Source organism: Ranitomeya imitator, chromosome 3, assembly GCF_032444005.1.
Source record: "Ranitomeya imitator isolate aRanImi1 chromosome 3, aRanImi1.pri, whole genome shotgun sequence".
In the NCBI taxonomy this organism is placed as follows: domain Eukaryota; kingdom Metazoa; phylum Chordata; class Amphibia; order Anura; family Dendrobatidae; genus Ranitomeya; species Ranitomeya imitator.
Window position 1 is genome coordinate 160,546,487 of NC_091284.1, and position 1,153,433 is coordinate 161,699,919.

Below are 1,153,433 nucleotides of genomic sequence, written 5' to 3' on the forward strand. Positions count from 1 at the left end.
TTATCCCCCTTAGAAACAATGCTTCTATTCAAGTAAAATTTAGGAATATGGCATATACTGCCAGTGTTTTTTTTTTTTTTTTTTTTAATAAAAAAGAATACACTGTATGTTTAAAGGCACAATAGTACCAAATAGAAGCTTAAAGGCACTAACATATGGCTCTGAATTTGCAATGAGCGGTAACGTGGTCTTACATATGAACCTAAAATATGAGAAATGTTCATGGGGTTCAACCAATTCTAGATATTGAGTACAGGTAGGATTTTTTTTTTTAAATGACCATAAATTTGCTTGTTCTCCACTTAAATGGATTGATGAAATCTCATAAACCACTTTATGATAGGGTGATTTTGATATTTTGCACGTTCATGTTTTAACTAAACCCATAGAGAAAGATCAAGTCCACACAGAAGGGAGCACCACAACCATATATAAAAAATACAAAATCTTTTATTAGTAAGCTTTTTACAAAAAAAATGCAACACACAAAAAGATACATCACACAGAAAAACGGATAAAAACATTAAAAGCGCAACAACAGCACAAATCTTGTACACAAGTCATATCCTAATATGATAATGTAGGAAAAGAGTAACAACCCACATCCCCCAACTACTCCAGCATGGTCATACAATACAATATAATGGCCTGTGGTATAAGCATATACAATGTGCTTAGTATACAGAAACAATTAATTATATATACATGGTTCACAGATCAAAACAACACAAAAATATGAGCAAATAAGTGTAGACCTGCTAATATCACAGTACCATATAGCCCTACAGGTATCAATAGAAAACAATGGACCCCACAGGCAAATAAAGATCAATGCCCAAAACGGCTTTTACCCAATGCAGCCATGCTAAATGAAGGGACCACACAGTATGATAAGGTCCTGCATGTCAGAAAAAGAATCAAATACATACATCATGTGGGATCCAAATGTTGAGATCAGGCTAAGGCCATGTGTATACCGATGGAAAAGAGAGGAGTGAAGGAGATGTCTCCCTGAGGAAGCCGCAACTTGTGCGGCGATACGCGTGGGTTTCTTTTCCCACATCTCCTTCGCTCCTCTCTTTTCCATCGGTATACACGCTCTCGCATGGCAACTGGGAGCTTCAACTCCCCCCATAAGCTTTCTATGGGATTACGGTCTGGAGACTGGCTAGGCTTTTTTTTTTATATACAATGGGATTTGGGAGATTATGTACAGGTAGCTGGACTGCAGTGAAAGAGGTGTTACATTTTGTGGCTTTAGTTTATGTTGGGAAGACCTGAAGACAGGTTCCCTTTAAATGAGTTATATGCATGAATCCATATTTTAATCTCTGGAAATATTTACGTTGATTATAATTTTCATACACAGTCATGGTGAATCCCACATTCTCATAATAATATATTGGTATCTGGAGGGCATTGATAATGAGTCAGTTTACGAGTAAAAACAACACAGTCATAAAATAAGATACTCAAGAAGACTTAATAACAAGGTTATTGGAAAGTACCATCCCAGGAATGAAATCAAGAAAATATCCACAGCAAATTTAGGGAAGTTATTAAAGTGGAACGGTCATGGCCCCTTTGTAAACCTTTTGGGAGCATGCTGTAATCGAACAAAGTGAACAATGAGAAAGATCACTAAAACATATATGAAATCTTTTACAATGAAAGACAATGGGTTGTAGAACTGGTATATAAAATAGTGGTATTCTTTAACCCCTTTACCTACAAGGGTGGTTTGCACATTAACCCCTTCATGACCTTGGGATTTTTCGTTTTTCCGTGTTCGTTTTTCACTCCCCTCCTTCCCAGAGCCATAACTTTTTTATTTTTCCGTCAATTTGGCCATGTGAGGGCTTATTTTTTGCGGGACGAGTTGTACTTTTGAACAACATTGTTGGTTTTAGCATGTCATGTACTAGAAAATGGGAAAAAAATTCCAAGTGCGGTGAAATTGCAAAAAAAGTGCAATCCCACACTTGTTTTTTGTTTGGCTTTTTTGCTAGGTTCACTAAATGCTAAAACTGACCTGCCATTATGATTCTCCAGTTCAGTTCGAGTTCATAGACACCTAACATGACTAGGTTATTTTTTACCTAAGTGGTGAAAAAAATTCCAAACTTTGCTAAAAATTTTTTTTAAAAATTGCGCCATTTTCCGATACTCGTAGCGTCTCCATTTTTCGTGATCTGGGGTTGGTTGAGGGCTTATGTTTTGCGTGCCGAGATGATGTTTTTAATGATAGCATTTTGGTGCAGATACGTTCTTTTGATCGCCCGTTATTGCAGTCATTTTAATGCAATGTTGCGGCGACCAAAAAAACGTAATTCTGGCATTTCGCATTTTTTTCTCGCTACGCTGTTTAGTGATCAGGTTAGTGCTTTTTTTATTTGATAGATCGGGCGATTCTGAGCGCGGCGATACCAAATATGTGTAGATTTGATTTTTTTTTATTCATTTATTTTGATTGGGGCGAAAGGGGGGTGATTTAAACTTTTATATTTTTTTTACTTTTTTCACATTTTTTTTTAACTTTTTTTCTTTTTTACTTTTGCCATGTTTCAATAGCCTCCATGGGAGGCTAGAAGCAGGCATAGCACGATCGGCTCTGCTACATAGCAGCGATCTGATGATCGCTGCTATGTAGCAGAATTGTAGGTGTGCTGTGAGCGCCGACCACAGGGTGGCGCTCACAGCTGCCGGGGATCAGTAACCATAGAGGTCTCAAGGACCTCTATGGTTACTATTCTGAAGCATCGCCGACCTCCGATCATGTGACGGGGGTCGGCGATGACATCATTTCCGGCCACCCGGCCGGAAGCGGTAGTTAAATGCCGCTATCTGTGTTTGACAGCGGCATTTAACTAGTTAATAGGTGCGGGCAGATCGCGATTCTGCCCGCGCCTATTATGGGCACATGTCAGCTGTTCAAAACAGCTGACATGTCCCGGCTTTGATGCGGGCTCACCGCGGAGCCCTGCATCAAAGCAGGGGATCTGACCTCGGACGTACTATCCCGTCCGAGGTCAGAAAGGGGTTAATGACCAGGCCAATTTTTACAATTCTGACCACTGTCCCTTTATGAGGTTATAACTCTGGAAAGCTTCAACGGATCTCAGTGATTCTGACATTGTTTTCTCGTGACATATTGTACTTCATGATAGTGGTAAAACTTCTTTGATATTATCTGCGTTTATTTGTGAAAAAAGCAGAAATTTGGCAAAAATTTTGAAAATTTCGCAATTTTACAAATTTGAATTTTTATGCAATTAAATCATAGAGATATGTCACACAAAATACTTAATAAGTAACATTTCCCACATGTCTACTTTACATCAGCACAATTTTAGAACCAAATTTTTTTTTTCAGGGAATCATAAGGGTTAAAAGTTGACCAGCAATTTCTCATTTTTACAACACCATTTTTTTTAGTGACCACATCTCATTTGAAGTCATATTGAGGGGTCTATATGATAGAAACTAACCAAGTGTGACACGGTTCTAAAAACTACACCCTCCAAGGTGCTCAAAACCACATTCAAGAAGTTTATTAACCCTTTAGGTGTTTCACAGGAATTTTTGGAATGTTTAAATAAAAATGAACATTTAACTTTTCCACCAAAAATTTACTTAACCTCCAATTTCTTTTATTTTACCAAGGGTAACAGGAGAAAATGGACTCCAAAAGTTGTTGTACAATTTGTCCTGAGTACACCAATACCCCATATATGGGGGTAAACCACTGTTTGTGCGCATGGCAGAGCTTGGAAACGAAGGGACGCCATTTGACTTTTCAATGCAAAATTGACTGGAATTGAGATGGGACGCCATGTTGCTTTTGGAGAGCCCCTGATGTGCCTAAACATTGAAAGTCCCCACAAGTGACATCATTTTGGAAAGTTGACCCCTAAGGAACTTATCTAGATGTGTGGTGAGCACTTTGACCCATTAAGTGATTCACAGAAGTTTATAATGCAGAGCTGTAAAAAAAAAAATCATATTTTTTCACAAAAATGATCTTTTCACCCCCAATGTTTTATTTTCCCAAGGGTAAGAGAAGAAATTGGACCCCAAAAGTTGTTGTACAATTTGTCTTGAGTATGTTGATACCCCATATGTGGGGGTAAACCATTGTTTGGGGCATGGCAGGGCTCGGAAGGGAAGGAGCGCCATTTGACTTTTCAATGCAAAATTGACTGGAATTGAGATGGGACTCCATGTTGTGTTTGGAGAGCCACTGATGTGCCTAAGCAATTGAAACCCCCCACAAGTGACACCATTTTGGAAAGTAGACCCCCTAAGGAACTTATCTAGATGTGTTGTTGTGAGAGCTTTGAACCCCCAAGTGTTTATACAGTTTATAACGCAGAGCCGTGAAAATAAAATTACCGTATATACTCGAGTATAAGCCGAGATTTTCAGCCCAAATTTTTGGGCTGAAAGTGCCCCTCTCGGCTTATACTCGAGTCACGGTAGCGGTGGGGTCGGCGGGTGAGGGGGAGAGGGCGCTGAGGTATACTTACCTAGTCCCAGCGATCCTGGCGCTCCCCCTGCCGTCCCACGGTCTTCTGTGCTGCAGCTTCTTCCCCTCTTCAGCGGTCACGTGGGACAGCTCATTAGAGAAATGAATAGGCGGCTCCACCTCCCATAGGGGTGGAGCCGCCTATTCATTTCTCTAATCAAAGGTGCCGGTGACCGCTGATAGAGGAAGAGGCTGCAGCACAGAAGACCGTGGGACAGGCGGGGAGCGCCAGGATCGCTGGGACTAGGTAAGTATGTCATATTCACCTGTCCACGTTCCAGCCGCCGGGCGCCGCTCCATCTTCCCGGCGTCTATCTGCGCTCTGACTGTGCAGGTCAGAGGGCGCGATGACGCATATAGTGTGCGCGGCGCCCTCTGCCTGATCAGTCAGTGCAGAGAGACGCTGGCACCGGACGCCGGGAGCTGCAATCAAGAGAGGTGAGTATTGCTTTTTTTTTTTTTTATTGCAGCTGCAGCAGCAGCGGCACAGATTTATGTGGAGCATCTATGGGGAAATATGAATGGTGCAGAGCACTGTATGGGGCACAGCTATGGGACAAAAATGAACGGTGCAGAGCACTATATGGGGCACAGATATGGGGCAATATGAACGGTGCAGAGCACTATATGGGGCACAGATATGGGGCAATATGAACGGTGAAGAGCACTATATGGCACAGATATGGGGCAATATGAACGGTGCAGAGGACTATATGGGGCACAGATATGGGGCAATATAAACGGTGCAGAGCATATATGGGGCACAGATATGGGGCAATATGAACGGTGCAGAGCACTATATGGGGCACAGATATGGGGCAATATGAACGGTGCAGAGCACTATATGGCACAGATATGGGGCAATATGAACGGTGCAGAGCACTATATGGCACAGCTATGGGGCAATAATGAACGGTGCAGAGCACTATATGGCACAGCTATGGGGAAATAATGAACGGTGCAGAGCACTATATGGCACAGCTATGGGGAAATAATGATCTATTTTTATTTTTGAAATTCACCGGTAAATGCTGCATTTCCACCCTAGGCTTATACTCGAGTCAATAAGTTTTCCCAGTTTTTTGTGGTAAAATTTAGGGGGTCGGCTTATACTCGGGTCGGCTTATACTCGAGTATATACGGTATTTTTTTCCCACAAAAATTATATTTTAGCCCCCAGTTTTGTATTTTCCCAAGGGTAACAGGAGAAATTGGACCCCAAAAGTTGTTTTCCAATTTGTCCTGAGTACGCTGATACCCCATATGTGGGGGGAACCACCGTTTGGGCGCATGGGAGAGCTCGGAAGGGAAGGAGCGCCATTTGGAATGCAGACTTAGATGGAATGGTCTGCAGGCGTCGCATTGCGTTTGCAGAGCCCTAATGTACCTAAACAGAAGAAACCGCCCACAGGTGATCCCATATTGGAAACTAGACCCCCCAAGGAACTTATCTAGATGTGTTGTGAGAACTTTGAACCCCAAAGTGTTTCACTACAGTTTATAATGCAGAGCCGTGAAAATAAAAAAATATTTTTTTTTCCACAAAAATTATTTTTTAGCCCCCAGTTTTGTATTTTCCCAAGGGTAAAACAAGAAATTGGACCACAAAAGTTGTTGTCCAATTTGTCCTGAGCACGCTGACACCCAATATGTGGGGGGAAACCACAGTTTGGGAGCATGGCAGAGCTCAGAAGGGAAGGAGCGCCATTTGGAATGCAGACTTAGATGGATTGGTCTGCTGGCGTCACGTTGCATTTGCAGAGCCCCTGATGTAACTAAACAGTAGAAAACTCCCATAAGTGACCCCATATTGGAAACTAGACCCCCAAGGAACTTATCTATATGTGTTGTGAGAACTTTTAACCCCCAAGTATTTCACTACAGTTTATAACGTAGAGCCGTGAAAATAAAAAATCCTTTTTTTTTCCACAAAAATTATTTTTTAGCCCCCAGTTTTGAATTTTTACAAGGGTAACGGTTTAAATTAAACCTCAAAAGTTGTTGTCCAATTTGTCCTGAGTACGCTGATGCCCAATATGTGGGGGGGAACCACCGTTTGGTGGCATGGCAGAGCTCGGAAAGGAAGGAGCGCCATTTGGAATGCAGACTTAGATGGATTGGTCTGCAGTAGAGCGACTTTTACTTTTTTCGGATCGAGTCAGGTTTGACTTTGACTTTGTCAAAAGTCGGGTCCGGTGAAATCAGCCGATTATTGCGAAAAGTCAGGGGCCGACTGAAACACGAAACCCAATGCAAGTCAATGGGGAATCAAAGTAGGCAGTGAGTGGAGGCCAGGAAATCACCTATAGTGCCCATTTTAATGCCAAAAACATAAATTCTTATTACTTAAGCTTGTCAATCTTAATTTACTTTATAATAATAGTTAGGCATTGAAACCTGGGGGTCATTTGGCTAAAGTTGTGGGGGGGTAGGGCTGGCTCAAGATTTTTGTGGGCCCAGGAAACGCAGAATACGTCACGGCGGTGGAGCAGGGAGAGGTAAGTATTTCAACTTTGCAAGTGCTGTGATCCTGAGAAAGCAGGGAGGGCCCACTTTTTGGCACTGGCACAGGGCCCCTCATAGTACGGCAGTGTGTTTGACGGGTGGCGCCTCCCACTGACAGAGACACTTTTGTGTACTACGAAGGGCCCTGTGCCAGTGAGGTCGCCAACGAGTATGCTCCCCCCACCTGATTAAGGAACCTGCACTTTCATTTGCACCTTCCTCTTTGTCCCCGTGTAAGGTGGTATAGTATGCGGGAAGGGGAACCTAACTTTCAGCAGGGTCAGATTCTGGCTGTGTAGAGTGCAAGGGGAATGTAGTGGTCTGGGTCAATGTACCATCAGACTCATCTAGCAGTGGTTGGGCAATGGGCAGGATGAGGAGGAAACACAGTTAGTAGGCCCAAATAATAAAGTAGGCTAAATGCAGTTCAAAATTGGCAACAGGACTAAACAGGCGGCATTGCTTTGTTCAGTTGAGGACAACTGTAATGAGTGGCAGACACAGTTAGTAGGCCTAAATATTAAAGTAGGCTAAATGCAGTTCAAAACAGGACTAAATGGGCGGCATAGCTAGGTACAGGGGTGGGCTCCTCTGCTGAATAGCAGACAGTGGTAGTAGGCACAAAGTATTAACTGGTCTAAATGGAGGCCAGGGCCCCTGTATATTTTAACTATTATCTATCATTTCAACAAATTTGTATTGGCAGTGCCATTGAAGGATTTAGATAACAACAGGAGGACAAAAAGAGCAAACTGATTATATCTAAAAGATATCATATCATTTTATTATTTCATAGAAAAGGTAAAATGTCACAACAATATATAGAACTAGAGAACACCAAAAACAATGCAGACTGTCATGAACCCCACCCACACCTATCCCCACCCCACATATACACTTCAATCCCTGGAAAAATAAATAAATAAAGGACCAAAGACCGTAACTCAGGGAAAAGACAGTGCGTCCAAACATGGACGTCAGGGAAGCAGCATGCATGAACCAGATGATCGGGAATAAAGTTACACCCGTCTATCTAACATCTAAGGTGCTATAGTGCATGGCAAGAAATGCAGCGCTTACCAACAGATGAGTGGAAACCAGGAGGGGGTGGACGGAGGGTCCCAAACTGCTTTAAATGGAGGCCAAGGCACCTGTATATTTTAACTATGATCTATCATTTCTGTTCAAATAATTTTTATTAACCATTTTGACATTTTTCTTTGTAAAACTTTTTGTAAGTTCACATAGGTTGAGATTGCGAATACAGTACAAATTATAACATATTATAACATATTATAACAGATGGTTTGACAAGTAGAAACATTGTAAGCTTAATGTCCTGTATATTAAAACAGTACGTCTTTTTTAGGATATTAAATTATATATTGATTTTAGGAGGGGGAGGGAGGGAGAGGAGGGAGGGAGGGAGAGGATAAGGGATAGATGTTGTCCCAGTGAGACCATTTCTTTGAGAATTTGGGAATTTGGTTGTTTAACATTGCAAACTTCATCTCGTAAGACCTATGTAATGAGATTTTTTCAGTAATGTCCGAAAAGGAAGGTGGAAGCTTATTTTTCCACATTGTGGCTATAGTATTTTTAATTGTGAGTAGGATTTGAAGAATTATTTGTTTCTTGTCCGTGCTGAGTTCTGTAAGACCTAATGATAATAGAGCTGTTTGTGGGCTTAGGAGTCCTTTTTTCTTTGTAATTTTGTTTATGGTATCTGACGTTTGAGACCAAAGTAAACTTAATTTCGGGCAACTCCAGAACATGTGGAGTATGTCCCCTTTCTGGCCACATTCTCTCCAGCATAGATGTGAATTGTCTTGGCTGACATGAGCTAGTCTAGCTGGAGAGAAGTACCAACGAGAAATGACCTTAAAATGAGATTCCTGTAGGGACAATGATAGTGTAGAGTCATATGTAATGGATAATGCATTTTCCCAATCTTCCTGCGAAGGGGAAATGCTTAAGTCTCTTTCCCATTTGTTTGTATGTGAGTTTTTTGTCATATCCGCATCATGGTTTAGCCAATCGTATATGTATTTATGATCTATCATTTCAACAAATTTGTATTGGCAGTGCAATTGAAGGATTTAACAGCACAGACTACACAGTGGTGGAGCAGGGAGAGGTAAGTATTGCAAGTGGTAGAGCACTGTTCGAGCTGGGGGAAACACTCTTGTGGGCGGTGGTACTGGCACAGGGCCCCACATATTACGACGGTGTGGCTGACGTTGGTTGTGCACCACTACCGTCAGAGACACTTCATTGTACTTTGAGGGACCCTGTGCCAGTGCCGACGCCCAAGATTGGGCACACCCACCTGTCCAGGCAAACGGCACTCGCACGGGTGCTTGCGCCAGGTTGTGACCACGGCCCTTTGGGGGGAGTCAGCCCATTTAGGGAGGTATAAAAATGACTTATGGTGGACATTCAGCAGCTGCAAATGGAGGAATTGGAGAAGTCAGCAAGAGGAGGCAAAAAGCAAGACATTTTTCCATCAAGCTACGTGTCAGCAGGGGAAGGTGGGGCAAAATAATTTAAAATCCATGATTGGTTAATTTTAATGAAGGTTAGATCATCCGGCTTTAAAAGCTGTTTTCCTACTCCCAGATAAGGGAGCCTTCGAGGCCTTGTGTAGCCAGACGATGGCTCAACACATCCAGCCTTAGGTGCTATTGTGCTTTTGCCACTATCACCAGATGCACCACCACCACCACCACCATCAGTACCAGCTGGAAACCACCGCCCACGGGCTCTTCCACCAGACTTCCTCATTTTTTGGAAAATCTAATCAAAATAACAACCGTTATATGAAACTGTAAAACAAGGTAGAAGGTGTATATAAACTTGTTGAGAATTTAAATCTACCTTTTTTTTTGAAGGGGGGGGGACTGAACCAGACCTCAGGCCCTGTGCATAAAACAACACAATCTAAGTGGCAGAAAGTGGCTGGCTGATATACCACAAACTAACAGGACTGAAATATATCCACTTTGTGAGAATTTGAATCTCACTTTTTTGGGGGGAGACTGAACCAAAACTCAGGCCCAGTGTATATAACAACGCAATCTAAGTGGCAGAAAGTGGCTGGAAGATATATGAAAAAATACAAGGATTGTAGTACAATTTCAATCTCCCTACAATGATCTCAGGAAAAGTATGGCAGCAATAAAAAGGACTGCTGCACACAAAAATGTGGACAAATAAACAAGATAACTGTGCAGAAAGGAGCAACAGGATTTTTGCTTTAAAAAAAGCAGTTGGTTTGCACAGCAGCGTGCAAACAGCAATGCAGCTATCAGGGAGCCTTATAAGGCAGCCTAATAAGCTACAGAGCTGATGCACAAAAATATAGCCTCCACTGTCCCTGCAAAAAAATGGTGGTGTTGGACAGTGGAAATCGCTACAGCACAAGTGGTTTGGGGGTTAATCTTCCCTACCTAACTATATTCCTTCTTCTGATGAAGCTGCATCAACCTCTTCCTATGCTAAGATCGGCAGAAGTAAGATGGCGACCGACGTGCATGCCACTTTATAGCCCCTGTGATGCCGCAGAAAGCAAGCCAATCACTGTCATGCCCTTCTCTAAGATGGTGGGGATCGAGACCTATGTCATCACGCTGCCCACACTCTGCGTCCTCCTTCATTGGCTGAAAAATGGCGCTGAAAGCATCATACGAAATGCAACTTTTGCGTGTAGATCACCGACCTCATGGCCGATCCCACACTTGGATCGGGCCGGGTTTCATGAAACACGACTTTGCTGAAAGTCGGCGATTTTTGAATTTGTCCGATCCGTTTTGCTCAACCCTAATATGCAGGCATCACGTTGCATTTGCAGAGCCCCTCATGTAACTAAACAGTAGAAACCCCCCACAAGTGACCTCATTTTGGAAACTAGACCCCCCAAGGAACTTATTTAGATGTGTTGAGAGAACTTTGAGCCCCCAAGTGTTTCACTACAGTTTATAACGCAGAGCTGTGAAAGTAAAAAAATCTTTTTTTTTCCACAAAAATTATATTTTAGCCCCCAGTTTTGTATTTTCCCAAGAGTAACAAGAGAAATTGGACCCCAAAAGTTGTTGTCCAATGTGTCCTGAGTACGCTGATACCCCATATGTTGGGGTAAACCCCCGTTTGGGTGCACGGGAGAGGTCGGAGGGAAGGAGCACTGTTTCACTTTTTCAATGCAGAATTGGCTGGAATTGAGATCGGACACCATGTCGCGTTTCGAGAGCCCCTGATGTGCCTAAATAGTGGAAACCCCCCAATTATAACTGAAACCCTAATCCAAACACACCTCTAAACCTAATCTCAACCCTATTCCCAACCGTAAATGTAATCCAAACCCTAATCCTAACTTTAGCCCCAACCCTAACCCTAACTTTATCCCCAACCCTAAGTGTAGCCCTAACCCTAACCCTAGCCCCAACCCTAACCCTAGCCCTAACCTTAGCCCTAACCCTAGCCCTAGCCCTAACCCTGACCCTAATGGGAAAATGGAAATAAATACATTTTTTTTATTTTTCCCTAACTAAGGGGGTGATAAAGGGGCATTTGATTTACTATTTATAGCGGGTTTTTTATCGGATTTTTATGACTGGCAGCCGTCACACACTAAAAGAAGCTTTTTATTGCAAAAAATATTTTTTGCGTTACCACATTTTGAGAGCTATAATTATTCCATATTTTGGTCAACAGAGTCATGTAAGGTCTTGTTTTTTGCGGGACGAGTTGATGTTTTTATTGGTATCATTTACGGGCACGTGACATTTTTTGATCGCTTTTTATTCCGATTTTTGTGAGGCAGTATGACCAAAAACCAGCTTTTAATGAATTTTTTTTGGGGGAGGGCATTTATACCGTTCCTCCTTTGGTAAAATGGATGAAGCAGTTTTATTCTTCGGGTCAGTACGATTACAGCGATACCTCATTTATATCATTTTTTAATGTCTTTGCGCTTTTATATTATAAAAACTATTTTATAGAAAAAATAATTATTTTTGCATCGCTTTATTCTGAGGACTATAGCTTTTTTACTTTTTTCGCTGGCGATGCTCTATGGCAGTTCATTTTTTTTGCGGGACAAGATGATGTTTTCAGCGGTACCATGGTTATTTATATCCGTCTTTTTGAGTGCGTGTTATTCCACTTTTTGTTCGTCGGTATGATAATAAAGCGTTGTTTTTTGCCTTGTTTCTTTTTTTTACGGTGTTCACTGAAGGGGTTAACTAGTGGGACATTTTTATAGGAAGGGTCGTTACGGATGCGGCGATACTAAATATGTCTACTTTTATTGTTTTTTTTATTATTTAGATAAAGGAATGTATTTATTGGAACAATATTTTTTTATTATTATTATTTATTTAGGAATTTATTTATTTTTTCACACATGTAAAAAAATTTTTTTTTACTTTTTTACTTTGCCCCTGAGAAGGGAATCTCATTTTATTGACAGATCGCTGATCTGACACCTTGCTGTGCACTGTGTCAGATCAGCGATCACACAGGCACAGCAGGGATGCTTACCAGCGCTTGCTCTGAGGAGGCGCTGGTAAGCCACCTCCCTGCAGGACCCGGATGCAGCCCTGCAGCCATTTTGGATCCGGGCCTGCAGGGAGGAGGAGGTAAGAGACCCTCGCAGCAACGCGATCACATCTCGTTGCTCCGAGAGTCTCAGGGAAGCACGCAGGGAGCCCCATCCCTGCGCGATGCTTCCCTATACCGCCGGAACAATGCGATCATGTTTGATCGCAGTGTGCAGGGAGTTAATGTGCTGGGGGCGGTCCGTAACCGCTCCTGGCACATAGTGCCGGATGTCAACTGCGATAGTCAGCTGACACCCGGCCGCGATCCCCCCGTGAGCACGGCTGATCGCTCTGGACGTACTATTCCGTCCTTGGGAAGTAGGGCCCACCCCACATGGATGGTACGTCCAATGGTAGAAAGGGGTTAAATGGTCAAGTATGAAGTCAAACTGTGTATCACCAGAAAATTAATGTCACGCTCGGACACGGGTATATCTGGCAGACGACACAGCATATAAATATGACAGGATAGAAAAGAGCGAGGTAGGCATAATGGTAGGTATTGGGTAATGGGACAGCTCTTTACACCAACCTGTGCCTGTCCCTAAGCTTCCCTATTGCCCTACACCGGTCCTTTACCCTCACCGCCATCATAGCTTAGTCCCTGACTGTCACCTCTTTGTATCCTGGCTAGTGCACTGGCTGTCAAGAACAGTAGCCTCACCACTGCAGATGGTAACACACAGGGGAAGAGATGACAAGGGGACAGACTAAATGTAAACTACTCAGCTCAGGTTCAGCTACTATGCTCCAAAGGGAGGTGGAAGTGGTTACTAACCAACATCAGCTGACCAGCCTAATAGAGCAGCCAGCAAGAGACTGACATTAACTCTTGCTGAACCAAAAGGAAAAAACAACATTTAAATTTAGCAGACACAGAGCTGCCATGAATCTCTTAAAGGGAACCTGTCACCCCGTTTTTTGAGATTGAGCTATAAATACTGTTAAATAGGGCCTGCGCTGTGTGTTCCTATAGTGTATGTAGTGTACCCCGATTCCCCATGTATGCTGAGAAATAACTTACCAAAGTCGCCGTTTTCGCCTGTCAATCAGGCTGGTCAGGTCGGGAGGGCGTGGTGACATCGCTGGTTCTTCCTCAGCTTTACGTTGGTGGCGTAGTGGCGTAGTGGTGAAGACACAGCGCGCGATCTGCGCTGTCATCCCTTTCGTCGGTGGGGGCGGCCATCTTCCTGCAAACTCGGCTTTGGGAAAATGGCCGCCGCGATCTCTAATGCGCACGCGCGGCATCCCGCGGCCATTTTCCTGAAGCCCCGTGCAGCAGAGCACTCCATCTGCGCACGCGCGGCCCCAGGAAGATGGCCGCCCCCACCGACGAAAGGGATGACAGCGCAGATCGCGCGCTGTGTCTTCACCACTACGCCACTACGCCACCAACGTAAAGCTGAGGAAGAACCAGCGATGTCACCACGCCCTCCCGACCTGACCAGCCTGATTGACAGGCGAAAACGGCGACTTTGGTAAGTTATTTCTCAGCATACATGGGGAATCGGGGTACACTACATACACTATAGGAACACACAGCGCAGGCCCTATTTAACAGTATTTATAGCTCAATCTCAAAAAACGGGGTGACAGGTTCCCTTTAATGATTCATGACAGATAAGGTATGGTCAACCATGTTTTTATCATACGTGCGGTGTTCATTTTAGGACATGGTCACAAATCAAAGTCAAACATCAGAAATACTCTGTCTGATACCTCATTCTGATACTTGAGTCTGATACCTGACTTTCACATATCAAAGTCACAAATCAAAGTCAAACATCAGAAATACTCTGTCTGATACCTCATTCTGATACTTGACTCTGATACTTGACTTTGATACCTGACTCTGATACTTGACTTTGATACCTGACTCTGATACTTGACTCTGATACTTGACTTTGATACCTGACTCTGATACTTGACTCTGATACTTGACTCTGATACCTGACTTTGATACCTGACTCTGATACTTGACTCTGATACTTGACTCTGATACTTGACTCTGATACTTGACTCCGATACCTGAGTCTTGATACTTGATTCTGATACATGAAATTAGTAAAATTAGCTAAAATTAGTACCTGGGATCACATGAGCTTGTGGTGCAATGGTAATGCCGACGGCTGTAGCCTCTAGACGCAGGATCCGTTTTTTTTCCTCAGAATCCGTTTTTTTTTCCGGATCCGTTTTTGTCCGCCGGATCAGTTTTTGTCTGCCGACTCCGTTTTTTTTCTGCCTGATCCGTTTTTTACGCAGGATCCTTTTTTTTTTACGCCGGATCCGTTTTTTTTTTCATCAGATCCGTTTTTTTTACACCGGATCCGTTTTTTTGCCAGATTCGTTTTTTTTTTTGCCGGATCCGTTTTTTTTTACGCCAGATCCGTTTTTTTTCTGCCGGGTCCGTTTTTTTCGCCGGATCCATTTTTTTTATGCCAGATCCGGGTTTTTTTGCCTTATCTGTTTTTTTGTACGCCGGATCCATTTTTCTTCCACCAGAACCGTTTTTTTTCGCCGAATCCATTTTTTTAACGCCATATCCATTTTTTTACACCGGATCCGTTTTTTTTAACGCCGGATCCGTTTTTTTTTACACCGGATCTGTTTTTTTTGCCAGATCCGGTTTTATTGCCGGATCCGTTTTTTTTTCGCCGGATCCGTTTTTTTTTTACGCCGGATCCGTTTTTTTCGCCGGATCCATTTTTTTTTTGCCGGATCCGTTTTTTTTATGCCGAATCTGTTTTTTTCGCCAGATCCGTTTTTTTACGCCAAATCCATTTTTTTCTTCTGGATCCGTTTTTTTTTACGCCTGATCCGTTTATTTTTACGCCGGTTCCTTTTTTTTTACGCCAGATCCGTTTTTTTCCGCCGGATCCGTTTTCTTCTGCCGGCGGAAAAACGGATCCGGCGTTAAAAAAACCTTTTTTTTACGACGGATCCGTTTTTTTTTTTTACGCCGGATCCGTTTTTTTCTGCCGGCAGGAGAAAAACGGATCCGGCGGAAAAAAACGGATTCGGCGCAAAAACAAATTGATCAGGTGTGTAAAAAAAAACCGATCTGGAAGAAAAAAATGGATCAGGCGAAAAAAAACGGATTTGGCATAAAAAAAATGGATCAGGCGAAAAAAAACGGATTTGGCATAAAAAAATGGATCAGGCGAAAAAAAACGGATCCAGCATAAAAAAAACGGATCCGGTGAAAAAAAAAACGGATCAGCCGTAAAAACACCCGAATTCGACGTAAAAAAAAAATCGGATCCGGCGTAAAAAAACGGATCTGGCATAAAAAAAAGGGATCCGGCAGAAAAATAAAACCGATCCGGTGGAAAAAAAACGAATCCTGCGTCTAGACACTACAGCCATCGGCCTTACCATTGCACCACAAGCTCAAGTGATCCCAGGTACTAATTTTAGCTAATTTTACTAATTTCATGTATCAGAGTCAAGTATCAGAGTCAAGTATCAGAGTCAAGGATCAGAGTCAGGTATCAGAGTCAGGTATCAGAGTCAGGTATCAGAGTCAGGTATCAGAGTCAGGTATCAGAGTCAAGTATCAGAGTCAGGTATCAGAGTCAGGTATCAGAGTCAGGTATCAGAGTCAGGTATCAGAGTCAGGTATCAGAGACAAGTATCAGAGTCAGGTATCAGAGTCAGGTATCAGAGTCAGGTATCAGAGTCAGGTATCAGACTCAGGTATCAGACTCAGGTATCAGACTCAGGTATCAGACTCAGGTATCAGACTCAAGTATCAGAATGAGGTATCAGACAGAGTATTTCTGATGTTTGACTTTGATTTGTGACCATGTCCTAAAATGAACACCGTACATACGAATTTAGACATAGATCATACAGATTCAGGATACATAATCAGATTGTGAATCAGTCTTCCTTACATGTGGATGAAATTTCCACAAGCCCCAAAGAAATCCAGTAATTATGGTGTTTCTCAGGGGCGGACATATCATTGGTGCAATTCAGGGGCCCAAAGGTAAGGAGGCCCATTTCCAGTTCCAAAGCAGGTAAAATGTGCATATTGATGAGCTATTGGTCTGCAAAGAGCCCGTATATTATTCTTGCATAAGGGTCCTTTTCTGTCTAAGTCCACCAGTGGTGTTTCTTATTACTTGGTGGCAAATGGCAAAGGTGAAGATTCGCCATATTGAAAAGTAATTCTCAAGTGGAACAATCCAAAGGTTAGTCATGGATTTTTTTCCACAGCAAATACATTTCAGTCTGTTATGTGAACATGATGTAAGCAGTTTACAAAGTGGCACAAATCTAGACATCACAAGAGATGAAAATGGTGCATATCCAATACTGGAGCTTATTTTTGGTAGCTATGCTTTTGAAAATAATACATCCAATAATAACATGTCAACTTAACTTTTTGTACAATTCTTAAGACCTTTTTACAGCAGTTGCCTGTGGGCATTATCCGTCACATTGAAATGAGATGGAGGCAAAAAGAGAAAGGAAATGTGTATAGCCGCTCACAAGTATAGTAGTTTTTCCCTAGTGCATAGCAAATATGAATACTACATGAGGTACGATAGGTCTAAGAGTCTACTCTTTAGGGTTGAAATATGTAAACAGACTTAACAATTTTCAATTGCTTAGAATAACATTTGGATCTTTTACATCCTGCTGTGCTGGCTTCCTTTCAACTTATCCACCACTGAAAAAAAACAAATGTGACATGTCAGCTACAGTTTAACAAAAGGCATGTGAGTTTCTGTAAATTCCTCTTTTTGGGCTCAAAGGGGTTTCCAGACCTGTAAAACTGATTAATTATACTTATCTATAATCAGTTCGAGGAGGATCCTATCCATATCAATCAACTAATTAAAAGGGCCATGCCACTTAATGCCCTGTATTGTTTCATGCATTTTAAAGACACTTTCCCTCATATCACAGACCCTTCATTTCATTTGAGTCTAATTGAGTAGCAGTGAGTTTCCATGCCAGATATTTCTGCTAATCAAATGTACAGAGCTGTTCATAGTAAAGGCTCATCACGGCTGCTTCAATCAATTGCTCAGCAGGAGATCAGTGAGTTGGAACTTTAGTCTAATATTGATTTCTTTTAAGAAGGGACACTATCAATATCACAGTCCTAGAAAATCCCTTTAAAGGGAATCTGTCAACGGGTTTTTGGCACTAAATCTGAGAATAGCAAAATGTAGAGACAGAGACTTCAATACCAGTGATGTGTCACTAAGGGTACCGTCACACTATACGATTTACCTACGATCACAACCAGCGATATGACCTGGCCGTGATCGTAGGTAAATCGTAGTGTGGTCGCTGGGGAGCTGTCACACAGACAGCTCTCCAGCGACCAACGATGCCGAGGTCCCTGGGTAACCAGGGTAAACATCGGGTAACTAAGCGCAGGGCCGCGCTTAGTTACCCGATGTTTACCCTGGTTACAAGCGTTAAACTAAAAAAAAACAAACAGCACATACTTACATTCTGGTGTCCGTCAGGTCCCTTGCCGTCTGCTTCCCGCACTCAGTGACTGCCGGCCGTAAAGTGAAAGTGAAAGCACAGCCGCTGTGCTCTGCTTTCACTTTACGGCCGGCAGTCACAGTGCGGGAAGCAGACGGCAAGGGACCTGACGGACACCAGAATGTAAGTATGTGCTGTTTGTTTTTTTTTAGTTTAACGCTTGTAACCAGGGTAAACATCGGGTAACTAAGCGCGGCCCTGCGCTTAGTTACCCGATGTTTACCCTGGTTACAAGCGAACGCATCGCTGGATCGCATCGCTAGATCGCTAGATCGGTGTCACACACACCGATCTAGCGATGACAGCGGGAGATCCAGCGATGAAAGAAAGTTCTAAACGATCTGCTACGACGTACGATTCTCAGCAGGATCCCTGATCGCTGCTGCGTGTCAGACACAGCGATATCGTAACGATATCGCTGGAACGTCACGAATCGTACCGTCGTAGCGATCGAAATGTTATAGTGTGACGGTACCCTAAGGGTGCTTTCACATTGCGTTCCAGCACTCATTCGGTGGCCCCATCTGGGCTTACAACTGAACCCTCACAAAACAGGACTCGGACATATGCGCCGATGGGGCCGTAGACTTTAACTGTGCCAGCGCAGCAAAAGTGCTGTAAAGTTTCCTTACCACTCGCAGGCTTGGACTGACCCACAGGAGAACAGGAAAATCCTCTGGTGGACCCATATGCAAGAGTGGGCCACCACCCTCTTATATGAGCAGCACTTAGCACAATATACTTGAATCACTATGTGCAAAGGCAGGAACGTATTCATTTAACAATCTACCCAATTCATTGTTATATAAATTTGTGAATGAGGAAGCTGTCACATTTGCATGTAGCTGAAAAGTGGGGCCCGGAGATGGTTACTAGTGGGCCCTTGGCACCCCTGTCCAACACTGACCAGGTACATAGATCAACACACCATCCATACAACTGTGAGAGTATAGGGAGCCGAGTCTTAACAGTTTGTGCACGGTCTACTTGTCATAGCGAGAGAAGGCCAGAAGCTAAGTCTGCACCGTGTTCTACTTTATACCTATTTTTATAGAAGAGAACATGCTACAGTTGGGCTTGTCACCAGAGCCAAAGAGTGTTGGTGTGCTTTCCTTACAAGTGCTTCAAGAACCCTCACTCTTGCACAATGCTGTAACTTAGTGAGAGTTCTGTAGAAGAGCCAGGGTCCCGGAACACATATGAAATGGCAGTCTGTGGCCCTATTGACAAGTATTTTTTTAATTTATTTTACTCACTTACATAATGCCATTAATTCCATAGCTCTTTACAGACATTATCAACACGGTCCCCATTGGGGTTCACAATGTAGATTCCCTATCAGTATGCCTTTGGAGTTTGGGAGGAAACCTGAGTACCAAGAGGAAACCCACGCAAACACCGGGAGAACATACAAACTCTTGCAGATGTTGTCCCTAGTGGGATTTAAACTCAGGACCCTAGCACTACAAAGCAACAGTGCTAACCACTGAGCAACCATATGATATGGTGTCTCCGCGGTGTTGGATGTTTTGGTCTCCACGAGGTCAATCATCCGTGCCTTTATATACTTTCTACTAGGCACTGCTCCTGATAGCCAGTTTCCTACTCCACACTGATGAGGGGCAAAAACCCCGAAACAGCTGTCTGTGGATGGATACCATGCCTGGCATAGGTGGTTTTCCTTTATTGGATGTTTTCCTTTATTGGATGCTGCCCTTCCCTTGGTTGTTCCTTCCCGGGGAAAGGCCTGGCTATTCACTGCCTGCGTTGAGAAACACGTGATGGTGTCTCCGCAGCGCCTCTACATGCATTTGCATATTTGGGGGCAGTGTTCTGGATCACTGCGTTGAGAAACACGTGATGGTATCTCCGCGATGTTGGATGTTTTGGTCTCCACGAGGTCAATCATCCGTGCCTTTACAGGTACATAGATCAACACACCATCCATACAACTGTGAGAGTATAGGGAGCCGAGTCCTAACAGTTTGTGCACGGTCTACTTGTCATAGCGAATGAAGGCCAGAAGCTAAGTCTGCACCGTGTTCTACTTTATACCTATTTTTATAGAAGAGAACATGCTACAGTTGGGCTTGTCACCAGAGGCAAAGAGTGTTGGTGTGCTTTCCTTACAAGTGCTTCAAGATCCCTCACTCTTGCACAATGCTGTAACTTAGTGAGAGTTCTGTAGAAGAGCCAGGGTCCCGGAACACATATGAAATGGCAGTCTGTGGCCCTATTGACAAGTATTTTTTTAATTTATTTTACTCACTTACATAATGCCATTAATTCCATAGCTCTTTACAGACATTATCAACACGGTCCCCATTGGGGTTCACAATGTAGATTCCCTATCAGTATGCCTTTGGAGTTTGGGAGGAAACCTGAGTACCAAAAGGAAACCCACGCAAACACCGGGAGAACATACAAACTCTTGCAGATGTTGTCCCTAGTGGGATTTAAACTCAGGACCCTAGCACTACAAAGCAACAGTGCTAACCACTGAGCAACCATATGACCATAGTGTTTTCTCTCCGATGCAAGGGTTTATAAAGAAGAACACATTGCAGAAATAGTGACAGTGATATGCAGACCCAACTGCTACATGCTTATTACTTTGGTTTTCATATGTAAATAGACTGCACGCACTCATAGTTGGTACACCCATACTCAAAATATGGACAGAGTACCTATGCACTTGGTAAAACACACTTTATCAGCTACAGGCCCAAAATTAGAGATTAATTAACCCTATTACAAAATGTATAAAAATTACATTTCTGGTTAAAAACATAAAAAAAAAAAAAATGTCAGTTTTTAACCCCTTCACAATCTTGGGACTTTCCATTTTTGCTTTTTCGTTTTTTGTTCCCCTTCTTCCCAAATCCATAACATTTTTATTTTTCAATCATTATGGTCATGTGAGGGCTTGTTTTTTGCACGACAAGTTATACTCTTGAACGGCACCATTGATTTTCTAATATAGTGTACTGCAAAACAGGAAAATTATTCTAAGTGCGGAGAAATAGCAAAAAAAGTGCAATTCCACATTTTTTTGTATAACTGAATTTCCGTTATGATTCTCCAGGTCATAACGAGTTCGCAAATACCAAAGATGTATAGGTTCTTTTGAATTTATGTGGTGAAAAAAAAAAACAAAGTTTGTAAACAAACAAGTAAAAAAAGGCTTCTACATTTTTTGGGATCTGGGGTTGGGTGAGGGCTTATTTTTTGCTCTCCAAGCTGACTTTTTTATTGATATAATTTTGGGGTAGTGATGATGCTTTTATCACCTGTTATTGCATTTTATTGCAATATTGTGGTGGCTAAAAAACATAATTCTGGAATTTCGATTATTTTTCTCATTTTGCCATTTATTATTATTTTATTATTATTTATTTATTTAGCACCATTAATTCCATGGTGCTGTACATGAGAAGGGGTTACATTAAAATACAAATATCACTTACAGTAAACAAAACTAACAATGACAGACTGGTAAAGAGGGAAGAGGACCCTGCCCCTGCGGGCTTACATTTTACAGGATTATGGGGAAGGAGACAGTATGTCGAGGGTTGCAGGAGCTCCAATGGTGTTGAGGTGGCCGTGTGGTATTTACAGGCTGTAAGCTTCCTTGAAGAGTTGGGTTTTCAGGTTTCTTTTGAAGGATCCAAAAGTAGTGGATAACCGGATGTGTTGGGGCACTGAATTCCAGAGGATGGGTGATATTCGGGAGAAGTCTTGGAGGCGATTGAGTGAGGAGTGAATAAGCTTGGAGGAAAGGAGGAGGTCTTGGGAGGACCGGAGATTACGTGAGGGAAGATATTGAGAGATTAGTGTGGAAATATACGGAGGAGAAAGGTTATGGATGGCTTTGTAGGTCAGTGTTAGTAATTTAAACTGGATATGCTGGGAAATTGGGAGCCAGTGAAGGGATTTGCAAAGAGGTGAAGCAGCAGTGTAGCGAGGAGAGAGATAAATTATTCAGGCAGCAGAGTTAAGGATGGACTGGAGGGGCTGCGAGAGTGTTAGAAAGTAGGCCACAGAGGAGTATGTTGCAGTAGTCGAGGCAGGAGATGATTAGGGCATGCACGAGCATTTACCAAACAAATTATTTTTATATTTTGATAGATCGGGTGTTTTCTAAACCAGCTATACCAAATATGTGTATTTTTTATTGTTTTATTTTGAATGGGACAAAAGGAGAGTGATTTGAACTTTTATATTTTTTTAATTTAACCCCTTCAAGACCCAGCCTATTTTGACCTTAAAGACCTTGCCGTTTTTTGCAATTCTGACCAGTGTCCTTTTATGAGGTAATAACTCAGGAACGCTTCAACGGATCCTAGCGGTTCTGAGATTGTTTTTTCATGACATATTGGGCTTCATGTTAGTGGTAAATTTAGGTCAATAAATTCTGCATTTATTTGTGATAAACACGGAAATTTGGCGAAAATTTTGAAAATTTCGCAATTTTCACATTTTGAATTTTTATTCTGTTAAACCAGAGAGATATGTGACACAAAATAGTTAATAAATAACATTTCCCACATGTTTACTTTACATCAGCACAATTTTGGAAACAAAATTTTTTTTTGTTAGGAAGTTATAAGGGTTAAAATTCGACCAGCGATTTGTCATTTTTACAACGAAATTTACAAAACCATTTTTTTTAGGGACCACCTCACATTTGAAGTCAGTTTGAGGGGTCTATATGGCTGAAAATACCCAAAAGTGACACCATTCTAAAAACTGCACCCCTCAAGGTACTCAAAACCACATTCAAGAAGTTTATTAACCCTTCAGGTGCTTCACAGCAGCAGAAGCAACATGGAAGGAAAAAATGAACATTTAACTTTTTAGTCACAAAAATTATCTTTTAGCAACAATTTTTTTATTTTCCCAATGGTAAAAGGAGAAACTGAACCACGAAAGTTGTTGTCCAATTTGTCCTGAGTACGCTGATACCTCATATGTGGGGGTAAACCACTGTTTTGGCGCATGGCAGGGCTTGGAAGGGAAGGAGCGCCATTTGACTTTTTGAATCAAAAATTGGCTCCACTCTTTAACGGACACCATGTCACGTTTGGAGAGCCTCCGTGTGCCTAAAAATTGGAGCTCCCCCACAAGTGACCCCATTTTGGAAACTAGACGCCCCAAGGAACTTATCTAGATGCATAGTGAGCACTTTGAACCCCCAGGTGCTTCACAAATTGATCCGTAAAAATGAAAAAGTACTTTTTTTTCACAAAAAAATTCTTTTAGCCTCAATTTTTTCATTTTCACATGGGCAACTGGATAAAATGGATCCTAAAATGTGTTGGGCAATTTCTCCTGAGTACACCAATACCTCACATGTGGAGGTAAACCACTGTTTGGGCACATGGTAAGGCTCGGAAGGGAAGGAGCGCCATTTGACTTTTTGAATGAAAAATTATTTCCATCGTTAGCGGACACCATGTCGCGTTTGGATAGCTCCTGTGTGCCTAAACATTGGCGCTCCCCCACAAGTGACCCCATTTTGGAAACTAGACCCCCCAAGGAACTAATTTAGATGCCTAGTGAGCACTTTAAACCCTCAGGTGCTTCACAAATTGATCTGTAAAAATGAAAAAGTAATTTTTTTTCACAAAAAAATTCTTTTCGCCTCAATTTTTTCATTTTCACATGGGCAGTAGGATAAAATGGATCATAAAATTTGTTGGGCAATTTCTCCCGAGTACGCCGATACCTCATATGTGGGGGTAAACCACTGTTTGGGCACTCGGCAGGGCTCGGAAGAGAAGGCGCGCCATTTGACTTTTTGAATGGAAAATTAGCTCCAATTGTTAGCGGACACCATGTCGCGTTTGGAGAGCCCCTGTGTGCCTAAACATTGGAGCTCCCGCACAAGTGACCCCATTTTGGAAACTAGACCCCCCAAGGAACTTATCTAGATGCATATTGAGCACTTTAAACCCCCAGGTGCTTCACAGAAGTTTATAACGCAGAGCCATGAAAATAAAAAATAATTTTTCTTTCCTCAAAAATGATTTTTTAGCCTGGAATTTCCTATTTTGCCAAGGATAATAGGAGAAATTGGACCCCAAATATTGTTGTCCAGTTTGTCCAGAGTACGCTGATACCCCATATGTGGGGGTAAACCACTGTTTGGGCGCACGGCAGGGCTCGGAAGGGATGGCACGCCATTTGGCTTTTTAAATGGAAAATTAGCTCCAATCATTAGCGGACACCATGTCACGTTTGGAGAGCCCCTGTGTGCCTAAACATTGGAGATCCCCCAGAAATGACACCATTTTAGAAACTAGACCCCCAAAGGAACTAATCTAGATGTGTGGTGAGGACTTTGAACCCCCAAGTGCTTCACAGAAGTTTATAACGCAGAGCCATGAAAATAAAAAAAAAAATTATTTTCTCAAAAATGATCTTTTAGCCTGCAATTTTTTAATTTTCCAAAGGGTAACAGGAGAAATTTGACCCCAATATTTGTTGTCCAGTTTCTCCTGAGTACGGTGATACCCCATATGTGGGGGTAAACTACTGTTTGGGCACATGCCGGGGCTTGGAATTGAAGTAGTGACGTTTTGAAATGCAGACTTTGATGGAATGCTCTGCGGGCGTCACGTTGCGTTTGCAGAGCCCCTGATGTGCCTAAACAGTAGAAACCCCCCACAAGTGACCCCATTTTGGAAACTAAACCCCGAAAGGAACTTATCTAGATGTGTGGTGAGCACTTTGAACCCCCAAGTGCTTCATAGAAGTTTATAATGCAGAGCCGTGAAAATAATAAATACGTTTTCTTTCCTCAAAAATAATTATTTAGCCCAGAATTTTTTATTTTCCCAAGGGTTACAGGAGAAATTGTACCCCAAAAGTTGTTGTCCAGTTTCTCCTGAGTACGCTGATACCCCATATGTGGGGGTAAACCACTGTTTGGGCACACGTCGGGGCTCAGAAGGGAAGTAGTGACTTTTGAAATGCAGACTTTGATGGAATGGTCTGCGGGTGTCACATTGCGTTTGCAGAGCCCCTGGTGTGCCTAAACAGTAGAAACCCCCCACAAGTGACCCCATTTTAGAAACTAGACCCCCCAAGGAACTTATCTAGATGTGTGGTGAGCACTTTGAACCCCCAAGTGCTTCATAGAAGTTTATAATGCAGAGCCGTGAAAATAATAAATACGTTTTCTTTCCTCAAAAATAATTATTTAGCCCAGAATTTTTTATTTTCCCAAGGGTTACAGGAGAAATTGTACCCCAAAAGTTGTTGTCCAGTTTCTCCTGAGTACGCTGATACCCCATATGTGGGGGTAAACCACTGTTTGGGCACACGTCGGGGCTCAGAAGGGAAGTAGTGACTTTTGAAATGCAGACTTTGATGGAATGGTCTGCGGGTGTCACGTTGCGTTTGCAGAGCCCCTGGTGTGCCTAAACAGTAGAAACCCCCCACAAGTGACCCCATTTTAGAAACTAGACCCCCCAAGGAACTTATCTAGATATGTGGTGAGCACTTTGAACCCCCAAGTGCTTCACAGACGTTTACAACGCAGAGCTGTGAAAATAAAAAATCATTTTTCTTTCCTCAAAAATTATGTTTTAGCAAGCATTTTTTTAGATTCACAAGGGTAACAGGAGAAATTGGACCCCAGTAATTGTTGCGCAGTTTGTCCTGAGTATGCTGGTACCCCATATGTGGGGGTAAACCACTGTTTGGGCACACGTCAGGGCTCGGAAGTGAGGGAGCACCATTTGACTTTTTGAATACGAGATTGGCTGGAATCAATGGTGGCGCCATGTTGCGTTTGGAGACCCCTGATGTGCCTAAACAGTGGTAACCCCTCAATTCTAACTCCAACACTAACCCCAACACACCCCTAACCCTAATCCCAACTGTAGCCATAATCCTAATCACAACCCTAACCCCAACACACCCCTAACCACAACACTAACCCCAACACACCCCTAACCCTAACCACAACCCTAATTCCAACCCTAACCCTAAGGCTATGTGCCCACTTTGCGGATTCGTGTGAGATATTTCCGCACCATTTTTGAAAAATCTGCGGGTAAAAGGCACTGTGTTTTACCTGTGGATTTTCCGCGGATTTCCAGTGTTTTTTGTGCGGATTTCACCTGCGGATTCCTATTGAGGAACAGGTGTAAAACGCTGCGGAATCCGCACAAAGAATTGACATGCTGCGGAAAATACAACGCAGCGTTCCCGCGCGGTATTTTCCGCACCATGGGCACAGCGGATTTGGTTTTTCATATGTTTACATGGTACTGTAAACCTGATGGAACACTGCTGCGAATCCGCAGCCAAATCCGCACCGTGTGCACATAGCCTAATTCTAAAGGTATGTGCACACGCTGCGGAAAACGCTGCGGATCCGCAGCAGTTTCCCATGAGTGTACAGTTCAATGTAAACCTATGGGAAACAAAAATCGCTGTACACATGCTGCGGAAAAACTGCACGGAAACGCAGCGGTTTACATTCCGCAGCATGTCACTTCTTTGTGCGGATTCCGCAGCGGTTTTACAACTGCTCCAATAGAAAATCGCAATTGTAAAACCGCAGTGAAATGCGCAGAAAAAAACGCGGTAAATCCGCCATAAATCCGCAGCGGTTTAGCACTGCGGATTTATCAAATCCGCAGCGGAAAAATCCGGAGAGGACCAGAATACGTGTGCACATTCCTAACCCTAACCCTAGCCCTAACCCTAGCCCTAACCCTAGCCCTAACCCTACCCCTAACCCTACCCCTACCCCTACCCCTAACCCTACCCCTAGCCCTACCCCTAACCCTACCCCTAACCGTACCCCTAACCCTAACCCTACCCCTAACCCTAACCCTATTCTAACATTAGTGGAAAAAAAAAATTTCTTTATTTTTTTATTGTCCCTACCTATGGGGGTGACAAATGGGGGGGGGGGTCATTTATTATTTTTTTTATTTTGATCACTAAGATAGATTATATCTCAGTGATCAAAATGCACTTTGGAACGAATCTGCCGGCCGGCAGATTCGGCTGGCGCAGTGCGCATGCGCCCGCCATTTTGGAAGATGGCGGCGCCCGGGAGAAGACGGATGGGACCACGGCTGGATCGGTAAGTATGATAGGGTGGGGGGGGACCACGGGGGGGGGATCGGAGCACGGGGGGGGGGAATCGGAGCGCGGGAGGGGTGGAACGGAGCGCGGGGGGCGTGGAATGGAGCACGGGGGGGCTGGAATGGAGCACGGGGGGGTGGAACGGAGCACGGGGGGGTGGATCGGAGTGCAGGGGGGGTGATTGGAGCACGGGGGGGTGATTGGAGCACGGGGGGAGCGGACACGAGCACGGGGGGGAGCGGAGCACAGGGCGGAGGGGAGCCGGAGCAGTGTACCGGCCAGATCGGGGTGGTGGGGGGGCGATCGGAGGGGTGGGGTGGGGGCACACTAGTATTTCCAGCCATGGCCGATGATATTTCAGCATTGGCCATGGCTGGATTGTAATATTTCACCCGTTATAATGGGTGAAATATTACAAATCGCTCTGATTGGCAGTTTCACTTTCAACAGCCAATCAGAGCGATCGTAGCCACGAGGGGGTGAAGCCACCCCCCCTGGGCTAAACTACCACTCCCCCTGTCCCTGCAGATCGGGTGAAATGGGAGTTAACCCTTTCACCCGATCTGCAGGGACGCGATCTTTCCATGACGCCGCATAGGCGTCATGGGTCGGAATGGCACCGACTTTCATGACGCCTACGTGGCGTCATGGGTCGGGAAGGGGTTAAATGTTTGCTTTGAAAAACATTTTTTTTCTACGTTTTACTTACTTCCATAGTCTCCTTAGGAGATTTGAAGCTGCAATCATCTGATCACTTGTGCTTCACATAGCAGATCAGCAATGACAAAAAGAGATGTCATGTAACAGAGGAACCGATGAGCGGGGTTTGTCAAGCGCTTCTGTTGTGATCATGTTAAATACCGCTGTCAGAGATTGATAACTGCATTTATCATGTTAACAGGCATGGGTGGATAGCAATTCCACCCACGGCTGCTAGAGGCACATGACAGCTGATCAACTCAGCTGTCAAGTATTGGAAATGAAGTGGGCTCCTGACTCAGGAATCTCGGCCTCCTTGGTCAACGTCTCATCCTTGTCATGAGCAAGGACACACAGTGGGAATCATCCACATCCATCTGTGATGGGGATTCATCAGGGTTGAACTGTTTCCTGTCTGAGTGACTTGGTACCCCAGCCTTCAGCCATAAGTCCCAGAACAGGCTAAAGTCCAACACAATTATCACTGGGTTTAGCATGTACTTAACCACCCTGATCTCCTGCGACTCAGCCACACAGATAGCTTTTATAGTCACTTTGGCAAAGGGGTAGTCCTTGGCATCCCCATGAATATAATGGACATCCACAGATTTTCCGCAGATCAGCTGGTGGGAAAGTGTGGCCATTATCAGGGTCACCAAACTATACAATTTCAAGATTCCGAACACAAGTACCCTATTTGATGTCATGTAACTTGAATGCCACCCTTCAATAGGCTGATAATCAATAATGAATGAGGGATAGGCATAGTATGAACAGCGCCTCCCTAGGATTCAGTCATCTGTTCGCAGGACATAGGACAATGGGTAGCTATATGTCCAGGACCGTGACATCTCCAGCATTGCTAAAGTTTTAATGGCCTTTAGCAACCCCTCAGAGACCTCTTGGGAACTCGGACTCCCCCCAGTGGTGGTTCTACTATCCCTCTTTTGGGATTTGGGCTCTCTCTGGGTAACCCATTATGAGGAGGTAACATCACCTGGCTAACTTTCAACCACCTGGTACCTTTCCACTAGGCCCAACAGGTTGTCCGCATTTTGGGGGTCCCCCTGGGCAACTCAGATCTGTAGTGGCCTGTAAAGGGAGTGGATAAATCTGTGTATTATGACACACTTTATCATCTGGGCTGGGGTGGAGGACTCCAGCTGCAAACACTTCTGTACCAGATAAAGCAAATCAAAGATTTGGGAATGAGGGGGTTTATCACTGCAATATGCCCAGTGGTGAACCCTGTCAGCTCAGACAGACATAGTCACCCATGAGAGTGCCAGTATCTCAGTTTTTAGTTTGGCATATTCCTGAGCATCTTGTAAGGCCAGGTCAGAATAAGCTTTCCGGAGCTTGCCAGTTAGAGAGGGCGGCAGCATCTCCACCCACTGAGCTGGCGGGCAGCTTCTCTCGCTTTGCCACCCTATCAAACACTGTCAAAGAAAGGGTCATCTTTTGCATTGCTTTTCTTACCATCTTCTGGACGTATGTGTCGTCACCTGGACTTGGGTGGGGTTGCTGCTGGCCTCCCACAAACAGCCTCTGTCAGCAACTCAATCTGCTGCTGTTGTTGTCAGAACTGGTCTTGTTACTGCTGCTGTTGCTGCATTAGATGCATAAGCAGTTTACTTGCCTCCTGATGTGCCATCTGTTGATGCTCCTTTGCTTTCACAAGATTCTTGACCAGGTCCTTCTTGCTGTCTGACTTTGCTTTTTTGTTTGTGGCCACCTTCACCCAGGACATTCGGTTTGTCCACCGCCATCACACACGCTTCCTGAGGAAATTACCTGCACTTCTGGCACCAAATGTGGGCGATCGGCTCACTCGGCTGCACACTGAGGTAGACTAAGGAACACTGTCATTTTATCCCCTTCATGACCCAGCCTATTTTGACCTTAAAGACCTTGCCGTTTTTTGCAATTCTGACCAGTGTCCCTTTATGAGGTAATAACTCAGGAACGCTTCAACGGATCCTAGCGGTTCTGAGATTGTTTTTTCGTGACATATTGGGCTTCATGTTAGTGGTAAATTTAGGTCAATAAATTCTGCGTTTATTTGTGATAAAAACGGAAATTTGGCGAAAATTTTGAAAATTTCGCAATTTTCACAATTTGAATTTTTATTCTGTTAAACCAGAGAGTTATGTGACACAAAATAGTTAATAAATAACATTTCCCACATGTCTACTTTACATCAGCACAATTTTGGAAACAAAATTTTTTTTTGCTAGGAAGTTATAAGGGTTAAAATTTGACCAGCGATTTCTCATTTGTACAACGAAATTTACAAAACCATTTTTTTTAGGGACCACCTCACATTTGAAGTCAGTTTGAGGGGTCTATATGGCTGAAAATACCCAAAAGTGACACCATTCTAAAAACTGCACCCCTCTAGGTACTCAAAACCACATTCAAGAAGTTTATTAACCCTTCAGGTGCTTCACAGCAGCAGAAGCAACATGGAAGGAAAAAATGAACATTGAACTTTTTAGTCACAAAAATTATTTTTAGCAACAATTTTTTTATTTTCCCAATGGTAAAAGGAGAAACTGAACCACGAAAGTTGTTGTCCAATTTGTCCTGAGTACGCTGATACCTCATATGTGGGGGTAAACCACTGTTTGGGCGCACGACAGGGCTTGGAAAGGAAGGAGCGCCATTTGACTTTTTGAATGAAAAATTGGCTCCACTCTTTAGCGGACACCATGTCATGTTTGGAGAGCCCCCGTGTGCCTAAAAATTGGAGCTCCCCCACAAATGACCCCATTTTGGAAACTAAACGCCCCAAGGAACTTATCTAGATGCATAGTCAGCACTTTGAACCCCCAGGTGCTTCACAAATTGATCCGTAAAAATGAAAAAGTACTTTTTTCACAAAAAAATTATTTTAGCCTCAATTTTTTCATTTTCACATGGGCAACAGGATAAAATGGATCCTAAAATTTGTTGGGCAATTTCTCCTGAGTACACCAATACCTCACATGTGGGGGTAAACCACTGTTTGGGCACATGGTAAGGCTCGGAAGGGAAGGAGCGCCATTTGACTTTTTGAATGAAAAATTATCTCCATCGTTAGCGGACACCATGTCGCGTTTGGAGAGCCCCTGTGTGCCTAAACATTGGCGCTCCCCCACAAGTGACCCCATTTTGGAAACTAGACCCCCCAAGGAACTTATCTAGATACATACTGAGCACTTTAAACCCCCAGGTGCTTCACAGAAGTTTATAACGCAGAGCCATGAAAATAAAAAATAATTTTTCTTTCCTCAAAAATGATTTTTTTAGCCTGGAATTTCCTATTTTGCCAAGGGTAATAGGAGAAATTGGACCCCAAATGTTGTTGTCCAGTTTGTCCTGAGTACGCTGATACCCCATATGTGGGGGTAAACCACTGTTTGGGCGCACGGCAGGGCTCGGAAGGGAAGGCATGCCATTTGGCTTTTTAAATGGAAAATTAGCTCCAATCATTAGAGAACACCATGTCACGTTTGGAGAGCCACTGTGTGCCTAAACATTGGAGATCCCCCAGAAATGACCCCATTTTGGAAACTAGACCCCCAATGGAACTAATCTAGATGTGTGGTGAGGACTTTGAACCCCCAAGTGCTTCACAGAAGTTTATAACGCAGAGCCATGAAAATAAAAAAAAAAATTATTTTCTCAAAAATGATCTTTTAGCCTCCAATTTTTTATTTTCCCAAGGGTAACAGGAGAAATTTGACCGCAAAAGTTATTGTCCAGTTTCTTCTGAGTACGCTGATACCCCAAATGTGGGGGTAAACCACTGTTTGGGCACATGCCGGGGCTCGCAAGTGAAGTAGTGACGTTTTGAAATGCAGACTTTGATGGAATGCTCTGTGGGCGTCACGTTGCGTTTGCAGAGACCCTGATGTGGCTTAACAGTAGAAACCCCCCACAAGTGACCCCATTTTTGAAACTAGACCCAGAAAGGAACTTATCTAGATGTGTGGTGAGCATTTTGAACCCCCAAGTGCTTCACAGAAGTTTATAATGCAGAGCCGTGAAAATAATAAATACGTTTTCTTTCCTCAAAAATAATTATTTAGCCCAGAATTTTTTAATTTTCCCAAGGGTAACAGGAGAAATTTGACCCCAATATTTGTTGTCCAGTTTCTCCTGAGTACGGTGATATCCCATATGTGGGGGTAAACTACTGTTTGGGCGCATGCCGGGGCTCGGAATTGAAGTATTGACGTTTTGAAATGCAGACTTTGATGGAATGCTCTGCGGGCGTCACGTTGCGTTTGCAGAGCCCCTGATGTGGCTAAACAGTAGAAACCCCCCACAAGTGACCCTATTTTGGAAACTAGACCCCGAAAGGAACTTATCTAGATGTGCGGTGAGCACTTTGAACCCCCAAGTGCTTCATAGAAGTTTATAATGCAGAGCCGTGAAAATAATAAATACGTTTTCTTTCCTCAAAAATAATTATTTAGCCCAGAATTTTTTATTTTCCCAAGGGTTACAGGAGAAATTGTACCCCAAAAGTTGTTGTCCAGTTTCTCCTGAGTACGCTGATACCCCATGTGTGGAGGTAAACCACTGTTTGGGCACACGTTGGGGCTCAGAAGGGAAGTAGTGACTTTTGAAATGCAGACTTTGATGGAATGGTCTGCGGGCGTCACGTTGCGTTTGCAGAGCCCCTGGTGTACCTAAACAGTAGAAACCCCCCACAAGTGACCCCATTTTAGAAACTAGACCCCCCAAGGAACTTATCTAGATATGTGGTGAGCACTTTGAACCCCCAAGTGCTTCACAGACGTTTACAACGCAGAGCCGTGAAAATAAAAAATCATTTTTCTTTCCTCAAAAATGATGTTTTAGCAAGCAATTTTTTATTTTCACAAGGGTAACAGGAGAAATTGGACCCCAGTAATTGTTGCGCAGTTTATCCTGAGTATGCCGATACCCCATGTGTGGGGGTAAACCACTGTTTGGGCACACGTCGGGCTCGGAATTGAGGGAGCACCATTTGACTTTTTGAATACGAGATTGGCTGGAATCAATGGTGGCGCCATGTTGCGTTTGGAGACCCCTGATGTGCCTAAACAGTGGTAACCCCTCAATTCTACCTCCAACACTAACCCCAACACACCCCTAACTCTAATCCCAACTATAGCCATAACCCTAATCACAACCCTAACCCTAAGGCTATGTGCCCACGTTGCGGATTCGTGTGAGATTTTTCAGCATCATTTTTGAAAAATCCGCGGGTAAAAGGCACTGCGTTTTACCTGCGGATTTTCCGCGGATTTCCAGTGTTTTTTGTGCGGATTTCACCTGCGGATTCCTATTGAGGAACAGGTGTAAAACGCTGCGGAATCCGCACAAAGAATTGACATGCTACGGAAAATACAACGCAGCGTTTCCGCGCGGTATTTTCCGCACCATGGGCACAGCGGATTTGGTTTTCCATAGGTGTACATGGTACTATAAACCTGATGGAACACTGCTGCGAATCCGCAGCGGCCAATCCGCACCGTGTTCACATGGCCTAATTCTAAAGGTATGTGCACACGCTACGGAAAACGCTGCGGATCCGCAGCAGTTTCCCATGAGTTTACAGTTCAATGTAAACCAAAAATCGCTGTACACATGCTGCGGAAAAACTGCACGGAAACGCAGCGGTTTACATTCCGCAGCATGTCACTTCTTTGTGCGGATTCCGCAGCGGTTTTACAACTGCTCCAATAGAAAATCGCAGTTGTAAAACCGCAGTGAAATGCGCAGAAAAAACGCGGTAAATCCACCATAAATCCGCAGCGGTTTAGCACTGCAGATTTATCAAATCCGCAGAGGACCAGAATACGTGTGCACATACCGAAACCCTAACCCTAGCCCTAGCCCTAACCCTAGCCCTACCCCTGTCCCTACCCCTAGCCCTAACCCTAGCCCTAACCCTAGCCCTACCCCTAACCCTACCCCTAACCCTACCCCTAACCCTACCCCTGTCATGATCCCAATGGCAGGGGATCACAAAAGGACAAGCACAAAAAACAAAACAAGCTCTAGGGTGATGGAAACTGAGCTGACCGCGATCCTGAACCTCAACACACAACTAGCTGTAGCCGGGGAACGTGCCTACGATGATTCTAGACGTCTCGCGCCAGCCGAAGAACTAACTTTCCCTATTAGAAGAAACACAGACCTCTCTTGCCTCCAGAGAAACACCCCACAGAAATATCAGCCCCCCACATGTAATGACGGTGAAATGAGAGGAAAGCACATACGTAGTTATGAAAACAGATTCAGCAAAATGAGGCCCGCTAAAGCTAGATAGCAGAGGATACAAAAGTGAACTGCGCGGTCAGCGAAAAACCCTACAAAAAACCATCCTGAAATTACTTGAACTCATGTTCCAACTCATGGAACATGAGGAGTAATATCAGCCCACTAGAGCAACCAGCAAAAAGGAATCACATATCTGCAAGCTGGACTAAGACAAAAATTAAGCAAAACGTGGAACAGGAAAATCAAAAACTTAGCTTGTCCTGAAGAATACAGAAGCGGGAAGCAGAGGTAACAAGACACACTGATTACATTGATAGCCGGCGAGGAAATGACAAGAAAGCCAGGTTAAATAGGAAACTCCCATATCCTGATAGAACAGGTGGACACCAGAGACCGCAGAGAACACAAGTCACCCAGTACCATCTGTAACCACCAGAGGGAGCCCAAAAACAGAATCCACAACAGTACCCCCCCCTTGAGGAGGGGTCACCGAACCCTCACGAGAACCACCAGGGCGACCAGGATGAGCCCTATGAAATGCACGGACCAAATCAGCAGCATGAACATCAGAGGCAACCACCCAAGAATTATCCTCCTGACCATAACCCTTCCACTTGACCAAATATTGGAGTTTCCGTCTGGAAACACGAGAATCTAAGATCTTCTCCACAACATACTCCAATTCTCCCTCCACCAGCACCGGAGCAGGAGGCTCAAGCGAAGGAACAACAGGTACCTCATACTTCCGCAACAACGACCGATGGAACACATTATGAATAGCAAACGATGCCGGGAGATCCAAACTAAACGACACAGGGTTAAGAATTTCCAAGATCCTATAGGGACCGATGAACCGAGGCTTGAACTTAGGAGAAGAGACCTTCATAGGAACAAAACGAGAAGACAACCACACCAAGTCCCCAACACGAAGTCGAGGACCCACGCGGCGTCGGCGATTAGCAAACTGCTGAGCCCTCTCCTGGGATAACTTCAAATTGTCCACCACATGACTCCAAATCTGATGCAACCTATCCACCACCATGTCCACTCCAGGACAATCAGAAGGCTCCACCTGACCAGAGGAAAAACGAGGATGAAACCCCGAATTACAAAAGAAAGGAGAAACCAAGGTAGCAGAACTAGCCCGATTATTAAGGGCAAATTCGGCAAGCGGCAAAAAGGTAACCCAGTCATCTTGATCAGCAGAAACAAAACACCTTAAATAAGTTTCCAAGGTCTGATTAGTTCGTTCCGTCTGGCCATTCGTCTGAGGATGGAATGCAGACGAAAAGGAAAAATCAATGCCCATCTTAGCACAGAACGTCCGCCAAAATCTAGACACAAACTGGGATCCCCTGTCAGAAACGATGTTCTCCAGAATCCCATGCAAACGAACCACGTTCTGAAAAAACAGAGGGACCAACTCAGAGGAGGAAGGCAACTTAGGCAAGGGTACCAGATGAACCATCTTAGAAAAGCGGTCACACACAACCCAGATGACGGACATTTTTAGAGAGACAGGGAGATCCAAAATAAAGTCCATGGAAATGTGCGTCCAAGGCCTCTTCGGAATAGGCAAAGGTGACAACAATCCACTGGCCCGAGAACAGCAAGGCTTAGCCCGAGCGCAAACTTCACAAGACTGCACAAAAGAACGCACATCCCTCGACAAGGAAGGCCACCAAAAATCTGGCCACCAAGTCTCTAGTACCAAATATTCCAGGATGACCTGCCAACGCAGAAGAATGGACCTCGGAGATGACTCTACTGGTCCAATTATCCGGAACAAACAGTCTTTCAGGCGGACAACGATCAGGTTTATCCGCCTGAAACTCCTGCAAAGCACGTCGCAAGTCTGGGGAGACAGCCGACAAAATCACCCCATCCCTAAGGATACCAGTGGGCTCAGAATTTCCAGGGGAGTCAGGCACAAAACTCCTAGAAAGAGCATCCGCCTTCACATTCTTTGAACCTGGCAGGTATGAAACCACAAAATCGAAACGGGAGAAAAACAGTGACCAACGAGCCTGTCTAGGATTCAGACGCTTGGCAGACTCAAGGTAAATCAGATTCTTGTGATCAGTCAAGACCACCACACGATGTCTAGCACCCTCCAGCCAATGACGCCACTCCTCAAATGCCCACTTCATGGCCAAAAGCTCCCGATTACCAACATCATAATTCCGCTCAGTGGGCGAAAACTTTCTAGAAAAGAACGCACATGGCTTCATCACTGAGCAATCGGAGCTTCTCTGTGACAAAACCGCCCCCGCTCCAATCTCGGAAGCATCAACCTCAACCTGAAAAGGAAGCGAAACATCTGGCTGACGCAACACAGGAGCAGAAGAAAACCGGCGCTTAAGTTCCTGAAAGGCCTCCACAGCCGCAGGAGACCAATCAGCAACATCAGCACCCTTCTTAGTCAAATCCGTCAAAGGCTTAACAACACTAGAAAAATTAGTTATGAAACGACGATAAAAATTAGCAAAGCCCAAGAACTTCTGTAGACTCTTAAGAGATGTAGGCTGCGTCCAGTCACAAATAGCCTGAACCTTGACGGGATCCATCTCAATAGTAGAAGGGGAAAAAATATACCCCAAAAAAGAAATCTTCTGGACTCCAAAGAGACACTTTGAACCTTTTACAAACAAAGAATTGGCCCGCAGGACCTGAAACACCTTCCTGACCTGCTGAACATGGGACTCCCAGTCATCCGAAAAAACCAAAACATCATCCAAATACACAATCATAAATTTATCCAGATATTCACGGAAAATATCGTGCATAAAGGACTGGAAGAGAGAAGGAGCATTAGAAAGTCCAAAAGGCATCACCAAATACTCAAAATGGCCCTCAGGCGTATTAAATGTGGTTTTCCACTCATCACCCTGCTTTATCCGCACAAGATTATACGCACCCCGAAGATCAATCTTAGTGAACCATTTAGCCCCCTTAATGCGAGCGAACAAATCAGTCAACAATGGCAAAGGATACTGATATTTAACTGTAATCTTATTCAAAAGACGGTAATCTATACAAGGCCTCAAGGAACCATCTTTTTTGGCCACAAAAAAAAAACCTGCTCCCAAAGGGGACGAAGATGGACGGATATGTCCCTTTTCCAAGGACTCTTTAACATAATCCCGCATAGCAGTATGCTCTGGCACTGACAGATTGAACAAACGACCTTTAGGAAATTTACTGCCAGGAATCAAACCTATAGCACAATCGCAATCCCTGTGAGGAGGAAGCAAATTGGGCTTAGGCTCCTCAAAAACATCCCGATAATCAGACAAAAATACCGGAACCTCAGAAGGAGTAGATGAAGCGATAGAAATCGGAGGTGCATCATCATGAACCCCCTGACATCCCCAGCTTAACACAGACATCGTTTTCCAGTCCAAGACTGGGTTATGAGTTTGTAACCATGGCAGATCAAGCACTAAGACATCATGTAAATTATACAGTACCAGGAAGCGAATCACCTCCTGATGAACGGGAGTCATACGCATGGTCACTTGTGTCCAGTACTGAGGTTTATTCATAGCCAAAGGTGTAGAGTCAATTCCTTTCAAAGGAATAGGGACTTCCAGAGGCTCCAGACTAAACCCACAGCGGTTGGCAAATGACCAATCCATAAGACTCAGGGCAGCGCCTGAATCCACATAGGCATCGACGGAAATGGCTGATAATGAACAAATCAGAGTCACAGACAGAATGAACTTAGACTGTAAAGTACTAATGGCAACAGACTTATCAACCTTTTTTCTGCGTTTAGAGCATGCTGATATAACATGAGCTGAATCACCACAATAAAAACACAACCCATTTTTCCGCCTATAGTTTTGCCGTTCACTTCTGGACTGAATTCTATCACATTGCATTGTCTCAGGTGCCTGTTCAGAAGACACCGCCAAATGGTGCACAGGTTTGCGCTCCCGTAAACGGCGATCAATCTGAATAGCCATAGTCATAGACTCATTCAGACCTGTAGGCGTAGGGAACCCCACCATGACATCTTTAATGGCCTCAGAAAGGCCATCTCTGAATCTTGCAGCCAGGGCGCACTCATTCCACTGAGTAAGCACCGACCATTTCCGAAATTTCTGACAATATATTTCTGCTTCATCTTGCCCCTGAGACAGAGCCAATAAAGCTTTTTCAGCCTGAATCTCTAGGTTAGGTTCCTCATAGAGCAAACCCAATGCCAGAAAAAACGCATCCACATTGAGCAACGCAGGATCCCCTGGTGCCAATGCAAATGCCCAATTCTGAGGGTCACCCCGCAGGAAAGATATAACAATCTTGACTTGCTGAGCAGGGTCTCCAGAAGAGCGAGATTTCAAAGAAAGAAACAACTTGCAATTGTTCCTAAAATTCAGAAAACTAGATCTATCTCCAGAAAAAAACGCTGGGATAGGAATTCTAGGTTCAGACATAGGAGCATGTACAACAAAATCTTGTATATTTTGAACCTTAGCAGCAAGATTATTCAGGCTGGAAGCCAAACTCTGGATGTCCATGATAAACAGCTGAGGTCAGAGCCATTCAAGGATTAAGAGGAGGTAAGACGCAGCCAGGCTGCAATTAACCCCTTCCCGACCTTTGACGCCACGTAGGCGTCATGAAAGTCGGTGCCATTCCGACCCATGACGCCTATGCGGCGTCATGGAAAGATCGCGTCCCTGCAGATCGGGTGAAAGGGTTAACTCCCATTTCACCCGATCTGCAGGGACAGGGGGAGTGGTAGTTTAGCCCAGGGGGGGTGGCTTCACCCCCTCGTGGCTACGATCGCTCTGATTGGCTGTTGAAAGTGAAACTGCCAATCAGAGCGATTTGTAATATTTCACCCATTATAACGGGTGAAATATTACAATCCAGCCATGGCCGATGCTGAAATATCATCGGCCATGGCTGGAAATACTAGTGTGCCCCCACCCCACCCCTCCGATCGCCCCCCCAGCCCTCCGATCTGGCCGGTACACTGCTCCGGCTCCCCTCCGTCCAGTGCTCCGCTCCCCCCCGTGCTCTTGTCCGCTCCCCCCGTGCTCCAATCACCCCCCCGTGCTCCAATCACCCCCCCTGCACTCCGATCCACCCCCCCGGTGCTCCGTTCCACCCCCCCCGTGCTCCATTCCAGCCCCCCCGTGCTCCGTTCCACGCCCCCCGTGCTCCGTTCCACCCCTCCCGCACTCCGATTCCCCCCCCCGTGCTCCGATCCCCCCCCCGTGGTCCCCCCCCACCCCATCATACTTACCGATCCAGCCGGGGTCCCGTCCGTCTTCTCCCTGGGCGCCGCCATCTTCCAAAATGGCGGGCGCATGCGCAGTGCGCCCGCCGAATCTGCCGGCCGGCAGATTCGTTCCAAAGTGCATTTTGATCACTGAGATATAATCTATCTCAGTGATCAAAATAAAAAAAATAATAAATGACCCCCCCCCTTTGTCACCCCCATAGGTAGGGACAATAAAAAAATAAAGAAATTTTTTTTTTTCCACTAATGTTAGAATAGGGTTAGGGTTAGGGGTAGGGTTAGGGTTAGGGTTAGGGCTAGGGGTAGGGTTAGGGCTAGGGGTAGGGGTAGGGGTAGGGTTAGGGTTAGGGTTAGGGCTAGTGGTAGGGGTAGGGTTAGGGTTAGGGCTAGGGTTAGGGTTTCGGTATGTGCACACGTATTCTGGTCCTCTGCGGATTTTTCCGCTGCGGATTTGATAAATCCGCAGTGCTAAACCGCTGCGGATTTATGGCGGATTTACCGCGGTTTTTCTGCGCATTTCACTGCGGTTTTACAACTGCGATTTTCTATTTGAGCAGTTGTAAAACCGCTGCGGAATCCGCACAAAGAAGTGACATGCTGCGGAATGTAAACCGCTGCGTTTCCGTGCAGTTTTTCCGCAGCATGGGCACAGCGATTTTTGTTTCCCGTAGGTTTACATTGAACTGTAAACTCATGGGAAACTGCTGCGGATCCGCAGCGTTTTCCGCAGCGTGTGCACATACCTTTAGAATTAGGCTATGTGCACACGGTGCGGATTTGGCTGCGGATTCGCAGCAGTGTTCCATCAGGTTTACAGTACCATGTAAACATATGGAAACCAAATCCGCTGTGCCCATGGTGCAGAAAATACCACGCGGAAACGCTGCGTTGTATTTTCCGCAGCATGTCAATTCTTTGTGCGGATTCCGCAGCGTTTTACACCTGTTCCTCAATAGGAATCCGCAGGTGAAATCCGCACAAAAAACACTGGAAATCCGCGGAAAATCCGCAGGTAAAACGCAGTGCCTTTTACCCGCGGATTTTTCAAAAATGGTGCGAAAATATCTCACACGAATCCGCAACGTGGGCACATAGCCTTAGGGTTAGGGTTGGAATTAGGGTTGTGGTTATGGTTAGGGGTGTGTTGGGGTTAGGGTTGTGGTTAGGGGTGTGTTGCGGTTAGGGTTGTGTTTAGGGTTATGGCTACAGTTGGGATTAGGGTTAGGGGTGTGTTGGGGTTAGTGTTGGAGGTAGAATTGAGGGGTTACCACTGTTTAGGCACATCAGGGGTCTCCAAACGCAACATGGCGCCACCATTGATTCCAGCCAATCTCGTATTCAAAAAGTCAAATGGTGCTCCCTCACTTCCGAGCCCTGACGTGTGCCCAAACAGTGGTTTACCCCCACATATGGGGTACCAGCATACTCAGGACAAACTGCGCAACAATTACTGGGGTCCAATTTCTCCTGTTACCCTTGTGAATCAAAAAAAATGCTTGCTAAAACATAATTTTTGAGGAAAGAAAAATGATTTTTTATTTTCACGGCTCTGCGTTGTAAACGTCTGTGAAGCACTTGGGGGTTCAAAGTGCTCACCACATATCTAGATAAGTTCCTTGGGGGTCTAATTTCTAAAATGGGGTCACTTGTGGGGCTTTCTACTGTTTAGGCACACCAGGGGCTCTGCAAACGCAACGTGACACCCGCAGACCATTCCATCAAAGTCTGCATTTCAAAAGTCACTACTTCCCTTCTGAGCCCCGACGTGTGCCCAAACAGTGGTTTACCCCCACTCATGGGGTATCAGCGTACTCAGGAGAAACTGGACAACAACTTTTGGGGTCCAATTTCTCCTGTTACCCTTGGGAAAATAAAAAATTCTGGGCTAAATAATTATTTTTGAGGAAAGAAAACGTATTTATTATTTTCACGGCTCTGCATTATAAACTTCTATGAAGCACTTGGGGGTTCAAAGTGCTCACCACACATCTAGATAAGTTCCTTTCGGGGTCTAGTTTGCAAAATGGGGTCACTTGTGGGGGGTTTCTACTGTTTAGGCACATCAGGGGCTCTGCAAACGCAACGTGACGCCCGCAGAGCATTCCATCAAAGTCTGCATTTTAAAACGTCACTACTTCAATTCCAAGCCCCGGCATGTGCCCAAACAGTAGTTTACCCCCACATATGGGGTATCACCATACTCAGGAGAAACTGGACAACAAATATTGGGGTCAAATTTCTCCTGTTACCCTTGGGAAAATTAAAAAATTCTGGGCTAAATAATTATTTTTGAGGAAAGAAAACGTATTTATTATTTTCACGGCTCTGCATTATAAACTTCTATGAAGCGCTTGGGGGTTCAAAGTGCTCACCACACATCTAGATAAGTTCCTTTCGGGGTCTAGTTTCCAAAATGCGGTCACTTGTGGGGGGTTTCTACTGGTAAGCCACATCAGGGGCTCTGCAAACGCAACGTGACGCCCACAGAGCATTCCATCAAAGTCTGCATTTCAAAACGTCACTACTTCACTTCCGAGCCTCGGCATGTGCCCAAACAGTGGTTTACCCCCACATATGGGGTATCAGCGTACTCAGGAGAAACTGGACAACAACTTTTGGGGTCCAGTTTCTTCTGTAACCCTTGGGAAAATAAAAAATTCTGGGCTAAATAGTTATTTTTGAGGAAAGAAAACGTATTTATTATTTTCACGGCTCTGCATTATAAACTTCTATGAAGCACTTGGGGGTTCAAAGTGCTCACCACACATCTAGATAAGTTCCTTTGGGGGTCTAGTTTCCAAAATGGGGTCACTTGTGGGGGGTTTCTACTGTTAAGCCACATCAGGGGCTCTGCAAACGCAACGTGACGCCCACAGAGCATTCCATCAAAGTCTGCATTTCAAAACGTCACTACTTAACTTCCGAGCCCCGGCATGTGCCCAAACAGTGATTTACCCCCACATATGGGGTATCAGCGTACTCACGAGAAACTGGACAACAACTTTTGGGGTCAAATTTCTCCTGTTACCCTTGGGAAAATAAAAAATTGCAGGCTAAAAGATCATTTTTGAGAAAATAATTTTTTTTTTTTTCATGGCTCTGCGTTATAAACTTCTGTGAAGCACTTGGGGGTTCAAAGTCCTCACCACACATCTAGATTAGTTCCTTTGGGGGTCTAGTTTCCAAAATGGTGTCATTTCTGGGGGATCTCCAATGTTTAGGCACACAAGGGCTCTCCAAACGTGACATGGTGTCCGCTAATGATTGGAGCTAATTTTCCATTTAAAAAGCCAAATGGCGTGCCATCCCTTCCGAGCCCTGCCGTGCGCCCAAACAGTGGTTTACCCCCACATATTGGGTATCTGCGTACTCAGGACAAACAGGACAACAATATTTGGGGTCCAATTTCTCCTATTATCCTTGGCAAAATAGGAAATTCCAGGCTAAAAAATCATTTTTGAGGAAAGAAAAATTATTTTTTATTTTCATGGCTCTGCGTTATAAACTTCTGTGAAGCACCTGGGGGTTTAAAGTGCTCAATATGCATCTAGATAAGTTCCTTGGAGGGTCTAGTTTCCAAAATGGGGTCACTTGTGGGGGAGCTCCAATGTTTAGGCACACAGGGGCTCTCCAAACGCGACATGGTGTCCGCTAACAATTGGAGCTAATTTTCCATTCAAAAAGTCAAATGGCGCGCCTTCCCTTCCGAGCCCTGCCGAGTGCCCAAACAGTGGTTTACCCCCACATATGAGGTATCGACGTACTCGGGAGAAATTGCCCAACAAATTTTATGATCCATTTTACCCTACTGCCCATGTGAAAATGAAAAAATTGAGGCGAAAAGAATTTTTTTGTGAAAAAAAAGTACTTTTTCATTTTTACAGATCAATTTGTGAAGCACCTGAGGGTTTAAAGTGCTCACTAGGCATCTAAATAAGTTCCTTGGGGGGTCTAGTTTCCAAAATGGGGTCACTTGTGGGGGAGCGCCAATGTTTAGGCACACAGGAGCTCTCCAAACGCGACATGGTGTCCGCTAACGATGGAAATAATTTTTCATTCAAAAAGTCAAATGGCGCTCCTTCCCTTCCGAGCCTTACCATGTGCCCAAACAGTGGTTTACCCCCACATGTGAGGTATTGGTGTACTCAGGAGAAATTGCCCAACACATTTTAGGATCCATTTTATCCTGTTGCCCATGTGAAAATGAAAAAATTGAGGCTAAAAGAATTTTTTTGTGAAAAAAAAGTACTTTTTCATTTTTACGGATTAATTTGTGAAGCACCTGGGGGTTCTCACTATGCATCTAGATAAGTTCCTTGGGGCGTCTAGTTTCCAAAATGGGGTCACTTGTGGGGGAGCTCCAATTTTTAGGCACACGGGGGCTCTCCAAACGTGACATGGTGTCCGCTAAAGAGTGGAGCCAATTTTTGATTCAAAAAGTCAAATGGCGCTCCTTCCCTTCCAAGCCCTGCCGTGCGCCCAAACAGTGGTTTACCCCCACATATGAGGTATCAGCGTACTCAGGACAAATTGGACAACAACTTTCGTGGTTCAGTTTCTCCTTTTACCATTGGGAAAATAAAAAAATTGTTGCTAAAAGATAATTTTTGTGACTAAAAAGTTAAATGTTCATTTTTTCCTTCCATGTTGCTTCTGCTGCTGTGAAGCACCTGAAGGGTTAATAAACTTCTTGAATGTGGTTTTGAGTACCTTGAGGGGTGCAGTTTTTAGAATGGTGTCACTTTTGGGTATTTTCAGCCATATAGACCCCTCAAACTGACTTCAAATGTGAGGTGGTCCCTAAAAAAAATGGTTTTGTAAATTTCGTTGTAAAAATGACAAATCGCTGGTCAAATTTTAACCCTTATAACTTCCTAACAAAAAAAAATTTTGTTTCCAAAATTGTGCTGATGTAAAGTAAACATGTGGTAAATGTTATTTATTAACTATTTTGTGTCACATATCTCTCTGGTTTAACAGAATAAAAATTAAAAATGTGAAAATTGCGAAATTTTCAAAATTTTCGCCAAATTTCCGTTTTTATCACAAATAAACGCAGAATTTATTGACCTAAATTTACCACTAACATGAAGCCCAATATGTCATGAAAAAACATTCTCAGAACCGCTAGGATCCGTTGAAGCGTTCCTGAGTTATTACCTCATAAAGGGACACTGGTCAGAATTGCAAAAAACGGCAAGGTCTTTAAGGTCAAAATAGGCTGGGTCATGAAGGGGTTAAGGCTATACAGCAAACTCTGAGGGAAAAAAAAAAAAAAACTTCCTCAGACTACTTTTCCTCCTACTTCAGCCAATACGATTACCACTTTTTTGGCCGGCTATACTGTCATGATCCCAATGGCAGGGGATCACAAAAGGACAAGCACAAAAAACAAAACAAGCTCTAGGGTGATGGAAACTGAGCTGACCGCGATCCTGAACCTCAACACACAACTAGCTGTAGCCGGGGAACGTGCCTACGATGATTCTAGACGTCTCGCGCCAGCCGAAGAACTAACTTTCCCTCTTAGAAGAAACACAGACCTCTCTTGCCTCCAGAGAAACACCCCACAGAAATATCAGCCCCCCACATGTAATGACGGTGAAATGAGAGGAAAGCACATACGTAGTTATGAAAACAGATTCAGCAAAATGAGGCCCGCTAAAGCTAGATAGCAGAGGATACAAAAGTGAACTGCGCGGTCAGCGAAAAACCCTACAAAAAACCATCCTGAAATTACATGAACTCATGTTCCAACTCATGGAACATGAGGAGTAATATCAGCCCACTAGAGCAACCAGCAAAAAGGAATCACATATCTGCAAGCTGGACTAAGACAAAAATTAAGCAAAACGTGGAACAGGAAAATCAAAAACTTAGCTTGTCCTGAAGAATACAGAAGCGGGAAGCAGAGGTAACAAGACACACTGATTACATTGATAGCCGGTGAGGAAATGACAAGAAAGCCAGGTTAAATAGGAAACTCCCATATCCTGATAGAACAGGTGGACACCAGAGACCGCAGAGAACACAAGTCACCCAGTACCATCTGTAACCACCAGAGGGAGCCCAAAAACAGAATCCACAACATACCCCTAACCTAACCCCTAACCCTAGCCCTAACCCTAGCCCTACCCCTAAGCCTAGCCCTAACCCTACCCCTAACCCTACCCCTAACCCTAACCCTATTCTAACATTAGTGGAAAAAAAAATTCTTTATTTTTTTATTGTCCTTACCTATGGGGGTGACAAAGGGGGGGGTCATTTATTATTTTTTTTATTTTGATCACTGAGATAGATTATATCTCAGTGATCAAAATGCACTTTGGAACGAATCTGCCGGCCGGCAGATTCGGCGGGCGCACTGCGCATGCGCCCGCCATTTTGGAAGATGGCGGCGCCCAGGGAGAAGACGGACGGACCCCGGCAGGATCGGTAAGTATGATGGGGTGGGGGGGGAGCACGGGGGGGGGGATCGGAGCATGGGGGGTGGATCGGAGCACAGGAGGGGTGGAACGGAGCACGGGGGGTGGAACGGAGCACGGGGGGGCTGAACGGAGCACGGGGGGTGGAACGGAGCACGGGGGGGTGGATCGGAGTGCAGGGGGGTGATTGGAGCACGGGGGGGTGATTGGAGCACGGGGGGAGCGGACAAGAGCACGGGGGGGAGCGGAGCACAGGACGGAGGGGAGCCGGAGCAGTGTACCGGACAGATCGGGGGGATGGGGGGGCGATCGGTGGGGTGGGGTGGGGGCACATTAGTGTTTCCAGCCATGGCCGATGATATTGCAGCATCGGATATGGCTGGATTGTAATATTTCACCAGTTTTTATAGGTGAAATATTACAAATCGCTCTGATTGGCAGTTTCACTTTCAACAGCCAATCAGAGCGATCATAGCCACGGGGGGGTGAAGCCACCCCCCCTGGGCTAAACTACCACTCCCCCTGTCCCTGCAGATCGGGTGTAATAGGAGTTAACCCTTTCACCGGATCTGCAGGGACGCGATCATTCCATGACGCCAGATAGGCGTCATGGGTCGGATTGGCACCGACTTTCATGACGCCTACGTGGCGTCATGGGTCGGGAAGGGGTTAAGACTCTCACTGGTCTATTAGGAGTGGTGCATAAGCCAGTGCAGAGTTATCAAAAATAAACAAGACCTTTCTGGCCTAAGGAAACAGTACAGTTCATGTTGTTACGGGGATACGCCCATTTTGGAAAAAGGAACATCCACTGGTTCAGCTTCCTTATCAGGACACAAAGCACTGGAGTTCCCCTCTCCTGGCCTACGGAACACTGAATGCCTCAGAAGGCCAACTATTTAAACCCCAGGCCACAAGCTGATGTGGAAATTAGGTGAATGACTTCACACCCGCTCTATGGTTGTCCGCAAAAACCCAGCCCTTAATATGGCTTTGCTGGAGCAAACTTCTGGGTTGCAAATCACTGAAGCTAATAGCCACAGTGAAATGTATCTCCCCTCCAGCACTTTGCCAGTGATAGTGTCACCCCCCTGACAAAAATTATGGAATCACCGGCCTTGGAGGATGTTCATTCAGTTGTTTGATTTTGTAGAAAAAAAGCAGATCACAGACATGGCACAAAACTAAAGTCATTTCAAATGGCAACTTTCTGGCTTTAAGAAACACTAAAAGAAATCAAGAACAAAAAATGAGGTAGTCAGTAATGGTTACTTTTTTTAACCAAGCATAGGGGAAAAATTATGGAATCACTCAATTCTGAGGAAAAAAATTATGGAATCACCCTGTAAATTGTCATACCCAAAAATAACACCTGCATAAAATTAGATCTGCTCGTTAGTCTGCATCTAAAAAGGAGTGATTACACCTTGGAGAGCTGTTGCACCAAGTGGACTGACATGAATCATGGCTCCAACACGAGAGATGTCAATTGAAACAAAGGAGAGGATTATCAAATTCTTAAAAGAGGGTAAATCATCACGCAATGTTGCAAAAGATGTTGGTTGTTCATAGGTAGCTGTGTCTAAAATCTGGACCAAATACAAACAACATGGGAAGGTTGTTAAAGGCAAACATACTGGTAGACCAAGGAAGACATCAAAGCGTCAAGCCTGGAAACTTAAAGCAATATGTCTCTAAAACAGGAAATGCACAACAACAAAAATGAGGAACGAATGGGAGTAAACTGGAGTCAACGTCTGTGACCGAACTGTATGAAACCGCATAAAGGCAATGGGATTTACATACAGAAATGCTAAATGAAAGCCATCATTAAGGAAAAGGAAAAGCAATCATGGACTGTGGATGACTGCATGAAAGTCCTATTCAGTGATGAATCACGAATCTGCATTGGGCAAGGTGATGATGCTGGAACTTTTGTATGGTACCGTTCCAATGAGATTTATAAAGATGACTGCCTGAAGAGAACATGCAAATTTTCACAGTCATTGATGATATGGGCTGCATGTCAGGTAAAGACACTGGGGAGATGGCGGTCATTACATCTTCAATAAATGCACAAGTTTATGTTGATATTTTTGACACTTTTCTTATCCCATCAATTGAAAGGATGTTTGGGGATGATGAAATCATTTTTCAAGGTGATAATGCATCCTGCCATAGAGCAAAAACTGTGCAAACATTCATTGAAAAAAGACACATAAGGTCACTATCATGGCCTGCAAATAGTCCGGATCTCAATCCAATTGAAAATCTTTGGTGGAAGTTGAAGAAAATGGTCCATGACAAGGCTCCAACCTGCAAAGCTGATCTGGCAACAATAATCAGAGAAAGTTGGATCCAGATTGATGAAGAGTACTGTTTGATTCTCATTAAGTCCATGCCTCAGAGACTGCAAGCTGTTATGAAAGCCAGAGGTGGTGCACCAAAATACTAGTGATGTTTTGGAGTGATTTGTTTTGTTTATTTTTCATGATTCCATATTTTTTTCCTCAGAATTGAGTGACCTATGCTTGGGAAAAAAGGTTTCTATTACTGACTACCACATTTTTTGTCCTTGATTTCTTAAAGTGTTTCTTAAAGCCAGAAAGATGCCATTTGAAATAACTTTAGTTTTGTGAAATGTCTGCAATCTGCTTTCCATAATTTTTGCCAGGGGTTGTATATATATAGTATATATATACTAGCTGAAGAGCCCGGCGTTGCCTGGGCATAGTAAATATCTGTGGTTAGTTATAGCACCTCACGTCTCTTATTTTCCCATCATGCCTCTCATTTTCTCCCTTACACATCTCATTTTCCCCCTCACTCCTCTTATTTTCCCCCTCACACCTCTCATTTTCCCCCTCACTCCTCTTATTTTCCCCCTCACTCCTCTCATTCCCCCCTAACACTTGTCATTTCGACCTCACATCTGTCATTTTCCGATCACTCCACTATTTTCCCTCAGTCCTCTCATTTTGCACTCACACCTTTTCATTTTCACCTCACACCCCTCATTTTCACCTCAGTATATACATGTTTGTCATCTCCCTTATATATAGTATACACCTGTATGTCTTCTCTTGTATATAGTATATACCTGTATGTCATCTCCCCTGTAAATAGTATATACCTGCTGTATGTCATCTCCTCCTGTATATATTATATACCTGTATGTCCTCTCTTCTGTATATACGATATACCTGCATGTCATCTCCTATATATAGTATATACCTGTATATCATCTCCTGAATATAGTAGTATATACCTGTATGTCTTCTCCCCTGTATATAGTATATACCCGCTGTATGTCATCTCCTCCTCTATATACCTATGTGTCATCTCCTCTTTTATATAGTATATACCTGTATGTCATCTCCTCCTGTATATAGTATATACGTGTGTCATCTCCTCCTGTATATAGTATGTACCTGTAAGTCATCTCCTCCTGTATATAGTATATACCTGTGTATCATCTGCTCCTGTATATAGTATATACCTGTGTGTCATCTCCTCCAGTATATAGTATATACCTGTATGTCATCTCCCCTGTATATAGTATATACTTGTGTGTCATCTCCACTGTATATATTATATACCTGTGTGTCATCGCCCCTGTATATAGTATGTACCTGTATGTCATCTCCTCCTGTATATAGTATATACCAGGTTGTCATCTCCTGTATATTGTATATACCTGTATGTCATCTCCTCCTGTATATAGTATATACCTGTGTGTCATGTCCTCCTGTATATAGTATATACCTGTATGTCATCTCCTCCTGTATATAGTATATACCTGTGTCATCTCCCCTGTATATAGTATATATGTGTGTGTCATCTCCTCCTGTATATAGTATATACCTGTGTGTCATCTCCTCCTGTATATAGTATATACCTGTGTGTCATCTCCTGTATATAGTATATACCTGCGAGTCATCTCCTCCTGTATATAGTATATACCTGTGTGTCATCTGCTCCTGTATAAAGTGTATACTTGTGTGTCATCTGCTCCTGTATATAGTATATACCTGTGTGTCATCTCCTCCTGTATATAGTATGTACCTGTGTGTCATCTCCTCCTGTATATAGTATATACCTGTGTGTCATCTTTCCTGTATATAGTATATACCTGTGTGTCATCTCCGCCTGTATATAGTATATATCTGTGTGTCATCTCACCTGTATATAGCATATACCTGTGTGTCATCTCCCCTGTATATAGTATATATGTGTGTGTCATCTCCCCTGTATATAGTATATACCTAAGTGTCATCTCCCCTGTATATAGTATATACCTGTGTGTCATCTCCCCTGTATATAGTATATGTCTGTATGTCATCTCCTCCTGTATTAGACCGCGTTCACACGTTATTTGGTCAGTATTTTTACCTCAGTATTTGTAAGCTAATTTGGCAGCCTGATAAATCCCCAGCCAACAGGAAGCCCTCCCCCCTGGCAGTATATATTAGCTCACACATACACATAATACACAGGTCATGTGACTGACAGCTGCCGTATTTCCTATATGGTACATTTGTTGCTCTTGTAGTTTGTCTGGTTATTAATCAGATTTTTATTTTTGAAGGATAATACCAGACTTGTGTGTGTTTTAGGGCGAGTTTCATGTGTCAAGTTGTGTGTGTTGAGTTGCATGTGGCGACATGCATGTAGTGACTTTTGTGAGATGAGTTTTGTGTGGCGACATGCGTGTAGCAACCTTTTGTGTGTCGAGCTGCATGTGACAGGTTAGTGTAGCAAGTTGTGTGCAGCAATTTTGCGCATGGCGAGTTTTGCGTATGGCGAGTTTTATGTGTGGTGCGTTTTGAGTATGTGCAAGTTTTGTGTGAGGCAACTTTTGCATGTGTTGCAACTTTTGTGCATGTGGCAATTTTTCCGCATGTGCAAGTTTTGCGTGTGGCGAGTTTTCCATGAGGTGAATTTTGCACGTGTGACGAATTTTGCGTGAGCCTAGTTTTGCATGTGGCGAGTTTTGCGCATGGCGAGTTTTGAGCGGTGACTTTTGTGTTTTGACTTTTATGTGGCGAGGTTGGTGTATGTGTGTTGAAATGTGTGCTGAGGGTGGTATATGTGTTCAAGCACGTGGTAGTGTGTGGTGCATTTTGTGTGTGTGTGTTCATATCCCCATGTGTGGTGAGTATCCCATGTTGGGGCCACACCTTAGCAACTGTACGGTATATATTCTTTGGCGCCATCGCTCTCACTCTTTAAGTCCCACTTGTTCACATCTGGCAGCTGTCAATTTGCCTCCAACACTTGTCCTTTCATTTTTTCCCCATTATGTAGATAGGGGCAAAATTGTTTGGTGAATAGGAAAGCGTGGGGTTAAAATTTCACCTCACAACATAGCCTATGATGTTCTCGGGGTCCAGACATGTGACTGTGCAAAATTTTGTGGCTGTAGCTGCGACGGTGCAGATGCCAATCCCGGACATACACACATATATACATACATACATACACACATACACACACACATTCAGCTTTATATATTAGATTACAAAAACTTATGATCTTATAGTTTTCTGTTATTACCTATTTATATATTTCTATGTTTCTACTTAGATCTGTTATACTGTATATCTATATGCATACATATACAGAAAGTATATGTATAATTGGATGTATATATTTAACATAATGCCTTAGTGTATGTTCGCTGAATGAACATACAATCAATGATCTGTTCTGAAAAATGTACTGTAAGTGAGGGTGAGGAATTCTTTTTTGCTGTCCTTGTCATCCACCGTCAGCACAGAATCCCAAACGAGGGGAACTAGAACAGGCAGAATGAAAATTAGCCTAGTTGAATTGCCATTGATCTTGACTGGCTCAACAACCCCCAGCAAATCCTCAAAATTCATGATTTTACTCACGTGTCAGTATTTAATATTGAAATTTGAGGATGTCATAAGGTGGATTTTTTTACGTACTTCTTTTCAGAAGATTTTATAAATGTAATGGTTGTACATACCAATTAGTATTCCAATTAATTTATAATTTATCTCTAGCCATCCTGATTCCTTTCATTCCTGAGGAAAGATTCAGCATGGCATGAATGTTTATTAAATATGTAAAAAGCCATGAATGTAAGAACACCAAGATTAACCCTCCAGTATGTTCTTTCTTGTATAATATTAGTGGCATCCTAATATCGAACCTTAATTTGAACACTACTAGAAAAGGGTGAATGGTTTCCAGTTGTTTACTCTTGGCCATATATGTGGTGATCCTTTTAATATCACTTGGGCTGTGTTTGTGTTATAGAGCTTGATAAAAGTTGGATCCAGCCCTAGACAATATACTGTTGTACATATTTTTGTAGGGCACTCGGATTTGCCACGTATTGAATTTGAGGGAAAAATGTGTTGAATCTGGTGTTTTTTTCATATTTCGATCATCTCTAGTTGCACCCTTATAGTATGTCATTAAAAGAAGGGTCCGGTATAAAAAAGGCAATTAATTTACTCTAAATGACACTCTATATTAGTTCTATATATTATATATATCCTGGTCCAGCTCTGCCCACACAACTGTTTAGCAGCTCACTGTCAATAGACAATGTACACAGAAAGCTATGTTGTGGGTGGTGGCAGCTTTCAGAGCTCTGTGTTGTGAATTCTGCTCTTGGGCTCCCTCCGGTGGTTGTTGATGGTAATGCAGTTATTCCTGAGCAGCAGTCTTGGACAGGTGTTTCTGCTAATTGCAATTCTGACTGGGGTATTTAGCTGTGCAGGACTCATTAGTCCTTGCAAGTAGTCAATGTTCCTTTGGAAGTGTTGGTCCTCTGTCTGGCCTCTCCTGCTTGCTGCCAATTCAGCTAAGATAAGTGTTTGCTTCATTTTTTTAGACACACCGCTGTGTGTTTATTTTCTGTGCTTATCTTGTTTCTATTTTGTTCCTGCTAGACTGTGCCTGATGTTTTTCTCAGTCTAGTTGGACTCGCTGGAGTCGCAGATATACTCTCCACATCTTTAGTTAGGTGGTAGAGTTTTTGTATTTTTCTGCTGTGGATATTTTGTAGTGTTTTATGCTGACCGCATAGTATCCTGTACTATCCTTTCCTATCTATGTAGAAGTGGCCTCCTTTGCTTATCCCTGTTTTCTGTCTGCGTGTGTCTTTTCCTCTCCTACTCACAGTCATTATTTGTGGGGGGCTATCTATCCTTTGTGGATCTACTCTGAGGCAAGAGAGTTTTCCTATTTCCATCTTTAGGGATATTTAGTCCTTAGGCTGTGTCGAGGTGTCTAGGTCTAGTTAGGCACACCCCACGACTACTTCTAGTTGGGGTGATAGGATCAGGGTTTGCGGTCAGTAAAGTTACCACTGCTCCAGTAAAGGTCATTTCATGCTGCTCCAAGGTCACCTGATCATAACAGTACTACTGGCCAACAATGAGTTAATTGCATCTCAGAAGAAGGGAGGAAAGATCTTGAGCCATTTTTTTTTCTCCAGTCTGTTTTGTCTTCTCCTCCCTCTTTATCTCTGGGTGGCTGAAGAGCCTTGTGCTAGCATGAATGTTCAGGAATTAGTTTCTCGTATAGACCAGCTTGCTGCTAGAGTAAAGGGTATTTCTGATTACATTGTTCAGACTCCTGCTTTAGAACCGAAGATACCTACTCCTGATTTGTTTTTTGGTGACATGTCCAAATTTTTGAGTTTTAAAAACAACTGTAAACTGTTTTTTGCATTGAAACCTCGATCATCCGGTGATTCCATTCAACAAGTTAAAATCATCATTTCCCTGCTGCGTGGTGATCCACAGGATTGGGCATTTTCCCTGGAATCTGGGGATCCTGCTTTGCTTAATGTAGACTCCTTCTTTCAGGCGTTAGGATTACTGTATGATGAACCTAATTCGGTGGATCAAGCTGAGAAGACCTTGTTGGCCCTGTCTCAGGGTCAAGAGGCGGCAGAATTGTATTGTCAGAAATTCAGAAAATGGTCTGTATTGACTAAATGGAATAATGATGCTTTGGCGGCAATTTTCAGAAAGGGTCTTTCTGAATCCGTTAAAGATGTTATGGTGGGGTTTCCCACACCCTCCAATCTGAGTGATTTTATGTCTCTGGCCATTCAGATTGATCGGCGCTTGCGGGAGCGCAGAACTGTGCGCGCTATGGCGTTATCCTCAGAGCAAATTCCTAAGCCAATGCAATGTGATAGGATTCTGTCTAGAACGGAACGACAAGGTTTCAGACGTCAGAATAGGTTGTGTTATTATTGTGGCGACATGTCATTTCTGTCTGCCCTAAGCGGACCAAGAGGATCGCCAGTTCATTTACCATCAGTACTGTACAACCTAAATTTCTGTTATCTGTGTCCTTGATCTGTTCATTGTCATCATTTTCTGTCATGGCGTTTGTGGATTCAGGCGCCGCCTTGAACTTAATGGACTTTGAGTTTGCCAGGTGTTGTGGTTTTCCCTTGCAGCCTTTGCAGAAGGGGCATTGATGCTACACCCTTGGCTAGAAATAAGCCCCAGTTTTGGACACAGGTGACCATGCGCATGGTGCCAGCCCATCAGGAAGATTGTCAATTTCTGGTGTTGCATAATTTGCATGATGCTATCGTGCTGGGTTTTCCATGTTTGCAAGTACATAATCCTGTTTTGGATTGGAAGTCCATGTCTGTGACTAGTTGGGGTTGTCAGGGGGTTCATAATGATGTTCCTCTGATGTCTATCGCCCCTTCTCCCTCTTCTGAAATTCCGGAGTTTTTGTCTGATTTACAGGATGTATTCGATGAGCCCAAGTCCAGTTTCCTTCCACCACACAGGGACTGCGATTGTGCTATTGACTTGATTCCAGGCTGTAAGTTTCCTAAGGGCCGACTTTTCAACCTGTCTGTACCTGAACATACCGCCATGCGGAGCTATATTAAGGAGTCTTTGGAGAAAGGGCATATTTGGCCATCTTCTTCACCATTGGGAGCGGGGTTCTTTTATGTTGCTAAAAAAGATGGTTCCTTAAGACCCTGTATTGATTATCACCTCTTGAATAAGATCACGGTCAAGTTTCAATATCCTTTACCTTTGCTTTCCGATTTGTTTGCTAGGATTAAGGGAGCTAGTTGGTTTACTAAGATTGACCTTCGGGGGGCTTATAATCTTGTTCGTATTAAGCAGGGTGATGAATGGAAAACTGCGTTTAACACGCCCGAGGGCCATTTTGAATACCTTGTGATGCCATTCGGACTCTCTAATGCTCCATCTGTTTTTCAGTCCTTCATGCATGATATCTTCTGGGACTATCTTGATAAATTCCTGATTGTATATTTGGACGATATTTTGATTTTTTCCGATGATTGGGAGTCTCATGTGCAGCAGGTCAGGATGGTATTTCAGATCCTTCGTGACAATGACTTGTTTGTGAAAGGGTCTAAGTGTCTTTTTGGGGTGCAGAAGGTTTCCTTTTTGGGCTTTATTTTTTCTCCCTCGTCTATATAGATGGATCCGGTTAAGGTTCAGGCCATTCATGATTCGATTCAGCCCACATCCGTGAAGAGCCTTCAGAAATTTTTGGGTTTTGCTAATTTTTATCGCTGTTTCATTGCTAATTTTTCCAGCGTGGTTAAACCCTTGACTGATTTGACGAAGAAGGGCGCTGATGTGGCTAATTGGTCCCCTGCGGCTGTCTCTGCCTTTCAGGAACTTAAGCATTGTTTTACTTCTGCTCCTGTGTTGCGTCAACCGGATGTTTCTCTTCTGTTTCAGGTTGAGGTTGACGCTTCTGAGATTGGTGCAGGGGCTGTTTTGTCTCAGAGGGATCCTGTTGGTTCCTTAATGAAACCACCGTGTGCCTTCTTTTCCCGTAAGTTTTCACCTGCTGAACGCAATTATGATGTTGGCAATCGGGAGTTGTTGGCTATGAAGTGGGCGTTTGAGGAGTGGCGACATTGGCTTGAAGGAGCTAAGCACCGTATTGTGGTCTTGACCGATCATAAGAATCTGATTTACCTCGAGTCTGCCAAACGGTTGAATCCTAGACAGGCTCGATGGTCCTTGTTTTTTTCTCATTTTGATTTCGTGGTCTCGTACCTTCCGGGTTCTAAGAATATTAAGGCTGATGCCCTCTCTAGGGGTTTTCTGCCTGATTCTCCTAAGGTCTTGGAACCAGTCGGTATTTTGAAGGAAGGGGTGGTCCTTTCTGCCGTTTCTCCTGATTTACGACGGGTTCTTCAGAAATTTCAGGCTGACAAACCTGATCGTTGTCCTGTGGGGAAGCTGTTTGTTCCTGACAGATGGACTAGTCGAGTGATTTCTGAGGTTCACTGTTCTGTGTTGGCTGGTCATCCTGGCATTTTTGGTACCAGAGACTTGGTTGGTAGGTCATTTTGGTGGCCTTCTTTATCGCGTGATGTGCGGTCTTTTGTGCAGTTCTGTGGGACTTGTGCGCGGGCCAAGCCTTGTTGCTCCCATGCTAATGGGTTGCTTTTGCCATTGCCGGTCCCTGAGAGGCCCTGGATGCATATTTCTATGGATTTTATTTCCGATCTTCCTGTTTCCCAGATGATGTCTGTTAACTGTGTTGTTTGTGACGGATTCTCTAAGATGGTTCATTTGGTGCCTTTGCCTAAATTGCCTTCTTCTTCTGATTTGGTTCCGTTGTTTTTTCAGCATGGGGTCCGTTTTCATGGTATTCCTGAAAATATTGTGTCCGACAGAGGTTCCCAGTTTGTTTCTAGGTTTTGGCGGGCCTTTTGTGCTAGGCTGGGCATTAATTTGTCTTTTTCTTCTGCATTTCATCCTCAGACAAATGGCCAGACCGAGCGTACTAATCAGACTTTGGAGACTTATTTGAGATGCTTTGTGTCTGCTGATCAGGATGATCGGGTGGCTTTTTTGCCATCGGCCGAGTTTGCCCTTAATAATCGGGCTAGTTCGGCTACTTTGGTTTCGCCTTTTTTTTGTAATTTTGGTTTTCATCCTCGTTTTTCTTCTGGGCAGGTTGAGTCTTCTGACTTTCCTGGAGTGGATTCTGTGGTTGACAGGTTGCAGCAGATGTGGGCTCAGGTGATGGACACTTTGGTGTTGTCTCAGGAGGAGGCTCAACGTTTTGCTAACCGATGTCGCTGTGTTGGTTCCCGGGTTTGGGTTGGGGATCTGGTTTGGTTGTCTTCCCGTCATGTTCCTATGAAGGTTTCTTCTCCTAAGTTTAAGCCTCGGTTTATTGGTCCTTATAAGATTTCTGAGATTATTAATCCGGTGTCTTTTCGTCTGGCGCTTCCGGCCTCTTTTGCTATCCATAATGTCTTCCATAGATCTTTGTTGCGGAAATATGTGGAGCCCTTTGTTCCCTCTGTTGATCCTCCGGCCCCTGTGTTGGTCGATGGGGAGTTGGAATATGTGGTTGAGAAGATTTTGGATTCTCGTTTTTCGAGGTGGAAGCTTCAGTACCTTGTCAAATGGAAGGGTTATGGCCAGGAGGATAATTCTTGGGTTTCGGCCTCTGATGTCCATGCCGCTGATTTGGTTCGTGCCTTTCATCTTGCTCGTCCTGACCGGCCTGGGGGCTCTGGTGAGGGTTCAGTGACCCCTCCTCAAGGGGGGGTACTGTTGTGAATTCTGCTCTTGGGCTCCCTCCGGTGGTTGTTGATGGTAATGCAGTTATTCCTGAGCAGCAGTCTTGGAGAGGTGTTTCTGCTAATTGCAATTCTGACTGGGGCATTTAGCTGTGCAGGACTCATTAGTCCTTGCCAGAAGTCAATGTTCCTTTGGAAGTGTTGGTCCTCTGCCTGGCCTCTCCTGCTTGCTGCCAATTCAGCTAAGATAAGTGTTTGCTTCATTTTTTTAAACACACCGCTGTGTGTTTATTTTCTGTGCTTATTTTGTTTCTATTTTGTTCCTGCTAGACTGTGCCTGATGTTTTTCTCAGTCTAGTTGGACTCGCTGGAGTCACAGATATACTCTCCACATCTTTAGTTAGGTGGTGGAGTTTTTGTATTTTTCTGCTGTGGATATTTTGTAGTGTTTTATGCTGACCACATAGTATCCTGTACTATCCTTTCCTATCTAGGTAGAAGTGGCCTCCTTTGCTTATCCCTGTTTTCTGTCTGCGTGTGTCTTTTCCTCTTCTACTCACAGTCATTATTTGTGGGGGGCTATCTATCCTTTGTGGATCTACTCTGAGGCAAGAGATTTTTCCTATTTCCATCTTTAGGGATATTTAGTCCTTAGGCTGTGTCGAGGTGTCTAGGTCTGGTTAGGCACACCCCACAGCTACTTCTAGTTGCGGTGATAGGATCAGGGTTTGCGGTCAGTAAAGTTACCACTGCTCCAGCGAAGGTCATTTCATGCTGCTCCAAGGCCACCTGATCATATCAGCTCTGCTGCGTGCTTCATCTAAGAACTCTGATAGTATCACAACCGCTGCATCCAATAAACTTAGTTATACATTCCTGGAATCAAGGTCTCCCTCTCTACATTATGCTGCTCTCAGATGAGGTAACAAAAACCTGGTGACAGACTCCCTTAAAGCTTCAAATACTGCTAATGGCTTCTTCATTGTTGAATGCAGTTTTAAAAAATGAAGAATGGCAGTAGGAAAGCCAAAACAAAAATCCTGGAAAATCCAAGAATGTGGAAAAAGAGCTTGTGAAACGACAAAAAAAAAGCGTTGAAAAAGCTTCAGGAAAAAAAAATGTAATTTCCTGAAACAATATCTTGATGAAGAACACATCGCTTTTGCCCACCTTAAAGGGAACCTGTAACCCCGTTTTTTCAGATTGAGATAAAAATACTGTTAAATAGGGCCTGCGCTGCGCTATTACCCTTGTTATCGGTGGGGGCGGCCATCTTCCTGAGGCCGCGCGTGCGCAGATGGAGTGCTCTGCTGCACGGGGCTTCAGGAAAATTGCCGCGAGATGCCGCGCGTGCGCAGATGGAGATTGCGGCGGCTATTTTCCCAAAGCCGAGTTTGCATCTCGGCTTCAGGAAAATGGCCGCCGCGATCTGCGCACGCGCGGCATCCCGCGGCCATTTTCCTGAAGCCCCGTGCAGCAGAGCACTCCATCTGCGTACGCGCGGCCTCAGGAAGATGGCCCCACCGATGACAAGGGTAATAGCACAGATCGCGCGCTTTTTCTTCACCTGCGCGCAGTGGATTCGGCACTTGGACATGCGCACACCACTACGTCACCAACGGAAAGCTGGGGAAGAAACAGCGATGTCACCACGCCCACCCGACCTGACCAGCCTGATTGACAGGCGAAAACGGCGACTTTGGTAATGTATTTCGCAGCATAGGTGGGGAATCAGGGTACACTACGTACACTATTGTAACGCACAGCGCAGGCCCTATTTAACAGTATTTTTATCTCAATCTGAAAAAACGGGGTGACAGGTTCCCTTTAAAGAAAACATTGTGAGCCACATACACTAGGGTTGGACAATTTTTTTCTGGGTATCTGTTGCTCCACATCCAAAGAGAAGCATTTAATATAAAAAATGAAAACTTTCTTAGACTCTGACGTTCTGTCACCATCAAGTAGTGGCCTTGGTTACTATGCAACCACCTGACCATATTCAACCTGCTGGTAATTAAATATTATCGCTAAATAATTACAAGTTATTATTATTATTTATTGTTATAGCGCCATTTATTCCATGGCGCTTTACATGTAAGGAGGGGTATACATAATAAAAACAAGTACAATAATCTTAAACAATACAAGTCATAACTGGTACAGGAGGAGAGAGGACCCTGCCCGCGAAGGCCCACAATCTACAAGGGATGGGTGAGAATACAGTAGGCGAGGGTAGAGCTGGTCAAGTAAATGTTAAGGACTCACTAACAGATATTTAAGGAGGAAATGAGAAGGTTATCCTGAAGTTTTGTGAAAATAGTCCTTTCTCTTTTCCATTGAAAACTAGGAACATTGTAGTTTGAGAATTATTGAGTCAATTATAGTATTAGGTAGCACTAGATGGTGGCCCGATTCTAACGCATCGGGTATTCTAGAATATGTATGTATGCATGTACATGGTGCTTAGCACAGCCACAAAGTATATGGCACAGCCATGTAGTATATAGCACAGCCACGTAGTCTATAACACAGCCACGTAGTATATAGCACAGCCACGTAGTATATAGCAGCCACATAGTATATAGCAGCCACATAGTATATAGCAGCTACATAGTATATTACACAGCCCACGTAACACAGAAAGCCACATAGTATATAGCACAGCCACTTAGTATATAGCAGCCATGTAGAATATAACACAGCCCATGTAATATACAGGTCCTTCTCAAAAAATTAGCATATAGTGTTAAATTTCATTATTTACCATAATGTAATGATTACAATTAAACTTTCATATATTATAGATTCATTATCCACCAACTGAAATTTGTCAGGTCTTTTATTGTTTTAATACTGATGATTTTGGCATACAACTCCTGATAACCCAAAAAACCTGTCTCAATAAATTAGCATATTTCACCCATCCAATCAAATAAAAGTGTTTTTTAATAACAAACAAAAAAAACAACAAATAATAATGTTCAGTTATGCACTCAATACTTGGTCGGGAATCCTTTGGCAGAAATGACTGCTTCAATGCGGCGTGGCATGGAGGCAATCAGCCTGTGACACTGCTGAGATGTTATGGAGGCCCAGGATGCTTCAATAGCGGCCTTAAGCTCATCCAGAGTGTTGGGTCTTGCGTCTCTCAACTTTCTCTTCACAATATCCCACAGATTCTCTATGGGGTTCAGGTCAGGAGAGTTGGCAGGCCAATTGAGCACAGTAATACCATGGTCAGTAAACCATTTACCAGTGGTTTTGGCACTGTGAGCAGGTGCCAGGTCGTGCTGAAAAATGAAATCTTCATCTCCATAAAGCATTTCAGCCGATGGAAGCATGAAGTGCTCCAAAATCTCCTGATAGCTAGCTGCATTGACCCTGCCCTTGATGAAACACAGTGGACCAACACCAGCAGCTGACATGGCACCCCACACCATCACTGACTGTGGGTACTTGACACTGGACTTCAGGCATTTTGGCATTTCCTTCTCCCCAGTCTTCCTCCAGACTCTGGCACCTTGATTTCCGAATGACATGCAAAATTTGCTTTCATCAGAAAAAAGTACTTGGGACCACTTAGCAACAGTCCAGTGCAGCTTCTCTGTAGCCCAGGTTAGGCGCCTCTGCCGCTGTTTATGGTTCAAAAGTGGCTTTACCTGGGGAATGCGGCACCTGTAGCCCATTTCCTGCACACGCCTGTGCACGGTGGCTCTGGATGTTTCCACACCAGACTCAGTCCACTGCTTCCTCAGGTTCCCCAAGGTCTGGAATCGGTCCTTCTCCACAATCTTCCTCAGGGTCCGGTCTCCTCTTCTCGTTGTACAGTGTTTTCTGCCACATTGTTTCCTTCCAACAGACTTACCATTGAGGTGCCTTGATACAGCACTCTGGGAACAGCCTATTTGTTGAGAAATTTCTTTCTGGGTCTTAAGGTACCGTCACACTTAGCGACGCTGCAGCGATACCGACAACGATCCGGATCGCTGCAGCGTCGCTGTTTGGTCGCTGGAGAGCTGTCACACAGACCGCTCTCCAGCGACCAACGATCCCGAGGTCCCCGGTAACCAGGGCAAACATCGGGTAACTAAGCGCAGGGCCGCGCTTAGTTACCCGCTGTTTACCCTGGTTACCAGCGTAAAAAAACAAACAGTACATACTTACATTCAGCTGTCTGTCCCTTGCCGTCTGGTTCCTGCACTGACTGCTGGCCGTAAAGTGAAAGTGAAAGCACAGCACAGCGGTGAGTCACACAGCGGTGACTCACCGCTGTGGCTGTGCTCTGCTTTCACTACGGCCAGCAGTCAAGGCAGGAACCAGACGGCAAGGGACAGACAGCTGAATGTAAGTATGTACTGTTTGTTTTTTTACGCTGGTAACCAGGGTAAAAAGCGGGTTACTAAGCGCGGCCCTGCGCTTAGTTACACGATGTTTACCCTGGTTACCAGTGAAGACATCGCTGAATCGGTGTCACACACGCCGATTCAGCGATGTCTGCGGGGAGTCCAGCGACGAAATAAAGTTCTGGACTTTCTTCCCCGACCAGCGATCTCCCAGCAGGGGCCTGATCGCTGCTGCCTGTCACACTGGACGATATCGCTAGCGAGGACGCTGCAACGTCACGGATCGCTAGCGATATCGTCTAGTGTGACAGTACCTTTACCCTCTTGCTTGAGGGTGTCAAAGATGGCCTTCTTGACATCTGTCAGGTCGCTAGTCTTACCCATGATGGGGGTTTTGAGTAACGAACCAGGCAGGGAGTTTATAAAAGCCTCAGGTATCTTTTGCATGTGTTTAGAGTTAATTAGTTGATTCAGAAGATTAGGGTAATAGGTCGTTTAGAGAACCTTTTCTTGATATGCTAATTTATTGAGACAGGTTTTTTGGGTTATCAGGAGTTGTATGCCAAAATCATCAGTATTAAAACAATAAAAGACCTGACAAATTTCAGTTGGTGGATAATGAATCTATAATATATGAAAGTTTAATTGTAATCATTACATTAATAAATAATGAAATTTAACACTATATGCTAATTTTTTGAGAAGGACCTGTATAGCACAGCCCACGTAATATATAGCACAGCCCACGCAGTATATAACACAGGCCACGTAGTATATAACACTGCCCACGCAGTATATAACAGCCCACGTAGTATATAACACAGCCCATGTAGTATATAACACTGCCCACACAGTATATAACACAGCTCACATAGTATGTAGCACAGCCCACGTAGTATATAGCAGCCACGTAGTATATAGCAGCCACGTAGTTTATACCACAGCCCACATAATATATAACACAGCCCGCATAATGTATAACACAGCCCACGTAATATATAGCACAGCCCACGCAGTATATAACACAGGCCATGCAGTATATAACACAGCTCACGTAATAGATAGCACAACCTATGTAATATATAGCACAGCCCATGCAGTATATAACAGGTCACGTAGTATATAGCACAGCCCACGTAGTATATAACTCAGCCCACATAGTATATAACACAGCCCACGTAATATATAACACAGCAAATGCAGTATATAACACAGCCCATGCAGTATATAACCTAGCCCATGCAGTATATAACACAGCCCACGCAGTATACAACACAGCCCACATAGTATATAGCAGCGTAGGCACCATATCCCTGTTAAAAAACAATTAAAATAAAAATAGTTATATACTCACCCTCCGGCGTCCAGCAAAGCTATGCCGATGCTCGCGATCCTGCCGCCAGCTTCCGTTCCCAGTGATGCATTGCAAAATTACCCAGATGACTTAGCGGTCTCGCGAGACCGCTAAGTCATCTGGGTATCTTCGCAATGCATCACTGGGAACGGAAGCTGCCGGCTGCATCGCGAGTAGTGGGAAAGCTGCAGAGGCGATGGAAGGTGAGAATAGCATGTTTTTTTGTTTTTTTATTATTTTTAACATTATGTCTTTTTAATATTGATGCTGCATAGCCAGCATCAATAGTAAAAAGTTCATCTGGGACGGGGTGACACACTGGCGCTGACTGTAGGGGAGTAAGGAGGGGGCACTCACTGGAGTAGAGTAGGGAAGGGCCAATTCACGGCTGGACTAAGCCTAAGACCAATCAGCGACGTGGGATTTCCGTTACGGAACTTGCAGACAGACAGACAAACAGATGGAAGTACCCCTTAGACAATTATATATATAGATAATTGTCTTGATGTCACACAAGCCACTGAAAATGTGCAGATTTCTAAGAATTATCTTAACAGAAGCATTTAGTCTATTTTGTGTGCTTTGATTTTCTGTTGTGAATTCTGTTATCGAATTCCCTCCTGTGGTCATGAATGGTACTTCGGCGAGTTCTGTCCATGGACTCCCTCTGGTGTCTGTGAGTGGTGCTGCTGCTTCTGAGGTTCCTTCCACAGGTGACGGAGTTTATTCGTTGGCTGGCTGCTCTATTTAACTCCACTCAGATCGTTACTCCATGCCAGCTGTCAATGTTCTTGTACTGGTTCAGTTCGCTCTTGGATCTTTCTGGTGACCTGTCTACTCCAGCAGAAGCTAAGTCCCTGCTAGTTATTATTTGTTCATTGTTTTCTGGTCCAGCTTGCTATCATGATTTTGTTTTGCTAGCTGGAAGCTCTGGGATGCAGAGTGGCACCTCCGCACCGTGAGTCGGTGCGGAGGTCTTTTTGCACACTCTGCGTGGTCTTTTTGTAGTTTTTTGTGCTGACCGCAAAGATACCTTTCCTATCCTCAGTCTGTTTAGTAAGTCGGGACTCTCTTTGCTGAAACCTGTTTCATTTCTGTGTTTGTGACTTTCATCTTTACTCACAGTCAATATATGTGGGGGCTGCCTTTTCCTTTGGGGAATTTCTCTGAGGCAAGGTAGGCTTTATTTTCTATTTCTAGGGCTAGTTAGCTCTTAGGCTGTGAAGAGGCATCTAGGCCGTGTTAGGTACGCTCCACGGCTATTTCTAGTTGTGTGATAGGATTAGGGGTTGCGGTCAGCAGAGTTCCCACTTCCCAGAGCTTGTCTTGTGTGAGTTTAACCATCAGGTCGTTCCTGGTGCTCCTAACCACCAGGTCCATAACAATTTTCCACTCTTTTCTAGGAATAATATATACAGCAGGTTAAATACCGCATTTTTCGGACTATGAGAAGCATTGGACCGTAAGATGCACCTAGGTTTTAGAGGAAGAAATTAGAAAAACAAATTAAAGGAAAAAATATGGTCAATTCTGTACTAATATCCCTATCCTGGTACATATGGTCCCCTCTGCCCCATCCTGGTATGCATGGCCCCCTCATCCCTATCCTGGTATACATGGCCCCCTCATCCCTATCCTGGTATGTATGCCCCCCTCATCTCTACCCTGTTATGCATGCCCCCCCATCCCTACCCTGTTATGCATGGCCCCATCATCCCAATCCTGGTATGCCTGGCCCCATCATCCCTAGCCTGATAGGCATGTCCCCCTTACCCCTATCCTAGTAGGCATCGTCCCCCTCATCCCAATCCTGGTATGTATGCCCACCTCATCCCAACCCTGTTATGCATGCCCCCCCATCCCTACCCTGTTATGCATGGCCCCATCATCCCAATCCTGGTATGCCTGGCCCCATCATCCCTAGCCTTATAGGCATGTCCCCCTTACCCCCTTATCCCTATCCTTGTAAGCATGGTCCCCCTCATCCCTATCCTGGTAGGCATAGCCCCCTCATCCCTACACTGGTATGCATGGCCTCCCTCATCCCTGTCCTGGTATGCATGGCTCCCTTATCTCTAGTGTGGTAGGCATGGCCCCCTCATCACTATCCTTGTAGGAATGGTCACCCTTATCAATGTCCTGGTATGCAATGCCCACATATCATCCTAGTATGCATGACCACATCACTATTCTGGTATGTGAGTCTCATCCTTAACCTGGTATGATTTGTCCCCTTCTTGGTATACATGGCCCCATCCTTATCATGGTATAATTGGCCCCATCCCAATCCTGGTATGCACAGTCCCCATCAGAAAAACATAAAAAAATTATACTTACCCTCCTGCACTACCTTACAGTGTTTTGTTCTGATGCCAGCAGCTGAATTATGCTTGTAAGTAGCACATGGCAGGGACATCATGCGCTGTGCTGCTTACAAGCCAAGGATAGCTGCCAGAACACTCACTGCTCCCCATGCTGAGACTATGTGCATGGAGAGCAGTGAATATTCATTGCTCTTTATTAGTGCGCACATTGTCAGTCGCAGCTGCCGGCTTCCTACAAATGCGGGGCATTATCGTGTGCCTAAAGGGATTGAATATTCACTGCATTCCATGCCTATAGGAGTGGAGAGCAATGAATATTAATTTCCTTAAGTAGCGGGCACATGAGAATGTCTGACAGCTGCAGGAAGCTGGCTGCTGAGGCTAATAGCGTGTCCCCTATTAAAGAAAAATGAATATTCACTGCTTTCCACTCACATGAGCGTGGATTGCAGTGCTTATTCATTTTGTTTTAGCAGTGGGCAGAGGAATTAGCCGCAGCAGCAGGCTTCGGCCTCCTGTGTCCCGATGCTCCAACACTGCCACTTCCCCACCTCCTCATCCAGAGCCAGAGAAGGTACATCCAGACTATAAGACACCCCCATTTTCCTCCACATTTTTAGAGGAAAAAAGTGTATATTATAGTCTGAAAAGTACGGTAAGTATTGAACACATCTCCAATTTTCTAAGTAAATATATTTTTAAAGGTGCTATTGACATAAAATTTTCACCAGATGTCTTTAACAACCCCTCCAATCCACACAGGCAAAGAAATCAAACCATAGGTGTCCATACATTAAGTTACGTGTAATAATAGGAAATAACACCGATAAAATATTGAACACATGAATAAAGAGGTACAAAAAGCTATGGAAAGTGATGACACCAACTGAAATCTATCAGTAATTAAAAAGCAATCCTGTCACTTAGTGAAAAATAATGTTAGCTGGTTCAACTGATGGCCTATAAAATGATGTCTCATTATTTAAATGTCACACAAGAAACATTTCATGATGGGTGAAATCAGTGAGCTGTCTCAAGACCTTCACAACCTTATTGTTACAAAACATACTGATTGCATTGGATGCAGAAGAATTTCCAAACTACTGAAGGCCCCAATAAGCACTTTTGGGGCCCATAATCCAGAAGTAGAAATAACATAATTTCACCTCAAAATTACCATGACCAGGTACTCCCTTTAAAAAGTCAGACAGAGGAGTGAAAATAATTATAAGAAGATAATCAGAATATCAGGAGAGTCAAGGACCCCCTATGGAGAGGTAAAGAAAGGCCTGGAATCAGCAGCTACAGTTGTTTCAAAGAAATGCTCTCAGCCTCCATGGCCTGTATGCAGGGTCACCACACAAGACTTTATTTGTGAATAAAAAGCATGTTCAGACTCATTTAAAGTTTGCTCAGCAACATTTAGACAAGCCTTTGAATACTGGGAGAATATAATCTGGTCAGATGAGAACACAATTTAACTTTTTTGATGTCATAATTAACACCATTTTTGGAGGCCAAAGGCACTGCACATTACCCCAAAAACACAATACCAACAATAAAGTTTGGAGGTTGGGACATCATGGTATGAAGCTGTTTTTCAGCATAAAGGTACCGTCACACTGAACGATATCGCTAGCGATCCGTGACGTTGCAGCGTCCTGGCTAGCGATATCGTTCAGTTTGACACACAGCAGCGATCAGAATCCTGCTGTGATGTCGTTGGTCGCTGCAGAAAGTCCAGCACTTTATTTCGTTGCTGGACTTCCTGCTGGCATCGCTAAATCGGCGTGTATGACGCCGATTCAGCGATGTCTTCGCTGGTAACCAGGGTAAACATCGGGTTACTAAGCGCAGGGCCGCACTTAGTAACCCGATGTTTACCCTGGTTACCAGCGTAAAAGTAAAAAAAAAACAAACACTACATACTTACCTTCCGCTGTCTGTCCCTCGGCACTCTGCTTCTCTGCCCTGTGTAAGCACAGCGGCCAGAAAGCAGAGCGGTGACATCACCGCTGTGCTTTCCGGCCGCTGTGCTTACACAGGGCAGAGAAGCAGAGCGCCGAGGGACAGACAGCGGAAGGTAAGTATGTAGTGTTTTTTTTTTTTTTACTTTTACGCTGGTAGCCAGGGTAAACATCGGGTTACTAAGCGCGGCCCTGTGCTTAGTAACCCGATGTTTACCCTGGTTACCGGCATAGTTGGTCGCTGGAGAGCTGTCTGTGTGACAGCTCTCCAGCAACCAAACAGCGACGCTGCAGCGATCCGGATCGTTGTCGGTATCGCTGCAGCGTCGCTTAGTGTGACGGTACCTTAAGGCTCTGTCAATCTTAGCATAACTGAAGGAAGGATGAATAGACAAATGTTGACATTTCAGCAAGACAATGGTCCCAAACAAACAGCCAAGGAAACTCTCAATTGGTTTCAGAGAAAGAAAATAAAGCTGCTAGAATGGCCCAGCCAACCAACGTTCCTTAATGTAACAGAAAGTGTATGCTATGAGCTAAAGTTCAGAGTTCATAGAAGAAGCACATGGAACCTTCAGGATTTGAAGAGTGTTTGTGTGGAAAATGGGCAAAAATCACACTTGAACAGTGCATGTGACTAGTTTCTTCATACAAAAGGCTACTTAAAGCTGTCATCACCAACAAAGGCTTTTTTTTTACAAGGTCTTAAATCTTAGTAAGCAAGTGCAGCGCCCCAGGGTCCTGGTCATTGCAGTAATGTCATTCTTCCACCAGGGGGAGTAATGTTATGTCTGAAGGCAATAAAAGAGATCTCTTTATCAGGTAACATAATGCATGCAACATGTTCACACTCCAGACCAGAAGGGGGAGCTCTAAGCCATTTTAAGGTGAACTCCCCTATAAAAACATCCTGATCTGGAGGGAAAGGGAGTTCAGAGTTCAGTTCCTATCAGGAAGACAGAGGGGGAGGCTGAAGTGCTGCAGCTCCTGGAAGAAGACACTAAAGCGAACATATTGCAGAGAGTATGCAGGAAAGCAGAGCACAGGAGAGGAATATCAGAGGGAGACCAGCCAGGAGCAGGCTGCTTCCTTCTGAGGTACAGAGATCCGGTAGCCAGAACACCGAGGGAGTAAGGATCTGTGTTTTACTTCAGAGACTGGCAAGACAGATAATTACCTGCCCGACCTATACCTAGGAGGCACGGTGGCAACTTATAGGGACTGGGGCGTGCTAGAGTCCCTGTAAAAAAGCCTCAGTCCAACAGTCATACGGGTTGTTCCTATCCATCTGGTGGACAGATAGAGAGACATAACATCTACAACAGTTGTGAGGACCTTATGAGAAGGCTACTGATTTCCACCTGGATAGGGGGACTCTGGATTTGCCTTCAGACCGGCCGGACTCTGCCAGCTCTGTGATACGGTGCTCTGGACTGTGGATGCTGAAGCCTTCATGAAAGGTAAAGAGACTGCAACCTTGTGTCCTCGTTCTTCACTGCACCTCACACCATCCACACACTGGGAAGCCCTGGGGACATACTTCACCTTTGGGAAGGTATACCATCCTGCTGCCATAACATCACCCCAGCGGACCCCTAAGCAGCGTCGGTCACCCTGACCGAATACCACAGGTGGGGTCACAAACATTATCCCTTTAAAGACCTTTCCCCCCCCCTATTTTCAACAGACCTCCCGAGGGCCACGGACCGGGTCAGCTACTGTGACATCCCCCTTGAGAACCGAAGGGCCTGGTTCTGAGTAACCCTAGCCTTACTGGGGCAATCCACATATACAAAACTTTTTCCTGTGCCATGTGTCATTATTACACATGTAGTCCTTGACTCTTGGACGACTCTTCTGATAATTTTCTTTGGCTCCTCTGTCTGAAATCTTGTGGGAAGCACCTGGTCATGGCCGGATAATGGTGAAATTATGTTCGTTACACATCCAGATTATAGCCTCAACAGTTCTCATTGGAATATTCAGTAGTTTAGAAATTCCTCTGTAACCAATGCCATCAGTATGTTTTGCAACAATAAGATTGTGAAGATCTGGAGACAGATCACTGGTTTTACCCATCATGAGATGTTTCTTGTTTAGCACCTTGGCAATTTAGCACCTTTCTGTCATCCATCAGTTGAACCAGCTGATAGTATTTGTTACTAAGTGGCAGTTTTGCTTCCTTATTATAGAAAGATTTCAGCTGATGTCATGACTGGCCATTGGTTTCTCTGTCTTCATGTGTTCAACACTTTTTCCCTGTGTCATTTCTCATTATTACACATAACTTAATTTAAGGACATTTCTCATTTCTTTGCGTTTGTAGATTGGATAGGTTTTTACCGATCTCTGGTGAGAATTTCATGTCAATTCCACCTTTATAAATACTTTACATTTACCTAGAAAATTGGTGACATGTTTGATACTTATTGCACCTGCTGTATGTACATATTTTAGACATGAGTTTCTATTTATGGATAACATTACTGGCATGAAACTAAGATACTCAGTAAGAAAGCTAAATAATAGGGAATGAGCTGTACATGAATGACCTGTGACATTTTGAATAGCCGCAAGCAAAGCAACGTTTCATTTTGAAACAACAGTGATTGCGATAATGTCAGCTCATGATTGATAATCTTGCTTTATAGCTTTCGATGTTTAGATGAACAGCAATAAATAAGAGACTTTTAGCGTACAAGCTTAACACTTTTTGATAATTGACCATTGCTACATACTGTACTAAGTCATAATCAGCATGGCGGTAATATCGTTGAACCTGAAGGACCTCCTTCCCCTGGTCATGTACAACCTGAATCTGAGACCATGCCCCTAAAAGGATAAAGAAAATGTAATTATGTATTTGAATTATTTTCATTTATGCTGAAAATTAGAATATGGAGGCAAAAGCATTAGTTGTCTTGTGCTAAGTCATATACAGACTATTTGGGCTTCTCTGGAGCAGACAAGCTGTTTTATAGACTCCAATGTATAGTGATGTCCAGTTGTTGAGTTAGTGGGATGCATAATCAAACTACTTCATACTCCAGTTATGTTTAAAGGGGTTATACAGGGATTTTTAACAATTAGGCAGTTGCTAATTACTTGTGTGGTGTGTCTTCTGGCTCAGAACAGTCACAGACCACTCATGCCAGTGACTCTGCTGCTTCCACAGATGACATGTTGACAAAGCAGCTGCTTCTCTTTTGTTCTTACCTGACCACTCATGCCAGCGACTCTGCTGCTTCCACTGATGGCATGTTGACAAAGCAGCTGCTTCTCTTTTGTTCTTACCTGACCACTCATGCCAGCGACTCTGCTGCTTCCATTGATGGCATGTTGACAAAGCAGCTGCTTCTCTTTTGTTCTAACCTGACCACTCATGCCAGCGACTCTGCTGCTTCCACTGATGACATGTTGACAAAGCAGCTGCTTCTCTTTTGTTCTAGCCTTTTGAACGGGTGTGACTATCAATGTCATGTTGATTGTCAGCCAGCTCCCATCTGTCTAACTGTGGAGAGCTGGTTGTCAATAAGCATGATGATAACAGTCATGCCCCAGAAGAGGAATAGCTATTCTCTTGACGTGAAGCAGCAGGTCAGTGACCGCTCCAAGCTAGCGTCGGGTAGTACAGGCAGGTAGTTAGCAACTTGCCTGTTAGTTCTTAAGCCCATAATAAAAAAAAAAAAAGTCCTGGAAAACCTCATTAATATCAAGACTGAATACATTTATAATGAAGGTGATAGCATCTTTCTCTTTTTGCTCTCATATTGCTTGACACAGTATTAGCAAAAAAGACTATATTGATTACTAGGGTTGAGCGAAACGGGTCGAAATTGTTCAAAAGTCGCCGACTTTTGGCAAGGTCGGGTTTCCCCAGTGGGGGGTCGGCCATGAAGTCGGCGATCTTTTGAATCTGGAATCGGAATTCTGATCCCGATTCCCGATATGTTTAAGATATCGGGAATTGGTATCGGAATTCAGATTAAAGTGTAAAATATAGAATTAAAATAAAAAATATTGCAATACTTACCCTCTGACGCGCCCTGGTACTAACCGGCAGCCTTCCTCCTTCGAATCCGCGCTTCTAGGACCTTGCCGTGACATCGCGGTGACGTCGCGGCTTGTGATTGGCCGCGCGGCCGCCCATGTGACCGCTCGCGCGGCCAATCACAAGCCGCGACGTCACCCGCGACGTCACCGAAGGTCCTGGAAGGGCTGATTCTTAGGAAGGAAGGCTGTCGGAAGGAAGCAGGGCGCTTCCGAGGGTGAGTATATACCTAATAGGAATATACTCACCCTCGGAAGCGCCCTGCTTCCTTCCGACAGCCTTCCTTCCTAAGAATCAGCCCTTCCAGGACCTTCGGTGACGTCGCGGGTGACGTCGCGGCTTGTGATTGGCCGCGCGAGCGGTCACATGGGCGGCCGCGCGGCCAATCACAAGCCGCGACGTCACCCGCGACGTCACCGAAGGTCCTGGAAGGCTGATTCTAAGGAAGGAAGGTTCCCGGTTAGTACCAGGGCGCGTCAGAGGGTAAGTATAAGGATATTTTTTATTTTAATTCTATATTTTACACTTAAATATGGATCCCAGGGCCTGAAGGAGAGTTTCCGCTCCTTCAGACCCTGGGAACCATGGAAACCCAATGTACTGCATTGGGTTTCGAGTTTCGGCCGACCCCGACCCCGACTTTTTTATAGGATCGGCCGATTTCACTCGACCCGACTTTTCCAAAAGTCGGGTTTCGTGAAACCCGACCCGATCCTATAAAAGTGAAGGTCGCTCAACCCTATTGATTACAAAGTCTTCAGTTTTCATTTGTTTGTGTATTTTACACCATTTTATATTCTATATATTTGGTATTTCACATATTCTCCAACTTTTCACCTTCCCTCACCTGCCTTAATTTCCCTTATTTACATATGCATACCCCATTTTCATACATCCAAAATTTGGGTTTTGCCAATAGATATTGCAATTGAACCACATAACCACATTGAGTTAGAACATCTTCGTTCAAACCCCGCCCCCTTCCCCCCCTCCTTTTTTTTTCACTTCCCATCACCTTTTGTAACATTTTCTTTTTGGAAATTAAAGGAAAAAAATGTCTTCAAAAACAAACATACATCTTGTCACCAATTTGATATAGCAATAGTTTTTTCTTTATTTATTCCATCCTCTGACAAATTCACCCCTTTTCACTCACCTTGCACCTAAGAAGCGGAGTGAAACGCATGTTGGTTTAGAGGGATGCCATTGTGTGCTCAGCAGTTCAGCCTGACAGGTAGTAACATGCACATATTAGGTACTTACCCCTTGCTTTAATCATAGAACCATAGATGCATTTGCACTGATGGCACTTTAGTATAGGCATTCACTTGAGAATAATCTTTACTGCCTGTTAGTACCATATCATTTCAAATTGAACGAATAGGATTCACTTACCTCTTGTCTTGATCACAGGACTATAGATGCCCTCTCTCGCCTGTAGAATATAAGCTCTTAAGATCGCTGCTGTCATTTGTCTCTCTCTTCTATAGTAAGCTCTTATGGTGAGCTAGGTCCTTTCTTTTGCCTATAAAGTGTAAGCTCTTATGGTCAGACTAGATGGTGGCCCGATTCTAACGCATCGGGTATTCTAGAATATATATGTCCACGTAGTATATTGCCCAACCACGTAGTATATTGCCCAGCCACGTAGTATATTGCCCTGCCACGTAGTTCATGTAGTATATTGCCCAGTCACATAGTATATTGCCCAGCCACGTTGTATATTGCCCAGTCACGTAGTATATTGCCCAGCCACATAGTATATTGCCCAGTCACATAATATATTGCCCAGCCACGTTGTATATTGCCCAGTCACGTAGTATATTGCCCAGCCACGTAGTATATTGCCCAGCCACATAGTATATTGCCCAGTCACATAGTATATTGCCTAGCCACGTAGTATATTACCCAGCTTGTCCAGTCACATAGTATATTGCACAGAGCCACGTAGTATACAGCACAGAGCCACGTAGTATACAGCACAGAGCCACGTAGTATAGAGCACAAAGCCACGTAGTATACTGCCCAGTCACGTAGTATACAGCACAGTCACGTAGTATATTGGCCAGTCACGTAGTATGCACCATATCCCTGTTAAAAAAAAAAGAATTAAAATAAAAAATAGTTACATATTCACCTCCTGGAGTCTCCGGATTGAAGCGGCCGGTTCCCGATGCTTGTCGCGCACTCCAGTCTGAAGATTGCATTGCGGTCTCGCGAGATGATGATGTAGCGGTCTCGCGAGACCGTACGTCATTATCTCGTGAGACCGCAATGCATGCAGCGGTCACCGGGGCGTCGCGCGGAGTGGGAAAGGCCAGTTCCTGATCCGGGGGGGGGAGGGGGGCCACCGGAGGGTGAGTATGTAATTATTTTTTATTTTTTAAATTATTTTTAACATTAGATATCTTTACTATAGGCAGCATGAATAGTAAAAAGGTGGTCACACAGGGTTAATAGCAGCGTTAACCGAGTGCGTTACACCGCGGTCAATGCTGCCATTAACCCTGTGTGAGCGCTGACCGGAGGGGAGTATGCGGATGCCGGGCACTGACTGCGGGAAGGAAGAAGAGGCCATTTTCTTCCGGACTGTGGCCGACGCTGATTGGTCGCGGCTAGAGTTGAGCGACCTTGACCTTTTTAGAGTCGAGCCGGGTTTCGCGAAACCCGACTATCTCAAAAGTCGGGTCGAGTGAAATCGCCCGATTATGACGTAAAGTCGGGATCGACCGAAACACGAAACCCAATGCAAGTCAATGGGGCAGCATAGTCGGCAGTGAGTGGGGGCCAGGAAAACACCTAGAGTGCCCATTTTAATGTCAAAACCATCCATTCTTCTTAATGAAGCTTGTCAAGCGTAATTTACCTTATAATAATTGGAAGGCATTTGAAATTGGGGGTCATTTGGCTAAAGTTGTGGTGGGTAGGGCTGGTTCAAGTAATTAGTGGGCCCAGGAAATCTGGACCACGTCACGGCAGTGGAGCAGGGAGAGGTAAGTATTTCAACTTTGCAAGTGCTGTGAACCTGAGCAAGCAGGGGGGGCCCACTCGTTGGCATTGGCACTGGCACAGGGCCCCTCAAAGTACAGCGGTGTGTTTGCACGGCGGGGGCGCCTCCCACCGGCAGCAACACTTTTGCGTACCATGAGAGGCCCTGTGCCAGTGACGTCGCCAACTAGTATTCCTCCCCCCACCTGATGAAGGAACCTGCACTTTCATCTGCACCTTCCTGTTTGTCCCCGTGTAAGGTGGTATGGTATGCGGGAAGGGGGACCTGACTTTCAGCAGGGTCACAATCTTGCAGTGTAGCGTGCACGGGAAATGTTGCGTTATGGGTCAATGTACCAGCAGACTCATCTATCACTGGCTGGGCAATGGGCAGGATGAGGAGGAAACACAGATATAGGCCCAAAGAATAATGTGGGCTAAATGCAGTTCAAAATTGGTAACACAGGACTAATCAGGGGGCATTGCAGTGGAGGACAACTGGAATGAGAGGCTGACACAGAGAGTAGGCCCAAATCAGTAAGTAGTCGAAATGCAGTTCAAAATTGGCAACAGTAGTAAACAGGCGGCACAGCTTTGTTCAGTGGAGGAGAACAGCAAGGAGTGGCAGACACCGATAGTAGGCCCCAACCCAACTAGTAGGCCAAATGCAGTCTAACATTAACAACTACTTAACGAGCGCCTGAAAACGGAATTTCAGGACAGGAAACCAGGAGAACAGCAAGGAGCGGCAGACACCGATAGTAGGCCCCAAACCAACTAGTACGCCAAATGCAGTTGTTCCGTTTAACCACAATTTAATGAGAGCTTGAAGATAGAAGTTCAGGAAAGGCAACCTGGAGAACACCTTGGAGTGGAACACACCATCTCTCTACACCCCATACCCAATTTGTAGGCCTAATGCAGCGTAGTTTCCAACAACTACTAAACGAGAGCATGATGATCGAAGCATTGGCGAGGAAACCTGGGGAACACCTTGGAGTGGAACACACCATCTCTCTACAGTGGAACACACCATCTCTCTACACCCCATACCCAATTTGTAGGCCTAATGCAGCGTAGTTTCCAACAACTACTAAACGAGAGCCGGAAGATCGAAGCAATGGAGAGGAAACCTGGGGAACACCTTGGAGTGTAACACACCATCTCTCTACACCCCATACCCAATTTGTAGGCCTAATGCAGCGTAGTTTCCAACAACTACTAAACGAGAGCCGGAAGATCGAAGCAATGGAGAGGAAACCTGGGGAACACCTTGGAGTGGAACACACCATCTCTCTACAGTGGAACACACCATCTCTCTACACCCCATACCCAATTTGTAGGCCTAATGCAGCGTAGTTTCCAACAACTACTAAACGAGAGCCGGAAGATCGAAGCTCAGGAAAGGCAACCTGGGGAACACCTTGGAGTGTAACAAACCCTCTCTCTACACCACGGAAGGGCTGATTCTTAGGAAGGAAGGCTGTCGGAAAGAAGCAGGGCGCGTCCGAGGGTGATTATATTCTTATTAGGTATATACTCACCCTCGGACGCGCCCTGCTTCTTTATTTGTAATGAATGTTTATTTGCAATGTGGTTTTAACTTACTCTATTTTTTTGGTAAATAATGATTTTATTATTTTCATTGTTTTGCATCTTCTTGGCAATAATATAAAGAAGACGCGACAGGACAACACTCGGTGGATGCCATATCTGTGTTTAAAATTGAAAAAACCTTTCAGTTAACTACTTGCAGGAGAAAGTTATTGTAGCTGGTGGCCATTTTTAGTACTGTACCAGATTTTTGTTGTATGTGTTTGTTTTTAATGTTAAAATGGCTGCATTTGATATCTCTCCAGTATTTTCTTTTTTATAAGCAAAATACTTATTTTTATATTTTCTGATGTTGGTTCCAGGGGTACACGGGCAGCAGTGGTGTGGTCAGTGGAGGCCTAGTGGAAGGAGTGACCGCAGACAGGCATCGAAGGCCTAAAATAATAACACATGGCTGTAGGCAATTTTAAATTGGTTACAGGGGTACACGGGCAGCAGTGGTGTGGTCAGTGGAGGCCTAGTGGAAGGAGTGACCGCAGACAGGCATCGAAGGCCTAAAATAATAACACATGGCTGTAGGCAATTTTAAATTGGTTCCAGGGGTACACGGGCAGCAGTGGTGTGGTCAGTGGAGGCCTAGTGGAAGGAGTGACCACAGACAGGCATCGAAGGCCTAAAATAATAACACATGGCTGTAGGCAATTTTAAATTGGTTACAGGGGTACACGGGCAGCAGTGGTGTGGTCAGTGGAGGCCTAGTGGAAGGAGTGACCGCAGACAGGCATCGAAGGCCTAAAATAATAACACATGGCTGTAGGCAATTTTAAATTGGTTCCAGGGGTACACGGGCAGCAGTGGTGTGGTCAGTGGAGGCCTAGTGGAAGGAGTGACCGCAGACAGGCATCGAAGGCCTAAAATAATAACACATGGCTGTAGGCAATTTTAAATTGGTTCCAGGGGTACACGGGCAGCAGTGGTGTGGTCAGTGGAGGCCTAGTGGAAGGAGTCACCGCAGACAGGCATCGAAGGCCTAAAATAATAACACATGGCTGTAGGCAATTTTAAATTGGTTACAGGGGTACACGGGCAGCAGTGGTGTGGTCAGTGGAGGCCTAGTGGAAGGAGTAACCGCAGACAGGCATCGAAGGCCTAAAATAATAACACATGGCTGTAGGCAATTTTAAATTGGTTCCAGGGGTACACGGGCAGCAGTGGTGTGGTCAGTGGAGGCCTAGTGGAAGGAGTGACCGCAGACAGGCATCGAAGGCCTAAAATAATAACACATGGCTGTAGGCAATTTTAAATTGGTTCCAGGGGTACACGGGCAGCAGTGGTGTGGTCAGTGGAGGCCTAGTGGAAGGAGGGACCGCAGACAGGCATCGAAGGCCTAAAATAATAACACATGGCTGTAGGCAATTTTAAATTGGTTCCAGGGGTACACGGGCAGCAGTGGTGTGGTCAGTGGAGGCCTAGTGGAAGGAGTGACCACAGACAGGCATCGAAGGCCTAAAATAATAACACATGGCTGTAGGCAATTTTAAATTGGTTCCAGGGGTACAGGGGCAGCAGTGGTGTGGTCAGTGGAGGCCTAGTGGAAGGAGTGACCGCAGACAGGCATCGAAGGCCTAAAATAATAACACATGGCTGTAGGCAATTTTAAATTGGTTCCAGGGGTACACGGGCAGCAGTGGTGTGGTCAGTGGAGGCCTAGTGGAAGGAGTCACCGCAGACAGGCATCGAAGGCCTAAAATAATAACACATGGCTGTAGGCAATTTTAAATTGGTTCCAGGGGTACACGGGCAGCAGTGGTGTGGTCAGTGGAGGCCTAGTGGAAGGAGTGACCGCAGACAGGCATCGAAGGCCTAAAATAATAACACATGGCTGTAGGCAATTTTAAATTGGTTCCAGGGGTACACGGGCAGCAGTGGTGTGGTCAGTGGAGGCCTAGTGGAAGGAGTCACCGCAGACAGGCATCGAAGGCCTAAAATAATAACACATGGCTGTAGGCAATTTTAAATTGGTTCCAGGGGTACACGGGCAGCAGTGGTGTGGTCAGTGGAGGCCTAGTGGAAGGAGTCACCGCAGACAGGCATCGAAGGCCTAAAATAATAACACATGGCTGTAGGCAATTTTAAATTGGTTCCAGGGGTACACGGGCAGCAGTGGTGTGGTCAGTGGAGGCCTAGTGGAAGGAGTCACCGCAGACATGCATCGAAGGCCTAAAATAATAACACATGGCTGTAGGCAATTTTAAATTGGTTACAGGGGTACACGGGCAGCAGTGGTGTGGTCAGTGGAGGCCTAGTGGAAGGAGTGACCACAGACAGGCATCGAAGGCCTAACATAACAAAAATGTCAATACAATGGTATTGTCAGTGGCAGGCATTTAAGGATGCCAGCGCATAGACTAAACATTGGTGGAGCTGTGAGATAATTTTGCAAGTGGTAGAGCACTGTTTGAGCTGGGGTGGGGGGAAACTGTCTTGTGGCCGGCGTTACAGGCCCAGGGCCCCTCATATTACAACGGTGTGTCTGACGTTGGGTGCGCACCACCACCGCCAGAGACACTTTATTGTACTAGGAGGGACCCAGTGGCAGTGCCGTCGACCAAAAGCGGGCTCACCCACCTCTTCAGACAAACTGCACTCTCACGGGTGCTGTCGCCAAGTGTCGATACCACGGCCCCGTGTGGGGAGTTTGGCCATTTAGTGAGGTGTAAACATGTCGTATGCTGGACAATCAGGTGCAGAAAATTACGAGATTGGAAAAGGCATTCAGAATAGTCCACAGGCAAGACCTTTTCATAGGAAAGCTAGGTGTCAGCCGGGCAAGGTGGGGCAAAAGATTTCGAAATCCAGTTGTGGTTCATTTTAATGAAGGTTAGATCATCTACATTTTGGGTAGCCAGACGAGTCCTTTTTTCTGTTAGTATTGAACCTGCAGCACTGAATACTCTTTCTGATAGGACACTAGCTGCCGGGCAAGCAAGCTCCTGCAATGCATATTCTGCCAATTCTGGCCAGGTGTCTAATTTTGATGCCCAGTAATCAAATGGGAATGACGGTTGAGGGAGAACATCGATAAGGGATGAAAAATAGTTTGTAACCATACTGGACAAATGTTGTCTCCTGTCACTTTGAATTGATGCTGCAGTACCTGTCCTGTCTGCGGTCATAGCAAAATCACTCCACAACCTGGTCAGAAAACCCCTCTGGCCAACGCCACTTCTGATTTCTGCCCCTCTAACTCCTCTGGTCTGCTGGCCCCTGCAGCTCGTTTGAGAACGATCACGGGCGCTGTGTGCAGGGAATGCCAGAAGCAAACGGTCAACAAGAGTTGATTGTTTGGTTGCTAATATTAGTTCCAAGTTCTCATGTGGCATTATATTTTGCAATTTGCCTTTATAGCGAGGATCAAGGAGGCAGGCCAACCAGTAATCGTCATCATTCATCATTTTAGTTATGCGTGTGTCCCTTTTGAGGATACGTAAGGCATAATCCGCCATGTGGGCCAAAGTTCCAGTTCTCAAATCTGCGGTTGTGCTTGGTTGAGGGGCAGTTTCAGGCAAATCCACGTCACTTGTGTCCCTCAAAAAACCAGAACCCGGCCTTGCCGCGCCACCAATTTCCAGTGGCCCCGGAAAAGCTTCCTCATTAAAAATATAATCATCCCCATCATCCTCCTCGTCCTCCTCCTCCTCTTCGCCCGCTACCTCGTCCTGTACACTGCCCTGGCCAGACAATGGCTGACTGTCATCAAGGCTTTCCTCTTCCTCAGCTGCAGACGCCTGATCCTTTATGTGCGTCAAACTTTGCATCAGCAGACGCATTAGGGGGATGCTCATGCTTATTATGGCGTTGTCTGCACTAACCAGCCGTGTGCATTCCTCAAAACACTGAAGGACTTGACACATGTCTTGAATCTTCGACCACTGCACACCTGACAACTCCATGTGTGCCATCCTACTGCCTGCCCGTGTATGTGTATCCTCCCACAAAAACATAACAGCCCGCCTCTGTTCACACAGTCTCTGAAGCATGTGCAGTGTTGAGTTCCACCTTGTTGCAACGTCTATGATTAGGCGATGCTGGGGAAGGTTCAAAGAACGCTGATAGGTCTGCATACGGCTGGAGTGTACGGGCGAACGGCGGATATGTGAGCAAAGTCCACGCACTTTGAGGAGCAGGTCGGATAACCCCGGATAACTTTTCAGGAAGCACTGCACCACCAGGTTTAAGGTGTGAGCCAGGCAAGGAATGTGTTTCAGTTGGGAAAGGGAGATGGCAGCCATGAAATTCCTTCCGTTATCACTCACTACCTTGCCTGCCTCAAGATCTACAGTGCCCAGCCACGACTGCGTTTCTTTCTGCAAGAACTCGGACAGAACTTCCGCGGTGTGTCTGTTGTCGCCCAAACACTTCATAGCCAATACAGCCTGCTGACGTTTGCCAGTAGCTGCCCCATAATGGGAGACCTGGTGTGCAACAGTGGCAGCTGCGGATGGAGTGGTTGTGCGACTGCGGTCTGTGGACGAGCTCTCGCTTCTGCAGGAGGATGAAGAAGAGGAGGAGGGGGTGCGAACGGCTACAGCCAATTGTTTCCTAGACCGTGGGCTAGGCAGAACTGTCCCAAACTTGCTGTCCCCTGTGGACCCTGCATCCACCACATTTACCCAGTGTGCCGTGATGGACACGTAACGTCCCTGGCCATGCCTACTGGTCCATGCATCTGTTGTCAGGTGCACCTTTGTGCTCACAGATTGCCTGAGTGCATGGATGATGCGCTCTTTAACATGCTGGTGGAGGGCTGGGATGGCTTTTCTGGAAAAAAAGTGTCGACTGGGTAGCTCGTAGCGTGGTACAGCGTAGTCCATCAGGGCTTTGAAAGCTTCGCTTTCAACTAACCGGTAGGGCATCATCTCTAACGAGATTAGTCTAGCTATGTGTGCGTTCAAACCCTGTGTACGCGGATGCGAGGCTAAGTACTTCCTTTTTCTAACCATAGTCTCATGTAGGGTGAGCTGGACTGGAGAGCTGGAGATCGTGGAACTAGCGGGGGTGCCGGTGGACATGGCAGACTGAGAGACGGTGGGAGATGGTATTGTTGCCACCGGTGCCCTAGATGCAGTGTTTCCTACTTCAAAACTGGTGATTCCCTGACCCTGACGGCTTTGGCCTGGCAAAGAAACCTGCACAGATACTGCAGGTGGTGCGGAAAATGGTGGCCCTACACTGCCGGAAGGGATGTTGCGTTGCTGACTAGCTTCATTGGCCGAGGGTGCTACAACCTTAAGGGACGTTTGGTAGTTAGTCCAGGCTTGCAAATGCATGGTGGTTAAATGTCTATGCATGCAACTTGTATTGAGACTTTTCAGATTCTGTCCTCTGCTTAAGGTAGTTGAACATTTTTGAGAGATGACTTTGCGCTGATCAATTGGATGTTGTTTAAAAAAATGCCAGACTGCACTCTTTCTAGCATCAGATACCTTTTCAGGCATTGCAGACTGAGCTTTAACCGGATGGCCACGCTGTCCTCCAACAGGTTTTAGCTTTGCCACGCGTTTTGGGCAAGATACGGGCCCGGCAGATGGAACCTGTTGCGATGTTGATGCCTGCTGCGGCCCCTCCTCCTCCGCTTCAGAACTGCTGCCGCCTGCACCCTGTTCCCCCAATGGCTGCCAAACGGGGTCAAGAACTGGGTCATCTATTACCTCTTCTTGTAGCTCGTGTGCAACTTCGTCTGTGTCACCGTGTCGGTCGGTGGTATAGCGTTCGTGATGGGGCAACATAGTCTCATCAGGGTCTGATTCTTGATCAGCACCCTGCGAGGGCAATGTTGTGGTCTGAGTCAAAGGACCAGCATAGTAGTCTGGCTGTGGCTGTGCATCAGTGCACTCCATGTCAGATTCAACTTGTAATGGGCATGGACTGTTAACTGCTTCACTTTCTAAGCCAGGGACGGTATGTGTAAAGAGCTCCATGGAGTAACCCGTTGTGTCGCCTGCTGCATTCTTCTCTGTTGTTGTTTTTGCTGAAGAGGACAAGGAAGCGACTTGTCCCTGACCGTGAACATCCACTAACGACGCGCTGCTTTGACATTTACCAGTTTCACGAGATGAGGCAAAAGAGCTAGAGGCTGAGTCAGCAAGATAAGCCAAAACTTGCTCTTGCTGCTCCGGCTTTAAAAGCGGTTTTCCTACTCCCAGAAAAGGGAGCGTTCGAGGCCTTGTGTAGCCAGACGATGAACCTGGCTCCACAGCTCCAGACTTAGGTGCAATATTTTTTTTCCCACGACCAGCTGATGCTCCACCACTACCACTACCCTCATTACCAGCTGACAATGAATGCCCCCGGCCACGACCTCTTCCACCATACTTCCTCATTGTTTTAAAAATGTAAACAAACTAACGGTATTTGTTGCTGTCACACAAATTACACGGTGAGCTATAACTTCAGTATGATTTAGCTACCCCTTTACAGGTGAGTGAGACCACAATGTTACACACTCTGTTGTTGGTGGCAACAAATGAGAGAGATGCCACACACGCAGGACTGTCACTGAAGCACAAATGTAAATATTAATCTCCCACTGATTTGATTTTTTTTTTTTTTTTCAGGGAGACTTTAGGAAAAAAAAAAAAATAGAATAAAATGATTTTTTCAGGAAGAATTTAGAAACCAAATAAAATAAAATGATTTTTTTCAGGGAGAATTTAGAAAACAAATAAAACAAAAAAAGGCTTTCTATGGCCCACTGAGTGAGAGATGACGCACACAGGAGTCAGGAGTGGCACACAAGCCCAGAGGCCAATATTTATCTCCCACTGATTGATGTAGTGATTTTTTCAGGTAGATTTTGGAACCCAAATCAAGCTAAAAAAATAATAGGCTTTCTTTGGCCCACAATTGGAGAGAAAGAGAGAGATGGCACACCCAGGAGTCAAGACTGGCACACAAGCAGAAAGGGCAATATTAATCTCCCACTGATTTGTTTTTTTTGTTTTTTTTTCAGGGAGACTTTAGGAAAAAAAAAAATAGAATAAAATGATTTTTTCAGGAAGAATTTAGAAACCAAATAAAATAAAATGATTTTTTCAGGGAGAATTTAGAAAACAAATAAAACAAAAAAAAAGGCTTTCTATGGCCCACTGAGTGAGAGATGACGCACACAGGAGTCAGGAGTGGCACACAAGCCCAGAGGCCAATATTTATCTCCCACTTTTTTTTTTTTGTTCCAGGGAAAATTTATAAACCCAATAAAAAAAATAATAAATAGGCTTTCTATGGCCCACTATCTGAGAGACAGAGAGAGATGGCACGCTTAGGACTGGCACACAAGCCCAAAGGCCAATATTTATCTCCCTTTTTTTTTTAAGGGAGAATTTATAAAACCAAAAAAAAATAAATAAATAGGCTTTATATGGCCCACTATTTGTGAGAGAGATGGCACGCTCAGGACAGGCACACAAGCCCAGAGGCCAATATTAATCTCCCACTTTTTTTTTTTTTTCCAGGGAAAATTTATAAACCCAATAAAAAAAATAAAAAATAAATAGGCTTTCTATGGCCCACTATCTGAGAGAGAGAGATGGCACGCTTAGGACTGGCACACAAGCCCAAAGGCCAATATTAATCTCCCACTGATTGATTTTTTGATTTTGTCAGGTAGAATTTAGAACCCAAATAAAGCAAAAAAAAAAAAAAAATGGGCTTTCTATGGCCCACTGAGTGAGTGATGATGCACACAGGAGTCAGGAGTGGCACACAAGCCCTGAGGCCAATATTTTTCTCCCACTGATTGATGTAGTGATTTTTTCAGGTAGATTTTAGAACCAAAATCAAGCAAAAAAATAAATAGGCTTTCTATGGCCCACTGAGTGAGTGATGATGCACACAGGAGTCAAGAGTGGCACACAAGCCCTGAGGCCAATATTTTTCTCCCACTGATTGATGTAGTGATTTTTTCAGGTAGATTTTATAACCCAAATCAAGCAAAAAAATAAATAGGCTTTCTATGGCCCACTGAGTGAGAGATGACACAGACAGGGATGGCACTCTAGCAGAAATGTCAATCTTAATCTCCCACAAAAAAAAAAAAAAAACAGGGAGTGTCCTTCAATTACTATCTCCCTGCAGTAATCTCAGCCAGGTATGGCAGGCAGCAATAAGGAGTGGACTGATGCACAAATTAAATAAAAAGTGTGTACAAACCAAAAAGATAGCTGTGCAGAAAGGAAGGAACAAGAGGATTTGTGCTTTGAAAAAAGCAGTTGGTTTGCACAGCGGCGTACACACAGCAATGCAGCTATCAGGGAGCCTTCTAGGGCAGCCCAATGAGCTACAGCGCTGAGGGGGAAAAAAAAAAATGTAGCTTCCACTGTCCCTGCACACCGAAGGTGGTGTTGGGCAGTGGAAATCGCTACAGCACAAGCGGTTTGGTGGTTAATGGACCCTGCCTAACGCTATCCCTGCTTCTGACGAAACGGCAGCAACCTCTCCCTAAGCTCAGATCAGCAGCAGTAACATGGCGGTCGGCGGGAACTCCCCTTTATAGCCCCTGTGACGCCGCAGACAGCAAGCCAATCACTGCAATGCCCTTCTCTAAGATGGTGGGGACCAGGACCTATGTCATCACGCTGCCCACACTCTGCGTTTACCTTCATTGGCTGAGAAATGGCGCTTTTCGCGTCATTGAAACGCGACTTTGGCGCGAAAGTCGCGTACCGCATGGCCGACCCCGCACAGGGGTCGGATCGGGTTTCATGAAACCCGACTTTGCCAAAAGTCGGCGACTTTTGAAAATGAACGACCCGTTTCGCTCAACCCTAGTCGCGGCAGCTATGACAGGCAGCTGCCGAGACCAATCAGCGAATGAATATCCATGACAGAAAGGACAGACAGACAGAAAAACGGAAGTGACCCTTAGACAATTATATAGTAGATTGGTCCTTTCTTTCTCGCCTGTAAAGTGAAAGCAATAATGGTCAGCAGAGTTTGCTCTCACTCTCCCCCATGTGTATTTTCCGAAAGATTATAAGCTTCTGTGTATTGAAAGTTACAGAATTTAATTCACCACAAAGCTAATTTTTGGGGAAAATTTGGCAAAGCCGGCAAAATCGAGTTTTAAATGACCCATTCATCTTTAGTTAAAATCTGCACTTTGCTTTTATTTTTCCATATTTGCTTTGATCTATTTTGACTAGCATAAACTAAAACGGCAAAATTAATAACAGAAAGGAGTACAAAGTGCCTTGTCTAATGCTGGCATCACATTTGTCAACTCTTCTGTAATGTAATATTGATTTTTGTTTAACTCTTGAAATTTGATCTCTAGGTGGCTACACTTCAGCAGCAAACAGATATTACACTGAGCTCTACGGGGCCACCATGAAACCTGATGCTATCTCCTAAGGGGATTAGCAAAAAAATATATATACATATATAAAAACTTTTAAAACATTAAATAATAAAAATAATTTCAAATCTCCAAACTATTTATTTCAATATTAAAAATAATGACATTATAAAATAAAAACATAAACATATTCAATATTGTCACATCCGTAAAAACTAGATCTATTAAAATATAATTATTTAACCTGTATTATAAAAGCTAAAAAGGAAGAACCTTTGGCACTCAATCAGTCAACAATATGTTAAATTTTCAAATGGTGGTAGTTTTATTAATGAACAGCCGACATCATAGGACAACAGACATCATTTTTTCCAACGTTTCGGCAATCTTAGCCTTTATCAAGGAAGTCTATGAACATTAAGAAAAGATGAACAACTAGTAATTAACATCATCAACTAAACTAAGGGTACCGTCACACAGTGGCATTTTGATAGCTACGACGGCACGATCCGTGACGCTCCAGCATCGTAACAATATCGCTCCAGCGTCGTAGACTGCTGTCACACTTTGCAATGTATGACGCTGGAGCGATAATTTCATGACGTATGTGCTATGTAAAAGCCGTTGGTTACTATGCGCACATTGTATACAATATCGTGCACACCTTTGTTACACCATGCGATCATGCCCCCACAGCGGGACACTAGACGACGAAAGAAAGTTTCAAACGATCTGCTACGACGTACGATTCTCAGCGGGGTCCCTGATCGCAGGAGCATGCCAGACACAGCGAGATCGCTGGAACGTCATGGATATATCGCTGGAACCTCACAAATCGTGCCGTCGTAGCGATCAAAATGCCACTGTGTGACGGTACCCTTAGTTCACCACGTAAAACATCAGGTCGAATAAAATATCATATGCGGCTGTACATCTCCATATAACCAAAATATTTATCACCAAAGCCTCAGAGAAAGTGACCTGAAAACCCATGCCAACCAATATGAGAAATAGCAAAGAAAAGAAAAGGATAACCAATGAGTCCTAGGAGTATTAATATTAATCCTAAAGGGAGGGGATGAACCGGGACAGCTCCAAGGTTGATGTAGTAGAGAAAAAGTGGGGCTGACAGCACTCGCACAAAAGGGCGCTTGTTCCTTTGTCCAGGGAACCAACCTGGATATACGTGTAATCCAAAGAGAAGAGATGAACAGCGCTCCAATCGGGTGTTGTAGTATCAAAACGAAATCTTTATTGATCCATGTAGAAGCAACGTTTTGACCAGTATCCTGGTCTTTGTCAAGCATACAACTGAGTACAATGTGCCGGCTTAAATGGTGTGGATACCACGCAGGGCACCAATCACCAACCAGCCACTAATTACATATATAAACATAACAAATAACATCAATCAGACAACACCAAATACGCTAAAATGGATATAAACAATGTCCGCAGTATATAAAAGAAGAAAAACAAAACACAAAACATAAATCATATAACAATACTGCAGTGTTTATATTCTGTCCAACCAATTAGGTTCCGGCATACTCATAACCATGGATACAAAGTTCCAATGAAAAGGTCATATTAGCGGTCCTCATAACCAATCTGGATCCTTCCTGTGAGTGGCGCCAGAATCCAGCCAGCCTATCCAAACTCATCATGCTCTTGATAAAGACCTAAATAGCAAATCAGGCAACCACTTACAAAATGCAACAAAACCGCATCATAATCCAGCGCCATCCCCCCGGCGGGTCACATGACCACAAGACACTCAGGGACACCATGGTGTGTGTGGCTGCGCGTCATGGCAACAGCCGGCCCCCCCTCATGTGACCACGGCATAGGATCCGCCCCGCCGCGACGCGACCGTCCTTCACCCCTGCGAAAGAGAAATTGCAGATGTGCGCAGGCGCAGCACCGCCGGAAACCGCAGCATCGCAGACCGCGATACAAGCAGATCCAGCGGCGCCGCGAGCACCACACCTCCCCGGCTCCTCCCACACAAAGGAGACGCAGGCGCGCCGCCGCCGGGACGTCCCAACTGCGACGTCACAGAGAAGGCAAGCTAGATGCCAGTGCGCAAGCACCCAACACACCTATGGGTCTGCGTAACCATGGTCAACATGAGTTGCCACGGAAACCCAGAAAGCATGAATGGATTATTTAACCATTTGTGGAAAATGCAGCTCGAGTGTAATGCATAAGAATAACCACAATAGATATATAGGTTTTCACAGTTACATTAACCGAGGACGTCCTCGGTTAACTGTGAAAACCTATTCATGCTTTCTGGGTTTCCGTGGCAACTCATGTTGACCATGGTTACGCAGACCCATAGCTGTGTTGAGTGCTTGCGCACTGGCATCTAGCTTGCCTTCTCTGTGACGTCGCGGTTGGGACGTCCCGGCGGCGGCGCGCCTGCGTCTCCTTTGTGTGGGAGGAGCCGGGGAGGTGTGGTGCTCGCGGCGCCGCTGGATCTGCTTGTATCGCGGTCTGCGATGCTGCGGTTTCTGGCGGTGCTGCTACGCCTGCGCACATTCGCGGTTTCTCTTTCGCAGGGGTGACGGACGGTCGCGTCGCGGCGGGTCGGATCCTATGCCGTGGTCACATGAGGGGGGGCCGGCTGTTGCCATGACGCGCAGCCACACACACCATGGTGTCCCTGAGTGTCTTGTGGTCATGTGACCCGCCGGGGGGATGGCGCTGGATTATGATGCGGTTTTGTTGCATTTTGTAAGTGGTTGCCTGATTTGCTATTTAGGTCTTTATCAAGAGCATGCTGAGGTTGGATAGGCTGGCTGGATTCTGGCGCCACTCACAGGAAGGATCCGGATTGTTTATGAGGACCGCTGATATAACCTTTTCATTGGAACTTTGTATCCATGGTTATGAGTATGCCGGAACCTAATTGGTTGGACGGAATATAAACACTGTAGTATTGTTATATGATTTATGTTTTGTGTTTTGTTTTTCTTCTTTTATATACTGCGGACATTGTTTATATCCATTTTAACGTATTTGGTGTTGTCTGATTGATGTTATTTGTTATGTTTATATATGTAATTAGTGGCTGGTTGGTGATTGGTGCCCTGCGTGGTATCCACACCATTTAAGCTGGCACATTGTACTCAGTTGTATGCTTGACAAAGACCAGGATACTGGTCGAAACGTTGCTTCTACATGGATCAATAAAGATTTCATTTTGATACTACAACACCCGATTGGAGCGCTGTTCATCTCTTCTCTTTGAGCTCCAAGGTTGATTCCCCATAAAAATATCAGGTGTCATACTCAGTGTAAAAGAAAAACATGAGGTTAATAAATAAATACCTGTAAAACATGAGTTCAGTGCAGCAAAGTACAAAAAATGCCATACGGCATAACGGGAAAACAGCCCATTTGCTAGGGACCCAAAAAATATATCACCATATGTCCATAATAGATCAATATGAACAAATCAACATAGGAATAAAATACCGCTCAACAAAATCAAGTTCAAAAGGAAACCGGATATATACCTGTAGGAGCAGGATGCCGGCGTGCCTCCAGTGATACAAAGCAGTGAGATATAGGACGCTACAGGAAGCCGCATCTAAATGTGGCCGGAGCCGTGACGTCACATCCGGTGCAGGACTCGTGAGTCTTCGATAAGCCCGAGGTGAAAACTCGTGCGCGCGTGCGTAGTGAGACGTCAGATCACTCATAGCAAGAAAGAGAAGGAAGTGAGATAGCGCATGCATTTGAAATTCTCGCATCATTCACTCCCTCAACACTATTGCATTCACGTTTAGCACCCCTCTAACTGGCAGTATCATAATAACTTCAGTTTACTGTGCTTACTTTATCTCCCGATCTCCGTTGACCTGCCAGTGTATGCGTATTCAGATGTACAGGGTTAATCAGAAAATTCACCATTTAGTGACCTTCTCTTCATAGCTGTTTGTTAAACTGGGTGCTAATGCATCAAGCTGTCACAAATCATGGTCGCAAAAGCTATATGTGGCTACTGAACCATTGGTTGGGGATTCCCACTTGAGAGCAAACCAAAGCAATACAAAAAATCTGATAATTCCTCAGTATTCAAGATGTCGAAGCATATAACATGAGATGATTAGAAACTGACTAGCGGAATCCTTGAATCCTAATTTCTGTGTAGAAACAGGAGAGTTTAAGAGAGGAATGATTTCTGCAGAGACAAGACCCTTCATATTTCTACACAGAGCAGAAAAAAGAGAAGAATTAGCTGGGCAGAAAGGCAAAATGTACAATTGTAAGTATACAGTGCCATATTGTCACAGCTCTGTTGCCTGGTGTCCCAGGACCAGGGGTTACTTCCATGTCCCTAACGCTAAGGGTGCCTTAGCTCACCCTGTTCCTCGGATTACTTATGATAGTGAAGATGCCAGGGCAAGATAAAATGCCTTAGCTTCTGAATCCGCCCTCAGTGTGTGCCTTTCCCCCACCCACAGAAGAGGGGAGTAGTAGTCTTCTGTAGTACACCAATCAGACTAACAAGGTAATACGAACAGAGGTAATGAAAAATACCAAGAATACAAATATACTCATACATGTAACAGAGGAATACACAGTGGACTGGAGGATGGGGTTAAACCAAAGTAGGAGAAGAAAGGGAATTATCTCACACTCAAAACCTAGCAACAATCACAGATAAACCCACCAAACACCTTCTCCTATAATAACCAATAGCAACCTCCAGCCATGCAGCATGAGCTTTGTCTGACAATGAGTGCTAGTCAGGGCCCAGATTATATAGGAGATGGGAGTGGCTAACAATGCACAGCTGAGAGCCTTAAGGCTATGTGCACACGTCAGAATTTCTTGCAGAAATTTCCTGAGCAAAACCGGACATTTTCTGCAAGAAAACCGCATGCAGTTTTTTTTGCGTTTTTCTCACGTTTTTTGCGTGTTTTTTTGCGTTTTTTTCCAGAGCTTCCCAATGCATTAAATGGCGGCTAAAATGCAAAAAAAATCCGCAAAATTAATGAACATGCATTTTTTACCGCAAAGCGTTTTTTTCATGGAAAAAAATGCATCATGTGCACAAAAATATGATGAGATGCATATGTATATGTTTTTTAAGCGTTTTTTTCTGTAGAAAACGTCCGAAAAAACGTGAAAAATGCTGAACGTGTGCACATATCCTTATGTTCCCAGGATGCATTGTGAAATTATCCAGATGACTTAGCGGTCTCGCTCGACCGCTAAGTCTTCTGGGTAATTTCGCAATGCATCGCCGGGAACGGAAGATGGCGCCCGGCTCTGCGGACAACGGAGGGTGAGTATAGCAGGTTTTTTGTTTTTTTATTATTTTTAACATTACATTTTTTACTATTGATGCCGCATAGGCAGCATCAATAGTAAAAAGTTGGGGACACACAGGGTTAATAGCGGCGGTAACGGAGTGCGTTACCCATGGCATAACGCGGTCCGTTACCGCCGGCATTAACCCTGTGTTAGCACTTAGCGGTGACCGGAGGGGAGTATGCGGGCGGTGGGCAGTGACTGTGGGGAGTAAGGAGCTGCCATTTTCTTCCGGACTGTGCCCGTCGCTGATTGGTCGTGGCTGTTTTGCAGCGACCAATCAGCGACTTGGATTTCCATGATAGGCAGAGGCTGCGACCAATGAATATCCGTGACAGACAGAAGGACAGACAGACGGAAGTGACCCTTAGACAATTATATAGTAAATGAGTGCAATATATTAAGAGGATAAAAACTTTGATGGGAGTTCTTCTTTAATAAAAACCAAGAATAGTACGTACAGTTGATTGTATGTAGGGTCTATATGTTGCCAACATCAACGATTTAATAACTTGCATGAATGATTAATGAACAAGTATTTTCTTCACTTAGTGATCAGCAGCATTTTTACTGAGCATTCTTATGAATGCTTGTTTGACACGTCCAGGCGGGTCGCATCAGATAGTTTTCATTGAGAATGTGTACTTCTTCCACCATTTTGTCAATGACAAATCCTATACAGGCAGAAGAATTCAGAAAAAAAGAGCGCAAAGCAGATTACTCTTGTGTGTAGAGTCATTACAAGTTGATGTGAGTAAAACAGACATAGTGCGTTTCATTACTTATTTATCTTATCTCTTGATAGTAAGTTTAGTGAGAGGGAAAGTACAGCAGAGGTGACAATGTGTAGTGATATGTCTGGCATCCCTGCATGGTGTTCCCTTCCCCCCCATGCAGGGAAGCTGGCCGATTCACTGCCCAGGCTCCGCAATATGGTTCCCCAATGTGCTCCTGCTACTTCCTGATGAACGTGCCACAGTCTCAGCAGCATGCCTAGGGTGCTCACTCCCCTGCTCTTAAAGGGGCAGTGTGCATATAGTAAATGCCAGTCAGCTTGTTGCTTAGAGGCATTTAGTATAAACTGTACACCTGCTAGATGGCTCCCAGCAAATTTCTTGGAGTCATGCTGTATATAAGACTCCCTCTCCCTTAGGTAGTTGCCAAGCGACGAGTTAGGTAATTAGGTAATGTGTTGTTCTACCAGTGCAGTTGCGAGGTCACCTGGTCCTGGAGTGGCCAGTGTCCTAAACTCAAATCTCTTGTCCTGATACAGCCAGGGTTATGAACCCAAATCCCTGGTTCTGGTGCAGTCAGTGTCCTGAACCTGAACCTGAATCCCTGGTCCTGGTGAGGCCAGTGCCATAACATTGTTCTCTGATTCCTGCATCCAAAGTCACATGGTCCCGATGTGGCCAGTCCTGTTCCCGAAGTCCTCTGGTCCCAATGCAGCCAGAACCTGAACATTGTCCCTCTGTCCTTGTGTGGCTAGTCACTTACCCAGTATCCTAGACTAGTGTGTCTGAATATAGTCCTAATCAGTGCCAGCAAACTTGACCCTTGGGATCAGCAGCTGCAGTACCAGTATCTTCCCAGGAGTGGCACTTGGCAGCTACCTGCAGCCCATCTGCCTCCATCATCAGGAGCTCCATCCAGTGAACATCAGATAGCTGCTTAGCTACACCCCTTTCTGGGCAGCCCTGGCCCTGTGGTACAGTAGGTACACAAATCAACGTGCACCACTCTTGATGTATGCTCCCTTTGGGATGTTTTAGATGTTTTTAAACATGTGTGTGTTTTTCTGGTTTGGAAATAAAAAAAACTTTTGTATTTTTCCATACATTGTGGTGATCCTGAATTTATGCATGTGCTTTTTCTTCTCTTTGTTGATTGACTGTGCTTCACATGCACTTAGGTGATCCCACCTCTATTTATTATTTTTGTATTAGTTGATGGTGCCCACTTTAATTTGTTTACTGATGTTGTTTGGCCTAGTCTTGAGCATAACACAGCACTATGAGAGAATTTTTACCTGAACCTGAGCCCAAACCAATTCAGATAAATGGGGGCCCGAACATCCGTTGATTGCCTTGCTGTCATCTGCATGACAGCATGGCAAATATGGGCTCTGATTGGCGGTAAGATCATTACCGCTGGTCACAGAGCTGCTGTTCCCACACTGTCAGATGGCAGCGTAAACCAGCAGCATTGACTGGCGGTAAAAAGGTAACCTTATAGATGCCTCTCCATTACTAACCCTTGGGCTTGATGTCAGCTGCTAATACAAAAGCTGACTTCAGCCCCACAACTACTACCTCAATTGCCACCACCACAGGACAAGTGGGAAGAGCAAAACTTAGTGCCAAATTTGCTGCTTCTCATTGATGCAGCTTTCCTGGAGCTGCTAAGGGTTGATGCTCTTAGCCTAGTAGGAGAGACAATTTCACTGGCCCTTTCCCTGGCTATTAATATCAGTCCATAACTGTCTGTTTATCCTGGTTTGAAATTATGAGGGGACCCTACTTTATTTTTTTCTGGGGTCCCTCCATAAAATAACCAGCTAAAGCTAAGCAAACAGCTGTGAGCTGATATTAATAGCTTGGGAACCCTTAGGGATATTTCCATGTTTCCCAGTATATTAACATCAACCCTCAGCTGTTAGCTTTCACTCTGCTGCTTATGAAAATGACGGGTGAGTATAACTTTGCTTTTTTATTTTTATTTCAAATACTGGAGTCTGTGTCTTTCTTTCAATTAAAGGACTATATTCTGGCTGTGTCTTTTTTACAATGTGATTATGGGGTTAGTAATGGGGACATCTTATAGACACCTCTCCGTTGCTAACCTGTGGGCTTCATATCAGCGACCATAAAATAGCTGACATCAACCCTACAACCATTATCTCACTGTCTGCTTTAGCTTTTCTGCTGGTCAAAAATGGGGGGGACCCCAAGTCATTTTTTAAATTATTTATTTAAATACATTAAAAAAACGTCATGAGACGCCTCTATTCTTGATAACCATCCATTATAAAGCTGACAGCTGAGGGTTGCTGGTTATCAAAAATAGTGTTATGGATCGGCAACACAGGACTAAGGTAGAAGGGGGAAAACTGACACTGTACTATAACTAGGCTGAAACCCTACGATGGAGTGGGCGACTAATTCCTTGCGAATAGACCCACCGACGATCCTAGGTTAGTCTCAAGCGAAGACAAATAGATAAGGGGAAGGGGTTCCCTAAAAGAACTAAGGGCTGGGTACAAAAATGGGTAACCTCCTAATAGAAGCAAAGAGAAGGATGCAGAAACCAATAGAAAACAGAAACTAAGGCTAGCAGAACCAGAGGTACCAGTACTGCACATATAACACAAACAGAAGACAAATCAAAGCACCAAACTAGAGCTCAAGCAGATAAAGACCGTTGTCCAGCAAGGACTGGGAGGCAGGTGCTGGTTAATAAAGAGTGAAACAAACACCTGACCCAAGACAAACCCAGCACCAGAGGAAAAAGACCTGCAGCCAGAACTCCACAAGAAAATGGCGGATAGTCACAAACTAAACAGATTCTAACAAATAGAGGAGACCCCACCAAGTCATTTTAAAAAAAATATATTTATTTTTAGCACAGGCACCCATCAGCGGCTGTTCTTGCTGTTTCAGTGACAGCAGGCGTAGGCTTATAGGAGTCGTAATCTTTCATCAACCTATGCGTGTGGCCAGAGGTAACCTGTTTTTTGCTGGTCACAGCTGCTGGCTTATGCGGTCATCTGACAGCATGGGAAGCACACCTTTCTGACCAGCGGTAAAGATCTTACCGACAATAAGAGCCACCGGCGTTTCTCGTCTGTCGTGCAGATGACAGAGTGGGAAACACCCGATGTTTGGAGTGCCGAACCTGAACCAGTAACGGTCTTCCTGGAGAAGTCCTTGTTAAAGGTCCATGCCTGAACACTAGGCGTTCAGTACGGACTCTGAACTTTACTGTTCGGGTTTGCCCATCTCTATACAGTAGGAAGGAATACACTGAACACTCTCTGAAAACGCTTACTTGAACTTAACATAAATGTACTAATTATTTGCCAAATACTTTGATTACTATTATACTATTACGAAGTAAACATAACATGTGTTATTGTGATCTCTAGATACTATTACATTGTTTGTCCAGTTCAACATGAAAAATATTATTTAAGTTTCTCTTTCAGGTCAGTTTCATAATACATAATTTGATAACGTATTTAACCTAGCAGTGTTTTTTTCAGAGTGGAGGAAAGCCAAAGTACCGTATATTGCTGAAACTCACTCAAGATACCTAAAAACAAAGAACAAATGACCATCCAGGGCTGGGCCACCTTTCTCCAGGGTCCTCATTGAAGCAACATGAGCTGCCATAATGGTATTCATGCTCTTGTTAATTGCTCTCTTTGCAAGCAAAAATAATAACAACCTAAAGCAGGGTAGCCTGAAGGCAAATTAAAATATTTAAGGGTCTCCATCTGAATTTGACATGATTTAAATGTGGTTTTACATTTCACGCAATTACAATATACAACTTTTACTAATATATTCATGTCATCTTCTAAAACATGTATGCATGAAATAATTTTTCATGCCATTGCTCACGACTGCTGTATTTTTGCCTCAACAGAACAAGCATTGCAGGATAAGATATTTATTAAATTGTATACTAACATCTCCCAAAATAGTAGACTTGTTACAGCATATTAGCGTTGTTTTACATGATGGATTGTTCTGTCTTTGTATTATTTTATCCTTCATTGCTTCTAATTGTGAACATCGTAAGTCTTCAATATTCCATAATTAATATTTGTATTGGAATGATTAACCATACAAAAATAAATTACTGTGTGCTGTTCAATACTTTTATATACAAAATGAAGTGATATAATTTCTTCCGGTTTAACATTTCCTCAGCTATTCAATATTTTTATTATCTTAAAGAGGACCTTTTACTAGGTTCTGATTGTTAGGCCAGGGTCACACATGCGTGTGCAATAAGAGAAACGCGCACGAGTCTCTCACATCAATACCCAGAACAGGTGCCGGCACTCGGGACTGGAGCTTTCAGCTGCATAGAGATACATGTAGCTGCACACTCCGGTCCCTAATGCTGACAGCTGTGCCGGGTATTGATGCAAGAGACTTGTGCGAGTTTCTCGCATTGCAGACGCAAGTGTGACCCAGGCCTTAAACTGAAGACATTATGGAATAATGGCTGCAGAGCTGAGTAAAATACAGATTTTATTTAAAAATGTGTCCCCTCTGTCGTGGAGATATTAGCTTAGGTAAAGTTTAGGTAATAATTCATGAAAAGCCAAACTGGGCATTACCAGATAGTTTCCTCTTGGAGTGTGTACCTCTTTCCCCTGTACAATGTTGACCAATCATTAGCAAGCAGCAGGATACTGGGAAAAAATAAATACACCCTTACAATAGTTTAGCGCAGGCTTTTCTCTGTCAGATGTGCAATAATGACAGCCAGTCTTCGCTCCTGATTGCAAAGCTGAGTGTGATTAGTGCAGGGAGCAGAGCAAATAACAGTGTGATTACTAACATTCCTTCAGCTGTCATCACAGCAGCCAGTGTGGGGGGAATGCTCAATACAGAAGAGATGAGAGCACTGTGAGAGGACAGGTGATAGATAAGCAGGTTAGCATGCAGTAACAATAACTAAGGACCCAATTAATTAAAACTGGTATTTCGTATGTCAGTATTAATGATGAATGTGCAATTTTAAAATATGTCTAATTAATTAAGGGGCGTGCAGCACTTAAAGAGAACCGGTCACCAAGAAAAACACTATTAACCTGAATATATGAGATTAATCATCAGGTTAATAGCGTTACTAACCTGCCGGGAGCCTGCACGTAGCCAAACGCTGTGGGGAGAAAATTAACTTTATTCCCCCCGGCAGCATTTGGTTTCTGTCACAGGGGCGGCACCAGCGCTGGTTCAGTCATCACTGAGAATAAAGAGTGACGGCTGTATCTGCGCCCCCAGCCCTGACTAACACTGGCTCTGCCTTGAGGCCGGGGGCACGGTTACAGCAGCCACTTTGTGTTCTCAGAGTGATGACTGAACCAGTGCTGTGCACCGCCCCCATGTCTGAAGCCGGATGCTGCCAGGGAGAATAAAGTTCATTTTATACCCTCAGCGTTTGGCTATGTGCAGGCCCCCAGCCGGTAGTAATGCTATTATCCTGCAGATTAACCCCATATCTGTAGATTAATAATGCTTTTGCTGGTGATAGGTTTCCTATAATGAATTAGGCACATCTTATCACTGGCATTTACTTTAGTGCACCTCACCAGAAATTGTTTCTACAACCAGAGACTGGGGTAACATTGCTGGATTAAATTTTGTCAAAAATGTTGATGAATTTATGGGTCAGACTTTGTCACACCCTTTTCACCCCAACCCCACACACTTTAACATTGCTGGCTAAAGTTGGTGTGAAAATATCAAAAGTCCAATTTGTTTGCTCAAATTTGTGTTATGCAAAAAGTATGTAAAATTTGAAGGTGTTTTCCATCAGTATTCTTGCAAAACACCTTCATGAATTGAGCCATCTTTTTTTTCCAAAAAGGAGTTACCCACTACATGATTTATACTGAAAATAGGTCTTTTAGGGTATTGAAACAAAAGAACATATACTTACTGGATGTTGCCTATTTCAATGCACCATTCCCCGATTTACCAACAGTCTCCTGGCCTTCGTATTCCTTCTGAACCAGAAGAATTAATCTTTTTTCTGGCTTTTATAGAATGAGAAGAATGCTAATTGGCAAAAATGGTCTTGGAAGGAGAGCGGAGGGGGGATAATCACTAAGTTTATATTTTTCATGTGCAAAAATAGCTACTCTGTAGCAACTCGCATTGGACCAACAAAAGCAAATTCACAGATGCACTTTGCACTAGCCACCAATGTTAGGTAAGTCCTTAAGGACCGGGATAGTCTTTACCTACTCCTGAACCCGAAGGGGGCTTTATGGAGCCCATCTAAGACTGCTGTCACAGGATAGCTGGCATCTGATGAAATGGACGATGTGGAGACAAGTACAAGAATAAATCCAAAGATAGCAAAAAAAATAAACAAATGAAAACCAAAGGGAAATTTGGTTTTCCTTGACAATAGCTATTGAAGAAGAACCAATAATGACCATTAGCAACTACTGAGAAACAACCAGTGCTCAACCAGGAGGCACTCATTGTACACTTAAGCAAGGGAATTGAATAAACAGCAATGAACTGTATTAAAAGCAGGCCTTATATAGGCAGACCAAGGATAACAATCAGGTGATGCTTTCCTCCCAGTCACGTCCAGAGAGCCACTTCTTGCTCACAGTAGGGTGCAGAAATTCCCACCATTGGCATCTTGTGTTGCCTGGTAGCCGAGAGAAACAGTTTCCATTTTGTCTTCTGGCTGCAAAATCAGTGGGAAGAACGTCATCTCATATTCCTAAGTTGCTCACCACTTGCACACACAAGGCACTCCGTGTATAGTTGCACCACCCAAGAGCGTGCTAGCTCCAGCTCCAGCACAGACAGACTGGCCAAGCAATCTGGTAACTGGAGGAGGATCATTGCATCCACTACAGGTATTCCTAACAATATTCACTTTTGTTTTAATGCCCTAAAATGTGTCTATCATAAGTACTCCCTATTAAAGAAGATAACCTTTTTGATTTAGTTCACAATAAAGTAATCACAACCAGACATTATGAGATGCGTGAAATCTCTCCGTCAAGATATGTCTAAAAACAAAGCAGAATAAGGACATGAAAAACAGCAGCTAATCAGAGAAGAAGTTAAATGAGGAGGCATAGCTTTTAGTTGGCCTTAGAAACATGTTGAAATCTGTATATTTAACTTTGCATAAGTCCGTTTACTGAAAAATATTGCTTTCCAATAATTTTAGAATATAAATGTCGCTAATTAATAAGAAATCCTCAAAATAAACTATAAGCATAAAATATAACAGAACTTAAATCAGGAAGCCCAAGCAATTGACAAAAGGTGGATTTTCTGACATCTTTAGATGGAAAGAGAGGCTTAAATGGGCAGGCCACTTCATCTTTATTTGAAGAGATGTGTTGGGGAAAATGATTTTGTGTATATTTACTATTATATAAGTATTACTATTATATATTTATATATATATATATATATATATATATATATATATATACTATATGTATTATATAAGTATGATAGTTTCTTCTCATGCTCTTGTTATTGCAGCTTTTTTTTTTACAAACTGATCAGTACTGTTGTCCATAAAATGGCTGCTGGTGGAGGAGCAGTGACAAGACCAGTCCTTCAGTCTCCTCCAATATAAAAGCAGCTTTCCTACTTGAGGTGTTTACAATTGGAGAAGGCTAGTAGGCTGGTCTGGTCAGGAGCTCCTCCGTCACCAGCCATTTTTTGGACAGGAGAGCTGTGAAGAAAACTGCAGTAGCAATTGCAGGAGAAATACTGTCTTATCTATATAATAGTAAATTCACACAATATAATATCCCAACAAATGTGTTAAATTGACGATAAAGTGTTGAAACTATTTAAGCCATAACCTAATCTTGATGCTTTTTGGGTGTAAATTTTGGACTAGTTTTCCTTTTTTTGAATCATATCCTGAAATCATCAAAAATAATTTTTTAAAGATTTTTTTTACTGAAGTGATTTTCTGCAGCCTTTTTATTTGACAATGCCTAGTTGTATGGAACGTATTCCATCAAATGTCATGGTCTAATAGGACCTCCATATATCATTTGTAGTGTTAATGTTTTACCATCGTATGTTTAGATTCTGAAAACCTCTCATCTTAGACCATACAGAAATGTTAGGCTGAGTTCCCATCTGTTATTTTTCCATTCTGCCACCGTAAATTGACAGAACGGACCTCAAGTTATAATGAAAGTCTGAATTTGTTGTGGTGTTCTCATTTCGACAGTAAGAAAGAAATATATGCTACACTATTCTTCATGTCAAATCTGAAGGAATACATGATGGAGGCTGCAGTGTACATCAGATGTTAATCCAGTATTAGTTAGAGGTGAAATAAAGAAGTGCCTATTTCCACTGAAATTATTAGGAATTACAAGAACATCTCGACAATAAACTCTATAATTGGGCCTCCAACCTAGAGACATAAACCTTTAAACAGTGTACCTGTTTGGTGCTTCTTTAGGCCACTGTGTTGTCCTCTATAGCCAATATTTTTAGGAGAGAATATCTCTTTTTCAAAACAAGTGTAGATGCCACAAGTTTTTTTCATTAATTTTGTTAAAAAACTGGTGTGCCATCACCTAAAATGAGAGGCACAAGTTGGTCTTTTATTACAGTTTCAAACATCAGAAATCATCAATGCTTAATAACGCCGGGTTCAGACGAGTGTATGAAAAATTATCCGATTTTCATCTGTATTGTCAACCGTGTGCCATCCATGAATTTATGATTCATGTCCTTGTGACATCCATATTTATACATCATGATCTTTAAATATTCATGACAATGGTAATAACTATAGTGATGCTCCATATGGGATCAGATTTTTTTGTGCATCCATAGACCCTGCTGCTATTTTCATCTGAACAGCACTATTTTACAGCTCTGGCAAAAATTAAGAGACCACTGCAAAATGTTCAGTTTGGTTGAATTTTCTCTTTATATGTATTTTTTTTAGTAAAATGGAAATTGTTTATTTATTATTTATTGCTAATTTATTCTATAAACTTCGGACAGCATGTCTCCAAATATCCAAGCAATATATTTTGTATTTTTTTTCTGACAAAGAAAAATGGTCAAAATTAAAAAAAACCACAGTGCTTTCAGATCTCAAACAATGCAAATAAAACAAGTTCATAATCATAATCAGATAAATCAATATTTTGTGGAATAACCATGATTTTTAATCACAGCTTTCATGCGTCTTGGCATGCTTTCCACCAGTCTTTCACACTGCTTCTGGCGCAAATATTTAAGCAGTTCTTCTTTTTTGATGGCTTGTGACTATCCATCATCCTCTTGATTACATTCCAGAGCTTTTCAATGGAGTTCAGGTCTGGAGATTGGGCTGCCTATGAAAGGGTTTTGATGTGGTGGTCTCTTAATTTTTGCCAGAGCTGTAAAACATTTGTCAGTGTGCTGTTTGATTTTTATTCAGTCTTTAATGGTCTGTATAATATACATGTTCTAAGGTCTTATTCAGACTTTAGAGGCTTTTTACATACATAGAAAACTGTTTTGGATTCGATTTTCTTAACTGCATGTTTTCATTAATAATTTTCTTGCATGAAAAAATAAATAAATGTATTGAAAAACCTTATCCTATAGATTATAATGTAAATCATGGCCAGCACATGGATTGTACATCAATGCAATCCATGTGCTGTGATTCCCAAGGACCCTTAGACTTTTATGGGGGATTTCAATCTGTGACTCCAATCAAACATGGACTTGTCTGTGTGACTTTTTTTTGCAGATACATGCTACATAGAAAAACATGAACATTTAACACTTTCCTGACCTTGGACTTACCCAGTATGTTCTGGTTCAGGAACCTTGGACATACTGGGTACGTCATGGCGATTTTGCCATCCGGGTCTCTCTGCCAGGAGCAGTGCCCATTTAACACCTGGCCGTGCATCCAAACAGTAGTTTTCCTCTACATATGGGGTACCTGCATAATCAGAACAAATTGCACAACAAATAATGTGTCCCATTTTCTCCTGTTACAATTGGGGCTAAAATAACATTTTTGTGGAATAAATGTGATTTTTTATTTTCACAACTTAAAGTTATAAATTTCTGTGTAGCACTTTGGGGTTCAAGTTGCTCACCACAAATCTAGATAAGTTCCTTGAGGGGTCTAGTTTCCAAAATGAGATCACCTGTGGGGGGTTTCCAATGTTTAGGCACATCAGGGGCTCTCCAAAAACGGCTTGAATCCAGCCAATTTTGCATTCAAAAAGTCAAACGACACTTCTTCCCTTCCAAGCACTGCCGTGTGCCCAAATAACAGTTTTCACCCTTATTCGGGTATCGACAAACTGAGGAGAAAATGCACAACAAATTTTGTGGTCCATTTTGTCCTGTTACCCTTGTGAAAATTAAAAAGAAATTTGGGTCTAAAATAGATTTTTTTGAGAAAAAAAGTTAAATGTTCTTTTTCTCTTTCCAAATTGTTTCAGTTCCTAAGAAGCACCTGAAGGGATAATAAAGTTCTTGAATAACGTTTTGAACACCATGAAGGGTGCAGTTTTTAGATTCGTGTCACTTTTGGGTATTTTTTGTCTTATAAGCACTTCAAAATAACTTCAAATAGTATGTGGTCCCTAAATAAATGGCTTTGTAAATTTTGTTTGAAAAATGAGAAATCGTTGGTCAATTTTTGACCCTTCTAACTTCCTAATAAAAAAAGATTGCATTTCAAAAATTGTGCTGATATAACCTAGGCATGTGGGAAATCTTATTTGTTCACTATTTTATGTGCCATAGCTCTCTGGTCTAAGGGCATAAAAATTAAAAGTTTGAAAATTTATAATTTTCAACATTTTTGACAAATTTCCGATTTTTTCTTACAAACACAAACCAAATTGAACAAATTTTACCACTATCATGAAGTACAATATGTCTCTAAACAATATTTTCAGAATCAATGGGATCCATTAAAGTGTTCCAGAGTTATAACCATATAATTTAACACTGATCAGAATAATAAACTTTGGCCTGGTCATGAAGGTATAAACAGCCTTGGGGTTAAAGGTTTTAATAGTTACACATTCTATCCATGAAAAGCATTGATAGAACATGTAGGAAATTCACAGACATCTAAATAAAGTCTAAAGGATTGTTGCCATTCTGATTTTCTCTGCATGTTTATCAAAGATTAAAAACCATAATACCAGCAAAGTGAATAAGATTTATGAAATCTCAAGCTCATTGTGCTTATTTTTTCCTTGCGGTTTTGACCCATCAAAGCATTTTTTAAAAATCTATAGCATGTCAATTCTTTGAAGAGTAACTGTCATTTTAAGCTTCCTTTCATAAATAAATACTACATGTCAATAAAAAACGTTGTAAGATATCTTATCAGAAAAATCAGAAAAATCTGCATCTTTCTCCACCACAACTCATCATTCATTTTCAAAATGTTCACTTCTGGGATAAAATCTGTATGCAGTAATGAAATACTTTTGCATTACTGATAAGTAAAGGAGATGGCAGTTGCTTAAGGCTCCATGCACACATTACGGAAAGTGGTGCGGATTTTTCCGGACTGATTTTGGTAAATCCGCAGGTAACCCGCACTGCGGATTTCCTGCGGAATTACTGCGTTTTTTTGGCGGTTTTTGTGCGGATTCCACCTGCGGTTTTATACCTGCGAATTCCTATTATGGAGCAGGTGTAAACCGCTACGGAATCCGCACAAAGAATTGACATGCTGTGGAATAAACAACACAGCGTTTCCGTGCGTTTTTTTCCGCAGCATGTGCACTGCAGATTTGGTTTTCCATAGGTTTACATGGTACTGTAAACGCAAGGAAGGCTGCTGTGGACCTGCACCAAAATCCGTAACATGTGCACATAGCCTAAGACAAGATTCTATGTAGATAGAAAGGGTAGGAGGAGGAGGGAGGAGCTCTGCCTCTAGCTCCTCCCTTCTCCTCTTCTCTCACCTCTACATAGAATCTTACTAATTTGCATATTCCAGGTGCCTTCTGGGAGAAGCGAAGTCTCCCTAAGCTAGAAGATCGTTGGGTACAGCCGGGACCAGCTGCTTCGAAAGCATCACCAAACCAGGGATTCAAGCTTCAGGAGGCTAATTTGCATATTCCAGGTGCCTTCTGGGAGAAGCGAAGTCTCCCTAAGCTAGAAGATCGTTGGGTACAGCCGGGACCAGCTGCTTCGAAAGCATCACCAAACCAGGGATTCAAGCTTCAGGAGGCTAATTTGCATATTCCAGGTGCCTTCTGGGAGAAGCGAAGTCTCCCTAAGCTAGAAGATCGTTGGGTACAGCCGGGACCAGCTGCTTCGAAAGCATCACCAAACCAGGGATTCAAGCTTCAGGAGGCTAATTTGCATATTCCAGGTGCCTTCTGGGAGAAGCGAAGTCTCCCTAAGCTAGAAGATCGTTGGGTACAGCCGGGACCAGCTGCTTCGAAAGCATCACCAAACCAGGGATTCAAGCTTCAGGAGGCTAATTTGCATATTCCAGGTGCCTTCTGGGAGAAGCGAAGTCTCCCTAAGCTAGAAGATCGTTGGGTACAGCCGGGACCAGCTGCTTCGAAAGCATCACCAAACCAGGGATTCAAGCTTCAGGAGGCTAATTTGCATATTCCAGGTGCCTTCTGGGAGAAGCGAAGTCTCCCTAAGCTAGAAGATCGTTGGGTACAGCCGGGACCAGCTGCTTCGAAAGCATCACCAAACCAGGGATTCAAGCTTCAGGAGGCTAATTTGCATATTCCAGGTGCCTTCTGGGAGAAGCGAAGTCTCCCTAAGCTAGAAGATCGTTGGGTACAGCCGGGACCAGCTGCTTCGAAAGCATCACCAAACCAGGGATTCAAGCTTCAGGAGGCTAATTTGCATATTCCATTTTTTGCCTGTAGGACATTAATGCAAGAGAGCTTGGCTGAGTAGATTACACAAGAAGGAAAACACACAGCAAGTCAGCAGGATCTAGGAGCAACATGGCAGATGTGACAACCTACATGGTGAGCTGCAGCATGTGCTACATGTTCACAGATCGACCAGAAGAAGAATCCAATTTCACCTGTCAGAAGTGTAGACTAGTGGCCCTTTTAGAAGAAAAGGTGCGGGGTCTGGAAGAAAGAATAGCAACTTTGAAACTCATCAAAGAGAATGAAGACTTTCTAGACAGAACAGAAGCATCTCTACTGGTCACAGAAGGTGAAAAAAGTGTCAGAGAACCCCCAAAAGCAGATGAGTGGAAGCATGTGACCAAAAGAAGCAAGAAGACCGTGGAGAAATCACCAACCACACAACTGAAGAACCGATATCAAATCTTTGTAGAGGATGAAGATGGCACACCTAAGAATGAAGCAATACCAGCAAGCAAAAAAGAAAAGGGCACACAGCAACAAGTGACAGCAAAAAGTACAGCCAAGAAGCAACGAAGAGTGGTGGTGGTGGGAGACTCACTACTGAGAGGCACAGAAGCAGCCATCTGCAGACCGGACATAACTGCAAGAGAAGTATGCTGCCTTCCAGGTGCGATGATCAAGGATGTGACCGATAGGATACCAAAGCTCTTCAGCTCCAAGGACGTCCACCCATTTCTTCTGATACATGTTGGCACCAATGACACGGCAAGGAAGGACCTACCGACAATCTACAAGGACTTTGAAGAGTTGGGGAAGAAAGTAAAGGAACTGGATGCACAGGTAGTTTTTTCTTCTATCCTTCCAGTAGATGGGCATGGCACCAGGAGATGGAACAGGATTCTTGATGCAAACAACTGGCTAAGACGATGGTGCAGACAACAAGGATTTGGATTCCTGGACCACGGTGTGAATTACTGGTATGATGGACTCCTCGCCAGAGACGGACTACACCTCAACAAACCTGGGAAACACACATTCGCCAGAAGACTCGCTACACTCATCAGGAGGGCGTTAAACTAGAAGAAGAGGGGACGGGAAGAAAAACATTAGACTCGAACAAAGACAACCCAGGAAAACATACTCAGAAGGGAGGTAAGAACATTTCTAAAACAATCCACAGTGAGGAGATTGGAACAAAAAAAAATCCTCTAAACTGCATGCTCGCAAACGCCAGAAGCCTGACAAACAAGATGGAAGAACTAGAAGCAGAAATATCTACAGGTAACTTTGACATAGTGGGAATACCGAGACATGGTTAGATGAAAGCTATGACTGGGCAGTTAACTTACAGGGTTACAGTCTGTTTAGAAAGGATCGTAAAAATCGGAGAGGAGGAGGGGTTTGTCTCTATGTAAAGTCTTGTCTAAAGTCCACTTTAAGGGAGGATATTAGCGAAGGGAATGAGGATGTCGAGTCCATATGGGTTGAAATTCATGGAGGGAAAAATGGTAACAAAATTCTCATTGGGGTCTGTTACAAACCCCCAAATATAACAGAAAGCATGGAAAGTCTACTTCTAAAGCAGATAGATGAAGCTGCAACCCATAATGAGGTCCTGGTTATGGGGGACTTTAACTACCCGGATATTAACTGGGAAACAGAAACCTGTGAAACCCATAAAGGCAACAGGTTTCTGCTAATAACCAAGAAAAATTATCTTTCACAATTGGTGCAGAATCCAACCAGAGGAGCAGCACTTTTAGACCTAATACTATCTAATAGACCTGACAGAATAACAAATCTGCAGGTGGTTGGGCATTTAGGAAATAGCGACCACAATATTGTGCAGTTTCACCTGTCTTTCACTAGGGGGACTTGTCAGGGAGTCACAAAAACATTGAACTTTAGGAAGGCAAAGTTTGAACAGCTTAGAGATGCCCTTAATCTGGTAGACTGGGACAATATCCTCAGAAATGAGAATACAGATAATAAATGGGAAATGTTTAAGAACATCCTAAATAGGCAGTGTAAGCGGTTTATACCTTGTGGGAATAAAAGGACTAGAAATAGGAAAAACCCAATGTGGCTAAACGAAGAAGTAAGACAGGCAATTAACAGTAAAAAGAAAGCATTTGCACTACTAAAGCAGGATGGCACCATTGAAGCTCTAAAAAACTATAGGGAGAAAAATACTTTATCTAAAAAACTAATTAAAGCTGCCAAAAAGGAAACAGAGAAGCACATTGCTAAGGAGAGTAAAACTAATCCCAAACTGTTCTTCAACTATATCAATAGTAAAAGAATAAAAACTGAAAATGTAGGCCCGTTAAAAAATAGTGAGGAAAGAATGGTTGTAGATGACGAGGAAAAAGCTAACATATTAAACACCTTCTTCTCCACGGTATTCAAGGTGGAAAATGAAATGCTAGGTGAAATCCCAAGAAACAATGAAAACCCTATATTAAGGGTCACCAATCTAACCCAAGAAGAGGTGCGAAACCGGCTAAATAAGATTAAAATAGATAAATCTCCGGGTCCGGATGGCATACACCCACGAGTACTAAGAGAACTAAGTAATGTAATAGATAAACCATTATTTCTTATTTTTAGGGACTCTATAGCGACAGGGTCTGTTCCGCAGGACTGGCGCATAGCAAATGTGGTGCCAATATTCAAAAAGGGCTCTAAAAGTGAACCTGGAAATTATAGGCCAGTAAGTCTAACCTCTATTGTTGGTAAAATATTTGAAGGGTTTCTGAGGGATGTTATTCTGGATTATCTCAATGAGAATAACTGTTTAACTCCATATCAGCATGGGTTTATGAGAAATCGCTCCTGTCAAACCAATCTAATCAGTTTTTATGAAGAGGTAAGCTATAGACTGGACCACGGTGAGTCATTGGACGTGGTATATCTCGATTTTTCCAAAGCGTTTGATACCGTGCCGCACAAGAGGTTGGTACACAAAATGAGAATGCTTGGTCTGGGGGAAAATGTGTGTAAATGGGTTAGTAACTGGCTTAGTGATAGAAAGCAGAGGGTGGTTATAAATGGTATAGTCTCTAACTGGGTCGCTGTGACCAGTGGGGTACCGCAGGGGTCAGTATTGGGACCTGTTCTCTTCAACATATTCATTAATGATCTGGTAGAAGGTTTACACAGTAAAATATCGATATTTGCAGATGATACAAAACTATGTAAAGCAGTTAATACAAGAGAAGATAGTATTCTGCTACAGATGGATCTGGATAAGTTGGAAACTTGGGCTGAAAGGTGGCAGATGAGGTTTAACAATGATAAATGTAAGGTTATACACATGGGAAGAGGGAATCAATATCACCATTACACACTGAACGGGAAACCACTGGGTAAATCTGACAGGGAGAAGGACTTGGGGATCCTAGTTAATGATAAACTTACCTGGAGCAGCCAGTGCCAGGCAGCAGCTGCCAAGGCAAACAGGATCATGGGGTGCATTAAAAGAGGTCTGGATACACATGATGAGAGCATTATACTGCCTCTGTACAAATCCCTAGTTAGACCGCACATGGAGTACTGTGTCCAGTTTTGGGCACCGGTGCTCAGGAAGGATATAATGGAACTAGAGAGAGTACAAAGGAGGGCAACAAAATTAATAAAGGGGATGGGAGAACTACAATACCCAGATAGATTAGCGAAATTAGGATTATTTAGTCTAGAAAAAAGACGACTGAGGGGCGATCTAATAACCATGTATAAGTATATAAGGGGACAATACAAATATCTCGCTGAGGATCTGTTTATACCAAGGAAGGTGACGGGCACAAGGGGGCATTCTTTGCGTCTGGAGGAGAGAAGGTTTTTCCACCAACATAGAAGAGGATTCTTTACTGTTAGGGCAGTGAGAATCTGGAATTGCTTGCCTGAGGAGGTGGTGATGGCGAACTCAGTCGAGGGGTTCAAGAGAGGCCTGGATGTCTTCCTGGAGCAGAACAATATTGTATCATACAATTATTAGGTTCTGTAGAAGGACGTAGATCTGGGGATTTATTATGATGGAATATAGGCTGAACTGGATGGACAAATGTCTTTTTTCGGCCTTACTAACTATGTTACTATGTTACTAGTTGGAACTATCAGTGGCTTAATTAGAGTCCGATGGGCCCCTTAGTGACATCACTAAGGCTGCGTTCCCAGCTGGGCAGAACTGCGGTGACCTCGGTGAGATCCCTGCTAGCACCGTGAGAAAGTTGCATAGTGCAGAGGCTAGTTCACCGCAGTTGAAATTCACTGCAGTGAAATTTTTACGGGAGTATGTAAATAATTAATTTTAAAAAATCCCTGAGTGGGTTCCCACTATTTTTTATAACAAGCCAGTCAAATCTCATACCTGGGGGCTGCAACCCCCAGCTGTCTGCTTTAGCAAGGCTGGTTGTCAAAAATGGGGGGGACCCCACACTGTTTTTTTAATTTATTTAAATAATTAAAAAAACAGCATGGGGACCTCTCTATTGTTGATATCTAGTCTTGCTAACTCTGACAGCTGAGGATTGCAGTCCCCAGCTGTGAGCTTTGCCTGGCTTGTTATTAAAAATAGGGGGAACCCATGCAGGTTTTTTTTTAATTTTTTATTTACAGTTCATGAGTGGCTGATGAATACTCGCATCCACTGCTCATGCTCTCACTGTTATTAGCAGCAGTAGTAGTCCCATCAGCTGATACCAGTGACTGGAGGTAAACTGTATACCTCCGATCAAAGCTGAGCACTCATGCTATCTTTTGGCAGCGTGGGAACCGTGGCTCTCTGACCGGCGAGGATGATTTCACCGCCGATCAGAAACGGTGTTTGCTGTGCTGTCATGCATATCACAGTGTATAAAACACCATTATTGGGCCCCCATTCAAGTGAATGAGGTTCGGGTCTGCTCTGCTGGATGACAGGCTTTATGGACGCATCATGCAACCATGCAGACTACCATCTAGATTTAGCGGAGCTGACTGTGAAGTCACATCTTGCTAACCTTGACTTTTCTGCTGCAAAAAAGTCAGCTTGCGTATTTGCAGCGTTTTTTCACATCCATTCAAGTCAATGGGTGAAAAACGCAGCAAAAACACTGAAAAACCACTGAAAGAAGTGACATGCTCTATGTAAAAAAATGATTTCTGAAATCTCATAGGCTTTGCTGGTACTGTAAAAAGCAGCAAAAAATTTGCATAAAAAAGCAGCAAAAATGCCCAGTGGGAACATACCCTTACAGTGCTTTTTTTACATGTGTTTTTATCGAATTTGTGATAGTGTGGCTTTGTCTCTTGTTGCTATATCTATATATGTTTAAAAAAAAGCTGCCTTGTTTTTTAACCCTTGTCAGGCTGCATAATTTTACAACCTTAACAGGCTGCATAGGTACAATTGTACCTTCACATATACCTCCACTGTGGGAAGACTTTACTTGGTTTCAGAAACTAAAGTTCATTCAGCTACAAATGTTATGCTGATATCTATTGTTCAGTGTTGTTACTGGTCACTTATGTTGCTGTCAATTAAGTTAATTCAAACTGGGAGTGGCTTCTACTTGTCTTCCTGCCTCCCTCCTCTCATTAGCCATTTTGCTGTTCATCTCATTGCTGTGAGCACACATTTCTAGGCTTGTGAAGTCTTCAATTTCTTGGAAACGAAGGTAGGAAAGTCTCACAGCATCTAACAGCCAGTTATACCTTTATTCTCATTATGTGGGGACAGAACAGTCAAATTGTCTTTCAGCCTGGACTTGGCTTACATATATTTTGTATGAAACTTATCACTATAGGTATAATTTTTATACGAAAAATGGATAATAATTAGTATCTACATATTGTTTTACGATGTTTTATTTATATTCAGCACAAAATACGAAGCCAAAATTCATCTAGCAAGTCATCATGAGTGATAGTAATGCTGGATCTAGTTTCCGCCATAATCCAAGAAAACGTGTTTGCAGGTTAGTATAATTTTGTGAAAAGCCAATAATGTAGTATTTCGGAAAATTATTTATTTTACATTTTTTCATATTTACAGATTTACGTCTGACGAAATAATGCGAATGCTAGAAGAATCTGATTCTGAGCATGAGGATGAACCATATGTTCCATCTGATGATGAAAACTATGTACCACAAGTGGATGTTACTGAAGAAGATTCAGACATTGAACAAGAAATGGTCATAGAGCATGAAAATGAATACGAATCAGACGAAAGTGTTGAGGATGATTCTGTGCCTCAAAGTGCAGGCGACATTTGGACTGCTAAGGATGAAACTCAATGGTGCAGTAATCCACTGCCAAATGCACAAACAAAATCTCGTAATGTCCTACGACAAAGAGGTGGCCCTGCAGCAATCAGCAACCTATATACAGCAAAAGAGCTATTCAAGTCCATCATGACTCCCGAGATGTGTGACATCATATTACGGGAAACGAATCGAAAGGCCAAGAGAGTTTGTGATGCTTACAACAACGAACTGGTACAACGTTTTCCTGATTCTTCCAAACGGCCACCACAAAAAACATTCAAGCAATTTACTGAAACTGAACTTCATGCATTTTTGGGCATACTGATTGCTGCTGGTGTGCACAGAGCCAACAAAGAGAATCTGGAGGAAATGTGGAATGTTGCTGCTCTGCCTCTTATACGTGCAGCCATGTCTCGTGACCGCTTCAAGATGATACTCAGATTTATCAGGTTTGACAACGAAAATACACGTGCAGAACGTGTGCAAACAGATAAAGCTGCACCAATACGGGACATCTGGACAATGCTGAACAGTAATCTGGAGAGAGCCTACAAGCCATATCATTGTATCACCGTCGACGAGCAATTATTTCCATTTAGAGGTCATACTAAATTTACCCAGTATATACCTTCAAAACCAGCTAAATATGGCATAAAGATTTTCTGGGCTTGTGACTCATCAAATGCCTACCCTTTACAAGGTCAGCTCTACACTGGGAAACCAACTGATGGTCCTCGACAAGTAAACATTGGAGAACGAACAGTATTGGACCTAGTGAGCTCGTATAAAGGCTCTGGAAGAAATGTCACCACCGATAACTTCTTTACAACCATGGAACTAGCTAAGGTATTGAACTCCTGGAACATGACACTAGTTGGTACAGTGAGAAAAAACAAAAGGTTCCTACCTAACAACATGCAGCCTGCCAAAGAAAGGCCTGTATACTCGACAAATTTTGCCTACAATCATGATGCAACAGTCTGTTCATATGTACCAAAGAAGAACAAATCAGTCGTGCTTCTATCATCTATGCACATGACGGGAGAAGTTGAAGAGACACTAGCAGCCAAGCCAGAGATAGTAAAATACTACAACATAACAAAAGGTGGCGTTGATGTTATGGATAAAATGTTGGGAGAGTACACTGTGAAACGACGAACATCACGTTGGACTTTGGCATTTTTCTACAATATGATTGATGTCAGTGGGTTAGCATCCTACATCATCTACAGAGAACACAATCCAAGCTTCAGGGCAAAGGATCAACGAAGAAAGTTCCTGAAAGATCTCGCAAATCAGCTGTGTATGATTGCAATTGAAGATCGTAGTACAAACAAAATGATAATGAGAAACCATTTTCTTCGAGGTGCAGTAGAAATGGTGCTTGGACGATGCATTGTGGTAGCATCGCAGCCAGCAGCTGGCCCCAAAATACCTCATGGTAGTCGTGGACCCTCCCCTGTTGTTGGTAGTTGCTATGTCTGCAGAGACCTGAGGCGAAAACAACGCAAGACTAGAAAGTCTTGTGTGGTTTGTGTGAAACCCATTTGCGATGAACACTCTGTAGCAAAGCCAACATGCATTACTTGCAAAGAAAATCAATAAAAAAAAGTTTCTTACATTTTCTTTTATAATGTAAATGAACAGTTTTTTACTTGTTTATAATAGTTAAATAGCATTATCATTAAAAAAAAATTTATGCTTTTTCCCTTGCATTATCTTCATTCAAAATATATGAGGTACATTTGTACCTATGCAGCTTGTTATGGATGCAAAAAGATCTCGACCCCTTATCTCGGAAGCGGGTGGAGATATTTTATTGAAATTTGGCCAATATATTCTGGACCAAAAATGTAGAGATGTCACGAAATTTCAGCCCTCTACGTCTTTTCAAAAAAAAGTTATTGCAATTTTAAAACGGAATAGTTACAATTGTACCTATTCAGCCGGATAAGGGTTAAACTTCCTGGTATCTGGCTTTCACATAACTTCATGTGCATATGACATGCATTTGCAGTGTATTTCCATGGCGGAAATGCACTAAAAGCTTCTGTTCATTTTATACCTGGAAATTTTCTACATCTAACGCAATCCTAATGGGAAATATCCACACAGAAAAATCAAAGTACCTGCAGGAAAAATTGATATGTGGATTTGAAACACGCACCGCAGGTCAGTTTACACTCAGTAAAAAATGTCTATAAATCCCATCCACTTTGCTGGAACTCTAAGGCCGGCATCACACTAGGCATATGAAAATAAGGTCTGTTTTTTACGGCCATAATACGCAGAAATATTCCCAAAATAGTGATCCGTATGTCATCTGTAGGCAGGGTGTGTCAGCGTATTTTGCGCATGTCATCCTCCGTATGTAATCCGTAAGGCATCCGTACAGCGAGATTTTCTCGCCGGCTTGCAAAACGGACATACAATGGATTCATGGGCTCAAATATTCGTTAAAACATATATACAGTCTATATATATATATGTATGTCAGTGAGACACATATATATATATATATGTATGTATATTTCATACAGCGCTAGATAGCAGCTTTTGCTATCTCCTTCCCAAACCCTGTCCAAACCCTATCTCCTTCCCAAACCCGACAGGATATGAGACATGGTTTACATACAGTAAACCATTTCATATCCCTTATTTTTTTACATATTCCTCACTACTAATGTTAGAAGTGTTTGTGGCAAAATTTGGGGACTTTAGCTGAGAAAATATTCAGAAAAATTCCCACGCTCGAGTTCATCTGAGGTTTTGCCAGCAGGGGGCGCAGCGCCGCAAGTCTAGGTAGCTACGTTCCCCTGCTTTCCATTCATTCACCAGATTTTACAGGCAGGGGCGGCTGCATTAGCAGGCTCCTGCTTGTAAAATTATTTAACCACTGCAGATGGATTTACAGCGTCGGACAAGACTGTAGGACGGAAGGTATGGGATATTGTAGATTTTTTATTTTAACTTTGTTTCAGGTGACAAGGGTCTTCAATTGGATTGAGAGTATAATAAACTATTACAACACCCTGTGTCTTTATTTCAATAAAATACTTCTTTCCTAATGTGTGTGTGTTTTATTAACCATTTACTACTATTGGATTAATAATGGATAGGTGCCTTATTGACACGTATCCATTATTAACCTGGCTTAATGTCACCTTACAATAGCAAGGTGACATTAACCCTTTATTACCCCATATCCCACCGCTACATGGGAGTGGGAAGAGAGTGGCCAAGTGCCAGAATAGACGCATCTTACAGATGTGCCTTTTCTGGGGGGGCTGGGGGCAGATGTTAGCCAGGGGGGGGTCCAATATCCATGGTCCCTCTCTAGGCTATTAATATCTGCCTCAGTCACTGGCTTTACCACTCTGGCGGAGAAAATTGCGCGGGAGCCCACGCCAGTTTTTTCCCCGATTTAACCCTTTATTCTAACAGCTAGAGTCCCCAAATTTTGCACATACACACTACTAACATTAGTAGTGAGAAATATTAAAAAAAAAAAGGATATGAAAAGGATTACTGTATGTAAACCATGTCTCATAGCCTGTCGGGTTTGGGAAGGAGATAGCAAAAGCCAGCAATTGAATTACCGGCTTTTCTGCTATCTAGCGCTGTATGAAATATAAATACATATATATATATATATATATATATATATATATATATACTAGCTATTGAACCCGTTCTATGCCCGGGTGGCGAGCATTTATATTGGTATATGGTCTCCATCCTGGTATGTGCTGCTCCACCCTGCGTCCCCATCCTGTCATGTGATGCTCCATCCTGCGTCCCCATCCTGTCATGTGCTGCACCCATCCTGCGCCCCCATTCTGCCATGTGCTGCTCCCATCCTGCACCCCCATTCTGACATGTGCTGCTCCCATCCTGTGCCCCCATTCTGACTTGTGCTGCACCCATCCTGCACCTCCATTCTGACATGTGCTGCACCCATCCTGCGCCTCCATTCTGACATGTGCTGCACCCATCCTGCACCTCCATTCTGTCATTTGCTGCTCCCATCCTGCGCCCCCATCCTGTCATGTGCTGCTCCCATCCTGCACCCTCGTTCTGTCATATGCTGCTCCCATCCTGCGCCACCATTCTGTAATTTGCTGCTCCCATCCATATGCCCCATACGCAGCTCCATAAAGGTTTATGGCCCCCATAAGATGCTCCATAGTATATGCCCCGTACACTGCTCCATAAAGGTTTATGGCCCCCATAAGATGCTCCATAGTATATGCCCCGTACACTGCTCCATAAAGGTTTATGGCCCCCATAAGATGCTGCATAGTATATGCCCCGTACACTGCTCCATAAAGGTTTATGGCCCCCATAAGATGCTCCATAATATATGCCCCGTATTTTGCTCCATAAAGGTTTATGGCCCCCATAAGATGCTCCATAATATTATATACCCCGTATGCTGCTGTGAGTTATAAAAAAAAATAAAATACTCACCTATCGTCGCTGGGCGCCGAGTGCTGGGGGCCTGAGCGGGCGGGGACACTGGCGCACTGTGGGTGTCAGGTGCCGGAGTCGCCGCTAGCTCAGGCCCCTGACACTTGCTATATTCACCTGTCCCATTCCAGCGCTGTGTGCTGCTTTGTCCGGGTCCTCTGGCTGTGACTGTTCAGTCAGAGGGCGGCGAACGTCAGAGGCAGAGGACCCGGAAGATGGAGCCGCATGCAGTGCTGGAACAGGACAGGTGAATATAGTTTATACTTACCCTCCTGGCGCGTCCCTGCTTCTCTGTTGGAGATCTCGGTGTGCGTTCAGTGCTTACGCATACCGCGATCTCCTGGGAGCGTCACTCTGTGGGGTCCAGACTGCGCCGGCGCTTGCGCTTGCGCAGTCTATAAAGGCTTCGGACAGAGTGACGCTCCCAGCGTTATATTATAGATATATGTGTGTGTCTCACTGACATATGTATATATATATATATATATATATATATACCTATACTATGTGTAGACATTTATTATAGCTATTCTATTCTAACCTGTCAATGTGATTTTACTGTACACCACGCTGAATTGCTGGCTTTTCTATAGAGCACCGCTGCGTATTTCTGGCACGTCACACTGTTAGTCCGTGTGTAATCCATATTTTTCTCGCCCCATTGACTTTCATTTGCGTATTTTTTGCGCAATGCGCTGACAAACGCAGCATGCTGCGATTTTCTACGCCCGTACAATACCGTATAATACGGATGCGTAAAATACGGCAGATAGGAGCTGGGCCATAGAGAATCATTGTACCGTGTGCAATGCGTATTTTCTGCGCCTCTCATACGTCTGTAAAACACGCTAGTGTGACGCCGGCCTAAGGCTCGACAGCGAAAATACACAGCGTCAAAAACGCACCAAAAGCTCATCGGTGGCACATGGCCTAGTAGTAAAATACTATTCTTAAAAGGAAAAGGAGGAAAAAAGAATCTTGGAAGACAGAAGACTAAATGTGCTGCTTAGCAACAATACCGGGCGTTCCATGATAATGGAAGCCGCGGATCTAAACAGAACAAATAACAAGAACTTCATAAGATATTAAAGGGTGTTTTACAGCCAACGCGAACAAGGCTTGCCTCGATTTCTTGGCAATCGTAACGCCGGCCAGAAAACAAGGCAAAGCGACATCTTTCCAGACACAAATAACTGCAGGAGCAAAGAGCTAAGTGCAGAAATGTGCTGTAACTTCTGCAGGCTGTCTCGCTTTTCCTGCAAGCTTCCACCAATCACGTCTGTTTAACCATTAACAACAGAAGGCAGGAAGCGATTTGCTTCATGTTGTTTTGAGCCTTGAATTCCAGCACTTCTCTGCGCTACAATGAATCAATAACAGCGAAAAAAATAAACAAACTTGTTTCAGGAGATAAATGAGAGCCTCAGAATAGCTGGCGCAGTCTGAGAGCATTTGTAAAGCTGTCTCTCCGGTAACCGGCCCGTGAATCAGTGACTCACTGGTAAGTGTAAAGTGATCTGAGCGAGGGGTGTGTGAAATGCTCGGTAAAAGGCTCGCTGTCAAACTCCGCACTTCATATTATTGTTATCTGCACTTTCTTTTCAGTGTGAATTACAGTAACATGAAATTTGTATCACGATACTTAAACGGATACATTTTGTGCCATATATTTTTGCATTACCCTTTAAATTGCTTTATGTCTGCATGAAAGCTGTACTGATTGATCATAACAAATGACTGGTTAATGTCGCATACATATGCAGAAGGATAATTACAGTGTAATTGTATAAAAGTGTGGGTAAAGGGAATGTATGTGCACTGTTGGTTGCTATGTAATTTATGCCTGGTTATGCTAAATAAACCTCATGTACATCTGTACATTAACTTAAAGGCAATCCATCATCAGGATCGTGGCTCTTGCACACGACCGTAAAAATTGGACGAGTGCTATCTGTACTTATTCAATGAGGATGCCATCCAGAAGCCAGGGATCCACAGACTGATTGTGAGTGATTGTTGATAAATTTAGGGTATGTGCACACGCTGCGGATTTTGCTCCGGATCCGCAGCGTTTCCGCAGCTGCGGATCCGCAGCGGTTTCCCATGAGTTTACAGTACCATGTTAACCTATGGGAAATGAAATCCGCAGTGCACATGCTGTGGAAAAAAACAAACAGAAACGCAGCGGTTTATATTCCGCAGCATGTCAATTCTTTGTGCGGATTCCGCTGCGGTTTTACACCTGCTCCAATAGAAAACTGCAGGTGTAAAGCCGCAGCGGAATCCGCAGTAGAAACCGCGATAAATCCGCAGGAAAAATGGCAGCGGTTTTGCACTGCAGTTTTTCCAAATCCGCTGCGGAAAAATCTGCAGTCCTCCAGAATACGTGTGCACATACAGTTGTGGCCAAAAGTATTGACACCCCTGCAATTCTGTCAGACAATACTCAGTTTCTTCCTGAAAATGATTGCAAACACAGATTCTTTGTTATTATCATCTTCATTTAATTTGTCTTAAATGAAAAAACACAAAAAGAATTGTCATAAAGCCAAATTGGATATAATTCCACACCAAACATAAAAAAGGGGGTGGACAAAAGTATTAGCACTGTTCGAAAAATCATGTGATGCTTCTCTAATTTGTGTAATTAACAGCACCTGTAACTTACCTGTGGCACCTAACAGGTGTTGCCAATAACTAAATCACACTTGCAGCCAGTTGACATGGATTAAAGTTGACTCAACCTCTGTCCTGTGTCCTTGTGTGTACCACATTGAGCATGGAGAAAAGAAGGAAGACCAAAGAACTGTCTGAGGACTTGAGAAACCAAATTGTGAGGAAGCATGAGCAATCTCAAGGCTACAAGTCCATCTCCAAAGACCTGAATGTTCCTGTGTCTATCGTGCGCAGTGTCATCAAGAAGTTTAAAGCCCATGGCACTGTGGCTAACCTCCCTAGATGTGGACAGAAAAGAGAAATTGACAAGAGATTTCAATGCAAGATTGTGCGGATGTTGGATAAAAAACCTTGACTAACATCCAAACAAGTTCAAGCTGCCCTGCAGTTCGAGGGTACAACAGTGTCAACCCGTACTATCCATCGGCGTCTAAATGAAATGGGACTGTATGGTAGGAGACCCAGGAAGACCCCACTTCTTACCCCGAGACATAAAAAAGCCAGGCTGGAGTTTGCCAAAACTTACCTGAAAAAGCCTAAAACGTTTTGGAAGAATGTTCTCTGGTCAGATGAGACAAAAGTAGAGCTTTTTGGGCAAAGGCATCAACATAGATTTTACAGGAAAAAAAAAGGCATTCAAAGAAAAGAACACGGTCCCTACAGTCAAACATGGCGGAGGTTCCCTGATGTTTTGGCTTTGCTTTGCTGCCTTTGGCACTGGACTGCTTGACCGTGTGCATGGCATTATGAAGTCTGAAGACTACCAACAAATTTTGCAGCATAATGTAGGGCCCAGTATGAGAAAGCTGGGTCTCCCTCAGAGGTCATGGGTCTTCCAGCAGGACAATGACCCATAACACATTTCAAAAAGCACTAGAAAATGGTTTGAGAGAAAGCACTGGAGACTTCTAAGGTGGCCAGCAAAGAGTCCAGACCTGAATCCAATAGAACACCTGTGGAGAGATCTAAAAATGGCAGTTTGGAGAAGGCACCCTTCAAATATGAGGGACCTGGAGCAGTTTGCCAAAGAATGGTCTAAAATTCCAGCAGAGCATTGTAAGAAACTCAATGATGGTTACCGGAAGTGGTTGGTCGCAGTTATTTTGGCTAAAGGTTGTGCAACCAAGTATTAGGCTGAGGGTGCCAATACTTTTGTCTGGCCCATTTTTGGAGTTTTGTGTGAAATGATCAATGTTTTGCTTTTTGCTTCATTCTCTTTTGTGTTTTTTCATGTAAGACAAATTAAATGAAGATAATAATACCAAAGAATTTGTGATTGCAATCATTTTCAGGAAGAAACTGAGTATTATCTGGCAGAAATGCAGGGGTGTCAATACTTTTGGCCACAACTGTACCCTTAAAGGGACTCTGTCACCTGAATTTGGCAGACCCTGTGTCCGGTCTGATGTGTTTTCTCTTCTTTCATTCACCCCTTCCTTTCCCACTGGCCGCAATATTTTCTTGGATTTGATTCGGTTTCTTCCATAGCACACACGTGCGCAATGCAATCTTGCAGTTGGTCAAAGCATACTGCACGTGCGCAAGGCAAGATTGCATTGCGCACGCCTGTACTACGGAGGAAACCTACTCAAATCCAAGAAAATATTGCGGCCAGCAGGAAAGGAAGGGGTGAATGAAAAGAAGAGAAAACACCGCCCATCGGACCGGACACAGGGCCTGTCAAATTCAGGTGACAGAGTCCCTTTAACTTACCCGTCCTTCTTCACAGTGATTATTCACTTCCTTGTTATTTCCAACACCCTTAATTCTTCATGTTACCCAGTGAACATGTGTATTCACTTGATTTTTACTATGCTTTGATTGTTGGTCACTTCAATATGTTGGTAGACACATTGTTTTTTCACAGAGTATATCTTTTTTGCTGTGGTTTGACTATTACCGTAGTTTAGTTTAACACTCACTTTTACTCACAGGGCAACAATTTGTTTTATCCACTCAGGATTATCTATTAGTTATACACATTGTTTTTGAGACTGCTCTATAATTCACTCACATAACTGGACTGTGATCCCTTCATTTTTCCATATTTTTGTGGTTTGCTCAGTCTTATTCATTATACATTGCCTCCTGGATATAGGTCCTTGTTGTTTTTATATAATATTTTTTTTATATAATATTTCTATACCATATATACCTGTATTAAGGCATTGTAGCCTATAATTTGTACCTGTACTGGTTTTTCCCCATATATTTTCTTTCGTTACTAGAATTTTTATATGAATAAAAACTATTTTATATTGGACTTATGGTCGGTTTTGTGGTGCTTCTTTGGTTTTTACTTATTCAATGAGGCAGTGCAAATGTCCAAGTTTTTCCTCTGACCGATTGGCGTGCATTTGCTTCCGATAATCCGATGGCGTTCGTCTATTTGCATCAATGGGTCCGTGGAAAACATTGCACCATATTCGGATATATGCAAGTGCTGTACGATTTTCACGGACACATTGCATGTAGAAGATGGAGAAACCCGCAATACCGCAATGTCAAAGCATCCTTATTTAACCTCTCTCTGACATCAGACATACTATTCCGTCCACGTGACCGAGTCAATCTGACCATGGACGGAATAGTATGTCTCAGCGATTGGCTGCGTTTATGGTGGGATCACAGCCGATCGCTGCCGGGTCTCATCTGATTCTGACAGCTTGCACCTAGCACTAGGTGCCAGGACCGGTCATAGACCGCTCCCGACACTTTAAGCCCCCCAAATACTGGAATCGAACATGATCGGAAGCTAACAGCCCATCTGCCTTTGCATCGAAGACCCTGTGGCGTGACACGGGGTCCCGATCGGTGCCATGGTAATCCAATGTCGTCAGGACAACATCCAGGTTAGCAGAGTTAAGAAACTTCCTGGTCATCAGCCTGGGACCATCAGCCTACCCCTGCTGCTGCTGCTAATAACAGTGACCGCAGAAGCGGCAATACAGTAAATAAATACAGTAATTAAAAAAAAAGGCATGGGTTCACCCCTATTTTGGTAACCAGCCAGATAAAACTCACAGCTTGGGGCTGCAACCCTCAGCTGTCAGCATCAACAAGGTTGGATATCAAGAAAAGAGGGGTTCCCACGCCATATTTTTTAATTATTGAAATAAATAATAAAAAAAAGGCGCTGGGTCCCTCCATTTTTGACAACTAGCCTTTCTAAAGCTCACAGCTGGGGGCTGGTATTCTCAGGCTGGCAAGGGGCTATGGTTATTGACCCCCCAGGCTAAAAAATAGCAGACCCCAGCTACCCAGAAAAGGCACATCTATTAGATGTGCCAATTCTGGCATTTTGCTTGGCTCTTCCCACTTACTCTGTAGCAGTGGCAAGTGGTGTAATAGTTGTGCGGTTGATATCACCGGTGACATCAAGCCCACGTCTTAATAATGGAGAATCGTCTTTAGGACACCTATCCATTACTAATCCTATAGTTGTAATGTTAAATAAAGGCACAGCCAAAATAAAGTCTTTTATTTGAAAAAAATGGCAGACATCTTTTATTATTCTTAATTAAACCATACTTACTACAACGCATAATCCAAGCAAAGCCCTCGATCTCCTGTAATAAAAGTAAAATAAAAACAACAATATACCATACCTGTCTATAATTCTGCAAAATGCCGTAATCTATATCTGGGGATATACAGTTTTTAACCTGGACGGTGCTAAGATGCGACCGTCCCAGCTGAAAGCCACTGGTGGATGAGCTGCTTGGGAGCAGAGCTTCAGTGACCAGGGTGACATCATAAATGTTACCTCCGGTCTCTGAGCTCTGTTCCCAGCTAAACTGCAATCAGATCCCCGCTACCACAGTGAGCATTTATGGCTCATGGTGCTAGCAGGGTTCTCACCGAAGTCACCGCAGCTCAGTCCGGCTGAGAACGGTGCTCAGTGACTGGAGCTAACCTCTATGACATCACCCCTGGTCACTGAAGCTCCGCTCCCAAGCAGCTCATTCACCAGTGGTTTTCAGCGGGGACAGTCGCATCTTAGCACAGTCCAGGTTGAAAGCTGTATATCCCCCAGTTTACCTGCACATATTGGGTATCAGCGTACTCAGGACAATTTGCAAAACAACTTTTGTGGTCCAATTTCTTCTGTTACCTTGTTACCCTTGGTAAAATAAAATGTTTTTGGTCTGAATTACATTTTTTGTGAAAAAAGTTAAATGTTTATTTTTTTTAAACATTCCAAAAATTCCTGTGAAGCACCTGAAGGGTTAATAAACATCTTGAATGTGGTTTTCAGCACCTTGAGAGGTGCAGTTTTTTAGAATGGTATCACATTTGGGTATTTTCTATCATATAGACCCATCTAAGTGACTTCAAATGTGAGGTGGTCCCTAAAAAAATTATGTTGTAAAAATGAGAAATCGCTGTTTAACTTTTAACCCTTATAACTTCCTAACATAAAAAAAAGTTGTCCCAAAATTGTGCTGATGTAAAGCAGACATGTACTTAATGTTACTTATTAAGTATTTTGTATGTCTTATCTCTGTGATTTAAGGGCATGAAAATTCAAAGTTGGAAAATTGTGAAATTTTCAAAATTTTCGCCAAATTTCCATTTTTTTTCACAAATAATCACAAGTCAGATCAAATAAATTTTACCACTAACATGAAATACAATATGTCATGAAAAAACTTTGTCAGAATCACTGGGATACATTGAAGCGTTCCATAGTTATTACCTCATAAAGGGACAGTGGTCAGAATTGTAGAAATTTACTTGGTCATTAACATGCAAACCACCCTCGGGGGTAAAGGGGTTAAAACAAGACATGCCAAAGAAAAAAGAGACAAAAGCCACAAAACTGCGATTAAAAATCAAGCAGAAAATTGCAATGCAAAACGCAAAGAAAAAAACGCAAGTAACCTTAGATAGCTATTATTATTATTAGTATAATTAATGGCCTTCAGCTGGATCTCGAGCCATGGCAACTTGATGGATGAAGATCGATATTGTACAATCCTAGATAGGTCCACCAGGGTCTTCTTCGCCGTTATCCTGATTGTATCAAGCCATCGGTTTGCTGGTATTCCTCATCACCTTGTTCCTTCTATTTTTCTGACCACGATGTCCTTTTCCACTATTGCTCTCTTTGTATGATGTGTCCAAAGTAGCAGTAGCTTGGTGATCCTTGCTTCGAGTGACATGTCTGGCTTGAGGCTTGATTTACACCAAAATTGATTTGTTTGTTCTTCTTCCCATCCATGGTATTGATAGCATCTTTCTCCAGCACCACTTTTCGAAGGCGTTGGTTCTTCTTCTGTCTTGTTTCTTTATTGTCCAGGTTTCGTATCTATATTTTACTACAGAAAAAAACAGCCTATGTACAAGTTGTGCCTTCATCGCCAGTGAAATGTTTCTCTATTTGAAGACTTTGTCCAGTGACTTCATTGTTGGTTTGAATCCAAAAAAACTTGGCACTCTGGATGAATAATTATCATATGCAAAAGGTTTATTGATGTGCATCCATGAAGGCAAGTCGAACGCTTTTGGTCCACATCCGGACCTTCATCAAAACAAATATAAGAGATATGGTGCAGGGAGAAACATTAATCCTGTCTCTATAACTTCCAATATTGGTAGGGTATCCTGGATGCAGCAAGAAGTCCTGTCCATGTAGGCGCATGTGTGATGCGACCGGGGTTGCTGCCAAGTTTTTTCGGATTTGGATTTGTTGGGCTAGATATCCTACTTGAGCACCTACTCTATACACTACTACGAGTGCCGTGTTGTTCTATTATTTCATTTTTGGTTTGACCATAGCTATCCTAGTACTAACTTTTAGTGTGGTTATTCCATTTTGAGTGATCATTGATTCATCATTGTAGGTTGAAGTCCTTTACAACTTCCAGTTCATTGCTGTCAATCTTAAATGTGTCCTGGTTGTACCTGGCAGTAGTCAATATCATTGACTACTTGTATTCAGTAGAAGTCCCATACTCGAGCTTTCCATCTTGACACTCCGTAATAGGTCCTTCATTCCACCTACGCTTGTTGCTATCAATAGTTTATTGTCTGTGTATTTAAGATTGTTAATAATTCGTCCAGCAATTTTGATTCCATCTTCTTTTTTGGCAAGTCCAGCCTTACTGAAAATAGCTTCAGCTTATAAATTGAAGAGTAATGGTGACTGAATGTAGCCTTGTCCAATCCCTCACTCTAATTTTAACCATACCATGGCGATGTGTTCCATTTCAACTATTGCTTCTTGGTCTATGTAAAGGTTCCTAATGAGATGTTGTGCAGGATAGTTTGTGGATTAAGTCCGCGCTGCCACAATAATACAGATTCAAATGTAATGAAAAGCTCTGGTGGTTTATTCGATGCGTTTCAAGGTCTATCTGACCTCTTCATCAGGAAAATACCACAAAGACATGAAACGTGTCGAATAAACCACCAGAGCTTTTCATTACATTTGAAACTGTATTATTGTGGCAGCGCGGACTTAATCCACAAACTATCCTGTACAACATCTCTGAGAAGGTCGCTTGTGGGTAATATGCGGGTACAAGTTTTGCATTTTTTATTGTTACATGGCAATGTTCCAGTTACTGATGCTTATGAGAGGACACTTCTGACAAAGAGATTCCTTAAGTTAAGGGGCTGTTTGTAGGAGAAAAGTGGTAGCTCTCAGAATATTTCTTTCAATTTGTGGTCTCTGTGGAATATGGATTAGATCTGTGGATTTGGTCAAAGTAGTGTAGGAAAACTCACCATGGGCTTTTATTTTTGATGGATTTGCAGGATTGGTAGTGAGGTGAATGCCTCCATACACTCTGGGTTTTTGCAGTTGATCCCAATTTAAACTCTCAGTTTTGTCTTGGGTGTGTCAGTTTAGTTTTGCAAGCTGCAGAGCAGGAGGCTTTGTGCAACCCAGGCCTGTGTGAAGTTAGCACTGAGCCAGGGACTTCAAAGCAGCTGATGTACCCAAGAGATACGGCGGTGCACGGACTGTTTTTGAGGCCCCGGAAGCAAACCAGAGGATATCGTTTGTTAGGGCTAGCGGAACGCACTGAGTAAATAGATGAAGTTATTGGTGCGTTCACAGCCCGGGGTCCACCTTGCAGGAGGAACCTGCTGCTAGCAAATGACATTATATGATGGTATAAGCAAACGCTGTTACTTTACAGAGTCGCTGACAAAATAAAGCACTGTGCCCTGTTAGACTCACAGGAGTACAGAGCTAACTGCTAAGCTGATAGCAGTCAGTGGTCTTGCACACACACACAAACTCCGCCCACGATAGCAAGGATGCCCAGTCATCCTGCCTGGCTGAGACAAAATGTCGCAGATATGTGACCAAGGTCTGGTTGGCCCTCTCTTCCAACCCATTCGTCTCGGGATGATATGCAGAAGAGAGATTCAACTCAATGCTGAGAAGACGACAAAGTTCTCTCAAGAACCGAGACGCAAACTGGGGACCCCAGTCACTGACAATTTTGTCCGGCATACCGTGTAGGTGGAAGATGTGTTTTATAAACAACGCTGCCAAGGCCCGTGCAGAAGGTAGCCGTGGCAGCAGCACCAAGTGCACCATTTTAGAAAAATGGTCGGTGATAACCCAAATGATGGTGCAGCCACGAGACTTGGGTAAGCCCACCACAAAATCCATCCTGACCATCTCCCAAGGCCTGTCTGTCGGCACGAGATAAAGTAACCCAGCTGGCCGTTGTCGAGGAGACTTATTTTTGGTGCAGGAGACACACGCCCGAATATAATCTCCAATGTCACGGACCATATGCGGCCATATATGTCCTCGCCAGCAGCTCAGATGTCCTGTTTGTCCCAAAATTTCCACTCACCCTGGATGAATGAGCCCAAGAGAGAACCTCCGGTCGCAAATTAGTAGGTACAAAAGTCTTGCCCAGAGGCACTGACTCTAGCAAAACTGGAGCTACGGTTCTCAGGCTCTCAGAAGGGACAATAAGCCGAGGCTCCCCTTCCTCCTCCTCAGAAGACACAACGGAGCGAGAGACAGCATCAGCACGAATGTTCTTCTTCCCAGAGAGATAATGGAGGGTGAAGTGGAACTGGGAGAAGAACAAGGACCATCTGGCCTGACGAGAATTTAGCCGCTGGGCTGTTTGTAAGTAAGTACACCAAATTTTTGTGGTCAATGAAGACTTGGAAGGGAAAGCGAGCCCCCTCCAAAAGATGTCTCCACTCCGAGAAGGCCAACTTCATTGCTAGCAACTCCCTGTCCCCGATGGAATAATTCTTCTCCGCTGGTGTTAAGGTCTTGGAGAAGAAGGAGCAAGGATGCTTCTGACCTTGAGCATCCTTTTGGAAGAGGACTGCTCCAGCACCAACAGATGAGGCATCCAACTTCAATATAAACGGCTTATCAACATCGGGACGATGAAGGATGGGAGCGCTAGCAAAATGAGACTTAATAGAAGTGAAAGCCTTGGAGACCTCTTCAGACCACAATTTGGGGTTTGCTCCCGTCTTGGTGAGGGCAACCAAGGGAGCTACCAAAGTTGAGAAGTGGGGAATGAACTGGCGATAGTAATTAATGAACCCCATAAAGCACTGCACCGCTATAAGAGAATGGGGTTCTGGCCAGTCCATCACAGCCTGTAGTTTGGCAGGATCCATAGCCAATCCCTGGGCGGAGATGATATAGCCCAGGAAAGGTAAAGACTCCTGCTCAAACATACATTTCTCCAACTTTGCATAGAGGGAATTTGCCCTTAAGAGTTCGAAGACTCTGCAAACATCTCTCCGGTGGGAGTCAATATCTGGAAAGATGAGAATATCATCCAGATAGACTACGACCGAGGTGAAGAGCATATCCCGGAAGATATCATTAACAAAGTCTTGGAAAACGTCTGGGGCATTACTGAGCCCAAAGGGCATCACCAGATATTCATAGTGTCCATCCCTGGTATTAAAACCTGTCTTCCATTCGTCCCCCTCGCGGATATGAATCAGGTTGTAAGCACCCCGCAGATCTAATTTGGTAAATACCCTTGCTCCCCGTAGCCTTTCAAAGAGCTCAGAAATCAGGGGCAGCGGGTACTTATTCTTAATGGTGATGACATTAAGACCCCTGTAATCTATGCATAGACGTAATTCTCTGTTCTTCTTCTGCACGAAGAAGAACCCCGCCCCTGCAGGTGACACTGACTTCCTAACGACCCCTCTTGCCAAATTCTCCTGGATGTATTGGGACATAGCCTCTGTCTCCAGGAGAGAGAGGGGATAGACCCGTCTGTTGTGAATTCTGTGGCAGAGCTCCCTCCTGTGGTCACAAGTGGTACTTCGGCTGGTTCTCTCTGTGAGCTTCCGTTGGTGGAGGAAAGTGGTACTGCGGCTTCTGAGTTTCCTTCCTCAGGTAATGTGGTGAAGTCGTTAGGTGCTGCTCTATTTAACTCCACCTAGTGCTTTGATCCTGGCTTCCAGTCAATGTTCTAGTGTTGGACCTGTTTCCTCCTGGATCGTTTCTGTGGCCTGCTGCTCTGCATAGCTAGGTTCCTCTTTGCTATTTGTTTGCTGTTTTTTTTCTGTCCGGCTTGTCAGTTTGTTTTTTTCTGCTTGCTGGATGCTCTGGGACGCAGAGGGTGTTAGTTCGGTGCGGGCGGTCTTTTTGCCCCCTTTGCGTGGTTTTTGTGGGGTTTTGTGTTGACCGCAAAGTTTCCTTTCTTGTCCTCGCTCTGTTCAGGGAGTTGGGCCTCACTTTGCTAGATCTATTTCATCTCTACGTTTGTCTTTTCGTCTTAACTCACAGTCATTGTATGTGGGGGCTGCCTTTTCCTTTGGGGTATTTCTCTGAGGCAGGGTAGGCTTATTTTCTATCTTCAGGCTGGCTGGTTTCTCGGGCCGTGCCGAGTTGCATAGGGAGCGTTAGGCGCAATCCACGGCTGCCTTTGGTGTGATTTGAGGGGATTGGGGATTGCGGTCGACAGAGTTCCCACGTCTCAGAGCTCGTTCTTGTTTTTTGGGTTATTGCCAGGTCACTGTATGTGCGCTGACCTTTATGTCCATTGTGGTACTGAATTACCTTTCATAACAGTACTGGAAGCCCAAAGTACTAATGATTCCCAATAGAGGGAAAAAAGAAGTTCTGAGACCATTTTTTTTTCTTTGCACTGTGTTTTGCCTTTTTTTTCCCCTAGACATTTGGGTGGTTCAGGACACAGGTGTAGCAATGGACATTAAAGGTCTGTCTTCATGTGTGGATCAGCTCACGGCAAGAGTACAAAGTATTCAAGACTTTGTGGTTCAGAATTCTATGTTAGAACCGAGAATTCCTATTCCTGATTTGTTTTTTGGAGATAGAACTAAATTTCTGAGTTTCAAAAATAATTGTAAACTATTTCTGGCTTTGAAACCTCGCTCCTCTGGTGACCCAGTTCAACAAGTTAGGATCGTTATTTCTTTTTTGCGTGGCGACCCTCAGGACTGGGCATTTTCTCTTGCGTCAGGAGATCCTGCATTAAGTAATATCGATGCATTTTTCCTGGCGCTCGGATTGCTGTACGATGAGCCTAATTCTGTGGATCAGGCAGAGAAGAATTTGCTGGCTCTGTGTCAGGGTCAGGACGAAATAGAGGTATATTGTCAGAAATTTAGAAAGTGGTCCGTACTCACTCAGTGGAATGAAGGTGCGCTCGCAGCTATTTTCAGAAAAGGTCTCTCTGAAGCCCTTAAGGATGTCATGGTGGGATTTCCTATGCCTGCTGGTCTGAATGAGTCTATGTCTTTGGCCATTCAGATCGGTCGACGCTTGCGCGAGCGAAAATCTGTGCACCATTTGGCGGTATTACCTGAGCTTAAACCTGAGCCTATGCAGTGCGATAGGACTTTGACCAGAGTTGAACGGCAAGAACACAGACGTCTGAATGGGCTGTGTTTCTACTGTGGTGATTCCACTCATGCTATCTCTGATTGTCCTAAGCGCACTAAGCGGTTCGCTAGGTCTGCCACCATTGGTACGGTACAGTCAAAATTTCTTCTGTCTGTTACCTTGATCTGCTCTTTGTCATCGTATTCTGTCATGGCATTTGTGGACTCAGGCGCTGCTCTGAATTTGATGGACTTGGAGTATGCTAGGCGTTGTGGGTTTTTCTTGGAGCCCTTGCAGTGTCCTATTCCATTGAGAGGAATTGATGCTACGCCTTTGGCCAAGAATAAGCCTCAGTACTGGACCCAGCTGACCATGCGCATGGCTCCTGCACATCAGGAGGTTATTCGCTATCTGGTGTTGCATAATCTGCATGATGTGGTCGTGTTGGGGTTGCCATGGCTACAAATCCATAATCCAGTATTAGATTGGAAATCCATGTCTGTGTCCAGCTGGGGTTGTCAGGGGGTACATGGTGATGTCCCATTTCTGACTATTTCGTCATCCACCCCTTCTGAGGTTCCTGAGTTCTTGTCTGATTACCGGGATGTATTTGATGAGCCCAAGTCCGATACCCTACCTCCGCATAGGGATTGTGATTGTGCTATCGATTTGATTCCTGGTAGTAAATTCCCAAAAGGTCGACTGTTTAATTTATCTGTGCCTGAGCACGCCGCTATGCGGAGTTATGTGAAGGAGTCTTTGGAGAAGGGGCATATTCGCCCGTCATCATCGCCATTAGGAGCAGGGTTCCTTTTTGTAGCCAAGAAGGATGGTTCACTGAGACCTTGTATAGATTACCGCCTTCTAAATAAGATCACGGTTAAATTTCAGTACCCCATGCCATTGTTGTCTGATTTGTTTGCTCGGATTAAGGGGGCTAGTTGGTTCACCAAGATAGATCTTCGTGGTGCGTATAATCTTGTGCGTATTAAGCGAGGAGATGAGTGGAAAACTGCATTTAATACGCCCGAGGGCCATTTTGAGTATCTAGTAATGCCTTTCAGACTTGCCAATGCTCCATCAGTGTTTCAGTCCTTTATGCATGACATTTTCCGAGAGTACCTGGATAAATTCCTGATTGTGTACTTAGATGACATTTTGATCTTCTCAGATGATTGGGAGTCTCATGTGAAGCAGGTCAGAACGGTGTTTCAGGTCCTGCGTACTAATTCTTTGTTTGTGAAGGGATCAAAGTGTCTCTTTGGTGTTCAGAAGGTTTCATTTTTGGGGTTCATCTTTTCCCCTTCTACTATCGAGATGGACCCTGTTAAGGTCCAAGCCATCCATAATTGGACTCAGCCGACATCTCTGAAAAGTCTGCAAAAGTTCCTGGGCTTTGCTAATTTTTATCGTCGCTTCATCTGCAATTTTTCTAGTATTGCTAAACCATTGACCGATTTGACCAAGAAAGGTGCTGATTTGGTCAATTGGTCTTCTGCTGCGGTGGAAGCTTTTCAAGAGTTGAAGCGTCGTTTTTCTTCTGCCCCTGTGTTGTGTCAACCAGATGTTTCGCTTCCGTTCCAGGTCGAGGTTGATGCTTCTGAGATTGGAGCAGGGGCTGTTTTGTCGCAGAGAAGTTTTGATTGCTCGGTGATGAAACCATGCGCCTTCTTTTCCAGGAAGTTTTCGCCTGCTGAGCGAAATTATGATGTGGGCAATCGAGAGTTGCTGGCCATGAAGTGGGCATTCGAGGAGTGGCGTCATTGGCTTGAAGGAGCTAAGCATCGCGTGTTGGTCTTGACTGATCATAAGAACTTCACTTATCTCGAGTCCGCCAAGCCGTTGAATCCTAGACAAGCTCGTTGGTCGTTGTTTTTTGCCCGTTTTGACTTTGTGATTTCATAAATTCCGGGCTCTAAAAATGTGAAGGCGGATGCTCTGTCTAGGAGTTTTGTGCCCGACTCTCCGGGTGTATCTGAGCCGGCGGGTATCCTCAAAGAGGGAGTAATTGTGTCTGCCATCTCCCCTGATTTGCGGCGGGTGCTGCAAAAATTTCAGGCTAATAAACCTGATCGTTGCCCAGCGGAGAAACTGTTTGTCCCTGATAGGTGGACGAATAAAGTTATCTCTGAGGTTCATTGTTCAGTGTTGGCTGGTCATCCTGGAATCTTTGGTACAAGAGAGTTAGTGGCTAGATCCTTTTGGTGGCCATCTCTGTCGCGGGATGTGCGTACTTTTGTGCAGTCCTGTGGGATTTGTGCTCGGGCTAAGCCCTGCTGTTCTCGTGCCAGTGGGTTGCTTTCGCCCTTGCCGGTCCCGAAGAGGCCTTGGACACATATCTCTATGGATTTTATTTCAGATCCTCCCGTCTCTCAAAAGATGTCAGTCATTTGGGTGGTCTGTGATCGCTTCTCTAAGATGGTCCATTTGGTACCCTTGTCTAAATTGCCTTCCTCCTCTGATTTGGTGCCATTGTTTTTCCAGCATGTGGTTCGTTTACATGGCATTCCAGAGAATATCGTTTCTGACAGAGGTTCCCAGTTTGTTTCGAGGTTTTGGCGAGCCTTTTGTGGTAGGATGGGCATTGACTTGTCTTTTTCCTCGGCTTTCCATCCTCAGACTAATGGCCAGACCGAACGAAATAATCAGACCTTGGAAACATATCTGAGATGCTTTGTCTCTGCTGATCAGGATGACTGGGTGTCCTTTTTGCCTTTGGCGGAGTTCGCCCTTAATAATCGGGCCAGCTCGGCTACCTTGGTTTCACCGTTTTTCTGCAACTCTGGGTTCCATCCTCGTTTCTCTTCAGGGCAGGTTGAGTCTTCGGACTGTCCTGGTGTGGATACTGTGGTGGACAGGTTGCAGCAGATTTGGACTCATGTAGTGGACAATTTGACTTTGTCCCAGGAGAAGGCTCAACGTTTCGCTAATCGCAGACGCTGTGTGGGTCCCCGACTTCGGGTTGGGGACTTGGTTTGGTTATCTTCTCGTCATATTCCCATGAAGGTTTCCTCTCCTAAGTTTAAACCTCGTTTTATTGGTCCGTATAGGATTTCTGAGGTTCTTAATCCTGTGTCTTTTCGTCTGACCCTTCCAGATTCTTTTTCCATACATAACGTATTCCATAGGTCATTGTTGCGGAGATACGTGGCACCTATGGTTCCATCTGTTGATCCTCCTGCCCGGTTTTGGTGGAGGGGGAGTTGGAGTATATTGTGGAGAAGATTTTGGATTCTCGTGTTTCAAGGCGGAAACTCCAGTATCTGTTTAAGTGAAAGGGTTATGCTCAGGAAGATAATTCCTGGGTCTTTGCCTCTGATGTCCATGCTCCCTGTCTTGTTCGTGCCTTTCATATGGCTCATCCTGGTCGTCCTGGGAGCTCTGGTGAGGGTTCGGTGACCCCTCCTCAAGGGGGGGTACTGTTGTGAATTCTGTGGCAGAGCTCCCTCCTGTGGTCACAAGTGGTACTTCGGCTGGTTCTCTCTGTGAGCTTCCGTTGGTGGAGGAAAGTGGTACTGCGGCTTCTGAGATTCCTTCCTCAGGTGATGTGGTGAAGTCGTTAGGTGCTGCTCTATTTAACTCCACCTAGTGCTTTGATCCTGGCTTCGAGTCAATGTTCTAGTGTTGGGCCTGTTTCCTCCTGGATCGTTCCTGTGGCCTGCTGCTCTGCATAGCTAGGTTCCTCTTTGCTATTTGTTTGCTGTTTTTTTTCTGTGTGGCTTGTCAGTTTGTTTTTTTCTGCTTGCTGGATGCTCTGGGACGCAGAGGGTGTACCTCCGTGCCGTTAGTTCGGTGCGGGGGGTCTTTTTGCCCCCTTTGCGTGGTTTTTGTGGGGTTTTGTGTTGACCGCAAAGTTTCCTTTCCTGTCCTCGCTCTGTTCAGGGAGTTGGGCCTCACTTTGCTAGATCTATTTCATCTCTTCTTTTGTCTTTTCGTCTTAACTCACAGTCATTGTATGTGGGGGCTGCCTTTTCCTTTGGGGTATTTCTCTGAGGCAGGGTAGGCTTATTTTCTATCTTCAGGCTGGCTGGTTTCTCGGGCCGTGCCGAGTTGCATAGGGAGCGTTAGGCGCAATCCACGGCTGCCTTTGGTGTGGTTTGAGGGGATTGGGGATTGCGGTCGACAGAGTTCCCACGTCTCAGAGCTCGTTCTTGTTTTTTGGTTTATTGCCAGGTCACTGTATGTGCGCTGACCTCTATGTCCATTGTGGTACTGAATTACCTTTCATAACACCCGTCCCCGACGAGGTTCTGCTCCAGGCATGAGATCAATAGGACAGTCATAGGGGCGGTGAGGCGGAAGGGTCCTTTTTGGAGCACACATCTGCATAGGACCAATAGCACTTGGGAAGGGAAGTAAGATCTGTGGGTATCTCTGTAGTGGTAACCTGAACGCACTCCCTCACTCACATATCTGCCCTTATATGATTCACTCCAACCCAATATCCTCCCAGAAGTCCACTCAATATGTGGGGAGAGGAAACGGAGCCAGGGTATTCCCAGCAGAATCTCATCTATTCCCTCGGGAATGAGAAGAAGGGAAATAATCTCCTGATGGGAAGGGGACATGGATAATGTGAAAGGGATAGTCTGATGTGTGATTTGTGAGGGCAGTGTCAACCCATTCACTACTCGAACAGTCACTGGTTTGGCGAGCATCACCAGAGGTATTGCGTGGCGGTGAACAAAGGCAGAGGACGTGAAATTCCCCTCTGCTCCTGAGTCCACACAAAGGTCGAATGTTAGAGTGGATAAGCCTAAAGTGATTGTTCCTTTAAAGGACAGCTTGGAGGAATATGCCGCTGTGTCTAGTGAACCTCGTCCAATGGTTACTAGACGCGATCGTTTTCTCGACTGCTGTGGACATTTATTAGCATAATGTCCTAACTGTTGGCAAATATTACAAACCACAGGTTCTTGAGCAGCCAGGGACTTAGGTCCCGCTCGAGAAACCTCCATGGCCTCATGGGAGTCGGACGCCTGAACAGAAGATTCTAGAGGTCTGGCGAAGGTGGGAGCCAGCTGGAACCTCTGCCTACACTGGGTCCGCTCTAACCTCTGATCGTTAAAACGGAGGTCGATGTGGGTAGATATTGTAATGAGCTTCTCCAGTGTGGCAGGAATCTCCCTGGTGGCCAAGGCATCCTTCACATGGTCTGCCAGTCCTTTCCAGCACACCAGAATAAGGACTTTATCCAGCCACTCCAGCTCTGAGACCAGAGTCTGGAACTGGACGGGAAACTGGCTGACCATGGATGAACCCTGTGTTATTGCCAACAGTTGGAGCGCCGTATCGTGGGTGACACGAGGTCCTAGAAAGACCTGTTTCAGAGAGTCTAGGAAGAGAGGAGCACTCTGCACCACACGATCATTGCGCTCCTACAGCGGCATTGCCCATTCTAACGCCCTGCCCAACAAAAAGAATAAGATAAAACCCACTTTCGCCCATTCCGTAGGAAAGCGTGCAGCCTGAAGCTCTAGATGTATAGAGCACTGACTCACGCATCCCCGACATTGCTTACTGTCATCAGCAAACTTGTTTTGAAGCCGGAGACGGGATAAAGTCGGAGCAGGGGTGGCAGAGGACAAACTGGCTGCATCCACACTAGCAGCCTGAACAGCGACTGTGGTAACATCCACAGCTGAGGTTGTGCATTCTAGAGCCGTCAACCTACCATCCAGCTGCTGGATGTACCGCTGTAGACGCTGATCGTCTGCCATTTACTAGCCAGACCCTGGAGCTAGTATTCTGTTAGGGCTAGCGGAACGCACAGAGTAAATAGATGAAGTTATTGGTGCGTTCGCAGCCCGGTGTCCACCTTGCAGGAGGAACCTGCTGCTAGCAAATGGCACTATATGACGGTATAAGCAAACTCTTTTACTTCACAAAGTCACCGACAAAAGAAAGCACTGTGCCCTGTTAGACTAACAGGAGTACATAGCTAACTGCTGAGCTGATAGCAGTCAGAGGTCTTGCACACACACAAACTCCTCACCGGAAGTGCCAGTATTCTAGGGCTTATTTCAGCCAGGACCCTGAATACATACACACAAAACTCCTCACCGGAGGTGCCGGTATTCTAGGGGCTTATTTCAGCTGGGGCCCTAAATACACACACACACAAGACCACACTGGCGCAAAGCACATAACATAGATTGATACTAGCGCATGGCCGTGCAGTCATGCAAACCTTTTATAGCTGCAGCAACTACAGGACCTTCCCAGAAGGACCAATGGGAGGCTGCCACAGAACTTGAGCAACTTCAGGACCTTCCTAGAGGACCAATGGGAGTTGCAGCAGTACCTGAGCATGTGACCCTTGATCTCCAATGAGAGATCTTACCCTGGGCATGCTCAGAATGGGAAAAGCAGGACTTAGTCCCAGAGACATCTGCTCGCTGCTGGCCAGTACTCGCTACAATGGCTGAGCCTGGAAAGGCAGCAGTAACCATCCACACTGTATCAGGCTGAGCCAGATGCTGGGACCGACATCTCCGCTGAGCAGTCTCCACTGCGGCTGAAGAAGAATGGGAGACCGCAGTGGAGATGGCTCGAGATTCCCCCTGCGCAGAGGTGGGAACTCGACCCTTAAATGAAAATAGCCTTATGGAAACGTTTGGGCATGCTTGGAGATTTGTGTGCTCAAATAACTTTCAACAAGGTTTCAGACCTTAATGGGTTGTTCACTATCATCATTAGGAAAGGCCAGGTGATGCCAGTTTTTCAGCTTTATAAAAACTCTCTCCCCTAAACTTGTGTCATAAAACAGCAGCCATGGATTCTTCTAAGCAGCTGGCTAGCACTCCAAAAGTATGGTTGAGGCCCACAAAGCATGAGATAGCTATTAGAATGTAGAAAAGCATTTTCAAGTTGTCCTTTCCTCAGCTCGAAATGAAATTAAGAAATGGCAGTTAGCAGGAACAGTGGAGGTCAAGATAAAGCTAAGTTTCAGTGAGAGCTACTTGTTGGATTGTTAGAGAGGGAAATCAGAATCCCCACTTGACTGCAAAAGACACTCAGAAACATATATCAGACTCTGGAGTTGTTGCACATTGTTCTACTGTCAGAGGCGTATTTAGGGTTTCTGGCACCCTGGGCAAGAATTCATTTTGGTGCCCCCCCCCAAGGACATATGCGATTTGCACACTTAGTCACGTACCCACGAGCTCCTCTCCCTAATGCTCTCATTGTTTAGTGAAAAACTGAGACCTTCGGTGTCTTCAGCTCCACTGGAGCACTTACCACCGATCTGCGTCTCAGTGCCTCTGCTCTGCCTCTGCTCTGCAGCGCGGGCGAGTGATGCGGGCGAGTGATGTCAGCAGCGTGATCACATGACCTGATCACGCTGCTAGCGTCGCTCTGACCCGGCAGTCAGAGCTTCAATTGAACTCGCATCTCAGATGCAGTACAATTGAACACTGGGAGCCGACATGCTGCAGCTTCTCTGTGCCGGCTGTCAGCTTGACAGTCGGCACAGAGAACAGCTGACTCCCATTGCGGGGGGCGGCAGAATGCAGCCACCAGGGGAGACACTGCAGACCGCCGCTTTAGGCGGCCCGACTGCGCTGCCCTGCCGGCTACGCCCGGGACACATACCCCGGCTGACCCCCTAGATACGCCACTGTCTAATGTTCAGAGACACCTGCACAAATATGGCATTCATAGAAGAATCATCAGAAGAAAACCTTGTGTCCTCACCATAAAATTCAGCATCAGAAGCATGCAAAAGAACATCTGAACAAGCCTGATGCATTTTGGAAAAAAGTCCGGTGGACCAATGACAATGAGGTTAACATAGCATTCTGGCCATAATGATCAAAAGTTTGTGTGGAAAAGAAAAGCACAGAATTTCAGGAAAAGAACTATTAAACATGTGGATGGATAAATCATGCTTTGAGGTCATGTTGCCGCCAATAGAACAGGGAACATTTTACAGGTAGAGGGGAGAATGGATTAAGTTAAATTTCAACAAATCCTTAATGCATACATAACACCACTGTAAAAAAGCTGTAGCCCACAGATAGATGAAGCGTGTCACAGAGATACCAGACTGTTCCATATATGGCCAGTATTTTTTTATTTTTTAACCCGAAATAGTGTATACTAGACCTAGTGTAGCAGACAGCAAAAAAGGGGAATGTAAGCTGGAAAAGCAACTATTTGTAGAGCACAGATAGAGCAGGGGTCTGATGGAGATACCACACTCTTCAATATGTGGCCTGCATTTTTTTTATTTTATACCCCAAATAGTGTACAGAAAAGAAGTTGAAAAGAGGATGACTTCTACAAATGATAGTGGTCCTAAACACACATCAAAATTCACAATAGACTACTTCAATAGGCGCAAGCTGAAGGTTTACAAAGGCTATCGCAGTCCCCTGATCTGAACGTCATTGAAAATCTGTGGCTAGACCTCAAAATAGCAGTGCATGCAAGACAACCTAGGGTTCTCACGCAACTGGAAGAAGTTTCCAAGGAAGAATAGATCAAAATCCCTCAAACAAAAATTGAAAGACTCTTTTTTTGTCTTCAAAAAGCATTTGCAAGCTGTGATACTTGCAAAAGGGGGTGATACTAGGTACTAACTATGCAGAATGCCCAAAATTTTGCATCAGCACTCTTTTTTGTTAGTTTTAGAATATAAAAAATAAATATAAATATATATATATTATTTTGGGCTAAAATGCAAAGCATATGTGTCGTTTTTAACTTCTAGTTCTTTTAGAGATCATTTCATTCTCAATCTACTTAAGGTAAGATATGTTTCACTACGCTTAATGGCGTCAGTGATATAAAACCCAGAGTTTTTCCTCCAGTAGACTATGTGTGGTGAGAGGTTTATCTAATTTACATAATGGGTTGGCTTTTATGTGGACATCCATACCAGGGTGTTTTCTGGGAATTAAGTAGCTGTCATCCAAAGGCAGTAGTGTTCAGTGTCTGGAGAGGAACACTGCAGAGAAGTGTTTTATGTTTTGTTTATGCCTGAAACGTGGGTCTTGCTAACACTGAGCAGGTTACTGTGTTGCCCAGTGGGCTTTATTTTGTGCTTCAACTTCAGGTTTATGCTGTAATTAATAAACCAACTGAATTCCTAAAGCCGCAGTGTTCCTGTGTCTACCTCCTTGTGCAGCTGAGTGAGGCGATCTACTACGATATACACACATAAACACAAATATACACACAATGTAGTTGACCCTTTTGGACTTTGATCTTGCACCTTTTTTATACATGAAATATTTCAGTCTTAGTGAGGCCCTTCTCTTTTCATGTGCACTTACTTGCCCTTTTAACATTTTTTATTGTACTTATCCTATATAGATTGTTTCATTATATTTTATGCATCCTCCAGTACATAGTCTGTATTTATTAGTCCACCTTGCATTTTAGCAACAAAATCTACAAACAAGCCCACTTGGATTAAAAATGTTTGATATATGGTAAAGTTTTAATTCTAGAAGTTAGGACCGTCCCGAATAGGGTCACCTTGACATGGTAGGATGATTTTTTTAATCTAAATTATGTTAACTATGTACCCTATTGTAACATCCCTGCCGGCATCACTGCATTCCCATCTCCCATCTTACTCACAATTCCAGGCCATGCTGTGAGTTCTGTCCTCTGATGGATCCATGCTGTGGACCTCATGTCCTTGATTGCTGCATACTTCCTTGCTGTATGCTTAGGGCGGCAGCTCCGACACTTCCTGAGTCTTATAGAGATAGTGTGCACACTCCAAATATGTCCCCAGCCTATGGCTAAAAGGTATTGGGTACTTAAGGCATCTCCACCCACTGGGAGAAACCTGAGCAACAAACTCTCTTAGTCTACTTTCAGCTTCTGAGTTGTCAGGTCCTGCCCTGTTTTCTGCCTCTCTGGGGGCTGCATACCCCGGTATGTTTCTGTGCTCTTTGTGTTATGTTTCCTCCTAACCTGGGGGTTGTATTCCCAGGCTCATTTCTGTGCTCTTTGTGTCTAGTTTGTGCCACTCTGGAGGCTCTATACCCATGCCTGAAACCTTTGTCCTGAACTTGTTCTCATGTCTGTCCTCGTCTGAACTTCGTCCTATACCTGTACTTTTTTGTATACTTGTCTGTTGCCTTCCCTACTCAGTTGTGTATCCTTGTGTCCACTCCTTCTGCTTTGCTCCCATCATGCATCCTGCAGGTCTGCTTTTCTCCTGTCTCGCATCCTGTGGCTCAGCTCTACTACTGTCCTATGTCCTGCTCTGTTCCCATCCCGCATCCTGTGGCTCTGCTCTCGTCCTGCATCATGAAGCTCTGCTCTGCTCCCATCCCACGGCTCTGCTCTAATCCCATCCCACATCCTGCAGCTCTGCTCTGCTCCCATCCTGCATCCTGCGGCTCTGCTGTGCTCCCGTCCCATGTACTGATCTGCTCTGCTTGCTGCATCCTGCGAATCTGCCCTACTCACCACAACCTGCGGCTCTGCTCTGCTCACCGCATTCTGTGGATCTGCTCTGCTCCCATCCTGCCTTCTGCTGCTCTGCCCCGCTCTCCGCATTCTGCAGCTTTGCTCTGCTCCCGCTCCGCACCCTGTGTGTCTTTGTCCCTCCAGTCTGAACTGGTTCCCAACAGTCTCTGTCCCTCCAGTCTGAACTGGTTCCTGTCTATTCCTTTTCCCACTCGTACCGGCCTGTGTTCCTGCCCTACCCTTTACAGTCCCGATTCCTCCAGTCTGCTCCATGCCCTCCTGCCTGCCAGAGTGCGTTCCATGCCCACTTGCTTGCCAGAGTGCCAGCCATGCCCGCCTGCCTACCAGAGTGCCAGCCGTGCCCGCCTGCCTACCAAAGTGCCAGCCGTGCCTGCCTGCCAGATTTCCAGCTGTGTCCACCAGAGTACCAGTCGTGCCAATCTCTACTTGCCCGCACCTGTGAATAGACTTCCGTTCCCCAGTGGGATCAGCTGCTTTGGCCAGACACCGCCCTGAAGTGGTACCTGGCAGCTACCTGCCGTACAAGCCTGACCTCACCACTAGAGGCTCCAGTGAGCGCCAAGGTAGCTGCTTAGTCATGCCCCTCCAGGATAGTCTGGTTTTTGGCACAGTGGGGCCACAATCCTCATTCATGCCATCCAGTCTGGACGCGAATGTTACAACTATGTTATCTTCATGCACTATTGCTATCTACTGCAGGGTATTTGCTCATTTTGTTTCTGTTTTAGGTTTTATCTGTAAAAATGACAAGTGTGGTGTGTTTATATCAGTGTTTACTTGTGTGATGCAGTGACCCCTGTTACAGGTAGGGGGCGCTGCATGATCTCCCCAGAATATGCATGGAGGGGTATTGAGGCCATAGGAATGCATGGCAGTTGCAGGCATAACTATGGTGATAAGAAAAAGTCTGGCATTATTGTGAATAGCCGATATGTGTGTTGCAGAGGCAGATACTCTGCGCTGTCAGCCTGAGGTAAGTTTGTTCTGGGACCTGTAGTCCCACAAGTAAGTGTGTTGTTTTAGAGAGTGGCTGGCAAGGCTAGTTCTGAGAGCTGGGCGGGTCGAACTAGCCACACAAACACCTCCCACCTATGGGCGTGGTTACAGCTTTATAATGTGACCAGGGTGTGGGTCACATGGTTTCTGTGTATTGACCTGAATGGATCTTAGTTGGAAGGTCCTGTGAGTGGCCATGGTGTTGGGGGGTCCAGAGTGGGGACCGGATCTCTGATTAGCACCTGGTGAGGCTGTGGTCCTGGAAGGCCCCTGTGTTGGGAGGTCCTCTGTGCAGACGGGATCCCTGAAGAGCACATGGGGAGGCCTTGGACCTGAAGGCCTGTGTGTTGGATGGTTCCAGGTGGGGATGGACATCCTGAATAGAACGCAGAAAGGTCGTGTGTGCAAAGTCCGTGATGACACTGTATTGGGGGAGCTACAGTCCATCTGAGGATCTGGACTGACTGATGTGTGCCTGCCAGGCAAGTTGGTGATCCCAATTTGGCAGTTTCCCTAGAGGAGAGAGGACTTCCAGGAGGTCAGCGTGTGGAGCAGGAGCTCCAGAAAGGTAACACCCGGGAAGGGGCTATCATAACAGAACATACTGATCTGCCAGTGGAACAGACTGTTGGTGTTTGTATTCCATGGACATTGATGAACTATTCGGCATACAGTCATCCATGATAACTGGATGAAGTGAGAAGTCCACCATGTTTAGTGTCTGTGAGTTGAAGCCATATATGAAATGTATATAATGAACTCTGCATGTCCCAGTTTATGCTGCATAAAATAAACCAGATAAACTGTTTAAGTGAAAAACCTTGCTTGTCTGAGTGTATCCTATTGCCTACCCGTTAGTGAGCTTTATCCCACCCTTGACACTAATGGCATATGTATACAGAAAAAAAGACATTGTGTCAGAGAACCTTTTGACCTTCGTTGTGCTAGTAGACATTGATATACCTTTCATATGCTGTATGACATTGAATAGTAGGCAATTCTATACTATGCAAAGGTAAATGGGAAACAAAAGGAAACAGTGTGGTATACTTTTTTTATATACAATAAACACGTATTTATAACATATTTCACTGTATTTTTTCCTGAGTACATGTAAAGGGAAGCTCAAAATGTGATGTGAACACCAAATTCCCAGCAAATATATAGAAACATTGTTTCTAGTGAGATTATACAGTGTGTCCGTAAAGTCATGTCCATTCACAGGAAAGCAAAAAGAATTGTAAAATATGAAATCTGCTTCAAAGAAAAGAAAAACTCTCCCAGTTTCCTACCTATTCAGTGCAGTTCAATGTGGGCTCCATTTGTTGCCCTACACACATCCAAATTATAGTGAAGTTCTTGCCACACACGGGTAAGGACGTCTGGTGTAACAGAGTGAATAGCATCTGTGATTCTCTGTTTTAAGTGATTGATGTTGATACGTTTAATTTACACATGTTGCTTCACATAACCCCAAAAGTAAAATTCTAAGGGCGTCAGATCCGGGGATCGTTGTGGCCATGGCTTGACAGAACCCCTGCCTATCCACCGCCCGGGAATGTTCTATCCAGAAACTCACGAACAATGGTGGCGTAGTGTGGAGGCGCACCATCCGTAGAAAGATAACACCTTCTGGACATTGTGGCACTGCATAAAATTCCAACATATCAGGCTCCGTGTTTGACGTCACAGACTGCTCCATGAAAAAAAAAAATGGGCCTATCACCTTGTCATGCATCAGGCCACACCACACGTTCACTTTAGGGGAGTTACGTTCTTACTCAACGTAGGCATGAGGATGTTCAGCAGCCCATATTCAGACGTTATGGCGATGAACATGTCCACAGATTTGGAAGATCGCCTCATCGCTAGTGTTGAGCATTCCGATACCGCAAGTATCGGGTATCGGCCGATACTTGCGGTATCGGAATTCCGATACCAAGATCCAATACTTTTGTGGTATCGGGTATCGGTATCGGATCCATAGGGATGTGTAAAATAAAGAATTAAAATAAAAAATATTGATATATTCACCTCTCCGGAGGCCCCTGGACATCACGCTGGTAACCGCCAGGCTTCTTTGTTTAAAATGAGTGCGTTTAGGACCTGCGAATGACGTCCCGGCTTCTGATTGGTCGCGTGCCGCCCATGTGACCGCCACGCGACCAATCAGAAGCCATGACGTCATTCGCAGGTCCTAAATTCCTAGAATTAGGAGTTTAGTGAATGAGAATGACGTCGCGGCTTCTGAATGGTCGCGTGCCGCTCATGTGACCGCCACGTGACCAATCAGAAGCCGCGACGTCATTCTCATTCACTAAACTCCTAATTCTAGGAATTTAGGACCTGCGAATGACGTCACGGCTTCTGATTGGTCGCGTGGCGGTCACATGGGCGGCACGCGACCAATCAGAAGCTGGGACGTCAATCCTCAGGTCCTAAACGCGCTCATTTTAAACAAAGAAGCCTGCCGGTTACCAGCGTTATGTCCAGGGGCCGCCGGAGAGGTGAATATATCAATATTTTTTATTTTAATTCTTTATTTTACACATTAATATGGATCCCAGGGCCTGAAGGAGAGTTTCCTCTCCTTCAGACCCTGGGAACCATCAGGATACCTTCCGATACTTGGTGTCCCATTGACTTGTATTGGTATCGGATATCGGTATCGGCGATATCCGATATTTTTCGGGTATCGGCCGATACTATCCGATACCGATACTTTCAAGTATCGGACAGTATCGCTCAACACTACTCATCGCTAAACACAATCTTCTTCAAAAATCTTGCATAATTGTCGATCTCATGAAGCATATCTGTAGAAAACACGCATTGTTTGGGTCTATCCGCCGGTTTGACAGCATGCAACAGCCGCAATTTATACCCCGTAAAACAGAGATGTTTATTTAACACCTTTTGAATTGTAGTCTTGCTTAGGTGTAATTGTCGAGTACACGCATGCACAGATTTTTTAGGGCTCCTTAGGTAGCTATCCCCTCTAGCCTCTACAGATTCATCACTGATTGATGGCCTGCCAGAATGGGGTTTCTCCACCAAACTGCCAGTTTCCTTCAACTGCTTATTCCACCGAGTAATGTTATTCCTATGTGGTGGCGCTTCGCTATAAACATGCCAATATTCACATAGCACTTTGACCACAGATTAAAATTTATCGAGCCACAGAACACATTGAACCTTCCTCTGTACCGTCCACATCTCAACTGGCATGGAAAACCACACAGTTGGCATAAGCTTGTGGTTGATTGATGTCTCAGACCTGGCAGTGTATTAATCAGAGTTCAGTTTATGAGGGATTAATCTGACTGTGGGGTCAACAACAGCTTAAATGAGTTTGTGTTGTTTGATTGGTTCTTGTTATCTCTCCTCATGAACAGGTCTGATATAATTGGGCCAGAGAAAGGGCACCAAAATGTAAACTATAAATTGATCCTGTGACTGGTCAAACATGCACCATGACTTTATGGACACACTGTAGTTTACGTTGATGTACCATTTGCATGCAGGTAATGCACGGACTCATTCACATAGCTTTGTACATGAAGCCTAATTAAGTCTGAAGAATGATATATTAGCATGCTACTTTAAAGAACAATTACGGTATGTTTCCACGGTCCGTAAACACTGCGGGTTGGACACTGCGTACATCCGCAGTGTCCAACCCGCAGCATCCAGATGTTACAGCATAGTGGATGGGATTTCAAGACGCCTGTGGATCACCCGCGGAAATGGACATACGGCGCATCTTTCAAGACCACAGCATGTCTACTTATCTTGTTGAGACGTGGGTCTCCTCAAGATAAATGTCACCTGTACAATGTATTGGACTAGGTGATTCCACATGGTTCAATGACCACAAGCGAAATCACCTGCGTTCAAAAGCCCACAGTGCTTTGGTCGCAGCGGACATGCCTATTACTGACCATGGGCACATACGCTAAAACCTTTTTTTGAGTGAGTCTGCTGTAACAACTTTGTTGGCAGCCATAGTGAGAGGAGATAAGGAATCACTGCGTTGAGAAACACGTGATGGTGTCTCCGCGGTGTTGGATGTTTTGGTCTCCCCGAGGCCAATCATCTGGGCCTTTATAGCCTTTTTACTAGGCACTGCTCCTAATAGCCAGATTCCTATTCCATACTGATGAGGGGCAAAAACCCCGAAACAGCTGTCTGTGGATGGATACCATGCTTGGCATAGGTGGCTTTCCTTCATAGGATGCTGCCCTTCCCGTGGTTGTTCCTTCCCGGGGAAAGGCCTGGCTATTCACTGCTTGCGTCGAGAAACACGTGATGGTGTCTCCGCAGCTTCTTTACATGAATCTGCATATTTCCCATAAGGGATGGGGGCAGTGTTCTGGAATCACTGCGTTGAGAAACACGTGATGGTGTCTCCGCGGCCAATCATCTGTGCCTTTATAGCTAATGTGAAAGTAGCCTTAGCTCTGCTGATCACAGGTGCTGGGAGTCTGATGGCCGACTCAGTTCACCTCTTCCAATGTGCTGTCCATACCCTTGGATCTGTTACGTACAGATGCTCCTCTACTGTCTCACCTCTGTTGTTCTCAGTTGCTGTTTGCCCACTTAAGTTTGCTATATCAAGGTATTTATCTGTCTACACATCTGTTTTTCTAATCTGCTTTAAGAAGTAGCCATATAACCTTTAGTGCTCAGTGCAATCTCAGCTCTGCAGTTAAAAGGTACTGTTTGCTCACTTGGCTTTGCTAATCCCAAGGGCCTGTCATATCTTCTGTTCTGCTGATCTGTGTGACATCCAGCATATCAAATTTCCCTGAATATTATTGCTCTACATACCACCCTGTCTATCTATGACTAAGGGCACTATAGATGCCTGAAACATGGAAATGTTTGCTCCTTCTTGTCTGTCTGGATTGAAAAAGTTTGTAAATAAAGTCTTGCCATTATTTAATCCACTGAAATACACTTCTTCTATTATCTCGCCTGGGGTGATACGGCTGTAGTGAGGAAAAGTGACATTTTATGTTTAGTTTGGAGATATCACTTGTTATATTAGAAGTGCTCAGTTATTTAAGTTGTTGTTTGACTGGTTTATTGCAACCAGCAGAAAGTCTATAAATGTCGCCAGTAAGCCTAATTAGTAATGGAGCTGAACAATTTTGATTGTAACAATATTGGAAATTAAGTGTTTATGAGAAGGGGTAAGGAACAGATTCATACTAACATACTTGCACATTTGACTTTTTTTTTGCATGCGATGGCAAAGTCACCATATTCAATATTAACAGTGCATACCTAAGTTCAAGGGAGCTAGTTAAAATGGTATTCTAGCCTAAATAAGTACAGTAATCATGTATTCATTAGATAGGAGTTAATTGTTCGCTTGGACCATGACCCATAGCCAGAATGTATATTCCCATTTACCACCCGACTGTAAAACTGAAGCACTGATATTGTTGGAGGTGTCGCAGCTACAGCCACAAAATTTTGCATAGTCACACGTCTGGACCCTGGTATAGTCATAGGCTATGTTGTGAGGTGAAATTTTAACCCCGCGCTTTCCAATTCACCAAACAATTTTGCCCCTATCTACATAATGGGGAAAAGTGAAAGGAAAAGTGTTGGAGGCAAATTGACAGCTGCCAGATGTGAACAAGGGGGACTTAAAGAATGAGAGGGATGGCGCCAAAGAGTATATACCGTACAGTTGCTAAGGTGGGGCCCCGACATGGGATACTCACCACACACGGGGATATGAACACACACACAAAATGCGCCACACACTACCACGTGCTTGAACACATATTACCCTCAGCACACATTTCACCACACATACACCAACCTCACCACATAAAAGTCGAAACACAAAAGTCGCCGCTGAAAACTCGCCACGCGCAAAACTCACCACATGCAAAAACTAGGCTCACGCAAAACTCGCCACAAGTGCAAAACTCACCTCATGGAAAACTCGCCACACGCAAAACTTGCACACGTGCAAAAATTGCCACATGCACAAAAGTTGCAACACATGCAAAAGTTGCCTCACACAAAACTTGCACATACTCAAAAGGTACCACACATAAAACTCACCACGCGCAAACCTCGCTATGCGCAAAACTTGCTGCACACAACTTGCTACACTAACCTGTCACATGCAACTCGACACACAAAAAGTTGCTACACGCTTGTTGCCACACAAAACTCATCTCACAAAAGTCGCTACATGCATGTCGCCACACGCAACTCAACACACACAACTATACAATATAAAGGAGGAGATGACATACAGGTACATACTATACACAGGAGGAGATGACATACAGGTATATACTATATACAGGAGGAGATGACACACAGGTATATACTATATACAGGAGCACATGACCTACAGGTATATACTATATACAGGAGGAGATGACATACAGGTATATGCTGTATATAGAAGATGACATACAGGTATATACTATATACAGGAGGAGATTACGCACAGATATATACTATATACAGGGGAGATGACACACAGGTATAATAATAATAATAATAATTTTTATTTATATAGCGCCAACATATTCCGCAGCGCTTTACAAATTATAGAGGGGACTTGTACAGACAATAGACATTACAGCATAACAGAAATACAGTTCAAAACAGATACCAGGAGGAATGAGGGCCCTGCTCGCAAGCTTACAAACTATGAGGAAAAGGGGAGACACGAGAGGTGGATGGTAACAATTGCTTTAGTTATTCGGACCGGCCATAGTGTAAGGCTCGGGTGTTCATGTAAAGCTGCATGAACCAGTTAACTGCCTAAGTATGTAGCAGTACAGACACAGTGGGCTATTAACTGCATAAAGTGAATGAGAACATGATGCGAGGAACCTGATAGTTTTTTTTTTTTTTATAAATAGGCCACACAGGGATAGTTAGGTTAATGCATTGAGGCGGTAGGCCAGTCTGAACAAATGAGTTTTTAGGGTACGCTTAAAACTGTGGGGATTGGGGATTAATCGTATTAACCTAGGTAGTGCATTCCAAAGAATCGGCGCAGCACGTGTAAAGTCTTGGAGACGGGAGTGGGAGGTTCTGATTATTGAGGATGCTAACCTGAGGTCATTAGCGGAGCGGAGGGCACGGGTAGGGTGGTAGACTGATACCAGGGAGGAGATGTAGGGTGGTGCTGAGCCATGGAGTGCTTTGTGGATGAGGGTAGTAGTTTTGTACTGGATTCTGGAGTGGATGGGTAGCCAGTGTAATGACTGGCACAGGGTAGAGGCATTGGTGTAACGGTTGGTGAGGAATATGATCCTGGCAGCAGCATTCAGGACAGATTGGAGCGGGGAAAGTTTGGTAAGAGGGAGGCCGATTAGTAGAGAGTTACAATAGTCCAGACGAGAATGAATAAGTGAAACAGTAAGAGTTTTTGCAGAGCCGAAAGTAAGAAAAGGGCGAATTCTAGAAATGTTTTTGAGATGCAGGTAAGAAGAGCGAGCCAGTGATCGGATGTAGGGGGTGAATGAAAGGTCAGAATCAAGGATGACCCCAAGGCAGCGGGCATGTTGCTTTGGAGTAATGGTGGAACCGCACACGGAGATGGCAATGTCAGGCAAAGGTAGGTTAGTAGAGGGAGAGAACACGAGGAGTTCAGTTTTTGACAGGTTAAGTTTCAGATAGAGGGAGGACATGATGTTAGAGACAGCTGTAAGACAATCACTGGTGTTTTCTAAAAAGGTCGGTGTGATATCAGGAGAAGAAGTGTATAATTGGGTGTCGTCAGCATAGAGATGGTACTGGAAACTAAATCTACTGATTGTTTGTCCAATAGGGGCAGTATACAACGAGAAGAGGAGGGGGCCTAGGACTGATCCTTGAGGAACCCCAACAGTAAGGGGAAGGTGAGAGGAGGAGGAACCAGCAAAACATACAGTGAAGGATCGGTCAGAGAGATAGGAGGAGAACCAGGAGAGAACCGTGTCCTTGAGGCCGATGGAGCGGAGCATAGTGAGGAGGAGCTGATGATCCACAGTATCGAAAGCTGCGGAGAGATCCAAGAGAATTAGCATGGAGTAGTGACCATTAGATTTAGCTGTTAGTAGGTCATTAGAGACTTTAGTGAGGGCAGTTTCAGTAGAGTGTAAAGAGCGGAAGCCAGATTGAAGAGGGTCGAGAAGAGAGTTATCTGAGAGATAGCGGGTAAGACGGGAGTGGACCAGGCGTTCGAGGAGTTTAGAGATGAAGGGAAGATTAGAGACAGGTCTATAATTAGCGGCACAGTTTTGATCGAGGGATGGTTTTTTAAGTAATGGATGTATGATGGCATGCTTAAATGAGGAGGGAAAAATACCGGAAGTGAGGGAAAGGTTGAATATTTTTGTTAGGTGAGAGGTGACAGCCGGGGAAAGGGACTGGAGGAGATGTGACGGAATGGGGTCACTGGTGCAAGTGGTCGGGCGAGAAGATGCAAGGAGCCTGCTTACTTCTTCTTCTGTAACTGCTTCAAAGTCAGAGAGTGAACTAGATGCAGTGGGGGAGGGAGGACAGTGCATGGTATGAAGAGATTGGGAGATGATTTCCTGTCGAATGTGGTCAATTTTTTCTTTGAAGTAATTGGCCAGATCGTCAGCACGGAGATCCGTGGTTGGGGCCTGCTCTCTTGGGTTGAGTAGGGACTGGAACGTGTCAAAGAGACGTTTAGGGTTATTGGACAGGGAGGTGATGAGGGTGTTGAAGTAGGTTTGTTTGGAGAGGTGAAGGGCAGAATTGTATGTCTTTAGCATGAACTTATAATGGATGAAGTCTTCGGGTAGATTAGATTTTCTCCACAGACGTTCTGCGCACCTGGAGCACCGCTGCAGGAAACGTGTTTGCAGCGTGTGCCACGGTTGTTGCCGTCTGTGCCGAGTTGTTTTATGTATAGGAGGAGCAGCTTCATCCAGAGCACTTTGCAGGGTTTCATTGTAATGCTTCAGAGCAGAGTCAGGACATGAGATGGAGGAGATTGGGGCCAATGAGGACTGCAAGTTCTTCATAAGTTTCTGGGTGTTAATGGCCTGTATGTTTCTATAAGTGTGGAAAGTGGGGGTGACCTGAGCGGGATGGCAGTTCTTGATAGAGAATGAAAGAATGTTGTGGTCAGAGAGCGGGAGAGGGGAGTTTGTGAAATCATCCACTGAGCAAAGCCGGGAGAAGACCAAGTCAAGGGAGTTTCCATCTTCATGTGTTGGAGAGTTAGTATGCTGCGAGAGGCCGAAAGAGGAGGATAGCGATAAAAGGTGAGAAGCAGATGGGGAGAGGGGAGAGGCAATGGGGATGTTGAAATCACCCATGATAAGGGTGGGGGTGTCACAGGAGAGAAAGTGTGGAAGCCAGGTGGCAAAGTGATCAAGGAACTGATGAGAGGGGCCGGGAGGACGATACACCACCGCCACTCGCATGGAGAAGGGGACGTAGAGTCTGACCACATGGACCTCAAAGGAAGGGAAGACAAGTGAGGGTACTTGGGGAATAACTTGGAAGGTACATTTGGGTGAAAGGAGCAGACCAACGCCTCCACCTGCTCTGTTGTCTGATCTTGGGGTATGAGAAAAGTGTAGTCCACCATATGAAAGAGCAGCAGCAGCGGTGGTGTCTGACTGCTGGATCCAGGTTTCAGTAAGAGCCAGGAGATTAAGAGAATTAGAAAGGAAGAAGTCATGAATGAAGGAGAGTTTATTACACACAGAGCGAGAATTCCAAAGGGCACAATTCAAAGAGACAGAAGGCATGCAGGGAATATTAATAAGGTTAGAGGGGTTTCTGGGTGTAGCAATTGGGAGGTTTGACTGGCTATAACATGGGGGGCCGGGGTTTGGAGATATGTCTCCAGCGACTAGGAGAAGGAGGATCGAAAGAGAGAGCAGATGGTTAAGTGATTTGTGAGAGCGTCTCTTGTGTTGGATGGTGGGACTGAATGGATCTGTGCTGTTAAGCAATGTGAATAGAGCATGAGTGCTATACATAGGAGAGGCAATGACAGAGGGGCCGATATGGATGGAGTGTAGAGAGTTAATGCGAGGGCAGTGAATGTGAGTGACTGCAGCAGCCAGGATATAGATTATACAAATAAATATGGTGAGTATTTGTGCTGTTTCAAGTGAATATGGATTAGATTTAGATTGTCTTACCTGTCTCCTGCCCTGTCTAACTGCCATGTTATAACTGCCGAGTACTTAGAAAAAAAAGTACTTTGAATAAAAAATACACGAATAACAGTGCACGAATGCACCCCTGCACGAATTCATCCCCAAGCTAAGTCTACATTTATAGAAGGCTAGCCCTTAGATCTCTTTTTTTTTTTTGGGGGTTAAAGCTCTTTAGCAATCAATCTAACTCAGTTGAGACAACAACAGGTATATACTATATACAGGAGGAGATGACATACAGGTATATACTATATATAGAAGGAGATGACATACAGGTATATACTATATATAGGAGGAGATGACATACAGGTATATACTATATATAGGGGAGATGACACACAGCAGGTATATACTATATACAGGGGAGATGACATACAGGTATATACTATATACAGGAGATGACATACAGGTGTATACTATATATAAGGGAGATGACAAACATGTATATACTGAGGTGAAAATGAGAGGTGTGAGGTGAAAATGAAAAGGTGTGAGTGCAAAATGAGAGGACTGAGGGAAAATAGTGGAGTGATCAGATATATATTATTACTGTAGTGTAGTGCTTAACAAAAGTTACATTTTATAAAAAAAATTTTTGCAAGTTAACTGTTCATTTGTTCCCTTTTGTCACATATCAATTTTTGTTAGCCTGTCATTGTATTTTGAGCACCATAGACTTTAAATGAAGTTGCAGTGCTTAGACATGGAACGCCTACTGGCCATAAATCTGTGGCCAGTGGAAAACAGGGTGCTCAAGATACCTTTTCGAATATTCAATATGGTGGGTAATGATGCAAGGGAGACCCTTTATCAAATTTACTCATTGCCTCCTATCCAGTAGATAGGTTGTAACTTGCTTAGACCAGAGTATCCCTTTGATACTAGGTGCAGAAGAGCACATTTTTGACATCAGAGAAAATTGGATCTATTATTTTAATCACACTCTGATCAGACTTTATTCAGAGTTTCATCAGAATGTGATTCAATTCTCTTGGATGAAGAAAACATGGAGAAAATGGAAATTAGACGTGGAAATTAAACTGCACTCAGATGTCATCCAAGTGCAGTCCAATGGATTCCATGGACTCATTGACTTGCGTGGTCGAGTGCTTCGTAAATAGTGTATCAAATTGGAGCATACAGCGATTTTGGTCCTAGGTTACACTCTGTCCAAGGAAAAAATTGGACTTGTGCATGGCCACATAGACTAACATTAGACCGAAGGCTATTTGCTGGATTTCTTCCACAAGCAGTGCTACGTGTGTCAACAGATTGTGTTTGGTATTGGAGCTCTGTCACATTCACTTCAAGGAAGCAGACTTGGAATATAAAGCCCATGAGCATGTGAGGAGTTGCTTCTGTAGGAAACGGCCATGTTATAACATTTATACAGTACAACCTCTAGTTGTAATGTTGTAAGGAAATGTTAGAGCTTTAGTCACATTATGAAGACAAGACCAGTTGTGTTTGGAGATATCCATTCTTCCCTATTTAAATTTAGCTGGGCATCTGTGTGCATGTTCCCTTTGCCACACCACTCCACTCTACAGTTTTTCAGTTTTTGTGGGCAGGGGTAAACCAGTGTAGATCGAGTTTGAAGAAGCCCGATAGTGCCACTCATGTGATGATTATAGGATACTTTGCCAGGATTATTATAATGTCTTAGGCACTAGGGCCTGGGTGTTACTGCAAGCACTGTACCCAATAAATGTATGCCGCTGGGCTGGAATATTGAAGTAGGAGGCTTAGTATGTGCACTGCTCTCTTCGTTATCGCCTATGGGATGCTATTATACGCAGTAGATTGTGTCTTTTTTATTCTTTTACTTAATGTTAACCTTTTTCAGGCATTATTTTGAAATCAACTTTTAGCTGCAAAGCCTCTCGAGAGCACAATGGATGAGTGTGTTTAAGTTGTTCTCATTTTAGCAAAGTGCTTCTACTCGTTAATTTCCTTTGACCCTTGATGCCGTAGAAAACCCACTTGAATGTATCTGAAGGCAGTGTAGGAGCAAGGATGTTTGATGTACTAATTATACGTCAAGCTTTCTAGTGAGTCTTCTTGAGCACTGATCGTGGTAATACAGTATTGTTGCTTTGCAATACTATTTCTCCCTGCTAATCTGTTTACTTGCATTCTTTTCGTTAGCACGTGTATGGTTTCCCAAGAAACAACACTTGTTCCTGAGGTAACGTCTCATGTAATTCTAATATTTCAAATAATGTGAGACAGTGCTACGATTCCTCATTATATAATTGTTCTCTGTGTTCATGAAAGCCATAATGGAAAAACACTTTCACTCTGAAAAACAAAATTTCACACACATATAAATACTGGCTGACCATCAAAAAAGTAATTTAATTTTTGAAAAATGGGAAGCCTGAGACTTTTAGTTTTCATCGTCCCAACCAGCTGATCTAAATACGAATGGTCACTTGTAAGTTACTTCGCACAATTAGCTAAAAATGTTCTCGCTCACCAGTGGAGGAGTAAAAGTCCTCCCACCCTGGAAGAATGGTTCTCCTGCCTTCAAAGGAGAGAGGACCTGATTGCCCTATTGACAGCTACTATAGATGGGATTTGCAAAATATGGAAGGACTTAATAGAGTTTCAAGAACCTGGTGCCTTTTTATTGGCCCCAAATTGATGCATTTTCATCTTCTCCAAGCAATGACCCTGGTTTGGTTGCCCCATCGCACATTGTTCTACCCTTTCTCACACCGATGAACAACCATGAAGTCTATGAACCCTCTTTCCGACTGTACAGTTGATGCTGTTGTACAGTCTTTTCTTTTTTCCCATATTTTTCCCAACCCTTCTAATATATAATTGCCTAGAATACTACTTCCTGCAATTTGTGCCAACTTCCGTGGCTTTGTCCGGAGCTAATGTCCGGAGCTAATGTCCGGAGCTAATGTGCGGAGATAATGTCCGGAGCTAATGTCCGGAGCTAATGTCCGGAGCTAATGTCCGGAGATAAGTGACGTCAACAGTGTCCAGTGTCTGATTGGTTGCCGCCTGCTGCGAGCGACCAATCAGAAACGTGCCGTACTGTGACACACTCCGCCCGCCATTTTGGTGTGATTTTTGAATTTTTACCTCACAGCAAGTTTCTACTGCGTGGAGGCGGGCCCAGTGACGTTGCTCTTCAAGCTCCTGCCGAATTTCGTCAAAAAAATGATAATACCATTTACCAAAACTATATATATTTAGTTGTGAAGTGGTTCAGTGACATTTTCACACCAATTTTGAACTTTTGTTTGGTGTTTTCTCCATATACTGCCTATTATTTTTGTTCTTTCTTACTATTATTTATTAATTGTATTATTCTTACATTTGAATAAATAAAGTATATATGGATTCTAGACTTCCGATTCTTTAGAATCCGGCTGCCATCTAGTATTATATAATTACATTTAGTAGGATACTGTATATATGTTAGTTTTCAGTTTTTTTAATTCTTATTCTGTGTATGTATATTATAGAATCTGAAACAAAGTTGAATTGGATTAATAAAATCAGAGAACTGGGCCTTATAATCAGAAAGAACTCAATTTGGGCCTAAAAGTAAATGTCCACTTTCATGTTATTTTAAGGTCCAACAATCCCTACAGATTCATTTCTTTTATAGCGATCAGAGGTTCATTGCTCTAATACAGAGTTATAAATCCTTTGCACAAAATTGTCTTCAGGTTTTCATAATATTATATTTAGAAGAGGGTGGTCTCATGACATTAATCTTTGTGCTTCTGGCCTAGTAGGAACATGGATTTCAGAGATGGATCCTCTGCTTGAGACTCGACTCTGTTTTCTTAAATGAAAACCTCTTGTGGGCATAAAGAATCTGCATTGCATGGATGACCATTTCTACAATATTACATTTTTCATGCAAATGCTTCTATGTTATAATATTGTATGGTTGAGGCAGGAGAACTGGAGTCTTGTGTTTGAAGAAAAAGAGCTCTGACTGATATAAACCCTTTCCCAGCATATGAAGTATCTTTACATCATAATGGGGAAGGTGTTTCCACCAATTCACATACACGTGGTAGTCAAGCACAGTACCTGCATGATTACCATTACGATTACTGGGTACAGTAGATTACTGTCAGTGTAAAATTGATAAATCTTATACATAAGTTTTGCAGCATTTTAGACCAGCAATCAGAGTTTTTGAGAGTCCAAGTTATTAGTGGGACAAAGTAAAAAATAATTCCAAAATTAAACAAAAATACAAAAAATAAGCTACAAAAAATGGAAAATTGTTTTGCCATTATTTATGTAAAAAAAGAAAAAGAAGCAAAAGCATATTGGGTATCATCACATCTGGAACAATCCAAGAGATTAAACTGTCATACTATTTAAACTCTACAATGAACGCAGATGAAAAAAAATCAAAACAGCAGAAAATTGTTTCTATCCTCAAATCAATCCACAGAAAATTAAATAAACCCCGATTAAATAGTGGTATGTGAAGAATAATCGTGTAACTAAATATATTATGTTGTCATTGAAAACCAAACCCTCATATGGCTAAGCTGACGAAAAAGCAAAAAAGTTATATCTCTCAGAATATTGAGACGTAAAAAATGTTATTTGTAAAAAAAAAATTGTTCCTGGTGTGCAAAAGTAGCAAAATCTTTAAAAATAAGCAATTACCGTATATACTCGAGTATAAGCCGACCCTAGTATAAGCCGACCCCCCCTAATTTTGCCACAAAAAACTGGGAAAACTTAATGACTCGAGTATAAGCCTAGGGTGGAAAATGCAGCAGCTACCGGTAAATGTCAAAAGTAAAAATAGATACCAATAAAAGTAAAATTAATTGAGACATCAGAAGGTTAAGTGTTTTTGAGTATCCATATTGAATCAGGAGCCCCATATAATGCTCCATAAAGTTTGATGGGCCCCATTAGATGCTCTATATTAAAATATGCCCCATATAATGCTTCATAAAGGGTAATAAGGGCCTCATAATATGCTCCATAGAGATATTTGCCCCATATAGTGCTGCACAAGTGTCATGGCCCCATACAGATGCTCCGCACAGCCACTTGCCCCATATAGTGCTGCACAAGTGTTATGGCCCCATACAGATGCTCCGCACAGCCACTTGCCCCATATAGTGCTGCACAAGTGTTATGGCCCCATACAGATGCTCCGCACAGTCACTTGCCCCTTATAATGCTGCACAAGTATGGCCCCATAAGATGCTCTGCACAGCTACTTGCCCCTTATAATGCTGCACAAGTGTTATGGCCCCATAAGATGCTCCGCACAGCCACTTGCCCCTTATAGTGCTGCACAAGCGTTATGGCCCCATAAGATGCTCTGCACAGTCACTTGCCCCTTATAGTGCTGCACAAGTGTTATGGCCCCATAAGATGCTCTGTATAGTCACTTGCCCCTTATAGTGCTGCACAAGTGTTATGGCCCCATAAGATGCTCTGCACAGTCACTTGCCCCTTATAGTGCTGCACAAGTGTTATGGCCCCATAAGATGCTCTGTATAGTCACTTGCCCCTTATAGTGCTGCACAAGCGTTATGGCCCCATAAGATGCTCTGCACAGTCACTTGCCCCTTATAGTGCTGCACAAGTGTTATGGCCCCATAAGATGCTCCGCACAGCCACTTGCCCCATTTGCTTTTGCTGCCATAAAAATAAAAATTACATACTCACCTCTCTTCGCTCAGGACCCTGGCACTTTTACCTGCTCCTCGTGCGGCTCCATCTTCGGCACTGACGTTCAGCAGAGGGCGCGCACTGACTACGTCACTGCGCCCTCTGACCTGAGCGTCACTGCTGAAGACAGAGCGACACCCGGAATGAGGAGCAGGTGACTATCGCGCAGCGCAGTGCTCCCCCTTCCCATATACTTACCTGGTCCTGGAGCTGCGTCCCTGCTTCTTCCCCGGCGCTGCATCTTCTTCCTGTATTGAGCGGGCAGCGTTACCGCTCATATACAGTAATGAATATGCGGCTCCACCCCTATGGGAGGTGGAGCCGCATATTCATTTCTGTAATGAGCGGTGCCATGTGACCACTCAGTACATGAAGAAGCTGCACCGCCAGGGAAGAAGCAGGGACGTCCAGGGACCACGCTGGGAGCAGGTAAGTATAATTACACTGCCCCCGCTCCCCCTCACCTGCCAACCCCCGGGTATGACTCGAGTATAAGCCGAGAGTGGGACTTTCAGCCCCCAAAAAATGGGCTGAAAATCTCGGCTTATACTCGAGTATATACGGTATATACTGTATTTTCTGGCGTATAAGACTACTTTTTCACCCCTGAAAATCTTCTCAAAAGTCGGGTGTCGTCTTATACGCCAGGTGTCGTCTTATAGGGCAGGTGCGGAGTAATCTGCGGTCGCCGCATATTGTGGGGGGAGCGGTCCCAATGACGAGGTGAGGGGGCGCCTCACCGGGAAGGTGTAAGTGAAGCAGAGGCAGAGAAGGAGATAATAGGATACAAGGGTGAGCCAGATGAGTGAAAGAAGAGTGTTTTTCTGCTCTCTCTCTCTCTTTTTTGCATACCCCTGGCATCCCAGTCACTGACAGTTTGCTTCACTTACACCTTCCTGGTGAGGCACTCCCTCACCTCGTCATCGGGACCACTCCCCCCTACTTTATATGTCGACCGCAGATTGCTCCGCACCCACCCTATAAGACGACACCCGGCATATAAGACAACCCCTGACTTTTGAGAAGATTTTATATTTTAACTGGAAAAGTTGGGGGTCGTCTTATACGCCCAGTCGTCTTATACGCCGGAAAATACGGTAAATCTGGTATCTCTATAATTGTAATAGCCTAAGGCCGGGGTCACACTAGCGAGTTTTACGGACGTATGAGAGGTGCAAAAACTACGCATTGCACACGGACCAATGATTCTCTATGGGGAAGCTCCTATCTGCCGTATATTTCTCAGCTGTATTTTACGGGCATAGAAAATCACAGCATGCTGTGTTTGTCAGCGTATTGTGCAAAAAATCCGCCAATGAAAGTCTATGGGGGCGAGAAAAATGCGGATTACACACGGACCATCAGTGTGACTTGCGAGAAATATGCAGCGGTGTTCTATAGAAAAGCTGGCAATTCAGTGCGGTGTACAGTAAAATCACACTGACAGCTTACAATAGAATAGCTAAAATAAATGTCTACACATAGTATATGGAGATATATATATATATATATATATATATATATATATATATATATATATATATATATATATATATATATATATAACAGTGGGACACACACATATATATATATATATATATATATATATATATTTCATAGAGCGCTAGATAGCAGAAAAGCCAGTAATTCAATTACCGCCTTTTGCTATCTCCTTCCCCAACCCGACATGATATGAGACATGGTTTACATACAGTAAGCCATCTCATATCCCTTATTTTTTTGCATATTCCTCACGCCAGTTTTTTCCACGATTTAACCTTTTAACAGCTATAGCCCCCAAATTTTGCACACACACTCTACTAACATTAGTAGTGAGGAATATGCAAAAATACGGGATATGAAATGGTTTACTGTATGTAAACCATGTCTCATATCATGTCGGGTTGGGGAAGGAGATAGGAAAAGCTGGCAATTGAATTACCGGCTTTTTCTGCTATCTTGCGTTCTATGAAATATAAATATATATATATATATATATACTTGTGTTGTGTTATAACTTGTGGTGTTTAACAGTGGTGGTATAAGTTGTGTTATAACTTTTACCACATGGTTAATGGTGTAAAAGACTGAATGAAAACAATTTGTGCATTGTTGTTCATCCTGCTTCAGAAAAATCAGAAAAGAAGGTAATAAAAAAAAGTTATGTCCCAGAAAATGGTACCAATATAAGCTTCAACGCATTAGCAAAAACAACCCCTCATATATCTCTATCAGCAGAAAAATATAAAAGTCATAGGGCTCATAATATGATGATACAATAATAAGTTTATCGGGAGGGTGTAAAAAAAGTGTTTATAGTGTACAAAAGTAGCAAATCATAAAAAATATGTAAATCTGGTATCACTGTAATTGAACAGATCAGAAGAGTAAAGCTGTCTTCTCACTTTGTTCTTTTTGTTACATTTATCTTTATTTATTGATTTATAAAAGAAACAAAGGAGTACAGTCACAATGCACTAACCATGCTAAAATAAAGAACAAATACCGTGAGATAATAATAACCATAGACAGCATTAGGATTGAGCGACCTTGACCTTTTTAGAGTCGAGCCGTGTTTCGCGAAACCCGACTATCTTAGAAGTCGAGTCGAGTGGAATCGGCCGATTATCGCGAAAAGTCGGGTATCGCCCGAAACACGAAACCCAATGCAAGTCAATGGGGGAGCATAGTCGGCAGTGAGTGGAGGCCAGGAAAACACCTACACTGCCCATTTTAATGGCAAAAACATCCATTCTTGTTAAAGAAGCTTGTCAATCGTAATTTACCTTATAATAATTGGAAGGCATTTGAAATTGGGGGTCATTTGGCTAAAGTTGTGGGGGGTAGGGCTGGTTCAAGTAATTAGTGGGCCCAGTAAATCTGGACCACGTCACGGCAGTGGAGCAGGGAGAGATAAGTATTTCAACTTTGCAAGTGCTGTGATCCTGAGCAAGCAGGGGGGGCCCACTCGTTGGCATTGGCACTGGCACAGGGCCCCTCAAAGTACAGCGGTGTGTTTGCATGGCGGGGGCGCCTCCCACCGGCAGTAACACTTTTGCGTACTATGAGAGGCCCTGTGCCAGTGACATCGCCAACTAGTATTCCTCCCCCCACCTGATGAAGGAACCTGCACTTTCATCTGCACCTTCCTCTTTGTCCCCGTGTAAGGTGGTATGGTATGCGGGAAGAGGAACCTGACTTTCAGCAGGGTCACAATCTTGCTGTGTAGCGTGCATGGGGAATTTTGCGTTATGAGTCAATGCACCAGCAGACTCATCTATCACTGGCTGGGCAATGGGCAGGATGAGGAGGAAACACAGATATAGGCCCAAAGAATAAAGTTGGCTAAATGCAGTTCAAAATTGGTAACACAGGACTAACCAGGGGGCATTGCAGTGGAGGACAACTGGAATGAGAGGCTGACACAGAGAGTAGGCCCAAATCAGTAAGTAGTCGAAATGCAGTTCAAAATTGGCAACCGTAGTAAACAGGCGGCACAGCTTTGTTCAGTGGAGGAGAACAGCAAGGAGTGGCAGACACCGATAGTAGGCCCCAACCCAACTAGTAGGCCAAATGCAGTCTAACATTAACAACTACTTAACGAGAGCCTGAAAATGGAATTTCAGGACAGGAAACCAGGAGAACAGCAAGGAGTGGCAGACACCGATAGTAGGCCCCAAACCAACTAGTACGCCAAATGCAGTTGTTCCATTTAACCACAATTTAATGAGAGCCTGAAGACAGAAGTTCAGGAAAGGCAACCTGGAGAACACCTTGGAGTGTAACACACCATCTCTCTACACCCCATACTCAATTTGTAGGCCTAATGCAGTGTAGTTTCCAACAACTACTAAACGAGAGCATGAAGATCGAAGCTCAGGAAAGGCAACCTGGAGAACACCTTGGAGTGGAACACACCATCTCTCTACACCCCATACCCAATTTGTAGGCCTAATGCAGTGTAGTTTCCAACAACTACTAAATGAGAGCCGGAAGATCGAAGCTCAGGAAAGGCAACCTGGAGAACACCTTGGAGTGGAACACACCATCTCTCTACACCCCATACCCAATTTGTAGGCCTAATGCAGTGTAGTTTCCAACAACTACTAAACGAGAGCATGAAGATCGAAGCTCAGGAAAGGCAACCTGGAGAACACCTTGGAGTGGAACACACCATCTCTCTACACCCCATACCCAATTTGTAGGCCTAATGCAGCGTAGTTTCCAACAACTACTAAACGAGAGCCGGAAGATCGAAGCTCAGGAAAGGCAACCTGGAGAACACCTTGGAGTGGAACACACCATCTCTCTACACCCCATACCCAATTTGTAGGCCTAATGCAGTGTAGTTTCCAAGAACTACAAAACGAGAGCCGGAAGATCGAAGCTCAGGAAAGGCAACCTGGAGAACACCTTGGAGTGGAACACACCATCTCTCTACACCCCATACCCAATTTGTAGGCCTAATGCAGTGTAGTTTCCAAGAACTACTAAACGAGAGCCGGAAGATCGAAGCTCAGGAAAGGCAACCTGGAGAACACCTTGGAGTGGAACACACCATCTCTCTACACCCCATACCCAATTTGTAGGCCTAATGCAGTGTAGTTTCCAAGAATTACTAAACGAGAGCCGGAAGATCGAAGCTCAGGAAAGGCAACCTGGAGAACACCTTGGAGTGGAACACACCATCTCTCTACACCCCATATCCAATTTGTAGGCCTAATGCAGTGTAGTTTCCAAGAACTACTAAACGAGAGCCGGAAGATCGAAGCTCAGGAAAGGCAACCTGGAGAACACCTTGGAGTGGAACACACCATCTCTCTACACCCCATACCCAATTTGTAGGCCTAATGCAGTGTAGTTTCCAAGAACTACTAAACGAGAGCCGGAAGATCGAAGCTCAGGAAAGGCAACCTGGAGAACACCTTGGAGTGGAACACACCATCTCTCTACACCCCATACCCAATTTGTAGGCCTAATGCAGTGTAGTTTCCAAGAACTACTAAACGAGAGCCGGAAGATCGAAGCATTGGCGAGGAAACCTGGGGAACACCTTGGAGTGGAACACACCATCTCTCTACACCCCATACCCAATTTGTAGGCCTACTGCAGCGTAGTTTCCAACAACTACTAAACGAGAGCCAGAAGATCGAAGCTCAGGAAAGGCAACCTGGAGAACACGTTGGAGTGGAACACACCATCTCTCTACACCCCATACCCAATTTGTAGGCCTAATGCAGTGTAGTTTCCAACAACTACTAAACGAGAGCATTAAGATCGAAGCAATGGCGAGGAAACCTGGGGCACACCTTGGGGAGGCAGACACCGTTAGTAGGCCCTACCAAAGTTGTACCCCCAATGCAGTTTTAAAATTCCTGGAGGCTGAAAACAAGACTATTGACGCTCAGCTTTTTTCAAAGGAACACAGCTGAATTGAGTGGCGCAGACAGACACAGGTAGTAGGACTTAACCCAAAAATGTGGCTCACTGCAGCTTAAAAAAGTTACAGGGGTACACAAGCAGCAGTGCTCTGGGCAGTGGAGGACAATTTCAATAGTGAACCGCAGACAGACTTTGTACGCCTACTATTAAAAAAAGGATGCTCTATGCAATTAAAAATAGGTTCCAGGGGTCCACGGGCAGCAGTGGTGTGGTCAGTGGACGAGTATTGGAAGGAGGGACCGCAGACAGGCGTAGTAGGCCTAACATAACAAAATTAGGCTGTAGACACTGTAAAATTGGTTCCAGGGGTACACGGGCAGCAGTGGTGTGGTCAGCGGAGGAAAATTGGAATTAGGGACTGCAGACAGACTTTGTAGGCTGTCCCCTGTGGACCATGCATCCAACACATTAACCCAGTGCGTCGTAATGGACACGTAACTTTTTGTGGACATGCCTACTGGTCCATGCGTCTCTTGTCAGGTGCACCTTTCTACTGTTTGATTGCCTGAGTGCTATGACAATGCAGACTTTTTCATGCCGGTGGAGGGCTGGGATGGCTTTTCTCGCAAAAGAAATGTCGACTGGGTAGCTTGAACCGTTGCACAGCGTAGTTCATCTGGGCTTTCTAAATATAAAACAAAGAAAAAAAGGAGGCTACATGCACTTTCAGCTGGGTTCCAGGGGTACACGGCCAGCATTGGTCTGGTCAGTGGAGAACTATTGGAAGGAGTGACCGCAAACAGGCATCGAAGGCCTAACATAATAACACATTGCTGTTGGCAATTTTAAATTGGTTCCAGGGGAACACGGGCAGCAGTGGCCTGGTCAGTGTAGTAGTAGTAGAAAGAACGGACCGCAGACAGGCATCGAAGGCCTAAAATAAAAAAATTGGGCTGGCTGTAGGCAATTTTAAATTGGTTCCAGGGGTACACGGGCAGCAGTGGTGTGGTCAGTGGAGGCATATTGTAAGGAGTGACCGCAGACAGGCATTGAAGGCCTAAAATAATAACACATGGCTGTAGGCAATTTTAAATTGGTTCCAGGGGTACACGGGCAGCAGTGGTGTGGTCAGTGGAGGCCTAGTGGAAGGAGTGACCGCAGACAGGCATCGAAGGCCTAAAATAATAACACATGGCTGTAGGCAATTTTAAATTGGTTCCAGGGATACACGGGCAGCAGTGGTGTGGTCAGTGGAGGCCTAGTGGAAGGAGTGACCGCAGACAGGCATCGAAGGCCTAAAATAATAACACATGGCTGTAGGCAATTTTAAATTGGTTCCAGGGGTACACGGGCAGCAGTGGCCTGGTCAGTGTAGTAGTAGTAGAAAGAACGGACCGCAGACAGGCATCGAAGGCCTAAAATAAAAAAATTGGGCTGGCTGTAGGCAATTTTAAATTGGTTCCAGGGGTACACGGGCAGCAGTGGTGTGGTCAGTGGAGGCATATTGTAAGGAGTGACCGCAGACAGGCATCGAAGGCCTAAAATAATAACACATGGCTGTAGGCAATTTTAAATTGGTTCCAGGGGTACACGGGCAGCAGTGGCCTGGTCAGTGTAGTAGTAGTAGAAAGAACGGACCGCAGACAGGCATCGAAGGCCTAAAATAAAAAAATTGGGCTGGCTGTAGGCAATTTTAAATTGGTTCCAGGGGTACACGGGCAGCAGTGGTGTGGTCAGTGGAGGCATATTGTAAGGAGTGACCGCAGACAGGCATCGAAGGCCTAAAATAATAACACATGGCTGTAGGCAATTTTAAATTGGTTCCAGGGGTACACAGGCAGCAGTGGTGTGGTCAGTGGAGGCCTAGTGGAAGGAGTGACCACAGACAGGCATCGAAGGCCTAAAGTAAAAAAATTGGGCTGGCTGTAGGCAATTTTAAATTGGTTCCAGGGGTACACGGGCAGCAGTGGTGTGGTCAGTGGAGGCCTAGTGGAAGAAGTGACCGCAGACAGGCATCGAAAGCCTAAAATAATAACACATGGCTGTAGGCAATTTTAAATTGGTTCCAGGGGTACACGGGCAGCAGTGGTGTGGTCAGTGGAGACCTAGTGGAAGGAGTGACCGCAGACAGGCATCGAAGGCCTAAAATAATAACACATGGCTGTAGGCAATTTTAAATTGGTTCCAGGGGTACACGGGCAGCAGTGGTGTGGTCAGTGGAGGCCTAGTGGAAGGAGTGACCGCAGACAGGCATCGAAGGCCTAAAGTAAAAAAATTGGGCTGGCTGTAGGCAATTTTAAATTGGTTCCAGGGGTACACGGGCAGCAGTGGTGTGGTCAGTGGAGGCCTAGTGGAAGGAGTGACCGCAGACAGGCATCGAAGGCCTAAAATAATAACACATGGCTGTAGGCAATTTTAAATTGGTTCCAGGGGTACACGGGCAGCAGTGGTGTGATCAGTGGAGGCCTAGTGGAAGGAGTGACCGCAGACAGGCATCGAAGGCCTAAAATAATAACACATGGCTGTAGGCAATTTTAAATTGGTTCCAGGGGTACACGGGCAGCAGTGGTGTGGTCAGTGGAGGCCTAGTGGAAGGAGTGACCGCAGACAGGCATCGAAGGCCTAAAATAATAACACATGGCTGTAGGCAATTTTAAATTGGTTCCAGGGGTACACGGGCAGCAGTGGCCTGGTCAGTGTAGTAGTAGTAGAAAGAACGGACCGCAGACAGGCATCGAAGGCCTAAAATAAAAAAATTGGGCTGGCTGTAGGCAATTTTAAATTGGTTCCAGGGGTACACGGGCAGCAGTGGTGTGGTCAGTGGAGGCATATTGTAAGGAGTGACCGCAGACAGGCATCGAAGGCCTAAAATAATAACACATGGCTGTAGGCAATTTTAAATTGGTTCCAGGGGTACACGGGCAGCAGTGGCCTGGTCAGTGTAGTAGTAGTAGAAAGAACGGACCGCAGACAGGCATCGAAGGCCTAAAGTAAAAAAAATTGGGCTGGCTGTAGGCAATTTTAAATTGGTTCCAGGGGTACACGGGCAGCAGTGGTGTGGTCAGTGGAGGCATATTGTAAGGAGTGACCGCAGACAGGCATCGAAGGCCTAAAATAATAACACATGGCTGTAGGCAATTTTAAATTGGTTCCAGGGGTACACGGGCAGCAGTGGTGTGGTCAGTGGAGGCCTAGTGGAAGGAGTGACCGCAGACAGGCATCGAAGGCCTAAAGTAAAAAAATTGGGCTGGCTGTAGGCAATTTTAAATTGGTTCCAGGGGTACACGGGCAGCAGTGGTGTGGTCAGTGGAGGCCTAGTGGAAGGAGTGACCGCAGACAGGCATCGAAGGCCTAAAATAATAACACATGGCTGTAGGCAATTTTAAATTGGTTCCAGGGGTACACGGGCAGCAGTGGTGTGGTCAGTGGAGGCCTAGTGGAAGGAGTGACCGCAGACAGGCATCGAAGGCCTAAAGTAAAAAAATTGGGCTGGCTGTAGGCATTTTTAAATTGGTTCCAGGGGTACACGGGCAGCAGTGGTGTGGTCAGTGGAGGCATAGTGGAAGGAGTGGCCGCAGACAGGCTTCGAAGGCCTAACATAACAAAAATATCAATACAATGGTATTGTCAGTGGCAGGCATTGAAGGATGTCAGCGCATAGACTAAACATTGGTGGAGCTGTGAGATAATTTTGCTAGTGGTAGAGCACTGTTTGAGCTGGGGGGGGGAACTGTCTTGTGGCCGGCGGTACAGGCCCAGGGCCCCTCATATTACAACAGTGTGTCTGACGTTGGGTGCGCACCACCACCGCCAGAGACACTTTATTGTACTAGGAGGGACCCAGTGGCAGTGCCGTCGACCAAAAGCGGGCACACCCACCTCTTCAGACAAACAGCACTCTCACGGGTGCTGTCGCCAAGTGTCGATACCACGGCCCCGTGTGGGGAGTTTGGCCATTTAGTGAGGTGTAAACATGTCGTATGCTGGACAATCAGGTGCAGAAAATTACGAGATTGGAAAAGGCATTCAGAATAGTCCACAGGCAAGACCTTTTCATAGGAAAGCTAGGTGTCAGCCGGGCAAGGTGGGGCAAAAGATTTCGAAATCCAGTTGTGGTTCATTTTAATGAAGGTTAGATCATCTACATTTTGGGTAGCCAGACGAGTACTTTTTTCTGTTAGTATTGAACCTGCAGCACTGAATACTCTTTCTGATAGGACACTAGCTGCCGGGCAAGCAAGCTCCTGCAATGCATATTCTGCCAATTCTGGCCAGGTGTCTAATTTTGATGCCCAGTAATCAAATGGGAATGACGGTTGAGGGAGAACATCGATAAGGGATGAAAAATAGTTTGTAACCATACTGGACAAATGTTGTCTCCTGTCACTTTGAATTGATGCGGCAGTACCTGTCCTGTCTGCGGTCATAGCAAAATCACTCCACAACCTGGTCAGAAAACCCCTCTGGCCAACGCCACTTCTGATTTCTGCCCCTCTAACTCCTCTGGTCTGCTGGCCCCTGCAGCTCGTGTGAGAACGATCACGGGCGCTGTGTGCAGGGAATGCCAGAAGCAAACGGTCAACAAGAGTTGATTGTTTGGTTGCTAATATTAGTTCCAAGTTCTCATGTGGCATTATATTTTGCAATTTGCCTTTATAGCGAGGATCAAGGAGGCAGGCCAACCAGTAATCGTCATCGTTCATCATTTTAGTTATGCGTGTGTCCCTTTTGAGGATACGTAAGGCATAATCCGCCATGTGGGCCAAAGTTCCAGTTCTCAAATCTGCGGTTGTGCTTGGTTGAGGGGCAGTTTCAGGCAAATCTACGTCACTTGTGTCCCTCCAAAAACCAGAACCCGGTCTTGCCGCACCACCAATTTCCAGTGGCCCCGGAAAAGCTTCCTCATTAAAAATATAATCATCCCCATCATCCTTCTCGTCCTCCTCCTCCTCTTCACCCGCTAACTCGTCCTGTACACTGCCCTGGCCAGACAATGGCTGACTGTCATCAAGGCTTTCCTCTTCCTCAGCTGCAGACGCCTGATCCTTTATGTGCGTCAAATTTTGCATCAGCAGACGCATTAGGGGGATGCTCATGCTTATTATGGCGTTGTCTGCACTAACCAGCCGTGTGCATTCCTCAAAACACTGAAGGACTTGACACATGTCTTGAATCTTCGACCACTGCACACCTGACAACTCCATGTCTGCCATCCTACTGCCTGCCCGTGTATGTGTATCCTCCCACAAAAACATAACAGCCCGCCTCTGTTCGCACAGTCTCTGAAGCATGTGCAGTGTTGAGTTCCACCTTGTTGCAACGTCTATGATTAGGCGATGCTGGGGAAGGTTCAAAGAACGCTGATAGGTCTGCATACGGCTGAAGTGTACGGGCGAACGGCGGATATGTGAGCAAAGTCCACGCACTTTGAGGAGCAGGTCGGATAACCCCGGATAACTTTTCAGGAAGCACTGCACCACCAAGTTTAAGGTGTGAGCCAGGCAAGGAATGTGTTTCAGTTGGGAAAGGGAGATGGCAGCCATGAAATTCCTTCCGTTATCACTCACTACCTTGCCTGCCTCAAGATCTACAGTGCCCAGCCACGACTGCGTTTCTTTCTGCAAGAACTCGGACAGAACTTCCGCAATGTGTCTGTTGTCGCCCAAACACTTCATAGCCAATACAGCCTGCTGACGTTTGCCAGTAGCTGCCCCATAATGGGAGACCTGGTGTGCAACAGTGGCAGCTGCGGATGGAGTGGTTGTGCGACTGCGGTCTGTGGACGAGCTCTCGCTTCTGCAGGAGGACAAAGAGGAGGAGGAGGGGGTGCGAACGGCTACAGCCAACTGTTTCCTAGACCGTGGGCTAGGCAGAACTGTCCCAAACTTGCTGTCCCCTGTGGACCCTGCATCCACAACATTCACCCAGTGTGCCGTGATGGACACGTAACGTCCCTGGCCATGCCTACTGGTCCATGCATCTGTTGTCAGGTGCACCTTTGTGCTCACAGATTGCCTAAGTGCATGGACGATGCGCTCTTTAACATGCTGGTGGAGGGCTGGGATGGCTTTTCTGGAAAAAAAGTGTCGACTGGGTAGCTCGTAGCGTGGTACAGCGTAGTCCATCAGGGCTTTGAAAGCTTCGCTTTCAACTAACCGGTAGGGCATCATCTCTAACGAGATTAGTCTAGCTATGTGGGCGTTCAAACCCTGTGTACGCGGATGCGAGGCTAAGTACTTCCTTTTTCTAACCATAGTCTCATGTAGGGTTAGCTGGACTGGAGAGCTGGAGATCGTGGAACTAGCGGGGGTGCCGGTGGACATGGCAGACTGAGAGACGGTGGGAGATGGTATTGTTGCCGCCGGTACCCTAGATGCAGTGTTTCCTACTACGAAACTGGTGATTCCCTGACCCTGACTGCTTTGGCCTGGCAAAGAAACCTGCACAGATACTGCAGGTGGTGCGGAAAATGGTGGCCCTACACTGCCGGAAGGGATGTTGCGTTGCTGACTAGCTTCATTGGCCGAGGGTGCTACAACCTTAAGGGACGTTTGGTAGTTAGTCCAGGCTTGCAAATGCATGGTCGTTAAATGTCTATGCATGCAACTTGTATTGAGACTTTTCAGAATATGTCCTCTGCTTAAGGTAGTTGAACAATTTTGACAGATGACTTTGCGCTGATCAACTGTTTAAAAAAATGCCAGACTGCACTCTTTCTAGCATCGGATACCTTTTCAGGCATTGCAGACTGAGCTTTAACCGGATGGCCACGCTGTCCTCCAACAGGTTTTGGCTTTGCCACGCGTTTTGGGCAAGATACGGGCCCGGCAGATGGAACCTGTTGCGATGTTGATGCCTGCTGCGGCCCCTCCTCCTCCGCTTCAGAACTGCTGCCGCCTGCACCCTGTTCCCCCAATGGCTGCCAATCGGGGTCAAGAACTGGGTCATCTATTACCTCTTCTTGTAGCTCGTGTGCAACTTCGTCTGTGTCACCGTGTCGGTCGGTGGTATAGCGTTCGTGATGGGGCAACATAGTCTCATCAGGGTCTGATTCTTGATCATTACCCTGCGAGGGCAATGTTGTGGTCTGAGTCAAAGGACCAGCATAGTAGTCTGGCTGTGGCTGTGCATCAGTGCACTCCATGTCAGATTCAACTTGTAATGGGCATGGACTGTTAACTGCTTCACTTTCTAAGCCAGGGACGGTATGTGTAAAGAGCTCCATGGAGTAACCCGTTATGTCGCCTGCTGCATTCTTCTCTGTTGTTGTTTTTGCTGAAGAGGACAAGGAAGCGACTTGTCCCTGACCATGAACATCCACTAACGACGCCCTGCTTTGACATTTACCAGTTTCACGAGAGGAGGCAAAAGAGCTAGAGGCTGAGTCAGCAAGATAAGCCAAAACTTGCTCTTGCTGCTCCGGCTTTAAAAGCGGTTTTCCTACTCCCAGAAAAGGGAGCGTTCGAGGCCTTGTGTAGCCAGACGACGAACCTGGCTCCACAGCTCCAGACTTAGGTGCAATATTTTTTTTCCCACGACCAGCTGATGATCCACCACTACCACTACCCTCATTACCAGCTGACAATGAACGCCCCCGGCCACGACCTCTTCCACCAGACTTCCTCATTGTTTTAAAAACGTAAACAAACTAACGGTATTTGTTGCTGTCACACAACTTACACGGTGAGCTATAACTTTAGTATGATTTAGCTACCCCTTTACAGGTGAGTGAGACCACAACGAAAATCAGGCACAATGTTACACACTCTGTTGTTGGTGGCAACAAATGAGAGAGATGCCACACACGCAGGACTGTCACTGAAGCACAAATGTAAATATTAATCTCCCACTGATTTGATTTTTTTTTTTTTTCAGGGAGACTTTAGGAAAAAAAAATAATAGAATAAAATGATTTTTTCAGGAAGAATTTAGAAACCAAATAAAATAAAATGATTTTTTCAGGGAGAATTTAGAAAACAAATAAAACAAAAAAAGGCTTTGTAGGGCCCACTGAGTGAGAGATGACGCACACAGGAGTCAGGAGTGGCACACAAGCCCAGAGGCCAATATTTATCTCCCACTGATTGATGTAGTGATTTTTTCAGGTAGATTTTGGAACCCAAATCAAGCTAAAACAATAATAGGCTTTCTATGGCCCACAATTGGAGAGAGAGAGAGAGATGGCACACCCAGGAGTCAAGACTGGCACACAAGCAGAAAGGGCAATATTAATCTCCCACTGATTTGTTTTTTTTTTTTTTTCAGGGAGACTTTAGGAAAAAAAAATAATAGAATAAAATGATTTTTTCAGGAAGAATTTAGAAACCAAATAAAATAAAATAATTTTTTGAGGGAGAATTTAGAAAACAAATAAAACAAAAAAAGGCTTTCTATGGCCCACTGAGTGAGAGATGACGCACACAGGAGTCAGGAGTGGCACACAAGCCCAGAGGCCAATATTTATCTCCCACTGATTGATGTAGTGATTTTTTCAGGTAGATTTTGGAACCCAAATCAAGCTAAAAAATAATAGGCTTTCTATGGCCCACAATTGGAGAGAGAGAGAGAGAGATGGCACACCCAGGAGTCAAGACTGGCACACAAGCAGAAAGGGCAATATTAATCTCCCACTGATTTGTTTGTTTTTTTTTTTTCAGGGAGACTTTAGGAAAAAAAAATAATAGAATAAAATGATTTTTTCAGGAAGAATTTAGAAACCAAATAAAATAAAATGATTTTTTCAGGGAGAATTTAGAAAACAAATAAAACAAAAAAAGGCTTTCTATGGCCCACTGAGTGAGAGATGACGCACACAGGAGTCAGGAGTGGCACACAAGCCCAGAGGCCAATATTTATCTCCCACTGATTGATGTAGTGATTTTTTCAGGTAGATTTTGGAACCCAAATCAAGCTAAAAAAATAATAGGCTTTCTATGGCCCACAATTGGAGAGAGAGAGAGAGAGATGGCACACCCAGGAGTCAAGACTGGCACACAAGCAGAAAGGGCAATATTAATCTCCCACTGATTTGTTTTTTTTTTTTTTTTTCAGGGAGACTTTAGGAAAAAAAAATAATAGAATAAAATGATTTTTTCAGGAAGAATTTAGAAACCAAATAAAATAAAATGATTTTTTCAGGGAGAATTTAGAAAACAAATAAAACAAAAAAAGGCTTTCTATGGCCCACTGAGTGAGAGATGACGCACACAGGAGTCAGGAGTGGCACACAAGCCCAGAGGCCAATATTTATCTCCCACTGATTGATTTATTGATTTTTTCAGGTAGAATTTAGAACCCAAATCAACCAAAAACATAAATAGGCTTTCTATGGCCCACTATTTGTGAGAGAGATGGCAAGCTCAGTAACTGGCACACAAGCCCAGAGGCCAATATTAATCTCCCACTTTCTATTTTTTTTCAGGGAAAATTTATAAACCCAATAAAAAAAAAATAAATAGGCTTTCTATGTCCCACTATCTGAGAGAGAGAGATGGCACGCTTAGGACTGGCACACAAGCCCAAAGGCCAATATTAATCTCCCTTTTTTTTTCAGGGAGAATTTATAAAACCAAAAAAAATAAAATAAATAGGCTTTCTATGGCCCACTATTTGTGAGAGAGATGGCACGCTCAGGACTGGCACACAAGCCCAGAGGCCAATATTAATCTCCCACTTTTTTTTTTTGTTCCAGGGAAAATTTATAAACCCAATAAAAAAAAAATAAATAGGCTTTCTATGGCCCACTATCTGAGAGAGAGAGATGGCACGCTTAGGACTGGCACACAAGCCCAAAGGCCAATATTAATCACCCTTTTTTTTTTCAGGGAGAATTTATAAAACCAAAAAAAATAAATAAATAGGCTTTCTATGGCCCACTATTTGTGAGAGAGATGGCACGCTCAGGACTGGCACACAAGCCCAGAGGCCAATATTAATCTCCCACTTTTTTTTTTTTTGTTCCAGGGAAAATTTATAAACCCAATAAAAAAAATAATAAATAGGCTTTCTATGGCCCACTATCTGAGAGAGAGAGATGGCACGCTTAGGACTGGCACACAAGCCCAAAGGCCAATATTAATCTCCCACTGATTGATTTATTGATTTTTTCAGGTAGAATTTAGAACCCAAATAAAGCAAAAAAAAAAAAAAATGGGCTTTCTATGGCCCACTGAGTGAGTGATGATGCACACAGGAGTCAGGAGTGGCACACAAGCCCTGAGGCCAATATTTTTCTCCCACTGATTGATGTAGTGATTTTTTCAGGTAGATTTTAGAACCCAAATCAAGCAAAAAAATAAATAGGCTTTCTATGGCCCACTGAGTGCGAGATGACACAGACAGGGATGGCACTCTAGCAGAAATGTCAATCTTAATCTCCCACAAAAAAAAAAAAAAAAAAAACAGGGAGTGTCCAACAATTACTATCTCCCTGCAGTAATCTCAGCCAGGTATGGCAGGCAGCAATAAGGAGTGGACTGATGCACAAATTAAATAAAAAATGTGGACAAACAAAAAAGATAGCTGTGCAGAATGGAAGGAACAAGAGGATTTGTGCTTTGAAAAAAGCAGTTGGTTTGCACAGCGGCGTACACACAGCAATGCAGCTATCAGGGAGCCTTCTAGGGCAGCCCAATGAGCTACAGCGCTGAGGGGAAAAAAAAAAAATGTAGCTTCCACTGTCCCTGCACACCGAAGGTGGTGTTGGGCAGTGGAAATCGCTACAGCACAAGCGGTTTGGTGGTTAATGGACCCTGCCTAACGCTATCCCTGCTTCTGACGAAGCGGCAGCAACCTCTCCCTAAGCTCAGATCAGCAGCAGTAACATGGCGGTCAGCGGGAACGCCCCCTTTATAGCCCCTGTGACGCCGCAGACAGCAAGCCAATCACTGCAATGCCCTTCTCTAAGATGGTGGGGACTAGGACCTATGTCATCACGCTGCCCAAACTCTGCCTTTACCTTCATTGGCTGAGAAATGGCGCTTTTCGCGTCATTGAAACGCAACTTTGGCGCGAAAGTCGCGTACCGCATGGCCGACCCCGCACAGGGGTCGGATCGGGTTTCATGAAACCCGACTTTGCCAAAAGTCGGCGACTTTTGAAAATGAACGACCCGTTTTGCTCAACCCTAGACAGCATTATCAATTCCTAGAATCCTGCACACAGACTAGGACCTTATCTAAAAATCTATATTGCATGCAAAATGTTAATTCCATAAACATAACCTCACAGTCAAAGTGATCTAACACCAATGTAGGAGTATGTTCAGAAGAAGAAGGAAATAGAGAAGGAAAGAGATAAGCAGAATAGGTAGGGAGAAAAGAGAAAGAGGAAAGAGGGGGGGAGGAGAGTGGGGAAAAGGAATGTATGTAAGGATGGGGCTCAAAAAATGCCGGTTTAGTTATCCACAATTAGAGGCAGATATTCAGCAAAAGATCTGAATTCCAGCCAGTAAAGCCAATTTTTATAGAAGCAGTCATTGGAATTTTTGATCATAAAAGTGAGCTCCTTCATTAGCATGACCTCATTCATCTTAGCAAACCAAAGAGAGAAATTGTCAGGGTGGTGTTTTTTCTTATATTATAGAGGAATGCACGCTCTAGTAGTCGCTATTAAGTGTCTCAGGATTGAGTTTCTGTATATTTTTAAAGGTATGTCATAATGATGGAAAAGGACAAGTGTCGGGTTCAGTTCGGAGATGAGATCAGTGATTTTATGTATCACTTATACTTTTTGCCCAAAAAGGTGAGAGAAGCTTACAGGACCAAAAAATATGTAACACGTCACCCTTCTCCTCCCCACATCTCCAACACATGGGGCTTGCTTTGGGGAAGATTGAATGTAATGTAGGTAAGTAGGGACCCAATACCATCAAGATAGTAATTTATACCCGGCTTCATGGATGCTAGAGCAGATTTGTTCGTTAATGTAAAAGTATGCTTCCACTGATCCTTTGTCAGAGTGAGACCCAAATCATTCTCCTGTAAGGTCTGAAAACGGGTGTAAGGTTGGTCGTGGGGTTATATATATACTGCTCAAAAAAATGAAGGGAACACTAAAACCCACATCCTAGTTATCACTGAATTAAATATTCCAGTTGCAGATCTTTATTCATTACATAGTGGAATGCGTTGAGAAGAATAAAACATAAAAATTATCAATGTGAATAAAGATTAATATCCCATGGACGTCAGAATTTGGAATGATACTCAAAATTAAAGTGGAAAATCAAATTACAGGCTGATCCAAATTCAGTGGAAATGCCTCAAGACAAGGAAATGATGCTCAGTTGTGTGTGTGGCCACCAAGTGCCTGTATGACCTCTTTACAACGCCTAGGCATGCTCCTGATGAGGTGACGGATGGTCTCCTGAGGGATCTCCTCCCAGACCTGGATTAAAGTATCTGCCAACTCCTGGACAGTCTGTGGTGCAACATGACTGTGGATGGTGCGCGACATGATGTCCCAGATGTGTTCAAATGGATTCAGGTCTGGGGAATGGGCAGACCAGTCCATAGCTGCAATACCTTCATCTTGCAGGAACTGCTGACAGACTCCAGTCACATGAGGTCTGGCATTGTCCTGCATTAGGTGTTCTGAACAGGTAATTCAGAACCACAATGGACCTTGAAGTTCAGAGCACACAAAGTGACCTGACAATTACCAAAAACATAGGACGAGCTCTGAGACGTGGGAACTCTGCTGACCGCAATCCCTAATCCTATCCAACCACACTAAAGGTAGCCGTGGAGCGCTCCTGACCAGACCTATGCGCCTCGAGCACAGCCTGAGAAACTAGCTAGCCCTAAGAAAGAAAAATAAGCCTACCTTGCCTCAGAGAAATACCCCAAAGGAAAAGGCAGCCCCCCACATATAATGACTGTGAGTTGAGATGAAAATACAAACGCAGAGATGAAATAGATTTAGCAAAGTGAGGCCCAACTTACTGAACAGACCAAAGATAGGAAAGATTGCTTTGCGGTCAACACAAAACCCTACAAACAACCACGCAGAGGGGGCAAAAAGACCCTCCGCACCGACTAACGGTACGGAGGTGCTCCCTCTGCGTCCCAGAGCTTCCAGCAAGCAAGAAAAACCAATATAGCAAGCTGGACAGAAAAAATAGCAAACAAAAATAACACAAGCAAAACTTAGCTTATGCAGGATAGACAGGCCACAGGAACGATCCAGGAGGAAGCAAGACCAATACTAGAACATTGACTGGAGGCCAGGATCAAAGCACTAGGTGGAGTTAAATAGAGCAGCACCTAACGACTTAACCTCATCACCTGAGGAAGGAAACTCAGAAGCCGCAGTACCACTCTCATCCACCAAAGGAAGCTCATAGACAGAACCAGCCGAAGTACCACTCACGACCACAGGAGGTAGCTTGGCCACAGAATTCACAACAATTAGGTGGAACTCAGGGCCAACCACACCAGCATATAGACTCACAATGGGTCTGAGGATTTCATCTTGGTACCTAATGGCAGTCAGGCTACCTCTGGCGAGCACATGGAGGGCTGTGTGGCCATCCAAAGAAATGCCACTCCCACTGCCAAACCAGTCTTGCTGAAGGATGTTGCAGGCAGCCGATCGCTCGCCACTGCGTCTCCAGACTCTGTCACGTCTGTCACATGTGCTCAGTGTGAACCTGCTTTCATCTGTGAAGAGCAAAGGGTGCCAGTGGCGAATTTGCCATTCCTGGTGTTCTGTGGCAAATGCCAAGCATCCTGCACGGTTTTGGGCTGTGAGCACAACCCCCATCTGTGGATGTCGGGCACTCAGACCATGCTCATGGAGTCAGTTTCTAACCATTTGTGCAGACACATGCACATTTGTGGCCTGCTGGAAATCATTTTGCAGGGCTCTGACAGTGCTCCTCCTGTTCCTCCTTGCACAAAGGCTGAGGTAGCGGTCCTGCTGCTAGGTTGTTGCCCTCCTACAGCCCCCTCCATGTCTCCTGGTGTACTGTCCTGTCTCCTGGTAGCGCCTCCAGCCTCTGGAAACACTACGCTGACAGACACAGCAAACCTTCTTGCCACAGGTGTTATGGATCGGCAGCACATGACTAAGGTAGAAGGGGGAAAACTGACCCTACACTATGACTAGGTTGAAACCCTACAATGGAGTGGGTGACCCATTCCTTGCGAATAGACCCACCGACGATCCTATGTTAATCTTAAGCGAAGACCTATAGATAAGGGGAAGGGGTCCCTTAAAAGAACTAAGGACTGGGTACAAAAACGGATCACCTCCTAATAGAAAATAAAGGGAAGGCTGCAGAAACCAATAGAAAACAGAAACTAAGGCTAGCAGAACCAGAGGTACCAGCACTGCACAAATAACACACACAGAAGACAAAGCAAAGCACCAAGCTAGAGCTCAAGCAGATAAACATTGTTGTCCAGCAAGGACTGGGAGGCAGGTGCTGGTTAATAAAGAGTGAAACATACACCTGACCCAAGCCAAACCCAGCACCAGAGGAAAATGACCAGCAGCCAGAACTCCACGAGAAAATGGTGGATAGTCACAAACTAAACAGATTCTAACAACAGGTCACATTGATGTGCCATCCTGGATGAGCTGCACTACCTGAGCCACTTGTGTGGGCTGTAGAGTCTGTCTCATGCTACCACGAGTGTGAAAGCACAATCAACATTCAAAAGGGACCAAAACATCAGCCAGAAAGCTTTGGTACTGAGATGTGGTCTGTGGTCCCCACCTGCAGAACCACTCGTTTATTGAGTGTGTCTTGATAATTACCAATAATCTCCATCTGTTGTCTGTTCCATTTGCCCAACAGAATGTGAATTTGATTGTCAAACAGTGTTGCTTCCTAATATATACACTGTATACTGCTCAAAAAATGTAGGAAACACACAACCTAATGTAACTCCAAGTCAATCAACCTGTCCAGTTATGAAGCAACACCAATTGTGAATCAATTTCCCTCGCTGTTGTGCAGATAGATCATACAGCACGTAGAAATGATAGGCAAGACAACCCCTGTAAAGAAGTGGTTCTGCATGGGGTGACTACAGACCATTTCTCTGTTCCTATCAATTTTGGCTGTTGTTTTGGTCACTTTTGCATTTTGTCATTGCTCTCACCCATAGAAGTACTGTACAGTAGCATGACGTGGTGTCTATAACCCACAGAAGTTGCTTGGGTGATGTAACACATCTAGGATGGCACGGTTAGGGTACCTGTGTTTGCCAGCACAGTGTCCAGAGCATGAAACAGATACCAGAAGTCAGGCCAGTGCACCAGGAGACGTGGAAGGATCCGTATGAGGGAATAACCAAGCAGCAGGACTGCTACCTCCTCCTTGGTAAACCAGAAAGAGCAAAAAATCCTTTTAAAAATTAACTTTGAATTAATACATTAATGGACTGTGCATAATAAATCAAGATTTTCTCTGATAATGGAGTGCTGGATTTTTTCCCACAATCAATTTAAAAAAAATAGCAAAAAAGGCAGGGATGCTAACCTGCCTAGGCCTCCAAACAAATGCAGAATGCAGTGGACCCATGTAGTTAAATGGCAGCAACACAGGTGCAGAAATACCGATGAGGCAGCCACTCACAACCTACCAAATTAATGGAGGGGGTGGCTGCTTGGCATATGACTGCACATAAGAGACTTGTATGTGGCGCTGTTCACGCAATGGGAATTCACAGCATCCAGGTTAACAGCCTAGTAGTGACACCGTTCTATTAGCTCTGGTGAGCTGCCCAGCGCTATTAAGATGCATTCCATGTGAACAGACACCACAGTTTACAAGACAGAATGGGCCCAACTGCACCCCAAAAACATGCAAAAAACATATAAAAAATATGTGAGGTATTACTTTATATTTTGGCCAAAATACGTAAGCTCGTAACCCACGTCATGGGTCTCCACGCTTACGAGTCCTACTCTAACCAATACTAGCACAAAAAAAGAGGATTCAGAGATCCTCCAAAAATTCAGAAAAATGGCAAAGAAGGCAGAGATGCTTACCTGCCTAGGTCTCCAAACAAATCCACTATCAGGATGCAGTGGACCCATGTAGTTAAGATGGCGGCACTTTGCATTAATTCCTGTGAAGCATCTGAAGGCTTAACAAACCTGAATGCAGTTTTAAATTATTTGTGGGGTGCAGAAGCTAAAATAGAGTTTTCTGACATATAGACACCTTTAAAGTCGCTTCAAAGTGAAGTAGTCCCTAAAACAAAAAACTTGATTCATCAAAGATTTTACTGCAGTATTATGGCATAAAATGCCTTGAAAAGACACAATCGTTTGCCACAACTTGAGGCTATGCTACAATTTGGTGACTTTTGGCGTTTGCACGCCATTTTTGCCAAGATCCAAAAAATAGAGGAAACTTGAAATGGTTGGTGGCTCGGCAAGTCAAATTCATAACTAGTGGTGACGTTTGCAATGCCCCAAATCTTTGTCAAGCAGGGACTGGTGTAGGTTTATGGTGGTCGTCAAGACCGTAAGCATTGCCAGTGTAAGGTAAATTGGGCCCAATGCATTTTGTAAAATTTTATTGAAAAATGAAAAATCGCCGATACATTTTTTAAGTCTTATAACATCCTAAGATACGAAAGGGATGTTTAAAAAAATGTTCCTGATTCCTGACATAAAGTAATCCTATGCTAAAGAAACACTTAATCACTGTGATATGTGGAAGCATTCCAAACTATTTACAGTACCACGTAAAGTGACACGTCAATTGAATATATATTTGTTTTGTCAGGAAGTTGAAAACTGGCTGCAATAGAAAGAGGTGAAAGTATCTTAACAAGCTATTTAACTACAAATTTTAAACTAATTAGATAAATAGACTGTTTTCATGGGTGTAACTTGTTCATGCCTACAATAACTAAATGGAGAGGAAGTCACTTGTGTGATCCACCACCATCATGTACATTAAATGTTTTAGCAGTTCCATATAGAATATGCATCTAATGAAGTAGTTGCTCCAATAATGGCAAAATAATATAAGCAATATGCAAACCAACATTGCTGGTATTGTTATCACAAGCAAGTGTAAGATCTTCTGCACCTTTTGCTATAGGCCACATGTAAGAAAGTTGCTTTAACACTACTATAGTTGTGTTGTGTGTTTTATTAGTGTTTCAAGCCAAGATGAGTTCAGGATGTGATGCCACAATACACCAACTGACTATGTGTTTATGTGACCACCCAGGGGTTGTGATGACTATTGCAACCAGTCAAACGTTTTACTAGTATGTTACTATAGTGTATTGCATTTGTTTTGTTATTAATTGGAGATTCAAGCAAAAAAAACAAAAGTAAATGTATACAAAAATGAAAAATTGAAGTGGGTGGGGCTGTGGTATGGTGGCAGCCCAGCTAATAGCAGCTGATTGTGTAACAAAATAGGGCAGAAATTGCCCATTATGGTGGCATGAGGCGAGCCGCACCGACTTGTCTTACTTTAATGCCTCATTAAACATTAGTAATGCTTCTTCAACACAAAAAATGTAGTTTTCATCAGTGTTCAGGATCAGATTTTTATCAGTAATTGCTCCATTTTTACCATCAACGTTATCAGGTGATTTTTTTTTGTATGTGAACAATGCAAAGCTTCTCCTACCCCCTACAAAGTTAAAAATGACAACACACGTAGGCCAATCGGCCATATCTTTGTGATTTTTTTACACGGATAAGCAGTCTACAAAAGATCACGCACATGTGAACAGCCCCATAGCCTATAATTGATCCATTTTCTATCAGTGAAAGACAATTATAGAACATGGATGTGAAAAACGGACGTCTGAATGAGTATTAAGAACATGTTACTCTAGCCAATCTGTACATAAATTCGTGACAAAAGCCGAGTATGCCTGTGGTAAAAGAACTGGCGAACACAGCAATGTGCTGAGCAACCGTCACCAATGAAACAGCTTCACATCCTACATGTATGGCTGCATTTACTAATGAGTGAACTACAGAGGAGAACACTTTTGTTCAATTTCAGATGAATTATAGTTTTTTTTAAGTAAACTTAATCAAACTCTTAATTTTTTTTTAGTCTGACTAAGGGACTTCTTTATTGATTTAGTATACTGCTATACCAAAGCAGTTTTTTTGGATTAATAATAAAAAGACACAAATAGCGTTAAGGCGGCAGAAGGTTGGAAGGACGTTCATGCTTGTGGAAAGGGTGTTTGTCCTGTCTAATGGTAACGACCAGCTCAACACTGAAGAAGACAAGAATAGTGAATCTTGCTAACTGAATTTGATTTTTTTTTATTTTGATCTGGTACAAATGGATAAGGCAGGACAGACATTGTCCGAGGTTTAAAGACCAAGCTGTGTTCTAGATCTAGGACAAAGGCGACAGGTTGGTTAAAACATCAGTCAATATCTGTTTTGCCTTATCCATTGGCGCTGGATCACAATAAAAATAAAAATTAATTTAATAAACAGACAAACATTCTACTGGACCATGTCATATATTCATATATTTAGTAATCATCTAAGGGTAAAAAAAAAACATATTTAGTGAAAAATTAAATGGTTATCTCATTGCCGTAGAGCTTTTTCCTTTTTTTCTGATCTGCAACATTTCTAATAGTAAACATTAATAATAATAAAGCTGGGGATGTTGTGGGAGTCTTTGTTAAACCACTGGCTGCCATGACAAACAATTGATTTGCGTTACAGAAGGGCTGTTGACTGCTACATCTAAGCAGTAGAATGGCTTGTGACACAACTGTTCTATATGGGATGAGAAATGAGCCCAAACCATGACATACACTTTTATATATGGAAAAGGCTTAAATAGTATTCAGTTAAGTGAAGTGATGACCATTTTATTTAATTATGATTTTCTTTTGTTAGATGAATATACCAATTGGAAAATATATATATTTTTATACATGAGCTCACAATGTAATATTTTCTATGACTAATTCCTGCTTCTTCTATACAACAACCTTCAGAACAGCCATTTATATTGATGATGCATTCCAGTTAGTAAACTTGGCTCTTCTCTGTGAATGTTAAAAGCCATTACCATGAACTCAGGTGGTTATTTTCAGTATATGAAATGAGCTGTGACCTTGATTCCGCAGCTGATTGATTGCTGTTCTCACTAATGAATTGTCATGTTTGTTCTATATTTCCTTGGAAAAGAAGATTTGTTGGACTCGTGAAGGGCTAATTATTTTTGTAACTGTATAATAAAGTGTCAGCTTTGTAGAACCTGAACTGTAAAGCTTTATACTGTTCTTCCTTCATTAAAAGTGCCAATTTAGTCTTTGTTTTTTAGTTAAACACTTCATTTTACTGACTTGAAAGGTACTTGAGAATGATTGGCTATCATTAAGCCAGGTCGTGTGGTCTGCTATTATTTTCAACTGAAAAGCCATACTTACTGAGTTCCTATGTAGTAAACAAATCTATGCAAAGCAATCTTGAAAAGAGAAATTGTCAATGACTCATTAAAGTTATTTAAATGCTTCGTAAAAGCTTCCTCCATTACTCGAAGGTCCAGCAGCACAGACCCTTTCATTCATTTATTCATTTTTCATTAACGTCCTTAAAGCTGCTGTTAAATGAAAAGTTTTAAGGCAAAAAAAAAAATGAAGGGAAATATGTTCTTCTGTTTTATTACTAGATGTTATTACAGACCTTGCATTAGGAACATGGAGTTCTTTTTAATTTTAAGATCAGCGTTGGCAAATTGTGGATCACAGTTGGTAAAAACGAGCGGTTCAGCCAGTATATACCTTTGTTTCACAAAGCTAAGTCTTGCTTGCATCCAGCATGGTAATATAATGGAGATTGTAGATAATCAGCAATGTTATTTTAATAACTGCTCAAAAAAAAAAAAGTTGTTTCAAGGGAATCTATCATTTTAAACGTGACCGTGGGCAGGGTGTTCTAGATGAAAAAGAGCGATTCGGGATTGTTTTGTTTGAACAAAATCTTTAAACACTGTAATTTGTTGTTAGAAATCTTTCACATTCATTGTTGTGAGTCCAGTGGGTCAAGTAACTAAATGATTACAGCCTTTCCTGTTTGAGAGGGTATGCCCAGATAGATATAAATTGTTGAGTAAGACCACCTGTTGGAAATGTTGGCCAAAAGTGGGCAAAGATTTATCAAGGTACACCAAATATTCATCTCAAAACTGTACATTGATCTGCTTAGGCTTCATGACACATGACACAATGTTTAATAATTGCTCAACTTTAAGCATTGTTGAGTTGTGAACTACAGTATGTAAACATATTTTCACTAAGTTTAGCATGCACTTTATAAGCCACCTTCCCTGTTGTGAATTCTGTGTCTGAGTTCACTTCTGTGGTCACAAGTGGTATTGCAGTCTCTGGGCTTCCTCCCTCAGGTGTTTTGGTGAGCTCGTTGGCTGCCTTGCTATTTAGCTCCACCTGAGTCTGTCTTCCTTGCTCCTTGTCAATGTTCCAGTGTTGGATCTGAGCTACTGCATCTTTCCTTGGGCCTGCTGCTCTGCTAGATAAGTGCTTCTAGTTTGTTTTCTGTTTTTTCTGTCCAGCTTGCTATTAACTTTTGCTGGAAGCTCTGAGAAGCAAAGGGGTGCACCGCCGTGCTGTTAGTTCGGCACGGTGGGTCTTTTTGCCCCTTTGCGTGGTTTTCGTTTTAGGGTTTTTTGTAGACTGCATAGTTCTCTTTGCTATCGTCGCTCTGTCTAGAATATCGGGCCTCACTTTGCTGAATCTATTTCATTCCTACGTTTGTCTTTTCATCTTGCTAACAGTCATTATATGTGGGGGGCTGCCTATTCCTTTGGGGTATTTCTCTGAGGTAAGTCAGGCTTGTATTTCTATCTTCAGGCTAGTCAGCTCCTCAGGCAGTGCCGAGTTGCATAGGTAGTGATAGGCGCAATCCACTGCTGCTTATAGTTGTGTGAGGATAGATCAGGTACTGCAGTCTACAGAGATTCCACGTCTCAGAGCTCGTCCTATTGTTTTTGGTTATTGCCAGATCTCTGTATGTGCGCTGATTACTGCACGCTGTGTTGCCTGATTGCCAGCCATGACAGTACAAGGAGCCCCACCAATGATTCCCAATAGAGGGAAAAAAGAAATCCTGACATCATTTTTTTTTCTTAGCTCTGTCTTCAGTCTTTTTTTTCCCCTAGACATTAGAGTGCTTCAGGACACAGCTGTGGACATGGATATTCAGGCTCTGTGCTCCTCAATGGATAATCTCGTTGTAAATGTACAAAAGATTCAAGATACTATTGATCAGAAATCGATGCTAGAACCAAGAATTCCGATTCCTGATTTGTTTTTTGGTGACAGAACTAAGTTCCTGAGCTTCAGAAATAATTGTAAGCTATTTTTGGCCTTGAAACCTCATTCTTCTGGTAATCCTATTCAACAGGTTTTGATTATTATTTCTTTTTTGCGCGGCGACCCACAGGACTGGGCGTTTTCTCTTGCACCAGGAGATTCTGCATTGAGTAATGTTGATGCATTTTTCCAGGCGCTGGGATTGCTTTACGATGAGCCTAATTCAGTGGATCAGGCTGAGAAAAATCTGCTGGCTTTATGCCAGGGTCAGGATGATGTAGAAGTATATTGTCAGAAATTTAGGAAGTGGTCAGTACTCACTCTGTGGAATGAATCTGCACTAGCGGCTTTGTTCAGAAAGGGTCTCTCTGAAGCTCTTAAGGATGTAATGGTGGGATTTCCTATGCCTGCTGGTTTGAATGAGTCTATGTCCTTGGCCATTCAGATCGGTCGTCGCTTGCGCGAGCGTAAATCTGTGCACCATCTGGCGGTATTGTCTGAGAGTAAACCTGAGCCTATGCAGTGCGACAGGACTATGACTAAAGTAGAACGGCAAGAACACAGACGTCTGAACAGACTGTGTTTCTATTGTGGTGATTCTACTCATGCTATTTCTAATTGTCCTAAACGCACTAGGCGGTTCGATAGCTCTGCCGTTATTGGTATTGTACAGTCCAAATTCCTTTTGTCCATTACCTTAATGTGCTCTTTGTCATCGTATTCTGTCATGGCGTTTGTGGATTCAGGCACTGCCCTGAATCTGATGGATTTGGATTATGCTAAACGTTGTGGATTTTTCTTGGAGCCTTTGCGGTGTCCTATTCCGTTGAGAGGAATTGATGCTACACCTTTGGCCAAGAATAAGCCTCAGTACTGGGCCCAGCTGACCATGTGCATGGCTCCTGCACATCAGGAAGTTATTCGCTTTCTGGTACTGCATAATTTGCATGATGTGGTCGTGTTGGGGTTGCCATGGCTACAAACCCATAATCCAGTATTGGATTGGAACTCTATGTCGGTAACCAGCTGGGGTTGTCAGGGAGTACATGGTGATGTTCCATTTTTGTCTATTTCGTCATCCATTCCTTCTGACATCCCAGAGTTCTTGTCGGACTTTCAGGATGTATTTGAAGAGTCCAAGTCTGATGCCCTACCTCCGCATAGGAATTGTGATTGTGCTATCGATTTGATTCCTGGTAGTAAATTCCCTAAGGGTCGTTTATTTAATTTGTCCGTACCTGAACACACCGCTATGCGCAGTTATGTGAAGGAGTCCCTGGAGAAGGGACATATTCGCCCATCGTCGTCACCATTGGGAGCAGGGTTCTTTTTTGTAGCCAAGAAGGATGGTTCGCTAAGACCGTGTATTGATTACCGCCTTCTTAATAAGATCACTGTTAAGTTTCAGTATCCCTTGCCATTGATTTCTGACTTGTTTGCTCAGATTAAGGGGGCTAGTTGGTTTACTAAGATTGATCTTCGTGGTGCGTATAATCTGGTGAGAATCAGGCAGGGAGATGAATGGAAAACGGCATTTAATACGCCCGAGGGTCATTTTGAGTATCTGGTGATGCCGTTCGGACTTGCCAATGCTCCATCTGTTTTTCAGTCTTTTATGCATGACATTTTCCGTGAGTATCTGGATAAATTCCTGATTGTTTACTTGGATGACATTTTGATCTTCTCAGATGATTGGGAGTCTCATGTGAAGCAAGTCAGAATGGTTTTCCAGGTACTGCGTGCTAATTCCTTGTTCGTGAAGGGATCAAAGTGTCTCTTCGGTTTGCAGAAAGTTTCATTTTTGGGGTTCATCTTTTCCCCTTCTACTATCGAGATGGATCCGGTTAAGGTTCAGGCCATCCAGGATTGGACTCAGCCGACATCTCTAAAAAGTCTGCAGAAATTCCTGGGCTTTGCTAATTTTTATCGTCGCTTCATCTGTAATTTTTCTAGCATTGCCAGACCATTGACCGATTTGACCAAGAAGGGTGCTGATTTGGCTAATTGGTCTTCTGCTGCCGTGGAAGCTTTTCAGGAGTTGAAGCGTCGTTTTTGCTGTGCCCCTGTGTTGTGTCAACCTGATGTTTCTCTTCCGTTCCAGGTCGAGGTTGATGCTTCTGAGATTGGTGCAGGGGCGGTTTTGTCACAGAGAGGTTCTGGTTGCTCAGTGTTCAAACCATGTGCTTTCTTTTCCAGGAAATTTTCTGCTGCTGAGCGTAATTATGATGTGGGCAACCGAGAGTTGCTGGCCATGAAGTGGGCATTCGAGGAGTGCCGTCATTGGCTTGAGGGTGCTAAGCATCGCGTGGTGGTTTTGACTGATCATAAGAACCTTACTTATCTTGAGTCTGCCAAGCGCTTGAATCCTAGACAGGCCCGTTGGTCGTTATTTTTTGCTCGTTTTGATTTTGTGATTTCATACCTTCCGGGCTCTAAAAATGTGAAGGCGGATGCTCTGTCTAGGAGTTTTGTGCCCGACTCTCCGGGGTTATCTGAGCCGGCGAGTATCCTTAAGGAAGGAGTCATTGTGTCTGCCATCTCCCCTGATTTGCGGAGAGTGTTGCAGAAATTTCAGGCTAATAAACCTGATCGTTGTCCGGCCGAGAAACTGTTCGTCCCTGATAGGTGGACTAGTAAAGTTATCTCTGAACTTCATTGTTCGGTGCTGGCCGGTCATCCAGGAATCTTTGGTACCAGGGAGTTGGTTGCTAGATCCTTCTGGTGGCCGTCTCTGTCACGGGATGTGCGTGCTTTTGTGCAGTCCTGTGGAATTTGTGCTAGGGCTAAGCCCTGCTGTTCACGTGCCAGTGGGTTGCTTTTGCCCTTGCCGGTCCCGAAGAGGCCTTGGACACATATTTCGATGGATTTCATTTCTGACCTTCCCGTTTCTCAAAAAATGTCGGTCATTTGGGTGGTCTGTGATCGCTTTTCTAAAATGGTCCATCTGGTGCCCTTGGTTAAATTGCCTTCCTCCTCTGATTTGGTGCCTTTGTTCTTCCAGCATGTGGTTCGTTTACATGGCATTCCTGAGAATATTGTTTCTGACAGAGGTTCCCAGTTTGTCTCGAGGTTCTGGCGAGCCTTTTGTGGTAGGATGGGCATTGACCTATCTTTCTCCTCGGCCTTCCATCCTCAGACTAATGGCCAGACCGAACGAACCAATCAGACCTTGGAAACATATCTGAGATGTTTTGTTTCCGCTGACCAGGATGATTGGGTGTCATTTTTGCCGTTGGCTGAGTTCGCCCTTAATAATCGGGCCAGCTCGGCTACCTTGGTCTCTCCATTTTTCTGCAATTCTGGGTTCCATCCTCGTTTCTCTTCAGGACAGGTTGAGTCTTCGGACTGTCCTGGTGTGGATTCTGTGGTGGACAGGTTGCAGCAGATCTGGACTCAGGTAGTGGACAATTTGACCTTGTCCCAGGAGAAGGCTCAGCTTTTCGCTAATCGCAGACGCCGTGTGGGACCCCGACTTCGTGTTGGGGATCTGGTTTGGTTATCTTCTCGTCATATTCCTATGAAGGTTTCCTCTCCTAAATTTAAACCTCGTTTTATTGGTCCGTATAGGATTTCTGAGATTCTCAATCCGGTGTCTTTTCGTCTGACCCTCCCAGACTCCTTTTCCATACATAATGTATTCCATAGGTCGTTGTTGAGGAGATACGTGGCACCTATGGTTCCATCTGTGGAGCCTCCTGCCCCTGTTTTGGTGGAGGGGGAATTGGAGTATATTGTGGAGAAGATTTTGGATTCTCGTGTCTCTAGACGGAAACTCCAGTATCTGGTCAAATGGAAGGGTTATGCTCAGGAAGATAATTCCTGGGTTTTTGCCTCTGATGTCCATGCCCCAGATCTTGTTCCTGCCTTTCATGTGGCTCATCCTGGTCGGCCTGGGGGTTCTGGTGAGGGTTCGGTGACCCCTCCTCAAGGGGGGGGTACTGTTGTGAATTCTGTGGCTGAGTTCACTTCTGTGGTCACAAGTGGTATTGCAGTCTCTGGGCTTCCTCCCTCAGGTGTTTTGGTGAGCTCGTTGGCTGCCTTGCTATTTAGCTCCACCTGTGTCTGTCTTCCTTGCTCCTTGTCAATGTTCCAGTGTTGGATCTGAGCTACTGCATCTTTCCTTGGGCCTGCTGCTCTGCTAGATAAGTGCTTCTAGTTTGTTTTCTGTTTTTTCTGTCCAGCTTGCTATTAACTTTTGCTGGAAGCTCTGAGAAGCAAAGGGGTGCACCGCCGTGCTGTTAGTTCGGCACGGTGGGTCTTTTTGCCCCTTTGCGTGGTTTTCGTTTTAGGGTTTTTTGTAGACTGCATAGTTCTCTTTGCTATCCTCGCTCTGTCTAGAATATCGGGCCTCACTTTGCTGAATCTATTTCATTCCTACGTTTGTCTTTTCATCTTGCTAACAGTCATTATATGTGGGGGGCTGCCTATTCCTTTGGGGTATTTCTCTGAGGTAAGTCAGGCTTGTATTTCTATCTTCAGGCTAGTCAGCTCCTCAGGCAGTGCCGAGTTGCATAGGTAGTGATAGGCGCAATCCACTGCTGCTTATAGTTGTGTGAGGATAGATCAGGTACTGCAGTCTACAGAGATTCCACGTCTCAGAGCTCGTCCTATTGTTTTTGGTTATTGCCAGATCTCTGTATGTGCGCTGATTACTGCACGCTGTGTTGCCTGATTGCCAGCCATAACACTTCCCACCCTCTGAGTAGGTGTGCAAAGTTGGTTTTGTGTTTTGGATCATCTATTATAAATGATATACAGGATGGCAAGCCCTTGAAATGTATTGAGATGTAAAGAACATTGGTCGTGGAGTGATTTTCACGTTTATGGATGGCAAAATGTTGCAGATCTACTCAGTTATAAGTTGTAACGTTGCTCAAAAGTCAAGGAGCTCATTAGTCTTGCAGGAAGCAACATTCCTTGAATAGAAGTAGACAGCTAACACTTGGTTTATTCTTGCTACAACAGCCTTGAACTTTCCCCAACACCAGCTCTGTCACTTGACTGTCTCACTTCAGTCGTGCAGCACACACGCTCACAGTGCTTATAAACCATCTCATTGTCTCCTTTTTTACAGCAGTCTCCTGCAGTAGCTTGTTTTGTTCATTCTGCATCGCACTCCCTAACACGTCAGCTTTCTAGTCCACTCTAAAGTGGCAGTCATCCTTACACTTCATCATCACCTTCCACATTCCTATGGTATGACTACTCGTCAAGCCTAACAGGCTATCTTGCTATAAAAGTAAAAATGTTTATGTTCCGCTTGTCAATGATGGCTTGTCAATGATGCAGGTGGGCTGGTCTACTTCACCTGAGTCAAAGAAAAAGGGGATTTCAGCATCTGCTTGATGTTGAGATTAAAACAAGACTTTCAATTAGGGTTGAGCGAAACGGGTCGAACATTTTCAAAAGTCGCCGACTTTTGGCTAAGTCGGGGTTTCATGAAACCCGATCCGACCCCTGTGCGGGGTCGGCCATGCGGTACGCGACTTTCGCGCCAAAGTCGCGTTTCAATGACGCGAAAAGCGCCATTTCTCAGCCAATGAAGGTAAACGCAGAGTGTGGGCAGCGTGATGACATAGGTCCTGGTCCCCACCATCTTAGAGAAGGGCATTGCAGTGATTGGCTTGCTGTCTGCGACGTCACAGGGGCTATAAAGAGGCGTTCCCGCCGACCGCCATCTTACTGCTGCTGATCTGAGCTTAGGGAGAGGTTGCTGCCGCTTTGTCAGAAGCAGGGATAGCGTTAGGCAGGGTCCATTAACCACAAAACCGCTTGTGCTGCAGCGATTTGCACTGTCCAACACCACCCTCGGTGTGCAGGGACAGTGGAAGTTTTTTTTTTTTTTTTTTTCCCCTCAGCGCTGTAGCTCATTGGGCTGCCCTAGAAGGCTCCCTGATAGCTGCATTGCTGTGTGTACGCCGCTGTGCAAAAAAACTGCTTTTTTCAAAGCACAAATCCTCTTGTTCCTTCCTTTCTGCACAGCTATCTTTTTTGTTTGTCCACACTTTTTATTTCATTTGTGCATCAGTCCACTCCTTATTGCTGCCTGCCATACCTGGCTGAGATTACTGCAGGCAGGGAGATAGTAGCTGCCTGCCATACCTGGCTGAGATTACTGCAGGCAGGGAGATAGTAATTGTAGGACATTCCCTGTTTTTTTTTTTTTTTTTTTTTTGGTGGGAGATTAAGATTGGCAATTTGGCATTTCTGCTAGAGTGCCATCCCTGTGTGTGCCATCTCTCTCACATAGTGGGCCATAGAAAGCCTTTTCATTTTTCTGTATTTTTTTTTGTGGGGTGTATAAATTCTCCCTGATAAAAATACAGTGGGAGATTAATATTGGCCTTTGGGCTTGTGTGCCAGTCCTGAGTGTGCCATCTCTCTCACAAATAGTGGGCCATAGAAAGCCTATTTATTTTTTTTTTTGGTTTTATAAATTCTCCCTGAAAAAAAGGGAGATTAATATTGGCCTCTGGGCTTGTGTGCCAGTCCTGAGCGTGCCATCTGTGCCAGCCCTGAGCGTGCCATCTCTCTCACAAATAGTGGGCCATAGAAAGCCTATTTAATTTTTTTTTTTGTTTTATAAATTTTCCCTGAAAAAAGGGAGATTAATATTGGCCTCTGGGCTTGTGTGCCAGTTGTGAGCGTGCCATCTGTGCCAGTCCTGAGCGTGCCATCTCTCTCACAAATAGTGGGCCATAGAAAGCCTATTTAAATATTTTTTTGGTTTTATAAATTCTCCCAGAAAAAAAGGGAGATTAATATTGGCCTCTGGGCTTGTGTGCCAGTCCTGAGCGTGCCATCTGTGCCAGCCAGCCCTGAGCGTGCCATCTCTCTCACAAATAGTGGGCCATAGAAAGCCTATTTAATTTTTTTTTTTGTTTTATCAATTTTCCCTGAAAAAAGGGAGATTAATATTGGCCTCTGGGCTTGTGTGCCAGTTGTGAGCGTGCCATCTGTGCCAGTCCTGAGCGTGCCATCTCTCTCACAAATAGTGGGCCATAGAAAGCCTATTTAAATATTTTTTTGGTTTTATAAATTCTCCCAGAAAAAAAGGGAGATTAATATTGGCCTCTGGGCTTGTGTGCCAGTCCTGAGCGTGCCATCTGTGCCAGCCAGCCCTGAGCGTGCCATCTCTCTCACAAATAGTGGGCCATAGAAAGCCTATTTAATTTTTTTTTTTGTTTTATCAATTTTCCCTGAAAAAAGGGAGATTAATATTGGCCTCTGGGCTTGTGTGCCAGTTGTGAGCGTGCCATCTGTGCCAGTCCTGAGCGTGCCATCTCTCTCACAAATAGTGGGCCATAGAAAGCCTATTTAAATATTTTTTTGGTTTTATAAATTCTCCCAGAAAAAAAGGGAGATTAATATTGGCCTCTGGGCTTCTGTGCCAGTCCTGAGCGTGCCATCTGTGCCAGTCCTGAGCGTCCCATCTCTCTCACAAATAGTGGGCCATAGAAAGCCTATTTTATTTTTTTTTTGGGTTTTAGAAATTCTCCCTGAAAAAAGGGAGATTAATATTGGCCTCTGGGCTTGTGTGCCAGTTGTGAGCGTGCCATCTGTGCCAGTCCTGAGCGTGCCATCTCTCTCACAAATAGTGGGCCATAGAAAGCCTATTTAAATATTTTTTTGGTTTTATAAATTCTCCCAGAAAAAAAGGGAGATTAATATTGGCCTCTGGGCTTCTGTGCCAGTCCTGAGCGTGCCATCTGTGCCAGTCCTGAGCGTCCCATCTCTCTCACAAATAGTGGGCCATAGAAAGCCTATTTTATTTTTTTTTTGGGTTTCAGAAATTCTCCCTGGAAAAAAAAAGGGAGATTAATATTGCCCTTTGGGCTTGTGTGCCAGTACTAAGCGTTCCATCTCTCTCTCTCTCTCAGTCAGTGGGCCATAGAACGCATATTTTTGGTTTTATTTGTTTTCTAAATTCTCCCTGAAAAAATCATTTTATTTTATTTGGTTTCTAAATTCTTCCTGATAAAATCATATTTTTTTTATTATTTTTATTTCTAAAGTCTCCCTGAAAAAAAAAAAAAAAAAACAACCAAAAAAACAGTGGGAGATTAATATTGGCCTTTCTGCTTGTGTGCCAGTCTTGACTCCTGGGTGTGCCATCTCTCTCTCTCTCTCTCTCTCTCTCTCTCTCCAATTGTGGTCCATAGAAAGCCTATATTTTTTTTCCTTGATTTGGGTTCTAAAATCTACCAGAGAAAATAACTACATCAATCATTGGTAGAAAAATATTGGCCTCTGGGTTTGTGTGCCACTCCTGACTCCTGTGTGCGTCATCTCTCAGTCAGTGGGCCATAGAACGCCTATTTTTGGTTTTATTTGTTTTCTAAATTCTCCCTGAAAAAATCATTTTATTTTATTTGGTTTCTAAATTCTTCCTGATAAAATCATATTTTTTTTATTATTTTTTTTTCTAAAGTCTCCCTGAAAAAAAAAAAAAAAAACAGTGGGAGATTAATATTGGCCTTTCTGCTTGTGTGCCAGTCTTGACTCCTGGGTGCGTCATCTCTCAGTCAGTGGGCCATAGAACGCCTATTTTTGGTTTTATTTGTTTTATAAATTCTCCCTGAAAAAATCATTTTATTTTATTTGGTTTCTAAATTCTTCCTGATAAAATCATATTTTTTTTATTATTTTTTTTTCTAAAGTCTCCCTGAAAAAAAAAAAAAAAAAACAACCAAAAAAAACAGTGGGAGATTAATATTGGCCTTTCTGCTTGTGTGCCAGTCTTGACTCCTGGGTGCGTCATCTCTCAGTCAGTGGGCCATAGAACGCCTATTTTTGGTTTTATTTGTTTTATAAATTCTCCCTGAAAAAATCATTTTATTTTATTTGGTTTCTAAATTCTTCCTGATAAAATCATATTTTTTTTTTTTTTTTTTTTTCTAAAGTCTCCCTGAAAAAAAAAAAAAAAAAAACAACCAAAAAAAACAGTGGGAGATTAATATTGGCCTTTCTGCTTGTGTGCCAGTCTTGACTCCTGGGTGTGCCATCTCTCTCTCTCTCTCTCTCCAATTGTGGTCCATAGAAAGCCTACATTTTTTTTCCTTGATTTGGGTTCCAAAATCTACCAGAGAAAATAACTCCATCAATCATTGGTAGAAAAATATTGGCCTCTGGGCTTGTGTGCCACTCCTGATTCCTGTGTGCGTCATCTCTCACTCAGTGGCCCATAGAAAGCATATAGTTTGTTACATTTGTTTTCTAAATTCTCCCTGCAAAAATCTATTTTTTTTTTTTTGGGGGGTTTCTAAAGTGTTCCTGAAAAAAATAAAAATAAAAAAAAAATAATAGTGTGACATTAATATTAACATTTGTGCTTCAGTGACAGTCCTGCGTGTGGGGCATCTCTCTAATTTGCAGCCACCAAAAAAAGAGTGTGTAACATTGGGCCTGATTTTCGCTGTGGTCTCACCAACCTGTAAAGGGGTAGCTAAATCATACTGAAGTTATAGCTCACCGTGTAAGTTGTGTGACTGCAACAAATAACGTTAGTTTGGTTACGTTTTTAAAACAATGAGGAAGTCTAGTGGAAGAGGTCGTGGCCGGGGGCGTTCATTGTCAGCTGGTAATGAGGGTAGTGGTAGTGGTGGAGCATCAGGTGGTCGTGGGGGAAAAAATATTGCACCTAAGTCTGGAGCTGTGGAGCCAGGTTCGTCGTCCGGCTACACAAGGCCTCGAACGCTCCCTTTTCTGGGATTAGGAAAACCGCTTTTAAAGCCGGAGCAGCAAGAGCAAGTTTTGGCTTATCTTGCTGACTCAGCCTCTAGCTCTTTTGCCTCATCTCGTGAAACTGGTAAAAGTAAAAGCAGCGCGTCGTTAGTGGATGTTCACGGTCAGGGACAAGTCACTTCCTTGTCCTCTTCAGCAAAAACAACAACAGAGAAGAATGCAGCAGGCGACACAACGGGTTACTCCATGGAGCTCTTTACACATACCGTCCCTGGCTTAGAAAGTGAAGCAGTTAACAGTCCATGCCCATTACAAATTGAATCTGACATGGAGTGCACTGACGCACAGCCACAGCCAGACTACTATGCTGGTCCTTTGACTCAGACCACAACATTGCCCTCGCAGGGTGCTGATCAAGAATCAGACCCTGATGAGACTATGTTGCCCCATCACGAACGCTATACCACCGAACGACACGGTGACACAGACGAAGTTGCGCAGGAGGTACAAGAAGAGTTATTAGATGACCCAGTTCTTGACCCCGATTGGCAGCCATTGGGGGAACAGGGTGCAGGCGGCAGCAGTTCTGAAGCAGAGGAGGAGGAGGGGCCGCAGCAGGCATCAACATCGCCACAGGTTCCATCTGCCGGGCCCGTATCTTGCCCAAAACGCGTGGCAAAGCCAAAACCTGGTGGAGGACAGCGTGGCCATCCGGTTAAAGCTCAGTCTGCAATGCCTGAAAAGGTATCCGATGCTAGAAAGAGTGCAGTCTGGCATTTTTTTAAACAACATCCAATTGATCAGCGCAAAGTCATCTGTCAAAAATGTTCTACTTCCTTAAGCAGAGGTCAGAATCTGAAAAGTCTCAATACTAGTTGCATGCATAGACATTTAACCACCATGCATTTGAAAGCTTGGACTAACTACCAAACGTCCCTTAAGGTTGTTGCACCCTCGGCCAATGAAGCTAGTCATCAACGCAACATCCCTTCCGGCAGTGTAGGACCACCATTTAGCGCACCACCTGCTGTATCTGTGCAGGTATCTTTGCCAGGCCAAAGCAGTCAGGGTCAGGGAATCACCAGTTTCGTAGTAGGAAACACTGCATCTAGGGCACCGGCGGCAACAATACCATCTCCCACCGTCTCTCAGTCTGCCATGTCCACCGGCACCCCCGCTAGTTCCACGATCTCCAGCTCTCCAGTCCAGCTCACCCTACATGAGACTATGGTTAGAAAAAGGAAATACTTAGCCTCGCATCCGCGTACACAGGGTTTGAACGCCCACATAGCTAGACTAATCTCGTTAGAGATGATGCCCTACCGGTTAGTTGAAAGCGAAGCTTTCAAAGACCTGATGGACTACGCTGTACCACGCTACGAGCTACCCAGTCGACACTTTTTTTCCAGAAAAGCCATCCCAGCCCTCCACCAGCATGTTAAAGAGCGCATCGTCCATGCACTCAGGCAATCTGTGAGCACAAAGGTGCACCTGACAACAGATGCATGGACCAGTAGGCATGGCCAGGGACGTTACGTGTCCATCACGGCACACTGGGTAAATGTGGTGGATTCAGGGTCCACAGGGGACAGCAAGTTTGGGACAGTTCTGCCTAGCCCACGGTCTAGTAAACAGTTGTCTGTAGCCGTTCGCACCCCCTCCTCCTCCTCCTCCTCGTCCTCCTGCAGAAGCAAGAGCTCGTCCACAGACCGCAGTCGCACAAACACTCCATCCGCACCTGCCACTGTTGCACACCAGGTCTCCCATTATGGGGCAGCTACTGGCATACGTCAGCAGGCTGTATTGGCTATGAAGTGTTTGGGCGACAATAGACACACCGCGGAAGTTCTGTCCGAGTTCTTGCAGCAAGAAACGCAGTCGTGGCTGGGCACTGTAGATCTTGAGGCAGGCAAGGTAGTGAGTGATAACGGAAGGAATTTCATGGCTGCCATCTCCCTTTCCCAACTGAAACACATTCCTTGCCTGGCTCACACCTTAAACCTGGTGGTGCAGTGCTTCCTGAAAAGTTATCCGGGGTTATCCGACCTGCTCCTCAAAGTGCGTGGACTTTGCGCACATATCCGCCGTTCGCCTGTACACTCCAGCCGTATGCAGACCTATCAGCGTTCTTTGAACCTTCCCCAGCATCGCCTAATCATAGACGTTGCAACAAGGTGGAACTCAACACTGCACATGCTTCAGAGACTGTGCGAACAGAGGCGGGCTGTTATGTTTTTGTGGGAGGATACACATACACGGGCAGGCAGTAGGATGGCAGACATGGAGTTGTCAGGTGTGCAGTGGTCGAAGATTCAAGACATGTGTCAAGTCCTTCAGTGTTTTGAGGAATGCACACGGCTGGTTAGTGCAGACAACGCCATAATAAGCATGAGCATCCCCCTAATGCGTCTGCTGATGCAAAGTTTGACGCACATAAAGGATCAGGCGTCTGCACCAGAGGAAGAGGAAAGCCTTGATGACAGTCAGCGATTGTCTGGTCAGGGCAGTGTACATGACGAGGTACCGGGCGAAGAGGAGGTGGAGGATGAGGAGGATGATGGGGATGAGTATATTTTTAATGAGGAAGCTTTCCCGGGGGCACGGGAAATTGGTGGCGTGGCAAGGCCGGGTTCTGGTTTTTTGAGGGACACAAGTGACGTAGATTTGCCTGCAACTGCCCCTCAACCAAGCACAACCGCAGATTTGACAACGGGAACTTTGGCCCACATGGCGGATTATGCCTTGCGTATCCTCAAAAGGGACACACGCATTACAAAAATGATGAACGATGACGATTACTGGTTGGCCTGCCTCCTTGATCCTCGCTATAAAGGCAAATTGCAAAATATTATGCCACATGAGAACTTGGAACTAATATTAGCAACAAAACAATCAACTCTTGTTGACCGTTTGCTTCTGGCATTCCCTGCACACAGCGCCCGTGATCGTTCTCACACGAGCTCCAGGGGCCAGCAGACCAGAGGTGTTAGAGGGGCAGAAATCAGAAGTGGCGTTGGACAGAGGGGTTTTCTGACCAGGTTGTGGAGTGATTTTTCTATGACCGCAGACAGGACAGGTACTGCAGCATCAATTCAAAGTGACAGGAGACAACATTTGTCCAGTATGGTTACAAACTATTTTTCATCCCTTATCGACGTTCTCCCTCAACCGTCATTCCCATTTGATTACTGGGCATCCAAATTAGACACCTGGCCAGAATTGGCAGAATATGCATTGCAGGAGCTTGCTTGCCCGGCAGCTAGTGTCCTATCAGAAAGAGTATTCAGTGCTGCAGGTTCAATACTAACAGAAAAAAGGACTCGTCTGGCTACCCAAAATGTAGATGATCTAACCTTCATTAAAATGAACCACAACTGGATTTCAAAATCTTTTGCCCCACCCTGCCCGGCTGACACCTAGCTTTCCTATGAAAAGGTCTTGCCTGTGGACTATTCTGAATGACTTTTCCAATCTCGTAATTTTCTTCACCTGATTGTCCAGCATACGACATGTTTCCACCTCACGAAATGGCCAAACTCCCCACACGGGGCCGTGCTATCGCCACTTTGCGCTTGGACCCTTGAGAGTGCTGTTTGTCTGAAGAGGTGGGTGTGGCCGCTTTTGGTCGACGGCACTGCCACTGGGTCCCTCATAGTACAATAAAGTGTCTCTGGCGGTGGTGGTGCGCACCCAACGTCAGACACACCGTTGTAATATGAGGGGCCCTGTGCCTGTACCGCCGGCCACAAGACAGTTCCCCCCCCCAGCTCAAACAGTGCTCTACCACTAGCAAAATTATCTCTCACAGCTTCACCAATGTGTAGTCTAGCCGCTGACATCCTTCAATGCCTGGCACTGACAATACCATTGTTTTGACATTTTTGTTATGTTAGGCCTTCGAAGCCTGTCTGCGGTCCCTTCTTTCTACAACTACTACACTGACCAGGCCACTGCTGGCCGTGTTACCCTGGAACCAATTTAAAAGTGCCTACAGTCAGCCCAATTTTGTTATGTTAGGCCTTCGAAGACTGTCTGCCGTCACTCCTTCCACTAGACTTCCACTGACCATACACTGCTGCCCATGTACCCCTGGAACCAATTTAAAGTGCCTACAGCCAGCCCAATTTTGTTATGTTAGGCCTTCGAAGCCTGTCTGCGGTCACTCCTTCCACTAGACTTCCACTGACCAGACCACTGCTGCCCGTGTACCCCTGGAACCAATTTAAAAGTGCCTACAGCCAGCCCAAGTTTGTTATGTTAGGCCTTGGAAGCCTGTCTGCGGTCACTCCTTCCACTAGACTTCCACTGACCAGACCACTGCTGCCCGTGTACCCCTGGAACCAATTTAAAAGTGCCTACAGCCAGCCCAAGTTTGTTATGTTAGGCCTTGGAAGCCTGTCTGCGGTCACTCCTTCCACTAGACTTCCACTGACCAGACCACTGCTGCCCGTGTACCCCTGGAACCAATTTAAAAGTGCCTACAGCCAGCCCAAGTTTGTTATGTTAGGCCTTGGAAGCCTGTCTGCGGTCACTCCTTCCACTAGACTTCCACTGACCAGACCACTGCTGCCCGTGTACCCCTGGAACCAATTTAAAAGTGCCTACAGCCAGCCCAAGTTTGTTATGTTAGGCCTTGGAAGCCTGTCTGCGGTCACTCCTTCCACTAGACTTCCACTGACCAGACCACTGCTGCCCGTGTACCCCTGGAACCAATTTAAAAGTGCCTACAGCCAGCCCAAGTTTGTTATGTTAGGCCTTCTAAGCCTGTCTGCGGTCCATTCTTTCAACTACTACTACACTGACCAGGTCACTGCTGCCCGTGTACCCCTGGAACCAATTTAAAATTGCCTACAGCCAGCCCAATTTTTTTATTTTAGGCCTTCTAAGCCTGTCTGCGGTCCATTCTTTCAACTACTACTACACTGACCAGGTCACTGCTGTCCGTGTACCCCTGGAACCAATTTAAAATTGCCTACAGCCATGTGTTATTATTTTAGGCCTTCGATGCCTGTCTGCGGTCACTCCTTCCACTAGGCCTCCACTGACCACACCACTGCTGTCCGTGTACCCCTGGAACCAATTTAAAATTGCCTACAGCCAGCCCAATTTTTTTATTTTAGGCCTTCGATGCCTGTCTGCGGTCCATTCTTTCAACTACTACTACACTGACCAGGTCACTGCTGTCCGTGTACCCCTGTAACCAATTTAAAATTGCCTACAGCCATGTGTTATTATTTTAGGCATTCGATGCCTGTCTGCGGTCCATTTTTTCAACTACTACTACACTGACCAGGTCACTGCTGCCCGTGTACCCCTGGAACCAATTTAAAATTGCCTACAGCCATGTGTTATTATTTTAGGCCTTCGATGCCTGTCTGCGGTCACTCCTTCCACTAGGCCTCCACTGACCACACCACTGCTGCCCGTGTACCCCTGGAACCAATTTAAAATTGCCTACAGCCAGCCCAATTTTTTTATTTTAGGCCTTCGATGCCTGTCTGCGGTCCATTCTTTCAACTACTACTACACTGACCAGGTCACTGCTGTCCGTGTACCCCTGGAACCAATTTAAAATTGCCTACAGCCATGTGTTATTATTTTAGGCCTTCGATGCCTGTCTGCGGTCACTCCTTCCACTAGGCCTCCACTGACCACACCACTGCTGTCCGTGTACCCCTGGAACCAATTTAAAATTGCCTACAGCCATGTGTTATTATTTTAGGCCTTCGATGCCTGTCTGCGGTCACTCCTTCCACTAGGCCTCCACTGACCACACCACTGCTGTCCGTGTACCCCTGGAACCAATTTAAAATTGCGTACAGCCAGCCCAATTTTTTTATTTTAGGCCTTCGATGCCTGTCTGCGGTCCATTCTTTCAACTACTACTACACTGACCAGGTCACTGCTGTCCGTGTACCCCTGGAACCAATTTAAAATTGCCTACAGCCATGTGTTATTATTTTAGGCCTTCGATGCCTGTCTGCGGTCACTCCTTCCACTAGGCCTCCACTGACCACACCACTGCTGTCCGTGTACCCCTGGAACCAATTTAAAATTGCCTACAGCCATGTGTTATTATTTTAGGCCTTCGATGCCTGTCTGCGGTCACTCCTTCCACTAGGCCTCCACTGACCACACCACTGCTGCCCGTGTACCCCTGGAACCAATTTAAAATTGCCTACAGCCAGCCCAATTTTTTTATTTTAGGCCTTCGATGCCTGTCTGCGGTCCATTCTTTCAACTACTACTACACTGACCAGGTCACTGCTGTCCGTGTACCCCTGGAACCAATTTAAAATTGCCTACAGCCATGTGTTATTATTTTAGGCCTTCGATGCCTGTCTGCGGTCACTCCTTCCACTAGGCCTCCACTGACCACACCACTGCTGTCCGTGTACCCCTGGAACCAATTTAAAATTGCCTACAGCCATGTGTTATTATTTTAGGCCTTCGATGCCTGTCTGCGGTCACTCCTTCCACTAGGCCTCCACTGACCACACCACTGCTGTCCGTGTACCCCTGGAACCAATTTAAAATTGCCTACAGCCAGCCCAATTTTTTTATTTTAGGCCTTCGATGCCTGTCTGCGGTCCATTCTTTCAACTACTACTACACTGACCAGGTCACTGCTGTCCGTGTACCCCTGGAACCAATTTAAAATTGCCTACAGCCATGTGTTATTATTTTAGGCCTTCGATGCCTGTCTGCGGTCACTCCTTCCACTAGGCCTCCACTGACCACACCACTGCTGTCCGTGTACCCCTGGAACCAATTTAAAATTGCCTACAGCCATGTGTTATTATTTTAGGCCTTCGATGCCTGTCTGCGGTCACTCCTTCCACTAGGCCTCCACTGACCACACCACTGCTGCCCGTGTACCCCTGGAACCAATTTAAAATTGCCTACAGCCAGCCCAATTTTTTTATTTTAGGCCTTCGATGCCTGTCTGCGGTCCATTCTTTCAACTACTACTACACTGACCAGGTCACTGCTGTCCGTGTACCCCTGGAACCAATTTAAAATTGCCTACAGCCATGTGTTATTATTTTAGGCCTTCGATGCCTGTCTGCGGTCACTCCTTCCACTAGGCCTCCACTGACCACACCACTGCTGTCCGTGTACCCCTGGAACCAATTTAAAATTGCCTACAGCCATGTGTTATTATTTTAGGCCTTCGATGCCTGTCTGCGGTCACTCCTTCCACTAGGCCTCCACTGACCACACCACTGCTGTCCGTGTACCCCTGGAACCAATTTAAAATTGCCTACAGCCAGCCCAATTTTTTTATTTTAGGCCTTCGATGCCTGTCTGCGGTCCATTCTTTCAACTACTACTACACTGACCAGGTCACTGCTGTCCGTGTACCCCTGTAACCAATTTAAAATTGCCTACAGCCATGTGTTATTATTTTAGGCATTCGATGCCTGTCTGCGGTCCATTTTTTCAACTACTACTACACTGACCAGGTCACTGCTGCCCGTGTACCCCTGGAACCAATTTAAAATTGCCTACAGCCATGTGTTATTATTTTAGGCCTTCGATGCCTGTCTGCGGTCACTCCTTCCACTAGGCCTCCACTGACCACACCACTGCTGCCCGTGTACCCCTGGAACCAATTTAAAATTGCCTACAGCCAGCCCAATTTTTTTATTTTAGGCCTTCGATGCCTGTCTGCGGTCCATTCTTTCAACTACTACTACACTGACCAGGTCACTGCTGCCCGTGTACCCCTGGAACCAATTTAAAATTGCCTACAGCCATGTGTTATTATTTTAGGCCTTCGATGCCTGTCTGCGGTCACTCCTTCCACTAGGCCTCCACTGACCACACCACTGCTGTCCGTGTACCCCTGGAACCAATTTAAAATTGCCTACAGCCATGTGTTATTATTTTAGGCCTTCGATGCCTGTCTGCGGTCCATTCTTTCAACTACTACTACACTGACCAGGGCACTGCTGGCCGTGTACCCCTGGAACCAACATCAGAAAATATAAAAATAAGTATTTTGCTTATAAAAAAGAAAATACTGGTGAGATATCAAATGCAGACATTTTAACATTAAAAACAAACACACAACTCTAATCTGGTACAGTACTAAAAATGGCCACCAGCTACAATTACTTTCTCCTGCAAGTAGTTAACTGAAAGTTTTTTTAAATTGAAAACACACATATGGCATCCACCGAGTGTTGTCCTGTCGCGTCTTCTTTATATTATTGCCGAGAAGATGCAAAATAATGAAAATAATAAAATCATTAATTACCAAAATAATAGAGAAAGTCAACACCACATTGCAAATAAACATTCATTCCAAATAAAGAAGCAGGGCGCGTCCGAGGGTGAGTATATACCTAATAAGAATATAATCACCCTCGGACGCGCAATGCTTATTTCCAACAGCCTTCCTTCCTAAGAATCAGCCCTTCCGTCGTGTAGAGAGACGTTGTGTTACACTCCAAGGTGTTCCCCAGGTTGCCTTTCCTGAGCTTCGATCTTCCGGCTCTCGTTTAGTAGTTCTTGGAAACTACTCTGCATTAGGCCTTCAAATTGGGTATGGGGTGTAGAGAGATGGTGTGTTCCACTCCAAGGTGTTCCCCAGGTTGCCTTTCCTGAGCTTCGATCTTCCGGCTCTCGTTTAGTAGTTGTTGGAAACTACGCTGCATTAGGCCTTCAAATTGGGTATGGGGTGTAGCGAGAGGGTGTGTTACACTCCAAGGTGTTCCCCAGGTTGCCTTTCCTGAGCTTCGATCTTCCGGCTCTCGTTTAGTAGTTCTTGGAAACTACACTGCATTAGGCCTTCAAATTGGGTATGGGGTGTAGAGAGAGGGTGTGTTACACTCCAAGGTGTTCCCCAGGTTGCCTTTCCTGAGCTTCGATATTCCGGCTCTCGTTTAGTAGTTGTCGGAAACTACGCTGCATTAGGCCTACAAATTGGGTATGGGGCGTAGAGAGAGGGTGTGTTACACTCCAAGGTGTTCCCCAGGTTGCCTTTCCTGAGCTTCGATATTCCGGCTCTCGTTTAGTAGTTGTCGGAAACTACGCTGCATTAGGCCTACAAATTGGGTATGGGGTGTAGAGAGAGGGTGTGTTACACTCCAAGGTGTTCCCCAGGTTGCCTTTCCTGAGCTTCGATCTTCATGCTCTCGTTTAGTAGTTGTCGGAAACTACGCTGCATTAGGCCTACAAATTGGGTATGGGGTGTAGAGAGAGGGTTTGTTACACTCCAAGGTGTTCCCCAGGTTGCCTTTCCTGAGCTTCGATCTTCCGGCTCTCGTTTAGTAGTTGTTGGAAACTACGCTGCATTAGGCCTTCAAATTGGGTATGGGGTGTAGCGAGAGGGTGTGTTACACTCCAAGGTGTTCCCCAGGTTGCCTTTCCTGAGCTTCGATCTTCCGGCTCTCGTTTAGTAGTTCTTGGAAACTACACTGCATTAGGCCTTCAAATTGGGTATGGGGTGTAGAGAGAGGGTGTGTTACACTCTAAGGTGTTCCCCAGGTTTCCTTGCCATTGCTTCGGTCTTCCGACTCTCGTTTAGTAGTTGTAGAAAAGTACACTGCATTAGGCCATACAAAATGGGTATGGGGTGGAGAGAGATGGTGTGTTACACTCCAAGGTGTTCCCCAGGTTGCCTTTCCTGAGCTTCTATCTTCAGGCTCTCATTAAATTGTGGTTAAATGGAACAACTGCATTTGGCGTACTAGTTGGTTTGGGGCCTACTATCGGTGTCTGCCACTCCTTGCTGTTCTCCTCCACTGAACAAAGCTGTGCCGCCTGTTTACTACGGTTGCCAATTTTGAACTGCATTTCGACTACTTACTGATTTGGCCCTACTCTCTGTGTCAGCCTCTCATTCCAGTTGTCCTCCACTGCAATGCCCCCTGGTTATTCCTGTGTTACCAATTTTGAACTGCATTTAGCCCACTTTCTTCTTTGGGCCTATATCTGTGTTTCCACTTCATCGTGCCCATTGCCCAGCCAGTGATAGATGAGTCTGCTGGTACATTGACCCATAACGCAACATTCCCCGTGCACGCTACACAACAACATTGTGACCCTGCTGAAAGTCAGGTTGCTCTTCCCGCATACCATACCACCTTACACGGGGACAAAGAGGAAGGTGCAGATGAAAGTGCAGGTTCCTTCATCAGGTGGGGGGAGGAATACTAGTTGGCGACGTCACTGGCACAGGGCCTCTCATAGTACGCAAAAGTGTTGCTGCCGGTGGGAGGCGCCCCCGCCGTGCAAACACACCGCTGTACTTTGAGGGGCCCTGTGCCAGTGCCAATGCCAACGAGTGGGCCCCCCCTGCTTGCTCAGGTTCACAGCACTTGCAAAGTTGAAATACTTACCTCTCCCTGCTCCACTGCCGTGACGTGGTCCAGATTTCCTGGGCCCACTAATTACTTGAACCAGCCCTACCCCCCACAACTTTAGCCAAATGACCCCCAATTTCAAATGCCTTCCAATTATTATAAGGTAAATTACGCTTGACAAGCTTCATTAAGAAGAATGGATGGTTTTGACATTAAAATGGCCACTCTAGGTGTTTTCCTGGCCCCCACTCACTGCCGACTATGCTGCCCCATTGACTTGCATTGGGTTTCGTGTTTCGGTCGATCCCGACTTTACGTCATAATCGGCCGATTTCACTCGACCCGACTTTGGACATAGTCGGGTTTCGCAAAACCCGGCTCGACTCTAAAAAGGTCAAGGTCGCTCAACTCTACTTTCAATAATAACATTTAAAATGAAAAAATCATAATGATAAAATAATTGTGGGTGAAGAAGGAGGGAAGGGAGGAGTGTGTGTGTGGGGGGGTGAATTAGGACATCTGTCTACACGTTTCATGACTAAGAGCCCTGAGCTCGAAACACGTAGACAGGTGTCTTTATCCCCCCACTCCTCACTTCCCTCCTTCCCACACAATTGTTTTATTATTATGATTTTTTCAGCTGGAATCCTCTTTTTTCTCTTTGACTTTGCTGCCCAGCTGCCGAGCTGGAGTCCGTTCACGGCACCCTATTATGGAGGCTATATTCACACACACATGGTGAGCTGAAAATATCTCTTCTCCTTTTCCCATTTTTTTACTACTATTTCCCCTGAGACAGACCTCAGAAGCTGCATCTCAGACAGGAGTTTTTCATGCTTTTCTGTGGTCCTAGAGTGACACACCATAAGACCGCCTTCACACCTTCGCGTTTCCAGTATGTGTGGTATTCTTTTTTTTTTCACGGATACCACACGTACCCATTATAATCTACTTTTCCTATGCACATATACATGTTTTTACACAGACTGTGTGTAAGTTCAAAACACACAGATACATGTCCATTTTATTCTGGCACCACTGATGACAAAGGCCATTACTGGGTTTGTAAAAAACATGTACAACACATTGATGGCACCAGTGTGCTATCCGTGTTCTGTCCACATTTAATATTGCAAAGTATAGGAGAAGCTTTGTAATTTCTTTCTTTCTTTATCCATACTGGAAAATCTCTGATGACACACTGATACTAAAAACGGACACACGGACCGTATACTTATGACACACTGAAGACACAATAATGGCAAACAGTGATTACACCGGTACTGGATTTTCACATACATGTTTTAATACGAATGTATGAGGAAGGCCAATAGTGAGTACTTACTGACTCCTAAGGCCACAGTACCAACCAAAGGACACTGGTGTCCCACAGACACAATCTCCGTCTGTACCAGAACTGGCAAGAATGTATCTACTTTTATACTATGAATACATGCAATCATGTCTTAGTTCATATTTTCATACTTCATTTGTCAGTGATGGTGACACTTACTGTATAATGCTATCCTTTCTTAAGCCTAAACATATTGATTATGCCTTTTTTACTAATGGACAGAGTTATCTATCTATGCTATCTATTTTAGTTTGTAGTTTTCATATAACATATTGACATATTTCTATCCATAGAGATGAAGCTTCTGTTACCACTGACATTCTCGCTCGCTATTAATATTCTTTGTGCAATGAAGTCAAAGCCCAACTTTGTTCTGATAATGGTTGACGACCTTGGAATTGGAGACGTGGGATGTTACGGGAACAAAACACTCAGGTTTGATGATGTTTCTTTTCATCTATGTCACCTTTTGTAAAGCATGCTCAAAAACATTATAACGTTTATATTAACATAATAATATAGATGTTTTCTGACTTATCAATTATACATTTGTAAAATATGGTTGCTTTCTTTGGTAAAGTAAATGGCTTTATGCCAATCATTAAGTGGTTGAATGATGAAGAGAGGGTCTATATATTTCCGGAAAGAGATTATGTAAAGTATACTTTCAATTTTTTTCAGAACACCAAACATTGACAGAATAGCTGCGGAAGGAGCCAAGCTTACACAACACATAGCAGCATCTCCTTTATGTACACCTAGCCGAGCGGCATTCCTAACTGGCAGATATCCTGTGAGATCAGGTATACAATGTTATTTACTCTATATTCTTGAAAATAATCTTAGGAAAATGTATCCCTTCATTATTATTGTCAACTCAGCAAAAGGCAGCCTGCCATTTAAAGGGAGTCTCTCACCCCCAAGATACTTTCTAAATAGGCTATGCACTAAGGTAGGGCAATTATCTCCTATAAAAATCATGCTAGCATTGTAGCAGTTAGTGGAACTGTGTTTGAGAAGATATTTTTTAAGTTTTATGTAAATTACGGTGCACCCCTGGCGTGGCCAAGAGTTTGGTAAAATGTAACATCTCCTTATCTGATAATTAGGGGGCTTTCTCCACTTCTGACTGACAGTGCTTGCTTTCCAGATTGCGCAGTGTCTGAATGCTGCCGGCATGTGGGCGTATGCTCATTGACACTGCCGGTGCCTGGACATGCGCACACACAGTGTCACAGAGCATTCTACTCCTATCTTCTTTTTGCTGACACCACACAAAACACTGATACAGAGTAAGTGTAACGAGCAGATATTGAGAAGAGGGGAGGGCGGACAGCAAATACATGCATCTAATCAGTTTACTCCATCACTCAATTGGTGATTTGATTATCCCCAGTGTCGCCAATGATAAGGACAGAAGGGCGGGTTAGCCTTTCAGCTGAATGGGTAAGTCTTTCTATTGGAATATGGAGAGGCAATCATTGGAAAGTTCATTAGACAAGTCTACTGGAACTATTTAGACTCTTTTGCTGTATGTGATTGGCCAATAGATCTTAAAAGCAGTAATTTGCATAAAGCATAAGAGATCAAATTGCTCTTGATCATATGATCAGATGACCATGTGGTTGTTGCTGATTCATCTATAACACGGGTACACAACCTGCACCCCAAGTGCTAGATGCGGCTCTTGATACCTTTCTGTGCAGCCCTCAACTATATGTTTAAAAACATGCATAAGCGTCAGTATCTGTGGGCTGCTCATATGTATTTTCAATGTTAAACATTAGAGGAGTGTCAGGTAGCACCTTACGGATTGGTGACTATTAATGATTCCCTCTGTGACTGTGTCATAATGTAGGCAAAAAGTAAATAATTTAAAGAGGTGGCCCTGCATTAATGCTGCCATAATTATTGCACTTTATTGGAGAAGGGAAACTCAACTGTATCAGCAGCTCTCATAAGCTACAAAGGAGAATGTTGTATCCATGGTCTCTTCCTTTCTAGATAGTGCAAAAGAGAGAAGAGGACATCTATCCTCATGATAGGCAGGAGTCCTAAAAATGGAAGCAACACCTATTTTTGTTGTGATGTTGTTTTGTGGCCCATAGGGTTGGTTCAATATCACAATGTGCCTCTGAGACAAAAAATGTGTTGGGGCTTTGATCTATGGACTTTATTTGTTCAGGTCCTTGTGATCTTATTTGGGTGTCTAAAGGGAACTTGATTGCTGATACATGCTGCTCAATCCACAGGCAGGCTGTACCAAACACTGGAGGCATAATTTCAGCCATATATACTTAGCGTAGCTTAATAGCCGTATGGATGAAAAGTTGGACAGGCGGATTCACGATGTCTTCCACATGCGTAGTGACCTGGAGTGACGGGTCTCTTTGAGAAGCCACCAGGGACCTGTCTGTCCAACTAGTCTATCGTGTGCCTCGGTCCTTGGTGGCTATTTAATTAGGTTTTTCTTTGAAACCCTGCAGTGCTGCAGAGTTAAGCATATATGACTGAAGTCATGCAGCCAGCATCTGATGCATGCTGCCAATAGATCAGGTTTCCATTTAAGGGGTTGTCTGTTATGTGTTAATAGTTGCTTTCAAAATGTAAAATATACTCGCCTATTGAACCAGCTCCTTTATGCTGATGTTGCTCCCCCACTGGCCTTTTTGCTTTTTCTTCCTTTGGGCCAGGAGGGTCCAAAACTGTGTGCAGCCACTCAGCAGCTTCTGACTCCAAGCTGGGAAAAACATACAGTTTTTCTGTAGCCATCATGGGATGTACCACTGTTGGAAGATGAAGTAAGCATTCAGAAAGCTTTTAAAAGTGTTGAAATCACTATAAGGGTACATACACTTGTTTTATTATTGTTGTTAAGATTGTATTTGCACTTAGGGGAAAAGGTACTGTATGTGTGTATATACTCTATGCCACAAAACTGAGTACACCCCTCAAATTTTTGTAAATATATTATTGTATCTTTTAATGGGACAATACTGAAGATATGACACTTTGATACAATGTAAAATAGTCAGTGTTCAGCTTGCATTGCAGCATAAATATTGTGTTTCCCCTAAATAACTCAGCACATAGCCTTAAAACAAATGTGAGTTCACTTCTAAGTGAAAATGGCCAAATTGTGCCCAAAGTGCCATTATTTTGTGTGGCCACAATTATTTTCAAGCGGACACGCATATATCTTGGAGCCCCTGCATCCATTGGTCTTTTTTCAGGTAATATACCAGTTTATAGTCTGCCAATGTATGATGGTCTCTGTTTATTCCTACAGTGGGTACGGAAAGTATTCAGACCCCTTTAAATTTGTCACTCTTTGTTTCATTGCAGCCATTTGGTAAATTCAAAAATGTTCATTTTTTTTCTCATTAATGTACTCTTTGCACCCCATTTTGACAGAAAAAAACAGAATTGTATTAATTTTGGCAAATTTATTAAAAAAGAAAAGCTAAGTATTTAGACCCTTTGCTCAGTGTTGAGTACAAGCATCCTTTTGAGCTAGTACAGCCATGGGTCTTCTTGGGAATGATGCAACAAGTTTTTCACACCTGGGTTTGGGGATCCTCTGCCATTCTTCCTTGCAGATCCTCTCCAGTTCCTCTCCAGTTCTGTCAGGCTGGATGGCGAACATTGGTGGACAGCCATTTTCAGGTTTCACCAGACTTGGCCGCATTCATGTTTCCTTTAATGACAACCAGTCCCTGCAGCTGAAAAACATCCCCATAGCATGATGCTACCACCATGTTTCACTGTTGGGATTGTATTGGGCAGGTGAAGAGCAGTCCCTTTTTTCTCCACACATACCGCTTAGAATTATCACCAAAAAGGTCTATCTTTGTCTCATCAGACCCTAGAATCGTATTTCTCATAGTCTGGGAGTACTTTATGTGTTTTTAGTAAACTCTATGCTGGCTTTCATATGTCTTGCACAGAGGAGAGGCTTCCGTCGGGCCTCTATGCCATAAAGGCCCGACTGGCAGAGAGCTGCAGTAATAGTTGACTTTATAGAACTTTCTCCCATCTCTCTACTGCATCTCTGGAGCTCAGCCACAGTGATCTTGGGGTTCTCCTTTACCTCTCTCACCAAAGATCTCCCACGATTGCTCAGTTTGTCTCGACGGCCAGGTATAGGAAGACTTCTGGTGGTCCCAAACGTCTTCCATTTAAGGATTATGGAGGCCACTGTGCTCTCAGGAACCTCGAGTACTGCTAAAATTATGTTGTAACCTTGGCCAGATCTGTGCCTTGCCACAATTCTGTCTCAGAGCTCCTTGGCCAGTTAATTTGACCCCATGATTCTCATTTGGTCTAACATGCACTATGAGGTCTTATATAGTATGTGCCTTTCCAAATCAAATCCTATCAATTTAATTAAACACAGCTGGACTCCAATGAAGGACTAGAACCATCTCAAGGAAGATTACAAGGAAAAGGACAGCATGTGACTTAAATATGAGTGTCTGAGCAAAGGGTCTGAATACTTATGACCATGTGATATTTCAGTTTTTCTTTTTTATTAAACTTGTGAAAATATTCTACATTTTTGTTTTTTTCAGTCAAGATGGGGTTCAGAGAGTACATTAATGTGAAAAAGGAACTATTTTGAATTTACCAAATGGCTGCAAGAAAACAAAGAGTGAAAAATTTAAAGGGGTATGAATACTTTCCGTACCCACTGTATATGGCCTCTTTGGTGCCATATTACTGTGCTATAGGTACAGAGTTATCATTTAATCTTTTGCTTATGTTTGTTTTCATGTTGCCTACGTTTATACAATGTTTTTGACACCATACCACTGGGTTAGTATCGCAGGGTTACCTAAAATTACATATATCAATAATGCATGCCACATTGTTAGTTACTTTGTGATAAAAAAAATGTAACAGCTCCTTTTCTGTGTGTCCCATTCATACTTCTTTCACATGTAAGTTTTTTTCATGTTTTCTCTGCCTGTACATCATGTTGCCTAATAAATATTTGCTAAATTTTATTATTTGGGAGTCTGTGATCATAGTTTATCCCCCCTCTTTTGAACATATGACTATGGCTATCTGTCCTTTTTCAGTCTTATGTACATTGTAGCATTATGGACGCATTATAATATTGATTGCCTTTACGCATTTTGTTGGATCATACTACTTTTTTCCATGAGCAATTGTTCCTAATAGAAAGCAGCAGATATGGGAGTAACATAGTAACATAGTAACATAGTTAGTAAGGCCGAAAAAAGACATTTGTCCATCCAGTTCAGCCTATATTCCATCATAATAAATCCCCAGATCTACGTCCTTCTACAGAACCTAATTGTATGATACAATATTGTTCTGCTCCAGGAAGACATCCAGGCCTCTCTTGAACCCCTCGACTGAGTTCGCCATCACCACCTCCTCAGGCAAGCAATTCCAGATTCTCACTGCCCTAACAGTAAAGAATCCTCTTCTATGTTGGTGGAAAAACCTTCTCTCCTCCAGACGCAAAGAATGCCCCCTTGTGCCCGTCACCTTCCTTGGTATAAACAGATCCTCAGCGAGATATTTGTATTGTCCCCTTATATACTTATACATGGTTATTAGGTCGCCCCTCAGTCGTCTTTTTTCTAGACTAAATAATCCTAATTTCGCTAAACTATCTGGGTATTGTAGTTCTCCCATCCCCTTTATTAATTTTGTTGCCCTCCTTTGTACTCTCTCTAGTTCCATTATATCCTTCCTGAGCACCGGTGCCCAAAACTGGACACAGTACTCCATGTGCGGTCTAACTAGGGATTTGTACAGAGGCAGTATAATGCTCTCATCATGTGTATTCAGACCTCTTTTAATGCACCCCATGATCCTGTTTGCCTTGGCAGCTGCTGCCTGGCACTGGCTGCTCCAGGTAAGTTTATCATTAACTACGATCCCCAAGTCCTTCTCCCTGTCAGATTTACCCAGTGGTTTCCCATTCAGTGTGTAATGGTGACATTGATTCCTTCTTCCCATGTGTATAACCTTACATTTATCATTGTTAAACCTCATCTGCCACCTTTCAGCCCAAGTTTCCAACTTATCCAGATCCATCTGTAGCAGAATACTATCTTCTCTTGTATTAACTGCTTTACATAGTTTTGTATCATCTGCAAATATCGATATTTTACTGTGTAAACCTTCTACCAGATCATTAATGAATATGTTGAAGAGAACAGGTCCCAATACCGACCCCTGCGGTACCCCACTGGTCGCAGCGACCCAGTTAGAGACTATACCATTTATAACCACCCTCTGCTTTCTATCACTAAGCCAGTTACTAACCCATTTACACACATTTTCCCCCAGACCAAGCATTCTCATTTTGTGTACCAACCTCTTGTGCGGCACGGTATCAAACGCTTTGGAAAAATCGAGATATACCACGTCCAATGACTCACCGTGGTCCAGCCTATAGCTTACCTCTTCATAAAAACTGATTAGATTGGTTTGACAGGAGCGATTTCTCATAAACCCATGCTGATATGGAGTTAAACAGTTATTCTCATTGAGATAATCCAGAATAACATCCCTCAGAAACCCTTCAAATATTTTACCAACAATAGAGGTTAGACTTACTGGCCTATAATTTCCAGGTTCACTTTTAGAGCCCTTTTTGAATATTGGCACCACATTTGCTATGCGCCAATCCTGCGGAACAGACCCTGTCGCTATAGAGTCCCTAAAAATAAGAAATAATGGTTTATCTATTACATTACTTAGTTCTCTTAGTACTCGTGGGTGTATGCCATCCGGACCCGGAGATTTATCTATTTTAATCTTATTTAGCCGGTTTCGCACCTCTTCTTGGGTTAGATTGGTGACCCTTAATATAGGGTTTTCATTGTTTCATTGTAGGCAATCCCAGTCTTGGCCATCCCTCTCCCTGACCTTCTTAGACAAGGACTTCAAGGTTTGGTTGAACCTCTCCACCAGGCAGTCCTTTTACGGATGGTACACAGACGTCCTGAGTTGCGTAATCTGGAGAGTCTTACAAAACTCCCTCATCCCTTTGAACATGGAAAAAGTTCCTTTGTCAGGACTAGCTCTTGGGTTATAATTCTGGCGGTGGAGTTTCTTAGTGGTACTGCCTCCAGGTACCGTGTTGCATAGTCCATGATCACCAGGATTTGTTTTGCCCACTGGCAGACTAAACTAGTTTTTTGACAAGGTCCGTAGCAATTCGGTCAAATGGGACCTGTGAAACTGCGTAATTGCACTAGGGGACTACATAAGTGAGAGCCTGGAGCAGTTAGCTGACTGGTGGGAATAGACTAACTCTCTGTGACATCTAGGCCCCCTCAGTTTAGTAACTAGATATAGCACGTCCTCATTTATCACAAAGTATGGAAACCTGGTGCCGGCTCTTGAACAACCCCATTTATTATAGAAACATGATCAAATGCCCTTTTTAACGTTAGGTCCTTCTTTTGAGCAGTTCCTAAATTCCCTCTAGAAACCAACTCAGGAATGATAGCCTCTCAGCCTTGTTGCCAGCAAGGATACATGGTCCAACCAGCCTTTATGAGAGTAACTTCGCATCCCTGCCTTTCACCAATAGCCCCAAAATAACCTAAAGTCCAGCCCTATTATAACAGGTTAATAACTACTCCGACCTCATGGGACTCAGTGCCACAGTTTATTTCTATAGTCATTCTGGCAACAGGGTAGTCGTTGGCATCCCCGTGAATACAGGGGACACCAACAAGCTTCCCAGGTATTATCTGGTAGGGGAATGTGGCCCTGGCCATGGTCAACGGACTCCCCAAGTTTAAGATTCCAGGCAGCAGAACTCCCTTTATGGTCACGGGACATGCCTGCAGCCCATCACTGAGATGATAGTCCACATTGCAGGCCAGATAGGCATAATAAGAACAGTTCTCCCTATGCTGCAGTCCATTTGTTCGGGAGACATTGGACAATGGAGAGCTATGTGCCCAGGACTGTGACACCTTCAGCAAATTATGTCCTTGCCAGTGGCCTTCGGCAGCCCCTTGGGACCTTGGACTCACCCCAGTCGTGGCTTTATAACCCTTTTTTTGAGAGTCAGGCTCATTTTGGGTACAGCAGTATGGGGATGTGACCACGGCTGCTTTCTTTAAGGACTTCTTGACCACCTGGTACCTTTCCACAAGGCCTACCATGTTGTCAGCCTTCTGGACTTCACCATGGACAACCCAGATCTGCACCGGCCTAGGAAGGGAGTAAATAAATCTGTCCATAACACCATGCTCGACCATCTGGGCTTGGGTGGAAGACTCTGGCTGCAACCACTTCTGTACCAGATGTAGCAGGTCAAACATATGGGAGGGGTTTTTGTCACCGCAATACACCCTGTGCATTTTGTAAGATCAGGTCATAATAAGCCTTATAGGGATCACCAGTTAGATAGGGGGCCAACACCTCCGTCCACTGCTCCGGTAGTAATTTTTCCCACTCTGCTATCCTTTCAAACATGGTATGAAATGCCTCGACATCATCAGCCAGGGTCATCTTTTGCATGGCACACCTTAGCATCTTCTGGATGTATGCGTCATATTCTGGACTTAGGGGATGGGCAGTCTTCCTGTGATGGATCACCTCGATCAGGAGCGCCAACTGCTGATGCTACAGCTGTACTTGTTGCTGCTGCTTTTCCTGTTGCCGTTGCTGCTGCAGCCATTGCTGTTGGTGCTTTAAAATCTCCTCCATGTTGTCTGCTTTTAATGTTACAGCTGCTTTCACCCAAGACATTCAGTTTGTCCACAGCTATCATACGTACTACCCGCACATCTAGCACTAACTGTGGTAAATCGACTTCCTCAGCTGCTCACAGAGGTAGTCACAGAAGCGCTTTCTTTTTACATTTCAATTGGTTTATTGGTAAAAAATGTAATGCATAAACCAGTGCAAAATGAGATAAAGACCCTTCTAGGCCCTTCCAGCATAACAGAAAAACAAAATTGCATACAGTACAGTCTGTGTGGCTGCATAAATATATCCAATCAGGGAAAAACAAAATACGTTTCAGCTCCCTTTAACACAAGCACAGCTCTGGACTAGGGTTGAGCGAAACGGATCGGACAAATTCAAAAATCGCCGTCTTACGGTAAAGTCGGGTTTCATGAAACCCGACCCAATCCTAGTGTGGGATCGGCCATGAGGTCGCCGATCTGAGCGCAAAAGTCGCGTTTCATATGACGCTTTCAGTGCCATTTTTCAGCCAATGAAGGAGGACACAGAGTGTGGGCAGCGTGATGACATAGGTCCCGGTCCCCACCATCTTAGAGAAGGACATGACAGTGATTGGCTTGCTTTCTGCGGCGTCACAGGGGCTATAAAGGGGTATGCATGCTGACCACCATCTTACTTCTGCCGATCTTAGCATAGGGAGAGGTTGTTGCAGCTTCATCAGAAGAAGGGATATAGTTAGGGAGGGAAGATTAAACCCCAAACTGCTTGTGCTGCAGCGATTTCCACTGTCCAACACCACCATTTTTTTGCAGGGACAGTGGAGGCTATATTTTTGTGCATCAGCTCTCTAGCTTATTAGGCTGCCTTATAAGGCTCCCTGATAGCTGCATTGCTGTTTGCACGTTGCTGTGCAAACCAACTGCTTTTTTAAAAGCAAAAATCCTGTTGCTCCTTTCTGCACAGCTATCTTGTTTATTTCTCCACACTTTTGTGTGCAGCAGTCCTTTTTATTGCTGCCATACTTGTCCTGAGATCATTGTAGGGAGATTGAAATTGTACTACAGTCCTTGTATTTTTTTCATATATCTTCCAGCCACTTTCTGCCACTTAGATTGTGTTGTTTTATACACTGGGCCTGAGTTTTGGTTCAGTCTCCCCCCAAAAAAGTGAGATTCAAATTTTCACAAAGTGGATTTACTGCAGTCCTGTTAGTTTGTCGTATGTCAGCCAGCCACTTTCTGCCACTTAGATTGCATTGTTATATACACTGGGCTTGAGTTTTGGTTCAGTCTCCCCCCAAAAAAGGGAGATTTAAATTCTCAACAAGTTTATATACACCTTCTACCTTGTATTACAGTACCATATAATGGTTGTTATTTTGGTTAGATTTTCCAAAAAATGAGGAAGTTTGGTGGAAGAGCCCGTGGGCGGTGGTTGCCAGCTGGTACTGATGGGGGTGGTGGTGGTTCATCTGGTGGTAGTGGCAAAAGCACAATAGCACCTAAGGCTGGAGGTGTTGAGCCAGCATCATCGTCTGGCTACACAAGGCCTCGAAGGCTCCCTTATCTGGGACACCTGGCCTGAATTGGCAGAATATGCATTACAGGAGCTCGCTTGCCCTGCTGCTAGTGTGCTATCAGAAAGAGTCTTCAGTGCTGCTGGTTCAATACTGACCGAAAAAAGGACACGTCTGGCTACCCAGAATGTTGATGATCTAACCTTCATTAAAATGAACCAATCATGGATTTCAAATTAGCTTGCCTGAAAAATGTCTTGCTTTTGGCCTCCTCTTACTGACTTCTCCAATTCCTCCATTTGCAGCTGCTGAATGTCCACCATAGGTCATTTTTATACCTCCCTAAATGGGCTGACTCCCCCCACAGGGCCGTGGTCACCACCTGGCGCAAGCACCCGTGCGAGTGCCATTTGCCTGGACAGGTGGGTGGGTCCACTCTTGGGCGACAGCACTGGCACAGGGTCCCTCATAGTACAATGAAGTGTCTCTGACAGTGGTGGTGCACAACCAACGTCAGACACACCGTTGTAATATGAGGGGCCCTGTGCCAGTACCGCTGCCCATGAGAGAGTGTTCCCCCCAGCTCGAACAGTGCTCTACCACTTGCAATACTTACCTCTCCCTGCTCCACCACTGTGTAGTCTGTGCGGTTAAATCCTTCAATGGCACTGCCAATACAAGTTTGTTGAAATGATAGATGATAGTTAAAATATACAGGGGCCCTGGCCTCCATTTAGACCAGTTAATACTTTGCGCCTACTACCACTGTCTGCTACTCAGCAGAGGAGCCCACCATTGTACCTAGCTATGCCACCTGTTTATTTATGAATAATTTTTTGGCAGACATTGAGCCCACTTTATTATTTGGGCCTACTAACTATTGGGCCTGCTACTCCTTACAATTTTCTGACACTGAGCAAAGCAATGTCACCTGTTTATTTATGAACAATTTTTTGGCAGACATTTAGCGCACTTTATTATTTGGGCCTACTAACTGTGTCTGCCACTCATTACAGTTTTCCTCCACTGAACAAAGCAATGCCGCCTGTTTAGTACTGTTACCAATTTTGAACTGCATTTAGCCTACTTTATTATTTGGTCCTACTAACTGTGTCTGCCACTCATTACAGTTTTCCTCCACTGAACAAAGCAATGCCTCCTGTTTAGTACTGTTACCAATTTTGAACTGCATTTAGCCTACTTTATTATTTGGGCCTACTAACTGTGTCTGCCACTCATTACTGTTTTCCTCCACTGAACAAAGCAATGCCCCTTGGTTAGTACTGTTACCAATTTTGAACTGCATTTAGCCTACTTTATTATTTGGGCCTATATCTGTGTTTCCTCATCCTGCCCATTGCCCAAACACTGCTAGATGAGTCTGCTGGTACATTGACCCAGACCACTACATTCCCCTTGCACTCTACACAGCCAGAATCTGACCCTGCTGAAAGTCAGGTACTCCTTCCTGCATACTATACCACCTTACACGGGGACAAAGAGGAAGGTGCAGATGAAAGTGCAGGTTCCTTCATCAGGTGGGGGGGCATACTCGTTGGCGATGTCACTGGCACAGGGCCCCTCATAGTACACAAAAGTGTCTCTGGCAGTGGGAGGCGCCACCCGCCGTCAAAAACACCGCCCTACTATGAGGGGCCCTGTGCCAGTGCCAACGAGTGGGCCCCCCCTGCTTGCTCAGGATCACAGCTCTTGCAAAGTTGAAATACTTACCTCTCCCTACTCCACTGTCGTGACGTATTCCGCGTTTCCTGGGCCCACGAAAATCTTGAGCCAGCCCTACCCCCCCACAACTTTAGACAAATGACCCCCAGTTTTCAATGCCTAACTGTTATTATAAAGTAAATTAAGATTGACAAGCTTAAGTAATAATTATTGATGTTTTTGGCATTAAAATGGGCACTGTAGGTGATTTCCTGTCTTCCACTCACTGCTGACTTTGATTCCCCATTGGCTTGCATTGGGTTTCGTGTTTCAGTCGGCCCCCGACTTTTCGCAATAATCAGCCGATTTCACCCCACCCGACTGTTGGCAAAGTCGGGTTTTGCAAAACCCGACTCGATCTGAAAAAAGTAAAAGTCGTTCAACTCTACTCTGGACATCTCATCTCCAGAAACACCAAATACTGATGGAGTCCAAAAGCTGCACTTTTAGCTTCCGAATCACTCTCTGGAGTGGATATATGGTGAATAGCCTCCCACCCAGTCTTCAGCTGGTGACTAAAACCTCAACATGGCTGGTTAACCCCTCAGCACTCAGTATGCTGGAGCATTTTTCCAGGTTCATTTCACGTAGCTTATTATCCTGAGTTCCACATATCTCCCCCAGTATGTTACCAATGGCCTTCTCAATATACACTACAGTTTTTATCCAATGAACTAACATTATATGATTCAGAAATACACTCTATACATTGTTAATGTGGTAAATGACTACTCTAGCTGCAAACATTTGGTTTGTAATGCAATATCTTCATAGGTGTATAGAAGCCCATTTCCAACAACCATCACTCCAGTGTTCTTATGGTACTTAGTGTTTGCTTACTGTGTTAGAAGGCTAAGGGATGGTTAGAATATCCTTGACATCCCTTGTGCAAGTATGTTAGCACAGCTGAAAAAAGTTTGGCTGCTTAGATATGCAATAAACCTAAATTTGTTGGTTCCATTAAACTCTCAAAATGAAATGGCCAAAAAAAAGAACTTTCATTTGAATCTCGACAGTCTATTCTTGTTCTTAGAAATAAAGGCTATTCCATGCGAGAAATTGCCAAGAAACTGAAGATTTCCTACAACGGTGTGTACTACTCCCTTCAGAGGAGAGCACAAACAGGCTCTAACCAGAGTAGAAAGAGAAGTGGGAGAACTTCACAACTGAGCAACAAGACAAGTACATTAGAGTATGTAGTTTGAGAAATCTACATCTCACATGTCCTCAACTGGCAGCTTCATTAAATAGTACACGCAAAACGCCAGTGTCAACGTCTACAATGAGGAGGCAACTTTGGGATGCTGGCCTTCAGGGCAGAGTGGAAAAGAAAAAGCCATATCTGAGTCTGGCTAATAAAAGGAAGAGATTAATATAGTAACATAGTAACATAGTAACATAGTTAGTAAGGCCGAAAAAAGACATTTGTCCATCCAGTTCAGCCTATATTCCATCATAATAAATACCCAGATCTACGTCCTTCTACAGAACCTAATAATTGTATGATACAATATTGTTCTGCTCCAGGAAGACATCCAGGCCTCTCTTGAACCCCTCGACTGAGTTCGCCATCACCACCTCCTCAGGCAAGCAATTCCAGATTCTCACTGCCCTAACAGTAAAGAATCTTCTTCTATGTTGGTGGAAAAACCTTCTCTCCTCCAGACGCAAAGAATGCCCCCTTGTGCCCGTCACCTTCCTTGGTATAAACAGATCCTCAGCGAGATATTTGTATTGTCCCCTTATATACTTATACATGGTTATTAGATCGCCCCTCAGTCGTCTTTTTTCTAGACTAAATAATCCTAATTTCGCTAATCTATCTGGGTATTGTAGTTCTCCCATCCCCTTTATTAATTTTGTTGCCCTCCTTTGTACTCTCTCTAGTTCCATTATATCCTTCCTGAGCACCGGTGCCCAAAACTGGACACAGTACTCCATGTGCGGTCTAACTAGGGATTTGTACAGAGGCAGTATAATGCTCTCATCATGTGTATCCAGACCTCTTTTAATGCACCCCATGATCCTGTTTGCCTTGGCAGCTGCTGCTTGACACTGGCTGCTCCAGGTAAGTTTATCATTAACTAGGATCCCCAAGTCCTTCTCCCTGTCAGATTTACCCAGTGGTTTCCCGTTCAGTGTGTAATGGTGATATTGATTCCCTCTTCCCATGTGTATAACCTTACATTTATCATTGTTAAACCTCATCTGCCACCTTTCAGCCCAAGTTTCCAACTTATCCAGATCCATCTGTAGCAGAATACTATCTTCTCTTGTATTAACTGCTTTACATAGTTTTGTATCATCTGCAAATATCGATATTTTACTGTGTAAACCTTTTACCAGATCATTAATGAATATGTTGAAGAGAACAGGTCCCAATACTGACCCCTGCGGTACCCCACTGGTCACAGCGACCCAGTTAGAGACTATACCATTTATAACCACCCTCTGCTTTCTATCACTAAGCCAGTTACTAACCCATTTACACACATGTTCCCCCAGACCAAGCATTCTCATTTTGTGTACCAACCTCTTGTGCGGCACGGTATCAAACGCTTTGGAAAAATCGAGATATACCACATCCAATGACTCACCGTGGTCCAGCCTATAGCTTACCTCTTCATAAAAACTGATTAGATTGGTTTGACAGGAGCGATTTCTCATAAACCCATGCTGATATGGAGTTAAACAGTTATTCTCATTGAGATAATCCAGAATAACATCCCTCAGAAACCCTTCAAATATTTTACCAACAATAGAGGTTAGACTTACTGGCCTATAATTTCCAGGTTCACTTTTAGAGACCTTTTTGAATATTGGCACCACATTTGCTATGCACCAGTCCTGCGGAACAGACCCTGTCGCTATAGAGTCACTAAAATTAAGAAATAATGGTTTATCTATTACATTACTTAGTTCTCTTAGTACTCGTGGGTGTATGCCATCCGGACCCGGAGATTTATCTATTTTAATCTTATTTAGCCGGTTTCGCACCTCTTCTTGGGTTAGATTGGTGACCCTTAATATAGGGTTTTCATTGTTTCTTGGGATTTCACCTAGCATTTCATTTTCCACCGTGAATACCGTGGAGAAGAAGGTGTTTAATATGTTAGCTTTTTCCTCGTCATCTACAACCATTCTTTCCTCACTATTTTTTAAGGGGCCTACATTTTCAGTTTTTATTCTTTTACTATTGATATAGTTGAAGAACAGTTTGGGATTAGTTTTACTCTCCTTAGCAATGTGCTTCTCTGTTTCCTTTTTGGCAGCTTTAATTAGTTTTTTAGATAAAGTATTTTTCTCCCTATAGTTTTTTAGAGCTTCAATGGTGCCATCCTGCTTTAGTAGTGCAAATGCTTTCTTTTTACTGTTATATGGGCAGAAGAACACAGACATTGAACAGAGGAAGATTGGAATAAAGTGTTATGGACAGACAAATCCAAGTTTGAGGTGTTTGGATCACACAGAGGAACATTTGTGAGACACAGAACAACTGAAAAGATGCTGGAAGAGTGTCTGATGCCATCTGGTGGAGGTAATGTGATGGTCTGGGGTTTCTATGGTGCTGGTAAAGTGGGAGATTTGTGCAATGTAAAAGTGATTTTGAATAAGGAAGGCTATCACTCCATTTTGCAACGCCATGTCATACCCTGTGGACAGCGCTTGATTGGAGCCAATTTCATCCTACAACAGGACAATGACCCAAAGCACACCTCCAAATTATGCAAGAACTATTTAGGGAAGAAGCAGGCAGCTGGTATTCTATGTGTAATGGAGTGGCCAGCACAGTCCCCATATCTCAACCCCATTGAGCTGTTGTGGGGGCAGCTTGACCGCATGGTACGCAAAAAGTGCCCATCAAACCAAACCAACTTGTGGGAGGGGCTTCTGGAAGCATGGGGTGAAATTTCTCCAGATTCCCTCAGCAAATTAACTGTTAGAATGTCAAAGGTCTGCAATGCTTTAATTGATGGAAAGGGAGCATTCTTTGACGAAAGCAAAGTTTGAATGAGAAAATTATTATTTCAAATAAAAATCTTTTTTTCAAACCTTGGCAATGTTTGTACTAGATTTTAAATTCATATGGTAACTCATTTGTTTAATAAAAGTATAAGTTTTCATGGAAAACACAACATTGTCTTGGTGAACCCAAAATTTGGAATGGTAGTGGGTGTATATATATATATATATATATATATATATATATAAAAGGGAAACCACACAAATACAAAAAAAGGTAACTTTATTGCCCAATGGCATGGCAACATTTCGGATATAAAATCCTTTCTCAAGGCTTAGCAGCGATATTTGAACACACAGAGGCAGATTCTCTTTTAAACAAGTCCAAAACTCTGATTTATTATAATCTCATAAACCACTCTATAAGTCTTGGTAGGCATGTGAACAATACAGAACTCACAAACAGAACTCTAGTCCTGTTCCCTTCACAAAGTTCCAATGCCTGATGTTGGTCAGGACACCATGCCCCAGGCTCTAGATTACCTGGCTAACAGCACCTCAGGTTTCCAGCCTGGCTTCCTCTAGCTCCTGTCCGTAGTCCAGACCCTTGATGTCTCCTAGACCTTCAGGACCTCTGGCCAGCTCCACTCTCACATATGGACTCTCTCCATGTGCTGCACACATGAAACAATTACAACCTTCCTGCCTTTACAAGAATACACCCTTGGGATTTGTGTGGTTAACCAGTCCCGCCTATCACTTTCTGGTTAACCCTGAAATCCAGCTCTTTACTAAATACAGGTTTGTGGGACTGCAAGACCCAGTAACCTGTTCTGGATTCAGACCTCTGTCTGTGCGATACATACCTATATATACAGGGTGTATTGAACACATCACAAACATCTGGTGAGAATTTCATGTCAATAGCACCATTAGAAATATATTTACTTAGAAAAGTGGTGACTTGTTCAATACGTATTTCGCTCTCTGTATATATAGTAATGTCCATTTTTTTAAGCATATGATAGCTTTATTATAATATTATTACAATTTTAGAAACCCTGTATTTCTTCTACGCTCAGTGACTATTCTATACTATCATTGGGGTCTTATAGATAAAGGTCAATTGTCCAAACAGTTGATGTAGGTGGTGTGACAGCATGGGTAATAATTCTTCTCGTTGGCACTAAAGCTTTGATAGTCATATGGATAAAAGGCTCGGAATTTTCTCAGAGAAGGATTCATTACAGCTTGTAGGGGCTGAAAACAAGAGATATCTTCTGTCCTCCGGCTATATAACAAAAAACTGCTCCCAGTTTGATTGGAAGGTGTTGCAGAAAATTTATTTGCAGGATTTATCAAGACAGATGATTCACAGATTGTTTCCACTGTAACTTTAGTTGCTGAGTGATTCATCGCTTGAAACCACAAAGTCATTAGTTATATTAGCATTCTTGGTAACTGCATGAAGAGAGATTGGTTGTTATGTAGAAACCTAGCTGACAGCTATCTAAAAATAGGATTATTTATTGCAGTCCTAATGGATGACAACTCCTGCGTTTGGTGCCTGAAAATATTATTCAGAATGCTATTGAATGAAACAATATTGAACATGATGGTTATTTGTTACTTACCATAATAAAGAGATGTTTCGAATATTAATGATTTATGATGTGCTGTCATCTGTATTATCATTTACATATATCAGGAGTTTAGATAATTTCATTGATAAGCCCTTCAGTAAAAGTCATTTAAATGTTTATGTCCTTCTACTACAAAATAGGATTTCCTTGACGTGTCGTGCACCTCGTTACCTGTGAGTTACTAAATAAGGAAACATGGAAACTGCCAGATTTCATTTAAAATTCATCTTTAGTTTGACCTTTCTCAATAATTAAACCTGCTGATTAGATAACATAATGTGAAAAATAATGAGAATAATCAGAATAACTTAGATAAATGGCAAAAAATAGCTTCAAATATGTTTCACACTTTTATTTGCTGTTCTACATGTAAAATATTGCCATCGGTTTACAAAGGCACATCAATACGAAATGAGATAATAGTAATAATGGCACCACAATTGCTTCCACTAGCACCAATAACATAATGTTATATGTTCCAGTGAAAAGCAGTGGGGAATAAATGCAGACAGTTATGTGCAGGTCAGACAAGGCTTCATCTTGTCACCATCTCTCTTCAGTTTATATGCAGAAGCTATTATCAGGAAGACTGGACTTGACCAAAAAGATGGAACCAAAATTGCTGGATAAATCATCATCAACAATCTTAAGCATGCATACAATAGAACAAGCATAGATGGAAGGAAGGATTTTTTATAGAAAACTGGAAAGCTTGAACTTGGGACTGCTACTCAACACCAAGGAAACAAAGATATTGACTAAGACACTGCTTGACAATAGTCTGTCCTTTTCTGTGGTAACATACAGATGCAAAACTGGATGGTAATCAAACAAGACAGAATAATCGACACCTTCAAAATGTGGTGTTGGATAAGGTTGTTATCAATACCATAGACTAGAGTTGAGCGACTTTTACTTTTTTCGGATCGAGTCGGGTTTTGCGAAACCCGACTTTGTCAAAAGTCGGGTCGGGTGAAATCGGCCGATTATTGCGAAAAGTCGGGGGCCGACTGCAACACGAAACCCAATGCAAGCCAATGGGGAATCAAAATCGGCAGTGAGTGGAGGACAAGAAAACACCTACAGTGCCCATTTTAATGCCAAAACATCAATTCTTATTACTTAAGCTTGTCAATCTTAATTTACTTTATAATAATAGTTAGGCATTGAAAACTAGGGGCCGTAGGGCTGGATCAAGATTTTCATGGGCCCAGGAAATGCGGAATACGCCATGGCGGTGGAGCAGAGAGAGGTAAGTATTTCAGCTTTGCAAGTGCTGTGATCCTGAGCAAGCAGGGGGGGCCCACTCATTGGCACTGGCACAGGGCCCCTCATAGTACGGCGGTGTGTTTGACGGTGGGTGGCACCTCCCACTGGCAGAGACACTTTTGCGTACTATGGGGGGCCCTGTGCCAGTGACGTCTCCGAGTATTCCCCCTCACCTGATGAAGGAACCTGCACTTTCATCTGCACCTTCCTCTTTGTCCCCGTGTGAGGTGGTATCGTATGCAGGAAGGGGAACCTGACTTTCAGCACGGTCAGATTCTGGCTGTGTAGAGTGCAAGGAGAATGTAGTGGTCTGGGTCAATGTACCAGCAGACTCATCTAGCAGTGGCTGGGCAATGGGCAGGATGAGGAGGAAACACAGATATAGAGCCAAATAATAAAGTAGGCTAAATGCAGTTCAAAATTGGTAACAGTGCTAAACAGGCGGCATTGCTTTGTTCAGTGGAGGAAAACTGTTATGAGTGGCAGACACAGTTAGTAGGCCCAAATAATAAAGTGAGCTAAATGTCTGCCAAAAAATTGTTCATAAATAAACAGGTGGCATAGCTAGGCACAGGGGTGGGCTCCTCTGCTAAGTAGCAGACAGTGGTAGTAGGCGCAAAGTATTAACTGGTCTAAATGGAGGCCAGGGCCCCTGTATATTTTAACTATCATCTATCATTTCAACAAATTTGTATTGGCAATGCCATTGAATGATTTAACAGCACAGACTGCACAGTGGTGGAGCAGGGAAAGTTAAGTTTTGCAAGTGGTAGAGCACTGTTCGAGATGGGGGGAACTGTTATGACCTGGTGGTCAGGAAAATAATGGACCTGGTGGTTAAGAGCACACGGAATGACCTGATAGTTACTGATAATAAGGACGAGCTCTGGGACGTGGGAACTCTGCTGACCGCAATCCCTAATCCTATCACGCACACTAGAAATAGCCGTGGATTGCTCCTAACGCTCCCTATGCAACTCGGCACAGCCTAAGGAACTAGCTAGCCCTGAAGATAGAAAAATAAAGCCTACCTTTCCTCAGAGAAATTCCCCAAAGGAAAAGGCAGCCGCCCACATATAATGACTGTGAGTAAAGATGAAAATACAAACACAGAGATTAAATAGATTTAGCAAAGTGAGGCCTGACTAACTGAACAGACTGAGGATAGGAAAGGTTGCTTTGCGGTCAGCACAAAAACCTACAAAAAGACCACACAGAGGGCGCAAAAAGACCCTCCGCACCGACTCACGGTGCGGAGGCGCTCCCTCTGCGTCCCAGATCTTCCAGCAAGCAAGACAACAATAAAAATAGCAAGCTGGACAGAAAAATAGCAAACCAAAGAAAAACAAGCAGGAACTTAACTTCTGCTGGGAAGACAGGTCACAAGAACGATCCAGGAGTGAACTAGACCAATACTGGAACATTGACAGGTGGCATGGAGCAAAGATCCAAGTGGAGCTAAATAGAGCAGCCAGCTAACGAATTAACCTCGTCACCTGTGGAAGGAAACTCAGAAACACCCACCAGAGGAAGTCCATGGACAGAACCAGCCGAAGTACCATTCATGACCACAGGAGGGAGCCCGACAACAGAATTCACAACAGGGAACACTCTCTCATGGGCGTGGTACTGGCACAGGGCCCCTCATATTACGATGGTGTGTCTAACGTTGGTTCTGCACCACCACCATCAGAGACACTTCATTGTTCTATGAGGGACCCTGTGCCAGTGCCGTCGCCCAAGAGTGGGCTCACCCACATGTCCAGGCAAACGGCACTCGCATGGATGCTTGCGCCAGGTGGTGACCACGGCCCTGTGGGGGGGGAGTCAGCCCATTTAGGGAGGTATAAAAATGGCCTAGGGTGGACATTCAGCAGCTGCAAATGGAGGAATTGGAGAAGTCAGTAAGAGGAGGCCAAAAGCAAGACATTTTTCAGGCAAGCTACGTGTCAGCAGGTGGGGCAAAATAATTTGAAATCCATGATTGGTTCATTTTAATGAAGGTTAGATCATCAACATTCTGGGTAGCCAGACGTGTCCTTTTTTCGATCAGTATTGAACCAGCATCACTGAAGACTCTTTCTGATAGCACACTAGCAGCAGGGCAAGCGAGCTCCTGTAATGCATATTCTGCCAATTTAGGCCAGGTGTCTATTTTAGATGCCAAGTAATCAAAGGGGAATGACCTGTGAGGGAGAACATCGATAAGGGAGGAAAAGTAGTTCGTAACTATACTGGACAAATGCTGTCTCCTGTCACTTTGAATCGATGCAGCAGTACCTGTCATGTCAGTGGTCATTGCGAAATCACTCCACAACCTGGTCATAAAACCCCTCTGTCCAACACCACTTCGGATTTGTGCACCTCTGACACCCCTGCCACGTTGCCCCCTACGGCTCGTGTGAGAACCATCACCGCTGCTGTGTGCTAGGAATGTCTGAACCAAACGGTCTACAAGAGTTGCTTGTTTGGTAGCCAATATTTGCTCAAGGTTCTCATGTGGCATGATATTTTGTAATTTTCCTTTATATCGTGGATCCAGGAGGCAGGCCAATCAGTAATCGTCATCGGTCATTATTTTGATAATGTGAGGGTCCCTTTTTAGGATACGCAAGGCATACTCACTGCTTGTTCTGGGTTGAGGAGCACTTTATTGCAAATCAACATCACTTGTGTCCCGCAAAAACCCTGTACCTGACCTTGCAACGCCAGCAGTTTCTATTGCCCCTGAGAAGCATCCTCCTCCCATAAATATTCATCCCCATCATCCTCCTCCTCCTCCTCTTCGTCCGCCACCTCGTCCAGGAGAGTTCCCTGAGCAGGCAATGGCTGACTGTCATCAAGGCTTCCTGTTGTGAATTCTGCTCTATGAGTGGAACCACTATGGTACCACTATGGTACCACTATGAGTGGTAGTGCTGCGGTAGTTGGATCGCAGCATTTATCAGGTGTATCTATTTTTTGCAATTTGGGCTGGGTTATATCGCCTTGCTTGATCCTTTAGTCAGTGCCAGTTGTCCATTGTTTTTGGAGGATTCACATCCCTTCTGGTCTCTCCTGTTTGCTGTGCTTTTCTTCAAAGATAAGTCCTGGCTTTGTTTTTGCTGTCCACCTGCTGTGGACCTTATAGTTCTGTGCATTTTCATGTTTTTGTCTTGTCCAGCTTAGTCTGTGAAGGATTTTTTGAAGCCTAGCTATTTCTCTGGAGATGCAGGTATACCCTCCATGTCTTTAGTCAGATGTGGTGTTTTGTATTTTCTGTGGTGGATATTTTCTAGTGTTTTAATACTGACCGCATAGTACTCTGTTCTATTCTTTCTTTTTAGCTAGTATTGCCTCCTATGCTAAATCCTGATTTCATTTCTGCGTATGTTATTTCCCTTTCCTCTCACAGTTAATATTTGTGGGGGGCTGTCTTTCCTTTGGGGTTTTTCTCTGAGGCAAGATAGGTTTCCTGTTTCTGTCTTTAGGGGTAGTTATTTCTTAGGCTGTGTCGAGGGGTCTAGGGAGTGTTAGGTACCCCCCACGGCTACTTCTAGTTGCGCTGTTAAGTTCAGGGTTTGCGGTCACTACAGTTTCCACCTTCTCCAGAGTATGTCTCATGCTGCTCCAAGGCCACCAGATCATAACAGCTTCCCTCCTCCTCGGCTGCAGACGCCAGCTCCTTAATGTGCATCAAACTTTGCATCAGAAGACGCATTACTGGGATGCTCATGCTTATGATGGCGTCGTCTGCACTTACCAGCCGTGCGCATTCCTCAAAACACTGAAGAACTTGACAGAGGTCTTGTAGCTTCGACCACTGCACACCAGACAACTCCATGTCTGCCATCCATGTGCCTGCCCTTATATGTGTATCCTCCCACAAATTAATTACAGCACCCCTCTGTTCGCACAGCCTCTGAACCATGTGCAGTGTGGAGTTCCACCTTGTTGCAACGTTGATTATTAGGCGGTGCTGGGGAAGATTCAGCGATCGCTGATGGTTCAGCATACGGCTGGAGTGTACAAGCGACCGGCAGATGTGCGAGCAAAGTCTTCACACCTTCAGGAGCAGGGCTGATAACTACGGATAATTTTTGAGGAAGCACTGCACCACCAGGTTCAAGGTGTGAGCCAGGCAAGGTATGTGTTTAAGTTCTGAAACGGCTGTGGCAGCCATAAAATTCCTTCCGTTATCACTGACTACCTTGCCTGCCTCAAGATGTACACTGCCCAGCCATGACTGAGTTTGTTGCTGCAAGTACTCGGCCAGTACTTCCGCGGTGTGTCTGTTGTCACCCAAACACTTCATTTGTAGCACAGCCTGCTGACGCTTACCACTAGCTGTTCGATAATGGGACACCTTGTGTGCACCACTGGCAGCTGCAGATGGAGTGGTCGTGCGACTGCGCTCTGTGGACGAGCTTTCGCTTCTGGAGGAGGAGGAGAAAAAGGGGTGCCGAACGCCTACAGCCAACTGTTTCCTAGACCGTGGGCTAGGCAGAACTGTCCCACTATGGCTGTCCCCTGTGGACCCTGCATCCGCTACATTAACCCAGTGCGCCGTGATGGACACGTAACGTCCCTGGCCATGCCTACTGGTCCATGCATCTGTTGAGAGGTGCACCTTTCCACTGACTGATTGCCTCAGTGCATGGACAATGCGGTCTTTGACATGCTGGTGGAGGGCTAGGATTGCTTTTCTCGCAAAGAAGTGCCGACTGGGTAGGTCATAGTGTGGTACTGCATAGGCCATCAGGTCTTTGAAAGCTTCGCTTTCAACCAACCGGTAGGGCATCATCTCTAACGAGATTAGTATAGCAATGTGTGCGTTCAATCCCTGTGTATGCGGATGAGAGGATGAGTACTTTATTTTCCTAACGAGAGTCTCTTGTAGGGTGAGCTGGACTGGAGAGCTGCATATGGTGGAACTAGCGGTGGTGGTGGTGGACATAGTGGATTGAGAGAGGGTTGGTGATGGTATTCTTGATGTTGGCCTACATACAGTGTTTCCTACCAATAACCTTGTGATTCCCTGGCTGCTTGGGCCTTGCGACGATACCTCCACATTTGCTGCTGGTGTTGTCCTAACCGGTTGGCTTACAGTGAGGGAAGCAATGTAGCGTTGCTGAATACCTTCGTTCTGAGCAGGTGCACCAACGGTACGGGACGTTTGGTAGTTAGTCCAGGCTTGCAAGTGCATGCTGGTTAAATGTCTAAGCATGCACGTTGTATTTAAATTTTGAAGATTCTTCCCTCTGCTAAAGGTCTTTGAGCATTTCTCACAGATAACTTTTGACTGATCATTCGGATCTTGGTTAAATAATTGCCACACTACACTCTTCCTACTATAGAATACCTTTTTAGGCATTGCACGCTGTGCTACTTTCACTGGATTTGCTGTTGCAATGTAGATGGCTGCTGCGGATCATCCTCCTCTGCTTCAGAGCTACTGGCAGCGGCACCCTTTTCCCTCAATGGTTGCCAATCTGGGTCAACAACTGGGTCATCTATCACCTCCTCTTCAGTGTCATGTGCACCTTCCTCTGTGTCACCGTGTAAGGTGCTATAGCGTTCGGGACTGGGCACCATAGTCTCATCAGGGTCAGATTCTGGCTCAGTACACTGTGAGGGCAATGTAGTGATCTGAGTCAATGGAACAGCATAATAATCTAGCTGTGGCTGTGCATCAGTGCACTCCATGTCCGATTCATCTTGTAATGGGCAGTTAACAATTTCCCTTTCTAACCCAGGCACGGTATGTGTAAAGAGCTCCATGGAGTAACCTGTAGTGTCGCCTGACACATCCTTCACTTTTGGTTTGGGTGAAGGACACAAGGAAATATCTTGTTCCTGACCGGGAGCATCCACTGACGACTCGCTGCTATTATATTTGGAACTTTCTGAAGAGGAGGCGAAAGAGCTAGAGGCTGAGTCAGCAAGGAAAGCCAAAACGTTTTCCTGCTGCTCCGGCTTTAAAAGCTGTTTTCCTACTCCCAGATAAGGGAGCCTTCGAGGCCTTGTGTAGCCAGACGATGACGCTGGCTCAACACCTCCAGGCTTAGGTGCTATTGTGCTTTTGCCACTACCACCAGATGCACCACCACCACCATCAGTACCAGCTGGCAACCACCGCCCACGGGCTCTTCCACCAGACTTCCTAATTTTTTGGAAAATCTAACCAAAATAACAACTGTTATATGGTACTGTAAAACAAAGTAGAAGGTGTATATAAACTTGTTGAGAATTTAAATCTCCCTTTTTTTGGGAGACTGAAACAAAACTCAGGCCCTGTGCATAAAACAACACAATGTTAGTGGCAGAAAGTGGCTGGAAGATATATGAAAAAATACAAGGACTGTAGTACAATTTCAATCTCCCTACAATGATCTCAAGAAAAGTATGGCAGCAATAAAAAGGACTGCAGCACACAAGAGTGTGGACAAATAAACAAGATAACTGTGCAGAAAGGAGCAACAGGATTTTTGCTTTTAAAAAAGCAGTTGGTTTGCACAGCAGCGTGCAAACAGCAATGCAGCTATCAGGGAGCCTTATAAGGCAGCCTAATAAGCTACAGATCTGATTCACAAAAATATAGCCTCCACTGTCCCTGCAAAAAAATGGTGGTGTTGGACAGTGGAAATTGCTACAGCACAAGCAGTTTGGGGGTTAATCTTCTCTCCCTAACTATATCCCTTCTTCTGATGAAGCTGCAGCAACCTCTCCCTATGATACAATCGGAAGAAGTAAGATGGTGGTCGGCGTGCACGCCCCTTTATAGCCCCTGTGATGCCGCAGAAAGCAAGCCAATCACTGTCATGCCCATCTCTAAGATGGTGGGGACCGAGACCTATGTCATCCCGCTGCCCACACTCTGCGTCCTCCTTCATTGGCTGAAAAATGGTGCTGAAAGCATCATATGAAACGTGACTTTTGCGCGCAGATCGGCGACCTCATGGCCATCCCACACAAGGATCGGGTCGGGTTTCATGAAACCCGACTTTGCCGAAAGTCGGCGATTTTTGAATTTTTCCGATCCGTTTCGCTCAACCCTACCATGGACGGCAAGAGGAAGAAATAAATCAATTTTGGAACAATCAAGCCAGGAATGTCACTGGAAGCAAGGATCATCAAACCACGACTTGCCTACTTTGGTCACATTATAAGAAAGGAGCAGTCACTGGTGAAGGATATCACGGTTGGCAGAAAAGAAGGAAGAAGGTGAAGAAGAAAGCCAGCAACCTGATGGCAGAAGACTCTGATGTACTTATCTAGCTATGCATAAGATCAATCTTCCTACAGATCGTTTACCCATCAATTAGCCATGGCTGGAGATCAATAAATAAAAAGATACACCCAATTAGCAGCATTTTGGTACTTTTCAGGAGAACTAGTCAGCACACAAGTATCATGTCATCATTACAGTTACACGCACGATCCTGAGCTACTACTTTTTTTGTCATATATGTGATGCAGAAAGGCTCATTCTAAGCAATGGCAGGACTACTCATAATCTGATCCTCCTACATCATTATGTAGACAGAAATGTCTAAATTTGTGGAAAATTGTGTTTCATGTGATAACACATAATAATACAAATAAATCAGTTAGTGATTGTAAAAATGGCAATTAGGTAAGATGACGCTATTAACCTGCAGATATAGGGTTTATCTGCAGGTTAACAGTGCTATGAAGGGGCAAAACTGCTGTACTAAAAGGAAGGCACCCAAGAGAAAATTAAGTATATTTCTTCTGTGAGCCATCAACATTCAGTGCCAGTGCATGTCGAATCACAGCTTACTATAATGCGATTGGTGGCTGTGAACATGCGCCACTCACAGTATAGACCGACAGATGGTGCTCTACTGATGCACTACAGAGCTGGCTGCCAGTCAAAGTGTCTCAGGTGTTTACAGGTTAATAGTGTTATCTGTATGATGGTACATGAAAGATGTTCGATACACTACATCATTAAGAGACCTGTCTTAAGGTACCTTCACATTAAGCGACGCTGCAGCGATACCGACAACGATCCGGATCGCTGCAGCGTCGCTGTTTGGTCGCTGGAGAGCTGTCACACAGACCGCTCTCCAGCGACCAACGATGCCGGTAACCAGGGTAAACATCGGGTAACTAAGCGCAGGGCCGCGCTTAGTAACCCGATGTTTACCCTGGTTACCATCCTAAAAGTAAAAAAAACCAAACGCTACATACTTACCTACAGCCGTCTGTCCTCCAGCGCTGTGCTCTGCACTCCTCCTGTACTGTCTGTGTGAGCACAGCGGCCGGAAAGCAGAGCGGTGACGTCACCGCTCTGCTTTCCGGCTGACCGACGCTCACAGCCAGTACAGGAGGAGTGCAGAGCACAGCGCTGGAGGACAGACGGCTGTAGGTAAGTATGTAGCGTTTGTTTTTTTTTACTTTTAGGATGGTAACCAGGGTAAACATCGGGTTACTAAGCGCGGCCCTGCGCTTAGTTACCCGATGTTTACCCTGGTTACCAGTGAAGACATCGCTGGATCGGTGTCACACACGCCGATCCAGCGATGTCAGCAGGAGTCCAGCGACGAAATAAAGTTCTGGACTTTATTCAGCGACCAACGATCTCCCAGCAGGGGCCTGATCGTTGGTCGCTGTCACACATAACGATTTCATTAACGATATCTTTGCTACATCACAAAAAGCAACGATATCATTAACAATATCGTTATGTGTGAAGGTACCTTTAGTAAATTGGAGTGGAATCATGCCAGTTTTGATTAATCCGGGCCTTCAACGTGCGTGTTCAACAGTTTTGCTTCACAGTGAAGCCAATCATTGATATGGGCCATAACAATGTTGAATATCTTAACACTCTTGAACTTTAATAAAGCACACTTTAACCCCTTCATGACCCAGCCTATTTTGACCTTAAAGACCTTGCCATTTTTTGCAATTCTGACCAGTGTCCCTTTATGAGGTAATAACTCGGGAACGCTTCAACGGATCTTAGCAATTCTGAGATTGTTTTCTCGTGACATATTGGGCTTCATGTTAGTGGTAAATTTAAGTCAATAAATTCTGTGTTTATTTGTGATAAAAACGGAAATTTGGCGAAAATTTTGAAAATTTTGCAATTTTCACATTTTGAATTTTTATTTTGTTAAACCAGAGAGTTATGTGACAAAAAATAGTTAATAAATAACATTTCCCACATGTATACTTTACATCAGCACAATTTTGGAAACAAAATTTTTTTTTGCTAGGAAGTTATAAGGGTTAAAATGTGACCAGCGATTTCTCATTTTTACAACGAAATTTACAAAACCATTTTTTTTAGGGACCACCTCACATTTGAAGTCAGTTTGAGGGGTCTATATGGCTGAAAATACCCAAAAGTGACACCATTCTAAAACCTGCACCCCTCAAGGTGCACAAAACCACATTCAAGAAGTTTATTAACCCTTCAGGTGCTTCACAGCAGCAGAAGCAACATGGAAGGAAAAAATGAACATTTAACTTTTTAGTTACAAAAATGATTTTTGAGCAACAATTTTTTTATTTTCCCAATGGTAAAAAGAGAAACTGAACCACGAAAGTTGTTGTCCAATTTGTCCTGAGTACGCTGATACCTCATATGTGGGGGTACATCACTGTTTGGGCACACGGCAGGGCTTGGAAGGGAAGGAGCGCCATTTGATTTTTTGAATGAAAAATTATCTCCATCGTTAGCGGACACCATGTCGCGTTTGGAGAGACCCTGTGTGCCTAAACATTGGAGCTCCCCCACAATTGACCCCATTTTGGAAACTGGACCCCCCAAGGATCTTATCTAGATGCCTAGTGAGCACTTTAAACCCTCAGGTGCTTCACAAATTGATCCGTAAAAATGAAAAAGTACTTTTTTTTCACAAAAAATTTATTTTCGCCTCAATTTTTTCATTTTCACATGGGCAATAGGATTAAATAGATCGTAAAATTTGTTGGGCAATTTCTCCTGAGTACGACGATACCTCATATGTGGGGGTAAACCACTGTTTGGGCACACGGCAGGGCTCGGAATGGAAGGCGCGCCTTTTGACTTTTTGAATGGAAAATTAGCTCCAATTGTTAGCGGACACCATGTCGCGTTTGGAGAGCCCCTGTGTGCCTATGCATTGGAGCTCCCCCACAAATGACCCCATTTTGGAAACTAGACCCCCAAAGGAACTTATCTAGATACATACTGAGCACTTTAAGCCCCCAGGTGCTTCACAGAAGTTTATAACGCAGAGCCATGAAAATAAAAAATAATTTTTCTTTCCTCAAAAATGATTTTTTAGCCTGGAATTTCCTTTTTTGCCAACGGTAATAGGAGAAATTGGACCACAAATTTTGTTGTCCAGTTTGTTCTGAGTACGCAGATACCCCATATGTGGGGGTAAACCACTGTTTGGGCGCACGGCAGGGCTCAGAAGGGAAGGCACGCCATTTGGCTTTTTAAATGGAAAATTAGTTCCAATCATTAGCGGACACCATGTCGCGTTTGGAGAGCCCCTGTGTGCCTAAACATTGGAGATCCCCCACAAATGACCCCATTTTGGAAACTAGACCCCCAAAGGAACTAATCTAGACATGTGGTGAGCACTTTGAACCCTCAAGTGCTTCACAGAAGTTTATAACACAGAGCCATGAAAATAAAAAAAAAATTTCTTTTCTCAAAAATGATATTTAGCCCGCAATTTTTTATTTTCCCAAGGGTAACAGGAGAAATTTGACCTCAAAAGTTGTTGTCCAGTTTCTCCTGAGTACGCTGATACCCCATATGTGGGGGTAAACCACTGTTTGGGCACATGCCGGGGCTCGGAAGTGAAGTAGTGACGTTTTGAAATGCAGACTTTGATGAAATGCTCTATGGGCGTCACGTTGCGTTTGCAGAGCCCCTGATGTGGCTAAACAGTAGAAAGCCCTCACAAGTGACCCTATTTTGGAAACTAGACCCCGAAAGGAACTTATCTAGATATGTGGTGAGCACTTTCAACCCCCAAGTGCTTCACAGAAGTTTATAACACAGAGCCGTGAAAATAATAAATACGTTTTCTTTCCTCAAAAATAATTTTTTAGCCCAGAATTTTTTATTTTCCCAAGGGTTACAGGAGAAATTGGACCCCAAAAGTTGTTGTCCAGTTTCTCCTGAGTACGCTGATACCTGATGTGTGGGGGTAAACCACTGTTTGGGCACACGTCGGGGCTCAGAAGGGAAGTAGTGACTTTTGAAATGCAAACTTTGATGGAATGGTCTGCGGACATCACGTTGCGTTTGCAGAGCCCCTGGTGTGCCTAAACAGTAGAAACCCCCCACAAGTGACCCTATTTTGTAAACTAGACCCCCAAAGGAACTTATCTAGATATGTGGTGAGCACTTTGAACCCCCAAATGCTTCACAGACGTTTACAACGCAGAGCCGTGAAAATAAAAAAATCATTTTTCTTTGATGTTGATGTTGATGTTTTAGCAAGCATTTTTTTATTTTCACAAGGGTAACAGGAGAAATTGGACCACCCCAGTAATTGTTGCGCAGTTTGTCCTGAGTATGCTGGTACCCCATATGTGGGGGTAAACCACTGTTTGGGCACACGTCGGGGCTCGGAATTGAGGGAGCACCATTTGACTTTTTGAATACAAGATTGGCTGGAATCAATGGTGGCGCCATGTTGCGTTTGGAGACCCCCCTGATGTGCCTAAACAGTGGAAACCCCTCAATTCTACCTCCAACACTAACCCCAACACACCCCTAACCCTAATCCCAACTGTAGCCGTAACCCTAATCACAACCCTAACCCCAACACACCCCTAACCACAACCCTAATTCCAACCCAACCCTAACCCTAAGGCTATGTGTCCACGTTGCGGATTCGTGTGAGATTTTCCAGCATCATTTTTGAAAAATCTGCGGGTAAAAGGCACTGCGTTTTACCTGCGGATTTACCACGGACTGCCAGTGTTTTTTGTGCGTATTTCACCTGCGGATTCCTATTGAGGAACAGGTGTAAAACGCTGCGGAATCCGCACAAAGAAGTGACATGCTGCGGAAAATACAACGCAGCATTTCCGCGCGGTATTTTCTGCACCATGGGCACAGCGGATTTGGTTCTCCATATGTTTACATGGTACTGTAAACCTGATGGAACTCTGCTGCAGATCCGCAGCGGCCAATCCGCTGCGGATCCGCAGCCATATCCGCACCGTGTGCACATAGCCTAATTCTAAAGGTATGTGCACACGCTGCGGAAAACGCTGCGGATCCGCAGCAGTTTCCCATGAGTTTACAGTTCAATGTAAACCTATGGGAAACAAAAATCGCTGTACACATGCTGCAGTAAAACTGCACGGAAACGCAGGGGTTTACATTCCGCAGCATGTCACTTCTTTCTGCGGATTCCGCAGCGGTTTTACAACTGCTCCAATAGAAAATGCGCAGAAAAACCGCGGTAAATCCGCGATAAATCCACAGCGGTTTAGCACTGCGGATTTATGAAATCCGCTGCGGAAAAATCCGCAGAGGACCAGAATACGTGTGCACATTCCTATCCCTAACCCTATCCCTAACCCTAACCCTACCCCTAACCCTACCCCTACCCCTAACCCTACCCCTAACCCTACCCCTAACCCTAACCCTAACCCTAACCCTACCCCTAACCCTAACCCTAGTTCTAACTCCAACCTTAGTGGGGGAAAAAAAAAATCTTTATTTTATTATTGTCCATACCTATGGGGGTGACAAAGGGGGGGGGTCATTTACTGTTTTTTTTATTTTGATCACTGTGAGGTTTTTTCACAGTGATCAAAATTCACTCTGGAACGAATCTGCCGGCCGGCAGATTCGGCGGCCGCACTGCGCATGCGCCCGCCATTTTGGAAGATGGCGGCGCCCAGGAAAGAAGACGGACGGACCCCGGGAGGCTCGGTAAGCATAAGGGGGGAGATCAGGGCACGGGGGGGCGTCGGAGCACAGGGAGGAGGGATCGGAGCATGGGGGGTGGGTCGGTGTGCAGGCGGGTAGATCGGTGTGCGGGGGTGAATCGCAGTGCGGGGGGTGGATCGGAGTGCAGGGGGGTGGATTGGAGCACGGGGGGTAGGATTGGAGCACGCGTGGAGCGGACAGGAGGACGGGGGAGCGGAGCACAGGACGGAGGGAAGCGGACCACAGATCGGAGGGCTGGGGGGGCGATCGGTGGGGTGGGGTGGGGGCACATAAGTGTTTCCAGCCATGGCCGATGATATTGCAGCATCGGCCATGGCTGGATTGTAATATTTCACCAGTTTTTTAGGTGAAATATTACAAATCGCTCTGATTGGCAGTTTCACTTTCAACAGCCAATCAGAGCGATCGTAGCCACGGGGGGGTGAAACCCCCCTGGGCTAAAGTACAACTCCTCCTGTCCCTGCACGCCGGGTGAAATTACAGTTAACCCTTTCACCCGGCCTGCAGGAACGCAATTCTGCCATGACGCATACGCTGCGTCATGGGTCGGAATGGCACCGACTTTCATGACGCAGTGTATGCGTCAAAGGTCGGGAAGGGGTTAAACAAATGCGATCACTCAATGATGAGGAGAAAAATGTGGAAACACTTTGTAAATTGCTAATGTGAAAGTTCACACAATATGGTTAAAATGGTCAAGCTCCAACAGTAGAGTAAAGTGAAGAACATTCCGACAGTCGACAAATGCATATATTAAAAACAATGTTGTGGCTTCCCATTGGGATACGTTCACAGTACATCAGATGTCAGTCACCACCTTATAAGTTTAGGAAAGGATAATGGATTTTTTCTTACTTCAGCTAGGCAGTTTCTGTGTAATTCTGTGCTTTAATGTCTTTAAATAGAACAAATCTCCCAACTCCCAGTTAAGAGTTGATAGTTTTATTCCATATGCTCTCAAACATGGAGCTAAAAGTGCTTATCTATACACATAAACGTACAAGCCAGCTGGATTCTGCCCGACCCTGGATTTTGCCTCATTATAAGCCGATAACGAAGCCCCACTGTTTGTGACAGAACTGTAAAAGCAGCCAAATGAAATGCGATTTACATGTAGAAAAGCAAACAAATAGCAGCAATAAAACCATCATAGAAGAAAACAAGGATACAATGAGCTAATCAGAAGAAATCATGAAGTGTGGACAATTGGATGACGTGTTCTTCAAAAAAAACAGCACCAATCTGCATTGGTTAAGACAACAATACTGTTTCTTGGCCTATCTTTTCTGATGCTGACCTAGTAAAACATTAAACATTACATTAAACATTAACATTTTCCTAACATTGCTAGAAAAAAAACCAAATGATTTCATATGAATTGATATGATCCATACTCGATGGATCAACAGACTGAGATTAATGAATATACAATCTCCAATATTACTATGCATGTTAAATACATAAGGTAATTAGTTAATTTTTTTATCAAAAATTGCAGAAGTCATCCAACCAAGTCAAGGTGTACCTTATATTTGGATGGTCCCTATCAATTCTGTCTTAGCTCTGTATGTAAATCAGCATAATGTCCTATGTAGGGAAGTCACTTCATTCATGATATAACAACAAAATTCTATATGCAAATGGATATGGCAGGGAAAGAAGAGATCCCAAAAAATATTTAAGGTAACATAATTAATTGTATTCAATTATATTAAAATTATCACATATAAAAAGGAAAATGCAGAAATGCCGTTTAGGACAAGAGCAAGAAAATGAGGGACAATGGGGTTGTGAGATAAGATTATAATCAATAACTTGGAAGGGGTAAATAAAAGTACAATGACTCCTCTTGAACAGATAAAAAAACACAATATACATAAGCACATATAGATCTACCCCAAAAGGCCCCCACTGTGGTGACAATAATACCGGAACCTAGGTTAGTAACCAAAAAGATGCGTGATATAGTGTACAAGATCCCTCCTAATAGCCTAAAAAAGGGCTGGCTGCATCAGAAATGTAGTAGTAACCACAGCGTGTCCTATTCATAAGCCTGTTGCCGAAAATGTCAGAGGTAAAGTGCTAGATAGGAATATATGTTATCTGTACCAGGTAGCCAGCCGCAGGGAATATGCTCTAGGCATCCCATCACCCCGACGCACGTTTCACCGCCAGCTTCTTTTAGGGGTGTTCCGGAATATATATGCCCCAACGAATAATATAAAAAAAGCAAAAAATAAATATGTCCCCCAAACCATTAGTATGGATTTAATATACAGTTAAAACAGTACACCTTGGCCATATACATAAACTATTCGTCAGCACACTGTGATTAAGAAACACATGAACTCCCCTGTTGCTATATATATTAAAAATAGAATTCACTTTCTTAACATTTTTTGATCAAAAAGTGCAAGGCTATCAAACCACATCAAGGTGTTCCTACATATACATGGTCCCTACCACTGGTGTCTCTCCTTCTTATGTGCCAAGCTAGGTCTCATCTGGCAAAGCAAGGAATAATAAATCGCCAGCACTTTGTTTCTTTTTTTCTAGGTAACATTGGGAGTGTGGCCCCCTCCCTCACTGAACACTCTTATCCACTGCCTATCTTTCTCAAGCAAGACTTTAATCAAAAACTACTCTAGGTTTTATTTCACTTCCCCAGTTCCGAAGAGGCCTGGCATGGCACATAAAGAGAGACAGAAGTGGTAGTGACCATCGATACATACAGTATAGTAAACCTTGAAAAATGTTAACTGTGTACCTTACATTTTTAATGTACATAGCAATAGTGGATTTCATTCATATTTTTAGTCGCAGTATGCTGATTCAACATGTGTGTATACAAATATATATATATATATATATATGTTTTCATGTTGGACACATATAGTTGTGTACCTGCCATTGCTCTGGATGAGCAGTTGCAATGCAGCATGAATGGGTGATGTTGATACAACAAGGTGAAGCGGCTGGAACGATGGAGGCTGTAGTGTAGAGGCAGTGGCACAACAGAGCTGGTTATGTCAGATGCCTCACTTGAAGTGATGTAGCGGAACACCATAGTGTAGCAAAGATGGGAATGTCAAAAAGCACACTTGTGGTAATGCAGCAAAACATAGCAATGCAGCATGGCGGGATATGTCAGTAGCCCCACTTAGCTGAGCTGGGTTTGTCAGGAGGCACCTTGATAATCTACAAAAAATGATCTAAGCCATAGAACTATATGAGACAAACTATATATTGTTAATGTAGTCACCAAAATGGCATGAGAATGACTACCACAAACAAAATATGATACTACGATAAAGACTGATTATTTTTATTAATTATATGATTACAATCAATAAATATATGGATAATCATCATGCTAACCAAAATCAAAGATGGTGTATACATATTTATTGTTCATACATGGTATTAATGTCATAAATCTAGTACTGCACCTGTGATAAATATGCTGGAGATATTAATATAGCAAAGAGCCTCTTCAATGGTATATACGTTATTTAAATAAAGTATAGATGGATATTTGCAATTTATTAACAATAATATAATCCATGAGGAAACATATAAAGAACTATAGGTGCTAAGTGCTTAAATTTATAGAGCCGCACACAAGAGAGGCAAGCTGTACAGAGCTATATCTGCCACAACGCTAGCTTAGTAGTAAATTAATACATATGGATACTGTTTGATATCAAGCCAGGGACAGAAGACTCACAGGCAAGGTAGATAGAGTAGATAATAACTACACGAGCTACATCTGGATCATATTCCCTCAAGTGCGCACTCAGTTACTTTAAGGAGGTTCCTTAATGTAACTGAGCCAGCAGATGATCTCCAAAATTATAGTGGCATGGATACCAGCTGCCCAAATAGGCCTGAGGGCATAAAGTCACATGCACCTGCCAATATTATGTAGCAGCATCACATGCTGAAAAACAGACTAAGATAGCTAGAGAAGGGAGCTGCACTTGGTACTGGATCCAGGAGAGGTGAGAAACATGAAGGACCAAATGGATGGTAATTATAACCTCAACAGTAAATCCATAGGTTTATATAGGATTTCTGGACACGATTCTAGGATGGACACTGCCCCATCCTAAAAACAGAACCCACACTAGCTAAACATATCTCTGACGCACCACTTATGACCGCCAGAGATATGTTAGTGTGGAGTCATTATGTAGCAAAGACACCTGATGTATTTGGAGCTGGAAAATGAAAACGGGGCTTCTTTCCATGCAGTGATTGTTTAGCATGTCATAATCACGTAAGGGCAACGTCTTTCACCTCTGCAGATGGTCTTAGAAATTTCAAAATCACAGACTATATCTCATGCAGTACCACTTTTGTGATATATCAGGCAAGATGCACGTGTAATCTATATTATATCAGATTAACGTCAAGGGTGAGGACCCGCGAACACGTGAGAGATATTGTAGCAGCCTGTGAGGTGGAAGACATTGCATCTCTTAAGACCATCCCTCACCACTTTAGACTGTACCATGGATGTAATCCAAAAGATCTGAAGGTAGTCGGTATTGACCGAATAAGATGTGGCATAAGGGGTGGAGATATGAGACATACTTTAGCCCAAGTAGAATGCCGCTGGATATGGATAGTAAGACTAAGTACAATGGCCCCGAAAGGTCTGAACCAACAACTCAGCTTTGCGTCCTTTCTATAATATATATGGTATTGGTTTATTTCTTTCCCTGAGTCTAGATTTTCACTTTGTGTGTTTTTTGTATTTATGTAGTACTCTCGTCTCATTTTCAACATTGTCTGATGTCCTGAGTGTTTACTAATATGCGGGAGATTCATGATATTCCATCAGGAGAATGTCCGATATCCGGCTAACGAAAACAGCGTGCCAACCTTTTATATGGGGCCTCAATAGTGCAGCAATTTCATAAGTTTACTTGTTATGTTTATTTTTTATATTTATTTTTTTCTGGTTTTCATTTCTCTACTGTTTTTTTTATATTTATTTTATTAATATTTTCTTATTATTTTTGTTAAATATGTTTATATACTGTTGTCACTATGGAATATTTATATGTATCGTATATGTATGTGTATACCTCATGATGTGCACTTTTGAACTTATATTCTGTATAATTGCACATTTATGCACCTATCGCTTTATGAGTATATTGATAGGGCTATGGTAGGCTCACATACTGAGGAGTTTAGATAATTCTATGTAATAGATATTACCAGTCACCGGGTATCTGCTGCCCTTTGTTGTTCCCTTCTGTAAAATGGCGATTACAGCGCAAGCATATGCGCACTACAGCGGGGTCCTTGGCCCATTCCTCCCGGCATCCGAAAGTGACATAGCGGGAACTGACGTCATGAGGGATTTCCCTCTACCCGCTCTGTCACGGGGACGGCTGGGGGGCATGCGCTAGACGTGTCCAGCGAGGTGGTGCGCATGAGACGATTACGGCCCTGATCATTACACACAGCTGTTAGCGTTGGATAAATAGCACTCAGGGTACACACATAGTTACTACAGCCCCCCGAGGAAGCCCACACAAAACGCACCTCGGAGCTGCAAACAGGACAAACACTGGCAGACACTGATGTGTAAGACCTGCATTCCCTTATGGGTTGATTTTGTACTCATTAGTGCCTTATAAATATTAGTACTGTGAGGAACTTATCAGCTATCCTTTGCGCCTTAATTTGCACTATGCACTTTTTGAAACAGACTTCACATGGATAGATCTGCAGGGTGCTATTATATGTATACTAGTTAACCCTCTCCTGCTATTACAGTGCTGTTTGTCCTTCACATATCAGCTCTGGATGTACCTTGTGTTTTATAGTCTGCATATTGCATTATGTTTATATTTTGGGAAAAAAATGTCACGTATTTTACTCACATGAGGATTGGACTGTTTACTCCGTGAGTTATTTGTAGGATTTAAATTTTTTAATAGAAGGTAGATTTGGTGATGATGAAGTCATTTTTCAGAATAGTAATGCATCTTGCTACAAAAAAAGAGTGTTAAACCTGTTATCCAAGACATATCAAGTCAATTATTTGGCCAGCAAACACTCTGGAACTCAATCGATTGAAAAATTTATGGAGGAAATGTTATTAATTAGTTTGTGATAAATCTCCAAACTGCAAAAATTTGTCAATGACTCCTCCAAAAACTCAGAACCAGTTTGATGTAAGCTTTGGTTTGCCATTAATAAACTCTACATATTAAATAATTCAGTGAGGAGCAATAAAGTACTAATACTATTTTTTTTTATTGGTTTTGATAATATCACCATTTTTCCCTCTACTACCATTGTATTTGTTCCCTGATTTCTCTATGAGGCTTATGGTGCTCAAAATCATGAATGATTGACATAAAGCATTGCTGGGAGGATTACATTTTGAATTAATGTAAAATAGGACAATTTAGCTCATACTTCAGAAATACATTCTTTACACTTCTTCATTCTGTTTTTTATCATCTAGGCATGGCTGCTGAGTTCATTGTGGGAACTTTCATATTTTCAGCATCTTCAGGAGGACTTCCAAAATATGAAATTACTTTTGCTGAAATATTGAAAAAAGAAGGTTACTCTACTGGAATTATAGGTAAAGATTTTGTATGTATATATTTTGTGTAAAAGCAAGGTAGGACAAGAGTACATCCTAGCTCTGCAGGGTTTGCTTAGAGGCACCTGCCTAGATTTTTACTAGAACCATGAAATGATATTACTTGTCTACTAGTACATAAACTTTGTATTTTCCTTTCAAACCTTTGTGCCCGGAAGAGGCTGTTTTGTTTTAGTAACCACTGAGACTTATGAAGCAATGAAACCTTAGATGTTTGGACCAGCCAAATTCCTTTCTGACTACCAGATAAAGTGAATGCCTACAGTTTGTTTCATAATTATCATATACCTATTGCTGTTAACTGCAGCCAGAAAGAGGTTAGAAAAAGAAAATTATACTTATCTGTGTTGCTGCAGGTCTGATCCAGTCTTCAGTTGGCCATCATTGCTGCTGTTAAGAGTTGAGTTCCCGCTGCTGCACAGGGGGAATCTCGAACCATGTCTGCTGCGGTCTCCCATTTTCCTCCAGCTGCAATGGAGCCTGATCAGCGGAGACGTCGGTCCCAGCGTCTGGCTCAAGCTGATAATGTGCACTTGGTTACTGCTGCCATTCCAGGCTCTGCATTTGTAGCCAGTACTGATCAGCAGCGAGCAGGCGTTTCAGGAACAAAGTCTTGCTTTTCCCATACTGAGCATGCCTGCAGGACAATCTCCCATTGGAGGTCGGGGGTCACATGCTCTGGTCCTGTAGCAGCTCCTATTTGACCACTTAGAAGGTCGTTGAGTGCTACAGCTATTAAAAGTTTGCATGGGTGCACGGCCATGTGCTATTATAAACCTATCACCATGTGTGTGTGGATGTGTGCTTGTTCTGGTGATTGCTCCTTAATCATTCCCATTCCTTGTGTTGTTGAATGGTTGTGAATGTTGGAGCTACCTAGCGCCTGACAGTGCTATTCTACACCAGAGCACGATCTCTACTGCGTCAAACCAGAAGTGTCCGCTTGCATGGCACTGCACGCACTCTGTGCTGTAATTTTAACTTATCCTGACAACTGGTCAGTGTAGGGTGTGAACTCCCACTTAATCTCTGCATCTGAGTCGTGGCGTCCTCAGGCGTGGGCTCAAAAGCCACTGAGGGTCAGAGCAGGATCAATCACCAGCTTAGTGGGGGTGAATCTTAGGGATCCCACTAGCGTTCGTCTGCTGCATCCTGTGTTTGCTAACAGGGCACAGCGTTTCATTTGTTTCACTGTGACTCTGTGAAGCAACAGAGTTTGCTTTAGTTCTTACTGGGTGTCTGAACCCGAGTTTACTCCTGCATAGTACCACCAAATAGTGCCGCCATTACTTAGCAGCAGGTTCCATCTCTATTTGGTGCGTTCCACCAGCTGTAACATTATACTAGCACCAGGGTCTGGCTAGTAATGGCGGACGAACAGCGACTGCAGCGGTATATCCAGCAGCTGGAGGGCAGGTTGGTGGCTCTCAAGCATACAACCTCAGCTGTGGATGTTACCGAAGTAGCTTTTCAGGCTGCTAGCGTGGCTGCAGTAAGTTTGTCCACTGCCACCCCTGTTACGACCTCCCGAATCCCGCTGCCAAGGGAATTGATGAGGTCCTGTTGGGGATACCATGGCTACGCTACAAATCTCCTCATATAGAGTGGTCCTCAGGTAGAATTCTGGGAAGGAGTGAATCTTGTGAAGGTAGATGTCTGAGGGAGTGCGTTCAGGTTGCTACAACTGAGGTACCCGCAGATCTTTTCTCTGTCCCCAAGCATTATTGACCATATGCGGACGTGTTCTCCAAGAGGGCTGCGGAGACCCTTCCGCTTCACCGCTCCTATGACTGTCCTATTAACTTCTTGCCTGGTGCTGAGCTTTCCCGGGGTCGAGTCTACCTGTTATCCCTTCAGGAGACAGAGGCAATATCTCAGTACATTCAGGAGAATCTGGCAAGAGGATTCATTAGGAAGTCAGTGTCACTTGCAGGGGCGGGGTTCTTCTTTGTGCAGAAGAAGAATGGAGAATTACATCCATGCATAGATTACAGGGGTCTTAATGCCATCACCGTTAAGAATAAATACCCTCTGTCCTTGATATCTGAGCTCTTCGATAGGTTGCGGGGAGCGAGGGTATTTACTGAGCTTGATCTCTGGAGTGCTTACAACATGATTCGCATCCGTGAGGGGGATGAATGGAAGACGGCTTTTAACACCAGGGATGGGCACTATGAATACCTGGTGATGCCCTTAGGGCTTTGTAATGCCCCAGCTGTTTTCCAAAACTTTGTGAATGATATCTTCCAGGTTATGCTCTCCACCTCTGTTGTAGTCTATCTGGATGATATTCTCATCTACTCTCCAGATATAAACTCCCACCGGAGAGATGTTTGCAAAGTCTTCGGCCTCCTACAGGCAAACTCCCTCTATGCCAAGTTGGAGAAATGTGTGTTTGAGCAGGAGTCTTTGCCTTTCCTGAGCTTTATCATCTCTGCCCAAGGATTGGCTATGGATCCTGCCAAACTACAGGCTGTGATGGACTGACAGGAACCCCATTCTCTCAAAGCGGTGCAGCTCTTTATGGGGTTCATCAACTATTATCGCCAGTTCATTCCCCACTTCTCAACATTTGTAGCTCCCCTGGTTGCCCTCGCCAAGAAGGGAGCTAATCCCAAATTGTGGTCGGAGGAGATCTCCAAGGCCTTCCTCTATCAAGTCACACTTCACTGGTGCTCCCATTTTATATTGCCCCGATGTTGATAAACCATTTATCATGGAGGTGGATGCGTCTTCCCTCGGTGCTGGAGTAGTCCTCTTCCAGAAGGATGCTCAAGGTTGGAAGCATCCTTGCTTCTTCTTCTCCAAGACCTTCACACCAGAGAGGAATTATTTCATCGGGGACAGGGCACTGCTAGTCATGAAGTTGGCCTTTTCGGAGTGGAGACATCTTCTGGAGGGGGCTCACTACCTCTTTCAAGTATTCACCAACCACAAAAATTTGGTGTATTTACAAACCACCCAGCGGCTAAACTCTCTCCCGGCCAGATAGTCCCTGTTCTTCTCCCAGTTGCACTATACCCTCTATTTTCTCTCCAGGGAGAAGAACACTCGGGCTGACGCTCTTTCCCGCTCCTTTGTGTCATCAGAGGAGGAGGAGGAGGAGCCTCGGCTTATTGTCCCTTCAGAGAGCCTGATAACTGTGGCACCGGTTTCGCTAGAGTCTGTGCCCCCAGGCAAGACTTTCGTTCCATCTAATTTGTGACCAAAGGTTCTCTCTTGGGTGCACTTATCCAGGGTGGGTGGACATTTTGGGACCAAGAGGACATTAGAGTTTCTGGTGAGGACGTACTGGTGGCTGCATATGTCCCGTGATGTCTGGGACTATATTCTGGCGTGTGACTCCTGTGCCAAGATTCGGTCTCCTCGGCAGTGGCCTGCTGGGCTACATTACCCACCACCAGTGGCAAACAGGCCCTGGGAGACGGTCGGGATGGACTTCGTGGTGGGCTTACCCAAGTCTCGTAGCTGCACCATTATCTGGGTAGTCACCGACCATTTTTCTAAAATGGTGCACTTGGTTCCACTTCCACTGTTACCTTCTGCATGGTCCTTGGCGGCGTTGTTCATTAAACATGTTTTCTGCCTACAAGGCATGCCAGACAAAATTGTCAGTGACTGGGGTGCCCAGTTTGCGTCTCGGTTCTGGAGAGAGCTCTGTCGTTTACTCAGCATTGAGCTGAATCTCTCTTCTGCATACCACCCTGAGACAAATGGGTTGGTAGAGAGGGCCAACCAGACTCTGGTCACATACCTGCGACATTTTGTCTCCGCCAGGCAGGATGACTGGGCATCCTTGCTACCATGGACGGAGTTTGCATTGAACAATGCCGTAGCCGACTCCACCAGGCAGACCCCATTCCTCCATAACTACGGACAGCATCCGCGTGTCCCTGTGCCCATGCCCGTGTCATCCATCGATTCTAGGGTGGCAGACTGAGCGGTGGAGGCATGTGACATTTGGGACTGCACACAGGATGCCATCTGGACCTCCAAGGAGAGAATGAGGGTTTCTGCCAATGCACATCGGCTCCCCACTCCGTTCTTTGCTCCTGGCGACTTAGTGTGGCTCTCCGCCCGTAACATCAGGCTGCGAGTTGAGTCCACTAAGTTTGCGCCTTGCTACATAGGCCCCTTCAAGATCCTGGAACAAGTCAACCCTGTGGTCTATCAGTTGGCCCTTCCTTCACGCCTAGGTATCACAGACACCTTTCATGTGTTCCTCTTAAAACTCGTTCACATGTCCCGGTTTTCCGAATCATCTGCCAGGACATTGGGCTCGTCCACGGATAATTACGAGGTGAATGCTATCATGGGGTGTAAGGTGGTGCCTGACAAAAAATTCTATCTGGTGGATTGGAAGGGTCATGGCCCAGAGGACAGGACCTGTGAGTCTGTTAAGCACATTCGGGCTCTGCTGCTCATTGCGGCCTTTGAGCGTAGCGAGGCTCAGGGAGGAGGGGGCCCTAGGCGGGGGATAAAGTTAGGAGTCAAGTTCTCGCTGCTGCACAGGGGGAATCTCGAACCATGTCCCCTGGGGTCTCCCATTTTCCTCCAGCTGCAGTGGAGCCTGCTTAGCCGAGAGGTCGGTCCCAGGATCTGGCTCAAGCCTATACTGTGTGATTGGTTACTGCTGCATTTCCAGGCTCTGCCTTTGTAGCAGTACTGATCAGCAGCGAGCAGGCGTTTCAGGAACTATGTCCTGCTCTTCCCATACTGAGTATGCTCACAGGACTACCTCCCATTGCAGGTTGGGGGTCAAAAAGCTCAGGTCTTTTAGCAGCTCCTATTGGACCACTAGGAAAGTCCTTGAGTGCTACAGCTATTAAAGGTTTGCATGGCCGCATGGCCATGCGCTATTAGAAACCTATTATCATGTGTGTGTGGATGTGTGCTTGTTCTGGTGACTGCTCCTTAATCATTCCCATTCCTTGTGTTGTTGAATGTTCGTGAATGTTGGAGCTACCTAGTGCTATCCTACACCAGAGCACGATCTGTACTGCGTCGAACCAGCAGTGTCCGCCTGCACAGCACTGCACGCACTCTGTGCTGTAATCTTAACTTATCCTGACAACTGGTCAGTGTACAGTGGGAACTCCTGCTTGATCTTCGCATCTGACTCGGGGCGTCCTCAGGCGCAGACTCAAAAGCCACCGAGGGTCAGAGCGGGATCAATCACCAGCTTAGTGGGGGTGAATCTTAGGGATCCCACTAGCATTCGTCTGCTGCATCCTGTGTTCGCTAACAGGGCACAGTGTTTCATTTGTTTCACTGTAGCTCTGTTAAGCAGCAGAGTTCTCTTTAGTTCTTACCGGGTGTCTGAACCCTTGTTTACTCCGACGTAGTACCACCATATAGTGCCGCCATTACTTAGAAGCAGGTTCCATCTCTGCATGGTGAACCCGGGCTGCGAACACACCTTTACCATCTTTAATCTATTCTGTGCATTCCTCTAGCTGTAACAGCTGCTTTCTGACACCTGGCTGTCTTCATTATCTTCCAGTGCCTGCCATGACATTGTTGGCAGTGCACATCACATCTGTGAGGCCTCATTTGAATTTATGACATTGCTGGGCTTAGTCAGTGCAGGAAATGCCAGAGATGGCAGGTGCCTGGAGAACCCAAAGATAGGTGACAAAATACGTTGAGGATGGCTCAGTGAAGATCGTACCATCATGGCATGGGACATATAAGGGCCGAGTGAGTATACATACTGTATATACAGTGGGTGAAATAAGTATTGAAGACATCACCAATTTTCTAAGTAAATATATTTCTAAAGTTGCTATTGACATGAAATACTCACCAGATGTCGGTAACAACCCATCCAATCCACACAGGCAAAGAAATAAAAACCATAGCTCTGCATAAACTAAGTTATTAACTAAGTTACTCGGATCAAGAAGTGTCTCTCAAACAACAAATTATAAAACAAATAAATTTATTAAATATCCCAAAAATGACACAATACAAATAAAACAGATTGGTGCGTCAAGCCATGCAAACAGAGGCCAGCTAAAGAGGGGGGACACAGAAATGCCCAGATAATTAATCCTGTCTACTATATCATATTAAAATCATTTGATGATAATTCATATAATATAAATATATAGTACTATACTCTATATTTACTATATATTTATCTTATCTGAATTATCATCAATTGATTTTAATATGATATTGTAGACAGGATTAATGATCTGGGTATTTCTGTGACCCCCCTCTTTAGCTGGCCTCTGTTTGCATGGTTTGAGGCTCCAATCTGCTTTATTTGTATTGTGTCATTTTTTGGATATTTAATGAATTTTTTTGTTTTATAATTTGTTCTTTGAGAGACACTTCTTGATCCAAGTATGGTCAATTTACCATATGATCTATATGCTTAATAGTTGTTATAAAGTGTTGCCCATCCTTTTGTAGGATTTATGGGCATGGGTAGTATGCTTATTATAAACTTATAAAGTTATGTGTAAAAATGAGAAATGACACATGCGAATAGTAATGCACACGCTTACTGAAATTTATTTAATACTTTGCACAAAAGTCTTTGTTGGGGGTTACAGCTTCAAGATGCCTCCTGAGTGGAGAAACAAGAGGAATGCATTGCCCAGGTGAGATCTTGGCCCATTCTTCTACATAAATACTCTTCAAACACTGAATGTTTCATGTGCTCCTTCTATAAACACTAAGCTTTAGTTCTTTCCGTACATTTTCTGTTGGATCCAGATTAGGTGATTGACTGGATCATTCTGGCAGATTTATCTTCTTTCTCTGAAGAAAATCTAGCTTCCTTGGCTGTGTGTTTGGTATCATTGTATTGCTAAAATGTCCATCCTCACTTCATCTTCATCATCCTGGTAAATGGCAGATTTTTCACAAGAATGTCCTTGAACATTTGTTCATTTGTCCTTCCTTCAGTTGTATGAATTGTGACAGTGCAGTATGATGAAAAACAGCCCACACCATGATGTTTTCACCTCCAAATTTCATTGTTAGTATGGTGTTTTTGGGATGCTATGCCGTACTTTTTGATCTTCAACCATGGTGTGTATTATGACATCCAAAGAGTTCAATTTTGGTCTTATCTGATTAGACTATATATGCAGTATATAATCAAAAGAAAATAGAGCAAAAATGTCCCAAACAACATTATAAGAGTATAAAAAAATGTATTTATTGAAAAAATCACATATACAATGTATTCAAGATTCAAATATACATACTATATACCGTGTATATCAGGAGATTAAACGGAGGAGATCTGATGATATGCCAGGCTAGGGGTGTACAACACATTGCATCCCAGTGAAGCAGGTATATAACAAGCAATCCATAAAGCAGCCCACTGCTTTCAACAGTCAAAGAAACTCACAATGTATCAATAGTTATAGGCCAATTGTGCCCCAAAGAGGTTTCAAAAGTGCATGCTTACCTATTGTCTGTCAGGGGAAAGTCCCCACCTCGCCTAGCAGCCCCTGACGCACGTTTCGCGTTTCAGCTTTTCAAAAGCTGAGTCCCTTTTGAAAAAGGTGAAACGCAAAACGTGCGTCAGGGGCTGCTAGGCGATTATGTTAATGTATATTATCCCAGTATTTCACAGTCTTGTCTTAATGTTCTTGAGAAAATTTTAAATGCAATTGAACATGCTTTTTGTTTAGCAAAAAAGTCTTGCGTGGTGAGCGTGCATGCAGGCCAAGAAGAGGCTGAGTGCATTGCTTATTGTTTTCTTTGAAATAGTTGTACCTGCTGATTCCAGATCTTTTTATAGCTCTCCACAGGTGGTCCTTGACTCTTTGATGACTCTTCTGATTTTTTTTTGTTCCTCTGATGAAATCTTATGGAGAGCATTTTGTCGTTGCCGGTTTATAGTGAAATTATGGTCTTTACACTTCCAGACTATGGCCTCAACAGTGCTAATTGGAATATTCAGTTGTTTAGAAATTCTTCTTTAACCAATGCCATCAGTATGTTTTTCAACAATAAGGTTGTGAAGGTCTTGAGACAGATCACTGGTTTTACTCATCATGAGATGTTTTTTTGTGTGGGCACCTTGGTAATTCAACACCATTTTATAATCCTTCAGTTGAGCCAGCTGATGTTATTTCTCACTAAGTGGCAGTTTTGCTTCATAATTACTGATAGATTTCAGCTGGTGTCATCACTGTCCATTGTTTTTTGCACTTCTCTGTTTTCATATGTTCAATACTTTTTACCTGTGTCATTTCTCATTATTACACATAACTTAATTTATGGACATCTATAGCTTAATTTAAACTTTAAACTTTTCAGTCATTCAACCGTTCTAAACTTACATAACCCCTTCATGACATATGATGTACATTTACGTCATATGTCGTGTCTCTGGCTTTGATGCAGACTTGGTAAATGTCACCAGCAATCTCTGACAGCGGCATTTAGCATGGCTGGCAGATGGGTGCCTCATTCCTGTGATGTGATAATGGGCCGCTGATGGGTTGCCATGACAGTCGGATGTCTGCTGAAGACCTCTGTGCTTTTCATGATTCTCCTGTGAGAGCCAGTTTGTAGCTGGATTTCATAGAAGATTATAATTTTTGCTATACACAGCAGTACTGATGCGATTGGACAACCACAGCTTTAAGTTCCCTAAAGGGACTATTAAATACAGTTAAAAGTTTAAAAAAAAGGTTTTAAATATATGAAAAAATAATACATAATACATAAGTTTAAATCACCTTCCTTTTACCCAAATAGAAAAACAATACATATTTGGCCTTTCTTCATTTGTAAAAGTCTGAACTATCTAAATATAAGGTAAATTAATTTGATCGGTAAACGGCGTAATGAGAAAACCATGAAAATGCCAAAATTATAGCAGTAATATTCAATAAGAGGCAATTAAAACATTGTTTGTACCCCCAAATGGTATAAGCAAAAACATAATCTTAGGGTGCAAAAAATATGCCATCACACAGAACTATATCCTGAAATTTGAAAGCTTTATGGGTCTCAGAAAATGGCGACACAAGCAAGCTCTTGGAAGTAGAGAAGAAACAAAATAATTTTTCTTTATTGTGCTCCACATGATGAACAAATTTGCCCACAAGTAGAGAAGGAACATCCCTCCTCTACAGCATCAGATAAGCTATCCTACTGTAGTCACAAACTAAACTATTAACAAGTTCCTCAACTACAGAGGCTCCTGTAACACGGCACAGGGATGTGTGATAGGAGGCCCTCGCTAGCCAATGATGGCTTTGTGTTACTATCAGGGAGGACGCTCATTGGTTACTGGAAGCCTCTATCTCAGAGTCCCTGCCACTGATAGGCGCTTGCAATAGCCAATAAGCACTCTCCTCTGCAGTGTGTTACAGAAGCTGCTGGCCCCCAATATTCTTCATTCAGTGACACAGTCAGTTCCTCTCACAAGACTGAGATTAGCTGTTTCTGGACAGGACTGTATGGCCCACATTTAAGGTCATTGCAGGTCGCATATTGCACATAGGCCATGGATTGTGTCCCCTACCTTAGATGCTGTAATTCATGAGGACTTTAGCATATAAGTGCTTAAAATACCTTAATTGTTTTCACACTTTCGACTCTCAATGTGACATGATCACTGTTTGTGTTTTGCCATGAAAGCCAGGGCCCAAATGAATGATTTTAATTTGGGCTTTCATTGACTTTTCTGCTCCCTACTTGCTGAAAAAGTAATGCTCTCTCAATAGAAACCTGATGGACCCAGTTATAAATCATGTTATCCGTTAGGACTAGAGATGAAATATAAATACACCATTTTTTAATTTTTTTTAAATTATTTTTCCTAGTATTCCTAGTACTATATCCAACCCTTTCAAGCTATTTAACACAAATAATGACTTAAAAATACCAAAATGACTTCAACATACAGTATATGGCTATGGGTAAATGGATGATTAACCACTGTACTGTCACACACGATCTGTAAAGTTTATGCAAAGTCTCTTGGCTTTCCATCCCTATCTGTATTGCTAAGTGACGAGCTGTGACCTCTCACTATAGTGTTTCACCACAAAATTACTGCTACATTCCCAGCTTCTGCTTTTATACAGTCTATAGTAGTCCCTCCTGTATGTATTATATCATGTATATATTCTCAAAGTCATGTGTGCCTTGTATCGCAGACACAACCTTCTGCATTGTGTATGAAATGGCTGGCTGTTGTCATTTTACATGATTTGTGTGAGGCAAATTGTTCAAATTTGCTGGTTCAGAAAATTCTTAAGCATTCAACACTAATTGAATTGGCATCAAAACAGTTGGCTTACCTCTAATCAAAATTCAACAAATTCATTATGAATGTTAATGCTTTAAAAACGTGTAAACAGAGCGTTAATGCTTTTATCTACCCCTTCAGATAACTGTTATATTCTTTTTAATATTTGTTTGTTAAAAAGCACAGGTTCAATATTTACATCAGATTCACACTCTTGTGAATAATTCGTCATTCTCTTTCTTACCTGATTGCATACAAACTGTTTCTTAGTCGCTTTGGTTTTTGTTTGCAAACTAGAACGCTGACAAAATAACAATTTTATATTTAGCAATTAAGAATGCACTCTTGCATATGTATGATACTATTCATCATGATTTGAAAGCTGCTTCTGAATATGTATGATATTATTTAACTGGATAAAGTATGATATTTGGATGATGGGTTGTACTCAAATGTTGGCTGTGCTACTGTGCTTGTAAAACATGTTAGGTTTAACATCTATATGCAATTTATAATATTTTAATCTGTGTTATTTAAAATACAGGTTGACACATTAGGGCATCTCCCATCCATATGCTCTATTAGAGCATATTAATGTCATAAAGGGATACTCCTGTGCATACCCCCAAATTTCATTGCATCCATCTGCGTTTCACACTACTATCTGTGGGATAATTCCTGTCACAAGTGCCGTTCGTGCTATTACTAGCAATGCTGACATTTCTTGCAGTGGTATGTGTAGTTTTCCTCTTATAGTACAACATCCTTTGTCGGTGCCCTGTTTTGGCTTAACGTACATTTTGGACATTTTTAAGTCCTTTGTAAAAATTTGTTACCAGTCACACCTGTTGAAAAACTGTGAAATCAACCACAAATTAAATGAATGGTGAAAGTGAGAAAAGGCTAATACAACACCAGCCCATCCATATTATTGGTGCAGGGTTTACGGGTCTACAATTTCACAAATTAAACAGGTGTGCCAAAATAGATTGGTGCTATTACATTTCTCAATTTACCAATGTACCACACAAGAAACATCCCATAATGGGCAAAACTAGTGAGCTGCCTCAATACCTTTGCAACCTTATTATTGAAAAACAAACTAATGGGATTGACAGAAGAATTTCTAAACTACTGAATAGTCCAGTGAACACTGTTGGAGCCATAATCTGGAAAGGGAGAGAACATTATTTCACCATAAACTGGCTATGACCAGGTGATTCTTTCAAGATTTTATACAGTGGACTCAAAAGAATTACCAGAAGAGCTGTTCAAATGCTAGTGAAATATCTGAAATCAATTGTTTAAAAGCAAACAATAAGTAATGCATTCAATCTCCATCGCCTGTATCCATGCTCACCATGCAAGAATACACTGGTGAACAAAAAAGAATGTTAAAGCATGTTTAAAGCTTGCTCAGCAACATTTAGACAAGCCTGTGAAATACTGAGTAATATTACCTGGTCATATGAGACCAAAATTGAACTCTTTGGAAGCCATAATAAACATCATGTTAAAACACCATAGGAACAATCAACATTGGAGGTGGAAACATCATGGTTTGGAGTTCTTTTCCGCATACAGCACTGACAAACATCGTATAAATGAAAGAAGTAAGAATGGACAAATATACTGAGACATTCTTAGTAAAAATCTGCTGGCATCTACCAGGATGATGACGATGAAAAGAGGGTGAACAGTTCAGCAAGACAATGATCTCAAACACAGAGCTAAGGAAACTCTCAACTGGTTTCAGAAAAAAAGAAAATAAAGCTGCTAGAAAGGCCCAGTAAATAAGTATCGTGCAGCTAAGATAGCCCAGGTGCACTACTATAATGTAACATAATAAAGAGAGGTGCAATACCAGTAGTAAGGGTAATTGACATAGAAAGAAAAAAAAGCCCTACTGTAAGGTAAGCACACTACACTTGAAAAAATGCAGTAAAAATAAACTTTATTGGCACAAAATTACAAAAAATAGCTTTAAAATATCAGCAAAAAACAGATGTGGGTACAACCACTCAAATACCCTGCTAATTTTAGATATCAGATAACAGTACAATTCAAAACGTTAAAACCCATGATTTGTAATATTAATGTCAATATCACTCTTGGTCATTCGTACCTGATATGATCTCAGATCTGTATGGCTCATAAGTATAGCAATAGTATAATTAGACTAGCTCCCTAATTGAGGGTCTGAGACCCTAAAGCTGTCAATCTACAGCATAAGAAACCTCTGCTGGAAGAATGCCATACGAGAACCAACAACCAGGCAGTGGTGAGCAATCCTGTAGGAAAAGATATATGGAAATGGACCCATAAAGAGATAGTTTGTGACAACATTGTTAATTGGGTCAAAAAGTCGCCAGCATAAATGCCAAAAGATTAGCTCCACTCATGTCCCTGCCTGTCCAGATGTGCCTTCCTGCATGATTTAACTCTTGTTATACTGCCGTAAGTTCCTCTTCAGTATCCTTTGGCATTTATGCCGGTGACTTTTTCGACCTAATTAGCAGTGTTGTCACAAACTATATCTTTATTTTTTTTTTAGATATTTTTTTATTTTTTTTTCAGGTGTAGTGTGCTTTCCTTACAGTAGTGCTTTTTCTTCTTTCTTAGAAAATAAACATTGAACACGTGTTAGGGCTGGTGGAACGCACCGAGTAAATATGGAGATAATATTGGTGCATTCGCAGCTAGTAAATGGCGGCACAATATGGAGGTATTACGCCTGAAGAGACACGGGTTCCGTCCCCTGGTCTGTATAGGAGCGAACTATGTTGCTTCACAGAATCGCCGGGATAAAAGATAACACTGTGCCCTGTTAACATCACAGAGGCTCACAGCTCTCTAAAGGAGCAGGTAGCATATAGTGGTCACACAGTCAGCAACAGCTCTCAAACAACTCCTCTCCGGAGGTGCCGAATTTTAGTGGCTATATGCCAGCCCTGAATTCATACACACAAACTCCTCTCCGGAGGTGCCGGAATCTTAGTGGCTATACAGCCGGCCCTGAGAACATGCTGACAGCGACCATAAAAGTAGCTAAGCTCACACACACATGAACTTATGTTGATACTAGCACATGGCCGTGCGGCCATGTGAACCTTTTATAGAGGAAGCTCTGCAGGACCTTCCTAGTGGTCCAATAGGAACTGCTTCAGGACCTGAGCATGTGACCCCCGAACTCCAATGAGAGGTCATCCCTTGGGCATGCCCAGTAGAGGAAAAGCAGGACTTAGTCCCTGGAGCACCTACTAACCGCAGAACAGTGCTGGTTACTAGGGTTGAGCGAAACGGGTCGAACATTTTCAAAAGTCGCCGACTTTTGGCTAAGTCGGGGTTTCATGAAACCCGATCCGACCCCTGTGCGGGGTCGGCCATGCGGTACGCGACTTTCGCGCCAAAGTCGCGTTTCAATGACGCGAAAAGCGCCATTTCTCAGCCAATGAAGGTAAACGCAGAGTGTGGGCAGCGTGATGACATAGGTCCTGGTCCCCACCATCTTTGAGAAGGGCATTGCAGTGATTGGCTTGCTGTCTGCGACGTCACAGGGGCTATAAAGAGGCGTTCCCGCCGACCGCCATCTTACTGCTGCTGATCTGAGCTTAGGGAGAGGTTGCTGCCGCTTTGTCAGAAGCAGGGATAGCGTTAGGCAGGGTCCATTAACCACAAAACCGCTTGTGCTGCAGCGATTTGCACTGTCCAACACCACCCTCGGTGTGCAGGGACAGTGGAAGTTTTTTTTTTTTTTTTTCCCCTCAGCGCTGTAGCTCATTGGGCTGCCCTAGAAGGCTCCCTGATAGCTGCATTGCTGTGTGTACGCCGCTGTGCAAACCAACTGCTTTTTTCAAAGCACAAATCCTCTTGTTCCTTCCTTTCTGCACAGCTATCTTTTTTGTTTGTCCACACTTTTTATTTGATTTGTGCATCAGTCCACTCCTTATTGCTGCCTGCCATACCTGGCTGAGATTACTGCAGGCAGGGAGATAGTAATTGTAGGACATTCCCTGTTTTTTTTTTTTTTGGTGGGAGATTAAGATTGGCAATTTGGCATTTCTGCTAGAGTGCCATCCCTGTGTGTGCCATCTCTCTCACATAGTGGGCCATAGAAAGCCTTTTCATTTTTCTGTATTTTTTTTTGTGGGGTGTATAAATTCTCCCTGATAAAAATACAGTGGGAGATTAATATTAGCCTTTGGGCTTGTGTGCCAGTCCTGAGTGTGCCATCTCTCTCACAAATAGTGGGCCATAGAAAGCCTATTTTATTTTTTTTTGGGTTTTATAAATTCTCCCTGAAAAAAAGGGAGATTAATATTGGCCTCTGGGCTTGTGTGCCAGTCCTGAGCGTGCCATCTGTGCCAGCCCTGAGCGTGCCATCTCTCTCACAAATAGTGGGCCATAGAAAGCCTATTTAATTTTTTTTTTGGTTTTATAAATTCTCCCTGAAAAAAAGGGAGATTAATATTGGCCTCTGGGCTTGTGTGCCAGTTGTGAGCGTGCCATCTGTGCCAGTCCTGAGCGTGCCATCTCTCTCACAAATAGTGGGCCATAGAAAGCCTATTTAATTTTTTTTTTGGTTTTATAAATTTTCCCTGAAAAAAGGGAGATTAATATTGGCCTCTGGGCTTGTGTGCCAGTTGTGAGCGTGCCATCTCTGCCAGCCCTGAGCGTGCCATCTCTCTCACAAATAGTGGGCCATAGAAAGCCTATTTAATTTTTTTTTTTGGTTTTATAAATTCTCCCTGAAAAAAAGGGAGATTAATATTGGCCTCTGGGGTTGTGTGCCAGTTGTGAGCGTGCCATCTGTGCCAGTCCTGAGCGTGCCATCTCTCTCACAAATAGTGGGCCATAGAAAGCCTATTTAATTTTTTTTTTGGTTTTATAAATTTTCCCTGAAAAAAGGGAGATTAATATTGGCCTCTGGGCTTGTGTGCCAGTTGTGAGCGTGCCATCTGTGCCAGTTGTGAGCGTGCCATCTCTCTCACAAATAGTGGGCCATAGAAAGCCTATTTAATTTTTTTTTTGGTTTTATAAATTTTCCCTGAAAAAAGGGAGATTAATATTGGCCTCTGGGCTTGTGTGCCAGTTGTGAGCGTGCCATCTGTGCCAGTCCTGAGCGTGCCATCTCTCTCACAAATAGTGGGCCATAGAAAGCCTATTTAATTTTTTTTTTGGTTTTATAAATTCTCCCTGAAAAAAAGGGAGATTAATATTGGCCTCTGGGCTTGTGTGCCAGTTGTGAGCGTGCCATCTGTGCCAGTCCTGAGCGTGCCATCTCTCTCACAAATAGTGGGCCATAGAAAGCCTATTTAAATATTTTTTTGGTTTTATAAATTCTCCCAGAAAAAAAGGGAGATTAATATTGGCCTCTGGGCTTCTGTGCCAGTCCTGAGCGTGCCATCTGTGCCAGTCCTGAGCGTCCCATCTCTCTCACAAATAGTGGGCCATAGAAAGCCTATTTTTTTTTTTTTGGGGGTTTTAGAAATTCTCCCTGAAAAAAAAAGGGAGATTAATATTGCCCTTTGGGCTTGTGTGCCAGTACTAAGCGTGCCATCTCTCTCTCTCTCTCTCTCTCTCAGTCAGTGGGCCATAGAACGCCTATTTTTGGTTTTATTTGTTTTCTAAATTCTCCCTGAAAAAATCATTTTATTTTATTTGGTTTCTAAATTCTTCCTGATAAAATCATATTTTTTTTATTATTTTTTTTTCTAAAGTCTCCCTGAAAAAAACAAAACAAAAAAACAAACAAACAAAAAAAACAGTGGGGGATTAATATTGGCCTTTCTGCTTGTGTGCCAGTCTTGACTCCTGTGTGCGTCATCTCTCACTCAGTGGGCCATAGAACGCCTATTTTTTGTTTTATTAGTTTTATAAATTCTCCCTGAAAAAATCATTTTATTTTATTTGGTTTCTAAATTCTTCCTGATAAAATCATATTTTTTTTATTATTTTTTTTTCTAAAGTCTCCCTGAAAAAAAAAAAAAAAAAAACAGTGGGAGATTAATATTGGCCTTTCTGCTTGTGTGCCAGTCTTGACTCCTGTGTGCGTCATCTCTCAGTCAGTGGGCCATAGAACGCCTATTTTTGGTTTTATTTGTTTTATAAATTCTTCCTGAAAAAATCATTTTATTTTATTTGGTTTCTAAATTCTTCCTGATAAAATCATATTTTTTTTATTATTTTTTTTTCTAAAGTCTCCCTGAAAAAAAAAAAAAAAAAACAACCAAAAAAAACAGTGGGAGATTAATATTGGCCTTTCTGCTTGTGTGCCAGTCTTGACTCCTGGGTGTGCCATCTCTCTCTCTCTCTCTCTCTCTCTCTCTCCAATTGTGGTCCATAGAAAGCCTATATTTTTTTTCCTTGATTTGGGTTCCAAAATCTACCAGAGAAAATAACTACATCAATCATTGGTAGAAAAATATTGGCCTCTGGGCTTGTGTGCCACTCCTGACTCCTGTGTGCGTCATCTCTCAGTCAGTGGGCCATAGAACGCCTATTTTTGTTTTTATTTGTTTTATAAATTCTCCCTGAAAAAATCATTTTATTTTATTTGGTTTCTAAATTCTTCCTGATAAAATCATATTTTTTTTATTATTTTTTTTTCTAAAGTCTCCCTGAAAAAAAAAAAAAAAAAAAAACAAACCCCCCCAAAAAATGGGAGATTAATATTGGCCTTTCTGCTTGTGTGCCAGTCTTGACTCCTGGGTGTGCCATCTCTCTCTCTCTCTCTCTCTCTCTCTCTCTCTCCAATTGTGGTCCATAGAAAGCCTATATTTTTTTTCCTTGATTTGGGTTCCAAAATCTACCAGAGAAAATAACTCCATCAATCATTGGTAGAAAAATATTGGCCTCTGGGCTTGTGTGCCACTCCTGATTCCTGTGTGCGTCATCTCTAACTCAGTGGCCCATAGAAAGCATATAGTTTGTTACATTTGTTTTCTAAATTCTCCCTGCAAAAATCTATTTTTTTTTTTTTTTTGGGGTTTCTAAAGTGTTCCTGAAAAAAATAAAAATAAAAAAAAAATAATAGTGTGACATTAATATTAACATTTGTGCTTCAGTGACAGTCCTGCGTGTGGGGCATCTCTCTAATTTGCAGCCACCAAAAACAGAGTGTGTAACATTGGGCCTGATTTTCGCTGTGGTCTCACCAACCTGTAAAGGGGTAGCTAAATCATACTGAAGTTATAGCTCACCGTGTAAGTTGTGTGACTGCAACAAATAACGTTAGTTTGGTTACGTTTTTAAAACAATGAGGAAGTCTAGTGGAAGAGGTCGTGGCCGGGGGCGTTCATTGTCAGCTGGTAATGAGGGTAGTGGTAGTGGTGGAGCATCAGGTGGTCGTGGGGAAAAAAATATTGCACCTAAGTCTGGAGCTGTGGAGCCAGGTTCGTCGTCCGGCTACACAAGGCCTCGAACGCTCCCTTTTCTGGGATTAGGAAAACCGCTTTTAAAGCCGGAGCAGCAAGAGCAAGTTTTGGCTTATCTTGCTGACTCAGCCTCTAGCTCTTTTGCCTCCTCTCGTGAAACTGGTAAAAGTAAAAGCAGCGCGTCGTTAGTGGATGTTCACGGTCAGGGACAAGTCACTTCCTTGTCCTCTTCAGCAAAAACAACAACAGAGAAGAATGCAGCAGGCGACACAACGGGTTACTCCATGGAGCTCTTTACACATACCGTCCCTGGCTTAGAAAGTGAAGCAGTTAACAGTCCATGCCCATTACAAGTTGAATCTGACATGGAGTGCACTGACGCACAGCCACAGCCAGACTACTATGCTGGTCCTTTGACTCAGACCACAACATTGCCCTCGCAGGGTGCTGATCAAGAATCAGACCCTGATGAGACTATGTTGCCCCATCACGAACGCTATACCACCAAACGACACGGTGACACAGATGAAGTTGCGCAGGAGGTACAAGAAGAGTTATTAGATGACCCAGTTCTTGACCCCGATTGGCAGCCATTGGGGGAACAGGGTGCAGGCGGCAGCAGTTCTGAAGCAGAGGAGGAGGAGGGGCCGCAGCAGGCATCAACATCGCCACAGGTTCCATCTGCCGGGCCCGTATCTTGCCCAAAACGCGTGGCAAAGCCAAAACCTGGTGGAGGACAGCGTGGCCATCCGGTTAAAGCTCAGTCTGCAATGCCTGAAAAGGTATCCGATGCTAGAAAGAGTGCAGTCTGGCATTTTTTTAAACAACATCCAATTGATCAGCGCAAAGTCATCTGTCAAAAATGTTCTACTTCCTTAAGCAGAGGTCAGAATCTGAAAAGTCTCAATACTAGTTGCATGCATAGACATTTAACCACCATGCATTTGAAAGCTTGGACTAACTACCAAACGTCCCTTAAGGTTGTTGCACCCTCGGCCAATGAAGCTAGTCATCAACGCAACATCCCTTCCGGCAGTGTAGGACCACCATTTAGCGCACCACCTGCTGTATCTGTGCAGGTATCTTTGCCAGGCCAAAGCAGTCAGGGTCAGGGAATCACCAGTTTCGTAGTAGGAAACACTGCATCTAGGGCACCGGCGGCAACAATACCATCTCCCACCGTCTCTCAGTCTGCCATGTCCACCGGCACCCCCGCTAGTTCCACGATCTCCAGCTCTCCAGTCCAGCTCACCCTACATGAGACTATGGTTAGAAAAAGTTAATACTTAGCCTCGCATCCGCGTACACAGGGTTTGAACGCCCACATAGCTAGACTAATCTCGTTAGAGATGATGCCCTACCGGTTAGTTGAAAGCGAAGCTTTCAAAGACCTGATGGACTACGCTGTACCACGCTACGAGCTACCCAGTCGACACTTTTTTTCCAGAAAAGCCATCCCAGCCCTCCACCAGCATGTTAAAGAGCGCATCGTCCATGCACTCAGGCAATCTGTGAGCACAAAGGTGCACCTGACAACAGATGCATGGACCAGTAGGCATGGCCAGGGACGTTACGTGTCCATCACGGCACACTGGGTAAATGTGGTGGATTCAGGGTCCACAGGGGACAGCAAGTTTGGGACAGTTCTGCCTAGCCCACGGTCTAGTAAACAGTTGTCTGTAGCCGTTCGCACCCCCTCCTCCTCCTCCTCCTCCTCGTCCTCCTGCAGAAGCAAGAGCTCGTCCACAGACCGCAGTCGCACAAACACTCCATCCGCACCTGCCACTGTTGCACACCAGGTCTCCCATTATGGGGCAGCTACTGGCAAACGTCAGCAGGCTGTATTGGCTATGAAGTGTTTGGGCGACAATAGACACACCGCGGAAGTTCTGTCCGAGTTCTTGCAGCAAGAAACGCAGTCGTGGCTGGGCACTGTAGATCTTGAGGCAGGCAAGGTAGTGAGTGATAACGGAAGGAATTTCATGGCTGCCATCTCCCTTTCCCAACTGAAACACATTCCTTGCCTGGCTCACACCTTAAACCTGGTGGTGCAGTGCTTCCTGAAAAGTTATCCGGGGTTATCCGACCTGCTCCTCAAAGTGCGTGGACTTTGCGCACATATCCGCCGTTCGCCTGTACACTCCAGCCGTATGCAGACCTATCAGCGTTCTTTGAACCTTCCCCAGCATCGCCTAATCATAGACGTTGCAACAAGGTGGAACTCAACACTGCACATGCTTCAGAGACTGTGCGAACAGAGGCGGGCTGTTATGTTTTTGTGGGAGGATACACATACACGGGCAGGCAGTAGGATGGCAGACATGGAGTTGTCAGGTGTGCAGTGGTCGAAGATTCAAGACATGTGTCAAGTCCTTCAGTGTTTTGAGGAATGCACACGGCTGGTTAGTGCAGACAACGCCATAATAAGCATGAGCATCCCCCTAATGCGTCTGCTGATGCAAAGTTTGACGCACATAAAGGATCAGGCGTCTGCACCAGAGGAAGAGGAAAGCCTTGATGACAGTCAGCGATTGTCTGGTCAGGGCAGTGTACATGACGAGGTACCGGGCGAAGAGGAGGTGGAGGATGAGGAGGATGATGGGGATGAGTATATTTTTAATGAGGAAGCTTTCCCGGGGGCACGGGAAATTGGTGGCGTGGCAAGGCCGGGTTCTGGTTTTTTGAGGGACACAAGTGACGTAGATTTGCCTGCAACTGCCCCTCAACCAAGCACAACCGCAGATTTGACAACGGGAACTTTGGCCCACATGGCGGATTATGCCTTGCGTATCCTCAAAAGGGACACACGCATTACAAAAATGATGAACGATGACGATTACTGGTTGGCCTGCCTCCTTGATCCTCGCTATAAAGGCAAATTGCAAAATATTATGCCACATGAGAACTTGGAACTAATATTAGCAACAAAACAATCAACTCTTGTTGACCGTTTGCTTCTGGCATTCCCTGCACACAGCGCCCGTGATCGTTCTCACACGAGCTCCAGGGGCCAGCAGACCAGAGGTGTTAGAGGGGCAGAAATCAGAAGTGGCGTTGGCCAGAGGGGTTTTCTGACCAGGTTGTGGAGTGATTTTTCTATGACCGCAGACAGGACAGGTACTGCAGCATCAATTCAAAGTGACAGGAGACAACATTTGTCCAGTATGGTTACAAACTATTTTTCATCCCTTATCGACGTTCTCCCTCAACCGTCATTCCCATTTGATTACTGGGCATCCAAATTAGACACCTGGCCAGAATTGGCAGAATATGCATTGCAGGAGCTTGCTTGCCCGGCAGCTAGTGTCCTATCAGAAAGAGTATTCAGTGCTGCAGGTTCAATACTAACAGAAAAAAGGACTCGTCTGGCTACCCAAAATGTAGATGATCTAACCTTCATTAAAATGAACCACAACTGGATTTCAAAATCTTTTGCCCCACCCTGCCCGGCTGACACCTAGCTTTCCTATGAAAAGGTCTTGCCTGTGGACTATTCTGAATGACTTTTCCAATCTCGTAATTTTCTTCACCTGATTGTCCAGCATACGACATGTTTCCACCTCACGAAATGGCCAAACTCCCCACACGAGGCCGTGCTATCGCCACTTTGCGCTTGGACCCTTGAGAGTGCTGTTTGTCTGAAGAGGTGGGTGTGGCCGCTTTTGGTCGACGGCACTGCCACTGGGTCCCTCATAGTACAATAAAGTGTCTCTGGCGGTGGTGGTGCGCACCCAACGTCAGACACACCGTTGTAATATGAGGGGCCCTGTGCCTGTACCGCCGGCCACAAGACAGTTCCCCCCCCCAGCTCAAACAGTGCTCTACCACTAGCAAAATTATCTCTCACAGCTTCACCAATGTGTAGTCTAGGCGCTGACATCCTTCAATGCCTGGCACTGACAATACCATTGTTTTGACATTTTTGTTATGTTAGGCCTTCGAAGCCTGTCTGCGGTCCCTTCTTTCTACAACTACTACACTGACCAGGCCACTGCTGGCCGTGTTACCCTGGAACCAATTTAAAAGTGCCTACAGTCAGCCCAATTTTGTTATGTTAGGCCTTCGAAGACTGTCTGCCGTCACTCCTTCCACTAGACTTCCACTGACCATACACTGCTGCCCATGTACCCCTGGAACCAATTTAAAAGTGCCTACAGCCAGCCCAATTTTGTTATGTTAGGCCTTCGAAACCTGTCTGCGGTCACTCCTTCCACTAGACTTCCACTGACCAGACCACTGCTGCCCGTGTACCCCTGGAACCAATTTAAAAGTGCCTACAGCCAGCCCAAGTTTGTTATGTTAGGCCTTCGAAGCCTGTCTGCGGTCACTCCTTCCACTAGACTTCCACAGACCAGACCACTGCTGCCCGTGTACCCCTGGAACCAATTTAAAAGTGCCTACAGCCAGCCCAAGTTTGTTATGTTAGGCCTTGGAAGCCTGTCTGCAGTCACTCCTTCCACTAAACTTCCACTGACCAGACCACTGCTGCCCGTGTACCCCTGGAACCAATTTAAAAGTGCCTACAGCCAGCCCAAGTTTGTTATGTTAGGCCTTCGAAGCCTGTCTGCGGTCACTCCTTCCACTAGACTTCCACAGACCAGACCACTGCTGCCCGTGTACCCCTGGAACCAATTTAAAAGTGCCTACAGCCAGCCCAAGTTTGTTATGTTAGGCCTTGGAAGCCTGTCTGCGGTCACTCCTTCCACTAGACTTCCACTGACCAGACCACTGCTGCCCGTGTACCCCTGGAACCAATTTAAAAGTGCCTACAGCCAGCCCAAGTTTGTTATGTTAGGCCTTGGAAGCCTGTCTGCGGTCACTCCTTCCACTAGACTTCCACTGACCAGACCACTGCTGCCCGTGTACCCCTGGAACCAATTTAAAAGTGCCTACAGCCAGCCCAAGTTTGTTATGTTAGGCCTTGGAAGCCTGTCTGCGGTCACTCCTTCCACTAGACTTCCACAGACCAGACCACTGCTGCCCGTGTACCCCTGGAACCAATTTAAAAGTGCCTACAGCCAACCCAAGTTTGTTATGTTAGGCCTTGGAAGCCTGTCTGCGGTCACTCCTTCCACTAGACTTCCACTGACCAGACCACTGCTGCCCGTGTACCCCTGGAACCAATTTAAAAGTGCCTACAGCCAGCCCAAGTTTGTTATGTTAGGCCTTGGAAGCCTGTCTGCGGTCACTCCTTCCACTAGACTTCCACTGACCATACACTGCTGCCCATGTACCCCTGGAACAAATTTAAAAGTGCCTACAGCCAGCCCAAGTTTGTTATGTTAGGCCTTCGAAGCCTGTCTGCGTCCCGTTCTTTCAACTACAACTACACTGACCAGGCCACTGATGGCCGTGTTCCCCTGGAACCAATTTTAACTTGCCTACAGCCAGCCCTATGTTATTATGTTAGGCCTTCGAAGCCTGTCTGCGTCCCGTTCTTTCAACTACAACTACACTGACCAGGCCACTGATGGCCGTGTTCCCCTGGAACCAATTTTAACTTGCCTACAGCCAGCCCAATGTTAGGCCTTTGATGCCTGTCTGCCGTCACTCCTTCCACTAGGCCTCCACTGACCTGTCTATTGCTGCCCGTGTACCCCTTGAACCAACATCATTAAATATAAAAAAAATTAATTTGATTATAAAAAATAAGATCGTGTTGAGATCTCAAATGCAGACATTTTAACAATCAAAACAAACACACAACAAATATCTGGAACTGTACTACAAAGGTCCAACAGCTACAATTTCTTTCTCCTGCAAGAAGTTAACTGAAAGTTTTTTGGAGTTGTTAACACAGATATGGCATCCACCGAGTGTTGTCCTGTCGCGTCTCCTTTAAATTATTTCCAATAAGATGTTAAACTATTAATTTAATAAAATCAATAATTAAAAAAATAATTGAGTAAGTCAAAAGCACATTGCAAATAAACATTAATTACAAATCAAGAAGCATGGCGCGTCCGAGGGTGAGTAGATACCGAATAAGAATATAATCACCCTCGGACGCGCAATGCTTATTTACAACAGCCTTCCTTCCTAAGAATCAGCCCTTCCGTGGTGTAGAGAGAGGTTGTGTTACACTCCAAGGTGTTCCCCAGGTTGCCTTTCCTGAGCTTCGATCTTCCGGCTCTCGTTTAGTAGCTGTTGGAAACTACGCTGCATTAGGCCTACTAATTGTGTATGGGTGAAACAGTGGCGCATCTGCGGTCCCTCCTTCCACTAGGCCTCCACTGACCTGTCTACTGCGGCCCGTGTACCCCTTGAACCAACCTAATAAAATATTTAAAAAATTAATTTGATTATAAAAAATAAGATCGTGTTGAGATCTCAAATGCAGACATTTTAACAATCAAAACAAACACACAACAAATATCTGGAACTGTACTACAAAGGTCCAACAGCTACAATTTCTTTCTCCTGCAAGAAGTTAACTGAAAGTTTTTTGGAGTTGTTAACACAGATATGGCATCCACCGAGTGTTGTCCTGTCGCGTCTCCTTTAAATTATTTCCAATAAGATGTTAAACTATTAATTTAATAAAATCAATAATTAAAAAAATAATTGAGTAAGTCAAAAGCACATTGCAAATAAACATTAATTACAAATCAAGAAGCATGGCGCGTCCGAGGGTGAGTAGATACCGAATAAGAATATAATCACCCTCGGACGCGCAATGCTTATTTACAACAGCCTTCCTTCCTAAGAATCAGCCCTTTCGTGGTGTAGAGAGAGGTTGTGTTACACTCCAAGGTGTTCCCCGGGTTGCCTTTCATGAGCTTCGATCTTCCGGCTCTCGTTTAGTAGTTGGTGGAAACTACGCTGCATTAGGCCTACAAATTTGGTATGGGGTGTAGAGACAGGTTGTGTTACACTCCAAGGTTTTCACCAGGTTGCCTTTCCTGAGCTTCTATCTTCAGGCTCTCATTAAATTGTGGTTAAATGGAACAACTGCATTTGGCGTACTAGTTGGTTTGGGGCCTACTATCGGTGTCTGCCGCTCCTTGCTGTTCTCCTGGTTTCCTGTCCTGAAATTCCATTTTCAGCCTCTCGTTAAGTAGTTGTTAATGTTAAACTGCATTTGGCCTACTAGTTGGGTTGGGGCCTACTATCGGTGTCTGCCACTCCTTGCTGTTCTCCTCCACTGAACAAAGCTGTGCCGCCTGTTTACTACGGTTGCCAATTTTGAACTGCATTTCGACTACTTACTGATTTGGCCCTACTCTCTGTGTCAGCCTCTCATTCCAGTTGTCCTCCACTGCAATGCCCCCTGGTTATTCCTGTGTTGCCAATTTTGAACTGCATTTAGCCCACTTTCTTCTTTGGGCCTATATCTGTGTTTCCACTTCATCGTGCCCATTGCCCAGCCAGTGATAGATGAGTCTGCTGGTACATTGACCCATAACGCAACATTCCCCGTGCACGCTACACAACAACATTGTGACCCTGCTGAAAGTCAGGTTGCTCTTCCCGCATACCATACCACCTTACACGGGGACAAAGAGGAAGGTGCAGATGAAAGTGCAGGTTCCTTCATCAGGTGGGGGGAGGAATACTAGTTGGCGACGTCACTGGCACAGGGCCTCTCATAGTACGCAAAAGTGTTGCTGCCGGTGGGAGGTGCCCCCGCCGTGCAAACACACCGCTGTACTTTGAGGGGCCCTGTGCCAGTGCCAATGCCAACGAGTGGGCCCCCCCTGCTTGCTCAGGTTCACAGCACTTGCAAAGTTGAAATACTTACCTCTCCCTGCTCCACTGCCGTGACGTGGTCCAGATTTCCTGGGCCCACTAATTACTTGAACCAGCCCTACCCCCCACAACTTTAGCCAAATGACCCCCAATTTCAAATGCCTTCCAATTATTATAAGGTAAATTACGCTTGACAAGCTTCATTAAGAAGAATGGATGGTTTTGACATTAAAATGGGCACTCTAGGTGTTTTCCTGGCCCCCACTCACTGCCGACTATGCTGCCCCATTGACTTGCATTGGGTTTCGTGTTTCGGTCGATCCCGACTTTACGTCATAATCGGCCGATTTCACTCGACCCGACTTTGGACATAGTCGGGTTTCGCAAAACCCGGCTCGACTCTAAAAAGGTCAAGGTCGCTCAACTCTACTGGTTACAATGGCTGAGACTAGAAGATCAGCAGTAACCAAGCGCACAGTATCTGCCAGAGCCAGACACTGGGACCGACGTCTCCACTGAGCAGGCTCCACTGTGGCCGGAAAGGAATGGGAGACTGCAGCAGAGGTGGTTTGAGATTCCCCCTGTGCAGCGGCGGGAACTCAAAACCTAACAACACATCACCAATTTCTAACAATCCATCCAATTGGCGAAAGGAATCAAACCATAGGTGTGTGAGTGTGTGTGTATGCATATATATATATATATATATATATATACATATATATATACACAGTACAGACCAAAAGTTTGGACACACCTTCTCATTTAAAGATTTTTCTGTATTTTCATGACTATGAAAATTGTACATTCACAATGCAGGCATCAAAACTATGAATTAACACATGTGGAATTATATACTTAATACAAAAGTGTGAAACAACTGAAATTATGTCTTATATTCTAGGATCTTGAAAGTAGCCACCTTTTGCTTTGATGACTGCTTTGCACACTCTTGGCATTCTCTTGATGAACTTTAAAAGGCAGTCACCGGGAATGGTCTTCCAACAATCTTGAAGAAGTTCCCAGAGATGTTTAGCACTTGTTGGCCTTTTCACCTTCACTCTGTTGTCCAGCTGACCCCAAACCATCTCAATTGGGTTCAGGTCTGGTGACTGTGGAGGCTAGGTCATCTGGCGTAGCACCTCATCACTCTCCTTTTTGGTCAAATAGCCCTTACACAGCCTGGAGGTGTGTTTGGGGTCATTGTCCTATTGAAAAATAAATGATGGTCCAACTAAACGCAAACCGGATGGAATAGCATGCCGCTGCAAGATGTTGTGGTAGCTGTTGTGAATTCTGTTGTCAGGCTCCCTCCTGTGGTCGTGAATGGTACTTTGGCTGGTTCTGTCCATGGACTTTCTCTGGTGCCTGTGGGTGTTTCTGAGTTTCCTTCCACAGGTGACGAGGCTAATTCGCTAGTGGGCTGCTCTATTTAACTCCACTTAGATCTTTGCCCCATTCCAGCTGTCAATGTTGTACTATGGCTCTAGTTCGCTCCTGGATCGTTCTGAGTTCCTGTTGCTCCAGCAGAAGCTAAGTTACTCTGTGCTATTTTGCTTGTTTGCTATTTTTTCTGTCCAGCTTGCTTTTGTCAATATTGCCTTGCTTGCTGGAAGCTCTGGGACGCAGAGGGCCGCCTCCCGCACCGTGAGTCGGTGCGGAAGGTATTTTTCCCTGCACTCTCTGCGTGGTAGGTTTTTGTGCTGACCGCAAAGTAACCTTTTCTATCCTCGATCTGTTCAGTAAGTCGGGCCTCACTTTGCTAAATCTATTTCATCTCTGTGTTTGTATTTTCGTCTTTACTCACAGTCATATGTGGGGGGCTGCCTTTTCCTTTGGGGAATTTCTCTGAGGCAAGGTAGGCTTTATTTTTCTATCTTCAGGGCTAGCTGGTTTCTTAGGCTGTGCCGAGTTGCATAGGGAGCGTTAGGCGCAATCCACGGCTATTTCTAGTGTGTTTTGATAGGTTTAGGGATTGCGGTCAGCAGAGTTCCCACGTCCCAGAGCTCGTCCTTATTATCAGTAACAATCAGGTCCATTATTTGTCCAAACCACCGGATCATAACAGTACAGCTGGCCAAAAGTATTGATGCATCTCAATAGAGGGATAAGTGAAGCTCTGAGACCATTTTTTTTTCTTTGCAGCGTGTTCTGTCTCACTTTTCCCCTTTACCTCTGGGTGGTTCAGAACACAGGTGTAGTCATGGACATTCAAGGTCTGTCCTCTTGGATGGATAATCTCACTACAAGGGTACAAAACATTCAAGATTTTGTGGTTCAGAATCCGATGTCAGAGCCTAGGATTCCCATTCCTGATTTATTTTTTTTTTGATAGATCTAAGTTCTTGAATTTCAAAAATAATTGTAAACTGTTTCTAGCTTTGAAACCTCGCTCCTCAGGTGATCCTGTTCAACAGGTAAGGATCATTATTTCCTTATTACATGGCGACCCTCAAGACTGGGCATTTTCCCTTGCGCCAGGAGACCCGGCATTGCGTGATGTAGATGCGTTTTTCCTGGTGCTCGGACTGCTTTATGACGAACCTAATTCAGTGGATCAGGCAGAGAAAATCTTGCTGGCTCTATGTCAGGGTCAGGATGAAGCAGAGATATATTGTCAGAAGTTTAGAAAGTGGTCTGTGCTCACTCAGTGGAATGAATGTGCCCTGGCAGCAATCTTCAGAAAGGGTCTCTCTGAAGCCCTTAAAGATGTCATGGTGGGATTTCCCATGCCTGCTGGTCTGAATGAGTGTATGTCTTTGGCTATTCAGATCGATCGGCGCTTGCGTGAGCGTAAAACTGTGCACCATTTGGCGGTACTATCTGAGCATGGGCCTGAGCCTATGCAGTGTGATAGGACTTTGACCAGAGCTGAACGGCAGGAACACAGACGTTAGAATGGGCTGTGTTTTTACTGTGGTGACTCCACTCATGCTATCTCCGATTGTCCTAAGCGCACTAAGCGGTTCGCTAAGTCTGCCACCATTGGTAAGGTACAGTCTAAATTTCTTTTGTCCGTTACTCTAATTTGCTCTTTGTCGTCCTATTCTGTTATGGCATTTGTGGATTCAGGCGCTGCTCTGAATTTGATGGACTTGGAGTATGCTAGGCGCTGTGGTTTTTTCTTTGAGCCCTTGCAGCATCCTATTCCATTGAGAGGAATTGATGCTACGCCTTTGGCCAAGAATAAGCCTCAGTACTGGACCCAATTGACCATGTGCATGGCTCCTGCACATCAGGAGGATATCCGTTTTTTGGTGTTACATAATCTGCATGATGTGGTCGTTTTAGGGTTACCATGGCTACAGGTCCATAATCCAGTATTGGACTGGAAATCTATGTATGTGTCCAGCTGGGGTTGCCAGTGGGTACATGGTGATGTTCCATTTTTGTCAATTTCATCTTCTGCTCCTTCTGAAGTTCCGGAGTTTTTGTCGGATTATCAGGATGTATTTGATGAGCCCAAAGCCAGTGCCCTACCTCCTCATAGGGATTGCGATTGTGCAATTAATTTGATTCCTGGTAGTAAGTTTCCTAAGGGCCGATTGTTTAATTTATCTGTGCCAGAACACGCCGCTATGCGGAGTTATATAAAGGAATCCTTGGAGAAAGGCCATATTCGCCCATCGTCATCACCGTTGGGAGCAGGGTTCTTTTTTGTGGCCAAGAAGGATGGTTCTTTGAGACCTTGTATTGATTACCGCCTTCTTAATAAAATTACAGTCAAATTTCAGTATCCTTTGCCGTTGCTGTCCGACTTGTTTGCTCGTATTAAAGGGGCTAGTTGGTTTACCAAGATAGACCTTCGAGGGGCGTATAATCTTGTGTGTATTAAACGGGGCGATGAATGGAAAACAGCATTTAATACGCCTGAGGGCCATTTTGAGTACCTGGTGATGCCATTCGGGCTTTCCAATGCTCCATCAGTATTTCAGTTTTTTATGCATGACATCTTCCGAGAGTACCTGGATAAATTCCTGATTGTGTATTTGGATGATATTTTGGTCTTTTCGGATGATTGGGAGTCTCATGTGAAGCAGGTCAGAATGGTGTTCCAGGTCCTTCGTGCTAATTCCTTGTTTGTGAAGGGGTCAAAGTGTCTCTTTGGAGTTCAGAAGGTTTCATTTTTGGGGTTCATTTTTTCCCCCTCTACTGTCGAGATGGACCCTGTTAAAGTCCAGGCCATTCATGATTGGACTCAGCCGACATCTGTGAAGAGCCTGCAAAAGTTCCTGAGCTTTGCTAATTTTTATCGTCGCTTCATCGCTAATTTTTCTAGTGTTGCTAAACCGTTGACTGATTTGACCAAGAAGGGTGCTGATGTGGTCAATTGGTCTTCTGCGGCCGTGGATGCTTTTCAGGAATTGAAGCGTCGTTTTTCTTCTGCCCCTGTGTTGTGCCAGCCAGATGTTTCGCTCCCGTTTCAGGTTGAGGTTGATGCCTCTGAGATTGGGGCAGGGGCTGTTTTGTCGCAAAAAAGTTCTGATGGCTCGGGAATGAAGCCATGTGCTTTCTTTTCTAGAAAGTTTTCGCCTGCTGAGCGCAATTATGATGTTGGTAATCGAGAATTGTTGGCCATGAAGTGGGCATTCGAGGAGTGGCGTCATTGGCTTGAAGGAGCCAAGCATCGCGTGGTGGTCTTGACAGATCTCAAAAATTTGACTTATCTTGAGTCTGCCAAATGGTTGAATCCGAGACAGGCGCGATGGGTGTTGTTTTTCTCCCGTTTTGATTTTGTGGTTTCATACCTTCCGGGCTCTAAGAATGTGAAGGCTGATGCCCTGTCAAGGAGTTTTTTGCTTGACTCTCCGGGTGTTTCTGAGCGGGCAGGTATTCTCAAAAAGGGGATAATTTTGTCTGCCATCTCCCCTGATTTGCGGCGGGTGCTGCCAAAATTTCAGGCTGATAGACCTGACCGTTGCCCAGCAGAGAAACTGTTTGTCCCTGATAAATGGACTAGTAGAGTCATCTCTGAGCTTCATTGTTCGGTGTTGGCTGGGCATCCTGGAATCTTTGGTACCAGAGATTTGGTGGCTAGATCCTTTTGGTGGCCGTCTTTGTCACGGGATGTGCGTTCTTTTGTGCAGTCCTGTGGGACTTGTGCTCGGGCTAAGCCCTGCTGTTCTCGTGCTAGTGGGTTGCTTTTGCCCTTGCCGGTCCCGAAGAGGCCCTGGACGCATATTTCTATGGATTTTATTTCGGATCTCCCCGTCTCTCAAAAGATGTCGGTCATTTGGGTGGTTTGTGATCGCTTTTCTAAGATGGTCCATTTGGTACCCTTGTCTAAATTGCCTTCCTCCTCTGATTTGGTGCCATTGTTTTTCCAGCATGTGGTTCGTTTACATGGCATCCCGGAGAACATAGTTTCGGACAGAGGTTCCCAGTTTGTTTCGAGGTTTTGGCGATCCTTTTGTGCTAGGATGGGCATTGATTTGTCTTTTTCCTCGGCTTTCCATCCTCAGACAAATGGCCAAACCGAACGAACTAATCAGACATTGGAAACATATCTGAGATGCTTTGTTTCTGCTGATCAGGATGATTGGGTGTCCTTTTTGCCGTTGGCTGAGTTTGTCCTTAATAATCGGGCCAGCTCGGCTACTTTGGTTTCGCTGTTTTTCTGCAATTCTGGTTTCCATCCTCGTTTCTCTTCAGGGCAGGTTGAGTCTTCGGACTGTCCTGGTATAGATACTGTGGTGGATAGGTTGCAGCAGATTTGGACTCATGTGGTGGACAATTTGACATTGTCCCAGGAGAAGGCTCAACGTTTCGCTAACCGCCCGGCGCTGTGTGGGTCCCCGACTTCGTGTTGGGGATTTAGTTTGGTTGTCGTCTCGTTATGTTCCTATAAAGGTTTCCTCTCCTAAGTTTAAGCCTCGTTTCATTGGTCCGTATAAAATTTCTGAGGTTATCAATCCTGTGTCATTTCGTTTGGCCGTTCCAGATTCTTTTGCAATCCATAATGTGTTCCATAGGTCGTTATTGCGGAGATACGTGGCGCCTGTGGTTCCATCCATTGACCCTCCTGCTCCGGTGTTGGTTGAGGGGGAGTTGGAGTATTTGGTGGAGAAGATTTTGGATTCTCGTATATCGAGACGGAAACTCCAGTACTTGGTCAAGTGGAAGGGTTATGGTCAGGAGGATAATTCCTGGGTTTTTGCCTCTGATGTTCATGCGGCCGATCTGGTTCGTGCCTTTCATTTGGCTCATCCTGGTCGGCCTGGGGGCTCTCGTGAGGGTTCGATGACCCCTCCTCAAGGGGGAAGTACTGTTGTGAATTCTGTTGTCAGGCTCCCTCCTGTGGTCGTGAATGGTACTTCGGCTGGTTCTGTCCATGGACTTTCTCTGGTGCCTGTGGGTGTTTCTGAGTTTCCTTCCACAGGTGACGAGGCTAATTCGTTAGTGGGCTGCTCTATTTAACTCCACTTAGATCTTTGCCCCATGCCAGCTGTCAATGTTGTACTATGGCTCTAGTTCGCTCCTGGATCGTTCTGAGTTCCTGTTGCTCCAGCAGAAGCTAAGTTCCTCTGTGCTATTTTGCTTGTTTGCTATTTTTTCTGTCCAGCTTGCTTTTGTCAATATTGCCTTGCTTGCTGGAAGCTCTGGGATGCAGAGGGCCGCCTCCCCCACCGTGAGTCGGTGCGGAAGGTATTTTTCCCTGCACTCTCTGCGTGGTCTTCTGTAGATTTTTGTGCTGACTGCAAAGTAACCTTTTCTATCCTCGGTCTGTTCAGTAAGTCAGGCCTCACTTTGCTAAATCTATTTCATCTCTGTGTTTGTATTTTCGTCTTTACTCACAGTCATTATATGTGGGGGGCTGCCTTTTCCTTTGGGGAATTTCTCTGAGGCAAGGTAGGCTTTATTTTTCTATCTTCAGGGCTAGCTAGTTTCTTAGGCTGTGCCGAGTTGCATAGGGAGCGTTAGGCGCAATCCACGGCTATTTCTAGTGTGTTTTGATAGGTTTAGGGATTGCGGTCAGCAGAGTTCCCACGTCCCAGAGCTCGTCCTTATTATCAGTAACAATCAGGTCCATTATTTGTCCAAACCACCGGATCATAACAGGTAGCCATGCTAGTTCAGTATGCGTTCACTTTTGAATAACTCCCCAACAGTTTCACCAGCAAAGCACCCCCACACCATCAAACCTCCTCCTTCATGCTTCGCGGTGGGAACCAAGCATGTAGAGTCCATCCGTTCACCTTTTCTGCATCGCACAAAGACACGGTGGTTGGAACCAAAGATCTCAAATTTGAACTCATCAGACCAAAGCACAGATTTCCACTGGTCTAATGTCCATTCCTTGTGTTCTTTAGCCCAAACAAGTCTCTTCTGCTTGTTGCCTGTCCTTAGCAGTGGTTTCCTAGCAGCTATTTTACCATGAAGGCCTGCTGCCCAAAGTCTCCTCTTAACAGTTGTTGTAGAGATGTGTCTGCTGCTAGAACTCTGTGTGGCATTGACCTGGTCTCTAATCTGAGCTGCTGTTAACCTGCAATTTCTGAGGCTGGTGACTCGGATAAGCTTATCCTCAGAAGCAGAGGTGACTCTTGGTCTTCCTTTCCTGGGGCGGTCCTCATGTGAGCCAGTTTCTTTGTAGCGCTTGATGGTTTTTGCCACTGCACTTGGGGACACTTTCAAAGTTTTCCCAATTTTTCAGAATGACTGACCTTCATTTCTGAAAGCAATGATGGCCACTAGTTTTTCTTTACTTAGCCGCTTTTTTCTTGCCATAATACAAATTCTAACAATCTATTCAGTAGGACTATCAGCTGTGTATCCACCAGACTTCTGCACAACACAACTGATGGTTCCAACACCATTTATAGGGCAAGAAATCCCATGTATTAAACCTGACAGGGCACACCTGTGAAGTAAAAACCATTTCCGGTGACTTCCTCTTGAAGCTCATCAAGAGAATGCCAAGAGTGTGCAAAGCAGTCATCAAAGCAAAAGGTGGCTACTTTGAAGAACCTAGAATATAAGACATTATTTCATTAGTTTCACACTTTTTTTTAAGTATATAATTCCACATGTGTTAATTCATAGTTTTGATGCCTTCAGAGTGAATGTGCAATTTTCATAGTCATGAAAATACAGAAAAATCTTTAAATGAGAAGATGTGTCCAAACTTTTGGTCTGTATATATATATATATACTGTACACAGTAATGCAAAAAAGTGTGGCATTTTTTACCACACTGACGGGACATTGAAACCACTAGAATAATAAACACATCTTGAGGGATCTTGCTCCATTCAATTTGCAAATCTGTAAACAATTTATCTTTATTGCTTTGGGTACGGGCCCCAACTTGTCATTATAACTCATCCCAAAGGTTCTCTATAGTATTTAAATCAGGTGATTAGCTTGGACGTTGCAAGAGGCAACATTTTTCTTTGCTAACCCCAGTTTTTTACTACATTGGATGTGTACTTAGAATCATTGTGTTGCTGGAATTTCCAGCCCTTGTTTAATTTGGTTTTACCACGTGGCAGCATTACATTCTCCCGTATATCCTGGTACATGCTAGCATTCATATTTCCATCAATTTTATGCAGTGGGCCAATGGCAGTTGCCGAAATGCAAACCATGACATTGCCACCACCATGTTTCACTGTAGTTGTTTAGTACTGTACATCATTACGTTTTCCAATTGTGAGGTATATATAGTGCTTGCCATCACTACCAAACAGTTTAAACTTGAATTCATCCAGCCCGAACACTTTAGATCAATCTGACTCTTTCCATTTGCTGTGTTCTTTGGCAAACTCAAGTCTGACCTTCCAGTTGTTTGTAGAAATGAAAGGCTTCTTGACTGTAATTTGTGCATTCAACCCTACTGCTCTTAGCTGTCGCACCACAGTTTTGCGACTCACTTTGACCCCATATTTTTTGTTCATTTCATGCAAAATCACTACAGCAGTTTTATGGACATCAGATACTGACTATTTTGCAACAATGTAATGAACTTTAGAGGAAGTTTTCCGTGGTCTTCCACTTCTAGGTTTGTTGTCAGCTGTTCTATAGCCTTCTTTTTCTTTATTATAATTTGCACTTGACTCTGAGAATATTTGAACTCCACAATGACCTCTTTTTGGCTTTTGCCTAGCTTCGCTCTCAGAATAATAAGCTTCTTGACATTTGATGATAAATTTGCCTTTATCTTTGCAATGTTTTTCCAGAAAAATGCACATACAAAAAACATAAACTTTAGGCAAAATTTGACTACCCGTGACAAAATATGCAAAACATTTGGGCCAGCAAATGTTGAAAACTAGCACATAAAGGAATAAAACAATATCAAAAACAATTGTCATCCTTATAGCTGACAACCATTTGCTTTCAGTTTACTAAAATCACCAGGAAAATGACATCACAGCAACCAGACAGACGTAATCACATTTGGCAAAAAAAATGCCAAACTTATGGGCGCTACCATATATATATATACTGTGTATGGCTTCCCTTGTGGCCTTCCTGCCTTTGACTCCAACCCAAGTTTTAGGATTCTTCTTTACTAGCAGAATTAGGACACAGGTTTTTAACCTGCCCTCCTTATTTGCAATTGCAGTGTGTAAAAAAAAAATGTTGCTGTGTTTTTACTGCAACAAACTATAGATTACTTTACAGTCAGTACTTACCTATCTCACTAGAACCTTCAGATTATTATGCACAAAACTATTACTACTCCCATTTTTTATTTTTTATTGTGTTTTAACAACACTAGTGCAGTAGAACAAAACAACACAATTTTAGTTTTCACTCTGACCTATATCCCTACACTGTGAAAACATAAAATGGTGTTGCTTGGTGAACCCTTATCTTTTAGAATGGCTGTGAAAGTCTGTGTTGATGCATTAGCTGCCAGGCATTATGGGGAAAAACTCATCTGATGTCACTAGCCTGTTTTTTTGGGCATATCCATGCAAATTAAATTGCAAACTGCTTGAATATGTGGGGATATTCAAATTTCAGTAAGTTGGAATAGAAGTCAACTTTTTCCAGATCCATGTAATCATCTCTGCTGTGCAATATGTTAAGTATAAACAGACTTTTTTTTACTTAAATTTCTTAAAATTCAACGCAACTTCAATTCGTATTAAATTGATTTGCTTTTCTCTATGTCCATAATTTTACCTACCTAATATCATGTGCAGTTAATTTTGGTAAGCTGCAAATCCAGAGATCACTTTAGGTTATTTGTTGTCAGTTACAATGCTATAAATTTCCTTTTTAACATTGGTAGTTTCAGATAACAATTTTATGAAATGTGACATATAATTGGCTAAAGACTAAATGAGAATATTTCCAATGGCAGAAAATACGCAAAATAAATGAGCAGATTCTGATACCATATTCAATTAACAAGTTATTTCTGTCTTCAACCAGGAAAATGGCATCTTGGACTGAATAAGGAAGAGAGAGATGACTTTTACCACCATCCTCTTAATCATGGGTTTGATTATTTTTATGGAACAACATTGACACATTTACGAGACTGCATCCCAGGAAATGGCAGTGTATTTGTAGCTGGAGCAGCTCAGTATCTAAAGCAGTCATTTCTAACCGCTTTTTTAACAATCCTTACACTTATTTTCCTGAACTATATCCGATTTCCCAATATACCCAAGAAAATATTTGGATACATTCTTTTAACCATCATCATTTTTGTGGGACCAATGGTTTTCTTTTTTTGGAAATTTCAGTATTTGAATTGTATTTTGATGAGAAATTACGAGGTTATCCAACAACCATTAATATATGAGAATCTGACGCAAAGGATGACAAGTGAGGCTCTCCATTTTATACAAAGGTACATTTTAAAAATATTTTTGTGCAAATGGAATTATAAGTAGTTTTTTGAAAAAAAAATTACATAAACACATTTATTTTAATATGAACATGCAGTTGAAGTGAGAAATAAGTTTGTTTGTGCAAAGCAATATTGACGATTCTATTCGATATCTGGACCTTCATAAGTATGGTGCTGTATAAAATATAGAACAAGTGACAGGTTGTAAAATATGAAGAGCAATAAGGCTATGGGGGCACATTTTGCTTGCAAAAACGTCTGCAAAGTTTCTGCATCTCTTGGCAGGAAAAATGCTGTTGCAGAAAAGCGCGTTTTTGCCACATTTTTAATGCATTTTTTTGCATGTGTTTTTCTACAGCAATGAAGGCTTTTTTTAGCTAAATAAAGATGTATTTTTAAAAAAGTTTTGTGATGAAATTTCTTGGTTCAGCATCACCATTTTCATGCAGATGCAGTGGCATCAGAGTAATGGGATTAGGGCTGGGTGTCAGCAGCAGTCATTGACATCTAGCCCTAGGCTTAGTGATGAAAAGGTGTTAGCCCAACCCCCTCATTACTAATCCGGTAAGTAAACACAAACACACACATTGTCACCAGCCTATGTAGGAGCCTTAACAGAAGGAACTTACATAGGCAGCAATCGAAGAGCAACTGTTAATTTTAAAGACAAAAAAGGAAAAAAAAACTGCATGGGCTCCTGTGTAATTTTAACAACCAGCAGAAAGAAAGCTGACAGCGGAGGGCTCATGTTAATATTCTGGGAAGGAGCCAATAGCCATAAAGGTTCCCAGGCTATTAATATCAGCTCTCAGCTATTTGCTTAGCCTTTACTGGCAAGTTTACAGGGGGACCCCAGAAAGAAATTGACATAGGGTCCCCCTATAAAATCTAACCAGCAAAGGCTAGGCAGACAGCTGTGTGCTGATATTAATAGCCTAGGAAGGGGCCATGGATATTGGCCCCTCTCAGACTAAAAACATCCACTCTCAGCCACCCCAGAAAAGGTGCATCTATAAGATGCGCCAAATCTGGCACTTAGCCTTGCTCTTCCCACTTGCCCTGTAGCAGTGGCAAGTGAGGTTCATATTTATGGGGTTGATGTCACCTTTGTTTGTCAGGTGCCATCAAGCCCACAGGTTAGTAATGGAGAGGTGTCTATAAGGCACCTATCAATTAGTAACTCCATAGTGATATTGTATAAAAAACACGAACTCAGAATAAATTCCTTTATTTGAAATAATGACACAGACTCCTTTAATGAATCTTAATTAAACCATACTTACCAAATGACTAATCCACAGTTGTCAACATCTCCTGCAACAAAAATAAAATAATAAACCACAATATTCCTCACCTGTCTGCAGAGAAGGTAATCCATATTGTCCCAAGACGATCCTGATTACTTTAAGACAAGTCACTGATGTAATCGTTCCTGCAGTGTATCACTGAGCTGCTGTGAGAAAGTTCTCATGCCGTGGTGCCATAAGTGAGAGTATCGGAGCTGATCAGCTCATGAACTCCAGTGATCTCTCTCATGGCAGCTCAGTAATACACTGCAGAAGCGATTACCTCATGTCAGTGTATCACCGCCGGCTGGGTAGAGCAGTCACATCTCCCGATGTGACTGTTCTGCAAGTGAGAGTGCCATGGGACACTAAGGACAAGTGAGTATATGTTGGTTTATTATTTTACATTTTTTCTAGGAGATGAAGGCATCGGGGATTGGGCGTTAGGTGAGTATAATTTTTTTAAATTTGAATATGCATGTCATTATTTCATTTTTTTTGCAACTGTGAGCACAGGCATCGGCAGTTGAGACTATATCTCCCATCAGGGCACCTGCTGTCACTGATATCAGTGACAGCAGATGTAGCCCGATGGGAGCAGTAGTCTCATCAGCCCACGCCTGCTGACCTCAAAAACGCACTGTGTACACATAGCCTAAAGGTTAAGATAGTAAATAGCAATATATAATGCCAGAAAAATATGGCTACTTCTAGTAAGGAAAGTGAAGTTGAATAAGTCATGCATAAATTATACATAAAAATCATAAGCAGAAATAAAATAAGCATAAAAATACAGATGAAAAAGGCAATCTGGATATTGCAGACAGTAGGTAGGTGGCCGCACAGTAATGGGAATATTTGGAAACATAGTCTGATCTAATAACAAATACAATTCTAGTATATAAAAGCCCCCTACAGTGGTGGTCACCATTATTGGCACCCATTCATTTTTTTCATAGACTGTATAATATCTTCAGAAATAAATGGAAATGTAATCAGGAATCCACAGGATTATTAAATTTATGGTCCAAAGTGATATAACAATAAAACATTGTTTTTCAACTTACGTGTTGCAATTTCAAAGAAGAAACAGAAAAACAGCATGTGCAGCAATAAAGGCATTCCTAAATAATACTTGGTTGCACACCCTTTGGCATTGATGACAGCCTCCAAATGTTTCTTGTAGCCATCTATAAGCTTCTTGCACTTCTCAGCTAGTATTTTCTCCCAATATTCCTTTGCAGTTTGTCAAGCTCTTGAATGTTTGCAGAGTTTTTTTTCCCAATGGCAGATTTCAGCTCAACCCAAAGATTTTCAATGGGATTGAGGTGAGAACTCATTGCTGGACATTTTAAAATAATCCATTTTTTCTTTTGCAACAATTCCTGTGTAATTTTGGATGTGTGCTTTGGGTCATTATCTAGCTGGAGAACCTATGATCTTCGACTTGAGACAAGTTTTCTTGCACTGGATAGGATATTTCACTCTAGAATCTCTTGATAATTCTCTGATTTCTCCCTCCCATTGTTTTTTGTTTTTAATTATTGTATATCATTTGCTCTTTTGTATTTAACATGAGAGATCTATACAAAAAAAACTGTTTTACTTTTTTTCATGAGATATTCCACATTACGTACCTGAACTACACGGGTGCCAATAACGATGAGCAGGACTGTATCTTCTGTGTGCAGAAGGACCACTAGAGGATCCTGACAGCACTAAATAAATATACAAAATACATAAAAATCATGAACATTGTAGCTTTTTGCTGAATTGCTGAAGTAGTAAAAGCTAAAGATATAAAGCGCTTTAGGGTGGTGTGGCGCTATGTGAGGTGTGTCATTGATCATCTTAAAACATGTGCAGTGGCATAGTTTCCAGCGCTAAGCTAGATTTGCATTAGAGGGGTTATGTGCCCTTGACGTTGGGTATAAGTCGAGACATATAGCATCACCGGAGGCAGAGTCCGGGTGACATTCCCCTGAAGTGTCATCCATCATAGGGGGCTAGTCAGGCTAGTCAGGGCGCCATTGTAAATATCTAGTGATACCCAGTATAAGAGGATATGGGAATTAATAGAAATAATAAATGGTAGGATTAATTTGGGCACAGAATAGAGAAATGAGGCCAATGTGCAGGACAACAAACATCAGGGGATGACAGCATTAGTGGGTAAGAAAGGGGAATAACTAAAAGAACATTATATTATCATGAGAAAGAAAGAGTTGGGATAAGGAAATCCGGGAAAGGAAAGAGGGATGATGACCAGGGAAAATTAAGTGGGGAACATAAAGAGGGAGATAGAAAGTGGGGGAGGTCAAGAAGAGGGAAGGCAGAAGGGAGAAGAGAGAAGAGGAGGAGAGAAATGGGGGAGGGGAGTGAACACATGCCATTTATCAACAGTTTAATCTGGTATTCTAAGTTTAATTAACAGTTCTTTGGGAAGAAAACTGTAAGAATCAAATTGAGTTTGAAAAGGCAATTAGAATAAAACACTTTAAGACATAAGAACATGTCCAATATCATAACAACACCATTGTCTCTTTTTGTTCGCAAGCTCACCTAAAAGTACGTAACTGATGAAGGTCCCGGTTGTTGGACCAAAACGTTTTGAGTACTACATTAAAGTCACATGAGCATAAAGTTGAGTGCAAGGTTTTTACTTAGGAGACACCATTGTCTCTTTTTGTTCGCAAGCTCACCTAAAAGTACGTAACTGATGAAGGTCCCGGTTGTTGGACCGAAACGTTTTGAGTACTACATTAAAGTCACATGAGCATAAAGTTGAGTGCAAGGTTTTTACTTTATACAAATAAGGTGTGGGAACCTACCTTTGCACCGTTTCCAGTTGTGCGCACGCTTCTACCATTAAACAATATCATAACAACGTGAGCACTTACATGATGTTATTATATGATAATGACAACTGATGATAACAGTACCCAGAAATTAAAAGAAACTAGCAGTGTTGTATTTCCTATTTGAACCCTTGGGTTCCAGAGTCCGGAGTCTTTAGATACAATATGGTTCTCTCTTTTTGAGCTGCTTGATGCTATCCTGCCCCTTCTGGCAATTGGCTTCTGCTCCAGGACCTGAAATCTGAGTAGGGTCATGGTATGATTTTTGAAATTAAAATCGTATGGTAAAGATAGATGGTTTCTTTTACACCTTATGTTGTTAATTTGTGAAATAGATTAGTAACGACTGATGTAGGGTTCAAACTATCCAGTCCCAAATATGAACTTGACTCTAGGCCAAGGGGAGTGGGGCAGGGTGGGGTAGTTTTCTCTAAAAAACACTTCAGCATTTCAGAGTAAAATATACAGTGCTGCAATAACAGCCAGTGCCTACATCTTATGTCAGGATCTTTTTAATTTGTATGTGTTTCTATCACTGAAGAGCAGTCAAGGCTGTTTAACAGAATTTCATAGAGCAATAATGAAGGAAACAAATGCTGTACAGCAAGGACTCATACACACAAAAGAGATGGCAAATAATTTTAATGTGTTTCTTTGGGGAAAAAAAATAATGTGATGAATGTGTTTTCAATTCATACTGTTCACCATGCAGCATAAATGCCATGTTGTCTTTATTTTACCAGATAATACAATTACAACTGTATTAAATATTTCAAAGTTTTTTTAAAATCTTTTACTAATTATCCTTTGTTGTTTAAACCAGGACATTTACATTGTTGATTCATTTGTAGGGTTGAGCGACTTTTACTTTTATAGGATCGGGTCGGGTTTCACGAAACCTGACTTTCTCAAAAGTCAGGTCGAGTGAAATCGGCCGATCCTATAGAAAAGTCGGGGTCGGGGTCGGCCAAAACACGAAACCCAATGCAGTGCATTGGGTTTCTAATGGTTCCCAGGGTCTGAAGGAGAGGAAACTCTCCTTCAGGCCCTGGGATCCATATTTAAGTGTAAAATAAAGAATTAAAATAAAAAATATTTTAATACTCACCCTCTGACGCGCCCTGGTACTAACCGGCAGCCTTCCTTCCTTAGAATCAGCGCGTAAAAGACCTTAGATGACGTCGCGGCTTGTGATTGGTCGCGCGACCGCCCATGTGACCGCTCACGCGACCAATCACAAGCCGCGACGTCACCGAAGGTCCATCAAGCGCTGATTCTTAGGAAGGAAGGCTGCCGGAAAGAAGCAGGGCACGTCCGAGGGTGAGTATATACCTAATAGGAATATACTCACCCTCGGACGCGCCCTGCTTCGAAGGAAGGCTGCCGGAAAGAAGCAGGGCGCGTCCGATATTGCAAACATATCGGAACTCGGTATCGAAATTCCGATACCAGATTCAGAAGATCGCCGACCTCATGGCCGACCCCACACAGGGGTCGGGTCGGGTTTCATGTAACCCGACTTTGCCAAAAGTCGGCGACTTCTGAAAATGTCTGAAATAGCTGTGACCACCAATCAATAATATAGTATAAAATGGCCTACCCGTTTCGCTCAACCCTAGTCATTTGATCACCTGTACCAAATACTTGAGTCCACTGATGATTGCAGTTAAAACTATTTGCAGACCAGGACAAATATTGTTAACCTCACCTATGGATTCTTTAAAGTTTTATTTTTTTTTCACCTTGGTCCTGAAAGTTCTTTTTTCTTGGTTTTCAAGTTTTTATGAGCTGGTGTTTTTGGACAAGTTTGGGAACCATTTCTGCAGTGCAGCATTTCTAAAAACTCTTCCCTAAAGATTGATTTATGAATCAATATAACAGGATTTGGATACACAGTAATCAACTCTTCAACTCTTGGTTTGCTAAAGATTTATCCCCTATTTAGGACCTTCATCCATTGGCAAGAGCAGGAATTAACTACTCTATTTAGGCAATACTCTTTATCATTATCTCTAACAATCTCAAAGAGAACTGTGTTTAAGGCCTGCATACACATAAGAGAAAAAGTAATTTGAACTTGCTGATTTTGACAGGACACCATGACTATCGTAAGAGTATGGGGCGCCACACTTTCATTGCGGATGATGGGGGGGACAGTTTTAGTTTTGTGTTCTCTGGGACTTGTATTTCCATCTATACTAGGAAACAGAGTTAACTGCTGTGTGGTTTGGGTGGGACTGCAAGCTATTTAAAATCCAAAACTCCTGCTTTCCACTTCCAGTTCATTTTGACCTGCTCCAGTATAACTTGCCTTGCTTTCTCCTAGTCGGCAATCCAGACTTTTGACCTCAGCTTTCTTTTTTGACAATTCTTACTTATTACGATTTTGTCCCTGCACCATCTGATTCTCACTCCGTCTTGAATTCTGACTACCACTTAGCTACTGTTTTTGTCTTTGACGTGACTTCTCAGCTTTGACCCTGCTTGGAGAACTTTCCTGCCTCTGAAAGGCAGACCTTCCATTTCAACTATTCTCTAGATGCAGATGTAAAACAGATCCCTGAATAGGTGTAAAAGGGTAAAGGGTAGTGATGAGCGAATATACTCGTTACTCGAGATTTCTCGAGCATGCTCGGAGATTTAGTTTTTCTTGCCGCAGCTGAATGATTTACATCTGTTAGCCAGCATAAGTACATGTGGGGATTCCCTAGTAACCAGGCAACCAAGCACTGAAAAATACACGGAGGATCCACGAGCAAGCTCGAGAAATTTCGAGTAACGAGTATATTCACTCATCACTAGTAATGGGGTTTCTCTAGAATCTACCAGATGGAATGGCTTGTACCAAAGGAGCCATTTTGAGCCTGTGGGCTTTGACAGGTGTAACAATAAGACAAACAGTAAAATTAAATATCTTCTGCTCGGTTCTCCCATATTTTACAACTTTTCATTTTGGAAGATATATGGCCATGATGGATTGTCCAAAATGAAGATCACATTCATGGTAATGTATTTCTTCCTAATGTATAATGATTTTTATGCAAATGTAACTAATTGGTTCCACCAAGAAAAGCTTCCAGTTGCAAGATGTTTTTAAGCTTTATTTCCCTCATCTTTTTTATTTTTTTAATCGGTTACCTCTTAAGTTTTTTCAATTCAATTTGCTTTCAGGAGCAAACAGTTTAGTTTTTCATTATCATTTACTTTATCAAACAAATAAGCAAAGCAATGTACAGAGACATCAATCTGTAAGACTCTGATGAAGATTCACACAGCTCAATGACCACTGGAATTAAATGAGCAATTTTGTCTGCCCGTTAATTGTAAATAGATTAAGTGTTCTCTTCTTTTTTGCTGTCGCACAGAGAAAGGGAAAATCAATATACATTTCTTATGCTGTCCAGACTCTTTTATACATATTACAAATAAAGTGGAAATATCATGCACTGCAGGTGCCTTATAGCAATGAAATACTGGAAAATTAATTGATTGACAGGTTAGTTAGGGGTTGTACTGCTTGTAATTACCCAACCATGTTTCTTCCATTAATTTACTCACTAGGAGTTTTACAATAATATAAGATGTGAATGGATAGTAATTAATGCACTTTAAATTTTAATGCATTTATTGCCTAAGTCTTCACAATAAATGGCCTAATTTGCAGACACTTCAGATTTCATAAAGGTCAGGAAATGCCATGCTTAACCTTTAGAATTAGCAAAGCATGTAGCATGCACTTGTTCACTTGAAAACAGTGCTCTCTTCAAAGTCAAAGGGCTTTATTTTCCAGTTATGAGAGTCTATTAATGCTCATTGGCTATGGCAGACTCACTAATCATAATTTTTAATGCAGTGCAGAATTGAACTAATGAAATGTTTTGAAATAAAGCATATTAAAATCACATTTTCATTCTTATAAGCCAGATTTTAATAATCCTTTGTGAAGAAGAACTTGTTCTCGCTACAAAGTAAAATAAATTGCTTTTATGGTATTCTCTCGGGCTACATTTTGCATGTCATGAATATGATAACCTGATGTTTCGTGGGAACAGCAGTGCATGCTGACCTTTAACTACTAAACGATGTGTATTTCAACCTCTTTATGACCTTGGATGTATTCATACGTCCAGCTCGCCTATTACTTAAAGACCTTGGACGTATTGATACGTCATCATGGTGATTGCCCATGCACAGGGGCTTTGCTTTCACAATCACCGCTGGATGTCAGCTCATCCTTACAGCTGACACCTGGAACTCATTGCCAGGTGTGGTGCCACACCGCTCCCAGCACCTTAACCCTCTAAATTCTATGATCGAAATCGCAGGATATAGAGAGCAGATAAAAGGAGGAAGCCCCCTCTGCTCTTGGTTCGGAACCCAGCGACATCATCGTGGGGGCCCGATCTCTGCAATGGTGACCCAATGTTGTCACAATGACATCCTGCTCATTAGAGCTAGCAAACTTGCTAGATCATACTCCGATCCCTATGCTATACACTTTGTACAGCATAGGGATGCTCCTGCATTTTAATGCTTTACAAACAATCAGCCTGCAAAAAGTGAAATTCCCATAGTGGGACAAAGTAAAAAAGTAAAACAAAGTGAAAAAAAATTGTGAAAATATTTTAAAAAAAATCACAAAACAATAATAATAATATATATTTATACTTGAAAATAAATATTTTTATGAAAAAAATAAAAATAACCAATAAAATTGCACATATTTAGTATAGCCATATCTGGAATGACTCGACCTATAAAACTGTCTAACTAGTTAACCCAAAAAAGACAAAAAAATATGCTTTGTCATCATACCACCAAATAAAATTGGAATAAAACTTGATTAAAAAGACGAATGTAAATAAAAATTGTATTACTGAAAACATCATATTGTCTTGCAAAAAACAAACCACCATTCAGCTCAATCAGCAGAAAAATAATAAAGCTATAGCTCTCAGAATAAAGTGATGCAAAAATAATATTTTTTTTTCTATAAAATAGTTTCCATTGTGTAAAAGCGCCAAAACATTAAAAAATTATATAAATGGTGAATTGCGGTAATCTTCCTGATCCAAAGAATAAAGCTGCATTATCAATTTTACTACATGCAGAATGGCACAAAAAAAATGCCTGAATTCCTGGTGTTTGTTCATTCTGCCTCCCAAAAATCAGAACAGAAAACGATCAAAAAATGCCATGTGCCCTACAATTTCCAATAAAGACGTCATCTAGTCCAGCTCCCTTGGAAGTTTCATCTGAATCACTTTAATTAGAGATTTAGATAGAAACCCAGATATAAGTGCTCTGCGTAGAGCGCCCCAAACTCTATGTAAAATGTTCCTAACAAAAGCTTCAAATCAATCCACAAAAATAGCAAGTCCCTACTCGGGTCCGTCATCTGTCAATGGAAATATAGGGACTTCCAAGTTACTAAAAGCACAAAGGCTCTGGAAAAGCGCTATGGCTACTCGTCCCCCAAAAGAAATCCAATGAATTCTGCACTCCCAAATCCAAATGCCTCCTCTATTCTGAGCACCACAGTGTGCCTAAACCGTACTATAGCGCACTAGTCACTACAAAGTACTTGTCACTACAACATACTGGTCACTATAATGGCAGTTTGCAATTTTCACTCACTAACATCCACTATTTGTTTCAGGAAAACACACATGGAGTCAAAATCGTCACTACACATGTAGATTAATTCACAAAAGGTTATAATTTCCAAAATTGCATCTCTTGAGGGGGATTCTGCTCTTCTAGGACTCAGTGGCTCTGTGTATGGAGTCCACAAACTATGTTAGGAAACTTTGCACTCCGTGAGGCAAATAGTGCTCCGTCCATCCCTCCCGAGTCTTGCCATGTGGCTAAGCAGTCCTGCAGAGCCATATTTAGGCTATTTTTACATTCAGCAGAAAATGTTGGACAAATCTTGGAGCCATATTTACAAAATATAAAATTCTGTGACCCATGTGTGACGTCAATATGATAGCTGCACCCCTGGATGAATTCATTGAGAGGTGTAGTTTGTAAAATGGCATCTCTTTTGGGGCTTCTGCTGTTCTGACACCTCCAGCAATGTGACATGGCAACCTCAAACCAGTCTAGCAAAAACTGAACTCCAATATGGCGTTTCTTCACTTCTGAGCTTTGCACTGTGCTTCAAAAGTAGTTTTCAACCACATATAGAGTAACACCTTTCTCAGGAGAAATTGCAGAACAATTTTTTGTTTCAATTTTCTCCAGTTTCCATTGTGAAAATAAAAAAAGAGTCTAAAATATCATTTTTGTGGGAATTTTTTTTATTTTTATGTCTTCTGTGAAGCACCTGGAGGTTCAAGTTGATCAACATATCTAGAAACCTTCTCTGAGGGGTTTAGTTTCCAAAATGGTGACACTTGTTGGGGGTTTCCACTGTTTAGGCACATCAGGGTCTCTTCAAAGGCGACATGGCATCCTCTAATTATTCTAGCAAATTTTGCTTTCAAAAAGTCAAGTGGTGTTCATTCCCTTCTAAGGCCTCTTTCACACTTCCGTCATTTAGCTCCCGTCGAAATCCGTCAATTTTTGAGAAAACAGGATCCTGCAAATTTTTCTGCAGGATTGTGTTTTTCCAAAAGACTTGTGTTAGCGACGGATTGTGATGGATGGCCATCCATTTCATCCATCGTGCACTGGATCCGTCGAAAAATTGCTGTCAGTCGGGCGGAGAAAATGTTCAGAGGAACGTTTTTTGTGCACGTCAGAAAATCGGCCAGCGATGGGTCCTGCGCTGCCCGTCGTTGTCTATAATGGAAGCATATGGACGCAGGATCCGTCTCTGACTGTCAAACACAGGAATCCAGCGACGTATCACATTTTTTCATTCTGAGCATGCCTGGAAGGATTTTCTAGTCCGGGAAAAAACTCAAATATCTCTCTCTCTTTCCAAAATTGTATGTATTAAAATTCAAGTACTACCGAATTTGACGGATCCCTCAGTTTACTGGATGCGTTACATCCGTTTTCCAATCTTTTTACACCGTCCGTCGATATGTCGTGCCGACGCATTATGCATGTAAAGAAGCTGCGGAGACACCATCACGTGTTTCTCGACGCAAGCAGTGAATAGCCAGGCCTTTCCCCGGGAAGGAACAACCACGGGAAGGGCAGCATCCTATGAAGGAAAGCCACCTATGCCAAGCATGGTATCCATCCACAGACAGCTGTTTCGGGGTTTTTGCCCCTCATCAGTGTGGAGTAGGAATCTGGCTATTAGGAGCAGTGCCTAGTAAAAAGGCTATAAAGGCACAGATGATTGGCCTCGGGGAGACCAAAACATCCAACACCACGGAGACACCATCACGTGTTTCTCAACGCAGTGATTCCAGAACACTGCCCCCATCCCTTATGGGAGATATGCAGATGCATGTAAAGAAGCTGCGGAGACACCATCACGTGTTTCTCGACGCAAGCAGTGAATAGCCAGGCCTTTCCCCGGGAAGGAACAACCACAGGAAGGGCAGCATCCTATGAAGGAAAGCCACCTATGCCAAGCATGGCATCCATCCACAGACAGCTGTTTCGGGGTTTTTGCCCCTCATCAGTGTGGAGTAGGAATCTGGCTATTAGGAGCAGTGCCTAGTAAAAAGGCTATAAAGGTACAGATGATTGGCCTCGGGGAGACCAAAACATCCAACACCACGGAGACACCATCACGTGTTTCTCAACGCAGTGATTCCAGAACACTGCCCCCATCCCTTATGGGAAATATGCAGATGCATGTAAAGAAGCTGCGGAGACACCATCACGTGTTTCTCGACGCAAGCAGTGAATAGTCAGGCCTTTCCCCGGGAAGGAACAACCACGGGAAGGGCAACATCCTATGAAGGAAAGCCACCTATGCCAAGCATGGTATCCATCCACAGACAGCTGTTTCAGGGTTTTTGTCCCTCATCAGTGTGGAGTAGGAATCTGGCTGTTAGGAGCAGTGCCTAGTAAAAAGGCTATAAAGGCACAGATGATTGGCCTCGGGGAGACCAAAACATCCAACACCACGGAGACACCATCACGTGTTTCTCAACGCAGTGATTCCAGAACACTGCCCCCATCCCTTATGGGAAATATGCAGATGCATGTAAAGAAGCTGCGGAGACACCATCACGTGTTTCTCGACGCAAGCAGTGAATAGCCAGGCCTTTCCCCGGGAAGGAACAACCACGGGAAGGGCAGCATCCTATGAAGGAAAGCCACCTATGCCAAGCATGGTATCCATCCACAGACAGCTGTTTCGGGGTTTTTGCCCCTCATCAGTGTGGAGTAGGAATCTGGCTATTAGGAGCAGTGCCTAGTAAAAAGGCTATAAAGGCACAGATGATTGGCCTCGGGGAGACCAAATCATCCAACACCACGGAGACACCATCACGTGTTTCTCAACGCAGTGATTCCAGAACACTGCCCCCATCCCTTATGGGAAATATGCAGATGCATGTAAAGAAGCTGCGGAGACACCATCACGTGTTTCTCGACGCAAGCAGTCAATCATCTGTGCCGACGCATTATGACGGCCGTCTCAAGATGGAAATGTGAAAGAAGCCTAAGCCATGCTGTGAGCCAAAACAGTAGTTTTCCCCAACATATTGGGTATTGGCGTACTCAAGAGAAGTTGCACAACAAATTGTATTGTGCAATTTCTCCTTCTACCCTTTTGAATATGCAAAATTTGGGGATAAAATAACATTTTTGTGGGAAATATGTGATTTTTTTTCAAGGCTTAATGTTATAAATTTTCAGGAAACACGTGGGGGTTCAAGGTGCTCACCACACATCTAGATAAGATTCGTGATGGGTTTAGTTTCCAAAATGGTATAATTTGTGGTGGGTTTACACTATTTCAGCACATCAGGGGCTCTCAAAATGAGACATGGTGTCTGCTAGGTTTTCCAGCAAATTTTGCTTTCAAAAAGTCAAACTGTGCTCCTCTTCTAAGCTCTGCCATGCACCCAAGCAGTAGCTTTCCTACACATATGGAGTATTAGTGTACTCAGGAGAAGTTGCTCAAAAATTGTATGGAGCAATTTCTCCTGTTATCCTTGTGAAAATGCAAAATTTGGGGCTAGAAAACATTTTTGTGGGAACCATGTGATTTTTTTTCACATCTCAATGTTAGAACCTTCTATGAAGCACCTGGGAGTTCACATTAAAAAAAAGGTCACACAGGGATCTAGTTTTTAATGTAATGGTGTCACTTGTGGTGTATTTTCACTGTTTAGACACATCATGGGCTCTCAAAACGTGACATGGCATCCACTAATCCAAGAAATTTTGCATTTGAAAAGTCAAATTACGCTCCTTCCCTTTGAAGCCCTGTCATGCACCCAAATGGCAATTTCCCCCACATATGGGGTATCAGCATACTGAGAATTTGCACAACACATTTCATGGTCCATTTTTTCCTTTTACCATTGTGAAAATAAAAATCTTTGGGTCTAAACTAAAATTGTGAAAATTGTGAAGTTAAATGTTTATTTTTTCCTTCCACATTCCATTAATTTCTGTAAATCACCTACAGGGTTAATAAAGATTATTAAACTTCTTGAATGTGGTTTTGCGCACTTTGAGGGGTTTGCTTTTAGAATAGTGTTACTTGTGGGTATTTTATGTCTCATAAACCCCTCAAAGTCAATTCAAATGTAATGAAGTCCCTAAAAATTGTTTTTTTATCAATTTTGTTGAAAAAAATGAGAAATCGCTGGACATCTTTTAACCCTTAAAACAGATTTCAAAAATTGTGCTGATGTAAAGTAGACAAGTGGAAAATGTTATTTATTAACGATTTTGTGTAACATAACTCTCTGATTTAAGTGCACAGAGAGATTAAGTTGACAGATCATAAATATATTTTATTTTGGGAAATTGTGGAGATTATTATTGATCTCAACTTATTTTGCTTTAACAATATGATTTAAACAATATGATCCAGTGCTGAAATTCCAAGTGCCCTATTCTTCTATTTCCTGACATTATCTGTCTGGGAATAGTTGGGAGATCTTCATACACATCAGATAGTCATTGCAGCTGAATTGGGAGGGTTTAGTTGACTTTCATCTACTGCATATGGGGCATTTAGATTCTCTACACACTCGATAGTGTTATGATTGTGCTTCTACAGGGAAAGGGGAGAAGGATACAACTTTCCTGTACTGAGAAGTATACTTTTATACCCACTAAATGAAAGATTACCTTAATTTATTACAAACAAAATGCAGCAAGAAAGAATGCCATGAAACCAGTACTCCCCATGCCCCACCTCTCCAAACACTCTATTAAGACTCTAGCTTTACAGGTCTGTTCATAAATACAATGTATTAGTGCCTGGTACTTTGGGAGCATCTGTGCCAAGCACCCTGAAGCTTCTGTGACGAATAATCCAGGAGTGTATGTGGTAGGCATTCTTAGGGCCAACATTTTGAGTCTACAATGTGGCATTTGGGGTTTTTGACTTGCAGATGCATCCCCCAGAGTCTGAACTTGTCTGGGGTTTCAGCTACTGGGAGTAGCTGAGACCCAGGAGAACATGATCAGGGCTGTATTTTCCGGTACCCAATCAAGTGATCACCATTATTTAATGAATTACAGTGATCACATAAAATAAAGTGTCCCCACTATAAAAATCATTTCTCTTTCTTTTGACATGATATACATGTCGAATGAGAGAGAAATTATGTACCTCTGCCAACCCCTGATCCATCCTGCTCCATCCCCGGCCCTCCACTTCCTCTTTCAGAAAAAAAATGGCAGGCACCCTCCGAAATCTGCTGGCCGACACCAGGCTACAGCAAGGATTTTTCCTATTGGTTGCTTTTGATCACTGTGGTATGTTACCAGGGTGATCAAAAGTCAATAATTAGTAAATCATTCTCACTGTGTAATCCCCTTAGATTAATTTTATTTTACAATTTTTATTTCTTTCATTACTTGCCATTAGGATTAGAGTTTGGGCTGAGCTTACAGGGTTAGGTTTGTGCTTATTGTTAAGGTTGGGGTTATTATTACAGTTGTGCTTATGGTTAGGGTTGGGCTTAAGGTTAGGATTGGGCTTAGGGTTAGGGTTGGGTTTAGCGTTGGATTTAGGATTAGGTTTGGGCTTATTGTTATGGTAATGCTTAGGGTAAGGGTTGGGTTTGGGCTTGGAGTTGGGCTTAGGGTTGGGGTTGGTTATGCTTAGAGTTGGGGTTAAGGTTGGGTTAGGGCTTTTTCCAATATTAAAAAAATGATTTGACGACTAGCGTTTAGCGCAAGTACTCGCTACTTGAGTTTGTATTGGGATGCTCAAGTATGCACCAAGTATCGCTGGTGCTCGAGTGCCATGCTTGAGTCTCTTCCCTGCATTTTTCATGGCTGTTAGACAGCCGAATAAAACATGTGGTGAATGCCTGCCTGTAAGGCATCTCACAGGAGAAGGGGGGCATCGACTTCACTCACCTCCTTGCAGGGGAGAGAAGGACCCAGCAGGGGTCAGCTCTCTGGTGCCACCACTTGCCTCAGGTCAGTCAGAGAACTGCACCAAGGGCAAATAGTCCCCGGAAAGGCTTCCCTTATAGGTACGAGTTAGTGAGGCGCTCCCAGTGAGTGGGATTATATATCACCAGTCCGGCCTGGGGATATATATCTAAACCTCCATCACTACCAGAGCTCATCACTAAAACAGTGCGGTATTCTGCCACCAGTTCCTCATTTAAAATAAGCCCCATCCAACAGCAGGCTTATCTCGGGTCAGGAACCAACCCTAGGGTAGCGTATAATATAACCAGCAGAGCTTGTGGACGTGGGGATTCGTGGATCGAGATAAAAGAGCAGCCCAAGATTAATTTTATATTTAATCGCCGAAGAGCTGCCATAGAAAATACAACTATACATACAAGAGAACCTACCCCTAAAAATATAAATCTTTATTAATTACTTATTAGTATGTATATCAAAAATCTAGATAAAAAACATCCCTGTTAGGGACCAAACACCTGAAAATAAAGGACACAGCAAATAGGTATTTATCTAGAGGCCATTTTTACCAAAAAAGAACACAATAGAAAAAAATCAAAAAAATTGAAAAAATAATATCCAAAAAACCAAGAAAAAATGAAAAAAAATATAAAAAATGAACAAGTTATAGTACCTCTACTGACCCTAATAGGCCCTGAAATCTGATAACCTTCCTAACAGCGGAGGTTGGCACCCTAAATTGCGATGTGGCGCCCCCGCTCCACGGTGGCTGTCCCTTATATCCCTAGGTGGACCCTAACAATCTACCCCCACAGACACACAAAACACATATATGGATCAAATTAGATCCATAGTAACTACCAAGCACTGTTCTATAAACTATCTATTATGAGTAAAAACTAAGGACTTAGATACTAACTTGTAGACCTATCTGGAGTAGTGTCAGGTCTACACCCAGTAGGAAACCACTACTAGGCTGCCCTGCATATGATAGCAACAGGTATATACTCAAATCTGTTGTCCTACACCTAAATCTATGCATGAACAGTTAGGCTAGAAAAATACCCATATATCCATAGTTAGTCACAAGGAAGATATCTCCACCACAGCCTATCAATAGCTATTGGTCTAATCTGAAAAAAATGTTCAATAGACCATTCATGCACCATATATTATCTGTCTTTATAGATCATGACATATACCTCTGGCCAAATTCATAGTTTATCATCATGCTTCCAGTCAAAACTTGTTTATATCAGACATCTAAATAGATCAAGTGCTTGGTATGCTGTAATTACACCATATATAGAAGATATTAACTAATAAAAATTATCCACTTAGCTCTTTGTTCCTCAAATGTTCCCTCATGACCGTCATGTAAATACATCGGTTCATGTTAGCACTGTCCCGACGCGTTTCTCCCCCCTCTATTTCGTTCACAGGGCCGCGGTACCGCACCAAGAGTGCAAGCAAGGAGTCTCAGAACTCAATCCCAAGACACAGGATTTGAGTACCTAGACCTCATGCGCTCGACACCGCTACTGGGGTGTCAGAGTGACAGAAATAGAAGCACGAGAGTGCATGCAGTGCCGCCCTGGCTAACGCCACTAACCACCCAGGCTTGGGTCAGGAAAGCGCTGAGAAAGCGCACGGTGCCGCACTGGCGGTCACAGCAATAAGACGCTGTACTGTGTGTTTACGTGCTGATGGATAAGTCGGGCGCTAGATAGCAATCCTTCATTCGCGACCAGTCAACAACACTAGGAATGGGAATGATTTAGGAGCTTTTATCCATCGACATCCATCCATCAACACACACACATTATCAAGTCTATACTAGCGCATGGCCGTGCGGTCATGCACAGCTTATATAGTGGCAGCACGTTCAGGACCTTCCAATAAAGGACCAATGGGAAGCTGCTACCGAAGTTTTGCACTTTCATGACCTTCCTGGAGGACCAATGGGATGTGCTGCAGTACCTGAGCATGTGACCCTCGATCTCCAACGGGAGATCTTGCCCTGGGCATGCTCAGAAAGTGAAAAGCAGGACTTAGTCCCAAAAGCATCCGCTCGACGCTGCCTAACACTGACTTCAAAGGCAGAAGCAGGAAAAGCAGCAGTAACTCTTTGTACAGAGTGGGACTGAGCAAGATGCTGGGACCGACGTCTCCGCTGAGCAGACTCCACTGCGGCTGGAGAAGAATGGGAGACCACAGCGGAGATGGCTCGAGATTCCCCTTGTACAGAAGCGGGAACTCGACACCTAACATGGCCCCCCCTGCTTGGACCTCGCTACGCTCGAAGGCAGCAATGAGCTGTGGACCTCGAATGTTTTCAGCAGGCTCCCAAGACCTGTCCTCTGGGCCATAACCCTTCCAATCCACCAAATAGAACTTTTTGCCACGTACCACCTTGCACCCCAAAATAGCGTTCACCTCGTAATCGTCCGTAGACGAACCCGATGTCCTGGCAGATGACTCGGAAAACCGGGACATGTATACGGGTTTCAAGAGGGACACATTAAAGGTGTCGGTGATACCCAAGCATGGAGGAAGGGCCAGATGGTAGACCACAGGGTTAAGGTACCGTCACACTAGACGATATCGCTAGCGATCCGTGACGTTGCAGCGTCCTCGCTAGCGATATCGTCCAGTGTGACTGGCAGCAGCGATCAGGCCCCTGCTGTGCTGTCGGGGAAGAAAGTCCAGAACTTTATTTGGTCGCTGGACTCCCCGCAGACATCGCTGAATCGGCGTGTGTGACACCGATTCAGCGATGTCTTCACTGGTAACCAGGGTAAACATCGGGTAACTAAGCGCAGGGCCGCGCTTAGTAACCCGATGTTTACCCTGGTTACCATCCTAAAAGTAAAAAAACCAAACACTACATACTTACCTACAGCCATCTGTCCTCCAGCGCTGTGCTCTGCTCTCCTCCTGCACTGACTGTGAGCGTCGGTCAGCTGGAAAGCAGAGCGGTGACGTCACCGCTCTGCTTTCCGGCCGCTGTGCTCACACAGACAGTACAGGAGGAATGCAGAGCACAGCGCTGGAGGACAGACGGCTGTAGGTAAGTATGTACTGTTTGTTTTTTTTACTTTTAGGATAGTAACCAGGGTAAACATCGGGTTACTAAGCGCGGCCGTGCGCTTAGTTACCCGATGTTTACCCTGGTTACCGGCATCGTTGGTCGCTGGAGAGCGGTCTGTGTGACAGCTCTCCAGCGACCAAACAGCGACGCTGCAGCGATCCGGGTCATTGTCGGTATCGCTGCAGCGTCGCTAAGTGTGACGGTACCTTTAACCTGTTTGAGGACCTTGAAGGGACCCAATTAGCGAGGTGCAAACTTAGTGGACTCAACACACAGCCTGATGTTACGGGTGGAGAGTCACACTAAGTCACCAGGAGCAAAGGTCAGAGCGGGGCGCCGATGAGCATCAGCGGAGGACCTCATTCTCTCCTTGGAGGCCCAAATGGCATCCTGTGTGGTCCCAAATGTCCCGTGCCTCCACAGCCCAGTTTGCCACCCTGGAGTCAGCGGAAAACACAGGCATGGGCACAGGAACACGTGGATGCTGGCCGTAATTTAGGAGGAATGGAGTCTGACCGGTGGAGTCGGCTACAGCATTGTTAAGTGCAAACTCTGCCCACGGTAGCAAGGATGCCCAGTCATCCTGCCTGGCAGAAACAAAATGTCGTAAATATGTGACCAATGTCTGGTTGGCTCTCTCTACCAACCCATTCGTCTCGGGATGATATGCCGAAGAGAGATTCAACTCAATACTGAATAGACGACAAAGCTCTCTCCAGAATCGAGATGCAAACTGGTGACCCCAGTCACTAACAATTATGTCTGGCATACCGTGTAGGCGAAAGATATGTTTGATGAACAAGACAGCCAAAGCCCGTGCAGAAGGTAGCCGTGGAAGAGGCACCAAGTGCACCATTTTGGAAAAATGGTCGGTGATCACCCAGATAATAGTGCAGTTACGAGACTTGGGTAAGCCCACCACAAAGTCCATCCCGACCATCTCCCAGGGCCTGTCCGCCAACGGCAGAGGGTAAAGCAAACCAGCTGGCTGTTGCCGAGGGAACTTGTTCTTGGCGCAAGAGACACACGCCCGAACATATTCTGTGACATCACGAGCCATATGCGGCCACCAGTATGTCCTCGCCAGTAACTCAGATGTCCTTTTGGAAACAAAATGTCCACCCACCCTGGACGAGTGTGCACAAGAGAGAACCTCCAGTCGCAAACTGGATGGTACAAAAGTCTTGCCCGGAGGCACAGACTCTAGCGAAACTGGAGCCACAGTTCTCAAGCTCTCGGTGGGGACAATAAGCCGAGGCTCCTCTTCCACCTCCACAGATGACACAACGGAGTGAGAGAGAGTGTCGGCCCGAATGTTCTTCTCCCCAGAAAGAAAATGGAGGGTGAAATGAAACCGGGAGAAGAATAAGGACCATCTGGCCTGGCGCTGGGCTGTCTGCAGGTACAACAAATTTTTAAGGTCTGTGAAGACTTGGAAGGGAAAACGAGCTCCCTCCAAGAGATGTCTCCACTCTGAGAAAGCCAACTTCATGGCTAGCAACTCCCTGTCCCCGATGGAATAATTCCTTTCTGCTGGTGAGAAGGTCTTAGAAAAGAAGAAGCAAGGATGCTTCCGACCTTGAGCATCCTTTTGGAAGAGGACTGCTCCAGCAGCAACAAAAGAGGCATCCACCTCCATGATTAATGGCTTATCTACATCGGGGCGATGTAGGATGGGAGCGCTAGCAAAGTGTGACTTTATGGAGTTAAAGGCCTTGGAGACCTCCTCAGACCACAATTTGGGATTTGCCCCCTTCTTGGTGAGGGCAACCAAAGGAGCTACCAAAGTTGAGAAGTGTGGAATGAACTGACGATAATAATTAATGAACCCCATAAAGCGCTGCACCGCTTTAAGAGAATGGGGTTCCTGCCAGTCCATCACAGCCTGTAGTTTGGCAGGATCCATAGCCAATCCCTGGGCAAAGATGATATAGCCTAGGAAAAGTAAGGACTCCTGCTCGAGCATACACTTCTCCAACTTGGCATAGAGGGAGTTTGCCCGTAGGAGGTCGAAAACTTTGCAAACATCTCTCCGGTGGAAGTCAATATCAGGAGAGTAGATGAGAATATCATCCAGATAGACTACGACCGAGGTGGAGAGCATATCCCGGAAGATGTCGTTCACAAAGTCTTGGAAAACAGCTGGGGCATTACAGAGCCCGAAGGGCATCACCAGATATTCATAGTGCCCATCCCTGGTGTTAAAAGCCGTCTTCCATTTGTCCCCCTCACGGATGCGAATCAGGTTGTAAGCACCCCGCAGATTTAATTTAGTAAATACCCTTGCTCCCCGAAGCCCATCGAAGAGCTCAGATATCGAGGGCAAAGGATACTTATTCTTAACGGTGATGGCGTTAAGACCCCTGTAGTCTATGCATGGACGCAATTCCCCATTCTTCTTCTGCACGAAGAACAACCCTGCCCCAGCAGGTGACACTGACTTCCTAATGAATCCTGTTGCCAGATTTTCCTGGATGTACTGTGACATTGCCTCCGTCTCCGGGAGAGATAACGGATAGACTCGACCCCGGGGAGGCTCAGCACCAGGCAAGAGAATAATAGGACAGTCATATGGGCGATGGGGCGGAAGGGTCTCTGCCGCCTTTTTGGAGAACACATCTGCATAAGACCAATACTGCTTGGGGAGAGAGGATAGATCTGCAGGTACCTCTGTAGTAGCAACCTGAACGCACTCCCTCTGACACCTACCCCCACAAGATTCGCCCCATCCCAGAATTCTGCCTGAGGACCACTCGATATGAGGAGAGTGGTACCATAGCCAAGGTATTCCCAACAGGACCTCATCAATTCCCTCAGGAATGACGAGCAGAGATATAATCTCCTGATGAGATGGCGACATGGACAGAGTAAAAGGGATTGTCTGGTGTGTTATCTGTGAGGGCAGTGTCGACCCATTCACCACTCGTACCGTTACTGGTTGAGCTAGCATAACCAGGGGTATTGCGTGGCGTTGGGCGAAGGCACAAGACATAAAATTGCCCTCTGCCCCAGAATCCACGCAGAGCTCTACCGAGTGGGAGAATGAGCCTATAATAATTGTCCCCTTAAATGACAATTTGGAGGCAAACGTCGCCGTGTCTAGTGTACCTCCACCTACTACCACTAGATGCTGACGTTTCCTCGACAGCTGAGGACATCTGGTGGCTAGATGTCCTGACTGCTGGCAAACATGACAGACCTTGAGTGCACAAGCTGTCCGGGACTTAGATCCCGCTCGTGACACTTCCATGGCCTCATGTGACTCAGGAACCAGGACCGGAGATTCCAGAGGTTTGGCGAAGGTAGGAGCCAGCCGAAACCTCTGCCTACACTGGGCTTGCTCTAACCTCCGTTCGTTAAAACGGAGGTCAATTCGAGTAGAGACAGTTATTAACTCCTCCAGTGTGGCAGGAATCTCCCTAGTGGCCAGAGCATCCTTAACGTGATCAGCCAGGCCCCTCCAAAATATGGGAATAAGGGCTTTATCCGACCACTCCAGCTCAGAAGCTAAAGTGCGGAATTGGATGGCAAAATGACTGACCAAGGACTCACCCTGAGTTAATGCCAGCAGTTGGAGCGCAGTATCATGGGTGACTTGAGGTCCTAAAAAGACCTGTTTCAGAGTGCTCAGGAACAGCGGAGCACTCTGCACCACATGATCGCCACGCTCCCACAGCGGCGTAGCCCATTCCAACGCCCTGTCTGACAAGAGAGACACTATAAATCCCACCTTAGCCCGCTCTGTGGGAAAATGTGCAGCCAGGAGCTCGAGGTGAATAGAGCACTGACTCACGAATCCCCTACAAAATTTGCTATCACCAGAAAATTTCTCTGGCAGCGGGAGGCGAGATAATGTCGGAACAGGGGTGGCAGTGGACAAGGTTGCTGCAGCCACGCTAGCAGCCTTTACAGCAACTGCGGTAACATCCACAGCTGAGGTTGAGCTCTCGAGAGCCACCAACCTACCCTGCAGCTGCTGGATATACCGCAAGGATTGCTGTTTGTCCGTCATTACTAGCCAGACCCTGGCGCTAGTATAATGTTAGGGCTAGCAGAACGCACCAAATAATAAGACAGATAGAGTAAGGTGCGTTCGCAGCCCGGGGTCCACCGTGCAGAGATGGAACCTGCTGCCAAGTAATGACAGACTATATGGCGGTACAATGTGAATACACACATGGGTTAACCTCACCCTGTGTGAAGGAAGCGAACCCTGTTGCGTCACAGGGCCGCTGTACCGCACCAAGAGCGCAACCAAGGAGCCTCAGAACTCAATCCCAAGACACAGGATTTGAGTACCTAGACCTCATGCGCTCGACACCGCTACTGGGGTGTCAGAGTGACAGAAATAGAAGCACGAGAGTGCATGCAGTGCCGGCCTGGCGAACGCCACTAACCACCCAGGCTTGGGTCAGAAAAGCACTGAGAAAGCGCACGGTGCCGCACTGGCGGTCACAGCAATAAGACACTGTACTGTGTGTTTACGTGCTGATGGTTAAGTCGGACGCTAGATAGCAATCCTTCATTCGCGACCAGTCAACAACACTAGGAATGGGAATGATTTAGGAGCTTTCATCCATCGACATACATCCATCAACACACATTATCATATCTATACTAGCGCATGGCCGTGCGGTCATGCGCAGCTTATATAGTTGCAGCACGTTCAGGACCTTCCAATAAAGGACCAATGGGAAGCTGCTACCAAAGTTTTGCACTTTCATGACCTTCCTGGAGGACCAATGGGATGTGCTGCAGTACCTGAGCATGTGACCCTCAATCTCCAACGGGAGATCTTGCCCTGGGCATGCTCAGAAAGAGAAAAGCAGGACTTAGTCCCAAAAGCATCCGCTCGCCACTGCCCAACACTGACTTCAAAGGAAGAGGCAGGAAAAGCAGCAGTAACTCTTTGTACAGAGTGGGACTGAGTAAGACACTGGGACTGACATCTCTGCTGAGCAGACTCCACTGCGGCTGGAGATGAATGGGAGACCGCAGCGAAGATGACTCAAGATTCCCCCTGTGCAGAAGCGGGAACTCGACACCTAACAGTTGATTAATCAATTCACCTAATGTGAACATGTTTAGAATTGCGCAGCAGTGAATGGCCACACGTGTAGTATGAGAGTCTGGGCCAGCATTTAGAGCTTTGTTTTGAATTTTAAATTAAGATGAGGTGTGTGATGGACTGGTGTAAGCCTGCTATGTTGGGAGCCTTGATACCTCATGCAACAGCTCAAACTTCTTTTTTGTTCAGCCACTCAGGTGGAACAAATTTCAGCTTGAAATGTTATACAAATTTAAGGATAGTAACACAGGTGTTGGGGATCGAGTTCCTGCCTCTGCGTGGGGGGTAGTCTCGGGTTGTCTCCGTTGTGGTCTCCCATTCTTCTCCTGCTGCAGTGGAGCCTGCTCGGCGGAAGCGTCGGTCTCGGCGTCATGCTCGGTCTGGCACTGCGAAGGGTTACTGCTGTCCTTCCAGCTTCTGCCATTGTAGCCAGTACTGGTCAGCAGCGAGCAGACGTCTTTGGGACTAAGTCCTACTTTTCCCCTTCGGAGCATGCCCAGGGTAAGATCTCTCATTGGAGATCAAGGGTCACATGCTCAGGTACTGCAGCAAATCCTATTGGTCCTCTAGGAAGGTCCTGAAGGTGTTCAACGTCTGTGGCAACATCTCATTGGTCCTTCTGGGAAGGTTCTGTACTTGCTGCAGCTATAAGAGGTGCGCATGACCGCACGGCCATACGCTAGTATCAATTTATGTATGAGCTCAGTGCCAGTGTGGTTATGTTTGTATGCAATAATATAGAGCACGGCACTCTTGGCTTCTAGGAGGTGCGCAAGTTGGGTTTCCAACCCATCAAATCAATGCAATAAATACTTGGCACTCAGGAGATCTTTTTGTATGATAGAAAGTGAACAATTCGTTTATTGGGTGCATCCACAATTTAAACGTTTTCGGTCTACTTAACAGACCTTCATCAGAAACAGATACTGGAATACTGGAAGCCACGAAGAGTGAATGTGGGCCCACAGGGGTGCCAACAATAGGCACAGTCCGGGAGAGCAGGGCGCCTTGGAGAAACTGGAGCTGCAGGAGCAGGGCGCTAGTAGAAGGGCGAGTGACTCGCAATGGCAGAAGCGCTGAGGTCTCCACAGGGACAGGCACCGGACAGCTGAAGAAGCGTCCCTGGGAGTGACGCTTCTTCAGCTGTCCGGTGCCTGTCCCTGTGGAGACCTCAGCGCTTCTGCCATTGCGAGTCACTCGCCCTTCTACTAGCGCCCTGCTCCTGCAGCTCCAGTTTCTCCAAGGCGCCCTGCTCTCCCGGACTGTGCCTATTGTTGGCACCCCTGTGGGCCCACATTCACTCTTCGTGGCTTCCAGTATTTCAGTATCTGTTTCTGATGAAGGTCTGTTAAGTAGACCGAAAACGTTTAAATTGTGGATGCACCCAATAAACGAATTGTTCACTTTCTATCATACAAAAAGATCTCCTGAGTGCCAAGTATTTATTGCATATGTTTGTATGCAGTCATGGACCTGGCTGAAATAAGCCCCTAGAATGCTGGCACCTCCGGCGAGGAGTTTCGTGTGTGTGTATTCAGGGACCTGGCTGAAATAAGCCCCTAGAATGCTGGCACCTCCGGCGAGGAGTTTCATGTTTGTATTTGACTGCATGACCACCATCTGCTCTAATAAGTAGCTGTGTTCCTCTGTGAGTCAAACAGGGCACAGCGTTATCGTTGCTAACAGACTCTGTGAAGTAACAGAGTCTGTTTATACTACTATATTGTACCGCCATATCTAGCAGCAGGTGCTTTCCTGCATGGTGGATCCCGGGTTGCAAACGCACCAACTTCTTCTAATACATATATATTTGGTGCGTTCCGCCAACCCTAACAGTATACTAGCGCCAGGGTCTGGCTAGTCATGGCGGAAACACGGCAATCCATGCGGTACATCCAGCAGCTGGAGGGTAGGTTGGCGGCTCTTGAGCGCACAACCTCAGCTGTGGATGTAACCGCCATTGCTGTTCAGGCTGCTAGCGTGGCTGCAGCAACCATGTCCACTGCCACACCTGTTCTGACTCTATCTCGCCTCCCGCTGCCAGAAAAATTTTCTGGTGATAGTAAATCTTGTAGGGGTTTTGTGAGCCAATGCTCTATACATCTCGAGCTTCTGGCTGCACGTTTCCCCACAGAGCAGGCTAAGGTGGGATTTATTGTGTCTCTCCTGTCGGACAGGGCTTTGGAGTGGTCTATGCCGCTGTGGGAGCGTGGCAATCATGTGGTGCAGAGTGCTCCGTTGTTCCTGAGCACTCTGAAACAGGACTTTTTAGGACCTGGTGTCACCCATGATACTGCGCTCCAGCTGTTGGCATTGACTCCAGGGCTCGTCCTTGGTCAGCCATTTTACCGTCCACTTTCGCACCCTAGCATCTGAGCTGGAGTGGGCAGATAAAGTCCTTATTCCGATATTTTGGAGGGGGCTGGCTGACCACATGAATGATGTTCTGGGAACTAGGGAGATTCCCGCCACACTGGAGGAGTTAATAACTGTATCCACTCATATTGACCTCCGTTTTCACGAGCTGAGGTTAGAGTGAGCCCAGTGTAGGCAGAGGTTGCGGCTGGCTCCCACCTTTGCCAAACCTTTGGAATCTCCAGTCCTGGTCCCTAAGCTACATGAGGCCATGGTAGGGTCACGAGCGTTATCTAAGTCCGGACCACTCGTGCACTCCAGGTTTTTCATGTTTGCCAGCAGTCAGGACATCTTGCCACCAGATGTCCTCAGCGGTTGAGGGAATGTCAGCATCTAGTGGTAGTAGGTGGAGGTACACTAGACACGGTGACGTTTGCCTCCAAATTGTCCTTTAAGGGGACAATTACTATAGGCTCATTTACCCACTCGGTAGAGCTCTGCATGGATTCTGGGGCGGAGGGCAATTTAAGTCTTCTGCCTTCGCCCAACTTCACGCAATTCCCCTGGTAATGTTAGCTCTACCATTAACCGTACGAGTGGTAAATGGGTCGACACTGCCCTCACAGACAACACACCAGACCTTCCCTTTTTCTCTGTCCATGTCGCCATCTCATCAGGAAATTATATCTCTGCTCGTTATTCCTGAGGGAATTGATGAGGTCCTGTTAGGGATACCTTGGCTATGGTACCACTCTCCTCCTATTGAGTGGTCCACAGGCAGAATTTTGGGATGGGGTGAATCTTGTGGGGGTAGATGTCAGACGAAATGTGTTCAGGTTGCTACTACTGAGGAACCCGCAGATCTATCCTCTCTTCCCAAGCAATATTGGCCCTATGCGGACATGTTCTCCAAAAGAGCTGCGGAGACCCTTCCACCTCATCGCTCTTTTGACTGTCCTATTGACCTCTTGCCTGGTGCTGAGCCTCCCCGGGGTCCAGTTTATCCATTATCTCTCCCGGAGACGGAGGCAATGTCACAGTACATCCAGGAAAATCTGGCAAGAGGATTCATTAGGAAGTCAGTGTCACCTGCAGGGGCATGGGTACTTCTTCGTGCAGAAGAAGAATGCGGAACTACGTCCATGCATAGATTACAGGGGTCTTAACGCCATCACCGTTAAGAATAAGTATCCTCTGCCCCTGAAATCTGAGCTCTTTGATAGGCTTTGGGGAGCAAGGGTGTTTACTAAACTAGATCTGCAGGGTACTTACAACCTGATTCGCATCCGTGACGGGGAAGAATGGAAGACGGCTTTTAACACCAGGGATGGACACTATGAATATCTAGTGATGCCCTTTGGGCTCTGTAATGCCCCAGCCGTTTTCCAAGACTTTGTAAATGATATCTTCCGGGATATGCTCTCCACCTCGGTCATAGTCTATCTGGATGATATTCTCATCTACTCTCCAGATATTGACTGCCACCGGAGAGATGTTTGCAGAGTCTTCGACCTCTTATGAACTAACTCCCTCTATGCCAAGTTGGAGAAATGTGTGTTTGAGCAGGAGTCTTAACCTTTTCTTGGCTATATCATCTCCGCCCAAGGATTGGCTAACTACAGGCTGTGATGGACTGGCAAGAACCCCACTCCCTTAAAGCGGTGCAGCTCTTTATGGGGTTCATTAACTGTTATCCCCAGTTCATTCCTCATTTCTCAACTTTGGTAGCTCCCTTGGTAGCCCTCACCAAGAAGGGAGCGAATCCCAAATTGTGGTCTGTGGAGGTCTCCAAGGCTTTCACTTCTATTAAATCTCGTTCTGCTAGCGCTCCCATTCTACATCGCCCCGATGTAGATAAGCCGTTTAAAATGGAGGTGGATGCCTCTTCCGTTGGTGCTGGAGCAGTCCTCTTCCAAAAGGATGCTCAAGGTCAGAAGCATCCTTGCTTCTTCTTTTCCAAAACCTTCACACGAGCGGAGAGGAATTATTCCATCTGGGACAGGGAGTTGCTAGCAATGAAGTTAGCCTTCTCAGAGTGGAGACATCTCTTGGAGGGGGCTCGTTTCCCTTCCAAGTATTCAATGACCACAAGAATTTGGTTTATTTACAGACCGCCCAGCGGCTAAATTCTCGCCAGGCCAGATGGTCCTTCTTCTTCTCACGGTTAAATTTCACCCTCCATTTTGTTTCCGGGGAGAAGAACATTCGTGCCGATGCTCTCTCTCGCTCTGTTGTATCATCTGAGGAGGAGGAAGAGGAGCCTTGGCTTATTGTCCCTTTCGAGAGCCTGAGAACTGTGGCCCCGGTTTCACTAGAGTCTGTGCCTCCGGGCAAGACTTTTGTACCATCCAGTTTGCGTCCGGAGATTCTCTCTTGGGCTCACTCGTCTAAGGTGGGTGGACATTTTGGGACCAAAAGGACATCTGAGCTACTGGTGAGGACATATTGGTGGCCGCATATGGCCCGTGATGTCGCAGACTATGTTTGGGCATGTGTCTCCTGTGCCAGGAACAAGTCTCCTCGTCAACAGCCAGCTGGGTTGCTTCATCCCCTGCCGGTGGCAGACAGACCCTGGGAGATGGTCGGGATGGATTTTGTGGTCGGCTTACCCAAGTCTCGTAGCTGTACCATTATTTGGGTTATCACCGACCATTTTTCCAAAATGGTGCACTTGGTGCCTCTTCCACGGCTACCTTCTGCACGGGCTCTGGTGGCGTTGTTTATCAAACACATATTTCGCCTACATGGTATGTTGGACAAAATTGTCAGTGACCGGGGTCTCCAGTTTGCGTCTCGATTCTGGAGAGAGCTTTGTCGTCTAGTCAGCATTGAGTTGAATCTCTCCTCAGCTTATCATCCCGAGATGAATGGGTTGGTAGAGAGGGCCAACCAGACCTTGGTCACATATCTTTGACATTTTGTCTCAGCCAGGCAGGATGACTGGGCATCCTTGCTAATGTTGGCGGAGTTTGCGCTGAATAACGCGGTAGCTGACTCCATTGGACAGACCCCATTCCTCCAAAACTATGGTCAGCATCTGCGGGTACCTGTGCCCGTGTCTTCCGCCGACTCCAGGGTGGCAGACTGGGCTGTGGAGGCGCGGGACATTTGGGACCGCACTCAGGATGCCATTCGGGCCTCCAAGGAGAGAATGAGGTCCTCCACCGCTGCACATCGGTGCCCTGCTCCAACCTTTGCTCCTGGTGACTTAGTGTGGCTCTCCGCCCATAACAACAGGCTCGCTACCTGGGCCCTTTCAAGGTCCTCGAACAGGTTAAACCAGTGGTCTACTGTCTGGCCCTTCCACCATGTCTGGGCATCACCGACACCTTTCATGTGTCCCTCTTGAAGCCCGTACACATGTCCTGGTTTTCTGAGTCATCTGCCGGGACATCGGGTTCGTCTACGGACGATTGTGAGGTAAATGTTATTTTGAGGTGAAAGGTGGTACGTGGCAAAACATTTTATTTGGTGGACTGGAAGGGTTATGGTCCTGAGGACAGGTCCTGGGAGCCTGCTGAGAATATTCGGGCTCCGCAGCTCATTGCTGCCTTCAAGCGTGGCGAGGTCCAAGGAGGGGGGCCTAGGAGGGGGTATAATTTTGGGGGTCGAGTTCCTGTCTCTGCGCGGGGGGAGTCTCGGGTCATCTCCGCTGCGGTCTCTCATTCTTCTCCTGCTGCAGTGGAGCCTGCTCGATGGAGGCGTCGGTCCCGGCGTCATGCTCGGTCTGGCACTGTGCGAAGGGTTACTGCTGTCCTTCCAGCTTCTGCCATTGTAGCCAGTACTGGTCAGCAGCGAGCAGACGTCTTTGGGACTAAGTCCTACTTTTCCCCTTCGGAGCATGCCCAGTGTAAGATCTCTCATTGGAGATCAAGGGTCACATGCTCAGGTACTGCAGCAAATCCTATTGGTCCTCTAGGAAGGTCCTGAAGGTGTTCAACGTCTGTGGCAGCGTCTCTTTGGTCCTTCTAGGAAGGTCCTGTACTTGCTGCAGCTATAAGAGGTGCGCATGACGGCACGGCCATGCGCTAGTATCAATTTATGTATGAGCTCAGTGCCAGTGTGGTTATGTTTGTATGCAGTCATGGACCCGGCTGAAATAAGCCCCTAGAATGCTGGCACCTCCGGCGAGGAGTTTCGTGTGTGTGTATTCAGGGACCTGGCTGAAATAAGCCCCTAGAATGCTGGTACCTCCGGCGAGGAGTTTCATGTTTGCATTTGACTGCATGTCCACCATCTGCTCTAATAAGTAGCTGTGCTCCTCTGTGAGCCAAACAGGGTACAGCGTTATTTTTGCTAACAGACTCTGTGAAGTAACAGAGTCTGTTTATACTACTATATTGTACCACCATATCTAGCAGCAGGTGCTTTCCTGCACAGTGGATCCCGGGTTGCGAACGCACCAACTTCTTCTAATAAATATATATTCGGTGCATTCGGCCAACCCTAAAAACAGGTGGTTGACTGAAAGTAATTGCAGGCCTGCCTGCAGATCCCACTGCTACAGATGACAAACAGTGGAATCAATTGACTAACAGTAGAAATGTTATAATGGCACAGCAGAAGTCAGCCATGTGGCATGAATGAGGTATCAAGGTCTGGGACGGCATTTAGAGCTTTGAATTGAAGATTCAATTAATGCAGGATGGCTAAGGGAGCGGTGTAAGCCTTCTTATCTCTGAAGCCCTGATACCTCATGCAACACCTCCATTTTTTTTATTCCAGCCACACTCAAAATGAAAATAAAGTTGTTAGCAGTGGGTTAATCAGCGTGATGTCCACAACGAGCAACAGAGAATGTTCATTTATTAAGAATCAAGAACATCCAGCATTACAACATGAGAACAGGATCAATCTGGTTTCTGAGAGAGAGCTGCTGTGAGTCCTTTCAGCTTCAGCTACACACAAGAAATGTGCTCACAGGGAAGGGGGAGGAGGAACATCCTGTCTGTAAATGAGGACTCCTTTTTTTTTTAACTTTGTTGACATGTGAACAATATGCATGCAGATATATAAATCACATCATATTAAACAAACAATAGTTGTTGCAATACATACAGATCAATATGCATTAGGCCAACACCCCCACTCAACAACTACATATTCTGTCAGTCCCATAGTGGTTCTCAATTCTTGGAACCTAGGTCGTGGCAATGGCTTGGTCAAAATATCAGCTAACATTTTATCAGTTTCACAATAAACAAATTGAATTATGCCACGATCTATTAAATCACGTAGATGATGACATCTGATGTCGATGTGCTTAGGTCTAGCACTGATCTTTTCACTGCATGCAAGTTTAATGCATCCTTGGTTGTCCTCATATATCACAGTTGGCTGAGTTAACGGTTTACCAAGATCATCCATCAGTTGTCTTAGCCAAATGATCTCCTGACTTGCATAGGCTGTGGATACATACTCAGCTTCTGTAGATGACAAAGCAACAGACACTTGTTTTCTACTAGACCAGGAGATTGAACTTTCTCCAAGTTTAAATACATATCTGCTTGTGGATTTACGATCTTGCGAATCACCAGCCCAATCTGAGTCAACATAGCCGGTGAGTTTTAGATTTCCTGCTGCAGATATTTTTAAATTTACGCCTTGTGTCTCTTTTAAAGATTGGAGAACTCTTTTAACGGCATTCCAGTCCTTTTGGCGTGGTTTCTCCATATATCTGCACAATATTCCAACTGCTGTTGTAATATCCGGTCGAGTCATAGTTGATATATATAGAAGTGCCCCCACTGCCTGTCGATATTTCTCATTGTTAGGCAACAGGTCATCTTCTTCCAGTTTCAGGTAGGATGATTCCATTGGCGTTAATACACCTTTGGCCTCCATCATTCCGAACTGATCCAAAATTGAATTAATCTTTGCACTTTGATTTAAAAGAAAACTTCCATCTTCCTCTCTCTGGATGTGGATTCCTAGATAATATGTCACATTTAATAGGTCTTTCATTTCAAAATGCTGGTTAAAAATTTTAGTAATTTTCCAAATTTCAGCTTCTTCTTGATGAACTACAATTACATTGTCCACATATAAGAGAATATACATCCATTTTCCATCTGTATATCTCGTGTACAGGCATGGATCCGCTTGACCTCTTTTAAATCCTTCTTCTAACAAGACTTTGTTCATTTTAGTGTTCCATGCTCTCGCCGATTGCTTAAGACCATAAAGAGATTTTTGTAGTTTGCAAACAAGATTCTGTTCACCTTCCTTTACATAACCTTCAGGTTGAGTCATGTATAAGTCCTCCTCAATGTCACCATTTAAAAATGCAGTTTTGATATCCAAATGTCTGACAAACATCCTTTGTACTGCAGCTACCGCCAACAATGCTCTAAATGTTGTCTGCTTAGCGACCTGGGAAAAAGTAGCATCATAGTCTTCGCCATATTTTTGAGAATATCCTTTTGCGACCAACCTCGCTTTAAATCTGTGGACTTTACCTTCAGAATCATATTTGGTTTTAAATACCCATTTGCACTTAATTGCCTTTTTATCCTGTGGTAACTCAGTGAGTTTCCAAGTTTGAAGTTGATGAAGCGAGTTCATTTCTTCATTCGCAGCATTGATCCACTTTGTTCTTTCATGGGCGGGTAGTTTCTGCATTTCATCCCATGACTGTGGTTCTGACTCAGGCAGTGTCTTCACAATGTAGGATAAACGTTTAGCTGGTATTCCTTTGTTTGATCTTGACGACCGTTTAATTTCAGGTTCACTTAGGCCTTTTGTTGTTCCTTCAGTGGTTGAAGAGTCCAGCCAGACTTCTGCATTCTTTTCTTCGTTGTCTTGTAATTGTGATTGAGATTGTTGTTGTTGCTTCATCTGGACTACTGGCATAATGTCATAAAACTTGTGTAACACGAAGTTTTCATCAAACACTACATCTTTACTTATTGTGACCTTGTTTGTCTCTGGGTGTAAAATTCTATAACCTTTCTGGGTTTCACTGTAGCCTACCAGGATGCCTTCCTTGGCATGAAATTCCCACTTAGTTCGTTTTTCTTTGGGAACATGTGCAAATGCTTTACTTCCGAAAATCCTTATGTGTTGTAGTTTTGGTTTTGTACCATTCCATTGTTCAAATGGAGTTTTCTCTGTCGCTTTACTTGGTAGTCTGTTCTGAAGATAACAAGCCGTCATAATAGCTTCGCCCCAATATACTATAGGCAAATTTTCATCAAATAACATACTCCTTGCGCTTTCACAGAGTGTCCGGTTCCTTCTTTCTGCTACACCATTTTGCTCAGGGTTGTATGGTACAGTAGTTTGAAATATGATTCCATTTTTCTTTAAAATGCTCTGTGTTTCATTACTTGTTTACTCAGTTCCATTATCTGCACATAAAGTTTTTGGCATTCTTCCAAACTTATTGTGTACTTCAGCTAGATATATTCCAAGTTTCTCTGGAACTTCATTTTTGCTGTGAAGTAAATAGACAACTGTATATCTTGAATTGTCATCAATAAATGTAAGAAAACATCTCTTCTTTCCAGGGGTCTGAGTACGCATTGGACCACAGATATCTGTGTGTACTAAATCTAGTGGTTGTTCTGTTCTTGTAGTACTTTTCTTAGGAAAGGCCTTTCTGGACATTTTCCCTTTGATACAGCTAGAACACCTCATTGTCTGATTACATGAATCAATTGAAATATTATCAGCTAATTGTTCTTGAAATAACTTTCTTATTGCTTCTGGGTCTCTATGCGCAAGCCGCCTGTGCCATACATGAATACAGTTCTTGTGCAGTTCTTGCTTAGCTGTGCATACACACTCTTTACATTTCAACTGATACAGTTCATCTCTGATTTTTCCTTTTGCTAATGTGTGACCCTCCTTTGAGATGATGCAGCTATCTTCCTTAAATGTAACTTCATTACCTTGTTTTGTGAGCTTTTTCACAGATAATAGATTACTTTCAAGACTAGGCACATATAGTACATCTTTTACATGGATCCTTCTACTTTGTGTTGCAGAGATGTTACAATCAATATAACCGTCTCCTATGCCTTCTGAGTTCATGCACTGACCGTTTGCCATTATCACTTTCTCTGACTTATTTTGGTTAAGCTTAGTAAAGAAGTCTCTGTCATTGGTCATGTGACTGGTTGCACCAGAATCTATACACCACGCATGCTTTGATTTAAATGCATTGACTGATGTGAATGCAGCTTCAGTATTTGCTGAATCATTGTTTCCAGATACAGCACTCTTAACTCTCTGTTGGCTGTTTTGCTTTTTCAACTGATTCATTTTAGCTTTCCAGACTCTGCATTCAGCTTTTAAATGACCTGGCTTCTTGCATACAAAACATTCACGTGTCTCTTTAGGGTGGTTTCTGCTGGTGGGCACATCATGTGTTTGTAAAGCAGTTTCCTTGTTACATATCTTGCTGCTCACATTTTCTGCCTTTCTCTTATATTCATCTACAAGCTTTCCTCTGACGTACTCCATTGTCAGTTCATCATCTGGGCGTGCATCTAGTGCAGTTACCAGCGTGTCATACCTTTCTGGGAGAGCAAAAAAGGGGAGAAGCCAGCGCAGCCTAAGGTTAAGACGCAATACATAAAGTGCAAATGCACATATTAATTTCTAACTGTATTATCAAAATGAGACATTTAGCAAACAATTGATCAATTCTTTGAGCCACCCCGCCTCTTCACGGCAATCTCATATTGGGGCAGTCCTACACTACGTTTTTTATATTCGCTGTGCCAAAAAAGCCTCCTAAATGAACTAAAAGCAAGACCACATTAAAAGCATGCTGTACCTGGAGCATTACTGAGTCACCCCCATGGCGCCAGAGTAAGCAAGAGAGGATAAAGGTTGACCAGGTCCAGACAGACATTTCGGATCCAAGCTCCACACTGCCCATCCAGAGCCACAGATGAAGAGTGAGACAGGCTGAGGAACAGGTGCATAATTAAACAAAGCCTGAGGCAGGGCAGGGCTGCTATGTGTGTGTACAGCAGCCTATCAATCACTGAGACACAGAAAGAATGGCGCACATAACCAGGCGCGGCGCACGGCAACAGTGGTGGTCAGCCACTTACCAATAACAGCAAAAAAGGGGAGAAGCCAGCGCAGCCTAAGGTTAAGACGCAATACATAAAGTGCAAATGCACATATTAATTTCTAACTGTATTATCAAAATGAGACATTTAGCAAACAATTGATCAATTCTTTGAGCCACCCCGCCTCTTCACGGCAATCTCATATTGGGGCAGTCCTACACTACGTTTTTTATATTCGCTGTGCCATAAAGGCCTCCTAAATGAACTAAAAGCAAGACCACATTAAAAGCATGCTGTACCTGGAGCATTACTGAGTCACCCCCATGGCGCCAGAGTAGGCAAGCGAGGATAAAGGTTGACCAGGTCCAGACAGACATTTCGGATCCAACCTCCACACTGCCCATCCAGAGCCACAGATGAAGAGTGAGACAGGCTGAGGAACAGGTGCATAATTAAACAAAGCCTGAGGCAGGGCAGGGCTGCTATGTGTGTGTACAGCAGCCTATCAATCACTGAGACACAGAAAGAATGGCGCACATAACCAGGCGCGGCGCACGGCAACAGTGGTGGTCAGCCACTTACCAATAACAGAGCAAAAAAGGGGAGAAGCCAGCGCAGCCTAAGGTTAAGACGCAATACATAAAGTGCAAATGCACATATTAATTTCTAACTGTATTATCAAAATGAGACATTTAGCAAACAATTGATCAAATCTTTGAGCCACCCCGCCTCTTCACGGCAATCTCATATTGGGGCAGTCCTACACTACGTTTTTTATATTCGCTGTGCCATAAAGGCCTCCTAAATGAACTAAAAGCAAGACCACATTAAAAGCATGCTGTACCTGGAGCATTACTGAGTCACCCCCATGGCGCCAGAGTAGGCAAGCGAGGATAAAGGTTGACCAGGTCCAGACAGACATTTCGGATCCAACCTCCACACTGCCCATCCAGAGCCACAGATGAAGAGTGAGACAGGCTGAGGAACAGGTGCATAATTAAACAAAGCCTGAGGCAGGGCAGGGCTGCTATGTGTGTGTACAGCAGCCTATCAATCACTGAGACACAGAAAAAATGGCGCACATAACCAGGCGCGGCGCACGGCAACAGTGGTGGTCAGCCACTTACCAATAACAGAGCAAAAAAGGGGAGAAGCCAGCGCAGCCTAAGGTTAAGACGCAATACATAAAGTGCAAATGCACATATTAATTTCTAACTGTATTATCAAAATGAGACATTTAGCAAACAATTGATCAATTCTTTGAGCCACCCCGCCTCTTCACGGCAATCTCATATTGGGGCAGTCCTACACTACGTTTTTTATATTCGCTGTGCCATAAAGGCCTCCTAAATGAACTAAAAGCAAGACCACATTAAAAGCAAGCTGTACCTGGAGCATTACTGAGTCACCCCCATGGCGCCAGAGTAGGCAAGCGAGGATAAAGGTTGACCAGGTCCAGACAGACATTTCGGATCCAACCTCCACACTGCCCATCCAGAGCCACAGATGAAGAGTGAGACAGGCTGAGGAAAAGGTGCATAATTAAACAAAGCCTGAGGCAGGGCAGGGCTGCTATGTGTGTGTACAGCAGCCTATCAATCACTGAGACACAGAAAGAATGGCGCACATAACCAGGCGCGGCGCACGGCAACAGTGGTGGTCAGCCACTTACCAATAACAGAGCAAAAAAGGGGAGAAGCCAGCGCAGCCTAAGGTTAAGACTAGTGTTGAGCGATACCGTCCGATACTTGAAAGTATCGGTATCGGATAGTATCGGCCGATACCCGAAAAATATCGGATATCGCCGATACCGATATCCGATACCAATACAAGTCAATGGGACATCAAGTATCGGAATGTATCCTGATGGTTCCCAGTGTCTGAAGGAGAGGAAACTCTCCTTCAGGCCCTGGGATCCATAGTGAGGTGTAAAATAAAGAATTAAAATAAAAAATATTGATATGCTCACCTCTCCGGCGGCCCCTGGACATCACGCTGGTAACCGGCCGGCTTCTTTGTTTAAAATGAGCGCCTTTAGGACCTGCGAATGACGTCGCAGCTTCTGATTGGTCGCGTGCCACCCATGTGACCGCCACGCGACAAATCAGAAGCCGCGACGTCATTCGCAGGTCCTCAATTCCTAGAATTAGGAGTTTAGTGAATGAGAATGACGTCGCGGCTTCTGATTGGTCGCGTGGCGGTCACATAGGCGGCACGCGACCAATCAGAAGCCGCGACGTCATTCTCAGGTCCTAAAGGCGCTCATTTTAAACAAAGAAGCCGGCCGGTTACCAGAGTGATGTCCAGGGGCCGCCGGAGAGGTGAGCATATCAATATTTTTAATTTTAATTCTTTATTTTACACATCCCTATTGATCCGATACCGATACCCGATACCACAAAAGTATCGGATCTCGGTATCGGAATTCCGATACCGCAAGTATCGGCCGATACCCGATACTTGCGGTATCGGAATGCTCAACGCTAGTTAAGACGCAATACATAAAGTGCAAATGCACATATTAATTTCTAACTGTATTATCAAAATGAGACATTTAGCAAACAATTGATCAATTCTTTGAGCCACCCCACCTCTTCACAGCAATCTCATATTGGGGCAGTCCTACACTACGTTTTTTATATTCGCTGTGCCATAAAGGCATAGTGGGAGACCACTAAGTAATAGTGCTGCTACATGGAAGTTCTTCATATCTTCCCCAATGCCCCGCAGGCGCTCTACGGTCTCCAGAGTATTTCTAATGTAGTCCTGCATGTCCTGGTCATTGTGTAGCTTAGACTGATACAGCTTTCTCACTAGATAGAGTTTATTACTTACATTTATTCTCTCATGTACTTTCTGCAACTGCTCCCACATTTCCTTTGCAGATTCACAGTTACACACATGCACAATCTGATCATCCTCTATACTGAGTGATATGGTGCTCTGTGCTTTCTGATCCATTTCTAGCCATTCCTGTGGTACTGGGTCAGGCTTAGGGTCCTGAGTGTATTTCCACGAACCTTCTCTTATCAGCAGCATCTTCAACTTGAATTTCCAGGTTTGGTAGTTCTGGTTATTCAGGCTTGGCACTGTAAACTTTGTTGAGTTGCTGCTGGCAGCCATTTTACTTTTTCTCAGTTTGCTGTTGTCTTTCTATCTCTGTGCTCTAGAGGTTTGGGATTGCTTTGACTCCTGGGCCCATAACCTGTTAACAGCGGGTTAATCAGTGTGATGTCCACAACGAGCAACAGAGAATGTTAATTTATTAAGAATGAAGAACATCCAGCATTACAACATGAGAACAGGATCAATCTGGTTTCTGAGAGAGAGCTGCTGTGAGTCCTTTCAGCTTCAGCTACACACAAGAAATGTGCTCACAGGGAAGGGGGAGGAGGAACATCCTGTCTGTAAATGAGGACTCTTTTTTTTTTTTAACTTTGTTGACATGTGAACAATATGCATGCAGATATATAAATCACATCATATTAAACAAACAATAGTTGTTGCAATACATACAGATCAATATGCATTAGGCCAACAAAAGTAATACAGGTTGTTGACTGATCAATTGACCCATATCTTCGATAATGGCACATAAGTAGTCAGCTATGGGCTATGCATGAAGTAACAGGGTCTGGGCCAGAATTTAAACCTTAGAATTGAAACTTCAATGAGGACCTGGTGGTAAAGGGAGCGGTGTGAGCCTTCTTAATTGAGAGCCCTGATGACACTTGGAATACACTTGAGCCCCATGGACTCTGGGTATTTATATATTTTCTGATACTGGTTTTGACTTGCATTTACTATCTTCTCTTTATGTTGCTTACAAATGTTTATATAATGCCTACCTTGACCTTATGCTGCAATTTATACCTTTGTCTCTGGATTCTCCCACAAGTTATCCATTTTTTTAAATTAATTTATTACTTACACTTTCTCTCTTTGGTGTTAATAGATACAATGCCCAGCACAGTCCATTTACTATCCTATTTCTCTCAAGGTTACAATTCTATGCATTTGTCATTTCCTTAAATGCAGCCTATCCTGCAGGGTGTTGTTTAGGATGCAAAATATCAGAGACAACCTACTTATATGATTAGTGTTAGCTGTTAGGTGTCGAGTTCCTGCCGCTGCACAGGGGGAATATAGAGCCATGTCCGCTGCTGTTTCCCATTCTTCTCCAGCTGCAGTGGAGCCTGCTCAGCAGAGACGTCAGTCCCAGCACCTGGCCAGGACAGATACTGTACGTTTGGTTACTGCTGCCCTTTCAGGTTCAGCCATTATAACTAGTGCTGTTTGGCGGCGAGCAGGCGCTCCTGGGACTAAGTCCTGCTTTCCCCCTCCTGAGCATGCCCAGAGGAAGACCTCTCATTGGCGGTCGGGGGTCACATGCTCAGGTCCTGTAGCAGCTCCTATTGGTCCACTAGGAAGGTCCTGAACTGCTGCAGCTATCTATGATTGTATGCAGGCTTCTATGTACAACATTGTGTTGTTATATTCTACTCTATATAATAATATATAGTATATAATATATATATATATATACCAGCTATGAATATTACATTAATTACTGCTCACTCTATAACTAAGTTGTTACATGGTTGTTGATTTTTTTTTTATGGAGTGTGATGTCTCCGATATCTAGATGGTGATTTAGCCAAATATGGCAGAGAAGTCAAAGAAATTAGAAAACATTGTGATCTTCTCAACATAATATGGAATTTATAATAATGTCTTCAGAGCTTAGTCGTATCCATGGTCTGTAATGGGATTTTTTTTTATTTAATACCTGTTCTGATTGTAGACTATAAGTACCTATTTATATATCCTAGATGATTTTTCTGTATTTCATGATATACTTGTAAATAAGCATTTCTTCACCACAGCCTAAGCAATTCACAGTGATTATTTGAAGATAGGGAGAAACATTGAAACTAATTTCCATATATTGTATACAAAAGCCTGCAGCATGTGCAGGCATGTACAAGTAAAGTTATTTATGACTATCAATCAAGAGCCTAACGCACCATAATAGGTCACACATCAGGCAACTGAATAAGAGATTTTTCTAGTATAAATCCAAGGACTTCTGTACACACTGTTTTATGGTCAGATTTAATGCTCTGCTATAAAGTTATTTATTAAGTTATATGTGTTATTTTTGCTTTATTTACCAAGAATGTTGATTTTTTTGTAGAAGTGTATATATAAATTAGAAAATGTGAATGTTTTCTTTTGTTTGCTACATGGCTTCTTACAGCTGAAAACTTGTTGTTTTATGTAAAATATATATTTTTTAATTATTTACAATATATTTTTTTATTTTTGTTGTCATCCATATTTAAAATCTTGACGTTTTTACAACGATCACAGAGTCTCATAATAGATTAATTCTTGGTGTCCTGTAGAATTTTTTTTTACAGAGGTCTTCTCATTATCGTCACATACAGGATCACAATAAAACTTGTAAGCAGATTGCAGAATTTAATACTGACAAAAAGATGATGAGGAAAGCACACCTCCACCCCCTTCCTGCACATTGACTTATGCAGAGGCCATAGGAATATTCTTATGATGCTAAAATTTCATCTCATTTGAACTGAGGAAAGTGGGGATGTTACATCTATAATATACATGCTGAAATGCACCCATGTTATGAGCATATGAAAATTGCTCTTATAAAAGTGTGGATTTACTAAAAATTTCAAAAGACTGATTACCACTGTAATACAGCATAAATGGTGTTCATTATTTTACTTTCAATATACAGTAGTTTACATATCACTCCAAAAAACCTTTATCACTATAAGGTGATACTTCAATTTACATAGTTCAACACTGATTTTAGAAATTAATCTAGAAACAAGAAGTGTGAAAAACAAAATGTATATTAAAATATATTTTTATTGGTATCAAAAAATTGACAGAATAAGGCCGGCGTCACACACAGCGTATGAAAATACGGTCCGTATATTACGGCCGTAATACGCTGAAAAGTCCCGAAAATAGTGGTCCATAGCTCCTCCGTAGGCAGGGTGTTTCAGCGTTTTTTGCGCATGGCATCCTCCGTATGTAATCCGTATGTCATCCGTACTACGTGTTTTTATTGCAGGCTTGCAAAACCGACATACGGCTATACAAGGGATCCATGTGTAAAAAAAAAAAAAAACATATATACTGTCTATATATATATATATATATATATATATATATATATACTAGATTGTGGCCCGATTCTAACGCATCGGGTATTCTAGAATATGCATGTCCCCGTAGTATATGGACAATGATGATTCCAGAATTCGCGGCAGACTGTGCCCGTCGCTGATTGGTCGAGGCAACCTTTATGACATCATCGTCGCCATGGCAACCATTATGACATCTACGTCGATACTGTGCCCGTCGCAGAATCAGAAACGTGGGATTTCTACGTCCTTTATGACATCATCGTCGCTGTGCCCATTGCTGATTGGTCGAGGCCTGGCGGCCTCGACCAATCAGAGACGTGAGATTTCCAGGACAGACAGACAGACAGAAAGACAGACAGACGGAAAAACCCTTAGACAATTATATATATAGATATGTCAGTAGACACATATATGTATATATATTAATATTTCATCCAGCGCGATATAGCAGAAAGCCGGTAATTCAATTACCGGCTTTTGCTTTCTCCTTCCTAAACCCGACATGATTTGAGACATGGTTTACATATAGTAAACCATCTCATATCACCATTTTTTTTGCATATTCCACACTACTAATGTTAGTAGTGTGTCTATGCAAAATTTGGCCGTTCTAGCTAGTAAATTAAAGGGTTAACCCCTTCCCGACCTTTGACGCATACGCTGCGTCATGACAGTCGGTGCCATTCCGACCCATGACGCAGCGTCCCTGCAGATCGGGTGAAAGAGTTAACTCCCATTTCACCCGGCCTGCAGGGATAGGGGGAGTGGTAGTTTAACCCAGGGGGGGTGGCTTCACCCCCCGTGGCTATGATCGCTCTGATTGGCTGTTGAAATTGAAACTGCCAATCAGAGCGATTTGTAATATTTCACCTAAAAAACTGGTGAAATATTACAATCCAGCCATGGCCGATGCTGCAATATCATCGGCCATGGCTGGAAACACTTATGTGCCCCCACCCCACCCCACCGATCGCCCCCCAGCCCTCCGATCTGTGGTCCGCTCCCCTCCGTCCTGTGCTCCCCTCCCCCGTCCTCCTGTCCGCTCCCCCCCGTGCTCCAATCCCACCCCCCGTGCTCCAATCCAACCCCCCCGCACTCCGATCCCCCTCCCCGCACAGCGATCCCCCCCGTGCTCCGATCCACCCCCCCGCACAGCGATCCCCCACACCGTGCTCCAATCCACCCCCCCGTGTTCCGATCCACCCCCCCATGCTCCGATCCACCCCCCGTGCTCCGACGCCCCCCCCGTGCCCTGATCTCCCCCCCCTTATACTTACCTAGCCTCCCGGGGTCCGTCCGTCTTCTTTCCTGGGCGCCGCCATCCTCCAAAATGGCGGGCGCATGTGCAGTGCGCCCGCCGAATCTACCAGATTCGTTCCAAAGTGAGTTTTGATCACTGAGATATAACCTATCTCAGTGATCAAAATAAAAAAAATAGTAAATGACCCCCCCCTTTGTCACCCCCATAGGTAGGGACAATAAAAAAATAAAGAATTTTTTTTTTCCACTAATGTTGGGGTAAAAACTATTGTTAGGGGTAGGGTTAGAGATAGGGTTAGGGGTAGGGTTAGGGGTAGGGTTAGGGGTAGAGTTAGGGGTAGGGTTAGGGTTAGGGCTAGGGTTCGGGATGTGCACACATATTCTGGTCCTCTGCGGATTTTTCCGCAGAGGATTTGATAAATCCGCAGGGCTAAACCGCTGTGGATTTACCGCGGTTTTTTCTGCGCATTTCACTGCGGTTTTACAACTGCGATTTTCTATTGGAGCAGTTGTAAAACCGCTGCGGAATCCGCAGAAATAAGTGACATGCTGCAGAATGTAAACCGCTGAGTTTCTGTGCAGTTTTTCTGCAGCATGTGTACAGCGATTTTTGTTTCCCATAGGTTTACATTGAACTGTAAACTCATGGGAAACTGCTGCGGATCCGCAGCGTTTTCAGCAGCGTGTGCACATACCTTTAGAATTAGGCTATGTGCACACGGTGCGGATTTGGCTGCGGATCCGCAGCAGAGTTCCATCAGGTTTACAGTACCATGTAAACATATGTAAAACCAAATCTGCTGTGCCCATGGTGCGAAAATACCATGCAGAAACGCTGCGTTGTATTTTCCGCAGCATGTCAATTCTTTGTGCGGATTCCGCAGCGTTTTACACCTGTTCCTCAATAGGAATCCACAGGTGAAATCCGCACAAAAAACACTGGCAATCCACGGTAAATCCGCAGGTAAAACGCAGTGCCTTTTACCCACGGATTTTTCAAAAATGGTGCTGAAAAATCTCATACGAATCCGCAACGTTGGCACATAGCCTTAGGGTTAGGGTTGGGTTGGAATTAGGGTTGTGGTTAGGGTTAGGGGTGTGTTGGGGTTAGGGTTGTGGTTAGGGGTGTGTTGGGGTTAGGGTTGTGATTAAGGTTACGGCTACAGTTGGGATAAGAATTAGGGGTGTGTTGGAGTTAGAATTGAGGGGTTTCCACTGTTTAGGCACATTAGGGGGTCTCCAAACGCAACATGGCGCCACCATTGATTCCAGCCAATCTTGTATTCAAAAAGTCAAATGGTGCTCCCTCACTTCCGAGCCCCGACGTGTGCCCAAACAGTGGTTTACCCCCACATATGGGGTACCAGCATACTCAGGACAAACTGCTCAACAATTACTGGGGTCCAATTTCTCCTGTTACCCTTGAGAAAATAAAAAATTGCTTGCTAAAACATCATTTTTGAGGAAAGAAAAATGATTTTTTATTTTCACGGCTCTGCGTTGTAAACGTCTGTGAAGCACTTGGGGGTTCAAAGTGCTCACCACATATCTAGATAAGTTCCTTGGGGGGTCTAGTTTCCAAAATGGGGTCACTTGTGGGGGGTTTCTACTGTTTAGGCACACCAGGGGCTCTGCAAACGCAACGTGACGCCCGCAGACCATTCCATCAAAGTCTGCATTTCAAAAGTCACTACTTCCCTTCTGAGCCCTGACGTGTGCCCAAACAGTGGTTTACCCCCACACATGGTGTATCAGCTTACTCAGGAGAAACTGGACAACAACTTTTGTGGTCCAATTTCTCCTGTAATCCTTGGGAAAATAAAAAATTCTGGGCTAAAAAATTATTTTTGAGGAAAGAAAACGTATTTATTATCTTCACGGCTCTGCGTTATAAACTTCTGTGAAGCACTTGGGGGTTCAAAGTGCTCACCTCACATCTAGATAAGTTCCTTTCGGGGTCTAGTTTCCAAAATGGGGTCACTTGTGGGGGGGGTTTCTACTGTTTAGCCACATCAGGGGCTCTGCAAACGCAACGTGACGCCCGCAGACCATTCCATCAAAGTCTGCATTTCAAAACGTCACTACTTCACTTCCGAGCCCCAGCATGTGCCTAAACAGTGGTTTACCCCCACATATGGGGTATCAGCGTACTCAGAAGAAACTGGCAACAACTTTTGGGGTCAAATTTCTCCTGTTACCCTTGGGAAAATAAAAAATTGCGGGCTAAAAAATCATTTTTGAGAAAAGAAATTTTTTTTTAAATTTTCATGGCTCTGCGTTATAAACTTCTGTGAAGCACTTGAGGGTTCAAAGTGCTCACCACACATCTAGATTAGTTCCTTTGGGGGTCTAGTTTCCAAAATGGGGTCATTTGTGGGGGATCTCCAATGTTTAGGCACATAGGGGCTCTCCAAACGCGACATGGTGTCCGCTAATGATTGGAGCTAATTTTCCATTTAAAAAGCCAAATGGCGTGCCTTCCCTTCTGAGCCCTGCCGTGCGCCCAAACAGTGGTTTACCCCACATATGGGGTATCTGCGTACTCAGGACAAACTGGACAACAACATTTGTGGTCCAATTTCTCCTATTACCATTGGCAAAATAGGAAATTCCAGGCTAAAAAATCATTTTTGAGAAAAGAAAAATTATTTTTTATTTTCATGGCTCTGCATTATAAAACTTCTGTGAAGCACCTGGGGGTTTAAAGTGCTCAGTATGCATCTAGATAAGTTCCTTGGGGGGTCTAGTTTCCAAAATGGGGTCACTTGTGGGGGAGCTCCATAGCATAGGCACACAGGGGCTTTCCAAACGCGACATGGTGTCCGCTAACAATTAGAGCTAATTTTCCATTCAAAAAGTCAAAAGGCGCGCCTTCCCTTCTGAGCCCTGCCGTGTGCCCAAACAGTGGTTTACCCCCACATATGAGGTATCGGCGTACTCAAGAGAAATTGCTCAACAAATTTTAGGATCCATTTTATCCTATTGCCCATGTGAAAATGAAAAAATTGAGGCGAAAAAAATTTTTTGTGAAAAAAAAGTACTTTTTCATTTTTATGGATCAATTTGTGAAGCACCTGAGGGTTTAAAGTGCTCACTAGGCATCTAGATAAGTTCCTTGGGGGGTCCAGTTTCCAAAATGGGGTCACGTGTGGGGGAGTTCCAATGTTTAGGCACACAGGGTCTCTCCAAACGCGACATGGTGTCCGCTAACGATGGAGATAATTTTTCATTCAAAAAGTCAAATGGCGCTCCTTCCCTTCCGAGCCTTACCATGTGCCCAAACAGTGGTTTACCCCCACATGTGAGGTATTGGTGTACTCAGAAGAAATTGCCCAACAAATTTTAGGATCCATTTTATCCTGTTGTCCATGTGAAAATTAAAAAATTGAGGCTAAAAGACTTTTTTTGTGAAAAAAAAGTACTTTTTTATTTTTACGGATCAATTTGTGAAGCACCTGGGGGTTCAAAGTGCTCATTATGCATCTAGATAAGTTCCTTGGGGCGTCTAGTTTCCAAAATGGGGTCACTTGTGGGGGAGCTCCAATTTTTAGGCACACGGGGGCTCTCCAAACGTGACATGGTGTCCGCTAAAGAGTGCAGCCAATTTTTCATTCAAAAAGTCAAATGGCGCTCCTTCCATTCCAAGCCCTGCCGTGCGCCCAAACAGTGGTTTACCCCCACATATGAGGTATCAGTGTACTCAGGACAAATTGGACAACAACTTTCGTTGTTCAGTTTCTCCTTTTACCATTGGGAAAATAAAAAAATTGTTGCTGAAAAATCATTTATGTGACTAAAAAGTTAAATGTTCATTTTTTCCTTCCATGTTGCTTCTGCTGCTGTGAAGTACCTGAAGGGTTAATAAACTTCTTGAATGTGGTTTTGTGCACCTTGAGGGGTGCAGGTTTTAGAATGGTGTCACTTTTGGGTATTTTCAGCCATATGGACCCCTCAAACTGACTTTAAATGTGAGGTGGTCCCTAAAAAAAATGGTTTTGTAAATTTCGTTGTAAAAATGAGAAATCGCTGGTCAAATTTTAACCCTTATAACTTCCTAGCAAAAAAAAATTTTGTTTCCAAAATTGTGCTGATGTAAAGTAGACGTGTGGAAAATGTTATTTATTAACTATTTTGTGTCACATAACTCTCTGGTTTAACAGAATAAAAATTCAAAATGTGAAAATTGCGAAATTTTCAAAATTTTCGCCAAATTTCCGTTTTTATCACAAATAAACACAGAATTTATTGACCTAAATTTACCACTAACATGAAGCCCAATATGTCACGAAAAAACACTCTCAGAACCGCTAGGATCCATTGAAGCGTTCCTGAGTTATTACCTCATAAAGGGACACTGGTCAGAATTGCAAAAAACGGCAAGGTCTTTAAGGTCAAAATAGGCTGGGTCATGAAGGGGTTAAATGGCGGAAAAAATTGGCGTGGGCTCCCGCACAATTTTCTCCGCCAGAGTAGTAAAGCCAGTGACTGAGGGCAGATATTAATAGCCTGGAGAGGGTCCACGGTTATTGGCCCCCCCTGGTTAAAAACACCTGCCCCCAGCCACCCCAGAAAAGGAACATCTGGAAGATGCGCCTATTCTGGCACTTGGCCACTCTCTTCCCATTCCCGTGTAGCGGTGGGATATGGGGTAATGAAGGGTTTATGTCACCTTGCTATTGTAAGGTGCCATTAAGCCAAATTAATAATGGAGAGGCGTCAATTACAGTATGACACCTATCCATTATTAATCCAATACTAGTAAAGGGTTAAAACACACACACACACACACACATTATTAAAAATTATTTTATTGAAATAAAAACAAAGGTTGTTGTAAAATTTTATTGCACGCCCATTCCAATCACTGAAGACCCTCGTTCTGTAACAAAAAACAAACAAAACAACAATATCCTTACCTTCCGCAGATCTGTAAAGTCCAACAATGTAAATCCATCTGAAGGGGTTAAAATATTTTGCAGCCACGAGCTGTGCTAATGCATTGATGCTCGTGGCTGCAAAACCCCAGGGAATGAAGGTAAAGTAGGTCATTGACCTATATTTACCTGCATTTGCGGTGAGGCGCCCTCTGCTGGCTGTTCCTAGATCGTGGGAACTTTCCTAGAAAGCTCCCTGGCTCGAGTTCATATGAGGACAACCAGCAGAGGGCGCCCTCTTATGATCTCGAGCCGTAGAAAGCTGTATAATACTGATCAGTTTAATACGGCAGATAGGAGCAGGGGCATAGAGAATAATTGTGCCGTATGTTTTGCGAGTTTTACGGACGTAGTTTCTGCGCTCTTACGTCCGTAAAACTCGCAAGTGTGACGCCGGCCTAAGAGTTAAACAATAAGGTGCCTCAAGACATAAGATGATGCAGACACAGTAAATAGCACAAGGGCTTCACATTAGACACTGACACGCGTTTCGCCTTGCTTCTTCTGGGGGCATGTGAAGAAGCAAGGCAAAGCGTGCATCGGCTTGAGGGACACAGCCTGTATTCTACTGTTAATGTTTTAAATACTCTCATTTAGGTAAATTAATACCATATATACTGTTATTTTTTTACACCTTGTACTTTTTATCCGGAGGCTTATGACTTCTAATCTACATTTGAATGTTGCGTTTGCATTTTAGTTCTTATATCTACACATTTTATACAAGTAATTCTTCATGGTGGCTGTCTACTTTGGTTATATGTGATAATATATTTGGTATTGGTATTGGTATTGGTTGTTTGTACTACACTCAGCAAGATATATACTTAACTGTGCCGCCATGAATATTATGCCATGCAAGTGGAAATTTTTGAAGACTTTGATCTATTTACTGTGGCTGCGTCTGCTTATGTCTTGAGGGACTTTCTATTTTTATTCTTATTCTTTGTCATTTTTTTATACCAATAAAAATATAATTTTTTAGTATACTGTACACCTTGTTTTTTGCACTTCTTGATTCAGGATTAATTTCTAAAATCAGTGTTGAGCTATTTCAATATACAGTAGTCTAATTTTTTTTTCTAATGAAATAATATTGCTATCTATTCCTTGACATTTTCTAGTATTGAAACAGAATCTCCAATTTACTGATATGTAGAATTTTTTATTCAGTTAGCATGGTTTAGCAATGTCAGCCTGGGGTACTAATGGTCCACCAGTAACTTTGATTCTGGGGACCCACTTTTCAGCTAAGTGCAAATATTAGTAGGTGTAATATGCTGTGTGGATTGTAAGCACTTCTATGTAATTTCTATGAAATTTCAGCTTATGATTTCATAAAATAATACAATAGATAGTTTGTAAAAAAAAATGTTATGCTGCTTTTGTCTGTATATCATGCATCAGTGCTAAGCACTGCTCTTGTGGGGGGGTCCACCGAGGAAATCACTTGTTCCCCTATGGACCAGTCCTAGCCTGCTATTGATGAATATGTTTACATAGAAGAACTGACTTATGATTTAAATCTTTTAACATATACATAGTGACATAGTTAGCAAGGCCGAAAAAAGACATTTGTCCATCCAGTTCAGCCTATATTCCGTCAGAATAAATCCCCAGATCTACGTCCTTCTAAAGAACCTAATAATTGTATGATACAATATTGTTCTGCTCCAGGAAGACATCCAGGCCTCTCTTGAACCCCTCGACTGAGTTCGCCATCACCACCTCCTCAGGCAAGGAATTCCAGATTCTCACTGCCCCAACAGTAAAGAATCCTCTTCTATGATGGTGGAAAAACCTTTTCTCCTCCAGACGCAGAGATTGCCCCCTTGTGACCATCACCTTCCTTGGTATAAACAGATCATCGGAGAGATATTTATATTGTTCCCTTATATACTTATACATGGTTATTAGATCACCCCTCAGTCGTCTGTTTTTCTAGATTAAATAATCCTAATTTTGCTAATCTCTCTGGGTATTGTAGTTCCCCCATCCCCTTTAGTAATTTTGTTGCCTTCCTTTGTACTCGCTCTAGTTCCATTATATCCTTCCTGAGCACCAGTGCCCAAAACTGTACACAGTACTCCATATGTGGTCTAACTAGGGATTTGTACAGAGGCAGTATAATGCTCTCATCATGTGTATCCAGACCTCTTTTAAAGGGAACCTGTCACCTGAATTTGGCGGGACTGGTTTTGGGTCATATGGGCGGAGTTTTCGGGTGTTTGATTCACCCTTTCCTTACCTGCTGGCTGCATGCTTGCCGAAATATTGGATTGAAGTTCATTCTCTGTGTTCCATAGTACATGCCTGCGCAAGGTAAGATTACTTTGCGCAGGCGTGTACTACGGAGGACAGAGAATGAACTTCAATCCAATATTTCGGCCAGCATGCAGCCAGCAGGTAAGGAAAGGGTGAATCAAACACCCGAAAACTCCGCCCATATGACCCAAACCCAGTCCCGCCAAATTCAGGTGACAGGTTCCCTTTAATTTACCCCATGATCCTAAAAGTAGAGAACGACAAGGCACTCAAATAAAAAATAACTTGTGGATGGTGCTCAAGTAGGGTATCCAACCCGTAATCTAAGCAAAAATAAACTTGATGAAAGATGAGGAAATTTGATTTATTTTGCATCCAGACAAAAAAACAGAAGAAATAACTGAACGTTTTCGGTCTCACATTGGACCTTCATCAGAGTAACTTGCTAAAATACACAAACAGAAAAGAAAAATAATGAAATAAAACAGTAAATAAAATAAACTAAGAACGGTCATATGATGCTTATTCTCATAAATGACATAATTAGAACCATACTGAGTTACATTCTGTCATGGCGGTACACACTGTTGTCGCCGCAGTGGAAAACGATAAAACCTTATTTGGTCCAGAAAAAATACCTAGAAGTCACGAGTATACGATATTGTTTAGGAAAGGTGTGAATAAACAGAGGTGCACATGGTATTAATATAGTTCTTATAACTGTAAAGGATATGGGTGCTCCTTAGTGCTTATAGGGTAGGACCCTATGATCCTGTTTGCCTTGGCAGTTACTGCTTGACATTGACTGCTATAGGTAAGTTTATCAATAATTAGGATCCCCAAGTCATTCTCCATGTCAGATTTACCCAGTGGTTTCCCATTCAGTGTGCAATGGTGATATTGATTCTGTCTTCCCATGTGTATAACCTTACATTTATCATTGTTGAACAGCATCTGCCACCTCTCGGCCCAAGTTTCCAACATATCCAGATCCATCTGTAGCAGAATATTATGTTCTCTTGTATTGACTGCTTTACATAGTTTTGTATCATCTGCAAATATTGATATTTTACTGTGTAAACCTTCTACCGGATTGTTAATAAATATGTTGAAGAGAATATATCCCAACACTGACCCCTGTGGTACCCCACTGGTCACAGCGACCCAGATAAAGAATATACCATTTATAACCAACCTCTGCTTTCTATCACTAAGCCAGTTACTTTATCACTAAGTCAGTTACTTTTCTTAATCACTGATAATCCTAATCTTAATATATGACACCTTCTCATTCTAGTGATCAAGCTTCAAACTGTTCATACATTATGATGAACTGTAAGCGTCAAGCTATTAGCATCACCTTGCGATGCATCGATCAACAGGATTTGCCACTTGTGGTTTTAACCCGTGAAGTGTTAAAGTGGTAGGGATCTAGTGAAAATCTGAAGTTCCTAAAGAACCATAAAATTTTTGGAAAGCATTCATCTGTGTTTTACAAGTCCTCAAATGCCAAAGTCACGATTCTCAAAAAATAGAATCCAATTTGTATTTATTTTGACACAATCCCAATAGTTTCCATATACAGTGGGGAAAAAAGTATTTAGTCAGCCACCAATTGTGCAAGTTCTCCCACTTAAAAAGATTATAGAGGCCTGTAATTGACATCATAGGCAGACCACAACTATGAGAGTCAAAATGAGAAAACAAATCCAGAAAATCACCTTGTCTGATTTGGTAAGATTTATTTTGAAAATTATGGTGGAAAATAAGTATTTGGTCACCAAAAAACATGCAAGATGTATGGCTCTCACATTTACATTACCTGTAGTAATGGCACCTGTTTAAACTTGTTATCAGTATAGAAGACACCTGTCTCTAACCTCAAACAATCACACTCCAAGACTAAAGAGCTGTTGAAGGACACCAGAAGCAAAATTGTAGCCCTGCACCACGTTCGGAAGACTGAATCTGCAATAGGCAAGCAGCTTGGTGTGATGAAATCAACTGTGGGAGCAATAATAAGAAAATGGAAGACATACAAGACCACTGATAATCTCCCTCGATCTGGGGTTCCACGCAAGATCTCACCCCGTGGGGTGAAAATGATCACAAGAACGGTGAGCAAAAATCCCAGAACCACACGCGGGGACCAAGTGAATGATCTGCATAGAGCTGGAACCACCGTAACAATGGCTACAAACAGTAACACACTATGCCGCCAGGATCTCAGATCCTCCAGTGCCAGACGTGTCTCTCTGCTTAAAGGGAAGGTACCGCGTTTGTAGGTCATTAATAAATCACTGTAATGTAGCATAACATGCTGCTATATGCAAGTTTGAAATGCATGTGAAACAGATTTCATGTGTTATATGAGTTTAAAGAATGCACTGGGGGCTGACATCTTGGTTTTGCAGCAGTAGCAGGGTACTATCACTGTCAGATTACGGCACCCCATGGACATAGGAGATAATAGACCGGCGCTGACCCTATCTCTAACATTGTAGCAGCATTAGCAGTGAGCTGGGCACGCCTCTGTGGGCTGCAAAACTCACTGCTGTAGGTGTGACTAGCTGCCATTTTATTATAACCCTGTGCTCTCTATCGCAGGACAGAAGAAGCCCTCACTGCTCCTCTGTACTCCAAGCAGGCACACATCCTCTGCTCCTCACAGGCTGCCCTGTGTGCTTCTCCTGCTGTGTCTCTGCCTCCCCCTCACACACAGTCCCTGTGATCTCCGGTAAGCTGCACTCACAGCCTGCAGAGAGGGAGGTGACACCTGGAGAGAGCAGGGCAGCTGACATGACAGGGATTAAGGTGGGGAAGGGGGATGGCAAGAATGTTATTCCCAAAAAATGCTGCTGAGCCCACTGTGTTCTGCTCCTCTGTAAACAAGCTGTGCCTCTGATGCAGTAACTGCTGGTGATAGCAGGTCACCGGGCAGTCACACACAAAATGGTGCTGCCCTGTGATGCTGCTCTTCATTCTGCCCCAGGGATATTAGACCACCCAAAAGGGGAGGGAAATGGTGATGTCAGTAGTTACTGCCCCAATTTTTTTTGCTGCTAAATCTTACTATAGCTGCTTGAGGTCTAAAACGGAAAATGCTCCCGCTAGTGGTAAATATGTATATTTGTAGAAAAGTATGTAATATTTTTCATATAGAAATGTTTGCAAAAGTGCAAACATTGCATTAATACATTTTAATTACTATTTTAAGCTTAATTTCACAAAAAAACAAAATACAAGAAAACTGGTGACACCTTCCCTTTAAGCCAGTACATGTCCAGACCATCTGAAGTTTGTTAGAGAGCATTTGGATTATTCAGAAGAGTATTGGGAGGATGTCATATGGTCTGATGAAACCAAAGTAGAACCGTTTGGTAGAAAGAAAACTCGTCGTGTTTGGAGGAGACAGAATTCTGAGTTGCATCCAAAGAACACCATACCTACTGTTAAGCATGGGGGTGGCAACATCATGCTTTAGGGCAGTTTCTTTGCAAAGGGACCAGGACGACTGATCCATGTACATGAAAGATGAATGGGGCCATGTATCATGAGATTTTGAGTGCAAACCTCCTTCCATCAGCAAGGGTATTGAAGATGAAACGTAGATGGGTCTTTCAGCATGAAAATGATCCCAAGCACACCACCAGGGCAGCGACGGAGTGGCTTCGTAAGAAGCATATGAAGGTACTGGAGTGGCCTAACCAGTCTCCGGATCTCAACCCCACAGCTCAGCGACAGACCCAAAACATCACTGCTCTAGAGGAGATCTGCATCTGCATTGCCAACAAAGGATATATAACAAAATATTGAGATGAACTTTTGTTAATGAGCAAATGCTTATTTTCCACCATAATTTTCAAAATACATCTTGCCAAATCAGACAAGGTGATTTTCTGAATTTGTTTTCTCATTTTGACTCTCATAGTTGTGGTCTACCTATGATGTCCATTACAGACCTCTCTCATCTTTTTTAAGTGGGAGAACTTGCACAATTGGTGGCTGACTAAATACTTTTTTCCCCAACTTTATAGCTTGTGGCCATCTTCTAAGCTAATTGCTCCATTATCATTTTGCAATATTATGTGATCTATATTTTGCTTAACATTAATAAAATACAGAATTTTTGTTTTATCTTACAGAAACCAAAACAAACCCTTTCTATTATTTATGTCATACATTCAAGTACACACAGCTCTTTATGCTTCTGCTGAATTTAAAGGTAAAAGCAAACATGGAATCTATGGGGATGCTGTTGAAGAAGTGGACTGGAGTGTAGGTAAGTTCAAATTTATCTATCAGTATGAAACTTAGATATAAGAAATTTTGTAATGTTGAAATAACAAATTTCATGATTATAATTGTGTGTTTTTTTAATGCATATGTGATACACCTCTTTGTAGTTTTTAATGTTTTAACCAATTAAACAATTAAAAAAATGTGGGATATGACTGATTGAATTTGATTACTCTCTACTATTCTGCTGTTTTCAACACTGTAAAAATAGCTTTCATCACTGGTATATTATAATGATGGAAACTTAACTGCTCAAGGCTCAGTGGGCAGCCACCGCCCAATTGCCAAGAATATTATCATAGGTGTCACTGATAGGGTCCTAAAGAAGGCTTCCTGCTCCCTGATTTATTGCAAGACTCATTAAAGGGTTGATTCTGACTGTAGGATCACTAATACCAACATGTGGGGTTATAGATTTCAAGTCCTCTTTCTCTCTGAAGAGGCAATTTGCATATCTGATTTCACTGGTCTCTCTATAATCTGCTGCTCCAGAACTCTCTACTTTTGACTCTTTCTTTGAGGTCCCTTGGCTCATTTATGACTACACTGACCATATGATGATGTTCGTCCTTCGTTTTCGAAGATGACCATGACTTCAGGGTTAGAAGAGAATTAATAGTTATGGGTCCGGAGGTGGCTGATGAGTCCAATGCGGGCCCTGAAGGTTCGCCCACATACTTGAGATGTGCAGATGTGGTCAGTACACCAGATTCTACTTGTGCCTTGCGTACAGCACGCTTTCTTTTTGCATCACAGATTTTCCTATCTTCAGCTGCACATGCTCCTGAGGGGATCCTGCCCCGCCAACCTGGACGATCCAGGGCAAGCTGTTCCCATTCATTGGTGTTGACTTCCAGGTTTTTGAGAGACACCTTAAGGCAGTCTCTATAGCGCTTCTTCTGCCCCCCAACTGCTCGCTGTCCTTGGCACAGTTCTCCGTACAACAGTTGTTTCGGTAGTCGGCTGTCAGGCATTCGGACCACATGTCCAGCCCACCTGGCTTGGACTTTCAGCAGGAGAGTGTAAACGCTGCAGAGCCCAGTTTGTTCCAGAATTGCCGTGTCTGGGACATTGTCTTGCCACCTGATGTGGAGGAGTCTGCGGAGGCAACTCATGTGGAATTGATTAAGCTGTTTAGCATGCCGGCTGTACACTGTCCAGGTCTCGCTAGCATAGAGAAGTGTGGTGAGGACCACCGCGCAGTAGACCTTCAGCTTGGTGGTAAGGCTGAGTCCCCTTCATTCCCAGACATTCTTATGCAGTCTCCCGAAGGCGGCACTGGCTTTGGCGATTCTGTTATTAACCTCAGTGTCTATGGTTACTTCACGGGAAAGTGTACTGCCTAAGTAGGTGAAGTTATCGACTGCTTTGAGGTTTTGCTCCTTCACCGTGATACGTGGCTCCTTGTACAGTTTTCCTGGAACCGGTTGATACATGACTTCGGTTTTTCTAATGTTGATCTCGAGACCAAAACTGTCGCAGGCTTGCAAAAAACAGTCCATTTCATGCTGCATCTGCTGTTCCATGCTAGAGTTAAGTGCGCAGTCATCAGCAAATAGTAATTCACGGATAACAGTCTCATGCACTTTCGTAACCGCCTTCAGGCGTTTTGGGTTGAATAGTTTGCCATCAGTCCTGTACCTAAGCTGGATTCCATCTTCACAGTTGTTAAAGGCATCACTTAACATTGCAGAGAACAGCATACTGAACAGGGTTGGAGCAAGCACACAGCCTTGTTTTACGCCATTTGTTACAGGGAAAACCTCAGATACGTCTCCATCGTTCAGAACCTTCACCATCATGCCATCATGGAACTGCCGGATGACTGAGATGAACTTGCTCGGGCAGCCAAATTTTGCCATGATCTTCCACAGGCCGTCTCTACTGACTGTGTCAAAAGCCTTGGTCAAATCAACAAAAGTTACATAAAGGTCACGGTGTTGCTCCTGGCACTTTTCCTGAAGTTGACGTGCTGAAAAGACCATATCTACTGTTCCACGTTTAGCACGGAAACCACACTGGCTTTCGGGTAATAGTCCCTGCTCAAGGTGATGTAAAAGGCGGTTGAGCAAGACACGAGCCAATATCTTGCCTGCAGTGGACAGAAGGGAGATGCCTCGATGGTTGTCACAAGATTGGCGATTACCTTTCCTCTTGTATATGTGAATTATGCTGGCATCTTTCATCTGTTGTGGAACCTGTTCCTTTGTCCACATATATTGGAATAGTTTTGTCATCGTTTGCATCAGAACAGGGCCACCAGATTTATATACCTCAGCAGGTATAGCATCATTTCTGGGTGCTTTTCCACAAGAAAGTTGTTTTACTGCTTTCCTGACTTCATCTCCACTTGGAAGAACATCAAGCTCCTTGTTGATTTCTATCTGGGGCAGGCGAGCAATAGCCTCATCATTGATATTAAGAATTAAGAATTTTATTAAAGTGCTCAGCCCACCGTTCCAGAATTTGTTTCCTTTCTGTCAGCAGCTTAGTTCCATCTGCGTTCAGCAGAGATGAAGAGCTTGATGACTGGGGTCCATATACAGATTTGAGCACATTGTAGAAGCGTTTCTGGTCATGGGTATCTGCATAGCCCTGAATTTCGTCGGCCTTCTTGCTAAACCAGATATCCTGCATCTCGTGTAGCTTGATTTGTACCTTTCTCTCTGAAGAGGCAGTTTGCATATCTGATTTCACTGGTCTCTCTACAATCTGCTTCTCCAGAACTCTCTACTTTTGACTCTTTCTTTGAGGTCCCTTGGCTCATTTATGACTACACTGACCATATAGCAGAATGTTAAATATCATACATATGCCAAGGACAAAGTACTGCTTGTGATTATTAAACTGTGCTTCAGTACTATGCAATAGACCTAAATGAAATGACCGGGCTCGTCATCATCTCTTCCATACTGGACTTTCAGAACAACTCAAGGACCAGTTAGCACATTTTCCTCCTCCATACCTCTTGACTCATCCATATCCTTGGCAGATTTGGCAGTTACTTTAAGGCATACAGGATGTATGCTGATTTTGCATGTCCACCTAAGATTCAAGTGCCTGCTATACTTACTTAGAAGCCCATGCAGATTAGGCTAACACAGTCCCAAAAACAACATGAGATCAAACAACTAAAGAAGGATCTATGTAACTACTATGGAGAGGGAACATCAAATATATGCCTGCACAAAACAACAACTGCTAAGGAAACACCAACACCTATGTGGGTCCACCTAATTGCACAGGTATTGCTGTATAATTTAGCAAAATTAATGCTCCTTACTTGTTTATCTTATCTAGAAAAATCTGTGTGGCTTAAGGCCTTTTTTGACTTTAGTTCTGCAGCAAGTTTTGTTGTTGCCAAATTGATGTAAATATGATGTGTTTATACTGTCAGAACAAACGTATGTCCTTATCGTAGAATTGTTCAAAAGTTTTACCCACTGGTTTACCTAAAATATTACAATTTTAGCAAAGTTCATAGGAGAAAATGGACTGCAAAGTTTGTTGCACATTTTTCCTAAGCACGCCAATATGATCAAAAACTAATGTTCATGCATAGTGCAAATCAAGGGCGGACATACCACATGTGCAGCCAGTGTACTCCACCAGGGCCCAGAGGTGGAGGAGGACCCCTGCAGGGTGACTAACACTGAGGGCAATCTGTCCTGTTTCCCCTGTAGGGAACAAAACCATATATGCCTACAGGAGAAAATGCTGCGGCTGTGGGGTAACATGCGGAGGGTTAAGAGGTGAGCGGTGGTGTGTGTGTGCATGTGTATATAGAGGTGGTGGGGTAGAACAATGATTGAGGTGGTGGGGAAAACAATAATGGAGATGGTGGGGGAGAACAATGATGGAGGTGATGGGGAGAAAAATGATGGAGGTGTTGGAGGACAACAATAATGGAAGTTGTGGGGAGAACAATGATGCAGGTAGTGGAGAGGGCAGTGATGGAGGTGGTGGGGAGAACAATGATGGAGGTGGTGGAGAGGTTAATGATAGAGGTGGTGGAGAGGGCAAATATGGGGGTGGTGGAGAGTGCAAAAATGGAGGTGATGGGGCGAACAATGATTGGGGTGGTGGAGAGGGTATTGAAGGAGGTGGTGGAGAGGGCAATGAAGGGTGTGGTGGGGGAGAGCAATGATTGGGGTGGGGAGAGCAATGATTGGGGTGGTGGAGAACAATGATGGAGGTGGTGGAGAGGGTAATAATGGAGGTGGTGGAGAGGGCAATTATGGGGCTGGTGAAGGAAATGATGAAGGTGTTTGAGATGATAATGATGAGGGTGGTGGAGAGAGCCATGATGGAGGTGAGGGAGAGGACACTGATGGTATGCGGGGGGAGAAAGACAATGAGGGATTGGGATGGGAAGGAGAGGGACGTATAATGGACTTAACAACATGGGAAGGAGAACGTAAAGGTACCTTCACACATAACGATATCGTTAACGATATCGTTGCTTTTTGTGACGTAGCAACGATATCGTTAAGGAAATCGTTATGTGTGACAGCGACCAACGATCAGGCCCCTGCTGGGAGATCGTTGGTCGCTGAACAAAGTCCAGAACTTTATTTCGTCGCTGGATCTCCCGTGGACATCGCTGGATCGGCGTGTGTGACACTGATCCAGCTATGTCTTCACTGGTAACCAGGGTAAACATCGGGTAACTAAGCGCAGGGCCGCGCTTAGTAACCCGATGTTTATCCTGGTTACCAGCGTGAAAGTAAAAAAAAAAAACACTACATACTTACCTACCGCTGTCTGTCCCCGGCGCTGTGCTCTGCACTCCTCCTGCACTGGCTGTGAGCGTCGGTCAGCCGGAAAGGAGAGCGGTGACGTCACCGCTCTGCTTTCTGGCCGCTGTGCTCACAGCCAGTAAAGGAGGAGTGCAGAGAAGCAGAGCGCCGGGGACAGACAGCGGTAGGTAAGTATGTAGTGTTTGTTTTTTTTACTTTCACGCTGGTAACCAGGGTAAACATCGGGTTACTAAGCGCGGCCCTGCGCTTAGTTACCCGATGTTTACCCTGGTTACCCGGGGACTTCAGGATCGTTGGTCGCTGGAGAGCTGTCTGTGTGACAGCTCTCCAGCGACCAAACAGTGACACTGCAGCGATCCGGATCGTTGTCGGTATCGCTGCAGCATCGCTTAATGTGAAGGGGCCTTTAGATATGGATGGAAAATGAATTGGGTGGTGGAGGATGGTGCTAAGCCCCTGATAGCATCCTTCCCCATCTCACAATTCATTGTGATGCTATCGGGGACATAAAATGTATTGTGGAGTGGGAGAGGAGGCGATAAGTTGCATAGGACACTTTATAATGAACTGAAAGGTGAAAGAACAATCTTTCAGGGACTTGTAATGAATTGCGAGGTGGCGGGGGATGTTCAGTACCTGATAGTGTCTTCTCCCTCTCACAAAATCATTATGTTGCTATCAAGTACTTATAATGAATGATTGGGACACAGGACAGGGACTAAGGCTACGTGCACATGTTCAGGATTTCCAGGAGAAAATTCTTCTGCATATACTAATGTGTTGGCAGAAAGAAAGTTGCGTAAAATACATTTATTTTCTTTCCACATTTTTGCCATGCTTTTGTTGTGTATTTTCCCCATTAGTAGAGGAGAAATATGCTGCAAGAATTGACATTATGCAGACTTTAATCTGCTGCAAATCTGCAATGAAAAAATTAGCATCGTGTGCATGAGACTTCAGGGATCTCATTCACATAGCTTGTACTGTAAAAGCATTGTGTGACATGGAGTGATAACGTTTTTTGTAAAATTCCTTATTCTACATTCTCACATTTGTGTGAAATGTCCGTGTGCTTTCAGATTTTTTTATCGGATGGCACACAGACTCAGAGTTTTATAGGTCCATTCACACATACATGAAAATCACGGATCTGACAGTGAAATCCATGAGGATCAGAGATTATTCTATTTGGATCCAAATTTTGAGGATCATAACAGCACATGTTCAATTGGTCTGTAAAAGCGGGCAGCACGCCAACACTGCACACAGATACAGGGTTGTAGTCTTATTATCTATAGCACAGTCCCTTAGTATAGAGTGTACTTACTTATTATGTATAGCGCCATCCTTTGTTACAGTTTCCTCTTATATTATGCATATAACTGTCCCTTATTACGTACCATTCTCTCTAGTTATATATGGTGCCATCCCTTTTTATATAGCTTCCTCTGCTATTTTGTACAATGCTGTCTCTTAGAGATTGTATCCTTGTTATTTTTGTTATTCACAGTGTCCTCTTTTATTACATAGTCCCTTCTCTTGTTAGATATAAAATGAGTGCTGATGGAGCAGTTGGTGACCAGACGACCAGTCCATCAGCTCCTCCATTAGAAAAGAAGCTTTCCCATGCTCCATTAGCCATCATGGCATTATATATCTAACAAGAGAGGACAGTATGTTATAAAAAACAGGGTTCTATATAATTTGACATGTAATTTTCATGACTATGAAAATTGTACATTCACACGTAAGGCATCAAAACTATGAAATAACACGTGGAAATGTACACTTAACAAAAAGGTGTGAAACAACTAAAATTATGTCTTATATTCTAGGTTCTTCAAAGTAGCCACCGTTTGCTTTGATGACTGCTTTGAACACTCTTGGCATTCTCTTGATAAGCTTCAAGAGGTAGTCACCGGGAATGGTTTTCACTTCACAGGTGTGCCCTGTCAGGTTTAATAAGTGGGATTTCTTGCCTTATAAATGTGGTTGGGACCATCAGATGTGTTGTGCAGAAGTCTGGTGGATACACAGCTGAGCCTCCTACTGAATAGACTGTTAGAATTTGTATTATGGCAAGAAAACAGCAGCTAAGTAAAGGAAAACAAGTTGCCATCATTACTTTAAGAAATGAAGGTCAGTCAGTCTGAAAAATTGGGAAAACTTTGAAAGTGTCCCCAAGTGCAGTGGCAAAAAACATCAAGCGCTACAAAGAAACTGGCTCACATGAGGACCGCCCCAAGAAAGGAAAACCAAGAGTCACCTCTGCTTCTGAGGATAAGTTTATCCGAGTCACCAGCCTCAAAAATCACAGTTTACCAGCAGCTCAGATTAGAGACCAGGTTAATGCCACACAGAGTTCTATCAGCAGACACATCTTTACAACAACTGTTAGGCTGGGATCACACATGCGAGAAATACGTCCGAGTCTCGCATGGTAATACTTGGCATTCCCGCCGTCACTCAGGAGCGAAGCGTGCGGCTGCATGTATTGCTATGCGGCCGATGCTCCGCTCCTGAGTGACGGCGGCAATGCCGGATATTACCATGCGAGACTCGGACGTATTTCTCGCGTGTGTGATCCCGGCCTAAAGAGGAGACTTTGTGCAGCAGGCCTTCATGGTAAAATAGCTGCTAGGAAACCACTGCTAAGGACAGGCAACAAGCAGAAGAGACTTGTTTGGGCTAAAGAATACAAGGAATGGAACTTAGACCAGTGGAAATCTGTTCTTTGGTCTGATGAGTCCAAATTTGAGATCTTTGGTTCTAACCACCGTGTCTTTGTGCAACGCAGAAAAGGTGAACGGATGGACTCTACATGCCTGGTTCCCACCGTGAAGCATGGAGGAGGTGTGATGGTGTGGGGGTGCTTTGATGGAGACACTGTTGGGGATGTATTCAAAATCGATGGCATACTGAACCAGCATGGCTACCACAGCATCGTGCAGCGGCATGATATTCCATCCGGTTTGCGTTTAGTTGGACCATTATTTATTTTTCAATGGGACAATGACCTCAAACACACCTCAAGGCTGTGTAACGGCTATTTAACCAAGAAGGAGAGTGATGGGGTGCTATGCCAGATGACCTGGCCTCCACAGTCACCAGACCTGAACCCAAATGAGATGGTTTGCGGTGAGCTGGACTGCAGAGTGAAGGAAAAAGGCCCAACAAGTGCTAAGCATCTCTGGGAACTCCTTCAAGATTGTTGGAAGACCATTTCTGGTGACTACCTCTTGAAGCTCATCAAGACAATGCCAAGAGTATGCAAAGCAGTCATCAAAGCAAAATATGGCTACTTTGAAGAACCTAAAATATAAGATATACTAACTGATGAGCCCGGCGTTGCCCGGGCATAGTAAATATCTGTGGTTAGTTATAGCACTTCACTTCTCTTATTTTCCCATCATGCCTCTCATTTTCCCCCTCACATCTCTCATTTTCTCCCTTACACCTCTCATTTTCTCCCTCACTCCTCTTATTTTCCCCCTCACTCCTCTCATTCCCCCCTAACACTTGTCATTTCGACCTCACATCTGTCATTTTCCGATCACTCCACTATTTTCCCTCACTCCTCTCATTTTGCACTCACACCTTTTCATTTTCACCTCACACCCCTCATTTTCACCCCACACCTCTCATTTCCCTTCGGTATATACATGTTTGTCATCTCCCTTATATATAGTATACACCTGTATGTCATCTCCTGTATATAGTATATACCTGTATGTTATCTCCCCTGTAAATAGTATATACCTGCTGTATGTCATCTCCTCCTGTATATTGTATATACCTATGTGTCATCTCCTCCTATATATAGTATATACCTGTATGTCATCTCTTCTGTATATACTATATACCTGTATGTCATCTCCTATATATAGTATATACCTGTATGTCATCTCCTGTATATAGTATATACCTGTATGTCATCTCCCCTGTATATAGTATATACCTGATGTATGTCATCTCCTCCTCTATATACCTATGTGTCATCTCCTCTTTTATACAGTATATACCTGTAAGTCATCTCCTCCTTTATATAGTATATATATGTGTGTTATCTCCTCCTGTATATAGTATATACCTGTAAGTCATCTCCTCCTGCATATAGTATATACATGTGTGTCATCTGCTCCTGTATATAGTATATACCTGTGTGTCATCTCCTCCTGTATATAGTATGTACCTGTATGTAATCTCCTCGTGTGTATCATATATACCTCTTTGTCATCTGCTCCTGTATATAGTATATATCTGAGTGTCATCTCCTCCTGTATATAGTATATATGTGTGTCATCTCCCCTGTATATAATATACACTTGTGTGTCATCTCCTCCTGTATATAGTATATACGTGTGTCATCTCCTCCTGTATATAGTATATATCTGTGTGTCATCTCCTCCTGTACATAGTATGTGCCTGTATGTCATCTCCTCCTGTATATAGTATATACCTGTGTGTCATCTCCTCCTGTATATAGTATATACCTGTGTGTCATCTCCCTTGTATATAGTATATACCTGTGTGTCATCTCCCCTGTATATAGTATATACCTGTGTGTCATCTCCCCTGTATATAGTATATATCTGTATGTCATCTCCCCTGTATATAGTATATACTAGTGTGTCATCTCCTCCTGTATATAGTATATATCTGTGTGTCATCTCTCCTGTATATAGTATATATGTGTGTGTCATCTCGTCCTGTATATAGTATATACCTGTGTGTCATCTCCCCTGTATATAGTATATATGTGTGTGTCATCTCCCCTGTATATAGTATATACCTGTGTGTCATCTCCTGTATATAGTATATACCTGTGTGTCATCTCCTCCTGTATATAGTATATACCTGTCTGTCATCTCCCCTGTATATAGTATGTACCTGTATGTCATCTACCCTGTATATAGTATATACCAGTGTGTCATCTCCCCTGTATATAGTATATATCTGTATGTCATCTCTTCCTGTATTAGACCGCGTTCACACGTTATTTGTTCAGTATTTTTACCTCAGTATTTGTAAGCTAAATTGACAGCCTGATAAATCCCCAGCCAACAGGAAGCCCTCCCCCTGGCAGTATATATTAGCTCACACATACACATAATAGACAGGTCATGTGACTGACAGCTGCCGTATTTCCTATATGGTACATTTGTTGCTCTTGTAGTTTGTCTGCTTATTAATCAGATTTTTATTTTTGAAGGATAATACCAGATTTGTGTGTGTTTTAGGGCGAGCTTCATGTGTCAAGTTGTGTGTGTTGAGTTTGATGTGGCGACAAGCATGTAGCGACTTTTGTGAGATGAGTTTTGTGTGGCGACATGCGTGTAGCAACTTTTTGTGTGTCGAGTTGCATGTGACTGGTTAGTGTAGCAAGTTGTGTGCAGCAAGTTTTGCGCATGGCGAGTTTTATGTGTGGTGCATTTTGAATATATGCAAGTTTTGTGTGAGGCAACTTTTGCATGTGTTGCAACTTTTGTGCATGTGGCAATTTTTTCACGTGTGCAAGTTTTGCGTGTGGCGACTTTTTCCATGAGGTGAGTTTTGCACATGTGGCGAGTTTTGCGTGAGCCTAGTTTTGCATGTGGCAAGTTTTGCGTGTGGCGAGTTTTGAGCAGCGACTTTTGTGTTTCGACTTTTATGTGGTGAGGTTGGTGTATGTGTGGTGAAATATGTGCTTAGGGTGGTATATGTGTTCCAGCACGTGGTAGTGTGTGGCGCATTTTGTGTGTGTGTTCATATCCCAGTGTGTGGTGAGTATCCCATGTCGGGGCCCCACCTTAGCAACTGTATGGTATATACTCTTTGGCGCCATCGCTCTCACTCTTTAAGTCCCCCTTGTTCACATCTGGCAGCTGTCAATTTGCCTCCATTATTCTAATTTACTGAGATAATGACTTTTAGGTTTTCATTGGCTGTAAGCCATAATCATCAACATAAACAGAAATAAACACTTGAAATAGATCACTTTGTTTATAATGACTTCAATACCTAAGCAGAGCACCACATGAAGACCCCCCCACAGGCCCACCCCAAAGCATGAGCATATCATGAATTCAAAACTGAAAATAAAGATTAAAGAACAACCACAAGATGGATCAACCAAGGTATCATTTTAATTAGTATAACTGTGCCAATCTGACACTGTCTGTAGGTTACTGTGCACAATCCAGCTGACAGGTTCACTTTAAAGGTTTAATGGGTGGGATTATTGGTCAGTAGGTCTATATATATACAAATATCAATGACTGATCATCATTTCCAAACAGAAAACCAGGTGTGAACAGGTGCAACTAAGAGAGCCACCTCCATATGTAACTAACAGATTGAAGTTGAACTCTGTAATGCAGTAGTATACAAACATGGAACATATGAAATTGGAATTACCTTGCTGCTTTAGAAAAAAATGTTCAAATAAAGATACTTGGAGCTTAAATTGGCCAATTCATGTGTGTACAACAGCCATCAGCAAGGTGATTTTCTTTGCTGGCAACCCAACCTAATATGAAACCTTTCCTAGGCTGATAGACTACTAATTTTATGGGTGGGTAAGAACAAGCTGTGATTAAAACAGCCATTAACTGGTGGGTGGAGAGCTCAGCCAGAAGATTTGTGTTTACAAATATCAAAGACTGACCATCAATTAGAAACAGAAAACCAGGTGTGAACACGTGCAATCTAAGAGAGCCACTTTCATATTTAAATAATAAACCAAAGCTGCGCTCTGCGGCGCTATAGTATGGAAACATGGTTCATATGAAATGCTGACTCCTTTCAGAAACAACAATAGCTGAATTAACCCATACTAAATATGCTTCTGTCATTACGCATTACCACTAGTGTTGAGCATTCCGATACCGCAAGTATCGGGTATCGGCCGATATTTGCGGTATCGGAATTCCGATACCGAATTCCGATACTTCCCGCGTATCGGATACCGGAATCGGAAGTTCCCAGAATTCAAACTGAACGCAGCAGCCAATGAGGAATGATTGGAAGTGTGGGCACATCCTGTTTAGCATGGTGGGCATGTAAGTACTGGCAAGGCTGTGATTGGCTGCTGAAATGATGTCACTCTGCACTATAAAAAACGCTGCCGCCATTTTGCGCTCACTCTGCTGTGATTTCAGTTAGGGACAGGACGCTGTGTTCTAACTGAGGGCCAGTTGAGCTAGCTAATTGCTTTATTTTCCTTTCCAAAGGCTAATTTAGCAAAACGCTGTGTGTTCTTCACTGTTCACCTTGCTCTTGTCTTGCAGCGCTGTTTTAACAGCGTTCTGCAAGGTCTCTGTGTGTGTGTGTGTGCAGCTCACTCTGTAGTCTGTGTGCAGCCATATACCCGGTTGTATTCAGCTCAGGGGGGGTTCACACTGCCTCACACAGTTGTCCTTTTTTGCTCATAGTGCAGCCTGCTGCACATTATTTCTCAAATTTCCTATTAGTGTTTTTCCACCAGTCTCCAGCTAAATTGTGGAAAAACACTACATAGGATAACCTAGCGGGGGTTTTTTGGGCCTTGCAGCGCCGTTTACGGCTGTCTGCACGGTCTCCGTGTGAGCCCAGCTCGCCCTGTAGTCTGTGTGCAGCCATAGCCGGTTGGATTCAGCTCAGGGTTCGTTACTGGCTCATACCTTGAGAAAAATTTTCCTTTTTTTCAAATAGTGCAGCCTGTTTAAAAATTTTTTAAAAAATTCCCTATTAGTGTTTTTCCACCCGTCTCCAGCTAAATTGTGGAAAAACACTACATAGGCTAACCTAGAGGGGGGTTTTTGGGCCTTGCAGCGCCGTTTACGGCTGTCTGCACGGTCTCCGTGTGAGCCCAGCTCGCCCTGCAGTCTGTGTGCAGCCATACCTGGTTGGATTCAGCTCAGGGTTCGTTACTGACTCATACCTTGAGAAAAATTTTCCTTTTTTTCAAATAGTGCAGCCTGTTTAAAATTTAAAAAAAAAAATTCCTATTAGTGTCTTTCCACCCGTCTCCAGCTAAATAGTGGAAAAACACTACATAGGATAACCTAGAGGAGGGTTTTTTGGCCTTGCAGCGCCGTTTACGGCTGTCTGCACGGTCTCCGTGTGATTTAAACTAGCTCTGTAGCCCGATCTGCACAAAAAAAAAAGTAAAGTTCACCAAACACAACTTAACACTTGTGTAGGCCACATTTGAAAAATAATAAAGTTTAGTCCACACTTTACAACATTAGTGTTTCTTACACCTGTTAGGAGGAGCATTTCAGGAATAAGCACACTAAGGCCTTAGTACTTTTCTGCTTATCTTTATCTGTCAACCAAGATGAAGAGGGCAGGGAGTAAGGCACGTGGCCGTGGGCGCGGAGCAGGGAGAGGAGCAGGGAGAGGACGTGGTGATTCTGTGCCTGCTGCGGGCGCCGGTGACTCGTCGTCACTCAGTTTCAGCAGGGAACAGTCCTTCATGCGCAGCTTTGTCGGAGAGCGCCGTGCACCGCTGCTGCGTGAAGACCAAATTGAAGCCATTGTCGGGTGGATGGCAGCTAACGCCTCGACATCGACTTCAGTTAGTGCCACATCCTCTCAGGCACAGAGCACTGGAGAGCAGCCATCTGTCTCTTTACCACCTGCCAAATTGGCCAGGCAGTCAGAGAGCCCAGGACAGGAGCCGTCTCTACTTCTGTTCTCTGAATCTCTTGGCTTGGAAACAGGGGGCCAGCCAAGCAGCATTGGAGAAATGGAAGAAGAGGCAGTGTGCAGTGATGCCCAACAGCTTTTTCTCTCTGACTCTGAAGAGGCAGGTGGGCCAGTGCCTCCGGTGACTACAGCGCAGTACGCATCTGATGATGAAACTCAGGTGCCGCTTTCTGATGCGTACTGTGCTGCCGAGACTACCCAGGAGGAGCAGTTGGTGGCAGAGGGTAGTGGAGATGATGAGGTCCTTGACCCATCGTGGCGTGAGGAACAGGAAGGTGGTGGGAGCAGCTCTGAGGAAGAGCTTCCCCTTACGGGCCAAAGAGGGAGAGGGAGGGGGAAGACTGAGGAGCCTGTAGCCTCCACTTTGGTACCCGTTAGGAGCCTGTCTCTTTCCAAAGCCAAAAAGGGCGCTCCCAAGACTTGCAGTGCCTGGTCCTTTTTTGACACAGTTGCAGATGACATTTGTTTTGTCAAATGCAAGCTGTGTCATCAGAAAGTAAAAAGAGGGAAAAACGTCAGCAACCTCAATACCACAAATATGTGGAAACATGTGCGGACCAGGCACGCGGTGGAGTTACAGAAACAGACTGAAGATGTAGGCCAACCAACAGCGGCAGCTACCACCTCTTCAGCTCGTGTTGCCTCTTCCTCCAGCTCACGCACAGCTGGTTTGGCTTCCTCCCAGGATCGCCATGGAAGAACCTCTGGCACTGTTGTCCAGAGACCTTGTGTAATTCCACCCACAGCACCACCTTCCCAGTCATCCTCACACTCCCAGTCTACTCTACAGCCATCGGTAGTACAGGCATGGGAGAAAAGGCGGGCATTCTCGGCCAACCACCCCCGAGCACAGGCTCTGAATGCAGGCATTGCCAAACTGTTGTCCCTGGAAATGCTCTCGTTCAGGCTGGTGGAGACTGACAGCTTCCGTGACTTGATGGCATTGGCAGTCCCACAGTACAAGGTGCCCAGCCGCTTTTACTTCAGCAGGCAGGCTGTCCCTGCCCTGCACAGGCATGTTGAGGCAAACATAAAACATGCGCTACTGAACGCCGTCAGTAGCAAGGTCCACCTCACCACCGATGCGTGGACCAGTCAGCATGGACAGGGGCGATACGTTTCCCTCACTGCCCATTGGGTTAATGTTGTTGAGCCAGGTACAGATCGTGCGAGTGGCGCAGGACGTGTCCTCCCCACTCCAAGGATTGCAGGAATCCAGTCTGTACGCATCGACTCCTCCTCTTACACCAGTTCCTCAGATTCCTCTCTGCAGGATCCGTCACAGTCCACCTCCACATGGACCCGTGAACGTTTACCTATGACCGATATGAGCACAGCCGTGGCCAAACGTCAGCAGGCCGTCTTGAAACTAGTTTCATTGGGGCATCGAAGCCACACAGCGCAGGAGCTCTGGAATGCCATCAAGCAGGAGAGCGATGTGTGCTTACTGCCAGCGAATCTCCAGCCAGGCATGGTAGTGTGTGACAATGGCCGAAATCTGGTGGCAGCTTTGGCCCTTGGCAACCTCACTCACATCCCATGTCTGACACATGTGCTCAATTTGGTTGTGCAGAGTTTTTTGAGGGACTATCCGGATCTTGATGCCCTGCTGCACAAGGTCCGCCTAGAGTGTGCTCACTTGCGGCGTTCCAGCTTGGCCAGATCCCGCATTGCTGCTCTGCAGCGCCGATTCCGCCTTCCGGAACACTGCATCATATGTGACCTACCTACCCGGTGGAATTCCACGTTACATATGTTGGAGCGGTTGTGTGAGCAGCAGCAAGCAGTTATGGAGTACCAGCTGCATCAGGCGCAAAGAAGTCGCAGTCAGCGCCGATCAGACTTCACAACCACAGAGTGGGCCACTATGAAGGACATCTGCCAGGTTTTGCGTCCTTTTGATTATTCCACGCGGATGGCAAGTGCAGATGATGCACTAGTGAGCATGACTGTCCCCCTTATCTGCCTGCTTCAGCAAACTTTGCAAGGGTTAAGGGATGATGTTGTGGAAGAGGTGGAGGATGAGGAGTCACCTTTTCCATCAGCTTCTGGAGAGTCAGTGCCACGTGGTTCCTCACAAAGGGGTACGCAGGGGCCAATTTGTGAGGAGGATGAGGAGGAGTCAATGGAGGAGGAAGAGCTCCGTCCAGAGGAGGGAGCAACACAATTATCCAGTGGTCAGTGTGTACAGCGAGGGTGGGGTGATGACGAGCGGGCAGAGATCATGTCTCAAGCAGGGGACAGCGTTTCTGGGCCAGTTGGCACTCTGCAGCACATGGTGGATTTCATGCTGCAGTGCCTGAGAAACGACCGCCGCATCGACCACATTCTCAACATGCCTGATTATTGGGTGTTCACCCTCCTCGATCCTCGCTACCGGGACAACGTCCAAAACCTCATCCCAGCGTTGACCCGGGAGCGTAAATTGCGGGAGTACCACGACACACTGGTGAATTCCATCATCTTCTCCTGTCCAACTGAGAGGAGTGCTGCTAGTGCTTTACAAAGCAGCTCAGTGCGTCGAGGCAGTGGGGGAGGCTCTGCCCAAAGAGGGAGCAGAAGCAGTGCCTCTGCCCAAGGCAAGCCCAGTATGGCACAACTCTGGCACACTTTTGTGTGCCCGCCCCAAATGTCTACACCATCACCGGCGGCTCCAGTCAGCAGGAGGCAACGGTTCCGTCAGATGGTGACAGACTACATGGCTTGCCCTCTTACTGTACTCCCAGACGGCTCTTCCCCGTTCAAGTTTTGGGTCTCTTAGCTGGATACATGGCCAGAGCTAAGCCAGTATGCATTGGAGGTGCTGGCTTGCCCTGCGACTAGTGTCTTATCGGAACGTGTCTTTAGTGCCGCAGGTGGTGTACTAACAGACCGTTGCATGCGACTGTCCTCCGATAACGTTGACCGGCTTACTTTCCTGAAAATGAACCAGGCCTGGATCTCGCAGGAATTTGCCACTCCTCTGCCTGATTAAGTAATTGGGTGTCATCCAGGTCTCCTGCTATGTTCATCTTTCTACCACCTGAACTGCTATTCCTGGGCTCCAACACCGCCAGTTGCGGCTCAGAAGTGCAGGCTGCACAGTAAAAACATACGACCCAGTGTTATTGGGTTTCAGTAACGTCAGCTTATCCCCAGCTGTGTAGCCGGCAATGTGTCCTGCGACCGCCACGCTGGCACAACAACCTAAATGTAAGGGAACCTGTCCCCCCTCCCCTGTCGTTTGTTACTGAAAGAGCCATCTTGTGCAGCAGTAATGCTGCACAAGGAAAGGTAGCTCTTTTGGTTTAGCTCCTTGCACACGCAGAACTTAACACTTATAAAATGTGTTCACTGATACCGTTATACCGTCCCGGAGCTGGGACTTTCCTTCGTAATGTGACGCAGCACAGCCGTCATTCCTACCCCCTTGGTGCCATGCGCTGCCTCCTCAGCGTTGTTTTAAGCTGTCACGGAGCCTGCGCTGTTCTGTTATCCCTTGGGCATGCCCTATTTGCGCTGCCTGTCTTCTGATTTAATTTGGTGTCAGGCTGGCTGCGCCTGTGCGGCCGTGCTGCCCGAGATCCCGCCTCGCAGTGTCTTCTGATTGAGTCACACTGCGGGCCTGGGATCCATGGGCATGCGCAGTGCATATACTAGCCTCTCACTCCCCTTCTTCACGCTTCTTCAGACTAGGCGGCGTCAGCTGATCCCTAATAGCATGCCACGGCCGTGACGCCGCACAGTCTGAAGAAGCAGGAAGGAGGTGAGTGAGAGGCGATGATATGCACTGCGCATGCCCATGGATCCAAGGCCTGCAGTGGGATTACGTTAGACGAGACTGCGAGGTGGGATCTGGAGCAGCGTGGACGCACAGGCACTGACAGCCTGACACCAAATTATGTCAGAAGACAGGCACCGCTAATTGGGCATGGCCAAGGGCTAACAGAACAGCGCAGGCTCTGTGACAGCTTAAAACAACGCTGAGGAGGCAGCGCACGGCACCAAGGGGATAGGAATGACAGCTGTGCTGTGTCCCATTACGAAGGAAATTTGCACCTCCGGGACGGTTGAACGGTATAAGGGGACACATTTTTAGTTTTTACTTCAGTGTTTGCAAGGAGCATAATTAAAAGAGCAACCTTTTCCTTTTGCATCCTTAGTGCTGCACAAGATGGCTCTTTCAGCTACAAATGTCTTGGGGGGGGGTTAAAGGTTCCCTTTCAACTTGCTCCAATCAGGCTTCGGCCTACACTCTGTTCCTCTGCTCCTCCTGCTGACCCTGGGCTCTAACACCGCCAGTTTGTGCCTGGAAGTGCTGTGTGCACAGTTAACAGTCGCTCCTCTGTTATTGGGGTTCAGTAGCGTCAGCTGATCCCCAGCTGTGTGTGCGGCAATACCTCCAATCTGCTCCTCCTGCTGTCCCTGGGCTCTAACACCGCCAGTTGGTGCCTGGAAGTGCTGTCTGCACAGTCAACAGTCGCTCCTCTGTTATTGGGGTTCAGTAACGTCAGCTGATCCCCAGCTGTGTATCCGGCAACGTGTCATGCGACCGCCACGCTGGCACACCTAAAATGTAAGGGGACCTGTACCCCCCCCCCTAGGCGTTTGTTACTGAAAGAGCCACCATGTGCAGCACTAATACTGTACAAGGGAAAGGTCGCTCTTGAAATTATGCTCCTTGCAAACGCTGAACTACACACTCATGTAATGTGTCCCCTCACACCGTCCAACCGTCCCGGAGGTTGGACTTTCCTTTGTAATGTGACGCAGCACAGCCGTCATTGCTACCCCCTTGCCACCGTGCGCTGGCTCCTTAGCGTTGTTTGATTCCGTCATGGACCCTGCGCTGTTATGTTATCCCTTGGCCATGCACAGTTTGCGCTGCCCGTCCTCTGACATCATTTGTTGTCGTCCTGGCTGCGCCTGTGCGTCCACGCTGCCCGAAATCCCACCTCGCAGTGTCGTCTAATGTGATCCCACAGTGGGCCTGGTATCCATGGCCATGCGCAGTGCATATACTAGCCTCTCACTCCCCTTCTTCACGCTTCTTCAGACTAGGCGGCGTCAGCTGATCCCTAATAGCATGCCACGGCCGTGACGCCGCACAGTCTGAAGAAGCAGGAAGGAGGTGAGTGAGAGGCGATGATATGCACTGCGCATGCCCATGGATCCCTGGCCCGCAGTGGGACTACATTAGATGACACTGCAAGGTTGGATCTCGGGCAGCTTGGACGCACAGGCACTGCCAGCCTGACACCTACATGATGTCAGAAGACGGGCACCGCTAACTGTGCATGGCCAAGGGATAACATTACAGCGCGGGCTCAGTGACAGAACCAAACAACGTTGAGGAGGTGGCGCACGGCACCAAGGGGGTTGGAATGACGGCTTTGCTGTGTCACATTACAAAGGAAAGTCCCACTTCCGGGACGGTTTGACAGTGTGAGGGGACACATTATATGAGTGTGTACTTCAGCGTTTGCAAGGAGCATAATTTTCGGAGCCACCATTTTCCATGTGCAGTATTACTGCTGTACAAGATGGCTCTTTTAGCAACAAATGCCTGGGGGGAGGGGGGTTAAAGGTTCCCTTTCAACTTGCTCCACTGCAGGCTTCGGCCTACACTCTGCTCCTCTTTGATTCCCTGGGTTTCAACACTGTCAGTTGCCACCTGGAAGTGTTGTCTACACAGAAAAAACACTAGGTGATGTGTCAGTGGGGTTCAGCACCGCCAGCTGTTCCTCTGCTGTGTAGTCGGCAACGTGTCCAGCACAAGCCACGCTGGCACAACAGAACAAAAGCTGCCACCAGTGCAGGCTTCGGCCTACACTCTGCTCCTCTCCTCCTCCTGCTGACCCTGGGCTTAAACACCGCTAGTTTTTGCCCGGAAGTGCTAGCTGCACAGAGAAAAACACCAGCCAATGTGTTAGTGGGGTTCAGCACCGCCAGCTGTTCCCCTGCTGCGTAGCCGGCAACGTGACCTGCAAACGCCACGCAGGCACATGAACTGAAATTAAAGGGAACCTGGCCCCACCCCCCCAGGTGTTTCTATGTATAACAGCCACCTAGTACAGCAGTACTGCTGCATTTGTACAAGGTGGCTGTTTTTTATCCTTGCCCACGTAGAATTAAACACGTAAAATATGTGTCTCATTACAGACCATTACAATGTCCCTGAGGTGTGACTTTCCTTTTTAATGACACGCACCACCCCCCTTGGTAGCGCTGCCCGTCTTCTGACATCATTGGTTGGCTGCCTGTGCCTGTGCGTCCGCCCTGCCCGACACAACCCCCCTCGTTTCATATATTTTGGCTGCGAGGGTATAATTGATGGGCATGTGCAGTGCATATGTTCGCCTGTCTTAACTCATCTCCTTCCGCCTTCTTCAGACTGTGCGGCCTCCTGGCCGTGGTAGGCGATAAGGGATCAGCTGAGGCCGCCCAGTCTGAAGCAGGTGTAAGGACATGTGTGAGCTGCAAACATATTTACTGCACAAGGCCACGAATCCCAGCCACGCAGTGTTATTTTTTGAAAAACACACTGTGGGCCTGGGATTCATATCCATTGCTAACCGCAACGGCCAACATGAAATGAGGTGAGAAGACAGGCAGCGCTCACAGCGCATGGCCAAGGGATCACAATAGCGCAGACTCCTGTACAGCTAATAACAATGCTCAGGAATGTGCGCCCACCACCTAGGTGTAAATTTTGACACCTGTGCTGCGTCTCCTTAAAAAGACAAGTCACGCCTCCACTACTGTTTGACAGTATAATGGGCTAAATAGTCTACGTGTTTTATTCAGCGTGTGCAAGGAGCAAACTAAATAGAGCAACCTTTTACTTGTGCAGCATTAATGCTGCACAAGGTGTGGCTCTTGTACCTTGCAACACCTGAGGGGGGGTTAAAGGTTACCTTTGAAATTGGTTCAACTAGGCTTCGGCCTACACTCTGCTCCTCTCCTCCTCCTGCTGACCCTGGGCTCTAATACCGCTAGTTTTTGCCCAGAAATGCGAGCTTCACAGAGAAAAACACCAGCCAATGTGTTAGTAGGGTTCAGCAACGCCAGCTGTTCCCCTGCTGTGTAGCCGGCATCGTGTCCAGCACAAGCCACGCTGGCACAACCGACCAAAAGCTGCCACCAGTGCAGGCTTCGGCCTACACTTTGCTCCTCTCCTCCTCCTGCTGACCCTGGGCTCTAACACCGCCAGTTTTTGCCCGGACATGCGAGCTGCACAGAGAAAAACACCAGTCAATGTGTCAGTGGGGTTCAGCAACGCCAGCTGTTCCCCTGCTGTGTAGCTGGCAACGTGTCCTGCAAACGCCACGCAGGCACATGAACTGAAATTGAAGGAAGCCTGCCCCCCACCCCCAGGTGTTTCTATGTATAACAGCCACCTTGTACAGCAGTACTGCTGCATTTGTACAGGGTGGCAGACTTTTTCTCCTTGCCCACGTTTAATTAAACACGTACTAAATGTGTCTCATTGAGACCATTCCACTGTCCCTGAGGTGTGACTTTCCTTTCTAATGATACGCAGCACCACCCTTGTTAGCGCTGCCCGTCTTTTGACATCATTGGTTAGCTGGCTGCGCCTGTGCGTCTGCCCTGCTCGAAACAACGCCCCTCGGTGTCTTATTTTTTTGGACAACGAGGATGTGATTGATGGGCATGTGCAGTGCATATGTTTGCCTGTGTTCACTCATCTCCTTCCGCCTTCTTCAGACTGGGTGGCCTCATGACCGCGGCATGCGATAAGGGATCAGATGAGGCCGCCCAGTCTGAAGCAGGTGTAAGGACATGTGTGAGCGGCAAACATATTTACTGCACAAGGCCACGAATCCCAGCCACGCAGTGTGATTTTTAGAAAACACACTATGGGTCTGGGATTCATGTCCATCGCTAACCGCATCGGCCGACATGAAATGAGGTCAGAAGACAGGAAGCACTCACAGCGCATGGCCAAGGGATAACAAGAGCGCAGACTCCTGTACAGCAAATAACAACGCTCAGGAAGCTGCGCCCATGCAACAAGGTGTTATTTTCGACACCTGGGCTGCTTTTCTTTAAAAAGACAAGTCACGCCTCCACTACTGTTTTACAGTAGAATGGGCTACATAGTGTACGTGTTTTATTCAGCGTGTGCAAGTAGCAAAATTAAGAGAGCAACTTTTTACTTGTGCAGCATTAATGATGCACAAGGTGTGGCTCTTGTACCTTGCAACACCTGAGGGGGGGTTAAAGGTTACCTTTGAAATTGGTTCAACTAGGCTTCGGCCTACACTCTGCTCCTCTCCTCCTCCTGCTGACCCTGGGCTCTAACACCGCCAGTTTTTGCCCGGACGTGCTAGCTGCACAGAGAAAAACACCAATGTGTTAGTGGGGTTCAGCACCGCCAGCTGTTCCCCTGCTGTGTAGCCTGCATCGTGTCCAGCACAAGCCACGCTGGCACAACTGACCAAAAGCTGCCACCAGTGCTGGCTTCGGCCTACACTCTGCTCCTCTCCTCCTCCTGCTGACCCTGGGCTCTAACAACGCTAGTTTTTGCCCGGAATTGCTAGCTGCACAGAGAAAAACACCAGCCAATGTGTTAGTGGGGTTCAGCACCGCCAGCTGTTCCCCTGCTGTGTAGCCGGCAACGTGACCTGCAAACGCCACGCAGGCACATGAACTGAAATTGAAGGAAGCCTGCCCCCCACCCCCAGGTGTTTCTATGTATAACAGCCACCTTGTACAGCAGTACTGCTGCATTTGTACAAGGTGGCTGACTTTTTCTCCTTGCCCACGTGGAACTCAACACGTAAAAAATGTGTCTCATTAGAGACCATTACAATGTCCCTGAGGTGTGACTTTCCTTTTTAATGACACGCAGCACCCCCATTGTTAGCGCTGCCCGTCTTCAGACATCATTGGTTGGCTGGCTGTGCCTGTGCGTCCGCCCTGCCCGACACAACGCCCCTCGTTGTCTCATATATTTTGACTGCGAGGGTGTGATTGATGGGCACGAGCAGTGCATATGTTCGCCTGTCTTCACTCCCCTCCTTCCGCCTTCTTCAGACTGTGCGGCCTCATGGCCGTGGCAGGCAATAAGGGATCAGCTGAGGCCGCCCAGTCTGAAGCAGGTGTAAGGACATGTGTGAGCGGCAAACATATTTACTGCACAAGGCCACGAATCCCAGCACCGCAGTGTGACTTTATGGAAAGGCACTGTGGGTCTGGGATTTATGGCCATCGTTAACCACACCGGCCAACATGAAATGAGGTCATAAGACGGCCTGCACTAACAGGGTATTGCCAAGGGATAACACAAGAGCGCACTCTCCTGTACTGCAAATAACAACGGTAAGGAGTCTGCGCCCAGCACCTAGGTGTAAATTTTGACACCTGTGCTGCGTCTTCTTCAAAAGAAAAGTCACGCCTCCACTACTGTTTGACAGTATAAAGGGCTAAATAGTGTACGTGTTTTATTCAGCGTGTGCAAGGAGCAAAATGAAGAGAGCAACCTTAGACTTGTGCAGCATTAATGCTGTTCAAGGTGTTGCTCTTGTACCTTGCAACACCTGAGGGGGGGTTAAAGGTTTCCTTTGAAATTGGTTCAACTAGGCTTCGGCCTACACTCTGCTCCTCTCCTCCTCCTGCTGACCCTGGGCTCTAACACCGCCAGTTTTTGCCCGGACGTGCTAGCTGCACAGAGAAAAACACCAGTCAATGTTTTAGTGGGGTTCAGCACCGCCAGCTGTTCCCCAGCTGTGTAGCCGGCAACGTGACCTGCAAACGCCACGCAGGCACAACAGAACAAAAGCTGCCACCAGTGCAGGCTTCGGCCTACACTCTGCTCCTCTCCTCCTCCTGCTGACACTGGGCTCTAACACCGCTAGTTTTTGCCCGGAAACGCGAGCTTCACAGAGAAAAACACCAGCCAATGTGTTAGTGGGGTTCAGCACCGCCAGCTGTTCCCCTGCTGTGTAGCCGGCATCGTGTCCAGCACAAGCCACGCTGGCACAACCGACCAAAAGCTACCACCAGTGCAGGCTTCGGCGTACACTTTGCTCCTCTCCTCCTCCTGCTGACCCTGGGCTCTAACACAGCTAGTTTTTGCCCGGAAATGCGAGCTTCACAGAGAAAAACAACAGCCAATGTGTTAGTGGGGTTCAGCACCGCCAGCTGTCCCCCTGCTGTGTAGCTGGCAACGTGTCCTGCAAACGCCACGCAGGCACATGAACTGAAATTGAAGGAAGCCTGCCCCCCACCCCCAGGTGTTTCTATGTATAACAGCCACCTTGTACAGCAGTACTGCTGCATTTGTACAAGGTGGCTGACTTTTTCTCCTTGCCCACGTGGAACTCAACACGTACAAAATGTGTCTCATTGAGACCATTCAACTGTCCCTGAGGTGTGACTTTCCTTTCTAATGATACGCAGCACCACCCTTGGTAGCGCTGCCCGTCTTCTGACATCATTGGTTGGCTGCCTGTGCCTGTGCGTCCGCCCTGCCCAACACAACGCCCCTCGTTGTCTCATATATTTTGGCTGCGAGGGTGTTATTGATGGGCATGTGCATTGCATATGTTCGCCTGTCTTAACTCATCTCCTTCCGCCTTCTTCAGACTGTGCGGCCTCATGGCCGCGGCATGCGATAAGGGATCAGATGAGGCCGCCCAGTCTGAAGTAGGTGTAAGGACATGTGTGAGCGGCAAACATGTTAACTGCACAAGGGCACGAATCCCAGCCACGCAGTGTGATTTTTTCCAAACACACTGTGGGTCTGGGATTCATGTCCACCGCTAACCGCATCGGCCAACATGAAATGAGGTCAGAAGACAGGAAGCGCTCACAGCTCATGGCCAAGGGATAACAAGAGCGCAGACTCCTGTACAGCAAATAACAACGCTCAGGAAGCTGCGCCCATGCACCAAGGTGTTATTTTCGACACCTGGGCTGCTTTTCTTTAAAAAGACAAGTCACGCCTCCACTACTGCTTTACAGTAGAATGGGCTAAATAGTGTACGTGTTTTATTCAGCGTGTGCAAGGAGCAAAATTAATAGAGCAACCTTTTACTTGTGCAGCATTAATGCTGCACGAGGTGTGGCTCTTGTACCTTGCAACACCTGAGGGGGGTTAAAGGTTACCTTTGAAATTGGTTCAACTAGGCTTCGGCCTACACTCTGCTCCTCTCCTCCTCCTGCTGACCCTGGGCTCTAACACCGCCAGTTTTTGCCCGGACGTGCTAGCTGCACAGAGAAAAACACCAGCCAATGTGTTAGTGGGGTTCAGCACCGCCAGCTGTTCCCCAGCTGTGTAGCCGGCAACGTGACCTGCAAACACCACGCAGGCACAACAGAACAAAAGCTGCCACCAGTGCAGGCTTCGGCCTACACTCTGCTCCTCTCCTCCTCCTGCTGACCCTGGGCTCTAACACCGCTAGTTTTTGCCCGGAAGTGCTAGCTGCACAGAGAAAAACACCAGCCAATGTGTTAGTGGGGTTCAGCACCACCAGCTGTTCCCCTGCTGTGTAGCCGGCAACGTGACCTGCAAATGCCACGCAGGCACATGAACTGAAATTAAAGGGACCCTGCCACCCACCACAAGGTGTTTCTATGTATAACAGCCACCTTGTACAGCAGTACTGCTGCATTTGTACAAGGTGGCTGACTTTGTCTACTTGCCCACGTTTAATTAAACACGGAAAAAATGTGTCTCATTACAGACCATTACAATGTCCCTGAGGTGTGACTTTCCTTTTTAATGACACGCAGCACCCCCCTTGGTAGCGCTGCCCGTCTTCTGACATCATTGGTTGGCTGCCTGTGCCTGTGCGTCCGGCCTGCCCGACACAACGCCCCTCGTTGTCTCATATATTTTGACTGCGAGGGTGTGATTGATGGGCACAAGCAGTGCATATGTTCGCCTGTCTTCACTCCCCTCCTTCCGCCTTCTTCAGACTGTGCGGCCTCATGGCCGTGGCAGGCAATAAGGGATCAGCTGAGGCCGCCCAGTCTGAAGCAGGTATAAGGACATGTGTGAGCGGCAAACATATTTACTGCACAAGGCCACGAATCCCAGCACCGCAGTGTGACTTTATGGAAAGGCACTGTGGGTCTGGGATTTATGGCCATCGTTAACCGCACCGGCCAACATGAAATGAGGTCATAAGACGGCCTGCACTAACAGGGTATTGCCAAGGGATAACACAAGAGCGCACTTTCCTGTACTGCAAATAACAACGGTAAGGAGTCTGCGCCCAGCACCTAGGTGTAAATTTTGACACCTGTGCTGCGTCTTCTTCAAAAGAAAAGTCACGCCTCCACTACTGTTTGACAGTATAAAGGGCTAAATAGTGTACGTGTTTTATTCAGCGTGTGCAAGGAGCAAAATGAAGAGAGCAACATTAGACTTGTGCAGCATTAATGCTGTTCAAGGTGTTGCTCTTGTACCTTGCAACACCTGAGGGGGGGTTAAAGGTTTCCTTTGAAATTGGTTCAACTAGGCTTCGGCCTACACTCTGCTCCTCTCCTCCTCCTGCTGACCCTGGGCTCTAACACCGCCAGTTTTTGCCCGGACGTGCTAGCTGCACAGAGAAAAACACCAGTCAATGTGTTAGTGGGGTTCAGCACCGCCAGCTGTTCCCCAGCTGTGTAGCCGGCAACGTGACCTGCAAACGCCACGCAGGCACAACAGAACAAAAGCTGCCACCAGTGCAGGCTTCGGCCTACACTCTGCTCCTCTCCTCCTCCTGCTGACACTGGGCTCTAACACCGCTAGTTTCTGCCCGGAAATGCGAGCTTCACAGAGAAAAACACCAGCCAATGTGTTAGTGGGGTTCAGCACCGCCAGCTGTTCCCCTGCTGTGTAGCCGGCATCGTGTCCAGCACAAGCCACGCTGGCACAACCGACAAAAAGCTACCACCAGTGCAGGCTTCGGCGTACACTTTGCTCCTCTCCTCCTCCTGCTGACCCTGGGCTCTAACACAGCTAGTTTTTGCCCGGAAATGCGAGCTTCACAGAGAAAAACAACAGCCAATGTGTTAGTGGGGTTCAGCACCGCCAGCTGTCCCCCTGCTGTGTAGCTGGCAACGTGTCCTGCAAACGCCACGCAGGCACATGAACTGAAATTGAAGGAAGCCTGCCCCCCACCCCCAGGTGTTTCTATGTATAACAGCCACCTTGTACAGCAGTACTGCTGCATTTGTACAAGGTGGCTGACTTTTTCTCCTTGCCCACGTGGAACTCAACACGTACAAAATGTGTCTCATTGAGACCATTCAACTGTCCCTGAGGTGTGACTTTCCTTTCTAATGATACGCAGCACCACCCTTGGTAGCGCTGCCCATCTTCTGACATCATTGGTTGGCTGCCTGTGCCTGTGCGTCCGCCCTGCCCAACACAACGCCCCTCGTTGTCTCATATATTTTGGCTGCGAGGGTGTTATTGATGGGCATGTGCAGTGCATATGTTCGCCTGTCTTAACTCATCTCCTTCCGCCTTCTTCAGACTGTGCGGCCTCATGGCCGCGGCATGCGATAAGGGATCAGATGAGGCCGCCCAGTCTGAAGTAGGTGTAAGGACATGTGTGAGCGGCAAACATGTTAACTGCACAAGGGCACGAATCCCAGCCACGCAGTGTGATTTTTTCCAAACACACTGTGGGTCTGGGATTCATGTCCACCGCTAACCGCATCGGCCAACATGAAATGAGGTCAGAAGACAGGAAGCGCTCACAGCTCATGGCCAAGGGATAACAAGAGCGCAGACTCCTGTACAGCAAATAACAACGCTCAGGAAGCTGCGCCCATGCACCAAGGTGTTATTTTCGACACCTGGGCTGCTTTTCTTTAAAAAGACAAGTCACGCCTCCACTACTGCTTTACAGTAGAATGGGCTAAATAGTGTACGTGTTTTATTCAGCGTGTGCAAGGAGCAAAATTAATAGAGCAACCTTTTACTTGTGCAGCATTAATGCTGCACGAGGTGTGGCTCTTGTACCTTGCAACACCTGAGGGGGGTTAAAGGTTACCTTTGAAATTGGTTCAACTAGGCTTCGGCCTACACTCTGCTCCTCTCCTCCTCCTGCTGACCCTGGGCTCTAACACCGCCAGTTTTTGCCCGGACGTGCTAGCTGCACAGAGAAAAACACCAGCCAATGTGTTAGTGGGGTTCAGCACCGCCAGCTGTTCCCCAGCTGTGTAGCCGGCAACGTGACCTGCAAACACCACGCAGGCACAACAGAACAAAAGCTGCCACCAGTGCAGGCTTCGGCCTACACTCTGCTCCTCTCCTCCTCCTGCTGACCCTGGGCTCTAACACCGCTAGTTTTTGCCCGGAAGTGCTAGCTGCACAGAGAAAAACACCAGCCAATGTGTTAGTGGGGTTCAGCACCACCAGCTGTTCCCCTGCTGTGTAGCCGGCAACGTGACCTGCAAATGCCACGCAGGCACATGAACTGAAATTAAATGGACCCTGCCACCCACCACAAGGTGTTTCTATGTATAACAGCCACCTTGTACAGCAGTACTGCTGCATTTGTACAAGGTGGCTGACTTTGTCTACTTGCCCACGTTTAATTAAACACGGAAAAAATGTGTCTCATTACAGACCATTACAATGTCCCTGAGGTGTGACTTTCCTTTTTAATGACACGCAGCACCCCCCTTGTTAGCGCTGCCCGTCTTCTGACATCTTTGGTTGGCTGGCTGCGGCTGTGCGTCCGCCCTGCCTGAAACCACGCTCCTCGTTGTCTTGCTTATTTTGACTGCGAGGGTGTGATTGATGGGCACGAGCAGTGGATATCTTCGCCTGTCTTTACTCATCTCCTTCCGCCTTCTTCAGAATGTGCGGCCTCATGGCCGCGGCATGCGAGAAGGGATCAGATGAGGCTGCCCAGTCTGATGCAGGTGTAAGGACATGAGGGACAGGCGACAAAATTTACTGCGCAAGGTCACGAATCCCAGCTCTGCAGTGTGACTTTATTAAAAGACACTGCGGGTCTGGGTTTCATGGCCATCGCTAACCGCACCGGCCAACATGAAATGAGGTGAGAAGACAGGCATCGCTCACAGCGCATGGCCAAGGGATAACAAGAGCGCAGACTCCTGTACAGCAAATAACTACGCTCAGGAATCTTCGCCCAGCACCTAGGTGTACATTTTGGCACCTGTGCTGCATCTCTTTAAAAAGACAAGTCACGCCTCCACTACTGTTTGACAGTATAATGGGCTAAATAGTGTACGTGTTTTATTCAGCGTGTGCAAGGAGCAAACTAAATAGAGCAACCTTTTACTTGTGCAGCATTAATGCTGCACAAGGTGTGGCTCTTGTACCTTGCAACACCTGAGGGGGGTTAAAGGTTACCTTTGAAATTGGTTCAACTAGGCTTCGGCCTACACTCTGCTCCTCTCCTCCTCCTGCTGACCCTGGGCTCTAACACCGCCAGTTTTTGCCCGGACGTGCTAGCTGCACAGAGAAAAACACCAGCCAATGTGTTAGTGGGGTTCAGCACCGCCAGCTGTTCCCCAGCTGTGTAGCCGGCAACATGACCTGCAAACGCCACGCAGGCACAACATAACAAAAGCTGCCACCAGTGCAGGCTTCGGCCTACACTCTGCTCCTCTCCTCCTCCTGCTGACCCTGGGCTCATAACACCGCCAGTTTTAGCCTGGAAGTGCTAGCTGCACAGAGAAAAACACTAGCCAATGTGTTTGTGGGGTTCAGCACCGCCAGCTGTTCCCCAGCTGTGTAGCCGGCAACGTGCCCTGCAAACGCCATGCAGGCACATGAACTGAAATTGAAGGGAGCCTGCCCCCCACCCCCAGGTGTTTCTATGTATAACAGCCACCTTGTTCAGCAGTACTGCTGCATTTGTACAAGGTGGCTGACTTTTTCTCCTTGCCCACGTGGAACTCAACACGTACAAAATGTGTCTCATTGAGACCATTCCACTGTCCCTGAGGTGTGACTTTCCTTTCTAATGATACGCAGCACCCCCCTTGGTAGCGCTTCCCGTCTTTTGACATCATGGTTAGCTGGCTGCGCCTGTGCATCCGCCCTGCGTGAAACAACGCCCCTCGTTGTCTTATTTATTTTGTCAGCGAGGGTGTGGTTTATGGGCACGAGCAGTGCATATGTTCGCCTGTCGTCACTCATCTCCTTCCGCCTTCTTCAGACTATGCGGCCTCATGGCCGCGGCATGCGAAAAGGGATCAGCAGAGTCCGCCCAGTCTGAAGCAGGTGTAAGGACGTGTGTGAGCGTCGAAAATATTTACTGCTCAAGGCCACGAATCCCAGCACCGCAGTGTGACTTTATGAAAAGGCACTGTGGGTCTGGGATTTATGGCCATCGTTAACCGCAGCGGCCAACATGAAATGAGGTCATAAGACGGGCAGCGCTAACAGGGCATTGCCAAGGGATAACACAAGAGCGCAGACTCCTGTACAGCAAAAAACAACGCTCAGGAAGCTGCGCCAAGCACAAAGGCGTTATTTGGGACACCTATGCTGCGTCTCCTTAAAAATACAAGTCACGCCTCAACTACAGTTTGACTGTAGAATGGGCTAAATTGTGTACGTGTTGCATTCAGCGTGTGCAAGTAGAAAACTTAATAGAGCAACCTTTTACTTGTGCAGCATTAATGCTGCACAAGGTGTGGCTCTTGTACCTTGTAACACCTGAGGGGGGGTTAAAGGTTACCTTTGAAATTGGTTCAACTAGGCTTCGGCCTACACTCTGCTCCTCTCCTCCTCCTGCTGCCCCTGGGCTATAACACCGCTAGTTTTTGCCCGGAAGTGCTAGCTGCACAGAGAAAAACACCAGCCAATGTGTTAGTGGGGTTCAGCACCGCCAGCTGTTCCCCCGCTGTGTAGCCGGCAAAGTGTCCTGCAAACGCAACGCAGACACAAAGCTGACTCCAGTGCAGGCTTCGGCCTACACTCTGCTCCCCCTGCTTACCCTTTGCTCCAACACCGCTAGTTGGGGCTGTAGGAAGACAATCTTTGATAGGCAACGCATCCGGGTTCCAGCACCGCCAGCTGGTTCTCGGCAGTGCTTTTGTCACAGGTACTCCCTCGTGCCAAACCTGGTTTCAGCACCGTCAGCTGTTTCCGGGTTGTGTCAAGCTCACTGAGACGCCTATGCTTTCCCCGTCGTGGTGCGGTCGGGTTAGCCAACTCCAGGGTGCCTCCAGTTTAGGAGCTTCCTATGTGGGCTGCGTGAACTGGTAGTCAAGGCTGGTTCTGTAGTGCCAGTAGGCCCAGCTCCCCCTGTAGGACTGTTGGGGTTCGGTAACTGCGGCTGCCTCGCGGCCTAGCTGTTCTCTCCTCTCCTGTGGGCCTTGGGGTCCACCACCTGGCTCCAGCACCGTCAGCTGGTTCCGGGCCGAGCCTTTGGCTTAGGTGCCTCCTCCTGGGTATCCGAGTTCCGCCAACGCTAGGCGGTCCTTGGTAGTGCTTTTAAGCGCGGGCACCTACAGCTCAGTATCCGGGTTCCAGCACCGTCAGCTGGTCCTCGGTGCCATTGGTTCTTGCACACTGGGGCAACGCATCCGGGTTCCAGCACCGCCAGCTGGTTCTCGGCAGTGTTCTTGTCACAGGTACTCCCTCGTGCCAAGCCTGGTTTCAGCACCGTCAGCTGTTTCCGGGTTGTGTCAAGCTCACTGAGACGCCTATGCTTGCCCCGTCGTGGTGCGGTCGGGTTAGCCAACTCCAGGGTGCCTCCAGTTTAGGAGCTTCCTATGTGGGCTGCGTGAACTGGTAGTCAAGGCTGGTTCTGTAGTGCCAGTAGGCCCAGCTCCCCCTGTAGGACTGTTGGGGTTCGGTAACTGCGGCTGCCTCGCGGCCTAGCTGTTCTCTCCTCTCCTGTGGGCCTTCGGGTCCACCACCTGGTTCCAGCACCGTCAGCTGGTTCCGGGCCGAGCCTTTGGCTTAGGTGCCTCCTCCTGGGTATCCGAGTTCCGCCAACGCCAGGCGGTCCTTGGTAGTGCTTTTAAGCGCGGGCACCTACAGCTTAGTAACCGGGTTCCAGCACCGTCAGCTGGTCCTCGGTGCCATTGGCTCTTGCACACTGGGGCAACGCATCCGGGTTCCAGCACCGCCAGCTGGTTCTCGGCAGTGTTCTTGTCACAGGTACTCCCTCGTGCCAAGCCTGGTTTCAGCACCGTCAGCTGTTTCCGGGTTGTGTCAAGCTCACTGAGACGCCTATGCTTGCCCCGTCGTGGTGCGGTCGGGTTAGCCAACTCCAGGGTGCCTCCAGTTTAGGAGCTTCCTATGTGGGCTGCGTGAACTGGTAGTCAAGGCTGGTTCTGTAGTGCCAGTAGGCCCAGCTCCCCCTGTAGGACTGTTGGGGTTCGGTAACTGCGGCTGCCTCGCGGCCTAGCTGTTCTCTCCTCTCCTGTGGACCTTCGGGTCCACCACCTGGTTCCAGCACCGTCAGCTGGTTCCGGGCCGAGCCTTTGGCTTAGGTGCCTCCTCCTGGGTATCCGAGTTCCGCCAACGCCAGGCGGTCCTTGGTAGTGCTTTTAAGCGCGGGCACCTACAGCTTAGTAACCGGGTTCCAGCACCGTCAGCTGGTCCTCGGTGCCATTGGCTCTTGCACACTGGGGCAACGCATCCGGGTTCCAGCACCGCCAGCTGGTTCTCGGCAGTGTTCTTGTCACAGGTACTCCCTCGTGCCAAGCCTGGTTTCAGCACCATCAGCTGTTTCCGGGTTGTGTCAAGCTCACTGAGACGCCTATGCTTGCCCTGTCGTGGTGCGGTCGGGTTAGCCAACTCCAGGGTGCCTCCAGTTTAGGAGCTTCCTATGTTGGCTGCGTGAACTGGTAGTCAAGGCTGGTTCTGTAGTGCCAGTAGGCCCAGCTCCCCCTGTAGGACTGTTGGGGTTCGGTAACTGCGGCTGCCTCGCGGCCTAGCTGTTCTCTCCTCTCCTGTGGGCCTTAGGGTCCACCACCTGGCTCCAGCACCGTCAGCTGGTCCTCGGTAGTTCCATTGGCTCTTGGACCTTCGGCTACCCACCCGGGTTCCAGTACCGTCAGCTGGTTCTCGGCAGTGTCTTTTGCTCTTGTACCTTCTGCTCCCCATCCTGGTTCCAGTAACGTCAGCTGGTTCCGGGCAGAGCCTTTGGCTTAGGTGCCTCCTTCTGGGTATCCGAGTTCCGCCAACGTCAGGCGGTCCTTGGTAGTGCTTTTTAGCACGGGTACCTCCTGCTTAGTAACCGGGTTCCAGTAACGTCAGCTGGTCCTCGGTAGTTCCATAGGCTCTTGAACCTTCGGGTAGCCATCCGAGTTCCAGTTCCATCAGCTGGTTCTTGGCATTTTCTCAGCCTTCTTGTACCTTCTGCTACATTTCCAAGTTGAAGACCCTAAAGTCGACGACCCGGAAGACCACCCCGATGACGACGACGACGGCGACCCGGAAGACCACCCCGATGACGACGATGACGACGACGGCGGAGACGACGACGGCGGAGACGACGACGGCGGAGACGACGACGGCTGAGACGACGACGGCGGAGATGACGACACTGGAGACAACGACCCTGGAGACGACGACATGGAAGACCGAGAAGCAGAAGAACAAGAGGCTGCAGAAGAAAGAGCAGAAGAACATTAAGCATAAGACTTAATATCAGAGCAAAAGATATTATCTAAATTATATGCAGAAGAAGACTAAGCAGTGTATGGGGGTGAGTCCGTTCCTCCTCGTGGTGCCCCTGGATAAAGCCTGATGCTGCAGGCCAAACTGAACGCGGACAAATGTAACTTTTGTGACTGGAAGAACGGAAGGTGTAATCTTCAAACTTTTATAGATAACAACTACGGGAATGCCTCTGTCACAAATGAGAATATGATGAAGAAGTAGAATAGGAAGAATAATAACAGTGGAATAAAAAGAATATGTAGAATAGGAAGAATAATAATAGTTGAATAAAATGAATATGAAGAATGTAATAAAAAAAAAAGGTAAAGGATGAAGAAGAAGATGAATAAGGTGAAGAAGAAGTTGATGTCAAAGATGCTGATGATGATGATGAAGATGAAAGTGTGGAAAAAGTAAAAAAAAAAAGAAAAAAAAGAAGGGGAAGGGCGTGGAATAGTGAAACATCAATATCTGACAAAAAAAAAAAAAATTTACATAGTCAATATCTTTGTCACTCCGAACGTCTTAAAACAAAAAAAAAAAACATGCTATTCTATTTGATTGGGATAAACCTCTATGACTTTAATGTCTCCGCCACCTCCCCAAATACATCCGGCATTATTCTTAGTTGTTATCCTTCATGTAGAATGAACCTACAAGGCAAGAAAGGGTTTATTTTAATTCCGATATTTTGCTCCCATTGACTTGCATTGGGATCGGGTATCGGTATCGGCGATATCCGATATTTTTTGAATATCGGCCGATCCTATCCGATACCGATACTTTCCGATATCGGAAGGTATCGCTCAACACTAATTACCACACTTTGATGTCAGGCAACACAGGATGAAACGGGATCAGAGTGAAACATGATCTGTCCTTTTGGGTGATTTCTATGACTTGTGTTGCCATCCGAGCAGCAAGCTTTTGGGTTTACACCTTAACATCGTTCATCTAATTATTTTTTTGCTTTGATCCTTTTGTGCACCACACTGTATTTTAACCCTCAAGACAGAGCTAATACACGTTGCCAACTGCAGTTTGGTATCACACTGGTCTTTTGCTTTGTCTTTTTCTTGCATTCTCTAAATCCTGATGTTCAGTTCCTGACCATGGTTCATTTTTCTTTTTACCCGACTCCTTCACAATTCTGTCCCTGACTTTGAACCCCTGGTAACTACCCAGGTTGAAGGCCCTTCTCTTTTCCAGCTCATTCCACCAGCCATTAGTCACTGTGTGGCCCTGCATATATTCAGAACCCTGTATATGGGATTGAAGGGTTAAGACCATGGCTCTCCTGGAATCTGCTATATAGAGTGGATTATGCAAAGTGTGAATACATGGAGACTCTAATAAGAGCTGCCAGGCTACCATGAACAGGAATTCATTACACCAGAAGACAGCAATAGAACAACTGGACATAAAATATGAAATTATACAGGTTTAATCAATATTTTGGTTCCTATGCACGCTGAACATTGAATTACTCATATGTAAACCCAATATTCCAAGACTAAAATACAAAATAAATTACTATTCACTAAAAGTGATTTTTTGCAGATGACATTTTACTTTTTGCAACATTTCCATGGCAAGAATCACCTGCTTTGCTCTTTTTTTTTTTAGTGCAACACATCTGATCCGGTAATAGAAGTGAGTAAACATAGCCTGAGGTGCATTGTCTCCAAAAGTTTCTACAACTAGAGATAGGCAAATTTCTCAGAGTGAAATTGAATGCTTCTCAGATCTTGTTTTACTACTTGCAAATTCAACAAAATGGTGATCGGCTGGCCGCCATTTTACAAACATATAGAGGGCAGCTTAAATGTTTAAAAAATTGTGATGCTCACCTCACCACTCACCTTACCATTCAGGTCCACTGCTCGCACTCCCGTATATGGTCCTTAGTGCTCTTCTTACCACTACCAGTCACTGAAATACTGGGGTTCTTCACACTAGCCTGAGACTTCTCTGTGCATGCGCCTCATAAGGTCGCAGTTGTAAGAAGAGGCACTGAAAGTGTAATGGTGACAGTTTTCTGTATGAAGGGAGTAGTGAGGTGAGAGCAGTTGTTTTTTTTTTCTACATCTTATGTTTATAATGTTCTGGGGTCTCTGCAAAGTATTAAATGTTTGTATGTGAAAGTGAACTCAGGCTGATTCCAATTTTTTTATACAATGTTATGATTTGAGGCTCATTCGGAAAGGCATATTTTTCATCTGTGTACTATCTGTGTGCACAACGGACAGCATACTGACCAATATAAAAGGAGTTATCCACTGCTGGACAACCCCAGCTTAGTCACTTCAGGGTCTTTTTTAAAATACAAATAGTCAATGCTAACCTCCTGGAGCTCCACCCCTTATGAGATTCTGTGAAGCTATTTCTAGAGGGACATGTTACATTGTTGTGTTGCAAGTCTCATTATCTGTATTATTATTATTTATTTATATAGCACCATTAATTCCATGGTGCTGTACATGCTGTATCTTAACAATATTCCATACCAGAGAGGACTTCTGATCTAAAGAAATATTAACTAGCAGCCGCAGGTTAGCTGTAGTAGACCTGTAACACAACAATGTCGCAAGGCCCTCCCGGAATAGCAGTGCTGACATCTCTGGAATGGTGGCACTGTGGGAGGTGAGTGTCAACATTCTTTTATTAATCAGACGAGCGACGGATACTGCGTCTCTTTGGCACACATTAACCCATGACCACCACTGCAGCCCCTGGAGGACAGACATATATTTATAGGTCGACTGTGCCCTCACCTGATTTCCACAGCAGGGATCCTTTTTTACGGAGCACATTAAGCCCCTGTGGCACCAGGACTGTGATCCTATTATAGGAACAATCTATGCCAGTACTAAGACTGCAATCCAATAAGGTCTACCATATGCTATCTTGCTACAGTTATACCTATTCTCTACACGTGAATTCTGATAGGAGTAACTCCTTTATCAAACTTAATAAACATTTCGAGGAGCTCATTACTCCAGTCCTGTATATACAATTTTATACCATATTCTTTCTGTGACAAGCAGTCAGACTGATGAAGGTCTAGATAAGACCGAAATGTTTACAGACTGCAAAATAATAAAAAATCCTTTTGCAATGACATACTAAGTTGAGTGCCAAGTTCTTTATTTTACGGCACATTGGTTTTGGTAGCCTACTTGAGCACCTCACGGTAGTGCCACGCTATACTTCACATGTATTTTGCTACAGACATTATCACTCCAGAAAATTAAGTAAAGGTACAGTAGGCAGGGACCAACTGACCCAACTGGAGCACCATCATGGAGGCAGTGTAGCATTTAAAAGGTGATTATAGTTTTTATTTTATAATATATCACTTAGTATCAAAGAGGTTGTCCAAAAGTTTTAAAAATGAAACTATCTTTGAAATTATAGCTTTAGTTTATCATTATGCCAGAAAGTGTATGCTACGGGCTCTATTTTTCCTAATACAAAAATATTTTCTGCCAAGGATTTTCACAGACAGACCTATGAGAATGTGTTTAAAAGTGCATTTCTTAACTGTTAGACAAGTCAAATTATTGAACTGTGATATGGGAAAAATGAAACCATATATTTGACCTTGTCAAAAGCTGAAAGCAGATGATACGGGTGATAATACAGGAAAGAATGAGTGAACACGAGAATCAGAAGAAATATATCTAACCTTGTCTGCTTGACTGACATGTCACTAAATTGGATTGCTTTTTGACATGTTGATGCAGAAAAAAAATGAGATAATTTGGGCTGGTGGCAACAGAGATGCTTTATTGTATATCTATGAGTAATTGTGATGCATAGGCAGATGTGCAGAGCTATCAGAGCTTTTATGTGAACTATTATTTACATAGTAATTGGCTGAAGAGGGTTAAATTGTATGGATGGATTTATCATTCTTCCATTACTTTCCAGAGAAAACATCACACATAGTGAATTATGATGATATTAGCTATCGCTAAACTTGGCAATGAAAATTACTCCCAGTTCTCAAGTGTTATGGTCTTTATAATAGTAAATCCCATCAAAACTTAAACCAAATAACCCCTTAATGACCAGGCCTGTTTGGGTTTTAAAGCATTTGAAGACCAAGTCATTTTTTCAGTTTATCATTGTTATATTCAAAGAGCCATACATGTTTTAATTTGTATTACTTTTCAAATGAAATGCACATAGAACATTAATTCCGCCTCTCTTATTTGCATTTTTTTCCTTTTGCCTTGTTTTCTGATGGAAAAGTTGTTGTCATTATTGGAATCATTTTGAGGTACAAATAATCTCTTTTGTGACAAGTTGAATTTTTATGTGGCACCAATATGTATCTTTCTTTTTGTAGTAGATCTTTTAAAAAATAAATCAAAATAAATCTAAAACAATTTTTTAAATTTTCGATCTTGGGTGCATTTTATGAAACTTTATTGGCTATAATTTTAATTCTTGTCTAACAATATAATTTTAATTTCTGGTGTAATAGAAATACATAGTATGCTAAAGCATTATCATTTGAATCTCAACTGAAAACCCATTAGGACACATCTCTTTTAGGGTCTAAAGTGGCATTTACATTGCAAGATAATTGTGAACAAGCCTTGTTAAAAACACTTTTCCCAATTATCTTGACAAGTTAACAGGCTGCTGATCACTAGAAGAACAAGTTTTTTTAAAATAATCTTTTATACAAGTAACAAAACTCATCAATCTCAGCAGTGCATCATCCTGTGTAAACAAATTCTAACTGCAAAGAACGATGGCAGCTTATGCACACTGAGTGATCTAGCATAGATTGCTCTGTGCACATCATTTACTTTGGTCTGCCTGTGTAAACAGGCATTCACACAATTGCCATTCAGTAAAATTTTACCAACCGATGGCCATATCGGTAATAAACTCTACTTCATCCATAACTTCTTCCTTTCTGAGTCTCTTAACCTTCTGGCTCTTACTGAAACCAGCAGTCAGATACCACCGCCACTGTTGCTCTCTCATATATTTCTCTCATACCCCAAGATTGGACAACAGACCAGGTGGATGCATTAGTCTGCTCCTATCAATCAAATGTACCTTTCAGGTTAACCCCCAAGTACCATCATTTAGCCTCCCTTTTTTTAAGGTACACGCTGTCAAACTTTACATTAGCCTTCTCCCTGCGAGTGGTGGTTGTATATCATCCTCTGGGCCTCTGCCGCCAGTTCCTTGATCACTTTGCCACCTGGCTTCAACATTTTCAATCATGTGACATCCATACCCTCATCATTGGAGACTTGAACATCCCCATTTGCTTTCCACTCTCCTCATCTGCCACCCACCATTTATCTCTAACCTCCTCCTTCTGCCTTTCACAGGTTACTAACTCTCCTACGCATGAAGACAGAAATTCCCTACACCTAGTCTTTTCTTAGCTCAGCTCAGTGCATGACTTTACGAACTCCGCTCTCCTGCTCTCTGACCACAAGTTTCTCACAATCTCTGTCAAGAACTGTCACTCCGCTCAGGACACCCTCAATTCAGCACTTACAGAAATATATGTGCCATTAATACCCAGAAACTTTTGAAGAATTTACGCTCATCATTGGCCCCAATCTCCACCCTTTCATGTCCTGACTCTGCACTGAAACAATATAATGAAATACTACAACTCCGGTCAGATGGCGACAAACCTGGTAAATGCTGCAAACACGTTTCCTACAGTGATACTCCAGGTGTGCCGAATGTCTGTGGAGAAAATCCAATCTTGCTGAAAATTTTGTCAAGTATAAGCTTATGCCTAAAACATACAACTGTGCCCTTCACCTCTCCAACCAAACATACTTCAACACTAGGGTTGAGCGACTTTTAGTTTTTTAGGGTCAAGTCGGGTTTTGCGAAACCCGACTATCTCAACAGTCGAGTCGAGTGGAATCGGCCGATTATCGCGAAAAGTCGGGGATCGACCGAAACACGAAACCCAATGCAAGTCAATGGGGGAGCATAGTCGGCAGTGAGTGGAGGCCAGGAAAACACCTACAGTGCCCATTTTAATGGCAAAAACATCCATTCTTGTTACTGAAGCTTGTCAATCTTAATTTACCTTATAATAATAGTTAGGCATTGGAAATTGGAGGTCATTTGGCTAAAGTTGTGGGGGGTAGGGCTGGTTCAAGTATTTAGTGGGCCCAGGAAATCTGGACCACATCACGGCAGTGGAGCAGGGAGAGGTAAGTATTTAAACTTTGCAAGTGCTGTGATCCTGAGCAAGCAGGGGGGGCCCACTCATTGGCATTGGCACTGGCACAGAGCCCCTCAAAGTACGGCGGTGTGTTTGCACGGCAGGGGCGCCTCCCACCGGCAGCGACACTTTTTGCGTACTATGAGGGGCCCTGTGCCAGTGACGTCGCCAACGAGTATTCCCCCCCCCCACCTGATGAAGGAACCTGCACTTTCATCTCCACCTTCCTCTTTGTCCCTGTTTAAGGTGGTATGGTATGCGGGAAGGGGAACCTGACTTTCAGCAGGGTCACATTCTTGCTGTGTAGCGTGCACGGGGAATGTAGCGTTCTGAGTCAATGTACCAGAAGACTCATCTATCACTGGCTGGGCAATGGGCAGGATGAAGAGGATACAAAGATATAGGTCCAAAGAATAAAGTGGGCTAAATGCAGTTCAAAATTGGTAACAGGACTAACCAGGAGGCATTGCTTTGTTCAGTGGAGTACAACTGTAATGAGAGGCTGACACAGTGAGTAGGCCCAAATCAGTAAGTAGGCTAAATGCAGTTCAAAATTGGTAACAGTAGTAAACAGGTGGCACTGGTTTGCTCAGTGTAGGAGAACATCAAGGAGTGGCAGACACCGTTGGTAAGGCCAACAAAACAAGTAGGCCAAATGCAGTGTTATATTAAAAACAATTATAGCGAGCCTGAAGATAGAAGCTAGGGAAAGGCAACCTGGAGAACACCTTGGAGCGGAAGACACCGTTTGTAGAACCCAGACCCAACTTGTAGGCCTAATACAGTGTTGTTATAACAACTATTTAACGAGAGCCTGAAGATTGAAGCTCAGGAAAGGCAACCAGGAGAACACCTTGGAGTGGCAGACACTGGTAGTAGGCCCCAACCCAACTAGTAACCCCACTGCAGTTGTTCCATTTAACAACTATTTAACAAGAGCCTGAAGATTGAAGCTCAGGAAAGGCAACCTGGAGAACACCTTGGAGTGGCAGACACTGGTAGTAGGCCCCAACCCAACTAGTAGCCCCACTGCAGTTGTTCCATTAAAAAACTATTTAACAAGAGCCTGAAGATAGAAGCTAGGGAAAGGCAACCTGGAGAACACCTTGGAGCGGAAGACACCGTTTGTAGAACCCAGACCCAACTTGTAGGCCTAATGCAGTGTTGTTTCAACAACTATTTAACGAGAGCCTGAAGATTGAAGCTCAGGAAAGGCAACCAGGAGAACACCTTGGAGCGGCAGACACTGGTAGTAGGCCCCAACCCAACTAGTAGCTCCAGTGCAGTTGTTCCATTAAGAAACTATTTAACAAGAGCCTGAAGATTGAAGCTCAGGAAAGGCAACCTGGAGAACACCTTGGAGCGGCATACACCATTAGTAGGCCCCAACCCAACTAGTAGGCCAAATGCAGTTGTTCCATTTAACAACTATTTAACAAGAGCCTGAAGATTGAAGCTCAGGAAAGGCAACCAGGAGAACACCTTGGAGCGGCAGACACTGGTAGTAGGCCCCAACCCAACTAGTAGCCCCGATGGAGTTGTTCCATTAAAAAACTATTTAACAAGAGCCTGAAGATAGAAGCTAGGGAAAGGCAACCTGGAGAACACCTTGAAGCGGAAGACACCGTTTGTAGAACCCAGACCCAACTTATAGGCCTAATGCAGTGTTGTTTCAACAACTATTTAACGAGAGCCTGAAGATTGAAGCTCAGGAAAGGCAACCAGGAGAACACCTTGGAGCGGCAGACACTGGTAGTAGGCCCCAACCCAACTAGTAGCTCCACTGCAGTTGTTCCATTAAAAAACTATTTAACAAGAGCCTGAAGATTGAAGCTCAGGAAAGGCAACCTGGAGAACACCTTGGAGCGGCATACACCATTAGTAGGCCCCAACCCAACTAGTAGGCCAAATGCAGTTGTTCCATTTAACAACTATTTAACAAGAGCCTGAAGATTGAAGCTCAGGAAAGGCAACCAGGGGAACACCTTGGAGCGGCAGACACTGGTAGTAGGCCCCAACCCAACTAGTAGCCCCACTGCAGTTGTTCCATTAAAAAACTATTTAACAAGGACCTGAAGATAGAAGCTAGGGAAAGGCAACCTGGAGAACACCTTGGAGCGGAAGACACCATTTGTAGAACCCAGACCCAACTTGTAGTCCTAATGCAGTGTTGTTTCAACAATTATTTAACGAGAGCCTGAAGATTGAAGCTCAGGAAAGGCAACCTGGAGAACACCTTGGAGCGGCATACACCATTAGTAGGCCCCAACCCAACTAGTAGGCCAAATGCAGTTGTTCCATTTAACAACTATTTAACAAGAGCCTGAAGATTGAAGCTCAGGAAAGGCAACCAGGAGAACAACTTGGAGCGGCAGACACTGGTAGTAGGCCCCAACCCAACTAGTAGCCCCACTGCAGTTGTTCCATTAAAAAACTATTTAACAAGAGCCTGAAGATAGAAGCTAGGGTAAGGCAACCCGGAGAACACCTTGGAGCGGAAGACACCGTTTGTAGAACCCAGACCCAACTTGTAGGCCTAATCCAGTGTTGTTTCAACAATTATTTAACGAGAGCCTGAAGATTGAAGCTCAGGAAAGGCAACCTGGAGAACACCTTGGAGCGGCATACACCATTAGTAGGCCCCAACCCAACTAGTAGGCCAAATGCAGTTGTTCCATTTAACAACTATTTAACAAGAGCCTGAAGATTGATGCTCAGGAAAGGCGACCAGTAGAACATCTTGGAGCGGCATACACCGTTAGTAGGCCCCAACCAAACTAGTAGCCCCACTGCAGTTGTTCGATTAAAAAACTATTTAACAAGAGCCTGAAGATTGAAGCTCAGGAAAGGCAACCTGGAGAACACCTTGGAGCGGCATACACCGTTAGTAGGCCCTAACCCAACTAGTAGCCCCACTGCAGTTGTTCGATTAAAAAACTATTTAACAAGAGCCAGAAGATTGAAGCTCAGGAAAGACAACCTGGAGAACACCTTGGAGCGGCATACACCATTAGTAGGCCCCAACCCAACTAGTAGGCCAAATGCATTTGTTCCATTTAACAACTATTTAACAAGAGCCTGAAGATTGAAGCTCAGGAAAGGCAACCAGGAGAACACCTTGGAGCGGCAGACACTGGTAGTAGGCCCCAACCCAACTAGTAGCCCCACTGCAGTTGTTCCATTAAAAAACTATTTAACAAGGACCTGAAGATAGAAGCTAGGGAAAGGCAACCTGGAGAACACCTTGGAGCGGAAGACACCATTTGTAGAACCCAGACCCAACTTGTAGGCCTAATGCAGTGTTGTTTCAACAATTATTTAACGAGAGCCTAAAGATTGAAGCTCAGGAAAGGCAACCTGGAGAACACCTTGGAGCGGCATACACCATTAGTAGGCCCCAACCCAACCAGTAGGCCAAATGCAGTTGTTCCATTTAACAACTATTTAACAAGAGCCTGAAGATTGATGCTCAGGAAAGGCGACCAGTAGAACATCTTGGAGCGGCATACACCGTTAGTAGGCCCCAACCAAACTAGTAGCCCCACTGCAGTTGTTCGATTAAAAAACTATTTAACAAGAGCCTGAAGATTGAAGCTCAGGAAAGACAACCTGGAGAACACCTTGGAGCGGCATACACCATTAGTAGGCCCCAACCCAACTAGTAGGCCAAATGCAGTTGTTCCATTTAACAACTATTTAACAAGAGCCTGAAGATTGATGCTCAGGAAAGGCGACCAGTAGAACATCTTGGAGCGGCATACACCGTTAGTAGGCCCCAACCAAACTAGTAGCCCCACTGCAGTTGTTCGATTAAAAAACTATTTAACAAGAGCCTGAAGATTGAAGCTCAGGAAAGACAACCTGGAGAACACCTTGGAGCGGCATACACCGTTAGTAGGCCCTAACCCAACTAGTAGCCCCACTGCAGTTGTTCGATTAAAAAACTATTTAACAAGAGCCTGAAGATAGAAGCTAGGGAAAGGCAACCCGGAGAACACCTTGGAGCAGAAGACACCGTTTGTAGAACCCAGACCCAACTTTTAGGCCTAATCCAGTGTTGTTTCAACAATTATTTAACGAGAGCCTGAAGATTGAAGCTCAGGAAAGGCAACCTGGAGAACACCTTGGAGCGGCATACACCATTAGTAGGCCCCAACCCAACTAGTAGGCCAAATGCAGTTGTTCCATTTAACAACTATTTAACAAGAGCCTGAAGATTGAAGCTCAGGAAAGGCAACCAGGAGAACACCTTGGAGCGGCAGACACTGGTAGTAGGCCCCAACCCAACTAGTAGCCCCACTGCAGTTGTTCCATTAAAAAACTATTTAACAAGGACCTGAAGATAGAAGCTAGGGAAAGGCAACCTGGAGAACACCTTGGAGCGGAAGACACCATTTGTAGAACCCAGACCCAACTTGTAGGCCTAATGCAGTGTTGTTTCAACAATTATTTAACGAGAGCCTGAAGATTGAAGCTCAGGAAAGGCAACCTGGAGAACACCTTGGAGCGGCATACACCATTAGTAGGCCCCAACCCAACTAGTAGGCCAAATGCAGTTGTTCCATTTAACAACTATTTAACAAGAGCCTGAAGATTGAAGCTCAGGAAAGGCAACCAGGAGAACACCTTGGAGCGGCAGACACTGGTAGTAGGCCCCAACCCAACTAGTAGCCCCACTGCAGTTGTTCCATTAAAAAACTATTTAACAAGAGCCTGAAGATAGAAGCTAGGGAAAGGCAACCCGGAGAACACCTTGGAGCGGAAGACACCGTTTGTAGAACCCAGACCCAACTTGTAGGCCTAATCCAGTGTTGTTTCAACAATTATTTAACGAGAGCCTGAAGATTGAAGCTCAGGAAAGGCAACCTGGAGAACACCTTGGAGCGGCATACACCATTAGTAGGCCCCAACCCAACTAGTAGGCCAAATGCAGTTGTTCCATTTAACAACTATTTAACAAGAGCCTGAAGATTGAAGCTCAGGAAAGGCGACCAGTAGAACACCTTGGAGCGGCATACACCGTTAGTAGGCCCCAACCAAACTAGTAGCCCCACTGCAGTTCGATTAAAAAACTATTTAACAAGAGCCAGAAGATTGAAGCTCAGGAAAGGCAACCTGGAGAACACCTTGGAGCGGCATACACCGTTAGTAGGCCCCAACCCAACTAGTAGCCCCACTGCAGTTGTTCCATTAAAAAACTATTTAACAAGAGCCTGAAGATTGAAGCTCAGGAAAGGCAACCTGGAGAACACCTTGGAGCAGAAGAATCAGTTTGTAGACCACAACGAAACTTGTGGCCCCAATGCAGTTTTATAATTCTGACAGGCTGAAAACCAGCCTTTTTTTTTTTTTTTTTTTTTTTTTTTATAGGAGAACAGCTGTATTAAGTGGCGCAGACAGACACTGCTAGTAGGCCTTACACCACAAAGTTGGCTCACTGCAGGTTGAAAAAAAGGTACATGGGTACACAGTCGCCATTGGTGTGCTCAGCGGAGGACAAATGGAAAGATGGACCGCAGACAGACTTAGTAGGCCTACAATAAAGAAAGTAGGCTCTATGCACTTTCAAATAGGTTTCAGGGGTACACAGGCAGCATTGGTGTGGTCAGCGGAGGACTATTGGAGGAAGGGACCGCAGACAGACTTAGTAGTCCTAAAATAAAAAAAATAGTCTCAATGCAGTTCGAATTATCTTGCAGAGGTACACAGGCAACATTGGTGTGGTCAGCGGAGGACGATTGGAAGGAGTGTCTGACACAGTTAGTACTCCCAAAAAATAAATAGATGTTAATGTCTCCCAAAACAACAAAACCAAAAAACAAAAGGGTGGCATACTTAGGTACAGGGGTGGGCTCATCTGCTGAGTTTCAAACATAGTAATTTGGCGCTAAGTATTTACTGGTGTCAATATAGGACACTGACCCTGACTATTTTAACTAGCATCATACATGTCAACAAATTGGTATTGTCAGTGCCAGGCATTGAAGGATGTCAGCGCATAGAGTAAACATTGGTGGAGCTGTGAAAGATAATTTTGCAAGTGGTAGAGCACTGTTTGAGCTGGGGGTGGAACTCTCTTGTGGCCGGCGGTACAGGCCCAGGGCCCCTCATGTTACAACGGTGTGTCTGACATTGGGTGCGCAACACCACCACCAGAGACACTTTATTGTTCTGTGAGGGACCCAGTTGCAGTGCCGTCGACCAAAAGCGGGCACACCCACCTCTTCAGACATACGGCACTCTCACGGGTGCTTGCGCCAAGTGGCGCGACCACGGCCCCGTGGGGGGAGTTAGCCCATTTAGGGAGGTGTAAACATGTATGCTGGACAAACAGCTGCTGCAAATTAAGAGATTGGAACAGTCAGTAAGACGAGTCCACAAGCAAGACTTTTTTATAGGAAAGCTAGGTGTCAGCCGGGAAAGGTGGGGCAAAATAATTCGAAATCCATGAGTGGTTCATTTTAATGAAGGTTAGATCATCAACATTTTGGGTAGCCAGACGAGTCCTTTTTTCGGTCAATATTGAACCAGCAGCACTGAATACTCTTTTTGATAGCACACTAGCTGCTGGGCAAGCAAGCTCCTGCAATGCATATTCTGCCAATTCAGGCCAGGCGTCTATTTTGGATGCCCAGTAATCAAATGGGAATGACGGTTGAGGGAGAACATCGATAAGGGATGAAAAATAGTTAGTAACTATACTGGACAAATGTTGTCTCCTGTCACTTTGAATTGATGCTGCAGTACCTGGCCTGTCTGCGGTCATTGCGAAATCACTCCACAACCTGGTCAGAAAACCCCTCTGTCCAACGCCACTTCTGATTTGTGCAACTCTAACACCTCTGCCCTGTTGCCCCCTGCAGCTCGTGTGAGAACCATCACGGGCGCTGTGTGCTGGGAATGCCTGAATCAAACGGTCTACAAGAGTTGCTTGTTTGGTTGCTAATATTTGTTCGAGGTTCTCATGTGGCATGATATTTTGCAATTTGCCTTTATAGCGAGGATCAAGGAGGCAGGCCAACCAGTAATTGTCATCGGTCATCATTTTAATAATGCGTGGGTCCCTTTTGAGGATACACAAGGCATAATCCGTCATGTGGGCCAAAGTTCCAGTTGTCAAATCTGTGGTTGTGCTGGGTTGAGGGGCAGTTTCAGGCAAATCTACGTCACTTGTCTCCCTAAAAAACCCTGAACCCAGCCTTGCAACGCCACCAGTTGCTATTGGCCCTGGAGAAGCTTCCTCATACAAAAAATACTCATCCCCACCATCCTCCTCCTCTTCGCCTGCTACCTCGTCCTGTAGACTGCCCTGACCAGACAATCGCTGACTGTCATCAAGGCTTCCCTCTTCCTCGGCTGCAGACGCCTGCTCCTTTATGTGCGTCAAACTTTGCGTCAGTGTTGGACAGTGGAAAGTGCTACAGCACAAGCGGTTTGGGGGTTAATGGACCCTGCCTAACACTATCCCTTCTTCTGACGAAGCGGCAGCAACCTCTCCCTATGCTCAGATCAGCAGCAGTAAGACGGCGGTCGGCGGGAACGCCCCTTTATAGCTCCTGTGACGCCGCAGAAAGCAAGCCAATCACTGCAATGCCCTTCTCTAAGATGGTGGGGACTGAGACCTATGTCATCACGCTGCCCACACTCTGCGTCCACCTTCATTGGCTGAGAAATGGCGCTTTTCGCATCATTGAAACGCGACATTGGCGCAAAAGTTGCGTACCCCACACAGGGATCGGGTCAGGTTTAATGAAACCCGACTTTGCCAAAAGTCATCGACTTATGAAAATGAACGACCCGTTTCGCTCAACCCTATTCAACACCCTCATCACTGCACTCCACTCCAGAGTTTAATATAAACTCATCACTCTCACCCACAAAGCGGTTCAGCACCACCCTACATCTCCTCCCTTGTCTCAGTCTACCACCCTGCCCATGCCGTCCGTTCTGCTAATGACCTAAGATTAACATCTTCAATATTTCGATCTTCCCGCTCCCATCTCCAAGACTTCTTGCGCGCCTCGCCAATTCTTAGGAATGCATTACCCAGGACAATTAGATTAATCCTCAATACCCACAGTTTTAAGTCTGCCTTAAAAACCCATTTCTTCAGACTGGCCTACTGCCTCAACACATTTATCTAACTATCCCTGTGTTGCTTAATCAAATACTGTATCTATGAGATTATTATGATGTCGATATCCATCATGGTGTGGGAATGAGCATCCTGCTCACAACTAACATAAAGCTAGAGGACATTAAGGTGCTAAATGTAATGATGAGGAATTTGTATTTGGATGTTACCTTGTGGTTTTTAAAATTCACACTTCAAAAATATTTTCAGAATCTGAATTCCAGGTTATTTTTAGTGACAATTCTGTCACATATATCATAGATTTATAAGCAAAAATGTCTTGGCCTTAGACATTCTAACTGAACTGCAGCTGTAAGTCTGTGTGCCATGACAAAAACACAGCATGTATAAAAACTATTGAAAGTAAAATGCACTGTTGCATAAAAATTATGTACATGCCATGTGCATTAACAAAAAGTAGACCCTTTGCTTTTGGTACTTGTCATATGAGGCTTCTGTGATGCTCCACATTCTTACCTAAAAACAATGTTTTCTTGTAATTTATCATGTAGAAAATATGCTCCACAGCAGCAAGAAAGGAGCTCATCTTTTTTTCCAATGTTCCTGTATTGCTGCTGTGCCACCATCTCTTACTCCAAAGGTAATGCAATAAAGGATGTCCCAGTGTAGTAAATAGGGGCACGCTAAATAGAGATGAAGGGCGTGACCCAACAAAGTGTTTTTACAAACAATTTGGAATAATACTTTTTGAAAAATGTCAAAATGTTTCCATAACTTTTGGTTGTGCCAAAAATGTGCAACTTTTAGCATCTTCATGCTTTGCTTTGCTCGGCTAAAAGGGCAGAGCTGGCCAGAATGAGGGCCTGATGTTACAGCTCATCTAATTCATGACAAGCTGTGAGATACCTTACACCAAAAATCATACTCGAGTCTTCTACTGGAGTATCATTTGTGGTGAGGCACACGGAGGCATATGCCATTTTTCAGACTCACCTAGTTTTTTAAGAGCTGTGCGCCCTTTAATAAATTTGATGCATCTGACTCTAGCAGACCACTTCATAAAGACAGTCATGAACAATGCCAACATTGATAAGTTAATGAAGGAAGGAAAAAACCTGATGAAGAGAACAGACATCTTTGAAATGCATAGTGAAATAAAAAGATTGTATTTTACCAGGATCATTTTGATTTAAATTTTTGACCAGGATAGATGCCAAATGCCTAATGAAGTCAATTACAAATGTTCAGAACTTTCTATACTGGACACAACAATGAAATAAAAAATAATATTTAGTTAATATTTGAAATCACAATTTATGTACAATACTTCTACTTGTTTTAAGCCCAAATGTAATCAGTGTTTTACATAGGTTTTATTAATACAATGATAAAAAGAATGGCTTTTTTCATTTCATATTATTTAAATTGAATTTCCAACTGGAAAATAGTTGTTGCAGCCCATTCTCTAATCTCGGAAATTCAATTATTTTAAAGATTTGTTTAAAGAGTCATCTTATTTACAAGAGAACTTCAGTGCAGCTTTGTTCAATCCAAAAGGGCTTGTTGCAATTTCTTGTTACTTGTTGGCCTGAAGTGTCTGTGTGTGGATAATAACAGAAAAGGGTCCACAGCACTTAATTATCACTCAGGAACCCTCTGCATAAGGCTCAATGTGCATCCTAGAGTTTGGACTTCCAAACATTAAAAAGGAATTGTATTTTCAAGAATTTTTGCTTAATTCAATAGTACAGGTGATTATAAGAGACTTTGTAATGTATCTTATCAGAAAATTCTGTTTCTGTCTCCACTTATTGGACAATTCTTCAATTGGATGCCAACTGAACTTGTCATCCAATGTGAAAAATCAGCTGAGGATTATTTTATTATATTGAAAGTAAATTTAGTGTATCTTACTTTTAATCTCCCTGACTGACTCTTATCTACAAGATACAAATATTTTAAGATCTATAGTACAGGCAAACAAAAAAAAAAAAAAACAACTAATAATTTGACTTTCCTTTTAAAATTTGATTAGAATTGTTCTCATGTTATTACTCACAACAGCAGTATTAAGTTTGCTTTGCCTAATGTGTGATTCCTTTGAGAGCCAGTCACAGCATGACCTAGATTTTCATCAACAGTAAAGAAGTGAATATTTCTTTATTGGTTGTCTCTCTCTGGTAAAGCCAAGTATGCTGTAGGTGTTACTGTAAGTGTCATATTAGTATTAGCAAAATCCAATCATTTGGGATTTTACAAATTAGAAAAAATATTTGTTATTGCGGAAGACTGACTATAAAATCTTCATTAGTAAAACAATGATAATTGATGTAGGATTCAGTTAAGAAACTTAGTATAAAATGTAATGTATTTTATAAATATGTATTTTATCCACACATTCCTTAACCTTCAGTATACTGATTGAAAGACACAAGAAACTTGAAAACCCATAAAGTGCCCAACCAAGAACTGTGGATATAAAAGTACTTATGATTATGAAGAGTTGCCAGTTACCACCATTTTAGTGCTAAGTACCGTAGTGCTCATTCCTCTTCCTAAATTCGATTTGTTGATTTGGCAAGGTCAGACCTTATATTCTCTCATGGCTCAACATATCCCAAGATGTGTAATCCACAGTGACTAGCTTCAAAGAGACCCTGTCACCTTGTTCATGCTGCCCAAACTGTAGGCAGCATGTATCAGATCCTGGCTACATGACTGAGAGAAAATGTACTTAAGAGGTCCTCATAGGTTTAAAATAATAAGAATTCAAACATGGTGAAGGATTCATGTTGTTTACTGAACAGTTTGATGTGATAAATGAATTGATTTAATGGAAATTGGGAAGTTGAGTATACATTAAATATAATATAAAAAAAAGTGTTTTATGTGTGTTTTTTCTTTAATGGGCGACAAAGTTCCGACTGGAAACCATAGCCAGAGAGGAGACAAGTAAGGTTCTGCCTCATTTGGCTTCTCCCAACATCAATGTGAGTGGTTCACAGATGTCTGGCTATGTACGCACATGGGGAGACCCATCAATCATCTCTAGCAGTACTTGGAAGAGCCGGATAGGGTTGAGTCGGATTAGTCTCATCTCCAGCTATGATCACCAGCCAGATATTTAAAGGGAATCAGTCACCTAATTTTGGCCCCATAAACTGTGGCCACTGCCATCAGGGGTTTATCTACTGCATTCTGTAATGCTGTAAATAAGCCCCCGATGTAACCTAAAAGATAAGAAAAACAAGTTATATTATACTCACCTGGGGGCGGTCCGGTGCGGTCAGGCGCCTCCCATCTTCATACGATGCTGTCCTCTTCCTTGCTGCTGTTGCAGCTCCTTATATGGTATTTCCTGATGAAGCAGTTCTTTCAAACTCAGAAATACGTTGAATAAAGACCACTCTTTAACAAAAACTTTGGGCTATATGATTCAGCAGTGCAGAAATTGACCACGTTCTCCTTCATTGGGTACAAAATCTGGTTAAGAGAGTGTAACCACTGCCACTTCATCTGTGTTACCGCCTTCCCAATCTGCTGTCCAGGAAGCAGGCGCTGATGTCTCCTGCCCACAACCTGCGGTTGCACAGACACATCAGTCAGCAACCATATCCATTTCATTGTCCTAGTGCAGCGTTCAGTTGTTCCTGCCCATTTCACAGGACGCAGAAATATTCACCCACCATCAAGCCCAAATGCTGAATGCCCACATTGTCAGATTGCTAGCCTTGGAAATGTTGCAGTTTTTTCTTGTGGGAACTGAGTATCACGACCCCTGTTGCAGGCTTACAGCAGGGGTCTGCGCAGAGATGCAAAGAGAACAGCAGGGCGTGAGAGAAGAGCTGCCGTGAGCTTACCGATCTGAGCACAGGACCTGAATTACGTGATCCCAAAGGGCAGTAGCCGGAGGTGAAGCCAAGCACCACGTAGCAGAGGAGACTGGCGATGCCGGAGAGAAGTCAGAACGTGCTGAAGTTAAGCCAGGAGATAAATGAGGTGCTGAACAGTGAGACATAAAGGGAAGCCAGGACGTAGCCAAAGGTCAGGGAGCTGGAGATAGCGGTATGGTACAAGCGAGGCAGGTGGATGCGGAGTAAGAGTAATCAAGCCAGAGGGTCAGAGCCGGAAAAGACAGTAATAACAGAATCACAGAGCAAAGTACAAAATGAGAAAACGGACCATGTCATACACGAGAGACAATCAGACAAAACAGAATGCAAGCACACCAGGGGGTCAGACACACAGCCAGAACAAATGTATAACTGACAAGGAACCCCAGATGGGGGCGGGTATATATAGCCCTCCTAGATCCAAAAGGAGGCCACACAAAATTAACCCTGGGAGGACAGGGAAAAGAACCCTGTCCTCAACCATGACACTGAGTCTTTCCTTGACCTTTTGGCAGTGGCAACCCCCGGTAGTCGCTTCACAGCTGCCACTATATTTACCGGTGTGCTATCTCCACATTACAGAAGCACGTGTTACACAATATCAGCCATGCTCTGGTCAATGCAGTCACAGGTAAGGTCCACCTAGCCACCGACACGTGGACAAGTTCTTGTGGACAGGGACACTACATTCCCTGGCGGCACACTGGGTGAACCTGGTGGAGTCTGGGACAGCGTTAGGCTAGTTTCACATTTGCGTTAAAAAATGCAGCGTCTTTAACGCAAACATATGTGGTGCAAAAAACGCATGTAAACGCGTGCAAACGCTGCGTTTTTAGACGCATGCATTTTTGCATGTGGAAAAAAACCACGGCGTTTTGACGCGTTTACATGTGTTTTTTCCTGCGTTTGCATTTTTGAAACGCATGATGAGAAGTGTGTGACAGCTGCCAATCATCAAAATCAACTAGAAAACCCACTATAAACAGAAATAGCTAGGGTTAGGGTTAGGATCCCTAGTAACCCTATCGATCCTAACCCTCACCCTAACCCTAAGGATCCTAACCCTAACCCTAACCCTAGGGATCCTAACCCTAACCCTAATCCTAGGGATCCTAACCCTAACCCTTAGGGTTAGGGTTAGGGTTAGGATCCCTAGGATTAGGGTTAGGGTTAGGATCCCTAGGGTTAGGGTTAGGATCCCTAGGGTTAGGGTTAGGATCCCTAGGGTTAGGGTCCCTAGGGTTAGGGTGAGGGTTAGGATCCCTAGGGTTAGGGTTAGGATTAGGGTTGGGGTGGCTTATCAGTGTGTATTCTTGTGTTTTTCTATTGAAATTCATGCATTTAAAAATGCATGCAAACGCATCTGCTTAAAAACGCATGCGTTTACATAGACAGCAATACGTTTTTTTGCCGCAAAAAAACGCCGCTAGAAATTACTACAGGTTGCATTTCTGCAACAAAACGCAAGCATAGAAACGACGCATGCGTCGTCAAAATGCGGAAAAAAGCATGCAAAAAAACGCATGCATTTTTAATGTTAAGTATAGGAAAAAAAAGCATGCATTTTTTTGCGCTAAAACGTAGCGGCAAAAAACGCAAATATGGAACCAGCCTTAGAGACTGGGACATCACGCATCTTACCCACACGAAGAATAGCATTCCCAACTTCCATGAGGGTTTCAGTCTCCTCGTATGCCAGCTCCTGTTTCTCCTCCTCCTCCTTATCCTCAGCTGAACTAACCTCCATATCACTTCCCAGGTGGGAGCTCTGCAGCACTGCCTTGGCAAAGCGGCAGCACGATCTGCTAAAGCTCATCTGTTTAGGTGATAAAACTCACAAAGCAGCATAGTTGTTAAAAGGGATAAAAGACCAGACTAATCAGGTGCTCTCCCCACTGAACCTCCAACCAGGTTGGATGTGTGCGATTGCCAGTGTAACTTGGTGGCAGCTTTAAAGCTCAACAAGCTGGTACACGTTCCATGCATGGCCCACGTGCAGAACTTGGTTGTACAGCAGTTTTTAAAAACATTCCCTGACTTGCGGGACCTACTTGTCAAGGTACGCCGTGTCAGCGTCCATTTCTGAAAGTCATCTCAGGCATTTGCCGGTCTGGCTACACTGCAGCAGCATTTTAATTTGCCTCATCACCGACTGCCCACATGCTGGAATCCAACCTTTCATATGTTGGAAAGGCTTAGTGAACAGCAGAGAGCAGTGTCTGAATTCCAGCTTCTCAATGCCCAGCAGAGTAACACTCAGCCTCCACACATAATAACTGCCGAGTGGGTGTAGATCGCTGACATATGTGAGGTTCTTCATAACTTTGTGTACTGCACCATGATGGTGAGCGCTGATGATGCTATTATCAGTGTAACCATCCCGCTGATTGGTCTATTAAAATGATCACTGCAGAATCTCAAAGAAGAAGCTTTGAATGCCGACCAGGAGGCTATGGAGCAAGATTTTACATTGGCTGATACCACACTGCCCAGCCTCAGACAATATTCTCTGGCCACATTGGGTGATGATGAGGAAGAGGAGGAGGATGAGGAGGAACAGGAGTTTTTGGTCCGCGCAATCCCAGATTCATGCCTGTCCAGCATGGATGACTGAAGTGGAGGAGGAGACAAGGTGTTGTGAGGAGGAGAGGATGGTTAGTGTTTGTTCTGGTGGGGACACTGAACGCTTGACTCTATCTTGTCTGCCACACATGGAACAGTTCATATCCAGATGCCTTTCCTAGGACCCTCACGTGAAAGATATTTTGACCACCATGAAATACTGGCTGTGCACCTTTCTTGACCAACAGTACAAGGAGAAAGTTCCTTCTCTCATGTCAGAGTCAGATGTGCCATTTTCAGTGCATGCATGCCAGAGGGCCGTTGTTGAAGAGTTGATGAAAAGATTACCCTCAGACAAGACTGCTGGCAGAGGTACTGGCTCTTTTCACCCACAAAGATTAAAGGGATGGTGCCCGCACACCAGGTGCAACTTATGCGGGGGGAGAATGTCCACCAACTCGGCCTTTTTCTTGAAACCGTCACATCAGCAGGGCCTATCTGTGGGTGTAATTCACATACCATAGAAGAGACACAAAGGCACAGCTGTATGACCTCAGGTTGATGAAGCTGCACACACACCAGGGATTACGGTGCCACTTCCAAAGAAAAAGAATCTGTATGTCCATAGAAAAGAAAGCGGATTGGCACATACCATCCCGTGCAACAAAATCCTTTATTGTGGCATCATCATGCCAACAGCAGGCAGGTAAAACAGTGGAGCAAATACAGACGACGATTGTTTCACGCTTACATTGCGCTTCAACAGGTCACCTGAAATGTAAGTGTGAAACGATTGTCGTCTGTATTTGCTCCACTGTTGCACGGGACAGTATGTGCCAATCTGCTTTCTTTTCTATGGACTATTTGTGGGTGTGTCTATAACAAGGAGGGAGAAGTTAACCTTGATGGTGAAGGAGTACTTAAGTGACCATACCAGTTTCCTTATTGATTCTTCAGTGCCCTTTAACTATCTGCACACTTGGCCTGAACTCTCCTTCTAGGCCTTGGAGGTGCTGCCATGCCCTGCCGCAAGTGTGTTGTCTGAGTGGGTTTTTTGTTCAGCCTGTGCAATCATAACGGATAGGCGCACATGCTTGTCAATGGATAATGCAGACAGGCTGACTCTTCTAAAATTGGCCAGTTTCTGTACATTTTAAGAAGGTCTAAGAGACTGGGTTAATACGCTCCACAGACATATTCAGGAAGCCTTACAAATATTGGAACATGGTCTTGCCACGCTAAGGCCTTTACCTGAGCACTGTCTCTCACCTGACCTCATCTCTCTCTGGAACATATCCTGTAATTACTTGGTTGTTGGGTTGGGTAGTTTCCAGAAGAAGTGCGTATGTTTGGGCAGACTGGTCAATGGCACTCCTGTCTCTCCCATTTTATTGTTTTTATTCTATTTGATGTTATATTATCCAGCTATAGCCTGTCTTTTTTTCCTTTTTTGATATATATGTTTTTAAACTGCGTTTGCGACTTGTATCTTAATTAATCATGTGATCCCATCTAATCATGTGTTACGAATAATTGATCCTTAAAACTCATTGGTTGTGCTCCTTTATATACTTACTCTTGCCCACTCTCTGTATACTGCCACCTGATGAAGACGGAGCTGTTCCGTCGAAATGCGTTGTGGATTTCAATAAACAAAGAAACTTTTAATCCTTTCATCTGTGTCCTGTGCGTTCCCATGTGACCGGAGTGTCCTGCAACTCAAAGTAAAATGAGGTTTGTACATGTTCCTGGCATGGATTTCAGACCTGACAAACTGAGCGCATTACAGGCCCTCGCTTGCATACACTGTATTCAGGCTTTAATTCAAAGGCTTTTGGTGTCTGGTAGAATCCAATTTACTGACGTTAAACATACAGCTCCCCCAACTCCAGTATTATATTCACCTTACAGCGGCTTCACCCACTATGATAGTGGCTCCATTGGTATCTGATGGCCAAAATGAACTGTGGAGCTCACAAAACTCAGAATTCACGGCACCTGCTGGCCTTCTGAAAAAGAGAAGCAAAGGCCGCATAATGACATGGCAGTGAACGTGGTGGTGGGCAAATACCAAAATTAAAATGGGCATGTTTTAGCTGACATTGTAAAGTGCTGGGGAATATATATTCCACTATCTAGCTAACAATTTTGAATGACGGAGGGACCTCCCAAATGTAGATATGAGGGCCCTAACAAATGTAAAAGGAAAAACTAAAGCCAAAATGCTACGTGTGAAAATGGGAGGTATAATTTTTTTTTTAGTTTTGCATTGTATACAAGTAATTTCAAGTGTTTCTTTGCATTTTTCCCTGTAAAACAATTTAGGTTTGACTTGGTAGGTCTTCTTATAAATCCACAAAACCGGCGCAATAGTCTGACAACATTATTCCCAGATAAAACATAAATAGAAGAAGTTCAGCTCACCCTCATGAAGGTCTTCACGTGGTATATATGTGAAGCACAAGAATCCATCTCTACCAGACGTGGATACAATGAAGTAATATAAATAGGAAAATCCAGCTCTCACAAAAGTCCAATTAAAGATAAATCTTTAATAATAATTAATTAAAAAATAATAATTGATGGGCATTGTAGTAAATAGCCTATATAGAGAGAAATGGGTGTAAAAAAATAACCGAACGCCTGAATTATTATTAATGATTTAACTTTTATTTGACTTTTGTGAGAGCTGGATTTTTATACTTCTATTACCTCATTATTCCCAGATACCATACTGTATGTGAGTCAGAAAGGCATGCAGGCATCTTCTCCATGCTGTTCCCATTTAGTTTTAGCTCTTTCCCATTCATTTCAGTTTTTTCTCAGGCACCCAGACCTGTTTGTTGGGTCCAGCAGAAAAATATTCAGCTTTCCCATTGACTTGCATTGGATTCTTTATTTGGTATGAATACCCAAATATTAGAAATTATTCAGACCGATTTTCCAGAATCCCAATGTTTCAATATTTGATCATCACTATTAATGATCTATTCTATGGATACTAGATAACTTACCAACTCGGGATAATCCCTTGTCACAAAATGATGGACCTATACATCATCCCTGAGTTCAACTCCTGTGAATGGGCTCTGGAGCAGAGTTCCTTGCTTATGTGATATATACAGCGTTCATAGCGGACCTGTGATCACTGCCGTTAACCATTTAGCTCAGAATATCAATCTCTGAGTGGTTGTCGGTGTATGCAAACATCAGTCATTGTCCCACATAATACGATCTAAAAAGAAAAGTAATACAATAAATGGTTTCATTTATCACTTGGATTTGCATTTGGAAAAGTAGCACTGGATCTTCTAACTATTCACTAAGAGTATGTGCTCATGGTCAGGAATCGGCAGTGCTTTGAACGCAGCTCATGTCCACTGCATCCAAAGCGCTGCCGGCTTCTGAACGCAGGTGAATCCACATGTGTTCATTGAACTGTGCAAAATCACCGCATCCAATACATTGTATGGGTGACATTTATCATGTGGAGACTCACGTCTCCGCAAAATAAATTGACATGCTGTGGTCTGGAAAGACGCGGCGCATGTCTGTCTTTGCACACATAGTGGGCATGCTGAGTCATTTCAGAGAAAAGTATGAACCATTGTGGTAAATGTCGTGAGGAAGAAAAAATCAAAATGCAAAAATTGTGGTGTTTTTTGGTCACCAAACCCACTAATAGTGTTAGTCAATACTACAGCTCATCCCCCAAAAACAACCACTGGTATAAAATAAAAAAGGGGAGGGAAAATGCAAACATAAAAATCAAAATTTGCTGTGGAAACCGGGGCACTAAACTAATTAAAGAAGATACATCTACTATATAATTGTCTAAGGGTCACTTCCGTCTGTCTGTCTGTCCTTCTGTCATGGTTATTCATTCGCTGATTGGTCTCGGCAGCTGCCTGTCATAGCTGCCGTGACCAATCAGCGACGGCCACAGTCCGGAAAAAATTGGCCGCTCCTTCCTCCCCGCAGTGACAGTCAGTGCCCGGTGTCCGCATAGTCCTCTCTGGTCAGCGCTCACACAGGGTTAATGGCAGCGTTGACCGCAGTGTAATGCACTCAGTTAATGCTGCTATTAACCCTGTGTGACCACCTTTTTACTAATAATGCTGCCTATGCAGCATGAATAGTAAAAATATCTAATGTTAAAAATAATAAAAAAAAAAAAAATAGTTACATACTCACCCCTCCGGTGGCCCCCCAGATCAGGAACCGGCCTTTTCCGCTCCGCGCGATGCCCCGGTGATCGCTGCATGCATTGCGGTCTCGCAAGATGACGTACGGTCTCGCGAGACCGCTACGTCATCATCGCGCGAGACCGCAATGCAATCTTCAGACCGGACCGTGCGCCAAGCATCGGGAACCAGCCGCTTCGATCCGGAGGCTCCAGGAGGTGAGTATGTAACTATTTTTTATTTTAATTCTTTTTTTTGAACAGGGATATGGTGCATACTACGTGACTGTGCTGTATACTAAATGACTGGGCAATATACTACGTGGCTCTGTGCTGTATACTACGTGGCTCTGTGCTGTATACTACGTGGCTCTGTGCTGTATACTATGTGGCTCTGTGCTGTATACTACGTGGCTCTGTGCTGTATACTACGTGACTGGGCAATATACTACGTGGCTCTGTGCTGTATGCTACGTGGCTCTGTGCTGTATACTACGTGGCTCTGTGCTGTATACTACGTGGCTCTCTGCGTAGCTGGGCAATATACTATGTGACTGGGCAATATACTACGTGAACTACGTGGCTGGGCAATATACTACGTGGCTGGGCAATATACTACGTGGCTGGGCAATATACTATGTGACTGGGCAATATACTACGTGGCTGGGCAATATACTACGTGACTGGGCAAAATACTACATGGCTGGGTAATAAACTACGTGGCTGGGCAATATACTACGTGGCTGGGCAATTTACTACGTGGACATACATATTCTAGAATACCCTATTCGTTAGAATTGGGCCACCATCTAGTATATATAGAATTCTTGAAAATTTCCAGTTCAAAATCTTTTATTTTCTTCTTTTTAGGAAAAATTGTCAATGAGTTGAACAAGAATAAACTGCACGCAAATACATTAATATATTTTACTTCTGATAATGGAGCACATCTGGAGGAAGTCTCCTCTTCTGGTGAAATTCATGGAGGATACAATGGAATCTTCAAAGGTAATACAGTCCAGAGAAAATACTGCAGTTGTCAAATATATTATAGAAACGCTATTACAATGCATTAAGTATCTAAAACTACTGTTAATTGGTTGTGTAATCAAAAGCTAAACCTTTGAATGGGTAGTAATATACAGCTTTATTTACCACTGTTGGAAATGTATGTTGAATGTTTTTTAGCCTAATTTTTCTTTTTTGCTTTTTAAATTCATAGAACATGAAGAGATTGTCCAATACTCAGACAACTTTTCAATTATCATACTCCCCCATGTAAATTAAAAGCAGTGTATGCTGAGCTCTGCTTCTGTCACCATTCCAGGGAAGTTGGCACAGGGTCTCCTGTGGCTCACATAACACTGTTATGTCACATGAGCCCTGCAGCCAATCAGTGGCCACTCAGACTGAGCTGACATTTAGGGGCAAGTCAGAACTGCTGATGCTCTCACTTATTTATAAAATCCTGCGGAATATATTGGCGCTATATGAATAAAATTATTATTCTTATTATTACTTCCTCTGGATGGCAGTTCTCTCCTAAGGAAGTATAAGTTAAGCGGTCCAATAGCACTCACTGATTGGCTGTAGGGCTCACGTGACATAGTTATGGCCCTTCAGCCCCGGAAGAGCCAGCACTTACATCGCTGAAAGGCATCAGCACTGGAAATGAGTACAGTCTGTTTTTAGTCCCTTTAATTAATCCCTTTAACCCCTTCACCCCAAAGCCTTTTTCACATTCCTGACCAGGCCATTTTTTACAATTTGTGTCACTTAATAAAGTCATAACTCTGGAACACTTCAATAGATCCCACTGATTGAGAATTTTTCATATTGTACTTCATGATTGTTAGGGTTTGGCGGAATGCACCAAATATATATTTATAGAGTAATAGGTGCGTTCGCAACCCGGTGCCACTGTGCAGAAGTAAAACCCGCTGCTAGTAACTGACGGTACTATATGACGGTTTAAGTGAACTCTGTTACTTCACAGAGTCACTTAAGACAAGAGAACACTGTGCCCTTTTAACCTCACAGAGGAACACAGCTACCAAATAGAGCGAACAGTGGTCATGCAGTCAGATTAGCACACGCAAAACTCCTCACCAGATGTGTCAGTATTCTCGGGGCTTATTTCAGCCGGGCACTGAATCCACTCACACAAAACTCCTCACCGGAGGTGCCGGTAATCTAGGGGCTTATTTCAGCCGAACCCTGAAACCACATACATATGACCACACTGGCGCAGAACACATAACTTAGTTGATACTAGCGCATGGTCGTGCAGCCATGCAAACCTTTTATAACTGCAGCAACTACAGGACCTTTCTAGAGGTCTAATGGGAGCTACTACAGTTCCTGAGCCACTTCAGGACCTTCTTAGAGGACCAATGGAAGCTGCTGTAGTACCTGAGCATGTGACCCTCGACCTCCAATGAGAGGACTTACCCTGGGCATGCTCAGAAGGGGAAAAGCAGGACTTAGTCCCAGAGACGTCTGCTCACCACTGACCAGTACTGGCTACAATGGCTGAGCCTGGAAAGGCAGCAGTAACCATCCGCACCGTATCAGGCTGAGCCAGACGCTGGGACCGACTTCTCTGCTGAGAAGGCTCCACTGCGGCTGGAGAAGAATGGGAGACCGCAGTGGAGATGGTTTGAGATCCCCCTGTGCAGAGGCGGGAACTCGACCTCTAACAATGATAGTGGTAAAATTTATTTGATATGACTTGCGTTTATTTGTGAAAAAAATGAAAATTTTGCAATTTTCAAACTTTTAAATTTTATGCCATTTAATTAGAGTAATGTCACACAAAATACTTAATAAATAACATTTCCCACATGTCTACTTTACATCAGCACAATTTTTCAAATATAGTTTTTTTTTGTTAGGAAGTGATAAGGGTTAAAATTTGACCAGCGATTTCTAATTTTTACAACAAAGTTTGCAAAACCATTTTTTAGGGACCACCTCATATTTGAAGTGATTTTGAGGGGCTTATGTGACAGAAAATATCCAAAAGTGACTCCATTTTAAAACCTGTAACCCTAAAGGTGCTCAAAACCACATTCAAGAAGCTTATGAACCCTTCAGGTGCTTCACAGGAATTAATAGAATGTGGAAGGAAAAAATAAACATTTAACTTTCTTTCTACATTTTTTTCCTTTAGACCTATTTTTTTTTTACTTTTGCAAGGGTAACAGGAGAAAATAGACCAAACAAATTGTTGTGCAATTTCTCCTTAGCATGCTGATAAGCTATATGTGTTGGAACACCACTGGAAAGGAAGGAGAGCCATTTCACTTTTTGAATGTAAATTTGTATAATTAGCAGACACCATGTCATGTTTGGAGAGTCCCTGATGTGCCTAAACAATGAAAAAACCCACAGGTAACACCATTTTGTAAACTAGACCCCTTAGGGAACCTATCTAGATTTGTATTGAGCACCTTTAACCCACAGGTGCTTCACAAAAGTTTATAGCGTAGAGCCTTGGAAGTAAAAAAAAAATCACATTTTTCCAAAATAAATCTAGTTTAGCTCCAAATTTTGCATTTTCATAAGGGTAACAAGAAAAATTGCTCCATACAATTTGTTGTGCAATTTCTTTTGAGTGTGCTGATACCCCAAATGTGGGGGAATACTACTGTTTGGGTGCACAGTAGGGCTTGGAAGAGGAGTGCCATATGACTTTTTGAATGTAAAATTTGCTGCAATAAATAGTGGATGCCTTGTCGCGTGTGGAGAGCCCCTGATGTGCCTAAACAGTGAAACCCCCTACAAAAGACACTAAGTTGGAAGCTAGACCACTTTGGGATCTTATCTAGATATGTATTGAGCACTTGAACCCCCAGATGCTTTGCAGAAGTTTGTAACGTTAAGCTGTGAATATAAAGAAGTCTCATTTTTCCCCCAAAAATCTATTTTAGCTCCAAATTTTGTATTTTCACAAGAGTAACAGGAGAAAATGAACCACAAAATTGGTTGTCCAATTTCTTCTGAGTTCACCTATACCCCATATGTAGTCGAAAACTATTTTTGAGGCACAGTGCAAAACTCAGAAGGGATGTAGCGCCATATTACAGTGCTGCACTTGTTTGAGGGTGCCATGTTACATTGGCAGAGCCCCTGAGATGCCAGAACAGCAGAACCCCCATTAAGTTACCCCATTTTGCAAACTAAACCTTTCAATGAATTAATGAAGTGATTATATTGACACCACAGGTGTGTCACAGTCTTTTATACCATTGGGCAGTGAAGAAAAAGTAATTAACATTTTTGCCACCAAGATTGTGTGTTAGCCCCAAGTTTTACATTTTCATACTGGGAAATGGGTAAAAAATTACATCAAATTTTGTCCCACAATTTCTGCTGAATGTAGAAGTACCCCATATGTGGTGGTACAGTACTGCCTAGCCATATGGAGATACTCGGAGGGACAGAGTGCTATTTACCTCCTGCAGATTTTCCTAGAATAGCTTGCAGATTCCATGTAAAGAGCTCCTAAGTGCTAGAAAAACAGAATCCCCCCCTCAAGTGACCCCATTTTGGAAATTAAAACCCATTGGGAATTTATCTACAGATGTAGTGACAATTTTGACTCCATGGGTGTTTTCCAGAAAAAAAGCAGTAGTGGATGTTGCTGAGTGAAAATTGCAAACTGCTGTTGTGGTGATCAGTACGCTGCAGTGACTAGTAAGTTGCAGTCACCAGTAGAGTTGAGCGACCTTGACCTTTTTAGAGTCGAGCCGGGTTTCGCGAAACCCGACTATCTCAAAAGTCGGGTCGAGTGAAATCGGCCGATTATGACGTAAAGTCGGGATCGACCGAAACACGAAACCCAATGCAAGTCAATGGGGCAGCATAGTCGGCAGTGAGTGGGGGCCAGGAAAACACCTAGAGTGCCCATTTTAATGTCAAAACCATCCATTCTTCTTAATGAAGCTTGTCAAGCGTAATTTACCTTATAATAATTGGAAGGCATTTGAAATTGGGGGTCATTTGGCTAAAGTTGTGGTGGGTAGGGCTGGTTCAAGTAATTAGTGGGCCCAGGAAATCTGGACCACGTCACGGCAGTGGAGCAGGGAGAGGTAAGTATTTCAACTTTGCAAGTGCTGTGAACCTGAGCAAGCAGGGGGGGCCCACTCGTTGGCATTGGCACTGGCACAGGGCCCCTCAAAGTACAGCGGTGTGTTTGCACGGCGGGGGCGCCTCCCACCGGCAGCAACACTTTTGCGTACTATGAGAGGCCCTGTGCCAGTGACGTCGCCAACTAGTATTCCTCCCCCCACCTGATGAAGGAACCTGCACTTTCATCTGCACCTTCCTCTTTGTCCCCGTGTAAGGTGGTATGGTATGCGGGAAGAGCAACCTGACTTTCAGCAGGGTCACAATGTTGTTGTGTAGCGTGCACGGGGAATGTTGCGTTATGGGTCAATGTACCAGCAGACTCATCTATCACTGGCTGGGCAATGGGCAGGATGAGGAGGAAACACAGATATAGGCCCAAAGAATAAAGTGGGCTAAATGCAGTTCAAAATTGGTAACACAGGAATAACCAGGGGGCATTGCAGTGGAGGACAACTGGAATGAGAGGCTGACACAGAGAGTAGGCCCAAATCAGTAAGTAGTCGAAATGCATTTCAAAATTGGCAACCGTAGTAAACAGGCGGCACAGCTTTGTTCAGTGGAGGAGAACAGCAAGGAGTGGCAGACACCGATAGTAGGCCCCAACCCAACTAGTAGGCCAAATGCAGTCTAACATTAACAACTACTTAACGAGCACCTGAAAACGGAATTTCAGGACAGGAAACCAGGAGAACAGCAAGGAGCGGCAGACACTGTTAGTAGGCCCCAAACCAACTAGTACGCCAAATGCAGTTGTTCCATTTAACCACAATTTAACGAGAGCCTGAAGATAGAAGCTCAGGAAAGGCAACCTGGAGAACACCTTGGAGTGGAACACACCATCTCTCTCCACCCCATACCCATTTTGTAGGCCTAATGCAGTGTAGTTTTCTACAACTACTAAACGAGAGTCGGAAGACCGAAGCAATGGCAAGGAAACCTGGGGAACACCTTGGAGTGTAACACACCATCTCTCTCCACCCGATAACCATTTTGTAGGCCTAATGCAGTGTAGTTTTCTACAACTACTAAACGAGAGTCGGAAGACCGAAGCAATGGCAAGGAAACCTGGGGAACACCTTGGAGTGTAACACACCATCTCTCTCCACCCGATACCCATTTTGTAGGCCTAATGCAGTGTAGTTTTCTACAACTACTAAACGAGAGTCTGAAGACCGAAGCAATGGCAAGGAAACCTGGGGAACACCTTGGAGTGTAACACACCATCTCTCTCCACCCGATACCCATTTTGTAGGCCTAATGCAGTGTAGTTTTGTACAACTACTAAACGAGAGTCTGAAGACCGAAGCAATGGCAAGGAAACCTGGGGAACACCTTGGAGTGTAACACACCATCTCTCTCCACCCGATACCATTTTGTAGGCCTAATGCAGTGTAGTTTTGTACATCTACTAAACGAGAGTCTGAAGACCGAAGCAATGGCAAGGAAACCTGGGGAACACCTTGGAGTGTAACACACCATCTCTCTCCACCCCATAACCAATTTGTAGGCCTAATGCAGCCTACTTTCCGACAACTACTAAACGAGAGCATGAAGATCGAAGCTCAGGAAAGGCAACCTGGGGAACACCTTGGAGTGTAACACACCCTCTCTCTACACCACGGAAGGGCTGATTCTTAGGAAGGAAGGCTGTCGGAAAGAAGCAGGGCGCGTCCGAGGGTGATTATATTCTTATTAGGTATATACTCACCCTCGGACGCGCCCTGCTTCTTTATTTGTAATGAATGTTTATTTGCAATGTGGTTTTGACTTACTCTATTTTTTTGGTAAATAATGATTTTATTATTTTCATTGTTTTGCATCTTCTTGGCAATAATATAAAGAAGACGCGACAGGACAACACTCGGTGGATGCCATATCTGTGTTTTAAATTGAAAAAAACTTTCAGTTAACTACTTGCAGGAGAAAGTTATTGTAGCTGGTGGCCATTTTTAGTACTGTACCAGATTTTTGTTGTATGTGTTTGTTTTTAATGTTAAAATGTCTGCATTTGATATCTCTCCAGTATTTTCTTTTTTATAAGCAAAATACTTATTTTTATATTTTCTGATGTTGGTTCAAGGGGTAGACGGGCAGCAGTAGACAGGTCAGTGGAGGCCTAGTGGAAGGAGGGACCGCAGACAGGCTTCGAAGGCCTAACATAATAAATTGGGCTGGCTGTAGGCAATTTAAAATTGGTTTCAGGGGAACACGGGCAGCAGTGGCCTGGTCAGTGTAGTAGTAGTGGAAAGAACGGGCCGCAGACAGGCTTCGAAGGCCTAACATAACAAAAATTGGGCTGTAGGCAATTTAAAATTGGTTCCAGGGGAACACGGGCAGCAGTAGACAGGTCAGTGGAGGCCTAGCGGAAGGAGGGACCGCAGACAGGCTTCGAAGCCCTAACATAATAAATTGGGCTTGCTGTCGGCAATTTTAAATTGGTTCCAGGGGAACACGGGCGGCAGTAGCCAGGTCAGTGTAGTAGTAGTGGAAAGAACGGGCCGCAGACAGGCTTCGAAGGCCTAACATAACAAAAATTGGGCTGTAGGCAATTTAAAATTGGTTCCAGGGGAACACGGGCAGCAGTAGACAGGTCAGTGGAGGCCTATTGGAAGGAGGGACCGCAGACAGGCTTCGAAGCCCTAACATAATAAATTGGGCTGGCTGTAGGCAATTTAAAATTGGTTCCAGGGGAACACGGGCAGCAGTAGACAGGTCAGTGGAGGCCTAGTGGAAGGAGGGACCGCAGACAGGCTTCGAAGCCCTAACATAATAAATTGGGCTGGCTGTAGGCAATTTAAAATTGGTTCCAGGGGAACACGGGCAGCAGTGGCCTGGTCAGTGTAGTAGTAGTGGAAAGAACGGGCCGCAGACAGGCTTCGAAGGCCTAACATAACAAAAATTGGGCTGTAGGCAATTTAAAATTGGTTCCAGGGGAACACGGGCAGCAGTAGACAGGTCAGTGGAGGCCTAGTGGAAGGAGTGACCGCAGACAGGCTTCGAAGGCCTAACATAAGAAAAATGTCAATACAATGGTATTGACAGTGCCAGGCATTGAAGGATGTCAGCGCATAGACTAAACATTGGTGGAGCTGTGAGAGAAAATTTTGCAAGTGGTAGAGCACTGTTTGAGCTGGGGGGGGGGACTGTCTTGTGGCCGGCGGTACAGGCCCAGGGCCCCTCATATTACAACGGTGTGTCTGACGTTGGGTGCGCACCACCAGCACCAGACACTTTATTGTACTATGAGGGACCTAGTGGCAGTGCCGTCGACCAAAAGCGGGCACACCCACCTCCTCAGACAAACAGTACTCTCACGGGTGCTGGCGCCAAGTGGCGATACCACGGCCCCGTGTGGGGACTTTGGCCATTTAGGGAGGTGTTAACATGTCGGATGCTGGACAATCAGGTGCTGCAAATTACGAGATTGGAAAAGTCGTTCAGAATAGTCCACAGGCAAGACCTTTACATAGGAAAGCTAGGTGTCAGCCGTGCAAGGTGGGGCAAAAGATTTCGAAATCCAGTTGTGGTTCATTTTAATGAAGGTTAGATCATCTACATTTTGGGTAGCCAGACGAGCCCTTTTTTCTGTTAGTATTGAACCTGCAGCACTGAATACTCTTTCTGATAGGACACTAGCTGCCGGGCAAGCAAGCTCCTGCAATGCATATTCTGCCAATTCTGGCCAGGTGTCTAATTTTGATGCCCAGTAATCAAATGGGAATGACGGTTGAGGGAGAACGTCGATAAGGGATGAAAAATAGTTAGTAACCATACTGGACAAATGTTGTCTCCTGTCACTTTGAATTGATGCTGCAGTACCTGTCCTGTCTGCGGTCATAGCAAAATCACTCCACAACCTGGTCAGAAAACCCCTCTGGCCAATGCCACTTCTGATTTCTGCCCCTCTAACACCTCTGGTCTGCTGGCCCCTGCAGCTCGTGTTAGAACGATCACGGGCGCTGTGTGCAGGGAATGCCAGAAGCAAACGGTCAACAAGAGTTGATTGTTTGGTTGCTAATATTAGTTCCAAGTTATCATGTGGCATTATATTTTGCAATTTGCCTTTATAGCGAGGATCAAGGAGGCAGGCCAACCAGTAATCGTCATCGTTCATCATTTTTGTTATGCGTGTGTCCCTTTTGAGGATACGTAAGGCATAATCCGCCATGTGGCCCAAAGTTCCAGTTCTCAAATCTGTGGTTGTGCTTGGTTGAGGGGCAGTTTCAGGCAAATCCACGTCACTTGTGTCCCTCCAAAAACCAGAACCCGGCCTTGCCGCGCCAACAATTTCCAGTGGCCCCGGAAAAGCTTCCTCATTAAAAATATAATCATCCCCATCATCCTCCTCGTCCTCCTCCTCCTGTTCGCCCGCTACCTCGTCCTGTACACTGCCCTGGCCAGACAATGGCTGACTGTCATCAAGGCTTTCCTCTTCCTCAGCTGCAGACGCCTGATCCTTTATGTGCGTCAAATTTTGCATCAACAGACGCATTAGGGGGATGCTCATGCTTATTATGGCGTTGTCTGCACTAACCAGCCGTGTGCATTCCTCAAAACACTGAAGGACTTGACACATGTCTTGAATCTTCGACCACTGCACACCTGACAACTCCATGTCTGCCATCCTACTGCCTGCCCGTGTATGTGTATCCTCCCACAAAAACATAACAGCCCGCCTCTGTTCACACAGTCTCTGAAGCTTGTGCAGTGTTGAGTTCCACCTTGTTGCAACGTCTATGATTAGGCGATGCTGGGGAAGGTTCAAAGAACGCTGATAGGTCTGCATACGGCTGGAGTGTACGGGCGAACGGCGGATATGTGAGCAAAGTCCACGCACTTTGAGGAGCAGGTCGGATAACCCCGGATAACTTTTCAGGAAGCACTGCACCACCAGGTTTAAGGTGTGAGCCAGGCAAGGAATGTGTTTCAGTTGGGAAAGGGAGATGGCAGCCATGAAATTCCTTCCGTTATCACTCACTACCTTGCCTGCCTCAAGATCTACAGTGCCCAGCCACAACTGCGTTTCTTTCTGCAAGAACTCGGGCAGAACTTCAGCGGTGTGTCTGTTGTCGCCCAAACACTTCATAGCCAATACAGCCTGCTGACGTTTGCCAGTAGCTGCCCCATAATGGGAGACCTGGTGTGCAACAGTGGCAGCTGCGGATGGAGTGGTTGTGCGACTGCGGTCTGTGGACGAGGTCTCGCTTCTGCAGGAGGACGAAGAGGAGGAGGAGGGGGTGCGAACAGCTACAGCCAACTGTTTCCTAGACCGTGGGCAAGGCAGAACTGTCCCAAACTTGCTGTCCCCTGTGGACCCTGCATCCACCACATTTACCCAGTGTGCCGTGATGGACACGTAACGTCCCTGGCCATGCCTACTGTTCCATGCATCTGTTGTCAGGTGCACCTTTGTGCTCACAGATTGCCTGAGTGCATGGACGATGCGCTCTTTAACATGCTGGTGGAGGGCTGGGATGGCTTTTCTGGAAAAAAAGTGTCGACTGGGTAGCTCGTAGCGTGGTACAGCGTAGTCCATCAGGGCTTTGAAAGCTTCGCTTTCAACTAACCGGTAGGGCATCATCTCTAACGAGATTAGTCTAGCTATGTGTGCGTTCAAACCCTGTGTACGCGGATGCGAGGCTAAGTACTTCCTTTTTCTAACCATAGTCTCATGTAGGGTGAGCTGGACTGGAGAGCTGGAGATCGTGAAACTAGCGGGGGTGCCGGTGGACATGGCAGACTGAGAGACGGTGGGAGATGGTATTGTTGCCGCCGGTGCCCTAGATGCAGTGTTTCCTACTATGAAACTGGTGATTCCCTGACCCTGACTGCTTTGGCCTGGCAAAGAAACCTGCACAGATACTGCAGGTGGTGCAGAAAATGGTGGCCCTACACTGCCGGAAGGGATGTTGCGTTGATGACTAGCTTCATTGGCCGAGGGTGCTACAACCTTAAGGGACGTTTGGTAGTTAGTCCAAGCTTGCAAATGCATGGTGGTTAAATGTCTATGCATGCAACTTGTATTGAGACTTTTCAGATTCTGCCCTCTGCTTAAGGTAGTTGAACATTTTTGACAGATGACTTTGCGCTGATCAATTGGATGTTGTTTAAAAAAATGCCAGACTGCACTCTTTCTAGCATCGGATACCTTTTCAGGCATTGCAGACTGAGCTTTAACCGGATGGCCACGCTGTCCTCCAACAGGTTTTGACTTTGCCATGCGTTTTGGGCAAGATACGGGCCCGGCAGATGGAACCTGTTGCGATGTTGATGCCTGCTGCGGCCCCTCCTCCTCCGCTTCAGAACTGCTGCCGCCTGCACCCTGTTCCCCCAATGGCTGCCAATCGGGGTCAAGAACTGGGTCATCTATTACCTCTTCTTGTAGCTCGTGTGCAACTTCGTCTGTGTCACCGTGTCGGTCGGTGGTATAGCGTTCGTGATGGGGCACCCTGCGAGGGCAAAGTTGTGGTCTGAGTCAAAGGACCAGCATAGTAGTCTGGCTGTGGCTGTGCATCAGTGCACTCCATATCAGATTCAACTTGTAATGGGCATGGACTGTTAACTGCTTCACTTTCTAAGCCAGGGACGGTATGTGTAAAGAGCTCCATGGAGTAACCCGTTGTGTCGCCTGCTGCATTCTTCTCTGTTGTTGTTTTTGCTGAAGAGGACAAGGAAGCGACTTGTCCCTGACCGTGAACATCCACTAACGACGCGCTGCTTTTACTTTTACCAGTTTCACGAGAGGAGGCAAAAGAGCTAGAGGCTGAGTCAGCAAGATAAGCCAAAACTTGCTCTTGCTGCTCCGGCTTTAAAAGCGGTTTTCCTACTCCCAGAAAAGGGAGCGTTCGAGGCCTTGTGTAGCCAGACGACGAACCTGGCTCCACAGCTCCAGACTTAGGTGCAATATTTTTTTTCCCACGACCACCTGATGCTCCACCACTACCACTACCCTCATTACCAGCTGACAATGAACGCCCCCGGCCACGACCTCTTCCACCAGACTTCCTCATTGTTTTAAAAACATTACCAAACTAACGGTATTTGTTGCTGTCACACAACATACACGGTGAGCTATAACTTCAGTATGATTTAGCTACCCCTTTACAGGTGGGTGAGACCACAACGAAAATCAGGCACAATGTTACACACTCTGTTGTTGGTGGCAACAAATGAGAGAGATGCCACACACGCAGGACTGTCACTGAAGCGCAAATGTAAATATTAATCTCCCACTGATTTGTTTTTGTTTTTTTAAAAGGGAGACTTTAGAAAAAAAAAAATAATAAAAAAAAATGATTTTTTAAGGAAGAATTTATAAACCAAATAAAATGAAATGATTGTTTCAGGGAGAATTTAGAAAACAAATAAAAAAAAAATAGGCTTTCTATGGCCCACTGAGTGAGAGAGGACGCACACAGGAGTCAGGAGTGGCACACAAGCCCAGAGGCCAATATTTATCTCCCACTGATTGATTTAGTGATTTTTTCAGGTAGATTTTGGAACCCAAGTCAAGCAAAAAAATAAATAGGCTTTCTATGGCCCACAATTGGAGAGAGAGAGAGAGATGGCACACCCAGAAGTCAAGACTGGCACACAAGCAGAAAGGGCAATATTAATCTCCCACTGATTTGATTTTTTTTTTTTTTTCAGGGAGACTTTAGAAAAAAAAAATACAAAAAAATGAATTTTTCAGGAATAATTTAGAAACCAAATAAAATGAAATGATTGTTTCAGGGAGAATTTAGAAAACAAATAAAAAAAAAATAGGCTTTCTATGGCCCACTGAGTGAGAGAGGACGCACACAGGAGTCAGGAGTGGCACACAAGCCCAGAGGCCAATATTTATCTCCCACTGATTGATTTAGTGATTTTTTCAGGTAGATTTTGGAACCCAAATCAAGCAAAAAAATAAATAGGCTTTCTATGGCCCACAATTGGAGAGAGAGAGAGAGATGGCACACCCAGGAGTCAAGACTGGCACACAAGCAGAAAGGGCAATATTAATCTCCCACTGATTTGATTTTTTTTTTTTTTCAGGGAGACTTTAGAAAAAAAAATACAAAAAAATGAATTTTTCAGAAAGAATTTAGAAACCAAATAAAATGAAATGATTGTTTCAGGGAGAATTTAGAAAACAAATAAAAAAAAAATAGGCTTTCTATGGCCCACTGAGTGAGAGAGGACGCACACAGGAGTCAGGAGTGGCACACAAGCCCAGAGGCCAATATTTATCTCCCACTGATTGATTTAGTGATATTTTCAGGTAGATTTTGGAACCCAAATCAAGCAAAAAAATTAATAGGCTTTCTATGGCCCACAATTGGAGAGAGAGAGATGGCACACCCAGGAGTCAAGACTGGCACACAAGCAGAAAGGGCAATATTAATCTCCCACTGATTTGATTTTTTTTTTTTTTTCAGGGAGACTTTAGAAAAAAAAATACAAAAAAAATGATTTAGAAGATGTAGTGATTTTTTCAGGTAGATTTTAGAACCCAAATCAAGCAAAAAAATAAATAGGCTTTCTATGGCCCACTGAGTGAGAGATGACACAGACAGGGATGGCACTCTAGCAGAAATGCCAATCTTAATCTCCCACAAAAAAAAAAAAAAAAAAAGGAACTGTCCTTCAATTACTATCTCCCTGCAGTAATCTCAGCCAGGTATGGCAGGCAGCAATAAGGAGTGGACTGATGCACAAATTAAATAAAAAGTGTGGACAAACAAACAAGATAGCTGTGCAGAAAGGAAGGAACAAGAGGATTTGTGCTTTGAAAAAAGCAGTTGGTTTGCACAGCGGCGTACACACAGCAATGCAGCTATCAGGGAGCCTTCTAGGGCAGCCCAATGAGCTACAGCGCTGAGGAAAAAAAAAAATGTAGCTTCCACTATCCCTGCACACCGAAGGTGGTGTTGGGCTGTGGAAATCGCTACAGCACAAGCGGTTTGGTGGTTAATGGACCCTGCCTAACGCTATCCCTGCTTCTGACGAAGCGGCAGCAACCTCTCCCTAAGCTCAGATCAGCAGCAGTAACATGGCGGTCGGCGGGAACGCCCCTTTATAGCCCCTGTGACGCCGCGGACAGCAAGCCAATCACTGCAATGCCCTTCTCTAAGATGGTGGGGACCAGGACCTATGTCATCACGCTGCCCACACTCTGCGTTTACCTTCATTGGCTGAGAAATGGCGCTTTTCGCGTCATTGAAACGCGACTTTGGCGCGAAAGTCGCGTACCGCATGGCCGACCCTGCACAAGAGTCGGATCGGGTTTCATGAAACCCGACTTTGCCAAAAGTCGGCGACTTTTGAAAATGAACAACCCGTTTCGCTCAACCCTAGTCACCAGTACATTATGCTCAGTTCATTCTTCTGGAAACATGCACCAATAAATTAGGTGGGATTTCATCACTACAGACATGCCAAACACAAGGGTGCTAAATGTGGTTTAGGCACATTCGGGCTCAGAAGGGAGGGGGCATTTGGAATTAGGAGTGGAAAATTTGCTGAATTTCTTTTGGGGAACTAGGAGCCGTTTCAATTTTCCAGAGCCTCTATGCTACCAGTAATGTGGAAACAGGAACACATGGGAAGCCCCCTATATTTCCGTTAACAGAAGACGGACCAGAGTGGGTACTTGCTTTTTTGTGGATTGACTTGCAGCTTTATTGGGAACATTTTACATAACGTTTGGGATCACATTTATCTGGCGCTCTATGCTGACCACTTACTTTGTGGTTTCCATCTAGATCTCTGAGTGACGTGATTCAGATGATTCCCCCAATGTATCCATTCAACATAAAGAGGAAGCAGAGTTACTCTGGACTCCGTCTGACCTCTGTTTAGAAGTGTCCTTTTCTGAAGTGCACAAAACTGTGGCCAACAGCACTTTTATGGAATCCTAAAATGACCGACACTGCCAGATCACAGGTCCTATGGCATCCACAGTGCCTCCATCTGTCTCATTATAGGGAATCTTCTTCCGGGGGTTCTGTCTGAATCACGTATTTCAGAGATTTACATGGAAACTCTGGTGCAAGCGCTCAGCTCAGAGCACAGGATGAATGTGTGCCAAGCCTTATTGCGATCTTTGGGTGGCAGAATAAAAAACTAAACAGCATGTGAAGAATTTTTTTTTAATTTTTACACCTTTCTTCATGCTGTATAAGTGATCAGGTGACTTTATTCTTCAGGTCAGTGCGATTACAGCGATATTAGATTTATATCGGGTTTTTATGTTTGGCTGCTGTCACACACTATAAGATGCTTTTTATTGCAAAAACTTATTTTTGCATCACAATATTTAGACAGCTATCATTTTTCGATATTCCATCCAGCAGAGTCATGTGATAGCTTTTTTGCAGGAAGAGTTGTCATTTTTATTGGTACCATTTTCTGGTACATAATATTTTTTGATCTCTTTCTATTCTGATTTTTGCGAGACTAAATGAACAAAAAACAGCAATTCAGGGATTGCTTTTTGAGTTTCTTTTTTAATACTGTTCCATGTGTGGTAAAATTGGTAAGGCAGCTTTATTCTCTGGGTCAGTACGATTACAGTAATACCCAATTTCAATTTTTTTTTTTTTTTGTCGCTTTTACACAATAAAAACTATTTTATAGAAAAAAATAATTATTTTTGCATATCTTAATTCTGAGAGCTATAACTTTTTTATTTTTCTGCTGACGGAGCCGTACGGTGGCTTCTTTTTTACAGGACATGTGACATTTCCAGTGGTACTATTTTTCTTTATATTCAGCTTTTTGATTGCGTTTTATTGCATTTTTTGTTTGGTGGCATGATGATAAAGGATTGTTTTTTGCCTTGTTTTTTATTTTTTTTTATGGTGTTCACTGAAGGGGTTAACTAATGGGACAGTTTTATAGAGCGGATCGTTACAGATGGGGCGATACCAAATATGTGTACTTTTTTTGTTTATTTTTTTATTTACATAAATAAATGTTTTAATTTCTTTTTCTGGGGATTTTAGAAAAAATATTTTTACACTTTTTAATAATTTATTTTCACATTGTCCCAGGATGGGACATCAATGTGTTGCGACAGATCACTGATCTGATGCTCTGCAATGCATCTGCATTGCTGAGCATTGGAGCAGCGTCTGACAGGCAAGGAAGGAGGCTTCTCAGGTCCTGCTCTGAGCAGGCGCTCACCGGCCACCTACCCTGAAGGACCCCGGGTGCATCTTGCGGCTGGGGGTCTCCATGGAGACCATCAGGAAAATGTGATCGCATTACATTGTCCTGATGGAAGTGGGCAGGGAAACCATTCCCTGCATAATGCTCCTTGATGTCGCTGTCACTGCTGACAGCAGCATCAGAGGGATTAAATGCCCGCAGTTGGTACTAGCACCAATCGTGGGAGCTGCTGCTCGGTGTCAGCTTTCACATAGAGTGAGGCCTCGCAATCATGGCGCTATACATATACTGCTGTTTACAGGAACACATCTCCCACAGAGCAATATATGTATGGCGCATAACAGGAAGAGGTTGGTTGAAAACCAATTTATAAATAAATATTCTTTATTGCTTAGCATGCAAACTAATGATTTTTTCCTCCCAATTTTCTAGTTTCCAACCATTATTTCATCTTTTTCATATATTTTTTTCTACTGAATACACGCATGCTTTTTGACCTTAGAGATGCTTGCTATCAATCTTGGATTTTGATTGTTTTTATGTCATTCAGTATATATTTAAATTTATAAAAACAATTTTTCTGTTACCTTTAAAGGTGGAAAAGCAACTAATTGGGAAGGAGGAATACGTGTACCTGGACTTCTAAATTGGCCCGGTGTTATAAAACCTGAGACAGTTATTAATGAACCAACAAGTAACATGGACATATTCCCCACAATTGTAAAGCTCAGTGGTGCAGATGTTCCACAGGACAGGTAATTATTGCCAATAATGTAACATCTATAGATATTTCATTTAACCCCTTCATGACCCAGCCTATTTTGACCTTAATGACCTGGCCGTTTTTTGCAATTCTGACCAGTGTCCCTTTATGAGGTAATAACTCAGGAACGCTTCAACGGATCCTAGCGGTTCTGAGATTGTTTTTTCGTGACATATTGGGCTTCATGTTAGTGGTAAATTTAGGTCAATAAATTCTGCGTTTATTTGTGATAAAAACGGAAATTTGGCGAAAATTTTGAAAATTTCGCAATTTTCACATTTTGAATTTTTATTCTGTTAAACCAGAGAGTTATGTGACACAAAATAGTTAATAAATAACATTTCCCACATGTATACTTTACACCAGCACAATTTTGGAAACAACATTTTTTTTTGCTAGGAAGTTATAAGAGTTAAAATTTGACCAGCGATTTCTCATTTTTACAACGAAATTTACAAAACCATTTTTTTTAGGGACCACCTCACATTTGAAGTCAGTTTGAGGGGTCTATATGGATGAAAATACCCAAAAGTGACACCATTCTAAAAAATGCACCCCTCAAGGTGCTCAAAACCACATTCAAGAAGTTTTTTAACCCTTCAGGTGCTTCACAGCAGCAGAAGCAACATGGAAGGAAAAAATGAACATTTAACTTTTTAGTCACAAAAATTATCTTTTAGCAACATTTTTTTTATTTTCCCAATGGTACAAGGAGAAACTGAACCACGAAAGTTGTTGTCCAATTTGTCCTGAGTACGCTGATACCTCATATGTGGGGGTAAACCAATGTTTGGGCGCACGGCAGGGCTTGGAAGGGAAGGAGCGCCATTTGACTTTTTGAATGAAAAATTGGCTCCACTCTTTAGCGGACACCATGTCACGTTTGGAGAGCCCCCGTGTGCCTAAAAATTGGAGCTCCCCCACACGTGACCCCATTTTGGAAACTAGACGCCCCAAGGAACTTATCTAGATGCATAGTGAGAACTTTGAACCCCCGGGGGCTTCACAAATTGATCCGTAAAAATGAAAAAGTACTTTTTTTTCACAAAAAAATTCTTTTAGCCTCAATTTTTTTCATTTTCACATGGGCAACAGGATAAAATGGATCCTAAAATTTGTTGGGCAATTTCTCATGAGTACACCGATACCTCACATGTGGAGGTAAACCACTGTTTGGGCACATGGTAAGGTTCGGAAGGGAAGGAGCGCCATTTGACTCTTTGAATGAAAAATTATCTCCATCGTTAGCGGACACCATGTCGTGTTTGGAGAGCCCCCGTGTGCCTAAACATTGGAGCTCCCCCACAAATGACCCCATTTTGGAAACTAGACCCCCCAAGGAACTTATCTAGATGCATATTGAGCACTTTAAACCCTCAGGTGCTTCACAAATTGATCTGTAAAAATGAAAAAGTACTTTTTTTTTTCACAAAAAAATTCTTTTCACCTCAGTTTTTCATTTTCACATGGGCAATAGGATAAAATGAATCCTAAAATTTGTTGGGCAATTTCTCCCGAGTACGCCGATACCTCATATGTGGGGGTAAACCACTGTTTGGGCACACGGCAGGGCTCGGAAGGGAAGGCGCGCCATTTGACTTTTTGAATGGAAAATTAGCTCCAATTGTTAGCGGACACCATGTCGCGTTTAGAGAGCCCCTGTGTGCCTATGCATTGGAGCTCCCCCACAAGTGACCCCATTTTGGAAACTAGACCCCCCAAGGAACTTATCTAGATGCATATTGAGCACTTTAAACCCCCAGGTGCTTCACAGAAGTTTATAATGCAGAGCCATGAAAATAAAAAATAATTTTTCTTTCCTCAAAAATGATTTTTAGCCTGGAATTTCCTATTTTGCCAAGGGTAATAGGAGAAATTGGACCGCAAATGTTGTTGTCCAGTTTGTCCTGAGTACGCTGATACCCCATATGTGGGGGTAAACCACTGTTTGGGCGCACGGCAGGGCTCGGAAGGGAAGGCACGCCAATTGGCTTTTTAAATGGAAAATTAGCTCCAATCATTAGCGGACACCATGTCACGTTTGGAGAGCCCCTGTGTGCCTAAACATTGGAGATCCCCCACATATGACCCCATTTTGGAAACTAGACCCCCAAAGGAACTAATCTAGATGTGTGGTGAGGACTTTGAACTTCCAAGTGCTTCACAGAAGTTTATAACGCAGAGCCATGAAAATAAAATAAAAATTTTATTTTCTCTAAAATGATCTTTTAGCCTGCAATTTATTATTTTCCCAAGGGTAACAGGAGAAATTTGACCCCAAAAGTTGTTGTACAGTTTCTCCTGAGTACGCTGATACCCCATATGTGGGGGTAAACCACAGTTTGGGCACATGTCGGGGCTCGGAAGTCAAGTAGTGACATTTTGAAATGCAGACTTTGATGGAATGCTCTGCGGGCGTTACGTTGCGTTTGCAGAGCCCCTGATGTGGCTAAACAGTAGAAACCCCCCACAAGTGACCCCATTTTAGAAACTAGACCCCGAAAGGAACTTATCTAGATGTGAGGTGAGCACTTTGAACCCCCAAGTGCTTCACAGAAGTTTATAACACAGAGCAGTGAAAATAATAAATACGTTTTCTTTCCTCAAAAATAATTTTTTAGCCCAGAATTTTTTATTTTCCCAAGGGTTACAGGAGAAATTGGACCCCAAAAGTTGTTGTCCAGTTTCTCCTGAGTACGCTGATACCCCATATGTGGGGGTAAACCACTGTTTGGGCACACGTCGGGGCTCAGAAGGGAAGTAGTGACTTTTGAAATGCAGACTTTGATGGAATGGTCTGCGGGCGTCACGTTGCGTTTGCAGAGCCCCTGGTGTGCCTAAACAGTAGAAACCCCCCACAAGTGACCCCATTTTGGAAACTAGACCCCCCAAGGAACTTATCTAGATATGTGGTGAGCACTTTGAACCCCCAAGTGCTTCACAGACGTTTACAACGCAGAGCCGTGAAAATAAAAAATCATTTTTCTTTCCTCAAAAATGATGTTTTAGCAAGCAATTTTTTATTTTCTCAAGGGTAACAGGAGAAATTGGACCCCAGTAATTGTTGCCCAGTTTGTCCTGAGTACGCTGATACCCCATATGTGGGGGTAAACCACTGTTTGGGCACATGTCGGGGCTCGGAAGTCAAGTAGTGACGTTTTGAAATGCAGACTTTGATGGAATGGTCTGCGGGCGTCACGTTGCGTTTGCAGAGCCCCTGGTGTGCCTAAACAGTAGAAACCCCCCACAAGTGACCCCATTTTGGAAACTAGACCCCCCAAGGAACTTATCTAGATATGTGGTGAGCACTTTGAACCCCCAAGTGCTTCACAGACGTTTACAACGCAGAGCCGTGAAAATAAAAAATCATTTTACTTTCCTCAAAAATGATGTTTTAGCAAGCAATTTTTTATTTTCTCAAGGGTAACAGGAGAAATTGGACCCCAGTAATTGTTGCCCAGTTTGTCCTGAGTACACTGATACCCCATATGTGGGGGTAAACCACTGTTTGGGCACACGTCGGGGCTCGGAAGGGAAGGAGCACCATTTGACTTTTTGAATAAAAGATTGGCTGGAATCAATGGTGGCGCCATGTTGCGTTTGGAGACCCCCTGATGTGCCTAAACAGTGGAAACCCCTCAATTCTTACGCCAACACACCCCTAACCCTTATCCCAACTGTAGCCGTAACCCTAACCACAACCCTAACCGCAACACACCCCTAACCACAACCCTAACCCCAACACACCCCTAACCCTAACCACAACCCTAATTCCAACCCAACCCTAACCCTAAGGCTATGTACCCACGTTGCGGATTCGTGTGAGATTTTTCCGCACCATTTTTGAAAAATCCGCGGGTAAAAGGCACTGCGTTTTACCTGCGGATTTCACCTGCGGATTCCTATTGAGGAATAGGTGTAAAACGCTGCGGAATCCGCACAAAGAATTGACATGCTGCGGAAAATACAACGCAGCGTTTCCGTGCGGTATTTTCCGCACCATGGGCACAGCGGATTTGGTTTTCCATAGGTTTACATGGTACTGTAAACCTGATGGAACACTGCTGCGGATCCGCAGCGGCCAATCCGCTGCGGATCCGCAGCCAAATCCGCACCGTGTGCACATAGCCTAATTCTAAAGGTATGTGCACACGCTTTGGAAAACGCTGCGGATCCGCAGCAGTTTCCCATGAGTTTACATTTCAATGTAAACCTATGGGAAACAAAAATCGCTGTACACATGCTGCGGAAAAACTGCACGGAAACGCAGCGGTTTACATTCCGCAGCATGTCACTTCTTTCTGCGGATTCCACAGCGGTTTTACAACTGCTCCAATAGAAAATCGCAGTTGTAAAACCGCAGTGAAATGCGCAGAAAAACCGCGGTAAATCTGCCATAAATCCGCAGCGGTTTAGCACTGCGGATTTATCAAATCCGCTGCAGAAAAATCCGCAGAGGACCAGAATACGTGTGCACATACCGAAACCCTAACCCTAACCCTACCCCTAACCCTACCCCTACCCCTAACCCTACCCCTAACCCTACCCCTACCCTACCCCTAACCCTACCCCTAACCCTAACCCTAACCCTAACCCTACCCCTAACCCTACCCCTAACCCTAACCCTAGTTCTAACTCCAACCTTAGTGAAAAAAAAAAAAAAATCTTTATTTTATTATTGTCCCTATCTATGGGGGACAAATGGGGGGGGTCATTTACTGTTTTTTTATTTTGACCACTGTGATAGATTATATCACAGTGATCAAAATTCACATTGGAACGAATCTGCCGGCCGGCAGATTCGGCGGGCGCACTGCGCATGCGCCCGCCATTTTGGAACATGGCGGCGCTCGGGGAAGAAGACTGACGGACCCCGCCAGGATCGGTAAGTATAAGGGGGGGAGATCAGGGCACAGGGGGGGGAGATCAGGGCACGGGGGGGCGTCGGAGCACGGGGGGGGAGGGATCGGAGCATGGGGGAGAGTGATCGGTGTGCGGGCGGGTGGATCGGTGTGCAGGGGGGGGGGATCGGTGTGCAGGGGGGGTGGTTCGGAGCACGGGGGGGGATCGGAGTGCGGGGGGGTTTGATTGGAGCACGGGGGGGTGTGATTGGAGCACGGGGGAGCGGACAGGAGGACGGGGGAGCGGAGCACAGGACGGAGGGGAGCGGGCCACAGATCGGGGGGCTGGGGGGGCGATCGGAGGGGTGGGGTGGGGGCACATTAGTATTTCCAGCCATGGCCGATGATATTGCAGCATCGGCCATGGCTGGATTGTAATATTTCACCATTTTTTTAGGTGAAATATTACAAATCGCTCTGATTGGCAGTTTCACTTTCAACAGCCAATCAGAGCGATCGTAGCCACGAGGGGGTGAAGCCACCCCCCCTGGGCTAAACTACCACTCCCCCTGTCCCTGCAGATCGGGTGAAATGGGAGTTAACCCTTTCACCCGATCTGCAGGGACGCGATCTTTCTGTGACACAGCATATGCGTCACAGGTCGGATTGGCACCGACTTTCATGACGCATACGCTGTGTCACAGGTCGGGAAGGGGTTAATTTGAACTGCCCTACAATCTGACTATTGTGTTATAAGCCTGTTATGTTTACCTCTTATGATTTTTCTTTATTTTTCTTCATCAATGGTTTATCCATGTGGAATTTTGCAGCAGAAGCTAGATAGGTTTCTTTTATAATGAAATTTCAGGCATGTAAAAAGTTATTAATTTTAAGCGAATATTCTACTTACAATACACCATGAGAACAATAGGAGAATGAGGAGTAACAGCTGAATGTAGTGTAAGCAAGTATACGTTTTTTATAACCACATTAAAACAGAGGGTGTAAGATGGCCGGCAGACAAGTCCTTGAGGGGAGATATCTGTCACCGCGGCTATTAGCTGCAGTGATGTGAGCTCGGAAGTATGCTCCGGCACGTATAGTGCTGAGAGAATTGTTTGGGTCGTTCCAGGGCCGGGTCTTACGAGTGGTCATAAGAGATGGGTGGGAATGATCGCTCACATATCTCCTCCCCAGGGGTGTGGTTTGGCTAATAAAATGGAGGCCAATTGCCTCATTCAGTGTCTGTGGCTGGAGGTATGAAGACCTCTATTGTGTTTGCTGAAGACACTGACCTGTTCAGGCGGACCCACTGTACTATATCGACTGTTTATTTTTCTATTTGTTACTTTTTGCCTGAAAAGGCTGTTCATTTGTTTCTCCTAACCAGAGCAGTTTATGCCATTTGAATAAACTTGCTTGGACATTCCAGTCATACCGCTTCCTGTGCCTACCTCAACTGCAGCTGAGTGAGTACAGATCCCTTACAGGGTAAAGTGAAGAAATACCAAGACAAAAACAGATACAACCGGGTCACCCATCATAGATAAGAAAACAGTCAAACATCTGTGTGCTTAACAATAAAGCATAAGAAGTGCATATGTATCAGATGGTACACTGCGGTAAGATCAATCCCAAGACATAAAGAAGCATGTAAAAGGTGGTAACTAAATGACAATAACAAGTAACACCAATGGGCAGAGCTTATTAGAGGGAAGAGAGTGACCCTGAGCCGGATGGCAGGACCCCAACACGCGTTTAGCGTTCCCTTCATGCGGTTCCACATCCATCTTCTCCTGTGTACCAGAGGACACAATGTTCCCTTTTGCCCCTATGCATGGCCTTGGGATCCTGATGTTACAGGAATGTCTGCACTCTAGGAGGAAAAGACCCTATGGCAAACTGATCTTTCTAGGTCTTTAGAGAAAATGTGTGTTCACCAGCCGACGGCATGGCAGCAGAGAAAGAGAAGCTCAAGCTGTGGCATCCAATCTGGAATCATTGATTGAGCCAGGCTGGTAACACTAAGGTTAATGAAAACATTTTGGTTAGCTGCAGACACCAAGTGAGAGAGCTTAGATATTTAATGTATGGTAATATTTGTTTTGCAATCAATGTATAGATAGTATGCAGTTAGCTTTCTCAAGTGGTTGCTGCAGATATCTACAGGTTCATCATTTAATTCAGTCTATGTCAGGCGTGGGCAATTAATTTTCCCAAGGGGCCGCATGAGAAACTGGCACTGCTATGGAGGGCTGAACCAATTGGCTGAAATTAAAGGGGCGGTCCAAAACCAAAGATGAATTTCATATTAAATGTATATCTATTCAGTGTAATAATCTAATCTAGTTTTTGAATAAACTTCAATAAAAAATTCCCTAATGTACCCTTTACATTCTGACTTCTTTATTTTTTTAACGTCCCATGACATTTTGCTTGAGATTCACCAGTGCATGCTGGGATGCTCAAGAGGGCCATCACCAGGGGCAGAAACTGCAATCACTGCTGCAGCCTCTGCACCCTCTCTGAAATGAAGCACCATCAGTGATGTCTATTTTGGAGGCTGGGCTAGTCCTGCTCACCTGATAATTCATCGACTGTAAATTCTGATGCATACTCAGTATGAGCTTCCTGTGCTACGATCCTTTGAATGCACAGTGACAGTGCGCTCCATTGCTGGCTCTAAAGAGAAGTGATGACCCGGCAGGGACCAGTCCAGTCTCTGAAACAGAAGATGCTTTATTTCATGGTGGGGAAAGCAGCTGTGGCAGTGACCGCAGCCTCTGTCCACTAATGATGTCCCATGTGAGTACCCAAAAATGCCATTGGTAATTGGAAGTTAAAAAAAAAAAAGAGAGGGGAAAGGTAAATTATTTGTATCTGAAATATATTAGAAAAGTGATTAGATTGTTCCCCACCTCTGCTTCACATGCATAGATCCACATCACATATGGGGCAGGAGGTGACAGGCAGGGGCTGAGAAAACCTTACTGCAGTCTATGGAGTGGATGTGATAATCCACAGATCACAGGGGGAGCACTAAGGGGGACTTAACCCTTACCTCTCCTGCACAGGATATACAACAGTACAAGCTGGGAGAGAAGAGGGAGGTAAGGGTTAACATTCAGATACAAAGGTGAGGAGACTTCAGAGTATATGGTGCGGCAGAAGAGCAGTTTGGGGAGCACATAGAATATCCCCTCTGCAGGATGTATGTAGTGGAGGTGAGGGGGCACTTCACTGCTGGACCCTGTATTCAGTAGGATTACTCAGCCCCAGTGTTTTATTTTCTATCAGCTGCCAAGAAGATCCAGGAAGATACAGTGGCTACTAATAAGCTGCTCTACCTTTTTTATTATTATTATTATTATTATTTATCGTTATAGCTCCATTTATTCCATGGCGCTTTACATGTGAGGAGGGGTATACATAATAAAAACAAGTACAATAATCTTAAACAATACAAGTCATAACTCGTACAGGAGGAGAGAGGACCCTGCCTGCGAAGGCTCACAATCTACAAGAGATGGGTGAGAATGCAGTAGGCGAGGGTAGAGCTGGTCATGCAGCGGTTTGAATACCTGAACATAAACTGCAGTCACAACCAGGGGTGGATTAAGGGTAGCTAGGGCCCCAAGCTGTTCAGACTCTGTGGGCCCCCCAGTCATGTGATGGGGTCATGTGACGGGGTCATCATATACCTGAACCAGATTATTCCAGAAAAATAGTTGCTGAGTGAAACTCCACTTCTCACCTATCGCACATTAACAGTTCCCATCACCAGATCACAAATATAATCGGCAGCTTTTGTTTTGGCCAAAAGATTTTTCAAGCCGCCACCATAACACGGTAGACACTTTTAGATGGGCCCTATTCTATTGTAACCTATTAAATATTTGTTAAAATATGCAATACAATTTAGGTATATTTTTATTTATTTTTCAATTTTTAAAATGACCAATAATATCACATACAAGGAACAAATACAACACCATGACCAAACCACATATTACCACCAGTGACCGAATAATATCACCTACAAAGAACAAGTACCACCGCACCATGACCAGGCCACATATTACCACCACAAAGTGACCAAATAGTACATACAAGGAACAAATACCACACCATGTCCAGACCACATATTACCACCACATAATGACCTAATACTGCAATACTGATCAGTAATTAAAAAAACACAATACTATCACCATAAGTGCCATTATATACAGGAGATCTGTACTTAGTATGCAGTGTCTGTGTAGAGGTTATACAGTGATCACTGGTGACATTATACTCAGGAGCTCTGTATATAGTATACAGTGTATAGTGTCAGTGTATTGGTAACACACTAACTCACCAGTGACGTCTCTAGGTGAAGTCCTTCATCTTTCATCCAGCACAGACCGCCATCACTTCTTCCAGCCAGAGCTCATCTCTGCAGGAAATAACACAGTTATCCCGAGCTCTGCTTGCAGAACACATTACTTAATTTTTCTTAACTTCTACATTACACCACATGAAGAAATAGAGGCAACATAGTGTCACTCTACACAGAAACAGTCCTGCCCCCTCATTTGAAACAGTATACTCAAAAAATAAAATAAATACATCACTGCAGTAATAATATCCCTAAATTAGTTCCTATGGTAATAATATTCCCCATCCTGGCCCCTGTGTGTCTCATTTCTGGCTTCAGCTATATGATCTCCCATCCTGTCCTCATGAGTATCCAGATTTGGCTTTCAGTACCATCTTTATGCTGATGACACACAACTATATACGTCATCCCCTGACCTTACCCCCGCTGTACTACAGAACGCCACTGACTGTCTGTCCGCAGTCTCCAATATCATGTCCGCTCTCTATCTGAAACTCAACCTCTCCAAAACTGAACTTCTTCTGCTCCCACCATCTACTAACCTCCCTAAATCTGACATTTCCCTCTCCGTGGGTGGCACCATAATAACACCCCGGCAGCAGGCGCGCTGTCTGGGTGTTATGTTTGACTCCAATCTCTCCTTCACCTCCCATATACAATCTCTTGCCCGCTCGTGCCGCTTACACCTAAAGAACATCTCTAGAATCCGCCCTTTTCTCACCATGGAGACAGCTAAAACCCTCACTGTCGCCCTGATCCACTCCCGCCTGGACTACTGTAACGCTCTATTAATTGGCCTCCCCCTCACTCGACTTTCCCCTCTCCAGTCCATCCTTAATGCAGCAGCCAGGGTCGTCCATCTGGCTAATCGTTACTCGGACGCGTCCGCTCTTCGCCAGTCGTTACACTGGCTACCCATTCATTACAGGATACAATTCAAAGTACTTGTCCTCACCCACAAATCTCTCCACAGTGCGGCACCCCCTTACATCTCCTCCCTCATTTCTGTCTGTCAGCCTAACAGACCACTGCGCTCTGCAAATGACTTTCGATTAACCTCTGCACTAATCCGTACCTCCCACTCCCGACTCCAAGACTTCTCTCGTGCTGCGCCAATCCTCTGGAATGCTCTACCCCAAGATATTAGGACCATCCATAATTTGCATAGTTTTAGGCGCTCGCTCAAAACACATTTGTTCAGAGCGGCCTATCACGTTCACTAATCAAAGTCATTTTATGTTTGTGTGTGTGTAGCCCATTCACTATCCCCATCTATTCCCCAACCCCTGAAGATGGCTGGACCATGATTGTAAATACATCATTGTAAATACACACCTGTACTTTGCATCTCCCCCACCTCATTGTAGATTGTAAGCTCTCACGAGCAGGGTCGTCTTATTTTACTTTAATTATTGTATTGTTAACGTTGTTACTTATGACTTTTGTGTTTACATAGTAACATAGTAACATAGTTAGTAAGGCCGAAAAAAGACATTTGTCCATCCAGTTCAGCCTATATTCCATCATAATAAATCCCCAGATCTACGTCCTTCTACAGAACCTAATTGTATGATACAATATTGTTCTGCTCCAGGAAGACATCCAGGCCTCTCTTGAACCCCTCGACTGAGTTCGCCATCACCACCTCCTCAGGCAAGCAATTCCAGATTCTCACTGCCCTAACAGTAAAGAATCCTCTTCTATGCTGGTGGAAAAACCTTCTCTCCTCCAGACGCAAAGAATGCCCCCTTGTGCCCGTCACCTTCCTTGGTATAAACAGATCCTCAGCGAGATATTTGTATTGTCCCCTTATATACTTATACATGGTTATTAGATCGCCCCTCAGTCGTCTTTTTTCTAGACTAAATAATCCTAATTTCGCTAATCTATCTGGGTATTGTAGTTCTCCCATCCCCTTTATTAATTTTGTTGCCCTCCTTTGTACTCTCTCTAGTTCCATTATATCCTTCCTGAGCACCGGTGCCCAAAACTGGACACAGTACTCCATGTGCGGTCTAACTAGGGATTTGTACAGAGGCAGTATAATGCTCTCATCATGTGTATCCAGACCTCTTTTAATGCACCCCATGATCCTGTTTGCCTTGGCAGCTGCTGCCTGGCACTGGCTGCTCCAGGTAAGTTTATCATTAACTAGGATCCCCAAGTCCTTCTCCCTGTCAGATTTACCCAGTGGTTTCCCATCCAGTGTGTAATGGTGACATTGATTCCTTCTTCCCATGTGTATAACCTTACATTTATCATTGTTAAACCTCATCTGCCACCTTTCAGCCCAAGTTTCCAACTTATCCAGATCCATCTGTAGCAGAATACTATCTTCTCTTGTATTAACTGCTTTACATAGTTTTGTATCATCTGCAAATATCAATATTTTACTGTGTAAACCTTCTACCAGATCATTAATGAATATGTTGAAGAGAACAGGTCCCAATACTGACCCCTGCGGTACCCCACTGGTCACAGCGACCCAGTTAGAGACTATACCATTTATAACCACCCTCTGCTTTCTATCACTAAGCCAGTTACTAACCCATTTACACACAATTTCCCCCAGACCAAGCATTCTCATTTTGTGTACCAACCTCTTGTGCGGCACGGTATCAAACGCTTTGGAAAAATCGAGATATACCACGTCCAACGACTCACCGTGGTCCAGCCTATAGCTTACCTCTTCATAAAAACTGATTAGATTGGTTTGACAGGAGCGATTTCTCATAAACCCATGCTGATATGGAGTTAAACAGTTATTCTCATTGAGATAATCCAGAATAACATCCCTCAGAAACCCTTCAAATATTTTACCAACAATAGAGGTTAGACTTACTGGCCTATAATTTCCAGGTTCACTTTTAGAGCCCTTTTTGAATATTGGCACCACATTTGCTATGCGCCAATCCTGCGGAACAGACCCTGTCGCTATAGAGTCCCTAAAAATAAGAAATAATGGTTTATCTATTACATTACTTAGTTCTCTTAGTACTCGTGGGTGTATGTCATCCGGACCCGGAGATTTATCTATTTTAATCTTATTTAGCCGGTTTCGCACCTCTTCTTGGGTTAGATTGGTGACCCTTAATATAGGGTTTTCATTGTTTCTTGGGATTTCACCTAGCATTTCATTTTCCACCGTGAATACCGTGGAGAAGAAGGTGTTTAATATGTTAGCTTTTTCCTCGTCATCTACAACCATTCTTTCCTCACTATTTTTTAAGGGGCCTACATTTTCAGTTTTTATTCTTTTACTATTGATATAGTTGAAGAACAGTTTGGGATTAGTTTTACTCTCCTTAGCAATGTGCTTCTCTGTTTCCTTTTTGGCAGCTTTAATTAGTTTTTTTAGATAAAGTATTTTTCTCCCTATAGTTTTTTAGAGCTTCAATGGTGCCATCCTGCTTTAGTAGTGCAAATGCTTTCTTTTTACTGTTAATTGCCTGTCTTACTTCTTTGTTTAGCCACATTGGGTTTTTCCTATTTCTAGTCCTTTTATTCCCACAAGGTATAAACCGCTTACACTGCCTATTTAGGATGTTCTTAAACATTTCCCATTTATTATCTGTATTCTTATTTCTGAGGATATTGTCCCAGTCTACCAGATTAAGGGCATCTCTAAGCTGGTCAAACTTTGCCTTCCTAAAGTTCAGTGTTTTTGTGACTCCCTGACAAGTCCCCCTAGTGAAAGACAGGTGAAACTGTACAATATTGCGGTCGCTATTTCCTAGATGCCCGACCACCTGCAGATTTGTTATTCTGTCAGGTCTATTAGATAGTATTAGGTCTAAAAGTGCTGCTCCTCTGGTTGGATTCTGCACCAATTGTGAAAGATAATTTTTCTTGGTTATTAGCAGAAACCTGTTGCCTTTATGGGTTTCACAGGTTTCTGTTTCCCAGTTAATATCCGGGTAGTTAAAGTCCCCCATAACCAGGACCTCATTATGGGTTGCAGCTTCATCTATCTGCTTTAGAAGTAGACTTTCCATGGTTTCTGTTATATTTGGGGGTTTGTAACAGACCCCAATGAGAATTTTGTTACCATTTTTCCCTCCATGAATTTCGACCCATATGGACTCGACATCCTCATTTCCTTCGCTAATATCCTCCCTTAAAGTGGACTTTAGACAAGACTTTACATAGAGACAAACCCCTCCTCCTCTCCGATTTTTACGATCCTTTCTAAACAGACTGTAACCCTGTAAGTTAACTGCCCAGTCATAGCTTTCATTTAACCATGTCTCGGTTATTCCCACTATGTCAAAGTTACCTGTAGATATTTCTGCTTCTAGTTCTTCCATCTTGTTTGTCAGGCTTCTGGCGTTTGCGAGCATGCAGTTTAGAGGATTTTGTTTTGTTCCAATCTCCTCGCTGTGGATTGTTTTAGAAATGTTCTTACCTCCCTTCTGAGTATGTTTTCCTGGATCTTCTTTGTTCAAGTCTAATGTTTTTCTTCCCGTCCCCTCTTCTTCTAGTTTAACGCCCTCCTGATGAGTGTAGCGAGTCTTCTGGCGAATGTGTGTTTCCCAGGTTTGTTGAGGTGTAGTCCGTCTCTGGCGAGGAGTCCATCGTACAAGTAATTCACACCGTGGTCCAGGAATCCGAATCCTTGTTGTCTGCACCATCGTCTTAGCCAGTTGTTTGCATCAAGGATCCTGTTCCATCTCCTGGTGCCATGCCCGTCTACTGGAAGGATAGAAGAAAAAACTACCTGTGCATCCAGTTCCTTTACTTTCTTCCCCAACTCTTCAAAGTCTTTGCAGATTGTCGGTAGGTCCTTCCTTGCCGTGTCATTGGTGCCAACATGTATCAGAAGAAATGGGTGGACGTCCTTGGAGTTGAAGAGCTTTGGTATCCTATCGGTCACATCCTTGATCATCGCACCTGGAAGGCAGCATACTTCTCTTGCAGTTATGTCCGGTCTGCAGATGGCTGCTTCTGTGCCTCTCAGTAGTGAGTCTCCCACCACCACCACTCTTCGTTGCTTCTTGGCTGTACTTTTTGCTGTCACTTGTTGCTGTGTGCCCTTTTCTTTTTTGCTTGCTGGTATTGTTTCATCCTTAGGTGTGCCATCTTCATCCTCTACAAAGATTTGATATCGGTTCTTCAGTTGTGTGGTTGGTGATTTCTCCATGTTTGAAACTGTTAAACTGTAAAGCGCTGCGGAATATGTTGGTGCTATATAAATAAAGATTATTATTATTATCATTATGCCCCATATGATCTCCCCATCCTGCCCCATCTGTCTCCATCGTATCCATCCTGCCCCATGATCCAATCCTGGCCCATGCTTCTGCACAATCTGTTTTCAATCCTGCCCCCAGTGTCTCCAACCCTGCCCCGTATCTCCATTCTGCCCCCTATATCTCCAGCATTCTGCCCCATGTCTCCAGCATTTCTGCCCCCAGTGTCTCCAGCATTTCTGCCCCAGTGTCTTCAGCATTTCTGCCCCCAGTGTCTCCAGCATTTCTGCCCAAAGTGTCTCCAGCATTTCTGCCCCACGAGTGTCCAGCATTTCTGTCCCCAGAGTGTCCAGCATATCTGCCCCCAGTGTGTCCAGCATTCTGCCCCCAGTGTGTCCAGCATTCAGCCCCTAGTGTGTCCAGCATTCTGCCCCCAGTGTGTCCAGCATTCTGCCCCAGTGTGTCCAGCATTCTGCCCCCAGTGTGTCCAGCATTCAGCCCCCAGTGTCTCCAGCATTTCTGCCCCAGTGTCTCCAGCATTTCTGCCCCCAGTGTCTCCAGCATTTCTGCCCATAGTGTCTCAAGCATTTCTGCCCCTCGAGTGTCCAGCATTTCTGTCCCCAGAGTGTCCAGCATTTCTGCCCCCAGTGTGTCCAGCATTCAGCCCCCAGTTTGTCCAGCATTCTGCCCCCAGTGTGTCCAGCATTCAGCACCCAGTGTGTCCAGCATTCAGCCCCAATGTGTCCAGCATTCTGCCCCCAGTGTGTCCAGCATATCTGCCCCATCTGTGTCCAGCATCTCTGCCCCATCTGTGTCCAGCATCTCTGCCCCATCTGTGTCCAGCATCTCTGCCCTCATCCGTGTCCAGCATCTCTGCCCTCATCGGTGTCCAGCAGCTCTGCCCCATCTGTGTCCTGAATCTCTGCCCCATCTGTGTGTCCAGCATCTCTGCCCCATCTGTGTCCACATCTCTGCCCCAGTGTGTCCAGCATTCTGCCCCCAGTGTGTCAAGCATTCTGCCCCCAGTGTTTCCAGCATTCAACCCCCAGTTTGTCCAGCATTCAGCCCCCAGTGTGTCCAGCATTCATCCCCCAGTGTGTTCAGCATTGTGCCCACAGTGTGTCTAGCATTCTACCCCCAGTGTGTCCAGCATTCTGCCCCATCTGTGTCCAGCATCTCTGCCCTCATCTTTGTCCACCATCTCTGTCCCCATCTGTGTCCAGCATCTCTGCCCTCATCTGTGTCCAGCATCTTTGCCCTCATCTGTTTCCAGCATCTCTGCCCTCATCTGTGTCCAGCATTTCGGCCCACAGTGTGTCCATAATCTCTGTCCCCATCTGTGTCCAGCATCTCTGCCCTCATCTGTGTCCAGCATCTCTGTACCCAGTGTCTCCAGCATCTCTGTCCCATCTGTGTCCAGCATCTCTGCCCTCATCAGTGTTCAGCATCTCTGCTCCATTTGTGTCCAGCATCTCTGCCCTCAGCTTTATCCAGCATCTCTGTCCCCATCTGTGGCCAGCTTCTCTGCCCTCATCTGTGTCCAGCATCTCCACCCTCATCTGTTTCCAGCATCTCTGCCCTCATCTGTGTCCAGCATTTCAGCCCACGGTGTGTCCATAATCTCTGTCCCCATCTGTGTCTAGCATCTCTGCCCTCATCTGTGTCCAGCATCTCTGTACCCAGTGTTTCCAGCATCTCTGCCCCATCTGTGTCCAGCATATCTGCCCTCATCTGTGTCCAGCATCTTTGCCTTCATCTGTGTTCAGCATCTCTGCCCCATTTGTGTCCAGCATCTCTGCCACATCTGTGTCCAGCATCTTTGCCCTCATCTGTGTCCAGCATCTCTGCCCCATCTGTGTCCAACATCTCTGCCCCATCTGTATCCGACATCTCTGCTCCCATCTGTGTCCAGCATCTCTGCCCTCATCTGTGTCCAGCATCTCTGCCCCGTCTTTGTCCAGCATCTCTGCCCCATCTGTGTCCAGCATCTCTGCCCCATCTGTGTCCAGCATCTCTGCCCTCATCTGTGTCCAACATGTCTGCCCTCATCTGTGTCCAGCATGTCTGCCCTCATCTGTGTCAAGCATCTCTGCCCCATCTGTATCCAGCATCTCTGCCCTGATCTGTGTCCAGCATCTCTGCCCTCATTTGTGTCCAGCATCTCTGCCCTCATCTGTCTCCAGTATCTCTTCCCCATCTGTGTCCAGCATCTCTGCCCCATCTGTGTCCAGCATCTCTGCCCTCATCTGTGTCCAGCATCTTTGCCCTCATTTGAGTCCAGCATCTCTGCCCTCATCTGTGTCCAGCATTTCTGCCCCATCTTTGTCCAGCATCTCTGCCCCATCTGTGTCCAGCATCTCTGCCCCATCTTTGTCAAGCATCTCTACCCTCATCCGTGTCCAGCATCTCTGCCCTCACCTGTGTCCAGCATCTTTGCCCCATCTGTGTCCTGAATCTCTGCCCCATCTGTGTGTCCAGCATCTCTGCCCTCATCCGTGTCCAGCATCTCTGCCCTCATCTGTGTCCAGCATGTATGCCCTCATCTGTGTCCAGCATGTCTGCCCTCATCTGTGTCCAGCATCTCTGCCCCCATCTGTGTCCAGCATCTCTGTCCCCAGTGTCTCCAACATTCTGCCCTGGGCTCTCAATTAAAAAAAAAGTTATTTTTGCTCCTGCGGCGAAGCTCCCTCCACGCAGCTGAAGCGCGCACTCGCCAGCGACTGACAATCACGTCAGACGCCGGCGACGTGCGTGCTGCGGCTGACATCAGCTGCCAGCCTCTGATTGGCTGGTGGCTGTTAACTATTGACGTACGGACACGGGCCCGCACATCAATAGCGTTAAACTGCAGCAGCGCCAGTAGGGGCCTGGTGAGCAGGTGAGATGGGACCCGATGCGGGCCCTCTCTGCCCACCGTGCCCCATATGCCAGTCAGGGCAATAATGCCCTGATAGCGGACCGGGTCAATCTCATTGGTAATCCAGGGCCCCCCCACATCACTGGACCTTGGGCTACTGCCCCGATTGAACTCATTATAATCCACCACTGGTCACAACTTTCATTCCACAGTGTGAAAGGAGGCAACACAGGTGCTGTGACCTACTCAGCACAGCAGACACATGATGCTGCTTCCCAGGTGGTATCTGGGCTCCTCTTAGAAGATACTTGCCCATTATCTGCAGCAGATGGGTGTTGTAGTCCTGCTTCCCTCCTCCTGTCTTGACCGCTCTGCCTCCTGCACAGGTTTCAGCAGCTCTAGTCTGCAAGCCTGGAACTGAGCAGCCCTGCACACACCAATGAGAAGACGGGGCGGGGCTACAGTTGCAGGGGGCCAGATGTGGCCCACGGGCCGCAGTTTGCCCAGGCATTGTCTATGTGCTAGATTTGGACATTTATATCATTGCCCCAACTGCTAAAAAAAATATAAAAAAAATAATTAGCATAAACTTTTGGACCTATTCACATCACTAAAACGTATGCAAACTAGCTCTCCTACAGAGATCAACCCAACCAAAGAGACTCCTCTCTGGTTTGTGTGATTTGTTTCAGAAGTCCTTAAATGATCAGACATTGACATTAGAGCGTAAATTGTAATAGGTGGCACCAGAAAGAGGGTTTTCTCTTCTGAAAGAGAGCTGTTCTACATATAAAAAAAAAAACATTTTAACATTTATAATAATTAACCTTACATTATTTAGTGTTTTTTGATCCATTTATTATTTCCTTGATCTATATAGACTCATTCATGTAGAATATCAAGTAATGAAAGCAGTATACTATATAATTGTTTTTGTATTAAAAAAAAACAACCTCAAGTAAATTGAAAGCCATATATTAAGTCAGCCTGGCAAGAAAAATTAAGATCTTTGCAGTGATAAGAAACGCTGGAAGGTGATTTATTTTGTCTGTTGTTCCTTATAAAGATTATTCTATTAAGGATCTAATTAAAATCTGTATAATTATATTGTACACTACAGAAATTTTAATATGAATGTAGGCACTTTAAAGTGCAGCGCTATACAACAGTGATGCAGCTTGTCTGACATTTTATCACTTAGGATCTGTACAAATGCATTTTCAGAAAACATTGCTCGATAGCACTATATTTTCAGACGTGAAGCTTCATTTAAATGGCAGAACATTTGCAACAAAAGGTATAAATCAATTACTTATTTAAAAGTTGTTTAAGTGTAAGAGCAACTTTTGTAACTTTCCAATCTATGTCTTCCTCTCAGCCAAGTGGTAAAAGAAAGCCAAGCACTTTAAAACCTGACCTGCTTTACCCTCCCAATTTAAAGTTAAGTTAATTTGTATTTGAATTAGTTCATCAAAGTGCATTAGAGCATTTTCTTAGCATTCTAAATGTTAAGTTGCTATCAACAGCGGGGTCACTTTTAATTTTGTGCAGGAGGCTTGGAGCACCATCTGACAGACAGTTACTTCTGCCCAAGTGCAATGAAGAGGCACTCCAAAGTTTATGATTTATTGAATGCTTTTAAGAAAGGCGATGCAAAGTAACAGTACTGTGCACATTATTCAGAATATTTTCTTAAAGAAATGCTGCTGGAAACTTGCAGCCAAATTTAAAGGCAAATATTTTCTTTTTATAGATGTTATTTTTAAACACTTAATGATCAAAGCAATTTGGATTCTTTACCACTGCATTTTTTTACTATTAAATTTTATGCTGTATGCTATGTGTGTATTTCATAATACTGTATTTAATACTATTATTGTGATAGCACATACACTATATAAAGAATAGTATTGGGTAAACATATCTTATCTGACTGACTGATTCTTATCTGGGAGTCTCTTTTCTTTTCGAGTCTACAAAGGATAGTCCATAAAAACTTTGTTGGATACATTTAGTGTGGAGACCTGGACCGACTTTGCATGAGTTCCATAACTCAACACTAGGGTTGAGCGAAACGGTTCGGCAATTTTCAAAAGTCGTGGGATCGGGTCGGCGGTCGGCGATCTTTACTCCAAAGTCGGGTTTCGTTTATATATATATATATCACAGAAACACACACATATATATATATATATTTACTTCAGCGCGATAATTTTGAAAAGCCGGTACTTCAATTGCCGGCCTTTCATTTCTCCTGCCTAAACCTGACATGATATGAGACATGGTTTACATACAGTAAACCATGTCATATCCCCCTTTTTTGCTTATTACACACTACTAATGTTAGTATTGTGTATGTGCAAAATTTCGGCGCTCTAGCTATTAAATTAAAGGGTTAAATGTTGGAAAAAATTGGCGTGGGCTCCCGCGCAATTTTCTCCACCAGAGTGGTAAAGCCAGTGACTGAGGGCAGATATTAATAGCCTGGCGAGGGTCCACGGCTTTTGGCCCCCTCCTGGCTAAAAACATCTGCCCCCAGCCACCCCAGAAAAGGCACATCTGTAAGATGCGCCTATTCCGGCACTTGGCCACTCTCTTCCCACTCCCGTGTAGCAGTGGGATATGGGGTAATGAAGGGTTAATGTCACCTTGCTATTGTAAGGTGACATTAAGCCAGATTAATGATGGAGAGGCTTCAATTCTGACACCTATCAATTATTAATCCAATTGTATGAAAGGGTTAAAAAAACAAACACACATTATTAAAAAGTATTTTAATGAAATAAACACACAGGTTGTTGTAATATTTTATTGTACTCTCAATCCACCTGAAGACCCTCGCTCTGTAACAAAGGAAAAATAAAAAAACAACAATATACATACCTTCCGATGATCTGTCACGTCCCACGATGTAAATCCATCTGAAGGGGTTGAAATATTTTACAGGCAGGAGCTCTGCTATAATGCAGCTGTGCTCCTGCCTGTAAAACCCCGGGGAATGAAGGTAATGTAGGTCAATGACCTATAGTTAGCCTTCAGTCCCGGTGATGCGCCCTCTGCTGGATGTCCTCAAATGACCTCGAGCGTGGGAACTTTTCTGGAAAGCTCCCAGGCTCGAGTTCTGGGGTGGCTGGGGGCAGATGTTCTTAGCCAGGGGGGGAGACAATAACCATGGACCCTCTCCAGGCTATTAATATCTGCCCTCAGTCACTGGCTTTACTACTCTGGCGGAGAAAATTGCGCGGGAGCCCACGCCAACTTTTTCCACCATTTAACCCTTTAATTTAATAGCTAGAGCGCCGAAATTTTGCACATACACACTACTAAGATTAGTAGTGTGTAATATGCAAAAAAAACGGGGGATATGAAATGGTTTACTGTATGTAAACCATGTCTCATATCATGTCGGGTTTAGGCAGGAGAAATGAAAAGCCGGCAATTGAATTACCGACTTTTCTGCTATATCGCGCTGCAGTAAATATAAAAAAAAAAAATTCCCATTGACTTTGCATTGGGTTTCATGTTTTGGCCGATCCCCGACCCCGACTTTTCAATAAGATCGGCCGATTTCACTCGACCCGACTTTTGAGAAAGTCGGGTTTCGTGAAACCCGACTCGACCTGAAAAAATGAAAAGTCGCTCAACCCTACTCAACAGAATTGAACAATTTTTGGAAGAGTTAAAAGGAAGATCATGAACCACGTTGCTTAGTCTAGCATCAGTTTGTTTTCTCATAAAATTACATTTTAGATGAATGGGCAAAAAATCCCACAGAGATACTTCTAAATCTTGAAGAAATCTTTCCTTTAAGGGATCTTGCAAATGACCGCCTTTTCTGACCGAGAGCAATTTGGCAAAATAGGTAACTCTTAGATATAGTTAGAGCACCGAAGTGCGAACTATGCCGTGCAGGCAGACACCACTAAGCAGCCTGACGTGGGTTAGGAAGCGCACTACTGGTGTGTGGCGCCGCACTGGCGGTCACAGCAAAAGACGCTGATTCATGTGTAACACGTTGAGAGGTTAGTCGGGCGCTAGATAGCAGCCATACACCTTACGCGAACAGTCATACAATAGGGTAAGGGTATTTAATGAACGACTTGCACTCACAACAAACACATGTATACAATTGTACACTAGCGCATGGCGGTGCGGTCATGCGAGGCTTATATAGCTGCAGTACGTTCAGGACCTTCCAATAAAGGACCAATGGGAAGCTGCCACAGAAGTTAGCACCTTCAGGACCTTCCAGGAGGACCAATGGGAACCGCTGCAGCATCTGAGCATGTGACCCTCGATCTCCAACAGGAGATCTCACCCTGGGCATGCTCAGAAGAGAAAGAGCAGGACTTAGTCCCAAAAGCATCTTCTCGCTGCTGCTCAGCACTGGCTTTAATGGCAAAAGCTGGAAAAGCAACAGCAAGCCTAAGCACAGAGTGAGACTGAGCCAGACGCAAGGACTGACGTCTCTGCTGAGCAGGTTCCACTGTGGCAGGAGAAGAATGGGAGACCGCAGCAGAAACGGCCCGATATTCCCCCTGTGCAAAAGCGGGAACTCGACCCCTAGCACACAACACCTTAGAATTATCAGTGAGAAAGCGGTCGGCGTGCACATCAAAATACAACATACATTGGTTTACAAAGCCACAAAATTTGTCACGATCGCCATTGTATCGAAATGGTGGCAGCTTAGGAGGACAGGCTGCCTGCGGTTGCCCTGGGGGTAAGACCGCCTGAGTGACCATCTGAGCACTTAAGTCCTGAAAGGCGTGTCCATACTGAGACTCCTTGCTCTTAAATTTATTTTCCTGGGTGTCCATGCGAGTACTCAAATCCTGCAGAGTCTGCCCAATTACCTGCTGATTATGTTCCAAGCCTCCCACCTTACTCTGCAGAGTGCCCATCTCCTTTTGCAGAGATCTCCTCATAGAGAACAATTGTTCCAACTTAGGGTCAGAAGCCATTGTTTCAGCAGATTCCTTATTTGGCTTGTGTATCCTGTAACAATTATAGTGGAACACTCAGGAATCTCTTGGCTTGAGACAAAAAAGGCAGCTGAACCAAAGTGCAGTGAAGAGTCTGTATTATACAAAATAAAACACAGGTGCAAGGCGTGAGCAAGTTCAAACGCAGCAAACAAGATGATATCAGGAGAAGTGCCTCAGCAGCTCTGCTGCAAGCCAGAGTCAGTGTTTATATGCACAAACATGGATGCAGCATGTGCACAACAGTGCAAATAAATAGCAGACACGGTCTTTCTTAGGAGTAGTTTATTTGCAGCTCTGCTGTGGGCAAAGTCTTATGGGTGTAGCACCCTCTGTGGTGAAGCAGATAGTAAGACACAGTTGATACTAGGTTTGGCAGTCACTAGAAAAGAGTCCAGAAGCAGTGCAGAGCTTTGAGTCCAGAAACAGTCAAACTGGTAGCAGATACCAAACTAGATTGGCTGCAGCAGGCAGAGCTTACGTGTCCTATCAGGCAGGAGAAGATTGCAGATAAACACAGGCAAAAACAGCTTGCAGCACAGACACCACTGAGAGATGAAAAGGTTTGCTGAGGAGGCGGAGCCAGAGTATCTGAAGAGGAAAGTCTCTTGTAGCACAATCCAGGAATTCTAGCAGAATACATAAGCAAGGAGTTGGATGTGAACCAGGGTTTTAAAGACAGGGAAGGCGGATCACGAGCAGAAGCAAGGCAGCAGACGCCATCTTGGAAAAGGGCAAAAAGTACCACAAATGAAAACAGGGAATCCAGAGTCCTGACGCTATCGGTATTCCAGTCAGCCTACACACATAAGAGCTGATGAGAGGGTATGGATGTCTGACATTTCTGCGGTTCTTCAAAACTTTCATGACTCGAAAAAAATGGCGAGTGGCGATTAAGCCATTATCCGCTTAATCCTCCCCCTTCTCTGTCTACTGAAACGTTGGCTGCTCACAATTAAAAAGGACACTTTGCAGGCAGATCAAGTTAAGATGAAGCAAGAAACTATACAGGGTGATGCTACACAGCTCAGCGTCATCTCATCTTCTCAACTCAGATTGGGTGATAATGAGGAGGAGGAGGAGCTGGAGCTGATTATCTGTGATACAGAGTGTACTACCCACATCACCTTCATCCCACCTGTTCAGCGTGGACAGCCTGAAGATGAGGAGAAGAGGAAGGACAAGGAGGACAAGTATGGGAGATATGACTGTTGGCAGTCTAGTACACATGGCTGAGTTTATGTTCCACTGCCTTTCCTGTAACCTTCCCATTCTATGCATTTTGGCCAACACTAATTACAGGTTGATCACCCTTCTAGACTGTTTTACAAGGAGAACCTTCCATCTCTCCTTCTCATAGCGGAGAGGTCTAATAAAATGTTGCAGTACCAGAAGGCCCTAGTTGAAGAATTATTTAAAAAATTCCCATCTGACAATGCGGACATCTCTTCAAAGGTGTATTTGGGTGCCTCCTTCAAATCTCTGAAGTCCCTTGCACTTGCATAGGAAGTTCTCACACTGCAAACATGATTTCTCAGTCAGGACAGGAGCCTTTGTACAGTAAGTACAGAAGATTCTTCCGTATCAGGCTGAGCAGATGCTAAATGCTTCACTATATTCCCCAGCAGGGTTGATAAAATAACAGTCCTTGATACTGCTACGTTAAACTAATCACTTTTTTCAGAGCTAATTAAAATAGATTCTATCCCCTAATAATACTGCTCTTATCTGCAATTCGTGTAGCATGAGCTGTCACAGTAGAGATAGCGTATTACAGGCATCTAGTTAGAGATTATTGCCTTATAAATTATAATCCTTGCTGCTTATTTTTTTCCATACACTCATTTACAGATTCATGTTTTTTCAGTGATCTGTACTCATCAAATTAATCAAAGCTGACAGTGTTGCTTGCGCTCCTTCAGAGGTTGTTGCTACCACATACAAGAAAAAATATTTTCAGGGCCAGTTCAAATTCCTTCTATATTCTACAAGAATACAGCTCTTATCTGCAATTCATCTACGGTAAGTTGTTGTAGTAGGTATAGCGTATTACAGGCATCTAGTCATTATTGCTTTATAAATTATAACACTTGCTGCTGCATCCTAAAATCTATAATATAATGCTGGTAGCGTCACTCTGTCCGAAGCCTTTATAGACTGCGCAAGCGCAAGCGCCGGCGCAGTCTGGGCCTCACAGAGTGACGCTCCCAGGAGATCGCGGTAAGCGTTAACACTGAACGCACACCGCGATCTCCAACAGAGAAGCAGGGACCGCCAGGAGGGTGAGTATCGGCTATATTCACCTGGCCCCGTTCCACCGCTGCGCGCCGCCATCTTCCCGGTCCTCGGCCTGTGACCTTCAGTTCAGAGGGCGCGATGACGCGCTTAATGCGCGCTGGCGCCACCATCTGACTGACCAGTCACAGCCAGATGACCGGGAAGATGGTGGCGTGCAGCGGTGGAATGGGGCCAGGTGAATATAGTAAGTGCTGGGGGGCCTGAGCTGGCGGCGATACCGGCACCTGACCCCCACAGCGCGCCGGTGTCCCCGCCTGCTCAGGCCCCCCAGCACTCGGCGCACAGCGATGATAGGTGAGTATGTTTTTTTTATATATATTGCAGCAGCATACGGGGCATATACAATGGAGCATCTTATGGGGCCATAAACCATAATGGAGCAGTGTACAGGGGCATATAGTATGGAGCATCTTATGGGGGCCATAAACCTTTATGGAACAGCGTACGGGGCATACACTATGGAGCATCTTATGGGGGCCATAAACCATAATGGAGCAGTGTACGGGGGCATATACCATGGAGCATCTTATGGGGGCCATAAACCTTTATGGAGCAGTGTACGGGGGCATATACTATGGAGCATCTTATGGGGCCATAAACAATAATGGAGCAGTGTACGGGGCCATATACCATGGAGCATCTTATGGGGGCCATAAACCTTTATGGAGCAGTGTACGGGGGCATATACTATGGAGCATCTTATGGAGGCCATAAACCTTTATGGAGCAGTGTACGGGGGCATATACTATGGAGCATCTTATGAGGGCCATCAACCTTTATGGAGCAGTGTACGGGGCATATACTATGGAGCATTTTATGGGGGCCATAAACCTTTATGGAGCAGCGTATGGGGCATATGGATGGGAGCAGCAAATTAAAGAACGGTGGCGCAGGATGGGAGCAGCACATGACAGAACGGGGGCGCAGGATGGAGGCAGCACATGACAGATCGGGGGTGCAGGATGGGAGTAGCACATGACAGAACGGGGGCACAGGATGGGAGCAGCACATGACAGAACGGGGGCGCAGGATGGGAGCAGCACATGACAGAACGGGGGCGCAGGATGGGAGCAGCACATGAAAGAACGGGGGCGCAGGATGGGAGCAGCACATGACAGAACGGGGGCGCAGGATGGCAGCAGCACATGTCAGAATGGAGGCGCAGGATGGGTGCAGCCCATGTCAGAATGGGGGCGCAGGATGGGAGCAGCACATGACAGAATAGGGCAGCGCATGACAGAACGGGGGCGCAGGATGGGAGCAGCACATGACAGAATGGGGGCGCAGGATGGGAGCAGCACATGACAGAACGGGGGCGCAGGATGGAGGCAGCACATGACAGATCGGGGGTGCAGGATGGGAGTAGCACATGACAGAACGGGGGCACAGGATGGGAGCAGCACATGACAGAACGGGGGCGCAGGATGGGAGCAGCACATGACAGAACGGGGGCGCAGGATGGGAGCAGCACATGAAAGAACGGGGGCGCAGGATGGGAGCAGCACATGACAGAACGGGGGCGCAGGATGGCAGCAGCACATGTCAGAATGGAGGCGCAGGATGGGTGCAGCCCATGTCAGAATGGGGGCGCAGGATGGGAGCAGCACATGACAGAATAGGGCAGCGCATGACAGAACGGGGGCGCAGGATGGGAGCAGCACATGACAGAATGGGGGCGCAGGATGGGAGCAGCACATGACAGAACGGGGGCCCAGGATGGCAGCAGCACATGACAGAATGGGGGCGTAGGATGGAAGCAGCACATGACAGAATGGGGGCGCAGGATGGGAGCAGCACATGACAGGATGGGGGCGCAGGATGAGAGCAGCAAATGACAGAATGGAGGCGCAGGATGGGTGCAGCACATGTCAGAATGGAGGCGCAGGATGGGTGCAGCACATGTCAGAATGGAGGCGCAGGATGGGTGCAGCACATGTCAGAATGGGGGCGCAGGATGGGAGCAGCACATGACAGGATGGGGACGCAGGATGGGAGCAGCACATGACAGGATGGGGACGCAGGATGGAGCAGCACATGACAGGATGGGGCGCAGGATGGAGCAGCACATACCAGGATGGAGACCATATACCAATATAAATGCTCGCCACTCAGTCGTAGAACGGGTTCAATAGCTAGTAAAAATATATCAAGGTAACATTTATTCTATTCCCTATAAATACCCCTGTTAGCTACGTTTTGGGATGCGTGGTATCATCTGCTGGAAATGAGTATTTATTTTGATCACACACATCTCTTCCACCGTCCATAACTTGATTGCATTTTATTAATATACTCATTGACATATTTGTGTTTTTTACTTTGATCTATACTCAGAAATTCATCAAAGCAGGGAAAATTAACTAATTTAATGTGCCCATTCACAGTTTTACTGTAGCAGCTGCATGTAAAAGATAGTGGTGGGAGACATTGCACTACTGGAGCTGAAATGACCACTTCTGAACTTTCCAGTGCTTTGTTTCCATCCATTTCTGGGTGCTTGTTGAAGTATATTTTGGGTCATTGTCTGGCTGGAAGACCAATGATCTAGGATGCAAACCCAGTTTTCAGACACTGAACACAACACTGTGATTGTAAATCCTTTGGGAATCTTCACATTTCATGATGCCTTGCACACAGTCAAGACACCCAGTTCCAGGGGCAGCAAAACAATCCCAAATTATCTTTGAACCTCCACGATTTTTAACTGTAACTACTGTGTTCTATTTTTTGTAGGCCTCATTCCATTTAGAGTAACAAGTAGAATGATGTGCTTTACAAAAAAGCTCTATCTTGGTCTCATCTGTTCACAAGATGCCTGCTGGCTCTGTAAAAATAGTGGGGGCTGCCTGATGGCCCTCTACAAATAGTGAGGGCCACCTGATGGCCCTGAAAGAAAAAAAAAAGTGTGACTTTAAAGTCACTACTTAATAAATTAAATAGGATCTGTCGGATCATGTCTCACACACCACCTGCCCAGATAAGGTAGTAACATGTTAAAATTACATTTCCTGCTGAAATTGTTTTCACAATTGAATGCAATGCAAACGTGCAAAAACACTACGTGTAAACATAGTCCAATGTGTAGAGGAGCATTTTTTTGCTCTTATTTATTTTGTCTTATATGCCAGTAATTATCCTGAAAAGAATGTCTCCTTACATTGTTTCCTGTAAAATCCAATTTAACTTCAGCTTTGTATTTTTTACTGTCAGTTCTTAAAAGTGGTGTAATACTCTGACAACATTGTTCCCCGCAGCGACCTGGGATTCAGAGATGCTTCTAGGGGTCCTCCTCATGCTGTTCCTATGCCATTTCAGCACTATTTCTTTTAATTTCAGCAATTTCTAGACCCCTCCTGACCTCCGGGGGCAGCGTGGAAAAATGCTTGACTTTCTCATTGACTGCCATTATACTCGCTACTTGTGTAGAGCACCCTAGCATAAAAATTTGCTCAATTCAAGTGACAAGCACCCGAGAATTTTAGTGCTCGCTCATCACTAAGGTATAGGCTTTTTCTATGTTTTTGTTACTACATTTTGTATATTAATAGCATATTTTATAGGAAAATTAGCATTATGTTACTATATTCCAAGTGACATGTAGAAGCGCATGTAGCGCGAAACAGCTGTCATCCTTCAGACATCATGTTCTCCCTGTCCATGTCCATGTCCAAATAAAGACTTTTTACAGCATCGGGTTAGGTGAGTGCTAACCACTTTTTTTCTTTTGCTTTTGAATTATATATCTTTTTGGTTGAGCACCCCTTATGCCCATGCATTGAGTAGGAGGTATAGGGGCTGGTACAGCACATTGTAGCACGCCGATAGGTGATCGCGAATGACAGCAGTGCGGGTATACTTTGTTTCTTTTTTTGGACTTGATAGACATGTAGATGCTTTTTCGTTTTTATTACCAAGATGTAGTACTTTGCCTTTTTCCATCTTAAAAAACATTCTGTTAGTTGCTGCCAACTGCTCCAGTTTATTTTTTTTATCTTAACTTTTCTTTAGTATTAGATATCCCTCCTAGCTTTGTGTCATCAGCAAATTTAATCAGTGTACCCTCAGTTCCTTCAGCTAAATCATTGATTAAGATGTTGAACAATAAAGGGCCCAGGACAGAACCTGGTGGTACCCCACTTGAGACATTATTCCAATTGGATGTGCAGTCATTTACGACTACTCTTTGGGTCCAATCACTAAGCCAGTTATAAATCGCCTAATAGTTGCCTTGTCCATTCCATGCTTAGTCATTTTTTCAATAAGGATTGTGTGAAAAACTTTGTCAAATGCTTTGCTGAAGTCAAGATATTCTAAATCTAAAGCATTTCCCTGATCCACCCAGTCAGTGATTCTGTCATAGAAGGAAATTAAGTTAGTTTGACATGACTTATTAGTTATAAACACATGCTGACTCTGGTTAATCACTTCATTCTTATCCAGGTACTTACATGCATGTTGTTTAATAACTTGTTCAAAGATCTTTCCTGGTATGGAAGTCAGACACACCGGCCTATTGTTCCATGGGTTCACCTTCTTCCCCTTTTTGAAGATAGGAACAACATTTGCTCTTCTCCAGTCTTCTGGAACTTCTCCTGTTCTTCAAGAATTTTCAAAGATTATGGAGAGTGGTTAAAAAAGTTCTTCTGCTATCTCCGTCACAGTTTATAATTCATCTGGACTGGGAGACTTGAATTCATTTATGTTAGCTAAGTGTTTCCTCACTATCTTTCTGTTTAAAGATATCCTGGATTCTTCTATTCTTTTAATAGGACAGTGAAGATCAGTTGATGTTACATTTCCTTTCTGAAAGAAAACAGATGCAAAATAGGAATTTAAAAGTTCGGCCTTCTCAACATCCTTTCTTACCATTTCATAATTTTTATCCTGCAAAAATCCTATAGCATCTTTGACTTTTTTTGTGAGGATACCAAGGTAGAAAGAGTGGCCTAGACCGTGATGACGATCCCCCCATGGGCGAGCTGACCAGATAGACCTTCCCCTATACAGGGAGAGTTAGGGGCAGGACCGTGAGGGACTATCACCTCGGAAGCCGGAGGTACCTAGGCGAGAAAAAGGGGAGAAAAGAAGTGAGTCAGGACCGTGAGGAGTAAAAGAGAAACTAAGACTGGCGGAAATGGAAGAGACAAAGGACAGACGGAGTTCGACAGGGACTCAGGACTGTAGAGAAACAGAGACCGCTGGGAGACAGGGACTACTGGAGCACAGGGGAGACAGAGGGACCGGAGGGAGGCTGGAACTGCAGAAGCACAGGGGCTGCAGAGACACAGAGATTGCAGGATCACAGAAACAGAAGAGCGACGGGGACTACAGGGACACAAGGAACTGCAGAGTGACAGGGACTGCGAGAACACAGGAACTGCCAGGACTGTCGAGTACTGAGAGGTTTTGTGGAGAGAAAGCAGAGCACAGAATCAGAGAACAGTAGATGCACTGAACACACATGCAGCCTGGTGCACTAGAAAGACACAGGTGATCATCAGGCACAGAGGTGAGATGCAGAGAGGAAGAAATAGAAACGCAGTGCCTTACTTCCGGGTGAAGAGAGTCCTCCAGGACAATAGAGAGGACCGGACAGAAGGAGCCAGAAGAGGTTAGAGGTGCACGCACACAGAAGAGAACCTGACGTGCGCGCGTGCCCGATGACCAGCAGAGGTCAGGAGCGAGCGCTGGAGAGAGGACGCTGCAGGAGAGCTGCACTGGGATTCCGGGGACAGGTAAGTATAAGCGGGTGCAGGAGACGGCAGAGGAGGCGGCATGACAGTTCCTCCATCTTTACCCCCCTCTTTCTAAGGCTAGAGAGAAACCTGGACAAAATTTGAGGAGCCTGAATATTCTCCCCGGGCTCCCAGGACCTCTCTTCAGGACCAAAACCTTTCCAGTCAACCAAAAAAATAGTTTTTCCTCTGCGTCTTTTCATAGCAAGAATTTCCCTAACTTCAAAGATATCATCCGCAGAAACAGGCAAAGGAGAGCAAAGAGGAGAAGCATGAAACTGATTAACCACTGCTGGTTTCAGGAGAGACACATGAAAAGAATTAGAAATACGAAGAGAGGCAGGTAATTTGAGCTTATAAGAAACATCATTAATGTGAGTCAAAACCTCGAAAGGACCGATGTAACGGGGACCCAGTTTATGAACTTCAATCCAATATTGCGGCCAGCATGCAGCCAGCGGGTAAGGAAAGGGTGAATCAAACACTTGAAAACTCTGCCCATATGACCGAAAACTGATCCCATCAAATTCAGGTGACAAGTTCCCTTTAAAAGAGGTGACAGGGAGGAGGGCGAGGATGGAGGAGAAGTGTGGTGCTGACAGCATACCATGATGTCCTGCGTCATCAGGACATACTGCGATATCCATCAAGGTTGGAGGAGGAGTGTGGCATTGGAGTTAAATCTCAGGCCCCATATTATTGAAGACAAATTCACACACAGTGACAACAAATTGGTGCAGTATGCAAATAAGCTGACTCCGGAGCAATTTTATTTAAATAACGTCCGGATCCATGAGAATATAAGCTATTTAACGCAGATGACACATTGCAAGGGAGCAGGGGAAAGGTAAGTAGGAGTGTTTATGTCATGAGTGTGTCACGCTAACTTGAGAGATCTGGGGGCAGAAGATCACTGAGTACTGTGAATCACAGATCTTCCATTTAGCCTGTGTATTTGAATTCCATATTAAATTAATTTGGATTTCTTTTGTCCTGAAGAGGTTAACAACCCTTTCAATGCTGGTCAGAAACATGGAGCTCGTTTCAACTTCTTCTGATCTGGTCATTATTTCTTCCTATGAAATCTGGCCAGACCCTCTCTGTCTGCCAATGAAAACTCTGTTTCCTTGCTCTTAGGAGAAGTTGTGCTGAATAGGAGTTTGTTGTTGCTATCGGAGATTCATCTTAGTAGTTAAGTAGTTGAAGTTTGGAGTTGGAGTTGCGATGTTCTGTAGTTTGCTGTTGTACGTGTGTGTTTATCTCTTGTTGCTTTTGCCCACTTAGTTTACTCCTCCCTGTCCCTATTCTCCCTATTTTTGGTTAGTGCTTTTGTATGATAGTTTTACTGTTATCCCTGTTTTGTCTTTGTGACTCATTTACCTTTCATTTCTGTCCCATGCCTCATTAGCATTTTTACAGGAGCATTGTAAGGTCGGAGACTCAAGCCTCTCTACCTTTAACCCCTAATGACCGCCGATATGCCTTTTAATGGCAGCAGTTATGAGTACTTAGAGCGCCCCCAGATGCAGGGCCGCGGGTTACTCAGTACCGGTCCTCTCTGGCTCAGTTCTGGGGATGTCACGGTGGCTGGACCCGGTCCGTGACCCTGCTAAGGGGCGTCCAATAAAAGGTGATAGTGCGTAGTGCAGACCGTGAGGAATAACATGGACACAGGGTTGCAGTTTCTTTACCTTTTTACTGAAAGTTTCGGGATCCGCAATCCAGAGCACTGCTAACAGGGCTGGCTGAGACCGGCCGGTCCGAAGGCACATCCAGAGTTCCCTTTGCAGGTGGAAATCAGTGTCTACCTTCTAGCGCCTGTGTGTTGTAGTCCTTCCCTGCTGAGCACCACGGTATATCCCTCACAACTGTCGTATCTGTCCTCTCTTTTCTCTCCGTCCCCCAGTATGATATGGCTAGGACGCACCCGTATGACAGGTAGGCCTGGAGTTATTCTGGGACCCTAGCAATGCCCCTCTTTGACGATTGCCTCCTATGTCCGTTCAGGCGATTTAAGTTAGACAGCCAACCTGTAGTTAACTGTCCTGCCGCTGTTGAAGTAACGCGTAGAGTCTGTTACTTCCTTGGTGCTCCGGCCACCGGCTATGCGCTTCAGTAGGATGTTGCCGTTCTCGGGGCATGACTCCTACTGGCTCTATTTCCTTTGTACTTTGATTCCGTTTCTCACTGCTCCACAGTATCCTTCTCTTCGTGTCCTTTCTAAGATGCCACCGCAAGGTAGTGCAGGCCCAGCTCTGTAACAATCAGTTATTTCTGCTAGGCCCCTGTCAGGAACACACCTCTGACAGGTCTTCCCTGGAGCTCTCCCAGGCTACTTTCTGCTCTAACTTCCTATCCGACCCCTAGTTTTACCAGTGTGAGGAGTGACCTAGTAAATAGTGCCTTTTGCTCCCCCTAGTGGCCGTAGTGTAAAGTTTAATGTGTGCTTGTGATACCTGGTCAGATGAACTCCTTTAGTGCAATCAGACATAACATCACCCTGCTTAGCGGCAGAGCGACATTACTGCAATGACCAGGTCTCTGGGGCGCTGTATACTTATTCCTCAGCTTCACTTTTTAATGGCGCTGAGAAATAAGGGCATAGTGCCTCCAGTGTCGGAAAATCTCAGGACTCTCAGCTAACAAGTGTAGCTGAAACCTCAGAGAACATGATTCAGGTCAGTTTTTCCCGTCCCCAGTCTTGTAATCACCGTTATTCACCAAATAACGGCGATCGCAAAAAAAAAGTCAGATTTTCCACTCATTTCACTCTCCTATGATATGATCTAGAATACCAGAGGAAAGAGAAATGGGGTCTCCTGATCCCCCCGGTACATCAGGCATCCCTGGACCCTCTTGCTCTATTCCCCTGCCCTCCATATAATTTTACCAGAAGAAAATGGTGGGTGCATGCGCAGTTAACCTGCCGAGATCTGCAGGCCTGCATCAGGCAACAATAGGAGATTTTTCCTATTGGCTCATTTTGATCACTGTGATAGACCCTATCACAGTGGTTAACCCTTTCTGCCATTGGATGTACTATCCCATCCATGTGACCGGGGACTTAATTATCATGGACGGGATAGTACGTCAAACGCGATCAGCCAAGGTCACGGGGCCGGGTATCAGCTGATTATCACAACTGACACTGGCAGTATGTGCCAGGCACTTTAACCCCTGGAATACTGCAATCAAACAAGATTGCAACGTTCTGGGGTCATTGGAAAGCATCGCGCAGGGAGGGGGCTCCCTGCGTGCTTTCCTGAGACCTTCAGAACAACGCGATGTGATCACGTTGTTCTGAGGGTCTCCTCTCTGCAGACCCCTGGATGCAAGATGGCCACAAGGTCCTTCTGAGTCCTGTAGAGAGGTGGCTTGTCAGTGCCTGCTAAGAGAAGGCGCTGGCAAGCCTCCTTCACTGCCTGTCAGATCACTGATCTGACACAGTGCTGCGCAAAGTGTCAGATCAGCAATCTGACATTATACAGTGATGTCCCACCCTGGGACAATGTAAAAAAAAATTAACATGTGTAAAAATATATATTTTTTAAATTCCTAAATAAAAAAAAAAGTTTTTCAAAAAAATACATTTCTTTATGTAAATAAAAAAAACAATAAAAGTACACATATTTAGTATCGCCGCATCCATAACGTCCAGACCTATAAACCTGTCCCACTAGCTAACCCCTTCAGTGAACATCGTAAAAAATAAATAAAAAACGAGGCAAAAAACAATGCTTTATCATCATACCACCAAACAAAAAATGGAATAACACTCGATCAAAAAGACGAATATAAATAAACATGGTACCGCTGAAAACCTCATCTTGTCTCGCAAAAAATGAGCTGCCGTACAGCATCATCAGCAAAAAAAAAAAGTTATAGCCCTCAGAATAAAGCGATGCAAAAATAGCTATTTTTATATAAAATAATTTTTATTGTATAAAAGCGCCAAAACATAAAAAAAGATATAAATGAGGTATCGCCGTAATCGTACTGATCCGAAGAATAAAACTGCTTGATCCGTTTTACCACATGCAGAACGGTATAAACGCCCCACCCAAAAGAAATTCATGAATTGCTGGTTTTTGTTCATTCTGCCTCCCAAAAATCATGATAAAAAGTGAGTAAAAAATTTCATGTAAAATGGTACCAATAAAAACATCAACTTGTCCTGAAAAAGCAAGACCTCACATGACTCCTTGGGCCAAAATATGGAAAAATTATAGTTCTCAAAATGTGGTGATGCAAATACTATTTTTGCAATAAAAAGCATCTTTTAGTGTGTGACAGTTAGGGAAAAATAATAAAATAAAAAAATAAGTATTTATTACGATTTTCCCATTAGAGTTAGGGTTAGGGCTAACGTTAGGGTTAGGGTTGAGGCTAAAGTTAAGGTTAGGGATGGGGCTAAAGTTAGGTTTAGAGTTGGGGTTAAAGTTAGCTAGGAATTAGGGTTAGGGGTGTGGTTAGGGCTATGGTTAGGGTTGGGATTAGGGTTAGGGGTGTATTAGGGGTTAGTGGTGTGTTAGTGTCGTGGTTAGGGTTGAGATTAGGGTTAAGGGCATGTTAGGGTTATTGTTATGGGTTCGGGTTAGGGTTGGAGTTAGAATTGGGGGGGTTTCCACTATTTAGGCACATCAGGGGCTCTCCAAATGTAATATGGCATCCGATCTCAATTCCAGCCAATTCTGTGCAGAAAAAGTAAAACAGTACTCCTTCCCTTGGGTGCACGATAGAGCTTGGAAACAGTGATTTACCCCCACATATTGGGTATCAGAGTACTCAGGACAACTTTTGCATTCCAATTTCTCCTGTTAACCTTTTGAAAATAAAAATTTTGGGGTTAAAAAATAAATTTTGTGGGAAAAAATTATTTTTTATTTTCACGGCTCTGCATTATAAGTGAAACACTTGGGGTTTAAAGTTCTCACAACACTTCTAGATAAGTTCCTTGAGGGGTCTAGTTTCCAATATGGGGTCACTTTTGGGGTTTTCTACTGTTTAGGTATATCAGGGGCTCTGCAAACGCAATGTGACGCCCACAGACCATTCCATCTAAGTCTGCATTCCAAACAGTGCTCCTTCCCTTCTGAGCTCTGCCATGCTTCCAAACGGTGGTCCCCCCCACATATGGGGCATCAGCATACTCAGGACAAATTGGACAACAGCTTTTAGGGTCCAATTTCTCCTGTTATGTTTGGGAAAATACAAAACTGGGGGCTAAAATATAGTTTTTGTGGAAAAAAAAACTTTTTATTTTCACGGCTCTGTGTTATAAACTGTAGTGAAACACTTGGGGGTTCAAAGTTCTGACAAGACATGTAACTAAGTTCCCTGGGGGGTCCAGTTTCCAATATGGGGTCACTTATGGGGGGTTTATACTGTTTAGTTACATCAAAGACACTGCAAACGCAATGTGATGCCCGTAGGCCATTCCATCTGTCTGCATTCTAAACGGCACTCCTTCCCTTCCGAGCTCTGCCAAGCACCCAAATGGTGGTTCTCCCCCAGATATGGGGTATCAGCGTACTCAGGATAAATTGGACAACAACTTCTGGGGTCCAATTTCTCCTGTTACCCTTGGGAAAATACAAAACTTGGAGGATAAATAAACATTTTTGGGAAAAAAAAGATTTCTTATTTTCACAGCTCTGCATTATAAACTGTAGTGAAACACTTGGAGTTGGAAGTTCGCACAACACATCTAGATAAGTTCCTTGGGGGGTCTAGTTTCTAATATGGGTCATTTATGGGTGATTTCTACTGTTTAGGTACATCAGGGGGTCTGCAAATGCAACGTGACGCTTGCAGACCAATCCATCTAAGTCTGCATTCCAAATGGCGCTCTTCCTCTTCCGAGCTCTACCGTGCGCCCAAACGATGGTTCCTCCACATATGGGGTATCAACATACTCAGGAAAATGTGGCCAACAACTTTTGGGGTCCAATCTCTCCTGTTACCTTGGCAAAATACAAAACTGGGGGCTAAATATAATTTTTGAGGAAAAAAAAGGATTTTTTATTTTCACGGCTCTGCGTTATAAACTGTAGTGAAACAGTTGGGCGTTCAAAGTTCTCACAACACATCTAGATAAGTTCCTAGGGGAGGTTTAGTTTCCAATATAGGGTCACTTGTGGAGGGTTTCTACTGTTTAGGTACATCAGTGGCTCTGCAAACACAACGTGACGCCCGCAGACCATTCCATCTAAGTCTGCATTCCAAACGGCACTCCTTCCCTTCTAAGCTCTGCCATGTGCCCAAAGGTGGTTCACCCCAACATATGGGGTATCAGCGTACTAAGGACAAATTGGACAACTTTTGGGGCCCAATTTCTACTGTTCCCCTTGGGAAAATAAAAAATTGGGGGCAAAAATATCATTTTTGTTAAAAAAAATATGATTTTTTTATTTTTACGGCTCTACATTATAAACTTCTGTGAAGCACTTAGGGGTTTAAAGTGCTTACCACACACCTAGATAAGTGCCTTAGGGGGTCTTTGTACCAAAATGGTGTCACTTGTGGGGGGTTTCCACTGTTTAGGCACATTAGGTGCTCTCCAAACATGAAATGGGTCCCATCTCAATTCCAGCCAATTTTGCACTGAAAAGTCAAACGCCGCTCCTTCCCTTCCCTTTAACGGGTTAAACTAAGCAAAAAATATTAAATCAAACCCCTTTGTCAGCCTCTTAGTTACATAAAAATAATACAAAAAAATATGTATTTTTCCATGCTTTGCAGTTAGGGTTAGGTTTGGAGTTAGATCTAGGGTTCAGGTTAGGGTTGGGGTTAAGGGTTAGATCTAGTGTTAGGGTTGGGCTAAGGTTAGAGTTGGGGATAGGGTTCGTGTTCGGCTATGGTTAGGTTGAGGTTAGTTTAGGGCTAGGATTGGACTCCAGTTAGGGTTGGGGCTAGGGTTATTGTTTTGTTGGGGTTAGGGTTGTGTTAGGGTTAGGGTCATGTTGGAGTTAGGGTTGTGTTGGGGTTACAGTTGGGTTTATGGGTGTGGTGTTGGGGTTATGGTTGTGGTTAGGGTTAGGATTATGGTTAGGGGTTTGTTGGGTTTAGGGTTGGGGTTAGGGCTGTGTTAGGGTTGAAGTCAGGGCATCTGCAAATGCGACATCTCGCCCGCTATTGATTCCAGCAAATTTTGCATTCAAAAAGTCATACGCATACTCAGGAAAAATTGCACAATAGATTTTCTGGTCCATTTTCTTCTGATACCCTTGTCAAAATACAAAAGTTTGGTTCCAAAGTAATTTTTTTGTGAATAAAGTAAAATGTTAATTTTTTCCTTCCACACTGCTTTAGTTCTCGTGAAGCACTTGAAGGGTTAATAAACTCCCTGAATGTGGTTTTGCGTGCCTTGAGGGGTGCAGTTTTTAGAACAGTGTCACTTTTGGGTATTTTCTGTTCTACTGACCCGCCAAGCTCACTTCAAGTGTGAGGTGGTCACTAAAAAAAATGGTTTTGCTAATTTTGTTGGAAAAATGAGAAGTCGCTGGTCAACTTTTAACGTCCTAACAAAAAAAATGATGTTTCTAAAATTGTGCTCATGTAAATTTGACATGTGGGAAATGTTACTTAATAACTATTTTGTGTGACACTACTGTCTGATTTAAGTGTACAAAAATTAAAAGATTGAAAATTGCAAATAAAAATTATTTGCCAAATTTCCATTTTTTTCATAAATAAGCACAAGACACATCGACGAAATTTTACCACTAACATGAAGTGCAATATGTCACGAAAGAACAATCTTAGAATCAGTGAGATATGTTTAAGCAATCCAGAGCTATAACCACATAAATTGACAGTGATCAGAATTGTTAAAATTGGCTTGGTCATTAAGAACAAAATTGGCTCTGTCACTAAGGTATTAAGAGTACAGAGGGACAGTTTATTGTTCTGTTTTTTGTTTGTATGTATGTATTGAATAACAACATCAAAAACAAGATTGGGGAGCATATAGGATTAGGGAGCATATAATAGGATGGAAGACCAGGATGGGAGAGCATATAATAGGATGTGGGAGCATATAATAGAATAAAGGAGTATGTAATAGAATGAGGGATCATATACCAGGCTGGGGGAGCATATACAAGGCTGGGGGGTGCATATAGAAGGCTGGGAGGCATAAACAAGAATAGGGGACCACATAGAAGGATGAAGGACCATATATCAGGATTAGATATTAAACCCATTCTATGCCAAGGTGGCATGTATTTTTAATGGTATATTTTTGTGCTATGTTAAAGGAAACCTTTCATCAGAGATAATGCTATTAACCTGCAGATATACAGTCATTCTTCAAGTTGACAGCGTTATTATGCTGCCCATCGCCTGCACGCAGCCCACTGCAGCGGTGATAAAATTAACTTTACTCTCCCCGCCACAATTCTTCAGTCATGGGGTTGGGGGCACTGCAGGTTCAGTCAGTGCTCTGAGATTACAGAACTGTGGCTGTTACCGTGCCCTCAGCTCTGACTGTCAGCTGGCCTCAATGTAGAGTATGTGTCAGTCAGGACCGGGGGTGTGGTTACAGCAGCCACTCCGTATACTCAGAGCAATGACTGTACCTGCAGCGCCCCTTCTTCCATGACTGAAACCAAATGCTAGTGGGAAGAATAAAGTTCATTTTCTTCTAACTGCACTTGGCTGCGTGCAGGTGCTGGACAGCATAATAATGCTGCTAACCTGCAAAATAACCGCATATCTGCAGGTTAACAGCATTATTTCTGGTGATGACAGGTTCTCTTGAATTTTTGGAGTACAATACTCCAATAAAATGGCGCCGTAATCAACCCATGCGCATACCGTGCTATTTGACGCCATTTTTTTCACACACTGTGTCTGCCCATTGGCAATTACAGGGTATTCAATAATGTGGAGCTGGAGTCAGCGCATGTGTATACTGCAATCTCCGCCGCCATTTTACTGAAGACACTGTGTGTGCGAATTTTGCAGACACAGTGTGTTAATAAAAAATGGAACCAGAAAAGTACGAATAAAAATGATCACTACCCAGGTGTAGAATGGGTTCAATAGCTATTAATATTATATAAGATTATCTCTGTTTAGTGCATTTTTAATGTACTGTATATACTTGAGTATAACCTGAGATTTTCAGCCCATTTTTTTAGGCTGAAAGTGCTCCTTTCGGCTTATACTTGAGTCATTGTCCCAGGGGATCAGCAGGGGAGGGGGAGCAAGGCTGTCAAATGATACTCACCTGCTCCAGAGATGCAGTAGGGATATGGGAGAAGGTTCCACAAGCTCAACTATCACTGCAGCTATCCACCAGTCAGATATTCATGGCAGAGTGGCTCGACGAAAGCCTCTCCTCAGTGTAAGACATATGAAAGCTCGCAGAGAGTTTGCTAAAAAAGCACATGAAGGACTCCCAGACTATGAGAAATAGGATTCTCTGGTCTGATGAGCCAAAGATAGACCTTTTTGGTGATAATTCTAAGTGGCATGTGTGGAGCAAACTCATCACCTACCCAATACAATCCCAACACTGAAACATGGTGGTGGCAGCATCATGTTATGGGTTTTTTTTCAGCTGCAGGGACAGGATGACTGGTTGTCTTTGAAGGAAACATGAATGTGGCCAAGTACAGAGATATACTGGATAAAAACAAAACGTCTACCAGAGTGCTATAGAACACAGACTTGGCCAAAGGATCACCTTCCAACAAGACAATGACCCTAAGCACACAACTAAAATTACAAACAACTCTGTGACCATTCTTGACTGGCCCAGCCAAAGCCTTGACCTAAACCCAATTGAGCATCTCTGGAAAGCCCTGAAAATGGCTGTCCATCAACGTTCACCATCCAACCTGACGGAACTGGAGAGGAAGAATGGCATAGGATCCCCAAATTCAGGTGTGAAAAACTTGTTGCATCATTCCCAAGTAAACTCATGGCTGTACTAGCTCAAAAGGGTGCTTTTTCTCAATACTGAGCAAAGGGTCTGAATACTTATGACCATGTGATATTTCAGGTTTTTTTTTAATAAATTTGCAAAATTTACTACATTTATGTTTTTTTTCAGTCCAGATGGGGAGCAGAGTGATTGTTAATGAGAAAAAAAATAAGTTTTTTGAATTTACCAAATCGCTGCAATGAAACAAAGAGCAAAACATTTTAAGGGGGTCTGAATACTTTCCTAACCCACTGTATATCTACCTAGCATTTCTTATCACAAAATTTTGGAAAAAAGGTTGAAATTTGTAAATGTTTACCTAAACTATGTAATGTCTTTTTTTCTATTTAATTGCCTTTTTAAACACCCCACTAATTGCTCATAACTCCCTACTTGAGGTTTACAGCTTAGGAGCCAGAAAGGCTACGCAGACAGCTGCGGGCTGATATTCATAGCCTAGAGAGGGGCCATAGACATTGCCCCTCCCGGCTACAAATACCAGCCCACAGCCGCCCCAGAAATGGCGCATCTGTAAGATGCGCCAATTCCGGCACTTAGCCCCTCTCTTCCCACTCCCGTGTAGTGGTGGGATATGGGGTAATAAGGGGTTAATGTCACCTTGCTATTGTAAGGTGATATTAAACCGGGTTAATAACGGAGAGGCGTCAATTAGACGCCTATCAATTATTAATCCAACAGTAATAAAGGGTTAATAAAACATGCACACATTAGGAAAAAAGTATTTCAATATTCTTCATTTAACCATACTTACCATACCTCAGCCCCTGCAAAAAACATAAAATAATAAACCGTATACTACCTGTCCGCCGTAGTCCAATTAATAACAACGAGTGTCATACGACGATCTCCCCTTTAGAACAGTGACATCGGGTGATGTCACTGCTCTATAGGACCTTCAGTGACACACTGACAGGAGATAATGGCTCCTGCAGGGCATCACTGAAGTTACTATAGTTCAAAGTCTCACTTTATGGCAATTGCTGCATGGGAAAATTTCTCACACAGCATTGCCAAAAGTCAGACTAGGGACTATTTTTTTTACAGCGGCGGAGGAATACAGTGCGGAAGGATACCTTCCTCCCGTCATTGGATTCCTGGAGCACTTGGAGAGCGGTCGCATCAGCTGATGCTGACGTTCTCCACGGGAGATCATCGTGGGACACTCGTGGATTTCTGCGGATAGGGAGTATATTGGTTGTTTGTTAATTTAATATTTTTTACAGGTGACACTGGCTTCGGGGATCAAAATGACAAGTAATGCTGTATGCACTCTATGTTTAATGTACTGTATGTCTATATGTATGTATTGTATATAATGTATGAATGTACTGTATGTAGTTTGTATGTAGTATGTATGTTTTTTTTATTCAACACATTAGCCGGATGATGGGACTACTACTGTCCCATCACTGGCTAATATGTCAATCACTGTTACTGTAGCAGGCATCATCTGATGGGACTTGTAGTCCAATCGGATGATGCCTGCACACACACAGACCCCCGGAAGCTAACACAGAGCCCCGGCAGCCCGAACAGAGCCCCGACAGGTCACACAGAGCCCCGGCAGGCCCGTACAGACCCCGGCAGCCCACACAGAGCCCGGCAGGCCCGCACAGAGCCCTGGCAGGCCTGCACAGACCCCCGGCAGCCCACACAGAGCCCCGGCAGCCTGCACAGAGCCCTGGCAGGTCCAAACAGACCCCCGGCAGCTCGCACAGAGCCCTGGCAGGCTCGTACAGACCCCCGGCAGCCCGCACAGAGCCCCGAGAGGCCCGTACAGATCCTTGCCAGGCCTGCACAGACTCCGCCTGCACACACAGATACGCACAGTGTCCGCCCATGCAGCGCCCACACTCTTCCCCCCTCCGGAACAGGATGTAGAAGGACAGAAAGGGCTTATTTACATTCCCATATTTGTGTCCCATTGACTTGCATTGGTATTAGTATCAGCGATATCCGATATTTTTTGGATATCGGCCGATCCAATCTGATACCGATACTTCTGGATATCCCAAAGGTATTGCTCAACACTAGTTACTATCCCAGATGTGGTTAAAAACTAATGTTTGGACATGACAGGGTTCTGAAGAGAAATTGGAATATTTGATTTTTGATGAGCAAATTTGGCTGGAATAGATTGCCAATGTCATTTTCCATTTGCATAGTCTCTCAGATGCCAAAACAGCAGAAACCTCAAACAATAAATGGCATTTAAAAAAAAGACCCCTAAAGGAATTAATTAGGATTAAGGTTAGCATTGTGAATCCACAGGTTCTTCATAGAGCTTAATAAAATTAAAATGTGAAAAAAATGTTATTTCCAGCAAAAAAAAATGTAAGCCCCAGAATTGTCATTTTCACAAGGAATAAAAGGAGAAAATGAAACCAACATTTTGTTATGCAATTTCTCCCAATTGCATCAGTACTAGTGTTGAGCGATACCTTCTGATATTTGAAAATATCGGTATCGGAATGGATCGGTCAATATTAAAAAAATATCGGATATCGCCGATACCGATACCCGATACCCGATACCAATACAAGTCAAAGGGACCAAAATATCAGAATTAAAATAAACCCTTTCTTTCCTTGTAGGTTAATTGTACATGAAGGAAAACAACTAAGAATAATGTAAGATGTATTGGGGGAGGTGGAGGAGACATTAAAGGCATAGAGGTTAAGCCCAATCAAATGGAATAGCAGTAATTATTTTTTTTTAAGACGTTCGGAGTTACAAAGATATTGACTATGTTAAGATTTTTTATATTTTGTCAGATATTTATGTTTCACTACTTCCATGCTCTTCACCTTCTTTTTTACTTTTCCCACACTTTCTTCTTCATCATCCTCAGCAGCAGCATCTTTTACATCAAATTCTTCTTCACCTTATTGTTCTTCTTCTTCACCTTCTTCCTATTATTCTTTTTTGTTACATTCTTCATATAATTTTTTATTAAACTATTATTCTTCTTCATATTCTACTTCTTCATCACATTCTTATTTGTGACAGGCATTCCTGTAGTTGTTATCTATAAAAGTTTGAAGATTACACCTTCCGTTCTGCCTGTCACAAAAGAGTTACAACAGGATTTGTCCGCATTCAGTTTGGCCTGCAATAGCAGGCTTTTTCCAGGGGCACCAAGAGGAGGAACGGACTCACCCCCATACACTGCTTTGTCTTCTTCTGCTTATAATTTAGATACTGTAATATATTTTGCTCTGATTTTTAGTCTTATGCTTAATGTTCTTCTGCTCTTTGTTCTGCAGCTTCTTGTTCTTCTGCTTCTCGGTCTTCAGGGTTGTCATCTCCAGGGTCATCATCTCCGAGGTCGTCATCATCTTCAGGGTGGTCTTCAGGGTCGTCGTCTCCTGGGTCGTCATTTTAGGGGTCATTGTCTTTGGGGACGTTGTCTTAGGGGTGATCTTCAGGGTCGTCATCTTTAGGGTCTTGAACATGGAAATGTAGCAGAAGGTACAAGAAGGCTGAGGAAATGCTGAGAACCAGCTGATGGTACTGGAACCCGGATGGCTACCCTAAGGTCCAAGAGCCAATGGAACTACCGAGGACCAGCTGACGGTACTGGAACCCGGTTACTAAGCAGGAGGTACCGGTGCCAGAAAGCACTACCAAGGACCACCTGACATTGGTGGAACTCGGATACCCAGTAGGAAGCACCTCAGCCAAAGGCTCTGCCCAGAACCAGCTGATGGTACTGGAACCAGGATGGGGAACAGAAGGTATACAAGCCAAAAAAACTGCCGAGAATCAGCTGACGGTACTGGAACCCAGATGGCTACCCAAAGGTAGAAGAGCCAATGGCATGACTGAGGACCAGCTCACGGTACTGGAACCCGGTTACTAAGCAGGAGGTACCCGTGCCAGAAAGCACTACCAAGGACCACCTGATGTTGGTGGAACTCGGATACCCAGAAGGAGGCACCTAAGTCAAAGGCTCTACCCGGAACCAGCTGACGCTATTAGAACAAGGATGGGGAGCAGAAGGTAGATGAGCATAAACACTGCCGAGAACCAGCTGATGGTACTGGAACCGGGATGGGTAGCAGAAGGTACATGAGGAAAAACACTGCCCAGAACCAGCTGATGGTACTAGAACCAGGGGGACCTATTCAAGATTGTCTTCTTAAGAACCAGCTAATGGTGCTGGAACTCAGATAGGCAGCAGAAGGTCCACAGGAAAAAATAAAATTGCTAGGCCATCAGTTGGTCGTAGTTACCGAAAACCCAGTCCTACAGGGGGAGCTTGTCCTATTGGCACTACGGAACCAGCCTTGATTGCCAGTTCCTGCAGCCCACATAGGAAGCACCTAAACTGCAGGCACCATAGAGTCAGCTAAGCCGACCGCAACACGACAGGACAACGTATTGGAGGCAAAGTGACCTTGACACTACCCGGAAACAGCTGGCGTGCTGGAACCAGGCTGGGCAGGAGGGAGTACCTGTGCCAAAGACACTACAGAGCAGCAACTGGCGGTGTTGGAGCCCAGGGATTAAATGACAAACAGAGTGTAGGCTGAGGCCTAATTGGAACAAGTTGAAAGGGAAGCTTTAACCCCCCCAGACGTTTGCAACTAGAAGAGCTACCTTGTGCAGTAGTAATGCTGCACAAGGAAAAGGTGGCTCTTTTAATTATGCTTCTTGCACACGGTGAACGAAACACTTATAACATGTCTCCCCTCATACCGTGAAACCGTCCCAGAGGCGGGACTTTCCTTCTTAATGAGACGCAGCACAGCTGTCATTCGTACCCCCTTGGCGCCGGGCGCAGCCTCCTGAGCATTGTTTGTTTGTCTACTGGAGACTGCGCTGTTATGTTATCCCTTGGCCATGCGCAGTTAGCGCTGCCCGTCTTCTGACATCATTTGATGTGAGCCAGACTTCGCCTGTGTGGTCGCGCTGCCCGAGATCACACCCCAGACCCTGATAGGATCGCGTTGTGCATGCGCAGTCCCAGGCCGGCAGGACAAGTCAGAAGAAAGAAAACGCCGAATGTAAGAAGCGAAAAGCATAGGGCGAGAGGGCCAACATCAGCACAACGGAAGGCAGGAAGGGACACGGCAGTCCAGAGGAGAAAAGGAAGCAAAAGGTGTGCACTATATGCCCGGACAATATATGGGCTGGTGCACAATAGTGCACAATATGGACATATAAAGCCTTGTGGCATGACGCTCCACACACAGCGGTATGTAATGATTGTTACTGAACATGCTATTTAAACTTGTAATGCACGCCTTTAGTCACTTCCCCTGATGAAGCTGCTGCGGCAGCGATACGCCTGGGGCTTGCTCTCACCATGCCCCTTTTATCTCTTTGAGCTATTTTGCCGGTCCCCCTCTTTGCCTTATGGGGATTTAACCCTTGCTGGAAGCCCTGTGCTACCAACCCTTGCTGCACTCTGCCAGTTCCATCTGACCATCGACAGCTTGTATCCGCTTGACTTCCCAGAATATTATTTTCTTCAGTTTGGGGACGCAGTGCATATATAGGCAGTGTGGACACCGATCCTGGGTGCCTGAGTCTTTAGGCATATCTGTACAGTGGGGGTGTACTCAGGTTATGGTGGTCAGTCCTAATAGGCACTCCATGAAGGTTGACTCACCTGGAACATATAGGGCTATGCGTATTGATATGATAGTGTTGACATAATGATGGGACCTTTACTTTCTTTGGGGTATGGTGTATGCACTGATTTGGATATCATGTTTTAAATGTTTTTAAATGTGTTTCTTGAGGTGTTAATAAAGGTGTTTGATACATTTATATATTGTTATTATTTGTGGTAGTGCATACCATATGAGTCTATCTTTTCTGGTTTGACAAATTGTTATGTATAGACTAGGTATTGCACCCCTTTATGGCTATGCATACATGATTTTTGTGCGCCCCTTTCTTTTCTTAATTTTTGAGTTATTGCCGCACACACAGCAGGGGAGCAGCTGGCGTTACTGAACCCCAATAACAGAGGAGCTACTGTTAACTGTGCAGACAGCACTTCCAAGCAGCAACTGGCGGTGTTGGATCCCAGGGAAAGCAGGAGGAGCAGACTTGAGTTATTGCCGCACACACAGCAGGGGAGCAACTGGCGTTACTGAACCCCAATAACAGAGGAGCAACTGTTGACTGTGCAGACAGCACTTCCGAGCAGCAACTGGCGGTGTTGGAGCCCAGGGAATGCATGAGAAGCAGAGTGTAGGCCAAGGCCTGCATTCGAGGCACTTAAAGATCTGTTGTAGTGTGAGCGTGGAGGTAGCAGGCCACATTGCCAGATACACAGCTGGGGATCAGCTGACATTACTGAACCCCAATAACACTGGAGCAGGTGTTGACTGTGCAGACAGCACTTGCGGGCAGCAACTGGCGGTGTTGGAGCCCAGGGATTACAGGAGAAACAGAGTGAAGGCTGAGGCCTAATTTTAACAAGTAGAAAGGTAACCTTTATCCCCCCCAGGCATTTGTAACTGAAAGAGCCACCTTGTGCAGCACTAATGCTGCACAAGGAAAAGGTGGCTCTTTTAATTATACTCCTTGCAAATGCAGAACTTACCACTTATAAAATGTGTACCCTCATACCGTGAAACCGTCCCGAATGTGGGACTTTCCTTCGTAATGAGATGCAGCACAGCCGTCATTCATACCCCCTTGCCGCCGGGCGCTGCCTCCTCAGTGTTGTTTGAATCTGTCCCATAGCCTGTGCTGTTATGATAAACCTTGGACAAGCGCAGTTAGTGCTGCCCATCTTCTGACATCATTTGGTGTCAGGCTGACTGCACTTGTGCGGCCGCGCTGCCTGAGATACCGCCTTGCAGTGTCTTCTGATTTATTCACACTGCGGGGTTGGGATTCATGGGCATGCGCAGTGCATATCTTTGCCTCTTACTCATCTCCTTCCGCCTTCTTCTTCAGACTGTGCGGTGTCACAGCCGTGACATTCGATTCGATCAGCTGACGCCACACAGTCTCAAGAAGGCGTAGGGAGATGAGTGAGAACCTGAGGCACAGATCTGCACAGCACATGCCCAAGAATCCCAGCCCCACAGTCTTAATAAATCAGAAGACACTGCGAGGCGGGATCTCTGGCGGCGCGGCCGCACAGGCACAGTCAGCCTGACACCAAATGATGTCAGAAGACGGGCAGTGCTAACTGCGCATGCCAAAGGTTTAACATAACAGTGCAGGCTCCGGAGCAGATTCAAACAACGCTGAGGAGGCGGCGCCTGGCGCAAAGGGGGTAGGAAGGACGGCTGTGCTGAGTCTCATTACGAAGGAAAGTTCCACCTCTGGGACGGTTTCACGGTATGAGGGGACACATTTTATAAGTGTTAAGTTCTGCACAGTTCAGCGCAGATTCAAACAACCCTGAGGGGGCGGCACCCAGCACCAAGGGGGTATGAATGGCGGCTGTGCTGCATCTCATTTTGAAGGAAAGTCCCACCTCCAGGACAGTTTCACGGTATGAGGGGACACATATTTTATAAGTGTTAAGTTTAGCATGTGCAAGGAGCAAAACTAAAAGAGCCACCTTATCCTGGTGCAGCATTTGTGCTGCACAAGGTGGCTCTTTCAGTTACAAATGCCTGGGGGGACAGGTTCCCTTTAATTTCTGTAGTAGTGTGAGTGTGGAGGAAGCAGGAGCAATTGCCGGATGCACAGCAGGGGATCAGCTGACGTTACTGAAACCCAATAACACTGGGTCATGTGTTGACTGTGCAGACGGCACTTCTGAGCAGCAACTGGTGGTGTTGGAGCCCAGGGATTACAGTTCAGGTGGTAGAAACATGAACACAACAGGAGACCTGGATACTGTTGCCAACCAAGTATTTAATGTGGAAGAGGAGTGGAAAATTCCTGTGAGATCCAGGCCTTGTTCATTTTCAGAAAAGTAAGCCTGTCAACGTTATTGGAGGATAGTCACATGCGACGGTCTGTTAGTACACCACCTGCGGCACTAAAGATGCGTTCCGATAATACACTAGCAGCAGGGCAAGCCAGCACCTCCAATGTATACTGGCTAAGCTCTGGCCATGTATCCAGAGACCCAAAACTTGAAGGGGGAAGAGACATGTGGGAGTACACTGAGAGGGCAAGACATGTAGTCTGTCACCACCTGACGGAAACGTTGCCTCCTGCTGACTGGAGTCATCTGTGATGGTGTAGACATTTGTGACAGGCACACAAAAGTTTGCCACAGTTGGGCCATACTGGTCTTGCCTTGTGCTGAGGCATTGCTTCTGCTCCGTGTTTGTGCTGAGCTTCCTCCACTGCCTCGACGCACTAAGCTGCTTTGTAAAGCACTAGCAGCACTGCTCTCAGTTGGACTGGAGAAGATGATGGAATGCACCAGTGTATCTTGGTACTCCCGCATTTTACGCTCCCAGTTCAACGGTGTTATGAGGGTTTGTAAGTTGTCCCGGTAGCGCGGATCTAGGAGGGTGTACACCCAATAATCAGCCGTGTTGAGAATGTGGGTGATGCGGCGGTCATTTCTCAGGCACTGCAGCATGAAATCAACCATGTGCTGCAGACTGCCAACTGGCCAAGAAACGCTGTCCCCTGCTTGAGGTGTGATCTCTGCCTGCTCTGCATCACCCCACCCTCGCTCTACATACTGACTACTGGAGCATTGTGTAACTCCCTCCTCTGAAGATGTCTTCCTCATCCATTGACTCCTCCTCATCCTCCTCATAAAGTGTCCCCTGCCTAGGCCTTTGTGAGGAACCATGTTGCGCAGACTGTCCAGAAGCAGATGGCATTTGTGACTCCTCATCCTCCACCTCTTCCATAACCTCATCCCTTAGCGATTGCAGTGTTCTTTCAAGCAGGCAGATAAGGGGGACAGTCATGCTGACTAGTGCTTCTTCTGCACTTTCCATCTGTGTGTAATCATGGAAGGCACGCAAAACCTGGCAGATGTCCTTCATAGTGGCACACTCAGTCGTTGTGAAGTCTGAACGGCGCGCAGTGCGACTTCTTTGCGCCTGATGCAGCTGGTACTCCATTACTGCTGACTGCTGCTCACACAACCGCTCCAACATATGTAACGTTGAATTCCACCTGGTGGGTAGGTCACATATGATGCCATGTTCCGGAAGGCAGAATCGGCGCTGCAGAGCTGCAAGGCGCGATCTTGCCATGCTGGAACACCACAATTGAGAACACTCTAGGCGGACCTTGTGCAGCAGTGCATCAAGATCTGGATAGTCCCTCAAAAATCTCTGCACGACCAAGTTGAGTACATGTGCCAGACATGGGATGTGAGTGAGGTTGCCTAGGGCCAGAGCTGCCACCAGATTTTGGCCATTGTCACAAAATACCATGCCTGGCTGGAGATTCGCTGGCATAAACCACACGTCGCTCTCCTGCTTGATGGCATTCCAGAGCTCCTGCGCTGTGTGGCTTCGATTCCCCAAAGAAATTAATTTCAGTATGGCCTGTTGACGTTTGGCCATGGCTGTGCTCAGATCGGTCATAACAGGTAAGCGTTCACGGGTCAAGGTGGAGGTAGACCGTGACGGCTCCTGCATTGATGATTCAGAGGAACTGGAATATGAGGAGGATGCAATGTGTACAGACTTGATTCCTGCAATCCTTGGAGTTGGCAGAACACGTGCAGCACCACTCTGAAGATCTGTACCCGGCTCCACAACATTTACCCAATGGGCAGTGAGGGAAAGGTATCCTCCCTGTCCATGGTGACTGGTCCACGCATCGGTGGTGAGGTGGACCTTGCTACTGATGGCGAGTAGTAGCGCATGTCTAATGTTTCCCTCCACATGTGTTTGCAGGGCAGGAACGGCTTGCCTGCTGAAATAAAAGCAGCTGGGCACGTTGTATTGTGGGACTATCAATGCCATCAAGTTACAGAAGGTGTCAGTCTCCACCAGCCTAAATGACAGCATTTCAAGGGACAGTAGTTTTGCAATGCCAGCATTCAGAGCCTGTGCTCAGGGGTGGTTTGCCGAGAATGGCCGCCTTTTCTCCCATGCATGTGCTACCGATGGCTGTAGACTGGGCTGGGTTTCTGGACAACAGTGCCAGAGGTTCTTCCATGGCGATCCTGTGAGGAAACCGAACCAGCTGTGTGTGAGCTGGAGGAAGAGGCTACAACAGGAGCTGAAGAGTTGGTAGGTGCAGCTGTTGGTTGGCCCAGCTCTTCAGTGTGTTTTTGTAACTCCACCACATGCTTGGTCCGCACATGTTTCCACATATTTATGGTATTGAGGTTGCTGACACTTTTCCCTCTTTTGACTTTATGATGACACAGCTTGCATTTGACAAAGCAAATGTAATCTGCAACTGTGTCAAAAAAGGACCAGGCACTGCAAATCTTTGGAGCGCCCGTTTTGGCTTTTGGAAGAGGCATGCTCCTAATGGGTGCCAAAGTGAAGGCTACAGGCAATGCAGTCTTCCCCTTCCCTCTCCCTCTTTGGGCCATTCGGGGAATCTCTTCCTCAGAGCTGCTCCCACCTTCCTGTACCTCACGCCATGATGGGTCAAGGACCTCATCATCTACACTACCCTCTTCCACCAACTGCTTCTCCTGGGTAGTCTCAGCAGCACAGTACGCACCAAAAAGTGGCACCTGAGTCTGATCATCAGATGCGTACTGAGGTGTGCTGACCGGAGGCACTGGCCCACCCGCCTCTTCAGATTCAGAGAGACAAAGCTGTTGGGCATCACTGCCTACTGCCTCTTCTTCCATTTCTGGAATGCTGCTTGGCTGGCCCCCTCTTTCCAAGCCAAGAGATTCAGAGAACAGAAGTAGAGATGGCTCCTGTCCTGGGCTCTCTGACTGCCTGGGCAATTTGGCAGGTGGTAGAGAGACAGATGGGTGCTCTCCAGTTCTCTGTGCCTGAGAGGATGTGGCACTAATTGAAGTCGATGCGTTAGCTGCCATCTATCTGACAACGGCTTCAATTTGTTCTTCCCGCAGCAGCAGAGAACGGTGATCTCCTACAAATCTGCGCATGAAGGACTGTTCCCTGCTGAAACTGGGTGATGATGAGTCACCAGTGCCCGCAGCAGGCACAGAATCCCCACATCCTCTCCCTGCTCCATGCCCACGACCACGTGCCTTACTCCCTGCCTTCTTCATCTTGGTAGACTGATAAAGATAGGCAGAAAAGTACTAAGGGCTTAGGGTGCTTATTTCTGAACAGCTCCTAACAGGTATAAGAAACACTAATTTTCTAAAGTGTGGACTAGACTTTAATATGAGCTAATGTGGCCTACATAACTGTAAAGTGGAGTGTTTGGTGAACTTTATTACCTTTTTGTTTTTTTCGTAGAACAAACTACAGAGTGACCTGCACTCACACACAGATTGTGCAGACAGCCGTGAACGGCGGTGCAAGGCCAAAAAAAGGTCCTCTATGTACTCCTATATAGTGTTTTTTCACAATCTATCAGGATACAGATGGAAACCCACTAATAGGCTAAATTTGAAAAAAGGTGCAGCAGGCAGCACTAATAGAAAAAAGGACAATGGAACAGTATGAGGCAGTGACGCATTCTGAGCTGACTACAACTGGCTGTGGCGGCAGAACAGACTACAGAGTGAGCTGCACTCACACACAGACCATGCAAACAGCCATGAACGGCGCTGCAAGGCCAAAAAAGCTCCTCTATGTAATCCTATATAGTGTTTTTCCCCAATCTAGCAGGATACGGATGGAAAGCCACTAATAGGATAAATTTGAAAAAATGTGCAGCAGGCTGCACTAATTGAGAAGCGGACAATGGAACGGTATGAGGCAGTGACGCACCCTGAACTGACTACAACCAGCTGTGGCGGCAGAACAGACTACAGAGTGAGCTGCACTCACACAGAGACCGTGCAGACAGCCATAAACGGCGCTGCAAGATGCAAAAAAGCTCCTCTATGCAATGCTTTATAGTGTTTTTCAAAAATCTAGTCGAGGGGTTCAAGAGAGGCCTGGATGTCTTCCTGGAGCAGAACAATATTGTATCATGCAATTATTAGGTTCTGTAGGAGGACGTAGATCTGGGGATTTATTATGATAGAATATAGGCTGAACTGGATGGACAAATGTCTTTTTTCGGCCTTACTAACTATGTTACTATGTTACTATGTTACCTTTACATTTTTTAAGGTTGCAGCAGCAATGATTGCAAAGCAATTATCCCTGACTAGATGCCTGAACTCCCTGTGTGATGGCCACCTGACAGCCCACAGCAAGCCACTTGATTATATACTAATACAACTCAGCGGCTCTTTTGGTTTCCAAAAATGTTCACTCATCTGGAAGGTGGAGCCTCAGAAAAGTATTTTTTCCCATTAATAAGGAGTGGGTCTCCTAGACTGGTAATGCGCAGGCAATTACCCCTGGGGGACATCCATATATCAAAGAATGTTAGAGGTAAACCTCTCAAAATTCTTAATGTAGGCATCATAAACACCCTTAAAAATATGTAGCTAGGGTAGCAATCACCCTGGTGATATGTTGGATGAGAAGGAAAAGGACACCAAAAAAGATGAAATCCTAGCGTATACTCATGTTTGGATGAGAAGGGGTGCATGGGAATAGACCAGAAAAAAAAACAAAAAACACTGGATTTCAGTTTGTGTTCCACTGCTGTCATCTGGTGGTGTTGAGAAGTCTGAGCCAATCAAGCCCTTGTTCATTTTGATGAGTCTGCCTGCCAGCACTTTCAGTTGACAGATGGATGTGATTATTGGTTGTAATATCCACAGCTGCACTAAAAACCCCCACTGACAAAATGCTAGCAGCAGGTAAGCCAAGACCTCCAAGGCATAGAGAGACAGTTCATGCCATGTGCCTAGCTTGGATACCCAATAGTTGTAAGGCACAGAGTAATCACAGAGGACACTGGTGCATCAGCAAGGTACTCCTTCAGAATCTTCCAAAATATTTCCTTCCATATCAGAGTACCATGCTCATCATGGTCTGGGTGATGGAAGGGTCTGGTAAAACTATTTCAGACCTTTGATAGTGTTCCCCTACCTCTGCTGCATATGCTGTGTGTCTCACTTGCCCCTCTTCCTTTGTTGTCCAAGGAACTGTGATCTCAGCTGCCAGCGTTGTCAGATAGGAATTTCTAAATAATTGTTCAACTAAGGCCTTCTTGTACTGCAATATATTGTTAAACCTTTCTGCCCTGGGAAGGAGAGATGGTCCTTGTAGCGTGGGTCTAGAAGGGTGACCAACCAGTAATTAATATTTGCCAAAATACGTACAATGCAAGGGTCATGGAAAAGGCAGCAAACATAAACTCAGCCATGGGTGCCAGACTGACAATAGGAAAGACTTCTCTGTCCCCCAAAAGAGGACAACTGTCCATCTTCTCATCCTAATCCTCGTCTTCCATGTCTACAGGCCATCCATGCTGAACAGACAGGATGAAGGTGGTGCGGATACTACCATCAGTAGTGCAGGCAACCAGCTCCTGTTCCTCCTCCTCCTCATTATCACCCAGTCTGGATTGAGAAGATGAGGCTTGGCTGTGTAGCATCACCCTGTATAGTTTCTTGCTCCATCTCAGCTTGCTCCAACAGCAAAGCCTCCTCTTTATTTGTGAGCAGCGTTTTTTCAGTAGACAAAGAAGCGGGATGGTGACGATGATTATGGCATCAAAGCCACTCACCATCATGGTCAAATACTCAATGTTTTAGATATTAGACATCCATGCACACTCATCAGCAATGTTGAATTCCAACTCGTGATGACTGGTGACATCACACACCAGTTGATGATCTGGAAGCTGCAAACCCTGCTGCAGCATTGCCAGGGCAGCGGCAGTTGTAGATGACTTGTAGAAATGGGCACACATGCAGCGTAATTTCACAAGTAGCTCAGGCCGATCTTGGTAGGTTTTGAGAAACTAAGTTGAGCTTGTTGGTCAGGCATGGTATGGCATGTACAAGGTTTCCAAGCTTCAGAGCCAGCACCAGGTTATGGACCTCTCAAGGATCATTGTGTCCAACCCCTTGCTTATTGCAGCGGAGGATTCACTAAACCATCTCAGACAGATGTCTGTCTAGTCTCTGTTTGAACACCTCCATTGAAGGAGAACTCACCACCTCTCGTTGTAGCCTATGCCACTCATTGATCACCCTCACTGTCAATAAGATTTTCTAATATGTAGTCTGTATCTTCTCCCTTTCTGTTTCATTACATTGTGTCTCATGTTTCCATGGGCAAATGAGAATAAGGATGATCCCTCTACACTGTGACACCCCTTCAGATATTTTTAGACAGGTACTAAGTCTCCTCTTGGCCTTCTTTTTTGCAAGCTAAAATTCCCAGATCCTTTAATTGTTCCTCGTAGGACATACTTTGCAGGCCTGACCAAGGCGTAGAGGGGGATAATTGCTTCATGTGATCTAAACTCTATGCTTCTCTAAGCACATCATAGAACTGTGCTTTCCTTTTTTGTTGCTGAATCACAATGTTGACTCATGTGCAGCCTGCAACCTATTAGTATACCCAAGTCTTTTTCAGACATGCTGTTGCTTAGTTCTGTTCATCCCATTCTGTAAATTTTCGTTTTTCTTGCCCTGATGTAGAATCTTTTAGTGCTCCCTGTTGAATAAGATTCTATTAATCGCTGCCCATTGTTCCTACTTATCTAGATCCTTCTGAATCCTTTCTCTGTCTTCTCTACTGTTAGCTATACCTCCGAGCTTTGCATAGTCTGCAAATGTGATCAGTTTACCTTCAGTTCCTTTATCTAGCTCATTTATAAAAATGGGTCCAGGAAAGAGCCTTGTGGTATCCCACTTGAAACATTCCTCCAACTGGATGTACAACCATTTATTACCACTCTTTGAGCACAGTCACTGAGCCAGTTATGAATCCACCTAACTGTAGCCTTATAAATCCCATGCTTGGTTATTTTTTCAATAATGAGAGTATAAGATACTGTATCTAATGCTTTCCTGAAGTCGACATATACTATACTGCATTTCCCTGATCCACGGAGTCAGTGATTCCATCATACAAGGAAATTTGAGTAGTCTTGCATGACTTGTTTGCTACAAACCCATGCTGGCTCTGGTTAAATGCTGTATTCTTATTCAAGTACTTAAATACATGCTATTTAATAATTTGTTCAAATATCATGCCTGTCTGATCTGTTATACCTTTAAATCACTCTGTGGCATTCGAATATTTGTTATTTAAACAAATTAATTTCAGCAGAGCCTGTTGCCGCTTCACAGAGGCAGTGCTGCAGTGCTTCCAGCTTGCGACTGATATGGATGACAATTCTGAAATAGAGGATAAGGAGGAATAGGGGGGAAGAAACTGATGTAGGAAATGGAGAAAACCCTGATGGAACTAACACCCGCAATCTGCTGCATTGGTAGCACGTGTGCAGTTCCATGGTCAAACTCAGTCCAGGCCTCCACTAGGTTCACCCAATGAGGGTTAGCAAATGTTGAACAAACTGTGAAGCATAACAAATAATATAGGACCATGGTTCATGCTCACAATTATGAATGGATCATATAAAGAAATGGTGTAAAGGACGATACTACAAAATTATTATTAATATATACCCTACAAGAGACATGGAGTACAGAGTCCAAGATATAATAAAATAAAATAACAATTTATTACAAAATACATAAACTAGTAACAATAGATTTCATAGTGAGAAAAATAAGGCAATAGCACCCGGTGTGAAAAAAATATTTCACATATCCACATAACACATGTATCAGGTACATGATGCAAGATGCACAAGTAATAACGAGTCCTAGTGACAAAAAAATCTTAGTAGAGAAATGGACTCAAAATATTAGTTAAAGGCCTAAAGGTCTGGTAACAGATGGTCAAGGATACAATAAAGAGATGTCCACCTAGTAAACTGAACTAGTATACCAAAATATATAATAAGGCGCAGGTGATGTTATGTGACACATGCTGGTGTAATGCTGGGATGGCATACTGGGAAAAATAGTGGCGGCTGCAGTCTGAGTACCGAGGGACACCCACCACCATGAGGTTGTGGAAAGCCTCAGTGTCCACATTATTTAGTGTTTGGGCCTGTGGGTGGGAGGCTGGATATTTATGCTTACGTTCCAAGGCCTGAGGGACAGCTGAATGCAACAACAGGTGCAGGTTGGGTTGCAACCATGCCGGCATCATGGACAGGGGATTGCCAAACATGACTACAGGGAAAGAGGCAGACCCCTGTTCATCTTGGTACAGCACAGCTTGCAAATGACCATTTGTTTATCAGCTGCACTTTCTTTAAAAAAGCGCCAGACTGGGAAACACTTAAACCTTTGAATGGAACTTGATGTATGTGGGTACTCTTGGGAACATCCGCCTGCCTTTTCCCTCATGAACAGTGTATAATTTTAAGGGTAGGTTAATTTTAACATTGAGGGATAGAATATCAAAAATAAAATCCAAAAAATCACATTACATAAAAATATGCAAAACTCGCCATGTTTGGAGGAAGAGTAATGCTGCCTATGACCCAAAGAACACCGTCCCCACTGTCATGAATGGATATGCAAACATTATGTTTTATAGGTGTTTCTCTGCATAGGGCACATAAATACTTCACCGCATCAATGAGAGAATGGATAGAGCCATGTACCGTAAAATCCTGAGTGACAATCTCCTTCCCTCTGCCAGGACATTAAAAATGGGTCGTGGCTGGTTCTTCCAGCAAGATAATGACCCAAAATATGCAGGCACAGCAAGAAAGGAGTGGCTCAAAAAGAAGCACATTAAGGTCATGGGGTGACCTAGGCAGTCTCCAGACCTAAATGCCATGGAAAACTTATGGAGGGAGTTGAAGCTCCGAGTTGCCAAGCGACAGCCTCAAAATCTTAATGATTTAGAGATGATCTGCAAAGATGAGTAAACCAAAATTCCTCCTGAAATGTGCGCAAACATCATCAGCAACTACAAAAAAAAGTCTGCCTGCTGTGCTTGGATTTTACCACTAAGTATTAAGTCTTGTTTGCCAGAGGAATCAAATACTTATTTCTCACTGCAAAATGCAAATAAATGTATATAATTTATGCAATGTGATTTTCTGGATTCTACTTTTGATATTCTATCTTTCAATGCTAAAACTAACCTACCCCTAAAATTATACACTGTTCATGTCTTTGTCAGTGGACAAACTGAAAAAATCAGCAAGGGATGAAATGCTTATTTCTCCCACTGTGTGTGTGTGTATATATATATATATATATGTATATATATATATATATATATATATATAGTATGTGTGTTAGTAATATATAACTCTTCTGTGGATATGATAGATAGCTTGAATGCAATAATAACAGTAATAATTTTCATGCATCGCATGACGCTAACTACTAAAATAATTGTTGGCTTGTTGGCTAACAAAAAACACTTACTTGGAAACACTGCATTTAAACAGACATTTTTATGTTAATTCAAAACAAATTAATAAACAATGTCCTACCTTTTCTCATTATCTCTTATGTCTACATTTTCTTTTTGTTTCAGATTTATTGATGGATTGGATCTGATGCCCTTAATTCAAGGGAAAAGTGTTATATCAGAACATGAATTCCTCTTCCATTACTGTAATGCATATTTAAATGCAGTAAGGTGGAATCAAAGAAACAGTAAGTCAACTTTTGTGTTTCTAAATAAAATATTCATATCTTAAGTAAATAAAATGGTCATTGTTTAAACAATAAGAAAAATGCCACTCTAACTTTTAAAACGTCAAAACCTCACCATTAGTTTTATTGTTAACATTGTTTTCAAATATACTCTCTTTTTCTGTGGGTGAGCTACTCATGATTGGACACTTCCATGTGGCAGAGTATTACCATTAAGACATGTTCACATGCAGCAATGTGGTCTGAGAACCACAATAGCCCAGAGCCACTGTAGTATTTTCTCTGCTCCCCTACTAAATCACTTAAATTTGCAGGGAAACAGCTGCACAGAGCTAATGTTTTTGGCACTGGGGGAGACCGCTATGTGGGGAACCTTCCTCCATTTTATTACACAACAGTGAAATCAATGTTAAACATATAATATGATATAATCTAAAGCCTTCAAACTTAGGCTATGTTCACATCTTGTTTTAGCATGTGGCTCCTGTGGTTCTCATGTCTGAAGCCCTGGAAAATGAGATGCAAATGTATGACTGACAGAACAATTGGGTGAAAGATTTTGCTCACATTGCATTGAAAAATGCTGTAGTTAAGCCCCCGATCCGAACTGCAAGAGAAGAAAAATAACTTTTATTATACTCACCTGCAGTGCGGTCCGGTCCGATGGGTATCACCGATGATGGTCCAGCGCCTCCCATCTTCTTGCGATGCCACCCTCCTGCTTGCTTCATGGTTCTGGGCATCGTGCTCCTGCGCAGGCATCCTTATCTGTCCCATTGAAGGCAGAGCAAAGTATTGTAGTGTGCAGGCGCTGGGCCTCTCTGACCTTTCCCGGCACCTGCGCGCTGCAGTACTTTGCTCTGCCTTCAACAGGGTAGATAAGTATGCTTGCACAGGAGCGAAATGCTAGGGAGACATGAAACAAGCAGGAGGGTGGCATTGCAAGAAGATAGGAGGCGCCAGACCAGGACCCGTGATACCCATCATACTGGACCGCCATGCAGGTGAGTATAATAAAAGTTATTTTTCTTCTCTTGCACATCGGATGGGGGCTTATCTACAGCATTACAAAATGCTGTAGGTAAGCCCTGAAAGGCGGTGGACGTAACTCGTATCGGCCAAAGTTGGTGACAGGTTTGCTTTAATGTAGCCTTAGGGCTTCTATGTATAATATTCACATGCTCCTGATAAGAACACCCTCAAGAATACTAGAATATTATCTCATATGTTCTTTCAATCATTCAAATATGTATTCCACTTTCAGTCATTAGGTGTAATAATTTTCTTTGCAGAGTTTCTTTAATGCTTGAACCTAGAGATCTAATATTCTACATGCTTGTGCTTAGTGTTTAAAAGGTATCTACAGTTGTGGCTAAAAGTATTGACACCCCTGCAATTCTGTCAGATAATACTCAGTTTCTTCCTGAAAATGATTGCAATCACAAATTCTTTGGTATTATTATCTTCATTTAATTTGTCTTAAATGAAAAAACAGAAAAGAGAATGAAGCAAAAAGGAAAACATTGATCATTTCACACAGAACTCCAAAAAGGGCGAGACAAAAGTATTGGCACCCTCAGCCTAATACTTGGTTGTACAACCTTAAGCCAAAATAACTGCGACCAACCACTTCCGGTAACCGTCATTGAGTTTCTTACAATGCTCTGCTGGAATTTTAGACCATTCTTCTTTGGCAAACTGATCCAGGTCCCTGATATTTGAAGAGTGCCTTCTCCAAACTGCCATTTTTAGATCTCTCCACAGGTGTTCTATGGGATTCAGGTCTGGACTCATTGCTGGCCACCTTAGAAGTCACCAGAGCTTTCTCTCAGACCATTTTCTAGTGCTTTTTGAAGTGTGTTTTGGGTCATCGTCCTGCTGGAAGACCCATGACCTCTGAGGGAGACCCAGCTTTCTCACAGTGGGCCCTACATTATGCTGCAAAATTTGTTGGTAGTCTTCAGACTTCATAATGCCATGCACACGGTCAAGCAGTCCAGTGCCAGAGGCAGCAAAGCAACCCCAAAACATCAGGGAAACTCTGCCATGTTTGACTGTTGGGACCGTGTTCTTTTCTTTGAATGCCTCTTTTTTTCTCCTGTAAACTCTATGTTGATGCTTTTGCCCAAAAAACTCTACTTTTGTCTCAACTGACTAGAGAACATTCTTCCAAAACGTTTTAGGCTTTTTCAGGTAAGTTTTGGCAAACTCCAGCCTTGCTTTTTTATGTCTCAGGGTAAGAAGTGGGGTCTTCCTGGGTCTCCTACCATACAGTCCATTTTCATTCAGACGCCGACGTATAGTACCGGTTGACACGGTTGTACCCTCGGACTGGAGGGCAGCTTGAACTTGTTTGGATGTTAGTCGAGGTTCTTTATCCAACATCCGCATAATCTAGCGTTGAAATCTCTTGTCAATTTTTCTTTTCTGTCTACATCTAGGGAGGTTAGCCACAGTGCCAAGGGCTTTAAACTTCTTGATGACAGTGCGCACGGTAGACACAGGAACATTCAGGTCTTTGGAGATGGACTTGTAGCCTTGAGATTGCTCATGCTTCCTCACAATTTGGTTTCTCAAGTCCTCAGACAGTTCTTTGGTCTTCTTTCTTTTCTCCATGCTCAATGTGGTACACACAAGGACACAGGACAGAGGTTGAGTCAACTTGAATCCATGTCAACTGGCTGCAAGTGTGATTTAGTTATTGCCAACACCTGTTAGGTGCCACAGGTAAGTTACAGGTGCTGTTAATTACACAAATTAGAGAAGCATCACATGATTTTTCGAACAGTGCCAATACTTTTGTCCACTCCCTTTTTTATGTTTGGTGTGGAATTATATCCAGTTTGGCTTTAGGACAATTCTTGTTGTGTTTTTTTCATTTAGGACAAATTAAATTAAGATAATAATAACAAAGAATTTGTGTTTGCAATCATTTTCAGGAAGAAACAGAGTATTATCTGAGAGAATTGCAGGGGTGTCAATACTTTTGGCCACAACTGTAATATAGATGTGTGCATAGATCATTTGTGGATTCGCAAGTTCCTGCAAACTTAAATTTTTTTCGATTCAATACATGAGGATTGCATTAAACCAAAATGAACAAAAAGTTAATGTTTTAGGGGAAAATTCATCAAAACTGTCAAATTTAAATTTTCAAAGGTTTAGTCACCTCTAGTACTTACTAATTAAACATTGTTCCATTTATAGCAATCAGGAAGCTATTAGTGTTATTGTGATACAATGATCTACATTTATTAATGTATGTTATGCACCAAAGAAACTTGTTTGCAATTAGAAAAAAATCACAGTATTTGTCTACATTTCCAAGCTGCTTTTTCTGTATGTATTTTTCCTTTTGCAAGAGAAAACAAATATCACAAATTTAACATAATAATAAATGTGAGCCACTATATTTTTCCTATGCAAATTGCCTCTTCTGAGGAAAAGACGACTTAAACTCTATAGCGCCACCTGTTGGAAGTAGCGATCCTACAAGTCACAATCAACCCTTTAACGAGTCGTGCAATATGACTTAGGATAAAAGCCAAATCAGTATCTCAATTCGCCGACACGGTGTTTCGGGTCCAACAGGTGGCGCTATAGAGTTTAAGTCCTCTTTTCCTCAGAAGAGGCAATTTGCATGTTTAATTTCCCAGAGGAGCATTGCACGGCGAATAAGCCTCCTTACCTTGACAAGCCAGCTGGTATGTCACTCTCCATAAGGAGAAACATTATATTTTTTCTGTTACTTTTGTTAAGAGCATGTCCGACCAGACATTTAGTTTATTACCAAACATTTGTTTTTTTTCTTTTTTTGTCATTGTCATAAGGTTTTTATTTTCCTGTCGATATATCTGTAGGAGAACTTGATTTTATGCAGGGAAAGTTATATTTGTAAATAACGTTTTTTTGAAATAGAGAATAAATTGGCTAGTCTTTAGTACTTTTAGGGGGATTGAATTCACAAACCTCCCTGCAATGTAGCCATTATTCTTTCAATTTTTTTGTTAGTCAAGTCACTGCGCATTAAAAAGAACAAGTTACTGTAACTATATTTTAAGGGTCAGTATGAACACAGGGAAAACAAGCATATGCATTTATTTGTCCCTTCCACAATGAAATCATGGTTTATAGAAAATAAATCTTTTTTTTGTCGTTGCATCCTGAAAGCCAATAACTTTTTAAAATATTTCCCCGTGTGCATCTCTATAATGGTTTGTTTGTTAGAGAAGTTTTGATTTGTGTAATTTCAGAATCCATATAATTTAATAACTATGTTTTACTAATATTTTTGGGAGGCGGTGTAGAAGACAAAAAAATCCATATATTGTTTAACCTCTTAACAATCAGAGGTATTTTTGTTTTTTGCATTTTCATGTTTTTCTCCCCTTCTTCCCAGAGCCATAACTTTTATATTTTTTGGTGAAAATGGCCATTTACAGGCTTCTTTTTTGCGGGACGAGTTGTAATTTTGAACAGCACCATTGGTTTTAACATATTGTGTACTGGAGAACAGGAAAAAAATTCTAAGTGTTGTGAAATTGCAAAAAAAGTGCAATCCCACAGTTTTGTTTTCTTACCATCCATTATTATTCTCCAGGTCATTATGAGTTCACAGACTCCAAACATGTCTACTTTCTTTTTAATTTAAGTGGTAAGCAAAATTCCAAAGTTTATTAAAAATAGAAACGATACCCGTTGCGTCTCCAGTTTTCGTGATCTCGGGTTGGGTGATGGCTTATTTTTTGCGTGCCAAACTGACATTTTTAATGGTACCATTATCGTGCAGATACAATCTTTTGATCATCCGTTATTGCATTTTAATGCAATGTTGCACCGACCAAAAATAACGTAATTCTGGCGTTTGGCGTTTTGACTTTTTCTCTTTACATCGTTTAAAGATCAGGTTAATTTTTTTTATATTGATAAATACCAACACAGCAATACCAAATACATGTATGTTATAATTTTTTTAATTTTTAAATATTTTTAAAAACTTTTTTACTTTTTGAATGTTTCAATAGTCTCCATTTTGATACAGGAAAGATATATATCTTGGTAACGTGTTAGCTAGTAGATAGAAAAATATTTAGAATTGAGAGTCCTCAGTGGTTGATACCTTTTAATGGCTAACTGAAAAGATGGTAACAAATTGCAAGCTTTTGAGACTACATAGGTCTCTTCATCAGGCAAAGACTGAATTCTTCAGAATTTCTATTAGTCTTTGCCTGATGAAGGGACCTGCGTAGTCTCAAAAGCTTGCAATTTGTTACCATCTTTTCAGTTAGCCATTAAAAGGTATCAACCACTGAGGACTCTCAATTCTAAATATTTTTCAATAGTCTCCATGAGAGACTAGAAGCAGCACTTGTCCGATCAACTCTGCTACAGACAGGTTATGATCAGATCGCCTGTATGTAGGAGAAATGCTCACTTGCTTTGAATGCCGACCACTGGGTAGCGCTCATAGCAATATGGCTATGACAACCATAGAGGTCTGCTGGATACCTTTCGTTGTCATGCCAACCCATCGGTGACCCGCAATCACGTGACAGGGTCACTGATGGGTGGGATTTCCAGTGCGCTTTCCAGAAGAATGAGTTAAATGCCACTGTCAGAGATTGACAGTGGCATTTATTTGTTTAACAGCCGCCGTGTGTGAAATGATGTCCAATTTTCAATTTTACCACTGTTTTTTTTTCTCTTGTTCCAATACACACAAAGGAAATAAACAACAGTATAAGAATACGTTTAATTGTAATAATTTTCTGTGAGAAATACTTAATTTTCTAAATCATTTGCAAGGGAGTCAACACTTTCAGCTAGGACTGTACCTATTTTTTGTTTTATGTTATTTAATATACAGAAGCCTTTTTTCATATACAGCAGAATGGAATGATGAGGGCAATGATGATGATAATAATAGCAATAATAATATTAATACAACCTTTTTACCCGCTGTTTATATGAGTAATGCTGTATATTTAATGGCATATAATATTCTCAGCAATTTCCTGTACATGTAACATTTACTATCGATCTCCTTTTCTATTTATGAGATTCCATCTGTATAAATCTTACTCCTTATTGCTCTTTTAATTTATCCTTCATTTTCCAGTTTCCCCAAGTCCGTTTTAAGGTTTGTCTTTTGCTTTTATTATTCTTGTTATTTATGGTGTTTCAGTAAATAAACACAAGTCTTGATGAAAATATAACATTTTTATGCTGTTATGAATATTCAAATCTAATATTTATTTCGATGTGTTCCCATTAGCTCGCAACATTAAAATGTAATGGCATATGTTCTAATATTTATTACTTACTAGATTACAATACACTTGTTTCCGTGCTTAAAAGGCTGTAGCTTTTCTAAAACTATTGTTCTGCAATTTTGCTGTCTAGAAATGTTGTGCTTTCAAACCATTCATTCCTTTTTTTCTCACTGGTGACAGTGACTGTTTAGCCTACTGTCCCTTCCAAAAAATTGAACTGTATAAATGTCCATTTGTGGAAATCGCCAGAAGCAATCACAATGTGCTGACTGTCATATGGATTAAGGATGGACAATCTTTGCAATCACTTTTGTTGCGTAAGATGCTTTTATTTGCTTCCATACCAGTCATTATACCTTCAGGAAAGGTTTCATTTAAGATCTTATATGTTATTTTAAGGTTATTTAGAAAAAGAATCTATAACCTTTATATTTTGTCATATGTAACAGCATACAAGAAAATAACAGAATAAAATCAAACAAAATCAAACAAACCGCAAACATATACAATACCTTTTGTACAGCATCTCTTTTACTCAACATAAGGAAAATATAAAATGCATTTGATTATATTTTTTTGTTTTTCATTAAGTTGTAGAACGATATTAAATAGAGATGAGCTTACCTTTTGAAATTTGAATTCACAAGCTTCAACAATTTTTCTCTATAGATTTGATTCAGAGCAAATAAATTTGCATGATTGTCAATACTGGAAAGCTTGTAATTGCTTTGAAAATATACTTGGGGAGAGATGAGAGATAAGAGCTTATACTCTATAGAACAAGGAGGGAGATGGGACCCTTTTGACCCTAAGAAATTACACTCTACGCATTGGTCACTATTTTATTGTAAAAGCTTATGAATTCAGCTCAATGTTGGCTTCCTACAAGCTCTGGGTTTATTATTGTGCTGTACCATAGATACATTTTGGGGTCAAATTGTGCCTTTGTACACCTCCAATGACCCTAAATGACATGAGTTGATTAACTTTGAAAAAGCATCATTTTGCAATACTATGTTAGGCTACAGTCACATTTGCGTTGCGTCGGGCGCAGGTTCGGCGACGTATAGCGACCTATGCGTTATGCGACCCTATATTTACCTTGGGGGCGCATGGACATGCGTTGTCTTGCGTTTTGTGATGCATGCGTCATTTTTGGCGCAAGCGTCAGGGCGCAGAGAACGCAGCAAGTTGCATTTTTTTGCGTCCAAAATCAAGCCAAAAATGGACGCATGCGTCACAAAACAATGCGTTTTGGCGTGTGTTTCACATCCATCGTGCGTTGCGGCGATGACACTGCGTCCAAAGACGCGAATGTGAACGTAGCCTTAGCATGCTGCATTCTTGTATTGAATTTGCATTGCGAGAAATTTCAGGACTTAAAAGCAGTCTGTCACCTCAAATTTAACATTCAAACTAACCACATAACCTTGTGGAATATGTAGCAAAAATAAAAAAAAATCATGCTTTTTGTTTTGTAAGTCTGTTCCTCCTTGTCCACAAAAAATCATTCCACCCAATTATTTACAGTAAAGTTCTGCTATATTGACTGTGTTAGCTTGCCCAGGGTTGGCATTGTCTGATGATTAAACTTTGTTATGCCATCACTCAAATCAATTTATTTGCTGTTTTTGTTAGTTTTGTTACCGAAAATTGCTAGCTGAATTTGATTTTGAGCATTTTAAACAATTTAGATTTTTCTGATAATTTTTCCTTTTCAAACCTGCCCAGCACAAGGGGTGACTACTTGGGGAACTGTGTTGACCCAGCAACTATCAACTGTGCAAAAGCTTCACGATTTAGGAAACACATATTTCCCTGTTAATACACCAGTTACTCCAACCCAAAAAATTCTTAACATTTATGGAAAAAGTTATCTTTTTTACAGAAATGTTCATTTATGGAATTCAAAGAATATTGGTTTAATAATTTTAAGCACAATCTTTCAATTTTTGACCTGTTCTGTGCAAGTGGGCACACATGGAGAAGTGTTGTCTTTGCAGGGAGTGTAAAGAGTGCTCTTGGTCAAGCATACGGTTGGCAGCTGTTTGCTGTGAAAATGCTGTACAAATTGGGGAACACAGATTTTCTAGCTAATATGCCAATTCCACTGCCCAAAAAAGGGAATAATTTTGGAAAAAAATATACATTTATTTATTTTTTTACATTTCATTTATGAAGTTTAAAAAAGTTTGGTTGAATCATTTTGAACAATTTTGCCTCTTCTGAGAACCCAGATGCAGTCACAATAATTTTTATCTTTATGCACAATTAGACAAAAAATGTGTTTTATTGTTAAAAAATATGTTGAATTTTGTGATTTGTTTTTTTTTAAATTACACTTAGGAAGTTTATAGAAATTTAGCTGGATAATTTTCAAAAATTTTGCCCTTTCTGTCAATTTTTTCTTTCTGACCTACATTGCGCTGGTGCTGTACAAACGTGGAATTGTTGACTTCACAGGGTGTGCAAAGAGTTATCTTGGTTTCTTGTTATACGATCTGTAACTGTTCGCTGTGCAAAATCTACACCAATTAGGGAACCCAGATTTCCCTGTTAATATGCCAACTTCACTGCGTCAAAAATGAACAATTTTAGAAAAAAATAATTAAAAAAAAGCACTTATGAAGTTTAGTTGGATTTGGTTGGATAATGAACAATTTTTCCCTTTCTTAAAATTCTCATAAAGGTGCTAGTTTGAAAATTCAACACAGATGAAAATCTAAAATTTACTTTCACACAAAATTAAAAAGAAGGTGAAGTTGTTGTATCAAAACTTGATGAACAAATTACAATAAATTTTGGTGAAATAAATGTTGCATTTTGTGCCCAAACCTGGCAGGAACGTTTTTGGTTCAATAGATTAAGGCTGCCAGGTATCCTCTATTCTTTTGCAAAAGATAATACAATCAATGTAGTTTGGCATCAATTTTGTTAAACTTGCTGGTACAGACTGGTTACCAGAAAGATGAGAGGAAGGAGAGGAAAGAAGATAGCTTGAGCCTTGCTCATCTTGCTGGTATCCATATGAACAAGCGATGGAGGGATGTAGTTTCTCAGAAAGAAAAAAAACGAATAATATAGGGGTATAATAAATTAGCAAACCAAAACAGAAAAAACGCCCTAAAAAAAGTCTTTAATATATCATCATAAAAATAGTAATATAGATAAATGAAACTATTTATCTATATTACTATTTTTATGATGATATATTAAAGACATTTTTTAGGGCGTTTTTTCTGTTTTGGTTTGCTAGGGATGTAGTTCCTATCTGATGTGTTCCAGGAAGTACCCAGTTTATTTTTGAACAGCACAGCATGCACAGTGCTCTAAATTTGTCCTCTGACAATGTCAGAAAGAATTCACAAGCACGAGAATCTCACATGTACAACTTGCCACTAGGGTTGAGCGAAACGGGTCGGCCAGATTCAGAAGTCGCCAACTTTTGGCAAAGTCGGGTTTCATGAAACCCGACCCGACCCCTGTGTGGGGTCGGCCATGAGGTCGGTGATCTTCTGATCTGGAATTGGAATTCCGATACCGATTCCCGATATGTTTAAGATATCGGGAATCGGAATTCCGATACCGATTCCCGATATGTTTAAGATATCGGGAATCGGTATCGGAATTCATATTTAAGTGTAAAATAAAGAATCAAAATAAAAAAATGTTGCTATACTCACCCTCGGACGCGCCCTGGTTCTCACCGGCAGCCTTCCTTCCTAAGAATGAGCGCCTGAAGGGCCTTCAATGACGTCGCGGCTTGTGATTGGTCGCGTGAGCGGTCACATGGGCGGTCACGCGGCCAATCACAAGCCGCGACGTCATCTAAGGTCCTTCAGGCGCTAATTCTTAGGAAGGAAGCGTCCGAGGGCACGTCCGAGGGTGAGTATATTCCTAATAGGTATATACTCACCCTCGGACGCGCCCTGGTTCTAACCTGCAGACTTCCTTCCTAAGAATCAGCGCCTGAAGGACCTTAGATGACGTCGCGGCTTGTGATTGGTCGTGTGACACCCATGTGACCGCTCATGCGACCAATCAAAAGCCGCGACGTCATCGAAGGTCCTTCAGGCGCTCATTCTTAGGAAGGAAGGCTGCCGGTAAGAACCAGGGCGCGTCCGAGGGTGAGTATAGCAATATTTTTTATTTTGATTCTTTATTTTACACTTAAATATGAATCCCAGGGCCTGAAAGAGAGTTTCCTCTCCTTCAGACCCTGGGAACCATTAGAAACCCAATGCACTGCATTGGGTTTCGTGTTTTGGCCGACCCCGACCCCGACTTTTCTATAGGATCTGTTGTGAATTCTGTGGCTGAGTTCACTTCTGTGGTCACAAGTGGTATTGCAGTCTCTGGGCTTCCTCCCTCAGGTGTTTTGGTGAGCTCGTTGGCTGCCTTGCTATTTAGCTCCACCTGAGTCTGTCTTCCTTGCTCCTTGTCAATGTTCCAGTGTTGGATCTGAGCTACTGCATCTTTCCTTGGGCCTGCTGCTCTGCTAGATAAGTGCTTCTAGTTTGTTTTCTGTTTTTTCTGTCCAGCTTGCTATTAACTTTTGCTGGAAGCTCTGAGAAGCAAAGGGGTGCACCGCCGTGCTGTTAGTTCGGCACGGCGGGTCTTTTTGCCCCTTTGCGTGGTTTTCGTTTTAGGGTTTTTTTGTAGACTGCATAGTTCTCTTTGCTATCCTCGCTCTGTCTAGAATATCGGGCCTCACTTTGCTGAATCTATTTCATTCCTACGTTTGTCTTTTCATCTTGCTAACAGTCATTATATGTGGGGGGCTGCCTATTCCTTTGGGGTATTTCTCTGAGGTAAGTCAGGCTTGTATTTCTATCTTCAGGCTAGTCAGCTCCTCAGGCAGTGCCGAGTTGCATAGGTAGTGATAGGCGCAATCCACTGCTGCTTATAGTTGTGTGAGGATAGATCAGGTACTGCAGTCTACAGAGATTCCACGTCTCAGAGCTCGTCCTATTGTTTTTGGTTATTGCCAGATCTCTGTATGTGCGCTGATTACTGCACGCTGTGTTGCCTGATTGCCAGCCATAACAGTACAAGGAGCCACACCAATGATTCCCAATAGAGGGAAAAAAGAAATCCTGACAGCATTTTTTTTTCTTAGCTCTGTCTTCAGTCTTTTTTTTCCCCTAGACATTAGAGTGCTTCAGGACACAGCTGTGGACATGGATATTCAGGCTCTGTGCTCCTCAATGGATAATCTCGTTGTAAATGTACAAAAGATTCAAGATACTATTGATCAGAAATCGATGCTAGAACCAAGAATTCCGATTCCTGATTTGTTTTTTGGTGACAGAACTAAGTTCCTGAGCTTCAGAAATAATTGTAAGCTATTTTTGGCCTTGAAACCTCATTCTTCTGGTAATCCTATTCAACAGGTTTTGATTATTATTTCTTTTTTGCGCGGCGACCCACAGGACTGGGCGTTTTCTCTTGCACCAGGAGATTCTGCATTGAGTAATGTTGATGCATTTTTCCAGGCGCTGGGATTGCTTTACGATGAGCCTAATTCAGTGGATCGGGCTGAGAAAAATCTGCTGGCTTTATGCCAGGGTCAGGATGATGTAGAAGTATATTGTCAGAAATTTAGGAAGTGGTCAGTACTCACTCTGTGGAATGAATCTGCACTAGCGGCTTTGTTCAGAAAGGGTCTCTCTGAAGCTCTTAAGGATGTAATGGTGGGATTTCCTATGCCTGCTGGTTTGAATGAGTCTATGTCCTTGGCCATTCAGATCGGTCGTCGCTTGCGCGAGCGTAAATCTGTGCACCATCTGGCGGTATTGTCTGAGAGTAAACCTGAGCCTATGCAGTGCGACAGGACGATGACTAAAGTAGAACGGCAAGAACACAGACGTCTGAACAGACTGTGTTTCTATTGTGGTGATTCTACTCATGCTATTTCTAATTGTCCTAAACGCACTAGGCGGTTCGATAGCTCTGCCGTTATTGGTACTGTACAGTCCAAATTCCTTTTGTCCATTACCTTAATGTGCTCTTTGTCATCGTATTCTGTCATGGCGTTTGTGGATTCAGGTGCTGCCCTGAATCTGATGGATTTGGATTATGCTAAACGTTGTGGATTTTTCTTGGAGCCTTTGCGGTGTCCTATTCCGTTGAGAGGAATTGATGCTACACCTTTGGCCAAGAATAAGCCTCAGTACTGGGCCCAGCTGACCATGTGCATTGCTCCTGCACATCAGGAAGTTATTCGCTTTCTGGTACTGCATAATTTGCATGATGTGGTCGTGTTGGGGTTGCCATGGCTACAAACCCATAATCCAGTATTGGATTGGAACTCTATGTCGGTAACCAGCTGGGGTTGTCAGGGAGTACATGGTGATGTTCCATTTTTGTCTATTTCGTCATCCATTCCTTCTGACATCCCAGAGTTCTTGTCGGACTTTCAGGATGTATTTGAAGAGTCCAAGTCTGATGCCCTACCTCCGCATAGGAATTGTGATTGTGCTATCGATTTGATTCCTGGTAGTAAATTCCCTAAGGGTCATTTATTTAATTTGTCCGTACCTGAACACACCGCTATGCGCAGTTATGTGAAGGAGTCCCTGGAGAAGGGACATATTCGCCCATCGTCGTCACCATTGGGAGCAGGGTTCTTTTTTGTAGCCAAGAAGGATGGTTCGCTAAGACCGTGCATTGATTACCGCCTTCTTAATAAGATCACTGTTAAGTTTCAGTATCCCTTGCCATTGATTTCTGACTTGTTTGCTCGGATTAAGGGGGCTGGTTGGTTTACTAAGATTGATCTTCGTGGTGCGTATAATCTGGTGAGAATCAGGCAGGGAGATGAATGGAAAACGGCATTTAATACGCCCGAGGGTCATTTTGAGTATCTGGTGATGCCGTTCGGACTTGCCAATGCTCCATCTGTTTTTCAGTCTTTTATGCATGACATTTTCCGTGAGTATCTGGATAAATTCTTGATTGTTTACTTGGATGACATTTTGATCTTCTCAGATGATTGGGAGTCTCATGTGAAGCAAGTCAGAATGGTTTTCCAGGTACTGCGTGCTAATTCCTTGTTCGTGAAGGGATCAAAGTGTCTCTTCGGTGTGCAGAAAGTTTCATTTTTGGGGTTCATCTTTTCCCCTTCTACTATCGAGATGGATCCGGTTAAGGTTCAGGCCATCCAGGATTGGACTCAGCCGACATCTCTAAAAAGTCTGCAGAAATTCCTGGGCTTTGCTAATTTTTATCGTCGCTTCATCTGTAATTTTTCTAGCATTGCCAGACCATTGACCGATTTGACCAAGAAGGGTGCTGATTTGGTTAATTGGTCTTCTGCTGCCGTGGAAGCTTTTCAGGAGTTGAAGCGTCGTTTTTGCTGTGCCCCTGTGTTGTGTCAACCTGATGTTTCTCTTCCGTTCCAGGTCGAGGTTGATGCTTCTGAGATTGGTGCAGGGGCGGTTTTGTCACAGAGAGGTTCTGGTTGCTCAGTGTTCAAACCATGTGCTTTCTTTTCCAGGAAATTTTCTGCTGCTGAGCGTAATTATGATGTGGGCAACCGAGAGTTGCTGGCCATGAAGTGGGCATTCGAGGAGTGGCGTCATTGGCTTGAGGGTGCTAAGCATCGCGTGGTGGTTTTGACTGATCATAAGAACCTTACTTATCTTGAGTCTGCCAAGCGCTTGAATCCTAGACAGGCCCGTTGGTCGTTATTTTTTGCTCGTTTTGATTTTGTGATTTCATACCTTCCGGGCTCTAAAAATGTGAAGGCGGATGCTCTGTCTAGGAGTTTTGTGCCCGACTCTCCGGGGTTATCTGAGCCGGCGAGTATCCTCAAGGAAGGAGTCATTGTGTCTGCCATCTCCCCTGATTTGCGGAGAGTGTTGCAGAAATTTCAGGCTAATAAACCTGATCGTTGTCCGGTCGAGAAACTGTTCGTCCCTGATAGGTGGACTAGTAAAGTTATCTCTGAACTTCATTGTTCGGTGCTGGCCGGTCATCCAGGAATCTTTGGTACCAGGGAGTTGGTTGCTAGATCCTTCTGGTGACCATCTCTGTCGCGGGATGTGCGTGCTTTTGTGCAGTCCTGTGGAATTTGTGCTAGGGCTAAGCCCTGCTGTTCACGTGCCAGTGGGTTGCTTTTGCCCTTGCCGGTCCCGAAGAGGCCTTGGACACATATTTCGATGGATTTCATTTCTGACCTTCCCGTTTCTCAAAAAATGTCGGTCATTTGGGTGGTCTGTGATCGCTTTTCTAAAATGGTCCATCTGGTGCCCTTGGTTAAATTGCCTTCCTCCTCTGATTTGGTGCCTTTGTTCTTCCAGCATGTGGTTCGTTTACATGGCATTCCTGAGAATATTGTTTCTGACAGAGGTTCCCAGTTTGTCTCGAGGTTCTGGCGAGCCTTTTGTGGTAGGATGGGCATTGACCTATCTTTCTCCTCGGCCTTCCATCCTCAGACTAATGGCCAGACCGAACGAACCAATCAGACCTTGGAAACATATCTGAGATGTTTTGTTTCCGCTGACCAGGATGATTGGGTGTCATTTTTGCCGTTGGCTGAGTTCGCCCTTAATAATCGGGCCAGCTCGGCTACCTTGGTCTCTCCATTTTTCTGCAATTCTGGGTTCCATCCTCGTTTCTCTTCAGGACAGGTTGAGTCTTCGGACTGTCCTGGTGTGGATTCTGTGGTGGACAGGTTGCAGCAGATCTGGACTCAGGTAGTGGACAATTTGACCTTGTCCCAGGAGAAGGCTCAGCTTTTCGCTAATCGCAGACGCCGTGTGGGACCCCGACTTCGTGTTGGGGATCTGGTTTGGTTATCTTCTCGTCATATTCCTATGAAGGTTTCCTCTCCTAAATTTAAACCTCGTTTTATTGGTCCGTATAGGATTTCTGAGATTCTCAATCCGGTGTCTTTTCGTCTGATCCTCCCAGACTCCTTTTCCATACATAATGTATTCCATAGGTTGTTGTTGAGGAGATACGTGGCACCTATGGTTCCATCTGTGGAGCCTCCTGCCCCTGTTTTGGTGGAGGGGGAATTGGAGTATATTGTGGAGAAGATTTTGGATTCTCGTGTCTCTAGACGGAAACTCCAGTATCTGGTCAAATGGAAGGGTTATGCTCAGGAAGATAATTCCTGGGTTTTTGCCTCTGATGTCCATGCCCCAGATCTTGTTCGTGCCTTTCATGTGGCTCATCCTGGTCGGCCTGGGGGTTCTGGTGAGGGTTCGGTGACCCCTCCTCAAGGGGGGGGTACTGTTGTGAATTCTGTGGCTGAGTTCACTTCTGTGGTCACAAGTGGTATTGCAGTCTCTGGGCTTCCTCCCTCAGGTGTTTTGGTGAGCTCGTTGGCTGCCTTGCTATTTAGCTCCACCTGAGTCTGTCTTCCTTGCTCCTTGTCAATGTTCCAGTGTTGGATCTGAGCTACTGCATCTTTCCTTGGGCCTGCTGCTCTGCTAGATAAGTGCTTCTAGTTTGTTTTCTGTTTTTTCTGTCCAGCTTGCTATTAACTTTTGCTGGAAGCTCTGAGAAGCAAAGGGGTGCACCGCCGTGCTGTTAGTTCGGCACGGCGGGTCTTTTTGCCCCTTTGCGTGGTTTTCGTTTTAGGGTTTTTTTGTAGACTGCATAGTTCTCTTTGCTATCCTCGCTCTGTCTAGAATATCGGGCCTCACTTTGCTGAATCTATTTCATTCCTACGTTTGTCTTTTCATCTTGCTAACAGTCATTATATGTGGGGGGCTGCCTATTCCTTTGGGGTATTTCTCTGAGGTAAGTCAGGCTTGTATTTCTATCTTCAGGCTAGTCAGCTCCTCAGGCAGTGCCGAGTTGCATAGGTAGTGATAGGCGCAATCCACTGCTGCTTATAGTTGTGTGAGGATAGATCAGGTACTGCAGTCTACAGAGATTCCACGTCTCAGAGCTCGTCCTATTGTTTTTGGTTATTGCCAGATCTCTGTATGTGCGCTGATTACTGCACGCTGTGTTGCCTGATTGCCAGCCATAACAAGGATCGTCCGATTTCACTCGACCCGACTTTTGAAAAAGTCGGGTTTCGTGAAATCCGACCCGATCTTATAAAAAGAAATGTCGCTCAACCCTACTTGCCACCACTGTATCTGAACTTTTCAGGTGTTGTGAAGCCTCCTCCACCAACTGCGCATGTGGCATTTTCTGCTCCAGGACTGACTGTAGGAAAAGCTGATTTCACCTCAGAGAATGTTTTTAACCTATGGTGCCTGCTCTGTCAATCGCTGTTGACAGCAACCTCCATCTCTGATGACCTCAACTAATCTTCACCCCTTGCCTGGTTCCCAGGTTTTGCTCAACACAGAACTATCTTCATCTTTTTTGTGACTTTATTTATCTCCTTGCCCCTTTGCCTGATTCCCACCATGGCTCAGAATGCTGATAATAAAAACAGTGTACCTACCACCTCAGCTCACAGAGCCTGCAACACAGATTGACGTTACAATCATGTGGTCCATTTGGCACTTCCAAGAACAAAAGGCTGAATGTTCAGGTCTTCAAAAATAACAAGTGGAAGAAGTTTTTCTGGTGTAGTATGTTCTTTAGCTGTGGGGGTGCTATTGAATAGGAGACGTAGGGGCAGAATAGAAATAGGTATCATTGACGAATTGGAAATTTTGCATAACATTAGGTGTTATGGTGGCTGAGGAGGTTGACTAACCAGAATATTAACTCTGGATGCGCTTGTCTGTCAGGACACCACCACCAGTAGCGCTGATGAAACATTCTGAGAGAATGCCGGTTGCCGTCTTCAGTCACTCACAAAGTATCAGACTTGAACTCTGTTCTGCTGGTGCACGAGTTTGTCTAAAAAATGTGTGAAATGACTCACAGAAATTGTTTAAGCCACCTACACTGCTGCTGATTCTTATGGTTTTGCGGTGACACCTTGACATTCCCGGGATTCGACGTCTACAACTGAGATGCACACTGTGTGCCTCACTGCTGTCTTGGGGAAAACCATTCTTAAAACTATCTACAAGTTTGATTCGATACTCCAGCATGCGCGTGTCTCTTTTCAGTGGGGGAAGCATCTGACAAAATGTAATCTTGTATCTTTGATCTAACAGAGTGGCAAGTAGTCAGCACTATTTCTAACCCTAAGTATATGGGCATCATGTTGATGATAGTGCAGCAACAAGGTGCTAATGTGTCTGGTGCTTCCATGAGGTCCAAGTCCATGATGTGTTGTTTGCAGGATAACACTCAAGCTTGCTTCCTCCATCCCCTCCCTCCTACCATGGACAACAGAGAGGGGATCATTATTCTCTTCATCCCTTGACTATTGCATGTCCATCACCTATTCCTCATGGTGTTTCTCCATTTGTTTCACGGCCCCTGCACCTTCACTAACAGTTTAGTCTGGTATCATGAGCCCACCTTGATCGCTGTAATGCACCCTCCCATAACACCCACTTGTGCGACGACAGTCGCAAGTTAGAGATATTGTTATCCCTTCTGCATCTTCCTCTTCTTGCTCCTCTTCCTCTGTGACCAACACCTCCTCCACAGACTACTCAAAGTGTGCTACAGCATGTACATGACCAAAATACTGATGTTGATGATGGCATCATCAGCGCTAACCAGCTTAGTAGTCATTTCAAAACTGTGCAGTACGGTGCAGAGGCCCTTCATCTGTGCCCTCTCGGCAAGCGTGATTTGCACCATGTCCGTACTGCCTTGGCCCTAGCTATGCAAAAGACATACTGCACCAAGGCTTATTGCTGCTACCTCAGTTTCTGCATAGCTGACCAGAACTTTTGAGCTGTTTGACTGTGATCTCTAAGAAGCTATATTAATTTAAACACTGCCTGATTGTGGTGAGCTCTGGCTGTGCAGTATGGAGGTGAGGGAGATTTTCTCTGCACTGTTGACATGCATGTCTCATTAAGGGAGAGGTTGAGGGAACAGGTGGAGGCCTTAGTGGAGGAGCCAGAAGCAGTGGAGGAAGTGTTAGATACAGAGGTTTGTCCCACAAGCCTTGGAGATTCAAAGGTGTAATTTCTCTGCTCATGGTTGCTTGTTCAGGTGTCAGTGGTGAAATGCACCCTGGCAGACATCAATTTTTTTCAGGGAATGAGTGATATTGTATATGACATGCTGGTGTAGTTCAGGCATAGCTTTCTTAGACAAACAATGGTGACTAGGCAACTGGTACTGGGAGACTGTGATGTCCATCAACTTTTGAAAACTGTCTTCATCCAGCAGGCGGAAAGGCTGCATTTTCATTGCCAACAAATTAGAGATGGTGGAGTTCACACTCTTAGCTTTGGCATGTGTTGGAGAAAACATTCTTTTACATGACCACTGTGGGACTGAAGACTGGCTGCTGTGCTAAGAGAGGGTGGAGTAGAGTGAACAGGACAAACTGCTGGAATGTCAGTGAGGTGCAGGCAGAGATGTTATGGTGGATTGAGAAAGATGTGTGTTAGATGTCGAGTTCCCGCCTCTGCACGGGGGGCAATCTCAAACCACCTCCACTGCGGTCTCTCATTCTCCTCTGGCCGCAGTGGAGCCTGCTCAGCAGAGACGTACTGTTTAGTGGCGAGCAGGCACTTCTGGGACCAAGTCCTGCTTTTCTCCTTCTGAGCATGCCCAAGGGAAGACCTCTCATTGGAGGTCGGGGGTCATACGCTCATACCCTGTAGCAGCTCCTATTGGTCCACTAGGAAGATCCTGGAGAGCTGCAGCTATAAAAGGTTCACATGGCTGCTTGGCCAAGCGCTAGTATAAATCAGTAATTGTGTGTGTGTGGATGTATGAAAGCACAACCAACATTCAAAAGTGACCAAAACATCAGCCAGAAAGCATTGGTATTGAGATGTGGCCTGTGGTCCCTGTTGTGAATTCTGTTGTCAAGCTCCCTCCTGTGGTCATGAATGGTACTTTGGCTGGTTCTGTCCATGGGCTTCCTCTGGTGGTTGTGAGTGGAGCTGCGGCTTCTGAGTTTCCTTCCACAGGTGACGAGGTTAATTCGTTAGCTGGCTGCTCTATTTAACTCCACTTAGATCATTGCTCCATGCCACCTGTCAATGTTCCAGTATTGGTCTAGTTCTCTCCTGGATCGTTCTTGTGACCTGTCTTCCCAGCTGAAGCTAAGTTCCTGCTTGTTTTTCTCTGGTTTGCTATTTTTCTGTCCAGCTTGCTATTTTGATTTTTTGTCTTGCTTGCTGGAAGCTCTGGGACGCAGAGGGAGCGCCTCCGCACCGTGAGTCTTTTTGCGCCCTCTGCGTGGTCTTTTTGTAGTTTTTTGTGCTGACCGCAAAGTTACCTTTCCTATCCTCTGTCTGTTCAGTAAGTCGGGCCTCACTTTGCTAAATCTATTTCATCTCTGTGTTTGTAATTTTCATCTTTACTCACAGTCATTATATGTGGGGGGCTGCCTTTTCCTTTGAGGAATTTCTCTGAGGCAAGGTAGGCTTATTTTTCTATCTCTAGGGCTAGCTAGTTTCTTAGGCTGTGTCGAGTTGCATAGGGAGCGTTAGGAGCAATCCACGGCTATTTCTAGTGTGTGTGATAGGATTAGGGATTGCGGTCAGCAGAGTTCCCACGTCTCAGAGCTCGTCCTATATTATTAGTAACTATCAGGTCATTCCGTGTGCTCTTAACCACCAGGTCCATTATTGCCCTTACCACCAGGTCATAACAGTACAGGTGGCCCAAAGTATTAATGCATCTCAATAGAGGGATAAGAGAAGTTCTGAGACCATTTTTTTTTCTTTGCAGTGTGTTTTGTCTCTCTTTTCCCCTTTACCTCTGGGTGGTTCAGGATACAGGTGTAGATATGGACATTCAAGGTCTGTCCTCTTGTATGGATAATCTCACTGCAAGGGTACAAAACATTCAAGATTTTGTGGTTCAGAATCCGATGTTAGAGCCTAGGATTCCAATTCCTGATTTGTTTTTTGGGGATAGATCTAAGTTTCTGAATTTCAAAAATAATTGTAAATTGTGTCTTGCTTTGAAACCTCGCTCCTCAGGTGACCCTGTTCAACAAGTGAAAATCATTATTTCTTTGTTACGTGGCGACCCTCAAGACTGGGCATTTTCCCTTGCGCCAGGAGATCCGGCATTGCGTGATGTTGATGCGTTTTTTCTGGCGCTTGGATTGCTTTATGATGAACCTAATTCAGTGGATCAGGCAGAGAAAATCTTGCTGGCTCTGTGTCAGGGTCAGGATGAGGTAGAAATATATTGTCAGAAGTTTAGGAAGTGGTCTGTACTAGAGTTGAGCGACCTTGACCTTTTTAGAGTCGAGCCGGGTTTCGCGAAACCCGACTATCTCAAAAGTCGAGTCGAGTGGAATCGGCCGATTATCGCGAAAAGTCGGGGATCGACCGAAACACGAAACCCAATGCAAGTCAATGGGGGAGCATAGTCGGCAGTGAGTAGAGGCCAGGAAAACATGTACAGAGCCCATTGTATTGGCAAAAACATCCATTCTTGCTACTGAAGCTTGTCAATCGTAATTTAGCTTATAATAATTGTAAGGCATTTGAAATTGGGGGTCATTTGGCTAAAGTTGTGGGGGGTACGGCTGGTTCAAGCAATTAGTGGGCCAAGGACATCTGGACCACGTCACGGCAGTGGAGCAGGGAGAGGTAAGTATTTCAACTTTGCAAGTGCTGTGATCCTGAGCAAGCAGGGGGGGCCCATTCGCTGGCATTGGCACTGGCACAGGGCCCCTCAAAGTACAGCGGTGTGTTTGCACGGGGGGGCGCCTCCCACCGGCAGCAACACTTTTGCGTACTATGAGAGGCCCTGTGCCAGTGAAGTCCCCAACGAGTATTCCTCCCCCCACCTGATGAAGGAACCTGCACCTTCATCTGCACCTTCCTCTTTGTCCCCGCGTAAGGTGGTATGGTATGCGGGAAGGGGGACCGGACTTTCAGCAGGGTCACAATCTTGCAGTGTAGCGTGCACGGGGAATGTTGCGTTATGGGTCAATGTACCAGCAGACTCATCTATCACTGGCTGGGCAATGGGCAGGATGAGGAGGAAACACAGATATAGGCCCAAAGACTAAAGTGGGCTAAATGCAGTTCAAAAATGGTAACAGGACTAACCAGGGGGCATTGTTTTGTTCAGTGGAGGACAACTGGAATGAGAGGCTGACACAGAGAGTAGGCCCAAATCTGTAAGTAGTCTAAATGCAGTTCAAAATTGGCAAGAGTAGTAAACAGGCGGCACAGCTTTGTTCACTGTAGGAGAACAGCAAGGAGCGGCAGACACAGATAGAAGGCCCCAACCCAACTAGTAGGCCCACTGCAGTTTTAAAATCCCGATAAGCTGAAAACCAGATAATTGTAGGTCATTTTTTGTAAAGAGGACAGCTGTATTGAGTGGCGCAGCCAGACACTACAAGTAGGCCTTAAACCACAAAGTTGGCTCGACGCTGGTTTAAAAATGGTTACATGGGTACACGTTCTGCATTATTGTGCTCAGTGGAAGACAATTGGAAGGAGGGACCGCAGAAAGACTTTGTAGGCGTAAAATTACAAAATAGGCTCTATGCAGCTTCGATTAAGTGGCAACCTGGAGAACACCTTGGAGCGGCAGACAACGTCTCTACGACCCAGACCCAACTTGTAGGCCTAATGTAGTGTTGTTTCAACAACTACTAAACGAGAGCCAGAAGATTGAAGCAATGGAGAGGAAACGTGGGGAACACCTTGGAGTGGAACACACCTTCTCTACACCCCTGACCCAACTTGTAGGCCTGAATGCAGTGTTGTTTTCAACAACTACTAAACGAGAGCCAGAAGATTGAAGCAATGGAGAGGAAACCTGGGGAACACCTTGGAGTGGAACACACCTTCTCTACACCCCTGACCCAACTTGTAGGCCGAATGCAGTGTTGTTTTCAACAACTAATAAACGAGAGCCAGAAGATTGAAGCAATGGAGAGGCAACCTGGGGAACACCTTGGAGTGGAACACACCTTCTCTACACCCCTGACCCAACTTGTAGGCCTAATGCAGTGTTGTTTTCAACAACTACTAAACGAGAGCCAGAAGATTGAAGCAATGGAGAGGCAACCTGGGGAACACCTTGGAGTGGAACACACCGTCTCTACACCCCTGACCCAACCTGTAGGCCGAATGCAGTGTTGTTTTCAACAACTACTAAACGAGAGCCAGAAGATTGAAGCAATGGAGAGGAAACCTGGGGAACACCTTGGAGTGGAACACACCTTCTCTACACCCCTGACCCAACTTGAAGGCCGAATGCAGTGTTGTTTTAAACAACTACTAAATGAGAGCCAGAAGATTGAAGCAATAGAGAGGAAACCTGGGGAACACCTTGGAGTGGAACACACCGTCTCTACACCCCTGACCCAACTTGTAGGCCGAATGCAGTGTTGTTTTCAACAACTACTAAACAAGAGCTTTAAGAATGAAGCAATGGAGAGGCAACCTGGGGAACACCTTGGAGTGGAACACACCTTCTCTACACCCCTGACCCAACTTCTAGGCCGAATGCAGTGTTGTTTTCAACAACTACTAAACGAGAGCCTTAAGATTGAAGCAATGGAGAGGCAACCTGGGGAACACCTTGGAGTGGAACACACCTTCTCTACACCCCTGACCCAACTTGTAGGCCGAATGCAGTGTTGTTTTCAACAACTACTAAACGAGAGCCAGAAGATTGAAGCAATGGAGAGGCAACCTGGGGAACACCTTGGAGTGGAACACACCGTCTCTACACCCCTGACCCAACTTGTAGGCCGAATGCAGTGTTGTTTTCAACAACTACTAAACGAGAGCCAGAAGATTGAAGCAATGGAGAGGAAACCTGGGGAACACCTTGGAGTGGAACACACCTTCTCTACACCCCTGACCCAACTTGTAGGCCGAATGCATTGTTGTTTTCAACAACTACTAAACGAGAGCCAGAAGATTGAAGCAATGGAGAGGAAACCTGGGGAACACCTTGGAGTGGAACACACCGTCTCTACACCCCTGATCCAACTTGTAGGCCGAATGCAGTGTTGTTTTCAACAACTACTAAACGAGAGCCAGAAAATTGAAGCAATGAAGAGGAAACCTGGGGAACACCTTGGAGTGGAACACACCGTCTCTACACCCCTGACCCAACTTGTAGGCCGAATGCAGTGTTGTTTTCAACAACTACTAAACGAGAGCCAGAAGATTGAAGCAATGGAGAGGAAACCTGGGGAACACCTTGGAGTGGAACACACCGTCTCTACACCCCTGATCCAACTTGTAGGCCGAATGCAGTGTTGTTTTCAACAACTACTAAACGAGAGCCAGAAAATTGAAGCAATGAAGAGGAAACCTGGGGAACACCTTGGAGTGGAACACACCGTCTCTACACCCCTGACCCAACTTGTAGGCCGAATGCAGTGTTGTTTTCAACAACTACTAAACGAGAGCCAGAAGATTGAAGCAATGGAGAGGCAACCTGGGGAACACCTTCGAGTGGAACACACCGTCTCTACACCCCTGACCCAACTTGTAGGCCGAATGCAGTGTTGTTTTCAACAACTACTAAACGAGAGCCAGAAGATTGAAGCAATGGAGAGGAAACCTGGGGAACACCTTGGAGTGGAACACACCGTCTCTACACCCCTGACCCAACTTGTAGGCCGAATGCAGTGTTGTTTTCAACAACTACTAAACGAGAGTCGGAAGACCCAAGCAATGGAGAGGAAACCTGGGGAACACCTTGGAGTCGAACACACCGTCTCTACACCCCATACCCAATTTGTAGGCCTAATGCAGTGTAGTTTTCAACAACTACTAAACGAGAGTCGGAAGACCCAAGCAATGGAGAGGAAACCTGGGGCACACCTTGGAGCGGCAGACACCGTTAGTAGGCCCTACCAAATTAGTAGCCCCAATGCAGTTTTCAAATTCCTAGAGGCTGAAAACAAGACTATTGATGCTCTGCTTTTTTCAAAGGAGGGCAGCTGTATTGAGTGGCGCAGACAGACACAGGTAGTAGGCCTTAAACCAAAAATGTGGCTCACTGCAGTTTAAAAAAGGTTACAGGGGTACACAGGCAGCATTGCTCTGGTCAGTGGAGGACAATTTCAATAGTGGACCGCAGACAGACATTGTACGCCTACTATTAAAAAAAGGATGCTCTATGCAATTAAAAATAGGTTCCAGGGGTTCACGGGCAGCAGTGGTGTGGTCAGTGGAGGAGTATTGGAAGGAGGGACCGCAGACAGGCGTAGTAGGCCTAACATAACAAAATTAGGCTGTAGGCACTTTAAAATTGGTTCCAGGGGTACACGGGCAGCAGTGGTGTGGTCAGCGGAGGACAATTTGAATTAGGGACTGCAGACAGACTTTGTAGGCTGTCCTCTGTGGACCATGCATCCAACACATTAACCCAGTGCGCCGTAATGGACACGTAACTTTTTGTGGACATGCCTACTGGTCCATGCGTCTCTTGTCAGGTGCACCTTTCTACTGTTTGATTGCCTGAGTGCTATGACAATGCAGACTTTTTCTTGCTGGTGGAGGGCTGGGATGGCTTTTCTCGCAAAAGAAATGTTGACTGGGTAGCTTGAACCGTGGTACAGCGTAGTTCATCTGGGCTTTCTAAATATAAAACAAAGAAAAAAAGGAGGCTCCATGCACTTTCAGCTGGGTTCCAGGGGTAAACGGCCAGCATTGGTCTGGTCAGTGGAGGCCTAGTGGAAGGAGGGACCGCAGACAGGCTTCGAAGGCCTAACATAATAAATTAGGGCTGTAGGCACTTTAACATTGGTTCCAGGGGTACACGGGCAGCAGTAGACAGGTCAGTGGAGGCCTAGTGGAAGGAGGGACCGCAGACAGGCTTCAAAGGCCTAACATAATAAAATTGGGCTGTAGGCACTTTAAAATTGGTTCCAGGGGTACACGGGCAGCAGTAGACAGGTCAGTGGAGGCCTAGTGGAAGGAGGGACCGCAGACAGGCTTCGAAGGCCTAACATAATAAATTAGGGCTGTAGGCACTTTAACATTGGTTCCAGGGGTACACGGGCAGCAGTAGACAGGTCAGTGGAGGCCTAGTGGAAGGAGGAACCGCAGACAGGCTTCGAAGGCCTAACATAATAAAATTGGGCTGTAGGCACTTTGAATTCTCTTGCAGGGGTACACAGGCAGTGGGCACCATTGGTGTTGTCAGCGGCGGCCGATTGTAATGAATGTCTGCCAGTTAGTAGTCCCAAAAAATAAATACATGTTAATGTCTCGCATTACAACAAAAAGAAAAACCAAAAGGGTGCAATCATTAGGTACAGGGGTGGGCTCCTCTGCATAGTTTCAGACCTAGTAATTTGGCACAAAGTATGTACTTGGGTAAATATAGGACACTGCCCCTGACTATGTTAAGTACCATCATACATGTCAACACAATGGTATTGTCAGTGGCAGGAATTTACGGATGTCAGCGCATAGACTAAACATAGGTGGAACTGTGAGAGATAATTGTGCAAGTGGTAGAGCAATGTTTGAGCTGGGGGTGGGGGAACTCTCTTGTGGCCGGCGGTACATGCCCAGGGCCCCTCATGTTACAACAGTGTGTCTGACGTTGGGTGCGCACCACCACCGCCAGAGACACTTTATTGTACTATGAGGGACCCAGTGGCAGTGACGTAGACCAAAAGCGGGCACACCCACCTCTTCAGACAAACAGCACTCTCACGGGTGCTTGCGCCAAGTGGCGATACCACAGCCCCGTGTGGGGAGTTTGGCCATTTAGGGAGGTGTAAACATGTCGTATGCTGGACAATCAGCTGCTGCAAATTACGAGATTGGTAAAGTCATTCAGAGTAGTCCACAGGCAATACCTTTTCATAGGAAAGCTAGGTGTCGGCCGGGCAAGGTGGGGCAAATGAATTCGAAATCCAGTTGTGGTTCATTTTAATGAAGGTTAGATCATCAACATTTTGGGTAGCCAGACGAGTCCTGGATGCCCAGTAATCAAATTGGAATGACGGTTGAGGTAGAACATCGATAAGGGATGAAAAATAGTTAGTAACCATACTGGACAAATGTTGTCTCCTGTCACTTTGAATTGATGCAGCAGTACCTGTCCTGTCTGCGGTCATAGCAAAATCACTCCACAACCTGGTCAGAAAACCCCTCTGTCCAACGCCACTTCGGATTTCTGCACCTCTAACACTTCTGGTCTGCTGCCCCCTGCTGCCCGCGTGAGAACGATCACGGGCGCTGTGTGTTGGGAATGCCTGAAGCAAACGGTCAACAAGAGTTGATTGTTTGGTTGCTAATATTAGTCCCAAGTTGTCATGTGGCATAATATTTTGCAATTTGCCTTTATAGCGAGGATCAAGGAAGCAGGCCAACCAGTAATCGTCATCTTTCATCATTTTCGTAATGTTTGTGTCCCTTTTGAGGATACGTAAGGCATAATCCGCCATGTGTGCCAAAGTTCCAGTTGTCAAATCTGCGGTTGTGCTTGGTTGAGGGGCAGTTTCAAATCTACGTCACTTGTGTCCCTCAGAAACCCAGAACCCGGCCTTGCCACGCCACCAATTTCCAGTGGCCCCGGAGAAGCTTCCTCATTAAAAAAATACTCATCCCCATCATCCTCCTCGTCCTCCTCCTCCTGTTCGCCCGCTACCTCGTCCTGTACACTGCCCTGACCAGACAATGGCTGACTGTCGTCAAAGCTTTCCTCTTCCTCGGCTGCAGATGCCTGCTCCTTTATGTGCGTCAAACTTTGCATCAGCAGACGCATTAGGGGGATGCTCATGCTTATTATGGCGTTGTCTGCACTAACCAGCCGTGTGCATTCCTCAAAACACTGAAGGACTTGACACATGTCTTGTATCTTCGACCACTGCACACCTGACAACTCCATGTCTGCCATCCTACTGCCTGCCCGCGTATGTGTATCCTCCCACAAAAACATAACAGCCCGCTCTGTTCGCACAGTCTCTGAAGCATGTGCAGTGTTGAGTTCCACCTTGTTGCAACGTCTATGATTAGGCGATGCTGGGGAAGGTTCAAAGACCGCTGATAGGTCTGCATACGGCTGGAGTGTACGGGCGAACGGCGGATATGTGAGCAAAGTCCGTGCACTTTGAGGAGCAGGTCGGATAACCCCGGATAACTTTTCAGGAAGCACTGCACCACCAGGTTTAAGGTGTGAGCCAGGCAAGGAATGTGTTTCAGTTGGGAAAGGGAGATGGCAGCCATGAAATTCCTTCCGTTATCACTCACTACCTTGCCTGCCTCAAGATCTACTGTGCCCAGCCACGACTGCGTTTCTCTCTGCAAGAACTTGGACAGAACTTCCGCGGTGTGTCTGTTGTCGCCCAAACACTTCATAGCCAATACAGCCTGCTGACGCTTGCCAGTAGCTGCCCCATAATGGGACAACTGGTGTGCAACAGTGCCAGCTGCGGATGGAGTGGTTTGGCGACTGCGGTCTGTGGACGAGCTCTCGCTTCTGCAGAAGGACGAAGAGGAGGAGGAGGAGGAGGGGGTGCGAACACCTACAGCCAACTGTTTCCTAGACCGTGGGCTAGGCAGAACTGTCCCGAAATTGATGTCCCCTGTGGACCCTGCATCCACCACATTCACCCAGTGTGCCGTGATGGACATGTAACGTCCCTGGCCATGCCTACTGGTCCATGTATCTGTTGTCAGGTGCACCTTTGTACTCACAGATTGCCTGAGTGCATGGACGATGCACTCTTTAACATGCTTTTGGAGGGCTGGGATGGCTTTTCTTGAAAAGAAGTGTCGACTGGGTAGCTCGTAGCGTGGTACAGCGTAGTCCATCAGGGCTTTGAAAGCTTCACTTTCAACTAACCGGTAGGGCATCATCTCTAACGAGATTAGTCTAGCTATGTGGGCGTTCAAACCCTGTGTACGCGGATGCGAGGATAAGTACTTCCTTTTTCTAACCAGAGTCTCATGTAGGGTGAGCTGGACTGGAGAGCTGGAGATCGTGGAACTAGCGGGTGTGCCAGTGGACATGGCAGACTGAGAGACGGTTGGAGACGGTATTGTTTCCGCCTGTGCCCTAGATGCAGTGTTTCCTACTATGAAACTGGTGATTCCCTGACCCTGACTGCTTTGGCCTGGCAAAGAAACCTGCACAGATACTGCAGGTGGTGCGGAAAATGGTGGTCTTACAGTGACGGCAGGGATGTAGCGTTGCTGACTAGCTTCATTGGCCGAGGGTGCTACAACCTTAAGGGACGTTTGGTAGTTAGTCCAGGCTTGCAAATGCATGGTGGTTAAATGTCTATGCATGCAACTTGTATTGAGACTTTTCAGATTCTGACCTCTGCTTAAGGAAGTTGAACATTTTTGACAGATAACTTTGCGCTGATCAATTGGATGTTGTTTAAAAAAATGCCAGACTGCACTCTTTCGAGCCTCGGATTCCTTTTCAGGCATTGCAGACTGAGCTTTAACCGGATGGCCACGCTGTCCTCCAACAGTTTTTAGCTTTGCCACGCGTTTTGTCCCATCTACGGGTCCGGCAGATGGAACCTGTTGCGATGTTGATGCCTGCTGCGGCCCCTCCTCCTCCGCTTCAGAACTACTGCCGCCTGCACCCTGTTCCCCCAATGGCTGCCAATCGGGGTCAACAACTGGGTCATCTATAACCTCTTCTTCTAGCTCATGCGCAACTTCATCTGTGTCACCGTGTAAGTCGGTGGTAGAGCATTCGTGACGGGGCAACATAGTCTCATCAGGGTCTGATTCTGGATCAGTACCCTGCGAGGGCAATGTTGTGGTCTGAGTCAAAGGACCAGCATAGTAGTCTGGCTGTGGCTGTGCATCAGTGCACTCCATGTCAGATTCAATTTGTAATGGGCATGGCCTGTTAACTGCTTCACTTTCTAAGCCAGGGGCGGTATGTGTAAAGAGCTCCATGGAGTAACCCGTTGTGTCGCCTGCTGCATCCTTCTCTGTTGTTGTTTTTGCTGAAGAGGACAAGGAAGCGACTTGTCCCTGACCGTGAACATCCACTAACGACGCGCTGCTTTTATATTTACCAGTTTCAAAAGAGGAGGCAAAAGAGCCAGAGGCTGAGTCTGCAAGGTAAGCCAAAACTTGCTCTTGCTGCTCCGGCTTTAAAAGCGGTTTTCCTACTCCCAGAAAAGGGAGCGTTCGAGGCCTTCTGTAGCCAGACGACGAACCTGGCTCCACAGCTCCAGACTTAGGTGCAATTTTTTTTTTCCCACGACCACCTGATGCTCCACTACCACTACCATCATTACCAGCTGACAATGAACGCCCACGGCCACGACCTCTTCCACCAGACTTCCTCATTGTTTTCAAAACTTAACCAAAGTAACGGTATTTGTTGCTGTAAAACAACTTACACGGTGAGCTATAACTTCAGTATGATTTAGATATCCCTTTACAGGTGGGTGAGACTGCAAGGAAAATCAGGCACAATGTTTCACACTCTGTTTTCGGTGGCACCAAATGAGAGAGATGCCACACACGCAGGACTGTCACTCAAGCACAAATGTCAATATTGATCTCCCACTTTTTTTTTTTTTTTCAGGGAGAATTTAGAAACCCAATAAAAAAAAATAGGCTTTCTATGGCCCACTATTTGAGAGAGAGAGAGATGGCACACCCAGGAGTCAAGACTGGCACACAAGCAGAAAGGGCAATATTAATCTCCCACTGTTTTTTTTTATTTTTTCAGGGAGAATTTAGAAACAAAAAAAATAAATGATTTTTTCAGGGAGAATTTAGAAACCAAATAACAAAAAATGATTTTTTCAGGGAGAATTTAGAAACCAAATAAAAAAAAATAGGCTTTCTATGGCCCACTATTTGAGAGAGAGAGATGGCACACCCAGGAGTCAGGAGTGGCACACAAGCAGAAAGGGCAATATTAATCTCCCACTGATTTTTTTTTATTTTTTCAGGGAGAATTTAGAAACCAAAAAAAAAAAAATTAATAGGCTTTCTATGGCCCACTATTTGAGAGAGAGATGGCACACTCAGGACTGGCACACAAGCCCAAAGGCCAATATTAATCTCCCACTGTTTTTTTTTTCATGGAGAATTTATAAACCCCACAAAAAAAAACCAGAAAAATAAAAAGGCTTTCTATGGCCCACTATGTGAGAGAGATGGCACACACAGGGATGGCACTCTAGCAGAAATGCCAATCTTAATCTCCCACAACTTATTTTTTTAGGGAGAAAAAAAAATAAAAAACAGGGAGTGTCCAACAATTACTATCTACCTGCAGTAATCTCAGCCAGGTATGGCAGGCAGCAATAAGGAGTGGACTGATGCACAAATTAAATAAAAAGTGTGGACAAACAAACAAGATAGCTGTGCAGAAAGGAAGGAACAACAGGATTTGTGCTTTGAAAAAAGCAGTTGGTTTGCACAGCGGCGTACACACAGCAATGCAGCTATCAGGGAGCCTTCTAGGGCAGCCCAATGAGCTACAGAGCTGAGGAAAAAAAAATGTAGCTTCCACTGTCCCTGCAAACAAAAGGTGGTGTTGGACAGTGGAAATCGCTACATCACAAGCGGTTTGGTGGTTAATGGACCCTGCCTAACGCTATCCCTGCTTCTGACGAAACGGCAGCAACCTCTCTCTAGGCTCAGATCAGCAGCAGTAACTTGGCGGTCGGCGGGAACGCCTCTTTATAGCCCCTGTGACGCTGCAGACAGCAAGCCAATCACTGCAATGCCCTTCTCTAAGATGGTGGGGACCAGGACCTATGTCATCACGCTGCCCACACTCTGCGTTCACCTTCATTGGCTGAGAAATGGCGCTTTTAGCGTCATTGAAACGCGACTTTGGCACGAAAGTCGCGTACCGCATGGCCGACCCCGCACAGGGGTCGGATCGGGTTTCATGAAACCCGACTTTGCCAAAAGTCGGCGACTTTTGAAAATGAACGATCCGTTTCGCTCAACCCTAGTCTGTACTCACTCAGTGGAATGAATGTGCCCTGGCAGCAATTTTCAGAAAGGGTCTCTCTGAAGCCCTTAAGGATGTGATGGTGGGATTTCCCATGCCTGCTGGTCTGAATGAGTCTATGTCTTTGGCCATTCAGATCGATCGACGCTTGCGTGAGCTTAAAGCTGTGCACCATTTGGCGGTATTATCTGAGCATAGACCTGAGCCTATGCAATGTGATAGGACTTTGACCAGAGCTGAACGGCAAGAACACAGACGTCGGAATGGGCTGTGTTTTTACTGTGGTGATTCCACTCATGCTATCTCCGATTGTCCTAAGCGCACTAAGCGTTTCGCTAGGTCTGCTACCATTGGTACGGTTCAGTCGAAATTTCTTTTGTCCGTTACTCTGATTTGCTCTTTGTCATCCTATTCTGTTATGGCATTTGTGGATTCAGGCGCTGCCCTGAATTTGATGGACTTGGAGTATGCTAGGCGCTGTGGTTTTTTCTTGGAGCCCTTGCAGTATCCTATTCCATTGAGAGGAATTGATGCTACGCCTTTGGCCAAGAATAAGCCTCAGTACTGGACCCAATTGACCATGTGCATGGCTCCTGCACATCAGGAGGATATTCGCTTTTTGGTGTTGCATAATCTGCATGATGTGGTCGTTTTGGGGTTGCCATGGCTACAGGTCCATAATCCAGTATTGGATTGGAAATCTATGTCTGTGTCCAGCTGGGGTTGTCAGGGGGTACATGGTGATGTTCCATTTTTGTCTATTTCGTCATCCACCCCTTCTGAAGTCCCGGAGTTTTTGTCGGATTACCTGGATGTATTTGATGAGCCCAAATCCAGTGCCCTACCTCCTCATAGGGATTGTGATTGTGCTATCAATTTGATTCCTGGTAGTAAGTTTCCTAAGGGCCGACTGTTCAATTTATCTGTGCCAGAGCACGCCGCTATGCGGAGTTATGTAAAGGAATCCTTGGAGAAGGGTCATATTCGCCCGTCGTCGTCACCATTGGGAGCAGGGTTCTTTTTTGTGGCCAAGAAGGATGGTTCTTTGAGACCTTGTATTGATTACCGCCTTCTTAATAAGATCACAGTCAAATTTCAGTACCCTTTGCCGCTGCTGTCGGATTTATTTGCTCGGATTAAGGGGGCTAGTTGGTTCACCAAGATAGATCTTCGTGGTGCGTATAATCTTGTGCGTATTAAACAGGGCGATGAATGGAAAACAGCATTTAATACGCCCGAGGGCCATTTTGAGTACCTGGTTATGCCATTCGGGCTTTCCATCCTCAGACAAATGGCCAAACCGAACGTACTAATCAGACTTTGGAAACATATCTGAGATGCTTTGTTTCTGCTGATCAGGATGATTTAGTGTCCTTTTTGCCTTTGGCTGAGTTCGCCCTTAATAATCGGGCCAGCTCGGCTACTTTGGTTTCGCCGTTTTTCTGCAATTCTGGTTTCCATCCTCGTTTCTCTTCAGGGCAGGTTGAGTCTTCGGACTGTCCTGGTGTAGATACTGTGGTGGATAGGTTGCAGCAGATTTGGACTCATGTGGTGAACAATTTGACATTGTCCCAGGAGAAGGCTCAACGTTTCGCTAACCGCCGGCGCTGTGTGGGTCCCCGACTTCGTGTTGGGGATTTGGTTTGGTTGTCATCTCGTTATGTTCCTATGAAGGTTTCCTCTCCTAAGTTTAAGCCTCGTTTCATTGGTCCGTATAAGATTTCTGAAGTTCTCAATCCTGTGTCGTTTCGTTTGACCCTTCCAGCTTCTTTTGCCATCCATAATGTATTCCATAGGTCATTGTTGCGGAGATACGTGGCGCCTGTGGTTCCATCCGTTGATCCTCCTGCCCCGGTGTTGGTTGAGGGGGAGTTGGAGTATGTGGTGGAGAAGATTTTGGATTCTCGTATTTCGAGATGGAAACTCCAGTACCTGGTCAAGTGGAAGGGTTATGGTCAGGAAGATAATTCCTGGGTCTTTGCCTCCGATGTTCATGCTGCCGATCTGGTTCGTGCCTTTCATTTGGCTCGTCCTGGTCAGCCTGGGGGCTCTGGGGAGGGTTCGGTGACCCCTCCTCAAGGGGGGGTACTGTTGTGAATTCTGTTGTCAAGCTCCCTCCTGTGGTCATGAATGTTACTTCGGCTGGTTCTGTCCATGGGCTTCCTCTGGTGGTTGTGAGTGGAGCTGCGGCTTCTGAGTTTCCTTCCACAGGTGACGAGGTTAATTCGTTAGCTGGCTGCTCTATTTAACTCCACTTAGATCATTGCTCCATGCCACCTGTCAATGTTCCAGTATTGGTCTAGTTCTCTCCTGGATCATTCTTGTGACCTGTCTTCCCAGCTGAAGCTAAGTTCCTGCTTGTTTTTCTCTGGTTTGCTATTTTTCTGTCCAGCTTGCTATTTTGATTTTTTGTCTTGCTTGCTGGAAGCTCTGGGACGCAGAGGGAGCGCCCTCTGCATGGTCTTTTTGTAGTTTTTTGTGCTGACCGCAAAGTTACCTTTCCTATCCTCTGTCTGTTCAGTAAGTCGGGCCTCACTTTGCTAAATCTATTTCATCTCTGTGTTTGTAATTTTCATCTTTACTCACAGTCATTATATGTGGGGGGCTGCCTTTTCCTTTGGGGATTTTCTCTGAGGCAAGGTAGGCTTATTTTTCTATCTCTAGGGCTAGCTAGTTTCTTAGGCTGTGTCGAGTTGCATAGGGAGCGTTAGGAGCAATCCACGGCTATTTCTAGTGTGTGTGATAGGATTAGGGATTGCGGTCAGCAGAGTTCACACGTCTCAGAGCTCGTCCTATATTATTAGTAACTATCAGGTCATTCCGTGTGCTCTTAACCACCAGGTCCATTATTGTCCTTACCACCAGGTCATAACAGGTCCCCACCTGCAGAACCACTCCTTTATTGAGTGTGTCTTGATAATTGCTAATAATTTCCATCTGTTGACTATTTCATTTGCACAACAGCATGTGACATTAATTGTCAATCAGTGTTGCTTCCTAGGTGGACAGTTTTATTTCACAGAAGTTTGATTTACTTATGTGCTTGGACTTATATTCTGTTGTTTAAGTGCTCCCTTTATTTTTTTGAGCAGTGTATATATATATATATATATATATATATGTATGTATTTATATTTCCTACAGCGCTAGATAGCAGAAAAGCCAGTAATTCAATTGCCGGCTTTTGTAAGGTGACATTATATTTAGAAAAATTCCCACGCTCGAGTTCATATGAGTTTATACCAGCAGGGGGCGCAGCACCGCAAGTCTAGGTAGCTACATTCCCCTGCTTTCCATTCATTCCCCAATTTTTACAGGCAGGAGCAATAGCTGCATTAGCAGGCTCCTGTTTGAAAAATTATTTAACCCCATCAGATGGATTTACAGCGCGGAACAAGACTGAACGACGGAAGGTATGGGATATTGTTGATTTTTTATTTTAACTTTGTTTCAGGTGACAAAGGTCTTCAATTGGATTGAGAGTATAATAAACTATTACAACACCCTGTGTCTTTATTTCAATAAAATACTTTTTTCATAATGTGTGTGTGTTTTATTAACCATTTACTACTATTGGATTAATAATGGATAGGTGTCTTATTGACACCTCTCCATTTTTAACCTGGCTTAATGTCACCTTACAATAGCAAGGTGACATTAACCCTTTATTACCCCATATCCCACCACTACACGGGAGTGGGGAGAGAGTGGCCAAGTGCCAGAATAGGCGCATCTTACAGATGTGCCTTTTCTGGGGTGGCTAGGGGCAGATGTTTTTAGCCAGGGGGGGCCAATAACCATGGCCCCTCTCTAGGCTATTAATATCTGCCCTCAGTCACTGGCTTTACCATTCTGGCGGAGAAAACTGCGCGGGAGCCCACGCCAGTTTTTTCTGTGATTTAACCCTTTGTTTTAACAGAGTCCACAAATTTTGCACACATACACTTCTAACATTAGTAGTGAGGAATATGTAAAAAAATACGGGATATGAAATGGTTTACTGTATGTAAACCATGTCTCATATCCTGTCGGGTTTGGGAAGGAGATAGGAAAAGCAGGCAATTGAATTACCGGCTTTTCTGCTATCTAGCGCTGTATGAAATATACATATATATATGTGTCTCACTGACATATATATATATATATATATATATATATAGACTATATATATGTTTTAATGAATATTTGAGCCCATGGATTCATTGTATGCCTGTTTTGCAAGCCGGCGAGAAAATCTCGCTGTACGGATGCCATACGGATTACATACGGAGGATGACATGCGCAAAATACACTGCCACACCCTGCCTACGGATGACATACGGATCACTATTTTGGGAACATTTCTGCATATTAACGCCGTAAATAACGGACCGTATTTTCATACGCCTAGTGTGACGCCGACCTTAAAGTTTTGGCTGCTAATAAAAAAATGCAACTGAAAAACAGGTTAAAAGGATTTTATTATAGATAGTTAATCTGAATTCAGCCGAGAGTGATAAGTATTTTTAGGAGTTTATTTTTGTCACATCTCAACCAATTTTTCTTTTTTATCCTCAGAAAACCCCTTTAAGTATGTGTGAAAGAAATTTATAGTATGTTGCCTCATGTGTGAAAACAGATGTCCTACTTGAATCATTAGACAAACAAAGCTGTTTTTAGGTTGTTTGAAAATAGCTATGGATGTGTTTTGCTCTGATGTATCATAGTTTAATTAACTTGTGAATGAATTGGTTCACTTAGCTTAATACAGAGATTTGTTAGTAACAGTATAACAGATTGGTATAGCCCTGAATACTTACATTTCCATTTAAACAGCTCAAAAGCTTGCTCTGGATTAAAGTGCATGCCTTGTAATGTAAAAGACTTGACATTGTGGGTAATATATTGCTTTGTATTAGCAGTACCTATATTTTCTAAATGTGGATGTTTTTCATCTGTGCTGCTAGTTTCTCCTACTTATAGTAGTAAATATATTAGAACAACTGTTTTATAACCAAATTCTAGCATGTATAAATTAAAAGATGCACTAAAATTGAATTTTTTTATTAAAAGAAAAACCTGGTTTCTTTATTGCATGTTCAAAACCTACGGCATTAGGAGGAGTATAAAATATGCTGTATTTTTGTTTTTAAATTTAAAAGTGAATTATTATCTAATGTGTGAAAAATGAAGAAAATGAACATTTTAAAGAAAATACTAAATCTAAATTACATTAATTCATTACAATGCTTAGACCAGAGTTCCCAACTAGAGTTCCCATAAATCCAAGATTTGCTTGTTATGATTAAGGCAAACTGATTTTAGCATGCTAAAATGTGCTTTTAACCCTTTAACCCCAGAGCTTTTTTCACTCCCCTCCTTCCCTGAGCCATAACTTTTTTTATTTTTCCGTCAATATGGCCATGTGAGGGCATATTTTTTGCGAAACGATTTGTAATTTTGAACGACACCATTGGTTTTACCCTGTCGTGTACTAGAAAACAAGAAAAAAATGTCCAAGTGCAGTGAAATTGCAAAAAAAGTGCAATCGCACACTGTTTTTTTGTTTAGCTTTTTTGCTAGGTTCAATAAATGCTAAAACTGACCACCTGCCATTATAATTCCCCAGGTCATTACGAGTTCATAGACACCAAGAATATTTAGGTTCTTTTTTTCTAATTGGTGAAAAAAAATCCAAACTTTGCTAAAATAAAAAAAAAAGTGCAATATTCCGATACCCGTATCGCCTACATTTTTCGTGATCTTGGGTTGGGTGAGGACTTATTTTTTACACATTGAGCTGACTTTTAATTAATATAATTTTGGTGCTGATACGTTCTTTTGATCAACCGTTATTGCATTTTAATGGAATGTCGCAGCAACCTGAAAAGCGTAATTCTGTCATTTTGACTTTTTTATCGCTATGCCGTTTAGCAATCAAGTAAATCCTTTTTTTTATTGATAGATCGGGCGATTCTGAATGCGGCAATACAAAATATGGGTAGGTTTGATTTTTTTTATTGTTTTATTTTGAATGTTGTGAAAGGGGGTGATTTGAACTTTTTATTTTTTTATTTTTTTTTCATATTTTTAAAAACATTTCTTGTTTAACTGTTGCCATTCTTCAATAGCCTCCATGAGTAAATGGTAAAATATTATCACTAAGGCTACATTCACATTAGCGTTGCGCCGCTGTGCGTCGGCGACGCAACGCGCGACGCACGCTAAAACGCGCGCGTTTTGCGACGCGTGCGTCGTTTTCCGACAAAAATCGGATGCACAGAAAATGCTACATGTAGCGTTTTCTTGCGTCCGACGCTAGCGTCGGAAACGACGCACGTGGCGAAAAACGCCACCAAAACGACGCACGCGTCCCCTATGTTAAACATAGGGGCGCGTCGCCGCTGCGTCGCCGCTGCGTCGCCGCTGCGTCGCCGGCGCAACAGCGACGCACATTGGCGGAACGCCAATGTGAACGTAGCCTTATCCTTTCACAAGGTTATCGCCACCGCAGCTTCTGGCTGGCTTCCTCCTCTTGGCTTCAGTCTGCTTATCTTCAGTCTTCACTCATATGCCTCCTACATTGGCTAGGAGAAGGAGGCAATGGAGCATTTGGTGGAAATCTGCAGGGTGACAGATGAGGTTATAGTTGACATTGAGTATATATTTTTTTTAAGCCCTTTGCGGACCTTAAAAGGGTCCTGAAAAATTCAAAGCAAATGTGATTAGGTTTGAATCAGTTGCTTATCTCTAATCTATTCCTTTTGTTTTTAAGATTTTAGCATTCAGTCTTTGTGGATATGGTTTATCTTAACTTTGAACTATAAAAATAATGTATTTTCAGTATTAAACTTTGCAACATTTTTTGCTAATTTGGAACTAATTAGGGGGCAGGTCACTGAGGGATCAGTGACCTGTCAACAGTCTGCATTATGAATATCTAATCAGAGCACCACATGAAGATCCCCCCACAGGCCCCCCCAGGAGCACGAGCATATCATTAACTCAAAACTGAAAATAAAGATTAAAAAACAACCATAAGATGGTTTTCATCAGCCAATGTATCACTTTAATCAGTATAAAGGTGTCATAACCTGACACTGTTTGTAGGATACTATGCACAATCCTGACGATAGGTTCCTTTTAAAGGGATATCATAGTTTTACAGCATTTTACAAGTTCTTTTCAAAATTGAACTAGACAATGAAAGTTTTAAGAATTGATTTATTAGAAAATAACTCAAATATTCATTATAAAATTACTAAAGGTTACATAGAGAAACTGCAACTTCATAACTTTTACTTGCTCACACGAAAACAGTAATATTATTGTCTCTATGCCTTTCCAATGTAGATTTGACTGCATTACATACATCATCCACATTGTATTTCTCCTGCAGATTACATAAGATTTTAATTTAAAATAATTGCATTTTTTTTAAAACCATTCCCCTGTCAAAATTGTGCTTTCTTTTTGTGTATGGATTATACTCATTTTAAATTTTGAAAGATCCACTTATCTTTATTGTGTAAATAAAAGTAGCATTAAAATGTTGGAATTTGTTCTGCATCTTGATGAAGTTGCTCAAAGTCTGTGATGATTTATTTCTGAGTGCAAAATGTATTCAAAACAATGCTAATAGGCTATATCACACACTGATATCACAGTTTATCCTCCAAAACTGTTTTCCATTCTAAATTAGGTGGCAGGAAAATTCTGTAAGGCAAATTACTGAGTTTTTAAAAAAAAAAATGCTGCAAGCTGACATTGCATTGAGAGTTTAACTGGAACTTTTTCATTTTGCTTTGGTACACATTAGGCAAAATTTGGCAAAATCTTTCAAGGTCAGTGTTTTTTTTTCAACCTTTTGCAGGTCACTTTCTTTTCCAGTCACCCTTGCTAGTCCTTGGCTGCTGTCCATACCTACATGCTTCTGTCTCACCCTGTCTCCGGCCCAGTGTTAATTCTAGGCTAGGGCATCAGGTGTTTTTTTTTTCCAGGGGCCTACTTGTGACCAGAAGTGCTGACCTAGAAAGAATACCAGGCTGTGGTTTGTAGCTGCAGGTCCCGGAGATCCCTGCTAATGTAAAGATAACTCCAGAGTCTACTCATGGACAGAAACCCTTGCTTGGTGAAAACCAGGCAGGAATTGTGAAGCACTAGGAACTAAAGAATAGGCAGAGAGAAGCTGGAGGGACTGATAGGTTAGCTCTGAGGAAATATTTTTTTCATCTTTAACATCTTATGTTTTTACGCTTTGGGGTCTAGAGAACCCACAGAGCATAACTAGCTAAAATAATAAACACTGCATAAGATCTATGACAATCAAATTTCCTAGTAAAATGTGGACAACAGGCAAATTTGAATTTTTCACATTCTCTCATTGCTATCATGAGGTATATATTAATAGAACATAACTATGCAAATTGCCTCTTCAGAGAAAAAGAGGATTTAAGTTTTTTTCTGGCATGCGCAGTTTGCGCTGCCCTTCGAACTTACAGCGCATGCCTCGGGGACGTTTATGAAGGAAATGGAGGCAGCGTCTGGCGCACGGAGGCCCTGAGTGACGGCTGGGAGGCGTTTGTGTCAGAGGGAAAACACATGCCCCCTGACAAATTCAGGTTTGAGGGGCACATTATAAAAGAGAGTATTTCAGCGTTTGCAGGGAACTGAACTAAAAGAGCCACCTTGACAGAATGCAGCATTAGTGCTGCACAAGGTGGCTCTTTTAGTTAAAAACACCTGGGGGGGACAGGTTCCCTTTATAGGATTTGGGCTTGAATATAAAGCTAAGTAGGCATAACACTTTGTATACCAATACACCCCTCAACATTGCAATTACAACACAAAAAAGGAAATGTCCTGGAATTATGAAAATCACATGATCAATAGACATGGAATGAGCAAAAAATAAAACAATGGTAACATTTTCGAAATATCTTTATTTATTTGATATGGAGATTGAGCACCAAATGTAGAAATATGTGCAATTGCACATGTCAAGTTAAATGTTACACACCAAGTTTCACACTTAAAACTATGCCTACTTAAACCATTAGAAGGCATTGGTGTACTAACAAGACATCCAGCTGCACATGACATTCCCTCGTAAAGGCCTTTCCGTAGTTTTACCCATAGTGTCTTAGCCGGTTAAAAGAATGGTGTGTTGTGATCCGTTGTGAACTGCAAGTTAAATTACACATTACATACCAAATCTTAGATGTTAAACTGTACCTATACATAACATCAGAAGGAATTTGTAAGACATTAGGCGATGATCAAGATGCCCAGCTGCATGTGTTCTATTGATCTCACACCAATTTTCTCAAAGGCTTCCATGGCGCAAAGCAAGATAGCAATGGTGTCTTGAATGGAGGTCAACCCTCTTTAGTGATGAGTCACACTTTTGTCTTGGATGTAATGATATTGGTCTGGGGAACACATGGGCAATGCTATTAAGAGGCCTTCACGAGAGAAAATAAGAGTATAACAGAAGCTGTTTTTCAACATGACAACTCCAAGACACATGTTGTTGGCACTAGGGTTGAGCGACTTTTACTTTTTTAGGGTCGAGTCGGGTTTCGCGAAACCCGACTATCTCAAAAGTCGAGTCGAGTGAAATCGGCCGATTATGGCGAAAAGTCGGGGATCGACCGAAACACGAAACCCAATGCAAGTCAATGGTTCATTCTCTCTCTCTCTCTCTCTCTCTCCTCCGTCGCTGAACAGAAAAGCTGGTGTTACACATTGCAAACCGCTACAGCGCACAAGCGACAAGATGGCGATAGGCGTCCACGCCCCTAAGACCTATGTCATCACTCTGCCCACGCTCCTTTATTGGCTGAAAAAATGGTGCCAAACGCATCATACGAAACGCGACTTTGGCGCGAAGATCGCCGACCGCATGGCCGATCCCACACTAGGATCGGGTCGGGTTTCATGAAACCCGACTTTGCCAAAAGTCGGAGACTTTTGAATTTGTCCGATCCGTTTCGCTCAAGCCTAGTTGGCACAATGAAAGCAGCTTATAAGATCTAAATGTGGTTTCATGACCTGTAGTATCTTTGGACTTGTCTCCTATTGAGCACATCAGGAATGTTATTGGTCAGCAAATGGAAAGAGAGCTACCAGCAGTGGATTTTGATGCAATTTTGGACTTAAGAGCATTCAGCTTGGTAGATAATTTCTCTGACAACCAATAATTAACTCATTGATAGCATGCCAAGTCATGTAAGTGCATAAATGAGTAAATGAAAACGTTTTTTAAATTTTGTTTCCATTTTTGTCATCATTTGCATATTATTGACAGTGCTATCAAGCCTATGATTTCCATATTTTCATAATTTCATGAGTTTTCTTTCCTAGTGTTGCAATTTCAATTGTTAGAAGTGTAAATTATGTTGTAAATAGATGGCATGTCAGATAATCAGAGATCTATTTTATTTTGTGCTTTTTTATATATAATTATTATTATTGTATGCTTTTGTTATTAAAAGTTTAAAACTAATATGGGGCGGCATTTACAGTATGTTATTTTTTTTGTCTGGCTGTTTAAGAAAACTTAAAAACTCAGATGAAAGATAACAGGAGGTAATAACCTTGAAATCAGAGCTAGCTGCATTTGGTAGATTACATTTGAAGCATTACCTTTGCTATGGTATAGAGCTGCAAATTATAGGTTTAATTCAGTATTGACTTTTGTAAACATCCAACATACCTGTGCTATATTTTATACATTAGCACTTCCATTGTGCAGAGATGGAACAATTTGACATTTGTAGGCTACCTAATGTTTTTTTTTGAAGAACTAATATAGCTTCACATTGAGACACTGCAGATCAGAAGAAAAGAAAATGTTCAGACAATGAGCAAGACATTTTCAGACCTAAACTTACTTGGTTTTTTTTTCATTAATAGTTATAAAATTTTTCAGGTATTTTTTGATAGACAATAATGATTTATGTACTAATGCATTATATAAGTGATTAACAGCTTGCATTTTGAAGTTCGTCAAGGGGTTTAAATAAGAGAAACTTAAAGTTTATTAAATATGGCATTTATTATTATTATTATTATTATTATTTTATTCATTTTAGAGCACCATTGATTTCATGGTGCATGAGAACTACATTCAAAATTAGGAACCCACCAACACCATCTCTGATGCTCTTTTCATAAATTTTGACACTCCACTTCCTCAGTATTTACAATTTTATATTTAACTAGCTGAAGAGCCCGGCGTTGCCTGGGCATAGTAAATATCTGTGGTTAGTTATAGCACCTCACTTCTCTTATTTTCCCATCACGCCTCTCATTTTCCCAATCACATCTTTCATTTTCCCCCTCACATCTCTCATTTTCTCCCTCACACCTCTTAATTTTCTCCCTCACTCCTCTAATTCCCCCCTAACACTTGTCATTTCAACCTCACATCTGTCATTTTCTGATCACTCCACTATTTTTCCTCACTCCTCTCATTTTGCACTCACACCTTTTCATTTTCACCTCACACTTCTCATTTTCACCTCATCACCTCAGTATATACATGTTTGTCATCTCCCTTATATATAGTATACATCTGTATGTCATCTCCTGTATATAGTATATACCTGTATGTCATCTCCCCTGTATATAGTATATACCTGTTGTGTGTCATCTCCCCTATATATAGTATATACCTGAATGTCATCTCCTTCTGTATATAGTATATACCTGTATGTCATCTCCTCCTGTATATAGTATATACCTGTGTGTCATCTCCCCTGTATATAGTACATATCTGAGTGTCATCTCCTCCTGCATATAGTATATACCTGCATGTAATCTTCTATATATAGCATATACCTGTATGTCATCTCCTCCTTTATATAGTATATACCTGTATGTCATCTCCTCCTGTATATATATGTACCTATATGTCATCTCCTCCTCTATATAGTATATACCTGTGTGTCATCTCTCCTGTATATAGTATATATCTGTGTCATCTCCCCTGTATATAGTATATACCTGTGTGTCATCTCCTCCTGTATTAGACCTCGTTCACACGTTATTTGCTCAGTATTTTTACCTCAGTATTTGTAAGCTAAATTGGCAGCCTGATAAATCCCCAGCCAACAGGAAGCCCTCCCCCTGGCAGTATATATTAGCTCACACATACACATAATAGACAGGTCATGTGACTGACAGCTGCCGTATTTCCTATATGGTGCAATTGTTGTAGTTTGTCTGCTTATTAATCAGATTTTTATTTTTGAAGGATAATACCAGACTTGTGTGTGTTTTAGGGCGAGTTTCGTTTGTCAAGTTGTGTGTGTTGAGTTGCGTGTGGCGACATGCATGTAGCGACTTTTGTGAGATGAGTTTTGTGTGGCAACATGCGTGTAGCAACTTTTTGTGTGTCGAGTTGCATGTGACAGGTTAGTGTAGCAAGTTGTGTGCAGCAAGTTTTGCGCATGGCGAGTTTTGCGCGTTGCGAGTATTATGTGTGGTGCCTTTTGAGTATGTGCAAGTTTTGTGTGAGGCAACTTTTGCATGTGTTGCAACTTTTGTGCATGTGGCAATTTTTCCGCGTGTGCAAGTTTTGCGTGTGGCGAGTTTTTCATAAGGAGAATTTTGCACTTGTGGCGAGTTTTGCAAGAGCCTAGTTTTTGCATGTGGCGAGTTCTGCGCGTGGCGAGTTTTGAGTGGCGACTTTTGTGTTTTGACTTTTATGTGGCAAGGTTGGTGTATTTGTGGTGAAATGTGTGCTGAGGGTAATATGTGTTCAAGCACGTGGTAGTGTGTGGCGCATTTTGTGTGTGTTCATATCCCCGTGTGTGGTGAGTATCCCATGTCGAGGCCCCACCTTAGCAACTGTACGGTATATACTCTTTGGCGCCATCGCTCTCATTCTTTAAGTCCCCCTTGTTCACATCTGGCAGCTGTCAATTTGCCTCCTACACTTTTCCTTTCATTTTTTCCCATTATGTAGATAGGGGCAAAATTGGTGAATTGGAAAGCGCGGGGTTAAAATTTCACCTCACAACATAGCCTATGACGCTCTCGGGGTCCAGACGTGTGACTGTGCAAAATTTTGTTGCTGTAGCTGCGACGCTTCCAACACTTATTCTTTCACTTTTTCCCCATTATGTAGATAGGGGCAAAATTGTTTGGTGAATTGGAACGCGCGGGGTTAAAATTTCACCTCACAACGAAGCCTATGACGCTCTCAGGGTCCCGACGTGTGACTGTGCAAAATTTTGTTTCTGTAGCTGCGACGCCTCCAACACTTTTCCTTTCACTTTTTTCCCCATTATGTAGATAGGGGCAAAATTGTTTGGTGAATTGGAAAGCGCGGGGTTAATATTTCACCTCACAACATAGCCTATGACGCTCTCGGGGTCCAGACGTGTGACTGTGCAAAATTTTGTTGCTGTAGCTGCGACGCTTCCAACACTTTTCCTTTCACTTTTTTCCCCATTATGTAGATAGGGGCAAAATTGTTTGGTGAATTGGAACACGCGGGGTTAAAATTTCACCTCACAATATAGCCTATGATGCTCTCGGGGTCCAGACATGTGACTTTGCAAAATTTTGTGGCTGTAGCTGCGACGCCTCCAACACTTTTCCTTTCACTTTTTCCCCATTATGTAGATAGGGGCAAAATTGTTTGGTGAATTGGAACGTGTGGGGTTAAAATTTCACCTCACAACGTAGCCTATGATGCTCTCAGGGTCCAGACGTGTGACTGTGCAAAATTTTGTTTCTGTAGCTGCGACGCCTCCAACACTTTTCCTTTCACTTTTTTCCCCATTATGTAGATAGGGGCAAAATTGTTTGGTGAATTGGAACACGCGGGGTTAAAATTTCGCCTCACAATATAGCCTATGATGCTCTCGGGGTCCAGACATGTGACTGTGCAAAATTTTGTGGCTGTAGCTGCGACGGTGCAGATGCCAATCCCGGACATACACACACACATACACACACACACACACACACACATTCAGCTTTATATAGTAGACTAGCTGAAGAGCCCGGCGTTGCCTGGGCATAGTAAATATCTGTGGTTAGTTATAGCACCTCACTTCTCTTATTTTCCCATCACGCCTCTCATTTTCCCAATCACATCTTTCATTTTCCCCCTGACATCTCTCATTTTCTCCCTCACACCTCTCATTTTCTCCCTCACTCCTCTCATTCCCCCCTAACACTTGTCATTTCAACCTCACATCTGTCATTTTCTGATCACTCCACTCTTTTTCCTCACTCCTCTCATTTTGCACTCACACCTTTTCATTTTCACCTCATCACCTCAGTATATACATGTTTGTCATCTCCCTTATATATAGTATACATCTGTATGTCATCTCCTGTATATAGTATATACCTGTATGTCATCTTCCCTGTATATAGTATATACCTGCTGTCATCTCCCCTATATATAGTATATACCTGAATGTCATCTCCTTCTATATATAGTATATACCTGTATGTCATCTCCTCCTGTATATAGTATATACCTGTGTGTCATCTCCCCTGTATATAGTATATATCTGTGTCATCTCCTCCTGTATATAGTATATACCTGCATGTCATCTTCTACATATAGCATATACCTGTATGTCATCTCCTCCTGTATATAGTATATACCTGTATGTCATCTCCTCCTGTATATATATGTACCTGTATGTCATCTCCTCCTCTATATAGTATATACCTGTGTGTCATCTCTCCTGTATATAGTATATACCTGTGTGTCATCTCCTCCTGTATTAGACCTCGTTCACACGTTATTTGCTCAGTATTTTTACCTCAGTATTTGTAAGCTAAATTGGCAGCCTGATAAATCCTCAGCCAACAGGAAGCCCTCCCCCTGGCAGTATATATTAGCTCACACATACACATAATAGACAGGTCATGTGACTGACAGCTGCCGTATTTCCTATATGGTTCATTTGTTATATTTTGTCTGCTTATTGATCAGATTTTTATTTTTGAAGGATAATACCAGACTTGTGTGTGTTTTAGGGCGAGTTTCGTTTGTCAAGTTGTGTGTGTTGAGTTGCGTGTGGCGACATGCATGTAGCGACATTTGTGAGATGAGTTTTGTGTGGCAACATGCGTGTAGCAACTTTTTGTGTGTCGAGTTGCATGTGACAGGTTAGTGTAGCAAGTTGTGTGCAGCAAGTTTTGCGCATGGCGAGTTTTGCACGTGGCGAGTTTTATGTGTGGTGCCTTTTGAGTATGTGCAAGTTTTGTGTGAGGCAACTTTTGCATGTGTTGCAACTTTTGTGCATGTGGCAATTTTTCCGCGTGTGCAAGTTTTGCGTGTGGCGAGTTTTCCATGAGGTGAGTTTTGCACTTGTGGCGAGTTTTGCAAGAGCCTAGTTTTTGCATGTGGCGAGTTCTGCGCGTGGCGAGTTTTGAGTGGAGACTTTTGTGTTTTGACTTTTATGTGGCGAGGTTGGTGTATTTGGGGTGAAATGTGTGCTGAGGGTAATATGTGTTCAAGCATGTGGTAGTGTGTGGCGCATTTTGTGTGTGTGTTCATATCCCCGTGTGTGGTGAGTATCCCATGTCGGGGCCCCACCTAAGCAACTGTACGGTATATACTCTTTGGCGCCATCGCTCTCATTCTTTAAGTCCCCCTTGTTCACATCTGGCAGCTGTCAATTTGCCTCCTACACTTTTCCTTTAATTTTTTCCCATTATGTAGATAGGGGCAAAATTGTTTGGTGAATTGGAAAGCGCGGGGTTAAAATTTAACCTCACAACATAGCCTATGACGCTCTCGGGGTCCAGACGTGTGACTGTGCAAAATTTTGTGGCTGTAGCTGCGACGCCTCCAACACTTTTCCTTTCACTATTTTCCCCATTATGTAGATAGGGGCAAAATTGTTTGGTGAATTGGAACGCGCGGGGTTAAAATTTCGCCTTACAACATAGCCTATGACGCTCTCGGGGTCCAGACATGTTACAGTGCAAAATTTTGTGGCTGTAGCTACGACGGTGCAGATGCCAATCCCGGACATACACACATACACACACACACACACACACATTCAGCTTTATATATTAGATAATAATAATGAAGGAATTAATTTAATTGGCTGTCATTTGTTCACAAATTCTCCCCAGTAAAAGATAACCTTGATTCACCACAAATAAAAGGAAAATATCACAAAAGGTCCTGATATAAAGAGTTTAGTTGGTTGAGTTGCGATGTCGTCTCTCTTTACACGAGTATACCGCATGATATAGCTATGCAAGCTGTCGAGTTTCATCTAAAAGACTATGGCGAATACTCGGAGGATTTGATTAATTTTTCTTTGCAGGTTTTATCCTTCCTTATGCAGAATAATATTTTTTCGTTTGACAATGAAATATATGTCCAGAAGTCGGGAGTCCCTATGGGAGCTAAATACTTACCATCTTTGGCCAATTTAAGCATGGCATATTGGGAGCAGAAATTTATGTTCTCTGCCGATAATCCTTTTGTTGAATACATCTCCTGGTATGGCAGATACATCGATGACACCCTCATTATTTGGGGGGGCGATGTGTCTGCCATACCGGAATTTGTAGAATACATTAATTCTAATGATTGCGGTATTAGGTTCACTTTTGTTTGTGATCAGTTTAATATTTCATTTTTGGATTTGGATCTGTGCGGATGTGTTGGGGAGAAAATTATAAGTAAGACGCATACAAAACCCATTAGTGGGAACACATTGCTGCACGCGGAGAGTAGCCATCCAGCCCACACAATTAGATCCATACCTGTGGGAGAATTTATTAGGTCTAAACGTAATTGCAGTAGGGAGGAAGATAGACAGAAGGAATTTAATAAATTAGATAACAAATTTAAAACTCGTAAATACCCTAGTTGGACTTTGAGAAGAGCCACAAACATAGTCAATGGAAAACGGAGGGAGGATTTATTAGTTCCAAATAGTGATAATCTACTAAGAAAGAAAAAGTATGACAAAAAAACCTTATGTGTGTTTGCAATTCTCCTCCCAATTCAATAAAATCAAAGGTATTATCAACAGGAGATTATCTATCCTACATGAGGATGTAATATTGTCGGATATTTTGAAGGATGGAATAAATGTGGTAACGAGAAGGGCACGTACTATTGGTGATTCAATCGCCCCAAATTCTTCCTCCTCTTTTTCTAATAAAACTAGATCCAGTACATGGCTGGAATGTATAGGCTTTTTTTTAGATGCGGGACTTCTGCATGTAGCACCTGTGCACATATACAATTAGGTAACATTTTTCAGAATTCCGATAATACCAAAGAGTACAAAATAAATAGTTTCATAAATTGCCATACGAAAAATGTGGTGTACAAGGTAGATTGCATATTATGCCGGATCTCTTATATAGGGTGTACGTCACGTAAATTAAAAACTTGAATAACTGAACACATTAGAGACGCTATTAACCCTAATATAAGAAATATAAATAAAAATATTTCTATGGTATCGAGACATTTTAATTTGCAACATAATGGGGATATCACTGCTCTAAGGGTGCAGGGTATTGAGAAAGTGTATATGTCACATTGTGGAGGAGATTCAAGGAGACGCCTGCTCACTAGAGAGGCTTTTTGGATCTACAATCTAAATACTCGTTATCCTGCAGGCATGAACAAGAAAAGTGAAATCATGTATCACTATTGTTAGTGTTTTAGTATGTTGTGTATGTTATAGTCTATTTTTTAATATGTTTAGACATCTGTAGCTCTAGGACCTTACGAACCTGTCATGTGATGTGGGGGGCGTGTCTTAAACCTGTATGGGAGATATAGCGCGCTCATTCCTGGAGCTGCATGGGCATGAGTAAGACCGCTATAGGTCGAAACGCGTAGCCGTATTCTTACAATCACCTGTATGGTCCACTTTTTGTAAGAAATTTTTCTGCTTTTATTGCCACTTTGGATTAATAAAATTTGCAACTTTTTATCCATCTTGCTGGAGCTGGAGTGTCTACTTTGCTGGAAATATCAAAATAATGTTGGCCTGAGTGGTTTTGTAAGCCACTATTATGCCAAATAAACTACAATATTGAGTAGATCAGGATACAAGGAAATGAAAGGACCCAATGGTTTTTCTAAAAAATGCCCTACCTGACCTCAAAGGTTGGCACCCTAGATTGAAGCATGCAACGTTGGTCCACTAGATCACTGTCACCTATACCATGGAAACCCTACGGAGACCTGTACATAAAATAGGTCCCCCATTATCTGGATGGATTTTCAATAATGAAAGAACATCCATAAATATAGTCAAAGTGACAATCAAGGTAATATGTAATAAAATCTAGATGAGATACATGAATCACATATAGATGCTGTAGATATTTATTGCCACACCTTAATCACATAGAAATGCTTTGGATTTTTACTACCACATCTTAAAGAAGGTTGTCTGAATAATACTCAAAACCCAAAAGAGTGTATATACAGTATGTGGGAGAATACCATGAGTGTGTAAAGCTGCCAAGAAAGTAAAAGGTGGGTTTTTTAAAGATTCCAAGGTTTTACAGGAAGATGGATGTTGGCAATTCAAAATGAAAGGACAAAAAAAACATTATGTAGATGGAATGGATGCATGAGCATGTCAGTGGAAAGGGGCAGAATTCTGGAGCCTGGAACATATGGAACAAGGGAATAGTAGGGACTAGAGATGACAGAATTTCTTGAAATTCAAATTCTAGTTATGACAACATTTTTCTCAAAAATTCAATTTCTAGTGAATTTCGTTGAGAGTGAAAGAAGGAATGATTTGCCATATATTTCCAAAGCCCTCCACTTTCTCCCTACTAATATACTAATAGGAGGCAATGGAAGCCAATTGTATAATGTATTTGATAGTATTACAGCCTGGATGGCTAGTGCCAGAGTCAGTGGCGATGGTTTCACTGGTGCTATAAGACTTTCACAATAGTCGAGATATGTTTTTTTTATTTCAGATCTCCATTCACTACCATTACCATATTTTCTTTTACCATACATTTTGTACAACATTATAATTAGCTTTTGACAATCTTTTCAGCTCCAATTATACAACCACTGTCAAAAACGATAGAACAAAAAATTAATGGCAGGTATGTGTTAAGTACTGGGATTCTTCCTCCGCACAGGATGGATCGCAAGACATGTCTTCTCCTGCAGTCCCCCATTCAGTCTCAACCACAGTGAATGCTGCTGAGCAAAGACATCAGTCTCAGCATCTTGCTCAGATCCGGGCTGTATGCTTGGTTACTGATGCTTCTCCAGGTTCAGCTATAGTTACTGGCAATACTCAGCAGCGAGCAGTCACTCCTGAGACTAAGTCCAGGTATTGCTCTACTGAGCATGCTCGTGGGTCGACTTCTCGTTGGTGGTCGCCCGTCACATGCTCAGGTCCTGATCGGGCTCTGGATTGGCCAGTGAGCAAGGACCTTTCAGATTGACAGAAACTATAAAAGGATGTTTGTTGCACCCGTAAGTGCACTAAGATCACTTATGTTTGGTGTGTGAGGAACTGGTTGTGTGGACTCGGCTGTATGTGCTCAGGGCAGGCACAGTGCCTTTAGAATTTTGGCTTCTCCGGAGAGGAGATTGTGTGAGTGAATTCAGGGCAGGTGCTAGTGCCTTTAGAATTCCGGCCTCTCCGGAGAATTTTGTGAGTGCTAGGAGTCCACTACCGGTTCCCGTGCCCCAGTGGGGTTTGGGTACTCCTGAGATGCTAATATCACTCTGTGGCTTTGTGCCTATAAACACAGCTCTGCTGCAAAGTTTCTTTTCTATCGCTGTGTGCGATTGGCACAGCCACGTGATTATCCCCTGAGTGACATTTAACTCAGTGCGAATCAGTTTAGCTCCCTTCTTGTTTCACTGTTGTCCTCCTAGCTGCAGTATACTATCCCTGCAAGGTGGAACCCGGGTGGCAAACGCACTTTATTAACATATTTTATTTAGCGCATTCCACCAATCCTAACAGCATGTTTACGTATAAATAGAAAAATGTGGCCACAGGTCGCAGTATGGTTGTCGTGTATAGTTTTCAAATTTAACTAGTAAAGCAGATGTTCAAAACAAATATGCATAATTAAATATGTTTACATTTTTTTTAGTTATTTATTTTTTTTTTTTACAAAATTTAACCCCCTTCTGCAAAATTATATAACTAGAAATGCTTGATAGGTGAATGTCCATAAAGACAGCACACTGCAGTGGCGTGGGGGTATGGATGTGCAACTTCACTTTATAAGGTAGACAGTCACAATCAAATATCTGCATTTCGGAGAAGTTTATACTGTATTTATAAAAAAGAATGATTCCCCCTTCACAAAAAGGAGTGCACAAGAAATGCATCAGCTCAGTATTATCACTTGTTATAAACAAGAACACCATTTATAGCTGTTACTAATTTCTGAAAATATATCTTACATAAAAAATAGTCTAAGTGTTTATGCCAGTTAAAACACATTTAATAATTGCAAAATTTTTGCTCAATGGGGAGTTGTACAAAAAATGCTGTGACTTCCTGTGTTTTAACACTAGTTTCAAGCAGCTCCACCAAACTTGCAGAGCTGGGGAGAAGCCTGTGTGGAATGGGGAGTCGTTACACCAATTCATGAAATTTATGCAAAAAAGCAGCATTTCTTTCCACAGAAATATCACTTAAGCAACATTTCTGTATTAAAACATCCCTGCATCCCTGACGAAGAAGACCATGATCTTTGAAACGCGTAGCAACTGGTCCTTACAGCGTTCCTTACTTTGGATGGTCACGTGACTATCTACGTTACGCAAGGTCCTGTTTGGTGTCTGCAGCACCACAGGCTTCGAGCATGTACCGGCTCTTGTCGCGCACCACTAGTGAGGACGTTTAGAGGGTGCATGTCACCGTCCGGGACTGCACTCCTGAAGAGATTTTCTTCCCTTTCTTACCTCGGACTCCATCTGGACATAATTCGAAACTGCACCTCCATTTTTTAAGCCTGATATAATCGCCTACTTATAAGGTAACCGCTAGCACTATGCACTTTATTTAATTGAACTGCTGACAACTTTGCGGTACTTGGACTACTTGCCTCACATTCTCAGAATTTGGTGGACTATTGTATATGTATAGTTATTATACTCATGTGCGGATTGGGTATTATGAGGGTGGATTTTTTGCTATTTGTTTTATGTTATTGCTATTAAATATGGGTAGTTTCTATTGAATATAGGTAGTTGTGTTACCAAAAGGTAAAGATTATATGCATAGCGCAAAGAAACATAGTGTTTTACTGTATTAAAACATGTTGAACTAACATTTCCAATGAGATGAATCAAGGCTAACCCACTGCTCAGATGAATGAGCTGAGGTTGTCCACTGCTCGGACAAACCTTTTCTCAATTTTTATATTCCCTGTGTAAAATACCAATAGCCAATGTAAACATCCAACAGTGTTCTGCGTTTCATATGACCTCTTGCCAATCACTCTCACTTTCTTTGGAAAAAAAATGACACCCAAAAGAAGTAAGTGCTGCTCTCTGACTTCCTCCAAAAAGTTAGTTACATCTGAAGGAAGTAAGAGAGGAGTGGCTGAAGTGCTCATGTGGCACAACAACATCACTCAAGACCTGGGAGACCAGACACCAATGTAGCCTAAATGGTGCCGGGATCATGGGCTGTTGCTATATTCATACATGTAAAATATTAATTGAGTAGGGGTTGTCCAGGTACTGAATCAAAAGCAATCCCTTTAACACATTTTCTGGATCATTTATATGCATGGTAACCAATGTATACGAAATGTCAGTCTTAATGATTCATGGCCAGTTTGCCAATTTTCTGCTTTCTATTGCATTAAGAATGAAGCAAAAAATTTTTAATTGTAATACAAATTATGGAGGACAAGTGCCAAATTCCCAGTTCCACTAATCAATCACTCTAAGTTTGGCATTGCTTCTTGCATGTTTTCTAACGCTCTCTCCCTTTATCAATTAAATATCTCTATTATTCGCAAACTACTACACTTATCTGGTGCTGCAGTTGTACTGCAATAACTTTCTGTAGTATTTGTCCAATAGTTTAAAATTTAATCTTCCTATTTCTATGACTGATCTGTAAGCTTTGACATTTTGTCACTAACTTAAACCAACCTAAAATGGCAGCTGCATTCCATTCCACTTTTTTTTTCAGGCTATGATAGACCCTTTTTATTGACTGCAAAATATCATGTGATGTGATAGCTGCAATGCATTAACCCCTTGATGACCAGGGGTATTTTAGTTTTTGAATTTCCTATTTTTGTTCTCCTTCTTCCGAGAGCTATAACTTTTTTTTATTTTTCCATCAGTATGGCCATGTGAGGGCTTGTTTTGTGCTCGAGAAGTTATAATTTTGAATGACTCCATTGGTTTTAACATATCATGTACTGGAAAAGAGGAAGAAAATTCCAAGTGCGGTAAAATTGCAAAAAAAAGTACAATTCCAGTAGCTTTTTTTTTTTTACCCTGCTCACTAAATGCTAAAACTTACCTGCCATTGGGATTCTCCAAAAATCCAAAAGTTGTTTAAAAACATTTTTCCAAGACCTGTAGCATCTCCATTTTTCGTGATCTGGAACTGGGTAAGGGCTTATTTTTTGCACACCAAGCTGACATTTTTATTGATAGCATTTTGGTGTAGATACAATCTTTTGATCGACCATTATTGCATTTTATTGCACTGTAGTGGTGACCAAAAATACTTAATTCTTGCATTTTAAATTTTTTCTCATTACGCCGCTTAGCGATCGGGTTAATTTTTTTTAATTGATTGGGTGATTCTCAATGATGCATTCCCAAAAAAGTGTATATCTGATTCTTTTTTAAAGTGTTATTTTGAATGGGGTAAAAGGAGGTGATATGAATGCTTATATAATTTTTTACTTTTTTTTTTAAATATTTTTTTCTTACTTTTTCTGTGTTTCAATAGTCTCCATTTGAAACTAGTAAATGCAATACCTTGATCTCCTCTGCTACACACAGATCACTTTGCCTATGTGAAGCAGAAATGCTAACTTGCTATGAGCACCGACCATGGGGCAGCGCTCATAGAAATCTGGCAATGACAACTATAAAGATATGCTGCAGACTTCTGGTTGTCATACTGACCCATCAGTGACCCGCGATTATGTGGTGGGGTCACCAATGGGTGGGATTAGCAATGCTCTTCCTGTAAGCACAAGTTAAATGCCACTGTCAGAGATTGAAAGAGGCATTTAACTAGTTAACATCCGCAGGTGGATCATGATTCTACCCGTGGCTGTTGTGGTCACATGTCTGCTGTATAGATCAGCTGCCATTTGCCCAGAAAGGTGCAGGCTCAGTGCCGGAGCCCTCACCAAACAAGGGGCGTTCCACATGGGCGTAATGTTACACCCAATGTCAGAAAGGGGTAAAAGATATGTCATGTGGCTGCTGTGTGTAAAATGGAAGCAGTTATATTTGTGGCAATATGAAATAATTTGAATTGCAAAATCCTTGAATTGCCTGACACCTGCAAACTTCACATTTGACAAGAATCAAATTTGAATTTAATCATTTATATCATTGCTTTTTTATCACTAACTTGTACATTTTTTTCATCTTAAAAGGCATCTATTGTATTTAAAATTTGAGTTGTTGTCCAATTTGTCCTGAGTATGCTGGTACCCCATATGTGGGGTAAACCACTGTTTGGGTGCACGGCAGAGCTCGGAAGGAAGGAGCGCCGTTTTGGAATGCAGACTTTGATAGAATGGTCTGCGGGCGTTATGTTGCGTTTGCAGAGCGCCTGATGTACCTAAACAGTAGAAACCCTCCACAAGTGACCCCATTTTGGAAACTAGACCCCACAAGGAACTTATCTAGATGTGTGGTGAGAACTTTGAATGCCCAAGTGCTTCACAGAAGTTTAGAATGCAGAGTCGTGAAAATAAAATTAGAAATTAGACCACAGAAGTTGTTGTGCGATTTCTCCTGAATACGTCGATACCCCATATGTGAGGGTAAACCACTGTTTGGACGCACCGCAGAGCTTGGAAGTGAAGGAGCGCCGTTTTACTTTTTCAATGTAAAATTGGCAGGAATTGAGATTGGACGCCATGTCGCATTTGGAGAGCCCTGATGTGCCTAAACAGTGAAAACCCCCCACAAGTGACACCATTTTGGAAACTAGACCCTTTAAGGAACTTATCTAGATATGTGGTGAGCACTTTGAACCCCCATGTGCTTCATAGAAGTTTATAACGTTGAGCCGTGAAAATAAAAAATCACATTTTTTCTACAAAAATGATTTTTTGCCCCCAAATTTTTATTTTCACAAGGCTAACAGGAGAAATTAGACCACAAACGTTGTAGGGCAATTTCTCCTGAGTATGTCGATACCCAATATGTGGGGGTAAACCACTGTTTGGGCGCACCGCAGAGCTTGGAAGAGAAGGAGTGCCGTTTTACTTTTTCAATGTAGAATTGTCTGGAATTGAGATCGGACGCCATGTCGCATTTGGAGAGCCCCTGATGTGCCTAAACAGTGGAAACCCCCCACAAGTGACCCCATTTTGGAAACTAGACCCCCCATGGAACTTATCTAGATGTGTGGTGAGAACTTTGAATGCCCAAGTGCTTTACAGAAGTTTAGAATGCAGAGTCGTGAAAATAAAAAAATATTTTTTTTTTCCACAAAAAATATATTGTAGCCCCCAAGCTTTTATTTTCACAAGGGTAACAAGAGAAATCGGACCCCCAAAGTTGTTCTCCAATTTGTCCTGAGTATGCTGGTACCCCATATGTGGGGTAAACCACTGTTTGGGCGCACGGCAGAGCTCGGAAGGAAGGAGCGCCGTTTTGGAATGCAGACTTTTATAGAATGGTCTGCGGGCGTTATGTTGCGTTTGCAGAGCGCCTGATGTACCTAAACAGTAGAAACCCTCCACAAGTGACCCCATTTTGGAAACTAGACCCCACAAGGAACTTATCTAGATGTGTGGTGAGAACTTTGAATGCCCAAATGCTTCAAAAAGTTTAGAATGCAGAGTCGTGAAAATAAAAAATATTTTTTTCTCCACAAAAAAGATATTGTGGCCCCCAAGTTTTTATTTTCACAAGGGTAACAGGAAAAATTGGACTACAATAGTTGTTGTCCAATTTATCCAGAGTACACTGATGTGCCATATGTGGGGGTAAACCACTGTTTGGACGCACGGCAGAGCTCGGAAGGGAAGGAGCGCCGTTTTAGAATGCAGACTTTGATAGAATGGTCTGTGGGCGTTATGTTGCAATTGCAGAGCCCCTGATGTACCTAAACAGTAATAACCCCACACAAGTGACCCCATTTTGGAAACTAGACCCCCAAGGAACTTATCTAGATGTGTGGTGAGAGCTTTGAATGCCCAAGTGCTTCACAAAAGTTTAGAATGCAGAGTCGTGAAAAAAAAAATATTTTTTTTTTTCCACAAAAAAGATTTTGTAGCCCAAGTTTTTATTTTCACAAGAGTAATAGGAGAAATTGGACCCCAAAAGTTGTTGTCCAATTTATCCCGAGTATGCTGATGCCCCATATGTGGGGGTAACCCACTGTTTGGGCGCACGGCAGAGCTCAGAAGGGAGGGAGCACCATTTGACTTTTTGAGCGCAAAATTGGCTGTCGTGTTTTGAGACCCCCTGATGTACCTGAACAGTGGAAACCCCCCAATTCTAGCTCCAACCCTAACCCCAACACACCCCTAACCCTAATCCCAACCCAATCCATAATCCTAATCACTAACCCTAACGATAATCCCAACCCTTACCCCAAAACAACCCTAATGTCAACCCTAACCATAACCCTAATCAAAACCCTAAATCCAACACACCCCTAATCCTAATCTCAACCCTAACCTCAAACCTAACCCTAATCCCAATACACCCCTAATCACAACCCTAACCTTAACCCTAATCCCAAACCTAACCCTAATCCCAAGCGTAACCCTAATGCCAACCCTAACCCTAATACCAACCCTATTCCAAACCCTAACCCTAATCCCAACTCTAACCCTAACTTTAGCCCCAATCCTAGCCCTAACTTTAGCCCCAACCCTAACCCTAGCCCTAAGGCTACTTTCACACTTGCGTCGTTTGGCATCCGTCGCAATCCATCGTTTTGGACAAAAAAACGGATCCTGCAAATGTGCCGGCAGGATGCGTTTTTTGCCCATAGACTTGTAATGCCGATGGATCGTGACGGATGGCCACACGTCGCGTCCGTCATGCACTGGATCAGTTGTGTTTTGGTGGACCATCAGCACAAAAAACGTTCAATGTAACGTTTTTATGTACGTCACGTCCACCATTTCTGACCGCACATGCGTGACCATAACTCCGCCCGCCTCCTCCCCAGGACATAGATTGGGCAGCGGATGCATTGAAAAACTACATCCGCTGCCCAGGTTGTGCACAATTCTCACAACGTGCGTCGGTATCTCGGGCCGACGCATTGCGACGGCCCCGTACCGACGTAAGTGTGAAAGAAGCCTAACCCTAAATTTAGCCCCAACCCTAACCCTAAATTTAGCCCCAACCCTAACCCTAAATTTAGCCCCAACCCTAACCCTGAATTTAGCCCCAACCCTAACCCTAAATTTAGCCCGAACCCTAACCCTAGCCCTAACCCTAGCCCTAACCCTAGCCCTAACCCAAGCCCTAGCCCTAACCCTAACCCTAGCCCTAACCCTAACTCTAGCCTTAACCCTAGCCCTAACCCTAGCCCTAACCCTAGCCCTAACCCTAGGCCTAACCCTAACCCTAGCCCTAACCCTAGCCCTAACCCTAACCCTAATTTTAGCCCCAACTGCTCTTCTCCTGCCGGCCGGCAGATGGCGATAGATGGCGGGCGCACTGCGCATGCGCCCACCATTTTCTTTTCCCCGGCAGCCAGGAGGAGCAGCAGGAGGACCCAGGGACACCGGTGAGTATGATAGGGTCCCCGAATCCCCCTATTTCTCTGTCCTCTGATGTGCGATCACATCAGAGGACAGAGAATTAAACTTTGCTTTTCTTTTTTTTTTTGCGGTCGCCGGTAAACAGTTAATTACCGGCGATCGCAAAACAGCGGTCGGTAAAACCGACCCCGATCATGTTCTTTGGGGTCTCGGCTACCCCCGGCAGCCGAAACCCCAAAGATTCTCCCGGTGCCGGCCGGCGGGCGCACTGAGCATGCGCCCGCCATTTAGAAGATGGCGTCCATCGGGAGCCACGAGGAGCACCGGGGGAGACAGGTGAGTATCGGGGGCTACCTGGGACCCCATTTCTCTGTCCTCCGATGTGCGATCACATCGGAGGACAGAGAAATTAAAAAGAAATCGCGTTTTTTTTTTTGCGATCGCCGGTAAATGGTTAATTACCGGCGATCGCAAATGCGGGGTCGGTAAAAAAAACCCCGAATCATGTTCTCTGGGGTCTCGGCTACCCCCGGCAGCCGAGACCCCGGAGAAAATCCGACTCTGGGGGGCGCTATTTACTTTTTCCACAGAGCCGTTAATTAACGGCGCTGTGGTTTAAGTACCCTTAGCGGCCGCCGTTAAAAGGCGTATCGGCGGTCGCTAAGGGGTTAATGATCAAAGGTATTCTACTTCACCTTTGCAGAGCGTAGCATAAACCAAAGACCAAATCACTAGTGTTTTTATGTCATGCTAAGTTGAGTTGCAATGAAATCTAATTAAACTACAAGAGGCATGGGTAACGTACAGTGACCATTACAGCAATATGCTTCTAAGAGTACATGAACTGTGAAACATCCATAGTCATTTGCAACAAAGCACAAGGAACGTTTTAAAATAAATCCACTTTTAAACTATCATCCTTGCAATGGCTATTCATCTCCAGCTACAACCTGTTTCTGAATCTGAAAAAAACTTTTTTACAGTATATTTTGGGAGACATTATTGTGTAAATTATTTTTTACTTCAATTTTACATTTTCTGGATAGATTTTTGCAAAATAATGTACTCTCAGCAATAAATTACATATTGCTTAAAATTAGTTTTTATGCCAAACATATTTTTTGAAAAGATTTTTTTAAACTATTTTTGATACTAAATTAAGAAATACTTGTGATTTTGTGTGAAGGCAGTGTCCAGTTATAGCACAGGCTGAATTAGAATGAAAGGTAACATATTTTATAAAGCTGGAGGCGGATAACACAGACTCACACCATTAAAGGGAACCTGTCACCTGAATTTGGCGGGACTGGTTTTGGGTCATATGGGCGGAGTTTTCGGGTGTTTGATTCACCCTTACCCGCTGGCTGCATGCTGGTCGCAATATTGAGTTGAAATTAATTCTCTGTCCTCCGTAGTACACGCCTGCGCAAGGCAATCTTGCCTTGCGCAGGCGTGTACTACGGAGCACACAGCATGAACTTCAACCCAATATTGCGGCCAGCATGCAGCCAGCGGGTAAGGAAAGGGTGAATCAAACAACCGAAAACCCCGCCCCTATGACCCAAAACCAGTCCTGCCAAATTCAGGTGACAGGTTCCCTTTAAATAGTTTAGTAACCCCATGTCTGCAGGTTAAAAGCGCTTTTTCAAGTGACAGGTTCCATTTAAAAGCTACAGCATTGTAAAGTTAAAAAGGGTGTCTTGGAAGAAATTATATGCTCCCCACAAAGTCCTGAACTCAACATCATCGAGTCTGTCTAGGATTATATGAAAAGACAGAAAGATTTGAACAAATCTAATACACAGAAGATCTGTGGTTAGTAATTCAAGATGTTTGGAGCATTCTCATTGCTGAGTTTCTACATAAGTGGCGTGCAAGTATACCTAAAATAATTGATGCTTTACAGATGTTTTGAAGGCAAAGCTGGCTACACCAAATATTAGTTTGATTTAGTTTTTTCACTTTCTGTTTTTTAAATCATAACTTATACCATTAGGAATTCTATTTTTTAAAGCATTTTTAACTTGAAGTATATTTTCCTCAGCTGCCTAAAATGTTTGCACAATGCTATGCAGCCTAAGCATTATGTAAATCCATATATTTAAAAAATGTAATACTGTCTAGTGACCACTGTGAGAGCTTAGCAGACTGCAACCAATTTTTATATTAAACATAAAGATAACTAAATTAATTTTAAATTTGTGATTGTCAGATCGCTTGAGCTATATATTTTTTTTACTGTTTAAAAGTGTCAAAATGTAAAATAATGTATTCTTCAGGTCAGTATGATCACAGAGATACTCACTTCACCTTTCTGACATCAGCACGAGTTCCAAGGGAAAATTTCCCTCTGAGCTGGTGCTGATGTCACGTAGGTGAAGTGAGTTTATTGGCTGTGAACTCCCAGGACATGTCTGAAGGCATAGAGAGCAGTAGAACTTTCTGACTCTTGTGTTGTTGTCAAACAAAAGGAATAGAAGTTCACAGGAAGACACACTGCTCAGTGTCTCTGCTGGATGACAGGCTGTATGGTTGCATCATGCAACCATGCAGCCTACTGTCTAGAAGTAGCAGAACAAGACCTGTTGTGAGACAAATGGATTATCATCTTCTCTGTGGAAAGGTGAGGAATATTGTTTTTTTTAACTGTTTTGCAGAAGTGTTGTGAATTCTGCCCTTGGGCTCCCTCCGGTGGTTGTTGATGGTAATGCAGTTATTCCTGAGCAGCAGTCTTGGACAGTTGTTTCTGCTAATTGCAATTCTGACTGGGGTATTTAGCTGTGCAGGACTCATTAGTCCTTGCCAGTAGTCAATGTTCCTTTGGAAGTGTTGGTCCTCTGCCTGGCCTCTCCTGCTTGCTGCCAATTCAGCTAAGATAAGTGTTTGCTTCATTTTTTAGACACACTGCTGTGTGTTTATTTTCTGTGCTTATCTTGTTTCTATTTTGTTCCTGCTAGACTGTGCCTGATGTTTTTCCAGTCTAGTTGGACTCGCTGGAGTCGCAGATATACTCTCCACATCTTTAGTTAGGTGGTGGAGTTTTTGTATTTTTCTGCTGTGGATATTTTGTAGTGTTTTATGCTGACGGCATAGTTGTTGTGAATTCTGCTCTTGGGCTCCCTTCAGTGGTTATGAGTGGTAGTGCTGCGGTAGTTGGATCGCAGCATTTATCAGGTGTATCTATTTTTTGCAATTTGGGCTGGGCTATATAGCCTTGCTTGTTCCTTTAGTCAGTGCCAGTTGTCCATTGTTTTTGGAGGATTCACATCCCTTCTGGTCTCTCCTGTTCTCTGTGCTTTTCTTCAAAGATAAGTCCTGGCTTTGTTTTTGCTGTCCACCTGCTGTGGACCTTATAGTTCTGTGCATTTTTCATGTTTTGTCTTGTCCAGTTTTGTTGTGAAGGATTTTTTGCAGCCTAGCTGTGTCTCTGGAGATGCAGATATACCCTCCATGTCTTTAGTCAGATGTGGTGTTTTGTATTTTCTGTGGTGGATATTTTCTAGTGTTTTAATACTGACCGCAAAGTATTCTGTTGTATCCTTTCTTTTTAGCTAGTATGGTCTCCTATGCTAAATCCTGATTTCATGTCTGCGTATGTTATTTCCCTTTCCTCTCACAGTCAATATTTGTGGGGGGCTGTCTATCCTTTGGGGATTTTCTCTGAGGCAAGATAGGTTTCCTGTTTCTGTTTTTAGGGATAGTTAATTCTTAGGTTGTGTCGAGGGGTCTAGGGAGCGTTAGGTACCCCCCACGGCTACTTCTAGTTGCGCTGCTAAGTTCAGGGTTTGCGGTCAGTACAGGTGCCACCTTCTCCAGAGTACATCTCATGCTGCTCCAAGGCCACCAGATCATAACAGTACAACTGGCCAACAATGAGTTAATTGCATCTCAAAAGAAGGGAGGAAAGGTTTTGAGCCATTTTTTTCCTTAGCCTGTTCCTCCCTCTTAATCTCTGGGTGGCTGCGTATCCTAGTAATAACATGAGTGTTCAGGAGTTAGTTTCTCGTGTGGATCAGCTTGCTGCTAGGGTACAGGGTATTTCAGATTATATTGTTCAGACTCCTGCCTTAGAACCTAGGATTCCCACTCCTGATTTATTCTTTGGTGACAGATCCAAATTTTTGAGTTTCAAAAATAACTGTAAACTGTTTTTTGCATTGAGACCCCGGTCTTCTGGTGATCCCATTCAGCAGGTTAAAATTATCATATCCCTGCTGCGTGGTGACCCACAGGATTGGGCATTTTCCCTGGAAACTGGCAATCCTGCTTTGCTTAATGTTGATTCTTTCTTTCAAGCATTGGGGTTATTGTATGATGAGCCTAATTCTGTGGATAAAGCTGATGAAATCTTGCTGGACCTGTGTCAAGGTCAAGAAGCGGCAGAATCTTATTGCCAGAAATTTAGAAAATGGTCTGTACTGACTAAATGGAATGAGGATGCCTTGGCGGCAATTTTCAGAAAGGGTCTTTCTGAATCCATTAAAGATGTTATGGTGGGGTTCCCCACGCCTGCTGGTCTGAGTGATTCTATGTCTCTGGCCATTCAGATTGATCGGCGCTTGCGCGAGCGCAGAGTTGTGCACACTATGGCGTTGTCCTCTGAGTGGAGCCCTGAGCCTGTGCAGTGTGATAGGATTTTGTCTAAAGCTGAACGTCAAAGATTCAGGCGTCAGAATAGGTTGTGTTTTTACTGCGGCGATTCTGCTCATATTATTTCTGATTGCCCTAAGCGTACAAAGAGAATCGCTAGTTCTGTTACTATCAGTACTGTACAACCTAAATTTCTGTTATCTGTGACCTTGATCTGCTCATTATCATCATTTTCTGTCATGGCATTTGTGGATTCAGGCGCCGCTCTGAACTTAATGGACTTAGAATTTGCCCGACGTTGTGGTTTCCCCTTGCAGCCTTTGCAGAACCCTGTTCCTTTAAGGGGCATTGATGCTACACCGTTGGCTAAAAATAAACCTCAGTTTTGGACACAGCTGACCATGCGCATGACGCCAACCCATCAGGAAGATTGTCGTTTTCTGGTGTTGCATAATTTGCATGGTGATATTGTGCTGGGTTTTCCATGGTTACAGGTACATAATCCGGTGTTAGATTGGAGATCTATGTCTGTGACTAGTTGGGGTTGTCAGGGGGTTCATGGTCACGTTCCTTTAATGTCAATTTCCTCTTCCCCCTCTTCTGAAGTTCCTGAGTTTTTGTCAGACTTCCAGGATGTATTCGATGAGCCCAAATCCAGTTCCCTTCCACCGCATATGGACTGTGATTGTGCTATTGACTTGATTCCAGGTTGTAAGTTCCCTAACGGCTGACTTTTCAACCTGTCGGTGCCAGAACATGCCGCCATGCGGAGCTATATTAAGGAGTCTTTGGAGAAAGGGCATATTCGGCCATCTTCTTCACCATTGGGAGCAGGTTTTTTTTTGTTGTCAAGAAGGATGGCTCCTTGAGACCCTGTATTGATTATCGCCTCTTGAATAAGATCACGGTCAAATTTCAATACCCTCTGCCTTTGCTTACTGATTTGTTTGCTAGGATTAAGGGGGCTAGCTGGTTTACTAAGATTGACCTTCGAGGGGCATGTAATCTTATTCGTATTAAGCAGGGTGACGAATGGAAAACTGCATTTAATACGCCCGAAGGCCATTTTGAATACCTTGTGATGCCATTCGGACTCTCTAATGCCCCATCTGTGTTCCAATCCTTCATGCATGATATCTTTCGGAGTTATCTTGATAAATTCATGGTTGTATATTTGGATGATATTTTGATTTTTTCCGATGATTGGGAGTCTCATGTGAAACAGGTCAGGATGGTATTTCAGATCCTCCGTAATAATGCTTTATTTGTGAAGGGGTCAAAGTGCCTCTTTGGAGTGCAGAAGGTTTCTTTTTTGGGCTTCATTTTTTCTCCCTCATCTATAGAAATGGATCCGGTTAAGGTTCAGGCCATTCATGATTGGATTCAGCCCACATCTGTGAAGAGCCTTCAGAAATTCTTGGGCTTTGCTAATTTTTATCGTCGTTTCATTGCCAACTTCTCCAGTGTGGTTAAACCTCTGACCGATTTGACGAAGAAAGGCGCTGATGTGACAAATTGGTCCTCTGCGGCTGTTTCTGCCTTTCAGGAGCTTAAACACCGATTTACTTCTGCCCCTTTGTTGCGTCAGCCAGATGTTTCTCTTCCATTTCAGGTTGAGGTTGACGCGTCTGAGATTGGGGCAGGGGCCGTTTTGTCTCAGAGGAATTCTGATGGTTCCTTGATGAAACCGTGTGCCTTCTTTCCTCGGAAGTTTTCGCCTGCGGAACGCAATTATGATGTCGGCAATCGAGAGTTGCTGGCTATGAAGTGGGCATTTGAGGAGTGGCGACATTGGCTTGAGGGGGCCAAGCACCGTATTGTGGTCCTTACCGATCATAAGAATTTGATTTACCTCGAGTCTGCCAAAAGGCTGAATCCTAGACAGGCTCGATGGTCCCTGTTTTTCTCCCGTTTTGATTTTGTGGTCTCGTACATTCCTGGGACTAAGAATGTTAAGGCGGATGCCCTCTCTAGGAGTTTTTTTCCTGATTCCCCTGGGGTTCTTGAGCCGGTCGGCATTCTGAAGGATTTGGGTGGTTCTTTCTGCCATCTCCCCTGATTTACGACGGGTTCTTCAGGAATTTCAGGCTGATAAACCTGACCGCTGTCCAGTGGGGAAACTGTTTGTTCCTGATAGATGGACTAGTAAAGTGATTTCTGAGGTTCATTGTTCTGTGTTGGCTGGCCATCCTGGGATTTTTGGTACCAGAGATTTGGTTGGTAAGTCCTTTTGGTGACCTTCTTTGTCGCGGGATGTGCGTTCTTTTGTGCAGTCCTGTGGTATTTGCGCGCGGGCTAAGCCTTGCTGTTCCCGCGCTAGTGGGTTGCTTCTGCCTTTGACGGTCCCTGAGAGACCTTGGACGCATATTTCTATGGATTTTATTTCAGATCGTCCGGTTTCCCAGAGGATGTCGGTTATCTGGGTGGTTTGTGACCGGTTTTCTAAGATGGTTCATTTGGTACGTTTGCCTAAATTGCCTTCCTCTTCTGATTTGGTTCCGTTGTTTTTGCAGCATGTGGTTCATTTGCATTGCATTCCGGAGAATATTGTGTCCGATAGAGGTTCCCAGTTTGTTTCTAGGTTGTGGCGGACCTTTTGTGCTAGACTGGGCATTGATTTGTCTTTTTCTTCCGCATTTCATCCTCAGACAAATGGCCAGACCGAGCGAACTAATCAGACTTTGGAAACTTATTTGAGATGCTTTGTGTCTGCTGATCAGGATAATTGGGTGGCTTTCTTGCCATTGGCCGAGTTTGCCCTTAAGAATCGGGCTAGTTCTGCTACCTTGGTTTTGCCTTTTTTTTGTAATTTTGGTTTTCATCCTCGTTTTTCTTCAGGGCAGGTTGAGCCTTCTGATTGTCCTGGTGTGGATTCTGTGGTTGACAGGCTGCAGCGGATTTGGGCTCATGTGGTGGACAATTTGGTGTTGTCTCAGGAGGAGGCTCAGCATTTTACTAACCATCGTCGGTGTGTTGGTTCCTGGCTTTGGGTTGGGGATTTGGTCTGGTTGTCTTCCCGTCATGTTCCTATGAAGGTTTCTTCCCCTAATTTCAAGCCTCGGTTTATTGGTCCTTATAGGATTTCTGAGATTATCAATCCAGTGTCTTTTCGTTTGGCCCTTCCAGCCTATTTTTCCATCCATAATGTGTTCCATAGATCTTTGTTGCGGAAGTATGTGGTGCCCGTTGTTCCCTCTGTTGATCCTCCGGCCCCGGTGTTGATTGATGGGGAGTTGGAGTATGTGGTTGAGAAGAATTTGGATTCTCGTTTTTCGAGGCGGAAGCTTCAGTATCTGGTCAAATGGAAGGGTTATGGCCAGGAGGATAATTCTTGGGTTGTTGCCTCCGATGTTGATGCTGACGATTTGGTTCGTGCCTTTCATTTGGCTCGTCCTGATCATCCTGGGGGCTCTGGTGAGGGTTCGGTGACCCCTCCTCAAGGGGGGGTACTGTTGTGAATTCTGCTCTTGTGCTCCCTCCGGTGGTTATGATTGGTAGTGCTGCGGTAGTTGGATCGCAGCATTTATCAGGTGTATCTATATTTTGCAATTTGGGCTGGGCTATATAGCCTTGCATGTTCCTTTAGTCAGTCCCAGTTGTCCATTGTTTTTGGAGGATTCACATCCCTTCTGGTCTCTCCTGTTCGCTGTGCTTTTCTTCAAAGATAAGTCCTGGCTTTGTTTTTGCTGTCCACCTGCTGTGGACCTTATAGTTCTGTGCATTTTTCATGTTTTGTCTTGTCCAGCTTTGTTGTGAAGGATTTTTTGCAGCCTAGCTGTGTCTCTGGAGATGCAGATATACCCTCCATGTCTTTAGTCAGATGTGGTGTTTTGTATTTTCTGTGGTGGATATTTTCTAGTGTTTTAATACTGACCGCATAGGATTCTGTTCTATCCTTTCTTTTTAGCTAGTATGGCCTCCTATGCTAAATCCTGATTTCATGTCTGCGTATGTTATTTCCCTTTCCTCTCACAGTCAATATTTGTGGGGGGCTGTCTATCCTTTAGGGATTTTCTCTGAGGCAAGATAGATTTCCTGTTTCTGTCTTTAGGGGTAGTTAATTCTTAGGCTGTGTCTAGGGGTCTAGGGAGCGTTAGGTACACCCCACGGCTACTTCTAGTTGTGCTGCTAGGTTCAGGGTTTGCGGTCAGTACAGGTGCCACCTTCTCCAGAGTACGTCTCATGCTGCTCCAAGGCCACCAGATCATAACACATAGTATCCTGTACTATCCTTTCCTATGTAGGTAGAAGTGGCCTCCTTTGCTTATCCCTGTTTTCTGTCTGCGTGTGTCTTTTCCTCTCCTACTCACAGTCATTATTTGTGGGGGGCTACCTATCCTCTGGGGATCTACTCTGAGGCAAGAGAGTTTTCCGATTTCCATCTTTAGGGATATTTAGTCCTTAGGCTGCGTCCAGGTGTCTAGGTCTGGTTAGGCACACCCCACGGCTACTTCTAGTTGCGGTGATAGGATCAGGGTTTGCGGTCAGTAAAGTTACCACTGCTCCAGCGAAGGTCTTTTCATGCTGCTCCAAGGCCACCTGAACATAACAGTACTACTGGCCAACAATGAGTTAATTGCATCTCAGAAGAAGGGAGGAAAGATCTTGAGCCATTTTTTTTCTCCAGTCGGTTTTGTCTTCTAGCCTTGTGCTAGCATGAATGTTCAGGAATTAGTTTCTCGTATAGACCAGCTTGCTGCTAGAGTACAGGGTATTTCTGATTACATTGTTCAGACTCCTGCTTTAGAACTAAAGATACCTACTCCCGATTTGTTTTTTGGTGACAGGTCCAAATTTTTGAGTTTTAAAAACAACTGTAAACTGTTTTTTGCATTGAAACCTCGATCATCCGGTGATTCCATTCAACACGTTAAAATCATCATTTCCCTGCTGCGTGGTGATCCACAGGATTGGGCATTTTCTCTGGAATCTGGGGTTCCTGCTTTGCTTAATGTAGACTCCTTCTTTCAGGCATTAGGATTACTGTATGATGAACCTAATTCGGTGGATCAAGCTGAGAAGACCTTGTTGGCCCTGTCTCAGGGTCAAGAGGCGGCAGAATTGTATTGTCAGAAATTCAGAAAATTGTCTGTATTGACAAAATGAAATAATGATGCTTTGGCGGCAATTTTCAGAAAGGGTCTTTCTGAATCCGTTAAAGATGTTATGGTGGGGTTTCCCACACCCTCCAATCTGAGTGATTCTATGTCTCTGGCCATTCAGATTGATCGGCGCTTGCGGGAGCGCAGAACTGTGCGCGCTATGGCGTTATCCTCAGAGCAAATTCCTGAGCCAATGCAATGTGATAGGATTCTGTCTAGAATGGAACGACAAGGTTTTAGACGTCAGAATAGGTTGTGTTATTATTGTGGCGATGCTTCCCATGTCATTTCTGTCTGCCCTAAGCGGACCAAGAGGATCGCCAGTTCATTTACCATCAGTACTGTACAACCTAAATTTCTGTTATCTGTGTCCTTGATCTGTTCATTGTCATCATTTTCTGTCATGGCGTTTGTGGATTCAGGCGCTGCCTTGAACTTAATGGACTTTGACTTTGCTAGGCGTTGTGGTTTTCCCTTGCAGCCTTTGCAGAACCCTATTCCTTTAAGGGGCATTGATGCTACACCCTTGGCTAAAAATAAGCCCCAGTTTTGGACACAGGTGACCATGCGCATGGCGCCAGCCCATCAGGAAGATTGTCGATTTCTGGTGTTGCATAATTTGCATGATGCTATCGTGCTGGGTTTTCCATGGTTGCAACTACATCATCTTGTTTTGGATTGGAAGTCCATGTCTGTGACTAGTTGGGGTTGTCAGGGGGTTCACAATGATGTTCCTCTGATGTCTATCGCCCCTTCTCCCTCTTCTGAAATTCCGGAGTTTTTGTCTGATTTTCAGGATGTATTCGATGAGCCCAAGTCCAGTTTCCTTCCACCACACAGGGACTGCGATTGTGCTATTGACTTGATTCCAGGCTGTAAGATTCCTAAGGGCCGACTTTTCAACCTGTCTGTACCTGAACATACCGCCATGCGGAGCTATATTAAGGAGTCTTTGGAGAAAGGGCATATTCGGCCATCTTCTTCACCATTGGGAGCGGGGTTCTTTTTTGTTGCTAAAAAAGAAGGTTCCTTAAGAACCTGTATTGATTATCGCCTCTTGAATAAGATCACGGTCAAGTTTCAATATCCTTTACCTTTGCTTTCCGATTTGTTTGCTAGGATTAAGGGAGCTAGTTGGTTTACTAAGATTGACCTTCGGGGGGCTTATAATCTTGTTCGTATTAAGCAGGGTGATGAATGGAAAACTGCGTTTAACACGCCCAAGGGCCATTTTGAATACCTTGTGATGCCATTCGGACTCTCTAATGCTCCATCTGTTTTTCAGTCCTTCATGCATGATATCTTCCGAGATTATCTTGATAAATTCCTGATTGTATATTTGGACGATATTTAGATTTTTTCCGATGATTGGGAGTCTCATGTGCAGCAGGTCAGGATGGTATTTCAGATCCTTCGTGACAATGCCTTGTTTGTGAAAGGGTCTAAGTGTCTTTTTGGGGTGCAGAAGGTTTCCTTTTTGGGCTTTATTTTTTCTCCCTCGTCTCGAGATGGATCCGGTTAAGGTTCAGGCCATTCATGATTGGATTTAGCCCACATCCGTGAAGAGCCTTCAGAAATTTTTGGGTTTTGCTAATTTTTATCGCCGTTTCATTGCTAATTTTTCCAGCGTGGTTAAACCCTTGACTGATTTGACGAAGAAGGGCGTTGATGTGGCAAATTGGTCCCCTGCGGCTGTCTCTGCCTTTCAGGAACTTAAGCATCGTTTTATTTCTGCTCCTGTGTTGCGTCAACCGGATGTTTCTCTTCCATTTCAGGTTGAGGTTGACGCTTCTGAGATTGGGGCAGGGGCTGTTTTGTCTCAGAGGGATCCTGTTGGTTCCTTAATGAAACCGTGTGCCTTTTTTTCCCGTAAGTTTTTGCCTGCTGAACGCAATTATGATGTCGGCAATCGGGAGTTGTTGGCTATGAAGTGGGTTTTTGAGGTGTGGCGACAGTGGCTTGAGGGAGCTAAGCACCGTGTTGTGGTCTTGACCAATCATAAGAATCTGATTTACCTTGAGTCTGCCAAACGGTTGAATTCTAGACAGGCTCGATGGTCCTTGTTTTTTTCTCGTTTTGATTTCGTGGTCTCGTACCTTCCGGGTTCTAAGAATATTAAGGCTGATGCCCTCTCTAGGAGTTTTTTGCCTGATTCTACTGAGGTCTTGGAACCAGTCGGTATTTTGAAGGAAGGGGTGGTCCTTTCTGCCGTTTCTCCTGATTTACGACGGGTTCTTCAGAAATTTCAGGCTGACAAACCTGATCGTTGTCCTGTGGGGAAGCTGTTTGTTCCTCACAGATGGACTAGTAGAGTAATTTCTGAGGTTCACTGTTCTGTATTGGCTGGTCATCCTGGCATTTTTGGTACCAGAGACTTGGTTGGTAGGTCATTTTGGTAGCCTTCTTTATCGCATGATGTGCGGTCTTTTGTGCAGTCCTGTGGGACTTGTGCGCGGGCCAAGCCTTGTTGCTCCAGTGCTAGTGGGTTGCTTTTGCCATTGCCGGTCCCTGAGAGGCCCTGGACGCATATTTCTATGGATTTTATTTCCGATCTTCCTGTTTCCCAGAGGATGTCTGTTATCTGGGTTGTTTGTGACCGATTCTCTAAGATGGTTCATTTGGTGTCTTTGCCTAAATTGCTTTCTTCTTCTGATTTGGTTCCGTTGTTTTTTCAGCATGTGGTCCGTTTGCATGGTATTCCTGAAAATATTGTGTCCGACAGAGGTTCCCAGTTTGTTTGTAGGTTTTGGCGGGCCTTTTGTGCTAGGCTGGGCATTGATTTGTCTTTTTATTCTGCATTTCATCCTCAGACAAATGGCCAGACCGAGCGTACTAATCAGACTTTGGAGACTTATTTGAGGTGCTTTGTGTCTGTTGATCAGGATGATTGGGTGGTCTTTTTGTTATTGGCCGAGTTTGCCCTTAATAATCGGGCTAGTTCGGCTACTTTGGTTTTGCCTTTTTTTGTAATTTTGGTTTTCATCCTCGTTTTTCTTCTGGGCAGGTTGAGTCTTCTGACTTTCCTGGTGTGGATTCTGTGGTTGACAGGTTGCAGCAGATTTGGGCTCAGATGGTGGACAATTTGGTGTTGTCTCAGGAGGAGGCTCAACGTTTTGCTAACCGACATCGCTGTGTTGGTTCCCGGCTTCGGGTTGGGGATCTGGTTTGGTTATCTTCCCATCATGTTCCTATGAAGGTTTCTTCTCCTAAGTTTAAGCCTCGGTTTATTGGTCCTTATAGGATTTCTAAGATTATTAATCCGGTGTCTTTTCGTCTGGCGCTTCTGGCCTCTTTTGCTATCCATAATGTCTTCCATAGATCTTTGTTGCGGAAATATGTGGAGCCCGTTGTTCCCTCTGTTGATCCTCCGGCCCCTGTGTTGGTCGATGGGGAGTTGGAATATGTGGTTGAGAAGATTTTGGATTCTCGTTTTTTGAGGCGGAAGCTTCAGTACCTTGTCAAATGGAAGGGTTATGGCCAGGAGGATAATTCTTGGGTTTCGGCCTCTGATGTCCATGCTGCTGATTTGGTTCGTGCCTTTCATCTTGCTCGTCCTGACCGGCCTGGGGGCTCTGGTGAGGGTTCGGTGACCCCTCCTCAAGGGGGGGTACTGTTGTGAATTCTGCTCTTGGGCTCCCTCCGGTGGTTGTTGATGGTAATGCAGTTATTCCTGAGCAGCAGTCTTGCACAGGTGTTTCTGCTAATTGCAATTCTGACTGAAATATTTAGCTGTGCAGGACTCATTAGTCCTTGCCAGTAGTCAATGTTCCTTTGGAACTGTTGGTCCTCTGCCTGGCCTCTCCTGCTTGCTGCCAATTCAGCTAAGATAAGTGTTTGCTTCCTTTTTTAGACACACTGCTGTGTGTTTATTTTCTATGCTTTTCTTGTTTCTATTTTGTTCCTGCTAGACTGTGCCTGATGTTTTTCTCAGTCTAGTTGGACTCGCTGGAGTCGCAGATATACTCTCCACATCTTTAGTTAGGTGGTGGAGTTTTTGTATTTTTCTGCTGTGGATATTTTGTAGTGTTTTATGCTGACTGCATAGTATCCTGTACTATCCTTTCCTATCTAGGTAGAAGTGGCCTCCTTTGCTTATCCCTGTTTTCTGTCTGCGTGTGTCTTTTCCTCTCCTACTCACAGTCATTATTTGTGGGGGACTACCTATCCTTTGGGGATCTACTCTGGGGCAAGAGAGTTTTCCTATTTCCATCTTTAGGGATATTTAGTCCTTAGGCTGTGTCGAGGTGTCTAGGTCTGGTTAGGCACACCCCACGGCTACTTCTAGTTGCGGTGATACGTTCAGGGTTTGCGGTCAGTAAAGTTACCACTGCTCCAGCGAAGGTCTTTTCATGCTGCTCCAAGGCCACCTGATCATAACACAGAAGACAATGGCATTGGTGGAATTGGCAAGATCATAAGTATGGTTTAATTAAGATTTATTAAAGGAGTCTGTGTCATCTTATAGATGCCTCTCTATTACTATCCTCGGAGCTTGATGTTGCCTTAGAATACAAAGGTGACATCACCCTCCCCCAACTTTCACCCAACTTGCCACCGCTACAGGCCAAGTGGGAAGAGCGAGGCTAAGTGCCAGAATTGGCACATCTTATAGATGCACCTTTTCTGGGGTGGCTGAGAGATGATGTTTTTAACCTGGGGGAAGTATCCATGGCCCCTTCCTAGGCTATTAATATCAGCCCACAGCTGTCTGCATAGCCTTTGCTGGTTAGTTATTATAGGAGGACACTATGCCATTTTTTTAGGGTAACTTATTTTAATAGTAAAGGCTAAGTATACACATATGAGCTGATATTAATAGCCTGGGAGACTCCATGGATAGTACCCCCTTCCCAGGCTATAAAGATCAACCCCCAGCCGTCAGCTTTCCCTCTGATGGTTAAGAAAATTACATGTGAGTCCAAGCTATTTTTTTTAAGAAAAATAATCTTTTATTAATTAAATACATGTACAATAAGCTGCACACACACTGCACTAATTGCATATGTCACTGACATCTATATATCTATCTATTCTATGTGTATTTACAGTGTGTAAGCCATCTATTCTATCCTGTCAGCTGCTTCTGTGGTTTTACAGTACAAGGCTGCTGAATAGCCAGCTTTTTTTCTATCTATCTGCACATATATATGTGTGTGTTGCTGACATCTATATATCTATCTACAGCTCTGGCAAAAATTAAGAGACCACTGCAAAATGTTCCGTTTGTCTGACTTTTCTCTTTATAAGTATATTTTTGAGTAAAATGTAAATTGTTCTTTTATTCTATAAACTTCTGACAACATGCCTCCAAAGTTCGATGTAATAATTTTTGTATTTTTTTCTGACAAAGAAAAATGGTCAAAATAAAAAAAAAACAGGGCTTTCAGACCTCAAATAATGCAAAGAGAACAAGTTCATAATCATTTAGAAACAACAATACTAATGTTTTAACTCAGGAAGAGTTCAGAAATTAATATTTTGTGGAATAAACTTGATGATTTTTAATCACTGTTTTCATGCTACTTGGCATGCTTTCCATTAGTCTTTCACACTCCTTCTGGCACAAAAATTTAAGCAGTTCTTTGTTTGATGGTTTGTGACTATCCATCATCCTCTTGATTACATTCCAGAGGTTTACATGGAGTTCAGGTCTGGAGATTGAGCTGCCCATGACAGGGTTTTGATATGGTGGTCTCTTTACTTGTGCCAGAGCTGTATTTTATGTGTATATATCTATTCTATCTATTCTATTCTAACCTGTCACTCTGGGATTTTATTGTACGCGGCAGATGAATCACCCTTTCTTTCACCCATTGACGATTCTTAGCTTAGTCTTGGTTCCAATATGCCTGAGTAAAAAAATGCTGATGTGAGCTGCCCCATAGATTAACACTGGGCCGAGTGCTATGCATTGTTTTCTCACATAGCACTCCGCCGTATTCTACGGTGGTATTACTCCAGCCTAATTCTGCTAATTACAGCCATAGTAGCCCACATTTATCAAATACCGTATTTTTCGGACTAAAAGACGCACTTTTTCCCCCCCAAAAAAGTGGGGAAAATGGGGGGTGCGTCTAATAGTCGCAATGCAGGCTTACCTAGGTGGCAGAGGTGCGGTGGCAGAGGTCCGGTGGCAGAGGTGCGGTTGCGGGGGTGTGGCGGCAGAGGAGGCGCAGTAAGCGGGGTCCCTTTCCCCGGTATGGTGATGCAGCAGGCCCGGTGTGCAGCAGAGCCGGGTGAATCCTCTTGTTATTGGTGGTGGCGGCCATTTTCCGGAGGCCGCGTGTGCGCAGATGGAGCGCTCTGCTTCCCGGGGCTTCAGGAAAATGGCCGCCGCGATCTCCATCTGCGCACGCGCGGCCTCCCGCGGCCATTTTCCTGAAGCCCCGGGAGCAGAGCGCTTCATCTGCACACGCGCGGCCTCAGGAAGATGGCCGCGCCCACCGATAACAAGAGGATTCACCCGGCTCTGCTGCATACCGGGCCTGCTGCATCACCATACCGGGGAAAGGGACCCCGCTTCCTGCGCCTCCTCTGCTGCCACGCCACCGCACCTCTGCCACCGGACCTCTGCCACCGCACCTCTGCCACCTAGGTAAGCCTGCATGGTACGCCAGGGACCCCTCTCACGCCATACCTCTCACTGCACCTCCTGATCCCAGCACCTCCTGATCCCAGCACCTCCTGATCCCAGCACCTTCTCATCCCAGCACCTCCTGATCCCAGCACCTCCTGATCCCAGCACCTCCTGATCCCAGCACCTCCTGATCCCAGCACCTTCTCATCCCAGCACCTCCTGATCCCAGCACCTCCTGATCCCAGCACCTCCTGATCCCAGCACCTCCTGATCCCAGCACCTTCTCATCCCAGCACCTTCTCATCCCAGCACCTTCTCATCCCAGCACCTCCTCATCCCAGCATCACCCCACCTTGCCTCCTGTGACCCTGCTCTGCCACCGCCATAAGATACTGTAAATTCGGACAATAAGACGGACCCCCATGTTATAAAAAATCTTTTTTTCTGCAATTTTCACCCCAAATTTGGGGTGCGTCTTATGGTCCGGTGCGTCTTATAGTCCGAAAAATACAGTAGTTTAAATCAGTTTTGTGCAACATTTAACATTTTTGCAACATGTTTGCTACAGTTTGAAAGTGGCTGACAGTACCGGGATCCAAGTACTTTTTCTTTATATAAATTTACTTTTAAGTTTTAGTACACAACATGTTACAAGCTTTGGCTCAAATGAGTAACTTGGGATTTCAGGGCACTTTTCAATTATACCACTCACTGCTGAAAAACTTTTTTAACAGTCTGAATTCTCCTAGGATATTTAACCCATTTTTGAGGTCTTTAATGCAAACATGACCTTACCAATATCAAAGTGACCTCAACATATCTGGCTATGAGTAAATGGAGGGTAACTGATTATAACTATCAGCCTGTTTAATATGACACTGCACTGTGAGAGTTTTTATGCTTTATAGTTTACAAAAAAAACAATCCCACTTAGTGTTTTGTCATGAGACACACCAATCTTGAATGACTCAAATTTCTGTATGGAGGCAGCTAAGAATTCACCTGATTGGACCTCTGGTTCTGCCAAACCTGGTTGACCATGCATTGTAAAAACTATGTGTAGGGCCTGACTTGGTTACAGCCATCTATTCTTCTGGTGTCAACAGCTGCCACTGTGTACTATCAACTTTGCATGGTACTTTAGGTGCATGTCATAGTGTCCAGACTACAATCCATGGGGACCCAGGGTTCTATTCCTTGAGTGATCGCGCTCTAGTTTATGTGACTTGGCATTAACCATTTATATAACTGAATGAATAAACTGTTTTAGCTGAATGACAAGGCTGATTGCATTTAATTCCTTTCCAAAAGGCAGTACAATGTAGGAGTTTTCTTATCAATCGTCATGAACTTGGACTTGTAGGAGGCAGTTCAATTTCTACACAGATGGCTGGATGCACATTTCTTTGTCACACAAAAAGCTTACTGATGATGCAATGGAGGTAGTGGAGAAAGTATGGAAAGCAAGCAGTAGATAAGGATGACAATGGTTATAATGACAAGTATTGCACTTGTAGATGCAAACAAGATACCTGAAAGATAATTGATTGAAGGTGGACAGCTTGAGCATTGTTCATATTGCTGATTAGTTTGATATCCACACTTGAACATATGATGACTCTTCACTTGCGGACAGAGAGATCCAGTTTCTTGTTGATTTGTGCAAGAATGTCCATGACTTATAAGTTGGTCCTCTGCGAAGTGTAAAAGAATTTCCAAATTTGAAAATGCTCAGAGGACTCCACCTCCATGAGAGCACCATTGAGCCTTCTACACCAACTTCGGTTGTAGCATCACATGTTCAAGAGCTGATCGTAAAAGAATCAGATCTACCCCCAGAAAATCCTTTGACAACATCTCTGCTCCTTACCACTGACTCCAACATTCTTCCACTCTAGTGATAGCAACATTTTGGTACCCCAATTCACTTCCCAAACAACATTAGTATTATGTATGTCTTGGCTAACAGTTGTGCCAATGTGTAAAATGTGCAAAGCTCCTAGCAATAATGCCTGATTCCCACCTTCTAGATATTCTCTGACTCACAGTGCCGCTACTGGTACTATTGCCTCTACCACAACAGCTGACAGAGCCAGCAAAAGAGAAGGATTTTTATTGTGTCCTCCTGCTCCTCTTCCCTCCTCTTGCCTCATGTCATCTGAATAAAAATACTGACTGTTCATTTTTTCTAATAAATAATCTGGATGTTTAGATATTATTGATGCAATTCATGTTGTAAAGATGGGATAGCGGGTTATAACTATCTTTACTACATTGAAGCATCTGGTTTCTATGTCATTACAGTAGTTGCGTATTACATAACTCTATTGGGTGAGCATAGCCTGCACTTTAAATAATCTCTTTATACTTGGATAACACCCTTTTGTGCTTTATGTTTTCTCTCCAGTATATTGATGCAATTTAAAGCCACCTATGTAAATGACTAGGTGTTATGGCTGTGTAGGAGTTGGACTGTGAAGAACATTGACTCAAACTAACTGTGTCATTGTTGGCGGTAACTTCATCCTACTGTGACTAAGACAGTGATGTGAGATAGATTCCCTTAATTCTTCCACTTCCTCTCTATTAATGGACTTTCTGTAGATAATGGAGGGTCCATCTGATACCTGCATTTGGTAGTATTACTTCCCAGATGACTGGTGATATTGGTGCCGCTGCTGCTAACAGGTCTCATATGCCTAGCCATGATATGATTTTTTTTCTCTTACATAAAAATGTCTGTTGCCAAAGCCACTGTTTTACTATATATGTAGGACATTTACCAGACATACTAGGCTGGGTGCAAGTGATAACAAGGAAGGCTAATGAAGCAGCAGCCCACCTGTTTTTTGGTGTGGCATGTATGTTTTTCTGTTTTTTTTTTTAACTGAAGCAGCTGTGCCAAAGCAGGTCACTTGTGATTTGAAATAATTTATTTTTATATTTTTTTGGTAAGCAAGTGAAATATCACTTCCCAAAATAATAACCTAACAAATGGCAGGCTGGTACCCCCACCAAGCCAAATGCAACACCATCCCTCAGAATTGTTGTTGGTTGTGTGGTAACTAAATTTAATAAGTAAAACAAGTATGCAAAAAAATAACACATTTACTATTTTTTTTATATTTTAAGCAAAAATTAATTTTTAAGAATGCTACACTGGTATACATGTATTTTTCCTGAAAGAAAATTGTAACACCAGCCCACAGAATTGATGATTGTTTTATGCTTCCTAATTGGACTTACAAAACCCCCTCCGAGAAAAAAAGTCACAACAAGAATGCTAGGTTGTTAGCTAGGTACACACCCTCAAAATGCAGCACTAGTATTATTATGGGGTGCACGATTACTACATTTTACTTGTAAAACAGGTATGCAAAAAAGTGAAACGTACTTATTTTTAAGTTTGCTTTTTTTTAATATAACTCCCTTTAAAAAAAAAAGACTTGACAGTTAATGCTAAGTAGGTAAACATCTCAAAATCCAGAACTTTCAAAAGGCCACTGTTATTGATAACTGTATGCCAAGAAAAAGTTATATTTTTGCAACACGCACACTTTTAGTGATAGGTAGTTGCCTGTAAAATTGGGAATTTTCATTTTTCTTTAGTAAAAAAATGGTACAAAAGAAAAGCAAATACAGTAGATGTCACTTATAGCTTCTCATTTTCAAAAGCCAGCTAGGTAATACAGTTTCTCGGGGTAGCTTTGGTTTCTGTTTTATTCGTTATGGAAACATTAGGGAAAATAGGACTAAGGCTGTGTGCACACGTTGCAGATTTTTCGCGTTTTTTTCACTATATATAAACGCGATAAAAACACGAGAAATATGCATACATATCCATCCCATTATTTATCATGCATTCCGCAATTTTTGTGCATATGTTGCGTTTTTTTCCGCAAAAAAAAGCATCGCGGAAAAAAATGCAGCATGTTCATTAATTTTGCGGATTTTTTGCGGATTTCCCACTATATTATTGCATCCCAGAACTTCTGGAAAAAAAATGCAAAAAATCCGCAAAAAAACGCACAAAAAACACAAGAAATATGCGAAAAAAGCGAAAGAAAATGTCTGGTTTTATTCAGGAAATTTCTGCAAGAAATCCTGATATGTGCACATAGCTTAAGAGTGATGGAGTGAAAAAAATAGTGTAATTACGTTCACAGGAAACGGAAAAAGATGCTATCCAGGAATATATAATGGGTCAATCCATTCTCAGGCACACATACTCTGCAGTTCGTGCACCTATCCTCTCTCTCTCTCTATATATTTATATACATATATATACATATAAATATATATATATATATATATATATATATATATATATACAGAGGGACAGGGAACAGGAGAGTAACCTGTCCCTCTCTATCTCTCCATAAAACTTGAATCTATGTTTGTTATTATTCACAGACTAATACTCCGATTTTCTATGTTCTTCACTACTGTGGTAGTATACCGCACTCTACTGTAGTTCTCCACACTTTTAGGCATTTCTCTCCCTTTTTCTCATGATGAGCTATGTGCTCTCCGAAGACTATAGCTTTCTAAAATGTTGCTGCTTTTCCTGTTTCCTGATTAGCTCAGCTATATCATGTGCAAGGTATTATGATGAAGACCTAGTGGCTGCGCCTGACCCCATTGACTAGCTGATGCAATCTTCAGCAAGGTGATAAATAGCGCAGGGTAGTAATTTGTTGAATTGTACAACTCAAAATGCAGATTGTTCACATTCGCTGTTACCTACGAATTTCATGAATTTTGACTTGAAGTCAATTTTGCAGTAAATAGTGTTGAGCGATACCTTCCGATATCGGAAAGTATCGGTATCGGATAGGATCGGCCGATATTCAAAAAATATCGGATATCGCCGATACCGATACCCGATCCCAATGCAAGTCAATGGGACCAAAATATCGGAATTAAAATAAACCCTTTCTTGCCTTGTAGGTTCATTCTACATGAAGGAAAACAACTAAGAATAATGCTGGATGTATTTGGGGAGGTGGCGGAGACATTAAAGTCATAGAGGTTTATCTCAATCAAATAGAATAGCATGTTTTTTGTTTTTTTTAAGACGTTCGGAGTGACAAAGATATTGACTATGTAAATTTTTTTTTTTATTTTGTCAGATATTGATGTTTCACTATTCCACGCCCTTCCCCTTCTTTTTTTTCTTTTTTTTTTTCTTTTCCCACACTTTCATCTTCATCATCATCAGCATCTTTGACATCAACTTCTTCTTCACCTTATTCATCTTCTTCTTCATCCTTTACCTTTTTTTTTTTTTTTATTACATTCTTCATATTCATTTTATTAAACTATTATTATTCTTCCTATTCTACATATTCTTTTTATTCCACTGTTATTATTCTTCCTATTCTACTTCTTCATCATATTCTCATTTGTGACAGGCATTCCCGTAGTTGTTATCTATAAAAGTTGGAAGATTACACCTTCCGTTCTGCCAGTCACAAAAGTTACATTTGTCCGCGTTCAGTTTGGCCTGCAGCATCAGGCTTTATCCAGGGGCACCACGAGGAGGAACGGACTCACCCCCATACACTGCTTAGTCTTCTTCTGCATATAATTTAGATAATATCTTTTGCTCTGATATTAAGTCTTATGCTTAATGTTCTTCTGCTCTTTGTTCTGCAGCCTCTTGTTCTTCTGCTTCTCGGTCTTCCATGTCGTCGTCTCCAGGGTCGTCGTCTCCAGTGTCGTCATCTCCGCCGTCGTCGTCTCAGCCGTCGTCGTCTCCGCCGTCGTCGTCTCCGCCGTCGTCATCGGGGTGGTCTTTCGGGTCGTCGTCGTCGTCATCGGGGTGGTCTTCCGGGTCGTCGACTTTAGGGTCTTCAACTTGGAAATGTAGCAGAAGGTACAAGAAGGCTGAGAAAATGCCAAGAACCTGATGATGGAACTGGAACTCGGATGGCTACCCGAAGGTTCAAGAGCCTATGGAACTACCGAGGACCAGCTGACGTTACTGGAACCCGGTTACTAAGCAGGAGGTACCCGTGCTAAAAAGCACTACCAAGGACCGCCTGACGTTGGCGGAACTCGAATACCCAGAAGGAGGCACCTAAGCCAAAGGCTCTGCCCGGAACCAGCTGACGGTACTGGAACCAGGATGGGGAGCAGAAGGTACAAGAGCAAAAGACACTGCCGAGAACCAGCTGACGGTACTGGAACCCGGATGGGTAGCCGAAGGTCCAAGAGCCAATGGAACTACCGAGGACCAGCTGACGTTACTGGAACCCGGTTACTAAGCAGGAGGTACCCGTGCCTGAAAGCACTACCAAGGACCACCTGACGTTGGTGGAACTTGGATACCCAGAAGGAGGCACCTAAGCCAAAGGCTCTGCCCGGAACCAGCTGACGGTACTGGAACCAGGATGGGGAGCAGAAGGTACAAGAGCAAAAGACACTGCCGAGAACCAGCTGACGGTGCTGGAACCAGGTGGTGGACCTCAAAGCCCACAGGAGAGGAGAGAACAGCTAGGCCGCGAGGCAGCCGCAGTTACCGAACCCCAACAGTCCTACAGGGGGAGCTGGGCCTACTGGCACTACAGAACCAGCCTTGACTACCAGTTCACGCAGCCCACATAGGAAGCTCCTAAACTGGAGGCACCCTGGAGTTGGCTAACCCGACCGCACCACGACGGGGCAAGCATAGGCGTCTCAGCGAGTTTGACACAACCCGGAAACAGCTGACGGTGCTGAAACCAGGTTTGGCACGAGGGAGTACCTGTGACAAAAACACTGCCGAGAACCAGCTGGCGGTGCTGGAACCCAGATGCGTTGCCTATTAAAGATTGTCTTCCTAGAGCCCCAACTAGCGGTGCTGGAGCAAAGGGTAAGCAGGGGGAGCAGAGTGAAGGCCGAAGCCTGCACTGGAGGCAGCTTTGTGTCAGCGTTGCGTTTGCAGGACACTTTGCCGGCTACACAGTGTGGGAACAGCTGGCGTTGCTGAACCCCACTAACACAATGGCGGGTGTTTTTCTCTGTGCAGCTAGCACTTGCGGGCAAAAACTTGCGATGTTAGAGCCCGTGGTGAAGCAGGAGGAGGAGGAGAGGAGCAGAGTGTAGGCCGAAGCCTAGTTGAACCAATTTCAAAGGAAACCTTTAACCCCCCCTCAGGTGTTACAAACTACAAGAGACACACCTTGTGCAGTATTAATGCTGCACAAGTGAAAGGTTGCTCTATTAATTTGTCTACTTGCACACGCTGAATGAAAGACGTACACAATTTAGCCCATTCTACAGTCAAACTGTAGTGGATGCGTGACTTGGCTTTTTAAGGAGACGCAGCACAGGTGTCCCAAATAACGCCTTGGTGCTTGGCGCAGCTTCCTGAGCGTTGTTATTTGCTGTACAGGAGTCTGCGCTCTTGTGTTATCCCTTGGCAATGCCCTGTTAGAGCTGCCCGTCTTATGACCTCATTTCATGTTGGCCGGTGCGGTTAACGATGGCCATAAATCCCAGACCCACAGTGCCTTTTCATAAAGTCACACTGCGGTGCTGGGATTCGTGGCCTTGAGCAGTAAATATTTTGGCCGCTCACACACGTCCTTACACCTGCTTCAGACTGGGCGGCCTCTGCTGATCCCTTCTCGCATGCCGCGGCCATGAGGCTGCACAGTCTGAAGAAGGCGGAAGGAGATGAGTTAAGACAGGCGAAGATATGCACTGCTCGTGCCCATCAATCACACCCTCGCAGTCAAAATAAGTAAGACAACGAGGAGCATTGTTTCAGGCAGGGCGGACGCACAGGCACAGACAGCCAACCAATGATGTCAGAAGACGGGCAGCGCTACCAAGGGGGGTGCTGCGTATCATTAGAAAGGAAAGTCACACCTCAGGGACAGTGGAATGGTCTCTAATGAGACACATTTTGTACGTGTTGAGTTCCACGTGGGCAAGGAGAAAAAGTCAGCCACCTTGTACAAATGCAGCAGTACTGCTGTACAAGGTGGCTGTTATACATAGAAACACCTGGGGGGGTGGGGCCAGGTTCCCTTTAATTTCAGTTCATGTGCCTGCGTGGCGTTTGCAGGTCACGTTGCCGGCTACACAGCAGGGGAACAGCTGGCGGTGCTGAACCCCACTAACACATTGGCTGGTGTTTTTCTCTGTGCAGCTAGCATGTCCGGGCAGAAACTGGCGGTGTTTGAGCCCAGGGTCAGCAGGAGGAGGAGAGGAGCAGAGTGTAGGCCGAAGCCTGCACTGGTGGCAGCTTTTGGTCGGTTGTGCCAGCGTGGCTTGTGCTGGACACGATGTCGGCTACACAGCAGGGGAACAGCTGGCGGTGCTGAACCCCACTAACACATTGGCTGGTGTTTTTCTCTGTGCAGCTAGCACTTCCAGGCTACAACTGGCGGTGTTATAGCCCAGGGTCAGCAGGAGGAGGAGAGGAGCAGAATGTAGGCCGAAGCCTAGTTGAACCAATTTCAAAGATAACCTTTAACCCCCCCTCAGGTGTTGCAAGGTACAAGAGCCACACCTTGAACTGCATTAATTATGCACAAGTCAAAGGTTGCTCTCTTAATTTTGCTCCTTGCACACGCTGAATAAAACACGTACACTATTTAGCCCATTATACTGTCAAACAGTAGTGGAGGCGTGACTTGTCTTAGACGCAGCACAGGTGTACAAATTTACACCTAGGTGCTGGGGGCAAATTCCTTACCGTTGTTATTTGCAGTACAGGAAACTGCGCTCTTGTGTTATCCCTTGGCAATACCCTGTTAGTGCAGGCCGTCTCATGACCTCATTTCATGTTGGCCGGTGCGGTTAACGATGGCCATAAATCCCAGACCCACAGTGCCTTTTCCTAAAGTCACACTGCGGTGCTGGGATTCGTGGCCTTGTGCAGTAAATATGTCCGCCGCTCACACATGTCCTTACACCTGCTTCAGACTGGGCGGCCTCAGCTGATCCCTTATCGCATGCCGCGGCCATGAGGCCGCACAGTCAGAAGAAGGCGGAAGGAGGGGAGTGAAGACAGGGGAACATATGCACTGCTCGTGCCCATCAATCACACCCTCGCAGTCAAAATATATGAGACAACGAGGGGCGTTGTGTCGGGCAGGGCGGACGCACAGGCACAGACAGCCAACCAATGATGTCAGAAGACGGGCAGCGCTAACAATGGGGGTGCTGCATGTCATTAGAAAGGAAAGTCACACCTCAGGGACAGTGGAATGGTCTCTAATGAGACACATTTTGTACGTGTTGAGTTCCACGTGGACAAGGAGAAAAAGTCAGCCACCTTGTACAAATGCAGCAGTACTGCTGTACAAGGTGGCTGTTATACATAGAAACACCTGGGGGGGTGGGGCCAGGTTCCCTTTAATTTCAGTTCATGTGCCTGCGTGGCGTTTGCAGGTCACGTTGCCGGCTACACAGCAGGGGAACAGCTGGCGGTGCTGAACCCCACTGACACATTGGCTGGTGTTTTTCTCTGTGCAGCTAGCACTTCCGGGCAGAAACTGGAGGTGTTTGAGCCCAGGGTCAGCAGGAGGAGGAGAGGAGCAGAGTGTAGGCCAAAGCCTGCACTGGTGGCAGCTTTTGGTCAGTTGTGCCAGCGTGGCTTGTGCTGGACACGATGCCGGCTACACAGCGGGGGAACAGCTGGCGGTGCTGAACCCCACTGACACAATGGTGGGTGTTTTTCTCTGTGCAGCTAGCATGTCCGGGCAGAAACTGGCGGTGTTTGAGCCCAGGGTCAGCAGGAGGAGGAGAGGAGCAGAGTGTAGGCCGAAGCCTGCACTGGTGGCAGCTTTTGGCCGGTTGTGCCAGCGTGGCTTGTGCTGGACACGATGTCGGCTACACAGCAGGGGAACAGCTGGCGGTGCTGAACCCCACTAACACATTGGCTGGTGTTTTTCTCTGTGCAGCTAGCACTTCCAGGCTACAACTGGCGGTGTTATAGCCCAGGGTCAGCAGGAGGAGGAGAGGAGCAGAGTGTAGGCCGAAGCCTAGTTGAACCAATTTCAAAGGTAACCTTTAACCCCCCCTCAGGTGTTGCAAGGTACAAGAGCCACACCTTGAACTGCATTAATGATGCACAAGTCAAAGGTTGCTCTCTTAATTTTGCTCCTTGCACACGCTGAATAAATCACGTACACTATTTAGCCCATTATACTGTCAAACAGTAGTGGAGGCGTGACTTGTCTTTTTAAGGAGACGCAGCACAGGTGTACAAATTTACACCTAGGTGCTGGGCGCAGATTCCTTACCGTTGTTATTTGCAGTACAGGAAACTGCGCTCTTGTGTTATCCCTTGGCAATACCCTGTTAGTGCAGGCCGTCTCATGACCTCATTTCATGTTGGCCGGTGCGGTTAACGATGGCCATAAATCCCAGACCCACAGTGCCTTTTCCTAAAGTCACACTGCGGTGCTGGGATTCGTGGCCTTGTGCAGTAAATATGTCCGCCGCTCACACATGTCCTTACACCTGCTTCAGACTGGGCGGCCTCAGCTGATCTCTTATCGCATGCCGCGGCCATGAGGCCGCACAGTCAGAAGAAGGCGGAAGGAGGGGAGTGAAGACAGGGGAACATATGCACTGCTCGTGCCCATCAATCACACCCTCGCAGTCAAAATATATGAGACAACGAGGGGCGTTGTGTCGGGCAGGGCGGACGCACAGGCACAGTCAGCCAACCAATGATGTCAGAAGACGGGCAGCGCTAACAATGGGGGTGCTGCGTGTCATTAGAAAGGAAAGTCACACCTCAGGGACAGTGGAATGGTTTCTAATGAGACACATTTTGTACGTGTTGAGTTCCACGTGGGCAAGGAGAAAAAGTCAGCCACCTTGTACAAATGCAGCAGTACTGCTGTACAAGGTGGCTGTTATACATAGAAACACCTGGGGGGGTGGGGCCAGGTTCCCTTTAATTTCAGTTCATGTGCCTGCGTGGCGATTGCAGGTCACGTTGCCGGCTACACAGCAGGGGAACAGCTGGCGGTGCTGAACCCCACTGACACATTGGCTGGTGTTTTTCTCTGTGCAGCTAGCACTTCCGGGCAGAAACTGGAGGTGTTTGAGCCCAGGGTCAGCAGGAGGAGGAGAGAAGCAGAGTGTAGGCCGAAGCCTGCACTGGTGGCAGCTTTTGGTCTGCTGTGCCAGCGTGGCTTGTGCTGGACACGATGCCGGCTACACAGCGGGGGAACAGCTGGCGGTGCTGAACCCCACTGACACAATGGTGGGTGTTATTCTCTGTGCAGCTAGCATGTCCGGGCAGAAACTGGCGGTGTTTGAGCCCAGGGTCAGCAGGAGGAGGAGAGGAGCAGAGTGTAGGCCGAAGCCTGCACTGGTGGCAGCTTTTGGTCGGTTGTGCCAGCGTGGCTTGTGCTGGACACGATGTCGGCTACACAGCAGGGGAACAGCTGGCGGTGCTGAACCCCACTAACACATTGGCTGGTGTTTTTCTCTGTGCAGCTAGCAGTTCCGGGCAAAAACTAGCGGTGTTTGAGCCCAGGGTCAGCAGGAGAGGAGCAGAGTGTAGGCCGAAGCCTAGTTGAACCAATTTCAAATGTTACCTTTAACCCCCCCTCAGGTGTTGCAAGGTACAAGAGCCACACCTTGTGCAGCATTAATGCTGCACAAGTAAAAGGTTGCTCTATTTAATTTGCTCCTTGCACACGCTGAATAAAATACGTACACTATTTAGCCCACTATACTGTCAAACAGTAGTGGAGGCGTGACTTGTCTTTTTAAGGAGATGCAGCACAGGTGTCAAAATTTACACCTAGCTGCTGGGCGCAGATTCCTGAGCGTTGTTATTTGCTGTACAGGAGTCTGCGCTATTGTGATCCCTTGGTCATGCGCTGTGAGCGCTTCCTGTCTTCTGACCTCATTTCATGTCGGCCGTTGCGGTTAGCGATGGACATGAATCCCAGACCCACAGTGTGTTTTCAAAAAAATCACAATGCGTGGCTGGGATTCGTGGCCTTGTGCAGTAAATATGTTTGACACTCACACATGCCCTTACACCAGCTTCAGACTGGGCGACCTCATCTGATCCCTTATCGCCTGCCGCGGCCATGAGGACACCCAGTCTGAAGAAGGCGGAAGGAGATGAGTGAACACAGGCAAACATATGCACTGCACATGCCCATCAATCACACCCTCGCTGTCCAAAAAAATAAGACACCGAGGGGCGTTGTTTCGAGCAGGGCAGATGCACAGGCGCAGCCAGCTAACCAATGATGTCAAAAGACGGGCAGCGCTAACAAGGGTGGTGCCGCATATCATTAGAAAGGAAAGTCACACCTCAGGGACAGTGGAATGGTCTCAATGAGACACATTTTGTACGTGTTGAGTTCCACGTGGGCAAGGAGAAAAAGTCAGTCACCTTGTACAAATGCAGCAGTACTGCTGTACAAGATGGCTGTTATACATAGAAACACCTGGGGGTGGGGGGCAGGCTCCCTTCAATTTCAGTTCATGTGCCTGCGTGGCGTTTGCAGGTCACGTTGCAAGCTACACAGAAGGGGAACAGCTGGCGTTGCTGAACCCCACTGACACATTGACTGGTGTTTTTCTCTGTGCAGCTCGCATGTCCGGGCAAAAACTGGCGGTGTTAGAGCCCAGGGTCAGCAGGAGGAGGAGAGGAGCAATGTGTAGGCCGAAGCCTGCACTGGTGGCAGCTTTTGGTCGGTTGTGCCAGCGTGGCTTGTGCTGGACACGATGCAAGCTACACAGCAGGGGAACAGCTGGCGTTGTTGAACCCCACTGACACATTGACTGGTGTTTTTCTCTGTGCAGATCGCATGTCCGGGCAAAAACTGGCGGTGTTAGAGCCCAGGGTCAGCAGGAGGAGGAGAGGAGCAGAGTGTAGGCCGAAGCCTAGTTGAACCAATTTCAAAGGTAACCTTTAACCCCCCCTCAGGTGTTGCAAGGTACAAGAGCCACACCTTGTGCAGCATTAATGCTGCACAAGTAAAAGGTTGCTTTATTTAGTTTGCTCCTTGCACACGCTGAATAAAACACGTACACTATATAGCCCATTATACTGTCAAACAGTTGTGGAGGCGTGACTTGTCTTTTTAAGGAGACGCAGCACAGGTGTCAAAATTTGCACCTAGGTACTGGGCGCAGATTCCTGAGCGTTGTTATTTGCTGTACAGGAGTCTGCGCTATTGTGATCCCTTGGCCATGCGCTGTGAGCGCTTCCTGTCTTCTGACCTCATTTCATGTCGGCCGTTGCGGTTAGCGATGGACATGAATCCCAGACCCACAGTGTGTTTTCAAAAAATCGCACTGCGTGGCTGGGATTCGTGGCCTTGTGCAGTAAATAGGTTTGCCGCTCACACATGTCCTTACACCTGCTTCAGACTGGGCGGCCTCAGCTGATCCCTTATCGCCTACCACGGCCAGGAGGCCGCATAGTCTGAAGAAGGCGGAAGGAGATGAGTTAAGACAGGCGAACATATGCACTGCCCGTGCCCATAAACCACACCCTCGCTGACAAAATAAATATGACAACGAGGGGCGTTGTTTCTAGCAGGGCGGATGCACAGGCGCAGCCAGCTAACCATGATGACAAAAGACGGGAAACGCTACCAAGGGGGGTGCTGCGTATCATTAGAAAGGAAAGTCACACCTCAGGGACAGTGGAATGGTCTCAATGAGACACATTTTGTACGTGTTGAGTTCCACGTGGGCAAGGAGAAAAAGTCAGCCACCTTGTACAAATGCAGCAGTACTGCTGTACTAGGTGGCTGTTATACATAGAAACACCTGGGGGGGTGGGGCCAGGTTCCCTTTAATTTCAGTTCATGTGCCTGCGTGGCGTTTGCAGGTCACGTTGCCGGCTACACAGCAGGGGAACAGCTGGCGGTGCTGAACCCCACTAACACATTGGCTGGTGTTTTTCTCTGTGCAGCTAGCACTTCCGGGCAAAAACTAGCGGTGTTTGAGCCCAGGGTCAGCAGGAGGAGTTGAGGAGCAGAGTGTAGGCCGAAGCCTGCACTGGTGGCAGCTTTTGTTCTGTTGTGCCAGCGTGGCTTGTGCTGGACACGATGCCGACTACACAGCAGGGGAACAGCTGGCGGTGCTGAACCCCACTGACACATCACCTAGTGTTTTTTCTGTGTAGACAACACTTCCAGGTGGCAACTGACAGTGTTGAAACCCAGGGAATCAAAGAGGAGCAGAGTGTAGGCCGAAGCCTGCAGTGGAGCAAGTTGAAAGGGAACCTTTAACCCCCCCCCCAGGCATTTGTTGCTGAAAGAGCCATCTTGTACAGCAGTAATACTGCACATGGAAAATGGTGGCTCCGAAAATTATGCTCCTTGCAAACGCTGAAGTACACACTCATATAATGTGTCCCCTCACACCGTCAAACCATCCCGGAAGTGGGACTTTCCTTTGTAATGTGACACAGCACAGCCGTCATTCCAACCCCCTTGGTGCCGGGCGCCACCTCCTCAACGTTGTTTGGTTCTGTCACGGAGCCCGCGCTGTAATGTTATACCTTGGCCATGCACAGTTAGCGGTGCCCGTCTTCTGACATCATGTAGGTGTCAGGCTGGCAGTGCCTGTGCGTCCAAGCTGCCCTAGATCCAACCTTGCAGTGTCATCTAATGTAGTCCCACTGCGGGCCAGGAATCCATGGGCATGCGCAGTGCATATCATCGCCTCTCACTCACCTCCTTCCTGCTTCTTCAGACTGTGCGGCGTCACGGCCGTGGCATGCTATTAGGGATCAGCTGACGCCGCCTAGTCTGAAGAAGCGTGAAGAAGGGGAGTGAGAGGCTAGTATATGCACTGCGCATTGCCATGGATACCAGGCCCACTGTGGGATCACATTAGACGGCACTGCGAGGTGTGATTTTGGGCAGCGTGGACGCACAGGCGCAGCCAGGACGACAACAAATGATGTCAGAGGACGGGCAGCGCAAACTGTGCATAGCCAAGGGATAACATAACATCGCAGGGTCCATGACGGAATCAAACAACGCTAAGGAGGCAGCGCACGGTGCCAAGGGGGTAGCAATGACGGCTGTGCTGCGTCACATTACAAAGGAAAGTCCCACCTCCGGGACGGTTGGACGGTGTGAGGGGACACATTACATGAGTGTGTAGTTCAGCGTTTGCAAGGAGCATAATTTCAAGAGCGACCTTTCCCTTGTGCAGTATTAGTGCTGCACATGGTGGCTCTTTCAGTAACAAACGCCTGGGGGGGGGGGGGACAGGTCCCCTTACATTTTAGTTGTGCCAGCGTGGCGGTCGCATGACACGTTGCCGGATACACAGCTGGGGATCAGCTGACGTTACTGAACCCCAATAACAGAGGAGCGACTGTTGACTGTGCACACAGCACTTCCAGGCACCAACTGGCGGTGTTAGAGCCCAGGGACAGCAGGAGGAGCAGATTGGAGGTATTGCCGCACACACAGCTGGGGATCAGCTGACGTTACTGAACCCCAATAACAGAGGAGCGACTGTTGACTGTGCACACAGCACGTCCAGGCACCAACTGGCGGTGTTAGAGCCCAGGGACAGCAGGAGGAGCAGATTGGAGGTATTGCCGCACACACAGCTGGGGATCAGCTGACGTTACTGAACCCCAATAACAGAGGAGCGACTGTTGACTGTGCACACAGCACTTCCAGGCACCAACTGGCGGTGTTAGAGCCCAGGGACAGCAGAAGGAGCAGAGGAACAGAGTGTAGGCAGAAGCCTGATTGGAGCAAGTTGAAAGGGAACCTTTAACCCCCCCCCAAGACGTTTGTAGCTGAAAGAGCCATCTTGTGCAGCACTAACGATGCAAAAGGAAAAGGTGGTTCTTTTAATTATGCTCCTTGCAAACACCGAAGTAGACACTAAAAATGTGTCCCCTTATACCGTTAAACCGTCCCGGAGGTGCGAATTTCCTTCGTAATGGGACACAGCACAGCTGACATTCCTATCCCCTTGGTGCCGTGCGCTGCCTCCTCAGCGTTGTTTTAAGCTGTCACGTAGCCTGCGCTGTTCTGTTAGCCCTTGGCCATGCCCAATTAGCGCTGCCTGTCTTCTGACATAATTTGGTGTCAGGCTGTTACTGCCTGTGCGTCCACGCTGCTCCAGATCCCACCTCGCAGTCTCGTCCAACGTAATCCCACTGCGGGCCTTGGAACCATGGACATGCACAGTGCATATCCTCGACTCTCACTCCCCTCCTTCCCTCTTCTTCAGACTGTGCGGTGTCACGGCCGTGGCATGCTATTAGGGATCAGCTGACGGCGCACAGTCTAAAGAAGGCGGAGGGAAATGAGCGAGAGCCCGAGGGGATGATATGCACTGCGCATGGCCATGGATCCCAGGCCCGCAGTGTGACTCAATCAGAAGACACAGCGAGGCGGGATCTCGGGCAGCGCGGCCGCACAGGCGCAGCCAGCCTGACACCAAATTATGTCAGAAGACAGGCAGCGCAAATAGGGCATGCCCAAGGGATAACAGAACAGCGCAGGCTCCGTGACAGCTTAAAACAATGCTGAGGAGGCAGCGCATGGCACCAAGGGGGTAGGAATGACGGCTGTGCTGCGTCACATTGCGAAGGAAAGTCCCAGCTCCGGGACAGTATAACGGTATCAGTGAACACATTTTATAAGTGTTAAGTTCTGCGTGTGCAAGGAGCTAAAAAAAAAGAGCTACCTTTTCCTTGTGCAGCATTACTGCTGCACAAGATGGCTCTTTCAGTAACAAACGACGGGGGGGGGGGGGGACAGGTTCCCTTACATTTAGGTTGTTGTGCCAGCGTGGCGGTCGCAGGACACATTGCCGGCTACACAGCTGGGGATTAGCTGACGTTACTGAAACCCAATAACACTGGGTCATATGTTTTTACTGTGTAGCCTGCACTTCTGAGCCGCAACTGGCGGTGTTGGAGCCCAGGAATAGCAGTTCAGGTGGTAGAAAGATGAACACAGCAGGAGACCTGGATGACACCCAATTACTTAATCAGGCAGAGGAGTGGCAAATTCCTGCGAGATCCAGGCCTGGTTCATTTTCAGGAAAGTAAGCCGGTCAACGTTATCGGAGGATAGTCGCATGCGACGGTCTGTTAGTACACCACCTGTGGCACTAAAGACACGTTTCGATAAGACACTAGCCGCAGGGCAAGCCAGCACCTCCAATGCATACTGGCTTAGCTCTGGCCATGTATCCAGCTTAGAGACCCAAAACTTGAACGGGGAAGAGCCGTCTGGGAGTACAGTAAGAGGGCAAGCCATGTAGTCTGTCACCATCTGACGGAACCGTTGCCTCCTGCTGACTGGAGCCGCCGGTGATGGTGTAGACATTTGGGGCGGGCACACAAAAGTGTGCCAGAGTTGTGCCATACTGGGCTTGCCTTGGGCAGAGGAACTGCTTCTGCTCCCTCTTTGGGCAGAGCCTCCCCCACTGCCTCGACGCACTGAGCTGCTTTGTAAAGCACTAGCAGCACTCCTCTCAGTTGGACAGGAGAAGATGATGGAATTCACCAGTGTGTCGTGGTACTCCCGCAATTTACGCTCCCGGGTCAACGCAGGGATGAGGTTTTGGACGTTGTCCCGGTAGCGAGGATCGAGGAGGGTGAACACCCAATAATCAGGCATGTTGAGAATGTGGTCGATGCGGCGGTCGTTTCTCAGGCACTGCAGCATGAAATCCACCATGTGCTGCAGAGTGCCAACTGGCCCAGAAACGCTGTCCCCTGCTTGAGACATGATCTCTGCCCGCTCGTCATCACCCCACCCTCGCTGTACACACTGACCACTGGACAATTGTGTCGCTCCCTCCTCTGGACGGAGCTCTTCCTCCTCCATTGACTCCTCCTCATCCTCCTCACAAATTGGCCCCTGCGTACCCCTTTGTGAGGAACCACGTGGCGCTGACTCTCCAGAAGCTGATGGAAAAGGTGACTCCTCATCCTCCACCTCTTCCACAACATCATCCCTTAACCCTTGCAAAGTTTGCTGAAGCAGGCAGATAAGGGGGACAGTCATGCTGACTAGTGCATCATCTGCACTTGCCATCCGCGTGGAATAATCAAAAGGACGCAAAACCTGGCAGACGTCCATCATAGTGGCCCACTCTGTGGTTGTGAAGTCTGATCGGCGCTGACTGCGACTTCTTTGCGCCTGATGCAGCTGGTACTCCATAACTGCTTGCTGCTGCTCACACAACCACTCCAACATATGTAACGTGGAATTCCACCAGGTAGGTAGGTCACATATGATGCGGTGTTCCGGAAGGCGGAATCGGCGCTGCAGAGCAGCAATGCGGGATCTGGCCAAGCTGGAACGCCGCAAGTGAGCACACTCTAGGCGGACCTTGTGCAGCAGGGCATCAAGATCCGGATAGTCCCTCAGAAAACTCTGCACAACCAAATTGAGCACATGTGCCAGACATGGGATGTGAGTGAGGTTGCCAAGGGCCAAAGCTGCCACCAGATTTCGGCCATTGTCACACACTACCATGCCTGGCTGGAGATTCGCTGGCAGTAAGCACACATCGCTCTCCTGCTTGATGGCATTCCAGAGCTCCTGCGCTGTGTGGCTTCGATGCCCCAATGAAACTAGTTTCAAGACGGCCTGCTGACGTTTGGCCACGGCTGTGCTCATGTCGGTCATAGGTAAACGTTCACGGGTCCATGTGGAGGTGGACTGTGACGGATCCTGCAGAGAGGAATCTGAGGAACTGGTGTAAGAGGAGGAGTCGATGCGTACAGACTGGATTCCTGCAATCCTTGGAGTGGGCAGGACACGTCCTGCGCCACTCGCACGATCTGTACCTGGCTCAACAACATTAACCCAATGGGCAGTGAGGGAAACATATCGCCCCTGTCCATGCTGACTGGTCCACGCATCGGTGGTGAGGTGGACCTTGCTACTGACGGCATTCAGTAGCGCATGTTTTATGTTTGCCTCAACATGCCTGTGCAGGGCAGGGACAGCCTGCCTGCTGAAGTAAAAGCGGCTGGGCACCTTGTACTGTGGGACTGCCAATGCCATCAAGTCACGGAAGCTGTCAGTCTCCACCAGCCTGAACGAGAGCATTTCCAGGGACAACAGTTTGGCAATGCCTGCATTCAGAGCCTGTGCTCGGGGGTGGTTGGCCGAGAATGCCCGCCTTTTCTCCCATGCCTGTACTACCGATGGCTGTAGAGTAGACTGGGAGTGTGAGGATGACTGGGAAGGTGGTGCTGTGGGTGGAATTACACTAGGTCTCTGGACAACAGTGGAGGAAGAGGCAACATGAGATGAAGAGGTGGTAGCTGCCGCTGTTGGTTGGCCTACGTCTTCACTGTGTTTCTGTAACTCCACCGCGTGCCTGGTCCGCACATGTTTCCACATATTTGTGGTATTGAGGTTGCTGACACTTTTACCTCTTTTTACTTTGATGACACAGCTTGCATTTGACAAAACAAATGTCATCTGCAACTGTGTCAAAAAAGGACCAGGCACTGCAAGTCTTGCGAGCGCCCTTTTTGGCTTTGGAAAGAGACAGGCTCCTAACGGGTGCCAAAGTGGAGGCTACAGGCTCCGCAGTCTTCCCCCTCCCTCTCCCTCTTTGGCCCGTAAGGGGAAGCTCTTCCTCAGAGCTGCTCCCACCACCTTCCTGTTCCTCACGCCATGATGGGTCAAGGACCTCATCATCTCCACTACCCTCTGCCACCAACTGCTCCTCCTGGGTAGTCTCGGCAGCACAGTACGCATCAGAAAGCGGCACCTGAGTTTCATCATCAGATGCCTACTGCGCTGTGGTCACCGGAGGCACTGGCCCACCTGCCTCTTCAGAGTCAGAGAGAAAAAGCTGTTGGGCATCACTGCACACTGCCTCTTCTTCCATTTCTCCAATGCTGCTTGGCTGGCCCCCTGTTTCCAAGCTAAGAGATTCAGAGAACAGAAGTAGAGACGGCTCCTGTCCTGGGCTCTCTGACTGCCTGGCCAATTTGGCAGGTGGTGAAGAGACAGATGGCTGCTCTCCAGTGCTCTGTGCCTGAGAGGATGTGGCACTAACTGAAGTCGATGCCGAGGCGTTAGCTGCCATCCACCCGACAACGGCTTCAATTTGGTCTTCACGCAGCAGCGGTGCACGGCGCTCTCCGACAAAGCTGCGCATGAAGGACTGTTCCCTGCTGAAACTGAGTGACGACGAGTCACCGGCGCCCGCAGCAGGCACAGAATCACCACGTCCTCTCCCTGCTCCTCTCCCTGCTCCGCGCCCACGCCCACGTGCCTTACTCCCTGCCCTCTTCATCTTGGTTGACAGATAAAGATAAGCAGAAAAGTACTAAGGCCTTAGCGTGCTTATTCCTGACATGCTCCTTCTAACAGGTGTAAGAAACACTAATGTTGTAAAGTGTGGACTAAACTTTATTATTTTTCAAATGTGGCCTACACAAGTGTTAAGTTGTGTTTGGTGAACTTTACTTTTTTTTTTGTGCAGATCGGGCTACAGAGCTAGTTTAAATCACACGGAGACCGTGCAGACAGCCGTAAACGGCGCTGCAAGGCCAAAAAACCCTCCTCTAGGTTATCCTATGTAGTGTTTTTCCACTATTTAGCTGGAGACGGGTGGAAAGACACTAATAGGAATTTTTTTTTTTAAATTTTAAACAGGCTGCACTATTTGAAAAAAAGGAAATTGTTTTTCAAGGTATGAGCCAGTAACGAACCCTGAGCTGAATCCAACCGGCTATGGCTGCACACAGACTACAGGGCGAGCTGGGCTCACACGGAGACCGTGCAGACAGCCGTAAACGGCGCTGCAAGGCCCAAAAACCCCCCTCTAGGTTATCCTATGTAGTGTTTTTCCACAATTTAGCTGGAGACGGGTGGAAAAACACTAATAGGAAATTTGAGAAAAAATGTGCAGCAGGCTGCACTATGAGCAAAAAAGGACAACTGTGTGAGGCAGTGTGAACCCCCCCCTGAGCTGAATACAACCGGGTATATGGCTGCACACAGACTACAGAGTGAGCTGCACACACACACACACACACAGAGACCTTGCAGAACGCTGTTAAAACAGCGCTGCAAGGCAAGAGCAAGGTGAACAGTGAAGAACACACAGCGTTTTGCTAAATTAGCCTTTGGAAAGGAAAATAAAGCAATTAGCTAGCTCAACTGGCCCTCAGTTAGAACACAGCGTCCTGTCCCTAACTGAAATCACAGCAGAGTGAGCGCAAAATGGCGGCAGCGTTTTTTATAGTGCAGAGTGACATCATTTCAGCAGCCAATCACAGCCTTGCCAGTACTTACATGCCCACCATGCTAAACAGGATGTGCCCACACTTCCAATCATTCCTCATTGGCTGCTGCGTTCTGTTTGAATTCTGGGAACTTCCGATTCCGGTATCCGATACGCGGGAAGTATCGGAATTCGGTATCGGAATTCCGATACCGCAAATATCGGCCGATACCCGATACTTGCGGTATCGGAATGCTCAACACTAGCAGTAAATAAACACGATCATCCCAACCAATAGCTACCTTTGACTTGGCACAATAAACCATTCATGGCAGAACCCACTAAAGAGTAAGAATATGGAAATAAAAATTCACTGGAATGCAGAGATTAATGATTATGCACTGGATACCAAAAGAGTAATGGGGCTTTAAAGAGACAGTGGTAGTATAGAGTGGATAAGAATACCAGCAGACAAAACTTACAACTTGAGGAACTAAGAGAGCACACAACTAAATGTTATAAAGTACAGCAAAAAAAAAACACTGAAAAACAAATTAGTTTTGATCTTCAATCAATTGTAAATGGAGTTGAGCAAAAACATTTGCAAAACCCTTAAGTTAGGTGTCGAGTTCCCACTGCTGCACAGGGGGAATCTCAAACCATGTCCTCTACAGTCTCCCATTCTTCCCCAGCCGCAGTGGAGTCTGCTCAGCAGGTCCCAGCATCTGGCTCAAGCTGATATTGTGCGTCTGGTTACAGCTGCCACCCCAGGTTCAGCCTTTGTAACCAGCATTGATCAGCAGCGAGCAGACGTTTCAGGGACTAAGTCCTGCTTTTCATCTACTGAGCATGCCCGTGGGATGACCTCTCATTGGAGGCCGGAGGTTACATGCTCAGGTTCTGTAGCGGCTCTGATTGGACCACTAGGAAGGTCCCAGAAGGCTACATCTATAAAAGGCTCGCATGGCCGCTTGGCCATGCGCTAGTATAAAACTTAAATCGTGTGTTTGTGCATGTATGACTGTTTCTGGTGAAAGCTCCTTAATCATACCCATTCTTAGTGTTGTTGATTGTTATTGGATGATTGAGCTACCTAGCGTCAGACTGTGCCATCCAGCACAAGGCACGAGCTTACAATGTCTTTTAGCAGCGACCCCCAGTGCGGCGCCGTGTGCAACCAGTGTGCTTTCCTGGCACTAGTTAGGGTGGATAGTGACGTCTGCCAAAGTGGCGCTGTACGCACTCTGTGCGGCAAATGTTTGGTTAGTTCTTTCGTAACTACCGGTTAGTGTATGGTGGGAATTCCTGCTTGGACTCAGCATCTGACTCAGGGCGTCCTCAGGCGCAGGCTCAAAAGCCACCATGTGTCAGAGCGAGCCCAATCACCAGTTTAGTGGGGGTGAATTATAAGGATCTCACCAGCGTCTTTCAGCTGCACCCTGTGACTGCTAACAGGGCGCAGTGTTTATTTGGCGACTCTGTGATGCAACAGAGTTTCCTTCCATTCACACTGGGTGAGGTCTAACCCACGTGTGAGCAAGCGTTCTTCCGTCATTACTCAGCAGCAGGTTCAATCTCTGCACGGTAGACCCTGGGCTGCGAACGCACCTCATATCTCCCTTTATATTATTTGGAGTCTTCCCCTAGCCCTATCAACATATCCCGGTGCCAAGTAAGTAGTTTGTGGCTGCCAGACCAGAGCCCTGTAAACCTCTTTCTTCTTATCAGAATCTTTGTTGCTTCTTCTAATTAATGGATCTGGCACAATGTTGTGCAGCTTTATGCTGTAATGATGATGTTGTGATGCCATGCCATACCTACTAATCAGAAGAGGCAACATGGATGCTAGGAGGTAGGAGATGGTTTCCAGGGCTCCGATCCATCAACTTTAGACTTCTTATGTGGCTGATGGACAAGGGACCAGCAAATCTTTTTGCTTTACCTTATTTCATGCAATATTATTTTTATAACGTAACAACCAGAGAGAGTGGAACGGCACCAGGACTCTTATTAAAGTTCTACGCCCCTTTGCTTTTTCCATGGATTCCTATCACTTGCGGTTTCCAAAAAAGCCACTGGATTATGGTGCTCAGCTTAATAAGTCATATCAATCTTCATACATATATCAAAAAGATAAAAAGTAGCGGCACTCACCAGTTTGCTGAAAAAGTGTCTTTAATGTGTCCTTAATCCATTTTACAGGTTATACAGACACATTACAGGTAATAGCGAGGGTGCGGGGAGTGAAGGTGGACGACGGCCGTTTTGTGCAATCAGCACTTCGACGGGTCCATGTGACACCCTCGCTATTACCTGTAATGTGTCTATACAACCTGTAACATGGATTAAGGACACATTAAAGACTGGTGGTGAGTGCTGCTACTTTTTATCTTTTTGATATATGTATGAAGTATTGTTTTTATTACACTTGTTTTGATACTTTTTCATACAGTATTATTTTTATCTACACATGATCTGATGTCGCGCCATACCTACTAATCAGAAGAGTCAACAAGGATGTTGGAGGGTAGGAGACAGTTTCCAGGGCTCCGGTCCATCAACTACAGACTTCTTAGGCGGCTTATGGACAAGGGACCAGCAAATCTTTTTTGCTTTACTCTATTTCATACAGTATTATTTTTATGTGCACTTTCTAATCATTCATGCTAGTTTCAGGTATATTTTAAATCATATTATTGAATGGCGTGTAAAGGTTAATAACTAGAATTCTGGTCAAAACTAGATCTCTTGTAGATATAATGGTTTAATTATAGTTATTTGTATTTTTTTTAGGGTGTAACTAAGTACCACAATATATTTATGTATATATTTGTGTGTATATCATATATATACAGTTATGGTCAAAAGTGTTGACACCCTTGAAATTGTTCAAAAAAATGAAGTATTTTTCCCATAGCATATTTGGAATTTCACATGTTTTGTTATACACAAGTTTATTTCCTTTGTGTGTATTGGAACAACACAACAAAACAGAGAAAAAAAAAGGCAAACTGGACATAATTTCACACAAAATCCCAAAAATGGGCTGATCAAAATTGTTGGCACCTTTCTAAAATTGTGGATAAACAACTTTGTTTACAGCATGTAATGCTTCTTTAACCCCTTAGCGACCGCCGATACGCCTTTTAACGGCGGCCGCTAAGGGTACTTAAACCACAGCGCCGTTAATTAACGGCGCTGTGGAAAAAGTAAATAGCGCCCCCCAGAGTCGGATTTTCTCCGGGGTCTCGGCTGCCGGGGGTAGCCGAGACCCCAGAGAACATGATTCGGGGGGGTTTTAACCCACCCCGCATTTGCGATCGCCGGTAATTAACCGTTTACCGGCGATCGCAAAAAAAAACAAAACGCGATCTCTTTTTAATTTCTCTATCCTCCGATGTGATCGCACATCGGAGGATAGAGAAAAGGGGTCCCAGGTAGCCCCCCAATACTCACCTATCTCCCCCGATGCTCCTCGTGGCTCCCGCTTGGCGTCGCCATCTTGAAAATGGTGGGCGCATGCGCAGTGCGCCCGCCGGTCGGCCCCACGAGAATCTTTGGGGTCTCGGCTGCCGGGGGTAGCCTAGACCCCAAAAAGCATGATCGGGGGTCGGTTTTAGCGACCCCTGTTTTGCGATCGCCGGTAATTAACTGTTTACCGGCGACCGCAAAAAAAAAAAAAAAGCTAAGTGTAATTCTCTGTCCTCTGATGTGATCGCACATCAGAGGACAGAGAAATAGGGGGATTCGGGGACCCTATCATACTCACCTGTGTCCCTGGATCCTCCTGCTGCTCCTCCTGGCCGCCGGCATCTTCTGGGCAAAAGAAAATGGCGGGCGCATGTGCAGTGCGCCCGCCATCTGTCTCCATCTGCCGGCCGGCAGGAGAAGAGCAGTTGGGGCTAAAATTAGGGTTAGGGGTAGGGTTAGGGTTAGGGGTAGGGTTAGGGGTTGGGGTAGGGTTAGGGGTAGGGTTAGGGGTAGGGTTAGGGGTAGGGTTAGGGGTAGGGTTAGGGCTAGGGTTAGGAGTAGGGTTAGGGTTAGGGGTAGGGGTAGGGTTAGGGGTAGGGTTAGGGCTAGGGTTAGGGCTAGGAGTAGGGTTAGGGGTAGGGTTAGGGCTAGGGTTAGGGGTAGGGTTAGGGTTAGGGTTAGGGGTAGGGTTAGGGTTAGGGCTAGGGTTAGGGCTAGGGTTAGGGCTAGGGTTAGGGCTAGGGTTAAGGTTAGGGGTAGGGCTAGGGCTAGGGGTAGGGTTAGGGCTAGGGGTAGGGTTAGGGCTAGGGTTAGGGCTAAATTTAGGGTTAGGGTTGGGGCTAAATTTAGAGTTAGGGTTGGCGCTAAATTTAGGGTTAGGCTTCTTTCACACTTACGTCGGTACGGGGCCGTCGCAATGCATTGGCCCGACATACCGACGCACGTTGTGAAAATTGTGCACAACGTGGGCAGCGGATGTAGTTTTTCAACGCATCCGCTGCCCAATCTATGTCCTGGGGAGGAGGGGGCGGAGTTACGGCCACGCATGCGCGGTCAGAAATGGCGGATGCGACGTACAAAAAAACGTTACATTGAACGTTTTTTTGTGCTGACGGTCTGCCAAAACACTGATCCAGTGCACTACGGACGCGACGTGTGGCCATCTGTCACGATCCGTCGGCAATACAAGTCTATGGGCAAAAAACGCATCCTGCGGGCACATTTGCAGGATCCGTTTCTTGTCCAAAATGACGGATTGCGACGGATGCCAAATGACGCAAGTGTGAAAGTAGCCTTAGGGATAGGGTTAGGGTTGGGGCTAAAGTTAGGGTTAGAGTTGGGATTAGGGTTAGGGTTTGGATTAGGGTTGGTATTAGAATTAGGGTTGGCATTAGGGTTACGCTTGAGATTAGGGTTAGGTTTGGGATTAGGGTTAAGGTTAGGGTTATGATTAGGGGTGTATTGGGATTAGGGTTAGGTTTGAGGTTATTGTTGAGATTAGGATTAGGGGTGTGTTTGATTTAGGGTTTTGATTAGGGTTATGGTTAGGGTTGACATTAGGGTTGTTTTGGGGTAAGGGTTGGGATTATCGTTAGGGTTAGTGATTAGGATTATGGATCAGGTTGGGATTAGGGTTAGGGGTGTGTTGGAGTTGGGTTGGAGCCAGAATTGGGGGGTTTCCACTGTTTAGGTACATCAGGGGGTCTCCAAACACGACAGCCAATTTTGCGCTCAAAAAGTCAAATGGTGCTCCCTCCCTTCTGAGCTCTGCCGTGCGCCCAAACAGTGGGTTACCCCCACATATTTGGCATCAGCATACTCGGGATAAATTGGACAACAACTTCTGGAGTCCAATTTCTCTTGTTACCCTTGTGAAAATAAAAACTTGGGGGCTACAAAATCCTTTTTGTGGAAAAATATATATATATTTTTTTAATGACTCTGCATTATAAACTTCTGTGAAGCACTTGGGCATTCAAAGTTCTCACCACACATCTATATAAGTTCCTAGGGGGGTCTAGTTTCCAAAACGGGGTCACTTGTGGGGGGTTAGTACTGTTTAGGTACATCAGGGGCTCTGCAAACGCAACATAACGCCCACAGACCATTCTATCTAAGTCTGCATTCCAAAACGGCGCTCCTTCCCTTCCGAGCTCTGCCGTGTGCCAAAACAGTGGTTTACACACCCACATATGGGGCATCAGCATACTCAGTATAAATTGGACAACAACTTTAGTGGTCCAATTTCTCCTGTTACCCTTGTGAAAATAAAAACTTGGGGGCTACAATATCTTTTTTGTGAAAAAAAAAAAAAATTTTTATTTTCATGACTCTGCATTCTAAACTTCTGTGAAGCACTTGGGCATTCAAAGTTCTCACCACACATCTAGATAAGTTCCTTGGGGGGTCTAGTTTCCAAAATGGGTTCACTTGTGGAGGGTTTCTACTGGTTAAGTACATCAGGGGCTCTGCAAACGTAACATAATGCCCGCAGACCATTCTATCAAAATCTGCATTCCAAAACGGCGCTCCTTCCTTCCGAGCTCTGCCGTGCGCCCAAACAGTGGTTTACCCCCACATATGGGGTACCAGCATACTCAGGACAAATTGGACAACAACTTTTGGGGTCCAATTTCTCTTGTTACCCTTGTGAAAATAAAAACTTGGGGGCTAAAATATCTTTTTTGTGGAAAAAAAAAATATTTTTTATTTTCACGACTCTGCTTTATAAATTTCTGTGAAGCACTTGGGCATTCAAAGTTCTCACGACACATCTAGATAAGTTCCATGGGGGGGTCTAGTTTCCAAAATGGGGTCACTTGTGGGGGATTTCTACTGTTTAGGCACATCAAGGGCTCTCCAAACGCGACATGGCGTCCAATCTCAATTCCAGCCAATTCTACATTGAAAAAGTAAAACGGCACTCCTTCTCTTCCAAGCTCTGCGGTGCACACAAACAGTGGTTTACCCCCACATATTGGGTATCATCGTACTCAGGAGAAATTGCACAACAACTTTTGTGGTCTAATTTCTCCTGTTACCCTTGTGAAAATAAAAATTTGTGGGCAAAAAGATCATTTTTGTAGAAAAAATGCGATTTTTTTTTTTCACGGCTCTACATTATAAACTTCTGTGAAGCACATGTGGGTTCAAAGTGTTCACCACACATCTAGATAAGTTCCTTAAGGGGTCTAGTTTCCAAAATGGTGTCACTTGTGGGGGGTTTCTACTGTTTAGGCACATCAGGGGTCTCCAAACACGACATGGCATCCAATCTCAATTCCAGCCAATTCTACATTGAAAAAGTCAAACGGCGCTCCTTCACTTCTAAGTTCTGCGGTGCGCCCAAAAAGTGGTTTACCCCCACATATGGGGTATTGGCGTATTCAGGAGAAATTGCATAACAAAATTTATGGTTACATTTCTGTTTTTACACTTGTGAAAATAAAAAAAATGGTTCTGAATTAAGATGTTTGCAAAAAAAAGTTAAATGTTCATTTTTTCCTTCCACATTGTTTCAGTTCCTGTGAAGCACGTAAAGGGTTAATAAACTTCTTGAATGTGGTTTTGAGAACCTTGTGGGGTGTAGTTTTTAGAATGGTGTCACACTTCATTATTTTCTATCATATAGACCCCTCAAAATGACTTCAAATGTGATGTGGTCCCTAAAAAAAATGGTGTTGTAAAAATGAGAAATTGCTGGTCAACTTCTAACCCTTATAACTGCCTAACAAAAAAAAATTTGTTTCCAAAATTGTGCTGATGTAAAGTAGACATGTGGGAAATGTTATTTATTAACTATTTTTCGTGACATATCTCTCTGATTTAAGGGCATAAAAATACAAAGTTTGAAAATTGCAAAATTTTCGCCATATTTCCGTTTTTTTCATAAATAATCGCAAGTAATATCGAAGAAATGTTACCACTAACATGAAGTACAATATGTCACGAAAAAACAATCTCAGAATCAGCGGGATTCATTGAAGCGTTCCAGAGTTATAACCTCATAAATTGACAGTGGCCAGAATTGCAAAAATTAGCTCGGCCATTAAGTACCAAATTGGCTCTGTCACTAAGGGTTTAAACTCAACTGTGGCAAGTAACAGGTGTGGGCAATATGAAAATTACACCTGAAAACATATTATAACTTAAGGCAAGAAGTTAAATCAGTCTTTGCACTGTCTATCTGTCTGTGTGTGCCACACTAAGCATGTAAAACAGAAAGAGGTGAAGAAAATTGTCTGAGGACTTGAGAACCAAAACTGTTGAAAACTATCAACAATATCAAGGTTACAAGTCCATCTCCAGAGATCTTTAGATTTGTCCACGGTGCACAACATAATCAAAAAGTTTACAAGCTATGGCACTGTAACTACTCTCCCTGGACATGGACTGCAGAGAAAAATTGATGAAAGGTTGCAAAGCAGGATAGTCTGGATGGTGAATAAGCAGTCCCAATCAAGTTATAAAAAATGCAAGCTGTCCTGCAGTCTTAACCCCTTTCTGACCTCGGACGGGATAGAACGTCCGAGGTCAGATCCCCTGCTTTGATGCAGGGCTCTGCGGTGAGCCCGCATCAAAGCCGGGACATGTCAGCTGTTTTGAACAGCTGACATGTGCCCGTAATAGGCGCGGGCAGAATCGCGATCTGCCCGCACCTATTAACTAGTTAAATGCCGCTGTCAAACGCAGACAGCGGCATTTAACTACCGCTTCCGGCTGGGCGGCCGGAAATGACATCATCACCGACCCCCGTCACATGATCGGGGGTCGGCGATGCATCAGGATGGTAACCATAGAGCTCCTAGAGACCTCTATGGTTACTGATCACCGGTGGCTGTGAGCGCCACCCTGTGGTCGGCGCTCACAGCACACCTGATTTTCTACTACATAGCAGCGAACAGCAGATCGCTGCCATGTAGCAGAGGCGATCGTGCTGTGCCTGCTTCTAGCCTCCCATGGAGGCTATTGAAGCATGGCAAAAGTAAAAAAAAAAGTAAAAAAAAATGTGAAAAAAAAAAAATATATAAAAGTTGAAATCACCCCCCTTTCGCCCCAATCAAAATAAATCAATAAAAAAAATCAAATCTACACATATTTGGTATCGCCGCGCTCAGAATCGCTCGATCTATCAATTAAAAAAAGCATTAACCTGATCGCTAAACGGCGTAGCGAGAAAAAAATTCGAAACACCAGAATTACGTTTTTTAGGTCGCCGCGACATTGCATTAAAATGCAGTAACGGGCGATCAAAAGAACTTACCTGCACCAAAATGCTATCATTAAAAATGTCATCTCGGCACGCAAAAAATAAGCCCTCAACCGACCCCAGAGCACGAAAAATGGAGACGCTACAAGCACAATTTTTTTAAAGCAAAGTTTGGAATTTTTTTTCACCACTTATATAAAAAATAATCTAGTCATTTTAGGTGTCTATGAACTCGTACTGACCTGGAAAATCATAATAGCAGATCAGTTTTAGCATTTAGTGAACCTAGCAAAAAAGCCAAACAAAAAACAAGTGTGGGATTGCACTTTTTTTGCAATTTCACCGCACTTGGAATTTTTTTCCCGTTTTCTAGTAAATGACATGCTAAAACCAATGATGTCGTTCAAAAGTACAACTCGTCCCGCAGAGAATAAGCCCTCACATGGCCAAATTGACGGAAAAATAAAAAAGTTATGGCTCTGGGAAGGAGGGGAGTGAAAAACGAACACGGAAAAACGAAAAATCCCAAGGTCATGAAGGGGTTAAGGCTACTTTCCCACTAGCGTCATTTTCAATACATCGCAATGCGCCGTTTAGGGGAAAAAACGCATCCTGCAATGTTGTCTACAGGATGCGTTTTTCCCCATAGACTAACATTAGCGATGCATTGCGACACATTGACACACATTGCAACCGTCGTGCAACGGTTGCGCCATGTTGTGGCAGACCGCCGGCACCGCCGGCAGCAAAAAACATTGCATGTAACATTTTTTGCTGCTGACAGTCCGCCATTTCTGACCGTGCATGCTCGGCCGGAACTCCGCCCCCACCTTGCCGCACCTCACAATGGGGCAGCGGATGCGCTGGAAAAATGCATCCGCTGCCCCGTTGTGCGGCACATTCACTGCTAGCATCGGTACATCGGCCCGACTCACTGCGACGGGCCGAGTACGACACTAGTGTGAAAGTAGCCTTGGGGTACACCAGCTAGACTGCAGTTTGCCAAAATGTAAGATAAAAGGACAAGATAAAAAGAAAAATATGTATATATGTGTAAAATATATCTGAAGATATAACTAGCAACGATATACTCTTGCGTCATAAATCCATATTAACTAACAACCATTTGAAAAAAAGAACTTGACAATTGATAATAAATAGCTGAATAAAGGAAAGCGAAAAAACTCCACCATAAAGCCCAGATACACCAAGGATTTATAATTGATTTTTCTCTTACCTTTTCAGTTTGCCAAAAACATATGTGAGTAATCCAACATCCTTCAGAGAAAGCATCTTGTAGACACATGAGACCAAGATAGATATTTGTTGGTAAAGCACATCATTCTACTTAGAGATTGTTTTGCTGCCTCTGGTACTGGGTGCCTTGACTGCGTGCACGGCATCAAGAAATTTGAAGGTTCCCAAAGGATTTTGGGTCGCAATGTAGTGCACAGTGTAAGAAAGCTGGATTTTCGTCTAGTTCATAGGTCTTCCAGTTGTTCCTGCAGGACAATGACTCCAAACATACTTCAAGAAGCACCCAGAAATGGTTGGAAACAAAGTACAGAATCTAAAAATAAAAAAGAGAAAGTAAAACTGTATGATTTTTAAATAATTAAATACCATTTTATTGCATGAAATATGTATTTGATCACCTAACAACTAGCAGGAATTCTGGCTCTCACAGACCTGCTAGTTTTTCTTTAAGAAGCCTACCTACTCTGCACTCATTCTATTTATTAATTGCACCACTTTTAACTCATTACTTATATATAAGACACCTGTCCACACAATCAATCACATTCCAATCTCACCACCATAGCCAAGAGCAAAGAGCTGTCTAAGGGCACCAGGAACAAAATTGTAGGCATGCACAAGGCTGGGATGGGCTACAGGACAATAGGTAATCAGCTCAGTTAGAAGGCAACAACTGTTGACACCATTATTAGAAAATAGAAGAAACATAAGATGATTGTCAGCTTTCCTCGGTCTGGGGTTCCATGCAGGATCTCACCTCGTGGAGTGAGGGTGATTATGAGAAAGGTCAGGAATCAGCCCTGAACTACTCAGGAGGACCTGGTCAACTACCTGAAGAGTTCTGGGACCACAGTCTTAAGCATTCTTTTTAATAACACACTATGCCATCATGGATTAAAATTCTGCAAGGCACGCAAGGTCCCCTGCTCACATCAGAAAATGTCGTTCACCAGAGAATACGTGGTAGAAGGTCATGTGGTCAGATGAGACCAAAATAGAACTTTATGGTATCAACCCCCCTCACCGTATTTGCAGGAGAAGAAAAATGAGTTCAACCCCAAGAACGCCTTCTCAACTGTGAAGCATGGTGGGTGAAACAACTTACTTTGGGTGATTTTCTGCAAAGGGAACAGTACAACTGCCATAAATTGAAGGAAGGATGTATTGCACAATTTTGACCTGCTTCACTCAGTAAAAGCATTCAAGTTTGGTCATGACTGGGTCTTCCAGCTTGACAATGACCTTAAATACACAACGAGAGCAACTTAGCAGTGGCTCCTTAAGATGCATCTCAAGGTTCTGGAGTAGCCTGGCAAGTCTCCAGGCCTGAACCCAATAGAAAATCTTTGGAGGGTTCTGAAACTCAGTGTTGCCCAGCGACAGCCCTGAAACCTGAAAAATCTGGAGAAGATCTGTAAGTAGGAGTGCCCTAAAATCCCTGCAAACTTGGTCAATAAGTACAGGAAACATGTGACCCCTGTAGTTTCAAAGTTTTATGTACCAAATTATAAGTCTGTTCATCTATTGCATCAAATACTTATTTAATGCAATGAAATGCTAATAAGTTATGTAAGAATCATACAATATGATTTTCTGGATTTTTTTCTCACAGTAGAAGTGAACCTGCGATATAAATTACAGATCTCTCCATTCCTTTTAGGAGGGAAAACCTGCAAATTCGGAAGTGTATCAAATACTTATTTCCCCCACTGTATATCCCATTAAACACATGTGAAGAGATATTAACCCCACCTTAGACGTACTATCCCGTCGAGGTGACCTGGGCCTATCTGACCCTCGACGGGATAGTACGTCATGCCCTTTAATGCGATACCGCGACTTAAGTTGCGGTGATCGCATAAAAATTCCGACGCCATCTTACCTTAGGGAAGATGGTGTCGGCATCCAGGGCACTGTCACCGCCCACCCGGCCTCCTGATCACTGTGATTGGCTGTTCAATTCTGAACAGCCAATCACAGCCATTCTCATTGCTTCAGCCAATTGGAGAAGCTGAAACAATGAGGTCACAGGCTAGGGTCGAGTACCGATGTACTCGATCCTAGGTCCAGTGCCTGGCAATGCCAGGCACCGGGAAAAACACCCTGGATTGGCGTGATCACTGATCGCATCGATCGCGCCAATCGCAGGGCACAGCGTGGTATTACCATGCTGTGCCCTGCCGGAACCTGCGTGGATCGGTGCTCTAATAGCACCGATCCTAGGCTAGAACCTATCACAGGCCCAGCAAGGCCTGCAGGAGCTGATTGGCATGATCGATGTCATCGTCGATCGCCCCAATCACAGGGCACAGCGACGGTTATGCTGTGACCTATCTGTGCCCTGCAGGTGACCTGGCTGTGACCTGCATAGAATCAGAGCAAACAGCTCCGATCTTAGGCAGGTCACAGCCAGGTCACCAGCAATTGCCAGGGTTACCAGGAAAGCTCTGATTGGTGGGATCGATGTTATGGTCAATCCCACCAATGACAGGTCACAGCAGCAGTATGACTGCTCTGTGACCTGTCTGTCACCTGCCTGACCTGTGTATGACCGCTCTGCAGGGGTCCTCACTCTAGCTGAGGATTCCTATAGAGCGGTCATACTGCTGGATCTCCCTGCTGGATCTTGTGCCTGGATCTCCCTGTTGGATCTCCCTGCTGTGCTGGGTATTGTGGTGCCACAGCAGCCTGTAGCACCACAATCTCTGCTAAAGAAAGAAGACAACTAAACGTAAGTTTTATGCCTGATCCCTGCCCAATCCCCCTTCATCCACCCCAGTCCCCACATCCACCCCAATCCCCAAATCCACCCCAACCCCCCCTTCCCCCTCTTTTTACCCCCCTCCACCCCCACTTGCGCCGCCTCCGTGCACACATTTAGTAGCCGCCGAGCGATGATTGGTGACGCAGTTCACCGATCAACACTCGTGCTTGATTTGTTCCTCAGCCCCTTTGCGCCAGCTCCGTACACACATCCTGCAGCCACCAAACTTTGATAAGTGACCCAGTTCACTTATCAGAGTTTGTGCCTGCCATTTTCCTTTTTTTTCACCCCCCCTTTATGCCACCTGACTACAACCGTACGTTTTGATCACTGATCCCTATCCAATCCCCACATCCACCCCATCCCCCTTCCCCCTCTTTTTACCCCCCTTTGCACCTCCTTCTGTGCGCCCATTTAACAGCCGCCGAGCGTTTATTGGTGAAGTAGTTCACTGACCAACTCTCGCGCTTGCTTTTTCCCTCAGCCCCTTTGCGCAACCTCCGTACACACATCCCACAGTTGCCAAACTTTGATAAGTGACGCAGTTAACTTATCAGAGTTTGTGCCTGCCGTTTTCCATTTTTTACCCCCCTTTGCGCCACCTGACTACAACCGTACATTTTGATCTCTGATCCTTGCCCAATCCCCACATCCACCCCATCCCCTTCCCCCTCTTTTTACCCCTCTTTGCACCTCATTCCGTGGGACCATTTAACTGCCGCCGAGCTTTCATTGGTGAAGTAGTTCACCGATCAACTCTCGTGCTCGCTTTTTTCCCTCAGCTCCTTTGCACAACCTCCGTACACACATCCCGCAGCCGCCAAACTTTGATAAGTGACGCAATTCACTTACCAGAGTTTGTGCCTGCCACTTTCCCTTTCTTTTTCACTCCCCCTTGCCCGACCCCCGTGCACACATCAAGCAGTGGCCAAACTTTGATAAGTGACGCAAGGTCACTTATCAGAGCTAGGGCCTGCTGTTTTAGACTTTTCTTTTCACAGGTTTTTTTCTCCTTTTAGCGTTTTCTTTTCAGGTAATAGTTTGGACAAATCACTATCCTCCCACACATACACATACAGTTATCAATGAAGTACGCCCAAGCACCATGTTCACACAAAAATTTTCCGCTATTCATTGGATTGCATATTCTTTCCTTGCCTCCGACACTGATAGCGAGGGAGAGGATCCCACTTTTCTTTACTTTTCTGATTCTTCATCCTCATCCTCTTCTTCCTCCTCCTCCTCCTCATCTTCCTCCTCAGGTCCTGCGGAACCACCACACAGACACCCAAGGACAGAAGATGAGGCAGTGCCCACCATTCCTGAACCAGCACTCCCCACTGCGGACCCCATATGGACCTCGCCCCCCCGAAAATTACGAGCCACTGATTCCTGATTTTGTGGCAGATTCAAGTTTGACACTGCCAGCCTCACAGAAACAGACTTTTTCAAAGTCTTTTTCTCTGAGGATTTTGTTAACCTCATGGTGGAGCAAACTAATTTGTATGCTCATCAATTTTTGGAGCAAAACCCCGGTTCATCATTTTCCAACTGGTCTCCTGTAGACGCAGTTGAAATTATGCAGTTTTGGGGCCTGGTCCTCCACATGAGGATCGTGAAGAAGTCAGAAATTTGGCAATATTGGAGTGTAGATATTTTATTTAACACTCCAGTGTTCCGATTGGTCATGGTTCAGAAGCGTTTTGAGACAATCATTAAGTTCCTGCATTATTCCAATAATGTACAGTGTCCCGCACGAGATGACCCCAACTTTGACCGTCTGTTCAAAGTTCGGCTGGTCATCGAACACTTCAACAAAAAGTTTCTGAAGTGTACGTGCCCAAAAGGTACATCTGCATAGATGAGTCCTTGGTCCATTTTAACCCCTTTCTGACATCGGACGTACTATCCCGTCCATGTGGGGTGGGCCCCTATGACCATGGACGGGATAGTACGTCCAGCGCGATCGGCGGCGCTCACGGGGGAAGCGCCGCCGATCGCGGCCGGGTGTCAGCTGCCTATCGCAGCTGACATCCGGCACTATGTGCCAGGAGCGGTCACGGACCTCCCCCGGCACATTAACCCCTGGCACACCGCGATCAAAGATGATCGCGATGTGCCGGCGGTGCAGGGAAGCACCGCGCAGGGAGGGGGCTCCCTGCGGGCTTCCCTGAGCCCCCCGCAGCAACGCAATGTGATCGCGTTGCTGCGAGGGTCTTACCTCCCTCCCTCCCTGCTCGAACCCCGGATCCAAGATGGCCGCGGATCCGGGTCCTGCAGGGAGGGAGGTGGCTTCACAGAGCCTGCTCAGAGCAGGCACTGTGAAGGCTGCAGCGCTGCATGTCAGATCAGTGATCTGACAGAGTGCTGTGCAAACTGTCAGATCATTGATCTGTGATGTCCCCCCCTGGGACAAAGTAAAAAAGTAAAAAAAAAAATTTTCAAATGTGTAAAAAAAAATATTCCAAAATAATTAAAAAAAAAAAAATATTATTCCCATAAATACATTTCTTTATCTAAATAAAAAAAAAAACAATAAAAGTACACATATTTAGTATCGCCGCGTCCGTAACGGCCCGACCTATAAAAATGGCCCACTAGTTAACCCCTTCAGTAAACACCGTAAGAAAAAAAAAAAAAAACGAGGCAAGAAACAACGCTTTATTATCATACCGCCGAACAAAAAGTGGAATAACACGCGATCAAAAAGACAGATATAAATAACCATGGTACAGCTGAAAACGTCATCTTGTCCCGCAAAAAACGAGCCACCATACAGCATCATCAGCAAAAAAATAAAAAAGTTATAGTCCTGAGAATAAAGCGATGCCAAAATAATTATTTTTTCTATAAAATAGTTTTTATCGTATAAAAGCGCCAAAACATAAAAAAATGATATAAATGAGGTATCGCTGTAATCGTACTGACCCGAAAAATAAAACTGCTTTATCAATTTTACCAAACGCAGAACGGTATAAACGCCTCCCCCAAAAGAAATTCATGAATAGCTGGTTTTTGGTCATTCTGCCTCACAAAAATCGGAATAAAAAGCGATCAAAAAATGTCACGTGCCCGAAAATGTTACCAATAAAAACGTCAACTCGTCCCGCAAAAAACAAGACCTCACATGACTCTGTGGACCAAAATATAAAAAAATTATAGCTCTCAAAATGTGGTAACGCAAAAAATATTTTTTGCAATAAAAAGCGTCTTTCAGTGTGTGACGGCTGCCAATCATAAAAATCCGCTAAAAAACCCGCTATAAAAGTAAATCAAACCCCCCTTCATCACCCCCTTAGTTAGGGAAAAATTAAAAAAATGTATTTATTTCCATTTTCCCATTAGGGCTAGGGTTAGAGTTAGGGCTAGGGTTAGGGCTAGGGCTAGGGTTAGGGTTAGGGCTAGGGTTAGGGCTAGGGTTAGGGTTAGGGTTAGGGCTAGGGCTAGGGTTAGGGCTAGGGTTAGGGTTAGGGCTAGGGTTAGGGCTAGGGCTAGGGTTAGGGTTAGGGCTAGGGTTAGGGCTAGGGCTAGGGTTAGGGTTAGGGCTAGGGTTAGGGCTAGGGTTAGGGCTAGGGTTAGGGCTAGGGTTAGGATTAGGGTTAGGGCTAGGGTTAGGGCTAGGGCTACAGTTTGGGTTGGGGCTAAAGTTACAGTTAGGGTTTAGATTACATTTACGGTTGGGAATAGGGTTGGGATTAGGGTTAGGGGTGTGTCTGGGTTAGAGGTGTGGTTAGGGTTACTGTTGGGATTAGGGTTAGGGATGTGTTTGGATTAGGGTTTCAGTTATAATTGTGGGGTTTCCACTGTTTAGGCACATCAGGGGCTCTCCAAACGCGACATGGCGTCCGATCTCAATTCCAGACAATTTTGCGTTGAAAAAGTAAAACAGTGCTTCTTCCCTTCCGAGCTCTCCCGTGTGCCCAAAGAGGGGTTTACCCCAGCATATGGGGTATCAGCGTACTCAGGACAAATAGGACAACAACTTTTGGGGTCCAATTTCTCCTGTTACCCTTGGGAAAATACAAAACTCGGGGCTAAAACATATTTTTTGTGGGAAAAAAAAAAGATTTTTTATTTTCACGGCTCTGCGTTATAAACTGTAGTGAAACACTTGGGGGTTCAAAGTTCTCACAACACATCTAGATTAGTTCCCTGGGGGGTCTAGTTTCCAATATGGGGTCACTTGTGGGGGGTTTCTACTGTTTAGGTACATTAGGGGTTCTGCAAACGCAATGTGACGTCTGCAGACCATTCCATCTAAGTCTGCATTCCAAATGGTGCTCCTTCCCTTCCGAGCTCTGCCATGCGCTCAAACGGTGGTTTCCCCCAACATACGGGGTATCAGCGTACTCAGGACAAATTGGACAACAACTTTTGGGGTCGAATTTCTCCTCTTACCCTCGGGAAAATACAAAACTGGGGGCTAAAAAATAATTTTGGGGGGAAAGATTTTTTTTTTAATTTTCACGGCTCTGCGTTACAAACTGTAGTGAAACACTTGGGCGTTCAAAGCTATCACAACACATCTAGATGAGTTCCTTAGGGGGTCTAGTTTCCAAAATGGTGTCACTTGTGGGAGGTTTCTACTGTTTAGGTACATTAGGGGCTCTGCAAATGCAATGTGACACCTGCAGACCATTCCATCTAAGTCCTCATTCCAAATGGAGCTCCTTCCCTTCCGAGCCCTCCCATGCGCCCAAACAGTGGTTCCCCCCCACATATGGGGTATCAGCGCACTCAGGACAAATTTGGACAACAAATTGTGGGGTCGAATTTCTCCTGTTACCCTCGGGAAAATACAAAACTGGGGTCTAAAAAATAATTTTTGTGGGAAAAAATTTTTGTTTTATTTTTACGGCTCTCCATTATAAACTTCTGTGAAGCCCTTGGTGGGTCAAAGCGCTCAGCACACATCTAGATAAGTTCCTAAGGGGGTCTACTTTCCAAAATGGTGTCACTTGTGGGGGGTTTCTACTGTTTAGGTACATTAGGGGCTCTGCAAACGCAATGTGACACCTGCAGACCATTCCATCTAAGTCTGCATTCAAATGGCACTCCTTCCCTTCTGAGCCCTCCCATGTGCCCAAACAGTGGTTCCCCCCACATATGGTGTATCATCGCACTCAGGACAAATGGGCAACAAATTTTGGGGTCCAATTTCTCCTGTTACCCTCAGGAAAATACAAAACTGGGGGCTAAAAAAATAATTTTTGTGGGAAAAAAATTTTGTTTTATTTTTACGGCTCTGCATTATAAACTTCTGTGAAGCACTTGGTGGGTCAAAGTGCTCACCACACCTCTAGATAAGTTCCTTAGGGGGTCTACTTTCCAAAATGGTGTCATTTGTGGGGGGTTTCAATGTTTAGGCACATCAGTGGCTCTTCAAACGCAACATGGCGTTCTATCTCAATTCCTGTCAATTTTGCTTTGAAAAGTCAAACGGCGCTCCTTCCCTTCCGAGCTCTCCCATCCGCCCAAACAGTGGTTTACCCCCACATATGGGGTATCAGCGTACTCAGGACAAATTGTACAACAACTTTTGGGGTCCAATTTCTTCTCTTACCCTTGGGAAAATAAAAAATTAGGGGCAAAAATATAATTTTTGTGAAAAAATATGATTTTTTATTTTTACGGTTCTACATTATAAACTTCTGTGAAGCACTTGGTGGGTCAAAGTGCTCACCACACCTCTAGATAAGTTCCTTAGGGGGTCTACTTTCCAAAATGGTGTCACTTGTGGGAGGTTTCTACTGTTTAGGTACATTAGGGGCTCTGCAAATGCAATGTGACACCTGCAGACCATTCCATCTAAGTCCTCATTCCAAATGGAGCTCCTTCCCTTCCGAGCCCTCCCATGCGCCCAAACAGTGGTTCCCCCCCACATATGGGGTATCAGCGCACTCAGGACAAATTTGGACAACAAATTGTGGGGTCGAATTTCTCCTGTTACCCTCGGGAAAATACAAAACTGGGGTCTAAAAAATAATTTTTGTGGGAAAAAATTTTTGTTTTATTTTTACGGCTCTCCATTATAAACTTCTGTGAAGCCCTTGGTGGGTCAAAGCGCTCAGCACACATCTAGATAAGTTCCTAAGGGGGTCTAGTTTCCAAAATGGTGTCACTTGTGGGGGGTTTCTACTGTTTAGGTACATTAGGGGCTCTGCAAACGCAATGTGACACCTGCAGACCATTCCATCTAAGTCTGCATTCAAATGGCACTCCTTCCCTTCTGAGCCCTCCCATGTGCCCAAACAGTGGTTCCCCCCACATATGGTGTATCATCGCACTCGGGACAAATTGGGCAACAAATTTTGGGGTCCAATTTCTCCTGTTACCCTCAGGAAAATACAAAACTGGGGGCTAAAAAAATAATTTTTGTGGGAAAAAAATTTTGTTTTATTTTTACGGCTCTGCATTATAAACTTCTGTGAAGCACTTGGTGGGTCAAAGTGCTCACCACACCTCTAGATAAGTTCCTTAGGGGGTCTACTTTCCAAAATGGTGTCATTTGTGGGGGGTTTCAATGTTTAGGCACATCAGTGGCTCTTCAAACGCAACATGGCGTTCTATCTCAATTCCTGTCAATTTTGCTTTGAAAAGTCAAACGGCGCTCCTTCCCTTCCGAGCTCTCCCATCCGCCCAATCAGTGGTTTACCCCCACATATGGGGTATCAGCGTACTCAGGACAAATTGTACAACAACTTTTTGGGTCCAATTTCTTCTCTTACCCTTGGGAAAATAAAAAATTAGGGGCAAAAAGATAATTTTTGTGAAAAAATATGATTTTTTATTTTTACGGTTCTACATTATAAACTTCTGTGAAGCACTTGGTGGGTCAAAGTGCTCACCACACCTCTAGATAAGTTCCTTAGGGGGTCTACTTTCCAAAATGGTGTCACTTGTGGGGGGTTTCAATGTTTAGCCACATCAGGGGCTCTCCAAACGAAACATGGCGTCCCATCTCAATTCCAGTCAATTTTGCATTGAAAAGTCAAATAGCACTCCTTCGCTTCCGAGCTCTGCCATGAGCCCAAACAGTGGTTTACCCCCACATGTGGGGTATTGGCATACTCAGGAAAAATTGTACAACAATGTTGGGGGTCCATTTTCTCCTGTTACCCTTGGTAAAATAAAACAAATTGGAGCTGAATTAAATTTTTTGTGAAAAAAAGTTAAATGTTAATTTTTATTTAAACATTCAAAAAATTCCTGTGAAGCACCAGAAGGGTTAATATACTTCTTGAATATGGTTTTGAGCACCTTGAGGGGTGTAGTTTTTAGAATGGTGTCACACTTGGGTATTTTCTATCATATAGACCCCTCAAAATGACTTCAAATGAGATGTGGTCCCTAAAATAAAATGGTGTTGTAGAAATGAGAAATTGCTGGTCAATTTTTAACCCTTATAACTCCCTAACAAAAAAAAAATTTGATTCCAAAATTGTGCTGATGTAAAGTAGACATGTGGGAAATGTTACTTATTAAGTATTTTGTGTGACATATCTCTGTGATTTAATTGCATAAAAATTCAAAGTTTGAAAATTGCAAAATTTTCATAATTTTCGCCAAATTTCTGTTTTTTTCACAAATAAACGCAGGTACTATCAAAAGAATTTTTACCATTGTCATGAAGTACAATATGTCACGAGAAAACAATGTCAGAATCACCAGGATCCATTGAAGCGTTCCAGAGTTATAACCTCATAAAGGGACAGTGGTCAGAATTGTAAAAATTGGCCCGGTCATTAACGTGCAAACCACCCTTGGGGGTAAAGGGGTTAAAGGGCAGCTCGGATTCTGTCAATACCTGCCCAACAAGAGGGCCAGGTACGGATTCAAACTCTATAAGCTGTATGAGAGTACCTCAGGGCACATCCACAGGTTTAGAGTGTACGAAGGGAAGGAGACTAGGATTGAACCCCACGAGTGTCCTCCTGTCCTGGGAGTGAGTGGGAAGATTGTGTGGGATTTGGTGCACCCTCTGCTGGATAAAGGTTATCACCTCTATACCGATAACTTTTATACCAGTGTCCCACTCTGCAAAGGTAAGGGGGTTTAAATTACTGTTTGGAGAAGGTGACTTCAAATATCAGAGACCTGGAACAGTTTGCAAAAGAAGAGCGGTCCAAAATTCCCGTTGAGAGGTGTAAGAAGTTTGTTGATGGTTATATTAAGCAATTGATTGCAGTTATTTATTCAAAATGTGTGCAACCAAATATTAACTTGTGTGTACCAACAATTTTGACTGGCCAGTTTTGGGAATTATGTTTAAAATTATGTCCGATTTACATTTTCTGCTTTGCTTTAATTTTGTGTATAACAAAACTTGTGTAATTGCAATAATTGTGTGCAAGAAAAAACTCATTTTCTGGAACAATTTCAAGCATGCCAACAATTTAGCCCATAACTGTAGATATATTTTCTATTGTACAAAAACCTCCACTGTGCTTTTATAGATGTCTTTCTTGTTATATATTTTGATGTAGGGATACAGTCTGTATTGTTAATTCAGGTTACACTTGCAGGCATCAGCATTAACATCTAACTATTGTAAAAAAAAAAATCTCTGTACAGCTTATTCAGCATCCCTTCCATCTACCCATCAAACCAGCTATTTGTGTCTGTTCCTATTGTGCTGAAAATCCTTCACTGAAATTAGAGGCATCCTGATTGAACTGTGACAAAATGTCAGGTTTGAATGCTTTTACAGGAGCATTGAAATCTTTAAGAGAGTAATTCTATCTCATTTCAACATATGGTAATTGGGATATCGTCACACCTTAACACAGCTAAAACATTAAAAGACAAGCCTTAAGGGAAATGCAATTCATAAAATTTACAGCGTGTCTTTTTAAAAAAACAAACTGTAAATGAAGACATATTTAAAAAAATGCACATTCTGAAATGAACAGCAGGTATAGTAAATTCGCTCTCAAAAATGTAGGAAAGAAAATGTGTTTTTTTTCCCAAAGCCGATCTGACTTTCTGCTTAATGACTCTCATAAAAACTGGATCTAACAGTCCCTAGAGCATTCCACTTCTAAAAATAACTAATTTTCATTTTTGTTTTATGTTGGTGATGTTATTAGAGTACACTTGTGTGAATGAACAGTCTGTTCTCAGTATTATATTCCTTTCAGAGCATATAGAAAAATTTACACTGTGATATCCACCTTCCTATTGTTTTTATTACTTTTTAAAGTAATTATGTTCACAAAGATATTAGGATGCAAAACTAAATACTATATAAAGCTTTGTTTTAAAGTACAGGGTGGGCCATGTATATGGATACAACTAAATAAAATGGGAATGGTTGGTGATATCAACTTCCTGCTTGTGGCACATTATTTTTTGGGAGGGGGAAGATGGGTGGTGACCATGACGTCCATTTTGAAGTTGGCCATTTTGGATCCAACTTTATTTTTTTAAAATGGGAACCGGGTCATGTGACACATCAAACTTATTGAGAATTTCACAAGAAAAACAATGGTGTGTTTGGTTTCAACATAACTTTATTCTTTTATGCGTTATTTACAAGTTTCTCTTTGTTTACAGCCATTGCCATGTTTCAGAGGTTGACACCTGAGGAGCAGATAGAAATTGTGTTGAAGTCTGGCGAATGGGTCATTGCTGCAGATTTCAATGCAAGACACCTTACTCACAAAATATGTCACCATTCCCATGTTATTTAGGTGTATCCATATGAATGGGCGATGCAAAATGTTTGCCTCATCACTGAACATAATGTTCTGTGTAAACTGAGGGTCCTGCTCCAATTTTTTTTTGCCCATTCTGCAAATTCAGGATGCTGATCTGGCATCAGTCAAACGTCCCTTTGCCGGAAATCAGCTACTCACACATGGTGTCCTTAAAAAATCCAGCTGCTGCAGCATCTCAGCAAGGATAATGCTGAATTTGCAGAATGGGAAAAACAAAAATTCAAACAGGACCCTCAGTTTACACAGAACATTATGTTTAGTGATGAGGCAAACTTTTTTGGGTGGGCCATTTATATGGATACACCTAATTAACATTGAAATGGTGACAGTTTTCTTGCATAGGGTATCTTGCATTGAAATCTGCAATGGCGCGGGTACTGCATTCACCAGACATCAACACAATTTTTATCCGCTCCTCACGTGTTAACCTCTGCGACAAGTCAATGGCTGTAATCAAAGAGAAACTTGTAAATAACTCATGAAATAATAAAGTTACGTCAAAAACCAAGCACACCATTGTTTTTCGTGTGAAATTCTCAATAAGTTTGAAGAGTCACATGACCTTCTTCCCATTGGAAAAAATAAAGTTGGATCCAAAATAGCCGCCATGGTCACCACCCATCTTGAAAAGTTTTCCCCCTCCCATATACTAATGTGCCACAAACAGGAAGCTGTATCACCAACCATTCCCATTTTATTTAGGTGTATCCATATACATGGCCTACCTTGTATAGCTGTGAATATACAGACAGCCTAAGGCAGTGGGGTAAAATGTGTGCTCCTGGAAGGAAGGTATATTTTTCAGTTTTAAAGAGTATCCTTCACCACTTTTTGCATGTTTATCTAGATACCTCATGATAAAGGAGTTAAGGAGCTCATTAAAAAGTAGTTTTTCTGTGTAGGCTTTCTTGATACTAAAATTACATTATGATACAGCTCTCCCTCTTACACGAGGCTGTCATATCCCATCAATGGAGGCTGTAATGATGATGATCATGCAAGAGTTTGTCACTTAAAATGCATTGGATGTAACTATTCCCTGATACCTAGGATAGATCCAAAGCATTGTACTATATGTAATGGCATTGCACATATTTATGAAACTTAAATCCAATTTGCATAATAAGTTGGATCATGATGTAGTATCCTGTTTAAGCGCTTCACATCATTCATGGTAAATGTATGGCACAAGTCAGAAGCAGGTGTGTGGTGCGGGCTAATGCGGCAAACCCTCCCCACACCTGGAAGCTAATGGCTGCATGCTAAAGCTAGGACTTGACTCTAACAAGCCCTGACAGTTGCATATAATATGTTCCCGCATAGGGGCCCATAATTCATTCAATGCTCCAATCGGCATGCCAGTAACATGATCATGAGTTGCCAATGAGTTGCTATGACAGCAGGGGCTCTGTTTAAGACGTTCATGCTTGTCGTTACAGAGCTTCCTTGAAACCCAGCTTGTGGATAGACTTTAAAAAACCAGTGATTTTTACTACAGCAGTGAATAAAATGTTGTGGCATTTCTATATATGGCACAGGCGATCAGACGATCACAGCATCATGAGAACAGTGAAAATTTAAAAAAATGCTTTACAAAGATAAAAAAATTAAAATCAGTCTCACTCTTCTGCCATTAAAAATAAAGATAATAAATAAAAAAATACACAAAGAGTTTCATGTAAAAGTTTGGGCAAGCTGAAGGTTTTTCAATGGCCCTCACAGTTCCCTGATCTGAACATCACTGAAAATCTGTGACTGTACCTTTAAATATTAGTACATGTAAAACAATCCAGGAATGTCACACAACTCAAAGGATTTTCCAAGGAAGAATGGATGAAAATCCTTTAAACAAAAACTGAAAGAATAGGTTCCCATACACGTTAGATGCTTGGCCCATGCCAGTAAAGTCAGCTATTTTGGACAACCATTATATTTATATGTGTGAGGTACATGCATACAGAGCATTATTATCATGCACAGTGTTACAATCCTGATTTACCTTGGCCTCCAGCATAACAATTATTCTAATCAAAGTGGACATTATCTGTCTATAAAGTAAAGTTTACAAATGAGCTTAAGGAAACAGTAACAGCTCATTTGAAATATGCATAGTTAATAGTATAAAAAGTAATACAATTCCTCAAAAGTGTTTTGAATAAAAATATAGAAAACAGTATGCTCTTACAGTCAGTCAGGTCCAATTCGCTCTCCTATGTAAGCTCTTTTGGCCTGTGGGGTCCTCTTTGTTCCTCTCCTGTTGACTGTAAGCTCTTATGGTCAGCTGAGTTCTCTTTCTCTCTTTCCTTTTCCTCGTGTGTATTTTTTAAAACAATTATAAGATTTCCAGTATTGAGATTTGTTCAAATTTAATTGCCATAAATCAATTTTTTGGACTAAATTCAGGGAATTTGAATTTCAAAAGATCCATTAATCTCTCCCTCTATACTAGGATTCTTTTTCTATTTATATCTTTCTACTGAGAAGAAGTGAGAGGTTTGGCAGCATATTACTAGTAATAAAAAAATTTAATTAAAGATTTATGTAAAAGTAAAAAGTATAGAATAATCTATACAAAAACCTTTGTTTTTGCCAAGTTCTCCAACAATTAAATTAGGATAAAGCTAATGCTACTATGTATTGATGATTGAATATATTTGAGTGTAGTTGAATTCACCTTGATTCTTACAAAATTCAGCATTTTCAATAATTCATAATTTTTTTGTAATTCAACTCCGTGCGGATTCAGCAGAATGACACCTTTCTTACTGAAAGTTTGCTGAGTTATAAAGGGCCATCAAATTAGAAAATGCAAAAAAAAATTCTTAGGCTGCATGTCCACGAAGAGGAATAGTAGCATTTTCGACACCGCATATGTTTGCTGCTTCTAAAATGCTGCATTGTATAGAAAAACCCTACTTAGGATTACTAGAAATCCCATGCTCACTGTGCTTCTTTTTTATACTGTGTAAACTCATCAGTGGTGTGGGTTTTCAAACCGCAGCATGCCAATTTTTCTTGCTGGAACACTCAGTCTTCTGTGTGGACTTTCCCTAAGACTTGCATTAGATGTTGTAAATCCACAGTCAAAAAAAAGGACATGCCTTGTAAAGTGCATTTAGGCTGCACCAGTGCAACAAAAAAGTGCATCTACATAATAAATACTTTTTAAAAATGGAGTGGGGTCCCCTCTATTTTTGATAACCAACCAAGGTAAAGCATACATCTGTAGGCTTATATTATCAGGCTGTGAATGGTCAATGGCTATTTGGTCCTTCACAGCCTAAAAATACAAGCCTGCAGCCACCCCAGAATTGGTGCATCCATAAGATGTGCCAATTTGGGCACTCTGCGTGGCTCTTCCCAATTACCCTGGTGTGGTGGCAATCAAAGTTTTAGTTTATGGGGTTGATGTCAGCTTTGTAGTGTCAGCTGTCATCAAGTTCAGAGGTTAGTAATGAAGAGGCGTCTATCAGACACCCTCATTACTAACCCATTAAAAAACAACACACAAAGACAGGAAAAAATAATTTATGCTAAAAAACAATCCTCCACACCTCACTCACCAAATTATTAAAGAAAAAAAAACAAAAACAAACATGAAGCACCAAATCTGAAGTAGTCTGTAAATGGGAACCTATAGGACATAAAAAGAGTGAGGTAAGGAAATAAAATTAAGAGACAGACCTTCATTCACCAATTTATTATTTTAAAAAATCCTCATAGCTCTAGCATTATCCATTACCCCGGCCTCTCCCCTCTGTCAATCCCTTCACTGGTTCCCCATTGCCCAGAGACTCCACTACAAAACCCTAACCATGATGTACAAAGCCATCCACAACCTGTCTCCTCCATACATCTGTGACCTCGTCTCCTGGTACTTACCTACACGCAACCTCCGATCCTCACAAGATCTCCTTCTCTACTCCCCTCTTATCTCCTCTTCCCACAATCGTATACAAGATTTCTCTCACGTATCACCCCTGCTCTGGACCCCTCTACCACAACACATCAGACTCTCGCCTACCATCGAAACCTTCAAAAAGAACCTGAAGACCCACCTCTTCCGACAAGCCTACAACCTGCAGTAACCACCGATCGACCAAACCGCTGCATGACCAGCTCTATCCTCACCTACTGTATTCTCACCCATCCCTTGTAGATTGTGAGCCTTCGCGGGCAGGGTCCTCAGTCCTCCTGTACCAGTTATGACTTGTATTGTTTAACATTTTTGTACTTGTTTTTATTATGTATACCCCTCCTCACATGTAAAGCGCCATGGAATAAATGGCGCTATAACAATAAATAATAATAATAATAATAATAATGGTGTTCTCACGACGTCCAGCAATTCTGTACAGCAGCCTACGGAGCGTCATTCTGAAACTCAGTATGAAAGTGCCCACAGCCAAAAAAATTGTAGATTGGCAGTGCTTCAGCCTGTCGGCAAGCTTTATTGAGTATCTGAATTCCAAACACTAAGATGGACTTCCGGGAGACTTTATGGAGCCAAATTGCTGATCAGTAAGAGCACTCCATGTTCCCACTGTAGCTTATTCAGTAAGTGTGATAGATTGCCGAATAAGTGGGTAACCAAACATATTTGCTCATCTCTCCTGAAGACCACTAAAAATTAACTTTTATTGATATATTAAAAATACACTCAACACTAAAAAGAGGTGCTAAGAGCAAATGAGGGTCAAAAGGCAAACACAGCATTGATCTCTTCCACTGGGGGGCACTGAAGCCCTCAGCACTGCATTCCCTGATGAACCGTTTTACTCTAAAGAAGGGGGAAACACGTTGGGAATAAGGGCTACTCATGGCTTATAAGTAACATGGCTTTATTGGTTTATCCAATATGGCATTTTTTTTTAACCTATGTCCGTCATTATACCTGTATCATTATTTGATGGGAACTAGAGGGAATTACTAATGACTATTAAGCGCCAAATCTGTGTGGGATTTGCTGAATCTATATTGTCAATATATATGTACCTCCCTTTTTCCTAGTCCTTCCATTCAGTTAGATATTCATCTAAACTTCTGGGAAGAGTGATTTCTGTGATATGTAGGGTTTGTCCATAATTAGTGTTGAGCGATACCGTCCGATACTTGAAAGTATCGGTATCGGATAGTATCGGCCGATACCCGAAAAAGTATCGGATATCGCCAATACCGATATCGGATACCAATACAAGTCAATGGGACACCAAGTATCGGAAGGTATCCTGATGGTTCCCAGGGTCTGAAGGAGAGGAAACTCTCCTTCAGGCCCTGGGATCCATATTAATGTGTAAAATAAAGAATTAAAATAAAAAATATTGATATAATTACCTCTCCGCAGGCCCCTGGACATCACAGCTGGTAACCGGCAGCCTTCTTTGCTTAAAATGAGCGCGTTTAGGACCTGAGAATGACATCGCGGCTTCTAATTGGTCGCATGCCGCTCATGTGACCGCCACGCGACCAATCAGAAGCCGCGACATCATTCTCAGGTCCTAAATTCCTAGAATGAGGAGTTTAGGGCCTGAGAATGACGTCGCGGCATCTGATTGGTCGCGTGGCGGTCACATGAGCGGCATGCGACCAATCAGAAGCCGTGACAACATGGAAGTCCCTAAACGCGCTCATTTTAAACAAAGAAGGCTGCCGGTTACCAGCGGTGATGTCCAGGGGCCTCCGGAGAGGTGAGCATATCAATATTTTTTATTTTAATTCTTTATTTTACACATTAATATGGATCCGATACCGATTCCCGATATCACAAAAATATCGGAACTCGGTATCGGAATTCCGATACCGCAAGTATCGGCCGATACCCGATACTTGCGGTATCGGAATGCTCAACACTATCCATAATATAGTTTGGCTATTTAACCATCTATGCATTTGTTCAAAGTCTGTTTTTTAGCCACATCATAAAGGACAAGAGCAAGATTCTGTTATTAATGCTATTATGGACTCTGGCTCTACCTTACATAAGTTATATATAGCACTTTACTTTAGCACTCCGAGATAGATTTATTCCCCCATGAGACTGTTTTTTATGTGTGCATGTTTTTTCTGTATTTTTCTACTTTTTGGATATTTCAGGTGTTATAGGGTCTTCAGGGTTACCAATGTTGAGCGGGAGCGTCATCACGTCAACAACTAGGTTGTCAACCTCCACTGGTAGGTAGGGTGACACTCGGGGCTTTTTTAGGGAAACAGTAGCCCAACCCTTTTTTCTTCATATTTGGTTATTATACCCCCAACTGTTTATATTTTGTCCCTGTTGTTAGGAGTCGAGTTTCCTCTGCTGCACAGGGGGAATCTCGATCCGTCTCCGCTGCGGTCTCCCAATCTTCTCCAGCCGTAGTGGAGTCTGCTCAGCAGGGACGTCGATCCCAGCATCTCGCTCAGTCTGACTCTGTGCGAAGAGTTACTGCTGCTTTTCCTGCTTCTGCCATTGAAGCCAGTGCTGGGCAGCGGCGAGTGGACGTTTCTGGATCTAAGTCCTGCTTTTCTCTGTCTGAGCATGCCCAGGGCAGGATCTCCCATTGGAGATCGAGGGTCACATGCTCAGGTACTGCAGCACATCACATTGGTCCTTTTGGCAGGTCCTGAAAGGGCAAAACTTCTGTAGCTGTTTTCCTGTGCTGCAGCTATATAAACTGCGCATGACCGCACGGCCATGCGCTAGTATTGTCTTGTAAATATGTGTGTGTGTTGTGAGTGAAAGTCGCTCTTTAAATAACCCTCCCTATTGAATGTCTGTTCGCGGAAGGTGTATGTTTGCTATCTAGCGCCCGACATATCCAACAGCACGAAACACACATTACAGCTACCAGTTGCTGTGCCCGCCAGTACGGCGCTGTGCGCTTGCTCTGCGCTTTCCTGACCCATGACTGGGTGGTTAGTGGCGTCCGTCAGTGCGGCACCGCACGCACTCTTGTGCCTTAATATTATTATTTATGTTCCTCTGACACACCCAGTTGCGGTGTTGTGCCAGCAAGTGTCTAATCGGACTTCAATCCTGTGTAGGGGTTGAGTCCGCTGACTTCTTGCTCGCGCTTTATGTGCGGTACTGCGGTCCTGTGACGCAACAGGATCGCTTCCTTAACGCAGGGTGAAGTTAACCCATGTGTGTATACTTAGTACCGCCATATAGTCCGTCTTACTAGCAGCAGGGTCTTTTACCTGCACGGTGGACCTCGGACTGCGAACGCACCTAATACCATAACATCTGATTCTTGGTGCGTTCCGCCAGTCCCTAACACCTGTTGGCCCTCATTTGCTCTTAGCACCTATTTTTAATATTGAGTGTATTTTTAATATTTCAGCAAAAGTTATATTTTAGGGGTCTTCTTCAGCACTTCTTTTGGTTCCTTATGATATCGAGGCCTCACCCATTCTTTAAGCTTCTTTTTTTCCCCCATATATAGATCAAAAGGACATAGTGTACAAACTAAGATGACACATTCAATAATTTAAGGAGGTAAGGACCATCACTATAATAACTTTGGCTATCTGACCAGAAGAGTAAACAAACTTACATATATGGCATTTACAAATATAGATAGTGTTAGCACCTCGTCGGATCCCTGCTCTGACAGGCAGGGTCGCCGGCATATCTCATCACTCACCCATGCTGCAGACAGTCCTTCCTTTCTACCAGCTGCACCCACTGCAGACACTGCCTGCTGCACTCTAATGCAGATCCTGTCAGCTGCACTCTGATACAAACACTGCCTGCTGCACTCTGAACTCTGAGGCAAGCTCTGTCTGCTGCACTCAGATGAGAACTGTCTGCTGCATTCTAATACAAACTCTTCCAGCTGCTCCCTCTGGTTTGTCCTCTAGGTACAGCTGCTGCATGTTCATTGGTCTACCCTGGAGTGGCACCTGGTGTTCATCGAGTGCCAAGCCTAACCTCACCTTCAGAGGCTTTAGTGAACAGTCAGGTGTTTGCTTAGTCACGCCCCTTCAGGCTCTCCACAGTCTGTGCCACAGTGGTTCCAAAAACCATGTCCATGACAGATAGTTGGGAAATTGAATCCTCTCTGCCGGCCTAATGCATGTTTCGTATAACTTCCTCAGGAGACATGTTTTAGGGAGGTGTGAGCTGAATATTTGTGTAGTGATTCAATCAATCAAAAATGGAGAATAGAAAGTCTATAGATCTCATGCAAAGTGGTGTGTGTGTCTTAGGGTACTAGCATCCCTCTGGTAGCTGGAATGCAAGTGTACCACCACTACCAGGTAATAGCGCATGCGCTGAGCATTGCGTGACTGAGGAACATCAAGGATGTCAGGAGCTGGCCACTTACCAAAGATTATTGGACCAATGCACGTAGAGTGGATTTCACGGCTCTAATGGATGCAGACTATTTCCAGTGCGGAACACCGATTTTGTACATAAAATTTTTGTGTTTTATTACAGTTTTGCTTGCTTATCAGTTCAGCCTCAGGAATCAATGTTTCCATTCAGTAACAGGAAGAAGAAGATTAGATCTTAATCATACTTAAGGTAAGACTCAAGATTAGTAATCAAGGAAGTCAATGATTCCATTGTTCTTCCAGTTACTAGTCCCATTGTGCAGATGTGCATTGTAGACCCAATGGAGCTGTCACTAGAGGGGGTCCCACATGCAGTCACAGGTGATGGGCTTCTGGAATATTCTTCATTCTTTTTAGCTAAAAGCAAATGTTTAAAGGGGAGGGAGAAAAACATGTTTTTAGTCAGAGTTGGGAGAGTGAAATTGAAGGGAGAGGATAAAGGCTGATGTCCTGGAGACATGAATGCATGGCCTATTGAGTTTTGGAGTTTGGTTTGCTGGGCTAGATCCCCCTGTTATGGTTGAGGGATCTGTCATCTGAATTTCATGAACTGTAACAACAGCCATTACTGGCAGGACATACAGAATCTGTGGGTCACCCAAACAGTGATAGTTGGTGAGAATCACCTGTTAGAGTGTCAGTGGAACTACTGGACCTGGGTAGGGAGATCTTGTGGACTTGGGCAACGTATTTTGGCCATCTATCTGGATTTGCTGACAAAGCATGGATGTAAGGAATAAAAATGGTTGCATCGTTAACCTGCCTTGGTGATTATTACAACCCACAATCTCAGTTCTTCACAAAGGATATGGCTAAGAAATATGTATCAGTAGGGCATTAGCAAACACAGCAGTTACATGAGATTAAGTCATCTGAGTATAACTTATATTGCATAATAACAGTTCCATATCCCCTCCATTGACTCTCGACTCGTTCAGAGCATGTCTACAGCCAGCCACAGCCAAAACATGCAAGTAAATGGAAAAGGAATCCAGCTCGGGGAGGAAGGGGATGGGAGGAAGGGGATATATAATGGATTTAGGAATGGGGAGGTGAACATTATTATCGTTTATTTTGTCTAACACAGTCCCTTAGTATAAAGTGTACTCACTTTTTATGTATAGCACAGTCCTTAGTGTATAGTGTACTCACTTATTATGTATAACACCATCCTTAGTTACATAGTTTTCTCTTTTGTTATGTACAACACGTCCCTTATTACGTACCATCCTCTCTAGTTATATATGATGCCCTCCCTTATTATATAGCTTGCTCTACTGTTATGTACAGTGCTGTCTCTTACATAGTGTATTCTTGTTATTTTTGTTATTCACAGCGCCTTCTTTTATTACACGGTCCCCTCTCTTGTTAGATATAAAATGACTACAGATGGAGGAGCAGGTGACCAGACGACCTGTCCATCAGCTCCTCCATTAGAAAAGAAGCATTCCCAGCTACATCAGCCATCATTGCCTTATACAGCTAACAAGACATGATGATATGTAATAAAAAACAGGGCTCTAAAAAATCCAATATGTTAAGGGATGGTGCTGTACATAGCAAGAGACGGCACTTTATAATAAGGGACGGCAATATACATAATAAAGGATACTATGTAATATTACTATGTAATATATACATGTACGTGTATATATATATAGCTTTGTCGCCTTAAAAGGAGGGGTCCCAGACACATTTCCTGCACAGGGGCCCCTGGATTAAGGGTTCTGTGCCACCTGCAGCACATAAATGCCAGCACTATGCTAGCTAAATACATTTTGCATTGGATCAATTTGCTCAACTCTAATTGTCACAGAGCAAACAGCCACAAGCAGCTTCAGTTTGGAAAGTATAATATTAACAGAAAATAAAGGAAGCACAAAAGTTTTCTAAAGTACACCTTGGAAACTCAAAAATGTTATGATCTTTTTCTTATCTGAATGCAACTTTCTATGACATGAAAATTTATATAGTAAACATGCAGGGATTGCTACCGTGTTACCGAGCCACAAAGATAAATTACAATTTCACCACTACTGATGATCTGTATTTAAAATGTACCCTATGGGTCGAGCTTGAATGAGTTACATGATACTGCTTATTATAGATAAAAGTTTAAATATGTAATGTAATTAAGAAGAATAAATGCATTTTTCACTTGATGGTATAACTGAGACTGGTTCAGTAATAATTGCAAATGTCTGAAATGGAGTTCTAGTTCTTAACCATACATAATCTGTAATCATGATGTGATCAAAATTCTCAAATACATCACAGCTATCACTGAGGAACAGGGAGAGGGAAAAATGAATACTAGCACAAGAAATCTTGCTCTGAAGCTAAACCTCAAAGAACTAGATTTATCAAAGGGTGTAATGTTAGGACTCCTTATCTCTCATGCAAGTAAATGGGAGATAAGGAGTGCACAACCTTAATGCTCTTTGATTTATCTAGGCCACTAACTTTTGAATAAAAATATTGTGAGATGTACTTCACGTTGGTTTTTTTGGTTTCTTTATATGAATTATTTGATTGGAGTCACAAATGTAAAGTTTTCTGCCAATCAACGTTTTCTAACATGAACAGATTTGATATAATATAAAAAGGACAAAACTTTGCATTCAATCATTATGTTTAGTTCATACATGCCGTGGAAAAGATGAACATTCACTTTAAAATTATTGTAAAGCAGAATGTGTTGAAGAAGGTAAAAGGTACAGAGAGCTATAGTGGTGCTTGAAAGTTTGTGAAACCTTCAGAAATTCCCATATTTATTCATTACAGTGACCTAAAACTGCACAGAATGTCCTACGAGTCCTAAATATAAAGAGAACAAGATAAAAAATGTGAATATTATTAGATTTTTGTCCTTTTTACGTTGATGAAACTGATCCAATATCACATCTGCTGGTGTAAAACTACCTTTACTTTCAGTATCTGGTGTGAAGGCCTCATGCAAACATTTCCAGTAATTGTTGATATGTCCTTCACATCGGTTTCTAAAAATAATAACCCATTGTTAAATATAAAACAGCTTCAACTTTCTTATCTCAGTTGATTAAACCAGAAATTTTCATTTGCCAGGAAAGCTAAGTGATACATACAGTATGTGTTGCTCAAAGCAGTAACAGTGCTGAGAAGTATCATCACTGGTAATCCAACATACATTAATGGAAAGTGTCAACATAATTTTTAATTTTTTTTTTTTTATTGACTTAGATATCAAGTTCTATTCTGATCAATTTTCTTATACAATTTGAGTTATCTTTTGAGACTAAGTGCTTGAAAATCTTATATTTCTTTTAGATAGCCATTAATTTAAAAGATTACATTTTGGCTTCCATCAATCTAACATTTTCTGGGGAAAATTACCTTCCATGGATATCTAAAGTATTTAAAATATTTGAATGCACTGTATATATGGTACATAGTTGTATCCCTCAAGTGGTGAGTGCTGGCATGTATGTTGGCAACAATTTTAGCAAAACCTAAGGGCTGTATTATCTGAGTGTATTTATGTCGTCTTTGCGCGTATATGTACAGAAAAGAGCTGGGTGTAAAGTATGTAACCCGCCTATGTGTAGTTATTTGGTTTTATGAGAACCAATGTAAAGTAGTACATTTACTTTTTTGGAATCAATCAGATCTGTATTAATTATCCCTTAAAAAGGCCTTGCTTTCCAAAACACGGTTTTTATGCGTATGTGTATGTGTTATGTTAGCTAGGTAGATGTAATGAACAATGCTGCCGATAATGAATTGATTAGGAACTGGCTAAACTTTGCCATGGTGTCCTCTATGGAACTGTAGAATGTCTTCAATACTGTATATAGCAACTTATAAGTAAAATGAATTTTACATCAAATAATCTCCATCTATTTGGACTTTTTGGAATGATTATCCTTATTCACAAATTTGCCAACTGTTCGGATTTCAGCAAGACATTTGCCCAATCAGGACTGCAAGTTAGACTATAAACTGAACTGTGGAGTATATGTATCCATTACTCCAAAGTTGGCACCTTGGAAAGCAATCCTTGGAATTTCTGGATGAGGGCTTAAATGTTCAGATTCTGTTAAAACGTTGGTAAGTAAAGATGGTAACTTTTTTGCATTGTGGCTGTATATTCTTAAATCAATTGCATAGATGGCCTATAGGCAATAATTTTCCAACTGGATTTAATGTTGCATAGAGACATGATGTTCCAGTATTATCCACAATGATATAGTTCAGATCTTCATGTCTTGTTGTTTGCTTTACAATATCATGTCCCCGGTACTTTAAGTTAGCATCTTCTTACTGAGCCGAATGTAAGATATAGTGAAGTCTATTATGGTAAATGATCCAGCAAGCCAGCTACATACAAAACTGAAATCTTTCTGAAATTTTTTCTCAATTATTATAGATGTTTTAATGTCCTTACCGGTTGTTCCCTTACATCTTTGTATTACATTTAAATATTTCTGAGCATCTACATTTCTGAATGTTTTAAACATTAACACAAATATCTTTCCTTGCCTCGAATCATTTAAGTAGCAAATGTATTTTTATGCAACATGTGTAATTCAGATCTCTGTTGCGGTGTTCATTTTGTATTCATTCCTGTCTCCCTTCTACTCAGTGTACAGTATATTTCATAGCTCATTTTTCACGCCTTTGGTTTCTAACTACAGAAGGAAAAACGTATAACCATCATTAAATGTCATTGGCACAGTATATGTTGGCATACTATTAATAATGATATAGTGTGTGCTTCTCCCTAGTAGCCATTTAAAAAATAAAAACTACTGAAAGTAGCAATGTATCTTCATGCAACATCAATTTATTTCGAATATAAATTGACTCATAATGCATTGCACATTATTGTTATATTTTGTGATCATTTTCTTAAAGGGTTTCCCACTGCTGAAAACTCCAAATGTAATCAATTCAGGACCTATATAGAACAATAACAGTGTACATTCACCTCCCACAGAAGCACCATTCTATGGGGTCCGCTGCTGCTGTCATATTGTTCTGTCACAGACCTGCTGTGGTCAATAAGTGATTGCTAGTAAGCTCCAGCTCATCAATATTTTGTCGGCTCTAACTTTCACTCTTAGGAAATAGACAAACTCTTTAGTAAAACCACCTGTGCACTTGATCTGATCCCATCCCACTTCATCCCAAACCTCCCCACAGTCTTCATTCCAACCCTAACCCATCTCTTCAACCTATCATTAACAACTGGTGTTTTCCCCTCAAGCTTTAAACATGCCTCAATCACACCTATCATTAAAAATCCCTCTCTTGACTCATCCTCTGCATCTAGCTATCACCCCATATCACTTCTCCGCTATGCCTCAATTCTACTTGAACAACAAATACATCTTGAACTGTCCTCCCACTTCTCTTCCTGCTCCCTCTTTGACCGCTTTTAATCTGGTTTCTGGCTGCATCACTCCACTGAAACTGCCCTAACTTAAGTCACCAATGACCTATTAACTGCCAAAGCAAAGCAACACTACTCTACATGGTGGCTTAGTGGTTAGCACTGCAGCCTTGCAGCGCTGGAGTCCTGGGTTCAAATCCCACCAAGGACAACATCTGCAAAGAGTTTGTATGTTCTCCCCGGGTTTGCGTGGGTTTCCTCTGGGTACTACAAACCCTCTCATCTCTTGGCATCACTGACTTGGCCCTATCGTGGATTTTATCGTACCTAACAGACCAGACATTCAGCCTTTCCCACTCACACACCACCTTCTCACCTCGCTCCCTATCTGTTGGAGCCCCGCAAGGTCCAGTCCTAGGGCCTCTACTCTTCTCCATTTACACCTTTGGCCTCGGACAACTCATAGAGTCCCATGAGTTTCAGTATCATCTCTATGCCGATGACACACAGATCTATATCTCTGGACCAGATATCACCACCCTACTAACCAGAATCCCACAATGTCTGTCTGCTATTTCATCCTTATTCTCCGCTAGATTTCTAAAACTTAATATGGACAAAACAGAATTCATCATCTTTCCCCATCTCCCTCGACTCCACTAAATCATATCTATCAATTAAAGTAAATGGCTGCTCACTTTCCCCAGTCCCACTAGCTCATTGCCTTGGGGTAATCTTTGACACTGATCTTTCCTTCAAACCTTATATCCAAGCTCTTTCCACTTCCTGCCGACTTCACCTCAAAAATATTTCCTGGATCCGTACATTCCTAAACCAAGAATGTGCAAAAACCCTAGTTAATGCCCTCATCATCTCTCGCCTTGACTACTGCAACCTCCTGCTCTGTGGCCTTCCCTCTAATGCTCTCTCACCCCTCCAATCTATTCTAAATTCTGCTGCCTGACTAATCCACCTATCCCCCCTCTATTCTGTAGCCTCTCCCCTCTGTCAATCGCTGCATTGGCTCCCCATTACCCAATGACTCCAGTTCAAAACGCTAAGGCTACGTTCACATTTGCGGTTTGCGTCGCAGCGTCGCCGCCGCAACAAAACGCATGTGTCGTGCGGTCCTATCTTTAACATTGGCGCCGCATGGGGCCGCATGTGCATGCATTGTGTTGTGTTTTGTTGCGTTTTACGCCGCATGCGGCGTTAGGGCGCACCTGTCTGGGCGCGGCAAACGCAACATGTTGCATTTTTCGGGCGGCGCCGACCTTTTAAAAAACGCATGCGTCGTGTTTGCGTCGTGTTTGCGTCGTCGATGCGCCTATTCCCCCATAGACTTGTATTGACAACGCAGACGACGCAAGTACCTGCGTCGTGGTGCGTTGTACGACGCATGCGTTTTCCAATAAAAAATGCAAAACATTGTCTAGACTTTGTCTAGACACAAAAAAAACAACCTATATATATAAAAGAAAAAGGGGTTTGCCATTGTCTTTTACAAGTCATCACCCAGGACAAAATCTGGAGAGAATCTGCTTTCCAAACTTGTAAGTATATATTTCTCTTTGCACATTTTGTATTCTGTGTTTTATTTCTTGATTTTTATTTATTTTTGCAATGTTTGGTCTGTGCTATTTTACGGTTATGGGTTGTTATTGAAAAATTGTTTTTCTGGTTCTGATGTTCTTCTGGCTTTATATGATTGCGTTTATTGTATTTGGCCTTTTTTTTTTTTTACGTTGGTTTTGGATTGGTTTTGTGTTTTGTTCTTGTGTCATGTGGTTGTTCAATGTCTTGATTTTGGCTCATTTTTTCTTGTAAAATTTCAGGTGCATGTTTTTCTGGTTTCTATTGTTGGTGGTAACTGTGTGGCATTTTCTTGGCTCATGTCTTGCTGTGTTTTTATTATGCTGTTGGCTTTATTTTTTCTTTCCTTGAGTGTCTTTTCTTGCTGGTGGGGGGGCTACATTTATGATGTCTCATTTGTATTGTATAGTTCCGTGCTGCTATGCCATTATAGTGTAAATGGGAAATGTTTAAGAACATCCTAAATAGGCAGTGTAAGCGGTTTATACCTTGTGGGAATAAAAGGACTAGAAATAGGAAAAACCCAATGTGGCTAAACAAAGAAGTAAGACAGGCAATTAACAGTAAAAAAGAAAGCATTTGCACTACTAAAGCAGGATGGCACCATTGAAGCTCTAAAAAACTATAGGGAGAAAAATACTTTATCTAAAAAACTAATTAAAGCTGCCAAAAAGGAAACAGAGAAGCACATTGCTAAGGAGAGTAAAACTAATCCCAAACTGTTCTTCAACTATATCAATAGTAAAAGAATAAAAACTGAAAATGTAGGCCCCTTAAAAAATAGTGAGGAAAGAATGGTTGTAGATGACGAGGAAAAAGCTAACATATTAAACACCTTCTTCTCCACGGTATTCACGGTGGAAAATGAAATGCTAGGTGAAATCCCAAGAAACAATGAAAACCCTATATTAAGGGTCACCAATCTAACCCAAGAAGAGGTGCGAAACCGGCTAAATAAGATTAAAATAGATAAATCTCCGGGTCCGGATGGCATACACCCACGAGTACTAAGAGAACTAAGTAATGTAATAGATAAACCATTATTTCTTATTTTTAGGGACTCTATAGCGACAGGGTCTGTTCCGCAGGATTGGCGCATAGCAAATGTGGTGCCAATATTCAAAAAGGGCTCTAAAAGTGAACCTGGAAATTATAGGCCAGTAAGTCTAACCTCTATTGTTGGTAAAATATTTGAAGGGTTTCTGAGGGATGTTATTCTGGATTATCTCAATGAGAATAACTGTTTAACTCCATATCAGCATGGGTTTATGAGAAATCGCTCCTGTCAAACCAATCTAATCAGTTTTTATGAAGAGGTAAGCTATAGACTGGACCACGGTGAGTCATTGGACGTGGTATATCTCGATCTTTCCAAAGCGTTTGATACCGTGCCGCACAAGAGGTTGGTACACAAAATGAGAATGCTTGGTCTGGGGGAAAATGTGTGTAAATGGGTTAGTAACTGGCTTAGTGATAGAAAGCAGAGGGTGGTTATAAATGGTATAGTCTCTAACTGGGTCGCTGTGACCAGTGGGGTACCGCAGGGGTCAGTATTGGGACCTGTTCTCTTCAACATATTCATTAATGATCTGGTAGAAGGTTTATACAGTAAAATATCGATATTTGCAGATGATACAAAACTATGTAAAGCAGTTAATACAAGAGAAGATAGTATTCTGCTACAGATGGATCTGGATAAGTTGGAAACTTGGGCTGAAAGGTGGCAGATGAGGTTTAACAATGATAAATGTAAGGTTATACACATGGGAAGAGGGAATCAATATCACCATTACACACTGAACGGGAAACCACTGGGTAAATCTGACAGGGAGAAGGACTTGGGGATCCTAGTTAATGATAAACTTACCTGGAGCAGCCAGTGCCAGGCAGCAGCTGCCAAGGCAAACAGGATCATGGGGTGCATTAAAAGAGGTCTGGATACACATGATGAGAGCATTATACTGCCTCTGTACAAATCCCTAGTTAGACCGCACATGGAGTACTGTGTCCAGTTTTGGGCACCGGTGCTCAGGAAGGATATAATGGAACTAGAGAGAGTACAAAGGAGGGCAACAAAATTAATAAAGGGGATGGGAGAACTACAATACCCAGATAGATTAGCGAAATTAGGATTATTTAGTCTAGAAAAAAGATGACTGAGGGGCGATCTAATAACCATGTATAAGTATATAAGGGGACAATACAAATATCTCGCTGAGGATCTGTTTATACCAAGGAAGGTGACGGGCACAAGGGGGCATTCTTTGCGTCTGGAGGAGAGAAGGTTTTTCCACCAACATAGAAGAGGATTCTTTACTGTTAGGGCAGTGAGAATCTGGAATTGCTTGCCTGAGGAGGTGGTGATGGCGAACTCAGTCGAGGGGTTCAAGAGAGGCCTGGATGTCTTCCTGGAGCAGAACAATATTGTATCATACAATTATTAGGTTCTGTAGAAGGACGTAGATCTGGGTATTTATTATGATGGAATATAGGCTGAACTGGATGGACAAATGTCTTTTTTCGGCCTTACTAACTATGTTACTATGTTACTATGTACTTTCCCTTTATTTAAAAAAAAATCTCTGATGTTTTTATGTCGTTTTCCGTATGGCATATATCTTCCTTCATTGACTGTTTGCATTGCCAAGTGTGTAGTATAATTTTTTTTTTTTTTTTTTTGGGTGGTGCCCTTTTTGAAAATTTCATGTGTTTTCTTTTCTATTTGACTATGGTTTATCTTTGGGTTGCTGTATATTTTTACAGCGGTTGTCCCGTAATGTTTATTGCTTATTATCTAGAATGGTATTTATTGCCTTTTTCTGATGTCTTTCTGTGGTTAGATGTCACCAGATGGTGTTTTTTTGGATCATGTCTTGTTGCAATTGTAAAGTATGGCGTTCATTATTTTGCTATTTCATTGTCCTTTTTTGTGCCTGTAATGTTTTTTTGGAAAGTTTTGATATGTAAAAATTTGGACATAGGTGTCTATTTTTGCTTAATTTTGTTTGGGTCTATTCTTGTATAGTTTCTTCTATTGTCTTCTCTTGCAATGTATGGCGTTGTGGTGTCACTTTCTGATTTTGCATTGTCCTATCAGTCAACAGTCAATTGTGGTTGTTTAAATTTTTGGGCCTATTTTATTGTATGTGCCATAGTTAGGTTTGGATGTGATTTTTTTTCCCATTTTTTCATGGCAGAACAAACTTGCAAGAATGGCGAGTGATTCTGAACATAGCCAATCGGCGCAGGGGAGTGCGGTGAGTAATTATGTCCATTTGCTTACCATTCGCTGTCATTTGTAGTATTGAAAATAATTTCTTTATACAATTTTTACAGGCTTCTTCAAGTGAGGGGGAAGGCAGTCAGCGGGAACAGCGAGGTCAGGGCCAAGGTGTGGCGTCAGGACGGCGAGTGAGTATTTTTTTTAAACAATTTTTTTTTTTTTAAGTAGCATCCTGCTGTGCGGAACATTACATTTGAGTAGCATCCTGCTTTTACTAGGGATGTTTAGTAAGCTTACATTATAACTTTTCAGGGTAGCAAGTATTGGGGGAAGGTAACAAAGGTGAAACTTTCAGAACAAAAACATTCCAAAATACAGGTGTAGAAACCATCAATATACATATATCAAATGGCAAAGGATAGGGCCAAGGTACATATCATGACAGGTGCTGGTGGTTGTTAATATTTGCATATTTCTAACCTTTTTGGTTTGTAATTTTTCTAGGTTTCACAACGGGACCAAGGAGTAATTGACGTGGAGCTCCTGATCTCCAGCATCCAGGAGCGTGGCCCCTTGTGGGACAGCCGTGACTCCCGGCACATGGACCAGGTGGTGTTGAGGCGTTTGTGGGTAGAGGTGGCAAAATCGCTGTGGGAGGGCTTTGACATTGCTCCAGCCAAGGACAAAGCCAACTTTGGTGAGTATTGCTGATACGCCGTGCTGATACGCTGCTGTGACCCATCTTTCCAGGATAAACACAACCGTGTGTGATGCAATCAACGCCTAAAGTTTGCATCGCACACGGTTGTTTTATCCTTTTAAAATGCTAAATATGTAACCTTTTTTTTTTCTTTGCATTCACAGTTAAAAGGTTGAGGATCAGATGGCGATCCATGAAGGACCGTTTCAATAAGGGGATCCGGGCTGAGGAGGAGCGATCAAAGAGTGGTGCTGCTGCGGCCAAGTCTGTGCCATACAAATACAGAAAGGCTTTACAGTTCTTAAGACCGGTCCTTGGCCGCCGACAGTAAGTATTTTGTCCACAAACCATATTGCACAGCCACATTACATTGCCCAGCCACATAGCCTACTGCACAGCCACATAGTACATTGCCCAGCCACGTACATTGTGCATCCACATAGTATATTGGCAGGGCACTATATCGCAGCCACATAGTACACGTTCTAGCCACGTATCCACATAGTATATTTCCCAGGCACATAGTGTATTGGCCATCCATGTAGTCAGGGTAACATATTGGCCATCCACGTAAATTTATCCCTAGTGAAATGGTATATAGGCCATTAGTTATTTTTTGGGTTAAGCGTGAGTCCTTGTAGTCCATGACAGGTTAAGTTCTGAGTCAGGATAGTTCTGATCGCAGGAATAATGATGAAGTCTCGATCACATGATCCTAACGTCATGGTCGTTCCTGCAATCAGATCAGCGAAATCACTGTATTTTTTTTTTATCTTGACATTAAATTTTATACTATTTTTGCGGCATAGGCAGCGTCAAGAAAGAGTTTTAGATTCCAAAATTTTTTTTACCCACAGTGGTATGCGGTCAAAAGGCTTTGGCAGCGGGAATGTCCATGATTGTTATCGTCAACCATAACGGTCAGCTGGCGATAACAATCAGCAATTTATTATAGGCCACACAGACTGAGAGACAGAGGATTTGTATTGTTGTGTAATGTAATGTTATTTTTATTCCAGGAGTTGGCGAATGGGATAGGTTATTAATTGAAGACTAATTTTTCCATTATCTTTTCACAGGACACACAGCAGCACCCTCGAGAGAGCTCGCCCCGCAGGAGCGGACCTTCATGAATCGCCCTCTCACAGCGACAGCAGGCTTGCACCGCCATCTGGAGAACCGGCAGCCGGTATATCAGGTGTTCCCCTGCCCGAGGCCTCTGGCGCACCTTCGTTTGGGAATTCCCGACAGCGCCAGCGGGCCTCGGACAGGCCAGCCATGCCCGAATTTTTGCATTTGAGCACGGTTTTCCAGAACTGTTTCAAGGCGTTGAGCGATAAAATGGACACTCGTCTGTCCAATATCGACCGGCGCCTTGAAACTATGGAATCCGAGCTCTCGAGTCCGGCCAAACATTTCTTTAGTACCATTGCTAAGGGCATGGTGGAACACCTTACGCCAGAACTCCAGATTTCGGTAATGCAGGCCTGCAACACTACCTACGTGAGGGCTCTCCAGCAGGCTCGGGTCATGCAGTCAGCGATAATGCCTGTAGTGCCGTCGCTGGCAAGCATAACTCCGACTCCTGCTGGAGAGCCACTCCAGCCACCCCACCGTGGTCCACGTGCCGAGCGACGCCACCACAGGCACCATAGCATAGTGCCGCCGACTCCTGCTCCTGCCATGCCCTCATCCTCCCGTAGGCGTCATTCTGGGGGAGCTGCCGCGGGAGCAAAAAAATGCAAAAAAAGAAAGAGGACACACACTCAGGCACACACTGAGGCTCTGGCTGCTCCAGTACAGACACCAAGTGCGCGTCGGGGCTCTAGCCGCAGCAGGAGCAGCCAGGGCCAACCAAGAAAAACTCAAAGGCTTGTGTTGCCTCCTCCCTCCCCTACAGAGGTGGCGGTTTCTTCCCCAGTATACCCTGCGGAGGGTTTGGACCTGCCATCGAGCCTCCTGGACTATAGGACATCATCCTCCTCTTCGCCATCATCCTCCTGTTCATCATCATCCTCCCCTTCCTCTCCCCATTCCAAACAAGACACATACCATTCCCCCATGGTGGCACAGGTTGAAACCCCCTAAGTTTATTTCCCCCTTTTTTTTCTGTTTCCCCCCCAATAAAAAATTTTGGTTTAAAAAAACAATATTTGTTCTTAGTTTCCAGAATATTTCTCGGCAAGTCACGCCGTGTGCTGTCTACACATATTTTGTGCTTCAAACACCTCATATATGCAATGTCAGACACTATTTTTACAATTGTTAGTTTGCCTTTTTTTGGGTGTCTCTCATTGCTGTATGAGGTGTTCACAAACACTAAAGTGTATGAGGTGTTCACACTTAATGCAGCAGCGAAACAGACAATGATGCAGATCACTGCAGCGTCGCTGTTTGGTCCCTGGAGAGCTGTCACACAGACAGCTCTCCAGCGAACAACGATGCAGAGGCCCACGGGTAACCAGGGTAAACATCATGTTGCTAAGCGCAGGGCCACGCTTCCGATATTTACCCTGGTTACCATTGTAAAACATCGCTGTTATCGTTGCGTTTGCTGTAAAAGACAAAGATACACGGCGATCAGACAAACAAATAAATATGTTATGGTATGGTATAAAAATGTTATTTGAATCGGTATAAAATTAGAAAAAATTTTTATTAAACAACAACATTTTAAAAACAACGGGTTCCAGTTTTTTATAGGCACATTAAATTTGTGAGCTATAGTTAGATGCCAAATTTGACATATACCCAACCAACCTAAATGGAACATTTATTGCACATTTACTGGAGAATTACTTTATTTTCATATATTTTTAGCACAGTCACAGTAGAGGTATTTATTGGTGTAGTTAAAATCAGAAGACAGTCCAACAGTAACATTACTACACCATTTGATCTTGCCATGACACATGGCCAACATCTGACACAAAGTAGGCCGCAAAACGATCCCGCATCTGCGCAATTTCCACACTTGTCCTCAGTGGATGATCATGGTAATCGGGCAATGGGTTGGCTATGGGTTCATCGAGTTCCACATTCAGTCTCTCTTTGGCCATAATGAAATTGTGGAGAACCACACAAGCCTTCACCACCTCATCCACTGTTTCAATTTTAAGATTAATGGCGGATCCTAATATCCGCCATTTGGAGACAAGGATGCCAAAGGCGCATTCCACAGTCCTTCTGGCCCTGGACAGTCTGTAATTGAAAACCCTTTTTGTATGGTCCAAGCCCCAACTGGAGTAGGGTTTCAATAGGTTGGCAGACATTTGGAATGCCTCATCCCCAACCACAACAAATGGCATCGCAGGGCCTTCGGTGTGGGGAAGAGGTTGTGGCTGTGGGAAATTAAAATTGTTGCCATATAATTTTTGGCCCATATCCGACTCTTTAAATGTGCGCGAGTCATTTGCACGCCCAAATGCACCAATGTCCACTGCGAGAAAACGGCAGTCCGCACCGGCAATTGCCATGAGCACAGTTGAAAAGTATTTTTTGTAATTGTAGAAAAGGGATCCACTTTTCGCAGGCTTGGTAATCCGAATGTGCTTTCCATCCACTGCGCCAATACAGTTTGGAAAAGAACACACTTGCTCGAATTTCTGTGCATTGGCCTCCCAGATTTCGCTTGTAGGGACGGGTAAAAATTCCTCCCGGAGATTATCCCATAATGCGCGTCATGTCTCAGCAATAATTCCGGAAAGAGTGGAGACTCCAATCCGGAATTGAAAATGAAGTGATCTCAACGTCTCTCCGGTAGCCAGGAAACTGCCAAGAAGATAAAGAAATTTAGATTAAAGTACATTGTAATTTATAAAAGTACATTGACCATTACAATTAAAAACAAAAATTAAAAATAAAATAAAAAGTAAATACATATCACAGTCATTCAAACAGCAACGTACCATAGAGTCACCAGCAGCCGTTCCTCTGTGGAAATAGCTCTCCGGAGCTGCGTGTCCTGCCTGCTAATGGATCCTTCCACCCGACGCAGAAGATAGCGGAAGCTGTCCTGTGACATCCTGGTATATTCAAAATATTTTTCCCGGTTGTCATTCAGTTCGCCGAACAAGCAATTGTATGCTCCACGGCTCTCCCGGACTTCCACGATAGGGTGTATCCAAAAGCGGCGACGACTCCATCTCCGTTTTTCCCTTTCCCTTTGATTAAAACAGGCAACAGCATAGGCATGAGCCAAGGCAAATTCCATCTCCATATCCATGTAGATACTGTCCATGGGTCGCTCCATCATGAATACCAGCAAAATGGGAGGAATTCATCTCTGCCATGGTATATACACATTTTTAACACCAACCCTCTTCTAGCCATTGGTGGTCCTTATCTATTGTGTAGACACTTTTTTTTGTGGGAGGGGGATGAAGAATGACTCACTGCACTAAAAACGCATGCGTCGAAAAACGCTGCGTTTTTTGGTAAAAACGCAACTGCGTTTAAAAAAAACGCAGCGTTTTGTGCTGCATGCGTTGAACGCATGCGGCGCAAAACGCTGCATTGTGCATGCGTTTTGCTGCGTTTTTGTTTGCGTTGTGCGTTGTGGCGACGACGCTGCGGCGCACAACGCAAATGTGAACTTAGACTAACCAAGACATACAAAGCCATCCGCAGTCTGTATCCTCCATACATCTGTGACCTCGTGTCCTGGTACTTACCTGCACACAACCTCCGATCCTTTCAAGATCTCCGTCTATACTCACCTCTTAACTCCTCTTCCCACAATCGCATACAAGATTTCGCCCGCGCATCCCCCATACTCTGGAACTATCTACCCCAACACATGAGACTATCACCTACCATGGAAACCTTCAAAAAGAACCTGAAGATCTACCTCTTCCAAAAAGCCTTAACCCTGCAGTAACCACCGATATACCAAACCGCTGCACGACCAGCTCTACCCTCGCCTACTGTATTCTCACCATCCCTTGTAGATTGTGAGCCCTCATAGGCTTGATTAAGATTATTGAACTTGTTTTTTATTATGTATACCCCTCCTCACATGCAAAGTGCCATGGAATAAATGGCGCTATAATAATAATAATAATAAAACGTATTTATTTTATTAAAAGCAATATTTAAAATTGAAACAACAGATGAGAAGCAAGGTACTTTTATATACCATGACCATGATCACAACTATTTTATTGAATATTTATTATACTGCATCTTTAGTGAAAAAAAGAAGATACTAAAGTCCAAACACTCCTGTGGTCTCTATGAGAAAGCCACTGACTGATGCATTGGCCAGGATGCCAATGTGATTCACAGTTACAAAATAGACATGCCTGATTGACATCTCCAATGACCACCAGTTGGCCTGTATCCTCAAACACATTAGACTGTCATTGGAGCCCCTCAATATCAGGGGTTTGGCTGACATTATGCTATTGTGTATGATGGCCTTAAAGGGAACCTGTCAGCAGGATTGTGCACAGTAACCTACACACAGGTTGGCATCATTATACTGATTAAAATGATACCTTGGTTGATGAAATCTGTCTCGTGTAGTTAATGAGATTCTCGCGCCCTAAGGCAGGGTTGGTGTATGTGGTGCTCTGATTAGATATTCATTATGCAGACTGCTGGCAGGTCACTGATCCCTCAGTGACCTGCCCCCTAGTTTGCATAGTGAATACCTAACATACTGAAGAAAGAGACAAAAAATGCTTCTGCAGGCATTTGCAGCATACCCGCATGTTTATTGAGGCAATAATACATTTTCTTGATGTTATCCAGCTAGGAAAAAAAAACTATTTGAAAATGGTGCTGCCCGCGCAGTAGCAGCTGTTGGTGTCTAGCTGTAATCCGACAGCTGCTACTGCACATGCGCCAGTGGTGCCGTCTTACTGGAGAAGAAGAAAAAATTTGCTCCTCCAAGATGGCACCATCCTGTGATCTGAGAGCTGCTACTGCGCAGGCTCGAGCATCACCATTTTCCAATTGTTTTTTTTCCTAGCTGGATAACATCAAGAAAATGTATTATTTCCCCACTAAACATGCAATTATGCTGCAGCGCAGGTAACATGGCAGGCACCTGCCTGCAGAAGCGTTTTTTGTCTCTTTCTTCAGTATGTTACATATTCATTATGCAAAATAGGTGGCAGGTCACTGAGGTATCAGTGACCTATCAGCAGTCTGCATTATAAATATTTAATTAGAGCACCACATACACCAACCCCCCTTCATTAACTACAAACTGAAAATAAAGATTAAAGAACAACCACAAGACGGATTTCATCAACCAAGGTATCATTTTAATGAGTATAACAGCGCCAAACTGACACTGTGGGTAGGTTACTATGCACAATCCTGCTGACAGGTTCCCTTTAAGAAAATAATCTTAAAGTGACCCTGTCAGCAGGGTTGCACTCAGTAACCTACAGAAAGTGTCTGGTTGGCGACGTTATACTGATTAAAATGATACCTGGGTTGATGAAATCAGTCTTATGGTTGTTGTTTAATCTTTATTTTCAGTTTTCAGTTAATGAGATTCTCATGCTTTATGTGGTGCTCTGCTTAGATATTCATCCTTATGGCTTATGACGTTTTACATACTGAATATAATATGATTCTATAAAAAGATTACGCTCATTAGGTAGGCGCCAGTGGCTAGGCTGTAGTATGATAACGTGGGTAATATGCATATTTTTGTTTCACTTAGACATATACGGTAGTTTTGTTTGAAAGAAAAAATTATCTTAAATCAAAATGGCGTTTAGATAGGTGCTACTGCGCAGGTGCAGTCGGTGGTGGCATTTTGCTAGAGAAAAAATATTAAGCTCCATCAAGATGGCGCAGTCGATGCCTATGCAGTAGAATCATTCCGACAGAAGGCAGGGAGCAGCCGGGGTGCACAGTAGGTGAGTGGCAAGGTCAATGAGGGTTTTCTTTTATTTCTTATACTGTGGGGTCAGAACTGAAGACATTCCAGAGCATAATAGAGAACATTCAATTCATGAGAATAACTTTGCCGCTAATCAAATTTCCCAGTGAAATCTGCACAATTTGAATTGTGTCAGATTATCTCATGTCTAATAGGCACACATGTAGATAACTATAGATGTTGAACTTTACATCAGTTGAGAAAATTTAATGTTTTGCATTGAAAAGGAAGACATCTGAGATGAAAATGTAGGGACATTTCCACAAAAGAATGAGTATATTATATCTTTAAAAGCCTGCAACAGGTTATGATTTCCACTCTGAGTTTGAAAACTTCATCAACATGTATTATTTTGTGCATGTATTGTATTGAGAGTACCTTGAAAATTGCAGAATTGGCACAGGTTATCTGAAGAATTTCTGATACATCTTGTCTTAATAGTTTTTCCTACCAAGGTCTTTACAGAGCATACTGTATGTATTCAGTTCAAGTACCGTATTTTATTATATGCTAGGTATGCAAAATATAAAAGTAGGTGAGAGATGTTTGAGGAAATAGTAATAATTATAATATTAATTTTATTTATATAGCGCCAGCATATTCCGCAGCGCTTTACAAATTATAGAGGGGACTTGTACAGACAATAGACATTACAGCATAACAGAAATCACAGTTCAAAACAGATACCAGGAGGAATGAGGGCCCTGCTCGCAAGCTTACAAACTATGAGGAAAAGGGGAGACACGAGAGGTGGATGGTAACAATTGCTTTAGTTATTCGGACCGGCCATAGTGTAAGGCTCGGGTGTTCATGTAAAGCTGCATGAACCAGTTCACTGTCCAAGTATATAGCAGTACAGACACAGAGGGCTAATACTGCATAAAGTTAAAGTGTCTCCTACCACCCACCCGAGTCATGTTAATTTAGACATATAGAAATGTTTGTAAAAAAAATCCCCCCAAAATGTAAATATTAACATGTACTATTCAAGAACATTATGGATTCATGATTATAATTTTAAATGTCATCCCTTTCGACAAAGATAGTGTTAAACTGACAAATCTCTGAACAGTCTTTGAATAAATACAATCTTTGTGTTACTCATATAATGTAATTTTAGGATTTAGACCTTACATAGTTACATAGGTTGAAAAAAGACCTAGGTCCATCAAGTTCAACATTTCTCTACCAAGTATGCATTTTGTCACTAAATTAGCTATAACCTGCAATGTTATGTGTATTGAGGTAATCCTCCAGCTCTTTTTTAAAAGCTGTTCTAGTGTCTGCCACTACTACCTCTTGTGGTAGGGCATTCCACAGTCTGACTGCTCTAACTGTAAAGAATGAATCACCTTTCTTCCACCCGTGCACCCTTAGTTCTTGTTTCTAGGTGATTTTTATGGAGACTATCTAGTTTATCTTTTGCCATGTTGATTATTGTACTGAAGGAGTACAGAATATGTAACAATTTTTCTAATATTTTGATAAGTTTATTCCTGATCAACCAAATGCCTTCAATCACTAAACAAATATGGACGTCATGTATAGATTATAACTATAATTATATCTACTTGTGTATTTTTTTTTCTTTTTAAATGGTTGTCCATATTAGAATTACCCATTTCTATATGCTTTATTCAATAAATTTTAATTACCGTATATACTCGAGTATAAGCCGAGACTCCTAATTTTGCCACAAAAACTGGGAAAACTTAATGACTCGAGTATAAGCCTAGGGTGGAAAATGCAGCAGTTACCGGTAAATGTCAAAACTAAAAATAGATACCAATAAAAGTAAAATTAATTGAGACATCAGTAGGTTAAGTGTTTTTGAATATCCGTATTGAATCAGGAGCCCCATATAATGCTCCATACAGTTCATGATGGGCCCCATAAGATGCTCCATATTAAAATATGCCCCATATAATGCTGCACAAATGTTGATTATGACCCCATAAGATGTTCCATAGAGACATTTGCCCCATACAATGCTGCACAAATGTTGATTATGACCCCATAAGATGTTCCATAGAAACATTTGCCCCATACAATGCTGCACAAATGTTGATTATGACCCCATAAGATGCTCCATACAGATATTTGACCCATATAGTGCTCCACAAATGCTGATTATGGCCCCATAAGATGCTCTAAACAGATATTAGCCCCATATAATGCTGCACAAATGCTGATTATGACCCCATAAGATGCTCCATAGAGATATCTGCCCCATATAATGCTGCACATGGCCCCATAAGATGCTCCATAGAAAAATTTGCCACATATAATGCTGCACAAATAGTGATTATGGCTCCATAAGATGCTCCATAGACTATTAAGCCCCATATGCTGTTAATGCGATTAAAAAAATGACATACTCACCTCTCGTCGCTCAGGCTGCCGGCACTTGCTATAATCACCTGTGCGCATTCCACCGCCAAGCGTCGCTGTGTCTTCCGCGTCTTCTGCACTGACTGTTCAGGCAGAGGGCGACGTGCACTCTAATTGCTTCATCGCGCCCTCTGACCTGAGCGTCACTGCACAGGATGCGGAATAAGGAGTGGTGCTGATGGTGGGACGGAGACAGGTGAATATCGCCCACTGCCCCATTATACTCACCTGCTCTTGGTGCGGTCCCTGGACGTCCCTGGTTCTCCGGACGTTGACAGCTTCTTCCTGTATTGAGCGGTCACATGGTACTGCTCATTACAGTAATGAATATGTGGCTCCACCCCTATGGGAGTGGAGTCGGGTTCATATTCATTACTGTAATAAGCGGTACCATGTGACCGCTCAATACAGGAAGAAGCTGTAAGCGCCTGGAGAACCAGGGATGTGCAGGGACCGCGCAAGGAGCAGGTGAGTATGATTAGACAGCTGCCGCTCCCCCTTCCCTGTCGATCCCTGGGAATGACTCGACTAGAAGCCGAGAGGGACAATTTCAGCCTAAAATATGGGCTGAAATTCTTGGCTTATACTCGAGTATATATGGTATGCAGATGGATATTTTTATTTAAGATCCTACTTTCTTAGCCAGGGGCGCACCTATAAAGGTCTTAAAGGGACTCTGTCACCTGAATTTGGAGGGAACAATTTTCAGCCATAGGGGCGGGGTTTTCGGGTGTTTGATTCACCCTTTCCTTAACTGCTGGCTGCATGCTGGCTGCAATATTGGATTGAAGTTCATTCTCTGTCCTCCGTAGTACATGCCTGCACAAGGCATTCTTTCCTTCGCAGGCGTGTACTATGGAGGATAGAGAATGAACTTCAATCCAATATTGCAGCCAGCATGCAGCCAGCGGGTAAGAAAAGGGTGAATCAAACACCCGAAAACCCTGCCACTATGGCTGAAAATTGTTCCCTCCAAATTCAGGTGACAGAGTCCCTTTAATGAAGAACCCATCCTTCATTCTCTGTACAGAACTTCTCTATATATTTGTGCTTAATGATCAACAGAAAATAAGTAGGAATGGAGCAGGGGACCAGTCTCAGAGAATGTAGAAAAGATGTATCCAGCATTCATCCCAAGGTTCAAAAAATTGCCATCTATTAGATGCATTAAAAATCCTATGAAACAGTAGTATCAAAAACATATTTGTGTATAAACTATTATGTGTTTAAAAATGTAGTCCCCAGGATCTTAATCATATCTCACAAATCTTGGGGTGAGAGCCAGACACATCTTTTCTACATTCAGTGGTGTTTGACGGTATGTGAACTCTCTAGAATTTTTCATATTTATGAATCATTTGACATAAAACTGTATCCGATTTTCATACAAATAGATAGTGAACTGAGTAAACAAATGTTGATATTTTCATATTTTAAATAAAGAAAGGTACCAAATATCACATGAAAGGAAGAAGTATGTGAACCTTTGCTTTCAGGATCAGCCATGACCATCCATCCTCCCTTGCTTGGAGGAATTTTAGATCATTCCTTCCTAGAAAAAGTCTTACAATCTGTTATTTTGATTAGCTTTCTCCCATGAATTGTTTGCTTTAGGGAGAAATGCAATTTTCCCATGAACTGCATTTCTATAGGATTAAGGTCAAGACTTGGCCACTCCTAAATATTAACTTTGTACTTCATTAACCATTTTTAGAAAACTATACGTATGAAAAACACATTCTGCAGAGATTAAACTCAAGGACACAGGTCCTAACATTCTTCTTTCAAATTTGTTGATAAAATTAAAAATTAATTGTTCACAAATGATGGCAAGCCAAACTGGCAAAAATGCAGGAAAACCGGTCCAAACCATAATGCTAGCACTACTCTTTTTCATAGATAGTAAGAAATCTAATTCTTTGATGCAATGTTTTTCTTTCAAATATAATACTTCTCATGTTTAAAAAGTTTTATTTTGGTCTCATTTGTCAACAAAATTTTGTTCCAATAGTAGAGCTGAGTGAATCTTTTAAAATTTGAATCTGGTCAATTTGCCCCAAAATTTGATTCATAGCAAATAAATTTACACAAATCTCAACACATGGGGAAGAGTAGAGAACATTGCTCACAATAAGAACTTACACTCTACAGAAGAGAGTATCCTGCTGATCATAATAGCTTTCACTCTAATGGAGAGTGAGAGAAAGAACCCCACTTACCACAGGAGCTTACACTATATAGACAATAGAGATAGAAGACCATCAATCTTACACTTTACAGGAGAGAAAAACTTACCTTATGACTACAGAGATGGAAAACAATTCTACTATATAAACTGTGCTTTGCCGGGAACCACTGATCTGTAATTGCCAAGATACTGACAACCTGTTATTGGTGTGCCAGGTGCAACAGACAGTCATTTTTAATCCGGCTGTAGAAGGTCATTGCGCTTGGCTTTGCAACCACCTCCTTGAGTTTTTGCATATCTGCTATCCTTCTCCCTATAGGACTTAGTTGCAACCTCCACCTTCTACTGTTTATTGACACACCCTTGCTGGATGTTTAAATACCCTGAGTCCCTTCAGCTACGTACTGGTGTTAGCTCTATTTATCTCTGTATGTTGGAAGTGCTAGAAGTTGACTACTTTCTTCTGGGAGTCTCTTGGAGGATTGCTGGCATGAGCTCTCTTGTGTAGTCTCAAGCTAAGTGTTGTCATGGTTCGCTGGGTTTGCTGGTTAGGTGCTTTAAGTGTTAATGTGGATGGCCTCTCTTTGGGAAATTGAGAGGGTTTTTATAGCCTCTTTGTGGGGTCATTCTCTGTTGTTTATACTCTAAGCTGAGTGTGCCTGACCCTGCTCTGCCTGTGCTTCGTGCCTATCCTTGTATGTCTGCTTGGTTTTTGATCTGGTCTCGTCCCTGTTTAAGTCTTCCGTCTGATGATTCTGTACCTGGCTGCAGGTCTTGGTGGTGCAAAGTACTCCAGAGCACCTTCGCTCTCCTCAGGTCCCGGCTCCTGGCTGCTGATAGACCTATGATTGACTTCGGACTCTCGACCCGTTATACCTGCGGGTAAGAGTCCTCTGCATTTCCCTTTCTGCGTCCTCTGTAGCTGGGGTAGTGGGTACCAAAGGTCTTTACCTGACAAGTTGATTCCCTTGTTTGTCTTCCAGCCTTCTCTTTAGTGGTAGTGGGGGCTGACTAGCACTACCCTGTACCCTCCCTATCCAGGGCCTATCATTAGGAGCAATCAGGGATTAGATTCCATCTCAGGGATAGGCACGGATCCTATTTGGGGACCTTAGGGCAGAGAGGTTGTTGTCAGGTCTGCCTAGGGGTCTCCACTCCCCCCTTTCCTAGTGTTTAGGCTGTGTCACCCCTTTCCCATTGTTGTGCACTTAGCTTCTCTCTCACCCAGCATGACACCATCACTAGGGTTGAGCGAAACGGGTCGTTCATTTTCAAAAGTCGCCGACTTTTGGCAAAGTCGGGTTTCATGAAACCCGATTCGACCCCTGTGCGGGGTCGGCCATGCGGTACGCGACTTTCGCGCCAAAGTCGTGTTTCAATGACGCGAAAAGCGCCATTTCTCAGCCAATGAAGGTAAACGCAGAGTGTGGGCAGCGTGATGACATAGGTCCTGGTCCCCACCATCTTAGAGAAGGGCATTGCAGTGATTGGCTTGCTGTCTGCGGCGTCACAGGGGCTATAAAGGGGCGTTCCCGCCGACCGCCATGTTACTGCTGCTGATCTGAGCTTAGGGAGAGGTTGCTGCCACTTCGTCAGAAGCAGGGATAGCGTTAGGCAGGGTCCATTAACCACCAAACCGCTTGTGCTGTAGCGATTTCCACTGTCCAACACCACCTTCGGTGTGCAGGGACAGTGGAAGCTACATTTTTTTTTTCCTCAGCGCTGTAGCTCATTGGGCTGCCCTAGAAGGCTCCCTGATAGCTGCATTGCTGTGTGTACGCCGCTGTGCAAACCAACTGCTTTTTTCAAAGCACAAATCCTCTTGTTCCTTCCTTTCTGCACAGCTATCTTGTTTGTTTGTCCACACTTTTTATTTAATTTGTGCATCAGTCCACTCCTTATTGCTGCCTGCCATACCTGGCTGAGATTACTGCAGGGAGATAGTAATTGAAGGACAGTTCCTTTTTTTTTTTTTTTTTTGTGGGTGATTAAGATTGGCATTTCTGCTAGAGTGCCATCCCTGTCTGTGCCATCTCTCACTCAGTGGGCCATAGAAAGCCTATTTATTTTTTTGCTTGATTTGGGTTCTAAAATCTACCTGAAAAAATCACTACATCAATCAGTGGGAGAAAAATATTGGCCTCAGGGCTTGTGTGCCACTCCTGACTCCTGTGTGTGCCATCTCTCACTCAGTGGGCCATAGAAAGCCTATTTATTTTTGTTGCTTGATTTGGGTTCCAAAATCTACCTGAAAAAATCACTACATCAATCAGTGGGAGAAAAATATTGGCCTCAGGGCTTGTGTGCCACTCCTGACTCCTGTGTGCATCATCACTCACTCAGTGGGCCATAGAAAGCCTATTTTTTTTTTTTTGCTTTATTTGGGTTCTAAATTCTACCTGAAAAAATCAATAAATCAATCAGTGGGAGATTAATATTGGCCTTTGGGCTTGTGTGCCAGTCCTAAGCGTGCCATCTCTCTCTCTCAGATAGTGGGCCATAGAAAGCCTATTTATTTTTTTTATTGGGTTTATAAATTTTACCTGAAAAAAAAAAAAAAAGTGGGAGATTAATATTGGCCTCTGGGCTTGTGTGCCAGTCCTGAGCGTGCCATCTCTCTCACAAATAGTGGGCCATAGAAAGCCCATTTATTTTTATTTTTTTGGTTTTATAAATTCTCCCTGAAAAAAAAAGGGAGATTAATATTGGCCTTTGGGCTTGTGTGCCAGTCCTAAGCGTGCCATCTCTCTCTCTCAGATAGTGGGCCATAGAAAGCCTATTTATTATTTTTTTTATTGGGTTTATAAATTTTCCCTGAAAAAAAAAAAAAAAAGTGGGAGATTAATATTGGCCTCTGGGCTTGTGTGCCAGTCCTGAGCGTGCCATCTCTCTCACAAATAGTGGGCCATAGAAAGCCTATTTATTTTTTTGGTTGATTTGGGTTCTAAATTCTACCTGAAAAAATCAATAAATCAATCAGTGGAAGATAAATATTGGCCTCTGGGCTTGTGTGCCACTCCTGACTCCTGTGTGCGTCATCTCTCACTCAGTGGGCCATAGAAAGCCTATTTTTTGTTTTATTTGTTTTCTAAATTCTCCCTGAAAAAATCGTTTTATTTTATTTGGTTTCTAAATTCTTCCTGAAAAAATAATTTTTTTTTATTATTTTTTTTTTCTAAAGTCTCCCTGAAAAAAAAAAAAAATCAAATCAGTGGGAGATTAATATTGCCCTTTCTGCTTGTGTGCCAGTCTTGACTCCTGGGTGTGCCATCTCTCTATCTCTCTCTCCAATTGTGGGCCATAGAAAGCCTATTATTTTTTTAGCTTGATTTGGGTTCCAAAATCTACCTGAAAAAATCACTACATCAATCATTGGGAGAACAATATTGGCCTCTGGGCTTGTGTGCCACTCCTGACTCCTGTGTGCGTCATCTCTCACTCAGTGGGCCATAGAAAGCCTATTTTTTTTTTCCTAAATTCTCCCTGAAAAAAATCATTTTATTTTATTTGGTTTCTAAATTCTTCCTGAAAAAATCATTTTTTTTTTTTTTCTAAAGTCTCCCTGAAAAAAAAACCAAAAAAAAAACAAATCAGTGGGAGATTAATATTGCCCTTTCTGCTTGTGTGCCAGTCTTGACTCCTGGGTGTGCCATCTCTCTCTCTCTCTCCAATTGTGGGCCATAGAAAGCCTATTATTTTTTTGCTTGATTTGGGTTCCAAAATCTACCTGAAAAAATCACTACATCAATCATTGGGAGAACAATATTGGCCTCTGGGCTTGTGTGCCACTCCTGACTCCTGTGTGCGTCATCTCTCACTCAGTGGGCCATAGAAAGCCTATTTTTTGCTTTATTTGTTTTCTAAATTCTCCCTGAAAAAATCATTTTATTTTATTTGGTTTCTAAATTCTTCCGGAAAAAAAATCATTTTTTTTTACTATTTTTTTTTTCTAAAGTCTCCCTGAAAAAAAAAAAAATCAAATCAGTGGGAGATTAATATTGCCCTTTCTGCTTGTGTGCCAGTCTTGACTCCTGGGTGTGCCATCTCTCTCTCTCTCTCCAATTGTGGGCCATAGAAAGCCTATTATTTTTTTTGCTTGATTTGGGTTCCAAAATCTACCTGAAAAAATCACTACATCAATCATTGGGAGAACAATATTGGCCTCTGGGCTTGTGTGCCACTCCTGACTCCTGTGTGCGTCATCTCTCACTCAGTGGGCCATAGAAAGCCTATTTTTTGTTTTATTTGTTTTCTAAATTCTCCCTGAAGAAATCATTTTATTTTATTTGGTTTCTAAATTCTTCCTGAAAAAATCATTTTTTTTTATTATTTTTTTTTTCTAAAGTCTCCCTGAAAAAAAAAAAAAAAAAACAAATCAGTGGGAGATTAATATTTACATTTGTGCTTCAGTGACAGTCCTGCGTGTGTGGCATCTCTCTCATTTGTTGCCACCAAAAACAGAGTGTGTAACATTGTGCCTGATATTCCTTGCGGTCTCACCCACCTGTAAAGGGGTAGCTAAATCATACTGAAGTTATAGCTCACCGTGTAAGTTGTGTGACAGCAACAAATACCGTTAGTTTGGTTACGTTTTTAAAACAATGAGGAAGTCTGGTGGAAGAGGTCGTGGCCGGGGGCGTTCATTGTCAGCTGGTAGTGAGGGTAGTGGTAGTGGTGGAGCATCAGGTGGTCGTGGGAAAAAAATATTGCACCTAAGTCTGGAGCTGTGGAGCCAGGTTCGTCGTCTGGCTACACAAGGCCTCGAACGCTCCCTTTTCTGGGAGTAGGAAAACCGCTTTTAAAGCCGGAGCAGCAAGAGCAAGTTTTGGCTTATCTTGCTGACTCAGCCTCTAGCTCTTTTGCCTCCTCTCGTGAAACTGGTAAATGTAAAAGCAGCATGTCGTTAGTGGATGTTCACGGTCAGGGACAAGTCGCTTCCTTGTCCTCTTAAGCAAAAACAACAACAGAGAAGAATGCAGCAGGCGACACAATGGGTTACTCCATGGAGCTCTTTACACATATCGTCCCTGGCTTAGAAAGTGAAGCAGTTAACAGTCCATGCCCATTACAAGTTGAATCTGACATGGAGTGCACTGATGCACAGCCACAGCCAGACTACTATGCTGGTCCTTTGACTCAGACCACAACATTGCCCTCGCAGGGTAATGATCAAGAATCAGACCCTGATGAGACTATGTTGCCCCATCACGAACGCTATACCACCGACCGACACGGTGACACAGACGAAGTTGCACACGAGCTACAAGAAGAGGTAATAGATGACCCAGTTCTTGACCCCGATTGGCAGCCATTGGGGGAACAGGGTGCAGGCGGCAGCAGTTCTGAAGCGGAGGAGGAGGGGCCGCAGCAGGCATCAACTTCGCAACAGGTTCCATCTGCCGGGCCCGTATCTTGCCCAAAACGCGTGGCAAAGCCAAAACCTGTTGGAGGACAGCGTGGCCATCCGGTTAAAGCTCAGTCTGCAATGCCTGAAAAGGTATCCGATGCTAGAAAGAGTGCAGTCTGGCATTTTTTTAAACAACATCCAATTGATCAGCGCAAAGTCATCTGTCAAAAATGTTCAACTACCTTAAGCAGAGGGCAGAATCTGAAAAGTCTCAATACAAGTTGCATGCATAGACATTTAACCACCATGCATTTGCAAGCTTGGACTAACTACCAAACGTCCCTTAAGGTTGTAGCACCCTCAGCCAATGAAGCTAGTCATCAACGCAACATCCCTTCCGGCAGTGTAGGGCCACCATTTTCCGCACCACCTGCAGTATCTGTGCAGGTTTCTTTGCCAGGCCAAAGCAGTCAGGGTCAGGGAATCACCAGTTTTGTAGTAGGAAACACTGCATCTAGGGCACCGGCGGCAACAATACCATCTCCCACCGTCTCTCAGTCTGCCATGTCCACCGGCACCCCCGCTAGTTCCACGATCTCCAGCTCTCCAGTCCAGCTCACCCTACATGAGACTATGGTTAGAAAAAGGAAGTACTTAGCCTCGCATCCGCGTACACAGGGTTTGAACGCCCACATAGCTAGACTAATCTCGTTAGAGATGATGCCCTACCGGTTAGTTGAAAGCGAAGCTTTCAAAGCCCTGATGGACTACGCTGTACCACGCTACGAGCTACCCAGTCGACACTTTTTTCCAGAAAAGCCATCCCAGCCCTCCACCAGCATGTTAAAGAGCGCATCGTCCATGCACTCAGGCAATCTGTGAGCACAAAGGTGCACCTGACAACAGATGCATGGACCAGTAGGCATGGCCAGGGACGTTACGTGTCCATCACGGCACACTGAGTGAATGTTGTGGATGCAGGGTCCACAGGGGACAGCAATTTTGGGACAGTTCTGCCTAGCCCACGGTCTAGGAAACAGTTGGCTGTAGCCGTTCGCACCCCCTCCTCCTCCTCCTCGTCCTCCTGCAGAAGCGAGAGCTCGTCCACAGACCGCAGTCGCACAACCACTCCATCCGCAGCTGCCACTGTTGCACACCAGGTCTCCCATTATGGGGCAGCTACTGGCAAACGTCAGCAGGCTGTATTGGCTATGAAGTGTTTGGGCGACAACAGACACACCGCGGAAGTTCTGTCCGAGTTCTTGCAGAAAGAAACGCAGTCGTGGCTGGGCACTGTAGATCTTGAGGCAGGCAAGGTAGTGAGTGATAGCGGAAGGAATTTCATGGCTGCCATCTCCCTTTCCCAACTGAAACACATTCCTTGCCTGGCTCACACCTTAAACCTGGTGGTGCAGTGCTTCCTGAAAAGTTATCCGGGGTTATCCGACCTGCTCCTCAAAGTGCGTGGACTTTGCTCACATATCCGCCGTTCGCCCGTACACTCCAGCCGTATGCAGACCTATCAGCGTTCTTTGAACCTTCCCCAGCATCGCCTAATCATAGACGTTGCAACAAGGTGGAACTCAACACTGCACATGCTTCAGAGACTGTGCGAACAGAGGCGGGCTGTTATGTTTTTGTGGGAGGATACACATACACGGGCAGGCAGTAGGATGGCAGACATGGAGTTGTCAGGTGTGCAGTGGTCGAAGATTCAAGACATGTGTCAAGTCCTTCAGTGTTTTGAGGAATGCACACGTCTGGTTAGTGCAGACAATGCCATAATAAGCATGAGCATCCCCCTAATGCGTCTTCTGATGCAAAGTTTGACGCACATAAAGGATCAGGCGTCTGCAGCTGAGGAAGAGGAAAGCCTTGATGACAGTCAGCCATTGTCTGGCCAGGGCAGTGTACAGGACGAGGTAGCGGGCGAAGAGGAGGAGGAGGACGAGGAGGATGATGGGGATGATTATATTTTTAATGAGGAAGCTTTTCCGGGGCCACTGGAAATTGTTGGCGCGGCAAGGCCGGGTTCTGGTTTTTGGAGGGACACAAGTGACGTGGATTTGCCTGAAACTGCCCCTCAACCAAGCACAACCGCAGATTTGAGAACTGGAACTTTGGCCCACATGGCGGATTATGCCTTACGTATCCTCAAAAGGGACACACGCATTACTAAAATGATGAACGATGACGATTACTGGTTGGCCTGCCTCCTTGATCCTTGCTATAAAGGCAAATTGCAAAATATAATGCCACATGACAACTTGGAAATAATATTAGCAACCAAACAATCAACTCTTGTTGACCGTTTGCTTCTGGCATTCCCTGCACACAGCGCCCGTGATCGTTCTCACACGAGCTGCAGGGGCCAGCAGACCAGAGGTGTTAGAGGGGCAGAAATCAGAAGTGGCGTTGGCCAGAGGGGTTTTCTGACCAGGTTGTGGAGTGATTTTGCTATGACCGCAGACAGGACAGGTGCTGCAGCATCAATTCAAAGTGACAGGAGACAAAATTTGTCCAGTATGGTTACAAACTATTTTTCATCCCTTATCGACGTTCTCCCTCAACCGTCATTCCCATTTGATTACTGGGCATCCAAATTAGACACCTGGCCAGAATTGGCAGAATATGCATTGCAGGAGCTTGCTTGCCCGGCAGCTAGTGTCCTATCAGAAAGAGTATTCAGTGCTGCAGGTTCAATACTAACAGAAAAAAGGACTCATCTGGCTACCCAAAATGTAGATGATCTAACCTTCATTAAAATGAACCACAACTGGATTTCGAAATCTTTTGCCCCACCTTGCCCGGCTGACACCTAGCTTTCCTATGAAAAGGTCTTGCCTGTGGACTATTCTGAATGACTTTTCCAATCTCGTAATTTTCTGCACCTGATTGTCCAGCATACGACATGTTTACACCTCACTAAATGGCCAAACTCCCCACACGGGGCCGTGGTATCGCCACTTGGCGCCAGCACCCGTGAGAGTGCTGTTTGTCTGAAGAGGTGGGTGTGCCCGCTTTTGGTCGACGGCACTGCCACTGGATCCCTCATAGTACAATAAAGTGTCGTTGGCGGTGGTGGTGCGCACCCAACGTCAGACACACCGTTGTAATATGAGGGGCCCTGGGCCTGTACCGCCGGCCACAAGACAGTTCCCCCCTCCCAGCTCAAACAGTGCTCTACCACTTGCAGAATTATCTCTCACAGCTCCACCAATGTTTAGTCTATGCGCTGACATCCTTCAATGCCTGGCACTGACAATACCATTGTATTGACATTTTTGTTATGTTAGGCTTTCGAAGCCTGTCTGCGGTCCCTCCTTCCACAAGGCCTCCACTGACCATTGTACTGCTGCCCGGGTACCCCTGGAACCAATTTTAAATTGCCAACAGCCCTATTTTTTTATGTTAGGCCTTCGAAGCCTGTCTGCGGTCCCTCCTTCCACTAGGCCTCCACTGACCATTGTACTGCTGCCCTTGTACCACTGGAACCAATTTTAAATTGCCAACAGCCCTATTTTTTTATGTTAGGCCTTCGAAGCCTGTCTGCGGTCTCTCCTTCCACTAAACCTCCACTGACCACACCACTGCTGCCCGTGTACCCCTGGAACCAATTTAAAATTGCCTACAGCCATCTGTTATTATGTTAGGCCTTTGATGCCTGTCTGCGGTCCCTCCTTCCACTAGGCCTCCACTGACCACACCACTGCTGCCCGTGTACCCCTGGAACCAATTTAAAATTGCCTACAGCCATCTGTTATTATGTTAGGCCTTCGATGCCTGTTTGCGGTCACTCCTTCCACTAGGCCTCCACTGACCACACCACTGCTGCCCGTGTACCCACGGAACCAATTTAAAATTGCCTACAGCCATCTGTTATTATGTTAGGCCTTCGATGCCTGTCTGCGGTCACTCCTTCCACTAGGCCTCCACTGACCACACCACTGCTGCCCGTGTACCCACGGAACCAATTTAAAATTCCCTACAGCCAGCCCAATTTTTTTATTTTAGGCCTTCGATGCCTGTCTGCGGTCCGTTCTTTCTACTACTACTACACTGACCAGGCCACTGCTGCCCGTGTTCCCCTGGAACCAATTTAAAATTGCCAACAGCAATGTGTTATTATGTTAGGCCTTCGATGCCTGTCTGCGGTCCCTCCTTCCACTAGGCCTCCACTGACCACACCACTGCTGCCCGTGTACCCACGGAACCAATTTAAAATTGCCTACAGCCAGCCGAATTTTTTTATTTTAGGCCTTCGATGCCTGTCTGCGGTCCGTTCTTTCTACTACTACTACGCTGACCAGGCCACTGCTGCCTGTGTTCCCCTGGAACCAATTTAAAATTGCCAACAGCAATGTGTTATTATGTTAGGCCTTCGATGCCTGTCTGCGGTCACTCCTTCCACTAGGCCTCCACTGACCACACCACTGCTGCCCGTGTACCCCTGGAACCAATTTAAAATTGCCTACAGCCAGCCCAATTTTTTTATTTTAGGCCTTCGATGCCTGTCTGCGGTCCGTTCTTTCTACTACTACTACACTGACCAGGCCACTGCTGCCCGTGTTCCCCTGGAACCAATTTAAAATTGCCAACAGCAATGTGTTATTATGTTAGGCCTTCGATGCCTGTCTGCGGTCCCTCCTTCCACTAGGCCTCCACTGACCACACCACTGCTGCCAGTGTACCCCTGGAACCAATTTAAAATTGCCTACAGCCATCTGTTATTATGTTAGGCCTTCGAAGCGTGTCTGCGGTCCTTCCTTCCAATAGTTCTCCACTGACCAGACCAATGCTGGCCGTGTACCCCTGGAACCCAGCTGAAAGTGCATGTAGCCTCCTTTTTTTCTTTGTTTTATATTTAGAAATCCCAGATGAACTACGCTGTGCAACGGTTCAAGCTACCCAGTCGACATTTCTTTTGCGAGAAAAGCCATCCCAGCCCTCCACCGGCATGAAAAAGTCTGCATTGTCATAGCACTCAGGCAATCAAACAGTAGAAAGGTGCACCTGACAAGAGACGCATGGACCAGTAGGCATGTCCACAAAAAGTTACGTGTCCATTACGGCGCACTGGGTTAATGTATTGGATGCATGGTCCACAGGGGACAGCCTACAAAGTCTGTCTGCAGTCCCTAATTCCAATTTTCCTCCGCTGACCACACCACTGCTGCCCGTGTACCCCTGGAACCAATTTTACAGTGTCTACAGCCTAATTTTGTTATGTTAGGCCTACTACGCCTGTCTGCGGTCCCTCCTTCCAATACTCGTCCACTGACCACACCACTGCTGCCCGTGGACCCCTGGAACCTATTTTTAATTGCATAGAGCATCCTTTTTTTAATAGTAGGCGTACAAAGTCTGTCTGCGGTCCACTATTGAAATTGTCCTCCACTGCCCAGAGCACTGCTGCTTGTGTACCCCTGTAACTTTTTTAAGCTGCAGTGAGCCACATTTTTGGGTTAAGTCCTACTACCTGTGTCTGTCTGCGCCACTCAATTCAGCTGTGTTCCTTTGAAAAAAGCTGAGCGTCAATAGTCTTGTTTTCATCCTCTAGGAATTTTAAAACTGCATTGGGGGTACAACTTTGGTAGGGCCTACTAACGGTGTCTGCCTCCCCAAGGTGTGCCCCAGGTTTCCTCGCCATTGCTTCGATCTTAATGCTCTCGTTTAGTAGTTGTTGGAAACTACACTGCATTAGGCCTACAAATTGGGTATGGGGTGTAGAGAGATGGTGTGTTCCACTCCAAGGTGTTCCCCAGGTTTCCTCTCCATTGCTTCGATCTTCATGCTCTCGTTTAGTAGTTGTTGGAAACTACACTGCATTAGGCCTACAAATTGGGTATGGGGTGTAGAGAGATGGTGTGTTCCACTCCAAGGTGTTCTCCAGGTTGCCTTTCCTGAGCTTCAATCTTCCGGCTCTCGTTTAGTAGTTGTTGGAAACTACACTGCATTAGGCCTACAAATTGGGTATGGGGTGTAGAGAGATGGTGTGTTCCACTCCAAGGTGTTCCCCAGGTTTCCTCTCCATTGCTTCGATCTTCATGCTCTCGTTTAGTAGTTGTTGGAAACTACGCTGCATTAGACCTACAAATTGGGTATGGGGTGTAGAGAGATGGTGTGTTCCACTCCAAGGTGTTCTCCAGGTTGCCTTTCCTGAGCTTCGATCTTCCGGCTCTCGTTTAGTAGTTGTTGGAAACTACACTGCATTAGGCCTACAAATTGGGTATTGGGTGTAGAGAGATGGTGTGTTCCACTCCAAGGTGTTCTCCAGGTTGCCTTTCCTGAGCTTCGATCTTCCGGCTCTCGTTTAGTAGTTGTTGGAAACTACGCTGCATTAGGCCTACAAATTGGGTATGGGGTGTAGAGAAATGGTGTGTTCCACTCCAAGGTGTTCCCCAGGTTTCGTCCACATTGCTTCGGTCTTCCGACTCTCGTTTAGTAGGTGTTGGAAACTACGCTGCATTAGGCCTACAAATTGGGTATGGGGTGTAGAGAGATGGTGTGTTCCACTCCAAGGTGTTCCCCAGGTTTCCTCGCCAATGCTTCGATCTTCATGCTTTCGTTTAGTAGTTGTTGGAAACTACACTGCATTAGGCCTACAAATTGGGTATGGGGTGTAGAGAGATGGTGTGTTCCACTCCAAGGTGTTCTCCAGGTTGCCTTTCCTGAGCTTCGATCTTCCGGCTCTCGTTTACTAGTTGTTGGAAACTACACTGCATTAGGCCTACAAATTGGGTATGGGGTGTAGAGAGATGGTGTGTTCAACTCCAAGGTGTTCCCCAGGTTTCCTCTCCATTGCTTCGATCTTCATGCTCTCGTTTAGTAGTTGTTGGAAACTACGCTGCATTAGACCTACAAATTGGCTATGGGGTGTAGAGAGATGGTGTGTTCCACTCCAAGGTGTTCTCCAGGTTGCCTTTCCTGAGCTTCGATCTTCCGGCTCTCGTTTAGTAGTTGTTGGAAACTACGCTGCATTAGGCCTACAAATTGGGTATGGGGTGTAGAGAGATGGTGTGTTCCACTCCAAGGTGTTCCCCAGGTTTCGTCCACATTGCTTCGGTCTTCCGACTCTCGTTTAGTAGTTGTAGAAAACTACACTGCATTAGGCCTACAAATTGGGTATGGGGTGTAGAGAGATGGTGTGTTCCACTCCAAGGTGTTCTCCAGGTTGCCTTTCCTGAGCTTCGATCTTCCGGCTCTCGTTTAGTAGTTCTTGGAACCTACACTGCATTAGGCCTACAAATTGGGTATGGGGTGTAGAGAGATGGTGTGTTCCACTCCAAGATGTTCTCCAGGTTGCCTTTCCTGAGCTTCAATCTTCTGGCTCTCGTTTAGTAGTTGTTGGAAACTACGCTGCATTAGGCCTACAAATTGGGTATGGGGTGTAGAGAGATGGTGTGTTCCACTCCAAGGTGTTCCCCAGGTTTCCTCGCCAATGCTTCGATCTTCATGCTCTCGTTTAGTAGTTGTTAGAAACTACGCTGCATTAGACCTACAAATTGGGTATGGGGTGTAGAGAGATGGTGTGTTACACTCCAAGGTGTTCTCCAGGTTTCCTTTCCATTGCTTCAATCTTCATGCTCTCGTTTAGTAGTTGTTGGAAACTACGCTGCATTAGACCTACAAATTGGGTATGGGGTGTAGAGAGATGGTGTGTTCCACTCCAACGTGTTCTCCAGGTTGCCTTTCCTTAGCTTCGATCTTCCGGCTCTCGTTTAGTAGTTGTTGGAAACTATGCTGCATTAGGCCTACAAATTGGGTATGGGGTGTAGAGAGATGGTGTGTTCCACTCCAAGGTGCTCCCCAGGTTTCGTCCACATTGCTTCGGTCTTCTGACTCTCGTTTAGTAGTTGTAGAAAACTACACTGCATTAGGCCTACAAATTGGGTATGGGGTGTAGAGAGATGGTGTGTTCCACTCCAAGGTGTTCTCCAGGTTGCCTTTCCTGAGCTTCGATCTTCTGGCTCTCGTTTAGTAGTTCTTGGAACCTACACTGCATTAGGCCTACAAATTGGGTATGGGGTGTAGAGAGATGGTGTGTTCCACTCCAAGGTGTTCCCCAGGTTTCCTCGCCAATGCTTCGATCTTCATGCTCTCGTTTAGTAGTTGTTGGAAACTACACTGCATTAGGCCTACAAACACTTTGCAACACTGGAGTGATGACTGGATACTAGTATAAAAGTATAGACATGTCTTGTACCAGGTATCATGATTAAGGGTGCTTAGTCACCGGAAACGCGTTGACCTTGGTTTTAATTTTTTTGTATGCTGATATTTTGTCCTTTCACTATATTTTAAGTGAAATAAATTATGGATTTTTCACTATTTCGTTGAGCTGGATCTCCTTCTCTTTCCTGTTCTCCAGGTTGCCTTTCCTGAGCTTCGATCTTCCGGCTCTCGTTTAGTAGTTGTTGGAAACTACGCTGCATTAGGCCTACAAATTGGGTATGGGGTGTAGAGAGATGGTGTGTTACACTCCAAGGTGTTCTCCAGGTTGCCTTTCCTGAACTTCTATCTTCAGGCTCTCATTAAATTGTGGTTAAATGGAACAACTGCATTTGGCGTACTAGTTGGTTTGGGGCCTACTATCGGTGTCTGCCACTCCTTGCTGTTCTCCTTGTTTCCTGTCCTGAAATTCCATTTTCAGGCTCTCGTTAAGTAGTTGTTAATGTTAGACTGCATTTGGCCTACTAGTTGGGTTGTGGCCTACTATCGGTGTCTGCCACTCCTTGCTGTTCTCCTCCACTGAACAAAGCTGTGCCGCCTGTTTACTACGGTTGCCAATTTTGAACTGCATTTCGACTACTTACTGATTTGGGCCTACTCTCTGTGTCAGCCTCTCATTCCAGTTGTCCTCCACTGCAATGCCCCCTGGTTAGTCCTGTGTTACCAATTTTGAACTGCATTTAGCCAACTTTATTCTTTGGGCCTATATCTGTGTTTCCTCCTCATCCTGCCCATTGCCCAGCCAGTGATAGATGAGTCTGCTGGTACATTGACCCATAACGCAAAATTCCCCATGCACGCTACACAGCAAGATTGTGACCCTGCGGAAAGTCAGGTTCCTCTTCCCGCATACCATACCACCTTACACGGGGACAAAGAGGAAGGTGCAGATGAAAGTGCAGGTTCCTTCATCAGGTGGGGGGAGGAATACTAGTTGGCGACGTCACTGGCACAGGGCCTCTCATAGTACGCAAAAGTGTTGCTGCCGGTGGGAGGCGCCCCCGCCGTGCAAACACACCGCTGTACTTTGAGGGGCCCTGTGCCAGTGCCAATGCCAATGAGTGGGCCCCCCCTGCTTGCTCAGGATCACAGCACTTGCAAAGTTGAAATACTTACCTCTCCCTGCTCCACTGCCATGACCTGGTCCAGATTTACTGGGCCCACTAATTACTTGAACCAGCCCTACCCCCCACAACTTTAGCCAAATGACCCCCAATTTCAAATGCCTTCCAATTATTATAAGCTAAATTATGATTGACAAGCTTCTGTAACAAGAATGGATGTTTTTGCCATTAAAATGGGCAGTGTAGGTGTTTTCCTGGCCTCCACTCACTGCCGACTATGCTCCCCCATTGACTTGCATTGGGTTTCGTGTTTCGGGCGATACCCGACTTTTCGCCATAATCGGCCGATTCCACTCGACTCGACTTCTAAGATAGTCGGGTTTCGCGAAACACGACTCGACTCTTAAAAGGTCAAGGTCGCTCAACCCTAACCATCACTATACAAGCTAAAAAATGTCATATATGCAGAACATTATGAGGAAACCTGAACAGCAGTGGAAAATTACATTAGCTTATTCTCTGATGCTTCAGCACTGTTCGAAATATCACTCTGCAAGGGTATTTTTTGTGAGCTATGTATAATGTCTCAAATGTTTCTGAAACCACAAATTTCATGTAATTCACCTTGAATGCGATACTCCTTTGATCAATCTGCTTGTCTTTAATAATAGATACCAGAAGCTGAGCCTGGCCTATGACTGGTAGATAATAGCTGTGACACTCTAAAAGCTGCAGATGGAGCAAAGCATTCGCAGTACACCATCATAGGGGCACCGATGGGTTGCTTTAGTAATTGGAGGACTGCTGAACATCACCATGTCTGCCATCATGGTTATTCATTGAAACCCAGCAAATGGAAACCATGATTTTTTATTTGTTCAGTGTCATCCTGATGGTGGGGTTATGAACTTTAACATTACCTAATGTGAAGCTTTTAGTTTCTTAGAGTTTAACTTGCATTTCTTATGGACTGTTATATGTACACACTGCGCTTGGAAAAGACTTTGTCAGTTGACCACTCTTGTGGAGGCTAATAATGGTCTTAAATTGTTTTCTCTAGTACACAATCTTTCTGTCTGTGGGTTGGTGAAGTCTAAACTCTGTAAGGATAATTTATTTCACATTTTAGCCTAATGAACATCAACTACTCTTCTCATGAAATGCTCAGAAATCTTGTCTTTTCATGCCTTGATACACTTTTTCAAACTTTTGTTGTGTAGATCAGACTAAAAGAAATCACTCCCTCACACCTTATATCTCATTGATTGGAAAGACCGGTCTCTGATTTCACCTTCAAATTATCTGCTATTCCTCAACGTACTGTTGCCAGGCACAGAAGGATCTTGTGATATTGTTTTTCTCATTTAAAAAGATGATAGCCTAATATTCTTTTTACTATCTTGTGTTCTTTAATTCTCTTTATCTACTTTCATGTCTTGTTTTAAAATTGTATGTCTTTTTTGGTCAAATATATATAGAAATATGGAAAAGTCCAAAGGTTTCACAAACTTTCATGTATCGCTGCAATAAATATTACTATAAAACAGAATGTAATCAATTTCTCATTTCTGTGAAATTTAATGTTTAGTAACCTTTTTTAAATTTCTCATGACCTTCCTTTTTTTTTTGCACTTTTAGGTTCATCTATTTGGAAGGCTTTTTTCTTCTCTCCCATCTTTCATCCAGAAAAATCTGAAGCCTGTTTCAATAGTCATGTCTGTCCCTGCTGTGGACGTCTTATCACCCAGCATGACCCACCGTTACTTTTTGATCTGTCCATAGACCCTGGAGAAAAGAATCCTCTCACACCACAAACTGAACCAAATTTTTATAATATTCTTGAAACAATAGAAGGAGCAACAGCAAATCATCGAAAAGATATTCAAGTGGTAGATAATCAGTTAACATTGAATAATGTCATTTGGAAGCCATGGCTTCAAATTTGCTGCTCATCCTGGCTTGATCTTTGTTATTGTGACAATGATAAAGAATGAGTTTTGGAAAGATCCACCCAAATATATAAATAAATAAGAAAGTGAAGTCAATCTTGAATATTGGATTTTATGTCCCTGAGAAAAAAAAAGTGAAAGCATTATCTCCTTTGTCTGCTTAGATGTTTGAATTGCATGCTTTGTAGGTGGCGATTTGATTTAAAAAACACACCTTAGGCTGTGACTTACACATTTCATCACATTTTTCTATACTCGGTGAGACCTTCTAACATACATCAGTTTTATAATACCGCATGCCAGTTTTATGTATTTACCCTGCAGCAGGTGCACTTATATTTTGTTGCTATCCTTCTGTCAGGGATATGATTCACTTTGGCACATCAGATGCTAAGACATACATCAGTGTTCTATAACTGTGTGTGATGTTTGAGAACAAAATATTACTTTCTTTCTGCTACACTAAACCTGAAAACAATCTTCCAGATGTCTTTTGTGTTTCAGGAAGAAAGTCTTCTTTGACCAAAGTAATGAACAAATTAAAGCACAGCGTGTATTCAAATATTCTTGAAAAAATAGTGTAAAAAAAAAAAAGTTGAGGTTTTTGCATAACAAAGACTTGCAGCGGAAAATATGTCATTGTCATTCTTTTACTCTTCCATAAAGCTGAAAACACACTGGAATATTTTGAACATCAAGAAAGCATATGTTTGTCTATAAAATCAATAGGAACATTTCTGTTCAATTCATTTCCTGATGCTTTCCTGGGATATTTTTACTACTTAGTTGGTTATGGCGCAAATAATTGTATATGTTATAACTGGTTGAATATGACAATGCACATATGGGGAAATGTTGACTGGTCTGAACTACAGAAAGATGCATTGAAGAAATGTAAAATTATTTTAGATATACTGATGTCATGTCTAAGGTTGATGTTATCATGTCCATGGTTAATCACATATGTGAAAAAATGGTACCAGTGTCAACAGTGTTTTGATTGCTGTGTCTGTTTTTACTATCAGTCATCAGTGTTTTTCATGGATGGATAACTAAATTAGTTACAAGGCTTCTCCTATCTATTGCATTGTTAAACACGGGCAGCTGATGCCATCCGTGTGCTGTAAGCACTTTTCTCGGACAGCTCAATGAGGCCTTATGTAAAATAACTCTAAGGCCGGCGTCACACTAGCGAGTTTTACGGACGTATGAGCGCAGAAAATACATCCGTAAAACTCGCAAAACAAACGGCACAATTATTCTCTATGCCTCTGCTCCTATCTGCCGTATATTACTGATCCGTATCATACGGCTTTCTACGGCCGTAGAAAATCGCAGCATGCTGCGTTTGTCACCGTACTGCGCAAGAAATACGCCAATGAAAGTCTATGGAAGCCTGAAAAATATGGATCACACACGGACCAGCAGTGTGACTTGCGAGAAATACGCAACGCTGTTAGAGAGAAAAGCCGGTAATTCAGTGCGGTGTACAGTAAAATCACACTGACAGCTTACAGAAGAATAGGTAGAATAAATGTGTACACATAGAATAGATATATATATATATGTATATATATATATATATGTCAGTGAGACACATATATGTATATATATTAATATTTATTCCAGCGCGAGATAGCTTTAAAGCCGGTAATTCAATTACCGGCTTTTGCTCTCTCCTTCCTAAACCCGACATGATATGAGACATGGTTTATATACAGTAAACCATGTCATATCCCCTTTTTTTTGCACATTCCACACTACTAATGTTACTAGTGTGTATATGCAAAATTTGGCCGTTCTATCTACTAAATTAAAGGGTTAAATGGAGGAAAAAATTGGCGTGGGCTCCCGCGCAATTTTCTCCGCCAGAGTAGTAAAGCCAGTGACTGAGGGCAGATATTAATAGCCTGGAGAGGGTCCATGGTTATTGCCCCCCCCCCCCCGGCTAAAAACATCTGCCCCCAGCCACCCCAGAAAAGGCACATCTGGAAGATGCGCCTATTCTGGCACTTGGCCACTCTCTTCCCATTCCCGTGTAGCGGTGGGATATGGGGTAATGAAGGGTTAATGCCACCTTGCTATTGTAAGGTGACATTAAGCCAAATTTATAATGGAGAGGCGTCAATTATGACACCTATCCATTATTAATCCAATACTAGTAAAGGGTTAAAAAAATACACAAACACATTATTAAAAATTATTTTAATGAAATAAAAACAAAGGTTGTTTTAATATTGTATTGAACGCCCAATCCAATCACTGTAGACCCTCGTTCTGTAACAAAAAAACATAATAAACCAACAATATCCTTACCTTTCGCAGATCTGTAAAGTCCAACGATGTAAATCCATCTGAAGGGGTTAAAATATTTTGCAGCCACGAGCTTTGCTAATGCAAGGTTGCTCATGTCTGCAAAACCCCGGGGAATGAAGGTAAAGCAGGTCATTGACCTATATTTACCTGCATTTGCGGTGAGGCGCCCTCTGCTAGCTGTTCCTAGATCGTGGGAACTTTCCTAGAAAGCTCCCAGGCTCGAGTTCATAAGAGGCGCCCTTTGCTGTTGTCCTCATATGAACTCGAGCCTGGGAGCTTTCTAGGTAAATTCCCACGATCTAGGGACAACCAGCAGAGGGCGCCTCACCGCAAATGAAGGTAAATATAGGTCATTGACCTACTTTACCTTCATTCCCCCGGGTTTTGCAGCCACGAACAACGTTGCATTAGCAAAGCTCGTGGCTGCAAAATATTTTAACCCCTTCAGATGGATTTACATCGTTGGACTTTACAGATCTGCGGAAGGTAAGGATATTGTTGGTTTATTATGTTATTTTTGTTACAGAATGAGGTTCTTCGGTGATTAGATTGGGCGTTGAATAAAATATTACAACAACCTTTGTTTTTATTTCATTAAAATAATTTTTAATAATGTGTTTGTGTATTTTTTTAACCCTTTACTAGTATTGGATTAATAATGGATAGGTGTCATAATTGATGCCTCTCCATTATTAATTTGGCTTAATGTCACCTTACAATAGCAAGGTGGCATTAACCCTTCATTACCCCATATCCCACCGCTACACGGGAATGGGAAGAGAGTGGCCAAGTGCCAGAATAGGCGCATCTTCCAGATGTGCCTTTTCTGGGGTGGATGTGGGCAGATGTTTTTAGCCAGGGGGGGCAATAACCGTGGACCCTCTCCAGGCTATTAATATCTGCCCTCAGTCACTGGCTTTACTACTCTGGCGGAGAAAATTGCGCGGGAGCCCACGCCAATTTTTTCCGCCATTTAACCGTTTAATTTAGTAGATAGAACGGCCAAATTTTGCACATACACACTACTAACATTAGTAGTGTGGAATATGCAAAAAAAAAGGGGGATATGACATGGTTTACTGTATGTAAACCATGTCTCAAATCATGTCGGGTTTAGGAAGGAGATAGCAAAGGCCGGTAATTGAATTACCGGCTTTAAAGCTATCTCGCGCTGGAAGAAATATTAATATATATATATATATATATATATGTGTCTACTGAAAAAAAAAAAAAAAAATATATATATATATATATATATATATATATATATGCAAAAAAAAAAGGAAAACAGCACAAAAAAATATGATAGAAAAAGTGAGCCTTAATGCCTGGACGGCGTGACAACGTTTCGCCAATCCTTTTTCAAGAAAAATCCTTTTTGAAAAAGGATTGGAAATCCGAAACGTTGCCACGCCGTCCAGGCATCAAAGCCCACTTTTTCTATCATATTTTTTTGTGCTGTTTTCCTTTTTTTTGCATATTGTTGGAGCCATTGGAGTATTTGTTTGGAGAGCTTTGCACTACAAATTTGGTAATATGATGCTGTTCTAATTTTTTTCTATATATATATATATAGACAGTATATATATATATATTTTTTTTTTTTTGTGACACATGGATCCCTTCTATAGCGGTATGTTGGTTTTGCAAGCCTGCGAGAGAAACACGCAGTACGGATGCCATACGGATTACATACGGAGGATGCCATGCGCAAAAAACGCTGACACACCCTGCCTACGGAGGAGCTACGGACCACTATTTTGGGAACTTTTCAGCGTATTACGGCCGTAATATACGGACCGTATTGTTTTACGCTGTGTGTGACGCCGGCCTTATAGTCACACTTTCATTACATAAAACCACCCAAGGTTTACACGTTCTAACTTTGGATGCCACCCAAAACCACACAACAATTGCACCATAAAATCTTCAAAATCTTCAATTGGAGGCCAGCAATTTTTTAAAATAATAATTAAAATTAACATTCCTTTATTGGATGTTTTCCTTTATTGGATGCTGCCCTTCCCTTGGTTGTTCCTTCCCAGGGAAAGGCCTGGCTATTCACTGCCTGCGTTGAGAAACATGTGATGGTGTCTCCGCAGCTCCTCTACATATATTTGGTCCTGATTGCAGTTTAAGTGTGTGTGTTTATTTATACAGCGCCAACATATTCCGCAGCACTTTACATTATAGAGGGAACTTTTACAGACAATAGACATTACAGCATAACGATAAACACAGATCAAAACAGATACCCAGAGGAATGAGGGCCCTGCTCGCAAGCTTACAATCTATGAGGAAAAGGGGAGACATGAAAGGTGGATGGTAACAATTGCTTTCGTTGTTCAGGCCAGCCATATTGTAAGAAACAGTTGTTCATATAAAGCTGCATGAACCAGTTAAACAGCCTAAATATGTAACAGTACAGACACAGAGGGCTATTAAATGCAGAAAGCGTATGAGAACATGATGTGAGGAACCTGATTATGGCCCACACAGGGATAGTTAGGTTAATGCATTGAGGCGGTAGGCCAGTCAGAATAAATGTGTTTTTAGGGCACGCTTAAATCTGTGGGGATTGGAGATTAATCGTACTAACCTGGGTAGTGAATTCCAAAGAATTGGAGCAGTATGTGAAAAGTCTTGGAGACGCGAGTGGGAGGTTCTGATTATTGAGGATGTTAACCTCAGGTCATTAGCAGAACGGAGAGCACGGGTAGGGTGGTAGGCCGAGACCAGGGAGGAGATGTAGGGTGGTGCTGAGCCATGGAGTGCTTTGTGGATGAGGGTAATAGTTTTGTACTGGATTCTGGAGTGGAAGGGTAATAGCTCAATGATGGATATCTGATTAGACAGCTACAATCACTGAATTCATAAATACGATTATTGGTTCATGATCTAGTTAAATGACTGAAATATGATCAAATTTCCTTGCCAAATGCAAATGATGGCAAATTCATTTATCCTTAATTATGACATATCCTAATACCGATTCCCACAAATTCCCATATGACATAATAATACTTAGTTCAAAATAGTGAAATTATTCTCTCTGCTCTAAGATCTTGTAAACAAAAGTATACACTGTATTAGCAAAAATAGATGAAGTTCTCATTACATTATTTAGATTTTCCCCTGGGTCTATTGGTCCAAGAACTCCATTCATGTAAGCTTGTTATCTTACCATCACATTCCCGGATTGTAATTCTTAAGCATAGACTGAGTACTGGACTAATACTGGTTTCCTTTTCACATTGAGCCAATGATATGAACCCTATGTATTTCATTCATTGATGTGTAAACTTTTTCTTCAATTTTATTACAATTTTACAAGAAGTGAATCAAACTAATTATATATCGCTTCATACAAACTTAGATTGATTTATTTTGATTTGAACTTTCTTCACTTAGCCATTTTGGATAGAGAATAATCTCTTATTATAAGTAAATTTAATGTGCTCTTACACTGGACTTTAAAGGGATTGTCTGGAAAATACACTTGTTTAACGAAATAAAATCCTTAAAATGGGGTAAAAATGAATAAAATAGTGCAATACTCATCTTTATTTCTCACTGTTTCTATTTCAATTCTACAAACTCATCTAACGATTTTAACTTACCACTGCAGTAATGATCACCTGGCATTGGGACATGTGATATTTGTAGACAATTTTGGGTATCTAATCATAAATCAGACTAGTGATATTCCTTGGATGGATGTCATTGTTGCAGTAAGGTGAGACTAGCATGGGACTGGGCCATATTGGAACGCAATTGGGGAAATGGTAAAGTTGGCTTATTTTTTATATATTTATCTTATACCACATTTTTTACATGCTGTTAAAACTTGAAATCAATTCTTTATAGTAGGCAATTGTTAACATAGCTGTATTACAATTCAAACCCAGATGCACTCAAGATTAGGGGCATCGAAGGGGGGCATTGTGGCACCAGAGGCGTTAATTTTAAGAAAATTTTGGTGCAGCTGGAATGTAGCTGAATAGTCTGCCTTGGAACTATCATTTGTGCCCTTTTTATAACAACTGGGATGTAATTTGGGGTTATAGGCACCCCATCATCCTGATTGTTATACATTTTCTCGTGCATTATGTCCTTCTCTGTCTCTCTTGTTTTTAGTCTGTTGCTGTTTTCATGTTCATTTTATATTATTCATTTTTAATTTGTCATTTAAATTCAGTATGTGCAGTTGGATCCTCAACAATAGTCTGCTTTGTATATTGAGGAGTGCGCCTGGATCCCCCTGAAAAACCATTGTTCTTGATCACATACATGGGAATCTGCAGTGAACAGACTGGATATTGGATGATCTATTATTAATTGATGTTTTTCAATCTGGCTTGATTGTAATGCTTTGTATGATAATGTATATATCACTATTTCACTGCTTGGCACATTGTAATTTAGGTTGGCAGCCTTACTTAGCATTTGCGTTTTTGCCCACACTTGTTCCAGTATCCAAGATGGCCACCACGGTGTGTGCATGTGCTGTGGGTCCTGACCATGCCTGCATCTCCGAAGGTGTCCAATCGGCTTGGTTCAGGTCATCTGACGTCACAGGAAACTTTTCCTTGACCTACTCCAATGCTAGGACAGCCGGAAGTGATGTCTCCATGCGCTCCACAGAGCAGTTGGTCATTTTCATCAGGTGTGTATGGAGTATTTATGGCCCACCAATGCACAGCAACATACACAAGGCCCCTGGAGGAAGCCATCAGCGCGAAACGTGTGTTGGGGTTCTTGACAGTGTAAGCATCTTCTCCATGTCCCACATGGGTAAGCACTATATATGGCACTTTCTGTACACATGTGTCACTTTATTTAGACTGATTTAAGGTCAGGCACATGTAATTTTGTCCTTTTACTCTGAGTGTCGCAGGTACCATACTCCCTATTGAACTTAGGCAGGCCGGTTTTGAAAACAGTTCAGTTTTGTCCTTTTACTCTGAGTGTCGCAGGTACCATACTCCCTATTGAACTTAGGCAGGCCGGTTTTGCAGACCGTCCCTCTAAATTTTCATCTCAAGCAAGGAGAAGACTGATCAGAGATGCATCCAAGAGGCCCATGATCACTCTGGATGAACTGCAGAGATCTACAGCTGAGGTGGGACAGTCTGTCCATAGGACAACAATTAGTCACACACTGCACAAATCTGGCTTTTATGGAACAGTCGCAAGAAGAAAGCCATTTCTCAAAGATATCCATAAAAGGTGTTGTTTAAAGTTTGCAACAAGCCACCTGGGAGACACACCAAACATGTGGAAGAAGGTGTTCTGGTCAGATGAAACCAAAATCGAACTTTTGGCAACAATGCCAAAGGATATGTTTGGCGTAAAGGCAATACAGCTCATCACCCAGAACACACCATCCCCACTGTCAAACATGATGGTGGCAGCATCATGATTTGGGGCTGCTTTTCTTCAGCAGGGACAGGGAAGATGGTTAAAATTGATGGGAAGATGGATGGAGGCAAATACAGGACCAACCTTGAAGAAAACCTGTTGGAGTCTGCAAAAGACCTGAGACTGGGACAGAGATTTGTCTTCCAACAAGACAATGATCTAAAAAATGAAGTAAAATCTACAATGGAATGGTTCACAAATAAATATATCCAGGTGTTAGAATGGCAAAGTCAAAGTCCAGACCTCAATCCAATCGAGAATCTGTGGAAAGAGCTGAAAACTGTTGCTCACAAACGATCTCCATCAAACCTCAATGAGCTCGAGCTGTTTGCCAAGGAAGGATGGGCAAGAATTTCAGTTTATCGATGTACAAAACTGATAAGAGACATACCCCAAGTGACTTGCAGCTGTAATCGCAGCAAAAGGTGGCGCAACAAAGTATTAAGTTAAAGGGGCCAAATAATATTGCAAGCCCCAATTTCCAGTTTTTGAATTTCCACAAAAATTTAAAATAACCAACAAATTTCGGTCAACTTCACAATTGTGTTCCACTTGTTGATTCTTCACCAAAAATTTACATTTGGTATCTTTATGTTTGAAGCATAATATGTGGGAAAAGGTTGAAAAGTTCCAGGGGGCGGAATACCTTTGCAAGGCACTGTATGTGTTCTGGAGATGTCGTTTGTATTAAACTAATTGTTAACATAGCACAGATTATTAAGTACATTAATGAAATGAGTAAATGTGAGTATTTATCACAAGCCTGGAATCTTCTCCTAAATTTGGCTCAGTATAATGTAATTGTTAATTTTAAAAGGTGTTTTAGCATGTTCTCAATAGTTTTATTGCGTCTAGCTGTATTGAAAATATAAAACTTTGAATATAGTCATTTTCTTCAAAGCACTTGCTAGTTGAAAATTGTACAGATATATTGTATTGTCAGAATTATTTAGGAACAGGCCAGTGAGACACTTTGAATAAAAAGAAAAATGGATGACCTTCCTCTTTATGCACCACTTACTGAGCTCAGAGCGAAGACTTTAAAGATGATTGTGAGATTTGATGCCGCAAGTAGCTCAGAAAATAAACTTTCAGCTTAATTCAACACTCAAGGTCACTACAGCTATATTATCAAAAAGCTATACACGTATAATAAGAAACAGCTCGACCCCTGATAGCACGAATCTGTGAAGGATGAAAAAAAAATTGCATAAGGCTATTCATAGGTAATTGCTTTTTGTCCATTTCCTTTTGTTTTATTGATGGAATTGTTCTTTAAAACTTGATAAGTTGGGAGTTTGTATAGGGTTAAGAAAAACAACTTGTCATCAAGTGCAATGTGCCAATTGCCCTATGGTAGTCCATCTTATGCTGCTATCTTACATTATGTATTGGAATTCATTTGATTAATGCTCCTGTCCAAATAACTGCTTAAGCTCTGGGGAGATTGTTAGAGCAGGATGTTCAGATACTAACACCTTACTGTCTAGCAAAGATGAAAGGGACAGTAAATCGCTGTCATGTCATCATTCACTTTGTTTTCTTTTTGGGTTTTTTAGACGTGTAGCCAGACACATCAAGAGAATTTTTCCTATTATTTTTATATCTTTTTGCTTGTATAATTATCTATAGGCTTATGCTATGATGCTTTCTGGTGATAAAAGGAGTTCCTTACTGCAGTGTTAAGATTTATGTCTGCGAACAACAGCCCTCTTTAATTATCTCTCAATGAGATTCAGTCAGGAGAGGTGATCCCTAGCAGCTAGATTGCATTGTGCCCTTTCGTAAAATTAATGACAATGACAGAGCCTTTGTACAATACGCACGACGCTGCAGTGATATCTACCTTTTGACTATTGCAGATACTTAGCGTCGCCTATTAATTTTAAGCACTCCATATTACAACAACTGATTCTGCTGCATAAAGAAATATACCTAAGGATACCTTATTACTAAAAGTTATATTATTATAAATCACAAGGAATTTTTACAAAGAGATAATATGTACAAAGTGCATTAAGGAAAGTAAACATATAAATTGCTCGTAATGTGCTGTATATTTTAAAAGAGTATAATGTTAAGGGGGTTAGAAGGACAGGGGCTTATCTAAAATAATGAAATATGGTATTATGGGAGCTAACTTATATCACTTCAATGAAAGTCACTCCATTGGTCTCTGCCAGGATAGGAAGCTATTTTGTCCCAAGCTTCAGTATTGTGATAGCTGAAACATGTATCTGTCAGGAGACTGGGATGGGATTTTATTGGTCGAGTAATGGAAGATTGCTGCAGTTAGAGCACAAAAAGAATGACACATTATCACTTCTTGTTCCAATAGAGACCGCCGGAGCAGCATGTAGTGGAATTATGATAGACCTTATTTTATTTTTGTAAATGATTCCTGACTTTTCCAATTTATTTTAAGGTGGACCTTTAATAATACAGAATAATTTTTGAGCACTATTAGAACAAAATAATATTAATTTTATTTATATAGCGCCAACATATTCCGCAGCACTTTACAATTATAGAGGGGATTTTTACAGACAATAGACATTACAGCATAACAATAATAATCATAGTTCAAAACAGATACCAAGAGGAGTGAGGGCCCGTCTCGCAAGCTTACAATCTATGAGCAAAAAGGGGAGACACGAGAGATGGAAGGTAACAATTGCTTTCCTTGTTCGGACCAGCCATAGTGTAAAGGCCCCTTCACATTAAGCGACGCTGCAGCGATACCGACAACGATCCGGATCGCTGCAGCGTCGCTGTTTGGTCGCTGGAGAGCTGTCACACAGACCGCTCTCCAGCGACCAACGATGCCGGTAACCAGGGTAAACATCGGGTAACTAAGCACAGGGCCGCGCTTAGTAACCCGATGTTTACCCTGGTTACCATCCTAAAAGTAAAAATAACAGTACATACTTACCTACAGCCGTCTGTCCTCCAGCGCTGTGCTCTGCACTCCTCCTGTACTGTCTGTGAGCACAGCGGCCGGAAAGCAGAGCGGTGACGTCACCGCTCTGCTTTCCGGCTGACCGACGCTCACAGCCATTGCAGGAGGAGAGCAGAGCACAGCGCTGGAGGACAGACAGCGGTAGGTAAGTATGTACTGTTTGTTTTTTTTTACTTTTAGGATGGTAACCAGGGTAAACATCGGGTTACTAAGCGCGGCCCTGCGCTTAGTTACCCGATGTTTACCCTGGTTACCAGTGAAGACATCGCTGGATCGGTGTCACACACGCCGATCCAGCGATGTCTCCAGGGAGTCCAGCGACGAAATAAAGTTCTGGACTTTATTCAGCGACCAACGATCTCCCAGCAGGGGCCTGATCGTTGGTCGCTGTCACACATAACGATTTCATTAACGATATCGTTGCTACGTCACAAAAAGCAACGATATCGTTAACAATATCGTTATGTGTGAAGGTACCTTAAGGCTCGGTTGTTCATGTAAAGCTGTATGAACCAGTTAACAGCCTAAATATGTAACCGTACAGACACAGAGGGCTATAAAATGCATAAAGCGTATGAGAAAATGATGCGAGGAACCTAATTATGGTTTTAGTTTTTTGAATGGGTCACCCAGGTATAGTTAGGTTAATGCGTTGAGGTGGAAGGCCAGTCTGAACAAATGAGGTTTAAGAGCACACTTAAAACTGTAGGAATTGGAGATTAATCATATTAACCTGGGTAGTGCATTCCAAAGAATTGGCACAGCATCTGAAAGTCTTAGAGGCAGGAGTAGGAGGTTCTGATTATTGAGGATGCTAACCTCAGGTCATTAGCAGAATGGAGAGCACTGGTAGGGTGGCAGAATGAGACCAGGGAGGAGCTGTAGGGTGGTGCTGAGCCATGGAGTGCTTTGTGGATGAGGGTAATAGTTTTGTACTGGTTTCTGAAGTGGATGGGTAACCAGTGTAATGACTGGCACAAGGTAGAGGCATCGGTATAACGGTTGGTAAGGAATATGATCCTGGCTGCAGCATTCAGGATAGATTGAAGAGGGAAGAGTTTGGTAAGAGGGAGGCCGATTAGTAGAGAGTTACAATAGTCCAGATGAGAATGAATAATTGAAACAGTAAGAGTTTTTGCAGAGTCGAAAGTAAAAAAAAGGGCATATTCTAGAAATGTTTGTGAGATTCAGATAAGAAGAGCGAGCCAGTAATCGGATGTGGGGGGTAAATGAAAACTCGGAATCAAACATGACCCCAAGGCAGCGGGCACGTTGCTTGGGAGTAATGATGGAACCACACACAGAGATGGCAATGTCAGGCAAAGGTAGGGTAATAGAGAGAGAGAACACGAGGAGTTCAGTTTTTGACAGGTTCAGTTTCAGATAGAGGGAGGACATGATGTTAGAGATAATCGCTGGTGTTTTCTAAAAAGGCAGGCGTGATATCAGGAGAAGTGAATAATTGGGTGTCATCAGCATAGAGATAATATCAACAGAGATGTCAATGTTTTTTATAATAAACAAAAATGAACAGCTAAAAACACCAAAATGTGAAAATTGACCAATTTTTATTAAGAGCCTTTTACTCACACCGTAAATGCAGTGAAAAACAAAATTACTTACTAGTGATGAACTGTGTTCATCAGGTTCGATGAAGCTACAATGAAAAATTTTGCTTGGGACCAAACATCCCCGAACTTGACCTAAAACCTGAATCAAAGGGAACATGAACTTCGGTGATTGAATTCCTTTGAGATGAAGCCCTTTTTTGTTTTTGCGTTTCTGTTTTTCGCTCACCTTCTTCACAGAGGCATAACTGTTTTATTTTTCCTTCAATATGGTCATGTGAGGGCTTGTTTTTTGTGGGACAAGTTGTAATTATGAACGACCCTATTGATTTTACCATATTGTGTACTCAAAAATGGAAAAAAAATTCCAAGTGTGGTGAAATTGCAAAAAAGTTCAATTCCACAACTTTTTTTGGAATTATTTTTACTATATTCACCAAATCATAAAACTGACCTACCATTATGATTCTCCATGACACTACGAGTTCAGAGACATCAAGCATGTCAAGGTTCTTTTTTACTTCAATGGTGAAAAAAAAAATCCAAAATAAAAAAAAAGAAAATTGTGCCATTTTCCGATACCCGTAGCGTCTCCATTTTTCATGATCTCAGGTTGGGTCAGGGCTTATTTTTAGCATGCTAAGCTGATGTTTTTATTTATATCATTTTAGTGTATATACCATTTTTTAGTAGCCCATTATTGCATTTTAATGCAATGTTGCGGCAACCAAAAAAATGTAATTTTGGCATTTTGACATTTTTTAATTATTTTTTATGTTGATAGATCGGGCAGTAATGAATGCAATGATACCAAATATGTGTTTGTTTGATTTTTTATTGTTTTATTTTGAATGAGGCAAAAGGAAGTGATTTAAACTTTCATATGTTTTTAATTTTTTAAATATTTTTGAAACTTTTTTTTATTTTTGGCATGCTTCAATTGTCTCCTTGGCAGACTAGAAGCTGCCATAACCTGATCGGCTCTGCTACATACAGATGATGATCAGATCAACTGTATGTAGCAGAAAACCTCACTTTCTATGAGCCCAGACCCCTGGGCAATGCTCATAGCAATCCATCAGTGACAACCATAGAAGTCTTCAGCAGAGCTCTGGTTGTTATGCCAATCCATCAGTAACCCACGATGATGCCACTGATGGGCGTATTTCTATGGGAGGTGGAGCCGCATATTCATCACTGTAATAAGCGGCACCACATGATCGCTCATACAGGAAGAGCTGCGACACTGAGAGAAAGTGCCGGGGGAGCTGGGTAAGTATTTTAATGCCAGCGGGCAGGCGCACAAGGGGAGGGAGGGGGGAGATTACCGGGAACTTTATTTTAACAAAAAAAAATTATTTTTCATCCCTTTGCTCCAGCGAATGCTGCTGGGAAGAAGGAATGAATGGGGCTTCAGCACCACAAGCTGGGGGGACAGCGCTTACTGTAGCACTGTCTCCTGCACAGCGCACGGACTGCACACAGACAGCATCCATGTGCGGTACGTGTTTTACACGGACCCATTGACTTTAATGGGTCCGTGTGATCCGTGCGCTCCCACGAACACTGACATGTCTCCGTGTTTTCCAAACGGACTCACGGTCCGTGAAAACACGCTGACATGTGCAGAGACACATTGATTTTAATGTGTCTACGTGAGTCAGTGTCTCCGGTACGTGAGGAATCTGTCACCTCACGTACTGGAGCCACTGACGTGTGAAACCGGCCTTAAGCAGCATTTATTGGGTTAAGAGCCACTGGTGGATCGCGATTTAACCTGCGGCTGTTCCAGGCACATGTCAGCTGTTCAAAACGGCTGACATGTGCGGAGAAAGATGTGGGCTCACGGCCGAAGCCCACAAGAAAGGGGGAGACACGACATGTGCCGTGCTAGTATGGCGCATGTTATGAAAGGGTAATGGTCATAATAAGGGCTCGGGAGCTGCAAAAGTAAGCCAAATGAGGGTGAGAGCTGGATAATAGCCCTGCAAAAAAATGTTGATAAAAAAATATTTAACCCCTTACTTACCGGGTCAAATTTTTAAATCTTACCAGTGTCACTTTTGCATGGTAATAACTCTGAAACACTTTACCATATCCCATTGATTTGGAGACTGTTTTTTTCATGACACATTATAATTTATGATAACAGTAAATTTAGATCAATATGTTTTGTTTTTATTTATAAAAAACATCAAAAATTTTACAAAAATGAAAAAAAATTATCAATTTTCAAATTTTGAATGATTGTCCCTTTAACCCAGATTGTCATCTCATAACAAAATATTAATAAATAACATTTCCCTCATGTCTGCTTTAAATCAGCACCATTTGTAAAATTTTTTTTTTTTTTGTTAGCATTTTAGGAGGTTTAAAAATGTAGCAGCAATTTTTCCTTTTTCCAAGGAAATTAACAAAATTATTTTTTTTAGGGACCTATCTAGGTTTGAAGTGACTTTGAGGGTCGTGTATAATGGAAACCCCCCAAAAGAGATACCATTTTAAAAACAGCACCTATTGACATGTTGAAAACTGCTGTCAGGTAGTTTATTAACCCTTCAGGTGATTTTCAAGAATTAATGCAAATTGACATGATAGTAATGAAAGAAATGTACTTTTGCCACCTAAATGTTAGTAACTTCTGAACAGATTACTGCAGCCATGGCAAACATCAGGACCATATAATCATCATCTCAGTGTGCTGATGGGGATAACGCGGAAGCCCCCACACTCTAACCATTTATATGATGCAGTCACAACTAACAGTAGCATCTACAGTGTTAAATAGATATGGACGGTGCCAACATTGATCATCGCTAATGCAGCAAGTATACAGCCGACAGCTGCTGGATTGTCACCTGTATGGAGATGGTAAAGACTGGGTGGAACATTATGCTATGCTGGGTATTATTATTATTATTATTATTTATTTGTAGAGCACCATTGATTCCATGGTGTTGAGGAGGGGTTACATACAAAACACAAATATAAATTGCAATGAACAAAGTAATAGTTACAGATGTGTATAGAGGAGAGAGGACCCCACCCTTGCGGCCTTACATTTTACAGGATGATGGAAAAGGAGACAGTAGGTTCGGGATTGCAGCAACTCTGCTGTTGGTGAGATGGCAGCAGGGTCATTGCAGTCAGTAAGCTGTTCTAAAGACATGGGTTTTCCAGTTTCCACTTGGAAGTTCCTAGTGTATGGGATAATCGGATGTGTTGAGCCTCAGAATTTTACATTATGAGTAGTGTTGAGCATTCCGATACTGCAAATATCGGCCGATATTCGCTGTATCGGAATTCCGATACCGAGTTCCGATATTTTTGCGATATTGGAAATTGGAATCGGAAGTTCCTATAGTGAAATTATGCAGTATAATGAAGTGTGGGCAGTGCGTGGGCAGTGCGTGGGCGGACACTGTGAGTGTCTGTATGTGCAGGCGGGGTCTGTGCCGGCCTGCCAGGGATGTGTACCTGCCTGCTGGGTCTCTGTTTGGGCCTACCGGGGGCTCTCTTGGGTCTGTGCGGCATGCTGGGGCTCTGTGCGGCATGTGGGGTGTCTCTGTGCAGCGTGCGGGGTCTCTGTGCGGCATGCAGGGTGTCTTTGTGCGGCGTGCGGGGTGTCTCTGCGGCGTGCAGGGTGTCTCTGTGTGGCGTGTGGGGTGTCTCTGTGCAGCATGCGGGGTGTCTCTGTGCGGTGTCTCTGTGGGGCGTGCTGGGGCCCTGTGCGGGCATCGTCTGGGCCTACAAGTGGGGCCACACATTGTGTCCATCATGCAACTGATCCGTCGTGTTTTGGCGGACCATCGGCACGAAAAAACGTTCAAGTGAACTTTTTTTGGCCGTCGCACCCGCCATTTTCTACCGCGCTGCAGAAACTCCGCCCCCTCCTCCCCGGACTTCAGAATGGGCAGCGGATGCGTTGAAAAACTGCATTCGCTGCCCACGTCATGCACAAATTTCACAACGTGCGTCGGTACGTCGGCCCGACGCATAGCGACAGACCCGTACCGACGCAAGAGTAAAAGAGGCCTTAAAGAGCGTTGACTTGTAAAAAAAAAATCGGAAAATAACGGTGTGGGCTCCCGCGCAATTTTCTGCGCCAGAGGGCGAAAGCCGACGGCCGGGGGCCAATATTTGTAGCCTACTATGAATAACAGCCTGCAGCTGTCTGCGTAGCCTTTACTAGCTATTAAAATAGGGGGACCCCCCAAAAAATGAGGTGAGGACCCCTATATTTCATAGCCAGAAAGGCTACGCAGACAGCTGCGGGCTGATATTCATAGCCTAGACAGGGGCCATGGATATTGCCCCCCCCCCCCGGCTACAAATACCAGTCCGCAGCCGCCCCAGAAATGGCGCATCTTACAGATGCGCCTATTCCGGCACTGAGCCCCTCTCTTCCCACTGCCGTGTAGCGATGGGATATGGGGTAATAAGGGGTTAATGTCACCTTGCTATTGTAAGGTGACATTAAGCCAGGTTAATAACAAGAGAGGCGTCAATAAGACGCCTATCCATTTTTAATCCAATAGTAATAAAGGGTTAATAAAATACACACACATTGGAAAAAAATATTTTAATATTCTTCATTTAACCATACTTGCTATTGTAAGGTGACATTAAGCCAGGTTAATAACAAGAGAGGCGTCAATAAGACGCCTATCCATTTTTAATCCAATAGTAATAAAGGGTTAATAAAATACACACACATTGGAAAAAAATATTTTAATATTCTTCATTTAACCATACTTACCATACTACAGTGCCTGCAAAAAACGTAAAATAATAAACCGTATACTACCTGTCTGCCGTAGTCCAATTAATATCGCGTGTCCCACGACAATCTCTACTATAGAACAGTGACATCGGGTGATGTCACTGCTCAATACGACCCTCAGTGACACACTGACAGGAGACAATGGCTCCTGCAGTGCATCACCGAGAGGTTACCTTAGGACCAAGGCTCACTTTGTGGCAATTGCTGCATGGGAAAAGTGCACAGAGACACCCAGCATGCCACACAGAGACACCCCGCACGCCATAAAGACCCCACATGCTGCACAGAGACACCCTGCACGTCGCACAGAGACACCCCACACGCCACACAGAGACCCTGCACGCCGCACAGAGACAACCTGCACGCCGCACAGAGACCCCGCATGCCGCAGAGACACCCTGCACGCTGCACAGAGACACCCCGCACGCCGCACAGAGACCTGCATGCTGCACAGACCCCAGAGAGCCCTGGTAGGCCCGCACAGAGCCCCAGCAGGCAGGTACACATCCCTGGCAGGCCCGCACAGACCCCGCCCGCACATACAGACATTAGTCTCCGCCCACGCACTGCCCACACTCTTCCCCCTCTGGAAGAGGATGTAGAAGGACAGAAAGGGCTTATTTACATTCCGATATTTGTGTCCCATTGACTTGCATGGGTATCGGGTATCGGTTTCGGCGATATCCAATATTTTTTGGATATCAGCCGATCCAATCCGATACCAATACTTCTGGATATCAGAAAGTATCACTCAACACTAATTATGAGGATATTCAGTATTCAGTAGAAATTTTGCTGGCAATTGGATGAGGAATGCACAATTGTGGAGGAGAGAAGGACCAGAGATTATGTGGTGGGAGATATGGGGAGATAAGTTCATAGATATATGGGGGAGACATTATGGATGGCTTTGTAGATCAATGTCACTAGCTTGAAGTGGATATGGTCTGGAATTGGGAGACAAAGAAGAGATTTGTAGAAGGGAGAAGCAGAGAAGTAGCTAGAACAGAAGTGGACTAATAGGGCAGCAGATTTACTGACAGAATGGAGAGGTGTGATGACTCAATGAGAGCTGATGAGATTCTAGACCCCAAATGGAGCCAAAGACATCCAAGTGACTTGGGAGCTTCAGAGGAAGAGATGGAGGCCACATTGCCCCAGCTGCACAGCATTCAAGGGAGCAGGGTGCAAAAGTGCTAAGGCCAACCCCAAGCCATTAAGTTAGGTGCTACTGTTCACTGTGGCCGGGCCCTAGCCTTTTCTGTGTCCCTGTTGCCTCCTCCTCCTATTACATTTCCTCCATCTCCTCATCCAGTCAAAGTGTGAGCAGTGTGTGCTTGCTCATCTGTCTGCGGTGCAGCCTCAATTCTGCCTTCCTTTTTCCCACCTCATATGCAATGTACTCACAAGGTGGATCTCCACCTTGCATTTGCTGGAGACACTGTGCAAGCAGCAGTAGGCAATAGTGGAACTTTTTGTAAACAGTTGCTATGGGGAGCAATATTGCAACTACACATTTGTTGAGCATTATCACCTGATTCACAGAAAGAATTTGTACATATCAATCCATTGTAGTTAAAACAAGTAGAAATTATTCAAATATTTCATGAGTGCCATTGGGTAATTGCTATTCCTATGATACACAAATTGGAGAAATTGAAACGGGTACTATCGAATTTCTGTAAGACTTATGCTTTAGTCAGAAAAATCAAAAACCAGCGCCTCAAACTGTAGTGAAGATAAATCTTACATTTTATTCTGCCTCCTGTGGCGACGATTCTGTCAACAGACCTTTCTCAAGCTTGAAAAAGGTCTCTGGACTGAAACATCACCACAGGAGGCAGAATAAAATGTAAGATTTATCTTCACTAGTTTGAGGCGCTGTTTTTTTTATTTATCTGGATATGGAACACGTTCTGGGATAGACTCCCTGGTTTTGATGTGCACCTCTTGGTCTTTAAAGACTTGGACATTTAAGGGTGCAGTTTAACAACTTTTTTTTTAGATATTTATGCTTTAGTCAGTCTTGCAGATGATGAATCAGATAATTCATCAAACTATTTGATTGAGGAGGTAATATCTCCCTAAAATCATTTTGGCGCATGTCCTACACACCACTAAGGATTGATGTATATTTCTGTGTACATGTTGCCTCCTCTTCCTCCACCGCATCCTCATCCACCTCCTCATCCAGTCAAAGTAACATCTGCATGACCAACTTCAGCACAACCAGGGGGAAACTACAGCAGGTTGCTTTGAAAATCATATATTTGAGCGGAAAATCCCACACAGCGCAGAAGCTTTGAATGGAGACGAAAAAACAGATAAATGGCGAAGAAAGGGAAAAACACGCATTTGGGTGGCAGGGCAGGCACCGAACTGGCATTGATACTGTAAGTATTCATACATGCATTCCTCATTGTTTTGACCTCTTTGCACATAATCATGGTGAGATATCGTAGGAATCAGTATTGATACATACTCTGCTACAGGACGTGCATGATTGAAACATACTAATGATTTATACAGTTGGTTGAGTTACCTATATATACCACCTTCATATTTTTTTATGAAAGTAATTACTCATTAACAATTTATGGAATGTTATGTTTATGATTTTATTATTCCTGTATTGGATCAAGTATAACATATTAAAATATATCATATCTATGTGATTTTATGTGTTAATGCTATGTTTTTGAATGGCATTGGTATGCCTTGTGGATCCCTCCACCTTTGGGAGACACTGCGATTTCTTATGTATTTTAATTTTTTAATTAATAAAATTTATCTGGCTTAATATATCGTATATACTTGAGTATAAATTGACCCTAGTATAAGCCGAGGCACCTAATTTTGCCATGAAAAACTGGGTAAACTTATTGACTCGAGTATAAGCTGGGTATGCATTGTCCCCACATCACTATCCTGATATGCATGGCTCCCCATCCCATCCTTGTATGCATGGCTCCCCTGTCCCTATCCTTGTATGCATGGCTCCTTATGGTTCCTATAAAAAAAACACATCCTTCTTACCTCCATGCGCGCTCGCACTGCATCTCGTTTCGGCGCCAGCAGCTTTTCCTGCCGAGCGATCACATGGCCCCTCTCATTAAGGTAATGAATATTCACTCCATGCCTATAGGAGTGGAGAGGCATGCTTGCTCGGCCAGAAGTGCTGCTGGTGCCAGAACGAACAAGATGCAGCGAGGGTGCGCAGGGAAGGTATGTAGGATGTGTGCTGTGCTGGAAGCCGGCGGCTGCGGCTGTAACTGTGCACTATAAGAGAAATGAATATTCACTGCCAGCGCAGTGAATATTCATTTCTCTTTAGCAGTAGGCACAGTTATAGTCGCAACCATCGACTCCTGCCTCTGTGACCCGCTGCTCCCCCTCACCCACCATCTTTCTGGGACAATGATTCGTGTATAAGCCGAGGGGGGCGTTTTCAGCACAAAAAAGTGTGCTGAAAAACTCGGCTTATGCATGAGTATATGTGGTATATTCCTATAGTTTCTATGCTGAAATATGCCTGCAAAATATGTGTTGTAAGCTGCATAGTTGCTGCCGATAAATCTCAAGCCTGGACTGGCACTGTGTAGTAATGATCGAATAGTGAAATATATTGATTTGAGAAAATCGAATAACAAATCCAATGCAAGTCAATGAGAAAGCCAAATTTTTTTCTGCTGGACCCAACAAACAGGTCTGAGGGCATTGGAAAAAAGCTGTAATGGATGGGAAAGAGCTAAAACTAAATGAGAGCAGCATGGAGAAGATGCCTGCATGCCTTTCTGACTCACATATGGTATCTGGGAATAATGTTGTCTGAGTAGTGTGCCGGTTTTACAGATTTTTAAAAGGACCTACCAAACCAAAACAAAAACAAACATCTAATCTTGACAATCTTCAGGTCTTAAAAGAGCTTTTTGGAATAAATAATGCTCACTTTGTATCTAACTTTCTATCAGTGTCAGTACGCTACTTTCACTGTCCCTACGCTGAAACTATGCTCTCCCTATGCTGTTTCCAGCTGCAATGTGCACAATATGGCCCTGGCAGCCTTTAAATAGTTCCTAAGACACTGGAAGACCAGCCAATCACAGTAATGCCACACCAAACATGGCACTGGCATTACTGTGATTTGAAAGCCAGCCCAGCATGCTTATTGGCTGAAAATAAAGCACCAAACATGCTGCGCGGGTGACTCCAATATACCAAGGCAAATGCCTAATTACTCGCCAAGTAACGAATAGCCTGAATACAGTACTATTCGTGCAAGAAATGAATAGTGCTGAATGTATTCGCTCATCACTAACAATAATCTTAAACAATACAAGTCACCAACTGCTACTTGAGGAGAGAAGACCCTGTCTGTGAGGGATCACAGTCTACAAAAGATGGGTGAGGATACAATAGGTGAGGATAGAGCTGCTTGTGCAGCTGTATGAATTAAATGATGGTTAGGGTAGGTTGTAGGCTTGTCGGAACAGGTATTTTTTCAGGTTCTTTTGAAGTTTCCCATGGTAGGCATGAGTATGATATGTTAAGGGACAGAGTTCCAGAGTTGAGAGGATCTATGTGAGGCACATTTTGGATCGCTTTATATGACAAACTTAGGCTTCAGAACCGGAGTTCCATTTTGGGCAGAGGACAGATGATCTATATAACTAACATGTGCCTGCAACAGCAGCAGCTGTTAAGTAGTTAAATGTCGCTGTCAATCTCCAACAAAGGCATTTAACTCACACTTAAAGGAAGCGCGTCACTAATCTCACCCATTGGTGACCCTATCGCATGATCGCGGATCACCGATGAGTCAGCATGACAACTAGAGGTCTGCAGCAGACATATATGGTTGTTATTACCAGACTGATATGAGCACCGCCCTGTGGTCGGCACTCATAGCAAGTGAGCATTTTTCCTACATACATGTGACCATCATCTGTGCTACACAATGCATTGCAGCTTCTAGTCTCCCATGGAGACTTTTGAACCATGCAAAAAGTAAAAAAAAGTTTTTAAATATAATAAAAAAATATATACAGTTGTGCTCAAAAGTTTACATACCCCAGCAGAACTTTTGCTTTCTTGGCCTTTTATCAGAGAATATGATTGATAACATCAAAACCTTTTCTCCACTCATGGCTAGTGGTTGAGAGAAGCCATTTATTGCCAAAATACTGTGTTTTCTCTTTTTAAATCTAAATGACAACCCAAAATATCCAAATGTCCCTGACCAAAAGTTTACATACCCTGGTGATTTTGGTAGATAACATGCGGAGAAGTAGATACAAATAGATTTGACAGGCTACTAAAGGTAACATCCTCATCTCTGACCTGTTTGCTTGTAATCAATGTGTGTGCATAAAAGCTGAGTGAGTTTCTGGGATCCAGACAGACTCTTGCATCTTTTATTCAACCACTGATGTTTCTGGATTGTGTGTCATGGGGAAAGCAAAAAAATTGTCAACAGATCTGCGGGAGAAGGTAGTTGAACTGTATAAAATAGGAAAGGAATACAAAAAGATATCAAAGGATTTGATAATGCTAGTCAGCAGTGTTCAAACTGTGATTAACAAATGGAAAATCAGGGGCTCTGTAAAAACAAAACCATGGTCAGGTAGACCAACAAATATTTTGTCCACAACTGCCAGGAAAATTGTTTGGGATGCAAATTAAAACCCATAAATTGCATCAGCTGAAATACTGGACTCTCGGAAAACTAGCGGTGTGGCTGTTTCAAAATGCACAATAAAGGAGGTACTTGAAGAAAAATGGGCTGCATGGTTGAATCACCAGAAGAAAGCTATTACTGCACAAATGTCACAAAGTATCTCACCTACAATACGCAAAACAGCACAGACACAAGTCTCAAAACTTCTGAAACAAGGTAATTTGGAGTGATGAGACCAAAATTGAACTTTTTGGCCACAACCACAAACGTTACGTTTGGAGAGAGGTCAACAAAGTCTATGATGAGAGGAACACCATTCCTACTGTAAAGCACGGAGTTGAATCACTGATATTTTCAGGATGTGTGAGCTGCAAAGTCACATGAATCTTAGTCAACGTTGAAGGAAAGATGAATGCAGCACGTTATCAGCTAATACTGCTGTGCATGGGACGTAATTGGACAATCCAACATGACAATGATCCAAAACACAAGGCCAAGTCGACCTGTCATTGGCTACAGCAAGTGGCCACCTCAGTCTCCTGACCTCAATATCATTGAGCCACTTTGGGTAGATCTCAAGCGCGCAGTTCATGCTAGACAGCCCTTTAATTTACCGGAACAGGAGGCTTTTTATCAAGAAGAGTGGGCAGCTTTACCATATGAGAAAAAAAAGAACCTCATCCACAAGTTCAACAAAAGACTTCAAGCTGTCATTGATGTTAGAGAAGGCAATATATGGTATTAAGAAATGGGATATGTAAACTTTTGATCAGGGTCGTTTGGATATTTTGGGTTGTCATTATAATTTAAAAGGAGAAAACACAGTACTTTGACAATAAACGGCTTCACCCAACTACTAACCATGAGTGAAGAAAAAAAGTTTTTGTGTTATCATTCATATTCTCTGAAAAAAGTCAAGAAAGCAAAAATTTTGCCGGGTATGTAAAGTTTTGAGCACAACTGTTTATATAAAAAAAGAACAAATCAACCTCCTTTCACCCCATTCAAAATAAAATAATCTAAAAAAATCAAATATACACATATTTAGTGTTTCTGCATTCAGAATCGCCCGATCTATCAATATGAAAAAAAAAATTAACCTGTTCGCTAAATGGCTTAACGAGAAAAAAAAATACAATTCCAGAATTAAGTTTTTTTGGTCGCTGCTACATTGCAATAAAATGCAATAGCAGGTGATCAAAAGATCGCATCTACACCAAAATGGTATCAATAAAAACATCAGCTCGGTGTACAAAAAATAAGCCCTCACACAGTTCCGAATCACGAAAAGTGGAGACACTACAGGTGTCAGAAAATGGCGCCATTTTTTCTTTTTAACAAATTTTGGATTTTTATTTCACCGCTTAAATAAAAAATAACCTATACATGTTTAGTATCTGTGAATGCACAATAACCTGGAAAATCATAACGGCAAGTCAGTTTTAGCATTTAGTGAACATGGCAAAAAAAAAAAAAAAAACAACTGTGGAATTTGACTTTTTTTTGCAATTTCACCACACTTGGAATTTGTTTCCCTTTATCCAGTACCCGATATGTTAAAACCAATGGTGTTGTTCAAAAGTACAACTTGTTCCACAAAAAACTAGTCCTCAAATGGCCATATTGACCAAAAAATAAAAAAGTTATAGCTCTGGGAAGAAGGGGAGCAAAAAAATGGAAAATGGCCCAGGACTTCAGAAGTTAAAAATTGAAAAAAAAAATGCAGAGCAAGAAAAGTTAGGCATGTTAATGTCCCAAAAGTGAGCAGCTGCATCAAATTGCTGTATTTGGGTTGTATGTAATAGTGTACTACTTGGGCAAAAATGTTCACTGCAAAATATATTAGGAAACTAGCTATTGAACCCGTTCTACGCCCGGGTGGTGAGCATTTATATTGGTATATGGTCTCCATCCTGTCATGTGCTGCTCCATCCTGCGTCCCCATCCTGTCATGTGCTGCACCCATCCTGCGTCCCCATCCTGTCATGTGCTGCTCCATCCTGCGTCCCCATGGTGTCATGTGCTGCACCCATCCTGCGTCCCCATCCTGTCATGTGCTGTACCCTTCCTGCACCCCCATCCTGTCATGTGCTGCACCCATCCTGCGTCCCCATCCTGGTATGTGCTGCACCCATCCTGCGTCCCCATCCTGTCATGTGCTGCACCCATCCTGCGTCCCCATCCTGTCATGTGCTGCACCCATCCTGTGCCCCATCCTGTCATGTGCTGCACCCATCCTGCGTCCCCATCCTGTCATGTGCTGCACCCATCCTGCGCCCCTATCCTGTCATGTGCTGCACCCATCCTGCGTCCCCATCCTAGTATGTGCTGCACCCATCCTGCGTCCCCATCCTGCGTCCCCATCCTGTCATGTGCTGCACCCATCCTGCGTCCCCATCCTGTCATGTGCTGCACCCATCCTGCGTCCCCATCCTATCATGTGCTGCACCCATCCTGCGCCCCATCCTGTCATGTGCTGCACCCATCCTGCGTCCCCATCCTGGTATGTGCTGCACCCATCCTGCGTCCCCATCCTGTCATGTGCTGCACCCATCCTGCGTCCCCATCCTGGTATGTGCTGCACCCATCCTGCGTCCCCATCCTGTCATGTGCTGCACCCATCCTGCGTCCCCATCCTGTCATGTGCTGCACCCATCCTGCGTCCCCATCCTGTCATGTGCTGCACCCATCCTGCGTCCCCATCCTGTCATGTGCTGCACCCATCCTGCGTCCCCATCCTGTCATGTGCTGCACCCATCCTGCGTCCCCATCCTGGTATGTGCTGCACCCATCCTGCGTCCCCATCCTGGTATGTGCTGCTCCATCCTGCATCCCCATCCTGTCATGTGCTGCACCCATCCTGCGTCCCCATCCTGTCATGTGCTGCACCCATCCGGGGGCCTGAGCAGGCGGGGACACCGGCGCGATGTGGGGGTCAGGTGCCGGTATCGCCGCCAGCTCAGGCCCCCCAGCACTTACTATATTCACCTGTCCTGCTTTCCACCGCTGAGCGCCACCATCTTCCCGGTCTCCTGGCTGTGACTGTTCAGTCAGAGGGCGGCGCTGGCGCGCATTAAGCGCGTCATCACGCCCTCTGAACTGAAGGTCACAGGCCGAAGATCGGGAAGATGGCGGCGCTCAGCGGTGGAACGCAGGACAGGTGATTATGGCCGATACTCACCCTCCTGGCGGTCCCTGCTTCTCTGTTGGAGATCGCGGTGTGCGTTCAGTGTGAACGCATACCGCGATCTCCCGGGAGCATCACTCTGTGAGGCCCAGACTGTGCCGGCGCTTGCACCTGCGCAGTCTATAAAGGCTTCGCACAGAGTGACGCTCCCAGCGTTATATTATAGACTAGAAGCAGCATTAGCATAGTCTAGTCTGTGCAAATCTAATTCAGACCTCAACCGGGTCCACAATATATAACATTCAAAAATTGGCAGCACTTCTCCAATATGTGACTAAATTATTTTATTTACCGTATATATACTCATTTATAAGTCGAGATTCAGCACTTTTTTGTGCTAAAAACTGTAATTCATTAAAGTAATGAATATGCATGCGACTCCACTCCCATAGGCGTGGAGTGCATATTCATTACTTTAATGAGCGGTATCACTGACCGCTCAGCACAGGAAGGAGGACAGGAAGAGAGATGCCAGCACCTGTGATGCAGGGACTGATATGCGGCACCTGGAGGGTGAGGAGGGCTGGGGGAAGGTGAGCCTTGCGATATTCACCTGTCCCTGATCCACCGCCGTGCTGTGTCTTTTGGGTCCTTTGGCTGTGACATTCAGGTCAGAGGGCATGATGACATGATTAGTGCACGCCCTCTGCCTGAACAGTCACTGCAGAGAGCTGAGGAGCAGCGGGCAGCGACGTGAGGTGAGTATGTCATTTTTTTTTATCGCGGCAGCAGCATTATATGGGGCACATTTTAATATGGAGCATCTTATGGGGCCATCATTAACCTTTATGCAGAATTATATGGGGCATATTTTTTTATGGAGCATCTTATGAGGCCATCGTTAACCTTTGTGCAGCATTATATGGGGCATATTTTTGTATGGAGCATTTTATGGGGCCATCATTAACATTTGTGCTGAATTATATGGGGCAAATTTTTGTATGGAACATCTTATGGGGTCATCATTAACCTTTATGGAGCATTATATGGGGCATATTTTAATATGGAGCAACTTATGGGGCTATCATTATCCTTTGTGCAGCATTATATGAGGCATATTTTTGTATGGAGCATCTTATGGAGCCATCATTAACCTTTATGGAACATTACATGAGGCAGATTTTTGAATGGAGCATCTTATGGGCCTCATCATGAACTTTATGGAGGATTATATGGGGCGTATTTTGTATGGAGCATTTTATGGGGCTCCTGATTCAATATGGATATTCAAAAACATTTAACCTACTGATGTCTCAAGTAATTTTACTTTTATTGGTATCTATTTTTATTTTTGAAATTTATCAGTAGCTGCATTTCCCACCCTAGGCTTATTCTCGAGGGGGCGGCGGGGACGGCTTATTACCGGCACATTGTCTTTTCACATTTCTGCTCAATAGGGTTGAGCGACTTATACTTTTATAGGATCGGGTCGGGTTTCACGAAACCCGACTTTCTCAAAAGTCGGGTCGAGTGAAATCGGCCGATCCTATAGAAAAGTCGGGGTCGGGGTCGGCCGAAACATGAAACCCAATGCAGTGCAATGGGATACTATGGTTCCCAGGGTCTGAAGGAGAGGAAACTCTCCTTCAGGCCCTGGGATCCATATTTAAGTGTAAAATAAAGAATTAAAATACAAAATATTGCTATACTCACCCTCTGACGTGCCCTGGTACTAACCGGCAGCCTTCCTTCCTTAGAATCAGCGCGTGAAGGACCTTAGATGACGTCGCGGCTTGTGATTGGTCGCGCGACCGCCCATGTGACCGCTCACGTGACCAATCACAAGCCGCGATGTCACCGAAGGTCATTCAAGCGCTGATTCTTAGGAAGGAAGGCTGCCGGAAAGAAGCAGGGCGCGTCCGAGGGTGAGTATATTCCTATTAGGGAAAAAAAACGGATCCGGCGAAAAAAAACGGATCTGGCGAAAAAAACGGGGACGGCAGAAAAAAAAGGATCCGGCGTAAAAAAAATGGATCCGGCGAAAAAAAACAAATCCGGCAGAAAAAACGGATCCGGCGAAAAAAAATGGATCCGGCAGGAAAAAAACGGAAATCATGGATCCGGCGTAAAAAAATCGGATCCGGCAGAAGAAAAACAGATCCGGCGGAAAAAAACGGATCTGGCGAAAAAAACGTATCCGGTGAAAAAAAACGGATCCGGCAGAAAAAAACGGCAGAAGAAAAACGGATCGGCGGAAAAAAAACGGATCATGTGGAAAAAACGGATTTGGCATAAAAACGGATTCTGCGGGAAAAAACGGATCTGGCGGGAAAAAAACGATCCGGCCGACAAAAACGGATCCGGCAGAATAATAAAACCAATCCGGCGGGAAAAAAAAGGATCGGCGGAAAAAAAGGATTGGCAGAAAAAAACGGATCCTGCGTCTAGAGACTAGAGCCGTCGGCCTTACCATTGTACCACAAGCTCAAGTGATCCCAGGTACTAATTTTAGCTAATTTTACTAATTTCATGCATCAGAGTCAGGTATCAGAGTCAAGTATCAGAGTCAAGTATCAGAGTCAAGTATCAGACTCAAGTATCAAAGTCAGGTATCAGAGTCAAGTATCAGAGTCAGGTATCAGAGTCAGGTATCAGAGTCAAGTATCAGAGTCAGGTATCAGAGTCAGGTATCAGACTCAAGTATCAGAATCAGGTATCAGACAGAGTATTTCTGATGTTATTTCTGATGTTTGACTTTGATTTGTGACCATGTGTGAAAGTCAGGTATAAGGCTGCCATCACACGTTCAGTATTTGGTCAGTATTTTACCTCAGTATTTGTAATTGAAGCAAGTGTATAATTCCAGACCACAGATTATTTAAAATAAGAAAAGTATATATATATACACCATAATATATAATGTATAACTAATTGGGGAATGGCCTATACACAGAAAGGTGAGTGGCAAACCACTCGTTTATGGATAGTAACAACAATCCGAACAAAACCAAGGACCCAGGATAAACAATAATTCAGAAAATACTAAAATATGAGGACAACAGGGAAGTATAAAAAATAATGCCTTTATTAATATATATATGGCAATGGCACCAACACAGTGCCTGTACTTGGAAGCAAACAATATATATACAAAATACTAAAATTAATATAAAAAATCTATATGTTTACTGGAGGACGGACTAGTAAAAATAGGACAGAAATAGGCTAGGGCACACAGAGAACCAAGGGAAGAAATTCAAAAATAGCACAAATATATAAGCTGAATACCGACCAGAAGTATTAGTTCCCTATACAAAAAAAGTGCATAGTGCATATAAAATAATAATCATATCCCCTACATAGAGGGACCACATAAAAGAAAAAATATATACAAAAATATGCAGATTTTATTAACATTAAAGTGCAAAGTATCTGCTAATGTACAAAAAAAGTGTAGGTGAGAAATATTCAAAAGAAAATACACTCTTAAAAATATAATATGTACAACATAAAAAGAATATGGTGTAACAAAAAAATGGAAGTGATGTGAGGTAATGACAAACCAAAATAGGGAGATACTAAAAACTAACACTAATGGAAGGCATGAAGTTTGTGCAGCTAGAGAAAAAAGGCTAATAGGGTCTGCACATATAAGTGTAAAATACTGCTAGACACCTTATATAAGGGAACACTCGACTCCTTTGTACGGTATCAAAAGACTGTGTGCTTCAAAAAAAGAGACTAATAGGACACCTTAAATGAGGGAACACTAGACTCCTTTGTACGGTATCAAGAGACTGTGTGCTTCAGAAAAAGAGACTAATAGAGTCTGCCCGTATAAGGGTGAAATACCGCTAGATCCCTAAATAAGGGAACACTAGATTTGGGGTGTCCTGTATCTTGGCGTGGACGGACTAGTGTTCCCTCATATAAATATAAAATTATTTTAATGAAATAAAAACAATGGTTGTTGGAGTATTTTATTCTACGCCCAATCCAGTCACTGAAGACCCTCTGTTACAAAAAAAGCCTGGGAGCTTTCTAGGAAAGTTCCCACGATCTAGGAACAGCCAGCAGAGGGCGCCTCACCGCAAATGAAGCTAAATATAGATCATTGATCTATATTTAGCCTCATTCCCCGGGGTTTTGCAGCAAGGAGCAGCCTGCATTAGCGGAACTCCTTGCTGCAAAATGTTTTAACCCCTTCAGAAGGATTTACATCGTTGGACGTTACAGATCTGCGGAGGGTAAGGATATTGTTGGTTTATTATGTTTTTTTTGTAACAGAACGAGGGTCTTCAGTGACTGGATTGGGCGTAGAATAAAATACTCCAACAACCATTGTTTTTATTTCATTAAAATAATTTTAAATAATGTGTTTGTGTTTTATTTAACCCTTTACTACTATTGGATTAATAATGGATAGGTGTCATAATTGACGCCTCTCCATTATTAATCTGGCTTAATGTCACCTTACAATAGCAAGGTGGCATTAACCCTTCATTACCCCATATCCCACCGCTACACGGGAATGGGAAGAGAGTGGCCAAGTGCCAGAATAGGCGCATCTTCCAGATGTGCCTTTTCTGGGGTGGCTGGGGGCAAGTGTTTTTAGCCAGGGCGGGGCCAATAACCGTGGACCCTCTCCAGGCTATTAATATCTGCCCTCAGTCACTGGCTTTACTACTCTGGCGGAGAAAATTGCGCGGGAGCCCACGCCAATTTTTTCCGCCATTTAACCCTTTATTTTAAGAGCTAGAACGGCCAGATTTTGCAGATACACACTACTGACATTAGTAGTGTGGAATCTGCAAAAAAAAGGGAGAGAAGACATGGTTTACTGTATGTAAACCATGTCTCAAATCATGTCGGGTTTTAGGAAGGAGAAAGAAAAAGCCGGTAATTGAATTACCGGCTTTCAAGCTGTATAGCGCTGGAAAGAATATTAATATATATACATATATGTGTCTACTGACATATACAGTGGGGCAAAAAAGTATTTAGTCAGTCAGCAATAGTGCAAGTTCCACCACTTAAAAAGATGAGAGGCGTCTGTAATTTACATCATAGGTAGACCTCAACTATGGGAGACAAACTGAGAAAAAAAAATCCAGAAAATCACATTGTCTGTTTTTTTATCATTTTTTTTGCATATTATAGTGGAAAATAAGTATTTGGTCAGAAACAAACAATCAAGATTTCTGGCTCTCACAGACCTGTAACTTCTTCTTTAAGAGGCTCCTCTTTCCTCCACTCATTACCTGTAGTAATGGCACCTGTTTAAACTTGTTATCAGTATAAAAAGACACCTGTGCACACCCTCAAACAGTCTGACTCCAAACTCCACTATGGTGAAGACCAAAGAGCTGTCAAAGGACACCAGAAACAAAATTGTAACCCTGCACCAGGCTGGGAAGACTGAATCTGCAATAGCCAACCAGCTTGGAGTGAAGAAATCAACAGTGGGAGCAATATTTAGAAAATGGAAGACATACAAGACCACTGATAATCTCCCTCGATCTGGGGCTCCACGCAAAATCCCACCCCGTGGGGTCAGAATGATCACAAAAACGGTGAGCAAAAATCCCAGAACCACGCGGGGGGACCTAGTGAATGAACTGCAGAGAGCTGGGACCAATGTAACAAGGCCTACCATAAGTAACACACTACGCCACCATGGACTCAGATCCTGCAGTGCCAGACGTGTCCCACTGCTTAAGCCAGTACATGTCCAGGCCCGTCTGAAGTTTGCTAGAGAGCATTTGGATGAGTTTTGGGAGAATGTCCTATGGTCTGATGAAACCAAACTGGAACTGTTTGGTAGAAACACAACTTGTCGTGTTTGGAGGAAAAAGAATACTGAGTTGCATCCATCAAACACCATACCTACTGTAAAGCATGGTGGTGGAAACATCATGCTTTGGGGCTGTTTCTCTGCAAAGGGGCCAGGACGACTGATCCGGGTACATGAAAGAATGAATGGGGCCATGTATCGTGAGATTTTGAGTGCAAACCTCCTTCTATCAGCAAGGGCATTGAAGATGAAACGTGGCTGGGTCTTTCAACATGACAATGATCCAAAGCACACCGCCAGGGCAACGAAGGAGTGGCTTCGTAAGAAGCATTTCAAGGTCCTGGAGTGGCCTAGCCAGTCTCCAGATCTCAACCCTATAGAAAACCTTTGGAGGGAGTTGAAAGTCCGTGTTGCCAAGCGAAAAGCCAAAAACATCACTGCTCTAGAGGAGATCTGCATGGAGGAATGGGCCAACATACCAACAACAATGTGTGGCAACCTTGTGAAGACTTACAGAAAACGTTTGACCTCTGTCATTGCCAACAAAGGATATATTACAAAGTATTGAGATGAAATTTTGTTTCTGACCAAATACTTATTTTCCACCATAATATGCAAATAAAATGTTAAAAAAACAGAAAATGTGATTTTCTGGATTTTTTTTCTCAGTTTGTCTCCCATAGTTGAGGCCTACCTATGATGTAAATTACAGACGCCTCTCATCTTTTTAAGTGGTGGAACTTGCACTATTGCTGACTGACTAAATACTTTTTTGCCCCACTGTATATATATATATATATACAGTATATATATATATTTTTTTCTTTTTGGGACACATGGATCACTTCTATAGCGGTATGTTGGTTTTGCAAGCCTGCGAGAAAACCACGCAGTACGGATGCCATACGGATTACATACGGAGGATGCCATGCGCAAAAAACGCTGACACACCCTGCCTACGGAGGAGCTACGGACCACTATTTTCGGGACTTTTCAGCGTATTACGGCCGTAATATACGGACCGTATTGTTTTACGCTGTGTGTGACGCCGGCCTTATAGAAACCTATGCACCACTTCTGCATTTATCACCCACTCCTGGTTTTGGCTTACAAATACTGAGGTAAAATACTGACCACATACTGCTAGTGTGACGGCAGCCTAAGAGTCAAGTATCAGAATGAGGTATCAGACAGAGTATTTCTGATGTTTGACTTTGATTTGTGTCCATGTCCTAAAATGAACACCGTACGTATTAGTAAAAGTTTCAGCTCAGGGTGAAAAAATAAACACTTTATCCCCCAATTTAAAGCATTTGTGCTCTTGGAAAATAGCAACAGAAGCAACATTTTTTTTTTTAAGTCTCCAATTTATTTTTCGCCACTTAAATAAAAAAAAATTTACACGCATGATATCTGTGTTATTATACTGACCTAGCTGGAGAATCATATTGTCAGGTAAGTTTTGCCACAAAGTTAACATGGTAAATAACCCACTACTAGTGTTGAGCATTCCGATACCGCAAGTATCGGGTATCGGCCGATATTTGCGGTATCGGAATTCCGATACTGAATTCCGATACTTCCCGCGTATCGGATACCGGAATCGGAAGTTCCCAGAATTCAAATTGAACGCAGCAGCCAATGAGGAATGAATGAAAGTGTGGGCACATCCTGTTTAGCATGGTGGGCATGTAAGTACTGGCAAGGCTTGGATTGGCTGCTGAAATGATGTCACTCTGCACTATAAAAAAGCGCTGCCGCCATTTTGCGCTCACTCTGCTGTGATTTCAGTTAGGGACAGGACGCTGTGTTCTAACTGAGGGCCAGTTGAGCTTGCTAATTGCTTTATTTTCCTTTCCAAAGGCTAATTTAGCAAAACGCTGTGTGTTCTTCACTGTTCACCTTGCTCTTGCCTTGCAGCGCTGTTTTAACAGCGTTCTGCAAGGTCTCTGTGTGTGTGTGTGTGTGTGCAGCTTACTCTGTAGTCTGTGTGCAGCCATATACCCGGTTTTATTCAGCTCAGGGGGGGTTCACACTGCCTCACACAGTTGTTCTTTTTTGCTCTTAGTGCAGCCTGCTGCACATTTTTTCTCAAATTTCCTATTAGTGTTTTTCCACCAGTCTCCAGCTCTATTGTGGAAAAACACTACATAGGATAACCTAGAGGGGGGTTTTTGGGCCTTGCAGCGCCGTTTACGGCTGTCTGCACGGTCTCCGTGTGAGCCCAGCTCGCCCTGTAGTCTGTGTGCAGCCATAGCCGGTTGGATTCAGCTCAGGGTTCGTTACTGGCTCATACCTTGAGAAAAATTTTCCTTTTTTTCAAATAGTGCAGCCTGTTTAAAATTTGAAAAAAAAAATTCCTATTAGTGTCTTTCCACTCGTATCCAGCTAAATAGTGGAAAAACACTATATAGGATAACCTAGAGGAGGGTTTTTTGGCCTTGCAGCGCCGTTTACGGCTGTCTGCACGGTCTCCGTGTGAGCCCAGCTCGCCCTGTAGTCTGTGTGCAGCCATAGCCGGTTGGATTCAGCTCAGGGTTCGTTACTGGCTCATACCTTGAGAAAAATTTTCCTTTTTTTGAAATAGTGCAGCCTGTTTAAAATTTGAGAAAAAAAAAAATTCCTATTAGTGTCTTTCCACCAGTCTCCAGCTCAATTGTGGAAAAACACTACATAGGATAACCTAGAGGGTTTTTTTGGGGCCTTGCAGCGCCGTTTACGGCTGTCTGCACGGTCTCTGTGTGAGCGCAGCTCGCCCTGTAGTCTGTGTGCAGCCATAGCCGGTTGGATTCAGCTCAGGGTGCGTTACTGCCTCATACCTTGAAAAACAATTTCCTTTTTTTCAAATAGTGCAGCCAGTTTAAAATTTGAAAAAAAAAATTCCTATTAGTGTCTTTCCACTTGTATCCAGCTAAATAGTGGAAAAACACTATATAGGATAACCTAGAGGAGGGTTTTTTGGCCTTGCAGCGCCGTTTACGGCTGTCTGCACGGTCTCCGTGTGATTTAAACTAGCTCTGTAGCCCGATCTGCACCAAAAAAAAGGTTAAGTTCACCAAACACAACTTAACACTTGTGTAGGCCACATTTGAAAAATAATAAAGTTTAGTCCACAATTTACAACATAAGTGTTTCTTACACCTGTTAGGAGGAGCATTACAGGAATAAGCACACTAAGGCCTTAGTACTTTTCTGCTTATCTTTATCTGTCAACCAAGATGAAGAGGGCAGGGAGTAAGGCACGTGGGCGTGGGCGCGGAGCAGGGAGAGGAGCAGGGAGAGGACGTGGTGATTCTGTGCCTGCTGCGGGCGCCGGTGACTCGTCGTCACTCAGTTTCAGCAGGGAACAGTCCTTCATGCGCAGCTTTGTCGGAGAGCGCCGTGCACCGCTGCTGCGTGAAGACCAAATTGAAGCCGTTGTCGGGTGGATGGCAGCTAACGCCTCGGCATCGACTTCAGTTAGTGCCACATCCTCTCAGGCACAGAGCACTGGAGAGCAGCCATCTGTCTCTTCACCACCTGCCAAATTGGCCAGGCAGTCAGAGAGCCCAGGACAGGAGCCGTCTCTACTTCTGTTCTCTGAATCTCTTGGCTTGGAAACAGGGGGCCAGCCAAGCAGCATTGGAGAAATGGAAGAAGAGGCAGTGTGCAGTGATGCCCAACACCTTTTTCTCTCTGACTCTGAAGAGGCAGGTGGGCCAGTGCCTCCGGTGACCACAGCGCAGTACGCATCTGATGATGAAACTCAGGTGCCGCTTTCTCGTGCGTACTGTGCTGCTGAGACTACCCAGGAGGAGCAGTTGGTGGCAGAGGGTAGTGGAGATGATGAGGTCCTTGACCCATCGTGGCGTGAGGAACAGGAAGGTGGTGGGAGCAGCTCAGAGGAAGAGCTTCCTCTTACGGGCCAAAGAGGGAGAGGGAGGGGGAAGACTGCGGAGCCTGTAGCCTCCACTTTGGCACCCGTTAGGAGCCTGTCTCTTTCCAAAGCCAAAAAGGGCGCTCCCAAGACTTGCAGTGCCTGGTCCTGTTTTGACACAGTTGCAGATGACATTTGTTTTGTCAAATGCAAGCTGTGTCATCATAAAGTAAAAAGAGGGAAAAATGTCAGCAACCTCAATACCACAAATATGTGGAAACATGTGCGGACCAGGCACGCGGTGGAGTTACAGAAACACACTGAAGATGTAGGCCAACCAACAGCGGCAGCTACCACCTCTTCAGCTCGTGTTGCCTCTTCCTCCAGCTCACGCACAGCTGGTTTGGCTTCCTCCCAGAGACCTTGTGTAATTCCACCCACAGCACCACCTTCCCAGTCATCCTCACACTCCCAGTCTACTCTACAGCCATCGGTAGTACAGGCATGGGAGAAAAGGCGGGCATTCTCGGCCAACCACCCCCGAGCACAGGCTCTGAATGCAGGCATTGCCAAACTGTTGTCCCTGGAAATGCTCTCGTTCAGGCTGGTGGAGACTGACAGCTTCCGTGACTTGATGGCATTGGCAGTCCCACAGTACAAGGTGCCCAGCCGCTTTTACTTCAGCAGGCAGGCTGTCCCTGCCCTGCACAGGCATGTTGAGGCAAACATAAAACATGCGCTACTGAACGCCGTCAGTAGCAAGGTCCACCTCACCACCGATGCGTGGACCAGTCAGCATGGACAGGGGCGATATGTTTCCCTCACTGCCCATTGGGTTAATGTTGTTGAGCCAGGTACAGATCGTGCGAGTGGCGCAGGACGTGTCCTGCCCACTCCAAGGATTGCAGGAATCCAGTCTGTACGCATCGACTCCTCCTCTTACACCATTTCCTCTGATTCCTCTCTGCAGGATCCGTCACAGTCCACCCCCACATGGACCCGTGAACGTTTACCTATGACCGACATGAGCACAGCCGTGGCCAAACGTCAGCAGGCCGTCTTGAAACTAGTTTCATTGGGGCATCGAAGCCACACAGCGCAGGAGCTCTGGAATGCCATAAAGCAGGAGAGCGATGTGTGGTTACTGCCAGCGAATCTCCAGCCAGGCATGGTAGTGTGTGACAATGGCCGAAATCTGGTGGCAGCTTTGGCCCTTGGCAACCTCACTCACATCCCATGTCTGGCACATGTGCTCAATTTGGTTGTGCAGAGTTTTCTGAGGGACTATCCGGATCTTGATGCCCTGCTGCACAAGGTCTGCCTAGAGTGTGCTCACTTGCGGCGTTCCAGCTTGGCCAGATCCCGCATTGCTGCTCTGCAGCGCCGATTCCGCCTTCCGGAACACCGCATCATATGTGACCTACCTACCCGGTGGAATTCCACGTTACATATGTTGGAGCGGTTGTGTGAGCAGCAGCAAGCAGTTATGGAGTACCAGCTGCATCAGGCGCAAAGAAGTCGCAGTCAGCGCCGATCAGACTTCACAACCACAGAGTGGGCCACTATGAAGGACGTCTGCCAGGTTTTGCGTCCTTTTGATTATTCCACGCGGATGGCAAGTGCAGATGATGCACTAGTCAGCATGACTGTCCCCCTTATCTGCCTGCTTCAGCAAACTTTGCAAGGGTTAAGGGATGATGTGGTGGAAGAGGTGGAGGATGAGGAGTCACCTTTTCCATCAGCTTCTGGAGAGTCAGCGCCACGTGGTTCCTCACAAAGGGGTACGCAGGGGCCAATTTGTGAGGAGGATGAGGAGGAGTCAATGGAGGAGGAAGAGCTCCGTCCAGAGGAGGGAGCGACACAATTGTCCAGTGGTCAGTGTGTACAGCGAGGGTGGGGTGATGATGAGCGGGCAGAGATCATGTCTCAAGCAGGGGACAGCGTTTCTGGGCCGGTTGGCACTCTGCAGCACATGGTGGATTTCATGCTGCAGTGCCTGAGAAACGACCGCCGCATCGACCACATTCTCAACATGCCTGATTATTGGGTGTTCACCCTCCTCGATCCTCGCTACCGGGACAACGTCCAAAACCTCATCCCTGCGTTGACCCGGGAGCGTAAATTGCGGGAGTACCACGACACACTGGTGAATTCCATCATCTTCTCCTGTCCAACTGAGAGGAGTGCTGCTAGTGCTTTACAAAGCAGCTCAGTGCGTCGAGGCAGTGGGGGAGGCTCTGCCCAAAGAGGGAGCAGAAGCAGTGCCTCTGCCCAAGGCAAGCCCAGTATGGCACAACTCTGGCACACTTTTGTGTGCCCGCCCCAAATGTCTACACCATCACCGGCGGCTCCAGTCAGCAGGAGGCAACGGTTCCGTCAGATGGTGACAGACTACATGGCTTGCCCTCTTACTGTACTCCCAGACGGCTCTTCCCCGTTCAAGTTTTGGGTCTCTAAGCTGGATACATGGCCAGAGCTAAGCCAGTATGCATTGGAGGTGCTGGCTTGCCCTGCGGCTAGTGTCTTATCGGAACGTGTCTTTAGTGCCGCAGGTGGTGTACTAACAGACCGTCGCATGCGACTATCCTCCGATAACGTTGACCGGCTTACTTTCCTGAAAATGAACCAGGCCTGGATCTCGCAGGAATTTGCCACTCCTCTGCCTGATTAAGTAATTGGGTGTCATCCAGGTCTCCTGCTGTGTTCATCTTTCTACCACCTGAACTGCTATTCCTGGGCTCCAACACCGCCAGTTGCGGCTCAGAAGTGCAGGCTGCACAGTAAAAACATACGACCCAGTGTTATTGGGTTTCAGTAACGTCAGCTGATCCCCAGCTGTGTAGCCGGCAATGTGTCCTGCGACCGCCACGCTGGCACAACAACCTAAATGTAAGGGAACCTGTCCCCCCCCCCCGTCGTTTGTTACTGAAAGAGCCATCTTGTGCAGCAGTAATGCTGCACAAGGAAAAGGTAGCTCTTTTTTTTAGCTCTTTGCACACGCAGAACTTAACACTTATAAAATGTGTTCACTGATACCGTTATACCGTCCCGGAGCTGGGACTTTCCTTCGTAATGTGACGCAGCACAGCCGTCATTCCTACCCCCTTGGTGCCATGCGCTGCCTCCTCAGCGTTGTTTTAAGCTGTCACGGAGCCTGCGCTGTTCTGTTATCCTTTGGGCATGCCCTATTTGCGCTGCCTGTCTTCTGACATAATTTGGTGTCAGGCTGGCTGCGCCTGTGCGGCCGCGGTGCCCGAGATCCCGCCTCGCAGTGTCTTCTGATTGAGTCACACTGCGGGCCTGGGATCCATGGGCATGCGCAGTGCATATCTTCCCCTCGGGCTCTCGCTCATTTCCCTCCGCCTTCTTTAGACTGTGCGCCGTCAGCTGATCCCTAGCATGCCACGGCCGTGACACCGCACAGTCTGAAGAAGAGGGAAGGAGGGGAGTGAGAGTCGAGGTTATGCACTGTGCATGCCCATGGTTCCAAGGCCCGCAGTGGGATTATGTTAGATGAGACTGCGAGGTGGGATCTGGAGCAGCGTGGACGCACAGGCACTGACAGCCTGACACCAAATTATGTCAGAAGACAGGCAGCGCTAATTGGGCATGGCCAAGGGCTAACAGAACAGCGCAGGCTCCGTGACAGCTTAAAACAACGCTGAGGAGGCAGCGCACGGCATCAAGGGGATAGGAATGACAGCTGTGCTGTGTCCCATTACGAAGGAAATTCGCACCTCCGGAACGGTTTAACGGTATAAAGGGACACATTTTTAGTGTTTACTTCGGTGTTTGCAAGGAGCATAATTAAAAGAGCAACCTTTTCCTTTTGCATCCTTAGTGCTGCACAACATGGCTCTTTCAGCTACAAACATCTTGGGGGGGGGGTTAAAGGTTTCCTTTCAACTTGCTCCAATCAGGCTTCGGCCTACACTCTGTTCCTCTGCTCCTCCTGCTGTCCCTGGGCTCTAACACCGCCAGTTGGTGCCTGGAAGTGCTGTGTGCACAGTCAACAGTCGCTCCTCTGTTATTGGGGTTCAGTAACGTCAGCTGATCCCCAGCTGTGTGTGCGGCAATACCTCCAATCTGCTCCTCCTGCTGTCCCTGGGCTCTAACACCGCCAGTTGGTGCCTGGAAGTGCTGTGTGCACAGTCAACAGTCGCTCCTCTGTTATTGGGGTTCAGTAACGTCAGCTGATCCCCAGCTGTGTGTGCGGCAATACCTCCAATCTGCTCCTCCTGCTGTCCCTGGGCTCTAACACTGCCAGTTGGTGCCTGGAAGTGCTGTGTGCACAGTCAACAGTCGCTCCTCTGTTATTGGGGTTCAGTAACGTCAGCTGATCCCCAGCTGTGTATCCGGCAACGTGTCATGCGACCGCCACGCTGGCACAACTAAAATGTAAGGGGACCTGTCCCCCCCCCCCTAGGCGTTTGTTACTGAAAGAGCCACCATGTGCAGCACTAATACTGCACAAGGGAAAGGTCGCTCTTGAAATTATGCTCCTTGCAAACGCTGAACTACACACTCATGTAATGTGTCCCCTCACACCGTCAAACCGTCCCAGAGGTGGGACTTTCCTTTGTAATGTGACGCAGCACAGCCGTCATTGCTACCCCCTTGGCACCGTGCGCTGCCTCCTTAGCGTTGTTTGATTCCGTCATGGACCCTGCGCTGTTATGTTATCCCTTGGCCATGCACAGTTTGCGCTGCCCGTCCTCTGACATCATTTGTTGTCATCCTGGCTGCGCCTGTGCGTCCACGCTGCCCGAAATCACACCTCGCAGTGTCGTCTAATGTGATCCCACAGTGGGCCTGGTATCCATGGCCATGCGCAGTGCATATACTAGCCTCTCACTCCCCTTCTTCACGCTTCTTCAGACTAGGCGGCGTCAGCTGATCCCTAATAGCATGCCACGGCCGTGACGCCGCACAGTCTGAAGAAGCAGGAAGGAGGTGAGTGAGAGGCGATGATATGCACTGCGCATGACCATGGATCCCTGGCCCGCAGTGGGACTACATTAGATGACACTGCAAGGTTGGATCTCGGGCAGCTTGGACGCACAGGCACTGCCAGCCTGACACCTACATGATGTCAGAAGACGGGCACCGCTAACTGTGCATGGCCAAGGGATAACATTACAGTGCGGGCTCCGTGACAGAACCAAGCAACGTTGAGGAGGTGGTGCCCGGCACCAAGGGGGTTGGAATGACGGCTGTGCTGTGTCACATTACAAAGGAAAGTCCCACTTCCGGGATGGTTTGACGGTGTGAGGGGACACATTATATGAGTGTGTACTTCAGCGTTTGCAAGGAGCATAATTTTCGGAGCCACCATTTTCCATGTGCAGTATTACTGCTGTACAAGATGGCTCTTTCAGCAACAAATGCCTGGGGGGGGGGTGAAAGGTTCCCTTTCAACTTGCTCCACTGCAGGCTTCGGCCTACACTCTGCTCCTCTTTGATTCCCTGGGTTTCAACACTGTCAGTTGCCACCTGGAAGTGTTGTCTACACAGAAAAAACACTAGGTGATGTGTCAGTGGGGTTCAGCACCGCCAGCTGTTCCCCTGCTGTGTAGTCGGCAACGTGTCCAGCACAAGCCACGCTGGCACAACAGAACAAAAGCTGCCACCAGTGCAGGCTTCGGCCTACACTCTGCTCCTCTCCTCCTCCTGCTGACCCTGGGCTCAAACACCGCTAGTTTTTGCCCGGAAGTGCTAGCTGCACAGAGAAAAACACCAGCCAATGTGTTAGTGGGGTTCAGCAACGCCAGCTGTTCCCCTGCTGTGTAGCCGGCAACGTGACCTGCAAACGCCATGCAGGCACAGGAACTGAAATTAAAAGGGAACCTGGCCCCACCCCCCCAGGTGTTTCTATGTATAACAGCCACCTAGTACAGCAGTACTGCTGCATTTGTACAAGGTGGCTGACTTTTTCTCCTTGCCCACGTGGAACTCAACACGTACAAAATGTGTCTCATTGAGACCATTCCACTGTCCCTGAGGTGTGACTTTCCTTTGTAATGATACGCAGCACCCCCCTTGGTAGCGTTTCCCGTCTTTTGTCATCATGGTTAGCTGGCTGCGCCTGTGCATCCGCCCTGCTAGAAACAACGCCCCTCGTTGTCATATTTATTTTGTCAGCGAGGGTGTGGTTTATGGGCACGTGCAGTGCATATGTTCGCCTGTCTTAACTCATCTCCTTCCGCCTTCTTCAGACTGTGCGGCCTCCTGGCCGTGGTAGGCGATAAGGGATCAGCTGAGGCCGCCCAGTCTGGAGCAGGTGTAAGGACATGTGTAAGCGGCAAACCTATTTACTGCACAAGGCCACGAATCCCAGCCACGCAGTGTGATTTTTTGAAAACACACTGTGGGTCTGGGATTCATGTCCATCGCTAACCGCAACGGCCGACATGAAATGAGGTCAGAAGACAGGAAGCGCTCACAGCGCATGGCCAAGGGATCACAATAGCGCAGACTCCTGTACAGCAAATAACAACGCTCAGGAATCTGCGCCCAGTACCTAGGTGCAAATTTTGACACCTGTGCTGCGTCTCGTTAAAAAGACAAGTCACGCCTCCACAACTGTTTGACAGTATAATGGGCTAAATAGTGTACGTGTTTTAGTCAGCGTGTGCAAGGAGCAAAACAAATAGAGCAACCTTTTACTTGTGCAGCATTAATGCTGCACAAGGTGTGGCTCTTGTACCTTGCAACACCTGAGGGGGGGGTTAAAGGTAACCTTTGAAATTGGTTCAACTAGGCTTCGGCCTACACTCTGCTCCTCTACTCCTCCTGCTGACCCTGGGCTCAAACACCGCTAGTTTTTGCCCGGAAATGCTAGCTGCACAGAGAAAAACACCAGCCAATGTGTTAGTGGGGTTCAGCACCGCCAGCTGTTCCCCCGCTGTGTAGCCGGCATCGTGTCCAGCACAAGCCACGCTGGCACAACCGACCAAAAGCTGCCACCAGTGCAGGCTTCGGCCTACACTTTGCTCCTCTCCTCCTCCTCCTGCTGACCCTGGGCTCTAACACCGCTAGTTTTTGCCCGGACATGCAATCTGCACAGAGAAAAACACCAGTCAATGTGTCAGTGGGGTTCAGCAACGCCAGCTGTTCCCCTGCTGTGTAGCTTGCAACGTGACCTGCAAACGCCACGCAGGCACATGAACTGAAATTGAAGGGAGCCTGCCCCCCACCCACAGGTGTTTCTATGTATATCAGCCACCTTGTACAGCAGTACTGCTGCATTTGTACAAGGTGGCTGACTTTTTCTCCTTGCCCACGTGGAACTCAACACGTACAAAATGTGTCTCATTAGAGACCATTACAATGTCCCTGAGGTGTGACTTTCCTTTGTAATGACACGCAGCACCACCCTTGTTAGCGCTGCCCGTCTTTTGACATCATTGGTTAGCTGGCTGCGCCTGTGCATCTCCCCTGCTCGAAACAACGGCCCTCGGTGTCTTATTTTTTTGGACAGCGAGGGTGTGATTGATGGGCATGTGCAGTGCATATGTTTGCCTGTGTTCACTCATCTCCTTCCGCCTTCTTCAGACTGGGTGTCCTCATGGCCGCGGCAGGCGATAAGGGATCAGATGAGGCCGCCCAGTCTGAAGCAGGTGTAAGGACATGTGTGAGCGGCAAACATATTTAGTGCACCAGGGCACGAATCCCAGCACCGCAGTGTGATTTTTTAAAAACACACTGTGGGTCTGGGATTCACGTCCATCGCTAACCGCAACGGCCAACATGAAATGAGGTCATAAGACAGGAAGCGCTCACAGCGCATGGCCAAAGGATCACAAGAGCGCAGACTCCTGTACAGCAACTAACAACGCTCAGGAAGCTGCGCCCATGCAAAAAGGTGTTGTTTTCGACACCTGTGCTGCTTTTCTTTAAAAAGACAAGTCACGCCTCCACTACTGATTAACAGTATAATGGGCTAAATAGTCTACGTGTTGCATTCAGCTTGTGCAAGTAGAAAAATTAATAGAGCAACCTTTTACTTGTGCAGCATTAATGCTGCAGAAGGAGTGGCTCTTGTACTTTGTAACACCTGAGGGAAGGTTAAAGGTAACCTTTGAAATTGGTTCAACTAGGCTTTGGCCAACACTCTGCTCCTCTACTCCTCCTGCTGACCCTGGGCTCAAACACCGCTAGTTTTTGCCCGGAAATGCTAGCTGCACAGAGAAAAACACCAGCCAATGTGTTAGTGGTGTTCAGCACCGCCAGCTGTTCCTCTGCTGTGTAGTCGGCATCGTGTCCAGCACAAGCCACGCTGGCACAACTGACCAAAAGCTGCCACCAGTGCAGACTTCGGCCTACACTTTGCTCCTCTCCTCCTCCTGCTGACCCTGGGCTAAAACAACGCCAGTTTCTGCCCGGACATGCTAGCTGCACAGAGAAAAACACCAGCCAATGTGTTAGTGGGGTTCAGCACCGCCAGCTGTTCCCCTGCTGTGTAGCTTGCAACGTTTCCTGCAAACGCCACGCAGGAACATGAACTGAAATTGAAGGGAGCCTGCCCCCCACCCCCCCAGGTGTTTCTATGTATAACAGCCACCTTGTACAGCAGTACTGCTGCATTTGTACAAGGTGGCTGACTTTTTCTCCTTGCACACGTGGAACTCAACAAGTACAAAATGTGTCTCATTACAGACCATTACAATGTCCCTGAGGTGTGACTTTCCTTTTTAATGACACGCAGCACCCCCATTGTTAGCGCTGCCCGTCTCCTGACATCATTGGTTGGCTGGCTGTGCCTGTGCGTCCCCCCTGCCCGACACAACGCCCCCCGTTGTCTCATATATTTTGACTGCGAGGGTGTGATTGATGGGCACGAGCAGTGCATATGTTCCCCTGTTTTCACTCCCCTCCTTCCGCCTTCTTCTGACTGTGCGGCCTCATGGCCGCGGCATGCGATAAGGGATCAGCTGAGGCCGCCCAGTCTGAAGCAGGTGTAAGGACATGTGTGAGTGGCGAACATATTTACTGCACAAGGCCACGAATCCCAGCACCGCAGTGTGACTTTAGGAAAAGCCACTGTGGGTCTGGGATTTATGGCCATCGTTAACCGCACCGGCCAACATGAAATGAGGTCATGAGACGGCCTGCACTAACAGGGTATTGCCAAGGGATAACACAAGAGCGCAGTTTCCTGTACTGCAAATAACAACGGTAAGGAATCAGCGCACAGCACCTAGGTGTAAATTTGTACACCTGTGCTGCGTCTCCTTAAAAAGACTAGTAGTCACGCCTCCACTACTGTTTGACAGTATAATGGGCTAAATAGTGTACGTGTTTAATTCAGCGTGTGCAAGGAGCAAAATTAAATAGAGCAACCTTTGACTTGTGCATCAATAATGCTGTTCAAGGTGTGGCTCTTGTACCTTGCAACACCTGAGGGGGGGTTAAAGGTAACCTTTGAAATTGGTTCAACTAGGCTTTGGCCAACACTCTGCTCCTCTACTCCTCCTGCTGACCCTGGGCTCAAACACCGCTAGTTTTTGCCCGGAAATGCTAGCTGCACAGAGAAAAACACCAGCCAATGTGTTAGTGGTGTTCAGCACCGCCAGCTGTTCCCCCGCTGTGTAGCCGGCATCGTGTCCAGCACAAGCCACGCTGGCACAACCGACCAAAAGCTGCCACCAGTGCAGGCTTCGGCCTACACTTTGCTCCTCTCCTCCTCCTGCTGACCCTGGGCTAAAACAACGCCAGTTTCTGCCCGGACATGCTAGCTGCACAGAGAAAAACACCAGCCAATGTGTTAGTGGGGTTCAGCACCGCCAGCTGTTCCTCTGCTGTGTAGTCGGCATCGTGTCCAGCACAAGCCACGCTGGCACAACTGACCAAAAGCTGCCACCAGTGCAGGCTTCGGCCTACACTTTGCTCCTCTCCTCCTCCTGCTGACCCTGGGCTAAAACAACGCCAGTTTCTGCCCGGACATGCTAGCTGCACAGAGAAAAACACCAGCCAATGTGTTAGTGGGGTTCAGCACCGCCAGCTGTTCCCCTGCTGTGTAGCTTGCAACGTTTCCTGCAAACGCCACGCAGGAACATGAACTGAAATTGAAGGGAGCCTGCCCCCCACCCCCCCAGGTGTTTCTATGTATAACAGCCACCTTGTACAGCAGTACTGCTGCATTTGTACAAGGTGGCTGACTTTTTCTCCTTGCACACGTGGAACTCAACAAGTACAAAATGTGACTCATTACAGACCATTACAATGTCCCTGAGGTGTGACTTTCCTTTTTAATGACACGCAGCACCCCCATTGTTAGCGCTGCCCGTCTCCTGACATCATTGGTTGGCTGGCTGAGCCTGTGCGTCCCCCCTGCCCGACACAACGCCCCCCGTTGTCTCATATATTTTGACTGCGAGGGTGTGATTGATGGGCACGAGCAGTGCATATGTTCCCCTGTTTTCACTCCCCTCCTTCCGCCTTCTTCTGACTGTGCGGCCTCATGGCCGCGGCATGCGATAAGGGATCAGCTGAGGCCGCCCAGTCTGAAGCAGGTGTAAGGACATGTGTGAGCGGCGAACATATTTACTGCACAAGGCCACGAATCCCAGCACCGCAGTGTGACTTTAGGAAAAGCCACTGTGGGTCTGGGATTTATGGCCATCGTTAACCGCACCGGCCAACATGAAATGAGGTCATGAGACGGCCTGCACTAACAGGGTATTGCCAAGGGATAACACAAGAGCGCAGTTTCCTGTACTGCAAATAACAACGGTAAGGAATCAGCGCACAGCACCTAGGTGTAAATTTGTACACCTGTGCTGCGTCTCCTTAAAAAGACTAGTAGTCACGCCTCCACTACTGTTTGACAGTATAATGGGCTAAATAGTGTACGTGTTTAATTCAGCGTGTGCAAGGAGCAAAATTAAATAGAGCAACCTTTGACTTGTGCATCAATAATGCTGTTCAAGGTGTGGCTCTTGTACCTTGCAACACCTGAGGGGGGGGTTAAAGGTAACCTTTGAAATTGGTTCAACTAGGCTTTGGCCAACACTCTGCTCCTCTACTCCTCCTGCTGACCCTGGGCTCAAACACCGCTAGTTTTTGCCCGGAAATGCTAGCTGCACAGAGAAAAACACCAGCCAATGTGTTAGTGGTGTTCAGCACCGCCAGCTGTTCCCCCGCTGTGTAGCCGGCATCGTGTCCAGCACAAGCCACGCTGGCACAACCGACCAAAAGCTGCCACCAGTGCAGGCTTCGGCCTACACTTTGCTCCTCTCCTCCTCCTGCTGACCCTGGGCTAAAACAACGCCAGTTTCTGCCCGGACATGCTAGCTGCACAGAGAAAAACACCAGCCAATGTGTTAGTGGGGTTCAGCACCGCCAGCTGTTCCTCTGCTGTGTAGTCGGCATCGTGTCCAGCACAAGCCACGCTGGCACAACTGACCAAAAGCTGCCACCAGTGCAGGCTTCGGCCTACACTTTGCTCCTCTCCTCCTCCTGCTGACCCTGGGCTAAAACAACGCCAGTTTCTGCCCGGACATGCTAGCTGCACAGAGAAAAACACCAGCCAATGTGTTAGTGGGGTTCAGCACCGCCAGCTGTTCCCCTGCTGTGCAGCTTGCAACGTGACCTGCAAACGCCACGCAGGCACATGAACTGAAATTGAAGGGAGCCTGGCCCCCACCCCCAGGTGTTTATATGTATAACAGCCACCTTGTACAGCAGTACTGCTGCATTTGTACAAGGTGGCTGATGTTTTCTCCTTGCCCACGTGGAACTCAACACGTACAAAATGTGTCTCTTTGAGACCATTCCACTGTCCCTGAGGAGTGACTTTCCTTTCTAATGATACGCAGCACCCCCCTTGGTAGCGCTTCCCGTCTTCTGACATCATTGGTTGGCTACTTGCGCCTGTTCGTCCGCCCTGCCTGAATAAAATGCTCCTCGTTGTCTTAATTATTTTGACTGCGAGGGTGTGATTGATGGGCACGAGCAGTGCATATCTTCGCCTGTCTTAACTCATCTCCTTCCGCCTTCTTCAGACTGTGCAGCCTCATGGCCGCGGCATGCGAAAAGGGATCAGCAGAGGCCGCCCAGTCTGAAGCAGGTGTAAGGACGTGTGTGAGCGGCCAAAATATTTACTGCTCAAGGCCACGAATCCCAGCACCGCAGTGTGGCTTTATGAAAAGACACTGTGGGTCTGGGATTTATGGCCATCGTTAACCGCACCGGCCAACATGAAATGATGTCATAAGATGGGCAGCGCTAACAGGGCATTGCCAAGGGATAACACAAGAGCGCAGACTCCTGTACAGCAAATAACAACGCTCAGGAAGCTGCGCCAAGCACCAAGGCGTTATTTTGGACACCTGTGCTGCGTCTCATCAAAAAACCAAGTCACGCATCCACTACAGTTTGACTGTAGAATGGGGTAAATTGTGTATGTCTTTCATTCAGCGTGTGCAAGTAGACAAATTAATAGAGCAACCTTTCACTTGTGCAGCATTAATACTGCACAAGGTGTGTCTCTTGTACTTTGTAACACCTGAGGGGGGGGTTAAAGGTTTCCTTTGAAATTGGTTCAACTAGGCTTCGGCCTACACTCTGCTCCTCTCCTCCTCCTCCTGCTTCAACACGGGCTCTAACACCGCTAGTTTTTGCCCGCAAGTGCTAGCTGCAAAGAGAAAAACACACGCCATTGTGTTAGTGGGGTTCAGCAACGCCAGCTGTTCCCCCAGTGTGTAGCCGGCAAAGTGTCCTGCAAACGCAACGCAGACACAAAGCTGCCTCCAGTGCAGGCTTCGGCCTACACTCATCTCCCCCTGCTTACCCTTTGCTCCAACACCGCTAGTTGGGGCTCTAGGAAGACAATCTTTAATAGGCAAGGCAACGCATCTGGGTTCCAGCACCGCCAGCTGGTTCTCGGCAGTGTTCTTGTCACAGGTACTCCCTCGTGCCAAGCCTGGTTTCAGCACCGTCAGCTGTTTCCGGGTTGTGTCAACTTCACTGAGACGCCTATGCTTGCCCCGTCGTGGTGCGGTCGAGTTAGCCAACTCCAGGGTGCCTCCAGTTTAGGAGCTTCCTATGTGGGCTGCGTGAACTGGTAGTCAAGGCTGGTTCTGTAGTGCCAGTAGGCCAAGCTCCCCCTCTAGGACTGTTGGGGTTCGGTAACTGCGGCTGCCTCGCGGCCTAGCTGTTCTCTCCTCTCCTGTGGGCCTTCGGGTCCACCACCTGGTTCCAGCACCGTCAGCTGGTTCCGGGCCGAGCCTTTGGCTTAGGTGCCTCCTCCTGGGTATCCGAGTTCCGCCAACGCCAGGCGGTCCTTGGTAGTGCTTTTAAGCGCGGGCACCTACAGCTTAGTAACCGGGTTCCAGCACCGTCAGCTAGTCCTCGGTCGTGCCATTGGCTCTTGCACACTGGGGCAACGCATCCGGGTTCCAGCACCGCCAGCTGGTTCTCGGCAGTGTTCTTGTCACAGGTACTCCCTCGTGCCAAGCCTGGTTTCAGCACCGTCAGCTGTTTCCGGGTTGTGTCAACTTCACTGAGACGCCTATGCTTGCCCCGTCGTGGTGCGGTCGAGTTAGCCAACTCCAGGGTGCCTCCAGTTTAGGAGCTTCCTATGTGGGCTGCGTGAACTGGTAGTCAAGGCTGGTTCTGTAGTGCCAGTAGGCCCAGCTCCCCCTGTAGGACTGTTGGGGTTCGGTAACTGCGGCTGCCTCGCGGCCTAGCTGTTCTCTCCTCTCCTGTGGGCCTTCGGGTCCACCACCTGGTTCCAGCACCGTCAGCTGGTTCCGGGCCGAGCCTTTGGCTAAGGTGCCTCCTCCTGGGTATCCGAGTTCCGCCAACGCCAGGCGGTCCTTGGTAGTGCTTTTAAGCGCGGGCACCTACAGCTTAGTAACCGGGTTCCAGCACCGTCAGCTAGTCCTCGGTCGTGCCATTGGCTCTTGCACACTGGGGCAACGCATCCGGGTTCCAGCACCGCCAGCTGGTTCTCGGCAGTGTTCTTGTCACAGGTACTCCCTCGTGCCAAGCCTGGTTTCAGCACCGTCAGCTGTTTCCGGGTTGTGTCAACTTCACTGAGACGCCTATGCTTGCCCCGTCGTGGTGCGGTCGAGTTAGCCAACTCCAGGGTGCCTCCAGTTTAGGAGCTTCCTATGTGGGCTGCGTGAACTGGTAGTCAAGGCTGGTTCTGTAGTGCCAGTAGGCCCAGCTCCCCCTGTAGGACTGTTGGGGTTCGGTAACTGCGGCTGCCTCGCGGCCTAGCTGTTCTCTCCTCTCCTGTGGGCCTTCGGGTCCACCACCTGGTTCCAGCACCGTCAGCTGGTTCCGGGCCGAGCCTTTGGCTTAGGTGCCTCCTCCTGGGTATCCGAGTTCCGCCAACGCCAGGCGGTCCTTGGTAGTGCTTTTAAGCGCGGGCACCTACAGCTTAGTAACCGGGTTCCAGCACCGTCAGCTGGTCCTCGGTCGTGCCATTGGCTCTTGCACACTGGGGCAACGCATCCGGGTTCCAGCACCGCCAGCTGGTTCTCGGCAGTGTTCTTGTCACAGGTACTCCCTCGTGCCAAGCCTGGTTTCAGCACCGTCAGCTGTTTCCGGGTTGTGTCAACTTCACTGAGACGCCTATGCTTGCCCCGTCGTGGTGCGGTCGAGTTAGCCAACTCCAGGGTGCCTCCAGTTTAGGAGCTTCCTATGTGGGCTGCGTGAACTGGTAGTCAAGGCTGGTTCTGTAGTGCCAGTAGGCCCAGCTCCCCCTGTAGGACTGTTGGGGTTCGGTAACTGCGGCTGCCTCGCGGCCTAGCTGTTCTCTCCTCTCCTGTGGGCCTTCGGGTCCACCACCTGGTTCCAGCACCGTCAGCTGGTTCCGGGCCGAGCCTTTGGCTTAGGTGCCTCCTCCTGGGTATCCGAGTTCCGCCAACGCCAGGCGGTCCTTGGTAGTGCTTTTAAGCGCGGGCACCTACAGCTTAGTAACCGGGTTCCAGCACCGTCAGCTGGTCCTCGGTCGTGCCATTGGCTCTTGCACACTGGGGCAACGCATCCGGGTTCCAGCACCGCCAGCTGGTTCTCGGCAGTGTTCTTGTCACAGGTACTCCCTCGTGCCAAGCCTGGTTTCAGCACCATCAGCTGTTTCCGGGTTGTGTCAACTTCACTGAGACGCCTATGCTTGCCCCGTCGTGGTGCGGTCGAGTTAGCCAACTCCAGGGTGCCTCCAGTTTAGGAGCTTCCTATGTGGGCTGCGTGAACTGGTAGTCAAGGCTGGTTCTGTAGTGCCAGTAGGCCCAGCTCCCCCTGTAGGACTGTTGGGGTTCGGTAACTGCGGCTGCCTCGCGGCCTAGCTGTTCTCTCCTCTCCTGTGGGCCTTCGGGTCCACCACCTGGTTCCAGCACCGTCAGCTGGTTCCGGGCCGAGCCTTTGGCTTAGGTGCCTCCTCCTGGGTATCCGAGTTCCGCCAACGCCAGGCGATCCTTGGTAGTGCTTTTAAGCGCGGGCACCTACAGCTTAGTAACCGGGTTCCAGCACCGTCAGCTGGTCCTCGGTCGTGCCATTGGCTCTTGCACACTGGGGCAACGCATCCGGGTTCCAGCACCGCCAGCTGGTTCTCGGCAGTGTTCTTGTCACAGGTACTCCCTCGTGCCAAGCCTGGTTTCAGCACCGTCAGCTGTTTCCGGGTTGTGTCAACTTCACTGAGACGCCTATGCTTGCCCCGTCGTGGTGCGGTCGAGTTAGCCAACTCCAGGGTGCCTCCAGTTTAGGAGCTTCCTATGTGGGCTGCGTGAACTGGTAGTCAAGGCTGGTTCTGTAGTGCCAGTAGGCCCAGCTCCCCCTGTAGGACTGTTGGGGTTCGGTAACTGCGGCTGCCTCGCGGCCTAGCTGTTCTCTCCTCTCCTGTGGGCCTTCGGGTCCACCACCTGGTTCCAGCACCGTCAGCTGGTTCCGGGCCGAGCCTTTGGCTTAGGTGCCTCCTCCTGGGTATCCGAGTTCCGCCAACGCCAGGCGGTCCTTGGTAGTGCTTTTAAGCGCGGGCACCTACAGCTTAGTAACCGGGTTCCAGCACCGTCAGCTGGTCCTCGGTCGTGCCATTGGCTCTTGCACACTGGGGCAACGCATCCGGGTTCCAGCACCGCCAGCTGGTTCTCGGCAGTGTTCTTGTCACAGGTACTCCCTCGTGCCAAGCCTGGTTTCAGCACCGTCAGCTGTTTCCGGGTTGTGTCAACTTCACTGAGACGCCTATGCTTGCCCCGTCGTGGTGCGGTCGAGTTAGCCAACTCCAGGGTGCCTCCAGTTTAGGAGCTTCCTATGTGGGCTGCGTGAACTGGTAGTCAAGGCTGGTTCTGTAGTGCCAGTAGGCCCAGCTCCCCCTGTAGGACTGTTGGGGTTCGGTAACTGCGGCTGCCTCGCGGCCTAGCTGTTCTCTCCTCTCCTGTGGGCCTTCGGGTCCACCACCTGGTTCCAGCACCATCAGCTGGTTCCGGGCCGAGCCTTTGGCTTAGGTGCCTCCTCCTGGGTATCCGAGTTCCGCCAACGCCAGGCGGTCCTTGGTAGTGCTTTTAAGCGCGGGCACCTACAGCTTAGTAACCGGGTTCCAGCACCGTCAGCTGGTCCTCGGTCGTGCCATTGGCTCTTGCACACTGGGGCAACGCATCCGGGTTCCAGCACCGCCAGCTGGTTCTCGGCAGTGTTCTTGTCACAGGTACTCCCTCGTGCCAAGCCTGGTTTCAGCACCGTCAGCTGTTTCCGGGTTGTGTCAACTTCACTGAGATGCCTATGCTTGCCCCGTCGTGGTGCGGTCGAGTTAGCCAACTCCAGGGTGCCTCCAGTTTAGGAGCTTCCTATGTGGGCTGCGTGAACTGGTAGTCAAGGCTGGTTCTGTAGTGCCAGTAGGCCCAGCTCCCCCTGTAGGACTGTTGGGGTTCGGTAACTGCGGCTGCCTCGCGGCCTAGCTGTTCTCTCCTCTCCTGTGGGCCTTCGGGTCCACCACCTGGTTCCAGCACCGTCAGCTGGTTCCGGGCCGAGCCTTTGGCTTAGGTGCCTCCTCCTGGGTATCCGAGTTCCGCCAACGCCAGGCGGTCCTTGGTAGTGCTTTTAAGCGCGGGCACCTACAGCTTAGTAACCGGGTTCCAGCACCGTCAGCTGGTCCTCGGTCGTGCCATTGGCTCTTGCACACTGGGGCAACGCATCCGGGTTCCAGCACCGCCAGCTGATTCTCGGCAGTGTTCTTGTCACAGGTACTCCCTCGTGCCAAGCCTGGTTTCAGCACCGTCAGCTGTTTCCGGGTTGTGTCAACTTCACTGAGACGCCTATGCTTGCCCCGTCGTGGTGCGGTCGAGTTAGCCAACTCCAGGGTGCCTCCAGTTTAGGAGCTTCCTATGTGGGCTGCGTGAACTGGTAGTCAAGGCTGGTTCTGTAGTGCCAGTAGGCCCAGCTCCCCCTGTAGGACTGTTGGGGTTCGGTAACTGCGGCTGCCTCGCGGCCTAGCTGTTCTCTCCTCTCCTGTGGGCCTTCGGGTCCACCACCTGGTTCCAGCGCCGTCAGCTGGTTCCGGGCCGAGCCTTTGGCTTAGGTGCCTCCTCCTGGGTATCCGAGTTCCGCCAACGCCAGGCGGTCCTTGGTAGTGCTTTTAAGCGCGGGCACCTACAGCTTAGTAACCGGGTTCCAGCACCGTCAGCTGGTCCTCGGTCGTGCCATTGGCTCTTGCACACTGGGGCAACGCATCCGGGTTCCAGCACCGCCAGCTGGTTCTCGGCAGTGTTCTTGTCACAGGTACTCCCTCGTGCCAAGCCTGGTTTCAGCACCGTCAGCTGTTTCCGGGTTGTGTCAACTTCACTGAGATGCCTATGCTTGCCCCGTCGTGGTGCGGTCGAGTTAGCCAACTCCAGGGTGCCTCCAGTTTAGGAGCTTCCTATGTGGGCTGCGTGAACTGGTAGTCAAGGCTGGTTCTGTAGTGCCAGTAGGCCCAGCTCCCCCTGTAGGACTGTTGGGGTTCGGTAACTGCGGCTGCCTCGCGGCCTAGCTGTTCTCTCCTCTCCTGTGGGCCTTCGGGTCCACCACCTGGTTCCAGCACCGTCAGCTGGTTCCGGGCCGAGCCTTTGGCTTAGGTGCCTCCTCCTGGGTATCCGAGTTCCGCCAACGCCAGGTGGTCCTTGGTAGTGCTTTTAAGCGCGGGCACCTACAGCTTAGTAACCGGGTTCCAGCACCGTCAGCTAGTCCTCGGTCGTGCCATTGGCTCTTGCACACTGGGGCAACGCATCCGGGTTCCAGCACCGCCAGCTGGTTCTCGGCAGTGTTCTTGTCACAGGTACTCCCTCGTGCCAAGCCTGGTTTCAGCACCGTCAGCTGTTTCCGGGTTGTGTCAACTTCACTGAGACGCCTATGCTTGCCCCGTCGTGGTGCGGTCGAGTTAGCCAACTCCAGGGTGCCTCCAGTTTAGGAGCTTCCTATGTGGGCTGCGTGAACTGGTAGTCAAGGCTGGTTCTGTAGTGCCAGTAGGCCCAGCTCCCCCTGTAGGACTGTTGGGGTTCGGTAACTGCGGCTGCCTCGCGGCCTAGCTGTTCTCTCCTCTCCTGTGGGCCTTCGGGTCCACCACCTGGTTCCAGCACCGTCAGCTGGTTCTCGGCAGTGTCTTTTGCTCTTGTACCTTCTGCTCCCCATCCTGGTTCCAGTACCGTCAGCTGGTTCCGGGCAGAGCCTTTGGCTTAGGTGCCTCCTTCTGGGTATCCAAGTTCCACCAATGTCAGGTGGTCCTTGGTAGTGCTTTCAGGCACGGGTACCTCCTGCTTAGTAACCGGGTTCCAGTAACGTCAGCTGGTCCTTGGTAGTTCCATTGGCTCTTGGACATTCGGCTACCCATCCGGGTTCCAGTACCGTCAGCTGGTTCTCGGCGGTTTCTTTTGCTCTTGTACCTTCTGCTCCCCATCCTGGTTCCAGTAACGTCAGCTGGTTCCGGGCAGAGCCTTTGGCTTAGGTGCCTCCTTCTGGGTATCCGAGTTCCGCCAACGTCAGGCGGTCCTTGGTAGTGCTTTTTAGCACGGGTACCTCCTGCTTAGTAACCGGGTTCCAGTAACGTCAGCTGGTCCTCGGTAGTTCCATAGGCTCTTGAACCTTCGGGTAGCCATCCGAGTTCCAGTTCCATCAGCTGGTTCTTGGCATTTTCTCAGCCTTCTTGTACCCTTCTGCTACATTTCCAAGTTGAAGACCCTAACGTCGACAACCCGGAAGACCACCCCGATGACGACGACCCGGAAGACCACCCCGATGACGACGACGACGACGGCGGAGACGACGACGGCGGAGACGACGACGGCTGAGACGACGACGGCGGAGATGACGACACTGGAGACGACGACCCTGGAGACGACAACATGGAAGACCGAGAAGCAGAAGAACAAGAGGCTGCAGAACAAAGAGCAGAAGAACATTAAGCATAAGACTTAATATCAGAGCAAAAGATATTATCTAAATTATATGCAGAAGAAGACTAAGCAGTGTATGGGGGTGAGTCCGTTCCTCCTCGTGGTGCCCCTGGATAAAGCCTGATGCTGCAGGCCAAACTGAACGCGGACAAATGTAACTTTTGTGACTGGCAGAACGGAAGGTGTAATCTTCCAACTTTTATAGATAACAACTACGGGAATGCCTGTCACAAATGAGAATATGATGAAGAAGTAGAATAGGAAGAATAATAACAGTGGAATAAAAAGAATATGTAGAATAGGAAGAATAATAATAGTTGAAGAAAATGAATATGAAGAATGTAATAAAAAAAAAAAAATAGGTAGAAGATGAAGAAGAAGATGAATAAGGTGAAGAAGTTGATGTCAAAGATGCTGATGATGATGAAGATGAAAGTGTGGGAAAAGAAAAAAAAAAAAAGAAAAAAAAGAAGGGGAAGGGCGTGGAATAGTGAAACATCAATATCTGACAAAATAAAAAAAATTTACATAGTCAATATCTTTTTCAATCCGAACGTCTTTAAAAAAAAACCAAAACATGCTATTCTATTTGATTGGACTAATCCTCATTGCCTTTAATGTCTCCGCCACCTCCCCCATACATCCTACATTATTCTTAGTTGTTTTCCTTCATGTAGAATGAACCTACAAGGAAAGAAAGGGTTTATTTTAATTCCGATATTTTGGTCCCATTGACTTGCATTGGGATCGGGTATCGGTATCGGCGATATCCGATATTTTTTGAATATCGGCCGATCCAAACCGATACCGATACTTTCCGATATCGGAAGGTATCGCTCAACACTACCCACTACCCATGCAAAATTGTGAAACTGAATTTTTTTTCAATTGCAATGCACTAGGATTTTTTTTAACTGCTTTCCAATGCATCACATGATGAAATGAATAATGTAATTCAAAAGCGAAACACGTCACAGAGAAAACAAGCCCTCATACAGCAATGTGGATGAAAAAAATAAAATGTTATGGCTCTTAGAAGAAGGGAAGGATAAATGAATATGAAGAAATGCAAAATCACTGATGGGTGAAGGATTAAGATGCTATTACTCCAATATATCTTTTAGGCGCCAGGATTCTCCAGCTGCACAGGGTAGATCCCAAGTCTTATCTGCCTCTGCAGTCTCCCATTCAGCTTCAGCCACTGATGGTGCTGCTGTGCATAGACGTCAGCCCCAGCGTTTTGCTCAGGATCATGCTGTTTACTTGGTTACTGCTGGCTTTCCAGCCAAGTCTATGATAAAAGCAGTAGGCAGTGGCGACCGGACGCTCTGGAGTCGAAGTCCAGAAATCACCCTACTGAGCATGTCCTTGATGTGGCATCTTCCTATTGGTGGACGGACATCTCCAACTCTGATGATGTGGCAGCTCTGGATTGGCCCACATGCGATGTCTCGCCCGACTGGGCATAAGTGTTTGGGGTAGAGTCTTATGTATATAAAGCAATCAGCGGCACATAGGGGCACGATAGTATCATTTTATGTATGGCTATGTGAGTGGAGTCTCTACCACTCTGCAAGTTTTGTGTGTCTGTCTAGCTTGGAACTGTACACTTAGGCAGACAGCTAGCGTCAGTGGGGGCAAATAGCTATTGACTTAGCATCTGGTTCCTACATGTGTGCAGTTAGCATAGTAGAGTTCCAGAGCAAAAGCAACCCAAGTCGGGGTATTAAGCTCAGAGCATCTGTTACGTTTCTGTGTGCGAGTGACATATCTCAGGTTCAGAGAATCTCTTTCGTTTCTGTGTGTGAGTGACACAGCTCAGTTGCTGAGCATTTCCTTAATTTCTGTGTGTGATTAACACAGCTCAGTTACAGATCATATCCTTTGTTTCTGTGTGCAAGTGACACAGCTCGGTTGCAGAGCTGCTCTTTCATTTCTGTGTGTGAGTGACGCAGCTCAGTAGCAGAGCATCTCTTTTGTTTCTGTGTGTGAGTGACACAGGTCAGTTGCAGAGCTGCTCTTTCATTTCTGTGTGTGAGTGACGCAGCTCAGTAGCAGAGCATCTCTTTTGTTTCTGTGTGTGAGTGACACAGGTCAGTTGCAGAGCTGCTCTTTCATTTCTGTGTGTGAGTTCAGTTCACGTGCTGTTCGCACTGAGTGGCGTTTAACCCAGTGAGTACAAGTAATCACTCGCCTTGTGTTCTGTCATTGTTCACTAGCAGCAGTTTTCCATCTCTGCACGGTGGACCCCGGGTTGTGATTGCGCTTTATTATTTATTTTATTTAGCCCAATCCGCCAACCCTAACAATATCACTGATCAATCAATTCACATTCACACTAACTATACAGGTACACATCTCCCTATACTAGTTAACTATTTGGATTATTATTTACAGACTGATACTAGCATGTCCATGTTCTTCATCACTGCAGTATTACACCACAATCAAAACTGGACTTTTACCATCTATTTATCCCATGCACTCTGACCTCTATCCTTATGCTGTAGGATACAGTGACAATCAAACGCTTGGCCATCTATCATGTTTTCATCTATCATCTTTTATAGTCCCTGTGATAATTCCCCTGATTAGTGATTATTCTAGACCATGTGAATACATAGCTGTGGATTATTGGGAAGCCCATTCTGCCATGTCTGACATCATTATCTCAATCTCTGAGTCTTAAACAGAGTGAGAAATGACGTAGAACATTTTTTTAATCTATTCTCGAGTTAAATGGTAAACTTTTTGGATTCACAGGGACCTTTGAATTTGAGGAAATTCGACTTGAAGTCAATCTGCAATAGATCGATGCATTCTTCTCCACTAGATATCAGTCCTATTCATATTATAATACCACAGCCAGAAGGTGATTATTAACATCAAAACTGAAAAACAAATCCTTTCCAATATTAGATTGGTGGATTTTACAAGGCAGCCTTTTATGTCATATCAAACTATCTATAGTCTCTTTTTCCAACTTCAACTGGGTATAGCAGCAATTTGCCATTTTACATGACTACTTTAAGGTGAAAGACTCTACTATTCTATTAGGTGGGCCTCAGAGGTTTTAATACAAATTACTGTTGGATAGTTTCTGTGAGATACCAATGCACATACAACCTCTTACACCTTCTAACATTTAATTAAAATTTAAAGTTGTGAAATGTCATGTTGATGGAAAGGCAATGAGTTTCAAGGTTTTACTATTGTCCGCCAGTAAGAATTATGAGAACATATAATGATAACATTTGGTAACCTATTAATGATTCTTTGCTTGCATAATTAAGGCTAATTATTTCTTGTCTTTACACTCAAATGTTGAAATTTGAAAGGTAAAAGAAAAGGATGTTGTATCTTATTATAACCATGTCCAGGTGGAAATGATCATTAAAAAAATCTTGTTTAAGGAGAGGTCACAGGAAGATTATAGATGTCTAATATTGTGATGAGTATGTAGTCATCACCGGCTGTATCACATATGCTTCTATAAAGCATAAAGTGATTTGATTTACAAGGTCATTTCACTGTCTGGTATAGAAGTATGCAACCTATGACTTACTGTACAATCATTCAGAAGCTTAAATGAGTGTGAACCCATTCTGCAACCTAATCTACACTCTTTTGGGGCTTATGTGGACAATAAACATAGAGAAATAGGCAACCATATAAATATACATGTAAAACTTGAATCTAATGACTTGATAGTTTAAGCACTATTTTAAATAAAATCATTGCTTTTAATCACAAGGGTAATATTTAAAAGAGCAGGAAAGTCTCAGATCGTCTGTTCATCAAGAACGTTTCTCTAACACTAAATTAATATAATAAATGTGTCAATCAAATGTTGTTGAATTACTATCCTGTAAAGTTTTGATATTTATTTGCATAGTATGGCAATAATTGGCAGTTAAGCAATGTGCACATCCACCATTCAATGACAGACATGCATGCACAGTAATACTCAACACAGCCAGGTTTCTGCAGAACAATTTTCTCTTTACTGTAGAGCAGTTGATAGAAAAAGATTATTTTTTCTAGTTAGTTTCTAAAGCATATTATTAATGTCCCGCAGTAGATAATGTCACTACATTGTATCTCAAAATATTTATAAGCAAGGGAATTTCTTGCTCAAACGATAAATATTGGAGAAGAGTCAATCTGTTTAGAGCCTATCCCTACCATCACAAATTACCTGCAACACTGAGATGGACACAAGGAAATAAAAATATTATTTTTTAGTAATGTACTGTATGTTTTTGCTAAGATGCAAATTCCCTAAAAACAGCAATTCACTATATTTTTGGAATTTACATTAACACATCTGCAAGGAGTTTGTATGTTCTCTCTGTGTTTGCGTGGGTTTCCTCTGAGTACTGAGAGGGAATTTAGATTTTGAGCCCCAATTGGGACAGACTGTACAGTACAATGGAATTAATGGTGCTAAATAAGCAAGTAAAATAAATAAATTCCACCAGGAAATCAATTCGCAACAAATTTATTCAATACGAAATGAATGTGACACCTGTTGCCTCTATTGCCATTACCAAAATTCATTTATTTTGCTTTGAGGTCACAAGATCCCAAAACATAATAGATAAATGCTCAGCATTTGTATTCGGATGACGTTGTGTTGGAGGAGATGGAAGACACAATTCTAATGCCAATCTGTGTTGCTGACACTGCAAGAAATATCGGTGATAGAACTTTGCTCCAGGGCAAATCTCATCGTGAGAATCCGGCGAGGTGGAGGAAATAAACACCTAAATTTACAATCCATACAGTAAGGAGGCTCAACAGTGCCTGAAAGGTCTTGTCTTTGTGGAGGCTGGTCATACATGTGAGCATCTTCTGTGTGGGAGTTCTACTGCACGCTGTCGCCAAATGATTCTTCGGCAGTCCAGTAGCTCTGAAGAGGAAATCATGTCATAAATTTGCTCCTATAGACTAGGAGCTACAGCTCTACATGAGCCCATGAAGTGACATCACCTGATCATTTGGGAAAAGCAGTTAGCCATGCTGCACCCTTAAGTGTTACTTGGTTGGTGTCATCTTCACCATCATAATTGTCTATCATCACTAGTTTTGGCATATTCCACGTACGTAGGGTTGAGCGAAACGGGTCGTTCATTTTCAAAAGTCGCCGACTTTTGGCAAAGTCGGGTTTCATGAAACCCGATCCGACCCCTGTGCGGGGTCGGCCATGCGGTACGCGACTTTCGCGCCAAAGTTGCGTTTCAATGACGCGAAAAGCGCCATTTCTCAGCCAATGAAGGTAAACGCAAAGTGTGGGCAGCGTGATGACATAGGTCCTGGTCCCCACCATCTTAGAGAAGGGCATTGCAGTGATTGGCTTGCTGTCTGCGGCGTCACAGGGGCTATAAAGGGGCGTTCCCGCCGACCGCCATCTTACTGCTGCTGATCTGAGCTTAGGGAGAGGTTGCTGCCGCTTCGTCAGAAGCAGGGATAGCGTTAGGCAGGGTCCATTAACCACCAAACCGCTTGTGCTGTAGCGATTTCCACTGCCCAACACCACCTTCGGTGTGCAGGGACAGTGGAAGCTACATTTTTTTTTTTTCCCCTCAGCGCTGTAGCTCATTGGGCTGCCCTAGAAGGCTCCCTGATAGCTGCATTGCTGTGTGTACGCCGCTGTGCAAACCAACTGCTTTTTTCAAAGCACAAATCCTCTTGTTCCTTCCTTTCTGCACAGCTATCTTTTTTGTTTGTCCACACTTTTTATTTAATTTGTGCATCAGTCCACTCCTTATTGCTGCCTGCCATACCTGGCTGAGATTACTGCAGGGAGATAGTAATTGTTGGACACTCCCTGTTTTTTTTTTTTTTGTGGGAGATTAAGATTGACATTTCTGCTAGAGTGTCATCCCTGTGTGTGCCATCTCTCACTCAGTGGGCCATAGAAAGCCTATTTATTTTTTTGCTTGATTTGGGTTATAAAATCTACCTGAAAAAATCACTACATCAATCAGTGGGAGAAAAATATTGGCCTCAGGGCTTGTGTGCCACTCTTGACTCCTGTGTGTGCCATCTCTCAGTCAGTGGGCCATAGAAAGCCTATTTATTTTTTTGCTTGATTTGGGTTCTAAAATCTACCTGAAAAAATCACTACATCAATCAGTGGGAGAAAAATATTGGCCTCAGGGCTTGTGTGCCACTCCTGACTCCTGTGTGCATCATCACTCACTCAGTGGGCCATAGAAAGCCCTTTTTTTTTTTTGCTTTATTTGGGTTCTAAATTCTACCTGAAAAAATCAATAAATCAATCAGTGGGAGATTAATATTGGCCTTTGGGCTTGTGTGCCAGTCCTAAGCGTGCCATCTCTCTCTCTCAGATAGTGGGCCATAGAAAGCCTATTTATTATTTTTTTTATTGGGTTTATAAATTTTCCCTGGAACAAAAAAAAAAAAAAGTGGGAGATTAATATTGGCCTCTGGGCTTGTCTGCCAGTCCTGAGCGTGCCATCTCTCTCACAAATAGTGGGCCATAGAAAGCCTATTTATGTTTTTGGTTGATTTGGGTTCAAAATTCTACCTGAAAAAATCAATAAATCAATCAGTGGGAGATAAATATTGGCCTCTGGGCTTGTGTGCCACTCCTGACTCCTGTGTGCGTCATCTCTCACTCAGTGGGCCATAGAAAGCCTTTTTTTGTTTTATTTGTTTTCTAAATTCTCCCTGAAAAAATAATTTTATTTTATTTGGTTTCTAAATTCTTCCTGAAAAAATCATTTTATTCTATTTTTTTTTTTCCTAAAGTATCCCTGAAAAAAAAAAAAAAAACAAATCAGTGGGAGATTAATATTGCCCTTTCTGCTTGTGTGCCAGTCTTGACTCCTGGGTGTGCCATCTCTCTCTCTCTCTCTCCAATTGTGGGCCATAGAAAGCCTATTATTTTTTTAGCTTGATTTGGGTTCCAAAATCTACCTGAAAATATCACTACATCAATCAGTGGGAGATAACTATTGGCCTCTGGGCTTGTGTGCCACTCCTGACTCCTGTGTGCGTCATCTCTCACTCAGTGGGCCATAGAAAGCCTTTTTTTGTTTTATTTGTTTTCTAAATTCTCCCTGAAAAAATCATTTTATTTTATTTGGTTTCTAAATTCTTCCTGAAAAAATCATTTTATTCTATTATTTTTTTTTCCTAAAGTCTCCCTGAAAAAAAAAAAAAAAATCAAATCAGTGGGAGATTAATATTTACATTTGTGCTTCAGTGACAGTCCTGCGTGTGTGGCATCTCTCTCATTTGTTGCCACCAACAACAGAGTGTGTAACATTGTGCCTGATTTTCGTTGTGGTCTCACTCACCTGTAAAGGGGTAGCTAAATCATACTGAAGTTATAGCTCACCGTGTAAGTTGTGTGACAGCAACAAATACCGTTAGTTTGTTTACGTTTTTAAAACAATGAGGAAGTCTGGTGGAAGAGGTCGTGGCCGGGGGCGTTCATTGTCAGCTGGTAATGAGGGTAGTGGTAGTGGTGGAGCATCAGCTGGTCGTGGGAAAAAAAATATTGCACCTAAGTCTGGAGCTGTGGAGCCAGGTTCGCCGTCTGGCTACACAAGGCCTCGAACGCTCCCTTTTCTGGGAGTAGGAAAACCGCTTTTAAAGCCGGAGCAGCAAGAGCAAGTTTTGGCTTATCTTGCTGACTCAGCCTCTAGCTCTTTTGCCTCCTCTCGTGAAACTGGTAAATGTCAAAGCAGCGCGTCGTTAGTGGATGCTCACGGTCAGGGACAAGTCGCTTCCTTGTCCTCTTCAGCAAAAACAACAACAGAGAAGAATGCAGCAGGAGCAGCAGGCGACACAACGGGTTACTCCATGGAGCTCTTTACACATACCGTCCCTGGCTTAGAAAGTGAAGCAGTTAACAGTCCATGACCATTACAAGTTGAATCTGACATGGAGTGCACTGATGCACAGCCACAGCCAGACTACTATGCTGGTCCTTTGACTCAGACCACAACATTGCCCTCACAGGGTAATGATCAAGAATCAGACCCCGATGAGACTATGTTGCCCCATCACGAACGCTATACCACCGACCGACACGGTGACACAGACGAAGTTGCACACGAGCTACAAGAAGAGGTAATAGATGACCCAGTTCTTGACCCCGATTGGCAGCCATTGGGGGAACAGGGTGCAGGCGGCAGCAGTTCTGAAGCAGAGGAGGAGGGGCCGCAGCAGGCATCAACATCGCAACAGGTTCCATCTGCCGGGCCCGTATCTTGCCCAAAACGCGTGGCAAAGCCAAAACCTGTTGGAGGACAGCGTGGCCATCCGGTTAAAGCTCAGTCTGCAATGCCTGAAAAGGTATCCTGTTATGTTTGCTAATGACAGGTGTTATGAAGGCAATCCAGAAACACAGTGTGCTTAGCGATCAGAGCGCACACAGTGATCTGACAAATACCCAAAAATACAAGAACGGGCTCTGAGACGTGGAAACTCTGTAGACTGCACACCTGATCCTATCCTAAACACAACTAAAAGCGGCTGTGGATTGCGCCTAACAACTACCTAGGCAACTCAGCACAGCCTAAGAAACTAGCTAGCCTGAAGATAGAAAAATAGGCCTGACTTGCCCCAGAGAAATTCCCCAAAGGAAAAGGCAGCCCCCCACATATAATGACTGTGAGTAAGATGAAAAGACAAAACGTAGGGATGAAATAGATTCAGCAAAGTGGGGCCCGATATTCTAGGACAGAGCGAGGACAGTAAAGCGAACTTTGCAGTCTACAAAAAACCCTAAAGCAAAACCACGCAAAGGGGGCAAAAAAACCCACCGTGCCGAACTAACGGCACGGCGGTACACCCTTTGCGTCTCAGAGCTTCCAGCAAAACAAAAGACAAGCTGGACAGAAAAAAAGCAACAAAAAGCAAAATGCACTTAGCTATACAGAGCAGCAGGTCACAGGAACAATCAGGAGAAGCTCAGATCCAACACTGAAACATTGACAAGGAGCAAGGATAGCAGCATCAGGCGGAGTTAAGTAATGAAGCAGTTAACGAGCTCACCAGAACACCTGAGGGAGGAAGCTCAGAAGCTGCAGTACCACTTGTGACCACAGGAGTGAATTCAGCCACAGAATTCACAACAGTACCCCCCCCTTGAGGAGGGGTCACCGAACCCTCACCAGAGCCCCCAGGCCGACCAGGATGAGCCGCATGAAAGGCACGAACAAGATCGGAAGCATGAACATCAGAGGCAAAAACGCAGGAATTATCTTCCTGAGCATAACCCTTCCATTTAACCAGATACTGGAGTTTCCGTCTAGAAACACGAGAATCCAAAATCTTCTCCACAATATACTCCAATTCCCCCTCCACCAAAACCGGGGCAGGAGGCTCAACAGATGGAACCATAGGTGCCACGTATCTCCGCAACAACGACCTATGGAATACATTATGTATGGAAAAGGAGTCTGGGAGGGTCAAACGAAAAGACACAGGATTGAGAACCTCAGAAATCCTATACGGACCAATAAAACGAGGTTTAAATTTAGGAGAGGAAACCTTCATAGGAATATGACGAGAAGATAACCAAACCAGATCCCCAACACGAAGTCGGGGACCCACACGGCGTCTGCGATTAGCGAAAAGTTGAGCTTTCTCCTGGGACAAGATCAAATTGTCCACTACCTGAGTCCAGATCTGCTGCAACCTATCCACCACAGAATCCACACCAGGACAGTCCGAAGACTCAACCTGTCCTGAAGAGAAGCGAGGATGGAACCCAGAATTGCAAAAAAATGGAGAAACCAAGGTAGCCGAGCTGGCCCGATTATTAAGGGCGAACTCAGCCAACGGCAAAAAGGACACCCAATCATCCTGGTCTGCAGAAACAAAACATCTCAGATATGTTTCCAAGGTCTGATTGGTTCGTTCGGTCTGGCCATTAGTCTGAGGATGGAAAGCCGAGGAAAAGGATAGGTCAATGCCCATCCTACCACAAAAGGCTCGCCAAAACCTTGAAACAAACTGGGAACCTCTGTCAGAAACAATATTCTCAGGAATGCCATGCGAACCAATGCTGAAAGAACAAAGGTACCAAATCAGAGGAGGAAGGCAATTTAGCCAAGGGCACCAGATGGACCATTTTAGAAAAGCGATCACAGACCACCCAAATGACTGACATCTTTTGAGAAACGGGAAGGTCAGAAATGAAATCCATCGAAATATGTGTCCAAGGCCTCTTTGGGACCGGCAAGGGCAAAAGCAACCCACTGGCACAAGAACAGCAGGGCTTAGCCCTAGCACAGATCCCACAGGACTGCACAAAAGTACGTACATCCCGTGACAGAGATGGCCACCAGAAGGATCTAGCCACTAACTCTCTGGTACCAAAGATTCCAGGATGACCAGCCAACACCGAACAATGAAGTTCAGAGATAAGTTTATTAGTCCACCTATCAGGGACGAACAGTTTCTCTGCTGGACAACGATCAGGTTTATTCGCCTGAAATTTTTGCAGCACCCGCCGCAAATCAGGGGAGATGGCAGATACAATGACTCCTTCCTTGAGGATACCCGCTGGCTCAGATAAACCCGGAGAGTCGGGCACAAAACTCCTAGACAGAGCATCCGCCTTCACATTTTTAGAGCCCGGAAGGTACGAAATCACAAAGTCGAAGCGGGCAAAAAATAACGAACAACGGGCCTGTCTAGGATTCAAGCGCTTGGCAGACTCGAGATAAGTCAAGTTCTTATGATCAGTCAATACCACCACGCGATGCTTAGCTCCTTCAAGCCAATGACGCCACTCCTCGAATGCCCACTTCATGGCCAGCAACTCTCGATTGCCCACATCTCAGCGGGCGAAAACTTCCTGGAAAAGAAAGCACATGGTTTCATCACTGAGCAATCAGAACCTCTCTGTGACAAAACCGCCCCTGCTCCAATCTCAGAAGCATCAACCTCGACCTGGAACGGAAGAGAAACATCTGGCTGACACAACACAGGGGCAGAACAAAAACGACGCTTCAACTCCTGAAAAGCTTCCACAGCAGCAGAAGACCAATTAACCAAATCAGCACCCTTCTTGGTCAAATCGGTCAATGGTTTGGCAATGCTAGAAAAATTACAGATGAAGCGACGATAAAAATTAGCAAAGCCCAGGAACTTTTGCAGACTTTTCAAGATGTCGGCTGAATCCAATCCTGGATGGCTTGGACCTTAACTGGATCCATCTCGATAGTAGAAGGGGTAAAGATGAACCCCAAAAATGAAACTTTCTGCACACCGAAGAGACACTTTGATCCCTTCACAAACAAAGAGTTAGCACGCAGGACCTGAAAAACCATTCTGACCTGCTTCACATGAGACTCCCAATCATCTGAGAAGATCAAAATGTCATCCAAGTAAACAATCAGGAATTTATCCAGATACTCACGGAAGATGTCATGCATAAAAGACTGAAACACAGATGGAGCATTGGCAAGTCCGAACGGCATCACTAGATACTCAAAATGACCCTCGGGCGTATTGAATGCAGTTTTCCATTCATCTCCTTGCCTGATTCTCACCAGATTATACGCACCACGAAGATCTATCTTAGTGAACCAACTAGCCCCCTTAATCCGAGCAAACAAGTCAGATAACAATGGCAAGGGATACTGAAATTTAACAGTGATCTTATTAAGAAGGCGGTAATCAATACACGGTCTCAGCGAACCATCCTTCTTGGCTACAAAGAAGAACCCTGCTCCCAGTGGTGATGACGATGGGCGAATATGTCCCTTCTCCAGGGATTCCTTCACATAACTGCGCATAGCGGCGTGTTCGGGCACGGATAAATTAAATAATCGACCTTTAGGGAATTTACTACCAGGAATCAAATTGATAGCACAATCACAATCCCTATGCGGAGGTAGAGCATCGGACTTGGGCTCTTCAAATACATCCTGATAATCAGACAAGAACTCTGGGACCTCAGAAGGGGTGGATGACGAAATCGACAAAAATGGAACATCACCATGTACCCCCTGACAACCCCAGCTGGATACCGACATGGAATTCCAATCCAATACTGGATTATGGGTTTGTAGCCATGGCAACCCCAACACGACCACATCATGCAGATTATGCAACACCAGAAAGCGAATAACTTCCTGATGTGCAGGAGCCATGCACATGGTCAGCTGGGCCCAGTATTGAGGTTTATTCTTGGCCAAAGGTGTAGCATCAATTCCTCTCAATGGAATAGGACACCGCAAAGGCTCCAAGAAAAACCCACAACGTTTAGTATAATCCAAATCCATCAGATTCAGGGCAGCGCCCGAATCCACAAACGCCATGACAGAAAACGACGACAAAGAGCATATCAAGGTAATGGACAGAAGGAATTTGGACTGTACAGTACCAATGACGGCAGACCTAGCAGACCGCTTAGTGCGCTTAGGACAATCAGAAATAGCATGAGTGGAATCACCACAGTAGAAACACAGACCATTCAGACGTCTGTATTCCTGCCGTTCAACTCTAGTCATAGTCCTATCGCACTGCATAGGCTCAGGTTTAACCTCAGGCAGTACCGCCAAATGGTGCACAGATTTACGCTCGCGCAAGCGTCGACCGATCTGAATGGCCAAAGACAAAGACTCATTCATACCAGCAGGCATAGGAAATCCCACCATGACATCCTTAAGAGCCTCAGAGAGACCCTTTCTGAACAAAGCTGCCAGCGCAGATTCATTCCACTGAGTGAGTACTGACCATTTCCTAAATTTCTGACAATATACTTCTATATCATCCTGACCCTGGCACAAAGCCAGCAAATTTTTCTCAGCCTGATCCACTGAATTAGGCTCATCGTACAGCAATCCGAGCGCCAGGAAAAACGCATCGACACTACTCAATGCAGGGTCTCCTGGCGCACGAGAAAATGCCCAGTCTTGAGGGTCGCCGCGCAAAAAGAAATAATAATCAAAACCTGTTGAATAGGATTACCAGAAGAATGAGGTTTCAAGGCCAGAAATAGCTTACAATTATTTTTGAAACTTAGAAACTTAGTTCTATCTCAAAAAAACAAATCAGGAATAGGAATTCTTGGTTCTAACATAGATTTCTGATCAATAGTATCTTGAATCTTTTGTACATTTATAACGAGATTATCCATTGAAGAGCACAGACCCTGAATATCCATGTCCACACCTGTGTCCAGAATCACCCAAATGTCTAGGGGAAAAAAAAAAAAGTGAACACAGAGCAGAAAAAAAAAAAAAAAAAATGATGTCAGAACTTTTTCTTTCCCTCTATTGAGAATCATTAGTTTGGGCTCCTTGTACTGTTATGTTTGCTAATGACAGGTGTTATGAAGGCAATCCAGAAACACAGTGTGCTTAGCGATCAGAGCGCACACAGTGATCTGACAAATACCCAAAAATACAAGAACGAGCTCTGAGACGTGGAAACTCTGTAGACTGCACACCTGATCCTATCCTAAACACAACTAAAAGCGGCTGTGGATTGCGCCTAACAACTACCTAGGCAACTCGGCACAGCCTAAGAAACTAGCTAGCCTGAAGATAGAAAAATAGGCCTGACTTGCCCCAGAAAAGGAAAAGGCAGCCCCCCACATATAATGACTGTGAGTAAGATGAAAAGACAAAACGTAGGGATGAAATAGATTCAGCAAAGTGGGGCCCGATATTCTAGGACAGAGCGAGGACAGTAAAGCGAACTTTGCAGTCTACAAAAAACCCTAAAGCAAAACCACGCAAAGGGGGCAAAAAAACCCACCGTGCCGAACTAACGGCACGGCGGTACACCCTTTGCGTCTCAGAGCTTCCATCAAAACAAAAGACAAGCTGGACAGAAAAAAAGCAACAAAAAGCAAAAAGCACTTAGCTATACAGAGCAGCAGGTCACAGGAACAATCAGGAGAAGCTCAGATCCAACACTGAAACATTGACAAGGAGCAAGGATAGCAGCATCAGGCGGAGTTAAGTAATGAAGCAGTTAACGAGCTCACCAGAACACCTGAGGGAGGAAGCTCAGAAGCTGCAGTACCACTTGTGACCACAGGAGTGAATTCAGCCACAGAATTCACAACAGTATCCGATGCTAGAAAGAGTGCAGTCTGGCATTTTTTTAAACAACATCCAATTGATCAGCGCAAAGTCATCTGTCAAAAATGTTCAACTACCTTAAGCAGAGGACAGAATCTGAAAAGTCTCAATACAAGTTGCATGCATAGACATTTAACCACCATGCATTTGCAAGCCTGGACTAACTACCAAACGTCCCTTAAGGTTGTAGCACCCTCGGCCAATGAAGTTAGTCAGCAACGCAACATCCCTTCCGGCAGTGTAGGGCCACCATTTTCCGCACCACCTGCAGTATCTGTGCAGGTTTCTTTGCCAGGCCAAAGCAGTCAGGGTCAGGGAATCACCAGTTTCGTAGTAGGAAACATTGCATCTAGGGCACCGGCGGCAACAATACCATCTCCCACCGTCTCTCAGTCTGCCATGTCCACCGGCACCCGCGCTAGTTCCACGATCTCCAGCTCTCCAGTCCAGCTCACCCTACATGAGACTATGGTTAGAAAAAGGAAGTACTTAGCCTCGCATCCGCGTACACAGGGTTTGAACGCCCACATAGCTAGACTAATCTCGTTAGAGATGATGCCCTACCGGTTAGTTGAAAGCGAAGCTTTCAAAGCCCTGATGGACTACGCTGTACCACGCTACGAGCTACCCAGTCGACACTTTTTTTCCAGAAAAGCCATCCCAGCCCTCCACCAGCATGTTAAAGAGCGCATCGTCCATGCACTCAGGCAATGTGTGAGCACAAAGGTGCACCTGACAACAGATGCATGGACCAGTAGGCATGGCCAGGGACGTTACGTGTCCATCACGGCACACTGGGTGAATGTTGTGGATGCAGGGTCCACAGGGGACAGCAAGTTTGGGACAGTTCTGCCTAGCCCATGGTCTAGGAAACAGTTGGCTGTAGCCGTTCGCACCCTCTCCTCCTCCTCTTCGTCCTCCTGCAGAAGCGAGAGCTCGTCCACAGACCGCAGTCGCACAACCACTCCATCCGCAGCTGCCACTGTTGCACACCAGGTCTCCCATTATGGGGCAGCTACTGGCAAACGTCAGCAGGCTGTATTGGCTATGAAGTGTTTGGGCGACAACAGACACACCGCGGAAGTTCTGTCCGAGTTCTTGCAGAAAGAAACGCAGTTGTGGCTGGGCACTGTAGATCTTGAGGCAGGCAAGGTAGTGAGTGATAACGGAAGGAATTTCATGGCTGCCATCTCCCTTTCCCAACTGAAACACATTCCTTGCCTGGCTCACACCTTAAACCTGGTGGTGCAGTGCTTCCTGAAAAGTTATCCGGGGTTATCCGACCTGCTCCTCAAAGTGCGTGGACTTTGCTCACATATCCGCCGTTCGCCCGTACACTCCAGCCGTATGCAGACCTATCAGCGTTCTTTGAACCTTCCCCAGCATCGCCTAATCATAGACGTTGCAACAAGGTGGAACTCAACACTGCACATGCTTCAGAGACTGTGCGAACAGAGGCGGGCTGTTATGTTTTTGTGGGAGGATACACATACACGGGCAGGCAGTAGGATGGCAGACATGGAGTTGTCAGGTGTGCAGTGGTCGAAGATTCAAGACATGTGTCAAGTCCTTCAGTGTTTTGAGGAATGCACACGGCTGGTTAGTGCAGACAACGCCATAATAAGCATGAGCATCCCCCTAATGCGTCTGCTGATGCAAAGTTTGACGCACATAAAGGATCAGGCGTCTGCAGCTGAGGAAGAGGAAAGCCTTGATGACAGTCAGCCATTGTCTGGCCAGGGCAGTGTACAGGACGAGTTAGCGGGCGAAGAGGAGGAGGAGGACGAGGAGGATGATGGGGATGATTATATTTTTAATGAGGAAGCTTTTCCGGGGCCACTGGAAATTGGTGGCGCGGCAAGGCCGGGTTCTGGTTTTTGGAGGGACACAAGTGACGTGGATTTGCCTGAAACTGCCCCTCAACCAAGCACAACCGCAGATTTGAGAACTGGAACTTTGGCCCACAGGGCGGATTATGCCTTACGTATCCTCAAAAGGGACACACGCATAACTAAAATGATGAACGATGACGATTACTGGTTGGCCTGCCTCCTTGATCCTCGCTATAAAGGCAAATTGCAAAATATAATGCCACATGAGAACTTGGAACTAATATTAGCAACCAAACAATCAACTCTTGTTGACCGTTTGCTTCTGGCATTCCCTGCACACAGCGCCCGTGATCGTTCTCACACGAGCTGCAGGGGCCAGCAGACCAGAGGAGTTAGAGGGGCAGAAATCAGAAGTGGCGTTGGCCAGAGGGGTTTTCTGACCAGGTTGTGGAGTGATTTTGCTATGACCGCAGACAGGACAGGTACTGCAGCATCAATTCAAAGTGACAGGAGACAACATTTGTCCAGTATGGTTACAAACTATTTTTCATCCCTTATCGATGTTCTCCCTCAACCGTCATTCCCATTTGATTACTGGGCATCAAAATTAGACACCTGGCCAGAATTGGCAGAATATGCATTGCAGGAGCTTGCTTGCCCGGCAGCTAGTGTCCTATCAGAAAGAGTATTCAGTGCTGCAGGTTCAATACTAACAGAAAAAAGGACTCGTCTGGCTACCCAAAATGTAGATGATCTAACCTTCATTAAAATGAACCACAACTGGATTTCGAAATCTTTTGCCCCACCTTGCCCGGCTGACACCTAGCTTTCCTATGAAAAGGTCTTGCCTGTGGACTATTCTGAATGCCTTTTCCAATCTCGTAATTTTCAGCACCTGATTGTCCAGCATACGACATGTTTACACCTCACTAAATGGCCAAACTCCCCACACGGGGCCGTGGTATCGACACTTGGCGACAGCACCCGTGAGAGTGCTGTTTGTCTGAAGAGGTGGGTGTGCCCGCTTTTGGTCGACGGCACTGCCACTGGGTCCCTCCTAGTACAATAAAGTGTCTCTGGCGGTGGTGGTGCGCACCCAACGTCAGACACACCGTAGTAATATGAGGGGCCCTGGGCCTGTACCGCCGGCCACAAGACAGTTTTCCCCCCCCATCTCAAACAGTGCTCTACCACTTGCAAAATTATCTCACAGCTCCACCAATGTTTAGTCTATGTGCTGACATCCTTCAATGCCTGCCACTGACAATACCATTGTATTGACATTTTTGTTATGTTAGGCCTTCGAAGCCTGTCTGCGGTCACTCCTTCCACTAGGCCTCCACTGACCACACCACTGCTGCCCGTGTACCCCTGGAACCAATTTAAAATTGCCTACAGCCAGCCCAATTTTTTTATTTTAGGCCTTTGATGCCTGTCTGCGGTCCGTTCTTTCTACTACTACTACACTGACCAGGCCACTGCTGCCCGTGTACCCCTGGAACCAATTTAAAATTGCCTACAGCCATGTGTTATTATTTTAGGCCTTCGATGCCTGTCTGCGGTCACTCCTTCCACTAGGCCTCCACTGACCACACCACTGCTGCCCGTGTACCCCTGGAACCAATTTAAAATTGCCTACAGCCAGCCCAATTTTTTTATTTTAGGCCTTCGATGCCTGTCTGCGGTCACTCCTTCCACTAGGCCTCCACTGACCACACCACTGCTGCCCGTGTACCCCTGGAACCAATTTAAAATTGCCTACAGCCATGTGTTATTATTTTAGGCCTTCGATGCCTGTCTGCGGTCACTCCTTCCACTAGGCCTCCACTGACCACACCACTGCTGCCCGTGTACCCCTGGAACCAATTTAAAATTGCCTACAGCCAGCCCAATTTTTTTATTTTAGGCCTTTGATGCCTGTCTGCGGTCACTCCTTCCACTAGGCCTCCACTGACCACACCACTGCTGCCCGTGTACCCCTGGAACCAATTTAAAATTGCCTACAGCCATGTGTTATTATTTTAGGCCTTCGATGCCTGTCTGCGGTCACTCCTTACAATATGCCTCCACTGACCACACCACTGCTGCCCGTGTACCCCTGGAACCAATTTAAAATTGCCAATAGCAATGTGTTATTATGTTAGGCCTTCGATGCCTGTTTGCGGTCACTCCTTCCAATTTTTCTCCACTGACCACACCACTGCTGCCCGTGTACCCCTGGAACCAATTTAAAATTGCCTACAGCCAGCCCAATTTTTTTATTTTAGGCCTTTGATGCCTGTCTGCGGTCCGTTCTTTCTACTACTACTACACTGACCAGGCCACTGCTGCCCGTGTACCCCTGGAACCAATTTAAAATTGCCTACAGCCATGTGTTATTATTTTAGGCCTTCGATGCCTGTCTGCGGTCACTCCTTCCACTAGGCCTCCACTGACCACACCACTGCTGCCCGTGTACCCCTGGAACCAATTTAAAATTGCCTACAGCCATGTGTTATTATTTTAGGCCTTCGATGCCTGTCTGCGGTCACTCCTTCCACTAGGCCTCCACTGACCACACCACTGCTGCCCGTGTACCCCTGGAACCAATTTAAAATTGCCTACAGCCAGCCCAATTTTTTTATTTTAGGCCTTTGATGCCTGTCTGCGGTCACTCCTTCCACTAGGCCTCCACTGACCACACCACTGCTGCCCGTGTACCCCTGGAACCAATTTATAATTGCCTACAGCCATGTGTTATTATTTTAGGCCTTCGATGCCTGTCTGCGGTCACTCCTTACAATATGCCTCCACTGACCACACCACTGCTGCCCGTGTACCCCTGGAACCAATTTAAAATTGCCAATAGCAATGTGTTATTATGTTAGGCCTTCGATGCCTGTTTGCGGTCACTCCTTCCAATTTTTCTCCACTGACCAGACCAATACTGGCCGTGTACCCCTGGAACCCAGCTGAAAGTGCATGTAGCCTCCTTTTTTTCTTTGTTTTATATTTAGAAAGCCCAGATGAACTACGCTGTGCAACGGTTCAAGCTACCCAGTCGACATTTCTTTTGCGAGAAAAGCCATCCCAGCCCTCCACCGGCATGAAAAAGTCTGAATTGTCATAGCACTCAGGCAATCAAACAGTAGAAAGGTGCACCTGACAAGAGACGCATGGACCAGTAGGCATGTCCACAATAAGTTACGTGTCCATTACGGCGCAATGGGTTAATGTGTTGGATGCATGGTCCACAGGGGACAGCCTACAAAGTCTGTCTGCAGTCCCTAATTCCAATTTTCCTCCGCTGACCACACCACTGCTGCCCGTGTACCCCTGGAACCAATTTTACAGTGTCTACAGCCTAATTTTGTTATGTTAGGCCTACTACGCCTGTCTGCGGTCCCTCCTTCCAATACTCGTCCACTGACCACACCACTGCTGCCCGTGGACCCCTGGAACCTATTTTTAATTGCATAGAGCATCCTTTTTTTAATAGTAGGCGTACAAAGTCTGTCTGCCGTCCACTATTGAAATTGTCCTCCACTGCCCAGAGCACTGCTGCTTGTGTACCCCTGTAACTTTTTTAAGCTGCAGTGAGCCACATTTTTGGGTTAAGTCCTACTACCTGTGTCTGTCTGCGCCACTCAATTCAGCTGTGTTCCTTTGAAAAAAGCTGAGCGTCAATAGTCTTGTTTTCAGCCTCTAGGAATTTTAAAACTGCATTGGGGGTACAACTTTGGTAGGGCCTACTAACGGTGTCTGCCTCCCCAAGGTGTTCCCCAGGTTTCATCGCCATTGGTTCGATCTTCATGCTCTCGTTTAGTAGTTGTTGGAAACTACGCTGCATTAGGCCTACAAATTGGGTATGGGGTGTAGAGAGATGGTGTGTTCCACTCCAAGGTGTTCTCCAGGTTACCTTTCCTGAGCTCCGATCTTCCGGCTCTCGTTTAGTAGTTGTTGGAAACTACACTGCATTAGGCCTACAAATTGGGTATGGGGTGTAGAGAGATGGTGTGTTCCACTCCAAGGTGTTCTCCAGGTTGCCTTTCCTGAGCTTCGATCTTCATGCTCTCGTTTACTAGTTGTTGGAAACTACACTGCATTAGGCCTACAAATTGGGTATGGGGTGTAGAGAGATGGTGTGTTCCACTCCAAGGTGTTCTCCAGGTTGCCTTTCCTGAGCTTCGATCTTCATGCTCTCGTTTAGTAGTTGTTGGAAAGTACACTGCATTAGGCCTACAAATTGGGTATGGGGTGTAGAGAGATGGTGTGTTCCACTCCAAGGTGTTCTCCAGGTTGCCTTTCCTGAGCTTCGATCTTCCGGCTCTCGTTTAGTAGTTGTTGGAAACTACGCTGCATTAGGCCTACAAATTGGGTATGGGGTGTAGAGAGATGGTGTGTTCCACTCCAAGGTGTTCTCCAGGTTGCCTTTCCTGAGCTTCGATCTTCATGCTCTCGTTTAGTAGTTGGTGGAAACTACACTGCATTAGGCCTACAAATTGGGTATGGGGTGTAGAGAGATGGTGTGTTCCACTCCAAGGTGTTCTCCAGGTTGCCTTTCCTGAGCTTCGATCTTCCGGCTCTCGTTTAGTAGTTGTTGGAAACTACGCTGCATTAGGCCTACAAATTGGGTATGGGGTGTAGAGAGATGGTGTGTTCCACTCCAAGGTGTTCCCCAGGTTTCCTCGCCAATGCTTTGATCTTCATGCTCTCGTTTAGTAGTTGTTGGATACTACACTGCATTAGGCCTACAAATTGGGTATGCGGTGTAGAGAGATGGTGTGTTCCACTCCAAGGTGTTCTCCAGGTTGCCTTTCCTGAGCTTCGATCTTCCGCCTCTCGTTTAGTAGTTGTTGGAAACTACGCTGCATTAGGCCTACAAATTGGGTATGGGGTGTAGAGAGATGGTGTGTTCCACTCCAAGGTGTTCTCCAGGTTGCCTTTCCTGAGCTTCGATCTTCATGCTCTCGTTTACTAGTTGTTGGAAACTACACTGCATTAGGCCTACAAATTGGGTATGGGGTGTAGAGAGATGGTGTGTTCCACTCCAAGGTGTTCTCCAGGTTGCCTTTCCTGAGCTTCGATCTTCATGCTCTCGTTTAGTAGTTGTTGGAAAGTACACTGCATTAGGCCTACAAATTGGGTATGGGGTGTAGAGAGATGGTGTGTTCCACTCCAAGGTGTTCTCCAGGTTGCCTTTCCTGAGCTTCGATCTTCCGGCTCTCGTTTAGTAGTTGTTGGAAACTACGCTGCATTAGGCCTACAAATTGGGTATGGGGTGTAGAGAGATGGTGTGTTCCACTCCAAGGTGTTCTCCAGGTTGCCTTTCCTGAGCTTCGATCTTCATGCTCTCGTTTAGTAGTTGGTGGAAACTACACTGCATTAGGCCTACAAATTGGGTATGGGGTGTAGAGAGATGGTGTGTTCCACTCCAAGGTGTTCTCCAGGTTGCCTTTCCTGAGCTTCGATCTTCCGGCTCTCGTTTAGTAGTTGTTGGAAACTACGCTGCATTAGGCCTACAAATTGGGTATGGGGTGTAGAGAGATGGTGTGTTCCACTCCAAGGTGTTCCCCAGGTTTCCTCGCCAATGCTTTGATCTTCATGCTCTCGTTTAGTAGTTGTTGGATACTACACTGCATTAGGCCTACAAATTGGGTATGCGGTGTAGAGAGATGGTGTGTTCCACTCCAAGGTGTTCTCCAGGTTGCCTTTCCTGAGCTTCGATCTTCCGCCTCTCGTTTAGTAGTTGTTGGAAACTACGCTGCATTAGGCCTACAAATTGGGTATGGGGTGTAGAGAGATGGTGTGTTACACTCCAAGGTGTTCTCCAGGTTGCCTTTCCTGAACTTCTATCTTCAGGCTCTCATTAAATTGTAAGGTTAAACGGAACAACTGCATTTGGCGTACTAGTTGGTTTGGGGCCTACTATCGGTGTCTGCCACTCCTTGCTGTTCTCCTGGTTTCCTGTCCTGACATTCCATTTTCAGGCTCTCGTTAAGTAGTTGTTAATGTTAGACTGCATTTGGCCTACTAGTTGGGTTGGGGCCTACTATCGGTGTCTGCCACTCCTTGCTGTTCTCCTCCACTGAACAAAGCTGTGCCGCCTGTTTACTACGGTTGCCAATTTTGAACTGCATTTCGACTACTTACTGATTTGGGCCTACTCTCTGTGTCAGCCTCTCATTCCAGTTGTCCTCCACTGCAATGCCCCCTGGTTAGTCCTGTGTTACCAATTTTGAACTGCATTTAGCCCACTTTATTCTTTGGGCCTATATCTGTGTTTCCTCCTCATCCTGCCCATTGCCCAGCCAGTGATAGATGAGTCTGCTGGTACATTGACCCATAACGCAAATTCCCCGTGCACGCTACACAGCAAGATTGTGACCCTGCTGAAAGTCAGGTTCCTCTTGCCGCATACCATACCACCTTACACGGGGACAAAGAGGAAGGTGCAGATGAAAGTGCAGGTTCCTTCATCAGGTGGGGGGAGGAATACTAGTTGGCGACGTCACTGGCACAGGGCCTCTCATAGTACGCAAAAGTGTTGCTGCCGGTGGGAGGCGCCCCCGCCATGCAAACACACCGCTGTACTTTGAGGGGCCCTGTGCCAGTGCCAATGCCAACGAGTGGGCCCCCCCTGCTTGCTCAGGATCACAGCACTTGCAAAGTTGAAATACTTACCTCTCCCTGCTCCACTGCCGTGACGTGGTCCAGATTTACTGGGCCCACTAATTACTTGAACCAGCCCTACCCCCCACAACTTTAGCCAAATGACCCCCAATTTCAAATGCCTTCCAATTATTATAAGGTAAATTACGATTGACAAGCTTCTTTAACAAGAATGGATGTTTTTGCCATTAAAATGGGCAGTGTAGGTGTTTTCCTGGCCTCCACTCACTGCCGACTATGCTCCCCCATTGACTTGCATTGGGTTTCGCGATAATCGGCCGATTCCACTCGACTCGACTTCTAAGATAGTCGGGTTTCGCGAAACACGGCTCGACTCTAAAAAGGTCAATGTCGCTCAATCCTACACGTACGTCTTCTCCATCTCACCAGCAGATATCACTGATTGTTTGAAAACAGAAAATTACCCCAGTCTTCCGCTTCTATACAAACAAAACAAACCTTACCAAGTTGCTAGTGGTGCAGAAGCTGGTATATCAGCAAAGATGTACAACAATAATAATCTCCCAATACACTCTTAGTAATAATGTGTGTATGAAGCAAAGAGTACCCTAAAAATAACTTGTAACCCCTTAATGACCAACAATATGTCCGTAGAAAAATACATTTTGTAAATTTCCTTGAAAAAATGAAAAATTGCTGCTACATTTTTAAACCTAAAATGCAAACAAAATAAAATATAATTTTACAAATGCTACTGATGTAAAGCAGACATGAGGGAAATGTTATTTATTGATGTTTTTCTGTTGTGTTACTATCTGGATTGAAGAGATAATCATTCAAAGTTTGAACATTGCACATTTTTTTTACATTTTTGACAAATTTTTGATATATTTAATAAATAATCACAAAACATATTGACCTAAATTTGTCATTATCATAAAGTATAATGTGCCACAAAAAAATCTAAATCTCAAGATCACTGAGATTGGTTAAATAAGTCCAAAGTTATCACATAAAGTGCACTAGTCAGATTTCAAACATTTGGTCCTGTCACTAAGGGCTTAAATGAACTTGACTTAAACCCCCAAATCAGGTATCCGATTAGAATAAAAACCAACAGGCAAAACATATAACATACATAGCCACTGTCATGAGATTACCACGATAGAGAGAAGCCAGAAGATGGCAGCATTTGATTTCTCCTGCTCCTGCACTCCTTAGAAGCAATTCACCTTCATATTAAACAGTGTAAGTTTCTTTTAGCAGTGCAGGGGTTAATCTGCTCAGTTGAGAGCTTCTGAAAGCTTTCCTTCTTTAAGGCTTTCAGCTGTGCACCTTTAGCCACTCCTATCTCCCATCACCTATATAAACTGGGTCCTGGCTAGCACTTATTGTCAGAGTAGCGTATGCTGCATGGCTGAAAGTTATTGGAGATTGTTACTGAAAGAGGCATTTGGTGGATTTATCTGTGACTGTTGCTAGGTTTTGAGTAAGTGATAATTCCCTTTCTTCTCACACTTTGGTTTAACTCCATCCTCCACTCCCCAGTGTTTACCTGTGTTGTTTATGTGTGTATATTTGTATGACTGGTAATTTCTTTTATCCCTGCTCATAATATCTTGTTACCTTGTTAGTCTGGTTGGTGTATTACGGGACACTAGGGTTGAGCGACCTTGACCTTTTTAGAGTCGAGCCGTGTTTCGCGAAACCCGACTATCTTAGAGGTCGAGTCGAGTGGAATCGGCCGATTATCGCGAAAAGTCGGGTATCGCCCGAAACACGAAACCCAATGCAAGTCAATGGGGGAGCATAGTCGGCAGTGAGTGGAGGCCAGGAAAACACCTACACTGCCCATTTTAATGGCAAAAACATCCATTCTTGTTAAAGAAGCTTGTCAATCGTAATTTACCTTATAATAATTGGAAGGCATTTGAAATTGGGGGTCATTTGGCTAAAGTTGTGGGGGGTAGGGCTGGTTCAAGTAATTAGTGGGCCCAGTATATCTGGACCACGTCACGGCAGTGGAGCAGGGAGAGGTAAGTATTTCAACTTTGCAAGTGCTGTGATCCTGAGCAAGCAGGGGGGGCCCACTCGTTGGCATTGGCACTGGCACAGGGCCCCTCAAAGTACAGCGGTGTGTTTGCACGGCGGGGGCGCCTCCCACCGGCAGCAACACTTTTGCGTACTATGAGAGGCCCTGTGCCAGTGACGTCGCCAACTAGTATTCCTCCCCCCACCTGATGAAGGAACCTGCACTTTCATCTGCACCTTCCTCTTTGTCCCCGTGTAAGGTGGTATGGTATGCGGGAAGAGGAACCTGACTTTCAGCAGGGTCACAATCTTGCTGTGTAGTGTGCACGGGGAATTTTGCGTTATGGGTCAATGTACCAGCAGACTCATCTATCACTGGCTGGGCAATGGGCAGGATGAGGAGGAAACACAGATATAGGCCCAAAGAATAAAGTGGGCTAAATGCAGTTCAAAATTGGTAACACAGGACTAACCAGGGGGCATTGCAGTGGAGGACAACTGGAATGAGAGGCTGACACAGAGAGTAGGCCCAAATCAGTAAGTAGTCGACATGCAGTTCAAAATTGGCAACCGTAGTAAACAGGCGGCCCAGCTTTGTTCAGTTGAGGAGAACAGCAAGGAGTGGCAGACACCGATAGTAGGCCCCAACCCAACTAGTAGGCCAAATGCAGTCTAACATTAACAACTACTTAACAAGAGCCTGAAAATGGAATTTCAGGACAGGAAACCAGGAGAACAGCAAGGAGAGGCTGACACCGATAGTAGGCCCCAAACAAACTAGTACGCCAAATGCAGTTGTTCCATTTAACTACAATTTAATGAGAGCCTGAAGATAGAAGTTCAGGAAAGGCAACCTGGAGAACACCTTGGAGTGGAACACACCATCTCTCTACACCCCATACCCAATTTGTAGGCCTAATGCAGTGTAGTTTTCAACAACTACTAAACGAGAGTCGGAAGATCTAAGCAATGTGGACGAAACCTGGGGAACACCTTGGAGTGTAACACACCGTCTCTCTACACCCCATACCCAATTTGTAGGCCTAATGCAGTGTAGTTTTCTACAACTACTAAACGAGAGTCGGAAGACCGAAGCAATGTGGACGAAACCTGGGGAACACCTTGGAGTGGAACACACCATCTCTCTACACCCCATACCCAATTTGTAGGCCTAATGCAGTGTAGTTTTCTACAACTACTAAACGAGAGCATGAAGATCGAAGCAATGGAGAGGAAACCTGGGGAACACCTTGGAGTGGAACACACCATCTCTCTACACCCCATACCCAATTTGTAGGCCTAATGCAGCGTAGTTTCCAACAACTACTAAACGAGAGCATGAAGATCGAAGCAATGGAGAGGAAACCTGGGGAACACCTTGGAGTGGAACACACCATCTCTCTACACCCCATACCCAATTTGTAGGCCTAATGCAGCGTAGTTTCCAACAACTACTAAACGAGAGCATGAAGATCGAAGCAATGGAGAGGAAACCTTGGGAACACCTTGGAGTGGAACACACCATCTCTCTACACCCCATACCCAATTTGTAGGCCTAATGCAGCGTAGTTTCCAACAACTACTAAACGAGAGCATGAAGATTGAAGCTCAGGAAAGGCAACCTGGAGAACACCTTGGAGTGGAACACACCATCTCTCTACACCCCATACCCAATTTGTAGGCCTAATGCAGCGTAGTTTCCAACAACTACTAAACGAGAGCATGAAGATTGAAGCTCAGGAAAGGCAACCTGGAGAACACCTTGGAGTGGAACACACCATCTCTCTACACCCCATACCCAATTTGTAGGCCTAATGCAGCGTAGTTTCCAACAACTACTAAACGAGAGCATGAAGATTGAAGCTCAGGAAAGGTAACCTGGAGAACACCTTGGAGTGGAACACACCATCTCTCTACACCCCATACCCAATTTGTAGGCCTAATGCAGCGTAGTTTCCAACAACTACTAAATAAGATCATGAAGATTGAAGCTCAGGAAAGGCAACCTGGAGAACACCTTGGAGTGGAACACACCATCTCTCTACACCCCATACCCAATTTGTAGGCCTAATGCAGTGTAGTTTCCAAAAACTACTAAACGAGAGCATGAAGATTGAAGCAATGGAGAGAAAACCTGGGGAACACCTTGGGGAGGCAGACACCGTTAGTAGGCCCTACCAAAGTTGGACACCCAATGCAGTTTTAAAATTCCTAGAGGCTGAAAACAAGACTATTGACGCTCAGCTTTTTTCAAAGGAACACAGCTGAATTGAGTGGCGCAGACAGACACAGGTAGTAGGACTCAAACCAAAAATGTGGCTCACTGCAGCAGAAAAAAGTTACAGGGGTACACAAGCTGCAGTGCTCTGGGCAGTGGAGGACAATTTCAATAGTGAACCGCAGACAGACTTTGTACGCCTACTATTAAAAAAAAGATGCTCTATGCAATTATAAATAGGTTCTAGGGGTACACGGGCAGCAGTGGTGTGGTCAGTGGAGGCCTAGTGGAAGGAGTGACCGCAGACAGGCATCGAAGGCCTAAAATAATAACACATGGCTGTAGGCAATTTTAAATTGGTTCCAGGGGTACACGGGCAGCAGTGGCCTGGTCAGTGTAGTAGTAGTAGAAAGAACGAACCGCAGACAGGCATCGAAGGCCTAAAATAAAAAAATTGGGCTGGCTGTAGGCAATTTTAAATTGGTTCCAGGGGTACACGGGCAGCAGTGGTGTGGTCAGTGGAGGCCTAGTGGAAGGAGTGACCGCAGACAGGCTTCGAAGGCCTAACATAACAAAAATGTCAATACAATGGTATTGTCAGTGGCAGGCATTGAAGGATGTCAGCGCATAGACTAAACATTGGTGGAGCTGTGAGATAATTTTGCAAGTGGTAGAGCACTGTTTGAGCTGGGGGGGGGAACTGTCTTGTGGCCGGCGGTACAGGCCCAGGGCCCCTCATATTACAACGGTGTTTCTGACGTTGGGTGCGCACCACCACCGCCAGAGACACTTTATTGTACTAGGAGGGACCCAGTGGCAGTGCCGTCGACCAAAAGCGGGCACACCCACCTCTTCAGACAAACAGCACTCTCACGGGTGCTGTCGCCAAGTGTCGATACCACGGCCCCGTGTGGGGAGTTTGGCCATTTAGTGAGGTGTAAACATGTCGTATGCTGGACAATCAGGTGCAGAAAATTACGAGATTGGAAAAGGCATTCAGAATAGTCCACAGGCAAGACCTTTTCATAGGAAAGCTAGGTGTCAGCCGGGCAAGGTGGGGCAAAAGATTTCGAAATCCAGTTGTGGTTCATTTTAATGAAGGTTAGATCATCTACATTTTGGGTAGCCAGACGAGTCCTTTTTTCTGTTAGTATTGAACCTGCAGCACTGAATACTCTTTCTGATAGGACACTAGCTGCCGGGCAAGCAAGCTCCTGCAATGCATATTCTGCCAATTCTGGCCAGGTGTCTAATTTTGATGCCCAGTAATCAAATGGGAATGACGGTTGAGGGAGAACATCGATAAGGGATGAAAAATAGTTTGTAACCATACTGGACAAATGTTGTCTCCTGTCACTTTGAATTGATGCTGCAGTACCTGTCCTGTCTGCGGTCATAGCAAAATCACTCCACAACCTGGTCAGAAAACCCCTCTGGCCAACGCCACTTCTGATTTCTGCCCCTCTAACTCCTCTGGTCTGCTGGCCCCTGCAGCTCATGTGAGAACGATCACGGGCGCTGTGTGCAGGGAATGCCAGAAGCAAACGGTCAACAAGAGTTGATTGTTTGGTTGCTAATATTAGTTCCAAGTTCTCATGTGGCATTATATTTTGCAATTTGCCTTTATAGCGAGGATCAAGGAGGCCGGCCAACCAGTAATCGTCATCGTTCATCATTTTAGTTATGCGTGTGTCCCTTTTGAGGATACGTAAGGCATAATCCGCCATGTGGGCCAAAGTTCCAGTTCTCAAATCTGCGATTGTGCTTGGTTGAGGGGCAGTTTCAGGCAAATCCACGTCACTTGTGTCCCTCCAAAAACCAGAACCCGGCCTTGCCGCGCCACCAATTTCCAGTGGCCCCGGAAAAGCTTCCTCATTAAAAATATAATCATCCCCATCATCCTCCTCGTCCTCCTCCTCCTCTTCGCCCGCTAACTCGTCCTGTACACTGCCCTGGCCAGACAATGGCTGACTGCCATCAAGGCTTTCCTCTTCCTCAGCTGCAGACGCCTGATCCTTTATGTGCGTCAAACTTTGCATCAGCAGACGCATTAGGGGGATGCTCATGCTTATTATGGCGTTGTCTGCACTAACTAGCCGTGTGCATTCCTCAAAACACTGAAGGACTTGACACATGTCTTGAATCTTCGACCACTGCACACCTGACAACTCCATGTCTGCCATCCTACTGCCTGCCCGTGTATGTGTATCCTCCCACAAAAACATAACAGCCCGCCTCTGTTCGCACAGTCTCTGAAGCATGTGCAGTGTTGAGTTCCACCTTGTTGCAACGTCTATGATTAGGCGATGCTGGGGAAGGTTCAAAGAACGCTGATAGGTCTGCATACGGCTGGAGTGTACGGGCGAACGGCGGATATGTGAGCAAAGTCCACGCACTTTGAGGAGCAGGTCGGATAACCCCGGATAACTTTTCAGGAAGCACTGCACCACCAGGTTTAAGGTGTGAGCCAGGCAAGGAATGTGTTTCAGTTGGGAAAGGGAGATGGCAGCCATGAAATTCCTTCCGTTATCACTCACTACCTTGCCTGCCTCAAGATCTACAGTGCCCAGCCACGACTGCGTTTCTTTCTGCAAGAACTCAGACAGAACTTCCGCGGTGTGTCTGTTGTCGCCCAAACACTTCATAGCCAATACAGCCTGCTGATGTTTGCCAGTAGCTGCCCCATAATGGGAGACCTGGTGTGCAACAGTGGCAGCTGCGGATGGAGTGGTTGTGCGACTGCGGTCTGTGGACGAGCTCTCGCTTCTGCAGGAGGACGAAGAGGAGGAGGAGGGGTGCGAACGGCTACAGCCAACTGTTTCCTAGACCGTGGGCTAGGCAGAACTGTCCCAAACTTGCTGTCCCCTGTGGACCCTGCATCCACAACATTCACCCAGTGTGCCGTGATGGACACGTAACGTCCCTGGCCATGCCTACTGGTCCATGCATCTGTTGTCAGGTGCACCTTTGTGCTCACAGATTGCCTGAGTGCATGGACGATGCGCTCTTTAACATGCTGGTGGAGGGCTGGGATGGCTTTTCTGGAAAAAAAGTGTCGACTGGGTAGCTCGTAGCGTGGTACAGCGTAGTCCATCAGGGCTTTGAAAGCTTCGCTTTCAACTAACCGGTAGGGCATCATCTCTAACGAGATTAGTCTAGCTATGTGGGCGTTCAAACCCTGTGTACGCGGATGCGAGGCTAAGTACTTCCTTTTTCTAACCATAGTCTCATGTAGGGTGTGCTGGACTGGAGAGCTGGAGATCGTGGAACTAGCGGGGGTGCCGGTGGACATGGTAGACTGAGAGACGGTGGGAGATGGTATTGTTGCCGCCGGTGCCCTAGATGCAGTGTTTCCTACTACGAAACTGGTGATTCCCTGACCCTGACTGCTTTGGCCTGGCAAAGAAACCTGCACAGATACTGCAGGTGGTGCGGAAAATGGTGGCCCTACACTGCCGGAAGGGATGTTGCGTTGCTGACTAGCTTCATTGGCCGAGGGTGCTACAACCTTAAGGGACATTTGGTAGTTAGTCCAGGCTTGCAAATGCATGGTGGTTAAATGTCTATGCATGCAACTTGTATTGAGACTTTTCAGATTCTGTCCTCTGCTTAAGGTAGTTGAACATTTTTGACAGATGACTTTGCGCTGATCAATTGGATGTTGTTTAAAAAAAATGCCAGACTGCACTCTTTCTAGCATCGGATACCTTTTCAGGCATTGCAGACTGAGCTTTAACCGGATGGCCACGCTGTCCTCCAACAGGTTTTGGCTTTGCCACGCGTTTTGGGCAAGATACGGGCCCGGCAGATGGAACCTGTTGCGATGTTGATGCCTGCTGCGGCCCCTCCTCCTCCGCTTCAGAACTGCTGCCGCCTGCACCCTGTTCCCCCAATGGCTGCCAATCGGGGTCAAGAACTGGGTCATCTATTACCTCTTCTTGTAGCTCGTGTGCAACTTCGTCTGTGTCACCGTGTCGGTCGGTGGTATAGCGTTCGTGATGGGGCAACATAGTCTCATCAGGGTCTGATTCTTGATCATTACCCTGCGAGGGCAATGTTGTGGTCTGAGTCAAAGGACCAGCATAGTAGTCTGGCTGTGGCTGTGCATCAGTACACTCCATGTCAGATTCAACTTGTAATGGGCATGGACTGTTAACTGCTTCACTTTCTAAGCCAGGGACGGTATGTATAAAGAGCTCCATGGAGTAACCCGTTGTGTCGCCTGCTGCATTCTTCTCTGTTGTTGTTTTTGCTGAAGAGGACAAGGAAGCGACTTGTCCCTGACCGTGAACATCCACTAACGACGCGCTGCTTTGACATTTACCAGTTTCACGAGAGGAGGCAAAAGAGCTAGAGGCTGAGTCAGCAAGATAAGCCAAAACTTGCTCTTGCTGCTCCGGCTTTAAAAGCGGTTTTCCTACTCCCAGAAAAGGGAGCGTTCGAGGCCTTGTGTAGCCAGACGACGAACCTGGCTCCACAGCTCCAGACTTAGGTGCAATATTTTTTTTCCCACGACCAGCTGATGCTCCACCACTACCACTACCCTCATTACCAGCTGACAATGAACGCCCCCGGCCACGACCTCTTCCACCATACTTCCTCATTGTTTTAAAAACGTAACCAAACTAACGGTATTTGTTGCTGTCACACAACTTACACGGTGAGCTATAACTTCAGTATGATTTAGCTACCCCTTTACAGGTGAGTGAGACCACAACGAAAATCAGGCACAATGTTACACACTCTGTTGTTGGTGGCAACAAATGAGAGAGATGCCACACACGCAGGACTGTCACTGAAGCACAAATGTAAATATTAATCTCCCACTGATTTGATTTTTTTTTTTTTTTTTTCAGGGAGACTTTAGGAAAAAAAAATAATAGAATAAAATGATTTTTTCAGGAAGAATTTAGAAACCAAATAAAATAAAATGATTTTTTCAGGGAGAATTTAGAAAACAAATAAAACAAAAAAAGGCTTTCTATGGCCCACTGAGTGAGAGATGACGCACACAGGAGTCAGGAGTGGCACACAAGCCCAGAGGCCAATATTTATCTCCCACTGATTGATATAGTGATTTTTTCAGGTAGATTTTGGAACCCAAATCAAGCTAAAAAAATAATAGGCTTTCTATGACCCACAATTGGAGAGAGAGAGAGAGAGATGGCACACCCAGGAGTCAAGACTGGCACACAAGCAGAAAGGGCAATATTAATCTCCCACTGATTTGATTTTTTTTTTTTTTCAGGGAGACTTTAGGAAAAAAAATAATAGAATAAAATGATTTTTTCAGGAAGAATTTAGAAACCAAATAAAATAAAATGATTTTTTCAGGGAGAATTTAGAAAACAAATAAAACAAAAAAAGTTCTTCTATGGCCCACTGAGTGAGAGATGACGCACACAGGAGTCAGGAGTGGCACACAAGCCCAGAGGCCAATATTTATCTCCCACTGATTGATGTAGTGATTTTTTCAGGTAGATTTTGGAACCCAAATCAAGCTAAAAAAATAATAGGCTTTCTATGGCCCACAATTGGAGAGAGAGAGAGAGATGGCACACCCAGGAGTCAAGACTGGTATACAAGCAGAAAGGGCAATATTAATCTCCCACTGATTTGATTTTTTTTTTTTTCCAGGGAGACTTTAGAAAAAAAAAATAATAAAAAAAAAATGATTTTTTCAGGAAGAATTTAGAAACCAAATAAAATAAAAATGATATTTTCAGGGAGAATTTATAAAACAAATAAAACAAAAAATAGGCTTTCTATGGCCCACTGAGTAAGAGATGACGCACACAGGAGTCAGGAGTGGCACACAAGCCCAGATGCCAATATTTATCTCCCACTGATTGATTTATTGATTTTTTCAGGTAGAATTTAGAACCCAAATCAACCAAAAACATAAATAGGCTTTCTATGGCCCACTATTTGTGAGAGAGATGGCACGCTCAGGACTGGCACACAAGCCCAGAGGCCAATATTAATCTCCCACTTTTTATTTTTTTTCAGGGAAAATTTATAAACCCAATAAAAAAAATAATAAATAGGCTTTCTATGGCCCACTATCTGAGAGAGAGAGATGGCACGCTTAGGCCTGGCACACAAGCCCAAAGGCCAATATTAATCTCCCTTTTTGTTTTCAGGGAGAATTTATAAAACCAAAAAAAAAAAAAAAAATAGTCTTTCTATGGCCCACTATTTGTGAGAGAGATGGCACGCTCAGGACTGGCACACAAGCCCAGAGGCCAATATTAATCTCCCACTTTTTTTTTTTTGCTCCAGGGAAAATTTATAAACCCAATAAAAAAAATAATAAATAGGCTTTCTATGGCCCACTATCTGAGAGAGAGAGATGGCACGCTTAGGACTGGCACACAAGCCCAAAGGCCAATATTAATCTTCCTTTTTTTTTCAGGGAGAATTTATAAAACCAAAAAAAAAAAAATAAATAGGCTTTCTATGGCCCACTATTTGTGAGAGAGATGGCACGCTCAGGACTGGCACACAAGCCCAGAGGCCAATATTAATCTCCCACTTTTTTTTTTTTTGTAGCAGGGAAAATTTATAAACCCAATAAAAAAAAATAATAAATAGGCTTTCTATGGCCCACTGTCTGAGAGAGAGAGATGGCACGCTTAGGACTGGCACACAATCCCAAAGGCCAATATTAATCTCCCACTGATTGATTTATTGATTTTTTCAGGTAGAATTTAGAACCCAAATAAAGAAAAAAAAAAATAGGCTTTCTATGGCCCACTGAGTGAGTGATGATGCACACAGGAGTCAGGAGTGGCACACAAGCCCTGAGGCCAATATTTTTCTCCCACTGATTGATGTAGTGATTTTTTCAGGTAGATTTTAGAACCCAAATCAAGCAAAAAAATAAATAGGCTTTCTATGGCCCACTGACTGAGAGATGGCACACACAGGAGTCAAGAGTGGCACACAAGCCCTGAGGCCAATATTTTTCTCCCACTGATTGATGTAGTGATTTTTTCAGGTAGATTTTATAACCCAAATCAAGCAAAAAAATAAATAGGCTTTCTATGGCCCACTGAGTGAGAGATGGCACACACAGGGATGGCACTCTAGCAGAAATGTCAATCTTAATCTCCCACAAAAAAAAAACAAAAAAAAAAAACAGGGAGTGTCCAACAATTACTATCTCCCTGCAGTAATCTCAGCCAGGTATGGCAGGCAGCAATAAGGAGTGGACTGATGCACAAATTAAATAAAAAGTGTGGACAAACAAAAAAGATAGCTGTGCAGAATGGAAGGAACAAGAGGATTTGTGCTTTGAAAAAAACAGTTGGTTTGCACAGCGGCGTACACACAGCAATGCAGCTATCAGGGAGCCTTCTCGGGCAGCCCAATGAGCTACAGCGCTGAGGGGAAAAAAAAAAAATGTAGCTTCCACTGTCCCTGCACACCGAAGGTGGTGTTGGGCAGTGGAAATCGCTACAGCACAAGCGGTTTGGTGGTTAATGGACCCTGCCTAACGCTATCCCTGCTTCTGACGAAGCGGCAGCAACCTCTCCCTAAGCTCAGATCAGCAGCAGTAACATGGCGGTCGGCGGGAACGCCCCTTTATAGCCCCTGTGACGCCGCAGACAGCAAGCCAATCACTGCAATGCCCTTCTCTAGATGGTGGGGACCAGGACCTATGTCATCACGCTGCCCACACTCTGCGTTTACCTTCATTGGCTGAGAAATGGTGCTTTTCGCGTCATTGAAACGCGACTTTGGCGCGAAAGTCGCATACCGCATGGCCGACCCCGCACAGGGGTCGGATCGGGTTTCATGAAACCCGACTTTGCCAAAAGTCGGCGACTTTTGAAAATGAACGACCCGTTTCGCTCAACCCTACGGGACACTACTACTTTCCTCTTCAGTGGGTAGGGGAAGTGTACTGACTGAGGGCAGATTCAGGAGGTAAGGCAAGGTACGTGGCCCTGGCATCTTCACCATCAGAAATAATCCAAGAAACAGGGAAAGCTAGGGCACCCCTAGCATTAGGAACAGGGAAGGAGCTCCTGTCCCTCGGACACCTGACAACAGAGTTGTGACATTAGCTCAGACCTATACCATGTTTTGATCCATTCTGAATCCTATCACTGCTCTGACAAAGCAACTGCAGCAGCTCAACTGGAGGTGGCAGATCTGCATACTGTCATATTACTGCACCTTAACACATCAGGTTGGAGGACTTTGACTGCCAGGCAACCCTTAGTTGAGTACAAGATTGCTTTGCCTGACTGGTTCTCTAGAGGGCATGACAAGCTTGTTGTAAGCCTGTAAGCTATAATTCAGGTTATGTGCTAAGGAACTGAGGAGCAACAGGTGGGGACTCAGGGTTCGTCCATGGTGACCCATTTTGCCGTCCACTTTCGGACTTTAGCATCTGAGCTGGAGTGGCTGGATAAAGCTGTCATCCCTGTATTTTGGAGGGGGCTGGCTGACCATGTGAAGGACACTTTGGCCACCAGGGAGATTCCCGCCACACTGGAGGAGCTCATAGCAGTATCAACTTGCATTGACCTTCATTTTAACGAGCGAAGTTTAGAGCAAGCCCATTGTAGGCAGAGGTTTCGTCTGGCTCCCACCTTTGCCAAACCTCTGGAATCTGAAATCTCCGGTCCAGGTGTCTGAGTCACATGAGGCCACGGAGGTGTCACGAGAGGGATATAAGTCCCAGACCGCTCATGCACTTAAGGTATGTCATGTTTGCCGGAAGTCAGGACACCTTGCCTCCAGGTGTTCTCAGTGGTCGGGAAAACGTCAGAATCTAGTGGTAGTTGGAGGAGGTACACTATACATGGCAACATTTTCCTCCAAATTGTCCTTTAAGGGGACAATTATTATAGGCCCATCCACTCTTATGGAAACAGGAACACATGGGCTACTTGCACAGTGAACAAGTCTGTATGATCATGTTCACACACCACCAAGAAACCTGAAGACACAAAAGAGAATAGTAAAACCAAAAACACTCAGTTTGAAAAAATGTTGCAGTAATCCGCAAGTGCTAGTAAAAGATGTAAAAAACAGGGTATTTGGTTGATACGTTTTTTGCAAAAAATGTATACTAAGCTGCTCTACCAATCTTCACGGTATACCCTTATCAGAGCAGTCCTAACTAATGTATGCAATCCCTATCTGATGTATTTAAAAACCTGATCATCTGTATATAACCTGTGTGAACAGGGTTCAGAGAGGAAAAATCCATGTGTGCATACAGGGTAGAACAGCTTTTGTGCAGATAGCCCAAGAGGAGTGGTGGAACTCCCCAGTCTTGTAGACACAAGAGAACAATTATGGAAACAGGAACACATGGGCTACTTGCACAGTGAACAAGTCTGTATGATAATGTTCACACACCACCAAGAAACCTGAAGACACAAAAGAGAATAGTAAAACCAAAAACACTCAGTTTGAAAAAATGTTGCAGTAATCCGCAAGTGCTAGTAAAAGATGTAAAAAACAGGGTATTTGGTTGATACGTTTTTTGCAAAAAATGTATACTAAGCTGCTCTACCAATCTTCACGGTATACCCTTATCAGAGCAGTCCTAACTAATGTATGCAATCCCTATCTGATGTATTTAAAAACCTGATCATCTGTATATAACCTGTGTGAACAGGGTTCAGAGAGGAAAAATCCATGTGTGCATACAGGGTAGAACAGCTTTTGTGCAGATAGCCCAAGAGGAGTGGTGGAACTCCCCAGTCTTGTAGACACAAGAGAACAATTATGGAAACAGGAACACATGGGCTACTTGCACAGTGAACAAGTCTGTATGATCATGTTCACACACCACCAAGAAACCTGAAGACACAAAAGAGAATAGTAAAACCAAAAACACTCAGTTTGAAAAAATGTTGCAGTAATCCGCAAGTGCTAGTAAAAGATGTAAAAAACAGGGTATTTGGTTGATACGTTTTTTGCAAAAAATGTATACTAAGCTGCTCTACCAATCTTCACGGTATACCCTTATCAGAGCAGTCCTAACTAATGTATGCAATCCCTATCTGATGTATTTAAAAACCTGATCATCTGTATATAACCTGTGTGAACAGGGTTCAGAGAGGAAAAATCCATGTGTGCATACAGGGTAGAACAGCTTTTGTGCAGATAGCCCAAGAGGAGTGGTGGAACTCCCCAGTCTTGTAGACACAAGAGAACAATTATGGAAACAGGAACACATGGGCTACTTGCACAGTGAACAAGTCTGTATGATCATGTTCACACACCACCAAGAAACCTGAAGACACAAAAGAGAATAGTAAAACCAAAAACACTCAGTTTGAAAAAATGTTGCAGTAATCCGCAAGTGCTAGTAAAAGATGTAAAAAACAGGGTATTTGGTTGATACGTTTTTTGCAAAAAATGTATACTAAGCTGCTCTACCAATCTTCACGGTATACCCTTATCAGAGCAGTCCTAACTAATGTATGCAATCCCTATCTGATGTATTTAAAAACCTGATCATCTGTATATAACCTGTGTGAACAGGGTTCAGAGAGGAAAAATCCATGTGTGCATACAGGGTAGAACAGCTTTTGTGCAGATAGCCCAAGAGGAGTGGTGGAACTCCCCAGTCTTGTAGACACAAGAGAACAATTATGGAAACAGGAACACATGGGCTACTTGCACAGTGAACAAGTCTGTATGATCATGTTCACACACCACCAAGAAACCTGAAGACACAAAAGAGAATAGTAAAACCAAAAACACTCAGTTTGAAAAAATGTTGCAGTAATCCGCAAGTGCTAGTAAAAGATGTAAAAAACAGGGTATTTGGTTGATACGTTTTTTGCAGAAAATGTATACTAAGCTGCTCTACCAATCTTCACGGTATACCCTTATCAGAGCAGTCCTAACTAATGTATGCAATCCCTATCTGATGTATTTAAAAAAAAATGTGATCATCTGTATATAACCTGTGTGAACAGGGTTCAGAGAGGAAAAATCCATGTGTGCATACAGGGTAGAACAGCTTTTGTGCAGATAGCCCAAGAGGAGTGGTGGAACTCCCCAGTCTTGTAGACACAAGAGAACAATTATGGAAACAGGAACACATGGGCTACTTGCACATTTTTAAATACATCAGATAGGGATTGCATACATTAGTTAGGACTGCTCTGATAAGGGTATACCGTGAAGATTGGTAGAGCAGCTTAGTATACATTTTTTGCAAAAAACGTATCAACCAAATACCCTGTTTTTTACATCTTTTACTAGCACTTGCGGATTACTGCAACATTTTTTCAAACTGAGTGTTTTTGGTTTTACTATTCTCTTTTGTGTCTCCATCCACTCTTATGGTAGAGCTTTGGGTGAACTCCGGGATGGAGGGCAATTTTATGTCATCTGCTTTTGCCCAACGACACGCAATACCCCTAGTGATGCTCGCCAAGCCTGTGACCGTTCTAGTGGTAAATGGGTCGACACTACCCTCACAGACTACACACCAAACCATTCCATTCACTCTTTCCATGTCTCCATCTCATCAGGAGATTATAACCCCTACTAGTCATTCCCGAGGGAATTGATGAGGTCCTGTTGGGGATACGCTACCTCTCTCCTCATATAGAGTCCTCAGGGAGAATTCTGGGATGGAGTAAATCCTGTGAGGGTGGATGCCAGAGCGAGTGCGTTCATGTTGCTACTACTGAGGTACCCACAGATCTTTCCTCTCTTCCCAAGCACTATTGGCCCTATGTGGACGTGTTCTCCAAAAGGGCTGTGGAGACCCTTCCGCCTCACCTCCCCTATGACAGTCCTATTGACCTCTTGCCTGGTGCAGAACCTCCCAGGGGTCGAATCTATCCGTTATCTTTTCCGGAGATGGAGGCAATGTCCCAGTACATCTGAGAGAATCTGGCAAGAGGATTCATTAGGAAGTCAGTGTCACCTGCAGGGGCTGGGTTCTTCTTTGTGCAGAAGAAGAGTGGAGAACTACATCCATGCATAGACTATAGGTGTCTTAACGCCGTCACCGTTAAGAATTAGTACCCACTACCCCTGATATCTGAGCTCTTTGATATCAGGGTAGCTACAGGGAGCAAGGGTATTTACTAAATTAGATCTGAGGGGTGCTTACAACCTGATTTGCATCTGTGAGGGGGACAAATGGAAGACGGCTTTTATCACTAGGGATGGGCACTATGAATATCTGGTGATGCCCTTCGGGCTCTGTAATGCCCCAGCCATTTTCCAAGACTTTGTGAACAACATCTTCCTGGAAATGCTCAGCACCTCGGTCGTAGTCTATTTGGATGATATTCTCATCTACTCTTCAGTTATTGACTCCCACCGGAGAGATGTTTGCAACATCTTCGACCTCTTACAGGCAAACTCCCTCTACACCAAGTTGGGGAAGTGTGTGTTTGAGCAGGATTCCTTGCCTTTCCTTGGCTATATCATCTCTGCCCAGGGATTGGCTATGGATTCTGCCAAGCTACAGGCTGTGATGGACTGGCAGGAACCCCATTCTCTTAAAGCGGTGCAGTGATTTATGGGGTTCATTAATTACTATCGCCAGTTCATTCCCCACTTCTCAACTTTGGTAGCTCCGTTGCTTGCCCTCACCAAGAAGGGAGCAAATCCCAAATTGTGGTCAGAGGAGGTCTCCAAGGCCTTTCTCTCTATTAAGTCACACTTGGTTAGTGCTCCCATCCTACATTGCGCCAATGTAGATAAGCCATTTATAATTGAGGTGGATGCCTCATTTGTTGGTGCTGGAACAGTCCTCTTCCAAAAAGGATGCTCAAGGTTGGAAGCATCCTTGCTTCTTCTTTTCCAAGACCTTTTCACCAGTGGAGAGGAATTATTCCATCAGGGACAGGGAGTTGCTAGCCATGAAGTTGGCTTTCTCAGAGTGGACACACCTTCTGGAGGCGGTTCGCTTTCCCTTCCAAGTTTCACAGACCAAAAAAATTTGGTGTACTTACAGACAGCCCAGTAGTTAAATTCTTGCCAAGCCAGATTGTCCCTGTTCTTCTCCAGCTTCCATTTTACCCTCCATTTTCTCTCCGGGGAGAAGAACATTTGTGCCGATGCTCTCCCCTGCTCCGTAGTATCATCTGAGGAGGAGCCTCAGCTTATTGTCCCTTCTGAGAGCCTGAGAACCGTGGTTCCAGTTTCGCTAGAGTCTGTGCCCCTGGGCAAGACTTTTGTTCCATCAAATTTGGGACCGGAGGTTCTCTCTTGGGCTCATTCGTCCAGAGTTGGTGGACATTTTGGGACCAAGAGGACATTTAAGCTTCTGGTGAGGACGTACTGGTGGCTGCATATGGCTTGTGACATCTGGGATTATATTCGTTCGTGTGTCTCCTGCACCAAGAATCGGTCTCCTCGGCAATGGCCTGCTAGGCTACTTTACCCCCTGCCGGTAGCAGAAAGGCCCTGGGAGATGGTCAGGATGGACATCATGGTGGGCTTACCTAAGTCTCGTAGCTGCACCGTTATCTGGGTAGTCACCGATCATTTTTCTAAGATGGTGCACTTGGTGTCGCTTCCACAGTTACCTTCTGCACGGGCCTTGGCGGTGTTGTTCATTAAACATATTTTCCGTCTACATGGCATGCCTGACAAAATTGTCAGTGACCAGGGTCCCCAGTTCGCGTCTCGGTTTTGGAGAGAGCTTTGTCATTTACTCAGCATTGAAATGAATCTCTCTTCTGCATACCATCCTGAGACGAATGGTTGGTAGAGAGGGCCAGCCAGACTCTGGTGACATACCTGCGATGTTTTGTCTCTGCTAGGCAGGATGACTGGGCATCTTTGCTACCTAGGGCGGAATTTGCTTTCAACAATGACGTAGCCGACTCCACTGGGCAGACTCCATTTCTCCCTAATTACGGCCAGCCGGGTGCCCTGTGCCAATGCCCGAGTCATCCACTGATTACAGGGTGGCAGACTGGGCAGTGGAGGCACGTGACATTTGGAACCGAACACAGGATGCCTTTCGGGCCTCCAAGGAGAGAATGAGGGTTTCTGCCGATGCACACCGGCGCCCCCACTCCGACCTTCACTCCTGGTGACTTAGTCCGGCTCTCCGTCCGTAACATCAGGCTGCGAGGTGAGTCCACTAAGTTTGCGTCTTGTTACATTGGTCCTTTCAAGGTTCTGGAACAGGGAAACCCTGTGGTCTACCATTTGGCTATTCCTCCGTGCCATGGTATCACGACACAACCATATAGCGAAAGTGTATGCATAAAAATTAGGATCACCACATCAATCATAAGGTACAAAAAATATATATAGTTTTTATTGAGAACACCACACAACAAGCATTTAAAAACAACTAAAAACCCTACAACATGGGTAGAGGTTACGGGTCAACAACAATTACAGGTAAATAGCAAAAAGAACACTCCACAGCGAATTTACAATGAGGTATATATCAACAGAATCAGATCACGGATGCCAGCACTTTTTAGATATACACATGCTGTTATTTCAAAAAAATATGATAACAATAACAGTCCCCATGATAAATAACATTGGTACAAATGTATCACGACACCTTTCATGTTTCCCTCTTAAAGCCCATCTATATGTCCCGGTTTTCAGAGTCATCTGCCGGGACATCGGGTTCATCCACGGATGAGTATGAGGTGAACTCTATCTTGGGGTGCAAGGTAGTACGTGGCAAAAAGTACTATCTGGTGGACTGGACCTGGAGAGCATATTCAGGCTCCAATGCTCATTGCAGCCTTTGAGCGTAGTGAGGCTCAAGGAGGAAGGGGGTATTGTTAGGTGTCGAGTTCCCGCCGGTTTCACAGGGGAATCTTGAACCATGTCTGCTGTGGTCTCCCATTCTTTTCCAGCCGCAGTGGAGCCTGCTCAGCGGAGACGTCGGTCCAAGCGTCTGGCTCAGCCTGATACTATGCAAATGTTACTGCTGCCTTTCCAGGCTCTGCCTTTGTAGCCAGCAATGGTCAGCGGCGAGCAGGCTTTTCTGGGACTAAGCCCTGCTTTTCACACACTGAGAATGCCCACGGTAGGACCTCTCATTGGAGGTCGGGGGCAGGGCAGCCACTAGGAATTTCGGGGCCCCATACTGGCAAAATTTTTGGGGCCCCTGGAAACTCCACCCTGGCTCCACCCTAGCCCCGCCTCTACCCCTCGAACCTTCCAAAGTCCCACCACCCTCTCTTGGAAAATCTCCACCTCTGCACCACATCCTCAATCACACATTAACAGTTTCCATGACCAGGTCACATAAATAGCCAGCAGCTTTTGTTTTGCCTAAAAGATTTTTTAATCCGCCACCATGACAAGGTAGACTCTTTTGGCCGGCTCTACTCCACTGTAACTTGTTAAACTTTTTTTTTTTAAATATCCAATAGAATTTTAGGTATATTTTTATTTATTTTTCAATTTTTAAAATGATCAATAATGTCACATAAGAGGGACAAATACCACTGCACCATGTCCGAATCACATATTACCACCACATGGTGACCAATAATACCACATACAAGGAACAAATACCACCACGCCATGACCAGACCACATTTTCCCACCACATAGTGACCGAATAATGCCACAAACAAGGAAAAAATACCGCCACACCATGACCAGACCACATTTTACCCCCAGTGACCGAATAATAGCAAATACAAGGAATAAATACCGCCACACCATGAACAAATCACATATTACCACCACATAGTGACCGAATACTACAATACTGATCATTAATAAAAAAACAAACAATACTAATGCCATTATACAGAGGAGATCTGTACTTAGTATACAATGTCCTTGTACAGGTAATACAGTGATCACCAGTAACATTATACACAGGAGCTCTGTATACAGCATATAGTGTCAGTGTACAGGTAATACAGGGATCAACAGTGACATTAAACAAAGGAGCTCTGTATATAGCATATAGTATCAGTGCACAGGTGATACTGGGGTCACCAGTGACATTATACACAGGAGCTCTGTATCTAGTGTCAGTGTACAGGTAATACAGGGATCACCAGTGACATACACAGGAGCTCTGTATATAGCATATAATGTATTGTGTCAGTGTACAGATAATACAGGGATAACAAGTGACATTATACACCCAAATGCTGTATACAGTGTACAGGTAAAACAGTGATCCCCAGTGACATACACAGGAGCTCTGTATATAGTGTCAGTGTACAGGTAATACAGTGATCACTAGTGACATTATACACAGGAGCTCTGTATATAGTGTCAGTGTACAGGTAATACAGTGATCACCGGTGACATTACACACATGAGCTCTGTATATAGTGTAAGTGTACAGGTAACACACTGACTCATCGGTGACGTCTGTAGTTGAAGTCCTTCATCTTCGCTTTTCTTCTTCATCCATCACTTCTTCCAGCCAGGACTCCTCTCTGCAGAAAATAACACAGTTATCGAATGCACATTTCCCAATTTTTAGCCAACGTCTATACTACGCCAGATGAAGAAAAAAACGACGGTGTTGCCCTGCACAGTAACAGGACCTCTAATCACCCACACTGAAGACAGTATCCTAAAAAATAATGTCCTTTAATTACCCCCTACAATAATAAAATCCCACATTCTGGACCCCATGTGTCCTCCCATTCTGGACCCCACGTGTCCACCCATTTTGCCTCATGTCTCTCCATATTGCCCCCATAGTCATCCATAATAGTATAATGCATCCCATAGTAATATATAGTCGTATAATGCAGCCTCATAGTAGTACAATGCAGCCGCATAGTGGTATATAATGCAGCCCCATAGTGGTATATAATGCAGCCCCATAGTGGTATATAATGCAGCTCCATAGTGGTGTAATGCAGCCCCATAGTAGTATAATTGACCCCCATAGGGGCATAATGCAGCCTCATAGTAAATAATAGATTGTAAGCTTGTGAGCAGGGCCCTCATTCCTCTTAGTATCTGTTGATCTATGTGGTTACTGTTTATGCTGTAATGTCTTTTGTCTGTACAATCCCCTCTAAAATGTAAAGTGCTGCGGAATATGTTGGCGCTATAGAAATATAATTATTATTATTATATGCCCCATACTGTGGCTTTACAAAAAAAAATAATGCATCTGAGGCATGGACCTTCGTTCCGGCGTATGACAGTGATGTCATACGCTGGCGATGTGCCCCCTGATGTCAGCTGCAGGCAGATTCGCTGGTGACTTAACTGTTGCCGTTTGGGAGTAATCTGCCGCATGGAAACAAATTTTAACTGCCTGTGCATCTGAAGATGCACAGGCAGTTACTGAGCCGACAGAATCCTGCAGCTGGGGCCCGCTGAGGGCCCCCTCTGCTCATCGGGCCCCATCCAGTAAGGGCAGTAATGCCCTGCTGGCGGCCCTGCTTAGGTCAGTGGGTTTGGGAAGAAGGATATTTATATTATAAAGTCTTCAGGAATATTAGAAATAATTAAGGTATATAAAAGGCCGGGGTCACATGATTGATGATTCTGTCATGTGAGAGAATCGGCTAAATCATGCTACTGACACTTGGCTCAAACTCTCATCCGAGTGTCATCTGATTCTCTTTCATGAGACAATAATGTACATTGAGAAGAAAGAAAACTTAATTTCTCCATTGTCTGAGGCCGTGGATGTTGGAATGCACTCAGATGACAGCTGAATGCAGCCTGATGTTTCACACGCTGCAGACCAATTTGGTCTGTAGAAAAAAATCACAGATCTGCACTGCCCTACAGTATGACATTATGCCGAGCGTTATCCGATAAACATCACATAGCATTCGACCGTGTTATACTCCCGTGTGAGCAAGCACTAAGAGCCTTTATTCCCTCTGCATATCTTCACTCACTAGCCTCTCAGGCTGGAGTCCGACCTCAGTTACTTTTTTTCTGCAATACTGTGGAAGTTTTGCATATTTCTACATATACTGTACTTGTGATTATATATATACTAGATGGTGGCCCGATTCTAACGCATCGGGTATTCTAGAATATGCATGTCCACGTAGTATATTGCCCAGCCACGTAGTATATTGCAGAGCGAGGTAGTATATTGTCCAGCCACGTAGTATATTGCACAGCCACGTAGTATATTGCACAGCCACGTAGTATATTGCACAGCCACGTAGTATATTGCACAGCCACGTAGTATATTGTCCAGCCACGTAGTATATTGCAGAGCCACGTAGTATATTGCCCAGCCACGTAGTATATTGCAGAGCCATGTAGTATATTGCACAGCGACGTAGTATATTGCCCAGCCTTGTAGTATACAGCAGAGCCATGTAGTATACAGCACAGAGCCACGTAGTATATTGCCCAGTCACGTATGTCACAGGTTAAAAAAATAAACATACTCACCTAACGATCCGAGGGCCCCTTGTAGTTGAACATACTCACCATTCTTGTCGCTGCTCCTCAGCGTCCTGTCTCTCTGCCTCCTGGGATCCTGTGCAGATGAGCGCGCGGCTGCCGCCATCTTGCGTTCCCCAGATGCTTTGCGAAATTACCCATATGACTACGTCTTCTGGGTAATTTCGCAAAGCATCGCTGGGAAAGGAAGATGGCGGCAGGCACGAGCGGCTCAGCGGACAACGGAGGGTGAGTATAGCAGGTTTTGTTGTTTTTTTTACTATTTTTAACATTACTTTCTTTTACTATTGATGCCGCATAGGCAGCATCAATAGTAAAAGGTTGGGGACACACAGGGTTAATAGCAGCGGTAACATAGTGCGTTACCCGCGGCATAACGCGGCCTGTTACCGCCGGCATTAACCTTGTGTTAGCGGTGACCGGAGGGGAGTATGTGGGCGGCGGGGACCGGAGCGCCAGGGACACTGACTGCGAGGAGTAAGCAGCGGAGCACCGGGTACACTGACTGCGGGGAGCGGAGCGCCGGGGACACTAACTGCGGGGAGCGGAGCGCCGGGGACACTAACTGCGGGGAGCGGAGCGCCGGGGACACTAACTGCAGGGAGCGGAGCGCCGGGGACACTAACTGCGGGAAGTAAGCAGCGGAGCGCCGGGGACACTGACTGCGGGGAGTAAGCAGCGGAGCGCCGGGGACACTGACTGCGGGGAGTAAGCAGCAGAGCGCCGGCGACACTGACTGCGGGGAGTAAGCAGCGGAGCGCCGGGGACACTGACTGCGGGGAGTATGGAGCGGAGCGCCGGGGACACTGACTGCGGGGAGTAAGCAGCGGAGCGCCGGGGACACTGACTGCATGGAGAGGAGCGCCGGGGACACTGACTGCGGGGAGCGGAGCGCCGGGGACACTGACTGCGGGGAGCGGAGCGCCGGGGACACTGACTGCATGGAGCGGAGGGCCGGGGACACTGACTGCGGGGAGCGGAGCGCCGGGGACACAGACTGCGGGGAGCGGAGCACCAGGGACACTGACTGTGGGGAGCGGAGCGCCGGGGACACTGAGTGCGGGAAGTAAGCAGCAGAGCGCCGGGGACACTGACTGCGAGGAGTAAGCAGCGGAGCGCCGGGGACACTGACTGCGGGGAGTAAGCAGCGGAGCGCCGGGGACACTGACTGCGGGGAGTAAGCAGCGGAGCGCCGGGGACACTGACTGGGGGGAGTAAGCAGCGGAGCGCCGGGGACACTGACTGCGGGGAGTAAGCAGCGGAGCGCCGGGGACACTGACTGGGGGCAGTAAGCAGCGGAGCGCCGGGGACACTGACTCGGAGGAGTAAGCAGCGGAGCGCCGGGGACACTGACTGCGGGGAGTGGAGCGCCGGGGACACTGACTGCGGGGAGCGGAGCGCCGGGGACACTGACTGCGGGGAGCGGAGCGCCGGGGACACTGACTGCGGGGAGCGGAGCGCCGGGGACACTGACTGTGGGGAGCGGAGCGCCGGGGACACTGACTGCGGGGAGCGGAGCACCGGGGACACTGACTGCGGGGAGCGGAGCGCCGGGGACACTGACTGCGGGGAGCGGAGCGCCAGGGACACTGACTGCGGGGAGCGGAGCGCCGGGGACACTGACTGCGGGGAGCGGAGCGCCGGGGACACTGACTGCGGGGAGCGGAGCGCCGGGGACACTGACTGTGGGGAGCGGAGCACCGGGGACACTGACTGCGGGGAGCGGAGCGCCGGGGACACTGACTGCGGGGAGCGGAGCGCCGGGGACACTGACTGTGGGGAGCGGAGCGCCGGCGACACTGACTGCGGGGAGCGGAGCGCCGGGGACACTGACTGCGGGGAGCGGAGCGCCGGGGACACTGACTGTGGGGAGCGGAGCGCCGGGGACACTGACTGCGGGGAGCGGAGCGCCGGGGACACTGACTGCGGGGAGCACAGGACACAGGAGCTCAATTCAGAAGATTGAAGTTTATCACAGCAATTTGGAGGTGTAAATGTCAACTATGGGAAGCTTGAGAAGGGGCTGCTGTGTCCTGTGAGGAGGCAGATTTAGCTCAGCAGCCTTTCCTTCTCTGCAGGAGGTGAGGGGGGAGGGGTGACAGCACAGACCGCGCTGTGCTCTTATCAGATCTACACTGCTGATACAGACTGGTCAGTATGGTGGCATACTCACTGGGCCAGCTGCTGTGATGATAGTAAGGCTGACCGTGTCAGAGGCTGCCTCTGCTGCATCATGTGTGGACTGCAGCATGTGTCACGACACCGTCCTTACACTTCACCAGCACAGGCAGTCAGGCTCAGACACTCACCCGATGACGGCTGCAATGCTCCTGCTGCTCACTCACTGTAACTGCCTGGTGGATACTGAACTGAGCCCGCGCTCAGCGGGGATTGGATGATGGAAACTAGTCCCGCCCTCCTGTGGCTCTGCACTGGCTGCCTCTCTCAGTCAGTCAGTCTGTGATAATGACGCTCCTCCTTCTGCATCCACACACCGCTCCGGTTCTTTATGTAATTAAGCTCCGACCCCGGGCCCCTCCAGCTCACGGACCCGGGACCCCACTTGCACCCTGAATGAAATGTTAGGGGGGCCCGAGCGGAGCGCGGACCGGGCTGCCAGCATGCTCGGGCCCCCCTTTTTGCTCCTCATCACCGGGCCCCATACTGCAGTAATGCCTGTAATGCCCTGATGGCGGCCCTGGTCGGGGGTCACACGCTCAGGCCCTGTAGCAGCTCCTATTGATCCACCAGGAAGGTCCTGAAGAGCCACAACTATAAAATGTTTGCATGGCCACACGGCCATTTGCTAGTATCAAATGTGTTTGGATTATGCCAGTGGATACTATACCACTCTATACATATATGGTGTGAGGCTGTAGCTTTGGGACTGTACACTCAGGAAGGCAGCTAGCATCAGTGGGGGGGCAATTAGCCTTGGCTTAGCATCTGGTTTCTCCATGTGTGCGGTTAGCAAAGAAGAGTTCCAGAGCAAGCACAACCCTAGTGAGGGTAATAGTTTTGTGTACAGCGTGACTCTGTGAGGCAACAGAGATCGCATTCAGTTCACACGGGGTGAAGCTTAACCCACGTGTGAGCTCAGAGTCTATCCGTCATTACTTTGCATCAGATATCTCAGCACGGTTGACCCCGGGCTGCGAACGCACCTTGTAGCTACCTATCTATTCTCTGTGCGTTCCGCTAGCCCTAACAATTTGTGTCTGAGAATCAGGAGGATTGGGTTACCAACTTACCACAAGCTGAATTTGTGGTAAATAATCATTGCCATGAGTCCAGACCTGTGTTAGGGAGAGGGACGGAACCCTGGTCCTGGGACACCCAACAATACAGTCATGACAGTTGCAAGTAGGAAATAAGTATAAAGCGTACAGTGCAAAAACACTGCACGTATAAAATGAAAAAGATCTCACCCTTGTCTGGAAATACCTGTCCATGCAAATACAGTGTTGGAGGAACGGGAAATGTAAATGTATGTATTCCTATAATCCCATGTTGTGACTAATATAAAGACTCCTGCCTAAACAAGGGCAGTAAGTGACATTGTTTTCATGTCAGGACCCACAGCAGTAGCTGCTGGTAAAAATTTTTGAGTATGATGCTTTTGGAGAAAATATGGCTTGCCTCATCTTATTTTTCTACAGTACGGTTTCAGCTGCATCCACTACCACAACTTAGCCATGCTAGCCACAATTTTGGTAGCTGTGTTAAATATTAGCGGTGTATTATTCAGTTGATGTTCGGTGTTGTGAATTCTGCTTTTGGGCTCCCTCCGGTGGTTGTAGGTGGTAATGCAGTTGTCCCTGGGCTGCAGTCTTGGACAGGTGTATCTGCTGATTGCAATTCTGACTGGGGTATTTAGGTTTGCAGGACTCATTAGTCCTTGCCAGTTGTCAATGTTTCTTGGGAAGTGTTGGATCTTTATCTGGCTTCTCCTGCTTAGCTGCCAATTCAGCAAAGATAAGTGTCTGTTTCTTTTTCTGTGGCACACAAGCTGTGTGCTTATATTCTGTGCTATTCATTTGTTTTCTCTTGTCCAGCTTAGACTGTGTCAGTGTTTTCTCAGTCTTGTTGGATTCTCTGGAGTTGAGGATATACGCTCCACATCTTTAGTTAGATGGTGGAGTTTTTGTATTTTCTGCTGTGGATATTTTTGGAAGGATTTTAATACTGACCGCTTAGTATCCTGTCCTATCCTTTCCTATTTTAGCTAGAGTGGCCTCTTTTGCTAAATCCTGTTTCCTGCCTGCGTGTGTCTTTTCCTCTACTACTCACAGTCAATATTTGTGGGGGGCTGCCTATCCTTTGGGGTTCTGCTCTGAGGCAAGGTAGAATTCCTATTTCCATCTATAGGGGTATTTAGTCTTCCGGCTGTGTCGAGGTGTCTAGGATTTGTTAGGCACACCCCACGGCTACTTCTAGTTGCGGTGTTAAGATCAGGATTTGCGGTCAGTATAGTTACCACCTACTCCAGTGAAAGTTTTCATGCTGCTCCAAGGTCACCTGATCATAACAGTTTGGCTTGCTGTTACTGGCCCTAGCCTACCAGACATCTTACCTGCCCCTCGTTTTCTTTCTACCATTCAGTTTTTGCATCTGCCACTGCCATTGCATAGCCATGCCAGCCACACATCTTCAGACTTCTGGGGCTGCTACTGTAGGACCTACACTGCCAGACATCTCCTTGCCTGTAATGTTTTATTTTTTCATCCGTATGATTTCTGCCACTGTCAGTAGAATTTATTTTCTTGTTTTCTCAAACAATTTTTCTTAAAATAAATTATTTAAAATAGTAACATAGTTAGCAAGGCTGAAAAAAGAAATGTGTCCATCAAGTTCAGCCTATATTCTGTCAGAATAAATCCCCAGATCTACATCCTCCTAAAGACATCCAGGCCTCTCTTGAACCGCTCGATTGAGTTCGCCATCACCACCTCCTCAGGCAAGGAATTCCAGAGTCTCAGTGCCTTAACAGTAAAGAATCCTCTTCTATGTTGGTGGAAAAACCTTCTCTCTACATACGCAGAGAATGTCCCCTTGAGACCATCACCTTCCTAGGTATAAACAGATCCTCGGAGAGGTATTTGTATTGTCCCCTTATATACTTATACATGTAGAAGGACAAAAGAAAAAGAGCGCAAAGTATAGTGCACACAAGGCGGTAATGTGTAAAAAATGGCTTTATTAACAACAATGCCAAGTTAGACAGCAACATACAATTAAAAACAGTTAAAATCGTAGTGGAGCGACATGCAAGACAATGCAAGGCAGGTAAGTAAGGAATGTGCAAAAAATGCAAGAATAGTAAATGATCACAAAAACAGTCCACATGACACATACATAGCAGAAAAAATGTGTATAATAAACAAAAAACCGGGAGGCTTACAAAGGGAGTAACCTCCAATGTGAAGGACCGTGATATGAATCAAGATCTAAATGTAATTAGCCGCATAACATTCTCCAAAATAATCTAAAATGTCAGGTAATGTTATATTAGCAAATAAAATAAATGATTAAATTCTCTGCTACAGGCCCAAGACTGAGGAGCCAAACTCCGCGAGAGCCAAATCGTATATAAGTAACTAATCAAAAACTGCCATGTATAGAGTTAATACAAATACACATGTACACATCAAAATGGCACCAATAGCTACCAAACGTGTATGTGAGCATATCACTTGTATATATAACCAAGTAAAAAGGCAAGAATATGTCAAGTATAATCACATGCATGATTGAGCCATGAAAAAATGCACCAATGTCATGAGGGGATGAAGCTGCTTTGAGGCAGCGACAGGCATTGGGCAGTAGCAGGCCGACCCAGGGCATGTTTATTTAGTAAGTATGATATTGTATTATTTCAGTCCCCATCTGTTACTTCTTTGACAATGGTGCATTTTTTCATGGCTCATTCATGCATGTGATTATACTTGGCATATTCTTGCCTTTTTACTTGGTTATGTATACAAGTGACATGCTCATATGCATGCTTGGTGTTAGGTCTCGAGTTCCCGCTTCTGCACAGGGGGAATCTCGAGCCATCTCCGCTGCGGTCTCCCATTCTTATCCAGCCGCAGTGGAGTCTGCTCAGCAGGGACGTCGGTCCCAGCGTCTTGCTCAGTCTCACGCTGTACAGAGAGTTACTGCTGCTTCTTCAGCCTCTGCCATTAAAGTCAGTGCTGGTCAGCAGCGAGCGGACTTCTCTGGGACTAAGTCCTTGTCTGCACACACTGAGCATGCCCAGGGCAAGATCTCCCGTTGGAGATCGAGGGTCATGTGCTCAGGCTCTGCAGCACATTCCATTGGTCCTCTTGGCAGGTCTTGGAAGGGCAAAGTTTCTGTGGCCACTTCCTGTGCTGCAACTATATAAACTGCGCATGACCGCACGGCCATGCGCTAGTGTACTATTGTCAATGTGTGTATGTTGTGAGTGCAAGTCGTCCTTGGATACCCCTACCCTATTGAATGTCTGTTCGCGGAAGGTGTATGGCTGCTATCTAGCGCCCGACTTAGCCTACAGCACAAATCACACTTTACAGCGTCCAGTTGCTGTGATCGCCAGTACGGCGCCGTGCACTTCCTCTGTGCTTTCCTTACCCAAGCCTGGGTGGTTAGTGGCGTTCGTCAGTGCGGCACCGCATGCACTCTTGTGCCTTAAAATCGTTATTTAGTTTCTTTACACACCCAGTTGCGGTGTTTTGCCAGCAAGGGTCTAATCGGACTTCAATCCTAGTTGGGGTTGAGTTCGCTGACTACTTGCTCGCGCTCTATGTGCGGTACCGCGGTCCTGTGACGCAACAGGATCGCTTCCTTCACGTTGGGTGAAGTTTAACCCACGTGTGTATTCTTATGAGTACCGCCATATAGTCCGTCGTTACTTGGCAGCAGGTTCCATCTCTGCACGGTGGACCCCGGGCTGCGAACGCACCATATTCTATCTGTCTTAATATTTGGTGCGTTCCGCTAGCCCTAACACTTGGTAGCTATTGGTGCCATTTTGATGTGTACATGTGTATTTGTATTAACTCTATACATATATGCAGTTTTTGATTAGCTACTTATATACGATTTGGCTCTCAGGGAGTTTGGCTTCTCAGTCTTGGGCCTGTAGCTGAGAATTTAATCATTTATTTTATTTGCTAATATAACATTACCTGACATTTTATATTATTTTGGAAATTATTATGCGGCTAATTACATTTAGATCTTGATTCATATCACCGTCCTGCACATTGGAGGTTACTCCCTTTTGGAGCGTCCCCGTTTTTTGTTTATTATACACATTTTCTCTCCACATGTGTCATGTGGACTGTTTTGTGATCATTTAATATTCTTGCATTTTTTGCACATGCCTTACTTACCTGCCTTGCATTGTCTTGCATGTCGCTCCACTACGATTTTAACTGATTTTAATTGTATTTTGCTGTCTAACTTGGCATTTTTGTTAATAAAGCCGTTTTTTAACAGTACCGCCTTGTGTGCACTTTACTTTGCTGTCTTTTTCTTTATCCTTCTACAAACTTGGTTGTGCATTGAGTTGCACCTGGCTAATTTCATTAATTTCATTGGATTAAGTGGTGCCCACTCGTTTTTCTATTTCTATATACTTATACATAGTTATTAGATCACCCCCTCAGTCGTCTTTCTTCTAGACTAACTAATCCTAGTTTTGCTAATCTCTCTGGGTATTGTAATTCCCTCATCACCTTTATTAATATTGTTGCCCTCCTTTTTTACTCTCTCTACTTTCATTATATCCTTCCTGAACACTGTTGCCCAAAACTGTACACAGTACTCCATGTGCGGTCTAACCAGGGATTTGAACAGAGGCAGTATAATGCTCTCATCATGTGTATCCAGATGTCTTTTAATGCACCCCATGATCCTGTTTGCCTTGGCAGCTGCTGCCTGGCACTGGCTGCTCCAGGTAAGTTTATCATTAACTAGGATCCCCAAGTCCTTCTCTATATCATATTTACCCAGTGGTTTCCCATTCAGTGTGTAATGGTGATATTGATTCCTTCTTCCCATGTGAATAACTTTAGATTTATCATTGTTAAACCGTATCTGCCACCTCTCGGCCCAAGTTTCCAACTTATCCAGATCCATCTGTAGCATCTGTCTTCTCTTGTATTGACTGCTTTACATAGTTTTGTATCATCTGCAATATCGATATTTTACTGTGTAAACCTTCTACCAGATCGTTAATAAATATGTTGGAAAGAATAGGTCCCAACACTGACCCCTACGGTACCTCACTGGTCACAGTGACCCAGTTAGAGAATGTACCATTGTGTTCCAACCTCTTGTGTGGCACGGTATGAAACGCTTTGGAAAAATCAAGTTATACCACGTCCAATGACTCACCTTGGTCCAGCCTGTAGCTTACTTTTTCATAAAAACTGATTAGATTGGTTTAACAGGAGCGATTCCTCATAAACCCATGCTGATATGGAGTTAAACAGTTATTCTCATTGAGATAATCCAGAATATCATCCCTCAGAATCCCTTCAAATATTTAATTTATAGCTATAATTCTTCTGGCAAAAAATCTGCCATAAAATGTCTATGTCAATGTATAAATTAAAAATTCAGACTATCAGAAGAAGGGGAGAAAAAACATAAAGGTGCAAAAACAATGAAAATTACCTGAGCTTTTGGGGATTAAGGCTGTGTGTTAAATTTGTGTGTCATCTAACATATAAAACATTATGCAGCGTTTGAAAAACTACAAGGACTTTTACTATGAAAAGAAATGTACCGTATATACTCGAGTATAAGCCGACCCGAGTATAAGCCGACCCCCCTAATTTTGCCACAAAAAACTGGGAAAACTTATTGACTCGAGTATAAGCCTGGGGTGGAAATGCAGCATTTACCGGTGAATTTCAAAAATAAAAATAGATCATTATTTCCCCATAGCTGTGCCATATAGTGCTCTGCACCGTTCATATTTCCCCATAGCTGTGCCATATACGGTGCTCTGCACCGTTCACTGTGCCCCATAGATGTGCCATATACGGTGCTCTGCACCGTTTACTGTGCCCCATAGATGTGCCATATACGGTGCCCTGCACCGTTCACTGTGCCCCATAGCTGTGCCATATACGGTGCTCTGCACCGTTCACTGTGCCCCATAGATGTGCCATATACGGTGCTCTGCACCGTTCACTGTGCCCCATAGATGTGCCATATACGGTGCTCCGCACCGTTCACTGTGCCCCATAGATGTGCCATATACGGTGCTCTGCACCGTTCACTGTGCCCCATAGATGTGCCATATACGGTGCTCTGCACCGTTCACTGTGCCCCATAGATGTGCCATATACGGTGCTCTGCACCGTTCATTGTGCCCCATAGATGTGCCATATACGGTGCTCTGCACCGTTCACTGTGCCCCATAGATGTGCCATATACGGTGCTCTGCACCGTTCACTGTGCCCCATAGATGTGCCATATACGGTGCTCTGCACCGTTCACTGTGCCCCATAGATGTGCCGTATACGGTGCTCTGCACCGTTCACTGTGCCCCATAGATGTGCCGTATACGGTGCCCTGCACCGTTCACTGTGCCCCATAGATGTGCCAAATACGGTGCCCTGCACCGTTCACTGTGCCCCATAGATGTGCCAAATACGGTGCTCTGCACCGTTCACTGTGCCCCATAGATGTGCCATATACGGTGCTCTGCACCGTTCACTGTGCCCCATAGATGTGCCATATACGGTGCTCTGCACCGTTCACTGTGCCCCATAGATGTGCCATATACGGTGCTCTGCACCGTTCATTGTGCCCCATAGATGTGCCATATACGGTGCTCTGCACCGTTCACTGTGCCCCATAGATGTGCCGTATACGGTGCTCTGCACCGTTCACTGTGCCCCATAGATGTGCCGTATACGGTGCCCTGCACCGTTCACTGTGCCCCATAGATGTGCCAAATACGGTGCCCTGCACCGTTCACTGTGCCCCATAGATGTGCCAAATACGGTGCTCTGCACCGTTCACTGTGCCCCATAGATGTGCCATATACGGTGCTCTGCACCGTTCATTGTGCCCCATAGATGTGCCATATACGGTGCTCTGCACCGTTCACTGTGCCCCATAGATGTGCCATATACGGTGCTCTGCACCGTTCACTGTGCCCCATAGATGTGCCATATACGGTGCTCTGCACCGTTCATTGTGCCCCATAGATGTGCCATATACGGTGCTCTGCACCGTTCACTGTGCCCCATAGATGTGCCATATACGGTGCTCCGCACCGTTCACTGTGCCCCATAGATGTGCCATATACGGTGCTCCGCACCGTTCACTGTGCCCCATAGATGTGCCATATACGGTGCTCTGCACCGTTCACTGTGCCCCATAGATGTGCCATATACGGTGCCCTGCACCGTTCACTGTGCCCCATAGATGTGCCATATACGGTGCTCTGCACCGTTCACTGTGCCCCATAGATGTGCCATATACGGTGCTCTGCACCGTTCACTGTGCCCCATAGATGTGCCATATACGGTGCTCTGCACCGTTCACTGTGCCCCATAGATGTGCCATATACGGTGCCCTGCACCGTTCACTGTGCCCCATAGATGTGCCATATACGGTGCTCTGCACCGTTCACTGTGCCCCATAGATGTGCCATATACGGTGCCCTGCACCGTTCACTGTGCCCCATAGATGTGCCATATACGGTGCCCTGCACCGTTCACTGTGCCCCATAGATGTGCCATATACGGTGCTCTGCACCGTTCACTGTGCCCCATAGATGTGCCATATACGGTGCTCTGCACCGTTCACTGTGCCCCATAGATGTGCCATATACGGTGCTCTGCACCGTTCACTGTGCCCCATAGATGTGCCATATACGGTGCTCTGCACCGTTCACTGTGCCCCATAGATGTGCCATATACGGTGCTCTGCACCGTTCACTGTGCCCCATAGATGTGCCATATACGGTGCTCTGCACCGTTCACTGTGCCCCATAGATGTGCCATATACGGTGCCCTGCACCGTTCACTGTGCCCCATAGATGTGCCATATACGGTGCTCTGCACCGTTCACTGTGCCCCATAGATGTGCCATATACGGTGCTCTGCACCGTTCACTGTGCCCCATAGATTTGCCATATACGGTGCTCTGCACCGTTCACTGTGCCTCATAGATGTGCCATATACGGTGCTCTGCACCGTTCACTGTGCCCCATAGATGTGCCATATACGGTGCTCTGCACCGTTCACTGTGCCCCATAGATGTGCCATATACGGTGCTCTGCACCGTTCACTGTGCCCCATAGATGTGCCATATACGGTGCTCTGCACCGTTCACTGTGCCCCATAGATGTGCCATATACGGTGCTCTGCACCGTTCACTGTGCCCCATAGATGTGCCATATACGGTGCTCTGCACCGTTCACTGTGCCCCATAGATGTGCCATATACGGTGCCCTGCACCGTTCACTGTGCACCATAGATGTGCCATATACGGTGCTCTGCACCGTTCACTGTGCCCCATAGATGTGCCATATACGGTGCTCTGCACCGTTCACTGTGCCCCATAGATGTGCCATATACGGTGCTCTGCACCGTTCACTGTGCCCCATAGATGTGCCATATACGGTGCTCTGCACCGTTCATTGTGCCCCATAGATGTGCCATATACGGTGCTCCGCACCGTTCACTGTGCCCCATAGATGTGCCATATACGGTGCTCCGCACCGTTCACTGTGCCCCATAGATGTGCCATATACGGTGCTCCGCACCGTTCACTGTGCCCCATAGATGTGCCATATACGGTGCTCCGCACCGTTCACTGTGCCCCATAGATGTGCCATATACGGTGCTCTGCACCGTTCACTGTGCCCCATAGATGTGCCATATACGGTGCTCTGCACCGTTCACTGTGCCCCATAGATGTGCCATATACGGTGCTCTGCACCGTTCACTGTGCCCCATAGATGTGCCATATACGGTGCTCTGCACCGTTCACTGTGCCCCATAGATGTGCCATATACGGTGCTCTGCACCGTTCACTGTGCACCATAGATGTGCCATATACGGTGCCCTGCACCGTTCACTGTGCCCCATAGATGTGCCATATACGGTGCTCTGCACCGTTCACTGTGCCCCATAGATGTGCCATATACGGTGCTCTGCACCGTTCACTGTGCCCCATAGATGTGCCATATACGGTGCTCTGCACCGTTCACTGTGCCCCATAGATGTGCCATATACGGTGCTCCGCACCGTTCACTGTGCCCCATAGATGTGCCATATACGGTGCTCTGCACCGTTCACTGTGCCCCATAGATGTGCCATATACGGTGCTCTGCACCATTCATTGTGCCCCCTAGCTGTGCCATATACGGTGCTCTGCACCGTTCACTGTGCCCCATAGATGTGCCATATACGGTGCTCTGCACCGTTCACTGTGCCCCATAGATGTGCCATATACGGTGCTCTGCACCGTTCACTGTGCCCCATAGATGTGCCATATACGGTGCTCTGCACCGTTCACTGTGCCCCATAGATGTGCCATATACGGTGCTCTGCACCGTTCACTGTGCCCCATAGATGTGCCATATACGGTGCTCTGCACCGTTCACTGTGCCCCATAGATGTGCCATATACGGTGCTCTGCACCGTTCACTGTGCCCCATAGATGTGCCATATACGGTGCTCTGCACCGTTCACTGTGCCCCATAGATGTGCCATATACGGTGCTCTGCACCGTTCATTGTGCCCCATAGATGTGCCATATACGGTGCTCCGCACCGTTCACTGTGCCCCATAGATGTGCCATATACGGTGCTCTGCACCGTTCACTGTGCCCCATAGATGCTCCACATAAATCTCTGCCGCCGCCGCTGCTGCTGCTGCTGCAATAAAAAAAAAAAAACACATACTCACCTCCCTTGATTGCAGCTCCCGGCGTCTCGTTCCGGCGTCTCCATCTTCCCGGCGTCTCTGCTCTGACTGATCAGGCAGAGGGCGCCGCGCACACTATATGCGTCATCGCGCCCTCTGCCTGAACAGTCAGAGCGCAGACGCCGGGAAGATGGAGGCGCCGGCCGGGAAGATGGAGCGACGCTCGGCGGCTGGAATGAGGACAGGTGAATATGCTATACTTACCTAGTCCTGGCGATCCTCGCGCTGTCCCTCTGCCTGGTCTTCGGTGCTGCAGCTTCTTTCTCTATCAGCGGTCACCGGCACCGCTGATGAGAGGAATGAATAGGCGGCTCCGCCCCTATGGGAGGTGGAGCCGCTTATTCATTTCTGTAATGAGCGGTCCCACGTGACTGCTGAAGAGGGGAAAAAGCTGCAGCACAGAAGACCGTGGGACGGCAGGGACAGCGCGAGGATCGCTGGGACTAGGTAAGTATGCCTCAGCGCCCTCTCCCCCTCACCCGCCGACCCTGCCACCCACCTTGACTCGAGTATAAGCCGAGAGGGGCACTTTCAGCCCAAAATTTTGGGCTGAAAATCTCGGCTTATACTCGAGTTTATACGGTAATTTAAATGGGATAGTTTCAATATAATTTAGTTTAATATTTATATTAAATTATAATTTAATAAAAAATTATATTTAATTGTGCAAATTACTTAAATACCTATCTTTTAATGAAGCAGCTATGAGTATAAATAATAAAACATTTCAGAATTGATTTATTGACAACATCTAAGTAATAGTTAGTGATAGATATGTCAAGCAATTCAATTTAAGGTCATGCTAATCATTTTGTCATGCCAGGATGCCAACATTTTAATTATTGTAATTATATGGGTTTTCCAATTAGGATGAGGTTGTAACAAGAGTAAATTAAAATCTTCTTTTAATTTAAATTATCTTGCTAATCTCAATTAAAAGGTGTGATGTAACATATGGGTCTAGCTTAAGTTTACTGTGAGACCAGTAAGAGATTGCTTTACTGTACATTATGGATATCTCTGGCTTCCCACACAGCTAATAAAACATAAATGTGTGATTTATAGAGTTTTGCTATAGAATCCTGATATAATTATGGCATCATTTATACTCTCGTTTGCAGATTAATTGGCTATTTTCTCACATTTCATTCATCACAAGGAGTTTTTTCAGTAATTTTTGTTTGTATGCCTTGTTGATGGTAGGCTAATCTTTATTTAGTGATTAATAGCACATAATTATTATTGCATATTTCCTTCTCTCTACTTTATAACTCGGAAAATTATTTATGCAAATGAGAAGAAATGGAATTGCCCAAGTTGAAGTACATAACACATAGGACTGTGATGCTATCATAAACATTTTCCCTATTTCACATTAAATTCTCTATCGAAATTATGTAAAGAGATAAAGAAGTTTTGTTTCCAGGATAAAAAACAAGTTTAGGATGTACAACGGAGCTTTTTTTCTAAATACCTTTATATAAGGGAACAAATTAAGCCTACTGTGTTCACCTTAGTATAGACAAGAGCTTGTGTTCCGAGAGTGTTCTCATGTGTAACCGTTGTTTCTGACCAGATCTTTTTTGACTGAGAAAGGCATATCTTATGCTTGCAACCCATACAGTATATTTCCCTATCCATCTGGAGCAGACCAGCAGGTACAAAATTTAACTAATCACAAACTTTATAATTTGGTTTGTTGTCAACTTCTCTGCAAGAAAAATGTCTGCAAACATGGACGTGTATTTACATTGTGTCCAGTTGAGTGGGATTAACATCAATGGTACTGCATTATTATTAAATTGTAGCTACTCGTAAAACAATTATGTTGATTACATTTACTATTAATACTGAAATTGTTTACTAAGTGATTAGTTAATTGCATCATCTGCAGTTGTTCAGTAGAGTCATCCAGCAAAAAAATGAAAAGGAATAAACCGGCTAACCAAATTGTAATGTATGTAAGGATTCAAAAGTCACTCTAACAAGTGAAGAAACCTTATTATTAAAAGACAAGGGGTATACATTACACGGTGCGATGAGAGACAAAAGAAAAATATATATATTCTGCATATATATGTACAGTATATATAAAGTAACAATCCAATAAGGGTACATAAAAATGAGGAGAAATGTGGCAAAATAACAACTACAATATCCTGTGATAAAGTCACTGGCAAAGTGCTGTTGGGGAGATGTGTTTAATTGATGCTATTAACTTCAGTGATTTGAAACACAGAAGTTTGCTCCATCACACTATGTGTTGAGAAGGTTAATCAGCCATTTTAAGGGCTGTGTATTTGTGGACAACCATAGAGTGGGTGGTAGGTTGTCAACTTTATCTGGGGTCTGAGGTTTAAATAAATGGACTAATGAGGCATTGAGTGTTTAACGTGTCTGGAGAGACTTAATCCAGAGTGGTGCTCGTGTTGGTACTAAACTGAACTATGTGTTCTTGCTAAGCCTGAGCATGCGGATGCCTGTTGACATATGGACTGTGATATACCATTTTGTTTTGTTTTCTTTATTTTGATTAGAAGGACATGTTTATTTTTGCTTCACCATTGTTTATGTTGCACATACATAATAAACCAGTGAGGGATTTAAAGAGACAGTAATCCCATGTCAACCTCCGTGAGTGAGCCTCTCTACTACAGGTGGTGTTTTGAATTCAAACAATGTTCCAGGAACAAGCATAGCGGCTGTGGAAAAACTTATCAGGCACCTGGTACAGGTGCAACAACAGCAACAGCAGCAGCAAGTAAATCAACAGCAACAACTGGCCTAACAGGAAACAAATAAACTGTTGATGCAGAAGTTTAGGTGCTGAGCCGTTTTATTTATGATAGTTCCGGGCTAGGTTTTATTGGAGTGATGCAGAGAATTTAGTCATGGGACTCATCACTCCCACTCCTGCTCCAGTATGGGATTAGCTGAGGCTCTGCAAGCTCAGCTGAGAGAGGTCGTCTCATTACTGACACAGAGCAGTTTGAAGGAAAGGCTTCAGTGGCTCACAGCCTCCAACTGACATGATGTATTCCTGATGAAAAACTGCACAGCAGTTAAATGTACTAAATGATGAGTTGCGCTACAAAGCCAAGCCCGCATACATCCCTAATAGCCTGAGTCAGCAGCATGCTGTGTCAGTTAGTGCCTAGCAAGGTAAGTCTTTGTTGTTTTTGGTTTCTTTGCTGTTTTTACCTTTTTGACTGAAAATAAAGATCCACACTTTCTTTATATGAACTGAGTCTGCCCATGTCACTGCCATGATGCCCTACAATGCCCTAGCACTTTACAGCATCTAAAACCATAGCATCTGAAAAGGCAGCATTTATACACATATATGGCACCCTGTTTCACACAGTTTATAGAGTTATTTTGATTGGGATACGCTGTTATACTTGTGCGGCTGGTTATTAATCTTAAATTTTTGTGGAGGTGCACATATTTTGGACACTGTCAATTTAACATCTTTTACTTGTACGCATAACGCTTCTATTGCCACATAAGAAGACTACTGCTTTTAGTGATTAAAGATTATCATGTCTGTGTTTCTTGTGGTAGAATCTGTGCTCTAAGAGAAAAACACTTATCAGGGGTCTTCATAAGGGCTCTCAAGGCTAAATGATGAGAAGAGGGGGCACCTTCACTTGCATTGCCTATTAGGGCATCAACGTCTGCCGATAGGATTTAGGGTCTGCAGGGATATTGTGTGAGGTGTCAAGTTCCCGTCGCTGCAAAGTGGGAATCTAAAACCATGTCCCCTGTTGTCTCCCATTCTCCTCCAGCTGCAGTGGAGCTTGCTCAGCAGAGATGTCAATCCCAGCGTCTGGCTCAAGCAGGTACTGTGTAATTGGTTACTGGTGCCTTTCCAGGCTCAGCCTTTGTAACGAGCATTGATCAGCGGTGAGCAGATGCTCCAGGGACTAAATCCTGCTTTTCTTCTACAGAAGCATATCCGATTGGATCACTAGGAAGGTCCCGGAAGACTACAGCTATAAAAGTTTTGCATGGACGCTCGACAATGCGCTAGTATAAACCTGCTTACGTGTGTGTGTGGAAGTATTCCTGTCGATGGATGAAAGCTCCGAATCATTCCCATCCCTTGAATTGTTGACTGCTTGCTAGGGTTGAGCGACTTTTACTTTTTTAGGATCGAGTCGGGTTTCTCGAAACCCGACTATCTCAAAAGTCGAGTTGAGTGAAATCGGCCGATTATCGAGAAAAGTCGGGGATCGACCGAAACACGAAACCCAATGCAAGTCAATGTGGAAACATAGTCGGCAGTGAGTGGAGGCCAGGAAAACACCTACAGTGCCCATTTTAATGGCAAAAACATCCATTCTTGTTACTGAAGCTGGTCAATCTTAATTTACTTTATAATAATAGTTAGGCATTGGAAATTGGGGGTCATTTGGCTAAAGTTGTGAGGGGTATGGCTGGTTCAAGTATTTATTGGGCCCAAGAAACGTGGACCACATCATGGCAGTGGAGCAGTGAGAGGTAAGTATTTCAACTTTGCAAGTGCTGTGATCCTGAGCAAGCAGGGGGGGCCCACTCATTCGCATTGGCACTGGCACAGGGCCCCTCAAAGTACGGCGGTGTGTTTGCATGGCGGGGGCGCCTCCCACCGGCAGCGACACTTTTGCATACTATGAGGGGCCCTGTGCCAGTGACGTCGCCAATGAGTATTCCCCCCACCTGATGAAGGAACCTGCACTTTCATCTGCACCTTCCTCTTTGTCCCCGTGTAAGGTGGTATAGTATGCGGGAGGGGGAACCTGACTTTCAGCAGGGTCAGATTCTGGCTGTGTAGCGTGCAAGGGGAATGTAGTGGTCTGGGTCAATGTACCAGCAGACTCATCTAGCACTGGCTGGGCAATGGGCAGAATGAGGAAGAAAAATAGATATAAGCCCAAATAATAAAGTGGGCTAAATGCATTTCAAAATTGGTAACAGGACTAACCAGGCGGCATTGCTTTGTTCAGTGGAGGACAACTGTAATGAGAGGCTGACACAGTGAGTAGGCCCAAATCAGTAAGTAGACTAAATGCAGTTCAAAATTGGTAACAGCAGTAAACAGGCGGCACTGCTTTGTTCAGTGGAGGAGAACAGCAAGGAGCGGCAGACACCGTTAGTAGGCCCCAACCAAACTAGTAGGCCAAATGCAGTGTAATAATAAAACTACTTAATGAAAGCCTAAAGATAGAAGCTCAGGAAAGGAAACCAGGAGAAAACCTTGGAGCGGCAGACACGGTTAGTAGGCCCCAACCAAACTAGTAGGCCAAATGCAGTGTAATCTAAAAACTACTTAATGAAAGCCTGAAGATAGAAGCTCAGTAAAGGAAACCAGGAGAAAACCTTGGAGCGGCAGACACCGTTAGTAGGCCCCAACCAAACAAGTAGGCCACATGCTTTATATTATTAAAACTACTTAATGAAAGCCTGAAGATAGAAGCTCTGGAAAGGAAACCAGGAGAAAACCTTGGAGCGGCAGACACTGTTAGTAGGCCCCAACCAAACTAGTAGGCCACATGCTTTATATTATTAAAACTACTTAATGAAAGCCTGAAGATAAAAGCTCTGGAAAGGAAACCAGGAGAACACCTAGGAGCGCCAGACACCGTTAGTAGGCCCCAACCAAACTTGTAGGCCACATGCTTTATATTATTAAAACTACTTAATGAAAGCCTGAAGATAGAAGCTCTGGAAAGGAAACCAGGAAAACACCTAGGAGCGGCAGACACCGTTAGTAGGCCACAACAAAACTAGTAGGGCAAATGCAGTGTAATATTAAAACTACTTAATGAAAGCATGAAGATTGAAACTAAGGCAAGTAAACCAGGAGAACACCTTGGAGCGGCAGACACCGTTAGTAGGCCACAACAAAACTAGTAGGGCAAATGCAGTGTAATATTAAAACTACTTAATGAAAGCCTGAAGATTGAAACTAAGGCAAGTAAACCAGGAGAACACCTTGGAGCGGCAGACACCGTTAGTAGGCCCCAACCAAACTTGTAGGCCACATGCTTTATATTATTAAAACTACTTAATGAAAGCCTGAAGATAGAAGCTCTGGAAAGGAAACCAGGAGAACACCTAGGAGCGGCAGACACCGTTAGTAGGCCACAACAAAACTAGTAGAGCAAATGCAGTGTAATATTAAAACTACTTAATGAAAGCCTGAAGATTGAAACTAAGGCAAGTAAACCAGGAGAACACCTTGGAGTGGCAGACACCGTTAGTAGGCCCCAACCAAACTAGTAGGCCAAATGCAGTGTAATCTAAAAACTACTTAATGAAAGCCTGAAGATAGAAGCTCTGGAAAGGAAACCAGGAGAACACATTGGAGCGGCAGACACCGCTAGTAGGCCCCAACCAAAGTAGTAGGCCAAATGCAATTCAATATTAAAACTACTTAACGAAAGCCTGAAGATTGAAGCTCAGGAAAGTAAGCCAGGAGAACACCTAGGAGCGGCAGACACTGTTAGTAGGCCCCAACCAAACTAGTAGGCCAAATGCAGTTTAATATTTTAAAAAAACATAGGACGAAAGCCTGAAGATTGAAGCTAGTGAAAAAAAACCTAGGAGAACACCTTGGAGCGGCAGACACTGTTAGTAGGCCCCAACCAAACTAGTTGTCCCAATGTAGTTTTCAAATTCCGATAGGCTAATAACCTGACAATTGAAGCTCAGCTTTTTTAAGAGGAAGACAGCTGTATTGAGTGGTGCAGACAGACACAGGTAGTAGGCCTTAAACCAAAAAGTTGGCTCAAAGCAGTTTAAAAAAGTTTACAGGGGTACACGGGCAGCATTGGTGTGGTCAGCGGAGGACAATTGGAAGGAGGGACCGCAGACAGATTTACTAGGCCTAAAATAAAATTAGTTGGCTTTATGCAGATTTACATAGGTTCCATGGGTACACAGGCAGCATTGGTGTGGTCAGTGAAAGACAATTGGAAGGAGGGACCGCAAACAGATTTACTAGGCCTAAAATAAAAAAGTAGGCTCTATGCACTTTTAAATAGGTTCCAGGGGTACACAGGCAGCATTGGTGTGGTTAGGGGAGGATAATTGGAAGGAGGTACCGCAGACAGACTTACTAGGTCTAACATAAAAAAGTAGGCTCTATGCACTTTTAAATAGGTTTCAGGGGTACACAGGCAGCATTGGTGAGGTCAGCGGAGGACAATTGGAAGGAGTGTCTGACACAGTTAGTAGGCCAAAATAATAAATTGAGGTTAATGTCTGGCAAAAAATTAACAAATAAACAGGTGGCATACCTAGGTACAGGGGTGGGCTCCTCAGCTGACTTGCAGACAGTGGTATTTGGTGCAAAGTATTAGCTGGTGTAAATGTAGGACAGGGCCACTGAATATTTTTACTAGCATCATATATGTCAACAAATTGGTATTGGCAGAGCCATTGAAGGATTTAACGGCATAGACTAAACAGTGGTGGAGCAGTGAGAGATAATTTTGCAAGTGGTAGAGCACTGTTTGAGCTTGGGGGGGAACTGCCACTGAGTGCATCTGCGTCAGTCCTGTTTGTGGCATCTGTCATCCACTTTCTGCCACTCAAACTGTGTAGTGTAATACAGTGGGCCTGATTTTTTCCTGCATTCTCCCACACATAAAAAAGGGAGATTTATATTGCCACTGAGTGCATCTGCGTCAGTCCTGTTTGTGGCATCTGTCATCCACTTTCTGCCACTCAAAATGTGTAGTGTAATACAGTGGGCCTGATTTTTTCCTGCTGTCTCCCACACATAAAAAAGGGAGATTTATATTGCCACTGAGGGCATCTGCGTCAGTCCTGTTTGTGGCATCTGTCATCCACTTTCTGCCACTCAAACTGTGTAGTGTAATACAGTGGGCCTGATTTTTTCCCTGCTGTCTCCCACACCTATGAAGGGAGATTTAAACTCACAACAAGTTTACGTACACCTTCTAACTGGTTTTACAGTACCATATAACGTTTGTTAGTTTGGTTACATTTTTCCAAGAATGATGAAGTCTGGTGGAAGAGGTCGTGGCCGTGGGCGGTCATAACCAGCTGGTAATGATGGTAGTGGTGGTGGAGTATCAGGTGGTCATGGGAAAAGCAATATAGTACCTAAGTCTCGAGTTGTTGAGCCAGCGTCATCGTCTGGCTACACAAGGCCTCGAACGCTCCCTTTTCTGGGAGTAGGAAAACCGCTTTTAAAGCCGGAGCAGCAGGAACAAGTTTTGGCTTTCCTTGCTGACTCTGCCTCTAGGTCTTTCGCCTCCTCTTCGGAAAGTGCAAAATTTAAAAGCAGAGCGTCGTCAGTGGATGCTCCTGGTCAGGAACAAGTTGCTTCCTTGTGTCCTTCACCCAGAACAACAGAGAAGGATGCGTCAGGCGACACAACAGGTTACTTCATGGAGCTCTTTACACATACCGTGCCTGGGTTAGAAAGGGAAAATGTTAAGGCTTAGCCCGCGCACAAATCCCACAGGACTGCACAAAAGAATGCACATCCCGTGACAAGAAAGGCCACCAAAAGGACCTACTAACCAAATCTCTGGTACCAAAAATCCCAGGATGGCCAGCCAACACAGAACAATGAACCTCAGAAATCACTTTACTAGTCCATCTATCAGGAACAAACAGTTTCCCCACAGGACAGCGGTCAGGCTTATCAGCCTGAAATTCCTGAAGAACCCGTCGCAAATCAGGGGACATGGCAGAAAGAATCACCCCTTCCTTCAAAATGCCGACCGGCTCAAGAACCCCAGGGGAATCAGGAAAAATACTCCTAGAGAGGGCATCCGCCTTAACATTCTTAGTACCAGGAATGTACGAGACCACAAAATCAAAATGGGAGAAAAACAGGGACAATCGAGCCTGTCTGGGATTCAGCCGTTTGGCAGACTCGAGGTAAATCAGATTCTTATGATCGGTCAGGACCACAATACGGTGCTTGGCCCCCTCAAGCCAATGTCGCCACTCCTCAAATGCCCACTTCATAGCCAACAACTCCCGATTGCCGACATCATAATTGCGTTCCGCAGGCGAAAACTTCCGAGAAAAGAAGGCACACGGTTTCATCAAGGAACCATCAGAATTCCTCTGAGACAAAACGGCCCCTGCCCCAATCTCAGACGCGTCAACCTCAACCTGAAATGGAAGAGAAACATCTGGCTGGCGCAACACAGGGGCAGAAGTAAATCGGCGTTTAAGCTCCTGAAAGGCAGAAACAGCCACGGAGGACAAATTCGTCACATCAGCGCCTTTCTTGGTCAAATCGGTTAGAGGTTTAACCACACTGGAGAATTTGGCAATGAAACGACGATAAAAATGAGCAAAGCCCAAGAATTTCTGAAGGCTCTTCACAGATGTGGGCTGAATCCAATCATGAATGGCCTGAACCTTAACCGGATCCATTTCTATAGATGAGGGAGAAAAAATGAAACCCAAAAAAGAAACCTTCTGCACTCCAAAGAGGCACTTCGACCCCTTCACAAATAAAGCATTATTATGGAGGATCTGAAATACCATCCTGACCTGTTTCACATGAGACTCCCAATCATTGGAAAAAATCAAAATATCATCCAAATATACAACCATGAATTTATCAAGATAACTCTGAAAGATATCATGCATGAAGGATTGGAACACAGATGGAGCATTAGAGAGTCCGAATGGCATCACAAGGTATTCAAAATGACCTTCGGGCGTATTAAATGCAGTTTTCCATTCGTCACCCTGCTTGATACGAATAAGATTATATGCCCCTCGAAGGTCAATCTTAGTAAACCAGCTAGACCCCTTAATCCTAGCAAACAAATCAGTAAGCAAAGGCAAGGGGTATTGAAATTTAACCGTGATCTTATTGAAGAGGCGATAATCAATACAGGGTCTCAAGGAGCCATCCTTCTTGGTGTGAAGAGCAGAACAAAAATGATTACCTCAATGAACAAAAATTAAAAAAAAAGAATTTGTGATAAACATTGACCTGTCCATTCAAGGGCATTTTAGCTATAGTATGAAATCCTGTTTTTCTTGTCTGTGGAATTGCCTTTGTACTGTTTGTTGTGAAACTGCCGCCCACGAAACTGTTTTCTTTTCTTTTCTTTCTTTCCTGTTTTGTCTCTTTGTTTAAACATGCAAAACTTGTATAACCACTAAACCTACTGAAACAACTATATAAAGAAGGGATAGCACCTTGAAGGCAGGCGTGCTTCAGAGACTTCCCAGTGATACACTATACAAGACGTGTCTTGTGTATTATTTCTGGTGATTCCCCACTTCCAAAGGCTGCTCCAACTGAGTGTGATCCCGACATTTCCTGGCGCCCGAACAGGGACCCGAGGTCTGTGTATTCCTTCAAGAACACCGGCAGATTACGAACGAAAAGAGAATCTGGGATAATGGACGGCAGATGAACAAAAACCTGGCCAGGTAAGAGACACTGTTAGATCTCTTATATCTGCCCTGCACTGTCCGTAAGATTTTCTGTGTTGTGTTCTTTAGCGGGTAGTTCTAGTAGAGGAGGATACCTATAGCTCGGGTTCTTGAACTATTTAGGAATTGATCACCTCACGGAGTACGGCATTGAATGAGAGTGAATGTGAATAGAAGGTGTGTGGAAGTTGGGAAAAGCCCTATAAGCCGCCCAGGGGGTTGAAACAGAAGAAGTGACTGTCCCACTGGGCAACGTGGTTGCGTCCTTTCGGGGAGACCTCCGCGCCTATGTTCAATCTCTGATGCTGTCTTTGACAAAAACCTGGTGACGGATAAGTGTATGATAGTATGAGCCCAGGACAGATAAATTAGCCTGGGACAAGAATACGTTGTATGTGATAGTATAAGCCCAGGACAGATAAATTAGCCTGGGACAAGATACGTTGTATGTTCTTTTTCTTTTTCTGTCTGGTTGCATTTGTGTTGTTTGCTATAGGTGTAGGAATCAGGATTTTCTTACATCAACACAGTTTAAACATCCTAGCTCCTTAGGAAGAAGGTAACGAGGTATTCTCATACCCAAACGCCACCTAGGGCAAGAAAAAGACATCCTAGCTCCTTAGGAAGAAGGTAACGAGGTATTCTCATACCCAAACGCCACCTAGGGCAAGAAAGCTCAGGATAAGAAAATGGGGAATAAGCAAACAAAGTCGGAACCAGAAGAATTAGATATCTATACTATCATAAAGGAGAGAAGTGGTGAAGATGCCACTAAGGGGCTGAAAAAGATTTTTAGTAAGTTTGGAGTTACTAGGGCAGAAGCTTTTAGTAGAAAACTATGGGAAGGAATTCAGGAAAGGAAAAAAGGCATAATCAGAGACAAGAAATGGATAGATCAGATCCAAGCATTGATTGATGTCTCTAGGGTAGCAGAAAATGAGGGATGGACATATAATCAACAGAGTAAAAAGTGGTGTATTAGACCCACAGGCTGTGGAGAAAAACAAAATGTGGAATCTAAAAATACCCCACCCCCATACCTTAACCCACGTGCCCCATCTTTTCTCCAAACACCACCTCAAAGTTTAGCCGGACCAGGAGGATGGGTATGTCCGCACTGTGGACAACAAAATCCAGACTGGAGAAATGATTGCCTAGCCTGTGGTACACCTAGACATGGCGCTGTACTTGCCCCTGTTAGGGTAGTACCAAGACCCTTTAGGGAACCTGGTGCTGACGGAGTAATGGGAACTAGATATCACCAAACTCGACAATATTTCCCTTGGTCCCCCGCTGAAGGCATGTCTCTCTTGCATAACGCACCAGATCCCACCCAGTGTCCAGTTAGATTTGCACAATATATACAGCAAATTATGCAGACTCACGCTGGAGTTTGGGCAGATGGAGAAGAATTATGTAGAATGAAAATGACTCCTGGACTCTTCCAGGAGCTATTAGCAAATCTACAGGTACATAGGCCCCAAGCAGGAGATGGTGCCTTACAAACGATAGAATCAGGTACACAATTTGTAGATCACTTAATGGTTTTCATGAGGGAGAGACAGAGGCAGAGAGGAACAACGGGAGTGGTGGCTCAGAAATCTGGACAATCAGTAGACGAATATTATCTAAGTGTAGAAAATAATTTCAGAGATGAAGGCATGGATCTAACCGCTCCAGGAATGATGAGGTTAGTTACAAAAACCTTTATAGATGGATTGTCTCCAAAAGTGAAGGAAAAGCTTAAGGCCGCAACCCCTGATTGGAGAACCTTGGAAGACCCACACCTGGCTAGACAGAAAGCTGTAGGGATAGAAATGGACTTAAGAGAAAATTCTAAGCCAGTAAGAATTGCACAGGCTAATACTGGCTCTGCTAATCAAAAGTTTACTTGTCATTACTGTAAGAAGCCAGGACATTTCCAAAGGGAATGTAGGAAGAGAAAAGCAGATATAGATTCAGGAACCTTTGTACCCAAAAATAGGATAAATAACCCAGTGCCTGATCAAACAGACAGCTCAGAATGACTGAAAGTTATGCAGGTCTCTCTTCCTTTTAGAAGACCAATAATACAAGTTGAAGTTGAGGGTAAAAATGTACCTTTTCTGATAGATACGGGAGCAACATCCTCCATTTTAAATCAGGACTTTTTACCATATCCTGACAATATATCCTCAAAGGTTACATATGCAGAAGGGTATGATGGTAAAATTCAGGCGTTGCCCTTTACAAAACCTTTAAATGTGAGCTTTGGCCCTAAAACTTTTGTATCCAAATTTTTATTTGCTAAAGGTGCACCTACCTGCTTGTTGGCTACTGATGTCTTAAGTAAAATGCATGCAAACATCCATTTTAGAGAAGATGGCACAGTTATGCTGACCATCCCTGAAGATGCAGAAACTCTGGAACCATATGTTAGAATACAGGCAATGGAGGATTTTCCCGAAATTTACACTCAACAAGCAAAAATTGACTTGTCTCGGGTTCCTGACAGCCTATGGGCAAAAGGAGACACTGATGTAGGATTTTTATCAGTAGCTCCTATACTGTTAGAAACTGCCCCGGGAACCATATTACCTCAGCTTAGGCAATACCCCATCAGCGCCCAGCAAGAACAGGCGATTTCTCAACAAATTCAGGATTATGTGTTACAAGGTGTTTTGGTAGAAATCAGGTCACCCGCCAATACACCCTTATATCCTGTTAAAAAGAAAGTGTCCTCCAAAGAAACTATGGTGAAATATCGCATGGTGCACGACTTACGGGAAATCAATAAGGTTTTAGCACCGGTCACCCCTGTGGTACCGAATCCTCATACCTTACTGTCTCAAATTCCCAGCACTGCTGCATATTTTACGGTAATTGACTTATCAAACGCATTTTTTTCTGTGCCACTACATAAGAACTGTTGGCATTTGTTTGCCTTTACATTCAAGGGTAAACAATTAGCATGGACAAGATTGCCACAAGGTATGGTACACTCACCAACTTTGTACTCTGAAGCAATGCAGACCGTGCTAAAAAATTTCATCCCAGAACCAGGAGTAGTCATTCTACAGTATGTAGATGACTTACTTATTTGTTGCCCTGATGAGCAGACGGCAGTTACCTCAACTGTTAATTTCTTAATTTTCCTAGCGCAAGAAGGCTGTAAAGTAAATAGACAGAAACTCCAGGCTTGTCAACAAACAGTCGTGTTTTTAGGTCACTGCATATCACAGGGCATCAGACACCTCACACCTCAACGTACGGAAGCCATACGTAACATGCTTGAACCCAGGAATCACAAACAGCTGCGTGCTTTCCTAGGTATTGTTTCACACTGTAGACAGTGGATCATACATGCAAGTCAACTCATGCAGCCTTTATATGACTGTATTGCCAACACACCATATTCACTCAGTGAAGAGGCTAAACAGTCATTTTCCTCTTTGAAAACAGCACTGGTATCAGCTCCGGCTTTGGGACTCCCAGACTACACTAAACCTTTTCAATTGATGGCAGCTGAGATATCCTCACATGCTACAGGGGTGCTCACACAAAAACATGGAAACAAACAAAGACCTGTGGCATACATATCAGCTCATCTGGACCCTGTAGCTAGAGCCGCACCTTCTTGTGTAAGAGTAGTAGCCGCAATTTCACTGTTATTAGATAAAGCTTCTGAGATTGTTCTTGATCACCCACTTCTAGTTCAGACCACTCATGATGTACATGGCATTCTTAACCAGGTCCAACCTAAACATATTTCAATGGCCAGACACCTCCGTCTCCAATGTTCCCTACTACTGCCGCCCAACATTTCCTTTGCCAGGATTCAGACTCTTAATCTCGCGTCTTTGCTCCCTTTAGAGTCTGAGGGGGGTACCATACCTGAGGAAACTGCACTCTCCAACTCCTTTGACCCATCAAAGTCAATGCATGATTGTGTACAATTAATGGAACAAGAGACTCAGGGCTTATGTAATGTACGTGACAAGCCACTCTGTAATGCTACATTTGAACTTTTCATAGATGGCAGTAGATATGCAGATATGAATGGACAATTTCATACAGGTTATGCGGTAGTAACTCAGCATGAAGTGCTGAAAGCAGAACCTCTCCCTGCTAATCAGTCTGCACAAGAAGCAGAACTTACGGCATTAGTTGAAGCTCTAAAAATAGCCAAAGATCAGACAGCAAACATATACACTGATTCTAGATATGCACATGGCATTATTTTCGATTTTGGCGTAATATGGAGAGCCAGAGGTTATATGACTGCTTCAGGCCAACCTGTTAAACATGCCTCCCTCATTAGACAGATTCTGGAGGCAGCACAAGAAACTAAAGAAATAGTGGTGATAAAGGTAGCTGCACATGTGAGACTCGACACCGAGGAAGCCAGGGGTAACGATAAAGCCGATAAGGCAGCAAAACAGGCAGCACGTAAACCCTTACATCATGCCCACACACTAGATAGCTCTGAAGATGATGAGGAAAGATTGAAGGAAGCTCAGAAACAGGTAGACGACGAAGAACGAGGGCAGTGGCAGAAAAAAGGGGCAGAAGATCAGCAAGGATTATGGAAAAAAGGAACTTTGTTGTGTTTACCCAGAGCCTGGTACCCCGCAGTGGCAAGTGACCTCCACCTACCCACGCATGTGTCGGCAAATGGTATGACGCTCAAGGTAAAAGAAAGGTGGTTGGCTCCAGGTTTTGGTAATTTTGCTCGGAACATGTGTGCTGCATGCGCTATATGCCTGGCACACAATCCAGGTCAGGCCATTAAAACCCCAACCAAGCATCATGTAAGACCACTGTATCCCTTTCAAAGACTCCAGATCGACTACATCCAACTTCCTAGGTACAATGGTTATGAATATGTGCTTGTGTGTGTGGACATGTTCTCAGGGTGGCCAGAGGCTTAGCCAGTTCGTAAAGCCTCAGCAAAAACTACTGCCATTAAAATAGCACATGAACTGATACCCCGTTACGGCATGCCTGAGGTGATCGAGTCAGATAGGGGTACCCATTTTACTGGGGAAATATTCCAGAATGTTATGAAAATGTTGGGAGTAGAAAACCAGTTTCACACTCCATATCATCCACAGAGTTCAGGTAAAGTGGAAAGATTAAATGGGACAATAAAATTAAAAATCCAGAAGGCCATGGCAGAAACAGGAAAGCCTTGGACCGAGTGTCTACCACTTGCCCTGTATTCCATCCGAAACACCCCAAGGGGGAAGGCTAAGCTGTCACCACATGAGATTCTTTTTGGTAGAGCAGCAAATTTGGGTTGTTATTTTCCACAACAACTGATGTTGAATACTGAGACTTTAACTGCTTATGTACAAGAATTACAAAAACGTTTAACTAAAGTGCATTCGCAAGTTTTTGCTTCCCTTCCAGATCCAGAAAATCTCGAAGGAGGCCACAAGTTGGAACCTGGTGATCAAGTCTACGTGAAAAGACACACCAGAAAGACTCTGGAACCGAGATTTGACGGACCTTTCCAAGTCCTGTTAACAACTCCAACAGCAGTCAAGCTTGAAGGAAAGGCATCATGGATACATGCAAGCCATTGCAAAAAAGCAGTATAAGACTCATGATATTGATGTTAATAATGTTAACCTCAACGGAGGCATGGGAAAGACTGAATTCTCTAGCCCCTTTGAACAATAGATTCGTACAACATCATAGAAAATTAGTGCATGACTTGTTAAATAATACGCAACCCCTGGCAGATTGTTGGATCTGTACCCATTCACCAGTATCAGCCACAAGTATACCTTTTCTAGCAGTTCCCGTGTCAGCTGAAGAAATATTTGCTTGGCCTAATTGTTCAGACAACCTGGCCAACAACCAACCTGGCAATACTAGACTATGGAATACTACAATCGCCATACCAATTGTGGGATGGGTAGAATTTCCTTGGTGGCAGGGCAATCTTACAGGAAAAATAGACAACTTACAATATTTAGCATTCAAGGGAGGAAAATGGGTACCTAGGAATAAGACTGGATTAACTGATTTAGGACAGGTCCCCACTGAAAATCTACAGCTCAGTTTCAGTACAACCACCCCTTCCTCTGATGCTTTCAAACCTACAGTATTGGAAAGATATATACATAATAGAAAATGGGAACATTCTGAGTTGTTCCCCCAAGGTGATGCAAACAGTTGTACAAGTAAGCCGGGGAACCTGGTTTGTAATGAATCCAATGAGTATGTCAACGGAATGCATGTATGTGGGAATCCCGCAGCCGGGTACTGTAGCCCCTTGGGACAAAAACCCTCTTGGTGTATGCTTCAGAATGTATCTAGTTTTGTGGATTTGGCTCACAGATTGGTATTGCAGCACTCAGCTTTGTGGGATCTGCCTGAGGGTACATTTTGGATATGCGGAGAAGGAGCATATAAATGGCTTCCCGTAGGTATAAAGGGTACTTGTACATTAGGACGCCTAACCCCGGCTACTTTCATAATTTCAAATAAACAAGTGAAAATGCAAGCCGTGCCCAAGCACACACTGTATAAAAGAGCTGCAGATAACTCACCACGTCCCTCGGGGAGGCCGCATATAGTACAAATGGGAATTCCCAACAAAATTGCTAGTACCATTTTTATTTATCCTATGTTAACACAGATGTGGGATAAATTAGTTAGAGCCACGGATTATCTAGATGATCAGATTTGGGATATATTGGACATATTAAATACTAGTATAGCTGTACAGAATCAGCTTATAATAGTCACTAACCAACATACCCTGGTATTGGATTACCTAACTGCCTCACAAGGGGGTATGTGTCAAATCATCGGACCCACCTGCTGTCATTATATAGACCCGAATAGTACTATGAGTATGAGATTTAAATTAAAAGACGTACAACGACTCAGGGATCAGTATGACAAAGACAATGACCAAAATAAGGATAGCTGGTGGTCAGATACCTTTTCTTTTCTTAACCCGGCCAATTGGTTCAGAGGGATCGGTGGGTGGGTTACCGGGATTATGCAAAGCCTAATACATACAGTTATGGTTATTGTAATTATATATGTATTATTCAAGGTTGTACTCAAGGGTATCTCGGTATGCACAAATAAATTTTGTGTAATGGATGCGAGAATATAAAGTTTTTTTTTTGTAATATCACAAAAAGAATGACTAAAATGATCGACAAGGTTTTGAATGGAATATGTCAAAGGGGGGATTGTGAAGAGCAGAACAAAATGATTACCTCAATGAACAAAAATAAAAAAAAAAGAATTTGTGATAAACATTGACCTGTCCATTCAAGGACATTTTAGCTATAGTATGAAATCCTGTTTTTCTTGTCTGTGGAATTGCCTTTGTACTGTTTGTTGTGAAACTGCCGCCCACAAAACTGTTTTCTTTTCTTTTCTTTCTTTCCTGTTTTGTCTCTTTGTTTAAACATGCAAAACTTGTATAACCACTAAACCTACTGAAACAACTATATAAAGAAGGGATAGCACCTTGAAGGCAGGCGTACTTCAGAGACTTCCCAGTGATACACTATACAAGACGTGTCTTGTGTATTATTTCTGGTGATTCCCCACTTCCAAAGGCTGCTCCGACTGAGTGTGATCCCGACATTGGCAACAAAAAAGAACCCCGCTCCCAACGGTGAAGAAGGAACTTACAACCTGGAATCAAATCAATAGCACAATCACAGTCCCTATGCGGTGGAAGGGAACTGGATTTGGGCTCATCGAATACATCCTGGAAGTCAGACAAAAACTCAGGAACTTCAGAAGAGGGGGAAGAGAAGATTGACATCTAAGGAACCTGATCATGAACCCCCTGACAACCCCAACTAGTCACAGACATGGATTTCCAATCTAACACCGGATTATGTAGCTGCAACCATGGAAAACCCAGCACAATATCATCATGCAAATTATGCAACACCAGAAAACGACAATCTTCCTGATGGGCTGACGCCATGCGCATGGTCAGCTGTGTCCAAAACTGAGGTTTATTTCTAGCCAACGGTGTAGCATCACTTCCCCTCAAAGGAATAGGGTTCTGCAAAGGCTGCAAGGGAAAACCACAACGTCTGGCAAATTCTAAGTCCATTAAGTTCAGAGCGGCGCCTGAATCCACAAATGCCATGACAGAAAATGATGATAATGAGCAGATCAAGGTCACAGATAACAGAAATTTAGGTTGTATAGTACTGATGGCAACAGAACTAGCGATTCTCTTAGTACGCTTAGGGCAATCAGAAATAACATGAGCAGAATCGCTGCAGTAAAAACACAACCTATTCTGACGCCTGAATGTTTGACGTTCAGCTCTAGACAAAATCCTATCACACTGCATAGGCTCAGGGCTCCGCTCAGAGGACAACGCCACAGTGTGCACAATTCTGCGCTCGCGCAAGCGCCGATCAATCTGAATGGCCAGAGACATAGAATCACTCAGACCAGCAAGCGTGGGGAACCCCACCATAACATCTTTAACGGATTCAGAAAGACCCTTTCTGAAAATTGCCGCCAAGGCATCCTCATTCCATTTAGTCAGTACAGACCATTTTCTAAATTTCTGGCAATACAATTCTGCCGCTTCTTGACCTTGACACAGGGCTAACAAGATTTTCTGTTGTGAATTCTGTGGCCAAGCTCCCTCCTGTGGTCGAGAGTGGTACTGCGGCTTCTGAGTGTCCTTCCTCAGGTGATGAGGTTAAGTCGTTAGGTGCTGCTCTATTTAACTCCACCTGGTGCTTTGATCCTGGCCTCCATTCAATGTTCTAGTATTGGTCTTGCTTCCTCCTGGATCGTTCCTGTGGCCTCTCTATCCTGCATAAGCTAAGTTCTGCTTGTGTTATTTTTGTTTGCTATATTTTCTGTCCAGCTTGCTATATTGGTTTTTCTTGCTTGCTGGAAGCTCTGAGACGCAGAGGGAGCACCTCCGTACCGTTAGTCGGTGCGGAGGGTCTTTTTGCCCCTCTGCGTGGTTGTTTGTAGGTTTTTGTGTTGACCGCAAAGCTATCTTTCCTATCCTCGGTCTATTCAGTAAGTCGGGCCTCACTTTGCTAAATCTATTTCATCTCTGTGTTTGTATTTCATCTTTACTCACAGTCATTATATGTGGGGGGCTGCCTTTTCCTTTGGGGAATTTCTCTGAGGCAAGGTAGGCTTATTTTTCTATCTTCAGGGCTAGTTAGTTTCTCAGGCTGTGCCGAGTTGCATAGGGAGCGTTAGGCGCAATCCACGGCTACCTCTAGTGTGGTGTGATAGGATTAGGGATTGCGGTCAGCAGAGTTTCCACGTCTCAGAGCTCGTCCTATGTTTTTGGTAAATGTCAGGTCACTTTGTGTGCTTTGAACTTCAAGGTCCATTGTGGTTCTGAATTACTTGATCATAACAGTACTGGAGGCCCAAAGTACTAATGCTTCTCAATAGAGGGAAAAGAGAAGTTCTGAGACCATTTTTTTTTCTTTGCACTGTGTTCTGTCTTTCTTTTCCCCTTTACATCAGGGTGGTTCAGAACACAGGTGTGGACATGGATATTCAGGGTCTGTCCTCTTTGATGGATAATCTCACTATAAGAGTACAGAGCATTCATGATTTAGTGGTTCGGAATCCTGTGTTGGAGCCTAGAATTCCTATTCCTGAGTTGTTTTCTGGAGATAGAGCTAAGTTTTTGAATTTTAAAAATAATTGTAAACTGTTTCTGGCTTTGAAACCCCGCTCCTCTGGTGACCCAGTTCAACAAGTTAAAATCATTATTTCTTTATTACGTGGCGACCCTCAAGACTGGGCATTTTCCCTTGCGCCAGGAGATCCTGCATTGTGTAATGTTGATGCGTTTTTTCTGGCGCTCGGATTGCTGTACGACGAACCTAATTCAGTGGATCAGGCAGAGAAAAATTTGCTGGCTCTGTGTCAGGGTCAGGATGAGATAGAGATTTATTGTCAGAAGTTTAGAAAGTGGTCCGTGCTCACTCAATGGAATGAATGTGCGCTGGCAGCTATTTTCAGAAAGGGTCTCTCTGAAGCCCTTAAGGATGTCATGGTGGGATTTCCTATGCCTGCTGGTCTGAATGAGTCTATATCTTTGGCCATTCAGATCGGTCGACGCTTGCGTGAGCGTAAATCTGTGCACCATTTGGCGGTATCATCTGAGCATAAACCTGAGCCTATGCAGTGCGATAGGACTTTGACCAGAGCTGAAAGGCAAAAACACAGACGTCAGAATGGGCTGTGTTTCTACTGTGGTGATTCCACTCATGCTATCTCCGATTGTCCTAAGCGCACTAGGCGGTTCGCTAGGTCCGCCACCATTGGTACGGTACAGTCGAAGTTTCTTTTGTCCGTTACTTTGATCTGCTCTTTGTCTTCCTATTCTGTCATGGCATTTGTGGATTCAGGTGCTGCCCTGAATTTGATGGACTTGGAGTTTGCTAGGCGCTGTGGGTTTGTCTTGGAGCCCTTGCAGTGTCTTATTCCATTGAGAGGAATTGATGCTACGCCTTTGGCCAAGAATAAGCCTCAGTATTGGACCCAGCTGACCATGTGCATGGCTCCTGCGCACCAGGAGGATATTCGCTTTCTGGTGTTGCATAATCTGCATGATGTGGTCGTGTTGGGGTTGCCATGCCTACAAGTCCATAACCCAGTATTAGATTGGAAATCAATGTCTGTGTCCAGCTGGGGTTGTCAGGGGGTACATGGTGATGCTCCATTTCTGTCTATCTCATCATCCACCCCTTCTGAGGTCCCAGAGTTCTTGTCTGATTACCGGGATGTATTCGATGAGCCCAAGTCCGATGCCCTACCTCCGCATAGGGATTGTGATTGTGCTATCGATTTGATTCCTGGTAGTAAGTTTCCTAAGGGTCAACTGTTTAATTTATCTGTACCTGAGCACGCCGCTATGCGGAGTTACGTGAAGGAGTCTTTGGAGAAGGGTCATATTCGCCCGTCATCGTCGCCATTGGGAGCGGGGTTCTTTTTTGTGGCCAAGAAGGATGGTTCGCTGAGACCTTGTATTGATTACCGCCTTCTAAATAAAATTACGGTCAAATTTTAGTACCCCTTGCCGCTGCTGTCTGATTTGTTTGCTCGGATTAAGGGGGCTAGTTGGTTCACCAAGATAGATCTTCGTGGTGCGTATAATCTTGTGCGTATTAAACGGGGCGATGAATGGAAAACAGCATTTAATACGCCCGAAGGCCATTTTGAGTACCTGGTTATGCCATTCGGGCTTTCTAATGCTCCATCAGTGTTTCAGTCCTTTATGCATGACATCTTCCGAGAGTACCTGGATAAATTCCTGATTGTATACTTGGATGATATTTTGGTCTTCTCGGATGATTGGGAGTCTCATGTGAAGCAGGTCAGAATGGTGTTCCAGGTCCTGCGTGCTAATTCTTTGTTTGCGAAGGGGTCAAAGTGTCTCTTTGGTGTTCAGAAGATTTCATTTTTGGGGTTCATTTTTTCTCCTTCTACTATCGAGATGGACCCTGTTAATGTTCAGGCCATTTTTGATTGGACTCAGCCAACATCTCTGAAGAGTCTGCAGAAGTTCCTGGGCTTTGCTAATTTTTATCGTCGCTTCATCAATAATTTTTCTAGTATTGCCAAACCGTTGACTGATTTAACCAAGAAGGGTGCTGAAGTGGTCAATTGGTCTTCTGCTGCTGTGGAAGCTTTTCAGGAGTTGAAGCGTCATTTTTCTTCTGCCCCTGCGTTGTGCCAACCAGATGTTTCGCTTCCGTTCCAGGTCGAGGTTGATGCTTCTGAAATTGGAGCAGGGGCTGTTTTGTCGCAGAGAAGTTCTGATTGCTCGGTGATGAAACCATGCGCCTTCTTTTCCAGGAAATTTTCGCCTGCTGAGCGAAATTATGATGTTGACAATCGAGAGTTGCTAGCCATGAAGTGGGCATTCGAGGAGTGGCGTCATTGGCTTGAAGGAGCTAAGCATCGCGTGGTGGTCTTGACTGATCAAAAAAACTTGACTTATCTCGAGTCTGCTAAACGGTTGAATCCTAGACAGGCTCGTTGGTCACTGTTTTTCTCCCGTTTTGACTTTGTGGTTTCGTACCTTCCGGGCTCTAAAAATGTGAAGGCGGATGCCCTGTCTAGGAGTTTTGTGCCCGATTCTCCGGGTTTGTCTGAGCCGGCGGGTATTCTAAAGAGGGGGTAATTTTATCTGCCATCTCCCCTGATTTGTGGCGGGTGCTGCAAAAATTTCAGGCTAATAGACCTGACCGTTGCCCAGCGGAGAAACTGTTTGTCCCTGATAGGTGTACGAATAAAGTTATCTCTGAGGTTCATTGTTCAGTGTTGGCTGGTCATCCTGGAATCTTTGGTACCAGAGATTTGGTGGCTAGATCCTTTTGGTGGCCGTCTCTGTCGCGGGATGTGCGTTCTTTTGTGCAGTCCTGTGGGATTTGTGCTCGGGCTAAGCCCTGCTGTTCTCGTGCCAGTGGGTTGCTTTTGCCCTTGCCGGTCCCGAAGAGGCCTTGGACACATATCTCTATGGATTTTATTTCGGATCTCCCCGTCTCTCAAAGAATGTCGGTCATTTGGGTGGTTTGTGATCGCTTCTCTAAGATGGTCCATTTGGTGCCCTTGTCTAAATTGCCTTCCTCCTCTGATTTGGTGCCATTGGTTTTTCAGCATGTGGTTCGTTTACATGGAATTCCAGAGAACATAGTTTCTGACAGAGGTTCCCAGTTTGTTTCGAGGTTTTGGCGAGCCTTTTGTGCTAGGATGGGCATTGATTTGTCTTTTTCCTCGGCTTTCCATCCTCAGACAAATGGCCAGACTGAACGAACCAATCAGACCTTGGAAACATATCTGAGATGTTTTGTTTCTGCTGATCAGGATGATTGGGTGTCCTTTTTGCCTTTGGCTGAGTTCGCCCTTAATAATCGGGCCAGCTCGGCTAATTTGGTTTTGCCGTTTTTCTGCAATTCTGGGTTCCACCCTCGTTTCTCTTCAGGGCAGGTTGAGTCTTCAGACTGTCCTGGTGTGGATACTGTGGTGGATAGGTTGCAGCAGATTTGGACTCATGTAGTGGACAATTTGACTTTGTCCCAGGAGAAGGCTCAACGTTTCGCTAACCGCAGGCGCTGTGTGGGTCCCCGACTTCGTGTTGGGGATTTGGTTTGGTTGTCATCTCGTTATATTCCTATGAAGGTTTCCGCTCCTAAATTTAAGCCTCGTTTCATTGGTCCATATAGGATTTCTGAGGTTCTTAATCCTGTGTCTTTTCGTTTGACTCTTCCAGCTCCTTTTTCCATCCATAACGTTTTCCATAGGTCATTGTTGCGGAGATACGTGGCACCTGTGGTTCCATCTATTGATCCTCCTGCTCCGGTTGTGGTTGAAGGGGAATTGGAGTATATTGTGGAGAAGATTTTGGATTCTCGTGTTTCGAGACGGAAACTCCAGTATCTGGTTAAGTGGAAAGGTTATGGTCAGTAAGATAATTCCTGGGTCTTTGCCTCTGATGTCCATGCTGCCGATCTGGTTCGTGCCTTTCATGTGGCTCATCCTGGTCGGCCTGGGGGCTCTGGTGAGGGTTCGGTGACCCCTCCTCAAGGGGGGGGGGTACTGTTGTGAATTCTGTGGCCAAGCTCCCTCCTGTGGTCGAGAGTGGTACTGCTGCTTCTGAGTTTCCTTCCTCAGGTGATGAGGTTAAGTCGTTAGGTGCTGCTCTATTTAACTCCACCTGGTGCTTTGATCCTGGCCTCCAGTCAATGTTCTAGTATTGGTCTTGCTTCCTCCTGGATCGTTCCTGTGGCCTGTCTATCCTGCATTAGCTAAGTTCTGCTTGTGTTATTTTTGTTTGCTATATTTTCTGTCCAGCTTGCTATTTTGGTTTTTCTTGCTTGCTGGAAGCTCTGAGACGCAGAGGGAGCACCTCCGTACCGTTAGTCGGTGCGGAGGGTCTTTTTGCCCCTCTGCGTGGTTGTTTGTAGGTTTTTATGTTGACCGCAAAGCTATCTTTCCTATCCTCGGTCTATTCAGTAAGTCGGGCCTCACTTTGCTAAATCTATTTCATCTCTCGAGTCCCGCAAGGTTCAGTTCTAGGACCCCTGCTCTTCTCCATTTACACCTTTGGCCTGGGACAGCTCATAGAATCTCACGGCTCTCAGTATCATCTCTACGCTGATGACACACAGATCTACATCTCTGGACCAGATATCACCTCCCTACTAACCAGAATCCCTCAATGTCTGTCTGCTATTTCATCCTTCTTCTCCACTAGATTTCTAAAACTTAACATGGACAAAACAGAATTCATCATCTTTCCCCCATCTCACACGACCTCCCCAACGAACCTATCCATTACAGTAAACGGCTGCCCGCTCTCCCCAGTCCCACAAGCCCGCTGTCTTGGGGTAATCCTTGACACTGATCTCTCCTTTAAACCACATATCCAAACCCTTTCCACTTCCTGCCGCCTCCAACTCAAAAATATTTCACGGATCCGCACATTCCTAAACCAAGAATCTGCAAAGACCCTAGTCCATGCCCTCATCATCTCCCGCCTTGACTACTGTAACCTCCTGCTCTGTGGCCTCCCCTCTAACACTCTTGCACCCCTCCAATCTATTCTAAACTCTGCTGCCCGACTGATCCACCTGTCCCCCCGCTATTCCACGGCCTCTCCCCTCTGTCAATCCCTGCACTGGCTCCCCATCACCCAGAGACTCCAGTACAAAAGCCTAACCATGACATACAAAGCCATCCACAACCTGTCTCCTCCATACATCTGTGACCTCGTCTCCCGGTACTTCCCTGCACGCAACTTCCGATCCTCACAAGATCTCCTTCTCTACTCCCCTATTATCTCCTCTTCGCATAATCGCATACAAGATTTCTCTCGTGCATCCCCCCTACTCTGGAATTCTCTACCACAACATATCAGACTCTCGCCTACCATTGAAACCTTCAAAAAGAACCTGAAGACCCACCTCTTCCGACAAGCCTACAACCTGCAGTAACCACCGATTGACCAAACCGCTGCACGGCCAGCTCTACCCTCACCTACTGTATCCTCACCCATCCCTTGTAGATTGTGAGTCCTCGCGGGCAGGGTCCTCTCTCCTCCTGTACCAGTTGTGACTTGTATTGTTCAAGATTATTGTACTTGTTTTATTATGTATACCCCTCCTCACATGTAAAGCGCCATGGAATAAATGGCGCTATAATAATAATAATAATAATAATAATCTCTGTGTTTGTATTTCATCTTTACTCACAGTCATTATATGTGGGGGGCTGCCTTTTCCTTTGGGGAATTTCTCTGAGGCAAGGTAGGCTTATTTTTCTATCTTCAGGGCTAGTTAGTTTCTCAGGCTGTGCCGAGTTGCATAGGGAGCGTTAGGCGCAATCCACGGCTACCTCTAGTGTGGTGTGATAGGATTAGGGATTGCGGTCAGCAGAGTTTCCACGTCTCAGAGCTCGTCCTATGTTTTTGGTAAATGTCAGGTCACTTTGTGTGCTCTGAACTTCAAGGTCCATTGTGGTTCTGAATTACCTGATCATAACAATTTTCTCAGCCTGATCCACAGAATTAGGCTCATCATACAACAACCCTAATGCCTGAAAGAACGAATCAACATTAAGCAAAGCAGAATTGCCAGATTCCAGGGAAAATGCCCAATCCTGTGGGTCACCACGCAGCAGAGATATGATGATTTTAACCTGCTGGATAGGATCACCAGAAGACCGGGGTCTTAATGCAAAAAACAGTTTACAGTTATTTTTGAAACTCAAAAATTTGGATCTGTCACCAAAGAATAAATCAGGAGTGGGAATCTTAGATTCTAAGGCAGGAGTCTGAACAATGAAATCTGAAATACCCTGTACCCTAGCAGCAAGCTGATCCACCCAAGAAACTAACTCCTGAACATTCATGTTAATACTAGACTCCGTAGCCACCCAGAGGTAAAGAGGGAGGAACAGACCAAACAGGCTAAGGAAAAATATGGCTCTAAATCTTTCCACCCTTCTTCTGAGATGCAATTAACTCATTGTTGGCCAGTTGTACTGTTATGATCTGGTGGCCTTGGAGCAGCATGAGACGTACTCTGGAGAAGGTGGTCCCTGTACTGACCGCAAACCCTGAACCTAGCAGCGCAAATTAAAGTAGCCGTGGGGGGTACCTAACACTCCCTAGACCCCTCGGCACAGCCTAAGATCTAACTACCCCTAAAGACAGAAACAGGAAACCTATCTTGCCTCAGAGAAAATCCCCAAAGGATAGATAGCCCCCCACAAATATTGACTGTGAGAGGAGAGGGAAATATCATACGCAGATATGAAATCAGATTTTAGCATAGGAGGCCATACTAGCTAAAAAGAAAGAATAGAACAGAGTACTATGCGGTCAGTATAAAAACACTAGAAAATATCCACCGCAGAAAATACGGATCACCACATCTGACTAAAGACATGGGGGGTATATCTGCATCTCCAGAGAAATAGCTAGGCTGCAGAAAAATTTTCACAGACCAAGCTGGACAAGACAAAAACATGAAAATGCACAGAACTATAAGGTCCACTGCAGGTGGACAGCAAAAACAAAGCCAGGACTTATCTTTGTAGAAAAACACAGCAAACTGGAGAGACCAGCAGGGAAGTGAATCCTTCAAGAACAATGGACAACTGGCACTGGCTAAAGGATCCAGCAAAGCTATATACCCCAGTCAGTTTTGCAATTAGTAGATACACCTGTCCACTCCTGCAGTCCAGGCACAACTGCATTACCCTCTACAACCACCGGAGGGAGCCCAAAAGCTGAATTCACAACACCTATGGCTGCTAACAGGGCACAGCATTTCCTTTGTTTCTCTGCGACTCTGTGAAGCAACAGAGTTCGCATCAGTTCATACCGGGTGACGGAACCCGTGTTTATTCTGGTGTAGTACAGCCATATAGTGCCGACATTACCTAGCAGCAGGTTCCATCTGCACGGTGGACCCCGGGCTGCGAATGCACCTTATTACTATCTTTATATTTATTTGGTGCGCTCCACCAGCCCGAACATTTTGTAGTTGTTATTTTGCCACATTTACCCTAATTTTATGCACCATTATTTGATTGCTATTTTATATACAGGTGCATCTCACAAAATTAGAATATCATCAAAAAGTTAATGCATTTCAGTTCTTCAATACAAAAAGTGAAACTCATATATTAGCTTGAAAAAATTATTTCATCATCAGAAATGGTGGACTACTTAAATGTATGTTTAGTAAATGCACTCAATACTTGGTCGGGGCTCCTGTTGTTTTTAAGCCAGGTATTGGTACTTTGGGCAGTGTGGACTGGTGCCAAGTCCTGCTGGAGAATTAAATTTCCATCTCCTAAAGCTTGTCAGCAGAGGGAATCATGAAGTATCCTAAAATTTGCTCTGACTTTGGTCTTCATAAAATACAGTGGACCTATACCAGTAGATGACATGTCTCCCGAGACCATCATTTATTGTGAATGCTTCACACTAGACCTTGGAAATCAAGGTCTCAGAGTCTGGAGGAAGAGTGGAGAGGCCACAATCCAAGCTGCTTGAGGTTTAGTGTGAAGTTTCCACAATCAGTGATGGTTTGGGGAGCCATGTCATCTGCTGGTATAGGTGCACTGTGTTTTGTCAAGACCAAAGACAGGGCAGCCGTCTGCAAGGAAATTTTAGAGCACTTCATGCTTCCCTCTGCCGACAAGCTTTTTGAAGATGGAAATTTAATTCTCCAGCAGGACTTGGCACATGTCAATAATGCCAAAAGTAACAATACCTGGTTTAAAAACAACATTATCCCTTTGCTTGATTGGCCAGCAAACTCGTCTGACCTTAACACCATAGAGAATTTATGGGGTACTGTCAAGAGGAAGATGAGAGACACCAGACCCAACAATGCAGATGAGATGAAGGCTGCTGTCAAAGCAACTTTGGCTTCCATAACACCTCAGCAGTGCCACAGGCTGATTGCCTCCATGCCATGCCACATTGATGCAGTAATTGATGCAAAAGGAGCCTGGGCCAAGTATTGAGTGCATTTACTGAACATACATCTCAGTAGGCGAACATTTTGGATGTTAAAAACATTTTTTCAAGCTGGTCTTATAAAGTATTCTAATTTACTGAGATAATGACTTTTGGTTTTCATTGTCTGACTGTAAGCCATAAACAACAATATTATCAGAAATAAACACTTGAAATACATCCCTCTACAGTACAGACAGAGGCGTAGCTAGGGCTTTGGTTCGGGGGGGGGGGGTGAAGCTTCTGAGTGGGACCCTAACCAGGTAACCTTGATTACAACTCGGTGATGCACCCTATTAGTGGAGGAGAACCTCAGCAGATGACAGTCATGTTACTGAAGATAATCTCTATATAACGACCAACATGGATATTACCGCCATATGGTCAGTGGTAGATAATAGGGTTGAGTGAAACGGATCGGGCAAAATGAAAAATCGTCGACTTTCGACTAAGTCGGGTTTCATGAAACCCGACCCGATCCTAGTGTGGGATTGGCCATGAGATCGGCGATCAGCGCAACAAAGTCGTGTTTCGTTTGACATTTCCAGCACCATTTCTCATGCAATGAAGGAGGACGCAGAGTGTGGGCAGCGTTATGACATAGGTCTCGGTCCCCACCATCTTAGAGAAGGGCATGACAGTGATTGGCTTGCTTTCTGCAGCGTCACAGGGGCTATAAAGGGGTGTGCACGCCGACTGCCATCTTACTTCTGCCTATCTTAGCATAGGGAGAGATTACTGCAGCTTCATCAGAAAAAGGGATATGGTTAGGAAAGGAAGATTAACCCCGAAACTGCTTGTGCTGTAGCGATTTCCACTGTCCAACACCACCTTTTTCTTTGCAGGGACAGTGGAGTTTATATTTTTGTGCATCTTCGCTGTAGCTTATTAGGCTGCCTTATAAGGCTCCCTGATAGCTGCATTGCTGTTTGCACGCTGTTGTGCAAACCAACTGCAAAAATCCTGTTGCTCCTTTCTGCACAGTTCTCTTGTTTATTTGTCCCCACTTTTGTGTGCAGCAGTCCTTTTTATTGCTGCCATACTTGTCCTGAGATCATTGTAGGGAGATTGAAATTGTACTACAGCCCTTGTATTTTTTGATATATCTTCCAGCCATGTTCTACCACTTACATTGTGTAGTGTAATACACTGGGCCTGAGTTTTGTTGCAGTCTCCCCCCAAAAAAGGGAGATTTAAATTGGCACTAAGTGGATCTACGTCACAGTTCTGTTAGTTTGTCGTATATCTTCCAGCCACGTTCTGCCACTTACATTGTGTAGTGTAATACACTACGCCTGAGTTTTGTTGCAGTCTCCCCCAAAAAAGGGAGATTTAAATTGGCACTAAGTGGATCTATGTCAGTTCTGTTAGTTTGTCGTACATCTTCCAGCCACGTTCTGCCACTTACATTGTGTAGTGTAATACACTGGGCCTGAGTTTTGTTGCAGTCTCCCCCCCAAAAAAGGGAGATTTAAATTGGCTCTAAGTGGATCTACGTCACAGTTCTGTTAGTTTGTTGTACATCTTCCAGCCATGTTCTGCCACTTACATTGTGTAGTGTAATACACTGGGCCTGAGTTTTGTTGCAGTCTCCCCCCCTCCAAAAAAAAAGGATATTTGAATTCTCAAAATGTTTATATACACCTTCTACCTTGTTTTACAGTACCATATAACGGTTGTCATTTTGGTTAGATTTTTCCAAAAATCTACGTCAGTTCTGTTAGTTTGTCGTATATCTTCCAGCCACGTTGTGCCACTTACATTGTGTAGTGTTATACACTGGGCCTGAGTTTTGGTGCAGTCTCCCCCCAAAAAAAGGGAGATTTAAATTGTCACTAAGTGGATCTACATCAGTTCTGTTAGTTTGTCGTATATCAGCCAGCCATGTTCTGTCACTTACATTGTGTAGTGTTATACACTGGGCCTGAGTTTTGGTTCAGTCTCCCAAAAAAAAGGGAGATTTAAATTCTCAACAAGTTTATATACACCTTCTACCTTGTTTTACAGTACCATATAATGGTTGTTATTTTGGTTAGATTTTCCCAAAAATGAGGAAGTCTGGTGTAAGAGGCCGTGGGCGGTCGTTGCCAGCTGGTACTGATGGTGGTGGTGGCGGTGGAGCATCTGGTGGTAGTGGGAAAAGCAAAATAGCACCAAAGGCTCGAGGTGTTGAGCCAGCGTCATCGTCTGGCTACAGAAGGCCTTGAATACTCCCTTATCTGGGAGTAGGAAAACAGCTTTTAAAACCGGAGCAGCAGGAAAAAGTTTTGGCTTTCCTTGCTGACTCAGCCTCTTGCTCTTTTGCATCCTCTTCAGAAGGTTCAAAATCTAAAAGCAGCGAGTCGTCAGTGGATGCTCCCAGTCAGGAACAAGTTGCTTCCTTGTGTCCTTCACCCAAACCAAAAGTGAAGGATGCGGCAGGCGACACTACAGTTTTATCTATGGAGCTGTTTACACATACCGTGCCTGGGTTAGAGAGGGAAATTGTTAAAAGCCCATTACAAGATGAATCGGACATGGAATGCACAGATGCACAGCCACAGCTAGATTATTATGCTGTTCCATTGACTCAGATCACTACATTGCCCTCGCAGTGTACTGAGCCAGAATCTGACCCTGGTGAGACTATGGTGCCCCGTCACAAACGCTATAGCACCTTACATGGTGACACAGAGGAAGGTGCACATGACATTGAAGAGGAGGTGATAGATGACCCAGTTGTTGACCCAGATTGGCAGCCATTGGGGGAAGAGGGTGCTGCTGCCAGTAGCTCGGAAGTGGAGGAGGATGATCCGCAGCAGCCATCTGCATCGCAACAGCTTTCATCTGGCAGGCCCATATCTGGCCAAAAATGTTTGTCAAAACTAAAAACAGTTTTAGGACAGCGCGGCCATCCGGTGAAAGTAGCACAGCGTGCAATGCCTGAAAGGGTAATCCATAGTAAAAAGAGTGCAGTGTGGGAATTTTTTTAACCAAGATCCGAATGATCAGTGCAAAGTTATCTGTAAGAAGTGCTCAAAGACCTTTAGTAGAGGGAAGAATCTCCTAAATTTAAATACAACGTGCATGCGTAGACATTTAACCAGCATACATTTGCAAGCCTGGACTAACTACCAAACGTCCTGTACCGTTGGTGCACCTGCTCAGAATGAAGGTAGTCAGCAATGCTACATTGCTTCACTCATAGTAAGCCCACCAGTTAAGACACCACTAGCAGCAAATGTGGAGGTATCGTCGCAAGGCCAAAGGAGTCACAAGGTCCTTGGTAGGAAACACTGTACGTAGGCCAACATCAAGAATACCATCACCAACCCTCTCTCAATCTGCCATGTCCACCACCACCCCCGCTAGTTCCACCATATGCAGCTCTCCAGTCCAGCTCACCCTACAAGAGACTCTCGTTAGGAAAAGAAAGTACTCATCCTGTCGTCCGCGTACACAGGGTTTGAAAGCCCACATTGCTAGACTAATCTTGTTAGAGACGATGTCCTACCGGTTGGTTGAAAGCGAAGCTTTTAAAGCCCTGATGGCCTACACAGAACCATGCTATGACCTACCCAGTCAACCCTTCTTTGCGAGAAAAGCCATTCCAGCCCTCCACCAGCATGTCAAAGACTGCATTGTCCATGCACTGAGGCAATCAGTCAGTAGAAAGGTGCACCTCACAACAGATGCATGGACCAGTAGGCATGGCCAGGGACGTTACGTGTCCATCACGGCGCACTGGGTTAATGTGGTGGATGCAGGGTCCACAGGGGACAGCCATAGTGGGACAGTTCTGCCTAGCCCATGGTCTAGGAAACAGTTTGCTGTATGTGTTTGCCACCTCTCCTCCTCCTCCTCCTCCAGAAGTGAAAGCTCCTCCACAGACGAGTCGCAGTCGCATGACCACTCCATCCGCAGCTGCCAATGTTGCACACGAGGTGTCCAATTATGGAACAGCTAGTGGTAAGCATCAGCAGGCTGTGCTACTAATGAAGTGTTTGGGCGAAAACATACACACCACGGAAGTAAGAAACTCAGTCATGTCTGGGCAGTGTACATCTTGAGGCAGGCAAGGTAGTCAGTGATAACGGAATGAATTTTATGGCTGCCATAGCCCTTTCAGAACTGAAACACATACCTTGCCTGGCTCACACCTTGAACCTGGTGGTGCAGTGCTTCCTCAAAAATTATCTGGAGTTACCAGCCCTGCTCCTGAAGGTGTGAAGACTTTGCTCGCACATCCACCGGTCGCCCGTACTCTTTAGCCGTATGCTGAACCATCAGTGATCGCTGAATCTTCCCCAGCACTGCCTAATAATCAACGTTGCAACAAGGTGGAACTCCACACTGCACATGGTTCAGAGGCTGTGTGAACAGAGACGTGCCGTAATTAATTTGTGGGAGGATACACATACACGGGCAGGCACTTGGATGGCAGACATGGAGTTGTCTGGTGTACAGTGGTCAAAGCTACAAGACCTCTGTCAAGTCCATCAGTGTTTTGAGGAATGCACACGGCTGGTAAGTGCAGACGACGCCATCATAAACACGAGCATCCCACTAATGTATCTGCTGATGCAAAGTTTGACACACATTAAGGAGCTGGCGTCTGCAGCTGAAGAGGAGGGAAGCCTTGATGATAGTCAGCCATTGTCTGCTCAGGGAACTCTCCTGGATGAGGGGGCGGACGAAGAGGAGGTGGATGATGGGGATGAATATTTATGGGAGGAGGATGCTTCTCAGGGGGCAATACACACTGGTGGCGTTGCAAGGTCAGGTACAGGGTTTTTGCGGGACACAAGTGATGTTGATTTGCAAGAAAGTGCTCCTCAACCCAGCACAAGCAGTGAATTGACACATGGAACATTGGCCCACATTGCTGAGTATGCCTTGCGTATCCTAAAAAGGGACCCCCGCATTATCAAAATGATGACTAAAGACGATTACTGGTTGGCCTGCCTCCTGGATCCACGATATAAAGGAAAATTACAAAATATCATGCCACATGAGAACCTTGAGCAAATATTGGCTACTAAACAAGCAACTCTTGTAGACCATTTGGTTCAGGCATTCCCAGCACACAGCGGCGGTGATGGTTCTCACACGAGCCGTAGGGGGCAACATGGCAGAGGTGTTAGGGGTGCACAAATCCGAAGTGGAGTTGGACAGAGGGGTTTTATGACCAGTTTGTGGAGTGATTTCGCAATGACCGCTGACACGACAGGTACTGCTGCATCAATTGAAAGTGACAGGAGACAGCATTTGTCCAGTATGGTAATGAACTACTTTTCCTCCCTTATCGATGTTCTCCCTCACAGGTCATTCCCCTTTGATTACTAGGCATCTAAAATAGACACCTGGCCTGAATTGGCAGAATATGCGTTACAGGAGCTCGCTTGCCCAGCTGCTAGTGTGCTATCAGAAAGAGTCTTCAGTGCTGCTGGTTCAATACTGTCTGAAAAAAGGACACGTCTGGCTAACCAGAATGTTGATGATCTAACCTTCATTAAAAGGAACCAATCATGGATTTCAAATTATTTTGCACCACCTTCCCCTGCTGACACGTAGCTTGCCAGAAAAATGTCTTGCTTTTGGCCTCCTCTTACTGACTTCTCCAATTCCTCCATTTTGGGTGCTGAATGTCCACCATAGGCCATTTTTATACCTCCCTAAATGGGCTGACTCCCCCCACAGGGCCGTGGTCACCACTTGGCGCAAGCACCCGTGTGAGTGCCGTTTGCTTGGACAGGTGGGTGGGCCCACTCTTGGGCGAAAGGCACTGGCACAGGGTCCCTCATAGTACAATGAAGTGTCTCTGACAGTGGTGGTGCACAATTAACGTCAGACACACCGTTGTAATATGAGGGGCCCTGTGCCAGTACCGCTGCCCATGAGAGAGTGTTCCCCCCCAGCTCGAACAGTGCTCTACCACTTGCAATACTTACCTCTCCCTGCTCCACCACTGTGTAGTCTGTGCTGTTAAATCCTTCAATGGCACTGCCAATACAAATTTATTGAAATGATAGATGATAGTTAAAATATACAGGGGCCCTGGCCTCCATTTAGACCAGTTAATACTTTGCTCCTACTACCACTGACTGCTACTCAGCAGAGGAGCCCACCCCTGTACCTAGCTATGCCACCTGTTTAGTCCTGTTACCAATTTTGAACTGCATTTAGCCTACTTTATTATTTGGGCCTACTAACTGTGTCTGCTACTCATTACAGTTGTCCTCCACTGAACAAAGCAATGTTGCCTGTTTAGTCCTGTTACCAATTTTGAACTGCATTTAGCCTACTTTATTATTTGGGCCTATATCTGTGTTTCCTTCTCATCCTGCCCATTGCCCAGCCACTGCTAGATGAGTCTTCTGGTACATTGACCCAGACCACTACATTCCCTTTGCACTCTACACAGCCAGAATCTGACCCTGCTGAAAGTCAGGTTCCCCTTCCCGCATACTATACCACCTTACACAGGGGCAAAGAGGAAGGTGCAGATGAAAGTGCAGGTTCCTTCATCAGGTGGGGGGCATACTCATTGGCGACGTCACTGGCACAGGGCCCCTCACAGTACGCAAAAGTGTCTCTGCCAGTGGGAGGCGCCACCTACCATCAAACACACCGCCGTACTATGAGGGGCCCTGTGCCAGTGCCAACGAGTGGGCCCCCCTGCTTGCTCTGGATCACAGCACTTGAAAAGTTGAAATACTTACCTCTCCCTGCTCCCCCGCTGTGATGTATTCTGCGTTTCCTGGGACCACGAAAATCTTGAGCCAGCCCTACCCCCCCTCCCACAACTTTAGCCAAATGACCCTCAGTTTTCAATGCCTAACTATTATTATAAAGTAAATTAAGAGTGACAAGCTTAAGTAATAAGAATTGATGTTTTGGCATTAAAATGGGCACTGTAGGTGTTTTCCTGTCCTCCACTCACTGCCGACTTTGATTCCCCATTGACTTGCATTGGGTTTCGTGTTGCAGTCTTCCCCCGACTTTTCGCAATAATCGGCCTATTTCACCCGACCCGACTTTTGACAAAGTCCGGTTTTGCGAAACCCGACTCGATATGAAAAAAGTAAAAGTCGCTCAACTCTAATTTTGACCTTTTGATTTTTTCTTTTGCTGCATTTTATGTATGGTTTCATTTATTGAAAATGTTATCTAAGACATTTTTTGACACAAAGTTATGAAACTTCACAAAATATATTTATTTTACTGTTTATTTCTAAAGGCAAAAAGGGGGTGTGATTTCAACTTTTATGTATTTATTTATATATTGTTGAAAACTTTTTTTTAGGAATTTCATTTTATTCTGTAGTCTATTTATCGAACTTACACCATGTACTACAATAACATTGAATTGCAATAGGTAGGGAAATCAATGTTTTCTTATGAGGTTGAGAATGTAGCTAAGTCTCACAGGAACACAAACATGACAGTTCTGGGGGCCTTTAGGCTCCTGACTGCCATGATAACAGTTTCATTTTTATATTATGCTGTTGTCAGTAGTGTTGAGCATTCCGATACCGCAAGTATCGGGTATCGGCCGATATTTGCGGTATCGGAATTCCGATACCGAATTCCGATACTTCCCGCGTATCGGATACCGGAATCGGAAGTTTCCAGAATTCAAACTGAACGCAGCAGCCAATGAGGAATGATTGGAAGTGTGGGCACATCCTGTTTAGCATGGTGGGCATGTAAGTACTGGCAAGGCTTGGATTGGCTGCTGAAATGATGTCACTCTGCACTATAAAAAACGCTGCCGCCATTTTGCGCTCACTCTGCTGTGATTTTAGTTAGGGACAGGACGCTGTGTTCTAACTGAGGGCCAGTCGAGCTAGCTAATTGCTTTATTTTCCTTTCCAAAGGCTAATTTAGCAAAACGCTGTGTGTTCTTCACTGTTCACCTTGCTCTTGCCTTGCAGCGCTGTTTTAACAGCGTTCTGCAAGGTCTCTGAGTGTGTGTGTGTGTGCAGCTCACTCTGTAGTCTGTGTGCAGCCATATACCCGGTTGTATTCAGCTCAGGGGGGGTTCACACTGCCTCACACAGTTGTCCTTTTTTGCTCTTAGTGCAGCCTGCTGCACATTTTTTCTCAAATTTCCTATTAGTGTTTTTCCACCAGTCTCCAGCTCTATTGTGGAAAAACACTACATAGGATAACCTAGAGGGGGTTTTTTGGGCCTTGCAGCGCCGTTTACGGCTGTCTGCACGGTCTCCGTGTGAGCCCAGCTCGCCCTGTAGTCTGTGTGCAGCCATAGCCGGTTGGATTCAGCTCAGGGTTCATTACTGGCTCATACCTAGAGAAAAATTTTACTTTTTTTCAAATAGTGCAGCCTGTTTAAAATTTGAAAAACAAAAATTCCTATTAGTGTCTTTCCACTCGTATCCAGCTAAATAGTGGAAAAACACTATATAGGATAACCTAGAGGAGGGTTTTTTGGCCTTGCAGCGCCGTTTACGGCTGTCTGCACGGTCTCTGTGTGAGCGCAGCTCGCCCTGTAGTCTGTGTGCAGCCATAGCCGGTTGGATTCAGCTCAGGGTTCGTTACTGCCTCATACCTTGAGAAAAATTTTACTTTTTTTCAAATAGTGCAGCCTGTTTAAAATTTGAAAAAAAAAATTCCTATTAGTGTCTTTCCACTCGTATCCAGCTAAATAATGGAAAAACACTATATAGGATAACCGAGAGGAGGGTTTTTTGGCCTTGCAGCGCCGTTTACGGCTGTCTGCACGGTCTCCGTGTGATTTAAACTAGCTCTGTAGCCCGATCTGCACCAAAAAAAAAGTTAAGTTCACCAAACACAACTTAACACTTGTGTAGGCCACATTTGAAAAATAATAAAGTTTAGTCCACAATTTACAACATTAGTGTTTCTTACACCTGTTAGGAGGAGCATTTCAGGAATAAGCACACTAAGGCCTTAGTACTTTTCTGCTTATCTTTATCTGTCAACCAAGATGAAGAGGGCAGGGAGTAAGGCACGTGGGCGTGGGCACGGAGCAGGGAGAGGAGCAGGGAGAGGACGTGGTGATTCTGTGCCTGCTGCGGGCGCCGGTGACTCGTCGTCACTCAGTTTCAGCAGGGAACAGTCCTTCATGCGCAGCTTTGTCGGAGAGCGCCGTGCACCGCTGCTACGTGAAGACCAAATTGAAGCCGTTGTCAGGTGGATGGCAGCTAACGCCTCGGCATCGACTTCAGTTAGTGCCACATCCTCTCAGGCACAGAGCACTGGAGAGCAGCCATCTGTCTCTTCACCACCTGCCAAATTGGCCAGGCAGTCAGAGAGCCCAGGACAGGAGCCGTCTCTACTTCTGTTCTCTGAATCTCTTGGCTTGGAAACAGGGGGCCAGCCAAGCAGCATTGGAGAAATGGAAGAAGAGGCAGTGTGCAGTGATGCCCAAAAGCTTTATCTCTCTGACTCTGAAGAGGCAGGTGGGCCAGTGCCTCCGGTGACCACAGCGCAGTACGCATCTGATGATGAAACTCAGGTGCCGCTTTCTGATGCGTACTGTGCTGCCGAGACTACCCAGGAGGAGCAGTTGGTGGCAGAGGGTAGTGGAGATGATGAGGTCCTTGACCCATCGTGGCGTGAGGAACAGGAAGGTGGTGGGAGCAGCTCTGAGGAAGAGCTTCCCCTTACGGGCCAAAGAGGGAGAGGGAGGGGGAAGACTGCGGAGCCTGTAGCCTCCACTTTGGCACCCGTTAGGAGCCTGTCTCTTTCCAAAGCCAAAAAGGGCGCTCCCAAGACTTGCAGTGCCTGGTCCTTTTTTGACACAGTTGCAGATGACATTTGTTTTGTCAAATGCAAGCTGTGTCATCAGAAACTAATAAGAGGTAAAAGTGTCAGCAACCTCAATACCACAAATATGTGGAAACATGTGCGGAACAGGCACGCGGTGGAGTTACAGAAACACAGTGAAGACGTAGGCCAACCAACAGCGGCAGCTACCACCTCTTCATCTCGTGTTGCCTCTTCCTCCACTGTTGTCCAGAGACCTAGTGTAATTCCACCCACAGCACCACCTTCCCAGTCATCCTCACACTCCCAGTCTACTCTACAGCCATCGGTAGTCCAGGCATGGGAGAAAAGGCGGGCATTCTCGGCCAACCACCCCCGAGCACAGGCTCTGAATGCAGGCATTGCCAAACTGTTGTCCCTGGAAATGCTCTCGTTCAGGCTGGTGGAGACTGACAGCTTCCGTGACTTGATGGCATTGGCAGTCCCACAGTACAAGGTGCCCAGCCGCTTTTACTTCAGCAGGCAGGCTGTCCCTGCCCTGCACAGGCATGTTGAGGCAAACATAAAACATGCGCTACTGAACGCCGTCAGTAGCAAGGTCCACCTCACCACCGATGCGTGGACCAGTCAGCATGGACAGGGGCGATATGTTTCCCTCACTGCCCATTGGGTTAATGTTGTTGAGCCAGGTACAGATCGTGCGAGTGGCGCAGGACGTGTCCTGCCCACTCCAAGGATTGCAGGAATCCAGTCTGTACGCATCGACTCCTCCTCTTACACCAGTTCCTCTGATTCCTCTCTGCAGGATCCGTCACAGTCCACCTCCACATGGACCCGTGAATGTTTACCTATGACCGACATGAGCACAGCCGTGGCCAAACGTCAGCAGGCCGTCTTGAAACCAGTTTCATTGGGGCATCGAAGCCACACAGCGCAGGAGCTCTGGAATGCCATCAAGCAGGAGAGCGATGTGTGGTTACTGCCAGCGAATCTCCAGCCACGCATGGTAGTGTGTGACAATGGCCGAAATCTGGTGGCAGCTTTGGCCCTTGGCAACCTCACTCACATCCCATGTCTGGCACATGTGCTCAATTTGGTTGTGCAGAGTTTTCTGAGGGACTATCCGGATCTTGATGCCCTGCTGCACAAGGTCCGCCTAGAGTGTGCTCACTTGCGGCGTTCCAGCTTGGCCAGATCCCGCATTGCTGCTCTGCAGCGCCGATACCGCCTTCCGGAACACCGCATCATATGTGACCTACCTACCCGGTGGAATTCCACGTTACATATGTTGGAGCGGTTGTGTGAGCAGCAGCAAGCAGTTATGGAGTACCAGCTGCATCAGGCGCAAAGAAGTCGCAGTCAGCGCCGATCAGACTTCACAACCACAGAGTGGGCCACTATGAAGGACGTCTGCCAGGTTTTGCGTCCTTTTGATTATTCCACGCGGATGGCAAGTGCAGATGATGCACTAGTCAGCATGACTGTCCCCCTTATCTGCCTGCTTCAGCAAACTTTGCAAGGGTTAAGGGATGATGTGGTGGAAGAGGTGGAGGATGAGGAGTCACCTTTTCCATCAGCTTCTGGAGAGTCAGCGCCACGTGGTTCCTCACAAAGGGGTACGCAGGGGCCAATTTGTGAGGAGGATGAGGAGGAGTCAATGGAGGAGGAAGAGCTCCGTCCAGAGGAGGGAGCGACACAATTGTCCAGTGGTCAGTGTGTACAGCGAGGGTGGGGTGATGACGAGCGGGCAGAGATCATGTCTCAAGCAGGGGACAGCGTTTCTGGGCCAGTTGGCACTCTGCAGCACATGGTGGATTTCATGCTGCAGTGCCTGAGAAATGACCGCCGCATCGACCACATTCTCAACATGCCTGATTATTGGGTGTTCACCCTCCTCGATCCTCGCTACTGGGACAACGTCCAAAACCTCATCCCTGCGTTGACCCGGGAGCGTAAATTGCGGGAGTACCACGACACACTGGTGAATTCCATCATCTTCTCCTGTCCAACTGAGAGGAGTGCTGCTAGTGCTTTACAAAGCAGCTCAGTGCGTTGAGGCAGTGGGGGAGGCTCTGCCCAAAGAGGGAGCAGAAGCAGTGCCTCTGCCCAAGGCAAGCCCAGTATGGCACAACTCTGGCACACTTTTGTGTGCCCGCCCCAAATGTCTACACCATCACCGGCGGCTCCAGTCAGCAGGAGGCAACGGTTCCGTCAGATGGTGACAGACTACATGGCTTGCCCTCTTACTGTACTCCCAGACGGCTCTTCCCCGTTCAAGTTTTGGGTCTCTAAGCTGGATACATGGCCAGAGCTAAGCCAGTGTGCATTGGAGGTGCTGGCTTGCCCTGCGGCTAGTGTCTTATCGGAACGTGTCTTTAGTGCCGCAGGTGGTGTACTAACAGACCGTCGCATGCGACTATCCTCCGATAACGTTGACCGGCTTACTTTCCTGAAAATGAACCAGGCCTGGATCTCGCAGGAATTTGCCACTCCTCTGCCTGATTAAGTAATTGGGTGTCATCCAGGTCTCCTGCTGTGTTCATCTTTCTACCACCTGAACTGCTATTCCTGGGCTCCAACACCGCCAGTTGCGGCTCAGAAGTGCAGGCTGCACAGTAAAAACATACGACCCAGTGTTATTGGGTTTCAGTAACGTCAGCTGATCCCCAGCTGTGTAGCCGGCAATGTGTCCTGCGACCGCCATGCTGGCACAACAACCTAAATGTAAGGGAACCTGTCCCCCCCCCCCGTCGTTTGTTACTGAAAGAGCCATCTTGTGCAGCAGTAATGCTGCACAAGGAAAAGGTAGCTCTTTTTTTTTAGCTCTTTGCACACGCAGAACTTAACACTTATAAAATGTGTTCACTGATACCGTTATACCGTCCCGGAGCTGGGACTTTCCTTCGTAATGTGACGCAGCACAGCCGTCATTCCTACCCCCTTGGTGCCATGCGCTGCCTCCTCAGCGTTGTTTAAAGCTGTCACGGAGCCTGCGCTGTTCTGTTATCCCTTGGGCATGCCCTATTTGCGCTGCCTGTCTTCTGACATAATTTGGTGTCAGGCTGGCTGCGCCTGTGCGGCTGCGCTGCCCGAGATCCCGCCTCGCAGTGTCTTCTGATTGAGTCACACTGCGGGCCTGGGATCCATGGGCATGCGCAGTGCATATCTTCCCCTCGGGCTCTCGCTCATTTCCCTCCGCCTTCTTTAGACTGTGCGCCGTCAGCTGATCCCTAGCATGCCACGGCTGTGACACCGCACAGTCTGAAGAAGAGGGAAGGAGGGGAGTGAGAGTCGAGGTTATGCACTGTGCATGCCCATGGTTCCAAGGCCCGCAGTGGGATTACGTTAGACGAGACTGCGAGGTGGGATCTGGAACAGCGTGGACGCACAGGCACTGACAGCCTGACACCAAATTATGTCAGAAGACAGGCAGCGCTAATTGGGCATGGCCAAGGGCTAACAGAACAGCGCAGGCTCCGTGACAGCTTAAAACAACGCTGAGGAGGCAGCGCACGGCATCAAGGGGATAGGAATGACAGCTGTGCTGTGTCCCATTACGAAGGAAATTCGCACCTCCGGAACGGTTTAACGGTATAAAGGGACACATTTTTAGTGTTTACTTCGGTGTTTGCAAGGAGCATAATTAAAAGAGCAACCTTTTCCTTTTGCATCCTTAGTGCTGCACAAGATGGCTCTTTCAGCTACAAACGTCTTGGGGGGGGGGTTAAAGGTTTCCTTTCAACTTGCTCCAATCAGGCTTCGGCCTACACTCTGTTCCTCTGCTCCTCCTGCTGTCCCTGGGCTCTAACACCGCCAGTTGGTGCCTGGAAGTGCTGTGTGCACAGTCAACAGTCGCTCCTCTGTTATTGGGGTTCAGTAACGTCAGCTGATCCCCAGCTGTGTGTGCGGCAATACCTCCAATCTGCTCCTCCTGCTGTCCCTGGGCTCTAACACCGCCAGTTGGTGCCTGGAAGTGCTGTGTGCACAGTCAACAGTCGCTCCTCTGTTATTGGGGTTCAGTAACATCAGCTGATCCCCAGCTGTGTGTGCGGCAATACCTCCAATCTGCTCCTCCTGCTGTCCCTGGGCTCTAACACCGCCAGTTGGTGCCTGGAAGTGCTGTGTGCACAGTCAACAGTCGCTCCTCTGTTATTGGGGTTCAGTAACGTCAGCTGATCCCCAGCTGTGTATCCGGCAACGTGTCATGCGACCGCCACGCTGGCACAACTAAAATGTAAGGGGACCTGTCCCCCCCCCCCAGGCGTTTGTTACTGAAAGAGCCACCATGTGCAGCACTAATACTGCACAAGGGAAAGGTCGCTCTTGAAATTATGCTCCTTGCAAACGCTGAACTACACACTCATGTAATGTGTCCCCTCACACCGTCCAACCGTCCCGGAGGTGGGACTTTCCTTTGTAATGTGACGCAGCACAGCCGTCATTGCTACCCCCTTGGCACCGTGCGCTGCCTCCTTAGCGTTGTTTGATTCCGTCATGGACCCTGCGCTGTTATGTTATCCCTTGGCCATGCACAGTTTGCGCTGCCCGTCCTCTGACATCATTTGTTGTCGTCCTGGCTGCGCCTGTGCGTCCACGCTGCCCGAAATCACACCTCGCAGTGTCGTCTAATGTGATCCCACAGTGGGCCTGGTATCCATGGCCATGCGCAGTGCATATACTAGCCTCTCACTCCCCTTCTTCACGCTTCTTCAGACTAGGCGGCGTCAGCTGATCCCTAATAGCATGCCACGGCCGTGACGCCGCACAGTCTGAAGAAGCAGGAAGGAGGTGAGTGAGAGGCGATGATATGCACTGCGCATGCCCATGGATCCCTGGCCCGCAGTGGGACTACATTAGATGACACTGCAAGGTTGGATCTCGGGCAGCTTGGACGCACAGGCACTGCCAGCCTGACACCTACATGATGTCAGAAGACGGGCACCGCTAACTGTGCATGGCCAAGGGATAACATTACAGCGCGGGCTCCGTGACAGAACCAAACAACGTTGAGGAGGTGGCGCCCGGCACCAAGGGGGTTGGAATGACGGCTGTGCTGTGTCACATTACAAAGGAAAGTCCCACTTCCGGGATGGTTTGACGGTGTGAGGGGACACATTATATGAGTGTGTACTTCAGCGTTTGCAAGGAGCATAATTTTCGGAGCCACCATTTTCCATGTGCAGTATTACTGCTGTACAAGATGGCTCTTTCAGCAACAAATGCCTGGGGGGGGGGGTTAAAGGTTCCCTTTCAACTTGCTCCACTGCAGGCTTCGGCCTACACTCTGCTCCTCTTTGATTCCCTGGGTTTCAACACTGTCAGTTGCCACCTGGAAGTGTTGTCTACACAGAAAAAACACTAGGTGATGTGTCAGTGGGGTTCTGCACCGCCAGCTGTTCCCCTGCTGTGTAGTCGGCAACATGTCCAGCACAAGCCACGCTGGCACAACAGAACAAAAGCTGCCACCAGTGCAGGCTTCGGCCTACACTCTGCTCCTCTCCTCCTCCTGCTGACCCTGGGCTCAAACACCGCTAGTTTTTGCCCGGAAGTGCTAGCTGCACAGAGAAAAACACCAGCCAATGTGTTAGTGGGGTTCAGCAACGCCAGCTGTTCCCCTGCTGTGTAGCCGGCAACGTGACCTGCAAACGCCACGCAGGCACATGAACTGAAATTAAAGGGAACCTGGCCCCACCCCCCCAGGTGTTTCTATGTATAACAGCCACCTAGTACAGCAGTACTGCTGCATTTGTACAAGGTGGCTGACTTTTTCTCCTTGCCCACGTGGAACTCAACACGTACAAAATGTGTCTCATTGAGACCATTCCACTGTCCCTGAGGTGTGACTTTCCTTTCTAATGATACGCAGCACCCCCCTTGGTAGCGTTTCCCGTCTTTTGTCATCATGGTTAGCTGGCTGCGCCTGTGCATCCGCCCTGCTAGAAACAACGCCCCTCGTTGTCATATTTATTTTGTCAGCGAGGGTGTGGTTTATGGGCACGAGCAGTGCATATGTTCGCCTGTCTTAACTCATCTCCTTCCGCCTTCTTCAGACTGTGCGGCCTCCTGGCCGTGGTAGGCGATAAGGGATCAGCTGAGGCCGCCCAGTCTGGAGCAGGTGTAAGGACATGTGTAAGCGGCAAACCTATTTACTGCACAAGTCCACGAATCCCAGCCACGCAGTGTGATTTTTTGAAAACACACTGTGGGTCTGGGATTCATGTCCATCGCTAACCGCAACGGCCGACATGAATTGAGGTCAGAAGACAGGAAGCGCTCACAGCGCATGGCCAAGGGATCACAATAGCGCAGACTCCTGTACAGCAAATAACAATGCTCAGGAATCTGCGCCCAGTAACTAGGTGCAAATTTTGACACCTGTGCTGCGTCTCCTTAAAAAGACAAGTCACGCCTCCACAACTGTTTGACAGTATAATGGGCTAAATAGTGTACGTGTTTTATTCAGCGTGTGCAAGGAGCAAAACAAATAGAGCAACCTTTTACTTGTGCAGCATTAATGCTGCACAAGGTGTGGCTCTTGTACCTTGCAACACCTGAGGGGGGTTAAAGGTAACCTTTGAAATTGGTTCAACTAGGCTTCGGCCTACACTCTGCTCCTCTCCTGCTGACCCTGGGCTCAAACACCGCTAGTTTTTGCCCGGAACTGCTAGCTGCACATAGAAAAACACCAGTCAATGTGTTAGTGAGGTTCAGCACCGCCAGCTGTTCCCCTGCTGTGTAGTCGGCATCGTGTCCAGCACAAGCCACGCTGGCACAACTGACCAAAAGCTGCCACCAGTGCAGGCTTCGGCCTACACTCTGCTCCTCTCCTCCTCCTGCTGACCCTGGGCTCAAACACCGCCAGTTTCTGCCCGGAAGTGCTAGCTGCACAGAGAAAAACACCAGCCAATGTGTTAGTGGGGTTCAGCACCGCCAGCTGTTCCCCCGCTGTGTAGCCGGCATCGTGTCCAGCACAAGCCACGCTGGCACAACTGACCAAAAGCTGCCACCAGTGCAGGCTTCGGCCTACACATTGCTCCTCTCCTCCTCCTGCTGACCCTGGGCTCTAACACCGCCAGTTTTTGCCCGGACATGCGAGCTGCACAGAGAAAAACACCAGTCAATGTGACAGTGGGGTTCAGCACCGCCAGCTGTTCCCCTGCTGTGTAGCTTGCAACGTGACCTTCAAACGCCACGCAGGCACATGAACTGAAATTGAAGGGAGCCTGCCCCCCACCCCCAGGTGTTTCTATGTAAAACAGCCACCTTGTACAGCAGTACTGCTGCATTTGTACAAGGTGGCTGACTTTTTCTCCTTGCCCACGTGGAACTCAACACGTACAAAATGTGTCTCATTGAGACCATTCCACTGTCCCTGAGGTGTGACTTTCCTTTCTAATGATACGCAGCACCACCCTTGTTAGCGCTGCCCGTCTTTTGACATCATTGGTTAGCTGGCTGCGCCTGTGCGTCTGCCCTGCTCGAAACAACGCCCCTCGGTGTCTTATTTTTTTGAACAGCGAGGGTGTGATTGATGGGCATGTGCAGTGCATATGTTTGCCTGTGTTCACTCATCTCCTTCCGCCTTCTTCAGACTGGGTGTCCTCATGGCCGCGGCAGGTGATAAGGGATCAGATGAGGCCGCCCAGTCTGAAGCAGGTGTAAGGACATGTGTGAGCGTCAAACATATTTACTGAACAAGGCCACGAATCCCAGCCACGCAGTGTGATTTTTTGAAAACACACTGTGGGTCTGGGATTCATGTCCATCGCTAACCGTAACGGCCGACATTAAATGAGGTCAGAAGACAGGAAGCGCTCACAGCGCATGGCCAAGGGATCACAATAGCGCAGACTCCTGTACAGCAAATAACAACGCTCAGGAATCTGCGCACAGCAGCTAGGTGTAAATTTTGACACCTGTGCTGCATCTCCTTAAAAAGAACAGTAGTCACGCCTCCACTACTGTTTGACAGTATAATGGGCTAAATAGTGTACGTGTTTTATTCAGCGTGTACAAGGAGCAAAATTAAATAGAGCAACCTTTGACTTGTGCATCATTAATGCTGTTCAAGGTGTGGCTCTTGTACCTTGCAACACCTGAGGGGGGGGTTAAAGGTAACCTTTGAAATTGGTTCAACTAGGCTTCGGCCTACACTCTGCTCCTCTACTCCTCCTGCTGACCCTGGGCTCAAACACCGCTAGTTTCTGCCCGGAACTGCTAGCTGCACAGAGAAAAACACCAGTCAATGTGTTCGTGGGGTTCAGCACCGCCAGCTGTTCCCCTGCTGTGTAGTTGGCATCGTGTCCAGCACAAGCCACGCTGGCACAACCGACCAAAAGCTGCCACCAGTGCAGGCTTCGGCCTACACTCTGCTCCTCTCCTCCTCCTGCTGACCCCGGGCTCAAACACCGCCAGTTTCTGCCCGGACATGCTAGCTGCACAGAGAAAAACACCAGCCAATGTGTTAGTGGGGTTCAGCACCGCCAGCTGTTCCCCCGCTGTGTAGCCGGCATCGTGTCCAGCACAAGCCACGCTGGCACAACCGACCAAAAGCTGCCACCAGTGCAGGCTTCGGCCTACACATTGCTCCTCTCCTCCTCCTGCTGACCCTGGGCTCTAACACCGCCAGTTTTTGCCCGGACATTCGAGCTGCACAGAGAAAAACACCAGTCAATGTGTCAGTGGGGTTCAGCAACGCCAGCTGTTCCCCTGCTGTGTAGCTTGCAACGTGACCTGCAAACGCCACGCAGGCACATGAACTGAAATTGAAGGGAGCCTGCCCCCCACCCCCAGGTGTTTCTATGTAAAACAGCCACCTTGTACAGCAGTACTGCTGCATTTGTACAAGGTGGCTGACTTTTTCTCCTTGCCCACGTGGAACTCAACACGTACAAAATGTGTCTCATTGAGACCATTCCACTGTCCCTGAGGTGTGACTTTCCTTTCTAATGATACGCAGCACCACCCTTGTTAGCGCTGCCCGTCTTTTGACATCATTGGTTAGCTGGCTGCGCCTGTGCGTCTGCCCTGCTCGAAACAACGCCCCTCGGTGTCTTATTTTTTTGAACAGCGAGGGTGTGATTGATGGGCATGTGCAGTGCATATGTTTGCCTGTGTTCACTCATCTCCTTCCGCCTTCTTCAGACTGGGTGTCCTCATGGCCGCGGCAGGCGATAAGGGATCAGATGAGGCCGCCCAGTCTGAAGCAGGTGTAAGGACATGTGTGAGCGTCAAACATATTTACTGAACAAGGCCACGAATCCCAGCCACGCAGTGTGATTTTTTGAAAACACACTGTGGGTCTGGGATTCATGTCCATCGCTAACTGTAACGGCCGACATTAAATGAGGTCAGAAGACAGGAAGCGCTCACAGCGCATGGCCAAGGGATCACAATAGCGCAGACTCCTGTACAGCAAATAACAACGCTCAGGAATCTGCGCACAGCAGCTAGGTGTAAATTTTGACACCTGTGCTGCATCTCCTTAAAAAGACTAGTAGTCACGCCTCCACTACTGTTTGACAGTATAATGGGCTAAATAGTGTACGTGTTTTATTCAGCGTGTGCAAGGAGCAAAATTAAATAGAGCAACCTTTGACTTGTGCATCATTAATGCTGTTCAAGGTGTGGCTCTTGTACCTTGCAACACCTGAGGGGGGGGTTAAAGGTAACCTTTGAAATTGGTTCAACTAGGCTTCGGCCTACACTCTGCTCCTCTACTCCTGCTGACCCTGGGCTCAAACACCGCTAGTTTCTGCCCGGAACTGCTAGCTGCACAGAGAAAAACACCAGTCAATGTGTTCGTGGGGTTCAGCACCGCCAGCTGTTCCCCTGCTGTGTAGTTGGCATCGTGTCCAGCACAAGCCACGCTGGCACAACCGACCAAAAGCTGCCACCAGTGCAGGCTTCGGCCTACACTCTGCTCCTCTCCTCCTCCTGCTGACCCCGGGCTCAAACACCGCCAGTTTCTGCCCGGACATGCTAGCTGCACAGAGAAAAACACCAGCCAATGTGTTAGTGGGGTTCAGCACCGCCAGCTGTTCCCCTGCTGTGTAGTCGGCATCGTGTCCAGCACAAGCCACGCTGGCACAACTGACCAAAAGCTGCCACCAGTGCAGGCTTCGGCCTACACTTTGCTCCTCTCCTCCTCCTGCTGACCCTGGGCTCAAACAACGCCAGTTTCTGCCCGGACATGCTAGCTGCACAGAGAAAAACACCAGCCAATGTGTTAGTGGGGTTCAGCACCGCCAGCTGTTCCCCTGCTGTGTAGCTGGCAACGTGTCCTGCAAACGCCACGCAGGCACATGAACTGAAATTGAAGGGAGCCTGCCCCCCACCCCCCCAGGTGTTTCTATGTATAACAGCCACCTTGTACAGCAGTACTGCTGCATTTGTACAAGGTGGCTGACTTTTTCTCCTTGCACACGTGGAACTCAACAAGTACAAAATGTGTCTCATTTCAGACCATTACAATGTCCCTGAGGTGTGACTTTCCTTTTTAATGACACGCAGCACCCCCATTGTTAGCGCTGCCCGTCTCCTGACATCATTGGTTGGCTGGCTGTGCCTGTGCGTCCCCCCTGCCCGACACAACGCCCCCCGTTGTCTCATATATTTTGACTGCGAGGGTGTGATTGATGGGCACGAGCAGTGCATATGTTCCCCTGTCTTCACTTCCCTCCTTCCGCCTTCTTCTGACTGTGCGGCCTCATGGCCGCGGCATGCGATAAGGGATCAGCTGAGGCCGCCCAGTCTGAAGCAGGTGTAAGGACATGTGTGAGCGGCGAACATATTTACTGCACAAGGCCACGAATCCCAGCACCGCAGTGTGACTTTAGGGAAAGCCACTGTGGGTCTGGGATTTATGGCCATCGTTAACCGCACCGGCCAACATGAAATGAGGTCATGAGACGGCCTGCACTAACAGGGTATTGCCAAGGGATAACACAAGAGCGCAGTTTCCTGTACTGCAAATAACAACGGTAAGGAATCTGCGCACAGCACCTAGGTGTAAATTTGTACACCTGTGCTGCGTCTCCTTAAAAAGACTAGTAGTCACGCCTCCACTACTGTTTGACAGTATAATGGGCTAAATAGTGTACGTGTTTAATTCAGCGTGTGCAAGGAGCCAAATTAAATAGAGCAACCTTTGACTTGTGCATCATTAATGCTGTTCAAGGTGTGGCTCTTGTACCTTGCAACACCTGAGGGGGGGGTTAAAGGTAACCTTTGAAATTGGTTCAACTAGGCTTCGGCCTACACTCTGCTCCTCTACTCCTCCTGCTGACCCTGGGCTCAAACACCGCTAGTTTTTGCCCGGAACTGCTAGCTGCACAGAGAAAAACACCAGTCAATGTGTTAGTGGGGTTCAGCAACGCCAGCTGTTCCCCTGCTGTGTAGTCGGCAACGTGTCCAGCACAAGCCACGCTGGCACAACAGAACAAAAGCTGCCTCCAGTGCAGGCTTCGGCCTACACTCTGCTCCCCCTGCTTACCCTTAGCTCCAACACCGCTAGTTGGGGCTCTAGGAAGACAATCTTTAATAGGCAACGCATCTGGGTTCCAGCACCGCCAGCTGGTTCTCGGCAGTGTTCTTGTCACAGGTACTCCCTCGTGCCAAGCCTATTTTCAGCACCGTCAGCTGTTTCCGGGTTGTGTCAAGCTCACTGAGACGCCTATGCTTGCCCCGTCGTGGTGCGGTCGGGTTAGCCAACTCCAGGGTGCCTCCAGTTTAGGAGCTTCCTATGTGGGCTGCGTGAACTGGTAGTCAAGGCTGGTTCTGTAGTGCCAGTAGGCCCAGCTCCCCCTGTAGGACTGTTGGGGTTCGGTAACTGCGGCTGCCTCGCGGCCTAGCTGTTCTCTCCTCTCCTGTGGGCCTTGGGGTCCACCACCTGGTTCCAGCACCGTCAGCTGGTTCCAGGCCGAGCCTTTGGCTTAGGTGCCTCCTCCTGGGTATCCGAGTTCCGCCAACGTCAGGCGGTCCTTGGTAGTGCTTTTAAGCGCGGGCACCTACAGCTTAGTAACCGTGTTCCAGCACCGTCAGCTGGTCCTCGGTCGTGCCATTGGCTCTTGCACACTGGGGCAACGCATCTGGGTTCCAGCACCGCCAGCTGGTTCTCGGCAGTGTTTTTGTCACAGGTACTCCCTCGTGCCAAACCTGGTTTCAGCACTGTCAGCTGTTTCCGGGGTGTGTCAAACTCGCTGAGATGCCTATGTTTGCCCCGTCGTGTTGCAGTCGGGTTAGCCAACTCCAGGGTGCCTCCAGTTTAGGAGCTTCCTATGTGGGCTGCGTGAACTGGTAGTCAAGGCTGGTTCTGTAGTGCCAGTAGGCCCAGCTCCCTCTGTAGGACTGTTGGGGTTCGGTAACTGCGGCTGCCTCGCGGCCTAGCTGTTCTCTCCTCTCCTGTGGGCCTTGGGGTCCACCACCTGGTTCCAGCACCGTCAGCTGGTTCCAGGCCGAGCCTTTGGCTTAGGTGCCTCCTCCTGGGCATCCGAGTTCCGCCAACGTCAGGCGGTCCTTGGTAGTGCTTTTAAGCGCGGGCACCTACAGCTTAGTAACGGGGTTCCAGCACCGTCAGCTGGTCCTCGGTCGTGCCATTGGCTCTTGCACACTGGCGCAACGCATCTGGGTTCCAGCACCGCCAGCTGGTTCTCGGCAGTGTTCTTGTCACAGGTACTCCCTCGTGCCAAGCCTGGTTTCAGCACCGTCAGCTGTTTCCGGGTTGTGTCAAGCTCACTGAGACGCCTATGCTTGCCCCGTCGTGGTGCGGTCGGGTTAGCCAACTCCAGGGTGCCTCCAGTTTAGGAGCTTCCTATGTGGGCTGCGTGAACTGGTAGTCAAGGCTGGTTCTGTAGTGCCAGTAGGCCCAGCTCCCCCTGTAGGACTGTTGGGGTTCGGTAACTGCGGCTGCCTCGCGGCCTAGCTGTTCTCTCCTCTCCTGTGGGCCTTGGGGTCCACCACCTGGTTCCAGCACCGTCAGCTGGTTCCAGGCCGAGCCTTTGGCTTAGGTGCCTCCTCCTGGGTATCCGAGTTCCGCCAACGTCAGGCGGTCCTTGGTAGTGCTTTTAAGCGCGGGCACCTACAGCTTAGTAACGGGGTTCCAGCACCGTCAGCTGGTCCTCGGTCGTGCCATTGGCTCTTGCACACTGGGGCAACGCATCTGGGTTCCAGCACCGCCAGCTGGTTCTCGGCAGTGTTCTTGTCACAGGTACTCCCTCGTGCCAAGCCTGGTTTCAGCACCGTCAGCTGTTTCCGGGTTGTGTCAAGCTCACTGAGACGCCTATGCTTGCCCCGTCGTGGTGCGGTCGGGTTAGCCAACTCCAGGGTGCCTCCAGTTTAGGAGCTTCCTATGTGGGCTGCGTGAACTGGTAGTCAAGGCTGGTTCTGTAGTGCCAGTAGGCCCAGCTCCCCCTGTAGGACTGTTGGGGTTCGGTAACTGCGGCTGCCTCGCGGCCTAGCTGTTCTCTCCTCTCCTGTGGGCCTTGGGGTCCACCACCTGGTTCCAGCACCGTCAGCTGGTTCTCGGCAGTGTCTTTTGCTCTTGTACCTTCTGCTCCCCATCCTGGTTCCAGTACCATCAGCTGGTTCCGGGCAGAGCCTTTGGCTTAGGTGCCTCCTTCTGGGTATCCAAGTTCCACCAACGTCAGGTGGTCCTTGGTAGTGCTTTCAGGCACGGGTACCTCCTGCTTAGTAACCGGGTTCCAGTAACGTCAGCTGGTCCTCGATAGTTCCATTGGCTCTTGGACCTTCGGCTACCCATCCGGGTTCCAGTACCGTCAGCTGGTTCTCGGCAGTGTCTTTTGCTCTTGTACCTTCTGCTCCCCATCCTGGTTCCAGTAACGTCAGCTGGTTCCGGGCAGAGCCTTTGGCTTAGGTGCCTCCTTCTGGGTATCCGAGTTCCGCCAACGCCAGGCGGTCCTTGGTAGTGCTTTTTAGCACGGGTACCTCCTGCTTAGTAACCGGGTTCCAGTAACGTCAGCTGGTCCTCGGTAGTTCCATAGGCTCTTGAACCTTCGGGTAGCCATCCGAGTTCCAGTTCCATCAGCTGGTTCTTGGCATTTTCTCAGCCTTCTTGTACCTTCTGCTACATTTCCAAGTTTAAGACCCTAAAGTCGACGACCCGGAAGACCACCCCGATGACGACGACCCGGAAGACCACCCCGATGACGACGACGACGACCCGGAAGACCACCCCGATGACGACGGCGGAGACGACGACGGCGGAGACGACAACGGCTGAGACGACGACGGCGGAGATGACGACACTGGAGACGACGACCCTGGAGACGACGACATGGAAGACCGAGAAGCAGAAGAACAAGAGGCTGCAGAACAAAGAGCAGAAGAACATTAAGCATATGACTTAATATCAGAGCAAAAGATATTATCTAAATTATATGCAGAAGAAGACTAAGCAGTGTATGGGGGTGAGTCCGTTCCTCCTCGTGGTGCCCCTGGATAAAGCCTGATGCTGCAGGCCAAACTGAACGCGGACAAATGTAACTTTTGTGACTGGCAGAACGGAAGGTGTAATCTTCCAACTTTTATAGATAACAACTACGGGAATGCCTGTCACAAATGAGAATATGATGAAGAAGTAGAATAGGAAGAATAATAACAGTGGAATAAAAAGAATATGTAGAATAGGAAGAATAATAATAGTTGAATAAAATGAATATGAAGAATGTAATAAAAAAAAAAATAGGTAGAAGATGAAGAAGAAGATGAATAAGGTGAAGAAGAAGTTGATGTCAAAGATGCTGATGATGATGAAGATGAAAGTGTGGGAAAAGTAAAACAAAAAAGAAAAAAAAGAAGGGGAAGGGCGTGGAATAGTGAAACATCAATATCTGACAAAATAAAAAAAAATTTACATACTCAATATCTTTTTCACTCCGAACGTCTTTAAAAAAAAAAAAAACATGCTATTCTATTTGATTAGGCTAAACCTCATTGCCTTTAATGTCTCCGCCACCTCCCACAATACATCCTACATTATTCTTAGTTGTTTTCCTTGATGTAGAGTGAACCTACAAGGAAAGAAAGGGTTTATTTTAATTCCGATATTTTGGTCCCATTGACTTGCATTGGGATCGGGTATCGGTATCGGCGATATCCGATATTTTTTGAATATCGGCCGATCCCAACCGATACCGATACTTTCCGATATCGGAAGGTATCGCTCAACACTAGTTGTCAGTGATTTACATTGCCATTTATATGGATACATTGCAGTAATCGAAGCTAGCAAGCTCTTATAGCTGCAGTTACAGGCAAATACCTGGAATCTAACACTGATGTCATCAGCCGCGTATGAAGCATTTTTTCAGCTTTAAGTCAGCTTCATAAAGGTTATGATGAAAATTCATGTCATAGGTCGTTAACCATTTACACATGTACAAACATATGCCAGCTTATTTTGAAAAAAATGAATTGAAAGAAAAGTTACCCTTTAAAAACTCAGAGAAAAAGTGTTTATCAGTTATTATGCGATTAATGAATCCTGTTAAAAATATGGCTGCATCTTTTGATTGCATTAGGCTCATAACAGTGTAAAATAAAAATATTCCACAAAATTATGGAAAGAATAAACCATACAAGTTGGAAGAAATAGCATGTAATAATGTTTTTAATACAAAGCAGATGATCCCATTGATTTTTGGCTGTATTATCAGAAATGTTACGGTAGTCAGATAGTGTTAGGCTATACTTTCGCCTGCTAATAGATGAACGTTAATGTATCCAATACTGCTAACATGAAGTAAAGTCCTGAATGGCAGGTATGTGTTACCATGTTACCGATGAGGTAGCTGTCCTGGCATATGTATATGCATATATATGTTATTTCAATGACATAACTTGTCATTCAGGTACATTTTTTAGAAGAAAATATCCTGTGGGTGAACCTATAGAACAAATAACATTATTTCTGGCTATTACACATCTTATATTCTGCAATTTCACCAGTTTTCCCATCTAGAGGCTACATGTGTGCTCAAAAGTTTACATGTCCCGGCAGAATTTTTACTTTCTTGGCCTTTTGTCAGAGAATATGAATGATAACACCAAAACTTTTTCTCCACTCATGGTTAGTGATTGGTGAAGCCATTTATTTTCAAACTACTTTGTTTTCTTTTTTTAAATAATAATGAAAACCCAAAACAGCCAAATGACCCTGATCAACAGTTCACATACCCTGGTGATTTTGGCCTCATAACATGCACAGAAGTTGACACAAATGGGTTTGAATGGGTACTATAGGTAGCATCCTCTCATGTGACCTGTTTGCTTATAATCAGTGTGTGTGCATAAAAGCTCAGTTAATTTCAGCGATCCATACAGACTCTTGCATCTTTCATCCAGCCACTGACGTTTCTGGATTGTGAGTCATGGGGAAAGCAAAATAATTGTCAACGAATCTACTCCTATAATAATGTCCCGTGTGACCGTGTGGTTATCACAATTTAGGTAATAATTTAGATTGACTTACTTTAAACAATATGCAAAATATGCTAAGTGTTGAAGGGGCAGAATCTTGTAGGAGTAAGGGAGACGGATACCTGAAGTCGACCAGGAAGAGACCGGCAGACAACTCAGCAAACTGAGACTTTGCTTGTGATTTGAAAACAGAAAAAACTTTTTAGTGCCTAGACATTCCTTTAAATCATTACCTTTACTGGAAACTGTTAATTCATGCTGTTCATATTTACTTTAACAATGCAATGAATTTCTACATATACAGCTTCAGGTCTTCCATTAATGACTGTATACTACAAAGGTGACAACATTCTCCACTGTGTAGATCAATAAACTAACATTATTTTTGATTATTTGATGGATTTTACTTTTACGCTAACAACGAAATGAACATGTGAAAAAGGTATAAACACCAGGAGATGCGCTCTGATTCGACATTGGTAGAATGTTGTTAACTTTCTGATGAACAGATGGTAGACCACAAGACATATTTCTATTCCAGAAGGCACCTTATGCTGGTAAATATCTGTGAATGGCTTATAATGGGCTTTAAAATCATACGTTTTGCTTGACTTGAACAATTATACATAAGCTCAGTCATGAGTTATGAAATTCTACAATTAGAAATTTGAGCATAGAGAGATAGATAATGTTAAACATTGGGTTCTTTTCCAGATAAAATATAACTACCTGGAAATATAGTAAGCTATGGATTAGATTAATATAGCACTTGCAGTGGATCTACTAGAAGGTTCAATGTTTGTGGCATAGGAATAGTTTTGGAAATCATTGTGTTTCCAAGAACAAGATTAGGGCTGTTCATACTTAGTTTCCAGTAACTTTCCACTTGAATGAACTGGGAAGGAAACGTGAATGTAATCCTAGGATTGTAGAAGCTCATAGCTGTGAAATCTCATTGCGCTGAGCTATAACTTTGACATGCTTTATGAACTCAAATTGTTATTCTAGACTGTGGTGTTTTTTATGAATTGCATTTCTATTCATTGACATTTCACATATTTTGTATTGTTGTCTTCTGATTAAACTCTGTAACTTGTAAAGCATAATCTGGTAGACTCGATGTAGAATGTTTCGAAACACTTTGTGATTCTGCTACCTGTACACTATTAGCAATGACATAATACCAAGGCCAATCATATGGTTTTCTTTGGCTGACATTTCCTGATCTCCTTATAAATGTGTATAAAGTTTTATTTCAGCTAATAAGCTCATTGTTTCCTTCAAAATCTATTATTAGGAATTAGTGCAGATGACTCCTTTGACAAAATGATATTAGTATGTGTGAAGGATGGCACCCGAGAGATCATGCAGAATTTTACTGCTGCCACCACATGTGAAGGACCCATACCTCATCACCCCGCATGACATCATTATTACGTCTAAGAGATCACTTGGTACCCTCTCCTTACTTTCAACAATGGTATATTCTTCACCCCTTGGGGACAGATAAGGTCAGCTTCGCACAGTTTTACTTACACACCCACTGTCTACACGGGCCCAGGAAGGCTTGGGGAGTGAGAGAATGAGGCCCATGCAATCACTGATGCGGCACTACACTGACTCACAACCCTAAAAAGCTGAGAGGCCCATTTCACTAGCATCAGTGAAACAGAACCTGGTAAGCCTAGTTTAGGACTGCCATCATTTCCTTGTTAGATATAAGCCCAGTCCATTAACGGGATGAAGAGATAAAAGTTAAAAGAGCTGCCCATGGTTAAATTATGTATTTAATTGCCTTAAGAGGACAGTAATCAAAACACTATACACACAATGGTTTTACATATACAATGGTCAGATATGCAAATACAATAATGGCAGGACAAAATATGCAGAATTTAAGAGTCAGTTACCAGATGAAAGGCCTTGCATGCAGGGGAACGTCTGCCAAATGGGAGGCTTGTGGTCCCTTTGTTCCTTGACTTCTGCCCACGCAATGTGATCTTGTAACCTCCTCAGAAAAAAAGCAATTGGTTATGCTTTACATGAGCATTTAATATTTTTTGGGTCACTCACTACCTGCCCTCTGGACTGGACCTAAATCCCTTTTCCTTGCATCTACCAGCTAAAAACTCCAAAACCTAAGAGGGTTCTTAACTCCTTGGAAGGTTCTACGGAGGCGGTTTTGGCTCCATCGGATCAGGCCAGGCTCTTGCTACACTTTGAGACCAAACACAGCTTTGCTACCTGGATCCTTCTAGTCATTCAACGTAACTCCCCAATCTGGGGTGCTTGAACAGATCGAGACACTGGAAGGCAGTAAGCCCATTTCAGAGATCTCAAAAATGCAACCAGTGTGTGGCTCGGGCAAAATATATAAGTCCATATCTTCCTTATGAAATCTTAGTTGTCTGAACAAAGCAGTTGCCACATGGGCTCCATAGTGCAAGCAAGCATTTTGTCCTGAGTTTAGCTGGCTCAAGGTGTGAGATCTGTTAATCTCAGCCTTTACAGGCTTGACCAGTTGCTGAGCTAGGTGCCAGCTTTCTCCTTGCACAAAGGAATGGGATTTTATAATCTCATGCCAAATAGGATACAAATGATTGACATGAAATTTTATCTCTAATATTATTCACAGCATGATTTTCACATGTTATTCTGTATGTGCAACTCCTAAACACAATTCTCAGCTGGAATTGTTTGACTAAAGTTACAATTGGCTCTTGAAGGGGTAGTTCTGAACTTTAACATTGATGGCCTATCCATAGGATTGGTTATTATCAATGTCTGATCAGTGGGGGTGCAACAATGGGCACACCCACTGATCAGCTGTTCCTAGTGTTAGCAGTGGCCGTAACTGCTCAGTTATAGAGCTCAACTTTGTCAACAGAATAGTGGCTGCATAGCACAGTTCCATCAACAGAATAGTGACTGCAACCAGGTACTGCACATCCACCTTCTATTGACTTAAATAGGGAGCAGATATACAGTACCCAGCCACGGCCACTATACTGTTAGTGGAGCTATACTGTTCAGCTCCATAATTGAGCAGTTCAGGCTGGCACTGCCACTGACACCAGTAATGGGTGGTAGGTGTAACACATCCACCGAACTGACAATGATGACCAGTCCTAAGCATAGGCCATTCATGTTAAAGTCCCAGGCTGCCCCTTTAATATTGTCTTTCTCAACACAATGTGTCCTAAAATAATAGTTAATTTTGAAAAATGCATAGTTGGCGAATGAGAGTTTGAAGGAATACTCATTCTTCATTGTCCATCAATCTAGTTATGTCAGTGATCAACTGAAGAAGCAAAATCCTAATTTATTATGCCAAAACAAAAATAATTGTCATTGGCAGTACATCATCCTGTATAAGCAGATTTATTCATGAAAATTTGATGCTCTACAGCCAAAGAACAATAATAATAGCAATGGTTCTGTCTCAATCGTTGTTGGTCAGCGTATTTAAACAGGCAAGTAAACCAGGGCAGATCTATTTGTTATATACTTGATGGGCCCTTACTAAGGTGCATTAATAAGCCAAAGTCTTAAAGCACCATAATTGCTGACCATATCAGACTGCCTAGGAGCACCCAATTACTAACTATATTATACTGTAATTTTCACAGAAGAATAACAGTGGTACAGAGTGCAGAGTTTTAAGAAAAATGACTGGAGAATTGTTATTTATGATGAAATCATGTATGCTGTAAGATAAGATTGCTAATTTTCATTATGAAGGAAACCCTTTTTATTAATAAAATGGTATCTTATCTAATGGTATGCTTATGGAATACAGAAATGTATATTTTTACCTTCTATAAATATACACTATGATGTTTCTTAATGTTTATAATACTAACCAGAATAATATTTGCTCAGTGATGACTAGAGTTGAGCGACCTTGACCTTTTTAGAGTCGAGCCGGGTTTCGCGAAACCCGACTATCTCAAAAGTCGGGTCGAGTGAAATCGGCCGATTATGACGTAAAGTCGGGATCGACCGAAACACGAAACCCAATGCAAGTCAATGGGGCAGCATAGTCGGCAGTGAGTGGGGGCCAGGAAAACACCTAGAGTGCCCATTTTAATGTCAAAACCATCCATTCTTCTTAATGAAGCTTGTCAAGCATAATTTACCTTATAATAATTGGAAGGCATTTGAAATTGGGGGTCATTTGGCTAAAGTTGTGTGGGGTAGGGCTGGTTCAAGTAATTAGTGGGCCCAGGAAATCTGGACCACATCACGGCAGTGGAGCAGGGAGAGGTAAGTATTTCAACTTTGCAAGTGCTGTGATCCTGAGCAAGCAGGAGGGGCCCACTTGTTGGCATTGGCACTGGCACAGGGCCCCTCAAAGTACAGCGGTGTGTTTGCACGGCGGGGGCGCCTCCCACCGGCAGCAACACTTTTGCGTACTATGAGAGGCCCTGTGCCAGTGACGTCGCCAACTAGTATTCCTCCCCCCACCTGATGAAGGAACCTGCACTTTCATCTGCACCTTCCTCTTTGTCCCCGTGTAAGGTGGTATGGTATGCGGGAAGAGCAACCTGACTTTCAGCAGGGTCACAATGTTGTTGTGTAGCATGCACGGGGAATGTTGCGTTATGGGTCAATGTACCAGCAGACTCATCTATCACTGGCTGGGCAATGGGCACGATGAAGTGGAAACACAGATATAGGCCCAAAGAATAAAGTGGGCTAAATGCAGTTCAAAATTGGTAACACAGGAATAACCAGGGGGCATTGCAGTGGAGGACAACTGGAATGAGAGGCTGACACAGAGAGTAGGGCCAAATCAGTAAGTAGTCGAAATGCAGTTCAAAATTGGCAACCGTAGTAAACAGGCGGCACAGCTTTGTTCAGTGGAGGAGAACAGCAAGGAGTGGCAGACACCGATAGTAGGCCCCAACCCAACTAGTAGGCCAAATGCAGTCTAACATTAACAACTACTTAACGAGAGCCTGAAAATGGAATTTCAGGACAGGAAACCAGGAGAACAGCAAGGAGTGGCAGACACCGATAGTAGGCCCCAAACCAACTAGTACGCCAAATGCAGTTGTTCCATTTAACCACAATTTAATGAGAGCCTGAAGATAGAAGCTCAGGAAAGGCAACCTGGGGAACACCTTGGAGTGTAACACACCATCTCTCTCCACCCCATACCCATTTTGTAGGCCTAATGCAGTGTACTTTTCTACAACTACTAAACGAGAGTCGGAAGACCGAAGCAATGGCAAGGAAACCTGGGGAACACCTTGGAGTGTAACACACCATCTCTCTCCACCCCATACCCAATTTGTAGGCCTAATGCAGTGTAGTTTCCAATAACTACTAAACGAGAGCCGGAAGATCGAAGCTCAGGAAAGGCAACCTGGGGAACACCTTGGAGTGTAACACACCCTCTCTCTACACCCCATACCCAATTTGAAGGCCTAATGCAGTGTAGTTTCCAAGAACTACTAAACGAGAGCCGGAAGATCGAAGCTCAGGAAAGGCAACCTGGGGAACACCTTGGAGTGGAACACACCATCTCTCTACACCCCATACCCAATTTGAAGGCCTAATGCAGCGTAGTTTCCAACAACTACTAAACGAGAGCCGGAAGATCGAAGCTCAGGAAAGGCAACTTGGGGAACACCTTGGAGTGTAACACAACGTCTCTCTACACCACGGAAGGGCTGATTCTTAGGAAGGAAGGCTGTTGGAAATAAGCATTGCGCGTCCGAGGGTGATTATATTCTTATTAGCTATATACTCACCCTCGGACGCGCCCTGCTTCTTTATTTGGAATGAATGTTTATTTGCAATGTGGTGTTGACTTTCTCTATTATTTTGGTAATTAATGATTTTATTATTTTCATTGTTTTGCATCTTCTCGGCAATAATATAAAGAAGACGCGACAGGACAACACTCGGTGGATGCCATATCTGTGTTTTCAATTTAAAAAACCTTTCAGTTAACTACTTGCAGGAGAAAGTAATTGTAGCTGGTGGCCATTTTTAGTACTGTACCAGATTTTAGTTGTGTGTTTGTTTTTAATGTTAAAATGTCTGCATTTGATATCTCACCAGTATTTTCTTTTTTATAAGCAAAATACTTTTTTTTTTATTTTATGATGTTGGTTCAAGGGGTACACGGGCAGCAGTAGACAGGTCAGTGGAGGCCTAGTGGAAGGAGGGACCGCAGACAGGCTTCGAAGCCCTAACATAATAAATTGGGCTGCCTGTAGGCAATTTAAAATTGGTTCCAGGGGAACACGGGCAGCAGTAGACAGGTCAGTGGAGGCCTAGAGGAAGGAGGGACCGCAGATGCGCCAATGTTTCCCCCATACCAAATTTGTAGGCCTAATGCAGTGTAGTTTCCAACAACTACTAAACGAGAGCCGGAATATCGAAGCTCAGGAAAGGCAACCTGGGGAACACCTTGGAGTGTAACACACCCTCTCTCTACACCCCATACCCAATTTGAAGGCCTAATGCAGTGTAGTTTCCAAGAACTACTAAACGAGAGCCGGAAGATCGAAGCTCAGGAAAGGCAACCTGGGGAACACCTTGGAGTGTAACACACCCTCTCTCTACACCCCATACCCAATTTGAAGGCCTAATGCAGCGTAGTTTCCAACAACTACTAAACGAGAGCCGGAAGATCGAAGCTCAGGAAAGGCAACCTGGGGAACACCTTGGAGTGTAACAAACCCTCTCTCTACACCCCATACCCAATTTGTAGGCCTAATGCAGCGTAGTTTCCGACAACTACTAAACGAGAGCATGAAGATCGAAGCTCAGGAAAGGCAACCTGGGGAACACCTTGGAGTGTAACACACCCTCTCTCTACACCCCATACCCAATTTGAAGGCCTAATGCAGTGTAGTTTCCAAGAACTACTAAACGAGAGCCGGAAAATCGAAGCTCAGGAAAGGCAACCTGGGGAACACCTTGCAGTGGAACACACCATCTCTCTACACCCCATACCCAATTTGAAGGCCTAATGCAGCGTAGTTTCCAACAACTACTAAACGAGAGCCGGAAGATCGAAGCTCAGGAAAGGCAACCTGGGGAACACCTTGGAGTGTAACACAACGTCTCTCTACACCACGGAAGGGCTGATTCTTAGGAAGGAAGGCTGTTGGAAATAAGCATTGCGCGTCCGAGGGTGATTATATTCTTATTAGGTATATACTCACCCTCGGACGCGCCCTGCTTCTTTATTTGGAATGAATGTTTATTTGCAATGTGGTGTTGACTTTATCTATTATTTTGGTAATTAATGATTTTATTATTTTCATTGTTTTGCATCTTCTCGGCAATAATATAAAGAAGACGCGACAGGACAACACTCGGTGGATGCCATATCTGTGTTTTCAATTTAAAAAACCTTTCAGTTAACTACTTGCAGGAGAAAGTAATTGTAGCTGGTGGCCATTTTTAGTACTGTACCAGATTTTAGTTGTGTGTTTGTTTTTAATGTTAAAATGTCTGCATTTGATATCTCTCCAGTATTTTCTTTTTTATAAGCAAAATACTTATTTTTATATTTTCTGATGTTTGTTCCAGGGGTACACGGGCAGCAGTGGTGTGGTCAGTGGAGGCCTAGTGGAAGGAGTGACCGCAGACAGGCATCGAAGGCCTAAAATAATAACACATGGCTGTAGGCAATTTTAAATTGGTTCCAGGGGTACACGGGCAGCAGTGCCCTGGTCAGTGTAGTAGTAGTTGAAAGAATGGACCGCAGACAGGCATCGAAGGCCTAAAATAAAAAAATTGGGCTGGCTGTAGGCAATTTTAAATTGGTTCCAGGGGTACACGGGCAGCAGTGGTGTGGTCAGTGGAGGCCTAGTGGAAGGAGTGACCGCAGACAGGCATCGAAGGCCTAAAATAATAAGATATGGCTGTAGGCAATTTTAAATTGGTTCCAGGGGTACACGGGCAGCAGTGCCCTGGTCAGTGTAGTAGTAGTTGAAAGAATGGATCGCAGACAGGCATCGAAGGCCTAAAATAAAAAAATTGGGCTGGCTGTAGGCAATTTTAAATTGGTTCCAGGGGTACACGGGCAGCAGTGGTGTGGTCAGTGGAGGCCTAGTGGAAGGAGTGACCACAGACAGGCATCGAAGGCCTAAAATAATAACACATGGCTGTAGGCAATTTTAAATTGGTTCCAGGGGTACACGGGCAGCAGTGCCCTGGCCAGTGTAGTAGTAGTTGAAAGAATGGACCGCAGACAGGCATCGAAGGCCTAAAATAATAACACATGGCTGTAGGCAATTTTAAATTGGTTCCAGGGGTACACGGGCAGCAGTGGTGTGGTCAGTGGAGGCCTAGTGGAAGGAGTGACCGCAGACAGGCATCGAAGGCCTAAAATAATAACACATGGCTGTAGGCAATTTTAAATTGGTTCCAGGGGTACACGGGCAGCAGTGCCCTGGTCAGTGTAGTAGTAGTTGAAAGAATGGACCGCAGACAGGCATCGAAGGCCTAAAATAAAAAAATTGGGGTGGCTGTAGGCAATTTTAAATTGGTTCCAGGGGTACACGGGCAGCAGTGGTGTGGTCAGTAGAGGCCTAGTGGAAGGAGTGACCGCAGACAGGCATCGAAGGCCTAAAATAATAACACATGGCTGTAGGCAATTTTAAATTGGTTCCAGGGGTACACGGGCAGCAGTGCCCTGGTCAGTGTAGTAGTAGTTGAAAGAATGGACCGCAGACAGGCATCGAAGGCCTAAAATAATAACACATGGCTGTAGGCAATTTTAAATTGGTTCCAGGGGTACACGGGCAGCAGTGGTGTGGTCAGTGGAGGCCTAGTGGAAGGAGTGACCGCAGACAGGCATCGAAGGCCTAAAATAATAAGACATGGCTGTAGGCAATTTTAAATTGGTTCCAGGGGTACACGGGCAGCAGTGCCCTGGTCAGTGTAGTAGTAGTTGAAAGAATGGACCGCAGACAGGCATCGAAGGCCTAAAATAAAAAAATTGGGCTGGCTGTAGGCAATTTTAAATTGGTTCCAGGGGTACAGGGGAAGCAGTGGTGTGGTCAGTAGAGGCCTAGTGGAAGGAGTGACCGCAGACAGGCATCGAAGGCCTAAAATAATAACACATGGCTGTAGGCAATTTTAAATTGGTTCCAGGGGTACACGGGCAGCAGTGGTGTGGTCAGTGGAGGCCTAGTGGAAGGAGTGACCACAGACAGGCATCGAAGGCCTAACATAACAAAAATGTCAATACAATGGTATTGTCAGTGGCAGGCATTGAAGGATGTCAGCGCATAGACTAAACATTGGTGGAGCTGTGAGATAATTTTGCAAGTGGTAGAGCACTGTTTGAGCTGGGGTGGGGGGAAACTGTCTTGTGGCCGGCGGTACAGGCCCAGGGCCCCTCATATTACAACGTTGTGTCTGACGTTGGGTGCGCACCACCACCGCCAGAGACACTTTATTGTACTAGGAGGGACCCAGTGGCAGTGCCGTCGACCAAAAGCGGGCTCACCCACCTCTTCAGACAAACTGCACTCTCACGGGTGCTGTCGCCAAGTGTCGATACCACGGCCCCGTGTGGGGAGTTTGGCCATTTAGTGAGGTGTATTATGAAGCAGGGTGTGACTAATATTAAAAGATAACCTTTAATCTATATGCATTAAAAACTGGTATAATTCACCATAAGACAAAAAAACATAAAACATAAAGGACTCACAGAAAAAGATTCCTCCTCGAAAGGAATCTATCTAGAACTCGTCAAAACCCCCGAGGTTACCTAGATAAACCTATCAGTATCAACCTCCAAAGGGGAGATAATATCTCCAAAACAGGAGTATATGACATGTATATGTGGTAAGCTACGTGCAATATATGAGGCAGGAAAAATCTCCCAAAAGGGGGGGTGCACACATGAATTGTTAGCAGACCACAATTAATGTAAATCCGGTTTCTCAGCTCTCTCAGAGACACAGGATATAAAAACAGGAACGATCTCACCTCTGAGCTTCTTAACACGCCAGGGTAGGATCACTCACGTATACAGCATCTCGGAGGGGGGAGCCTGTAAATCCGGTCACACCTGTACCCATCCACGCTGTCTGGAAGATAGTTTTAACCCCAATATTCACGGACACATATTCCCTACGCGTTTCGTAATCTGAATACTCATCAGGGGAAACTCGTGCAGAGTCCCTCCACCGCAGTGGGGGACCTTAAATCCGGGGGTATACCAATAAACGCTCAATAAACTTTATTGTACTATGAGGGACCCAGTGGCAGTGCCGTCGACCAAAAGCGGGCACACCCACCTCTTCAGACAAACGGCACTCTCACGGGTGCTTGCGCCAAGTGGCGTGACCACGGCCCCATAGGGGGGAGTTTGGCCATTTAGTGAGGTGTAAACATGTCGTATGCTGGACAATCAGGTGCTGAAAATTACGAGATTGGAAAAGGCATTCAGAATAGTCCACAGGCAAGACCTTTTCATAGGAAAGCTAGGTGTCAGCCGGGCAAGGTGAGGCAAAAGATTTCGAAATCCAGTTGTGGTTCATTTTAATGAAGGTTAGATCATCTACATTTTGGGTAGCCAGACGAGTCCTTTTTTCTGTTAGTATTGAACCTGCAGCACTGAATACTCTTTCTGATAGGACACTAGCTGCCGGGCAAGCAAGCTCCTGCAATGCATATTCTGCCAATTCTGGCCAGGTGTCTAATTTTGATGCCCAGTAATCAAATGGGAATGACGGTTGAGGGAGAACATCGATAAGGGATGAAAAATAGTTTGTAACCATACTGGACAAATGTTGTCTCCTGTCACTTTGAATTGATGCTGCAGTACCTGTCCTGTCTGCGGTCATAGCAAAATCACTCCACAACCTGGTCAGAAAACCCCTCTGGCCAACGCCACTTCTGATTTCTGCCCCTCTAACTCCTCTGGTCTGCTGGCCCCTGCAGCTCGTGTGAGAACGATCACGGGCGCTGTGTGCAGGGAATGCCAGAAGCAAACGGTCAACAAGAGTTGATTGTTTGGTTGCTAATATTAGTTCCAAGTTCTCATGTGGCATTATATTTTGCAATTTGCCTTTATAGCGAGGATCAAGGAGGCAGGCCAACCAGTAATCGTCATCATTCATCATTTTAGTTATGCGTGTGTCCCTTTTGAGGATACGTAAGGCATAATCCGCCATGTGGGCCAAAGTTCCAGTTCTCAAATCTGCGGTTGTGCTTGGTTGAGGGGCAGTTTCAGGCAAATCAACGTCACTTGTGTCCCTCAAAAAACCAGAACCCGGCCTTGCCGCGCCACCAATTTCCAGTGGCCCCGGAAAAGCTTCCTCATTAAAAATATAATCATCCCCATCATCCTCCTCGTCCTCCTCCTCCTCTTCGCCCGCTACCTCGTCCTGTACACTGCCCTGGCCAGACAATGGCTGACTGTCATCAAGGCTTTCCTCTTCCTCAGCTGCAGACGCCTGATCCTTTATGTGCGTCAAACTTTGCATCAGCAGACGCATTAGGGGGATGCTCATGCTTATTATGGCGTTGTCTACACTAACCAGCCGTGTGCATTCCTCAAAACACTGAAGGACTTGACACATGTCTTGAATCTTCGACCACTGCACACCTGACAACTCCATGTCTGCCATCCTACTGCCTGCCCGTGTATGTGTATCCTCCCACAAAAACATAACAGCCCGCCTCTGTTCACACAGTCTCTGAAGCATGTGCAGTGTTGAGTTCCACCTTGTTGCAACGTCTATGATTAGGCGATGCTGGGGAAGGTTCAAAGAACGCTGATAGGTCTGCATACGGCTGGAGTGTACGGGCGAACGGCGGATATGTGAGCAAAGTCCACGCACTTTGAGGAGCAGGTCGGATAACCCCGGATAACTTTTCAGGAAGCACTGCACCACCAGGTTTAAGGTGTGAGCCAGGCAAGGAATGTGTTTCAGTTGGGAAAGGGAGATGGCAGCCATGAAATTCCTTCCGTTATCACTCACTACCTTGCCTGCCTCAAGATCTACAGTGCCCAGCCACGACTGCGTTTCTTTCTGCAAGAACTCGGACAGAACTTCCGCGGTGTGTCTGTTGTCGCCCAAACACTTCATAGCCAATACAGCCTGCTGACGTTTGCCAGTAGCTGCCCCATAATGGGAGACCTGGTGTGCAACAGTGGCAGCTGCGGATGGAGTGGTTGTGCGACTGCGGTCTGTGGACGAGCTCTCGCTTCTGCAGGAGGACGAAGAGGAGGAGGAGGGGGTGCGAACGGCTACAGCCAATTGTTTCCTAGACCGTGGGCTAGGCAGAACTGTCCCAAACTTGCTGTCCCCTGTGGACCCTGCATCCACCACATTTACCCAGTGTGCCGTGATGGACACGTAACGTCCCTGGCCATGCCTACTGGTCCATGCATCTGTTGTCAGGTGCACCTTTGTGCTCACAGATTGCCTGAGTGCATGGACGATGCGCTCTTTAACATGCTGGTGGAGGGCTGGGATGGCTTTTCTGGAAAAAAAGTGTCGACTGGGTAGCTCGTAGCGTGGTACAGCGTAGTCCATCAGGGCTTTGAAAGCTTCGCTTTCAACTAACCGGTAGGGCATCATCTCTAACGAGATTAGTCTAGCTATGTGTGCGTTCAAACCCTGTGTACGCGGATGCGAGGCTAAGTACTTCCTTTTTCTAACCATAGTCTCATGTAGGGTGAGCTGGACTGGAGAGCTGGAGATCGTGGAACTAGCGGGGGTGCCGGTGGACATGGCAGACTGAGAGACGGTGGGAGATGGTATTGTTGCCACCGGTGCCCCAGATGCAGTGTTTCCTACTACGAAACTGGTGATTCCCTGACCCTGACGGCTTTGGCCTGGCAAAGAAACCTGCACAGATACTGCAGGTGGTGCGGAAAATGGTGGCCCTACACTGCCGGAAGGGATGTTGCGTTGCTGACTAGCTTCATTGGCCGAGGGTGCTACAACCTTAAGGGACGTTTGGTAGTTAGTCCAGGCTTGCAAATGCATGGTGGTTAAATGTCTATGCATGCAACTTGTATTGAGACTTTTCAGATTCTGTCCTCTGCTTAAGGTAGTTGAACATTTTTGACAGATGACTTTGCGCTGATCAATTGGATGTTGTTTAAAAAAATGCCAGACTGCACTCTTTCTAGCATCGGATACCTTTTCAGGCATTGCAGACTGAGCTTTAACCGGATGGCCACGCTGTCCTCCAACAGGTTTTAGCTTTGCCACGCGTTTTGGGCAAGATACGGGCCCGGCAGATGGAACCTGTTGCGATGTTGATGCCTGCTGCGGCCCCTCCTCCTCCGCTTCAGAACTGCTGCCGCCTGCACCCTGTTCCCCCAATGGCTGCCAATCGGGGTCAAGAACTGGGTCATCTATTACCTCTTCTTGTAGCTCGTGTGCAACTTCGTCTGTGTCACCGTGTCGGTCGGTGGTATAGCGTTCGTGAGGGGGCAACAAAGTCTCATCAGGGTCTGATTCTTGATCAGCACCCTGCGAGGGCAATGTTGTGGTTTGAGTCAAAGGACCAGGATAGTAGTCTGGCTGTGGCTGTGCATCAGTGCACTCCATGTCAGATTCAACTTGTAATGGGCTTGGACTGTTAACTGCTTCACTTTCTAAGCCAGGGACGGTATGTGTAAAGAGCTCCATGGAGTAACCCGTTGTGTCGCCTGCTGCATTCTTCTCTGTTGTTGTTTTTGCTGAAGAGGACAAGGAAGCGACTTGTCCCTGACCGTGAACATCCACTAACGACGCGCTGCTTTGACATTTACCAGTTTCACGAGAGGAGGCAAAAGAGCTAGAGGCTGAGTCAGCAAGATAAGCCAAAACTTGCTCTTGCTGCTCCGGCTTTAAAAGCGGTTTTCCTACTCCCAGAAAAGGGAGCGTTCGAGGCCTTGTGTAGCCAGACGACGAACCTGGCTCCACAGCTCCAGACTTAGGTGCAATATTTTTTTTCCCACGACCAGCTGATGCTCCACCACTACCACTACCCTCATTACCAGCTGACAATGAACGCCCCCGGCCACGACCTCTTCCACCAGACTTCCTCATTGTTTTAAAAACGTTACCAAACGAACGGTATTTGTTGCTGTCACACAACTTACACGGTGAGCTATAACTTCAGTATGATTTAGCTACCCCTTTACAGGTGGGTGAGACCACAACGAAAATCAGCCACAATGTTACACACTCTGTTGTTGTTGGCAACAAATGAGATGGCACACACGCAGGACTGTGACTGAAGCGCAAATGTAAATATTTATCTCCCACTGATTTGTGTTTGTTTTTTTTAAAAGGGAGACTTCAGAAAAAAAAAAAATTAAAAAAAAATTATTTTTTACAGAAGAATTTATAAAACAAATAAAATGAAATGATTGTTTCAGGGAGAATTTAGGAAAAAAAAAAAAAAAAAAGGCTTTGTAGGGCCCACTGAGTGAGAGAGGACGCACACAGGAGTCAGGAGTGGCACACAAGCCCAGAGGCCAATATTAATCTCCCACCGATTGATTTAGTTATTTTTTTTGGTAGATTTTGGAACCCAAATCAAGCAAAAAAATTAATAGGCTTTCTATGGCCCACAATTGGGGAGAGAGAGATGGCACACCCAGGAGTCAAGACTGGCACACAAGCAGAAGGGGCAATATGAATCTCCCACAGATTTTTTTTTTTTTTTTTTTCAGGGAGACTTGAGAGAAAAAAAAATACCAAAAAAATGATTTTTTTCAGGAATAATTTAGAAACCAAAGAAAATAAAATGATTGTTTCAGGGAGAATTTAGAAAACAAATAAAACAAAAAATAGGCTTTCTAGGGCCCACTGAGTGACAGATGACGCACACAGGAGTCAGGAGTGGCACACAAGCCCAGAGGCCAATATTAATCTCCCACTGATTGATTTAGTGATTTTTTTTGGTAGATTTTGGAACCCAAATCAAGCAAAAAAATTAATAGGCTTTCTATGGCCCACAATTGGGGAGAGAGAGATGGCACACCCAGGAGTCAAGACTGGCACACAAGCAGAAGGGGCAATATGAATCTCCCACAGATTTTTTTTTTTTTTTTTTTTTCAGGGAGACTTGAGAGAAAAAAAAATACAAAAAAAATGATTATTTTCAGGAATAATTTAGAAACCAAAGAAAATAAAAAGATTGTTTCAGGGAGAATTTAGAAAACAAATAAAACAAAAAAATAGGCTTTCTAGGGCCCACTGAGTGACAGATGACGCACACAGGAGTCAGGAGTGGCACACAAGCCCAGAGGCCAATATTAATCTCCCACTGATTGATTTAGTGATTTTTTTTGGTAGATTTTGGAACCCAAATCAAGCAAAAAAATTAATAGGCTTTCTATGGCCCACAATTGGGGAGAGAGAGATGGCACACCCAGGAGTCAAGACTGGCACACAAGCAGAAGGGGCAATATGAATCTCCCACAGATTTTTTTTTTTTTTTTTTTTCAGGGAGACTTGAGAGAAAAAAAAATACCAAAAAAATGATTTTTTTCAGGAATAATTTAGAAACCAAAGAAAATAAAAAGATTGTTTCAGGGAGAATTTAGAAAACAAATAAAACAAAAAATAGGCTTTCTAGGGCCCACTGAGTGACAGATGACGCACACAGGAGTCAGGAGTGGCACACAAGCCCAGAGGCCAATATTAATCTCCCACTGATTGATTTAGTGATTTTTTTTGGTAGATTTTGGAACCCAAATCAAGCAAAAAAATTAATAGGCTTTCTATGGCCCACAATTGGGGAGAGAGAGATGGCACACCCAGGAGTCAAGACTGGCACACAAGCAGAAGGGGCAATATGAATCTCCCACAGATTTTTTTTTTTTTTTTTTTTTTCAGGGAGACTTGAGAGAAAATAAAATACAAAAAAAATGATTATTTTCAGGAATAATTTAGAAACCAAAGAAAATAAAAAGATTGTTTCAGGGAGAATTTAGAAAACAAATAAAACAAAAAATAGGCTTTCTAGGGCCCACTGAGTGACAGATGACGCACACAGGAGTCAGGAGTGGCACACAAGCCCAGAGGCCAATATTAATCTCCCACTGATTGATTTAGTGATTTTTTTTGGTAGATTTTGGAACCCAAATCAAGCAAAAAAATTAATAGGCTTTCTATGGCCCACAATTGGGGAGAGAGAGAGAGATGGCACACCCAGGAGTCAAGACTGGCACACAAGCAGAAGGGGCAATATGAATCTCCCACAGATTTTTTTTTTTTTTTCAGGGAGACTTGAGAGAAAAAAAAATACAAAAAAAATGATTTTTTTCAGGAATAATTTAGAAACCAAAGAAAATAAAAAGATTGTTTCAGGGAGAATTTAGAAAACAAATAAAACAAAAAATAGGCTTTCTAGGGCCCACTGAGTGACAGATGACGCACACAGGAGTCAGGAGTGGCACACAAGCCCAGAGGCCAATATTAATCTCCCACTGATTGATTTAGTGATTTTTTTTGGTAGATTTTGGAACCCAAATCAAGCAAAAAAATTAATAGGCTTTCTATGGCCCACTATTTGTGAGAGAGGTGGCACGCTCAGGACTGGCACACAAGCCCAGAGGCCAATATTAATCTCCCATTTTTTTTTTTTTCCAGGGAAAATTTTTAAACCCAATAAAAAAAATAATAATAAATAGGCTTTCTATGGCCCACTATCTGAGAGAGAGAGATGGCACGCTTAGGACTGGCACACAAGCCCAAAGCCCAATATTAATCTCCCACTGATTGATTGATTGATTTTTTCAGGTAGAATTATGAACCCAAATCAACCAAAAAAATAAATAGGCTTTCTATGGCCCACTATTTGTGAGAGAGATGGCACGCTTAGGACTGGCACACAAGCCCAAAGGCCAATATTAATCTCCCACTGATTGATTTAATGATTTTTTCAGGTAGAATTTAGAACCCAAATCAAGCAAAAAAATTAATAGGCTTTCTATGGCCCACTGAGTGAGAGATGGCACACACAGGAGTAAGGAGTGGCACACAAGCCCTGAGGCCAATATTTTTCTCCCACTGATTGATTGATTGATTTTTTCAGGTAGAATTAGGAACCCAAATCAAGCAAAAAAATAAATAGGCTTTCTATGGCCCACTGAGTGAGAGATGACACAGACAGAGATGGCACTCTAGCAGAAATGTCAATCTTAATCTCCCACAAAAAAAAAAAAGGAACTGTCCTTCAATTACTATCTCCCTGCAGTAATCTCAGCCAGGTATGGCAGGCAGCAATAAGGAGTGGACTGATGCACAAATTAAATAAAAAGTGTGGACAAACAAACAAGATAGCTGTGCAGAAAGGAAGGAACAAGAGGATTTGTGCTTTGAAAAAAGCAGTTGGTTTGCACAGCAGCGTACACACAGCAATGCAGCTATCAGGGAGCCTTCTAGGGCAGCCCAATGAGCTACAGCGCTGAGGAAAAAAAAAAAAAAAGGAGCTTCCACTGTCCCTGCACACCGAAGGTGGTGTTGGGCAGTGGAAATCGCTACAGCACAAGCGGTTTTGTGGTTAATGGACCCTGCCTAACGCTATCCCTGCTTCTGACGAAGCGGCAGCAACCTCTCCCTAAGCTCAGATCAGCAGCAGTAAAATGGCGGTCGGCGGGAACTCCCCTTTATAGCCCCTGTGACGCCGCAGACAGCAAGCCAATCACTGCAATGCCCTTCTCTAAGATGGTGGGGACCAGGACCTATGTCATCACGCTGCCCACACTCTGCGTTTACCTTCATTGGCTGAGAAATGGTGCTTTTCGCGTCATTGAAACGCGACTTTGGCGCGAAAGTCGCGTACCGCATGGCCGACCACGCACAGGGGTCGGATCGGGTTTCATGAAACTCGACTTCGCCAAAAGTCGGCGACTTTTGAAAATGTTCGACCCGTTTCGCTCAACCCTAGTGATGACATTTAGATAAATGCTTTAACTGTGACACTTTAATAAAGCTAAACATGACATAGAGATAGTAAGACCCAGGATTTCCCTATACTAAAGAAGATAATTTTGAGCTATTTGCTAAGAGGATCGATGGTAATTTTATTAGCTGATGAAACAAATACAATTGCTACACTTTTATCTGATTCAAGAAAAGGCAAAAGTAACTTCCAATATGACAATTACTATTTTTTTTTCACAGGCATAAAAAAGAATCCATCCTAGTTATATATCGTGGGCTTTACTTGTTAGATTCAAGGCTTATAGTTTATTATATTAGTACAGTTTTACTAATTAGCGGTGTTTAGGAATTTATTTATAATGCCATTCATATGTGATCCCATGCTGTCCTGTCTGTATCCTCTCTTTTGTTTCCTCCTCTGCCCAGGAGATGTGATATATTCAGACAGTGTCAGACTGGGGTGTCAAAGGCCCACCATAACATTGACTTTGGGGTGCCCACTTTTCACCCGCCTACAAATATTACACGTTCCTCATTCACAATCCTACCTATATCTCTATATATTAATAAACTGGGTACTTTGATTAATGAATGATGAAATGCTGCTTTTTTTCTGTACAGAGTGATTCAAGTGAATTATGCCAAGTACTGCCTATACATTGGGATTGGGGGCCCAGATGTGCACAGGGTCCCACTGGGGGATTCCCCTGTTCCCCTATGGGCGAGTCTGAGCCTGTGTTCAGACCATTTTCCTGCCACATCACTTTGATTGCGCTGCAACACGCGCACAGTGACAACCGTTCCTTGACTGCAAATACCTCTGCATATTTTGTGCTTTGGCACTGCATATCTATTATCCTGTGGGCATTACAGAATCTATAACTAGCGTTGTTTGAAAAACACTCTTATAAGAGTTAAAACATCACGCTTCTTGATTCTGTGCCCTCTACATGAAAAATCGTTCTATATGTGTTTGACGGTGGATGGTGCCCCCACTGGCAGAGACACTTTTGCATACTATGAGGGGCCCTGTGCCAGTGAGGTCGCCAACGAGTATGCCTCCCCCACCTGATGAAGGAACCTGCACTTTCATCTGCACCTTCCTCTTTGCCCCCGTGTAAGGTGGTATAGTATGCGAGAAGGGGAACCTGACTTTCAGCAGGGTCAGATTCTGGCTGTGTAGAGTGCAAGGGGAATGTAGTGGTCTGGGTCAACGTACCAGCAGACTTATCTAGCAGTTGCTGGGCAATGGGCAGGATGAGGAGGAAACACAGATATAGGCCCAAATAATAAAGTAGGCTAAATGCAGTTCAAAATTGGTAACAGGACTAAACAGGCAGCATAGCTTTGTTCAGTGGAGGACAACTGTAATGAGTGGCAGACACAGTTAGTAGGCCCAAATAATAAAGTAGGCTAAATGCAGTTCAAAATTGGTAACAGGACTAAACGGGCGGTATTGCTTTGTTCAGTGGAGGACAACTGTAATGAGTGGCAGACACAGTTAGTAGACCCAAATAATAAAGTAGGCTAAATGCAGTTCAAAATTGGTAACAGGACTAAACTGGCGGCATTGCTTTGTTCAGTGGAGGACAACTGTAATGAGTGGCAGACATAGTTAGCAGGCCCAAATAATAAAGGGGGAATACTCTCTCAAGGGCGGCGGTACTGGCACAGGACCCCTCACATTACAATGGTGCACCACCATCATCAGAGACATTTCATTGTACTATGAGGGACCCTGTGCCAGTTCCTTTGCCCAAGAGTGGGCCCACCCACCTGTCCAGGCAAACGGCACTCGCATGGGTGCTTGCGCCAGGTGGTGACCACGGCCCTGTGGGGGGAGTCAGCCCATTTAGGGAGGTATAAAAATGGCCTATAGTGGACATTCAACAGCTGCAAATGGAGGAATTTGAGAAGTCAGTAAGAGGAGGCAAGACATTTTTCAGGCAAGCTACGTATCAGCAGGGGAAGGTGGGGCAAAATAATTTGAAATCCATGATTGGTTCATTTTAATGAAGGTTAGATCATGGTATGTGTAAAGAGCTCCATGGAGTAACCTGTAGTGTCGCCTGACGCAACCTTCATTTTTGGTTTGGGTGAAGGACACAAGGAAACGTCTTGTTCCTGACAAGGAGCATCCACTGATGACTCGCTGCTTTTATATTTGGAACTTTCTGAAGAGGAGGCGAAAGACCTAGAGGCTGAGTCAGCAAGGAAAGCCAAAACTTTTTCCTGCTGCTCTGGCTTTAAAAGCTGTTTTCCTAATCCCAGATAAGGGAGCCTTCGAGGCCTTGTGTAGCCATACGATGATGCTGGCTCAACACCTCCAGCCTTAGGTGCTATTTTGCTTTTGCCACTACCACCAGATGCACCCCACCACCATCAGTACCAGCTGGCAACCACCGCCCATGGGCTCTTCCACCAGACTTTCTCATTTTTTGGAAAATCTAACCAAAATAACAACCGTTATATGGTACTGTAAAACATGGTAAAGGTATATATAAACTTGTTGAGAATTTAAATCTCCCTTTGCTGGCTGGCTGACATACGACAAACTAACAGGACTGAATTATATCCACTTTGTGAGAATTAGAATCTCCCTTTTTGGGGGAGACTGAACCAAAACTCAGGCCCAGTGCATATAACAATGCAATCTAAGTGGCAGAAAGTGGGTGGCTGATATACGACAAACTAACAGGACTGAAGTATATCCACTTTGTGAGAATTTGAATCTCACTTTTTTTGGGGGAGACTGAACCAAAATTCAGGCCCTGTGCATAAAACAACACAATGTAAGTGGCAGAAAGTGGCTGGCTGATATACGACAAACTAACAGGACTGAAGTATATCCACTTTCTGAGAATTAGAATCTCCCTTTTTTTGGGGAGACTGAACCAAAACTCAGGCCCAGTGTATATTACAATGCAATCTAAGTGGCAGAAAGTGGCTGGCTGATATAAGACAAACTAACAGGACTGATGTGTATCCACTTTGTGAGAATTTGAATCTCACTTTTTTGGGGGGAGACTGAACCAAAACTCAGGCCCAATGTACAAAACAACACAATGTTAGTGGCAGAAAGTGGCTGGAAGATATATGAAAAAATACAAGGACTGTAGATAAATCTCCGGGTCCGGATGGCATACACCCACGAGTACTAAGAGAACTAAGTAATGTAATAGATAAACCATTATTTCTTATTTTTAGTGACTCTATAGCGACAGGGTCTGTTCCGCAGGACTGGCGCATAGCAAATGTGGTGCCAATATTCAAAAAGGGCTCTAAAAGTGAACCTGGAAATTATAGGCCAGTAAGTCTAACCTCTATTGTTGGTAAAATATTTGAAGAGTTTCTGAGGGATGTTATTCTGGATTATCTCAATGAGAATAACTGTTTAACTCCATATCAGCATGGGTTTATGAGAAATCGCTCCTGTCAAACCAATCTAATCAGTTTTTATGAAGAGGTAAGCTATAGGCTGGACCACGGTGAGTCATTGGACGTGGTATATCTCGATTTTTCCAAAGCGTTTGATACCGTGCCGCACAAGAGGTTGGTACACAAAATGAGAATGCTTGGTCTGGGGGAAAATGTGTGTAAATGGGTTAGTAACTGGCTTAGTGATAGAAAGCAGAGGGTGGTTATAAATGGTATAGTCTCTAACTGGGTCGCTGTGACCAGTGGGGTACCGCAGGGGTCAGTATTGGGACCTGTTCTCTTCAACATATTCATTAATGATCTGGTAGAAGGTTTACACAGTAAAATATCGATATTTGCAGATGATACAAAACTATGTAAAGCAGTTAATACAAGAGAAGATAGTATTCTGCTACAGATGGATCTGGATAAGTTGGAAACTTGGGCTGAAAGGTGGCAGATGAGGTTTAACAATGATAAATGTAAGGTTATACACATGGGAAGAGGGAATCAATATCACCATTACACACTGAACGGGAAACCACTGGGTAAATCTGACAGGGAGAAGGACTTGGGGATCCTAGTTAATGATAAACTTACCTGGAGCAGCCAGTGCCAGGCAGCAGCTGCCAAGGCAAACAGGATCATGGGGTGCATTAAAAGAGGTCTGGATACACATGATGAGAGCATTATACTGCCTCTGTACAAATCCCTAGTTAGACCGCACATGGAGTACTGTGTCCAGTTTTGGGCACCGGTGCTCAGGAAGGATATAATGGAACTAGAGAGAGTACAAAGGAGGGCAACAAAATTAATAAAGGGGATGGGAGAACTACAATACCCAGATAGATTAGCGAATTTAGGATTATTTAGTCTAGAAAAAAGACGACTGAGGGGCGATCTAATAACCATTTATAAGTATATAAGGGGACAATACAAATATCTCGCTGAGGATCTGTTTATACCAAGGAAGGTGACGGGCACAAGGGGGCATTCTTTGCGTCTGGAGGAGAGAAGGTTTTTCCACCAACATAGAAGAGGATTCTTTACTGTTAGGGCAGTGAGAATCTGGAATTGCTTGCCGGAGGAGGTGGTGATGGCGAACTCAGTCGAGGGGTTCAAGAGAGGCCTGGATGTCTTCCTGGAGCAGAACAATATTGTATCATACAATTATTAGGTTCTGTAGAAGGACGTAGATCTGGGTATTTATTATGATGGAATATAGGCTGAACTGGATGGACAAATGTCTTTTTTCGGCCTTACTAACTATGTTACTATGTTACTATGTAGTACAATTTCAATCTCCCTACAATGATCTCAGGAATAGTATGGCAGCAATAAAAAGGACTGCTGCACACAAAATTGTGGACAAATAAACAAGATAACTGTGCAGAAAGGAGCAACAGGATTTTTGCTTTTAAAAAAGCAGTTGGTTTGCACAGCAGCGTGCAAACAGCAATGCAGCTATCAGGGAGCCTGATAAGGCAGCCTAATAAGCTACAGAGCTGATGCCCAAAAATCTAGCCTCCACTGTCCCTGCAAAAAAATGGTGGTGTTGGACAGTGGAAATCGCTACAGCACAAGCAGTTTGGGGGTTAATCTTCCCTTCCTAACTATATCCCTTCTTCTGATGAAGCTGCAGCAGCCTCTCCCTATGCTAAGATCGGCAGAAGTAAGATGGCGGCCGGCATGCACGCCCTTTTATAGCCCCTGTGACGCTGCAGAAAGAAAGCCAATCACTGTCATGCCCTTCTCTAAGATGGTGGTTACCGAGACCTATGTCATCACGCTGCCCACACTCTGCGTCCTCCTTAATTTACTGAAAAATGTCACTGAAAGTGTCATACGAAACGCGACTTTTGCGTTCAGATCGCCGACCTCATGGCCGATCCCACACTGGGATCGGGTCGGGTTTCATGAAACCCGACTTTGCCGAAAGTCAGCGATTTTTGAATTTGTCCGATGTGTTTCACTCGTTTCACAATCATGAGGAAGACTGCTGACTTGACAGATGTCCAGAAGGCAGTCATAGACACACTTCACAAGGAGAGTAAGCCACAAAATGTCATTGCTAAAGAAGCTGGCTGTTCACAGAGTGCTGTACCCAAACATATTAATGGCAAGTTGAGTGGAAGGAAAAAATGTGGTAGAAAAAGGTTGCACAAGCAACCGAGATAACCGTAGCCTTGAAAGGATTGTTAAGAAAAGGCCAAAATTTTGGTGAGATTCACAAAGAGTGGACTGCTGCTGGAGTCATTGCTTTAAGCGCCACCACACACAGACATATCCCGGACATGGGTTACAAGTGCCACATTCCTTGTGTCAAGCCACTCATGACAAATAGACAATGGCATAAGCGTCTTACCTGGGCCAAGGAGAAAAAGAACTGGACTGTTACTCAGTTGTCCTAGGTGTTGTTTTCAGATGAAAGTCAATTTTGCATTTCATCTGGAAATCAATGTCCAAGAGCCTGGAGGAAGAGTGGAGAGGCACACAGTCTAAGCTGCTAGACGTCTAGTGTGAAGTTTCTACAATCAGTGATGGTTTGGGGAGCCATGTCATCTGCTGGTGTAGGTCCACTGTGTTTTATCAAGACAAAAGTCAGCACAACCATCTACCAGAAAATTTAGGTTACTTTATGCTTCCCTATGCCAACAAGCTTTTTGGAGATGGAAATTTCATTCTCCAGCAGGACTTGGCACATATTCACACTGCCAAAAGTACCAATACCTGGTTTAAAAACAACATTATCTCTGTGGTTGATTGGCTAGCAAACTCTCCTGACCTTAACACCAATCTATGGTGAATTGTCAACAGTAAGATGAGAGACACGAGACCCAAAAATACAATCAAGCTGATGGCTGCTATCAAAGATACCTGGGCTTCCATAACACCTCAGCAGTGCCAAGTGCCACAGGCTGGCCGTCTCCATGCCACACTGCATTGATGCAGTACCGTAGTTGATGCATAAGGAGCCCCGACCAAGTATTGAGTGCATTTATTAAACACACTTTTCCGTGGGCCAACATTTTGGTTTTTAAAATCATTTTTCAAGTTGGTACTATAAAGTATTCTAATTTACTGAGATAATGACTTTTGAGTTTCCATTGGCTGTAAGCCATAATCATCAACATAAACAGAAAGAAACACTTGAAATAGATCACTCTGTTTGCAATGACCATATGAGTTTCACTTTTTGTATTGACAAACTGAAATAAATTAACTTTTTGATGCTATTTTAATTTAGTGAGGAGTACTTGTATAATAACAATTTTATTATGGCACAGCTTTGTTGCAAACTTAAACATATTTTGAAAATATATTGGTGGAATTTAATCAAATGCAGGCATGGCCAAACACTTTGTAACTGGGTTACTGTTATGATTTATGTCTTTCTGTGACTTAATAGTATTTGTAAAATAGTAATTCTTTGGGGATAGTGACATAAAAGTAGATTTTATTATTATAAAAAGCCAACACAAGGTTAGTAATTGAAAAAGAGAGAAATAAAATAGCTTTTAATAGTCTCTCAATATCATTTCTAAACAGATGAAGCAGCCAAATGACCTAAACTCATTGCGCCTATCACGTAAAATAAAAAAGCAAAGTCGCTGTTGTATCACTATCAGGTATATTAAAAAAAATTCTGAAATTATTCAGCAAGTGTTTAAAAACCTGAATTATGTTGGTAAAATAACCTTTATTTTCTTAAACTCTAATACTCATTTTGCTATGGACTAGGTGAAACATTGTTTTCTGGAGTGAACACACTATTATGCACAGTACACATGTGATAAAGTGGACAATAGATGCAACAGTGAAAAATTAAAAGGAAACTGCCACTGGGGAAATATTATAGTACATTTATTTAGTTGCAGTAAAAAGACAGGCAAAACGTATTTCACTCCAGGAATCAATGATCTAAATGTAAAAGTAAGTTTAGAACAATGGATAAATGGTTATTGCAGCCTGGAACACATTATTGAGCAATTCAGAAGCAGTTGTCTCTGCTTTAAAAAAAATGAAAATAGCCATAACTGGAATGTAAAATTCCTATGATTAAAAAAAAGACATGACATTGAAATGTAATGGAAATAATAAAAAAAATCCTATCATCAAATAAATTTTAAGCCTTAAATGTGTTTCTTCGTAATACAAACTGAATATGGAGATAGAATGAAATATATCAAAGATTAAACCTTGCTGTAATATTTTAAACAGTTCTTCAGTACAAGATTCAGAGAATTGCAAAGACTGAAATCACATCTATGTACACGACTTTGTAACACATCAATACGTTGTATCTCCATGGTGAAATCTCAGATATGAGATTTTCAGAAGCTCCAGGAAATATTGTTCGAAAGGAACTTTTCTACTTCTCATCAACCTTCACTCTTTGTATAGTTGATAGCCTCACTATAAAATCAAAACAAAAATTGTATTAGATCAAGCACTAAAGGCAGCGATACCCATTCAGAAGCTGTCAGCCTTGTTCAGTCAGTGTCATTATGAGGTGAGGGTGGAAGGAGCTTTATATGATTGGCACCTGCAAGTGCCAATTCTTGTAGCAACCCAATGAGTGCTTGCCCAGAATAGTTTATGCAAAGTACAGAAGTCGAGATGTGTTTCTCACTGGCTGCTCCACATTGTATAGGCAATAACTAAGATGACAAAGCTCAGAATAATGCAGTGAGTCTTGTCATCTCAATGGCTGCCTATGCAGAATGCCTCAGTCTATAAAAAAAATAATTTTGACTGCTGAACTCTGTATAAGGAGCAATTGTGATGGTAGAAGATGAGTAGCTAATTAATGAAGACAGTATTAAATCATGTATAGAGCAAACCTATTTTCATTCATCAATATTAGCTACTTTTAATCTTTTGTCCTTTTTGCAAACATACTTAAGCTTAGGGCTTAAGTTAGACTTAGGACTAGGTGTAGTTGTAAGGTTAGGGCAACAGATTTGATTTACTTTAGAGATGATCACAGTGATGTGAGGAAAACTCACTTCGAGTTCATTTTACTGAAATTTTCAGGTCTTCACAAATTTGAACAGTTTGATATTTGGATGGATTGACACCACAAAAATACCTGTCATCATTTCTCACACTGCTGAAGCATCATAGAGCTAGCAAATGACATTAGGCAAAGCCAAAATGGCTTCCTTATAATGCAATGGAGCTACCACATTTTCTAACACAGCCAACCAAGGGGTCAATCACAGCCAGTATAAAATTTGGGGGCTCCTTTTTTCATTTTATAGTGTAGGAATAGAAGGCCAGAGGGCACATCTTATTCCACACAGGAAGAAAAGAAAGAACAAAATGGATTGTGTTGTACTACTGCATCATATAGATTGTATCACATGAATATATTACTCCCAGTATGCCTTTAACAATTATATGGAGTAATGGGAGTTGTTACCAGCCATTATCATACTGTGGATCATACCAGACACAGTCAAAATCACAAATAAACATTTACATCCAGGTACTTTATATGTGATGCTTTCTCTGAATGGAGTACTTCTCATCCATTTCATTTCCATCTGGTCAATATGCCATGATGATTTTTCACATCCAGAGTTCATCACTACAGAATTTTCTCTTTTTAGGTCTTATGAAACGCATCCCAACACAGTGTTAAGGACCGGCGGAACGCACCAAGTATAGATGATATGACACTAGGTGCGTTCGCAGTCCGAGGTCCACCGTGCAGGTAAAAGACCCTGCTGCTAGTAAGACGGACTATATGGCGGTACTAAGAATACACACATGGGTTAACTTCACCCTGCGTGAAGGAAGCGATCCTGTTGTGTCACAGGAGCGCAGTACCGCACATAGAGCGCGAGCAAGAAGTCAGCGAACTCAACCCCTACACAGGATTGAAGTCCGATTAGACACTTGCTGGCACAACACCGCAACTGGGTGTGTAAGGAAACTTATAAAATAGAATCTATAGGCACGAGAGTGCGTGCGGTGCCGCACTGACGGACGCCACTAACCACCCAGGCTTGGGTAAGGAAAGCGCAGAGGAAGCGCACGGCGCCATACTGGCGGACACAGCAACAGGACGCTGTGATGTGTGTTACGTGCAGATGGTTAGTCGGGCGCTAGATAGCTACCATCATCCGCGAGCAGTCAACAACTCTAGGGAGGGATACTTAGGAGCTTTCATCCATCGACATACATCCATCTACACACACACATAATATCAAGACAATACTAGCGCATGGCCGTGCGGTCATGCGCAGTTTATATAGTTGCAGCACAGGAAGCACAGGAAGCTGCTACTGAAGTTTTTGCCCTTTCAGGACCTTCCAGAAGGACCAATGGAAAGTGCTGCAGTACCTGAGCATGTTTTGCCCTTTCAGGACCTTCCAGAAAGACCAATGGAATGTACTGCAGCACCTGAGCATGTGACCGAACATGTGGCCCTCGACCTCCAATGGGAGACCCTGCCCTGGGCATGCTCAGACAGAGAAAAGCAGGACTTAGATCCAGAAACGTCCACTCGCCGCTGCCCAGCACTGGCTTCAATGGCAGAAGCAGGAGAAGCAGCAGTAACTCTTCGCACAGAGTCAGACTGAGCGAGATGCTGGGATCGACGTCCCTGCTGAGCAGACTCCACTGCGGCTGGAGAAGAATGGGAGACCGCAGCGGAGACGGATCGAGATTCCCCCTGTGCAGCAGAGGAAACTCGACTCCTAACACACAGTGCCATGAAAAACAGGAGTGTCATTATAATGTTCCTGAATATAAATATTTGCACCCATGCTGAGCACCTGAATAAATAATTGCTCTGCCTCTACTCAGCCTCTATATTGTGACCCCTCCTCAGCATCCCTCTGCTCGGTACACTGTCTCCTCATTGTGAACTCACACTATCCCCCAATGCTGCCCCCGCTATATACTTAGCTATTACCATCAAGCTGTCAGCCTTTATTAGTTATATCTGTCCTCCTTATGAACTATAACCTCCACACTGCCCCAGTTTGAAATTAAATTACTGTGTCTCCACTTCACACTGTCCTATCTCGCCTTTTTGCCCTCATTTTGTACCTTTATCCACACTGACCTCATATTCAATATCCCCTCATAAATTTGACAAAATTTAGAAAAATTCCATTTACTCTGTGTGTTTAATGTCTCATATTAAATGAATTTCATTTCCTTTGGTGCTGAGGAGTTTTACAACCCTTTCAATGGTGGTTAGTAACATGCAACTCCATTTCACACCTGCTACTGGTCTGATAATTTCCTCTCTCTATAAAATCTGGCCAGACCTTCTCTTCCTATCCAGTGAAAGTTTACATCCTGGGTTCCTGGAGCTGCTGTGTGGAGTTGGAGATTGTTTTTGCTGCTGGAGATTGTTGTGTGCTTTTCTCATTGTCCTGTTACCATTTGGTTTGTACATTCCTATCCTTCCCTATATACCTCTCTACCTTTGGTGAGTGTTTTGTATGTTAGTTGCTTTTTTTATATATATGTTTGTCTTATGTCTTTACACAATAGCATTTCTGTCCATGGCATCTTGGGGTAGGGAGAAGGGAAATTTAAGGTACAACAGGAGAATAGTAAGACATTTGACCCAAATCTCCTCACCATCAGATGTATTTTTGGGAGCAGAAATAGTTAGGACCCCAGCCCTAGGGACTGTGCAGGGCTCTTTCCCTTATCACGTACAGTCACAGCATGACATTTGTGCCCTTAAAACATATTATTATACCACCCCAAATAGCTAATGAGCAATATTATCCATATGCCCATTTTATGCCAGCATCACCTTTGAATTAATCTAGGGTTCCAGTGAGCATGTTGACACTAAGTATTTCACAGAATATTATTCCACTGAGCCATAAAGATTAAAAAATAAAATTACATCCTCAGTACTATTTTTTTTTTAAGCCCCATATTTTTTCTTTTTACATTAAGAAAATGGATCATATATTGTGCTACACAATTTATTCTTATCACAACAATACCTTACACTTGATCGAAAACATCTGTTTGGGCACACAACAGGGCTCAAAATGATATAGAGCTATGTGAGTTTTGAAGTGCAAATATTCCTGAAATGGTTTGCGGATGCCATTTGCAAAGCCCATGTATGCCAAAACAGTAGAAAACTCACACACATGTGACCACGTTTTTGAAATTGCACCTTTTTGGGAACTAATGCAATAACTATTTTGAGTTTAAAGGTTTGTTTGCCAGAAGCGCGAGTTAAATGCCATTATCAGAGATTGACAGCTGCATTTAATGGGTTAACAGTCGTGGGTGGATTGTGATTCCACCCACGGCTGTCAGAGTCACATGTAAGCTGTTCAAAACAGCTGACATATGCCGGGAAAGATGTGGGCTCAGCGCCGTAACCCACATCAAAGAGAGGGAGTCCGACGTGGGCGTATTATTATGCCCAACATCATAAAGGGGTTAAAAAAAGAAAGAGAAAAAAAATATGGTCATATGTACAAGCAAAACATTGATAATGACAGCTAGATCATTTCATATATGGTATCTCCAAAGTGCCCCCATAAGTCACTCTAATACTACCATCATTCTGAACAGTATCAAAAATAAATCCAGCAAAGAGGCCACCATAAGTAACATTGTTAGGAGAGTTTTACCCTTAAATATTACCAGTGAAGTTCCCTGGCCATTATCAACTCAGTAGGCTTTTGCCCAAATGTACCATCAAATATCATAAACTATAGAATTGCAAGGATTCCCACATAAAAGTACAAGCCAGGGGCATAACTTAGGGCTCATGAGTCTCATCCTTTCCCTTGTAGATTGTGAGCCCTCACAGGCAGGGTCTTCTCTCCTCCTGTACCAGTCGGAGAGTCGTTTTGTTCAGGATTATTGTACCGTATATACTCGAGTATAAGCCGAGATTTTCAGCCCATTTTTTTGGGCTGAAAGTCCCCCTCTCGGCTTATACTCGAGTCATATACCCGGGTGTCGGCAGGGGAGGGGGAGCGGGGGCTGTGTAATCATACTTACCTGCTCCCAGCGCGGTCCCTGCAGTCCCTGGCTTCTCCGGCGCTGCAGATTCTTCCTGCACTGAGCGGTCACATGGCACCGCTCATTACAGAAATGAATAGGCGGCTCCACCCCCATAGGGGAGGAGCCGCATATTCATTGCTGTAAATGATCGGTGCCATGTGACCGCTCAATTACAGGAAGAAGCTGCAGCGCCGGAGAAGCAGGGACTGCAGGGACCGCGCCGCAGCAGGTAAGGGGAGCGCAGCGCTATAATTACCTGCTCCTCGCTCCGGCTCCGTCTGCAGCGTCCTCTAGCAGTGACGCTCAGGTTAGAGGGCGCTGTGACGTAGTCAGTGCGCGCCCTCTGCTGAGCGTCAGTGCTGGAGACGGAGCCGCAGGAGGTGCAGGTAATTATTGAAAGCGCCGGCGTCCTGAGAAGAGAGGTGAGTATGTGATTTTTTTTTTTTTATGGCAGCACCAGCAGCATTCTAAGGAGCACCTATGGGGCTATAAAGGTGCAGAGCATATAAGGGGCACAACATTTTAAGGAGCACCTATGGGGCCATAAAGGTGCAGAGCATATATGGGGCACAGCATTATAAGGAGCACCTATGGGGCCATAAAGGTGCAGAGCATATATGGGGCACAGCATTATAAGGAGCATCTATGGGGCCATAAAGGTGCAGAGCATATATGGCACAGCATTATAAGGAGCACCTATGGGGCCATAAAGGTGCAGAGCATATATGGCACAGCATTATAAGGAGCACCTATGGGGCCATAAAGGTGCAGAGCATAAATGGGGCACAGCATTATAAGGAGCATCTATGGGGCCATAAAGGTGCAGAGCATATATAGGGCACAGCGTTATAAGGAGCACCTATGGGGCCATAATCAAAGGTGCAGAGCATATATGGCACAGCATTATAAGGAGCACCTATGGGGCCATAATCAAAGGTGCAGAGCATATATGGCACAGCATTATAAGGAGCACCTATGGGGCCATAAAGGTGCAGAGCATATAAGGGGCACAGCATTATAAGGAGCACCTATGGGGCCATAAAGGTGCAGAGCATATAAGGGGCACAGCATTATAAGGAGCACCTATGGGGCCATAAAGGTGCAGAGCATATATGGGGCACAGCATTATAAGGAGCACCTATGGGGCCATAAAGGTGCAGAGCATATAAGGGGCACAGCATTATAAGGAGCACCTATGGGGCCATAAAGGTGCAGAGCATATATGGGGCACAGCATTATAAGGAGCACCTATGGGGCCATAAAGGTGCAGAGCATATAAGGGGCACAGCATTATAAGGAGCACCTATGGGGCCATAAAGGTGCAGAGCATATATGGGGCACAGCATTATAAGGAGCACCTATGGGGCCATAAAGGTGCAGAGCATATATGGGGCACAGCATTATAAGGAGCATCTATGGAGCCATAAAGGTGCAGAGCATATATGGGGCACAGCATTATAAGGAGCATCTATGGGGCCATAAAGGTGCAGAGCATATATGGGGCACAGCATTATAAGGAGCACCTATGGGGCCATAAAGGTGCAGAGCATATATGGGGCACAGCATTATAAGGAGCATCTATGGGGCCATAATCAACGGTGCAGAGCATTCTATATAGCACAGTTGTCCATGGAGCATCTATGGGGCAATAATGAACGGTATGGAGCATCTATTTTTATTTTTGAAATTCACCGGTAAATCCTCCATTTTCCACCCTAGGCTTATACTCGAGTCAATAAGTTTTCCCAGTTTTTTGTGGCAAAATTAGGGGGGTCGGCTTATACTCGGGTCGGCTTATACTCGAGTATATACGGTACTTATTTTTTGTTATGCAACCCTTTTCACATGTAAATATTTGGAATGCTAAATTTGGAATGCTAAAGTGCTCTGTACTGCTTTGGCAGAAAGCAATCTGGGCTTTCTTTTGGAACTCAGGTTGTACTGCTGCCTCTTCACCTTCTGTAATTAGAGCTAATAAACAATACTACCAATATTGAGTTTGCCAGCACCCTACCATAGACTATTATAACATCCTGGCTGCTTTGAATAGCAATTAGGAGGTACTTTGTACACATGTATTTATAGAATTTCCATTAAGTCATTGGGATCAATGTGCATAAATATGCTGATAGAATTACAATGGGCTTTACAGCTAGCAAGAGTTTGAAAGATCTACCCTATTTCTTCTGAATACTTCTTGCATCAGAGTTTTAAACAGAGGGATCATCTACTTACACGATGTCTCATGGTTGATCCTTTTTATTAATAGGAAATATACCAATAGGTGGTGAGTGTGCTGTGAATAATATTTTTTTACATAAAAGGAAGCATGACTAAAAGAAAAGGTGGTATGCATGCACTAAATATTTGAGGAGTGAATTCTGACTTCGAGCTCCATTTTCTGCAAAATAATTTATCCACATCAAGTAGACACAGTCAGAATTACTTGCCATAATAAACATTGCATAGTCATAAAACACTCCTGAAACTTACTGAAAACATGTCTTTCCAATTCTCTATAAATATTTTATTTATTTTTGCAAACTTCAATCTTGGCACTGTGACTAAACTTGTTTGATTCTAAATGAATTATTTTTATTATGGAAAAATATGCACAATGTGTGAGTTTACATCTGTAAAAAAGCAAGAGAGCCACATGTGGTGCTGTACTGAAAGAAAAATGAATATATCAATCTCATTTTAAGGTATTTGCAGTTCTTGCTACTGGTATGTTTAGTTTATAGTGTATTAAATTTGAAGCTGGAACTACATTTTTGTCCTACCATAGTTCTGATTCAATTATACACCTGTAACCTCATCTGCATTGTATTTATCTACATCTTCAGCATCTTTAGCATGCATTTAACAGTAGATCACAAATGGCAGAATTTTAAACGCACTGACATGACCCGTGTGATGGGCAAACCCCTGTTTCAAAAACCAGGCATGTACTTAACTATTTTTTTGTGTCAGCAAACTGGTGTATTATCTAAGACACTACAACAAAAATTAACAGTAGGCCACAAATGGCAGAATTTTCAATGCACTGACGTGATCCGTGTGATGACCAAACCCCTATTTAAAATAGCTGGATTTTTATGCTGTAATATAGAAAGGATATGGCTGTATTCTGCAGTGCCAACAAGCAAATGGAGCAAAAAATGGTGGGCTCTGGATTGCTTTTAAAGAAAATAATCAGGATTAAGATCTAAAAAAAATATTCGATCAAAAAGATTCTACCAATCCCAATTTATTAAATGCAGCAGAGTAGAAATGGTACTAAATTAAATAAAATGTAACTTTTAATATTAGTAACATAGTAACATAATAACATAGTTAATAAGGCCGAAAAAAGACATTTGTCCATCCAGTTCAGCCTATATTCCATCATAATAAATCCCCAGATCTACGTCCTTCTACAGAACCTAATAATTGTATGATACAATATTGTTCTGCTCCAGGAAGACATCCAGGCCTCTCTTGAACCCCTCGACTGAGTTCGCCATCACCACCTCCTCAGGCAAGCAATTCCAGATTCTCACCTCCCTAACAGTAAAGAATCCTCTTCTATCTTGGTGGAAAAACCTTCTCTCCTCCAGACGCAAAGAATGCCCCCTTGTGCCCATCACCTTCCTTGGTATAAACAGATCCTCAGCGAAATATTTGTATTGTCCCCTTATATACTTATACATGGTTATTAGATTGCCCCTCAGTCGTCTTTTTTCTAGACTAAATAATCCTAATTTCGCTAATCTATCTGGGTATTGTAGATCTACCATCCCCTTTATTAATTTTGTTGCCCTCCTTTGTACTCTCTCTAGTTCCATTATATCCTTCCTGAGCACCGGTGCCCAAAACTGGACACAGTACTCCATGTGCGGTCTAACTAGGGATTTCTACAGAGGCAGTATAATGCTCTCATCATGTGTATCCAGACCTCTTTTAATGCACCCCATGATCCTGTTTGCCTTGGCAGCTGCTGCCTGGCACTGGCTGCTCTAGGTAAGTTTATCATTAACTAGGATCCCCAAGTCCTTCTCCCTGTCAGATTTACCCAGTGGTTTCCCGTTCAGTGTGTAATGGTGATATTGATTCCTTCTTCCCATGTGTATAACCTTACATTTATCATTGTTAAACCTCATCTGCCACCTTTCAGCCCAAGTTTCCAACTTATCCAGATCCATCTGTAGCAGAATACTATCTTCCCTTGTATTAACTGCTTTACATAGTTTTGTATCATCTGCAAATATCGATATTTTACTGTGTAAACCTTCTACCAGATCATTGATGAATATGTTGAAGAGAACAGGTCCCAATACCGAACCCTGCGGTACCCCACTGGTCACAGCGACCCAGTTAGAGACTATACCATTTATAACCACCCTCTGCTTTCTATCACTAAGCCAGTTACTAACCCATTTACACACATTTTCCCCCAGACCAAGCATTCTCATTTTGTGTACCAACCTCTTGCGCGGCACGGTATCAAACGCTTTGGAAAAATTGAGATATACCACGTCCAATGACTCACCGTGGTCCAGCCTATAGCTTACCTCTTCATAAAAACTGATTAGATTGGTTTGACAGGAGCGATTTCTCATAAACCCATGCTGATATGGAGTTAAACAGTTATTCTCATTGAGATAATCCAGAATAACATCCCTCAGAAACCCTTCAAATATTTTACCAACAATAGAGGTTAGACTTACTGGCCTATAATTTCCAGGTTCACTTTTAGAGCCCTTTTTGAATATTGGCACCATATTTGCTATGCGCCAGTCCTGCGGAACAGACCCCATCGCTATAGAGTCCCTAAAAATAAGAAATAATGGTTTATCTATTACATTACTTAGTTCTCTTTGTACTCGTGGGTGTATGCCATCCGGACCCGGAGATTTATCTATTTTAATCTTATTTAGCCGGTTTCGCACCTCTTCTTGGGTTAGATTGGTGACCCTTAATATAGGGTTTTCATTGTTTCTTGGGATTTCACCTAGCATTTCATTTTCCACCGTGAATACCGTGGAGAAGAAGGTGTTTAATATGTTAGCTTTTTCCTCATCATCTACAACCATTCTTTCCTCACTATTTTTTAAGGGGCCTACATTTTCAGTTTGTATTCTTTTACTATTGATATAGTTGAAGAACAGTTTAGGATTAGTTTTACTCTCCTTAGTAGTGCTGAGCGATACCTTCCGTTATCGGAAAGTATCGGTATCGGATTGGATCGGCCGATATTCGAAAAATATCGGATATCGCCGATACCGATACCCGATACCAATGCAAGTCAATGGGACCAAAATATCAGAATTAAAATAAACCCTTTCTTTCCTTGTAGGTTCATTCTACATGAAGGAAAACAACTAAGAATAATGTAGGATGTATTGGGGGAGGTGGCGGAGACATTAAAGGCATAGAGGTTTAGCCCAATCAAATAGAATAGCAGGAATTTTTTTTTTTAAGACGTTCGGAGTTACAAAGATATTGACTATGTTAAGATATTTTTTATTTTGGCAGATATTGATGTTTCACTACTTCCACGCCCTTCACCTTTTTTTTTTTACTTTTCCCACACTTTCTTCTTCATCATCATCAGCATCTTTGACATCAACTTCTTCTTCACCTCATTCATCTTCTTCTTCATCTTCTACCTATTTTTTTTGTTACATTCTTCATATTCTTTTTATTCAACTATTATTATTCTTCATATTCTACTTCTTCATCATATTCTTATTTGTGACAGGCATTCCCGTAGTTGTTATCTATAAAAGTTTGAAGATTACACCTTCCGTTCTGCCAGTCACAAAAGAGTTACATTTGTCCGCATTCAGTTTGGCCTGCAGCATCAGGCTTTATCCAGGGGCACCACGAGGAGGAACGGACTCACCCCCATACACTGCTTAGTCTTCTTCTGCATATAATTTAGATAATATCTTTTGCTCTGATATTAAGTGTTATGCTTAATGTTCTTCTGCTCTTTGTTCTGCAGCCTCTTGTTCTTCTGCTTCTCGGTCTTCCATGTCGTCATCTCCAGGGTCGTTGTCTCCGGAATCGTCGTCGTCATCGGGGTTGTCTTCAGGGTCGTCGTCTCCAGGGTCGTCATCATCTCAGTGGTTGCCATCTCTGGTGTCGTCGTCATCTTAGGGGTGGTCTTCCGGGTCGTCGTCTTTAGGGTCTTGAACTTGGAAATGTAGCAGAAGGTACAAGAAGGCTGAGAATATGCCCACAGTGGGATCAGGTCGGGTTTCACGAAACTCGACTTTGCCAAAAGTCGGCGATTTTTGAAATTGTCCAATCCGTTTCGCTCAACCCTAAGTGCCACCATTCACTAGCAGCAGGTTCATCCAGCCCTGAGGAGCCCGGGCTGCGAATGCACCAATAATAAACATCTATAATTACTCGGTGCATTCTGCTAGCCATAACACTCTGTGCCCTGTTAGCTGTCACAGGAAGCAGCAAATGAGTACTAGTGGGATTCCTGCAATTCACACCCACTATGCTGGTGCTTGATCCCGCTCTGACCCTCGGTGGCTTTTGAGCCCGCGCCTGAAGACGCCCTGAGTCAGATGCAAAGATCGAGCGGGAGTTCCCACAGTAAACTGACCGATTGTCAGGAGTAATAGAAGATAGCCGCACAGAGTGCTTACAGCACCGCACTGGCAGTCACTGCTGGTTAGACACAGTACAGTTCATGCTCTTGTGTATAGATTAGTCCTGTCAAGCGCTAGTTACCTCCAACATTCGCAAGCATTCAACTTCACTAGGAATGGGAATGATTAAGGAGCAATCACCAGAACAGGCATACAACCACACACATGATAACAAATTTATACTAGTGCATGGTCATTCAGCCATGCAAACCTTTTATAGCTGTAGCTCTCCAGGACCTTCCTAGTGGACCAATAGGAGCTGCTACAGGACCAGAGCATGTGACCCCCCAACCTCCAATGAGAGGTCTTCCCTTGAGCATGCTCAGAAGGAGAAAAGCAGGACTTAGTCTCAGGAGCACCTGCTCGCCGATGAACAGTACTGGTTATAATGGCTGAACCTGGAAGGAGAGCAGTAACCAAACGCACAGTATCTGTCTGAGCCAGGCACTGGGACCGATGTCTCTGCTGTGCAGGCTCCACTGCGGCTGGAGGAGAATAAGAGACTGCAGCAGAGGGGGTTTGATATTCCCCCTGTGCAGCGGCGGGAAATCGACACCTAACATAGAGTGATCTATTTCAAGTGTTTATTTCTGTTAATGTTGACGATTATGGCTTACCATAGTAAGCCATCTAAAGAGCGCCAAACATGCAGGCGGTGACTCGATCTCCTGCCGAGCAAAGGCAGAAATACTTGCTGAGCTCCAAGCATCGTGAGCACTACGATGCTTGGGCAAGCACAGAGCAGTGGCAAGCATGCTTGCTTATCACTATTAGGAAGTTATAAAGGTTAAAAGTTGACCAGCTATTTCTCTTTTTTCCAACAAAATTTACAAAGCCATGTTTTAGGGATAACCTCACATTTGAAGTGAGTTTGGGGTGTCAATATGACAGAAAATGCCCAAAAGTGACACCATTCTAAAAATTGCACCCTCAAGGTGCTCAAAACTACATTCATATAGTATATTAACCCTTCAGGTGCTTCACAAGAACTAAAGCAATGTGGAAGAAAAAAAAATAATGTTTTGCTTTTTTCACAAAAAAATTATATCAGATCCGAACTTTTTTATTTTTGCAAAGGTATCAGGAAAAAGTGGATGACAAAATTTGTTGTGGAATTTCTCATGAGAATGCCGATACCCCATATGTGGGGGAAAGCCATTGTTTGGGTGCATGGTTTTACTTTTTGAATGCAAAATTGGGTGGGATTGATGGCAAGCACCATGTCGTGCTTGTAAACCCCTGCCGAGCCCAAGCCACAACCCTAGCCTTAGCCCTAAACCTAGCCCAACCCTAACCCTAGCTCTAACCACAACTCTAACCCTTGCCCTAACCCTAGCACTAGCCCCAACCCTATCTCTAGCTCTAACCCAAACCCAACACTAACCCTAGCTCTAACTGCAACCCTAGCCTTATTTTATGATATTATTTTATTATTTTTACATAAGGCTGGTTTCACATTTGCGTTTTTTTTTTGCGTTTTTGCGGTAAAAAACGCAAAAAAAACCATGCGTTTTTTTCCCTATATTTAACATTAAAAACGCATGCGTTTTTTTGTACGCGTTTTGATGCGTTTTTGCAACGCATGCGTTTTTTTCTGCATGCGTTTGTTAGGTCTCGAGTTCCCGCTTCTGCACAGGGGGAATCTCGAGCCATCTCCGCTGCGGTCTCCCATTCTCATCCAGCTGCAGTGGAGTCTGCTCAGCAAGGACGTCGGTCCCAGCATCTTGCTCAGTCTCACTCTGTACTGAGAGTTACTGCTGCTTCTTCAGCTTCTGCCATTAAAGCCAGTGCTGGTCAGCAGCGAGCGGACTTTTCTGGGACTAAGTCCTTGTCTGCACACACTGAGCATGCCCAGGGCTAGATCTCCCGTTGGAGATTGAGGGTCATGTGCTCAGGCTCTGCAGCACATTCCATTGGTCCTCTTGGCAGGTCTTGGAAGGTCAAAGTTTCTGTGGCCACTTCCTGTGCTGCAACTATATAAACTGCGCATGACCGCACGGCCATGCGCTAGTGTACAATTGTTAATGTGTGTATGTTGTGAGTGCAAGTCGTCCTTGGATACCCCTACCCTATTGAATGTCTGTTCGCGGAAGGTGTATGGTTGCTATCTAGCGCCCGACTTAGCCTACAGCAGTAATCACACATTACAGCGTCCAGTTGCTGTGACCGCCAGTACGGCGCCGTGCACTTCCTCTGTGCTTTCCTTACCCAAGCCTGGGTGGTTAGTGGCGTTCGTCAGTGCGGCACCGCATGCACTCTTGTGCCTTAAAATTGTTATTGAGTTTCCTTACACACCCAGTTGCGGTGTTGTGCCAGCAAGGGTCTAATCGGACTTCAATCCTAGTTGGGGTTGAGTTCGCTGACTACTTGCTCGCGCTCTATGTGCGGTACCGCGGTCCTGTGACGCAACAGGATCGCTTCTTTCACGCTGGGTGAAGTTTAACCCACGTGTGTATACTTATGAGTACCGCCATATAGTCCGTCATTACTTGGCAGCAGGTTCCATCTCTGCACGGTGGACCCCGGGCTGCGAACGCACCATACTCTATCTGTCTTATTATTTGGTGCGTTCCGCTAGCCCTAACATTACACTAGCGCCAGGGTCTGGCTAGTAATGACGGACAAACAGCAATCCTTGCGGTATATCCAGCAGCTGGAGGGTAGGTTGGCGGCTCTTGAGAGCGCAACCACAGCTGTGGATGTTAACGCAGTTGCTGTACAGGCTGCTAGCGTGGCTGCAGCAACCCTGTCCATTGCCACCCCTGCTCCGACATTTTCTCGCCTCCCGCTGCCAGAAAAATTTTCTGGTGATAGCAAATTTTGTAGGGGATTTGTGAGTCAGTGCTCTATTCACCTCGAGCTCCTGGCTGCACGTTTTCCCACAGAGCGCGCTAAGGTGGGATTTATAGTGTCTCTCTTGTCGGACAGGGCGTTGGAATGGGCTACGCCGCTGTGGGAGCGTGGCGTTCATGTGGTGCAGAGTGCTCCGCTGTTTCTGAGTACTCTGAAACAGGTCTTTTTAGAACCTCAAGTCACCCATGATACTGCGCTCCAACTGCTGGCATTAACTCAGGGTGAGTCCTTGGTCAGTCATTTTGCCGTCCAATTCCGCACTTTAGCTTCTGAGCTGGATTGGATGGATAAAGCTCTTATCCCCATATTTTGGAGGGGCCTGGCTGACCACGTTAAGGACGCTCTGGCCACTAGGGAGATTCCTGCCACACTGGAGGAGTTAATAACTGTCTCCACTCGAATTGACCTCCGTTTTAATGAGCGGAGGTTAGAGCGAGCCCAGTGTAGGCAGAGGTTTCGGCTGGCTCCTACCTTCGCCAAACCTCTGGAATCTCCGGTTCTGGTTCCTGAGTCACATGAGGCCAGGGAAGTGTCACAAGCGGGATCTAAGTCTCGGACCGCAGGTGCACTCAAGGTCTGTCATGTATGCCAGCAGTCGGGACATCTAGCCACCAGATGTTCTCAGCGGTCGAGGAAACGTCAGCGTCTAGTGGTAGTAGGTGGAGGTGCACTAGACACGGCGACGTTTGCCTCTAAATTGTCCTTTAAGGGGACAATTACTATAGGCTCATTCTCCCACTCGGTAGAGCTCTGCGTGGATTCTGGGGCGGAGGGCAATTTTATGTCTTCTGCCTTCGCCCAACGTCACGCAATACCCCTGGTTATGCTAGCTCAACCAGTAATGGTACGAGTGGTGAATGGGTCGACACTGCCCTCACAGATAACACACCAGACCATCCCGTTTACTCTGTCCATGTCGCCATCTCATCAGGAGATTATATCTCTGCTCGTCATTCCTGAGGGAATTGATGAGGTCCTGTTGGGAATACCTTGGCTACGGTACCACTCTCCTCATATCGAGTGGTTTTCTGGCAGAATCCTGGGATGGGGCGAATCTTGTGGGGGTAGGTGTCAGAGGGAGTGCGTTCAGGTTACTACTACTGAGGTACCCGCAGATCTTTCCCCTCTCCCCAAGCAGTATTGGTCTTATGCAGACGTGTTCTCCAAAAAGGCGGCGGAGATCCTTCCGCCCCATCGCCCCTATGACTGTCCTATTGATCTCTTGCCTGGTGCTGAGCCTCCCCGGGGTCGAGTCTATCCGCTTTCTCTCCCGGAGATGGAGGCAATGTCACAGTACATCCAGGAAAATCTGGCAAGAGGATTCATTAGGAAGTCAGTGTCACCTGCTGGGGCAGGGTTCTTCTTCGAACAGAAGAAGAATGGGGAACTGCGTCCATGCATAGACTACAGGGATCTTAACGCCATCACCGTTAAAAATAAGTATCCTTTGCCCTTGATATCTGAACTCTTCGATAGGCTTCGGGGAGCAAGGGCATTTACTAAACTAGATCTGCGGGGTGCTTACAACCTGATTCGCATCCGTGAAGGGGACGAATGGAAGACGGCTTTTAACACCAGGGATGGGCACTATGAATATCTGGTGATGCCCTTCGGGCTCTGTAATGCCCCGGCCGTTTTCCAAGACTTTGTGAATGATATCTTCCGGGATATGCTTTCCACCTCGGTCGTAGTCTATCTGGATGATATTTTCATCTACTCTCCAGATATTGACTCCCACCGGAGAGATGTTTGCAAAGTCTTCGACCTCCTACGGGCAAACTCCCTCTATGCCAAGTTGGAGAAGTGTATGTTTGAGCAGGAGTCGTTGCCTTTCCTAGGCTACATCATCTCTGCCCAGGGATTGGCTATGGATCCTGCTAAACTACAGGCTGTGATGGACTGGCAGGAACCCCATTCTCTTAAAGCGGTGCAGCGCTTTATGGGGTTCATTAATTATCGCCAGTTCATTCCGCACTTCTCAACTTTGGTAGCTCCCTTGGTTGCCCTCACCAAGAAGGGGGCGAATCCCAAATTGTGGTCTGAGGAGGTCTCCAAGGCCTTTAACTCTATAAAGTCACACTTCGCTAGCGCTCCCATCCTACATCGCACCGATGTTGATAAGCCATTTATCATGGAGGTGGATGCCTCTTCTGTTGGTGCTGGAGCAATCCTCTTCCAAAAGGATGCTCAAGGTCGGAAGCATCCTTGCTTCTTTTTCTCCAAGACCTTTTCACCAGCAGAGAGGAATTATTCCATCGGGGACAGGGAGTTGCTAGCCATGAAGTTGGCTTTCTCGGAGTGGAGACATCTCTTGGAGGGAGCACATTTTCCCTTCCAAGTCTTCACAGACCATAAAAATTTGGTGTACCTGCAGACAGCCCAGCGGTTGAATTCTCGCCAGGCCAGATGGTCCTTATTCTTCTCCCGATTTCATTTCACCCTCCATTTTCTTTCTGGGGAGAAGAACATTCGGGCCGACGCTCTCTCTCGCTCTGTTGTGTCATCTGCGGAGGAGGAGGAGGAGCCTCGGCTTATTGTCCCCACCGAGAGCTTGAGAACTGTGCCCCCGGGTAAGACTTTTGTTCCATCCAGTTTGCGACCGGAGGTTCTCTCTTGGGCACACTCGTCCAGGGTGGGTGGACATTTTGATACCAAAAGGACATCTGAGTTACTGGCAAGGACATACTGGTGGCCGCATATGGCTCGTGATGTCGCAGAGTATGTTCGGGCGTGTGTCTCTTGCGCCAAGAACAAGACTCCTCGGCAACGGCCAGCTGGTTTGCTTTATCCTCTGCCGGTGGCGGACAGGCCCTGGGAGATGGTCGGGATGGACTTTGTGGTGGGCCTACCCAAGTCTCGTAACTGCACCATTATCTGGGTGATCACCGACCATTTTTTCAAAATGGTGCACTTGGTGCCTCTTCCACGGCTACCTTCTGCACGGGCGTTGGCTGTCTTGTTCGTCAAGCATATCTTTCGCCTACACGGTATGCCAGACAAAATTGTTAGTGACCGGGGTCCCCAGTTTACGTCTCGATTCTGGAGAGAGCTTTGTCGTCTACTCAGTATTGAGTTAAATCTCTCTTCGGCATATCATCCCGAGACGAATTGGTTGGTAGAGAGGGCCAACCAGACCTTGGTCACATATTTACGACATTTTGTTTCTGCCAGGCAGGATGACTGGGCATCCTTGCTACCGTGGGCAGAGTTTGCACTTAACAATGCCGTAGCCGACTCCACCGGTCAGACTCCATTCCTCCTAAATTACGGCCAGCATCCGCGTGTTCCTGTGCCCATGCCTGTGTCTTCTGCTGACTCCAGGGTGGCAGACTGGGCTGTGGAGGCACGGGACATTTGGGACCGCACGCAGGATGCCATTCCGGCCTCCAAGGAGAGAATGAGGTCCTCCGCCGATGTTCATCGGCGCCCCGCTCCGACCTTTCCTCCTGGCGACTTGGTGTGGCTCTCCGCCCGTAACATCAGGCTGCGAGTTGAGTCCACTAAGTTTGCTCCTCGCTACTTGGGTCCCTTCAAGGTTCTCGAACGGGTTAATCCTGTGGTCTACCGTTTGGCTCTTCCTCCACGCTTGGGTATCACCGACACCTTTCATGTGTCCCTCTTGAAACCCGTATACATGTCCCGGTTTTCCGAGTCATCTGCCGGGACATCGGGTTCGTCTACGGATGACTACGAGGTGAACGCTATTTTGGGGTGCAAGGTGGTACGCGGCAAAAAGTTCTATCTGGTAGATTGGAAGGGTTATGGCCCAGAGGACAGGTCATGGGAGCCTGCTGAAAACATTCGGGCCCCACAGCTCATTGCTGCCTTCGAGCGCAGCGAGGCCCAAGGGGGGGGGGCCCTAGGAGGTGGGGTAATGTTAGGTCTCGAGTTCCCGCTTCTGCACGGGGGGAATCTCGAGCCATCTCCGCTGCGGTCTCCCATTCTCATCCAGCCGCAGTGGAGTCTGCTCAGCAAGGACGTCGGTCCCAGCGTCTTGCTCAGTCTCACTCTGTACTGAGAGTTACTGCTGCTTCTTCAGCTTCTGCCATTAAAGCCAGTGCTGGTCAGCAGCGAGCGGACTTCTCTGGGACTAAGTCCTTGTCTGCACACACTGAGCATGCCCAGGGCAAGATCTCCCGTTGGAGATCGAGGGTCATGTGCTCAGGCTCTGCAGCACATTCCATTGGTCCTCTTGGCAGGTCTTGGAAGGGCAAAGTTTCTGTGGCCACTTCCTGTGCTGCAACTATATAAACTGCGCATGACCGCATGGCCATGCGCTAGTGTACAATTGTTAATGTGTGTATGTTGTGAGTGCAAGTCGTCCTTGGATACCCCTACCCTATTGAATGTCTGTTCGCGGAAGGTGTATGGTTGCTATCTAGCACCTGACTTAGCCTACAGCAGTAATCACACATTACAGCGTCCAGTTGCTGTGACTGCCAGTACGGCGCCGTGCACTTCCTCTGTGCTTTCCTTACCCAAGCCTGGGTGGTTAGTGGCGTTCGTCAGTGCGGCACCGCATGCACTCTTGTGCCTTAAAATTGTTATTGAGTTTCCTTACACACCCAGTTGCGGTGTTGTGCCAGCAAGGGTCTAATCGGACTTCAATCCTAGTTGGGGTTGAGTTCGCTGACTACTTGCTCGCGCTCTATGTGCGGTACCACGGTCCTGTGACGCAACAGGATCGCTTCTTTCACGCTGGGTGAAGTTTAACCCACGTGTGTATACTTATGAGTACCGCTATATAGTCCGTCATTACTTGGCAGCAGGTTCCATCTCTGCACGGTGGACCCCGGGCTGCAAACGCGCCATACTCTATCTGTCTTATTATTTGGTGCGTTCCGCTAGCCCTAACAGTGTTGTGTTGCAGAAATGCAACATGTGGTATTTTTAGCGGCATTTTTTTGCCGCAAAATAACGCATGCGTTTTTTTGCGGCACAAAAATGCATTGCTGTCTATGTAAACGCATGCTTTTTTAACCACATGCGTTTGCATGAGTTAAAAACGCATGCGTTTAAAAAAAAAAAAAAAACACACTGATAAACCACCCCACACCATAAAATTGATAAAGGGATCCTACCCCTGCCCCTAACCCTAACCCTACCCCTAACCCTAACCCTACCCCTAACCCAACCCCTAGCCCTAACCCTACCTCTAACCCTAACCCTAACCCTAACCCTACCCCTAATCCCTTTAAGGGTAGGGTTAGGGTTAGGGGAAGGGTTAGGGGTAGGGTTAGGGTTAGGGGTAGGGTTAGGGTTAGGATCCGGTTAGGGTTAGAGGTAGGGTTAGGGTTAGGGTTAGGATCCCTTTAGGGTTAGGGTTAGGATCCCTACCCCTAACCCTACCCCTAACCCTAACCCTAGCTCTTTCTGTTTATAGTGGGTTTTTCACTTTATTTTGATGATTGGCAGCTGTCACACATTTATCTGCATTCGTTTAAAAAACGCAAACGCATGTAAATGCGTTAAAACGCCGCGTTTTTTTCACCACATGCAAAAACGCATGCATCAAAAAAACGTGGCGTTTGCACGCGTTTACATGCGTTTTTTTCACCATGCGTTTTTTTTTAAAAAACGCATGCGTTTTAAAATGTAAGTGTGAAACCAGCCTAAGGAGGTGACAAATGGGGGTTTCATCTACTATTATTTTTAGTTTGATCACTGTGATAGGGTCTATCACTGTGATGAAAATGAAACAATAGGAAAATCTATTGTTGCCTAGTACCAGCAGAAAGATCTCGGCGGGCGTACTGCACATGTGCTCACAATTTTCTTTCAGGAAGAAGATGTGGAGGGCCGGGGGAAAAATCCCAATGGTCTTGGGATGACAGGTACCGGGGGGCTCGTTGGACCCCATTTCTTTCTCCTCTGGTATGCTAGATCATATCATAGGAGAGAGAAACAAATGGGAAATCTGACATTATTATTATTGTTATTTTATTTTTTTTCCGCGATCATCGTTATTGAATAACAGAGATCATGAGACTAGGGATGGTAAAAAAAATGACCCAAATCAAGTTCTCAGCTACCCTGATACCCGAGATCCCGAAGATTTTCCAACACTACTACTGGGGGGCGCTATACTCTTATTTCTCAGCGCCATCCAAAAGCGGCGCTGAGGAATAAGTACCCTTAGCTGCCACCGTTAAAAGGCGTATCGGCGGATGTTAAGGGGTTAATACTGATATGTGTGTAAAATACAGTGTGTGTTATATGCTGATGTGTGTTTACCATGCAGTCTTTGTACCACCTGCAGTGTCTTTGTGTTTGTGTAGTATCCACATTTTTAAATATCGTCAACATAGAATACTTATCTGCAATCACCAAATGAATGAAAAAACTTATTCTCAGTCTTCGAGTAATTGTATTGGAACAAAAGTCATTTTTTGGCACCACAACACCCTGTGTAAATTGGAGATGTGCTGCTGATAATATCACATAGAAATGATATGTATAGGGACAGAATGTTCTATCAGAGATCATTCTTTTCTATTTGTTCTCAGCCTGTGTAAAAAGAGGCCGATAAACAAATGTCAAGCTGAAATATATTCAAATATATATACATATATACATATATACATATATATACATATATATGTACAGTTGTGCTCAGAAGTTTACATACCCTTTCAGAACTTTTGCCTTCTTGGCCTTTTTTCAGAGAATATGAATCATATCGCCAAAACTTTCTCTCCACTCATGGTTAGTGGTTGGGTGACGGCATTCATTGTCAAACTACTGTGTTTTCTATTTTTGAATCATAATGATAACACAAAACATCCAAATGACCCTGTCATTATGATTTACAAAGAGAAAACTCAGTAGTTTGATAATAAATGGCTTCACCCAACCACTAATCATGAGCTTTGGTGTTATCATTCATATTCTCTGAAAAAAGCCAAGAAAGCAACAATACTGCTGGGGTATGTAAGACTTATGGGACCACCTTGACATTGGTTGATGGGCAGACATTATTTGGCCAATTTTTGTGCAAAGCGTCTCATTCATTTTTTAAAAATATTCAAAAGCCATATTGCTATTCATATTTCATATATTTAACATTGACATGCTTTAGGACTATAGAGTGCAACCTTTTTTTTTGTTTATTGCTGATGCATTCAATATGTGAGAATTTGTGACTCCACTTTTAACTTTTGTTCAAGGCTCCACTTTGACAAAAAAATTGCCCTGGAGGTGGGTACATAAAAGAACTGAGATATTCCTGATGGCAGCTCTACCTTTTTTGCAGATTAACAATGAATGTTATCTTTTTTTACAATTTTAATATGCATAGATGAATATTTCTTCATTAAGTTCCTTTTAAGGAAATACATGTTAGTTGATTAGAGTAGTTGAGTGGTTATCAGAATAACTCGGATTCAATTTAGAGTACATTAGGAACTGAATCCAATCTGTTTTATGTAAATTTGATTGATGAATGTTCACTACATGTAATACTGTAGAATGAAATTCACATTACATGAATATACAGTATATGGCTATATTTCTTGTTTCCTAATATACAGTACATGCTATAATATTGCAAATGATCAATTACTTTCTAATTTCTATGTTTTCAGGTGATTATTTGTTGCGTAGTTTGACTTTAAAGAAGTTCACATCTATTTCTTACATCCTACAACCTATTCTTGAGTTCTTTACCTACAATTATGTCCCAATTTTAAGCAATTTTATAACTCAATGTGTTATTAACAAGGATTCTTAGTTGATAATTGGCATTCTGCATCTCTGATATACATATTAATGAAGTAAATTCTTTCATTATTTTGAGCATTAAAATGTAAACAGGCTTTTTAATGTTCAAATGACTTCCACCTATCTGAATAGGGAAAAATGGTGGCAACAAAAGGTAACCAACAGCATCTTTCACAACACAGTAGAGTATCAGACTTTTTAGGCTTCCTCAATTGTATAAATGTGCTAAAATTAATACTTTTGTGGGGATATGATTAATGCATTGTTGTTGCTTATAAATAGATGGTGCTAACAGAAGAGGCAGTGATGTTTTCACATGCCTGGGTGCAGCAATTATCCCTGATTTATGGGCAGAAAAAGCTTTTCCCCCTGCTAAATAAAGAAACAACAGTTTTTTATAAACTATCCAAAATTATTCCTTTAAAGGGAAAGAAAAAAGGTGTCTGGTTGTGGCTCCTCAACCAAAAGTGAAAAATAAATTACCTATTTGTGGTGTGCAACTGGTTTACTAATCACAAATTCATTAGGCAATTAAAAACAGCTTTTTATCAAGCCGTCCCAAAATTATCCTCTTATTACTGGAAACAAGGCAGTTAGCCCTATTTTCATAGCTGTTTCTTGATAGTACCAAAACATGAGCATATGTTTCCCAGCATCAATAGTACAGTAAATCAGTATGAAACACAGTGGGCAGCCAGAAGGTATATGGCTGGTTTGACGGTGCAGTGGCTACAGCATTGTAAAGAGGTAAGATGGGACAGATAAAGAGATATTTGGCTGTTTAGTGTTTAGTGTTTTTTTCGGCAAGACCAGGCGTATGTTGATGAGAGTAGTACTCATCAGCCAATGCCTGTCTGGCGGTAACCTTTTCACCGCCAGTTACAGCTGCTGGATTACACGCTGTACTATGTGTAACAGCATGGGAGCCGAAAACCTGTAACCAGTGGTAACTAGTGTTGAGCGATACCGTCCGATACTTGAAAGTATCGGTATCGGATAGTATCGGCCGATACCCGAAAAATATCGGATATCGCCGATACCGATATCCGATACCAATACAAGTCAATGGGACATCAAGTATCGGAAGGTATTCTCATGGTTCCCAGGGTCTGAAGGAGAGGAAACTCTCCTTCAGGCCCTGGGATCCATAGGGATGTGTAAAATAAAGAATTAAAATAAAAAATATTGATATATTTACCTCTTCGGCGGCCCCTGAACTCAGCGCAGGTAACCGGCAGGCTTCTTTGTTCAAAATCAGCGCTTTTAGGACCTGAGAATCACGTCCCGGCTTCTGATTGTTCGCGGGCCGCCCATGTGACCGCCACGCGACCAATCACAAGCCGCGACGTCACCGCAAGCTATTAACGTGCTCATTTTTAAAAATGAGCGCGTTAATGGCTTTCAAAGACGTAGCGGACTACACCTCAACAAACCTGGGAAACACACATTCGCCAGAAGACTCGCTACACTCATCAGGAGGGCGTTAAACTAGAAGAAGAGTGGACGGGAAGAAAAACATTAGACTCAAACAAAGACGACCCAGGAAAACATACTCAGAAGGGAGGTAAGAACATTTCTAAAACAATCCACAGTGAGGAGATTGGAACAAAACAAAATCCTCTAAACTGCATGCTCGCAAACGCCAGAAGCCTGACAAACAAGATGGAAGAACTAGAAGCAGAAATATCTACAGGTAACTTTGACATAGTGGGAATAACCGAGACATGGTTAGATGAAAGCTATGACTGGGCAGTTAACTTACAGGGTTACAGTCTGTTTAGAAAGGATCGTAAAAATCGGAGAGGAGGAGGGGTTTGTCTCTATGTAAAGTCTTGTCTAAAGTCCACTTTAAGGGAGGATATTAGCGAAGGGAATGAGGATGTCGAGTCCATATGGGTTGAAATTCATGGAGGGAAAAATGGTAACAAAATTCTCATTGGGGTCTGTTACAAACCCCCAAATATAACAGAAACCATGGAAAGTCTACTTCTAAAGCAGATAGATGAAGCTGCAACCCATAATGAGGTCCTGGTTATGGGGGACTTTAACTACCCGGATATTAACTGGGAAACAGAAACCTGTGAAACCCATAAAGGCAACAGGTTTCTGCTAATAACCAAGAAAAATTATCTTTCACAATTGGTGCAGAATCCAACCAGAGGAGCAGCACTTTTAGACCTAATACTATCTAATAGACCTGACAGAATAACAAATCTGCAGGTGGTTGGGCATTTAGGAAATAGCGACCACAATATTGTGCAGTTTCACCTGTCTTTCACTAGGGGGACTTGTCAGGGAGTCACAAAAACATTGAACTTTAGGAAGGCAAAGTTTGAACAGCTTAGAGATGCCCTTAATCTGGTAGACTGGGACAATATCCTCAGAAATGAGAATACAGATAATAAATGGGAAATGTTTAAGAACATCCTAAATAGGCAGTGTAAGCGGTTTATACCTTGTGGGAATAAAAGGACTAGAAATAGGAAAAACCCAATGTGGCTAAACAAAGAAGTAAGACAGGCAATTAACAGTAAAAAGAAAGCATTTGCACTACTAAAGCAGGATGGCACCACTGAAGCTCTAAAAAACTATAGGGAGAAAAATACTTTATCTAAAAAACTAATTAAAGCTGCCAAAAAGGAAACAGAGAAGCACATTGCTAAGGAGAGTAAAACTAATCCCAAACTGTTCTTCAACTATATCAATAGTAAAAGAATAAAAACTGAAAATGTAGGCCCCTTAAAAAATAGTGAGGAAAGAATGGTTGTAGATGACGAGGAAAAAGCTAACATATTAAACACCTTCTTCTCCACGGTATTCACGGTGGAAAATGAAATGCTAGGTGAAATCCCAAGAAACAATGAAAACCCTATATTAAGGGTCACCAATCTAACCCAAGAAGAGGTGCAAAACCGGCTAAATAAGATTAAAATAGATAAATCTCCGGGTCCGGATGGCATACACCCACGAGTACTAAGAGAACTAAGTAATGTAATAGATAAACCATTATTTCTTATTTTTAGGGACTCTATAGCGACAGGGTCTGTTCCGCAGGACTGGCGCATAGCAAATGTGGTGCCAATATTCAAAAAGGGCTCTAAAAGTGAACCTGGAAATTATAGGCCAGTAAGTCTAACCTCTATTGTTGGTAAAATATTTGAAGGGTTTCTGAGGGATGTTATTCTGGATTATCTCAATGAGAATAACTGTTTAACTCCATATCAGCATGGGTTTATGAGAAATCGCTCCTGTCAAACCAATCTAATCAGTTTTTATGAAGAGGTAAGCTATAGGCTGGACCACGGTGAGTCATTGGACGTGGTATATCTCGATTTTTCCAAAGCGTTTGATACCGTGCCGCACAAGAGGTTGGTACACAAAATGAGAATGCTTGGTCTGGGGGAAAATGTGTGTAAATGGGTTAGTAACTGGCTTAGTGATAGAAAGCAGAGGGTGGTTATAAATGGTATAGTCTCTAACTGGGTCGCTGTGACCAGTGGGGTACCGCAGGGGTCAGTATTGGGACCTGTTCTCTTCAACATATTCATTAATGATCTGGTAGAAGGTTTACACAGTAAAATATCGATATTTGCAGATGATACAAAACTATGTAAAGCAGTTAATACAAGAGAAGATAGTATTCTGCTACAGATGGATCTGGATAAGTTGGAAACTTGGGCTGAAAGGTGGCAGATGAGGTTTAACAATGATAAATGTAAGGTTATACACATGGGAAGAGGGAATCAATATCACCATTACACACTGAACGGGAAACCACTGGGTAAATCTGACAGGGAGAAGGACTTGGGGATCCTAGTTAATGATAAACTTACCTGGAGCAGCCAGTGCCAGGCAGCAGCTGCCAAGGCAAACAGGATAATGGGGTGCATTAAAAGAGGTCTGGATACACATGATGAGAGCATTATACTGCCTCTGTACAAATCCCTAGTTAGACCGCACATGGAGTACTGTGTCCAGTTTTGGGCACCGGTGCTCAGGAAGGATATAATGGAACTAGAGAGAGTACAAAGGAGGGCAACAAAATTAATAAAGGGGATGGGAGAACTACAATACCCAGATAGATTAGCGAAATTAGGATTATTTAGTCTAGAAAAAAGACGACTGAGGGGCGATCTAATAACCATGTATAAGTATATAAGGGGACAATACAAATATCTCGCTGAGGATCTGTTTATACCAAGGAAGGTGACGGGCACAAGGGGGCATTCTTTGCGTCTGGAGGAGAGAAGGTTTTTCCACCAACATAAAAGAGGATTCTTTACTGTTAGGGCAGTGAGAATCTGGAATTGCTTGCCTGAGGAGGTGGTGATGGCGAACTCAGTCGAGGGGTTCAAGAGAGGCCTGGATGTCTTCCTGGAGCAGAACAATATTGTATCATACAATTATTAGGTTCTGTAGAAGGACGTAGATCTGGGTATTTATTTATTATGATGGAATATAGGCTGAACTGGATGGACAAATGTCTTTTTTCGGCCTTACTAACTATGTTACTATGTTACTATGACCAATCACAAGCCGCGACGTCACCGCAAGCTATTAACGCGCTCATTTTTAAAAATGAGCGCGTTAATGACTTTCAAAGACGTAGCGGCTTGTGATTGGTCGCTACGTCACAAGCCGCTACGTCTTTGAAAGCCATTAACGCGCTCATTTTTAAAAATGAGCGCGTTAATAGCTTGCGGTGACGTCGCGGCTTGTGATTGGTCGCGGCCACGCGACCAATCACAAGCCGCTACGTCTTTGAAAGCCATTAACGCGCTCATTTTTAAAAATGAGCGCGTTAATAGCTTGCGGTGACGTCGCGGCTTGTGATTGGTCGCGGCCACGCGACCAATCACAAGCCGCTACGTCTTTGAAAGCCATTAACGCGCTCATTTTTAAAAATGAGCGCGTTAATAGCTTGCGGTGACGTCGCGGCTTGTGATTGGTCGCGGCCACGCGACCAATCACAAGCCGCTACGTCTTTGAAAGCCATTAACGCGCTCATTTTTCAAAAATGAGCGCGCTAATAGCTTGCGGTGACGTCGCGGCTTGTGATTGGTCGCGTGGCGGTCACATGGGCGGCCCGCGACCAATCAGAAGCCGGGACGTGATTCTCAGGTCCTAAAAGCGCTGATTTTGAACAACGAAGCCTGCCGGTTACCCGCGCTGAGTCCAGGGGCCGCCGGAGAGGTAAATATATCAATATTTTTTATTTTAATTCTTTATTTTACACATCTCTATGTATCCGATACCGATACCCGATACCACAAAAGTATCGGATCTCGGTATCGGAATTCCGATACCGCAAGTATCGGCCGATACCCGATACTTGCGGTATCGGAATGCTCAACACTAGTGGTAACGTAAATAAGGTTACCGTCATTCATAGCCAGTGTTTTCCATGCTGTCACACAGATAACAATGGGAACAACTGGATGTTGGGACACCCATTTATTTGAATGGGGTTCAGGTTCGGGGTAAAGTTTGGTTATTGTTCTGGTGCCGGAAACAAACTTTTTTTTCTAAATGTCCAAGGGTCCACCCATCCCTAAGAGACTATCACTGACCAGACTACAGCTCACTTGACTGCTAGACAGCCCATAATTTCTCCTCTAATATGCAGCTCACTGTCAATAGACAATGTACATAGAAAATTGTGGTATAATCAGAGTTGGTTTTCTGAGCTCTGCTTCATGCTACACCTAATAGCTCTGATTGTGTCACAACTGTTGCACCCAGAAAACTAAGTGATACATCATTAGAATCAGAGTTGCTTTTCCTAGATTATGTTGCTCACAAAATAGCAAAGACCTGTTCATAGATTAAATTAATCTCTTTTTTTTTTAAATAATGATGCTCAATGAAAATAAAATTATGTTAATGAAAACTAAAATGCTAGTTTGTGAAGTTGTTACATGTAGGTTCACAACCAGTAATAAATATACGGCAACAATGGCAAAAATCCTGTGGCAAGTAGACAATTAAAACAGTTAATCCATACATAAAAAGATCTTTCATAATAAAGCAGAAGAAAAATAAATTCAATGTGCCTTTACAAAATCAGATGAGACCAGAAAATGTATGTACAGTCACTTGCCACATGCAAACAAGTGTAACTGGCCACTGTACACATGTGTACAAGACTAATATTGGTCTAATTGGAGAGATAAAAAAAGGCTTAATAGAATGTTTCAAACAATGTTGACAGTTTAGTAAGTGAACAGTTGTGTTTAACCCATTGACCCCCAGCCTGTTTTCATCTTCCTGACCAGGTCAATCTTTCTCAATTCTAAACTATGTCACTTTATAAGATAATAACTCTGGAACGCATCAACATATCCAAGAGATTCCGAGATACTCTTTTCATGACACATTGTACTTCATGCTTGTGGTAATTTTAGGTTGATATGATTTAAGTTTATTTATGAAAATATGGAAAATTTGACAAAAATCTGAACGTTTTGTAATTTTAAAAATTAAAATGTTTATGTCCTTAGACCAGATAGTTATACCAAACAATGTAGATAATAAATAACAAATTGTATGGTATTCGAGCTATTCGTTACTCGGCGAGAAACTATGTATTCACCCCAGTATATTTGAGCGACCCTCTGAGCAGGTTTTGCGCTTTGTTTGCAGCCAATGAACATGCTGGGCTGGCTTGCCAATCACTCTAATCCCGGTGCCATCTTTGGTTTGGCATTACTGTGATTAACTGATCTTCCAGAATCCTAGAGACTATTTAAAGGCTGCCGGCGCCATCTTTGAGCACATTGCAGCAGGAAAAAGCATAGGAAGAGTGTAGTTTCAGCATAGGGAAAGTGAAAGGAGCATAGGGGTAGTGATAGAAAGTTATAGTGAGCATTATTTATTTCAAAAAGCTCTTTGAAGGGCTGAAGACTGTCTAGATTACTTGTTTTTGTTTGTTAGGTGGTGATTTAGTACCGAGACATTTAATAGGAGGGAGCGTGGGTGAAAGGCAGGCACCTGGGTGTTCTGATCATTGCAAATACATGCTGCAGCTCTCTGCGATTTCCCACTAAAAATAGCTAATATTTGTCTAGCTGTTGTGCGACTGGTGCAATCTAGGTAGAGATAATCGTACATGACAATTAAGCGGGGGCAATAATCTTCATTACTCCGCATTTGGAGTATGTCAGCAAGAGGATTGAAAAAAAATTCTATTCGTTTAAAAAATAGCGTATCTTTATCTAGCAGTTGTGTGACTGGCGCAATCCAAGTACAGATAATTTTATGTGACAATTTAGCAGGGGCAATAATCTTCATTACTGCGCATTTGGAGTGTGTCTTTAAGGGAATCGAGTACAAGTTTCACCATTGCACAATGTGCCAAGTTTTCGCAAAGTGCAAAACATTAGCCACATGGGGTATACATAAATGAGGAGGTGATTTCATGAACAAAATGTGTTTGGATAGTAAGGTATGAATCTTAAGACAACTTCCCAAACAAAACATTTGGGCTGCTTTTACATTACTTTGCTATCATCCGTAGGGCTTACAAAGTCACCGGAATTCTAGCCCTTGTTCAACTTTAGAAGGGTCAACCTGTCTGCATTTTCTGTTGACAAGTGTGTGCGCCTATTCATTATGATTGCGCCAGCCAAACTAAAAACCCACTCAGACAACACACTTGCAGCAGGGCATGGCAGGACCTCCAAGATGTAGAAGGAGAGGTTGGGCCAAATGTGGAGCTTGGGCAACCAATAGTTAAAGGGCACTGAAGAATAAGGAAGGATGCTGGTATGGTAACTTAAATAGTCCTTCACGATTTTTGTCAACTTCTCCCTTTTTGTCAGTTACACCCACAGATAGCCCTTGCTGATGTGACCATTTCAAGAAAATGTGGACATTTCCACCCCTGAGCTGCATCTGGTGTGTAAGGCCCTCCCCTGCAATCCTTGTGGGTAAAAAGAGCCAGTACCTCTGCCAGTAGCGTTGTCTGAGGGTAATCTTTTTAGAGAGTCTTCCACAATGGTCCAGTGGCATACATGAACTGGAAATGGCATGTCTGCTCAGACATGAGATAAGCAAGTTTCTCCTTGTTATGTGGGTCAAGAAAGATTAAAGCTATGTACACACGTTCCAGATTTTCCTGTTTTTTTTTCACGTTTTTTGCTATAAAAACACGGTAAAACCGTGAAAAAAATGCATACATTAAGCATCCTATTATTAGAATGCAATCCGAAATTTTTGCGCACATGCTGCATTTTTTTCCGGAGCAGAAACGCATTCTGGAAAAAAACGCAGCATGTTCATTAATTTTGCGGAATCGCGGGGATTCTGCACACATCCGCTTACTTCCCGCATGTGGCTATGCCCACCATGCTGGAAGTAAGTGGATTATGTGCAAATGGTACCCAGGGTGGAGGAGAGCAGACTCTCCTCCATGGACTGGGCACCATATCCCTGTTAAAAAAAAAAGAATTAAAATAAAAAATAGTGATATTTTCACCTTCTGATGGCCCCCGGAGTCCTCCCGCCTCTCAGCGGTGCATGCGGCAGCTTCCGTTCCCAGGGATGCTTTGCGCCAAGGACCTGGGATGACATTGCGGTCACGTGATCATGACGTCTCAAAGGTCCTTCATGCAAAGCATCCATGGGAATGGAAGCCGCCGCGTCCACCGCTGAGGAGATCGGGGGCTGTGGCAAGGTGAGAATAAACATATTTTTTTTTTTATTATTTTTAACATTATATATTTTTACTATTAATGCTGCATAGGCAGCATCAATAGTAAAAAGTTGGTCACACTTGTCAAGCACTATGTTTCGCAAGTATGACCAACCTGTCAATCAGGTTTCCAAGTGATGCTACAGATCGCTTGGAAAACGCTAGCATTCTGCAAGCTAATTATGCTTGTAAAACGCTAGTGTTTAGCGGGAAAACGCATGCCAATTCTGGAATTCCTGTGGAAATTTCAGCGGCAATTCCGGACGTGTGCACATAGCCTAACAGCCAGTATTTCATGGTGGACAAAATGTGTGCAACTGGCGCAGTCTGGGTAGAGATAATCGTATGTCACAATTTAGCAGGGGCAATAATCTTCACTAATCCACTGTTGGAGTGTGTCAGCAAGAAAATTGAAAAAAATAATCATAATTTCCTATAGGTTTAAAAATAGCGTTTCTGTATCTAGCAGTTATGCGACTTGCGTAATCCAGGTACAGATAATCGTATATGACAATTTAGCAGGGGTGATAATCTTCATTACTCCGCATTTGGAGTGTGTCACCAAGACAATCTAAAAAAAATCAACATGGGAGAGGGGGGAAAAAAGGATTTTCACAGTGCTCACCACAGTATTACAGGACCACGGGTACTAGGTTCAATGTGGTTGGAGTCCACTTGTAAATGCAGGCAAAAATGAAAAACCAGCACTAGTTGATTTAAATAAAAATTCAAGTTTTGTCTTTTATTTAATCTATTGTTTGTAAAGACTTAATAACATAGATATCATAGAGTGTCAAGGGGCAAACATCCCCAGCATACCTCATGTGTTTCGGACTTTTTGTTCCTACTCATAGGCATCTCATCCTTCTTCCTCCCACCATGAAGAGTCCCAGGAGACATATGAAATTAACGCTGGACAATCTGAGGATCTGTTTATGTTCCCTTGGTATTTGTAAGGCCTCTCAATGTGCAGCATTAAAGATGGTCATGAGGAGGTAGAGTGCAGTGATGTCCAAAGATTTGAACACCAACGGCCAGGAGAAGCACATTGGGGAAGGTCAATTGATGTCTGAAAAGGTGGAGGATAATCATAAGGCATAGTTGCCATCAGGTCAGCCTCAAATCACATCTTAGAAGGAGGATTAGAATGAGGAATTGGAAGACACCGTGGTCAATGGTGAGGCCACTGATCCAACCTAGCACAGTGGCCGCCTAGTGTGTACACCAGTGCAGAGAGGGATGGAAAACAGGCAAGAAGAGGTAGTGGTTTACCCAGAGATAGAACTCGGTCAACTGTTCCACAGAGCCCCCCACTCGTCTAGATAACAGGCCAAGGGTGCATTGTTCCCCTGTGTGGTAGTTTTTTTTCTGAAATTCCTTCAGAGAAAGCAACTGTAATTTGCAGCATCTGGCAAACAAAGCTAAGAAGAGGCAAGAACACTGCCAATCTCAGTACCACCAGCATGCAAAAGTGCGTGGCAGACAAGCACCACAGTAGATGGGCATTAAATCTGTGTCTGAGGGTGAAACCACTGCTCCTTCCCCTGTGTTACAGCATTCTCAATCTGCTGACAATGGAGCAGTCGCTGATGCCTCCTGCCCACAACCAGTGATTGCACACACACAATAGTCTGCAAACACATCCACTTAATTTACCCAGTGCAGTATTCTGTTGCCACTGCCCCAGACATTTACTAGAAAGAAGAAACATCCAGTCACCCATCCACAGGCCTAAACGATAAACACCCACATTGCCAGATTGCTAGCCCTGGAAATGATGCAATTTTGACTTGTAGGAACTGAGTCTTTCCGTGACCTCTTGACAGTGGCAGCCCGACGGTACTTGATTCTCATCCGACACTATTTTTCCTGGTGAGCCGTCCAAGCGTAACATAAGCATGTGTTACACAATATCAGCCATGCTCTGGCCAATGCAGTCACAGGGAAGGTCCACCCAACCACAGATATGTGGACAAGTTCTTGTGGACAGGGATGATAAATTTCCCTGATGGCCCAACAGGATAACCTGGTGGAGTCTGGGACAGAGTCAAAGGTTGAAACATCACATATCTTACCCACACCAAGACTAGCGGGCATAACTGGCATAACTTTCATCACGATTTCAGTCCCCTCATAGTCCACTTCATATCTCTCCTCATCATCATCATCGTCAGTGAAACTAGCCTCCCCATCACTCCCCAGCTAGGAAATCTGAAGCACTGCCTAGGCGAGCAGCAACACGCTGTGGTGAAGCTCATCTTTTCAGGTGATAAAGCTCACAATGCTGAGAGCTGTTTAAAGGGATAAAAGAATAGAACAATCAGTGGCTCTCCCTGATGAATCTCTGGTTGTGTGTAATAGTGGGCAAAACTTGGTGGCCGCTTTAAAGCTTGGTAAGCTGGTACACGTTCCATGCATGGCCCACGTGCTGAACTTTGTTGTACAGCAGTTTTTAAAACCATACCCAACTTACTTGACCTACTTACCAAGGTACGCCATGTCAGCGCACATTTCCAAAAGTCATATCAGGCTTTCTCAATCTAGCTTTACTGCAGCAGCGCTTTAATTTGCCTTGTCACCGACTGATTTTTAACCTGCCCACATGCTGGAATTTTGCAGCAGAGGGCAGTCTATGAATTCCAGCTTCTCAATGCCCGCCAAAGTAACACTCAGCCCCCACACATAACAACTGCCGAGTGGGTGTGGATCGCTGTCCTATGTGAAGTTCTTCAAAACTTTGAGTAATTCACCAAGATGGTGAGCGCTGATGATGCAATTATAAGTGTAACCATCCCATTGCTCTGTCTTTTAAAATGTTTGCTGCAGAATTTCAAAGATGAAGCTTTGATGCTGAGCAGGTGGCTATGGAGTAAGTTTGTACAGTGGCTGATACCACACAGCCCAGCCTCATGCAGTGTTCTCTGGCCACATTGGGTGATGATGAGGAACAGGAAGAGGAGGATTATTTTTTGCTCTGCGCTATACAGGGGACTCCCAATCTGAGCTTCATGCCTGTCCAACATGGATGACCTGAAGAGGAGGAGGCTATGCATTGTGAGGAGAGGATGATTAGTGTTCTTGCTGGTGAAACACTGAACATTCGACTCTTTGTAGTTTGCCAAACATGGCAGAGTTCATGTTCAGATGCCTTTCGCTAATCTATCTGGGTATTGTAGTTCTCCCATCCCCTTTATTAATTTTGCTGCCCTCCTTTGTACTCTCTCTAGTTCCATTATATCCTTCCTGAGCACCTTAGTTATAGGAAACATTATTCAATCAGATCCCTTCTACTAGTCACATGACCTTTAGACAGGTCCTTCAATAAAATCAGTGCAAACATAAACAATGCATAAAAATTCATCTCATAATTAACAATAATGCAGCATTACTTCATTGCGCTAATCCTGTGGGGAAACGTGTATTTAAATGAAAAATCCAAAATGCTTCTCTTGTTAGGAGACGCCGCCTGATGTCTCCACCCCGCGGTGATGCATTAACATGTTCTATCCCCTGGACCTGGAGGTACATAGTACTACAGGCATGATGCATAATAAAGTGCTTTGCTGCTGCTGATATATTTCTATATGTATTTTGATTATTTTTTATATCATATAAGTGTTCTCTTATTTGTGTTTTTAGCTTTCTGGCCATGCATCCCACGTATGATAGATTACATTTTTTGCAGTCAATTTTGTATATAATGTTGGTGGAATTACAATTAATATATTGTTTTATGTCAAATTTTACTGTTCCATCCGCATTGTAAAAACTTTTTGAGACACCAGCATGTTGACAAGTCATACAATTATTTGTTCCACATCTAAAAAAACCCAAATAATGTAACCAGGTTCTAGTACATTTGTTCCCTTCAGTGGAAAACATGCTAGGGGCTATTTTGTTTCCAATTGTTGGTGCTCTTCTTGAGACTACGTTTATCCCTGTATCCAGTATGTCACAGAGTTGTTGGTCCTCATATAGAATGGGCAGGTATTTATGTATAATATTTCTGATTTTGATAAATTGTGGGCTATATTGAAAACATATATATGTTTTTTTTTCCCATTTCTGAGATACTATTATTTTTCTTCTTAGACATTAAAACACGGCAGAGGTACTTACCTGCCTAGGCCTCCAAACCTCTTCCGCGTTTTGCTGTTTTTTCTAATTTTTGGAGGATCTCTGAATCCTCTGTTTGTGCTTTTGCTGTTTAGAGATAGGACTCATAAGCGTGAGGACCCTTGACGTGGGTTATGAGCTTGCGTATTTTGGCCAGAATATAAACCAATACCTCACATAATATTTTTTTATGTGTTTTTTTGCACCTTTTTTTCAGGGTGCAGTTGGGCCCATTTTCTGCTTTAAACTGTGGTGTCTGTGCACATGGGGTGCATTTGGATAGCGCTGGGCAGGCCCGCCTGATCTAATAGAAGGGTGTCACTACTAGGCCTGCCTGGATGCTGTGCATCTCCATTGTGTGAACAGCGCCACATACAAGTTTTTATGTGCAGCTATGTGCCAAGCAGCCATCCCCTCCATTAGTTTGGTAGCTGGTGAGTGGCTGCGTCATCAATAATGCTGCACCTGTGTTTCTATTTTACCACATGGGTCCACTGCATCCTGTTAGTGCATTTGTTTGGAGGCCTAGGCAGGTAAGAACCTCTGCCGTGTTTTGCTGTTTTTTCTAATTTTTGGAGGATCTCTGAATACTCTTTTTGTGCTTTTGCTCTTCTTAGACATTACTAGTTCTTTTCTATTTTTTCTGTCCACAATTCCCCTGGCCCGATTTATTGTCCATTGAGGATATTTTCTATCTCCTAATTTGTTGGTTACTCGTCCAAATTCACCCTTTAGATCTGTTTCTAGACTACAATTTTGTTTAATTCTTGTGAGCTCACCTACTGGGATATATTTGATAGTGTGTTTACAATGACTGCTTTGAGCATGCAAGATGGTGTTACCTATTAAAGGTTTATGATATGTCTTAGTTATTATATTTTTACCCACCTGTCCCATAAGTTCTAGATCCAAAAAAGAAACACTAGTCAAACTATGCCTGTATGTGAATCTAATATTGTATTCATTGGAATTAAGATAATTGATGAAGTGTGGTATGGCAGACACACAGCCCCCCCATATAATTAGGGTGTCGTCTATGTATCTGCCATACCACACCACATCCTCCAAAAATGGGTTGGCCACAGAAAAAATAAATTCCATCTCCCAATAGGCCATTACCAAATTTGCGAGGGAGGGTGAGAACTTAGCACCCATAGCTACCCCCGCCCTTTGTAAATAATATTCCTTATTGAATAGAAAAAAATTATTGGTTAGCAAAAAATGTATTACCGACAAAAGGTACTGTATCAAATCCTCAGAGTAGTCACTGAATTTAGTTAGATGAAAATTTACAGCTCGTATTGCCAGATCATGAGGTATGCATGTATATATCGATATAATGTCACAGCATAGCCAGGAATGGTTGGCTTGCCAAGTTCTGTCACAAAAAATCTGCAGGATCTCTTTAGAATCTTTGATATAGCCTGGAGTTTGTTTTACTAAAGGCTGAAGTAAAGAGTCTACCCACTGGCACAACCTTTCATTACATGACCCAATTCCCGACACTATAGGCCGCATAGGGGGGATGCCATCCTTTTTATGAACTTTGGGTAGGCCATATATAATCGGGAGAATAGGATTTTCAACTGAGAGGTATTCTGTTTGTTTTTTAGTTAAAACCCCCACATTTTGTCCCTCCCTTATAATCAGATCCCTTTCCTTAATAATTTCATGTGAGGGGTTTTGTTTTAATTTCTTATATGTCTTCTGAGCAGACAATAATTCCAAAATTTTTTCATGGTAATCTGCTGTATTTAACAATACCACCCCCCCCCCTTTATTTGACATTTTAACTGTTAGATCTGACATTTCTCTAAGTTCATTTATTGCCTTTTGCTCTTGTATAGACAAATTTCTGTGACTCTTATATTTATTTAATTTCACATCATTATAGAGCTGTCTCAATTCCCTCTTCACATTTTCTTGGAAGCGGTCCATGCACTCTATCCTAGACTGAATGGGATAAAAATAGGGATTCTTGGTAATAAAGCTCTGAGAAACATTAGTTCTTTCATGATCTGGCATCGGACCAGAAACTAGATCTTGTAACGCAACCGGCGTTACTTGTTCCTTGAAGTCCATTTGGGAAAATTCATTGTCAAGTCTCTCCCCTACCATGGGGTCTTCTTGATGGATATCCTCCGGTTGATTGTTCTCCTGAAGAAAATGCTTTTTAATAGTCAGATTCCGTATAAATTTATTGGTGTCCATTATGGTAGTAAACAGATCAAAATCCTGATCAGGGGCAAAATTCAGACCCAGCGATAGTACTTGGATTTGATCTGAGGACAAGCTTCTGGAAGAAAGGTTTAGCACATTAGTGTATTCATTTATTTGTTGTGAAACTTCTTGTTGTGCGTCACCATCCCCCCTCCGCTCGCGGTGCTTTCTTCCCCCCCGCCTTTTGCGTTTTTTGTCAGGCGGTAATCACTACGTGGGGCACATGCTCCTTTTTCATTCAGGGAGACATCAGAAGCAGTAAGTTGATTATCCGACGAGTCTGGGTCTGATGAAGTAAAATACACATGCGACTTATTTGCCTTTTTCTTGAAAAAATTTTTTCGTTTGTGGTGAGTCTGGCTATGTTTGAGTATAGACCTGGGTGTTCTATTGCTATTCACCCAGCCTCCCCAGTCATACACTTTATTCATAGAATAGTCATTGGAATCTCTGACAAATTTTTTCTTTTTACGATCCATAATCTGTTCTTCTAGTGTTGTCACTTTCTGATTTATTTGCGCAATTAGTGTATCAAATTGTGCACATGATTTATGCTCATTAAGTAAGGAATTGACTTCATCTAATTCCTGCTGTATTGTTTTCAGTTTAAGGATTACAGGGAGGGCTACAAACACCTGGTGGAACTCAGAGGGGTAATATCCACCAACTGAGCCATTTTCATCAGACCGTCCGATCAGCAAGGGCTACTTGTGGGTAGAATGCAAGCCCGCAAGGGCAGGGTCCTCGCCCCTCTGTATCAGTCCGTCATTGTTAGTTTGTTTACTTTAAGTGATATCTGTAACTTGTATGTAACCCCTTCTCATGTACAGCACCATGGAATCAATGGTGCTATATAAAAAAATAATAATAATAATATTAATAATAATAACTATGACGAGGAGGGAGAAGTTTACCAAGAAGGCGAAGGACTACTTAAGTTTCCATACCAGCGTCCTTCCTGATCATTCAGTGCCCTTTAACTATTGATTGTCCAAGCTACACACTTGGCCCAACCTCTCCTTGTATGCCGTGGAGGTGCTGTCATGCCCTGCTGCGAGTGAGTTGTCTGAGAGATTTTTTAGTCCAGCAGGTGCAATCATAAAGGATAGATGCACACGCCTTTCAATGGAAATTGTAGACAGGCTGGCTGTTCTAAAATTGAACATGAGCTGGATTTCCTCTGACTTTGTAAGCCCTATGGATGACAGCAACATTATCTAAATGCTGGCCAAATGATTTTTTTTGGAAGTTGTCTTCACGTCAATCCCTTACCATCCAAAACCATTTTGTTCAGGAAATCAACTCCTCCTGCTTCTGCAATAAGTACTTAGTTTTTATCTATGTATACCCCATGTGGGTATTGTTTTGAACTCTTTGAAACATTTGCACATTGTGCAGTGTCGAAACTTGTGCTCTCTATCTCTACCTGTTGTCATAGCTGCTAAGTGTATTGTAATGTCCCCATCACAGTTTCTTTCAGCTGGTCTGAGAGAGACCCCTTGGCTAATTTTTTTAAACCTTTGCACATTCTGCAATGGTGAAATTTGTACTCTCTATCTCTACCTCTTGTAATAACTGCAAAGTAGTAATTATTAAGTACAATACTTTACAAGATAATGGATCTCCATGCTTTGAGGTTACTTTGCAGCTGCACAGTCTGCATATAATATGCACAAAACTATTAGACAATATTTGAAATAAACTATATATTCTTGCAATATTGTAATTCTGCCAAAATGTCATGACTCCCGGGTATAACTGCTGCTAGGAGAACTACATGCTGCAGCAAGGTTGTTGAGAGCAGAGCGGCGGGGAATTCACCGGGTAGCAAACAGGACCTGAACCAAGTGACAGGGTAGGAAGTGGTTGAGGGTGGCGCCAGAAGCTGGGGTGCAGGGGAGATGATATACACTGGAGAATAGTTAAACGTGCCAAGATCAAAACCAGGAGGTAATGAGGAAACAGAGGGGTGAGGTGGTGGGAAAGTCAGAAAGGGAGCCAAAGGTCAGAAATCCAACAGAACAAACAAGCAGAGTAAAGCACGGAGAGCATAACAAGCAAATGCAAACCGAGCACACACTCAAGGGGTCAGATACGCAGACTAAACGAAAGTATAGCTGACAGGGAATTCTAGTCTGGTGTATAAATACCCCTCCCAGATCCAAAGAGAGGCCAGCAATATTAACTTTGAGAGAGAAGGACATGAACCATGTCGTATACATGACACAAAATGTGTATTTCTTTCTCCATACCTATGATTGCATGTTATATATAACATCTAATAACAGGAATTATTCATAAAACATAATACATGGATAATTCTTACAGTTACATAAGAATTCAAAATGCATTAAATGTTTTTTTTTACTTAGTGAATCCATTAGTCAGTTGTCACATATCAATAAAAATATATCAGTGATGTAACTTGCACTTATACTGTATATCTGTAAGCTAGAGTAATATTGCTTTATTTGCTTATTTCTGTCTTAAACATTCTGTGGTTTGAAATGAATACTTTATAGTGAATATTTGTCAGTATATGCTCCCTATTGCCTACGCATATTATGGTTCAGTAAATATTCTTCACATTAACAAGTATATGTTCTACATGATTTGATTCTATAAGCTTTTGATTGCTGCAAAGAACCTAATATTAATAGGATGTCATGTTAAGGAACTTGCTACCACTGGTTCCACAAGAGTTATTTTTAACATTATTTTGTGTGAACAGATAATTTCCCATGATTATATCACTATTGTACGTACTGGTCTTTCTTAATGATTAATAATCCATATTCAAAATTAGTTTTTGTCTGTATGGAAGTCAATTTCACAGTCTATTAGGATTTTTTTTTAGATGTCATGTTGGACAATAGTTTTTTTTCTGATACAGATTTGAGCTGTTCAGCTCAGCATAGTTAAATACTGTACATTACATCATTACAGGAAAAATATACCTTTGTACTTTGTTGGGCAGTATATAGAAAAATTTTAAGAGACCTCAGTGGTTGATAACTTTTAATGGCTAACTGAAAAGATATTAATAAATTACAAGCTTTCGATGATTCTCAGGTCTCTCCATCAGGCTCAGTATATAACAAAAGCTGAAGAGTCAAATATTTATAAGCAACAGGACACAGAAATAATGCTGTAAATAAGACAAGTGACATGAAGCTGAACTATCACTGTTGGATGGAAAAAAAGTTGTGGCCATTAATATTTGAGCAGTTCATAGATATGGAGTGGGAAAAATTTTTTGTCCACTGATTGCGGTCCAGTACAGGTTTGTGATGCCCCCATAAGGTCTGAGGGGCGCATTCCTTAATTGATATAAAAAGACAAATCTGTTAAACATATTCATTCCTTCTCTCAGTGTATCAAAGGTCATCATAAGTTTCTCCTTAACTCTTCTATTTCTCCGTGATCTTAAATGCACGTTTTAATACCAGCAATCTTAATTCCATTACGCTGTGATGTGGTCTTCAAAAATGTTTGGCCACATTATCAATCTATTTTCTTTTCTCTTTTTTATTTAATTGTGTGGCAATAAGAAATCATGCCTTTTCTAAGCTTTTGTCCTGTCTCCCACACAAACAGACCCCTAGTTGTCCAACATGCTTCTTTTTTAAAGCATTTCAGCTCTACATATCTCCTATGCATGTTGATAGCTAAGATATTATTGAAAATTAAAACAAGAATAAAACTTAACATGAAATTGAGTCTAGCAAGGAAATTGTAGATAAATATAATTCTAGTATTTAAAGACAGCTAACTATAGACCCAGTTTAACCCCTTAGCGACCGCCGATACGCCTTTTAACGGCGGCCGCTAAGGGTACTTAAACCACAGCGCCGTTAATTAACGGCGCTGTGGAAAAAGTGTATAGCGCCCCCCACAGGCCGATTTTCTCCGGGGTCTCGGCTGCCGAGGGTAGCCGAGACCCCAGAGAACATGATTCGGGGGGTTTTTAACCCTCCCCGCATTTGCGATCGCCGGTAATTAACCGTTTACCGGCGATCGCAAAAAAAAAAAAAAAAAAAAAAAGCGATCTCTTTTTAATTTCTCTGTCCTCCGATGTGATCGCACATCGGAGGACAGAGAAAAGGGGTCCCAGGTGGCCCCCCAATACTCACCTAGCTCCCCCGATGCTCCTCGTGTCTCCCGGTGGGCGCCGCCATCTTCAAAATGGCGGGCGCATGCGCAGTGCGCCCGCCGGCCGGCATCGGGAGAATCTTTGGGGTCTCGGCTGCCTGGGGTAGCCGAGACCCCAAAGAGCATGATCGGGGGTCGGTTTTAGCGACCCCTGTTTTGCGATCGCCGGTAATTAACTGTTTACCGGCGACCGCAAAAAAAAAAAAAAAAAAAAAAAGTAAAGTGTAATTCTCTGTCCTCTGATGTGATCGCACATCAGAGGACAGAGAAATAGGGGGATTCGGGGACCCTAGCATACTCACCTAGGTCCCTGGATCCTCTTGCTGCTCCTCCTGGCCGCCGGCAGAAGAACATGGCGGACGCATGCCCAGTGCGCCCGCCATCTGTCTCCATCTGCCGGCCGGCAGGAGAACAGCGGTTAGGGCTAAAATTAGGGTTAGGGTTAGGGGTAGGGTTAGGGGTAGGGATAGGGTAGGGTTAGGGTTAGGGTTAGGGTTAGGGTTAGGGGTAGGGTTAGGGTTAGGGCTAGGGTTAGGTTAGGGGTAGGGTTAGGGGTAGGGTTAGGGGTAGGGTTAGGGTTTGGGGTAGGGTTAGGGCTAGGGTTAGGTTAGGGGTAGGGTTACGGCTAGGGTTAGGTTAGGGGTAGGGTTAGGTTAGGGTTAGGGGTAGGGTTACGGCTAGGGTTAGGTTAGGGGTAGGGTTAGGTTAGGGTTAGGGGTAGGGTTAGGTTAGGGGTAGGGTTGGGGCTAAATTTAGGGTTAGGGTTGGGGCTAAATTTAGGGTTAGGGTTGGGGCTAAATTTAGGGTTAGGCTTCTTTCACACTTACGTCGGCCCGACATACCGACGCACGTTGTGAAAATTGTGCACAACGTGGGCAGCAGCTGTAGTTTTTCAACGCATCCGCTGCCCAATCTATGTCCTGGGGAGGAGGGGGCGGAGTTACGGCCACGCATGCGCAGTCAGAAATGGCGGATGCGACGTACAAAAAAACGTTTCATTGAACTTTTTTTGTGCCGACGCTCCGCCAAAACATAACTGATCCAGTGCACGACGGACGCGACGTGTGGCCATCCGTCACGATCCGTCGGCAATACTATGGGCAAAAAACGCATCCTGCGGGCACATTTGCAGGATCCGTTTCTTGTCCAAAACGACGGATTGCGACGGAATGCCAAACAACGCAAGTGTGAAAGTAGCCTTAGGGCTAGGGTTAGGGTTGGGGCTAAAGTTAGGGCTAGGGTTGGGGCTAAAGTTAGGGTTAGAGCTGGGATTAGGTTTAGGGTTTGGATTAGGGTTGGTATTAGGGTTAGGGTTGGCATTAGGGTTACGCTTGGGATTAGGGTTAGGTTTGGGATTAGGGTTAAGGTTAGGGTTGTGATTAGGGGTGTATTGGGATTAGGGTTAGGTTTGAGGTTAGGGTTGAGATTAGGATTAGGGGTGTGTTGGATTTAGGGTTTTGATTAGGGTTATGGTTAGGGTTGACATTAGGGTTGTTTTGGGGTAAGGGTTGTGATTATGGTTAGGGTTAGTGATTAGGATTATGGATCAGGTTGGGATTAGGGTTAGGGGTTGGAGCTAGAATTGGGGGGTTTCCACTGTTTAGGTACATCAGGGGGTCTCCAAACACGACAGCCAATTTTGCGCTCAAAAAGTCAAATGGTGCTCCCTCCCTTCTGAGCTCTGCCGTGCGCCCAAACAGTGGGTTACCCCCAGATATGGGGCATCAGCGTACTCGGGATAAATTGGACAACAACTTCTGGGGTCCAATTTCTCTTGTTACCCTTGTGAAAATAAAAACTTGGGGGCTACAAAATCTTTTTTGTGAAAAAAAAAAATATTTTTTATTTTCACGACTCTGCATTCTAAACTTCTGTGAAGCACTTGGGCATTCAAAGTTCTCACCACACATCTAGATAAGTTCCTTGGGGGGTCTAGTTTCCAAAATGGGGTCACTTGTGGGGGGTTACTACAGTTTAGGTATATCAGGGGCTCTGCAATCGCAACATAATGCCCACAGACCATTCTATCAAAGTCTGCATTCCAAAAAGGCGCTCCTTCCCTTCCGAGCTCTGCCGTGCGCCCAAACAGTGGTTTACCCCCACATATGGCACATCAGCGTACTCGGGATAAATTGGACAACAACTATTGCAGTCCAATTTCTCCTGTTACCCTTGTGAAAATAAAAACTTGGGGGCTACAAAATCTTTTTTGTGAAAAAAAAAATATTTTTTATTTTCACGACTCTGCATTCTAAACTTCTGTGAAGCACTTGGGCATTCAAAGTTCTCACCACACATCTAGATAAGTTCCTTGGGGGGTCTAGTTTCCAAAATGGGGTCACTTGTGGAGGGTTTCTACTGGTTAGGTACATCAGGGGCTCTGCAAATGCAACATAATACCCGCAGACCATTCTATCAAAGTCTGCATTCCAAAACGGCGCTCCTTCCTTCCGAGCTCTGCCGTGCGCCCAAACAGTGGTTTACCCCCACATATGGGGTACCAGCATACTCAAGACAAATTGGACAACAACTTTTGGGGTCCAATTTCTCTTGTTACCCTTGTAAAAATAAAAACTTGGGGGCTACAATATCTTTTTTGTGGAAAAAAAAAATATTTTTTATTTTCACGGCTCTGCATTATAAACTTCTGTGAAGCACTTGGGCATTCAAGGTTCTCACCACACATCTAGATAAGTTCCATGGGGGGTCTAGTTTCCAAAATGGGGTCACTTGTGGGGGATTTCTACTGTTTAGGCACATCAGGGGCTCTCCAAACGCGACATGGCGTCCGATCTCAATTCCAGCCAATTCTACATTGAAAAAGTAAAACGGCACTCCTTCTCTTCCAAGCGCTGCGGTGCGCCCTAACAGTGGTTTACCCCCACATATTGGGTATCAGCGTACTCAGGAGAAATTGCACAACAACTTTTGTGGTCTAATTTCTCCTGTTACCCTTGTGAAAATAAAAATTTGTGGGCAAAAAGATCATTTTTGTAGAAAAAATGCGATTTTTTTTTTTTTCACGGCTCTACGTTATAAACTTCTGTGAAGCACATGGGGGTTCAAAGTGCTCGCCACACATCTAGATAAGTTCCTTAAGGGGTCTAGTTTCCAAAATGGTGTCACTTGTGGGGGGTTTCCACTGTTTAGGCACATCAGGGGCTCTCCAAACGCGACATGGCGTCCAATCTCAATTCCAGCCAATTCTACATTGAAAAAGTAAAACGGTGCTCCTTCACTTCCAAGCTCTGCGGTGCGCCCAAACAGTGGTTTACCCTCACATATGGGGTATCGACGTATTCAGGAGAAATCGCACAACAACTTTTGTGGTCTAATTTCTCCTGTTACCCTTGTGAAAATAAGAATTTGTGGGCAAAAAGATCATTTTTGTGTAAACAAAAGCGATTTTTTTATTTTCACGGCTCTACGTTATAAACTTCTGTGAAGCACTTGGGGGTTCAAAGTGCTCGCCACACATCTAGATAAGTTCCTTAAGGGGTCTAGTTTCCAAAATGGTGTCACTTGTGGGGGGTTTCCACTGTTTAGGCACATCAGGGTCTCTCTAAACGTGACATGGCGTCCGATCTCAATTCCAGCCAATTCTGCATTGAAAAAGTCAAACGGCGCTCCTTCACTTCTAAGTTCTGCGGTGCGCCCTAACAGTGGTTTACCCCCACATATGGGGTATTGGCGTATTCAGGAGAAATTGCATAACAAAATTTATGGTTACATTTCTGTTTTTACACTTGTGAAAATAAAAAAAATGGTTCTGAATTAAGATGTTTGCAAAAAAAAGTTAAATGTTCATTTTTTCCTTCCACATTGTTTCAGTTCCTGTGAAGCACGTAAAGGGTTAATAAACTTCTTGAATGTGGTTTTGAGAACCTTGGGGGGTGTAGTTTTTAGAATGGTGTCACACTTCATTATTTTCTATCATATAGACCCCTCAAAATGACTTCAAATGTGATGTGGTCCCTAAAAAAAAATGGTGTTGTAAAAATGAGAAATTGCTGGTCAACTTTTAACCCTTATAACTCCCTAACAAAAAAAAATTTTGTTTCCAAAATTGTGCTGATGTAAAGTAGACATGTGGGAAATGTTATTTATTAACTATTTTTCGTGACATATCTCTCTGATTTAAGGGCATAAAAATACAAAGTTTGAAAATTGCAAAATTTTAAAAATTTTCGCCATATTTCCGTTTTTTTTCATAAATAATCGCAAGTAATATCGAAGAAATGTTACCACTAACATGAAGTACAATATGTCACGAAAAAACAATCTCAGAATCAGCGGGATCCGTTGAAGCGTTCCAGAGTTATAACCTCATAAATTGACAGTGGTCAGAATTGCAAAAATTGGCTCGGTCATTAAGTACCAAATTGGCTCTGTCACTAAGGGGTTAAGGTACTGGAAACCCCTTTTTAAGTTAGCAAATCCATTATTAAATCTTAAACAACCTATATTTTATGTAGTTATCTATTGGTCTTGATTCCCTATAGATGCCGATTCATTTCATAATATATAATGCAGAAGGTTCTGTTTTTTTATACAGAGGACTAAATTCACTAATTCTTTTGCTAGACTTGGGGTTAAATATTTTAAAAAAGAAAACAATTCTAAAATTATACCAGTATTTTTGTGCACATTTTTGATGTCCATTGAATAACAAATTCTTTTATTCTTCTGTACTGTCTAAGGAAAGGTTTTATCAAGTAGAACAGAGATGATGTTTGGTTGCCAATAGAAATTTACAACTGTCATGTCATATTCCTGTTACTTCAAGAGAAAAATAATTTTGACAAAAGAGATTCCAATTCAGCAAAAAATAATACTTCATTCTTCAGAGTTCTCCCAGTCTTATTCCAATTACAGGAAATCCAGACAAATAAAGTTTGCCAAAAACTGCATGATTGAAGTTTGCTGAGCCTAGCTACTTCCGGGCCATGGCATATGCATTCTTTATATATATATATATATATATATATATATATATATATATATATGTATATATATATATATATATATATATATATATATATATACATATATATATATATATATATATATATATATATCAAAATAAAGGGAACACTTAAACAACAGAATATAACTCCAAGTAAATCAAACTTCTGTGAAATCAAACTGTCCACTTAGGAAGTAACACTATTTGGCAATCAATTTCACATGCTGTTGTGCAAATGGAATAGACAGCAGATGGAAATTATTGGCAATTATCAAGACACACTCAATAAAGGAGTGGTTCTGCAGGTGGGAACCACAGACCACATCTCAGTACCAATGCTTTCTGGCTGATGTTTTGGTCACTTTTGAATGTTGGTTGTGCTTTTACACTCGTGGTAGCATGAGACGGACTCTACAACTCACACAAGTGGCTCAGGTAGTGCAGCTCATCCAGGATGGCACATCAAAGCGTGCTGTGGCAAGAAGGTATGCTGTGTCTGTCAGCGTAGTGTCCAGAGGCTGGAGGCGCTACCATGAAAAAGGCCAGTACACCAGGAGATGTGAAGGGGCGGTAGGAGGTCGACAACCCAGTAGCAGGACCGCTACCTCAGCCTTTGTGCAAGGAGGAACAGGAGGAGCACTGCCACAGCCCTGCACAATGTCTTCCAGCAGGCCACAAATGTGCATTTGTCTGCACAAATGGTTAGAAACCGACTTCATGAGAATGGTCTGAGTGCTCACAACCCAATACCGTGAAGGATGCTTGGCATTTGTCACAGAACACCAGGATTGGCAAATTCCCCTCTGGCGCCCTGTGTTATGAAAGGCAATTCAGAATCACAATGGACATGGAGGTCAGAGCACATACAGTGAACTGACAATAACCCAAAATAATAGAACGAGCTCTGAGACGTGGGAACTCTGCAGACCGCAATCCCTAAGCCTATCAAACCACACTAAAGGTAGCCGTGGAGCGCTCCTGACCAGAACCTAGGCGCCTCGTCACAGCCTGAGAAACTAGCTAATCCTGAAGATAGAAAAATAAGCCTACCTTGCCTCAGAGAAATTCCCCAAAGGAAAAGGCAGCCCCCCACATATAATGACTGTGAGTAAGATGAAAACACAAACATAGAGATGAAACAGATTTAGCAAAGTGAGGCCTGACTAGCTGAACAGAACGAGGATAGGGAAGATAACTTTGCGGTCAGCACAAAAACCTATAGAAAACCACGCAGAGGGGACAAAAAGACCCTCCGCACCGACTAACGGTACGGAGGTGGTCCCTCTGCGTCTCAGAGCTTCCAGCAGGCGAGAAAAACCAATAAAGCAAACTGGACAGAAAAATAGCAACAAAATAACATAAGCAAAACTTAGCTTTGCAGAGCAGCAGGCCACAGGAATGATCCAGGGAAAAAACAAGTCCCACACTGAAACATTGACAGGAAGCATAGATCAAAGCATCAGGTGGAGTTAAGTAGAGAAGAAGCTAACGAGCTCACCAGATCACCTGAGGGAGGAAACTCAGAAGCTGCAGTACCACTTTCCTCCACAAACAGAAGATCCCAGAGAGAATCAGCCGAAGTACCACTTGTGACCACAGGAGTGAACTCTGCCACAGAATTCACAACAGTACCCCCCCCCTTGAGGAGGGGTTACCGAACCCTCACCAGAGCCCCCAGGCCGACCGGGATGAGCCACATGAAAGGCACGAACAAGATCGGGAGCATGGACATCAGAGGCAAAAACCCAGGAATTATCCTCCTGAGCATAACCCTTCCATTTAACCAGATACTGGAGTTTCCGTCTTGAAACACGAGAATCCAAAATCTTCTCCACAATATACTCCAATTCCCCCTCCACCAAAACTGGGGCAGGAGGCTCAACAGATGGAACCATATGTGCCACGTATCTCCGCAACAATGACCTATGGAATACGTTATGTATGGAAAAAGAATCTGGAAGGGTCAGACGAAAAGACACAGGATTAAGAACCTCAGAAATCCTATATGGACCAATAAAACGAGGTTTAAACTTAGGAGAGGAAACCTTCATAGGAATATGACGAGAAGATAACCAAACCAGATCCCCAAAACGAAGTCGGGGACCCACACGGCGTCTGCGATTAGCGAAAAGTTGAGCCTTCTCCTGGGACAAGGTCAAATTGTCCACTACCTGAGTCCAAATCTGCTGCAACCTGTCCACCACAGTATCCACACCAGGACAGTCCGAAGACTCACCCTGTCCAGAAGAGAAACGAGGATGGAACCCAGAATTGCAGAAAAACGGTGAAACCAAGGTAGCCGAGCTGGCCCGATTATTAAGGGCGAACTCAGCCAAAGGCAAAAAGGACACCCAGTCATCCTGATCAGCAGAAACAAAGCACCTCAGATATGTTTCCAAGGTCTGATTGGTTTGCTCAGTCTGGCCATTAGTCTGAGGATGGAAAGCCGAGGAAAAAGACAAGTCAATGCCCATCCTACCACAAAAGGCTCGCCAAAACCTCGAAACAAACTGGGAACCTCTGTCAGAAACAATATTCTCTGGAATGCCATGCAAACGAACCACATGCTGGAAGAACAAAGGCACCAAATCAGAGGAGGAAGGCAATTTAGACAAGGGTACGAGATGGACCATCTTAGAAAAGCGATCACAGACCACCCAAATGACTGACATCTTTTGAGAAACGGGAAGGTCAGAAATAAAATCCATAGAGATATGTGTCCAAGGCCTCTTCGGGACCGGCAAGGGCAAAAGCAACCCACTGGCACGAGAACAGCAGGGCTTAGCCCGAGCACAAATCCCACAGGACTGCACAAAAGCGCACACATCCCACGACAGAGAGGGCCACCAAAAGGATCTAGCCACTAACTCTCTGGTACCAAAGATTCCAGGATGACCAGCCAACACCAAACAATGAAGTTCAGAGATAACTCTATTCGTACACCTATCAGGGACAAACAGTTTCTCCGCTGGGCAACGATCAGGTTTATTAGCCTGAAATTTTTGCAGCACCCGCCGCAAATCAGGGGAGATGGCAGACACAATTACTCCTTCCTTGAGGATACCCGCCGGCTCAGATAAACCCGGAGAGTCGGGTACAAAACTCCTAGACAGAGCATCCGCCTTCACATTTTTAGAGCCCGGAAGGTACGAAATCACAAAGTCAAAACGGGCAAAAAACAACGACCAACGAGCTTGTCTAGGATTCAAGCGCTTGGCAGACTCGAGATAAGTCAAGTTCTTATGATCAGTCAATACCACCACGCGATGCTTAGCTCCTTCAAGCCAATGACGCCACTCCTCGAATGCCCACTTCATGGCCAGCAACTCTCGGTTGCCCACATCATAATTACGCTCAGCAGGCGAAAACTTCCTGGAAAAGAAAGCGCATGGTTTCATCACTGAGCAACCAGAACCTCTCTGCGACAAAACAGCCCCTGCTCCAATCTCAGAAGCATCAACCTCGACCTGGAATGGAAGAGAAACATCTGGTTGACACAACACAGGGGCAGAAGAAAAACGACGCTTCAACTCTTGAAAAGCTTCCACAGCAGCAGAAGACCAATTGACCACATCAGCACCCTTCTTGGTCAAATCGGTCAATGGTTTAGCAATACTAGAAAAATTGCAGATGAAGCGACGATAAAAATTAGCAAAGCCCAGGAACTTTTGCAGACTTTTCAGAGATGTCGGCTGAGTCCAATCATGGATGGCTTGGACCTTATCAGGATCCATCTCGATAGTAGAAGGGGAAAAGATGAACCCCAAAAATGAAACCTTCTGCACACCAAAGAGACACTTTGATCCGTTCACAAACAAAGAATTAGCAGGCAGGACCTGAAAAACCATTCTGACCTGCTTCACATGAGACTCCCAATCATCCGAGAAGATCAAAATGTCATCCAAGTACACAATCAGGAATTTATCCAGGTACTCTCGGAAGATGTCATGCATAAAGGACTGAAACACTGATGGAGCATTGGCAAGTCCGAACGGCATCACGAGATACTCAAAATGACCCTCGGGCATATTAAATGCAGTTTTCCATTCATCACCTTGCTTAATTCGCACCAGATTATACGCACCACGAAGATCTATCTTTGTGAACCAACTAGCCCCCTTAATCCGAGCAAACAGATCAGATAACAATGGCAAGGGGTACTGAAATTTAACCGTGATCTTATTAAGAAGGCGGTAATCTATACAAGGTCTCAGCGAACCATCCTTCTTGGCTACAAAAAAGAACCCTGCTCCTAATGGCGACGATGACGGGCGAATATGCCCCTTCTCCAGGGATTCCTTCACATAACTGCGCATAGCGGTGTGCTCAGGCACGGACAAATTAAACAATCAACCTTTTGGAAATTTACTACCAGGAATCAAATTGATAGCACAATCACAATCCCTATGCGGAGGTAGGGTATTGGACTTGGGCTCATCAAATACATCCCGGTAATCAGACAAGAACTCTGGGACCTCAGAAGGAGTGGATGACGAAATTGACAGAAATGGAACATCACCATGTACCCCCTGACAACCCCAGCTGGACACCGACATGGATTTCCAATCTAATACTGGATTATGGGCTTGTAGCCATGGCAACCCCAACACGACCACATCATGCAGATTATGCAACACCAGAAAGCGAATAACCTCCTGATGTGCAGGAGCCATGCACATGGTCAGCTGGGTCCAGTTTTGAGGCTTATTCTTGGCCAAAGGCGTAGCATCAATTCCTCTCAATGGAATAGGACACTGCAAGGGCTCCAATAAAAACCCACTACGCTTAGCATATTCCAAGTCCATCAAATTCAGGGCAGTGCCTGAATCCACAAATGCCATGACAGAATATGATGACAAAGAGCAGATCACGGTAACGGACAGAAGAAATTTTGACTGTACAGTACCAATGGTGGCAGACCTAGCGAACCGCTTAGTGCGCTTAGGACAATCAGAGATAGCATGAGTGGAATCACCACAGTAGAAACACAGACCATTCAGACGTCTATGTTCTTGCCGTTCAACTCTGGTCAAGGTCCTATCACACTGCATAGGCTCAGGTTTAAGCTCAGGTAATACCGCCAAATGGTGCACAGGTTTACGCTCACGCAAGCGTCGACCGATCTGAATGGCCAAAGACATAGACTCATTCAAACCAGCAGGCATAGGAAATAACACCATGACATCCTTAAGGGCTTCAGAGAGACCCTTTCTGAATATTGCTGCCAGCGCAGATTCATTCCATTGAGTGAGCACTGACCACTTTCTAAATTTCTGACAATATACCTCTATCTCATCCTGAGCCTGACAAAGAGCCAGCAAATTTTTTTCTGCCTGATCCACTGAATTAGGCTCATCGTACAGCAACCCAAGCGCCAGGAAAAACGCATCGATATTACTCAATGCAGGATCTCCTGACGCAAGAGAAAACGCCCAATCCTGAGGGTCGCCGCGCAAAAAAGAAATGACGATCCTAACCTGTTGAATTGGGTCACCAGAAGAGCGAGGTTTCACAGCCAGAAATAGTTTACAATTATTTTTGAAACTCAGAAATTTAGTTCTATCTCCAAAAAACAAATCTGGAATAGGAATTCTCGGTTCAAGCAAAGAATTCGGGACCACAAAATCTTGAATATTTTGAACTCTTGCCGTGAGCTGATCCACACATGAAGACAGACCTTTAATGTCCATTGCTACACCTGTGTCCTGAACCACCCAAATGTCTAGGGGAAAAAAAAGACAAAACACAGTGCAAAGAAAAAAAAATGGTCTCAGAACTTCTTTTTTCCCTCTATTGAGAATCATTAGCACTTTTGGCTTCCTGTACTGTTATGAAAGGCAATTCAGAATCACAATGGACATGGAGGTCAGAGCACATACAGTGAACTGACAATAACCCAAAATAATAGAACGAGCTCTGAGACGTGGGAACTCTGCAGACCGCAATCCCTAAACCTATCAAACCACACTAAAGGTAGCCGTGGAGCGCTCCTGACCAGAACCTAGGCGCCTCGTCACAGCTTGAGAAACTAGCTAATCCTGAAGATAGAAAAATAAGCCTACCTTGCCTCAGAGAAATTCCCCAAAGGAAAAGGCAGCCCCCCACATATAATGACTGTGAGTAAGATGAAAACACAAACATAAAGATGAAGCAGATTTAGCAAAGTGAGGCCCGACTAGCTGAACAGAACGAGGATAGGGAAGATAACTTTGCGGTCAGCACAAAAACCTATAGAAAACCACGCAGAGGGGACAAAAAGACCCTCCGCACCGACTAACGGTACGGAGGTGGTCCCTCTGCGTCTCAGAGCTTCCAGCAGGCGAGAAAAACCAATAAAGCAAGCTGGACAGAAAAATAGCAACAAAATAACATAAGCAAAACTTAGCTTTGCAGAGCAGCAGGCCACAGGAATGATCCAGGGAAAAAACAAGTCCCACACTGAAACATTGACAGGAAGCATAGATCAAAGCATCAGGTGGAGTTAAGTAGAGAAGAAGCTAACGAGCTCACCAGATCACCTGAGGGAGGAAACTCAGAAGCTGCAGTACCACTTTCCTCCACAAACGGAAGATCCCAGAGAGAATCAGCCGAAGTACCACTTGTGACCACAGGAGTGAACTCTGCCACAGAATTCACAACAGCCCTGTGCTCTTCACAGATGAAAGCAGGTTCACCCTGAGCACATGTGACAGATGTGACAGAGTCTGGAGATGCCGTGGTGAGTGATCTGCTGCCTTTAACATCCTTCAGCATGACCTGTTTGTCAATGGGTCAGTAATGGTTTGGGGTGGCATTTCTTTAGAGGGCCACAAAGCCCTCCATATGCTTTCCAGAGGTTGTCTGACTGCCATTAGGTACCAAGATGAGATCATCAGACCTCTTGTGAGACCATATACTAGGTGGTTGGCACTGGGTTCCTCCAAATGCAGGATAATTCCATACCTCATGTGGCTGGAATGTGTCAGCAGTTCCTGCAAGATGAAGGCATTGAAGCTATAGACTGGCCCACCCATTCCCCAGACCTGAATCCGATTGAACACATCTGGGACATCACATCTCGAACCATCCACTAATGTCACGTTGCACCACAGACTGTCCAGGAGTTGACGTATGCTACAGTTCAGGTCTGGGAGGAGATCCCTCAGGAGACCATCTGCCTCCTCATCAGGAGCATACCCAGGCATTGTAGAGAGGTCATACAGGCACGTGGAAGCCACACACACTACTGAACATCATTTCCTTGTCTTGAGGCATTACGGAAGTTGGATCAGCCTGTAACTTCATTTTCCACTTAGATTTTTTTTATTTTGAGCATCACTCCAAATCCAGACCTCCGTGGGATATTAGTTGTGATTTACACTGTAATTTTTAGGTTTTATTGTTATCAATATATTCCACTATGTAATGAATAAAGATTTACAACAGGAATATTTCATTCAGTGATATCTAGGATGTGGGATTTTTGTGTTCCCTTCATTTTTTTGAGCAGTGTGTATATATATATATATATATATATATACTGTATATAAAATTGTCATAAACTTGACAAGAGCCCCCTTAGTGTGAATAGGCGCAAGCTGCAATAACTGCACAATATGTAAAAATAAAACACAGCAGCAATCTATAAGGGCCAGAACATACAGAAACACTGGAAACATTAACTTTGAGCTGTATTGTTACTCAGTAAGATATATACTTATACAAACTAAAACCCACATTTGTCTGCAAATAATTATTTGAAATGATTCTTATTTATAAAACCTTTAATAACTTCAGTTCATTCAGCACAATTCATTATGATAAATGATGGGCAACTAGGAACTGAGTAAGAGTAGCCATGGTTCTGGCAGTTAAGATGGCGTGCCCCCAAGTAAGCAACGTGTCACGTGGTTCCTTTAAGATATCATGTGATGGGTCATGTGATTAACATACAGGTGCTTTGGTGCACATTTGCAAAGGCAAAATGACAATTTTTTTCTTTTATGTACAGCGCTACAAAAAACAGTGCTATACATAGCAGTACTACACATAACAGAGGATACTATATAATAAGAAATGGTGCTGTATATAACAAGATGAAGTTATATAGTTTGGGAAGGTGCTATCCATAATAAAAGGCAAAGCTATGTAATAAGGGTCAGTGCTATATATAACAGGGGATGCTAAATAATATGGGATGGAATGCTCAGTGTGCATCATTTAATCATAAGTCCAAAACCAAATTTTATTTTCATACTAAACTCTATTTAATATCATAATATATATTTTTTCTCTATCCTTCCCTAAGTACACTTAAGTGTCATCATGGGGCAAAGTATGTGGTCATAGACCCCTCCCTGGAATTAACCCCTTCCCGACCCATGACGCCACGTAGGCGTCATGAAAGTCGGTGCCAATCCGACCCATGACGCCTATGTGGCGTCATGGAAAGATCGCGTCCCTGCAGGCCAGGTGAAAGGGTTAACTCCCATTTCACCCGATCTGCAGGGACAGGGGGAGTGGTAGTTTAGCCCAGGGGGGGTGGCTTCACCCCCCCGTGGCTACGATCGCTCTGATTGGCTGTTGAAAGTGAAACTGCCAATCAGAGCGATTTGTAATATTTCACCTATTATAACGGGTGAAATATTACAATCCAGCCATGGCCGATGCTGCAATATCATCGGCCATGGCTGGAAACACTAATGTGCCCCCACCCCACCCCACCGATCGCCCCCCCCAGCCCTCCGATCTGCCCGGTACACTGACCCGCTCCCCTCCATCCTGTGCTCCGCTCCCCCCGTGCTCTTGTCCGCTCACCCCCGTGCTCCAATCACCCCCCCCGTGCTCCAATCACCCCCCCTGCACTCCGATCCACCCCCCGTGCTCCGTTCCACCCCCCGTGCTCCGTTCCACCCCCCCGTGCTCCGTTCCACCCCCCGGTGCTCCGTTCCACCCCTCCCGCGTTCCGATCCACCCCCCCATGCTCCAATCCCCCCCCCATGCTCCCCCCGCACCCCATCATACTTACCGATGCTGCCGGGGTCCGTCCGTCTTCTCCCTGGGCGCCGCCATCTTCCAAAATGGCGGGCGCATGCGCAGTGCGCCCGCCGAATCTGCCGGCCGGCAGATTCGTTCAAAGTGCATTTTGATCACTGAGATATAATCTATCTCAGTGATCAAAATAAAAAAAATAATTAATGACCCCCCCCCCCTTTGTCACCCCCATAGGTAGGGACAATAAAAAAATAAAGAATTTTTTTTTCCACTAATGTTAGAATAGGGTTAGAGGTAGGGGTAGGGTTAGGGCTAGGGGTAGGGTTAGGGGTAGGGTTAGGGGTAGGGTTGGGGTTAGGGGTAGGGTTAGGGGTAGGGGTAGGGGTAGGGTTAGGGCTAGGGTTAGGGGTAGGGTTAGGGGTAGGGTTAGGGTTAGGGGTAGGGTTAGGGTTAGGGTTTCGGTATGTGCACACGTATTCTGGTCCTCTGCGGATTTTTCCGCTGCGAATTTCATAAATCCGCAGTGCTAAACCGCTGCGGATTTATGGCGGATTTACCGTGTTTTTTCTGCGCATTTCACTGCGGTTTTACAACTGCGATTTTCTATTTGAGCAGTTGTAAAACCGCTGCGGAATCCGCAGAAAGAAGTGACATGCTGCGGAATGTAAACCGCTGCGTTTCCGTGCAGTTTTTCTGCAGCATGTGTACAGCGATTTTTGTTTCCCATAGGTTTACATTGAACTGTAAACTCATGGGAAACTGCTGCGGATCCGCAGCGTTTTTCGCAGTGTGTGCACATACCTTTAGAATTAGGCTATGTGCACACGGTGCGGATTTGGCTGTGGATCCGCAGCGGATTGGCCGCTGCGGACTCGTAGCAGTTTTCCATCAGGTTTACAGTACCAAGTAAACCTATGGAACACCAAATCCGCTGTGCCCATGGTGCGGAAAATACCGGGCAGAAACGCTGCGTTGTATTTTCCGCGGCATGTCAATTCTTTGTGCGGATTCCGCAGCGTTTTACACCTGTTCCTCAATAGGAATCCGCAGGTGAAATCCACACAAAAAACACTGGAAATCCGCGGTAAATCCGCAGGTAAAACGCAGTGCCTTTTACCCGCGTATTTTTCAAGAATGATGCTGAAAAATCTCACACGAATCCGCAACGTGGGCACATAGCCTTAGGGTTAGGGTTGGAATTAGGGTTGTGGTTAGGGTTGTGGTTAGGGTTATGGCTACAGTTGGGATTAGGGTTAGGGGTGTGTTGGGGTTAGTATTGGAGGTAGAATTGAGGGGTTACCACTGTTTAGGCACATCAGGGGTCTCCAAACGCAACATGGCGCCACCATTGATTCCAGCCAATCTTGTATTCAAAAAGTCAAATGGTGCTCCCTCACTTCCGAGCCCCGACGTGTGCCCAAACAGTGGTTTACCCCCACATATGGGGTATCAGTGTACTCAGGACAAACTGAACAACAGCTTTTGCGGTCCAATTTCTCCTGTAACCCTTGGGAAAATAAAAAATTCTGGGCTAAATAATTATTTTTGAGGAAAGAAAACGTATTTATTATTTTCACGGCTCTGTATTATAAACTTCTGTGAAGCACTTGGGGGTTCAAAGTGCTCACCACACATCTAGATAAGTTCCTTTCGGGGTCTAGTTTCCAAACTGGGGTCACTTGTGGGGGGTTTCTACTGTTTAGCCACATCAGGGGCTCTGCAAACGCAACGTGACGCCCACAGAGCATTCCATCAAAGTCTGCATTTCAAAACGTCACTACTTCACTTCCGAGCCCCGACGTGTGCCCAAACAGTGGTTTACCCCCACATATGGGGTATCAGCATACTCAGGACAAACTGCGCAACAATTACTGGGGTCCAATTTCTCCTGTTACTCTTGTGAAAATAAAAAAATGCTTGCTAAAACATCATTTTTGAGGAAAGAAAAATGATTTTTTTATTTTCACGGCTCTGCGTTGTAAACGTCTGTGAAGCACTTGGGGGTTCAAAGTGCTCACCACATATCTAGATAAGTTCCTTGGGGGGTCTAGTTTCTAAAATGGGGTCACTTGTGGGGGTTTTCTACTGTTTAGGCACACCAGGGGCTCTGCAAACGCAACGTGACGTCCGCAGACCATTCCATCAAAGTCTGCATTTCAAAAGTCACTACTTCCCTTCTGAGCCCCGACGTGTGCCCAAACAGTGGTTTACCCCCACCCATGGGGTATCAGCGTACTCAGGAGAAACTTGACAACAGCTTTTGGGGTCCAATTTCTCCTGTAACCTTTGGGAAAATAAAAAATTCTGGGCTAAATAATTATTTTTGAGGAAAGAAAACGTATTTATTATTTTCACGGCTCTGTATTATAAACTTCTGTGAAGCACTTGGGGGTTCAAAGTGCTCACCACACATCTAGATAAGTTCCTTTCGGAGTCTAGTTTCCAAAATGGGGTCACTTGTGGGGGGTTTCTACTGTTTAGCCACATCAGGGGCTCTGCAAATGCAACGTGACGCCCACAGAGCATTCCATCAAAGTCTGCATTTCAAAATGTCACTACTTCACTTCCGAGCCCCGGCATGTGCCCAAACAGTGGTTTACCCCACATATGGGGTATCAGCATACTCAGGACAAACTGCGCAACAATTACTGGGGTCCAATTTCTCCTGTTACCCTTGGGAAAATAAAAAATTGCAGGCTAAAAGATCATTTTTGAGAAAATAATTTTTATTTTTTATTTTCATGGCTCTGCGTTATAAACTTCTGTGAAGCACTTGGGGGTTTAAAGTGCTCAATATGCATCTAGATAAGTTCCTTGGGGGGTCTGGTTTCCAAAATGGGGTCACTTATGGGGGATCTCCAATGTTTAGGCATACAGGGGCTCTCCAAACGTGACATGGTGTCCGCTAATGATTGGAGCTAATTTTCCATTTAAAAAGCCAAATGGCGTGCCTTCCCTTCCGAGCCCTGCCGTGCGCCCAAACAGTGGTTTACCCCCACATATGGGGTATCAGCGTACTCAGGACAAACTGGACAAGAACATTTGGGGTCCAATTTTTCCTATTACCCTTGGCAAAATAGTAAATTCCAGGCTAAAAAATCATTTTTGAGGAAAGAAAAATTATTTTTTATTTTCATGGCTCTGCATTATAAACTTCTGTGAAGCACCTGGGGGCTTAAAGTGCTCAATATGCATCTAGATAAGTTCCTTGGGGGGTCTAGTTTCCAAAATAGGGTCACTTGTGGGGGAGCTCCAATGTTTAGGCACACAGGGGCTCTCCAAACGCGACATGGTGTCCGCCAACAATTGGAGCTAATTTTCCATTCAAAAAGTCAAATGGCGCGCCTTCCCTTCCGAGCCCTGCCGTGTGCCAAAACAGTGGTTTACCCCCACATATGAGGTATCGGCGTACTCGGGAGAAATTGCCCAACAAATTTTATGATCCATTTTATCCTATTGCCCATGTGAAAATGAAAAAATTGAGGCAAAAATATTTTTTGGGTGAAAAAAAAGTACTTTTTCATTTTTACAGATCAATTTGTGAAGCACTTGAGGGTTTAAAGTGCTCACTAGGCATCTAGATAAGTTCCTTGGGGGGTCTAGTTTCCAAAATGGGGTCACTTGTGGGGGAACTCCAATGTTTAGGCACACAGGGGCTCTCCAAACGCGACATGGTGTCCGCTAACGATGGAGATAATTTTTCATTCAAAAAGTCAAATAGCGCTCCTTCCCTTCCGAGCCTTACCATGTGCCCAAACAGTGGTTTACCCCCACATGTGAGGTATCGGTGTACTCAGGAGAAATTGCCCAACAAATTTTAGGATCCATTTTATCCTGTTGCCCATGTGAAAATGAAAAAATTGAGGCTAAAAGAATTTTTTTGTGAAAAAAAAGTACTTTTTCATTTTTACGGATCAATTTGTGAAGCACCTGGGGGATCAAAGTGCTCACTATGCATCTAGATAAGTTCCTTGGGGCGTCTAGTTTCCAAAATGGGGTCACTTGTGGGGGAGCTCCAATTTTTAGGCACACGGGGGCTCTCCAAACGTAACATGGTGTCCGCTAAAGAGAGCAGCCAATTTTTCATTCAAAAAGTCAAATAGCGCTCCTTCCCTTTCAAGCCCTGCCGTGTGCCCAAACAGTGGTTTACCCCAACATATGAGGTATCAGTGTACTCAGGACAAATTGGACAACAACTTTCGTGGTTCAGTTTCTCCTTTTATTATTGGGAAAATAAAAAAAATTGTTGCTAAAATATAATTTTTGTGACTAAAAAGTTAAATGTTAATTTTTTCCTTCCATGTTACTTCTGCTGCTGTGAAGTACCTGAAGGGTTAATAAACTTCTTGAATGTGGTTTTGTGCACCTTGAGGGGTGCATTTTTTAGAATGGTGTCACTTTTGGGTATTTTCAGCCATATAGACCCCTCAAACTGACTTCAAATGTGAGGTGTGTTATGTTTGCTAATGACAGGTGTTATGAAGGCAATCCAGAAACACAGTGTGCTTAGCGATCAGAGCGCACACAGTGATCTGACAAATACCCAAAAATACAAGAACGAGCTCTGAGACGTGGAAACTCTGTAGACTGCACACCTGATCCTATCCTAAACACAACTAAAAGCGGCTGTGGATTGCGCCTAACAACTACCTAGGCAACTCGGCACAGCCTAAGAAACTAGCTAGCCTGAAGATAGAAAAATAGGCCTGACTTGCCCCAGAGAAATTCCCCAAAGGAAAAGGCAGCCCCCCACATATAATGACTGTGAGTAAGATGAAAAGACAAAACGTAGGGATGAAGTAGATTCAGCAAAGTGGGGCCCGATATTCTAGGACAGAGCGAGGACAGTAAAGCAAACTTTGCAGTCTACAAAAAACCCTAAAGCAAAACCACGCAAAGGGGCAAAAAAAAAACACCATGCCGAACTAACGGCACGGCGGTACACCCATTGCGTCTCAGAGCTTCCAGCAAAACAAAAGACAAGCTGGACAGAAAAAAAGCAACAAAAAAGCAAAAAGCACTTAGCTATACAGAGCAGCAGGTCACAGGAACAATCAGGAGAAGCTCAGATCCAACACTGAAACATTGACAAGGAGCAAGGATAGCAGCATCAGGCGGAGTTAAGTAATGAAGCAGTTAACGAGCTCACCAGAACACCTGAGGGAGGAAGCTCAGAAGCTGCAGTACCACTTGTGACCACAGGAGTGAATTCAGCCACAGAATTCACAACAGTACCCCCCCTTGAGGAGGGGTCACCGAACCCTCACCAGAGCCCCCAGGCCGACCAGGATGAGCCGCATGAAAGGCACGAACAAGATCGGAAGCATGAACATCAGAGGCAAAAACCCAGGAATTATCTTCCTGAGCATAACCCTTCCATTTAACCAGATACTGGAGTTTCCGTCTAGAAACACGAGAATCCAAAATCTTCTCCACAATATACTCCAATTCCCCCTCCACCAAAACCGGGGCAGGAGGCTCAACAGATGGAACCATAGGTGCCACGTATCTCCGCAACAACGACCTATGGAATACATTATGTATGGAAAAGGAGTCTGGGAGGGTCAAACGAAAAGACACAGGATTGAGAACCTCAGAAATCCTATACGGACCAATAAAACGAGGTTTAAATTTAGGAGAGGAAACCTTCATAGGAATACGACGAGAAGATAACCAAACCAGATCCCCAACACGAAGTCGGGGACCCACACGGCGTCTGCGATTAGCGAAAAGTTGAGCTTTCTCCTGGGACAAGATCAAATTGTCCACTACCTGAGTCCAGATCTGCTGCAACCTATCCACCACAGAATCCACACCAGGACAGTCCGAAGTCTCAACCTGTCCTGAAGAGAAACGAGGATGGAACCCAGAATTGCAAAAAAATGGAGAAACCAAGGTAGCCGAGCTGGCCCGATTATTAAGGGCGAACTCAGCCAACGGCAAAAAGGACACCCAATCATCCTGGTCTGCAGAAACAAAACATCTCAGATATGTTTCCAAGGTCTGATTGGTTCGTTCGGTCTGGCCATTAGTCTGAGGATGGAAAGCCGAGGAAAAGGATAGGTCAATGCCCATCCTACCACAAAAGGCTCGCCAAAACCTTGAAACAAACTGGGAACCTCTGTCAGAAACAATATTCTCAGGAATGCCATGCAACCGAACCACATGCTGAAAGAACAAAGGTACCAAATCAGAGGAGGAAGGCAATTTAGCCAAGGGCACCAGATGGACCATTTTAGAAAAGCGATCACAGACCACCCAAATGACTGACATCTTTTGAGAAACGGGAAGGTCAGAAATGAAATCCATCGAAATATGTGTCCAAGGCCTCTTTGGGACCGGCAAGGGCAAAAGCAACCCACTGGCACGAGAACAGCAGGGCTTAGCCCTAGCACAAATCCCACAGGACTGCACAAAAGTACGTACATCCCGTGACAGAGATGGCCACCAGAAGGATCTAGCCACTAACTCTGTGGTTCCAAAGATTCCAGGATGACCAGCCAACACCGAACAATGAAGTTCAGAGATAAGTTTATTAGTCCACCTATCAGGGACGAACAGTTTCTCTGCTGGACAACGATCAGGTTTATTCGCCTGAAATTTTTGCAGCACCCGCCGCAAATCAGGGGAGATGGCAGACACAATGACTCCTTCCTTGAGGATACCCGCTGGCTCAGATAAACCCGGAGAGTCGGGCACAAAACTCCTAGACAGAGCATCCGCCTTCACATTTTTAGAGCCCGGAAGGTACGAAATCACAAAGTCGAAGCGGGCAAAAAATAACGACCAACGGGCCCGTCTAGGATTCAAGCGCTTGGCAGACTCGAGATAAGTCAAGTTCTTATGATCAGTCAATACCACCACGCGATGCTTAGCTCCTTCAAGCCAATGACGCCACTCCTCGAATGCCCACTTCATGGCCAGCAACTCTCGATTGCCCACATCATAATTACGCTCAGCGGGCGAAAACTTCCTGGAAAAGAAAGCACATGGTTTCATCACTGAGCAATCAGAACCTCTCTGTGACAAAACCGCCCCTGCTCCAATCTCAGAAGCATCAACCTCGACCTGGAACAGAAGAGAAACATCTGGCTGACACAACACAGGGGCAGAACAAAAACGACGCTTCAACTCCTGAAAAGCTTCCACAGCAGCAGAAGACCAATTAACCAAATCAGCACCCTTCTTGGTCAAATCGGTCAATGTTTTGGCAATGCTAGAAAAATTACAGATGAAGCGACGATAAAAATTAGCAAAGCCCAGGAACTTTTGCAGACTTTTCAGAGATGTCGGCTGAATCCAATCCTGGATGGCTTGGACCTTAACTGGATCCATCTCGATAGTAGAAGGGGTAAAGATGAACCCCAAAAATGAAACTTTCTGCACACCGAAGAGACACTTTGATCCCTTCACAAACAAAGAGTTAGCACGCAGGACCTGAAAAACCATTCTGACCTGCTTCACATGAGACTCCCAATCATCTGAGAAGATCAAAATGTCATCCAAGTAAACAATCAGGAATTTATCCAGATACTCACGGAAGATGTCATGCATAAAAGACTGAAACACAGATGGAGCATTGGCAAGTCCGAACGGCATCACTAGATACTCAAAATGACCCTCGGGCGTATTGAATGCAGTTTTCCATTCATCTCCTTGCCTGATTCTCACCAGATTATACGCACCACGAAGATCTATCTTAGTGAACCAACTAGCCCCCTTAATCCGAGCAAACAAGTCAGATAACAATGGCAAGGGATACTGAAATGTAACAGTGATCTTATTAAGAAGGCGGTAATCAATACACGGTCTCAGCGAACCATCCTTCTTGGCTACAAAGAAGAACCCTGCTCCCAGTGGTGATGACGATGGGCGAATATGTCCCTTCTCCAGGGATTCCTTCACATAACTGCGCATAGCGGCGTGTTCGGGCACGGATAAATTAAATAATCGACCTTTAGGGAATTTACTACCAGGAATCAAATTGATAGCACAATCACAATCCCTATGCGGAGGTAGAGCATCGGACTTGGGCTCTTCAAATACATCCTGATAATCAGACAAGAACTCTGGGACCTCAGAAGGGGTGGATGACGAAATCGACAAAAATTGAACATCACCATGTACCCCCTGACAACCCCAGCTGGATACCGACATGGAATTCCAATCCAATACTGGATTATGGGTTTGTAGCCATGGCAACCCCAACACGACCACATCATGCAGATTATGCAACACCAGAAAGCGAATAACTTCCTGATGTGCAGGAGCCATGCGCATGGTCAGCTGGGCCCAGTATTGAGGTTTATTCTTGGCCAAAGGTGTAGCATCAATTCCTCTCAATGGAATAGGACACTGCAAAGGCTCCAAGAAAAACCCACAACGTTTAGCATAATCCAAATCCATCAGATTCATGGCAGCGCCCGAATCCACAAACGCCATGACAGAAAACGACGACAAAGAGCATATCAAGGTAATGGACAGAAGGAATTTGGACTGTACAGTACCAATGACGGCAGACCTAGCGGACCGCTTAGTGCGCTTAGGACAATCAGAAATAGCATGAGTGGAATCACCACAGTAGAAACACAGACCATTCAGACGTCTGTATTCCTGCCGTTCAACTCTAGTCATAGTCCTATCGCACTGCATAGGCTCAGGTTTAACCTCAGGCAGTACCGCCAAATGGTGCACAGATTTACGCTCGCGCAAGCGTCGACCGATCTGAATGGCCAAAGACAAAGACTCATTCAAACCAGCAGGCATAGGAAATCCCACCATGACATCCTTAAGAGCCTCAGAGAGACCCTTTCTGAACAAAGCTGCCAGCGCAGATTCATTCCACTGAGTGAGTACTGACCATTTCCTAAATTTCTGACAATATACTTCTATATCATCCTGACCCTGGCACAAAGCCAGCAAATTTTTCTCAGCCTGATCCACTGAATTAGGCTCATCGTACAGCAATCCGAGCGCCAGGAAAAACGCATCGACACTACTCAATGCAGGGTCTCCTGGCGCAAGAGAAAATGCCCAGTCTTGAGGGTCGCCGCGCAAAAAAGAAATAATAATCAAAACCTGTTGAATAGGATTACCAGAAGAATGAGGTTTCAAGGCCAGAAATAGCTTACAATTATTTTTGAAACTTAGAAACTTAGTTCTATCTCCAAAAAACAAATCAGGAATAGGAATTCTTGGTTCTAACATAGATTTCTGATCAATAGTATCTTGAATTTTTTGTACATTTATAACGAGATTATCCATTGAAGAGCACAGACCCTGAATATCCATGTCCACACCTGTGTCCAGAATCACCCAAATGTCTAGGGGAAAAAAAAAAAAGTGAACACAGAGCAGAAAAAAAAAAAAATGATGTCAGAACTTTTTCTTTCCCTCTATTGAGAATCATTAGTTTGGCTCCTTGTACTGTTATGTTTGCTAATGACAGGTGTTATGAAGGCAATCCAGAAACACAGTGTGCTTAGCGATCAGAGCGCACACAGTGATCTGACAAATACCCAAAAATACAAGAACGAGCTCTGAGACGTGGAAACTCTGTAGACTGCACACCTGATCCTATCCTAAACACAACTAAAAGCGGCTGTGGATTGCGCCTAACAACTACCTAGGCAACTCGGCACAGCCTAAGAAACTAGCTAGCCTGAAGATAGAAAAATAGGCCTGACTTGCCCCAGAGAAATTCCCCAAAGGAAAAGGCAGCCCCCCACATATAATGACTGTGAGTAAGATGAAAAGACAAAACGTAGGGATGAAATAGATTCAGCAAAGTGGGGCCCGATATTCTAGGACAGAGCGAGGACAGTAAAGCGAACTTTGCAGTCTACAAAAAACCCTAAAGCAAAACCACGCAAAGGGGCAAAAAAAAACCACCGTGCCGAACTAACGGCACGGCGGTACACCCTTTGCGTCTCAGAGCTTCCAGCAAAACAAAAGACAAGCTGGACAGAAAAAAAGCAACAAAAAAGCAAAAAGCACTTAGCTATACAGAGCAGCAGGTCACAGGAACAATCAGGAGAAGCTCAGATCCAACACTGAAACATTGACAAGGAGCAAGGATAGCAGCATCAGGCGGAGTTAAGTAATGAAGCAGTTAACGAGCTCACCAGAACACCTGAGGGAGGAAGCTCAGAAGCTGCAGTACCACTTGTGACCACAGGAGTGAATTCAGCCACAGAATTCACAACAGAGGTGGTCCCTAAAAAAATGGTTTTGTAAATTTCGTTGTAAAAATGAGAAATTGCTGGTCAAATTTTAACCCTTATAACTTCCTAGCAAAAAAAAATTTTGTTTCCAAAATTGTGCTGATGTAAAGTATACATATGGGAAATGTTATTTATTAACTATTTTGTGTCACATAACTCTCTGGTTTAACAGAATAAAAATTCAAAATGTGAAAATTGCGAAATTTTCAAAATTTTCGCCAAATTTCCGTTTTTATCACAAATAAACGCAGAATTTATTGACCTAAATTTACCACTAACATGAAGCCCAATATGTCACGAAAAAACAATCTCAGAACCGCTAGGATCCGTTGATGCGTTCCTGAGTTATTACCTCATAAAGGGACACTGGTCAGAATTGCAAAAAACGGCAAGGTCTTTAAGGTCAAAATAGGCTAGGTCATGAAGGGGTTAATTGTCTCCAGAGACCTCAGCAGAGAGCAATGATATCACTTTCTGGTGTGGCACTTATCTCTGTTTGCTTATTCTTTACTTACCCTGTGCAATAACAGTGAACTCTGTTGCCAGCTTATAATTTCTGATCAGGTTCAGTGAAAGAGAGCATTCTCACTGTGCACTGAGAATTAGGCTACGTTCACATTAGCGTTGCACGCCGGTGCGTCGGCGACGCAACGGCGACGCAACGGGCGACGCACCAAAAACGCGCGCAAAAACGCTGCATTTTGCGACGCGTGCGTCGTTTTTTGACGAAAAACGGACGCATGAAAAATGCAACTTGTTGCGTTTTCGTGCGTCCGACGCTAGCGTCGAAAACGACGCACATGTCGAAAAACGCTAACAAAAAACGCACGCGTCCCCTATGTTAAACATAGGGGCGCGTCGCCGCTGCGTCGCCACTGCGTCGCCGATGCAACAGCGATGCACATTAGCGTAACGCTAATGTGAACGTAGCCTAACAGTGCACAGTGACAGGAATCTAGTGAGCATCCATCGGGATTGAAAACCAATGCATGCTCTGTAGAGCAGGGAGTAATCCAGCCCCCTAAATGATTTTGCCCCCTCAGGATGCTTCTTTTGAGTATCTCAGCATGCACTTGAGATTAACAAAGCATCATCAAAGTGGAAGTAGTAGAATATAATAAAGTAGTAATATAGTATAGTTCGGGAAAGATGGAGAACTTTTAATTAAAGTACATTAGAAAAATTTAAATTTTGACCTTAACTAGATTAAGGATGAAAATATCACTTAGTTCTGGACTACACTTTTCATAGCCTTGCTTAAACAAACAAAGCGCAGTAAACCACTGACGATTGGTAATGGTTTAAGCTGCAGTGATGAAAACTTAATCTCCGAACACTAACAAATACTCGGAGATCACCCGAGCGTGCTCGTGAAAACCCGAGCAGCGAGTACCCTCGCTCATCACTACAAGCCACGACTGGTACAGGAGGAGAGAGGACCCTACCCGCGAGGGCTCATAATCTATAAGGGATGAGTGAGGATACAATATGCGAGGACAGAGCTGGTCGTGCAGCTTTTTGGTGGATCAGTGGCTACTGTCGTCACTTTTCCCCTCTCAATAAATATATAAGTTATTCAGTCACTGTTCTCTTCCCCAATTTATTTTAAATACATGCCCCAATTCATTATTTAATGCAATTTCTCCCACCCTCAGAATAAATGTATTAAAGTATAATTTAATTTCTCCCCATATTCAATTTGTTACAATGTTTTCTCACACACCCACCCTCATTTTATTATAATTTCCTCTCTCACGCCCTTAATTAATTATAATTTTCTCTCTCCTACCCCAGCTGAGGCATCAGCAAAAGCAGATGATGTAATCATGCTGAGGAGATGACGTCATGATGGGGAGTTATGCACTGCCTTTGATGGCGCACAAAATGTTACAATGAGGGCAATCTGGCCATGGGCCACTTCAGAGCCTTGGGCCCTGAGAGGTAGTAAAGATTTCCCTCATTATAATCCATCTATGTGGGCAAAGAAACTGCTTTCATTTGGAGTGGTCAGATAAGTTTTCATAGTTGAATCAAGATTTCTTTAACGAGACAAAAAAAGTTTTGCCTGTGCAATTTTTGAAAAGGATTGCTGCTGGATCTGTTCTATTGGATGACTACTGAATGTGTGAACATAGCCAAAAAAAACAGATTTCAATTGCATACATTTTTTAATATTGAAATCTAAGGAAAACACATCTGTCAATTTCCACTCCCTTTTTTATTTAATTTGAAATGGATCAATTTTTTGCTTACCTGATCAGTTTCAAATGGATTAAAACAATTGGATTTTTAATAAAAAATCAGGGTAGGAGTCCTGCAGAGAGAATTTGCATATTCCTAGTGCATTCCTGGGATAAGTGAAGAGTCTCTGCAAGCTCAAAGAACACTGTATTTTGGCAGTTTCAGCTGAAAAGAGGACATAAGTAAACCAGGGGAGGAGTCCTGAGGAGAGAATTTCATATTCCCAGTGCATTCTACGGCTCGCAAATTTTGCAACATTTTACTGTTTCTTTAACAGTAAGAACATGGAAGTGGCCAGGAGCCATTTGGTGAGCTGCATTTCTTGCCACATGTTCACAGACTTACCAGTGGAAAAGCCAAACTTCACATGCCAAAAATGCAAGCTTGTGTCTCTGTTGGAGGAAAAGTTGCAAAATCTTAGACAGAGCAGAATTATCTCTTCATGTTACAGAAAGAGATGAAATTCGAAGTGCACCTGAAGAAACAGAAATGGAAGCATGTGACACAGAGAAGCAGGAGGATCAGGAGGCAGTCAACACCCATACTGCTCAGGAGCCAGTACCAGGCTCTCACGCAGGAGAACAATGAAGAAATACAATAAGATAAGACTTTTCCTTCAAAGAACAACCTTGTATGCCCTCAAAGTCCTCCTGGGTGGAGAAAGAAAAGTGTTGTGAAGAAGAAATGGAGGGTTGTGGTCATGGGGGATTCCCTTTTGAGAGGAACAGAGGCTGCTATCTGCAGACTCGATATAACTTTAAGAGAAATGTACTGTCTTCAAGGTGCAAAAATTAAAGATGTGTCTGACAGGATATCAGGACTCTTCAGACCTATAGATGACCACCCATTCCTGCTAATACATGTGGGGACAAATCACACCACAATAAAGGACCTGGAAACCATCTGCAGTGACTTTGAAAATTTAGGTAAGAAAGTGAAAGAACTGGGAGAGCAGGTGGTCTTCTCTTCCATCCTCCCAGTGGATTACCATGGAACAAGGTGGTGGAATAAGATTCTGCAGAAGAACAACTGGCTACGTCAATGGTGCTGTCAGCAAGGATTTGGATTTCTGGATCATGGAGTGAATTACCTATACGATTGACTGCTTGCTAGAGATGGGTGCACCTTACGAAGACTGGAAAACATATTTAGAAGTTGCCTTGCTGCACTCATTAGGAGAGCTTTAAACTAAAACAATGTGGGAAGGGACGTAAAAGGCCAGAAACAGCCATACACCTAACAAATACTATTGAGAACTATAGCTATTAGAAGTGGAAAGGAAGAACAAAGACAAAAAATATATAAATAATAAAAATATTGGAGGAAGAGAAACCAATCACAAACTAAAATGTTTCTATACAAATGCACAAAGTATGAGCAACAAACAAGGAGAATTGGAACTACTAACACAGGAGAAGAAATATGTTGTCATTGGAATCACTGAAACTTGGTGGGACGATACACATGATTGGAAAACAAGGCTAGAATGATACAACTTATTTGCAAGAAACAGACTTGATAAACGAGGAGGCGGTGTCGCACTGTATGTTAGAAAAGCTTATATCTGCATAGAGATTGAAGCTTCAGAGACTGGGAGTTCTGTGGAAACTGTTTGGGTAAGAATACAATAAGAGATCAAAGGAAAGGACACCATTGTAAGCATTTGCTACAGGCCGCCTGTGCAAGCTGAAGATATGGATGAACTCTATATGCATCAAATGGCCAAGTTCTTTAAAAAAAATATGACATAGTGGTCATGGGAGATTTCAACTATCAAGACATTTGTTGGGAATATCTCTCTCAGGCAAAACTAACAGGTCAAGCAAATTCTTATCCTCTCTTGCTGACTACTTTATCTTCCAAAAGGTAAGGGAGAAAACAAGGGGACCTGCTACCTTGGTTATAACCCTTATAAACAAGGAGGAAATGGTTGAGGAAGTAAGAGTGGCTGGGACCCAAGGAGGTAGTGACCAGGCTATTTTAGAATTTTGGATAACTAGAGGAGGAAGACCTGTGAAGACTCAGACTTCAAGGGTAGATTTCAGTAAGGCAGATTTTAAAGGGACTCAAAGAGAATCGGAGGGGTCCAATGGCTGTATATCCTTAAGGACAAAAATGTCCAGGAAGGATGGGAAATGTTGAAAAATGAGATTCTCAAAGCACAATTGTTAGCAATTCCAAAAAGAGGAAAAAATAAGAAGCATTTAAGGAAACGAGGATGGATGAACACAGAACTTATGCTAAAAAGGAAGAAAGAAATATTTATCAAATGGAAAGTGGGAGGCATATCTAAAGAAGAATATAATGCTGTCTGCAGAACCTGCAATGCACGAATCAGATTATCTAAAGCTGACAAGGATTTTGGGGATATGTAAAAGGCAAAAGAAAAGTCAAGATGCTATAGGATGTTTACAGGATTAAAATGATGAAATGGTAAGAAAGGAAGTTGAGAAGGCTGAACTTTAAAATTCCTATTTTAGATCTGTTTTTCTCAGAAAGGAAATGTAACATCAACTGATCTTTACTGTCCTATTAAAGAAATAGAAGAATCCAGGATATCTATAAACAGAAAGATAGTGAGGAAACACTTAGCTAACATAAATGAATTCCAGAGGTCCAGATGAATTACACCTCAGAGTACTGAAGGAGATAGCAGAATAAATTTTTGAACCACTCTCCATAATCTTTAAAACTTCTTGGAGAACAGGAGAAGTCCCAGAAGACTGGAGAAGAGCAAAAGTTGTTCAAAAGGGGAAGAAAGTGGACCCAGGGAACTATAGGCTTGTGAGTTTGACTTCTATTCCAGGAAAGATCTTTGAACAAATCATTAAACAACATGTATGTAAGTAACTGAATAAGAATGAAGTGATTATCCAGAGTCAGCATGGGTTTGTAACTAATAAGTCATGTTAGACTAACTTAATTTCCTTCTATGACAGAATCACTGACTGGGTGGATCAGGGAAATGCTGAAGATATAGTATATATGACTTCAGCAAAGCATTTGACAAAGTATCTCACACCATCCTTATTGAAAAAACTACTACGTTTGGAATGGACAAGGCAACTTTTAGGTGCATTCATAACTGGCTTAGTGATCGGACGCAAAGAGTGGTCGCAAATGGCTGCGCATCCAATTGGAAGAATTTCTCAAGTTGGGTACCACAGGGTTCTGTCCTGGGCCCTGTATTGTTCAACATCTTTATCAATGATTTGGATGAAGGAATTGAGGGTACACTAATTAAATTTGCTGATGACACAAAGCTAGGAGGGATAGCTAATACTAGAGAAGAGAGAGATGATTCAAAAAGATATAAATAAACTGGAGCAGTGGGCAGCAGCAAACAGAATGGTTTTAACAAGGCAAAATGCAATGTACTACATCTGGGCAATGAAAATGAAAAAAAAACATACAGTTTTGACTAGTTTTGGTCGCTGCATTTTAAAAAAAGACATCAACAAACTGTAGCAAGTTCAGAGAAGAGCGACCAGAATGGTGACCGGTCTGCAAACCATGTCCTATGAGGAACAGTTACAGGATTTGGGAATGTTTAGCTTGCAAAAAAGAAGACTGAGAGGAGACTTAATAGCTGTCTGCAAATATCTCAAGGGCTGTCACATTGTAGAAGGATCATCTTTATTTTTATTTGCACAATGAAAGACTAGAAGCAATGGGATGAAACAGAATGGGAGAAGACAGATTAGATATTAGAAAAAACTTTTTGACAGGGTGATCAATGAGTGGAACAGGCTGCCACGAGAGGTGGTGAGTTCTCCTTCAATGGAAGTCTCCAAACAGAGTCTGGACAGGCATCTGTCTGGGATGATTTAGTGAATCCTGCTTTTGAGCAGGGGGTTGGACCAGATGACCCAGGAGGTCCCTTCCAACTCTACCATTCTATGATTCTATAAATCTGTTTTCCATAAACGTGAATGTTAAAAAAATAGATCCAGTTGAATCTGCTTTTTTAGTTGAACAAAAAAGTTGTGTCTGAACAACTTTTTTGTCAATGGATTGTGCTAGATTCATTTAAATGGATGATTACTGGACATGTGAACATAGCTTATCAGTAAATCATAGTCATTAAAGGAGTAAAACAGCAAATGAAGCCAGCTATGTTTTCCTGCGGATAGAGGCAGGTCCCCCATGTATAACACAGTGTACGCTCACAGTATATGGAGTAGCTTCTTCCAAGCAGAGATCACCTGTACCTATTAAGCGGATTGCCTTCTTGCCCACCTGTGATGCCCATTGCTTATTTCACAAGTACACATATAGACATTTATTTGAGTCTATGTAAGTGTAATGTTCATTTTATTACTCATGCACATAATAAAAAATCTGCATAATATTCAAATCAATCACCATTCAAATTACATTGATACAGTTTCATGTCAAGCATGCTTTTAGACCAAAATGAATCATACCAGATAATAAGCTTCCTTTCACTTCAGCATACATTTCTATGCTCATCTATTTATCACTGTCATCTTTACTGAATTATAAATTTTTTTCTGATTTCTTCTTCCCTTTGTCAAAGTAAACACAATTTTTCTATGAACCACGTTCTATTTTACTTCAATAGCATCTTATCTTGCATTTAAAGCATGAGTTCTGAAACAGACATATGCACCTTCTCATTTAAAGATTTTTCTGTATTTTCATGGCTATGAAAATTGAACATTCACATTGAAGGCATCAAAACTATGAAATAACACATGTGGAATTATATACTTAACAAAAAAGTGTGAAACTACTGAAATTATGTCTTATATTCTAGGCTCTTCAAAGTTGCCACCTTTAGCTTTGAAGACTGCTTTGCACACTCTTGGCATTCTCTTGATGAGCTTCAAGAGGTAGTCACCGGGAATGGTCTTCCAACAATCTTGAAAGAGTTCCCATAGATGCTTAGCACTTGTTGGCCCTTTTGTCTTCACTCTGCGGTCCCGCTCACCCCAAACCATCTCGACTGGGTTCAGGTCTTGGCATTTTCTTGATGAGCTTCAAGAGCTAGTCACTGGGAATGGTTTTCAATTCACAGGTGTGCCCTGTCAGGTTTAATAAGTGGGATTTCTTGCCTTATAAATGGGGTTGGGACCATCAGTTGTGTTGTGCAAAAGTCTGGTGGAAACACACCTGATAGTCCTACTGAATAGACTGTTAGAATTTGTATTATGGCAAGAAAAAAGCAGCTAAGTAAAGAAAAATGAGTGGCCATCATTGTTAGGGTTGGCAGAATGCACCGAACCACATGATCGTTGCGCTCCCACAGCGGCGTAGCCCACTCCAACGCCCTGTCCGACAAGAGAGATATTATGAATCCCACCTTTGCCCGCTCTGTGGGAAAACGTGCAGCCAGGAGCTCGAGGTGTATACCACTCTGGCTCACGAAACCCCTACAGGACTTACTGTCCCCAGAGTATTTCTCAGGCAAAGGGAGGTGAGATAGAGTCGGAAAAGGGGTGGCAGTGGGTAAAGCTGCTGCAGCCACGCTAGCAGCCTGAACAGCAATTGCGGTAACATCCACCGCCGAGGTTGCACGCTCAAATGACGCCAACCGGCCCTCCAGCAGCTGGATGTACCCCTTCAATCGCTGTTCATCCGCCATTACTTATCCAGATCCTGGCGCTAGTATAATGTTAGGGTTGGCGGAACGCACCGAATATATTTATTAAGTAAGATTGGTGCGTTTGCTACCCGGGATCCACCGTGCAGGAAAGAACCTGCTGCTAAGTAAATGGCGGCACTATATGGCGGTACAATGTGAATACACACACGGGTTAACTTCACCCTGTGTGAAGGAAGCGAACCCTGTTAAGTCACAGGGCCGTGGTACCGCACACAAGAGCGCAAGCAAGGAGTCATCGAGCTCAGTCCCAAGACTTGGGATCCGAGTCCGTCTAGACTACTTGCGCTCAACACCGCTAATGGGGTGTCAGCGTAACCAAAATAATAATTAAAGATGCACGAGAGTGCATGCGGTGCCGCACTGACGGACGCCACTAACCACCCAGGCTTGGGTCAGGAAAGCGCTGTGAAAGCACACGGTGCCGCACTGGCGGTCACAGCAATAGACGCTATATGGTGTGTAACGTGCTGGTGGCTAAGTCGGGCGCTAGATAGCAATCATCAACCTTCCGCGAACAGTCATCCAATAGGGAGAGGATTTTAAAGAACGACTTTCACTCACAACACACACACGTTTACAAATGTATACTAGCGCATGGCCGTGCGGTCATACGAAGCTTATATAGCTGCAGCACGTTCAGGACCTTTCAAAGAAGGACCAATGGAGATTGCTGCAGTACCTGAGCATTTGACCCTAGATCTCCACTGAGAGATCTTGCCCTGGGCATGCTCAGTGTGTGCAAAGCAGGACTTAGTCCCAGAAAAGCCTGCTCGCTGCAGATCAGTGCAGGGTACAATAGTAGAGCCTGGAGAGGCAGTAGTAACCCTTTGCACAGAACCAGTCTCAGCGAGATGCTGGGAGCAACATCTCCGCTGAGCAGGCTCCACTGCGGCCGATGCAGAATGGGAGACCGCAGCAGACACGGATTGAGATTCCCCCTGTGCAGCAGAGGAAACTCGACTCCTAACAGTCATTACTTTAAGAAATGAAGGTCAGTCTGTCCAAAAAATTGGGAAAACTTTGAAAGTGTCCCCAAGTGCAGTGGCAAAAACCATCAAGTGCTACAAAGAAACTGGCTAACATGAGGACCGCCCCAGGAAAGGAAGACCAAGAGTCACCTCTGCTTCTGAGGATAAGTTTATCCAAGTCACCAGCCTCAGAAATCGCAGGTTAACAGCAGCTCATATTAGAGACCAAGTCAATGCCACACAGTTCTAGCAGCAGACACATCTCTACAACAACTGTTAAGAGGAGACATTGTGCAGCAGGCCTTCATGGTAAAATAGCTGCTAGGAAACCACTGCTAAGGACAGGCAACAAGCAGAAGAGACTTGTTTGGGCTAAAGAACACAAGGAATGGACATTAGACCAGTGGAAATCTGTGCTTTGTTCTGATGAGTCCAAATTTGAGATCTTTGGTTCCAATCACCATGCCTTTGTGCGACGCAGAAAAGGTGAACAGATGGGCTCTACATGCCTTGTTGTAACCGTGAAGCATGGAGGAGGAGGTGTGATGGTGTGGGGGTGCTTTGCTGGTGACACTGTTGGGGATTTATTCAAAATTGAAGGCATACTGAATCAGCATGGCTACCACAGCATCTTGCAGCGGCATGTGTTGTGAATTCTGTTGTCGTAATCCCTCCTGTGGTCGTGAATGGTACTTCGGCGAGTTCTGTCTATGGGCTCCCTCTGGTGGCTTTGAGTGAAGCTGCTGCTTCTGAGGTTCCTTACACAGGTGACGTGGGTTATCCTTTGGTTAGCTGCTCTATTTAACTCCTCTCAGATCGTTACTCCATGCCAGCTGTCAATGTTTTTGCATTCGTTCAGTTCGCTCCTGGATCTCTCTGGTGACCTGCCTTCTCCTGCAGAAGCTAAGTTCCTTATGGTCTTATTTTGTTCTCTGTTTTCTTGTCCAGCTGGTTTTCATGATTTTGTCTTGCTAGCTGGAAGCTCTGGGATGCAGAGTGGCCCCTCCACACCGTGAGTCGGTGCGGAGGTCTTTTTTGCACACTCTGTGTGGTCTTTTGTAGGTTTTTGTGCTGATCGCAAAGTTACCTTTCCTATCCTCTGTCTATTTAGTAAGTCTGGCCTCCCTTTGCTGAAACCTGTTTCATCTCTGCGTTTGTGACTTTCATCTTACTCACAGTCAATATTTGTGGGGGGCTTCCTTTACCTTTGGGGAATTTCTCTGAGGCAAGGTAGGCTTTATTTTCTATCTCTAGGGCTAGATAGTTCTTAGGCTGTGACGAGGCACCTAGGTCTGGACAGGAGCGTTTCACGGCTATTTTTAGTTTGTGTGATAGGATTAATGCTTGCGGTCAGCAGAGCTCCCACATCCTAGAGCTCGTCCTGTATGAGGTTTAATTATCAGGTCATTCCGGGTGCTCCTAACCACCAGGTCATAACAGTACAGCTGGCCCAAAGTATTAATGCATCTCAATAGAGGGATAAGAGAACTTCTGAGACCATTTTTTTTTCTTTGCACTGTGTTTTGTCTTTCTTTTCCCCTAGACCTTTGGGTGGTTCAGGACACAGGTGTAGATATGGACATTCAAGGTCTGTCCTCTTGTGTGGATCATCTCACTGCAAGGGTACAAAACCCTTCAATCAATCAATCAAGATTTTGTGGTTCAGAATCCTATGTTAGAGCCTAGAATTCCTATTCCTTCTTATTTTCTGGGGATAGATCTAGGTTCTTGAATTTCAAAAATAATTGTAAACCGTTTCTAGCTTTGAAACCCCGCTCCTCTGGTGACCCCGTTCAACAGGTAAAAATCATTATTTCTTTGTTACGTGGTGACCCTCAAGACTGGGCATTTTCCCTTGCGCCAGGAGATCCTGCAGTGCGTGATGTTGATGCGTTTTTTCTGGTGCTTGGATTGCTTTATGATGAACCAAATTCAGTGGATCAGGCAGAGAAAATCTTGCTGGCTTTGTGTCAGGGACAGGATGAAGCAGAGGTGTACTGTCAGAAGTCTAGAGAGTGAGTCTATGTCTTTGGCCATTCAGATCGATCGGCACATGCGTGAGCACAAAGCTGTGCACCATATGGCGGTATTCTCTGAGCATAGGCCTGAGCCTATGCAGTGTGATAGGACTTTGACCAGAGCTGAACGGCAAGAACACAGACGTCGGAATGGGCTGTGTTTTTACTGTGGTGAATCCACTCATGCTATCTCCGATTGTCCTAAGCGCACTAAGCGGTTCGCTAGGTCTGCCACCATTGGTATGGTACAGTCTAAATTTCTTTTGTCCGTTACTCTGATTTGCTCTCTGTCGTCCTATTCTGTAATGGCATTTGTGGATTCAGGCGCTGCCCTGAATTTGATGGACTTGGAGTTTGCCAGGCGCTGTGGTTTTTTCTTGGAGCCCTTGCAGTATCCTATTCCATTGAGAGGAATTGATGCTACGCCTTTGGCCAAGAATAAGCCTCAGTACTGGACTCAATTGACCATGTGCATGGCTCCTGCACATCAGGAGGCTATTCGCTTTTTGGTGTTGCATAATCTGCATGATGTGGTCGTTTTGGGGTTGCCATGGCTACAGGTCCATAATCCAGTGTTGGATTGGAAATCTATGTCTGTGTCCAGCTGGGGTTGTCAGGGGGTACATGGTGATGTTCCATTGCTGTCAATTTCGCCGTCCACTCCTTCTGAAGTCCCTGAGATTTTGTTGGATTACCGGGATGTATTTGAAGAGCCCAAACCTGGTGCCCTACCTCCTCATAGGGATTGCGACTGTGCTATTAATTTGATTCCTGGTAGTAAGTTTCCTAAGGGCCGTCTGTTTAATTTATCTGTGCCAGAGCATGCCGCTATGTGGAGTTATATAAAGGAATCCTTGGAGAAGGGTCATATTCATCCGTCGTCGTCACCATTGGGAGCAGGGCTCTTTTTTGTGGCCAAGAAGGATGGTTCTTTGAGACCTTGTATTGATTACCGCCTTCTTAATAAGATCACAGTCAAATTTCAGTATCCTTTGCCGCTGCTGTCTGATTTATTTGCTCGGATTAAGGGGGCTAGTTGGTTCACCAAGATAGATCTTCATGGTGCATATAATCTTGTGCGAATTAAACAGGGTGATGAATGGAAAACGGCATTTAATACGCCCGAGGGCCATTTTGAGTACCTGGTTATTCCATTCGGGCTTTCTAATGCTCCATCTGTGTTTCAGTCCTTTATGGATGACATCTTCCGAGAGTACCTGGACAGATTCATGATTGTATATTTCGATGACATTTTGGTCTTTTCGGACGATTGGGAGTCTCATGTGAAGCAGGTCAGAATGGTGTCCAGGTCCTTCGTGCGAATTCCTTGTTTGTGAAGGGGTCAAAGTGTCTTTTTGGAGTTCAGAAGGTTTCATTTTTGGGTTTCATTTTTTCCCCTTCTACTATCGAGATGGACCCTGTTAAAGTTCAGGCCATTTACAATTGGACTCAGCCGACATCTGTGAAGAGCTTACAAGAGTTCCTGGGCTTTGCTAATTTTTATCGTCGCTTCATCGCTAATTTTTCCAGTATTGCTAAACCGTTGACTGATTTGACCAAGAAAGGTGCTGATGTGGTCAATTGGTCCTCTGCGGCTGTAGAGGCTTTTCAGGAGTTGAAGCGTCGTTTTGCTTCTGCCCATGTGTTGTGCCAGCCAGATGTTTCGCTCCCTTTTCAGGTTGAGGTTGATGCTTCTGAAATTGGAGCAGGGGCTGTTTTGTTACAAAGAAGTTCTAATGGCTCGGTGATGAAACCCTGTGCCTTCTTTTCTAGAAAATTCTCACCTGCTGAGCGCAATTATGATGTGGGCAATCGGGAGTTGTTGGCCATGAAGTGGGCATTCGAGGAGTGGCGACATTGGCTTGAAGGAGCTAAACATCGTGTGGTGGTCTTGACAGATCACAAGAATTTGACTTATCTCGAGTCTGCCAAACGGTTGAATCCTAGACAGGCTCGATGGTCGCTCTTTTTCTCCCGTTTTGATTTTGTGGTTTCATACCTTCCGGGATCTAAGAATGTGAAGGCTGACGCCCTGTCAAGGAGTTTTGTGCCTCACTCTCCGGGTGTTCCAGAGCCGGCGGGTATTCTTAAAGAAGGGGTAATTTTGTCTGCCATTTCCCCTGATTTGCGGCGTGTGCTGCAAAAGTTTCAGGCTGATAGACCTGACCGTTGTCCTACGGAGAAACTGTTTGTCCCTGATAGATGGACTAGTAGAGTTATTTCTGAGATTCATTGTTCAGTGTTGGCTGGTGATCCTGGAATCTTTGGTACCAGAGATTTGGTGGCTAGATCCTTTTGGTGGCCTTCTTTGTCACGGGATGTGCGTTCTTTTGTGCAGTCCTGTGGGACTTGTGCTCGGGCTAAACCCTGCTGTTCTCGTGCCAGTGGGTTGCTTTTGCCCTTGCCGGTCCCGAAGAGGCCCTGGACGCATATTTCCATGGATTTTATTTCTGATCTCCCTGTTTCTCAAAAGATGTCGGTCATTTGGGTGGTTTGTGATCGCTTCTCTAAGATGGTCCATTTGGTACCCTTATCTAAACTGCCTTCCTCCTCTGATTTGGTGCCATTGTTTTTCCAGCATGTGGTTCGTTTGCATGGCATTCCAGAGAACATCGTCTCGGACAGAGGTTCCCAGTTTGTTTCGAGGATTTGGCGGTCCTTTTGCGCTAAGATGGGCATTGATTTGTCTTTTTCCATCCTCAAACTAATGGCCAAACCGAATGAACTAATCAGACTTTGGAGACATATCTGAGATGCTTTGTTTCTGCTGATCAGGATGATTGGGTGTCCTTCTTGCCTTTGGCTGAGTTCGCCCTTAATAATCGGGCCAGCTCGGCTACTTTAGTTTCTCCTTTTTTCTGTAATTCTGGTTTCCATCCTCGTTTCTCTTTAGGGCAGGTTGAGCCTTCGGACTGTCCTGGTGTGGATGCGGTGGTGGACAGGTTGCAGCAGATTTGGACTCATGTGGTGGACAATTTGACATTGTCCCAGGAGAAGGCTCAACGTTTTGCTAACCGCCGGCGTTGTGTTGGTCCCCGACTTCGTGTTGAAGGTTTCCTCTCCTAAGTTTAAGCCTCATTTCATTGGGCCATACAAGATTTTTGAAGTTCTTAATCCTCTGTCATTTCGTTTGGACCTTCCAGCTTCTTTTGCCATCCATAATCTGTTCCATAGGTCGTTGTTGCGGAGATACGTGGCGCCTATGGTTCCCTCCGTTGATCCTCCTGCCCCGGTGTTGGTCGAGGGGGAGTTGGAGTATGTGGTTGAGAAGATTTTGGATTCTCGTGTTTCGAGACGGAAACTCCAGTACCTGGTCAAGTGGAAGGGTTATGGTCAGGAAGATAATTCCTGGGTTTTTGCCTCTGATGTTCATGCTGCCGATCTGGTTCGTGCCTTTCATTTGGCTCATCCTGATCGGCCTGGGGGCTCTGGTGAGGGTTCGGTGACCCCTCCTCAAGGGGGGGGGGTACTGTTGTGAATTCTGTTGTCGAAATCCCTCCTGTGGTCGTGAATGGTACTTCGGCGAGTTCTGTCTATGGGCTCCCTCTGGTGGCTTTGAGTGAAGCTGCTGCTTCTGAGGTTCCTTACACAGGTGACGTGGGTTATCCTTTGGTTGGCTGCTCTATTTAACTCCTCTCAGATCGTTACTCCATGCCAGCTGTCAATGTTTTTGCATTCGTTCAGTTCGCTCCTGGATCTCTCTGGTGACCTGCCTTATGGTCTTATTTTGTTCTCTGTTTTCTTGTCCAGCTGGTTTTCATGATTTTGTCTTGCTAGCTGGAAGCTCTGGGATGCAGAGTGGCCCCTCCGCACCGTGAGTCGGTGTGGAGGTCTTTTTTGCACACTCTGCGTGGTCTTTTGTAGGTTTTTGTGCTGATCGCAAAGTTACCTTTCCTATCCTCTGTCTATTTAGTAAGTCTGGCCTCCCTTTGCTGAAACCTGTTTCATCTCTGCGTTTGTGACTTTCATCTTACTCACAGTCAATATATGTGTATGTGGGGGCTTCCTTTACCTTTGGGGAATTTCTCTGAGGCAAGGTAGGCTTTATTTTCTATCTCTAGGGCTAGATAGTTCTTAGGCTGTGACGAGGCGCCTAGGTCTGGTCAGGAGCGCTCCACGGCTATTTTTAGTGTGTGTGATAGGATTAGGGCTTGCGGTCAGCAGAGCTCCCACATCCCAGAGCTCATCCTGTGTGAGGTTTAATTATCAGGTCATTCCGGGTGCTCCTAACCACCAGGTCATAACAGGCATGCTATTCCATCTGGTGTGCTTTTAGTTGGACCATCATTTATTTTTCAACAGAACAGTGACCCCAAACACACCTCCACGCTGTGTAAGGGCTATTTAACCAAGAAGGAGTGTGGTGTGGTTCTGCGCCAGATGACCTGGCTTCCAGAGTCACCAGACCTGAACCCAATCGAGATGGTTTGAGGTGAGCTGGACAGCAGAGTGAAGGCAAAATGGCCAACAAGTGCTAAGCATCTTTGGGAATTTCTTCAAGATTGCTGGAAGACCATTCCCGGTGACTACCTCTTGAAGCTCATCAAGAGAATGCCAAGAGTGTGCAAAGCAGTCTTCAAAGCAAAAGGTGGCTACTTTGAAGAACCTAGAATATAAGACATAAATTCAGTTGTTTCACACTTTTTTGTTAAGTATATAATTCCACATGTGTTAATTCATAGTTTTTATGCCTTCAGTGTAAATGTACAATTTTCATAGTCATGAAAATATAGAAAAATCTTTAAATGAGAAGGTGTGTCCAAACTTTTGGTCTGTATTGTATATACAATATTAGGCAAAAGTTGGGTCACACTTTGGTATTGCTTTGGATATGTATGAGTTTGGACACACTGTACTGTATGTTGCATGTTGCATGTTGTATGTTGCATGTTGCATGTTGTATGTTGCATGTTGCATGTATGTTGTATGTTGCATGTTACATGTTGTATGTTGTATGTTGCATGTTGTATGTTGCATGTTGTATGTTGTGTGTTGTATGTGCACACAGTCTAGATGAGTCCAGCTTTTCTACATCTGGATGCCTGACATCCAGATGTAGCAGAGCCTGCAGATGATCGCCGGAGATAACTCTCCAGGGATCACCTATACTGCAGCGTTCTCACAATCAGCTTATCAGCTGACCATGAGAACTAGACTAGTGACCGGAGATAATCCCCGGTCACGTGCACTGCAGTTCTCGCGATAAGATAAGTTATCGCAAGCACTGTAGTGGACACGGACTTCCGGCAGTGGGACTGGTAAGCCCGCATGTAAATTAGGAGACATGCGTATTAAGCTGCGTTTATGCAGTTACTATGCATGTGACTAATCATTTGATGCGGTTTTACCGCATCTAATGATTGTCTATGGTAGATTTACGGCGAGGTGACGGAGCATTGCCGCATTGTAAACAAACATGCGTTCTGAAAAGACGCGCTCCATGTCCGTTTAAGTGGGTCTGCCGCGTGCGTGTTTTAATGCATAGTGGAGATGGGATTTCATGAAATCCCCTCCACTATGCTGTAACATCTGGAAGCTGCATGTTTGACGCTGCGGCCCTACGCAGCGTCAAACACGCAGGGTTTCCTGACCGTGGAAACACATCCTAAGACTTAAGGCAACAAAACCATGACAGATCATAACAAGATGTCAAGAAGCACATGTGACGTGAACCAGAATATATGTTAATTATAGATGAGTGAATGTTTTGAAATTAAAATTCAATGTATTTAGCTTAGAACAGCCTCTGCAAAGCACACCTGATGGTTGCAAACAATTTCTGATGTAGGTGATTGCACATATGCAATCTTGACAAGCCATACCTGTTAATTGGAAGCCGTTCCAAGTGACCATCTGATGACGCTACCTAGGAAAATGATAATATTGTGTAAAGCCATCATCAAAGTAAAATGTTTGTACTTTCAGGAATCTATGGCTTAACAAATATTCTCGTTTTTTTCACATGTGTTTCTTTACTCCTTGTTTCATATTACCGCCATATCAAAAATTCAGAAGATACAATATAATTACAGTAATGTGGAAAAGTTTTAGGCAAGTGTGTTTGGAAAAATACTGTAAAGTTGGAATGCTTTGCAAAATTAAATTGCTAATAGTCTACTTTTATTAATTAACAAAATGCAAACTAAATGAACAGAGTAAGCTAGAGCAAATAAATATTTGGTGTAATTATCCTTTGCCTTTAAAAAAGCATCAAAAAATTAATTCTGCTATGCACATTGCCACACAGTTTTTGAAGGAAATAAACATCTTGGTAGAGAAGAAAGAAAAATGTCCTCCTCCAAGATAGAGCTTTGCCAAAAGCTGCTACTGTGCAGGCGCGGGTGGCGCCATCTTTGAGGAGGAAATTTATTTTCTTCTTTATTATTAACACAGTAAACATGTGATTATGCTGCAGGTCACCTGCTTGCAAAAGGGTTTTGTTTACAGTATGTACATATATTCATTATGTGCACTACGGGGCAGGTTATTGAGAGATCAGTGACCTGTTAGCAGTATTCGTTCTGAATAGCAAATCAAAGCACCACATAAAGCCCCCCCCCCAGGCTGCCCCAGAGCACGTGCATATCATTAACTCGAAACTGAATATAAAGATTAAACAACAAGATTAATATAAGGACAAAATAGGAATAAGATTGATAGATAGTTAATATAAATATTAATGGGAAGTACAGTGAAGGGCACGGTAGTGCAGCAAATTAGATAAATTATGCATACATGACAAGGATCTTTACGAGTTGGGATTGGTTAGGAATAGGCATAGTGGGGAGTAGGGTTGAGCGACCTTGACCTTTTTAGAGTCGAGTCGGGTTTCGCGAAACCCGACTATCTCAAAAGTCGAGTCGAGTGGAATCGGCCGATTATCGCGAAAAGTTGGGGATCGACCGAAACACGAAACCCAATGCAAGTCAATGGGGGAGCATAGTGGGCAGTGAGTAGAGGCCAGGAAAACATGTACAGAGCCCATTTTAATGGCAAAAACATCCATTCTTGTTACTGAAGCTCGTGAATCTTAATTTAGCTTATAATAATTGTAAGGCATTTGAAATTGGGGGTCATTTGGCTAAAGTTGTGGGGGGTAGGGCTGGTTCAAGTAATTAGTGGGCCCAGTAAATCTGGACCACGTCACGGCAGTGGAGCAGGGAGAGATAAGTATTTCAACTTTGCAAGTGATGTGATCCTGAGCAAGTAGGGGGGACCCCCTCGTTGGCATTGGCACTGGCACAGGGCCCCTCAAAGTACAGCGGTGTGTTTGCACGGCGGGGGCGCCTCCCACCGGCAGCAACACTTTTGCGTACTATGAGGGGCCCTGTGCCAGTGATGTCGCCATCGAGTATTCCTCCCCCCACCTGATGAAGGAACCTGCACCTTCATCTGCACTTTCCTCTTTGTCCCCGTGTAAGGTGGTATGGTATGCGGGAAGGGGGACCTGACTTTCAGCATGGTCACAATCTTGCAGTGTAGCGTGCACGGGGAATGTTGCGTTATGGGTCAATGTACCAGCAGACTCATCTATCACTGGCTGGGCAATGGGCAGGATGAGGAGGAAACACAGATATAGGCCCAAAGAATAAAGTGGGCTAAATGCAGTTCAAAATTGGTAATAACTAACCAGGGGGCATTGTTTTGTTCAGTGGAGGACAACTGGAATGAGAGGCTGACACAGAGAGTAGGCCCAAATCTGTAAGTAGTCTAAATGCAGTTCAAAATTGGCAAGAGTAGTAAACAGGCGGCACAGCTTTGTTCACTGTAGGAGAACAGCAAGGAGCGGCAGACACAGATAGAAGGCCCCAACCCAACTAGTAGGCCCACTGCAGTTTTAAAATTCTGATAGGCTGAAAACCAGATAATTGTAGGTCATTTTTTGTAAAGAGGACAGCTGTATTGAGTGGCGCAGCCAGACACTACAAGTAGGCCTTAAACCACAAAGTTGGCTCGGCGCTGTTTTAAAAAAGGTTACATGGGTACACGTTCTGCATTGTTGTGCTCAGTGCAGGACAATTGGAAGGAGGGACCGCAGAAAGACTTTTTAGGCGTAAAATTACAAAATAGGCTATCTGCAGCTTCGATTATGTGGCAACCTGGAGAACACCTTGGAGCGGCAGACACCGTCTCTACGACCCAGACCCAACTTGTAGGCCTAATGTAGTGTTGTTTCAACAACTACTTAAGACGAGCATGAAGATTGAAGCAATGGAGAGGAAACCTGGAGAACACCTTGGAGTGGAAGACACCATCTCTACAACCCAGACATAACTTGTAGGCCTAATGCAGTGTTGTTTTCAACAACTACTAAACAAGAGCTTTAAGATTGAAGCAATGGAGAGGCAACCTGTGGAACACCTTGAAGTGGAACACACCGTCTCTACACCCCAGACCTAACTTGTAGGCCGAATGCAGTGTTGTTTTCAACAACTACTAAACGAGAGCCAGAAGATTGAAGCAATGGAGAGGCAACCTGGGGAACACCTTGGAGTGGAACACGCCGTCTCTACACCCCAGACCCAACTTGTAGGCCTAATGCAGTGTTGTTTTCAACAACTACTAAACAAGAGCCAGAAGATCGAAGCAATGGAGAGGCAACCTGGGGAACACCTTGGAGTGGAAGACACCGTCTCTACAACCCAGACCCAACTTGTAGGCCTAATGCAGTGTTGTTTTCAACAACTACTAAACGAGAGCTTTAAGATTGAAGCAATGGAGAGGAAACCTGGGGAACACCTTGGAGCGGAAGACACCGTCTCTACAACCCAGACCCAACTTGTAGGCCTAATGCAGTGTTGTTTTCAACAACTACTAAACGAGAGCTTTAAGATTGAAGCAATGGAGAGGCAACCTGGGGAACACCTTGGAGTGGAACACACCGTCTCTACACCCCAGACCCAACTTGGAGGCCTAATGCAGTGTTGTTTTCAACAACTACTAAACGAGAGCTTTAAGATTGAAGCAATGGAGAGGAAACCTGGAGAACACCTTGGAGCGGAAGACACCATCTCTACAACCCAGACCCAACTTGTAGGCCTAATGCAGTGTTGTTTTCAACAACTAATAAACGAGAGCTTTAAGATTGAAGCAATGGAGAGGAAACCTGGGGAACACTTTGGAGCGGAAGACACCGTCTCTATAACCCAGACCCAACTTGTAGGCCTAATGCAGTGTTGTTTTCAACAACTACTAAACGAGAGCTTTATGATTGAAGCAATGGAGAGGAAACCTGGAGAACACTTTGGAGCGGAAGACACCGTCTCAACAACCCAGACCCAACTTGAAAGCCTAATGCAGTGTTGTTTTCAACAACTACTAAACGAGAGCTTTAAGATTCAAGCAATGGAGAGGAAACCTGGAGAACACCTTGGAGCGGAAGACACCGTCTCTACAACCCAGACCCAACTTGTAGGCCTAATGCAGTGTTGTTTTCAACAACTACTAAACGAGAGCTTTAAGATTCATGTAATGGAGAGGAAACTGTTGTGAATTCTGTTGTCAAGCTCCCTCCTGTGGTCATGAATGGTACTTCGGCTGGTTCTGTCTATGGGCTTCCTCTGGTGGTTGTGAGTGGGGCTGCGGCTTCTGAGTTTCCTTCCACAGGTGATGAGGTTAATTCGCTAGCTGGCTGCTCTATTTAACTCCACTTAGATCATTGCTCCATGCCACCTGTCAATGTTCCAATATTGGTCTGTTCGCTCCTGGATCGTTCTTGTGACCTGTCTTCTCCAGCAGAAGCTAAGTTCCTGCTTGTTTTTCTCTTGTTTGCTATTTTTCTGTCCAGCTTGCTATTTTGATTTTTGTCTTGCTTGCTGGAAGCTCTGGGACGCAGAGGGAGCGCCTCCGCACCGTGAGTCGGTGCGGAGGGTCTTTGCGCTCTCTGCGTGGTTTTTTTGTAGTTTTTGTGCTGACCACAAAGTCACCTTTCCTATCCTCTGTCTGTTCAGTAAGTCCGGCCTCTCATTGCTAAATCTATTTCATCTCTGTGTTTGTGATTTTCATCTTAACTCACAGTCATTATATGTGGGGGGCTGCCTTTTCCTTTGGGGAATTTCTCTGAGGCAAGGTAGGCTTTATTTTCCTATCTTTAGGGCTAGCTGGTTCTTAGGCTGTGACGAGTTGCATAGGGAGCATTAGGAGCAATCCACGGCTATTTCTAGTGTGTGATAGGATTAGGGATTGCGTTCAGCAGAGTTCCCACGTCCCAGAGCTTGTCCTGTATTATTATTAACTATCAGGTCTTTCCGTGTGCTCTTTACCACCTGGTCCATTATTGTCCTAACCACCAGGTCATAACAGTACAGGTGGCCCAAAGTATTAATGCATCTCAATAGAGGGATAAGAGAAGTTCTGAGACCATTTTTTTTTCTTTGCACTGTGTTTTGCCTTTCTTTTCCCCTAGACCTCTGGGTGGTTCAGGATACAGGTGTGGATATGGACATTCAAGGTCTGTCCTCTTGGATGGATAATCTCACTGCAAGGGTACAAAACATTCAAGATTTTGTGGTTCAGAATCCGATGTCAGAGCCTGGGATTCCAATTCCTGATTTGTTTTTTGGGGATTGATCTAAGTTTCTGAATTTCAAAAATAATTGTAAATTGTTTCTTGCTTTGAAACCTCGCTCCTCAGGTGACCCTGTTCAACAAGTGAAAATCATTATTTCTTTGTTACGTGGCGACCCTCAAGACTGGGCATTTTCCCTTGCGCCAGGAGATCCGGCATTGCGTGATGTTGATGCGTTTTTTCTGGCGCTTGGATTGCTTTATGATGAACCTAATTCAGTGGATCAGGCAGAGAAAATCTTGCTGGCTCTGTGTCAGGGTCAGGATGAGTTAGAGATATATTGTCAGAAGTTTAGGAAGTGGTCTGTACTCACTCAGTGGAATGAATGTGCCCTGGCAGCAATTTTCAGAAAGGGTCTCTCTGAAGCCCTTAAGGATGTCATGGTGGGATTTCCCATGCCTGCTGGTCTGAATGAGTCTATGTCTTTGGCCATTCAGATCGATCGACGCTTGCGTGAGCGTAAAGCTGTGCACCATTTGGCGGTATTATCTGAGCATAGACCTGAGCCTATGCAATGTGATAGGACTTTGACCAAAGCTGAACGGCAAGAACACAGACGTCGGAATGGGCTGTGTTTTTACTGTGGTGATTCCACTCATGCTATCTCCGATTGTCCTAAGCGCACTAAGCGGTTCGCTAGGTCTGCCACCATTGGTACGGTACAGTCGAAATTTCTTTTGTCCGTTACTCTGATTTGCTCTTTGTCATCCTATTCTGTTATGGCATTTGTGGATTCAGGCACTGCCCTGAATTTGATGGACTTGGAGTTTGCTAGCCGCTGTGGTTTTTTCTTTGAGCCCTTGCAGTATCCTATTCCATTGAGAGGAATTGATGCTACGCCTTTGGCCAAGAATAAGCCTCAGTACTGGACCCAATTGACCATGTGCATGGCTCCTGCACATCAGGAGGATATTCGCTTTTTGGTGTTGCATAATCTGCATGATGTGGTCGTTTTGGGGTTGCCATGGCTACAGGTCCATAATCCAGTATTGGATTGGAAATCTATGTCTGTGTCCAGCTGGGGTTGTCAGGGAATACATGGTGATGTTCCATTTTTGTCTATTTCGTCATCCACCCCTTCTGAAGTCCCGGAGTTTTTGTCTGATTACCGGGATGTATTTGATGAGCCCAAATCCAGTGCCCTACCTCCTCATAGGGATTGCGATTGTGCTATTAATTTGATTCCTGGTAGTAAGTTTCCTAAGGGCCGACTGTTCAATTTATCTGTGCCAGAAAACGCCGCTATGCGGAGTTATATAAAGGAATCCTTTTAGAAAGGTCATATTCGCCCGTGGTCATCACCGTTAGGAGCAGGGTTCTTTTTTGTGGCCAAGAAGGATGTTTCTTTGAGACCTTGTATTGATTACCGCCTTCTTAATAAAATTACAGTCAGGTTTCAGTATCCTTTGCCGCTGCTGTCTGATTTGTTTGCTCGTATTAAAAGGGCTAGTTGGTTCACCAAGATAGATCTTCGAGGGGCGTATAATCTTCTGCGTATTAAACATGGCGATGAATGGAAAACAGCATTTAATACGCCCGAGGGCCATTTTGAGTACCTGGTTATGCCATTCGGGCTTTCCAATGCTCCATCAGTATTTCAGTCCTTTATGCATGACATCTTCCGAGAGTACCTGGATAAATTCCTGATTGTATATTTGGATGATATTTTGGTCTTCTCGGATGATTGGGAGTCTCACGTGAAGCAGGTCAGAATGGTGTTCCAGGTCCTTCGTGCTAATTCTTTGTTTGTGAAGGGGTCAAAGTGTCTCTTTGGAGTTCAGAAGGTTTCATTTTTGGGTTTCATTTTTTCCCCTTCTACTATCGAGATGGACCCTGTTAAAGTCCAGGCCATTTATGATTGGACTCAGCCGACATCTGTGAAGAGTCTGCAAAAGTTCCTGGGCTTTGCTAATTTTTATCGTCGCTTCATCAGTAATTTTTCTAGTGTTGCTAAACCGTTGACTGATTTGACCAAGAAGGGTGCTAATGTGGTCAATTGGTCTTCTGCGGCTGTGGAAGCTTTTCAGGAGTTGAAGCATTGTTTTTCTTCTGCCCCTGTGTTGTGCCTGCCAGATGTTTCGCTCCCTTTTCAGGTCGAGGTTGATGCTTCTGAGATTGGAGCAGGGGCTGTTTTGTCTCAAAGAAGTTCTGATGGCTCAGTGATGAAACCATGTGCCTTCTTTTCTAGAAAGTTTTCGCCTGCTGAGCGCAATTATGATGTTGGCAATCAAGAGTTGTTGGCCATGAAGTGGGCATTCGAGGAGTGGCATCATTGGCTTGAAGGAGCCAAGCATCGCGTGGTGGTCTTGACAGATCACAAGAATTTGACTTATCTCGAGTCTGCCAAACGGTTGAATCCTAGACAGGCTCGTTGGTCGCTATTTTTCTCCCGTTTTGATTTTGTGGTTTCGTACCTTCCGGGCTCTAAGAATGTGAAGGCTGATGCCCTGTCAAGGAGTTTTGTGCCCGATTCTCCGGGTGTTCCTGAGCCGGCGGGTATTCTCAGAGAGGAGGTAATTTTGTCTGCCATCTCCCCTGATTTGCGGTGGGTGCTGCAAAAATTTCAGGCTGATAGACCTGACCGTTGCCAGCGGAGAAACTGTTTGTCCCTGATAAATGGACTAGTAGAGTTATCTCTGAGGTTCATTGTTCGGTGTTGGGTGGTTATCCTGGAATCTTTGGTACCAGAGATTTGGTGGCTAGATCCTTTTGGTGGCCGTCTTTGTCATGGGATGTGCGTTCTTTTGTGCAGTCCTGTGGGACTTGTGCTCGGGCTAAGCCCTGCTGTTCTCATGCCAGTGGGTTGCTTTTGCCCTTGCCGGTCCCGAAGAGGCCCTGGACGCATATTTCTATGGATTTTATTTCGGATCTCCCTGTCTCTCAAAAGATGTCGGTCATTTGGGTGGTTTGTGATCGCTTCTCTAAGATGGTCCATTTGGTACCCTTGTCTAAATTGCCTTCCTCCTCTGATTTGGTGCCATTGTTTTTCCAGCATGTGGTTCGTTTACATGGCATTCCGGAGAACATCGTTTCGGACAGAGGTTCCCAGTTTGTTTTGAGGTTTTGGCGATCCTTTTGTGCTAGGATGGGCATTGATTTGTCTATTTCCTCGGCATTCCATCCTCAGACAAATGGCCAAACCGAACGAACTAATCAGACTTTGGAAACATATCTGAGATGCTTTGTTTCTGCTGATCAGGATGATTGGGTGTCCTTTTTGCCTTTGGCTGAGTTCGCCCTTAATAATCGGGCCAGCTCGGCTACTTTGGTTTCGCCGTTTTTCTGCAATTCTGGTTTCCATCCTCGTTTCTCTTCAGGGCAGGTTGAGTCTTCGGACTGTCCTGGTGTAGATACTGTGGTGGATAGGTTGCAGCAGATTTGGACTCATGTGGTGGACAATTTGAGATTGTCCCAGGAGAAGGCTCAATGTTTCGCTAACCGCCGGCGCTGTGTGGGTCCCCGACTTCGTGTTGGGGATTTGGTTTGGTTGTCGTCTCGTTATGTTCCTATGAAGGTATCCTCTCCTAAGTTTAAGCCTCGTTTCATTGGTCTGTATAAGATTTCTGAGGTTCTCAATCCTGTGTCATTTCGTTTGACCCTTCCAGCTTCTTTTGCCATCCATAATGCATTCCATTGGTCGTTGTTGCTGAGATACGTGGCGCCTGTGGTTCCATCCGTTGATCCTCCTGCCCCGGTGTTGGTTGAGGGGGAGTTGGAGTATGTGGTGGAGAAGATTTTGGATTCTTGTATTTCGAGACGGAAACTCCAGTACCTGATCAAATGGAAGGGTTATGGTCAGGAAGATAATTCCTGGGTCTTTGCCTCTGATGTTCATGCTTCCGATCTGGTTCGTGCCTTTCATTTGGCTCATCCTGGTCGGCCTGGGGGCTCTGGTGAGGGTTCGGTGACCCCTCCTCAAGGGGGAAGTACTGTTGTGACTTCTGTTGTCAAGCTCCCTCCTGTGGTCATGAATGGTACTTCGGCTGGTTCTGTCCATGGGCTTCCTCTGGTGGTTGTGAGTGGGGCTGCAGCTTCTGAGTTTCCTTCCACAGGTGACGAGGTTAATTCGTTAGCTGGCTGCTCTATTTAACTCCACCTAGATCATTGCTCCATGCCACCTGTCAATGTTCCAGTATTGGTCTGTTCGCTCCTGGATCGTTGTTGTGACCTGTCTTGTCCAGCAGAAGCTAAGTTCCTGCTTGTTTTTCTCTTGTTTGCTATTTTTCTGTCCAGCTTGCTATTTTGATTTTTGTCTTGCTTGCTGGAAGCTCTGGGACGCAGAGGGAGCGCCTCCGCACCGTGAGTCGGTGCGGAGGGTCTTTGCGCCCTCTGCGTGTTTTTTTTGTAGTTTTTGTGCTGACCGCAAAGTCACCTTTCCTATCCTCTGTCTGTTCAGTAAGTCGGGCCTCTCTTTGCTAAATCTATTTCATCTCTGTGTTTGTGATTTTCATCTTAACTCACAGTCGTTATTAGTGTTGAGCGATACCGTCCGATACTTGAAAGTATCGGTATCGGATAGTATCGGCCGATACCCGAAAAGTATCGGATATCGCCGATATCGATATCCGATACCAATACAAGTCAATGGGACACCAAGTATCGGAAGGTATCCTGATGGTTCCCAGGGTCTGAAGGAGAGGAAACTCTCCTTCAGGCCCTGGGATCCATATTAATGTGTAAAATAAAGAATTAAAATAAAAAATATTGATATATTCACCTCTCCGGCGGCCCTTGGGCATCACGCTGGTAACCGACAGGCTTCTTTGTTTAAAATGAGCGCGTTTAGGACCTGCGAATGACGTCGCGGCTTCTGATTGGTCGCGTGCCGCTCATGTGACCGCCACGCGACCAATCAGAAGCCGCGACGTCATTCGCAGGTCCTAAATTCCTAGAATGAGTTTAGTGAATGAGAATGACGTCGCGGCTTGTGATTGGTCGCGTGGCGGTCACATGAGTGGCACGCGACCAATCAGAATCCGCGACGTCATTCGCAGGTCCTAAACGCGCTCATTTTAAACAAAGAAGCCTGCCGGTTACCAGCGTGATGTCCAGGGGCCGCCGGAGAGGTGAATATATCAATATTTTTTATTTTAATTCTTTATTTTACACATCCCTATTGATCCGATACCGATACCCGATACCACAAAAGTATCGGATCTCGGCATCGGAATTCCGATACCGCAAGTATCGGCCGATACCCGATACTTGCGGTATCGGAATGCTCAACACTAGTCATTATATGTGGGGGGCTGCCTTTTCCTTTGGGGAATTTCTCTGAGGCAAGGTAGGCTTTATTTTCCTATCTTTAGGGCTAGCTAGTTCTTAGGCTGTGACGAGTTGCATAGGGAGCGTTAGGAGCAATCCACGGCTATTTCTAGTGTGTGTGATAGGATTAGGGATTGCGGTCAGCAGAGTTCCCACGTCCCAGAGCTTGTCCTGTATTATTAACTATCAGGTCTTTCCGTGAGCTCTTTACCACCTGGTCCATTATTGTCCTAACCACCAGGTCATAACAGGAAACCTGGAGAACACCTTGGAGCGGAAGACACCGTCTCTACAACCCAGACCCAACTTGTAGGCCTAATGCAGTGCTGTTTTCAACAACTACTAAACGAGAGCTAGAAGCTCTAAGCTATGGAGAGGAAAACTTGGGAAAAACCTTGGAGTGGAAGACACCGTCTCTACAACCCAGACCCAACTTGTAGGCCTAATGCAGTGTTGTTTTCAACAACTACTAAACGAGAGCTAGAAGCTCTAAGCTATGGAGAGGAAAACTTGGGAAAAACCTTGGAGTGGAAGACACCGTCTCTACAACCCAGACCCAACTTGTAGGCCTAATGCAGTGTTGTTTTCAACAACTACTAAACGAGAGCTTTAAGATTGAAGCAATGGAGAGGCAACCTGGGGAACACCTTGGAGTGGAACACACCGTCTCTACACCACAGACCCAACTTGGAGGCCTAATGCAGTGTTGTTTTCAACAACTACTAAACGAGAGCTTTAAGATTGAAGCAATGGAGAGGCAACCTGGGGAACACCTTGGAGTGGAACACACCGTCTCTACAACCCAGACCCAACTTGTAGGCCTAATGCAGTGTTGTTTTCAACAACTACTAAACGAGAGCTTTAAGATTGAAGCAATGGAGAGGCAACCTGGGGAACACCTTGGAGTGGAACACACCGTCTCTACACCACAGACCCAACTTGGAGGCCTAATGCAGTGTTGTTTTCAACAACTACTAAACGAGAGCTTTAAGATTAAAGCAATGGAGAGGCAACCTGGGGAACACCTTGGAGTGGAACACACCGTCTCTACAACCCAGACCCAACTTGTAGGCCTAATGCAGTGTTGTTTTCAACAACTACTAAACGAGAGCTTTAAGATTCAAGCAATGGAGAGGAAACCTGGAGAACACCTTGGAGTGGAACACACCGTCTCTACAACCCAGACCCAACTTGTAGGCCTAATGCAGTGTTGTTTTCAACAACTACTAAACGAGAGCTTTAAGATTGAAGCAATGGAGAGGAAACCTGGAGAACACCTTGGAGCGGAAGACACCGTCTCTACAACCCAGACCCAACTTGTAGGCCTAATGCAGTGTTGTTTTCAACAACTACTAAACGAGAACTTTAAGATTGAAGCAATGGAGAGGAAACCTGGAGAACACCTTGGAGCGGAAGACACCGTCTCTACAACCCAGACCCAACTTGTAGGCCTAATGCAGTGTTGTTTTCAACAACTACTAAACGAGAGCTATAAGATTGAAGCAATGGATCGGAAACCTGGAGAACACCTTGGAGCGGAAGACACCGTCTCTACAACCCAGACCCAACTTGTAGGCCTAATGCAGTGTTGTTTTCAACAACTACTAAACGAGAGCTTTAAGATTGAAGCAATGGAGAGGAAACCTGGAGAACACCTTGGAGCGGAAGACACCGTCTCTACAACCCAGACCCAACTTGTAGGCCTAATGCAGTGTTGTTTTCAACAACTACTAAACGAGAACTTTAAGATTGAAGCAATGGAGAGGAAACCTGGAGAACACCTTGGAGCGGAAGACACCGTCTCTACAACCCAGACCCAACTTGTAGGCCTAATGCAGTGTTGTTTTCAACAACTACTAAACGAGAGCTATAAGATTGAAGCAATGGATCGGAAACCTGGAGAACACCTTGGAGCGGAAGACACCGTCTCTACAACCCAGACCCAACTTGTAGGCCTAATGCAGTGTTGTTTTCAACAACTACTAAACGAGAGCTTTAAGATTGAAGCAATGGAGAGGAAACCTGGAGAACACCTTGGAGCGACAGACACCGTTAGTAGGCCCTACCGAAGTAGTAGTAGTAGCCCCAATGCAGTTTTCAAATTCCTATAGGCTGAAAACCAGAGTATTAACGCTCAGCTTTTTTAAAAGTAGGACAGCTGTATTGAGTGGCGCAGACAGACACAGGTAGTAGGCCTTAAACACAACATTTGGCTCAATGCAGTTTAAAAAAGGTTACAGGGGTACACAGGCAGCATTGGTCTGTTCAGTGGAGGACAACTTCAATTATGGACCACAGACAGAGTTTGTATGCCTACTATTAAAAAAAGGATGCTCTATGCAATTTAAAATAGGTTCCAGGGGTACACGGGCAGCAGTAGACAGGTCACTGGAGGACTAGTGGAAGGAGGGACCTCAGACAGGCGTAGTAGGCCTAACATAACAAAATTTGGCTGTAGGCACTTTAAAATTGGTTCCAGGGGTACACGGGCAGCAGTGGTCAGGTCAGTGGAGGACTAGTGGAATGAGGGAGCACAGACAGGTGTAGTAGGCCTAACATAACAAAATATGGCTGTAGGCACTTGCAATTCTCTTGCAGGGGTACACAGGCAGCATTGGTGTTTTCAGCGGAGGCCGATTGTAATGAGTGTCTGCCAGTTAGTACTCCAAAAAAATAAATAGATGTTAATGTCTCGCATTACAACAAGACCAAAACACAAAAGGGTGGAATACTTAGGTACAGGGGTGGGCTCCTCTACTGAGTTTTAGACCTAGTAATTTGGCGCTAATTATATACTGGTGTAAATATATTACACTGCCCCTGACTATGTTAAGTACCATCATACATGTCAACACAATGGTATTGTCAGTGCCAGGCATTGAATGATGTCAGCGCATAGACTAAACATTGGTGGAACTGTGAGAGATAATTGTGCAAGTGGTAGAGCAATGTTTGAGCTGGGGGGGAACTCTCTTGTGGCCGGCGGTACAGGCCCAGGGCCCCTCATGTTACAACAGTGTGTCTGACATTGGGTGCGCACCACCACCGCCAGAGACAATTTATTGTACTATGAGGGACCCAGTGGCAGTGCCGTCGACCAAAAGCGGGCACACCCACCTCTTCAGACAAACGGCACTCTCACGGGTGCTTGCGCCAAGTGGCGTGACCACGGCCCCATAGGGGGGAGTTTGGCCATTTAGGGAGGTGTAAACATGTCGTATGCTAGACAATCAGCTGCTGCAAATTACGAGATTGGAAAAGTCAGTCAGAGTAGTCCACAAGCAAGACCTTTTCATAGGAAAGCTAGGTGTCAGCCGGGCAAGGTGGGGCAAACGAATTCGAAATCCAGTTGTGGTTCATTTTAATGAAGTTTAGATCATCAACATTTTGGGTAGCCAGACGAGTCCTTTTTTCAGTTAATATTGAACCTGCAGCACTGAATACTCTTTCTGATAGGACACTAGCTGCCGGGCAAGCAAGCTCCTGCAATGCATATTCTGCCAATTCTGGCCAGGTGTCTAATTTGGATGCCCAGTAATCAAATGGGAATGACGGTTGAGGGAGAACATCGATAAGGGATGAAAAATAGTTTGTAACCATACTGGACAAATGTTGTCTCCTGTCACTTTGAATTGATGCTGCAGTACCTGTCCTGTCTGCGGTCATAGCAAAATCACTCCACAACCTGGTCAGAAAACCCCTCTGTCCAACGCCACTTCTGATTTGTGCACCTCTAACACCTCTGTTCTGCTGCCCCCTGCAGCTCGTGTGAGAACGATCATGGGCGCTGTGTGCTGGGAATGCCTGAAGCAAACGGTCAACAAGAGTTGATTGTTTGGTTGCTAATATTAGTTCCAAGTTCTCATGTGGCATAATATTTTGCAATTTGCCTTTATAGCGAGGATCAAGGAGGCAGGCCAACCAGTAATCGTCATCGTTCATCATTTTAGTAATGCGTGTGTCCCTTTTGAGGATACGTAAGGCATAATCCGCCATGTGGGCCAAAGTTACAGTTGTCAAATCTGCGGTTGTGCTGGGTTGAGGGGCAGTTTCAGGCAAATCTACGTCACTTGTGTCCCTCAAATAACCAGAACCCGGCCTTGCCACGTCACCAATTTCCAGTGGCCCCGGAAAAGCTTCCTCATTAAAAAAATACTCATCCTCATCATCCTCCTCGTCCTCCTCCTCCTCATCCTGTACACTGCCCTGACCAGACAATGGCTGACTGTCATCAAGGCTTTCCGCTTCCTCTGCTGCAGACGCCTGATCCTTTATGTGCGTCAAACTTTGCATCAGCAGACGCATTAGGGGGATGCTCATGCTTACTATGGCGTTGTCTGCACTAACCAGCCGTGTGCATTCCTCAAAACACTGAAGGACTTGACACATGTCTTGTATCTTCGACCACTGCACACCTGACAACTCCATGTCTGCCATCCTACTGCCTGCCCGTGTATGTGTATCCTCCCACAACTACATAACAGCACACCTCTGTTCGCACAGTCTCTGAAGCATGTGTAGTGTTGAGTTCCACCTTGTTGCAACGTCTATGATTAGGCGATGCTGGGGAAGGTTCAAAGACCGCTGATAGGTCTGCATACGGCTGGAGTGTACGGGCGAACGGCGGATATGCGAGCAAAGTCCGCGCACTTTGAGGAGCAGGTCGGATAACCCCAGATAACTTTTCAGGAAGCACTGCACCACCAGGTTTAAGGTGTGAGCCGGGCAAGGAATGTGTTTCAGTTGGGAAAGGGAGATGGCAGCCATGAAATTCCTTCCGTTATCACTCACTACCTTGCCTGCCTCAAGATCTACAGTGCCCAGCCACGACTGCGTTTCTTTCTGCAAGAACTCAGACAGAACTTCCGCGGTGTGTCTGTTGTCGCCCAAACACTTCATAGCCAATACAGCCTGCTGACGCTTGCCAGTAGCTGCCCCATAATGGGACAACTGGTGTGCAACTGTGGCAGCTGCGGATGGAGTGGTTGGGCGACTGCAGTCTGTGGACGAGCTCTCGCTTCTGCAGGAGGACGAGGAGGAGGAGGGGGTGCGAACGGCTACAGCCAACTGTTTCCTAGACCGTGGGCTAGGCAGAACTGTCCCAAAATTGCTGTCCCCTGTGGACCCTGCATCCACCACATTCACCAAGTGTGCCGTGATGGACACGTAACGTCCCTGGCCATGCCTACTGGTCCATGCATCTGTTGTCAGGTGCACCTTTGTACTCACAGATTGCCTGAGTGCATGGACGATGCGCTCTTTAACATGCTGGTGGAGGGCTGGGAAGGCTTTTCTCGAAAAGAAGTGTCGACTGGGTAGCTCGTAGCGTGGTACAGCGTAGTCCATCAGTGCTTTGAAAGCTTCGCTTTCAACTAACCGGTAGGGCATCATCTCTAACGAGATTAGTCTAGCTATGTGGGCGTTCAAACCCTGTGTACGCGGATGCGAGGCTAAGTACTTCCTTTTTCTAACCAGAGTCTCATGTAGGGTGAGCTGGACTGGAGAGCTGGAGATCGTGGAACTAGCGGGGGTGCCGATGGACATGGCAGACTGAGAGACGGTTGGAGACGGTATTGTTGCCGCCGGTGCCCTAGATGCAATGTTTCCTACTACGAAACTGGTGATTCCCTGACCCTGACTGCTTTGGCCTAGCAAAGAAACCTGCACAGATACTGCAGGTGGTGCGGAAAATGGTGGCTTTACAGTGACGGAAGGGATGCAGCGTTGCTGACTAGCTTCATTGGCTGAGGGTGCTACAACCTTAAGGGACGTTTGGTAGTTAGTCCAGGCTTGCAAATGCATGGTGGTTAAATGTCTATGCATGCAACTTGTATTTAGACTTTTCAGATTCTGACCTCTGCTTAAGGTAGTTGAACATTTTTGACAGATGACTTTGCGCTGATCAATTGGATGTTGTTTAAAAAAATGCCAGACTGCACTCTTTCTAGCATCGGAACCCTTTTCAGGCATTGCAGACTGAGCTTTAACCGGATGGCCACGCTGTCCTCCAACAGGTTTTGGCTTTGCCATGCATTTTGGGCCAGATCCGGGCCCGGCAGATGGAACCTGTTGCGATGTTGATGCCTGCTGCGGCCCCTCCTCCTCTGCTTCAGAACTACTGCCGCCTGCACCCTGTTCCCCCAATGGCTGCCAATCGGGGTCAACAACTGGGTCATCTATAACCTCCTCTTCTATCTCGTGTGCAACTTCGTCTGTGTCACCGTGTAAGTCGGTGGTATAGCGTTCGTGACGGGGCAACATAGTCTCATCAGGGTCTGATTCTGGATCATGTTATGGACCTGGTGGTTAGGAGCACCCGGAACGACCTGATGGTTAAACTCACACAGGACAAGCTCTGGGAACTGGGAACTCTGCTGACCGCAACCCCTAATCCTATCACACAACTAGAAATAGCCGTGGAGCGTACCTAACATGGCCTAGACGCCTCTTCACAGCCTAAGAGCTAACTAGCCCTAGAAATAGAAAATAAAGCCTACCTTGCCTCAGAGAAATTCCCCAAAGGAAAAGGCAGCCCCCCACATATATTGACTGTGAGTTAAGATGAAGTCGCAAACACAGAAATGAAACAGGTTTCAGCAAAGGGAGGCCAGACTTACTAAACAGACTGAGGGTAGGAAAGGAAACTTTGCGGTCAGCACAAAAAACTACAAAAAGACCACGCAGAGTGTGCAAAAAGACCTCCGCACCGACTCACGGTGCGGAGGTGCCACTCTGCATCCCAGAGCTTCCAGCTAGCAAGGCAAAATCATGATAGCAAGATGTACAAGAAAACAATGAACAAATAATTAACTAGCAGGGACTTAGCTTCTGCTGGAGTAGACAGGTCACCAGAAAGATCCAAGAGCGAACTGAACCAGTACAAGAACATTGACAGCTGGCATGGAGTAATGATCTGAGTGGAGTTAAATAGAGCAGCCAGCCAAAGAATAAACTCCGTCACCTGTGGAAGGAATCTCAGAAGCAGCAGCTCCACTCACAGCCACCAGAGGGAGTCCATGGACAGAACTCGCCGAAGTACCATTCATGACCACAGGAGGAAGTTCGATAACAGAATTCACAACAGGATCAGTACCCTGCGAGGGCAATGTTGTGGTCTGAGTCAAAGGACCAGCATAGTAGTCTGGCTGTGGCTGTGCATCAGTGCACGCCATGTCAGATTCAACTTGTAATGGGCATGGTCTGTTAACTGTTTCACTTTCTAAGCCAGGGACAGTATGTGTAAAGAGCTCCATGGAGTAACCCGTTGTGTCGCCTGCTGCATCCTTCTCTGTTGTTGTTTTTGCTGAAGAGGACAAGGAAGCGACTTGTCCCTGTCCCTGACCGTGAACATCCACTAACGACGCGCTGCTTTTACATTTACCAGTTTCAGAAGAGGAGGCAAAAGAGCTAGAGGCTGAGTCAGCAAGGTAAGCCAAAACTTGCTCTTGCTGCTCCGGCTTTAAAAGCGGTTTTCCTACTCCCAGAAAAGGGAGCGTTCGAGGCCTTGTGTAGCCAGACGACGAACCTTGCTCCACAGCTCGAGACTTAGGTGCTATATTGTTTTTCCCACGGCCACCTGATGCTCCACTACCACTACCATCATTACCAGCTGGCAATGAACGCCCACGGCCACGACCTCTTCCACCAGACTTCCTCATTGTTTTAAAAACGTCACCAAAGTAATGGTATTTGTTACTGTTAAACAACTTACAAGGTGAACTCTAACTTCTGTATGATTTAGATATCCCTTAATAGGTGGGTGAGACCGCAAGGAAAATCAGGCACGATGTTACACACTCTGTTTTCTTTGGCACCAAATGAGAGAGATGCCACACACGCAGGACTGTCACTCAAGCACAAATGTCAATATTAATTTCCCACTGTTTCTTTTTTTTTCAAGGAGAATTTAATAACCAAAAACAGGCACTAGGCTTTCTGTGGCCCACTAATTCTGAGAGATGGCACACACGACTGGCACAGAAGCACAAAGGCCAATATTAATCTCCCACTTTTTTTTTGTCAGGGAGAATTTATAAACCCAATAAAAAATAAACACTAGGCTTTTTATGGTCCACTATTTGAGAGAGATGGCACACTCAGGACTGGCACACAAGCAGAAAGGCCAATATTAATCTCCCACTGTTTTTTTTATTTTTTTCAGGGAGAATTTAGACACCAAATTTAAAAAAAACACGAGGCTTTCTATGGCCCACTATTTGAGAGAGATGGCACACTCAGGACTGGCACACAAGCAGAAAGGCCAATATTAATCTCCCACTGTTTTTTTTATTTTTTCAGGGAGAATTTAGAAACCAAATTAAAAAAAAAAAACACTAGGCTTTCTATGGCCCACTATTTGAGAGAGATGGCATACTCAGGACTGGCACACAAGCACAAAGGCCAATATTAATCTCCCACTGTTTTTTTTATTTTTTCAGGGAGAATTTAGACACCAAATTAAAAAAAAAAACACTAGGCTTTCTATGGCCCACTATTTGAGAGAGATGGCACACTCAGGACTGGCACACAAGCACAAAGGCCAATATTAATCTCCCACTGTTTTTTGTTTTTTTTAGGGAGAATTTAGAAACCAAATTTTAAAATAAAAAACACTAGGCTTTCTATGGCCCATTATTTGAGAGAGATGGCACAATCAGGACTGGCACACAAGCAGAAAGGCCAATATTAATCTCCCACTGTTTTTTTTATTTTTTTCAGGGAGAATTTAGAAACCAAATAAAAAAAAAAACACTAGGCTTTTTATGGCCCGCTATTTGAGAGAGATGGAACACTCAGGACTGGCACACAAGCAGAAAGACCAATATTAATCTCCCACTGTTTTTTTATTTTTTCAGGGAGAATTTAGACACCAAATTTAAAAAAAAACACTAGGCTTTCTATGGCCCACTATTTGAGAGAGATGGCACACTCAGGACTGGCACACAAGCAGAAAGGCCAATATTAATCTCCCACTGTTTTTTTTATTTTTTTCAGGGAGAATTTAGAAACCAAATAAAAAAAAAAACACTAGGCTTTTTATGGCCCGCTATTTGAGAGAGATGGAACACTCAGGACTGGCACACAAGCAGAAAGACCAATATTAATCTCCCACTGTTTTTTTATTTTTTCAGGGAGAATTTAGACACCAAATTTAAAAAAAAACACTAGGCTTTCTATGGCCCACTATTTGAGAGAGATGGCACACTCAGGACTGGCACACAAGCACAAAGGCCAATATTAATCTCCCACTGTTTTTTTTATTTTTTCAGGGAGAATTTAGACACCAAATTAAAAAAAAAAACACTAGGCTTTCTATGGCCCACTATTTGAGAGAGATGGCACACTCAGGACTGGCACACAAGCACAAAGGCCAATATTAATCTCCCACTGTTTTTTTTATTTTTTCAGGGAAAATTTAGAAACCAAATTTTAAACAAAAAACACACTAGGCTTTCTATGGCCCACTATTTGAGAGAGATGGCACACTCAGGGATGGCACTCTAGCAGAAATGCCAATCTTAATCTCCCACAACTTATTTTTTTAGGGAGAATTAAAAAAAAAAAAAAAAAGGGACTGTCCTACAATTACTATCTCCCTGCAGTAATCTCAACCAGGTATGGCAGGCAGCAATAAGAAGGAGTGGACTGCTGCACAAATTAAATCAAAAGTGTGGACAAACAAACAAGATAGCTGTGCAGAAAGGAAGGAACAACAGGATTTGTGCTTTGAAAAAAGCAGTTGGTTTGCACAGCGGCGTACACACAGCAATGCAGCTATCAGGGAGCCTTCTAGAGCAGCCCAATGAGCTACAGCGCTGAGGAAAAAAAATGTAGCTTCCACCTTCCCTGCAAACAAAAGGTGGTGTTGGACAGTGGAAATCGCTACAGCACAAGCGGTTTGGTGGTTAATGGACCCTGCCTAACGCTATCCCTGCTTCTGACGAAGCGGCAGCAACCTCTCCCTATGCTCAGATCAGCAGCAGTAAGATGGCGGTCGGCGGGAATGCCTCTTTATAGCCCCTGTGACGCCGCAGACAGCAAGCCAATCACTGCAATGCCCTTCTCTAAAATGGTGGGGACCAGGACCTATGTCATCACGCTGCCCACACTCTGCGTCCACCTTCATTGGCTGAGAAATGGTGCTTTTAGCGTCATTGAAACGCAACTTTGGCGCGAAAGTCGCGTACCGCATGGCCGACCCCACACAGGGGTCAGGTCGGGTTTCGTGAAACCCGACTGTGCCAAAAGTTGGCGACTTTTGAAAATGAACGATCTGTTTCGCTCAACCCTAGTGGGGAGACTTCCTGATTAGAATCAGTTAAAGAGATAGTGAATCAACAAGGGGTACAGATGATGCCAAGGAGATGGAAAATACGAGAGAGGTACAGGACCACACAGGAAAGCAGCATGTGAATGTTAGCTACAAGGGGGCCTACGGCCCAAATTAGGTGCTCGTATGGATGCCTTTTTTATCTTCCAAGGGAAGCCAGATGGGAAATGCTCTTCACATTGTCCTCTCTCTTCTATATTGGGTCTCATCTTCATACTGTCCTCTCACACGGTGTCCCCCTATACTGCCCAGTCTCTATATTGTGTCCCTTCATCACACTCCCTCTCTTCAGCATACTATTCCCTCCTTGCTGTGCCCTCACACTGTCCCCCCATACTGCTGTATCAATATAACTCTCCCCACAATACCTAGTCTCTGTTCTGTGTCTCCTCATACTTTTCTCCCCTGTGCTGTATCTTCTCACATTCATCCCACTTGCTATATTGTCTCCTCATACATCCCCTTCTTTTCCCACACCCATTTCCCCTCCCCTTATTCACCATACTGTTTCTTCACACATTCTCCCCATACTGTCTCCTAAAAGTTCTCCCCTCCATCTCTCCCCAATTATAATAAACATTTGGAAGAGCATAAAGACATACAAAGACATACAGAAGCATACATACACATGCAAAAGTAGAAGTGCTGATTTACAACCTTGGACGTGCCTTTACGTCCAAGGTTGTAAAGGGGTTAATTAGGCTGGTGTTCAACTGACATGGTTTGTGGATGCTTCACATTGTTTTAATTATGTTTTAAATGTTTTTGTGGTTTCTGTGATTTGTATCTCATGGCCAGTTTGGAGGAACAGGGAATGGGAGGGACATGCCGTGGCTGGGGCATATGATCCTCCCTCCCGGCATCTTTCCACATACAGACCCGTGGAAGCGCAAGAGAGTGCGCAAAATGGCCGTCGTCGTTACTCTGCTCACACGAGCTCCTTGTTCACTCTCCCGGCCATGAAAATTTTCATGGATTTCTAATAAAGTCAAGTCAAGCTCCTGACCGGTGAGTGCACTCCTTTCTTTTTCTTCGCTACAAGTTAATTAGGCTGGTAGACAACATTGTACATAATACTGTAAAATATGGTTAAAATACTCTGATAAATTAGATGTCAGACTATTTCTACCAGACACAATGGTTCTATCACGTAGAATGGTTTGGTCTTTGAATATTTTACATAAATGATAAAAACCTGCTATAGGGTGTAATATATTGACATATTTATATTGCTGTGTAGTAAGAATAGAGTCTCCCTTCATCCACTATTTTTTTTTAATAATTAGTTGAATCACACTTGAGTTTTTGGTAAGTTTTTGTATATTTCCATATGATAGTGTCCATACTTGATGATAATGCCACCTCCTATATCTGTGGTACAGATCACTACAGTATATCTCTAATATTTTGTATTTTTTATGGAATATTGTTATGCTTTTGTTAAATTACTACAATACTTTTGACTTTTATTTTCTAGATATCTCTTATCATTACCTTCTGAAATGCATTAAAGGATTCAGAATACTCGTTGATTGGATACATAGACTTACATTTAAGTGTAGTGTGTATGAATTGCAGATAATTTTTACAATTCTTCTGAATCTCTATAATGTTTATTTTCTTAAGTAGTATTTTTAGGGACAAATTATCCATTCATCTTTTTACACCCAGAAATGCATCATATTTATTAAAATAATTTATGGGGGCAAATTTTAAGCCTTTTTGTAGGAAATTTTGGTCATGTTTTTGCTCATGTGAATAATTAGATTAAAACATTTTGTTCTGTATTGAATACTCCTAATTTGGATTTAGCCTTCATCCTTTTTACCTCTCTTTGTCCTCTTTTGATCCTTTTTTGGTTGCCTTTTGAAAAAAATCCCGTTTTTAAGCAATTTTCTTTATTTTCATTCTTTTTATGTGTATTTTTTTTGTCCTTTGTTGTGGTCCCTCAATTGATATGTTTGTTGTTAGTGGAAACTTCCGTTATTTCTATGTCACTTAAGATGTCAAATCAAATCTGAATGTTAATACTCTGTGATGATGCTGCCCTTTTGAATGATGTAGGCAGTTATTTATATAGACCTCTATGTTCAAAAATAGGCATAGTAGTGGATGATACTGCTTCACCCTCTATTATAATTGGAGTAGTAGGCTGGGTAGTATGAACTTTTAATTTAAGTTCATTCAGTATCTATCAGTTAATCATGACGGGTCGCTGCACAAGCACTCGGAGACACTGCATTTATCTCCACATAGCCAAGCTCAGAGTCTCATCAAAGGAAGTTGTCTAAGGCAGAGTACTCTTGTTATCCCTTCCATTCCGGATTACAAGAGCTGACAACATATGTACAAATAGCGGAGACGCCATTAGGAGTGTGCAACTCACTCTTATGGACATATAATCCACAGTTTTGGATTACTACAATTCCAAATCACCATTAACTATGGTAGGTATCAAAACTTTCTTTTTACATATTATCATATGTTAAGTTGGATTTACAAATGCACTGAGTTGTTAAAGTGGTACCACAGTGAATATTGCAATTCTTTGACTAAAAATAATATTACTTAAAATCCTACAGCATACATAAAACTACTCTTCACCAGTTTATATGAGTATAATGAGTAGAGCTATAAAAAACATCCCGATTTCATGCATTCTCTTTTATTTACTTCAAAGAGAACATATAGAAAATAGAATTTACAAAAGATGAAGCATTTATGGTTCGTGAAAAAAGAATTCCCTTAAGCAATTTTCAACTAAAATTATAGACTGAGATTTATATTAATCTACAGTCATCATAATTGTTCCCTCACTTTACAACAGTTCATATTTCACCAGCAACTAATGTTGCTTGTAGGAAGCAGCGCTCAATTACTAGAGTCTAAATAGGGCTAGGGACTTATGTTCACCGGCTGTACGATTTGATATATATTACACCAGTCTCAAACCACAGCTGAAACAAATAGGATAGCTAATAAGGTATTTCTAACCAGAGAGTTATAAATAATCAGTTATTCCATGTGATAGATTGCTTTAATATTACTAGTAATTCAACTTTTTGTGTTTATGGAGTCCATGTGGATACTATCTTATGTCTTATCTCCAGTCACAGCGATCTGTTTATAGAGCTGTGCATCTTTCATTTTGCTTATGGTTTGAGCTACTTTTCATAAACAAAATTTAACAGCCAAAGCAAAATATAAATATTTGCTCCCCTCTGCTGATTTCCAATACCTCAGCTTCTAATGATTTTATATTTAAAAGATATTGTGTTTAAACCATTGTCTGTGATTTTGTTCCTTGGATATTTTGTTCTCTAGAATATTGTATAATTGGCTCGCATGGAAGATAAAAAAAAATATTGAAGGTAAAAAGTTTCCATACAGCTCTATAACCTCCACTAAGGTAGTTTTTCATCATGTTTGGGCACAAAGGTTTTCCTGCACTGGGGCCAAAAATTTAGCATGACGTTTCCGCTTATACACCTTACACGATTTGAGTAGTCATTATGTCATTGCACATAAGCAATTTGAATACATACAATCACCTACATACTAGCGATGAGCAAACCTTTTAAGGTTCTTTTCGGCTGGGATAGGCGAACCTCCGATGTTCACCAAACTGTTCTCCAAATTTCACCGAACTTAGCCTCACTCTTCCTAGTTGCCCTTAGTGTGTTAGGCAAGTAGGATGATAGTTGTGGGATTGATGTCACTTTTGTATTGTCAGATGACATCAAACCCCTAGGTTAGTAATGGAGAGGCGTCTATAAAATGGACTCATTACTAACTCCATAGTGATATTGTATAAGGAAACGCACACCCAGAATAAAATCCTTTATTTGTACAGATGACACATACTCATTGACTCTAAATTAAACCATGCTCACATCATCGCCCAGTCTCCTGAAACCAATGTCCCCTGTAAATGAATTAAAATAATACAACAACCATATCGCTCCTGCAGTGTGCAGTGCTGAGTTGCAGTGACAAAGTTCACCTGAATTCATCAGCTAAATGAGCCCTGGTGTTTTCACTGACGGCGCTGCTGCGTGAATCTCCACACATTAAATGAATGCATCTTCCCACCCCCTTCACACTCATCATGCAGCACTATCCTAGCCAATGTTCTAACAAAAGCATTGGTGGTACCTGAACTTTGGCCAAATTTTTACTCTTTAACCCCTTTACCCCCAAGGGTGGTTTTCACGTTATGGACCGGGCCAATTTTTACAATTCTGACCACTGTCCCTTTATGAGGTTATAACTCTGGAACACTGCAACAGATCCCGGTGATTCTGACATTGTTTTCTCGTAACATATTGTACTTCATGATAGTGTCAAATTTGTTTGATATTACCTGCGTTTATTTGTGAAAAAAACAGAAATATGGCAAAAATTTTGAAAATTTCGCAATTTTCCAACTTTGAATTTTTATGCAATTAAATCACAGAGATATGTCACACAAAATACTTAATAAGTAACATTTCCCACATGTCTACTTTACATCAGCACAATTTTGGAACCAAAATTTTTTTTTGTTAGGGAGTTATAAGGGTTAAAATTTGACCAGCAATTTCTCATTTTTACAACACCATTTTATTTTAGGGACCACATCTCATTTGAAGTCATTTTGAGGGGCCTATATGATAGAAAATACCCAAGTGTGACACCATCCTAAAAACTGCACCCCTCAAGGTTCTCAAAACCACATTCAAGAAGTTTATTAACCCTTCAGGTGTTTCACAGGAATTTTTGGAATGTTTAAATAAAAATTAACATTTAACTTTTTTTCACAAAAAATTTACATCAGCTCCAATTTGTTTTATTTTATTAAGGGTTACAGGAGAAAATGGACTGCAAACCATGTTGTACAATTTGTCCTGAGTACGCCGATACCCCATAAGTGGAGGTAAACCACTGTTTGGGCGCATGACAGAGCTTGGAAGCGAAGGAGCGCCATTTGACCTTTCAATGCAAAATTGACTGAAATTGAGATGGGATGCCATGTTGCGTTTGGAGAGCCACTGATGTGCCTAAACATTGAAACCCCCCACAAGTGACACCATTTTGGAAAGTAGACCCCCTAAGGAACTTATCTAGAGGTGTGGTGAGAACTTTGACCCACCAAGTGCTTCACAGAAGTTTATAATGCAGAACCGTAAAAATAAAAAATCCTTTTTTTTTCACAAAAATTATCTTTTCGCCCCAAATTTTTTATTTTCCCAATGGTAAGAGAAGAAATTGGAACCAAAAAGTTGTTGCACAATTTGTCCTGAGTACTCTGATACCCCATATGTGGGGATAAACCACTGTTTGGGCGCATGGGAGAGCTCGGAAGGGAAGGAGCGCCGTTTGACCTTTCAATGCAAAATTGACAGGAATTGATCTGTGACTCAACAGGATCGCTTCCTTCACGCAGGGTGAAGTTAACCCGTGCGTGTATACTTATAGTACCGTCATATAGTCCGTCTTACTAGCATCAGGGTTTTTACCTGCACGGTGGACCTCGGACTGCGAACGCACTTAGTTTCATGTCATCGATACTTGGTGCGTTCCGCCAGTCCTTAACAGTATGTATCCACTTAAAACCTCCATATTTTGGGGGTGGGTTCCAACACTGAATTTGCTGTACCTATCTTAGGTTACTTGCAAACTTTTCTTCTTTAGGTCATTGAGCATTTTACTTTTAAGAACATTTTAAACTGACATTTTTCCAACTCATCAAGTCAATATTCTGCCATGTTACTAAATGTAAAAGTGTCCTTAGTTATTCCAGTTTGTTTCAATCAGGATAGCATAATAGCAGGCAATGAAGAATGTTAAGATACAAGATTTTTATTTGAACTACTTTTGCTTACGGTATTACTCAACAAAATGTAGTTTTAGTATTTTTTGCAAACTAGAATTTCCAGTATTTCCTCATTTCATTACTGACATTTGCAACAAAAATAGCGCAATACTTTTATTTCAAATGATCAACTATACTTTTTAAACTTTTTAAGTTAATTCAAGTAAAATAATGCATACAGTAAGAATATTTTCACAAAATGATTTCACTATGCGATCTAGGGGTTTGGTTCAGATCCAGAGTTCGATTACAGGATAATTAGGACAGTTAATTTTCTTAGTGTTAAGCTTGGAGAACAGAAAGACACACACATAAATAGTGCACAAGCAGTGCAATTTACTGAGACAGCAAGAAAAACTATCATACTATTTACAGATAAAGATACATTTTTTGCCTAACGTCAAAGAAAATCTCCACTGTACTCTTTGGCTACAGCAGTAGAGGTGAGGGGATCAATTCACGAAGTATCAACTACAAGTTTAATTTACTGAAATTTGTGGTTTCACATGAATTTGAACATTTTGAGATTTGCAAAAAATGTCTGACACCATTTCTTACACTGCTGAAGTATCAAACAGCAAGCAGATGTCATTCTGTGTTATCACACGGACTTCCTCTTAGTGTCCTGCAGCTAATAAAATGTTATAAATGGTCATTAGTGATGAGCAAACGTGCTTGCCACTACTCATTACTTGCCCGAGTATCAGTGTACTCTGTGTACTCGTGAGCACCGAGCATTTGCGGGATTATTCGGTGGTAACTGGTGTCTCCACCCAGCATTTTTGGTGGACTTTAGAGACCCAATCTCCCTACAGGGATTGTCTGCCAGGCCATGAAATGCTGCAGCCATCTTTGTTGTGGTTGGGCAGTGATTGGCTTGCTCGCACAGCATCGTCCTGAGTATAAGAGACCTGCCGCCGGCCTGCTTGGGCAACACCCATCATATTTTTAACAAGGCATACACAGACGCATGTGAACACATACAAGTGCATGTCCCTGTGTATGCACACAGAGACACAAAAGACTGTCTCCTAGAATGTAGTCCTCTTCCTCTGTGTAACCCCTGGTCGCCATCACTGATTAGCAGCTTACTACTAATGTGCAGTGTAATCAGACTCAGCAGAAGAGTTGGGGAAACTGATTCATAAAAATGTGAATTTGGTATGAACTTCATAAAAAATTGAATTTGAAATCGTTTTGATTTATTATGCAAGGATCCTAAAAAATGGTTACCAGATGACTCTTAGTTTGCTGTATTCTTTCGAGTGTCAGGAAATTTTAAAACAATTAAACACTTTTTATTTATCTGTCCTAAACTTTAAACCTGTCTTTATACCTTTTCACTGGCAGCATCTCTCCAATTATCTATACAGGTCCAAAATTTCGGTGAAGGAGGCAGATTTTGGTGAGAAGATATAAAGCTGTATTCTGGATTGTTCAGCATGGTACATCTACAAAACTGGAACTGCATTACTGCCATAGAACATTGATTTAGTGCTATATTATGTACATGGGAAATTTTGAAAAATTGGAAATGCATAATTTGCTTTAGGAAAATTTACCGTAAAAGGAAGGTACTTAGTACATAGATTGGCCAATGTACATGAGCACAACTGCAACGTCAATACGTATCTCATAGTTGGGTCCCTGTCCTGAAAACATACTTGTCCTGGACTAAAAAGCCTACAATATATGGAGCAGTAAGGAACCAGCTATTAAAGCAACCTGATTCTGCTGGAGTTGGGCGTGGGAGTGCACATGTCACATGAGTTTGCTACTAACAGAAAAAAGCTAACCAGCACATCCCTACTAGTGTAAATAGGTGCTAGCTAACAAAACAATTTTAAGAAAATATAAAGTTGCACTCTAGATTGTTTAGAATGGTACATCTAGAAAATTGCAATATTGACTTTAATGGGCGGACACTTTTCACCTTCATACAAATATTACACTACCCTCATTCACAAATTTATCTATATCTCTATATAATAAAAAACTGGGTAGTTTGGTTAATAAATGATGAGATTCTGTTTCTTTTCTGTACAAAATGAATCACGTGAATTATGCCAAGTACTGCCCATACAGTGGGGTTGGGGGCGCAGTTCTGCACAGGGGCACACCAGGGGATTTCGCTGTTACGCTATGTGCCAGTCAAAGCCTGGCTGTGTTAAACCACTTTTGAACTTTTTAATGGTAATATTCAAGTGACATTAAAATATCTGGCTAAGTGTAAAGTGTTGGTAATTGGTGGTAACCAACAGCTAATACACTAATGCACTGAATAGACAGATTTTTCATGCTTTTTTAACCTGTCCAAAAGTTATCCTTTTAGTCTTTTGTAACAGGCAAACTATTCTTTCATCTATAATTCACCTGTCTAGGCCTGTGCTCTATGCCAAACCTAATTGACCATGCAGTTTATAGACGATGCATCCGGGTTCTAGACTTGATGATCGCCATCCATTCATAACATTTCTGGGAAACGAAGAATCAGTTTTCTATACCTCAAGTGACCAATCCATGTCTCTTTTCACCAACAAATGCTGAATGAAGAACCTGTATTTGAGAATGATGTTGTAGTTAGAGTTAGCAGTAGACACTTCTTTAAGAGATGAAACAATCTTTATTAATATAACTTAAATTGGATTTAACCAAAACCTTTGGAAAAGTGATATCTTCTCAAGATAGTGGTTTAATGTTGATTCACCATCACTTGAAGATGTATGTTACTGCATTGAACAGGATTTGTATGTCAGTTTTGTTCCCAGTCCTGAGAAAGGGTCCAACCCCACTCAGGTTTCACCTGACCCCCCAAAAATAATTATATATATACTAGCTGAAGAGCCCGGCATTGCCTGGGCATAGCAAATATCTGTGGTTAGTTATAGCACCTCACTTCTCTTATTTTCCCATCACGCCTCTCATTTTCCCCCTCATATCTCTCATTTTCTCCCTTACACCTCTCATTTTCCCCCTCACTCCTCTTATTTTACCCCTCACTCCTCTCATTCCCCCCTAACACGTGTCATTTCGACCTCACATCTGTCATTTTCGGATCACTCGACTATTTTCCCTCACTCCTCTCATTTTGCACTCACACCTTTTCATTTTCACCTCACACCCCTCATTTTCACCTCAAACCTCTCATTTTCCCCTCAGTATATACATGTTTGTCATCTCCCTTATATATAGCATACACCTGTATGTCATCTCCTGTATATAGTATATACCTGTATGTCTTCTCTTCTGTATATACCATATACCTGTATGTCATCTCCTACTATATATAGTATATACCTGTATATCATCTCTTGTATATAATATATATACCTGTATGTCTTTTCCCCTGTATATAGCATATACCTGCTGTATGTCAACTCCTCCTCTATATACCTATGTGTCATCTCCTCTTTTATATAGTATATACCTGTATGTCATCTCCTCCTGTATATAGTATATACGTATGTCATCTCCTCCTGTATATAATATATACCTATAAGTCATCTCCTCCTGTATATAGTATGTACCTGCATGTCATCTCCTCCTGTATATAGTATATACCTGTGTGTCATCTCCTCCTGTATATAGTATATACCTGTTTCATCTCCTCCTGTATATAGTATATATCTGTGTGTCATCTCCTCCTATATATTGTATATATATGTGTGTCATCTCCTCCTGTATATAGTATATACCTGTGTGTCATCTCCCCTGTATATAGTATATATGTGTGTGTCATCTCCTCCTGTGTATAGTATGTACCTGAATGTCATCTCCTCCTGTATATAGTATATACCTGTGTGTCATCTCCTCCTGTCTATAGTATATACCTGTGTGTCATCTCCCCTGTATATAGTATATATGTGTGTGTCATCTCCTCCTGTATATAGTATATACCTGAATGTCATCTCCTCCTGTATATAGTATATACCTGTGTGTCATTTCCCCTCTATGTAGTATATATATGTGTGTAATCTCCCCTGTATATAGTATATAGCTGTGTGTCATCTCCTCCTGTATATAGTATATACCTGTGTGTCATCTCCTCCTGTATATAGTATATACCAGTGTGTCATATCCCTTGTATATAGTATATACCTGTGTATCATCTCCCCTGTATATAGTATATACCTGTGTGTCATTTCCCCTGTTTATAATATATATGTGTGTGTCATCTCCCCTGTATATAGTATATATGTGTGTGTCATCTACTCCTGTATATAGTATGTACCTGTATGTCATCTCCTCCTGTATATAGTATATACCGGTGTGTCATCTCCTCCTGTATATAGTATATACCTGAATGTCATCTACTCCTGTATATAGTATATACCTGTGTGTCATCTCCCCTTTATAAAGTATATATGTGTATGTCATCTCACCGGTATATAGTATATATCTGGGTGTCATCTCCTCCTGTATATAGTATATAAGTGTGTCATCTCCCCTGTATATAGTATATACCTGTGTGTCATCTCCTCCTGTTTATAGTATATACCTGTGTGTCATCTCCTCCTGTATATAGTATATACCTGTGTGTCATCTCCCCTGTATATAGTATATAAGTGTGTGTGTCATCTCCTCCTGTATATAGTATATACCTGAATGTCATCTCCTCCTGTATATAGTATTATTATTATTATTATAATAAATAATAATAAGTATATTATTATAAAATATATAATAATAAGTATATAAATGTGTGTCATCTCCCCTCTATATAGTATATATGTGTGTGTCATCTCCCCTTTATATAGTATGTAGCTGTGTGTCATCTCCTCCTGTATATAGTATATACCTGTGTGTCTTCTCCTCCTGTATATAGTATATACCTGTGTGTCATCTCCCTTGTATATAGTATATACCTGTGTGTCATCTCCCCTGTATATTTCAAAAACCTGACCGGCACATCCAAACATAGACTCAGTGTGAACAGGTGCTGAACCTAGAGTCGCCAACTCGTATATAGTTAAGTAAATAAGGCAGCACACTGCAGCGCCAGAACATGCAAACTTGAAATACGAAATTTGAACTGCATTACTGCACTAGAAATATGAAAAATGAGAGCGTTTAGCGCATAAAAATGGCCAATTTTATGTGTACCTGGTAGCCCCTTTACGGCATCTCTCTTATACCAGGTCCTACGCTTGCCTTACCTCGCTGAGAATAAACGTCTCCATCTGAATGGGTACATGTGAAACCTCTTCCTAGACTAAAATTCTCTCTCTCTGTGGAGGAGTATTGGACCTGCTGTAATTAAAACACCTGTGGCTAGGAGGCGGAGTGCACGATCAGAAGGCTAGAGAATACATTTCAAAAACCTGACCGCCACATCCAAACATAGACTCAGTGTGAACAGGTGCTGAACCTAGAGTCGCCAACTCGTATAAAGTTAAGTAAATAAGGCAGCACACTGCAGCACCAGAACATGCAAACTTGAAATACGAAATTTGAACTGCATTACTGCACTAGAAATATGAAAAGGTTCAGCACCTGTCTTTCAAGTTTGCATGTTCTGGCGCTGCAGTGTGCTGCCTTATTTACTTAACTATATACAAGTTGGCAACTCTAGGTTCAGCACCTGTTCACACTGAGTCTATGTTTGGATGTGCCAGTCAGGTTTTTGAAATGTATTCTCTAGCCTTCTGATCGTGCACTCCGCCTCCTAGCCACAGGTGTTTTAATTACAGCAGGTCCAATACCCCTCCACAGAGAGAGAATTTTAGTCTAGGAAGAGGTTTCACATGTACCCATTCAGATGGAGACGATTATTCTCAGCGAGGTAAGGCAATCGTAGGACCTGGTATAAGAGAGATGCCGTAAAGGGGCTACCAGGTACACATAAAATTTGCCATTTTTATGCGCTAAGCGCTCTCATTTTTCATATTTCTAGTGCAGTAATGCAGTTCAAATTTCGTATTTCAAGTTTGCATGTTCTGGCGCTGCAGTGTGCTGCCTTATCTACTTAACTATATACGAGTTGGCGACTCTAGGTTCAGCACCTGTTCACACTGAGTCTAAGTTTGGATGTGCCAGTCAGGTTTTTGAAATGTATTCTCTAGCCTTCTGATCGTGCACTCCGCCTCCTAGCCACAGGTGTTTTAATTACAGCAGGTCCAATACCCCTCCACAGAGAGAGAGAATTTTAGTCTAGGAAGAGGTTTCACATGTACCCAGTCAGATGGAGACGTTTATTCTCAGCGAGGTAAGGCAAGCGTAGGACCTGGTATAAGAGAGATGCCGTAAAGGAGCTACCAGGTACACATAAAATTGGCCATTTTTTTGCGCTAAATGCTCTCCTTTTTCATATTTCTAGTGCAGTAATGCAGTTCAAATTTCGTATTTCAAGTTTGCATGTTCTGGCGCTGCAGTGTGCTGCCTTATTTACTTAACTATATACGAGTTGGCGACTCTAGGTTCAGCACCTGTTCACACTGAGTCTATGTTTGGATGTGCCGGTCAGGTTTTTGAAATGTATTCTCTAGCCTTCTGATCGTGCACTCCGCCTCCTATCCACAGGTGTTTTAATTACAGCAGGTCCAATACCCCTCCACAGAGAGAGAGAATTTTAGTCTAGGAAGAGGTTTCACATGTACCCATTCAGATGGAGACGTTTATTCTCAGCGAGGTAATGCAAGCGTAGGACCTGGTATAAGAGAGATGCCGTAAAGGGGCTACCAGGTACACATAAAATTGGCCATTTTTATGCGCTAAACGCTCTCATTTTTCATATTTCTAGTGCAGTAATGCAGTTCAAATTTCGTATTTCAAGTTTGCATGTTCTGGCGCTGCAGTGTGCTGCCTTATTTACTTAACTATATACGAGTTGGCGACTCTAGGTTCAGCAACTGTTCACACTGAGTCTATGTTTGGATGTGCCGGTCAGGTTTTTGAAATGTATTCTCTAACCTTCTGATCGTGCACTCCGCCTCCTAGCCACAGGTGTTTTAATTATAGCAGGTGCAATACCCCTCCACAGAGAGAGAGAATTTTAGTCTAGGAAGAGGTTTCACATGTACCCATTCAGATGGAGACGTTTATTCTCAGCGAGGTAAGGCAAGCGTAGGACCTGGCATAAGAGAGATGCCAAAAAGGGGCTACCAGGTACACATAAAATTGGCCATTTTTATGCGCTAAACGCTCTCATTTTTCATATTTCTAGTGCAGTAATGCAGTTCAAATTTCGTATTTCAAGTTTGCATGTACTGGCGCTGCAGTGTGCTGCCTTATTTACTTAACTATCTCCCCTGTATATAGTATATACCTGTGTGTCATTTCCCCTGTATATAATATATATGTGTGTGTCATCTCCCCTGTATATAGTACATATGTGTGTGTCATCTCCTCCTGTATATAGTATGTACCTGTATGTCATCTCCTGCTGTATATAGTAAATACCTGTGTGTCATCTCCTCCTGTATATAGTATATACCTGAATGTCATCTACTCCTGTATATAGTATATACCTGTGTGTCATCTCCCATGTATATAGTATATATGTGTGTGTCATCTCACCTGTATATAGTATATATCTGGGTGTCATCTCCTCCTGTATATAGTATATACGTGTGTCATCTCCCCTGTATAAAGTATATACCTGTGTGTCGTCTCCTCCTGTATATAGTATATACCTGTGTGTCATCTCCTCCTGTATATAGTATATACCTGTGTGTCATCTCCCCTGTATATAGTATATATGTGTGTGTGTCATCTCCTCCTGTATATAGTATATACCTGAATGTCATCTGCTCCTGTATATAGTATATATATGTGTGTCATCTCCCCTGTATATAGTATATACGTGTGTGTCATCTCCCCTGTATATAGTATATACCTGTGTGCCATCTCCTCCTGTATATAGTTTATACCTGTGTGCCATCTCCTCCTGTATATAGTATATACTTGTGTGTCATCTCCCCTGTATATAGTATATATGTGTGTGTGTCATCTCCTCCTGTATATAGTATATACCTGAATGTCATCTCCTCCTGTATATAGTATATAAATGTGTGTCATCTCCCCTGTATATAGTATATATGTGTGTGTCATCTCCCCTGTATATAGTATATACCTGTGTGTCATCTCCTCCTGTATATAGTATATACCTGTGTGCCATCTCCTCCTGTATGTAGTATATACCTGTGTGCCATCTCCTCCTGTATATAGTATATACCTGTGTGTCATCTCCTCCTGTATATAGTATATACCTGTGTGTCATCTCCCCTGTATATAGTATATATGTGTGTGTGTCATCTCCTCCTGTATATAGTATATACCTGAATGTCATCTCCTCCTGTATATAGTATATAAATGTGTGTCATCTCCCCTGTATATAGTATATACGTGTGTGTCATCTCCCCTGTATATAGTATCTACCTGTGTGCCATCTCCTCCTGTATATAGTATATACCTGTGTGCCATCTCCTCCTGTATATAGTATATACTTGTGTGTCATCTCCCCTGTATATAGTATATATGTGTGTGTGTCATCTCCTCCTGTATATAGTATATACCTGAATGTCATCTCCTCCTGTATATAGTATATAAATGTGTGTCATCTCCCCTGTATATAGTATATACGTGTGAGTCATCTCCCCTGTATATAGTATATACCTGTGTGTCATCTCCTCCTGTATATAGTATATACCTGTGTGCCATCTCCGCCTGTATGTAGTATATACCTGTGTGCCATCTCCTCCTGTATATAGTATATACCTGTGTGTCATCTCCTCCTGTATATAGTATATACCTGAATGTCATCTACTCCTGTATATAGTATATACCTGTGTGTCATCTCCCCTTTGTATATTATATACCTGTGTTTCATCTTCCCTTTATATAGTATATACCTGTATGTCATCTCCCCTGTATATAGTATATACCTGTGTGTCATCTACCCTGTATATACCAGTGTGTCATCTCCTTCTGTATATAGTATATACCTGTATGTCATCTCCTCCTGTATATAGTATACACCTGTGTGTCATCTCCCCTGTATATAGTATATACCTGTGTGTCATCTCCTCCTGTATATAGTATATACCTGAATGTCATCTACTCCTGTATATAGTATATACCTGTGTGTCATCTCCTCCTGTATATAGTATATACCTGTGTGTCATCTCCCCTGTATATAGTATATATGTGTGTGTGTCATCTCCTCCTGTATATAGTATATACCTGAATGATATCTCCTCCTGTATATAGTATATAAATGTGTGTCATCTCCCCTGTATATAGTATATACGTGTGTGTCATCTCCCCTGTATATAGTATCTACCTGTGTGCCATCTCCTCCTGTATATAGTATATACCTGTGTGCCATCTCCTCCTGTATATAGTATATACTTGTGTGTCATCTCCCCTGTATATAGTATATATGTGTGTGTGTCATCTCCTCCTGTATATAGTATATACCTGAATGTCATCTCCTCCTGTATATAGTATATAAATGTGTGTCATCTCCCCTGTATATAGTATATACGTGTGAGTCATCTCCCCTGTATATAGTATATACCTGTGTGTCATCTCCTCCTGTATATAGTATATACCTGTGTGCCATCTCCGCCTGTATGTAGTATATACCTGTGTGCCATCTCCTCCTGTATATAGTATATACCTGTGTGTCATCTCCTCCTGTATATAGTATATACCTGAATGTCATCTACTCCTGTATATAGTATATACCTGTGTGTCATCTCCCCTGTGTATATTATATACCTGTGTTTCATCTTCCCTTTATATAGTATATACCTGTATGTCATCTCCCCTGTATATAGTATATACCTGTGTGTCATCTACCCTGTATATACCAGTGTGTCATCTCCTTCTGTATATAGTATATACCTGTATGTCATCTCCTCCTGTATATAGTATACACCTGTGTGTCATCTCCCCTGTATATAGTATATACCTGTGTGTCATCTCCTCCTGTATATAGTATATACCTGAATGTCATCTACTCCTGTATATAGTATATACCTGTGTGTCATCTCCCCTGTATATAGTATATACCAGTGTTTCATCTTCCCTGTATATAGTATATACCTGTATGTCATCTCCCCTGTATATAGTATATACCTGTGTGTCATCTACCCTGTATATACCAGTGTGTCATCTCCTTCTGTATATAGTATATACCTGTATGTCATCGCCTTCTGTATATAGTATATACCTGTATGTCATATCCTCCTGTACATAGTATATACCTGTGTGTCATCTCCTCCTGTATATAGTATATAACTGTGTGTCATCTCCTCCTGTATATAGTAAATACCTGTGTGTCATCTCCCCTGTATATAGTATATATGTGTGTGTGTGTCATCTCCTCCTGTATATAGTATATTCCTGAATGTCATCTCCTCCTGTATATAGTATATAAATGTGTGTCATCTCCCTGTATATATCATATACATGTGTGTCATCACCCTGTATATTGTATATACCTGTGTGTCATCTCACCTGTATATAGTATATATCTGGGTGTCATCTCCTCCTGTATATAGTATATACGTGTGTCATCTCCCCTGTATATAGTATATACCGGTGTGTCATCTCCTCCTGTATATAGTATATACCTGTGTGTCATCTCCTCCTGTATATAGTATATACCTGTGTGTCATCTCCTCCTTTTGTATAGTATATAAATCTGTGTCATCTCCCCTGTATATAGTATATACGTGTGTGTCATCTCCCCTGTATATAGTATATAACTGTGTGTCATCTCCTCCTGTATATAGTATATGCGTGTGTGTCATCTCCCCTATATATAGTATATACCTGTGTGTCATCTCCCCTGTATATAGTATATACCTGTGTTTCATCTCCTTCTGTATATAGTATATACCTGTATGTCATCTCCTCCTGTATATAGTATGTACGTGTGTGTCATCTCCTCTGTATATAGTATACTAGCTATTGAACCCGTTCTACGCCCAGGTTGCGAGCATTTATATTGGTATATGGTCTCCATCCTGGTATGTGCTGCTCCATCCTGCGTCCCCATCCTGTCATGCGCTGCTCCATCCTGCGTCCCCATCCTGTCATGAGCTGCTCCATCCTGCGTCCCCATCCTGTCATGCACTGCTCCATCCTGCGTCCCCATCCTGTCATGTGCTGCTCTATCCTGCGTCCCCATCCTGTCATGCGCTGCTCCATCCTGCGTCCCCATCCTGTCATGTGCTGCTCCATCCTGCGTCCCCATCCTGTCATGCGCTGCTCCCATCCTGCGTCCCCATCCTGTCATGCGCTGCTCCCATCCTGCATCCCCATCCTGTGATGCGCTGCTCCCATCCTGTGATGTGCTGCTCCATCCTGCGTCCCCATCCTGTCATGCGCTGCTCCATCCTGCGTCCCATCCTGTCATGTGCTGCTCCATCCTGCGCCTTCATTCTGTCATGTGCTGCTCCCATCCTGCGTCACCATCCTGTCATGCGCTGCTCCATCCTGCGTCCCCATCCTGTCATGCGCTGCTCCATCCTGCGTCCCCATCCTGTCATGCGCTGCTCCATCCTGCGTCCCCATCCTGTCATGTGCTGCTCCATCCTGCGTCCCCATCCTGTCATGCGCTGCTCCCATCCTGCGTCCCCATCCTGTCATGCACTGCTCCCATCCTGCGTCCCCATCCTGTGATGCGCTGCTCCCATCCTGTGTCCCCATCCTTTCATGTGCTGCTCCATCCTGCGTCCCCATCCTGTCATGCGCTGCTCCATCCTGCGTCCCCATCCTGTCATGCGCTGCTCCATCCTGCGTCCCCATCCTGTCATGCGCTGCTCCATCCTGGGTCCCCATCCTGTCATGCGCTGCTCCATCCTGCGTCCCCATCCTGTCATGTGCTGCTCCATCCTGCGTCCCCATCCTGTCATGCGCTGCTCCCATCCTGCGTCCCCATCCTTTCATGCGCTGCTCCCATCCTGTGTCCCCATCCTGTGATGCGTTGCTTCCATCCTGTGATGCGCTGCTCCCATCCTGCGTCCCCATCCTGTCATGTGCTGCTCCATCCTGCGTCCCCATCCTGTCATGCGCTGCTCCATCCTGCGTCCCATCCTGTCATGTGCTGCTCCATCCTGCGCCTCCATTCTGTCATGTGCTGCTACCATCCTGCGTCCCTATCCTGTCATGCGCTGCTCCCATCCTGCGTTCCCATCCTGTGATGCGCTGCTCCCATCCTGCGTCCTCATCCTGTCATGTGCTGCTCCATCCTGCGTCCCCATCCTGTCATGTGCTGCTCCATCCTGCATCCCCATCCTGTCATGTGCTGCTCCATCCTGCGTCCCCATCCTGTTATGCGCTGCTCCCATCCTGCGTCCCCATCCTGTCATGCGCTGCTCCCATCCTGCGTCCCCATCCTGTCATGCGCTGCTCCCATCCTGCGTCCCCATCCTGTCATGCGCTGCTCCCATCCTGCGTCCCCATCCTGTCATGCGCTGCTTCCATCCTGCGTCCCCATCCTGTCATGCGCTGCTCCCATCCTGCGTCCCCATGCTGTCATGCGCTGCACCCATCCTGCGTCCCCATCCTTATGTGCTGCTCCATCCTGCGTCCCCATCCTGTCATGTGCTGCTCCATCCTTCGTCCCCATCCTGTCATGTGCTGCTCCATCCTGCGTCCCCATCCTGTCATGTGCTGCTCCATCCTGCGTCCCCATCCTGTCATGTGCTGCTCCATCCTGCGTCCCCATCCTGTCATGTGCTGCTCCATCCTGTGTCCCCATCCTGTCATGTGCTGTTCACATCCTGCGTCCCCATCCTTATGTGCTGCTCCATCCTGCGTCCCCATCCTTATGTGCTGCTCCATCCTGCGTCCCCATCCTGTTATGTGCTGCTCCCATCCTGCGTCCCCATCCTTATGTGCTGCTCCATCCTGCGTCCCCATCCCTATGTGCTGCTCCATCCTGCGTCCCCATCCTTATGTGCTGCTCCATCCTGCGTCCCCATCCTTATGTGCTGCTCCATCCTGCCTCCGCATCCTTATGTGCTGCTCCATCCTGCGTCCCCATCCTTATGTGCTGCTCCATCCTGCGTCCCCATCCTTATGTGCTGCTCCATCCTGCGTCCCCATCCTTATGTACTGCTGCATCCTGCGTCCCCATCCTTATGTGCTGCTCCATCCTGCGTCCCCATCCTTATGTGCTGCTCCATCCTGCGTCCCCATCCTTATGTGCTGCTGCATCCTGCGTTCCCATCCCTATGTGCTGCTCCATCCTGCGTCCCCATCCTTATGTGCTGCTCCATCCTGCGTCCCCATCCTTATGTGCTGCTCCATCCTGCGTCCCCATCCTTATGTGCTGCTCCATCCTGCGTCCCCATCCTTATGTGCTGCTGCATCCTGGGTCCCCATCCTTATGTGCTGCTCCACCCTGCGTCCCCATCCTTATGTACTGCTCCATCCTGCGTCCCCATACTGCCTCTGACCCGCTCGGCGCCGAGTGCTGGGGGGCCTGAGCGGGCGGAGACACCGGCACGCTGTGGGGGTCAGGTGCCGGTATCGCCGCCAGCTCAGGCCCCCCAGCATTTACTATATTCACCTGTCCTGCATTCCAGCGCTGGGCGCCGTCATCTTCCCGGTCTCCTGGCCGTGACTGTTCAGTCAGAGGGCGGAGCCGGCGTGCATTAAGCGCGTCATCGCGCCCTCTGAACTGAAGGTTACAGGCCGAAGACCGGGAAGATGGCGGCGCTCAGCGATGGAACGCAGGACAGGTGAATATGGCCGATACTCACCCTCCTGGCGGTCCCTGCTTCTCTGTTGGAGATCGCGGTGTGCGTTCAGTGTGAACGCACACCGCGATCTCCCGGGAGCGTCACTCTGTGAGGCCCAGACTGCGCCTGCGCAGTCTATAGAGGCTTCGGACAGAGTGACGCTCCCAGCGTTATATTATAGATATGTGTGTGTCTTCTCCCCTGTATATAGTATATACCTGTGTGTCATCTCCTCCTGTATATAGTATGTACCTGTGTGTCATCTCCCCTGTATATAGTATATACCTGTGTGTCATCTCCCCTGTATATAGTATATACCAGTGTGTCATCTCCTTCTGTATATAGTATATACCTGTATGTCATCTCCTCCTGTATATAGTATATACCTTTGTGTCATCTCCTCCTGTATATAGTATATGCCTGTGTTTCATCTTCCCTGTATATAGTATATACCTGTATGTCATCTCCCCTGTATATAGTATATACCTGTGTGTCATCTCCCCTGTATATACCAGTGTGTCATCTCCTTCTGTATATAGTATATACCTGTATGTCATCTGCTGCTGTATATAGTATATACCTGTGTGTTATCTCCTCCTTATATAGTATATGCCTGTGTTTCATCTCCCCTGTATGTAGTATATACCTGTATGTCATCCCCCCTGTATATAGTATATACCAGTGTGTCATCTCCTCCTGTATATAGTATAAACCTGTGCGTTATCTCCTCCTGTATATAGTATATCCCTGTGTGTCATCTCCTCCTGTATATAGTATATACCTGTGTGTCATCTCTCCTGTATATAGTATATATCTGTGTGTCATCTCCCATGTATATATTATATATCTGTATGTCATCTCCTCCTGTATTAGACTGCGTTCACACGTTATTTGGTCAGTATTTTTACTTCAGTATTTTTAAGCTAATTTAGCAGCCTGATAAATCCCCAGCCAACAGGAACCCTCCCCCTGGCAGTATATATTAGCTCACACATACATAATAGACAGGTCATGTGACTGACAGCTGCCGTATTTCCTATTTGGTTCATTTGATGCTCTTGTAGTTTTTCTGCTTATTAATAAGATTTTTATTTTTGAAGGATAATACAAGACTTGTGTGTGTTTTAGGGCGAGTTTCATGTGTCAAGTTGTGTGTGTTGAGTTGCATGTGGCGACATGGATGTAACGACTTTTGTGAGATGAGTTTTGTGTGGCAACATGCATGTAGCAACTTTTTGTGTGTCGAGTTGCATGTGACAGGTTAGTGTAGCAAGTTGTGTGCAGCAAGTTTTGCGCATGGCGAGTTTTGTGCATGGCGAGTTTTATGTGTGGTGCGTTTTGAGTATGTGCAAGTTTTGTGTGAGGCAACTTTTGCATGTGTTGCAACTTTTGTGCATGCGGCAAATTTTCCGCATGTGCACCTTTTGCGTGTGGCGAGTTTTCCATGAGGTGAGTTTTGGACGTGTGGTGAATTTTGCGTGAGCCTAGTTTTGCATGTGGCAAATTTTGCGCGTGGCGAGTTTTGAGCAATGACTTTTGTTTTTTTACTTTTATGTGGTGAGGTTGGTGTATGTGTGGTGAAATGTGTGCTGAGGGTGGTATATGTGTTCAAGCACGTGGTAGTGTGTGGCGCATTTTGTGTGTGTGTTCATATCCCCGTGTGTAGTGAGTATCCCATGTCGGGGCCCCACCTTAGCAACTGTACGGTATATACTCTTTGACGCTATCACTCTCACTCTTTAAGTCCTCTATGTTCACACCTGGCAGCTGTCAATTTGCCTCCAACACTTTTCCTTTCACTTTTTCCCCATTATGTAGATAGGGGCAAAATTGTTTCGTGAATTGGAACGCGCGGGGTTAAAATTTAGCCCCACAACATAGCCTAATCGGGGGCCAGATGTGTGACTGTGCAAAATTGTGTGGCTGTAGCTGCGACGGTGCAGATACCAATCACTGACATACACACATACACACACACATTCAGCTTTATATGTTACATATATATATATATGTGTGTGTGTATGTATATGTATATATATATATACCTGTGTGTCATCTCCTCCTGTATATAGTATATACCTGTGTGTCATCTCCTCCTGTATAGTATATACCTGTGTGTCATCTCCTCCTGTATATAGTATATAAATCTGTGTCATCTCCCCTGTATATAGGGGATATATATACAGTACAGACCAAAAGATTGGACACACCGTCTCATTAAAAGATTTTTCTGTATTTTCATGAATATAAAAATTGTACATTCACACTGAGGGCATCAAAACTATGAATTAACACATGTGGAGTTACATACTTAACAAAAAAGTGTGAAACAGCTGAAAATATGTCTTATATTCTAGGTTCTTCAAAGTAGCGACTTTTTGCTTTGATGACTGCTTTGCACACTCTTGGCATTCTATTGATGAGCTTCAAGAGTTAGTCACCGGGAATGGTTTTCACTTCACAGGTGTACCCTGTCAGGTTTAATAAGTGGAATTTCTTGCCTTATAAATAGAGTTGGGACCATCAGATGTGTTGTGCAGAAGTCTGGTGGATATATAGCTGATAGTCCTACTGAATAGACTGTTAGATTTTGTATTATGGCAAGAAGAAAACAGCTAAGTAAAGAAAAACGAGTGGCCATCATTACTTTAAGAAATGAAGGTCAGTCTGTTCGAAAAATTGGGAAAACTTTGAAAGTGTCCCCAAGTGCAGTGGCAGAAACCATCAAGCGCTACAAAGAAACTGGCTCACATGAGGACCACCCCAGGAAAGGAAGACAAAGAGTCACCTCTGCTTCTGAGGATAAGTTTATTTGAGTCACCAGCCTCAGAAATCACAGGTTAACAGTAGCTCAGATTAGAGACCAGGTCAATGCAACACAGAGTTCTAGCAGCAGACACATCTCTACAACAACTGCTAGGAAACTACTGCTAAGGACAGGCAACAAGCAGAAGAGACTTATTTGGGCTAAAGAACACAATGAATGGACATTAGACCAGTGGAAATCTTTGCTTTGGTCTGATGAGTCCAAATTTGAGATCTTTGGTTCCAACCTCTGTGTCTTTGTGCGACGCAGAAAAGGTGAACGCATGGACTCTACATGCCTGGTTCCCACCGTGAAGCATGGAGGAGGAGGTGTGATGGTGTAGAGGTGCTTTGCTGGTTACACTGTTGGGGATTTATTCAAAATTGAAGGCATGCTGAACCAGCATAGCTACCATAGCATCTTGCAGCGACATGCTATTCCTTCTGGTTTGCGTTTAGTTGGACCATCATTTATTTTTCAACAGGACAATGACCCTAAACACACCTCCAGGCTGTGTAAGGGCTATTTGACCAAGAAAGAGAGTGATGGGGTGCTACGCCAGATGACCTGGCCTCCACAGTCACCAGACCTGTACCCAATCGAGATGGTTTGGGGTGAGCTAGACCGCAGAGTGAAGGCAAAAGGGCCAACGAGCGCTAAGCATCTCTGGGAACTCCGTCAAGATTATTGGAAGACCATTCCTGTGAATACCTCTTGAAGCTCATCAAGCATCAAGAGAATGCCAAGAGTGTGCAAAGCATTCATCAAAGCATAAGGTGGCTACTTTGAAGAACCTAGAATATACATATTTTCAGTTGTTTCACACTTTTTTGTTAAGTATATAATTCCACATGTGTTAATTCATAGTTTTGATGCCATCAGTGTGAATGTACAAATTTCATAGTAATGAAAATACAGAAAAATCTTTAACCCCTTCATGACCGGGGGATTTTTCGTTTTTCCGTGTTCGTTTTTCGCTCCCCTCCTTCCCAGAGCCATAACTTTTTTATTTTTCCGTCAATTTGGCCATGTGAGGGCTTATTCTTTGCGGGACGAGTAGTACTTTTGAACGACATCATTGGTTTTAGCATGTCGTGTACTAGAAAACGGGAAAAAAAATTCCAAGTGCGGTGAAATTGCAAAAAAAGTGCAATCCCACATTGGTTTTTTGTTTGGCTTTTTTGCTAGGTTCACTAAATGCTAAAATTGACCTGCCATTATGATTCTCCAGGTCATTACGAGTTCATAGACACCAAACATGACTAGGTTATTTTTTATCTAAGTGGTGAAAAAAAATTCCAAACTTTGCTAAAAAAAAAAAAAAAAAAATTGCGCCATTTTCCGATACTCGTAGCGTCTCCATTTTTCGTGATCTGGGGTCGGTTGAGGGCTTATTTTTTGCGTGCCGAGATGACGTTTTTAATGATAGCATTTCGGTGCAGATACGTTCTTTTGATCGCCCGTTATTGCATTTTAATGCAATGACGCGGCGACCAAAAAAACGTAATTCTGGCGTTTCGAGTTTTTTTCCCGCTACGCTGTTTAGCGATCAGATTAATACTTTTTTTATTTGATAGATCGGGCAATTCTGAGCGCGGCGATACCAAATATGCGTAGATTTGATATTTTTTTATTGATTTATTTTGATTGGGGCGAAAGGGGGGTGATTTAAACTTTTATGTTTTTTTTATTTTTTTCACATTTTTTTAAACTTTTTTTTTTAACTTTTGCCATGCTTCAATAGCCTCCATGGGAGGCTAGAAGCAGGCACAGCACGATTGGCTCTGCTACATAGCAGCGATCTGCTGATCGCTGCTATGTAGCAGAATTGCACGTGTGCTGTGAGCGCCGACCACAGGGTGGCGCTCACAGCGACGGGCAATCAGTAACCATAGAGGTCTCAAGGACCTCTATGGCTACAATGGAGACGCATCGCCGACCCCCGGACATGTGACGGGGGTCGGCGATGACGTCATTTCCGGCCGCCCGGCCGGAAGCGGTAGTTAAATGCCGCTGTCTGCGTTTGACAGCGGCATTTAACTAGTTAATAGGTGCGGGCAGATCGCGATTCTGCCCGCGCCTATTACGGGCACATGTCAGCTGTTCAAAACAGCTGACATGTCCCGGCTTTGGTGCGGGCTCACCGCGGAGCCCTGCATCAAAGCAGGGGAGCCGGCATCGGACGGTATAGTACGTCCGATGCCGGTAAGGGGTTAAATGAGACGGTGTGTCCAAACTTTTGGTCTGTACTTTATGTATATATATATATATATATATATATATATAATATATAATGCTGAATGTGTGTGTGTATATCTACATATAGACAGGGAAAAATCATTGGTGGAATACTATGAATTTTTTTTGCTAAGTCTCATCAAAGCTTGCACTTTCTGCCTATCCATGCACAGGGGTTCAATCCTTTAAAAGGTTCTACTGGGAACATTCACCAAAGTTGATGTCCCCCAAAATATTTTACTTAGCAAAAAATTATGAAGACATTGAGACCGATGAAATGTGGGAGTCGTAGAAGTTCCAGAATTTTTTCATAACAATTTTTGGCCTCAATTCTTAAAAATATCTAGAAAATTTAACCTAGATGCTGGCCCCACCCCAAACTTTAATTTACACTAAAAATTAAGGTGAAGCAGATAATTGGAATTAGGAAAGCCCAACATTTTTATATCAAACTTTGTCATTTGATCCAATGCTTGTGCAGAGACCCAATCTCGTGTAGGATCCTACTTTGGTAATTCACCTCAGATGCTAACCTCCAACATTTTTAATTTACAGTAAAAATTATGGTAAAGAAGAGACCTAAAGAAAATTGGGAATCATAGGAGCTCAACAATATTTTATAACAGTTTTTGCCCTTTTGTGATCACTAGTGTTGAGCATTCCGATACCGCAAGTATCGGGTATCGGCCGATATTTGCGGTATCGGAATTCCGATACCGAATTCCGATACTTCCCGCGTATCGGATACCGGAATCGGAAGTTCCCAGAATTCAAACTGCACGCAGCAGCCAATGAGGAATGATTGGAAGTGTGGGCACATCCTGTTTAGCATGGTAGGCATGTAAGTACTGGCAAGGCTGTGATTGGCTGCTGAAATGATGTCACTCTGCACTATAAAAAACGCTGCCGCCATTTTGCGCTCACTCTGCTGTGATTTCAGTTAGGGACAGGACGCTGTGTTCTAACTGAGGGCCAGTTGAGCTAGCTAATTGCTTTATTTTCCTTTCCAAAGGCTAATTTAGCAAAACGCTGTGTGTTCTTCACTGTTCACCTTGCTCTTGCCTTGCAGCGCTGTTTTAACAGCGTTCTGCAAGGTCTCTGTGTGTGTGTGTGTGCAGCTCACTCTGTAGTCTGTGTGCAGCCATATACCCGGTTGTATTCAGCTCAGGGGGGTTCACACTACCTCACACAGTTGTCCTTTTTTGCTCATAGTGCAGCCTGCTGCACATTTTTTTCTCAAATTTCCTATTAGCGTTTTTCCACCCGTCTCCAGCTAAATTGTGGAAAAACACTACATAGGATAACCTAGAGGGGGGTTTTTGGGCCTTGCAGCGCCGTTTACGGCTGTCTGCACGGTCTCCGTGTGAGCCCAGCTCGCCCTGTAGTCTGTGTGCAGCCATAGCCGGTTGGATTCAGCTCAGGGTTCATTACTGGCTCATACCTTGAGAAAAATTTTCCTTTCTTTCAAATAGTGCAGCCTGTTTAAAAAATTTTAAAAAAATTCCCTATTAGTGTTTTTCCACCCGTCTCCAGCTAAATAGTGGAAAAACACTACATAGGATAACCTAGAGGGGGTTTTTTGGGCCTTGCAGCGCCGTTTACGGCTGTCTGCACGGTCTCCGTGTGAGCCCAGCTCGCCCTGTAGTCTGTGTGCAGCCATAGCCGGTTGGATTCAGCTCAGGGTTCGTTACTGGCTCATACCTTGAGAAAAATTTTCCTTTTTTTCAAATAGTGCAGCCTGTTTAAAAATTTTTAAAAAAATTCCCTATTAGTGTTTTTCCACCCGTCTCCAGCTAAATAGTGGAAAAACACTACATAGGATAACCTAGAGGGGGTTTATTGGGCCTTGCAGCGCCGTTTACGGCTGTCTGCACGGTCTCTGTGTGAGCGCAGCTCATCCTGTAGTCTGTGTGCAGCTCTAGCCGGTTGGATTCAGCTCAGGGTGCGTTACTGCCTCATACCTTGAAAAACAATTTCCTTTTTTTTCAAATAGTGCAGCCTGTTTAAAATTAAAAAAAAAAAAATCCTATTAGTGTCTTTCCACCCGTCTCCAGCTAAATAGTGGAAAAATACTACATAGGATAACCTAGAGGAGGGTTTTTTGGCCTTGCAGCGCCGTTTACGGCTGTCTGCACGGTCTCTGTGTGAGCGCAGCTCGCCCTGTAGTCTGTGTGCAGCTATAGCCGGTTGGATTCAGCTCAGGGTGCGTTACTGCCTCATACCTTGAAAAACAATTTCCTTTTTTTCAAATAGTGCAGCCTGTTTAAAATTTAAAAAAAAAAATTCCTATTAGTGTCTTTCCACCCGTCTCCAGCTAAATAGTGGAAAAACACTACATAGGATAACCTAGAGGAGGGTTTTTTGGCCTTGCAGCGCCGTTTACGGCTGTCTGCACGGTCTCCGTGTGATTTAAACTAGCTCTGTAGCCCGATCTGCACAAAAAAAAAAGTAAAGTTCACCAAACACAACTTAACACTTGTGTAGGCCACATTTGAAAAATAATAAAGTTTAGTCCATACTTTACAACATTAGTGTTTCTTACACCTGTTAGGAGGAGCATTTCAGGAATAAGCACGCTAAGGCCTTAGTACTTTTCTGCTTATCTTTATCTGTCAACCAAGATGAAGAGGGCAGGGAGTAAGGCACGTGGGCGTGGGCGCGGAGCAGGGAGAGGAGCAGGGAGAGGACGTGGTGATTCTGTGCCTGCTGCGGGCGCCGGTGACTCGTCGTCACTCAGTTTCAGCAGGGAACAGTCCTTCATGCGCAGCTTTGTCGGAGAGCGCCATGCACCGCTGCTGCGTGAAGACCAAATTGAAGCCGTTGTCGGGTGGATGGCAGCTAACGCCTCGGCATCGACTTCAGTTAGTGCCACATCCTCTCAGGCACAGAGCACTGGAGAGCAGCCATCTGTCTCTTCACCACCTGCCAAATTGGCCAGGCAGTCAGAGAGCCCAGGACAGGAGCCGTCTCTACTTCTGTTCTCTGAATCTCTTGGCTTGGAAACAGGGGGCCAGCCAAGCAGCATTGGAGAAATGGAAGAAGAGGCAGTGTGCAGTGATACCCAACAGCTTTTTCTCTCTGACTCTGAAGAGGCAGGTGGGCCAGTGCCTCCGGTGACCACAGCGCAGTACGCATCTGATGATGAAACTCAGGTGCCGCTTTCTGATGCGTACTGTGCTGCCGAGACTACCCAGGAGGAGCAGTTGGTGGCAGAGGGTAGTGGAGATGATGAGGTCCTTGACCCATCGTGGCGTGAGGAACAGGAAGGTGGTGGGAGCAGCTCTGAGGAAGAGCTTCCCCTTACGGGCCAAAGAGGGAGAGGGAGGGGGAAGACTGCGGAGCCTGTAGCCTCCACTTTGGCACCCGTTAGGAGCCTGTCTCTTTCCAAAGCCAAAAAGGGCGCTCCCAAGACTTGCAGTGCCTGGTCCTTTTTTGACACAGTTGCAGATGACATTTGTTTTGTCAAATGCAAGCTGTGTCATCAGAAAGTAAAAAGAGGTAAAAGTGTCAGCAACCTCAATACCACAAATATGTGGAAACATGTGCGGACCAGGCACGCGGTGGAGTTACAGAAACACAGTGAAGACGTAGGCCAACCAACAGTGGCAGCTACCACCTCTTCATCTCGTGTTGCCTCTTCCTCCACTGTTGTCCAGAGACCTAGTGTAATTCCACCCACAGCACCACCTTCCCAGTCATCCTCACACTCCCAGTCTACTCTACAGCCATCGGTAGTACAGGCATGGGAGAAAAGGCGGGCATTCTCGGCCAACCACCCCCGAGCACAGGCTCTGAATGCAGGCATTGCCAAACTGTTGTCCCTGGAAATGCTCTCGTTCAGGCTGGTGGAGACTGACAGCTTCCGTGACTTGATGGCATTGGCAGTCCCACAGTACAAGGTGCCCAGCCGCTTTTACTTCAGCAGGCAGGCTGTCCCTGCCCTGCACAGGCATGTTGAGGCAAACATAAAACATGCGCTACTGAACGCCGTCAGTAGCAAGGTCCACCTCACCACCGATGCGTGGACCAGTCAGCATGGACAGGGGCGATATGTTTCCCTCACTGCCCATTGGGTTAATGTTGTTGAGCCAGGTACAGATCGTGTGAGTGGCGCAGGACGTGTCCTGCCCACTCCAAGGATTGCAGGAATCCAGTCTGTACGCATCGACTCCTCCTCTTACACCAGTTCCTCAGATTCCTCTCTGCAGGATCCGTCACAGTCCACCTCCACATGGACCCGTGAACGTTTACCTATGACCGACATGAGCACAGCCGTGGCCAAACGTCAGCAGGCCGTCTTGAAACTAGTTTCATTGGTGCATCGAAGCCACACAGCGCAGGAGCTCTGGAATGCCATCAAGCAGGAGAGCGATGTGTGGTTACTGCCAGCGAATCTCCAGCCAGGCATGGTAGTGTGTGACAATGGCCGAAATCTGGTGGCAGCTTTGGCCCTTGGCAACCTCACTCACATCCCATGTCTGGCACATGTGCTCAATTTGGTTGTGCAGAGTTTTCTGAGGGACTATCCGGATCTTGATGCCCTGCTGCACAAGGTCCGCCTAGAGTGTGCTCACTTGCGGCGTTCCAGCTTGGCCAGATCCAGCATTGCTGCTCTGCAGCGCCGATTCCGCCTTCCGGAACACCGCATCATATGTGACCTACCTACCCGGTGGAATTCCACGTTACATATGTTGGAGCGGTTGTGTGAGCAGCAGCAAGCAGTTATGGAGTACCAGCTGCATCAGGCGCAAAGAAGTCGCAGTCAGCGCCGATCAGACTTCACAACCACAGAGTGGGCCACTGTGAAGGACGTCTGCCAGGTTTTGCGTCCTTTTGATTATTCCACGCGGATGGCAAGTGCAGATGATGCACTAGTCAGCATGACTGTCCCCCTTATCTGCCTGCTTCAGCAAACTTTGCAAGGGTTAAGGGATGATGTTGTGGAAGAGGTGGAGGATGAGGAGTCACCTTTTCCATCAGCATCTGGAGAGTCAGCGCCACGTGGTTCCTCACAAAGGGGTACGCAGGGGCCAATTTGTGAGGAGGATGAGGAGGAGTCAATGGAGGAGGAAGAGCTCCGTCCAGAGGAGGGAGCGACACAATTGTCCAGTGGTCAGTGTGTACAGCGAGGGTGGGGTTATGACGAGCGGGCAGAGATCATGTCTCAAGCAGGGGACAGCGTTTCTGGGCCAGTTGGCACTCTGCAGCACATGGTGGATTTCATGCTGCAGTGCCTGAGAAACGACCGCCGCATCGACCACATTCTCAACATGCCTGATTATTGGGTGTTCACCCTCCTCGATCCTCGCTACCGGGACAACGTCCAAAACCTCATCCCTGCGTTGACCCGGGAGCGTAAATTGCGGGAGTACCACGACACACTGGTGAATTCCATCATCTTCTCCTGTCCAACTGAGAGGAGTGCTGCTAGTGCTTTACAAAGCAGCTCAGTGCGTCGAGGCAGTGGGGGAGGCTCTGCCCAAAGAGGGAGCAGAAGCAGTGCCTCTGCCCAAGGCAAGCCCAGTATGGCACAACTCTGGCACACTTTTGTGTGCCCGCCCCAAATGTCTACACCATCACCGGCGGCTCCATTCAGCAGGAGGCAACGGTTCCGTCAGATGGTGACAGACTACATGGCTTGCCCTCTTACTGTACTCCCAGACGGCTCTTCCCCGTTCAAGTTTTGGGTCTCTAAGCTGGATACATGGCCAGAGCTAAGCCAGTATGCATTGGAGGTGCTGGCTTGCCCTGCGGCTAGTGTCTTATCGGAACGTGTCTTTAGTGCCGCAGGTGGTGTACTAACAGACCGTCGCATGCGACTATCCTCCGATAACGTTGACCGGCTTACTTTCCTGAAAATGAACCAGGCCTGGATCTCGCAGGAATTTGCCACTCCTCTGCCTGATTAAGTAATTGGGTGTCATCCAGGTCTCCTGCTGTGTTCATCTTTCTACCACCTGAACTGCTATTCCTGGGCTCCAACACCGCCAGTTGCGGCTCAGAAGTGCAGGCTGCACAGTAAAAACATACGACCCAGTGTTATTGGGTTTCAGTAACGTCAGCTGATCCCCAGCTGTGTAGCCGGCAATGTGTCCTGCGACCGCCACGCTGGCACAACAACCTAAATGTAAGGGAACCTGTCCCCCCCCCGTCGTTTGTTACTGAAAGAGCCATCTTGTGCAGCAGTAATGCTGCACAAGGAAAAGGTAGCTCTTTCTTTTTAGCTCCTTGCACACGCAGAACTTAACACTTATAAAATGTGTTCACTGATACCGTTATACTGTCCCGGAGCTGGGACTTTCCTTCGCAATGTGACGCAGCACAGCCGTCATTCCTACCCCCTTGTTTCCAATGCGCTGCCTCCTCAGCGTTGTTTTAAGCTGTCACAGAGCCTGCGCTGTTCTGTTATCCCTTGGGCATGCCCTATTTGCGCTGCCTGTCTTCTGACATAATTTGGTGTCAGGCTGGCTGCGCCTGTGCGGCCGCGCTGCCCGAGATCCCGCCTCGCTGTGTCTTCTGATTGAGTCACACTGCGGGCCTGGGATCCATGGGCATGCGCAGTGCATATCTTCCCCTCGGGCTCTCGCTCATTTCCCTCCGCCTTCTTTAGACTGTGTGCCGTCAGCTGATCCCTAATAGCATGCCACGGCCGTGACACCGCACAGTCTGACGAAGAGGGAAGAAGGGGAGTGAGAGTCGAGGATATGTATTGTGCATGTCCATGGTTCCAAGGCCCGCAGTGGGATTACGTTGGACGAGACTGCGAGGTGGGATCTGGAGCAGCGTGGACGCACAGGCAGTGACAGCCTGACACCAAATTATGTCAGAAGACAGGCAGCGCTAATTGGGCATGGCCAAGGGCTAACAGAACAGCGCAGGCTCTGTGACAGCTTAAAACAACGCTGAGGAGGCAGCGCACGGCACCAAGGGGATAGGAATGACAGCTGTGCTGTGTCCCATTACGAAGGAAATTCGCACCTCCGGGACGGTTTAACGGTATAAGGGGACACATTTTTAGTGTTTACTTCGGTGTTTGCAAGGAGCATAATTAAAAGAACCATCTTTTCCTTTTGCATCGTTAGTGCTGCACAAGATGGCTCATTCAGCTACAAACGTCTTGGGGGGGGTTAAAGGTTCCCTTTCAACTTGCTCCAATCAGGCTTCGGCCTACACTCTGTTCCTCTGCTCCTCCTGCTGTCCCTGGGCTCTAACACCGCCAGTTGGTGCCTGGAAGTGCTGTGTGCACAGTCAACAGTCGCTCCTCTGTTATTGGGGTTCAGTAACATCAGCTGATCCCCAGCTGTGTGTGCGGCAATACCTCCAATCTGCTCCTCCTGCTGTCCCTGGGCTCTAACACCGCCAGTTGGTGCCTGGAAGTGCTGTGTGCACAGTCAACAGTCGCTCCTCTGTTATTGGGGTTCAGTAACGTCAGCTGATCCCCAGCTGTGTGTGCGGCAATACCTCCAATCTGCTCCTCCTGCTGTCCCTGGGCTCTAACACCACCAGTTGGTGCCTGGAAGTGCTGTGTGCCCAGTCAACAGTCGCTCCTCTGTTATTGGGGTTCAGTAACGTCAGCTGATCCCCAGCTGTGTGTGCGGCAATACCTCCAATCTGCTCCTCCTGCTGTCCCTGGGCTCTAACACCGCCAGTTGGTGCCTGGAAGTGCTGTGTGCACAGTCAACAGTCGCTCCTCTGTTATTGGGGTTCAGTAACGTCAGCTGATACCCAGCTGTGTGTGCGGCAATACCTCCAATCTGCTCCTCCTGCTGACCCTGGGCTCTAACACAGTCAGTTGGTGCCTGGAAGTGCTGTGTGCACAGTCAACAGTCGCTCCTCTGTTATTGGGGTTCAGTAATGTCAGCTGATCCCCAGCTGTGTGTGCGGCAATACCTCCAATCTGCTCCTCCTGCTGTCCCTGGGCTCTAACACCGCCAGTTGGTGCCTGGAAGTGCTGTGTGCACAGTCAACAGTCGCTCCTCTGTTATTGGGGTTCAGTAACGTCAGCTGATCCCCAGCTGTGTATCCGGCAACGTGTCATGCGACCGCCACGCTGGCACAACTAAAATGTAAGGGGACCTGTCCCACCCCCCAGGCGTTTGTTACTGAAAGAGCCACCATGTGCAGCACTAATACTGCACAAGGGAAAGGTCGCTCTTGAAATTATGCTCCTTGCAAACGCTGAACTACACACTCATGTAATGTGTCCCCTCACACCGTCCAACCGTCCCGGAGGTGGGACTTTCCTTTGTAATGTGACGCAGCACAGCCGTCATTGCTACCCCCTTGGCACCGTGCGCTGCCTCCTTAGCGTTGTTTGATTCCGTCATGGACCCTGCGCTGTTATGTTATCCCTTGGCCATGCACAGTTTGCGCTGCCCGTCCTCTGACATCATTTGTTGTCGTCCTGGTTGCGCCTGTGCGTCCACGCTGCCCGAAATCACACCTCGCAGTGTCGTCTAATGTGATCCCACAGTGGGCCTGGTATCCATGGCCATGCGCAGTGCATCTACTAGCCTCTCACTCCCCTTCTTCACGCTTCTTCAGACTAGGCGGCGTCAGCTGATCCCTAATAGCATGCCACGGCCGTGACGCCGCACAGTCTGAAGAAGCAGGAAGGAGGTGAGTGAGAGGCGATGATATGCACTGCGCATGCCCATAGATCCCTAGCCCGCAGTGGGACTACATTAGATGACACTGCAAGGTTGGATCTCGGGCAGCTTGGACGCACAGGCACTGCCAGCCTGACACCTACATGATGTCAGAAGACGGGCACCGCTAACTGTGCATGGCCAAGGGATAACATTACAGTGCGGGCTCCGTGACAGAACCAAACAACGTTGAGGAGGTGGCACCCGGCACCAAGGGGGTTGGAATGACGGCTGTGCTGTGTCACATTACAAAGGAAAGTCCCACTTCCGGGATGGTTTGACGGTGTGAGGGGACACATTATATGAGTGTGTACTTCAGCGTTTGCAAGGAGCATAATTTTCGGAGCCACCATTTTCCATGTGCAGTATTACTGCTGTACAAGATGGCTCTTTCAGCAACAAATGCCTGGGGGGGGGTTTTCAACTTGCTCCACTGCAGGCTTCGGCCTACACTCTGCTCCTCTTTGATTCCCTGGGTTTCAACACTGTCAGTTGCCACCTGGAAGTGTTGTCTACACAGAAAAAACACTAGGTGATGTGTCAGTGGGGTTCAGCACCGCCAGCTGTTCCCCTGCTGTGTAGTCGGCAACGTGTCCAGCGCAAGCCACGCTGGCACAACAGAACAAAAGCTGCCACCAGTGCAGGCTTCGGCCTACACTCTGCTCCTCTCCTCCTCCTGCTGACCCTGGGCTCAAACACCGCTAGTTTTTGCCCGGAAGTGCTAGCTGCACAGAGAAAAACACCAGCCAATGTGTTAGTGGGGTTCAGCAACGCCAGCTGTTCCCCTGCTGTGTAGCCGGCAACGTGACCTGCAAACGCCACGCAGGCACATGAACTGAAATTAAAGGGAACCTGGCCCCACCCCCCCAGGTGTTTCTATGTATAACAGCCACCTTGTACAGCAGTACTGCTGCATTTGTACAAGGTGGCTGACTTTTTCTCCTTGCCCACGTGGAACTCAACACGTACAAAATGTGTCTCATTGAGACCATTCCACTGTCCCTGAAGTGTGACTTTCCTTTCTAATGATACGCAGCACCCCCCTTGGTAGCGTTTCCCGTCTTTTGTCATCATGGTTAGCTGGCTGCGCCTGTGCATCCGCCCTGCTAGAAACAACGCCCCTCGTTGTCATATTTATTTTGTCAGCGAGGGTGTGGTTTATGGGCACGAGCAGTGCATATGTTCGCCTGTCTTAACTCATCTCCTTCCGCCTTCTTCAGACTGTGCGGCCTCCTGGCCGTGGTAGGCGATAAGGGATCAGCTGAGGCCGCCCAGTCTGGAGCAGGTGTAAGGACATGTGTGAGCGGCAAACCTATTTACTGCACAAGGCCACGAATCCCAGCCACGCAGTGTGATTTTTTGAAAACACACTGTGGGTCTGGGATTCATGTCCATCGCTAACCGCAACGGCCGACATGAAATGAGGTCAGAAGACAGGAAGCGCTCACAGCGCATTGCCAAGGGATCACAATAGCGCAGACTCCTGTACAGCAAATAACAATGCTCAGGAATCTGCGCCCAGTACCTAGGTGCAAATTTTGACACCTGTGCTGCGTCTCCTTAAAAAGACAAGTCACGCCTCCACAACTGTTTGACAGTATAATGGGCTAAATAGTGTACGTGTTTTATTCAGCGTGTGCAAGGAGCAAACCAAATAGAGCAACCTTTTACTTGTGCAGCATTAATGCTGCACAAGGTGTGGCTCTTGTACCTTGCAACACCTGAGGGGGGGTTAAAGGTAACCTTTGAAATTGGTTCAACTAGGCTTCGGCCTACACTCTGCTCCTCTCCTCCTCCTGCTGACCCTGGGCTCTAACACCGCCAGTTTTTGCCCGGACATGCGATCTGCACAGAGAAAAAAACCAGTCAATGTGTCAGTGGGGTTCAGCAACGCCAGCTGTTCCCCTGCTGTGTAGCTTGCATCGTGTCCAGCACAAGCCACGCTGGCACAACCGACCAAAAGCTGCCACCAGTGCAGGCTTCGGCCTACACATTGCTCCTCTCCTCCTCCTGCTGACCCTGGGCTCTAACACCGCCAGTTTTTGCCCGGACATGCGAGCTGCACAGAGAAAAACACCAGTCAATGTGTCAGTGGGGTTCAGCAACGCCAGCTGTTCCCCTGCTGTGTAGCTTGCATCGTGTCCAGCACAAGCCACGCTGGCACAACCGACCAAAAGCTGCCACCAGTGCAGGCTTCGGCCTACACATTGCTCCTCTCCTCCTCCTGCTGACCCTGGGCTCTAACACCGCCAGTTTTTGCCCGGACATGCGAGCTGCACAGAGAAAAACACCAGTCAATGTGTCAGTGGGGTTCAGCAACGCCAGCTGTTCCCCTGCTGTGTAGCTTGCAACGTGACCTGCAAACGCCACGCAGGCACATGAACTGAAATTGAAGGGAGCCTGCCCCCCACCCCCAGGTGTTTCTATGTATAACAGCCACCTTGTACAGCAGTACTGCTGCATTTGTACAAGGTGGCTGACTTTTTCTCCTTGCCCACGTGGAACTCAACACGTACAAAATGTGTCTCATTGAGACCATTCCACTGTCCCTGAGGTGTGACTTTCCTTTCTAATGATACGCAGCACCACCCTTGTTAGCGCTGCCCGTCTTTTGACATCATTGGTTAGCTGGCTGCGCCTGTGCGTCTGCCCTGCTCGAAACAACGCCCCTCGGTGTCTTATTTTTTTGGACAGCGAGGGTGTGATTGCTGGGCATGTGCAGTGCATATGTTTGCCTGTGTTCACTCATCTCCTTCCGCCTCCTTCAGACTGGGTGTCCTCATGGCCGCGGCAGGCGATAAGGGATCAGATGAGGCCGCCCAGTCTGGAGCTGGTGTAAGGACATGTGTGAGTGTCAAACATATTTACTGCACAAGGCCACGAATCCCAGCCACGCAGTGTGATTTTTTGAAAACACACTGTGGGTCTGGGATTCATGTCCATCGCTAACCGCAACGGCCGACATGAAATGAGGTCAGAAGACAGGAAGCGCTCACAGCGCATGACCATGGGATCACAATAGCGCAGACTCCTGTACAGCAAATAACAACGCTCAGGAATCTGCGCCCAGCAGCTAGGTGTAAATTTTGACACCTGTGCTGCATCTCCTTAAAAAGACAAGTCACGCCTCCACTACTGTTTGACAGTATAGTGGGCTAAATTGTGTACGTGTTTTATTCAGCGTGTGCAAGGAGCAAATTAAATAGAGCAACCTTTTACTTGTGCAGCATTAATGCTGCACAAGGTGTGGCTCTTGTACCTTGCAACACCTGAGGGGGGGTTAAAGGTAACCTTTGAAATTGGTTCAACTAGGCTTCGGCCTACACTCTGCTCCTCTCCTGCTGACCATGGGCTCAAACACCGCTAGTTTTTGCCCGGAACTGCTAGCTGCACAGAGAAAAACACCAGTCAATGTGTTAGTGGGGTTCAGCACCGCCAGCTGTTCCCCTGCTGTGTAGTCGGCATCGTGTCCAGCACAAGCCACGCTGGCACAACTGACCAAAAGCTGCCACCAGTGCAGGCTTCGGCCTACACTCTGCTCCTCTCCTCCTCCTGCTGACCCTGGGCTCAAACACCGCCAGTTTCTGCCCGGAAGTGCTAGCTGCACAGAGAAAAACACCAGCCAATGTGTTAGTGGGGTTCAGCACCGCCAGCTGTTCCCCTGCTGTGTAGCCGGCAACGTGTCCTGCAAACGCCACGCAGGCACATGAACTGAAATTGAAGGGAGCCTGCCCCCCACCCCCAGGTGTTTCTATGTATAAAAGCCACCTTGTACAGCAGTACTGCTGCATTTGTACAAGGTGGCTGACTTTTTCTCCTTGCCCACGTGGAACTCAACACGTACAAAATGTGTCTCATTAGAGACCATTCCACTGTCCCTGAGGTGTGACTTTCCTTTCTAATGACACGCAGCACCCCCATTGTTAGCGCTGCCCGTCTTCTGACATCATTGGTTGGCTGGCTGTGCCTGTGCGTCCGCCCTGCCCGACACAACGCCCCTCGTTGTCTCATATATTTTGACTGCGAGGGTGTGATTGATGGGCACGAGCAGTGCATATGTTCCCCTGTCTTCACTCCCCTCCTTCCGCCTTCTTCTGACTGTGCGGCCTCATGGCCGCGGCATGCGATAAGGGATCAGCTGAGGCCGCCCAGTCTGAAGCAGGTGTAAGGACATGTGTGAGCGGCGAAAATATTTACTGCACAAGGCCACGAATCCCAGCACCGCAGTGTGACTTTAGGAAAAGGCACTGTGGGTCTGGGATTTATGGCCATCGTTAACCGCACCGGCCAACATGAAATGAGGTCATGAGACGGCCTGCACTAACAGGGTATTGCCAAGGGATAACACAAGAGCGCAGTTTCCTGTACTGCAAATAACAACGGTAAGGAATCTGCGCCCAGCACCTAGGTGTAAATTTGTACACCTGTGCTGCGTCTCCTTAAAAAGACAAGTCACGCCTCCACTACTGTTTGACAGTATAATGGGCTAAATAGTGTACGTGTTTTATTCAGCGTGTGCAAGGAGCAAAATTAAGAGAGCAACCTTTGACTTGTGCATCATTAATGCAGTTCAAGGTGTGGCTCTTGTACCTTGCAACACCTGAGGGGGGGTTAAAGGTTACCTTTGAAATTGGTTCAACTAGGCTTCGGCCTACACTCTGCTCCTCTCCTCCTCCTGCTGACCCTAGGCTCAAACACCGCCAGTTTCTGCCCGGACATGCTAGCTGCACAGAGAAAAACACCCACCATTGTGTCAGTGGGGTTCAGCACCGCCAGCTGTTCCCCCGCTGTGTAGCCGGCATCGTGTCCAGCACAAGCCACGCTGGCACAACTGACCAAAAGCTGCCACCAGTGCAGGCTTCGGCCTACACTCTGCTCCTCTCCTCCTCCTGCTGACCCTGGGCTCAAACACCGCCAGTTTCTGCCCGGACATGCTAGCTGCACAGAGAAAAACACCCACCATTGTGTCAGTGGGGTTCAGCACCGCCAGCTGTTCCCCCGCTGTGTAGCCGGCATCGTGTCCAGCACAAGCCACGCTGGCACAACTGACCAAAAGCTGCCACCAGTGCAGGCTTCGGCCTACACTCTGCTCCTCTCCTCCTCCTGCTGACCCTGGGCTCAAACACCTCCAGTTTCTGCCCGGAAGTGCTAGCTGCACAGAGAAAAACACCAGCCAATGTGTTAGTGGGGTTCAGCACCGCCAGCTGTTCCCCTGCTGTGTAGCCGGCAACGTGTCCTGCAAACGCCACGCAGGCACATGAACTGAAATTGAAGGGAGCCTGCCCCCCACCCCCAGGTGTTTCTATGTATAACAGCCACCTTGTACAGCAGTACTGCTGCATTTGTACAAGGTGGCTGACTTTTTCTCCTTGCCCACGTGGAACTCAACACGTACAAAATGTGTCTCATTAGAGACCATTCCACTGTCCCTGAGGTGTGACTTTACTTTCTAATGACACGCAGCACCCCCATTGTTAGCGCTGCCCGTCTTCTGACATCATTGGTTGGCTGGCTGTGCCTGTGCGTCCGCCATGCCCGACACAACGCCCCTCGTTGTCTTACTTATTTTGACTGCGAGGGTGTGATTGATGGGCACGAGCAGTGCATATCTTCGCCTGTCTTAACTCATCTCCTTCCGCCTTCTTCAGACTGTGCAGCCTCATGGCCGCGGCATGCGAGAAGGGATCAGCAGAGGCCGCCCAGTCTGAAGCAGGTGTAAGGACGTGTGTGAGCGGCCAAAATATTTACTGCTCAAGGCCACGAATCCCAGCACCGCAGTGTGACTCTATGAAAAGGCACTGTGGGTCTGGGATTTATGGCCATCGTTAACCGCACCGGCCAACATGAAATGAGGTCATAAGACGGGCAGCTCTAACAGGGCATTGCCAAGGGATAACACAAGAGTGCAGACTCCTGTACAGCAAATAACAACGCTCAGGAAGCTGCGCCAAGCACCAAGGCGTTATTTGGGACACCTGTGCTGCGTCTCCTTAAAAAGCCAAGTCACGCATCCACTACAGTTTGACTGTAGAATGGGCTAAATTGTGTACGTCTTTCATTCAGCGTGTGCAAGTAGACAAATTAATAGAGCAACCTTTCACTTGTGCAGCATTAATACTGCACAAGGTGTGTCTCTTGTACTTTGTAACACCTGAGGGGGGGTTAAAGGTTTCCTTTGAAATTGGTTCAACTAGGCTTCGGCCTACACTCTGCTCCTCTCCTCCTCCTCCTGCTTCACCACGGGCTCTAACATCGCTAGTTTTTGCCCGCAAGTGCTAGCTGCACAGAGAAAAACACCCGCCATTGTGTTAGTGGGGTTCAGCAACGCCAGCTGTTCCCACACTGTGTAGCCAGCAAAGTGTCCTGCAAACGCAACGCTGACACAAAGCTGCCTCCAGTGCAGGCTTCGGCCTACACTATGCTCCCCCTGCTTACCCTTTGCTCCAGCACCGCTAGTTGGGGCTCTAGGAAGACAATCTTTAATAGGCAACGCATCTGGGTTCCAGCACCGCCAGCTGGTTCTCGGCAGTGTTCTTGACACAGGTACTCCCTCGTGCCAAGCCTGGTTTCAGCACCGTCAGCTGTTTCCGGGTTGTGTCAAGCTCACTGAGACGCCTATGCTTGCCCCGTCGTGGTGTGGTCGGGTTAGCCAACTCCAGGGTGCCTCCAGTTTAGGAGCTTCCTATGTGGGCTGCGTGAACTGGTAGTCAAGGCTGGTTCTGTAGTGCCAGTAGGCCCAGCTCCCCCTGTAGGACTGTTGGGGTTCGGTAACTGCGGCTGCCTCGCGGCCTAGCTGTTCTCTCCTCTCCTGTGGGCCTTCGGGTCCACCACCTGGCTCCAGCACCGTCAGCTGGTTCCAGGCCGAGCCTTTGGCTTAGGTGCCTCCTCCTGGGTATCCGAGTTCCGCCAACGTCAGGCGGTCCTTGGTAGTGCTTTTAAGTGCGGGCACCTACAGCTTAGTAACCGGGTTCCAGCACCGCCAGCTGGTCCTCGGTCGTGCCATTGGCTCTTGCACACTGGGGCAACGCATCTGGGTTCCAGCACCGCCAGCTGGTTATCGGCAGTGTTCTTGACACAGGTACTCCCTCATGCCAAGCCTGGTTTCAGCACCGTCAGCTGTTTCCGGGTTGTGTCAAGCTCACTGAGACGCCTATGCTTGCCCCGTCGTGGTGCGGTCGGGTTAGCCAACTCCAGGGTGCCTCCAGTTTAGGAGCTTCCTATGTGGGCTGCGTGAACTGGTAGTCAAGGCTGGTTCTGTAGTGCCAGTAGGCCCAGCTCCCCCTGTAGGACTGTTGGGGTTCGGTAACTGTGGCTGCCTCGCGGCCTAGCTGTTCTCTCCTCTCCTGTGGGCCTTCGGGTCTACCTCCTGGTTCCAGCACCATCAGCTGGTTCCGGGCCGAGCCTTTGGCTTAGGTGCCTCCTCCTGGGTATCCGAGTTCCGCCAACGTCAGGCGGTCCTTGGTAGTGCTTTTAAGCGCGGGCACCTACAGCTTAGTAACCGGGTTCCAGCACCGCCAGCTGGTCCTCGGTCGTGCCATTGGCTCTTGCACACTGGGGCAACGCATCTGGGTTCCAGCACCGCCAGCTGGTTCTCGGCAGTGTTCTTGACACAGGTACTCCCTCGTGCCAAGCCTGGTTTCAGCACCGTCAGCTGTTTCCGGGTTGTGTCAAGCTCACTGAGACGCCTATGCTTGCCCCGTCGTGGTGCGGTCGGGTTAGCCAACTCCAGGGTGCCTCCAGTTTAGGAGCTTCCTATGTGGGCTGCGTGAACTGGTAGTCAAGGCTGGTTCTGTAGTGCCAGTAGGCCCAGCTCCCCCTGTAGGACTGTTGGGGTTCGGTAACTGCGGCTGCCTCGCGGCCTAGCTGTTCTCTCCTCGCCTGTGGGCCTTCGGGTCCACCACCTGGTTCCAGCACCGTCAGCTGGTTCCAGGCCGAGCCTTTGGCTTAGGTGCCTCCTCCTGGGTATCCGAGTTCCGCCAACGTCAGGCGGTCCTTGGTAGTGCTTTTAAGCGCAGGCACCTACAGCTTAGTAACCGGGTTCCAGCAACGCCAGCTGGTCCTCGGTCGTGCCATTGGCTCTTGCACACTGGGGCAACGCATCTGGGTTCCAGCACCGCCAGCTGGTTCTCGGCAGTGTTCTTGACACAGGTACTCCCTCGTGCCAAGCCTGGTTTCAGCACCGTCAGCTGTTTCCGGGTTGTGTCAAGCTCACTGAGACGCCTATGCTTGCCCCGTCGTGGTGCGGTCGGGTTAGCCAACTCCAGGGTGCCTCCAGTTTAGGAGCTTCCTATGTGGGCTGCGTGAACTGGTAGTCAAGGCTGGTTCTGTAGTGCCAGTAGGCCCATCTCCCCCTGTAGGACTGTTGGGGTTCGGTAACTGCGGCTGCCTCGCGGCCTAGCTGTTCTCTCCTCTCCTGTGGGCCTTCGGGTCCACCACCTGGTTCCAGCACCGTCAGCTGGTTCTCGGCAGTGTCTTTTGCTCTTGTACCTTCTGCTCCCCATCCTGGTTCCAGTACCGTCAGCTGGTTCCGGGCAGAGCCTTTGGCTTAGGTGCCTCCTCCTGGGTATCCGAGTTCCGCCAACGTCAGGCGGTCCTTGGTAGTGCTTTTAAGTGCGAGCACCTACAGCTTAGTAACCGGGTTCCAGCACCGCCAGCTGGTCCTCGGTCGTGCCATTGGCTCTTGCACACTGGGGCAACGCATCTGGGTTCCAGCACCGCCAGCTGGTTCTCGGCAGTGTTCTTGACACAGGTACTCCCTCATGCCAAGCCTGGTTTCAGCACCGTCAGCTGTTTCCGGGTTGTGTCAAGCTCACTGAGACGCCTATGCTTGCCCCGTCGTGGTGCGGTCGGGTTAGCCAACTCCAGGGTGCCTCCAGTTTAGGAGCTTCCTATGTGGGCTGCGTGAACTGGTAGTCAAGGCTGGTTCTGTAGTGCCAGTAGGCCCAGCTCCCCCTGTAGGACTGTTGGGGTTCGGTAACTGCGGCTGCCTCGCGGCCTAGCTGTTCTCTCCTCTCCTGTGGGCCTTCGGGTCTACCTCCTGGTTCCAGCACCGTCAGCTGGTTCCGGGCCGAGCCTTTGGCTTAGGTGCCTCCTCCTGGGTATCCGAGTTCCGCCAACGTCAGGCGGTCCTTGGTAGTGCTTTTAAGCGCGGGCACCTACAGCTTAGTAACCGGGTTCCAGCACCGCCAGCTGGTCCTCGGTCGTGCCATTGGCTCTTGCACACTGGGGCAACGCATCTGGGTTCCAGCACCGCCAGCTGGTTCTCGGCAGTGTTCTTGACACAGGTACTCCCTCGTGCCAAGCCTGGTTTCAGCACCGTCAGCTGTTTCCGGGTTGTGTCAAGCTCACTGAGACGCCTATGCTTGCCCCGTCGTGGTGCGGTCGGGTTAGCCAACTCCAGGGTGCCTCCAGTTTAGGAGCTTCCTATGTGGGCTGCGTGAACTGGTAGTCAAGGCTGGTTCTGTAGTGCCAGTAGGCCCAGCTCCCCCTGTAGGACTGTTGGGGTTCGGTAACTGCGGCTACCTCGCGGCCTAGCTGTTCTCTCCTCTCCTGTGGGCCTTCGGGTCCACCACCTGGTTCCAGCACCGTCAGCTGGTTCCAGGCCGAGCCTTTGGCTTAGGTGCCTCCTCCTGGGTATCCGAGTTCCGCCAACGTCAGGCGGTCCTTGGTAGTGCTTTTAAGCGCAGGCACCTACAGCTTAGTAACCGGGTTCCAGCAACGCCAGCTGGTCCTCGGTCGTGCCATTGGCTCTTGCACACTGGGGCAACGCATCTGGGTTCCAGCACCGCCAGCTGGTTCTCGGCAGTGTTCTTGACACAGGTACTCCCTCGTGCCAAGCCTGGTTTCAGCACCGTCAGCTGTTTCCGGGTTGTGTCAAGCTCACTGAGACGCCTATGCTTGCCCCGTCGTGGTGCGGTCGGGTTAGCCAACTCCAGGGTGCCTCCAGTTTAGGAGCTTCCTATGTGGGCTGCGTGAACTGGTAGTCAAGGCTGGTTCTGTAGTGCCAGTAGGCCCAGCTCCCCCTGTAGGACTGTTGGGGTTCGGTAACTGCGGCTGCCTCGCGGCCTAGCTGTTCTCTCCTCTCCTGTGGGCCTTCGGGTCCACCACCTGGTTCCAGCACCGTCAGCTGGTTCTCGGCAGTGTCTTTTGCTCTTGTACCTTCTGCTCCCCATCCTGGTTCCAGTACCGTCAGCTGGTTCCGGGCAGAGCCTTTGGCTTAGGTGCCTCCTTCTGGGTATCCGAGTTCCGCCAACGTCAGGCGGTCCTTGGTAGTGCTTTTTAGCACGGGTACCTCCTGCTTAGTAACCGGGTTCCAGTAACGTCAGCTGGTCCTCGGTAGTTCCATAGGCTCTTGAACCTTCGGGTAGCCATCCGAGTTCCAGTTCCATCAGCTGGTTCTTGGCATTTTCTCAGCCTTCTTGTACCTTCTGCTACATTTCCAAGTTGAAGACCCTAAAGTCGACGACCCGGAAGACCACCCCGATGACGACGACGACGACGACCCGGAAGACCACCCCGATGACGACGACGACGACGGCGGAGACGACGACGGCGGAGACGACGACGGCGGAGACGACGACGGCTGAGACGACGACGGCGGAGATGACGACACTGGAGACGACGACCCTGGAGAAGACGACATGGAAGACCGAGAAGCAGAAGAACAAGAGGCTGCAGAACAAAGAGCAGAAGAACATTAAGCATAAGACTTAATATCAGAGCAAAAGATATTATCTAAATTATATGCAGAAGAAGACTAAGCAGTGTATGGGGGTGAGTCCGTTCCTCCTCGTGGTGCCCCTGGATAAAGCCTGATGCTGCAGGCCAAACTGAACGCGGACAAATGTAACTTTTGTGACTGGCAGAACGGAAGATGTAATCTTCCAACTTTTATAGATAACAACTACGGGAATGCCTGTCACAAATGAGAATATGATGAAGAAGTAGAATAGGAAGAATAATAACAGTGGAATAAAAAGAATATGTAGAATAGGAAGAATAATAATAGTTGAATAAAATGAATATGAAGAATGTAATAAAAAAAAAAGGTAAAGGATGAAGAAGAAGATGAATAAGGTGAAGAAGAAGTTGATGTCAAAGATGCTGATGATGATGAAGATGAAAGTGTGGGAAAAGAAAAAAAAAAAAGAAAAAAAAGAAGGGGAAGGGCGTGGAATAGTGAAACATCAATATCTGACAAAATAAAAAAAAAAATTTACATAGTCAATATCTTTGTCACTCCGAACGTCTTAAAAAAAAACAAAAAACATGATATTCTATTTGATTGGGATAAACCTCTATGACTTTAATGTCTCCGCCACCTCCCCAAATACATCCGGCATTATTCTTAGTTGTTTTCCTTCATGTAGAATGAACCTACAAGGCAAGAAAGGGTTTATTTTAATTCCGATATTTTGGTCCCATTGACTTGCATTGGGATCGGGTATCGGTATCGGCGATATCCGATATTTTTTGAATATCGGCCGATCCAATCCGATACCGATACTTTCCGATATCGGAAGGTATCGCTCAACACTAGTGATCACCCCTGCACAGGGTCCTATTTTGGTAATTCAACCCACATGTTGTTTCTTAGTAAAAATTAAAAGGATGATGAACCATAATGAATGATTTAGAGATTTAAGATGAAGAATTTTGTTTTGAAAAATATTTTTGACCTGTGTGCCCTTCCATCTGCCGAAATGTAATCATGTGCAGAGTCCTACCTGAGGAATTCATCAAATATGATCCCTCTAAAAAAGCATATCAGTATTAATGAGGATGATACTTAAAAGTACAGAAAACCTGACTCACAAATGGCAAATACTTTTATACCATCTTTCATGAGCTTTAGTAATTTGCACACAGGTGTTTTTTAGGCCGGCTTCACACTTGCGAGTTTTACGGACGTAAGAGCGCAGAAACTACGTCCGTAAAACTCGCAAAAAATACGGCACAATTATTCTCTATGCCCCTGCTCCTATCTGCCGTATTTTACTGATCAGTATTATACGGCTTTCTACGGCCGTACAAAATCGCAGCATGCTGCGTTTGTCACCGTACTGCGCAAGAAATACGCCAATGAAAGTCTATGGAAGCGTGAAAAATACGGATTTCACACGGACAAGCAGTGTGACTTGCGAGAAATACGCAGCGCTGTTATAGAGAAAAGCCGGTAATTCAGTGCGGTGTACAGTAAAATCACACTGACAGCTTACAGTCCAATAGGTAGAATAAATGTGTACACATAGAATAGGTATATATATATATATGTCAGTGAGACACATATATGTATATACAGTGGGGCAAAAAAGTATTTAGTCAGTCAGCAATAGTGCAAGTTCCACCACTTAAAAAGATGAGAGGCGTCTGTAATTTACATCATAGGTAGACCTCAACTATGGGAGACAAACTGAGAAAAAAAAATCCAGAAAATCACATTGTCTGTTTTTTTAACATTTTTTTTGCATTTTATGGTGGAAAATAAGTATTTGGTCAGAAACAAACAATCAAGATTTCTGGCTCTCACAGACCTGTAACTTCTTCTTTAAGAGTCTCCTCTTTCCTCCACTCATTACCTGTAGTAATGGCACCTGTTTAAACTTGTTATCAGTATAAAAAGACATCTGTGCACACCCTCAAACAGTCTGACTCCAAACTCCACTATGGTGAAGACCAAAGAGCTGTCAAAGGACACCAGAAACAAAATTGTAGCCCTGCACCAGGCTGGGAAGACTGAATCTGCAATAGCCAACCAGCTTGGAGTGAAGAAATCAACAGTGGGAGCAATAATTAGAAAATGGAAGACATACAAGACCACTGATAATCTTCCTCGATCTGGGGCTCCACGCAAAATCCCACCCCGTGGGGTCAGAATGATCACAAGAACGGTGAGCAAAAATCCCAGAACCACACGGGGGGACCTAGTGAATGAACTGCAGAGAGCTGGGACCAATGTAACAAGGCCTACCATAAGTAACACACTACACCACCATGGACTCAGATCCTGCAGTGCCAGACGTGTCCCACTGCTTAAGCCAGTACATGTCCGGGCCCGTCTGAAGTTTGCTAGAGAGCATTTGGATGATCCAGAGGAGTTTTGAGAGAATGTCCTATGGTCTGATGAAACCAAACTGGAACTGTTTGGTAGAAACACAACTTGTCGTGTTTGGAGGAAAAAGAATACTGAGTTGCATCCATCAAACACCATACCTACTGTAAAGCATGGTGGTGGAAACATCATGCTTTGGGGCTGTTTCTCTGCAAAGGGGCCAGGACGACTAATCTGGGTACATGAAAGAATGAATGGGGCCATGTATCGTGAGATTTTGAGTGCAAACCTCCTTCCATCAGCAAGGGCATTGAAGATGAAACGTGGCTGGGTCTTTCAACATGACAATGATCCAAAGCACACCGCCAGGGCAACGAAGGAGTGGCTTCGTAAGAAGCATTTCAAGGTCCTGGAGTGGCCTAGCCAGTCTCCAGATCTCAACCCTATAGAAAACCTTTAGAGGGAGTTGAAAGTCCGTGTTGCCAAGCGAAAAGCCAAAAACATCACTGCTCTAGAGGAGATCTGCATGGAGGAATGGGCAAACATACCAATAACAGTGTGTGGCAACCTTGTGAAGACTTACAGAAAACATTTGACCTCTGTCATTGCCAACAAAGGATATATTACAAAGTATTGAGATGAAATTTTGTTTCTGACCAAATACTTATTTTCCACCATAATATGCAAATAAAATGTTAAAAAAAACAGACAATGTGATTTTCTGGATTTTTTTTTCTCAGTTTGTCTCCCATAGTTGAGGTCTACCTATGATGTAAATTACAGACGCCTCTCATCTTTTTAAGTGGTGGAACTTGCACTATTACTGACTGACTAAATACTTTTTTGCCCCACTGTATATTACTATTTATTCCAGCGCTATACAGCTTGAAAGACGTAATTCAATTACCGGCTTTTTCTTTCTCCTTCCTAAAACCCGACATGATTTGAGACATGGTTTACATACAGTAAACCATGTCTTCTCTCCATTTTTTTTTGCAGATTCCACACTACTAATGTCAGTAGTGTGTATCTGCAAAATTTGGCCGTTCTAGCTCTTAAAATAAAGGGTTAAATGGCGGAAAAAATTGGCGTGGGCTCCCGCGCAATTTTCTCCGCCAGAGTAGTAAAGCCAGTGACTGAGGGCAGATATTAATAGCCTGGAGAGGGTCCACGGTTATTGGCCCCCCCTGGCTAAAAATATCTGCCCCCAGCCACCCCAGAAAAGGCACATCTGGAAGATGCGCCTATTCTGGCACTTGGAACTCTCTTCCCACTCCCGTGTAGCGGTGGGATATGGGGTAATGAAGGGTTAATGCCACCTTGCTATTGTAAGGTGACATTAAGCCTAATTAATAATGGAGAGGCGTCAATTATGACACCTATCCATTATTAATCCAATTGAATGAAAGGGTTAAATAAAACACAAACACATTGTTTAAAATTATTTTAATGAAATAAAAACAATGGTTGTTGGAGTATTTTATTCTACGCCCAATCCAATCACTGAAGACCCTCGTTCTGTGAAAGAAAAAACATAATAAACCAACAATATACTTACCCTCCGCAGATCTGTAACGTCCAACGATGTAAATCCTTCTGAAGGGGTTAAAACATTTTGCAGCAAGGAGCTTTGCTAATGCAGGCTGCTCCTCGCTGCAAAACCCCGGGGAATGAGTCTAAATATAGATCAATGAGCTATATTTAGCTTCATTTGCGGTGAGGCGCCCTCTGCTGGCTGTTTATAGATCGTGGGAACTTGCCTAGAAAGCCTGGGAGCTTTCTAGGAAATTTCCCACGATCTATGAACATCCAGCAGAGGGCGCCTCACCGCAAATGAAGCTAAATATAGCTCATTGATCTATATTTAGACTCATTCCCCGGGGTTTTGCAGCGAGGAGCAGCCTGCATTAGCAAAGCTCCTTGCTGCAAAATGTTTTAACCCCTTCAGAAGGATTTACATCGTTGGACGTTACAGATCTGCGGAGGGTAAGTATATTGTTGGTTTATTATGTTTTTTCTTTCACAGAATGAGGGTCTTCAGTGATTGGATTGGGCGTAGAATAAAATACTCCAACAACCATTGTTTTTATTTCATTAAAATAATTTTAAATAATGTGTTTGTGTTTTATTTAACCCTTTCATTCAATTGGATTAATAATGGATAGGTGTCATAATTGACGCCTCTCCATTATTAATTAGGCTTAATGTCACCTTACAATAGCAAGGTGGCATTAACCCTTCATTACCCCATATCCCACCGCTACACGGGAGTGGGAAGAGAGTGGCCAAGTGCCAGAATAGGCGCATCTTCCAGATGTGCCTTTTCTGGGGTGGCTGGGGGCAGATATTTTTAGCCAGGGGGGGGCCAATAACCGTGGACCCTCTCCAGGCTATTAATATCTGCCCTCAGTCACTGGCTTTACTACTCTGGCGGAGAAAATTGCGCGGGAGCCCACGCCAATTTTTTCCGCCATTTAACCCTTTATTTTAAGAGCTAGAACGGCCAAATTTTGCAGATACACACTACTGACATTAGTAGTGTGGAATCTGCAAAAAAAATGGAGAGAAGACATGGTTTACTGTATGTAAACCATGTCTCAAATCATGTCGGGTTTTAAGAAGGAGAAAGAAAAAGCCGGTAATTGAATTACCGGCTTTCAAGCTGTATAGCGCTGGAATAAATATTAATATATATACATATATGTGTCTAATGACATATATATATATATGTATATATATATATATATATAGACAGTATATATATATATTTTTTTCTTTTTGGGACACATGGATCATTTCTATAGCGGTATGTTGGTTTTGCAAGCCTGCGAGAAAACCACGCAGTACGGATGCCATACGGATTAGATACGGAGGATGCCATGCGCAAAAAACGCTGACACACCGTGCCTACGGAGGAGCTACGGACCACTATTTTCGGGACATTTCAGCGTATTACGGCCGTAATATACGGACCGTATTTTCATACGCTGAGTGTGAAGCCGGCCTTAAAGTAACAAAAGCTCCAGTTTGCTTGAAGTATAATAGTATCTGTTACTTCACAGGTTCATGTTGATATTGGAACATACAGGATGCAGTGGTAAATTGTATCAAGTTTAAATCATTCAGTAGCTCAGTCATATTGTTCTGTCACTGACTCACTACAAATCCTGTTGGCTGTTCTTTGTCATGCAAGATCAATGAGGCATATTTAAAAAACAATGTTGCATGATAAAATTGAGGGTGTGTGCCAAGCAGCTAGCGTTTGTTACTTTACCTAATTGCAGTAAACATATTTCTGTTGCTTACTAACTTGTACTAACTTGTAAGGTTGTAGTTCACTAGGAGTTATCGTTTGCAACATTTGATACAACATTCTGCTTTATTGCTGGTGGGGATGAGTTAGTGTAAGTGTATAGCATCACCTGGTGTAGCAGTATCATTTCACCAACAATAAGTAAAGCTAGTTTCACATTTGTGGTTGAGTCCACAGCGTCTTGTCTGCAACCACAAGCGCATGCAAAAATGCATGCCAACGCACGTTTTTATCCGCATCAGCTTGCGCATGACAGGAAAAACGCTGCATTTGCATGTGTTTTTGCATGCATTTGCGCTTTTTTATGTGCATGCATTCGATATTTTCACAAGGGCCTGTCTAAATAGGTGTGTCTAAATCAGTTCCTGGACATGCGCAGTCCGAAGTACGCAAGCGCATCGCATGTGTGCGTATGCAAAGACATGCGAACGCATGCATTCCCATAGACAGTAATGTGTTTTTTAACGCACTCATCGGCATGTGCATGCCTGCACATATTTGAAGGAAATTTGCCGCCTCAAAAATTGCAACATGTTGCGTTAGCCGCGCCCCGCCGCACACCGCGAAAAGACGCATGCGAAAGCAAACGCAGTCAAACGCATGCAAATGCATGAACCTGCATCCACAATGTAAAAGATTTGAAATCAAGACACATGCGGATGTATGCAACAGAAACGCAATGGCAAATGTGAAACTGGCCTAACAAGACTAATTTTGGTCATGCATTGCTACCATGCAGAGCACTGACTTGTTATGGTGGACAGTTAAGGCCCCTTCACATTAAGCGACGCTGCAGCGATACCGACAACGATCCGGATCGCTGCAGCGTCGCTGTTTGGTCGCTGGAGAGCTGTCACACAGACCGCTCTCCAGCGACCAACGATGCCGGTAACCAGGGTAAACATCGGGTAACTAAGCGCAGGGCCGCGCTTAGTAACCCGATGTTTACCCTGGTTACCATGCTAAAAGTAAAAAAAAACAAACACTAGATACTTACCTACCGCTGTCTGTCCTCCAGCGCTGCGCTCTGCTTCTCTGCTCTCCTCCTGTACTGGCTGGGAGCCGGAAAGCAGAGCGGTGACGTCACCGCTCTGCTTTCCGGCTCACAGCCAGTACAGGAGGAGTGCAGAGCACAGCGCTGGAGGACAGACGGCTGTAGGTAAGTATCTAGTGTTTGTTTTTTTTACTTTTAGGATGGTAACCAGGGTAAACATCGGGTTACTAAGCGCGGCCCTGCGCTTAGTTACCCGATGTTTACCCTGGTTACCAGTGAAGACATCGCTGGATCGGTGTCACACACGCCGATCCAGCGATGTCTCCAGGGAGTCCAGCGACGAAATAAAGTTCTGGACTTTGTTCAGCGACCAACGATCTCCCAGCAGGGGCCTGATCGTTGGTCGCTGTCACACATAACGATTTCATTAACGATATCGTTGCTACGTCACAAATAGCAACGATATCGTTAACGATATCGTTATGTGTGAAGGTACCTTTAAGTAGGCCTTAACTGCTTCTGTCAATAGTCAAACTTAGAACTCAATGTTAATTTCAAGCAGCAGACCACAGTCTCTGCCATGAGAAATTATAAAGCAAATTAATAGTGGCATGTGTAACAAATGCATCGTTCATAGACACCTGGCAGCTCTAAAGATGGCTACCATAAACAGGTTTGGTGCTATTTAGTCTGTTTTCCAGATGTCAGGGATCTTGCCTTAACAGGGACTTATACGCTGAGGTCAAATATTTAGCTGCTGTTCGGTAATGCAAGCTGAAGGAAAGAAGGGTTGTAACACAGGGTCAATGCCAGCAGATCACATTAGGGAAAAAGATCAGAATGCAAAAGGTTGATCAAAATACAATCCAAGGTCAGAAAACAGGGACAGATCAGATCAGCAAAAGAATAGAATGATGGGCTTTTTCAAAAAGCTCTTTCTTGGTCTCATCTGCTCACAAAAAGCTCAGAAAGATTTTGGCTTACTCACATATATTTTGGCAACTGCAGTTTAGCTTTCTTATGTCTCTGTGACAGTAGTGGGATCCTCCTGGACTACCTGCCATAGCATTTAATTACATTCAAATGTCAACATTTAGTTCACCCTGACACTGATGTAACCTGAGCCCGCATGACAGCTTGAATTTCTTTGGAACTTGATTGGGGCTGCTTATCAACCATTCGGACTATCCTGCATTACAGCCTTTCATCAATTTTTCTCCACATCCAAGGTGATTAAATACAGTGCTATGGGTTGTAAATTTCTTGATTATGTTGCACACCGTGGACAAAGTAACATCAAGATCTCTGGAGATAGAACATTGAGATCGTTGATATTATTCAACAATTTTGGGTCTCAAGTCCTCAGGTAGGCCACTTCTTTTTCTGTTCTCCATGCTTAGTGTGGCACACAGACTCACAATGCAAAGATTGAGTCAGAGTCTCCACTTTTATCTGGTTTCAAGTGTGATTTTCATATTGCTCACACAGGGAGAATTCCCCCTCTGCACAGGGGGAATCTCGGGCCATCTCCGCTGCGGTCTCCCATTCTTCTCCCGCCGCAGCGGAGCCTGCTCAGTGGAGATGTCAGTCCCAGCGTCTCGCTCAGTCTGACTCTGTACAAAGAGTTACTGCTGCTTTTCCTGCTTCTGCCATTGAAGTCAGTGCTGGGCAGTGGTGAGCAGACGCTTCTGGGACTAAGGCTGGTTTCACATTTGCGGGGTGTTTTTTGCGTTTTTGCGGTAAAAAACGCATGCGTTTTCCCCCCCTATATTTAACATTAAAAACGCATGCGTTTTTTTGCATGCGTTTTGACGCATTTTTGCAACGCATGCTTTTTTTTCTCTGCATGCGTTGTGTTGCAGAAATGCAACATGTAATTTTTGCAGCATTTTTTTGCCGCGAAAAAAGCATGCGTTTTTTCGCGGCCAAAAAACCTATGTAAACGCATGCGTTTTTAAGCACATGCGTTTGTTTGCGTTAAAAACACATGCTTTTTATTAAAAAAAAACAGAAAACACACTGATATGCCACCCCCCACCATAAAGGTGATAAAGGGATCCTAACCCTAAAGGGATCCTAACCCTAACCCTAAAGGGATCCTAACCCTATCCCTAACCCTATCCCTATCCCTAACCCTAACCCTAAAGGGATCCTAACCCTAACCCTAAAGGGATCCTAACCCTAGCCCTAACCCTACCCCTAACCCTAACCCTAATCCCTTTAGGGTTAGGGTTAGGATCCCTTTAGGCATAGGGTTAGGGGTAGGGTTAGTGATAGGGTTAGGATCCCTTTAGGGTTAGGGTTATGATCCCTACCCCTAACCCTACCCCTAACCCTAACCCTAACTATTTCTGTTTATAGTGGGTTTTTTTACTTTATTTTGATGATTGGCAGCTGTCACACATTTCTCAGCATGCGTTTAAAAAACGCAAACACATGAAAAAACGCATGTAAATGCATCAAAACGCCGCGTTTTTTTCACTACATGCAAAAACACGTGTATCAAAAAACCGCAGCGTTTGCATGCATTTACATGCGTTTTTTCACCATGCGTTTTTTTAAAAAGCATGCGTTTTAAAACGCAAGTGTGAAACCAGCCTAAGTCCTGCTTTTCTCGTTCTGAGCATGCCCAGAGTAAGATCTCTCAGTGGAGATCGAGGGTCACATGTTCAGATACTGCAGCTAAAGCCATTGGTCCTTCAGGAAGGTCCTGTAGGTGCTCTGGCTCTGTGGCAGCCTCTCATTGGTCCTTCTAGGAAGGTCCTGTACGTGCTGCAACTACTTAAGGCTCGCATGGCCGCACGGCCATGCTCTAGTATCTTTCTATGTTATGTACTTTGCGCCAGTGTGGTCATGTAAGTGTGTGTTCAGGGACTCGGCTGAAATAAGCTCCTAGAATGCTGGCACCTCTGGCAAGGAGATTGTGTGTGTATGTATTCAGGGACCTGGCTGAAATAAGCCCCTAGAATGCTGGCACCTCCGGCAAGGAGTTTTGTGTGCATGCATGACCACTGACTGCTCTCAGTTGGGTAGCTAGCCTGTGCCTCTGTGAAGTCTAACAGGGCACAGTGCTTTGCTTTCATGGCTACTCTGTGAAATAACAGAGTTAGTTCATACCGCCATATAGTTCTGCCGTTTGCTAGCAGCAGGTTCTCCTGCACGGTGGACCCCGCGCTGTGAACGCATCTATTTCAATAAAACATCTATATTTACTCAGTGCGTTCCGCTAGCCCTAACAATCACATGCTTGAAACAAAGTTGTTTATCCATAATTTTGGAAAGGTGTCAGTCATTTTGTCAGAACCATTTTGGGGATTTTGTGTGAAATTATGTCCGTTTTGTCTCGATCTCTTTTGTTTTTGTGTTTTTCCAAAACGCACTAAGAAAATAAACATATGCAAAACATACCTCGTAACATGTGTAATTGCATGTGTAATTGTTAAAATTTTCAGGGAGAATTGCTTAATTTTCAGGAACAATTTCAAGGGTGTCAACAGTTTCGGTCATGACTGCATACAGTGGCATGCAAATGTTGGCACCCCTGGTCAAAATTACTGTTATTGTGAACAGCAAGTTGAAGATGAAGTGAACTCTAAAAGGCCTAAAGTTAAAGATAATGCATTTCCTTTGTATTTTAGGCAAAAAAACACATATTTTCATTTTAATATTTCAATTTTTACATTTTAAAAATTACGAAAAGGAAAATAGGCCGATACAAAAGTTTGGGCACCCATCAGATAAGTATTACCAAGATTTCAGACCTTACTTAGCCTATTGGGGTTATGGCTTGTCCACTATCATCGTTAGGAAAGGTCAGGTGATGGAAATTCTACTGCTTTATAAACATTCAGCCTCCTCTAATCTTGAGCCATGAAACAGCAGCCAAGGGTTTTTCTAAGCAGCTGCCTAGCACTTAGAAATTTAAAATGGTGTAAGCCCACAAAACAATAGAAGGTTATAAGAAGATAGCAAAGTGTTTTCATGTTGCACTTTCCTCAATTCAAAATGTAATAAAAAAATGGTAGTTAATAGGGATAGTGGAGGTTAAAGAAGTTGTCCACTACAATAAACTTTTTTTTTTCATAAATCTTGCTATTATGTGCCACTGAAAACATCTACTGTGTTTATTTTAGCAATATTACCTTTTATCATGCTGTAGCAGCACATCTTCAGTGCTGGATCCAGCTCTCATGGGGTTAATCGACAACTTCCTTTCTCCTGAGTTATTGTGCTCCAATACTACAAGTTCCATGATGCATTGCACTGGCCACTAAGACCGAACCTACCACACCCACTCCAAAACACACCCAAACCTCTCCCTCCTCTCCCTCCTCTCTCTTCAAAAAGATTTGTGATGTCATTTCTGTCCAACCTCCTCTTTTACAATTGTCCAACCCACACTCCATTACACACAGATAGATGGATGGATAGATAGATGGATAGATATATAGATATATGTGTATCTTTATATCTATGTCTATTTACATAGATATGTCCATATCCATGTTTCTAAACCCCTTCACCCCTGGAGCTTTTTTTGTTTATCGCTCCCCTTCTTTCCAGAGCCATAATTTTTCTGTCAATATGGCCATGTGAGGGCTTATCTTTTGAGGAACAAGTTCTACTTTTGAACGACGCCATTGGTTTAACCATGTCGTGCAACAGAAAATGTGAAAAAAATTCAAAGTGTGATGAAATTGCAAAAAAAGTGCAATCCCACACTTGTTTTTTGCTTGCTTTTTTGCTAGGTTCACTAAATGCTTAGGCTGTGTGCACACGTTGCGGATTTGATTGCAGATCCGCAGGGTTTTTTGCTGCACAGAATTGCATCAAATCCGCAGTGTAGTGCACAACCAATGTAAGTCTATGGGAGCTGCAGACTTGTGCACATGCTGCGGAAAAATCTGCACCGAAACGCAGCTTTTTTTCCACAGCATGTCACTTATTTTGTGCCGAACTGCAGCGTTTCTGCACCCTTAGACTTTCATTGAGTCGGGCACATCCGCAGCAAAATCGCAGATGTAAAAAGATGAGCTGTTTTCCTGCGGATGTCGGTCTGAGAAATGATGCAGGTCGGGAGGAGGGAAGTGTGTGGGCGGTGACTGTGTGCGTGTATGTGTGTGTAGGTGGGGTCTGTGGGCTGTTCGGATGTGTGCGGGACTGTTTGGTTGTGTGCGGGCAGGGTCTGCTGGCTGTTTTGATGTGTGCAGCGCTGTGCGAGACTGTTCAGGTGTGTGCCAGGTGTGCGGGCTGTTCGAATGTGTGCAGGTGTGTGCGGGACTGTTCAGATGTGTGTGGCGCTGTGCAGGACCGTTCCGGTGTGTGCAGGACTGTTCGGCTGTGTGCAGGGCTGTGTGGGTGTGTGCGGGATTGTTTGGGTGTGTGTGGGACTGTTCGGGTGTGTGTGGGGCTGTGCGGGTGTGTGCCTGGCTGTTCTGGTGTGTGTGGAACTGTTCGGATGTGTGCGGTGCTGTGCGGGGCTGTTTTGGTGTGTGCGGGACTGTTCGGGTGTGTGCAGGACTGTTTGGGTGTGTGCGGGACTGTTCGGATGTGTGCAGTGCTGTGCGGGGTTGTTTGGGTATGTGCGGGACTGTTCGGGTGTGTGCAGGACTGTTCGGGTGCGTGCGGGACTGTTTGGGTGTGTGCGGGACTATTCGGGTGTGTGCGGGGCTGTTTGGGGGGGTCTTTTGGGGTGTGTGTATGCAGGCATCATCCGATGGGACTACAAGTACACAGCATCCAATCTGCAGCTAATTCGGATGTAATCCGGACAGTGGACACGCACCCTACACTATCCATACATCTATCAATAGATGTATCTATCCAGATATATCTATAGATAGATATATGAATAGATAGATGTATGCATCTATAGATCTATCTATATGTAGATCTGTGTATCCATTTCATCTATCATCTATCTGTCTATCTGTGTGTAATTGAGTGTGGGTTGGACAAATGTAAAAGAGGAGGTTGGACAATAATAACATCACAAATCTTTTTTTGTGTTCAATAATACATCTTCATTTAGCTTTCAAAAACGCATACAAAAATGCACAAAAGCCATGCAAAAATGGCACCAAAATAAAAAATGCAACAAAACCGCGCAAAAAATGCACCAAAAACACATCAAAACTGCATAAAAAATGCATCAAAACCGCACCAACAACTGCATCAAAAGTGCACCAAAAACTGCATCAAAACAGTATCAAAACTGCACCAAACACTGCATCAAAACTGCACCAAAACCTGCATCAAAACTGCACTAAAAACTGCATTAAAATTGTATGAAAACCGCACCAAAAACTGCATCAAAACTGCACCAAAACTGCATCAAAACTGCATCAAAGCTGCACCAAAAACTGCATCAAAACTTCACCAAAAACGGCATCAAAACCGCACCAAAACTGCATCAAAACTGCATCAAAACCAGACAAAAAACCCGCATCAAAACCGTGAAAAAAAACGTGAAAAAAAGTGAAAAAAATGCATAAAAAACACAGCTGCATTTTCTGCAAAGAGATGCAGATTTTTGGCAGAAAATTCTGCACCCAAATCTGCAACGTGTGCACACAGTATAAAACTGACCTACCATTATGATTCTCCAGGTCATTAAGAGTTCATAGACACCAAACACGTCTAGCGTATTTTTATCTAAGTGGTGAAAAAAAATTCCAAACTTTGCTAAAAATAAATAAAATAATTGCGCCATATTCCGATACCCGTAGCATCTATATTTTCTGAGATATCGGGTCAGTTGAGGGCTAATTATTTGCGTGCCGAGCTGACGTTCTTAATGATACCACTTTTGTGCAGATACGTTCTTTTCACCCGTTATTGCATTAATGCAATGTCGCGGCGACCAAAAAAACATAATTTTGTCTTTGATTTTTTTTCTCGCTACGCCGTTTAGCGATCATGTACATTTTTTTCTTGTATTGAAAACACCTGACATGCTGCGGCTTTGAAGTGGGCTCACCGCCGAAGCCTACCTCAAAGTGGGGTACTTCTATATATTGGCTGTGTTTGTTTTTATCTCAAAGTGGGGGATACTGCCAGCTGACGTACTATTCCGTCAGCTGGCAGGAAGGGGTTAATGAACAATATGTTTCAGTTAAAAAAACATGAAAAAAAAGTACTCTTAAAAACCGTCTCAATATACAGTCCGCTAAAATCTACATGAGGAGCCAACATAAATTTTATTTGCATGGTAATAGAGGCAGTAAATTAATGACTTCATTACTTAAAAAACGCAGCGAACGGAGGTTTATAAATCATATCATATCAACTGATAAGTCGCACAAATATAAAACTCCTGACATCGCAGAAAAGTTCCGATCCTTTTACGAGGGCCTTTATAATTTACCTACATCGCCACATCTAGGAGACCCACCTGAAATTCTCACTAAAATAAATGATTTTCTCGCATCCCTTAGGTTACCCAAGGTCTCTGAGGAAGGTCGCCAGATGCTATTAACACCTATCTCCCCTAATGAGATACAGGACACTTTGACATTGATTCCCAATGGGAAGGCCCCACGCCTTGACGGACTGCCCATTATTTATTACAAAAAATTCATTAAGCAACTTCTGCCTCATTTAGTATCCTTATTCAATTCACTCCTAGAGGGTCAACCCTTGCCTAAGCAGTCCTTGGAGGCCTTTATTTCTGTAATCCCTAAAGAAGGTAAAGATCCCACTGCCTGTTCAAACTACAGACCCATTTCCCTTCTCAACTCAGACATCAAGCTCTGGACAAAAATCTTAGCTACTAGGTTGAGCTCCTACTTACCTAAATTGATACACTCAGATCAGGTGGGATTCGTAAAGGGAAGGGAAGGCAAGGAGAATTCTGCTAAAATTATTCAGTCCATTACATTCGCTAAGACTAAAGGGATCCCCTTGGTCCTCCTGTCAACAGATGCCGAGAAGGCATTTGACAGGGTGAGTGTTGTGAATTCCGCTCTTGGGCTCCCTCCGGTGGTTGTAAGTGGCACTTTTGTGAGTTCTGCTCTTGGGCTCCCTCTTGTGGTTTCAAGTGGTATGGCTGCTCCTTGGAGTTAGCTGTCATCAGCTGCCTCCACTTATCGTCTCTTCTGCTCGGCTATTTAGGCCTGGCTGTTCCTTCAGCCAGTGCCACTTGTAAATGGTTCCTGGTTGGATTCACATCTCTTTGGATTTCCCTGTTATCCTGACCAGTTCAGCAAAGCTAAGTTTTTGCTTGCGCTTTTCTGTTCACAGATTGTGGACTTATCCGTTCAGTGCTTTCTATGTTTGTCCAGCGTTATCAGTATGAATTAATTCTGTCTTGCTGGAAGCTCTGGGAAGCAGATTTTTTTTGTAAACTCTGCGTGGATTTTTGTAGTGTTTTATACTGACCGCACAGTATTCCATCCTGTCCTATCTATCAAGCTAGACTGGCCTCCTGTGCTCAACCTGGTTTCATTTTGTGTATGTCTTTTTCCTCTCCACTCACAGTCATTATTTGTGGGGGGCTAATCTATCCTTTGGGGATATTCTCTGAGGCAAGATAGTTTTCCTGCTTCTGTCTTTAGGGGTAGTTAGCTCTTAGGCTGTGACGAGATGCCTAGAGAGAGTTAGGAGCATTCCACGGCTACTTCTAGTGTTGTGTTGAGCTTAGGGACTGCGGTCAGTACAGTTACCACGTCCTTCAGAGCTCGTTCCATGTTGCTCCTAAACCACCAGATCATAACAGGTGAGCTGGTGCTTTATGGAACAAGCTTTGATTAAGTTTGGCTACCCAACACAATTCATTGGCGCAATTCTCTCCCTTTATTCGCAACCCACTGCTAGGGTACGGGTAAACGGCACCCTGTCGGGTAGTTTTAATATTCAAAATGGTACGAGACAGGGGTGCCCATTGTCCCCATCTCTATTTATTTTGGTCATAGAAACACTAATTCAAAAAATGCGCCAGGAAACACTAATCGGAGGCTTAAAGATTGGCTCCTTGGAGTTGAAGACTTTGGCATTTGCTGACGACTTATTGTTTTTGATTACTAGCCCTTCCCAGGCCTTCCCGGCAATTTTAGACATTTTTCAGCAATACGGGCACTTATCCAATTTTAAAATTAACATCACAAAATCTATAGCTTTAAACATTTCCCTTCCCCACACACGACTCTCCACGCTATATTCTCAGTGCCCCTTTTCTTGGTCGACGCACTCAATAAAATATTTGGGTATATATATTACAAGAGATCCTGGCCACCTCTTCCAAGCTAATTATCCCACTTTATTCAAAAAGGTGCAAGGTCTGCTGTAACTATACAATTTACCCACTTTGTCCTGGCTGGGACGCATTAACGTCTTTAAGACTTACATTATGCCAATTATTTTATACACGCTAAACATGGTTCCTATTGGTGTTCCACAAACGTTTTTTAAGAACCTAAAATCTTTGATATCTAAATTTATTTGGAAACAGAAACCAGCTAGAATTACATACAGATTTCTCTCCCGTTCGGCATTGGGGGGCGGTCTGAGAGTCCCTGATCCTGCCCTATATTTCCAGGCAGTGCACATATCCAGGTGGCTAAAGATAGTGGATAGTTACGAGAAGGGCAACAATGATAATGTAGATTTGGCACTGTTGGGGCCGACGGGAATACCTTATCTATGGTCACTAGCTAAGCCTTCTAACGATTTTAGATTGGATGAGGTGACTCTAATAACGCTTAAAATAAGGCACTCGTTAAATAAGGAACTTCCCTTAGATTCCTTTCCCTCTGTGTTTGCCTCAATTTGTTCTATACCATTTTAATTAGATCCGAGCTATAGAGACCCATATAGATTGTGGTCCTCACTTCTAAAAGAGCCTTTAAAGAACTTCTACAAAGATAGAATCCTCCATGGAGGGACCTGGCCTCCAGATTCTCTAACGCAACCTAAAAACTTTCTCCAAGCAATACACATTAAACGTATGCTCCTTGACTTCAAAAAGAAGTTTCCCCAGAGTTCTGTTTGGTCCTGGCTTGACATAATGTTTAAAACCCCACATCCCGAAATGAAAAGCGTCTCCCGCGTTTACAATCAACTCAACTCCACAAACACCCAATCCAAGCCTGCATTTCTTCTTTCCTGGGAAATAGAGATGGGAGTTACTTTTACAGAGACGCAAACCTCTAACATTCTAGCTAATGCATGGGGATTCTCTCGATGCATACTACTTCAAGAAAACTCCTATAAGATTTTGACTAGGTGGCACTTGACTCCTGCCAGATTGACTCAGTTAGGCCTGTTAGAAGATAGCTCCTGTTGGCGCTGCCATAGTTCTCTGGGCCATCACACTCATGTTTTTTGGGAGTGTACTAAATTGTCAAAGTTTTGGGGGGAGATCAACAAGGTTCTAAAAATACTAAAATTGATTAAGTCCAATCTACTGGCTTCTGAAGTTCTACTTTCCTGCCCATCGATTAATTACAGACGCAAGAAACATAGACTTCTACCACTACTGCTAAGTGCCGCTAAACATTTAATTACACTACATTGGAAAGATGTTTCCTCTCCAACCATGGCTGAATGGCTGTCCAAGGGAGACCAAATTTTGAGACTCGAGCAACTGGGTCTTCTTAACTCACTTCGCATTTCATAGTATGCCTAAAAGGTTCTGGGTTGTAACTTGTTATATTTTTATACAATTCACTGGTTTTTGTTTAAGGCTAAATTTTTATTGTACCATTTCATGTTATATTGGTTGAATTCCCCTTATCCTTCCCTTCGTTCTTTCCCCTCTTGTTTTTTCTCGTTCCCTTTCCCATTCTACAATACCCCTAACCTCAACCTACCCATCTGTTTCCCCTGCCTTTCTCTATTATGCTTACCTGTTTACTCATCATATAACCCATGTAGTTTCTGAAATCCTAAAACTGATCTCAGGTATGCTTATCAAACTATGTGTTATGGTTTGTATCTGTGTTTATTCATAAATAAAGAATTTACAAAAAAAAACATGAAAAAAAAATGGCGTGGGCTCACGTGCAATTTTCTGCGCCAGAGGGGAAAGCAGACGGCCGGGGGCCAATATTTGTAGCCTGGGAAGGGGGTAATATCCATGGCCCCTCTCTGGGCTATGAATATCAGCTGTCTGAGTAGCTTTTACTGGCAATTAAAATAGGGGGACCCCCCAAAAAATGATGAGGGGTCCCCCTATATTTTATAGCCAGAAAGGCCACACAGACAGCTGCGGGCTGATATTCATAGCCTAGAGAGGGGCAATGAAGGGAATATTGGCCCCCCTGGCTACAAATACCAGCCCGCAGCCGCCCCAGAAATGGCGCATCTGTTAGATGCACCAATTCCGGCACTTAGCCCCTCTTTTCCCACTCCTGAGTAGCAGTGGGATATGGGGCAATAAGGGGTTAATGTCACCTTGCTGTTGTAAGGTGACATTAAGCCGGGTTAATAATGGAGAGGCGTCAATATGTAGAAAACACCCAGTATCAGCTGGAGCCAGACGCTGGGACTGACGTCTCTGCTGAGCAGGCTCCACTGTGGCTGGAGGAGAATGGGAGACTGCAGCGAAGATGGTTCGATATTCCCCCATGCAGTGGCAGAAACTCAACACCTAACATTACCCCCCTCTAGGGTCGCACGGCCATGCGATGGTGTAAACTTATTATTGTGTGTTGATGTATGCCTGTCGATGGATTAAAGCTCTGAATCATTCCCATCCCTAGTGTTGTTGACTGTTTGCAAATGATGAAAGCTACCTAGCCCCTGACAGTTCTATCCCGCACAGCTAGCTTACGATACAGTGTCTAATAGCAGTGACCGCTTTTCTGACCCAATTCTGGGTGGTTAGTGGCATCCACCAGAGTGGCACTGCACGCACTCTTGTGCAGAAAATTATTAGTTCTGTTAATCTCTGACACCTGAGTTGGGGTGTCGAGCGCAAGAGGTCTAGAGGAACTCTTTCCCTGAGTCTTGGGACAGAGTTCTGTGACTCTTTGCTTGCGCTCTTTGTGCAGTAACACGGCCCTGTGACGCAACAGGGTTCGCTTCCTTCATACCGGGTGAAGCTAACCCATTTGTGTATCCACATTATACCGCCATATAGTCTGTCATTACTCAGCAGCAGGTTCCATCTCTGCACAGTAGACCCCAGGCTGCGAACACACTCTATACCATCCTTATAATTATTTGGTGCTTTCCGCTAGCCCTAACACACAGTATTCCATGTCTGGAGAGAAACAGTTTTCAACCTGGACGGTGCCAAGATGGGACTATCCATGCTGAGAATCACTGGGCAATAAGCTGCTGCGAGCTCAGGTTTGACATTATCAAGGTTACCGCCGGTCACTGAGGCTGCATTCCCAGTTGGGCCCCAGAGCGGCGATGACCTCCAGTGAGACCACTGCTAGCACAGTGAGAAAAGCCTCACTTTTTTTCACTGTGCTAGCTGTGATCATTGAGGTCACAGCAGCTTAGGGGCCCAGCTGTGAATGCAGAACCAGTGACCTGCGGTACCCTCAATTATGTCACTGCTAGTCACTGATGCTGCACCCTGTTAGTTTGTGGTATATCAGCCAGCCACTTTCTACCACTTACATTGCGTTGTATATACACTGGGCCTAAGTAGTGGTTCAGTCTCCCCAAAAAATACTGTAAGTGAGATTCAAATTATCACAAAGTGGATATATTTCAGTCCTGTTAGTTTGTGGTATATCAGCCAGCCACTTTCTGCCACTTACATTGTGTTGTTATATACACTGGGCTTAAGTTGTGGTTCAGTCTCCCCCCAAAAAAGGGGAGATTCAAATTCTCACAAAGTGGATATACTTCTGTCCTGTTAGATAGTCGGATATCAGCCAGCCACTTTCTGCCACTTAGATTGCGTTGTTATATGCACTGGGCCTAAGTTGTGGTGTGATAGAAATATTTATATCATGTAGATCTCACTTGCATGTATACTCCTCTATAATCATATATACTCATATAAACGCAAATATATCTATATACACTATAATCAATTGCTTAAAATGGCTGACATTAACTGATATAAGCCAGACAGACTGTTCGGTGATTTCCACCCAAAAAAGCGGAAGAACTCCAGATGTATTAAGTGCTGATCAGATGTCTCAACTTTGTCCTAAATGCCGAGAGCTACATTTTAGTTGCTTAATCAGCAATCATATGTGCATTAATCACAATATTCCATATATATTCAGATAACCAATAACAGAGGAGCTAGACAATATAGTAATTAAGTAACCACCCCTAACCACTCCTTTCTATATGCAATTATAAAACTATGTATGTACAATAAAGTGTCAGTATTGATGGAATGCATTTCTGTCACAATGGTGTACAGTCCATTCTTGATGAGCGCTCAAAATACTCATTCTTATTGGGAACGGCCGCAGCACACACAGGGATAAATTTATCCAAACCAAATTTCCATATCAAATGGCGCCCAACAGCGATGCATGGATGAAACACACGGCAACCCCGCTGCCCGGAGAGATGGAGTTGTTGATCACAGCCTTGGTTCACGGGACGGAGACTGCGCAACTCCATAAGTAAGGAAAGAAAATGTTATCATCTTACCTGAAAGTCTCCTGTGCCCAGTCCGGGTCTATATCTCTTGCCTGTCAGGTGTGGTCGCCACCGCATTCCCAGGTAGTGTAAAAAATCCAAAGCCTGTATCCAAACCCTGGGATCAAGGTGTCTGCTGTGTGCCGTGTATGTGTTCTGTGTTTGTGTAAGATCCGGGAGACAGTTGGATGGAACAGTGGCTGTTTTGCTTGTGGTTGCTGGGTAACAGACCGCAGGAGGTCAAATCGCTCGATAAGTTATTGCAGGATTCCCGTGCATCGTAAAACAGGTAGTTCCGGCATGGGTAGTGATAACTTAGAGGGCTACTGCAGATTCCCATAGTGCCGGCAAGCCAGTCAGGATGACCGGATCGGGGTGGTAGACTTCCTGCTTGTTGTGTTTCTCACTCAGGTGGCCTGGGCACAGGTGTGCCCAGTGCGATTGGCAGTAGTCTGTTCCCAGCGCAACCTGCACGTGAATAATAAAGAGGGCATATCGAGTCTCCTGGACATCTGTATCTGTTTTTTTGTCCTTGTCATGTATTGCTGCTTTAAATGATAACAGTGCATGCAATTGAAAAGGAAAGTTTTTTTTCCCTTTTCCTTCCTCGAACTTCCTCTTTTCTGCTGCTACAAAGATATATCTATTATAAACCACACTGTCACCTCTGTTTTTTTTTTCTTTTTTTTCTCAAGATTCACTGTCCCTACATTCTGATTAGTGCTAAAGTGTAGCCATTTTTTGAAGAAGCGAAACTAAATGGTATGTATCATTTTTGCTGTGAGCTACTTGTTTTAGATACATGATTTTGGTATCTTTTGATATACAGTGGGGCAAAAAAGTATTTAGTCAGTCAGTAATAGTGCAAGTTCCACCACTTAAAAAGATGAGAGGCGTCTGTAATTTACATCATAGGTAGACCTCAACTATGGGAGACAAACTGAGAAAAAAAAATCCAGAAAATCACATTGTCTGTTTTTTTTAACATTTTATTTGCATATTATGGTGGAAAATAAGTATTTGGTCAGAAACAAAATTTCATCTCAATACTTTGTAATGTATCCTTTGTTGGCAATGACAGAGGTCAAATGTTTTCTGTAAGTCTTCACAAGGTTGCCACACACTGTTATTGGTATGTTTGCCCATTCCTCCATGCAGATCTCCTCTAGAGCAGTGATGTTTTTGGCTTTTCGCTTGGCAACACGGACTTTCAACTCCCTCCAAAGGTTTTCTATAGGGTTGAGATCTGGAGACTGGCTAGGCCACTCCAGGACCTTGAAATGCTTCTTACGAAGCCACTCCTTCGTTGCCCTGGCGGTGTGCTTTGGATCATTGTCATGTTGAAAGACCCAGCCACGTTTCATCTTCAATGCCCTTGCTGATGGAAGGAGGTTTGCACTCAAAATCTCACGATACATGGCCCCATTCATTCTTTCATGTACCCAGATTAGTCGTCCTGGCCCCTTTGCAGAGAAACAGCCCCAAAGCATGATGTTTCCACCACCATGCTTTACAGTAGGTATGGTGTTTGATGGATGCAACTCAGTATTCTTTTTCCTCCAAACACGACAAGTTGTGTTTCTACCAAACAGTTCCAGTTTGGTTTCATCAGACCATAGGACATTCTCTCAAAACTCCTCTGGATCATCCAAATGCTCTCTAGCAAACTTCAGACGGGCCCGGACATGTACTGGCTTAAGCAGTGGGACACGTCTGGCACTGCAGGATCTGAGTCCATGGTGGTGTAGTGTGTTACTTATGGTAGGCCTTGTTACATTGGTCCCAGCTCTCTGCAGTTCATTCACTAGGTCCCCCCGTGTGGTTCTGGGATTTTTGCTCACCGTTCTTGTGATCATTCTGACCCCACGGGGTGGGATTTTGCGTGGAGCCCCAGATCGAGGAAGATTATCAGTGGTCTTGTATGTCTTCCATTTTCTAATTATTGCTCCCACTGTTGATTTCTTCACTCCAAGCTGGTTGGCAATTGCAGATTCAGTCTTCCCAGCCTGGTGCAGGGCTACAATTTTGTTTCTGGTGTCCTTTGACAGCTCTTTGGTCTTCACCATAGTGGAGTTTGGAGTCAGACTGTTTGAGGGTGTGCACAGATGTCTTTTTATACTGATAACAAGTTTAAACAGGTGCCATTACTACAGGTAATGAGTGGAGGAAAGAGGAGACTCTTAAAGAAGAAGTTACAGGTCTGTGAGAGCCAGAAATCTTGATTGTTTGTTTCTGACCAAATACTTATTTTCCACCATAAAATGCAAAAAAAATGTTAAAAAAACAGACAATGTGATTTTCTGGATTTTTTTTTCTCAGTTTGTCTCCCATAGTTGAGGTCTACCTATGATGTAAATTACAGACGCCTCTCATCTTTTTAAGTGGTGGAACTTGCACTATTGCTGACTGACTAAATACTTTTTTGCCCCACTGTAGCAGCATAAGAAAAGGGGAAGTGTGTGTGTCTAACTGTGTTTGAGCACAGAAGGAAAAAAAAGGAAAGACATTTTAAAGTCTTTTGGAGTTTTTTTGCTCTCTTTAAAGTTTTCTTTCTGTCTTTTTTAATTACATTTTAAAGTCTTTGGGAGTTTTTTTTTAAGTTCCCAAAAGTTTTCCTTTCTATCTCATTTTTCTTTTGGAAAAAAAAATAGAAGGAAAGGTTTTTACTTTTGTATCAAAATCTTAAGGTCTTTTTGGTCATGCACCAAGGGTTTTTGATGGTAGTCCTTTGTTTTGGTTTCAACTTCTTGCATCAATTTATTGAAAGCTTCCTGTTCCTTTCATTTTTTGTGTTTTTATATATCAAACTTTCTGAAGTTTGTTGCTGTTTTCTTCCTTTTTTGTTTGTTTTTCATTTTTATTTTTGCCATGGGGAATAAGGTGGCCAAGCAACAGGAGGGTTTTTTACTTCCTGATGAGAAAACGGCCCCCCAGATAGTGGCAGAACACGAAGGTGTTAAGTATGTGAATAATTTTAGAAGGTATAGAGTATGTGAAATCCATAAGAATGGCAGACTTCAAGCTGCGGAATGGCATGATATAGAAAGGAAAATAAGGGAAGTTAGCTGATGTTACTTTGCTGAATGCTGATACATGGTATACAGTAGCAACAGAGCTTACATCGTTTAGCTGGTACAGAGAGATATGTGAGCAAACCAGGAAGTGATTTTTGTGTGTATAAGACGGGAGATATTGGATCTGCGCAGTCTGCTCTCAGCAGAATCCATGGTATAGGGAGTTTTTGCACAGTATGTGGCGAGTCCCGTCCCTCCCTACAGGGAGAAGGCATCATTGCTCCTCTCTATTGTTCTTGTTGTTCTTCTCTATTCTCCTTTTTCTCTGTCACTCTTTCTCTCCTCCTTCTTCTCTCTCACTCTCCTTTCCTCTCCTCTTTCTCCACACTTTTCTCTTCTCTCTCTCTCTCCCCCTCTCTCTATCTCTCTCCTCCTTCTCCACTCCCCCACCACACCTATCTCCTCCTGCTCTTCCTTCTCCACACCTATCTTCACTCCTCACCTCCTCCCCACACCTTTCATCAATCCCTCCTTCGTCTTTATCTCTTCCTTCTTCTCTGCCCCATACATCTCCTCCTGTTTCAGACTCTTCTTCTTTTGTGCTGTCAGCTGGGCCAATGCCCAATCCGAACAATGTGGTGCTTGCGGGCAACCCTTCTATGTCCCTGGCACAGTCCAGCCATTGCCAGTTGTGATATCCGGGAAAGAGGGTGAAAATTCCCTACACACAAGCTGCAGTAGACAACCCCCAGACACATCTGGCAGCAGACAGCTCAGCCCTGGGTGCAGAGGGGGGAGGACTGACATCATCATCATCATCATCTGCTGATAATGTACAACTTCAGCACCGGTCAGAGCTGCCTATGCTTCAGCAAGGGGGGAGACATCCTCACACAAAAAGGCAACTTCTAAGTCCAAAATCAGCGAGTGTATGACCCCAGCACACGCTATCACAACTATTCCTCTGATGAGGATGAGGAGGGAACATCATACATGCTGCCCAGTACTAGGAAAAGAAACCCACAGGCACCAAGAATGCAGGGGCAGATAGAGGCACCACCATTACACTATGTGCACTTCACGTCAGGTGACAATCTTCCAGACCCAGGGATGCATCGCATGCCATTTTACTGAAGAATGTAGCAGAACCAGTGAACATATATAGCCACCTGGAATGATCTATGGGCCATAAATGGAACTGAAAAACAGGTGATGCACTCTGGCCAATCATGAAGGAACAATTCAGACTTCCAGCAGAATTAGATGTACACACTTGGGAGTCAGGGCCACAGCTAATTGAACAGCTCAGAGATTGGCAGGACAAGCCCTCAGCTTACATGACATGGGTCAGGAGAAGACAGAGTCAGTAAAGAAGTTTCATGGCAGAGTAATGCAAGTATTCCAAGACTTGGGCTTCACCATTCATGACCAGATACACACGCAAATGTTGCCACAGGCCTTTGTGCATGGACTGAGACAGCAAATCAGGAAACCACTGATAGTGGCTAGGCCCGAGAACAGGTCAATAGCAGTAGACTGACCCAGCAAAACGGGTTATGTGCGCCTGGGAGACTGTTTATTGCCAATTGTCACCAAAACTGCTGCCATTTTAGCGCCACAAAGAGCGCGAAGAAGGAAACGGGTGCCGTGCTGCTGAGAATGCCAGAAGGGGAGCCAGAGGTGAAGACGCTGCAAAGTGTTGAGCGACACGCCAGAAGAACCGCTGCAGACTCCGGAGAGGAGACACCGACCTCAATAAGATTAGCAAAGGGGAGAAGCTATGTCAAAGCAGGGAGAAGAAGTGATAGCAGATGCAGCTGCAGCCCCTGTAATGCCCCAAGACCTTGGGTTGGATGCAGCCGCCGGTCTCATGGCACCCCGGGTCTCGACACAGACGCACCTGCAGGCCCCATCTTACCACCGCAGCTTCAATCAGCAGGCCGGACCCCGCTGCCGCTACTGTGCCCATCATGCCGTTGTCCACAGTAGCCAAAGGGATTGAGTCCCAACCAGGAGTGCAGAAGACAGTCCCTCTCATGGTGACCACTGACCTGGAAGCGCAACCACCCTACAAAGACAGAAGAAGTGTCAAGTGTTACATCTATGGCAAGTTTGGCCATTTCTGGAACCAGAGCAGAGCAACCATGCAACCCAAGAGTTGGTCCAGAGAAATAGGTCAAGGAAGAAGTACAGAAGACAGTGAAGTACCCCGTCCATGGGACAGGGGTAAGCAAGCCAGGTCTGCAAGACACTATGCTCCTGACATTTAAAACCCCATCTGCAGGACCAATACCTCAAATTACTCTGAAAGTGGATGGCGTTGTCAGATCTTTTCTTCTCCACACCGGTGCAGCCAGAAGTGTGATGAGACTTGTGGAACTCCCTGATCCCACCTGCCTATCAGAATCCTCTGTGTCTCACATGGGCATTGATGGTCAAGTCAGACATTCCCAGCCTACAAAGCCTCGGAGCATGTGCACTCAGCCAGGACACTGTCCCAGTTTGTGGTGTCAAGAACCTGCCACTCAACCTGCTGGGAGCGGACCTACTGCAGAAGCTGAAGGCAACCACAGTGTTCCAGGAAGATGGGACCATGACACTTTCTTCATCCCTGACCCAAGAAGAATCATGCTGGCGGCCCTACAAGAACCTCAAACAACCGATGAGGCCTACCCTAGGAGGTACTGGATGTAGTACCAGATAGTCTATGGTCTAAGGGACCCCAGGATGTGGGAAAACCTCAAGTTGCCCCAGTACGGGTGTCACTCAAGCCAGGTACCCCGTACCCTCGTAAGGCCCAGGTCAGGCCTAGAGTCAAGCTGCCTCTGACCAACTGAAGGTCTACCTGGAAATAGAAATGATTGTTCCTTGCACATCGCCTTGCAATACCCCGCATTTCCCGGTCAAGAAAAAAAGACTGTAAAAGGAGAGCCAGCCAAGTTCAAAATGGTACATGACCTGAGAGATGTGAATGACGCCACAGTGTTTGAAACTCCAATTGTGCCGAATCCGCACTCAAATGTGCTTTCCACAGCAAAAGTGTTCACAGTGACCAACCTGGCTAATGCTTTCTCCAGTGTTCACTTCATCCAGAAGACCAGTACCTGTTTGCTTAACGCACCAGGGGGACAGCACACATGGACAGTTATGCCACAGTGCGCCCAGAACAGCCCTTCACAGTTCAGCAAAGCAATGTCCACAGTCCCCACCAACTGGGTCACATAACATGCAGAAGTAACCCTGCTACAATATGTGGACAATCTACTCCTTTGTGCACGTGTAAAGTCCATTCCTTGTCTCTCCTACTCTACCTGGAGGAGCAGCACTGCAAGGTCTCAAAGAACCAAGTCAAATGGTGTCTGAAGTGAGTTACATTCCAGGGACACTATATTGCTTACCAGAACAAAACACCTGACAGATGACCAGAAGACCACAGTGGAGAAGACGGTTCCTCCAACAACTCCAAGGGCGTTACAAGCCTTCCTTGGTCTAGTTGCGTATTGCAGAGCCTGGATCCCTGATGCCTCAGTCCTAATGCAGCCTCTGTGTGATTACGTCAGTGTAACCCCGGTCCTCCTGACAGATGCAGCCTTCAGCTCGTTCAAGAAGTTAAAAGGCTCTGTAGTCTCAGCGCCAGCACTAGGCCTACCTGACTACGAGAAGCCATTCCGTCTCTGCCTGATGGAAAAAGAAGGCCTTGCTACTGGAGTCCTGACTCAGCTTCAGGGGGAAAGCAGAGACCTTTTGGCTACTTTTCAGCTTGCTTGGATCCAGTTGCAAGGGAAGCCCCCTCCTTCCTGGGACACACTCCCAGGAAGCAGGATACCCCAGCGCCATGCCAATAGGAGCCCTCTTTGGGACCAAATTCAAATTTTCGCTCAGTACCAGTAACTCAGTTTGAGAAAGACCCAGGATAGGGTCGAAACGTTACTCTATCTCTTATCCTGCTGTGTGTGTGTATATATATTTAAATGTCAAACACATGTGAATAAATACACCATTTTTGCAAGTTATAACCTGAGAGAGTGCGGCTGTTTTCTTGCTTATTGGACTTTTTGGGTTCTTCCCAAGTACAGCCTGCACCACCTAATTTGCTGAGTGTGCTCCATTTCCTTGAATTTACAAAAAGCTGCAAGAGCAAGCCCCAAAAAAGGACAAGAAGGAATGCTGTATGCGGAAGGGAGCAACACATGAAGAAGGAAGGACTACAAACCCTGTTTATCCCGAAGCATGTGTCCTATGGTGGTCCAGTGGGCACATGGGCCCATACACAGATCAAAGACACAGATGAATGATCTGATTGGTGCTTATTGGTTCGCTCCAGGGATCTCCACCCTAACAGCCAAATTCACTAGCAGCTGTTTGACCTGCGGCAAATGCAACCCTGGAAGAATGGAGAAAGTTCCCACACCATCTTGACAGACCACTGTACCCCTTCCAGAGGGTCCAGATAGACCACATCCAGATGCCGCCAAGTGGAGGATTCGAATATGCTCTTGTGGTCGTGGACGTGTTCTCAGGATGGCCAGAAGCTTTCCTAGTGAGGTACCAGTCAGCAAAGACTACTGCAAAGAAGCTACTCTTAGAGATGAGATATGCAGATATGGGGACCCGCATTAACAGCAAGTCTCACACGAGAGATCTGGTCAGCAGTGGGGTCAGACTTAAGCCTACACACTCCCTACAATCCCCAGGGTAGCGAGAAAGTGGAAAGACTGAATGGGACACTTAAGAACAGGATGTTGAAAGTTGCCCAAGAGACATGCAACACATGGCATGAGACACTCCCAATCACACTACTTAGTGGAAGGCACACTTCCAGAGGCCCAGGAAAGCTGTCACCATATGAAATTTTGATTGGGTCTAGTCCCAGGTTAGGGGTATACTTTTCGTCAGCAGATGATTATGAAATATGATACTTTGTCTGCTTATGTAATGGAACTCACCAAGAAACTTGCTAACATCCATTCTCAAGTTTTTTTCTTCATTGCCAGATCCAGATTCAGTGTCCGGTATGCACTCCTTGAAGCCAGGAGACTGGGTGTTGGTGAAAAAAGTTTGTAAGGAGAACACCACTCGATCCCAGATTTGATGGTCCTGTTCATGTGCTGCTGATGACACCAAACTCTGTGAAACTGGAGGGAAGACCCACTTGGATCCACTCATCGCATTGCAAGAAAGCTCCCCTACCAGAGAATGACACCCAAGCCAGAATGATGTTTTGGATGCCCTGCCTGACCGAATAGATGACCTACATAATAAAGAATGCACTACACATGCTATTGACTAAGAGACTGATTGCAACGAACCCCGTTAGGGACAGAACTCCTGACCGCCCATTTGCGAAAAGTCTGTACGGAGTGGGGCGTAGGCACTAGTCCTGCGTCAGTTCACAGGCAGCACAAAAGAGTTGCAGCGCTTTGGGACAGGAGGCTAGGTTTAGGGCAAGTGATATCTAAGGGGGGCTTGTGATAGAAATATTTATATCATGTAGATCTCACTTGCATGTATACTCCTCTATAATCATATATACTCATATAAATGCAAATATATCTATATACACTATAATCAATTGCTTAAAATGGCTGACATAAACTGATATAAGCCAGACAGACTGTTCAGTGATTTCCACCCAAAAAAGCGGAATAACTCCAGATGTATTAAGTGCTGATCAGATGTCTCAACTTTGTCCTAAATGCCGAGAGCTACATTTTAGTTGCTTAATCAGCAATCATATGTGCATTAATCACAATATTCCATACTTATTCAGATAACCAATAACAGAGGAGCTAGACAATATGGTAATTAAGTAACCACCCCTAACCACTCCTTTCTATATGCAATTATAAAACTATGTATGTACAATAAAGTGTCAGTATTGATGGAATGCTTTTCTGTCACAATGGTGTACAGTCCATTCTTGATGAGCGCTCAAAGTACTCATTCTTATTGGGAACGGCCGCAGCACACACAGGGATAAATTTATCCAAACCAAATTTCCATATCAGTGGTTCAGTCTCCCCCCCCCCAAAAAGGGGAGATTCAAATTCTCACAAAGTGGATATACTTCTGTCTTGTTAGTTTGTCGTATATCAGCCAGCCACTTTCAGTCACTTACATTGTGTTGTTTTTTGCACAGGGCCAGATTTTTTGTTCAGTCTCCCAAAAAAGGGAGATTTAAAATCTTAACACGTTTATATACACCTTCTACCTTGTTTTACAGTACCATATAATGGTTCTTATTTTGGTTAGATTTTCCAAAAAATGAGGAAGTCAGGTGGAAGAGGCTGTATGTGGTGGTTGCGAGCTGGTACTGATGGTGGTGGTGGTGCATCTGGTGGTAGTGGCAAAAGCACAAAAGCACCTAAGGCTGGAGGTGTTGAGCCAGCGTCATCGTCTGGCTACACAAGGCCTTGAAGGCTCCCTTATCTGGGAGTAGAAAAACAGCTTTTAAAGCCGGAGCAGCAGGAAAAAGTTTTGGCTTTCCTTGCTCGCTCAGCCTCTAGCTCTTTCACCTCCTCTTCAGAATAGTCCAAATATAAAAGCAGCGAGTCGTCAGTGGATGCTCCCGGTCAGGAACAAGACATTTCCTTGTGTCCTTCACCCAAACCAAAAGTGTAGGATGTGTCAGGCGACACTACAGGTTACTCCATGGAGCTCTTTACACATACCGTGCCTGGGTTAGAACGGGAAATTGTTAACTGCCCATTACAAGATGAATCGGACATGGAGTGCACTGATGCACAGCCACAGCTAGATTAAAATGCTGTTCCATTGATTCAGATCACTACATTGTCCTCGCAGTGTACTGAGCCAGAATCTGACCCTGATGAGACCGTGCCCCGACCCGAACGCTATAGCACCTTACATGGTGACACAGAGGAAGGTGCACATGACATTGAAGAGGAGGTGATAGATGACCCAGTTGTTGACCCAGATTGGCTGCCATTGGGGCAAGAGGGTGCCACTGCCAGTAGCTCAGAAGCGGAGGAGGATGATCTGCAGCAGCCATCTACATCGCAACAGCTGTCATCTGGCAGGCCTGTATCAGGCCAAAAACATTTGTCAAAAACAAAAACAGTTTTAGGACAGCGTGGCCATTCGGTGAAAGTAGCACAGCGTGCAATGCCTGAAAAGGTATTCCATAGTAGGAAGAGTGCAGTGTGGCAATTTTTTAACCAAGATCCGAATGATCAGTCAAAAGTTATCTGTAAGAAATGCTCAAAGACCTTTAGCAGAGGGAAGAATCTTCAAAATTTAAATACAACGTGCATGCTTAGACATTTAACCAGCATGCACTTGCAAGCCTGGACTAACTACCAACCGTCCCGTACCGTTGTTGCACCTACTCAGAATGAAGGTAGTCAGCAACGCTACATTGCTTCCCTCACTGTAAGCCCACCGGATAGGACACCACCAGCATCAAATATGGAGGTATCGTCGCAAGGCCAAAGCAGTCAGGGAATCACAAGGTTCTTGGTAGCAAACACTGTATGTAGGCCAACATCGAGAATACCATCACCAACCCTCTCTCAATCCGCCATGTCCACCACCACCACCACTGCTAGTTCCACCATATGCACCTCTCCAGTCCAGCTCACCCTACAAGAGACTCTCATTAGGAAAAGAAAGTACTCATCCTCTCATCCGCGTACACAGGGTTTGAACGCCCACATTGCTAGACTAATCTCGTTTGAGATGATGCCCTACCGGTTGGTTGAAAGTGAAGCTTTCAAAGCCCCGATGGCCTACGCAGTACCACGCTATGACCTACCCAGTCGACACTTCTTTGTGAGAAAAGCCATCCCAGCCCTCCACCAGCATGTCAAAGACCGCATTGTCCATGCACTGAGGCAATCAGTCAGTAGAAAGGTCCACCTCACAACAGATGCATGGACCAGTAGGCATGGCCTGGGACGTTACGTGTCCATCATGGCACACTGGGTTAATGTGGTGATTGCAGGGTCCACACGGGACAGCCATAGTGGGACAGTTCTGCCTAGCCCACGGTCTAGGAAACAGTTGGCTGTAGGCGTTCGCCACCTCTCCTCCTCCTCCAGAAGTGAAAGCTCGTCCACAGAGTGCAGTTGCATGACCACTCCATCCGCAGCTGCCAGTGTTGCACACGAGGTGTCCCATTGTCGAACAGCTAGTGGTAAGCGTCAGCAGGCTGTGTTAGAAATTAAGTGTTTGGGTGACAACAGACACACCGCGGAAGTACTGGCCGAGTACTTGCAGCAACAAACTCAGTCATGGCTGGGCAGTGTCCATCTTGAGGCAGGCAAGGTAGTCAGTGATAACGGCTGCCATAGCCCTTTCAGAACTTAAACACATACCTTGCCTTGCTCACACCTTGAACCTGGTGGTGCAGTGCTTCCTCAAAAATTATCCGGAGTTACCAGCCCTGCTCCTGAAGGTGCGAAGACATTGCTCGCACATCCACCGGTCGCCCGTACACTCCAGCCATATGCTGAACCAACAGAGATCGCTGAATCTTCCCCAGAACCACCTAATAATCGACGTTGCAACAAGGTGGAACTCCACACTGCACATGGTTCAGAGGCTGTGCGAACAGAGGCGTGCTGTTATTAATTTGTTGGAGGATGCACAAACACGGGCAGGCAGTTGGATGGCAGACATGGAGTTGTCTGGTGTGCAGTGGTCAAAGCTCCAAGACCTCTGTCAAATCCTTCAGTGTTTTGAGGAATGCACACGGCTGGTAAGTGCAGATGACGCCATCATAAGCATGAACATCCCACTAATGCGTCTGCTGATGCAAAGTTTGACGCACATTAAGGAGCTGGCGTCTGCAGCCGAGGAAGAGGGAAGCCTTGATGACAGTCAGCCATTGTCTTCACAGGGAACTCTCCTGGACATGGTGGTGGTGGACGAAGAGGTGGAGGATCATGGGAATGAATATTTATGGGAGGAGGATGCTTCACACGGGGCAATAGAAACTGGTGGCGCTGCAAGGTCAGGTACAGGGTTTTTGCGGGACACAAGTGATGTTGATTTGCAAGAAAGTGCTCCTCAACCCAGCGCAAGCAGTGAATTGACACCTGGAACATTGGCCCACATGGCTGAGTATGCCTTGCGTATCCTAAAAAGGGACCCCCGCTTTATCAAAATGATGACGATGACGATTACTGGTTGGCCTGCCTCCTGGATCCATGATATAAAGGAAAATTACAAAATATCATCCTACATGAGAACCTTGAGCAACTATTGGCTACCAAACAAGAAACTCTTGTAGACCATTTGGTTCAGGTATTCCCAGCACACAGCGGCGGTGATGGTTCTCACACGAGCCGTAGGGGGCAACATGGCAGAGATGTTAGAGTGGTTGTGGAGTGATTTTGCAATGACCGCTGACACAACAGGTAGTGCTGCATCGATTCAAAGTGACAGGAGACAGCATTTGTCCAGTATGGATACAAACTACTTTTCCTACCTTATCGATGTTCTCCCTCACAGGTCATTCCCCTTTGATTACTAGGCATCTAAAATAGACACCTGGCCTGAATTGGCAGAATATGCATTACAGGAGCTCGCTTGCCCTGCTGCTAGTGTGCTATCAGAAAGAGTCTTCAGTGCTGCTGGTTCAATACTGACCGAAAAAAGGACACGTCTGGCTACGAATGTTGGTGATCTAACCTTCATTAAAATGAACCAATCATGGATTTCAAATTATTTTGCCCTACCTTCTCCTGCTGACACGTAGCTTGCCTGAAAAATGTCTTGCTTTTGGCCTCCTCTTACTGACTTCTCCAATTCCGCAATTTGCAGCAGCTGAATGTCCACCATAGGCCATTTTTATACCTCCCTAAATGGGCTGACTCCCCCCACAGGGAAGTGGTCACCACCTGGCGCAAACACCCGTGCGAATGCCATTTGCCTGGACAGGTGGGAGCGCCCACTCTTTGGTGACGGCACTGGCACAGAGTCCCTCATAGTTCAATGAAGTGTCTCTGACAGTGGTGGGTGGTGGTGCACAACCAACGTCAGACACACCGTCGTAATATGAGGGGCCTGTGCCAGTACCGCCACCCACGAGAGAGTGTTCCCCCCAGCTCAAACAGTGCTCTACCACTTGCAATACTTACCTCTCCCTGCTCCACCACTGTGTAGTCTGTGCTGTTAAATCCTTCAATGGCACTGCCAATACAAATTTGTTGAAATGATAGATGATAGTTAAAATATACAGCGGCCCTGGCCTCCATTTAGACCAGTTAATACTTTGTGCCTACTACCACTGTCTGTTACTCAGCAGAGGAGCCCACCCCAGTACCTAGCTATGCCGCCTGTTTAGTCCTGTTACCAATTTTGAACTGCTTTTAGCTTAATTTTGTATTTGGGCCTACTAACCATGTCTGCGCCACTTATTAGAGTTGTCCTCCACTGAACAAAGCTATGCCGCCTGTTTAGTCCTGTTACCAATCTTGATCTGCATTTAGCCTACTTTTTTATTTTGGGCCTACTAACTGTGTCTATGCTACTCATTACAGTTGTCCTCCGCTGAACAAAGCAATACCGCCTGTTTAGTCCTGTTACCAATTTTGAACTGCATTTAGCCAACTTTTTTATTTTGGGCCTACTAACTGAGTCTGCGCTATTCATTACAGTTGTCCTCCACTGAACAAAGCTGTGCCACCTGTTTAGTCCTGTTACCAATTTTGAACTGCATTTAGCCTACTTTTTTGGGGGGGCCTCCTAACTGTGTCTGCGCCACTCATTACAGTTGTCCTCCACTGAACAAAGCAATGCGCCTGTTTAGTCCTGTTACCAATTTTAAACTGCATTTAGCCTACTTTTTTATTGTGGGCCTACAAACTGTGTCTGCGCCACTCATTACAGTTGTCCTCCACTGAACAAAGCAATGCGTCTGTTTAGTCCTGTTACCAATTTTGAACTGCATTTAGCCTACTTTATTATTTGGGCTTATATCTGTGTTTGCTCCTCATCCTGCCCATTGCCCAGCCACTGCTTTATGTGTCTGCTGGTACATTGACCCAGACCACTACATTCCCCTTGCACTCTACACAGCCAGAATCTGACCCTGCTGAAAGTCAGGTTCTCCTTCCTGCATACTATACCACCTTACACGGGGACAAAGAGGAAGGTGCAGATGAAAGTGCAGGTTCCTTCATCAGGTGGGGGGGGCATACTCATTGGCGACGTCACTGGCACAGGGCCCCTCACAGTACGCAAAAGTTTCTCTGGCAGTGGGAGGCGCCACCCGCCGTCAAACACACCGCCGTGCTATGAGGGGCCCTGTGCCAGTGCCAAGTGCCAACGAGTGGGCCCCCTGCTTTGTCAGGATCACAGCACGTGCAAAGTTGAAATACTTATTTCTCCCTGCTCCATCGCCGTTACGTATTCCACGTTTCCTGGGCCCACTAAAATCTTGAGCCAGCCCTACCCCCCCACAACTTTAGCCAAATGACCGCCTGTTTTCAATGCCTAACTATTATTATAAATTAAATTAAGATTGACAAGCTTAAGAAATAAGAATTGATGTTTTTGGCATTAAATTGGACACTGTAGGTGTTTTCCTGTCCTCCACTCACTGCCGACTTTGATTCCCCATTGACTTGCATTGGGTTTCGTGTTTCGGTCAGCCCCCGACTTTTCGCAATAATCAGCCGATTTCACCCGACCCGACATTTGACAAAGTTTCGCGAAACCCGACTCGATCCTAAAAAAGTAAAAGTCTTTCAACTCTAGTCTCTATGTCAGTAAAAAGACATATTGGTGGTCACTAATGGGTTAACCTGCAGATCATTGGTTAATCTGCTAGTTAGTAGCATTTTGAACCTGTCCTGCGCATGCACTCAGATCCCTGCTGCCGGGAGGAAATTAACTTTATTCCCCCTGACAATGTTTCGCGCTCAGTTATAGGGGTGGTGCCGGTATGATTTCAGTCACTGCTCTATGTATAATGTGACCCCAACTCTGACTGACAGCACATTCAGCATAAGGTTTGGCTGTTGTTCTTTGAGAGGGGTGCACAGGGCAGATTAATAGTGATGAGCGAATATACTCGTTACTCGAGGTTTCCCGAGCATGCTCGGGGGTCCTCCGAGTATTTTTTAGTGCTCGGAGATTTAGTTTTTCTTGCTGCAGCTGAATAATTTACATCTGTTAGCCAGCATAAGTACATGTGGGGGTTGCCTGGTTGCTAGTGAATCCCCACATGTAATCAAGCAGGCTAGTAGCTGTAAATCATTCAGCTGCTGCAAGGAAAATCTCTGAGCACTAAAAAATACTCGGACCCCGAGCATGCTCGGGAAATCTCGAGTAACGAGTATATTCGCTCATCACTACAGATTAACAATGCTATTAACCTGCAAATTAACCCCATAGCTGCAGGTCAATAGAATTTATTTTCATGTGACAGGTTACCTTTAAACTGTCCTTCTTGTTTGTAGAGTGTCAAGTGTTAACAAAAAAAAGTTGTATTAATATTGTGCTGTACTCCAATATATATATATATATATATATATATAGATATATATATATATATATATACACATATACAGTGGGGCAAAAAAGTATTTAGTCAGTCAGCAATAGTGCAAGTTCCACCACTTAAAAAGATGAGAGGCGTCTGTAATTTACATCATAGGTAGACCTCAACTATGGGAGACAAACTGAGAAAAAAAAATCCAGAAAATCACATTGTCTGTTTTTTTATCATTTTTTTTGCATTTTATGGTGGAAAATAAGTATTTGGTCAGAAACAAACAATCAAGATTTCTGGCTCTCACAGACCTGTAACTTCTTCTTTAAGAGTCTCCTCTTTCCTCCACTCATTACCTGTAGTAATGGCACCTGTTTAAACTTGTTATCAGTATAAAAAGACACCTGTGCACACCCTCAAACAGTCTGACTCCAAACTCCGCTATGGTGAAGACCAAAGAGCTGTCAAAGGACACCAGAAACAAAATTGTAGCCCTGCACCAGGCTGGGAAGACTGAATCTGCAATAGCCAACCAGCTTGGAGTGAAGAAATCAACAGTGGGAGCAATAATTAGAAAATGGAAGACATACAAGACCACTGATAATCTCCCTCGATCTGGGGCTCCACGCAAAATCCCACCCCGTGGGGTCAGAATGATCACAAGAACGGTGAGCAAAAATCCCAGAACCACGCGGGGGGACCTAGTGAATGAACTGCAGAGAGCTGGGACCAATGTAACAAGGCCTACCATAAGTAACACACTACGCCACCATAGACTCAGATCCTGCAGTGCCAGACGTGTCCCACTGCTTAAGCCAGTACATGTCCGGGCCCGTCTGAAGTTTGCTAGAGAGCATTTGGATGATCCAGAGGAGTTTTGGGAGAATGTCCTATGGTCTGATGAAACCAAACTGGAACTGTTTGGTAGAAACACAACTTGTCGTGTTTGGAGGAAAAAGAATACTGAGTTGCATCCATCAAACACCATACCTACTGTAAAGCATGGTGGTGGAAACATCATGCTTTGGGGCTGTTTCTCTGCAAAGGGGCCAGGACGACTGATCCGGGTACATGAAAGAATGAATGGGGCCATGTATCGTGAGATTTTGAGTGCAAACCTCCTTTCATCAGCAAGGGCATTGAAGATGAAACGTGGCTGGGTCTTTCAACATGACAATGATCCAAAGCACACCGCCAGGGCAACGAAGGAGTGGCTTCGTAAGAAGCATTTCAAGGTCCTGGAGTGGCCTAGCCAGTCTCCAGATCTCAACCCTATAGAAAACCTTTGGAGGGAGTTGAAAGTCCGTGTTGCCAAGCGAATAGCCAAAAACATCACTGCTCTAGAGGAGATCTGCATGGAGGAATGGGCCAACATACCAACAACAGTGTATGGCAACCTTGTGAAGACTTACAGAAAACGTTTGACCTCTGTCATTGCCAACAAAGGATATATTACAAAGTATTGAGATGAAATTTTGTTTCTGACCAAATACTTATTTTCCACCATAATATGCAAAAAAAATTATAAAAAAACAGACAATGTGATTTTCTGGATTTTTTTTTCTCAGTTTGTCTCCCATAGTTGAGGTCTACATATGATGTAAATTACAGACGCCTCTCATCTTTTTAAGTGGTGGAACTTGCACTATTGCTGACTGACTAAATACTTTTTTGCCCCACTGTATATATATACGTATATATATATACGTATATATATATATATATATAGATGAATTAATTCACAGTAAAACAGACTGCATGTTCTGCAACTGTCTATCACTATGTGTTATTATTCAAAGACTGAGACAATCACCGCCATTTTAAATATTCTTCAGTGCTCCAGTAGTATACCAAAACTCTAATTTATGCCTTTCTATCTCCATAACTAAGGCTAGGGCCACAAGAGTGTATATTCGGTTATTTAAAAGAATCGGGTTAATTATGCAAATCACACTCTGGTAAAATTTTAATCAGCGTTTTATCTGAGCATTAGCATTGTATGATCCAATTTTCCCAGTTGAGGAGCAAATGGATGGACAAATTTTTCCATCTTCTCCACTGTATCATTCCAAGGAAATTGAACTCCACTCAAATGTTATCCGAAAGCAGTCCAATGGCTCTATGATTTGCATGGCCAAGTGCGATCCGAATATTAGAGTAACCCCTTTCTACCATTAGATGTACTACTCCATCCATGTGGGGTGGGCCCTACTTCCCATGGATGGAATAGTACGTCCAGCGCGATCAGCCGCGCTCACGGGGGGAGCGCGGCCGATCGCGGCCGGGTGTCAGCTGACTATCGCAGCTGATATCCGGCACTATGTGACAGGAGCTGTCACGGACCCTGCGTGCTTCCCTGAGATCCTCGAAGCAATGCGATGTGATAGTGTTGCTCCGAAGGTCTCTTACCTCCTCCTCCCTGCAGCAGGCTTGGATCCAAAATGGTCACGGGGCTGCATCCGGGTCCTGCAGGGAGGTGGCTTCACAGCGCCTGCTCAGAGCAGGCGCCGGGAAGAATCCAGGGGTGCACGTCAGATCGCTGTGATGTCCCCCCCTGGGGCAAAGTATAAAAAAAAAATTTACATGTGTAAAAAAAAAAAAAATTCCTAAATAAATAATAATATAAAAATATATATGTTAGGGTTGGCAGAACGCACCGAATATATATTTATTAGAAGAAGTTGGTGCGTTCGCAACCCGGGATCCACCGTGCAGGAAAGCACCTGCTGCTAGATATGGCGGTACAAAAAGCAGTATAAATGGACTCTGTTACTTCACAGAGTCTGTTAGCAAAGATAACACTGTGCCTTGTTTGGCTCACAGAGGAACACAGCTACTTAGTAGAGCAGATGGTGGTCATGCAGTCAAATGCAAACATGAAACTCCTCGCCGGAGGTGCAGCATTCTAGGGGCTCATTTCAGCCGGGTCCCTGAATATACACACAAGAAACTCCTCGCCGGAGGTGCCAGCATTCTAGGGGCTTATTTCAGCCGGGTCCCTGACTGCATACAAACATGACCACACTGGCGCTGAGCTCATACATAAATTGATACTAGCACATGGCCGTGCGGTAATGCGAACCCTATATTGCTGCAGCACGTACAGGACCTTCCTAGAAGGACCAATGAGAGGCTGCCACAGAGTCTGAGGAACTTCAGGACCTTCCTTGAGAACCAATGTGTCTTGCTGCAGTATGTCAGCATGTGACCCTCGATCTCCAATGAGAGATTTTACCCTGGGCATGCTCAGAAGGGGAAAAGTGGGACTCAGTCCCAAAAGCGTCTGCTTGCCACTGCCCAACACTGGCTTCAATGGCAGAAGCTGGAAAAGCAGCAGTAACCCTTTGCACAGAGTCAGACTGAACGAGACGCTGGGACCGACGTCTCTGCTGAGCAGGCTCCACTGCGGCAGGAGAAGAATGGGAGACCGCAGCGGAGATGGCCTGAGATTCCCCCTGTGCAGAGGCAGGAACTCGACCCCCAATATCACCCCCCCTCCATAGGGCCCCCCCCCCCCTGGACCTCGCCACGCTCGAAGGCAGCAATGAGCTGCGGAGCCCGAATGTGCTCAGCAGGCTCCCAGGACCTGTCCTCAGGGCCATAACCCTTCCAGTCCACCAAATAAATTTTTTTGCCACATACCACCTTGCACCCCAAAATAGCGTTCACCTCGTAACTGTCCATAGACGAACCCGATGTCCCAGCAGATGACTCGGAAAACTGGGACATGTATACGGGTTTCAAGAGGGACACATGAAAGGTGTTGGTGATACCCAGGCGTGGCGGAAGGGCTAAACGATAGACCACAGGGTTAATCTGTTCAAGGACCTTGAAAGTACCCAAGTAGCGAGGTGCAAACTTAGTGGACTCAACTCGCAGCCTGATGGTACGGGCAGAGAGCCACACCAAGTCGCCAGGAGCAAAGATCAGAGCGGGACGCCGATGTGCATCGGCGGAGGACCTAATTCTCTCCTTGGAGGCCTGAATGGCATCCTGAGTGCGGTCCCAAATATCCCGTGCCTCCGCAGCCCAGTCTGCCACCCTGGAGTTGGCGGAAGACACGGGCATAGGCACAGGTACCCTCGGATGCTGACCATAGTTAAGGAGGAATGGGGTTTGTCCAGTGGAGTTGGCCACGGCGTTGTTCAGCACAAACTCTGCCCATGATAGCAAGGAGGCCCAGTCATCCTGCCTGGCTAAGACAAAATGTTGCAGATATGTGACCAAGGTCTGGTTGGCCCTCTCTACCAACCCATTCATCTCGGGGTGATATGTGGAAGAGAGATTTAACTCAATGCTGAGAGACGACAAAGCTCTCTCCAGAACCGAGATGCAAACTGGGGACCCTGGTCATTGACAATTTTGTCCGGCATACTGTGTAGGCGGAAGATGTGTTTCATGAACAAAGCTGCCAAGGTCCGTGCAGAAGGTAACCGTGGAAGCCACACCAAATGCACCATTTTAGAAAAATGATCAGTGAGAACCCAAATGATGGTACAGCCACGAGACTTGGGCAAACCCACCACAAAGTCCATCCCGACCATCTCCCAGAGCCTGTCTGCCACGTGCAAGGGATAGAGTAACCCTGCTGAACGTTATTGAGGAGACTTATTTTTGGCACAGGAGACACACAACTGAATGTAATCTCTGACATCACGGACCATATGTGGCCACCAGTACGTCCTTGCCAGCAGCTCAGATGTCCTCTTTGTCCCAAAGTGTCCACCCACCTTTGATGAATGAGCCCAAGAGAGAACCTTCGGTCGCAAATTAATGGGTACAAAAGTCTTGCCCGGAGGCACCGACTCTAGCAAAACCAGAGCTACGGTTCTCAGGCTCTCAGAAGGGACAATAAGCCAATTCTCCCCTTCCTCCTCCTCAGATGACACAACAGAGCGAGAGAGGGCATCAGCACGAATGTTCTTCTCCCCAGCGAGATAATGGAGGGTGAAGTGGAATGGGGAGAAGAACAAGGAACATCTGGCCTGGCGAGAATGTAGCCGCTGGGCTGTTTGCAAATATAACAAATTTTTGTGGTCCGTGAAGACTTGAAAGGGAAAGCGAGCCCCCTCCAAGAGATGTCTCCACTCCGAGAAAGCCAACTTCATCGCTAGTAACTCCCTGTCCCCGATGGAATAATTCCTCTCCACTGGTGTGAAGGTCTTGGAGAAAAAGAAGCAAGGATGCTTCCGACCTTGAGCATCCTTTTGGAAGAGGACTGCTCCTGCACCAACAGATGAGGCATCCACCTCCATTATAAACGGCTTATCAACATCGGGACGATGTAGGATGGGAGTGCTAGCAAAATGAGACTTAATAGAAGAGAAGGCCCTGGAGACCTCTTCAGACCACAATTTGGATTTGCTCCCTTCTTGGTGAGGGCTACCAAGGGAGCTACCAAAGTTGAGAAGTGTGGAATGAACTGGCGGTAATAATTAATGAACCCCATAAAGCGCTGCACCGCTTTAAGAGAATGGGGTTCTTGCCAGTCCATCACAGCCTGTAGTTTGGCAGGATCCATAGCCAATCCCTGGGCGGAGATGATATAGCCCAGGAAAGGTAAAGACTCCTGCTCAAACATACACTTCTCCAACTTTGCATAGAGGGAATTTGCCCGTAAGAGGTCGAAGACTCTGCCAACATCTCTCCGGTGGGAGTCAATATCTGGAGAGAAGATGAGAATATCATCCAGATAAACTACGACCGAGGTGGAGAGCATATCCCGGAACATGTCGTTGACAAAGTCTTGGATGACGGCTGGGGCATTACAGAGCCCAAAGGGCATCACCAGATACTCATAGTGCCCATCCCTGGTATTAAATGCCGTCTTCCTTTTGTCCCCCTCACGGATGCGAATCAGGTTATAAGCACCCCGCAGATCTAATTTGGTAAATACCCTTGCTCCGCGTAGCCTATCAAAGAGCTCAGAAATCAGGGGCAATGGGTACTTATTCTTAATGGTGATGGCGTTAAGACCCCTGTAATCTATGCAAAGGACGTAGTTCTCCGTTTTTCTTCTGCACGAAGAAGAATCCCGCCCCTGCAGGTGACACTGACTTCCTAATGAACCCTCTTGCCAAATTTTCCTGGATGTATTGGGACATAGCCTCTGTCTCCGGGAGAGAGGGGATAGACCCGTCCCCGAGTAGGTTCTGCTCCAGGCAAGAGATCAATTGGACAGTCATAAGGGCGGTGAGGCGGAAGGGTCTCCGCAGCTTTTTTGGAGAAGACGTCTGCATAGGACCAATAGCATTTGGGAAGGGAAGAAAGATCTGCGGGTATCTCGGTGGTAGAAACCTGAACGCACTCTCTCACACATCTCCCCTTACACGAATCACTCCAACCCAATATCCTCCCTGAGGTCCACTCAATATGGAGCCAGAGTATTCCCAGCAGAATCTCATCCATTCCCTCGGGAAGGACAAGAAGGGAAATAATCTGGTGGGAAGGGGACATGGATAATGTGAAAAGGACAGTCTGGTGTGTCATCTGAGATGGAAGTGTCGACCCATTCACTACTCTAAGAGTCACTGGTTTGGCGAGCATCATCGGAGGTATTGCATGGCGCAGAGCACAAGCCGAGGACATGAAATTTCCCTCTGCTCCAGAATCCACACAAAGCTCGACTGTTGGAGAGTAAGAGCCTAATATGATTGTCCCTTTGAAGGACAGCTAGGAGGAAAATGCTGCTGTGTCTATTGAACCTCCTCCAATGGTTGCAAGACGCGATCGTTTACCCGACCGCTGTGGACACTTATTGGCATAATGTCCTTCTTGTTGGCAATTTCTGCAAACCACGGGTACTCGAGCGGTCTGAGACTTAGGTCCCGCTTGAGAAACCTCCATGGCCTCATGGGAGTCAGACGCCTGAACAGAAGATTCTAGAGGTCTGGCGAAGGTAGGAGCCAGCCGAAACCTCTGCCTCCACTGGGCCAGCTCCAACCTCCGCTCGTTAAAACGGAGGTCGATACAGGTAGATATAGATATAAGCTCCTCCAGTGTGGCGGGAATCTCCCTTGTGGCCAAGGCGTCCTTCACATGGTCTGCCAGTCCTCTCCAGAACACCAGAATAAGGACTTTAGCTGGCCATTCCAGCTCAGAGACCAGAGTCCGGAAATGGACGATGAACTGGTTGACCATGGACGAACTCTGTGTTGTTGCCAACAATTGGAGCGCAGTATCGTGGGTGACACGAGATCCCAAAAAGACCTGTTTCAGAGCGTCCAGGAAGAGAGGAGCACTCTGCGCCACACGATCATTGCGCTCCCATAGCGGCGTTGCCCACTCCAATGCCCTGCCCGACAAAAGGGATAAAATAAATCCCACTTTCGCCTGTTCCGTAGGAAAATGTGCAGCCAGGAGCTCAAGATGTATGGAGCACTAAATCACGAATCCCCGACATAGCTAACTGTCACCAGCAAACTTGTCTGGAAGCGGGAGACGGAATAGTTTTGTATTTTTCCAAGGTTAACAGTTGAAATTGAACCACAAAAGTTGTTGTCCATTTTGTCCTGAGAACGCTGATACCCAATATGTGGGGGGGAACCACCGTTTGGGCACATGGCAGAGCTCGGAAGGGAAGGAGCACCATTTGGAATGCAGACTTAGATGGATTGGTCTGCAGGCGTCACGTTGCACTTGTAGAGCCCCTGATGTAACTAAACAGTAGAAACCCCCCACAAGTGACCCCATACTGAAAACTAGACCCCCAAAGGAACTTATCTAGATGTGTTGTGAGTAGTGTTGAGCGATACCGTCCGATACTTGAAAGTATCGGTATCGGATAGTATCGGCCAATACCCGAAAAATGTCGGATATCGCCGATACCGATATCCGATACCAATGCAAGTCAATGGGACATCAAGTATCAGAAGGTATTCTCATGGTTCCCAGGGTCTGAAGGAGAGGAAACTCTCCTTCAGGCCCTGGGATCCATAGGGATGTGTAAAATAAAGAATTAAAATAAAAAATATTGATATGCTCACCTCTCCGGCGGCCCCTGGACATCACGCTGGTAACCGGCTGGCTTCTTTGTTTAAAATGAGCGCCTTCAGGACCTGCGAATGACGTCACGGCTTCTGATTGGTCGCGTGCCGCCCATGTGACCGGCACGCGACCAATCAGAAGCCGCAACGTCATTCGCAGGTCCTTAATTCCTAGAATTAGGGGTTTTGTGAATAAGAATGACGTCGTGGCTTCTGATTGGTCGCGTGCCGGTCACATGGGCGGCACGCGACCAATCAGAAGCCGCGACGTCATTCGCAGGTCCTGAAGGCATTCATTTTAAACAAAAAAGCCGGCCGGTTACCAGCGTGATGTCCAGGGGCCGCCGGAGAGGTGAGCATATCAATATTTTTTATTTTAATTCTTTATTTTACACATCCCTATTGATCTGATACCGATACCCGATACCACAAAAGTATCGGATCTCGGTATCGGAATTCCGATACCGCAAGTATTGGCTGATACCTGATACTTGCGGTATCGGAATGCTCAACACTAGTTGTGAGAACTTTGAACCTCCAAGTGTTTCACTACAGTATATAACGCAGAGCCGTGAAAAAAAAATCTTTTTTTTCCACAATAATTATTTTTTAGCCCCCAGTTTTTTATTTTTCCAAGGGTAACAGTTGAAATTTAACCCAAAAAGTTGTTGGCCAATTTGTCCTGAGTACGCTGATACCCCATATGCTGGGAAAAAACCCTGTTTGGGCGCACGGGAGAGCTCGGAATGGAAGGAGCACTGTTTTGCTTTTTCAAAGCAGAATTGGCTGGAATTGAGATTGGATGCCATGTCGCGTTTGGAGAGCCCCTGATGTGCCTAAACAGTGGAAACCCCCCAATTATAACTGAAACCCTAATCTAAACACACCTCTAACCCTAATCTCAATGGTAACCCTAACCACACCCCTAACCCTGACACACCCCTAAACCTAATCCCAACCCTATTCCCAACCGTAAATGTAATCCAAGCCATAACCCTAAATTTAGCCCCAACCCTAACCTTAACTTTAGCCCCAACCCTAACACTAACTTTAGCCCCAACCCTAATTGTAGCCCGAACCCTAGTCTTAAACCTAACCTGAGCCCCAACCCTAACCCTATCCCTAAATCTAGCAGTAACCCTAACCCTCGCCCTAACCCTAGCTCTAGCCCTAACCCTAACCCTAGCCCTAACCCTAGCCCTAACCCTAACCCTAGCCCTAACCCTAATGGGAAAATGGAAATAAATTCATTTTTTTAATTTTTTAATTTTTCTCTAACTAAGGGGGTGATGAAAGGGGGTTTGATTTACTATTTATATCAGGTTTTCTAGCGGATTTTTATGATTGGGAGCCGTCACACAATAAAAGACGCTTTTTATTGCAAAAAATATTTTTTGCGTTACCACATTTTGAGAGCAATAATTTTTCCATATTTTGGTCCACAGAGTCATGTGCAGACTCGTTTTTTGCAGGACGAGTTGTCATTTTTACTGGTAAAATTTTCGGGCACGTGACATTTTTTGATTGCTTTTTATTCTGATTTTTGTGAGGCAGAATAACCAAACACCAGCTATTCATGAATTTCTTTTGGGGGGGGGGGCATTTATACCATTCCGTGTTTGGTAAAATGAATAAAGCAGTTTTATTCTTCGGGTCAGTACAATTACAGCAATACCTCATTTATATCATTTTTTATGTTTTGGCGCTTTTATGCGATAAAAACTATTTTACAGAAAAAAATTATTATGTTTGCATTGCTTTATTCTGAGGACTATAACTTTTTTATTTTTTCGCTGATGATGCTGTATGGCAGCTCATTTTTTTGCGGGACAAGATGAGGGGTACCATGGTTATTTATATCTGTCTTTTTGATCACGTGTTATTTCACTTTTTGTTCGGCGGTATGATAATAAAGCATTGGTTTTTGCCTCGATTTTTTTTTAACGGTGTTCACTGAAGGGGTTAACTAGTGGGACAGTTTTATAGGTCGGGTCGTTACGGACGCGGCAATACTAAATATGTGTACTTTTATTGTTTTTTTAATTTAGATAAAGGAATGTATTTATTGGAACAATATTTTTTTATTATTATTATTTATTTAGGAAATTATTATTATTATTTTTTACACATGTAAAAAATTTTTTTTACTTTTTTACTTTGCTCCAGGGGGGGGGACATCACAGTAAAGTGACAAATCGCTGATCTGACACTTTGGTGTGCAGTGTGTCAGATCAGCGATCTGACGTGCACTCCTGGAGGCTTCCCGGCACCTGCTCTGAGCAGGCGCTTGGTAAGCCACCTCCCTGCAGGACCCTGATGCAGCCCCGTGGCCATTTTGGATCCGGCCTGCTGCAGGGAGGAGGAGGTAAGGACCCTTGGAGCAACGCGATCACATCGATTTGCTCCGAGGGTCTCAGGGAAGCACACAGGGAGCCCCCTCCCTGCGCGATGCTTCCCTATACTGCCGGAACACTGTGATCATGTTTGATCGCAGTGTGCCGGGGGTTAATGTGCTGGGGGTGGTCCGTGACCGCTCCTGGCACATTGTGACGGATGTCAGCTGCGATAGTCAGCTGACTCCCGGCCGCGACTGGCCTCGCTCCCCCCTGTGAGCGCGGCTGATCGCGCTGGACATACTATTCCATCCTTGGGAAGTAGGGCCCACCCCACATGGACGGAATAGTACATCCAATGGCAGAAATGGGTTAATCTCTGGAATTCAGCATTTTTTTCCTTGTACCTGCTCAGTCCGAGAAATAGATCGAACACGTATGAGGCACCATAGAATAAAATCAGTCTGGGTGTTTATTCGAATTGTACTCAGACCAAACATTCGCTCTTCTGCACCTGCCCTAATATTGAGCTATGAGTCGTGAATTTCTATCCTATTAACCCCTTAATGATGTCAATACGTCTTTTAACTGACCTGAGATATAAGAGTCTAGCATTCCCATACAGGCAACAATGCAGCAGCTGTCAGCTGTACACTATAGCTGACAACTTGCTGCATCAGCAACAATCAGTGTTGTTACCGTCCATATCTGTTTAACCCCTTAGGGTACCGTCATACTATACGATTTACCTACGATCACGACCAGCGATATGACCTGGCCGTGATCGTAGGTAAATCGCAGTGTGGTCGCTGGGGAGCTGTCACACAGACAGCTTTCCAGCGACCAACGATGCCGAGGTCCCTGGGTAACCAGGGTAAACATCGGGTAACTAAGCGCAGGACCGCGCTTAGTAACCCGATGTTTACCCTGGTTACAAGCGTAAAACTAAAAAAAAAACAAACAGCACATACTTACATTCTGGTGTCCGTCAGGTCCCTTGCCGTCTGCTTCCCACACTCACTGACTGCCGGCCGTAAAGTGAAAGTGAAAGCACAGCCGCTGTGCTCTGCTTTCACTTTACGGCCGGCAGTCACAGTGCGGGAAGCAGACGGCAAGGGACCTGACGGACACCAGAATGTAAGTATGTGCTGTTTGTTTTTTTTTTTAGTTTTACGCTTGTAACCAGGGTAAACATTGGGTTACTAAGCGCGGCCCTGCGCTTAGTAACCCGATGTTTACCCTGGTTACAAGCGAACGCATCGCTAGATCGCATCGCTAGATCGGTGTCACACACACCGATCTAGCGATGACAGCGGGAGATCCAGCGATGAAAGAAAGTTCTAAATGATCTGCTACGACGTACGATTCTCAGCAGGATCCCTGATCGCTGCTGCGTGTCAGACACAGCGATATCGTAAGGATATCGCTGGAATGTCACGAATCGTACCGTCGTAGCGATCGAAATGGTATAGTGTGACGGTACCCTTAGATGCAGATGCTGCTGTCAATAATGACTGTATCATATAAATGTTTAAGAGAGTGTGGGTTCCCCCCTTTATCCACATCGGCACCCTGAATTAATAAACTATGTGACTGCACATTTTAATATGTTGAGGGGTGCTGTTTTTAAAATGGTATCACTTTGGGGGTTTTCACAATATATAGGACCCCTAAAGTCACTTCAAACATGGATAGGTCCCAAAAAAATAATTTTGTAAATTTCCATGAAAAAATAAAAAATTGCTGCTACATTTTTAAACCTCCTAAAATGCTAAAAAAAATAAAATAACATTTTACAAATGGTTCTGATGTAAAGCAGCCATGTAGGAAATATTATTTATTAATGTTTTTGTGTGGTGTGACTATCTGGATTAAACGGATAATCATTCAAAGTTTGAAAATCACAAATTTTTTTAAATTTTTGTCAAATTTGTGATATTTTTATAAATAAACACAAAACATATCAACCTAAATTTACCATTATCATAAAGTATAATGTGTCACGAAAAAACGAACTCAAAATCACTGGAATTTGTCAAAGCGTTCCAGAGTTATTATCACATAAAGTGACACTGGTCAGATTTTTAAAATTTGGCTCTGTCAGTAAGAGGTTAAAACTCAAAGCCATGGAACATATCTTATAGTGCCTGTGATAGAGCTCCCATATTGGTTGCGCTAAGCCACACAAAGTAATAGCTTGCAGCAGCTGACGACATGAGAACTTGCTCTCTGTGTGATGCAATATCTGAAGTGGCGCTAGGCATATTTTTCTCTGCTATTAGCATAAATCGAATTGCAATTTCTTTTATTTAACTTTGCTTCTTCTTGTAAAATTCAGGAGCTGATATATTTGATTATCTCTTATAATAACCTATTAATTGTCAGGAATCTTCCTGAGAAAAACAGGATTCATCAGAGTGTACAGCTTATTTAATTAATAATATTAAATTAAAAATAAATTGAATATTAAATGATGTTTGTATGTCGCACAATTCTTTTTGATAGAAGGACATTATGCTATTTAACCATTTCATTGAAATTTAAACATTTGTTTAAATAAAACAAATGTTGATTATATTTCTACATATGTAATTTTACCTATGCTATAAATGTAATACATATTTATGAGCTAATTTACAAATATACCTTTGGGAATGGATATGGCCGCTATATAGGCAATTATACTAGAGAACTAGGATCATCAACAGATTCAGCTTCAGAAACATCTGTTTGCCGATTGGAGATATAAGTAGAATTGCCCAATTTGTGAGACTTAAAACAATAAGATAAACAGAAGTTATATTATAAGAATACACTTCCAAACAGTTATGTGCGTTGCTTGTATTAAACAGGAACATAAAAATGCTTATGAATACGATAGAACATTATATTTCTCAGTATAAAACTTGTGTTCACATTTCTTTTCACTTGAATGTGTTTTGTTTTAAATTGTTCTTTTTCACATTGTGAAAGAGATAATAAAGTAAGACGGTTCCTTGACTTTAGTTAAGTGTGTTCAAGATGTCAAGACTAGTTTTGAGCCACCTCCCTAGTGTTCGGGTTCGGTTCGTCGAACAGGGACGTGTTCGATGAATTGTTCGTCGAGCGTTCGACGAACACTGTCGAACCCCATTGAAACCAATGGCAGGCAAACACAAACACATAGAAAACACATAGAAAACACATTAAAAGGTGTCCAAAAGCTGACAAACTGCTCAGAAGACACAACAAACACATGGAAAAGTCACAACTACATATAGTCATGCGAAAAGAAAAGAGGTGGAGGAGGAAAAGGAGGAGGAGACACAGATATAGGCATGTCATGCCCTTCTAAAATCAAGAAAGGCTGTAGTAAAAATCTAAAATCACCCTACCAACACCCAGACGTCGTTAAAAAAAATAAAATAAAAAATAAATATCTTTAGGTAGAATGGCAGCGGGTCCTTTCAGAACACTTTCCTTAGAAGACGTAGTGGTACCCCCATTGGGAGTTGTGCCAAAAAATGAACCCAATACATTCAGACTAATCCACCATTTGTCATATCCAAGGGGCAGGTCAGTAAACGAACAATATCGACGCGGAACCAATTACAGTATTATGTACTGTACCTCCTTTGACGATGCAATCAGGCAGGTCAAGAAGTTGGTAAGGGGCACCCTAATGGCCAAAACAGACATTGAGGGGGTGTTCCGGTTACTACCTGTGCCTCCGAATAGTGTATTCCCATTGGGCTGCTTCTGTGAAGGAGCATACTACATAGATCGCTGTTTGCCCATGGGGAGCTCCATATCCTGCTCACTATTTGAGGCATTTAGTTTCTTCCTCGAATGTGTCATCATGGACATTTGTAAGGCGGCACATATTATCCATTACCTCAACGACTTCTTATGCCTGGGACCAAAAGATTTGCTACAGTCTGAAAACACGCGGTGGTCCACCTGTGAGAAGGAGAGAGCTGAAGGGAGAGTGGACACCCTAGAGCCGAGGGGTTAGATTGAGAAAGAAAGAAGGCAATGTAGCTTGCTTCATGGGTGGGGTACTCTGCTGTGTAGCAGAAATTGCTACTAGGCCCAAAAGGATTTCCTTGGCCAGATGCCGTTAAAAAATAGTAGTTAGGTAAACAGGCGGTGTAGCTTACTTCATGGGTGGGGTACGCTGCTGAGTAGCACCAAATTCTACTAGGCCCAAAAGGATTTCCTGGGCTAGGGGACGTTACAAAATAGTATTTAGTAGTGTTGAGCGATACCGTCCGATACTTGAAAGTATCGGTATCGGATAGTATCGGCCGATACCCGAAAAATATCGGATATCGCCGATACCGATATCCGATACCAATACAAGTCAATGGGACACCAAGTATCGGAAGGTATCCTCATGGATCCCAGGGTCTGAAGGAGAGGAAACTCTCCTTCAGGCCCTGGGATCCATATTAAAGTGTAAAATAAAGAATTAAAATAAAAAATATTGTTATATTCACCTCTCCGGCGGCCCCTGGACATCAGCGGGAGGATCCGGCGTCCGGCACGGCTTCTTTCTTCAAAATGCGCGCCTTCAGGACCTGTGGAATGACGTCCCGGCTTCTGATTGGTCGCGTGCCGCCCATGTGACCGCCACGCGACCAATCAGAAGCCGCGACGTCATTCCTCAGGTCCTAAAAGGCGCTCATTCTAGGACTTTAGCTGAGGAATGACGTCGCGGCTTCTGATTGGTCGCGTGGCGGTCACATGGGCGGCACGCGACCAATCAGAAGCCGGGACGTCATACCACAGGTCCTGAAGGCGCGCATTTTGAAGAAAGAAGCCGTGCCGGACGCCGGATCCTCCCGCTGATGTCCAGGGGCCGCCGGAGAGGTGAATATAACAATATTTTTTATTTTAATTCTTTATTTTACACTTCCGATACCGATACCCGATATCACAAAAATATCGGATCTCGGTATCGGAATTCCGATACCGCAAGTATCGGCCGATACCCGATACTTGCGGTATCGGAATGCTCAACACTAGTATTTAGGTAAACATGCGGTGTAGCTTGCTTCATGGGTGAAGTACGCTGCTGAGTAGCACCAAATTCTACTAGGCCCAAAAGGATTTCCTGGGCTAGATGCCGTTACAAAATAGTACTTAGGTAAACAGACAGTGTAGCTTGCTTCATGGGTGAAGTACGCTGCTGAGTAGCACCAAATTCTACTAGGCCAAAAAGGATTTCCTGGGCTAGATGCCATTACAAAATAGTACATAGGTAAACAGGCGGTGTAGCTTGCTTCATGGATGAAATACGCTGCTGAGTAGCACCAAATTCTACTAGGCCCAAAAGGATTTCCTGGGCTAGATGCCGTTACAAAATAGTACTTAGGTAAATAGGCGGCGTAGCTTGCTTCATGGGTGGGGTACGCTACTGAGTTGCACCAAATTTTATTAGGCCCAAAAGGATTTCCTGGGCTAGATGCCGTTACAAAATAGTACTTAGGTAAACAGGCGGTGTAGCTTGCTTCATGGGTGGGGTATGCTGCTGAGTTGCACCAAATTTTATTAGGCCCAAAAGGATTTCCTGAGCCAGATGCCGTTAAAATAGTATTTAGGTAAACAGGCGGTGGGTGGCTGGGCTACTCTGCTGACTAGCAAAAACTGAAGCTTTGGAGCAGACCTCTGAATCCCAGGCCATAGTATGAGGAAACAACTCTGCAGATGACCCCACCCACCTGGAATTGACGATGGCAGCGTCATGTAAAACTCAGCAAGGGGACTAAATAAAAGAGTCTCCATTTTTTCCAAAAATTTGGCCACAGACACCACTTAATTGGCACCAGAATTTTTAAAACGGTTGGTGAGGTGATTTTCAAAAAATCATCAAGCTTTTAGTCTTCCCAAGATGGCACAGGTGTAGAATAGTCCTTGCGGATCCAGGATTTGTTCATCTTGATGAACGTTAGTCTGTCTACATTGTCACTGGACAGCAGCGTGCGCTTATCTGTCAGCACACCACCAGCAGTGCTGAACACACATTCAGAGAGAACGCTGGCTGCGGGGCACGACAAGATCTCCAAGGCGTGAGTGGAGAGCTCGGGCCATTTTTCAAGATTGGAAGCCCAAAATGAGCAAGGGTCCAGTTCCACAGTCATGACATTGATGTTAACTTGGAGATCTTGGAGATACTCTTGTACCATCCTCTCTAGGCATTGGCTGTGCATCAGACTTCTTGTCTCCTGTGGCATTGCAAAGGATAGTCTAAAAAAATCTTGAAACGATTGGAAAAATTGCTGTTGCCACCAAATACGATGTTACTGTTACGGTTTGAGTGATGACTCGATAGTCCTATGGTTGGCAAGTTAGAACTCAGAGATTCACTACGTGCACCACTGGTGTTTTGTGGAAAAGCAGATGTTAGATTCTGTAACAGTCTCTGCTGATACTCTTGCATGTGTGAATCCCTTTCTATGGCAGGAATTATTTCGCCAAATTTGCTTTTGTATCGGGGATCTAAGAGTGTGGCAACCCAGTAGTCGGCATTGCTTCGGATTCTAACAATCCGAGGGTCATGTTGCAGGTAGTGCAGCAAGAAGGCACTCATGTGTCTTGCGCATCCAGGAGGACCAAGTCTTCGTGTGGGCACATCGCATTTCAGCCGGTGAACTGGCAGGCCCAACGACTTCTCTAGAGATGCAAGTTGTCGAACTGCGGGATGCGAACGGCGGAAGTGAGCACACAGCGACTGTGTCCTCTACAGAGGCCCATCTAGTCCAGGATAAAAATTGCTGGACAACCAGGTTCAAAACGTGAGCCATACAAGGCACGTGTGTGACATTGCCCCGGCGAAGGGCCGCACCCAGCTTTACAGCATTGTCACACACAGCCTTCCCTGGCTGCAGGTTGAGTGGAGACAACCATTGATGGAACTCGGTCTCCAGAGCTGACCACAATTCCTCAGCTGTGTGACTCACATTTCCCAGACATTTCAATGTAAACAATGCCTGATGCCATTGAGCCCTGGTGACAGCATAGTGAGGAGGTGTGCAGGATTCCTTCTGCGCAGTTACAACACGGGTGGCATTACCGGACAGGCTTTGGGTGCAGGTGGAGGACCGAGAGGAGATTGAGGAGGCAGAAGCAGTGATGGAACTTCTAGATACAGAAGATCAACAAGCAACTCGTGGGGATGGCAAGACTTGGACAGCAGCCCCTTCTCCTGATGTCGCCTTAGTTTCCCAGTGCCCAGTCACCGACATGTAATGCCCTGTCCATGTCTAGTCGTCCAAGTGTCTGTGGTGAAATGTAACCTGTCACATACAGAGTTTCTCAAGGAAGCGGTGATGTTGTGTGCGATAAACTGGTGTAGCACAGGCTCAGCTTTCTTTGAGAAGTAGTGGTGACTGGGCATCTAGTACTGGGGCACTGCGACGGACATAAGATCTCGAAAATCCTCTGTGTCCACCAGGAAGAAAGACAGCATTTCTGTAGCCAACGACTTGCAGATGGAGAAATTCAACCTCTTAGCTTTGTCATGGCTAGGAGAAAATGGTCTTTTACTTGTCCATATCTGAGGGACTGAAGGCTGGCTGCTGTGCTTAGACGGAGTTGAGTAGGGTGTCCCCGGCAAACTGCTGGTCTGTGAGGAAGGTGCAGGCGGAGGTTTTATGTTGCCTGGATCAAAAGGTGGTGTCGATGTTGGAGAGCGCTAAACAACAGCAGGTGTTTCCACTTGCAAATGTCCTGATGACTGGCCAATCACACTGGCTTTTGCGGGTAAAAAGGTGTAAGATCTGCTTCCAAAACCATGTGTGACTGCTGACCCCACAGTCACAGAGGATGAAGAGGACGTGGATGCACTTGATGGGGCAGACGTTGGTTGACCCGGCCCACTAGGCTGCATTGTAGCACAGTGAGCTGCCCACTGCAACTTATGCCTCATATCCATGTGACCGTTCATGCATGAAGTACTCAAACTAGTAATTTTTTGGCCTCTACTGAGATTTTGTTGACAAATCTTACAGACAACATGAGTTGGGTCATCCTTTGCAATGTCAAAAAATGCCCAGACTATGCAAGGCTTAGAGCCCGTGCGACCTGAAGAGCTACCACGACTTCTGGTCTGAGGCACAGTTCGGGTTGAGGATGCAGTTGTTGACGTGCTTCCAGTACTCCGTCTCTGTCCAGAAAGGCGCACCGTTACCTCATCGTCTGACTCGTCACTAGCATCCTCCTCCACCTCTTCTGCTGACCTCATGGACTGGCGGACTGGGGTTGCAGTAAGTGAGGTCTACAACCTCGTCATCATCATCCTGTGTGTTCTCACACCCGTCGTCCTCAGAGCCAACCTCTTCCTGCCCCGACTGAAAAGTTTTCGTTCCAATCAGGTATCTCAGTCTCATCATCATCTTCCTCATTATTCCCACCAACAGGATTTACAGTTTTGGGAACGAGGGTCTACATTATGCTCAGAACCTTCTTCATCTGGGCCGGGATCTGACTCTCAAAGATTTTGGGCATCAGTGCAGATCATTTCCTTGTCTGGATTCACAGAAGCTCTGGAGCAGACCTCTGATTCCCAGGCTACAGTATGCGTAAATTGCTCTACAGACTCAACCATGTGTGTTACCCCATGCTCAGACGGGCAGATGGAGACTTGGGAGTTGTGAGGAAGCAAGTGCGATTGGGGTGACAACTTTGAGGACTGGAGTAGTTGTGATGTTGAAGTTGACATAGAGGAGAGCCCACTTGAACGAGCACTTGATATCCGTTCAAGCACCTACTGTTTTTGTGCCTCATCTGGAATTTTTGGCGATGCTTGAAGCGATGGTCGTAAGAAAGAAATCATACCAGATTGTCCACGAAAAGAAGTAGACATCTTACTTTGGCTGGAAGATGGTCTTTCTTCTGCAGATGTTAATGTTGCTTTACCACTTACCCCATGGACACAACCTTTTCTTCCCTTTCCAACACGCCTATTCCCCTTTCCACCAGCAGCAGGCCTTTTGCCACTCATTTTAGTGCTTAACTAATTGGCAACTCTGTATCTGTAGTTGTTGGCACAACCACCAATGGATGAAAACCGAGCAGAAATGAGTGGCCAAACTGTGGCACTAGGCCCAAAACTATTAACTGGATTAGATGCAGTGAAAATAGAGATACACAGGCGGTATAGTTTGTTTCACAGGCGGGCTACTCTGCTGACGTGCAGACACTGCTCCTAGGCCCAAAACTATCAACTGGATTAGATGCAGTGAAAATTGAGATACACAGGCGGTATAGTTAGTTTCACAGGTGGGCTACAGTGCTGACGTGCAGACACTGCTCCTAGGCCCTAAACTTTTAACTGGATTAGATGCAGTGAAAATAGAGATATACAGGCGGTATAGTTTGTTTCACAGGCGGGCTACTCTGCTGATGTGGAGACACTGCTCCTAGGCGCCAAACTATCAACTGGATTAGATGCAGTGAAAATAGAGATACACAGGCGGTATAGTTAGTTTCACAGGCGGGCTACTCTGCTGATGTGCAGACACGGCTCCTAGGCCCAAAACTATCAACTGGATTAGATGCAGTGAAAATTGAGATACACAGGCGATATAGTTTGTTTCACAGGAGGGCTACTCTGCTGTCGTGCAGACACTGCTCCTAGGCCCAAAACTATGAACTGGATTAGATGCAGTGAAAATTGAGATACCCAGATGGTATAGTTAGTTTCACAGGCGGGCTACTCTGCTGACGTGCAGACACTGCTCCTAGGCCCTAAACTATTTCTTGGATTAGATGCAGTGAAAATAGAGATACACAGGCGGTGTAGTTAGTTTCACAGGCGGGCTACTCTGCTGACGTGCAGACACTACTCCTAGACCCTAAACTATTTCTTGGATTAGATGCAGTGAAAATTGAGATACCCAGACGGTATAGTTTGTTTCACAGGCAGGCTACTCTGCTGACATGCAGACACTGCTCCTAGGCCCTAAACTTTTAACTGGATTAGATGCAGTGAAAATAGAGATACACAGGCGGTGTAGTTCGTTTTACAGGCGGGCTACTCTGCTGACGTGCAGACACTGCTCCTAGGCCCTAAACTATTAACTGGATTAGATGCAGTGAAAATAGAGATACACAGGCGGTATAGTTTGTTTCACAGGAGGGCTACTCTGCTAACGTGCAGACACTGCTCCTAAGCCCAAAACTATCAACTGGATTAGATGCAGTAAAAATTGAGAAACAAAGGCGGTATAGTTTGATTCCCAGGCGGGCTACTCTGCTGACATGCAGACACTGCTCCTAGGCCCTAAGCTATTAACTGGATTAGATGCAGTGAAAATAGAGATACACAGGCGGTGTAGTTCGTTTTACAGGCGGGCTACTCTGCTGACATGCAGACACTGCTCCTAGGCCCTAAACTATTAACTGGATTAGATGCAGTGAAAATACAGATACACATGTGGTATAGTTTGTTTCACAGGCAGGCTACTCTGCTGACGTGCAGACACTGCTCCTAGGCCCTAAACTATTAACTGGATTAGATGCAGTGAAAATACAGATACACATGTGGTATAGTTTGTTTCACAGGCAGGCTACTCTGCTGACGTGCAGACACTGCTCCTAGGCCCTAAACTATTAACTGGATTAGATGCAGTGAAAATAGAGATACACAGGCGGTATAGTTTGTTTCACAGGAGGGCTACTCTGCTGACATGCAGACACTGCTCCTAAGCCCAAAACTATCAACTGGATTAGATGCAGTGAAAATTGAGATACACAGGCGGTATAGTTTGTTTCACAGGTGGGCTGCTCTGCTGACGTGCAGACACTGCTCCTAGGGCCTAAACTATTAACTTGGTTAGATGCAGAAAAAATTGAGATAAACAGGCAGTGTAGCTAGCTTCACAGGCGGGCTACTCAGATGACTATCAGACAATGCTAGTAGCCCAAAAGGATTGGCTGAGCTAGATTACACCAATTGCTGTGACATACACTTGCACAGTACTGGCACAGACCTGCCTGGCAAACAGTGTTATGAACTGCTGTAACCTACCCTGAAAAGGCCTGATATTACAACTAGTCCCGACTCCTTCCGACTCCCTAAACCAATCTCTCTGACAATTTGCTCCAAAAAAACACTCAGTCTGTATAGCGCCCACAGCAGCATCGGTGCCGTCTAAGACTAAGCTGCAGCAGTGAGGAAATGGTGGCGACGGGGCAAATGGCTGGTTCTTATAGGGCAAGGACATGTGACATACACAGCCAATGACATATGCCCTTGCTTGTGTGCATCACATGCACATTGCTGTGTGTGTGCACTGCTGATAGGCTGAGAGACTGCACCGCCCCACTGTAAATGCGGGAAAGAAAAAAAAATTGAGATTGGCGTTATTTCTGCACAGATTTATCCCCCGCCCCCCATACACTGAAACAGTCTATTAACAATGATACACAGTTTTAATGTGCAAATCAAGCTAGGCTTTTGGTGAACGGACAGTTATCGAACAGAAACTCGAACAGCTGAATTTTAAGAAAATTGTTCGGGTTCATCGAACGACTCGAACACCACCCAAAACAGCTCGAATTTGAAATTGGCAAACAGTTCGATTGAAACACCGTTCATCTCTAGTCAAGACAACCTCGTTACCATGTAACATCAATTGAAATTTCCTCCTAAGTTACATGAGAATGAATGAAATATATGCAACCAATACAAAGTGACAACCTGTTAGGTTGTCGATTTCCCACCGCTGCACAGAGGGAATCTCAAGCCATATCTGCTGCTGTCTCCCATTCTCTTCCAGCCACAGTGGAACCTGCTCAGCAGATACGTCGGTCCCAGCATCTGGCTCAAGCTGATACTGTGCACTTGGTTACTGCTGCCTTTCCAGGCTCTGCATTTGTAGCCAGCACTGGTCAGCGGCGAGCAGGCTTTTCTGGGATTAAGTCCTGCTTTTCCCGCATTGAGCATGCCCACAGGAGGACCTCTCATTGGAGGTCGGGGGTCACACGCTCAGGTCCTGTAGCAGCTCCCATTGCTCCACCAGGAAGGTCCTGAAGAGCTAAAACTATAAAAGGTTCAAATGTGTTTGGCTTATGCCAGTGGATACTATACCACTCTATTCATATGTGGTGTGAGGCTGTAGCTTTGGGACTGTACACTCAGGCAAATTTCAAAAATTTCCAAAACACTGACTGTACACTCAGGTAGGCAGCTAGCGTCAGTGGGGGCAATTAGCCTTAGCTTAGCATCTGGTTCCTTCATGTGTGCGGTTAGCACAGAAGAGTTCCAGAGCAAGCACAACCCTAGTTACGGTAATAGTTTTGTGTACTGTGCGACTCTGTGAGGCACCAGAGATCGCTTCCAGTTCACATGGGGTGAAGCTTAACCCATGTGTGAGCTCAGAGTTTATCTGCCGTCACTTAGTAGAAGATATCTCTGCACGGTGGACCCCAGGCTGTGAACGCACCTTGTAGCTACCTATCTATACTCGGTGCGTTCCGCTAGCCCTAACACACCCATATCATTTCATTTTTAAATTGTGGAAAAACACAAAGAAAAGTTGATCAAAAACTTAAACCCTAAGCACAATGCTCTGAATGATTACACATTGGGAATGAAGTACAGTATTCCCTGTTAAGAAAATGCTGGTGTAAAGGTCACCACAATAATCCACAAATATACAAATAAAAGAATACAGCAGCCCTGTGTAAACACTAAGATGTACGCAAACATTAAATATGATATTTGCACAGCATTACTGCTATCTAGAATATACTTATATAAATTAACATACTTAGAGCACAAATTGGCAATTTTGATTGATCTATTTTAGCCTTGGAGAGTTAAGTTTGATAAACATTAAGTTGAGGTTCTATCAAAGAATGGTGCGACTTGACAAAGTTGCTGGGCTCTCATTAATTGGACAGTTTATGAATTAATTAACTTTATTGTATGAAAAATATATTTTATATAGCAGTAGTGCAGTCCAAGTTTCATATACTGTATTCAATGTTTGAATAAATCTTAGCTGCTATTTTCTTTTGTTTGTATAGTATACAATCATAGAAGCTTGCACATGTTTACATTTGGTTTATTCTGTTTGTAGGTGTTAGTTAAGGTTTTGTTATTTTGTGGTATTCTATTGGAGGAGGTGACTGCCTCCATACTTGGCTGAGAACTTCTCCCATCAGCCTAAGAGTTTATTCACATGTCAGTATTTGATTGCCAAAAACAGGATTGCTACAGTACTTACAGAGAAAAACTACAATTGAAAGATTAACACATGTTCTGTGTTTTGGGGGCACTATTGGTTTTGGCATACTTATGAAATACTGATCAAAAATAATATTGTGTGAAAAAAGCAAAAGGCTGTTTTTAATTAGTGCTGGATCCAAACGACCCTTTCAATTTGTAGGTTTATAGAGAGGGAGTGGCACATTTGATAAATAATGATAAATTGATAAATATTAGATTTAAGGTCCAATAAACAAAATTACGCCTTGTTGCGGCTGGTAGGCTCTCATGAATTGGGTAATTTGTGTGCTAAGCATCTTCATTGTATAAGTCTATTTTATGTAGCAGCAATGCAGTCCAAATTTCATATAGTCAATGTTTTCATACATGATAGCGAAGATAGAATGCTGCAGTATTCTTCTGTTTGGAGTTTCCAGACCTTAATCTCATAGAAAACTTATGGAGGGAGTTGAAGCTTCACGTTGCAAAGCGACAGCCTCAAAATCTTAATGATTTAGAGATGATCTGCAAAGAGGAGTGGACCAAAATTCCTCATAAAATGTGCGCAAATCACATCATCAACTACAAAAAAGTCTGACTGTTGTGCTTGGTAGCAAGGATTTTGCCACTAAGTATTAAGTTTTGTTTGCCAGAGGGATCAAATACTTATTTCTCACTGCATAATGCAAATAAATCTATATAATTTATACAATGTAATTTTCTGGATTTTTTTGATATTCTATCTCTCAATGTTAAAATTAACTTACCCCTAAAATTATACACTGTTCATGTATTTGTCGGTGGGAAAACTTACAAAATCAGCAAGGGATCAAATAGTTATTTTCCCCACTTTACCTGTATGTCATCTCCTCCTGTATATACAGTTAGGTCCATATATATTTGGACAGAGACAACATTTTTCTAATTTTGGTTATAGACATTACCACAATGAATTCTAGACAAAACAATTTAGATGCAGTTGAAGTTCAGACTTTCAGCTTTCAATTGAGGGTATCCACATTAAAATTGGATGAAGGGTTTAGGAGTTTCAGCTCCTTAACATGTGCCACCCTGTTTTTAAAGGGACCAAAAGTAATTGGACAATTGACTCCAAGGCAATTTCATAGACAGGTGTGGGCAATCCCTTCATTATGTCATTCTCAATTAAGCAGATAAAAGGCCTGGAGTTAATTTGAAGTGTGGTGCTTGCATTTGGAAGGTTTTGCTGTGAAGTAAACATGCGGTCAAAGGAGCTCTCCATGCAGGTGAAACAAGCCATCCTTAAGCTGCGAAAACAGAAAAAACCCATCCGAGAAATTGCTACAATATTAGGAGTGGCAAAATCTACAGTTTGGTACATCCAGAGAAAGAAAGAAAGCACTGGTGAACTCGTCAATGCAAAAAGACCTGGGCGCCCACGGAAGACAACAGTGGTGGATGATCGCAGAATAATCTCCATGGTGAAGAGAAACCCCTTCACAACAGCCAACCAAGTGACCAACACTCTCCAGGAGGTCGACGTATCACTATCCAAATCTACCATAAAGAGAAGACTGCATGAAAGTAAATACAGAGGGTTCACTGCACGGTGCAAGCCACTCATAAGCTCCAAGAATAAAAAGGCTAGACTGGACTTTGCTAAAAGACATCTAAAAAAGCCAGCATGATTCTGGAAGAACATTCTTTGGACAGATTAAACCAAGATCAACCTTTACCAGAATGATGGAAAGAGAAAAGTATGGCGAAGGCATGGTACAGCTCATGATCCAAAGCATACCACATCATCTGTAAAACACGGCGGAGGAAGTGTGATGGCTTGGGCATGCATGGCTGCCAGTGGCACTGGGTCACTAGTGTTTATTGATGATGTGACACAGGACAGAAGCAGCCAAATGAATTCTGAGGTATTCAGAGACATACTGTGTGCTTAGATCCAGCCAAATGCAGCCAAACTGATTGGTCGTCGTTTCATACTACAGATGGACAATGACCCAAAACATAAAGCCAAAGCAACCCAGGAGTTTATTAAATCAAAGAAGTGGAATATTCTTGAATGGCCAAGTCATTTACCTGATCTCAACCCAATTGAACATGCATCTCACTTGTTAAAGACTAAACTTCAGACAGAAAGGCCCACAAGCAAACAGCAACTGAAAACCACCGCAGTGAAGGCCTGTCAGAGCATCAAAAAGGAGGAAACACAGCGTCTGGTGATGTCCATGAGTTCAAGACTTCAGGCAGTCATTGCCAACAAAGGGTTTTCAACCAAGTACTAAAAATGAACGTTTTATTTAAAATGATTGAATCAGTCCAATTACTTTTGGTCCCTTTAAAAACAGGGTGGCATATGTTAAGGAGCTGAAACTCCTAAACCCTTCATCCAATTTTAATGTGGATACCCTCAAATGAAAGCTGAAAGTCTGAACTTCAACTGCATCTGAATTGTTTTGTTTAAAATTCATCGTGGTAATGTTTATAACCAAAATTAGAAAAATGTTGTCTCTGTCCAAATATATATGGACCTAACTGTAGTATATCCTGCTCTGCGGTTTGTGTCGCATCTCGCATGTTTACCCGTGCCATTTTGCTGAAACAAAAGTTTTTTAAACGCAATATTAACCCCTTAATGACTGCCGATACTACTGTTAACAGCAACTTTTAACCTCCCCCGATGAAGGAAGTCAAACCGAAGCGCACGTCGGGGCGCACGTGCACACACTGGTCTTTAACCCCTCGAGGTAATTTGTGGATTATTCCATATACTCTGGTATATTATTTGGCACTTTTTTGCTTAGCACTATTTTGGTTCTATCTAATTGTTTCATCATTGAGTTAACATATTAAGCACTGTGGATTTTTGGATTTTTGCACTTGACACTTTATTGCTACCCTTGCACAATTTGTATATGTACCTGTACATTCTTTTATTTTGACCCTGCTTTCACTAATATTTTACCAGATCTTATTGACTAATATTAGCTTACCCCGTTGGTTTCTATGTATTCTATAATCCAGATATTATTATAATTATTTTATGGACCCTGTTGTGTGCACATTGTGGTTTTAATCCTTTCTTTTGTGATTTGCCTTATTGTTTTATATATATATATATATATATATATTAATAAAATAATTCTATTATATTGATTTCTTGTCTGGCATTTCTCCTTCTTGAACTGTGTCTTGGTTTTGGCTTTATTTTACACGAGTGGTTTCCACTCTCTTTTCTGCTACACACTTGATTGAGCTTATATATGCAGCCAGTTAAACATATAGATATTTAGCTTTATTTATTTTTTATATATATATAATTAAAATATATATACTTTTGCTGATCTTGTGTGCTGTGGTTTTAGTCTACTTTTAACAGCAGCAGTTAAGGTGCCTTATTCCTCCTGCACCTCATGCTCCTCTTTTATACACAGCATTTTTCTGCAGCACAGCTTTTCTCCTTTAGGCCGGCGTCACACACAACGTCTAAAAAATCGGTCCATTTTATACGGACGAGAATCGCACAAATGTTTCCTAAACACTGATCCGTCTGTAATCCGATTGTAATGCGAGTATGCGATTTCCTCGCATGTGAGCGTCCGTTCGAAATCCGTTTGACATCCGTCTGGCGATATTTTGTCGGCGGCTTGTAAAATGGACAAATAACGGTTTTTAGGCCTGTAATAAATTAAAAACAGCAGCCAGACACCTATTTATTGTGAGGCTACCAACTTTTCCCAACATTTGTTGCTTGTTTTGTGTTAGTTGTGCTTTGTGACAAGCATGACAGATAGACTGGCATTGAACCACCACTGAGCGTGTGCTTTTCAATTGTGTTTTCTTCCGACGTTTTTGAGAGGCATACCCTGTGATTGTGGATCCGCGAAGGAGGAGCAAGAATGTTGGTCCATCCACTTTTGAGGCAAAGGCTAACTAAAAGAACATTTCCCCCATCTAGAATCATGTCTGCGTAGCCATCCTGACAATTATTTGCCATATTCTTGGATGGGCCTTGTTTTTTGTTTTTTTTTGGTGATATTGGGCACCCTGAGGTCACGTTTCCGGACACCATAATGCACAAACCTATTTCTTGAGAGGAGCGGCTTATCATTACGTTATTGTATGTCTAAACTATGATATGTTGCTGTTCCTAGAATCAGCATAGTTACTTCCCTGCCCTAGGACCCTCCCTCCCCATCGTCCCCTTGATGACTTAAAGTACGTGATGAGTTAACAACTTATTTAGTGTCACCTCAGGGTGCTACTCCCTGTCAAGAGGATGCATTATCTATGTAGTGTTGTTAGATTTTCCTAGCATAAACTCTCTTCATTTCCCGATTTTGGGTATGTTCTTTTGCTATTGTTTTCCTGTTATATTTAGCTAACAAATTACGTAACATGTCCTAACATTAACAAGGAGTCATTGTGCTTAAACATGGAACTTTTTATTTTTTGTTTTGTATGAAAATTAGAAAACCATATTTCAAACATATGGTATAATGTTATCCTCACATATAAATGTCCAAATATAAAACCAAACATAAAAATTTAAAAAAAAAAATAGAAGGCACTCACTGTGTCACAAAATCAAAACTGCAAATGATGGTAGGTCGGGGGTGGAGAATGCGGTGGTCCAGATTGGGTTGCTTGCCTAGGTTGCTGGCCAACATCAGTGTCAGCATGTGTGGTGGCAGACAGACCTGGATTCTGTTGGAACCTTCCAGGATCCAGTTGTGGGTTATGGTATTGTAAATTTTGTAAATGTTGAGGGTTGTCCTGAGTGTAGGGCTGACCAAACTGACAATATCCCCCAATATGGCCATGTCGCCCATACCCATGTTGTGGCCAGCCAACAACATTGGGTATGTTCAAGTGGCCATATTGGGCATGTGCACTATGGCCCATATATTGGCCTTGATGAGGGACATTTGTGAGTGGTGCTAGCTGTGGCGGAGGTGTAGGCATCCGTGCTTGAGTAGGAGGAGGAGCTTGTGGAGGATGAGAGGCTGATTCACCTTGCACTTGATGGCTTACATGTGACTCTATTGGATTATCATTTGTAAGCTGCCACCTTTCTAAAAAAGCAAAAACAGGCCTGGGATTATTGGGTGGGGTACTGGCATCTAGGACTATTTGTATAGCCCCTCTTGTACGCAACCGGAACTCAAGGGGAATAGCCCTGAGATACTGTGCCAGACTGACTCCATATGCGTCCTCCCCATCATCACGAGTCACTGATGACAAGTAATCCAAAACACCTCTGTCCACCTGAATCCTTGTGACAGACCCTGCTCCTTCTCTTCTTCGCTGGGCTCGCCGTGGGATGCCAGAAGCCTGGGGAGAGGCAGCCAGAGGCATGGTGGGGCTGCTACTGATGGCCTGTTCATCGGGATGTGCAGCCTGGCTTTCTGATTCCGGTGGTGGTAGTGGTGGTGGTGGTGCTGATTGGGTGCTTCTGGAAAGTGATGAGGAAGGACCAGCCTGTTCATCATCATCACCCACTGGATCAATTTGCACCTCTGATTCGGTACCCGTCTCCCTCTCTGTCAGGTTTGACTCAGTGCTATATTTAGAAATTAAATCATATAAATTAAATACATTCAATCACCAAAATTAAACAAAAACATAATAATAAAATTCACTTACGGTCTCAGATCCATCACCGGAGCTAGGAAATTCAGCCTGTCAAAGTAGAGTTATTTCCTCTTGGTGGTTCCATCCGCACCACTCCGGCTCCGCAGCTGTCTCTCCCTTCTATATGAATCCCTACAGCTACGCCAACGCCTTGTCACATCATTCACTGAAATGTAACACAAAACACAAGTTTTGAAAACACAAATATGGTATGTTCAGACCATAAAAAAATTGACTTTGCTAACAATAACAATCAATTAATTAATTGATTAAACCACCAAAAAAAAAAGGGTGGAAAAGGACCTTCATCAGAACATACTTGAAAAGGAAAGTAACTACAATGATGATGTTTTTATTCACCTATATACTGGCTAAGATAGGGGCAAAACATCAACAAGAAATGTTTACATTTTTGAGTGAAAAATGTGGTAATTAATGCATAGCAAAGTAATGGGGACAACATACATTGCGGCCCAAAATTTAGGGGGTAAACATTCACACATAACAATGTGCCGTAATACTTTGAAAAAGCTGGTTATCTGACAAGGAGGACACTTTTGCTAAATTCCCCCCCCCTCAAACTACAAAAATGCACATTTTACTATGTTGACAAAAAAACCCCAAAAAAACATTAGTGTACTTACTAATTCTCTCCTGGTCCTCCCGAGATCTGTCTGCATAATCTGGGAACATTTGGCAACATATTCTTCTCCACGCTGCCTCCTTGCATGCCCGGTCGGCATAGTGGGCATCTCTCTGGTCCCATAGTTCTGGTCTCTCTTGGACAAGAACTATGAGCATCTCGACGTTAATTAGCGTCGACATGCTTGTAGGAATCCGTGGAGGCGTTGTTCCTGGTTTTTTTAACTCTCCCAGTGTAATTAGCATGCCAAAGCTTCCTGGCAATGCCTGATGCAATTTCCTGTCACCTGGCGAAGTCTGGCGATTTAATCGCAAGTCACACTTGTGGTCCGTTTGTAATCCGATTTTTCATCGCATCCATAGACTTGCATTGGCGAGTCCGATCCGATAATCGGTGACAATCGCAGCATGCTGCGATTGTCTCGGACCGAGGAAAATGGGCGTCAAAAAGTCGGCTGCTGGGAGCGGCCCCATATGTTAACATTGGTCCGAGTGCAATGCGATGTTTTATCGCATTGCACTCGGCCGTTTTAAACGCCAGTGTGATGCCGGCCTTATAGTCGCCTCCTCCGGCAGCACCTTACATTCCTCTTCCACATACAATTGGAAATACTTGATCCTGAGGGAAATTGCAATAATTGCAATAAAGCGTATCGTATACAGAGCCTACTTCTTCTGCAGCACCACACTTTTCTCCATTAGACCTCATTAACATGTTATTTGGTTAGAATTTTTACCTCAGTATTTGTTTTCAACAATTTTTTATTGGGGAATTTCAACTTTTAACAAGGAGGGATAAATTAGGAAGGGAAGGGAAAGGGAAGTGGGATATGAGAATAGGAAAAAAAAAATAAACCCCTATAGCAATAGGGGTGACAGGCAATCAATCATATAGTCAGTTAATGTAGTGTAATAAGCTAATAAGTTAACATTAAGTAGCATAACATATTGAACAATGAGTCAAATTTTAAGAGGTCGCTAAATAAACAGTTTAGAACTATGCACAAATTTGCTGACTAAACGTTTGTAGGAATGTTATAAAGCTTAGTCTAAAGTCGCTAATAGTGTTGAGCGATACCTTCCGATATCGGAAAGTATCGGTATCGGATTGGATCGGCCGATATTCAAAAAATATCGGATATCGCCGATACCGATACCCGATCCCAATGCAAGTCAATGGGACCAAAATATCGGAATTAAAATAAACCCTTTCTTGCCTTGTAGGTTCATTCTACATGAAGGAAAACAACTAAGAATAATGCCGGATGTATTTGGGGAGGTGGCGGAGACATTAAAGTCATAGAGGTTTATCCCAATCAAATAGAATATCATGTTTTTTGCTTTTTTTTAAGACGTTCGGAGTGACAAAGATATTGACTATGTAAATTTTTTTTTTTATTTTGTCAGATATTGATGTTTCACTATTCCACGCCCTTCCCCTTCTTTTTTTTCTTTTTTTTTTTTCTTTTCCCACACTTTCATCTTCATCATCATCAGCATCTTTGACATCAACTTCTTCTTCACCTTATTCATCTTCTTCTTCATCCTTTACCTTTTTTTTTTTTTGATTACATTCTTCATATTCATTTTATTCAACTATTATTATTCTTCCTATTCTACATATTCTTTTTATTCCACTGTTATTATTCTTCCTATTCTACTTCTTCATCATACTCTCATTTGTGACAGGCATTCCCGTAGTTGTTATCTATAAAAGTTGGAAGATTACACCTTCCGTTCTGCCAGTCACAAAAGTTACATTTGTCCGCGTTCAGTTTGGCCTGCAGCATCAGGCTTTATCCAGGGGCACCACGAGGAGGAACGGACTCACCCCCATACACTGCTTAGTCTTCTTCTGCATATAATTTAGATAATACAGGTCCTTCTCAAAAAATTAGCATATAGTGTTAAATTTCATTATTTACTATAATGTAATGATTACAATTAAACTTTCATATATTATAGATTCATTATCCACCAACTGAAATTTGTCAGGTCTTTTATTGTTTTAATACTGATGATTTTGGCATACAACTCCTGATAACCCAAAAAACCTGTCTCAATAAATTAGCATATTTCACCCATCCAATCAAATAAAAGTGTTTTTTAATAACAAACAAAAAAACCATCAAATAATAATGTTCAGTTATGCACTCAATACTTGGTCGGGAATCCTTTGGCAGAAATGACTGCTTCAATGCGGCGTGGCATGGAGGCAATCAGCCTGTGACACTGCTGAGATGTTATGAAGGCCCAGGATGCTTCAATAGCGGCCTTAAGCTCATCCAGAGTGTTGGGTCTTGCGTCTCTCAACTTTCTCTTCACAATATCCCACAGATTCTCTATGGGGTTCAGGTCAGGAGAGTTGGCAGGCCAATTGAGCACAGTAATACCATGGTCAGTAAACCATTTACCAGTGGTTTTGGCACTGTGAGCAGGTGCCAGGTCGTGCTGAAAAATGAAATCTTCATCTCCATAAAGCATTTCAGCCGATGGAAGCATGAAGTGCTCCAAAATCTCCTGATAGCTAGCTGCATTGACCCTGTCCTTGATGAAACACAGTGGACCAACACCAGCAGCTGACATGGCACCCCACACCATCACTGACTGTGGGTACTTGACACTGGACTTCAGGCATTTTGGCATTTCCTTCTCCCCAGTCTTCCTCCAGACTATGGCACCTTGATTTCCGAATGACATGCAAAATTTGCTTTCATCAGAAAAAAGTACTTGGGACCACTTAGCAACAGTCCAGTGCTGCTTCTCTGTAGCCCAGGTCAGGCGCCTCTGCCGCTGTTTATGGTTCAAAAGTGGCTTTACCTGGGGAATGCGGCACCTGTAGCCCATTTCCTGCACACGCCTGTGCACGGTGGCTCTGGATGTTTCCACACCAGACTCAGTCCACTGCTTCCTCAGGTTCCCCAAGGTCTGGAATCGGTCCTTCTCCACAATCTTCCTCAGTGTCCGGTCTCCTCTTCTCGTTGTACAGCGTTTTCGGCCACATTGTTTCCTTCCAACAGACTTACCATTGAGGTGCCTTGATACAGCACTCTGGGAACAGCCTATTTGTTGAGAAATTTCTTTCTGGGTCTTACCCTCTTGCTTGAGGGTGTCAATGATGGCCTTCTTGACATCTGTCAGGTCGCTAGTCTTACCCATGATGGGGGTTTTGAGTAATGAACCAGGCAGGGAGTTTATAAAAGCCTCAGGTATCTTTTGCATGTGTTTAGAGTTAATTAGTTGATTCAGAAGATTAGGGTAATAGGTCGTTTAGAGAAACGTTTCTTGATATGCTAATTTATTGAGACCGGTTTTTTGGGTTATCAGGAGTTGTATGCCAAAATCATCAGTATTAAAACAATAAAAGACCTGACAAATTTCAGTTGGTGGATAATGAATCTATAATATATGAAAGTTTAATTGTAATCATTACATTATGGTAAATAATGAAATTTAACACTATATGCTAATTTTTTGAGAAGGACCTGTATCTTTTGCTCTGATATTAAGTCTTATGCTTAATGTTCTTCTGCTCTTTGTTCTGCAGCCTCTTGTTCTTCTGCTTCTCGGTCTTCCATGTCGTCGTCTCCAGGGTCGTCGTCTCCAGTGTCGTCATCTCCGCCGTCGTCGTCTCAGCCGTCGTCGTCTCCGCCGTCGTCGTCTCCGCCGTCGTCGTCTCCGCCGTCGTCGTCGTCGTCATCGGGGTGGTCTTCCGGGTCGTCGTCGTCATCATCGGGGTGGTCTTCCGGGTCGTCGACTTTAGGGTCTTCAACTTGGAAATGTAGCAGAAGGTACAAGAAGGCTGAGAAAATGCCAAGAACCAGCTGATGGAACTGGAACTCGGATGGCTACCCGAAGGTTCAAGAGCCTATGGAACTACCGAGGACCAGCTGACGTTACTGGAACCCGGTTACTAAGCAGGAGGTACCCGTGCTAAAAAGCACTACCAAGGACCGCCTGACGTTGGCGGAACTCGGATACCCAGAAGGAGGCACCTAAGCCAAAGGCTCTGCCCGGAACCAGCTGACGGTACTGGAACCAGGATGGGGGCCAGAAGGTACAAGAGCAAAAGACACTGCCGAGAACCAGCTGACGGTACTGGAACCCGGATGGGTAGCCGAAGGTCCAAGAGCCAATGGAACTACCGAGGACCAGCTGACGTTACTGGAACCCGGTTACTAAGCAGGAGGTACCCGTGCCTGAAAGCACTACCAAGGACCACCTGACGTTGGTGGAACTTGGATACCCAGAAGGAGGCACCTAAGCCAAAGGCTCTGCCCGGAACCAGCTGACGGTACTGGAACCAGGATGGGGAGCAGAAGGTACAAGAGCAAAAGACACTGCCGAGAACCAGCTGACGGTGCTGGAACCAGGTGGTGGACCTGAAGGCCCACAGGAGAGGAGAGAACAGCTAGGCCGCGAGGCAGCCGCAGTTACCGAACCCCAACAGTCCTACAGGGGGAGCTGGGCCTACTGGCACTACAGAACCAGCCTTGACTACCAGTTCACGCAGCCCACATAGGAAGCTCCTAAACTGGAGGCACCCTGGAGTTGGCTAACCCGACCGCACCACGACGGGGCAAGCATAGGCGTCTCAGTGAGCTTGACACAACCCGGAAACAGCTGACGGTGCTGAAACCAGGCTTGGCACGAGGGAGTACCTGTGTCAAGAACACTGCCGAGAACCAGCTGGCGGTGCTGGAACCCAGATGGGTTGCCCCAGTGTGCAAGAGCCAATGGCACGACCGAGGACCAGCTGGCGGTGCTGGAACCCGGTTACTAAGCTGTAGGTGCCCGCGCTTAAAAGCACTACCAAGGACCGCCTGACGTTGGCGGAACTCGGATACCCAGGAGGAGGCACCTAAGCCAAAGGCTCGGCCTGGAACCAGCTGACGGTGCTGGAACCAGGTGGTGGACCCGAAGGCCCACAGGAGAGGAGAGAACAGCTAGGCCGCGAGGCAGCCGCAGTTACCGAACCCCAACAGTCCTACAGGGGGAGCTGGGCCTACTGGCACTACAGAACCAGCCTTGACTACCAGTTCACGCAGCCCACATAGGAAGCTCCTAAACTGGAGGCACCCTGGAGTTGGCTAACCCGACCGCACCACGACGGGGCAAGCATAGGCGTCTCAGTGAGCTTGACACAACCCGGAAACAGCTGACGGTGCTGAAACCAGGCTTGGCACGAGGGAGTACCTGTGTCAAGAACACTGCCGAGAACCAGCTGGCAGTGCTGGAACTCAGATGCGTTGCCCCAGTGTGCAAGAGCCAATGGCACGACCGAGGACCAGCTGGCGGTGCTGGAACCCGGTTACTAAGCTGTAGGTGCCCGCACTTAAAAGCACTACCAAGGACCGCCTGACGTTGGCGGAACTCGGATACCCAGGAGGAGGCACCTAAGCCAAAGGCTCGGCCTGGAACCAGCTGACGGTGCTGGAACCAGGTGGCGGACCTGAAGGCCCACAGGAGAGGAAAGAACAGCTAGGCCGCGAGGCAGCCGCAGTTACCGAACCCCAACAGTCCTACAGGGGGAGCTGGGCCTACTGGCACTACAGAACCAGCCTTGACTACCAGTTCACGCAGCCCACATAGGAAGCTCCTAAACTGGAGGCACCCTGGAGTTGGCTAACCCGACCGCACCACGACGGGGCAAGCATAGGCGTCTCAGTGAGCTTGACACAACCCGGAAACAGCTGATGGTGCTGAAACCAGGCTTGGCACGAGGGAGTACCTGTGTCAAGAACACTGCCGAGAACCAGCTGGCGGTGCTGGAACCCAGATGCGTTGCCCCAGTGTGCCAGAGCCAATGGCACGACCGAGGACAAGCTGGCGGTGCTGGAACCCGGTTACTAAGCTGTAGGTGCCCGCACTTAAAAGCACTACCAAGGACCGCCTGACGTTGGCGGAACTCGGATACCCAGGAGGAGGCACCTAAGCCAAAGGCTCGGCCTGGAACCAGCTGACGGTGCTGGAACCAGGTGGTGGACCCGAAGGCCCACAGGAGAGGAGAGAACAGCTAGGCCGCGAGGCAGCCGCAGTTACCGAACCCCAACAGTCCTACAGGGGGAGCTGGGCCTACTGGCACTACAGAACCAGCCTTGACTACCAGTTCACGCAGCCCACATAGGAAGCTCCTAAACTGGAGGCACCCTGGAATTGGCTAACCCGACCGCACCACGACGGGGCAAGCATAGGCGTCTCAGTGAGCTTGACACAACCCGGAAACAGCTGACGGTGCTGAAACCAGGCTTGGCACGAGGGAGTACCTGTGTCAAGAACACTGCCGAGAACCAGCTGGCGGTGCTGGAACCCAGATGCGTTGCCCCAGTGTGCAAGAGCCAATGGCACGACCGAGGACCAGCTGGCGGTGCTGGAACCCGGTTACTAAGCTGTAGGTGCCCGCGCTTAAAAGCACTACCAAGGACCGCCTGACATTGGCGGAACTCGGATACCCAGGAGGAGGCACCTAAGCCAAAGGCTCGGCCTGGAACCAGCTGACGGTGCTGGAACCAGGTGGTGGACCGGAAGGCCCACAGGAGAGGAGAGAACAGCTAGGCCGCGAGGCAGCCGCAGTTACCGAACCCCAACAGTCCTACAGGGGGAGCTGGGCCTACTGGCACTACAGAACCAGCCTTGACTACCAGTTCACGCAGCCCACATAGGAAGCTCCTAAACTGGAGGCACCCTGGAGTTGGCTAACCCGACAGCACCACGACGGGGCAAGCATAGGCGTCTCAGTGAGCTTGACACAACCCGGAAACAGCTGACGGTGCTGAAACCAGGCTTGGCACGAGGGAGTACCTGTGTCAAGAACACTGCCGAGAACCAGCTGGCGTTGCTGGAACCCAGATGCGTTGCCCCAGTGTGCAAGAGCCAATGGCACGACCGAGGACCAGCTGGCGGTGCTGGAACCCGGTTACTAAGCTGTAGGTGCCCGCGCTTAAAAGCACTACCAAGGACCGCCTGACGTTGGCAGAACTCGGATACCCAGGAGGAGGCACCTAAGCCAAAGGCTCGGCCTGGAACCAGCTGACGGTGCTGGAACCAGGTGGTGGACCCGAAGGCCCACAGGAGAGGAGAGAACAGCTAGGCCGCGAGGCAGCCGCAGTTACCGAACCCCAACAGTCCTACAGGGGGAGCTGGGCCTACTGGCACTACAGAACCAGCCTTGACTACCAGTTCACGCAGCCCACATAGGAAGCTCCTAAACTGGAGGCACCCTGGAGTTGGCTAACCCGACAGCACCACGACGGGGCAAGCATAGGCGTCTCAGTGAGCTTGACACAACCCGGAAACAGCTGACGGTGCTGAAACCAGGCTTGGCATGAGGGAGTACCTGTGTCAAGAACACTGCCGAGAACCAGCTGGCGTTGCTGGAACCCAGATGCGTTGCCCCAGTGTGCAAGAGCCAATGGCACGACCGAGGACCAGCTGGCGGTGCTGGAACCCGATTACTAAGCTGTAGGTGCCCGCGCTTAAAAGCACTACCAAGGACCGCCTGACGTTGGCGGAACTCGGATACCCAGGAGGAGGCACCTAAGCCAAAGGCTCGGCCTGGAACCAGCTGACGGTGCTGGAACCAGATGGTGGACCCGAAGGCCCACAGGAGAGGAGAGAACAGCTAGGCCGCGAGGCAGCCGCAGTTACCGAACCCCAACAGTCCTACAGGGGGAGCTGGGCCTACTGGCACTACAGAACCAGCCTTGACTACCAGTTCACGCAGCCCACATAGGAAGCTCCTAAACTGGAGGCACCCTGGAGTTGGCTAACCCGACAGCACCACGACGGGGCAAGCATAGGCGTCTCAGTGAGCTTGACACAACCCGGAAACAGCTGACGGTGCTGAAACCAGGCTTGGCACGAGGGAGTACCTGTGTCAAGAACACTGCCGAGAACCAGCTGGCGTTGCTGGAACCCAGATGCGTTGCCCCAGTGTGCAAGAGCCAATGGCACGACCGAGGACCAGCTGGCGGTGCTGGAACCCGGTTACTAAGCTGTAGGTGCCCGCGCTTAAAAGCACTACCAAGGACCGCCTGACGTTGGCGGAACTCGGATACCCAGGAGGAGGCACCTAAGCCAAAGGCTCGGCCTGGAACCAGCTGACGGTGCTGGAACCAGGTGGTGGACCCGAAGGCCCACAGGAGAGGAGAGAACAGCTAGGCCGCGAGGCAGCCGCAGTTACCGAACCCCAACAGTCCTACAGGGGGAGCTGGGCCTACTGGCACTACAGAACCAGCCTTGACTACCAGTTCACGCAGCCCACATAGGAAGCTCCTAAACTGGAGGCACCCTGGAGTTGGCTAACCCGACAGCACCACGACGGGGCAAGCATAGGCTTCTCAGTGAGCTTGACACAACCCGGAAACAGCTGACGGTGCTGAAACCAGGCTTGGCACGAGGGAGTACCTGTGTCAAGAACACTGCCGAGAACCAGCTGGCGTTGCTGGAACCCAGATGCGTTGCCCCAGTGTGCAAGAGCCAATGGCACGACCGAGGACCAGCTGGCGGTGCTGGAACCCGGTTACTAAGCTGTAGGTGCCCGCGCTTAAAAGCTCTACCAAGGACCGCCTGACGTTGGCGGAACTCGGATACCCAGGAGGAGGCACCTAAGCCAAAGGCTCGGCCTGGAACCAGCTGACGGTGCTGGAACCAGGTGGTGGACCCGAAGGCCCACAGGAGAGGAGAGAACAGCTAGGCCGCGAGGCAGCCGCAGTTACCGAACCCCAACAGTCCTACAGGGGGAGCTGGGCCTACTGGCACTACAGAACCAGCCTTGACTACCAGTTCACGCAGCCCACATAGGAAGCTCCTAAACTGGAGGCACCCTGGAGTTGGCTAACCCGACCGCACCACGACGGGGCAAGCATAGGCGTCTCAGTGAGCTTGACACAACCCGGAAACAGCTGACGGTGCTGAAACCAGGCTTGGCACGAGGGAGTACCTGTGTCAAGAACACTGCCGAGAACCAGCTGGCGGTGCTGGAACCCAGATGCGTTGCCCCAGTGTGCAAGAGCCAATGGCACGACCGAGGACCAGCTGGCGGTGCTGGAACCCGGTTACTAAGCTGTAGGTGCCCGCGCTTAAAAGCACTACCAAGGACCGCCTGACGTTGGCGGAACTCGGATACCCAGGAGGAGGCACCTAAGCCAAAGGCTCGGCCCGGAACCAGCTGACGGTGCTGGAACCAGGAGGTAGACCCGAAGGCCCACAGGAGAGGAGAGAACAGCTAGGCCGCGAGGCTGCCGCAGTTACCGAACCCCAACAGTCCTACAGGGGGAGCTGGGCCTACTGGCACTACAGAACCAGCCTTGACTACCAGTTCACGCAGCCCACATAGGAAGCTCCTAAACTGGAGGCACCCTGGAGTTGGCTAACCTGACCGCACCACGACGGGGCAAGCATAGGCGTCTCAGTGAGCTTGACACAACCCGGAAACAGCTGACGGTGCTGAAACCAGGCTTGGCACGAGGGAGTACCTGTGTCAAGAACACTGCCGAGAACCAGCTGGCGTTGCTGGAACCCAGATGCGTTGCCCCAGTGTGCAAGAGCCAATGGCACGACCGAGGACCAGCTGGCGGTGCTGGAACCCGGTTACTAAGCTGTAGGTGCCCGCACTTAAAAGCACTACCAAGGACCGCCTGACGTTGGCGGAACTCGGATACCCAGGAGGAGGCACCTAAGCCAAAGGCTCGGCCTGGAACCAGCTGACGGTGCTGGAACCAGGTGGTGGACCCGAAGGCCCACAGGAGAGGAGAGAACAGCTAGGCCGCGAGGCAGCCGCAGTTACCGAACCCCAACAGTCCTACAGGGGGAGCTGGGCCTACTGGCACTACAGAACCAGCCTTGACTACCAGTTCACGCAGCCCACATAGGAAGCTCCTAAACTGGAGGCACCCTGGAGTTGGCTAACCCGACCGCACCACGACGGGGCAAGCATAGGCGTCTCAGTGAGCTTGACACTACCCGGAAACAGCTGACGGTGCTGGAACCAGGTTTGGCACGAGGGAGTACCAGTGACAAAAACACTGCCGAGAACCAGCTGGCGGTGCTGGAAACCCCGATGCGTTGCCTATTAAAGATTGTCTTCCTAGAGCCCCAACTAGCGGTGCTGGAGCAAAGGGTAAGCAGGGGGAGCATAGTGTAGGCCGAAGCCTGCACTGGAGGCAGCTTTGTGTCAGCGTTGCGTTTGCAGGACACTTTGCCGGCTACACAGTGTGGGAACAGCTGGCGTTGCTGAACCCCACTAACACAATGGCGGGTGTTTTTCTCTGTGCAGCTAGCACTTGCGGGCAAAAACTAGCGATGTTAGAGCCCGTGGTGAAGCAGGAGGAGGAGGAGAGGAGCAGAGTGTAGGCCAAAGCCTAGTTGAACCAATTTCAAAGGAAACCTTTAACCCCCCCTCAGGTGTTACAAAGTACAAGAGACACACCTTGTGCAGTATTTATGCTGCACAAGTGAAAGGTTGCTCTATTAATTTGTCTACTTGCACACGCTGAATGAAAGACGTACACAATTTAGCCCATTCTACAGTCAAACTGTAGTGGATGCGTGACTTGGCTTTTTAAGGAGACGCAGCACAGGTGTCCCAAATAACGCCTTGGTGCTTGGCGCAGCTTCCTGAGCGTTGTTATTTGCTGTACAGGAGTCTGCACTCTTGTGTTATCCCTTGGCAATGCCCTGTTAGAGCTGCCCGTCTTATGACCTCATTTCATGGCGGCCGGTGCGGTTAACGATGGCCATAAATCCCAGACCCACAGTGCCTTTTCATAAAGTCACACTGCGGTGCTGGGATTCGTGGCCTTGAGCAGTAAATATTTTGGCCGCTCACACACGTCCTTACACCTGCTTCAGACTGGGCGGCCTCTGCTGATCCCTTCTCGCATGCCGCGGCCATGAGGCTGCACAGTCTGAAGAAGGCGGAAGGAGATGAGTTAAGACAGGCGAAGATATGCACTGCTCGTGCCCATCAATCACACTCTCGCAGTCAAAATAAGTAAGACAACGAGGGGCGTTGTGTCGGGCATGGCGGACGCACAGGCACAGCCAGCCAACCAATGATGTCAGAAGACGGGCAGCGCTAACAATGGGGGTGCTGCGTGTCATTAGAAAGGAAAGTCACACCTCAGGGACAGTGGAATGGTCTCTAATGAGACACATTTTGTACGTGTTGAGTTCCACGTGGGCAAGGAGAAAAAGTCAGCCACCTTGTACAAATGCAGCAGTACTGCTGTACAAGGTGGCTGTTATACATAGAAACACCTGGGGGTGGGGGGCAGGCTCCCTTCAATTTCAGTTCATGTGCCTGCGTGGCGTTTGCAGGACACGTTGCCGGCTACACAGCAGGGGAACAGCTGGCGGTGCTGAACCCCACTAACACATTGGCTGGTGTTTTTCTCTGTGCAGCTAGCACTTCCCGGCAGAAACTGGCGGTGTTTGAGCCCAGGGTCAGCAGGAGGAGGAGAGGAGCAGAGTGTAGGCCGAAGCCTGCACTGGTGGCAGCTTTTGGTCAGTTGTGCCAGCGTGGCTTGTGCTGGACACGATGCCGGCTACACAGCGGGGGAACAGCTGGCGGTGCTGAACCCCACTGACACAATGGTGGGTGTTTTTCTCTGTGCAGCTAGCATGTCCGGGCAGAAACTGGCGGTGTTTGAGCCCAGGGTCAGCAGGAGGAGGAGAGGAGCAGAGTGTAGGCCGAAGCCTGCACTGGTGGCAGCTTTTGGTCAGTTGTGCCAGCGTGGCTTGTGCTGGACACGATGCCGGCTACACAGCGGGGGAACAGCTGGCGGTGCTGAACCCCACTGACACAATGGTGGGTGTTTTTCTCTGTGCAGCTAGCATGTCCGGGCAGAAACTGGCGGTGTTTGAGCCCAGGGTCAGCAGGAGGAGAAGAGGAGCAGAGTGTAGGCCGAAGCCTAGTTGAACCAATTTCAAAGGTAACCTTTAACCCCCCCTCAGGTGTTGCATGGTACAAGAGCCACACCTTGAACTGCATTAATGATGCACAAGTCAAAGGTTGCTCTCTTAATTTTGCTCCTTGCACACGCTGAATAAAACACGTACACTATTTAGCCCATTATACTGTCAAACAGTAGTGGAGGCGTGACTTGTCTTTTTAAGGAGACGCAGCACAGGTGTACAAATTTACACCTAGGTGCTGGGCGCAGATTCCTTACCGTTGTTATTTGCAGTACAGGAAACTGAGCTCTTGTGTTATCCCCTGGCAATACCCTGTTAGTGCAGGCCGTCTCATGACCTCATTTCATGTTGGCCGGTGCGGTTAACGATGGCCATAAATCCCAGACCCACAGTGCCTTTTCCTAAAGTCACACTGCGGTGCTGGGATTCGTGGCCTTGTGCAGTAAATATTTTCGCCGCTCACACATGTCCTTACACCTGCTTCAGACTGGGCGGCCTCAGCTGATCCCTTATCGCATGCCGCGGCCATGAGGCCGCACAGTCAGAAGAAGGCGGAAGGAGGGGAGTGAAGACAGGGGAACATATGCACTGCTCGTGCCCATCAATCACACCCCCGCAGTCAAAATATATGAGACAACGAGCGGCATTGTGTCGGGCAGGGCGGACACACAGGCACAGCCAGCCAACCAATGATGTCAGAAGACGGGCAGCGCTAACAATGGGGGTGCTGCGTGTCATTAGAAAGGAAAGTCACACCTCAGGGACAGTGGAATGGTCTCTAATGAGACACATTTTGTACGTGTTGAGTTCCACGTGGGCAAGGAGAAAAAGTCAGCCACCTTGTACAAATGCAGCAGTACTGCTGTACAAGGTGGCTGTTATACATAGAAACACCTGGGGGTGGGGGGCAGGCTCCCTTCAATTTCAGTTCATGTGCCTGCGTGGCGTTTGCAGGACACGTTGCTGGCTACACAGCAGGGGAACAGCTGGCGGTGCTGAACCCCACTAACACATTGGCTGGTGTTTTTCTCTGTGCAGCTAGCACTTCCGGGCAGAAACTGGCGGTGTTTGAGCCCAGGGTCAGCAGGAGGAGGAGAGGAGCAGAGTGTAGGCCGAAGCCTGCACTGGTGGCAGCTTTTGGTCAGTTGTGCCAGCGTGGCTTGTGCTGGACACGATGCCTGCTACACAGCGGGGGAACAGCTGGCGGTGCTGAACCCCACTGACACAATGGTGGGTGTTTTTCTCTGTGCAGCTAGCATGTCCGGGCAGAAACTGGCGGTGTTTGAGCCCAGGGTCAGCAGGAGGAGGAGAGGAGCAGAGTGTAGGCCGAAGCCTGCACTGGTGGCAGCTTTTGGTCAGTTGTGCCAGCGTGGCTTGTGCTGGACACGATGCCGGCTACACAGTGGGGGAACAGCTGGCGGTGCTGAACCCCACTGACACAATGGTGGGTGTTTTTCTCTGTGCAGCTAGCATGTCCGGGCAGAAACTGGCGGTGTTTGAGCCCAGGGTCAGCAGGAGGAGGAGAGGAGCAGAGTGTAGGCCGAAACCTAGTTGAACCAATTTCAAAGGTAACCTTTAACCCCCCCTCAGGTGTTGCAAGGTACAAGAGCCACACCTTGAACTGCATTAATGATGCACAAGTCAAAGGTTGCTCTCTTAATTTTGCTCCTTGCTCACGCTGAATAAAACACGTACACTATTTAGCCCACTATACTGTCAAACAGTAGTGGAGGCGTGACTTGTCTTTTTAAGGAGATGCAGCACAGGTGTCAAAATTTACACCCAGCTGCTGGGCTCAGATTCCTGAGCGTTGTTATTTGCTGTACAGGAGTCTGCGCTATTGTGATCCCTTGGTCATGCGCTGTGAGCGCTTCCTGTCTTCTGACCTCATTTCATGTCGGCCGTTGCGGTTAGCGATGGACATGAATCCCAGACCCACAGTGTGTTTTCAAAAAATCACACTGCGTGGCTGGGATTCGTGGCCTTGTGCAGTAAATATGTTTGACACTCACACATGTCCTTACACCAGCTTCAGACTGGGCGGCCTCATCTGATCCCTTATCGCCTGCCGCGGCCATGAGGACACCCAGTCTGAAGAAGGCGGAAGGAGATGAGTGAACACAGGCAAACATATGCACTGCACATGCCCATCAATCACACCCTCGCTGTCCAAAAAAATAAGACACCGAGGGGCGTTGTTTCGAGCAGGGCAGACGCACAGGCGCAGCCAGCTAACCAATGATGTCAAAAGACGGGCAGCGCTAACAAGGGTGGTGCTGCGTATCATTAGAAAGGAAAGTCACACCTCAGGGACAGTGGAATGGTCTCAATGAGACACATTTTGTACGTGTTGAGTTCCACGTGGGCAAGGAGAAAAAGTCAGCCACCTTGTACAAATGCAGCAGTACTGCTGTACAAGGTGGCTGTTATACATAGAAACACCTGGGGGTGGGGGACAGGCTCCCTTCAATTTCAGTTCATGTGCCTGCGTGGCGTTTGCAGGTCACGTTGCAAGCTACACAGCAGGGGAACAGCTGGCGTTGCTGAACCCCACTGACACATTGACTGGTGTTTTTCTCTGTGCAGCTCGCATGTCCGGGCAAAAACTGGCGGTGTTAGAGCCCAGGGTCAGCAGGAGGAGGAGAGGAGCAGAGTCTAGGCCGAAGCCTAGTTGAACCAATTTCAAAGGTTACCTTTAACCCCCCCTCAGGTGTTGCAAGGTACAAGAGCCACACCTTGTGCAGCATTAATGCTGCACAAGTAAAAGGTTGCTCTATTTGGTTTGCTCCTTGCACACGCTGAATAAAACACGTACACTATTTAGCCCATTATACTGTCAAACAGTTGTGGAGGCGTGACTTGTCTTTTTAAGGAGACGCAGCACAGGTGTCAAAATTTGCACCTAGGTACTGGGTGCAGATTCCTGAGCGTTGTTATTTGCTGTACAGGAGTCTGCGCTATTGTGATCCCTTGGCCATGCGCTGTGAGCGCTTCCTGTCTTCTGACCTCATTTCATGTCGGCCGTTGCGGTTAGCGATGGACATGAATCCCAGACCCACAGTGTGTTTTCAAAAAATCACACTGCGTGGCTGGGATTCGTGGCCTTGTGTAGTAAATAGGTTTGCCGCTCACACATGTCCTTACACCTGCTCCAGACTGGGCGGCCTCAGCTGATCCCTTATCGCCTACCACGGCCAGGAGGCCGCACAGTCTGAAGAAGGCGGAAGGAGATGAGTTAAGACAGGCGAACATATGCACTGCTCGTGCCCATAAACCACACCCTCGCTGACAAAATAAATATGACAACGAGGGGCGTTGTTTCTAGCAGGGCGGATGCACAGGCGCAGCCAGCTAACCATGATGACAAAAGACGGGAAACGCTACCAAGGGGGGTGCTGCGTATCATTAGAAAGGAAAGTCACACCTCAGGGACAGTGGAATGGTCTCAATGAGACACATTTTGTACGTGTTGAGTTCCACGTGGGCAAGGAGAAAAAGTCAGCCACCTTGTACAAATGCAGCAGTACTGCTGTACTAGGTGGCTGTTATACATAGAAACACCTGGGGGGGTGGGGCCAGGTTCCCTTTAATTTCAGTTCATGTGCCTGCGTGGCGTTTGCAGGTCACGTTGCCGGCTACACAGCAGGGGAACAGCTGGCGTTGCTGAACCCCAATAACACATTGGCTGGTGTTTTTCTCTGTGCAGCTAGCACTTCCGGGCAAAAACTAGCGGTGTTTGAGCCCAGGGTCAGCAGGAGGAGGAGAGGAGCAGAGTGTAGGCCGAAGCCTGCACTGGTGGCAGCTTTTGTTCTGTTGTGCCAGCGTGGCTTGTGCTGGACACGTTGCCGACTACACAGCAGGGGAACAGCTGGCGGTGCTGAACCCCACTGACACATCACCTAGTGTTTTTTCTGTGTAGACAACACTTCCAGGTGGCAACTGACAGTGTTGAAACCCAGGGAATCAAAGAGGAGCAGAGTGTAGGCCGAAGCCTGCAGTGGAGCAAGTTGAAAGGGAACCTTTAACCCCCCCCCCAGGCATTTGTTGCTGAAAGAGCCATCTTGTACAGCAGTAATACTGCACATGGAAAATGGTGGCTCCGAAAATTATGCTCCTTGCAAACCCTGAAGTACACACTCATATAATGTGTCCCCTCACACCGTCAAACCATCCCGGAAGTGGGACTTTCCTTTGTAATGTGACACAGCACAGCCGTCATTCCAACCCCCTTGGTGCCGGGCGCCACCTCCTCAACGTTGTTTGGTTCTGTCACGGAGCCCGCGCTGTAATGTTATCCCTTGGCCATGCACAGTTAGCGGTGCCCGTCTTCTGACATCATGTAGGTGTCAGGCTGGCAGTGCCTGTGCGTCCAAGCTGCCCGAGATCCAACCTTGCAGTGTCATCTAATGTAGTCCCACTGCGGGCCAGGGATCTATGGGCATGCGCAGTGCATATCATCGCCTCTCACTCACCTCCTTCCTGCTTCTTCAGACTGTGCGGCGTCACGGCCGTGGCATGCTATTAGGGATCAGCTGACGCCGCCTAGTCTGAAGAAGCGTGAAGAAGGGGAGTGAGAGGCTAGTAGATGCACTGCGCATGGCCATGGATACCAGGCCCACTGTGGGATCACATTAGACGACACTGCGAGGTGTGATTTCGGGCAGCGTGGACGCACAGGCGCAGCCAGGACGACAACAAATGATGTCATAGGACGGGCAGCGCAAACTGTGCATGGCCAAGGGATAACATAACAGCGCAGGGTCCATGACGGAATCAAACAACGCTAAGGAGGCAGCGCACGGTGCCAAGGGGGTAGCAATGACGGCTGTGCTGCGTCACATTACAAAGGAAAGTCCCACCTCCGGGACGGTTGGACGGTGTGAGGGGACACATTACATGAGTGTGTAGTTCAGCGTTTGCAAGGAGCATAATTTCAAGAGCGACCTTTCCCTTGTGCAGTATTAGTGCTGCACATGGTGGCTCTTTCAGTAACAAACGCCTGGGGGGGGGGGGACAGGTCCCCTTACATTTTAGTTGTGCCAGCGTGGCGGTCGCATGACACGTTGCCGGATACACAGCTGGGGATCAGCTGACGTTACTGAACCCCAATAACAGAGGAGCGACTGTTGACTGTGCACACAGCACTTCCAGGCACCAACTGGCGGTGTTAGAGCCCAGGGACAGCAGGAGGAGCAGATTGGAGGTATTGCCGCACACACAGCTGGGGATCAGCTAACGTTACTGAACCCCAATAACAGAGGAGCGACTGTTGACTGTGCACACAGCACTTCCAGGCACCAACTGGCGGTGTTAGAGCCCAGGGACAGCAGGAGGAGCAGATTGGAGGTATTGCCGCACACACAGCTGGGGATCAGCTGACGTTATTGAACCCCAATAACAGAGGAGCGACTGTTGACTGTGCACACAGCACTTCCAGGCACCAACTGGCGGTGTTAGAGCCCAGGGACAGCAGGAGGAGCAGATTGGAGGTATTGCCGCACACACAGCTGGGGATCAGCTGACGTTACTGAACCCCAATAACAGAGGAGCGACTGTTGACTGTGCACACAGCACTTCCAGGCACCAACTGGCGGTGTTAGAGCCCAGGGACAGCAGGAGGAGCAGATTGGAGGTATTGCCGCACACACAGCTGGGGATCAGCTGACGTTACTGAACCCCAATAACAGAGGAGCGACTGTTGACTGTGCACACAGCACTTCCAGGCACCAACTGGTGGTGTTAGAGCCCAGGGACAGCAGGAGGAGCAGATTGGAGGTATTGCCGCACACACAGCTGGGGATCAGCTGACGTTACTGAACCCCAATAACAGAGGAGCGACTGTTGACTGTGCACACAGCACTTCCAGGCACCAACTGGCGGTGTTAGAGCCCAGGGACAGCAGAAGGAGCAGAGGAACAGAGTGTAGGCCGAAGCCTGATTGGAGCAAGTTGAAAGGGAACCTTTACCCCCCCCCCCCAAGACGTTTGTAGCTGAAAGAGCCATCTTGTGCAGCACTAACGATGCAAAAGGAAAAGGTGGTTCTTTTAATTATGCTCCTTGCAAACACCGAAGTAAACACTAAAAATGTGTCCCCTTATACCGTTAAACCGTCCCGGAGGTGCGAATTTCCTTCGTAATGGGACACAGCACAGCTGTCATTCCTATCCCCTTGGTGCCGTGCGCTGCCTCCTCAGCGTTGTTTTAAGCTGTCACGGAGCCTGCACTGTTCTGTTAGCCCTTGGCCATGCCCAATTAGCGCTGCCTGTCTTCTGACATAATTTGGTGTCAGGCTGTCACTGCCTGTGCGTCCACGCTGCTCCAGATCCCACCTCGCAGTCTCGTCCAACGTAATCCCACTGCGGGCCTTGGAACCATGGACATGCACAGTGCATATCCTCGACTCTCACTCCCCTCCTTCCCTCTTCTTCAGACTGTGCGGTGTCACGGCCGTGGCATGCTATTAGGGATCAGCTGACGGCGCACAGTCTAAAGAAGGCGGAGGGAAATGAGCGAGAGCCCGAGGGGAAGATATGCACTGCGCATGCCCATGGATCCCAGGCCCGCACTGTGACTCAATCAGAAGACACAGCGAGGCGGGATCTCGGGCAGCGCGGCCGCACAGGCGCAGCCAGCCTGACACCAAATTATGTCAGAAGACAGGCAGCGCAAATAGGGCATGCCCAAGGGATAACAGAACAGCGCAGGCTCCGTGACAGCTTAAAACAATGCTGAGGAGGCAGCGCATTGGAAACAAGGGGGTAGGAATGACGGCTGTGCTGCGTCACATTGCGAAGGAAAGTCCCAGCTCCGGGACAGTATAACGGTATCAGTGAACACATTTTATAAGTGTTAAGTTCTGCGTGTGCAAGGAGCTAAAAAAAAAGAGCTACCTTTTCCTTGTGCAGCATTACTGCTGCACAAGATGGCTCTTTCAGTAACAAACGACGGAGGGGGGGGGGACAGGTTCCCTTACATTTAGGTTGTTGTGCCAGCGTGGCGGTCGCAGGACACATTGCCGGCTACACAGCTGGGGATCAGCTGACGTTACTGAAACCCAATAACACTGGGTCGTATGTTTTTACTGTGCAGCCTGCACTTCTGAGCCGCAACTGGCGGTGTTGGAGCCCAGGAATAGCAGTTCAGGTGGTAGAAAGATGAACACAGCAGGAGACCTGGATGACACCCAATTACTTAATCAGGCAGAGGAGTGGCAAATTCCTGCGAGATCCAGGCCTGGTTCATTTTCAGGAAAGTAAGCCGGTCAACGTTATCGGAGGATAGTCGCATGCGACGGTCTGTTAGTACACCACCTGCGGCACTAAAGACACGTTCCGATAAGACACTAGCCGCAGGGCAAGCCAGCACCTCCAATGCATACTGGCTTAGCTCTGGCCATGTATCCAGCTTAGAGACCCAAAACTTGAACGGGGAAGAGCCGTCTGGGAGTACAGTAAGAGGGCAAGCCATGTAGTCTGTCACCATCTGACAGAACCGTTGCCTCCTGCTGACTGGAGCCGCCGGTGATGGTGTAGACATTTGGGGCGGGCACACAAAAGTGTGCCAGAGTTGTGCCATACTGGGCTTGCCTTGGGCAGAGGCACTGCTTCTGCTCCCTCTTTGGGCAGAGCCTCCTCCACTGCCTCGACGCACTGAGCTGCTTTGTAAAGCACTAGCAGCACTCCTCTCAGTTGGACAGGAGAAGATGATGGAATTCACCAGTGTGTCGTGGTACTCCCGCAATTTACGCTCTCGGGTCAACGCAGGGATGAGGTTTTGGACGTTGTCCCGGTAGCGAGGATCGAGGAGGGTGAACACCCAATAATCAGGCATGTTGAGAATGTGGTCGATGCGGCGGTCGTTTCTCAGGCACTGCAGCATGAAATCCACCATGTGCTGCAGAGTGCCAACTGGCCCAGAAATGATGTCCCCTGCTTGAGACATGATCTCTGCCCGCTCGTCATCACCCCACCCTCGCTGTACACACTGACCACTGGACAATTGTGTCGCTCCCTCCTCTGGACGGAGCTCTTCCTCCTCCATTGACTCCTCCTCATCCTCCTCACAAATTGGCCCCTGCGTACCCCTTTGTGAGGAACCACGTGGCGCTGACTCTCCAGAAGCTGATGGAAAAGGTGACTCCTCATCCTCCACCTCTTCCACAACATCATCCCTTAACCCTTGCAAAGTTTGCTGAAGCAGGCAGATAAGGGGGACAGTCATGCTGACTAGTGCATCATCTGCACTTGCCATCCGCGTGGAATAATCAAAAGGACGCAAAACCTGGCAGACATCCTTCATAGTGGCCCACTCTGTGGTTGTGAAGTCTGATCGGCGCTGACTGCGACTTCTTTGCGCCTGATGCAGCTGGTACTCCATAACTGCTTGCTGCTGCTCACACAACCGCTCCAACATATGTAACGTGGAATTCCACCGGGTAGGTAGGTCACATATGATGCGGTGTTCCGGAAGGCGGAATCGGCGCTGCAGAGCAGCAATGCGGGATCTGGCCAAGCTGGAACGCCGCAAGTGAGCACACTCTAGGCGGACCTTGTGCAGCAGGGCATCAAGATCCGGATAGTCCCTCAGAAAACTCTGCACAACCAAATTGAGCACATGTGCCAGACATGGGATGTGAGTGAGGTTGCCAAGGGCCAAAGCTGCCACCAGATTTCGGCCATTGTCACACACTACCATGCCTGGCTGGAGATTCGCTGGCAGTAACCACACATCGCTCTCCTGCTTGATGGCATTCCAGAGCTCCTGCGCTGTGTGGCTTCGATGCCCCAATGAAACTAGTTTCAAGACGGCCTGCTGACGTTTGGCCACGGCTGTGCTCATGTCGGTCATAGGTAAACGTTCACGGGTCCATGTGGAGGTGGACTGTGACGGATCCTGCAGAGAGGAATCTGAGGAACTGGTGTAAGAGGAGGAGTCGATGCGTACAGACTGGATTCCTGCAATCCTTGGAGTGGGCAGGACACGTCCTGCGCCACTCGCACGATCTGTACCTGGCTCAACAACATTAACCCAATGGGCAGTGAGGGAAACATATCGCCCCTGTCCATGCTGACTGGTCCACGCATCGGTGGTGAGGTGGACCTTGCTACTGACGGCGTTCAGTAGCGCATGTTTTATGTTTGCCTCAACATGCCTGTGCAGGGCAGGGACAGCCTGCCTGCTGAAGTAAAAGCGGCTGGGCACCTTGTACTGTGGGACTGCCAATGCCATCAAGTCACGGAAGCTGTCAGTCTCCACCAGCCTGAACGAGAGCATTTCCAGGGACAACAGTTTGGCAATGCCTGCATTCAGAGCCTGTGCTCGGGGGTGGTTGGCCGAGAATGCCCGCCTTTTCTCCCATGCCTGTACTACCGATGGCTGTAGAGTAGACTGGGAGTGTGAGGATGACTGGGAAGGTGGTGCTGTGGGTGGAATTACACTAGGTCTCTGGACAACAGTGGAGGAAGAGGCAACACGAGATGAAAAGGTGGTAGCTGCCGCTGTTGGTTGGCCTACGTCTTCACTGTGTTTCTGTAACTCCACCGCGTGCCTGGTCCGCACATGTTTCCACATATTTGTGGTTTTGAGGTTGCTGACACTTTTACCTCTTTTTACTTTCTGATGACACAGCTTGCATTTGACAAAACAAATGTCATCTGCAACTGTGTCAAAAAAGGACCAGGCACTGCAAGTCTTGGGAGCGCCCTTTTTGGCTTTGGAAAGAGACAGGCTCCTAACGGGTGCCAAAGTGGAGGCTACAGGCTCCGCAGTCTTCCCCCTCCCTCTCCCTCTTTGGCCCGTAAGGGGAAGCTCTTCCTCAGAGCTGCTCCCACCACCTTCCTGTTCCTCACGCCACGATGGGTCAAGGACCTCATCATCTCCACTACCCCCTGCCACCAACTGCTCCTCCTGGGTAGTCTTGGCAGCACAGTACGCATCAGAAAGCGGCACCTGAGTTTCATCATCAGATGCGTACTGCGCTGTGGTCACTGGAGGCACTGGCCCACCTGCCTCTTCAGAGTCAGAGAGAAAAAGCTGTTGGGCATCACTGCACACTGCCTCTTCTTCCATTTCTCCAATGCTGCTTGGCTGGCCCCCTGTTTCCAAGCCAAGAGATTCAGAGAACAGAAGTAGAGACAGCTCCTGTCCTGGGCTCTCTGACTGCCTGGCCAATTTGGCAGGTGGTGAAGAGACAGATGGCTGCTCTCCAGTGCTCTGTGCCTGAGAGGATGTGGAACTAACTGAAGTCGATGCCGAGGCGTTAGCTGCCATCCACCCGACAACGGCTTCAATTTGGTCTTCACGCAGCAGCGGTGCACGGCGCTCTCCGACAAAGCTGCGCATGAAGGACTGTTCCCTGCTGAAACTGAGTGACGACGAGTCTCCGGCGCCCGCAGCAGGCACAGAATCACCACGTCCTCTCCCTGCTCCTCTCCCTGCTCCGCGCCCACGCCCACGTGCCTTACTCCCTGCCCTCTTCATCTTGGTTGACAGATAAAGATAAGCAGAAAAGTACTAAGGCCTTAGCGTGCTTATTCCTGAAATGCTCCTCCTAACAGGTGTAAGAAACACTAATGTTGTAAAGTGTGGACTAAACTTTATTATTTTTCAAATGTGGCCTACACAAGTGTTAAGTTGTGTTTGGTGAACTTTACTTTTTTTTTTGTGCAGATCGGGCTACAGAGCTAGTTTAAATCACACGGAGACCGTGCAGACAGCCGTAAACGGCGCTGCAAGGCCAAAAAACCCTCCTCTAGGTTATCCTATGTAGTGTTTTTCCACTATTTAGCTGGAGACGGGTGGAAAGACACTAATAGGATTTTTTTTTTTAAATTTTAAGCAGGCTGCACTATTTGAAAAAAAGGAAATTGTTTTTCAAGGTATGAGGCAGTAACGCACCCTGAGCTGAATCCAACCGGCTATAGCTGCACACAGACTACAGGGCGAGCTGCGCTCACACAGAGACCGTGCAGACAGCCGTAAACGGCGCTGCAAGGCCAAAAAACCCTCCTCTAGGTTATCCTATGTAGTATTTTTCCACTATTTAGCTGGAGACGGGTGGAAAGACACTAATAGGATTTTTTTTTTTTTAATTTTAAACAGGCTGCACTATTTGAAAAAAAAGGAAATTGTTTTTCAAGGTATGAGGCAGTAACGCACCCTGAGCTGAATCCAACCGGCTAGAGCTGCACACAGACTACAGGGCGAGCTGGGCTCACATGGAGACCGTGCAGACAGCCGTAAACGGCGCTGCAAGGCCCAAGAAAACCCCTCTAGGTTATCCTATGTAGTGTTTTTCCACAATTTAGCTGGAGACAGGTGGAAAAACACTAATAGGGAATTTCTTTAAAAATTTTTAAACAGGCTGCACTATTTGAAAGAAAGGAAAATTTTTCTCAAGGTATGAGCCAGTAACGAACCCTGAGCTGAATCCAACCGGCTATGGCTGCACACAGACTACAGGGCGAGCTGGGCTCACACGGAGACCGTGCAGACAGCCGTAAACGGCGCTGCAAGGCCCAAAAACCCCCCTCTAGGTTATCCTATGTAGTGTTTTTCCACAATTTAGCTGGAGACGGGTGGAAAAACACTAATAGGAAATTTGAGAAAAAATGTGCAGCAGGCTGCACTATGAGCAAAAAAGGACAACTGTGTGAGGCAGTGTGAACCCCCCCTGAGCTGAATACAACCGGGTATATGGCTGCACACAGACTACAGAGTGAGCTGCACACACACACACACACACAGAGACCTTGCAGAACGCTGTTAAAACAGCGCTGCAAGGCAAGAGCAAGGTGAACAGTGAAGAACACACAGCGTTTTGCTAAATTAGCCTTTGGAAAGGAAAATAAAGCAATTAGCTAGCTCAACTGGCCCTCAGTTAGAACACAGCGTCCTGTCCCTAACTGAAATCACAGCAGAGTGAGCGCAAAATGGCGGCAGCGTTTTTTATAGTGCAGAGTGACATCATTTCAGCAGCCAATCACAGCCTTGCCAGTACTTACATGCCCACCATGCTAAACAGGATGTGCCCACACTTCCAATCATTCCTCATTGGCTGCTGCGTGCAGTTTGAATTCTGGGAACTTCCGATTCTGGTATCCGATACGCGGGAAGTATCGGAATTCGGTATCGGAATTCCGATACCGCAAATATCGGCCGATACCCGATACTTGCGGTATCGGAATGCTCAACACTAGTCGCTAAGTAAACAATTGGAGTATAAATATGAATGCCCTTTGTGGACTCTAAGCTTGGTGTATAGTAAGTAGTAATATCTAAAGCTATATTAGTTAATCAGTATGTAGTAAGATGCAAAGGCCTGTTTTGAACATAAGCTTGCAGTAAGTTATAAGGTAGTTTACTATGTCCGGGAACACCTTCAGGTGGCCCTGCGACTATGTGGGCAGCAAAATATCTGGCTCATTGTTAAGGCTAATCGTTGGGAAGAGGCATATCTAAAACTCCTATTAGTAGAAAAGAGATGACGCTATGTGTCAGGCAGAACTATAATTCAGGTAGGACTGTTGTGGGTTCTGTAAGAGTTCAAACCATGCTGTTGCAGGAAGGACATACCCTCTGAAGGGGTCGCGATGTGTACAGTTCCGGACAAGAGTTTTATTAAAAGAGTAGAGGATGGCGACCATGAATAGGTGAAATGAGACCTCCGGAGCTCCCGCGTAACTGGTGAAAAGTCCCGTCGCTTTTTTAGAGTGTCTTTGGACAAATCTCTGTAGAATATTAGGTGACCATATGGGGAAAGCAGGAAATTTTTTTCAGAGGAAAAGTCAAATAGTTTACCTCTAACCCAGGCTGGAAAAAAGGAAACAATGATATCTCTTGGCACGTCAGGTGGGAGTGACACAGGTTTTTTAATTCTGTAGGCACTTTCAATAATGTTAGGATCGTTGATCTCAGGAATAAATTTGGAGATCATATTTTGAATATAGCTTTTTAAATGGGGGGGTTTAACAGACTCCGGAACTCCCCTGATTTTTACATTATTTCTTCGCTTGTGGTCCTCTAGGCTCGTCAGGTTACATTTTAGACAGGCAATTTCTTTTTGTAGATTCTCTAGAAGAACTGCGGAGATTGGGGGAGTTGGTAAACTGTCCGAAAGGGGGAGATCCATACCCTCAGGTGAGTATTCTTCCATGCTACTGATTGAGGAGCATACAGAGGAGGCGTATGAGTTACATGTAGTTGAGGAGTAGCTACATTGGGACGACCTTGAAGATGATACGTGTGAAGAGGAACTAAGACTTTCTGCAATGGAAGTCAGCGCGTCTCTCACATAGGACTCAGATGCCTTCTCCGTGGGTGATGATCTCGAGTTTAATGTGTTGAGAGAGAATATATGTTTATCCAGTATTGCTGAGCCTTCATCCATTTTTTTGTTAATGATGTCACAAAAGTTTTTTAGCATAGTGTCCATTGCTGATTCGGTAGGGGGTCCCTCCTCATCTATCCCTCCCTCTGTGCCAAGGAATGGGTATGGAGATTTTGAGGTGGAGCTTCCCTCCCCTTTGTTGCTATGACTGTCCTCACCCTGTTTTGGGGCGTCCTGTGAGTGACAATTATCCTGTGGTGGACCTTCTGATTCAATCGGTGTCACCAAAGGGTCAATGGCCTGGTGTTTCTCCCCCGTCTGGGGTCTGCGCTGCGGTGTAAATGTGGGAGCTTCAAATCTTAAGGTGCGGCTAGTAGACTGGGTAAATCTATTCATAGCAGCAGTGTCTCTGCGAGCTGTGGGCTGAGTTGTGGGCGGGGTTTCGTCCTGTCTCCCTCTCCCCTGTCTCGCTTGCATATTGGTGGCTGTGGTTTTAAGAACTCTCCCTGAGACCGCATCTGTCCGGTGACATGGACCAGGGGTACCCGGGGGCTCTGAGGTTAGTGTCACCCTTTGTGCCGGCTCACCTGTGACTCTCCTCTTGTCCGCGCTGATTCTCTCTCCTCCTGCAGTGTTACCGCCGCTTATCGCAGTCGGAGCTTTGGGCGCAGCTGTGGATCCCCCTGCAGCAGCGTTGGATTTCTTTCTTCCATTCGCGGTGCCGCCGCTAGTAGTGGGCGGAGTTGTAGGCGTGGCTCCAGTCCCGTCGCGTCTCTCCGGCTTCTGCACCGCTCCCGTAGCCGCGGCTCCGGGTCTCGTCCCAGCAGCCGCGCCAGCTCGAGAGCGGCGACCATCGGGCCCCGGAGGTCCAGCAGCCCCAGCCGCTTGAGGTAAAGGCTCCTCCGATATCTTCTCTGCCGCTTGGTTGCGGCTCCGTCCTCTGGGGGCGGCGCCGCTGCTTGCTGTGTGCGAAGCTGTGGGCGTGTCCAGGGGCTGGGTAACCTCCCCTCTCATGCTTCTCGGCCTCGCCAACTCAGGCGAGGCCGCGGCTTTGGGCCTACCTGCGGCGGCAGCTCCGATTCCAGCGGTGAAGCCTGTGAGACCCGCAGTTTTCAGTGTGGGAGCCGCTGTGGACGTGTGCTTGTCCAGAAGTCCTTCTGTGGATGGATTTGGTCTGGGGCTTTGTGGCACCGATGCATGCTTGTCCTCCTGTTCATGCAGGCCTGTCACACGGCCATGTCTGGGATTAGTATGTCCCTTTGTGTTCTGTGCCTTCCATAAAGTTGCTTTTTTCATGGTGTATCTCACTCCTGGGCACTTCCAACAAATTTCTGGGTAGTCTCTTCCCAATAAAGTAGCTATTAGTTGCTAATAAAACGGGATTCAGCAGGAGCTCCCCAGTCACAGGTCTGCTCCTGAGCCCGTGCAAGCCACGCCCCTTTACCTCAGTATTTGTAAGCTAAAACTTGGAGTAAAAGAATCAGAGGAAAAGTATATTAGAAACATGTCACCACTTCTGTATTTTTCTCGCACTCATGGTTTTGGCTTATAAATACTGAGGTAAAATAGTGACCAAATACTGAACGTGTGAATGTGGCCTTATACACAGCCTCCATCTTCAGCGCCTCACTCTTCTCTATACACAAACTCATACCGCATAGACTCATCTCCCCCTGACATCTCTCATTTTCCCCCTCACATCTCTATCCATGAGATTCCTCCATTTCCCTTGACGTCATGCCTCACAGGAGCAACTCCAGTCTAGACACGACAGAGCTAGATGAGGCCTCTGCCTGCTATGTGGAGTGGGCGTGGCTTGATATAGACACACATACATACACTGAACTTTATATATATATATATATATATATACATATATATATATGTATATATATATATATATATATATATATACATATTGTGATGCAGTGACCCCTGTAACAGGTAGGGGGCGCTGCATGGTCTCCCCAGTATGCACACAGAGGTGTAATGAGGCCATGAGAGTGCATGGCAGTTGCATGCATGGCTGTGGTCATAAGACAAAGTCCGGCATTGTGATGAATGGACGATATGTGTGTCGCAGAGGAGAAGACTCTGCGCTGCCAGCCTGAAGTGAGGAGGTGTTCTGGGACCTATAGTCCCACAAGAATGTTGCATGTTGTATAATAGTCATGGGAGGTTTGGCAGGGCTAGTTATGTGAGATGGGCGGGACAAACTAGCCACACACCCACACTCCCACCCAGGGGAGTGATTCAAGGTTTATAATGTGACCAGGGTGGGTCACATGTGTTTGTGTATGGTCGCTGTGAGTGACCTGTGTGAGCCTGTGGTGGAAGACCTGGGAGGAAGCTTCCTGAAGAGCACATGGTGGGGCTTCAGACCTGGTAGCCTGGGTATTGGACGGTCCCGGCTGGGAAAGGATGTACTGAATAGTACCCGGACTAACCACCTGTGTGATCCTGAGTAACCTGGGTGTTGGGAGGTCCTGGGAGTAGGACCGGATCCCTGAACACCACGAGGTGAGGACAGGTGTCTGCAGAGCCAGTGCCAGCTACTGTGTGGGGAAGCTACAGTCCTTTGGTGGGTCTGGACTGACCTATGTGTGCCGACCAGGCAAGTTGGTGATCCCCGTAAGGCAGCCTTCCCAAGAGAGAGGACTGACAAGGAGTCAGCAGGTGGGGCAGGTGCCCCCAGAAGGTACCATAGTCTATTGGTGCTTCTTATGTTATATGAACTGTGTGGTAACCCACGGCAACTGGTCAGAGGAGGACCAGCGTGATTAGTTGCTGCAACCTGTTAATGTGAAGACAATGAGTTAAACCATATCTTGCTGTGCTAAAGAATGGACTACATGTAAGTCAGCGATATGCAACTTGGCTTACGATGCGGTTTATCCTGTATAAAATAAACCGTATGGACTGGTTTGTTTGTTAAAAAAATCGTGCCTGACTATGTCAATCCCGTGCCAAGCAAGTAATCCCCTACCCGTTAGTAAGTGTAATCTTACAATATATATATATATATATATATATATATACATACACAGCTCTGGCAAAAATTAAGAGACCACCACATCAAAACCCCGTCACGGGCAGCCCAATCTCGTGACCTGAACCCTATTGAAAACCTCTGGAATATAATCAAGAGGATGATGGATAGTCACAAGTAGGGTTGGGCGAAACGGATCGGACAAATTCAAAAGTCATTGACTTTCGGCAAAGTTGGGTTTCGTGAAACCCCGAACCGATCCTAGTGTGGGATCAACCATTAGGTCTGTGATCTTCGTGCCAAAGTCGCGTTTCGTAGGATGCTTTCAGAGCCATTTCTCATCCAATGAAGGAGGACGCAGAGTGTGGGCAGCGTGATGACATAGGTCTCGGTCCCCACCATCTTAGAGAAGGGCATTACAGTGATTGGCTTGCTTTCTGCGGCATCACAGGGGCTATAAAGGGGCGTGCAAGCTGACCGACATCTTACTTCTGCCGATCTTAGCATAGGGAGAGGTTGCTGCAGCTTCATCAGAGGAAGGGATATAGTTAGGGAGGGAAGATTAACCCCGAAACTGCTTGTGCTGTAGCGATTTCCACTGTCTAACCCCACCTATTCTTTGCAGGGACAGTGGAGGCTATATTTTTGCGCATCAGCTCTGTAGCTTATTAGGCTGCCCTATAAGGCTCCCTGATAGCTGCATTGCTGTTTGTATGCCGCTGTGCAAACCAACTGCTTTTTCAAAAGCAAAAATCCTGTTGCTCCTTTCTGCACAGTTCTCTTGTTTCTTTGTCCACACTTTTGTGTGCAGCAGTCCTTTTTATTGCTGCCATACTTGTCCTGAGATCAATGTAGGGAGATTGAAATTGTACTACAGCCCTTGTATTTTTTGATATATCTTCCAACCACGTTTTGCCACTTACATTGTGTAGTGTAATATACTGGGCCTGAGTTTTGTTGCAGTCTTCCCCAAATAAAAGGGAGATTTAAATTGGCACTAAGTGGATCTACGTCACAGTTCTGTTAGTTTGTCGTACATCTTCCAGCCATGTTCTGCCAGTTACATTGTGTAGTGTAATACACTACGCCTGAGTTTTGTTGCAGTCTCCCCCCCCAAAAAAAAGGGAGATTTAAATTCTCCACAAGTTTATATACACCTTCTACCTTGTTTCACAGTACCATATAATGGTTGTTATTTTGGTTAGATTTTTCCAAAAATGAGGAAGTCTGGTGGAAGAGGCCGTGGGCGGGCGTTGCCAGCTGGTACTGATGGTGGTGGTGGTTGTGCAGCATCTGGTGGTAGTGGGAAAAGCAAAATAGCAACAAAGGCTCGAGTTGCTGAGCCAGCGTCATCGACTGGCTACACAAGACCTCGAAGGCTCACTTATCTGGGCGTAGGAAAACAGGTACACTCCAGCCGTATGCAGAATCATCAGCGATCACTGAATCTTCCCCAGCACCACCTATTAATCAACGTTGCAAAAAGGTGGAACTCCACACTGCACATGCTTCAGAGGCTGTGCGAACAGAGGCGTGCTGTCATTTATTTGTGGGAGGATACACATACATGGGCAGGCAGTTGGATGGCAGACATGGAGTTGTCTGGTGTGCAGTGGTCGAAGCTTCAAGACCTCTGTTAAGTCCTGCAGTGTTTTGAGGAATGCAGACGGCTGGTAAGTGCAGACGACACCATCATAAGCATGAGCATCCCACTAATGCATCTGCTGATGCAAAGTTTGACGTACATCAAGGAGCAGGCGTCTGCAGCCGAGGAGGAGGGAAGCCTTGATGACAGTCAGCCATTGTCTGGTCAGGAAACTCTCCTGGACGAGGTGGTGGATGAAGAGGAGGAGAAAGAGGATGATGTGGATGAATATTTTTTGGAGGAGGAAGCTTCTCAGGGGGCAATAGAAACTGGTGGCATTGCAAGGTCAGTTACAGGGTTTTTGCGGGCCACAAGTGATGTTGATTTGCAAGAAAGTGCTCCTCAACCCAGCACAAGCAGTGAATTGACACCTGGAACATTGGCCCACATGGCAGAGTATGACTTGCGTATCCTAAAAAGGGACCCCCGCATTATCAAAATGATGACCAATGACGATTACTGGTTGGCCTGCCTCTTGGATCCACGATACAAAGGAAAATTACAAAATATCATGCCAATGAGAACCTTGAGCAAATATTGGCTACCAAACAAGCAAGCAACTCTTGTAGACTGTTTGGTTCAGGCATTCCCAGCACACAGAGGTGGTGATGGTTCTAACACAAGCTGTAGGGGGCAACATGGCAGAGGTGTTAGAGGTGCACAAATCCGAAGTGGCGTTGGACAGAGGGGTTTTATGACCAGGTTGTGGAGTGATTTCTCAATGACCGCAGACACAACAGGTACTGCTGCATCAATTCAAAGTGACAGGAGACAGCATTTGTCCAGTATGGTTATCAACTATTTTTCCTCCCTTATCGATGTTCTCCTTCACAGGTCATTCCCGTTTGATTACTGGGCATCTAAAATAGACACCTGGCCTGAATTGGCAGAATATGCATTACAGGAGCTCGCTTGCCCAGCTGCTAGTGTGCTATCAGAAAGAGTCTTCAGTGCTGCTGGTTCAATACTGACCGAAAAAAGGACACGTCTGGTTACCAGAAATGTTGATGATCTAACCTTCATTAAAATGAACCAATCATGGATTTCAAATTATTTTGCCCCACCTTCCCCTGCTGACACGTAGCTTGCCTTAAAAATGTCTTGCTTTTGGCCTCCTCTTACTGACTGCTCCAATTCCTCCATTTGCAGCTGCTGAATGTCCACCATAGGCCATTTTTATACCTCCCTAAATGGGCTGACTCCCACCACAGGGCTGTGGTCACCACTTGGCGCAAGCACCCGTGCAAGTGCCGTTTGCCTGGACAGGTGGGTGTGCCCACTCTTGGGCGACGGCACTGGCACAGGGTCCCTCATAGTACAATGAAGTGTCTCTGATGGTGGTGCATAACCAACGTCAGACACACCGTCATAATATGAGGGGCCCTGTGCCAGTACCACCGCCCATGAGAGAGTGTTCCCCTCAGCTCGAACAGTGCTCTACCACTACCTACTCAGTCTGTCTGAGCCACTTATTACAGTTGTCCTCCACTGAACAAAGCAATGCCACCTGTGTACTCCTCTTACCAATTTTGAACTGCATTTAGCCTACTTACTTACTTGGGCCTAATAACTGTGTGAGCCTCTCATAACAGTTGTCCTCCGCTGAACAAAGCTATGCTGCCTGTGTACTCCTCTTACCTATTTTGAACTGCATTTAGCCCACTTTTTTATTTTAGGCTTACTAAGTCTGTCTGAGCCACTTATTACAGTTGTCCTCCACTGAACAAAGCAATGCCGCCTGTGTACTCCTATTACCAATTTTGAACTGTATTTAGCCTACTTTTTTATTTTAGGCCTATGAAGTCTGTGTGACCCTCTCATAACAGTCGTCCTCCTCCGCTGAACAAAGATATGCCGCCTGTGTACTCCTGTTACCAATTTTGAACTGCATTTAGCCAACTTTTTTATTTTAGGCCTGCTAAGTCTGTGTGAGCCTCTCATAACAGTTGTCTTCCTCCGCTGAACAAAGCTATGCTGCCTGTGTACTCCAGTTACCAATTTTGAACTGCATTTAGCCAACTTTTTTATTTTAGGCCTACTCAGTCTGTCTGAGCCACTTATTACAGTTGTCCTCCACTGAACAAAGCAATGCCACCTATGTACTCCTCTTACCAATTTTGAACTGCATTTAGCCTGCTTACTAATTTGGGCCTAGTAACTGTGTGAGCCTCTCAAAACAGTTGTCCTCCTCCACTGAACAAAGCTATGCTGTCTGTGTACTCCTCTTACCAATTTTGAACTGCATTTAGCCTGCTTACTTACTTGGGCCTAGTAACTGTGTGAGCCTCTCATAACAGTTGTCCTCCTCCGCTGAACAAAGCTATGCCGCCTGTGTACTCCTCTTACCTATTTTGAACTGCATTTAGCCTAATTACTCACTAGGGCCTAGTAACTGTGTGAGCCTCTCATAACAGTTGTCCTCCTCCGCTGAAAAAAGCTATGCTGCCTGTGTAATCCTGTTAGCAATTTTGAACTGCATTTAGCCTACTTTTTCATTTTAGGCCTAGTAACTGTGTCAGCCACTCCTTACAGTTGTCCTCCGCTGAACAAAACAATGCTGCCAGTTTAGTCCTGTTAGCAATTTTGAACTGCATTTAGCCTACTTACTTATTTGGGCCTAGTAACTGTGTCAGCCACCACTTACAGTTGTCCTCCACTGAACAAAGCAATGCCGCCAGTTTAGACCTGTTACCAATTTTGAACTGGATTTAGCCTACTTTTTTATTTGGGCCTATATCTGTGTTTCCTCCTCATCCTGCCCATTGCCCAGCCACTGCTAGATGAGTCTGCTGGTACATTGACCCAGACCACTACATTCCCATTGCACTCTACACAGCCAGAATCTGACCCTGCTGAAAGTCAGGTTCGCCTTCCCGCATACTATACCACCTAACACAGGGACAAAGAGGAAGGTGCAGATGAAAGTGCAGGTTCCTTCATCAGGTGGGGGGCATACTTGTTGGCACTGGCACAGGGTCCCTCATAGTATGCAAAAGTGTCTCTGGCAGTGGGAGGTGCCGCCCGCCGTCAAACACACCGCCGTACTATGAGGGGCCCTGTGCCAGTGCCAAGTGCCAACGAGTGGGCCCCCCTGCTTGCTCAGGATCACAGCACTTGCAAAGTTGAAATACTTACCTCTCCCTGCTCCACCGCCGTGACATATTCCGCGTTTCTTGGGCCCACAAAAATCTTGAGCCAGCCCTACCCCCACAACTTTAGCCAAATGACCCCCCAGTTTTCAATGCCTAACTATTATTATAAAATAAATTAAGATTGACAAGCTTAAGTAATAAGAATTGATGTTTTTGGCATTAAAATGGGTACTGTAGGTGTTTTCCTGTCCTCCACTCACGGCCGACTTTGATTCCCCATTGATTTGCATTGGGTTTCGTGTTTCAGTCAGCCCCTTAATTTTCTCAATAATCGGCAGATTTCACCCGACCCGACTTTTGAGAAAGTCGGGTTTCGCGAAACCCGACTCGATCCTAAAAAAGTAAAAGTCGCTCATCTCTAGTCACAAGCCATCAAGCAAAGAAGAACTTCTTGATTGTTTGCGCCAGAAGGAGTGTGAACGACTAGTGGAATGCGTGCCAAGACGCATGAAAGCTGTGATTAAAAATCATGGTTATTCCACAAAATATTGATTTTTGAACTCTTCCTTTGGTTTAAAACTTTAGTATTGTTGTTTCTAAATGATTATGAACTTGTTTTATTTACATTATTTGAAGTCTGAATGCACTGTTTTTTTTATTTTGACCATTTTTCTTTGTCAGAAAAAAATACAAAATTAATTGCTTGAAAATTTGGAGACATGTTGTCTGAAGTTTATAGAATATGAGAGCAATTTATATTTTAATCAAAATTTTCCTATAGAGAGAAAAAAATCAGACAAACTGAACATTTTGCAGTGGTCTCTTAATTTTTGCCAGGGCTGTATATATATCTACAGTATATCTATATATATAAATATCACCACCACCAAGTTACAGCCATTGTCACACACGACCATACCTGGCTGTAGGTTCAGCTGTGTCATCCAAACATCTGACTACTCTTTCAGTGCTGTCCACAACTCTTCTGCATTGTGTGGTTTGTCACCTGTACAGATTAGCTTCAGCACAGCCTATTGTTGCTTGGCTGAGGCAGGGCTGCAGTGCTTCCAGCTTCTGACTGATCTGTTGATTTCAGAGATGGAGGATGAAGATGAGGAGGAGGTGCAGGAGCTGTAGACTCTGGGGGCAACCCTGATTGACGTAGTGCCAGCAATCCTCGGCGTGAGGAGGATGTGTTCCATCCCAAGGTCCGACTAGGTCCCAGCGTCCACTATGTTAACCCAGTGTGCCCTCAGTGAGATGTACCTTGCCTGCCCACAAGCACTTGTCCATGTGTCCATGGTTAGGAGAACTTTCCCTGTAAAAGCATTGTTGAAGTCGCCGGTAATGTTGTGGGACACATGCTGGTGTGATGCCGGTATGGCACACTGGAAGAAATAGTGGTGACTGGGGACCGAGTAACTTGGGATGGCCGCTGCCATCAGGTTGCGGAAAACTTCCATCTCAATGAGCCTGAAAGGCAGCATTTCTAGGGCAAGCAGAAGAGAAATATTAGAAATTAGAACTGTGGGGCGTTGGCTGGTTATTTCTGATTGCGTTCCAAAGACTGGGTTATAGACAACTGAAGGCTGTGCTGGGACAAGGACGTGGATGGGCTTAATGATGGTGCTGCTTGACTGTGGGCCACAACAGGTGCAGGGCTAGAGGCATCTTCACATGCACTGTGTACTGGGGATTGTCTTCTGTGCAAAACAGTGGAAGAAGCAGTGGTGTGACCTGCAGGCAGTGGTCCTGGAGCCTGCGGTTTGGCCCACAAAGTTGGGTGCTTTGCTGCCATGTGCCTGATCATGCTGGTGGTGGTCAGGCTGGTTGTTTTGCTACCCCTGCTAATGCGCACAAGGCAGGTGCTGCAAATGGCCTGTTTAGGATTATTGACAGAGTCTTTAAAAAATATCCAGACTCGGGAAGATCTAACAGTTGGAATGGCAACTTCCCTCATGTTGGTGTTACGGGTAATGGATGCACGCCTTCTGTCTGTGGCTACCACACTGCTTCTTCCTGCCTGTTGGGGTGATATGCCTCCTTCCCTCCTTCCCCATGTGTGCTGCTACCCTCTCTCTGAATGTCCTCCTGCCAGGTTGGGTCAGTCACATAGTCATACACCACCTCGTCTTCCACATCCATACCCTGCTCCTCCTCCTGACTTTCTGGCAATTGTGTCTCATCATCGTCCACCTCTTCTGACACTTTCCCACAATTGCCTTTGCATGACTGGGGCTGGTCAAAGCTTTGGGCATCTCTAAATGCGATCTCATCTGTCCCCACTTCAAGTTGACCTGCCAAGAGTTCTGTATCTCGAAATGGAAAACGGAACAGCTCTTCAGAGTGTCCAAGTGTGGGATTAGTTGTCTCAGGGCACTAGGCATGGTGGGAGGAATCAGTGATTCCCGTCTTCTTGTTTCTTCTATTGTTTATATAAGTTCACTTACGCAATACATATTATAGTTTTTGTGTTTACATAGGTGATATTGTGCCTTTATATTTAGATTTTTATATAAGTATGTATTTAACCCCTTTACCCCCAAGTGTGGTTTGCACGTCATTGACCAGGCCACTTTTTACAATTCTGACCACTGTCCTTTTATGAGGTTATAACTCTGTAACGCTTCAACGGATCCTGGTGATTCTGACATTGTTTTCTCATGACATATTGTACTTCATGATAGTGGTAAAATTTCTTTGATAGTACCTGCGTTTATTTGTGAAAAAAACGGAAATTTGGCGAAAATTTTGAAAATTTCGCAATTTTCAAACTTTGAATTTTTATGCAATTAAATCACAGAGATATGTCACACAAAATACTTAATAAGTAACATTTCCCACATGTCTACTTTACATAAGCATAATTTTGGAACCAACATTTTTTTTTGTTAGGGAGTTATAAGGGTTAAAAGTTGACCAGCAATTTCTCATTTTTACAACACCATTTTTTTTTTAGGGACCACAACTCATTTGAAGTCATTTTGAGGGGTCTATATGATAGAAAATACCCAAGTGTGACACCATTCTAAAAACTGCACCCCTCAAGGTGCTCAAAACCACATTCAAGAAGTTTATTAAACCTTCAGGTGTTTCATAGGAATTTTTGGAATGTTTAAATAAAAATGAACATTTAACTTTTTTTCACAAAAAAATTATTTCAGCTCCAATTTGTTTTATTTTACCAAGGGTAACAGGAGAAAATGGACCCCAAAATTTGTTGCACAATTTGTCCTGAGTACGCCGATACCCCATATGTGGGGGTAAACCACTGTTTGGGCGCATGACAGAGCTTGGAAGCGAAGGAGGGCAATTTGACTTTTCAATGCAAAATTGACAGGAATTGAGATGGGACGCCATGTTGCGTTTGGAGAGCCACTGATGTGCCTAAACATTGAAACCCCCCACAAGTGACACCATTTTGGAAAGTAGACCCCCTAAGGAACTTATCTAGAGGTGTGGTGAGCACTTTGACCCACCAAGTGCTTCACAGAAGTTTATAATGCAGAACCGTAAAAATAAAAAATCATATTTTTTCACAAAAATTATCTTTTCGCCCCCAATTTTTTATTTTCCGAAGGTTAAGAGAAGAAATTGGACCACATAAGTTGTTGTCCAATTTGTCCTGAGTACGCTGATACCCCATATGTGGCGGTAAACCACTGTTTGGGCGCATGGGAGAGCTCGGAAGGGAAGGAGCGCCGTTTGACTTTTCAATGCAAAATTGACAGGAATTGAGATGGGACGCCATGTTGCGTTTGGAGAGCCACTGATGTGCCTAAACATTGAAACCCCCCACAAGTCACACCATTTTGGAAAGTAGACCCCCTAAGGAACTTATCTAGAGGTGTGGTGAGCACTTTGACCGACCAAGTGCTTCACAGAAGTTTATAATGCAGAACCGTAAAAACAAAAAAATCATATTTTTTCACAAAAATTATATTTTTGCCCCCAATTTTTTATTTTTCCAAGGGTAAGAGAAGAAATTGGACCTCAAAAGTTGTTGTACAATTTTTCCTGAGTACGCTGATACCCCATATGTGGGGGTAAACCACTGTTTGGGCACATGGTAGAGCTCGGAAGGGAAGGAGCACCGTTTGACTTTTCATGCCAAAATTGACAGGAATTGAGATGGGACGACATGTTGCATTTGGAGAGCCACTGATGTGCCTAAACATTGAAACCCCCCACAAGTGACACCATTTTGGAAAGTAGACCCCATAAGGAACTTATCTGGATGTGTGGCGAGCACTTTGACCCACCAAGGGCTTCACAGAAGTTTATAATGCAGAGCCATAAAAAAAAACAAAATTTTTTTCCCACACAAATTATATTTTAGCCCCCAGTTTTGTATTTTTCCAAGGGCAGCAGGAGAAATTAGACCCTAAATATTGATGTCCAATTTGTCCTGAGTACGCTGATACCCGATATGTGGGGGGGGAACCACCGTTTGGGCGCATGGGAGGGCTCGGAAGGGAAGGAGTGCCATTTAGAATGCAGAGTTAGATGGATTGGTCTGCAGACGTCACATTGTGTTTGCAGAGCCCCTAATGTACCTAAACAGTACAAACCCCCCACAAGTGACCCCATATTGGAAACTAGACCCCTCAATGAACTTATCTAGGTGTGTTGTGAGAACTTTGAACCCCCAAGTGTTTCACTACAGTTTATGACGCAGAGCCGTGAAAATAAAAAATCTTTTTGTTTTCCCACAAAAATTATTTTTTAGCCCCCAGTTTTGTATTTTCCCAAGGGTAACAGGAGAAATTGGACCCCAAAAGTTGTTGTCCTATTTGTCCTGAGTACGCTGATACTCCATATGTTGGGGTAAACCCCTGTTTGGGCACACGGGAGAGCTTGGAAGGGAAGGAGCACTGTTTTACTTTTTCAACGCAGAATTGGCTGGAATTGAGATCGGACGCCATGTCGTGTTTGGAGAGCCCCTGATGTGCCTAAACAGTGGAAACCCCCCAATTATAACTGAAACCCTAATCCAAACACACCCCTAACCCTAATCCCAACAGTAACCCTAACCACACCTCTAACCCAGACACACCCCTAACCCTAATCCCAACCCTATTCCCAACTGTAAATGTAATCTAAACCCTAACCCTAACTTTAGCCCCAACCCTAGCCCTAACCCTAACCCTAGCCCTAACCCTAGCCCTAACCCTAGCCCTAACCCTAGCCCTAACCCTAGCCCTAATCCTAACCCTAACTTTAGCCCCAACCCTAGCCCTAACCCTAACCCTAGCCCTAACCCTAGCCCTAACCGTAGCCCTAACCCTAGCCCTAATCCTAGCCCTAGCCCTAACTCTAGCCCGAACCCTAGCCATAACCCTAACCATAACCCTAGCCCTAATCCTAACCCTAGCCCTAACCCTAGCCCTAATGGGAAAAAGGAAATAAATACATTTTTTTTATTTTTACCTAACTAAGGGGGTGATGAAGGGGGTTTGATTTACTTTTCTAGCGGGTTTTTTAGCGGATTTTTATGATTGGCAGCCATCACACACTGAAAGACTCTTTTTATTGCAAAAAATATTTTTTGCGTTACCACATTTTGAGAGCTATAATTTTTCCATATTTTGGTCCACAGAGTCATGTGAGGTCTTGTTTTTTGCGGGACGAGTTGACGTTTTTATTGGTAACATTTTCGGGCACGTGACATTTTTTGATCGCTTTTTATTCCGATTTTTGTGAGGAAGAATGACCAAAAACCAGCTATTCATGAATTTCTTTTGGGGGAGGCGTTTATACCGTTCTGCATTTGGTAAAATTGATAAAGCAGTTTTATTCTTCAGTTCAGTACGATTACAGCGACACCTCATTTATATCATTTTTTTATGTTTTGGCGCTTTTATACGATAAAAACTATTTTACAAAAAAAATAATTATTTTTACATCGCTTTATTCTCAGGACTATAACTTTTTTATTTTTTTGCTGATGATGCTGTATGGTGGTTCGTTTTTTGCGGGACAAGATGACGTTTTCAGCGGTACTATGGTTATTTATATCTGTCTTTTTGATCGCGTGTTATTCCACTTTTTGTTCGGCCGTATGATAATAAAGCTTTGTTTTTTGCCACGTTTTTTTTTTTTCTTACGGTGTTTACTGAAGGGGTTAACTAGTGGGCCAGTTTTATAGGTCGGGTCGTTACGGACGCGGCGATACTAAATATGTGCACTTTTATTGTTTTTTTTTTTATTTAGATGAAGAAATGTATTTATGGGAATAATATTTTTTTTTCATTATTTAGCAATATTTTTTTTTTTTTTTACACATTTGGCAAAATTTTTTTTAACTTTTTTACTTTGTCCCAGGGGGGGACATCACAGATCAGTGATCTGACAGTTTGCACAGCACTCTGTCAGATCACTGATCGGACATGCAGCACTGCAGGCTTCACAGTGCCTGCTCTGAGCAGGCTCTGTGAAGCCACCTCCCTCCCTGCAGGACTCGGATCCGCGGCCATCTTGGATCCGGGCCTGGAGCAGGGAGGGAGGTGAGGAGACACTCGCAGCAACGCGATCACATCGCGTTGCTGCGGGGGGCTCAGGGAAGCCCGCAGGGAGCCCCCTCCCTGCGCGATGCTTCCCTGTACCGCCGGCACATCGCGATCATCTTTGATTGCGGTGTGCCGGGGGTTAATGTGCCGGGGGCGGTCCGTGACCGCTCCTGGCACATAGTGACGGATGTCAGCTGCGATAAGCAGCTGACACCCGGCCGCGATCGGCGGCGCTCCCCCCGTAAGCACTGCCGATCGCTATGACGTACTATCCCGTCCAGGGTCAGATAGGCCCAGGGCACCTCGACGGGATAGTATGTCTAAGGTCACAGAGGGGTTAAATATTTTAGATTTATATATGTTTTTGTTTTATGCATCTTATTAATAACTTATGTAAAAGATGTAAAACAGAGAGACCTCCTGTTCCATAGTTGATCACATCAGAGGTTTTTCATAGAGGATAATATAGAGGAGATCCTTCACCAAAATACAGAACCAACAGGAATAATTGAGTCATCACATGTAAGATAAGAACAAGCTAGAATAACTAAGTATCACAAAGAGAAAAATACATATTAGGACACACAAAGCAGCCACATAAAAACCAAAGACAATTCACTATAAAATGGAACTTTAGCTCAATTGTTCATTTAAGTCTGCCAGGGTCATGGTGTTGAATACAGTGATCTAACAGCATTCTCTCTGTGTCACTTTACGTTTCATATCCCCCCCTCTAATGCCAGCACAAATTTTGTCAACACCCTGATCCTTAGATCTTTGGTGCAAATGTTTGGGGATAGGTTTAAGACTTTCCACATCCACCACGTCACGTGCCACCATAATGTCTCTTATATGTTCGCATGCACGCATTCGTAGTTCACGACATGTTAAGCCAATATAAATTAGATTGCAAGAACAAATTGCATAGTATACCACATGGGTCGTACATACTACAGGTGATATATTCTCTAATTTGTAATTCATTCCTGCCATCCAATGACGCGAAGGATGTGGGCCTGACTAAGTTTTTACAAGCCAGGCAGGCAATCACCACTTGGGAAGAAACCATTTTTTTTGTCTTCCCGCTTTGAACGGGTCTGGGGTTTTGGCAATATAGTGAACATGCACTAAAATGTCTTTGATGTTGCTACTACTTCACTCTGTCATCAGAGACTGGTCTGGAAGGCACCTATATAAAGTTGGATCAGTTTTAAGGATTGGCCAATGTCTCTTCAAAATATTTCTGTGGTTATATGTAGAGATAAATCTCAGCTGATTTTCAGTAGTTTTTTTCATCTTTTTTCCAGCCACCAGATGATCACCCCTACAAGTCTTTTTGGCCCTCACATACCCCTTCTTGATAGATCGCCTGCTATAACCTCAATGATTGAAACGTTCCCCAAGGTCCACAGCTTGCTCCTCAAATAAGGAATCAGAGGTACAGATCCTTCTAGCTCGAAGGAACTGTCCAATGGGGATGGCTCTTATCGTGGAACGTGAATTTGAGGATGAGGCATGCAATAATGCATTAACTGAGGTTTCATTATTGTACATATCTATATATATGAATCCTTTCTCATGTACCTTAAATGTAATGTCCAGAAAGCAAATTTCTTAATGGTGGTAAGCCTGATATTGGAGTCATTGTGATTTTAAAAATACAAATTTAATATAATAGTATTTCAGTATTTTCATAATGCAGAGGTATACACTAGATCATAAAAGGACGGTCCACAGATATTAAAATTGGAAAATTTAAGAATAAATGGGAAAAATATACGTACATTTCGATTTGATGGCAGTTCCCACTGGGGGAATTTATTTTGGTTTCTAATTAGTAACGGGCATCATAAAAACAGACTCGCACAAAAACTGAGTGACTTTTGCATCAAGGAATATGTTTACCCTGGTGTTGTACTGGTTTTGGATGATGAGGATGAGGATATGGAGGAGGAGGATGACACCAAACAGACCAAATAAGGAAGTGGATATCAATGTGTTGTTGGGGTGAGGTGCATGACAATTTACCTCCACAAAAAGAAAATGTATTAGCATTTTCAATTGACAGGCGGATGCTCTTATCTGTTATAATTCCACCAGCGGCACTAAAAACCCATTTTGACAGAATGCAAGCAGCAGGGCAGGCCAGGAACTCCAAGGCGTAGAGAGCCAGTTCATGCCACGTGTCCAGCTTGGATACCCAATAATTAAAAGGCACAGAGAAATCACGGAGGATGTTTGTACGATCTGCAAGGTACTCCCGCAGCATCTTCCCAAACATTGCACTTCTTGTGACAGCACCCCTTGCCTTTGTGCCGGCATGATGGGAGGGTCTGGGAAAACTGTCTCAGAGCTTTGCCATTGTTCCCCTGCCTGAGCTGGATTGTACTTCTGTCTCTCTTGCTTGGACTCCTTGGTTGTACAACAAACTCTTAGTTCTGCTGCCAGCGTTCCCACATGGGAATTTTTTAAGTAATTCTGCTACAAGGGCCCTCTGGTACTGCAACATTGTAGCACACCTCTCTGCCTCTGGCCGAAGAGATTGAAAGTTCTACTTGTAGCGTGGGTCTAGAAGTTTCACCAACCAGTAATGAGTGTCACCAAAAAATTTTATTATGCGAGGGTCACGTGAAACACAGTGCAACATTAAGTCAGCCATGCATGCCAGACTGCTAACAGGCAAGAATCCGTGTCCTCACCAACAGGACGACTGACCATGCTGTCCTCCTCATCCTCATTCTCATCCTCCCTGTCCTCAGGCCTTCCCCGCTGAACAGGCGGACTGACAGCTGTGCTTGTAGTACCATCTATAGCACATGAAAGTAGCTCCTGTTCTTCCTCCTCCTCCTCATTGCCTACCAATCCACTTTGGGAAGACATGAGGCTGGGCTGAGTGTAATCCCCTGTATAGTTCTTTGCTCCATGTCCTCATGTTCTGCCTACAAGTCATCCTCTTTAATTGTGAGCAGAGAGGTTTTCAAAATGCTGAGAAGCGTGATGGTGACGCTAATTATGACGTCATTGCCACTCACCATCTTTGCACAATCCTCAAAGTTCTGTAGGATGTTATATGTGTCTGACATCCATGTACACTTCTGAGGTCTTATGTGTGGACTCTGAACTGAATATCGACGGCCTTGTTGATGTTGGTAGTCAACAACTGCCCTCTTCTGCTCACAAATCCTTTCCAAGATATGCAGTGTAGAGTTCTAACTCGTTGGGACATCGCACACCAGTCGGTGAGCCGGAATCTGCAAACGCTGCTGAAATATGGCAAGGGTGGCTTTAAGCTGTAGCTGACTTTCTAAAATGGGCAGACAAATGGCGTACTTTCACTAGCAGATACAGCAGCTCCGGGTAGCTTTTCAGAAAATGTTGAACCACGAGATTAAGCACATGGGCCAGGCAAAGTACGTGTGTGAGCTCACCTTGTGTCAGAGCACCCACCAGGTTCCCACCATTGTCACAGACGACCATGCCTGGCTGTAGGTTCAGCTGTGTCATCCAAATATCTGACTGCTCTTTCAGCACTGTCCACAACACTACTGCATTGTGCAGTTTGTCACCTATGCAGATTAGGTTCAGCACAGCCTGTGACCACTTGGCTGAGGCAGTGCTGCAGTGCTTCCAGCTTCTGACTGACGTGTTGATTTCAGAGATGGATACTGAAGAGGAGGAGGAGGTGCAGGAGCTGTAGACTGTGGGGGCAACCCTGATTGACGTAGGGCCCAAAATCCTCAGTGTGGGGAGGATGTGTTCCATCCCATGGTCCGACTAGGTCCCAGCTTCCACTATGTTAACCCAATGTGCCATCAGTGAGATGTACCATCCCTGCCCACAAGCACTTGTCTACGTGCAGCAGGAGAATTAGTGGCGACTGGGGACTGAGTACCTTGGGACGGCCACCACCATCAGGTAGCGTAAAGATTCCATCTCAACAAGTCTAAAAGACAACATTTTGAGTGCAAGCAGAAGAGAATGGTTAGAATTTAGTACTGTGGCCCGTGGAGCGTTGGCTGCATATTTCCGTTTGTGTTCCAAAATGACAGGGAGGTATAGACAACTGCAGGCTGTGCTGGGACAAGGATGTGTACTGGCTTGATGATGGTGCTGCTTGACTGTGGGTAACCAACAACAAGTGCAGGGCTAGAGGCATCTTCACATGCATGGTGGACTGGGGATTGGCTTCTACGCAAACAGTGGAAGAAGCAATGGTGTCACCTGCAGACAGTGTTCCTTGAGCCTGGGGTTCAGCCCACAAAGTTGGGTGCTTTGCTGCCATGTGCCTGAGCATGCTGGTGGTGGTCAGGCTGGTTGTTTTGCTACCCCTGCTGATGCGGGCATGGCAGGTGCTGCAAATGGCCTGTTTGGTTTTGTCAGCAGAGTCTTTAAAAAATTACCAGACTCAGGAAGATCTATCAGTTGGAATGGCAACTTCCCTCATGTTCGTGTTACGGGGAATGGATGCCTGCGAAGGTACGATTTTTTCACCACAGATACTCCAGGCTGCAGCCACAGATAACAGACTGTATAATTTTTTTTTCTGTGGTTTGAATTTGCTACTGCTGTGTCAAATTTGAAATTGGTAAACGTCTTCCGTACACATTCGCTCATCTCATAGTAACATAGTAACATAGTTAGTAAGGCCGAAAAAAGACATTTGTCCATCCAGTTCAGCCTATATTCCATCATAATAAATCCCCAGATCTACGTCCTTCTACAGAACCTAATAATTGTATGATACAATATTGTTCTGCTCCAGGAAGACATCCAGGCCTCTCTTGAACCCCTCGACTGAGTTCGCCATCACCACCTCCTCAGGCAAGCAATTCCAGATTCTCACTGCCCTAACAGTAAAGAATCCTCTTCTATGTAGGTGGAAAAACCTTCTCTCCTCCAGACGCAAAGAATGCCCCCTTGTGCCCGTCACCTTCCTTGGTATAAACAGATCCTCAGCGAGATATTTGTATTGTCCCCTTATATACTTATACATGGTTATTAGATCGCCCCTCAGTCGTCTTTTTTCTAGACTAAATAATCCTAATTTCGCTAATCTATCTGGGTATTGTAGTTCTCCCATCCCCTTTATTAATTTTGTTGCCCTCCTTTGTACTCTCTCTAGTTCCATTATATCCTTCCTGAGCACCGGTGCCCAAAACGGGACACAGTACTCCATGTGCGGTCTAACTAGGGATTTGTACAGAGGCAGTATAATGCTCTCATCATGTGTATCCAGACCTCTTTTAATGCACCCCATGATCCTGTTTGCCTTGGCAGCTGCTGCCTGGCACTGGCTGCTCCAGGTAAGTTTATCATTAACTAGGATCCCCAAGTCCTTCTCCCTGTCAGATTTACCCAGTGGTTTCCCATTCAGTGTGTAATGGTGACATTGATTCCTTCTTCCCATGTGTATAACCTTACATTTATCATTGTTAAACCTCATCTGCCACCTTTCAGCCCAAGTTTCCAACTTATCCAGATCCATCTGTAGCAGAATACTATCTTCTCTTGTATTAACTGCTTTACATAGTTTTGTATCATCTGCAAATATCGATATTTTACTGTGTAAACCTTCTACCAGATCATTAATGAATATGTTGAAGAGAACAGGTCCCAATACTGACCCCTGCGGTACCCCACTGGTCACAGCGACCCAGTTAGAGACTATACCATTTATAACCACCCTCTGCTTTCTATCACTAAGCCAGTTACTAACCCATTTACACACATTTTCCCCCAGACCAAGCATTCTCATTTTGTGTACCAACCTCTTGTGCGGCACGGTATCAAACGCTTTGGAAAAATCGAGATATACCACGTCCAATGACTCACCGTGGTCCAGTCTATAGCTTACCTCTTCATAAAAACTGATTAGATTGGTTTGACAGGAGCGATTTCTCATAAACCCATGCTGATATGGAGTTAAACAGTTATTCTCATTGAGATAATCCAGAATAACATCCCTCAGAAACCCTTCAAATATTTTACCAACAATAGAGGTTAGACTTACTGGCCTATAATTTCCAGGTTCACTTTTAGAGCCCTTTTTGAATATTGGCACCACATTTGCTATGCGCCAGTCCTGCAGAACAGACCCTGTCGCTATAGAGTCACTAAAAATAAGAAATAATGGTTTATCTATTACATTACTTAGTTCTCTTAGTACTCGTGGGTGTATGCCATCCGGACCCGGAGATTTATCTATTTTAATCTTATTTAGCCGGTTTCGCACCTCTTCTTGGGTTAGATTGGTGACCCTTAATATAGGGTTTTCATTGTTTCTTGGGATTTCACCTAGCATTTCATTTTCCACCGTGAATACCGTGGAGAAGAAGGTGTTTAATATGTTAGCTTTTTCCTCGTCATCTACAACCATTCTTTCCTCACTATTTTTTAAGGGGCCTACATTTTCAGTTTTTATTCTTTTACTATTGATATAGTTGAAGAACAGTTTGGGATTAGTTTTACTCTCCTTAGCAATGTGCTTCTCTGTTTCCTTTTTGGCAGCTTTAATTAGTTTTTTAGATAAAGTATTTTTCTCCCTATAGTTTTTTAGAGCTTCAATGGTGCCATCCTGCTTTAGTAGTGCAAATGCTTTCTTTTTACTGTTAATTGCCTGTCTTACTTCTTTGTTTAGCCACATTGGGTTTTTCCTATTTCTAGTCCTTTTATTCCCACAAGGTATAAACCGCTTACACTGCCTATTTAGGATGTTCTTAAACATTTCCCATTTATTATCTGTATTCTCATTTCTGAGGATATTGTCCCAGTCTACCAGATTAAGGGCATCTCTAAGCTGTTCAAACTTTGCCTTCCTAAAGTTCAATGTTTTTGTGACTCCCTGACAAGTCCCCCTAGTGAAAGACAGGTGAAACTGCACAATATTGTGGTCGCTATTTCCTAAATGCCCAACCACCTGCAGATTTGTTATTCTGTCAGGTCTATTAGATAGTATTAGGTCTAAAAGTGCTGCTCCTCTGGTTGGATTCTGCACCAATTGTGAAAGATAATTTTTCTTGGTTATTAGCAGAAACCTGTTGCCTTTATGGGTTTCACAGGTTTCTGTTTCCCAGTTAATATCCGGGTAGTTAAAGTCCCCCATAACCAGGACCTCATTATGGGTTGCAGCTTCATCTATCTGCTTTAGAAGTAGACTTTCCATGCTTTCTGTTATATTTGGGGGTTTGTAACAGACCCCAATGAGAATTTTGTTACCATTTTTCCCTCCATGAATTTCAACCCATATGGACTCGACATCCTCATTCCCTTCGCTAATATCCTCCCTTAAAGTGGACTTTAGACAAGATTTTACATAGAGACAAACCCCTCCTCCTCTCCGATTTTTACGATCCTTTCTAAACAGACTGTAACCCTGTAAGTTAACTGCCCAGTCATAGCTTTCATCTAACCATGTCTCGGTTATTCCCAATATGTCAAAGTTACCTGTAGATATTTCTGCTTCTAGTTCTTCCATCTTGTTTGTCAGGCTTCTGGCGTTTGCGAGCATGCAGTTAAGAGGATTTTGTTTTGTTCCAATCTCCTCACTGTGGATTGTTTTAGAAATGTTCTTACCTCCCTTCTGAGTATGTTTTCCTGGGTCGTCTTTGTTCGAGTCTAATGTTTTTCTTCCCGTCCCCTCTTCTTCTAGTTTAACGCCCTCCTGATGAGTGTAGCGAGTCTTCTGGCGAATGTGTGTTTCCCAGGTTTGTTGAGGTGTAGTCCATCTCTGGCGAGGAGTCCATCATACCAGTAATTCACACCGTGGTCCAGGAATCCAAATCCTTGTTGTCTGCACCATCGTCTTAGCCAGTTGTTTGCATCAAGGATCCTGTTCCATCTCCTGGTGCCATGCCCGTCTACTGGAAGGATAGAAGAAAAAACTACCTGTGCATCCAGTTCCTTTACTTTCTTCCCCAACTCTTCAAAGTCCTTGCAGATTGTCGGTAGTTCCTTCCTTGCCGTGTCATTGGTGCCAACATGTATCAGAAGAAATGGGTGGACGTCCTTGGAGCTGAAGAGCTTTGGTATCCTATCGGTCACATCCTTGATCATCGCACCTGGAAGGCAGCATACTTCTCTTGCAGTTATGTCCGGTCTGCAGATGGCTGCTTCGGTGCCTCTCAGTAGTGAGTCTCCCACCACCACCACTCTTCGTTGCTTCTTGGCTGTACTTTTTGCTGTCACTTGTTGCTGTGTGCCCTTTTCTTTTTTGCTTGCTGGTATTGCTTCATTCTTAGGTGTGCCATCTTCATCCTCTACAAAGATTTGATATCGGTTCTTCAGTTGTGTGGTTGGTGATTTCTCCATGGTCTTCTTGCTTCTTTTGGTCACATGCTTCCACTCATCTGCTTTTGGAGGTTCTCTGACACTTTTTGCACCTTCTGTGACCAGTAGAGATGCTTCTGTTCTGTCTAGAAAGTCTTCATTCTCTTTGATGAGTTTCAAAGTTGCTATTCTTTCTTCCAGACCCCGCACCTTTTCTTCTAAAAGGGCCACTAGTCTACACTTCTGACAGGTGAAATTGGATTCTTCTTCTGGTCGATCTGTGAACATGTAGCACATGCTGCAGCTCACCATGTAGGTTGTCACATCTGCCATGTTGCTCCTAGATCCTGCTGACTTGCTGTGTGTTTTCCTTCTTGTGTAATCTACTCAGCCAAGCTCTCTTGCAATAATGTCCTACAGGCAAAAATTAGCCTCCTGAAGCTTGAATCCCTGGTTTGGTGATGCTTTCGAAGCAGCTGGTCCCGGCTGTACCCAACGATCTTCTAGCTTAGGGAGACTTCGCTTCTCCCAGAAGGCACCTGGAATATGCAAATTAGCCTCCTGAAGCTTGAATCCCTGGTTTGGTGATGCTTTCGAAGCAGCTGGTCCCGGCTGTACCCAACGATCTTCTAGCTTAGGGAGACTTCGCTTCTCCCAGAAGGCACCTGGAATATGCAAATTAGCCTCCTGAAGCTTGAATCCCTGGTTTGGTGATGCTTTCGAAGCAGCTGGTCCCGGCTGTACCCAACGATCTTCTAGCTTAGGGAGACTTCGCTTCTCCCAGAAGGCACCTGGAATATGCAAATTAGCCTCCTGAAGCTTGAATCCCTGGTTTGGTGATGCTTTCGAAGCAGCTGGTCCCGGCTGTACCCAACGATCTTCTAGCTTAGGGAGACTTCGCTTCTCCCAGAAGGCACCTGGAATATGCAAATTAGCCTCCTGAAGCTTGAATCCCTGGTTTGGTGATGCTTTCGAAGCAGCTGGTCCCGGCTGTACCCAACGATCTTCTAGCTTAGGGAGACTTCGCTTCTCCCAGAAGGCACCTGGAATATGCAAATTAGGTCCTCCAGACCACGGAATAGTGTATGGGTGAGAAATATAATTGACAGTGAAACAATAAAGAAAATATGGCACTCACCCCCGAAAATGCTGTGCTTAGAGTCCTTTATTCGCTGTGAGCAGCATTCAGGTACACACACCGGATCCCCCCACCCTCTCCTGTTCATGCCCTGCCGCCTCTCCATGTGTACCTGAATGCTGCTCGCAGCGAATAAAGGACTCTAAGCACAGCATTTTCGGGGGTGAGTGCCATATTTTCTTTATTGTTTCACTGTCAGTTTAGTCTTTGATCCTTCGTGGATATTCATTGAGCAACACCCCCAGCTGCTTGTTCTGGATAGTGTTGCTGTCTACTCCGCCGCCGCTTATTCAAACACCTGTGAAAGTTTGCTGACCTAGTGCCGCACAGCTTCGATTTTCCTGGTTTGGTTTATATGAGAAATATAATTTAGCGAAAAATTAATAAATCCAATCAATAAACACTGTAAACAGAAAAAAAATCAAACTATAAAATTGCTTATTTTTAGTTTTCCGCAGTACAGCAAAAAATGCTATAAAAACCTATTAAAATATTGTGTCTATCGCAACATAGTATCAATAAAATCTTTGCATTATGCTGCAAAAAGTATGCCCTCAAACAGGCTTTTGTACCAAAAAATGAAAGCAATACGGGTCTTGAAAAATGACTAGTGATGAGCGAGTCTGCTCATCACTGCTCGATGCTTAATTGAGTACTGAGCAATGCCGAATATCACATGGTGATTACGTGCTCGGGTTCTTGAGCTGCGCAACATTGAGGCCCTGAGCCGCGCCCACCAGACAGGAAGTGCATCACATCTTGTTGCAATCTCATATGGGTAGTGACTTACCAGTATGATGCACACCAGAGAGCAGTTGCCATGGGTGCTGGGGATGCACCATCATGTGGGTAGTGACGCACGATGATGGGGAGTGACAATGGTGGTTGCTGTGGTTACATCTCTCTTTCCTTGGCCATCGAGTAAAAGTCTGCCAGAAAAATACTCATCTGCTTCATTGACTTACATAATGCTCAGGACTCGATGCGAGCATCCGAGCATTCCAAAGTGCTCGATTCAAGTACAGAGTAATTTGCTGCTCGCTCATCATAAAAATGACAACACAATTGATATATATTTTTTTTCACCACTAAAATAATAAAAGATGGACAAGTTTGGTATTGCTTTAATCATACTAATGAGGAGAATCACATTGGCAGGTCATTTTTAGCACTCAATGTACACTGTAAAAATAATTCCCAAAAAAACAGTGATAGAATTGCAGTTATTTTTGGAATTGAAACACAATTGGAACTTTTTAGCATTTTCTAGTACGTTTTGTGTTAGAATGAATTGTGTCATTGAAAAGAACAACTCATCCCACAAAAAATAAGCTCTCATACGTCTATGTGGACAGAAAAATTAAAAAAGTTATGGCTCTAGGAAAAAAGGGAGAAAAAAACGAAAATCAAATAAACAGAATTTTGCCATGTCCGGAAGGGGGTAAAATATCTTATGGCATACAGAGCACTATTGAAAAGGTTTGATTTACTTACTATATCATATTTTCTGTGTGATACTAATCCTGGGGTTGAGATTATAGCTGAATGTTAATCAATCTAAACTAAATTTGAGAATGTTGAGTTTTAGTCGAATTTCCTGAAATTTGTGGTATCACATGTATTCTAATATTTGCCACAAGAGCATCCCAATAATGCTCTTCAGCAATTATGCTTTATAGATTATTATTACTTGCCAATGGAGCATAGTTTGTACAGCAGAATAATTTAACATCCCCAAAATCAATGGGTAAGTCACTTACTCCTTTAGAGTGAAAGCTCTTGTGGTCAACAGGGTTCTCTCTAACTTTCCTCTAGAGTGTGATTGCTAATGGTCATTTGAGTCCTATTCCTATCTCTCCTGCTGAGTGTAAGCTCTTGTAGTCAGGTGGGTCCTTTCTCTCCTGTAGATCCTAAGCTCTTATTGTTAGCTGGGTTCACTCTCTCACCTATAAAGTATAAGCGCTCATGGTCCGCAGATTTCTCTCTCTCTCTCTTCTCCCTCAAGTGTATGCTCTGAGCAATTACAAGTTTTCCAGTATTGAAATTCATGCAAATTTGTTCTTCACACCCTAAATTTAGGGGCGGTGGGGGAATTAAGCAAAGTTGGATAATTTGAATTTCAAAAGATCCGCTCATCTCTAATGTTTACCTTCAAATATAATGCACTTTTTACAGTGACTCCAATTTTTCTGCTAATGTGCTGTGTCCTCAAAAACCTTCACATAAAACTGGACTACTTTAAATTTACCACTGTAAAAGGAAACATTTATTGGCTAAGGAGATTCATTTCTTATTGTTTATTTATGTAAATGATGTAAAAAAAGGCACAACATTAGTTAAGAAAAAATAAAGCGCTGTTCACCAAGAGACTAAACTCATGAGCTATTTAAAGGAAACCCATTATCAGCTAGATATTAGAAGTGTTAGTCTTTCAAAAATCATTTTTACTTGCACTGTAAATGCAGACACTCTGATCAGTCATTTTCTAATTGTAAGTGCTTATCAGAACTACAGATTTAACCCCCTTAGTACTGCATATTAAATGTAGATGGAGTTAAAATGATTTAATGAAATGCTGTATACATGACTACATCCTAATAGTGTCTATCTACATTCCATGCACAAACATTTTAAAATTATTCAGAAAAAATAATTCAAGTCTGTTACTGGTTATGTTGTTATGTGCATACTGAAAAGTACTGTTTTGGTTGCATACGGTAGTGAGATTTGCAATTTAAATGTAGCGAATATTTTCACTGAAAAACAACATGCTAATCAATAGAAGCAAGAACATTATGGGCTATGCACTGTACACTGGCTATCAGTACACAGCTTACTTGCTTGCCTTGTGACTTTCTTTCAATGAAATCTCTTTAATTTGAAGTTTTTCATTAGAAAACATTTTAATTCCATATATTATGATAATAAATGTGTTCTAAAGTAACAATTGTTATTTAAACTTATAGCAAACTTGAAACCATAAATCTAGAGTTAAGCCTCCAAAATGCTTAGTTCAATGTTAGCTCAAAATGAACATTCAAGAAAAGCAAGCACCGTATATACTCAATTATAAGCCAACCTGAGTATAAGCCGACCCCCCCTAATTTTGCCACAAAAAACTGGGAAAACTTAATGACTCGAGTATAAGCCTAGGGTGGGAAATGCAGCAGCTACCGGTAAATGTCAAAAGTTAAAATAGATACCAATAAAAGTAAAATTAATTGAGACATCAGTAGGTAAAGTGTTTTTGAATATCCATATTGAATCAGGAGCCCCATATAATGCACCATAAAGTTTATGATGGCCCCATAAGATGCTCCATATTTAAATATGCCCCATATAATCCTGCATAAAGGTTAATAATGGCCCCATAAGATGCTCCATAAACACATTTGCCCAATATAATTCTGCACAAACCTTGATTATGGCCCCATAAGATACTCCATACAGACCTTTGCCCCATATAGTGCTGCACAAACATTGACTATGGCCCCATAAGATGCCCCATACAGACACTTGCCCCATATAGTGCTGCACCAACATTATGGCTCCATACAGACACTTGCCCCATATAGTGCTGCACAAACGTTATGACCCCATACAGACACTTGCCCCATATAGTGCTGCACAAACGTTATGGCCCCATATAGACACTTGCCCCATATAGTGCTGTGCAAATGTTATGGCCCCATACAGACACTTGCCCCATTTGCTGTTGCTGCGCAAAAAAAAATCACATGCTCACCTCTCCGTCGCTCAGGCCTCGGCACTTTCAATATTCACCTGACTTCGTTCCGGTGCCGCTCCGTCTTCAGCGTCTTCTGCACTGACGTTCAGGCAGAGGGCGTGCACTACCCACGTCACCATGCCCTCTGACCTTAGCGTCACTACAGAAGACGCTGAAGACTGAGCGGCACCGGAATGAGGAGCAGGTGAATATCGTGCTGTGCAGCACTCCTCTTCCCGTTATACTCACCTGCTCCTGACGCGGTCTCTGCACGTCTGTTCCCTGGCGCTGCAGCTTCTTCCTGTATTGAGCGGTCACCATTACCGCTCATTACGTTAACGAATATGTGGCTCCACCCCTATGGGAGGTGGAGCAGCATATTCATTACTGTAATGAACGGTACCATGTGACCGCTCAGTACAGGAAGAAGCTGAGGCGCCGGGAAGCCAGGGACCTGCAGTGACCGCACCAGGAGCAGGTGAGTATAATTAGACAGCCCCTGCTCCTCCTCCCCTGCCGACCCCTGGGTATGACTCGAGTATAAGCTGAGAGGGGGACTTTCAGCCCAAAAAATGGGCTGAAAATCTCGGCTTATACTCGAGTATATACCGTAGATGGATTAAGTATGGTTGTACATATAACAGGAACAAAAAACAGCTAGATGCGGTAAATCACTTACTAAATTTAAACAAGTGCTTTTTTAGAACAAAGTACACCCTTACCTGGTGTCCAGAGGAGAAGCTATGCATCCAACCTGTGTATGCAATTTTGTGATACAAGGAATTTGCCAGTGAAGTGCTGGGAGTGCAAGGTGAGGATTCAGTAACTCAACTTGCTCCATAAATCTTGGGTGCCAACTGTGCTATACTGTACAGGTGGTACCTGCCCCCAACAGAAGCTAGATCCAATTCCTGCTGTATCTGTCATTTTCTGACATTGATAAACATACTACCCAAGCACCTTTCATGCATCTGCACTTTAGATATATGCTGCTTCATTTTGAATTTAAAGGTCATATTTTCCTTTGAATGTATAGGTGATGATTAATGATTTTATTTGAAATGGATGTTGCATCTTTCATGCATTTGCACTTTAGATAATATGTTGCTTCAACCTTTACTTTGTATTTAACCCCTTCGTGACCTCCACCGTACTTGTACTGCAGAGGTCGCATCTCTTCCTTTGATGTGGGCTCCGATGGTGAGTGCACATCAAAGCCGGGACATGTGAGCTGTTTTAACTAGTTAAATGCCGCTGTCAAATGCTGACAGCGGCATTTAGCAAGTGCTTCTGGCCATCGGGCCGGAAATGCGTGCACCAGTGACCCCGTCACATGATCGGGGGTCATCTGTGCATTGGCATAACAACCAGAGGTCTCCTGAAGACCTCTATGGTTGTTGATGCTGGATTGCTGTGAGCGCCACCATGTGGTCGGCACTCATAGCATTGCTGTAATTCATCTACATAGGAACGATCTAAGCATTGCTCCTATGTAGCTGAGCTGAGTTGTGCCAGCTTCTAGTCTCCCATGGAGGCTTTTGAAGCATAGCAAAAGCAAGAAAAAAATGTTTTAAAACTGGCTGGTGCAGGCGCAGTGAGCTCTGGCCGTCTGACCTCACATGCAGTCTTGCAGACTGTGCCTGTGCGGCCAGTGCGGCAACCCAGCTTGGGAATCCCAGCCCCGCACTGTGCATAATGCATAACACACTGCAGGGCTGGGATTCCCACCTGGGTTGCCTCACAGGCGCAGTCAGCAAGACTGCATGTGAGGTCAGACAGCCAGAGCTCACTGCGCCTGCACCAGCCAGTACTAAACAGCGCAGGCACCGGATTTCACGGGAAAACAATGCGGAGGGGGCGGCGCCCGGCGCCCCTGAAGATTTGAGTGACGGCAGTGTGGCGTTTCCAGCAGGGGGGTTAAGACCTGCCTCCCTGTCTAAAGAAAGGTATTTTGGCGAAATTATAAAACGCTTTAATTTGGCAATAACTGCACCAAAAACTAAAAGAGCCACCTTGTTAGAATGCAGCATTACTGCTGCACAAGGTGGCTCTTTTAGTTTATAACGGCTGGAGGGGGTGACAGAGGCCCTTTAATATAGTGTAATGACTATATAATCAGTGTGTTCTCAGTTTCTGACATTGTTTAAGTAGCTGTAATCAATAGAGATATAATGATGAGCCATGTGTACACAAGTTTTGCATACCTATCAAGCCTAGCTAGTGGTCCATCTTCATGAGAAATCAATAAATGTATAATATTGCATATTGTGTGAGTTCAAGTCTATTATGAGGACTAAATATGTAGAACTATATTGCAAATTTTTTAAAGAACAAACATGCTCAAAGTTTAATTCACCCCCACATTTTCCACTGCAAAAATGAAAAGAATTAGCATATTTGGAACTGTTGTTTCTGTAAACATATGATCTATCAAACTATAAAATATCTCTACATACATACACATATACAGTATATAAATATACAGTGGGTACGGACTTTATATGTTTCATTGCAGCCATTTGGTAAATTCAAACAAGTTATTTTTTCACATTAATGTACACTCTGCACCCCATCTTGATGGGAAAAAAACATAAATGTAGAAATTTTTGCAAAATTTAAAAAAAAAGGAAAACTGAAATATCTCATGGTCAAAATTATTCAGACCCTTTGCTCAGACACTCATATTTAAGTCACATGCTGTCCATTTCCTTGTGATCCTCCTTGAGATGATTCTATTTTTTCATTGGAGGCAAGCTGTATTTAATTAAACTGATAGGACTTGATTTGGAAAGGCACACACCTGTCTATATAAGACCTCACAGGTCACAGTGCATGTCAAACCGAATGAGAATCATGAGGACAATGGAACTGGCAAAGGAGCTCAGAGATAGAATTGTGGCAGGGCAGAGATCTGACCAAGGTTACAAGAGAATTTCTGCAGTACTCAAGGTTCCTAAGGGCAGAGTGGCATCCATAATCCATAAATGGAAGAAGTTTGGGACAACCAGAAGTCTTTCTAGACCTGGCCGTCCAGCTAATCTGAGCAATCATGGGATCATGGGAGAAGAGCCTTGGTGAGACAGGTAAAGAAGAACCCCAAGATCACTGTAGCTCAGCTCCAGAGATGCAGAAGGGAGATGGGAGAAAGTTCCACAATGTCAAATGCAGCCCTCCACCAGTCAGGCCTTTATGGCAGAGTGACCTGACAGAAGCCTCTCCTCATTGCAAGACATATGAAAGCCTACATAGAGTTTGCTAAAAAACACATGAAGGACTCCCAGACTATGACTATGACTAATCTCTGGTCTTATGAGATGAAGATAGACCATTTTGGTGAAAATTCTAAGCGGTATGTGTGGAGAAAACCAGGCACTGCTCATCACCGGCCCAATATAATCCCAACAGTGAAACATGGTATTGGCAGCATCATGCATATGGGGGTGTTTTTCAGATGCAGGAACAGGATGACTGGTAGTCATTGAAGGATACATGAATATGGCCAATTACAGAGATATCCTGGATGAAAACCTCTTCTAGAGTGTTCTTGACTTCAGACGTGGCTGAAGGTTCACCTTCCAACAAGAGAATGACCCAAGCACACAGCTAAAATAACAAAGGAGTGGCTTCAGAACAACTCTGTGACCATTCTTGACTGGCCCAGCCAGAGCCCTGACCTATACTCAATTGAGCATCTCTGGAGAGACCTGAAAATGGCTGTCCACCAACTTTCACCATCCAAACTTACAGAACTGGTGAGGATATGCAAGGAAGAATGGCAGAGAATCCTCAAATCCAGGTGTGAAAAACTTGTTGTATCATTCCCCAGAAGACTCATGGCTGTACTAGCTCAAAAGAGTGCTTCTACTAATTACTGAGCAAAGGGTTTGAATACTTACTGTATGACCATGTGATATTTCAGTTTTAATTTTTTAATAAACTTGCAAAAATTACTCCATTCTGTTTTTTTTAGTCAAAATGGGGTGCAGAGTGTACATTAATGAGAAAAAATGAACTTTTTAACTTTTTTGAATTTGCTAAATGGCTGCAATAAAGCAAAGAGTGAAAAATTTAAAGGGGTCTGAATACTTTCCATACCCACTGTGCATATATATATTCAGTTGGGTGAAAAAGTGTTTGCCCCTTCCTGATTTCCTATTCTTTTGCATGCTTGTCAAATTTAAATATTAGACAGAGATAACACAGGTAAACACAAAATGCAGTATTTAAATGAAGGTGTTTGTGTTAACCGGCAATGAGTCTTTTACAATTCTCTGGAGGAATTCTGGCCCCTTCATCTATGCAGAATTGTTATACTTCAGCAGCATTGTAGGGTTTCCAAGCATAAGCTGCCTTTTTAGGGTAATGACACAGCATCTCAATTGGATTAAGGTCAGGACTTTGCCTAGGCCACTCCAAAGTCTTAATTTTGTTTTTCTTAAGCCATTCGGAGTTGCACTTGCTGATGTGTTTTGGATCATTGTTCTACTGCAAAACCCAATTGTGCTTCAACTTGAGGTCACAAACAGATGGCTGGACATTTTCCTTCATTATTATTAGTAGACAGCAGAATTCATGCTTCCATTTACCACAGCAAGTCTTCCATGTCTTGTAGCAGCAATACAGCACTAGACCATCACACTACCACCACCTTTTTGAACAGTTGGTATGATCTTCCTTTTCAGAAATGCTGTGTTACTTCTACGCCAGATGTAATGGGATATATACCTTCGAAAAAGTTAAACTTTTATCTCATCAGTCCACAGAGTATCCTCCCAAACGTCTTGGGGATCATCAAGGTGTTATATGGCAAAATGGAGATGAGTCTGTATGTTCTTATTGATCAGCAATGGCTTTTGTCTTGTAACTCGGCCATGCAGACCATTCTCTTTCATATAGTGGGCAGCACGGTGGCGCAGTGGTTAGCACAGCAGCCTTGCAGCGCTGGGGTCCTGGGTTCTAATCCCACCCAGGACAACATCTGCAAAGAGTTTGTATGTTCTCTCCGTGTTTGCGTGGGTTTCCTCCGGGCACTCCGGTTTCCTCCCACATTCCAAAGATAGGGATTCTAGATTGTGAGCCCCATCAGGGACAGTGATGATAGTGTGTGCAAACTGTAAAGCGCTGCGGAATATGTTAGCACTATATAAAAATAAAGATTATTATTCTTATATAGTGGAGTAACACTGACTTTAATAGAGGCAAGTGAGGTATTCAGTTCTTTGGATGTTGTTGTGGTTTTTATGACCTCTTGGATGAGTCGTGGGGTAATTTTGGGCTGTCGGACACTCCAGGGAAGGTTCACTACTGTTCCATGTTTTTGACATTTGTAGACAATGGCTCTCACTGTGGTTTGCTGGAGTCCCAAATATTTAGAATTGGCTTTATAACCTTTTCTAGACTGACAGAACTAAATTACTTTGCTTCTAATTTGTTTCAGAGTTTCTTTGGATCAGAGCATAATGTCTACTTTTTGAGAATCTTTTGGTCTACTTCACTTTGTCAGACAGGTCCTATTTAATTGATTTATTAATTGAGAAGAGGTGTGGTAGTAATCAGTCCTGGGTGTGGTTAGGGAATTTTAACTCAGCTTCCCAAACATGTTGTAAGTTAATCTGTAACAGTTAAAGGGACTCTGTCACCTGAATTTGGAGGGAACAATCTTCAGCCATAGGGGTGGGGTTTTTGGGTGTTTGATTCACCCTTTCCTTACCCGCTGGCTGCATGCTGGCTGCAATATTGGATTGAAGTTCATTCTCTGTCCTCCATAGTACATGCCTGCGCAAGGCAAGATTGTTAAACTTTTAACACTTATTTTTTTAAACATTTTTACTTTGTAAGATTTTTCCATACCTGACTAAGCTTTTGCACAGTATTGAATGTTTGTATAATAATAAGACTGACCTGCAAAACAATTTTTTCCAGTCATTTTTGCTACTTATTGAATGCCGCAAAAAAATGAAACCAACAAACAATTGTGGAAATGTTTTTTTCTTTTAACTTCACCACATCTGCCATGATTTTCCTCTTTTATACTTTTTATATAACAAAGTGAATGGAGTAATTTAAAACAACTCATTTAAAATAAAAAGCAAGCACTGCATGGAGCACACAATTAGCACATAGGGTTTCAAAACTGATATGTAGCCTGCTTTCTGCAGCACGCTATTAGTCAAAACAATTTATATTCAGAAATGTTGGCTCCTGGTTAGAGAAAAACTAGTAGCACTAAATATTTATATATTTAGATGTAATCTTGTTTCAGGAACTAAGAATTTTTATTTCCAAATGTGGACTCATGCAGGCAAATAATATTACCAGCACAAAATATTTTTCCGGAAAAATGTGGCCTTACTTCTGGACCACAGTATTACTTCAAATTATATAGATTTTTAATTGTGAACACCTGCCTAGGCCAAAATATTACCAGCACAAATTATTATTTTGCCAAAATGTGACATTGTTTCAGGTCAACGGTATTAGCACACAAAATTTATGTTTCCAAATCTGGCCTTCTGATTTGCCTCTGAAACACAGCACAAACGATTTGGAGTAGCTAATTGGGCCTCGTAGCTGCAACACTATAATAAGTAGTGTTGAGCGATACCGTCCGATACTTGAAAGTATCGGTATCGGATAGTATCGGCCGATACCCGAAAAATATCGGATATCGCCGATACCGATATCCGATACCAATACAAGTCAATGGGACATCAAGTATCGGAATGTATCCTCATGGATCCCAGGGTCTGAAGGAGAGGAAACTCTCCTTCAGGCCCTGGGATCCATATTAAAGTGTAAAATAAAGAATTAAAATAAAAAATATTGTTATATTCACCTCTCCGGCGGCCCCTGGACATCAGCGGGAGGATCCGGCGTCCGGCACGGCTTCTTTCTTCAAAATGCGCGCCTTCAGGACCTGTGGAATGACGTCCCGGCTTCTGATTGGTCGCGTGCCGCCCATGTGACCGCCACGCGACCAATCAGAAGCCGCGACGTCATTCCTCAGGTCCTAGAAGGCGCTCATTCTAGGACTTTAGCTGAGGAATGACGTCGCGGCTTCTGATTGGTCGCGTGGCGGTCACATGGGCGGCACGCGACCAATCAGAAGCCGGGACGTCATTCCACAGGTCCTGAAGGCGCGCATTTTGAAGAAAGAAGCCGTGCCGGACGCCGGATCCTCCCGCTGATGTCCAGGGGCCGCCGGAGAGGTGAATATAACAATATTTTTTATTTTAATTCTTTATTTTACACTTCCGATACCGATACCCGATATCACAAAAATATCGGATCTCGGTATCGGAATTCCGATACCGCAAGTATCGGCCGATACCCGATACTTGCGGTATCGGAATGCTCAACACTAATAATAAGCATAACAATTTTTAAGTGGAAATCTGGTCTTCTAATTTGCTATTGAATCACAGTTTTAGCACAAACGAGTTGGAGAATCTAATGGGGACTCGAGTCTGCATCCTTATACTAGGCTTAACAATTTTTAAATGGAAATCTAGTCTTCTGATTTGCCACTGAAACACAGTTTTAACACAAATTATTTGGAGTAGCTAATGGGGCTTCCGGAGAATGCCACAAAGTTTTTGCACAATCTACTTTGATGTTGGAAAATCGATTTCCCACAGGACAAGTTCATTTTCAGCAGCACCAGCACTAGCGCAGAAGTGACCTCTCTGCACTGTGACACTGAGAAAATGGCACCAGAAAAATATGATGTTTGCTTTTTATGTGGCTATGGACATGTAACTACGGCAATGAATTACAGAAGACTTTGTGTCATGACATTGTGGATCATTTCTGCACCCTGATTGGTTGTCGGAGTCAACACACATAGACATAAGTGGAAAAAAAAAGTTTGCACCGCTTCTGTAATCTTCAGATGATCCTTTAAAAAAAAAAAACTCCTCTAGTGACTCCAGGGTGCTACTGGCAGTCCATTGCAGCAACAGCTACTCAGTTTATTTCTGTTACAGTTTTGCCTGTTCGTTTGGACCTTCTGAACTTTGATGGACGCTTAGTTTTAATCTTGGATTGATGGATGTTTTATACCCTGTGGATCACACTGTTCCTGCATTTTACATCATTTTGTACCCCAAAATGATGTAAAAAAATGTCAGCTCGACACACAAAAAATAAGCCCTCACCCAACTTTAGATTCAGCAAAATGGAAACGCTACAGGTCTCAGAAAATTGTGCCTTTTTTTAGAATGTCTTAATTTTTTTACAATTTTAATGAAAAAACTTTTACATGTTTGGTATCTGCAAATTCGTAGTGACTTGGAGAATCAAAGTTTTAGCATTTAGTGAAAATGGTAATAAAAACAAAAATCAATTGTAGAATTGCACTCTTTTTGCAGTTTTGACACATTTGTAATTTTTTCCCCCATTTTGTAGTACACTATATGGTATAGTATAGTATAGTTATTAAGGTTGAAGGAAGACTATATGTCCATCTAGTTCAACCCATAGCCTAACCTAACATGCCCTAACATGTTGATCCAGAGGAAGGCAAAAAAACCCCATGTGCAAAGAGTAAGCTCCACATTGGTCAAAACAAAGATGTCTTTCAAAAGGGCAGCTCATCCCACAAAAAGCAAACCCTCACACGCCCATATTGACAGAAAAATTAAAAACTTATAGCTCTGGGAAGAAGGGCAGCAAAACAGTAAATTCCCAAGGTCATGAAGAGGTTAAAGATCAGGTCTCGAAAGCTTAGAAGTAGGCATTCATGCATTCAGGCTCAAGTTTTACAAAACTTTGTGGGTGTTGAGCTTAGTTTACTCTGTATGTATAGCTGATATCTTATTATTAGCATATGCAATGGAAAGAGTGACTACTCTACAGATATAATAGAGCTGTAAATTCCATTTGATTCTAAGACAATAATTCAAAGAAACTATCCAGTAGATATATCTGCAATCCAATTAAAAAAAAACTTTGTATCATTATAATTGGGATTCTATACCATTTTAAATAATTACTTTCATATATACTCTATGCATTCAGTAATGTGTTATATCATATCATCTTTATTATTTATATAATTATTATCATATAATAATTAATATTTGTGGGATATATATTTTTTCTTTTATGCATATCTTAAGTGGACCTATTTTGTGATAGTTGAACTGATGATTTTGGTTACACTTTGCTTACTTTGCTTATATTTTATTTATTAAATTACTGTGTCTCCTGCAATTATAATATCTCTTAACTTCCAGGGTACCCACATTTTTTTTTTTTGGGGGGGGGTCCTGCCCACTGGGCTGTCTGTATGTCTTGGAATATTTGATCTTTTTATATGCATTTTTTGTATCTAATAAAAACAACATTTATATTTCCTATACTTTTAGTCCTGGCACATTTCTTTGTCTGTATTGCCATTTGTTATGTGTTCATCATGGGACATATTACTCCCATCGGGATTTATAAGCTTTTGAAGTATATATTTTAGTTAGCTAACCTGCTTAAATAAACCCTTGGAGAGAGAGAGGACAAAAAGCAATTGTCCAACCAATAAAGTCCAAGCGTATACGAAATGGTGAAAAAGAATATTTATTATTTAAATGAGGTGACAGACAGGGATAACAGATCAAATTGGTTAAAAACAGTATAAAAACAAGGGACACACACCCATGTTGGGTAGACAGGTGTTTAAATATCACATTTTTCTGAATACAGGTTTAGATACATTGCACTAAACAGTTATGTAACATATGAGTGAAGTAAAATAATCTGGTTAAGGTGAAAGAGCGTAGAGGTAGATAGATAGCTCAGGCATGTTAATGCATAGTACCGATTATATTGTGTCCATGCCCATATAAGATGCAAGTACAGAAGGAGCAAGTGGCATAAAGTAGAATGTATAAGTGCCAGAGTGATAGTCTTATAACATCAGTAATACTATATTTAATAGTGCAAACTTACAATTAAGGATTCCTGAATTTGGGTCGCATCCATACAGACGTGCGTTTTGGCTTCTGCATTTGTCTGGGGATGTAGACATCTGGGGGGGTTGTAGCATATAAGGTACTGTGGGCCTATATATCTAAATCTGTATTCAGGATATATCCGACATTGGACCCCACCTTCTGTTTGATGCGGGCTTCGATGATGAGCCGAACCTTTTCCGGCACATGACAGCATGTGCCCTTAACAGTTGTGGGTGGAATAACTCTGACAGCGGCATTTAACATGCACACGTAAGAAGAGCGTCATTAATCTAGCCCATCGGCGCCCATGTTACATGACCTCAGGTTGCTGATGGGTTGATATGACAACTCGGGTCTGCAGAAGACCCCTGTGGTGGTCACAGCCGGATAGCTATGAGCACTATCCAGCGGTGGGCACTCATAGCAAGTGAGCATTTTTGCTACATAAAGCAGGGCTGCAGATTCTGATCACAGCTTCTAGCCTCTCATAGAGACTATTAAAGCAAGTAGAAAGTTAAAAAAATAGTTTCAATCCCTTCATGACCCTGCGTATTTTTGTTTTTTCGTTTTCGTTTTTCGCTCCCCTCCTTCACAAAGCCATATCTTTTTTATTTTTCCATTAATATGGCCATGTGAGGGCTTATTTTTTGCAAGGCGAGTTGTACTTTTGAATGACATCATTGTTTTTACCATGACATGTACTAAAAAACGGGAAAAAAATTCCAAGTGCGGTGAAATTGCAAAAAAAAGTGCAATCCCACACTTGTTTTTTGTTTGGCTCTTTTGCAAGGTTCACTAAATGCTAAAACTGACCAGACATTTTGATTCTAAAGGTCATTACGAGTTCATAGACACCAAACATGTCTTGGTTATTTTTTATCTAAGTCGTGTAAAAAAAATTCCAAACTTTGCTAATACAAATTGCGCCATTTTCCGATACCCGTAGCGTCTCTAGTTTTCATGATCTGGGGCTGGTTGAGAGCTTATTTTTTGCGTGCCAAGCTGGTGTTTTTAATGATACCATTTTGGTGCCAATAAGTTCTTTCATTCGCATGTTATTGCATTTTAATGCAATGTCGCGGAGACCAAAAAAATTAATTCTGGTGTTTCTAATTTTTTTCCCTGTGCCGTTTAGCGATCAGGTTAATCCTTTTTTAATTGATAGACCGGGCAATTCTGAAAGTGGCGATACCAAATATGTGTATATTTGATTTTTTTTATTGTTTTATTTTGAATGGGGCGAAAGGGGGGTGATTTAAACGTTTATATTTTTTGTTGTTTTCATTTTTTTTTTACTTTTTTTAACTTTTGCCATGCTTTAATAGCCTCCATGGCAGGCTAGAAGCTGGCACAACTTGATCGCTTCTGCTACATAGAGGTGATGCACAGATCACTTCTATGCAGCAGAATTACAGCATTGCTATGAGTGCCGACCACAGAGTGGTGCTCATAGCAATTCGACATCAACAACCATAGAGGTATCAAGGAAACCTCTAGTTGTCATGCTGATGCATTGCTGACCCAGGATCACGTGACGGGGGTCATCGATGAGCGCATTTCCGTCCGGATGGCCGGAAGCAGTAGTTAAATGCCACTGTCAGCGTTTGACAGCGGCATTTAACTAGTTAATAGTGGCGGTTGGATCGCGATTCTACCTGTAGCTGTTGCGGGCACATGTCAGCTGTACAAAGCAGCTGACATGTTCCGGCTTTGATGCGGGCTCACCGCTGGAGCCTGCATCAAAGCAGAGGATCTGACCTTGGACGTACTATCCCATTCGAGGTCAGAATGGGGTTAAAAATATAAAAAAAGATAAAAAAATAAAAGTTCAAATCACTCCACATTCGCCCCATTCAAACAAAACATTGAAAAAAAGTCAAATATGCACGTATTTGGTGTCGACACATTTAGAATCGCCATATCTATCAATATTTTTAAAAAAAATCATTCGATCAGTTAACAGCGTAGTGATGAAGAAATCAAGACCCCAGAATTACATTTCTTTGGTTGCTGCAACATTGCAATAAAACGCAATAACTGGCGATCAAAAGATCATTTCTACATCAATATGGTATCAAGAAAAACATCACATCAGCACACAAAAATTAGGCCCTTCCCCGGCAGATCGAGAAAAATGGAGACGCCACGGGTCTCGGAAAATGGCAACATTTTTTTTAACAAACTTTGGATTTTTTTCAGCACTTTAATAAAAATGAAACTAGACATATTTGGTGTCTATAAACCTATATTGAGCTGGAGAATCATAGTGACTGGCCAGTTTTAGCATTTAGTGAACATGGTAAAAAAAAATCCAAAAAACAATTGTGGAATTTAACTTTTTTGCAATTTCACCACACTTGGATTTTTTTTGCCCATTTTCCAGTACACAGTATGGTAAAATCAATAGTGCCATTCAATTGTACAACTCCTGAAAAAACCAAGCCCTCACTTGGCCATATAGACAGAAAAATAGAAAAGTTATGGCAGAGCAAAAAAAAAAAAATTGTTCATGGTGGAAGGAATATAATTTAGTAATCTAAATCTAACAATGTTGGGAATATTTGAGTCTTAAAAAAAACCTTTAACAGATTAATCAATTATTCTTGTAGTATGACTACTAGTAGTAAAAATTAATTGTGATGTCAAATATAAATGTTATATTCTGGGTTAGTGGTTCTATAAAGCTTCCACAGAGTAAATCATGAAAGCTAAATAATGAACCTCAAATTACCAACTTAGGTACAATAATAATTTTCAGCTATGTCGGCTAGTTACAGTAAATATCTGTTTTATTTATTTTTAGGTAGAAAACTATTTTTCTCCATTGTTCTTTTATTTTGCTTTTACCAGTGTCCAGTGATAATGTTTCCCTTGTTCCCTTTGTCCTTTTGTAAAAGCACATATGAGAGTGATAACCGAATTTTATAGCCATGTGAAATATTGTTTAAATAACAAAACACAGACAGCACGCTGGGAAGATTACTGCAAAGAGCATGTTACATGGCAGATGACCAGATGTTCCTTAGCAATCCTTACACAAGGTATAATACTTGCTTCGCACTTAAAAGAAAACATAACAAAAGAGATATTTAACAGCAAACATTTAAAAAAAATTAATGGAAGAAAATATTGATATGATGTAACATTCTATAACTGTAAAATAGTAGATACAATAGGTATGTGTATGCTACATTATACTAACTTAGAAAAATCAGTGTATACACGGCCACATTTTCTGGCTTCATATCAGAATCATGTGCAAAAATAATATGGAGAACCTAGATGACGAAAAAAAATATTTGTAGAACCATGCAACGTTCCCAAGAAAAAGGCATTTCTTGGCAACATTGGCTATAGAGCCCAATAGTGAAGATTCTCCTTAATTAAATAATGTATTAACCCTTTCTTTACATGCCAATTATTGCGTTTTTGCACTATTTTTTCCTCCCCTTGTTCCAAGAGCCATATCTTTTATATATCTGTTGATGTAGCAATAGAAGGTTTTTTTTTATGCGTTGTATTTTTGAATTACATTATCCTGTTTATCATATGATGTACTGAAACAGCTTTTTCAGTTGTTTTTTTTTTTACAGCGTTCATTATATGATAAAAAAATGACCTGGCCATATTATTCTGCAGGTTAGTGCAATTATGGCAATAGCAAACATACACAGCTTTCTTTTATTTCAAGAACCGTGCTTAGTAATTTTTTTCTATGAACTTGTGTAAATATTAGTGTAGTGTGAGCCTGATAATTATTTTCTGGTTTCCATCACCTTTACAGTATACTTCTGAGTCACATGACAATTATTTAGACTCTCCGGATCATATGACGCTCTATCATTCTATGTGTAAGCCAGCAGTCTCTTGGACAATTCTTGCATTCTATAGGCTTACATTGTAAGAGTTACTTCTGGGTCACACAGACATTAGTGTGATCTGGAGAGTCAGAATGTGACAAAGAAAAGTATTGGAACAGCGCTGTATATCGGATAGAAGAGTCATCGCTGAGTATATTAATACACTTCCACTACACTGCACTAACAGTTAAAGAGGTTTAGGGAAAAAAAAGTAAAGGCAAGAGCACAATGTCTTAGTGGTTAACACTTTTGATTTGCAGACTGGGGTCCTGGGTTCAAATTCCACAATGGACAACATCTGGAAGGAGTTCATATGCTCTCCACAAGTTTGTGTGGGTTTCCTCCGTTTTCTTCCCAAACTCAAAGTCAGATTTGGATTGTCTAGTGCCTTGTAGTTTCAAGCAGCTCCACAAAAATTACAGAGTTAGGATGGAGCCAAGATTTGACAGGGCCTTACAATAACAGTCCATCAAATTTGTGGATAGTTGGAGACTATGACTGGAGTAAGAATTTTGGCAGGTTACGCAGAAGCACACTCCTCAGAAAAGATGCACCGTATTCATTCTGTGGCATGCACCTCTTAATGAATTTGGCACATCTTATTCCTGTACTCCCATTGTTAAGACTGCCCGATCAAATGTCATTCCTATGAATCAGGGAAACAGTGTCCAAAAACAATAGCCATAAATGCCAAAATAGGTCTCTACTAGTAATGAGCGAATATACTCGTTGCTCGGGTTTTCCCGAGCACGCTCAGGTGGTCTCCGAGTATTTGTTAGTGTTCAGAGATTTAGTTTTCATCACGGCAGCTGAATGATTTACAGCTATTAGCCACCTTGATTACATGTTTGGATTCCCTAGCAACCAGACTACCCCCACATGTACTCAGCCTGGCTAGTAGCTGTAAAATAGGAGAAAAAAAGGGTTGCACTTTCAGTACTGCAGCCAGGCACCTACATACCGCTATTAACCTTTACAACCTTTGATGTACATGTAAGTCATGTTGTGGTAGAGGTTACCATCCTTTGCATAGGAAATTCCTTCCAATCAAGCAAAGCGTAGGAGCTGTGTCTGCATAATCATCACCTCAGCTAACGTGATACCCGAGTCACTGCTGTCACAGCCAGAAGTGGAGCCCGTACCGCCTCTTGCTATTTAACCCACTAAATACCACAATCAATATCGATCGCAAAATGTAGGAACTAGGAGGGGGTGGGTGCTCTCTTCCTTCTGATCAGTGAAGACATAACAGGGCCTGATGATCAGCATGATGACCTCCGGGTCTTCGAATGACGGTGGTCTGTTTAGACCATGTCTGAATTATGGTCTAAGAGGCTTCTGTTAGTTTAATATTGACATGCATTATGCAAGCAATTACAGCAATAAAAGTTAAAGTCTCATAGAGGAACTAAGTAAAAAAGTTAAAAAAGAAGTTTAAAAAAATTGTGAAAATATCAATACAAAAATAGAATATAAATTTAAAAATAAAAAAGATCTATACAGCATATTTTACCCATAAACACACATCTTTATGTACACATTATTAGTATTATTTATAATTATAGCACCATTTATTCCATGGCGCTTTACATGTGAAAAGGGGTGTACACATGTTTGGTATTGCCAAATTTGGAAAGACCTGTCATACAAAATTGTTACACTAGTTAACCTCTTTAGTGAACATCATAAAAAAATAATAAAAACATGGCAAAAAAAATAAAAACGTGGCAAAAATCTCAGCTTTTTCATCATATCAAGTGGAATAAAATGTGATTAAAAAGTTTAATATAAAAATGCCATTACTCAATGTGCCTTTTTGTCCCGCAAAAAACAAGCTGCCATACAGTTCCTTCAGCAGTGAAAAAAGCTATAATTCTCAGACTATAGCAATGCAAAAATAAATCTTTTTTTCTATAAAATAGCTTTTATTGTGTAAAAGCGGAGAAAAAAAAATATTAAATGGTATCGTTGTAATGGTACTGACCTGAAGAATAAAACCTTTTTTTTCACTTTTACCACAAGGTGAACTGAATAAATAAAATAATTCCTGAATTGCTGATTTTTGTTTATTCTGCTTTCCAAAAATTGTAATAAAAAGTAATAAAAAAATGGTATATACCCGGAAATGATATCAATAAAAATATAAAAATGTCAACTTGTTCTGCAAAAACAAGCCTTTAGATAACTGTCAGGAGAAAAGAAGAAAAGTTATAGCTCTCAAAATATGGCAATGCAAAAAATAGTTTTTGTCAAAAAACAGCAGAAAAAAGTCTTTTAGCATGTGCCAGCAGTGAAACATAAAAAATTATATATATATGGAATCACTGAAATTGCACCAACTCAAAGAATAAAGTAATATAATCACTTATATCCCAGGAAGAATGGTGGAAAAAATAAATAGAACACATTTTTCACCTGCTGTTGATTTGTTTTTTCTGTCTCCAAAGTTTGCAGTAAGGCTCGGCTCACATTTATCCTGTACTCTACACTGAGCACTTAAACGAAGTTTCCAGGTAAATCTTTGAAATATGTGATTCAGACGGCACCCCCGAAGGAAGATTCTCTATGATGAGGCAGAAGGAAACAATATTGGTTGGCCACATAATTGGGCACCTCTAAGAAGAACATCACTAAACAAAGGCCAGAGTCCAAAGTAACTTTGCTGCCTTATTTTAGTAAATGGATGCCTTTCATCTGAATCATACTATTCAGAGATTTAGATGGAAACTCAAATGTAAGTGCTCAGCTTAGACCACAGGAAAAATGTGATTTAAAATGTTTTGCTATATGTTGCCAATACATACACGCTTCAACTCAATCCACAAGCAAAGCAAGTCACCACTCAGGTCGTTCATCTGTCAAATGAAATGTAGGGGGCTTCCATATGACTGGTGGCACAAAAGCTCCTGAAAACTGCTAAGGCTTTTTTCATTTTGCCATGCTTCTATAGCCTCCATGAGAGGCTAGAAGCTGCCATAACTCGATCACCTCTGCTACATAGAGGCGAAGCACAGATCGCCTCTAGGTAGTAGAATGACAGCATTGCTATGAGCGCTGACCATAGGGTGGCGCTCATAGCAATCTGCCTCAACAACCATAGAGGTCTTCAGGAGATCTCTGGTTGTTATGCCGATGAACTGATGACACCCGATCACCTGACGGGGTCACCGATGCGTGCATTTCCGGCCAAATGGCCGTAAGCGCTTGTTAAATGCCAGCATTTAACTAGTTAATAAGCATGGGCGTGATTCCACTAGCATCTATTGAGGGCACAAATCAAGTGTTCAAAAGTGTTCAAAACAGCTGACATGTCCCGGCTTTGATGCAGGCTCACCTCCGGAGCCCACATCAAAGCGGGGGGTTCTGCCATCGGAAGTACTATTCCGTCTGATGGCAGAAAGGGGATAGAGTCCGCAAACTATTATAACATATTTTGTAGGGATAAAAGAGAAATAAAATGCTCAGATGCTTGTTACTAGAACTGAGCAATTCCTAATGTTCAGATGCTCGGATGCTCATTTTGAGTAATGAGAATCATGGGAGTCAAAGGGAAATCTGTGCATTTTTTCAGCGGACCCTACAAGGAGGTTTAGGAGGCAGTGAAAATGTTGAAATGGATGGAAAAAATGCTGAATGGAAGGAAAACATCCCTGATGCCCAGATCGCTGCTAAGAGCAATGGTCTGACACTTTTATTCCACTCTAAGGACTCACAATAAAACATTCAAATTCGAAGATAACTTGTTTATTTTCTGTATAATGACTTATACATAAGGCAAAATTTAAAAAGGATTAAAAAATAATAATTTAACTAAACCAAATTTGAATGTTTTATTAAAAAACTGGAAATGTCAGTGTAATTTATAAAAGAAGCAAGAAAATTAGGGACTTTGAGACATTAGACATAAAGGAGGGTCTCATACACATTTTGCTTCAATTGTCATGTAGTGGTACTCCTAGACTCATAAAGCTATGCAGTAAAATGCAAAGCCTACCAAAAACTATAAGCAGGCTTATCCATACACATTTGAAGTCACCAATTGTAGAGACTAATACAAATATTGTGAACAAAGTGTTGTTGTGGTACTTCTACACTCATAAATGCTCTTTACAAAGTGTAAAGCCTGCCACAAATTACAAGCAGGGTAAATCATATTGTTAGGGTTGGCGGAACGCACCGAGTATATATATATATGTATAAATAGGTGCGTTCGCAACCCGGGGTCCACCATGCAGGAGACGAACCTGCTGCTGGCAAATGGCAGCGCTACTGTATATGGTGGTATAAGCAAACTCTGTTAACTCCACAGACTCGCTAGAAACAAGATACTATGCCCTGGTAGCATCACAGGGGAACACAGCTAACTGCTGAGCTGATGGCAGTCAGTGGTCACGCACCAGAAAAGCACACAAACACTCCTTACCGGAGGTGCCGGTATTCTAGGGTCTTTTTTCATCCGGGACCCTGAATACATACATTCAAAACTCCTCACCGAAGGTGCCGGTATTCTAGGGGCTTATTTCAGCCGGGTCCCAGAATACATACATTTAAATCTCCTCACCAGAGGTGCCGGTATTCTAGGGGCTTATTTCAGCCTGGTCCCTGAATATATACATACAGGCGCGACCACAAATGGCAAGCTCATGACATGAAGTGAAACTAGCGCATGGCCGTTCGGCCATGCAAACCTTTTAAACCTGCAGCAGCTTCAGGACCTTCCTAGGGAACCAATGGAAGTTGCTGCAATACCAGAGCAACTTCAGGACCTTCCTAGGGGACCAATGGGAGTTGCAGCAGTACTTGAGCATGTGACCCCTGACCTCTAATGAGAGGTCTTACCTTGGAAATGCTCAGAGTGTGCAAAGCAGGACTTAGTCCCAGAAAAGCCTGCTCGCCGCTGACCAGTGCAGACTACAACAGCAGAGCCTGGAAAGGCAGCAGTAACAATTTGCACAGTATCAGACTGAGTGAGATGCTGAGAACGACGTTTCCACTGAGCAGGCTCCACTGCAGCTGATGTAGAATGGGAGACTGCAGCAGACATGGCTCGAGATTCCCCCTATGCAGCGGCGGGAACTCGACTTCTAACACATACTCCCTTCAAATAGCCAAATATAGTACCTCATTCAAATATTGTGAACAAAGTGTAGTCGTGGCACTTCACACTCATAAAAGCTCTACACACAGTGCAAAGCCTGATAGAAATTACAAGCAGGGTCATCCACACCCTGCAAGGCACCAACTGTAGTACCTCACTCAAATATTAAGAAATTATAGTTGTGGCACTTCTACACTTATATTGGCTTTGCACAAAGTGCAAAGCCATGGAAAAACTATTAGAAGGGTCATCCAGTCATCCATAGACCCTTATAAGCAATAACTGTCAGGTCTCATTTAAATATTGAATATTGCAAACACTTTTTGTGCTTCTGTCATCTGGTGGTGTGGAAAAGGTGGGGCTAATCCATGCACTTACTGTTTACAGGCTAAATGCCTGTCTGTTAAGACCTTCTCCGCAGCACTAAAAACCTGCTCAGAAAAGACGTTAACATTACTGCAGCACATCACCTCCATAGCATAGAGGGATAGCTCATGCCAAGTGTCCAGCTTTGAAACCCAATAGCTAAAAGTCACATAGGAATTAGGAAATATGCTGCTTTTGTCAGCAAGGTATTGCTTGACAATGTTTAAAAACTTTTCAATATCTGTCAAAAATTCCTGGTCATCAGGGCCTGAACTCTGGGAGGGTGTTATGAAATTGTCACAAGCCTTTGACAGTGTGCCCCTGACTTTGCTGTACTTGGTGTGTGTCTCCCTCGCCTCTCCTCCTTGGTTGAGCTAAGAAGATTGCCCTCATCAATTAGTTTTGTCTGAGGGGATTTTTCTCATATTTTCTACAATGGCCTGATGATATACAACACCATAATTTTTTCCTTATGCTTGGTTAAGAAAAGTAACCATTACTGACTATCACATTTTTGTTCTTGATTCCTTTTAGCGCTTCTTAAAGCCAGAAAGTTGCCATTTGAAATGACTTTAGTTTTGTGCCATGTCTATGATCTGCTTTTTTTCTACAAAATTAAATAACTGAATGAACATCCTCCAAGGTCAGTGATTCCATAATTTTTGCCAGGCGTTGTAACACCTTTTTAGTAGACCTCTCTGCCTCAGGAAGGAGAGATGCAAGGTTCTCTTTGTAACGTGGTTCAAGAAGGGTGAACAACGAGTACTCTATTTTGGCTAAGACAAATGTAATGCAAACGTCATGGGAAAGGCAGTGGTATATACAGTCTGTTAAATGTGCCATGGTCCCTAATGCCAACTAAATTCCTTTACAACCTTAGATGTAGTCATGCGTCCAGGTTGCCTGGTACATTGGACACATGAATACGTCTAGGCGATTTTCAACTCACAGAGGCTGCTAATGCGCTATTGCGGCCAGGTGTCAGCTGATTCTGTAATCTGACACCCAGCTCTCATTATATCATAGCTGCAAGAGTTGTTCTGGTTACAATTTTTTTTTTATTATTGACCGCATGTGAACATGTTCTACACTGATTGCCTCCATACCTGTAGAAACCACTAAGGAAAGCCAAGATTTGTTTTTAGTGTTATAGAAAATGTAGCTGGGAGAAACTATATTGCCTATTGTAGTCACTTTTTTTGCCACTTAATATACAACCGGTTCAAGAATAGAAAACAAGATAGGATCTTGATTATAAAATAGAATGTAGCTTATAAATAGTTTCTTTTATGTGATACAGTTGATGGTTGTATTGAATAAATAATACAGGTTATCACTTACAATAGAGTTCTTAGAGTTTTTATTATTTTTATCATTCTCTTTATTCACCACATCAGATCTGTTTTTAGAGGAAATAATGTTAGTGGCCCTGGTAAGGGTCATAATGGGGTAACCTCTTTCCAGGCTTCACTAACTTGCCTATTGAGGGTATTAGGATCATTTTCTTGTAATTCTGTTGAGTTTACTAACCGGAATAGCATGTAGTGTATGATTAGGATGGCTACTGGGGGCATGCAAAATAGTGTTCCCAGCAAGGGGTTTAATATAAAAGGATTCTGTGAGGGCTGTCACGGAAATGCCCCACTGGCAAATATGTGGCCTATTTTTATTTTGGAAGCTAAATAGTGCTGTATAGAATTAGATAAAGGGCCACATTCGTATATAGGTGCCAATAAGACTACTCCCCATGTGGTTGTCTTACAGATTCACCTGGTGGACACTCCCACCTAATACATCAACACAAGAAAAATAGGAGTAATGGGCCCAGCTGTATAGAAACGTGTAACTTTTATTAATCAAAACAATTAAAACATTACAGACTAGGATCAGGTAGTGATGGCTACCAATGTGCAGACTACCAATGTTATACAATGCAACCCATAAAGTGCTTAGTGCGTGATTATGTGTGAGGGAATGAGTATTAAAGGCCAATTTATTCCAGAAATTATTGTAAATGCGCGCACGATCACTGGAGCCTATAGCGTCCCCCATCAGCATTGCTTACCCATAGTAAAACAAAGTCTGGACACGTGCCACACCGACACCGACGCGTGTTTCACCTTTCTTTCGCAAGGTACGGTTTGAGAAAGAATGGTGAAACGTGCGTTGGTGTCGGCGTAGCATTTGTGAACACCAGCTTGATAAATTATTTTAAAATCTGAAATGTTGGCCTACTGAAATATAAGTTCAGTAAAAGCACTCAAAACTTGGACCACTGAGCAACAGTCCAGTTCTTTCTCTCCTTGGCCAAGGTAAGATGCTTCTGGCATTGTCTATTGGTCATGAGTGGTTTGCCACAAGGAACGCGACACTCGTAGCCTATGTCCTGGATACGTCTGTGTGTGGTGGCTCTTGAAGCAATGACTCAATCAGCAGTCAACTCCTTGTGAATATCCCCCAAATTTTTGAATGGCCTTTTCTTAACAATCCTTTCAATTCTGCGGTAATCCCGGTTGCTTGTGCACCTTTTTCTTTTTCACACTTTTTCCTTCCACTCAACTTTCCATTAATATGCTTAGATACAGCACTCTGTGAACAGCCACCTTATTTAGCAATGACCTCTTGTGACTTACCCTCCTTGTGGAGGGTGTCAATGACTGCCTACTGTACATCTGCTGCTATAGCTGCGGTGCGTGACCACATTCTTTTTTTGGGGAGTGGTTAAAAATGTACTATATTTTCATCCATAGAGTATTATGTGGTTTGTTTTACATTTCAGCTATATCAAGCACTCCAAAAAAGTGTTCCAATTTTTTTTTGTATTCAATTATTCACCTATAGAGTATTTTGTGCTTTCTGTTAAATATCATTGGTATATCACACTCCAAAAAAATTGTTCAAATTTATTTCTGGATACAATTAGTCAGCCATAGAGTATTACGTGATTGTTTTACATTTCCATGGAAAATAACACTCAAAACAAGCATTCAAAAATTACTATGGATTCAAATTAGTCATCCATAGAGTACTACATGGTTTGCTTTACATTTCAGTGGTATGTAACACTCCAAAAAAGAGATCACATTTTTTTCTAGATTTAATTAGTCATCCAAAGAGTAATAAAGGCTTTTTGTTAAATTTTGGTGGTATAAAACGCTCCAAAAAAGTATTGAAATTTTTTTTCTAGATTCAACTAGTCATCCATAGAGTATTACATGCTTTGTTTTACATTTTGGTGATGTGCAACACTCAAACAAAGCTTTTAATTTTTTTCTGGATTCAATTACTCAATTATAGAGTATTAAGTGCTTTCCACTTAATATTTTTTGAGTCGAGATCCCTCCGCTGCACAGAGGAAATCTCAAGCCATGTCCTCTGCGGTCATACTTCTTCAGCAGCAGAGGATCCTGCTCAGCAGAGACATAGGTCCCAGCGTCTTGCTCAGGCTAATGCTAAGCATTTGGTTGCTGCTGCTGTCCCAGATACAGCTATAGCAACCAGCATTAGTTAGCGCTGAGCAGATGCTCCTGGGACTAAGTCCTGCTTTCCTCCATCTGAGCATGCCTTTGAGATGACTGCTCACTGGTGGTCAGAGGTCACATGCTCAGGTCCTCAAGCAGCTTGGATTGGGCCATCAGATAGGTCACAAAAGGCTGTGACTAGGGTTGAGTGAAACGGGTCGGCCATATTCAGAAGTCGCCGACTTTTGGCAAAGTCGGGTTTCATGAAACCCGACCCCTGTGTGGGGTCGGCCATGAAGTCGGCGATCTTCTGAATCTGGTATCGGAATTCCGATCCCGAGTTCCGATATGTTTGCAATATCGGAAATCGGTATCTGAATCCATATTTAAGTGTAAAATAAAGAATTAAAATAAAAATATCGCTATACTCACCCTCTGACGCGCCCTGGTACTAACCGGCAGCCGTTCTTCCTTCGAATCAGTGCTTGCAGGACCTTGCGGTGACGTCGCGGCTTGTGATTGGTTGCGCAACCGCCCATGTGACCGCTCGCACGACCAATCACAAGCCGCGACGTCACCGCAAGGTCCTGGAAGCGCTGATTCTTAGGAAGGAAGGCTGCCGGAAAGAAGCAGGGTGCATCCGAGGGTGAGTATATACCTAATAGGAATATACTCACCGTCGGACGCGCCCTGCTTCTTTTCGGCAGCCTTCCTTCCTAAGAATCAGCGCTTGCAGGACCTTGCGGTGACGTCGCGGCTTGTGATTGGTCGCGCGAGCGGTCACATGGGCGGTCGCGCGACCAATCACAAGCCGCGACGTCACTGCAAGGTCCTGCAAGCGCTGATTCAAAGGAAGGAAGGTTCCCGGTTAGTACCAGGGCGCGTCCGGGGGTGAGTATAGTGATATTTTTTATTTTAATTCTTTATTTTACACTTAAATATGGATCGCAGGGCCTGAAGGAGAGTTTCCTCTCCTTCAGACCCTGGGAACCATTGGAAACCCAATGCACTGCATTGGGTTTCGAGTTTCGGCCGACCCCGTCCCCGACTTTTTTATAGGATCGGCCGATTTCACTCGACCCGAATTTTGAAAAAGTCGGGTTTCATGAAACCCGACCCGATCCTATAAAAGTAAAAGTCGCTCAACCCTAGCTGTGACTATAAAAGGATCACACAGCCGCACGGCCATGTTCTAGTACATCCTATAATCGTGGTGTGTGTGTGTGCCAGCGTGTATGTCTCCTAATTATCCCCTACCCTGTAGTTGTGTATGTGTTTTGGGAGTTAGGAGTCAAAGACAGCACCTAGTAGTGGCATTGCCTGTACGCCATTGTGCACTCAGTCCGCACTCCACAGTAGTTAGCGTCATTTTGGCATTCGCCTGTGTGGCGCCCCGCACACTCTGTGCACTAAATCTGCTAGTTAGCATGAGTTAGTAGCGATCGCTAGTGCGACACTGCACGCACTTTGTGTGCTAAATATAATTAGTGGGTCTGTGAAATAACATGGTTCACTGCAGTACACAGCGGGTGACTGTTAACCTGTGTGTTTTTGGTATTGTACCACCATACAGTGTCCTCCATTACCGAGCAGCAGGTAACATCTCTGCACGGTAGACCCCGAGCTGCGAGCGCACCTTATTACTTTCTTTATATTTATTTGGTGCGTTTCACCAGCCCTAACATAATATATATGGCACTCAAAAAAGCGCAATTTTTTTTTCTGTATTCAATTAATCATCCATAAAGTATTACTTATTTTGATTTACATTTGGGTGGTATATAACACTTATAAAAGCATTTGACATTTTTTTTCTGGATTCAATTAGCCTTTCATAGAGTATTACATGCTTTGTTTTACATTTCGGTGGTATATAACACTCCAAAGAAGCGTTCAAATTGTTTTCTGGTTTTAATTAGTCATCCATAGAGTATTGTGTGCTTCATTTTACATTTTATTTCTATGTAATACTCTAAAAACATTCAAAATTCTTTCCAGATTCAATTACTCCTCCATAGAGTTTTACGTTCTTTGTTTTACATTTCTGTGGTATTTAACACTAAAAAAAGGTAAACATTTTCTGGATTCAATTACTCATCTATAGTGTATTAAGTGTTTTGTTTTCTATTTTTGTGGTATATGACACTCCAAAAAAGCATTCCAAAATGTTTCTGTATTCAATAAATTATTCAAAGAGTATAACTTGTTTTGGTTTATATTTTGGTGGTGTACAAGTCTAAAGTAAAGAAATCAATTTTTTTTCTGGATTCAATTACCGTAAAACTGGGAAAACGTAATGACTCGAGTATAAGCCTAGAGTGGAAAATGCAGAAGATACTGGTAAATTAAAAATAATCCTAAAATATTCTTTAACTACATAAATAGTAAGAAACTAAAAAATGATAGTGTTGGCCCCCTTAAAAATAGTCTGGGTGAAATGGTGGATGAGGGTGAGGAAAAAGCCAATATGCTAAATGACTTTTTTTCATCAGTATTTACACAAGAAAATCACATGGCAGACAAAATGACTAGTGATAAAAATTCCCAATTAAATGTCATCTGCTTAACCCAGCAGGAAGTGCGGCGGCGTCTAAAAATCACTAAAATTGACAAATCTCCGGGCCCGGATGGGATACGCCCACGAGTACTGCAGGAATTAAGTACAGTCATTGATAGACCATTATTTTTAATCTTTAAAGACTCCATAATAACAGGGTCGGTACCACAGGACTGGCGTATAGCAAATGTGGTGCCAATATTCAAAAAGGGGACAAAAACTGAACTTGGTAATTATAGGCCAGTAAGTTTAACCTCTACTGTGGGTAAAATCCTGGAGGGTATTCTAAGGGATGCTATACTGGAGTATCTGAAGAGGAATAACCTCATGACCCAGTATCAGCACGGGTTTACTAGGGACCGTTCATGTCAGACTAATTTGATCAGTTTCTATGAAGATGTAAGTTACGGATTGGACTAAGGGAACCCAGTGGATGTAGTGTATATGGACTTTTCAAAAGATTTTGATATGGTGCCACACAAAAGGTTGATACATAAAATGAGAATAATGGGGATAGGGGAAAGTATGTGCAAGTGGGTTGAGAGCTGGCTCAGGGATAGGAAACATAGGGTGGTTATTAATGGAGCACACTCGGACTGGGTAGCGGTTAGCAGTGGGGTACCACAGGGGTCAGTATTGGGCCCTCTTCTTTTTAACATATTTATTAATGACCTTGTAGGGGGCATTCAGAGTAGAATTTCAATATTTGCAGATGACACTAAACTCTGCAGGGTGATCAATACAGAGGAGGACAATTTAATATTTCAGGATGATTTATGTAAACTAGAAGCTTGGGCTGATAAATGGCAAATGAGCTTTAATGGGGATAAATGTAAGGTCATGCACTTGGGTAGAAGTAATAAGATGTATAATTATGTGCTTAAAGGGGTTGTCCACTACTTTCATGTAACCCCCCAATGTATCCCCCCAGGGCCCCTATTGCATTGTGTAAATACCTTGCGTTGTCGTTTTTGCCTGTGAGCGGCGCTATGGCTGCAGCTGGGTACGGGTCACATGACCCCCAGACTGCAGCCGCCGCTCATTTCCGCCGACGTCACGTCAATTTCCAGGCTCTGAAAATTGACGTGACGTCAGCAGCAGGCGTGACCAGCCCCCACAGTCTGCAGTCACTCAGCAAAAGTGACTGGGCTGGGGGCGGGGCTGCCTGCAGGGCTGTGCTGGGGGCGGGCGGGGCTATGTGTGCTCACTGCTCACGCTGGGATCTGAGGACAGGGCTGTGCTGGCTCTGCTGGGGGGAGTGCGTGGATGCCTGACGCTGGGGTCTGGGTGCCGGCATGTGCCGCTCGGCGCCGGCGGTCTCCTGTGCCGCTCGGCGCCGGGGGTCTCCTGTGCCGCTCGGCGCCGGGGGTCTCCTGTGCCGCTCGGCGCCGGGGGTCTCCTGTGCCGCTCGGCGCCGGCGGTCTCCTGTGCCGCTCGGCGCCGGGGGTCTCCTGTGCCGCTCGGCGCCGGGGGTCTCCTGTGCCGCTCGGCGCCGGCGGTCTCCTGTGCCGCTCGGCGCCGGGGGTCTCCTGTGCCGCTCGGCGCCGGGGGTCTCCTGTGCCGCTCGGCGCCGGGGGTCTCCTGTGCCGCTCGGCGCCGGGGGTCTCCTGTGCCGCTCGGCGCCGGGGGTCTCCTGTGCCGCTCGGCGCCGGGGGTCTCCTGTGCCGCTCGGCGCCGGGGGTCTCCTGTGCCGCTCGGCGCCGGGGGTCTCCTGTGCCGCTCGGCGCCGGGGGTCTCCTGTGGGGGGTTGTTGGTGTGTGTGTGTGTGTGTGTATGTATATATATGTGTATGTATGTGTGTGCAGGCATCGTCCGATGGGACTACAAGTCCCATCGGGCTCTGCCTGCTACACTGACAGTGACTGGCACATTAGCCAATGATGGGACAGTTGTAGTCCCATCATCCGGCTAATGTGTTGAATGAAAAAAAAAAAACACTCAGTACATACATACAACACACACCATGTAACATGCGACGACATGCACCATGCGACGACATGCTACATGCACCATGCAATGACATGCACCATGCTACATGCACCATGCTACATGCACCATGCGACGACATGCTGCATGCACCATGTGACGGCATGCGACATGTACCATGCGACGACATGCACCATGCAGCGACATGCACCATGCGACGGCATGCAACATGCACCATGCAGCGGCATGCGACATGCACCATGCGACGACATGCACCATGCGACGACATGCACCATGCGACGACATGCACCATGCAGCGACATGCACCATGCAGCGACATGCACCATGCAGCGACATGCACCATGCGACGGCATGCGACATGTACCATGCGACGACATGCGCCATGCACCATGCGACGGCATGCGACATGCACCATGCAGCGGCATGCGACGACATGCACCATGTGACGACATGCGACATGCACCATGCAGCGACATGCACCATGCAGCTACATGCACCATGCGACGGCATGCGACATGTACCATGCGACGACATGCGTCATGCACCATGCGACGGCATGCGACATGCACCATGCGGTGACATGCACCATGCGGCGACATGCTACATGCACCATGCGCTGGCATGCACCATGCGACGACATGCAGCGGCATGTGACATGCACCATGCAGAGGCGTGCAACATGCACCATGCAGCGGCATGCGACATGCACCATGCGACGACATGCACCATGCAACAACATGCGCCATGCGACGGCATGTGACATGTACCATGCGACGACATGCTACATGCACCATGCGATGACATGCACCATGCGACGACATGCACCATGCGACATGCTACATGCACCATGCGCCGGCATGCGACATGCACCATGCAACGACATGCACCATGCGACGACATGCGACATACAGTACATACATACTACAGACATACAGTACATATAACATAGAGTACATACTCACCATCACTTGTCACTTTGTTCCCCGAAGCCATTGTCACCTGTAAAAAATATTAAAATAATAAACAAACAATATACTCCCTGTCCGCAGAAATCCAATTAAAACGAGTGTCCCACGACGATCTCCCGTGGAGAGCAGGAGCATCAGTTGATGCGACCACTCTCCAAGGGCTCCAGGAACACAATGATGGAAGGTATCCTTCCATCATGTATTCCTCACAAGGTATTCCTACGCCCCTGTGAGAAAATAGTCCCTAGTCTCACTATTGGCATTGCTGGGTGAGACATTTTCCCACGCAGCAATTGCCATAAAGTGAGACCAGTGAACTAGAGTAACCTCAGTGATGCACTGCAGGAGCCATTGTCTCCTGTCAGTGTGTCACTGAGGGTCCTATAGAGCAGTGACATCACCCGATGTCACTGTTCTATAGGGGAGATCGTCGTGGGACACTCGTTATTAATTGGACTGCGTCGGACAGGAAGTATACGGTTTATTATTTTACTTTTTTTTGCAGGCGCAGAAGTATGGTAATTATGGTTAAATGAAGAATATTAAAATATTTTTTTCCAAATGTGTGTGTTTTATTAACCCTTTCTTACTATTGGATTAGTAATGGATAGGCGTCTTATTGACGCCTCTCCGTTATTAACCCGGCTTCATGTCACCTTACAATAGCAAGGTGACATTAACCCCTTATTACCCCATATCCCACCGCTACTCGGGAGTGGGAAGAGAGGGGCTAAGTGCCGGAATTGGCGCATCTTACAGATGCGCCATTTCTGGGATGGCTGCGGACTGGTATTTGTAGCCGGGGGGGGGCCAATATCCATGGCCCCTCTCTAGGCTATGAATATAAGCCCGCAGCTGTCTGCATAGCCTTTCTGGCTATAAAATATAGGGGGACCCCACATCATTTTTTTGGGGGGGTCCTCCTATTTTAATAGCCAGTAAAGGCTACGCAGACAGCTGCGGGCTGATATTCATAGCAGGCTACAAATATTGGCCCCCAGCCGTCGGCTTTCCCCCTCTGGTGCAGAGAATTGCACGGGAGCCCACGCCGTTTTTTTCTTTATTTTTAAAAAATTCAACGCTCATTAAGGCCTCTTTCACTCTTGCGTCGGTACAGGTCCGTCGCTATGCGTCGGGCCGACGTACCGACGCACGTTGTGAAATTTGTGTACGAAGTGGGCAGCGGATGCAGTTTTTCAACGCATCTGCTGCCCATTCTGAAGTGCGGGGAGGAGGGGGCGGAGTTTCTGCCGCAACAGCCAAAAAAACGTTCACTTGAACGTTTTTTCGTGCCGACGGTATTCCAAAACACGACTGATCCGTAGCACGACGGACGCGACTTGTGGCCATCTGTCGCTAATACAAGTCTATGGGTGAAACGCATCCTGCGAGCACATTTGCAGGATCCATTTTTTTCCACCGGGATGTTTTTTTTCCGCCGGATCCGTTTTTTTCCGCCGGATGTTTTTTTTTTTTCCACCAGATCTGTTTTTTCCACCGGATCCGTTTATTTTCGCCGAATCCTTTTTTTTACGCCAGATCCGTTTTTTCTCATAGAGTTGTATTAGCGCCGGATTACACCTGATGGCCACACGTTTCATCCGTTTTTGGCAGGATACGTCAAAAAAGCTGTTTCCGCCGGACGGAAAACACATACAGAGAAACGGTTTTTCGGTACGTCGAAAAAATGCTCAGCGACGGATCTAGCAAAAAACGGATGAAACGTGTGGCCATCAGGCGCTAATACAACTCTGAGAAAAAACGGATCCGGCAAAAAAAAAAAAGGATCCTGCAAATGTGCTCGCATATAGTATATAAGACAGCCTCCCCCATAGAACATAATATACCCCACATAGTATATAAGACAGCCTCCCCCATAGAATAGAATATACCCCCGCAGTAGTATATAACACAGCCACATCTATAATATAACACTGGGAGCGTCACTCTGTCCGAAGCCTTTATAGACTGCGCAAGCGCCGGCGCAGTCTGGACCCCACAGAGTGACGCTCCCAGGAGATCGAGGTATGCGTAAACACTGAACGCACACCACGATCTCCAACGGAGAGGCAGGGACGCGCCAGGAGGGTAAGTGTAAGCTATATTCACCTGTCCCCCGTTCCAGCGCTGCGTGCGGCTCTGTCTCCCGGGTCCTCTGCCTGTGATTTTCACAGTTCAGAGGGCGCGATGATGCGCTTAATGCGCGCTGCCCTCTGACTGAACAGTCACAGCCAGAGGACCGGAAGAAGTGGCGTGCAGCGCTGGAACAGGGGACAGGTGAATATAGCAAGTGTCGGGGGCCTGAGCTAGCGGCAATACCGGCACCTGACCCCCACAGCGCGCCGGTGTCCCCGCCTGCTCAGGCCCCCCAGCACTCGGTGCCCAGCGACGATAGGTGAGTATGTTATTTTTTTTTTTTTTATATATATATATCGCACCAGCATACGGGGCATATAATACTATGAAGCATCTTATGGGGGCCATCAACATTTATGGAGCAGTGTATGGGGCATATACTATGGAGCATGTTATGGGGGCCATGAACCATAATGGAGCAGTGTACCGGCCATATGCATGGGAGCAGCAAATTACAGAACGGTGGCGCAGGATGGGAGCAGCACATGTCAGAATGGGGCTGCAGGATGGCAGCAGCACATGACAGAACAGGGGTGCAGGATTTGAGCAGCACATGACAGGATGGGGGCGCAGGATGGAGCAGCACATGACAGGATGGAGACCATATACCAATATAAATGCTCGCCACCTGGGCGTAGAACGGGTTCAATAGCTAGTAGTATATAACACGGCCTCCCCCATAGAATATAATATACCTCCCATAGTATATATCAAAGCCCGCATATAATATAGCACAACTTGCATAGTATATAGCACAGCCCATGTAGTAGTATACAGCACAGCGCGGGTCGTAGTATATACAGCACAGCCCGAATAGTAGTTTACAGCACAGCCCGTGTAGTAGTATACAGCACAGCCCGTGTAGTAGTATACAGCACAGTCCGGGTCGTAGTATATACAGCACAGCCCGCGTAGTAGTAAATACAGCACAGCCCGCGTAGTAGTATATACAGCACAGCCCGCGTAGTAGTATACACAACACACAGCCCACACAGTGGTATATACACAGCACAGCCCACACAGTGGTATATACACAGCACAGCCCACACAGTGGTATATACACAGCACAGCCCACACAGTGGTATATACACAGCACAGCCCACACAGTGGTATATACACAGCACAGCCCACACAGTGGTATATACACAGCCCACACAGTGGTACATACACAGCCCAGCCCACACAGTGGTATATACAGCACAACCCACATCTCATCCCCCCGATAATGGCTCCACACTCTCCTCACCTTTCCTCTTGCCCGCGCTGCTCCTGGCTCCTGTCTCGGCGGCTGCAGTCTGCCCGGGACACAGCAGGTGTGCGATGATATGACGTCATCGTGCACCCGCAGTGTCAGAGGCAGAGCGGGGAATGATGGGAGAGGGAGCGTCAGCGGACGCTCTCTCCTCCATCATTGCATTGAACTATACCGGCGTCATGGACGCCGGTATAGTTGAATGCGGCGGCGGCACTGGCGGGAGTAGGGGGGAAAGAGTGCAGCGGCCCAATACTGGCACCGGCCCTTCTGGCATTTGCCAGAAGTGCCCGATGGCCAGTTCGGCCCTGGTCACCACCCACTCACTTCCCTCCTCCTGAACTGCAGCGTTTCTTGGACCCACATCCGCAGCAAAACTGCAGATATTTTCTACATCTCAATGAAAGTTTGAGGCCGGAGTCACACTACAGCGAGATACGGCCGAGTCTCGCAGGTTAAATACAAGCTCTGGCACCGGCACTCCGGAGCGGAGCGTGCGGCTCCATGTATTGCTGTGCGGCTGCACGCTCCGCTCCGGAGTGCCGGTGCCAGAGCTTGGTTTTAACCTGTGAGACTCGGCCGTATCTCGCTGTGTGTGATCCCGGCCTAAGGGTGCAGAAACGCTGCAGTTCGGCACAAAAGAAGTGACATGCTGCGGAGAAAAAAAAAAGCTGCGTTTCGGTGCGGCCTTTTCCGCAGCATGTGCACAACAAGTCTGCGGCTCCCATAGACTTACATTGGTTGTGCACTACAATGCGGATTTGCTGCGATTCTGTGCGGCAAAAAACGCTGCGGATCTGCAATCAAATCCGCAACGTGTGCACACAGCCTTAGCATTTAGTGAGCCTAGCAAAAAGGCAAGCAAAAAACAAGTGTGGGATTGCACTTTTTTTGCAATTTCATCGCACTTTGAATTTTTTTCACATTTCCTGTTACATGACATGGTGAAACCAATGGTGTCGTTCAAAAGTAGAACTTGTCCCGCAAAAGATAAGCCCCCACATGGCCATATTGACGGAAACATTATGGCTCTGGAAAGAAGGGGAGCGATAAACGAAAAAAGCTCCAGGGGTGAAGGGGTTTAGAAACATGGATATGGACATATCTATGGAAATAGATATATAGATATATCTGTATGTATCCATCTATCCCATATCTATCTAATTCTATCCATCTGTCTGTGTCTATCTATCTATCTATCTATCTATCTATCATCTCTCTATCCCATATCTATCTATCTATTATCTCTCTATCCCATATCTATCTATCTATTATCTGTCTGTGTCTATCTATCTATCTATCATCTCTCTATCCCATATCTATCTATCTATTATCTGTCTGTGTCTATCTATCTATTATCTCTCTATCCCATATCTATCTATCTATCTATCTATTATCTCTCTATCCCATATCTATCTATCTATTATCTGTCTGTGTCTATCTATCTATCTATCTATCATCTGTCTGTCTATTACCGTATCTATCTATCCCATATCTATCTATCCCACATCTATCTATCTATCTATCTATCTATCTATCTATCTATCTATCTATCTATCTATCCCACATCTATCTATCTATCTCATATCTCTCTCTCTCTCTATCTAATATCTATCTATCTATCTATCCCATATCTATCTATCTCTATCTATTATCTATCTATCTATCTATCTCTCTCATATCTCTCTCTCTCTCTATCTAATATCTATCTATCTATCTATCCCATATCTATCTATCTCTCTATCTATTATCTATCTATCTATCTATCTATCTCTCTGTGTAATGGAGTGTGGGTTGGACAAATGTAAAAGAGGAGTTGGACAGAAATGACACCACAAATCTTTTTGAAGAGAGAGGAGGGAGAGGAGGGAGGGGTTTGGGTGTGTTTTTGGAGGGGGTGTGCTAGATTCGGGCTTAGTGGCATTGCAAAGCATCATGGAACTTGTAGTATTAGGTCACAATAAGGAAGTAGTCGATTAACCCCATGAGAGCTGAATCCAGCACTGAAGATGTGCTGCTACAGCATGATAACAGCTAATATTGCTAAAATAAACACAGTAGATGTTTTCAGTGGCACATAATAGCAAGATTTATGAAAAAAAAAAAAAAACTTTATAGTAGTGGATAACTTCTTTAATTCCAAATCTCTGGGCAAAACCGTCAATGAAAAAGACCTGGGTGTATGGGTGGATGACAAACTCATATTCAGTGGCCAGTGTCAGGCAGCTGCTACAAAGGCAAATAAAATAATGGGATGCATTAAAAGAGGCATAGATGCTCATGAGGAGAACATAATTTTACCTCTATACAAGTCACTTGTTCGACCACACTTAGAATACTGTGCACAGTTCTGGTCTCCGGTGTATAAGAAAGACATAGCTGAACTAGAGCGGGTGCAGAGAAGAGCAACCAAGGTTATTAGAGGACTGGGAGGTCTGCAATACCAAGATAGGTTATTATACTTGGGGCTATTTAGTTTGGAAAAACGAAGACTAAGGGGTGATCTTATTTTAATGTATAAATATATGAGGGGACAGTACAAAGACCTTTCTGATGATCTTTTTAATCATAGACCTGAAACAGGGACAAGGGGGCATCCTCTGCGTTTGGAGGAAAAAAGGTTTAAGCATAATAACAGACGCGGATTCTTTACTGTAAGAGCAGTGAGACTATGGAACTCTCTGCCGTATGATGTTGTAATGAGTGATTCATTACTTAAATTTAAGAGGGGACTGGATACCTTTCTGGAAAAGTATAATGTTACAGGGTATATACACTAGATTCCTTGATAGGGCGTTGATCCAGGGAATTAGTCTGATTGCCGTATGTGGAGTCGGGAAGGAATTTTTTTCCCCAATGTGGAGCTTACTCTTTGCCACATGGGTTCTTTTTGCCTTCCTCTGGATCAACATGTTAGGGCATGTTAGGTTAGGCTATGGGTTGAACTAGATGGACTTATAGTCTTCCTTCAACCTTACTAACTATGTAACTATGTAATTACCGTAAAACTGGGAAAACGTAATGACTCGAGTATAAGCCTACAGTTGAAAATGCAGAAGCTACTGGTAAATTTCAAAACTAAAAATAGATACCAATAAAAGTAAAATTAATTGAGACATCAGTAGTTTAAGTGTTTTTGAATATCCATATTGAATTAGGAGCCCCATATAATGCTGAATACAGTTCATGATGGGCCCCATAAGATGCTCCATATTAAAATATGCCCCATATAATGCTGCACAAATGTTGATTATGGCCCCATAAGATTCTCCATACAGACATTTGCCCCATAAAATGCTGCACAAATGTTTACTATGGCACCATAAGATGCTCTATACAGACATTTGCCCAATACAATGCTGCACAATTGCTAAATATGGCCCCATAAGATGCTACATAGACACATTTGCCTCGTATAATGCTCCACAAATGCTGATTATGGCCCCATAAGATGCTCCATAGAGATATTTGCGCCATATAATGCTGCATATGGCCCCATAGAGATATTGCCCCATATAATGCTGCACATAGCCCCATAAGATGCTCCATACAGACATTTACCCCATATGCTGTTGCTGCGATTAAAAAAAAAAATGACATACTCACTTCTCAGGCCCCCAGCATTTGCTACATTCAGCGGTCCACGTTCCACCGACGGCCGCCACTGTGTCTTCCCTGTCCTCTGTACTGACGCTCAGGCACAGGGTGGCACACACTAATCGCATCATCGCGTCATCTGACCTTAGCGTCACTGCAGAGGACACGGAAGACACAGCGGCGGCTGTCAGTGGAACGGGGAAAAGGTGAATATCGCACACTGCGTTATACTCACCTGCTCCTGGCGCTGTCCCTGGATGTCCCTGGTTCTCCGGTGCCGGCAGCTTCATCCTGTATTGAGCAGTCACATAGTACCAATCATTACAGTAATGAATATGCGGCTCCACCCCTATGGGAGCGGAGTCCATATTCATTACTGTAATGAGTGGTACCATGTGACCGCTCACTACATTAAGAAGCTACCGGTACCCAGAGAACCAGGGACCTGCAGGGACCGCGCCAGGAGCAGGTGAGTATTATTACACAGCTGCTGCTCCCCCTCCCCTGCCGACCCTTTGGTATGACTTGAGTATAAGCCGAGAGGGGCAATTTATGCCAAAAAAAATGGGCTGAAATTCTCGGCTTATACTCGAGTATATACGGTACTCATTCTTAGAGTATTATGTAATCTGATTTACATTTCTGTGTCATATAACACTCAAAAAAAGCATTCAAAAATTATTTTGAATTTAATTAGACATCCATAGAATAATCTGTGCTTTCTGTTAAATTTTGATGGCATTTATCACTCCAAAAAAGTGTTGAAAATAGTGTTGAGCATTCCGATACCGCAAGTATCGGGTATCGGCCGATACTTGCGGTATCGGAAATCCGATACCGAGATCCGATATTTTTGTGGTATCGGGTATCGGTATCGGAGGTGTAAAATAAAGAATTAAAATAAAAAATATTGTTATATTCACCTCTCCGGCGGCCCCTGGAACATCACCGCGAGTCACCGGCGTCCGGCAGGCTTCTTTGTTCAAAATGAGCGCCTTTAGGACCTGCGGAATGACGTCGCGGCTTCTGATTGGTCGCGTGCCGCCCATGTGACCGCCACGCGACCAATCAGAAGCCGCGACGTCATTCCTCAGATAAATTCCTAGAATGAGCGCCTTTAGGACCTGTGGAATGACGTCGCGGCTTCTGATTGGTCGCATGGCGGTCACATGGGCGGCACGCGACCAATCAGAAGCCGCGACGTCATTCCGCAGGTCCTAAAGGCGCTCATTTTGAACAAAGAAGCCTGCCGGACGCCGGTTCCTCGCGGTGATGTTCCAGGGGACGCCGGAGAGGTGAATATAACAATATTTTTTATTTTAATTCTTTATTTTACACCTCACTATGGATCCCAGGGCCTGAAGGAGAGTTTCCTCTCCTTCAGACCCTGGGATCCATCAGGATACCTTCCGATACTTGATGTCCCATTGACTTGTATTGGTATCGGATATCGGTATCGGCGATATCCGATACTTTTCGGGTATCGGCCGATACTATCCGATACCGATACTTTCAAGTATCGGACGGTATCGCTCAACACTAGTTGAAAACTCTTTCTGGATTCAATTAGCCATCCATACAGTAGTATGTGCATTCTGTAAAATATCAGTGCTACATAACACAGCAAAAAAATGTTGAAAAATGATTCTGAATTTAATTAGTCCATATAGTATTACGTGCTTTGTTTTACATTTTGGTGGTATGTAACACTCCAAAAAAGCGGTCAAAATTTTTTTTCTGGATTCAACTACTCTTCCATGGGGTTTTACATGCTGTAATTTACATTTCTGGGGAGCATAACACTCCTAAAAAGCTTTCTATTTTTTTGGTGTTATATTACTCATCCATAGAGTATTATGTGCTTTCTGTTAAACTATGGAGCATTTTGTCTAAGAAGGAAGATGATGGTGAGACACAGTTGCCGATAAATCATGTATACAGAGCAAGGCAGTGGGGTGACCAGAGGGAGAAGGCAGACATCTGTTATGCAGAGCACAAACACTCTTGAATTTCTCCATGAAAAGACTTACGTGTTCCTCAGTCTGGGACTTTAAGAGTGGTCTGAGACAAAAAATGGTAATTTACAACTTTTGCCATGCGAAGATCCACTGGGGCCTGACCAGTAAGAGCCTAACCAAAAAGAGCTTTAGAAATTGATTTGTTGAAGTAACTACCATCTAAGCAGTTTAGTGCTTGCTCATCCCTACTGTGCAATCAAAAATTAAGTTGAGTATGCCAAACAAATTTTTCCCGCCCGTTTTGTGTGAAATGATGACTAATTTGCCTTTTTTCCTCTGTTTTTGTGTGTTTTTCCAATTCACACAAAGGAAATACCATATATACTCGAGTATAAGCCGACCCGAGTATAAGCCGACCCCCTAATTTTGCCACAAAAAACTGGGAAAACTTATTGACTCGAGTATAAGCCTAGGGTGGAAAATGCAGCAGCTACCGGTGAATTTCAAAAATAAAAATAGATGCTCCATACTGTTCATTATGGCCCCATAGCTGTGCCATATAGTGCTCTGCACCGTTCATTATTTCCCCATAGATGTACCATAGAAAACTGTGCCATATAGTGCTCTGCACTGTTCAATATTGCCCCATAGCTGTGCCATATAGTGCTCTGCACCGTTCATTATTGCCCCATAGCTGTGCCATATAGTGCTCTGCACCGTTCATTATTGCCCCATAGATGTGCCATATAGTGCTCTGCGCCTTTCATTATTGCCCTATAGATGTGCCATATAGTGCTCTGCACCGTTCATTATTGCCCCATATCTGTGCCATAAAGTGCTCTGCACCGTTCATTATTGCCCCATAGCTGTGCCATATAGTGCTCTGCACCGTTCATTATTGCCCCATAGCTGTGCCATATAGTGTTCTGCACCGTTCATTATTGCCCCATAGCTGTGCCATATAGTGCTCTGCGCCGTTCATTATTGCCCCATAGCTGTGCCATATAGTGCCCTGCGCCGTTCATTATTGCCCCATAGCTGCCATATAGTGCTCTGCACCGTTCATTATTGCCCCATAGCTGTGCCATATAGTGCTCTGCGCCGTTCATTATTGCCCCATAGCTGTGCCATATAGTGCTCTGCACCATTCATTATTTCCCCATAGCTGTGCCATATAGTGCTCTGCACCGTTCATTATTGCCCCATAGCTGCCATATAGTGCTCTGCGCCGTTCATTATTGCCCCATAGCTGTGCCATATAAAGCTGTGCACCGTTCATTATTTCCCCATAGCTGTGCCATATAGTGCTCTGCATCATTCATTATTGCCCCATAACTGTGCCATATAGTGCTCTGCACCGTTCATTATTGCCCCATAGCTGTGCCATATAGTGCTCTGCGCCGTTCATTATTTCCCCATAGCTGTGCCATATAGTGCTCTGCACCGTTCATTACTGCCCCATAGCTGTGCCATATAGTGCTCTGCACCATTCATTATTGCCCCATAGCTGTGCCATATAGTGCTCTGCGCCATTCATTCTTGCCCCATAGCTGCCATATAGTGATCTGCACCGTTCATTATTGCCCCATGGCTGTGCCATATAAAGCTCTGCCATTGCTGCTGCAATAAAAAAAAAAATGCCATACTCACCTCTCTTGCTTGCAGCTCCCAGCGTCTCGTCCCGGCGTCTCTCTGCACTGACTGATCAGGCAGAGGGCGACGCGCACACTATATGCGTCATCGCGCCCTCTGACCTGAACAGTCAGAGCAAGAGGACGTGAAGACAGAGCGGCGCCCGGCGTGTGGAACGCGGACAGGTGAATATTACATACTTACCTGCTCCCGGCGTCCTGCTCCCTCTGCCTGTCACACGGTCTTCGGTGTCGCGGCCTCTTCCTCTATCAGCGGTCACCGGCACCGCTGATTAGAGAAATGAATATGCGGCTCCACCCCTATGGGAGGTGGAGCCGCATATTCATTTCTCTAATCAGCGGTCCCACGTGACTGCTGTACAGGGGAAGAGCTGCAGCACCGAAGACCGTGTGACGGGCAGAGGGAGCGTCAGGACCGCTGGGACTAGGTGAGTATGCCTCAGCGCCTTCTCCCCCTCACCCGCCGACCCTGCCGCCCACCGTGACTCGAGTATAAGCCGAGAAGGGTACTTTCAGCCCAAAATTTTGGGCTGAAAATCTCGGCTTATACTCGAGTATATACGGTAAGCATGTGCACAACAAAACATGTGTATTTGCAATCATTTTCTGTGAGAAATACTTCATTTTCTGCAACAATTTCAAGTGCCAACACTTTCGTGAATGACAGTAAGTGTATGTTTTGAGACATAAATGACTGTACCGATAAATATATTATATTGGTGGGTACCCCTATATATTGATGGTGTCATGCTCATACAAGTTTTTCAGGATTGCCCAGATGATGACTGCTGTACCTGTACAAGCAATAGTTCACTCACCTGGGCAATACTAAGGAAATTCTGAAAACATGACCTGTTAGTGACTCTTGAAGACTGACGTTGGGGCACACTGGTTTAAGCACAAGAACAGACAAGAAGGAGAGTTAATACCTTAAATGTTTTTTCTTTAAATGTTTTTTCTTTGTAATGTTTTGTATTTTAAATTGATTTATTTAACTTACAGTAAGTGCGCACATTGTGATATTACCTCATTTTAAGGTACAGTATATTTTTTAGGACATGAACATGAGAAAAATCATTATTATATAAAACCTGGGGCTGTTTAACAGTCTAAATAGCTTTGGGGAAAAGGTTATTCTATATGTAAAAAAATCATATGTAATTATTTTCTTAAACGGTAGCAGACGAGTATTTAATAAAATGCAGATATATTTTAACTCCTTAGTGACGGAGGCAAATTTTTAAAATCTGACCAGTGTCACTTTATGTGGTAATAACTCTGGAACGATTCAACAAATCCCAGTGATTTTAAGATTGTTTTTTCGTGACACATTATACTTTATGGCAACGGTACAGTTAGGTCAATAGGTTTTGTGTTTATTTACAAAAAATATCAGAAATGTGAAAAAAATGTAAAAAAATTAGCAATTTTCAAACTTTGAATGATTATCCCTTTAATCCAGATAGTCATACCAGAGCAAAACATTAATAAATAACATTTCCCTCATGTCTGCTTTACATCAGCACAAATTAAAAAATGTTATTTTAATTTGTTAGCATTTCAGGAGGTTTAAAAATGTAGTAGTCATTTTTCATTTTTTTCATGAAAATCTACAAAATTTATTTTTTTAGGGACATGTTTGAAGTGCCTTTAGGGGTCCCAGATATTAGGAAACCCCCAAAAGTGATGATATTTTAAAAACAGCACTCCCTGACATATTGAAAACTGCTGTCAGGTAGATTATTAACCCTTCAAGTGCGTTTCAGGAATTATTGCAAACTGGCATGACAGAAATGAAAAAGTATATTTTTACCACCTAAATGCTTTTAGCTTCTGAAAAGATTACTACAGCCGTCAGACTCTAAAGGCTGAGTCACACATAATGATATCGTTAACGATATCATTGCAACGTCACGCTTTTGGTGACGTAGCAACGATCCCGCTAACGATCTCATTATGTGTGACAGCGACCAATGATCAGGCCCCTGCTGGGAAATCGTTGGTCGTTGGGGAATGATCAGGACTAGGGTTGAGCAAAACAGATTGGCAATTTTCAAAAGTCGCCGACTTTTAGCAAAGTCGGGTTTCGTGAAACCCGACCCGATCCCACTGTGGGATCGGGTCGGCGGTCGGCGATCTGTTCTCCAAAGTCGGGTTTCGTTTATATATATATATATATATATATATATATATATATATATATATAATATGTCATAGAGACACATATATATATATGTTTATATTTACTTCAGCGCAATAATGTTGAAAAGCCGGTAATTCAATTGCCGGCTTTTCATTTCTCCTGCCAAAACCCGACATGATATGAGATATGGTTTACATACAGTAAACCATGTCATATCCCCCTTTTTTTGCACATTACACACTACTAATGCTAGTAGTGTGTATGTGCAAAATTTCGGTGCTCTAGCTATTAAATTTAAGGGTTAAATCGTGGAAAAAATTGGCGTGCGCTCCTGCACAATTTTCTCCGCCAGAGTAGTAAAGCCAGTGACTGATGGCAGATATTAATAGCCTGGAGAGGGTCCACGGTTATTGCCCCCCCCACGGCTAAAAACATCTGCCCCCAGCCACCCCAGAAAAGGCACATCTGTAAGCCAGATTAATAATGGAGAGGCGTCAATTCTGACACCTATCCATTATTAATCCAATTGTATGAAAGGGTTAAAAAAACACACACACATTATTAAAAAGTATTTTAATGAAATAAACACACAGGTTGTTTTAATATTTTATTGCTCGCTCAATCCACCTGAAGACCCTCGTTCTGTAACAAATTAAAAATTAAAAAACAACAATATACATACCTTCCGTTGATCTGTAACGTCCCACGCTGTAAATCCATCTGAAGGGGTTAAAATATTTTACAGGCAGGAGCTCTGCTAATGCAGCTGTGCTCCTGGCTGTAATACCCCGGGGAATGAAGGTAATGTAGGTCAATGACCTATAGTTACCTTCAGTTCCGATGATGCGCCCTCTGCTGGATGTCCCCATATGAACTCGAGCCTGGGAGCTTTCCAGGAAAGTTCCCATGCTCGAGGTCATTTGAGGACATCCAGCAGAGGGCGCATCACCGGGACTGAAGGTAACTATAGGTCATTGACCTACATTACCTTCATTCCCCGGGGTTTTACAGGCACGAGCACAGCTGCATTATAGCAGAGCTCCTGCCTGTAAAATATTTTAACCCCTTCAGATGGATTTACATCGTGGGACGTGACAGATCATCGGAAGGTTTGTATATTGTTGTTTTTTTATTTTTCCTTTGTTACAGAACGAGGGTCTTCAGGTGGATTGAGAGTACAATAAAATATTACAACAACCTATGTGTTTATTTCATTAAAATACTTTTTAATAATGTGTGTGTGTTTTTTAACCCTTTTATACAATTGGATTAATAATGGATAGGTATCAGAATTGACGCCTCTCCATTATTAATCTGGCTTAATGTCACCTTACAGTAGCAAGGTGATATTAACCTTTCATTACCCCATATCCCACCGCTACATGGGAGTGGGAAGAGAGTGGCCAAGTGCCAGAATAGGCGCATCTTCCAGATGTGCCTTTTCTGGGGTGGCTGGGGGCAGATGTTTTTAGCCAGGGTGGGCAAAAACCGTGGACCCTCTCCAGGCTATTAATATCTGCCCTCAGTCACTGGCTTTACCACTCTGGCGGAGAAAATTGCGCGGGAGCCCAAGCCAATTTTTTCCGCGATTTAACCCTTAAATTGCCTTTAACACTTAAATTTAATAGCTGGGATAAAGAGGAAGCCCCCACACTCTGTTAACTATTTATAATGATGTAGTCACTATTGACAGCAACATCCAAGGGGTTAAACAGATCTGGACCGTGCAAACACTGACCGTGGCTGATGCAGCAAGTTGTCAGCTATTGTGTACAGCTGACAGCTGCTGGATTGTCACCTGTATGGGGAGGCTATTCTCTGAAATCTCAGGTCAGTTAAAAGACGTATTGACGGTCATTAAGGAGTTAAAAAAGATATGTAAGGAAATAACATACATCTCTATTGCCTGAAATCCAACCTAAATTATTCTGCATATATTAGCATTCAGCATGATTAGACACTGAGATTGAAATCCGCTGAATGTGTCATTACTAGAGAAACACATTTACTTCTTCCTGAAAAGTCCCTATGCAACACAATATTAAAAGATGTAGCTAGAAAGCTTTGCCTTAAACAGTCATAAAAAAGCAAGCCATTTGTGAGAGACATATAATTACTACAAACAGTATATTGATTAGTGAGCTGGTAATAGCAAAGGTTTGCAAAGGAGACTTCTGTCTACATTATTCAGTGTCCTTTCCATCCTTGGATCCAGATGAAAGAACAAATTAGAATGCAAGTCACATTTGATATACCAGAGGATGAATGCAGTATAGATCTCCAACAGGCTAAACCTTACTTAGCATTCATAGAGGGTAAAACTGCACAGGCTACAATGTACTAATAGATATTACAGTAATTTTGCAAAATGTATAGTAATAAAACATGCACAGAGGGACTGTGTGCGTCAAAGGACATGTGGCTGACAGAAGAGAAGCATGTTTACAGCTACCATAAGAACTGCACTCCTATGAAATCATTTATCACGTTGTACTAGAATTTTCTTCATGCATGGCATGCATTGTGCTTTTTTGCGTTTTTACTCTCTAAAGAATTTTTATGATGTACATAGAGATTTTAAGGATCACATATATATATATATATATATATATATATAGTGGGGCAAAAAAGTATTTAGTCAGTCAGCAATAGTGCAAGTTCCACCACTTAAAAAGATGAGAGGCGTCTGTAATTTACATCATAGGTAGACCTCAACTATGGGAGAAAAACTGAGAAAAAAAAATCCAGAAAATCAAATTGTCTGTTTTTTTTATCATTTTTTTGCATATTATGGTGGAAAATAAGTATTTGGCCAGAAACAAACAATCAAGATTTCTGGCTCTCACAGACCTGTAACTTCTTCTTTAAGAGTCTCCTCTTTCCTCCACTCATTACCTGTAGTAATGGCACCTGTTTAAACTTGTTATCAGTATAAAAAGACACCTGTGCACACCCTCAAACAGTCTGACTCCAAACTTCACTATGGTGAAGACCAAAGAGCTGTCAAAGGACACCAGAAATAAAATTGTAGCCCTGCACCAGGCTGGGAAGACTGAATCTGCAATAGCCAACCAGCTTGGAGTGAAGAAATCAACAGTGGGAGCAATAATTAGAAAATGGAAGACATACAAGACCACTGATAATCTCCCTTGATCTGGGGCTCCACGCAAAATCCCACCCCGTGGGGTCAGAATGATCACAAGAACGGTGAGCAAAAATCCCAGAACCACGCGGGGGGACCTAGTGAATGAACTGCAGAGAGCTGGGACCAATGTAACAAGGCCTACCATAAGTAACACACTACGCCACCATGGACTCAGATCCTGCAGTGCCAGACTTGTCCCACTGCTTAAGCCAGGACATGTCCGGGCCCGTCTGAAGTTTGCTAGAGAGCATTTGGATGATCCAGAGGAGTTTTGGGAGAATGTCCTATGGTCTGATGAAACCAAACTGGAACTGTTTGGTAGAAACACAACTTGTCGTGTTTGGAGGAAAAAGAATACTGAGTTGCATCCATCAAACACCATACCTACTGTAAAGCATGGTGGTGAAAAAAACATCATGCTTTGGGGCTGTTTCTCTGCAAAGGGGCCAGGACGACTGATCCGGGTACATGAAAGAATGAATGGGGCCATGTATTGTGAGATTTTGAGTGCAAATCTCCTTCCATCAGCAAGGGCATTGAAGATGAAACGTGGCTGGGTCTTTCAACATGACAATGATCCAAAGCACACCGCCAGGGCAACGAAGGAGTGGCTTCGTAAGAAGCATTTCAAGGTCCTGGAGTGGCCTAGCCAGTCTCCAGATCTCAACCCTATAGAAAACCTTTGGAGGGAGTTGAAAGTCCGTGTTGCCAAGCGAAAAACCAAAAACATCACTGCTCTAGAGGAGATCTGCATGGAGGAATGGGCCAACATACCAACAACAGTGTGTGGCAACCTTGTGAAGACTTACAGAAAACGTTTGACCTCTGTCATTGCCAACAAATATTACAAAGTAATATCTCGCTGAGGATCTGTTTATACCAAGGAAGGTGACGGGCACAAGGGGGCATTCTTTGCGTCTGGAGGAGAGAAGGTTTTTCCACCAACATAGAAGAGGATTCTTTACTGTTAGGGCAGTGAGAATCTGGAATTGCTTGCCTGAGGAGGTGGTGATGGCGAACTCAGTCGAGGGGTTCAAGAGAGGCCTGGATGTCTTCCTGGAGCAGAACAATATTGTATCATACAATTATTAGGTTCTGTAGAAGGACGTAGATCTGGGTATTTATTATGATGGAATATAGGCTGAACTGGATGGACAAATGTCTTTTTTCGGCCTTACTAACTATGTTACTATGTTACTATGTTACTATGTAAAGTATTGAGATGAAATTTTGTTTCTGACCAAATACTTATTTTCCACCATAATATGCAAATAAAATGTTAAAAAAACAGACAATGTGATTTTCTGGATTTTTTTTCTCAGTTTGTCTCCCATAGTTGAGGTCTACCTATGATGTAAATTACAGACGCCTCTCATCTTTTTAAGTGGTGGAACTTGCACTATTGCTGACTGACTAAATACTTTTTTGCCCCACTGTATATACAGCTATATGAAAAAGTTTGGGCACCCCTATTAATCTTAAGCTTAATGTTTTATAAAAAATTGTTTTTTTTTGCAACAGCTATTTCAGTTTCATATATCTAATAACTGTTGGACACAATAATGTTTCTGCCTTGAAATGAGGTTTATTGTACTAACAGAAAATGTGCAATCTGCATTCAAACAAAATTTGACAGGTGCATAATTATGGGCACCCCACCAGAAAAGTGACAATAATATTTAGTAGATCCTCCTTTTGCAAAAATAACAGCCTCTAGTCGCTTCTTGTAGCTTTTAATGAGTTCCTGCATGTAGATATTTTTGACCATTCCTCTTTACAAAACAATTCCTGTTCAGTTAAGTTTGATGGTCGCCGAGCATGGACAGCCCTCTTCAAATGATCCCACAGATGTTCAATGATATTCAGGTCTGGGGACTGGGATGGCCATTCCACGACAGTGTAATTGTTCCTCTGCATGAATGCCTGAGTAGATTTGGAGCAGTGTTTTGGATCATTGTCTTGCTGAAAGATGCATCCCCTGCGTAACTTCAACTTTGTCCTTGATTCATGAACATTATTGTCAAGAATCTGCTGATACTGAGAGGAATCCATGCGTCCCTCAACTTTAACAAGATTCCCGGTGCCGGCATTGGCCACACAGCCCCAAAGCATGATGGAACCTCCACCAAATTTTACTGTGGGTAGCAAGTGTTTTTCTTGGAATGCTGTGTTTTTTTGTCCACCATGCCTAACGCCTTTTTGTATGACCAAACAACTCAATCTTGGTTTCATCAGTCCACAGGACCTTCTTCCAAAAAGAAATTGGCTTCTCCAAATGTGCTTTTGCATACCTCAGCCGACTCTGTTTGTGGCGTGCTTGCAGAAACTGCTTTTTCGCATCACTCTCCCATACAGCTTCTCCTTGTGCAAAGTGCGTTGTATAGTTGACCGATGCACAGTGACACCATCTGCAGCAAGTTAATAAAAAAATAGGAAAAGCAGCACAGCCTAATAGCAAGAAATAATAGTGGAATCACTAGAGGAACTACTGAGCTCAGAAAGTCCAGGGAGGTGCTCACGTAGGAAAACACAGCCAAAGTGTACCAATACGAAAATAGAGGAAAAAACGTGGCAACACTCACCGATCCTGTAAAGCAGATTGTGTCTTTTATTCAAGCAATTATGAGACCTGATTCACGGCTCGGGGGAGAAAAACATACATGAGGTGAGCGGGGAGAGGACAACAGCCGTTTCGCGCCTGCACCGGCGCTTCTACGGGTCCACGCTGGAATGGAGTAACTCCAGGTGAGATAAGTGCAACAGCACCGCCCCCTATGACGCACATCCCGTCCAGCGCGGGCAGAAATCAGGTGCACATAAGAAGGGTAAGTAAATTACATATACTTTAAAATCAAATAGACCGACATGAATATCGCGATGTTATACATACACCTAGAGTAACAAAATTACCATAAAAAGTGGATATAAACTCCATACGATATACAGTCATATTGCAAACAGGACGAGATCATCAGACTTTGCATTTTTTGTACCATTGTATAAATGAGCAATTTGAAAAAACTGGTATTGTATCCGAATCGCATCTCCTTCTTATTATCATTATTGTTGGGACCAGGTAAATTTTAGCGAAAAAAGCAGGAATAATCAAAGCAAGAGATTAAAGTGCCCAATCGTGCTGATCTAACTATATATCTGACTCCAGCTTTATAAAAACACCGACATGTCGATTTTTTCGTTGAGTCCAGCCGGACCTGTCGCCTTTGTTCTCATTATCCATCTAGCCTCGCGCTGTAGCAAGAGCTTTTGCAGGTCACCTCCTTGTTGTGGTAGGAATACTCTCTCGATCCCTGCAAAAGTCAATACATTAGAATCTCCTGCATGACAATCTTTAATATGTTGGATAAGCCTGGGAACACCTTTCCCTGAATGAATGGATCTTTGGTGCTCCCTAAAACGTGTAAATAATTTGCGGATTGTCTTGCCTATATAAAATCTTCTGCAGGGACAGAAAATGACGTACACTACGTAATCTGACCTACAGCTGATTAGTTGTTACTCTAGGTGTATGTATAACATCGCGATATTCATGTCGGTCTATTTGATTTTAAAGTATATGTAATTTCACTTACCCTTCTTATGTGCACCTGATTTCTGCCCGCGCTGGACGGGATGTGCGTCATAGGGGGCGGTGCTGTTGCACTTATCTCACCTGGCGTTACTCCATTCCAGCGTGGACCCGTAGAAGCGCCGATGCAGGCGCGAAACGGCTGTTGTCCTCTCCCCGCTCACCTCATGTATGTTTTTCTCCCCCGAGCCGTGAATCCGGTCTCATAATTGCTTGAATAAAAGACACAATCTGCTTTACAGGATCGGTGAGTGTTGCCACGTTTTTTCCTCTATTTTCGTATTGCAGCAAGTTAATGCTGCAGCTCTCTGGAGGTGGTCTGAGGATTGTCCTTGACTGATCTCACCATTCTTCTTCTCTGCTTTCTAATGTTTTTCTTGGCCTGCCACTTCTGGCCTTAACAAGAACTGTACCTGTGTTCCTCACAGTGGAAATTGACAGGTTAAATTTCTGAGACAGCTTTTTGTAACCTTCCCCTGAACAACTATGTTGAATAATCTTTGTTTTCAGATCATTGGACAGTTGTTTTGAGGAGCCCATGATGCCACTCTTCAGAGGAGATTCTAACAGAACAACTTGCAAGTGGCTTTAAGTAGCTTTTCTCATGATTGCATACACCTGGCTATGAAGTTCAAAGCTCAATGAGGTTAGAAAACAAAAAAAAGTGCTTTAGTAAGTCAGTAAAAAGTAGGTAGGAGTATTTAAAACAAGAAAATGATAAGGGTGCCCATACTTATGCACCTGTCAAATTTTGTTTGAATGCAGGTTGCACATTTTCTGTTTCAGCACAATAAACCTCATTTCAAGGCAGAAACATTACTGTGTCCAATAGTTATTAGATATATGAAACTGAAATAGCTGTTGCAAAAAAAAACCAATTTTTATAAAACATTAAGCTTAAGATTAATAGGGGTGCCCAAACTTTTTCATATAACTGTATACAGTTAGGTCCATATATATTTGGACAGAGATGACATTTTTCTAATTTTGGGTATAGAAATTACCACAATGAATTTTTAAACAAAACAATTCAGATACAGTTGAAGTTCAGACTTTCAGCTTTCATTTGAGGGTATCCACAGTAAAATTGGATGAAGGGTTTAGGAATTTCAGCTCCTTAACATGTGCCACCCTGTTTTTAAAGGGACCAAAAGTAATTGGACAATTGACTCCAAGGCTATTTCATGGACAGGTGTGGGCAATCCCATTGTTATGTCATTCTCATTTAAGCAGATAAAAGGCCTGGAGTTGATTTGAGGCGTGGTGCTTGCATTTGGAAGGTTTTGCTGTCAAGTAAACATGCGGTCAAAGGAGCTCTCCATGCAGATGAAACAAGCAATCGTTAAGCTGCGAAAACAAAAAAAACCCATCCGAGAAATTGCTACAATATTAGGAGTGGCAAAATCTACAGTTTGGTACATCCTGAGAAAGAAAGAAAGCACTGGTGAACTCATCAATGCAAAAAGACCTGGGCGTCCACGGAAGACAACAGTGGTGGATGATCGCAGAATAATCTCTATGATGAAGAGAAACCCCTTCACAACAGCCAACCAAGTGAACGACACTCTCCAGGAGGTCGGCGTTTCAATATCCAAATCTACCATAAAGAGAAGACTGCATGAAAGTAAATACAGAGGGTTCACTGCTCGGTGCAAGCCACTCATAAGCATCAAGAATAAAAAGGCTAGACTGGACTTTGCTAAAAAAACATCTAAAAAAGCCAGCACCGTTCTGGAAGAACATTCTTTGGACAGATGAAACCAAGATCAACCTGTACCAGAATGATGGAAAGAGAAAAGTATGGTGAAGGCATGGTACAGCTCATGATCCAAAGCATACCACATCATCTGTAAAACACGGCGGAGGCAGTGTGATGGCATGGGCATGCATGGCTGCCAGTGGCACTGGGTCACTAGTGTTTATTGATGATGTGACACAGGACAGAAGCAGCTGAATGAATTCTGAGGTATTCAGAGACATACTGTGTGCTCAGATCCAGCCAAATGCAGCCAAACTGATTGGTCATCGTTTCCTACTACAGATGGACAATGACCCAAAACATAAAGCCAAAGCAACCCAGGAGTTTATTAAAGCAAAGAAGTGGAATATTCTTGAATGGCCAAGTCAGTCACCTGATCTCAACCCAACTGAGCATGCATTTCACTTGTTAAAGACTAAACTTCAGACAGAAAGGCCACAAACAAACAGCAACTGAAAACCACCGCAGTGAAGGCCTGGCAGAGCATCAAAAAGGAGGAAACACAGTGTCTGGTGATGTTCATGAGTTCAAGACTTCAGGCAGTCATTGCCAACAAAGGGTTTTTAACCAAGTACTAAAAATAAACCTTTTATTTAAAATTATTGAATCTGTCCAATTACTTTTGGTCCCTTTAAAAACAGGGTGGCACATGTTAAGAAGCTGAAACTCCTAAACCCTTCATCCAGTTTTAATGTGGATACACTCAAATGAAAGCTGAAAATCTGAACTTCAATTGCATCTGAATTGTTTTGTTTAAAATTCATTGTGGTAGTGTCTATAACCAAAATTAGAAAAATGTTGTCTCTGTCCAAATATATATGGACCTAACTGTATATACAGTACAGACCAAAAGTTTGGACACACCTTCTCATTTAAAGATTTTTCTGTATTTTCATGGCTATGAAAATTGTACATTCACACTGAAGGCATCAAAACTATGAATTAACACATGTGGAATTATATACTTAACAAAAACGTGTGAAACAAATGAACATATGTCTTATATTCTAGGTTCCTCAAAGTAGCCACCTTTTGCTTTGACGACTGCTTTGCACACTCCTGGCATTCTGTTGATGAGATTATTTTTATTATTGATCAACAGCTGTGTTCTCAATCAACCCAAAAGACTCATAAATATCAAAGCGTAATAGTTTTGGAAGCTGGAGTGGGTTTTTTTTTCGATTTGGCTATCTTAGGAGGATGTCTGTTTGTGCAGGTAACTATTACTGTGCAGAATTATTAGGCAACTTAATGAAAACCAAATATATTCCCATCTCACTTGTTTATTTTCACCAGGTAAACCAATATAACTGCACAAAATTTAGAATTAAACATTTCTGACATGCAAAAAGAAAACCCCCCAAAATTAGTGACCAATATAGCCACCTTTGTTTATGATGTCCCTCAACAGCCTTCCATCCATAGATTCTGTCAGTTGCTTGATTTGTTTACGATCAACATTGCGTGCAGCAGCCACCAAAGCCTCCCAGACACTGTTCTGAGAGGTGTACTGTTTTCCCTCCCTGTAAATCTAACATTTTATGAGGGACCCCAGGTTCTCTGTGGGGTTCAGATCAGGTGAACAAGGGGGCCATGTCATTATTTTTTCTTCTTTGAGATCTTTAATGGCCAGCCACGCTGTGGAGTAGTTGGAGGCATGTAATGGAGCATTGTCCTGCATAAAAATCATGTTTTTCATGAATGATACCAACTTCTTCCTGTTCCACTGCTTGAAGAAGTTGTCTTCCAGAAAATGGCAGTAGGTTTGGGAGCTGAGCTTCACTCCATCCTAAACCCGAAGAGGTCCCACAAGTTCATCTTTGATGATACCATCCCATACCAGTAGCCCACCTCCATCTTGCTGGCGTCTGAGTCAGAGTGGAGCTCTCTGCCCTTTACTGATCCAGCCTCTGGCCCATCAAGAGTCACTCTCATTTCATCAGTCCATAAAACCTTTGAAAAGTTAGTCTTAAGATATTCCTTGGCCGAGTCTTGACGTTTTATCTTATGTTTCTTGTTCAAAGGTGGTTGTTTTTCAGCCTTCCTTACCTTGGCCATGTCCCTGAGTATCGCACACCTTGTGCTTTTTGTTACTCAAGTAACATTGCAGCTCTGAAATATGGCAAAACTGGTGGAAAAATGGCAGCTTAATGCTTGATTTTCCTCATTTCACGGGCAGTTACTTTGCACCTTTTTTGCCCAACACGCTTCTTGCGACCCTGTTGGCTATTTGCCATAAAACGTTTGATTGTTCGGTGATCACGCTTCAAAAGTTTGGCAATTTCAAGACTGCTGCATCCCTCTGCAAGACATCTCACAATTATGTTAAATTAATAGGGCAGCACACTGCAGCGCCAAAACATGTGAACCTGAAAAAACGAAATTTGAACTGCATTACTGCACTAGAAATATGAAAAATGAGAGCTTTTAGCGCACAAAAATGGCCAATTTTATGTGTACCTCGTAGCCACGTTAAGGCATCTCTCTTATACGAGGTCCTACGCTTGACCTACCTCACTGAGAATAAACGTCTCCATCTGAATGGGTACATGTAAAAACCTCTTCTTGGACTCAAATTCTCTCTCTATGTGGAGGGGTATTGGACCTACTATAATTAAAACACCTGAAGCTAGGAGGCGGGGAGTGCACGATCAGAAGGCTAGAGAATACATTTCAAAAACCTGACCTGCACATCCAAACATAGACTGAGTGTGAACAGGTGCTGAACCCAGAGTCGCCAACTCGTATATAGTTAAATAAATAGGGCAGCACACTGCAGCGCCAAAACATGCGAACCTGAAAAAACGAAATTTGAACTGCATTACTGCACTAGAAATATGAAAAATGAGAGCTTTTAGCGCACAAAAATGGCCAATTTTATGTGTACCTCGTAGCCACGTTAAGGCATCTCTCTTATACGAGGTCCTACGCTTGACCTACCTCACTGAGAATAAACGTCTCCATCTGAATGGGTACATGTAAAAACCTCTTCTTGGACTCAAATTCTCTCTCTATGTGGAGGGGTATTGGACCTACTATAATTAAAACACCTGAAGCTAGGAGGCGGGGAGTGCACAATCAGAAGGCTAGAGAATACATTTCAAAAACCTGACCTGCACATCCAAACATAGACTGAGTGTGAACAGGTGCTGAACCCAGAGTCGCCAACTCGTATATAGTTAAATAAATAGGGCAGCACACTGCAGCGCCAAAACATGCGAACCTGAAAAAACGAAATTTGAACTGCATTACTGCACTAGAAATATGAAAAATGAGAGCTTTTAGCGCACAAAAATGGCCAATTTTATGTGTACCTCGTAGCCACGTTAAGGCATCTCTCTTATACGAGGTCCTACGCTTGACCTACCTCACTGAGAATAAACGTCTCCATCTGAATGGGTACATGTAAAAACCTCTTCTTGGACTCAAATTCTCTCTCTATGTGGAGGGGTATTGGACCTACTATAATTAAAACACCTGAAGCTAGGAGGCGGGGAGTGCACGATCAGAAGGCTAGAGAATACATTTCAAAAACCTGACCTGCACATCCAAACATAGACTGAGTGTGAACAGGTGCTGAACCCAGAGTCGCCAACTCGTATATAGTTAAATAAATAGGGCAGCACACTGCAGCGCCAAAACATGCGAACCTGAAAAAACGAAATTTGAACTGCATTACTGCACTAGAAATATGAAAAATGAGAGCTTTTAGCGCACAAAAATGGCCAATTTTATGTGTACCTCGTAGCCACGTTAAAAACCTCTTCTTGGACCAATACCCCTCCACATAGAGAGAGAATTTGAGTCCAAGAAGAGGTTGGCGACTCTGGGTTCAGCACCTGTTCACACTCAGTCTATGTTTGGATGTGCAGGTCAGGTTTTTGAAATGTATTCTCTAGCCTTCTGATCGTGCACTCCCCGCCTCCTAGCTTCAGGTGTTTTAATTATAGTAGGTCCAATACCCCTCCACATAGAGAGAGAATTTGAGTCCAAGAAGAGGTTTTTACATGTACCCATTCAGATGGAGACGTTTATTCTCAGTGAGGTAGGTCAAGCGTAGGACCTCGTATAAGAGAGATGCCTTAACGTGGCTACGAGGTACACATAAAATTGGCCATTTTTGTGCGCTAAAAGCTCTCATTTTTCATATTTCTAGTGCAGTAATGCAGTTCAAATTTCGTTTTTTCAGGTTCGCATGTTTTGGCGCTGCAGTGTGCTGCCCTATTTATTTAACTATATACGAGTTGGCGACTCTGGGTTCAGCACCTGTTCACACTCAGTCTATGTTTGGATGTGCAGGTCAGGTTTTTGAAATGTAATCTCACAATTATGGACTTTTCAGAGCCTGTCAAATCTCTCTTCTGACCCATTTTGCCAAAGGAAAGGAAGTTGCCTAATAATTAAGCACACCTTATATAGGGTTTTGATTGGTCATTAGACAACACCCCTCCTCATAACAGAGATGCACATCACCTTATTTACTTAATTGGTAGTTGGCTCTCAAGCCTGAACAGCTTGGAGTAGGACAACATGTATAAAAAGTATCATGTGATCAAAATACAACTTGCCTAATAATTCTCGACACAGTGTGTATATATATATATAAATATACAGTGTATATTTGTATGGATGTGGCAACATCCAGACTTATCTTGCACTCCCCCCATTGACCTTGCAGGTGGCGGTAATCAACTCTACCTGCCCATAAATTGTAGGTTTAGCCCAGAGTGACATGTTTGTCCGAAGTTGTAGGCTGGTGGCCCAAGAGTGGCATGTACAGTAGAGTAGGACCCATCAGGGGGAGATCACCTTGCCGTGGTTGATGGGCACACATGAATTGGCCAATTTATGCGCTAAGAATCTCCATTTTAACTGTAAGTTTTATGAAAAATTTTTTTTGTGAAATGTATATTTGTCTGTGTTTTCACATGGCCGATTCATGTACATGTGCTGCTGTGGTCTTTTTTTATCTGTGTGTTGCAGTTTGCACGTGTTCACATCGGGAGTGCTGATTTGTTTTTTTTCCCTCTATATACATATATATATTATATAGACCAAAAAGTTTGGACACACCTTCTCATTTAAAGATTTTTCTGTATTTTCATGACTATGAAAATTGTACATTCACACTGAAGGCATCAAAACTATGAATTACCATATGTGGAATTATACACTTAACAAAAAAGTTGAAGACACAAAATAGCACAGTGAGGTCAAAAATACTCTGCTGTGAAAAAAAATCACAGTAATAAGCAAGTGCTAGTCAAAAGATGGAAAAAACAGGGTATTTAGTTGATACTTTTTTTTGCAAAAAAATGTATACTAAGCTGCTCCACCAATCGTCAAGGTATACCCATATAGAGCATTCTTACCTAATGTATACAATCCCTATCTGATGTATTTAAAAACCTGATCATCTGTATAGTACCTGTATAAGCAGGGTTCAGAGAGGGAATTTTCATGTGAACATGCTGGATGGAACAACTTTGATGCACATGACCCATAAGGAGTGGTGGACTCCCTAGTCTTGTAGAAACACATGGGCTACTTGCACAATGAACAAGTCTGGTTAACAAAAAAGTGTGAAACAACTGAAAATATGTCTTTTATTCTAGGTTCTTCAAAGTAGCCACCTTTTGCTTTGATTACTGCTTTGCACACTCTTGGCATTCTCTTGATGAGCTTCAAGAGGTAGTCACCAGAAATGGTCTTTCAACAATCTTGAAGGAGTTCCCAGAGATGCTTTCACTCTGTGGTCCAGCTCACCCTCGATTGAGTTCAGGTCTGGTGACTGTGGAGGCCAGGTCATCTGGCGTAGCACCCCATCACTCTCCTTCTTGGTCAAATTGCCCTTACACAGCCTGGAGGTGTGTTTGGGGTCATTGGCCTGTTGAAAAATGAATGATGGTCCAACTAAACGCAAACCGGATGGAATAGCATGCCTCTGCAATATGCTGTGGTAGCCATGCTGGTTCAGTATGCCTTCAGTTTTGAATAAATCCCCAACAGTGTCACCAGCAAAGCACCCCCACACCATCACACCTCCTCCTCCTCCATGCTTCACGGTGGGAACCAGGCATGTAGAGTCCATCTGTTCACCTTTTCTGCGCCGCACAAATACACGATGGTTGGAACCAAAGATCTCAAATTTTGACTCATCAGACCAAAGCACAGATTTCCACTGGTCTAATGTCCATTTCTTGTGTTCTTTAGCCCAAAAAAGTCTCTTCTGCGTGTTGCCTGTCCTTAGCAGTGGTTTCCTAGCAGCTGTTTTACCATGAAGGCCTGCTGCACGAAGTCTCCTCTTAACAGTTGTTGTAGAGATTTGTCTGCTGCTACAACTCTGTGTGGCATTGACCTGGTCTCTAATCTAAGCTGCTGTTAACCTGCGATTTCTGAGGCTGGTGACTCGGAAAAACTTCAGAAGCAGAGGTGACTCTTGGTCTTCCTTTCCTGATGTGAGCCAGTTTATTTGTAGTGCTTGATGGTTTTTGCAACTGCACTTGGGGACACTTTCAAAGTTTTTCCAATTTTTCGGACTGACTGACCTGCATTTCTTAAAGTAATGATGGCCACTCATTTTTCTTTACTTTGCTGCTTTTTTTTCTTGCCATAATACACATTCTAACAGTCTATTCAGCAGGTCTATCAACTGTGTATCCACCAGACTTCTGCTCAACACAACTGATGGTCCCAACCCCATTATAAGGCAAGAAATTCCTACCTGTGGACACGTGTTTCGGGCTTTAGGCCCTCATCAGCACAGGGCTGGAATTGGTTGGCTGTATGGACATTTAGCCCAACTTGGGTCTCTCCCTAAGGTGGCTAGCATATATGTATCGCTTGCTCACCGAGCCCCACTCCATACAGCCAACCAATTCCAGCCCTGTGCTGATGAGGGCCTAAAGCCCGAAACACGTGTCCACAGGTAGGAATTGGTTGGCTGTGTAAATTTAGAAACTAATCCGCAGCATTGCACGCTTGGCGGTTCTAAGCGCTGTGGATTAGACTGGGGTGGAAAGAGATGATTTGCATAGCTCCGCCTACTGCAAAGGATTCTGGGTAAACCTGCTATTCTTTGTATTATGCTGCTTGCAAGTACTTTCCGTTTCAGGAAAGCATCCACAGGATTATTAAAAAATAGGGCACAGGGCAGATATATTAATTTATTCTTGTTTATTTAAAAAAAGTAGATCAATATCCATCAGAGTATTGGCTTATATTTTTACCAGTGTTGGGCATTTGTTTCATTTTTTACTTTCCAAATGTTATCAGCTTTTTATCTATGCATAAAAAGAAATCAAGTGTCACAGGTTTAACGTGATAGAGAGGAGCCAGAAGACTGCTGTGCCTGATTTCTCCTACTCCTGCACTGATTATAAGCACTTTACTTTAATACTAAGCAGTGCAGGTTTTTTTTAGTAGTGCATGTGTTAAACTGCTCAGTAGAGAGCTCCTGGAAGCTTTCCTGCATTAAGACTCAGCTGTTTACTGTTAGCCACACCCATCTTCTATATTATCTGGGCCCTGGCTAGCACTCATTGCCAGCGTAGCTTTTGCTGCATGGCTGGAGGTTGTTATTGGTTGTTATTTGAGAAGGTGATTAGTGGATTTATCTGTGACTTGCACCCATAGACTTGCATTAATTAGGAAAATCCACATGAGTAAAAATGTAAATGCATGTCCACTAGTGTTGAGCGATACCTTCCGATATCGGAAAGTATCGGTATCGGATTGGATCGGCCGATATTCAAAAAATATCGGATATCGCCGATACCGATACCCGATCCCAATGCAAGTCAATGGGACCAAAATATCGGAATTAAAATAAACCCTTTCTTTCCTTGTAGGTTAATTCTACATGAAGGAAAACAACTAAGAATAATGCAGGATGTATTTGGGGAGGTGGCGGAGACATTTAAGTCATAGAGGTTTAGCCCAATCAAATAGAATAGCATGTTTTTTTTTTTTTTAAAGACGTTCGAAGTGACAAAGATATTGACTATGTAAATTTTTTTTTATTTTGTCAGATATTGATGTTTCACTATTCCACGCCCTTCCCCTTTTTTTTTTTACTTTTCCCACACTTTCATCTTCATCATCATCAGCATCTTTGACATCAACTTCTTCACCTTATTCATCTTCTTCTTCATCCTCTACCTTTTTTTTTTTATTACATTCTTCATATTCATTTTATTCAACTATTATTATTTTTCCTATTCTACATATTCATTTTATTCAACTGTTATTATTCTTCCTATTCTACTTCTTCATCATATTCTCATTTGTGACCGGCATTCCCGTAGTTGTTATCTATAAAAGTTGGAAGATTACACCTTCTGTTCTGCCAGTCACAAAAGTTACATTTGTCCGCGTTCAGTTTGGCCTGCAGCATCAGGCTTTATCCAGGGGCACCACGAGGAGGAACGGACTCACCCCCATACACTGCTTAGTCTTCTTCTGCATATAATTTAGATAATATCTTTTGCTCTGATATTAAGTGTTATGCTTAATGTTCTTCTGCTCTTTGTTCTGCAGCCTCTTGTTCTTCTGCTTCTCGGTCTTCCATGTCGTCGTCTTCTGGGTCGTCGTCTCCAGTGTCGTCGTCTCCAGTGTCGTCGTCTCCGCCGTCGTCGTCTCCGCCGTCGTCGTCTCCGCCGTCGTCGTCATCGGGGTGGTCTTCCGGGTCGTCGACTTTAGGGTCTTCAACTTGGAAATGTAGCAGAAGGTACAAGAAGGCTGAGAAAATGCCAAGAACCAGCTGATGGAACTGGAACTCGGATGGCTACCCGAAGGTTCAAGAGCCTATGGAACTACCGAGGACCAGCTGACGTTACTGGAACCCGGTTACTAAGCAGGAGGTACCCGTGCTAAAAAGCACTACCAAGGACCGCCTGATGTTGGCGGAACTCGGATACCCAGAAGGAGGCACCTAAGCCAAAGGCTCTGCCCGGAACCAGCTGACGTTACTGGAACCAGGATGGGGAGCAGAAGGTACAAGAGCAAAAGACACTGCCGAGAACCAGCTGACGGTACTGGAACCCGGATGGGTAGCCGAAGGTCCAAGAGCCAATGGAACCACCGAGGACCAGCTGACGTTATTGGAACCCGGTTACTAAGCAGGAGGTACCCATGCCTGAAAGCACTACCAAGGACCACCTGACGTTGGTGGAACTTGGATACCCAGAAGGAGGCACCTAAGCCAAAGGCTCTGCCCGGAACCAGCTGACGGTACTGGAACCAGGATGGGGAGCAGAAGGTACAAGAGCAAAAGACACTGCCGAGAACCAGCTGACGGTGCTGGAACCAGGTGGTGGACCCGAAGGCCCACAGGAGAAGAGAGAACAGCTAGGCCGCGAGGCAGCCGCAGTTACCGAACCCCAACAGTCCTGCAGGGGGAGCTGGGCCTACTGGCACTACAGAACCAGCCTTGACTACCAATTCACGCAGCCCACATAGGAAGCTCCTAAACTGGAGGCACCCTGTAGTTGGCTAACCCGACCGCACCACGACGGGGCAAGCATAGGCGTCTCAGCGAGCTTGACACAACCCGGAAACAGCTGACGGTGCTGAAACCAGGCTTGGCACAACGGAGTACCTGTGACAAAAACACTGCCGAGAACCAGCTGGCGGTGCTGGAACCCGGATGCGTTGCCCCAGTGTGCAAGAGCCAATGGCACGACCGAGGACCAGCTGACGGTGCTGGAACCCGGTTACTAAGCTGTAGGTGCCCGCGCTTAAAAGCACTACAAAGGACCGCCTGGCGTTGGCGGAACTCGGATACCCAGGAGGAGGCACCTAAGCCAAAGGCTCGGCCCGGAACTAGCTGGCGGTGCTGGAACCAGGTGGTGGACCCGAAGGCCCACAGGAGAGGAGAGAACAGCTAGGCCGCGAGGCAGCCGCAGTTACCGAACCCCAACAGTCCTACAGGGGGAGCTGGGCCTACTGGCACTACAGAACCAGCCTTGACTACCAATTCATGCAGCCCACATAGGAAGCTCCTAAACTGGAGGCACCCTGGAGTTGGCTAACCCGACCGCACCACGACGGGGCAAGCATAGGCGTCTCAGCGAGCTTGACACAACCCGGAAACAGCTGACGGTGCTGAAACCAGGCTTGGCACGAGGGAGTACCTGTGACAAAAACACTGCCGAGAACCAGCTGGCGGTGCTGGAACCCGGATGCGTTGCCCCAGTGTGCAAGAGCCAATGGCACGACCGAGGACCAGCTGACGGTGCTGGAACCCGGTTACTAAGCTGTAGGTGCCCGCGCTTAAAAGCACTACCAAGGACCGCCTGGCGTTGGCGGAACTCGGATACACAGGAGGAGGCACCTAAGCCAAAGGCTCGGCCCGGAACCAGCTGGCGGTGCTGGAACCAGGTGGTGGACCCGAAGGCCCACAGGAGAGGAGAGAACAGCTAGGCCGCGAGGCAGCCGCAGTTACCGAACCCCAACAGTCCTACAGGGGGAGCTGGGCCTACTGGCACAACAGAACCAGCCTTGACTACCAATTCACGCAGCCCACATAGGAAGCTCCTAAACAGGAGGCACCCTGGAGTTGGCTAACCCGACCGCACCACGACGGGGCAAGCATAGGCATCTCAGCGAGCTTGACACAACCCGGAAACAGCTGACTGTGCTGAAACCAGGCTTGGCACGAGGGAGTACCTGTGACAAAAACACTGCCGAGAACCAGCTGGCGGTGCTGGAACCCGGATGCGTTTCCCCAGTGTGCAAGAGACAATGGCACGACCGAGGACCAGCTGATGGTGCTGGAACCCGGTTACTAAGCTGTAGGTGCCGGCGCTTAAAAGCACTACAAAGGACCGCCTGGCATTGGCGGAACTCGGATACCCAGGAGGAGGCACCTAAGCCAAAGGCTGGGCCCGGAACCAGCTGGCGGTGCTGGAACCAGGTGGTGGACCCGAAGGGCCACAGGAGAGGAGAGAACAGCTAGGCCGCGAGGCAGCCGCAGTTACCGAACCCCAACAGTCCTACAGGGGGAGCTGGGCCTACTGGCACTACAGAACCAGCCTTGACTACCAATTCACGCAGCCCACATAGGAAGCTCCTAAACTGGAGGCACCCTGGAGTTCGCTAACCCGACCGCACCACGACGGGGCAAGCATAGGCGTCTCAGTGAGCTTGACACAACCCGGAAACAGCTGACGGTGCTGAAACCAGGCTGGGCACGAGGGATTACCAGTGACAAAAACACTGCCGAGAACCAGCTGGCGGTGCTGGAACCCGGATGCGTTGCCTATTAAAGATTGTCTTCCTAGAGCCCCAACTAGCGGTGTTGGAGTAAAGGGTAAGCAGGGGGAGCAGAGTGTAGGCCGAAGCCTGCACTGGAGGCAGCTTTGTGTCTGCGTTGCGTTTGCAGGACCTTGTACAAATGCAGCAGTACTGCTGTACAAGGTGGCTGTTATACATAGAAACACCTGGGGGTGGGGGGCAGGCTTCCTTCAATTTCAGTTCATGTGCCTGCGTGGCGTTTGCAGGTCACGTTGCCGGCTACACAGCAGGGGAACAGCTGGCGGTGCTGAACCCCACTAACACATTGGCTGGTGTTTTTCTCTGTGCAGCTAGCATTTCCAGGCAAAAACTAGCGGTGTTAGAGACCAGGGGCAGCAGGAGGAGGAGAGGAGCAGAGTGTAGGCCGAGGCCTGCACTGGTGGCAGCTTTTGGTCTGTTGTGCCAGCGTGGCTTGTGCTGGACACGATGCCGGCTACACAGCAGGGGAACAGCTGGCGGTGCTGAACCCCACTAACACATTGGCTGGTGTTTTTCTCTGTGCAGCTCGCATTTCCAGGCAAAAACTAGCGGTGTTAGAGACCAGGGTCAGCAGGAAGAGGAGAGGAGCAGAGTGTAGGCCGAAGCCTAGTTGAACCAATTTCAAAAGTTACCTTTAACCCCCCCTCAGGTGTTGCATGGTACAAGAGCCACACCTTGTGCAGCATTAATGCTGCACAAGTCAAAGGTTGCTCTATTAATTTTTCTCCTTGCACACGCTGAATAAAACACGTACAGTATTTAGCCCATTATACTGTCAAACAGTAGTGGAGGCGTGACTTGTCTTTTTAAGGAGACACAGCACAGGTGTCAAATTTTACACCTAGGTGCTGGGCGCAGATTCCTGAGCGTTGTTATTTGCTGTACAGGAGTCTGTGCTCTTGTTATCCCTTGGCCATGCGCTGTGAGCGCTTCCTGTCTTCTGACCTCATTTCATGTCGGCCGTTGCGGTTAGCGATGGACATGAATCCCAGACCCACAGTGTGTTTTTAAAAAATCACACTGCGTGGCTGGGATTTGTGCCCTTGTGCAGTAAATATGTTTGCCGCTCACACATGTCCTTACACCTGCTTCACACTGGGCGGCCTCATCTGATCCCTTATCGCATGCCGCGGCCATGAGGCCACCCAGTCTGAAGAAGGCGGAAGGAGATGAGTAAACACAGGCAAACATATGCACTGCACATGCCCATCAATCACACCCTCGCAGTCAAAATATATGAGACAACGAGGGGCGTTGTGTCGGGCAGGGCGGACGCACAGGCACAGGCAGCCAACCAATGATGTCAGAAGACGGGCAGCGCTAACAATGGGGGTGCTGCGTGTCATTAAAAAGGAAAGTCACACCTCAGGGACATTGTAATGGTCTCTAATGAGACACATTTTGTACGTGTTGAGTCCCACGTGGGCAAGGAGAAAAAGTCAGCCACCTTGTACAAATGCAGCAGTACTGCTGTACAAGGTGGCTGTTATACATAGAAACACCTGGGGGGGTGGGGCCAGGTTCCCTTTAATTTCAGTTCAGGTGCCTGCATGGCGTTTGCAGGACACGTTGCCAGCTACACAGCAGGGGAACAGCTGGCGGTGCTGAACCCCACTGACACATTGACTTGTTTTTTTCTCTGTGCAGCTAGCACGTCCGGGCAAAATCTGGCGGTGTTAGAGCCCAGGGTCAGCAGGAGGAGGAGAGGAGCAAAGTGTAGGCCGAAGCCTGCACTGGTGGCAGCTTTTGGTCGGTTGTGCCAGCGTGGCTTGTGCTGGACACGATGCCGGCTACACAGCAGGGGAACAGCTGGCGGTGCTGATCCCCACTAACACATTGGCTGGTGTTTTTCTCTGTGCAGCTAGCACTTCCAGGCTACAACTGGCGGTGTTATAGCCCAGGGTCAGCAGGAGGAGGAGAGGAGCAGAGTGTAGGCCGAAGCTTGCACTGGTGGCAGCTTTTGGTCGATTGTGCCAGCGTGGCTTGTGCTGGACACGTTGCCGACTACACAGCAGGGGAACAGCTGGCGGTGCTGAACGCCACTGACACAATGGTGGGTGTTTTTCTCTGTGCAGCCAGCACTTCCGGGCCCCAACTGGCGTAGTTAGAGCCCAGGGTCTGCAGGAGGAGCAGAGTGTAGGCGGAAGCCTACTTGAACCAATTTCAAAGGTAACCTTTAACCCACCCTCAGGTGTTACAATGTTGAAGAGCCACACCTTGTGCAGCAGTAAAGCTCCACAAGTTAAAGGTTGCTCTTTAAGTTTTGCTCATTGCACACGCAGAATGAAAAACGTACACAATTTAGCCCATTGAACAGTAGTTCAGTTCTGTATTGGAGGCGTGACTTGTCTTTTTAAGGAGACGCAGCACAGGTGCACATAACTAACGCCTTGGTGCTGGGCGCAGCCTCCTGAGCGTTGTTATTTGCTGTACAGGAATCTGCGCTATTGTGATCCCTTGGCCATGCGCTGTGAGCGCTGCCTGTCTTCTCACCTCATTTCATGTTGGCCGGTTCGGTTAGCAATGGCCATGAATCCCAGGCCCGCAGTGTGTTTTCAAAAAATCACACTGCATGGCTGGGATTCGTGGCCTTGTGCAGTAAATATGTTTGCCGCTCACACATGTCCTTACACCTGCTTCAGACTGGGCGGCCTCAGCTGATCCCTTATCGCCTACCACGGCCATGAGGCCCCACAGTCTGAAGAAGGCGGAAGGAAAGGAGTTAAGACAGGCGAACATATGCACTGCACATGCCCATCAATAACACCCTCGCAGCCAAAATATATGAGACAACGAGGGGGGTTGTGTCGGGCAGGGCGGACGCACAGGCACAGGCAGCCAACCAATGATGTCAGAAGACGGGCAGCGCTACCAAGGGTGGTGCTCCGTACCATTAGAAAGGAAAGTCACACCTCAGGGACAGTGGAATGGTCTCAATGAGACACATTTTGTACGTGTTGAGTTCCACGTTGGCAAGGAGAAAAAGTCAGCCACCTTGTACAAATGCAGCAGTACTGCTGTACAAGGTGGCTGATATACATAGAAACACCTGTGGGTGGGGGGCAGGCTCCCTTCAATTTCAGTTCATGTGCCTGCGTGGCGTTTGCAGGTCACATTGCCGGCTACACAGCAGGGGAACAGCTGGCGGTGCTGAACCCCATTAACACATTGGCTGGTGTTTTTCTCTGTGCAGCTAGCACTTCCGGGCAAAAACTAGCGGTGTTTGAGCCCAGGGGCAGCAGGAGGAGGAGAGGAGCAGAGTGTAGGCCGAAGCCTGCACTGGTGGCAGCTTTTGGTCAGTTGTGCCAGCGTGGCTTGTGCTGGACACGTTGCCGACTACACAGCAGGGGAACAGCTGGCGGTGCTGAACCCCACTGACACATCAGCTAGTGTTTTTTCTGTGTAGACAACACTTCCAGGTGGCAACTGACAGTGTTGAAACCCAGGGAATCAATGCAGAGTGTAGGCCGAAGCCTGCAGTGGAGCAAGTTGAAAGGGAACCTTTAACCCCCCCCCCAGGCATTTGTTGCTGAAAGAGCCATCTTGTACAGCAGTAATACTCCTAAAAATATGCTCCTTGCAAACGCTGAAGTACACACTCATATAATGTGTCCCCTCACACCGTCAAACCGTCCCGGAAGTGGGACTTTCCTTTGTAATGTGACACAGCATAGCCGTCATTCCAACCCCCTTGGTGCCGTGCGCCACCTCCTCAACGTTGTTTGGTTCTGTCATGGAGCCCGCGCTGTAATGTAATCCCTTGGCCATGCACAGTTAGCGGTGCCCGTCTTCTGACATCATTTAGGTGTCAGGCTGGCAGTGCCTGTGCGTCCAAGCTGCCCGAGATCCAACCTCGCAGTGTCATCTAATGTAATCCCACTGCGTGCCAGGGATCCATGGGCATGCGCAGTGCATATCATCGCCTCTCACTCACCTCCTTCCTGCTTCTTCAGACTGTGCGGCGTCACGGCCGTGGCATGCTATTAGGGATCAGCTGACGCCGCCTAGTCTGAAGAAGCGTGAAGAAGGGGAGTGAGAGGCTAGTATATGCACTGCGCATGGCCATGGATACCAGGCCCACTGTGGGATCACATTAGACGACACTGCGAGGTGGGATTTCGGGCAGCGTGGACGCACAGGCGCAGCCAGGACGACAGCCAGGACGACAACAAATGATGTCAGAGGACGGGCAGTGCAAACTGTGCATGGCCAAGGGATAACATAACAGCGCAGGGTCCATGACGGAATCAAACAACGCTAAGGAGGCAGCGCACGGTGCCAAGGGGGTAGCAATGACGGCTGTGCTGCGTCACATTACAAATGAAAGTCCCACCTCCGGGATGGTTGGACGGTGTGAGGGGACACAATACATGAGTGTGTAGTTCAGCGTTTGCAAGGAGCATAATTTCAAGAGCAACCTTTTCCTTGTGCAGTATTAGTGCTGCACAAGTTGGCTCTTTCAGTAACAAACGCCTGGGGGGGGGGGACAGGTCCCCTTACATTTTAGTTGTGCCAGCGTGGCGGTCGCATGACACGTTGCCGGATACACAGCTGGGGATCAGCTGACGTTACTGAACCCCAATAACAGAGGAGCGACTGTTGACTGTGCAGACAGCACTTCCAGGCACCAACTGGCGGTGTTAGAGCCCAGGGACAGCAGGAGGAGCAGATTGGAGGTATTGCCGCACACACAGCTGGGGATCAGCTGACGTTACTGAACCCCAATAACAGAGGAGCGACTGTTGACTGTGCAGACAGCACTTCC

The 1,153,433-nt window shown here is 44.8% G+C and overlaps 1 protein-coding gene across 3 annotated transcripts; it reads left to right on the forward strand.

Moving 5' to 3' along the window:
* Positions 1–116,147: 116,147 nt before the first annotated feature.
* On the forward strand, positions 116,148–630,610 carry STS (steroid sulfatase). Of its 3 annotated transcripts, XM_069761574.1 has the most exons (11): positions 116,148–116,495; positions 204,111–204,252; positions 204,499–204,620; positions 242,037–242,159; positions 277,863–278,286; positions 332,244–332,380; positions 391,260–391,397; positions 407,272–407,431; positions 465,176–465,297; positions 502,426–502,461; positions 630,204–630,610. In XM_069761574.1, exons 2-11 carry the CDS (start codon positions 204,113–204,115, stop codon positions 630,557–630,559), a joined length of 1,758 nt encoding a protein of 585 aa, XP_069617675.1. In that variant the 5' UTR covers positions 116,148–116,495; positions 204,111–204,112; the 3' UTR covers positions 630,560–630,610. The 3 variants fall into 3 exon arrangements, with proteins under 3 accessions (XP_069617675.1, XP_069617676.1, XP_069617677.1); XM_069761575.1 differs by lacking the exon at positions 502,426–502,461; XM_069761576.1 differs by lacking the exons at positions 116,148–116,495; positions 204,111–204,252 and adding an exon at positions 219,132–219,284 and having other exon boundaries at positions 204,514–204,620.
* The last annotated feature ends 522,823 nt before the right edge of the window (positions 630,611–1,153,433 follow it).

Bases quoted from the DNA above. Each gene is read 5' to 3' on its own strand.
- STS (XM_069761574.1), top strand. From the start codon at position 204,113: ATGAAGCTTCTGTTACCACTGACATTCTCGCTCGCTATTAATATTCTT. The intron at 204,253-204,498 runs GTTTGATGATGT...AATTTTTTTCAG, and splicing joins TACGGGAACAAAACACTCAG to AACACCAAACATTGACAGAA. The intron at 465,298-502,425 runs GTAAGTCAACTT...TTTTATTGATAG, and splicing joins AAGGTGGAATCAAAGAAACA to ATCGGGCGATTCTGAATGCG.